Source organism: Thermobia domestica, chromosome 13 (assembly GCF_964235325.1).
Source record: "Thermobia domestica chromosome 13, izTheDome1.hap1.1, whole genome shotgun sequence".
Lineage (NCBI taxonomy): Eukaryota > Metazoa > Arthropoda > Insecta > Zygentoma > Lepismatidae > Thermobia > Thermobia domestica.
This window is the reverse complement of record NC_137466.1, coordinates 156,300,764-157,407,517: the sequence shown is the minus strand read 5'-3', so window position 1 is coordinate 157,407,517 and position 1,106,754 is coordinate 156,300,764. Positions and strand designations below refer to the sequence as shown.

At 35.5% G+C, this 1,106,754-nt stretch overlaps 6 protein-coding genes and 2 pseudogenes across 11 annotated transcripts; 4 read left to right on the top strand and 4 right to left on the bottom strand.

Annotated features, from left to right (window-relative positions):
• Nucleotides 1-8,009: 8,009 nt before the first annotated feature.
• On the top strand, nucleotides 8,010-9,161 carry LOC145667830 (52 kDa repressor of the inhibitor of the protein kinase-like). The gene has a single exon (XM_081735262.1). It carries the CDS (start codon nucleotides 8,010-8,012, stop codon nucleotides 9,159-9,161), a length of 1,152 nt encoding a protein of 383 aa, XP_081591388.1.
• Nucleotides 9,162-228,447: 219,286 nt separating this feature from the next.
• Nucleotides 228,448-811,091, top strand: LOC145668667 (transcription factor hamlet-like). 4 transcript variants are annotated; one of them, XM_081736722.1, is made up of 6 exons: nucleotides 228,448-228,773; nucleotides 647,651-648,003; nucleotides 718,115-718,243; nucleotides 733,019-733,142; nucleotides 794,017-794,122; nucleotides 803,419-811,091. In XM_081736722.1, exons 1-6 carry the CDS (start codon nucleotides 228,737-228,739, stop codon nucleotides 805,805-805,807), a joined length of 3,138 nt encoding a protein of 1,045 aa, XP_081592848.1. In that variant the 5' UTR covers nucleotides 228,448-228,736; the 3' UTR covers nucleotides 805,808-811,091. The 4 variants fall into 4 exon arrangements, with proteins under 4 accessions (XP_081592848.1, XP_081592850.1, XP_081592849.1 ...); XM_081736723.1 differs by lacking the exon at nucleotides 228,448-228,773 and adding an exon at nucleotides 604,016-605,185; XM_081736724.1 differs by lacking the exon at nucleotides 718,115-718,243.
• A 74,388-nt stretch (nucleotides 811,092-885,479) lies between these two features.
• Nucleotides 885,480-938,426, bottom strand: LOC145668666 (PAT complex subunit CCDC47). The gene is made up of 10 exons (XM_081736721.1): nucleotides 938,312-938,426; nucleotides 929,665-929,902; nucleotides 925,036-925,152; nucleotides 920,474-920,648; nucleotides 918,611-918,735; nucleotides 915,292-915,450; nucleotides 908,990-909,180; nucleotides 901,594-901,762; nucleotides 895,033-895,167; nucleotides 885,480-891,808 (listed from the first exon to the last, which is right to left on the bottom strand). Exons 2-10 carry the CDS (start codon nucleotides 929,896-929,898, stop codon nucleotides 891,704-891,706), a joined length of 1,410 nt encoding a protein of 469 aa, XP_081592847.1. The 5' UTR covers nucleotides 929,899-929,902; nucleotides 938,312-938,426; the 3' UTR covers nucleotides 885,480-891,703.
• A 2,325-nt stretch (nucleotides 938,427-940,751) lies between these two features.
• Rpt1 (26S proteasome regulatory subunit Rpt1) lies at nucleotides 940,752-974,338 on the top strand. Its single transcript, XM_081736720.1, has 9 exons — nucleotides 940,752-940,927; nucleotides 945,799-945,836; nucleotides 948,560-948,733; nucleotides 954,888-955,027; nucleotides 958,081-958,249; nucleotides 959,897-960,061; nucleotides 964,093-964,284; nucleotides 969,674-969,869; nucleotides 974,014-974,338. The coding sequence occupies exons 1-9, from the start codon at nucleotides 940,855-940,857 to the stop codon at nucleotides 974,169-974,171; spliced, it is 1,305 nt and encodes a 434-aa protein (XP_081592846.1). The 5' UTR covers nucleotides 940,752-940,854; the 3' UTR covers nucleotides 974,172-974,338.
• An 11,427-nt stretch (nucleotides 974,339-985,765) lies between these two features.
• On the bottom strand, nucleotides 985,766-1,046,478 carry Marcal1 (SWI/SNF-related matrix-associated actin-dependent regulator of chromatin subfamily A-like protein 1). Of its 3 annotated transcripts, none has more exons than XM_081736717.1 (13): nucleotides 1,046,305-1,046,473; nucleotides 1,033,003-1,033,573; nucleotides 1,030,725-1,030,840; nucleotides 1,025,087-1,025,193; nucleotides 1,020,853-1,020,987; nucleotides 1,018,478-1,018,655; nucleotides 1,017,822-1,017,988; nucleotides 1,017,293-1,017,457; nucleotides 1,010,413-1,010,574; nucleotides 1,005,683-1,005,790; nucleotides 1,001,268-1,001,442; nucleotides 999,852-1,000,040; nucleotides 985,778-987,817 (listed from the first exon to the last, which is right to left on the bottom strand). In XM_081736717.1, the coding sequence occupies exons 2-13, from the start codon at nucleotides 1,033,514-1,033,516 to the stop codon at nucleotides 987,674-987,676; spliced, it is 2,160 nt and encodes a 719-aa protein (XP_081592843.1). In that variant the 5' UTR covers nucleotides 1,033,517-1,033,573; nucleotides 1,046,305-1,046,473; the 3' UTR covers nucleotides 985,778-987,673. The 3 variants fall into 3 exon arrangements, with proteins under 3 accessions (XP_081592845.1, XP_081592843.1, XP_081592844.1); XM_081736718.1 differs by having other exon boundaries at nucleotides 1,033,003-1,033,569; XM_081736719.1 differs by lacking the exon at nucleotides 999,852-1,000,040 and having other exon boundaries at nucleotides 985,766-987,817; nucleotides 1,046,305-1,046,478.
• Nucleotides 1,046,479-1,046,725: 247 nt separating this feature from the next.
• On the top strand, nucleotides 1,046,726-1,048,517 carry LOC145668662 (sex-lethal homolog pseudogene; annotated as a pseudogene).
• A 23,524-nt stretch (nucleotides 1,048,518-1,072,041) lies between these two features.
• On the bottom strand, nucleotides 1,072,042-1,076,629 carry LOC145668660 (choline transporter-like protein 1). Its single transcript, XM_081736716.1, has one exon. It carries the CDS (start codon nucleotides 1,075,709-1,075,711, stop codon nucleotides 1,073,300-1,073,302), a length of 2,412 nt encoding a protein of 803 aa, XP_081592842.1. The 5' UTR covers nucleotides 1,075,712-1,076,629; the 3' UTR covers nucleotides 1,072,042-1,073,299.
• A 13,975-nt stretch (nucleotides 1,076,630-1,090,604) lies between these two features.
• LOC145668659 (protein YIPF5 pseudogene) lies at nucleotides 1,090,605-1,092,191 on the bottom strand (annotated as a pseudogene).
• Nucleotides 1,092,192-1,106,754: the final 14,563 nt, after the last annotated feature.

The window sequence follows — 1,106,754 nt, the reverse complement described above, 5'->3', positions numbered from 1 at the left end:
TACATAAATTGGGTTTCTTGTATAATGTCAGAGTTACCGTCGGTAGCTCCGGTAGACAACAAAATACGCCACTGGTTGTGATAGCCTTAAGTTTTGATGTGCTCTGGACACAGGGTGGCTGGATTAGCAAAACCCCACGGGTCTACCCGTGACTCGATACATTTGTTTACTTATTTTTTTAATGTTTTTTTTTCTCGAGAAGGGGTTCTTAATCTATATATATAAAATTGAAAATCGCTATGTTTGTGACTAAATCTCCTGAACCGCCCGACCGATCTCGATCAAATTTGTAACATGGATGATGTTCAAGGCTGGGCTGGTTTTAGGCTATTCACTTTGATGGTAGAACTAAGAGGTTGGGGGAGGGGGTATAAAAATAAATAAAACTCGAACTCCTGAACTACTCGACCGATCTTGATCAAATTTTCAACATAGATGAGGTTCAGGCCTGGGATCGTTTTTATGATTTAAATTTGACGAAGCAACATAGGGGAGGAGAAGGTGGGGAGATATATAAAAATCAATTTATATAAGACTGAAAGTGACTATTTTTGTAACTTAATAACTCTTGAACTTTTCTTCAAAATACATGAGGTTCGGATTTCGAAACATTTTTGTAATTTCACTTTAATGGTAGATCCTAGGGGAGGGGGACGTATAAATAAAACCTAATAACTTTTGAACCACCCAACCAATCTCGATCAAATTTTCAACATATATGAGGGTCGGGCCTTGGGTGTTTTTTTATCGTTTCACTTTGACGAGCCAACCTAAGGGAGGGGAGGGGGAGATATATGTAAAAAAAATAAAAATGATTGCCTTGGTAACTTCATCACTCTTGAACCCCCCGACCGATCTCAAACAAATTTTCAACATACATGACTTTAGGGACGGAGATTACTTTAAGCGATTCACTTTGATGATGCAACGTAGGGGAGGGGGAGGGAAATTTAAAAATGATCAAAAATGATTGATATTAGTGTTGAATACATAGTTTGGGGGTTCGATGAGAGAAATAGTGACACTTCTGATGCTGTTTCAATCCAAATTCAGCCCTGATAGTTGGGAAGGGGAGGGTACAATGTAGGGGAGGGGATAAATATTTTAAAAAGATCGAAAATGACTAATATTAGTGTCGAATCCATAGTTTTAGGAGTAGCTGAGATTAACGGTGACTATTCTGATGCAGTGTGCCGTAACACAGAGGAGGGAGAGGGGGGCTATATATAATAATGATCGAAAATGACCAATATTAGTGTCTAATCCATAGTTTTCGGGATCATTCAGATGAACAGTGACATTTCCGATCCGGTTTAAATCCAAAATCAGCCCCGCCACTTGGGGGAGGGGAAGAAAGAGAGATATAAAAATGATCGAAAATGGTCACTATCAGTGTCAAATTTATAGTTTTCTGGGTCGCTTAGATGAATCGATCCCATTTAAATTCAAATTCAACCCCGCAACTTGGGGAGGAAGAGATATTTAAAAATGACCGATATTAGTGCTGAATCCGAATTTTTAGGGGTCGCTGAGATGAACGGTGACACTTCCGATGCCATGGCCCGCAAGATGGGAGAGGGGGATATATATAAGTTGTCGAAAATGATCAATATTAGTGTCGAATCCATGGTTTTCGGGTCGCCGAGATGATTAATGGTCTTTCCGATGCCGTTTAAATCGATGCCATTAAAAACGAAAATCGTAGCATATTTCACGAGTACTTAACACATTAGATACGGAGTTGTGCATTTAAATTTTCACTTCAAACCAGCGAAGCGGGTAATATATGCTAGTATTAAATAAAATAAACACATCATAGTCATATCCGTAATTATTATAATGCATGCCATTCTGAAATCTTACGTTATTACTGTAACAAACTGAAGGTTTCAGTTTTATGTATAGGTGTCATAATGATATAATAATAAGTGGTTTTTGAACACAATATCAAGTGGTGGAATATATTTAGCAGTCTTTGTCCAATACATATGGCCAAAATGCTACTTTGAAGAAAGTTAATCCAACCAGATGGGCCGGAAGGTATGACGCAGTTTTTGCCCTATAGGCGAGATTTCAAGACATTCAAAAGGCTCTTTGTAAAGTAATTCTATTGAGTTCCAAGTCTGACGAAGTAATGAATCTGAAGCACTGAAAAAACATATTTTGTTGGCTTAATGGTTTTCCAATACAAAATATTGCATTCAATAAACGTTATTTGGTTTGATTTTTAGCGTTCCTTTCAGTGGTGAGACCATGTGAGACGTGCACCTACAGCTTAACGTCGGATCCGAACCACATGAGCTCTCACCGGAAATCGAACTTGGGTCTCCCACGCCAAAGACATGTGAGCTAACCTGTGTGTGGGGTCTCTGGTTCGATCCCATCTCGCGTCCAGTAAGCTTTGTGGTGGACAAAGACCGTGTGTGTGGGTTTCTCGGGGCTCTCCCGTTTCCTCTCACTTTAATTATTCCATTATTTCTCATTATCACTGTCTCATTTAGCCCACACGGCATAATCGTGGGACGTAAAACTCGAAGATTTTGTTTCATTTTACGTAAGCTAACCGCTTAGCCACAAAGAAGTTCATAATTTACGTTGTATCCAGCGTATTTCAATCGAGAAACATGAATTTATCAAAAATAGTATAATTAACTACAAAGAGCTGAACAATTAACTAAATAAATTTGAAGAACTGATGGAGGAGGCTGGTCCATTCGGCCTAAGTTTCTTCATACTTGACACAGAGAAGCAGGGGCGTACGCAAGGGGGGCTGATGGGGCTACAGCCCCCCTCCGGAAATTTTGAGAAATCAATATGTTCAAATTAAAGTAGTAAAAAGACTAAAAACCTAAAAAAAAGAAAGAAAGAAAGAAAGAAAGAAAATCGAGGAATTGCAGTCTTTCCCGAAAGAGAACTGGAATTTTCTTTCGCATTAGTAAAGAAAAGATATATACATAGACTATATTTTAATTTGGAGAAGTAGACGCTCTCAGATTTTGGAAAGATATGCACACTATTAACTGAAGTCAATTCTTTAATTTTATAAAACTCAAATAAACGAACAACGTAATATAAGTTACATTCGAGTTTCATTGATATATTCGCGGAGAAAAGTTGAATTATCCTGCCCCGGCGGAGAAGCAAGCAGGTAAATACTCGTAAGTTTTATTGAACTTACATTGTTCGATAAAAGGTGCGTCTGTTTCAAAGCGAAATAGTACTTTGAGAAATGGCCTGCACCAGGGGCGCACAGAGATGGAGGAACGAGGGGAACATTTGTCCCTTCCTGATTTATACGATTTCCTTACATTTTCAGGGATTTCGGGAGAAGATTTCATACTTTATAGGGGTTTCCCCCATGGAAAATTCTCCCCCTTAGACATCTATTGCGGACGCTCATGGCCTACACTGTAATGTGATCTCGTGTCATAGTTGGAGAATCCATAACTATATGCTACTTCCGAGTTAATTTGATGTCACTACAATACCTTGTTTGCTTTATTTCCAGTTTTACGTCCCTTGTCACTTGGTAGCACCGAGATCTACAGCTAAAAGTGACAACCCAGCTACAACTCGGGCTTTTATTCGCTTTTAGCTCCCAGGGGGATTTGAACCCTCCAATAAATAGTTCATATATTCTGAAATAGCCAACGTGAGATACAGATATACGGTCATGCGTTGGCTATTTCCACTTTCCCGGTGATAAAGTTGTTAACTAACTTCATTAAAATCATTTGAAAATTTGTCATGGTTTTGGATATCTTACCGTACTCCATACTACCGTAAGCTACAATATTACAACACAGCAAAATTATTATTATTATTATTATTATTATTATTATTATTATTATTATTATTATTATTATTATTATTATTATTATTATTATTATTATTATTATTATTATTATTATTATTATTAAATGATCTAGTTGAAAGGTAGTTATTCTGAAGCAATGAAATTAATGGAATAGCTACTGTATCTTATTCTTTCTTGACTACGGAAAGTTGTGTTTTTACTGTGCAAGTAAAATGTTTATTCCATTTAAAAAAAAAAACAACAAAAAAACAAAAAAAGAAAAACTGAGGGGCGAAAATTGTTTTGTGTTTATCAAAGGAAAATAAACAGCTGCATATGATAACGATAGTATAGATTTAAATATTCGTCTCATTCTAGATGGTGACTTCGAAAAAGGGGACAGTGCCCGAAGGCTGTCCGGCACACGAGGTGTATCATTGATAGTGGTTTTGAATTCCGGAATTTGGTTACGAGAAATTCATCCCCCTTGCTCCTTCCTTGAAGAAGACGACATTGTTTCCCCGTTTCGCGCGAATGATCGTAAGCTATAATTATCTCTTCATGTGATGAAAGCTCGCCTTCTCATTGGTCGATTAAATCTTTGTTTAAATAGTGTTTTGTGATTGAAGAATTCTCGCGAAGGATCAGCCTAAGAAAAATCTTCTTTGCAAAAGAAACCAGAAAGGAAAGAGAGTTACAGGTAAGTTCAATAAAAGTGTAGTTACATTAAATTATGAATGATGATGGGCGCCCGCAGAATATTTTCTCTGTAGTGGGCTGTGTAAATTGCTATGTTGTGTTTACGAAACTTTACATCTATATGTTTACCTGTATTGTTAGGTGGTCCTTATACGTGGTCTATGTCTTTCTTCCCGGTTTTGACAGCTCACCAACGATTGAAGCCGGCTTCATCCAGCAAATATGGATAGAATTTGAGAAAGCGCTTTACACGATCCAACTAATTTATCATCCAACTTTTTTATTCGAGTATCTTTTCTGAATCTGAATTACGGGTACACAATCAATTACATGTTAAAGACAGGCACGTAGCCAAGGAAGGCCCAGGAGGTCTGTACCCCCTCCGAAATTTATGGAAGTTGTTAAAATAAGGCCTAAAGTCGCGTTTTCCTTCCAAATTTTTCCGGGGGAGGACCTCCTCGAAATGAACTTCTAGCCAATGGACCCCCCCCCCCGAAAGCAAATCCTGACACGTCCCTGGTATCAGTGAAGTTGTTATTCATTGTTTTTTTCATGGAACCCATCTTCTGGAGGAAATTCGACTCAGTGCTTCGAACACAGCTGCTTGCAAGAGTAGTTATATTTGTACGAACAGTTTAGGGTGGCCCCGCGAGGCGTAGTCGCTAACGCTCTCACCTTTGGCGCGAGCGGTCCCGGGTTCGATTCCCGGTGTGATCACTATAGGTCGGAAAGGTGTAACAGCTTTTTCAGGCCAGCCATCCTGAATTCTCCTGCGTTTTCCTCACTCCCCCCAGGCAAATGCCGGGATGGTACTTCACATATAGGTTCCAGGCCGCTTCCTTCCCCACCCATTTCTTTCTTCCTTCCCCTTCCTCGGATTGTGTGATCGCCGAGGGACGTCATCCCTCAATCGGGACGGGCTTAAGTCCGTAGATGCCGAAGTGCCCATAAATGGCATCAATTGAATGAATGAACACTATACGGGCCACACAAACGTGGTTCAAAAAAGCTTTCGAAATTTTCATAAACCAGTATGGGTTTTGATAATCCTGAAGAACAGTTCCCTCAACCAAAGTCGCGCCTAGCACTTTTGTAGACAAGCTTTAAAAAGTGAATTGTTCAGGTCATTTTTGTTCTTAATAATTAGAATAGGTCGAAAAACACGAATTCACTTTATGAAGCTCTCATGCATAGAATACAGGGGGAGGGGGAGTTGGTATGAGGAACTGTTCTTCAGGATTTCTGGAGTTTCTAGTCATGCAAGTACAGAAGTGAACCCAATAAAAAAATTACCTTGTACATGTATTTTTCTAGCTTCAGGTGCAACAATGATACATTATTTACAGTCTTATTAATTCCTTATACATGTATTTTCCTACCGTGTGATTATATGTCATTACAGTACATCTGTATATTTTATTTTTAAACAACATTTAATTTATACCTATATAAACTTGAACGGCCTCTTTCGCGTATGCAACTAGCATTTCACTACTCCTTGGTTGGGTAAATAAATGAAAGGATGTTGCAAAAAAGTAAATTGATTAATTAATTTTGTAGACAACGTTATTTTCAGTTTTAATTTGTTGTTTAGAGAGAACATTAGTCTCCTTTCCTTTTCAAGACTTTCAAAAAGATTTTCCTGCCTCCCCTTAGCGTAGTGGCTGGCACGCACATCTTTGGTGCACGTTGTCCAGGTTTCATTCCCGGTGGGGACACTCTTGGAACGCAGTGGTTTGGAGCCCAACTTTAAATTGTAGGTGCCGTACTATATAGCCCTGTTGTTGAGATAGAACGTTAATTCAATCAAACAGAAAGATTCTGTTCGAGATAGTGATAGTTAACTGTGTCCACTATGCAATTAGGTTTTAGCTTTTAACTCTATTCATTGTGACTCTGGAAATTATCAGAAAACTTAAATAAAAGACTTCTGACCAGAGTAATACACTTTTATTACAAAAACTAAAATAATGTGTTACAGTTTCGATAACGATACGTTGTCGAAACTGTAACACATTATTTTAGTTTTTGTAATAAAAGTGTATTACTCTCGTCAGAAGTCTTTTATTTAAGTTTTAGCTTTTAACTGTTTGTTGAAAGATTTACGTCCTGTGTCAGCAGCTGGGCTATTAAGAACGGGAGCTATAGTATAAAGCGGACTCCAAACTATTGCACTCAAAGTACCCTCATCGGGAATCAAACCCAGGACCACGCGTACCAAAAATGAGCGCGGTAGCCATCGATGAAGTGGGGGTTTAGCTTTTGAAGCATAAGAAGGATATTCAAAATGTCGTATACTGTGTGCAAAATAATTTTGTTTTTATGCCAATTTTTAATGCGTAGGTAAGCGAACTGGTGACATTATTTCGTGTGCGTAGTCCTAGTTATATCCCTATTTAGTTATTATAACAGTTATGTTAAGTGTTAATGGTTTTATATGGTCGATGTGAAGCAGTTTTAAAACCCTGAAAAAATATTTCGTGAAATACTATTTCAGCTGTTAACGAATTAGTCTATTTTGTAAGAAATAGAGAATGGCCCGTTTAGATTGCCTTGCCCTTATATGGCGGCGTCCATGAATTTTTCCAACCGATAAATATGTTATAGGTACGTTATTAGAATCAAATTTTATTTTTGATATCAGTGTCTCGAGATACTTCTTCATGTGTCTATCTTATATTTTATTTATTTATTTATTTATTTATTTATTTTTTCAGATGAAGAGAACAATCCTGGCTTATTTTACTCCACGCAAGAAGGGAAATACTGGAGACGAAGCTGGCACTTCTTCAAGATCAGACTTTGCTGTAGATGAAACTTGCCCTTCTTCAACATCAGATTTCGCTGGAGATGAAACTGGCCCTTCCTCAAGATCAGACTTTGCTGGAGATGAAGCTGGTACTTCTTCAAGATCAGACTTTGCGTGTGATGAACCAGTCATTTCTCCAAAATCAGACTTTGCGTGTGATGAACTTGTCACTTCTACAAGTTCGGACTTCGCTGGTGATGATTCTGGCACTTCCACAATGGACTTCACTCACGATGAATGTAGCTTTCCGCAAGATCAGAAGCTACTAGGGTTGGTGATACACCCATTTATGACGGGCCTTGTTAAATTTCTATCGGAATCAGAGAACACGTTCATTCTTCAGTAAACGATATATCAAATTTCATTAACGTTGAACTTAACAATATGGAAAAATTGGACAAATTGAAGCATCTTTGGACACTACCTTTGAGCCACCAGTTTCCGACTGAAGATTCTAGGGGTTATAAGCGTCATTTTCAAAGAAAATGTCTGGACGAGTATAAATGGCTTGCCTACTCGAAGATAAAAAGTAGATTGTATTGTAAAAGTTTTTTTTTTTTTTTTTTTTTAAGATAAAGGAAACGGTAAGGGTTCTCATCAAAAAGTTGGCCTCTTCATATCCAAGCCCTTTAAGCCCTTTTACAATTTGAAAAAAAAAAGCTTTAGAATCATTTAGAAATAATCAATCTCTGCAGTACCATAAAGATGCAGTTTTTAGACTTCGCAGAAAAGAAGAAAGTACCAATCGACCAAGTACGAGATTTAAAAAGGAAGAAAGTTATTGAAGATAATCAGCTGAGGTTGAATGGGATAGTGGAGACAGTGAGACTATTTGGCATGCAAAATATTCCTCTACGAGGACATTCCGATGCAGGACGTATATCCCTCATCACACCTGTCAATAACGATGGAAATTTCCGCAGCCTTTTAAGATATCGGGTTAACGGAGGTGACCTACTACTCAGAGAACAACTCGAGAACAGTGGAAGAAACTCAATGTACACAAGTCCAAGAATACAAAATGCATTGATTGAGTCTTTTGGAAGCCTTATTCAAAAGAAGATTATAGAAGGAGTGTGTCAGAGCCCTTTTTACACAGTGTTAGCTGACGAAACAACAGACATTTCTCAAATTGAACAATTTTCATTGTGCCTCAGATATATTACTGATTCCAAACCCTTTGCTATAAAAGAGGACTTTCTTTCTTTTGTGCCTGTTTACGATGTCACGGATCAAGGTTTAGCGAGAACATTGCAAGAAAAACTCATAGAACACGGGCTTGATTTAACCTATATGAGAGGTCAAGGCTATGATGGAGCATCTACCATGAGAGGCGAATTCAGAGGTGTCCAAGCTATTTTAAAGAAATCCTTTCCAAAAGCAATATACACCCATTGTGAGAGTCATTGCTTAAATTTGTGTATATCTGATACGTTTAAAGTTCAGGCTGTTCGAAATGCTATGGGCGTAATTTCAGAGACGTGTTCGTTTTTTCGAGCCAGTGCAAAGCGTACCTCCATTTTAAAACAAAAAATTAAAGAATTGAAACCAGACTGTGATAATACAAGAATGAAAACACTTTGTGAAACGAGATGGTGTAATAGGCATGATGCTGTATTACTTTTTAAAGAAATGCTTATACCAATTGTTTCAGCTCTTGAGTGCGTCAACCAACTATCTGGTGAACATTCGAAGAAAGCATTATTAATTTTAAATAGCATTGGAACACCGTCCTTCATTCCAGCTCTGATTATCACATCAAAATTGTTGGGACTGACCAACAATCTTTCAAAATACCTTCAAACGAAAGGCATCGATTTATGTAGTGCATTAGAAAAAGTAAAAATGACAAGATAAGTTATACATGATTTGGCATAAAATGCTGATTCTGAGTTTCACAAACTGTTCAAAGATTCTCTGGAACTTGCAGCTCATATAAATGTTGAAATAACAATTTCAAGAACAGTTGGTCTCCAAAAGAATCGAGTCAATCCATCTTGTAAAGACCCGGAAACATATTATAGAGTGACACTTTTTATACCATGCTTAGAAGACATTATTTCTTCTCTAAATGAAAGATTCTTAGCTCACCAGGATACTGTGTCATCTCTTCTGTATCTCATACCAACTAACTGTGATGTGCCATTTGATAAAGTTCGACAAGCATTTGAATTCTATAGAGAAGACTTGACTGACTCTTACGATGAAGTACTTTTGGCAGAGTGGGATTTATGAGGACAAAAGTGGAAATCAGAAGAAAAACTTGGAAGTGTTCTCCCCGCATTAGACGAATGCAATGAAAATATTTTCCCAAATATAAGCATACTATTAAAAATACTTGCTGTACTTCCTGTTTCTACAGCTTCAGTTGAACGAAGCTTTTCGAAACTAAAATAATTTAAAACGTATTTGAGGAGCACAACAAGTGAAAATAGATTGAATGGAATTGCGTTACTCTCTATTCAGAGACTTGGCTTTAGAAATCACAAATGATCATGCCATCGACCATTTTGCTGGATCTGGGAACGCAAGACGTTTGCAACTCTCTTTATAAAGCCTGTGTATAAATTACGAGTATTTTATATAAACTGTTATTGTTTTCTACAGTCCTCTTTCTACAAGAGCTTACATTATCTATTACGATACTTTGACCAATTGCCTTCGTTATATACACTACTATAGATATAGAAATAAATTATACTAATGGTAGAGGATTTTGTTTAAATAAATAAAAAAAAAACTTTTGTTTTAGATTAAGCTCGGTATTGTAGTAAAATAATTTAAGTGCACAGTTGTTTTTGGTAGATAAATGTTAAATGGAATTATCACTTTACAAAGTTACTTTTTTGCGAGACATCGATGTTCTCGTTCTGAATGGATGTGGCAAATATGCCGAATATACTAAATATTTTATTGCTAAGGCAACTTGGTTTCTTTCCTAAATTAAAAAAAGAGTTGCACATCAACAGGTAAAAATATTTTCAGGGGGATTCATCCAAGCTGCGACTAAAGTAGGAAATGTAAAATTATACTAATTGCCCCTAAAATTATTCTAATTTTGTAAAAAAAAAAAAAAAAAAAAAAGCCCGAAAACATTTTTGTGTATGTCCCTGCGCACCAGGAATGTGTCATCTCTCCAGCGATTTATTCAAACCTACTGTATCATGTTATTTGACAAAAGTTCATTTAGCTAAAGGAAAGGGTGCAAATGTGGAAACGTGAGGGTAATGTGGAAACGTAACGTATGTTGACTGCAGAGAGCTTTACCCTTGCGGCGATTACCGTAAACAATCACCCTCGTCCCCATTCGTCACGACACAACGCTATGAAGCGGTCGGCCAGTGTAGTTAATGGTGGTGCGTCGATTGTTGTTTACACATTTTCGTGAAATTTTTGGAGGTAAGTGTGTAGTATTATTAAGTCTAAAGTATCATAGATTTAGTGTAATACATATCAGAGTATTGTGAAAGGGAGTTATTGGGAAGGTATTGGTGGCATTCATTCAATCACAAGCAAACGTGTTTTTAACTTAACTGATACAATCCAGTTTGACTACAGTGCGGGTAACTTGGAAACTTGTGGATGAGGGAAATGTGGAAACGTTTCCATATTTTCCTCACCCTAAAGTCCATTGCATTGTTTTATTATTAGTAAATAATTTATTGAAGATAACACACATTTGAATCATACAAGCATATGTTAGATACTTTTTACTCAGGCCTAAGTGGGGGTAGGGCAGAGGGGTAAGGCTTAGGAGTAAAGCAAAGTGGAAACTGACAAAGAGGCGGGGAAAAAGGCAAATAATTGTCTCCACGGTTTTTATTACAGGGTCCCAGCGTACGAAGTACCTCTTCAGAGGATCCCAGCGTACGAAGCACCTCTTCAGAGGATCCCAGCGTACCGAGCACCACTTCAAAAGATCCCAGCGTACCGAGCATCTCTTCAAAAGTTTGTGTGTCACCATATGAAATAATGAAAATGCCCTTTTTGAAGAGGAAGACTCTGAATAGAGATCGTAAGCCGAGCTCTTGCGCTGTTTTGACATCGTCTCCTTACAAAAAACAGCTCGAAAAATCCTTATCTAACCGTAAGAGTACGACAAGACCTAAACAGAAGCCGTCTGCAGGCGGTAACAAAACTAGAAAAATGTCCAAAGTTCCTCCTAAAATTAAAAAAAAAAAAAAAAAAAAAAACCTGCAGTCTCTCTTCCAGTTGGAGTAGAAGAGCCCACCGAAAAAGACACTCTGTGCATATTTTATGGGAATCCATTTTCGAAAGATATGCGTAGTGAACTATGGATTCAATGTCAAATGTGAGGAATGGAGTTAGTCTTAGTGTGCCGGTGTGGAAACAAACATTTATGTGTTTACACATTGATTTACTGTAATTTTAGGGTGTTTCCACATTGCCCTCAGTTTTTAAAAAATCGAAATATGCTAGTACATGTGCCAAATATTTTTTTTTTTTAATTTTTTACGTATATGGTTTTTGCACTTGTGAATTATGGTCCCATATTTCTAACATTCTAAGGCATTTTGAGAAAATTTTCCAGGTTAAATTAACGATTCACGGCTTTTTTACAAATGAAATACAAACTGGGTTTCCACATTTGCACCCTCTCCTCTACTGTATGTACTATATTCTTCACAACTGATTTCAGCCCCCCCTCCCCCGAAAATAAATCCTGCGTACGCTACTGCAGAGAATTGCGACGTCACTACAACGAAATTTCTTGAGATAAACAATTAAGGAGTCATGAAGGTTTCTTTCACGTAAATGTGTTTTTTCGGGTGCAAGAAGTGATAACAAGTCAAATACAATCAAATTTTAGCATGCTGAAACCTAAATCCCTGCAAAATCTAAGACACTGATCTACATAAAACTTATGAGTTCGCAGAAACACACAGCAAATGTATTTCTTCAACACTTTCGCGAGAAATTTTAATTTGCGATCGTCACATATTAATGAGATCTCTAAGTAACAACAATAAGTGAACTAGCGCCTCTTTATATCCCTGTTTCGTCCAGTTTTTTGGAAGTCTGTACAGTTTTGTTACTTCTGACCAATCTTGTCACATTGCGAATGAGACGTGCATTTTCCAAACTTGGAATACTGAAAGGCTACCTGAGGAGCATATGAGTCAAAAAGAGTGATCGAACAGTCTTTGGCCAGGAAGATGAACCTCGAAGAAGTAATAGACAACTGTGCCGAAGTCAAGGCAAAAAGGTTGATTTAATTTTGAGTTTAGCGTCCCTTTCAGCAGCAAGGATATATGAGACGTGAATCTACAGCTTAACGTAGAATCCGAACCACATGAGCTCCTGCCGGGAATCGATCCAAACGCCAAAGGCACGTATACTAACCATTTAACTGCGATTGAGCTCGAGGCAACAATGTAAGTATTGTAGGATATAAGAAATGTCGTAGAATACTACACTTATAAAAATATTAGCCTGGAAATAATTCGTATATATTTTGCATATAAATCATATTTGAGTTGAACTAATATGTGCAGTATTAAAGTAATTCAATTATAAAATGTGTAAGGATTTTAATTTTCAGTTATAGAAAGCAGAAGCGGGCCCCGCTGTAAAAGGTTGTCAGGAACGTGCAAGTGTCTAGTTACGCTTCTGGTTCTGTCATATGGTAAACACTACACTACAATCTCGTTTAACCGAATTTCCGGACTAAACGAATCGCTAAAAACGGTCTTTACTCGTGTGTGACTTTTATTTAGAATCATACAGAAGGTATTGGTCGTACTAGTAGTACGTTGGAAGACATCACGGTTTATATAGAAACCAAGACAAAACATCCTCTGCTGAATTGCTTCCGATCAAACATCTTAGAAAAGAGTTGTTAAGAAACGTTCATCAAATCTTAAGGAAAATAAGCTGAATTTAAATTCGTTGTTTTAGTCGTACGGATTTAGTTTAACTATGTTCAGTTTTGAAGGCATCACATGTTGCCAACAACATTTTTCACTCTGAAAACATACAAAATACCGTATATTAAATATACAGTACTGTATATACAGATGGTGATCAGAAAAATGGAAACACCTGAACGAAATTGCAACTTACCAGATTAATATGGTGTCGGGCCACCTTTCGCCTTCAGAACAGCCTTGATGCGACGTGGGATGGAGGCATAGAGGTCGTGAATGGTAGCAAATGGAATTTTACACCATTCCTCGTGCAGGGCATTGGCCAGTTCTGTGAGAGAGGATGGAGGTGGAAATCGTCGCCGGAGTCAAGACGGACTACAGATGTTCAATTATGTTGAGATCTGGGGATTGGGCGGGCCAGGGGAGGTCTTGAACTTCATCCCGATGTTCCTCAAACCACGCTGTAACAACGCCAGCTGTGTGAATGGGTGCATTATCATCCTGGAAGATGGCGTCATTGTCCGGGAACAACATCCGGGCCATAGGATATAAGTGGTCTCCTAAAATTGCGACATAGTCGTTGGCAGTGATTCGTCCGCTAAGTGTGACCACAGGACCCAATGAAAACCATGATATGGTGGTCCACAGCATCACCGAGCCGCCGCCATGTTTCACAGTTGGGCGGGACACTGCAGATCATAAGCTTCTTTGGGCGTTCTCCACACATAAACACGGCTCGTGGTTGGGAATAGGGTGAAGGATGACTCATCTGACCATATCACACGTTTCCAGTCCTCAACGGTCCAAGTTGCATGGTCGCTGCACCATTTGCGGCATGCGAAAGCGTTGTGGCCCCTGATGAGTGGTTTGGCCCGTGCAACACGACCCCGTAAGTTCATGTCATGTAATTCTCGGCGGACTGTGATTGTCGAAACAGGGTGGGGGAGGTGCTGATTGAGTTCCTCCGTCACTTGCTCCGCAGTGGCACGACGGTTCTGCGTGACAATGCTCTTTATTACCAGGTGTGACCTGTCACTCATGATTTTCTTCCGCCTACTGTTCCGCTTCCCCGAGGTGGTTTTCCCGTGTGTTGTGTAGGCCGTCATCACCTTCGATATTGTCCCACGCGACACACCTAACACAGTAGCCACTGCTGTCACACTCACTTCACATAACCGCGCACCAACAATTTGCCCTCTTTGAAAATCTGAGAGATCTCCCATTTTACACTACCTCCGTCTGCTGCAGCCACTGAACACTGCTGTTCCACTGCGCCTGACGTAGTATGGAGACCGACCTAACACACCACCACCAGCGGTCCGGCGCTGCGGGCGCCACGACACCACTGCCAACCAGTAGCGTAGCTAGGATGTGTGTTTGGGGGGGGGGGCAAGTGCTGTTATAGGTACATATAGAAAAATTGCAAACAAAAAATATATAAACATAAAAATATATAAAAAATTACAAACATCAAAGCACTAAAGTACATTGTCGGACCTCTTTGGGGGGGCCCTCCACCCCCCTTCCCTACGCCACTGTTGCCAACCCATGCATCTGACGTGTTGCCAACTACAGGTGTTTCCATTTTTCTGATCACCATCTGCATATATATATATATATATATATATATATATATATATATATATATATATATATATATATATATTTCGGTTTAAGTACCATCTGTTCCATCAAACTCGGTTAAAGGGACTCTTGTGTACTTAGGAAAATTATCAAAACTAGGGATGCAAGGATTCGGAGAAAACAGTCCCGAAAAAGAAAAAAAGAAAATAGCGAAGTTTTTCCTGTGGCTTTTTTGCCTGAGAAATTTTACTTTTTTAAAAAAAAAAAATCAACTCTAATGAAGAAATAACAGCACGTTCCATCTTTATTTTCCCATTATAACACTAAAAAGCATAAGTTCAATAATCAAGGATAATAACCTACACTCGATAGGAGAGAAAAAGGGTAAATCGGTGAATGGTTTCTTAGAGAGAACGAATTGTTTATAGAGTTATTAGATTAATGTACTAGGACAAAAAAAAAAAAATGCTTTAAGGGGACAGACTACTAAATATTTTGCAAAAGCTAACAATTTTTCTTTTGCCCATTGTTTGTAAGTGAAAAGAGATGATGAAATGTAACGTAACCCAATAATAGGTAGTGTAAAATTGGAATGAGGTCAAATAAATTAGAATCTAGTTATTTTGAAAACCTAGAGATTTCTTCCCTACCTAGAGATTTCTTGCATTAATGACATAATGACTATACGTAGGTGCACTTTTTAACTGCATACTATGGTTTGATTGATTTAATTTGATAGAAGAAATTTAATAATTTGTCGTAACTCATGTAGTGAACAGAAATTCATAAGCACATATGTACATGAGGAGTTGGGAAATATATCCCCCTCCCTCCGGAATACGAAAAATACATTTAAAATATTGAATCATAATATGAGAAAAGAAAAAAATCACCACACCACAATAGAATCCTAGGTTTGCCTAAAAATTACTGGGTGGGAATTCTCACTGTCGCCTCCTTTAACGACACCCGTATCTAGATGAGCTCTCAAATTATGCCAGCTTCCATCTTTTTTATTATCTAAATCTGATCACCCTAACATAACCTCCTACATAAAAGGTATCTTTAGCTCCAAGAAAAGCTGAAACTCCAAATGATAAAATTGTTTCACAAAGTCTAACACTACGTTTGGGCAGACTACTAAATGTTTTTCAAAAGTTAACAATTTTTATTTTGCCCGTTTTTCGTAAGTGAAAAGAGATAATGAAATGTAATTTACCACAATAATAGACAATGTTATTCTACAGCCGAAAATTCGAATCGGAATAATTTTTAGTATTGCCATCAATAGAAATAACAGTGTGACGAGAATTTGAATTACCCAAAAATCTAGGTTAAGGCAGCAACTAGAAAAATGGACTCAACGGTAGTTGATGACTTATAATATTGTCTTTGTTCCTTGTTATTTACTTTTTAAATAATATTTGTATTTATTTTGTAATAACTTACTCAAGCACTTACTCAGATCTTACTCAGCACAGCAACATTCACTCTGGCAGCAATCCCGAGAACATTGGATTAATATATCGTAAAGTGATTCGAACTCCATAGAATACCCATAATTCTACTAACCCAAGGCTTCTGAAGCATTTCTAGTAATAATACAAGGCAAAAATAAAGGCATCAGTACCAGAGGGTGCAAGAATTAGGCGCTTAATGCTCGAGTTGGAGACTGCATGCTTAATATGAAAAAAATATCCTCTCTTCAGCTTTTTCCAGCTCGCATTCCAAATCAAGAACATCGGTTATCTCCTCATTTGATATGCGAATGCTTCTTTCCCCACAAACTTCTAACCCATCAACATGCACATCCATCCCTTGCAATTCATAACTCTGTTTCATCAAATAGTCAGCGAAAAACATTTGTAGTCTATACTTATTTTGGGAAGATGCCCAGAATGCGTGCATATCTTTTGGCATTGGAGTTTTGGCGCCATTGATGGTAATTTCAATGGGTTAACTCTTACATCTTCTTATTTCTGAGACGTTCGTGCGATTTTACACTATCCTCTTTATACACTTCGAATATGATATTTATTCTGCTTGGTGCTTGTGCTATCGATAGAATTCTGCATAAGATGTGATGTGCAAAATCTCCAAATGTCACCAACGACTTTCCAGACGACGAAGTAACAACACGGGCATGAAGCATGAAATCAAATGCAGCCGAAGTTACTAAAGAAGACGCAGAGAGAGTTAAAGTAGGCATTTCAGGCAATTCTTTTCCTGATTTGTTTGATTTGGACAGGAAACCGTCTTTTGTTAGGAAGACGAAGTTGAAGTTGTTTCGTAGCACAATAAGCGATCGAGTAGGTATTCTCTCTCCCTAGCTGTCAATAATCCTCATACTTTCAGATGTTTAACTTATGATGTCAAATTTCTTGTTTTCTTGTTGAGTATTCCGGTTTTTTTTTTTTTCATTCGTGCCAGAGGACTGAACAACTTATGATCTTTTTTAAGAAATCTATCGTCGCGAAATTTAAGGTACTCCCTACCGTCAATGCTCATCCACGTCAGCTTGAAGTTCTCGTCGATTTCGTATAATGTTTTCCAGTTTCTAGATTGTGCAAACTACAATCATTTAAATCAAACGGGCTCTGTCTTTCACAGATAAAATTCACATTTTTTCACAGAATCGGCATCTGAATTGCATGACACTTAATGAGAATTCGTGGTGAAGCGTGTACTCGTGATTTTCCTGGAACCTGCGCATCCTACGTCGGAAATTATTGATGCTGGTCTTTTCATGTTGAATTAGGTCGCGTTGGCAACAGCTTCGTTCCGTCTTGTGATCTCAATGATTCCTCTTGGACCTTTATAGGTTTGTTGTATAGTTGCTCCAGCTCCTGGTCCATTGCAACTCTACTAAAGTTTCAATCTGAGGTCTAACAAAGTGACTTCTCATGAACTCCTTTTGGGCGCTTCTTGAAGCTTCAAGCAGTCTTCCAAATGAACTTAACCCCATCTAGAATAATTATTTTTCCGAACGCAAAGAGCAGTGGAAGGACCCGTCAGAGAGCAGATACACGAAGCTCCCATTTGTCCTCTCTGTTAGCTCGAATCATATCTCTTAAGACCGGAAACACAACACTGATGAATGTATTCCAACAAAATAAAGGAGCGATACAATCAACTGGAGGTAAGTTCTTTGTATGAAGACAAAAATGTTACTGGTAATACTAATAACAAAATGAATATTTTCATACATATTTCAGAATCGCAATATTAAACTTTAATCTTTCTAGGAAACAATAAGTTTATAAGCGAGAATGTAATTGAAGTATCTTTGCAGGTTAAAGTTATTTTCTTTTAAATAAATAGGATTTATACCCAGAACTCAGAACATATATTAGAGAAAGAAGATATAAAAATGTAGATTATATACAAAAAGAACTAGTAGTTAATATTGGCTTTGCTAAATACAACAAGACTACTTCTACTTAATGAAATGAAACCTCTGAGAAATTACATTGACTTACATTTAACTAAATACCGTAAAAGTAAATAAAATGTAGCGTACACATTTACATTCTATATATGAGCATTTAAGTTCGCGCATATTTTGGCGATAAAGGTAGGATTTAAGCAAGAGCATCGCGTCGGGGGAGGGTGGAGCAGGGAAGTACATACCCCAACTTTCTCCCCTGAAATATCTAGTTAACTCTTTATAATAAGGATATTTGTATGGTCCAGATATTTGTAAGTTAGTTTAGGAAAGTGTCCCCTAAATTTTTGATGACGCTACGTCACTGGACAAAAAGGTAAAAAAATAGTGAATTTGATGAAAATTTAATTCTCAACAGCTTTTGCAGAAGGCCATTTTTTAAAAAAAAAAAGACAATCGTTTTAAATATATTTAAATATTTCTGTTATAGAGTAATTTTTCGGCAACCTTTGACCTCGGCGGCCATATTACCAAAAAAAATCTCACGGTTTCCACAACGTGTGACCAAACCAGAAATCATTTACTAGTTCCATTAGACAAAGTCTAGTAATAATTTGCCCTTGACCTTTTCGATTCAACAGACCTATGGGGGGCGGGGGCGGTAGCTCAGTGGTAGAGCATTCACCTCTGGTGCTTGGGGTTCCGGGTTCGATCCCAGCCCCCGCCAAGTGAACCTTGTGGTGGACAAACACCGTGCTCGTGGGTTTTCTCGGGGTTCTCCCGTTTCCTCCCACTTTCTTCATTCCACCATTTCACTCATCTCTCATCATCACCGTCTCCTTTAGTCTAACCGGCATAACCGTGGGACGTAAAACTCAAAGATTTCATCTCATTTTTCATTTTTCAACAGACCTATGGGTGGCCCTTATACTAAATGTTCAGTACACAGTCAAGATGCGGCTTAACATGTTTTGTGAGAAGTTTTATTCGCAAGATAGCAGCGAAGAGGAATAGATTTAGTGTGTATATCCTGTCAAAAATGGGCACACACCGACTACGCCGGTGTGGGTGATTAGTCACTAGATCTATGTAATTAAGTTGCACAATTTATTTCAGTTATTTCAGTTTTTCCTACATTCCATGACATTATTTTTATTAACATTTATTTGTGCATTCCAAATTGACTACGTAGACTAATATTGCTTAGGGGAAAGTACCCAAATTTCGTCCCCCATTTGTTTCTTCACTCCTGTTGGAACAACAATAGGTTTAAACACATAGAAATATCGTACTATTGTACTTTGGACACTTAGCTAAGACATGTCGTATTGGATTTTGGAAAGAAAATAATTAAATAAAAGAACTGCTGAAAAATATTAAAAAGTATGATTTTTTTATTTTCAAAAAAGTGTTCCTAATTTCGTACCCCCTATTTTGAGAGAAAAGAATGTGTAAGTTTCATTTCTAAGTGTACAAATTGCTTTATTTATAAAGGTACTATACAAAAAATGCCAATACATAAGAATTACTCGGAAACTGGAATATGATGCGTATAAAAATGAAAATTAGGCTTAAGATTTTCTTCGAAAATAATGTCCACTTTGTAATACCTTGCTGCATGCAACGTCGCTTATAAAAGCCCGTTAATACTTAAGAAATTCTTGGAAAATGAAATATTACACCTATAGAAATGGCAATTAGGCCACTAGTTTCTTTGAAAATAATGTCCACTTCGTAATAGCCTGTACTTGCAACGTCACTTGCAAGAAAAAAAAAAAAAAGACTAGATAAGAAATATTCAGAGAACGAAATATTATGCTTCACTAAACTGCATTGAGATTTCTTACTAAGAGTTTAAACTAGGCATACATCACACATAAATGATTTACTAGGAAAGGAAGAACACAATTCGTGACACCATTGAAAACACCGTGTACACCGTATCCACTTTTCTCCTTTGTGTGCGAGGAAGGACTTCCCACAAATGTTACAGTCAAGATCCTCGTCCTCGTTGTCTTCATTGTCAGTCGTTACATTTGGGGTATCTTCGTCTTCTTCTTCTTTCTCACTTGATGACGGAACATTTAGTCATCTTTTCGCCTTCTTGTTCTTCACAGAAACAGTATTTGCTCGTTTCCTAGATCTAGATGTTCCCTGTTGAGGCTCACGGCAAAACATAGAGGTGCTTGGTTTAGTAGGCCTCGATATTTCAGTAAGGTACCATCAGGTTGCGGTACTTATCAACGTAGATAAACTGGGGGACGAAATACGGTACTTTTCCCCTATTACTTTCCCTTTTCCCCTAGGGCAACTATTCATAGAAACGTGGAAGATATAAGACAAAATTATAGAATATACAATAAAATGCTTGAAAAAATATTTTCCGCACTTTATTTTTGATATAGCTAATATCCAGTAAATGTCTTAGGTACGTCGATTTGGATGCTCGTTTTCTAAACGTGTTATTCTTCAAACATGTAAATAAATAGATTTTTTCATGTTAATATGTAGGGGAGACCGGGGCACATTTGCCAACTTTTTTTAATTGCATGTGTGGTATTTTATCTGAAACCTATTTAGAGGGAAACAGGATATCATTTTCTTCCTTATACCTTTATGAACGAAGTGGAACAGGTATTTTTTCACAAAATGAACATTGAGTTTCACTACCAATGGTTAAGTGTGATCATGTGACGTTGGAAAATGTGCCCCGTATGAGGGGCAAGTTGGCCAACCTACTAAAACTATACAGGGGCAAGTGTTTCAACTACTTCACATGCTAAAACACAGGTAATAAATCGTTGTTCTTACTGAAAATGTACCTTTTGTTTATTGCTTGGACAGTATAGTGAAGTGAGATTATGGTAGGCCTAATCAACAATTAACAAAATTCATCATTGTCTGAATCACAATGAACGCGAACAAAAAATACATCTCCCTTTGTAGTTTTCGTGTGTCCAGTTGTTGCATTTTGTGTACCTCACCCACTTCTCCTTTGCCTGAGAACTGGAGAAAGGTTCAAAGCAATAAATGCATAAACAATTTTCATCATCTTCATCACTCGAATTAAAGTGTTTTACACAATAGACTATATTGTCAATGGCAAGCACGTATTCAGTATTGTTTTTGGGGGGAGGGATAGGGCCACAGCCGCTTCGATATTTCGAAGGGGCTGTTCGGACATCATTTTTGCAACAAAAATAAAAAGTCAGCATAGAATGACATTAACTTTTTTAACGTTCTCCCTGGCTGCGTGCCTGGTCACGGGCTATGTATTTTGTACCATACATTGTTATTTCGGAAATTTCTTTACACAGTAGACCCTACATGCATTTGTTATAGTCCTACTAAAATTAGAGAAAGTGACTGAGAGCGAAAAAATATTGGAATACGTGACCCGTATGTTGTTGGTAAACCTGCCCCATCGCCATTTTTTGAACTTCAACATAACCTCGACGAGTAATAGTGTATATTATTTGCAAAACAAACACATCATTACGTAAAGGAAGAACACCATCTTTAGTACATGCAATGTCAAAGCAGTACCTTTAACACTAGTACATTTATTTTAAGTTTTAATGCAAACCTGCTACTTTACTCACTTTTTTACAAGATTTTACAAGATCTGCCTACGTCAACACAGCTACTCAACTGAAACTTGCGTAGATGGCGTGCGAAGCATTGCTGCTTCAGCCAGTCCACCCGCAGGAGCGATCTACCGGATCCTTTCAGAACTAAAGCCAGTTGGAAAACGTGCCCCTATAGAAAACGTGCCCCGGTCTCCCCTACTATACTTTATAAACTATCATACATTTTGGCAGAACAAAAACCTAGTTTATAAAACTACAGATGTATTTTATTTTTGATCTTTAGTTTTAATCTACGGGACAGAAATGAAATAGTGAAATCAATCTCTTACAAATCTGTAGATGTCTGAAATATTTATTATATGTACAGTGTTTCTAACTGTGTTGTATAGAGATATATTTTTCATTTGAACCACAGTGAACATTTTATTATTAATCTCAATTAACAGAACTCGTGACCTATTAGAACTGATTATTTCGCTGTTAGTATTTTGAGGTTCAAACAAGGAAGTTTCAAGTTACATGATCCAATTACAGCTTTCATTCTTACGACTTATGGATGTGGTCATCTTCGTTCAAAGAACCGTTAACTCCAGGAAGTATAAATTTTTGTCAAATGGAAGTAAGCCCGATATATTCTGAAATCAGATACCCGTTGCTTAAGTGGCTCTGAAAACAGATCAGTAAAGCACATGCTTAGCACGCATAGCGTGAGTTGGAACAAGTGGATATGTAAATATGGAACATCACATAATGCTATATTCGTGCAGACAAACTGTGAGCAGTTAGCTATATTCCATATCGTATACTGACTACTTGCTCCTTTTTTTATCTTTCTTTTAACCTCTCTTATGTTATTACACATAATGCAAAAGTTTTTATTCCTTCTTTTCAGAATACGAAACAGGGTGGGAGGCAAAATGAACAATGCCAGTTTATTGGTTGTAAAATATCGCCTCAGCTTAAGATACACGCAGCCAAAAACAGTACCTTTTCTACCTTTCTGTTCATTTTGTTTGCACGCGCCATTTCAAGATAATAATTTCAAGTGATCTTCCTTATGCGTTAGAACATAATACAATCAGATGGAAGACATGAAACAAAAAACTAACGTGCTGCCCCCTTTATTCACAAGACTCCGTGTTAGGCATAACAGATTTGCTGATAATGTTGCAACACGTAAAATAACAAGTTTTCGCCTTTTAAACTGTCGTTTATCAAGATTCTTTTAAAGAAAAGATCTGGTTTCTTAGAAGGTTGTGCGCAAAATAAAATAATCCAGATGAAATACAATACTGCATTAAGTATATAGGTAAAATTGCTTGCTATGGCAAAAAGATTGGCATGAGATTGGAAAGAAGTTAAACTGTTGGATAAATTGTAAAAGTTCAAAAGAGCCCCTGTCCATAATATATCCTTGTTGTTCTGATAAGGAATGAAATTCTGCAAACATTTCTTTTCCAGTTCAAACTCTTCCTTGCTAACGTCATCGGATACATTACCGTATCCAGTTTGCACCCATATCCAGCATGCAAAAGTTTTTACGGTGTCAAGAAGTATAATTAGTTATCCAATTCAAGGTTATCTAATTTCTAGAATCATGTAGATATGTTTTCAGTGATCTTATCCAGCAAAGTAAACAAACATCTGTCGTTTCAATTCCTGCTCGTATGAGAATGTAACATCTGCAGATTCATCACTTTAAACTCGCTTCTTTCTTGTTTGGCATGGCTTAAGCTCGATGTCCACCTCGTTGCATATTTGAATCTGTCATTCGCAAGGTTATATTATTCCTCAGTAAGAACGATTCTAGTGCACGGATTTTTCCGGCACAATTGTGAACACTCCAAGCTCTTGTTTCCAAATACAGATCTGTGTCATTAATTTCCCCAAGTACTCCAGGACCTGAGATACTACAAAAATGAGAACGACTGCATTGTAGTGAGCAATAAGGCGGCATCGGATCGTGTTACGACGGTCTCTGTTTTATTTGTTGCAAGATATTCCAATACTTCCAGGATTTGTGGAAACTGATTTATCAACTTAACTGCGTTGTGTTGTTCATTGCAGCGAGTTTCAATCAAGCGCTTCAAACCTTGTTCTGCAACAGCAGTAAGACCGCCCGATTTGTAGGTTGACGAGAGGAAAAGAATGTAAGCTCCAATGTTCAAAAACATGCCAAAAGAATCAAATGCGACGGAGCCAGCGTGTGCAGCGGCCAGATTCAAGGACTAATTCGTTATGCTACGAACTGTGCTTTAAGATTCATCCTTTTGATGCGTTTTGGACACTAGTATATACACCCAGCAACATTGTCATATGCTTGTCTGCTACAGTCCTGAATGCTCAATCCATCTTTCTTGATCTTGTTCAGAATCAATGTCATCAGGTCTTCTGCATTAATTCCCTACATTTCAATAAAATTAACGAAAAAATCCACAACTTTTAATTTCGCACCATCTACAGTATTTTCACATATCGTAAAACTTGACTAATTTGGTTCATGTGGAAAACGTGGGACGTACTATCGAAAATGATGGATAAATACTTTGTTTTCTTAACTTACTGAATAATCTTGCTCTGCATTTGTGCCCCAACACGCTGATAACTCATTCTTCCAGTCTCTCATCCTCTTCTCCATCTTGACCTTCGTAAGATGCTCACGCGTGACCGGATCATATTTTTCCAACACACTCAATAGCTCCAAAATGTTTCCGCCGCTGACAGTCTTTTTAACACTTTCTAGATGTACTCGAGTTCCGTAAAGCCAGTAACCTCGTTACGTGGAGGAAACGTAAAAAAATTCGTCGATTATTTTTTGTCGGTTAATCGGGGTTTACGAAGTTTTCAATCACTCAAAGCTGTCTAGATTTTCTGCACTGTGCTCATGGTCTGCCACTTACTGAAACTGTCATCCAAGCTAAACGCAGATTTAGGAGTGCTTACAAGTGGTGACATTAGAAACAGAACAGAACTTCTTTTAAAGGACAGTAAACCATCAATGAGCACAGAATTTTCTTTCCATTTGGCAGAGTACGGTAAAACCAATCCCGAGTCAATTTTCTCGTTTCGCTTTTGGTTGAATCTCCTTTGCGAGCAGCATTGGCTAAATCGCATTCCACTGGTTAAACTACGTTAGAGCCTTGACGAACAAGTATCATTCTGAGATTATTGCTAATTGCAGTCGGTCATTCACCCACGTGTTTTAAGTCAATAATCAATTCTTGAGAAGCTTGGTCTCTGGTAACCGTAATTCCTTCTGAGATCGATGTTCTTTCAGGCTTATTAATATTTCTTAGACATTCAGATTCTCTTTTGGATGCGTTCCGTTTTCCTTTCGTCACACTTCCACTAGCAATAGCTATGTTAGAACTTTAGCCTTAAGGGGGCAGACTAGTAAAAATGATACAAAAGCTAACTATTTTTCTAAGCTAGCTTTTAGTGGAGTAAAAGTGGATCTGAAAAGATAGGGAGACGGTAGGTAGCAGCATGGCGTGACGCCATCTCCCTGCCTATCTTTGCCTATTGTAATTTTTTTAGGAACTGGGGGACGCCGTACATATTTTTCGGAGGTGAGGGGACGGCGTTGCCCACGTTTCCCCACTTTTATCCCTGTCTACACCCTAAAACACGAATTTTCAGTGTTGCCATCCATAAAAATTACGGTGTGACCAGAATATGAATTACCCAAAAACCTAGGTTAAGGCAACGACTAGGAAAATGAACTCAATGGTAATAGATGACTTATCATGTTGTCTTGGTTCCTTCTTAACTACTTTTTAAATAATATTAGTATTTTTAAATAATATTAGTATTTATTTTTTAATAACTATACAAAATAAATAATTTTGTAACGAACAGTACAAAAGAAATACAAATATTATTTAAAAAGTAGTCAACAAGGCACCAAGACAACATGATAAGCTATCTATTGCCGTTTTGGATAATTCATATTCTGGTCACACTGTAATTTCTGGGGTTGGCAATACTGAAAATTCTTCCGGTTCATATTTTTGGGCAAAATTATCGTGGTAAGTTACATTTCATTATCTCTTTTCCGCGCCCCCTTTCTGTATCCCCATTTGGTGATACCCGAACAATCGTCACTGTAATGTTTGCCTAGTGAAAGTTTTGCATAATGAGTCATTGTAATCAGCGCGCCGCGCCCCCTCCAGGTTTCCACCCACTCGAGAATAAAACGAAAGTTGGACCTGTTTGAAACCCAGTTGACACTTTAATAATAATAACAATAATAATAATAATAATAATAATAATAATAATAATAATAATAATAATAATAATAATAATAATAATAATAATAATAATAATATAGAGAAACAAGCCATTCTATACAGATTACAAAATACACAGCTACATAAACACAAGTTGCTAACACAATTGACTTTTGAAATACGTGACCAGATCGAGAACTCAACCGAGTTCGAAAGGTATATTATATACACTTAAATAAATAAACAAACTTCCAAGACATAAGGAAACCAATAATGGACACTAGAAAATGTATTTCTATGTTTATATGCACTGAGAAAAATCCGTTATCCGGACAGCGATACATTCTACAAACATCGGCGCAAATCTGTCTTCAACATTGGGGGGGGGGGGGACGAGTAAGACCGTTCCCATATTTTATATATATATATATATAAGCGATGTTCAAAATATTTATGAAGTTGAAAAACAGGAAGGATCAGGGGAGCAGAATTGTTTTCAGTGATGTATTTAGGAGGCTATCGGGCTCAATTCCCCCTCCCCTCGAAATAAATTTGTTAGTTTTTCGCATTCCACGTACTACAATAATCCTTCTTACCATTTCTAAGAATTTCATTGACTTTCCATTTTTTTTATGCTCTTTGTTCAGAAATAATACTGTATTTGTCAAATTTCATTTCATGTAAGAACTGCGTCCTTCTGTTCTTCCTTTCGTCCTTTCTACTTTTCTGTTTCTTTTTCTTGACGTTAGTTTCTTTCATTTCGCCTATCATACTTTATCGACCGTTGTCAGTTGTGATTCAAGTCGGCCGTCATCAGTAACACCAAAACTAAGAGGAGTTGATAAGGTCAGTTCCACACCAACTTGCGCGGATATCAACATGACATTAGTTTAGTTATTATAACGAAGGAAAAATTATATCGTTTAGTTATTTTTAAAAGAAGGAAATATTTGAATTAAAGAAAATCAAAACGGGGGAATAAGGCCAAGAGGATACTTCGTTTTTCTTGTATGAATAAAATAAAGGGTTAGATTCAATCCTAAATTTTTGTGTCATATCATATAGGATTTATCGGTCTGCAATTCTTGCCATTATAACTTCAATTTATGCATAAATTAAAATATATTTAATTCTCAAACTCAGATGGGCAATTGCCCACTTCCTTACTTGTGTTGGGCATAGCCCCTCGAAACAAAATCCTAAATACGCCTTATTCTAGAGAAGGGAGATGAAAGTCATATTACGGTAGATGAATCTGATCAACGGTAGATGAAATAGTAGTATATATCAGTATTACAAATCACTGCCGTGAACACATTCTGAAATCTGAATACATGCATATTTATAATTAGTATATTTCTAATTAGGCATCCACAAAAATCCACGTTAAAATTGTTTTATAATAATATAATAATATAAATAATGACTTCCCCAAAACTATGATGAAAGAATATTAATCATTTATGACGCAAAAATATTCTTTGAGCAAAATGATGATACTCTCAATAACATTACAGGAATCGTTACAGAAAACTGACGCATGTCATATACTCTTTAGTTAACTGATGTAACCTTAAGATTATGGAGAATAATATTCCAGCATTCTTTTCTTTGCTTACGAAGCATCCTCTCTCAAAAGAAAAATTGGGACACACGGAAATACGTAGGAACAAACCTTGGTTTGAACTAGCAGAGAAAAGAAAACAGGCAAAATTACGTTGGCTACAAAATCCGAATGAAATAACTACACAACAATAGTAAAAATAAAAACATTCAGGATATGTATAAAGGGATCAACGAATTTAAGGAAGGCTATCAACCTCGTGCTTATATTAAAGAAAGCTGATGGAACAGTTTTCACTGATACAGATAGCATTTTAAACACATGGAAAGATTTCTTTGACGATTTGCTTAACAAGCAGTCAAAAATTAATGTGCATGGAAAAAGGGAGATACTCACCGCAGAACCGTATATTCCAGAACCCAACCGAATAGAAGTAGAAATCGCTATAAAGAAATTAAAGAAACACAAATCTCCGGGTGTAAACGAAATTCCGGCCGAGTTAATTTTAGCTGGAGGCGAAAAATTGTGGAACAAGATACACAAACTCATTCTCCTTATCTACAACAAGGAAGAATTGCCACAAGAGTGGAAAGAATCCATCATTGTTCCAATCCACAAGAAAGGCGACAAAACTGACTGTAATAATTATCGAGGCATCTCTCTTCTGTCAACATCCTATAAAATCCTTTCAAACATTCTATTAGCAAGATTGACCCCATACGCAGATGAAATTATTGGAGATTATCAGTGTGGATTTAGACGAAATCGATCAATTATCGACCAAATATTTACCAAATGCCAAATACTCGAAAAGAAGTGGGAATACAGTAGCCCGGTACATCAACTATTTATTGATTATACAAAGGCTTACGACTCGGTTAGGAGAGAAACATTGTACAACGTTCTTACAGAATTTGGAATGCCGAAAAAGCTAATTAGATCTATTAAGGGCTGTTTAAATGAATCCCAAAGTAAACTCCGGGTAGGAAAATTTTTGGTCACGAGGTTTCACGTCAAAAAGTGACCTGAAACAAGGAGATGCGTTGTCGCCATTATTATTCAACTTTGTCCTGGAATACGCTATAAGGAAAATCAAAGATAGCAACCAGGGCCTAGAGCTGAACGGTGTTCACCAGGTTATGCGTACGCTGATGATGTATATTTAACAGATGACAGGAGAACAATAGAAAGAAATGCAGAGGTTTTATTAAACGCTTGCAGAAACAAGCGTTTAGAAGTAAATGCAGAGAAAAATAAATACATGGAAGTGCGTCGGGACCGTAATACGGCAAATTGTGGAGGCGTTAAAATATTAAATAATACTTTTGATAAAGTGGATACTTTCAAATATCTAGATTCAATATTAACAGACGAAAATCCTATTAACGAAGAAATTAAATGTCGACTAAAAGCAGGGAATTCGTGTTATTATTCGGTTCAAAATCTCTTGTCGTCGCGAATTCTTCTAGGAATTTGAAGCTTAAAATATATAAAACGATAATCATACCTGTTGTTCTGTATGGTTTCGAAACACGGTCGCTTACTCTGAGGGAAGAACATAGACTGAAAGTATTTGAGAACAAGATGCTCAAACGAATATTCGGACCCAAGAGGAACGGGAATGGGAAATGGCGGAAACATCATAACGAGGAACTACGTAAATTATACGGCTTATCAAACATTGCTAGGGTCATCAAGTCTAGGAGGCTTAGGTGGGCAGTACATATAGCCAGAATGGAAGAAAGTAGGAACGCTTTCAAAGTGTTAGCGGTAAGACCAATCGCAAAATGACCATTAGGAAGACCTAGGCGCAGATGGGAAGACAATATTAAGATGGATCTCGCAAAAATAGTAATATAAAATAGAAACTGGATCCAGTTGGCTAAGTATAGAAGTCAGTCGAGAGCTTTTGTGAACGCGACATTGAATCTCCGGGTTCCATAGGCTATAGAGTTAGTTAGCTTTAGCTTACAAAGCATGAGGAGATGCCTAGCTGATACTACAAATAGATTAAATGCGCATTTACTGAAAAGATGTTTCTACTGACATTGGATAGTCTATATATTCTTCGTGTGCTAGGGCCTAGGGGAGAGGAGGAAATAAGATTTCATATAAGGTTATGTCACGCACAGTCGCACACCGAGAGAAACAAATTTCATCTCACTTTCTTTTGTGGCAGTCGGACACAAATCGTCACACTTCCCTGCAAAAAGCACTTTTCAAATCGGATTATTGGGAGAACCTCCAGTTCCAATGTTGGGGGGGACATGTCTCCCCATTTCCTCCGAATTTGTGCCCGTACCTACAGCTGAGACAACTTTCCAGCATGAGCAGAGGGGCATATCCTCCTCTGGCATTTATTGCAATTTGTGCCCAAGTAGTAGAAGTGGAATTAATACATATTGATAAGACTACTAAACGCACTACAGCACGAAGTTCAGTTTGAAATACTACAGAATATGATTCTTTTTGAAAATGGAAAAGCCAAGAGAAATCAATTTCATCTTACATTCCTTTGTGGCAGTCGGACACAAATCATCACACTTATCCAAAAAGCACTTTTTAAGTCAGATTATTGGGGGGACAGTCCTCCCCAGGTTCGAGATTGGGGGACATGCCCCCTCGTCCCCCCGGGGTTTGCGCCAGTGTCTACAAATACGGTATACATAAGTTTACTACGTAAATCTGTACGGATCATACGTTATCCATATGCTACATAGCACTGCCTTCCTCTCGCTTAGATGTTACTTCATGCGGCTGCATGATGTCTGACATGTAACAGTCTTCCGTGTATTACATAAGTATACCTATGTTACAGAGTTCAATCATACGTTATATACGTCCATCTGTAAATATAGGGTTTGTATATATATATATATATATATATATATATATATATATATATATATATATATATATATATATATATACAGCGGCGGATCCAAGGGGGGCTATAGGGGCTATAGTTCCCCTTGACGCTCAGGTATACACTGGATAAAATGAGCTTCAATCCTGCTTTACACTGGATAAAACGGCAAACATATGGTTTAGCCCCTCCCTTGATCATATCCTGGATCCGCCTCTCTCTCTCTCTCTCTCTCTCTCTCTCTCTCTATATATATATATATATATATATATATATATATATATATATATATATATATATATATATATATATATATATATATATATATATATATATATATATATATATATTTCTGTGTTGCATACGGAAAGTACGTGTAGATGGAACACTTATACGGAAAGTATTATAAGACCTAACATTTTCAATTATACGTTGCTGCAGGATATCTATAGTTGCAGGTTAAGCCCAAAAATTACAGGATTTACCCATGTAACCTACGTTTATACGTAAGTGACATACTTTCTTTTTTTCTCTGTGTGACAATAGAAAAATTACTTTCATTTCCCAGAAACAATATTAGGTTTTTCACGTAAAAGAAGAATGAAAATAAATTTTTGGCAAGGTTGGCCAAGATGAGCCTTGAATATCGCAAACTTTCTTGAGCCAGTTTTTAAAAATCAAATAAACCATAATTTTATTAACTGAAACTGATAGTTATATTGTTATTTTATTGTATTTATTTTTTCATCTTCCACTTAAATATTAATAATTCATCTTTCTGTTTCAGTTTTGTTACTTATATTGAGGAACCTTCATTTTTTAATGGCTCAGGGGGCAAAAATGTTAAATATGCGACCCTGCTTACTCCCATTACCATAAGGAGGGTATAAAATCAGCCCGAACCACATAAATTATCTTACAAAGTAGCTGATATTATAACAGAAAATAACAAAAATGAACATTACATTCAAATAAACAATGTTAAAATCTATGTGTTTTAGGAAATATTTGTAGCCTGTTAAAAAAATTGTACATTTCAAGATGTGCGCAAATTTAACCTCCTTGGTATTTCTAAGGTTAAAATTAAGTTTAATAATTCCGTGAGTAAGATAGCCTATGTACTGAGCCTCTGATTATGCAATGGCAAATTTTGTTATTTTTCCTGTAATATTTGTGCCTCGTTTCGGAATTCAAAGAATGTCTTCAACGTAAAAAATCAATGGAGGTCCCAAACCCGGAGATGTAATTTAGCGGGAGAGGAGGGAGAGGCAAAGCCAGTTGCGCCGCCAGTACCAATGTAACTTTCCTCTTGTAGAACTCTGGAGTCGCCACTATAATGGACACTTATACAATATTTACAGAAAGTAGTTAGAACTTATGAAATATCTTTTTTGTAGTAACATTGTGCCTCTCTATTTCGATTTCATTATTGCGTTTCTTCTTTTATTTTATTTTGAATTTTAGTTCTGGAATTTAATTTACAACTATAAGTTTCTAATTGACTCAAATAACTATATAGGCTATATGCATTTTTTTGCCAGTAAATTTGGCTACAAGACAAAAGAGTTGAGACTGTCTCGTCTCAAAAAAATGTCCTTAAAGTGATATTTCGTCACGAAAAACGTTATTTGTTTCTATGAGAAAAGTTTTGTCTCGTGACGAAAATTCTGACTCGTTTCATTTTGTGAATATCCCTAATTGCTTTCATGTTGTAGAGGTATGGAAAGCAGTCACTGTAAAGGCCGACAAAATTTGAAAGGTATCACCTACAAGAATTTTCGTCAAAGTAAGTAAGTTTCGTAGAATACTATTGTGTATAATGGGACTTTGAAGCAATAATCGAAATTGTGTGAAACGTTTTAAAATAATAGAAAAAATAAGAAGGTGGTTTTTAGCCTCTAATCGGGGTTACTTTGCACCGGTCCAAGTAAACCCTTAGATAGGAAATTTCTATTGCTGGAACCTCCTGCCTTCTAATTTTAGGTAAATTTCCTATATAGGTAGATGCTGGAATGAATTTCTTGTAGGAAAATAAATTACGAACAGTGGCGGATCCAGCAAATTAGTTAGAGAGGGGCTTCACTCAGAAAAACTTAGTTTTTCTTAGAAATCACTAGACTTTTGGGGGCTTTGAAGATTATATTCATAGGATAGACTAACATTAGATTTAAAAAAAAAAAAAAAAATAGAAATCCTGCAATTTGAGTGGGCTTCAACCTGAAAGTCCCAAGCCCCGTAAATATTCCACTGATTACGTTTAGGATGATATTCTCGGCATAAAGAGCAACCAAGACAAATTAATTCATGCGAATTATTTTCTGTTCCTAACTTAGCATTTTTGTGAGGCATATGCTAAACTGTGATTTCTGTGTCGGTAACAGAAAATACATAATTTCCTTTACAAATATCGATAATTTATACTAAGTACTGGTACCAGTAACCATAATTCTAATATCAATATTTGTAGACTGCATGCAGTTTTGTGTAGAAAGTAAAATGTATAAAATGCTGAAGGGAAAACGTTGCACAGAAACGTTATGTTCGTATGTTGAACATACTTTTTTGGTATGTTGTGCAAAGTAACCCCACTTATGGGGTTATATTGCACCAAAGTTTATACTTCAATAACTATGGTCATACTGAATGTTTACTAATGGACTTGTTTACTAATGTTTTCCTTATATATATCTAGCTATTATATGTTTAAAATACAACGTTCTAAATCATTACGTTTGTAAGTTACATGCGATTTCCTTTAAAATTCTTGAATTATTGTGTAAAGAAACCCTGTCTTACAGTATTTGAGATCGAGGACGTTTTGTTTTAATTGAACAATTTGATGGAGAGCCTATACAATTAGTGCGAGGCCTAGCCATTTAGACTCATCCTGAAATTAATCTTTGGTCCTCAGAAAAGAATACTAATCTTCTCTGGATGGAGATTAGTATTATTTTTGCACAGAATCCTCTGAAATTGTATTTTTCCATTGGGTGTATAATATACGTACATTTTTAATTCCACTCCTAGCTCATAGATGGCAGGAGCAATCTTTCACACAGATCTCCATTTTTTTTTAAAGCGTCAATATGTGGAATTGTATTATTCTTCCCCAGTAAGTTGGAGACAAGGTAATTAAGGACTGTATTCGATATTCTTAGGGCGTTAATTAGAACCACAAGAAAAAGAAAGAAGAAGAAAAAACTGGAAGCGTGTTATGTTCGTGATTTTCTGTTGTCACATTGCATGCGCAACAGGCAGTATAAGGCAAAGTGCTTTGGTGTTGACTAGAGGAGAGAGTAAGACAGGGCAGGGGGAGGTAACTGAACGAAAGAATCAAAAAGACAATCTACTTCCGTGGTCTTGCTGCTGCAGTCTTTTCATAATGATAACCACCGACTAAGAAGATTTATCTGCGAATTCTGCATACGAGAACCCTACGGAAGGAGAGGAGAGGCCGGGAGGGGCAAGAAATCGATATTAATAGCCGAGATTCTTCCTGTTGTCACGCCACTCATATTAATCATAAGAGAGCGTTTCTCAGATCCTACAATTTTTGATTGAGGACGTTGATAAAAGCTTTCTTTCTATACAGCCTTGGTTTTAAAAATATTCCTATGAAAACTTCGGTGGAAAAGAAAGAAGAAGAAGAAGAAAATAAAGTATTCCGTCTGTTGTCGCCAGTTGGACTGTATGGATATCTTTGATCTAGATTTACACCAAATAGATAAAAATAAATTTCCACTAAAAGATTTAAAAAAGATTCGTTGATAGTGATCTAAAACAGAAATTTGGATAAAATATTCTCATGGAATATTATTTCTCGTTCGTCCACCGATCACCATCCAGCAGCATAGTGGCGACTTTTGTTTCATATCTTGAGAATTGTCAAATTTATATATATATATATATAGGAGTGGATCCAGAGTATGATCAAGGTTGGGGCTAAACTATACTTTGCACCTTTATCCAGTGTAAAGCAGGGAAAAATTAAATATTTCAGTTTTACGTCCCACGATTATGCCGGCTAAGCTAAAGGAGACGGTGACGATGAGAAATGAATGAAAATGGTGGAATAAAGAAGCCCATTTTATCCAGTGTATACCTGAGCGTCAAGGGGGGGGGGGGCTATAGCCCCTATAGCCACCCTTAAATCCGCGCCTATATATATATATATAGGCGCGGATTTGGATCCAGGATTTTCTGGAGGGGGTGTACCAATAACTACTACTACATTTGAATTAAATTTAATTTTTCTTAATGATTTTAGGCATCTGTGGTGAATGAAAAAAATATTGTTCTGCTTGGTGAATCCTTTTGCTTCAACCTCTCTACTTACTTTTAAGCCCCAAACGGAAACATGAAGGCACAAAGTTTCGGAAAGTGTTGCTATTTTCACTGCTAGCTTCTCATTTTAGATAGTATATACTTACAACGAACGGAGGGAGGGTGCAATGCACCTTTGCACCCCCCTAAACCCGCTCCCCCCCTAAACCAGGCACTCATCTTCATCATTGTAATGACGAGTGACAGCACATTTTAACATGATTGCCCAATTTTCCCTTATATATAGGCCTGCATTTAAATATTTTATGCCCCTGAACTCAGGAAAGTTTTACGCCCCCTATTCTTATTCAGTTAGTTATTGTAGGCTTAGGACTAAAAAATACGACCGTGTCCGCTTACATTGAGCCCCCAACAACGAGGCGAGACATACAGAACCACATTCACGGATTACGCTAACAGCCAATAAATAATAGATCTTTCTAGCACCAGTAGTATCCCAACGAGAAAACTCGATCGTGCTGTTGTACCAACATTCTTTTCAGATTTGTGTACAATATTTCGCAGTCGAAATCTCGAGGGCCAAAGGTGTACGTTTCTAGTGTCTAAAGTAAGCATTTCTATTCCCATGTTACTTAAATTATTATTATTATGACCTCAGAAACTCTTTTACTATATCGTTGTTGTTGCTAGGTTTGGCACGCGAGGTTTTGGTCATGCAAGATTTTGGCTTGTGCGATTTTTGGTGGTGATTTTTTGGGTCGCGAGATTTTGTTTGTATACAGTATTTTCAATGCACATCTCTAAAATTTTTCTTTCGTCATGGACAGCCTTTTTTTCGCCTACCATACTTTAATCTCGATTCATAACATGCCGCCATTGGCCCTGTCCCGAGGGACCATGCATGAAGAAATACGAACCTGTGTATCTCTGAGCGTGTTGAGCGTTGACACAACCGTTGAGCGGAGACTACAGAAGTAGACTAATATGGAGTCAAAATAGACTCATTTACGTGATTTGAAGTAAGTTCAATTATCTGTCTTAACAAGTGTTTCGTAGTGTTAAAACATTTTGGGGGCATAACTAGGGAGTGAAGAAAAACAAAAACTCTTTTGTGGAAGAGTGCGGAGAAGAATACATAAAATTAGATGAGTGGACAAAAAGCCGATAAGGAAGCGTTAGAAATATTGAAGTAGAAATGAGCATTATCGAAAATAATTAAAAAGAAATAAAGAAACAGATTACAATATTATTTTGGGTGAAATTGCATTTGATCATTGGTGCCCTTGAGGGAAGCCATTTTATCTCTGCAAGCCAAAGGAAGGAAACTTACCTGATCCTCTAATTCTTGTATTGAAGAAGGAGAAAGTATGTATGACTTTTTCAAGAGCCACCACCGATTCTGAGAGACACAAGAAACTGTACTACGATTGATGAATAATATTAAGATGGATTTCTTTTACATCAAGACAAGAACAGTAGCAGAGGACTGGGATACATTCAAGCTTCTGAATTCACGTTAAGTTACCTACCAGAATGGCAGAATTCTTGATAAAAATTGTAGAGATATATACATTTGTTTCATTCCATTGAATAGAATATTCGGATATTTTACTTCGACATATTCCAGAGCATTGTTCCTTGCTTTTACTTCAAAACAACCGTGTCCCTGGAGTCAAAAATATGGGAAAAAAATCTTATACTACACACAATAAAATACTGTAGCTATCAACGATCATGACTCATACTCGGTCCTTCAAAGTTTCATTTTCGTATACTCTGTGTACGTTTCCTTGTCTCAGAAATGAGACGACAGTCATATCGAGAAGTACATTTCTAAATTCAAGGTGAGTCTTAAAACATGACAATTCTTAAAAATTATAAATAATTAAGTGAAAATCTAAATATTTTAACCATCAAATAATAATAGTAATAAAAAGAAACACAAACACCTAATTAATTCAATTTGTTGACAAATTAATTTATAATTATTACCACACTTTTCTAGTTGCAAGGCCTATTTAAGAAATTAGGCAAAGCTATATAATTTTATCTTTCCTAATTATATTAGTTACACGACCATTCTCGTAGTGCCTACCAGGAAATTTCAAAATAGCACTTAAAGTTGTGCTAATATTACCCCTGTATACTATACAATCTTTTTATCAGAATATATTAAATATAAATTCATACACGCTGTTGCAGAGAAGATAATATGATTGGTAGATCTCCACGTTACATTGCGTGAATGTTTGTGTATAATGTCAGTAAAATTTAATAGTTGTAGGTATAGACCGAATGATCGCAACAATAGATTATATCAGAAGTGAGTATACGTATTGTACCTGTTCTTAATAAGTGGTTAAAAAGATTTCATGCTTACGCGTTATTAATGCCGTTTTGATGTTTTAAGTGATAATTGTTAAATTGAGGTGAAGGTGTAGAATGTTGCTCCCAACGAATATTCTTGATATCAAAGATTCCCTCTACATATGCAGATGTCTTACGTACGTATATAAGTTTGAGATACTGTACGTTGCATGCATAGATTGAATTTATGAGTTTATTATGGGCCGAAAGAAAATGTACTCTAGATTTTTTACGGTATGGGATGGGAAGTCTTAAAGCACGACTATGTCAGTTCGTCTCTGTCTGTCAACAGGTCTTAGAGGAAAAATGATTAAGGGATAGCCAAACAGGTTTTTAATATAGTCTCAACGTCACAAGTACTGGTCATATCTCCGCCCTTATCTCTGTCTGTTCAGACCGGGACTGACACTGCATCTAAATTTTCTGGTTTCAGTAATGGATCTCCATAATCTTAGATTCCATTATACGAGACGAGACTGAGTTCCTTCAATGACAATAAAAAAAATTATATATATACAGGGTGTTTCAAAATCACCGACAACGTTTGGGAAGTGATTCCTGACACCAGGATAAGACAAAAATTATAGAACAACCTGGGTGCACAAATGCTTCCTTTCGAAGTTATAGGTTGCCAAAGACATGAAAAAAAAATGAATTTTAAAGGTCCGTTGCTCCAAAACTATGGGACCTAATGTAGTCGGGTCAAGACTTCATTTAGGAACTAATATGTGCCCTATCCAAAAATCCATGTTTCAGAATCCAGCTTTACTTCCGCAACAATTTTTATGGAGATAGTTGGTGAATACTTCAAATTATATGCCTGTAGCCAAACTCCCTCTATAAAAATCGTTGCGTGAATGCCTTAGGATTCTGAAACATATATTTTTTTGGATAGGGTACTTGTTAGTTCCTAAGTGAAAGCCTTACCCGAGTACGGTAGGTATAGTTTTGGAGCTATGGACCTTTAAAGTTCCTTTTTTTTTTTTTTGTATTCGGCAGCCTATAACTCTGAAAGGAAGCATTTGTGCACCCAGGTTAGTCTATACTTTTTGTCTTATCTTGGTGTCAGGAATCACCTTCCAAACGTTGTCGGTGTTCTTTTGAAACACCCTATATATATATATATATATATATATATATATATATATATATATATAGGGTGTAACAAAATGGTACGGTAAAATTTCAGGGGTAGATTCCTTCCGGGTAGAGAAGCAAAAAAAGTTCATATGATCATATGTCAGGAAATGCATCGATACAAAGTTACGGCCATTGAGCGTCTGATGCTGTGAAATAGTGACATTCTGGTCGCCAACTTAAACCTCAATAGCTAATTATTCTAGGAAGATAATTTTGGTATTAATGTGTTCCTGAAGGACGAAGCTTTTCGCCAATATGTATTTCATGTATGTGAGGGTACTACGGCGGACGGGGGAAGGATACTACCTGTTTTTTTGTTTTTTGTTTTGTTTTTTGCATCACGTAGTTACCATTCCCCGTTCGCCGTGGTAGCCTCCATATACATGAAATACATATCATTCGAAAACTTCATCTTTCAGGAACACATTGATACCAAAATTTTCTTCCTAGCTTAATTAAGGGGTGAGCTATCGAGGTCTAAATTGAGTCACATTAAGAGGCAACCAGAATGTCACTATTCTATACATTTTTTTTTTTTTTTGGACTTTCAGCTCTTTCTCCAAGAATAAAGATAATATACTGTAAAGTAGAAACCAAAATTCGATTTAGGCCCTACTCGAAAATAACTTCATAATTTTATTTGTATTTAAGAAATCATAAAATTAGGTTATTAATTTTCATACGTAAAATCTCTAATAGATATTAATAAATAGTGTGGATTTTTTCAGATGTTTTAATGAGGGTAGATGAATAAGTCTTTGGCCTAAGAGTAGAATGAAAGAAGGACAATCAATCGCGATTTTATTTTTCAATGTAACCCTCCTGGACCTCAATACACTTGGACAACCGATTTTCCAACATACACATGACAGACATCATCATCACACTTAAATATTTTGCCCCACAAATGACTGTTCAAATTCAAGGTTAGGTAAAAAGTTGGCGTAATTGTATGTCCACGTGACAAATAGTCAATTAATAAAATTCTTGTTTTAGCATCCTAGAAGACTGCTCGGTGCCTGGTACTGGTACGGCGCGGAATTGACCAGTAAATAGGGAGCCATGGTATTTTCACTCCATAGATTGCCATTTCGTTTCGAGATTGAAATAATGGATCCAGGTCTCTACATGGTTACAAACTGCTTGTAAAGCTCCTCTGGATTACGCTTTATCTTGGCCAAAAGTTCTTGGGGCAAAACCAGTCGCTGTCTGTTTTGATCAAAAGACAATATTCGTTGCGATAACTTCTTCATGCATAAAACTTCGATCAATATTGACTGGGCCATACCATATGACAGCTTAGTCTCCTCTACGATTTTTCATGTAGTCACTCTCCGATTAACCGTAGAATGTCATGGATCTTGGTGACATTTGCCTCGTTAGTCATTGTCCGTGGAAGACTGGGACGTGGTGTGTCCTTACATCACTGTCTGCTAAGTTTGAATGAATGATCTCTTGACAGTTGAATATGACAGAGAAGAATCACCAAAGATGTTCACTAATTCTTCATGAAATTGCCTTATTTTTTAATGAAACTTTATTACTGCTCGGTATTTAAAAGGTTCTAACTCCAGAAAATTTCAGAAAATGGTTCTTTCACAATCTTATACAAAACTGGAAAAAGAAGTGAGCTAGAAACTTGAAACTTTATGTGTAAGCCTATTAAAGATATTACACAATATATTAAATTGCGAGTGGAGCCGAAGACTTACTGATCCATCCTAGTATGATTTCACAACTTCTTAGTACTGATAGTTAGTAACGTAGTCCTAAAATTTCCTCATAAGCACAGAAATTCCCTCATCGCTATTTTAGGCGAGACGGGATTAGGCAAGATGGGAATTTCCACCTCATCTAAAAATGGCGGAAATTCTTATCTTGGAGAAATCCGTTGCTGATAAGCTGTTAGGTGAGATGGTATTAAGCAAGATGGAATTAAACCATTTCAGTGAAACCGAGTAAAACGAAGTCACAACCGAGTTCACAGTAACGGTCTGAGCTGAGTGTGCCACTGTATTAGTGCCATATCTTGAACAAATGAGACACGAGCTTTTCAGTATAAGTTAGTCATGAGTCCCCTGGTAACTCAGTAAATTTCAAAATGTGCAATGTAGTGTTATTCGGGGGAATACTTAAATTGTACATCTTGGAAAAAAACTTAATGAAACTTGAAAAGTGTGGGAGGTAAATAATACATATCATTTAAAATAGATATTAAACTATCGTAGTAGCTTTTTAAAAAAATAATACAAATTCAATCTTTATCAGTCTTTCACAACGAGATTGTACAGTGCCAGGTTTCCTTACGTTTCTATACTATACAAATTGAGCTATATGATTTACAAGTCAACTGAAAATGAGGGGCAGGAATGGGTATGTGGCTTGATATTTTATGTGTTCAGTATAGTTCCACTGCACTTCAATATATTTTCTCAGTGGTGCTTTGATCTTCTTAACTCCTAGAAGAGGAAGAAGATTTTTTTTTTATGATTCCATTCATTCATGCATAACAACAATTACAACGTAGATACTGGACATATGATTATCCCTCAGGTATGTCTTTATAATCTGGAGATGCTAGATAAGACAAATCCAATTTACCAGTATGTTGGAGAAGCTTAAGACCAAGTCATGAAAATTCTGAATTTCTGGAATAGTATGGCGCAGTGTATTGTTTTGAAACGGATACTTTTCCAATATACAAAAGTAATTTTAAACTGAATCTATTATCGTAGGTGCGGAACAAGAACCACTTCCTGCAGGATCAGACCAGAAACGATCCAGACGACCCTCGTAGAAATTCATTTTATTTCCGATTAATACAAGTTTTACTATACTTCACTACGAAACAACGCCTACAATGTCTTCAGAATATTATTTACCGCTGAATAATCCATCACTAATTCAATTGTGACAAAGAGCTATGCTCAAATTACAAGTACAGTATTTTTTTTTTTTTTTTCATTATGAACATCTGAAAAGCAGTGATTTCTTTAGTTTAATACCGTTTTGTAAGTTCTTGAGAATACTTGGAGACTAACGTATAAATCGAAATACCAAGACACCGCTATCTTATAAATGTTAATATACTGAAATATAAATATTTGTTTTTCGCTATTTTTGATTTTTGTAAAATTCTAATGTTGCATTCATAGATGAGAAAAATGTAAAGAAAAATGATTTAACGATCGTGCCACTAATAAAAAAAGTACCAAGCTCGGGGATTCATTTTCTCATTACTTTTTTAATACTAATTTGAAGATGTTGAATGCAATGAAAATATTTTTAAGTACATATGTCCATGGAACAGGGCCGGCTTTATCATACGTATGTGCAACACGTGCATTTGCATGGGGGTGGCAAGTTTCGAGGGGCGCCAAAATCTGTCATAACTATATTATTTAAAATAAATATTTCTTGTTAGAAAAAGACTTTATGATGGTAGTTAAAGGGCCTGTGACACATCCATAAGGTGTCTGGGCCACAACAACTTATTTTGATGAAACTTGGTAGACTAATAGGACACCTTGCAAAACTAATGTAATTAGCAGGAATTTATCGAAAAAGCTGTAGTTTTTAAGATACAATCGATTCATTAAAGATGACATTTGTCGTGATATCTCGAGAACGGCTCCACCGAGATCAAGCACACTTTGCAAGCCATAGTAGATACATGATAGTTTTAAAACGAAATTAAAACGAATTGTCTGCACCTGCGCAGAACTGCGCAGAATACGCAAATAATTGTACGCATGCGCATATCTCGAAAACGTGAAGACTGCGATATATTTTTCTCTTGCTTAGTTTGAACTACATGACGAGTATAACATAATGCAAGAAAAAACTAGACTCAAAGGTGAGCGTTTTCAAGCAATTGAGGTGAGAAGATGTTGAGGTGGTCTGCCCCCGGACACCCGCCTCTAGTTACGCACTCTGTCTGACTTCTCAGTCATACATTTCCATTACACCTGAGTAGAATTCATATAGTTAACGTTAATAGTCGCCATATTCGGGTCGTAGTGATATCAAGTACTGTCAATCATCAATGTTGCACAACAGTAACACAGTATTAAGAGAGCGTAAGGATAAACTATCAGGTCTATCGTCGCGATCTATTGGAACACGTCAGTGTGATGCAGGCACAAAGAAACTTGCAGAATCATAGGCCATAGGGTTACCTATATATGGTTAGTGTGGCCATGAGACGAGACCTTTGGGGTTGTCTCATCTCATCGCGTGAAACAGTCTTGTCACAAAACGTATAGCCTGGTACCAATTAGGGATGGGCAAAACCGGTTTTTATAAAAACTGAAACCGTTCGTTTTCCCACCGAAACCGGGTTCGTTTCCTCCAACACCGGTTCGTTTTTTCACCAAAACCGGTTTCGGTTTTCTCCAAAAACTGGTTGAGTTTCTCACCAAAACTGATTTCTGTGAAACTTTTTGGAAAACATAAAACTATTTCTGTGGAAACGGAATCGATTTTCGGAGAACAACGGATGCTATTCTGGTCAGAAATAGAACCAATTTTGAAAGAAACCGGAATCGGATTTGAAGAAAACCGAACCTGCTTTGTAGAAAACGGATAACTGGTTTCGGTGAAAACCGAACCGATTTCGGTTAAAACCGGTTCCGGTGAAAATCGGGTTTTTGAAACTTTTCAAAACCCGGTTTCGGTTTTCCTAAAAACCGAAAATCGGAAAATCTGTTTTTGTGCCTACCACTAGTTTCAATAGATCGCGACTATAGGCCTCATAGTTTATCCTTACGCTCTCTTACTGTGTTACTGTTGTGCAACATTGATGACTTACAGTACTTGATATCGCTACGACCCGAATATGGCGACAATTAATGTTAACTATATGACTTCTACACAGGTATAATGGAAATGACTGAAAAGCCAGACAGAGTGTGTAACTAGAGGCGGGTGTCCGGGGGCAGACCATCCCAACATCTTCTCACCTCAATTGCTTGAAAACGCTCACCTTTGAGTCTAGTTTTTTTCTTGCATTGTGTTATACTCGTCATGTAGTTCAAACTAAGCAAGAGAAAAATATATCGCAGTCTTCACGTTTTCGAGGTATGCGCATGCGCACAATTATTTGCGCAGTATGCGCAGTTCTGAACAAGTTTTAAAGCTATCATGTATCTCCTATGGCTTTCAAAGTTTGCTTGATCTCGGTGGAGCCGTTCTCGAGATATCACGACAAGTGTCATCTTTAATGAATCGACTGTATCTCAGAAACTACAGCTTTTTCGACAAATTCCTGCTAATTACATTAGTTTTGCAAGGTATCCTATTACTCTAACAAGTTTCATCCTGTAGTTTTTGCAAGTATATATATAGTAAATCCGTATATTCCTACAATATAGAGTATACCACTGTCAACATAACGGGTTTTTCTCAGTGCAATAAGAGATCGAATTTGACGATCATAAGAAGAAATTCTAAATATATCTTTTAGCTTCTGTTTTGAGAAATTCACCAAAAAAAAAAAAAAAACTCTTCTTTTTTCTTCTTGTACTCGTATTTTTATGGAGTTGAGAGGGTTGTTTCGAAATATTCATGCTGAAACAACTTCCGCCACTGGGAAATCATTGCTTTTCTTTCGTTCTCTCTCTCATCCACGCATCGAATTGTTACGAAAGTGTTATCTCTTCAGATAGCAAAATCGCGTGTGCACACAGTGTCACGCTAAAAGTCCCTTTTTCCGTGCTCTGTACTCCTCTCCGCTCCATCACTACGAGCGTCTTAATGTGTTATCCATCAAAGCAACTTGAAAAGGAAAAGTGAAGCGAAAGGATTTAAGGAACACTTCCAATAAATTGTGCACTCCTTTAATCTTCATCTGTCTTTGCACCAGTTTCTGGATTTGAATCAATATATTTATAAAAGGTTTGATTAGTAATTAAGTTTTTCAAAAAAATGATTTCCACACAGTACATTGGCGTCATCATGTTTTTAAAAAGAACTTAAGTCTCTTCACTTTAGCTCTTTTCCACTTTTTCGACTGTTTATTAATAACTTAAACATAATGGCTTCAACTACACAAACTTCAAGGTACTGTGTCGAGAGAAGCATTTCTTAGCTTTTACTACGCCAAGTTTAATTCTCAAATTAGCTTCTGAATAATACTTAGGAATTGCTTAAACTAGTTTAAGCTCTTCTGGATTGCAAAAGAAAGCGATTAGAATACTTTTTAAAGAAATTATACCCATAAAATCGATATGTAAAAGGGTTTTCATTGTAGAAAAAAATTAACACTTCCCAGCTTATACATTTATAAATCTATTATTTTTACTGTGAACAAGAATTTTAGGAATGATCCAAAAAACTGAACAAAAGATTGCGATCTTGGCCAATAATTAGATGTTGGGTCAGAAGCCAAACATTTTTGAATGGCATCTAAATCGAATTTCCGTATATTTTACGGAATAAGCACATCATACTGAGTTAAGTGTTAGTTTGTGTTTGGCTACTCTATATGTAGTTTTCGAGATATAAGGCGTACAAGAAAATGCTTCATTGAATGAAATATATTAGATTTTTTGAATCAGGGGCCATAAAAATTTTGAATGGCCCCTAAATCAAGATTTCGTATTTTTTACGGAATAAGCACATCATACTGAGTTAAGTGGTAGTTTTGGTTTGACTACAGTGTATGTAGTTCTCCAGATATTAGGTCTACAAGAAAATTTATAATTGAATGAAAAACATTGGATTTTTTGGATCAGGGCTCACAAAAATTTTGAATGGCCCCTAAGTTGGGTTTTCATATTTTTTTTACGGAATAAGCACATGATACTGAGATAGTGGTAGTTTTGGTTTGGCTACATTATATGTAGTGCTCCAGACATAAGGCCGACAAGAAAATTTCTGCCTGCAATATATATGAGATTTCGATTCAAAAACAGAATACGTTTTACTTTTAACAGAAATGTTCATAGCTGTAATACAAGACAAATTAGTGACGTATTTGTGATGCATCAAAAATATGTTAATATAAACAAACTCGTGTATATGAATTATGTTAAGTTGTATAATAAACTTTCTATATACTTGAAGAATATGGCTAATATTACTGTCTTCTGTAAGAAGTTATTTAACCTACTTGCTGTAAAATGCTATTAGGATATACTATTAAGGAATATTTAAATGAATCATTAAATAAAGAGCTGACAGCAGATACTTACTCCTGAGTTCATTTCAGGTGTGGTAAAAATGGTTACCTAATTACATGTTTACATACTTGATATATCTTATTTTATGGTTTTGTATTTAGAAAGATGCATAGATACAATATTATGTATACTTTCTACTACCTGATAATATTGTCGGGTGTCACAAGGGGTTTTGAAGGGAACACGCTCCTCGTGGCCGGACTGGTAGGACATTCAGAGATTCGAAGTTTTTAGGAACACTTCTTCTACTGCTTGCATTCAGAATATGGAATAGTTTTCTCACTCTCCCAAGTAAGGCTTCAAAAAACATTAAGATCTTTGAAGGTGTCAATTTTTATTCGAGCGCTTAACCATAATATTTAGTTCATTTTATGGCGTATACTAACAGGGTGTTTACGACACCGAAAGGATATCAGTAAACAAAGAATGATTTATTTTAATACCGCCGGACAGCATACATTTCATATATTACTACTAAGCTCTCAAACAATCTACCACACTTACTAACATAAATATTACACAGGGCAAGTTGGGCATGACACAATAAAAGATCAGTTAGTCTTGAAAAAGACTGTTTATTACCAGGACTTTAAGTAAGTCCGCATTCGAAGAGAGCAACACATTAAAAGAGTAATTAGTCCTGAAAAAGACTCTAACAAGAATTTTAAATCAGTCTGCATTGAAGGTGAGCAGCGACGCTCTACGGTGGTAGAATATGTATTATCTAAAGTTAACATCAAACGGACTAAGGCGAAATAGGCGCAACTATCTCATAGTAAGAGTCTCAACGACTATTTACCAGGGGACAGAAATTAGGTCCCGACTAAATACCAACAAACTAATATATTGCTGTTTCTTCAGAACAATAACAAGGTAAGTTAAATAGGATAGATAAGATAGGATAGGAAGTATGATTACAGTGACTGACACCACACTTTGTGGTGAAGGTTTTCTCACCGAGTGCTACCAATTTTCTGTCAGGCGTTTAAATAAGGATCGCCCCAGACGCTTTCAGTTTATGTAGTGTAGAAAATTACTATACCGCGCGTTATCAATTTTTAAGCGGAAAGGCGGTTAAGAGTTTCACTGCTGCCAACCAATTTTATGTAAACTACGGGTTGCAGCACAAGGAAGTTGTTACCTATTTAAATAATTCAAATCAAATAAAAGTACTAATTGATTGATCAAGAGGAGCGTTCTTACATCGCTCGATAAATTATGAATACATCAAAACACAAGCAAAAGAAAGTTCCAAAGGAATTTCTAAATTACTTGGGAGGTGATCCCCTTGAGTTAAGCAACTTGCAAGCAATTAATGCAAGCAATAGGTACATGGGGATACAAAAATGGAAACATAAAATAACTTGTTGTAACCCACATAAGAACGCAGGTTCTGAGAGTTGAGATGAGAACTCCTGGAGTTACCACCAACGTCACTGCAGCCGTTCCGCACACACCGTGGTAGAAAAGACTCACTTAATCACTTAGAACACAACTAGCGACGAATGATACTCACTTGCGCTTCGAACGGCTGAAACACAGGTGATGTTTGGGATGTTGTTACCAGGACTTCGTACGGGATGACATCTTCTCCTTAGGACTTCGTACGGAATCAGCAATTCTTCTTCTGGACCAGGCCTCGCACAGGCTGGTCTTCCCCTAGTCTGAGCGTCGTAAAAAGATGGTGGTAGCAAATGGTAGAAACGCAACATCCAACAAGAATACCACCCAACAGATACCTTGTTCCCCAGTAGACTACAGTACGCCGTCAATACGCCGATGTCGGAGGTTTATGCCTTGGATGTTTCAGCCACCCGCCACCTACGGCGCTAGTTGTAGGTAAATGCAAATGGCGACTTGTTTGGAAAACTGGTCTCGCGAATAAGTCAGCTCAGTTATTCGATTTCTATGGGCGGAACAGTAACCGCGACTGAAATTAATCTGCAGCTGATAGAGGTTTATAAAGAGACTGTAATGTCTCGGCAGAATGTCGCAGAATGTTGTCGAAAATTTGCGGCTGGTAGAGAAAACGTCACCGACGAGGAACGCAGTGGAGCAATTTCGCCGTTTCATCATCGATCACTGTCCCTACAGCCCGGACTTCGCTCCAAGCTACTTTCACCTGTTCCCGCACTTGAAGGAGAGAATCTTCAAACTCATCCTGCGATGCGATAAGTGCTTCAACCTATATGGAGACTATGTAGAAAAATAACCTAATGTATGTACTATCTGTTGGATGTTTGTACGAAATAATATATATATATATATATATATATATATATATATATATATATATATATATATATATATATATAAAATTGAAAATCACTGTGTTTGTGACTCTAAATCTCCTGAACCACCAAACCAATCTCGATCAAATTTGTAACATGTATGAGGTTCAAGGTTTAAAGCTATTCACTTTGATGGTAGAACTGAGGGGAGAGGGAGGGAGAGAGGGTATATAAAAATAAAGAAAACTAAACTCCTGAATCACTCGACCAATCTTGATCAAATTTTCAACATAGATGAGGTTCAGGCCTGGGATCGTTTTTATGTTTTAAATTTGACGGAGCAACGTAGGGGAGGAAAAGGAGAGGGAGATATATAAAAATTAAATTATATAAGACTGAAAGTGACTATATTTGTAACTTAATAACTCTTGAACTATCCGACCGATCTCAATCAAATTTTCAAGATACATGAGGTTCGGATCTGGAAACATTTTTGTAATTTCACTTTAACGGTAGATCCTAGAGGAGGGGGAGGGGAGGGGACATATAAATAAAAACTAATAAAACCTAATAACTTTTAAACCATCTAACCAATCTCGATCAAATTTTCAACATATATGAGGGTCTGGCCAGAGCCGTAACTTGTTGGGGACAGGGGGCAACTGCCCCCAGGGAAACTACTTGCCGGTCTAGGGGAGCTCATTTTAAGACAAAATTTTCTTACTCTATATATGATAAGAACATGAAATTATAAATGAAACATCAAATAGGTTTACTACATTACATAAAACAGCACACTAAAGGTAAATAAACAAAAATGAGTCAGGGGCCCATTTCAGTAAAAAATTTCTACTATTAGGGACCCTAAAAAAATATTTATTTGTATAGTTTTGAGATATGATAATATTGTTCCTTTAATTAATTTGTCATATTTGGAACGGACCAAGAGGCGTAACTAACGGCCCCGCAAACCTTGATGTGCGAGAGGGCCCACAGGCTTCGGAGGGGGGCATAAAGAGTAAGAGAAAGATGGAAGGAGAGACCCAAGAATTAGAAAAACAACTTTTTCCAGGAGCCCAAATACACGTAATGATGCTTTCCTCTCCAGAAAAAAATCTAAGGCGTTGGGTCTGGCCTTGAGTGTTTTTTTATCGTTTCACTTTGACGAGCCAACGTAGGGGAGGGGGAGGGGAAGATATATGTAAAAAAATAAAATGACTGCCTTGTCACTTCATCAATCTTGAAGCACCCGACCGATCTCAATCAAATTTTCAGCATACATGAGATTATAATCAGGGATTACTTTAGACTATTCACTTTGACGATGCAACGTACGTCCGGGGAAGGGGAAGAGAAATTTTAAAATGATCAAAAATAACCGATATTAGTTTTGAATCCATAGTTTTCGGGGTCAATGAGAGAAACAGTAACACTTCTGATGCTGTTTCAATTCAAGTTCAGCCCTGATTGCTGGCGAAGGGGAGGGTACAACGGAGGGGAGGGGGATAAATATTTAAAAATGATCGAAAATATCTAATATTAGTGATCTAATATATCTAATATTATATTAATATTAATTCTGATGCCGTGTGCTGCAGCACGGAGGAGGGGGAGGAGGAGTTATATATAGTATTGATCGATAATGACCGATATTAGTGTCTAATTGATAGTTTTCGGGATCATTCAGATGAAGTGACATGTCCGATCCGGTTTAAATCCACAATCAGCCCCGTCACTTGGGGAGGGGGAGAAAGAAATGTATAAAAATGATCGAAAATGGCCACTATCAGTGTCGAATTTATAATTTTCTGGGTCGCTTAGATGAACAATGATACAACCCCCTTTTAAATTCAAATACAACCCCACAACTTGGGGAGGGGAGGAAGAGAGATTTAAAAATGATCGCAAATGACCAATATTAGTATCGAATCCATGGTTTTCGGGGTCTCTAAGATGATCAATGATCTTTCCGATGCTGTTTAAATCGATTACATTAAAAACGAAAACAGCATATTTCACGGATAGCCAACTAAACACATGAGATAGGGAGTTGTGCATTTTTAAATTTTCATTTCAACCCAGCGAAGCGAGTAAGGGACGCTAGTATATATATATATATATATATATATATATATATATATATATATATATATATATATATATATATATATATATAATGTGTGTGTGTGTGTGTGTGTGTATAGATAGATAGATAGATAGATAGATAGATAGATAGATAGATAGATACATTTCACTGCAGGCTATGTAACATTACTTTCTGATTACTCCTCATATATCTATATGGTGTCTTCCCGTTGTGCCTACTTCCCGTTATGCCTACAGGCCCTCCAGCACTTTGTAGAAAATATTTTTAATGATCTTATCTGTAGGCAGAACGGTAATTCCCGTTGTGCCTACTTCCCGTTCTGCCTACTCTTTCGAGACGGGGAATTCTGTGCAGGGAGGGATCTTTTCTAGGGATTTTTTCTTTAGTAATTCTAATAGATTCTGTAAGAAGAATAACTATTCCTTTAAATTTCATCATATATTTTAAATGTTATCTTACTTGCTCTTCTCAGAAAAAATGACTAGGTACAGTTTTGTTATTAGCAGCGTTATTCACGTCTACTTTAGTAGAGATGTGTTTTTTAATACTTACAGAGAAATGGAAAATTAATTGATTCAGTTACAAGAAAATAAACTTATTTCGGTCTAATATCAAGTCATTTCACAACAAAATTTTATTCAGTTTTCCAGTAGTTCATCTCCAACATTCTAAGGCTCGCAGTACGTAATAGGTGCTACAGTTCACATCCTCAAAATATATTTGGCCATATATTAAACAAACAATGCAAGAAGATGCATAATTCGGTCTCTTTTCTTTTTCTAAAAAAAGCCTTTGTCTTCTACATCACAGATCTTTTTCCGGCATCACCTCTATATATGATCAGGTGCTTTGTCCTCTATACATGATTCTGTATTACACGCAATATGTCGTACTTATATTGTAAAAAAAGAAAAAAATGGGACCGCAATGGCTCAGGGGTAGAGCGTTCACCTCTGGTGCATGGGGTCCATGGTTCGATCCCAGCTCGAGCCAGGTGAGCTTTGTGGTGGACAAACACCGTGTGCGTTGGTTTTCTCGGTGTTCTACCGTTTTCTCCTACTTTCCACTATTTCATTCATTTCTCATCATCACCGTCTCCTTTAGCCTAGCCAGCATTACCGTAGGACGTAAAACTTAAAAATTTCATTTCATTTCATTTATACTGTCAATGTAAATACTAAATACCACATATCGTCAATATACCCAATGTAATTTAAATAAAGATCTCATAATCGTTGTTCAAAATGTAAACAGTATGCAACCACATCTATGTAAGCCATCAAGCCTATTACACGTGGTTCCAGCCTTCCTAATAATCGTAAATATCTGTGATTTTATTCTGTATGTGACCACACAAATAGCATTTTAATTTCGATTATTTTACGGTAAAAATATTCTGTGAAATGTAATGGAAATTCAGAAGGAGCCTTCTTTGCGAATTTCTCAGAGTTTTCATTCTCACCGTCGTGAGTAATCCGATTGGGTAGAGAAGCGTGATTATCTAAGCAAACTCATCACCAACAAAACGCCGAACACGTATTTCATACTTTGACCGTTTCTGATTTTGAAAACACTCCTGTGTAGACTATACATACTGTTTGCATTTAGAACAGTGATGGTGAGATGTTTTAAATATATTGGCTATATTAACGATATATGGTATTAACATTGACGATATGTAGTATTTACATTGACAATATAAGTATATGTAACATTGCATGTAGTATAGAATCGTGTTAGAAGACAAATTACCTGTTAAGGTAATGCCAAAGAAGGAGCAGTGATGTAAAAGACAAAGGCTCTTTTTTTTCAAAAGGGCCGCCTTATGCATCCTCTTGCATTGTTTGTTTAATGTATGGCCGAACATGTCTTGAGGATGTGAATTGTGGCACTTTTTAGTACTGCAAGCCTTAGTATGCTGGAGATAAACTACTGGAAAACCGATTAAAATTCGGTTGTGAAATGAATTGATATTAGCCCGAAGTAAGTCTGTTTCGTGTTCGTTTCAGATACAATGTCAAACGGGTTACTGGCAACTGAATCAATCAATTCGAGGAAAGAGATATGATGGAGACAAACACTCTTTTTAAAGGCCGCCTTATGCATCCTCTTGCGTTGTTTGTTTAATAGTTGGCCAGACATGTCTTGGGGATGTGAACTGTGGCATTTTTTAGTACTGCAAGTCTTAGCATGCTGGAGGTAAACTACTGGAAACCCAAATAAAATTTTGTTCTGAAATTGCTTGATATTAGATCTTTTTTTTTTTTTTTTTTTTTTTTTTTTTTTAATGTTTGTTTCACATACAATGTCTAACATTCTTGCAACTGAGTCAACCAATTTTCCATGTATGATGAAACTTGTAGAGGTGGTGGTTGTTTTTACAGAAGCTTTTAGAAATACTAAAGAAATATTCCCTACAAAAATTCCTCCCTGCACATAATTCCCCGTCTCGAAAGAGTAGGCACAACGGGAAGTAGGCACAACGGGAATTACCGTTCTGCCTAGAGATAAGATAATTAAAAATATTTTCTTTAAAGTGCTGGAGGGTCTGTAGGCAGAACGGGAAGTAGGCACAACGGGAATGAACCATCTATATATACTAGATGAAATATTCGTTCTTTGCATGCAGGGAACAGGTTTATGGGAAATATTTCTATCCTCTTTCCTCCCTTAGGATATGCATTTAAATGAAACTGTAATGATAAAAGTCCATAAAATCTTCCCACTCTTTCCCCTTACCCCTTCTTACCTCCATGTCGTTGGGGCTGAACTGGACTGAAAGGCATCAAAAATGTTACTTTCATCTCTACACTACCGATAACAATGGATTGAACACTAATATTGGTCGTTTTGTTTTATTTTTATATGTCACCCAATTCCCGCCACACCTTACAGCCCCATGTCGATGGGGAATGAATTTGGGCTTAATGGGCATCGAGATTTCACTATTCATCTCAGTGACCTCAAAAACTGTGGATTGCACACTAATGTAGCATCACTTTCATTTTTCTGTATTTTAAAAATATTTTAAATTGTAAATTTCAATGATCAAATGTCAATTAGGCCAATTCACCAGCAAAGGAAGAAACTTTAAAAGATAAAACAATACGAAGGCAGTATACTCTAAGAGAATATAAACGATAACGCGTGAACATGTAACGCGGAACTGCTAGAAAATGCTGGCATTGTAATTTCCTATGTGTTTTCAAGGAATGCTTGGTAGGATCACGAGTTGTCATAATTTCATCTTACGCACACATATTGAGTAAGCCATGAGCTGACAAACCATCTGACATCAAAATAATAAAGAAAAAATCTAATTCAAGAATAAGATGAACAACGAAAACAACGAAGTGTGAATTCATATAAAACAATATGATTGGGAGAATTCATGGTCTTTACGGTGGTCTTTGCCAGTGATCTTTCAAGAAGTATTTCATCATGGCCAGTGATCTTTCATCGTGGATATTCTGATTATTATCCTTCACCAGTCAGTCAGTACAAGACTTACTCTTCATTGCCTTGAAGGTTGATTTGGAGACAGGGACAGAGACTGAATGTTAGTTTAGTAAACATTCACAATCATAATCAAAGACCAACAGACAGTTCTTAATTGAATGGAGGCACCATCCAGAGACATCATCCAGAGGAAGAGAGAGACTAAACCGCCATAACTGCTGTCAAGTAGAAGTCCACCAGGTTCATCGCCACAGACCAACAAGAGCCACAGACCCCAGATCCATAACTCCGGAGACCAAGAAAAAGTCTGAGGTGTTCCAGTACCCTTTGGAATAGACAGGTTAGTTTTGCTCATATGTGATGTTACGTTCTATGGTAAATCGTGTATTCTGTTAAGACACTTGAAAACACACACATATACTCGAATATCCAAAGAGAATTGAAATTACATTAAACTCACTTGCATTCATCTCTTTCATTTGTACGCTACACAGGGAACCAAATGGGATTAGGCTGATTAGAGTCACTAATCACTAGAGACCGGATGCTAGGCAAAATGCCTTTTCTTTAATATTAACGATATGAGCAAAAACAATGTTTTAAAGTTTAAATGGGGAGTTGTAGTTTCAATTTAAGCCAATTTTATTTTGCCTATTTTGCCTATTTCGTACCTAACTGCCTAAATAATTGCTTTAGTGCCTGATGTTGCGTATTCCACGCATTTTCTTCAAAATAAGATCACGTTGGGACAAAATATAATTTATATAATATAAATAACATATAACATATAAGCCCTAAATAACATATATATAGGGCTTCTTGCAAGTACTCGCCGAAAATCTACTAGTCAAATCATTTTGCAGTCACGGTGTTTATAGAAGTAAACAAAAATCACTTTGCGACAAAGTAAATATATCAATACATTGTTTGTTTTCTTTATTGGCATGTATTTTATAAATAAAAGAGTGACATCTGCTATTTATTCTTGAATTCACGTATTTGATTGATCAGACTTCACTCTCCAAATGTAGAAAAGCACTCGCCACTGGCGAGTGAATTTTTCAAGCTCTGTATATTATATATATGGAAGGTATGTCAAGTTTCGTTTTCAGAATATATATATAGTAAAAGAAGATATTAACAAACAGGTATATTTCTATGTTCTTTGAACATTATCTATGACTTGAATCTATTGTTTTGATTGTATTGAGTATTTATCTTCATTATTTCGAGTTACAGTTTAGTGCCTATTTTTTACATTTTAAGTGCCGATTTGCCTGCCTATTTTGCAGGTTTTTAATGGTTAAACATCCAGTCTCTACTAATCATAATTGAATGTGAGTGGAATTCGCTCACTCTCATTGGTATTGGAAATAACAAATTTTCGCCCCTAAATCGTACCAAAGAGAAGAGGAAGCGAAATGGTGGAGGCGTCGGTATCAGTGGTTTTGATTATTTTTACTTGTCACTCCTCTTTCCACTTATTATACCGATACAGATTTTCGGCTTCCTGGGTAGCATTATTAGCAAAGAAAGGAAGTGTGAACTGAAATAAAACCTAAGATACAAATGGTAAAAGGAGTATTTAAGAAGAATATTTAATATTCTTTTATCCTTACTATAAATCTAAACACATTCATTTATAAATTATGCTCATTCTCATTCCGTTGATAATCTTTACTGTCCTTAACAGAATGTATTTCTTATAATCGCCTTTAGCCCATACGGCACATTTTCTTTCAAAAAACATACCCTTCCCTAGTAGCAAAGACAACTTGCAAGCCGCTTGCTATAAGTTTGCATTGAAAGTCGGTAAGCCTGCATCTGGCTTGATTGGAAAGTGTGCAGGCTAAGTAAGGATTTCTGCGAAGGATCTAAAGTATCGCTTGCAAATACAACATATTTCAGATTGTATGAAAGCATACTTTTGAAAGGGCAAGCGAAGAGAGCGGAGAGCCAAGCACGCGCCAATTGGCCGAAAGTTTTCTTGCTACTTGGGATGTTGTTAGCTTTTCGTTCCTACTATCTTTCCAGAAAAATAAAATTTGTTTCAGATCCTGGTGCCTTCTATACTTGAAACAAGTGGGCAGACAAGTAATACTAACTTTTCTTTTTTTGTGCAGAGATTAGAAACTTGCTATTTGATTTTTTTTTTTTCGTTACCAGATCTTTAACCATGGTCGCTTGAAAGGGAATGTTTCTGTAATTTGCATAGATCAACCAAAGATTTGAATTCTTTTCTCAATTTTCGTGGAAATTTTGAACAAGTATAAGTAATGTGAAACTATGCTAATGTCACGAGAAAAAAGGCAAAATGTCAAATTAGTTTTTTCCACACACACACACACACACAAGAAAAAAGAAAAAGAATGCATTTTTTAATGCATCAGATACTTCCAAATTTCAGATGCTTAACTAATATATATATATATATATATATATATATATATATATATATATATATATATATATATATATATATATATATATATATGAAACAGTGCTAAATTGTAAGAATATTGATGAAAAAATAGATAATGTACTTTCTTTAAAGATTTAATTATCATTAAATGCAAGCATGTTGTGGACAACATAGCATACTCATTGCACTAACAAAAGAGAAATCTTTGCCCACAAATATATTTTAGAAATAATAATCTTTAGCGTCTCTGACTGTTGGTAGGCACGAATTGCACTAAATTTTGCTCGTAACTACTTTTCGGTTCATTTTTCTAGACATCTTTTATATATATATATATATTATTGTTGTTATTATTTAGTGTTTTTTATCCTCTTATGGCGCGCAAACACACACTCTGTATGCGTGATATTTAACACGAGAAACAAGTGTTGACCTTATACATGTTAACTTATCAAAAGAAAAGGAAATTCTGTTTAGAATGAGTAATGGTGGTGAAATGGGCTATGTCGTTATTGCACTTGTACGAATCCTGTGTCTGATTAGAGGTTTCATGCTTCACGGCATTAAATACCAGAATGACATTTATTTATGATACCAAGAATACAGATACACCCCTCCCACAATCCTTGTCTAGGCTGTCTGTGGTATATTTTAGGCGATTTTGCAGAAATACTGAGTCCTGTTACTATGTAAATAGCCAATCTAAGTAATAGTGCCATGAAACGTGTGATAGGCTATCAAATTTTAAACTGTTTTGTCATGTTAATGTGAACATTTCTGCAAGTACTTTTTTTTTTTTTTATCGGTTTTCTAGGGAAACAGAAAGACTGAAAATTGTTCTTATTTTCTTTGTCTTCTTTCTCTCTCTCTTTTTTTTTCTAAAACCAAGTTGTAATTGTTTCTAGCACAGCCTAAAACATACTTCTTTTTAACTCTACAATGATAAGTTAATCCGCACAAAATATATTTTTTTAAAAATGAAAATAGGCTGTATTTTTACTATTATATGTGTTTGGTATAATGATAATCCTTCATTTGAATGATTAATGCACTTGCATATTTTATTCAGATACATTTTAGTGCAGTTTACATGTTTTGATTCAGATCAGTGTGTTAATGGAGTCAAGAATTTTGTACAGGTGAAATATAACTTTATTTCATGTCGAAAAATCTATTACAGATGTAACTCCTCGACTAGCAGAGTAATGAAAACTATTTGCTTGTTCTCTTGCAAAAAGAAATTTTGTTCCCCTAATAACTTAGAAGAACTAAATAAGTTACAATTAGTTATCGTATATTGCAACAGACATACAGTAAGTCAATGCATTGTGTCATTACTAGCTTATATTATCTGTAAGAATTATTCAATTATTTATCTGCTAAATAATTAATATTTTTACACGCTGGTTTAACCCACAAACGCCCAAGACCAGTTTTATTAGTTAGCAACTGCCTGAACAATACCGTGTTACATCGAAAACCTGAGAAGAAAACTGAACGAAATTCGTACAACAAGAGAACGGGTAGTGTGCCTGAAGTGGAACAACGGTGGTTTGGCTAAATGAATGATATAGCCCGTGTAACGGAGTGAAAAATAAAGTGGGTCACTGGTGGCACAAGGGGCGTTTGTGGGTTAATGCAGAGAACAGAAGTTAAATTTTTCAGTGATTTTAGCTGGTGTATGCATTTTTACATACTTATAAGACTGTATTGTCTATTGAAACTTAACAATGAGACGTACTTTCAGGTGGAAAGAAAAATACGTACAGCGATTCCAAATATAAGAACATTCCTACTATTATTATCAATGTTTATTTGATGCCTAATGAATCTTCCTAATCACAGTGCTGAAATGCAAAGATTTCTTTTTTAACATTAGGAAATTTGGTGAAAACAAAATTAAAGAACCCATAAATCACAAAAACAATGCGTAGATTTCCATACACGATAAGATTGGTATAAAATTCGCAGTGTCATTCACTTACTGCCACTAATCATTTCTAAAGCAGATTTAAGGCTGCTTTGTACGGCATTGAAAAGTAGTGACGAATGATTAATAATAATAATAATAATAAATTCTTAATTCAATGGAATAGGAAGGAGTATTATAAATGTTAAGACTGCTAAAGTTTTGTGTATTGTTACCTACATTTATACTTTAGTTTTCATATCTTCTGTTTTTTCATGTGGGAATATCCTGATTTTACATACGGTACGTATGAGAATACTGAGAGAAAGGGGAGCAATCACGAGAGAGCCAATATATTATCAGTGACATTGGTCAACTTTTGAGATGGTGAGAATTCTTAAAAATTGCACCGACCTCAACACAAAGCTAAAATATGGAATTACTTGATAATTTGATAGTTTCTCTGCTTACCCATAATGAACACTTAGAACTATTCTATAAAACCTCTGTTTGACTTTTCTAAGTCAGAAAAGGTCGAGTTTACGGGCCTCCAAGCCATGATGGGCCCGCCAGCATTTGCAGGTTTTGCATATCTTAACCAGCGGTAATTATCTCATGTAAGGTAAGCAGTGCATACCCAAAAATAAAGCCCACACACTTAACATTAATATTTCTTTAATTTATTTTATTCCAAGTGCTTTTCAAATTTGCTTGTTTGCTTTTTCTCCTTTGACATTGGAACTCAATAGTTAGTGCGAGTTTCTTATACTGTCACTACTAGCAACACAAGATAGGACATAAGAGTGTTCTCTTTGGAACTGCTTGTGGGGCTGGATGTAATTTCCTGCATTGCTTACCTGTTATTATTATTATTATTATTATTATTATTATTATTATTATTATTATTATTATTATTATTATTATTATTATTATTATTATTATTATTATTATTATTATTATTATTAAGTATTCTGCCTTTCGGCAGGTCCTGGGACTAATGAGTTTTTTTTTTTCAATTTTAGATTTGGAAATGTTTCTTCCACGCTCCTAGATCTTCAGCTTTCTCTTTCAACTCCCAGTACTTTCTCCTATTTTTCAAATCATCGATCAGCTGTGTTCTTCTTCCTATTCCTCGCTTCCCTTCCATATTTCCTTCTATGGTGGCGTGAAGGTGTGTGCCGAAATTTAAGAGAGAAAAAAATTACGAAGTGCCTATCCTCGTGTTACAAAATTTATGTTAAAATTAGTGATAATAATAATAATAATAATAATAATAATAATAATAATAATAATAATAATAATAATAATAATAATCCTTTATGGGTTGTATTGACATGTACCTATTTTACTGCAATATTCAGTGTTATACTGTATTGATGCACTTCAATCTTATGCAGTTAGGAAAGTATGAATAACTGTATCTGAATATTACAGTGGAAGAGAGAAACCTGTGGAATGGAGACAAGCGACAAGTCTGAGAAATGATAATAGAGGCAATTGTGACTATAATTTGTAGTATTTCCCAATTTAATTTTACTTCTCGAGCATTCGAAAACAAACAAAGAAACAAAAAGAAAGAAAGGAAGAAAGAAAGTACAGTAAACTTGGACGCAGATTAAATACAATACTAGCACGCATTAACGAACTAAGTCACGATACTTTCAATACAAAATCATACATTTTAAACCCATATTTGTAGTATATCTCCGAAAAACCTATTGCGAACATTTTAATATTCAAACTGTTTTCGAATATAATACTGAGTGGAGTTTAATAATTGGGTAAGATTTTATGTAATAATAATCTTTTCAAATAAAATATTGTTATGTCTACGTTTCAAATATTTGAATAACTTCCTGTAATGCAATATTTTTATATTTTATGTACTGTCATCGTATGACTTCTGTAACGGCTACGTATATATTATTTCCCTAAAACGGTACCCTAATTTTTTGATAAATTTCCATTTTACAAAGAAGCTTGACGTGATCGAGAGAAATTAATTTCATTTTTGGGTTTACCACACTCGAATTAGTAAGAATCAGCTATCAACATCCAGTCAGCAAAATGGGCGTTTTCATGTGATCCTTGTTGCAGATGACGAAGTTGGTTCTGACTGGTTCTTTAATTTTCCTTCTTATTAGTATTTTGTTTTAATAACATGAAAACTCAATAAATCTTAGTATGCCTAATTGTTTCTGTTTTGTTATTTTTTTTTAAAAAAAATGGAAGTCTTACTACGTTTCAGGTTAAGTTGGTCGAGAAATAAAGATTATATCATCTATGTATAACACCATATATGCAAAATTTGACTATCTTAATGTGTTTAATATTCCCTTAACGCGTGACTCTAAAAGGAACGATGATATTAATCAGCAAAAACCAATGTTGAGTTAGGTTTTTGATTTCTGATCTTTCACACATTCTTTATTTTCATTGCATTTTTATTATTATTTTTATGACAAATTAGCTCTAAACATGTGCGCAGAAAAATTGAACGTACATTGCAGTTCACGATCTTACGCATTATTATATTTTTCCTTCAATCTTTTGGTTAAAGTTAACTAAGTGGAGATGATATAAAGTATTATCTATATGAAAATTTTCAAAAAGTGTTTAAAAAGAATAAAGGACCTATCCGGTTTACCATGTTGCGTGCTAAATCGAGTCTGGAGATTTCAAATCAAGATGCGAGATATTTCAAGCTTTTAACTCCGCGTGGGATATCCTGGATAATTCGAAGAAGATGCATATACTTTATAATTATTATTGATTTTTCTCAAATAACTTGACTTTTGACAATGTTCTATCCATATCTACCTTACGTGCTACACATCGTTTTCAAACTCTTCATTATTTCTTTGCAATAGGCTTTCAATTAGTCATCTTATAGTTTTTGAGATATGAACGACTTTATTTTTTCCAGATTTTCCATTGGCTTTAACGTTCATGTTTTTTGACTATGTTCCATCCATTTTAGGGCAATTTCTTTTATGAATGTAGAATTTGCATAATCTGTTCTATATTTGGGTTGAATTTCAGCCATCTTCCTAGTTTGGTTTTTGAGATAAATGGAGAAATTATTTGTTTTTCATTGATTTTCCATTGACAATGTTAATGTTTCGTGCTTTTCTTGAGTATATTCTATCCATTTTAGGACAATTTGCTTTTGGAATGTACAATCTGCGTAGTCTCTTCTACATTTCAGCTGAATTTCAGAGTTTTCTCTGTTTTGGTTTTTGAGATAAGTGGAGGAATTATTTATTTTTCATTGATTTTCCATTGACATTAATGTTAAAGTTTCGTGCTTTTTTTTACTCTTCCTCTTTTGGATTTTGAGATAAGTAGAGGAATTATTTATTTTTCATTGATTTTCCATTGACATTAATGTTAATGTTTCGTGCTTTTTTGACTATGTTCCATAGGACAATTTGCTTTTCAAATGTAGAATTTAGATAGTCTCTTTTGCTTTTAAGCTGAATTTCAGCCGTCTCCCCCAAAGTTTGTTCACATCATTGCATCCAGATAAGTCCTTATAAGCAAAAAATAAAATTAAGGTCGATTGAGTGGAAATCATGCTTTCGAGGGATTTTTGTTGTAGCTGCAGTAGAAGTAGTAGGTTATCGCGAACACAAAACGGCTAAGAAACTACGGGTTAAGAACAGATGTTACGGAAAATGAGGGAAAAGAAAATGTGGAAACAAGTTAATAACAGAACAGGGCAGAAAAGTGTACAAGAAGTTAAACAAGGAAATACGAAGAGAAAGAAACAGAGCAAAGGAAGAATTTCACAAAAGAAAATGCGAAGAAGTAGAAGAATTATAAAGAATGGGGAAATATGAGGAAATGTACTCGGAGAACTTCGGAGGAAACAAAGGAGTATTATGATGGCAGTAGAAAATAAGAATGAGAAGACAGTGAGAGAAATAAAGTCTTAGGAAGATGGAAAGAATATGTTGAGGACTTAGGCCTTTATGAAATTTGACATAGACCGTATGGCCTAGAAGATGAAGTAGAAAATGAAACACTGACCAAAGCTTCAACACTCACTGTATTTTAAACTATAATCTGTAACGGTTTCGGATATCTAACATATCAATAATCAAATAGTGCTTCTTTTGTTAGAAAATGAAGTACGTGAGGATGATAAAGGTTTTAGTATTATTTGGAATAAGCTTGAAAAAGCTATATCCGAGATTAGGAATGGAAAGGCAACCGGGATTGATAATACACCAATCGAATTCATTAAGAATATGGTAGATTAGAGCAAGAAAGAATTGTTCCGACTCTGCAATGAAATATATGAAACAAGATAGTGGCCAGAAGATTTTCTGAAGACAATCGTGATACCAATGGCTAAGAAATCGAACCCAGAGAAGTGTGAGGATTATAGAACTATCAGTCTTATATTTCATGCAGCAACAATTTTCTGAACAGAGGGTAGCATGGAAGAATAAATGAAAAAGTTGAGGAGGAACAGTTCGAGTTCAGGAGAGGTAAGGGCGCAAGAGATGGAATTGGATTATTAAGGGTGATCGGAGGTTTATAGAAAAAAGGGAAACGGGCGTAGGTTGTATTTATTGTTCTAGAAAACTCTTTTGACAGAGTGAATTGGGAATTGTTGTTGGAAGTTCTAAAGAAGGTTGGGTTTTAATGGAAAGAACAAAGAGTTATAAGGAAACTAACATATGAACAACAAATATTAGAATAGGGAAGGAAATGTCAGAAGCGAGTGCAATTGGAAGGGGAGTTCGACAGGAATGTTTTCTCTCGCCAACATTATTTAATATATATCTAGAAGAGACAGTGAAAAAGAACATGCATAATGAAGACGGCATTTCGGTAGAAGGTAGAATGATTAGGTGTATACGATTTGCAAATGCTATGGCTCTTGTTGCAGAATCTGAACAGAAAATCAATAATGTGTTAGAAAACTTTAGGAAGGGTTATGAAGAATATGGGATGAAAATAAATGTTAAAAAGACAAAAGCCATTGGAAAGCGAAAGAGTCGGTGCCAAATATAGAAGTAAGCGGAGAGAAATAGAACAGGTGACTAGTTTCCGATATCTGGGTAGTATTATTAGTAATGATATGAAATGTGAAAGTGAAATAGAAGCAAGGATAGGAATGGAGAAAGAAGCTTTAGGAGAAGAAAATACTATTTTGTGGAACCTTGAATAAAGAGTTGAGAAAAAGACTCATAAAATGTTTCGTGTGGAGTATTGTATTGTATGGATCAGAAACATGGACATTACGCAAAGATGATGAAAAACGACTGGAAACTTTCTGAATGTGGGAGTGGAGAAAAATGGAGAGAATTAGCTCTGTTGAGCGAAAAATAAACGAGAAGGTGTTAGAAATGATGGGGGAAAAGAGAATGATTTTAGATATTATTAAGAAGAGAAAGAGAAACTGATTGGAAGATGAGCTAAGAAGGAACTGTATCATGAGAGACGGTTTAGAGGGTATAGTGGCAGGAGAGGGAAGGTTGAAGGAGACAGCAATTAATGGACAATATCAAAACGGAAAAATCTTGCGTGAAGATCGTGGAGCATGGAAGCTTCCCAGTTGTGGCAAGTGAGTTGTCAATAATGGCAGAATACCTATGATAATGACACGTTTGCAAAAGAAAATTGACTATTTCAAGTAAAGGAGCTGGATAAGGGACGGAAGTGGAGTAAAATGTTGAATTTATTGGTTTAAATTTAGCATATAGTTGCCTGCCAGGCATATACTGCCTCTGGAATCAAGATTATGTATGCAAATATAGAAACAAAAAGAAAAAAAATATTTCTTTTGAGACTTGTACTAGAAAAAAAATAAAAGTTATTATTAAAATAATTTTTACTAAAAGCTCAATTGTTTATCTTTAAAACGTTCGTTGTAATAGAATATTTTTTTTTTGGCTATTGTTTAGAATTATTGACTTTAACGGAAAAGATTCTACTCAACTAAACAACTTTAATGAAGTTTTCACCATTGAATTTTTTGAATTGAATAAAGAAGTTGAAAGTTCAAGAAGAATTTGTATAGTGAACAATTAATTACGAGAACTAACGTCCTTAAGCGAAAGTAAATTGAAGGAAGTCGAATCTATGCAGTTTAAATGCCTGTGCTGGGTCAAAATTGGTCTTCCAAAGGTTAGGTTATAAGTAGAAGAAAAAAATGCTAAATCTTCATTTAGATTTTTCTCCCATCATTTCTAGTCACAGTATTGATAGTGATGTATTATCTAGCTCTCATTTAAGCTAAGTCTCATTTGACTGTCCCTATAATTCACTATACTCATTCTTACTTGAGTGTCAGAGTCACTTGATTGTTCCTATTGAAGAATGTGTATCTGAACAAAAACACCAGAGGTGCAAAAAGTGCAGCCAAGTTCGTCAACCTCAAAAAGTGTTGAGATGAGGGTGGATGAGCCAAGTTCCTTGGCCACTGCATCTGAAACTTGGCGCGAGGTGTCTAATATATTCGAATACACCAAGATATCTGCTCCTAGTTTTACGGCAGGGATATTTCAGCCCCAAAGCTGGTGGTGGCCCCCAAAACCACCACGCTCATAAGCACACCATCCCTAAGGCTCGTCAACATCATTTTCCTTGACACCTCGTGAAGGATTATAAGCATTCCTTGTCTGGGTTTCGAACCACCAATCTTACTGCAGTATACTGTATATGTGCCTTAGCGCCTTAGCGAAGTTGATATTCCTAAGGTTGGTGGTGGTCCCAAACACCACGCCCACCACCATTATCCCTAAGGCTCCTTAACATAATTTTCCTTAACACCTCGTGCCAAATTCCAGTGTTCGTTTCAGATGCAGTGGCCAAGGAACTTAGCTCATCCATTCTCATCTCAACACTTTTTGAGGCTGACGAACTTAGCTGCACTTTTTGCACCTCTGCTGTTTTTGTTCAGATTTAACTTCTTTTTGTAGTTCGCCATGTCAATATCGTATATCGGAATTCTCAATTGTGGCATAATGTTGGATTGAAATTTAGAATTGTACATTTTTAAAGGAGTCATAATGTGCCACATCCAATATTAGTTCTCAAGGGCTCTCCCACCGGGAATCGAATCCAGGACCCTGTACAACAAAGGAGCACATGCTAGCCACTAGACCAGCGGGGATAATTTCTTCTATTAAATATCTGCCAAAAAGTTATGTCCAAACGAGATTCTAATTCGTTTACCCGAACTACAAAATCACGATCGCTAACATCTCATTTTTCATTACCTAAATACGAAGAGTATCAGCAGGGCCCAAAACCCTTGATGCTGAATCATCGATGCTACATCACTAGACATTGGTGGTGTTTCAATATACTTAGTTGTTCTCTCCCCTTCCACATTTCGAAATTACGGAGTTCATTACATGACGCGCATGTTGCGCAGTTTCATACAGCCTCGGGTTTTCATTCTAATGGTAAACACCTTTTAAATAGCTTGTAAACTTAATTATATTTGCCACCAACATATCTCTATCTCATATAAAACTCCAACAATTGGATTTCTCCTTTCTTGGAAAACATCATTAATTCTAAATATCACCGGGTTTCAAACCACAAAATTTACGACAGTATGTACGCGTCTTAGCTCACTTTTTTTTTTTTTTTTTTAAAAAAAAAAGTTAATTGGTTCACCGAACGTGCCTCATTAACTTGCTTAACTATTTATTACTAAGCTTCACCTGTTTTACTCGCGCACTGAGAAAAGAATGTGGCATACCTAAAAACGTAAGTTCCATGTGTAAATACTGTAGTTTTGAACTTAATGTACACTAAACGTATAACTGAAAAAGTATATTTTACACATACTTTCTGTATAAGTATTCCGAATAAAGTACTTTCCGTACGAAGGAAAGAACTGTATATAGGCGGAACTGTATCAATATGGTAAAGGCATATAGGCGGACTGTATACAGTGATCTCACATATAGATGGACGTATGTAACTTATAGCTGACGTACGCAACATGCGTATACTATGTAATATACGGAGAACTGTTAGATGCCAGACATCCTGCAACGACATGATGTAACATCTAAGCGGGAAAGACTACAGTACGCATGTAGCATGTGGATAACGTTTGCTGGTAGTAGTAAACATAAGGATCCCGTATATTTGTATTAACATAGTATACTGCTGTTCGGATAACGGATTTTTCTCAGTGACCTTAGCTGTTTTTTCTATTAACCGAGAACGACAGGGACACGAACACAGAAACATCGAGGACAGTTGAAATTCCAAAGGCTCTTCCAATATGAATCGAACCCGGGAACACCATATACCGTACACCGTCACCGTACACCAAAGGCGCATGTGATATCCATTAGACCAGTGGAGAGGGCACCCACTCGACCATTCGGACGAGTGACAACATTATCACTATGTACATGACGTGTTGAATAACGGAATCGTTCCCGATTTCTGATTGTAAGGACAGTTTTTTGCCAATGAAAATTTTCCCATAGTCAATTCCTCAAATTTCACAATCCAGCCGTTATATGGTATGTTTATGGAGAGTTTCACATCATTATCTCATTAAAAAGTACCTAATGGCTATAGACAGTTTATCGCCCATAAAAATTCTCATAGTACATTCCTCATTCGGAACGTTTTCCATACTCAAGATATTACGTAAGGTAGGTACCATTATGCAGAGTTTCACGTCTCTATACCATTAGGAAGTACCTAATCAATGTTGAGTGAGTAAATGAACCGATCTCTCTTTGGGTAAGGGCAGTTTTTCGCCAATAAAAGATTCAAAAACATATTTCTTAAATTTCGGACATTTTTCATATTCAAGCCATTATAAGATACCATTATGTAGACATTCACATCTTTATCTCATTGGGAAAGTACTTGATGGCTAGACAAATTTTCGACAATAAAGAATTTCCCATAGAATATTCCTTAAATTTCGGACTTTTTCCATACTCAGGTCATTACAAGGTACCTTTATGAAGAGTCTCACGTCTTATCTCATTGAGAGGTACAAAATCAATATGACGAGAGAGGGAATGAACAGATTTCTGCTTGACTAAGGACAGTTTTCACCCATAAAAAATTTCCAAAGCACATTCCTTAAATTTCGGACCTTTTTCATACTCAAGTCATTATAAGGTACCCATACACAGAGCTTCACGTCTTTATTCCATTAATAAGTACTTAATCAATGTGACGAGTGAGTGAATGAACCGGTTTCTGCTTGGCTGAGAACAGTTTTTCACCTATGAAAAATTTCTCATAGCACATTCCTCACATTTCGGACCTTTATGCAGAGTTTTACATCTCTATCTCAATGGGAAGTACCTAATCAATGTGATTAGTGAGCGAGTAAAACAATTTGTGATCGGCTAAGGACAGTTCTTCGCCCACAAAATTTTTCCTAAAGCACATTCCTCATATTTCGATTTTTCCTATAGTCAAAACATTCTAAGATACCTTTATACAGAGCTTCACATCCCTATCACACTGGCAACTAGCTAATCAATGTGATGAGTGAGTGAGTGAACCGATTTTTGCTTGACTAAAGACAGATTTTGCACACAAAAAATTCCCATAGCACATTCCTCCCATTTCGGACCTTTTTCATACTCAAGTCATTATGAGGTATCTTTAAGCAAAATTTTCTGTCTCTATCTCATTGGGAAGTACCTAATCAATTTGATGTGTGAGAGAATGAACCGATTTTCGCTTGGCTAAGGACGGTTTTTAGCCTATAAAAAATTTCCATTGCACATTCCTCACATTTTGGCCTTCTTCCATACTCAATTCATTGTGAGGTACCTTTAAGCAAAATATCACGTCTCTATCTCATTGGAAAGTACCTAATCAATTTGATGAATGAAAAAATGAATCAATTTCTACTTGGCTAAGGACATGTTTTTACCCATAAATAATTTCCCATAGCACATTCCTCACATTTTGGACTTTTTCCATACTCAAGTCATTATAAGGTACCCATATACAGGTTTCACGTCTCTATTCCATTAATAAGTACTTAATCAATGTGACGAGTGAGTGAATGAACCGATTTCTGCTTGGCTGAGAACAGTTTTTCACCCATGAAAAATTTCCCATAGCACATTTCATAGCACTCGAGTCATTATAAGGTATCTTTATGCAGAGATTTACGTCTGTATCACATTGGGAACGAGCTAATCAATGTGATGAGTGAGTGAGTGAAACGATCTCTTACCTGACTGAGGACAGTTTTTCGCCCATAAAAAATTTCCCATAACACATTCCTCAGATTTCGAACTTTTTCCATACTCAAGTCATTATGAGGTACCCTTATGCAAAGTTTCACGTCTCTATCTCATTGAAAAGTACCTAATCAATTTGATGAATGATTCAGTGAATCAGTGAGCCGGAAAAGTGCATATTTTAGGGGTCCAGTACTCAACTATAGTTGAAGCTAGGAATGTGAAATTTAGTATATGAGCACATCTCTGGGATATCTCCTACTCCTTAAATTCCAAACCTCATGTTTCTACTCCTAATAGAATCGTTTTTACAGAGCCTCGAAATCGACGATTTTACCCAAAACTCTTATTCCTGTTTAACGGCAGTACAGGCCAGTTCTCATTTTCTTCGCGGAACTTGGCTGCCATGCACTGCCGTGCATGTTGAAATGCTTGTTTGGATCTCGTCTGGATGTAACTACATACTAATTGTATACCTATTTTAAGTTTTCACTTAGTCTTCAGTTCCCATTTGAACTGTAACTATTTCTAATAGCTTTTTCCAATTATCATTCAAGACATCATTAACTAAAGAGACGATAGGTTACTGAGAAACCAGTCATTCAAGGCTTACCCAATTTGGTGAAATTTCCTGAAAAGTGTGTTTAGATCTGAAGACCTGAGAAAGGTAAGAAGATCTTTTACTGAGAACGTTGTTAGGATTTTTCCTGATAACTTCTCGGGCTGTAAAATGATGCTCACTCCCTTTCCTTTCTATTTCAAGTGTGCTCCTGCTGGCGCTGCTGTCGATGTGTGTTTTCCCATACCTCCCTCGAAAGAGAAAGGACAAGTTGATGTGGCCGAGATCCTTCAATAGGTGGATGTGGACAGGGTTGCCGCAGTGACGAACTTCGCTGTGCACTGTCTTGTTAGTAATTCTAAGTAGCCTACGATCTTCACTCGCCAAGACCAAAACAACTTAATGACAAATTGGCAACATAATCGAGCTCATTCACTCCTTTCCTCAAAGCAAAGGGAAGGTTTCATCCGTAAGAGGGTTGGCAGGGGTGGGACTGAAATATATTTCACATATTTTTCGAGGGCACATTTGAAATAGAAAGACTCTAGTCATCGCTGCAAGGAAAGAAGTATAGTTCTATCAAAATAAGAAACGAATTTACATTTGAAGAAGTATTTGTTGTCATGTTCCGCTAAGGCATCCGCTCTACTCCTTCCACTTCGGTTGACAAATAATTACTTGTGAACATGTGTTACAAGGCGGCAACATTATAATGTTATCGAAAAAAGTTTGTGCCGTATTTTTCAGTGTGAAATAACGACCCAGTAATATCGTGCAAATGCACTTTACTAAGTAAAATAATTTCCTTCAGCTCTGAAAATAGTACTCAACTGTAATACAGACTTATGGAAGTATGGAAGCTTTTATAAAACTTGTATATGAGTCGAATACCTCTGGTACCAAATATTACAGCCTGTCATTTTAAATGAAATTTTAATGTTGCTTTTACCTAGTTATAGCAGTAGTTCAAATATATAAAATATGGTGCTCAGAATAAAATATGTTCAACATTTTATCCACAACTCGCTTAACCTAATAAATAAATAAATACGACATATACCTTAATAAATAACATTGCCATTAAGATATGTCGTTAATGTCTATATTGATCTAGTGTAGTAGCTAATGTTCTCGTCTTCGGTGCGAGCGGTTTCGGGCTCGATTCCAGGTGGGGCACTCAGTCTAAAAAGTGTTAAAAGCTTTTTCAGGCCAAACATCCTGAATGAGGTTTTCTTGGGTTTTCCCCATTCACACCAGGCAAATGCCAGGGTGGTACTTGGTACCTAACATTAGGTCCCAGGCCGCTTCCTTCCTTCCTCAATCCTTTCTTCCTTCCCTTTCCTCGGACAGTGTGCTCGTCGAGGGACGTCATCCCTCAAAACGTGACGGGCTAACATAGCCATAGATGCCAAAAACCCAGAAATCTAAATCCTAAATTCCTGTATATCGATCTATTATAGACATACTAGCAGCGTTCACCCCGCTTCGCTGCGGTCACCCCGGAACGCAATAAACTTTGTTACTTAGATAATTTTTACTTTTTCGCTTTCAAGTGATATGATAAAAACCATAGAAGATTGCAGTAAATCTTAACATTATATCGCCTGTCATTTATGTTAACCCGCCCCGCTTCGCTGCGGTCATCCCGGTGCTGGCATATTGTAAAAGTGTCTGTAAAAATAAGCAAATCAATTAAAAAATTTTAAACAGAAGATTCAAGCTATTTTCCGCTGTATATCGCCTGTCATTTATGTTAACCCGCCGAGTGACACGGTCATGCGGGTTGCATATAAATACGTTTATTTTTACCTATGATGAACTAATAACAAAGGATTTGTACGTTATGGACACTTGAATGGTCAATTATCTCAAGACACTGGTAATTAAAAATTAAAGTGATATGATAAAAACCATCTAGGGTCCAAATCCTAATAACCCCCCAAAAATGAAAGAAATTGGTTCAGCCGTATTAGCGTGATGAGCGGACAAAATTTTGTACGTTCTCTTTTATATATATAGATCATTAAGAGCTCATAAATGAAATTAATTACTGTTAATTTGATAGGTTGATTGGAATTGAACATCCTTTTTCAACACCGATGCTTTATTGGACGTGACCATACTATTTAAAAGGGAATCTGAACCACTACTCGGGTTTGTGCGGATGAACACTTCGATTACTTTGTAAAATCCTTACAAATTGGAGAAAATGTGCTCAATGGACTGGACAAAATTACAATATTTAATTAACCAATGTAAGGTGCAACTTTCCCTTTCTTAAACGATAAAAATCTGTAATGAAGCATAGTTTGTAGGCCAAGAAAAAATATTAAGCAAATGCACACGCATACATAAATTTATCAGAAGATATTTTGAAACATGGATGATCGAGCATCGAATAAAATAAATCTAAAATATTAACATATTAATGTGTATGCATGTGCTGATTTTGTTCTAGACAAATGCAAATAATGTATCTACCCCTTATATTAATATGCCAATTTTGCATGCGAATTTTTTTTAGAGCCTAACTGCTAAGAAGCTATGTATAATCTCATCTGATTTCAGAATTTAATATACTCCTTCATCATTTGAAACTCATATTTACGCCAGATACCCTCTTTTGATTTGACGAAAGAGATAAAACATCTGCAACACCAAAAGCACTTTGATACCAAGAACAAGTGTGTAGATTACGAAAATAATAAAGAAACTAAGTTATTTAAAAAGTGATGCAAGTCAGGTTTTTTTCTGCGTGTTGTAATGCTTGTAGGTATGAAAACATATAGCTCGAAATTTCATATCAAACATGCAACATATTCTGTGCAATCATTACTGCTATACGTTTAATAATGTGCAATATATGTGTACGCTTTTAAAAGGTTAAATTTATCAGTGTATCTGAAGTGGGGAAAGTATGCAGCAAAGCTTACCTCCAGGGAGAAAGGGGATAAGGTTCAGAAGGTACACGCATATTGTCTTGATTCAACCAACGCCTATCAACATCTTGAAGGTTAGTGTTTTTCATAATGTTGATAATTGCATATTGTTGTGCGAAAATAATTATGAATTGCGTAGGATAAGATATTAGAAGCAATTTAACTGGTAATAGTTCCATAACATATAAATACTGTCAATACAAATAAGATTTGATCCACTTCGTGTCAAAAACATTTAAATAATTTTTAGACATTACTAGTAGGTAAAGAAAACATTCAAAAAATGCCACATGTGTTTGTCAAGGAAATAATTAGTATTTACTTGTATGCATTATCCTAGCTCTAAACTAAACTTTTCAGATTATCTTCAAGAGATTGTTTTTATCCATTATAGTCTAAAGAACGTTTTGTGTTATTTAAGGAGAAGATTCACACCTATGCAGAACAACTCCAGTTCCGAGGAGAGATTATAATTGCTTGGAGCTAAGTTAAACAGTAATTTCCTGAGTAATTCTTTTAAGACTTATTTTGTCTGGAAATGAACAGTGTGTGTTATCATATTTCAGAAATGATCTCTTATGGAGCTTTTCAGGTCGACGTTTGTTACTATGTTTGTTGACATGGACCGGATAAAAAGTTTTGTTTTATAATGTTTTACGTTTAGTAGATAATCCAGCAAGCTTATCACATCATAATCCCAGAATGGGTTTATCATTAGGCTAGCCATATATTGACCTGCCAAGTGCAGTAACGGCAGGAAACTAAAGTTGGAGTAAAGGCTAATACCATATAGTGGCCCAAGTACGTGCTAGCCAAAGGCCTTTCCAGTGTTGTGATTGAGACATGCGGTTAATGAACTCAGGTCTCTCCCTCCGCATCCTCTCCTGTCTCCTTCTACTTCGACTCGGTTGTCTTGTCCTTGGATCAATATGAGGCTAGCCTTACTCTACTACTTATGCACCACTCTTTAGACTCACTTGTGGATCTCGTATTAAACTATAGGATCTGTTTCATCGTTATTCTTTTGTCCTCTCTGAAGCAGGATGTCGCAGAGACTATTTTTAAACTAAATATGGCATTCTTAAATTTTATTTCCCATAGTTAAATTCAGTTTGGTATATTTTGCTCATTTCTGTTTAAAATATTACGATTTTTTTCTAGTTTCCCCAAATATCTCCCTTTGGGTTTTTCTCATTCTACGAATTACAAACTCAAGTATCCCATTATTGCACCATGACAAGCGTCAAAGGCGTAGAAGCACAACCAATTAAAAAGAGTGAACATATATAGTAGAACAGGTCCGTAGCTGTTGGGAGGGGGAATTGCAGCTTCCTTTAACCCCCATGTAGGTAAATATATGGTCAAAAATAAGCAGCCAAGAATGTAAAATGAGAAAAATCTACCGATAAAGACACGGATGTACCCAAGAAGTTTTTCTTGGAGAAGACTTTTTCAAGGAAGAGGGACTTTTGCACATTAAAAGCGAACCAAAAATCCTGTTTCAGAGTATGAAAGCATTACTAACTCACCAGGTATTGACTATATACAGTATTCGCTTTAATATCGTTGCTCAACTGGAGACTTCGTCTCTCCTTCCTGGTTTACCTTCTACAATATCTTCTATAATGTGTCTCAGAATATGTTTTCTTATAATACATAATCAGTTTCTTTTATTTTACGGGATTTACCAACCTCTTTTACTTTTATTAGGCACTTTTCTGTTTATTTGTTTATTCGAGTAAAAAATTATTATTTTTAAATTGAACGTCCGACGATTATGCCCTTTAGGCTAAAGGAAACTGATGATTAATGAAAGTGAATGATTATGAAATTAAACATTTGTGTTCTCCCAAAGGGAATCGAATCCGAGAACAAGTACACCAAAGGCACATGCACTAGCCATTGCACCAGTGGGGAGGGTGTTTGTTAGAAGCAAAACTTACAACTTAAATTCATACACTTTCATACTAGCTAGAGCTTTGGAAGTTAATATGGATAGGTAAACCTGTTCACAATACAGTATTTTCACTCTAACATATCGTTTTACCGTAAAATCAATTATTAGAAATGTGTTTAGATGGCGTATATACGTAGGAAACATCAGTAATTAAGCATTAGTCCAATAGGTGGCAGAGTGGTTCAGTGCTGGTTCGTTAGGAACTATTGCCTTCCACAAACACATTGGACAATCCGTTTTAATACACCAACAAATAAATCGTCAGGATACTACGCACCATGTGGATTCACTACAACCAGCAGACGACAGATTTCTGGCTCCTCCTACGTAGCAAAGGATGACATCGGAGCAGCAGCGCCACCGCCGCCTGAAGGCCTATAAATTTGGCAGCAACCAGCGCACCAGTACCAGTTCTTTGGTGTCCCTCCTACTGTTTGCCACTGAACGTTAGGAGTAACCTAACTCCAAGCCTCTAGCCTGCCACGGGACTCTTTGCGATTTCTCTCATCCTGGCTTAGCTGCTACGGAGCTCTGTGACTACTAACCTCCTCATTGCTTGCCACGGAGCTTTGGGAATTCCTTCGACACTCTGATTAGCCTGCCACGAGGCTTTGTGGAGATCCTGTCCGCTACCTCACGGTCAAGGACTACCTATTTCTAACCTAACAAATTTAGAGGAGAACAACTTTGTAGTATTTCTGTGAATACTGTTATCTAGTGAATTTTATAATAAAAGCTAGTAGAGGGAGTGGATTCCGAACATTCATTTTATTACCTTGCTCTACCTACATCCTATATGGGACAGAGTTTTATAGTATAATATCAATAATTCTATAATATTGCGAAAATCACTTGTCACGAAAATGTTTACAAGGGCAGTTTCTTTATTATTATTATTATTATTATTATTATTATTATTATTATTATTATTATTATTATTATTATTATTATTATTATTATTATTTACTATTTACTATTTACTCAAATACAACTCATGTGATTTTGCTGATATCCCGTAAATAAATGTATCAGAAATAACCCTAACACATCATAGTCATTTGTTATTTAAAAGTCTGCAAACGGTAGTTTACTTTTGAAGCTGACTTTTATTCGGATGAAGTTTCCTGAAAACAATGTTGTTTGTATTTCATAAATAAATCTTTCAGTAATAACTACAGTATAACATGATTTAGTTTAAGAAATTCGAGCGAGAGAGTTCATTACGATGGTCTGTACCTTTTATTACAGACATGAAGTCGAAGTCAAATAAATGGTCTTCCTAATATAATTTTTCTTTTCTTATTGATATAGTTGATTGACATATTTTCTGCAATCTGTGATTCCAATTTTGTTCGATGTCAAAATCCATGTTTCGACTGCAAATAATAATAATTCGTATGCTAAGACGAAGATGTTAACTGAAGAACGTACTTCATATATTATTTGGAATACTTGTGATAGTGGTAACATAATTAAAAAAAAAATCAATCTTAGTCTCATCAAATTCTATGCTTCGTTACACATGTGTACGAAAGATAAAGTATCTACTTGTTGTTGCAATCAACACGAAAGATAAATGACCGGAACGTACTATTTTCTTTCAATTCTCATTAGTCCGTGTTTTAAACTTCAGAACCTCTTTTTTTGTACTATCGCATTGGTGGCTATTAATGTTGCCTGCGGAGAGCGCAAGGGCTCAGTGGTAGAGCGTTCACCTCCGGTGCTTGGGGTCCCTGGTTCGATCCCAGCTCGCGCAGTGTGGACTATATGGTGAACAAACACCGTGCTCGTGGATTTTCTCGGGATTCTCCCGTTTCCTCCCACTTTCTTCACTCCACCATTTCATTCATTTCTCATAATCACCGTCTCATTTAGCCTAACCGGCATAACCGTGGGACGTAAAACTTATAAGATTTCATTTTTAATGTTCCCTGCGAGACGAGAAATATTTTTTCTCATCTACACTGAGAAAAAAAATTGTAGCTGGCGTACTTAAAAAGATAGGTTACATGCGTAATTGCTGTAGTTTTTGGACTTAACGTACAGCAGACGTATAAGTGAAAACGCATGTTTTATAATACTTTCTGTATAAATGTTCCATCTATACGTACTTTCCGTGTGAAACAATGTACGCGGTCAGGATCTCACATACAAATGGATGGATATAACATATAGCTGACGAAGGTAACATAAGTATATGCATGTGATATACGGAAAACTGTTAGATATCAGACATCCTGCAACGGCATGATGTAACACCTGAGGGCAGTACCTATGTAGCATACGGATAACGTATGCTTCGTACTGATTTCTATAGTAAGCAAGAGGATACCGTATATTATACCGCTGTCAGGAGAACGGATTTTTCTCTGTGTAGTCTCAATTTCCAAAGATTTCTTTCTCGTTTTGTGAATTTATATATAAAAATTATGCTCTGATTTTTTTCTTAATCCTATCTAAAAGTGATTAGAATAGTTCCGCGTCACGAGAGGTCCAGTAAGGGTATGATATAACAACATTTCAATCATATTTTTCATTGAAGATGTGACCGTCTGCCCGGCCACAAAACTATGTTTTTGGACGACCAGTGTATTTCTTTTTAACTTTTGTCCATGCAACGAAATTATTATTTTACTCATAGAAAAGAAAAGCTATTTCTCTTTTGGTGAGAACTTCAACTTTTTCTGTGTATGCAGGTGTTCTTCAGTCGTATCTTATTGCTTCTCACGGTGGAACAAAGAACTTGTTGTTTTTCAATGCAACGCTTATCGTCTAGCCAGAGTGCTTCGTCGCAGCAAACTTATTTTTTCTTTCCCTAAAATAGTTTCCAACTTATAGTCTTCGTCACCATGACTGTTCCGCATATACGTTTTTCATAACAACATTTATTAAGATTGGGAATGTTTTTGGACACGAAGTTGATATTGTGTGTGAATGATATTGTGTTTGTCGTGTTCTCACGCACTCATATTACGTCATCCTTCTTGCCGTGAGAACAAGTGTTCATGTCCTGCAGGAGTCGTAGGTGAAATGACTCATACACACAATTACCATCGTTCGCTCCTTTCCACTGAACTGTTTTACGTATAAGAGTAGTGCATAAAAATCCTATAACCATGGGAAGAATTTATTAGTTTAGACTGCTACACTTTTTTAACTATTATTTCCAAGCTTCATTCTCACGGGACCAAATGAAATGTTGCCAGTGTTCTCTATTATGACATCGACCAATTGGCATTGTCTATGAATGCAGAAAACTTTAACATTTTCTTTATTGTTTGATATAGTGCATTGTCAACCCTAAGTGTCGAAAACGGGTTGTTCCCAAGCGTCAGTAGAAGCGAGGAGTTAGCAAAAGGAGTTCGTCGTAAGAGGAGTTAGCAAGAAGTCATCGCAAGAAGTCATAGTATGAAGAACATTGTGTTGCTACATTAATATATAGGATGTGAAGCTAAAAAAGACGAACAAATACCTTCTGGATATGTAGCGTCCTTTTGGAGTCAAGATACTTCATTGATCAGTGTTTTTCCAGTACAGTGAAACCTCTCTAAAGCGGACAGCCGCGGGGAATCAAAAATTGTCCGCTAGAGAGAGATGTCCGCCTTCAAGAGGTTTTAGTATTTTTTATGTAAATTAGTGAGGAAGATAATATACAATTAGAAAAAATATTTTTGCATGAATCAGGTATTTACGAATATTACATGTATCGTCATCCAATACTTTATGTTTGAGGCACAACATGGAAATAACATATTATAGTTCTCTGCACTTTACACTTATCAGTACTTCCTTCGTTTTCAGTATGGCGCTTTAATTTGTGGGATAATTGGAGTCCTGAAGTGTTCTTTTTGAGACAATATACATACCTGAAGGCAAAAAGTACTAAACTTGTCTTCTGGTTGGTTAGAGATTCCAACGGGACAGTAGCATAACGTGTCATCTCTAACGGCGGGCAACTGTCAATTACTTTTGTGTCTAAAACAGCGTGGGTAGGAGTGAGATGCAAGCAAAGGACATAAGAGTGTTGTTAAACAGAGACGCTTCGTCTGGGTTGCTAAGCAGGCAGTTGAGGGGGCAAAATGTTGTCACAATGCTTCCTTGGTGATACATGTATGAATTACTAAAAATGTATTTTTACTACACTTTTCAACTTATTTCTAGAGAAAATGTCCGTAATACGGAGGTAAATAACACCTATAAAAGACAGAAAAGACTGTCCGTGTCCGTACTAGAGAGTGTCCGCTTTAGAGAGGTTTGTCAATATGCTTTTTCCTATTCCAGTGTTTGGGGAATACAAAATATGTCCGTTAAGGGAGGTGTCCGTTAGTAGAGGTTTCACTGTATTTTCCCCATTCCCCTTGTCATTATTACGCAGTGAAAGTCTCGACTCAGTGCGAATAGTCAATTTATAGTGCAAGGGATATTTAAACAAGGGCTATGTTTCTAGTGTTCGTATATAGTGTGCGCATATCTACATTTACCATGCAGTGTTAAGAGTTTTATTCTTCATTTCGTTTATTCGATTGCCTCAGTGCAATTTCTTCTGTTTGAGCATTTAGCTCTGTAAAGTGAGAATTTTTTGTGTTGTTAATATATATATATTTCTTATTCCGCTCCGTACCCACATATATTCATATTCAATAAATAGGAATTTACCTAAGTAAATATTATCGTCTTCATTCATGTGTGTGTGAATTCCTGCGATCAGACGGCTTGCCAGTTGCGTATATGTATGCGTGTGCATACGCAAAAGTAAGTATAATACAACCTGAGTCTCAAAAGCACCAACGTGGCTCATGTCAAATCACTTGTCATATTTCCATGTTATCAATCTGCGCCCAAACAGAGTATGAGCCTAGACCAGAATTGTTATCAGCTGTTTTCTTAGGGAGTTCTTCGGGAGCCAGCACCCAAGGGAAACGGTAGGTAGCAAAGAATATCGTGTAATGACTTCCGTATTCTTTTAAAAGTTGATAAATGCTCTACATTCCATTCTTACGACCATTTTTATCAATTTGTCGTTTTTATATAGGTCTATGAATCATTAACACAATGTAGAGTATTTATCTACGCACGTTTAAAAATGTGCAAATCATTACACATGCACTGTGAACCTCTCCTGATGTGGAAGGATTTTTGATAACTTCTGGATATTAAAAATGTAAAATAAATTTTAATGACGGCATATAAACTCCTCATTAAGAACTACTGAACATATGTTTCAGCACTTTGAAAAATTCCGCTCCTAAAGGAAGAAATTGAGGCAGTTTTTATATTAAAATTTTCTACTCTTTATTGAGAAAATACCCTATCTGATAAGTTACTTAAGTTAGAAGTTTTAGATTAGGAAAATTCCGAATATTCACTCTTAAATAAAAATAAGAGGAGACATGTTTATCAAAAATTCCTCTCCTAAAGGGGGGAAATGGGCAATTTCTATATATTTCTACATAGTTTTAAATCGAAATACTAGTAGATTAGGATCTGTGTAAAATAATGAAAAAGGAGTAATAAAAATATATATTTACACCAATCGTTAGTACAATTAATATAATATCTTTTTTATCAGTAAGATCAGTAAAATTAGTTATAATAATGTTAGTCATTCATAACACTTCTGCTTATTAAATATGTATACAATAGTAACCTTTTTGATACGCAAGACAAAAATCTAGATATATCGAATAATGTAATGTGTAATGAACAAAGCATACTATCATGTACAAATGGTATTGAAAGTAAAACATCATGATAATCTTCCTCCCTATGCTTTGGTAGGGGAATGAAACAAAAAAACAACGAAAATTATATGTGTTGGTAACGATGCGTAAATAAACACGAATAAATGAATATTACATTTTTTTTGTCCGTTACAAATTGACTAGATAATAGAACTTAGCGATTGGTCAGACACGGAAGTCCCAGTGGGACAATAAAACAAGTGGGGGCACAGGAAGAGTGAAGAAAAAACATGAACGAATAAAAAAAGATATTTTTTTCTTTGAGATGATTGTCACGCGATGACATTTTCCCTTTGATGTGATCTATGTTTTGTTTTTTTCTGACGCCATGTTATAATATTACTTTTGAAACAAATTTTGATTTCAAATCCCAACACTATGTCATATATACATGTCTCGAATTTTTATTTTTTGGTCACTTTATTGTTGTTGCTAGATCTATATAAAAGGAATCACTTCGAATTCTACCGAAGACTGAGAAAAAAAACGGCTATTATTTATTAATTGAAACTGTTATTTAAAAAATTAATTCATCCGGACAGGTGCGCCCAAAAGGTGGTGAGTAGTGGGATATTAATAGCACAAAATACGTGACGATATTTTAAAGCATCAAGAAATAAATTAGTTGAAGAATTTTAACCAAATAACAATTTCGAAAACTGTGCAAGAGACATGATAGGAGAACAATAGAAAGAAATTCAGAGATCTTATTAAACGCTTGCAGGGACATGGGTTTAGAAATAAATGCAGAGAAAACTAAATACATGGAAGTGCGTCGGGACCGGAATACAACAAATTATGGATGCGTTAAAATATTAAATAATACTTTTGATAAAGTGGATAGTTTCAAATATCTAGGATCAATATTAACAGAGGAAAATCATATCCACGAAGAAATTAAATGACGTCTAAACGCACGGTATTCGTGTTACTATTCGGATCAAAATCTCTTATCTGTCGAAGAATTTGAAGCTCAAAACATACAAAACGAAAACCATGCCTGTTGTTCTGTATGGTTGCGAAACATGGTTGCTTAGTCTGAGGGAAGAACATAGACTGAAAGTATTTGAGAACAAGATCCTGAAACGAATATTCGGACCCAAGAGGAACGGGAATGGGAAATGGCGGAAACTTCATAACGAGGAACTACACAATTTATACGGTTTATTCAACATTGTTAGGGTCGTCAAGTCTAGGAGGCTTAGGTGGGCAGGTCATGTAGCTAGAATGGAAGAAAGTAGAAACGCTTCCAAAGTCTTGACTGGAAGACCAATTGGAAAACGACCATTAGGAAGACCTAGGCGCAGATGGGAGGACAATATTAAGATGGATCTTGCAGAGATTGGAATACAAAGTAGAAACTGGATGCAGTTAGCTAAGGATAGAAGTCAGTGGAGAGCTTTTGTGAACGCTGCATTGAACCTCCGGGTTCCATAGGCCATAGAGTTAGTTAGTTAGTATAAGAGACATTTGTGTAGAAAAAGGCAGTCTGAAAATATTGTACAGCAGGAGAGATAGACCACAAAATTGAATTTGTCCAGGATATAATCTATTGGAATTTGTTTATTTCTGTGATGATGGACTTTTGAGATTCCTAAGAGCGGCAATAAAGTTTCCAGACTGAATTAAATTTTGCAACCAGAAAAAGCGACCTATCACTGGAACAAACGACAATAACGCGGTGATCACATATGTCTACCGAGTGTTGGACCAGACTTCAATTCACTCTGGGCAGTGCGAATCGAGCAGTGGAGTTTAACAATGCCATACTGCGTAGTAACTCTATCGTATTTTCAGCATGGAGTAGAAGGCTGTAATCTTTTTTTGGTACCAAATTTGGGTAAATCAGCAATAGAAACTCATAGCTTACTACAGAATGCTTAAGGATGAAAAAAGGTTGTGTAGAATAGTCATTTCCAAATTGGTTAATGTATAATGTAGGAGCACGCTTTTATGAACAGAGTCAGGATAAAGAGAACAAGTGAGCAAAGAAAGAATGCGTATCTGTAAATGCGAATGGGTATGCACAAGTATCTGCAAAACCACCTATTGTTTTCAAATCATTACGGTTTCCTATCAATCTTAAGTTTACTGTCTTCTCCTTGTTCTATTCGTGTGGTTTACTGAGAATACTAAGACCAAACTGTGACGTCACAGAGCATCTTTGGAGGACAGGAAAGGCAAGTCCAACCAAAGTTTATCTGCAGAAGCTAACTTTTGATTAATTACCTTTCTTCTTTCTTTTTTGCCAAGAAGGATTATTCACCACGAATTTGTTCCAGAACCGCAAACCATCAATGGAACTTCTATTAAAAGGCCATGAAAGAATTCTTACAGCAAATGACCTGTTTCAGGCCTAAATTAACCGTTTTCACTACATTTTTTTGACAGAGTCTTAATTATTACTAATTTTGTTCTTCGGGAATTTCGACTACAAAATGTTTCAATTGCTTACAATTGAGAGCACTCTAGTGAGCTGTTGTGGAAACAGTGAACAACGAGAAGAATAAATGAAGTAAGCCGAGGCAAGATATCGAAGCGCAAACGATGGAAAATTTCAGTATCGGTTTCACAGTCGACATTTGAGTATAAAGGGTTAAACGACCTCCGACAACTGGAGTTTTCTCCACGATAATGTCCTCCAGACGACCGTTATATTATCAGGAGATTAAAAAATAATAAAAAAAGAGCCAGTTATCGACCATCTTCGCTACTCACCAGATTTAGGTACAAAATACTACTTCCTGTTCCTGAAGTTGAAATTGGACCTCAAGAAAAACATGCTTGAAGACATGAAAATCGTTAAGACGGCCGTAAAGAGGAAACTGAAGATGACTTCTTCTACAGGTTTCAGTTGCTACACCAATGAGCAAAGTTGTGTATCAAGAGTATTTTTTTGACCTGCTAGCTAATGCTAATAACCACCCGAAGAGGGTTATGCCCTCTGTAAGAGCGAATCAAGTCAGGAGGTAACTAGTGTACATACAAAGATGAAGAGACATCATCTTCCGTAGGGTATTATATTTCTCGCTTTATGAAATCAGTGCGGAAACTTTATTGCCATACTGTGTATATTTCAGTACTTCTTATTGGATTTCTGTGCAGATAAGATTCGTTTTTGGTAAAATAAAATGAAGCTAGTAAAACGAAGTTGTGCTATCACAAACTGCGTAGAGTCATTAAATGAATATCTGTACCAACTGGTGCTAACTCGTTGACTTCTTAATTCAGTAAACAGAAGATTGTGACTGTGACAATGAATGCCATTTGCGAAAGCTCGTAAAATTTGGTGAAGTTGATTGTTAAAAGCATGCACAGATAACCATAAAAATGTATTTTTAAAACAAGAAGAAAAGGAAGAAGTAGTGGAAATATGAGCACAAAGAATCTAAGAAATAAAGAAAGAAAAAAAATGTTATGCAGAGATAGACTTTAAGGCATGTCTTTGATTCTAACAACTTTACTAAATGTTCTTTCGTTCTTTTCGTTGGTTTAACATTTTATCAAGAAAGTCAGCTTCATTATTCTATGATTATAGTCTACTCTTTTTTTTTTTTTTTTTAATAGAAAGAAAGAATTAAATTTGTAACTTTTGACGTACAGTTCTAATCAATCATTGAACACTTCGTCTTTAAATGACCTTCAAATATCTTTGTTTCTGCTAAACACAAAGTGTTTAATAAATGAACATGTTCCTATAATGGAGCCTGTTACCAAAAGCTCTATATTGCTTTAAAAGAAAACAGATTTGGCAATAAAAGATGTGTGTTTAATATTTTACACAGAACAAAGCTTAAGAATATTTCGAACGTTCGATAAATGAGTTTTGTTTCACAGTGGATCTGTGGTAGACTTCCAAACTATAGGTTGCAATCTTTAAGCAGATTTAGTATCAGTTCCGATTTATAGGCAGCAGGCACGTAGCCAAGGGGTGGGTCCGGGGGTCCGGACCCCCCTTCGGAAACAGAAATGAAAAAATTTAGGAAGAATGAAATATAAAGAAACGAGAAAAGGAAGAATCAACGTTAAAAATATAAAGCTACAGCAAGCGTTTGGTTACTCTTTCTTATGAGGTACTTTGTGTGGAGGAAACGGGGCGTCAAATTGAAAATGGATATTATTGTAACGGATCATTCCGAGTTTCATCTGGCTCCATGCTAATCCTATGGACTACAAATGACAATCAATATACCGGTTCGATGAGATAAATTCTGAGGTAGAACTTACGAAATGCCCACAATCACCAATAATATGAGCCTGGCAACATTGATTCTAATTGCACTTGTTAAAGAAATTTTCAATTTCGCGGCAATACTAATTCATTTTATAGGATGTCTTTACTGCCGAAAGAGATCTCGTTGCTGTCCTTGGTGGCATTAAACGAAGATAAGAAAAAGAAAGAAGACAAGAAGAACCGAGTTCGAATGACTTCGAAAGACTATATCTTTTTCAATACTTTTTTTTATATTCTTTTGCTCGAGATTTCTTTATAGTTTGTTATTACTATGTAACTTGTAAAATAGTTACTAACATATCCTCATTTTATTGTCCTAACAAACCATTATGGGTATGTTGCCAGTAAAATAGTTTAGAATGATCGAGCACCAGGTGTGAAGACTACAGTATTTCGTCACGGACCCCTCCCCTATTACAAAATCCTGGCTACGTGCCTGATAGGCAGGTAAAGGAGGTGGATTGGATGAACGTACTTTTGGGATGCTAAATCAGTATCAGAAAACAATTTTTCGCTATCTATTACTGTTTTTGTCCCATAGCGATGAATATTGAAACCGGTAGTGGTATATTTCTTCTACTTCCAGTTGCAACAGAAGAATTAGGTTAAGCATGTTTCTGTTACATTGAATTCATATCAAAAACCGCTATTTCCTACACAGCAGAAACCGATGGCGTTAAGAGGCCTCATCCCGGCGAAATTAAAACACAGCTAATTTTACCATAATTATGTGATATCTTCAAATAGATAAAAGATAATTGACATGTGGAACAAGAGCATCCTAGACAATATTATTTTACGTGAGGTACCTTTATCACAAGTCACCCAGTGGCTTTCCGTTTTCAGCCTTTTAGAAACGCGAAAATAAATGCCGATTTTCAAAAAGGCTCGAAATCGAAAGGAGATATGAGATCTTAATTTCGCCGGAATGAGGCCTCTGAATACAAATCAACACAGGCCGGTGACAACTATTTTAGCGTATTATTTTAACACCAAGTCCACAGTTGCTGTTATCATAGGTTCAACGATACTGGTTTGACACGCCCTGCCTCGGTGGACTCCCCGTGGTCGAATCATATTTCGCAGAATGACTTACCAACAGGACGGCGTGTTGTTCGCTTGTGTTGTCATTTCGCAGAATGACTTACTTCCTAATTGAACGACGGAACGCGAAAAAAATATGAACAGTGCCACAGTGTTCTTTTAATATATACTAGCTGAACCTGCGCTCTCTACACAGCGCATCATTCGCATATGAGCATAAATCTCCTTCTCATTCCTCACAACATATGTACATGTCCCTTTACAGACACAAGTGAAAGACGTCTTGATTTAAAAAGATGGGCAAGGGGTATCATAAAGGGGAGATTTTTTTCGATTATTTTTTCTCAATATCTCGCACCGTTTGCAAGATTTGAGCCTACTTCCGGTTGGAGTTTCTAATTCATAGTATGACCAGTGTTTTCTTTCTTCTTGCATGCAGTATGTAATAAGCAAATATATCACATATACAATTAATTATAATGTCAGTTATATATGGTGTTCATTGGGCAAAACACTCAAAAAATAAAGATTTATCTTAGACTCGAGAAATGGTTATCCTTCCTTTTTCACTATTATTTGGCCATGAAGCAAACGCCTGAGACATATACAACCCCAATATACAACAGTGTGGTGTTGGAATGTATAACGCATAGGATATGATACCTTTTTTTTAAATTTCAACACTTCCAGTGTACCCTAAAAAAATGTAATAAAGAAATAATGGCAATATTTTTTTCTGTTTAAATATTCAATTAGAACTGGACAATTTACGCAAAATTCCCAATCGATCAGTGAAAACGTCATCTTTCTAGAACCTATAGTTTCCGAGATCTCATTGTCGAAAGGATTGACCACAAACATATAAACATAGTTTAAAAGAACTCGGAAAATGGAAGCACAATTCACATGCATTGGTTTTAGAGAAGGCTTATTAAAACACAAAAGCTTTGAACAATAATTTTATATCATAAACTTTATGAAAAAGATATAGTAAACTAATTTAGACTATTTAAAGTACAAGTACTCAAAATGTTTGTCTCTGTTAAACGTGGAATCACACATAACCGTAAATGAAAGATTTGAAAGCCAAAGTTATAAGTTGGAGCTCAATCGCTTTTAATTGCTATTGTAGCATTTTAATAGATAGATGATATGTACAATGTATACAATATATACCAGTTTGCATAATGAATGCAAATCATTAAAGTATTAAATTTGATAACTATATAACTTGTTAGTTATAAATCAAACCTTTCATTTGCTAAGAGCAATATTTTAGCATTGATATTACAGGCGCCTCAAAATCCTGTGTATTATATAGATACAAGCAACATTGTTGCATGGATACTACAAATATCTACGTAATCCGAACCGTTTTGTAGGAAGTTAGTGTCCTTAATTTTTTTAAAATGTAGGTACGTACTATCGAAACAAGGTATCTAAAAAAAACACTAAAAAGCGCTGAAAAATATAAAATAATAATGATAGAACGCCTAAAAGCAAAAAAAAAAGTTAATTTATCTATCTATCTATTTATCTGTTTCTTTTTTTTTCTCTTTCGCTCTTTCTCTCTCTTCAATAATAAGACCGTGAAAGAAGTTAGTGGGAAACTGGGATCCGATAACGGTAAACTGGAAAGTTCTCGGATACAAATTTGTATTCAAGGCAGATTTGAACGTAGCAACAGTACCCTCCAAAATCGAGTTCTCTGTGATCATTTTATGATGTTATGAGGAATCAAAAGGAAATTTCAAAGTAGTAAAATACGTCTTCCAAAACAAGAAGTTGAAAATCATTACTTTTTACAGTAAAATTTAGTTTGTAGAATATTTTGATCCACTATACAAGAAAATTTAGGATAATATTCAACTAATATTATACCAAACTAATGTTGCCACGATGCTGAAATGAAATCTGTACTTCTATGTAGAGAACGGATGATTAAGGAAATGAATTATTTATTTAACAATCGCGGAGTAGGGGTAGAACCTCGAGAAAACCCGCGGAAACGTTGTTGTCCATCACAAACACACGTGGCCTAGGATCGAACTAGAAACCTCTTACAGAAGAGATTAGCACTATACCACTGACCTATTGTGTCCGGAAAAAGTACCGTAAATGTCTTCTTGTAATCTCATAATAGTTTCTCTTAAAAGCTGTAACCAATAAATGAGGTTCAAAGGTAAAGCAAAGAGCCACTGTTTAGTTTCCGCCATGGCGATCAATGATTTCGTTGTCCATTTCCGATTCAATATCTGCTGTTATTTTTTGCCTTTACCTTTCACGTTACAAATAGGTGTAATTTACAGATGACAAAGTAGAAACATACAATGATGGTTTCCATTTCTGAAAGAATAAAAAAAATGGATGTAACAAGAAAAAAAATAAAGTGAAAAAAAATAATAAAGGACGAATAACAAACGAACACCATCATGACAGTTATCGTTCCATTTCTGTCACTGGTAATAACCACGGGTGTGATCTCATGACAAACCTATCAGTGTTGGCAACTAGTTTGAATTATTAAATCATTGCTGACAAATCTAAATTCGTTCTTACTTCGCTCAGTAACGCTTTCACCTTTTGACACAATCACACAAATCCAGTAGCTATAACTATTTTCCCTATGGACATTAATGAAGTGAACAAGTCGATTCTAGATGAAATTCTATTATAACTAAAGACAGGGGAAGAACATAAGTGATAGGGCAATCTCTCACCTCAGTTACGAAAGATCCGCGTATTCAGGGAGGTAAATTATTTCTCGCCCTCTAAAACAGAATATTGTAGAGAATTTTGAAATTGACTCTAAATTAGATATGAAATTTTTGCAATTTTACTTACCAATTTAAATTAAATTCAGCACATTTTACTAACTTCTGTGTAAAATGATATGTTTATTGCTAGGTGCACCAAATATCTTCGCATTGAATTATTTGAATTGGATTACGTACCATGTGTACTTGTATATATATATATATATATATATATATATATATATATATATATATATATATATATATATATATATATATATATATATATATATATACACATTTATTGTATCGTAATATTTATCCGAACACTATATCCTTTGTAGGCATATATCAATGCATATATTTATGGATTAGATCTCACGAATAATAAATAAATAAATAACACTTTTGTACGAGGTGCACATCAAAAGTAAAAGTAGTAGAATACCATTTTGTTCTAAAGTCCACATTTTTTGTCATTAAAGAAAGCAACTGCGGCGTCCAAGACCTTCGTCTCTAAACAGAAGAGACAGATTTTATTTACTAAGTGACAGCAGTTGACTCATAGCAATTGACAGTAGGTGACAGGACTCGTTCCTTTATGTCTTTGTCATTGCCTCTTCAGTATTCACTACCTTCCTTTCTAAGAAATGGGTCTGGCTACGGAACTGTACAAGATAAACTGGAAATCATGACTTAGGAATAGTATGAGAATTAAGATAGAATACCATGTATACCAGAACTTATTGACTATGGCTTCATTACACAAATATTTACGTTTATATATGTCAATTAATATATTCGTCCGCTATAAGACTCTCTGAGTTATTATGTATAACTTATAGTGACCAGGGGCACCCGAAGAAAATTTTCTAGAAGGGGCCCATTTTATGGTTGCTATATTACGTCCAGGCACGTAGCCAGGATTTCGTGAAGGGGAGGGGTCCGTGATATGAAATACTGTGGTAATCACACCAGGGACTCGATCTCTCTAAATTATTTTACTGGAACATATATTGGTTCGTTTAGCCAGGATTTCGTAACGGGGGTGGGGGTGGGGGTGACATGAAATTCTCAAGACCCAGGAGTTGATTAATCTAAACTACTTTAATATCGACATATATTGGTTTGTTAGGATAATAAAATGAGGATATGGTTGGTAAGTATTTTAATAACAAACTATGAAGAAATCTCGAGTAAAATAATATAAAAAAACCGTATTGAAAAAGATTTTACATTATTTACGTCCTTCCTCTGTTTATTAAAATATAACAATTTTCCTTTCATTGTGACCTCAACTATTATAAAAAATACATATTCACTATTATAAAAAGTACATACTCAATTATGTCTTGTAAAATATTTTACAATATCTGCGTTTCTTTCTCTGTTGAATCAAATGCTAACAGAACTTTCTTTCCACATAAATTTTTGTTTTTATTATTCCGTCAACTACTGTCGGTTCCTAATGACAGGTTAAAGGAGCACTAGAAAATTGTTTTTGAAGTAACATGTTTGATACAGAAAGAATGCGATGACGAAAAATTATGATAAAAAAATATCCACGCTGTTACACAACGGCACTATGCTTTCGAAAGCTTGAAATCTCCCTGATTAGTAACAGAAATTCTGAGAATTCCGTAACTTTTCTAGAAATTTCAAAGTCCCTGACTTTTCCAGGATATCTCGCTCACCTCGGCACCATATATGGCAAGTAATACAAATCTCCTCATAAGAAAGAGTAACCAAAAGCTTCCTGTATTTTTTTTTAACTTTTAACGCTGATCCTTCTTTTTCTAATTTCATTTTGTTTCATCCTTAATTTTTTTTTTATTTTTTGGTCTCGAAGGGGGGTCCGGAGCCCCCCTTGGCTACGTGCCTGATTACGTCTGGTATTTCTGGTATTTAATATACGTAATTTGCTTTATTATGTATATATATTTTTGTGAGCCAAGGGGAGTGGCGGGCTTCACCCTGCCCTCCCCTTCGGGCGCTCATGATAGTAGCCAGATTGAGAAAATAATAAACACTCGGCTAACTTCATAATATGACAATCGACCTAAGTACAGTTGTTATTAAGCGTACGTTGTCATTCGTGTCAGCGAGAAAGAAGTTTCTAGATTTTTAAAATAACCAAATTTGTATTTATTTAACTATGTTTCAATTTTAATCATTATAGTACCTTTTAACATTTAACATTACCCAGGATTAAGGACATCAATTGTTTCCTATGTGCCATATTTTTTGATGACTGAATTTCTTGTAGAAAAGTTGGTCTTTTCTTCAAAAAATTTTAGAAGTCTATACAAGAAATTACTAGTGCACTAACGAGGGAACCTATCCAAGTGCGACTCTGACTTCGAGTCGAGACTATGGTCGTTGGATACCTTGTCCCAAAAGAACATAACACGAAAAGTGATACATCCTCGATCGCAACCGTTGCAGAGATATAAGCGTGAAAAGTTAGAAATTGAGCTGCATACTATACATTACAAAGTCAGCTTCCGGGTCAGATTTTTCGGAAACGGTCAGGTAAGGAACCTCAGCGAATACATATCAAATTAGTGTTGGGAGCCCACCACCTTTTGAATGAAAAAAATGTTGCCCCCGGGGCACTCGCAGGGTCCCAGGCGGGGTCCAACTCAAAATTGGCAAATGGAACCGGGGGTCAAGTAGCATATTGTATGAAAGCTATTGTTAAATAAAAGAAGATAGAACAAATCTCAACTTAACGGATTTAGAAGAGTGGCCATATATTGTCTGATGTAGGTTGTATTGACATTTTGACCAGTTGCCCGTTTGTACAGGGTCATCATAGAGAGTTGAGATTTGTTCGTTCTTCTTTTATTTAACAATAGCTTTCATACAATATGCTACTTGACCCACGGTTCCATTTGCCAATTTTGAGTTGGACCCCGCCTGGGACCCTGCGAGTGCCCCGGGGGCAACATTTTTTTCATTTAAAAGGTAGTGGGCTCCCAACACTAATTTGATATGTATTCGCTGAGGTTCCTTACCTGACCGTTTCCGAAAAATCTGACCCGGAAGCTGACTTTGTAATGTATAGTATGCAGCTCGATTTCTAACTTTTCACGCTTATATCTCTGCAACGGTTGCGATCGAGGATGTATCACTTTTCGTGTTATGTTCTTTTGGGACAAGGTATCCAACGACCATAGTCTCGACTCGAAGTCAGAGTCGCACTTGGATAGGTTCCCTCGTAAGTAACTACGAGCTGAAAACGGGACTTAAAAAAAATATTACAAACACTACTTTTGGTCACCTTAATGTAAATAAACATAACATATATCAAATGATCTCTTTAATCATAGTACTTTGCAACACTGTTTTCTCGATATGTCTACGTAACCATTAGGAGCGTCCTTTTGAAAGGATCAATGGAAGGGAGAGAAAGCAGCACGAAGAAAAAGGTCATTTGGAAGAATACGGTTAATCAGTCATCGTAAAGTCGTGTGCTAGCTACCTATATAGGTGATGGTGGGAGTTCTCTGTATTGTGGTGCTAAAAGTGATTTTTCTGACAAAGATAAAGATGGCAGCACTTACCGCAACTACTAAAGAAACAGAATTTCCAACTAATACAGAAGAAAATATTTTTATATAGAACGTTTCAGATTTGTGAAAGAAACAAAACAGCTTAAAATGCGGTAGACTTGTTTAGCTTATCTGTTAACGGTCCATTGATTTGTATCGGTAACTATTTTTCTGTTTACTTTCAAATGAACTGGAATTTTAGTGATTTTTAATTTTAGTTATTTGTTCTTGAAATCTGTTTAAATGTCCCTTGCTTTTTTAAAAAAGAAACTAATATATTATTTAAAAATGTTTAATAATCAAATTTCATGAAGATAATATTAAATGTACATATAAGTTAATGCAAATTCATTTTCAGAAAGCACGAATACTCAACTTTTTGAAACAGAAATCAGCAAAACCACGTCATTTATTAAAACCACATCATTTGAAAGAAAGAACAACTCCAGTAATTCCAATGAGCTAAAGAAAAAAAAATAGAGATGGTGTAGGTACTTAACTTCGCTAAAGCGATTTGTTAAAAGTTCAGCGCAAAATATTTATTATATGATAATTACTTGTACGTTACTTTCTGGCATCTATAATCAGTTGGGCCCGGAATCATATGCATCAAAAAGCATGAAAATATGCATGCAATTTGCAGTAAAATGTTTGAATATATACACTATAAGTATGCACTTATGAAACATCTTATTAATATTGTTTATTACAATGTTTATTGTGTGCGGCATGAATTTTCACAATACACTCCTAGAAGTTTTTCAAGATATTCTAATGTCAAAATTTGTCTATTGTCTGTTAAAATAAGGATATAGACCAAAAATGACCTATCAATAGGGGCAGGAGTTTTTCGCAAGTTGCGAAATCGCGAAAGTTTTCCGACAAAGCCGAGAGTTGGTTTTTCAAAGAACTAAGTCAGATTGAGTAAGGAAATAGGTATTTTTAAGTCGCGACAAAATGCGATAACTGACATTTTGAGCGAAATATGCTGCAAAATGCGAGAAATTACGATTTTATTAAAACGTCAATTTCAGTTGTTAAAATACAGAAATAAGAAGACCCTTTTAAAAGTTAGATACATTGAGGAAAAAAAAAAAACAGGAATTGAGCGAAATGTACGAAAGCCTTGGAAAATTATTTGATCCCTCATTTGTTCGGTGCCTCTCAAATCTTGATAATAAAGTCTTTCTACAAGCTTTTTGTTCACCTACCAGGATTTTCAAAGAAAACTGCAATGTATGAACCTTTGTATGCTGATTTCCATAAGAGTTTGAAGGAAGTTGTTATGCAGATTCAAGATGGTAATGTCAGTGTGATGGATATTTTATTTGTACAGAGGACCAAGGGGGAGGGGGAATTAAATTTCATTAACTATTGTGTGTGTGTGTGTTTTTAAGTAGTTTGATAATGAATGATAGAAGACTACAAATGAAAGAAGAAAATGTGGAAATATACAACATGCTGCACTTTTCATCAGAATAATAATTCGCAGACGAAATGTACAAGAAGATACTGCGCTAATGTATTGTATGCTTTTCCCTTTTTTGCATGTGTATGCGTTTCTGGTGTATAGCTAATGCAATGGATAGTGTTTTGTGATGGCAATCGCGAAGATACTATGCTCGTGTATTTTAAGTTTTTGGATTTGTACAAGAAGAAAGAAGTAATTTGTTGTTACTAACTGCATAAAGAATAACTTCATTGTTCTAAATAGTATTATTGTTTATTATTTATATTAGGCCTATATTAGAATTTATATATTAGAGCTTGTAAAATAACTTAGCGACAAAATGAGAAATTTTATATCTCAAAATGCGACAAAATACGAAATTTTAAATTTCAAATGCGAAATGTTTAATTTTGAAAATGCGAAAAACTCTTGCCCCTATCAACGTCAACTGAAGTAATTAGACAATAATTGTATAGGGCTATATGGCACAGAAAGATCAGAAGATTTACTAACCTCACACATGTTCTGGTTGATTGATTCGAATTTTGCTAGTCCTGGGTTTGAGCTAAGCACTTTATTCAACTTCTCTTCAACTTTCTTGTTTTAGTTTAACTAAAGGCAGAACTTATCTAAGTTGTCTTCTTAACAAATTCGAACAACTCATAGGGAGATGCACTTCGAGTTTTCATACTCGCAACTGTTCCAACAATTGTTGAAAAGAGTACATGTATGAAATTAATATCCAGATAGACATTATCATTTCTAATCTAGAAAAGAGTATTCCAAAGGGTACGAAAAATACTTTCTACAAAGAGGCCCAATATACACGAAACTACTGATTTAGGGGATTAAGAATATTAAAATGATTTGTAACTCCAAACATGGAAATATGCTTAGAATATGCAATAACCCTCCAAATATGCACTTGCATATGTACATATGTTTTTTCCCTTTTTAACAAAAATCTAGCATTATCAATAAAAAATAAACTTTCAGTCTAATTTTCCACGATTATGCCCTTTAGGGTAAGGGAGACGGATGATAGGGCCAGTGGATGATAATGGAAGAATAAGCGGAATTAGTGTAGGAGGAAACGGAAGTACACCGAGAAAATCCACTTTCTAAAGTGTCCCATTACAAACTTATTTAGCCAGGGATCGAACCAAGGACCCCATATTTCACAGTAAAGCGCTCTACTATTGAGCCATCGTCCCCCGTTCTAATAATCAGTATGCTTAATATACTGTACTTCTTGGTTTCTTTGTTTGATTGGACTTTAATCCCATTTCAACACTGAAACTATATGAGACACAGTTTACAGTGCGAGATTCAAACCACATGTAATTTCAGCATTCGGGACCTTATTCCTTTGTTTTCTTTCTTTACAAAATAAATACAAATACTAGAAGGAATATACAAGTTGTAAACATTAGAATAAGAAGATATGATTTGATTTGAGTTTAGCATACCTTTCAGTAGCGAGGCTATATGAGACGTTGCCCTAGAGCTTAACGTGGGATCCGAACCATATTAGCTTCTGCCAGGAACCGAGCTCGGGTGTCCTACGCCAAAGGCGCATACACTAATCGATTAGAAACGAGGGAGCTCACTAGAATTAGAAAGAAAATAATTTTAAAAAGTGAATTGCAACAGAGTAACCTTAGCAGAAGACTTGATATGTCCTACATAGCCTATTGGTTGATATGGTTAGGAATTTGTAACTACAAAAATCAAGTTGAAAAAACACGCTGACCCAACGTAGTTTTAAGTGTTGGTCAACTAAGCATTTGCCGCCACTTATCCACAGTTTCGACCTTGTGTTCTCAATATCTTTTTTTCCATCGGAGTTACGTTGGTAACGAGTTGGTTGGTAAATGTTCTTCAATGCGGCCAATTGTAATGTAGGGTCAACGTTGGCTGTTGGCTAGCCCTACCATTTTCCACAGTTTGGCCTACTGTCTGTGATGCTAGTTTAGTGTATCTAATACAGGTCTCTCTCGTTTGTTAGGCTAATTTTCAACCAACGGGATTGGACTTCTGCCGTTTTTTGAAACTATGACATAAACATTGGTAGTTGAGTTACAAGAGAGGATCAGAAGCTAAGGTTTCAAAGCCGATATTTCTGGAGTTCCGTTTGTTATAGAGAAATTAGAAGTGTCCGGTAATTTTAACATGAGGAGCTGCCAACTGTGCAGAGTTTCAGCCACCTACCACCTACGACTCTAGTTGTTTGTAAACGCAAATGGCGACTCCTTTGGAAAAGTGGTCACGCGAAGAAGTCCGCTCAGTTATTCGATTTCTATGAGTGAAACATGTAACTGTGGCTGAAATTCAGCGGCAGCTTGTAGAGGTTTACGGAAAGACTGTGTTTTCTCGTCAGCATGTCGCAGAATTGGGTCGAAAGTTTGCGGCTGGTAGAAAAAACGTCATCGACGAGTGCAGTGGCCAACCCAGCTCGGCATTAACATATTTGAACACAACTCGGGTGGAGTAGCTATTCAAAACAACAGGAGAATCACGTTATAACGGCATCTGATGTCAGAATTGGGAATGTCGTTTAGAAGCGTTTGTCACATTCTGCACGATATTCTGCAATATCGGAAAGTTTGTTTCGTATGAATTCCGCGATAACTGTCTAACCAACACAAGGAGAAGCACTGATTCATCATTACACCCTCAGCAGCAGTCATCAAAGGAGTGAAAACACCCCTCCTCCCCGAAGACGAAGAAGTTTAAGGTGACGCTATCTGCCAGGGAGGTGATGGCCACAGTGTTTTGGGACAGCTCCGATGTCATACTCGTGGAGTTTTTGGAAAAAGGTATTCAGTGACCGCTAACTGATAGTGATACTTGACACGATTGTAGGAAGCAATCAGGAGGAAACGGCCAGTACTGCTCATCAAGGGCGTCATCTTCCTTCACGATAAAGCGCGCCGGCATACAGCCCAGAAGACCATCATGCTGTTGAAGAAGTTTCACTGGAATATCATCTACCACCGTCCCTACAGCCCGAGCGACTTTCACCTGCTCCCATACTTGAAGCAGGAGGCCGTCGCTTCGCTTCAGACGAGGAGGCGAAACGCTTCGTGAAAACGTGGATGAACACACAAGGACAGGATTTTTATTAGGGAGGAATCTTCACTCATCCCACGATACAAGTGCCTCAAACAATATGGAAACTATGTCGAAAAATAATGTATGTACTATCTGCTGGCTGTATTGGTTGTATGAAATAATATAGGTATATACATGTTTCACTGCAGGCTAATGAAATAATATAGGTATATACACGTTTCACTGCAAGCTATGTAACCTTACTTTCTGATCACTCTCCGTATAAAAGTAAACTTAGGACATCTATATCTCATTTGATACTCTAATTTATGCATAGAATTTTGTTACTTTATCCAGAGAACTACTAAATCCATGCGAGTAAAATAATACTAAATCCGGCGGTAAAATAATAATAATCACAGAAAAATTAAATATAACGTAGTTAATAGATGAGGAGAAAACAACGTTCAAAAGATCTAGTGTCTTCCAGTACAATGTAGTTTAGTTACATACTGAAATTCTGACTACAGTGACTGAGCTTCGTGGTTAACAAATATGAATGCAATTTGCTGGTGTTCGCTTCTATTCTTTTCTTTTTGTTATATTCGCTAATCATCTCGTCTTTTATTCACTTGTATACTTGGTGTGACACTTCCGTGCGAAAGACAGGGCGAGGGTGGCTGATGTTCACTTCGTAAACAATTCTTGAATTTCAATATAAATGTAACATCAAATATTGAATAGATTGCTACGGAACATGAAGGACCAATTTTCCTTATGTAAATGATATAGTAATATCAGGTCCTCCAAAAATGTATTGAACCTTTTGCTCATGATATAGTGTTAGTATCTCAAATCTCAGGGTATGTGAGCCACTATTGATCAGTCACAACTTCATTTATTAGGTGACCGCAAAAAAAAAAAAAAAAAAAAAAAGCTGAATCCTTATAATCAGATGTAAGGAATTACGTTGTGAAGATAAGTGAACTTCCTGCGAACTGTGCTACATAAAGGTACGAATCATGTGCAGGTGGTAAATTTGAAGGTGAAAGGTAAATTTAGGGTGAGAATGATAAATTTTAGGGAGAAAGTTAAATTTAGGGGCAGAAAGGTAAATGTGGGAGGAAAAGGTAAATTTGGGGGTGAATGATAAATTTGGAGGTGAAAAGTAAATTTAGATTGAGAATGGTAAATTTTAGGGAGAAAGATAAATTTAGAGGCAGAAAGGTAAATGTGGGAGGAAAAGGTAAATTCGAGGGTGAATGATAAATTTGGAGGTGAAAGGTGAATTTAGGGGGAGAATGTTAAATTTTAGGGAGAAAGCAGAAAGGTAAATTTTGGAGCAGAAAGGTAAATGTGGGAGGAAAAGGTAAATTTAGGGGAGAATGATCAATTTGGAGGTGAAAGGTAAATTTAGGGGGAGAATGGTAAATTTTAGGGAGAAAGGTAAATTTAGGGGCAGAAAGGTAAATGTGGGAGGAAAAGGTAAATTTAGGGGAGAATGATAAATTTGGATGTGAAAAGTAAATTTAGATTGAGAATGATAAATTTTAGGGAGAAAGGTAAATTTAGGGACAGAAAGGTAAATGTGGGAGGAAAAGGTAAATTTAGGGGAGAATGATAAATTTGGATGTGAAAAGTAAATTTAGATTGAGAATGGTAAATTTTAGGGAGAAAGGTAAATTTAGGGGCAGAAAGGTAAATGTGAGAGGAAAAGGTAAATTTGGGTGTGAATGATAAATTTGGAGTTGAAAGGTGAATTTAGGGGGAGAATGGTAAATTTTAGGGAGAAAGCAGAAAGGTAAATTTTGGAGCAGAAAGGTAAATGTGGGAGGAAAAAGTAAATTTAAAGGAGAATGATAAATTTGAAGGTGAAAGGTAAATTTAGGGGGATAATGGTAAATTTTAGGAAGAAAGACACATTTATGGGCAAAAAGGTAAACAAAAAAAGGAAAATTTAGGGAAGAATGGTAACTTTGGAGGTAAAAGTAAATTTAGCTGGAAAATGGTAAATATGATCTTACTACCAAGCCCTTAGGGGAATGATTACCCCTGGGCTTTAGCTCTGTGAAGTTTAACTACTACACCAAATAAACTTACTAGAGAAGAATGGTAGGGATCTTCTCAGTGATGGTGAAATGCATGATCAGCTTTCAAAAGCAACATTTAAAAAAGTAATTTAGCAATATTGCTGAAGAGTTGGCAAGCCTGTGAAATTAGCCATCACTTTGTACCCCAACCCTTAAAACGTGGACAATCGGAGCTCAGGTTGATTGTCAATCATATAACACCTTGCGGTACGGCCGACGTTTGCTGTACAACAGTATATGTTGCGAGTGGAGACTTAATGTGTAGCTTAGGAGGGGGTGGAGAGGGAAAGACATTACGTCAAAGGCTAAGCGAAAGCTTTGTTCAGGGATCAATGGGCAGGAGAGGGAAATAGAGGATGGAATCGCTATGGGAACCAATTGTCAACTTGTGCCACTAGTCAAGGCTAATCGATAATCCCCGCTAGTCATAACACTTTCAACCATAAAAGACGACACCTGTCTTTAGCCGCAAAATATACATACATATATAATAACGCTTGCATGCAAACATATACAAAAGTATATATAGTACACATCGGTAATTTGCCTCCCTTAATTTGTATTAATTTGCAACTTTAGTTAACGTATTTGTCTTTTTATTCTTTTCCCTTTTGTGTTTGTAAATGTTGTTACATAATATTACTTCTTAACAGGAAATAGCAGCATTAAAAAAAAAAAAAAAAATACCTGGAAAATTTCTAAATAAGAAATATCAAAGATATCTTTGAAAAAAATGTAAATTAATTATATTTCGCTCGTAAGCTATGTGCGGAGGAAAACTAATGAGGAAGTTGAAGCAGACGTTGCAAATAATGAAAATAAACAAGTACTTTAGGAAGTTAAAGAAGAAGAGGAAAAGAAACATGTTACGACATGATTTAGGAAGTAAACATCTTATTATGATGTGGTAGGATGAAATAAGATCTTTAATTTAATATCGTGTAGGCGAAAGAAGGCAATTATTTTTTTTAATAACGTGAATAATTATGAAATAATTGATGGAATAATACTGTGAGAGGAAACGGGAGAACCTCAAACGCCTGTGGTAAATGCCAGGGATACCTCACATCAGAGGTGAGGGCAATACCACTTTCTTTGAATTCGTTCTGACCGCAACAAATGCCAACATGGTCTTCTAATTAATCATATTCAAGGCCCGTGGTGGCTCAGTGGTAGAGGGTTCACTTTTGGTGCATGGGGTCCTTGATTCAATCCCAGCTCGCACCAACACTTTGTGGTGAACAAACACCGTGCACGTGGGTTTCCTCGTGGATCTCCCGTTTCCTCCCACTTTCTCCATTCCACCATTTCATACATTTCTCATCATCATCGTCTCCTTTGGCCTATACGGCATAAATGTGGGACGTAAAACTGAAAGATTACATTTTAATCATAGATATTCAATATTCTGCTTAATCCAATATGACAGAGACACGAACACTGAAGCTTCGAGAACAATTAAAAATGCCTATGGTCTTCAGAGGGACTCGAACCCAGGATGAATTATGCATCGTAATCCGGAGCCGATTGCCCGAGACGACTTGGCTATTATTACCAGCATCATTGAATTATCGTGTCCCGTTCCGCTGGTAGAAGATATTGCAGAAGGGGTAGTGGGAGGCAGAAGACAACAATTGTTACCTGGTAGTCAGTTTTGAAGAAGACAATTCGTACGCAGAAACAAGAAGTTTCCGGAGGACAGAAGTGCATAAAAGCTTCACGAGAAGCAGGAAATAACATGCCAATCATAAGAGATACTAAATGATCTGTACAACCTGCAGAAATAACATTTTCTCATATGATAAATCGGTTTCCGAAGTACTGGTGCCATCATTATGTTACGCGTGTCAATCACTGTGTCCAAAAGAGCCCCGCTTCCGTGCTCAGTAGAACATCTAGGAAGTAAGTGAAGACCCGGGTTAGATTCTCAGTGGAAACGAGATTTCATATTTCGTTTTTACCCAGCCTACGTCAAATGTGAACGCGGATAAATCCTGCAATAAAGATGATATGAGGGTAGTGCTTACCACATCATATTCTATATGTGAGGATATTGAGGATCAAAGGTCCTTGCCTTCACATCGGCTTGTACCACATTGGTGAAGGTGAGGTGGAGGATGAGGTAGAAGGTCCTTACCTTCACATCGGCCTGTATCACATTAATGAAGGTGAGGTTGAGGATACATTTTTCTTTATCTTGCCAATTGTCAAAAAAAGAAAAAAATCTGCATTTTGTGTTGCTATTTCTTTTCGTTTTTTACACATTGGAAGATCAAGAAAGAAAAACAATCTTACCTGAAGATTCGGATATTTGAATTTTTGAGCAGAATCACTTGTGCTTATGGCTTATTTAAAACTCATTTTGTTACTTAAGGACGTTATAAAAGTCTTTTTAATAATAACTGAGTGCAGTTATTATTGTGGAGGTAAAGGGAAAAAATGACATGAAATGGAATTTTTCAGTTTAACGTCCCATGATTATGTCCTTTAGGCTAAGGGAGATGGATTACTAAGGCAAGGCAATGCTAATGGAAGAATCGGTGGAATGAAAATGTAGAAGGAAACGGGAAAATTAGCGAGAAGCCCATGGACACAATGTTGATCACCACAAACTTACTTGGATGGAGATCGAACCAGATACTCCATGCACCAGAGGTAAACACTCTACCTCTGAGCCACCGTACCCTCCAAGAAAAGGGAAAAAATGCAAATAAATTATTAGTACAGTAATCTACTGGACTTATTTATTTATTTATTTATTCCGTGACTATATGATTTGAAGATGAAGAGTGATAATGGACAACTCTGATGATAAATATTATTTCTTCGTATGAGCATTTCGTAGCGCTCTTACTTTTTTTTTTTTTTTTAATTTAGCGTCTCATGATTATGGACCGAGGCTAAGGGAGAGAATTATGAATGAAATTGTGGAATGCAGAAAGTAGGAAGAAACGGATGAACTCCGAAAGAGCACATGCACAGGTTTTTTGTCCACCACAAAGTCCACTAGGCGCGAGCTAGGATGGAACCATGGACCCTATGCACCCCAAGCCACCACGACCTCGAGGTAGCGCTTGTAGATTCATGTATTGATAGGAGCGAGCACTCTCTGAATTTTCCTACAATCTCTTTGTTTCAACGTACTTTCTTTCTTTTTTTAAAAAATAAAATCGATCAATTCTATTTTTTTTCCACTTTGTCATTTTAATTCAAACATGCCTTCTAGTTCAGTTCATAGTTTCCATTCAAACAGTGTTATAACTATCTCCTCTTTTACATTTTAGTTTATATCTAATATTTTCTCTTTTACTTTTTCCAATATTTTCTCATTACTTTTCCATTATATCGAGCTAATTCTCTCCATTCTTTTCCACACCTACATTCTGAAAGCTTTAAAAACTTTTTTTCATTGATCTTGATCTTCTGCGCCATAAATACAGTACTTCACACGAAGTGTTTGATCAGTCTAAGTTATTGATTCAAAGAATCAGAAAAGGGGGATAAGGTCCTTCCCACGATCCCAAAATTATTAAATTATAATGTCTTATTTTAATTTTCTGAGAATGCGTAGTAAAATGAAGAGAGACGCCAAACTTTTTCATAACTAAATAGAAAAAAAATCTCTAGTTTTGTGGAAATTTATCTACATGAAAACTTAATTACAGTCTATGCACTTTACAAGGAAAAATAAATGGCATCTATTAGGAAGACTTGCAGTGTTTTTTTTTTAATATTATTATTAAGTAATTACAGAACTAAATTTTAAGTGTCAGAAACAAACACGAGGAGAGATGAGCTCCTCCTCGTGACTAAGGGGGTAGTTTCCGCTCCTTTGGCGTGGGAGACCCGGGTTTGATTGCCCGTGGGAGCAATTCTGTCTCGTCTGTAATTGCCCAAAAAAGATGTAATCTACAAACAAGCAAACAGGAAATCAACTATTTTAGATTCTCGTTGCTCGTTCGTTAATTTGACACGTATAAAAATTACCTAGTAGATACCGTCAAAACGAAAGCTGAGAAATAGATTCAACCCTCTCAAGCGTTTAACAAAAACAACCGAAGAATACATAGTTCTGAATATAGTTTATCTATAAAGTGTTTCCTAGACCAAGAGTACATTCCTGCACACAAATCTTTGACGCAACAACAGTGACAGGAATTGTTGAAAACGGAGAGCATGAAAGAACCACCACAGTGGATAAAAGGCAAGTGTATAATATTTGGAAAATAATCTGAAAATATAGGTCACTTTCCGAGGACTCAAGGACTTGTTTTTTATTCTCTATCGTTCGATTCTTTGTTCTAGAACGCCTACTAGCGACAGTCAACTGTCTTTCTATTCTCTGTTTACTTTCTGTGATCGAGGTAATGCTTTTAGCTTCTGTTAGCAACATTAGATGTAAGAACAGCAATTCAATACGAAAGATTAAACAGTAGGCCGTCCAAGGTTACCACTCGCAGTTTTTGAGACAGAGGGAACGATGTTCAACAGAGCTGCACCTATGTTTATGTTTTCTTAAGGGTGCCATCCTTTGACCTTAATCTGGGAAGAGTGTTTTTTTCATTTCCTATCTATCCAACGTTTTCCCAATTATACATTGCATAATGACTTCCTCCTTACCCGACATAATGAGCAGGATAGCTCCTCACCTTCATCAATCTAAAACAACTTAAAATAACAATTCTTAAGACTATCCATTTATTCCTTGTTTCGTTTTTTCTCATATCTCATCCCTGAAAAAGATTATGTGCACATACCTTCTGAGAGGTTGCTAGCCTTTGTGCTAGCTTTATAGAAGACCTCTCTGACACCTCGAAGATATAAAATGAAGTTGAAACATTAAGATTAACAATTTTAATTTGAACAGTTTTCCCATCTATTTTCAACATTATATCTATCTAAGATAACCTTTAAAATTTGTATACTTTATCAATTTATTTATTTATTTTTCGAAAAATGTTCCAATAAATCCAAATCTCTGCAGCTTGGAAATGCTGTGACAACTGAATAGAATGGGTATAAAGGCCTTTGAGAGATGGCGCAGGATCCAACAACGCAGCCCAGAGATTCCCAGCAATCAATATGGCTGCCTTCCTTCACGTCGTTTGCTGCAGCCTCCTATACTCATCCCTGGAAGCATCCCAGCTAAGGACGGAGGAGGGAAACGGGTAGGATGAAAATAGAAAGGGAGGAGAGGTTCACTCACTGAAATGCCAAGGGAGAAGAGAAGAGGAGAGTAGGAAAGCAGAAAAAAAGTGAATTGACGTAGAGGAGAGTTTTCTTCAAGAAAAGGATAACCTTCTTCCTCGACAGATTAGAATCAGAATAGAAAAGTATATTTATGTACATACAGTAACAACAGAAATAGTCAAGTTGACAGTTTGACGACTATACAAATAAATGAAAAGCCGAGAATAACGTTTCCGTATCATTCTGAATATCAAGGATATATATTTAAAAATATATATGTGTGTGTGGAGCTGGATGTCTGAGATCTGTTAACTTAAAAACTCCCGTATTAACAGAGTAAAATATAAGAAATTAACAATCCCAGCCATAAAAAAGATATTAAATTTAAAACGTTTCGAGTGGTTTCGGGACCACTAGCGCGTTTCCCGAAGGTTGTTATTACCTATCATCATCATGGGTTTTACAGATTATTCTCCATATTACAAAAGCATATTTCATTTACTTGTATAACTAGATAGAATGCAATATGAAATAGCTACTACGGAAGTAAAGCAGAATATATGGCGTGGCTTGAGTCGAGGTGTAATAAGAAATTGTTCGGTCTACCGGTGACGCGAACTGACGCAGAATTCGTGATGCACAGAGCATGTTAACCATTTTGGCGTTCGTCAAGCTAAATTGCCATAAAAATTAAAAACAGAAAAGAAAATAGAAAGAGTAAACGATATATGTATATACTTATACGTAGATATCTAACCCTGAGAATCGAATTATAAGTAGCACTATTGCAAATTATCATGTGAACATTCAAAGGCACCTAGAAGATCTATTTAGACGTTGCAAAGGTTTTAACCCTTTATTTAGTACTGTTGCTCTCAAGCAACATCGCATCCCATTGCATTGTCCGCACGAATTATAACTTCAGTGATCATCTAATTGGCATTATTGCTTTTATACAATATTCATATACATGATTTACGGGTCGCTTCTTTAGATACTTCTAATCTTTGTCAACAGGAGACAGTCAAATTTAGTATTGTAGAAGCTTTATTTCCTATGTTCCGAGAAAGTTCTTTTTATTTTTTCATTTGTGGTTTCTTGCTCTGTAGGAAAATATTTCAACGAAACTATTGCTAATTACTGTGAGTGTTCTTATGATATTTGACCAATGATAGTGTATAATAGGGCAATGCTGTTCAGTAGCTACACATAAGACCTATTTTATGGTAATGTTGTTTTGAAATAAAGATCCTGTATTTTGTAACCAACGTACAAAAATACTTTAAAAATTACGAAATTATGATCAGGGAGACATGGTTCAACCATAAAAGCAAACTAAATATTTTAATGGTAATGCTATCAATGTTTGTCAATTAAAGGGTTAGACCAACGAAATATAATTCTAAGTGGTGCATCGTCAACTAGTGATATTTCATTTGCGTATTTTGTAGTTGTCTACAGACCCTAACTCAAGTTTTATCAACACTATGTGTAGCATTTGGTTCATATTTTCCAGGTTAACATTCTAAACTAAATAAATGTAATTCAAGGTAACGATTCACAGTTGTAATGTATAAAACTGCATTTTCGTATTCAGATGAGACTCAATGCAGACACGATTAATAATGAAAAACTCACATTCAAATTTATTTTTTTATAAAGTACATAAATATTAATGCATTAATCATCATCATAACAATAAGAATTATGTAAAAGGTTGTCGGTGTTGTTTTGAAACACCCTGTATATTTAGTACTATAGTATGTAAGAGCAAATTCGTATGTTTTGACATGTATTTCCAAGGACTGTACATGTAAACCCTTGGAAAATAACAGAGGGGCAACTGGCTCCCGCTGCAGACGGCCATAACTGCAATCACTTGCCACAAATAGGATCCTGCAATCATTACGGTTCTTCATTAATCTCTTAGTTTTAACGCAATAATTTTCCTCTTTGATATTGTCCATTAATTGTAGTCTACGAAGATTTCTTACTTTCTACCATACCTTACACCATATTCCTAATAACACCACTTCTTTTCAAATAATATTTTATTGTTTCTTTTCCCTTTTTTAACTGTCTCCAGTATTGTTCTTTCTCCAACTTCGGCTAACACTTTCTCATTGGATTTTCATTTCTCCCATTGATTTTCTCAATTCTTTTCTAAACTCATTTTTAGAACTTCTAGGGATTGCATTATGCATCGCTCTTCTGTAGTGTTTGTGTTTCTGCAATACACTATACAATATTTCACACGAAACACTTGATGCATCTTCTCCGCCACTCTTTATTTACCGACTCATAAAATACGCTCTTCTCCGACCCAAAATTTCTTTTTTCACTCTTTTCGTTCACATTTCAAGTTTTTATCTTAAAATATTCCTCTCATTTTATTTTATTCTATACAATTTTTACATTTATCTTGGTTTCAATCACCATTGCCATATTCTTTTTTCATGTTATTTTTCTTTCTATATTCTATTTCTTAGCTTTTAATCAAATTTACTAATATTATGCTAAATTTTGGTTTACCGTCCCACAACTAGTTGTATCATCTTCAAAAGATATACATTTAACTCTCTGCCGAAATACCATCTTCCCTAGACCACTGTACAGTCCTTTCCTAAACTACTTCTCAAGCAATACATCTTTCAATTGCACTCCTCTGATGTTTCTTCTTCTATTCTAACTTTTATCTGTTGATTCATATATAATTTTCTTTTGAGTCTTCAATCCCTTCACTCCAATCCAGCAATTTTCAACATTGCCATCAGGAATTTATCTTCACTTGGCAAATTATTCCTCTAAGTCAATGAACACTACATGAACTTCCTTTCCTTTCTCAATAAATATTCTACCGATTCATAGGAAAATCATTGGCATCTCTTGTGTTCTTCTAAATCCGAACTGTTCTTCGTACTGTTTAATATTAAAAAGCATAATTTTCATTTCATGTGTTATTAGACTCATTGTTTTGTGCTCCTTACACTCCTTTCTTTGCCAAGGTAATCATTACGGTCTGTAATAAATTGTCTGGCCATTCCCCAGGGCCGGATTACGGGGGAGGCTTCGAAGGGCTATAGCTCCGGGCCCCCAGGTGGACAGGGCCACCACTCTGATCAAAATCTCAACTGGCTATCTAAAAAGAATCATGAAGATATAATCATCATCATAAAATAAAATATGACCAAAAATATGAAACATATTCCCTTAACTTTCCTACTGTACTTTCACATAAATGTATTAGATGAAGTTAGCAGGGGCCACAATTTTTTTTTCTAGCCCCGGGCCTCCAGATGGGTTAATCCGGCCCTGGCAATCCCCCATTTGAAACAGTATTTTTCTTTCCTTTTCCCCCCAAATTCTTGATTAAATCAATAAATACATTGTCTACCTCACTTGTTTTCCCATTCATCAAGTCTCGTAATTCTTGTTGGAATTTCTTCCTCAGTATTGTAAACCCTTTACTGTTTATACTTGCTCTTGATTTTCAACAACTAACGTACGCGAGCTATCCCTATTACTATCCTACAATATATTTCTTCCATCTGTCTAGCATTTATTTTTCTTCACTAACTTCCTTTCCACTCTTATTTCGTATAATCATATTTTACCTTCCCTACTTCTGATATACGTATTCCAATTGATTTAACTTGTCAATATTTCCCTACTCTTTCCAACACGTACTTCTATCTTTTCATACTTACTTTCATGATATATTTCCCTCACTTTATCGGTTCTCCTTAGTAATTCATTATTCAACTGCTTGTATCTTCTTTTCCTTCCTCAGTAATATCTTATTTCCATGCTCTCATTTCTTCCATTTTCTTTAACATTGCTTCAGTAGTCCACTGTTACTTAGCTCTGGTTTGATTCCGAAGCCCTATCTTTTCATCTGCAGACTGTTTTATCCAAAGTTTGAACTGCTCTCACTGTTTATTTGACTCTAGGTCTATATCTTCTGGATTGAAACTCTTCTTCTCGAGTTTCTGATCAAATCCCGTTTCTCAAATTTTCAACATTTAGTTTCTTGTATATTACTTTTCTCCTGGTAACATTTTTCAACTGAATATCAATTACGGCTAGCACCAGGTTGGGAACTGGTAAAAGGTCTACTCCAGGCAGAACCTACTCATTCTATTGCAAAACTTTTCCTGCATCACTGATAAATTTTGCCATCCATTGGCGATTTTTAAGTATGTCATCTTATGTTAGTTGTATGAAGTGTTCTCTTATAATAATGTGTTGTACTCTCTCATTTCTTTTTCCTAAACTGTATTTTCTCACTACACTACACATTAGAATTTCCCATTTCAATTATATGCATTTATTCCTTTTCTCTATCTACAATTTGATGTTTTTCGAACATTTATTTCACTATTCTCGTTATGTGCGACAAAATGTGTGCACATCTTTCAGAGTGGTCGGACGACCTTCGAGTCGAGGTAGCGCTCTGAACCTGTATACACCTATCACGGCCATATGACATGCACATGTCCAATTAGGTGATGAATACCAATATCATTATTTCTAGTCTTCTAAGTTGTAGTTCGCTACCTCTTAATATATGTAGGTCTGTCTTGCCTGAAAATTCCTTGCCTAATCCTCAAAAAATAGGATCCAGGAATGTGCCTCCAAGTATATTTATTATCCTACTAAATGGGAGCATAATCCTTATTAATATCCTTACATTTAAATATTAATTTCTCATATATTTGAAGGACAGAGACAATCAAGTTTCCATCCATAGGATATTATGGAGTTCATGATTAAGTAATGTTTTGAGTAGATAATTGCCGTAAGGAAGGCTTTGCTTCCGTGTAACGAGGGTTGTTTTGTGGGGTGCATATCCCTCATATCCTGTTGTAACAACGGAATAAAGGGAGAGATTTTAAAATAAGAATCAGAGCAATCGCTAGAGCTGCTTGAGTGAGGGGGAAAGAATCTTTCTTTTGTACGTTCCATAGCATCGCATTGCGTGAGGGAATGAGGGAAAGAGGGGGAGGGGAAGAGAAATGGCAAGCGATTCTTCTTTGAAGGGAATTCTAGTCATTTTGAAAACTCCTCGTCTCTCCCACGCAATCGATACAAACCCGAGCCACAAAGCCACGGGGAGACTCCAGTCGAAAATCTCCAGCTATTGATTTTGTGGATGTTCCAGCAACTGACTGGAAGGAAGAGAGTTGGAGACGCTTCTCCAGCCAGATGCGCGCTGGAGAAGAAACCGTGCCTTGACGATCCACAGAGAACATGGCACGTACCTAGCAAGCAACAAGATCAACGAATGAATTTGTCGATGTACAAATTTAAAAGAAACTACAACTTGTTTTCACAATACAAATAAAAATATATGATGTTCTCATTGTTGTCTAATTGACAGGATATGTGATAACATAATTGTTTACTACAGCATAAGTTGCGTAACGTGTTTTGGTTTATTTACAGAATACGACTCCATTTTGTATTCTAAGTCTGTTTTGCTCTCTCACAGACACCAAGACTAAAAAGGGCGGGGCAAGGATGACACGTTATCTAAGCTCATCCCGGCGAATCGCTATTCACAACCCGTGTCGCACATGCGCGACTAAATGTGAGATGTGCCGCGCAACAGATAACACATTGTCACCGCCCACGCGATATCATCCTATTTGTATCTGGAGCGTCCTTTCCAATTGCTTCCGTCTCTTCTTCCTCCCCCTCCTTTTCTCTTCTCCGCTCCATCCTCAATAAACAGATCCTTCGCTGTGACGATTAATTAAAATGGAATTTGTCTAATGATTGAAAATATAATCTTGAGGTCTTGTGCATGGTTTATGATTCTTAAAAGTTTCCACAACATAACATTGTATGCATGGTTTGTTCAGTCTGGGACAAAGGCCAACATATAGACTATATAGACTACAAGATTCTGCCGCAAGTTCACAACAAAACGCTGACAAATATACTGTCATGTAGTAAATGTTAAATTACAATAAAAATTGACACTAGGACTTCGTTTGATATTTGAAAGAGCAATGATTTATAATGATCTTGTAATAACAATCAATAATAGTTTATTTTAATTTCAACATATTCTTTGTTACGTTTCACTATAAAAGGAAATTAAATAAAATCTTTCAGTTTAATGTCCCACGATTATGCCCGTTAGGCTAAAGGAGACGATAATTGTGGAAAGTGAATGATGATGGAAGAACTGGTAGAATGAGAAAGTGGGAGAAAATGGGAGTACCCAGAGAAAACAGTCGGACACGATGTTGTCTACCACAAACTCACATGGCCGAGGATCAAAGCAGGGACCCCACGCACCAGAGGTAAGAACTCTACTACTGAGCCATCCTGCCTCCCACGTTTCACGATAATTTTTAATCATATGGCAACACTTATCAGTGTGATTGCTTATAATCTTACTGTAAAATAAAGTTTCAAGACTTGTGAGTCATCTATGCTTTTATGAGCACTAGAAACTAAATGCTTATAAAGTACCATCTCCATATAGCAAACATATAGTGATTAACATTTAAGTACGAGACATGGAGTACTATTAACTCACTTCTGATTCTATAAGTCCCTAGTTTGATTTCGAGCTATATGTTGTGTAAGGTGACCATAATTTCAACAGCTAAAAGCGGGATGCAAAAAAAAAAAAAAAAAAAAAAAAAAAAAGTTTGAAATATATTATTAATTCCACAGTAAAACAGAACAGCATTTGTTGTTAGTTGGAAACGTAATAAAGCAGTATTACATATGTTAATTATGTAACATATTACATAAACATTAGTTATGATAGTTTGTAGTAACAAAAAATTTGAACAAAAAAACGGGTGTTCCTAAAATACTATAATACTTTAAAGTGTTATTACCTTGCTTTGAATAATCGTATTTAAACGAAATTGGTCACTTTTGAAAGATTTTTTTGTTTGTTTTTTTGCTGAACTTCATAGACATTGAATGTAAGTCCCACGACTGGCGATGCAGACGTCGAGACGATATTCCCATTCAAGACCACTCACGCTCCAACATATCTGACGAAATAAACTGAATAGCAGCACTGATATGAATTAGCACTTCTTGCAGGTTTTGAGGCAATGGAGATACAGAGACACAATCATTTACGTAACCCCATAAACCTTCGCCTAAAGGCCCGTTGAACCTGCACCAGACTCTGCGTGCTGTGATATTCCAAAACACAATAACAACTTCGTTCTTGTGGAGTCGTCATAACCAGTGTTTCTTTCAGAAAAAAAAATATTCCGGAGGGGCACACTTAGTATTCGGAGGGGCATTCATTAGCTGTTTTAATTATTAAGAGTGATCTTATTCCGTTCATCTCTATTCCATTCTATAAGTCAGATTTACTTAGTAAGTAACTATGAAAGTCACTACCACTTTACTTCCTAAAGTGACATGTGTACAAAACAAAATTAATGTCCTAGTATTAAACTTGTTCCTCTCACCCTACTGTGAAGGCATAACACGAAAATTCTATATTAGTACTGTGTCCTGCGAGTGACACGAAGTACTGTATTAAATTAAGGAATTATGTGTTTATCCACTAACGAGGAAACCGATTCAAGTGTGACACGAAATTGTGGACGAATTTATGCGCAAATGAAGTGTTTTTGTGTACAGTTAAACCCATTAGGGGGGGGGGATCCTTGATCTCAACCGATCCGGCGATATATAAGAATAACGGGAAAGCTGGTGCTCCGATATTTTACGAATTTTTGAATATGTAGCGATAGTACAAGTAAAAGAGATTTTTAAAAATGAAGAATTTCTTCATTCACGAAACTTTAGTAATGCATAGCCTTAGAAATGAGGACTACAAAACCGAAAAATCTATAAAAATTCTAGGAGAAGAATGCTTTGGAGGGGGAAGGTAAAAATAACGGAGTTCAATTGTTGCCTGAAATAGGCATATAAGGTGTCTATGTATAGGTTTCTTGGTACGCTGAATCGAATAAAAGCATCATCAGGTCAAGGAGGATGCAAAATGTAAAAAATGGTGGCCGTTCGAACTTTCCAAACAGTTATAATTTCAACAATTATTAACAATCGGACCATTTGCACAGAATATGACCCTGTATTTTTGTTCACATAATAATCTCTTTTTCTTTGGCAATTTAAATAATACATTATCATATCTCCTTTTCTCATTTTCTACGAACTGAAGACATGATATATTAGCAATTAATATCATACAATTTTGTTCTTCGTGTCAATGGTGTTTGTTATTCCTTATACTCCCTCCTTTTTACATTTGGCGGTACGCCAGTGACTCGAATATTGACTTCCTTCAATTCGAACATTTTAGTTCCAAATGGAAAATTGGTGCCCAAATGGACCACTCAGGAGTCTATGACTAAAAGTTGTCCAGAGATAAAGTCTAGTACATATAAACATATATACGACTCAAACAATTGCAAGTGTGTGTGGGCTTCAGTAGAGTGCATGAAAGCTTATGTACCAGAAAATGATTCATCTGATGAGGATTCAAAAGACTAAAGAAATATGTAATTTTGCAAATACTTTGTGCAGATTTGATATGATAATGTAGAAATATTATAGTTTTGCTTGTTTCCAGTAATAAGTAAGTATTCAATGGTGTTTGATGTAATATTCTCATAAATTACATACAAATAGAGTTATTGAGGTTTCTGCAAAAATATGTTTTAAAGTGACCATTGAGAAAACACGGGCCCATTCTTGATTTTAGAAATGATCTTCTGGTGTACAACGATGTTATCAATCACCCTATATATCACCTGTGATATTTGCTCTCACTTAAGACATCTTTACATACTGTATATTCTTACAATATTTATATTTTCTACTTTTCCATTATAGTAAGATAAACATATTTGTTAAAGAAATAAGGAATTATTTTCAACGACTGGTGAAAATTCGGAATCATCCTGAATATCAACTGTAAATGGATTTTAACACTATAAAAGACACCTCTGCTTGTCTCAAAATTTTGTGATCCTTAACGCATGGTCGTATCAAGTAACTGAAGATCTAGAAATGATCATAACAGTGCAGGAGAGCTCAAGGGGGAAGAGTGAGAATTGTTCTTCAAATATTGGGGAAAAATCGGCTTTTATCTCGGAAACAAAACCTTTATTGACTGACGTGAGCTGAAATTCAGTAGTGCCATTCGGAGCATCAGCATTCGAATCAAAGTGCACTTTCCTTCAAACTTACCTGTACGGCTACTTTTGGAAGTAAACGTAACAATGTTGGTACCATTGGAAAGAAAATTTAATGCTCTACAAATTTAATTAGGGATGTTCTTTCCATATCTCAAAGCATTGCAGAGATACAGAGCAAACAAGAAAATATTTAGGACAAAGTATGCCAGTTTTTAATGTTTAAGTTAAATTTTCCGAAAATCCGTTGGGTCTATCCAAAGCATGGATAGACAAAATCGTAAAGTATACCTTACAGATAAAATCGGAATAAGAAGTTCATTAATATCTTGATTAGTTTCGGAGAAATGGCCTTTTATTTGAAACGCTCAATATTTAGCTTCAGTAGAGGGGGTACGGGGGGAGCTTCCGCTCGCATCAAGCGACTTGTGGTCTAGAAATGATCAGGATAGTAGACTTGATGATTTAGGACCACCGGTTGCTTTTACTCTCTCGGGTTGAAAGAAACCTAATAATCACCTGTTCTGCCTCCCGACTATTATGAAAGATGCATCAGAACGAATAAAAATGGTGTAGAATGTTGAGGTGAATGGCGTGGTTTTTACCTGGGGTATAAGGAATAAGGAACCATTGACACGAAGAACAAAATTGTATGATATTAATTGCTAATATATCATGTCTTCAGTTCGTAGAAAATGAGAAAAGGAGATATGATAATGTATTATTTAAATTGCCAAAGAAAAAGAGATTATTATGTGAACAAAAATACAGGGTCATATTCTGTGCAAATGGTCCGATTGTTAATAATTGTTGAAATTATAACTGTTTGGAAAGTTCGAACGGCCACCATTTTTTACATTTTGCATCCTCCTTGACCTGATGATGCTTTTATTCGATTCAGCGTACCAAGAAACCTATACATAGACACCTTATATGCCTATTTCAGGCAACAATTGAACTCCGTTATTTTTACCTTCCCCCTCCAAAGCATTCTTCTCCTAGAATTTTTATGGATTTTTCGGTTTTGTAGTCCTCATTTCTAAGGCTATGCATTACTAAAGTTTCGTGAATGAAGAAATTCTTCATTTTTAAAAATCTCTTTTACTTGTACTATCGCTACATATTCAAAAATTCGTAAAATATCGGAGCACCAGCTTTCCTGTTATTCTTATATATCGCCGGATCGGTTGAGATCAAGGATTCCCCCCCCCCTAATGGGTTTAACTGTACACAAAAACACTTCATTTGCGCATAAATTCGTCCACAATTTCGTGTCACACTTGAATCGGTTTCCTCGTTAGTGGATAAACACATAATTCCTTAATTTAATACAGTACTTCGTGTCACTCGCAGGACACAGTACTAATATAGAATTTTCGTGTTATGCCTTCACAGTAGGGTAAGAGGAACAAGTTTAATACTAGGACATTAATTTTGTTTTGTACACATGTCACTTTAGGAAGTAAAGTGGTAGTGACTTTCATAGTTACCTACTAAGTAAATCTGACTTATAGAATGGAATAGAGATGAACGGAATAAGATCACTCTTAATAATTAAAACAGCCAATGAATGCCCCTCTGAATACTAAGTGTGCCCCTCCGGAACATTTTTTCTGAAAGAAACTCTGGTATAACTGTACACCCCGCTAATGAGTTTCGGAGAAATGGCTTTTTATTTGAAACGCTCAATTTTTAGCTTCAGTAGAGGGGGGTAGGGAGAGCTTCTCGTATCAAGCAACCGTCAGTCTAGAAATGATCAGGATGATTTAGAACTTGATGATTTAGGACTACCGGTTGATTTTACTCTCTCAGGTTGATCCAGCTTCTTATTTTGGAGACGTTTCCAGATTCTGCGTCCCGAGTATAACGTTTAAATACAATTTTCAAGCATATTCACTCGCAATATAGTCGAAAATCCACAAAATGTCAGAGTACCAGCTTTCTCTTTACTTCTCTTTACTTCTCTTTACGATCTCCGGAACGGTTAAGATCGACAGTTTTTCCCTCTAATGGAATCCATTGTTCACAAAAACACTTTGATTGAGCATAAACTCGTCCATAATTTCGTGTCACACTTGAATCGGTTTCCTCCTAAGCACAATTCGTCATCTTGCTAACATTATAAAGATTATAATACTGTATTTTTTAAAAAGAAAAGCGTTATTCTATTTTTTTCAAGTCAGAATAATAATTTATGGTTTCAAAACGTGACAATTCCGATTAATCGGGACGATGGTCACCCTAGCCTTTTTACACTTTTTCACTTTTCCGACCGAGTGCCCCCACCGAGAATCGAACCCAGGACTGCTCACATCGAAGGGGAGAGCCTTAGCGACTACGCTACAACGGGGCCACTGCATTAAAGAAATTGTTTACTACTCAATCTACATTTCAAAGTACGAGGCGAATGTTTAATTGTCCCCACTTATATTCCTGGTGTTTTGTAGCATGTCGTGCTGAAAGCATGACCATCGAAGCTTCATTTTCTGATCACTCCTACTTCAGTAACTCAATTTGTCTATAGGGTTCGATTCCCGGCGGGAGCTCATGTAGTTCGGATTCCACGTTAATCAGTAGGTCCACGTCTCATATAGCCTCGCTGCTGAAAGGGACGCTAAACTAAAATCAACTCAACTCAAGTTGTCTATATATAGTATATTGAATTTAGGATTTCAAGTACTTTTATTTAATTTTAAGTGCCAATCATCTTCTCGGTTTATGGTCCTGTCCCCTTCATTATCAGAATAGTTCCATATATATATATATATATGTATGAAATTAAAATGAAGAGATGTTTTAATCAACAAAAGCACAGATACAGCTAAAGTACCCCTTGCTGTAGGCACGGGGTGGGTCTTGGGAGTCCGAGGCCCCGAAACCCCGACCTTTCTGTAAATTTTGTCTAATTTTAGGTGCGATATTACAAATTTTAATATAATTTGTCCTCATATTGAATTTGGACACCTACGCCCCGAAATAAATTCCTGCTCACGTCCCTGACTGTAACTAAAATTTCATGTTGTAATTATTTACATATGTTAATTACGAGTACAAAAAAAGGACACTTATACACGTCAGGACTTAAAGAACTACGTTTATGTCGCTTTTCTTTTTTCCTTTCTTTCTTTTTATTTTCTTTTTTCTTCCTTTTCTTTTCTTTTTTTTTGGTGAATACGTATAACTTTGTTCTGGTGAATTGCAGTAGGGCGTCGAAAATCTGGGTTCGTAAGCCATGATAGTCGGATTCGTGGATCAAAATTTTTATGGTGGGCCAAATTTAGGCAGTCCACACCTGCCCTCTGATCATTAACTCTAAGTCCTGAATTCCAGTTCAAAACGTTGTCCTTCTTTTTCAATGAAAATTTTTTCTTTCCAGTTTCTCAGTATCCTTCTGTTGGAACATTTTAATTACATTTATATTTGCTCAAGCAAGGCTACCAATATATGAAAATTATTATATGGCGAAACGGGAATTCCCGTTTTGCCTTATGACAACAAACAAATCAATAAGTACCAATTTTGATTGGCATTTCCTGCGATAAGAATCATAAGGCAAAACGGGAAAAGGCGAACAATGAAGACACGCTACAGGACGTAGTTGGGGCCACTAAAACAGTTAGGCAAGGGGATGGCAGCAGATATCCTTTTCCTGTGGTTTAAAAGGAGTTAATGTAACTGGAAATTAAGAGTAGATGAATAGGTTAAGATTTAGAGTCAGAGATATCATGTGTACAGCTCACAGATGACGAGAAGAACCCTAGCAGAAGTAGTGTGACGTAGTTATCGGCTCGCCCACTTTTCACACGGGAGTTTCAAATGACACCACGGAATAGCACACAGATAACTGTGTCCCGGAATAGCAGACGACATCTAAGTATAGACCACACCTCAAAAACCAAAAATGGACTTGACCGTGTCGTTGACCTTTCCCCGCTTCCCCTGTTTTAGGGTTCTTCTCGTCATCTGTGAGCTGTACATAAGCTGTGCAAATATGGCTTCACTACACCGACCTGCCGCTTACATGTCAATTAATATTCCTCTGATGTAAAACACTCTGACTTCCTACAGTGCGAAGGAGTCAGAATCGTCAAAGATGGTACCAGGGGCAGATCCAGGACCTACTTCTGGGGGGGGGGGGGCGGTGGGTTGTCATATTGCTACTTTTAAGAGCTTCAAACTTTGGGGTGGGTTTTATTTATATATGTAAAATAAGAAAGTTTCCTCTTCTGGGGGGGCGATCGCCCCGATCGCCCCCCCCTGGATCCACCCCTGGATGGTACAAATAGTCGCTTGTATACGGCAATTAATATTCTTCCTATATAAAGCACTCTGACTTTTTTTTTATAGTGACAAGGAGCCAGAATCGTCAAAGAGGGACAAATAGTCGCTTACACACGTCAATTAATATTCCTATGATATAAAACACTCTGATTTCCCACAATGTCAAGAAGACAGAATCGTCACAGAGGGTCACATAGTAGCTTATATACATGTAATTGAATATTCCTCCTATATAAATCACTCCGACTTTCTACAGTGTCACGGAGCCAGTGGCGCATCCAGGGGGGGCGATATAGCTGTATTACAACCCCCTTCCCCAGAAGTCCGTCTTGGATCCGCCACTGCAAGGAGCCAGCATCTTTACAGAGCAGTTGAATAGGTAAGGGGAGTATCTGGGTTTAACACTCCCTTGAACACTTGAACATCATATTATGGAAACATAAACATTTACTACACACAGGGTTGAAAAAAAACATGATTTTTTTTAAAAAAATCAAAAAGAACGTTTTTTATGTTTAAAACATGTTTTTTTTGTTTAAAACGTTTTTAACGTTTAAAACAAAGTACTTTGTTTTAAACAAAAAAAACATGTTTAAAATGTTTATTTTGTTTAAAACAATAATCTAAATAGTCATATATATTACAGTTTTACACTCTCAGGTATTGCTTGCCATCTATATTCAACCGCTAGATCAAATTTCGGGAACTTCCCTAATCTCGATCCGCCCAAATGTTCAATTCCAGAGAAAGAAATCGGGATTTTCCCGACCTCCGTTCACAGAATATGTAGTTTAGTTTCTTTGTGTTACGTTCTACTGGTCGTCTGCAGTCTTAATCTTTAAACGCCCATTAACGCAACTACTGTGTCAGGGCTTTAAACCTCAATGGCTCAGTCTTGAACCTCAAATTAAGGATGGAAGATGGTTTTGGTACCAATTTATTCCTGAAAGATGCAGCTTTGCTGGTGTGCATTTTATGTATGTGGGAGGAGGGTAAATATAGTTTTTTCTGTTTTTTTCAACAGTTTTTTTGGAGGCCATTCCCCCTGTTGGGGGATAGATTCATAAAAATTGTTACGTGAAGCAATGAAGTAGGCTACTACATGGTAATTGTGTATTTGTACTTCTTGCTTATATGGGGGAGAAGGGAGGAGGCAAAGTTAGCCAATTTTTGGAGTTTAGTTTTTAGACGTAAATTACATTTATTTTTACAAGAAACATCAATAGCTCAGTCCTTAATTAAGCTAGAAAGATGATTTAGTGGCAAAGTATTTTTGAGGGATGAAGCTTTCCGTCAGTTGCATTTTATGGATATAGGGGGTACGTATGTACGGCCGTGAGAGGGAGTTGTTTTTTTTAATTTTTCATCATTTTTTTCATCAGGTTTTGGCGGGTATTCCTCCCCCTTTGTGGTACATCCATAAAAATTGGTATGTGAAGCAATGAAGTAGTCCCCTACATGATAGTAACCTGTATGTGTACTTGTTTATAGAGTAAGAAGGGGTTAAATTTGGTTAATTTACATTTATTTTCGGGATGGTCCCATATAACACAATATATATTTCACTGAAGTGGTCTAGAAGCATAACTCTTGTTCGTATACATGATGTATGCAGCAAAACTGATTTGCATATGAACGTGGTACTATAGTGGGGGAGGGGAGAGAATGTCTAATTCAATGAATGTTTTTCTACGCATATTTGTTTTTAAATATTTCCTACATAAAACGAATTCATTCTATTTGTATTGCATCAATGGCTACCATTTCTTATATTATTGTCACAAGTATGTGGCCTACACATTAGCACCATTTTGTCAGCGTAGGGTGGCTGCAAGGGTTGCCAGGGCCCCGCAAGGTCAATATTTTCATACTTTTAATGATTTTTTATGTCTGTTCTTTTTCTACGAATACAGCGGGAATTTCAGGAATGTTACCTCGTTGGAATTAGTGGTCTATAAGCTTTCCAATGGTGTATAACTCATGACTCTGTGATAATTAGGGAGATCACCACAGCCCCAAACGTGAGAGTCTACCATTTTGTTAAAATCCCTGGCGGGTGTCTAGAGTTAATTGTTTTGTTATGCCGTAGACACTAATCATTATTAGCTACCCATGTTGGAGATAGAGATGTATCTTGAAAACTGTTCAGTTAAAATATGTCATTTGCTCCTTGTAGGCTAGTCACTGCTCTTTTCTATGAGTTGTATTGTACTTGCCAGAGCATTTCTTCTAGCTTATCATGTGAGAACTGTTCATTATTATGGAAATGATAGTGATCAAAAAATACCCAAGTTTTGAATTTGTATCTTAGAATAGTGTATAGTGTGTTTAACCTCCGTTATTCTTGGAAATTAAGAAATGTCCAAATACTTCACTTGAATTTCTGTTGGTTTAGTTATACACACACTGATGTGCAGAATTTCGTTCAGTAATTGCTGTTATAATAAGAATATAACTCTGCTTGTAATTGTACTCCATGCACAAATCCTGCGGAGGATGGGTTGTTTGGTAGAAAATTAAATTAGCTTCTTCAATCTGATATTTGAGTTGTTTTAAACATGTCCAACCAGCATCGAAAAAAAACACGTTTAAAACAATTTGTTTAAAACGTTTAAAACAAACTGAATAAAACAACAGCCCTCGTTTTAAACATGTTTTAAACACGTGTTTTAAACATTTTGTTTTAAACATATCAACCCTGACTACACACACACACACACTATATATATATATATATATATATATATATATATATATATATATATATATATATATATATATATATATATATATATATATATATACAGTGGCGGATCCAAGGGGGGACTATAGGGGCTATAGCCCCCCCCCTTGACGCCGAGGTATACAGTGGATAAAGTGGCCTTCAATCCTACTGTACACTAGATAAAACGGCAAAATATGGTTTAGCCCCTCCCTTGATCATATCCTGGATCCGCCCCTGTATATATATATATATATATATATATATATATATATATATATATATATATATATATATATATATATAAAAGGAAATTGAGTGTTTGAACCCTTCTTGAAATTATGTGTGTGCCACTCTCAGAGGATATACTAAATAAAGTGGAATGCAATTTTGGGGAGAGGTAAGGACAGCTATCAAAGAATAAATATGAATGATATTGGCTTTAAGGTTGATAACTTAAGCACCAACCTCTTCCAGTCTTTTTAAACACCTGTTAGAAGTCAATTGAGGGAAACGGTTAATTTCTTCTTTGAAAGGAGACGTTCTTCGGAGTTGTTGTAGCATATAGAGGAGGATAGCTACAGACATGCAGCATCTTACTCCACCTCCTTTGGGCCACGTGACGTCACTGTTACGGCTGCCAACTATTGCGGTGTCACGTTCGGGTGTAATGTTACAGTGGCCAGATGGGACCTGCTACAGGAGACGCACCCTCGACCACACCTGCACACCTCTGGGAAAACGCATCAACAACCAAAGCCTATTCATCTCCCAGACACGCTCACTAGAATATACAACGTCCCTTTTATTATTCGCCTTTCTTCTCGTAATGTTCTGTTGGCATTCTTCTTTCATATACAGCAACCGATAGACATTGCAAATTTAACAACCATAGCATGTCACCTGCACCATTCTCTCTTTCTGTTTGTTATGTTGCTTCCACATAGTTTTCTCTGGATCCGAAGAGAGAGCCGAGATCGGAATAAAAACTTTTTTGTTCACAGTGTTAAATCGCTTATTAAGAGCAATTTTAATAGTTATTTAGGTAACTTGTTTCAAAAGGTGCATCCATTCACATTTGTCATCCAACTTGAGAATAAAAGAGTAATTGTTTCATATATATATATATATATATATATATATATATATACAACATTATAAAAATTATAATAACATTTATAACTATATATGTATAACATTATAAAAAATAAACACAAGAGTTGAGCTTCCTTGTGGCTAAACGATAAGCGTACCCGCCTTTGTTTAACTCTTACCTCTTTCCTGCATTATTTTTTAATTAATCATTTCTTTTCATAGCTTTAATTTCTAATTTTATTCCGTTAAATTTTTCATTAATTTTTCCAACTATCGGCACTGTATATTTCTATAGAACGCAAAAATGGTAAGAGGTATCCATAAATTGCTTTTGATTGCGGTTTTGGAGTTTGAAAAGTAGTTTCTATACCGGAGTGTAACTTGGAGGGTGGAGTTCAGGGGCTCATAAGATAATGGATCTCACTCGTGAGTGGCACAGTACATTTTTTATTTTATTTTATTTTTCGAGAAAGCGATTAAACATATGGTATTCACTTCTATAATTATATTAGTGCATGTCATTCTTAAATCTTAAGTTGTTACCGTAACGAACTCGCATTTTTGCTTACGAATTCTCTCTCTCGTCTCGTCTCGATTCTCAAAAAGCTCCTTGCGATCTCGTCTCGAAAGTTTCTTTTCTCGTTTCGTAAATTTATGTTCAAATTTGATGCCCTGATTTTGATCGAATGGTATGGTATTACAACATTTAAACCATTCATTATTTAAACCGTGGTACCCACGAGATTCATGAAATTTCTTGACTCATTTTGAAAACGAGACTAAAATTTGTCATGTTTTAAGTATTTTCTCAAACGTCTCAGTTTCGAGATAAGATTAAAAATTTATCGTCTCATGAATAATACTACTTCCAAATCGTCAACTAACCTCTGGGAAAGGAGATATACACAAATGTACATGAACCTCTACTGACGAGTGTAGAAAAGAATCAAATATACTTACGTTCTGTTTTATTTCTCATCTACGTATAATCCTTATTATTATTATTATTATTATTATTATTATTATTATTATTATTATTATTATTATTATTATTATTATTATTATTATTATTATTATTATTATTACTAGCGAACTCTGCAAAATCACTTGTCTAACTGAGAGTCAGTAAAATCATTGTCTTGTCTATATCTATAAGTACTTCTACGTGTCTTATACGTACTTCCACTGCACTACAGTGTGCGCATAGAGAAAATTTTTATGTGCCCCCTGCCAAAAAATTAGTTGAGGAACAGGAGGACCCTTGAGGAAAATCTCCATGCGAAGGTGGATCCCGTTTACTAGATTAGCCTCTTACAGTTGTTAAGGAAAGCGGGGAGGAGAGGAGGAGGAGGCAGATAGAGAAGAGGGCTAATCTGCATTCAGCATCCCATTTCGGTCAACGGACACGCAAGAGCTCTCGTGACTTCGCGTGGCACCAATTACCTCAACGCTATGTGGTCGTTTTTCTGCCTCGATGGCTCTTTTTAGACTGTCTCTCCTCCATAGGAAAAAGTATATATATATATATATCCTCCTGAAACAGAACTAAACAATTCATGATGTATATACTTCTATAAGCAGTCAGCCTCTCTCCCCAGAATATGCATTCTCGATTCGTTGCTGGTCGGTTTTTCCCCTACCGGTATAACGCTGGACAAACCACATCTTCGGAGATCAGAATCAATAAAGCTACATAATAGGAAAAGAGAGGAACTTTTACACTATAATCTCCCCGTACTTCCGCGACCCATTATACACAGTGTGTTCAAGAAATAACCAACCTCAAACCAAACAAAGATGCAGATAATCTTTTTTTTTTTTTTTTTTTTAATACATATTTTCATAGCTATAGGCTGCCGAAAAATGATAAACTATTTGAAGGCTATCCATCTCGAAAACTACGTTCATATAAATGACGGTTCAAGGAATATACTATATAAGCAACTGGGGCTGAAATGGCTCACTGGTAGAGCGTTCATCTCTGCTGATGGGGTCCTTGGTTCGATTCCAGCTAGCGCCAATTGAGCTATGTGGTGGACAAAGGTTCTCCCGTTTCCTCCTCCTTTCTTCATTTCACCATTGCATTCACTTCTCATCATCACCGTCTACCTTTGCCTAGCCAGCATAACCTTGGGATGTAAAACTCAAAAGATTTCATTTCATTTATATAAGCAACTAAGCACATACATTGCTACCGTTGACTCGTGTGGAAAAAAATATTACTAAACGTGTAAGAAAACAATTAACGAATATTTAAAAAAAAAAAAAAACTTTTTTATTCCAAGACCACAAAATACACTCTTCTTTTCCCCACATATTTCTTTCGAATTCCTATCCTTGCTTTTGCTTCATGTTTGCACTTCACGTATTCACTAATAATACTACCTACAATAGTGTCAAAGATTAGTTAATCATCTGTTCTAGTTTAACTTTTCTACTTCCATTAATGATCGAGACCGCTTCGTTCTAGTCAATATTGATTTGTCTTTCTAACGTCCGATTATTCTTCACTGATTTTCCTCTTGGTTTTTAACATTGTATAAATGTTCTGTCTAAATCTTGCGACAGATACATCACCTAATCTTTTACTTCCTACTGAAATGTTATCTTAAACTAGTTCTGAAGTATCTTAAAAACCATTCTTCATCATTGGTTTCATTATTCCTTTCTTCAACATCAACGTTTACTGTATTACTATTGTCATACTTCTACTATTTCAATGTATTACTTCCATCTTCCTAAAACTTCATTTCAGTTGCTGTCTACCTTGTTTTAATTTTTTACCGTCATCATAATGAACTCTTATTTCTCGGAATTTCCGTCGATTTCACCTCTCTGTACTTTCCTTACATTTTCCTATTCTTGCTTATTTTCATATAACATTTTTTTTTGTTACAGAATCTTTCCAAAATGACCTCGCGTAGCGTAGTCGCTAACTCTCTCGCCTTCGGTGCGAGTGGTCCTGGGTTCGATTCCCGGCGGGGACACTCGGTCGAAAAAGTGTAAAATACATTTTCAGGCCAGCCATCCTGTTTTCCTCATTCACACAAGGCAAATGCCGGGGTGGTATCTAACTTATAGATCCCAGACCGCTTCCTTCCTTCCCCAATCCTTTCTTCCCTTTTCCCGGATAGTGTGCTCGCCGAGGGACGTCATCCTCATACGTGACGGACTAAATTACCATAGATGCCGAAAGCCCAGAAATCTAAATCCTATAATCCCTAGATTCTTTCCCGAATTGTATTTGTTTGGAATTTGTAAGATTTGTGAAAATTATACTGTAAATTCCATTCAAATCTAGCAGTGTAAATCGTTTAATTCTACATTTATTTGTGTAAAAATTATCGCCGATTGTCAAAATTATGTGAACATTTGAACTCAATGACAGTTTTTATCTGAAGTTAAAAAGCACAATGGCTTTAACTCTAGACGATAATCTTGGTGATTTCACAGAAGTAATCAAGATGCATTGTGGTTAATTTACTCAGGAGCAATAACGTGTAAAAAGGAAAAGTAATAGTATGGAATGTAAACAGGCTTCCTTTCAACGGAATAGGACAAATCACTGAATTGAATAGACATTGTAAAAAGGAAATGATATATTTAGTTTAATATTCACCATTTTTTAGGATAAGATGTAGGAGATGGATGATAGATAAATAAACGATGATGAAAAGAATATTGAAAGAAAGGTAACAAAAATGGGAGAATGACGGGAAAATCCGCAGACACGATGTTGTTCATCAGCAGTTAGCACCGATTACGAACAATGCGATATTTTAGAACAAGCATTGAATTAAAAAAATACTGGACCATTCCTAATATTTAGGAGGCAAAAAGATCCTATGTCCCTAATTGAAGTCAATATTGTCAACGACAATGTACAATGAATTATGTACAAGATTGAGTAGCAGATTAACTTTATTAACACCCTGTGTTAAAAACTTGCGACTTTCTAAACATGATTCTTTCCAAGGCATATATGCTTCTTTCACTTGCCTCGAAGTTAATTGCTTCTCTCTGTGCCAAATATAGCATTACAAAAGTATCACAGTGGGATCACTTGCTGAGTCCGTGGTTCGATTCCGCGCCATGTGAATTTGTAGTGAACAATATCGTGTCCGTGGTTTCCTCTTCTTTCCCATTATCATTGCACTAATTCAATCCACTAATCATTCTCCTTTAGCTTCCAGATCATACACGGTGGATGTATCATTTCTAAGAGATGATCCTTCAACGAAATTTTCTTTCCAAAATTTATCTTGGCATACCTAGTTAGAAGAAGCTTAGAAGAGTGCATTTACACAAAAAATCAAAGAAAGACTGTCCTTAGAAGAATGGATCTCCGCCCCTAAGAGGTTTGACTCTGAAAAGTACAATAAGATCATAATTACGTAATTTCCGGTAAAGTTTGTAAAAACAGAAAATCAACCTACGTTCTCTATAGTTTTCGCCAAAGTTATTACCTAGTTTTTATTATTTCTTTCCATGTAAATACATACATGCGACGATAACAAACCACTTCCAAGTAAAAGATCTTTTGTAACTCTTTAAGAAAGAACAAATAAAAAGAAAATATAACTAAAATAAAGAACTGTAGTTTGTCGTGGAAGATAGCGTTATGTTGCAACAAAGATGCGTGCTAACCATCGAGATTCCAAAAAAAAAGCTACCTGCTTGTTCACTTCCAGTGTGCCGTGCATGGATGAAATGTCATCCTTATCAGTTCGACTCCCATGAATCACTAGAGGAAGAAGGTTGGCAGCGATCAGGCTAGAGCTGAGAGTCGAACTCACGCGAGGACCGATGCTGACAGATACCCGTGAGTGATGGTCGCCCTTTGGCTGTGTTATCTGCAGGGAAAGTCGCGTGCCATGATGGGAATCAACGGGGCTTCTTGTCACATGAAATCCAACCTAAAAACTTGCATAAGAAAGTTGACTTTGTTTCCCCCCTCTTGTACTTCACGAAGGGAGGAGTGAGTGTTTGGAGGTAAAGGATTCGGGTTACCACATAGACACGCAAGAATCTCTATCCACACACAGAGGACAGATTTGTTTACTCCCTCCCCGCGCACCTCAGTTACCATGCCATGGCGTGTCATACGATGATCGAGGTTAAACAACACGCATCTCTTCTAACTACAACCCAACAACCGAATATTAAAGACACGAATACAGCACGGTAATTACAGACACTCGTCCTTATATACCCATGCTCCTCCACAGGATCTAGTCTCTTCTCCTTCCCCCTTCGTTCTAATACGCAGCTGATAACACATTTCCTCCTTTCGTCTTGCATATTTTAACCAATCAGAGATGATCTTACATCAATCTAAGACAGGTTTACTACCTTATTGCATGAACTCTTGTCTTTGATTTCCGATCTTGGAGCTGACATGCTTGGGCCAATGGACTTCTTTAATAACGCTAAGTACTACAAAAGCAGGATACTATACCTCTAAGGTTGCGCGAGTTTAAATCTCAGTTGAGCTAAGATTCACTACTAGATGGTTTTTAATTCGTCTTTCAATGAGATACGCAAAATTACAAACGCTAGTAATTGTATAGATGTTTTCTTCGCCAAGTACAATCACTGTCAAATTACTTATCTCAAACTGAGAATTTCCACTTTTTTCTTCTTTAGTATCTTCTTCGTAATAGTTATCTTTAACATCATCCTTTGGTAATAATGATTCTCTTTTTCTCCATCATATTCTTTAAGCCATATCTTGTATGGAATACAACTTCTTAAAAGGGGTCTTAACTATATATATTTTTTATCTTCAACACCTTTACACTTTTTGTTTTCAAAACTTAATTAGTTTATCGTTTCCCTCAGCTAGTTTGTACTGTTCTTCTTTATGGTCCATACTCTGATTGGTAAGTTCTGAAACTTCTGCGGCCTCAACGGGATCACACTCGAAAAACGAGTAATTTGACTACCTTCATCGTATTCTGTCGCCGCCAATATATGCAAAACACTCTTACGTTCACCAGAAGAAGGAAAGTATTTCCAGAACTGAGTCTTTCCATTTTTTGAAACAAGTGGAAATCAAAATCTCATCACGCTCCATGCCTCACAGTTGACAAGATCCTTAATATCGTTCAGGGACCACAACTTGATATCGTTTCACATATATCTATACCTTTTCCCTGTTGGGCTCACTGCGTTGTCGTAGGTGGAGTATCGTTCGTGCTACAGTCGAATTGTTCTTCTTCCCAAAAGAACTCTCACTGATGAAGGACTCAAAGATGCTATCTTAACTAACTGACTCTATGGCCTATGAAACCCGAAAGTTCAATCCGTTCACTTTTGTTCTTAGCCAACTGGATCCAGTTTCTACTTTATATTCCTATTTCTGATAAATCTATCTTAATATTGCCCTCCCATATGTGCCTGGGGGGGACTTCATGATGGACTTTTTCCGCTTCGGTCTACAGTTAAATTTTGAAAACGTTTCTACTTTCTTTCACTTTGGCTGCATGACCTACTATCTCAACATTGTTGACTTAATGACCCTATTAATGTTAGGTAAACGATATACAGTTCTTTTTTTTGAGGTTTCCGTCATTTGCGTACGAATTTTCGCCTCAAGGTTTTATTTTCAACTATTTCACTTTGCGATCTTCTCACAACGTAAGACGCTGTCATACATTGTTGAATACATTGACAGCAACAGAGTACAATGACGATATGGAAAAAAATTGGAATCACGCTGTGATAAGTGCTGGAATGGTTGTAACAATTATGTTGAAAAAATTAGAGATGCGGTGAGGTGATTTTGGGTGTAATGTCCCGTTCAGCAGCGAGGCTATATGAGACGTGGACCTACTGATTAATGTGGAATCCGAACTACATGAGCTCCCGCAGGGAATCGAACCCGGGTCTCTCACGCCAAAGGCGAAAGTAAGACGTATAGTTCCTGTGCCTGAATCTTTTGCACTCATCATTTGACGTAGCGTTTCACAACAAAACATTCAGATTTTTCTGGATGGCCCTTGTATATAAAAACATGTTATATTTCATACTAAATCTCAATGAAAGTTAATTATATTGTATTTCATGTTTATATTAAATATTTTTTCCACTATAAATTGGAAGACTTATAAACCATCCTGTGTATATAACACTTGTTACTGACGAAAATATCTTAGAAATGATGGGGAGAAAGGAACGATTTTAGACGTCCGACTTTAGAAGAGGAAGAGAAACGGGTTGGGACATCGGATAAGAAGAAACTGTATCATGAGGAAAATGCGTGCTAGAGGGTATGGTGGCAGAAAAGAGAGGGAGGGGTGAAGGAAACTACAATTAATGGACGATATCTAACAGAAAAATCACATGTAAAAACGAAAAGGATAGTGGAAGACCGTGGAGCAAGGAAGCTTCTTAGTTGCACAAGTGACCTGGCAATACTGATAGAATACCTATGACGATGATAATGATGACTGATTAGTTTGAACTGTTTGTAGTAAATTTGTCTTTTTTTATCTTTTACATCACATTCTTCCTTTATCTACTTAGAATAACCTGAATTCAATGCATAAAACATAAATAAACAAAGTGTATTCACCGATGTTTTCAATGCTTTTAACGTTAAGGTACTAAACCTCAGATTGAAAGAAGAAGAAAAACTTGACTACGGATTGTGAATGCACTGTCTTATATATCATTAATGCTGAAAAGAACTTTAAACTCTAAGGGATTAATTAATTTTCAATTCTTTGAAATTAATTTCCAATATTTTGAAAAATAAAAGAGGTAAACAATGAGTCCTTCGTTGTTTACTATTTTATACCAATTGAGTGGCTGTTTGCGCAATTAATTCCTAGCCTAGAAAATCGTTGATAAAGTTTGCTGAGTTGAATTTTTGAAGAATGACTGTCTTTGTAATCATACACACAATGTTAAAACACATTTGTAAGATGCAAACAACTCACTCTTACAGACACAGATAATACATATGCAACACAGAAACAGAAATTGTGGCTAATATTCTTTGAAATGACAGTCCGGACGCATTCTGACATCTCACACGGTTATTACATTGCCAGTCTTTGGGTCACACTAGGAGCCTCCAGAACGAATTTCTTCCTGTCTATATTTCACTCCTCCCCAAACATATAGAATACATATGTAAATGTTTTCACGTTTACCAAATTCGTCCTCCTCCCAGAGTTGATCTAACGAAGGAGTGGATATCTAGTAATAATAAGGACTGAAATGTATATACAGCAATAAGTATTATGGGTGAGTTCCCTTGTGGATAAATATTTAACATTTTTGCTTTGTATTCGACTCCCACATCTTGTATACTCAAGATGACTTTTTTAAAATACAACTGTGAATAGGAAGAACGTAGTTGTTTCTAACTGTATGCCCTGGGATATCACAGTTTGCTGCTCTCCTTCTGAGTAAGCCGTACCGAGAGAACAAGGAGCATGCAAGAAATCTCACATTGGGAAAGACCAGTGGTGACAAGCAAACAAGAACACCAATACAATATTAGTATTTCTTTTGGAGGTGATTTATTCTAAATTTATTTTTCTAGTTCACGCATGTTCTAAAACTAGAGGAAAAAATTCTTACCTTTGTTCCTGTAGAATACTTTAAACCCACGGTTCTAGAACTGTGCTTCATGAAGAGATTTTAAAAATAAATGAAATATCATAAACTTTTATTTAATGTTTTATGAGATTTCTCATGTGTAAAGTTATTTTTACTCAAAAGTTTGCGAACAGTTAGTTTAAGCAATACGCTTTTCACTCCTAATCAAATTAATTAACTATTTGGTTTCCTCGTATTCGTATTAATGCCTTCAATTGTAAAACAAATGATAATTTTTTATTTCAATAACGTCATATTATTTTAAATGAGTGCTTCTACAAGAGATTTTTCTTTTTTTCTTTTCTTGTTCTTTTTGTCTGATAATCTTATTTTCTCTTATTTTTTCTTTTACTATGTGAATAATGAGACGATTCTACAACTAGAACAGTTTCACTTCCACAGTTCCTGCTTCGAGTGAGATATCCTGAATGCTTATACCACCTGGATATACAGATTTGTTATGTAGGGTAGCATAACCTTAAGGAATTATTGAATTACTTGATCTGAGAAGTAAGAAATGACTACAGTTATTACCATAACCTCACCAAGCTGTGCTGAACAAACTGAATTCTAAAGCACCGAAACAAAAGAACCCGTTTCTGTTTCAGTATTTAGTGCAATGAGGTTAGTTTTTCCTAGATTTTCTGTCGAATAAGTCATCTGCCCGGAGTGTTTCAATCAGACAATCTACAAAGTAGAAAACGAATATTCCAGTACGAAAAGATAGATAATTCTTGCACATTTGTCGCGTTTCTTTCAATACATCGTTTCTTCTGTAGAGGAATTATGGCATTGAGTATCTTATTAGATTTCCAAACTATGGTGTACATAAGTATGGAAAGTCTTATAGAACGAATATATCCGTACATATATGTTGACAGGCATCAGAGCATTCTGAATTTCTACCCTTATCACTATGCTGAAACCAGGAAGTGGTTGAAATCCTCTGCAATTTCTGGTTTTAACATTGACCCTCCGAAATAAAAAAAAATGTAGCAAGACCATTTATCTTGATGTGTCTTGTAAGTTTTAAACTTAAACCAAAAAATGCTGATATTTTGTACCATGCAAATATCGACAGTGGGACATTGTTTGATATATCCTATGATACCACTAGGTTAACTGTGCTTCCAACCCAACATAAAGTTACATTTTTTAAATAGCACTGTGTAAGGTTATATATATATATATATATATATATATATATATATATATATATATATGGAGACCGAAAATACACAATACTATACTTACCACGTAGTGTTGCAAGCTAAGGAAGCTACAGTATCACAAACATAGAAAAACTACAAAATTTTGGAAGCTACTACAACAGTATGTATTTCAAATCTACATGTTAAAAGAAAACTTACAGTATTAAATTTGTTGTTCAATGTTGCACCTAAGGACACTACAGTATCATAAACTCTAAATTTTGGTCTCGCCTATAGCAGTAATAACGCAAGTGAGTTGAACGGGGCAATGCATATCCAAAGTTCTTTAATACTTAATTTATGATTATCATATCACAGATATCGAATGAATAGGAACAAATATACAAGGGATTGAAAAATCTAACTTTTTTTTCAAAAGCCTGTATTTCGAAAAAAGAAATGCTTAGATAAGTACATCATCCAATTACATAGATGGATTTCAATAGATGTGAGGCTCATATTTCCGTTTACAGCAATCCAATATTTCAACCCGTTCAAAAGATATGGTAAATAATGATAAAGTTTGCAACACTGCTTAAAATTGTATAATTCTGTAATTACACCTATCAAAATGAATTGTTGTAATATTGTAGAAGTAAAGTAGTTTTTAAAAAAGTTCCCACTAATACACTATTTTAAGCAATATATCGACTTTAACCATTTTTTCTCGTATCTCCCGAATGGTTTGAGATACCAAATTGCTGTAACGTTAAACGGTGTTATGAACTTTATGTTTATCAAAAACAATCAACGTAATTGAGTGTGATATTTATCCAAACACTTTTTTATAGTAAATAATCGTATGCATATTATTGTAAGCGTTAAAGTTTCCAATAATACTTTCGACAAAGTGGATACTTTCAAATAGCTAGGATCAATATTAAAAGACCAAAAACACATTCGCAAAGAAATTAGATGTCGACTGAAAGCGAGAATTCGTGTTATTATTCAGTTCAAATTTTTTTTGTCCTCGCGAATTCTTTCGGAAAATTTCAAGCTTAAGATTTATAAAACGATAATCATGCCTGTTGTGCTGTATGGTTGCGAAACATGGTCTTTTCTCTGAGGGAAGAATATAAGCTGAAAGTATTTGAGAAGAGGATTCTGAGACGAATATTCGGACCCAGGAGGAACGGGAATGGGGAATACGGAAACTTCGTAATGAGGAACTACATAATTTATACGGTTTACCAAGCATTATTAGGGTCATCAAGTCTAGGAGGCTTAGGTGGGCAGGTCATGTAGCCAGAATGGAAGAAAGTAGAAAAGCTTTCAAAGTCTTATCCGGAAGAACAATCGGAAAACGACCATTAGGAAGACCTAGGTGCAGATGAGAGGACAATATTAAGATGAATCTCGCAGAAATAGGAATACAAAGTAGAAACTGGATCTGGTTGGCTAACAACAGAAGTCAATTGAGAGCTTTCGTGAACGTAGTATTGAACCTCCAGATTCCATAGGCCATATAGATAGTTAGTATAGTCAGTTCAATTTCTAATTTTTTCTTAGTAACTCCGAAACACACAGTGCAAAGTTTTATTTTAATTCAGGTACAGCAATTGCTAATTCCAATCGTCTTTGCCCAACTTCAACTTAACAGAAAATAAACCTTTGCAAACTTGTGTTACACCCTGCATCTCTCAGTATTCTCTCACGCCTTATTAAAACCTTCTATACGTATCTATCTATCACATTAGAAATAGGCATTATAAAATGTCTTTGAGAAACAAGGAGAGTAACACATACAGCCTACCAGTGATGAATCTATTGTTCATTTGTCCGTTTAAAACTTGATATTGACCGTTGCTGGACATCGCGTTCTGAATGGATGTGCTATTTTTTTTTATCACATAGTTTTGCCTATATGATGTCCATCTTGATTATGAAACGACCATATATAGCCACACAGAACAAAAGCTTTAATGCCGCCGAGTGGACGGCGCAAAACAAAGGAAGCATCAAAAACTAACAAAAGCTAGAGAACTCTCCGATCGTTTTTCAAGTGCACATCACCATGGATAATAAGCAACAAAGAAAAACAGGATTCTTTCATATTCTTCCTTCCCCTCGTCGCCTTCTGCGACGGAACAAGACATACACAAAAGAGTTTTTTTTTTTTTTTTGTCTTGTTACAAAATCTGTTTGTGCTAAGTCATCATCAATGTTATTCATTCACTTACTATTATTTAGTCGGCTCTAACGACTGAACACGGTTTAATCAACATACTATTGATCTCTATGTACTTTTATAAGAATAGGATAAAGTCCGGCAAAGATGACCACGTGGACATTTAAGAAAAAACAAAAGTTCTTTTTATTACTAATTGTTTAAGTAACATTTCCTCGTATAGTGTTCCTTAAAAAAAAAAAAAAAAAAAAAACTCAAGGAGAAAGGTACAAACAGTATCAAATAATGGCATGGTTATGTTGAGGGTGGAAAAGCACTTATTTAACACTGCAAGATCCGGTGCAAGTACGCACTCTTGTCTGTAGAACTTCGACCACATTTTAAATTTACGCTGTGAATTACTTTTACCAGACTGATAGATGAGACTTAGTGTAAACTCAGTTCTCAGTATCAGCTTCTGAAAGTATTATTCATCATCTCTGTATATGCGGAATCTTCTCAAATATATGCTGTAATGTTTCGAGCGACGTGTCTGCTTACATATGTCTTCCGCAGGGCAATTGAGTTGGTTAGAATCGAGCATCAATAATAATAAGCATACTTTGCTATCCTCTATCGTAAAACAGTTCCAGAAACAATTGCCTACTTATTCTCTCCCTATGTTAAGACATACTCCAGTTATGCAGTTTTATTATTTACTTTCAAAATCTTCCAAAGAATCATCTAAATCTGCCAAACCTCACTGTGTGCTTTGTGTAACAATAAGTGTATATTTGTAATGTTAAAGAAACTAGCCGCTTGGGTAAATAGCTTTTTAGTCAAAAGTATTACTTGGTGTTTCTATGTTTTCATAATATGGAAGTGGTGTTTGAATCCTTCTATAATGAATTTGGTTTTCGTAGTGTAATGTAGTAACACGTCCAATATTTTAGTAGAAGTTTTTGTTCGTGCTGTAAGGTTGTACATACAAATATATATGTAATGAGAAAGGAGTATTAATTTATTATTTGAGAAGTTGTAAGACGCGAAGTTGGTGAATACATTTACAAAGATTTAGATTATATGCTTAGTGCGAGAGTTGGTATTTTGTAATATTATTTGGACATGTGTTGAGAGCATATCTTATAGACATGGGGTAGTTATTGTATAGAGATTACCAATAGCGTATTTAGGGGGATGGCTATCGGGCTCAAGCCCCTCCCCCCGAAATTCCACGTACAACAATGATCCTTCTCACTATTTCTAAGGAAAAATATAAATGTTTATTCATGTGTTGTGCATACCCCCGAAACAAAATCCTAAATACGCCAATGGAGATTACAAAAATTCTGCTCATAAATAAATATAATGTTTTCCACTTGGATGTAGTTTAAGCTTAAAGATACTTCAGAGTGGAGTATTTCATTATACCTAGGTATTATGCTAGAATATTTTACAATTGGGACGTGTTATGTATACTTTGAATGAATATGTTTTCCAATTATGTAACATACATCTTACCATCAACAGTTGAATAATTTGGAATACAGGAACTTTTTCTTTCTTTTTTTGTATATAGAATTTGGCTTGCACAATATTTAAAATTCAAGATGCTGATACAGAAATCGTTCTTCGCACGGGGAAAACAGTTTATGAAAAATATTTAGAGCTCCTTTCTCCTTATGTCAATGAAAGCGTAATTATAAAAACCCAAAAGGTACTCTATTTTTGACATAAATTTTGAACTATCCTAGCTCCTTGGAATACACCCATTAATGAATGTGACATAATAAAAGCCTTGAGGCATCAACTAACTATGTTACAAGATTCATTTCAAATTGGTGAGCCGTTTTCCGTGATGTTATCACAGACAATAGACCATGTCTATTCTAATGGGCTGCAAATATATAGAAACTACATCTTTCCTTCCCTTAAAAATTGGAATTTTGGAAAGTGCTGGGTTACGTATCCACTTATTTGTAATGAGGAGTTTATATACAGATTTTCGTCTTCCTAACTTGAGGTGCTCATGAGATTTTTTTTAAAAGTGATTTCAAACCCCATACCTTTTTAGGTTACGACCTTTAATCAAAGTGGTGATTAAAGTTCTAGAAATCTACATATCGAATTTCAGATCTCCAACTTAAGAAGAACCTCTCATTCGGCTCTTTCTGATTAAACAAAGTGAAATTTGAGTATTTTATAAACATCCCTATTTCCCAGAACATGTACTGTACGAAGATTTTCTAAGATAATAGTGCATTCCATATGAATTTTTTTTAAAAAAAATCAGAAACAAGGTAAAATTTAGCAAACGTTGTCAGGAAACATCTACATGGTAGAGTTAGAGTATATATATTAGGGTACCGAACTTGTTAAAACAGAGCTGTATAATTACCAGTCTTGGCTTCGGAGCAGGAGATATGTTTCTAGGTGAGAGTACTTGTCGTTTAGATGTCACATAAAACTGTAGATCCGCATGTGTTATACTTGGAGCTGAAAAAAAAAAAACAATAAGAAACACAATGATTAATGGATATTACCTCAGGGAAATTTCAGAATTATATTGAATGTTGAAGTTAATATTCTTAACCAATGTTTGAAAATTAAAAATTACCTTTATATCAGCTCTTAGATAAAAAAAATGGCCACGTAAAAAATTATATAAATTAAGAAGAAAGGGCTACGGTTTAAGCGTAGAGCGTATCATACAGAGTAAAGGAAGCTTAATAAAGAATGAGACGAAAAAAAGAAACGTGTCACGATAACTTATACACATCTACAAACAGTCCTGTGCTAAATTTGTGTATACTTTACATGACAGACTTCATGTTCTCATGGAGAGAACATAATAACACCAATTTCTGGATTTTTGTTCTTTTTGTCTAAAACACTGTATATTGGAGTTTCTAAAGCCTAGGAACTAGTAAATGATATTAAGGGAACAATCTTATGGTTCTTTCCATATTTAAAGAAGGAAACTATCTACATATATATTATTCTTTATTCAGAAAATTTACGAAGTATCTCTTTTTCAGGTTATTTCCTTAGACTCTTTGTACTTTGCATATCTTTCAGAAATAGGCAGCCTAAAACATAATATGACTAACATTTCGATTCTGCTAAAACTTTTTGTGTATAAAGGCTATAAGAAAGTGTATACTGAAGTTTAGTAGATTGTTTCTGCATTCTTTGACTTCAGTTTGATATGTACTACCGTTTGAGCAGAAATTGTTTCACACTGTGAAGTTCTAGGTTTAAGAAGAAAAATAAATTTTGCTACCTTTGCTACAGTATATACAAAAAAAAAAAAGTATTTGATTTTGTAGGTCACCTGATTTTTGTATGAGTTAACATTGAATATAACCGGAGAGTCTCGAATAGTTCCTATGTGGATTTATTTATTTATTTCATAACAACAACACAACAGGCTTAATGCCCAGTTATAGTGTCGTGTACATAAGTAACAAACAGGTACTATTAATATATACTATCCTTTAAGCATGCATAACTTCTTGTTTAACAATCAATTTTAACCTATTTTCGTACATACTGATTATATCTATTACGTGAAATTTAATCAATTCGTTATATGAAGCACATATTCTCCACAAGGGAAACTTGGATAATACGTTAGTTCTTGCTTTCTTAAAGAGAAATCTTCCAGTGTTTGCTATTCTAGTTTTATCTGTTGAGAACTATTCAGAATCAAAAAGCAGTTCTGAAAGTAATTCTGGATAGTCAATTTTACTCTTTAATATGTAAGAACAAGAGATCATATACCCATCTTTTTTTTTTTTTTTTTTTTTTTTTTTAATGTTTGAAAATTCAGGTTGATTACTAAGCTTCATAAGGAATACTATGGGTAGAAACTAGTTTTCTTATATACAAGTATTTTTAAGAATTTAAACTGGGTCATTTCTTTTTTATTGTTTCAGAGTACTTGGTGACATTTGGAGTCCAAACAGTACAACTGTATTCTAATTTTGACCTCATATGTGAGAAATATAGTTTCATGAATGCTACCTCTTTGTAGAAATCTTGTTCTATCCTAAAAAAAAAAAAAAAACTAGGTTTCTATATGCATTACTTGTTACTGCATCAATGGGTTGAATAAATATTTAGTCTGCCATCAGAAATAACTCCTAAGTCATTGATAGCATTTGATTTAGATAAAGCAATTTCATTTATAATGTAAATAAAGTTATTGTGTAAATAAAAATATCAGACAAGATACTCAATTACTTGCTTGGAGAAAGGTATATACATTAGTTTAAGTAGCAATACATCATGATCAACGATGTCAAAAGTCTTGCTAAAATCCGTATAAGTGACGTCAATTTGACCACCTTCATCTAACTGTGTTACTATTAAATTTGTTAAAGTAGACCTAGTATGTAAGAAACTGTGCTGATAAGTCGATAAGACAGACTTTACATGATTTAAAATTCGCGTATATATAGGAATGCTCATGAGACAAGATTTGTCTTAAATCTTGTCTCGACTCGACTCGAAACGAAACGAGATTCAAGTCGAGACACGCTTTGTGGCATTCGAATGTGTGCCTCGGATCGAATTTTCGAGTCGAGACAGCTCATAAAAAAATCTCAACTTGTCTCGAATGTCTCGAAATTTTTGCGTAATTTTAAAATTATTTCAAGGAAAAAGCAGTATTTATTACTTTAAAAAGATACAGAATATATACTTTTAAAAAGCACAGAATAGTTAACCTTTTGAAAAGAAGCTTTAATTTTCATTTCATTTCAGTTAATTACAAATTAATAATTGTATGTAGTGATATTTGATAGTACTTTAAATATAATAATAATAGTTAGTCATTTGTCCAGATATCTAATTTATGCAAAACTATTTCTATGAAGTGACTTTTATAAATTCTCTGAGTGAGCAATTGGCAGTATATGGTAATTTAGCTTAGTTACAGTTATTGTCTTTTCGTTCCTATGAACGCAATAAGCCTACATAATATCTTCTGGACTATTCGCTTCTCCAACTATTTTGAGACTTTAATGTGTCGAAGTAAAATTATAAAATGAGTTTTGGAAAATCTATAACATAATATTCGTTGTATATCACACATTATGATATAGATATAAGCTTATTTTACATAGTATATTACATTCTGTTGGTTAAGACTGACCCTATCCGCAGATGAAATTATTGGAGATTGTCAGTCCAGATTTAGATTAAATCTATCAACTATCGACCATATATTTGCTATTCGTCAAATACTCAAAAAGACGTGGAAATACAGTAGCCCGGTACATAAATTATTTATTGATTTCAGAAAAGCCAGTTAGGAGGGTTGGTCAAAATATACAATGTATTATAGGTAGGTTGGTGATGCTTCTATGGTGGAAAATAGAAGGTGGTCACATAAAACAAAAATATTTGTATTTTCGACGTGCTTTTCGCTAGAAATTTGAAGGGCTAAATATAATGTCTCTTGTTTTCGGTAAGGCACTTCAAGCAAAGTATGTTCAAATTTTGTTTCATCCTCGTAACTAAAGTGGTTTCTGAGATATGAACACTTCGATTTTCGAATTTTGAATAATAACTTCGAATTTCTAAGGAATTTGAAGTTGATTTTTTGGCCAAAGTTATCTTTGGATATGAAGTACCTTTGGTATAAATATCACAGCAGTCCATGTAAGGGCACTTTTCACCGCCCTATCCGGCTACACCCTTTACCCCCTTGGAGAACAAAATTCTCATCCTTCACAGGGATAACTAACTTCCTCCTTTCCCGTGTGTATATGTGTGTGCGTGTATGTATGTGTGTGTGTGATTGGTATGTACATGAATGAAATTCAATATTCAATTTGTACACTGCCTTTATATGAAGGACAAAAGTCACTTTCCTCTCTTTTCTCTGTCTAGAAAAGTCGCAAATAAAATCCTGAGTGTACTCTTGCTGAAGATAATAAAATATGTTTGTTAGAGAGACATTAGGTCATAAACAAAATAAATATCCTTTTTCTCCACAATTTATGAAGAGAAAAATATCATCGTAGTTTGCTGTACCGAAAGATACAAAATTCTGCTATTTTTTATGTATCTATTCTGACATTCTAACCACATGTTTCCACTTTAGGCTGTGAGACCCGAGAATCCATAATAGTTTAGCAGTCATTTTTCAGCCCCGTTGTTAATTTCTCCCTTTGCAGATTCCGTTTTCCCAACTCCCGCGCCCGACAGATATAGAAGCGTGATTCCGCAGGTCGAGAGGTCATTCTACCAGGTGTCTCTAATGCCCCGCTTCATTGCCTCGTCATTTCATGGTTGTTTCAGAAGAAATCTTTTCCTCTTTAGTTTTTAAAGACCTCACACAAATATTTACCCACACTCTCACATTCATTCAAATAGCAAGGAGCACGCACTTACGCACACACACACAAACACATATGGGAGACCATCCAGTACGATGTTTATACATGGACCAAACGTGGTGTCATTTTACATTTTTCGTTTCTGTTAAATTATTTTCTTACCCTCCTTAGATAATTCATTGCTGGTTATAACATTTTGTTGCCGAACAAAATATGACAAAACACATGCTGTGTTATGGTTGAAACTAATCTTAATGTTTCTTCTTTTTCAGCCCTGTGGTTACGCATCATAACCAAAATTGTATATTATTTTTAACCATCAAATGTAAGCTGCAGAGGATTATGTAAAGTGTGTCAGAAGAGAAATATGTTGAAAATGTAACACTAAGAGATTGCTCCTAAGTAATGTTTCTGATTATACTATTGATTGTAAATTCACATGAATTAAATAAATATATGTACAATTGGCTCCTTGGTTGGATTGTAGTTTAGTGTCCCTTTCGGCACCTAAACTATATGAGTGGAACACAGTTTAGAGTGGACCTACAGTTACCTACAGTTTAGAGTGGAATTCGAATTAGCATAATGCGTTCAAATTTTAAAAGTTCTCCTACTGGGAATCGAACCCGAGACCACGTGTGCCAAAGGTGCGCGTGCTAGCCATTAGACCAGTGGGAAGAACGAATATACTGTATGTAAAAGTTCATTTTTGTCTTCTACGGAAGACTTGGGTTCGATTCCTCATGGGAACTAATGTTTCTTCTAATCCATGCATGTACCTATAGGTTCATGTCTCATATAGCCAGGATGCTGAGAAATGGTGATAAAAACTAAACTAATTCTAATACGATCAAAAAAATTGGTTCCTTTTCGAAATAAATCAATAAATATACAGAAACGGATGTATAAACGATTCTAGGAAAGTAGAAAAGTAAGTAACGTTTTTCTTTGCATTTTCGCAAAAGTACTAGTATTAATGTTTGCTTATTTCTATTTTTGAACAAATTGAGAGAATGTGAACTTGGATACTACATTATTATTATTATTATTATTATTAATAATAATAATAATAATAATAATAATAATAATAATAATAATTATTATTATTATTATTATTATTATAGAAACAGGAAAAGTGAGAAAAATTTAACTAAATTTATCAGAGGTAATACGTAAATACTAACTTTTATAACGAAAAATCTTTACAAAGATTCAAAACTCCAACCCAGGAGCGCTTACCTGTAGTGCTTGGGGTCCCTAGTTCGATCTCCGGAAAAGTAAGTTTGTGGTGGACGACATCATGTTCCTGGGTTTTCCCGGAGTACTCCCATTTTCTCCCACATTTTCATTCCCCCAATTCTTCCATCATCGTTCACTTGCCATTATCATTCGTCTCCCTTAGTCTAACAGGCATAATCATGGGACGTTAAACTGAAAGATTCCACTTTTTCATTCCCAACTTTATTGGCCTATATGATAACTCAGTAGCCAAAAGTCTACATAACAAAATATTGCACATGCTTACTAAGAACGTCAATGTTTACCATTATGTTAAGTTCGATGAAATGGATAAGTTTATCTGAGGATGTACGATACACACTGCCATTTTTTTTTTTAAGTTTGGCGTCTACTATCGGCGCCGCGCCGAGGCTATATGAGACGTGGGCCTAACATTTAAGATGGAATCTGAATCATTGTAATGCATCAAAATTTTAGTGTTCTCCCATCGGGAATCGAACCCTGAACCATGTATATCCAACGCGCACACTCTAGTCACTAGAGTAATGAAGACAGCTTTACTGTTCTTGTGATATTGATTTTTACAAAATAACTCTAAATGAAGGACGAAAGTTTACTTTATATTCTCGTACGAAGAATTTATGTAAGGAGGAAAACATTTGAATGCCACAATATGTTGAAAATTTTGTGGCACTGTTTGGACAATTAGGAAGATTGTTTGCGGTTAAGCGGAAAAGGGCTATAATACAATTTACAATACTCATGTAGGCCTACTTCTTTCCCTTCTTCATGCGTTTCACATTCCACGGTCTAACGGAGCGTATAAGGGATGAATTGTGAAAGGGATTCGAACATGCAACAGTCTTGGGACTATCACCCAAATGAATTAAGACAATGTAACCATTTTAACCCATTAGATAAGAAACAAGTTCTTATCCAGTGTGAATTGGGGTTAGAGTTTTCCACGAGAGGTGAGACTAAACGAGACTGAGCTCTTCTAATAGAAACAGATGCTCTTTTCACCGTTTTCACGTTACCTTTTCTGAGACGAGACCGTATCAACTATTGTCTCGTATACAACCATAAGCAGGATTACCTTATACAGAGTGTTCATGAACTCAGTGTTACAAATTTAGCAGAGAATTCCTTGTATCAAATGAAGGACAAAAGTTCTAATAAAGAGTCACAAAACGCCTCCTTTCAGAGTTATAAACCACCGACAATGCGAAACATTATATTTTAAAATGCTGCATTACATTTCCATGTATACATGCTATTTACCGTTTTTATTAGTAATTTTCCAAAAATTTGAATTAGAAACCCTATTATAAATTCTACTCTCTTTTTTGTTTGTTTTACGTCCCACGCCTATGCCGGCTAGGCTAATGGAGACTGTGATGATGAGCAATGGTGGAATGAAATGGTGGAATGAAGAAAGTGGGAGGAAACGGGAGAACCCCGAGAAAACACATGGTGCACGCGGTGTTTGTTCACCACAAAGTTCACTTGGCGGGAGCAGGGTTTGAACCCGGGACCGCATGAACCAGAGGTGAACGCTCTACCACTGAGCCCCGCGGCCCCTGTTATCAATGTGTATAATAACTGAGTTTCGTTTCACAGTATAAAACTACGGTAGGATTCTAAACTATGAGAATTTAATATTCAAACTTGAAGTAGTTTATCTATAACTAACTACTTGAATAGAGGAATAAGATCAAAGATAGAACCTATTATATACTTGGACGCTAAATCCATATCAAAAAGCCTTTACTCGCTGTCTTTTGCTGCTTTTCCTCTATAGACATTAATATTGAAACTGGAAATGCGACTGAGGTCCGCAGTGGCTCAGTGGTAGGGATGCGCACGAGACGAGTCGAGACAGGATTTTCCTGACAAAATTCGAGTCGAGACACGGCTCTTCCAATAGAGAAATATACATTGTTCGAGTCGAGACATCACTTTTACAGCATATTTTCGAGATGAGACAGCCACAAATCTTGTCTCGTGCGCATCCCTACTCAGTGATAGAGCGCTCACCTCTAGAGCATGCGGTTCCCAGCTCGAGCCAAGTGAACTTTGTGATGGACAAACACAATGTGCGTGGATTTTCTCAGCGTTTTCCCCTTTTCACCATTCCATTCATTTCTCATCATCACCGTCTCCTGTAGCCTAGCCGGCATAACTGTGAGACGTAAAACTCAAAGATTTCATTTCATTCCATTGGGAGTGCTATTGATGTCTGTCTCTTTTGGTTGCAACAAAGTAATAAAAACAGAGATGAAACATGTTCTTGCGGTACTGAATCCATATTTAAAAGGCTGCTTCTCGCTATTTATTTCCCTTTTATCCATTATGAAATCAATGTTGTAACCGGAAATTCTAAATTTTCACCACTTCCGGTTTGAAGAGATAGAAGTAGAGACAAAAACTCATTCTTGGGATGCTGAATCTGTATCAAAAACCGCCTTTCGTTGTCCTAGCCGTTTTTATTCTATAAAAAAAGGGTTGAAACCGGGAGTTCTAGTAAATTTCAACCTCTTCTGGATTTGGTGGACTGTTGCGGGTGTGGTCGTGGTATTTTATCTTGAGACGCTGAATCTTTGAAAAAAAAAAAATGATTCTCGCTATTTGTTACCATTTTCGTTCTATAACGATAATGCGAGTAGTTGAAACCGGAAATGGAAAATTTGACTACTTCCGATTTGAGTAGAGGGCTAATGTAGGAGATAGGGTTAATGTAGGAGGAAATATTTCTTGATATCTTCCACCGTTTTTGGTGTATGGAAATCAGCATTGAAACCGGAAATAATAGTAAATTTGCTTAAAAGGTCCCATCACGGTGAAATTAAAATACAGCTAATTTTGCAGTAATTATGTGATATCTTCAAATAGATAAAAGATAATCGAAATGTGAAACAAGAGCTCCCTAGACAATATTATTTTACATGAGATACCGTTATCACGACTCACTTATCTGCTTTCGATTTCCCGCCATTTAGAAAATCGGCATTTATTTTCTTTTCGCGTTTCTAAATGGCTGCAAACGGAAAACTACTAGGTCACTAGTGATGACGGTAGCTCATGCAAAATAATATTGACTAGGGCGCCCTTGTTTCACATTTCGATTATCTTTTACCTATTTGAAGATATCACATAATTAGTGCAAAATTAGTGGTATTTTAATTTCGCAGTGATAAGGCCTCTTAACTTCCGCTTTTGATAGAGTGCTGCATATAGTCATGATATGTTACCCTGAGACTCCGTCTGAATCGTTTGAAAAAATAATTCTAGCGACTGTTACCGTTTTCGTTCCATGACGGTAAACATTGAAACTGAAAATGGTTAATTTGAAGCTCTTCTTGTTTGAATAGATTGTTAACGGAAAAGGTGGGACCTATTCTTGAAACGCTAGCAATCAATTAAAAAAATGTTTTCCGACATCTCTTACCGTTTTCGCTCTGATAACTGTCGACAGACAGATAGATTAACGGACATAATACATAACCGTTCCATAAGACTTCCAACACTTATGTATAGCATAGTAGCATAGTTTGGGAGTCTAATAAAAACCGCTTTAGAGCAAAATCTTATTGTTCAAAACCGTTTTATGTAATATATTCCTACATATAGAGAGCTTTATTTCTGTTACTTTGACACTAACGTTATTGACACATCGAATTAATATAACTACACAAACACACGTGAATATACGTATAAAACATTCAGAGATACCGACTTGTATTCATAAAAGCGCCACCGAATGTAAGAGAAATCCAATCTCAATGTTGTTTGCATAGTTTTTAATTCAGAGCGACTGAATTGGAACGAATGAGATAAATCAGGCCATTAACATTGAACAAGCGATTCTCTTCATTAGTGACACAATATTCATTACTGTTGTTGATTGCTACTAACACCCTCTGTCGGCGAGAAGAAGCGACAAACGAGACAAAGCAGAGGCGACATTTAAACACAAAGAACTAATGAATTGATGACATGGGTGAAGAACGAAACTTGTTGGTCCTCTGTAACTATAACATCCCACGTGTTGTCATTAACCTGCTTAGTATCTGAGATATAACTGGTGATCACTTCTAATCTTTCTAAACCATGAAACCTCTTAAAAAAGGTATTTGCCTCTGTCTAACGCTGAAGAAAAGGGGGAAAACAAAAAGCACAAAGAAAAAAAAATGGCTTTCAGAAAAGCATTGCCCTGTTCCAAAGTCATAAGAACAATATGAGTTCCAGTAGGACGATTAGGACAGAGCAAGAACTGTTGTCCTTATTTTTATTGTTTACATTTTATTTTTTAATTACGTACTCATGTATCATTGCACAGTTGAATATATAGTCAGTAGGTTTTGCAAAAACGCATTGTTCGGGTGAGATACTAATTGAATCATAGAATTTTCACTTGTGGTGCGAGAGGTCCTTACTTCGATTCCAGACCATGCAAATTTGTGGTGGAGAACATTGTGTCCGTAGTTTTCTTAGGGTTCTCCAATGTCCTTCCACATTTTCCTTCCATTAATTCTTTCATATTCATTCATTGTCACTAATCATCTCTCTCCCTTAGTCTATACATCAAAATTAGGAAAGAAAAAGTTAATATGGACCTGTGGTTAGAAGTGCACAGTTTCAGAGCTAAGGCCGTCCAAAATCGTGTGAAAACAAACTTTGGAGGCGAATATCTCCAAACCTATTAACTATTGAGCTGAGACGGCATGTTATTGCCTTAGACTTGTAATTTGCTCTATCCAAAAATGCATGATTCTTAATCGTTCAGTGGCAGCTCAAGGAAGTCTTCCACAGCAAGTTTCGGATCTCGAATATTTCGTTAGGAAAGTTAGGTTTTATTCATGATAGATGGGACAACCTCCCAGCAAGTAACGAAAAGTCGTTGACATAGCATTTAACAGAATCAAGATAGCGAAGGAGTTTTGGTGTGTTGTGCGCGGTTGCATAACTACAACAGGGATTGAATGTAGCTGATAAAATGAAATTAAATAAAATCATTACATCTGCAGGTTCATGATCCACAATTATGACTTGTGAGCTAAAGGAGACAGATCAATAATACTTACTGATTTTGGAAGAATGGATGCAATGAGAATTTGCGACAAAATGGAAATATCCCCTCTTTAAACAAACAAAATGAAAACGAAAAAAGAACAATTAATATAATGTTCTTAATTACAAACTCACTTGGCCGTGGATATAAAGTGGAATCCTTTACCATATAGGTGCACACTGCCACTGAGTTACCATATACCCCTTTTCCTTCCCTCCCACGTAGCGAACAACAGATTATTGACAGCATATGGAAGGTGATGACACCTAAAAGCAACCATGTTGGTTATTTAACAAAGCAGGGAAAGTCGTGTTGAGAAGGTAGATATCTCAAGAAGTGGTGGTAACTTATCCTTCCAGTTTTGCTTTCAAGAAATTATCATTTCACAGTGTTGCCTCTTAGGCTAAAGGAGGCGGGTGATAAAAGAAATATGAAAAGAGTTGAGGGTATGAGAATAAGGAAGACAATGGGAGAACCGCGAGAAAATCTACGGACACTCTTGGAAAGGAATATGTGCATGTCGGTGACCAACATGAAACATTTCTTGGCCATGGGTCACGTTATACATAGTAATAGGAAATAGGATACAGGGTTTTGGCAGTCAGTCACAATGGCGAGAGTATCATTGTACGGATCAGAGACTATCGAAACTAGCATGTCGGTGACATGGAAGGGCATACGGACATGTCTGGAAACAATAGTATAATATATACTGAAAGTAATCCTCTTCCTTCACCTCCTCCTTCCTTCTTTAATGTATGAAAATATGAGATTATCAGGGGAAAGGAAAAACAAATTGGGTCAATCCATCTGAAGTGGTCCAAAGATGGTGAAAGTGGTTGCTCGACCATCCCCGAAAATTACAGAAATTGGAGTGTGATGTATCGTGTGTATGAGAAAGTCAGTAAGACTATTCACGTTGTTGTATATATATACAAGTATTTCTGATTGGCGGCCATCTTTCTTGTCAGTAGAGTGCCATTTTATACATTGGATATGTTGCATGCTAGATTTCAAAAAACTACGCGTGGTTCAGATATTAGACCCGCTTCGTTTGTGTTCAGTTGTGCAAAAGTTTGTAGGTGGCTTTTGTTTGTCTTTCTAGCTCCATGATCATTGCCACTCTATATGGGAGAGGGGATTAGCTCCTCTTGCACCCACCACACCCATCGTCAAACTGGACTGCGGTATTAAGCCACTCAGTGTATCAACAAAGTGTAATTGAAATCAAATCCCAGTTATGGAAGTTAATGTTTTCACAAGGTTGCTTTCTGAGTGAATACTTTTCTCGAAATAATTTTAAAAATTACGTTTTTTTTTTTCGAAACATTTGAGATGAGACGAGACATTTCACGAGCCATCTCATATCTTGTCTCAAAAGTTTGAGATGAGATTCTAGGCATGTTTCTTCTAGTGCGTATCCCTAGTGACGGTTTAGGATTCAACATACAATCCACAAGATGATTGCAAATTCATATTGATGATGTCATTTCGCAAATTCACTAATTCAAAAGATTTTTAACTTTAACGTCATCTTTTAACACCAACTTTATATGAAACGTGCGGTCCGAAACACTTGTTCTCCCTCAGAGAATTGAAGCCAGGTCTCTTGCATCAAGCTGCCCGGCAGATGTATTTTTAAACTGTCATACTTAATTTTACATCAATTTATTTGTCATAGAAAGGCGATTGAGCTACTGACGAGTATTCCAAATGATGGTGGTAATCAGGAGGAGGGGGAAGGAAGAACTCTACAGGATCTTCGCTTTTGTAAGAACCGTGCCTCTTCATTGAAATGCCTCGTTTACTCAAAGAACTGTTACTCTATTCTTCTTCTTCTTCTTCTTCTTCTTCTTCTTCTTCTTCTTCTTCCTGTTCTTGATTTTTAAAATATATTCTTCTGTCTGTTTTCTTTTTTGTTTTGTTTTCTTTCTTGCCGCTCATTCTTTCGTTTACCCTTCGTTTCGTTTCTTCTTACTTTCTTTAACACATTCGTCTCCCTTCATAATTTTACCGTGATGACTCTTGTAATGCCATCTGGACAGGCGAGCCAAGAACTAAAGCAGAGGCCGCTGTGGTTGAATTATTGGCCAAGGGCTTCACCTCGACGACGAGCTCGCATCGCGTTCATGGGAAGAAAGAAAGAAAAAGTATCTCACTTCGGCCTATGTCTTTTTCATACCATTCTCCCTTGATTTATTTCTGTACATAAATGTGATATTTTCATACATCGGAATTCCAAATGGTGAACATGGAAGATACTACGTAATCATCACTACCGTCACAATCCAGCACGTCATTTCAAATTTGTCTTCGGGGAAGGGAAGAATACTCTCCGATATGAATACAGTTTCAGGTTTTTCATTGGTATATTATTATTTTGTTCACTAAAATGTATGTAAATCTCAGAATTAGGGGAATCAATTTGATCTCTTCCCTTCTGGAATCCCAAATGACAGTCCTGTCATAATCATGTATTAGCAATCTACTGCTTGATGAATCTCTCCAGCTCTTCCACGAACATTTACAAGTATCTCAGGAAATTCTTTATCCAGCTTACTCTGCACATGCATTGGGATTGCGCAAGGGATTCTACACACTAGAGAATACAGTTGCATCACTGAGCTACACAGTATTCTTTCTCTTCGTATTTGAGACTAACTAGAAAATATATGTTTGCGTCAGTTTATTATAGAGAAAGTACAGAATTCGAGATGGATACATTAAAGTGAAGACACAACAAATTTTGATTATCATGTTTGTACTTACAACAGGGTTTGTAGTTACGGAGGGCCCATCGGGGCCAGGGCCCTCCAAATGATTTCCTAGACTCCTCAAATGACCAGCTTTTAAAATATCATCATAAGATTATCTCGCTTCAGTCATTTAAAAATAACAAAGTTTACATATAACACTGCCCAATATGATTTTTACCTCTGGGAAAATAATAGGTGATTCTGAATGATTTTGGTGCGTAGAAAACGAAAATGATAACAATTTTTCAACATCACGTCACAGTTCTGAGATATTGCATGATACATATTTCGCTCGTACATGTAATTTATTGAAACGAGGAACGTAAAGTAAGCCCAGTTAACCGTCAATAAAATCGAAGAGTGAAATTTTAAAACACTTTGCCATAAGGACATTGTGCCTCTCAAAGTCCTCTTATCTCTTTTTCCAAGTAGATAACAATTATAAGCAGTGTTGCCAACAACGTTAACAATATCGCTGGAAACCTCAATTGTAATGGAAATAATGCTAGTTTATTCACTGTACATTTTAAATCCCTCGTTTAACAATGGTTAACGAAACAAATATCGTCTCTAAAATATGCTACCAAATCGCTAGATTTAGCTACAAAATCCCAAATTAGCAACACTAATTGTAAGCCTTGTAGGTTATAAACATTTCATTTAGTCGGTCACTTGCGCCGCATATCATTATGTTTCTTTCGTGTCTGTAGCCCATCGATTATTCAAAGTGAGAAAAGCTATGCACCATCATCTTATCGCGTTCAGCATACCTTGCAAAAAAAAAAAAAAAAAAAAAAACTGTGTGAGGTGTTATAATTCATAGTTGTTGACAAGATCTCTTCGCGCGTGTATAGTTCCTTATCATAAAATTCTTCTTTCACCCTTGCATATAAAACTTGGGTTGATGAAGAACTTTGTGAAGGAACTCAACAATGATGGTAACAGTTTTATGTTCCTGAAAAACATGTTTCCTGAGATCACGTACGCTAAAGTGAAGAAGGAATTTTTATTTGGTTCCAAATTAGAAAAGTAATTTTGGACGAAACGTTTGAAAATCTTCTACAAGGAACTGAGTTAGCAGCTTGGTAGTCCTTTAAAAGCTTCGTAGGCGGGTTTCTTGGAAACAGAAAAGAAAAAAATTACGAAACATTGGTCAGAATTTTTTTTTTTTTAGAATGCTGCAAAAACATGGGTTGCAGTATGTCCTTGAAAATTCACTTCCTTCATTCACATCTAGACTTTTTCCCTGACAATCTAGGAAATATTAGTAATAAACAAGGAGAAAGGTTTCACCAAAACATTTCCGTGATGGAGAAGAGATACCAAGATCGTAAGGATCCTGCAATGATGGGAGACTATTGTTGGTTCCTTCTGCGCGAGAGTAAATAGGATTATAAGAGGCAGCACAAACGCAAGCGTTTGTAAGGAAGGTAAGAGACATATCTCGTTACCATATAAGGTATCAATGGTGTAAACCATCATCAAAAGTTAAGGCCTTTTATAAACATCGTGCCTCCGTGAACCCCAAAGTTTTTCAATTCTTCTCTACTCCTTTGTTACGAATGATTCAGTAAGCTAATTTAACTGAATCATTCGTAACAACCTATTTTGCACGATTGCACGATTTTATAAGTATATTAAAACCTTGTAGGCGTGACCATGTAACAATCTGTATCAAAACGTTTTAATATACGTATAATACAGTAGGATTTCGATTATCCGACACAGTTTCCGGGCTATTTCTCAGCCCCTATTTAATCGATCTGTTTCAGATTTTGGGGAATATAACTATATAACCTTAGAAGCATACCCTTCAAATTTGCTGTAAATCGGTTGAATAAGGGCTGAGAGATATCCCGAAAATTGTGTCGGATAATCGTGGTTGTACTGTCTATAATAATCCGAATACTAAATCTGTTCATATCTTTTGAACCTGACGTGACAGGGCATTTTTATGGTGATTTTTATGGTGGTCCTTACCTCTTCCGTGTAAGGAATAACCAAATGAACAGCTTGCTACCACATCTGATTTGCTACAATCGATTAATCCAGTATACCTGTGCGGATCATGTTCAACATAAGACATTAAAATATTTTATATAGGCCTATTTTAAAATAATTGTCAATCAATGTCAAGACTAGAATTTGTATTGTGAATGGAGGTGTGACATAGATGTACCAAATTCCTTTGACATGGAATATTTACGGAGAAAAAGAAAAAAACGCTAGAAGAAAACAGTGTTTTAGTTTTCCGGATGGAAATCAAAATTTTCCGTTTTCTTAGGCCTCAAAATCTCTTGCTGTAACACTCTTTTTTTTTTTTTTTTTTTTTTTTTTGCTTTGTACATTGTAGCTGGCCTCCTAAGAAACGATAGGTCCCTCCTAGATAAACCTGCTGTCTTATAATTATAGTTTTCACTCCTTTTGGTTGAGGTAATTTCTTGTATTTATCACGCACATTTTTGAAAGTAATGAATTAGGGTTTGTTCTCTCTCTCTTCTTCTTCTTCTTCTTTTTGTATTTGAAAGAAAGAAAAAATACTACGAAGACTAACAGAAGGGAAGATGGCTTGAAAAGGCCTGAGATATGGATCCGCTCTTTTTTTATTTTAGTTACCCTTCGTCGTATCATCAACAAATTTCCCCTGTTATACGCACTCTCCCTGCTTCTTTTCGTGAAGAACTCTTTCACATCTCCATTACAAAATGGCGAATTATGTGTCAGAAGCACTTCGTAATTTCCTTCTAATTAAGTTAATGCCAGAAGAATTTACACACCGCAGGTTTTTAATAAAGGCGCCCTCTGATTTAAGCGCCTCCTGCCAACGTATTTCTTCTGGCTAATTGTTCGCCGCTTCCAAGGAAAGAAAGAGAGGAAAGGGTGTAGTTGAATGTTTTTACTGAAAAAAGGAACGAACTTTTTTTTTTAAATTCCTGTATTCTCTACTACAATTTTTAATACTATATTTGAAAAAAAAAAGAAAAGAAATATGGGCGAAAAACTAATGGACTTATTTACGTAGGCAAAACCATCTTTAAAATATTTTCCTGTCTTCTCTTTAAAATTTTAATGTACCGAGTTTTATCTTCTTAACTTGAGATACTCAAATTTTTCACATAAATTATTGTGCTCCCCTTCCTTATTTAGTTTCATTTTAACGAAGAAAGGAAGTGCAAAGTCATTTAATTTCATTTCATTTTAGCATGTTATTCCACAGACAAGATTAGGATGTTGACTCCTGAACATTATATTAACCAACTAATATCAACAGCATTGCAGGTAGTATATAATTCAAGGATGATATATATATAATCACTCTCATAAGAATATATGCAGAACAGATTTTTGATTGTCTCTATCTTGGGATCAACTGGATGGATTATGTCTATTAACGAACTCAGTTCTTAACTCTTACTTTCTATATCCTGGCCAAAATAAATTGGTAATCCATTTATCGTAATTTTTTTGCATAAAACTCAAGTTATCAATTATGTGCAAATTCTCATTGCTTATCCTTAAGTAACCTAAAACACAACCGTTGTATTAATTTTACGACAAGAGTGTTGACATGGACCGCGTTTCTAAAAAAAAAAAAAAAAAAAAAAAAAAAAAAAAAAAAAAAACTTGCATTAAATATCACTTTTGCACAATCACACTGCATCAACTTTGTCACATGCATACTACACATATGTTGATGCATACTGCACATATGCACAGGGATTCACCCACAGGAAATCAGTTTTCTTCAACTGAACATTGATTTTTATACATTTTGTATTTTTATTTATTTTACACTTTCGGTACTTTCTTTTGTTACTACACAAAAACATTACAAAGTCCAACATTGGTCATGATCTCGAAAGTATCTAGGTAAAGAACATGCTTACATTTGTTTCAAGTCTCAGGTCTTCTTTACCATTCTTATATCAAAAGGTATACGCAATCAAACTTTGGGTTGCGCAACTTTACGGACACACTATGGTTCTTGAGAGTTTGAAAAAAATGAAATCTTTGAGTTTTACGTCCCACGGTTATGCCAGTTAGGCTAAAGGAGACGGTGATTATGAGAAATGAATGAAATGGTGGAATGAAGAAATTGGGAGAACCTCGAGAAAACCCACGCACACGGTGTTTGTCCACCACAAAGTTCACTTGGCGAGGACTGGGATCGAACCCGAGACCCCAAGCATCAGAGGTGAACGCTCTACCACTGAGCCACCGCGACCCCTTCTTGAGAGTTTGATTCTCCCGGGCAGACATAAGACAGGAAGAGAAAATATATAAAAGGATATTTTGGTAAACTAAACTCATTAACAAGTAAGAGTGCTATGTGTACACCACGTTAAGGTTTTTGTTTGTATGATGTGATATTTCCTCAATTAATATTAAAGTCGGAAGTGGTCAGTGGTCGAAGTGAGACGGTAACGGTGGTATGCCATAACGACTCTGATTTTTCAATGATCAAGACATACCGTCACTGGAGAGTAGATGCTAAAATATCTTTAATAAATCCATTTTTATACACAGTAATTGACGAATAGCTTTGCACGTACAAAAATTTTATTTCTTATGTACAAATATTTTTTTTAAGTTCACAATACCGACATTTTTGTTACCTTTTTCCTACCTTTAGTTTTTAAAATAAGGTGTTTTCAAAGAAGTTCATCCAATTTATATTTTGATGTGCCATATTGAATTGTTACTTTCTTATGTGTGTGTATGTGTGTGTGTGTGTGTGTGTGTGTGTGTGTGTGTGTGTTCTTGCCTTAATGTATATAAATGTAGTGTTTTGAGCATGGACGGATTTAGGGGTTGTCTGCTGTGGTGGCGGGTCTTCTGGGAGTTTGAAATATCCTTCAGTCGAGTGAGGGGTCCGGGAGTTTACCTGCAGGAAATTGTTAATATAAAAACTCGGTTCTCGAGCACTTTTGTGTATAATTCTCTATAATACAACATAAGGGGATATTTTATTTTTATTTTTTCAGAAAATTATTGGCAGGGTCAGCAGTATTTCCATGCCCCTTCCCCTGTAAATCAACTCCTAACTTTTGTTACATCCTGACCAAAATTGGTGGTAAACCATCAAATAGTTCTTGAGCAGTGCCGGACTGGCCACGTTGCCTATTTGGCGATCGCCAAGGACCCGAGGCTCGAAGGGCCCCACAGAGATCAGGATTGGTTGAATTTTTGCAATCGCAAATGCTCTCTTGAGTCTTCCTACCAAAAAGATTGCAGAAGCCTAAGTTCGTCTGCGTAAGAAACTGTCAAAGTAACTTATGTAACTTCACGATTACGTATGATTGTCTTGATATTATTGTAAGTTTTTTTGTGATCTGTTTTGTACTACATATTTATTCGATACAGAAAATATGATTCTGTCACTTATCATGTTTTACAACTGACATGTTATACACAGTAGTGTAACTAAAGATTTGGGTCCCCCTGCAGACATCTTGGAGTGAGGCATCTTCTCTGCCTCCCACTGCACGATTTGGGGCCACTGGTGGCTTCGGATCCCCCACAATGCGGGGTCTGCGGAGTCCTAATTTACGCCATATTTATTATATATGGAGGCCCTTTAAGAACCCGCGCCAAGGGGCCTCAACTTGAACAGTCCGACACTGTTCTTGAGGTTTCTTTTCTTGTCTCCCGGATGGACTCCTACCCATGTACACGGCCAGACAGGATAAATATGTACATAAAAGGATTTTAGTAAACCAAACTAGTCCCAGGACAATTAGCAATACTTATAATAGAATAAAACACCACCAATTCTTTCTCAATAAATATTATACGTGTTAGTAACACATTCTAATGTGTAACATAGAATCAATTAAGTGAAACATACGTATATATCACTGTGATAATATGTAATCATAAGTGTCAAAATTGTATTTAAAAAACTGATTGTTAGAGCCCGGATTTCCATCACAATCGAGCCCGAGATATGCAAGAAAGTATACACAAAAAATATTTTTAAAATATGCATTAAAATTTAACCTTTGCGGTGCATTAAAAATTTAACATACACTATGAAAATACAATCTCAATTTCGTACAAAAATATCCTACCTTAATGACCTCTGTTGTATTGAACTCTGCATTTATCAGTAAGAAAACTTTCGTAGGTCGAAAAGTTCCTTTCTACATCAGCAGAAGCCAATGGTGCATGTAAAAAACACCAAATGTCTTCCTGTGTTGGGTCCTCTTCCAATTCCTTGTATTCAAGGTTAAGTACATTTGCAATGTCACAGATTGTTTTCCACCCGGAATTTTTGCCTAATATTTGGCAAAGTTTATCTGACGCTATTTCCGCAACACCGTGAGTTTCACTGGACAAAGTCTGCTATAATTCGCCAAACAAGGAAAGTGAATGCTGTAAAGCATTGGTACGGCATTCCAACTGTCTGATAATTTCAGGTACTCTCAAGAAGTGGTTTGTTGCACTTGTAGAGAAACATTTTTGTGACATATAAATAGAGGCTGCATCATCGGGATTTAGTGAGTCTGCAAGTGTATTCACTTGATTTAAGTTATCTGCATGATACTACACAGCCTCTACCCACGAACCCCATCGGGCTAAAACTATAATAGTGTGAGGTAGTGGAATATTTTTTCGCAATGGAGCTTTCACAAGTATTTTTTTTATATTTGACACAAATGTGTCTATTTCCGGATATTGGTATTTGATTGTTTTCTCTATGTGATGAAGGCCGTGTGTAAGAGAAGTTAAATGGACTAATTTAGGTCACGACACTTTATTCTATGATTCTATAAATTTTATTCTACATATGCGTTTACAAAGTGATTCAGTTCACTTTAAATATAACCTACTTTCTTATGATATAGTCTGAAATACGTTAGTATGCAGCAATAACATTAGGAAATATGGAGAATCCTGCAAAGTTTACGAAATATGCATGCACATCGAAATGCGTCTCGTATATTCGCTATCATATGCGTCTCAAAGAATCATTACAAGTCAGTCGTAATGAAAAAGATACTTTCCATACGTTCCTGCATGTTACTATAAAATGCATTTTACATATAAATCTGGATTGTACTGATTATACGAGTATATAAAAGTTGAAAGGAGAAAGAAATATTCGTTGTGTCAGAAAACTAGAATAACATTCGAGCGATTCTCTCTGAAGAATAATAAAAATAAAAAAAAAAGAAAGTATTATACATTCTTTATTAGAAAAGGAAACTACTTCAAACTGGAAGTAAAATTAAGAAGAAAGGAGTACAATACCAAAGACAGACTAATTCTTCGGTGGAAAAGAAAGAAAGAATGAAATGAGAAAAGTAAAACAGAAGTCACAAAGTAATCCTCTTCTTCGTTTCTTTCCTCAAGAGATATTTCCAATCTACTCCACTGCATGGCGCTGTTTGAAGAGCAAGATGAATTTTAGAAGCCTCAAACGAGAAGTAATTTTCTGAAATATTTGATAGAAAAGATGTATTTTTAATTAGGTAAAAGTTTTTTTTTTCCTCCAAGATTTCAGATTGTTTCATTTCCATTTCTTCTTATTGAAAACGAACTTGAAACGGCAGTCTTACAAGATCTTGTAATATATAGTTTTGGATATTCACAGTTGTCTCCTAATATTCTAACGGGTAACGATATTATTGTGGTTTTCCGGGAATTTGTGAATCAATTAGATGATTAAGAATCAGGCGCGCATCCATTTTTTTTTTTTTTTTGAGGGGTTCAAATTTACGGGGTTCCAAAACTACAAGACACTATGTCTATATAGTATCGAACCTTGTTACTTCTGTATTTTGCATCCAAAAAGACAATAAGTAATATTATCAGAATATATAAGAACTAATATATATAAGAACTAATATCAGAATATATATATAAAACTAATTGTTCTTTTAAGAGAGGAAAGAGTTCAAATGAAGTGTAAAATCAAATATTTATGCTGCACTGATCATTTCTCAGTTTATCAAGCATAGTTTTACAAAGAAAGTGTACAAATATGTGACGAGTTACGAAATTTGGGGAGGTTCGGACCCGGTGGACCTTCGTGTGGGTGCTCCCCTTTACAGGCCCGTATCCAGGGAGGTCTAGGGGGGCCGGGCTCCCCTAAATTTTTGCTGCTCCCCTCTAAAAATTTACGGTAGGCTTGCAAATGAACTATAATATGGTTGGATCGGGCCCCCCTAACTTCAGCCAGTCCCCCCCCTAAATTTTTGGGCTGGCTACCGGCCTGCCCTTTACACTATTTTTACTAACAAGATGGATTGGTCATATGGCGTAAGACATGGGCAGTGACACCAAAGGTTCTGGCAGCCACCTTCAAAAAAACACGCAACTTTGTATTCAGTTGAGTTTGAACGCAGGTCAGAGAGGACATTTCCAGCTCCTTCTGTGATGACCTCAATTCATTTCCTTTCTTACAGGTACAGGTAGATCCCCTATAACATGTGAAAGTTTTGTTTTCTCTTGTATATTTTTAGACAACATTTTCTGGGGTTACGTTCAAGTGGGGCACCCTTTATTAGCGACTTACATTTTTACTAAGGATGCTGGCACCAGGATTATCTTCTGTAACCTACTGCGGAGAGTAAGAGCTGGAGCGAGGGAGAGCACCAAGGTTGTATGAGACAACAACTACTGCAAGGTGCAGAGGATAATCGTAGCGTAACACATGGATTATCGGCAAGTGTTTGCAATTGTGTCAAATCATCTAAATAACGACCAAGACTTGAACGAACTCATGAGATCGGAGCGAAATCTTGAAGTCCAGTCTTTAATGAATTTGTGACGAGATTCTTAATCGGCGGTGAAACTTGTTCTCACCACTACGCACATGAGACAAAAAGTAGTCTAAATAATGGGAGTTAGTCAGCGTTTCTTTTGATCTAAAGAGAGGGAAGTCCATCCCATTAGCTCAGAAAGTAATGATTTATTATTATTATTATTATTATTATTATTATTATTATTATTATTATTATTATTATTATTATTATTATTATTATTATCGAGAAAGCAAGGAATGTGGACTGTCTCCCAAGGCGTCAACAATGACGGAACAAGATTTTTTGCTGAAAATATTTAGATATGTTTTGGAGGTCAAGTGCAGCGGGAAACTTCCCAAACAAGTTATTATTTTTCAGGACAATACCTTCGTTTATAGTTCTGCTATTTTCATGACCACAATAATCGAAAAACTGCTGAAAAATCAACCTTATCCACTCAATCTTGCAACGTGTGACTTTCTAAACTTAAAATGGCAATTGGTTTGCAAGCATTTTGACTGTGATTGTGACCACATTAGTATATTAGATGACTAAGTTAATGACTCTGAGGAAAACTTCAACAAAACCAGGTTCAGAATACCTTAGAAGCGATAACGCTAATATGTATACTTGAAAGTGAACTGTATTTAAAAACTAGCCAGACATTTAATTCTTCCTTTCTGAGTAAAGCACAGGATATGTAAGACAATCCTCGTACATGAATATTTACTTTCTGGTTATTATTATTTTTTTATATATATAATTTTCTCTTCCACCTTTCAATTGATGGGCTTAGATCAGTCAAATAGTACTATGAATATATCGTTCCATATTTAATGAAAACGTAGACATGAGAATTTGATATGGAAATGGGCGTGTCGTAAGAACTATTGTGGAGAACGAAATATTATGACTTCCCAAGAGATTGGTGCGAAGTGTAAACATAAGTCTAATGTCAAAGTAGACAGGTATCTCCTTTTTAAATCACCTGTCTTGTTTGCTGGGGGAAAATCAGCTCTTCCTGTCACTTTTTATAAATGCTTTTTCCCTTCCCGTAGTGATCACGAAGCGACTGATGTCACCCATCCCCTATTATTATTATCATCTTTTTTTTTTTTTAAAAAAAAACTAAGTAAACTATTTTTACCCATAATGCCACAGATCAATAACAATTGTCTCTCGTTGAACCCTATAAAATTCCCAACGGAAATAAAAAGTCATTTAACATTTCAGGGCAAAGTAGAGTGGATATTATAGTCCAGAGAAGTTATTTCTTTCAAAATAGATCTCCTTATTTGTTTCCCTGAAAATACATGTTTATAATATATGAAAGAAATAACACTATTTTTTTTTTTATTATTATACGAGAAAGTACTAGGGAGGAACTTGTAACAGAGAAACAGACATTAAGTTATCAGTCACACAAATCGTGTTTGCTGTGTCAATATATTAAGTCACTGATCATGAACATTAAAAAGGGAGGGGAGGAAGGAAGAGTATGAAACGAAATAGACATTAGTCATCATATGACAACTGACAGATACGTATAAATATCGTGTGACACAAAATTACATGTCATCTCTCATCTGTTTTACTTCTTTCCTTATTCCCTTCCTCACGATTTTGTGTTTTGAGTTGACATCAAGTAAATACTATGCTAAGTGTAAATTCTTGGCTTCGTATGAAAGTTTCTATTTTCAGAAGGGGCCACGGTGGTTCAGTGGTAGAGCACTTACCTCTGGTGGCAGGGGACCCTTGTTCGATCCCAGACAAGTTACTTTGTGGTGGACTACATCACATCCGTGGGTTTTCTCAGATACTCCCATTACCTTCCATTTTTTCATTCCACCAGTTCTTCTGTCATCATGGAAGCCGCTGTGGCTAGGTGGTAGAGCGTTCAGTTCTGGTGCATGGGGTCCTTGCTTCGATCCCAGCTGGCGCCAAATGAGCTTTGTGGTGGACGAGCACTGTGTGAGTGGGTTTTCCCGGGGTTCTCCCGTTTCCTTCCACTTTCTTCACTCCACCATTTCGTTCATTTGTTATCATCACCGTCTCCTTTAGCCTAGCCGCCTTAACAGTGGGACGTAAAACTTAAACCAAAGATTTCATTTTTCATTTTCTTCTGCCATCATTCACTTGCCTAAATCATTCATCTGCCTTAGTCTAAGAGACATGTTCGTGGGACGTTAAACTTCAAGATTTCTCAATATATTGTCACAATCATGCTCGTATTATACTGTTGTTCAATAAGCATCATAGCGTTACTGTCAGATATGTGTATGTAATTGTTGGGAGTATTATGTTTCTGTTAAGACTATGTGTGCCATTGTTAGGAGACAAGAAACTAAGTTACATACAATTTGCTATTTAACAGTGTACCTTATTTTTATATAGAGGTATTAGATGCATAAATGAAAAACAAATAATCCAGCGGGGGGGGGGGGTATCGATTTTTTTTACTGGCATCGACAATACAATTTTTAGCTCCATAAAAATGCTATTTTCTTGATTTTTCTCGAGAACTACACATGAGAATTTATTCTCAGGCATCATCTAATTTGATTTAACCCAATATCATATAATAATTTATACATGCCTCCTTTTTGGTCAATATCATAACTAAGCAAATGTCATGGTTTTAAAGTAAAGCGTAATTTTGGGCAATGGGTGCACTGAAATGGCGCAAACTTTCACTCCCTTATCTATTAACACAGATAAAGCCTTAATGAGCAGGCAACAAAATTGGAAATTCCGCAAAAAATGTTGTGCAACGTTGCCATCATTACCATAAGCATTTCGACTAACACAAACAGTCACCAAAACCCGTTTTTTTAGGTAAAGAAAGAAATCAAAGTAATGGATGACAATAGCATTCTCAGTTATCGCTATTACATATGTGCACGGGCGTCGTTAGAGAGGGGGACGGAGGAACTTGTCCCAGTCAATAATTTTCTATATCATGTCTAACTGTAAGATTTCCTGTAAGATTAAAACTGTAAGAAAATACTTATTGGAAAACTGTAAGGAAAACAAACGTATATGAAATAAACAAAACATATAATTGTTTCTAGAAGTTTCCTTTAAATATCGTTTGTGTTGATATTTCAGGTGTGTCTATCACGTATTTTAGTAATTGTCTTTTAACCTTTCTATAAATTATTCTCATATTTGCATCTTAGTTACTGTTCTTAGGTGCTGTGAGGAAGATATGTTACATATTGCAATGATCTTATAGGTAGAGACAAAATAAAGGTCCGGGCTAACCTTTCTCTCCTTCACCAATTTATTACAAAATTGCTAGTTACAAAATGTCTTTGATTACAAAGAGTAAATAGTGTTTTCTTCTTATTGACAAGATGAAGGGAGATTGGTGTTTTGCACGGTGTCCCTTCTCTCAAAACAGTCTCCAAGGCAACTGTAAGGTTTTGAAGGAAAGCCCCCTCAGCCCAAAGCAGCTTCGTGAGGCTTAGTTGTAGTGAGGATCCCTAGTCCAATGCGACCTCGGGTTAAGGAAAGGTGTACCCCTAGTCCAATGCGACCTCGGGTTAAGGAAAGGTGTACCCCTAGTCCAATGCGATCTCGGGTTAAGGAAAGGTGTACCCCTAGTCCAATGCGACCTCGGGTTAAGGAAAGGTGTACCCCTAGTCCAATGCGATCTCGGGTTAAGGAAAGGTGTACCCCTAGTCCAATGCGACCTCGGGTTAAGGAAAGGTGTACCCCTAGTCCAATGCGACCTCGGGTTAAGGAAAGGTGTACCCCTAGTCCAATGCGACCTCGGGTTAAGGAAAGGTGTACCCCTAGTCCAATGCGACCTCGGGTTAAGGAAAGGTGTACCCTTAGTCCAATGCGACCTCGGGTTAAGGAAAGGTGTACCCCTAGTCCAATGCGACCTCGGGTTAAGGAAAGGTGTACCCTTAGTCCAATGCGACCTCGGGTTAAGGAAAGGTGTACCCTTAGTCCAATGCGACCTCGGGTTAAGGAAAGGTGTACCCTTAGTCCAATGCGACCTCGGGTTAAGGAAAGGTGTATCCCTAGTCCAATGCCAACTCAGGTTAAGGAAAGGTGTACCCCTAGTCCAATGCGACCTCGGGTTAAGGAAAGGTGTACCCCTAGTCCAATGCGACCTCGGGTTAAGGAAAGGTGTACCCCTAGTCCAATGCGACCTCAGGTTAAGGAAAGGTGTACCCCTAGTCCAATACTACCTCAGGTTAAGGAAAGGTGTACCCCTAGTCCAATGCGACCTCGGGTTAAGGAAAGGTGTACCCCTAGTTCAATGCGACCTCGGGTTAAGGAAAGGTGTACCCCTAGTCCAATGCGACCTCGGGTTAAGGAAAGGTGTACCCCTAGTTCAATGCGACCTCGGGTTAAGGAAAGGTGTACCCCTAGTCCAATGCGACCTCGGGTTAAGGAAAGGTGTACCCCTAGTCCAATGCGACCTCGGGTTAAGGAAAGGTGTACCCCTAGTCCAATGCGACCTCGGGTTAAGGAAAGGTGTACCCCTAGTCCAATGCGACCTCGGGTTAAGGAAAGGTGTACCCCTAGTTCAATGCGACCTCGGGTTAAGGAAAGGTGTACCCCTAGTCCAATGCGACCTCGGGTTAAGGAAAGGTGTACCCCTAGTCCAATGCGACCTCGGGTTAAGGAAAGGTGTACCCCTAGTTCAATGCGACCTCGGGTTAAGGAAAGGTGTACCCCTAGTCCAATGCGACCTCGGGTTAAGGAAAGGTGTACCCCTAGTTCAATGCGACCTCGGGTTAAGGAAAGGTGTACCCCTAGTCCAATGCGACCTCGGGTTAAGGAAAGGTGTACCCCTAGTTCAATGCGACCTCGGGTTAAGGAAAGGTGTACCCCTAGTCCAATGCGACCTCAGGTTAAGGAAAGGTGTATCCCTAGTCCAATGCGACCTCGGAGCAGGTGTTGGTTAGTTGATCAGTTGGTCGACTGATACCAGGTTCTTCTGTGGTCCCTCTTTTATTTGTCCTCTTCGGGTCCTTTCGTGAGGTCCGTCTCCTTTCGGCTTCGCTCGGTGTCTTCCGTGTTGACTTCTCGTCTGCTTCATTGTTGTATTACCATTACATTGACGTGTTGTATTAACATGTGCTTTTGTTGTGATGTGGGGATCCTTACAATATTATTGCCATATAAATTGCTACAAAAATGGGTGGTCAGTGTGCTGGTTGCAGATATAATAAGAATAATATAACAAGCCAATGAAAACGAAAATCAGAACGAGTTAATCAGGATCGAGAATTAATAGCAAATTTTAGTGAGGGGGTGACTCTAAACAAGAAGCAATAAACTTGAGAAACATCAGTGAAACTCACAGGATGGAGTTTGTATTGACGAAATCAGACAAAGGTGTACCTTGTGTATTAAAGGGAAGCTTTAAGAATCGTTTCTTTAGCCAAGGACAAATTTCCTGAATCTTGTTGTTGGCAACGTCGCGGTGGAAATTTGCACAATTTCAGCACTTTCTACTCCTCGTTAGTAAGTAGTAGATTACAGAGATTATCAACGATCTAATCATTAGAAAAAATTGCGCAATGTCGTTGCACCGTGGACGATATCTCATTAACCACAAATTCATACAGTCGTCTTACTAGTGTCATAATTAAAACCTTGTTGAAGGTAAATATCACTATCAGTTTCATTTTAATAGGAGATGTCACTGTGTTACAGTGGTTTTCTTTCCTGAAAGTTATTCACTGATTGTAGTTGTATTTCATGCCCTGATCTTAAAGCCATACGTCGTTGGTTTGTATCAGCCTCCATTTTCCCAAAATTGGGAAAAAAGTGGTTTTTAATAATAAATTTTTCCTTCTAAAGTTAGCAACACTTCCTGCCGTGTAGTTGCAACATTATGTAAAAGTCCGTATTTGTGGACTTGTGGCTCATTGTTTAGACTTCCTTATTTGTGATTTTGTTGCAGGTGGAAGGACTGGGAGGTTATGCACTGGAAATATACAGCTCTTATTGTTGACAGCTTAACCCAGCGTTTCCCAACCTTTCTCAACTTGCGGCACACTGCAGGTGTAACTTGAATTCTCGCGGCACACTCATATAGATATTATTATTATTATTATTATTATTATTATTATTATTATTATTATTATTATTATTATTATTATTATTATTATTATTATTATTGTTGTTGTTGTTATTATTATTATATTATTATTATTATTATTATTATTATTATTATTATTATTATTATTATTATTATTATTATTATTATTATTATTATTATTATTATTATTAATTATTTGTAAATATAAAATACAGTAGTATTTTTTTCTGTGATTGCTGATATCCTTTTCACAGAGAAGAAAGCTTTATCATTCTTTTTACCCCCGTGGTAAATCATTATGCTTATTTTTCATTTTAATTTAAAAACAGAAAACAATTGCAATGAAATAAAAAGACTCAGGTTTTTAAACATACACTTACTTTTTCAAAAACTGTATCCAACCTTTCACTAAGAACGAAGATCACTAAATAAGGAACGAACAAACAAATCTCTTTTACTTTTAAAACACAAATGTAGGTAATTTGTATGCATGTTTGCTTTGCAAAAGGATTGAATGATATTTTAAAATTTCAAGTTACGAAATAGTGTGCAACAATAAAAAAAAAAAGCGATAATGGTCATAGCAATGATAACAAATACTTTTTCAACATTAAAAATGTACAGAAAAGTAACACAGCATGAAATTTAAAATTGTATATTTATAGTAGTTCATAGTAATGTGAAATACAAATATACATTTTTTCCAATGTCTTGCAATTTGATTGCTATAGAATTAATAATTTTGTTTTGTTCTCCTCGCGGCACACCAGCGGCCCATTCGCGGCACACCGGTTGGGAAACGCTGGCTTAACCTGAGAGACAAAGATAAGTGTTGCTGGATATCACTCTTAGATTTTTTCTAAAAGGTACTTGGGTGAGTTGTTTGCAATGAGTCCTCTCGAGAAATTGCTTGAATAACTCTAACAGACTCTGTTACATATGTGAGAGAGTGACTGTTAAATCCGATGTTACACAGGTATCACCGCTTGTGACTAAACTTATGAATTGTACTTTGAGTGCAAAGTCGGGGATAGTCTCCACATGTGCTTGTTCAGTGAATCTGCGGGGGTGGTTGAATGGAACACAGAAAGCAACGCCATTTGCCGTGCCAATGGTGTGGCATGAGCCGAAAGACCCCAAGTCAGACTAGGCCTGTATCCAGGGGGGGTCTAGGGAGCCGGACCTCCCCTAAATTTTTGCTGCCCCCCTAAAATTTTCACGGTAGGCTTGCAAATGAACTATAATATGGTTGGATGGTCCTCCTGACTTCAGCCGGGCTCTCCCTACATTTTTGGGCTGGCTACCGGCCTGCGTCATACTGTTATTTTTGTATGAACAAAAGAAAAGAAAAGAAAAAAAGTAAATAGACGTGAATAGTGCATATAGGTAGTATCAGGATTCATATCACCAAATATATCCATTACAATTTTAAGTCATAAAATTCGTCATAAAATATACAGAGTATTAGTGATATTAGAGCAAAGATAATATCTTCTCATTGTGATTTTCCGGTTAGCATACGCGCCTTTGGCGTGGGAGATCCGGGTTCGTTTCCCAGCGGGAGCTCATGTGGTTCGGATTCCACGTTAATCAGTAGATCCACGTCTCATATAGCCTCGCTACTGAACGGGACGTTAAACTCAAAATCAACTTAATCAACTCATTGTGATTTTCATGATCTCTTTTCTATATATGAGGGCCTCGGGGGTAGGGATGCGCACGAGACGAGTCGAGACAGAATTTTTCTCAGAAAATTGGAGTCGAGACAAAGCTCTTCTAATAGAGAAATATACATTTTTCGAGTCGAGACATCGCTTTTACAGCACATTTTCGAGACGAGACAACCTCAAATTTTGTCTCGTGCGCATCCCTACTCGGGGGAAGACAATGGTAAGCATCACTTCGGGTGAAACTGAGTTCTTAGGTGGAATGGGTTGGGATCGAATCAATTTCATGGTAATGTTGAACTTTCTTTTCCAATTTACTCGAAAGTTAGAAAAGGTCCTTACCACTGTCTTCCTCCTAGCTGCTCATACATTCTGAACTGAATCTTCAGACACCCTGGCTATGTCTTGGCTGTTATGTTGTAAATAAAGGAATGAATGAATATATGTTTTATAATAGTTGTAGGTTTTGAAATGAAGAAGCAACGAATGCGAGAATTTTCAGTGGAGTATTCCAGCTTATTTCAATTTTATATTTCCAAAAATTGTATGATCTGTTACAGTATTTGATTCATCTTAGTTTTGAGAATATTCTACCTTTATTATTGAAATTTAAAATAATGAAGTTTCTATTGGGTATGAGACTATGAATATTTCTTTTCATAATTGAGAATAGTCATTTACAAATGGATGATCTATGACGTCACAGTTTGCTGTTCCCCTTTTCAGTACACGGAGAAAACAAGCAGCACAGACAGCATCATTCTAACGTTGATAAAAAAGACTGTGAGGACAGACATCATTTGCCAGCACTTGGTTTCTATACTCTCTTATCTCCTCCTTTCCTCTCTTTTGCTTCTCCTCTTCTTTCTGTCATTTCTACGATCGTACAAGTGTTCTCTTACGCCATGTATCAGCCAGGTGAAAATGATTAAGTTGACCAATAGAAAATATACACACCCCAGCAATTCAGTTTTCCAGGCGATTGTCATTCGGAACGCCCTGCGAACATATGTAACCCTCTCTGTCTGATTGTATTGTGGTTTGCCTATACGTCAAGGGGATATTTATAGAAATTTAGGTAATATTTTTAAAAAGCGAAGTTCAGATTGATACTAGAATTTTTTGGTATCTAAGAATGAGATATTGATCATATAATCTCATGTAGTTTTCATGAAGTATTTGAATTCAGTTCTCGATGAGGTCTAATCACAGTTATAGCCTATAGGCTATAATTATTGGCCTTTCGTAAAAGATTAATACAAGCCAAAATATTCTTTCTTCTTCTTTTGTCTTTTTTTTTTTTTTTTGCACATGATTATAGGAAACTGTGATAACTATAGGAAAAGGAGAGAAGAGAAAGCATCAGTCACATTAAAGTAGAGATAAGAATGGTGAAAGTAGCTTTTAGGAGGTCTATATATTAAGGTTGTTGAACGAAGAGCTATTGAAAAAAGAATACTCATTAGACGCTCGTTGTGAAATATCGTAGCTACTTGTCGAAGTAGAAATATGAACATTACGTCAATGTCTATGGCAGTAGCGTAGCCAGAATTTCATCTAAAGGTGGTGCAAGCTGTTAACTTCATATCATTTGAGGTGTTTTTATATACATGTTAATATGGTAAATGTTTAGTTTTGAGTAATATTAGGTTCTCTCTTACTCAAGGAGAGAAGGTTTCAAACCCGAAATCCTCTTGTGTATGCCACGGGTCTAGAAAACGATGCACAAAAGATTGCATCATTTTAGTTCTACAACGTATAAAATCCAGGATGAATTATTTCGTACATGCAGACCCGTACACTACAGGAGCCTCAACCCAAGAGGACAAATATTCAGGGGCAATGTGATTGTGAAGGAAGGAACGCAAAATTTTCTTGGGTCCAGGGCTCTAGGGCCTTCAAATATTTAAATACGGGCCTGCTTAATGACAAAAGGACGTAAGAAGCAAATAATAATAATAATAATAATAATAATAATAATAATAATAATAATAATAATAATAATAATAATAATAATAATAATAATAATAATAATAATAATGTTAAACCCGTGGACTTTTTAGTGCCACAGCGATTGTAATGTGATCTCTCTGTAGCCTCTTTTCTAATATATATATATATATATATGTATATATATATATATATATATATATATATATATATATATATAGTGCAACTTGCCAGATATTATGAAGCAAACACAGTAACAAACTTTACTTCCTTGCACAATGAGGAAGCAGCATTTCTTCATCCTCAAGTAGTGTTGCTGGAAATAAATGTTTTCTTCAAAAGGGATAATGACAAGAGCAATGGTTTCCAACATGATGGAAATCAGGCCTTCCTATCTGAAATTAGGCCCGTAATCACATATATGAAAGGCATATGGTTTCTGAATAACAAGACGGGATAGAGCCTACATAATTATGTAATAGAAGTTGGATAGAGGTCTGCACGGGCCGGAATTTTTAGCCCAAGCCCGAACTCGTGTGATAATCAAATGAGCCCGAATTACAGAAACTTCATAATTAACGCAAAATTGTATTTTTATTTACAGCAATTAGAGGTTTAATTTTGCAGTTGTGCTTTAAAAGTTCTCCAGAAAGAACTGTACAATATATATATCGTTGTACGGTATATTTACAAATTTAGACCCGAAAAGGCCCAAGAAATATGGTTGTGTATTTAAAAATTTACGGCCCGAGCCCGACCTGTGCCCGAAGCTATGTATGCTTTGTAGGCCCGAGCCCGTGCAGACCTCTAATCTATGATATAAAATACATTTGCCTTGTAACACCCTTTGAAAAAAGTAAGAAAAAAGCTGGTTTGAAACTTACCTCTTTTCAAACAGAGAAGATTAACAGTAAAGATGACGTTAGTATATTATCAGTCAGCAGGTAATTCTGAATCTTATCTGCACCACTTTTTATAGCTTATTGGTCATATGAACAAGTATTCTTCCCATTTCTTATTTTATATTGTTGAGCGTCGCAAGATGTTATAATATTCCCCAAAACTATTAGTTTTAGGTACTTGGATCACGTCGTTCAAAAACACTGGTGGTACAGTAAGTTTACACGTTCTATGAAGCAAAAACCTTTAGTTTAAACCATGGTATAGGAGGTTTGTTTGGATTACAAATGATTGGTGAAAGGCAAGTTTGTGTGTTTTTGTGATTTGTGAATTAATTACATTTGACCTCCGGTGCTTGGGGTCTCGGGTTCGATCCCAGCCTCCGCCAAGTGAACTTTGTGATGGATGAGCACCGTGTGCGTGGGTTTCCTCGGGGTTCTCCCGTTTCCTCCTACTTTCTTCATTCCACCATTTCATTCATTACTCATCATCACCGTCTCCTTTAGCCTAACCGGTATAACCGTGGGACATAAAATTCAAAGATTTCATTTCATTTTTTCTTTTTTGAGTATTAAAATTCAGATACAAAATGAATGTTTTTTTTTTTTTAATTTACCTTATTTCGTACGTTTTCGTCTTGACTTGAAGATTCACTTCTAGTATGTGAAGTACCTGCATCATCTTTCTTTTTAAACCCATTCATATATCGTCGCTTTCAATACATAAGGGCGTAACTAACATTTTCAAAATTTTACAGGAGAAGCGAAAGAAGAATTTGTAGTATGTTCAAGGCAACATAACATTTTTAATATTTTCAGGAAACCTTTAATTTTTTGGACGTTTATTGGGGAGGGACAAATGTTCCTTTCCGTGTAAATTTGACTTTCCAGCTGTTCGTATGTCTTGATAAAATTGCAAAGTTTTGTACTTACGCCCTTATGCCGTGAACAGATATATGTTAAATTCTAGTTCTAAAATAACACTAATGGCGTATGTTTTAGTAACTTAATTTTTCATATATTTTACAGTTTTGTACATAATGGGCATTGATACTACAGTTAATGTTTTTTTCTTCTCTTATAATTAAAAGAGTGTTTATTATGCTGTATATAATATTTTTGTATGAAAAATGTAACTTTGGCTACATTATAGAATATAAAAAAATGTTTTTAGATAAGCATTATGGCTGTATTGACACAAAGGAAAGTCCTTTTAACAATGGACCTCAACAAAATCTTTGACATTTTCATCACTTTGTAGATTTCGGAAGTATGCGTGGTAGTCTGGCGGTATTACTCCTATATGGCACAAATTTTCCAAGTTTTTCTTCTTTTGCTTAGAAATAGGTCGAACAGAAGAACACCGGGGTAAGAATGTCGGCTGGTTTAGTGTACAGCTTCTCGGGGAACCTTTGCGTACCAAAAATCTGGGGAAATCATCTCTCATTCGGGTTTTGAACATAACTGTCCCCAAGTCGTCTTAACTGAATCTTATCCATCGCAATTTTTGCCATCCAATCTCATTGGCTTTTTGATCTTTGCTGCATGGTAGAAAAGTTTTTCCTGCTTCTTCGAAGTCAAAGAAATCATCTATTGTCATCGAGTGTAATGAGCAGGGCCCGGATCTTGTTGACAAGTCAACTTTTTTCTGTTACGCATAGGACAAGGTAAATTCAAATAAAAATGTTATCCATCAACTCTAGGTTCTAAAAATATAGTTTCTTAGAGTCAACTTTTCGTCACTTTTTGCCATTTTGAAATTTCAGGTTATTTTTAATATTTTAAGGTAAGGGAACATATTAAACGTTGCTTACAGCAGGCTGCAGAAGAAGCAGTAGGTTACCGCGAACACAAAACTGCTAAGAAACCATGGGTTACAGAGCAGATGTTGCAGAAAATGGGGGAGAGGAAGATGTGGAAACAGGTTGATACAGAAGAGGGCAGAAAGATGTACAGAAAGTTAAATAATGAATTACGAAGAGAAACAGACAAAGCGAGGGAAGAGTTTTACAAAAGAAAATGCGAGGACATAGAAGAATTAGAAAGAGTTGGGAAATATGAGGAAATGTACAAGGAGGTGAAATCTATGGAATTTCGGAGGAAACAAGGGAGTATCATGATGGCAGTAGAAAATAAGAATGGGAAGGTAGTCAGCGAGAGAAATGAGTTCATAGAAAGGTGGAAAGAATACGTTGAAGACTTATATGAGAGTAGGGATAGACCGTGTAGCCTAAATGTTGAAGTGGAAAATGAAGTAGGCGAGGATGATAAAGGATTTAGTATTCTTCGGGATGAGTTTGAAAAGGCTATATCCGAGATCAGGAATGGAAAGGCAACAGGAATAGATAACATACCAATTGAATTCATTAAAAATATAGGAGACAAGGGAAAGAAAGAATTGTGGCGACTATGCAATGAAATATATGAAACAGGAGAATGGCCAAGAGACTTTCTGAAAACGATCATGATACCGATGGCTAAGAAATCGAACCCAAAGAGATGTGAGGATTATAGAACTATTAGTCTCATATCTCATGCAGCTAAAATTCTGCTCCGAATACTGAACAGAAGGTTATATGGAAGAACAAATAAAGATGTTGAGGAAGAGCAGTTCGGGTTCAGAAGAGGCAAGGGCACAAGAGATGCTATTGGATTATTAAGGGTGATCGGTGAAAGATTTATAGAAAAAGGGAAAGAGGTGTATGTTGTATTTATTGATCTAGAAAAGGCTTTTGACCGCGTGAATTGGGAATTGTTGTTGGGAGTTCTAACAAAGATAGGGTTGGAATGGAAAGATAGAAGACTCATAAGAAACTTATACATGAACCAACAAGTAAGTGTTAGGATAGGGGAAGAACTGACGGAAGAGAGTGCAATTGGAAGGGGAGTTCGACAAGGATGCTGCCTCTCGCCAACACTATTTAATGTCTATCTAGAAGAGATAGTGAAAAAGAGCCTACATGATGATGATGGCATTTCGGTAGGAGGTAGAATGATTAGATGCATAAGATTTGCAGAATCTGAAAAGAAAATCAATAAAATGTTAGAAAAAATGAGAAGGGGCTTTGAAGAATATGGGATGAAAATAAATGTTAGAAAGACAAAAGCCATGGTGATTGGAACAAAGGGGTCTGTGTCAAATATAAAAGTAGGAGGTGAGAAAATAGAACAAGTGAATAGTTTTCGATACCTGGGTAGTGTTCTTAGTAATGACATGAAATGCGAACGTGAAATAAAAGTAAGGATAGGAATGGCGAAAGAAGCCTTTAAAAGAAAGAAAAGTCTGTTTTGTGGGACCTTGAACAAAGAGTTGAGAAAAAGACTCATAAAGTGCTTCGTGTGGAGTGTTATGCTGTATGGGGCGGAAACGTGGACATTGCGTAAGGGTGACGAAAATCGATTGGAAGCCTTCGAAATGTGGGTGTGGAGAAGAATGGAAAGAGTTAGTTGGGTCGAGCGGAAAACGAATGAGAGAGTGTTAGAAATGGTGGGTGAGAAAAGAACACTTTTAGATATTATTAGGAAGAGGAAGAGAAACTGGTTGGGACATTGCCTAAGAAGAGATTGTATCATGAGGGACGTCCTAGAGGGTATGGTGGCGGGAAAGAGAGGGAGGGGGCGAAGGAGACTACAATTAATGGATGATATTAAAACAGAAAGATCATACGCGAAGACGAAAAGGTTAGCGGAGGACCGTGGAGCATGGAAGCTTCTCAGCTGCGGCAAGTGACCTGCCAATAAAGGCAGAATACCTATGATGATGATGATGAAGGTAACTTTTAGGTCACTTATGGTCTTTTTATTCTTTTTCTTCTTCATAAACAAATGAACCTGGTTTACGAATGTAGAAAAGACGAAGTTGAATAATCTCTTTTCTTGCTTCCTGACTATTGGGGTGGAAAAACTGCATTCTTAGCAAGCTAATGAAAACTAAGTTGTAGCTGGTTAACGAAAGGTGGGGCTTGGTAGGTGGCCAAACAGATAGTTTTGGGTTGAAGGCCACAAAGAATGTGATCACGTGAATAACTGAAAATGGATTAGAAGGCGTACAAGGATTTTAAACAGGTTTCTATCTATTATTTTCATGTAGTCTACACTTGCGAACTTTTATTGTTTAAGAATGCTTCCTAGCTTTAAATTGGGAGTGAATTGACGCTTTCAATACTTACCATGTCGTACAATGGACTGACCAATAGAAATAAATGATCAATGGACTGCAACTAAGTGAAACAATACTTTTTGAATATGAGTGAGAAATGTTAATTAAAAATCCAATGTATATTTAAAAAAATGTTAATGTTTAACGATATAAACGTTTAAGAAAACGCAAGTTTTAAGGTCAATTTTTGTGATTTTTAGGGTCATTTTACAGGAATTTTAGTGTCATTTTATAGGTCACTTTTTAGAAAAGTTTAGGTCAACAACATCCGGGCTCTGGTAATGAGATATACATCTTATTGGAAGCTGTTAAAATAATTCAATGTTGAAATTTCCAACTCGAAAAAAAAATAGTGCATTGCCCCCAGAGTAGAAGGGATCAGAGTTGCAAATCTACGAAGATCCCATACAAAAAGATGAAGCATATACGAAGGGCAAGGAATGAAGCATATAATCCAAGCATAGACTGTCTGTTTCGATATCACAGCAATAACATTTTGCAAAACAAGTATATTGTTCTAGCTTAGTAATATGCAAAATTTAAACAAGAAATTCCTATCAACATATGTATAGCCTTGTCATAATTAAAAACATTCTGGATTCTTGATAGTCTATCATAGTTTTCGGTATATTTCTTAGCACCCATGCAACAAATCTCTCTCAAATATAAACGACACGATAGATAGCCATGGCAGTCTATTCTCCAAATGTTGTGCCAATCGGTTAAATAGGGGCTGAGAAATAGTTTTGAAAATGTGTGAGATTATTGAGGCTCTATCCTACTGTACAGCACTTTTACTCTCAACATCTTAAAAGCATATTATAGATATTCTTTATTAGTACTAATTAAATTTAATGGCACTACTTTGTTATAAAGATTTTAAATGGTGTTCTTAATCGATAAACCCTTGCTATTATATTCGTAATTTAAAACATTCATCTGTGGAAAAAAATATTAAATTAATGAAAATATGCTATACCATTTTCATGCAAATACTCTGGATCCACATTACTGTCATCTTCCAGCTCTGTACATTCTGAAACACTATCATCGTCATTGTATGTCAGTTACCGGAAAATATCTTCTTTAGCAATAATTTTGCTTCGCCTGTTCATTTTTATGACTTTCTTGCCCTCCTCCTTTTGACACAATAACTGTGTTGCTTCCTTTCTATTCAGTGCTTTTGAACTCTTTCGCAAAGCAAAAGAAAACCTTCTTTGTACGTCACTAACCAAGTCTCTGTTAACAATCAAACCCCTAAACAAATCCAAATCAACAATCGTAATCAATCCATGGCGGCATTTACATACAAAGAGACCAAAAAATGCGGTACTCATTATGGCGTATGAGCGCCAGGCCATATTACTGTGTACTCAGATCGTTTAATATAGAAGGGCGTATGTGTCATTTAAGCCCTTATGCTTTGAACAACTTGCTTTTATATCTGTTAACGCCCTTATGAAAATGACCCCCCACAGCTGAACGGTTCGCCGAACAGCCACAAAATTTTCGCAGCAGCTAGACACGATTGACGTCTATCGGAAGAAGTGAAAATCTCAAAATCCCAAAAAATGTAAGTTACGCCCTTATGTATTGAAAGCGACGATATATGAAGAAGCATTCTTCTGTTTTCTTTAAAACCGGACTGGAATTTAAATTAATTTTTACTGCTTTCTTCTTCAAGGATAGTTCAAATGTATCTTCCTTTTTCAAAACCAATTTGTATTATATATAAATTTTATCCGTCTGTTATCGCTTAATACAATGGTTTCCAACCGACACGCCCTACACTGGCGCGCATCCCATAGGGTGTATTGCGAAATTTTAAAATCGTGAAGCATTTAATTAGTTAAATTTAATTTTGAGGCTGTGGAACATTGAATAAAGAGTAGAGAAAAAGACTCATAAAATGATTGGTGTGGAGTATTGTACCGTATGGGTCAGAAACATGGACATTACGCAAAAATCATGAAAAACAACTGGAAGCTTTTGAAATGTGGATATGGAGATGAATCGAGAGAATTATCTGCAGAAAATGAATGAGAGATGTTAGAAATGGTGGGTGAGAAAAGAACAATCTTCGATATTATTAAGAAGAAGAGAAAGAGAACCTGATTGGGATATTGGATAAGAAGGAACTGAATCGTGAGAGACGTGCTAGAGGTATGGCCGCAGGAAAGAGAGAAAGGGTCGAAGAAGACGACAATTAATGGACGATATTGAAACAGAAAAATCATACGTGAAGACGAAGAGGTTAGCGGAAGACCGTGGAGCATAAAAGCTTCTCAGTTGCGGCAAATAATATGCTAATAATGGCAGTATAATTATGATGATGATGATGATGTGTACTGGTCAACACCACCAGCCCACCAACAATCCTCTTGTGTACATAGTCATTGTTTATAGAACCTAATAGACTGACACTATTGCAATTTGTATTATTATTATTATTATTAAAAAAAAAAAACAAATGAGTCACGATGTCGTAAGTAAAATGTGTCATTAGTCAAAAGGATTGGGAACCAATGGCTTATATAATTTATATTTTTATATATTTTATTAAATGGATTATAGGCCTACATGTTATTAAACTCGGTATTATCTATTGGTTGACATATATACATGTCTCAGCTTTGAACTAAACAATTATTAAGTTTAGGACATAATCATAATTTTGAACCATTTACATACATAACCGTACTCAGGGCCGGATCCAGGATTGTCTGAGGGGGGTGTGCACCAATAACTACCAAAATAACCAATCACACTGAAACTCTTCAAAGTGACATGTGACAATATTGTTTACCCCTGACAACAATGATACATAGAACGGAGGGGAGTATTTTAAAGATGGTCGCAAGTAGTATGGAGGAAAAGATGTTCTTCTCTCCTCCTGGCTTCTGTTTTCTTCCCTACTGGACAAATGCTATGTTGTTTTGCTTGTTGAATCCTTTTCCTTCAATCTTTTGAAAATCTACTTAAACTATTGCTTTTCCAAAGCTATGCTTTCCTTTTAAGTCCCAAACGGAAACATGATGGCAGAAAGTTTCGGAAAGTGTTGGTATTTTTACTGCTAGTTTCTCATTTTAAATAGTGTATATTTACAACGAAGGGGGGCGGGGTGCACGTGCACTTTGCACCCTCCTAAATCCGGTCCTGACCGTATTATCTACTGCCCTCTTGTCATAATGAAAAGCTTAAAGGGAATGTAGTTCAGTACCAGTTTCATCTCAATTAACTGAGTGGTTAATTTTTATAGGCTTACAAGAAAAAAATTTATTTTTTGGATTTTCTCGAACTACACATGAGGACTGAAGGACAATTACAGTTACTCATGTCATTTTGTTTAGCGCAATGAGATCTATCGGTTAGTGTCTGCTTCAAAATGTTTTTCGTTACACGTTAATGATATTGTTAGAATTACTAAAGGAAATAGTATGAAATGAAATATTTCAGTTTAATGCTCTTTAGGCTAAGGAAGACGATAATTAAAGCAAGTGAATGATGATGGAAGAATTGATGGAATGAGAAAGTAGGAGGAAACGGGAGTGTCCCGAATAAACCCACGGACACGATGTTGTCCACAACAAATTTACTTGGACGGGGATCGAACTAGGAACCCCATGCACTAGAAGTAAGCTTTCTACCACTAACCCACCATGCCACCCTAAAGAAAAGAGTAGTTTCATAAATAGTAAAAGTGGTTGCTCAAATTTTCTTTCCCTTTCTTTCTTTCTTTTCTTTCTTTCTTTCTTTCTTTTTTACGAGGGTAAATCAAAAATTATCCATAATTTTGACATAACTCTTTGTACATTGTTCATACTGATTTCTGTCCTCGTTTATTTTATTGTTATTTTGTTGTGGCCATGCTATGAAAGTTTGATTCTGATTTCTCCATTTGTTTTCCTTCTGTTGCAGATAGATCATGGCCGCTCCATTAGAAGTTTGTACCAAAGAGGAACAACGAGTGATGATGCGGTTTTCTGTGGTCGGAAGGTGCACCAAGGACCGAAATCCATCAAAGACTCTAGGCACAGTATGGGAACAGTGCCTTGTCGCATCGAAGTGTCTATGAATGAATTGCAAAGTTCAAAAATGGTCGCACAAGTGTTACGCACGAAGAATGATCCGGAAGACCATCTAGGGCCACAAATAATGACAACATTGAGCGAGCACATAACATGGTTCTGTTAGACGAGTGATTATTGATGAAGAGGCACATCGTCTGGAAATTAGTCATGGTTCCGTCATTAAGGGGACATCGATTCATCTCGGACCAAGAAGTGAAGGACGGGTGCATGCGTGGCTCGCTGCTCAGCCGAAAACCTTTTCTGAAGGGATCAGGAAGCTTGTCCAACAATGGACCAAGTACGTTGAAAAGCAAGGGAATTATATTGAAAAATGATGTTAAGATGAGTTTCCGGTTTGTATTACGAAAACAAACGTATAACTACATTGTGGATAATTTTTGACTTACCCTCGTGTTTTTACTTTTTACATAACACAGATGTATTATGCCCCTTTGTTGTGTTCATAAAATGTTGTTCTTAGTGTCTTCAGTATATGATAAAATTTGTGATATATATATATATATATATATATATATATATATATATATATATATATATATATATATATATACAGCGGAGTCTCGTTAATTCGAACTTGGATAATTCGAAATATTGGATAATTCGAACAGAAGTCCATTCCCCTTGAAAACTGAATTGAAAACAATAGTAAAAATTCGTGGATAAATCGAATTTTTGAACCTATGTTTTGGATAATTCGAAGTAAATACAGTTGAAAATTTTTACTGTTGGACAGATGTAAACAGAGAAATACAGCTTTAACGTGTTTTCAGTTATCCAGATACAGCCATAGGGAAGAGTAATACAGAAAATAAATAGAAAATCTATGTAGTGATACAGATGAAAGTGGGGAAGAAGTAAAGATAGAGAACGTGTGCCAATCTCATCTTGTTTCAGAATTGGTTGAAAATTTAAGATGAATTATTGATAAAGTCAACCAAATGTTATTAGTATCGCATTTCACGCAATACATGAAATTCAAGATTTATTGAACGTACAAAAACAATCAAATTCAAGCAAATGAGATTTACGACTTCTTAAAGTGAGAACAGAATATTCAAATTGTTACTGGTGTTTAATTGTTTGGGCTATTCAATGTATGTTGTAGTGTTGTACGTAAATATATTTTTCATTGTACACGTAGCTTGAATTATGTGGAGTCAATGTCGTTTGTTAGTTTGTGGTATTCGATCACGCAAATAATAAGCTGCTTTAAAGGTAAAGTCTACACCATATAAATATGTTTTTGATGCTCAGTACTTTGGTTTCTTTGTTGTTATATATGTGAAAATGAATGTTGTTGGATAATTCGAAGTTTTTTCGTGTCCCTTTGGACTTGGACTTTGAATTAAAAAGAGTCCACTGTATATATATCTATCTATATCTATCTATCTATCTATATATCTAACTATCTATCTATCTATCTATCTATCTATCTATCTATCTATCTATATATATATATATATATCTATATATATATATATATATATATATATATATATATATATATATATATATATATATATATATACCCTTGCTACTAAATTATAATTAGTACTATTACTAGTTATTACTGTTCTTATTTCTTACTACTCATTTTATATAATATATTTTAATTTCTATATCTGGCCAGCATTTGGAGTAGATTCAATAAAACTTACCTGCCTTCTGCATAACCTATTCAATATTACATGGTGTAAAAGACGGCAAAATATAAAACAATCTTAAATGATAAAAAGAGTTATATTATTGTACCTAAAAATTTACAAAATGACGTTTCTGAAACTATTGTGTATCAAATCTGTTTACGTCTTGCTTTGACATTAGCAAAATCATTAATAACGTCATCAAAATTAAGTTTAACAGTCAATTCATTTTCGATTGCAAAAACAGCTAGACCGATCAGTCTCTTCTGAGAAAGAGTAGATCTCAAATAGTTTTTGATTCTTGACAGTGTGGAAAATGATCTTTCTCCGCACAGTTAGTTGCTGGTGTACTTAAAAACACTTTAAGACAAATATTTAAGTTAGGGTAAGTCCTGAAGATTTTTCGGTATGAGAAATCGGTTAAGTATGCGACATTTCTTTCAACACTTCCCAACTTTTGCTGAGCTAAAATTCCTTTTGAATGAAGACACTCAACAACAAATGAAGACTCCTCGATGTCAGCTGCATACACTTCCTGCATAGAAGTCGATATGTGGTGATTTCTTTCGGCATTCAAGTTGCATAAATTTAAGAAGGAAAATCTGCTGAGAAATTCATTATAGACCGCGATTCTCTTGTTCAATTCGGAAAGAAGCTTGTCAATGACCACATTAACAAAGGTTTCTTGAAGACAATGATCTGGGTTTTCTATCTCCTTTTCCTCTTCTGATTCAGATGATTCTGATTCATCAAAGAATTTCTTCCTTTTTCTTAAATCTTTTAGGCCTGTTTCCTATGCATCCACCATCAGTTTCAAGAACAGTCTGCACAGTCTTCAGGTTTTTCTCACCAACTATCTTATAGAACTTAAACATACCTTTTAGTTCGTCCACAAATGTAATGACAGATGTGTACAGACTCACAACTGTAGCTATAATCATATTATGAGATTGTATCTTTTCACTCACAAAATTAAATCTATTGAGAATGTCTCACAATAAGGCTGCCCTAAACGAAGAAGAAACAAGTTTTCTTAAAAGCCCTTTAGCTTTGGTCTTTTTTTTTTTTTTTTTTTTTTTTCATTTTCATCTTGGCTCATACACCTACATGCCTTTGCAATTGTCTCACAATCTCTGTTGAAGTTTTTGCATTGTAACCATTTTCTCTCCAAATGGAATAAATCCAAAATGTATTAGAAAGCACGTTGTAAGGCCGAAAAGACAAAACGGTCACACAGCTGGATGAGTAAAAAGCCTTCCCGAGTAGTTGAATTTGGTTTCTGGCACTAAACGAAATATACATATATTCTATAAATGCTATTGGAGGTTATGCTGCTGGCTTTATAAATGTCAAAAGTCGGTAATTAACAATTGTAAATATATTTTATTAACAACAAATAACTAACAAGAGAAAGAACGTAGCTACGAAATTGTTTACATTTAGTTAAACACTTGTAAGCCCTTACTTGTATATGATTTATGTATAAGAAATATAATCCATTATTACTTTGACATACCATGAGGACACAATAGTCCTTTTATCAAAAATGGCGTCAGCCTCAAGTTAAAAAAAATACTGACAAATAATAATAACTATATATCAAAATGTATGAAATACAACACTCCTACGTCTTCTTTTGTATATAATAACTTATCTGCAATGTAATAATACCAGGACTCTATTATACTTTCACAAAAATAGAAAAATTTTAGCATATTAAAAACATGAAAGTTCACTCACCAGGCAATTACGTCAACTGAAGTATCTGGCAATTTTACATGGGTGGCCAGCAAATTTCCAGCATGCTTCAGTTGATGACAAATAAGAAATTAAATTCGTAAACCAAAAGGAAAATACACTGCCGTAAAATAAAATAGTCATCACAGTTACAGAACACAATAATAATAATAATAATAATAATAATAATAATAATAATAATAATAATAATAATAATAATAATAATAATAATAATAATAATAATAATAATAATTTATAAATAGCTAATTTCTGAATACATTACATCATGCATCTTCCCCGGCGGACCATCTTGTTATGCTCAGTGATTTGATAGAAATATTCTTATTGTCAGGCTTGAAACACAATTCTAAAATATTCCACCAATGGGACAAGGAAGAAAAAAATTATAGGTTAGAGTTCTTGTAACAAGTCAAAAAATGATTTGGAGATATAACAACATTCTGCCGCGCCGGATCCTACCAAATTAAGGAAATGAGAAGAGCATGGCACATAAAATATCAATGGACTTGGTTCTTTTAGCCTAGCTTGTAACCAAGAATATATTAGACATATTTGATGCATTATCGAAAAATTGTCCTCGACGATTCTGAATGTCTAAACCTTAAGGAAAATAAAAACTGATTCAGCCAGCTTTTTCCCTGAATGACCTTTTTAATTTCTTTTTAATTTACAAAGCGTTCCTCAGAATTTCCGGATTCATTTACATATCTTAGGATAATTGGTCATTGTGGGTAACATCAGGCGTAGAGTCTACAATGATTGAAAAGTATTTTGTATGTTTTCTAGTGGTGGACACAAAAACAGGTTTTTCGTTTTTAGAAAAACCGAAACCGGTTTTTGAAAATTAAAAAAACGGTTTCGGTTTTCTTTAAAACCGGTTCAGTTTTCATCGAAACTGGTTAGCGGTTTTCACCGGATCCGGTTACGGTTTTCCTCAAAACCGGTTCCGGTTTTTTCCAAAACTTGTTCTATTTCTGACCAGAATAGTGTTTCGTTGTTCTCTGGAAATCGAATCTGTTTCCTCAGAAATAGATTTATGTCTTCCAAAAGTTTTTACCGAAACCAGTTCTGGTGAAAACCGAAACAGGTTTCGGTGAAAAATCGAACCGGTTTTTGGAGAAAATCGAAACGGTTTCGGTAAAAAACCGAACCGGTTTTGGAGAAAACCGAAATGTTGGTTTTTCGGGTTTCGGTTTTTCTAAAAACCGGTTTTTGGTTTTTATAAAAGCTGGTTTTGCTTATCCCTAATGTTTTCACTTCCTTTAAGATAGCCTCTACAACATTTTTACCCACTATCTCAATCAACTATTCACATATTGTAGATGAAAGGTAAAATGACTTGCCGTGACCAGGGTTTCCATATTTATCAATGTGTGATTTTAAAAAGGGGTCAAACTCTGTAAACGGTAACAAGACTTTTATCGTTTCTTTTAAAAAAATATTTTTTTTTTTAAAATTCCACCCGTCAAAATTTGCCGCCCTGGTCCCGGGCCCATATAGCCCATGCCTAAATCCGGCCCTGTATGTATTTACTGATCTAGAATAGAAGAACGAGAGCTCTGAACCTATATTAAAATAAACTTCTATCTTGTTAGAAAAGTTTACTTGTTCTTTTATTCAGGAAATCAATATATCAAGCTTTTCAGAACTCTTTTCTTGTTCTTCAGGAAATATTATTTTATTCTAGACAAATATAAGAGATACGCTACAAATGAACAGAGTTAAAATTTTCCATTCCCTTTTTTCTTTCGTGTTAAAAGCTCTAAAAATTAAATTATTCTATCGACTGATTGAGAGAAGAGTTTCATTAGCTGAAGGGAAGTTTCTCTTCAACGCCGGACATAGCTCCTCCTGCGAGATTGACGGTTCAATTTCCCTGTTCATGCTAATTCTGAGGCTGTCAGGGATGCTATGCTTCCGTGACATCGCAATTCATCACGGCGTAATCATTTCCTACTCCTTGCTAACCAGAAGCTCTTCAGTTCTGTCTGTTCTGTTCTGCTCCATGATTCCTGCAACGCCTGTGCCATCTCCTATCACACCCTACTTCAGATCTATATTCATCTAACAACCTTTTAATGAGCGTTCAAGATTGGGGAATAATTTCTTGAAGTAGTTGAAAAATGAGAGAAGATTAACTGAAAACTTGCAGTAAGAGGATCATCTTTCTGCAGTAGCTTCCTATTAAACACGCAACGCCAAACACGTCACGTGCATTAATAAATAAACTCTTTCAGAGTAAAAAAGAAAGAATATTTCTCTTTGACCTATATATTTTATCTTAATGCATAGCCTCAATACAATTGTAAGCTACGTGTAATTGATCATCAGGTTCTTCAAGGGTGACCAGACGGGATAACTATAAATTCCGTTGTAATCGATCAGAAATACCTCTGGTATAAATACCTACTAGGTTAGAAGTGCTACCCAAGAGAACACGGCTCTTCCAATCCGTGAGGCTACTTTTCTAGGCATATTATACACTTTTACACAATTTTCAACAAATATAAATTTTCGGTACATCAAATGTGATTGTTAACACAACAGCAAACGTTATATAGGGACACCTTTTCTTGCCTAATTAAATTATACCGGAGGGTGTTTCTTGCTGGGGGTATTTCTTCCGTCTGTGCAGTTGCCCCGCCCACCTAACGAATTTTCCTTTTTCTTATTTACATCGTTAGTTTATCGTTAGTTTACGTTAGTTTTGCTTATATCGTTAGTTTCGAAAAAATAAAATTTTTATTCGAAAAATAAATGGACAGGCCAACTTCACGGTTCCCCAACCACAAACGATTTTTAAAATTTTTTCACATCACATCGTTAGTTTACGTTAGTTTTGCTAAAACTATCGTTAGTTTCGCAAAAATAACGATTTTATTCTAGAAATATTTTCCCGCCAACTGTGAATTAGCCCGCCCATATTAAATTCTCATTAACTTCCAACTCATATCGTTAGTTTATCTTTAGTTTACGTCGGTTTTGCTAAAATTAACATTTGTTTTGCAAAAATAACGATTTTATTCGAGAAATAAAGCTTCCCGCCAAGCGCAAAGTTAGCCCGCCCATAAAGAATTATCATAAATTTCCATCTCACATCGTTAGTTTACGTTAGTTTTACTAAAACTATCGTTAATTAAGCAAAAATAACGATTTTATTTGAGAAATAAATGGGCAGGCCAACTTCACGGTTCCTCATCAGCAAATGAATTTCAATGCTTTTTCATCACATCGTTAGTTTACGTTAGTTTTGCTAAAACTATCGTTAGTTTCGCAAAAAAAAAAAAATATTCTAGAAATGGTTTCCCCGCCAACTGTGAATTAGCCCGCCCATATTGAATTCTCATAAAATTCCAAGTCATATCGTTAGTTTACGTTAGTTTTGTAAAAAAAAAAAAAAAAAAAGCGATTTTATTCGAGAAATAAAGGATCACGCCAAATGTTAAGTTAGCCCGCCCCTGAAGAATCTTCATAAACTTCCACCTCATATTGTTAGTATATTTTTAGTTTACGTTAGTTTAACGATTTTATTCAAAAAATAAATGTTCACGTTTTGTTGACACCCTGGTGTTCAAAGAAAGCATACAAACAACAATAAACCTAAATAAAGCGACATTTTTTGAGAGGTGCGTTGTTAATAATGGAAACGAATCATGCTTCATTAAATAAAACAAGTTTGGGTATTCGTCGATGAAATACTATTGTTATGAACTTAAATATCGATCTTATAGATGAGCGATAACCTTATTTTTGCGAAGCTAATGATATTTTTAGCAAAACTAATGTACACTAGCGATATGAGGCGGGAATTTATGAAAATTCTTTGTGGACGGGATAACTTCACACTTGGTGGGAAACAATGGAGTAGCCAAGGGGAGGGTCGGGGGGTCTGCATTTCCAGAAATTTTTAAACTTGTTAAAATAAAACCTAAAATTGCCTTTCCAGTCTATATATTGCCAAAAATTTTCCGCTGTAGGACTTTTGAATCCCCCAAACATTGTTAGTCGAATTAAATCGTTGTTTTTGCAAAACTAACGATAGTTTTAGCAAAACTAACGTAAACTAACGATAAATTAACGATGTAAAGTGAAATTTTTTGAAATTCGTTTGTAAGTGGGGAACCGTGAAGTTGGCCTGAACATTTATTTTCGAATAAAAATGTTATTTTTTCGAAACTAACGATAAGTTAAGCAAAACTAACATAAACTAACGATAAAATAACGATGTAGATAAGAAAAAGAAAAATTCGTTAGGTGGGCGGGAGAACTTCACAGACGTGTATTTCTTGTCTGTTACACCTGCAGGGACAACAAAAATGAACAACTATGTTAGGATAGCTGTTTATAGGGTTCAAGTATTTTACGGAATTTTCACGAAGATGGCGTTATGTAAATGTATAGCGACAACAGATACTATAATGGAGGATATAGATTGAATTTTTTATTCATTGTGAAAAACTTGTTCTCTTACAAGATCAAAAATTATAATTATTTCTCAGAATAATACTATTTGAGAAATATAGCTAGTTTGATACTACATAGGTATTAGTACCATCTGTCCGTCAATTCTATCAGGTACTTGAAAATTGTGCATCACTGTCCAAATAATGTTATGCATATATTAGTTTTCTGGGGTTATGGGTTTATGGTTTATGGTGGTTTATGGGGTTATAGTCTGGAGTTATATTCCAGTTCTTTATTTCGATAGAAAATCATGAAAGAACAGTCATTTCCAACCGTACTATGTATGACATATAGGAGAACGCTTTTACTATCAGTGAAATAGCTCATGGGGGGAAGAGGGAGAGACGGAATAAGGAAGTATTGGCAGTGTACGCCATCTGCACTTCTATCCACGTTTTTGTTTGTTTCGTGTCACAACTGTTGCTTCTCAAGTAAAAGGTTCTCTACTTCTTCTTCTTCCCATGTGAATTACTTAAGAAGGAAGCAGCAAACTATGACGTCACAAATCATTAAGTACGAAATGACTGATTAAAAAAAAAAGAGATATGATCCTATGCACGATTTCATGTAATTTTCAGCAAAAACTGAAATATCAAGAAATTGTCTCATATACAAACTCAAGTGGACTTCCTGTGCATATTCTCTCGGTAGATATGCTTGTCTCTTATACAAACCCGAGTGTTGTGGTTTAGAACCCACTTTGTGCAATAAGTCCAGGCCAGAGATGGAGTGGATCAGTGAGTCGTGTGTGAAGATTTATGAGTGAGTCGTGGGTCAAGAGGATGTAATCCTCTGCGACCTACCCTGACCCATTCTGCTCAGCGCATTGTAGACAGCATCTTCTGAACACTGATGAATTTGTTTACGTTTTACTTTCAAGGTCTCCATTTTTTTTTTCATTCGTCTCTATTTATTTATCTGAGATGAGTATAGCTAAATGGGAAAAGAACTTCAGGTACTTTTGGATATTGATATTTGTAATTGTAGAAATAGCAATTGGACTTACTACTTGGCTTTCGAGAGGCGAATTTTTCTCTTTCTTTAAATTGACCTACTTCACCTTGATTTCAAATTTCATCGTATTTTCCACTGAAAAGTCTGTAATTCAACAAGGAAATAATTATATATGATATTTAAATTGAAATTCATTGTAATACGGCACATGACAAACACTTTACCATTTTATATCGTAAAGGTCAAATTCGCCAATTTCGTAACAGAGCGGTGCTTGAGCGATTGTCCGTAGAAATTCAAACTCAGATTAGTGAAAATTTCACAGTCTTGTTTTATTACAAGTGAAAAAACTCTTTATTCTGTGGAGAGGAGGGCATGAATCATGGTAAGTCAGACCAGACTGGGTCATGGTAAGTAGTGGGTCACGCTGGATGGTAGTTCATAGTAGATCGTTGGTTAGAAAGAGTCACTGTGATCGTGGGTCAGAGTGGGTCACAGTCGGCTATGGGTCACGGTAAGAGATGGGTCAATGGGTCATGAGTCAAGTTTTCATTGACCCACGCCATTTCTGTCCGTCTTACCCTAGCTTGAGTTGAGTTCATTTTAAGTTTAACGTCCCGTTCAGCAGCGAGGCTATATGAGATGTGGACCTACTGATTAACGTGGAATCCGAACCACATGAGCTCCCGCCGGGAATCGAACCCGGGTCTCCCACGCTAGAGGCACATACGCTAACCGCTTAGCCACGAAGGAGCTCAGGTCTCATCCTAGCCTAAGTGCTGAATAGGAATGCTACTCTTCAATCAATTAAACTCTCTGTGCTGAAAAGGAATGCTACTCTTCAATCAATTAAACTCTCAGTGCTAAAAAGGAATTCTACTCTTCAATCAATTAAACTCTCAGTGCTAAAAAGGATTGCTACTCTTCAAGCAATTAAACTCTCAGTGCTGAAAAGGAATGCTACTTTTCAACCAATTAAACTCTCAGTGCTGAAAAGGAATACTACTCTTCAACCAATTAAACTCTCAGTGCTGAAAAGCAATACTACTCTTCAACCAATTAAACTCTCAGTGCTGAAAAGGAATGCTACTCTTCAATCAATTAAACTATCAGTGCTGAAAAGGAATGCTACTCTTCAATCAATTAAACTCTCAGTGCTGAAAAGGAATACTACTCTTCAACCAATTAAACTCTCAGTGCTGAAAAGGAATGCTACTCTTCAATCAATTAAACTCTCAGTGCTGAAAAGGAATACTACTCTTCAACCAATTAAACTCTCAGTGCTGAAAAGGAATGCTACTCTTCAATCAATTAAACTCTCAGTGCTGAATAGGAATGCTACTCTTCAATCAATTAAACTCTCAGTGCTGAAAAGGAATGCTACTCTTCAATCAATTAAGCTAAAGCGTAGAACATAATCTATGGCATGTGGGCTAGGTGTATGAAACGAAGGCTGTGAAGCGGCGTTGTCGTATAGTAAAATGGTGTGGCTAAGCATTGAAGGATTAGTTGCTTCTTTGGTACGTAAACAAAGACATGGAAACAACGCAGCCCTCTCATTTGCAAACAGCGTTTAAAGGGAACTCTGAGTTTTGCCTTCAAAGGACATAAACGCTGTCCCTTAGTATGGATATGCAGAAAACATAATAAATTGAACACGATAGAATCTTCATGATTCATTAGCATTATTTTTATTGCTAATATAGAGTATCATTATTAATAATGATACCTCAAAACCATACTTTAAAAAAATGTTCTAACATTGAATTAACCAAATCATCGTTTCTCAAACTGTGGTCCTCGAATTCTCCATTTGCGATCTCCAAGATTGAACATTTTATTAAAAAATTAAAATATTTCGTAACAGTTTCCATAACGTAACGTTATCTTCCTCAAACGTTAATCTCAATGTTCATATTAGTGTAGGTAATAGAGACATTATAATATTAAATCTTTTATATACAATTGTTGCTTATTGTATAATTTTTTTAACAATGTAATAATAATTTATTAAAATTAAAATAAGTCATAACAATTTCAATAATTTAACGTTATCTTCACCAGACATTGACTAGCAGAAATATCTTCATAACATTAAATTAATATTGTTGTGTAATTTCAATTGTTTCATTTTATAAACTTTAAATTTCTAATATGTAACAATCAGGTATTTTTTTTAACCTAATTTAGTTATTTATTGGATCTAAAATTTATAAAATATAATATTTAGATTGGAATATACATGTATAAAGAACAAATAGCGAACTTTATAGAAGTTAGACCAAATATAACAATAATAAATAAGCTTTGCACATTTCCAACATTATATTTGTATTTTAGTGGTTCGGATTCTATATTTTACTATAGGTTTTCGTCACATGTAGCCTCGGTGCTAAAAAGGAACCGTATAATTTTATATTTTTTATAATGAATAATTTATTACAATCGATATTCAATTGTTATAACTACAATGCTACCATCTCGGAGCAATGAATTAAATTACAAATCAACTGTTATACATTGATTAATAAAAGTAACATAACTACCATACGTACATGTTGATATTGTTGACAGTTTCAATAATAAAAGTTTAAAAATAAATAAAAATTCTCGATTAAATAAAAATTAAAATCAAAATTGTTAGAACAAGTTAACTTCATAACTGAGAATAGCGAGTAAGTCCTTGTTTGGAAGTAGCATAAGAAATATCACAGAGTTGACAAAACTTAGTTTACAAACTTTTCAGTCGAAAATGTTCATAAATTCCAATTCATTTCAAATAAAAAGAAAAAAACTTCTTCCATTTTTGGAGGGAAGAAACTTTAAATGCTGACCGCATAGGGAAGAAACTTTAAATGCTGACCGCATAGGGAAGAAACTTTAAATGCTGACCGCATAGGAAAGAAACTTTAAATGCTGACCGCATTATCTCGCTGTATTGCTAAACTAATGTGCTGAAATAAAAATTGTGCTCTTCTCGGATCTTCAGTCTTGAGATTTCATTTCGACCCAACTTCTTTAGGAACTCCCTAGCTTCTTGGCTAAAAACTCCCGTAGTTTCTGTAGCAAAGACGATGAACATATGATCTTTTAATTTTGAATATTTCGTGTGTTTTCGCTTACAGGAGGTCTCAGCAGCATTTGCTGCCTCTTTACATGATGAAACTAAATGAAAAAGTGCAAAAGTGTCCGTCTGATGACGATCTTGGCTAGAAGATCGAAATGTCACGTGTAAATGTGTTTTTTATATTAAATAAGTGCAGTCTTGTTCAGTAGTGTGTTTATTTTTCTGAAACTTTTCTTACACTTAAACCTCCTAGGTGAATTGGTAAGTTCGCTTGAGTCCATTGATTTCCATTCAAAGAATAATTGATGATTGACTGTAGTGCGTATTTCAAGCAATTATCAAGCTGAAGTACCTTGGAAGCCATGAGACATGTGGGATAGTGCGTAAAAAATAGGTAAGCTTCGGTATTACCAGACAATTCTAAGTATAAAAAAAAAAGGATATGAGCTGGTAAAGTCTTTAGACGCAGAGTTATTATTTATAATCTATTTAAATGCTTATAAAAAATTTTCTCATATCCATCCTCAAGGACAGCTGATCACATGAGAGATAATTTCTTTTCGAGTACCGTCCGTACCCCAGGTAACAATTCTTGAAACTGGGATTCGACTTCTTTGTTTGGGTTCCCAGATGTGAAAAAAAGTTCACATTTAGAGGATTAACTTCAAGGCCAAGTTTTCTTGATTCCTGTATTAGAGTTTTCATGTCTTGCTAAACTAACTGTGGAGAACCACCTAAGCTACCGTCATCCAAGTAGAAGATATTTAGTTCAGACGATAAGGTGCAAACTATTGGGTGGATGGCCAAACTAAAAAGTATTGGACCAGCTGGATCACCTTGTTGACAGCCAACTTGTGATGGAATCGTTCGTTCACCAAAAAGTAGGATTGACGGTTGAGCATAACTTTGCCAAAAGAATGAATATAATTGAGACAGTACTTCTTTCACTTGTTGTAGCATAATGTTTCTTTCTACAGAATTGAAAGCATTTTTGAAATCGATCTTCAGAAAGACGTTATTAGAATTCTTATGCTAACTGCGAGTGGCATGTATAGTAGCTTCGTTTCCTTTTTCGTCGCACATCCGAGTTGGTGAGGTTGCAAATAAGAGTTGCATTTAGCATACACAGAGGAAATTGCTGCCTTAGATGCTAAACGTCTAAATGTACACTCATGTCCAAAATGATTGTCGCATATTTATAACTGTCTTCTTGTAACAATATAATATATTAATGATTTTGCAGGGTACTTTTAATATTGACACTATATGTATAATCGGGAAATGTATATTTGTGGTAAATTTCATAGCAAAAGAATTATAAATACGAAAATTAGAATGAGTAAAACAAAATGTTGCTAAATGGACAAGAAAGTTTTATTTTCGTTTTATTGTTCTTATTTACTGCTCTTTTGACATGAAATTTGCCACACACATGTCTTTGGCGATTATACACATACTAACATTATAAGAAATACTGGGCGCATTCATTAGCAAATTATATTCCTACAACAACATATTTATAGATATGCGACAATAATTTTGGACATGAGTGTACATCCAATAGCTATGGGTCTAAGTCTTTCATCCTTCTTTCGAAGTGCACGTAAATTTGCACCAAAAAATTATTTACATATTTCAAGATTGACATTTCTGCTCAGTGTGAGGTTTATTAACTTTGTGATCTGTTCCAGCAGATATGATGTAGTATCACCTGCTGATTTGGAAATAAGATCTTTTAAATGTTGAAATCACAAACCATCAATTCCTGATCCAGAAGCACTAGGGAAACTATAAATGGCTTTTTTTTAACACCATTCTATTATCCACTATGATTTTAGGGTTAAGGTCGTATAGAGAATCGTGTAAATTAAGATCCCTGGAAAGAGATGGATGTTAGTTTTTGAGAACGAGAAATGTTTCCTCGTTTATTGGAGCCAAAATATCATCGGAGCTTAACAACCTTAGGGCCTCTCTGGTATCAAAGTCGGCAAATTTTGCTTCTATTCTTTTCGTTAAATTTGGAGTGTGTGTTTTCCTAGACGAGATGAATAATCTATTGACACAGTTTCATCTAAATTCTATTTAATAATCTGTGTAATAGATTTCGCGCTGTGATCCTTAGGGATTTTTAGATGAACAAACGAAAAGCTTAATAATTTTTTCCACAAGATGAAATCATCTTTATTTACGCATGCATCTATTACTATTACGATGCTAATCTCTTTGCGACTGCATTTCGAGCCCTCTTGGAATTCTCTTTATTAACCATACGGTTGACTTTAATTTTGCAAGTTCCTTAGCAAAATCTTGCGTAGTAACTTCAGATTCTGTTATCACATTTTTTTCTCGCCTTGTGTATATTCAAACGCTTCCTGGTTGGAAACCTTTTTAGACACTGAGGGCAAGAAATTTCATCATTTCCTATTGAAATGGAGATATCTGTTAATGAATTTACTTGACTAATATTGTTTCCCATTTATAAGAATTTTTGAAATATTTCCGTTGCACTTGATTTCATTGTTAGAAAGATTTTTCAAGATTATAACGTTCAATAGGCCTATTTCTTTCATGTTTTTATAATAAGGTAACCACAAATCCAATTTTAAAACAGATTTCACCACTTTCACCTGGAAAACATCAGGAACACCCACATACGACTCAAACACGTCAATCAAAGGCACTTCCTGATGTCCAGACAAAAATCACACAGCACACAAGATTGAACATTAATTAGTCCAAGGTTAGCCATACAAAATAAAATTCAAGTGAAATATGCACCACCCACCATTGGAAGATTCTCAAACAGTAAGGTCTATAACTTATGTTAAGATTATACAAATTCTAATAGATGTATTAATATAAGACATTGTTGATTGCCTTTAATCATTAAAAGCAATTAACATGTATTTTCAGATAAAACTACCAATATAAAAATAAGGGAATTTTAATTTACTATTTAAAGACAAATATGCTGGTATATGTCGAAGACATTAAAGAGATATATACTTGTTTTTGAATGGAACAAGAGTAGTGTGGTCCGTTAAACGTTCTGATCAATAAAAGTGGTCCCCAATTGAAAAATGTTTGAGAAACGCTTAACTAAACCACCACAGTGTGTCTAAATCCATATTTTTTAAAAGTATATTTAAATTTCCTCTTTTTAGCATCTAGACAATGTACGAAGGGGGTAGCTATCGAAGGAAAAGTTCTTGTGCAAATCAGACAGGCAAAGAGGGAGAGAGAGAGAGAGAGATGTTTGTGGGTTTGCTACGGAGAGAAAGAGGAGAAAAAAATTAGAAAAGAGATGTTTCCTGGTAAAGGTTAGAACTGTAAGCTCAGAAGACGTCACAAGAGTTAAGTTTCCATGGCAACGGGGAAAACAAGCTCCAAACTCCAATGAAAAGACAACTTGTACAGATAAAAAGAAAGGGAGGTAAAAAAAAACAGAGCGAAAGAGACGAGAGAGAGGAGAAAAGGGGTTACGTGTGATGTACATTCTCAAACAAAAGTTAAGTAAACATGCGTGACATTAGAGAATCCTCTCTCCTCCTTTAGCAAACTAATAGATTTCATTGGGATAAACAAAATTATATGGATAATTATGTAGATTCTCATGCGAAGTTTTAGAGAAACCAGAGAGTTTATTTTTGTAAACCTAAAATTTGAAGCTGTACGATAATACAGTAATGTACCCTGTTAAAATGAAGCTGATATTGAAATACACACTAATCAAGCCTCTTATTAAAACATTTGATGTTGTTACTATAAATTAATAACTAAGCAAAGAAAGGATTGCATTAAAATGATCTTTATTGATAATGATTACAATCATTTTCTCGATACACTGAGAAAAATCCGTTCTCCGGACAGCGGTATATTGTACAAACATACGGAATCCTCTTGCTTACTACAGAAATCATTACGAAGCATACGTTATCCGTATGCTATATAGGCACTGCCCTTAGATGTTACATCATGCCGTTGCAGGATATCTGATATCTAGCAGGCTTCCTTATATTATACACATATATGTATGTTACCTTCGTCAGCTATATGTTATATACGTCCATTTGTATGTGAGCTCCTGACCGCCTATATTGTTTCATACGGATAGTGCGTACAGATGAAACACTTATACAGACAGTATTATAAAACATGAGTTTTCAGTTATACGTTTGGTGTACGTTAAGTCCAAAAACTGCAAGATTTACAAATGTAACACTGTTTTACGTACGCCACATACATTTTTTTCTCAATGTTGTAAAGAGAATGCTGAGATTTAAAGCAACTTTGTGCTAGCTAATAGTTCTGTAAGGTATTGACTGATTGTTACGTATTTTAAATAAACATTGGTAATTATATGATTAAAACTAAGTTCAGCATGAAGTATTTATATACAACCAAATCAATTAATGAAATAGCCTATCTACCGAAGACTTCTACTTTTTTGTGAACTTCTTGTTTCATAATTTTACCTACAAATAAAAAGTACAGATTTACAGGAAATGGATTGCAGAACCTTGATGCCTCATAAGTCAAGACCAATTTCTCACTTCCAAACTATAAGTTAGTATCAACGTCTTGGGCGAGACCAATTGCGTGGTGTGAATCAAGTGACCAATCCAAAAAAAGTGCAGTCACTAGCTCTACTTTGTTTATTTTACAGGCAGTTTTTATAGTTTTCAATACGTGTTTTCACCTGTGTCTCTTCCTACTTTCAATTCCTATTTTGATTACCTTCACTCTTACTTGTTAATCTTTGTGTTTTAGGAAGTGAGTTTGTTTATTTTTCATTTTTGGAAGCCAACTAATTTCATTTACAACCAATATTAAGAGTTACTAGAAATTTAATACCTTTAAGTTTAATTATATATCACAATAACAGTATGGTAATTAGATATAGCCCAAAATTTGATCAGTTCTTATACTTTATTTTTTTAAACTATAGTATTGCATAAAGACAAGGCATATTTCAATTGCTAAATTACATCGAGCTGAAAATAATCACATGCCTGAGAGCGAATTCTCCTATAGTCTTTCATATAGACATATATTCTAGATATGTATAGTCTCTCATATAGATATATATAAATTCTCATATAGACATATATTCTAGATATGTATAGTCTCTCATATAGATATATATAAATTCTCATATAGACATATAGATAATACAGTGTCTGATGAAGCCAAAGGGTTAGTTGGCGCAACTGCCACACGTATGTAGTTTTTAATGTGAATATATTGGTTTGCTCAGCAAATAGTTTATTTGTGTGAAATTCTCATGTGTGGTTTTCGAAAAAAAAAAGAATTTTTATGGCGATTAGTTCGTTACTGATGTGACGCATCTGTTAGTTTACATTCACCTCTAGTGCGTGGGGTTCTAGGTTCGATTTCCAGCCAAGTAAGTTTGTGGCTGGGTAACATCGTGTCCTTGGGTTTACTCGGCGTATATCCCGTTCCCTCCCACATCCCCATTCCACCACTTCTTCCATTATCATTCACTTGCTTCACTCATTGTCTGCCTTATCCTCAAGGGAAAACCGGTGGGACGTTAAACTGAAATATTTTATATTTAATTTTCCTTAGTTTACATTCTCATCAACTATTTACTGTTAATGAAAAATAGCTTAAGTAGCAGATAGTTTCTCCTAGCAGTGACGTACATCCTCCAAATGGAGATACACATAGTCCTAACAGTAGATAATCCTAACACTGACACTGAGACAACCTGTAAAGTATCGCACTGAGAGATTTGCAGCTAAATTACAACAAATTGATTTTTTTCAGTCCTGGATAAGCTTAGCGAACATTTTTTAAGCGTAAAAACAGAAAATTGAAAAAAAAAACATTTTCAGAAAATTTTCTGATATTTCTGGCAAATGTAGCTAACCTAACTTATCTTAATCTAATAAAAACACTGATGTGTCTGGAGGAATGCTTCTGTAACCCAGTTATTTTAAGAAGAAACGGTGTGGTGGGTGGTGGGGGACTAGTATGTGAATGGGAGCATAATTGGTTAATCTTATGCACCCGCCAACTGCTACGCTACTATATTTATTTCTACGTTAATAATACCGGTAAACCCTGTCTTTCATAACCTCGGTGTTGTTAAAGAACGTAAAACACAAAAAATTCAAAACTGATAAAAAAAAAAACAACCTCTAATCAGCGTAAGAAGACACAATACTGAAAGAGAAACAATCCAATTGAATGAAATCTAGAACGATGAACCAAAAGATCCATTTCATACTTAGCAAATTTGTAGGTTCTACGTAAATATGAATTTGTATCAATTTTTTCTACATGAAAAACTCTGAAACATATGTCTTATCACTTCAAATGAGAAGTCCAAGTATGAAATTTTATGTCTCTTAACGTAAGAGATTCTAAGTTATGGACTCATTATAATGGTTGTCATTCCCACCTTTTTTTCTTTTTCCTCCCGCCAAGTGGACTTTGTGGTGGACAAACACCGTGTGCGTGGGTTTTCTCTGGGTTCTCCCGTTTCCTCCCACTTTCTTCATTCCATCATTTCCTTCATTATTCATCATCACCGTCTCCTTTAGCCTAATCGGCATAACCGTGGGACGTAAAACTCAAAGATTTCCTTACATTCATTTCCTTTTTTCTTTTCACTTTCTTATCTAGATCCAATATGGAAAAACACTGAAACACATAGTATTAAATTATTTTAAATGATAAGTTCAAATACCGAAATTATGTCCCCTAACCTTAAGAGATTCCGAGACATGGTCATCTTAATATAATGTACCGTAATTATACCTCTTTTTCCTTCTCTCTCTCTCTCTCTCTCGTTTCTTCCCATCTAGGTCAAATATCAAAAGATTCTTAAATACATTTGTATATATTTTAAATCAGAAGTGAATATACTAAATTTCATGTTTTTCACCTTCAGAAAGTCCGAAATAAATTGAAATTATTGTTTTAGCTTAATGTCCTATGGTTGTGTTCTTTAGACTAAAGGAGACGAATCAGAGATTCCAAAATATGAACATTCTAATATAATAATTATTACCCCTATTTCCTTCTTTCCGCGTCGAATTTCCCAAGGTCCTTCCTTAATGGTACTCTACGTCATAAATCGTATGTACTGCCCAAGCTTCAAGCTTCTAGTTTAAGCAGTGTAGCCTAGGCTTTTATAGTCACTAATTACTCAGGATTAGTCAGGATTTCTTTTATATAGAGAGCTTTTTTATCTTATTTATTTATATGTAGAAAATCAAAAGGAAATAAGTATTTGTTCTAGATGCACTACCTTTTTCCAACTTTAACACTTTGATAGTTTAGTTTTAAAGTTTCGTACACAGGTCGTTTCTAAAGGTCATTTATAACTCTTGGGAGAGGAATCTACTTATAAAAATGAAAAAAAAAAAAAAAAACAGCAAACATTTCCTCGGAATTGCTTAGTTTCAGAGTATTACGCTGGCAAAAGTGTGGGAAAACAAACTTTGAAAATGAATAGTTTTAAAACTACTAGCCATTGAGTTGTATATCTTATCGTCTTAGACTTGTAATCTACTCTATCCAAAAATGCGTGATTCACTTGGGGCGCAAGTGATTCCTCCATAGGAGATGGAGAGTTCCAAAATATTCAGTTAGGAAAGGTTATCCTAGTTTATGACGTATGAGACTATGTTCAACGAGTAACAAAGAAATCATTGACAGAACATCGATATCTCGAGCAGAATCAAGATAGAGAAAGAATGTTTTTGTATTTTTAGCGTGATTGCATAACTACCTATGTTAAGTGTAGTGGATAAAATGAAAGTACATAGAATATTTAGTTTAATGACGTACGATCATTCCCTGTAAGCTAAATGAGATATTGCTAGGGATATTTAGTGATTTTGGAAGAATTGGTGCAATGAAGATGTAGGAGGAAATTGGAGTATCCCCTGCCTCCCTCCCCCCAAAAACACACACATACACACGGAGAGATAATCTACTCCACAAACTCACTTGACTTGTTATCGAAAGTAGAAAACCTTACAGTATGGAGATGAATGCTCTTCCACTGAGTCAGCATGCACTCCATCCTGTTTCCTCAGTCACAGCAGACAGAAATTTGTTGATAACGCATGGGACTTGATGATACATGAAAGTACACAAGAAGTTAAAAAGGCTGAGTTACGCAGGTAGATGAAGATGATTCCTCTATCCGAAGTGGTAGAAATCATCCATTTTCGGTTTTAACGTTGATCTCTAGGCCTATAGAACAAAAACGGTAATAGATGGCGACGAGTGGTTTCATGCAGTCGATTAAGCGTCCCATGAATATATTTGACCTCCACCCTTAATTCTCTACTAAAACCGGAAGTGATAGAAATCTAGAGCAACTTCCGGTTTCAATATTGATGTATATAGAACAAAAACAATCAGAGATAATGAGAAGTATTTTTTTGGAAGCATTCTAAGAATAGGTACTATCTTCTCTCGGAACTCTATATTCAAATAGGAAGTGGCAGAAATCAATCACTTCCGATTTTAACATTGATAGCTACAGAGTGAAAATGGTAATAAATAGTTAGAAACGGTTTTCTGCAATAAATTAAGCGTTCTAAGAATACATTTCACTAGACTCATATTCAGAGGGGTCTAGGAGGGCCGGGTCCCGTAAAATTTTTACTGCCCCCCTAAAATTTTCACGGTAGGCTTATAAATGTACTATACACGTAATATGATGATGAACTATAGTGTGGTTGGATTCCCCCCCCCCTAACTTCTACCGGGCCCATCCTACATTTTTGGGCTGGCTATCGGCCTGCATTCCACCTCCATCCTATGATGCTAGAAAGATGATATTACAAAGTATGATTAATAATATATACTTTTAACCTAAAATTATAACTAACGCTTAAATTCTTGATTTGATTTGAGTTTTTCGTCCGTTTCAGCAGCGAGGCTATATAAGACGTCAACCTATAGCTTAATGTAAATCCGAACCTCATGAGAGAAACTCTTAGAATTTTAATGTATGTTTAACTGAAATATTGTTCAAATCTGAGACATACAATATGTTAGTCAATAATTCACATTGAGCTGATGAAAATCAGATGCTTGAGCTTAAATTCTCATGCAGAATTTTTGAGAAAACCAAAAAATCGAATTTTTATGGCACTAAAAAGTATGTCATACGTAGCCACATTAATTATATATATATTTTTTTAATTTAAAAAGATTCTTGTTCTAACAAATAGTCAAATTGTGTTCGTTTATTGACAAAAATTTAACAGTTAATGCTAATTTTAGATTAAAAGTATATCTTATTTAATCATACTTTGTACTATCGCCCTCATAAGGAGAAATTAATGAGAATATAATTCAGAATCAGTTTGACCTTAGTAAATGTCATAGTTCTTTAAGAATCTTCATCCCGGCGAAATTAAAATACCGCTAATTTTACAGTAATTATGTGATATCTTCAAATAAATAAAAGATAATTGAAATATGGAACAAGAGCACCCTAGACAATATTATTTTGCATGAGATACCGTTATCACAAGTCAGCTAGTATCTTTCCGTTTTCAGCCGTTTAGAAACGCGAAAATAAATGCCGATTTTCAAAATGGCTCGAAATCGAAAGCAGATAAGTGAGTCGTGATAACGGTTTCTCATGTAAAATAATATTGTTTAGGGCGCTCTTGTTCCACATTTCGATTATATTTTATCTATTTGAAGATATCACATAATTACTGTAAAATTAGCGGTATTTTAATTTCGCCGGGATGAAGACTCTTAAGTTTACCAAGAAATTTGTTTTCTTCACTTTCTGGAAAAGTATGCGTGATTATTTATACACATATACCATTTTGTTCAGGTTAATAAGGCCTATCAATTGTTTTGTCTTTTCGTACTGAGGATACACATACCACTTATAAATTCTGTTACATACAAATGTTTACACATTCACGAAGAGGATTAACGCAGTATGTGCGGAATTGTTAGTAAGAACGAGGTTACTGTTTCTTGTGGGTTTGAGTTCATTGGAAAAGGCAAATAAAAGAATGCTGACCAGACTTCCGTCTTTTCCCTCTTTCATTCTTATATTCTTCTCTCTCTCTCTACTTTCTGTATGTCTGTCCATTCTCTTGCCTTTCCCCTTTTTTCCGCATGTGCCACCTTCATCTCGTTGAAATGAGCGCTCTCTATGCTTCTCGTTTCCTGCCGCAGCCATAACAATTTGTCACACCAAGTTCTCGTTTTATGAGCGCCTGCCCTCGTGACAACCCGAAATTGAGCGGCGGCCCCTATTGTTCCCACGCAGGACACACATACACACACACACACACACACAAAAAAAAAAAAAAAAACTGGCTCAATTGAAAATAGAAAAAAAATACTAAGCAGCTATATTTTTATTTTCTTTTTTCTTCTTATTCAACCCTCTCTCTCTCTCTTGGTGTTCAACGGATGACACTACAGTTAACACACACAAATGGCGACACAATTTCATTTCTTTTTGTTCTTTTTTTTTAATTTATTATATTTCTAAAAGTGATACTTTTTCTTTTTTGTAGTCCACGTGCCCATTGTAATACACAATGTTACAAAAAGAAAAAAAAAAAAAAAAAGACAGCATAAAGTATCCCCAGTTCGTTAATTTTCATTATTTACAAATCATCCGTTATGAATGGATACTTAATTAAACTCATTGGCTGAGTTGAGCGTGTGTATTGATTCATTGGGAAAATGCTTCTAGTTGTTCCGTGAGGAGCATAAGTACTCTTTAAATATAAAGTATCTTTACAAGTCTTATTATTATTATTATTCTTTCAAACAGTTACGCAAATATATATCTAGCAATGAATTAATGTTTTTACCAATTTAGAGGGTACTTGCGGGACTTAAGAATGTTATAGTGTTACACACACAAAATTGTTACATTATCTCTTCTAGCTAATTTGTAGCACACACTATTGAGAGAGACATAAAATTTGTACGGTACGCATAAGTACATGGAAAAGTTAATACTTCTTATATATATATATATATACAGTGGCGTATTTACGATCTTGTTTCGGGGGGGACTTTGCTAACTTTCGGGGGGTTTTGCCTAAAAATGTGAAAATTCTGCAAGATATTCCATATACTTTACTATAGTAAGTAAGATTTCGGGGAGGGCTTAAGCCCGGAAGCCCCCCTAAATACACCACTGTATATATATATAATCATTCTTATTCTTATTCTCATTCTTATTCTTCTTCTTCTTCTTCTTCTTCTTCTTCTTCTTATTATTATTATTATTATTATTATTATTATTATTATTATTATTATTATTATTATTCCTGGCAAATCCTGGGACTAATGACTTTTTTTAAAATTTAGGTTTGAGCCTGGAAATATTTCTTTCACGTTTCCCGATCTTCCGCTTCCTCTTTTAACTCCCAATTTTTTTCTTCTATTTTTAAAATCATTGATCAGTTGCGTTCTTCTTCTTCCTACTCCCTGCTTTTCTTCTATGTTGGTATGAAGAAGACCATTTATTTGCAACATGTGTGATGTGTCAAACCCAATTGGCCTTCCTACGAAGGATGCTGGCTAAAAACATCCTCTTCTCTCTTATCCGTTTTAAAACATCTTCGCTTGTTACTCTCTCTGTCCACTTTATCTTCTCCATCTACCTCCAACACCATATTTCGAAGCCCTTTAAATATTTCTTCCTGAACTTCCGTACTTTCAAAGTTCTTGAACCATACAACCCAATATTCCATGCATAGGATTTGAAGCCTGTTAGTTAAGAGTGGTCTTTTATTGTTCAATGCCTGTTTGGCTATGGCAATTCTTGATCTGATCTCTTTGATGCAGTAACTTCAGATAAAGATACCAAAGCTGAAATATGTCCAAAATGACCAAAAAGTGGACTCCACTGAACGTATCATATACATGATCAAACATATATTTTGAAAATGAAATGAAATGAAAATTTTCAGGTAAACGTCTCACGTTTTGTCCGTTAAGCTAACGCAAACGATTATTAAGGCAAGTGAGTGTTGATAGAAAAATTGGCGGAATGAGAATGTGAAGGAAATGGGAGTACCGCGAGAAAATCCACGAGCACAATGTTGTCCACTACAAACTTATTTGGCCGGGAATTCAACCAGGAACCCCGTCCACCAGAATTGAGCATTCTAGCACTAAACCGCTCCCCCATATATATTTTAAAAAGCTCTGTCTCCACGTATATTTTTAAAGTAACAGGTAAAACAGCTAAAGTTTTGAACGATGCAAACAAATACTCATAGTAGGACTGTTCTCCAGGAAAACTACAACAGAACCTTTCAAAGTATTGAGTATTTACTTCTGCAGTTTGAATTCCGGCTATAAAAGTATAAATGTTTTTTTTTCTTTTTCTTTCTTTTCTTTTTCCTCTTTTTTTAGTGTAAGGAACTCAAGTTTTACTTAATTTCAAAACAGCATTTATCAATTACGTGTGAATACAATGAAATCTTGACTGATGGTGTAGTCGACAGTGTGTGTTGAGATAAGGCACGATTCATTTAGCCTTTTAATCTCCATATCGTTATTTAAGGCTTCGGATTAAAAACTCCAAATATATACTCGACTTTTCATCTGGAGTATAAATATATTTCTTGTATTACAATGTACGTATATCTAGATTAGAAATGGACCAATCTTAAAATAATGTGCAGAACACATGCTAACATTTACGTACATGCACTGAGAAAAAAAGTGTCATGTTTGAATAAATTGCAAATGTACTTGGTTAATGGAAGAATGAAAAGAGACGTAAAGTTTGTGCGGTATGCTTAAGTATAAAGGTAACCAAAAAAGTTATGTCGATTTTTGTAAAGGTCTATGTTCAATTGACCCTCACACCATGAGTTGAATGTGAATGGAGGTAAGGCGAAGCTCAGTTGTTGGTGTTGATATATCCAACATACTACCTGGTTGTGGCAGTTCAGTTACACCGTAAACTTGCATAAGGACAGGGTGAACATGGGACCTCCACACAGCGTTCGAGGTGTGTATGCTGTACGAGTACAAATTGGAGTCAAACGCCGCTGCAGCAAGGCGGAAGATACGCCAGGCCTTTGGTGAGGGTGTCGTGATTACGCGGACACACCCAAATATTCACCACGTGCCGGAAGACCAACACATGTACAAAATGAAGATCTTCAGGCACCAATTGAGGCGAACAGTGGCCAGACATGTGAGGAACTGGGACTGAAATTCAGTGTGAGTGGAGAAACCATCCGGCAGCACCTCCATCAACTTGGGAAGCATTACAAGTTGGGTCGATGGGTCCCCCATGATTTGACTCCCGGCAAGAAGGCGACGATCGCAAACACCTGTATTTCTTTGCTGTCTCGTCTAAGGAAGGAGCCATTTCTGGACAGGGTGTTGACATGTGATGAGAAGTTGGTTCTGTACAAAGCTCAATGGTGTCGTCGTCATTGGTTAGCATCCCATGAACCGGTTCCAAAACAGCCCAAACCAGCGCTTCACCAGAAAAAGGTCCTCAGGTGTGTTTGGTGGACAGCTTGCAGAATCGTACATCGGAAACTGCTACCAGCTGGTCAGAGCATCAATGCAACTGTGTACTGTCAGTAGTTGAGCCGTGTTCAAGAATCATAAAGGGATCATTCTGTTACAGGACAACACTAAGTCCCACGTGGCTAGGATGACCCGGGACACCATTCTACGCCTTGGATGGGAAACACTATTGCATTCTCCATATTTCCTGCACATTGCACCATCCGATTATCATTTGTTCCAATCCTTGAACGATTCCCTTAGAGTACACCGCTCAAATCCCTAGTAGAAGTGCAAAATGCACTCGATACTTTCTTCGCTTCACGACACACCAAGTTCTACCGTGATGGAATCAATGGCCTTCCAGAAAGTTGGCAGAAGGTCATCGATGCTGGTGGGAAATATTTTTGATCTTGCAGGTACGTCTTAGGTGATATACTAGTGTTTGAAGAGTATGGTTGAAAAACCGACCGAACTTTCTTGGTTACCTTTACAACTATTGTCCGGCATTGAAATTTCCATTGTAGGAGACTGCGTTGCAGCTGGACCATCATCCTATTTCTGTTTACCGGCTTTCCACAGGACAGAGAAGGTGTGGACTTGACGATGAGACAGACATTGCTTGAAGAGTTTAAAGGAAATACTATTACATCCTCCATACTTCCTGGGCATTGCACCGTCCGATTATCACCTGTTCCAATCCTTAGACAATCACCTTAGAGGACGGTAGTTCAAATCCTTAGTAGAGGTGCAAAATGCACTTGATACTTCCTTCGCTTCACAGTCCGCGAAGTTCTAACGTGATATAATCCATGGACTTCCAGAAGGTTGGCAGAAGGTCGTGGGGGACCTGATGGGGAGTACTTTCGATTTTCCAGGTACGTCTTAAGTGACATATTGATGTTTGAAGTTGGTTTGTGAAAAAAGCGACAGAACTTTCTTGGTTACCTTTATACATTATACATGGAAAAGAATATGGAAGAGTTAACATTGTTTTCTTTTTATATATATTTAGATTGTAAGAGTTATTGGTAATATGAATATATGAATCTTTTAGGCTCTGAAAAGAGTTTCAGATAGAGATCTTCAAGGTTAAACATGTCAAAAATAACCCAAAATCGGATTTGATTCCCTTGTGCGCTGAACGCGCCAAATATAACATGTTTTGTAATCATTTTGCGCATCATCTGGTTCCAGACACACATTCTTCTCTGGTGCATCTTTTCCTCATATGAAGATGAAACGAAGTGAAATTTTAGTTCAATATACCACGGTTATGTCCTTTATGCTAAAGGAGATGAATAATGAATAAAAATGAATGATTGTGATATTAAAATTGTGTGCTCTCCCACCGTGAATCGAATTTGAAGCACGTGCACCAAAGACGCACGCGCTACCCACTAGACCAGCGCATAAATTACTGTCACAAGTTATTTAAATAATCAAGCTGGTGAAATATATTTTTTTTAAAATGCGGAACAATGAATCATTACACCTCATGAGGACACACTTTACCATTATTTTTCCTCATACATATATTTTATCCTCCTTCCAATGAGGCGAGGGATAGAATTTTGTGGTGAGGAATAACGCAATGTGAAGTTTGAGTGAGAAAAACAAGTTCACGTAAAATGCAGGTAACCAAATTAAATTCTTGCCGTTCTAGAGAAGTGATAAACAAAAGTTAATACAGTGGACGGTAGGTACCTTTAAATTTCGAAGCAATCTCCATTAGCATTCAACACCTTTTACCAACGTTCCTGGGTGGTCGTGGATGCAAAGGAGTCCGTGAGGGTGTTCCACAGGTCTTCCTCATTTGCAAAGAGTCTTCCAGGAAAGTGGTTGTCAAAAAATGAAATAGGTGGTAATGTTTGACACAAAATTCGGTGAACATGATACATGAAAGTGACCCTCAGTCAAGTTACTTAAGGGTCTTTCAGGTCCTCATTGTTACTTGTGGCTTGGCACTTTGCAGGAACAGAACACCCTTGTTATTCATCCTTACTTGCTATTGCCAACTCCTTCCGCCACAATGCAAGGTGCACCCTCTGCAACTGTTGAGAGTAGGGGTCAGCAGTGATGGTCTGACCAGATGCAAGGAACTTGAGGTGCACTAGAGCCTGTCTATCTCAGGTGTGCCCTCGGAAAATATGCCAACTATAATTCGGCCCCACCCCTGCCACCCTCTTACGTAAGAAACCCTCCCTTTGCTTAGGAGAAAGAAGTGAATGACCTCAGCTGTGTTGCCAATTTGTCATTCAGTCGTTTGGTCTTGACGAGTGAAGATCGTAGGCTACTTAGAACGTGTAACAAGACAAAGCAGAACCAAGTCTATGAAATAATTCATTGTGGCAACGCTCCCGCATGAAACAATTGATAGATCTCGGCCGCAGCAACTTGTCCCTCCTCTTTCGAGGGAAGTACAGGAAAACACACATCGACAGTAGCGCCAGAAGGGGCACAGTTCAAATAGAAAGGCTCTACTTACCAACAATTCCTCTAGACAGAGAGCAAAATCTTTCGTGGGTTGGTTTTGAGGTATGAGGAACAGGGTTACGTGGCGACGACCGATGTCTAGTAAGTTTGAGAGTATCACAGAGGACCCACTTTCCCTCATCAGTGAGCAAGCTGTGAAAGAAAGTATTCAGGTGCCGAATGAGCAAGGATAAACATGTTGTCACTCATTTTCCTTGTTGGTTGCCGACAATGTGTAGGTATCCACTTGCTTAACTTGTATGACTTCCCTATTCCATGCAGGTGACTGTTTCAGCAGAAACATGGAACATTTCTCCAAGTTCATCACACATTAGACTGTTCCCCTCTATGGCTGCTCTCAAGGCCTCGGAATCCAACACATTTTTTTGTCTCACTGCGAGGTTCTTCTGAAAGTCACATTCCCCGAACGGAATTGCTAGAACAAATCCTGGCATATGGGCCGACTTGACGCGACAGCTGACAGGCTCATTTTAAAGCCATATGACAAACACACGTGAACAAACTCCTTAGATACCTCCATTTCTCTTCGACACTGGATGGGCTATGACTACTGTGTATGCAAAAAGTGCCTGTATTACTGAAAGTTGATGTTCAGATTAACCCCCGATTGCTTGGCAGACACTGTGTCATTTCGTTTTCCTTCTGTGAGCGCATCATTAATAACGAGACGATAAAAACGGCAAGAACTTTTCTGATTTACCTTGTATGAGGTAAAGTGAGGTGGGACTGTACGTTGTAAGTTTATATATGGGTGAAGGTTGATATTTGTAGAAAAAGAGGAAATGAAATGAGAGGCTAGAATATGATTAGGTGAGATGAGATGAGTTTGCGTGAGGATCAGCTTAGAACAAAATGAACACTCATACATGTATTACTCCATAATTACATTATATCCTGCATAACATTACTACTACTATAATGAATGTAACATTAAACGAAGAGGTGATACCATACCAGTAAGCACCTGGACCTTCGGCTTTGGCAGATCTCAGAAAGGTCAGATATGTAATGGGAAAGGTTTGCTCTGTGCGAAGTTTTTTCCCTGCTCGCTTTCACCGTCAAATAATATTGATCATGGTCTCACTCTAACTCACCTTTATACTCAAATAAATATTTCTCCCTCACCCTCAAATAATCTCGATGCACTTATTCTCAAATAATATTTACCCACCAACCCACACCTATCTTCATTCTCATGTACGAAATGGGGATGGGCTGGCCATTTTCAGCTCAAACTGAATTAGGGGCTTATCTCTAGTTCGGTTCCCACTTCAATGGAAAATGTCGTTCTTCAATAATCTAGATCCTAACTCTTACAGGGGCGATTTTAATCACTCAAGTTATCAACGAGTACAGAGCCCGTAAAAGTGTCGAAAATTTTTTTCAGATTAATTTTAGTAGAGTAGCTCCAGATTTTTAGTAGATTAGCTAGTAATTTCTGACACTCCTAACGGTCAACTCTTAAAACTGTGATACCTTTGGAAACCAAATGGGGTCATAAATGAAAGTCTTTTTCGCTCCTTTAAAATTATATCCGAAGTATGACTGTACTGATATTGTATGTAAAATGACATGCTGGAATCTTCATTTGAGCTGTTTCTAAGGTACGTACATATATAATTCATTTTCATATTTTAGAAGGGCATACATTACCTGACACTTATTGTCCAAATTGTGATTATGCTGTGTATATAAATAAGTCTGCCAATATCTTACCTAAACGAGCCTATAGCATGTAATATAGCCTATTATTAATATATACGAGGAACATTCCGAAAGTCAGTTTCGTCAATTTCTTTCAGCGGTAAGCTTTATTGCAAACAGAAAAAATATAATGTCATAATAAAATATAACCATTTCGCTAAATTCCCACACAGCCGACATCGACATTAATACATTTATCATTCCGTGAAATCAATTTCAATAAACCCAGTAGTCAGTACCCAGCGATCTGACAAAGCTTTTCAGAGCCTGTTTCATCTCATCGTTGCTTCCAAAGTGATGTCATGATAGTGCTGACTTCAATACAGAGAAAGGTGGACTCTGATGAGACAAGATTGGAGTTGTAGGCCGGAGGACTCAATCTCTCCCGTCCCCAGAAGACGATTGTGTTCTCTAATGTTCCTTACTGTTTGGGATCTTGCTTTGTCGTCCAAGGGGAAAGCCACTCGAATCAAGAGCCTTGGTTTCTTGCGTCGAATAATGGACTTCAGTTGGCTTAGTGTGCGACAATAGCGTGATGCTTTTACGGTTCCTACGTTGAAGAAATCAAGCAATATGACTCCCGTCACGCCCCAGAACACTGTCAGCATAATCTTGCCTGTGGACTGCGGCACTTAAATTTTTTTCGTGATTGGTGAGCTGGAAGTTTCCATAGCATTGAGGCTGCCTTGGTCTCTGGAGTAAAGTTGTGCACTCAGATCTCATCGGCTGTGATGATCCTAAACAGGTTGCTCTCGCGCTCATACCACATCAGGAGTTCGAGTCTTATTGCCATTCGTGCAGTTTTGTAATCAGGGATGAGCACTCTCGGCACTTATCTTGTCGACATCTTCTGATGTTCTAACGAGTTCTGAATCATATGGTGAACTTGAGTATGTCCAACATCCATTCTAGATGACACATCAGACACAGTTACACCCTTGTTAGCTAATGCCATTTCCTGTACTCTGTGGACCTTTGTTGCACTCATGAATGTGGAGGGAAGCCTAGATCGGTCGTCATCTTCTACACTCTACTTTCCTTCATTGAACATTTCACATCGGCATCCAATCATTTGACGGGACATAACGTCGTGTCCATACACACTCGGTAGACGTCGATGAATATCTATAATACTAGACTCACGCAACTATTCATAGCACACCACAGCACGTATTTCCATTTGTGCATCTCTTTCCAGCACACTTCTTTCTACCACACTGCTTTGCATTCGATTGAGCTAGGACATGCCGATCTGCTGCTTATCTATATTTTTCGCACTATGCGCAATAAAAACTTCACCAATGACCCAGCATGGCCCACCATGACCCACTCTGACCCAACACCCACCAAAACCCATCGTCATCAACTCTGACCCATGATTCACGCTCTCCTCTGCACTGACTAGTAATAAAACGAGGCTGTGAAATTATCACTAATCGGTGTTTGAACTTCTGTGGTTAATCTCTCAAGCACCTCTCTGTTACAATTGGTGGATCTGACTTTTACGATAAAAATGGTAAAGTGTTTGAATGGTAAAGTGATTAATTTCAAATTAATTATCACATATAATTACTTCCTTGTTGAATTACAGATGCTTTTCAGTGGAAAATAGGTTGAAATTTAAAAGACTCAAATCAAGATGAAATAGGCCAAGACAAAGGGAAAAAAGTGTAAAATTAAACTGTGTCTCGAAAGCCAAGTAATAAGTCCTGTTACTATTATTACAATTACAAATATCAATATCCAAAAGTGCCTGAAGTTCGTTTTTCACTTATACTCATCTCAAGTAATAAATAGAAACAAATGAAAAAGGATGAAAAATTGAGGCCTTGAAAGTAAAACGTAGACAAATTCACCAGTGTTCAGAAGATGCTGTCTACAATGCACTTAGCAGAGTGGGTCGGTGGGTCGAAGTGAGTCAAGGTGAGTCACAGTGGGTGATGGATCATAGTGGGTCACGACCTCTTGATCCTGACCCACTCACAAATCTTGACCCACTTGACGTACGACCCACTGACTCGTTCCGTCTCTGCATCGTACTGAACTTTCTCTAATTTCTTAAACTAAATCGTTTATGCTGCAGTTATTACTGAAACATTCATTTATGATATACAAACAAAATTGTTCGAAGAAACTCAGCCTCAAAAGTACAGTTTATGATTTTTTTAAATGACAAATACTATAATGTATTAAGGTCATTTATGAAACATTTGTTTATGAGATATTAGCAATGTTTATAAAGCCCTTAGCACTTTCCACAGGGGTTCTTATATATGAGCCTTTTCATTTCTATGCACACAATGAAATCCAGTGGTGCGAGGTCGGAAGAGCAAGATGGCCACGGACGAGGTCTACGCCTGCCAATCCAACAATCACCAAAAGTATTGTTTAGTATGGCTCTTGCTCCCCGGTCGAAATCGCGGAGCCGTCATCGTGTTGAACCCAGATAAATTGTTTACCTATCAATGGCACGATTTCCAAATCAAATAATACGTATTGTAGAAACAACCGATATATCCCACCACACAAAGTAGTGTAAGCCTATCATGTGGTCACTCACTATACCATGCCACATACATATTCACTGCTAACTTATCTTGATGCTAGCGCACAATGATTGCATGCGTATTGTTCGTGCCCCAAACATGGCTGTTGTGGCTATTAAACGTGCCGTCCCTGGTGAACATTGCCTTATCTGTCTACAAAACACTTCAATTTCCTGCATTTTCCATTCTTTGCCTTCTTTGAGAGTCCGCTTCAAGCTTTAAACTAGGGCTCAATTGCCACACCATTATATTCCTCAGCTAAGACTTCGTTTATCTTCTTTTAATGCAGCATTGCTACCTTTATTTCTTCTTTTGTTATTGTGCTTTCGAACTTTGTGTGCGGCGATTTTCGGTCGCCTTTCCCTCGCAAACCGTGCCACTTTCGACATTTTCTTACACAATATTTTGTCATTGTTTTTACTTATAAAATCACTTCCCAAGCGTTTTAACCGGTATTTACCAACACCGTGTATATATTGGAAGGAAGGAGTGACATGTAAAAATAATCGAAAATAAATATTAATGTCCAATCCATAGTTCTCGTGGCCACTGGTGTGAGTACTGACACTCCCGATGCCTCTAAGTCAAAGTTTGCCGCAGTGGGAGATAAGACATCCCTAAAAGTGGAGATGGGAAGCAGTAACATGTAAAAATAATCAAAAATGACTGATATTATTGTTGAAACCATTGTTTTTGGGGACACTTAGAGAAATCCTGGCATTCTTAATGCCATTTTAAATCCACTTTCAGCCTTATCTGCATGATGAGTAAGAAGATGGAGCATGTTTCACCTGAACTATTCAGAGCTACGAAGGATTCTGGTTGAAAAATGTTAGCTAAATATAATCTTAGAAAGATTAGTACCCAGTGGCGTAACTAAAGGCTTGGGGATCTCCGCGCAGACTCATCGTCCCACTTCACGATTTGGGGGGCCCTCATGGCTTGTGGCTTCCCCGCAATGGGGTATGCGGGGCCCTTATTTACACTCCTGTGAGTACCCAAACTGAGTTGAATTGGCAGAGGATAGACTTTTATATCTATAATAACAGACTTTTATTTTTGCAACACTGAGCCTTGTGTTATTTTATCAGACACTTTTCTACTAATAAAATAAATCCTAGAGACATATCTATCACAGAAAGTGAAATGTCTTCATGACAAATGGAACGAAGAAGAAGAAGAGATTTGAACCCAAGAGTCATCAAATTCAATCTCTCCACAGAAGAAGAAGGCTTTGTACCACAGCTGCCAATGTTTACACTCGAAGATGAGGTTGCATCGCCGGTAAACAGGTTCCCCGTCGTAAAATCTTCGTCTTAAAGGTTTCTCTCTATTCACGCTATTGTGGGACGAATTTTTATGTCCGGGATTTACGACGTTTTCCCAGTGCCGCACCAAACACACACATACAGCAACATACTCCATCTCTCTCTCTCTCATATGTGAAGTGAAAGAGTGTTGTAATCCAAGACGGGATAACAATACTAGCTTTAGTGGTTAAAGGTCAAAATTATATAGACTCTGTTGAGAGAGAGAGAAAGGGTGGGAGACAGAGAAGAAACTCATATGGCATGTGCTTCCACCCTATGAGGAACTCAACTTCTTCATGTCATGTGTAGTCTTTACACCTGCAACTTTTTCTCCACAGTGTTTCAAACCTTCAATATAATTTCTCTTGGTTATTAATTATTACTAATGTGTTAGGTCAATCATTTGCTTCTTAAAGCCCTTCGCTAAGCTTACATCGACTTAAATTTATACACGAGACGAGACAAGACAGAATTTTGAGACGAAATAAAATCTTTCACTTTTACCTTTCCATGATTATGCCTTGGAGGCTAAAGGAGAAGGTGGTCATGAAAGTTAAAGAAAATGGTGGGATGAGGAAAGTGAGAGGAAACTGGAAAACTCTGAGAAAACTTACACATACGGTGTTTGCTCGCCAGAAAGCCTACTTGGCGCTAGATGGGTCGAACCAGAGATCACACGCATAAGAAGTGAGCTCTCTACCAATAAACCACCGCGGTCATTACTATTCAATTCCATCCAGCGTGTTGTCCACATTCTTCTCTATTATATCTAAACTACGGACATGTATGGTTATCCAGGCATCTATCGGTTGTAAATACAATACGTAACAGCTACGCACAATGTTTGGGGAACCGGTCAAAACCCCCACAGCCAAAACACCCACACTCAAAAAATGTCAAAACGCCCACACAAACGGTCATAACCCCCACACAAATGGACAAATCTCCCAAACACACGAACGGTCATAACCCCCACAGGCAAAACCCCCACACTCAAGAAATGTCAAAACGCCCACACGATCGGTCATAACCCCCACACAAATGGACAAATCTCCCAATTGTACGAATTAGACCCAATGTTTGTCCATATCTATTTACCAGTCTCCATATAAAAATCTCATGGAATCAGAACTCCTTACCAGAATTTCGACACATGTATTTAAACCCCTCTCTCTACACTAATTTGGGGGATCACTCCCTTCCATAATACACTCTGTTTAGACGCGTACATCTCAAACTACACGTACTCTTACTCTAACACAGCACTTCAATACAATAAAGGGTACTCATCTTTCGAAGTATCCTAGCACTACCCAATATTATTTAGGGCCTACTTAGTTGCTTACATCATCTCGGTTACATCAATACAAATAAATTCCACTAAATATGCATTAATGTCCTTAACTTCTAGCATTCTCCATATCTAATCTCTTTTCATTGTTTTTCCGTATTGTTCATGTACGAGGGCTGCTGGAAAAGTTTCTGTAAATTACTCACTACTCACAGTGGCGCTAGTGTTCGGCTGTTATAAAATTCGGAAGAATAGACTTTTGAATGTTAAAATTAACTTTGATTGTATGTTTAAAGTGATTCATGTGTTCTTCACACTAGTTTTGTGCGGAATGGAAAGTCCTCGTTAATACTTTCGCCCAATGATTTTTTTTTTTTTTTTTTTTATGATTTCAAATTAGTTTTACACCAAAACAATGCATCGAGCAACTTCATTTGGCTTTTGACGATAACACATCATCCAATAACATATGAACAATTGGTTTTCCGAATTCCAGGCTAGTTGCACATTTCTCAGTTATGAATTTCAGGAAGATCATCCATCCATGTCTGTTGTTGGCAAAAATGTTGCCGCTGTGCGTGAAATAATTGAGAGAGATCTGCATATGACCCCATGCCATTCAGGCATCCTTGCATATTGACATGAAAGCAATATATACTATTTTGTTTGAACATCTGAACGCACGGAAACTTCAAGTTCTGTACAAATTTAGCTAAAACTCAGAAACAGATTTCTGTCAATTGGTGTAAAGAAATGCTCAATACGTTCAACCGAGGTAATTCAAATTTGATGTAGTATATCTTTATAGCTGGAGAAACTTGGATCTATTCATACGAACACGAAACTGAACAGCAATCTATTGATTGGGTGTTTCAAAGTGAGCAGAAATCAACTAAAGTTATTTGTTGTGCGAATATTTCCAAGCAAATGATTGATTGTACGAATTAGGCCTATACCAGACAAGTGGAGACCATAGCCTTCGAAGATGAAGACTTAAGTGCTGATTGATAGACAATAGTTTGTCTGGAAGAGGGCATCAACGAATTGTGTAAAACAAACATAAAGCATCGCGTTTTATTCTTCACCATAACAACGCCAGTTCCCACTTAGCACACCACACCAAACTGTTGATTTCCAGTAAAACTGTTGAATTAATTATTCATTGTCCGTACGCATACAATTTATCATCTAATGATTTCTTTTTACTCCCACACATGAAAAAATAAGATGGGTAGTAAGCTATTTATGTCACATGAAGCAACTCTTGACGGATTCCGAACAGTGGTTTCTGGGGTACTACTTTAAACTGCTGTAAAAAAAGAAACGAATCGGCTTAAACAAACAATCAAAGTTAACTTAAACATAGAGAGATATATTCTTCCGATTTTTATAATATCAGAACACTAGACCCATTTTAAGTAATAGTCTTCAGAAACTTTCCTAGCAGCCCTCGTATCTACTTCGTTTGGTGAGAGGTAAGCAGGTCACCGGAGAAAACAACCCAAAATAACCCAATGTTCATCTCTTCAGCAGCCTTGTCAACGCTCTTGTTGAACTCCTTCTTCAATTAGACTTTTCTCTGTGATTAGAAAATAAAATGATATGAAAATGAAATTCCTAATCTCCTGAAATAAATCTTGGAATTATAATCATAATAAATCAGTATTCTCCCATACTGGAAGATCATTTGCTACAGCTTAGCTTTCTTACATTATGGGTCTCTGTCAATATCTTCATTTTGATGTCTCCTTATTTTCTTCATTATGTAAATCAATTTTAAGTTCTTCTTCTTCCTTCCACTTCTTACCTTCCGTCATACCCTTATAAAGGCAGTTTCTTCACAGATAATATAATAACTAATTCATTTTCTTTTGATTTTAATTTTCAATATTGCTACCAGTATTTTTTCTCTAAGTTTCAGTAATACTTTCTTATTCCATTAACGTTTCATTCAAGTCATTTTTCTGCCTTTTTCTCCATGTTTCATTTTCAAATTACCAGCCGCCTTTCATCACTCTTTCTTATGTTCTATTCTGTACAGCACAATACTTTATTTCAAGATCCACAAAATACTGTTTTCTTTCTCTTAAATGCTTCATTCAACATCGACATTTCTATCTTCATTGTTATTTTTGGATCACATTTTTATACTCCCATTGCAAATGGAGTATTCTACTTTTTTCTCATTCTTGTCTCCTATTCTATCTCCTATTATCTCATCTGTACCTTGTCACCTATTCTACTTTCTCTCATCCAGATTCCATACGTGATACAATGTCCATCGTTCCAATCATAATCACATTAGTCTTTTACATCTTATTTTCATCCCTTACTCTTCTAAAATTTTCCTTATTCTTCTAAGTCAATTTTTGTAGCTTTCTGTTAATTTTCGGTTGTGTTACTGTTATAAGACTCGTACCATCTAGCGCTATAAGATAATAAACTTAATTCTTTGATTCCTGTCGAGATTCTGCCTTCATTATGCATAATCTTCTTAGCTATCTATAACACTGAAATTATATTTCCTAACAGCACAGACAATAGGGCCAACAGTAGTAAACTATAGGCTAGCCAAGCGCCAATGTTGGTCCTACATTGTAATTCATCACTTTGCCGAGCACTTGCCAACCAACTTAGTTGCTAACGTAAGCTCTATGAAAGAAGTAAAACTGCTATTGAGGATGTGAGGTTGAAACTGTTGGATAACTGACGGCAAATTAATGGTTGGCCAACATAAACTGTTGGATAAATGAGGGCAAATTGTTAGTTGGACAACATAAACTGTTGGATAAATGACTGCAATTTATCCAACAGCTTATGTTGACCAGCCAATAGTAAACCATCCAATAGTTTTGGTGGCATTCATGATGATAAATTGTTGGATAAATGACGTCAAATTGTTGGTTTACCAACATAAACTGTTAGATAAATGACGACAAATTGTTGGTTGGCCAATATAAAGTGTTGGATAAATGACAGCAAATTTTTGGTTGGGCAACATAAACTGGATAAATGATATCGAGTATACATTGAAATATGATCAATACATTGAAATATCGAAAAGTATCAAAATATCGTAACATCAAAAAAATATAATATTGAAATATCAAAATATAAGTTCGATCAGTGAAATTTTTCGATATCGATATCGAATCGATCGATTGATTGACATGTCTAAATCTCGCACAGGTCTATCTATTAGCCTACATAGGATCTACCAAGTATGATGCCTGGGGTAATGAAATATATCACACTTCTCTCCTAATTACATTTCCGTCCGTAATTTTTATCTCATTCCAACAGTAATTCTTAAATCTATGTATAATTTTAAATATATAGAAAAAATGTTCGAAAAGTATTTTTTTTAAACTTTTTAGAATAATAGAATTTTACAATCTATTTTTAATTTTGTTTGTACCCAAGGTGAGGTTGCAACACTGAAGCTAGTTATCCGTCCGCCTTTTGTAATACGACACCTAAAGTCTTTATTCTTTATAGCTACAATGGAGACGACAGAGATCTTTATGGACAGAAGAGAAACTGTGTTCCATTCAAGATCACCTATCATCTCTTGCTACCCTTTTGAATTCTGAATTATGGGATGGGTTTTACATGGCTTACATTGAAAAATCAGCGTAAGAAATCCAAATAATTCCGTTCTTTTACTTCTCAGTCACCATGACGGAGAGTTCTAATGAACTAGGCTGGCGATCGCAACACTGTATACATATCGTGGGTTCGAGTCCCGCTCATGGTATGAGTGCTATGTTGCTCTGCAGGGAAGTACGCAGGGGGAGATCCGGACCCCCTACCCGTAATTTCGACTTTTGTGTAAATTTAGCCTAATTTTAGGGACAATTTTAGGAATTTTAATATAAAATACCCTCATATTGAGTCTGGACCCCTCCCAAAATAAAGTTCTGCGTACGCTACTGGCTCTGAGCCGCTGTACACTACACAGATACGTTAAAATCGTGCTTATTTGAAGAATCTAATTAATTAATTAATTAATTTTTAAGTTTACATTCCAACCAATATACGGTTACGCGAATATAAATGTTCAATACTAAATACTGTTACAATCTTTGACCTATTGAAACAATACAGTACATGAGTTGCAACTGAATTGTCACGATAGTTTTAAATCAGCAAACTAACTGAACCTGCGCACTCTACACAGCGCATCATTTACATATGGGCATGAATCTCCTTATCATTCCTTACAACATCTATACATGCCCCTTTACAGACACAAGTGAAGGACATCTTGATTAAAAAAAAAAAAAAAAAAAAATCGGCAAGGGGTCCATAAAGAGGAGATTTTTTTCGATTATTTTTTCAATATCTCTCCGTTTGCAAGATTTGACCCTACTTCTGGTTGGAGTTTCTGATTCGCCAAATATAACATGTTTTGTAATCATTTTGCGCATCATCTGGTTCCAGACACACATTCTTCTCTGGTGCATCTTTTCCTCATATGAAGATGAAACGAAGTGAAATTTTAGTTCAATATACCACGGTTATGTCCTTTATGCTAAAGGAGATGAATAATGAATAAAAATGAATGATTGTGATATTAAAATTGTGTGCTCTCCCACCGTGAATCGAATTTGAAGCACGTGCACCAAAGACGCACGCGCTACCCACTAGACCAGCGCATAAATTACTGTCACAAGTTATTTAAATAATCAAGCTGGTGAAATATATTTTTTTTAAAATGCGGAACAATGAATCATTACACCTCATGAGGACACACTTTACCATTATTTTTCCTCATACATATATTTTATCCTCCTTCCAATGAGGTATTTGAAGAATCTAATTAATTAATTAATTAATTTTTAAGTTTACATTCCAACCAATATACGGTTACGCGAATATAAATGTTCAATACTAAATACTGTTACAATCTTTGACCTATTGAAACAATACAGTACATGAGTTGCAACTGAATTGTCACGATAGTTTTAAATCAGCAAACTAACTGAACCTGCGCACTCTACACAGCGCATCATTTACATATGGGCATGAATCTCCTTATCATTCCTTACAACATCTATACATGCCCCTTTACAGACACAAGTGAAGGACATCTTGATTAAAAAAAAAAAAAATCGGCAAGGGGTCCATAAAGAGGAGATTTTTTTCGATTATTTTTTCAATATCTCTCCGTTTGCAAGATTTGACCCTACTTCTGGTTGGAGTTTCTGATTCATGTATGATCAGTAGAATAACCACATTATGCTTTATTTTTTGTTTAATTATGCTTTATTTTTTCCAAATTATGCTTTATTATGCTTTATTTTTAATTTCAATCATTGTTTTACATTAATCGTGTATAATGTATAATATTTAATATATATTAAATATTCTAAATATCTTGATTTGTTTATTAATATTTTATGAAACCAGTTTCTTTCATATTTAATGAACTTTCTATTTAATGCACTGTAAAGAGATATGCTTTACTTGAGTAAGTTTGTTTATCACTTGTGTGGGCCTTCAAGGTGCATATATACAGCAAGGAAAAGTAAAAGATGCTACCAAAAAGTACCGAAAGTGCTCAAGTTCAAAAGATCCACATAATAATATAATGTGAAGTTCTTGTGTACTATTCATTGTTGGCGGAAAGTTTTCTTCTTCTTTTCTTTTGTTTCTTTTCTCCACATCAAACGATTACACCAAAATAAAAATAAGTTTTTCATTGTTGCATTCGTACGTTCTCAATGATTTTGCATTGTAAATATTGGTTTTAAAAATATATTAATACAGTACGTTAAATTTGGAGTTAAACAGAATTTTCCAAGAATTGTTCTAATAGAATTCTCCAAGAATTGTGCTATATATTTAAATTATGCTTTATGCTTTATTTTCTAATATTATGCTTTATTATGCTTTTAAAATTAGTTTCTTCTGAACCCTTAGACAACCACAACCATGTTCAAGGTACCAACCATATGTGTAAATTGCTGTTATGCTTTTTATGCTTTTGGGTTGCTCTAATGATCAGTGTTTTCTTTCTTCTTGCATGCAGTATGTAATAAGCAAATACATTACACACACAATTAATTATGTCAGTCAGAAGCTTATATGGTGTTAATTGGGGAAAACATTGCAGACAATAAAGATTCATCTTAAACTGGAGAAATGGTTGGTTCGTTTTTCATTATTATTTGGCCATGAAACAAACGCCTGAGAGATATACTGCTCCCGTATACAATTATGTGGTGTTTAAATGTATAACTTGTAGGATATGCTGCATTTTTAAAATTTCAATACTTCCAGTGTACCACCAAAAAAGGAATAAAGAAATAACGGCCATGTTATTTTTTTTTTAATATTCACTTAGAACTGGACAATCTACACAAAATTTGGAATCGACCAGTGGAAACGGCAAGATTCTAGCACTTGTGGTTTTCGAGATCGCATTGTCGAAAGAATTTGAGACAAACGTATAAACTTTTCTTTCGAGACAAACATATAAACCTAGCATTTTAAAACGTATCTTGACTGGATGCTAGCGGGAGCGGCATCTTAGTGTCAGAGAGGTAAGTAATAAAACAAATAGCGATATCTATTAACAACGTAACTTACTATTAGGAATTAACCTCACGCAATGAAGCGTTTGTCTTTTAGGAAAAAGGGGTTTCCCATCTTCACGTTCAGTAAATGAGCAGACCAGTGTAACGTAAAACTCAAAACTGCTGGTAACTAGGAGAAACTTTAAAAAAATTAAATAAATAAAATAAATCATATATATTTTTTAAATGCAAGTACATCAACAATCTCCAAGTTTTAGTACAAACAGTTACAGTTGAGTATACTTCCATATTATCTCCGTTTGTTGAACGTAGAATGTCCAACATATACTCAATCTCCCTTCATATAACCATTACTTATCAGCAGCGAGACTATAAGAAAAGTGGACCTCCGGTTTAAGGTAGAATCCGATCCACCGCAATAGGTTTAAATGTCAATGGTCTCCCAGCGGGAATCGAACCTAGGATCCCATGCGCGCCCCCTAGCTGCTAGACTAGTGGGAAGGGTTGCAGCATCTCGTGAGGCATGCAATAACATTCCGAATAGGTTCTTTATATCTCGCAGCTCATCTAACTTCTGATTGAAATACACTATGTCTCTGATATATCTCTATACCTCTTAGAGATAGGCACGAGTCGAGCTAAAACTCAACTCGACTCGAAACTCGAAGCGAATTCGAGTCGAGTCAAAGGTAATATTCTCGAGTCGAGTTCCGAGTCATTGTTTTAAAGTCGACTTTCGAGTCGAGTCGAGTTTTATAAATGGCTCGTTTGTTTAGCTCGTTTTAACAAGTTTTGAAATCATTGCCTGATTAGACTGGAAAGCGAAAGCTATGAGAACTGTAAACAGTAATGTGGAATACGTTTAGTGTTGCTCAGGAGATAGGACACTGCTCGCATCTCGTCTCGTCTAGATTAACAAGATGGTAATGGATTTTTATAACGAGACAGCCCCAAATGTCGTGAGCACTAATATAAGTATATACTGTAGTTCTTACCACCAAGGCTGAGACCTCCACAGTCGAAGATTTGAGCCCAAGCAGAAGCACAGTTCAACTGAGCAAACAGCTCGAGCCGGCTCGGTTGATTTTAGGCACTGACTCGGCTCAGGTCAGCTATCGGCTCGAGCCGGGTCGGTTGGGGTGAGCCGAGCCTCTCTTACCGTTGACAATCCTAAACCCGGGCCGAGCAGTTTTGAACATATTCGACCGGCACCCTCTAACTTTTAACAATTTTTGTCTCGAGCCGGATAATTACTCCTCCGGAACTCAAACCCAGTACCTCGTGAACGACTCCTACTTCTAGACTTCATGACTACCGAGGTCAGCAGTCAACTAGTTTTTAGTATTCAGATACAAACCGCCTAACTTTCACGTTTATACATAGTATTTAAATAATAATAATAATAATAATAATAATAATAATAATAATAATAATAATAATAATAATAAGTTGTAGTATTGTAGTAAGTATCATTGATAATAATTATATAGTCTATGTAGGATACTTGAAGAAAGTACTTGAAACTATACACAGAATTTAGCTCGATTTGGCTCGACTAGACTCGAAACTCGAGTTACATTCGAGTCGAGTTCCGAGTCGAGCTGGAGGAAATTTTTCGAGCCGAATTCTCCAGTCGAACTCAAAGATGTCTGTTTCGATTCGAGTTCAGTTTCAATGAAAACTCCCTCGAACTCGCTCGTGCCCATCCCTAATAACTCTAAAGAAAGAAGTCTAAAGGGGTAAGATCTTGCAAGTGTGGTGGCCAGGGAACTGACTACGTCTGATCTGGAAATTCAGGAAATTCCCTATCAAGATACTCCCTTCTCACTTATTGGCTAACTAAAAATTACCAGTTAGAATTCGTCAACAACGTATGATACAATGCAATATTTTATCTTTCCTGAACATTACAGTCCATGAAGGTGTATGGTAGAAGCTTCTAGTTTTGATTTGATTGCTGAAAAATCAGTTACAAAGATAGAGATATATTAGAGAGCGAATTACTAAAATCCTACATATTATGAGGCTTAAGATCATGTTATCACTTTGTAATTGCAAATTATAATCTTATACAGGTGTAAAAGTGGATCTGAAAAGGTAGGCGGACGGTAGGTAGTGGCATGACATCACGCCATCCCCCTGCCTATTTTTGCCCATTGTAATTTTTAAGGAACCTGGGGTGACGCCGTACACATTTTTTCGAGGTGGGAGGGCGGCGTCCCCCCGCGTTCCCTTCACTTTTACCCCTGATCTTATAGATTAATCATTGTGACTTTTACCACGATTTTCAATTCAGTTTCGTAAAACGACTGTTGGGTGATACCCTGCAGTATTTGAATCGTTCCTTCCTGATAACAATTTCTTCCCAATTTCCATTGTAAAATAGACTTATTGCCAGCATCTGGAATTTTGATCGTACATTGGGATCTACCATCATTATATTGCGCACATTTTGAAAGAGCAAAATGAAAACTTTAATTTAAGATCCCACCGTTACAGCAACGCAACTTAGGCCGGGGAGAAGCTGATGAACCATGATTTTTTATATATATAATGTTTTTCAGCTGATCTTATATGATTTTGGGGTGCTGATTCCGAATCCGATGAGTGCCACTCCGTAACCCTTGGGAAAACTTCGCAAATTAAATTACTGGATTATCTCAGCATAGTTTCATTTTTCTCGTTTCCTATTTACAGGAGAATACCAATTCATGCATATGTTATAAATAACCATACTAGTAACCAATTAACGGATTTGATAATTTTATCACAAATGTCAGGGTTGCCAACTATCAATGAAATTTTGTAAAAATAATTTTTATACAGAGTATTTTATTTTACAAAATTTTCACATAGAAAATGTTAAGAATAAGAGAAGTATCATATATATTTCAAATATACAGTCCTTAAACTCTCATATGAGCTATGAATAAAAGCCAGTCAACCACTAAAAGAAAAAAGGAAAGTACAAGTATTGATTTCTAAATATGGTTAGTACAAAAATAACACATTCGGAATAATTCAAATATATATTTCTTGTAAACTGTTTCCAGTTTGTCTCTTAATCATTTGTGAATAGCCTTAAACGTGTTCGTTACAAGTGTAGAAATCCTACTTTCTCTCTTGAATGTCATAGTTGCCAACTATAATGGAATTATGTTTTATTTCGTATTTTGTGTCGATTTTTTAGTGATAAAACTTAAAATTAAACGAGATCAATGCAAAGCATATACAATATTTTTATTTACTCTCGATGTCACTTCGAAAACGCTATAATCATAGGAAAACTGGTTATTCAGGAAAGCTACAATTTCGACAGCAATATGAGAAATGTTTCTTTCGTACTTCCTACTTTTAGTTTTTTACGCAGTACAACAAACTAACTATGTTTTTCCAACAGTTTCGCGTATCTGCACACTTATCTGTTGTTGAAAGCATTAAAGTATTTTTTTTTTTTTTTTGTTTTGTTTTTGGAGAAAAGAGAGATACAGTACAAAACTTTATCACAATCAATGCACAGGGAAAGAGTGGACTCCTCTTCATCACTCTCTTCTGTTTGTTTTGGTCTATTCATACACTCACTTTGGCAGGTACAGAACAATGTGCACTTCGATGATCTTTTAAGGCAACCAGAACCACGATAGTTGCATGAGCAACAAATTAAGTTCACTACTACTTCAGGCGCTATTTGTGTATCTGCGAGCAACATACGAGGTACATATTCTTCTGCAGCATATGGCAAAAATTTCCATCTAAAGTCTCTTCGATCTAGATCAGGAGGATTAATTTCTTCAGCTGATTTCCACATGGCCATCTGAAGATGAGCGCGCTTATAATGTTCCGGCAGTGCACCAACAGTTGGAGGAAGCCTAGAAAGAGATGGCAGACTTGTGATTGTCTTGCTAGCCATATTTTTCTTCCAGAGTCAAGCTCGTAAATCTTTGGTAGCGGTTTCTCCAGGGCTGTATAGCTGAGCAACAAATGTATTACACTGCTCTGCTATTACATTTTCTTCAGCTTTGGGATTGCCAATTGCTTCATGTGTGCTTGGAACCTTCTATAGAAAGTTCAGCGTTTTGCCTGAAGTAGTATCGCAGCCAGTTAAAGCATGGGTTGCCAGAAAATTCATCATATACGGACTGTGTCAATTACTTCTTTGAATCCAGCACATTTATCCATTACGATTGGTGTAGTTAGCTTTTGAACATATATATAATATGCAAGCACCACTATTACATCCGTATCGTCACACTTCACACGTGCAGATTGGTTAGGAGCATGCTTAGCCTCCCTAAGAACTATGTGTACCATATTTACGTCAGCTTCTTCGTGTGTGGTTGGTTCACCCTATAGTCCAGCTCCCACTTCAATGGGCGATGGTTGTGGTCCAGTGGTAACCGACCTATGAGATTCATCTATGCATATGTCCATTAGCGATTTTATGATCAATGAAATAAGTTGCTTTTTTCTTCAAAGTTGCTTCAATGAAATAAGTTGCTTTTAAGATGTCAATACGAATCTCTTTTGGGTAAAGGAGTTGATAATGTAAGTTTTTTTGTCTTGAATTTCCTTGTTGTCGCTTCCTATATGTTGCTGCTTTGATGCAGAATATGGGTTTGTTTGAGCTCACTTCCACCATTGCTATGAATGTCTTTACACATACTTCTACAGTAGCCGGATGTGCTGGCCATAATACATGCCAGAGTATTGCACAACTGTCAAGAATGACAGTTTGATGAGTGCTTACTAGCAATCTTACTGATTTCATTACGGCAAGTTCGTGTTGAAGCACACTTTTTGGGGTTTCTCGCATTTCGCCCTTGTCATTAAACAGAGCGGTTGGAACTGGAGCTAATTCGTGGTCAAACACATTATTTACATTAATATCACGAGATGATACGAGCAGGCCCATTATACGAACATTAATAACACTGTGATCAATTATCACTTCTCGTTTATCACTTGAGCCTAACTTCACTAATTTCGTAACGTCTAACATTGTTTTATGATGGCTACTACAATATACAGACAAACAGTTTTGGAGACAAAATATAAATTCCAGATTCTTTAGACGATCATTAAGGTCATCCCCACGATGTCTAATACTTTTTATCCTTTTCGATTTCTTTACGTTCTTCTCCCCATTACAAAAAAGGCAAATTTCATTGTTATCAATTTTGTTGTTACTAGTTCTGAACTCACGCCTTCACAAACAGTTCGTAAACACGTCAGCGACAGACAAAGAGCTAAGGGAGTATGTTATTAAAATAAACTACTTTCTTCTCAGATAGCAAACAGTTACAGTGAAAAATATTCCTCTTATTCTTCTCAGATATAAATTAGTTTACAATCTAGCCTAAACAACACAGAAGTTTGCATGTTCGTAATTTGAAAACTTTTCGTTTGCTTTAATGTGTGAAAAATTGCTATTGTACTGTTACTGCAACGGAAGAAAGAATAAACACATGTTTATGAAAGCAAAATTTCTGATAAAATTGGCTCCCAATTCTTGTCATCTTGCTCGTCTGAAATTATATGAAGAGTAAATAAAAAAATATTGTACATACTTTGCATAGATCTCGTTTACTTTTACATTTTATCACTAAAAATTTGACACAAAATACGAAAAAAAAACACATAATTCCATTATAGTTGGCAACTATGACATTCAAGAGAGAAAGTAGGATTTCTACACTCGTAACGAACACATTTAAGGCTATTCACAAATGACTAAAAGATAAACTGGAAACAGTTTACAAGAAATACTGTATATATTTGAATTATTCCGAATGTGTTATTTTTGTACTAACCATATTTAGAAATCAAAAATTGTACTTTCCCTTTTTCTTTTAGAGATTGTCTGGCTTTCATTCATAGCTCATATGAGAGTTTAAGGACTGTATATTTGAAATATATCTGATACTTCTCTTATTCTTAACATTTTCTAAGTGAAAATTTTGTAAAATAAAATATTCTGTATAAAAATTATTTTTCCAAATTTCATTGATAGTTGGTAACCCTGACATTTGTGAGAAAATTATCAAATTCCGTTAATTGGTTACTTGTATGGTTATTTATAACCTATGCATGAATTGGTATTCTACTGTGAATAGGAAACGCGAAAAATGAAAATATACTGAGATAATCCAGTAATTTAATACATGGTAAGTAAGAGAACACCGCCCCCATTTAAACCCATTTGCGAAGTTTCCCCAAGGGTTACGGAGTGGCACTCATCGGATTCGGAATCAGCACCCCAAAATCATATAAGATCAGCTGAAAAACATTTATATATATATATATATATATATATATATATATATATATATATATATATATATATATATATATATATATATATATATATATATATATATATATATATATATATATATATATATATAAATCATGGTAGGGCTAAAAATTGCATCTTCTTCCCCGGACTAACTAGGCTACTTGTCGCTCAGGGCAAGAGCTTGCCTTAGTGCTCTTTCCCCCCTCTCTGTCCAACCAAACCAAAACGCTCCCCGACTACACCTGATATTAGCATCACACAATAATTCTCCTTTTCCATTTTTTTCTTCAAGTGGTAAAGCTTGATTTCAAAATTACAATTCATAATTTAATTTTTAGTGCAAGATAAAACACGAAACTAATTAGTAGGCCTATTTGATCGCCAAATAATCTGACAGTAGCACGCTTGACATATCCTTATAGTCTTTGCTAATCACAATGTTTTTGGAATTATATCAAGATATACATGTGTGTAGAATTAATCAACAGTCTGTTGCTTTCGAATAGTATATTTAATTATGACAAAGAGTCAAGTTGTTGTCTCGAGTATTCTATTCGGACATTTTGCAAATCTCTTAAATCAATGTAAGTTAAATGAAAACATAAAAAAGCTGAAACTAAAATTTAATAGTAAGACTATTCATGGCTTTGGATTGATTGTTTTAACAAAAGAGACACTGACCAAAGCTTAAAACCCACTTTATTTTAAATTATAATTTGTAACTGTTTCGGATATCTAGCATATCCTTCTTCAGACACTATCGAAAATAAATGAAAATACAGACATATATATAAATATTGTTATAACAAAGTTTAAATTTTTTAACCGTCATATATATATTATTACAGTTACAAATTATAATTTAAAATAAAGTGGGTTTTAAGCTTTGGTCAGTGTTTCTTTTGCTAAAATTTAACTTTGTGGACTCATTTGGCTGCATTTTTTTTAACCATGTTCTCAAAAGATAGATTTGAAGCTCTTATGTTCTATAAATATGATCCTAAGTTTGGTGAGTCATTCTCGTTCTGTTAAGTTTCTGAGGTAATTGTTTATGATATTTAGTTCGCTAAAACTCCTTTCCTTACCTCATAGTGAAAAACTCGGCCCCCAATCTGGTGTCCGGGGCACAAGCTTCGTTTGCCCCCTTAGTTACGTCACTGCATTATTATGCCTTTTAGGCTAAAGAAGACAGACGATTAATGAAAGTGAATGATTAAGAATGTGTGGAGTGAGAATGTAGGAGAAAATGAGAGGATTCTGTGAAAACCCACATTAACGATGTTGTTCATCATGAACTCAGATGGTCATGAATCAAACCAGGAATATTTTGCACCAGAGGTTATACATAAGTTTTCTGTTGACACTACCAAGACAGTTAATTTATATTGGTTAGTTGATTGTTCGCAGTTAATCTCTTTGATATAAGAATTAACGTCCCTAACACAATCCGTTAATTAAAATTAGGAATGTGGAAGAGAGAGAGATTGTCCCATCTTAAAAAAAAAAAAGTTACTATTTCTATTGTATAAGCTCTGTCTCATCCTGAATCTTGTCACGGAAATTCTGTCTCATATTCTCTCGTATGCAATCCTGGTTACAATCTTCTGATAGGTCTACCTGTTTGGTGGCCTATAGTACCTACAAGACGAGAAGTTCGTTTTTAAATTCGTGACGAGACAAGAAACGTGACAATTCTTGTCTCGTTTTCGAGACGAGACCAATTTTTTTTTGGGTCTCATGGGCAAAACTAGTTCACCCAAAACTTACGTCTTATCGAATGTTTCAGTGTTACATGATTTTTAGTACAAAAACTATAATAAAATCATTGTAAGAATATTATGAAGAGTATTTATCAACGTTTGAAGATACGTAAGTTATTATACAATATATCGTGAATCGCTAGTGACGAAGAAGGATTCTTATAACTTCTAGATGAAATATAGAAAAAAATTAAAGCATAAATTTTGTACATAAATTTAAAAACAGAGCCAAGAAAATTTTCTAGAATCGAGACGAGACGAGAATGTCTTCTTTCTCGTTTCGTCTCCTCTTGTGGAAATCACTAGTGATGGCTACCCTTGAGTATGATCCCGGATTCAATTCTTCTTGTAAGTGCTAGCCTTGGTTACATATCCAAGTATTTGTTCGGGCCTCCATTTTCGCAGAAATTCCTTCTGATTCAACCTCGACATTTTCATTCTTTCTTTCGTTCAGTTTAACCTTCCTACAGTTATACCCTTTTAGGTTAAGAGTCTTCATCCCGGCAAAATTAAAATACCGCTAATTTTACAGTAATTACGTGATATCTTCAAATAGATGAAAGATATTTGAAATATGGAACAAGAGCGCTCTAGACAATATTATTTTGCGTGAAGTACCGTTATCACAAGTCACCTAGTGGCTTTCCGTTTTCAGCTGTTTAGAAACGCGAAAATAAATGCCGATTTTCAAAATGGCTCGAAATCGAAAGCAGATAAGTGAGTCGTGATAACGGTATCTCATGTAAAATGATATTGTCTAGGGTGCTCTTGTTCCACTTTTCGATTATCTTTTATCTATTTGAAGATATCACATAATTACTGTAAAATTAGTGGTATTTTAATTTCGCCGGGATGAAGACTCTTAAGGGAGACGAATGATTAAGGCAAGTGAATGATGATGAAAGAATTGATGGAATGAGAAAGTAGGAGGAAACGGGAGTGTCCCGAATAAACCCACGGACACGATGTTGTCAACCACAAACTTACTTGAACAGGAATCGAACCAGGGATGCCACATACCAGAGGTAAGCGTTCTACCATTGAGCCACCGTGCCCCCTAATCTCGACACTGTTAAGTGACGATTGTATTCAAAAAATGAAACATAATCTTTTTCTCCTACTTCGTGTTTTGTCTAGATATGGAACCTTACAGAATTTTCGTAACAATATACAAGGAGAGACAGTTCTCTTTCAATAGGACATGGTTTCGAGTCGAGAAACCTCAAATTTCATCTCGTAGTCAATATTACTTGTATTCTCTACGTACTAGCACATGCACCCTTCTTCATACGGAAAGAACAAGGTGTAACAAATTTCAAACCGATAATTTGAATATTGTAGAAATTTGTACAAGTTTCCCTCTTGAAGTGGAATTATGAAAAACGCTAAAACACATCTTCGATCGTCCTTAATGAAAAGACTGTGTATCGAATTTCACGTCTCCAAATTAAGACAATCATCCATTCATCTCTTTCTGTTCTACAAAGAGAAATTTGATTATTGTAGAAATATTTCCCTTTCAGTTCTGAGGAGCAAAATTATGGAAAATGCAGAAACAAGTGTATCCTTATTTTTGGTTAAGAGTTGATAGTCGAATTTCACACCTTTAAATTAAGTGAAAGCCCATATTGAACACTTTCTAAATAAAGAAAGGGATATTGAATACTATAGAAAGGATTTTCTCCCAGTTCCCTTATGTGTAGAATTTTTAAACACGTTGAAATGTGTATTCCCTTATTTTTATTCTTAATTAAGAATTTATACACCTATATCCCTACTGAATTTCTCACCTCCACCTTAAACAAATCCTCACATTCGGCAGTTCATGAATAAAAGGGACATTTGAATATCTATACATTAAAATGTTAGGTTTATATATTTGTGGTCAAGAAACGTTTATATGTTTGTGGAGGTTTATATATTTGTGGAAAATTATTTTGACAATGATATCTCGGAAACTATAAGCTCTAGAAAGGGTTTGGGTACAAAACCTCGCGGCCAGAACCTCGCGGACCAAAACCTCGCCTGGCCAAAACATCGCCTCCCAAAACCTCGCGGAACAAAATCTCGCCAGGCCAAAACCCCGCCTGGCCAACCTCGCCGCCCAAAACGTCGCTGCCCAAAATCTCGCGGTGCCAAAACCTCGCCTGGCCAAAATCTCGCCACCCAAAACCTCGCACCCCAAAATATCGCCATACCCAAAATCTCGCCTGACCAAAATGTAAATGTTCCAACAGATGAGAAGGATGACGGTATAAAAGACGCTGTTTCAGAAGAAGTATCATGGGTATTTGACCAAGTCCCGCGATACCATATGAAAATTCTATTTCTGTATTAGAGGATTTCAATGTGAAGGTAGGGCGACAGGATGTTTTTAAACTGGTTATAGGGAAAGAAAGTCTGCATAAGGAAAGTAATGACAACTAACGAGGTTAGTTTCGTGAACTTTGGAACATCCAAAAACTTAAAATTTTAACAAAAATCTAATAATATTTATGAAAGTATGAAATAATATATGAGTTTTTACGACGTCCCTTGATTATGTCATATAGGTTAAAGGAGACGTAGATGACCAGGATGAAGGAAATGATAGAATAAAGAAAGTGGGAGGAAACGGGAATAACCTGAGAAAGTCCACGCACACGATGTTTTGTATCTTATTATTATTATTATTATTATTATTATTATTATTATTATTATTATTATTATTATTATTATTATTATTATTATTATTATTATTATTATTAGGGCTATTATTATTTGTAATGTGGAATTGCATATTAAGAAACACATTGGGTAAATTTTAAAGAAAAGTTTCATTCGCGGCGAGGTTTTGGCCCGGCGAGATTTTGGGTGGCGAGGTTTTGGCCCGGCGAGATTTTGTCCCGCGAGGTTTTGGGCGGCGAGGTTTTGGCCACGCGAGGTTATGGCCAGGCGAGATTTTGTCCCGCGAGATTTTGGGCGGCGAGGTTTTGGCCACGCGAGGTTTTGGCCCGGCGAGATTTTGTCCCGCGAGGTTTTGGCCGGCGAGATTTTGGGCGGCGATGTTTCGGCCGCGAGATTTTGTCCGTATTCCCTAGAAAGATACTGTTTCCACTGATTGCAAATTTTGTATGGATTGTTCAGTTCTAATTGAATATTTAAGAAACATGGCCATTATTTCTTTATTGTATTTTTAAGAGGTATATTGGAAGTATTGAAATTTTAAAAATTAAAGATCATATCCTACGAGTTATACCTTTCAACACCACACATTTGTATATGGTGTTAGTATATCTCACCATATGGGTTTGTTTCATGGCAATACAGGAAAAACGAATTATAATCATTTCTCCAGTCTAAGATGAATTTTGTTATTTGCTATTTTGCCCAATGAACACCATGTATCACTGACATTATAATTAATTGTGTGTGTAATGTATTTATTTATTACACATCATGCATGCAAGAAGAAGAAAATACTGATCATACATGAATCAGAAACTCCAACCGGAAGTAGGCTCAAATCTTGCAAACGGTGCGAGATACTGAAAAAATAATCGAAAAACTCTCACCTTTATGGTACCCCTTGCCAAGATGTCTTCCAAGATTTTTTTTTTTTCTTTATCGAGATGAGATGTCTTTCACTTGTGTCTACAAAAGGACATGTACAGATGTTGTGAGGAATGACAAGGAGATTCATGCTCATGTGTGAATGATGCTTTATGTAGAGAGCACAGGTTCAGCTAGTATATATCTATAAAATAACTGAAACACGTATTTCCTTATTTTTAATGAAGAGTTGGCATTTATTCTTTCAGTAAATATCCTAACCAGTTTCTTTTTTTCTTCTCTTTAACTATCTACAGTACTGTTCGTCTCTTTCCAACGTTTCCAAGACTTTCGCCAATTTTCTCTATACTTCTCCATATCCACATTTCAAACTACTTTAGTCTTTTATTTATTTATTTATTTATTTATTTATTCATCGCTCGTTTGCAATGTATAAGTTTCTGCTTTGCACTCTATACCACGAAACATTTGATCGTATCTGTTATTCGATAACCCACAAAATAAGGATAAATTTTATCACTTGTTCTCATTTTTTTCTCCTTTTTTTTAAAATTCGTTTTAATGTAAAGGGATTTAAGCGATAAGTTTACATTCCTTAACGAGCTTGTAGAATACATGTGCATTTCAATTATTCTGGAAAGGGGTAAAAGTGGGTCTGAAAAAGGTAGGTAGCCGCATGGCTTCACACCATCCCCCTGCCTATCTTTGCCCATTGTAATTTATTAGGAACTGGGGACGCCCTACATATCTTTTGGAGATGGGGAACGGCATCCCCCGCGTTACTCCGCACTTTTATCCCTGGTTAGATTTTAGGTTAATGAAAAAATGAGAAGAGAAGAGAAAAATAGTATGTCAATTTGTTTCGATTCTTCCTGTGTAGGAGAGACGACTGTGTGTGTATGTTTGTGTAGAAATGAGTGAAGAAAAACTAAGCATAGTCAAAGGGGTACAGAGGAGAGTGTGGAGAGAGGTAGTGTGCGTTGATTCCTATTCTCATGTGGACATCCACGACGACAGAGCGGGAGGGGGTGTGGCCTGTGAGGGAACGGCCGCTCGATAGCTCCTGAAGCCTGTGCGGTTTTTGCTGATCAGTTGTCACTCCGGGAGAGTAGCATCACGTGCAGGGCGACTCGCCCTCGACGCTGATTGGTTCTCGCACCGTGAGGAGGCCCCTCGAACTGGAATCAGAGATGGCTCAAGCAGTGTGATCTTCTGTAGACACTAAGCGAGCCTCTCTCTCTGCTACTGGCATACGTAAAGCGTAATCTGTCGCCTGTTGTGTGGAAGCAAGAAATCGTATTGAACATCGGGGCCCCTGCTTGGTAGCGCAACTCGTACAACGGCGCCCTCATGAACCGACGCAGGAAATTTTGCGAAGGATGAGATCAAAGCCGGTTGCTCGACGTCTGGCTCAAGGTAAGTTTGTTTACATTGAGCACATTACTTTTTTTAAAAGATTATTTTCCGTGTTATTGTCAAATTACTAAATATGTCACATCTGTCTAATTACACATCATGCACGTAATTCACCTGTCAATGATAAAATAAAAATGTAACAAGTCATCTCCTTTTGATAGCATTTCCTGGTCATTCACACCCTTAGCATTCCTCTCAGCATACTGACTTTACCCTTAGTGAGTTTTTCTTTTAAGACTGGTTCCCCTCTCCCCGAATCAACCCCACCCCACCTCGGAGTTCGTTTAGGTCTATTTGCCCTTCACAAGGCTTTTTCAATGAACCATATGTGCTGCCCCCTCCCTCCCTATTCCCCCTACCAAGAGTATTAAGGGTGGGGGCGAGTTATATTAGCATTTGTATTGAATGTAAAAAAAAAAAAAACAGATGCTTTTACACCTATCGTAATTCCCATCTCTCTACTATTCCTAATAATTCATATATATATATATATATATATAAAACTTTGATGTTTGATATGTATATACAACTTGTTCTACATATGCGGGGAAGAGACATTTGCGTAGCACATTTGAGTACAACTATCGTAATAATGTTAAAACGAGCCGTGAAGGAAGGCGATATAATGGATTCAAATTAGCTTAATAGAGCTCCAAATAGTGAATCGCTGTCTGTTCATATTTTAGATTTTTGGTGATTATTATGGTAGCTTGTACCTTATCCTGGATGTATTAATTTCGATTCATGTAAATTATTGTTTGAGCTTCCTTGTTTTAAAACAAAATTTCGAGTAGTTTCTTTTACAAACAACGGAAGAACATCACTCATCTGGCTAATTCAATATTTATTTTGTTGAGTTGATTTTAACGTCCCTTTCAGCAACGAGACTATATGAGACGGGACCTACTGATTAATGTGGAATCTGAACCACATGAGCTCCCGCCAATATTTTATAATTGTATGTAATTGTAATTGTTTTGTAATTGTACACACACACACACACATATATATATATATACTGTATTTTTTGTTCCATCGGTGAGCGTTGTTACGTGACCGAATTCGCATTGAGGTACTGGCTTCGAGTCCCGCAAAAGCCCATTAACACAACTTACTTTCCACTATTAAACCACACTACAAAATTCTAAATAATTATGTTTTTATTTTTAAAAAAAACTACTAAACTATTAATAGTTCGATATATACCGTAAATTACTTCGTCTATTTACATTTTTTTCAATACTATACCATACATTTGCAATTATTTCCGTATAATGTGCTCTATCCGTATGTACATATGATTTGAGAAAAAAATAACAATAAAACAACTAGTACAAATAACATTATAACGTAAATGTTGTAACATGAACCAAACAACATTCTAATGAAGAGCTGAATTTAAATTAACGAGATTCAACACTAACATCATTTTGTGCTAACGTTTTATGAGAAATTTGTGTTATTGATAATCAAGTCTTTTTTTTTTTTTTAACTTCTATAGTTTTATATTTATGGTTACTGGCATTTATATTCTTGATTCTGTAGCGAGATGTTAATGTGCGTAAAATCAACAAAATATGCACTTAAATCGTTTCATATTTAATATTTAAATATACTAAATAGTCTCGTTACAATCCAAAATAACAAATGATGGTGTTCTCTGCAATTTCTTTTAGTGGATACTTGGTATGCTTTATTCATAAATGCTTCATTTTCTTACCTTTCTACGACATAACATATCTCAGTGTGTTTTTCTTACTGTGTAGATCAACACTAAATAAATAAAAAAAAATCAATTTTGCTTACTCACATCATAAAACACATATAAGGGAATGTACAATGATTTCATTCTTTTTTTTTTTTTTCGTTTGTCACAGGAGAAACACAAGGGGTGAATGAAATCGGATGCAAAATTATAGAAGGACTATACATTTGGGGGACTCGTGTCCCGTTCGTCGTTCAAACAAAGAGGGATTTTGAAAAAGTTACTTTCACGGATACTTTCGTGGAAGAAAATAAATTTTGTTTATTGTATATGTTTATATACTGTGTGCCTAACTGATTGTTTTGAACTAGGGCTATATAAACTGTCATCTCACATTAACACATTCCTATTATAATTCTTTAAAGTCTAACGAACAATAATATGATTAGTAGACAGAACTATAATGATTAATGAAGATTAAAAAGAAATTTTACTTAACTTGACTGACGATTATTCAAACAAATGACTAGCTAGAAGCGACACTAGCTAATTAGGACATTAAACTTTAAACTGAAGTCACAATTCAAGAACATACGGTTCGAATTAAAAGGATAAAGACGACCAAAATCCCAATACTGCAGTGTATTATCAACAAGTATTGCTTAACTAATATCATGGAATACGCATGTTTCTTTCGTAAAGCAATTTGAACTTACATAGCTGAAGATTGTATGTTGTGAAATTCTTTATCATTTGAATTGCATTCTTGTACATTTGCCTTTAATAAGTTATCATCATTGTTCTTCCAGCATCCTGCAGTTCTATTTCTTTGGCCGGAAACACAGTAGGCATTTATCAGGAACGAATTTCTTGTTTGTTAATATTGTTGACATCAAGACTGTCTCGTCGATTTGTAGTGCCAGTAATGTAGATAAGAATTCCATGTCCAGCATGAATTATATGCTAACTTACATAAATAATTATGCGCCAGCCTTGATTTTTTTCCTTATTTATGATAGCCTGTATATCTCATTTTGTGTGCACTTGATGATATTAACAGTCAGTCGTGGAAAGATGTTACAAAATGATAGCTTATTATCTCTTATAAAGATTTTGAATTCCAAGATTGAATTAGAAATAGTAAATTCATTATTAAAACTGAAGAACCTAACACTTTCTTACTATGGGGCAGTGTCCCTTCAGCGTAGGGAATCGACAACTGGCCCACTTTCCTTACTCATAGAATGGCTGTGTGACTTGTTAACAGCAAGTAATGTAAAGTTAAAAAAAAAAAAAAGACTAATCTGTTACCTGTGATAATGAGGGTATATTGTAATAACCAGGGACGTACGTAGGAATTTATTTTGGGGGTCCAAATTCAATATAGAGGAAAATTATAGTAAAATTTGTAAAATTACCCTTAAAATTAGAGTAGACTCTCGTCTCCCTCATGTAAAATGAGACTTTTACGCATCCATACGATGGATATATTCTTAGTCAAATATTAGAAAGCACTGATACAGAGTAGGCTATTGTATAAATAGTAGTGATATTTGCATACTGTACTGCATTTCTTGAATTTTAAGTTGAGGAATAGAGCGAACAAAGTAATACCCGTATTTACGTAAGAAGAAATTCAATAAATCAAATATTCTTCTCGTCATTCCTCCCTTCACTACGAGCAACGAAGTTTTATAATATTTCAAAGTGAGTACCAAAATTTGAAATAATGAACAATTCTCCTGCTAATATCCCTCTCCTGTGCATATTTAATGCACATTTATATTATAGTACATAGCAGGGGCGGATCCAGAGGGCAATTGCCCCCCCTCTAGAAGAGGAAACTCTTATTTTATATATATAAATAAAACCCATCCCAAAGTTTGGAGCCCTTAAAAGTAGCAGTATGACAACCCACCGCCCCCCCCCCAGAAGTCGGTCCTGGATCCGCCCCTGGTACATAGTCTTGTTTGAGGTAAACAATCAAAGTTTAATTAAGGTTGTACTTAAATGAACATTTTTTTTATAAAGAGATTATGATAGTTCCTTATGAGATGTAAGCAGGGCACTTATAACTGATTACTCTAATCTTTAATAGCGGTAGTATCCTTTTAGTATGAATATGATAAATTAAATTTGTACTCCAATTACTCTTGTTGTTGATGTATAACATAATAATGTAATGTATGCTATTCCATATCACCAAATTGAATATTTTGATTAGTCCCTGTCTGAGAGTATTATCCGACACAATGGCCTAGAGTAAAAAAAGAAAAGAAAAAAGGAAGAAGAAGATAAAAAGAGAGAAAGAAAGGAAAAATTTATAAAGAGGGCTCATCAAAAATTCTGCCACAAGTTCTAAAGAAAAACTTCTCCCAGAGATTATTGAAGGATACGTGTCCTCTCACTCTGCCCTGCGATGCAATGCAGCGCCTTTGACCAGGCAACGAATAGAGACACACGCATATTACTAACACTTTCATTATTTATTCTGTGGAATGAGAGATTATTTTTTCCTTCAGCATTGCAAAATAATGCCATAAAACAATATTCAAGAGATAGAAATGTATAATGGGTCAAGGGAGAAAGGAAGAGACAATTCTCTAATGTTTTGAAATCGTCCAAAAAAAAATCTACGTATTTAACAATGTCAAATCAACTCTGGAACATGTTTTGCCGTTCCTAGTTCGGAGGTATGTGTATGCTTGGGAGTAATTTTTTTTAAATATAATAACTAATTAACTCCGATTTAAGAGCTCTGAAAGTGTATGATCACAGAAACAAAAAATTTACTATTAGATCTAATCTTGTATCAAACAAATCCAGATCAAGATTTACAAGTTTTGCTTACTATTAGTCTCCCATTTTTCAGCTCACATATCAAGACTTCTCAGCCACAGTTCTATCTATGCAATTTGTGTTTTATGGTAATTCCTCTTAAGACTTTTTGTCATATTTATGTACTATACTTATTCTCCGGCTCTACATCTCGGTGTGGGTTCTGGCTGACCTGTTCAATGATCTTTCATTATTTTCTATTGCTGGTTTTCTTGCTCCATCCCTTTCGTGATCTTGATGTCCTTCATCACATCATGAATACATCTCATTTTAATTCTTCTACTTCTTCTTCCAGTACCGGTATACAACTTATCTTTATTTTTGGTACTAATGCGTCTTCGCAGGTGACCTAGCGGCTGTATCTTCTGCCTTGTTGATACAGTTTCTGATTGTGTCTTGATATACTTACAATATCCTCTCTTTTCATTAATGTATCTAATATATCTGTGTTAATTTGGGATGCGCACGAGACGAGTCGAGACACGGTTCTTCCAATAGAGAAACATACATTTTTCGAGTCGAGGCATCACTTTTACAGCACATTTTCGAGACGAGACAGCCACAAATCTTGCCTCGTGAGCATCCCTATGTGTTATCTGGTATTCCCCACCTCTCGTATCGAAAATGAGACAAGAGTTATGTTTCTCCTCTAGTCTCGATTTTTTTTTTTAAACGTAGTTCTTCTCTCGTCTCGGATGTAAGAATCGAGACTTGAGAAGACATTTCTTGTCTCGTGCTCAACGCTAATTATATCTTAACACGCGAGTTTCGACGTTGAATATAGTGGTTCATTGATTGTTCTTAGCACCTTCCTCTCGAATGTCCTCAAACTAGTTTCGTCTTTCATCGTCAAAACTCATGTCTCTGCCCAACAAACCTAACTAGACAACCATTCTTTGAAGTTTAGCGTCCATTTCTAGTATCTGGAGTTTAAGGTATAATCCGACACATCGTAATGCGTTCAAATTTTTCAAGGCTCTCCCACCGAGGATTCAAAGGTGCGCACGAGATACTGGATCTGCAAAGAGGGCATCCTTACCTAATATTTTGAAAATTAGTGCTTTGTGTTGGAATTTAATTTATTTATCATGAAAACCTTAGGATATTAAGGTTTTCATGATAAATAAATTAAATTCCAAGTAGGATATTAAGGGTTGCATAATAAACTTTCTTTCCAAGTTGTGTCCTATGACATATGCAAATGTTGAATCTTGTTATTTCAATCTATGATGTTTTCAAGGTATCGAAGGCTATCTACTTCTTCAAATCTTTTGTCCTCAATGATTTGGTCTCTTGGTTTTTCCCAGCGGCGTAGCATGGTTTCTTTAATTAGGAGTAGCGAGTATTTTAAATGCATTATTCTGAATATTTAATATGTATTTAATCTTCTGCCTTATTCTTAAATACTTATTACGTTATTTATATTAATGCGTTATTCTGTTTGCTCAGGGGAAATGTCTTCCATGGATCATTCCTGTCCCTCTTTCTTAAATCGACTACATATTAACCAGAGAACAGGACAGCTGAACTGAGGTGCAGTACTGAAGACCTCTCCAATGTTTCAAACTTCTCTCTCTCTCCGCATTCTATCCTGCCTCCCTCTCCCTTGTTTGCCTGTTCTGCCTCTGGTCAATGTGCTGCCGGCCTTATGATTGTTACTTCGATGTATTTAATTCAATAACTGTTTCTCTTTTTAGATCTAGAAATTATAGTTATATCATCCGATCTTTATTATTTGTCCTAATCTCTCTTTAGATCTAGGAAAGATAGTAATATTATCCGTTCATTATATGCTTGTGCTAATCACTCTTTAGATCTAGGAATAACAGCAATATCACCCACTCTTTATATGCTTGTTACAGTCTCTCTTTAGATCTAGGAATGAAAGCAATATCATCCATTCTTTATATGCTTTTACTAATCTCGCTTTAGATTCAGGGATGATAGAAATATCACCCGTTCATTATATACTTTTATAATCTCTCTTTAGATCAGGAATGATAGAAATATCACCCGTTCATTATATACTTTTATAATCTCTCTTTAGATCCAGGAATGATAGCAATATCATCCGTTGATTATATACTTCTGTTTGTTATTATCTCTCTTTAGATCTAGGAATGAAAGAAATATCATCCATCCTTTATATGTTTTTGCTAATCTCTCTTTAGATCCAGGAATGATATCAATATCATCCGCTGATTATATATTTCTACTTGTTATAATCTCTTTTTAGATCTAGGAATGAAAGCAATATCATCCATACTTTATATGCTTTTGCTAATCTCTCTTTAGATTAAGGAATGATAGATATATCACCCGTTCATTATATACTTTTATAATATCTCTTTAGATCCAGGAATGATAGCAATATCATCCGTTGATTAGATATTTCTACTTGTTATATTATCTCTTTAGATCTAGGAATGAAAGCAATATCATCCATTCTTTATATGCTTTGATAATCTCTCTTTAGATTCAGGAATGATAGAAATATCACCTGTTCATTATATACTTTTATAATCTCTCTTTAGATCCAGGAATGATAGCAATATCATCCGTTGATTAGATATTTCTGCTTGTTATATTCTCTCTTTAGATCTAGGAATGAAAGCAATATCATCCATTCTTTATATGTTTTTGCTAATCTCTCTTTAGATTCAGGAATGATAGAAATATCACCCGTTCATTATATACTTTTATAATCTCTCTTTAGATCCAGGAATGATAGCAATATCAACCGTTCATTATGTACTTGTTATAATCTTTCTTTAGATCTAGGAAAGATAGTACTATTATCTGTTCATTATATGCTTGCGCTTAGATCCAGCAATGGTTATAATATCATACGTTCTTTATGCATTTGTACTTTATATACTTATTTCTTAGTAAATGAACTGGTTTTCTTCTGAAACTAATATTTCTCTATATTCCTTCTGTAAGGATCGTGCAGTCTTTTTTTCCCTTTTATTTAGGATATGAAAAATTTTCCTGTTGTTTGTTGCATTTTTAAATATCATCTTAAGGGAAATGATATTGGTAAAAATTTAAATTTGATCGTTACATGCTAAGGGAAGAAAGTCTACATAATTTACTATTTCTTCTATACAGTTCTGTGAAGCTGTGTTAGTCTTTCTTCCCTTATCTCCTAACGAAAAATTTTAAATTTTTACCAATGGGACTTCCCTTAAGAGTTACCACTGAATAACAAATCGTGATATTTCAAGAAACTTATAGTTAATTACTGACATATCTGTTTGCTAGTTAGCCTACGATACATATTCATAATAATTAGGAATTGGTTAATCGTTATAATTATCATTATTGAACGATATTTGAATATCAAACATTATACTTTTAGCAAAGTTGTCTAATTATTTCCAAAAATATTATTACAGATAACTACATATAATATGTGGAATTATTATTATTAGTTTAACATTATTATTTTAACATCAACCATATTTCGCGTGTTCGAATCGATTCTAAGTTACAAGAAATTCATTTGCCAGTCATCCATTGTATTTTTTATTTTGTAAATCGTGAAATTTGGTCAGCGAAATATTGACCTGGTTTAAATAGTGTTAATCCTGTTACCTTTTACTACATGAGACAGATACATAGACAAATCGCGAGAGTAACCTTACTAATACAAACTATCATACAGCATTTTTACGCTTCAGATAAAAGGAAAAAAAAATATCATTGCGGTTTGAATTGATCGTTTCAGTTGTGTGCATAAACCCTGAAATATGAATGTTAGTTTTTACTAATTCCATTTCTTTTTCTTTTCTTTTTTCTTTTTTTTTAAAATTATTCATTTAACTAGCATGGAATGCGCAATATTGAAGGTCATAGACGAGAAAGTTTGGGATTAAAACAATACTTACAAAAAAAAAAAAAAAAGTAAGTCAATTTCGCCGCTTTATGCCAGCACCTTTCCCCATTCTTTAGTTGAAAGAAAAAAAAACTCAATACACGAATATGCATCCCTCTCCTCTCTCCATTGTCTTGTTATTTTTTTCTGCTCCCGACTTCAGGGTTGCCAGACCTTAACGTATAATTCGTTACGGGTATTGAGCATACACAGTAGAATACTAGCGGCCCTTGAGAGAAGTCACATCAATAAAAATTTAAGTTTTATCAATATAACCCAAGGGAAGCAAGCTTCAAGCTTCATAGAGCTTCAGAAAGTTGTATACAAGAATTGGTATATCCTTGCTGTGCTGAAATTCAGAGGAAATAGAATTTAAAACCAGCTTCTACGGTGAGCTACAGTGCTGGAAGAACGTTGGGGTGGTACTCAGGATAGCGAGAATTAGGTGAGAGATAGTTTACTAGTACTTTCGATAAAGTCGATACTTCAAATATCTAGGATCAATATTAACACACCAAAATCATATCTACGAAGAAATTAAATGTCGATTAAAAGCAGGGAATTTGTGTTATTACTCAGTTCAAAATCTTTTGTTTTCGCGAATTTTGTCAATGAATTTGGAGCTTAAAATATATAAAATGATAATCATGCCTGTTGTGCTCTATTATTGCGAAACATGGTCATTTACTCTGAGGGAAGAACACAGACTGAAAGTATTTGAGAATAAAATCCAGAAAGGAATATCCAGAGGACCCAACAAGAACAGGAATAGGGAGTGGCGGAAAGTTCAGAACAAGGAACTGCACAATTTATACCGTTTACCCAACCTTGTTAGGGTCATCAAGTCTAGGAGGCTCAAGTGGGCAAGTCATGTAGCCAGAATGGAAGAAAGCAGGAACGCTCTGAAAGTCTTATCTAGAAGATCAATCGGAAAACCACCATTAGGAAGACCTAGGCGCAGATGAGAAGGCAATATTAATATGGATCTCGCAGAAATAGGAATACAAAGTAGAAACTGAATCCAGTTGGCTAAGGAGAGACATCAATCGAGAGCTTTTGCGAACGCGGCATTGAACCTCCGGGTTCTATAGCCCACAGAGTTAGTTAGTTTATTAGTACCGGTATTAAATTAACAGAAAAAAAGAAGAAGAAGTAATGATGGTAAATGAAACTTGCCATTTACAGACAGGAAAATCCAAGAGACGCAAAGTGAAGTGTAAAAGGGAAGGTCGAAGAGACGCAAAGTAAAGTATAAAAGGGAAGGTCCAAGAGATGCAAACTAAAGTGTGAAAGGGAAGGTCCAAGAGACGCAAAATAAAGTGTAAAAGGAATGTTTTACTGTACTCAATCATGATATAGTATGCAATGTTGTACATGTGTTGTCGACACTAGATAATCCAGTACATCAGCTTAGAGAAACGTCACGAGTCCTTCAGTGTTTCTTCTTACGGGACTCGAATCTCTTGTGTTTTTATTTCAATAATAAATGCAGAATTAAATTCCAGTAAACAAAGATTGTGCAAAAGAGAATCCAAAATAAGTGCATTGTCTCGTAGTGATACAAACCCGTTCAATGTCAGACGAGTTTTTTTTCCCTTAGCTTGAAATAAAATTTTATTTTATAGCTATGTTAGTTCAAGAAGCGCCACTGATATAGAATAAGTACTAAGGGTTTTGCCTTTTAGAAGAACGTGATTTTAATTAGTAGGACCATATGAATTCGATTCGTAATCGGTTAATCGAATTTTGGTTCTAAAACTACTAAGTCTACATTTTACTAAAATTTGATTCCAAATAACACGAAACTAGTCGGAAAGCTAAAATATGTAGTTTCGAACTGTAGGTATAGTAGATCTGTTGCTACAATTTTAGATTTATTTTAATTAACTTTTCTAATGTAGTTGTATATCTAATATTGAGTTGAGCTGATAATGAAAGTATTTTTCTTTCTGCTCATCACTGACTCGAGAAACGATAAGTTGATAAAAGTCCAAATTTTGACAATGGAGATTGATGGCAAAAGTTTATGAATAAAGGCAACTGTGATTAACGGGATTCTTGAGAAATAGTGGCTCCAAAACTTATGTGCTTCTCATTACTTTTTGGAATTTTATATTATATTTTTAATTAATAAGAAAAATATTTTTAAAAGATAGAAAATGGTGCTAATAGTGTGTACTAAATGATATTAAACGAACTGATTTCATTTTCAATTCTTTCCTGTTCCCGGCAGAGCTCATGTGGTTCGCATTCCACGTTAATCAGTAGGTCCACGTCTCCTATAGCCTCACTGCTGAACGGGACGCTAAGCTCAAAATCCACTCATCTCAATTCTTTTCTCATAAGTCAGAAATCAATTGCGAACTTTAAGAAGTCATAGTTGTCGAGTATAAAATCTCTGGGAATATCAAGCGCAATATGAAAAGCCTTGAAAACAAATATTATTTCATTCCAGTTTCAAAAGATTCTCACGTTAATTGTTATTGTTTTGTTTGAAACTCTGATAAATTGGATGCTGAAAACCCTTTTATAGTTAATATGAATTACACAAATATAGTGTTGGAGTTTTAACAGCCAAAAACTTTAAACGCAATTAAGAGATTCGATAAATTCGCTTTTCTATTATTAATGTATTCTGTTAATGAATCAAATTCTTTAGAAGTATCTGAAATGAATGAAAATAGAGGCTTTTCTTCTCAGAATAACATATCAGTATTTTATTTGACTGTAAAATGAGCTTTTTCTCTTTTTGTTACTCTTATCATATTAATTTTATGTTTAATCTCTTTCTCCTCTTACAAATTAAAGAAAATGATTCGCTAAGTCTCTTAACGACAGAGCCGGGGTAGTACAGTATATTTGTATATTCAAAAAGCACGCGCTCAATTTTGAAAAAAAAAAAAACTTATCTTGGGGTGAATTGACAGGATACGGAAAGACCTTCTACTTTACCTCCCCTGCCCAAAGCTTTCCTAAGTAGAATTTTTCACCTTTTTTTCTTTTCTTTTTTTCTTTTTCTTTCTTTTTTTGTCGGTATTTTGCCTATTACCAACAGATTCTATCAAGTTTGATTAGCTCAATGTTGCATATTAAATGCCACTTATCTAAAGTACAATACATTTGGTCTAAGCTGGTATAGTTGAAGCCTTAAGGTTTTTACATGAGTAGCTAGACAAATCACTGAGAAAAAGTCTGTCTGCTGCTGTGTTTTAGCAAATCAGGCATTAGAAATATGTCATGAAGCTGACACTGTTTCCATATCGTTTCCCTGTATGCGCAGTAAAAAATGATTGTATTAATTCAACTCAAATTTAACACAGGGCAGTCAGTGGTTCCAACGTGACTACCACTATGCGGTGTTAATTCAACACAGACCCGCTGAGTTAGCGTTTAACATAGGCGGTGTGTTATGTTTTAACACACAATCGGCGTTGAGCGGTGTTAAATTCGGATCTGTGTTAGTATTTTCGGTGTAGATTTGACACCATGTCAGGGTCGATAGTGTCGAGAAAAGTGTTGAGTGTTACTTGTGGCGGTGTTGCATCAACACGAAGAAAGTAACACAGTGTGTAGTGTGTTAATTATTTTGTGTTAATATTACACTATGTAAAGTATCAAAATAACACAGTCCCTGTCAGTGGCGGTGGTTGGGCGTTAAAAGTGAGGGGGCAAGACATGATCTGAATATTTGTTTATAAATGTTAGTTTTCCTGGTTGTTTCTTACACTTTGTTTGACGAAAGGTTGTATAACTAATAGGATACTATCTTTTTCAGTTATAATACCGTATATTGTATTTCATATTTTATTAAGTAAAATTGACAAGAGCAACGCAGTTGGCACTTGCCCTTTTTATTCTTAAACAACAAAAGTGTAACTTGCTCATGAACATCTTAAAATTCTGTCTGGCAAATTGTGTGATCAGATTACTTAATAATGAATTTGCAAAACAAATAAATAGAAAGGATAATATTAATCATAGTAATGAATAATGATGCTTGTTTTGCGAAAGTTATTTTGAAACTGAGTATTAATGAAAAACTTAATATTTGATTCTACACATGCTATTAAATATATGTTATTACTCTTAGAAAATGAAAGGCAGTAAATACTACAAGCATATGCTACGACATTTAAAGAAATATTTGCTTTTGCAACTTCTCGAAACATGTTCGTTGCCATTAGGTGCAGATTTCACTTTCTTGGAACACATCAAAACACAACAATACTTAGAATCAGTCCACACTTCAGTTATACAAAATAACCTTAAAACCTAGAATTATGTTCAATTTACTAAATTTAATTGTATATACACTCGTACACCCTTAAACACAACACTTCACTCGTATATTACACTACAAAACAATGGAAAAGGTAGTTGTTTCTTATCACACTTTTTAATCAATATTCCTTACTTTAGAAAGAGGAAAATATATTTTAGAAACTGTCAATGCATAATGTTCTCTCAATTAGTTTCAAAGCGGCTCACTAACATATCGAGCCCTTGTGAAAAGAAGTGAAAGTATGCTGGAATTGTGCTACAATAGGTTATTTTTGGGGGGATTATTTTCTGTGTGAATTAAAACGCAATTCCTGTAGCTTTCTTTACTCCACGGGAAGACAACCAATACGTATTCACGCAACGGCAAATATTATATGGCACCATTTTTTCTATCAACCACTAACACATACAAAATCTTTACATTTCCAAATGAAACTATATACATTAATGGGTTACTTCAAAAAAGTGCGGGGGCAAGTGCCCCCCTTTGCCCCCCTTGGTCCCTGTGTTACTTCAACATTATTTTCTTATTATTTCAACATACAATCTGTGTCATAGTTCAAGGTCAGAGCCGTATAACTAATGCCGTTTTGGTGTTAACACTCCCTGTGTTAAAATTCAAGGTCAGACCAACAGAGTAACACCGTTTTTAGTGTTAGTTCGACTCCCACCTATTTCGGTGTTGAAATAACTCCGTGTGCGGTGTTGATGGAACCATTTTTCTGTGTTGGAAAATCTTGTGGTGTGCATGCTTACGATTACCGAAGATTCTACTTTAAACTACAGAACACTTCATTTAAAAAATCTTTATAAACTTTTTCGTCGTCCTCCGCAACACGTATTGTGAAGTATTTCTTGACGGTTCGAAGCACAACCTTCACCAACAACTTGTTCAAGAATGATAGGAAACTCTTATCTATATCCAGAATGATAGGAAACTCTTGTCCATATCCTTATAGTATGTTTGCCTCTTAATCGTGTTTCTGCTCTTTTTCCGCCATTTTTGAAACAGTCCCCGGTGTTGACTGGTGAGTTCTATTACAGTGTAGAAGTGACACAGCAATAAGATGTTGTTTCTCGCTGTTGACATATTTCTTCAGAAACATTATGTAAACCAATTGAGAACACATCGTGCGGTTTGCAAATTGAAATTATGCGAATATCTGGATTTGTTTAAGTATTGCTTTCTACTGTGTTTGTTTGTAGCTTCAGACATAACCCTTTATAATTAGATGACCAGCATTTTTTTCAATCACGCAGAGAACAACACCGAAGATTCTACATTTGTGTTAATTTAACACACAGGCTGTGTGTCATTTCAACTACCGGCATTTGACACACAACTCCAAATGGAGAGTGAGTTGTTCTAACCACCTGTTTGTGTTATATTTTAACACAATTGTGTTAACGCATAGGCATGTCGTTAAAATAACACAACGATTTTTTACAGTGTGCGATTGAATAGTGCTCAGCATTGTGTTATACTGTGTCAATACGTATAATTAAATTATGACGATTTATTATTTTTTAAAATCAAGCGTAATAATAACCTTTTTGTTATTTTAGTTTTGTTTACTAGAGGGAACATAGGAAACCAGAAAACACCGAGAACAACTTAAACATTGGAAGCTTTAAGAATAAGGGACAGAAGATTAGCGTCTCTTTTCAGACCGAAGCTGAATGAAACGTGGACTTATGAGTTTAACGTGGAATCTGAACCACAATAATGAATTCAAAATACGGTAGAAGGTTCTCCCATCAGGGTTCACTGATAACAATCCGTTATCCGGACAGCGGTATATCATACAAATATACGGAATCCGTATGTTTACTATGGAAATCAGTACGAAGCATACGCTATCCATATCCTACGCCCTTTCCCCGCTTAGATCCTACATCATGCTGTTGCAGGATGTACGACACCTAACAGTCTTCCATATATTACATACATATACATATGTTACATACGTCCATATGTATGTGAGATCCTGACCGCCTATATATAGTTCTTTCGTTCGAACGGAAAGTACGTATAGAATATACTTTTTCAGTTATACGTTTGCTGTACGTTAAGTCCAAAAACTACAGGATTTACACATGTAACTTGTGTTTTTACGTACGCCATATGTTTTATTTTCTCAGTGTGAGAATAGGAGAAAATATGACGAACACAGGGGGAGAGGGAGAACTCACTCTCCGTTTGGAGTTGTGTGTCAAATGGCGGTAGTTAAAATGACACACAGCCTGCGTGTTAAATTAACACAAGTGTAGAATCTTCTGTGTTGTTTTCTGCGTGATTGCCAAATATGCTGGTAATCTAATTATAAAGGCTTATGTCTGAAGCTACAGTCAAACAAAGTAGAAAAAATTGCTTAAAAAATCCAGATATTCGCAAAATTGCAATGTGCAAACCGCGCGATGTGTTTTCAATTGTTTTACATAATGTTTCTGAAGAAATATGTCAACAGCGAGAAACAACACCTTATTACTGTGTCACTTCTACACAGGGTTTGCCCAAGTGGGCCCAGCCCGAAAAAACCCACCGGGTTTTTTCGGGTTGGACCCACCTGAAAAACCCCATCTTAAAACCCACCTGGGTTTTTGACTTTTTTGTTAGTGTATTATTGGTATAACTAAGGTGATCACATTGAAAGTTATTTTTATCAGATTTTAAACTTTCTTTGGGCGAATTATACGCTTTCATGTTAAGATAGAAAACAATATTCAACATAAGAACTTTATAAAGCTCTAAATGCACTGAATGAATGAATGAATGAATAAATAAATAAAAAACCTCACCTTAGCTTGAGATAATTGTAGAACAAATTAATGTGCGGACTATGCTTATAGCCTATTTGAAGTAAGGTAAGCGATTGTATATTTTAGAAAATACTTTCCGTGAATAGTGTGTTTCCTGATTCGGCGCCGCCGAGGGACGTTATCCCTCATACGTTGACGGGTTTAAGGTCATAGGTGCCGGTACTAACAGTAAATATGTAAATACATCAGTAAAACTATTAGTATTATTTCTTACCTTTGATGGTAACAAAAGTATTCAGTAAAATTTGGTTTTCCAACAACAGTTAAGTTCAGTCATTTGTTGCTAGCCTTTAAGTAAGCATTCTGTAGAATCAACACTAGCAATAACGTAAAAATTCTTGTCAAAATTAAGAAGCTTAATGCTCGGAGCTCCGAAGACTACGTAACGCTTACTATTTCAAGTGCTGCATTCAAACTTCAGTATTAATGGAAGTTTCGATGTACAGTAAAGCAAGCTGCATTTTCAGGGAAAACCCGTCGTGAAAGAGGTGTTCGGGAAATTCCCGCAATTGAACCCACAAAGGATCGAAAGTGAACTTCAACAATAAGACCATTTATTTTATGTTGAAAAATAAACAAAATAGACATAGAAAAATACAATGTTTAAGACATTTTTATGAATTATGTCTTTGTTTTAAATTAATATAGCTATTTGGTATTCATATTTGGCGAACGTCACTGAAGCTCCTAGGATGACTCGATCTACATTTGTTAGTTTGTCTGCCTTTGCCACAAAGTGTTCAACTTTCGGTCTTTTAAATTTTCAGGATACAAACCAGAGACACTCTAAATTTTCTGTTTAGATTTTGGCAGCATACTAACGTAAAATTACAAAATGGCGCGCTTTTTTTAAAAATAGCTGATATCCACTGGCGAAAATCCCGGGGGGATGATGGGAACATATCCCCTACAATCTTGGAACTGTCCCCCTTAATAATCCGATTGGAAATGTGTCTTTTAGGAAGAAATGTGATGATTTGTGTCCAACTGTCACAAAGGAAAGTGAGGTGAAATTGATACCTCCCAGAATAAGCCTCAAATCGGACCGTCTCCCAGTGTTGAAGACAACTCTGATCCCCTACCCATGTTGTCCCGGAGTCCTACACAGGGGACAAAATATGACGATATTATTATTGCTTTACAACTTTAAAAACAGACTGGCAACATTGAAAACTGTTTACAGGGAATGATCATATTTGGATCATCCTTTCAGTACTAATGGCGTGTTCGTTTCGTTGATAACGGAGGATGTTAAAACCTGGATATTTAGATAGATCGCATACTAGTTCCTGTGTAATTCCTTAAACCGCTTGGGATAGGTCCTATAGTTTCTAAGGAAGGGCGTTTCGAAATATGATTTTTCGAATTTTTGGCGGTTCATAACTTTGAGAGGAGACGTTTCTCGACCTATGTTTATCAGAACTTTTATCTTTCGCTTCATATAAGGAATCACCTCCCAAAGTTTGTTGGTGGAGTTACCTACCACCATGTATATATACCGTCTTACCCGTCCCCCCAATGTTGAAGACAAATTTGCGCCGCTGCTGATATCCACGCTACAAAGCGCAACTTTAGGTCTTTCAAGTTGAAATTTTCGAAGTAGAAGCACGAGAGACTAAATTAGCTGTACATATTTTGGCGGCCTAAAGTTTCAAAATGGAGGCCGTTTTTTAAAATAGCGGTTATCCATGCTACAAGGTGCAATTTTCGGACTTTTTAAGTTGATATTTTGAGGGTAGAAGCACAAGACATTCTAAATTTGCTGTATAGATTTTTCGGAGATCCAATATAAAATTTTAAAATGGCGGCAATTTTTTCAAAACAGCAGTGAATAGAAAGTTGTTGCAAGTTCTGACAATGACACACATGAAATGTAAATCATATTTTAACATTTTTACCCCAAAGAGATTGAAATATTTCGAAAAAACCCAATTAAACCCGAAAAAACCCAATAAAACCCGAAAATACCCGAAAAAACCCACATGGGCCCAGGTGGGTTGGGTTTTTTCAAAAATACCCGGGTTTTTTCAAACCCTGCTTCTACACTGCACTAGAGCTCATCACTGAACACCGGGGACTATGTTTCAAAACTGGCAGAAAACCAGTAGAAACACGATTAAGAGGCAAACATACTGTAAGGATATAGGTAAGAGTTTCCCATCATTCTTGAACAAGTTGGTGAAGGTTGTGTTTCGAACCATCAAGAAATACTTCACAATAAGTGTTGAGGAGGACGACAAAAAAGTTCATGAAGATTTTCTAAATGAAGTATTCTGTAGTTTAAAGAAGAATCTTCGGTAATCGTAAGCATGCACACCACAAGCTTTTCCAACACAGAAAAATGGTTCCATCAACACCGCACACGAAGTTACTTCAACACCGAAATAGGTGTCGTAGTAACACAGAACTTGAGTCGAACTAACACCATAAATGTGTTAATCTGATGGCTTGATCTTGAATTTTAACACAGACAGTGTTGAATTAACACCAAAACGATGTTACTTACACGACTTTGACCTTGAATTATGACAGATTGTGTGTTGAAATAATAAGAAATAACACAGGGACTGTTATATTAATACTTGACATGGTGTAATATTAAAACAAAGTAATTAACACACTACACACTGTGTTACTTTCTTCGTGTTGATCCAACACCGCTACAAGTAACACTCAACACTTTCCTCCACACTACTGACCCTGACATTGTGTCGAATCAACACCGAAAATACTAACACAGATCCGAATTTATCACCGCTCAACACTGGTTGTGTTAAAAACGTAACACACTACCTGTGTTAAACGCTAACACCGCAGGTTCTATGTTGAATTAACACCGCATAGTGGTAGTCACGCTGGAACCACTGTCCTGTGTTAACTTTGAGTTGAATTAACTATTTTTTTTTCTGTGTAAAGGGGCAGAGAGTCCACCCCGCCTAAGACAATGTTGCCACCTAGAATACCTTCAATCGTCAGAAGTAAGGAGCCATGCCCCTATAACAAAATATTCTGGATACCTCAATATATATATATATATATATATATATATATACCCATACTCTTATTTATATTTTTAGTAATTTTTTTAAAATTTATATACAAAGAAATGCAATTTTTGTATGGATTGTTTTTGACATGCTTAATACTTGTGGAAATTGCACCCCGAAGGGATGAGAGACAATTTCCCTATGGCAGACGTAACTAGTGAGATGGATTTTTTTTTTTTTTTTTTGATCGCACTGAAACAAGAAATTTTGTGTATGTTGGCTATTTTTTAAATCACAGTCAGTTTTACGTGCACAATTTTGGAAATTCCATCTTGAAAAGCAAATTTAATAGCCTATAGTACAGCTCGTACTTGTGTGATACCTGACTTGCCATAAAGACAGAGATACAGTATTTTGCTAACAAAATACGTATGCGTCTTTTACGTGATTCTTCTAAACTGTTACACATTAAGGAATGAAATTTGTAATATGGGGCATATTTGGTGTACAGAATATTGTGAGAACCCCACTTGGTCTAGTGGCTAGCACGCTTGACTTCGATTCACGTGGTTCCGGCTTCAATTCCCGGTGGGTGATCAGTTGACGGACCAAAGTGGTTGGTATTCCACTATACTCAATAGGTCCACGTCTCCTCTAGTAACAAGTATAACCATGGGACGTTAAATTAAACCAAATCAAACCAGAATACTGCGAAATAGTTCATTCAGTTGTACGAATACTGGGAATTCTAAACTTACGGGACAAAAACCAAACTCAGTATAATGCTCGTAGAGGAAATGGTGGTTAAAAAAAACTATTAAATATAAAAGAATGTAATATTTGTATGGAACGTTCTTGATACACACAATACAACTATTAGATTCATTTTCATTTCCACGAATTTTGAAAATTCCGTCTCAAAATGGTGTGAGGCAAATTCAATATGGCACATGTGAAGGATTGGTAGTGAGATTTTAGGTGTACAGAATATGAATAATATATTTATTAGCACGAATTAAAACAAAATACAGTAGGAAGGGACGTAGAGAGGGGAAAATTTAAACATCTAACTTAATTACATGTGTTACATAACTTTGAATCGTTGCTGACTACAGCGAAATTAAACTACCGCTAATTTTAGAGTTTTTCTGTAAATCTTCAAAACAAATAAAAATATTCGAAAAGCAGAAATGTAAGTGAACTAGACAATATCGATTCTCCATGGGATATCTTTACCATAATTCATCTAACTACTTTTGGTATGCCGCTATTTACAGAAGCTGCAAAAAATGCTAAATCTATCTACAGTCAAGGGCGCCGATTTCCCTGTAAATTTGGGGAGGGGGACATTCAGATGCAGAGGGGATATATATGAGGATTTTAAGACGAATAGCATTCAAATTATGCCAAATATTGTATATTCATAAATACAGTAGGGGAGCCCCATGAGTTTTGGGGGGCCCGGCCCCCCAGGATTGGCGCCCTTGTCTACAGTTTCAAATCAAAAGCAGATAGATGAGTTGTGATAACGATATCACATGCAAAATCATATTGTCTAGTTCACTACGTTTCTGTTTTTCGAGTATTTTTATTTGTTTTGAAGATATTACAAAAGAGCTCTAAAATTAGCGGTAGTTTAATTTTGCTGTAGTGAAGATCCTTAAGTATGAAATTTGAAATGTAGGATATTTTAACCTAGTATAATTTGCAGGAATTTATAAGTTCTAATGGATTAGGAACAGGTGGAAGGAAGAATGTCGTTTGTTTGTTCGGAATAATTCTACATAAAAACACAATTTGGCATATGCGAAACCTCAGAGAATACAAATCTCTTTGCTTGATGAGGATATCTTTAGTACAAGTTTCATCTCAATATGTGGCGCTGCTGTCGTAAAGCATTAACTATTTTATGTTTGGAAAAAAGTGTTCTCGATTTTCTTGAAAACGATGTATGAGGATTTTCACTTAACCCAGTGGCGTATTTAAGGGGGGACTTCCGGGCTTAAGCCGGAATTTTTCCGAAATTTACGAAATTGTGTTTACTATATTAAAGTAAATGCAATATTTTGCAGAATTTTCACATTTCCAGGAATAAAGTTAGCAAAGCCTCCCCGAAACAAAATTGTAAATTCGCCACTGACCTAACCATATATCATTTTGTACAGTTGAATGGAATGTAGCGATTGAGTATGTGTCTTTCCTTAGGACATCCCCCCTCCCCCGTTTAACACTAATAAAGTGCAAGTTCCTATGTATCGCTTAAGAGTAGATCTACTGGGAATACAAAGTAGGGAGGTAGAACATGTATTTATACGTAATCTGAACTTAAATATATGTAGCTTATAAGGGTTCGCCATTCTGATCTGCTCGGAATACTAGAATTATATTTGAACTTCGCCACTCGACCGGAAAACCGGGAAAAGTCAGAACAATAATATTACAGACTTTCTCCAAAATACTAAGTAATTTCGGTAATTGCGCAAAGTTGGTAATCCAGGAAAAATATATAATACGAAACGAAAATAACAAGAGGGAGGGGTTATATTTGAGTAGTTTCAATGAGTGAGGTGGGAGAAAATTAAAATTAGTTTTAAAGTTCTCCCCATTCCTCTTTTTTAAAAAAATAATAAGCAAATTCATTTTTTAAAAGATATATAAGAAAATTCCAAACAAGGGAAAGATGTGATGAGATGAAAAAAAAAGTCATTTTTTTTTCTTTTTATCGCCAATATTGCTTCAGATTCACAATCCGAAAACTCGAGCCCGGAAAAGTCCAGAATCATGCAACACACGCCATACAGATTGCGGATAGCGTGCGTGTTTTGTTTCGTCAACTTCGTTCTTTCTTTTCCTTATGGATAACCCAACCCCCTTCCCTTACTAACCCCCCCCCCGCTCTCGTCGTCCGACTAAAGTCAAACCACGAACCGTGCGTTTGTCGTGCATATATAATTAGCGTTAGTTTGAAATCGTAAATAGAACATATCACATAATCTTATATAATAACTAAACATACAATATTTTTTAAAATATAAATTCGATAATTACTCTTTTATTTCTAACCATATAATACGATAGTTACATTATAAGATAACTTTATTATAAATTTATTTGTTAACTTTTAATAAATAAATTGACCATTAGAAAATTATCGATTTCTATATGTTGATGATTATTATTTTTATAGGAGACTATGATAGGTTTAGATTACTACATAGCAAATAAAAGAGGCTAAACTTCGTGATCAATCGAGAAATAAATATGCACTAATAATTGAGTCAGCGAATGTAATAGTTTATATTTTAACATGTGCATGAATCGTATTTCATAATATTGCACAACGTGTTAGGTTGTTGAGTCTTTGACACGAACTCTTTCTCTTTCTCTATTCGTACCGTATGATTACAAGCTAACGTCACTCATACACAACACACACACACAAAAGTCTTTATGAATTTATTATATAATCGAGGGTGAATGTCATTCATAATCTTTTCGATTTTTTTATTATTTGCTAAAAGTTAATGTCGTTCATACACTGTACAATTTATTTTACTATTTGCATTGGAGTTAATGTCATTCATACTCTTTTCTTAATATCTGCATAGGAGTTAACATCATTCATACTCTTTTTTTTTTTCATATTTGCTAGGAGTTAATGCCATTCATACTTTTATTTTTACTATTTGCATAAGTGATAATGTCATTCATACTCCTTTTTTTACAGTTTGCATAGAGTTAATGTCATCCATTCTCTTTTCTTTTACTATTTGCTAGGAGTTAATGTCATTCATACCTTTTTTTTACTGTTTGCATAGAAGTTAATGTCATTCACACTCTATTATTTGCTACAAGTTAATGTCATTGATACTCTTTTTAACTATTTGCATAGGAGCCAATGTCATTCACACTCTTTTTTCACTATTTGCTAGGAGTTAGTATCATTGATACTCTTTTTTTACTACTTGCTAGGAGTTAATGTCATGCAACTCCTCTTTTTACTATTTGCATAGGAATTAGTCATTTATACTCTTTTTTATTTACATAGAAGTTAGTGTCATTCATACTCTTTTTTTTTACTATTTGCTATGAGTTAATGTCATGCACACTCTTCTTTTTACTATTTGCATAGGAATTAGTCATTTATACTCCTTTTTTACTATTTGCATAGGAGTTAATGTCATTCATACTCTTTTTTTTAACTATTTGCATAGGATTCAGTCATGCATACTCTTTTTTCACTATTTGCTAGCAGTTAATACCATTCATACTTTTTTACTATTTGCATATGAGTTAATGTCATTTATTCTTTTTTTTACTATTTGCATAGGAGTTAATGTCATTCATACTCCTTTTTTTTACTATTTGCTAGCAGTTAATGTCATTCATACTCTCTTTTTATTATTTGCTACAAGTTAATGTCATTCATACTCTTTTGTAACTATTTACTAGGAGTTAATGTCGTTCATACACTCATTCTCTTTTTCTATTATTTGCTAGGAATTAATGTCATTTATACATGTTATGAATTATTTTTCTTTTATTTTTGTTTTTCAATCTCTTCTCGAGTTTATATTTCCGAGCTGTATAGACGTTACTGTTATTCATGTCTATTCATATATATCTTTTTCGAGCATTTATGTAAAGTTAATAATACTCATATTCTTTGTAAGTTTATTATTTATTTGCTTTACTGATTTGTGTAAGTGGTAATGATGTTTAAACTCTTTAGAAATTTATCTGATTCTACTTGCGTTATAGTTATTGTCATTTATACTTTCTACGCATTATTTGCGGTACTGCTTATTTATTCTAACGAATTTTATTTGTGGAGCAGTTGACATCATTCATATTATTACGAAGGTAAGTCAATAAGTATCTGCAATCAATTTTTATTACTTACTCCCACTTCTCAACATAGTCACCGTGCTTTTCAATGCACTTGATCTTTGCTGCACAAGGTTTTCGATCTCTTTGCAAATAAGAGGCTTTTGATTGCTTAGCAAGTCATGAATGGACGACTGCTTCCTTTATTTGTTGATCGGAACTGAATCGACGACCTCTGAGAACGGTAATCTGATGGTAACGCCGTAGAGCTAACCTGAAAAGAAATTATAGAAAAATATTGCAGTTACTTATTGACTGTCCCCCGTATTTAGGTCCTTTTCTCTCTCTCTCTCTAATTTGCAAAACTATCTAAAGAAATGGCTTTAGATAGTTTCACATAAAATTGTTACACCATGCTACATTTTAGTGGTCACTGGTGGTTAATCTATAAGTCTTCCATGATTATCCAAGTAACTCCCATTGTAAGATTGTACATTATTTGAATAAATTTATTTATGTAATTTTGTTAACGTGAGAATAATAGAATTTATATTCTTGAACGACAAATTGATTATAAGAAGTATGAAACTTAACTAATGGTTGATATTAATGATTCTGGCCAATTGAGTAGAGTAGAATATAATTGGACAAAACTTATAGGAAGTTGTAATATATATTTAGATAAACATTTTACATTTCAATAGGGTTTATTATATGCGATACAAAATAAAAATTAAAATATTTAGATTGACTTTCTAAATTTTGAATAAGATTTGACACAGTTAATGTTTTATTTAGTGACGTAGTAATCTTGTTAAAAATCATGATAAATGATGTTATTCTAGAACTTGTGTTTTGTCTTCTGTAACTAGTTAATTAATTATGTTCTGTTGTCGAAATTCATAACGAATTTTTTCTCTTTTTTCATTTCATCCTCTTTATATAAGTTAAATAGGCCTATTTTTAGTAACTATTTGTCTAAAAAGTATTTTCCCTATTTGGATTTTGAGATTATATGGTTTATTTGCAAACTTTCCTCTCTAGTAATATATATATATATATAATACTAATGTCCCGTTTCAAGTGACTAATCAAACACTACTGTCCAATAAAGAATATAATTAATTAATTTCTGAGCAGAAAAAAATATCATTTTCTTAAAATTAATATGTTTCAGAATAAATTTAGAAATACAACAAATCTCTAATAAAGCATTAATAAATGTTGGTAAATTTCAGGACAATGCATTTACTTTCAAATCATTTAACATTTATTAATTGGCGAAGAAAAATATGTAATTATAATTATTTATAATTTTATTTTGAAGTTATCGTTATTATTAAAGAATATAATTTCAATCTGTTATCGTTACTCACTGATTGTAATTTTTTAAAAAAAATATGTTCCTTTCTTGCATGTAAATGCTCTTTTCAGCGTTTCCGTGTTAAATTTGTTATTCTTGGAGAATAAATTTCATGTAAGAACTATCTCATGTGGAAGGAATTTTGTATTTGGAGAACAGTTGTTCTCCAATGCAAGAATCTGTCTCATGTTGAATGTTTTTTTGTTCTGTAAGTACAAATAGCATGTAAGAGTTTGTTGCATATTCAACATAATTATTTTCTTAAAGAATAGACTTCCTGTAAGAAGTTAGCGTTGGATAAATTTTGATCTTTGAGAACATATATGAGAACATGTCATGTAAGACTTATCCCATATTTGTGTTTTTCTTTCTTTCTTGAAGATTATATGTCATGTTAGATTTTTTGACGATTCAAACATATTTCAGAGCTCCTCCGTGGCTAAGCGGTTAGCGTATGCGCCTTTGGCGTTGGAGACCCGGGTTCGATTCCCGGCGGGAGCTCATGTGGTTCGGATTCCACGTTAATCAGTAAGTTCACGTCTCATATAGCTTCGCTGCTGAACGGGACGTTAAACTCAAAATCAACTCAACTCAAACATATTTCTGAGCTGCTTATATGTGAAACCTATAGCATCTTCCTAAGTTTTTCGAACTTTATCATGTGTTTAGGCGTACACCGTAGTTTAATGGTTAGAGCGTTGGACTCACTTCCGCGTGGTTCCTGGTTCGATTCCCGGCCGATGCTTCCCAATTTTCGGCGTCCACCCAGCGTCGTGAGGCAAACTGGGGAGTCGTATGAATTTTAAAAAAAACGTGATAGCCACTGGGTACAGTAAGCACCTGTTAGAGACAGGATGATGTAGCGCACTGTTCACGTGTCTGTCGGTAGGCTGGACATAGTTCAGCTGGTCGCTAGCAGATGGCATTGGAGCGGTTTAGGCCTACAAAGAGCTGTTACGCCAAGTGATTTTTGGTCAGGACATCATTTTGTTTAGTTCTATTGGATCTGTCTTATCTCTGGTCTTTTTTTTTGTCAAACGCTAATGATATTGTTGAGTTTCTTTATTTAATAGTTTGATTTGTCCTATAATCAAGCAGGAATAGAATGTCTGAGCTTATAGTCAGAATATTAGAATAAAATTTTACGAAAAAAAGTTTACATTTCAGCAAATATCTAGTAACACAAAAAAACACTTCACGAACAAAACAAACTTTTATGAAGTCACCAATGGATAATACTAGACATATCGATAAAGCGACAATAAAAATAAAGCATGTTGAAAAAAAAAAGAACTATTTTTCTATTTGAATAACCAATAGAGGCCTTAAATCTCTTTGACTAGTAGACTGTATGAGAGAGTGCATTTTGACTTTCCCAATATCGTCGTTCATTGTCACTTAAGCAATTTTACGTTCGGTTAATCACGAATGCATGGATCCTTTGATGATCATGACCACTCTTACAAGATGAGAAGGGACCTTTGAATGAGGGGACCTGAAGAGTGGTTGGGAAGAGCAATGTTAACTGATGGTTTTTCTTTTTAACTTTTCTGACAATGCTATTCAGATTCATTCTACAAGCATTTTTGTTAATGAATTGCGCTTACAAAAACCTATGTCCAATGACAGATAAAAAACTAGTCGTTTATTGTTCAAACGTGAATAAATAAAGAGACTAGTTATGTATAGATTGTTTGATGCTTTCTTCTTTTGCATTATTTGAGTTCGGAATTGACTAGCTAAAGAGAAATTTCAAATATTAATAATAATAAGAATAAACTATATATATATATATATATATATATATACTAGTGTTATTACCATTAAATAGTTATAGCCTGTTTTTCAAAACTAAAAATATATAGAAGTTTAATTGACTTCTCTTTGACATTCACATAGTGTTATTTACAATTCTCTTGTACTGAGAATCTAACTGTAAACTCCTGCAGTTAAAATGCCTTTGGTATATTAGCGCACTGTGCTGTTAAATGTATAAACTGACGAGGTAAAGTGAGTAAGGTAGCTATTGAGTTTATGCTATTCATTTAATATTATAAGGAAAAACTTTATAATGGTTTGTTGTTTATATTATTCTTGTTCAGTCGTATTTACATACAGTGACAGACGAAAAGGGAAGTTACTGGGTTTAATCCCCTCCTTCTACAATATGATAAATGTTAAACTAAATACATTAACCATATTCAAACATAAATACTAAAATCGTGCATGTCCTGGCTAAGAAGTTTGGGTTCTAAGTTTCGAATGTACTGAAAAGGTTATCAATATTATTATTATTATTATTATTATTATTATTATTATTATTATTATTATTATTATTATTATTATTATTATTATTATTATTATTATTATTATTATTATTATAAATGTTAAGTACTGGTATTTCTTTCCCTCTTATTTAGGTATGATTTTCTCATTTTATGAATGTACTTTTTTCCCATGGAAAAAAGGTTATAAAATTTTTATTGATGACAATATTGAGTTGAGGCATATTTCAGGCTGGAAGGGAGGGGGTTTTGTCATCTTTAAGATCATGCTGTTCCTCTTCTGCTAAAATAAAGTTAATATTCTCCCATGTGGGAGCCTATACAGTATATTACTTCATGTAACAATGATTTTGGCTTTTTTTTTTAAGTTTCGAAATGATCTTTTGAATGTTCAAACTCTTCCTCTTGAAAAGAAGTGTGAGTTCAAGTTCATTAAGCATTTCTCAATGCGTAGGAAAGAAAGGTTTCTCAAAGACACATCTTTTTTTAGTTAGTTAGTTTTTTTTTTAATTTCAAATTCAAGAAATTGTTTTGAACTGCGTTGTATTCCACGGACAGATTACCTGATCTTTGTATCCTGATCATTATACTAACCCTCTAATCTCAACAGCACTGCGGCTAGTCTATGAAGCAAGGATAATATTCATAATTACTCCCATAGGAATACATACGGAATACCGATTTCTGATTGTTCATATCTCTTGGAGTCAATTGGATGGATCGCTCCATCCACGAACTAGATTCTTAACTTTCGACACTCTACAGTCTGGTCAAAATTGATGGTGTTACATCAAGTGATTCTTGAGATTTAGTGTATCCAAGACACACAGAGGATATATGTATGAGATACTGGGAAACCAACGCCCCGGCGAAATTAAAATACCGCTAATTTTACAGTAATTATGTAATATCTTCAAATAGATAAAAGACAATCGAAATGTGGAACAAGAGCGCCCTAGACAATATTATCTTACATGAGAAACCGTTATCACGACTCACTTATCTGCTTTCGATTTCGAGCCATTTTGAAGCTCGGCATTTATTTTCGCGTTTCTAAGCAGCTGAAAACGGAAAGCCATTAGGTGACTTGTGATAACGGTACCTCACGCAAAATAATATTGTCTAGGGCGCTATTGTTCCATATTTCAATTATCTTTTATTTATTTGAAGATATCACTTAATTACTGTAAAATTAGCGGTATTTTAATTTCGCCCGGACGAAGACTCTTAAAAAATTAAGATGCGTAGTTGCTAGCGCCTATTAATTACAAATATATTTATATATATAAATATATCTCCATTAACCTTCATCAAGCAAAAAGATAATGGCACTAGAAGATATCGCGTTGATCAAGTATCGCTTGTATTTGTTTGTGTAACATGTTCCGGAAAAGAGCCTACAGGTTGCATATTTATTGACGATTACTTATTTATGATTAAAATACTCATACAATGAAGGGAAGTAATAGTACCCCCCCCAAAAAAAAAAACTAATTTATAATGAAGAATTTGGAGCGTATGATATTTCCTGAATGGGAAATCTAAAAGAAATCTCTCATCCTTAGCAATATTTTATCGATGCTTCTGGAAATCTGACATTTACTTCGAATGATGATGTCGTTCAACAGAAGAGGATAACAGGAAGAACAGAATCTAAGGCCAAATAGAGAGAGATGATCTTGCGCAGAGTGAAAGGGCGTGGCGAAAGATGATGCTGTTCTCTTATCCAGAATCGACCCAAGCATTTAATCGTTTCCCCATTATCAACATCTCCCAGGATCCTATTTTCCACCTTTATGAAATGTGTGTTCATCTTGAGCGCTACCTGGACAGAACAGTCAATTAATCGTTTTTTTTAAATAATAATGTCTTAATTTTTATACTGAACTTTATATCTTTAATTTTTATATCTTTTTCACAAATAACTAGCAACACCGTTTTATTGAAGAACAAATTATATCAGCTTATAACCACGAGGTGTTTCTGTTGACCCTAGGAACATGATATGTCTTGTTTATGTTGATTTATCAGGAGTGCAAAAAATCTGCAAATCTGTAGAAATGTTATTACATTTTTGAAAAAAAAAAGGTGAACCCGCGTTTTCTACACAGAGCATCATTCACATCTGAGCATGAATCTGTATGTCATTCCTCACAGCATCTGTACATGTCCCTTTACAGACACAAAAGGACATCTTGGTGAAAATTAGCAAAGGGTACAATAAAGGGGAGATTTTTTCGATTATTTTTTTCAATATCTTGCACTGTTTGCAACATTTAGCCTACTTTCGGTTGGAGTTTCTAATTCTTGTATGATCAGTGTTTTCTTTCTTCTTGCATGCAGTATGTAATAAGCAAATACATAACATGCACAATTAATTATAATAAGAGTGATATATGGTGTTCATTGGGCAAAAAACTCCAAACAATAAGGAATCATCTTAACCTAGAGAAATGGTTATTCTTCGGTTTCATTATCATTTGATAATGAAACAAACGCCTAAGAAATATAAAACCCCCTATACACAACTATGTTTTGCTGGAGTGTATAACTCACAGGATATGGTCCTTTTTTTAAAATTTCAACATTTCCAGTGTACCCCTAAAAAATGTAATAAAGAAATAACGGCCACCTTTTTTTAAAAAAAAAATTCAATTAAAACTGGACAATCTACAGAAAATTTGGAGTCGACCAGCGAAAACGGCACGTTTCTAGCACTTGTGGTTTTCGAGATCTCATTGTTGAAAGAATTGGGGACAAACATATAAACCTTTCTTTGGAGACAAACATATAAACCTTTCTTTGGAGACAAACATATAAACCTAGCATTTTAAAATATAGACTAGCTGAACCTGCGCTCTTTACACAGCGCATCATTCATATATGAGCATGAATCTCCTTGTTATTCCTCACATCTGTACATGTCCCTTTGCAGACACAAGTGAAAGAAGTCTTGGTAAAAATTGGCAAGAGATACCGTAAAGGGGAGATTTTTTTTCGATTACTTTTTCAATATCTCGTACCATTTGCAAGATTTGAGTCTACTTCCGGTTGCAGTTTTTAATTCATGTATGATCTGTTTTCTTTCTTCTTGCATGTAGTATGTAATAAGCAAATACATAAACTAAGTAAATCTATGGTCTATGGATCCCGGAGGTTCAATGCCGCGTCCACAAAAGCTCTCCACTGACTTCTATCCTTACCCAGTTGAATCCAGTTTCCACTTTGTATTCCTATTTCTGCGAGATCCATCTTAATATTGTCCTCCCATCTGCGCCTAGGTCTTCCTAATGGTCGTTTTCCGGCTGGTCTTCCAGTTAAGATTTTGAAAGCGCTTGTTCTTTCTTCCATCCTGGCTACATGTCCTGCCCACCTGAGCCTCCTAGATTTGATGACCCGAACAATGTTGGATAAACCATATAAATTATGTAGTTCCTCGTTATGAAGATTCTGCCATTCCCTATACCCGTTTCTTTTAGGTCCGAATATTCGTCTTAGGATCTTGTTCTCAACTACTTTCAATATATGTTCTTCATTCCGAGTAAGAGACCATATTTCGCAACCATACAGAACAACAGGTATGATTATCGTTTTATACATTTTAAAATAAGCTAATACATTACACATACAATCAATTATAATGTTAGTGATATATGGTGTTCATTGGGCAAAACACTCCAAACAATAAAAATTCAACTTAGACTGGAGAAATGGTTATCCCTTATTTTTAGACTGGAGAAATGGTTATCCCTTGTTTTTCATTATAATTTGGCTATGAAACAAACACCAAATATGCAGCCCCTATATACAATTATATGGTGTTGGAATGTATAATAGGTAGGATATGATGCTTTAGTTTTTTTTTTTTTTTAATTTCAACACTTCCAGTGTACCCGTAAAAATGTAATAAATAAATAATGGCTATGTTTTTTTAAAAAATATTCAATTAGAACTGGACAATCTACGCAAAATTTGCAATCGATCAGTGAAAACGTCATCTTTCTAGAGCCTGTAGTTTCCGAGATCTCACTGTCGAAAGAATTTGCCACAAACATATAAACGTCCACAAATGCATAGTTTAAAAAACTCCAGAGATGGCAAAACAATTCATTTGCATTTATTTCGGAGAAGGCTTATTAAAATGCAAAGGCTTTGAACAATAATTTAAAAGGATAAACTTTGTAAAAAAAAAAAAAAAAAAAAAAACTCTTTAAGTAATTTATTTAAAGTACACCTTTTCAAAAATATTTGCGTTTATTATAAACGTGAAATCACAAATAACCGTAAATCAAAGGGTTGAAAGCTAAAGTTATAGATTGGAGCTCAGTCGCTCTTAACTGGTATTGTAGCATTTTAATAGATCGTTTCTCTTTATCAACACAAGACTGTAGTAACTAAGTGATAGAGTGCTCACTTGTGAGATCCCTGGTTCGATCCTGGTTCTTGCCAAATTGGCCTTATGATGGATAAATACCGTATATATGGGTTTTCTCGTAGTTCTCCCGTTTTCTCCCACTTTCTTCAATCCCCAAAGTTTTCATATCAATTCATTATCATCGTATCTCTTAATTTTGGAACATAATCAAGAGATGTTAAACTCAAAAGATTTCATTTTATTTTTTCGTTATCAACATCTACCAGGGTGCTACTATTCATCTTTAGATTCTTTTTGTCCATCTTTAGTGCTACTTGGACATTATATAAGTCGATTATTCCTTGTTTATATATAAGGTCTAAATTTTCATACTGAACCAAAAATGTTATATTCTTGATAAATAATTAATAACACCAGTTTGTTGAAGAACAAATTCCCTCAGCTTACTATCACGACATGATATTGTTGGCACTAGGGACAACATTAGAGGCATGTTTTGTTTGTACATTAGAGGGTGCAAATATTTGTACAAAATTTATAATTTATTTTTTATTTTTGTAAATCTATATAAACTGTTACTACTTCAAGATGGGTATTAAATATTCAGATTTTTGAGCAGCGTTATTCAAAACGGATTCTTTTTTATTTTAATAGGGAATTTGAAGTTCATTGTTTCAGATGATAAGACTAATGAGTAACGTTTTGAAGAAGATACAGTCGCTAAGTGTTAACTTTCTTGTAGTACGCATATTCTGTGTTTGACTCTCGTCCTATCATTTGAATTTGTATTATTATTATTATTATTATTATTATTATTATTATTATTATTATTATTATTATTATTATTATTATTATTATTATTATTATTTTAATTGGCACTTCTGTTATATTTGGCTGGGGAGAGACAAAAATAAATTGTAGTCAGATTTTTTTAAATGACAAATCATAATTTTTGAGCAGTTTAATACGTAATTCAGGAAAAAAAATACATAGAATATATAGTAGCCATTATGTTAGCCTTACATCCAGTATAAAAAAAAGTAAAAAAAATATAATATATATATCTTATAATCTTTTATGTACATTGAATTTTGTAATTAACACACATATACTGAATTCGTTTAAACATCCCCATCCAAATTTCGGAGGCACTAGTTTGATTCTAGTTGGAAATGCTATGCTTTGATCTCCATTTATTTCAGTGTTGCTCTGAAAACTTTCCTAGGTTTTAGTTAATACTATTGTGTTTGGTTTACTTGATAGAGTTGGATAGTTAGAGATTCACGAATTTGGAAAAAAACATGAAATGTAGAAGTGTTCGAAGAATGTCATACATAGATCTGCGTACAAGACTATGACTCCTTCATTGTAAATACAAGGAGTTAAACATTAATAATAATAATAATAATAATAATAATAATAATAATAATAATAATAATAATAATAATAATAATAATAATAATAATAATAATAATAATAATAAACCCTTTTGTGAATTATTGAAATGAAATCTTTTAGTTTTACGTCCCACACTTAAGCCGCCTAGGCTGATGTTGAGAAATGAATGGAATGGTGGAATGAATAAAGTAGGAGGAAGTGAAAGAACCCCGGGAAAACCTCACGAACGCGGGGGACGGTTATTAGTCTTTCTTCAGAAATGTAAATAAATAAATAAATAGACTGCTCTAGAAGCCATCCAAGCCTATGATTGTTATTGAATGATTTATTTGATAAATTAAACTCAAATAAGGTTTATAAAGCACACCTGTTCTGTGTATAAAACAATGTAATATGCAGCATTTTATTCCGATATTGAATTGAAATGTTACCAGGAGGCAAAACAAGCATGATAAAAAGCCACAAATGCGTTTGATACAAAAAGGGCGTAAAATCGCTTACGCCCTTATTACATCAAACTCTTCAATTTCAAGCACCAGTTTTGAACATATAAAACGGTCAATTCTGCAGTTCATTCTCGTTCTCTCTAGACTCTCTAGGCCATAACCATTAGGTAATATATTCATAAAAAGAAAATAAAGGGAAAATATGAAGAATTTGGAATATATGAAACTTTTGACTTTGTTTTTGCGTATATAAACTTGGAAAAAGTATTATCCTTGCGTATGCGAAATCTCTTTCTAGTTAAAAAAAAAAAAAAAAAGTAGGGAAGAAGGTTAAGTAAGAACAAAGCTCGTATCCCTGTAGGCCACAATCTAAACGCTCACGGATAGGATAAGCGTGTTTGGATATTTTACCCTATTGATTGACTTGACTTAACCACCGACCTTGCGTACACAAAGTGGTAAAGAGGGAGAATGAAAGGGAAAACATTGAGAATTCGCTGTTCTTCCCCCTTTCCACTCCCCCTTCGACACCGGAACAAAAATAGGAATAAAAAGAAAGAGGGAAAAAAAAAGCGGAAAGGAAGAAGTTTCTCGGTAAATACATTACGAAACAACATTGCGTGCATAGAGCACATGAGAGATTATCCTGAAAACATAGGCTGTTACGCTTTGCAGCTCTTGAACGAAGAATCGAACTTAGAGAGAAGGTCTGTTAGAATAGTTTTTGGAGTTGATTTACGGCCTTAAAAAGTTTCTTTTAAAGTCAATATTCAAATGTTGTTAGATAACAAGGTCCATCTTTACCGTTTTGTTCTTTGCAGTTTTATGGACAGTAGAAACAGAGTGTAAGCTATTATCTATACAAGACTCACATTCTCAAACATTTGAACTCAGAAAATACACGCTATCTGTATGTTTAGAAAGTCAAGATTTTATTTATTAATTCATACGGAAATAGCAACTCTGATCAAACTCTGTTCTACCTTTATTTCTACGCACATCAAAGATGATGGACAGTGTCTAGTAACAATAAGGGTAACATTAATACACCGAAAAACTTAACTCCTAGCGCAGCAGCCCTTAGGGTTCAAGGCCTACCACTGTAGCTTTCTTGCCTTAGGGGTGATGTGATTATCAAAATTACTCTAAATTTTGAGATAGCCCGATCTAGTCTTTGCCTTAGGTTGTCAACCTTTATTTTCCGTCCCTTTTATGTGTGTGAAAAGGTTAACCTTACAAAGACGTGCATGTGGCATATTACATTTTATAATACAATTTTAATGTAATCCAGAATATTTGTTTCAAACATTAAGAAAAGTTAATAGTTACATCATGGGTACATCGTTAGCGTTCTTGCATTTGGTGCGGGAGACTCAAGTTTGATTCCGTATGTGAGCTATGTCGTAGGTTCGGCAATTCCACGTTTAGTTGTAAAGTCCTGTTCTCGATAACTATTGGTGCCGAGAAAAAAAATAATAAACTCAAAACAAACTGTGAAAGCAAATTTTTAAAAAGTGTGCTTATAAGAAAGATGCAATTCTTTAAAATTGTTCAAGATTATTGTTGTCCTAGTACTGTGCCTTGTGGTACAGCTATTGAAAAGAAGAAAAGCATTTTTAACGTCTTAAGATTGTAACCGTTAATTCTCACCTAACGGACTTTCGTGAGTTATTTACAGTGATGTTTGAATATTATTGAGGGACAGGAAGGAAGAAGGAGTAAAAAAAAAAGTCAGTTTACATCATATGTGTTTTTAAGGAAATGTAATTTGAATTAGATCTTAGAACAACTTTAAAAGAAGGAAATAAGTCATAAGTAGAGAGACAAGACTGCACCGGCGGGTTAATAAAAAGAAAAATCTTTCACAGACCACTTGACACTCAGACAGATTTGACTTTCCAACGCCGATCTTGGGAAGCTCTTTCGGATCAAGATTTCTCTTGACTTCCTTCTCTTCAAGAATCTTTTGAAATCCTAGTTCTTCTCATAGTTCTCCTTTCGTTCCATTCTTTTTATTGTCAATTCTATTTGCTTTCTTTTTCATTTTAAATGGTATGTTCTCATCGTGTTCTGTTATCATTAAAATATATATATATATATCAAACGAAGACCAACTAAGAGATATTGACGTCAATGTCATCCAGGTGGGGTTTCAGAAATCCTTAAACTCTTTCTCTGTAATAAAAAAAAAGATTGTACCAGTCAAACAAGAAAGCTTCCCTCCCCACTTTGAGATTGAATGAAAAGATTAGGATAAGGGTTAAGAACAATTGAAGTGACTAATTGTATTGGATTATGAATGAGTCAGTTCTTCGTCTTCTGTGTCCCATATACTACGTACACAATTCAAGTTGGAAAATTCTTCAGCTAAACAAAACTCACTCTAGAAATTTGTTTTGGATTGTCAACTGTTAAAAGAAACAATAAAAGAGTCTCTAACTGAAAATACGGATATCGCACTTTTGAGTCATTTCTGCCTACTCGAAAGATTACGCGAAGTATGAATAAGTTTTTCTTTAGCTGGATCAACAGTTACTAAACGATCATACATTTTATGATCATTCATGAAGATTCGCTGAATCGTTTAGTTACTTTTGTGTTCTTATTACAACCATACTCTTCGAGTGAAAACCCATCTGCTCAACGAAAGGTACGTCATTAAACTCCTATCTCAGAGTGCTTACAAAAAATTCGCACAAATGTCGCTTTTATGTTTATTTATGAAGAATGTCGCTGTTATTTATGAAGAATTTTTTACGAATGGGACACATGGCCTGGGCCGAGGGTGGCATATTTCCACGGGCTGTGAATTTCAGGGATATTTTGAAAAAAAAAATAATAATAGTGATGATGATGCAATCGACATCTTAACCTAAGAGAAAACATGAAGAAAACCTCTTAAGCAGTAACCCCATATTGGTGACACCCTTAATTTATAAGCTGAAACCGGAAATTACGAGGGACGTTCACCGGCATTCCTTTTTTACTGTTACATAGAGAAGCCAACATGCAAATCAATTACTGTTCTTTTTCAAGGAACTCCCTATGTACACGCACATACTTATCCCATCAGTGTGGGAGTCCCCGTATCCCTGTGGCATAGAATTCTTTGAAACGATCTTTCAGCCATTTCATCACATGCGTTTTGATTTCGTTGTCGGTGTGGAATTTTTGTCCTCCCAAGTTCTCCTTGAGGAGACCAAAACGATGAAAGTAGCAAGGCGACAGATCGGATCTATACGGGGAAGGTCTAGGATTTCTCAACCAGGTTTAGTGATAGCTGTGACCGTTGTCGTGGCCATGTGATGACGTGCGTTGTCATGCAGGATGATGACGCCATCCTTCACTGTCTGTGGCCATTTTCTTCTCAAAGCCTCTTTAACGTGCTGTAGTACGCCGCATTGATTGTGATCCCGTCTTTGTCCCAGAATACTGTCAGTATCACTTTGCCAGCAGACGCTTGTGCCTTGAATATTTTCTCTGGCACGAGTCTGGGTGCCTCTACTTCATGAAGGAGTGCTTTTAATTCTCAAGTGTAATGATGTATCCAGATCTCATTGTAGATAATTATCTTTGCAAGCAAGCTCTCGTCTTCTTCCTGAAACAGCTATAGATGCTGATACGAGACGTTTTCCCTACATTACTTCTGGTCGAACGTTAGCATTTTAGGACCAATCTGGCTGTGATTTTCTGGAAGTGCAGATCTTCGTGGAGGATTGTTTCCACATTTTCCACACTGATACTTGTTTTTGCACTCAAATCTCTCATACTGATGCGTCCATTACTCAGAATGAGCTGCTTCTCCGGACGAATGTTGATTTCGTTGACTGCAGTATCTCGGCATGCAATACGGGCCACATTGAGAACGGATTCTCTTCCTGCCTTGATTTTTGAACACCATTCGCACATTTGTAATTGAAAGAGAGTTTCTTTGTCATATTACGCACTTAATCTTCTGAAGATTTCAGCCGATTTCACGCTTTCCCTTAGAAAAAATTTGATGATGCAGCTCTGCTCCACTGGGGTCGCCAGCTTCACACTGCCACGCTTGTTGCTATCGTCCATCGCTACTCCCTGAGACTCTATTTCTCAACTGCTCGTTCTCGCAGAGAGGTGTCAGGACTTTCTATCACAAGATAGGACACGGACGCGCCAAGCTGCGCACAGCAACACCTGAAAAAAAAAAAAAAAAAGAAAACATTCCGGTTATAAATTGAACATTCCTCGTATATATATATACACAAGTACTTTATTTATCGTATATGCTTTATTTTTATTTTATTTCTCATTTCCGCTTGGGTGTCATTTGTTTACCGGGCGGAAAGATTGTTAATACGGTGCTGAATGTTGTGTATAACAAAGTCCTTGAATAATTAAATATGATAGGAAGTTTCAGGTGGTTGGAGATATACTCCAAAAATAATAAATAAATAAATAAATTTTTAAATGTAAACAATTAGAGCTTTTAATTAGTGTACACAAAACAGTAAGTTAAACACACTCATGCAGAAGTTTAATGTTATAATGAAGTTAGAGTTGAGCTCGTATTTGAACAATGGAATTTGGTGCGTGGATTTGATTCCCTTGTACTCTGAATTCTCCATTTGTTGTTTTGTATTTGCTGAGGGATTGGATTCTTAAGAAATATGGAACTTTACTGATGTATCCTATTATATTTGGTCAATTTATTAGTATTTCAAAATCGTCGAACAAAGGCTGTTTATATTCTACTTTATGCTATAATATGTGTGTGATTCAGGTCTCTTAAGTAACCAAATATTATTTGTGGTGAGCTCTGCATGTAATTTTTACCCAGTACACCACATAATTGCAGAAATCGTACTCTTCACTCCACCTCTTCTTACTTAAAATGATCACTATAACAAAAATTTGCTATAGTTTTCGTACTTTTTGAAAGTGGATCATTTAATAATTACACTAAGGTCAAGTTTCCCTATTGCGGAAGATATTTCGTCATTCGTTTTTCTAAAAGCAAATCTTTATTAAAAGTACACACACGGCGTATAGAATTTGTTCTAAATAGCAATTGTGGAACTTTATTGAGAATTTTTTTTTTTTTTTTACTAAATCCAAACCCTATCCATAAACCGGGCATAGTGTGCATTGCCCACGAGAAGAAAAATAAGGTTTTGTCGTCTTGTTCTCATAAATTCGTAGAAGTATCGTCTCGTCTCGAAACTTTTCTCGTTTAGATTTGTAAATTAATGTACACTCATGTCCAAAATTATTGTCGTATGTCTATAAATATGTTGTTCTAGGAATATAATTTGATAACGAATTCGTCCCGTATTTCTTATAATGTCAATATGTTCATAATCGGCAAAGACATGTATGTGGCAAATTTCACGTCAAAAGGACGGTAAATAAGAACAATAAAACGAAAATAAAACTTTCTTGTCCACTTAGCATCATTTTGTTTTACTCATTCTAATTTTCGTATTTATTATTCTTTTTGTATGAAATTTACCACAAATATACATTTCCCGATTATACACATAGTGTCAGTATTATTGTAAAATCATTATTAAATTATATTCTTACAAGAAGACAGTTATAGATATGCGACAATCATTTTGGATATAAGTGTACATTTTGGAGGTTTTTTTAAAGCGTATTTTCATCTAGAAGTTATCAGAAACCCTCCGTGTCACAAGATGTACATTCTGTAGAGACTTTAGTATTCTTGAACATTCATAAGTCCTCTTCATTATATTCTTACAATAATTTTATCAATTTATAGTTTTTTTATACTAACAATTGTAAGAATCGTGCAACACTAAAACATTGTTTGAAGACTACAGTGAACTAGTATTGCTCACCAGACTCAAAAACTTTCGCGTCTCGTCTCGCTATTATCTATTTTAAAAAGATTCCACAGTTAGAATGAACAGCATTCACAATTCTGACCAGTAAAAGGTTATGCCCTTTCTTTGTCAGAGCAGCAATAGGAATAGTTTGATTTCATTCTTATGCGTTTACGCGAATTATTATTATTATTATTATTATTATTATTATTATTATTATTATTATTATTATTATTATTATTATTATTAATAATAATAATAGGAAGAACATTAACCAAATAAATTTACAAATATATTGCAGAAATTGTCAACGAAATTATATGAACAGCTCTACTTATTTCTATATCTTCTTTTATTTAAATTGTTGTTTGATTTTCATTAACTTTGTACTCGATGAAATTGTCACGAAAGTAAATATTTCTTGTTAATATTAACTTAAAGTCAGCAAAATCTTAGTTAAGTATGAAATTAATGCTGCGACAACGCCTGTATTTTACACCTCTGCTTGGCTGTCATGTGTACAAACCATTAACCTTTGAGCTTTGACCAATACTACCTTGATTTAGTGCGTAAGTACATTACTAACGAAAATGAGATTAATAGAAGAAGTATGCCCTGCTTAGGATAGAGCAATTGTTCAACAACTTTTCCAGCCATCTAGACATTAATCTGAAATTACATTCTCATGCACCAGTTGATTTTTTTTTTTTTTTTTGTATTCAACGTAATAGTACTTATATTTGAGAATAAAAGGTACTTTTAATCATGAAACACGAAAGCAAATGTTTGGCCTTATCGTATAGATAAGAAAGAAAGGAAGGGGGGATCGTATGGCTATCCTGTTCGCTAGATCTCAATCTCTCTCTAAAAAAAATAAAGATCTGTATTAATACACGGAGCTACAATAAAAGACGAAATATTAAAGGGAGCTTAAGTGAGAAGGGTAATAAATCAGAGTTCCGGATTAATGCTCTTAAGAAGTCTGTTATCTCTTCTACCAAAAGGAACGCATCTCTTGTGAGACGCCGGGGGTTGCAGAGAGAAGAATAAGAAGAATTCCTTCCCTTTGATGAATTTCCTTTTTCTTGCTGTGTGCGTGTGTGATTGTCTGTCCGTATACATGTATGTATGTATGTATGCATTTATATGCTTTAGTAAAGAAGGTGGTGTCACGCAATAGACTGTGATTGTCTTATAAGACTGTTGTTAGCGTGACACCCCTAGCCATCTATAATGGATGAATCGGACGGAGGAGCTTAGTTGCGATGCGTGGGCTCCCTGATTGAGTAGGATGGGTCGTCGCCGTCGTCGTCAACGTGGTTGTTGTGGGTGGGAGTTATTACAGCTTCTGTCTTTTACTGAAGGAACACACGCGCCGGGTCAGATTAAAAGACCTCCCTGTTGAATCAGATACGAAGGATAAGGAGAGAGAAAGAAAAAGAGGCAAGTTGTTAGGGTCAAGTAGGCAGAAGAGTCACGATATGACCTCACCTTATGTCTCTGTAGTTGATTTTTTAACTGCTATTAATGAAGAAAGAAAAACCATAAACACCTTCCTTGAGTTCGTTCGTTAGGATATTATTTTTACGTAATTCAATTAACTCTAAACCACTTACGTAACCCTGAGTTGTGTGCAGATAAGAATGTTTCGTAAATCCTATTCCAATAGCTTACACACTCTAAGATTGTTTGTTTACATACATAAAATGAAATGATTTCTTTTGTTCAACGTATAACGACTTATGGTTATGGACTACAGTATAGGGTGAAAGAGACGAAAGGAAAAAATAGGTGAAATCGAGATAGGAAGAGGAAACGAGAAAACTCCATGACACGATGTTATGCTTAAAATGTACAATAGTTCCATCATTTCCCCGCCAACATTTTCGTACCTTATTACTATTTTTGATTAATATTATCTTGTCTTTTCTGAATCACTAACGGATTAGACTAGTGAGATGGGACTTATTGTTTAAAATGGAATTCTAAACACTACTCGAAGTTCCAACATCGAAAATCGAACTCAAGACCATGTGCTGGTCTCTTGGCTAAGAAAGGGCACTTTACTGTTGCAGAACAGTTAAAAACAGTTGTTCTATAAGTGGGAGTTGAACACATGAGGAACATATCAGTCTAGCACCTCAGACTTCAGAGGCCATTGCAAAAGTAATCACATGAACTCCATGTCCTTTACTTCTGTATTATGTACGTAGATAAGTAAAGTACAAGCATTTTTCTTTCTGCATGTATATTTGAAGGATACGGAAACATGAGAAATTAATAGATATGAACCTGAAATGTATTTTCTAGCTTATTCATTTCTAAGATGGAGCTGTCTAAAATGTAGCCTATTCGTTTGTAAGATGGTGCTGCCTGAAATTTAGCCTATTCGTTTGTAAGATGATGCTGCCTCAAATGTAAGAAAATTAACTTATGTGCAAAATAATCTCTTGTAAAGTCAGTAAAGAAGATCACGCGAAACTTAACAGTTAGGAATGAAGTACAGTATGTATGCTGGCAGTTGAAGCGGTCAATATTTTATTATGGGATATTGATAGCTACCATTAAAGTCATCTTTTCCCATGGAAAATGTTAATAGATTGCCTCCATAAACGAACTTGCCCCAGGTAATCGCTCTAGCTGTTTATTAAAAAAAGTATTGATTCAAAAAATCGCTTTAATTCATAGTTGTGTGGAATAACGGACGGACGGCAGGCCTAACATTACAATCTTATGAGGTTCACTTGCCTGATCCTAATAACTTTATTATTATTCAAGCTAGACAAGAAAGAAGAGGACCTTCTCCACATACAAATGCCGACCCCCTACAAACTTCGCTGCACAAAACTCATGGATGGAAAGGATTATATCGTGTCTCACACAAAGATATCTAGCACAATCAAAGATCATCCAGTAGTAATTCAGCGCGAGCCCTGAGTAGCGGATATCGACTTTGGCACGTGAGAATCCGACTCCGAGTAAGCATGAGACAAATGAGGTTAGTGTGTACGAGTTCGAGCGTCTTATTGAGGTAGCGTGGGCCTAGTTGTGAGCCTGAGCCCGCGAGACCTAGAGTGACTCCCGGCTACAAAATGACCATCTTTGGTGGGTATTGAAGGAAAGCAGCATAAAAAAAAAAGTTATCTATTACCTTAGGTGATTTCAACAACTCAATTAGTAAGAGAAAGAAAATACTGAAGATGACCATATTGTGCTAGTGCAATACTTTCATTGAACCAATTATGTTTGGTATCCCTGCAATTGCAATTTGCGCCCCCTCCTCCTCTATTTCACTTTTTTTAATTAGTGTTGTGGTTGACAGCTTTTCATGGCGTGACGATGTGAGAGATTGCTGTGCAAATTTTTCCTTCCTGAATTTTGGAATCATTTGGGAAAGTGGAAAAAAACAACATTTTTCTGTCTCTACAGCAGAAAATCAAGTTCTATTGAACGCTTCTCACTGAGAATAATCTTTTTTTTTTTTTTTTGTTTCGTAAGAAAAAATACCCACATTTACATTCCCTTTGCTTGGAATATTCACAAGCAAAGACGACGGACGGAATCCTATTGCAAACCCCACCTTCAGATCAGGGCCGTAACTTGTGGGGGAGCAGGGGGCAACAACCACCCGCAGTTAAGCTTCCCGTTGTTCGAGGGGGGAGCCCATTTTAAGACAAAATTTTCTTACTCCATATACGATACGAACACGAAATTATAAATGAAGCATCAAACAGGTTCACAACATTACATAAACAAAACAGCACACAAAAGGTAAATAAAACAAAAATGAATCGTGGGCCCATTTGATATATATTAGGGGCCCTAGAAATAATATTTATTCGTATGGCTTTTAGATTTGTCAATATTGTTCCCTTAATTAATTTGTCATATATGGAACGGTCCCAGGGGAGTGACTAACGGCTCCACAGACCTTGGCGTGCGGGAAGACCCTCAGTCTCCGAGGGGGTTCATAAAGAGTAAGAGAAAGATGGAAAGATGGGAATCAAGAATTAGGAAAAACTTTTTCTAGGAGGCCCAAGTACGCGTATTAATGATTTTTTTTTTTTTTTTTTTTTTAAAGTTACGGCGCTGCCTCAGATACTGTACTTCTATTCACAAAGCTGGGATTTGATTGTATACAACCATAGGTGAATATCTTCAGCTAGTTTCGCGTTGTTTGTGCAAGTAATTAGAAATTAGCTTTTATATAAGACTACAATGTAATAAATGCATGCAATGAATATTATAATTTACTAGCAGAAGTCCTTATAGGGACAGAAGAGTATGCAAACCACAAGACAGTGTAGTAGTTTATGAAACATTTAGGGGCTTTTGAAATACTCTCTACTTTTTACATTTACAGAACGTGTGACCCCAAAATCCTTCCTCGAGTCGAAAATAATAATAATAATAAAAGAAATACTCCGTAGCGATTAGATCTATGGTGGAGATGTCTGTATAAAAAAATTGATAGCTCTAGGTGGAATTTCCTTTCCATGATAAACCTGATTGCAACACCCACACACGTTCTTTTATATATACTGTATATTAGATGATAAGAAGTAGGCCCCGTCCCCTGTAGCCTCGATACTGCAAGTAAACGTTAAACCCGAATTAATCAATGTTTTGTTCAAATACATTACACCAAATACATATATGGAAATTCATTCACATTGGATAATCCTCCACGACAAAAATGCTCCCCCCCCCCCGAAAGCTTGCTATAGTCATTTTCATTCAAATACTCATTGCCGTCCCGTTGTTGGGGCAAGTAAGGCGAATACCCCAGGACTCGCACCATAAGAAAATAATAAGTAGTGAGACCCAATAATGATTTGAAGGGTACCCCGGAGCTAAGAAATCCTCACCGGGGCTCAATCTCAGATATCAGCAGTACAATTTTCAACTCCGCTGTTTATTCACAGTCTTCTCTGAGGGAAATCGGAAATTGTCACTAGTTAGCTCCTTCAAGAACAGTGACAATTTTTCTATTTATCAGGGGCACACCTACGGGGGGCAAGAGGTCAATCGGATGCGGATCCCTCAAACGAAACTTCGTAATTCGGTTTATACTTATTTTTATTTATACACTTTTTTAATAAATATATACCGTACTTGTTTAGCATAGAAATGATTGATGTAGCCGAAAGATCTGACCTTTCATTTCTTTTCTGACCTTCCTTTTCTTATAAAAGCAATCTGGTTTTATTATTCCTTCTGAGAGTATAGGTGACAGTACTTAACAGTTACTTTATCGTCCTGTACTAAACTTAAAAATTTCTTATCGTCTTTCCGAGTGCAGAATAGCACCGGTTCAGTACTGCACAGACGCAGTCTTTTGTAGTATTTGACCACAACCCCAAACTTTGGACCCTCCCCTCCAAAAAAAAATTGACTGCGCGCCTGCTTTTTGTAGTTTGCTTTTGGTATTCAAAATGTTTACAGATGAACTTTTCTCTTTATTTATTTATATTAATGTCGCGAAGTGCACTCATTATGTCGAGAATGAATGCATAAAAGAACAACTGAGTCGTGAATGTCAGACTTGATCTTTAACACAGCAGATCATTGTTGTAAAATCCATGTGCAGCAGTTATATAGGCCTATATGTTGATTACTAATCTTGGTCCAGCTAAACACTGGCGCAAATCCCGGAGAGGATGAGGGTGACATGTCCCCTCTAATCTTGGAACTGGGGACGGGGGATTGTCCTCCCAATAATCCGATTTGAAATGTGTTTCTTGGGTTAAAAAAAAAAAAGGATGATTTGTGTCCGATTGCCACAAACGAAAGTGAGATGAAATTGGTGCCCCCCTTCCCCCAGAATAAGCCTCAAATCTGCCTGCTTTCCAATGTTGAAGACAACTCTGCTCCCTGATCCTCCATAGAATTGCTTTTCAACTTCACAAATATTTTGAGCATCGCTTAAAAAAAAAAAAAAAAGTTTTACTTGTACCCCCAAGGATGAAGATAGATTTGCGCCGCTGCAGCTAAGGACTTCGAACCCAGATCCCCAACTTGACTCAGTCTACGGTCTCGTACCTCGTATTTCAGCATTCCATTCTTCATACGCAAGAATACGTTTGTTGGATTATGCGCGTGCAAGTTCGAATTGAACCGTAGACCTAATTCCCCAGAGAAGTGCTCTACATTATTATTATTATTATTATTATTATTATTATTATTATTATTATTATTATTATTATTATTATTATTATTATTATTATTATTATTATTATTATCTCCTTTTATTAAATATTCAATGGAATATCTTCGGCATCTTTGATTTGAAAAAAATCAAAGTTGGTGCAAAATTATCCATTTATGCTGGATATGGAATTCTAACCTACATCATCGGTAACACAATTTACTTTCACCCCATGCTTCGCAAATCAAGGGCACCGCCCTGTATATATTTGTGGGGTTCAGGTTAGAAAACTCAACAGGCGACTTAAGATTGAAGGTGAATGAGTTTTGCGGGGAAAAAATACTCACCTGTAGTCTTGTACAATAACAAGAACTCTCTTATGGGTGTGCAATATGATCTACATAGGAATATATGCATTGCAAACCCATTACAAGAATCCAGCGTCGCTTAACTGGATCAAACCATCACGGAGACTTCGTCATAACTGATTATAAAGGTTGGGCCCATAAGGGATTGTTTTTAATGCCTTTGATAACAATGAGATGAGACTGAACACACCCAACAAATCGTCACGAACGCAAGTGGCTTCTACGTGACACAAACCTCAGTGCCAAAACATCACAACTCATATTCTTTTTAAGCACTGCAGACAAACGAACATCAACATGTACAGAAACAACACAACAACAAAAACAACAATAACCAAACCAAACCAAAGCAAACTGCCTTCAGTTACGGTTAGTCCAAGCCCACTTGCTTCTTAGCTTATTATACAACTTCTGTCCAGGTGTCTGATTATATTATACACGGAGTGTTTTGTTAGATCTCTTATTGCGAACTCGGCAGACTTTGCCCATGGTGTTCCATTTCGGAAAAAAAAAAGAAAACTTAACGTCTGTGACTGAACAAAGGACAATACAATTCTTTCCAAAACGTCTTTATAGATTTAGAGGCGGCTCACCAGAAGTATCACAGGTGCAAATCACCATGTAAGAAAGAAGAAGAAAACAACACTTTCTTGCATTGCACCAATTTACAGTATGTTGTGCGTCTCTGCTGCATCCACATAAAATTATCTTTTTCGCTTTAGTGTTCGTAATTATTTACAAATCGTAATTTATATCCTATGTTTGATAGGATCAAAGTTGACAGTGAAAAAACCTTAAACCAGTTCTCGCAGAACTTCTATATTGGTAACTTCAGTATGATCTTTGCGTCACAAACAATAAAACCATTGAGCAACAGTAGAAAGTTTTCTGCTACAAAACTATAGTGGTGCATAACTCCAACAAAACAACATTTTAAAGTTCCGATCGGCAACTGAAAGAAATGTTTAGACGTAGGCTATCATAAATAGTATAGAAGAACTCTATCGGATAGCGCACGTGCCTTTTGGCGTGTGATAGCCGGATGCGATTCTCGGCATTAGCTCATGTGGTTCGTGTTCCTCGTTAACCTGTAGGTCCACGTCCCACATAGCCTAGCTGCTGAACTGGACACTAAAGTCAAGTCCAATTCAATAGCTTAGAAGTAAATGTTTTACAACCAAACTCAATATGTACTATTTACTTTGAGTTGATCCATGTAAGTGGAGTAGACTCAAGTGCCGACTGTGAAAGAAATTGCCCATATATCTACCATTGGTTATTATTCAATTTACAGTGTCGTTTCATTCATAATAGTTACCTATAGGGTGGCCCAAATGTTACCTACTACATGAGTAGTTTGTCTTGATTTAATTGAGGAGTTTGATGCAATAAGGGCGTAAGTCTGAAACATGCAGTTGGAGAAAATCGATGTTGAAAATTTAAGTAGTTTTTTTCTTACATTAAACAATGTAATATGCAGCATTTTATTCCGATATTGAATTGAAATGTTATCAGGAGGCTAAACAAGCATGGCAAACAGGGATGAATTCAGGGGGTAGCCCGGGGAAATCTCCCCTGAATAAAATTCATTCCCCCCCCCCCCCCGGAGAAACTCAAAATTTCAATCACAAAATGAAGAAATTACTTCACCCAATTACCTGCCTCTCTTTCCGTGCATGTGAAGACGAAATCCCATCTCTTAATATACATATAAATGACGCAGACCCATTCTATATAAATATTAAGCACTGTAACATGTAAGGTAGAATAACAAAAAGTGTTTCTTAACGCTACGGGAGAGTTTGGCAGACCATGGAATTGTCAACTGTTGATAAAAGATTTGTATTTTAGTAGGTACAAAATTACCCCTATATTACAAGTATGTTTAGTATGTAGCACTAGCACAGATTGAAATAGGAAAGAAAAACAGGGAAGATCCTTCTATTATTCCATATGATCTCTGACGTCAACAGACTTCAGTTCTTGAAAATTAACAGTTCTTGCATTATTTGGAATACAGCAACCTAAATTCCATTTTTCGCCTTAACAGAAGTAAGTTTTTTTTTTTTTTTTTTTTTTTACATAGGGCTACGCCCCAGACTAGACGAGACAGAAAAATTCGAGTCAAGACATCACTTTTACTAATCCTAATCTATTTGTCCCCTAAAAGACGGTCAAACCAACCTAGATACCTACCTTTCTAATGCCAAGAAAAAAGTGTGATTTATCATAAGCCCCGTGGTAAATGATTCTATGTAACTTAACGTAGACAGTTTTGATAGTTTAGTTATGCTTGGTTTAGTTTCTGTCACCAAATTAATGTTTTTTTGAGTTAATATAAAAGTTTATTCTTCATTGTTTAACCTCAATAACAATGAACACGCGTTGAAATTTTAATAACTTGATTTTATTCACTTTCTAGCATAAATCTGTAAATGTCCCGTGCGTAATGTTACGCACGGGACAACATTTCTATACTTTTTAAAATAAATGAGGAGGATAATAAACATATTTAATAAGTACCACTAACATGCTAATAATAATTTTACTTTGGGGCAAAAGTTTCAATACTTTATCTTCCACAATTACGAAGGAAACACGAAAAATACATGTTTTCCGTTACGCACGGGACAGCAAAACATGACATGAGAAAACTACGATTTTTGCCTACCAGAATAAAACATTAATTAAAACAAAATTGTCAAATTTTGGCCAAAGGTTCACTTTATATTTTTTTCTATTGTTCATATAATTACAGATTTAGAATTTAGTTTGAAAATTATTTGAAAATTGGGATATGTGAACAGCATTGAGCATGGTGTAGAACAGATAATGTTCATATGGTCAAAATCTTGAAAATATATTTTACGAAAAGATTTTAAATGTTTCAGTGTATAGTTACACTATTTCTTAATAGGAAAACATAAGTATCATAGTTTCAAATTAATTTTGAAAATTTACTGACAATGGACCACTTGTCAGAGAATCGCCCTATAGTAAGTAAGATTTCGGGGGGGGGGGGTTAAGCCCATAAGCACCCCTAAATACGCCACTGAGCAGGACATATTATGCAGTGCTTTGAATCCAAAAGACAGAAGGATACCAGCACGAAAACACTCCTCTGCTTTATGCTCGTAGCAGACACATACGGAGGAATTTATTTCGGGAGGATTTAAATTCAATATTCGAGGTTAAATTAATATTGAAATTAGTAAAATCACTCTTAAAATTAGACTAAATTCATAGAAAAGTCAGGATTTCGAGGGGTAACAGACCCCATGACTCACCTACTGTGTACGTTCCTGGCTCGTACCGTGGTGAACAGACCTTTATCATCAATTTCCGCACAAATGTACTTGACGGTACTTCTGTCCAATACGGAACTATTGAGTGGTCCTTTTTAGCCTCAATTTAACTCCACTTGATTTTTATATTTGAATTGTGAGGAGACTTATTATCCTAGTGCATTCGAAGATGTTGTCATTTCAGAAAACTATTTCGGGGTTTAGGATTTTTAATACTCGGGGGCATGGAAATAAAATAGTACTTCAAAATTACTGTTAACACACATTGAGCGCGATCAGAGATATGCCGTGAGGTATCCTCTTAAATCATTACTGTTAGAAGGTAAGGATTACAGAGGTTCATCTACAGGTCATATTAGACCAGAGTTTCTCAACCTGTGGTACGCGTACTACTGGTGGTACTCAAGTCGCTGTTGACATGGCACGTACAGCTTATGATGAAATTAATAAGTAATATGCTTTGGGTAAAGCAATGGGGTAAAGTTGAGATCCTTTGCCTTAGACATATTGGGACGTTGAGAGAGGGGGTATATAGGGGTTCATTATTTCTAGTGTCATGGGTCACTGATTAGTTTTAATAACATCTTATGTGAGTTTGTGGTGAACAATATCGTGCCGTTTTCTCAAAGCTCTTTCCTCCCGCATTATCATTCCACCAATTATTTCATAATCTTTAAATTGTATAACCCGATAAAGGCCATAATCATGAAATATTAAATTGTTATTTATTTCATTATTTATTTATTCATTTATTATTAGGTCTGTAGTAATTTGATACTTCCATATGACCTTGAGAGTTCCAATTTTAGGAATCATCTGGTAAACCTAACTTTTCACTCTCTACAGTTTTTAACAAATTTTGGTGGTGATCTACGAAGTAATTCTGAAGTTTTTTTTTTTTCGGAATGGAAACACGGACAGAATAAATACATAAATGATTTTTAGTACCAAACTCCTTTAAAATATTGCAAGAATAAAATAGATTAGTGCATGGAATCCTGCAAATTTGAGTCAAATAATTCAGCAGTGATGAGATAAATTCTTAAGTCTCCACTATCGTAAATGGTAACGAAATAAAAATAAGTTGTCTTTCATTGCTCAACTGTTATCAATTGTTTAAATCATCTTCGAGGTAAACACTGATTAAAGTTACATTTTATGGGAATAAAGGCGCCGTCTTATTATTTCAATTACACTGACGAACTGTTGTCTTACAGGTGTTAAACATTGACGATGCGATTGTAAACTCAATATGATAGAAGTAAGAGGCGACAATAAAAAAAAAAAAAAAAAAAATGAAAGATGCCTTTATCACTTTCCGTTGTTAGTAACATCAAAGCAATCAAAGCTATTGTATGCAACGCCATAAAAAGGGAGGATGGAGAAGTGTATGTTTGGTTCTTCATAAAAAAAATATATATCAACGTATACTTACTTCCTCTTTATAATCATTCTCTTATTTTTATTGACAATAATTTAGCTATACTGAATCTTCTTTGCGGATAACCGGCTTCGCTTTACAATATAGCCAACTATGAACACAACTTCTATGTGGAAAAAAGTTAATATTCTTTACCCCTGTTAATTTCATTGTATATGTATAAATGTGACCTTTTTACTGTGTGTACCTACCTAAGAAAACACGATGGTCGTTTGAAAGATTTTTATAGGAAATTCTACACTCAAATAATAATAATAATAATAATAATAATAATAATAATAATAATAATAATAATAATAATAATAATAATAATAATAATAATAATAATAATAATCTAAACCTGCGCTCTCTGCACAGCGCATCATTCACATATGAGCATGAATCTCCTTGTCATTCCTCACGATATAGCTATGTACATGTCCCTTTTAAGAACACAACTGAAAGACGTCTTGATGAAAATCGACAAGGGGTACCATAAAGGGGAGATTTTTTCGGTTATTTTTTTCAATATCTCGCACCGTTTGCAAGATTTGAGCATACTTCCGGTTGGAGTTTCTAATTCATGTATGATCAGTGTTTTCTTTCTTCTTGCATGCAGTATGTAATAACAAAATACTTTACACACACAATTAATTAAAATGTCAGTGATATGTGGTGTTCATTGGACAAAAAACTGCAAACAATGAAAATTCATCTTAGACTGGAGAAATGATTATCTTTCGTATTTCATTATCATTTGGTCATGAAACAGATGCCTGAGAGATGTTCAACCCCCGTATACAAATGTCTGGTTTTGGAATGTATAACTCATAGGATATGATGCTTTATTTTTTAAAAAATTCAACACTTCCAATGTAACCCTAAAAATTGTAATAAAGAAATAGCGGCCATGTTTTTTTCAAATATAAAACTGGACAATCTATGCAAAATTTGGAATCGACCACGAAAACAGCACGTTTTTAGCACTTGTGACTTCCCAGATCTCACTGTCGAAAGGATTGGAGAGAAACGCATAAATTTTTCTTTGGCGATAAACATATAAACTTTTCTAAGATTTTAATATATAGGTACTCAAAGAGTTTCCAAACTGTACCTGAACTTGTGATGTGTCCAATGAGTATAAGGACTCAGAAACGACTTGTAAACAGTGTTACGAAACTTTACACATCATTTACACATTTCCAAGTAGTTTCTGTCCGTATACTCATTGGACACGTCAGGACAATTTCTATTAATCATTTTTAGGATTTAGGATTTAGAAGTAAGTCTTTTCTAAAATAAATAAATAAATAAATAAATAAATAAATAAAAATAAACCAAACACTAATTTATATTTGCAATATATAGCCTATATATATGTTTGCAATATATATCCCTTCAGAATTGGCTTTTGTAATACAACTTACACTGTTATCCGTGAAAATTTCATCAAGAAAGACATGTGTGTTTGGAATTAAATTTATACCACACACTTGTTATATGACTAGAAAAGAAATGGTTACAATTACGGAAATATACAGTACATTTAATCTTGAAACCATATTACATAAACCCTCTATACGTCGTGGCATTAAATGAAAGAGACGTTGATTGTGTTCCTGAGGAATTTACTACAATGTCACTAGTTTGCTGCAAATGCACAAGACGTCAGCACTTGTTTAATGGAGAACCTTCACAAATATGATACCGAACCAGCCGTATTCCTCACATGTTCGATGGGCGACACGTCAGACTACCATGCAGGTCAAGAAAGCAGCGTTAGCCATCAATCCTCGAAAAAGGCCTGCAAATTCCGGGATACATATAGCATACGAAATTATTTGAAGGAATTGTATGTTTGACCTTAAACCTTAGAACTTCTCTGATAGAGCGGTAACTGAAAGATTGTCTTCAATGCGTATAAATCGCATGTTGTACCCAAAGCCGTTCACACCATCATATCTGCCGTTCGGTCATTTTGGCGTTTGACAGTGCATGCTGAGAGATTGCGCTAACCATTATACGTATACCGCAGCAATTTCCAATCGGAAATTGTATGACATAGCCAGGAGTGGGGTTTTACAATCTGAGGAAAACACAGGGAAATACAGTGAGCAAGGAGGGTAGAGATGACGTAGGAGTGTAAATGTTGGCATCATGAGTTCACGAATAGTATACTTGCTAGACTGTCGACTTCGCTTGCCTGTCATTGCTGTCTTTTATCAACGTCAGGCTATGTGCAAGCTTCTTCCATTCAAAGAACAGGCAAGAAGCAGACTGTGATGTAACACAACATTCAGTTGAAAATGACCAGTCTAATGTGTAAACGACCATCAATATTTGGCACGTTGATCCAGGGGTAAGTCGTAAACATGACCGTTCTGTCATTGAATACACCAGCAACGGTTCTGACTTGTCCGTTTTAGCCTCAAGAGTTTGTGGTTCTGGGTTACTGGTAATTGATCAGAAAGGAATGTGTACCGCCAGTCTAGCATTCAGAAAATACCAGCCAACTAATTAACCCAAACACGCTAACGTGCTCTAGTGTTAGCATTATAGACAATACTGTACAGTCTATCACACCAATGTGGAGGAAATGTCTGTTATCACATGGTGTAGTTTCATCGCGCGATGTACTGCTCAGTTATCGCTTTATATGGTTGCCTTATATCCATTGCTTTCATACATGGATCACTATCGTGGAGACACGTTCTATATGGGGACCAATTTCACTATTCAAGGAGCCACTTCCCGTAGACCATCCATAGACATAGTTCGAATTCAATCATCTATTTATATTTGTCCCTTTGACGTTGATGAGGCATAGTGTTTGCCCACACGATTTCTGTTTGTTTCACGTTCCACTATCTGAGTGCTGTATATAAATAGCCCTATTGCAGTACTGTTTCAAATATAGAACCAAGGATTGTGCTGCATCCAAGGATGCACCATCCTGTTGAAATTATAATAATTCATACGTTATACTCTGTCGTATATATCTTGTGAGTTTGAATGCATTCCCATAATTCCTTCTCGTTGTTGCAATTTTCAGAAACTTCACTGTTTTATTCGTTTGACGGATGCTAATTTTAATTCATTCTTATTTGCAATGCATTTTTATATGCACTATATAAGTTTATTCGTCTCTGCTGCAGGAATAAGTGAGAAGAAGTGAATGCTAGTTTCTGGTTCTTGCACTTGATTCTCAGTGGCGATGAGTAGCATTGACAGAAATTTAATTTTGAAAGTTAGGACAAGGGGCTCTTTTTAGTTTTTTTTTAATATAAATAGACACGCTTCTTTTTATAACCTGTTTGTATCAGAGACTTTATACAATAAAAAAATTAATAAATATAAGATCAGACTCCTACAAACTCGACAAAATTCCTTCAGGACTCTCAACTTAGAAGTGGTATATAAGTCTGATAATAATTATAATTATTTCCAATCTCTCTCTCTCTTTCTTTCTTTCTTTCTTTCTTTCTTTCTTTCTTTCTGTATATAGATAGATTTATATGTAGATTTAGATATAGATAGGTAGATAGATAGATACTACATAATTTTAATTAGTAGGCCTATGGTTTGTTGACGATTCGAGTGCCTTGAAGTCTGTTTGTAGGGACTTGCTCCTCTCTCTAAATTGGCTTGGCGATGCCATTAGTCATATTAAACATTCGCACAGTACACTGTACAATGTTAGTCTAACATGACGCTGGTTATAAACCTAGCATCTTCAAGACATTATATAGGGCCAACTTAAGAGCGGCGATAGTTTGTCTTATGTCTTGTAGCGCAATCAAACGCGATAACCATTATGACAATATATTCTATTGCTAATCCATAAACAAAATGAACGCTATCATATGGATACAAAACATTCAGAGTCACGTTAAAACGCTATCCAGTTTAAAAGCCTGAAGTGGAAAGGTGGCAAAGAAAAATCATATGACCCTAATTTCTTGATGGTAAATCTCCTCGCGTCTCAAGTAATGTAAAAATGTTATTAAATAAATCGTGATTAAATTAATATAAAAAATAAAGATGAATGAATTTAAGATAACAAAATAATATGTAAAAGCGTTAAAAATAAATAAATTCAAAATAGGGTCTAAAAACAAAATTAAAAAAAAAAATAGAAATTGAGTCAGACAGTATGTACAAAAGGTAACTACTAATAAATAAACTAATAACTGTTTATATTCACGACTTCATAATTGGTACACGCTCATATTTCTGCACTGCACATAATATCTTGAAAGTAATGATCGGTTCATTTAACATTTTTTTAATGGATATTAAACAACCCTTTTTTAGGTTATCCAAAATTATTATTATTATTTTGTTTTTACTAAGTCATTTACAAAATGAATAAAGTAATGGATTGAATATTTTATTCATATCCATTGGAAAAATGAAATCTTTTGAGTTTAACGTCACACAATTATGCCCTTTAGCAGGGGCGGATCCAGGGAAGAACAATAGAACAAACTTTCTTATTTTATATATATAAATAAAACCCATTCCAAAGTTTGGAGCCCTTAAAAGTAGCAGTATGACAATCCATCGCCCCCCCAGAAGTCGGTCCTGGATCCGCCCGCTGCCCTTTAGGCTAAGAGAGACGATGACTAAAGCAAGTGAATGATGATAGAAGGATTGGTGGAATGGGAGGAAACGGGAGTAATCCGAGAAAACCCACGAGCATTATGTTGACCATAAACATCAGGGATCGAACCAGACATTCCATGCATTAATGGTAAGCGCTTTACAACTGAGGCACTGTGCCCCCCCATTCATACCCATTGGATCTTTTTCTAGAATATGTCAATGGTTTTTCGTACGCCTCATTTCGTAATCTGTATGTGTGTGTTTTTCCGTGTAATGTATGTTTTCACACTAACATCCTATAACAAACGTCAAAACCATCGTCAGCACAGTGAGATATGGTTTCTTTCCTGGCATCACGTCACTTCGTAGTTTTCAAGAGATATTTGCAGAAGCAACTCACTGGACTGGTATTTCCATCATGTGATCACTCATGTTCTCAAACATATTGCGATGACAAGACTACCTAGAAAGAAACGTTCACCATAAAATAGTATGTGTTTTATCAGTCACCGTTCACCGAGAAATGCGCTTACTTTTATCAATTTGTTTTTTCTATTCTATCTTGTTTCTCAGTACCATATAAAGAGAATATGAGTCTTCTTAGAGAAAAAAAATAGAGGGGGAGGAGTTAAGAATTACAGAGACGAAGGGATCATAAGAACATCTGGATGACATAAAACTGAAGGGACAATTGCCAAGCTTCGCATGGAAGAAATTTACATGACACATATAATAGTGCTGAGGAATTTAACGATCCATGTCGTGCAGTTCAAGAGGAATTTTTATCTAAGCACAATTTAAAATACTATTTTCATTCTTGTACCTCCAGAAAAGAAATTGTAGCTCTTTTCTTTCTTTTTTCAGTATGTTTTTGTGATGCCTTTTGTTTTTCATGGTGATTTGTCAAAGAAGAACAGCTACAAAATAGAAAAGGAATTTGTGATGCACTGAAAATTGTTTCTTCACCTTTTGTTTGCGTAGGTGGTGTTAGTAGTCAAGGAAAAGTATAAAAACGCACTTAGGTTCAAAATGCTAGTGGAGCAGAGCGAGAGTGGAGAAGTTATTGGGAAACGAACGAAAAAAAAACAAGCAAGACATCAAGTAATGAAGTTATGTTCCTTTGTTCTGCGGTTACATTTTTAGATGCTTTCTCATCTTTCAATATATATATATATATATATATATATATATATATATATATATATATATATATATAAAGATTCTTAATATTTTTCTTCTAGGAAATTTTCATTCAACAGAGAAAAGTTCGTATTTTTAGTTACCGTCCTGTTCTAGCCTTTCTTTACATGAAAACAAAACATCTCCCACACTCAGTTCTTCATGACAAAGTAAGTGAATGGAGTGATTTTGATTATTGTCAACTAATTTAAGTGATTTACACTTAAAAAAAAATCTTTCCAAAAGACGTGGAAGCATAGAGGCACAACTAGAACCTCTGACAAGAAAAAATACTCGTTTTGAACCAGGCTATGTAGAATTATGGTAGGTCGTAATAGAGCATCATGTCAAGAATTTCTTAGAGAATTCTCCTATTACCTTATTCTATTATTTTTCATCTTCATTTAATTGCATTTACCAACTCTTTCCTTTAGTCTATAGAAATGAACTTTAATCATGGGCGTCGTTAGCGGAGGTTCGGGAGGACGTGTCCCCCCAGAATTTAGTCTAATATATTTAAATAAATGATACTACTTTGTATATATAACGTTTGTAGGAAAGAGGATTTTGATTTTGATTTATCCGACTCCTCCAGATTTAAAAAGCTAACGACGCCAGTGCCGTAATGTTAACATTGGTGGATTTAAAATTTTCAAACAACCATTACTATTTTTAGCAGCGACCCTGATTAACTGTGCACTTCCCCTCCTCCAGCAATAGAAGGTTGTTCAGTTTATATCGGACCGATTTTCAAGGATACATACCTGACGAGAAACCTTACTAGTAGACCTGCAGCACTATGCACTATCTCCCGACATCGAAGTTTCCATTGGAGTAAAGTTGGGTTAAGAACGCTAGAGCCCCTGCGTGCCTATATGGTAAATGTATGCGTATCTAGAGCAAAGGCCCCATACGTGTGCTCATGTGGTTCGGATCCCACGTTAAACTATAGGTTCATGTCTTATTTGGCCTCGGTGCTGAAAGGGACGCTTAACCTCAGTCCAACAGCTTACCCAGAATGCATCACATACAACACAGCAGAATGTAGAAAAAGAGCTTCATAAATACACTCAACTTGTACAATCTGATAATCAAAGATAAAACAAAATACACTGCTAAATGGACACAATATAATTCCTTCCATTACACTGCTGTATTTTTGTGGGAGAAGACACCATGAACTAGAGATACCCACTAACATGTGGATATAGCCTTCTTTGAGGGACGAGTTTCCCTGGCCTGCATGGTCGTCTGACATTGTCGATCATGTATGCTATATGCTTTGTCGGAACCTTGTTCGTCACAGTCCTCCAGCAGACAGTGTCGATGTGATGTAGACTAGCATAAAAGAAGCGTTCCAGCAATTTCTCAGGAATACATCCAAAGTCTCCTGATTCCATGTCACGACGTATAGTCGGTTTGGTAGCAGCACTTAAAAGACTTCATGCCTTAATGATTTTTCAAGGTTAGATAGATACAGAATGTTGTACATTTCTGAATTACGAACATTTCTGTGGTCATGTAATGAATCTGTCGTATTAATTCCTCTTACACGTGTCCTTTCTTAGAGCTCCAATTTTCACAAACAGCAATGTATGCAAAGTGCTGCGTTTCCTATAAAACTTTTACAGAGAGGTCAAGAAGGAAATAAATTGTGTACAGCTGGATTTTGGGGAGATAGATGCACATTACAATCATTACTTGATTCAGATCTGTTCGCTAGTTTGTTTCTACGTATTGTGTTGCTTCAAAGGTATGTGAGTTAACTTAAATGAAAAAAAAAATGAGTTTCTCAAGACGCACCTCTCTCTTTCTTTTAGTGGCTACCAAATAAGTACATGTCAATACGAGAAAGTTAGCTTCATGGCTAAAGTTTGCTAATGCATTGTGAAAGGTTGTCAAATTTGGAGCCATGATTATCGTGTCCATTAGTTTTCTCGGGATACCCCCTCATTTTCATCCACTAAGTCTTCCATCATTTATTTGCCTAAATTGTCCCTTTTCCTTTAGCCTAACGGGCATAATCGTGGGGTGTGAGATTCAACTTTTAATATAAAAACTTTCTGCGTTTATTGTGTGCATGTTCAAAGATTTTTTTTTTTTTTTTTTTTTGCAGACGGTTAGGCTGTTTTTTAAGCAGTGAACAAGTTGTTTGTTGAAGTTAGCTTTGCTTTTCAACACCAAGAGTATATGAGACGCGGACATACAGTTTAAGATGGAATCCGAAACACTGTAATGCGTTCAACCAAAGATGCGAGCGCTAGCCACTAGACCAGCGAGGAGGGCTCCGGTGAAAGATTATACATATTGTGTATTTTGCTATATTATGGTTGGATTATGTAATGTTTATAATTTTACCAGTTGGATAGAATTCAAAATCTGGCAGAAACAAATAGTTAGTGATGCTTCCAATTAATCTTGAAAAGAATTTCGTCAAAGATGATACAATACAAATCGTATCATATAAAGTGCCGAGATAGTCGGCTAATTTGAAACTAATAATTCACGTGTTAAACACGAAAGTGTGAGTAGGATATATTTTTTTTATATAAAAATAAAGAAATAAGGAGAATAAGAGGACAGATTCAGTCTTTAGCGCCCTCTGTTAACGCGATTTTCGTGTTTCTTTTTGTGACGCAGAATCTAACCCTCGTGACTTATGTTGAACCAACGTTTATCTTGTTTTTTTTCCCTTTTCGCCTCTTGATGTCATTCGGTACCTCTGTGTCGCGTGACTCTCGTTTTTCAATCTGCAGCAAAAAGCAACTGTAGCAAAACATTGGTAAGTATCTTTTTTTTTTTAAAAAAAAAAAAGTAAAAATCGAAAAGCGTGAAGGATTTAAATATTATACGTTTTTCTTACAATTTTTTTTTTTTAAAAAGAAATCATCTGGAGTCTTAGTCTGTATTTTTTTTCCGAATGATTGCATGGACAACCCTTTTTCCTTCTTTCTTGCTGTTTGTATTAGGGATGGCAAAAAAATCCGAAATTCAGAATTCGGAGATTTTATTTTCCGAAACTGGATTTTTTGCTTTCCGGATTTCAGATAAAATCCGGATTTGGAATAAGATCTGGATTTAAGATCGGAACTGTCTTCGTTACACGTTTATGAACAAATTACAAATTACATTAGGTACAAATAACATTGAGTACAAATTAGGTAGGAACAAATTACATTAGGTATGTGCAACAATAACGGTTTATGTTACAGGGCAACAAGGACAATAGTCCGGTACCTTATGATAACAAATCTTGTGGACAGACTTGTTTAAACTTGTTTTATTTATGTAGTTAAAGTCAGTGTTGCCAATTTGGGGGGAAAGTGGCTAAATATAGAGGGATTCGACTTCCAGGATAGCGAAAAAAATATTTTTCCGATTAGCGACTTTTTTGGTGATTTTTGAATGACAATTTGGCGACTTTCGTACAAATCTAGCGACTTTTGTGCTCCGAACAACTTATTCTGTAATCAAGTACTATTAGCTCGCATATATGTTTATTTTCCTTTTGCTTATCTGAATTAACGCAAGTGTTGACGAACTGGCAAAGGACGTAGCATTTATCTCCATATTCCCGCTTTGATTGTAGTTATCTGTTGCCTCTAACGGCAACCAACTCCAACTTTTAATAGCCTTTAATTTGCGGAGCTTCCGTTTAGAAGCTCAAATAATATATTACCGATAGGAAGCTGATAATCTGTAGAAGTGCGAGTAAAAGAGAAGTGAATGTAAGATTTTTTTTGTAGACTTTTACTTTTCTTCGTTTTTCTAAACTCATTTTAGATTTCGTTGAAATGAAATTGAGCATAAAGTAAAAAATGTTGAATTAAAAGTGAAATTATTGTTATTTGCATTACAATTCTTTCATTTGCGTTTTTCTTATACGCTTTTATACCCATAGATAATATTATGGCATGATAATACATATATATATATATATATATATATATATATATATATATATATATATATATATATATATATATATATATATATATATATATATATATATAAGAGAGAGAGAGAGATGAAATGCCAGTAATATTTTTTAGTGACTTTTTGTATCAACTTGTTGGCAACATTGTTAAAGTTATAATAAGTGAGGAAGCCATAAGTGATTGAAGTGTATTTTTAATTTCTACAAAATGAATGATAAGTATTAAGGACATACAAAGTTTAAAAGTAGCAAAAATAGTTTAATTTATTGAAATAACTATCGTGACAAGTTTTGCTGATTATTAAAGTAAGTTTAACCGAACTGGGACCGAAATATTTAATTATATACAGTATGTGTGTTACACATGTTTGTAGGATGCGATCCCAAAAGTATTGATTCTTTTTTAAACAAATAATGTACAAATTACTATGCGTTTGAGTTTGTGGCATGTTAAAAATACTTAATCGTTGAATGTTGTTAGAATAAATAGTGCTGTACCAAACATCATGGCGGGGGCAGGGCTAGTAATTGCTATGTCGTGAAAGTCGTGAAAGCATACACGCGTGTATATATATATATATATATATATATATATATATATATATATATATATATATATATATATATATATATATATATATATATATATATGGGCGGCGATTAGGGGGGCAAAGGGGGGCAGTTGCCCCCGCACTTTTTTAAAGTAACCAATTAATGTATATAGTTTCATTTGGAAATGTAACGATTTTGTATGTGTTACTGATTAATAGGAAAAAATGCTGCCATATAATATTTGCTGTTGCGTGAATACGTATTGGTTGTCTTCCCGTGGAGTAAAGAAAGCTACAGTAATTGCGTTTTAATCGCCACAGAAAATAACCCCCAAAAAGCACAATTTCAGCATACTTTCATTTCTTCTTATAAGGGCTCGATATGTTAGTGAGCCGCTTTGAAGCTAATCGAAAGAACATTATGCAAAAAAGTAGGGCCTATTTCACAAGTTATTCTTTAATTGCACAAAAATTGACAGTTCCTAAAATGTCTTTTCTTTTTTCTAAAGTAAGGAATATCGATTAAAAAGAGCGTGATAAGAAACAACTTCTACCTTTTCCATTGTTTTGTAGTGTAATATACGAGTGAAGTGTTGTGTTTAAGGATGTACGAGTGTATATACAATAAAATTTAGTAAATTGAACATAATTCTAGGTTTTAAGTTTATTTTGTATAACTGAAGTGTGGATTGTAAGTATTGTTGTGTTTTGATGTGTTCCAAGAAAGTGAAATCTGCACCTAATGGCAACGAACATATTTCAAGAAGTTGCAAAAGCAAATATTTCTTTAAATGTCGTAGCATATGCTTGTAGTATTTACTGTCTTTCATTTTCTAAGAGTAATAACATACATTTAATATCATGTGTGGAATTAAATATTAAGTTTTTCATTAATCCTCAGTTTCAATATAACTTTTGCAAAACAAGCATCATTATTCATTACTATGATTAATATTATCCTTTCTATTTATTTGTTTTGCAAATTTATTAAATAATCTGATCACACAATTTTCCAGACAGAATTTTAAGATGTTCATGAGCAAGGAATCAAATCTCTTCTTACACTTTCGTTGTTTAAGAGTACAAAGGGCTAGTATCTACTTGCGTTGTTCTTCTCAATTTACTTAATAAACTATTATATACGATATACGGTATTTTAACTGAAAATATAGTATCCTATTAGTTATACAACCTTTCGTCAAACAAAATGTTAGAAACAACCAGGAAAACTAACATTTATATACAAATATTCAGATCATGTCTTGCCCCCTCATTTTTAACGTCCAACCGCCGCCACTGTATATGTATATATATATATAATGTTCCGAGTTCGCATAACCGTTTGTTATACGCAAACATAACGGTAAATACTACCCAGGGACAGTAATTTTCAGTTAACTATCTATGTTTTTAGAAATTCTTACAGCTACAGCTTTAAACATATGGGGCCTTATGCAGAGTCGTTCTGACGCGTGATTAGTGACATACTAAACAGTTCGACTAACATAAGTTTACTGCAGTAGTCAAGCCTTTAGTATGACGCTTATCATACATCAAAACGATTTTACATTAGGCGGATTATCTCTCAGAACAAGGTATAAGCGTTTATTTCTTAATCTCAAATGCACAGATATCAAGAATGAGAACTGGGATCACATGAGTGTAGTGATGAGGGTTATTTACATTTGAAACGATACATACCATTATCAACAATTCTTGATCCACTAATGGATTAAGGTCTTTCCAATGCCTTTTGACACCCATGTATCTTGGATAAATCGTTTCCAAGATATTCTTAGTGCTACCTAATTTCGTCACACCACCTTGTATTAGGATACGTTGTAGGCCCTACTTGTCATTTGTGGTATTCAGTAAAAGAAATTGCTTTTATCTACCTTCAATATTTTGTTTCCTAAGAGCGTTATATCTATTTACCTACCTGTTTCCTATTCATCTACTCTCTCTTTCTACTATTCATCACGTTCAAATTTCATCGTAATTTACAATTTAAGTACTGTCATTTTACAGACTGCCTAAGATGCCCACGTGGGCCTCTCTATTAAATGCTAAATCCGTAATACCGTAAAGAAACAGAAAATTGGCATTATACATCCTACGAAGTAAATATTTATATCTATGACAATAAATAAATAAATAAATAAATAAATAAAATTAAGTCTTTGTTTTACGTCCCACAATTATGTCGGCTAGGCTAAAGCAGACGGTGATGGTGAGAAATAAATGAAATGGTGGAATGAGAAAAGTGGGATGAAACGGGAAAACTCCGAGAAAACCCACGCACACGGTGTTTGTCCACCATTGGCGCAAGCTGAGATCCAACCAAGAACCCCCCATGCACCAGAGGTGAACGCTCTACAGCCATACCGCCACATCATATCTATGGTTTAATTATGACATAAAGTAGCAAACGGGAATGCGTGTTGTTTGTTTCCTTCTAAGACATTCGTGCGAGATACCCTGATGCCAGCCCAATGGAAGTCTGCGCATTGGGATTGTTCAAATGACATCTCTACAACATACCTTCATTGACCTATGGAAAACCTCTAGGAAGGAGTGAAATGGAATTCATATACATGCATCCTAACATAGTTTGTTCTAGTGAAAATTGTAATATTGAGTGATAGGTTTATAATTCGAGTGGTCCTTTAGAACACTACCAGTGGTGGCAGCAGGATAATCACACTTCGGAAATCGGTCGGATATAACGTGTCCAGCCTTATGTAACATTTGTGGGTGTCTTGTCATAAGTATTTAGAGAGGAGGTTGCAACATGGACCTACGAGAAAATGAGTTTGAGAGAAGTGTGGCGGAAAAGGGCTAGTTTTTAATATCAGGTTCATTTTTTTAAATATTAACAAGAAGATGAAAAAGAACAAAAGAACATTTCGCACAGTATTACATTAGTCACGCTTACATATTGAACTCGCATGTCTAGAGTTGTTATAATTTACGTATATATATATATATATATATATATATATATATATATATATATATATATATATATATATATATATATATATATATAGTGGCGAATCCAGGATATGATCAAGGGAGGGAGAGAAATTTTGAATAACGTGAAATTTTGTAGAAAATGTTTTTATGTTATCACTAGCAGCGTTCACCCCGCTTCGCTGCGGTCACCCCGGAACGCAATAAACTTTGTTACTTAGATAATTTTTACTTTTTCGCTTTCAAGTGATATGATAAAAACCATAGAAGATTGCAGTAAATCTTAACATTATATCGCCTGTCATTTATGTTAACCCGCCCCGCTTCGCTGCGGTCATCCCGGTGCTGGCATATTGTAAAAGTGTCTGTAAAAATAAGCAAATCAATTAAAAAATTTTAAACAGAAGATTCAAGCTATTTTCCGCTGTATATCGCCTGTCATTTATGTTAACCCGCCGAGTGACACGGTCATGCGGGTTGCATATAAATACGTTTATTTTTACCTATGATGAACTAATAACAAAGGATTTGTACGTTATGGACACTTGAATGGTCAATTATCTCAAGACACTGGTAATTAAAAATTAAAGTGATATGATAAAAACCATCTAGGGTCCAAATCCTAATAACCCCCCAAAAATGAAAGAAATTGGTTCAGCCGTATTAGCGTGATGAGCGGACAAAGGATTTTGTACGTTCTCTTTTATATATATAGATTTGATAAAATAATATAAAAAATATTTTTAAAACATGCTTTCTTTTTTTAAAAAAATAATAAACAAAATAAATCACACACTAAAAAGCAAAAATGAAATTCTGTTTTCAAGAAAAATAATTTTTAAGAAAATTGAATTATGCATGCAGTATAATAAAAAAGAAAAGCATGGGAAGAGATCTCTTACATAATCAATTTATAAATTCTTCAATTCTTATGTAAATCAAGTAATTGTATATGAGATTGTTCCTGTGCTTTTCTTTGTAATCGTGCATAAATAGAAAATATTTTTAACATTTTTTTAGAAAACATAATTATTCGTTTTTAACTTTTGGTACGATTTGTTTATTTATTTGTTTGTTTTTTTTTTTACAAAAGAAAGTATGTTTTTATAAAATATTTTTATTTTTGGTATATTTTGTTTGTTACGTTTTTAAAAACAAAGTATTTTTTAAAGAACTTTTTATCTTTCGAATGTTATTGTTTGTCATTCTTTTTAATTAGTGATGAGCGCAAGAGTCTTGGTCTTGCAGTTTTTGCAAGAGTCTTGCATGCAAGACCAAGACCAAGACCAAGACCAAGACCAAGACCAGGAATCCCGATGCAAGACCAAGACCAAGACCAAGGGGTGCAAGACCAAGACCAAGACCAAGACCATACCTGCAAGACCAAGACCAAGACCAAGACTCTTGCGCAAGAGTCTTGCACAAGTACGGCACTACTTGATTTTTTATAGAATGTAAAAAGGAAGGGGGAAAAGCATTACATCTTTCACGTGAACTTCTTGGTTCCAGTAAAAACACCGCCGGAGTGAATATGTTAGCAGTAGTTTATGCAATCCATGTGAGTCGATCTGCTCCTGTAACATATAGCTACAGTATGTCGTTTTTTTGAATCGGTTGTTCACGAGACGACCGACAGCATAATTCTATGAATTGTTACAAGATATAATAACTTCAGTGTCTGATTTGCTTTGGTCATCATTTGATCATTCACGACGGCCCATGATTGGATTTTGGGAAATCATACGAAGAATAATTGTAACCATAAGAAGTGGATAAGCAAAAATAAACTAGAACATGTTATGGCCACGGTAGCTCAGTGGCAGAGCGTTCACCTCTGGTACATGGGGTCCCTGGTTCAATCGCAGCTTGCGCTATGTGAGCTTTTTTGGTGAACAAACATCCTGTGCGTGGGTTTTCCTGTTTCCTCGTACTTTCTTCATTCCACCATTTCTCATCATTACTGTTTCCCTTAGCCTCAGTGTAATAATCGTGGGACGTTAAAGTTCATTTCAACGGTTCAACATATTAGTGGTGTTCTTCTTCCAAAACAAAATAAATGTAGTATTGAACATCGGCAATTCCGTACACCATAGGTGCCGACTACATGGGTATGGCCTTGGATCTGAGGCTCAAGCATCCGTTGGAAATTTTTAATATGTGTTCATAAAAGTAATATTGAAATAACATTTTCATGACATTGACAAGAGCTTAGTGCATGTGACCGCAAGTTTGATTTCATAGGTGGATGCTTATACGTTGAATAATTGTTTATCAATATAACTTATAGCCTCCTTAGGTATACGGCATATCTAGGATTCAACGATATAACATTATACAACAATAAATAATCTATATTCACAACTGAGAGTGATTTCGTACTTATTTCAAATAACTTGAAATTTGATGCTGTTATTATGTATTTCTAATGTAGGTCAAAACTATTTATATAAATTGAGTTTACACAAAAGACATAGACAGTTGAGTCGTTTTCAGTTTTCATTCAAATTATTCAAAAATATTGGGGCCGCGGTGGCTTAGTGGTAGAACGTTCACCTCTAGTGCTTGGGGTCCAGCGTTCGATCCCAGCCCCCACCAAGTGAACTTTGTGGTGGACAAACACCGTGTGCGTGGGTTTCCTCGGAGTTCTCCCGTTTCCTCCCACTTTCTCCTTTCCACCATTTTCATTCATTTTTCATCATCACAGTCTCCTTTAGACTAGCCAGCATAAGCATGGGACGTAAAACTCACAAGTTTAATTTCCTTTCATATTCTAAAATATTAAGAGGTTTAATTATTATTATTATTTTAATTTTATCTCTCTTTTTTGGTCAATATTGCAAAACATATCATCATCGTCATAATAATAGCTATTCTGCCATTATTGGCAGGTCACTTGCTGCAGCTGAGAAGCTTCGATAACTGTGGTACTCATTGACTACTCAACTAGTCTCTTCGTCTTAACGTAGTAATTTTCTGTTTTAATATCTTTCTTCAACTACAGTCTCCTTTGCCCCCTCCCTCTAGCACGTCCCTCATAATACAGTTCCTCCTCAGCCAATGTCCTCTTCTTAATTATATCTAAAATTCTTCTTTTCTCCCCTACTGCTACTATTTCTAAAACCTTCACATTCGTTTTCCGCTCAACCCAGCTGATTCTCTCCTTTTTTCTCCATGCCCACATTTCGAAAGTCTAATTGTTTCATCGTTTTTGCGTAATGTCCTTGTTTTTGCCCCATACAGATAGAATCAGTAAAACAAAATTTCAATATTTAATTGGGAATTTGTTCAATACAAAGATGAGCTAATCGTAGTTGGAAAGGAAAAACTCTGACGCCTTTAGAGTGTGAAAATAATTTTGCAATTTATGGTATTTCAGTAATCTGTGCCGTCTTGGTTTTCTTTCATGCGTCTCACTGTCAGGGGTAGCCTCTTCAGTTTGGGAACCAGTGGAGTATTGGATTTGTTAAAACAAATAAAAATATTACGATATGTTGTTATTTATCTTATAAGTAGTGAAGCGTGATCACCCATTGAAAAAAAAAGTAAAGGTCATCGCCTATGTTGTACAGTATCATCACATTTACACGAAGGTAAAATATATTACATTTAGAAACATACATTGTATTTCCCTGACTATTGACGCAATGTAGAATTTATTATCCCTTATATCCAGAGTAAAATTTACTTATGAAACGTATAAATTTCTTAAAAGCAAGACTTGCAAGACTCTTGCAAGCAAGACCAAGACTGGGTGTGCAAGACCAAGACCAAGACCAAGACTGGGTGTGCAAGACCAAGACCAAGACCAAGACCGAGAATTCCAGTGCAAGACCAAGACCAAGACCGCATGTGCAAGACCAAGACCAAGACCAAGACCGCATGTGCAAGACCAAGACCAAGACCAAGACCGCATGTGCAAGACCAAGACCAAGACCAAGACCACCCGGGTCTTGGTCTTGGTCTTGCATTTGCTCATCACTACTTTTTAAACAAGTTTTTAAAAATATTTTACTACAATTTATTTTATTTTGTTTCTTATTTTTTTTTAAAAAAATATCTTTTTTAATCTTTGGAATGTGTTATGAAAAACCATGAAAAAATGAAATTTTGTTCGACCTTGTGAATGTTAACCTCTGTATATTAGATAATCCCGCTTTACTCAAGAATAAAACTGGTTGTATACTAAAAAGGCTAATAGTACGAGTCTTTAAAATCTGACAAGAGGTCTAACTTTAAAATATAGAAGTATATACAGAGTGTTTCAAAACAACACCGACAATGTTTGGGAGGCGATTCCTTACACCAAGAGAAGACAAAGTATAGACTAGCCGAGGGTTCCATGGTGGTTACGAAGGTAAACGGAAGAGGTAAATGTAATTAGAATCAAATACCGGAAAATATTTTTAAATATTATTTTTAATTTTGTTCTGATAGGCATATTTTTATTTTTATACATGCTGTTAAGAACGACAAGAAATAGATCTACTAAACATTTTCAACAAGTCCAGAGTTGTTTAAAAATCAGTGCTACATGAAACTAATGACAACTGTACATTGAGATACCAGAAAAATACAAATGCAGCAAAACCCGGATATTGAAATACAATTAAAATTGAAAACTAATGAGGTACCTTAGCATAGTGCGATATGAATGGAACGGCAATGTCCAGTTTCAGTAACGCACATTATCATGTCATGTAAAATGCTCAATAACTTTTTAAACAACTACCCAAGTTTTTTAAACCAAAATTACAAATTGCTTTATTTTTTTTAACATTGACCCAAAATTAAGGGAGTTAAGAAGTTTTAAAATTTTTGAACAGCCTCAATTTTGAAATAGTATGTCGGATCGGATTCGATATTTGTAATATGAATGAACTGATCAAATTTGCTTTTAATCCATTCGCTTTTAGGGAAATTACTGTATCCACTATATACAAAAAATGGATTCTACTATTATAGTAATAGATGGATATCGTGAGATCTCCGGAATAGGTAACATGTTATATTAAAAATTCCACATGCTTATTACAAACCAGAAATTGTAAGGGGATCGCTGACAGGAGGATGTGATAAAATAGGGGTCTTGATAGGAATTAAGTTGAGAACCATGGTTTATACGAGGGCCTACCACGATCTATTGTTGTCAATTCACTGTATGATGAAGGTCTTTCATTCTACTCAACAACTACCTACTGTATCTATTTTGAGTAATTCCTTTTCATATTACTGCACAGTGTTTCTTGAATTTGACACTCCATCTGTATGAGAAAGTTCTTGAAGTCGAAATTTGTCTCTTCACATCTAATTAAGGACTGCTTTTGTTTGTCTCTGAACAGTCATTTCTTCTTAATTTCCTTCAATGTAATTTATTTTTAGGATAATCTCTCATTAATGTAATTTTCCTGGTTTATGTATCCCTTTATCGTTGTATTTTTTTTTTTTTTTTTTTTTTGGTTAAACTCCGAGATTTTTACTTGTGTGTACTTATGAGTGCAAAAGTGCACAATTTGATAATAGTCTCTTTAATTCATTTGTACCTATAGCATCAGTAATGATGTGAAATGTGAACGTAAAATAAAAGCAAGGATAGGAATGGCGAAAGAAGCCTTTAGGAGGAAAAAAGTACTATTTTGTGGGACCTTGAGTAAAAAGTTGAGAAAAAGACTCATAAAACGCTACGTGTGTAGTATTGTATTATTTGGGTCAGAAACACGACGCAAAAATGGCGAGAAAAGACTTGAAGCTTTCGAAATGTGGATGTGGAGAAGAATGGAGAGGATTAGCTAGGTCGAGCGAAAAACTAATGAGAGATTGTTGGAAATGGTAGGGGAGAAAATAACGATTTTAGATATTATTAAGAAGAGGAAAAGAAACTGGTTGGGACATTGGATGAGCAGGAACTGTATCATTAGACGTTTCAGAGGGTATGGTCGCAGGAAAGAGAGGGAGGAGACGAAGGAGACTACAATTAACAGAAAAGTCGTACGTGAAAACAAAGAGGTTAGCGGAAGATCGTGGAGCATGGAAGCTTCTTAGTTGCAGCAAATGACCTACCAATAACGACAGAATATCTAAAGATGATGATATAGCATAGCCAAAAAAAGTCTGTGTTATTTTTTAGTAAATCTATTTTTTTAAAAAGATCATGAAATGAAATTTTCCTCCAAGTTACTATCACTTACAGATACTTCCACATGCGCAATGTACGGACAAATCTTCTCGTCAGTAGGATTATTACTTATCGTAGTAATTTATTATCTTGTATCTATATTGTTGTTGAGTGTTGATATTTATCGTCTGAGGCAGACATATTAACTAGCAATATGTGAAAGACAAAGAATGGCTTCCTGTTTTTAAGAGCCGATTGTCCACAATAACAGATGCTAACAAGTGAACATCTACAATGTATGCTTTTTTATTCAACAGATACACACCTATCTGCTGAATCAATTTGCACATGGCATTAGAAATAGTCACAGAAGAAATAACAATAGATCAGATACAATATTATACAAGAACAAGCAGATAGAGTTAAGATGCATACATATAGTTGACGTGATATTGTTTTTCTATGTCTAAAGATGCATTTAATTACGTATTGTCTTAGAAATATAAAATCTTACACATCATGAGAGTACTCGTTAGGTAATTATTTGTACGAGCAGCCATGTTGGTGTTATTTGAGAAACATTAGAGTGACATTAATTTTAAATAATAGGACATCAAATATTTAAACTGTTATGTATATTTGAACAAACCATGTGAGTACTCCCATAATTTGTTGTTTGTTTTAAATTATAATACGTTTAAAGTTGCTTGTAATGGACAAAAAAAGCGCCGAACTCATAACAAAAGAGAATCAATTATATATTCCTAACTGAGAAACAAAAGACTGTCGTTGTCTCAGTGTATAAATCATAAAAGTTTGTAAAAGAAACACATATTATTGTCTAGAAATAGTAGGGGCTAAGGGCATGTTGAAAAAAAATGTAAGAATTTAATGTGCATATATATATCTGTAACTTGTATTTTATTTTTATTTTTTTAAAGTAAAATATCGTTAAGGTATTGTGGATATAGTTATTTTAAAAAGAAACAATACCGAATCCGAACCTTGTTCTTTAATACTGTAGCTAATTTTATTACGTTCTTTGATGACACCAGCTCAGTTTGATTCATATATTCGCTGTAAATAGTTGATATGTTATTAAAATAGGGATGATGCTTTTGTCACCATGAATGGCTAACTAAAACATATATATCGTTTTAAGATGTAACAACATAAGATAATAGGCAAGTACGAATAAGTATGTCGATGACACATGCTGATCTTATTCAACTCTGCACTTCTTTGTGGCAATAGTCATGATGTATATTATGTACCGGTACATGATATAACAGTAGATGAGTCATTTTATTATTAATATTATTACGAAAGGGTTTTGTGTCGGATATGTCAAACGTATCAACTGTTTACGTTCAATTGTTAATGAATGTTATATCTTTCATGTCCATAGGGTCATTTGTGTTATAATCTTGATCTCGTGGGCAGTAGATATCATTCATATTATTGTATTTTCATAGTCAAAAGTTTTGTAGTTTTAATATTACAGTATCTCTACACTGATTTAATGGATGGAACTTTGGACTGACACTAAACCTTCAACATATGTGTTATGACCATCAGTCAGTCAACGTATTATGGTCATAACATTACATTTATAACGGTTTCTAGCAGGGGCAGATCCAAGACGGACTTCTGGGCGGGGGTTGTTGTAATACTGCTACTTAGAGCTGTTTTTAAGAGCTCCAAACTCTTCGATGTTTTTTTTTTATATATAAAATAAGAAAGTTTCCTCTTCTGAAGGGGGGGGGGAGTGAGTCTCGATTGCTCCCTGGATCCGCCCCTGGTTTCTAGTGCTGTCTCATATTTCTATGATAGTTGTCAGCATTTAAGAAACAAAGAACTAATAATTTCAACTTTTGTAAGTATTAAGTCCATTTATTAGACTAGTGTTAGACTTTTTTAAAAAAAGTTTATTACTTGAGTTCTTGTGTCATTAATGCAACATCGAGGTTATGAATGACGGGACGGATGCACATACATACTACTCTGTCAGATCAACCCATAGACTATTATGCTAAATCACAGTACAAGAAGTTCATAATTGCGCTATATCGTCTCCAAGGACTTGGGATATAAGATCACTTCAATCGTCCCCTACGTAAGTATATCGTAGAATGCGAACACTGGGAAAAGCAAGTAAAAAATTACTAGTAGCATCCATAATTTGTGTATGGAGAAGAGCGAAGAAAATTAACTGAATGGAAAATAAAGCAATACGTAACGTATAGAATCTGAAAGGGAATCAAGTCCACATTTTTTGGTAATTTTGGATCTTATTTCGTAAGATCACACCTTCAGAGCTTAAAGGGTGTATGTTCAGATAATGTAAAAACTCTATAGCTAATGTTAAAAAAAGAATGTAAACTTTTCCATGTACTTAAGTATACCGCACAAACTTTGTCCTTTTCCCTCACAACTTTGAAAGCTAGACTTCATTTCCTTTTGTACTGAACGCCTCAAATATATAAGAAAATTTGAGAGCAAACAAGAGACAGAGCGAGAAAGAGAAGTAATTGGCCAGAACTTTGTTTCAGAAAAGGTATTTCAATTTATGAATAATACTAAACAGATTATTTGTCTTGAAGTAAGTAGCAGGAAAATAGTATGCAGCAACTTTCGTGTTCGTAGAAAACGACGTGCCAATAATGGCGAAATATCTTAGGGCTTCTTACAAGACAAGAATTGAAGCTGTCTCGTCTCAAAAAAGATCTCATAAAAATGATGTTTCGTCTCGGAAAATTTATTTGTTTTTATTAAACGAGCTCTTTGTGGTCTCATATATTGTAAAGAAAATTCTGTCTTGTCGTGAGCAACAGTAGGCGTATTTATATTAGCTTTATGCTATCGTGCAGTAAAAGAAAGCTGGAGTCTACGTGAACAAACAAACCGAAGAGGATGGTTTTTCACTAATCACTGCAATATTATTTCACGGTATTTCTAGACAACCAAGGTCACTGATCCTGCTGTTGTCAAATGTCAAATATTTAACTTACTATTATTTTTGTTATTTGAAAATCACAGGTTATAAATCATTCTGTCATATTTGTTTATTTAAATTATAGAATTATTAGCTATTAAACGTCGTAAGTTGGTTGACAGAGTTGCTGTCTCCATTGTTGCTGAGCTTATGGCAACAGTGTATTCAACTCATCACGTGTTCTGTTCAGTTGTCAGAAGCCAGCTTTACTTAACCGCAAAGTAGATTACGTATGATAAATAGTGTTATGTGTATATTTTCCTGTATCAATTTTTAGTGTTAACTTTCGAAAACAAAATGGTTGAGGAATCATGATATCTTGGTCAGAAGATATGGTCATTCATGACGTCATGAAGATAAAAATATAATCATTCCATTCTTAAAGAACAATTACAGGACTTGATCAAACTTTGAGATTTGTTTTTAAAGAAAAAAAGAAGAAATAACACCCAAATGACTTGTAGCGCTACCGCTGGGTAAAGGTGAATCACAGGAGATCCGTTTTATCTAATTGCATGTATGTATGCATGTAAATGTAACCAAGATGTGTAGTTTATACATCAAAGACATATGACGTCAGTTTCCTTCTTAGGAGTGAATGTGTCACAGTGTCATGTGCAGGTGAAAGCAGTTTTTTTTGTCGATATTGTTTATTAAGCACGTGACACTGTTCTTTGAAGATCCTATCCTTATCTTAATTTTCATGTTGTTTCATGTTTTCTTTTGTTGCATACGTACTTACGGTACAGTTAAAGACTGTGATAAAATAAAGAAGAATTCTGGTTAGCTTCTTGGAAAAATATTGATACCTTCTTGTGAATATTTTAAACATTATTCATTAGTGACTGAAGGACGAAAGACGTGTATACGTCTTTTTTTTTTTGGTTAAGAATGTACCTTCAACACATCTCTACAATTGACTATATTTAACACACGCACGCACACATAAAATGCATTTGACAATTGAAAACTGTTTTCTTTTAGATACTAATTCGCCTAGGTCCATAAATAATTAAGTTATTCTGTATTAAATAAATTGCAACTGCATGACATTGCTAATGACAATGTATGTAATTATGATAAGGTAAATGACCATAATAAGGCCCACCTAATTGTTTTGGCTAAAACGCAAACCACGATCTAATTTTAACTTCACCGAAATTTTGCTATGTTGTGTACAATATATGCAAATTTGATGAATCTGGCCCCTTCCATGTTGACCAGATCATAGGAAATAAAAAAAGGTTTTCCAATTGGCGTTATTAAATTGAGATGACCACAATAAGGTCCAGTTTCTTCTCCCTAAGAATAATATTGTATTAACATTACATATGAAATGGATATGTGTTCAGATTAATGACACTATAGTTTGCAGGGCACTAATTTTATTCTCAGAGTTCTATACTTAATTACATCTAATTATTGTTATGCTATTTATTCTTCGAAGTTATTTACTCTGCCAATTATATTGCTGAGAGCTACAGTGATTACCCTCCCTGCTACTTTAGGGGCTAGTTCTTCCGCCTGTCGTGTACATGCTCCCGGGTTCGATTCACAGTGGGAGAGTCTTTGGAATTTTAACTGTCCTGGATGTGTTCGTGTCCCTGTCTACTTTGGTAAGGATTAAAAAGAAAAACCTATTACGAGAAAACTCGGGTTCTCAGGAAACCCGATCTTTTTTTTAAAAGTGTCTGAGTGGTAGAGCGCTTACTTCTCGTGCGTGAGGTCCCTGGTTCGATTCCCGGCCAATTAAATTTCGGTGGATAACACCGTGTTCGTGGATTTTATCTGACTACCCCTGTTTCCTTCTGCAATCTCATTTCACTAATTCTTCTACCATCATTCACTTACTAAAATTATCCATCTCCTTTAGCCTAAAGAGCATAAACGTGGGACGTTAAACTAAAAGATTTGAAAGATTTCCTATTTTATTACTATACAACTAGCTTATTAGGTAGTTGGATCTATTTCTGTCAAATAAAAAGGAATAATTGTAAAGTTCCTAGCACTAATAATAAACTTAACTACAAACTTTAAACTTATAATGAAACGGTTACTTTTTAGATAACAAGTGTACATCTTCAATAATCCCAAATAGAACTGTACTATTCAATGTAATAAAAGAATGAAAACGAGTTTATTGCAATGTGGTAGAGAAAGAGTTCGCACTTATAATACGACGATTAAATTTGTTTGCTTTTCATTCTCAAAAGAAGCTTGGTTTTCGTCGAGGGCTTACAAATGTACATTTTTCGTCAATGTCTAGCTCAAGATATTCTTCATCGCACCATGTATCTCGTATTGCCACCAGGGTCTTCTTCCCTTACATTGCATGTTGTTTTGAAATTTTATTTCTTAAACCGAGAAAAAAAGGGTATGTTTCTAACTTTGAAAACTATGACCTAAACAGTATACACGATCTGAAATAATTTCCTTTGAAGAGACGGTGAAACAAATTGCACCTTACCTTATTATATAACATCAGTGTTCTTGTTAGATCACTAGAACGAAAACTTTTGATGCAATAATACATCGTTGCCACAGACTGGTGCGAACATGTTAGATCACCAGGAAGATGGCGTCAAAAACTTTCCTCTGGTGCTGTTACCTGTTAACGAATGTTTATAGTTCTCGAGAAACTCATGCAAGAAGAGATGTAGCTTCGTATCTATCGTGAAAGCTTTCAGTTTTCACGTCCCACGATTATGCCGGCTAGGCTAAAGGAGACGGTGAGGATGAGAAATTAATGAAAATTGTGGAATGAATAAAGTGGAAGAAAACGGGAGAACCCCAAGAAAACCCACGAACACGGTGTTTGTCTACCACAAAACCCACTTGGAGTTAGCTGTGATCGAACCAGGGAACCCACGCACCAGAGGTGAACGCTCTACCAATGAGCCATTGTGCCTCCATGTGAATGATTTTTTGAAAATTCAGTTTCACATACTATATAAAAATTTATGATATGAGATTTTCCACGAAATGAAGAAAATCTTCCAATTTCTGGTGTAAGTCGCAATTTACTGCTAGGCTCCTCAAAAAATATATATTTTGGATGGGCGAGGATTGACTAAAATTCTTGCTAACGATTTCCATAAATTGGAGAGAATACACCGTCTTGGGGTGCTAGAAAACGATTTGATTCGGTCTTGACTATTGATGGCCATTTTCGGAAATTTTTCCGTTTCCATTTTTCCGGAAAATTTTCCGTTTTCCGCTTTTCCGGAAAATTTTCCATTTCCCTTTTTCGGGAAATTTTAAGTTTCCGTTTCTAATTTTCCGGTTTCCGGAAAAAGTGTTTTCTGTTTTTCCGGAAAATGTGGCTATCCCTAGTCGTGACGTTGTGAAAAGTTACTTAAAAGCAATTTAGTGAGCACCTGTGAGTGTAATTTCACTGAAATCGAACTTGCATTGATAATTATTTTAAAACTACAAAAATTGTTGGGTATGTTGCGTTCTAAATATTTGCCATAAGCTTTATTTTTCCCGTGCAAAGAACAGACATTCTGCTAGTGGTTTTATAATTGAACCAATTTAGATAATAACTTGAGATTCATAATATTTGAACCAGACAATTGTTACGTAATAATAAAAAAAATCTTTCGAATTTGCAGCTAAATATAGTTATGAACGAATATTACGTGTTGAATAATGTGAAGACATCCAAATTAGGTAGCGTTTCTCCTTCAGATCCTAGAGTTGCTTCCTGTTGTGCAAGAACATACCTGATACACTTGTCTTGAGTTTGATGAAGATTACTGCGTAGTAGTTTCTCGTGAATTTAGTTCGATCATAGATTCATAAAATAGGCGCCAACGTATGTGTGAGTATGCATGTGTGAAATATGATGCTCACCCAACTAATTTATGTGACTGAGATCACTCAGGTCACAACAATGACCTCATCATCCTATATCCTATTAAAAACAGAAGCATACTAATGAAAAATTCAGTTCTGCGTCGTGAACTAATAAAAGAAAAAAAATCTATCGTACTATAATCCACCTACGTAAGTATGTTACATGACACACTATACCGACGACGTCATACACCCATACTTATCTCTGTGAACTGAAGTCTGGATGGTCTTTTATGTCTTGGCGACGGCATCTCCTCTGTAGACAATGATAGATATATGTTTTGAAACCAGGAACAATAGGAACACGTTCTGGTGATAAATAAAACGTGATAAATGCAACAAGATATAATGATGATCATTGCGGTGTTTATTTAAAAAAGAAGAAAGAAGAACGGCAAAGAAAAAGAAAAGGAAGATCTTTCGCAACCACACACGAGAGACAGCTGAACATCCCAGTTGATCATCATTTTTTTTATTATCGTCTGCACGTCTATTATGTTTGTGCAATTGTCCTAATCTGACTTCTGTGCTAACTGTCTGTGTCGGATATTTAAGACCGACAATACCGATTTCAAGATCTGGCAATTAATTCTTGTTAACGGCGTTTTATGTTCGGATTGTTTACATTCGCGGAGAGTTCATCTCTTGAAGTTAATTAATCCTGGATTCTGTTGTAGCCGCTAGACTCTTCTACCGTGCTTTTCGGCTATTTATTCACTTGTCATGTATGTACGTCCTAATCAGTAAGAATTCTTCTTCTTCTTCTTCTTCTTCTTCTTCTTCTTCTTATTATTATTATTATTATTATTATTATTATTATTATTATTATTATTATTATTTTATGACTAGCTCTGATAGTCTTTCTTCGGTCGGATGCGCATTTTGTCAATGAATAATACGTGGTCAGCTCATCGACTTCCCTCGATTAGTTCCAGTGTTCGAAGTGAAAAAAAAAGCAGAGGTGATATGATTTATTACCATTTTGACTCGACATACCGGCTATCTAAATGTTTAGAAATACAGTGACGATATGTTGCTTAAAATATTGCATTTCTATTTACATAATGACTGTAAACCGCTGGAGAGCTTCTGTTTAGTTACGGGGGAAATTGAGGGACTTTCATTCCCCCCCAATTAGTTTCTGAAAAAAAAATATAAAATATCCTCGTATGTTGTATTATAGATAATTATACACGAAAATGCTCAGAAACCATTTTTTTATATTACCATAACAACTTCCTGCGGGAAAACTGGACCCGTCACTCGACTGAGTGGTAATCCAAACCCCCGGAAGATCCGACCCCTACAGCAGACAACCCCTAAATCCACCCATGCTCAAAACTCACGACATTTATGCGCATTAAGGCAAGACGACACACATACATAAGAAAGAAAATTCAATATGGCACATCAAAATATAAACTAGACTAATTTCTTTGAAGACGTCTCATTTTAGAAAACAAAAGGTAAGAAAAAGATGAAAATGTCGGTGTTGTCAACTTAGAAATTATTTCTACATAAAAAATAAAAACTTTTTACGTGCAAAGCTATTCGTTAATTACTGTGTATAAAAAGGGATTTATTAAAGGCATTTAGCATCTACTCTCCAGTGACGGTATGTCTTGATCATTGAAAAACCAGAGGTGGTATGGCATACCACTACATACCGTCACTTTGACTACTGATTAGTTCTGTTGGGATGTGTGCCAGGTCCTTCAATTCGACTTCCTAGCAGTTTGAGTTTTTGAGGGTATGTGATTAAGAGCCTGACATACTAAAAATAATACAAAATTTACCATTTTTCTTTTGTTTGTTTTTTCATAAGAGAAAGGGCATCTTCTCAAATCATAGATAATATTATTTTACAATAGAAAATATGAACCTGAAGAATTTTCAGTTTTTAAATCCGTAAAAACTACATTGTTGCCAAAATAACGTTTTCCACAAAATTAAGTTAATGCAGCGACTAGAGAAACAAACTCAACTGTATTTGATTACGTATCATCTGGAATCCTGTGATTGTCTTGGAATCCTGTGAACTATCTTTTAAATAATAGTTGTATTTATAGTTTGTAGTAAACAAAATAATTTTAACTCAAAGTTATTAAAATGAGATAATAATGTTGTTTAAAAAGTAGTTCCCAGGATACTAAAACAACATGATACATAATCAAATGCAGTTGAGTTCGTTCCTCTAGTCTAGGGTGACCAACCGTCCCGTAAAAACGGGATTGTCCCGTTTTTTCACTACCATTCCCGGTGTCCCGAAAAATTCTTCCGGGACGCCAAAATGTCCCGTATTTACGTACATTCGGTACAAAAAACCTATCGAATCGCTAAAACTTCCTAATTTATATTATTTTTTCTAAGCTATGTGAATATATTGGAGTATGTCGAATTACTAAGCAACATCATTACGACGTTTGCGATATTGGATGTGGTGGCTGCAGCCGCTGCACTGTTTTCCCTCCTAGGCCTCCCCATTCCGCAGACGACAGTGCAAGGGGCTGAAAGTCTTATGAAGAACAATGTAACCTGTTTTTACTCTCTGTTTGGGCGCATTGAGGCGCTGTTATCAGTGTTTCCGTGATTTGACTAAGATGTAACATACTACGAAAGGGTAACAAAGGTATAGAACTATAAAAGTAAAAGTAAAAAGAAAATCAATTGTAAGTGAAATAATGTTTAAAAGTAACAAAATGCAAATAAAAGGAGTTGGAATCCGATGCTGAGAGTAATGTAAATCCTGTCGGTGACAGATTTGAGCGCTCATATATTTTTAGTAATGTTTTTCAAATATTTCATTTTTTAGTTGCTGATAGTTATTTGTTATTTAATTAATTCCAGAACCTTTTAAATAGGTTTTAAAACTAACAAGTGTAAATTTACTTTTTTGTGGGGGATACAAACACACACACACACACACACAGAGGGAGAGAGAGAGATAGGGAACGGAAAGGCAAAACTATATATTTAGGGGAGCAATTTATCCAGAAATAAAAGATGTCCCGTTTTTTCTAGTTGACGATTTGGTCACCCTACTCTAGTCGCTGCCTTAACTTAGATTTTGGAGGAAATGTTATCCTGGCAACACTGTAATTTCTATGGATGGCAACACTGAAAATTCTTCAGGTTCATATTTAATGTTGTAGAATAACATTATCTATGATTGTGGTAAGTTACATTTCATTATCTCCTACTAAGCAAAAGAAAATGGTAAATTTTGTATTATTTTTAGTATGTCAGGCTCTTAACGACCTCGTCCAACACTAAGGTTATGAAGGACAAGACTTACTGCTAACGTGGACACCGAAACACGGTCAGTACTTGAATCTGGTGCAGCTGGTGGGTGCACAGACCACCATGCAACATTAAAGGTCGTTCCCCACCAAATTATCTCGCTTCCAAGATATCTGGGCCTCGGTTCAGCTTTCTTTGAGGCGAGTTATATTTGGGAAGGACTTGTTCTGTGTAGTGTGATTGTACGTAACGGTCTGTGCACCCAGAAATTGTCCCAGATCCACATGTTCATGTGGTTCGTTCACCACATATACAGAAAATATATTACGTCCCTCATAAACTCGCTGTGTTGTAACGATGTAAAGCGGGCAGTCAAAACCATTGTTTCTGGCTTTCTTGATCTATTGTCATCCAACTTCTTTATTGACAACAATTTTTTTTTTTTTTTTTTAGTATAAAGCAAGTAAAAGATTTTCAATTATGACAAAACTTGTATATTTTCTTCATGGCATTGGGAATATCCCCGCAGCTTAGGGTTAAAATCTATGAAGAACAAAAGTGTTAATTCACCCTTTTCTATTTCAAAAAGTATTTCCTGGAAATGATAGAATGGATCATGGGTCACTTGGATCACGACCTTGATCCGGGTCATTTGGGTCTGGATCTCGCGACTCAGACCCAGTCTGACCCAGACAGACACGATGGCTTGAACAAACCTGTTAACTAAGAACAGCCGAAATACCATCCTGTAGCATTGAAGCAGAATTTTATATTTGATGATTAATGATGTTCTCTGTTCAAACTCGAACATCCTTTTGTTTGATATTTGGTGTGACATTTCTTAATCAAAATACCATGTCTTCAATATTACAAATATAATTTCACGTTTATTTGTTTTGTCATATGTGATTATTGAACATAGCCATTACAAAAAGAATTAATACAATACGATTTGGGCTGATCTGCATCTTTTATACGACAAGTTTTATAGGTCGATTAAACTTTGAGGATAAGAGAAACTTGTTGTTTATCTTCTCTGTGATTCAGATGCATTTGTAATCTGATAAATCTTGTAGTTAATTTTCAGTGCAATGCCTAATACACATAAACGTAAGCAACAAGAAAGATGCACACAGACACAGAAAGAATTGAATTAATAGCCTCACACATAATCCTCAACGACGTTTCTCTCCCGATTCTACTAGGTCACCGAGTCAGTTCGAGTCATAGTCATAGTCATGGGATTGTCCAGGTCACTGAATCTGATGAGTCATCGGTCCGTCCGTGTCACCGGGTCTGATAAACCATGAATATGACCGCCTCTGGGTCGTCCGGGATTTGGGTCACGTAGTTTGTGACCCATTCCATCACTGCTGCAGAGGTTAAAATCAGTAAAGAATAAAGTAATGGAATTATTGTCTAAGCATCTCTAACCCCTCGATCCATTTCTTTCAGAGTTTTATAAAATTCATTCCCTTTTGACTTTTTTTAAAACGTACATTTAAAGAAACTTTTTCACAATTCCCAGTGCTTGAGATTAAAACCAGTCAATAATAAGCCGTAAATTATCCCTTCTCATGTGGCTACTTCCCTCCAATTTGAGAAAAATATATGTTCCACGATAATTCGACTGTTGGATTTTGGTGTAATATCTCGTATAGATTCTTCTAGGATTTACAGTCATTCATCACGCTGCATGAAGCCGAAATCAGTAAAGAATAAAATACTCCCCATCCCCTCGATCTTTTAAGAGTTCCACTATAACTGATCTGAAACTCAATCGGTTGTGATAAAATGTTATGTGTATTTTCTTTAACTTGACTCTTTTCCGTAATTCCATGTTTCTGGGTTTAAAATTAGTCAAGAATGAGAGAAAAATTTAGTCTTCTAATGTGGTATGGATTACACTCCTTTTCGCCCTCAGATTTAAAAAAAAATATGCGATAATGATTACTGCCGTGACAATATTATTATATAGATTCATGGAATATGTTTTATACTTTTTGAGGCTTCACAATCATTTCTACTACTTGGATTTAAAATCAATTAAGAACTAAAGAGTGAACTTCCCCTTCCCTCCTCAGATTTAAAAAAAAAAAGTTATATGATAACTTGCGTAAATACTATTCGATTTTAATATACGTAGGTAATATGATGTATGTGTTTATTGAGGATTTGACATAATTCCCACACTTGCAGTTGAAATAAATCAAAGGTCAGGACTCACTTAACCCCTCCTCGAAGATTTAAATAAAAATTTTGTAACTTTTGTAAAATAATATACAATTTTGTCAAATATATTCTCAATTGCTTGCAGTTGAAACGGACCAATGATAAAGGAGCACGTCATCCCTAATTTTATATAAGATCTTTATTATTATTATTATTATTATTATTATTATTTGTTAAATACACTTACTTAGTTTTCCACAGAAAATTGTGGTGTTTTGTCGGAAATTAGAGATTTGGTTCTACAGGTATGGGTTGAAAATTGTAAGAAGAAGGATCACTCGCTTCAACAAAGCACACCATCACTAGTTACAAGTTCAAACTTTCTACATGGAGTTAATTTGGCCACTTTATTCCCTTATGCTCCATGGATTCCATAGTATTATTCCGGAAGGTTGAATACAAGTTCATACAGAGGTTGATTTAGTTATGATTAACCGAATTCAATGTGCGACTGTACCATGCATACGCAACCTATCGTGGTGAAATTGCCACAAGGCAAACAATAGTATCTCCTTCGTCACTTCATTGTGGCCCTTTCTGACGCTCAATTCACAGCGTTGCGCGTCGTAGGAATGTATCAAGTGCGTAATTTTCGTGTATGTCGTACCACTGTGAATCGTATTATACGGAAATATGCGACACAGAGTCTCAGGCTCACCACACAGATACGAGCAGCTAGAACCGTTTTCCAAAAGGGTGCATGATTGTGATCAGTTTCTCGTACAGGGACAAACTGCGTCTCCGAAAGTTGGAGCGAACCGTCAAAATCAATGCTGTATCCTATCAGACTTACGTCCTGACTGAAGTGTATCAGTATGAAATCCCAACATTGTTTAGACAAGATGTGAACCAGGTTGAACTGCACGAAGACAAGATATCCAGCCACACAACGAAAACATCGCTGGAATTCTGTCGCCGTATGGAACAAGAAACTGGAATTCCGGCAATTCCCTTCTCTGACATCTAAGAGCTCAGTGGACTATTGTGTTTTCGGACTTCTCAAGCGGCACTTATCCCATCATCAAGTCCACACCGTAACCGGCCTGTGGGAAGCGTGTAAAGAGGAGTAGGATGCAGTGCCCACGGTCCATCTGCAACGCAGGCTCCTGCAATGGAAGCCCCGATACCGGAAAATAGTCTGTAGAGGTGGCCTGCAGATCGAACACAACCGGTAGTGGAAACATGTCATTTCCTAGGTAAGTGACAAATTCAAATTTGGCTTAATATAAATTAATCAATCACTGTATACCAAGCTGTGAAAATCGGATAAGTTTTAAAAGAGTTATTAAGGAATAGACAGACATGCGAATGCCATTCGTGTCGAATGCTAGATGGTCGTTCGCTCGCTTCAAATTTTACATACTATTATGACTTAAAGCAGTTTACTTTACAGTAAAGTGATAATAAGGAAAATGATAAACAATTCTATGCTTCCTTTTCTTTCTTTCAGAAACGCAATGTAAGCACTTCTAAATTGACCTTGAACTTCATAAATGTGTACAATAAATATTTAAAACACGACCTTGAATAGTATTTGTTGTGAAAACATAGACTCGGATGTAGCTTAACGTAATATTATATATAAAATGTTAGCAAGCTATTTCACTTAACTCCTTGAAATAACTCTTTCAGTATGAGATAGACATAAAAACAGTGACGTTAGTTTTAATATAACTTAGCATCGTATTTCTACTCAATAAATGAACGGATGAACAGTTAAATAAATTACTATCTTTTAATTTAATAATAATAATAATAATAATAATAATAATAATAATAATAATAATAATAATAATAATAATAATAATAATAATAATAATAATAATAATGACGTAAACTGAATCTTTAGTTCGAACGATACCAGCTCGCGCCGTGTAGACTTTGTGGTGGACAAACACCGTGCTCGTGGGTTTTCTCAGAATTCTCCCGTTTCCTCCCACTTTCTTCATTCCACCATTTCATTCATTTCTCATCACCGTCTCCTGTAGCCTAAACGGCATAATCGTGGGACGTAAAACTTAAAGATTTCATTTCATTTTTTTTTTAATCTTTAGCCCCGGTAGGTCCTGATGCTTATTCAACTACATGATGTGTAGTCAGATCATGATTAGGCCTAATTATAATTAGCCTACGTAAACGTTGTTAATTAAGATATTTTTGAAATGAATTCTATCTAGAAGAGATACTTTTCAAATGAATTATATCTAGAAGAGATAGTGAACAAGGGTCTTCGCAATCAAGACGGCATTTCAATAGCACTTGTTGCTAAATCTGAAGATGATTACCCTCCCGTAGTATATACGTATTTTTATATCCTTGTACATTTTCGCTTCTATTGCCATTATGTGGCTTTTCTCATACTTAGGGAATTAGGAATTAGACTTCTGGGCTGTCGGCATGTAAGGTCATTTAGCGCGTCACGTATTAGGCGGCGAGCACACTAACCCAAGGGTTTTCAAACTTTTTGCAGTTGAGGCTCTCCTCAACCATCAAAATCCGATCGCGCCTCCCCTGTCAAAAATGAAATGTGTCAACAATATAAATACATGCGTCACTAAAAGAATGACTATCACTATGATAACCTATGTTTCATTTATTAATCGCTAATGGAAATATCTCATTAACACAGATGATCTACATTGTACACACTGGCTACATCTTTCAATGTTAATAGCCTGTTTAATAATTATTAATTGTGGTTGATAAAATTGAAAAATACGAGCAGAGAGGAAATTTAAATAATAAAAACTGTCACATTTAAATGTTGAGCAAAATCAGTGGGGTATATGAACTTGTTTTGAGTCACACAATTTATTAAATCTTGGTACATATTTTGAATTGGCAAAACGCATCTTTTTTGGAGATTTTTTTGGGGACCTATATTTGGATATGATCAAAACTATGGCTGAAAATCCGGTTTCACAGAGATAGGAAGTTGCAAAAGGAAGGAGCACTCGCAAAACCTTCTTACTTAACCTAGGAGTGTTCGATAAGGCTGAAGACCTATCGAACTTCGGGAGTGAAAATTTATCGAGTTGTCATCGGTTACTCGAAACAGTTCGAGTATTTGGAATTATCGAAGTTTCGGGTATTATCGAAATTTCGAGTATTATCAGTTTCGGGTATTATCGACATTTCGAGTATTATCGAAGTTTCGGGTATTATCGACATTTCGAGTATTATCGAAGTTTCGGGTATTATCAACATTTCGAGTATTATCCAAGTTTCGGGTATTATCAAAAGTAGTGATGAACAGTTCGGTTCCTTCACCTCTCCAATGATTTCTTCTTGCAGCCAAACTAGTCAAACAACTTTTTTCATCTGATAAGTTATTGCAAAGTTGTATTTGTCGAAATCATATGTAAAATTATTTTTCTGACTGCCCCGTTTTTGGCGTATGGGCGCAATCGGCAAAGTGACTATTAGTAGACTAATGTTGTCTTGGATTCCAATTCCATTCGTGTGATGCATGTTTTCTCTTTCTCTTTCTCTCTTCTGACAGACTGCTTAAACCTTGTACATATTTGTGGGGAAAAAAACTTTTCCTTCACTACATTGCTAAGGAGAGAAGCTTTAAAATGAACGCTCTGCATATATGTAATACATATTACATACAACTATGATAACCTCGAATACATCGTTTCTTTCGAACACTCCGATAATCCCGAACTTTTCTAAATATTCAAGCGACTCGACAAATGCGATCATATTTATATATCTCTGTATTTGCTGCTTTCAAACAATTCGAGATTCTCAAACAGTTCGAGTGTCTCGAAGTTGTCTGATGTTTCTTACATTTCGAGTGCCTCGAGCACTTCGAGGGTCCCGAACATTTCGGGAGTCTCGATCATTTCGGGAGTCTCGAAAGTTCGATAATTCGATAAAATTAAAATTCTTTATCGATGAAACGGTTTTGAAATTTTATCGAATTGTTATCGATTACTCGATTATCGGAACAGCCCTAACTTAACCCCGGATACTCATTCTTCGCTGAGCTCCAAAATTCAGGTAACGATGCAGAGAAATCTGGAAATTTGAAAACCCGTGAAGAAGAAGATCGTTAGTGGCTATTTAATAAGCATTATACACATTTAAGCCAAAGGTGCAAGGGTCATCCTCGATCGTATGTGGAACAGAGGTGATACAAAGGCTTAGTCCACTATGTAGCTTATTACTAAAGAAGAAGGGTGCAGACTTAAATAAAGTCCTCGCGCCTCCCCGGGGAGGCACGCCGCATAGTTTGAAAACCCCTGCACTAACCAATGAAAGGGATGGAAGAAAGGATTGGGGAAGGAAGGAAAGTGCTTGAGACCACTATATTAGGTACCATTCCGGCATTTGCTTGGTGTGAATGAAGAAACCCCAGGAAAGACCTCACTCAAGATGGCTGGCCTGAAAAAGCTGTTACACTTTGTCGACCGAGTGTTTGCACCGGAACCGCTCGCACCAAAGGTAAGAACGTTAGCGACTACGCCACATGGGGCTTTTTCTCATACTGTTTTCAGTCTGTTAACATAAGGAATTCCACCTCACACCAATATATGTAGCTGATTATGGTGGAATGAAGAAAATAAAAGGAAACGGGATAACTTGGAGAAAACCCGTGCACACGGTGTTCATCTACCACAAATTTCATTTGGCGCGAGCTGGGATTGAACCAGGAACCGCTTGCAGCAGAGGTAGGCGCTCTGTATAAGCTACTAGAATTTGTATAAACTTTATCGTGGTAAAATATAGGCTAAAATTTACTATTTATAGAATGTATACCTTTTCCATATTCCCAACTATTGTATGTGATACTCAATTCATTTGAATTTTATATCTTCTATCTTTTTTTGGGACTAATGTTCAATTTAAGAGGACCACAGAGACATACCTTGAGGACCCATTGTGGTCCATAGATTACAGTTTGAGGAACTCTGATACGGAGAATAAGGTGTCTAATAATCGTTGGAATGTGGGATTAAGTATACATTGTTAGATTTGTACCTATATGTAGGTAAAAATGGTGCCGAGAATACTACGTAGTGTGTATAGGATTGGTCATAGGTTGGAATGTAAGTTTACTCAGTTATTACCATACTCAGTTACTAATGACGAATTCAAGTGCAATTTTAGCCCGTTAACTAATTATAATTAGATTTTTTTCGGTAATAACATAACAGCGTTAAGAAGGCAAATCTTGTATAAGTATCTGAAGCAATTTGTATAAAACATCATTTAAAAATGTATAATGAGTACATAATTGAAAATATGTTCAATCCATAAGATTAATCTGTAACCTACTCTAGCTCACTGCTTTGTAGTTTTCGGATATCCTATTGAGCCAAAGAGGGGGAAGAATGGCCTCCCAACATCTGCTCCGCCAGGCTCTCTAGGTAAATAGGTTTGATTTTCGGTTTACCGTCCCTTTCAGCAGCGAGGCTAGGCCTATATAAGATATGGACCTACAGTTTAACGCACCACTTGAGCTCCCATCGGGAATCAAACCCGGGTCTTACACGCCAAAAACCAGGAGGGAGCTCTAGGTAAATGGACTAGAATCTAATTTTGAATATCGAGACATACAGTACAAATAACAATTTAGAGAAAATTTGCAGTCCAGGAAATGCTCTTTTTTTTTCATGGTTGTGAAATACAGGCTTATCTTAAAGTATTCCTTGTTACTACTGCCTGTTTTTACTCTTTTTTTTTTCTTCACTTGACAGCAATGCGCCCGTCTTGTAAAAATCTCTTCAAAGTCGTAAAGAATATGATTCTTCACTTTCTTTCGTTTCCCCACCCCTTTCTTTTTAGAAAAAAGAAAAAAGTAGAAAAAAGAAAAGAAAAGGTTGCATGATTAATTGCGAGGAGGCGTTTTGTGGTTATGTGAACATATTGATCACGTTGACAACTGGTTTGAAAAGTCGATGTTTTCTTACCAATGATTCTACCAATCTCACATCCACCTACAAATACACACGTCACACACACACACATCCCCTCCCTCCTCTTCCTTTTTACTCATATGCACACATATGAGACAGAAGACACAAAAAAGAAAAGGAAGAAAAAATGAAACAAGTTTTTTTTTTCAAATTATTTTATGACACTCGTAACTTACCGCAATGTTACACAGGGCTACAGGAGGCGCGATCAGCATTGGGGTTAAGGGTTTCTTTTTCTTTTATTTTTAATGGTCTAGATTGAGAGGGGGAGGAAGGAGAACATAATATATCCGGCGGAGACGATCAAACGTCGTGCATCGAAGAGCTGTAAATGTAGGGAGACAACGTAACTCCCCCAATCGATAAGCGAAATAACAAACCTTGTAGTGCCATGGTGTTCATTATCTAAGCACAGTTTTCACATGCGATTTCGTCATCAGCCAAGCCTGTTGACCAATCTGTGATGAGGACGACGCCTTTTTTCTTTTCTTTTCTTTCTTTTTTTTTTTTCACTGACAAGTTTGCTGGGTCATCAAATGCACACACTTATACTTAAAAAAAAAAAAAAAAAAAAAATAGAAAGTCAACTTAACTTGTCACCGCGAAAGGTTACTACCACATCCCCTCTTCAACACATCAAACCAATTTCGCAGGATCTTCCCTCCCATACTTTTTCTTTGGATTCTCATCCCTTAGAGGGAGGGGGAAAGTTAAAAATACAGAACTAATTGAACATGTAATACAACAATATGGCATGATATAAACTCTCAAAGTATATTTTCCAAGTTTCATGAGTTTGGGAGTTTGGTTCATATAGCGTGCGCGATATTTTTCAATTAATATTGAAACCGAAATTGGTTGCATTATTTCTACTGCTACTTCTGGTTTCAGCAAAGATACATATATCTAATTAGCATATATGTCTTTGGAGCGGAAGATTCGAGTTCGATTCCCGACGGGAGCTCGTGGGATTGAGGTTCCACGTTAAGCTGTAGATCGACATCTCATATAGCCTCGTTGCTGCAAGGGACGATGAACGTTAATCCATCCATCCACTTGCGATTTTAGTTAAGATATTGGAAAGGAGATAGACAATATTCCTGGGACACTTAATGGATTACAAAAAAACTGCTTGTCATTGTTTATTACCGTTTTCACTCTAAAGCGATCAACGTTAAAACCGAAAATGGCTAATTTCTGTCACTCCCGATTTGAAGAGAGTTAATTAGGTATAAAAAGTCAACAAAAATCTTAACCGAGTTCAACACAGCATCCGTTAAGGTGTTCCATGACCTGACTCCAAAGGTTACAACCCGATCCCAAAGACATGTATATGAGACCACAAGGAAACTACACTCTTAAAATAATAATAATAATAATAATAATAATAATAATAATAATAATAATAATAATAATAATAATAATAATAATAATAATAATAATAATAATAATAATCGGCGTAGACCTATGTTGAAAGTTACACATAAACATACCCATAACATATAAAAATGGTGTTTGGATTGAGAATTTCCTCGTTTGTTTGTTTGTTTGTGTGAAGTCGGTTAAAGAGAGAAAAGCTTGAATTGGTTGAGTTCGGCAGAAATAGAAATATTTATTTTTAAATTTACCTCAAAACGTCCGAAGCGTCATTACTAATTACTATGTAGTTCTTGTGTACTAGTACAATCTGTATAGAAATTCTATGCAATATTCGATTTCTAATGTACGGGGTCCCAGACTTGATTCCACGTGGAAACACTTTGAAAAAAGTTGAACACATTACGGTGGTTTGGATTCCACCTTAAGTATAGGTTCACGTCTCTTATAACCTCGATGCTCAAAAGTTTGTTAAAAATCTAAACCAGTAACAAGAACTTAAATTCTGTGTATCGCTGTCAAGGGTATGCTCAACGGTTGACGAGTGGAATCCCTTACCTCAAATGGAGTTCGTCTAAAAGAAGACTTTTGGCTTGCTTTTTAGTATATAAAGCACGGTCTCTTTAAAAGTAATGTCCCTTCCGAAGAACAACTTGCTGGCTAAATCGCCGTTCATTGTCTACACATATTATTTACAAGGAAGAGTCGTAAGCTTTGCAATATTGCCATAACTCAAACAACAGACACGTGTATATGCCGTGATCAACAGTAAATACAAGGTTAAGTTGGGCCAATAGGTAAGCGAACTAGTTAACATGGAGATCAGCATTCCGGCAGTATTATTGGTCAGTTTCAGAAAGTAGGCAAGAACGTCTGATACGTGAACTGTTACCGGTACTGTGTGAGCTCGCAACTCAGGCAAACGTTGCGGCAGCAACCCAAAACATTTGTCATGAGAAAGGGGGAAGATGCAGTGAACCACAGTACAGCCACTCGTTAGTTTCAGAAATGTCGTGCAGGTTGTAAAATGTCCAAGGTTATCCAAGGCCGTTCCAGGGCAACAGATTCTGAGGTCATACGACATGTCACTGGAGAAAATCCATCTATCAACATACGGCAATTGTAAAACCAATTCGGCATGTCCTAGTCCACTGCACTGCGTCACCATCACGAACTCGGGAAAATCTATCAGCAGTTGTCGCATTGTGGCACTCCCCAACTTAGGCCTAGAGGAGGATGGATGTGTGCCGACAACTACTGCAAAATCTGCATATGTTCCTTTTCTGATACGGATTGTCATATGCGACGAAAAGTGAGTACTTTTCTGAAACCAGAATGTACAAAAACAGTAGTTAAGCAAGGATCAACTTCCAAAACCGATCACCAAACAGGGTCGTTTTGAGTATGAAGTCATACTTTGTGTGTGGTGGACCTACAAGGGAGTATTCATTTCGAGTTCGTTCCAAATGGTTGTACCATCAGTGGCTACTTTTATTCCGAACTGTTGCAACGGATGTATGCTGCACAACGCCAAAAATACCCAGCATTAGTAAACCGAAAGCATCCCTACTGCAACAGGATAACTCGTAACCACAGTCGGTTCGAAAAACGCAAAAAAAAGTACAAGAAATGCCACACCCAGTATGTAATTTTGAACTTGCCCTTTCGAGTTACTATCTGTTTGGGCCCATAGCGCACTTTCTCAAATCACGATGCGTTACTAACCAGTAGGAGGTGGAAACAGCAGTGACTTATGTCTTTCCCTCTAAGGAGAAGAATGTGAACTTGAAAATGAAGGAATTGACAGAACAGATAGTTCCAGATGGTGACTGCAGACAGACCAACACGAGGAGCTTTATTAACCTACTTTCATTGTACTGCAATTAGAGATGCAAGGGCTCGAAAAAAACCCGGCTTTTTTGGAAAAAAAACTCGGTTTTTTCTGCTTCGCTTTTTTGCTTGGGAAATTTTGGGCTTTTTTCAAACTTCTGCTTTAAATCGATAAACCAGACTTTGTTTCACTTCTCTATAACACAAAACGTCATTTAATTAGTGGTTGATGCCGATAATAATATAAAAACTCGAAAATAAACCATGAATTTCGAAAAGATATTTTAAACAATTTTACTTCAACATTTTTACATTATGAATTCCAAAGGATTAACCAATGTATATAATAATAATAATAAAAAAATAACCTCCTATATACAAAAGTAAGCCGAGTTGACAAGAATCATGGTTGTTTCTGAAAATGCCAAAAATCTGTTTTTTGGGGGGCAGTTTAAATCAGGCTTTTTTGGAGTTTAAACCAGGTTTTCTAATTTAGATATTTTGCTTTATGTATTTATATTACATATTCACAGAAATAAGTTTGTTTCGCCTTGGTGTCATTATGCAACAACGGGGTTATGCTGGAAGAGGTCCCATAAGCTTAAAGAAGTCCGGTCAGCAAATTTCTTAAATTGAGAAACTCTCGCCCTAACCATCGCCCTAACCATCGGGAAAATCCCGTCATTATTTTAAATGTAAAACAATAACGGGAAAATCCTGTTATTGCTTTCCATGTAAAATTTAAAGATCAACGTATCATAATCAGTACGCTAAATTGAGGTATTAAATTACAAATTTAGTATGTAGATATTGAAAGTCCAATCCAAGCTAATGTTGGAAGCTACATAGGCAATCGATAAATTTTACCAATTTCAATCAATATATTTAAGCAACCTTGACTTCTTTATAAAACACCAGGCATGCAGAAATATATAATTTGGTTTCGTTTCGTATGTTTAGGCTTAACATCCTTACGTAATACCGAGGTTATCAAGGAGAAGACTTTCGCTTAAAGTGACATCCAAACCGCTACTTGGTTTACACATGAAAGTAGGGTTGTGGGTTCACACGATTCGCACGATTCGCAATTTTGTTCTTTTTATTTTTTGGTTTAAACCAGTTATTAAAAAAAAAAGCTGGTGTAAACGAGCCAACCCTAAAAGTAAAAACTTCTTTTAAAAAAAGTATACAAATAACTAGCAAAATTGTATGTAGTATTTTTACTTCAAAATATTCCATACCCTCTTTTTGAAACAAAATAAAATTAAAATAAAACATAAGAGAAATACTTAGATTTATGTGATACAATTAAAGGCTGCACATCTGGAACTTTTGGTCCTGTATATTCTTGAAATTCTGCAGTTAAGTTTTTTTATAACCACCATCAAAGGCGCGCATCAGGGGGGCAAGGGGAGGCGCTTTCCCCCTAGAGGAAAATGTACTTCAGAATATCGAAAATCCAATAGAATGTTTACATTAGTTACAGCAAAATTTGAAACTATTTTTGAAACGTCGCTTATACTTGCCCCTTCCCTTGGAAACCACAACATGGGCGCCCTTGTCCACCATTTACCCAGTCCTCAAGTTTTCTGAATTTTTAACAAGAGGGATTCAACATATTACGGAACTCCCCACCCCCTCCCCCCAAAAAAAGGGCTACGGAATATATTTAAGTTAAGCTAAATACAACTGCACAACAAACATAACTGAGTGGTTGGCTTTTGCGCTTCTATCGGGAAGTCCGGGATTCAACCCAGAATTCGACCATTCTGACAAAGCTTTCCTTCTTTCCATCTGTGAATGTAGAAATAGTGCGTGTACTGGCCGACTAGGAGTGTAGGAGTTGGCCGACTTCCTTTCTTATTGTTTTTAAATCGTTATTATTACTAATTACCAGCAGTGACGGTTTTGCGAAGGTTAGGGGGTCGGTCTTCCGGACTGAAGCCTGTTCCCCAAAGTTGCGGAATGTCTAAAACGAACGATATATCTATTAGTTATGCCTTTACTCATAAACTTTAAGCTCCCGTCAAATAAAAATCACGAATGTTTAGAAAAACTAAACATTAGTAGTAAGAAAACCCTTCCCAAAATACTTTTCTAAATTCGCCACTGATTCTCAGTATAAAATGATTTTCAAGGTTGTATCCAGAAAATTATTGCTAAACATATAAACGAAACGAAATATTAGTTATGCCTGTACTCATAAACTTCAAGCACCTCCCAAATAAAATTAGGACTTTTTAGAAAACGAAACAATCAGAGAAACCCCTCCCAAAGTACTTTTCTAAATCCGCTACTGATTATTTGTATAAATTGGTATTCAAGGTTGTATCAGGAAAATTATTGCTAAATCATTGCACAACTGCAGTACAACAGAAATGTGGAAGTACGGTTTGACGGACATATTGAGAAACGTATATAGAAAAACGTAAGTTTAACTTTTGTGCTAGAAGCTAGAGTACTAAGCTCTTAGAAATGAAACACGGGTGACAAACTAAAATGATCTAGAGAAGAAAAAAATGTCTATAACTCAAAAATTAAAATAAATTTAAATAGCCTGTAAAATTGCCCTCAAATACTACATTCTTCATGTTAGCTTTAATTCGTAAAACATGTGCTCCATCCATCTTGATGGTGAATTACAGAGCTAAATATGGCATTTAGGTCATGGAATTCTTATCTAACTGTAGAATATACTATAAGAAAGCTATTTGGCTAGAAAAATCATGAAAATGAAAAAAGCCAAAATTTCCAAAATTCCCGTTTTTTTTTCAAAAAAAGCCGGCTTTTTATCTGAAAAAAAACATCGATTAAAAAAAGCCGGCTTTTTTGCATCTCTAACTGCAATAAATACAGGTATGTTGTGTACTAGAATATTGCAAGACTTTTGACTTATCCCTGCATTTGAGATCTGGGGATCTGTGGATTTATGCGGCCTTAAGCGTTTTGATATATGCTACCATAACTCAAGGTTAATCAATCGACAAGGTACCCAAATCTCCCGTCAGATGTCAGGAATATCTCTGTTCTCATATGTGTGTGATATGTAGTATATTTTTCTTGTTCTTTTTTTCTCTCTGGAGATTTCATGTTGAAAGTTTAATTTGTTTACTTCAAATAAAGTTTGGTAATTTCAGCACAGACCTAAGTTCCAGTCACCGATATCTCTGATTTTTGATTAAATAATGTAAATCTGAGGATGAAAGATGGTGGGTGAATCGTCCATGTCGAAACTTAACAGGCCTACTTAACTGACAAAGGTCTGAAAGAAAGAACGGAAGTATTTAAAGCAACTCTTAACAAAAATATCTCGTTTGATATATCGTCAACAAACATTAAGGTTAAGCAATATATCTTGATGTCAAACTATTTTTTCATAAAGCAGAACTGATCCTTCATCTATATACAGTAAAATTATCATTGTACACATCTTTAAATATTACGCTATTTTTATCAATAAGAATATTTCTCATGCAATATCAGCTCGTTGTTGAGTCGAGAGTACTTGTATATTTCTTTCAGATTCGTTGCAATCTTTAATCAACGGTCATAAAGGCACTCATAATTTTCAATTTTCTTCACTATCTTCGTAGCATACGTTACAGGTTGCATGCTGAGTGCGTACTTTTCAGCTTGTCTTATTTTTATGCTACCATTTCTTTCCAATGGCCATTTTGTGTCTAGATGTAAGACTTGTAATCGTAATTGTATGTACGGTACAGCAGTTAAGAATGTACGTTTTCTCTTTGAATTAAACTGATGAGCGTGATTCTTTTTCGAGATTATAAATTATGTATGCTTTAAAAATGTAAATAATTTTAGAAACTGAGTTTAGGGAATAATCAACCACTTATTTTTTAAAGAATTATAACAATGTACTTTCCTCTTCTTGTGCTTAAAATCAAAAGGATTCCGGTTTATCTTTGATCACTGATATTAAAGCATGTGACACAATCATTGATGTATGGACTAGGCTAATGAAATGAAGGCTGTGTTGCGATGTTGCCGTGTGATAAATAGCTAAAGAGACACACTACAGCACGGGCAGATAAGCAAGTGGAATATACATTTCGTTCGCTGAAGGTAGATAAGACGTAGCAATACCTCAGTTCTCTCATTAGCTAATAGCGTTTAAAGGGAACTTGAAGGGCCATCTTCAAATGCCATAAACGCTGTCCCTTAGAATGAATAGAGAAAAGGCTGCAGATCACAACGGTCATCTGAGCTCAATTTGAAGGACATTTTCGATCGTATAAATGCTGGTCCTCCGAAAATCATTAATCTAACAAAGGATAGCCACTGCAGTAGCCACAGGCTGAAGATAATTCAAAAGAACAGAGCAAGTGCCAAATTATGCAGAAGAAGCAGTTAAGAGTTCGGCTAATGCTACACTTATCTAGAACGGATTGTACACTTCTTTCAATGTTCCATGCAACTTCACACAAACAGAAAGGTTCGGTAATTATTGTGAAACATGATAAGGGAAGTCTCGATAGTAAACAGAAATGTGCAAGTTGGCGCTTGTTCCGTTGTTTGGCTCATTTACGGAAGTATGTTGAGAATATGGATTGAGTAGCTATTTTTATAACATAGTGTGTTGTCCATTACACTAGTTACAGACTTTATAGCCACCCTGTACCCACTAAACGAATTCCAGATATAGTTAAAGAAAACTTGTTCCTCTTCACTCTCCTCCCTAGTCAGAGGCGGATCTAGAAGGGAAAAGTAGGGGGGGGGAGCCAGAACCCAGATTATGATAGATATATCATTAGTTTACTATAAATTTTCAAAAATATATAAATAATAGCTTCAATTACATTTGTCACTCGAAAAACTGGGGGCCTGCTGACAAAGTACGTAAACACAAATCAATCAATTCATAGATCCATCAATCAATGCGTTTATTCTTCCATTTAAAATTTTTTTTAAAAAGTATCGGTACATTATTGTGCGGTTGAAGAAAGCTAGCCAGGCCTGTAGCCAGCCCCAAAATTTAGGGGGGCCGGTAGAAGTTGGGGGGGAGCCGACTCAATCATATTATACTTCATCACCATATTATAGTTCATTTGCAAGCCTACCGTGAAACTTTTAGGGGGGGCAACCAAAGTTTAAGGGGGCCCGGCCCCCCGTGGATACGGGCCTGAAGCTAGCGTATGACAGTTAAACAGAACACATGATTTCCAATTGGAAGTCCTGTTGTCAAAGACTCTTTAGCAATAGACAGCAGATTCGACGACAAACTTATCATTTAATAAGTCATAATTATATAATCGCAATAATATGACATAATTGTTTGTATTATAATTTTCAATAACAAAAATAATGATTATTGGAATGTTTGTCAAAATATTCAACATTCAACTGTTGATAATATCCCGGTCAGTGTCCTGGGTTGCCTAGAAACATCGTGGAAGAACACTACAGTGATTGTTGCCTCCACGTTTACTCTTCCATCCTCCATCGTTTTGTTAATAGTGGAAAGGAACTATCAGACGCCAGCTTTCTTGAATCTCACAATAGTAGTAGAAGATGGGGATGATGTAAGGAATAAACCAGGAAATGTATATTTGAAAGTACCTTTCATGCCAGGGTTGCATATAAGAAGGATTCATGAAACGAAAGGATTCATTGGAATTTTAGAGAGGTCGAAAATTTCTAGAACATTTAAATCAGTTGCTATGTATATACCATACGTTAAAAAAAATGTTTAACCATGAACTTACTTCGGAAGAGGCGAGAGTATAGATGTGAAAAATATGGTGGCACATTTTTCAAGTGGTATATGTCAGTAGGACAACTGTCGGAAGGAAATCAAGATGTCCGCGTATGTCCATGGAATTCCCACGAGCTCCTGTCTGATATTTCTGTGCTTTTCGTAGGATAGTCACAAGTCGATTATCGTATATACATCCAAATGTTTTCCCTGACATTCACATCACAGTGAAATCCAAGAGAAAACGTACGTAGGTACATTATTCCTGAAATTTTTAATGCGAGTCTGAATGTCCCGGCACAGATATGGGCAAGTGCGCCGATCCTGCCCCCCCCCCCCTATTGTATTTATGAATATACAATATTTTGCATAATTTGAATGCAATTTGTCTTAAAATCCTCATATATATACTTTCTGCATATGAATCCCCCCAAAAAAAATTTACAGAGAAATCGGCGCCCTTGGATATGGGACTTTTGGAACGTCCAAATGACGTCCCGTAAACATTTTATGGTATGCTTATTATGTGAGTCTAGTTGTTCCCTCAGGCCTTTGGCTCACTGTACGTACACTATAGGATAAAAATGTCCTTCACTCGAAGTTGTAATTGAAAGGTGGCTCAGTGGTAGAGCTTTCACCTCCGGTGCTTGGGGTCCCTGGTTCAATCCTAGCACACACCGTGTGGACTTTGTGGTGGACAAACACCGTGCTCGTGGGTTTTCTCTGGGTTCTCCCGGTTCCTCCCACTTTCTTCATTTCACCATTTCTTTCATTTCTCATCATAACCGTCTCTTTTAGCCTAACCGGCATAAGTGGGACGTAAAACTGAAAGATTTAATTTTCATTTTTTGAAGTTGTAATTCTTTACAGTTAACTCTTTTTTTTTTTTTTTTTTTTTTTTTAATGCTCATCAACTAACTAGCGATCTAAAGATGGTTACGGCCGTTGTCTTAATAAACAGCAAAGGATGTTCCTGTTCATCATTACCACTATCCATTTTCAAGTAATTACTTGAACTAATACGGTTAAAATTGCATCTAAATTGTCACAATAGTTTTAAATCTCCAAATTGCCTGCACGCTAACGCCATCTGTTGACTTGAACAGTCAGTCAGTGCACATAGGGATCGAGTGAATGTTAAGTGTTAGGAACAGATTGAGACGTTTTCCTTTTGTAATAAGGATACGGAGCGGAAACCTAAACATTGGGAAAAGTGACGAAAACGACTAGAGGATTTCGAAATGTGGTTGTGGAGAAAAATGGAGTAATCAGAGAACTATCTAGAGCTAAAAAATGAATAACTACTTAAGTGTTATAGGAATTTTAAAAAAAAGCACAAATAAACTGTGAAAAAAGAAAATGTACTTCTAAGGGAAGGTATAGAATATATGGTGGAAGGAAAACGAGGGAAGGGAAGAAACAAGCCTACAATTGATGGGTTATATCAAAGCGAATAATTTCAACTTGAAAAAGAATTTTTGAAACTCCTCAATTTTCTTCAAATGAGCTTTTACTTGATAATGATGTTGACATGCAAGGTATTCAAATGTTGTACCTAATGAAATATTTAGTGAATAATTTATTGGGAAGATCATTGTTTTTCTTTGTTATAAAAAGAGGCATGTAAACATTACATAGTGTTAATTTTCTCACGCGAGGCAAGAAAAGAGAAGAACGCACATGCATATTCAAAGGGTTTCCCTTCTTTCCACACACATACAATATACGTATATACACACACGCGCTCACATATTATCCTTCCCTCCCCCCTTTCTCCTCTTCTTGCGGTTGGGTAATGTTTATGTGACGGCAGAGCCCTCAACTTCTGAAAATTATGAAGGTCTTTGAGGAACAGTGGCAGATTACTAAAACGCTTAGTGCTGGGCGTGGGAGACCTGTTGGCTCATATGGTGCGTGGCATTGCGTGAGGGGGATAAATGAAGAACACACAGGGAAAGGTAAAAAGAACGAGTTGATGTTTGTTGTAAACATTCTTAATTGAATGTTACATGTAAATATTTAGCATTAATTATGGGATTTTTTAAAAAGTATTATAGCTTCAACAGAGAATCTATATTGTTTCAGGAGGATCGATTCGGAGTCACCAAAATTTTAAAAGATCCAATACTATTTTGTACTCACGAAGTACTAGTCGCACTGGAATACCACTTCTCATGAGATTAGCAAAGTCGAGCATTACTGGGTCTGGTCAGAGGAAACATAGGTGATTGTTCGAATTCACCAGACGGTGTTGGCTTCACGGCTTCCACCCAGCGTCGTGAGGATAATTAGGGAGCTACTTGACAGAAACAAGTAATGAATTCAGGTCTAGAATGTCAGCATTAACAGCAAGAGGGGCTAATGTGCTAATCACATCACCCCAAAGACGTAAGTTTTACAAACCGGCTGATACGACCCGGCTCCTAAATAATGTTGCGACAGAAGTTTAGTTTCCCTGTCCCCATGAAGCCCAAAAGATCGAAGAAAGACCTTCCATTCTAAAATAATACATAGTTTATATAATTAAATAATTTTGTTTAACTGGGTGCATGCAATTTTCTTGCCTTTTTTCTTCTTTTCGGATTAACGCCTTCATTCATGGCTTACAGCACATACTATATATTCGATTTATCTCGTGTTCAATAACATGAGTGTAGAGGTTTTGTATATAAATAGTGTATAAACGTACATTGATAATGGTTTGAAAAAAAGAAAATAGCTTATATATTAAATCAATATTAGAGAAATAATTTAATCAATATTATACAAATAGAGCTTAAAAGACTTTGCACTTCATATTTCCTGAATATTTTTTTGATAAGACTCAAGAATGCTGGGGGAGGGGAACACTTGCTTGTACAGACTACGATCCGCTACTGATATATATATATATATATATATATATATATATATATATATATATACCCATGTTAATCAAATGTTAATCCATATATCCATATATATACGGAAATTTGATCGCCACATCACCGTTGGCAACCAAATACCTAAACATTTTAGTTTTGTGATAGGCACTTAGATATAGGCCCTATTAAATCTGTACGAGAAAAGGTGGGAAACAGACCTGAAATGTTGGCCCCTCTATATATACATGTAGGATATAAGCTAAGCATAAGCAACTCAGTAATATTTTTAAAAACATATTTTCTTTGTAGTTAGTGGCGTAAGCGTGTAGGAACTTGTTTTGCTCCAGATGTACGTGTGTGTGTGTGTGTGGCACTTTATTTCTCGGTAATTACTGGCGGAAACCAAATTTGGCAAGAAATAAAGATCCGTATATTTAGTACCGAGCTTAGCTCGGGTCGCCTTGTATGTGTTATTTCTCAGTACTACTGGCCGGATGGTGAACGAATTTTGATAGGCAAGTATACCCATCGTCTAAGAAATAGGCCTATAGATAATTATATTTGGCGGCCATGTTCGACCAGAGACAGGCTAGGTTCGACTGAAGTGTCTGTTCCAGAGCTTTGTGCGCTGGGAGCTTCTGAGTTTGGTGTACCAGCTGTGTTCCACTTGTTAAAATGCTTTCTATACGCACCCGCAGATGGTAAATTTTGACGCATGCGCTACCAAGAAGGAATTCAAAAAAGTTTAAGAATACGCTATATGATTAGTTTGATAACAGTGCGGCAATTTGAAATTGAGAGTGGAGTTGTAGAAAAAAAGAGAATGAACACAGAAAATATCTTACCTTAGATCATTCAAAGTACGACCCTTCTGTGTCCACATATCGTTGAGCCCTGGCGGTCAGTGCATAGTATTGCTGAAAGTTCTTTGTGGAATGCGTCAAAAACCCTTGTCGTAGCCCTCTTGATGCCCATTACGCACAAACCTTTGAGTACAGATTGAGTTTAGGAAATAGAAAATAATCGCACGGGGCCAGATCTGGTGAATAGAAAGTGTGGGACAACACTCAGATCCCATTTTGAGACAAAAAAAAAACTTGCACAATCACTTCGTTATGATTTGGGGCATTGTCATGGAGCAGGCGACATTGAGCATCATCCCAATACTCGGGTCTTACACGTGTGATACGTTGCAGTAACCGTTTTAATACCTCAAGGAAAATGAGGCATTAACTGTCTGCCCTGTAGACACAAATTTCTTATGCACAAGGCTCTTGCTATGAGGAAGAAAAATGAGGAAAAACTTGGTTTTGGATTTTGATTAGCTAATTTCTTTAATTGTGGAGAATTAGGAAACTTTCACTCTGCACTCTATTTTGTCGACGGGTCATTTTGAAAAATCCGTATCTTATCTCCATTCTCCAGTAACGATGTTCAGAAGGTAGTTAGGGTCCCTATTGGTGGTAGCCATTAGTTCTTTGCAGTGATAAACTTTGTCTCTTTGTTGGTCATTTGTTAAGGAATGAGGCATGAAACGGTCACAGACCTTCCTCTGGTTGAGGTCGTTACTTCTTATTTGCAGCACAGTTTCTTTATTCATGTGAAACTCCTCAGCAAGGTTTCGCAGTGTCACATTTCGGTTTCCTCTGGTCAGTGTCCTCACTTGCTCTACCGATTCGTGCTCTAGTAATATCACTGCACTAAAGGAGGAGACTTGAGCCGGGTGAGCCCCGTAGTTACGCCACTGTTCCTCCGCATCACTTAGGTTTTGTTTGTTCTCTGTAAAATGCAGTAGATCTGAGAACTCGAGGTGCCAAAAAGAGCTATAATAATTATAATAATAATAATAATAATAATAATAATAATAATAATAATAATAATAATAATAATAATAATAATAATAATAATTAGAGACAAAGAAATCAAGTCCAATTGGTAAAGTTGTGGTGAAAAGAGACATTAAATTTTGTTCATTGTACAGTACGTTTAAGCACATGGAATAGCCAACATTTTTTTTTTTTTTTAAATTATAAGAGCTATTTATCTGGATATGAATCTTTTAAACGTAAAATGAGCTTCGGATAAAGATCGTAAAAATGAAACATGTTGAAAATGAGCAAAAAGTGGACTTGATTCGTTTGTGCACTAAATATCATTGCTTAATGTTTCTTGACACGTGTAGCAGAAGTGTCCACTTTGAGCTATAACTTTAGTCAATCTTACACAATCAATCTGACATCACGCTCAATCGAGCTCATAGTCACATCATTTCAACATCATGCTCACATCACTGTCCGATATCACGGTCCCATCATTATTTGAAACTCGCACCCACACTCACGCTAACTTCATTAGGCTGAGTAGAGTGATTGTAAATTCCGTACTCGTGAGCGGCTACTTCATGAGTTCGACTTAAGAGTAGCCCATTCGAGACATTTTTTTTTTTTTTTTTGACGAGACACAGCTCTTCCAATAAAAATATATACACTTTCCAAGTCCAGGCTACATTCACATCTTTTCGAGACAGGACAATATTAACCCTTGTCTTGCAGGCATCCTAGTTCGGTTGCCTATTTTATGCGTATTTGCTTTCTGTTCACTGGTTCCTCCATATAAAATAAGCACGTTTTCTGAAAATTAAAAAAAAAAACGCTTGGTGTGACAACCCTTTGTGGGTTTGAACCAATCCAAGGCCATCTATTAGCGACCGACTGTACTACGTCCAGCCTAGTGACTAACATATGATCGTGCGCTACGTCACCCTGTCTCTAACAGGCGTTTTAGGAGTTTTCTGGACCTAGACCATTTTCTATTCACGTGACTCCCGAGTTTGCCTCATGACCCTGGATGGGCGCCACGAATTACAGACGTGTTGAAATTATTAGACTCACGCTCGAAAAAAAGCAGAGTTGATGTTGCAGTCCTAATTTCGGAGTTGTAGAACAAGTAATTTAATGGTTAAACCAACAATATAGGCTCCTTCATTTGTTTACTGTGCACTTGAAGTGATGCTATCATCGTTGAACTGCAAATGACATTAGTTTGGGGGGGGGGGAGTTCTGAAAGTAGTGTTTCAGCCATAAACAGCTATTAACAAGTTACAGTCTGAAGTACTGTGGTTGCAGCCATAAGCAGTTACGACATTCAAAGCATTCAATAGTTCGAATGGGCCAGTTTGAAGTGATCGTGACTTGTTTTGTGTATTAATCTTTTAATCTGTGAAGTCCTTGTAATCGTGGCACAATGAGAAAAGCCAGAGATATTTCTCCGCGTAAAGTGGAAGTTATCAAAACATTTCTTGCGGGAGGAAGATATACACAACGACAAATTGCTAGTAGAGTTGAGGTAGGGCAACAATCTGTGAGGAGAATCTCTGTTCCAATGGGCAAGAAGCAAATGTATCAGCAAAATAGGATTGGGAACTGTGGGCGAAAACCAAAGCTATCGCTAAGAAGTATCAAAAAACTAAAAAGATTGGCTCTGGGAAACAGAAACACAACTTCTAGAGACTTAAGCATAAAAATAACTGACTATGGTGCTAACATTTCGCCTGAAAATGTTCGAAGGATTCTTTGTGCTGAGGGAATAAAAGCACGCAGGTCAAAAAAGGAAGCAAAAATTACTCCAAGCATGGAAGCGCCTCGAATGAGCACGAGGACTAGAACATTGGACTGCTGATGATTGGAGGATAGTGTGTTTCAGTGATGAATCGTGTGTCTTCGTGTCTGATAAGTGTTCACAATATGTGCGACGTCGACCTGGGGAGGAATTCAAGTTGGAGTGTCTCCAACAAACCGGAAAGCATCCTACTTCCGTCATGGTCTGGGGTGTGATGTCTGTTTTCGGGCTTGGGAGACTGTAGCCTATATTGTAAAGGGAACAATGAATCACGACCTTCAAAAAGAACTCCTTCCCCAGACTGCAATCTCCCATACAGCAATTTAAACTTGGTGCAAGGTTGCAGCAAACTTGCCGTTGCAGGTCAATTGACTTGCCACAAGCTCTACTATACAAGCCAATTTGCTTGCTGTAAGCTTGTAGCAAGCTACACCGTAGTTAGTTACATCAGGGCAAGGATTGCTGCAAGCTTGTCTATACAAATAAAGCGCAAGCGAAATATAAGCAAAACTCATCAATGACAAGCCTGGTTAGGGTAAATGCAAGCGAAAGCCACACCAAACAAGCCATATGCAAGCTAATGCAGATAAAACATAAAACAGTAAGAAATCCATGTCACAATCCTTGAATACATCAAAAATATCTATGATATCGCAACGTGTCCAACCAAAGCAAAAGCACAGCCGTGAAAACATCCACGACTCCGCTCTGCTTCTACAAAAGACCAAAATAATAATAATGATAACATTTTTATGATATCTAACGAGTTTCCTTTTTTTGTTTGTTTGTTCGTCGTCCCATTTAAAGGGTTGTGCCCTTTCTTCGGGTAAATCTGACGAGGCCTTACTTTTTTTTTTTTTTTTTACCAATATCCAATATCTTGATATATTAGCCGCGAGTGCTCGAAATTTCTACTTTTTTTTATATAAAAACACCGAAAAATATTTAAACTTTAAACACAACATTCACATAAAGTTTATGCTATAAGTTAAACTTCAAGTTCATATCAAAATATCTACAACTGTTCTGCATTCTTTTGCGAAATAAGTAGGCTCAAATCTGCTGCCATCTATGTTCATATTTATGTTTTATACAAAAATATCACAGTTCGTTATGCCTCATGGTTACCGAAATATGAGGCAATAAAGAGCGACCTTATAGGAACGTGGGATTAAAGTACTAGACAGAACAATTTAAAATAAAATAATTAAATTTTTAGGATTTTTAGGATTTTGATTTCTGGGCTTTCGGCATCTAAGGCCATTTAGCCCTTCACGTTTTGAGGGATGACGTCCCTTGGCGAGCACACAATTCGGGGAACGGGAAGGAAGGAAGCGGCGTGGGACCTATAAGTTAGTTACAACCCCGTCATTTGCCTGGTGTGAATGAGGAAAACCTCATTCAGGGTGGCTGGCCTGAAAAAGCGTTTTACACTTTTTCGACCGAGTGCCCCCACCAGGAATCGAACCCGGGACCGCTCGCACCGAAGGCGATAATTAAATTTTGTCATTTATTCAAGGTGAATGCTAAAAAGACGCTAATAAATCGAAAACTACCGTGGCGCTGAAAGTGAAGAGGTCAGCGTCACGTGGTTTTTGGGAACAACTGAAAATCGAACGCGCGCTGTTTTTTTTTTTTTTTTTTTTTTTTTTTTTTTTACTTCAATTTAAAGAAAAACGTCTCGCAAGTGAAGCTTGGGTTGGCTGCACAATAGCTTGCGCTAAACGAAAATAAGCTTTTGTATATTAGCGAAAGTGAAATAAAATCAAATGATAGCGATAAGGAAACTTGCGGTGAGTAAGCATTCTGTCTGGGCTGGTTTGATGACGCACACTACATCTTTATGCATAATGGAGCCCCATACCACCGGGCCAAAGCTGTGACAAAATTCTTGGAGGACAACGAAATTAGTGTTCTTCCTTGGCCGGGAATAGTCCTGATATGAACCCGATTGAAAACGTTTGGAGCTTCATGAAGAAAAATCTAAAGAAGAAGCACAGTACAACCAAACATCAATTGATCGAAGAGATCAACAATTTGTGGTATCACGATGCTGAATTGAAGGGAAAATGTGCTAAACTCGTACATAGCTTGCCATAAAGGATAAAAGACTTAGTAAGGAATAAGTGGTTTTATACGAAATATTAAATCTTTCTATGGGAGATCATTTTCTTGTAAGTAATCCATTTCATTTTTTGTTTCTACTTTGGATATACACACTGTATAGTAATTATTTTTGAATGTTAGGTACGCATTTGTTTTATTGGTATTGAGAAACATGTGCCACACCCACTAGAAATTAGGACAGAGTTACAAAGCAGTAATTTGGGCTTTCGAATGTGTTTTCTCACGTAATATTGTAAAATATTCAGAAACTGAATGTAGAGTATAATAATTTGAACACGTCTGTAATAAGCCCCGACCGGGATACGAGTCCGGAATCAGGTAGAAGTGAATCCAACACTCTAATCAGTAGACTACAGTGTCCCTTACATTTTCTGAGCATCCGAAGTTTAATGATAATTAATCTATGAATGTAATATAAGTAACCGACTCTGTTTTTATATTTTAGTATATTATTTTGAATACTAGGTGAAATACCCGTTCTTTGCATGAGGCAAATGGGTTTATTTGAAGAATCTCTTCTTCCCCTTAGTATTTGCCTTCCATGAAGATGTAATGCTTAAAGACCGGTAAATGAATATAATCTATTTTCGTAATAAATTTTTGAATTCCTGTACCCACTTAATACACACCTTCTAATCCAAGTGATATGGTAAAAAGAAAATCCAATTTGAGGTAGGCACTAACTACGTTCCGAAATTCATTTGGAACTGTTCAGCCGTTTTCCCGTGATGCGATCACTACCATTGGACAAGATCTCTTTCAGTGTGATGAAAAAAATAGGTTAAATGCCCAGTTCCCTCTCTTAAAATGAGAATTTTCTGAAACGCTTGGACACGTGTCTGTTTACTTGTAATAAACAGTTTATGTACCGAGTTTCATCTTCCTAACTTGACGAGCTCGTGAGATATTCAATTTTTGGCACAAGTCATGGCCATCCCCCATTTCCCCTTAGGATACGCATTTTAATAATATTAATGTGATAAAACTCCAGTTCGGGAAGGTAATAATCACATTCCAAAATTCATTTGAACGATTCAGTCGTTTTCCCCATGATTTGATCACAAACAAGATGAGTTTTGTGTTTATGCATTACTTACTGAAGTGCTCGTTCTTCGCACGGGAACAACAGGTTTTATGGACATTGTTTGAGCGTCTTTTCCCCAGGGTTGACTTTAGGATTTTAATTTTGGGTATATGATATACACACTTGATTAATACAGTAGGAAATTACTTTTCCAGTAGTGGTTGATGCCAGTTGTTAAGTAATTATCTACCATTAATATAAATAGTGTAAAATATATTTACTTTTTATTGTACCTTTTAGGGTGTATATATTTTTCAGAATTTTTGGGTAGGCCTGTGCCTACCCTGCCCACCTGCTAAAGATGCCGCTGCTTTTCACCCTTATAAACCGCATATTAATGAAAATGCGACATTAAAACCACCATAAGTTCTATTTTTGGCATTCATTTTGAACCCCTACCTCCTTAGGACACGGTTTTTAATCGAAGTTATATGAAATCCCAGCTTGAAGTAGGCACTTAATTATGTTCAAAAATTAATTTCGAACTGTTGAACCTTATCCTAGTGACGCGATTACAAACTTATGAAACATCGATTTCAATGTGAACATAGAATTTTTAAAATTTTAATAAATGTCCTCCTTGCCCCTCCTTTAAAATAGAAATCTTTAAAAACAGGGAGAGACATGTCCCTTTATTTTCATTTAATGAGAGGTGATATGCAGAGTTTCATCTTCCGAATCTTCACAAGCTCACAATATAGTGCAGTTTTGGCGGAAATACTTACAAGGAAAAGACATGAACATGTCATCCAGACATCCGAATCAAACGTAGTCCATTCGATAAACGTAATAAAGATATGTTCATGCACAAGAAATTAGGTGCAAGGGAAAAAGGAGTAAGTCCTTGGGGCCTATTAACCCTGTTAGTATAAAGAAAATCGTAGATTCGCAGTGAAATTGCTATTGCATCAACAGTGTTCATTGGAAAGTCATGGTTTACAGCTCATTCTCTTCGGCAGAGGTTCTATGTATTGGGGCCCATAATACACCTGAACAAGGAAAATTGGGAGAATGTCGGGAAAATTCCCTCCAGAAATCCCTACCATCAACTTTGGACCCTCTGGAGTGGCTCTGGTAAAAGCACACAATCCAAATATATCTCTAAAATTACTACAGGGGTTAGGAAATTAGTGTACCAAGTTTTGTATTGATAGACGGAATAGATATGAGGAAAAAATGTGTATTGATATACAAGCTTTTCCCTCATAACTCTCTCTACCCCTTCACCCACAGGATAAGTTCTTTAGTCAAAGTATCATGATAAGAAATATTGTGCTCAGCTTAAATAAAAAATATTGTGCTCAGCTTAAATAAAAAATATTGTGCTCAGCGTAAATACTATGTTCCTATACTAACTGTTCAATCGTTTCCTCGTGATGCGATCACAAAAAACAGGCATCATTGTTTTCAATGTGAAGAAATGAATTTTATAAAATGAACCTTTCTTTCCCCTTAAAATGAAAAAAAAAATATGTAAAAAATGCTGGTACACCTGTCCACTTACTTTTAACGAGCGTTTTATATACCGAGTTTTATCCTCCTAACTTGACGGACTCGTGAGATACTATATTATTGACTGAAATTTTAAACCCCTCTACCCCTTACAGTAAGCCCTTGAATGAAAGCGAAACAATAACAACCCAGCTCAAGATAGGTACTTATGATGTTCCATAATTAATTTCATACTTATTCAACCCTTTTCAGCGTAATGCGATCGTAAACAACAGGCAATGTTATATATACAAAGTTTCACCTTCCTAACTTGAAACAGTCGTGAGAAACTCAATTTTTGGCATAAAATTTGACCCTCCCCCCTTAGAATACGCATTTTAATCAAAGTAACATTATAGAAACATGTTCGAGATAGTTCATAACTACATCCAAAATTTTATTTCAAACAGTTCAGCCATTCTCCTGTAGTGTTAATACAAATAAGATTATTTCCATTTTTTATGTAATACGAGATTAAAATTTACATTAAATGAAGAAATAAAAAGACATTTAAGAGTTTTGGAGCAAGGAAGGTTTTTACGCCACAAAAGCAAAAATAAGCACTATTAAATACAAAGCGTGTTCGGAAAGTAATTGTTACTGTGCTGTGCGTGAAGTAATGTGCCCAGCGCTACCACACCTGTGCAGTAGATCAGTCTGCATCAAGCCGTGGCAAGGTGAAGGTTGTCTGATAACTAGTCTCACTCTTGTAGCGCCTCAAAATGTGCGCTGTAATAGAAAACCCGCCAAGTGCGAGGTACGAGCTGTTATACGTTTTCTTAGAGCAGGCAGCAGCTATTTATCAGAAACTTCGTGCTGTGTATGGACCAAGTGTGAGTGAAGGAATTGATCGTCAATTGGTTCGTTCATTTAAAAGTGGACGAACAAACATTTATGACGAAGGTAGTAATGGCAGACCATTAGTGATGAGGAGCTGAAAGATACGGTCACAGGCTGGCTCAAGGCACAGGCGAGAAATTTTTATGTTGATGAAATTTCTAAGCTAGTGCAGAGATATAAGTGATTGAATGTTTATGGAAAGTATGTGAAAATATAGAGCAAAGAAGTAGTTTTCAGGTGTATATATTAAATTCTTCTTATTTACATTGGTGATTCTTTTAACCAATCGGAGGTTACTTTCCGAACGGCCCTCGTAGTATGCTACGCTGATTTTTACATGATTCGTGCATGCGTATTTGATTTTAACTTTTCTATTCGTTCATCCATATAAAATATACATGTTCCTAAACATCCCATTTCTAATTATGGGAAGCAAATATATAGAAAGAAGTTGGAGGTAAGAGACGTGTGCACACTCTATTAAAACGCTACCATTGTTTAAAACCATACTATGCAGTGAGTCTAAATAAAGCATTTTTAAAATATCATTTGTCACATATTAGGGATAAAAATCAGTTCATGACACATATACGAAGGGATATACTATGCAAATGTATGCACACTATAAAATAAGTTACGTTATGAATGGTTAAATATTTTTTCCTTTATCATTATATAATGCATCACCAAGTACATGCGTTTGCATGTAAAATCTGCTTTAGCTAACAGCATGATGGTTTCGATACAAACAAATTGTTTACTTAAATGCGTATCGTGTAAGTTACTTGTCATGCCTTCAAGCCTTAATTAATCACTTAGGCTCATTTAGACTGTTCCAAGTTAGCAATCTAAAGAATATATTTTTTTAAGAAACAAAAGGCGAGAGAGTTGTTAGATATGGAAAGTTTTTTTTTTTAATTTTCTTTTTTTTAAAATAGTGAAAGCGAATCAGTAGAAGATTATTAGATACGAAACTCTTTTAACGTGTCACGGAAGAATATTTATCGTAAAGTGTGAAAAAAAATCTAAATAAAGATGAAATTAAGAAAAAAAAATCAAGACATAAATTTTGAACATAGATTTACAAAAGGAGAGAGGAAAGCTTTTCAAGAATCGAGCCGAGACTTTTATAGAATTTACGAGACGAGATTTAAAAACCATATCGTCTCGTCTGGTGGGCACCACAAATTTCCAGTGAGGGCATTTGTCTCGGAAACAAATTTGAGTAGTGGTTCTGGTGGATCCAATTTTAGACAGTAGGTCGAGCTTCTTATAAACCTTGGTCACGAAGATAAGGAATATAAACTGACAATAATAAACTCTTGAGAAACACTAACATTTCTGGTTGTTAGGGCTGAGAGGTTCCTGGTGCAGAGGAAGAAGTACTTTGTACAGGGTTGGCAGCCGTACAAGAATAATCATAATCGAAAAAAACTTTAAAACCATGTATAACTGTACAAAAGTGGAAGTGTTCTAGTCTTGTCTTCAATTAAATAACACAACCGAAGTACGTATTTTTGATATACATTAGTAGTTTATTTACTTACATGCAATATACTTATTACAATTATCTAGTTTATCTTTTATTTTTTTCCCTTTAAAAGTGCTAACCCTGATAAGGAGCTGACTTTCTTCTGCCTCTGTAGCGGTGTCCACATGACGAGATGGGACGAGAAATAAGGTTTTCTCGTTTCGTCTCGTAAATTCTATAAAAGCATAATCTAGTCCTCGCTTCTTGTAGAACTCCTCGTCTCGCTTCGATTTTCGAGAAGCGTTTCTAGTCTTGTGTCGATTTCTCTTGTTTCGTTTTGTAAATACTTGTATCTACACAATTTATGCCCTGATTTGTTTTCTTAATTTAATCTAGAAATGACCAGAATCCTTCTGAGTCACGCAAGGTTCACCAAACACAACGTTTAAACCATATTTATTATTGAAGCATATTGTGTCAATGGCTTGCGTACCTTTAAAGGTTGATAAACACTGTGCTCTTACAATTACTTTATCAATTTATAGTTTTTATAATATAAATTATATATAGGGTGGCCAGATGTCCTGCTTTCGGCCGGACAGTCCGGTTTTAGAGGTCCTGTCCCGTGTCCGGCTTAGTAGTCGAGCCGGACGCCCATTTGTCCTGCTTTTCAGCTGTCTCATTGTAAATATTTAACTTTTCATTTTTCTGATGGCTCGATAGTTCCCGTCTCAGACATTTCAGAATTTGCAAATTATTATGAGTACGTTACATCAGCACAGTTTCGAAAATTTAAAGAAAATCGATCCATATATTTTTTCCGTACAAATGCGAACGGGTATTTTCAATAATGAATGCTGCTTGGACGAAGAACGCAACCAACTTAAGAGGCTCCATCACTGCGAAATTAAAATACCGCTAATTTTACATTATTTATGTGATATCTTCAAATAGATAAAAAAAAAATAATCGAAAAGTGGAACAAGACCTCCCTAAACAATATTATTTTACGTGTGATATCGTTATCACGACTCACTTATCTGCTTTCGATTTCCAGCCATTAAGAAAATCGGCATTTATTTTCGCGTTTCTAAATAACTGCAAGTGAAAAGTTACTAGGTGACTCGTGATAACGGTACCTCATGCAAAATAACATTGTCTAGGGTGATCTTGTTCTACTTTTCGATTATATTTTATCTATTTGAAGATATCACATAATTATGGTAAAATTAGCGGTATTTTAATTTCGCAGTGATGTCTCTTAATATCTCCACTGTTAAGTCCGAACTTCAAGTTTGTTTCAACTTTGAATGAAAATGTGAGAATAGAACGTGCAGTGACAAATTTAAAGTATTCTTGCAAAACAAGCTTCTATTGAAAGCCGCTTGAGGAGCAGAGAAATATCTATGAGGTAAGAATTTTAACATGTAAATGTAGCTTTCCCAGCTTGCTTGAGCCAAAAATGCCAAAACGCAAATAATGAATTGAATTGTCATACGTGGAGAAATGGTTTACAAATTCATAAAGTCCGTCTTTCAATGTGTCCGGATTTTTAATCATTGTCTTCTAGTCACCCTAATTATATAACACTAAAACAAGTGTTTGAGATCAAAGACTTGGGTAAACTAGTGTTCCCCACGAGACTCGCGAAATTTCTAATCTCGTCTCGGTTCCCGTCTCGGGAATGAGATAAGAATCGTCATGTTTCTCATCTCGTCTCGAAGTAGAACAGATACTTCCCGTTTCGTTGGTAACACCAGGTATGATGTGATTTTTTTAAAAATTATTTTTCTAGTTGTTTGTAATTATTTACTGAACTACGCGCTGGAAATGCTATAAATGATTTTCATGTAATATACAATACGGAATTTAAATTTGAAACTTACATTGATTGCATAATAAATGAAACGAACAGAAATTTTTAGCTCGTTCTAAGAATTAGTAAACAGATTAGTAAGTTTTTCATTCTTCAAAAATTTGAGTCAAACTTATGTTCCTTCCAAGGTTGAATTTGTGACGCTTGTGTTGAACCCAGACGCAGAAAACTGACCAAAAATAAAAAGAGTAATCCATTGCAGATTTCTGAGTACATTGTTTTACAACAAAACAAGAGTTTGAATTGTTATTTACTTCACTAAGTAGTAATTTTACTTCACTAAGTAGTGAAATTATAACCTGTAAGCAAAGATGAACACTACGTGACATGATATTTTTCAACAAAATACTTACTAATAAACTAGATTGCTTTGAAGCTTTCATTAAACGTACTGAATCGAAAAAGAAAACTTGCATTTAAAAAACTATAATACCTTTCATTGAAAAATGAAATAAAATTTCAAGTTTTACGTCTTACGGTTATGCCCTTTAGGCTAAAAAAGAAGCTGGATAATTAATGAAAATGCATAATTGTGAAATAATTGGTGGAATGAAAATATGGGAAGAAATGGGAGAACCCCGAAAAAACTCAGGACACGATGTTATCCACCACCAACTGATAATCCTCAGTTTCATGGAAGGAATGGACAAAATCTACAGGAGTCAATTCAGTCGGAAAGTCCTGATTTTAAACTAAAAATTTTGTATTTACTATGTATTACATGAATTTACTATCTAATGTTTATTTACAGTGTACCAGATGTTTCTATCCAATCAGATTATCTGGATAATGTACTTGATTAAAAGTACAAAAGTGTCCTTTTTTCTCTCTTTCTTTCGTAATATAATTCTAGATATTGGTCACTGTAGACTTAGTGTTGGAAATTTCGGACAATCGGCATTATCGAACCTCCATTGGCCTCTTTTAGTCACTTGAAACGAGGGATGAATGTATTATATCTTCAAAAATGAACATTGTAATTTGGGTATAACACCTGTTGTACTCTGCTTCAATAAATTAATAAATTAACTAAGTTCCAAATACAACCATCCTTTGATATGTGTTTAAAATTAAAAACATTAACGATAGCACATGGGAAGAAATTTTCAGAAGAAAGTCACGACGATCATATATATTTCTTGTGTTCGACAAATGGAACTGTCTTGAGATTGCACGATATCAAAGCAAAAATGTTCTTAGTTGGAAGAAACATATGTATCAAATAATTTACGAGTAAATATGCTTATAATATTCGCCGAGAGAGTAAGAAGAAGAAAGAATACATTTCCAGCATATCAGTACGTATTTGTGAAGGTAAAAAGCGAAGATAGATCAAAGAGAGCCGGTGTAAAGATATATAAAAAAGAAGACTAGAAAAAGAAAGAAATATCACAGGAAGATGCTACTGCAAATGTATGTAATGATGGGAAGTTACCGGTGGTTGTGCTATCAAAATATGTTTATAACAACCAGACCAAGCGTGTTATCTGAAGACACACATGTAGAGAAGAGAGCCTTCTCTCTCTGCCTACTGCTTTGTGTTACTCGGGAGACCACCGACCCACGAGGAATTCATGAAAGAAATTATGTTAAGCAGTAAATCCTACAACTGAAGAAGCTTATCCTTCGAGAAAACATTTACAGACATATCATCCTCTTCAGAGGTCGACCATCCTAAAGCAAAGGCAACGCAGTTAAAACAAGGCCCTCAATTCGTCAGAGCTGTCGTCGGTTGAAGAACGACTCCTTCTGGAGTCTTTAGCAACGTCCGCCACATGGCCTCTCTCAAGTAGATTTGGATCCACGATTACACATACATACACGTAATACATACGAGAAAGATACAAGATAGTCACATTCTATACTTGCTATATTGATCCACAAGCATCCAGAATATCAGAATATTTGTAACATGGTATATACATTCGTACCTGTAGTCGCAGGTCCGACTTCTACTCTCGACATATATATATATATATAATATGAGAATGTGAAAGGAAACTGTTGGAGACCCATATAACGCGCGGATACGATGTTGTTCACCACTAGCTCACATGGCCTGAGATTGAACCACAAACCCTCAGACCAGAGAAGAGCCTTCTACCACGAAGCCCCGTGCTCCCCTTGACCCAATATCGTATATAAATTAGTGATATACTTAAATTATGTAGTAATTAATTATGAGTCAGGAAACGAAAAACTAACTTTTGAAGTCTATGTGAATATGCACATTACCAAGTTAAACGTAAGCCCTTTATGAGATCTAAAATCGCACATCGTTTAAAAAAAAATAACGTTGCGGTATGTCCGTATAAGAGTAAAGTCTCCTAATCTTAAAATGTAGGAAAACCACTGAGAAACTATATTTTATCACTGAAATCAGTCTTGAAAATGTAATTTAAACTGAGAAAGCTTTAGGAAAGGTTACACACACAAATATGTGTCAGTTGATACAATATGCCAATTCCTTTTTGATTCCCGTGAATGGTTGATAGTTTAAATATTAAACCGTGAAACCTACCCAACGAACAGATTTTTTGTTCTGAAAAAAAAAAAATGCATTTTATTGGACAGAAACTTCCGTTTTACGGTTGTTCTCAGATGTGGACCCGGACTATCTTCTGTTCCTTCGAACGTTTCAGTAATCTCTTCATAACGAACAGGAATGATTCTTTGTTTATATGTATCTAGCACAGAAAATACTTGACTCAATTTGAAAATAAAGCTGTGATACATAACATTAGACAGAAAATCCCTTCTCCACAAGAAGCCTTTCGTAAGTCAATGATTTGGTGAACCAAATCACAGGAAGAGTTGCAAGCTAAACTTAAAATTCTTACTTTTTATATCCACAATAAAAATAATGTTCTATGTGCATATCCTATTACGTTATTGTTATTTTCAATACATTCAGCATGCAAATTAAAGAATTTTAACAGGATGGTATCATATTTGAGAAGAAAGGTACCACACGTGCTAGATAATAATTTGCAGCCTGTACAAACACAATCTCAGGCATACCTTATTGTTTCCTTACATATGGATATTCCATTCACTACCCTCTCTGAGTACAGTTTCGCCCCCCCCCCCTCCATTCGAATACAGAGTTTCAACATTATCCTATATTTAACATGTATAAGTAGTATATTTACAGAATACTGCATACTCATACAATTACCATATGAGCTGTGAGTAATTGAGATATACGCAACCTCTCAGTAACGGACATCCTTCATTTATGGCCAAATAATCACGTCCCATCGATGTCCGTTGTTCAGGGCTTTCACTGTACATATAGTGAAAGAAAAACTGAAGAGACAGAAAACTGACGTCTGATGTGGTCAACCAATTAAGAGTCTTCATCCCGGCGAAATTAAAATACCGCTAATTTTACAGTAATTATGTGATATCTTCAAATAGATAAAAGATAATCGAAATGTGGAACAAGAGCGCCCTAGACAATATTATTTTACATGAGAAACCGTTATCACGACTCACTTATCTGCTTTCGATTTCGAGACATTTTGAAAATCGGCATTTATTTTCGCGTTTCTGAACAGCTGAAAACGGAAAGCCACTAGATGGCTTGTGATAACGGTACCTCACGCAAAATAATATTGTCTAGGGCGCTTTTGTTCCACATTTCAGTTATCTTTTATCTATTTGAAGATATCGCATAATTACTGTAAAATTTACGGTATTTTAATTTCGCCGGGATTAAGAATCTTAACGCTTTAAAATGATGATCGCAAATCCTGCTATTCAGATCATCCCATCAACATTATAATTTTGCCGTCTCACCATCATTTCGTTATTGTCACTCATTTCTTATTCGTTTGCTTTAGCCTGAAGGACAAAATCGGCGGATGTAGAAATCAAGTATAAAATAAAATATATAAAAAGAAGTTGTATAGTATAATACTCTATTTATTTTCTCTACTGCTTCAGTAGGTTAACCTATGTGGAAGTGAATTTGAATTCTCTAACTTCAACATGCTAGTCCATAAACAATAAATTTTAAATTGTATTTCTAGACAGTAGACACTACACATATCAATTTGTGGTGGACAACCTCGTGTCCGTGGATTTTCTCGGGGTACTCCCTTTCCTCCCAGATTATCATTTCACTAATTCTTCCATGTCTCCCTTAGCCTAAAGGGCATAATCGTGAGCTGTTAAACTGAAGGTTTTATACTATATAGAACAGTTTGGACAAAATATACTTATAAAATAAAACATTTAAAGTATTCTCTCTGGAAAGTTTTATATTATGGGAAAAGTAAGTAGTAAAATTCGTGTTCTGATAGATATATATAAAAAGATAATTATCCTCAGCCAGCTCTGAAATTTCATTTTAGAAAAAGTGCGGCGTTTTCCGTCTAGTCCTCTCTATCTGAATAAAGTGCAACATAGAAATTGTTAAAGTTTTCGCTGTTTCAAATCAATTGATAAAAGACAAACAGCTGTTTCTTGTTATACGGAGAATTTATTGATTGACAAAAGGTCAAATACTCTGATTGGTTTAGTTAGTATGAACTTAGCAACAATATATGAAATCAAACACGTTATTAGATTACTAAAAACAACAAATGTTACGAACCGGATGGTATTCTACGTATTACATGCTGTCAAGGATTGTAAATATATTTACCTACTCTGTAGTATAATTGGTTATATATTTCGGATATATATCGGATATTTTGAATTCATGATGATTGTCCTGTTTCGAAGTCTGGAGACACGAAAGAAATATTGTACAAATCTTCAGATCGATAGCTTTCTATTAAGCTCTGTTAGAATATAAGAGAGCATTATTTATTGGACTATTCAATCATGTTAAGGCAACAAAATCAGTATTCTAAAACTGTTTCCTTTAAAATAATCACCTTGAAAATATTTTGCATTAATGATGGATTTCAGAAAGAATCCAATAAATTTAAGAGACCTAATCACTGCGAAATTAAAATACCACTAATTTTACAGTAATTATGTAACATCTTCAAATAGATGAAAGATAATCGAAATGTGGAACAAGAGCGCGCTATTATTTTGAATGAGGTACCGTTCTCACGAGTCACCTAGTAGCTTTCCGTTTGCATCCATTTAGAAACTCGAAAATAGGTGCCGATTCTCTAAATGGCTAGAAATCGAAAGCAGATAAGTGAGTCGTGATAACGGTATCTCATGTAAAATAATATTGTTTAGCGAGATCTTGTTTTTCTTTTCGATTGTCTTTTATCTATTTGAAGATTGCACATAATTACTGTAAAATTAACGGTATTTTAACTTCGCCGTGATGACCTCTTTTAAGTTTGACAATTCGATATTATCTTTCACTACTTTCTCGAAGACATGTGGTTTTGTAAATATATTACTGCATGAATTAACAAGTTTTAGTTCTAGTCCTAGACACCTAAATTATTTTGTTTTGTTCAATTGCTAGGAAAGAATTTTGTTTTGTACAAATGATAAATATTCACAAAAGTTGATATATTATTGGAAGTCCGTAAAGAAACAGATTTGAGGCCTGTATTGTGTTAGTCGTTAACATTGTACCAAAAACATATTCATAATATACATATTCTATTATTCTCAGATTATGTGAAACCATTCTCTAAGATTATTGGGTGTAAAAATCTTGTAAAGAACTAGTATGTTTTAAGATATTGTGCGATAAAATTCGTAAACTTGCACTAGAAAACTTCTCAAATATGGAGAAATAGAATACAAATCTTTTTCTTTCCCTCTGAAATAATATTATTAAATATGAATAATAAAGTCTGGTATTATGTTAGATACATCAAATTCTGTCAAATATCTTGATTTTAAATCCGATTCCAAATTTACACTTATTGAAAACATCAAGTTCGAAGTTAATGCTGCATTGATTTTACTTACAGTGTAGACAGTTTTTTAAAATGATTTTACATAATTTAAAATGTATTTAACATTAGATGTAATTAGAGTGTTCTCATATAACGTGGACATCAATTTAAAAAAAAAAATATATATATATACAAGAAATCATCTCAAAAAACATCTACAAGAACACCGACCCGTACCCCAATGCTTATTATACATAGAACTAATATACAACTTGAGTTTGTAGATTAGAAGAGCAACGATATCAACATTTTAACCGAAAATTAGACAAACCATCGGCAAATGAAAACAACATATTTGAAAACAACATGTATTTCTGAAAAGAGCACCAGTCTCTTTATTGTCGTAAGTAAATGAACGTAAGAGCAAGAATCTTGTGAACACATAGATATAACCTTATATACTATTATTTTACTATATATATACTATTTCACTTTATTAATTTCAACCTTGATACGGCATTGGTTTGCAGGCTATTGACATTTCTTGAAATTTCTTTGAACGATTTGAAAAGTGGAGGACAAAAACAGTTGTAAAGATTCAAAACGAGAAAATAATTTGTAACTTAAATAAAAATTATAATCTGACTAAAACAGGCTTAGTGTTACGTATTTGTGTTACAGTTTAACTTATTTGGTATATTGTTTTTCTCCGAGCAATGGTTGGAGACATTGTAGTACAGATTAGTAAGAATATGTTTGCTTTTGATATATTTTTGGTTTTATTTGTTATAGTAGTTCCAAAGAAGTTTGTATAAGTAGTTCCAAAGTCAGAACGAACAAGATGCAAATTATTTATACAGAAGTAAATATGCATTAGAATATCATTTGTATATCTTTTATGTTAGCTAAATATGAAAGTGGTATTTCGCGACAATTTGCTTGATTATATTCCAAACTTTTTTTATTTATATTTTTAACATACAAATGTATTGTATATTTCGTACAGCATTGTAGCATGCCCCTAGAAGAGCTAGAAGAAGGAATCTACATATAAGTATGCCATACAATGAAGTCTTAAGGGTGAGATGAGATAGAGTATAAAACATATGTAGTTACACGTGCCATACCCCAAGAGGGCAATGGCCCCTTTTTCTGCTCGAGAGATGTTGTGGTACTCAAGCTTTGTCACTTATCAGCCAGTCTTTTCTCCCTTTCTCATCTCTTTAAACATTCTCAAGAGATCATGGCGACAAGATGCTCGGTTTTCATGAAGCTCAAGGAGATAACCTTAGTTCTTGAGAGCCACCTGATACACTTTACTCAATGAAACATGGCCATTTAAGAAGCGTATTGTTTCTTTTTTTAATATTTTATTCTAACTTCATAAAAGGCTCTGGAATTAACTGAAAAACTTCAAAAGACTAGATTGAAAATGTTGTGTACGTCTAAAATGCTAGAGACAGCTTTTTGCTATCAGGATTAAAATTTGTAATAGATTTTTCCTGAAATCATGGAATTACTTTGTATACGCACTGGTCGTATTCCTAAGTGCATAATGCTAAATGTTTTATTTAAATTACACTTTCTGTCGATCTAATAAAATGTACTGTAGGTATATTTGTGTTGGTGAAGAAACATTTAGAAAGAAAACAGACACTGTCAGGATTTCATAAGTAGTACATACATCATTCTATATAAATTACTGGGTAAGCAAGGAAGCATGGTCAAACAATACACTCGATTTTCTTGTGTGGTTTGTTGATTTGGATTAGATTAATGTTTAACGTCACTTTTCAGCACCGAAGCTATATGAGACGAACGTCGTGTGGGTTTTGCTCTTACGGCTTTCCCCTTTAATATTTTTCTTCTCGTGGGCCTTCCCTTAAAAGAATGAGTCTGATTGTGAAGGTTCAAAAGTCCTTGGCTCTATCTGAATCAGAGACAAAAAGATGAACTAACTCGAAAAAGTTGTTGAAATACTTTCTCTTAATCTTCAACTGAACCAAAGCAAACTGAAATTCGAAAGTATTGTGTATATAGGGCCTACTGTATGTTACGTAAAGTTCCATCAAGGTATAACATAAAGAGGCTAGTCATGTAACTTTTCCGTCAATGGCTTCTCTTATGTATATTCAGGTAGGCTGATATGAGTTATTAGAAATGCAATTGAATTACCACTACACCTACAGCAGATCAATTTTGAGTTTCGTTTGTACAATTTATTGGCATTTCGTAACTCTTTCTCTTTTTGTGACCGCCTGAACTACTAGGGATTGTTCTTGAATCCCATAACGTAATGTACAAATACAACATTGTGTAACAGGAAGTAAGATTAAGGACTGCATTAAGAGAAGAAATGCAAACATGTCAATTTGTGAAACAATTGTGAAGTTAGGGATGTTTGTTTGGAGTTTAATGTTCCTCTTCACCAATCAGGTTATATGAGATGGGACTTACTTCTCTCGTTCCCAAGACAAGAAGATTTACCACTTAGAAGATCTACTACTTAGTCAGAAAGGGTTCAAAAATATGAATAGTTGGCATCACTTGCGTTAGTATATGTCAAGCTTCACAATAATGACATCCAATAAATCTGTAATGAAAATACTGTGGCATCCAGCACCAAAATCGAGTTATGGTAAACCGCTCCTCTGGCACGCTGCTGATGAAACCTACCTGATCTTGGACAAACTTGTATGATGGTAGAATACTATGCTGCGCAGGCCTTTGGTTTTTGAGTTATGGATCATCAAAATTTGGGCTTGGAGTTAGTCAGATTTTCTTGAAACAAAATTGACGTTTAGCAAAAAAGATACATGGAACAAATTGGTTATTGAACGCTAATTATGAGGCAGAAGAAAGTAAATGATGTAATTGTTGGTTAGCTATGTTGTGTGCTCTTACAATATAGGTTTGCTTAATAATTCAATGAAGTAAGAATAAGAATTTCCTGCAATATGGAAACATTATTATATAGTATCCAAAAATCTTAGAGAGAGTACGTTTATAAGTAAACTTTTACAGTAATTTAATAATATTAACCTCAAATGTTACCGAACAATATGATTTATTAGCATTATTTTACCCTTATTCTACAGACAATGGTAAATAAAATATATCATACCATATTTTTTTTATAGAAAAATGCATGCCATTTAATTTTATCAATAAAAAATATAGTTGACCCTTAAAGTTAAAAATTGATCATTTTCCCACAGTATTTGACTTCAATAAAAAACGTAAGTGTTTAATGTATTCTATTTTTTATTAGAGAGTTACATTCAAGTAAATATTTTTACGAAATAAACAAATATATCAAATGGCATTTTTGTCTCTGTTGTTGCGAAAATTTATTTCTTTTTTCTTCCTTTCTTTCTTAAATAATTGAATTATAATAATACATGCACGGTATATTCTATCTATAGGCGCACAAACAAATGTATATACAGATTACATGGCAAGAGGAAGAAACAACAGTAATAATATAAATAATAATAACGGTGATTGTAATAATAGTAATAAGACTAACAACAAGAATAGCAATAAATAATACGACTTGTGTTATACAATGATGAACGAAATGTGATTTTTTTTATATGTATATAAAATAACAAGAGTGTTATTGATGGAGGGAGAACGTATAAAACTACTAACTATATAGGTGAGAAGAGGGAGGAGGAAGGGGAAGCAGGGAGAGAAGTGTATGCTATGGTATTCAGCTCGTTATCGGCAAACGCACATTAACACTTTCACCAACGGAATAATAATGGCGTAGGTGATGATTTTATAGCCTTCAATAACTCATTGGAAAATCACGTATCTCTCATACAGAGACCAGTAAAGAATACCCCAACGAAGCATCAGCAAGGAAAAACACATACAGTGTTTTATGAGGATGTTGTCAACTCTACTTTGGTTCCACTCCTGCGTTATATGGGCTCACAGAACAATTATGCACTCGCTGACGATGCATGCATTGATCGTGGCAGTGAAAAAGATCTTAACAAATGGCTTTAGATAGATTTAACGAGGTGCGAACCAATTATAATGAAATTAATATCCGATTCAGAGGATACGGTGATTGGTTATAACAAGCCTTTGGATAACGAGAAACGCTTGTGTTTCGATGGCGAGTGAATTCTGTGTTAACGCAAAAGTTGTAAACAAAAAGAAAACTATATATATATATTTGTGTGTGTGTATGTGTGTGTGTGCTCTATATCATGTATTTGCAGACTGTAAATAAGAATTTTAAAAAGAGAAAACACACAAAAGATATATTGGTATCAAAAAAATATAAACATGAAAATGTTAGACCGTGGAAGACTCCATGTTATAACAAAACTGGGGAATAGATTTGATTTTTTTTTCAAGTCTTGCTCCATCTAGCGCAATATATATATATATATATATATATATATATATATATATATATATATATATATATATATATATATATATATATGTGTGTGTGTGTAAAGCAGAACAGCTTGAAACATGGTCATGGTTTAGAAACACAATGAATTGACGTTTTCCTTGTGCATGTCTATGAGCATGACATATACAACATTATGATCAAGCTTTCTGCTTCCTCATAACGATGTGCCAAATCAAATTAAAAATTGAAAACAGAGTAAGAGCGAGAATAGAGAGAGAAAGAGAGAGAGAGAGAATGCAATCAGAAAAGAAAAAGAAGATGAAAACTCTATACAACATACTAGTAGCATAGGAGGTTTCTCATTCGCGATAGTCCATATCTTAGTCAGTTCTTGCAAATTTCCTTTTCGCTTATTTATTTTAAATTCTCTATCAAATTGATTTAGTTGTACAAGAACTGACCGTAGAACTGCAAATTGCATCAATTTGACGCACGTATATATATATATATATATATATATATATATATATATATATATATATATATATATATCACTTGATTTACACTTTTTTGTACAAAAGAAAAATAAATGCAACAAAAGATATCGGTGACATAATATTGCTGATATATTTTGGTTGATGGCAAACAACATGTACTGTGTGAACTGAAATGCTTTCAGATGAAACGAGTAAAGAACAAAGTAATTGAATAAACTGATACACACCTATTTTTTCTGTCTTAAAAAAGAAAATGTTATTGTCAGGAGAAATAGAATATAAAATGGTCATGTCATGTTTTCCTTAACTTTTGACATAAATCCACGCTAAGTGACTTAATTAACTACGTATATATACAGTATATATATTATATGTAGCATGTAAGTTTTAAGTTTATTGTCATTTAACTAAATAATAATTTCCCAGGTATATTTTGAATTGCGTTACATGAATATTGAAATTACACACACACACACATATATATATATATATATATATATATATATATATATATATATATATATATATATATTGCGCTAGATGGAGCAAAACTTAAGACTTGAAAAAAAATCAAATCTATTCCCCAGTTTTGTTATAACATGGAGTCTTCCACGTTATATATATATATATATATATATATATATATATATATATATATATATATATATATATATATATGTGTGTGTGTGTGTGTGTGTGTGTAATTTCAATATTCATGTAACGCAATTGAAAATATACCTGGGAAATTATTATTTATCATATATATATATATATACACACACTAGAAGGGTATTCTTTACGTATGGCGCCCACACCGCCAAAAATATATATGATATAATAAAAATGTTATTTTCACAAGAAATATAAAATAAAATAAACAACGGTTATATATATATATATATATACAGAGGCGGATCCAAGGGGGGCTATAGGGGATATGGACGCACAGTTATACACTGGATAAAATGGACTTCAATCCTTTTTTGCACCATACAAAGTACACAAAAGCAAATTTTTCACCGCATACAAGAGACAAGTAGATCTCTTGTATATCTTGGAATATCTCGGAAACTAATTATCTAAGGTAGATGGTTGTCAAAAAGTATTCGAAAGACCTTAATCCAGCAATGGATCGAAAATTGTTGATAATGGTATATATGCGTTTCAAATAACCCTCCACTACATGTGATCTCAGATTTTATTCTTGATCATTTGAGATTAAAAAATAAACGCCTATACCTTGTTCTGAGAGATCATATGTTTAATCCAGTAGCTATAAGAATTTGTAAAAATAAAGTTAGTTAAATTAAAATGTACTTGAGATGAGTTGATTTTGAGAGGCTATATGAGACGAAACCTACTGATTAAAGTGGAATTCGAACCACATGAGCTCCCGCCGGGTAAAATTTACTTGTTCCTGGGTATAACTGAGTGAAATTTACTGTTATGTCTGGGTATAATAAACGGTTCTGGGAACTGGAAATATTTTAACAACCGGTTCTAGCGAACTGGCTGAATAGCACCACTGTATGTATGCATGAAAGTTTAAAGTTTATTGTGATTAACTTAATATTAACTAAATAATACTTTCCAAGATATACAGTAGGTTCACGACTAACCTGCCTAATATGCCAGAAGAGTAGGCCGGATAACAAAACTCTGGATAGACTTGAGTGCTGCTATAAGTACTTACTTCCTGCCCCATTCATACCATTAGAATCACACTTTTTATATCAAAACTTATTCATATTTTCTTACTTCTTAGCACAGTACAATTCTTTATAAATATTTATTATGTGTTTTACTGTACGTTTTTAAAATTTTGTTACAGAGGAAACAAAGTTCAAGTATAAAAACATTGTACAATTTCTTTTTAAGTCTAACTTAATTGTAGGAAACATAAAATGATGTGCACTGTACACCGATACCATTTCAGAATAAACAAAATATTAATGTAAAACGTGGGTTAATTCTTACAAAAATCTTTGTTAATTCTTCATTGGTGAATGGTTAAACAAACATAACAAGTAAACTTAGGACAAAAGGGTCAAAACTAAAAAGTTTTTAGTTTTAGTTTTCGAAACAGTCCTTGTTAGATGACCGCATCTTCTTGCCAAACTCGCGTTTTTATGAAGGCGTTAAGAGACGAGTAAATCATTGAAAAAGTATTTTTCTTGGAAGTAGGCCAGATAGTATGGAAGCTGTGTAATCGCGAGTTGAAGTGTCTAGAGTCTACTGTACTTTCAACTGCATTACTTGGGAGATATTCTTTACTTACTGAGCTCAAACCTTTAGTATATATTATTAAAAGAAACTGCTGCCCTGTACTTCCGTGTAACTTTTCAGGTTATTTTTTTAATATAGCCTAAGAATTTGTAAATCATTATAGTTAAACGCATCTAGAAAAGAATTATACCAAATATTTATTTAGGGTTTAAAATAAGACATAAGGCTTTTTGCAAGTTCACCACTCACTTTTTTGAATTTTAATGATTAACTTAAAAACAGCGAAGAGTAACGAAAATGTAGAGATCCATAAAATGCTATTCTCTTATAGGCCAAAAACTTGGATGCGCAGTTTTGGGCACTGACATCTATATATTGCTATACGGAAGATCTTGAAAGCAATTATTACTTCATGTGAAGCATATTGTGGGTAGTAATTTACTAAAATTTAAACGAAAAGTGGGAGTAACCTGAGCCAAAGACAATTAACCATCATCATCATAGGTATTCTATAATTAGAAAAAGACCACTTTCTAAAATATGAAAATGCTGTACAAAATATTAGAATTCAGAAATAAAATGCTCAGCATATCCATCATAACGATTTGATCAATCCTAAAGAAAGGCCAAAAATTCATATTGATATTACGAATTCTAGTAGAACAATTTCTTAAAATTAAAAAAAAAATCTGAATCATGTTAGAGAGACAACACGTGACTATTTGGAACTAAGTAACTGAAATTAGGACATAAGAGAGTTTATAATTTGCAACGTTACTGTCTACTGTAAACTTTAGACGATTAGATCATATTTTCTTACCCTAACATAATTTGTGAAACATAAATCAATATAGCTTTAATGTAATTTCTGATGAGTCGGGCAAATGTCATCATTCTTTGCAATATGAGGAGTTTGATACAATAAGGGCGTAAGCCTGAAATATGCATTTTGAGAAAAACGATGTTGAAAATTTAAGTAGTGTTTTTGTTACATAAAACAACATAATATGCAGCATTTCATTTCTGTTGTTGGTAAATCACATGTTAATGAAGATAAATATACGTTTTTAACGTTCTACTTACTTTCTTGTTTAGATTTATTTGTGTAGAAAGCAACTGGTGTTATACGCCCTTTCTGCATCAAACTACGAACTCAAAACTTTTCTCTTAAATTAAATGTTAATTAATGAGATATTTACTAAACTTAGAAACAAAGTAAAGCGTTATGAGAATATTGTAATTTTATTTTATAGTTTATGTAAGGTAGAGCAATTATTGTATATGGGAATTTGGATTTTTTAATTATTTTTTATTATAAAAGATTTTGTTAAATATAGAAATATAAGTAGATTTTTCAAAATAATTTTAGGTAAGAAAGTGGAAGGAATTTAAAGACCAAGCGTTGTAGGGCTTTGTAGGTGTTTTTTTTTTTTTTTTTTTTTTTACCGGGCGTCGTAAGAGGGAATAAGTTTTGTGTGATTAGGTGTTTTATTAGTGACCGAGCGTCGTGAGAGAGAAAGGGAACCCAATGGCCGGGCGCTTTAGGGATTAAGGATAGGTATTTTTAATTGATTAAGCTATATTTTCAGGAAAAGGTTTCTAGATATATTGTGTAACGTTCCTATTTAGATAGGAGCTCGTTACTCGGTACGGGTCTCCCACCGGTGAAGTCCCGCCACATTTGAGAAACAATGTACATAATTTCAAATTAAGAATAGTTACTACAAATCCTAAGCACTTCCATATGATCAGCTTAAATATAAATACCATATAACCTTCCCCAAAATTAGGACAATCGCAAATCCATAAATAGATCAAGGATTTTAATATTAATTTCGTTAAGTAATAAGTCAATGATTTAGGAAGCTCTTCTTTATAACAAAATCAATCGAAAATTACAAATTTCTTAACAAGTCATTAAACTCGCTGATACTGATTGGACACATTAAATCAAATGCCAGTGAAATTAATATGAGTCCCAATAAATCTCAACTTAATCGTGTTCTTCGACAACCAAAAAGATTTGGATAATTGTACCGAGTTTTCAAATATACGTATATACATATATCGAATACAGGAAGTTATAAATATGGTTAACACACAACTGTCTATATCCCATTTAATCAAACAGATTAGTTTCCATTAGAACATATATGAATTTGATTTAAATTTTAGAAAATTATTATAGAACTCACCAGAATATTAAATAAATAACAATCCACACCTTGGAATGTCAAATTGAACTCACTTGTAATATACACACAACTCTAATAGAATAATTTACTAATTTTCGACAAATAGAGCTTACTATTTCAAGGTTTTACCGAGTACATTTCCAGCACACATCTGATGAGCATAACTCAAGTGCTGGGTGAAGTCTCAACACTCGCCACTAGAGGCGCTATATTCAAAATTTGACAAACGAAACTAGGTTATCGAAGGCTCGAAATAGAATGAATTTATATAATATCTTACAAGTTTTCTTTTTTTTTGGTAACTAACAGAGTGACATGTTACAATTGAAATGGCGTATACAACGGCACGTAGTTACTCGATGCTAGAATCGTATCGATGGTATACCACTGCAGCCTTACATATAATTGAAGTTTGAACAGAATTTTACTCTTAGGTTTTGGGTAGAAATAGTTGATGAAATGGATCTTCCAGTCTCCTAAAACTGCACTGCCATCAATGACTTGAAAAGGCGCGGAATTCTTTTTGCACTCACGTAAAACACTGACATATTCTTCTACATACTGCATTGCAGTGTTTGAAGGGAAATGAACAGCTTTTGGCGGGATAGAAGCAGTGTTAGCAGCTGATAAACGATGTCCTCACGCTACTCTGGTTAATATTGCTGTTGATTCAAAGAGCTGCCCTGACCTCTAGGATCTAGATATTAAGTTGAAATTTTAACAGGAGGTTAAACAAGCATGGTAAAAGCAATTTGATGTAAAAATGGCTTAACCTCGCTTATGCCCTTCTCCTCAATTCTCGATGCGTTACGTGTAATTCATAAGAAGTATACGCTTTCGTCGTTAGAGGGGAAACTTCACTGACAATATCAAACTGGATAAGGAAGTTTAAGGGAAGCAGATAGACAAAAGTTAAAGATTGACCATCAGAGAACCATCTTAGTAGGCTCTAAGTGAGAGTCTGAAAATATCTGTACGTATACTGAGAAAACAGTTTGGAACCGTGGATACTTCTATCTTCCAGATGGACTATATGTAGCTATATAGTGATTCCTTAGGTTTTGCAGTATTAGTTCTTACCTATACCAACTGTTTGCATCTCGAATAAGGTATTCATGACTGTCTAGAATGAAAGTGAGTTACTTGAATGTAGAGTTAGATATAGATCTAGAGTTAGAGTTAGAACTAACAATCAGCTTGACAATTTGAACTATTTCTCTATAATTTATATTTATATTAAATTTATTTTAGCTATATATTTTTACATGATGGAGATGCTACACGTTATAATTAATTCTCAACACGAGTCCGGTGGCTCTCTCTTGATAAATCTTTTCTTTCTTTTAACTTGTTGAGGGCTGTTGATATTGTGACAGTATTTTTGTCCTTGCTGACGTGTATTATGTTGAGGATATAAGGTATCCAGAGCACAAAGGAATCAAGTTCAATCGCTAAAGTTGTGAGAAAACAAGTCGTGGAATATATGGAAAAGTGTACATTTTTTTTAACAGTATAAGAGTTATTTACAATGTCTGGATATGAATCTTTTAAACTCTGAAAGGAGTTTCAGAGAGACATCTTCAAGATAAAATATGTCCGAAATGACCAAAAAGTGGACTTGATTCCCTTATGCACTGAACACCCCATATTATGCTGGTTAGTGTAGCCCTATGGAAGGGTATGAAAATGATGAACAAAAATTTCCTGATTAGGTTGCAGTGGCAACCGAGTTCCTTGTAACTCTTGTTGACTTGTGCTTTCAGTTGAGCCTTCATCGTTAACCATTTTTTTAGTATCGTTTCTTGATGTTCAACTAATTTTATAGCAATAACACAACGAGCATTGTGCATAAAATGTTAAGAGACAAGTACGTAATCAACGTACGTATATTATCTAATGATGGCATAATTAAATCCAAATTTTTTTCTTATTGTTCGTGCTCAGTTCAAATTTTGCAGTTACGTGTCAGAATTACATAAAAAAGTTCCAAATTTAGAGTATGATAAAACAGTATAGGCTATACATATGTGTTTATTGTAATACACTCCATACTAAAAATTAACCCAATTCTCTCCAAAGCATTAAATTCTATGGTATGTGTATTGTTAAAGTGTAACGAAAAAACAATGTTCAAGATGATACATATACCATACGATAGATCTTTCTGAGCTGAACAAAATGGTATACGTGAGTGTAAAAATTCGTAAGAGCTCATTCATGATTTTTGAGAAAATAAAGTAAGACTAATTTGAATGTGTGAACCTGAGAGTTAATAACAAGGCAATTTATTGAGGTGAAACTCATCCTGAAGTATGCCCACGTTAATTGCTCTCCACTATGATGCTAAGAAGATGACAGTGCATAATATGGTTAACAAGATATAGCTTTAAATTATCAACTCCTAAATTTTATTTTTTCATTAATTAAAATATTGTCCAAAGATAATGTATGTATCAGTCGTTAGATCGCCTCAAGCTGAACAAGATAACATGCTTCAGAGTAAATTTTCATGTGTAGTTTTTGAGAAAATAAAAAAAAAACGAAATTATGAGGCGCTAGAAATAAGCATATTGTTCGTTACCATTAACAATTGGCAGTTTTTATTTTGTTGGAAGAAATTATTATTTATTTATGTATTGCATATGTAGCAAAATACACTGTTAACTGAACTGTCAGAAGCCAGATCAAACTTTTTTTTATGCTGTGGGAAATTAGTCAATATGGAAACAGTGACAACGTGACGCGAACTGCTGTCGTTGGGAAACGCGATTCTCGTGACTGTTAAGTTAATTTCTACACTTACTGTACTTTCTTCTAGCATTAAGTTCTGTGTGAAATAAGCGAAACGCATATGATTTCATGATTAAACTTAGCAATCAGCAAAAAAGTAGTTAGTGCACTCTAGTTGTAGACAGCTCAAATAATAATATGATCATGGAGTGTAATTATTATTAATATTATTTGTTTTGGTGTTTTACGTAGATATAAAATAACAAAAACAAAGCATTTTTATACCTGGGTATGTTATATTTATTTTTGGCAACAGTTTGTATCAATTAGCCACGGTTTATAGAAAGGCTAATTTCCCTCAGCTCAAAAATGTAATTAGTTCGGTCTGGCTTCAGACAGTTCAACTAGTGTATTATTGTTTGTCTTTTTCTAAAGGATATGCACATATTTTTTACGCACGGCGGTGGAGCCAAAGTATGTTTCACACATTCTCCGAGGGCACACTTGAAATAGAAAGTCTCTAGTCATCACATCAGCTTCATTCAAAGATTATTTGTACGACACCAATGTTGATAATTCTGTTGCATAATTTAAATGTCTTCGTCACTGTCTCAGGATGTAAGATCATGGCAAAAAGAAAAAAGTGTCTGTTACTAGTCTCGAACTCGGCATATACACACCAAAAATTAGCCCATACCAACCACTGGGCTATCTATTGGGGCATAGTGATATAGGTATATTGAATTCCTTCATTTCTTTTCATTTTTATTTCTCCCTCTTTTTCTCTATTTCTGTTTTCTCTTTCACTCTTATGCTTTTGATCTCGTTGAGTATGAATTTTTTTTATTTGTTTTTCTGCCTCGGATACATTGTCAATTGCGATTCTACGATAAATGATGCGTTTCGCGCTTGTTACGTTTTTTCTTTCTCGCTCTGTCTCGGTCATATACATCAGATATGTATATATATGGTATATGTATATATTCTTTTTACTCTTCTCGCCTGACTAGGAATCACTTTTTTGCCTTCCCAGTCTAGTATAAAACCATTAAAAGCTGGCCATAATAATAAAATTTTAATATTCCGTGGTGAGGATTTTTGTTTTTTCTCTTGTTTATATATTTTATAATTATTATTATTATGCTCTCCTTCGGAAGACGTAACTTTAGTGCTATACGAAAGAAGTAAATCTTTGGTGCTATGCGTTTAGAAAAACAGTCAGCATGATATATATATATATATATATATATATATATATATATATATATATATATATATATATATATATATATATATATATATATATATATATCAAAGTATCTATGTTGCAACGTTACACATAATAAAGAAGTTAAAAATTGTAGAAATAGTTTTCAAAAAAGAATTGTAAACACTTACTAAATATTTGTGTTTATGGTACTTTTAATTATTTCCTTAAAGGATATTTTCGGAAAAATAATTTGTGTCAATTAAAACTTTTCACGGCTTTTCGTTCAGTGTTCATGTAAAATTTAAACTAGAGAGTCCTAACAAAACATCAACCGTAGTGGCGATGCCAGAAGGAGGTAAAGATGGCAATTGTCCCTCCAGTGGCTACGCCTGCCCCAAACGTGTTGTATTATAACTAGTGATGCCAATGAGATGAGAAAATCTTTGACTTTTGCGTCCCACGGTTATGCCGGTTAGGCTAAAGGAGACGGTGGTGAGAAATGAATGAAATGGTGGAATGAAGAAAGTGGGAGGAAAGGAAGAACCCGGAGAAAACCCACGCACACGGTGTTTGTCCATCACAAAGTTCACTTGGCGCTAGTTGGGATCAAAATAAGGTTTTTCCTCGTATCATCTCGAATTTTTCTTTTTCGATTTCTCGAAAGTTTTTGTCGTCTCGTCTCGAAATCTTTCTCTTCTCGTTTTGTACATTTATCTACAAAATTTATGCTCTGATTTCCCCCTTAACTTCTTCTAGAAGTTATCAGAATGCTTTCCTGTCACGAGAGGTCAACGAAAGATGTAATATAATATAAGTTAAAGTAAACGGCGTGACAAACATCTTGGCATTTGAAGGCGGCGCTGCAAATTCCCTTTAAATGCTGCTAGCAAATGAGAGGCTAGCGGTATTGCCACGTTTATATTGTACACATACACGTCTATCCCCTGCCGCCTGATCGCGCTGTAGTTTGTCTGCTTAGCATAGCCACACCCCTTTACAACTTGGCAACGTCGTGCCAGAGCTTGTGTTTTATTCGTTTAGCTGAAATGCCAAGATGTTTGTCACATGCTTTATATTTGTTATTGGTGTATATTAAATAATGGTTTTCGTATCTTTAAACGTTGATAAATCGTCTTCATTGTGTTCATACAATCTCTTTATCTATTTATAGTTTATATACTATGAATCGTGTAACACTAAAAATAGTGTTTGAGATCCAAGACTGTAGTGAACTAGTGTTGCCTAAGAAACTCTAATAATCGCTCGTCTCGTCTCGAAAACCAGATGAGAATTGCTGTTTCTCGTCCCGTCTCGAATTTAAAAATGCACTTCTTGTCTCGTGGGTAATACTAATTGTAACATAGATAAAGTAATATAAAACTATCCCTTTTCAGTAAATAAATAAATAAATAAATAGGCTGACCACTCCCAAAAAATTCTGTGCTTCTCCATCTGTCCCCCTCCAAGAATTTTAAGTTAAATCGTCATTGATCAGTCATGTAATTACTTTCACATACTTAAACTTTACTACTAGATAAACCTACATATTATGTTAAAGCAGTTTGTTTGTTTGTTTACTTGTTTAAGTTTTGACTTGCCGGAGTTAAGTTGATAAAATAAATTTAATTCGCACACCTGATAGTAGTTCGTGTGTTTACAAAAGTTGAGTTGGTATGATAATCTTAAGCAAGCTTGATATTTGCATGATTTTTATTTTATCCAAGGAAAATTAATAAGATAATCCTATTTAAGCTTAGTTTTTGATTGTTAACTTAAAGTAATAATTAGCTTGGTGTAAATGAAATGTCTTTAACGTCTGGCGAGAAATCTACTTCAGCAGTACAACACAAGTATGGACTTAACGTTACAAAGTAAGTACATGTCCAACAAACAGTCTAGAGTACCCAATCAGGAGACAGTGCATTGTTGAATAGGGTCATTTGAAAGTGCATCCTGGATAACATTCAATTGCGAGTTATTTATTTTGACGAATTCAAACTGGGATATTCTACACAACAAAACAGAAGAAAAATGCATTTGGATCTGGAATGGTGAATGAAGATCGCATCACTCGTCATTAGTCGGTTAAATTTCATTCTGGATTACAGCATTGCAAGTTGAGCCCTGTAAGCACTCGGCATCGATCAAGTCCATATTCGAATAAGCTCCTCAGGAGAATCGTGGAAGCAGACCCTCGGAAAAGTGTTTGTGGCGTTGCAGACAATTTAGGCATACATCCATACCACTGTTGTTCGGCAACTCCGTGGAATAGGTAAGGCATATACCATACCACTATCATTCGGCAGCTCCGTGCAATCAGTAAGGCATACACCATACCAACATCGTTCGGTAGCTCAATGCAAAATGCAATCCGTAAGGCACACCATACCACTGTCGTTCGTTGACTTCATGTAAGCAGTAAGACGAAAAAGTTGGATTTACAGGTGCCACATGAATTTACACCGGGCAACAAGAATCGCTGCCCGGATGTGTACAGTTCTTTAAATGTAAGGACTAACAAGGAGTTTCCTGCATGGGATTTCACTTCAGATTAAAAAAAAAATGATCTTCTATGATAATTGTAAATGTTAAAGACAGTAGTTACATCGTGATCAAGGTCCAAATCGATATCTTAAACCACTTCTCCGCCCACAGAAGGTGTTGTTGGTGCGTTCTTTTAGGAGTGATCCATTGTGTCTTTCAGGAGGGAAGACATTTGATCATTTCTTGCTAGAGAAGATCTTCCGATTGGGCGGTGCAACGCGCGATTGGAGAATTTTTTGCATCCCAGACTCCAGGCACCTTTCGCTACGGAATCAAATTGGCAAAAGTTTGTGACAAAGTTGAAGATGGCGTTTATTTTGAGTAACCAGATATTGCAGTTGTCATTTTTGGGGTTCCAAAGACCTACTTTGAATGAACGTTTCATTCACACCAATCTAATACTGTGCACAATCTGCGAAAAAAATATAATATCCTCTTCAGTCCTGAAGGCAGCATGACAGGATTAATTATATTTATTCTACATCACATTAATCTTTGGAGCCTATGATACAAAAATTTGGTATTACTTTCAGTGTAACTGTGTAAGTGGCGCTGAAGGAATATGTCCACATGTGTGGACATTAACTCATTATTACTATGAGTACTAATGTCTACATTTGTAGACAAATGAAGAATTTATCTTCTTTTGAGAAAACAATGAATTCTTAAACCTTATGCTTTTATTATTTCAAAACATGCATTTAGTGCTTTCTGTACATATGAGACTCAGAAAGAAAATAGCTCAAGAAAACATACATGAATAACGACAATACAAAAAAAAAACCTTCTTCACCAATAACAAAAATAAATAAATAAATAAATAAATAAAAATAAAATAAAAATAAAAATCAAGGAACATACTTATTATAAAACCTCAGACATTTCAAGACGCAGATCTTTTCCGTAATTTGAAGGAGAATGAAATTCTAGAAAACAGCTCCGTTCCTAACGCATAAGTATATTTTCAAAGAAGTACACATAATTCTAGTTTTTCCTCTGTACATTTCATTTCTGCAACGAGCTGCATTTGGTATGTCCATTGCTTTATTTGAGAGAAGATTTTCAACTTTTCTTGCTTCAGGTGTGAGCAACTACACATTTCTAGGACGTCCTACTGCATCTTTTTTTTTTCTTTGAGATTCTTCGTCTTATTCTAAGAAATGTGTTGGTGTATCAGAATTGTCAACATAATGAATCAAACATTGGGTTACATGAAGTTTGAAGTAGTGGAGATCAAGAGTATTTTGTTCTCTGACACCAAGTGCCTTGTAGTCGTCTTTGTACTGCAACTAACTGTTTACAACAGCAATATCAAAGAAACGTTCCAAAACATGAACAGTTCATTTATATGTTCGATAATAAGAACGATAATGCGAGATAAGACGGTTGACCAAATCCACAAATTTCCTTTTACTTTGGATGGAGCCCATTTTTCTAAAACCTTCGATATTTGGAGATTATAAAACCCATAAAGGCTATGTGTGTTTTTTTTTTTATCGGTATATCGCTAATACTGAATTGTCCAGCCCTCTGTCATTTTTTATTGCCTTTATTCTACTCTGTACAATAGAATATTCTACACGAAACAATTGAAGAGTCTTTTCGTTGACTCTTTTCAAGTAGGCTATATACGTAAATGAATATGTTTATCACAGTTAGGAAGTGATAAACAGGAATGGATAAATATGTGTTAGTAGTTAACACTGTATTTTGCTACATATTTTGCTACAGTGTCAAGGACTAGGGAGGGGTTTTTATATGTAGGGGATATACATTTTGTCACCTTCTGGAAATTGGACCACTTGGAAACTAGCCTAACTCAAAAATTTAAAATTTCCAGGAGAGATATTTCAAAAATGAATGAAATGAAATATTTTAGTTTTACGTCCCACGATTATATAGACTAGGTTAAAAAAGACGGTGATGATGAGAAAAGAATGAAGTGATTGAATTATGAATGTGGGTGGAAACGGGAGAACCAGAGAAAACCCACGTACACGGTATTTGTCCACCACAAATCTCACTTGGCTCAAGCTGGGATCGAACCAAGAACCAGAGATGAACGCCCTACCACTGAGCCACCGCGTCCCTGAGAGAAATTTGAAGGTCAATACCTCATGTCTTATAGTTTATTGTTTACAAAAGTCTTTTATAAAAGATATTCATGTATAGAAGTGCTGAATGATAGCATTAGGTCCAGTTTTCCATTTTTTTCTTTAACTTAGGTCACTTGACATTAAGCAATCCATTTACAATAAATGATAGTAAAAATGAAACAGAGGTGTAGATGTTGTACGATATTTTAGTGATGAACCAAACAATATTTAGATTGCATAATCCCAATTTTGACAATATTATATAAGTACTATTTAATCTTTTGAGGCTGCTGTAAGTACACAGAAGTAAAATTTCAAGCATCTGCTGGTAACAATGAATTCGTTTGATTCAAGCTTGACAGCTAATGAGTCGAAGATGTTAATTCCAATGGTATCCTGACAAATTTGCTGCAAAATCATTTGTCAATGATTTTGACGTTAACAGACTATGCACTTCTTTCCATACCATGGTATAATTCAAAAAATTATCAAATTATGCGTTATTTTAAAATTAAAATAAAAATTAAATGTTTAACTTTTATATCATGATCTTAAAATGTATCTGACTTGGCAGAACGGCTAATAATGATAAATATATCATTTGTTGTATGTATCTATATCTACCGATGCATATATATACAGTGGCGGATCCAGGATATGATCAAGGGGGGACTATAGCCCCTATAGCTCCCCCTTGAATCCGCCCTTGTGTATATATATATAAGTCTTAAGTCGTTTCCTGACTTTACTGAGGATATTATTCGCAAAGAAATTGCAACTAAATACGTTTTTAATCTTGTCGAACGTAAGATCAGTGTTGTAATAATCATTTAGAACTAGTTTCTTTTATAAAACTATTTTAATTGAATTATTTTCTAGGGAGAGAATATTTTTCCCTGGCACTATAAAGGCACTTGAGATGTCTTAGACATTTCCGTTGATCACTAAAGAAGCAATATCACATGTTTTGGTGTGAAAATAATGCATATATATTTATATTTCAAGTTTATAATTTACTTTGATATTACTTCCCTGTATTTTAATTTTTCGAGCGAGAATTTTCTTTCCAGAAAATGCTTTTCTAATATAATCACTCCATGTATACAGGTCAATTTATCAGGTTTCAGAAAAATGTGTTAGAATGTAATTGGACTATTATTACTTAAAGAATTTGTATTTACTGATCTAATACTGTTACAAAAAGAGTAATGAAATGCTAATCTTTATGTGTACATTTCTTTTTCTTATATCAATTTATAATTTGTTCGTCATTTAAACTGCAACGAATAATTTATGTTTATAGGTATGAGTTTAACAATCAGATTAATCAATTTTTTGTGTATATTTAAGCTCAACTATATTCAGGCTTATTTAGCTTACATTTGAACCAAATTAATCCAGGTATCTTAGCCTACATTTGAACCAAATTAATCTAATTATTGCGAACATTTTTGCTGTCCCAGAATTTTATTTCGTTAAACGCTATGGATATTGTAGAACTTAACAACCCATAAAGCTTAAACCTTTTCAATTGAGAACAGTAAGGATTCAAATTTATTTATTATGATATTTATTGAAATAAATAAACTATGTACTCCCATACATAAAATAGTAATAGTAATTTAATTTCACTTTTAGTGACCAAAGTGTTCATCTTTCTCTTGGTTTAAGGATATTTCTGAACAAATATAAGGTGACGAGGATTTATCACACTGCTTCTTGTGTAAAGAGCAATATTACATATGATTAAAAAGTAAATAATAATATTTATTACTAATAAATATATAACACTATTTATGTTGTTAATTTCAATTAATAATTACATATATATAAAACCGAAACTGTTAATGTCATTAACTTCACAGAGAATGAACCAACTTAAGCACTTTTTGTTTGTTTCTTTCTTTCTTTTCCTTTACGTAAAGAACGTATGTATGTTGTTCTTTATTTGTGATATCGAAAATACAGAGAAAAGCACCAAAGTTACGGAACGAATACGTAGTTTTATAATAATAATAATAATAATAATAATAATAATAATAATAATAATAATAATAATAATAATAATAATAATAATAATAATAATAATAATAATAATAATTATTATTATTATTATTATTATTATTATTATTATTATTATTATTATTATTATTAGTAGTAGTAGTAGTAGTAGTAGTAGTAGTAGTAGTAGTAGTAGTAGTAGTAGTAGTAGTAGTAGTAGTAGTAGTATTTTTTAAATCCCGATTGCATATCATATACAGGTGTATTATAAACTAGCAAGTGTCCCCACATATGTTTCTGCTGCCAATATTTCGCTTTCTTTCTTCACCTTTTTGTACAAAATTCACCAGAACTCGAAATTTTGCACGGAATTCGAACGTCTTGTACGGCATTTTAGTATACCATTCCCAACACCTCTTCTTCTTTCATTCCAGGCTAAACATTTAAAAACATTCACACACGTTTTTGATTATTTTAAATAGAAAGTTCAAATATCAAATTTCATGCCTTTGACCTTAAGGGATGCCGAGATATTGGCATACAATAATTGCTACCTCGCTTTTTACGTCCAATTTCCAAAAATCCTTCCCTAGTGGGACCTTACGTTACAAATCCTAATTACGTTTTATCAGCTACGCTCTGGTTTCTCAACATGTGGTATGCGAACAGCTGTTGGATGGTACTTACCACTTATAGTGGTACACCAATAGAAAATGTTAAGAACCCTTGGCTTAGGCGTTGATCAGCCGGTCAGTCAGTCAGGATTTCTTCTTTTATATGTGACATCCGATCAATTTGTAATTAAAGTACCGATAATGACGATATAGAGGGAAAAATCAAATAAACGATATGACATGTCTGTGTTGTGGAGCACTTCATACCGATACCTTACAAAGACAAACAGAGGTCTTGAAAATTTTTATTTAATTTAATGTTCCACGTTTATGCATTGAGACTAAGGGAGAGATTAATGATGATAATGAATGAAATGGTGGAATGAAGAAAGTGGGAGGAAACAGGAGAACCCACATGTATGGTGTTTGCCCAATACAAAGCTCACTTGGTGCGACCAGTGGCCTTGACAAAGATCACTAAAATTAGGCTTATTACGTAATATTAAATCAGCATCGCAAAAATGATGAAAAAGAATCACAACTATCAACTGAAATCGCATCATAATTAAGATATCTTTGTTTTTATAAAAGTAAAAATAAAGTCTGAAATATTGGGTCAAGTCTTACCGAAATTAATGGGATAGGAACATAGTTGTTTTTTATGTAGATTGTACGGCAATATGTATTATAAATAAATATCAAGACAGTTCCTAATTAACGGGAAAGGAATAAGCGATATAAGATGTTAGTATTGTACTTGGAACATAGTTAAAACGTTTAGCAAGACAACGAATAAAGAAGCGAATAGTATTAATTGATTACAACGGTGTTGAAGAAGGATGACTCAAATTGCAAACTAGAATTATTATAGTAATATATTGAATCAACATTGGAAGTAATGAAAAGAATCATGCTACCATCTGAAATCGCATCATGTTTAAGATATTTTTATTGTTAATACTGTTATGTAGTGTTGTTAAAAGTATGCCTTTGTCCTATCCATGAAAGAACCGAAGCTGTATCATCTCTCTGCATTAGTGACATGACCAAGCATCCTCATGTTACCAAAGATATTCGTGACTATGGGATGAAATTTTCAAGAAATGTTAACACAACTTCTGATGACTGATGTTATTTTGAATTCACTTTCGTTTATTAATTCTCCCTTCTTTCTTTTCTTTCTTAACCATTCTTTGTTGCTACTTGCATTACTGGATGGAAATGTGATCATTCGTCTGTTCATCCTGATCGGAACAAGGGGAATCCATTTTCATGCTCGGGTTACTTTGAAGTTGGGTCGTTCTTTGAAAAATGATCGTCCTATTTTGGTGATGTTCCCTTTGTAATGAGTCCGAAGTGTTGTATAGCTATTCAAAACTTGGCTTTGATATATAGGTATGAAAGAGCATTACTAGTACCTAACGCTTGTTATAATTACGTCTTTCAAACCTTCAATGGCATAGTTGCTGGAATTATCGTGTACTTTGCTGCAGATTTCAAACGTTTCAACTTTCCTTTTTCATTTACTGTAAGCAGGATGCCTCTTGTTACTTTTTGGTATTCAATATGAATTATCTTGCGTACTTTTCAGTATACAGTTGCTTGTTAAACAATGCCCTAATCCCATTTTATTAATTACTACCAAAATACTTGTTCTTCGCACGGGGAGAATATGTTTCAGTTTGGACATAAAGGAGTGGATTTGGATTTAAACGGCAACGGAAGTTCATCTCAGCGACCCCGAAAACTATGGATTCGACACTAGTATGTCTTTGTCATTTTCGATCATTTTTATATATCTCCCCGCTCCCTTCATCGAAATTGCACTGTCAAAGTGAAATGATAACATCACTCCCAGGCCCGAAAGTCATTTATGTTGAAAATTTGATCAAAATCGATCGGGTAGTTCAAGAGTTATTAAGTCACATAGTGACTTTTATTTCTTTTATATATAGATTATAATTATTATTACGAAGCATATAATCTATTATTAATTTTGTTGTTATAAAATATTGAAATGAAGATATGTTAATGATCGTGTGCGTAAGTAAAAATAGGCTTTTGGAGCAGAGGCTTTTATGTCGAAATAGTGTTTTAAACAGTTTTAAGTTGGAGGTATTGGGAAATCAAAGGAAGCCATACTCTGAAGAGTTTTGAGTAGATGTTTTGCTATGCTATCTTAGTCTTAGGTTCCTGTTCCAGTACTATAGTGTTCTTTGCAAGTTGCAAATATTTAAATACGTGAATTCTGTGTACCACATTTAATAAGATACCGTCACAGTTCAAGTAACTGTAAACTCAAGGGAGGGGCCGCGTGGATGCGCCCCTGATCAGCGAATAAACATCAAGAGAATTTGATAGGAATGTTTCGTGAACCATGGAGGAGATAGTTGGTCAATAATGAGTTGATATCACGTTGGTTTTTAATGTGTTTATTCTAAATACTGAAAATGTTGATTCAGGCTCGACTAGACATTATACCCGAATTACGTGTGAAGTTGCAATTTAGTTACGTTGCTTTTTTTTTTTTTTTTTACCTTGTCATGTCTAATCATACACAAAATGTAATTTTCTCTCTCTCTCTCTTTTGTCACGTTAATGCATGTAAAATGTAGAAATTAAGAATTAAAATCATTTTATAAGATGGATAACAACACGTAACATAATATCCACGTAATTACAAAGGTATCAAATAACTTTTTGGATAGGGATTTGTGTATTATTTTATGTAATGGAAATGCCTCATCACCTAACATAATCGTTCGGTATGGTATTTCAGTGTGTTATTTCGTTTGCTATGTTATTTCTTTCTCAAAATGTATCATTTGGCGTCTAACGTTACTTCAAATTTTCTGTTCTCCATCATACATGTTCTGAGAAGCGTATTTCTATCTATACGTACAATATAAAAATGAAAGGTAAAAACATTTGACTGCTAACTTGCCCCAGACCGCTAGACTTATTTTGATGGTTCTTGGCACATGAGTAGACCATAACGTAGCATAAGTTTTTGGAGCATTAGTTCTCCAGAAGGGTGTATTCTAAGCGAGAGAGAGGAGGGTTCAAAAATTTATACCAAAAATATAGTTTCTCACAAACCTGTAAAGTTAGAAAGATGAAACTTGGCACATAAACTCCTCATTAAAAACAAATGGACACGTGTCCCAGCGTTTTAGAAAATTTCCATTTTAAGGGGGAAGGGGCACAAAGGGCACATTGAATATAGATAAATAAAAATGTATATAATGATGTTTGGGGGCCAAGTTCTCTTAGCCCGTTACACCGAATTTGATCATCTTTCACACACTAATGGAGCCTTGCTTAACTTAGGTTTTTATCACATCATCGGTATGGTGGTGAGAAGAGATGAAGAGTAGGGGTAACATGTAAAAATAATTAAAAACAATACGATATTAGTATACAATCTATAGTTTTCTGGGTCGCTGAGATAAATAGTGACAATCCAAATGTCATTTAAGTCTAAATTCATCTCCCATCGGCATGAAGAGTGAAGGGTTGGGGTTGGAAGAGGGTGACAAAAAATAATCGAAAACGACACATATTAGTGTCCAATCAAGAGTTTTCGGGGTCGCTGAGATTAATTATGACACTCTCGATGCCGGTTAAATATATATATTCAAACCATATCGACATAAGAGTACAGGGCGCAGGTAAAGGCTAAAAAGTCGGTATTTGTGCCTAACCCATAGTTTTCTGGGTCGCTCAGATGAATCGTGACACTTCCTTTGAATCGAAATTCATGCCCTCTTGGCATAGGAGTAAGAGTGCAAAGGGGCGTCATGTAAAAATAATTGGAAACGACCTATATTAGTGTCCAGTCCACAGTTTTTAGGGCCACTTAGACGAATAGTGATACTCTAACTTCAGTCTCCATCGGTATGAAGTTAGGAAGGGGTTACATTACGAATTTTTATCATAAGACTTTCATTGAAATGAGTATCCTAAGGAGAGAAAAGTGTTCAAATACGTTCAGAAACCAATTTCCCAGTGCGAAGATCACGTATTTGGCCTACTTTCACTGTAATTTACGTAATTATTCTCCGTCGTTTCTTTTACGGTCACAGCATAGATTATTTTCGATCCTTTTTCAGAACATTGTTTACGAGACAGAATACTCACCATTAGTCAAAAAAGTTTGTCACTTTCAGAAAATCAGAAGTTAATAATAATAATAATAATAATAATAATAATAATAATAATAATAATAATAATAATAATAATAATAATAATATAAGAAAAAGAAATGTACAGATATTAATTTCGACTTATTTGTATTGTCTCTTTTTGAGTTTGTTGATTGGTAGTTGGTTCAGACTCTTGGGGTAGAGAGGAGGGGAGAACGAAATCTGACACCCAAGAGAACTTGAGAGCTAGGAAGATTTATGTGTGTTCCGCCCTTGTCCAGTTGCGGCACAACTCATAACAAGAGTGGGTGATGCTTCTTTCTTTCTTTCTTTTCTTTTCTTTTCTTTTTTTTCATCTTTGGCCACAAACTTGGTGGCCTCACTGTACAAACAGATGAATGTAAGGAATTTCTCTTTTTTCTTTATGTTTGCTACTCTTACGATGTACATTTTGTTCTTCTCGTTTCAATCGAGAGAAAATCAGCATCACTTTGTGCAGTTTCCAGAGAAAGGCATTTATCATCTTCTCTTATGATTTTGTAACGTGCCCTACATATTTATCTTTTTTTTTTTAATATTTGTATTCGGATAATATTTTGATGTATTCTTCTTAATTACTAGGCGATCTCAGATGAAGTTTTATTCTGATCAGATTCTGCTCAACTTTTCAGGATTGTAGTATTTCTTTTAACATTGCTGTTAGCTTTAGCCCAAATGCTTCTGAATTCCAATGCCATTTCATTTAGTATCAAAATTCTTCACATAAATAATTATTTGCTAAAGTATTTTGTAATTTGATTTGTTAATATCTTCCAGAAAGAGCTGCAAAGACTATTTTGGGTTGGTAGTTACGTTCATTAGTAAGCAAAGTAGATTTTTTAAAAAAGAAGAAATCTTAGCAGTTATCGTACTTACAGATATTATCCTAGTATTCGTCCAGTAGGGCTGATTAAAATTCTGCCATTATGACTATCTATGAACTTAAGAACCTTGCAATTAAGGAAGAAGGTTTCTACGTGTTCAGCTACACCTGTCCTTTTAATACTGTTTTTTAAATTGGATGAGTAACAACTGATTGAAGATCAAATAATTTCACTGATTTTTGTGTAATTGTGGTAATCAATACCCGTGCTCTGTATGAAAAACAATAGACGTGGGTTCCATCTAGGGATTTAGTTTCATATTATCATTTTTTTTTTATAAAAAAATCCATTGTGTTTATATTTATAAGGATTTAGTATATAAAATTAAATGTTTTCATTTCCTGCGTGTATCAGTATTATCATTTTATTAATTTGAAAATGTTATTAAGTTTCAATTCTGCTAATAACATTTACTATCTAAATACAGAGATGGTAATGCGTTCGCGGTCAAAGACTTTTGAGTAAAGACTACATTCAATATTGCCATTTGGTGTATGACTCCTGTTGTTACTTAAACTATGAAGTTGATCAATTGCCATGATGGTGAAGCAGTAAAGCTATTATTTATGAAATGCAAATCGCAACTTTGATTTCAAGTTACACTTTTGTGCGTTTATCGATAAACCTTCTGGAGGATTGATGGCGTATAGAAATTAAACAAATTTGACCAATATACGTTTTGCATTCTTATTATACTGAGTTATAACGTAACAGAGATTTCATGACTGTAAATTTACTACTGATTTGTTGAAATTTTACTGTAGAATCTTGCAGTAAATGAGATGAAGTGCTTAGTTTATTTAAGAAATTGTTTAATCAGACACAGTATCACGGGAGATCACAGTTATACAGAAACATACTATGACGCTCAAAGACACTAAAACTCTTATTTCACAATACTTTCAAAATAATATGGAAGAGTGAGGATCTGTGACTGTTCCAAGAATATTAACAAGTTGTACGGATATCATATATCTTAACTTTAAAAGTATATTTTGGTATAGTACCATTTTTAGGGATGCTCAAAAATGTCTTTAAATATTCAACCATTATTTACTGATCTCTGGCAACACTGAAATCTGTTCTGTCTTGAGTGCTTGGAAAACTGAGCTGTCTTGTCTCTGCGTATGAAACGAACAGATAGATTTTAAGTATACTTTACATCTGAGAACGGGCAGGGAGAAAAGGTTAAAATACTGTCCCTCTCTCCTATTAAGGCAGTTACGACGTTAGGTCACGCACACCACTTAAAATTGGATCCGTAACGACAGACAGAGTGAGATAATTATCAGGAGTTGTAATCAATGCAGGGAAAGAGGGTGTAATTACCACTCTACTCTTCGTTGAGAGAGAAAGAAAGCTATCAAGTCACCCCTTCTTGCAAACTCCACATCCACCCGGTTTAAAATGCCAAACGTACTTTTTGCTCAGAAATATTTTGAAGGGTAAAAAGTTAATTGAATGAAAAAAAAAAAGTTGTACTGAAGATAGCTTACGAAACAAGAAACTTTTCCATGTATGTATTCGTAATAGAGCTCCGTGGAATAGAGAAAACAAGCTTGTAGATTCTTATCCTTTGTTGTTATATCCTAATTGCTAGAAGAGAGACTTCTCGGAGGAAACGATTACATGAAATATTTATTAGTCTATTCGACAAAAATCTTTAATAAATCAATTGACTACTAAATAGTATTGTCGTAGGACACAGAAAATAAGAGAAACTCTAAACAAGTGTTTTCTTTTCACACGAGGAAACTACAGTAGAATTTCAAACTATAGGGGTCCAATCCTAAACAGAAGCGATAGATTTATCAGTTCCCGTATCAATAGATGAAAGTACATAAGACTTTCAAACTATAGGAGTCCAATCCTAAACAGAAGTGATAAATTTATCAGTTTCCTTTTTAATATATTAAAACTACAATAAATTTTCAAATTTTAGGGGTCCAATCTAAACAGAAGTTATCGATTTGTAGTTCTCGTGTCAATAGAATATACTTATAAATTATTTTGCTGGACAGTAGTATTTTTTTCTTTTGCTGGACATTGTTCATCTAACAAGACAGGGTATCCAGGTGAAACACGCCGATTGTGATAAGACTGCACAGACATAAAGAACATCGAAAAAGAAGAGGCACGTATTTTTTTATATATACATCGACCAACAAGCACATTGAAAGGATCAAATAGGGGCTTAAAAATGGGGTCAAAATGAGATTATGTGGAATATAGCGAAAACGAGAAGAGATATCGGAAAAGTTTAAATGTACGAAATATTACCCATAGTCGACGCCATTTAATGAGGTAGAACGTACCCATGAGAAGAGAGCAGAACATCCGAAAATGGACCAATCACTTATACAACATTGTCATAATGTGTTACGGAAATGAGCGAAAAGGGTGATAAGGAGCAGGAAAAAAGAAGAAACGAAAAGAGAAAATACGTGTTTTTGCTCTGGGTGCATATGTTGCCCGTATGCGAAAGAGACACAGATTTATCTCAATGCCCGAAGATGGGATAACACGCAGGAAGGATGCAAATTCCGTTCATATAGATAGCCAGCGAGACAGCACTGCACGGTGGGTTGCATATATCGCGTAATGAGAACAACGATGAGATGGATGTTGGAAACGAAAATGTGTGTAGGCAGGAGTAACACAAAAACAAAATTTTTACTATTACTGTTATGTTGTACGCGTATTTACGTAGTGATATAATGTTGATACTCATGTGTGGTACTGATATTAATGTTGCTGTTTATCGTTCGTATGTGGACCACCTGCTATTACATTCTACTGTACTATGAATTTTTGTTTCCATTACCCGATATATGCAACCCATTGCGCAGTACTGTCTCGCTGGCTGCCTATACGAATGGCGTTTGCATCCTTCCTGCGTGTTATCCCATCTTTGTGCATTGAGATAAATCTCCGTTTTTTCGAATATGGGTGATGTATGCACCCAAAGCAAAAACACGTATTTTCTGTTTTCGTTTCTTCTTTCTTCTTGCTCCTTATCACCCTTTTCGCTCATTTCCGTAATACATTGTGACAATGTTGTACACGTGATTGGTTCATTTTCGGATGTTCTGCTCTCTTCTCATGGGTGCGTTCTATATCATTGAATTGCGTCGACTATGGGTAGTATTTCGTGCTTTTAAACTTTTTCGACATCTCTTCTCGTTCTCGCTATATTTCACATAATCTCATTTTGACCCCATTTTTATGCCCCCATTTGACCCTTTCAATGTACTTGTTGGCCGATATAAAAAAAAAATACGTGTCGCTTCTTTGTCGATGTTCTTTATGTCTGTGCAATCTTATCACAATCAGCGTGTTACATCTGGATACCCTGCCTTGTAAGTATTTACTACAAGTGCAAATAAAACTATGAAATACTTAAGAAATATTGTTACCATTTAAAAATATACGCAGTACCTTCCCAGTCAGTTTTCCTTCGAGTATTTCATAATGTTTGTACATTAGCTTTATTTATTATTCTAAATGTTTCTAGTTATAACAATTTAATTTTCGTGTAATATAATATTACACGAAATATTAGTTATATATTATACTTACGTTATAGTATGATAAAGTAAAGCTAAATTATTAATAAGAGTAGATTCCGATCATTAATGACTATGGTCGGCCAAATGGTGTACATTCAACTGGGTACAGGAGAAGTGTATCAGTTTGTCTTTGGGCATAGTTTAATATCCTTTAGAATTTGATTATATTATTGTCAATATTGGTGTCCTAATCATTCATTGATCTCTGCCTTTGATTTCACCTTCCCGATCAAATGATCTTATCGAATCTTCAGATATACCTTAGCTATAGAACATGGAAGTAGCGTGTCCACTTACTTTATCCGTAATTGGAGGACACTTCTCCCACCTCATTGGCCTGCGATATCTGTCTCTTTCAACCGGCTCGTGATTGATATACAAAATTGTTATGATAAGGAAAAGCCGTTACAGAGAAAGGTAATGGAATACGCTTATTAACGCGATAAATCGGAGCCCATCTACCAGTTATACCTATAAGTGGAGGCGAGGGAAATCCTCTAACTAGCAGAAGAAATCTATTGGCATCTCCAGCATCGGTACCCGAACGTTTTAAGGCAGGTTTACATTTTATTTTGATGCTAGGAGGCCACCTGAAGGTACTTAGTCCCATGGCATGACTATAACCCAGCAGAGTCTAATCCAATTATCCTGGCACTGCCTACCACAGATTAAGAGCTGAGATACTGTCTGCATGCACTACTAGAACCAATAATTTGTGCTAAAATCGAACGGGAGCGGGACGAACTTCTGCACCCCGTCATGATTTCTCTTCACATTGGGTAACCTAACATTTTAGGAAAAAAAAAAGACGTTCCTTAAAGATCTCTTACAAGTTGTTAAATGTGGATCTAACAAAATGTGTTATCATTTGATTTTGGATAATATTGAAGACCGTGGGGACGTAGAAACGTCGTTAATCGTAGTGATAATGAGTTCTAGCGTAGGTATAATTTTCGTAAGTGCCTTAGCCCAGGTGCAGTACCCACTGGGAGCTCATATAGTTCGGATTCCACGTTAAACTGTATGAATAAATCTCAATACTGGTTAGAGTTTAACATCCCTATTCAGCACCGAGGCTATATTAAAGTTGCATCTACAGTTTAAGGTGTAATCCAAACCTTCGTAATGCGTTCAAACTCCATGGCTCTCTCACCGGAAATCGAAACCAGGATATTAAATTCCAATATAACCAAGCCAGCTACAAGGAGATAAGCTACCTCCAGTAATGCTTAACACCACGTATGATGTGGAAGCAGGCATACATTTTTTCCCATCCCTTAACTGGTGACTGTGTTTGTATTTACCCCTATTGCTATAATTAATCTATACACCAATTGGAGAGTTACTATCTAATCCTATTGAAGCTACTATATCTGGTGCTTGCACACCATAGGTGACAGTATTTACTACCAGTAGACGTGGTACCTCATCGCGGTTGGCAGTTCTCCTATACATCTGTGGTGGCAACAGCGAAGTTGATACTTTCCGATGTTTAACTTAAAACTATTGACAGTGTACTATACTACTCGTAAGCAAACTAGCAAAGTTATCTTTCTGTTTCCAAGAGATTCTGGGTTTGAGTTCGCAATTGAATATCCTGTTCCTCATTGGGTCTCAATATAAATTTCGGGATGGTACTTTCTATTTTCAAGTATAGAGTACTGACTTCCTGGCTTCTTCTTAAAGGTATAGAGACTGAAAACACTATAAAAAGTGTTTCTTTAAGTATAAAATGATTTCCTAGTTTCATATGGTATTTCATAAAACAGAACAAATTCTGTATTTTGTAATATTTTAAGGTTTATTTTTATTCTTTATGCTGGTAATAAAAGGCGAATTTTATTGCTATTTGTTCTCTAAACACTTCACAAGAAAGATCATAATTACTATGGATATAATTAAAATATTTCGTTGATTGTATTGAAACAACAGATGTTTGATAGTTTTTTCTTAGCTTATATTATCACTTCTTGAACAGTATTCGTTCACTGTCCTTATTCTCCAAACAACTGACACGTGTCATACATTAAAGAAACGGAGAGAAGAAATAGAAAAAAAAACTTCCCGATGCTCTCATATGTAAATATTGCCTTTGGCCCTGTGTGATGTGTTTTCTTTTTGAGTTGACACTGGAGGAATGTGATCAGTATTTCGACTTCCAAGTTGAACGTTTTGGAAGATCTTAGAATCGTCCCTCGACACTATAAGTGTCAAGTGGAGGAGTTAGGAGTGTTTACCTTTTCACCCCGGGTCGGCGACTTTTGTATCTTGGGAAGGGCACCGACTTGAAACCTGCGAAAATCATCCGAAACTCTTATAAATATGTCAGCATCATCGTGAAGTGTGAACCTATTAGGATGGGCTTCAGCAGTGTTGCCACAGTAGACAGAATATGAACTTTATATAAATATGAATCTTCAACATTAGCATTTCTGTTGTACATGACTTTATTATTTAAAAAATAATTAAGGGATTATTCTACAGGGTAAATGGAAAGTCCAATTATTGCCTTAGTATGTTTCGAATATGGATGCTCATGAATCTGAAGTGAATAGAATACAATGATAGACGATAATGTTATCTGAAGAGGCTACAGACAACATTTTATTTCAGATTGTCCCTTTGTACACCACCACTTTCGTAACATAGAATTCGATCCCGGATTAGATTCCCGGTAGGGGCACTCGGTCGAAAAACTGTAATACGCTTTTTCAGGCCAGCCGAGGTTTTCCTGGGTTTTCCTCATTCACACCAGGCAAATGCCGGTGTGGTACCTAACTTATAGGCCCCAGGCCGCTTCCTTCCTTCCCTTTCCCTGGATAGCGTGGTTACCGAGGGACGTCATCCCTCAAAACGTGACGGGCTGAATGGCCTTAGATGGTGAGAGCCCAGAAATCTAAAATCCTAATCCTAAAACTTAGGTAACATAGAATTAAAGTTATTTGTCTCTAAGCAGGGTTGGCTGGTTTAAACCAAGGTGGTTTAAACCATGGTTTAAACCAAAAAACAGAAAAATGTTCGTAAAAGTGTAAGTGTTTGTAAAATCTTGATGAACACACATTTGTGGGTTATCACGTTTCACTCCCGTATATTATTCGTATTATATTCAGACCTAAATTCCCCATTCATTACTCAAAAAGATTATACTACAAAAGCAACTTTTTTTTTACAAGTTTATAAATATTTATTTTGTGATTTTTTGTGGTTGTTATTATTGTTATGTAATTGCAATCGAAGAAAAATTCTGAATATTGTTTCGTTTCAATGTTTACTATTGATAAAATACATCGAAAATGCCGTACTTTGTATGTGTGTGTGTGGGGGGGGGTTGTCATACAGACCCCACGAGAGGCATTTAGTGAAATAAGTATCTTTGGTATCTATCTATGTATAAAGGAGTTTGAGCCAAAGTGAACTCAAATAATTCGTATCTTTATTCACTTTTCTTATTGATATGCAGATTAAGTCTGTGTATTTCTTTAATTTGGACCAATAAAAGTCGTTGTTAACTAACTTGAACTAAATTAGTTCTTCTGTACTCCGTAGTACTTTGAAATTGTTCATAAGTAATTCTGTGTAATGGTTTCACTTGTGCAACTGTTTATCTTTTTGTCCTTCTGAAATGACTCTTGACAGTTATATTAAGAAGCATGTAAAGATCAGTACAACGTATTTTTTTATCAGGATTCCTTCGTGAGTGAGTCGGCAGACGTATCGCATTTGTGGCCAATTAGTCCTGGTTCTGAGTTCAAATGGAGGACAATTTCTCTCGGATGTAACTCGAGAAGCGGTTTTTATTCCGCTTTAAGCTTACGTGACCCCTTCCAGCATAACCCGGTTGTTGCATAATAAAATCAAGGCGAAACAAACTTATTTCTGTCCATATATGATATGAATATATAGAGCAAACCATTTAAACCATAAAAACCTGGTTTAAACCAAAAAAACCTGGTTTAAACAAAAAAAAACGGTTTTTTTTTGTTTTTTAAATAAAAACCATGGTTTTTGCCAACCCTGTCTCTAAGTAAGGCGTGAAATTCTCCACAGTATTGTTTCTTCTCCTTGTGCTGGCATCTTTTTGTTTGATATACCGCTACAGTGCATTGTCTCATGATAACAGATCGGGACTACTAGGAGGCCAGTCCAGAGGCTGGTAACTGTGCAGAACCTCGGACAACCCATTTGTTGGGAAATATTTAATTGAGGAATTCTCTTACGGCAAGGGAATAATATGACGGTGTTCCATATCGCTGAAACCATACGTAGTCGATAAGTCCTCGAACTTGAAGGTGAAGAATAAACTAGTGTTAGAGGAAGGAGAGGATATTAGGACTTTCAGCTCACTTTGTATATGGAAGAAATGTTACGAGTCTCGACTTCTTTTTCGGAATAATATTAAAATCTGCATATAATCGGTACGTTTTAAGCATCGAAGCTGAAACATGGTGGACACGTTTCTACAATATCATAACGGTGAGTGTCCGATGAACAGATAGGTAATCAGATTGCGTATGAACAATGCACTAAACGAAGGTTTATAATCTTCTCACTCTGACCTACGTAATTTGAACAATTTGTGAACCAAGTGGAGCGAGGCGATCCAATAAGATTCTAGTATTTCCAATTACAAAGAAATTTGTACGAAGTGTAATCAAAAAGTACGGTAAATATAGTTCCACAGCGCCACCTATCGACATTAGCCTGAACTTTGGGACAGTTAGTATTGAGTTTGAACGAGTTGTGACACGTCAGTTAGCTTCCTGAGGCAGAACAGTAAGGACATGTTAAGAGTGTCTGTCGCACATAATGGATTTCGAGCAATGTATCAATATTAAGTTTCGTTTAAGCTGCTAAGAATGCAAAGAAGCTCACGAAATATTAAAATCAGTGTACGACTATGAAGTGGTGACGTTGAGGACTGTTTACAAAAGTGGTATGAGCGATTCAAAAATCGACAATGAGTCGGTTAAAGACGAGCAACGATCGGGACGTCCTTCCACGTCAAAAACAGATGAAAACTTGCAAAAAGTGGCACAAATGATTCGTTCAAACAGGCGAATGACTATTCGTGAGCTTTTTGAGAATTAAACATCTCGTATGAGTCCGTACAAAGCATTCTAATCGCCGATTTTTAAATGAGAAGAGTAAGTGAAATTCGTTCCTAGACACTTGACTCACGACAGCGAGTTTTTTAAAAAAGAAATCCTGTCTGTCCATATCCACCGCACTGTCCGAATAGAGCACCATGTGACTTCTGACTTTCCAAAACTCAAAGCCGAGCTAAAAGGAAGACGTTTTGACACTATTCCCGACATTGAGAAGAAGACGATGGCTCAGTTGAAGACCCTGAAAAAAATCCCAAAGTGCTTCCAATCGTAAACTCATGTTGGAATAAGTGTATCGCGAGTAAATTGATTCATATTTGATGTTAGGTTTTTTTTTTTTTTTACTTTGTTCGTAATAAAATGATTCGTCGTACGTTTCGATCACACCTCGTATTTGATGTGAAAAACAGGCGAGGAATTCTTCGTAAATATCGTGGTAGGTTCTCATGTGAAATAAGTAGTTTTTGTATAGGTTTACTAGTAATTTAATGATCTATGAGTCATATAATAGTATCAGTGATAGGCTCATGACTAGGGTATGGCTAAGACAGCTGAGCTCCCTGGGACAATCTTCAGTCCCCCCTGAAATTTCCAGTTTTTTATTGGTATGTATATGCAATATATAAAAATTATTCTAAAATATGTTTCTTCTTTATTTGTGGGTCTTATATATTTTCATCTGGATCTATCAACTCTGTATATCAAATTTATATTGTTTATTTATGTAGATTTTTCAACCGCAAAATAATATGCTTGCTAATAGGCTATACAAACACCTGCCAGTCAAGGGTGCTGATTTCTCTGTAAATTTGGGGGGCCCATTCAGATGCAAAAGGTATATATATGAAGATTTTAAGACAAATTGCACTCAAATTATGCCAAATATTGTATACTCATAAATACAATAGGAGGACCCGTGTGAGCTTTAGGGGGCCACGGGCCCCCTCGGCCCCCCAGGATCGGCGCCCTTGCTGCCAGTACAAACCTATACAATTTAAAAGCCGTAAATTGTATTATAAATGAATATGGCAGGACGTTAGACCTAGTTCTTGATAATATCAATGACATTGAAGTGGAATATGAACCCCCAATCATTGGTTTCTGAAGATGCTTATCACCTTGCTTTATTTATTGACTTTTGCTGCAGTAAGAAAATCCCTACTAAAAGCGCACATATTAAATCCGATTATAGCTTCTATTAAGCTATTTACTAACAGTTATCATATTTAGGAAAATGACGTCCACCAATTCGGGAACTTTGGCTAGCAATTATGCTGTTGACGAAACAATTGATACTTTGTATAAAATACTAAATGAAATTTTTGATAAGTGTGTACCACGTAAGAAAAATTAATCAGAAGTAATATTATATTTGGTTCACGTCTAAAAGAATCAAATTAACAAAGAGCAAAGAGCATCATCTAAGAAAATACAGATAACTAACTAACTCTATGGCCTATGGAACCCGGAGGTTCAGTGCCGCGTTCACAAAAGCTCTCCACTGATTTCTATCCTTAGCTAATTGGATCCAGTTTCTACTTTGTATTCCTATCTCTGCGAGATCCATTTTAATATTATCCTCCCATCTGCGCCTAGGTCTTCCTATGGGTCTACCAGTGCAGACTTTGAAAGCGTTTTTACTTTCTTCCATTCTAGCTACATGACCTGCCCACCTAAGCCTCCTAGACTTGACGACCCTAACAATGTTTGGTAAACCGTATAAACTATGTAGTTCCTCGTTATGAAGCTTCCGCCATTCCCCATTCTCGTTCCTCTTGGGTCCGAATATTCTTCTCAGGATCCTGTTCTCAAATACTTTCAGTCTATGTTCTTCCCTCAGAGTAAGCGACCATGTTTCGCAACCATACAGAACAACAGGCATGATTATCGTTTTATATATTTTAAGCTTCAAATTCCTCGACAGAATTCGCAACGACAAGAGATTTTGAACCGAATAGTAACACGAATTCCCTGCTTTTAGTCGACATTTAATTTCTTCGTGAATATGATTTTCGTCTGTTAATATTGATCATTAATATTTGAAAGTATCCACTTTATCAAAAGTATTATTTAATATTTTAACGCCTCCACAATTTGCCGTATTACGGTCCCGACGCACTTCCATGTATTTAGTTTTCTCTGCATTTACTTCTAAACCCATGTCCGTGAATAATATCTCTGCATTTATTTCTACTGTTCTCCTATCATCCCCTATTAAATTTACATCATCAGCATATGCCATAACCTGGGGAATGCCGTTCAACTCTAGGCCCTGGTTGCTATCTTTGATTTTCCTTATGGCGTATTCCAGCACAAAGTTAAATAATAATGGCGACAACGCATCTCCTTGTTTTAGGCCATTTTCGACGTGGAAGCTCGTGGACAAAAATTTTCCTACCCGGACTTTACTTTGGGATTCACTTAAACATATCTTAATTAACCTAATTAGCTTTCTCGGTATTCCAAGCTCTGTAAGAACGTTGTATAATGTTTCTCTCCTAACCGAGTCGTAAGCCTTTCTAAAATCAATAAATAGTTGATGTACCGGGGTATTTTATTCCCACTTCTTTTCGAGTATTTGGCGAATGGTAAATATTTGGTCGATAGTTGATCGATTTCGTCTAAATCCGCACTGATAATCTCCAATAATTTCATCTGCGTATGGGGTCAATCTTGCTAACAGAATATTTGAAAGAATTTTATAGGATGTTGACAGAAGAGAAATGCCTCGATATACAGTCAGTTTTGTCGCCTTTCTTGTGAATTGGAACAATGATTGACTCTTTCCACTCTTGTGGCAATTCTTCCTTGTTCCAGATAAGGAGAATGAGTTTGTGTATCTTGTTCCACAATTTTTCGCCTCCAGCTAAAATTAACTCAGCCGGAATTTCGTCTACACCCGGAGATTTGTGTTTCTTTAATTTCTTTATAGCGGCTTCCACTTCTATTCGATTGGGTTCTGGAATATACGGTTCTGCGGTGTGTATCTCCTTTTCTCCACGCACATTAGTTTTTGGCTGCGTGTTCAGCAAATCGTCAAAGAAATCTTTCCATCTATTTAAGAGGCTATCCGTATCAGTGAGAACTGTTCCGTCAGATTTCTTTAATATATAAGCACGAGGTTGATAGCCTTTCTTAAATTCGCTGATCCCCTTATACATGTCCCGAATATTTTTATTTTTACTATTATCTTCAAGTTCCTTAATTTTAGCTTTGAAAAAATCCCGTTTCTTTGTTCTAAAAGTTTTGGAAGTTTCCCGCCTGATATCTGCGAAATTTTGTGTAGTTATTTCGGATTTTGTAGCCACCGTAATTTTGCCTGTTTTCTCTTCTCTGCTATTTTAATGCATTCTTGGTCGAACCATGGTTTGTTCCTACGTATTTCCGCGTGTCCCAATTTTTCTATTGCTGAACTTTTAATGCTATCTCTAATTTCAATCCAAGTATCCTCAACACTAGTGCACTCCGAGTCTTCTAAAACCGAGAATCTATTCGAAACTTCAATCTGGTATTCCTCTCTTACCTGGCTCTCTTCTAATTTCTTTAAATTAAATCTCTCCGTTTTCGGACATTGAGTATTACCTTTATTCAACGATAATCTCTCCCGTATTATCGCTGCTACCAGGTAGTGATCAGTGTCACAATCAGCCCCTCTAAACGACCGGACGTCAATTATGCTAGATTGTCTTCTTCTATCTACTAAAACGTGATCAATTTGATTATGTGTTTTTCCGTCTGGTGATGTCCAAGTGTATTTATGAACGTCGCGATGTGGGAATTTTGTACTCTTCACGATTAGGTTTTTGGATGTTGCAAAGTTCACGAGTCTAACACCGTTGTCATTACTTTCCTTATGCAAACTTTCGTTCCCTATAATCGGTTTGAAAATATCCTCTCGTCCTACCTTCGCATTGAAATCCCCTAATAGAATCTTCATATGGTATCGCAGGAGTTGGTCAAATATCCGTTCCACTTCTTCGTAAAAACTATCTTTTATATCGTCACCCTTATCTTCAGTTGGAGCATGTACATTTAAAACAATAATATCACACCATCGTCCCTTAAGAGTAATAAAAGAAAGTCTGTCAGTAACAAATTCAACCCGTTTAATTGCTGGTAATATTCGTTTGTGAACGAAAAACCCTGTTCCTAACTGGTGATTTTTATTTCCTTCCCCGTAAAAGAACGTAAAATTTCCGGAATTCTCAGATCCATTTCCTTCCCACCTAACTTCCTGAACTTCTACTAAGTCCATCCTGTATTTCTCTAACTCACTCGTTACAGATTTTAACGTGCCTGCCCTATAAAGACTTCTAATATTCCATGTTCCAAATCTCATGTCCATTTTCTTTTGCTGAGGTCGTGCCAAGTTATCAGTCCTTGTCCGAGGCTTTTGTGAATGTTTGTGAACAAGTACTTTTTTTTTTTTTTTTTTTTTTTTTTTTACAGGATGAGGGTGTTAGCCTTACCCAAACCCCCAAGCTGGAGGACCACTCCTAGTCGTCTGTCCGCGACTGCTTATTCAGTATATTCGCAGCTAACCTCTATATCTAGAGGCCTTCTCCTCGATCCGCAACCTGAGGACGCACCATGCCGTGGTGACAGGAACCCACGTTACACGAAAGAAAATAAAAGCAATCATTTCAATAAAAGCAATTTATTTATTTACTACAATAAATTGAATTGGTCTTCTCTGCCTGTCTCTACCTCCTAAGTCATAACAGCTGCCTTTCCATTTGTCCCATTATTATTCGTTCGGTTGTTCGGTGTGAAATTTAGCGCTCCTTTCAGCACCGAGACTATATGAGACATGGATTTACATGCTACCTAATACAAGCCTCTCGGACATAGTCAAGAATCTAGATTTTATTAACGGAAGTACCGTAACTTCTTACTAAATTGCCACTAATCTCTAAGATAACATATTTATTTCAACCAAGAACTACATAATAGTTTGTCTTTTATAATTACATCTATTTTCCCAACTATTCATCCATATTTACCGTACGTATGCATATAAAAGTATGTAACAGAGATATAGTTGTGCATGCATATGTGATAGTATTCCTCTGTTGTGCTTTTAGAAGCGTTTATCTTCCATTCCGTGTGAAGAATGCGTGACCAAATTGAAGAGCATAGATTGTAAGTAAGCGTGACTCAGTGTCCAGGAGTTCTCACTGACGAAGGGAATAACACGGCTGACACGCTTCATTCTACGATACAAGGTGTCTGATACGCAGTTTTCAATTGAATCTTGGATTTCTTTTCTCTTTTTTCCCCCATGAATTGGAGCATTCAGGTGGCAGAGTATTAATGGAGATACCATTTCCAATTGTGCTTCACGTAACAAATTGTGTTTATCTTCTGTAACTCCCTATAGATGACACGCTTTTTTTCACTTATTCTTATCACTTCGTCTAAATCTTGAAGCGTTAAAAAAGATCGTTTCTTCTGCTTTATTTGTGGTAATGAAGCGATAAAGAAGTACTTGAAATATCATTGATGTAAAAATATACGTGTATTCTTTTGAGGGGAAAAAAAATGATTTTTCAATAAAAATTCTAGTGTGCTAAATTCATTAACATCATATTTGTTCTGAATTTCTATTCTTCTCGTATTTTAATTCTTCATAAAGACTTTACAGCAGTATTATTTTATCATAGTTAGGTGGTATAACACAGTCACTTCCAAGTAACAGCAAAATAAACTACCTTTGACACACGAGGTTTAATGGTGCAGAAATAATAATAATAATAATAATAATAATAAAAAACGTAAGCAGTTCCTGTTGGATATAACTTAAATTCATCCAAGAAAAACACTTTGCGTTTTTTTTTTAATAACAGCTCTTTTTGTGGGCCCGATCCGCTCCAATCTCCAATGCCATCTGTTAGCGACCGGATGAACTAAGTTCAGCCTATCGTCGAACATGTGGTCAGCATGCTGCGCCGCTCTGTCTCTAACAGATGTATAAAGAGCTTTCTAGACCTTGTGACTGTTACGTCTTTTATTCACTGACTCCCCAGTTTGCCTCACGACGCTGCGAGAACGCTGAAAATTGGGAAGTACTTGCCGGGAATCGAACCTGGAACCACACAGACGTAAGTCCAACTAGGCTACGGTGTTCCCTTCAATTCATCCAGCAGTTATTTATCTATCTTTTTTTTCGGGATACCCTGAGCACATTTTTTTGAGAGAAAAAAGTAGGACATTTGGAAGACAAAGGCGGTATTGGTTCATAAGTTTTCTTTATCGACGTTCACAGGCAATCATTTGTGCGAAAACTGCGGCAATGAAGCAGAGTACTGTAAGCAACAACAATTTTATTGTATGAGATGCGAGAGAATCCATGTGGCCATAAATCAGGAAAGAAATATTCCTAAGAGTTTGGTGTAGCGAGCGATAGACAACCGTTTTTCTATACTGACCCAATCTTTACAGGAACTACACACCAGAACACGTTAGAACAACTTGTAATTCCACAAATCCAGGATATTCCTAACATAGTTTTCAGCATGATAGTGCACCACCCCACTGGACGTGGCCTAGCATTTTAAGACCAACATTTCCCAGGGCATGAGCGTGGAATAGTCATTTCGTTCCCTTGATATCGTGTGATATTCCTTCTGTGGAACTATATCAAGGATATTTGAGTTTAACGTCCCGTTTATTAGCGAAGCTATATGAGATCAAGGATATTGTCTACAAGACAAAGAAGAGGTCGATAATCACCGAGACCACGTTAATGCAGCCCAGTGGCGTAGGGAAGGGGGGCCAGAGGGGCCGGGCCCACCCCCAAAGAGGTCCGACAATGTACTTTGGTACTTTGATGTTTGTAATTTTTTATTTATTCTTGTTTTGTTTGTAATTTTTCTATATGTACCTATAACAGCAATTGCCCCCCCCCCTAAACACACATCCTGGTTACGCTACTGATGCAGCCTATGAACGTATAACTAGTGATGAGCGCAAGAGTCTTGGTCTTGCAGTTTTTGCAAGAGTCTTGCATGCAAGACCAAGACCAAGACCAGGAATCCCGATGCAAGACCAAGACCAAGACCAAGGGGTGCAAGACCAAGACCAAGACCAAGACCATACCTGCAAGACCAAGACCAAGACCAAGACTCTTGCGCAAGAGTCTTGCACAAGTACGGCACTACTTGATTTTTTATAGAATATAAAAAGGAAGGGGAAGAAGCATTACATCTTTCACGTGAACTTCTTGGCTCCAGTAAAAACACCGCCGGAGTGAATATGTTAGTAGTAGTTTATGCAATCCATGTGAGTCGATCTGCTCCTGTAACATATAGCTACAGTATGTCGTTTTTTTCAATCGGTAGTTCACGAGACGACCGACAGCATAACTCTATGAATTGTTACAAGATATAATAACTTCAGTGTCTGATTTACTTTGGTCATCATTTGATCATTCACGACGGCCCATGATTGGATTTTGAGAAATCATACGAAGAATAATTGTAACCATAAGAAGTGGATAAGCAAAAATAAACTAGAGCATGTTATGGCCACGGTAGCTCAGTGGCAGAGCGTTCACTTCTGGTACATGGGGTCCCTGGTTCAATCGCAGCTTGCGCTATGTGAGCTTTTTCGGTGAACAAACACCCTGTGCGTGGGTTTTCCTGTTTCCTCGTACTTTCTTCATTCCACCATTTCTCATCATCACTGTTTCCCTTAGCCTCAGTGTAATAATCGTGGGACGTTAAAGTTCATTTCAACGGTTCAACATATTAGTGGTGTTCTTCTTCCAAAACTAAAGAAATGTAGTATTGAACATCGGCAATTCCGTATACCATAGGTGCCGACTACATGGGTATGGCCTTGGATCTGAGGCTCAAGCATCCGTTGGAAATTTTTAATATGTGCTCATAAAAGTAATATTGAAATAACATTTTCATGACATTGACAAGAACTTAGTGCATGTGACCGCAAGTTTGATTTCATAGGTGGATGCTTATACGTTGAATAATTGTTTATCAATATAACTTATAGCCTCCTTAGGTATATGGCATATCTAGGATTCAACGATATAACATTATACAACAATAAATAATCTATATTCACAACTGAGAGTGATTTCGTACTTATTTCAAAAACTTGAAATTTGATGCTGTTATTATGTATTTCTAATGTAGGTCAAAACTATTTATATAAATTGAGTTTACACAAAAGACATAGTTGAGTCGTTTTCAGTTTTCATTCAAATTATTCTAAAATATTGGGGCCGCGGTGGCTTAGTGGTAGAACGTTCACCTCTAGTGCTTGGGGTCCAGCGTTCGATCCCAGCCCCCGCCAAGTGAACTTTGTGGTGGACAAACACCGTGTGCGTGGGTTTCCTCTGGGTTCTCCCGTTTCCTCCCACTTTCTCCTTTCCACCATTTTCATTCATTTTTCATCATCACAGTCTCCTTTAGACTAGCCAGCATAAGCATGGGACGTAAAACTCACAAATTTAATTTCCTTTCATATTCTAAAATATTAAGAGGTTTAATTATTATTATTATTTTTATTTTATCTCTCTTTTTTGGTCAATATTGCAAAACATATCATCATCGTCATAATAATAGCTATTCTGCCATTATTGGCAGGTCACTTACTGCAGCTGAGAAGCTTCGATAACTGTGGTACTCAACTAGTCTCTTCGTCATAACGTAGTAATTTTCTGTTTTAATATCTTTCATCAACTACAGTCTCCTTTGCCCCCTCCCTCTAGCACGTCCCTCATAATACAGTTCCTCCTCAGCCAATGTCCTCTTCTTAATTATATCTAAAATTCTTCTTTTCTCCCCTACTGCTACTATTTCTAAAACCTTCACATTCGTTTTCCGTTCAACCCAGCTGATTCTCTCCTTTTTTCTCCATGCCCACATTTCGAAAGTCTGATTGTTTCATCGTTTTTGCGTAATGTCCTTGTTTTTGACCCATACAGATAGAATCAGTAAAACAAAATTTCAATATTTAATTGGGAGTTTGTTCAATACAAAGATGAGCTAATCGTAGTTGGAAAGGAAAAACTCTGACGCCTTTAGAGTGTGAAAATAATTTTGCAATTTATGGTATTTCAGTAATCTGTGCCATCTTGGTTTTCTTTCATACGTCTCACTGTCAGGGGTAGCCTCTTCAGTTTGGGAACCAGTGGAGTATTGGATCTGTTAAAACAAATAAAAATATTACGAAATGTTGTTATTTATCTTATAAGTAGTGAAGCGTGATCACCCATTGAAAAAAAAAAAGTAAAGGTCATCGCCTATGTTGTACAGTATCATCACATTTACACGAAGGTAAAATATATTACATTTAGAAACATACATTGTATTTCCCTGACTATTGACGCAATGTAGAATTTATTATCCCTTATATCCAGAGTAAAATTTACTTATGAAACGCATAAATTTCTTAAAAGCAAGACTTGCAAGATTCTTGCAAGCAAGACCAAGACTGGGTGTGCAAGACCAAGACCAAGACCAAGACTGGGTGTGCAAGACCAAGACCAAGACCAAGACCGAGCATTCCAGTGCAAGACCAAGACCAAGACCGCATGTGCAAGACCAAGACCAAGACCAAGACCACCCGGGTCTTGGTCTTGGTCTTGCATTTGCTCATCACTACGTATAACGCTGTACTACAGCGTACATAGGAAAAAGTAAACTAGCATTTCGACATTTACAAGCAAGTCTAATGGTGCTCATATACTGACAAGGTACATTCGAGAAGTGTCTTCTCGAGATTTGTGTAAAATTGATTCAAATGCAAAGTTCTCCGTGGCCCAATGTGTATTGTATTAATTTTAGCGGCCTATAGCGGCAATTTGCATAGTTATGGGTCTTTATATATCCGGAATTAAATCATATACTACGCTCGGATACAAAATTGCTTTTAGTTTCTTTAGATGTAACTGAACATGAAAGTGGTCATATGCAAAACAAATTGGATCGAGTACTGTCTACGTGATTTATCGTAGACAAATATTCTCTGAACGTACTTTCTACATACATACAAACACACAGACGTCAATACGGAAATGGTAGTTCTTCACCCAAATCTGGTCGTATCTGGATTTACATTAGGTATTTTGACCTAATACAATATTTCCCTGTTACAGTGTAACATGGAAATAATAACAATCAATCACAGAAATGTAATAAGATTATGACATCAGTGTTGTAAAGAGTTTGTTTATACCTACAATGTTTTTTCAAGTTAGAAATTGTTCTGATTTGTCAACATAAAAAACGTAAGCATAACTGATATTACTCTGCAATGTCTATTCGCGAAGTGCCTGGAGGGATTTAACAAGCAATACCTTACAAACGGTACAAGATACGGTAAAAATTCACTACACCAGTGAATTTCCTAGAAAATTGTACACGAATTTGATGTATTACTTGCACCTACTCTCATTTTAAAAACCGAAAGTCAGATCCAATATCACGAATCCTAGATGGCGGCTGGGGTGGGTAACATGTATTAGAGAAGCAGTATTTAATCTAATTTGTTTTATATATGACCACATTCATGTTCAGTTACATCTAAAGAAACTAAAGCAATTTTATGTCCGAACTTTATAGTAGTGTATGATTGAATTCCAAATGTATGAAGACCCATAAATATGCAAATTACCTAGGAGCTCCTCCGTGGCCAAGTCTTTGGCGTACACACCCGGATTCGATTCCCAGGGGAGCTCATGTGGTACGGATTCCACGTTAATCAGTAGGTCCCGTCTCATATAGCCTCGCTGCTAAAAGGGACGTTAAACTCAAAATCAACTCAATGCAAATTAAGCTATATAGGCCACTAAAATTAGACATACATTGGGCTGCAGAGAACTTTGCAATTGAATCAATTTTACACGAATCCCAAGGGAACACTTGGCTATGTACCTTGTGAGAATATTTTACAAAACTTTTTGTATGTGCTTAAGAAACACAAGTTCTTTATTTTATTCCGTAGCTTCATTTTGCAAGACATGTGAAAGTGTATGTTTCGTTTATGAACACTCTGCACTAATGATCTAACTTCTTTGTTAGTACTAGGTACAGTAACAATTACTTTATCCCATGACTTTTTTAAAACACTGCTGATAGAGGTTATAATCATTGTCTATTACTCAGACTGAAATTTACATACCCGTATTCAATTTCGTCTTGTATAAGCGGCTCGGACGAACATGGTGCTATGTCACATCCCCCCCCCCCCTAATTTTCGAATAAACTGAAGGGAAAAGAAAAAAGTTGATCATTCCCATGCAGTTCAATGCAATAACACATAACGAACAAGATTCCCCTGCCATCTCCAGGCACATTTCTTAAATTAAATTACATACAGACTCTTCCGTGGCTCAATTACTTCCCATTTCATCTAATAATTTTATTTCACTGGAAGCATTGTGTTCGTCTGAGGTGCTCATATATACGTAGATTATCCTATACAGTGAAGATCAAGGGCAGCTAAAGTCTAAGAAACACTCTTCTTTGAACTGTGCAATAAATAAATAAATAAATAATAAATTCAAAAATTAAAAAATATATAATAAGAATCTAAGAAAGAACGGCAAGTTACATTGTAATTATTATTATTTAGTGTTTTGAACCAAAAACAAACAAACTTCGATAGTATAACTGCCAATTTAATATGTCGTGCATAATTATCCTGCCTGAATGCCTAGCCCTTTTACTTTAAAAAAAAAAAAAAAAAAAAAAAAAAAGTAGGGCCACTAAGTAAGTAGAGCAGCGTATGTTACTAAGTTTATTTCGAGCTTCCGCATGGCTAAGCGATCCCGGCGAATCTCATATGGTTTGGATCAAACGCTAAGCTACAGATGCACGTCTCGTATAGTCTCGCTGCTGAAAAGGACGCTAAACTCACAATCGCATCTGGGCCGCGGTGGCTCAGTGGTAGAGCGCTTACTTCTGGTGCTTGCGGTCCCTGGTTCGAACCCAGCTCGTGCCAAGTAAACTTTGTGGTGGACAAACACCGTGTGCGTGGGTTTTCTCGGAATTCTCCCGTTTCCTAACACTTTCTTTATCCCACCATTTCATTCATTTCTCATCATCATCATCTTCTTTAGCCTAGCCGGCATAATCGTGGGGCGTAAAACTAAAGATTTCATTTCATTTCATTACAAAAACCACATCAATCACGAAGTTCTCCTCTGCCGTTCAAAATCATTTCTAAATATAAAGCTAAAGTGGAGAAACAAATTGAGGATTAGTGTTAGTATTATGTATACAAGTACCGAATTATCAAGACTTAATTACACCAATATTCGTTATGAATAATATATGTTAATTAATATTCCTCAAACTCAAGGCAACTTTGTATATTTAAAATGTGAAAGTTTGACTATGGCAGCACTGTACTGTTATATTTCTGATGTGTTTTGTAGGGTGCTACAATATTCAAAATAATTCAATCTAATTGAAGAAGGTAAATATTTCAATTTCGTCCAAAGACAAATTGAATAATCACAAAATAATTCGTGCACTTTCAAATTATTTAGTTTCACTTATTGCTAAGAATTTTTGATTTTACTCTTCAGAAAAGCGATTCAAACAGTGAAACTCTCTCTACAGTGAGAAAAACAAAATATCAATAACAACCAGTGGTGCAAATCCCGGAGAGATGGGGGGGGGGACATGTCCCCTCCAGTCTTGGAACTGGTAGGACTGTCCCCCCCAATAATACGATTTGAAATATGTTTTTTGTGGGAGAAATGTGATAATTTGTTTCCGATTGCCACAAAAGAAAGTGAGATGAAATTGATGTCCTCCCAGAATAACCCTCAAATCTGGCCGCCTCCCAATGTTGAAGACAACTCTGCTCCCCTGATCTTCCATAGCATTATTTTTTAACTTCATAAATATTTTGAACATCGCTTAAAAAAAGAAGAAAAATTATGGAAACGGTCTTACTCTCTCAAATGTTGAAAACAGATGTCCGCCGCTGACAGGGTTTGAAAAAACCCGGGTATTTTTGAAAAAACCCAACCCACCTGGGCCCATGTGGTTTTTTTCGGGTATTTTCGGGTTTTATTGGGTTTTTTCGGGTTTAATTGGGTTTTTTCGAAATATTTCAATCTCTTTGGGGTAAAAATGTTAAAATATGATTTATATTTCATGAGTGTCATTGTCACAACTTGCAACAACTTTCTGTTCACTGCTGTTTTGAAAAAAATGCCGCCATTTTGAAATTTTATATTGGATCGTCGAAAAAATGTATACAGCAAATTTAGAATGTCTTGTGCTTCTACCCTCAAAATATCAACTTAAGAAGTCCGAAAATTGCACCTTGCAGCATGGATACCCGCTATTTTGAAAAATGGACGCAATTTTGAAATTTTATGCCGCCAAAATATATACAGCTAATTTAGTCTCTCGTGCTTCTACTTTGAAAATTTCAACTTGAAAGAACTAAAATCGCGCTTTGTAGCGTGGATATCAGCAGCGGCGCAAATTTGTCTTCAACATTGGGGGAACGGGTAACGGTATATATATATATATATATATATATATATATATATATATATATATATGCGATGTACAAAATATTTATGAAGGCGAAAAACAATGCTGAGGAGGATTACCCATGTCGATCTCGGCGTCCTCCACAGGGACATAAAATATGACGACATTATTATTGCTTTATAACTTTAAAATTCGCCCGGCAACATTGAAAACTGTTTACAAGGGATGATCCAAATATGATCATTCCCTGTAAACAGTTTTCAATGTTGCCAATCTGATTTTAAAGTTGTAGAGCAATAATAATATCGTCATATTTTATGTCCCTTGTGTGGGACTCCGAGACAACATGGGTAGGGGAGCAGAGTTGTCTTCAACATTGGGAGGCGGTCAGATTTGAGGCTTATTCTGGGAGGTATCAATTTCATCTCACTTTCCTTTGTGACAGTTGGACACAAATCATCACATTTCTTCCTAAAAGACACATTTCTAATCGGATTATTGGGGGGACAGTTCCAAGATTGTAGGGGATATGTCCCCCTCATCCCCCCGGGATTTTCGCCAGTGGATACCAGCTATTTTTTTTAAAAAAAAAAAGCGCGCCATTTTGTAATTTTACGTTGGTATGCTGCCAAAATCTAAACAGAAAATTTAAAGTGTCTCTGGTTTGTATCCTGAAAATTTAAAAGACCGAAAGTTGAACACTGTGTGGTAAAGGCAGACAAACTAACAAATGTAGATAGTCATCCTAGGAGCCTCAGTAACGTTCGCCAAATATGAATACCAAATAGCTATATTAATTTAAAACAAAGACATAATTCATCAAAATGTCTTAAATATTTTTCAACGTAAAATAAATGGTCGTATTGTTGAAGTTCACTTTCGATGCTTTATGCATTCAATTACGGGAATTACCCGAGCAGTTGTTGCAAGACCGTTCTTTTTCGAAAATTAATTTAAAACAATTAACAAAGATAGGCCTATAATTCATATTTTATAAAGTAAATGTTTCAAAATGTCTAAAATGAAATCAGTGATGTGCCGTAAACTATAATTTTACGTGTACGCGATTGTCTACTGTAATCTATACGTAATCTACATTACACCTTTTCCCGTGTAGACTATGTAGACAACCACTACCAAATGTAAGGAACAATTTCGTTGCTCGTTTGTTAATATTTCCTCATTCTGTTCAGTTGTTTTGCTTCGGTGCAGCGAAAGATTAGGGAAACGACTAACATATAAAAAGTAGAGGGAATTATCTAATCTGTATGTTTACTCTGCTCTGCACATACCACTTTCTTATATTTTCCACTTCGAGCACTGCTTTTATAATGAAATTTACAAAACTAATTCTCACCTGTGGGCTTTCAGTCTTGAATCTGTTGTATTTGCCAATTTTTTCTTGCATATTTTACAAAATGCATAATATTTTTCATTTTCCTTCATCAAGACGAAACTAAGTATTCGAAAGTTACTATTCGCTGGTCTAGGCATTTTATTTTGTACGCAATTTCGCAAGGTAACGACAAAATAAAGCTCCTTTATTGTCCACGATACCATATTAAATTAAGTGTTGTTGACATATTCTACATAGTCTACGTTGTTTATATTGTCTACGCATAGTTGATACGTAAACGTAAACTATCGTTTTTTACGCGTAGACGCACATCTCTGAATGAAATGAAATATCCTCCAGCGTAAAATAAATAGATTTGTTGTTGAAGTATTCACTTTCGATGCTTTGTGGGTTCAATTGCGGGAATTTCCCAAACACTTCTTTCACGACGGGTTTTCCCTGAAAATGCAGCTTGCTTTACTGTACATTGAAACTTCCATTAAAACTGAAGTTTAAATGCAGCACTTGAAATAGTAAGCGTTACGTACTCTTCGGAGCTTCGAGCATTAAGCTTCTTAATTTTGACAAGAATTTTTACCTTATTGCTAGTGTTGATTCTACAGAATGCTTATTTGAAGGTTAGCAACAAATGACAACTTAACTGTTGTTGGAAAACCAAATTTTACTGAATACTTTTGTTACCATCAAAGGTAAGAAATAATACTAATAGTTTTACTAATGTATTTACATATTTACTGTTAATACCGGCACCTATGACCTTAAACCCGTCAACGTATGAGGGATAGCGTCCCTCGGCGGCGCCGAGTCAGGAAACACACTATTCACGGAAAGTATTTTCTAAAATATACAATCGCTTACTTTACTTCAAATAGGCTATAAGCATAATCCGCACGTTAATTTGTTCTACAATTATCTTAAGCTAAGGTGAGGTTTTATTTATTTATTTATTTATTTATTCAGTGCATTTAGAGCTTTATAAATGTCTTATGTTGAATATTGTTGTCTATCTTAACATCTTAACATGAAAGCATATAATTCGCCCAAAGAAAGTTTAAGATCTGATAAAAATAACTTTCAATGTGATCACCTTAGTTGTACCAATAATACACTAACAAAAAAGTCAAAAACCCAGGTGGGTTTTAAGGTGGTATCTTAACATCTTAACATGAAAGCATATAATTCGCCCAAAGAAAGTTTAAAATCTGATAAAAATAACTTTCGATGTGATCACCTTAGTTGTACCAATAATACACTAACAAGAAAGTCAAAAACCCAGGTGGGTTTTAAGATGGGTTTTTTCAGGTGGGTCCAACCTGAAAAAACCCGGTGGGTTTTTTCGGGCTGGGCCCACTTGGGCAAACCCTGGCCGCTGACAACAACAACAACAAAATGCACAGATTACTCTCTGATTATTTATTAAATGTGTGGCATCGAAGTTCCAACATCCATCTCATAAATTTGATCAAATTGCTTCGCATATTTTCACTCTTCTATCTTCTAATATAAATAAAATAAAGAGTTTGTTTGTGTATATGATCTTGAAGCTTTGCTGGCGTCTACTATTAATCCAATGTTCTCGGGATTGCTGCCAGAGTGAGTGTTGCTGTGCTGAGCTTACGTTACCATACTGATAGCTCTGAAGATGTTGCCGCTGTATGGTAACGTAAGCTCAGCACAGCAACACTCACTCTGGCAGCAATCCCGAGAACATTGGATTAATAGTTTGTTTGTGTGTTTGTGTGCGACCTGGAAATCAGATGAGTGGACCGAGAGTTACTAAATTTTCGTTACGGGTTCCTTGGTCCAGACCCCAGACCAAGACGAAGCGTTTTTCTTTTTAAAATTCGAACCAGGAGATTTTCAGAGGGGCAGGGGGTTTACCGGCACATGTAAAAGTAGTAGAAAATGACCGATATTAGTGTCAAATTCATAGTTTTTGTGGTCGATGAGATCAATGGTGAAACTTTGATCGAATTAACTTCCAAATTCGCCCTATTCGGCTGTGGTCGCAGGTCACCGGGAGGAGACATGTAAAAATAATCCAAAATGACCGATATTAGTGTCAAATCCATAGTTTTCACGGTCGCTGATATCAATGGTGACACTTACATTAGCGATGACTTTCAAATTCAACTACCATTGTATGCGGGCCGGGGGTCACCTGCGGGGGGAGTGTTACCGAGACGTAGAAATAATCCAAAATGACTTATATTAGTGTCAAATGCATAGTTTTCACAATCACTGAGATGAATGGTGATACTTCCACAGGCTTTGACTTCCAAATACGGTTCCAATCGGTTGGGGGCCAGAGGCGTTTTTTTAAAATCGAACCAGGGGGTCTCAGGGGGCTTTTACCGAGATATGTAAAAGTAGTAGAAAATGACTGATATTTTTTCTTTCATTGCTCAGTGTGTTTACATAGATATTTTATCTGACCCATGAGAACCCATGTATTTTAGCTAGTACAAAATACATTGGAAAGAAAGAAGAATTGTGCTTCCATCTATTGGTGCTCCATAAGGACCATAAGCAACTTTTCTGGAAAAATTTAGTTGGAAACCATGAGATAAAGAAACTTGTCAGCAGAAGCAAGTATTGTATAGTAGTATGACAATAACAGAACAAAAGGATAGAAGAACGTTTGCTTTTTGCTTTAATACACACATGTGCTTCTTCACACATAACTTCTTCTTTCTTTCTTTCTTTCTATATTCTCCGTATTTGTACCTCCCATTTCCGTCCTTTATCCCTGCAGTGTCTCTTTTGAAGCGTCTTCCGTTCAAGAATTCAATTGAGTGTACAAAGATATGGAAGATTCGTCTTCTTCTTCTTCTTCTTTTGATCTTCCCTTAAAGGAAATCCTATTCATCAGTAACAGAACGTTCAACACCTTCTTCATCAGATGCTTTCGGAGAAGAAAAAAATCTTTGAATAACTTTCATATGGATGGAATATAGTTATTGCTGTCCTGCTATTCATTCTAATATCAAGGAAGAACGTGACATGACATCCCCCTTTTTTATATATTTTTTTTTCTTTTATGCTTTTGGTGATTAAGGAAAAAGGGAAGAACATATCTGCGTTATGACGATTAAAAGAAAAAAATTGCCATTAAAGTCAGCAGGGTATCATCTTCAAGTATTCAGTCTCTTCCGCTCTTGTGTGTTATTTCTGGCTACCACTTCCTGAGTTCTTTTCTTTCATGTAGCTTTCGTTTAAAGCAGCTAGACATTCAAAATATGATCAGATATAGCAGAACACATGCTCAGTAATATAGATACGGCTTTAAAGAGCCTTATGTACGTACAAAGCTATATGGTAGTCCCTTTTCATCATTTATACGATGTACTACAAATATCGGAACAAAAGATGAACATTTTGTACAAGTAAAGAAAGAAAAGTCACTATCCTTAAAAAAATATTATTTATGTAAACTTACATTAACTTATATTAGAGCGTATTCACTGGAGACTTGGCAATTTACATCTGATAGTAGAAATAAAGTTTGCTTCTTGCGTCTGCTACAAGTAATTTCTAACGAATTCCTTTTCATGTGTTTTATTTTATTAGTAATAATTATTATGTGCTCTCCACATGTAACAAAGTAGAAATACTTCTATACAGCACGTAAACAAATTGCGTTTAAGGTTTTGTTTTCGAGGTTGATACACATAGTTACATCTAAAGATTTCACTGCAGAACAGCTCTTATTCCTATGTATACGGCCTAAATTTGTGGTCATTTTTTTTTTTTTCAGTTCATTTTTGTACTCTCCACGTAGGTCCAATTAAGAAGATGAGGGTTACCTAACCTTACAGAGAGCCTTCGATCAAAAACGTCTCTTTCAAGATCTGAAGGCTATATAGGATTCTACAAAGACATCAATTATATTTTGGGACGTAGAATACAAGGTCTTCGAAGTAGTATGGGGGTATTTCAATGCACTAATACACTGATGGAAAAAAGTATTACTTCCAAACTATTAGGAAGCATTGAACACGATAGGAGATAATATGGTCTCAGGGGTAAGTTTGTAGTTCCAGGGAGATAGTTTTCCCCAGATCACCCCTTGAAATCGTTACCCCTCACCATAGAGAAGATCACAATATTTGTTCAATGCGCTCTCCGTTGAGCTCAACACATATGTTTTTGTCGACGGAATCGCAAATTGTTGAACACACTGAAGATATAATCTGCGCCAGTTGTTTTGCATACATTCTTGATTCTTGTGCGATCTCCAGCCCACGTGCCACGGTCATTGGGTGAATAGCAGGCAATCATAAAATCCTTCAATATATCCTAATGAAGTGTTAAGGAATAAGTGGGCGTGCACCCAGAATTTTTTGTTGGGAGGGATCTAAAGTTTGGAGGAGGAAGGATTCAATTCTACAACACACCACGCCTATGTAGTGCTGAATCGTTGTTATTCTACACCCAAAATGTGGTTAAATAATCGTTAAGTACTACTAAATATATTCTTGCAAAAATATAAAACTAGAATGTTTATATATATATATATATATATATAAGAAAAGAAAGTAGTGCAACATCTAATCTTTACGCTAGGCCTACATTAATTATTTTTCTGCTAAACAACTAGAGTTTTATTTAAAATGTATACAAATGTATGTCGAGTTACGAAGTTTTAGGGAGGGGGGTGGTTCGGTACCGGTGGACCCTCCTCGTGGATGCAAAGGCATCCAACAATTGACATTAAGTTGGGAATAGATTGAGAACAATGCTGGGAAATACCTGTACACGTACATTAGTAATTCATTGTCCGATTAGCTCAACCCTCAAACAAGAAATGTATGGTTGCAAACGGTACGAACTAATGAATCAACCCAATACATATAATAATTTAGGTAAATTAGAATGTCAGTATTTTCTCAATAACTTAGCGCCAATAGTAAAATTTAATTAGAAAGCAAGCCTGCTTTTGATTTTAAAAAGCTGGACATACCATACCCACGATACTTGGCTTGGCTTGATCGCTGGCTGAATTTGAAACTAAAGTTAAAAAGACTAAAGCATTACATAGTCAAATGCAACAACTTGTGTTATAAGTGGATAATATTTCAACGTTGTGCTAGCTTATAAATTCCAATTATTTCAATATTACAGACATTAAGTCATTGTGGACTAGCTATAGCATGGACGAAAAATGTAAGGCATGAGTTCTCAACCTTTTCCACTGGCGTACCACCATAAACTGTTCGTAGCACCCAGGAGCGGCTCGCGTACCACCAGTAGTATGTGTACCATAGGTTGAGAATCCCTTGTGTAAAGCATTAGACTGGAGACCGCAAGACCTGTTTGTTGTAAGTTTGAATATCGTCTAAAGCATGGTGCTAGGTATTATTCTTTCACTATTTTTTTTTCTTACCGGATTTAATATTTTATCGTCTCTTTTAGCCTAAATGACAAAAATGTGGGACATATAACTCAATAAGGACCTCAATGGGTTGAATTTCAAACACGCACGTATAATAAAAATAAGTAGATGGTTCTTTCGAAACTTTGTTAATTAATCGTCTGTGGGATGGCTACCCTTTGCTGAAGATTCATCGGACAGCTACAAAACAAGACAGATGAAGATGTGATCTATGGAAAAGAAGGTGGAGGATGTAACTCAATGTAAAGCACAGTGACATACATGTACAGGATAAGGGAGAGGAGGGAGGGAAATAAGAGACACCTGGGCAACCAATATTAATTCCATTCGGAAGCTCTTTTCGTGTTGCGTCATAGCTTACGATGATGAAGAAGAGATGTCTCTCTCTCTACTCTTTATCCGCCCCCTGCATTTTTTTCTTTTTTTTCTCTCTCGTAGACTCCCCGGAGAGGGGCCACTCCACCCCCCATCGTCAGTACAACATTCTCAACTCAGTAGGTCACCTTTTGAGCTGTTGAATGGAGCTACCCTCGGCCACAGAGAAAAAGCCCTTCGCTCAAAGAATAGGGAAGTGTGAACCCGTAGATGTGCATTATCTTCACACTGGTGCATCTTCATGGCTCACCATAAGGGGGTCGGACAACAGTTCTTTTTTTTTTTCACTGAAAGATAAATCTGTTGCGAATAAGTGTGGCCAGTGGTAAAAGATTTGTATGAAGCAGAAAATTCTTGGTAACTATAATACAAGTGGCACCTAACCGTAGATTAAATTAAAGTGTGTAGTTTATACTGCTCCCTCTTTATAGCCAGGTGCTTTCGTGGTCCCAGATTCGATCCGAGATAGTGGTACTCAGCCTTGAATAAAATCTTGAATAGCGATACGTATATGATTTTAAGAAGTAGGACCCGTCTGATATAAAATCACAATGCTGTTAAATTTAGCGGAATCAACGAACAAATCGAAAGATTCCTTCCTGTAGAGATTTTTTAAAACTGTTAACAATTTAATTAATTTCATCCATCAGTCAAAGGCGACTGCCTGCAACACAAGAGTTGAGGTTGAATCTATCTTGTCGCGAAAAGGTGCTGTGAAAGGAATGTATCGTCTCGGAAAGTGTAGATTGTTCCTACTGGGATCTCGTCTCGCATCTATTCACGAAAATGTTGTCTTTGTCCCTTGTACAATCCTACCGTGCGTAGGTGAATTAAGAGGCTCATCACGGCGATTATTAAAATACCGCTAATTTACAGTAATTATGTGATATCTTCAAATATATAAAAGATAATCGAAATGTGGGACAAGAGCGCACTAGATATTATTATTTTGCATGAGATACCGTTATTACGAGTCACCTAGTAGCTTTCCGTTTGCAGCCATTTAGAAACGCTAAAATAAATACCGATTTTTCTAAATGGCTGGAAATCGAAAGCAGATAAGTGAGTTGTAATAATGGTATCTCATGTAAAATAATATTGTCTAGCGAGCTCTTGTTCCACTTTTCGATTATATTTTATATATTTGAAGATACCACATAATAACTGTAAAATTAGCGGTATTTTCATTTCGCAGTTATAAGTAAGGCCTCTGAAGTGTTGTCGTTCCATAATCGAGAGTCTCAAGTTTTCAACTCCCACAGCCGTCCATCATGATCAAAGTAAGTATACCTAGGTTTGTATTCAATCTCACTGAGTGAATACTGTAATGGTTACTTTGAAAAGAGATTCTGGCTGATTTCCTTGTGTTAGACCTATTACCGGTACTTGTTTCTAGTGTAATATGCAGTGGCGGATCTAGAGGGTAAAAATAGAGGGGGGGGGGCAGCCAGTACCCAGACTATGATAAAATTTATAAATAATAGCTTATATTCTTTTGTCACTGAAAAACTGGGGGGTCTAAGCCCCCCAGCCCTGGCCTCGATCCGCCACTGGTAATATGACATCATACTTGTGTCTAGAGAAGTGATAAAGTGTCTCAGTGTTAAAGCGTTCACCTCTGGTGTCAGCAGTCCCTGGTTCTCTCCCAGTTCGTGTCAGATTGGGATACACATCTTCTCAGTGCGTTTTCTGGGCATTGTCCCGGTTTCCTCCCATATTTTCGTTCTATCAATCATTTCATCATCATTCACTTCCTTCTTTAGTCTAAAGAGCATAAACGTGGCATGTAAATTAAAATATTGAATTTTTCATTCTTGTGTTTAGTTGTGTTAATAAACAAATTTATTCTCTCTTTTATCCATTTACTACACAAGTTTGCATAACTTATAATAATAATAATAATAATAATAATAATAATAATAATAATAATAATAATAATAATAATAATAATAATAATAATAATAATAATAATAATAATAATAATAAGGCCTGTATTATTATTATTATTATTATTATTATTATTATTATTATTATTATTATTATTATTATTATTATTATTATTATTATTATTATTATTGTAAATCTTCCTGTTTTCAATCAACGAGTAATTTTTATGCCTAAATATAAGTAGTTGGAGATATTTACGATATACCGTTAACTTTTGACTAAAGTTTGTTTAGATAATATGGCAACACTTCTATGATCTATCTACCTTACGTATCGTTTTGTTTCCAGCTTTCAACAACTACAAAGTCTTACCCACACCTACAAGATATTATATATACATCCCTCCCCCTGGGATTCTCCTCTCTCTCTCTCTCTCTCTATATATATATATATATATATATATATATATATATATATATATATATATAAGTCATTTTCATTTGCTAGTTACTGGTGACTTAATATTATACCATGTCTTCTTTCTCTGTGCGAGTGAAAGAAAAAACTAGAATTTACTTTTCTTAAAACTAGATGGCAGCAGCCACATATAAAATATTACGGGAGCGTTTCTCAAACATCTTTTCATAAACCAGTCATCATTTTTCATCTATTTTTTACTCGTTTGTTGTCACTTCTTTCATCTTTCCTTCTTAGCAAGAATTCTCTTCTCTTTCTCTTTTCGTTTTCTCCTCACATTAAAAAAAATAATAATCGAAAAACAAACCTGAATGTCCTGCCAGGTTTCTTTTGTACGTTTGAAGTGTCGAAAAATTAGACAGCAGAAAGCAACGCTAGCAACGGAATTCAGTGACGAATTGCAGATAATAGAACTTAATCTCAGAAACTGAGTATAGAAACAAACATATAGTAAGCACTATCTAGAACTTTAACTTTAAGCGAGCTGCAACTTTATATTAGGTGAGCTCACGTTTGTGGTTTTTATATCCAGAAAATAATGGTATTTATAACGTTTATTATAGTTATTGTTATTATTTGCAAAATATGCCACAGAGTAGATGTAACTTACAAACGGCTGCGGCCAGGAGATAACATATTTACACAATTGTCATTATTAATATTTTATAATTATATTAATATTATTATTTTAAAAGTAACCAATTGCTTTCAACGAACGAAGATGATTGATGATTGAATGAATATTTGTATAATGTCATTAGGAGGTCACTCAGTTCTTGTGCTCCTATTAGGATGAGCAGCAGTGTTTCTTTCAGAAAAAAAAATGTTCCAAGGGGGGCACACTTAGTATTCAGAGGGGGACATATTATTTTCACTCCATACTATTATACTTATTATTAGCTATATTTTAGATGTATTATTTTGGTCGCCTCAGGGGTAAACTGTCAGACCTCGGAGGGGCAGTCCCTCCAAAAAACGTGGGAAGAAACACTTGTGACCACACATCCCTTTTCTAACGGAATTGTTTCTTTTCCCAGAATGTTATACGGTGTCCAGTGGAAAAAATCGCAAACGCTACGCAAAATGTCCCGATTTTTAAAGCTCAGTAACGTTATTTCAGGTTTTCCTTTCGGGGGAGGGGGGGGGGGCAATACGATTTGATTTACATAGAGTTTCACATTTTTTATTAGTTGGATCAGAGCCGCCCACAGGGGGGATGTATGGCGCAAGCTGCGCCATTGAGAAAAATTTTGGGGGGGATTTTACTCTACTTTCGAACTAGCAATTTTACTGTCGGAATAGCATTAAAACTCGATTTTGAGAAGCTAATTTTCAAACATTTTCCGGCGTGAACCCCCGTACCCCCTGCTTCGATACTCGATGAATGAAATACCGCGTAAGTAGCCTATGAAAGGAAAGGATGGTTCGTTTTAAGAGAGAAGGGCCGCCCACAGGAGGGATGAATGGAGCAAGTTGTGCCATCGAAAACAAATTGGGGGAAATAAAAAAAAGTGGGGAAGAATTTTACTCTAATGTTGAATAAGTAATTTTGCTGTCGTCAGAATAACATTGGAACACGATGCGATTTTTTTTATCTCAAGATTGAATCCCCCTACACCCTGCTTAGAAACTCTATGAATGAAGTACCGCGCAAGTTGCTGTATGAAAGAATGGCGCCAAGTTCTGGTGAACAACAGTTACAAACACTCAAGGAATCACTTTCAAATTTAGATTTGAAACTTGCCTATATTGTCTGTTGAAAATTATAAAGTAGTTTGACATAATTGTGAGCTAGTGGTAACCATACAGACAACAGCCAAGTTTCAAATCTAAATTTGAAGTGAGCCAGTGAGTGTTTGTAACTGTTGTCCACCAGAATTTGGCGCCTATTTTTGTGATTTCAATTCTTTTTAAGGTCACTCGTACTTGGCTCTTTTACAGGAATGTTTTTTGTTGGATATCACTTCTTTTTGTAGGCTAATTTCGAGGATAACATTTTCTTTTGGTATCAAACTCAATAACTTGTAACTTGCGTCTTACTTTTCATGTACAAGGGAATTATATCAATATTTTGTAAAGAAAAAATAATACTACTAATTGTAAAAAAAAAGGAATACCTGTGCCATACACAGTGTGTAGAAGTTTTTATACCCTTCAATATCCTTATAGAACATATGTAGTATTGTACACTACCAAGACTACTAATAAAAGTAATGCCATTTTTATAATTACTACTGCCCCTACTACTACTACAAGCATTCTATAATACTACTACAGGAAATAAAAACAACAAAAAGTAATAATTACTAGTACTATAAAAACTACTGCTACATTGGGCAATTGTTTTTAGAGGACTTGAGTTTTGAGGAGGGAAGAGATTATTAGTTTTTGGGGGGAGTGCGCCATCAGCTTTGGGGGGGATGGGCACCCCTGAGTTGGATTATTATATAATTGATTAAAATGTGTATACATCTTACACGGAAGGATCCCACAAGTTGTCGCTAAAATCTGATTGCCACATAGCACATCTGATAGAACATCATGAGAAATGAAAATGAGAATAATTTAAGGTGCTATGGACCAGAAGGATAGGAGCTACGGGGCTTCAAAATTTGAATATCCAAAAAGTTATATCATGGAATTATGTACGTTTAAAATAAATATCTTGAAAACCGTTAAAGCAATCAAAACAAAAGTTGCACAAGATGATGAGAACACAATGCCCTGGAAACAGTGTTGCCATAGGTGAATCAGGGTTGCCAATCAGCATAAACATAATTTGTTTGAAATAGCACCATATACAAGTGTGCACAGATTTGAAATGTACTATTATCTCTAAACATAACCGTGAAGTGTAGTGGTACAGTGTTGCACACTATTGGAGGTACGTGTGCTGAAAATGTACAATGGAGAAGTATGATATGTGGCAACAGATGGTAATAAAGGAATCTGGGTATCATACTACGAATTTAGTTCAAATGCATAACACAGATAGTATAACATAACAAAATGTCAGCAGTGTCACCAAATATTGATGCATTTGAAAAACGAAATTGAGTGATGCCATTTTTACGTTATGTCAGCTCCGAATCTATGTAGGAGTGTAAAGTGGGATCCGAATCACTATGAAAGAGAAAGCTTGCCTTGGAATGTAAGGTGAAAAGTACTACAAAAATGTCCGAGGCGGGATTGGAACCCGCGATGCCTAATATATTGGTTGTCTAGCCTTCTAGACCACACGGCTATCCTGGCCGACTAAAAACGAAATGAGGTAGTAACAAAATAATTATATTTCCAATGTGAATATGGTAATATTACAGTGTTCGAACATAATCATATGGTATGTAGGAGAGGAAGTAAAAGAATATGTCACTTATTACGAAAGACAGAAACCGAGAAAGTATTCTTAGTATTGATAAGATAATCGAGAACCAGTTTACAGAATTAGAAAACACGTTGTTTCTTTCCTCGCGTGTATCATTTTCTTTTCGCGAGTTGTCTGCTTATTCATCGGGGATTTTGCAGAAGTATAATGCAAAATCCTCACTTGTTTCTAGTGCATTTCTTTATTACCCTCTGTTGCCACATATCAGACTTTTCTGTTGTACATTTTCAGCATATGTAGCTCCAATAGGGTGCAACACTGTACCACTACACTTCACGGTTATGTTTAGTGATAATAGTGCATTTCAAATCTGTGCACACTTGTATACGGCGCACAGTGGTTCAATTGCCACATCTAGCTGGACAAAATGTAAAAAACTGAGTTCCGAGAAATAGTGAGAAAACGATGGGAATTCCTGGGGCAAGGTCCCTAGTGGTGGGAAAAGACCAGTAAGGTGCCCAATTACACACGGGGAAGTATGTCGGGTCCGACGAACAAGATGAATTGTATGCAATGTAGAATCAGCTGATCGACAGTTTCCGTGCTAGACCTTACGTCTGCAGCATATAACACAGACAACTGTTGGTCAATGCCAGGAATATAGTGCGACAACTATAGATGAAGGTATGACGCGCATGTGACATGGATGAGGAGTGCCGTGGGTTTATGGGTGAGCTATGGCGTGATGGGAAACACTAGCGAATAAGAACGTACACTGTACTTAGGAATAGGTATAATGAATTGACGCGTAGAAACAATTCTCCACCAGTCTCCAGCTTATAATGACCACAGATGTGTAGAGTAATGATTGTAGTGTATGCATAAGAACTATGACGTGCATATGTTTGCATAATTGTTGCTTCTTGTACTTTTAAAAATGAAGGGTACGCTGACACAACGAGTCTTTTTCCACGCCTCGAGAGGTGAACCCAATAGCTGCAAGAGAACCAATAGTGTTTACATCTGTGTAATAGACAAATTAAGGTTACAAAACAGTGATGAGGATGTAGGAGAGTGCGTCAGAAAGGTTACAGATAGTTTTTGTATTCATGTCAAAGAGAAATGGCAAAAATGTCATCGTGAAATGAATAACTTTGTTACCAAATATGGTAAGTGGCTCGACAGTACAGTGGAGTTTCCTGCAAACGTATAGAATGCAGCGGCATTACGACTACCAGAATCATTTAGTATAGGTGTGACACCGAGAACACCTGTAGGGCGTCCAAGAAAACTATTTGAAGAAGCAAGTGAGAAAACAAAGAGAAGACGGTTGCAGTCGTTAGTACAACATCGAGGGCTGAAGAGTTGGTGTATGCAGCGCACATCTGTTTACGTGCAAAAGAAAAACGCGATGCTTCTTATATTGTGAAAGAGAATGATGTGTCACCCAGGAGGGGATCGCGAATCAAAAAGGCGTACAAGAGTCCAGAGACAACAGTACCAATTAACATTACAAACGATGAGGCATTAGCATTATATGTTGACGCGAAATTGACAAAGAAACAATACCAGTTAGTTCGTAACCAGGCAAAAGTTCACAATGCAAATGTCTATCCGTCATACCATAAACTGTTAGAGGCAAAGAAAGCGTGTTACCCAGCCGATATTATCACAGACGTATATGCGGAAGTGCAGCTGCAAGCGTTACTTGATCATACTATCGAGTGGTTGATCACCAGCAACAGTACTATACTGCGAGAGATCAATCAGGGAGTAGAAATGACCATGATCTTCAAATGGGGTTTGTGATGGTGCGTCAGGTCAGAGCGCATACAAACAATGGTATATTCAGATACAGAAGAAGATATACATGACGATACAATTTGTTTGTTATTTCGTTAGTGTCTCTAAAATTACAATATGGTTAAGAGACCCTCTGGCATAATCCACGGCCATTACCAATACGCTATTGTCGGCCAATCAAGCTACTGTTCATGAAAGAGACAGCAGAATTAACTCGTTCAGAAGTTACAAAGATACAGCAGCAAATACAAGCTCTCGCACCAACAACTATCACTTATAACGATCAGCAAATAGTAGTGAAATACAGATTAATGCTATCAATGGTAGATGAGAAGGTCTGTAGTGATATCACAAAACAATCATATCGACGATGTTACATCTGTGGTGCATCTTCAAAACAAATGAATGATCTAGACAAAACTACAGCACTACTACCTGACACAACAACATTTGAATTCGGGTTGTCAAGTCTACATTCCTGGATAAGTTGCTTTGAGTGTCTGTTGCACATTGCATATAGACTGGACATAAAAACCTGGTGAGTGAGGGATCAACCAAATGTTGATCAACGAAAGAAATTACTTCAGAAGCGATTTCGTGAGGAAATAGGTCTCCTGGTGGATGTGGCGAAACCAGGCTACGGACAAGCAATGAGGTAATACTGCCCGTAAGTTTTTCTTGAATCCATCATTATCAGCGTCCATTACTGTAATCAATGAAGAGTTGATTAAACGATTTGCCGTTCTCTTACGTACCATTGCTAGTGGTTATGCAATTAACTGTGATTGGTATTATGTGCCGGCATCTGGGCATATATTATTGATACATGGTAAGGACATCGTCGAATCTGCGCTGGTTCCTATTGGACAGCTTTCAGAGGAGGTACAAGAAGCTCGGAATAAAGATTGTCGAAGGTTCCGCGAACATCATGCCAGGAAAAGTTCTCATCACAACATCATAGAAGATTTAATGCAAATGTTGTTAATCACGTCAGATCCCTGCATAACAAACCTTAGCAAATTCACACTCAAACATAGTGAACATCTTCCCGAAAAAATACGTCTATTGTTACAAGCTCCTCCCAAGTGTCAAGCATACATTTCAGCTAATTATACTACTGAACACAATAATAGTTCTTCCAGTGAGGATATGTGACTGCTTACCGCTTCTTGACGCTCTTTGCATGGTTTTGTACGGGCTCTGCCTTGTTTTCTTTGGTTATGAATTTTGTCCAGCTAGATGTGGCAATTGAACCACTGTGCGGCGCTATTTCAAACAAAATATTTTATGCTGAATTGACAACACTGGTTCACCTATGGCAACACTGTTTGCGGTTTTCGATAGGGCATTGTGTTCTCTTCATCTTGTGCAACTTTTGTTTTGATTGTTTTAACGGTTTTCAAGATATTTACTTTAAACGTACATAATTCCATGATATAATTTTTTGGATATTCAAATTTTGAAGCCCCGTAGCTCCTATCCTTCTGGTCCATAGCACCTTAATTTTTTCTCATTTTCATTTCTCATGATGCTCTTATCAGATGTGCTATGTGACAATCAGATTTTAGCGACAACTTGTGGGACCCTCCCGTGTCAGACTCAGGAAAGACAATTGCCCTCCCCTGCCCTCTCCAAATGACACCCCTGTTTAAGCGTTCCATTTTTTGCTTACAGTACATAGTATATTAGTATATTTTGTATAGACATCAACAGGCGCACACCCAGAAATTTTTGTTGGGAGGATGCTTTGGGGGAAATGGTGGGTTCAACACTACAACCCAATCTATTTAGTATTGAACGAGTGTTATTCTGCACCCGAGAAGTCAATAAGTAATTTTAAAATACTTCCAACTATATTTTCAGTCTTGTCTCAAAAACACACGAGAATTCTCATATTTTTTTGTCTCGTCTCGTGGGCAATACTACTATAACCGCAATGGGCCTTGCACTTACCAATCTCAGTGAAGGTCAAGCCAGCTCAAACTCGCACGTACTCTAGCTTCGGCTCACACTACCCTATCTTCAATACCATTCGCACTAACTCGGTCGCTCCCTTACCTCATTAGGCTCATGTTCGCTATCTTCAATAAGGCTCGCAGTCGCTCGTGATAGCGCTCACTAGCCTCATGTGTGCTCGAACTCGAGCTGACTCGCTATCCATCTTATATAAGGCTCGTGCTCATATGAGGTTGCTCTGGTTTATTGTACTCGCAGCCTATTTAGTCAGGCTCGCGAGCTATAGAATTTTCTGGTGATTCTCTTATTTCCTCATACCATCTTCACTGCACACGTTCTTTTAGTCTTTGGTCGTAAAAACTGAAAACCAATGAACCATGACGTATTACGATCTTTGCGGATTTTTTTTTTTTAAATTTCATCATACAAGGCTGTATAAATATAAAATATGAAACCAACAAGCACATAAAGACTACACTATTCATGCACAGAGGTTGTTAATAGAGAAGATGCTATGAGTGACGAACGAAGACGCAAGATGTGCGATGTCCATCCATCGTATGCTGGTGGGCGGAGAACCTAGTCTTTTTAGTACTTCTGAAGATGTGACTTGTGGTGTGAGCATGAAAGGACAGCGAACCGTTGTCATGTGTGCCGGCACCTCCCATTTCCTCCTGGACGATAGGATTACATGTTGATGGCAGAAGATGCTTTCGGAGGCGAGAGATATGTGTAAAATGACACTTTTCCAAGGTTGCCAAATTTACCGAACTACATATTTATCTCCTTTGCCAGTATTGAAGATGCATTTTTTAAAATCTGTACAATGGCTTCGCTTAGTATAGTCCTAAGTTCGATTCCCGGTGGAAAAAAGTGTGAAAGCTTTACTGAGTAAGGCTCTCCTGGATTTTCCTCAATCACACCAACCCTTTCATTCTTCTCAAATCCCCTAGTAGTGTGATCGCTGAACGATATTATCCCTCACACATGCTGGGCTAACATGGTCATAGATGCCGGAAATTCAGGTATCTAATTCCTAATCCTTATTTTTTAAAAAAAAAAAAAAAAGTTAAAACCAAAAGGAAATTTGAAAAATGAAATTCGCTACGAATTTGTCTCACATCAAGGAATTTATATTATCTAATCTATTTTATCCTGAAATTAGATTTACACTGAATGACTTTTAAGTGTGATGCCAAAAATTGGATAAGCTTAAATCTAAATTTTGAAGGAAAGAAGTTTTCGATGTTCATCTCTCACAAAATAAATAAATAATATTATTTTGGTAGAATGTCTACATGTGTATATCCTCTCCTTCAAGCTTTTGTTTCTATTCGCCTAGGTTGTCCATTCTATCGTATCTATTGGAAATTACTTTTAATTTCAGCACAATGGTACTGAAATTAATTCGTCCGTTCGGAAGTTATCACAGAGAAAAGATATTTTTTAAAGGAATTGCACATGCATTAGTCCTAGAATATATACAGTAACCTTTGTCTGCCTTCTTTTAGCGCACAGAGAGAGAGAAAAAAAAAATGGAAGCATGCACACGATTAAAACTGGAATTGAAAACGAAACAATGGTGTTCTTTTTTCGTTTCTTTCTTTTTTTTGAGGTTGATAAAAATTCCTGTCCAATAGGGAAGAGCTTCCACCATTGGGAAATGCTCCATTTGACCTTCTTAAGCCACGCATGATGATTTTTGATCAAGTGGTCGCATTAAAGGCATTTCATACAAAAACAGTCAGAAGAGGATGAGGGATGGAATAAAAAGAAAAAAGGTTAGCTTACTTGTTCAATTGATTGGGCTCTTCGTTCTATCCCTCCTTCTCCCTGTTATACTTGCCCCTTTCTTTTTCACCCAAGCCATCCACACTAACAGAAAAACCACAAAAATATAAACGGATTTTTTACACTTCACTAAATTTCAATGCGTATCTTTTTTTCTCTTAACCCTGCGTAGCCTCTGGAGTTATAACTCAGATTCATTTTTGACTACTGTCGCCAAAGTATATAACTTTTATAATAATGCTTTTTTTTCTTATTATCATGTAGATTAAATGCCTACTCTGGTACGTAAGCCCAGTATTTTGTGATATTTAAGGGGGAAAACAAGCATGAATTTGAAACATGTTCGCGTATTTTACTGTATTATAGAAAAAACAAAGAGCGTCTGTTTGTTGGTCTATCGTTACATGAAAACTATTTTGTAGATTGGGATAATTTTTGTGTGTAGGCCTATGTGTGATAACGGGTCATCGCCTGTTGCATGCTATAAACATAAAAAAACAATCTCTAAAAATTAAACTCTGATGGCATGGAGAGCGGCAGTGTTGAAAGTAGTTACAACATTTGGTGGTAAACGATAAAGTCGTATCACGAAAAAATTACCAGGAGAACGTACGGTAGTTCATGAAAACTTAATAATACATATGGTAATTTATTATTCAAGATCAGCAGCGGTGATTCTTAGGTAACTTTGGGGAAGGGGGACTTACATGTATGTGTGTTTCATTATCATAAATCTGTATAAAAGGAAAGATCCAAGCAAATATATATAGATTCTGAAGTGTTCAAGCAAACTTTGGGAAGCCCAGGCCACCTTCTCCAGTTCGGCGCCCATGCTCAAGATTTAGTATGAGAGATTTGAATACGGTTGGATACGAGACAAGGGTCTAGCCTGTGTTGTCTCGAAAAAGTGCCGTGAAAATGATGTCTCGTCTCGGAAAGTCTCGTCTATTCTATTAAAAGAATTTCGTCTCGTCTCTATCTCGTTGCAAACATACTATCTCGCCTCGTCCTGTGGGGGAAACCGTAGTTTAGAACTAGGGTAATACAGTCAAAATAAGCTTTCCAAATCGAAGAAGGAATTTCGTAGATAATCTACTTGCCTATCAAAGTTGTTGTTCGCTTGCCAACACTGCTTCGAGAACGTACAAGTTGCCATACCTAAGTACATGCTGTTTGTTATTTTCACCGAAAAGGAAGAGCCAGGCTATGACGTCAGATGGAATTGAGTTGGAAATTACTGGATGATTTATGCTGCAGAACACTTTTACAATCGGCGAAATGCCACGAAGAAACATTTGAGAAAGGAAGGGAAGGAATGAGATAAGAGAAAAGGATACGTAAGCGTTTGAGGTGCACGAGTAGTCATGAATTTACAAGTGGTATACCTGCAAAGTCATCGATTAGTCTATCAATTTTCTTATTCGCCTATCACTATTTCTTTTTCTCAACTTTAATTTTCCTGCCTGCTCTATATTCTTTCCATGTGGTTTACTGCGAAGAAGAGCAGAAACTGTAACGTCACAGAGCATTCAGTTGTAGATTACTTGTATATAGTATAGACTTATGTATGAATCAAAAACATGGACGCTTTGAAAGTCAGAAAACTAAAAAAATTGATATATCCGATGTGTGACACTGAAAGATGCATTTATATAGGAAAATAGCAGAAACAACAGATATACATATTTAAAATGAAACGAAACGAACTCTTTCAGTATAACGTCCCACGATCATGCCCTTCATGCTAAGAGACACAGATGATTGAGGCAAGTGAATTATGAAATTATTGGTGGAATGAGAATGTGGGAGCATTCTGAGAAAATAAGAGCCGATTTTTGGTCTAGGAAATCCGGAGAGGAGAAATTTAGCAGAATTCGGTTATCACAGATATTTTCTGTACGTACAGGTTGGTTGCTTATGCAAGAGCAATTTGTATGTAATGCCGCAAATGGACGGAAATCACGTGTGTTCTCCTTCGGTACTAGTGATGAGCGCAAGAGTCTTGGTCTTGCAGTTTTTGCAAGAGTCTTGCATGCAAGACCAAGACCAAGACCAAGACCAAGACCAGGAATCCCGATGCAAGACCAAGACCAAGACCAAGGGGTGCAAGACCAAGACCAAGACCAAGACTCTTGCGCAAGAGTCTTGCACAAGTACCGGCACTACTTGAATTTTTTATAGAACGTAAAAAGGAAGGGGAAAAATCATTACATCTTTCACGTGAACTTCTTGGCTCCAGTAAAAATACCGCCGGAGTGAATGTGTTCCCAGTAGTTTATGCAATCCATGTGAGTCGATCTGCTCCTGTAACATATAGCTACAGTATGTCGTTTTTTGAATCGGTTGTTCACGAGACGACCGATAGCATAATTCTATGAATTGTTACAAGCTATAATAACTTCAGTGTCTGATTTACTTTGGTCATCATTTGATCATTCACGACGGCCCATGATTGGATTTTGGGAAATCATACGAAGAATTGTTGTGTCCATAAGAAGTGGATGAGCAAAAATAAACTAGAGCATGTTATGGACACGGTAGCTCAGTGGCAGAGCATTCACCTCTGGCACATGGTGCCTTGGTTCGATCGCAGCTTGCGCTATTTGAGCTTCTTTGGTGAACAAACACCCTGTGCGTGGGTTTTCCCGTTTCCTCGTACTTTCTTCATTCCACCATTTCTCATCATCACTGTTTCCCTTAGCCTCAGTGTAATAATCGGGGGACGTTAAAGTAATATTTCATTTCATTTCAAAACATATTAATGGTGTTCTTCTTCCAAAACTAAAGAAATGTAGTATTGAACATCGGCAATTCCGTACACCATAGATGTCGACTACCTGGGTATGGCATTGACTCTGAGGTTCAAGCATCCGTTGGAAATTTTTAATGTGTACTTATAAAATTAATATTGAAATAACATTTTCATGACATTGACAAAAACTTAGCGCATGTGACCGCAAGTTTGATTTCATAGGTGGATGCTTATACAGTACGTTGAATAATTGTTTATCAATATAACTTATAGCCCCCTTAGGTATACGGCATATCTAGGATTCAAAGATATAACATTATACAACAATAAATAATCTATATTCACAACTGAGAGTGATTTTGTACTTATTTCAAATAACTTGAAGTTTGATGCCGTTATTATGTATTTCTAATGTAGGTCAAAAGTATTTATATAAATTGTGTTTACACAAAAGACATAGACAGTTGAGTCGTTTTCAGTTTTCACTCAAATTATTTTAAAATATTTTGGCCGCGGTGGCTCAATGGTAGAGCGTTCAGCTCTGGTGTTTGGGGTTCCGCGTTCGATCCCAGCCCCCGCCAAGTGAACTTTGTGGTGGACAAACACCGTGTGCGTGGGTTTTCTCGGGGTTCTCCCGTTTCCTCCCACTTTCTTCTTTCCACCATTTTCATTCATTTTCATTATCACCGTCTCCTTTAGCCTAGCCGGCATAATCGTGGGACGTAAAACTCACAAATTTAATTTCATTTCATATTCTAAAATATTAAGAGGTTTAATTATTATTATTTTAATTTTTTCTCTCTATTTTGGTCAGTATTGCAAAACATACCATCATCGTCATAATAATAGCTATTCTGCCATTATTGGCAGGTCACTTGCTGCAGCTGAGAAGCTTCGATGACTGTGGTCCTCAGCTAGTCCCTTCGTATTAACGTAGCAATTTTCTGTCTTAATATCTTTCTTCAACTACAATCTCCTTCGCCCCTTCCCTCTAGCACGTCCCTCATAATACAGTTCCTCCTCAGCCAATGTCCTCCTCTTCATTACATCTAAAATTCTTCTTTTCTCCCCTACTGCTACTATTTCTAAAACCTCCGCATTCGTTTTCCGTTCAACCCAGCTGATTCTCTCCTTTTTTCTCCATACCCACATTTCGAAACTCTAACTGTTTCATCGTTTTTGCGTAATGTCAGTGGCGTAGCACACTTTTGCGGGCCCCCCCGCAAAGTATAGAGAAGGGGCCCCACTTGTAAAGCCGACACAAGTAAGGTGGAAGTTCTACTTCTTTAAAACTTTATTCATCGCAAGACTTCGGGGCCCCTATACATCGGGGCCCCCCCGCACTGCGGGGGTTGCGGGGGCAGCTGCTACGCCACTGCGTAATGTCCTTGTTTCTGCCCCATACAGTACATATTAGAATCAGTAAAACTAAATTTCAATATTTAATTGGGAGTTTGTTCAATACAAAGATGAGCTAATCGTGGTTAGAAAGAAAAAAATCTGATGGCTTTAGAGTGTAAAAATAATTTTGCAATTTATGGTATTTCAGTAATCTGTGCCGTCTTGGTTTTCTTTCATGCGTCTCACTGTCAGGGGTAGCCTCCCCAGTTTGGGAACCAGTGGAGTATTGGCTCTGTTAAAACATATAAAAAGATTACGAAATGTTTTGATTTATCTTATAAGTAGTGAAGCGTGATCACCCATTGAAAAAAAAAAAGTAAAGGTCATCGCCTATGTTGTACAGTATCATCACACTTACACGAAGGTAAAATATATTACATTTAGAAACATACATTGTATTTCCCTCACTATTGTCGCAATGTAGGATTTATTATCCCTTATATCCAGAGTAAAATTTACTTATGAAAATCATAGATTTCTTAAAAGCAAAACTTGCAAGACTCTTGCAAGCAAGACCAAGACTGGGTGTGCAAGACCAAGACCAAGACCAAGACTAGGTGTGCAAGACCAAGACCAAGACCAAGACCGAGGGTTCCAGTGCAAGACCAAGACCAAGACCGCATGTGCAAGTCCAAGACCAAGACCAAGACCACCCGGGTCTTGGTCTTGGTCTTGCATTTGCTCATCACTATTCGGTACGTGCAGGATACAAAAAAATCAGTTTAAGAACTTTGACAAACGTTATCTGGTAGTCTACGGACACTAAGCAACTCCGTTCTTGTATACCAGGGGTGCCCACAAGGGGGGGCTATGACGCAAACTGCGTCATTGAAATATCTGGAGGGGATTAAAATCTATATAAATATGTTTGAGGGGGTGTAAAAATTAATCGAAAAGATTTTTTTTTCATGGAAGAACACCTACAGGTAGACAATTGAGGGGGGGTGCGTCATGAACATGAGGGGGTGGGCACCACTGTGTGTACGATCTAGATTTTTTTCTGGCTGGAAATAAATATACGGAGAAAAGCATCGAGTGCATAGCAGCATCTAGAAAATCTGAACGGAACAAACATATAAAGATGTGGAGTACCTATGAACCATCTAGGCTGACCTAGACCCAACACAGTACAGAAAGTCTGCACCACAACATAGCCTAGATTGCAGTTCTCGTGGCATGACAGGAGCAACGCGAGGAAAGCCGCCTGTAGCCGGAATCTACAGATTTTCCTTCTGAATGTACTGGATTTTTTCTCCGTGTAATAGTGATGCATGTATTACACGCAATATAAAGGTTTATGCAGGCTTAAAGAAGGATTGCGATTATTTTGAGCATGATAAGATGTTATGTATTCTCTTATAAAAATCACCAAACAAAATATTATGCAAATTAGAAAAAGAAATGTATGTTTGCAAGTATAAGCAATTTTGGTTGTTGAGAAGTGCGTTAAAAAAAAAAAAAAGCTTCAATGAAAACAAAGATGTAATCTAAAATGTGGAAGAAATGAATATTAGAGGAAAGGATAAAAAGTACACAAGGACATCGAACTTCTCTTTCTACAAAGTTATCAATAATCATTTCAGAAAACAGAGCGCGTGGATATCATATCAAATCACCGCATCTTGGTTTGTGAAGTAAAAAAAATAATATAAAAAAAATCTTCCGTGCGGGTATGTAGAGCGTCATTTGTTTTTACCGTTACCCCTTCCTTGACGTAAAAAACAAAAAAGCAGTGCATAAGAGCCTGTCCCGTATCAGTCAAATCAGAATCATCAAAATCAAAAAAAGTATTCCATTCCTTTTGTCCATAAAAAGATTTCTTTTTTTAGGGAGAGGAAAAGGTGTAGAGGGGTTATAAAGGGTTTCCTATTTAATTTATTTTTGATACTTACACGTAAAGAAGCATTCTGATTTCAATTTTTGCATACGCTAAAAAAAAATAGTATTATGTATTATATCATATAGAAGTTAACCCTTGATTTTCTTTTCTAAAATTAAAGAAAAAATATCTTTTTTTTAAAAAAAAAGAAAAGACACCATTTTATCAAAGAGCATGCAATATCCCATGTCTTTGGTCGATTCTTCATTATATCACTAGCGTGTCAGAGAAATGTCAGCTGTCGAACTAAAGAATTTTGATCCAACTATTTCCGAATATAAAATAAAAAAAAATACTGCAAGATTGATATAGTCTTCAGATAATATCTTTAGCTTACTTCGTTATTCCTTTTTATTTAGAGCAAAGTATGTATATATTAAAGGAAGATATACGTTACGAATGTCCTCTTATCGATGAAAAACGATTCTGGCAGATGATAGCACCAGCAATGCGGTTTTCCTACTTTTGTTCTATGGACATTTTCTCATAGTTCTTGTGCTTTTTTCTCTTTTTTTTTTATTTATTTAGAGAAAATTATTATTATTATTTATTACTTTGAAGTTTATCATAATAAATTTAAGTATGATCTTGAGTCTTTATTACATTATGCTAGCTCTGATCTGCTAGATCAGTTTACGTGCACTCATGTCTAGGAAATCGTAGTTGCTATCAAACGGTTTAGGCCTTGAACCTTACCCTTAGAATCTGACAAAAATCCCACCATATATCATTAGAGATTGCTCCCAATTGCTTAAATATCAATTTCAGACTACATTTAAAAACTGTTACTCTCCCACTAAATGGAAAGTTGTTGATTTTTGCTCAATTTTCAAAACAATCGGGAATAATAACTATCTAAACAGTTATAGACCAACTGGACTCGCAGGAAGATTTAAAGTTATTAGCCATATAACATATGTTCTCGTGTTTACCTATTAATTAATTCACAAAGTCCGTACGGTTTACTACCCAGAAAATCAACAATATCTAAAATAATCTTGTTGAATTTACTAACTTGTAAGCAACAGAAATTGATAATAAAAATCAAGTACATACAATTTATTAACTTCAGTAAAGCGTAGCAAGCTTGTAACATTTAATCTTTTAGATATCATACGTAAAGTTTCATTGTCATATTTCCGTGAACGCAGACAGTATACGCTTAAAAAAAAAAAAAACTCACTTCCGAATATGTAGCTCTAGCTCATTTACGTGTTCCACGGGATTCGAATATGGGAACTTTGTTGTATATTAATGATTTACTTGATCAAACAGATATCAAACTGTTATTATATATATGCAGACAAACATATATGAACATATATGCAGACGACGCACATTTACCCCATACATATTTACCATATCTTGAATCCGGGCGCATGAAAATTCACAGTATTGCTCATTTTAGCTAATGTATCATATCATACGTTGCTCCAATTACTCCAGACATTCTTTGTCGTATCTTTGGAGGCTAGTGAGACCTCTTTTGTCTCTGTATAACAATCCACAACTATATTAAACACGGTCTGCTGAACATTTTCGTATGTTTCCAGAGATATCGGACACTACATTGCAGGGATGCAAATAACTACTCGTCCGGGGCGAGTAGTTCATCGGTGCGGGCGAGTATTTAATATCATACCGCAGGTAAGTAAATGATTTCTATTGTGGGATGTGGGCTAGTATCTTTTTTCTTGGGCGAGTAAAATTTTGTTTGTTATTTGCATCCCTGTCTTAATGCAAAGCATTCATCGCATGTATGCTAACATTCTTAATACATTTACTCAAACGATGGACTGCTGTCTTGCTTTATCTTCAAACATTGGAGGACCCACAGTAGCTGCAAGATTGACTGAAAGTCGACAGGAGAATAATCACTGCTATGTATCATCTGCGATCTACGCATGCTGAAAAGTATGTTTAGATCTACGGTGCAACACTTGAGGAAATGAGTTGGGAGCAGTGGCGGACAGGTGATTCTTCACTAAGATAGCATACTGTTCAACAGTTAGACCTAAACATCAAAGCAAACATCATGTATTTCGTCATAATTATCATCGTGAATATTCATGCTGTTGCATTTGTTCGATCTTATTGGAAACATAATATAGATTACGTTGAGCAACAACAAAGTATTAAAAGTTTATAATCTAATCAGAACAATGCTCTTGATCAAGCTGTAGCATGTGTATTGAAGTTGGAATCATTTAGAAAGTTTAAAACATGATCTTGTGTTTGTGGGAGCATATCAGGAGAATTTTGGAGAATTTTGAACATTGTATATATTAGTGGTCTCCACTGGCGTAAGGGTTTTCTTCCCTCTCTTGATTACTACTTTTAATGCTTTGTAAGGAATTATAAAAAGAGAGAGAGAGAGAGAAGTAAAACATTTTTAAATGTATACAAAATTGCTTTAGAATAAACTAATAGTTGAGGACATTATACTTAGGACTCCTGAGTAGAAACGTAGTAATTCCATCCTATGTGATTCCTAATTTGCATGATGTCTATATGCACGTTCCCGTTTCCCATTCAATATCCAAATTATGATGAATATCACATTTCATTTATATGTTTTTTGCGTGGGAGGCCCGGCTTCGATTCCGGCAGAAGTTCATTTGACTTGGATCCCACGTTCAGCTGTAGGTTCAGGTAGCCTCGCTGCTAAAAAGGTTCGCTAAACTCAAAATCAATAATTTATATGTTTCATCAGAATAAATGTAGGTATTAATTTTATTTATCTTGTTCAGATTAACGTTTAACTCAATTAGAAATTGTGATCCATGTTTTGTTGCGTGTTAGTCCTTTTTAAATACATAAATGAATATATTTATAAAATATTTTTATTAATCTTTCTCTCCTTTTTACAGGTAAGTCACAAATTGGGACTATACATCGGGGAACACTTTGTAAGTAAACTCGTACATGAATTTTATCTATAAATATAAGTTCTTCACAATCTAACTTTTATTTTATATAATTTCCTGAAGCATTCTTGAAGGGGAAGGGGATTGCTTCGGATACAAACTCAAATAGTTAATCTTTCTCATCCAATGAAATCAGTATTTTCTCGTTGCAGTAGCCTTTATGCTGAAAAGGAATTTTACATTTTAGTAAATAGGGCCTAACTACGAGTGGTGTCATAAATTACTGATATTTATAACGAATTTGTTAATATCAATAATTTTGCTAATTTGTGACACCACCAAATTTATAATTTTCACTGTCGTCGTGTTTACCACGAAGCTTGTGTTTGTACAAGTTCCATTTCGTAATGTTTTAATCTTTGTTATGTCTCTATATAAAATAAATCCTGATTGATCAACGCCCAGTCCAAACAACTTAAGCTAGAAACTTGAAATGTTGACACTACGTAGGATTTCTGACGTATGGTTTCACTAAGGAAGAATTTTTGGAAAGTAGACTTGAAAGGAAGGGTTGAAATGGGTGTTACAACACTATAATAAACTGTCCATATCTCGGAATCTCTTAAAGTTAGAGACATGAAGTTTGGTCATTTGGACCTTCGGTTTGGTCATTTGAAATTTGGTCGTTGTATGTAAGTGGATAAAGGTGCTATGAACACACATTTATTACATGACACTTTCTACCACAAACAAACTCGTTTGTTCGTGTAACATACCCCCTTATCATTTTTCAGTTTCTTTATTCAGAAGGGGAATCACTTAAATAAGGTGTTCTAGAGCAAGAAAAACATATAACATTTTCATGTACCAACAGTAAATGTTCGAAAAATGTAACATGACCCCTTTATCCTCTAAGCGCTTCAATTTAGTTTATTTGTTCTATCATTTTCCCTGAGACTATAGGTAGTAGAACTTAAAAAAAAAATACAATTTATTCGAGTGTAGAATAACACTACTTCAATACTGCAGATACATTGTCTTGCAAATAATTTCTTTTCTCATTTGGTTATACATTAAATCTATGTTTTGTATAGCCCTAGTTTAGAATAATTTTTGACTCGCATTTATTTATGATCTCTCTCTCTCTTTTTTTTTTTTTTTTTTTTTTTGGTTTAGCGTCCCACGTTTATGATCCGAGACTAAGGGAAACAGTGATAATGAGATGGATGGTAATGGTGAAATAAAGAAATTGAGAGGAAATGGAAAAACGCCGAGAAAACTAACGCACATGGTGTTTGTAACCACAAAGCCCACCTGACGAAAACTGGGATCGAACCAGGGATACAACGCACCAGAGTTGTGTGCTCTACCACTGAGCCACTGCGGCTCCAATTTACAATCTCTATTGAGCTTTATATGTATTAGTGACGTGTTATATAGGAATACATGTAGGGTCTCTTAATACAAATATGAAGCTTAAAAAAGAGTGCAAGATATTTTCGACTTTCAACCTCCTCTCCAAACTCAACCAAACATTTCTGGATGCTGCCTGTTCTGGTGACCATTAGTTTCATCGTAATGGGTACTAGTAACCTTGCTCTGATATCCTTATTAAACCTTTAGAGAATAAAAATCAGAGTAATATTCATTGGACATTGATTCATTTACGAATCATAATTATGAAATATCAATGTATACAGTTAGTGTCTATTTTCGAACATTTCCTCTACCCATTTCTATGTGTATTACTAAGCTACCATAGTGCAATAACATTCAATCATATTTTATTATTGTGAGTGGTTTATTTATCGCAGCCAAATATTCCTTTTGAACACCTAGGCTATTTGAGGTACGTACTGTCTAAGGTGCATGCCTAACCACTAATTGGGTTTGTATCCAAGACAAGTATTCATATCGGAAATTGAACTTAGGATCATCCGGAGAGAAAGTGTCCACATTAGCCACTTGGACACGAAAATGCAGTTAAAGTCTATATTTTATTATATCGAAAACGTTAAGATTGTCGTTCGCTGAAAATAAAGTTCACAAAATAATAGAATAAAATATAATTCAGAATCTTCTTGTCATCTAATTATAGTAATATCAGGTAGATCACTTATTTTCTTATCTGCTTTAGTTTATTAGAATCATGGGGATGGGACTTACAATATTTCAAAGTTAGTATGTCCGTACGTCTACACGATAACTCTTAAATGGAAGTGAATTTTTAAATCCTTTTTCCGCAGTAGATAGCTAGAACGATTTTCGCTTCCGAATTGGTTAATGGAGTCAATCCATTCGCGAGGTAACGGTGACTTTAAAGGTAGCTATCCATATCCCATTTTCTATTATTAAAACAGAGGTAGTAGAAGTTACATGTCTCGCCGTTAGATGGCTCCAAACATAATCCAGCGGTTGATATCCACCGGACGAAATTAAAACTTCTTGTGCGTGATCCTTTGTACTGTCTAACACAGTTCATTGACTTACATATTGTATAGGTATGGCACTGGAGATTGGATTCGTAACAAGAATTTAATCTGAAACTACACTGTTATCAAAACTGACTTATTAACCATTTAGAAGACTTTTTATTCGAATTAATATGGTTAATATTAAAAGTTGGTGATAAACTTAATTTCGATACATTTCAATAACACGAATTTGTAACGTAAAAGGTTTTTCCTTAAACATGTAACCTATACTTAAGTGTTGTGTTTTTAAATGGAAACACACATTCGTCGAATTCAAAATATACATTAAAGATATTATAAAAGGAAAAAAAAATAGTTTTTGGATCAAAAGATTCAATATAGAAAAACGCCTTATACCTGGAGAACTACGTATAGTGTATCCAAACCTAAACTATTACTTAACTCAGTATGATGTGCTTATTCCGTGAAAAATATGAAAACTCTATTTATGGGCCGTTCAAAAAATTTTGTGGCCCCTGTTACAAAAACTAATTATTGGCCAAGATAGCAATCTTTTGATGTATTTTTTGATCATTTCTAAAATTCTTGTTACACATTATACATATATATATATATATATATATATATATATATATATATATATATATATATATATATATATATATATATATATATATATATATATATATATATATATATATATATATATATATATATATATATAAGGGCGGATCCAAGGGGGGAGCTAAGGAGCTATAGCCCCCTTTGACGCTCAGGTTTACACTGGATAAAATGGGCTTCAATTCTGCTTTACACTGGATAAAACGGCAAATTATGATTTAGCCCCTCCCTTGATCATATTCTGGATCCGCCACTGTATATATATATATATATATATATATATATATATATATATATATATATATATATATATACATTAAAATGCTACTTTTATATGTTTGTGACCAATTCTTTTCGACAATCGGAAACCACAAGCTCTAGAAACGTGCTATTTTCGCTGGCTGATTCCATATTTTGTAGATATGTCAGTTCTTATTCAAATTTTCGAAATAATAATAATAATAATAATAATAATAATAATAATAATAATAATAATAATAATAACTACGTACTGTTATATTTCTATTCAATGTTGTAGCCAAGGTTACTTTTTCTTAAGTTACCTGATTTACTTAACATTCCTCAGTAACTTAATTATTTTAGTTGTTACAATAACGTTTTAAGAAAAGGGACATGAACACAATAACATCGAGGACAGTTAACATTCCATAGGTTCTACAGCGGGATTCGAACCTAGGACCACCTACACCAAGGGCACACACATTAGCCACTAGACCAGCCAGGAAGGCTAAGGTTAATGGAGGCCGTAGCGGCCGTATAGTAAGGTTAACATTGCCGCTAGGTTGTTGCTAAGGTTACCCTTATATTAGGCAACCAGTAGTATTAGTCATATAGCTGGTTGACGGACATTGTAGTCTCTGCTTTGATCTGGGCGGCCAAACCTATCGGACGTTGGTAACTTCAAAGCCTGTAGAACCGTAATGAGGCGTACTAGGATAAGAATTTAAGAGGAAAAATATATTTCCATTTGACATAATCTATTCCTTCTCAAAATTTGTCACAAACTCGTCCGAACATCTATATTATTAAAATGCTACGTTTACATAGAATTTTTTTTTTCTGTAGCAATTCTCTGCCTTTGTGAGTATCTCCGTCCCCTATTAGTGTCTGTGAAGGGACATGTATAAATATAGTGAGAAAGTGGGAAGGAAATTCGTATTCACATTGCAATGATGAGCTGTGTAGATAGCGCAGGTTTAACTACTAGTATAATAGTAAAACGGTTGTCCGTTTCTTAATATACCTATCAAACGTTGTGTAATTGTTTCATTTTAAAATAAACTATTTTTTTTTATCTTCACAAATAATGAAAAAGCAGAAAGTAGTATATACTATCTTGGATAATTATTGTTTTCTCTTTAACTTCAGATTTTTACAGTTGCTTCTTTACGCTGTTTATTACTGTCCTGATATTTTAATATTATAAGTTTTACTATAATTTAGTTGATCAAAGATATTTGATAAAATAACTTCCTGTGAAGAAAGAGCCAGAACTGGTGCCGTGACCCTGCAATCCAGCTCTCTTGGAGGCGAAATAGTGTGGTCGGGAATGGCCTATTCTCGGAAGAGTTGATCTTGCATGATGATCTGATCTATGCTCTCACCAACTGCACCGGATTCAATAGAGTCGATCGTGGTTCGGTGCTCCGTTGTTAAAAGTCCAGTACTTTACAACTTCGGTTCTGTAATTTAAGAACGCAAAATATCACACCTAGAAGATATGAAATTATCAGATACAATGTTTAGTGTTGTCTAAGAGACGAGATTTGGGACAGTCTCGTCCCGAAAAGGTATCGTCAAAGTGCTTTCTCGTCTCGAAAAGTGTATCCCTTTTTCGTTTTGTTGGCAACACAATCTATATAATGTCTTTACATTTAGGAATCAGAAAGATATTTTCTCACTCAACCAAGTTTACTTGATAAATTACTAAGTAAACTCGTAAAAAATAATCCTGTAGCACTTGTTTATTTTACTAATACTAAATTTCGTAAATTTTATTGGTATACATATGCGAAAAAATCAAATTTGAAGACTTATGTTTGTTGTCTGTTAATTCTAATCCGAATGTTTTTCAGATAGTTTTGCAAATGATTGTTCTCACGACCAACAATTACAAGAGGATACGAGACATCTGTAGAGCATTTACTGCGCGAAAAAGGGGATATTCAACTGACTGAAGTGAAGCCCCCGATGTTGAATAGATGTGATTGATACGCATATGAATGTCAAACACAACGGTACACTTTGTAATAAGGACACACTTTGTATATTTGTACGTTTCTACATATGTGACAGGGGGGGATAGAGATTCTGTATGCGTGTGTGAGAGTGGAGGAGGGGGACCACGGGAGGGGGTAGAGAAGGCAGAAGGAAAAGAAGCAACCGTATAGTCCAAAAATGAGGCATCACCATTGTGTCATATATATATATGATAATAGCTCGGAGACCTTCAGTAGTTGAAATGAACTCAGACAATAAAAATTAGATACGTTATGACTATGCATATACTGAGGCTTAGCAGGGTAGCCAGGAGTGATTGCTTTTTCGAAAATGGCAAAATAAATATTTCAGTAATAAAATAGGTAGCAAGACCTATATGTGAACTAGATAGTTAAGTTGCATTGGCATTTTTGAAATGAAAATCTAGCGTATGAATTACGAGGAAAAGAATGAATTGTCTCCTTCTGTAGTTGTAAAATGATTCTCTTGTAATTAATCTCCCTTTATTAACTTTTTAACAAATTACAACAAATTTGTGGAATTTCGGTTCTAGATTAAAAAGAAAAAAATAAGGTTGAATTATTTCATCACAATAGTGTTAGAAATTGTTGAAGAGGAAGCCAATGGAGTTGCAGGAGTGGATTAAAACAGAAGTTGAAGAAAAAAGATAGAAAGTTGCTCGGAATAGAAAGAAAATTATAAATAGTAAGAGAAGAGTCAGTTCATTGGTAGGAGAAGAAGAAGAAGAAGAAGAAGAAGTACCCGAAAAATGATTAGAAGATAATATCTATTAAGAATTATATAGAAAGTAAACCAGAGAGAATATTGACGGATTATGTGTTTTAATTGAGCTGAGCGAAGCGAAGCTCTTATACTCGGGTTAGCCGTTTGGTTGTCCGCGAACTCCTCCTAGACCGTTTGGCCGATCTCAACCAAACTTAGCACGCTGATAGAGTATGTCGTGCTGAGTGACAACATAGGTCGAAATCAAAAATCCGATGTACCATCGAGGAATAATCACCGAAAAACGCTTGCATAGACTTAACATGGGGAAAAAGTTTTCACGCGATTTTTTTGTCAACAATTAAAAATGGCATTTATTATTGCATAATGGCCAGGAATGATTACGTAGTTTAAGCTCGCTCAGCTCATTTCATTGCAATCGGGTACATCCATTGCATTCCTAGTAGTTAAACTATCCTTGATTTAGAAGTGTTGTCATGAGGAGTTTATGCTACGGAATCGATGAATGGAGGAACATTTAACCAAAAGTTTTGTCGAAGGGTGTACTCTAGTCTATCTTATTTAATATTATAAGTATGATCAATATATGTAAGTTGATGAACCTCAGATGACAGATGATATTTGTAGATGAAGATGGTATGTGGCTAGAACGATTTAATCGTATTTACATTAATTTTAATGGGAAAACATTTTCAGTTTACGAGCAGCGTTGCGAGGCGGGTTAAGTTCGTAACCTGTGGGTTCATTGTAACTGGAATTTAAAGTTTTTATTCTATAATTACAATGAATGACTGGCGAACATACTGTCACCGCATCGTTTTTTTTTTTGGGGTTTTTTTTTTTTTAATTTTAGTAATGCGTTAGAAGAATGAAAATGATCTTTTATTGAAATTTTAAAATCTTATTTGTATACTATTTGATGATGTATTCCTTCAATAAGTATTCAGAATTGAACTATTATACACTATGTAGATACACTAAGCAATTTTCTTATGTAGATTTATGTAGATTTCAACTGTTTCCGTTGTCGAAAGTAGTCACCAGAATTTTATAAAACTACGTTCTCTTATATTAAGGAAATGCTAGCAATATGTTTGAATATGAATCATTATGAAATGATTCTTGGGATCTTTGTAAAACGAGTATACTGAAAACATTGCGAAGTTAAAGCCATTTGAAAATTTAATATTACATTAGCTTCGGTTTTATTTGGTCCAGGGCTACTTGAACTGTATATTAGGGAGTTTTATAGGGTGTCATAAACTACATTCAGAGTTTTATTCTCACACAATCTTTTAAATGTTTGGTAGAGTTGCAAAGAAGTCCAAACACAGAATATAAAATTTTAGAAGTCTTAACTGTCCACGTTTACACCCTGTAGGATAAAGGATAATGGGTAATATGAAGATGAATGATTTTAAAAATTGGTGGAATGATGAAGTGGGAGGAGATGTGAGAACTCTGCAGGCAAAGAACTAGGACGCCTTGCACCAGAGTAAGCGCTATACTACTGAGCCACTGTGCCCTCTAACAGTATCTTGATTTGTATCCCATTATTATTATTATTATTATTATTATTATTATTATTATTATTATTATTATTATTATTATTATTATTATTATTATTATTATTATTATTATTATATCAGAAACTTCCTTTTCTTTTTAATTGCCTTGGGAAATTCAACGTTCTTAACCCCTTTATAAGTTTGTCACTGCTTTCTTATCAGGCGCGTACCCAACATTTTTTTTTGGGGGGGGGGGAGTTCCTGGGTGGGTTCAATACATCTAAGTAGTATTAAAGCTGCGTTATTTTGCGCCCAAAAAGACGAAAAGTAATTGTTAATAACTGTCACCTATATTCTCAGAAAAGCTGACAGAATTAGGTTAGTTTTATAAGGAAAGGAAGAGTGCAAATGAGGTGTAAAATCAAATATTTAGGCTACATCACTCATTTGTCTGTTAAATAAGAATAGTTTTGTTAAGAAAGTATACAAAGGTTAATCGAGTGGTGATTGGATGGGGGTCTGGACTCAGTGAAACCCCCCGTGTATGCGCTCCTGTTTCTTATTATGTCAGTTACGTTCAAAATAGTACAATAACGACTTCTGTGACGTTTTGTGACCGACATTAACAAAACCAAATTGAATATACGATTATCAGGTAATTCTACACGTAACTCATTTAAGCAAAAGTACTACATATTTCAAATACAATAGTGTAGATCACAAGTTTATGGGTAAAACGTAGCAACACTGACGGACATTCATCTTTCGATGATAATCCCTCGTTTGCCGGTTGAAACCGAGAATCCTCCGGACACGAAGCATCTGTGTTGTAGCCGTTTTGAAAAACTCACAGGGAAGTTCTATATTATGGTGACAGAAAACGACAGACAAATACTGTCATTTTTCAAAACGGTTGGGGTGTTAGATATTGTCCCCACTCCTTCCTCGGTATCCTCATACAACAACATGAAGAATTGTACTAAAATATATTCTGCCTTTAAAAAAAGAAAGTATCTGACCTTCTTAACCTCCCCCCCCCCCTTTCTTTTACCATGATCGTCCGCCAATGTTGCACCCCCTCCTCCATGTTATCACATTAATGTATACAACAGGAGGTAACAGCTTCCGAAAGAGAGCTGTATAGGGTAAGATTGGGGAGGGGGAGGTCGGGGCAGAGGCTATTAGGGGACAGCTTGATACCTCATGTTGATCACTTTATCAACGCCTCACAAAGCCCTCCTGACGTGCAGATGGCACTAGCGTTTTTCAAACCAATGCTGCAAAAGAAGATCTTCAGAATCGTCGTGATTTATGACAAAAATGAAGAGGAAGTCCTGGGAGAGGAAGTAAAATAAATTCGCAGCGCCATCTTCATTGAAAGAAGCTAAACAGTAGGACAGGAAGAGCTGATACAAGAATCCTACGAAAAAAAAAGAAAAGAATGTATCATATCATTCCTTCCCATCAGGGTTACCAGTAAATTCAGATGAAAAAGGGAAGACTGGGGTGGTACATAGAAATTAGAATGTAAAAAATATTTCTATTAATGACAATAATAATAATTCTACATAATACTATAATACAAGAATAAATACGTATTATTATTATCTCTCTCTCTCTCTCTCTCTCTCCCTATATATATATATATATATATATATATATATATATATATATATAGAGAGAGAGAGAGAGAGAGAGAGAGAGAGAGAGAGAGAGAGAAAGAGAGAGAGAGAGAGAGATGGATAGATAGATAGATAATAGAGTGTTTGTTAGCATATGTCTATTTATTTTTTCGTTATCTTTTCCTAATGACAATACACATGTTCTTTTACGCACATACTACGTGTAATATAAGCTATTACAAACGACCTAGGAAGTCTGAATTAATGAGCTTGTACATAGATGTGTTATTACCACTTCTTGCCTGATTGAAGATGTAACACTCAGTAGGCTATAGCCCTTTGTAGATTCTACCGTCAAAAGGGTTTTTTAGACTATAGCAAAAGATTTTCTAGTAAACAGGTAAATTAGCTCTAGTCTACCGATTTAAGGTGCCTATGATTTCCGTATATTGGAAGGAAAGAACATGAAGAAACAAAAAGCGTTCAATTCAAATCCATTAGGTGTAAAATTATTCAGTTTTGTCATGACTACTAAAGCAAGTTAGCATTTTCGCTTTTAATGACGTGGGAGGCCCAAGTTCAATCCTCATCAAGAGTACGTATAATTTTAACCTTTCATCCTGAAGAATCAAAATATTATTTTTTGTACCTTATAAAATTATTACGCCTGGCAACTCTGCAAACATTCCTGATTCGCTCTCAACTTCCCCTTCATCTTTTCTATATACATAAAAAAAAAGAACATACGGAAGAAGCCATCCTTTCATGTTCTCTCCTTTTCAATTCCACGAAACATATCACTCTGAAGATTTGCGCGTTTATCTGTTTTGTTAATTCATATATGTGTGTGTCCACCCCTACCTACCTCTTTGCTACCAGCCACCCCTTTTTGGAACACGCCATCTACAGGCCTAAATGTTCTGCTTTTGTTAAGGAGGCATGCCCCTTCACAGCTCTAAGGTTATAATGTGTAGAGAATTTATACTTCTCAATGTAAAGATATAAAGGGATATTACCTTAGTAATGACACCCCAAACGATAGTAATAAAACTCCTTAAAAAAAATGTTTAAAAAGTGGCGGTCCGCTGTGTTATTAACTGCTGAAATCACTCTTACATGTAAGAACAAAGTTATACATTGACAAATAGCTGTGCTATTAACGTTAAACAAGCTTTATATACGAGATTACTTTAATTATTAAGTAATTAAGGAACTAAAGTTCGGATACATGAAATGAACCACATGATATTGTGAAGATAAACAAACATCTCCTTATTGAATACTTAATATATCCAGACCGTAATGAAGCGTTTCCCAACCTTTTCTCGATAGACAACACACATTTTACTGAACGTCCGCGACAGGATCATTATTTCAGATTTTTGCTTGGGAGAAGGGACAAGATCTCCGCTTTAAGTTGATTTTCAAGTTTTTCATTGCTATGTTATTACACTTGATTAAAATGTTTATAAATCAATTGGCTTCCAGGAACCTCAAATGACACCCGTTATCGGTGACAAATTCAGGTGAGGTTAGAAATGAAATGAAATCTTTAAGTTTTACATCTTACGATTATGCCGGCTATGCTAAAGGAGACGGTGATAATGAGAAATGAATGAAATGTTGGAATGAAGAAAGTGGGAGGAAACGGGAGAACCCGGAGAAAATCCACGCACGCGGTATTTGTTCATCACAAAACTCACTTGGAGCGAGCTGGAATCGAACCAATCACCCCATGCAACAGAGGTAAACAATCTACCACTGAGCCATCGCAGCCCTTAAGTGAAGTTAGAATTGAGCATTGCTGCAGGTATTGACACATTTGTCTCAGAATTGACGTATATTCATTATTAAAATGGTTCGTAATAATAATAATAATAATAATAATAATAATAATAATAATAATAATAATAATAATAATAATAATAATAATAATAATAATAATAATAATAATGTCTAGACTTATGTGCTGTATTTTTGCGTTTCTCAAATTTATCCGCAGACCACAAGTGATCCTCGAAGTCTGTCCGTGTGATTTTCTTAGATTATTGAACATTAGTCCAAAATAGGTAGAAAAAATAATATTCAAATGAATTACATATCACCTACTAATATAGCAGAGTCTCAAACACGTGTAGATTATACCATTAATAGATTATATAATTTAATAAGGGAAAGATTATATAAATTCTAATAGACTATTTAAATGTATTATTATAAAATGTTCTTGATTGACTTCTATTATTTTTTTTAAAAAAAAAATCAATAATATGCATTTCCGTTTATTAATCCCTATATACAAGAAGTCCCGACTGACTGATCAACGCCTAAGTTAGAAACTTGAAATTTTGTTAGTACACTGAATTTGTGGTTTAAGAAAGGTTTTTTGGGGGGGTTAAAAGGGGAGGTGCGATTATTATAATAAGATGTCCATATGTCGGTAACCTGTTTCTTAAGCTTAGAGACGTAAAATTCTGTATTTACACTTTTTCATTTAAAATAATTATGAACACGCTTTTCAGCCTTCTTTTTGAATGAGATGTCCATGTATTTTGGAATTCCTTTTGAGAAAGAGAGAAAAGATGGAACATCTTCCGCCGCGCTGTCATCTTTATTCTCTTGGCCCGGCAGAAATTTCTTGACACATTATGTCACGAAAACCCACATGCGTTTTTTTTTTTTTTCAAAACTGTAAAAGCAGAAACAGAGCACATGTTGTCCAAAGCTGACTATTGTATAATGTGAAACATACAAAATAAATAAATAAATAAAATAAGTAAATAAATAAATAAAATAAAAATATTTTTCGTCACTTGAGTTCGAAAAAATGTACTCTATGGATCTAGGGTCCTCCCTCCCACTTGAGCGTTAAATGTTTCATTTTAAATATTTTGATGTATCATGAAATACGAAATACATAATAAATCAAAGATTAAATAAATCAGAATTTAGTGTTTCTTTTGATGCATTTTTTGATCGGCTGATGAATGATAAAAGAAGCGAATAGATTACATCATGCAATTAAAACAATTATTCCAGAATCTTCGTAAGTAGAGTTTACCGAAATCCTGGAATAAGCTATCAGGATAGGTGGTCTTGTTATGCGAACCAGAAACCTTTTACAAAGCGAAATCGTTAACCACAGTTTACTTATTTGACTATACTTTTTGCATAAAATATTATAAAGTAAGATGAATTCATTTATTCTTTAAAATTTGCAATATTGTTTATGAATAAGCGGTGGATCGTGCTAAAATCACTAGAAGTCTCATATAAGTGCATTGTGTAGAACTTTGAATGGGAGGAGATTGATTTCTAAATTCAAGCCTCCCCCTTTCCACTTATTTCTTTCCGGTGATCAAGCTTTGTGTTTATGCAAGAAGATAGCAATTTGCTTCCCAAAATCCCTGTTGAAACACGTGCAATCACTATTTAGAAAGGAAGTTGTGTTATTTATTTGTGATGTAAGGACATATCTACAGGAACAGGGCGTCAAGAGGGTTTAATGATTAGTGGATAAGTACGTGTGTGTATCTCGTTCTGTGTTTGTATGTGTACGTGTGTGCGTGTGAGAGAGGGGAAGAGGAGCTGATTTTAATGGCCGTACCAGCATGCGTTGAGACTTCGTCTTTTATAGCACTGTTTCTGTCAAACGAAATTACTCCGAACATTAGCTCGTATAGTTGCTACTTTATTTAATCATTGGGAGGATATTATATTAGTCCACGCATCTCACTTGATGAACATTTCTTTCAGTCTTAATTTTAATGGTAATTTCTCACTTCCACTTGCTTTTGACTGTCATAATGAACAGTGCCATAGCGTCGGGTTTGTCGGTAATATTTAACTATGCTAGTATATCGTATGCAGCAAATATTGAGAAATCAAAAAGAAAAAGAAAGAAAGAAAGAAAGAAAGAAAGAAAAGAAAACCGTACAGGTCCAAAATAATGTTTGAAACTTTGCTTCGAGAGTAACTGAATCCAAAATTCCCCTAGGAAGTTATTTTTGAAAACCTCTTTGCCCCCAGAAAAAGGTTACGCCTTCTCCATTACCAGTTTTTTAAGTATTAAACGACTTGGTAGAATCATTAGGTAGATAATGTGGACAAATTTCTGTGGAAGTTGAAGAGAACTAGAAAATATTCAATCAGTGAAAGATGTACAAACATGGAAATAAGGTATCTTCAACTGGATCTTTAAAAGAAATCGTATTTTAGGCTAATCAGACGAGAAAAATAGAAAAAGCGGAACTAGCAAGAGAGATTAAAGGAGCGGTTTGGGTACAAAACCTCGCAGAGCAAAACCTCGCCGCCCAAAACCTCGCGGGACAAAGTGTCGCCGGGCCAAAATCTCACGGGGCGAAAATCTCGCCTGGCCAAAACCTCACCCACAAAACCTCAGGGGCCAAAATCTCGCCGAACTAATATCTCGCCTGACTAAAACATCGCCGTCGGAAACCTCGCGAGATTTTGGCCCATGAGTTTTTGAGAGGCGATGTTTCATCCGCGATATTTTGTCTGTGTCCCTAAAGGAATATCAAGTAAAGTTTAGTTTGTTTAACTTTGAAGAGGAATCTGTTGAGTTCTCGAAAAATCATCGATCGAGACGTAACACCTAATTTCAAAAATGTCGTTCCCTTATTCACACGAAACAATGTCATTCGGTATATTTTTAAATAAGATATTATAGATTTTAACAAAAATCACTTGATACATGATAGAAATATTAAGTATCCCAGAAAAACGTACTGGCAAATATATCTTCCGCTTCGGTGCAGGTGAACAAAAAGAGGAAAGTAACGTGTTAGTAAAATGTTCCATGTCGTACTCTGTTGGTTGTGATCGCGATGGCAGTGAGAGTAGGCCAAAGATGGTTATTCCAACAAGAGTTATTCGGGTCTGTATACTATACGCGGGCACAAAAACATGTTTTTCAAAGCAGTTTTGGTTTTCTATCAAAAGTTTTATTTTATTTTTAATTTCATTTCATTTTTATTTTATTTTTTGCTTCTTTTATTCTCTTATTTGGAAATGAGTAGTTCAAGAACAAATACCGGTTTCGGTGAAAATCACGCTTTTTTCAGCAAATAATAATAATAATAATAATAATAATAATAATAATAATAATAATAATAATAATAATAATAATTAATAAATAAATAAATAAATAAATAAAAATTCTGTGAAAACGGAACTGATTTTTGATTAAACCGCAATCGGTTTCAGTGAAGAACCTGTCTGTTATACTTTAGATAAAAACGAAACCAGTTTTCTTGAAAATCGTGTTTAGTTTTGGAGAAAACCGAACTTGGTTCCGGTGAAAAATAGAACCGGTTTTTGGAGAAAAGTTTTAAAAAGCAGATTTTCCTCATTCCTTTTTTAAACTACAAACAAACGCTTGTAAAACGGGATGAAAAATATACCAGACATTCGATATTGATATTGTAAATGAGTCAACAGTAAATCCAGGGCTTATACCATACAGGATGTCCACAAACCATGGATAACGAGGAACTTAAGAAGGGTATTGATTTCTAGAAGTGTTCAATTGCAGTGGAAAAGTCATTCGTCAACATCTCCATTAGTTTGGTAAATGAATAAAGTGGGGGCTTCATGAATTATCTGCTGTTCAGAAGACGACAAGACAAATTTCATGTTTCTTTGTTGTTGTTCCGTCAGGGAGAAGATTCGTTTCTGAATACGATGCTGATGTACGATGAGAAATTAGTTGCTGACGGTACTTCACGGCATTATCATTACGGGTTAATACTAGAAGAACCCCCGAAATAAACAAATCACTACTGAGGTCAATGAAAAGTAATGGTTTATGGTTAGTGGGTTGTTAGGGATATTATGTGTTGCAAACTACTGTTACGTGTCCTGTTGACGAATGCAATTGTGTACTCACAGCAATCCAAACATATACATTAGAAATTAAAAACCGTACATCAAGTGTTTGCAAAATGCAGAGTAGATGTTTGCTTCGCAACAACGCGAAGCCACACGTTACTGTCATTCCCGTGACACTACTATTCGATTTGGTTTGAAAGTCTACATAGTCCCCGGTCATTGCACAGTCAGATTACCATTTGTTCTATTCATTAGACAACAATCGACGAGGTGATCCACTTTCTACCATTGTGGAATCCAGTGGCGTATGCAAGGGGTGACCCTTGAGCAAAGCATTCTATTAAGCTATGAGTATATATACAAAAATCACGCTTGTCCTACAAAGATATGTGATTGACTATTTGAATCCCCTTTGATTAAAGTCTCCGTACGCCACTGGTAGAATTGACAGTCTACCCAGGATTGAAGATTAGTTAATGCTGGCTGTTTCTGATTTTCCGCTTCTCTTTTTGTAGGATAGAAATCCTTGAAGTGACATCCTTCTTCGCAACTCCACAACAGTAAAACTGTTTTCATAGTTATAAGAAAGATAGAGAATCGATTCAGAGGATCTTATCATACAAAAGCATTTTTTTTAAGTTCTTTGTAAAATTACTTTTAACTGAGAACGACAAATTATTTACATTTATCCTTGTGTATGTAAACCGAATCCGAAACAGCTTGTCTGTGCTTCATCCTTCATCCCTACTTAGGAAGATGGTAATAGTCTTCGTTGTTAGATCAATTACAGAAGCAGTTCCGGGAGAGAGAATCACTAGTCGAGTTATCATTGGAGAGTATATTCCTTCCCTATACGTACGTATAGCCTGACTGAAACCAATTAACTACGCAGATAGATTCTTCTCTCTCTCGTCGGCGCTCAACAGCCATTAAATGTCGTTCTACTTCACGAGAACTCCAAATGATTCCTCTTCAAAGTTAAACAAACAAAACTTTTATTTAATCTTCTTCTTTTCTTCTCCCCTGTGTCAATTTTGCGTCTTCATTTTTAGCTTTTGATTAGCTTTAAAACATGACTGGAAGGAGAAGGCTATCATTCATTTTGCCAAAAGATAAGGTACAGAAGCTACAAAAAACTAGGGATGCGCACGAGACAAGATTTGTGGCTGTCTCGACTCAAAAATGTGCTGTAAAAGTGATGTCTCGACTCGAAAAATGTATATTTTTCTATTGGAAGAGCCGTGTCTCGACTCGTCTCGTGCGCATCCCTAACCAAAACTTGTGAAATGTAAATTCTTCATTTGTAACGTGGGAGGTAGTGGACTCTTGTAGTTTTGAAAAGTGAGTCACAGGAGCTCTTTCCGCTAAACTTACACATTCGATAATATTTCTTACAACTTGTGAATAATATGAAACAAAAATACTAGAGTAACAAAATAATAATACTACTACGACTGGATCTAACTTGTCATAATTTTTGCACATATACTATTTTTTGTAAATTTGAGTGGTGTACCGTAGGTAGATTTAAATTCTGTGTACAATGACGGAAAAAACAATGCTTAAATAGCCAATTCCTTCTGAAGGTAGCAGAAATGAAGGTATTTGTGGCACTCACATTCTTTTTAACTAGTAAAACTAAATAGATTAACAATCACACCGTTTCACTTAATTGCATTACAGTAATAACATTATACTGGGAGAACACCTTTGTTAAGAATGTTGAAGAACTATGTGTAATGATAATTTATCGTGATGTACATTCTAAGCCTATATTCCGTCAACCTAATGGAGAAAGACGTTTGTGCGGATTACCATCTACATGCCTACGCGTAATACGTTACACGCAGCACATTTGTCATATCCATTCTCCATTATTTAAGTAGGTTTCATGTTTATTTAAAGGCAATATAAGATTATTGTTCAAGTGTCTGTCTTTTGTAAACTACATTGTACTACAAATTCCCATTAAATACCTACCTACCTGATAATTTAACTAGAACGGAATTTGCTATATGGGAATTTTGTAGTATGTTTACTTTGCGTGGAAGAGAGACTTATAGTGCATACAACAAATATGAAAAAATAAATTATAAACAAAATAAGGGAGAAATAAAAGCTATGTGCAAAACATGTACAGGAGTTGGGTAGGATTTGGGGTTTTAGCGTCCCTCTCAGCACCGAGGCTATATGAGATGTGGACCTACAGCTTAACGTGGGATCCGAACCACAAGACCTGGTGCCGAGAATCGGATCGGGGTCTCCAGAGGCGAAAGACGCGTACGCTAATCTTATATTAGTCACAAGGGAGCTTATATTCAGGAGTTGAATATAAAAATATTATCGATGAAATTAGATGAAACTGGATAGTATAATTCAGAACTAATCCAAAGAACATTTTCTCATTTTTATTTTTTTCCTTTTTATTCTTTATTTTATTTTTTATTTTATTTATTTATTTTTTGTTTACTTTTCTGATTTTCAATTACTTTTCGCAAATAGTATATCCGTGGTCTTGTTAGGTAATACTGAAGAAATTTAATGAGAGTATACTTTGGTATCAGCTTCAGTTTAAGAGATGGCGTAGTTATTAAACATCTTTTTTCTAAAATTAAAAATTAACATTTTTCTTCAGTTTTCTCGAAATATTTACTCACCCATACTCTCGAAATTTATACCTACCTATATAATTTTATTCAGCTTAAGAGAACTAACTTTTTATATTTGTCTCATCTTCGTTTCTTTTTTTTTCTGAACGCTAATAGTATTGTCGAAATGTTGTACTTTGTATCTAGGTAGTAAGTTTCAGAAATATATATATATATATATATATATATATATATATATATATATATATATATATATATATTTTGATTGGTCATAAATGGAAGCGATGGATAAAAGAAAATAATTTCCCTTTGAACTCAGGTTCTATTTGCTGATCTTCAAAGTATTCTTACTTTTGAGACTACAATGGTCTATTGAAGCCGCAGGTACAATGCCACGTTCACAAAAGCTCTCCATTAACTTGTGTCCTATGCAATTGGATCCATTTTTCCTTTGTATTTCTATTTCTGCGAGATACAGTACATCTTAATATTGTTCTCCTATCTGCGTTTACGTCTTCCTAATGGTCGTTTTCCAATTGGATTTCCATTTAAAACTTTGAAAGCATTCCTACTTTCTTTCATTTTGGTTACATGACTTGCCCACTTCAGCCTCCTAAACTTCATGACGCTAGCAATGCTTGGTAAACGGTATGCATTGTGCTATTCCTTGTTACGAAGTTTCCGCCATTCACCATCCCGTTCCTTTTTGGTTCAAGCGACCTTCTTTCGCAACCATACAGCCCAACAAACATGATACTATTTCAAGCTTTAAATTCCTGAACAGAATTCGCAACGACAAAAGATTTTGAACAGAATAATAAAACGAAATTTCTGTAACATTTTATTTTGTTCGTGGATATGGTTTCAGTCTGTTGATATTGATCCTAGATATTTGAAAGTATCTAATTTGTCGATAGTATTCGATATTTTGATGTATCCATAATTTGCAGAATTACGATTCCTGTGAACTTCCATGTGTTTAGTTTTGTCTACATTTACTTCTAAACCCATATACCTGGAAACGAATAATAGGACCTTTGCATTTTTTCTATTATTTTCCTACCATCCATTATCATATTTGCATCATCAGCATACGCCATAATCTAGTGAATACCATTCGGCTCTAGGTCTTGGTGTGTTTATGTGTGTGTGAGTGTGTGTGTGTAAAACTACCCCTATTCGTCTCATTTCAGTGTTAAAGCGCGGACAAGAACTATGGGATGGTGAGAAGCGCCTCGTTAAATCGTGAGCACGAACGAAAAAAGTCTCGAGAACTAATTGCCGAGAGGAGGTCAACCAGTGACCCTCAACTTGGAAAGACCGCACAACATACGAGATCAAATATACATATCCAAAGTCTTTGAGAGGATTGTGTGGTTTATGAGGGGAGATGGAACGAGAGACAAGCCTGAAGCAACATAAAGCTCTGAAGATTTGGCTCACCAGACATCTCTTTCCATTAAAAAAGAAAAGAAAAGAAAAGAAAAAGAGCAGAAAAGAAAAAGAAAGATATGCGTGGAACGTCACATTGCTAACTTACACTAAAATTATTTCCGAACCCTAGATAGTATTTTATATAAACGGGTCTATTTATTGTTATTTTAATATTCTGCTATTACAGTAGACTTCCGATAATCTGGCATGTTTGGGACTTGGTCAATACCAGTTTACCAAAAATGCAGAATTAAACGCTAAGTCGTAGACTGATTATGATTGGAAGCAAATATATATATATTAATCAGGGACAATAGGATAATCAGACTGATGCAGATTTACTGTTGTAAGTCTACAATAAACGGGAGTTCACAAAAAAAAGTCCACCATGCCAATGCCGGATCATCGTGCATTTCGAACTGTTGGATTCCGAACAAATGAATGTCTACTGTATATCTATTTCAGTATTCAATCCAAGCAGTAAGATGATCATTTTTGAACTGGGACGCGTATACCAGTTTGGGTCAACGTTAACACAAAATTTGCGTGGTAGTTCGCGATAATTGGCATAGCAGTTATGTAATTACTATACTTATTGCATTTTTATGCATCGTGATCCACAAATTTTTGGGGGGATACGTAATAAGATCCCTGCTTTGATTATTTAGCTTGATCTGGAATTTAATGCGTATTAAAGTACGGAAGAAATGCTGTACAGGAATATTTCAACATCACTGCTATTATTGCTACGAAATATACTTCAATAATAGAATCTGTTGTAATCGGGATAACCACAATGCGGGGTAAAATTGGTGATCATTGACACGTATTCTCCAAATCTATTACAAGTAATTATATTTTATATATGAGGTACGCCAGAAAAGTATTAAGCGCATTGCAAGAGCGATATTTGGAGAATCGAACTAAGTATAATTCTCATTATGTATGTCATGGACTACATCTCCCTCATCTCGCAGTCGCGGTAATTCGAATTTGGAGCAATTATAAAACTATTGGAACTTTTTGAAATAACATTGGTTTAAATACAGGTTGAACGTAATTACATTCACTCATGAATACACACACAGTCCGTTCAATAAGCTCCGGCACTACCTCGAAATAATACACTTAACGATGTCAGAAAAACTTATAACCACGTCATTTTTTTAAATATATATCCCTTTCGTCGCTATGCAATCGTGGAACTAGTCATAGATGATCTGGAACACCCTAGGAAAGTAGTCTAATGAAATATTGTTCAGCAGAGCCGTCAACTCGTTTACATCGATGCAATAATATCACTCCCCACCCCCCTTTGAGAGCAGATTTGAGCTTACGGGAGAATATGAAATCCAATGGGTCCAAATCAGGCAAATATGCTGGGTGTTCAAGAACTCTTATCCTTCTTTTAGTTAAAGACTGATGCACAAGAAAACTGGTGTGAGACAATACATTACCTTGTGCGACAATTCTTGCCCAAAAGGAGGATCACAGTTCTTAAACACACCCCATATTTACCTCACTTGACCTCAGCGAACTTCCCGAAGCTCAAATCTGCCGTTAAGTGGGAGTGTTTTGAGGAAGTAACATCGATCCAAGCGAATGTAGTGGTAATACTGAATAACATTTCAATGAATGTCTTTAATCGGGCTTCCCAGAACCCTTACGAGTGTGTTGCGAGGGGAGGTCGATATGTAGAAAACTAACGTAGTAATAAATGTTTTGTGGCATCGTTAGAGATATTGAGGTTGTTCCGGAACTTATTGAAGAGACATTGCACAGTTCGCATTTCAATAAGTCTTTCTTCTTCTTCTTCTGAAATGTAACTTTATTTTCTGATATCGATCTGGATGATTTTGGAGTTTTTGTACCATCTGTAAGATGGAGAATTATTAGATAGGTTTATGCAAAAATTATATCATGTGAAGTCCAACCTGTAACTAATGTGCCTGAATACAGACAACTTCGTGAAGCGGCAGAGGACAAGAACAAATAACATGATATGGTCCATGGGATCTGGAGAATCGGAAATGACTAAACGAGTGAAGAAGAATTGTAGTTGAGCTAATCGTAATAGATTCTTAACCTCTTCTGGTGCACAGCGTTCATTTGTGCATATCGTGGCGATGCAGTTAACATTTTTTTGTAGTGATATTATGCTGAAGTCAAAAGTAGATCATTTCAATCTTATGTGTGTGTGGTCTGCATGATGTAAAAAGAGATAAATAACAACATACTTGAATTGAAGGGCAATTTTTATGGATAAGTTGCTGTTCTATTTACTAAAATCTATCTGTTATAACGTTTTAAGGTAAAATATGAGGTTTGTCAGAACACATTTGCATGATAGAAGATAAGTATGTACCGAAGTTGGCAATACTGGCAATAACCCTGATTTATGTGATAGGACTGGGAATGATTTGTCAGTGCTGTGTCAGTGATCAGGCACAAAGAAAGCATTCATCAGAGGTCCATCGATAAAAGTAGTGTCTGTGTAGGGTAACGTAATGAATCGGCGTGTTGTCAGGTGAAATCCGTTTCATTTATGACAACGCGAGGCCTCATTCAGCGAAAGTCACCAAAAACTTGTCTGGACATTTTCAATAGGATCTCCTTGAACATCCACCATATAGATACGACCTCGCACCCAGAGACTACCTCTCTTCATGCACCTAAAGAAACACTTATGAGAAGAAAGCACACTGACAACGGTGACAAAACATAATCCCAGATGCAGGCGCCGAATTTTTATTATTCTAGGATAGAAGAACTTGTTCTTCGTTTGAACAAATGCTTGGACCGTGATGTCACCTATGTGCAGAAATAGTCTCTCTATCAGTATATCCGCTGTAGTTTCCTTTGCGTCCAATATATTTCTTGTGTATATTATTATTATTATTATTATTATTATTATTATTATTATTATTATTATTATTATTATTATTATTATTATGTATCTTTTCTTTCCTGACAAACCTTGGGTATAGTATTCATTTAAGACCCGAAACTCCCTGCAACAGTTTTCAGGTCTCTGGAAACTTCCAGTTGTTTGTAGATATGTACATATGAATGTAAAGTGAATTCAAGTTGACCTTAAAAAATAAAATAATAATAATAATAATAATAATAAAAACCTGTCTCAGTATTTTGGCTACGGGCCCGATTCATTTAACCGTGAGTGATGATAACTTTTTTATTTTATGTGCCAGGCCTGGGGGAAAAAAAATTCTTCTGAACTAGGCGCCAGTTCTGATAAATTCAGGCTCCACAATAGCACAGATCCAAATTTGATACATGGATCTGCATCGTTTGACTTTAAATTATAGTTACTGGTATAAAAAGTACAAGCTTACCTGAGTGTATAGGCTATCTTTAAAAGATAACATCAATCAAAGACAACACAATAATTTTACAAAAGTAAAGTAAGTGTAATTTTAGAACATAACAGTTTACCGTATGTGTTTTATGCTCATATACGTGTTGTAGTAAACAGTGAAATATCAACTGAGGTCTGTTATGCGAAACCTATTAAGTCCACTTTCATAAATTTGAGAGGAGAAAAGAAAATAACATACTTGGTCGTATACGCACATACATAATACACAATACGTGCTCTTATGACACATTTATCCATAAGATTGTCATCTAAAAGTAGTATTTTGTCCTTTAGAAAATTTGATTTTGTTTCCTGTTAGGTCTACTCTCAAATTTTTCAAAGTGAATTTAATGTTTAACATAACAGACTTTAATTGTTAAGTGTTCTGAGTGGATCAAAATCAGTGACGGCGCCAGCTTTTAAGTTCTTGGGGCAAGTGGATAAGCAAAGAAATTTTTTTACCGGGGCAGCTTTTTTTTTTTTTTTTTTTTTTTTTTTTTTGTATACTGGAAATAATAGATTTATATTACTGCGCCTACTTTACAACATAACATATCTGGAGACAGTTGCGGAGGGTGAGCAGATGATGTCACCGAGGGTGTAGCCCTGCCCCGTACAGTGTTGCCCCTGTAGCATCATCACTGATCAAAATCCCCGGGCCAATCATGTTAAGATCACGAACTTTCTTGTTTTTTAATCCATCCACGCACATAAAAGTCAGCGCTATTGGTAGCTAAAAATCGAGAATGTACGGTACTAATTTAAAAAAAGCACTGGGGCTCAGATTCGTATTTCCAGTTGCTATGGCGACCTGGCTCTCGGGAAATTTCAAGCCCTGTTGTATGACATATTTTCCTTCTCAAGATTCCATTCTTTATTCGCCAATGGTGAGAAAGTGAAAACAATTATATTGGAACGATAGTCATCATCTTACTGTAGTAAAGAATCCTTAGTGTTCTACGATTATGCCATTAGGCTAAGGGAGACGAATGAATAATGAAAGTGAGTTAATGAAAGCATTGGTAGAATGAAAATGTGGAAGAAACCGTAGAACTCGAAAAAAACCATGCGCTGCATGATGTTCTTCACCAGAAACTCGTATGATCTGGGAGCGAACCATGGTTTACTCGTACCAGAGACGAATGGTTTACTGCTGAACCAACGTGCCCACAACGTGCCCAACGTTTCCTTTTGTTGTTTCGTATCGCTTATTATTGATTTACGAAATTTGGGTACAAACAAGTTACGAACATTGGGAGACAATAATTAAAGAGCATTCTAAAAAGTTCTTCAAAAAATTTAGTGGGAAACGATGGTAGTTGGCAACACTACAGTCCAATGTAAAGAACTGTTTCCCTTCGAAGGTAGTTGTGCAACCCTGTTTGATCCCTCGGCTAATTCCGTTTTTCTCTCCCTAATTCGGAACTATTTAACCTTCGCTCCAGAAACTGTCGCTTCATTTCCAGAGGTTGAAGGCGACAAGAAAAAGAAATGTTAACATATGATATGGGAGATACCCTGGGGAAAGATTGAAAGGGAAGGAAGGAGAGGATTTTCTGCAGCATCTTGGATGACACAAGTCACAGACTCTTACATTCATCATTGTCTTGTTTCTCCCAACATTTTAGAAAAGAAAATTTTCTTCCAAGGAAAGCAGCTCCCTTCAGATTTATAATTTGACATGGAAAGTGGAAGTCCCTGATGCAAGCTCTCTACACAGTGGTTTCAGGTTCATTTCACATATCCACTCTGGGAAGAAAAACATATAATATAGTGAAAATAACCTCTGCCATCCTTGTCATGCTCCAGTGAATCAGCAAATGTTACAAATCTTTCTGCAATACGATTCTCATGTCATATCACGGTACTCGCTTGTCAGTGTTATTTATGTGCTTTCTGTGCGTTGATGATGAAAATGCATGTGGATCATATGAACTGTACCTCAGAAACTCTATTATTATTATTATTATTATTATTATTATTATTATTATTATTATTATTATTATTATTATTATTATTATTATTATTAAAATATGCTATACAAAGTTGTCCGTAAGATGAACTAAAATGCGAAATTGAAATTTTCAGGAAGTAAAAAATTTAGATTCGAAGAGAAATGAAGTCCCTCAGCAGGGCCCTGTAGTCTACTGGAGAGGGAAGTGAATGATAGCGACATAATTGGTGGAATGAGAATGTGGGAAGAAATGGCTGAGTCCCTAGAAAATCTATGGACACGATGTTGTCGACCAACCACCCATTTGCCAAAGGAGAGCGTTTTACCACTGAGCCACCATGAGCCTTAAGATTTTAACAGGTAATAACAGCAAATAATACAAGAAGTGCATAAATTACACTAGTTAACAAATTTAAACTTTTTGTTTGTTACATGAGAAAAATCACCTGATCTTAAAGGAACTTTTTGCGCTGAATTCGAATATGCACTCGGTTTCTCTCCATCACGTACAGTTTTCCCGTAACAGAGGGATTTTCGGGAAATTCCCTCAAAAATTTCCCTTTTTCAGATATTTTCAGATATTATACATGAACGTACCCTAAAGTGGGGAGGGATGGTATTAGAGATTAGAATCATGAAGAAAGTTTAAGATAGATATTACTTTGCCGGGAACATCTCAGGAAAATTAAAAGAGGAGCGACAAGGACCATAGGGAAGAGGATGACACATCTGCATTATGAATGGTTTGCATACAAAGACTACATTTTACTGTCTGAAATCAGCGCGTCGTTGCTGTCTACACTCATATATTAAACATCATTTCGTGCCACAATATGCAGAAATGAACAGTTGTGGTTTGCTGTTATAGCCAACAAATACTTCGAACAAAATCACAGCGGAATGGAACTAATTTATAACATAAAAGTAGAGTTACTTTTTTATTATTATTTACTAGCAAATGCCTCCATGTGTTGGTGTGGGCAATAATTAAGTTCTTTCTTCTGCACCTTTCATGTAGAATTCGTCCGAATTTTAAGTTTCGCACAGAATTCTAAAGTCACGTATGGACATCTTAAGGGAATAACCCATCCTTTTTTCTTCCTTCTAGGTCAAATCTCTAAAAACGCTGGAACATAAATGTAGATGAAGAATCTAAACACGAAATTTGATGAGAATATATCCGGACCTTAAAGGCCGATGGGAGTAAGTCATTTTTTTCTGAAAGTGAGTTATTGCCAGATTTGAAACGCGTGATCTGATATCTCTTATTCTTAGAAAGCTTGTAGTTGTAATATGAATACTTTATCAAATAGCAACAATAAAATTGGATATAAGTCCGAAGGCACTTAAAGGTAAAAAGAAGTAAGTCACTGTTTTCTGTCTTTCCTGAAAATTTAATAAAAATGATTTACTCCCCTCTGCCTTTAAGAGTCTTCATCCCCGCGAAATTAAAATACTGCTAATTTTACAGTAATTATGTGATATCTTCAAATAGATAAAAGATAATTGAAATATGGAACAAGAGCGCCCTAGACAATATTATTTTGCATGAGGTACCGTTATCACAAGTCACCTAGCGGCTTTCCGTTTTTAGCTGTTTAGAAACGCGAAAATAAATGCCGATTTTCAAAATGGCTCGAATCAAAAGCAGATAAGTGGTTGATATGTTCTCGGGATATCAACCAGGTGAAGTGTTCGTTATCTAGAGTTTCGAGAACGGACATCGTACTCGTCTTCAGGGTCGATGAGAACGTCTGTTCTCGAAACGTTGGTCAATGAGCACTCTAAGTGGTTAATATCCCGAGAACATATATTCGCACGTCACCAGGAAAACTTTAGCTTCCACCAAATTTTATGCCTCTAACTTTAAAGGATTCCGAAATATGGACATGTTATAGTAATAATCATTGCAGCTCCCATCCCTTTTTCTTTCCACATCTTTTCTTTTCTTCTAGGACAATTTTTAAAAAATACTGAAATACCTGTTAAATTAGTTTAAACAAGAAGTCAAAATGTCAAATTTCATGTGTTTAGTGTTAAGGGATTCTGAGATATAGCCATCTTCTTATAATATGGACCTCTTATTATCCCATTGCTGTTTTCCTGCTTACCCCTTTTTCTTTTCTTTTAGGCCAAATATTAAAAAAAAAACCAAAAAAAAAAAACGCTTGAACACGTGTCTTAATATTTTAAATGAGAAGTCAAAATACCAAATTTTCAGTGGCGAATCTGAAAGGTAAAAGCTGGGGGGAGCAGCCAGAACCCAGACTATGATAGATATATCATGAGTTTATTGCTATAAACTTTCAAAAATATATAAATAATAGCTTAAATTACTTTTGTTACTCAAAAAAAAAAGCTGGGGGGAGGGGCTACGCCCCCCGGACCTGGACAAGATCCTTCACTGCAAATTTTGTCTTCAAACTTAAGATACCCCAAGTTTCGACCTCTTATTGCAATAATTGTGTTCATCGTCCCGTTTTCTTGTCACTCTCTTCTCTTGTTTCCTAGATCAAATATGAAAAAAACGCTAACACACGGATTCTAGTAAATATACCTTGTGAATATCCTTGCGATTGAAACATAGGCACACCGAAAAAGAGAAAGAAATAATTGGAAGACGCAAAAGTATGGAGGAGAAAATAAAAACAAGCAGAAGATAATCTCCGATCGTTAGCCTTTTCCTTTGACAGTTCGGAAATTAATCTGCCAAGTAGCCGGAACTTCTTCATCGCTAGAAAGACAAGCTAAAACATTGAGAACGGCACCTCAGAAGTGGAAAAAACGACAGGATTTGGCGCTGGGGAAAATAATTTCTCCAAAGAGAGTTTGCAAAGCAACACGATACAGCAGAAGTGATGAGTATGTTGGAACACCAGCTTCTATTATTACTGTCTATCATTGGGTTACATTTTTTTTATGCTTCTACCGCTGCGTAACATATGGTTCACGTTAGAAAGTAGTTAGCTCATCCTGAGATATGTTGTCCAGCTGGAAACTGGACAACGCGTCATGTCATCAGTTGAGTCCACCTTGCGACAGCTTCTCCATAACCACGTTGCCACATTGCTCACTAGCTATTTCATCCCAAATATATCTCATATGTTTAGTATTCGATGTCCAAGGAAGAAATACATATGCTCATCTATTTTTGAATATATAGCCTATATATTTTTTTTAGTTTTTTCATATGGGCTAGTAGTTGGTGTTATTTACCGATAAGAATGTCCTAAGTTCGAATCCGCTAGCCAATAATCCTGACAAAGGCTTTTCATCAGGTGAATACCGAAATAATAAGTAAATTTGGCCGACTTCCATCCATTTTGTTTGCTATTTTTGTAATTGTTATTGATTATTAAGGTATTTACTATGATTCACACTTTTTTCTTTTTTTTCTTTCGAATAACTCGGAATCAATAAAAAAAAAGCCATGGAAACTAGAAAGTAAGTTATTTAAAACTTACAACATAGCGTTAAAAGAACTATCATATAGTACAGAAATTTGAACTCACAACAGTTATGATCTCATAAATTGCGCACTAGCATTTGTATCCTAGAAGAAAAGACCTGAAAATTTAATAACATTTGTAGGTACTCATACTCTGGTTTACTTTGTTTCTAAATTCTTTATTACAATTCTTTTCATTACGTTACTTTTCTGTTTGTTGAAGTCAAATATTTGAACTTAAATTTTACATATTTCCAAATATATATGGGTGGGGAGGATCTATTTGTCTTTGATGTATGGTCAAAATGGATTAAGTCACTTTTTGTCCGTTTTCAGTTTGTGATACATTATTGATCAAACATATTTTGAAGTTTGTTTAGCCCCTCTAAAAACTTTCTATTTATTTATTTATTTATTTATTTATTTCAGTCGTTTTGACCATGCACCAAAGATAAACCGCAAACGTAAAAACCAAACATTCAATTAATAAACATTAATTAGAGTCCTCTTTATCCTCCACCTCCCCCCAAAAATTCAAAATCACAAGAGTTTGCGATCGAAGAGATTCGTCCAATCTTGATTAATGTTGGTAAATATGTAAATCAAATATAATGGTGTGTAGACGTTTGGCAGCAGAGTAGACCTTTGGTTCCTGAATTATGAGTCATAATATTTGGAATTTGAATTTACTTAAATTAAACATTTGAAATATTATGGTGTGCGAGCCATGGAGTAATCAATATTGGGCGGATATTTTTGCAAAAGAAAATTCTCTAATTGCTATTTTAAGGAATAAAAATACATGAAAGATATCTGTTACAGACGTTAACGTTAAGCATGAGAGAGTAAGTGATGAGGTGGTTAGCTATGTTGTACTAGAAGTGGGCAGTGTGTGTGCATTGTAGTATAAATTTGCTAAGAAAAAAATCATTGAGAGACGAATTTTCTCCAACAGAAAAATTCACTGTAAATGGCTTTTGATGAAATAATGAGTAGTAAAATGGAATATTAAAAAAATAAATAAATAAATAAAAAGAAGATCCACACATATGTTTGCCCATCACTTGTATTTGATACAAGATTCGAATCCGGAATCCGGAAATGAACGTAACATCAACAGTACAATGCAAAAGACAGGCATTTTTATCGTTTTCATTTAGCTTGTTGCTTCAGTAGATGACTGTTTGCTTAACCTCTATGTTGTCACACATACACAAAAAGTTTAGTTGGTACGGCTACCACTATCATGTGGGAGTAAGAAGGGGAAGAAGTATCGTGGTTGCGTTGTTTGGTGGTAAGACGCTGCCACAAAAGCGAGATTTCAATCACGGCAGTTGTCTACTATTCGATGTGTCATTTCGTCAGCGGTAGACTCAGCACACGTTCTACAAGCCAAGGAATATACGTAATCGTGGACACGCAATGGACATTACTAATGCGAGAGGGAGACCGGCCAACTCTTAATAACCCCTTGGATAGCGTGACCACGATACTCATCCTGTCATGCATTCTCCACGGGGGAGGATCGCTTGATGAAACGGATGAAAGCTCTGCTGGGACAGCGCTGTTGCAAAAAGACTCATTTCATGTTGTCATTGGGATTCTCTTTTTTTATATGGGGAGAATTCAGGAAGCAGGTTTCTCTATTATACGTTCTTTGCATGAAATGTAAATGGCAAACGGTTAAATACTACTGTCAGAAGTATTTTAATGGCGTGTGAAATGTTTCGGATTTAATATACATATATTTGAGATCCCAGAGTTTAATAATAATAAAAATTATATATATGAAAATTATATATATATATATATATATATATATATATATATGGTATATACATAGGAACATCTGGAGTTGGAAACACATCAGATGTCTAGATTTGCAACGGTCACGTGGTGACCGAAGATCCATGCTGTGGGATGTGGTGTATTAAAGTTAAATCCGTACTACGTAAGGAGTAGTAGAACGGCACTGTGTAGAGAACTGAGCAGACGGTGATAGTATAAAATGTGCTACCTCTCTGATTTCCAAACCGTGCACATTGTTAGCGCTCGATTATGCAGTGCAGGCATGACGAAAGTTGCAAGCGTGTTGGGTGTATCACAAAGGACAGTGTCTACAGTGAATATAAAACTCACGGTAAAGCTACAGGAACAGTGATCGGAAGAAAACCCACATGGCGGGTCCCGTAGACCATTAAAGCAGAGAAGCACTCAGAATTGAATCACTGATTGGAAAAAGGGAATAAGTGCATCAGACCTAAGTTTTCAATAACACTAAAAAACCTTCTCGAGGCGTTGTTTGTATTTGTTTCAAAAAGTGTATAATTGAATACTTGTAGCAAAACAACTAACAAACACTAAGACAACAAGAATAATATTGTATTGCAGCACTATAATTGATTAGAAAAGCTTAAAAATGGAAAAAATATTCCCTTTTTCCAATCAATTAAAGTTGGACGCAATGGTAATTGTGTGTAACGTATGTAATGTGCAGTTTATGATAGAGAGCTATGAAAATGTACATGTTGAATGCAATGTTGTATGTTAATCTTGGATATATGTATTCGAACTATCACGCATGTTAGGTTTCTAACACTTTAATTGCCACCGTTCGTTTTTCTGTACAGCACATGTTATTCGTACAGCAACAAAAGTAATACAATAGACAACTGACGTTGTCACAGTAGAATGGGTTTACATAGGGTCCTGTCTGTCTGAATCTTCCTCTTCTACAGTTTCTTGGTCAGTGGTTTTCCATGAACAAATCATCCTATAAAACTGTTTGTATTGGTCAGGTATGTATTTGATGATTTGTGAAGAATCGTTGATCTTTATCTGATTGATCGAGACCTGCCAATCGTATGCCTTTGACGTTGGAAATGGAACGTTTGTGACATTACTTTTGAGTAATCGAAAAATATCAGTTTTTAGCCCATTGATAAACTTATGAGCTTACACATAACCTGGAGATTTTGCTTTGTAAACAGTGTCTCTGTTCACTTAGTTGGAATTTACTGTTTTGTCCACATTGCTACCTGAAGATTTCTTGTAAAACGGTTACCACCAATGTTTAAAATCTAAGATTTCTTCATTGACAACTTCGTAAACCTGAAATGGAGTATCAGTATTTCTTGCATTCGCAATCATGAGGTTATACTGCGCTGGTAAATAAATCCGATTGTGTCGTTTGAGTTCTGGTTTGATTAGAGCAAAATTTCGGTCACATAGTAAAAACTGTGACCTCTGACAGGCAAATATTGCTGTATAATGCTGAACCGGTTAGGTTGGAAAACATCCATGTCATCGAAAGATTGCAGTTTTGATTACCACTTGTATCACTGAAAACATGTAAATATGTAACTGATTGAGGCAAAAAGTTCTCTATAGATTGTGCAATGCGAAAAGAAGGCGAAGTATCGTAACGCCAGCAGAGGGCTCTGGTGGTTGTCTACTTACACACTGTCTCACAGTTGTGGTGGTGTTCTGTAGTGACTGGAAGAAGGAAATAAGAAACGTAGTTATTCCCTCTTTCTAATCAGCGAGAGATTTTGTCTTCTATATTGATCATATAGAGTTGCCCAAACATTCCTATTTTCTAGTCAACGATGTAACTATCTTACAGGAACACATCTGCTATTTCAGGTTAAAATCGCAAAAAAATGTACTTATTCCCTTTTTCCAATCAGTGGTTCAATTGTCCTTCAACTGCGGAGTGGGTGACAGAGGAACTCAAGCAGCATCGCTCACAGCCTGTGTCAACAATCACAATCCACAGCGAGTTACACGATGTGAGTGTACGGAGTCATATTGCATGGGCAAAACTGCTGATAAGAGATCATAACGCTTTGGCACGACGCTAGTGGTGCTGCGAACATGCGTATGGGCCACTGATGACTGGACACGTGTGATATAGTTGGATAATCATCGTTCACTTTATTTCAAACCACAAGCCCTGTTTATGTCTGGTGCATGTCCAAAGAAACGTATGATCCGTATTGTTCTCACCCAAGCGTGAAACACAGTGGTGGTTTTCTAATGCTGTGGACAGCAATATTCTGTTTTTCAGTGGGTCCTGTGCTGACGCTTACCGGTCACGTCATTGTCCGTGACTATGCAGCTCCAGAGGATCATGTGCACCCTATGGTTTAATTGTTGTTTCAGGGCAATGATGTCATATTCCATTCCTACAGTAGAAGCTGTTGCGGCTTGGTTTGAGAATCAGCGACATAAAGTTGAACTGGACATCTTCCCTGCTTCTGCCAATCAGTGGACCTGAACGTAATTGAACACCTGTGGTTCGGTTTGCAGATTTCCTCTCCTATTATCTCTCATGAAGCTGAACGATGCATACAGGGTCATGTAGTGTTCCACTTACTAACGTTCTCGACCTCTATGACTCCTTCCACGCCGTATCAGAGCTGTTCTGAGGCGAAAGGTGGTTCAACCTCATATTCACCTGGTAAGTTGTACTTTCTGAGGTGTTTCTATTAAATTGATAACATGAACCGTAAGTAAACGTTTTAATTAGGTGTACCTCGGGAAAAGAACTGAAGTACAATTCGATATGTCGACATTTCGGTTCCGTTCATAAAACTAAAAATAATGTGTTTCAAGAAGAAAACCGAAATGTATTTTTACCTCATAATTTGCAAACATCGTTAGGTCAAGATTGTTCTTTATAGCTGCGAAACAATGTGAGCAAAGATGGCTTAGTGGTAGACTGTCATTCTCTCATGGAAAGAGTACCTGTTCTGATCCCAGAGCATGTGAGTTTGTGGTGGACAACATCGTGTCCTTGGGTTTTCTCGAATTTCTCCCGTTTCCTCCCGTATTGTCATTTCACCAATTGTTTCACAATTATCCATTCTCATCAACCATCCTTCTCCTTTAGCATAAAGGACATAAACTAATTTAATTTAATTTTCATTGAAATATAATTAGTGTTTGAAAATTAATTCTGTTTCTAAAACGTAATATGAGTTTGTTTTAACTTTCGGTAGTTCAAGAGTCAAAATTAGCGAGTGTTCTGTACAAATTTGCTTTCGTGTAAATGTCATTTTAAACAGCTACATTGTCACGGTATAGGGTATTACGATGTATAATTAATTCATTATATGCACACAGCCTACTTATTCTTCTTTAACTTACCGTTAAATATTTTAAAACCCATTATCGACAAAATATTTTTTTTTTTTTTTAATATGAGAATCAGAAAGCTGTTTGTTTGTTTTAATGTTCTTTTTTAGCTGGGTCGAGCAGAAAACGAATGAGAGGATCTTAGAAATGGTAGGGAGAAAAGAATAATTTTAGATGTTATTAACAGGAGGAAGAGAAACTGGTTGGCACACTGGCTAAGAAGAAACTGCATCATTAGGGACGTTTAAGAGGATATGGTGGCAGAAAAGAGAGGGAGTGAGCGAAGGAGACTACAATTAATAGATGATATCAAAACAGAAATTCATACGTAAAATCGAAGAGGTTCGACTGTTGAGCATGGAAATTTCTCAATTGCAGCAAGTGACCTACCATAATGGCAGAATATTTGTGATGATCATGATGACGGAGCATAGTTCAAAATTTTGTCGAAAGTACATGTGTTTACGTGCATTCAACGAAATTCGATCTTCCTGGGGTAAACGAATTTGAGGCTAGTAAATTGTCTCGAAAACGGGTAGAATATTTTTTTTCTATAGATTTTCGATAGTTTTCGTGTGTGTGTGAGAGAGAGATAGTTTTCTGATCTTAAGCCTCTTCGCAAAGCTTACACCTAATTTTTGAATGTTATTGAATATTCTAATTTAAAGACATTGAAAGATATAATAAAAATGCTGAAATGTTGAGCAAGACATCATCAACAAAATGCTATTAAATATAATTACTAATAACTGTTTCCAAGCCTTTTCTTGTAGACCAGAAATTTGGATGCGGAGTTTATGACGTCACAATTGGTGGACGCCCAAATTTATACAATGTGTTGCTCTTGAAGACAATTATTAGTTTATATAGTAGTTAATAAAATTAACTGTGACGCACTTCTTTAATGCTCTTCATTATCTTTAAAGTAACTCTAAAGGCTCTACTATCACTAATAGAAGGCACCCTACAAAATACATTGGAAAGATAGGAGATACGTCCTGCCATCTCTTGGCGAGAATAGAGGATTTGCACTCATCTTAAGTTGTCCATTAATTTTTTTTAAAAAATATAGATAACCTTAGTGAAGAGGCTTAAATTTGATTAAACTCTTTAAGTGTAATTTTGATGATTTGTATAACGGTAAACGAGGTTTATGAGCTTATTCAGCTTAATTTTCCATTTTGCTAAGTCGGTGCCACTAGAGCACAGCAGTGAGCATTTATTCAAGATGACAACAGGCACAGAGAAAGCTTGAGTTGTGCTCGAGTTTCATTCACAGCAGTCTGTTCTACACACTTTCGAACGGAGTTCAACAAAGATCCATCATCAACTGCCAAAGTTCATTGGGTGATGGTATGCACAAGTTTACAGCTTCAGGATGCCTCTGTAAGGGAAAATCAGCTGGTCGGTCTACAGTGAGAAATGGTGGAGTGCGTACGAGCGAGTTTTGCACGAAGCCCATACTGAAATTGACGATCAGAGCAAGCAGAGAGCTGAACCTTCCACAACCTACCAGATTGGAAGATCTTACTGAAACGATTAAAACAGAAACGTTACCGCTTGCAATTGTCACAAACCCTAATGCCTGGTGGTAAAGTCAGACGCTTTGAATTTTTTGGCACAGTTGCAACAGTTTTTGGAAGAAAATTGATTTTGTGAGAAACTCCTCTTCACTGATGAAGCAATATTTTTTTGAGAATTCACTAAAAAAATCTTTTGAGTTTATCAGTACTCTGTAAAGTTGTTTCGTGACAATGTGTCCAATAACAAAACTACAGTGAATTGATGAAAAATTGGGTCAATCATTTGTAATAACCATATATATACAGGAAAAGGCAAGCAAGAACCTAGATGATTGTTACATATATTGTCTTGCCAACAGACAGACATATACTGGTAATGTAACAAGAAAAAAAAAAAAAGAACAATAAAACAAGCACTTGTTTATTTGGATACGTATGTCGTAAGTGACTTATATTTGGTGTCAATAAAGAGTTATTTAATAGGATGGCGTGAATAAAGGAAAACGTGAAACTCATCTGTGAATCAGACCTTTTTTTCTCTAGGCTATCAAGAAAATATATCGCTCAGAAGATTAGATAAATTCGATTTTCCGTAGTCATTTGGTGGACGATAATGACATATAAAGAAAGGTAGCAGAAAAAAAAAAAACATCATTTTGTTGTATTAATGGACAATTACATATGAAGGTTCAATATCTAAAAAGGGGATCTAGCCTCCCTGTCTTTATGTCTTTGCTATCCTTATACCAAGGAAAAAGTGTACATATGTCTGTTTTCTTCTTCTCTTCCAATATGTCGTGTTTCGGAGCGTTTTGTAAAACATGATCTTACTATGCACAAGTCAAACAAACTAATCACCTGTTTTTATTTTTTACTTATTACAACTGCATTGATTAGATGATGAATTAGGTGATTGCGTTACATATATTGGACTAATGATTGTGTAAGACTTTCATTCTCCCTTTTTATGGTATGGTTTTCTGCTTTATTGAATGATATAAGTGTGTATTCCAGAGACTTTTCTAACGATTTATAAAAGTTACTACACTACGAATATGTTCCTAATCCCAGAATGTCCTGTGTTGTCGTGTTTTGCTTTTTAATCAACTTTTTAAAAATATTTTTTTAAAAGAAATGTTTTTTTTTTTTTTCTAACCAGAGTTATGACAAGCATACACATATATATCGGTTAGCTGCGAATATATTGAATAAGCAGTCACAGATAGACGACAAGATGGTCCTCAGATGGTCCTGAGGGTTGGGGGTTTGACGCGAAGCTAACAAACATTCACAGAAACCTCAGATTAGCACTGATAATTTGGTACGATCTCAGCAAAGTAAACTGGACATGAGGTTTGCAACATGGAATAGAAGAAGTCTTTATAGGACAAGCACATTAAAATCCGTAACGACTGAATTAGAAAAACATAGGAAGGACCTAGTAGGAGTTCAAGATGTTAAATGCGAAGGAAACGGGGAGCAGTGCAGTCCAGAAATTTTACGTTCGTCTACGGGGAATGAAATAAAAATCAACAACTAGGAACAGGGTTTTTCGTTAACAAACGAGCAGCAATTATACAGGTTGAATTTATTAATGATATACTTTCTTTTATTACTCTTAAGGATCAGTGGTGTGATATTGTTTTAAATGTACGTATCCCATGAGAAAATAAGGATGACGAAGTAAGAAACAGTTTTTACGAAGAAGTAGAATGGGTGTTTCACCAAGTCCCAAGATACCATTGAAAATTCTATTAGGAAATTTCAATGCGAAAGTAGGACGAGAGGATATTTTCAAACTGATTATAGGGAATGTAAGTCTGCATAAGGAAAGTAATAACAACGCCGTTAGACTCGTGAACTTTGCAACATCCAAGAAACTTATCTTGAAGTGTGCGAAATTCCCACATTGCAACGTTCATAAATATATTTGGACCACACTTGATGGAAACACACAAATTGATAATGTTTTATTAGATAGAAGAAGACAGTCTAGTACAATTGATGTTCAGTCGTTTAGAGGAGCTGACTGTAACACTGGTGGTGTGCTTTACTATCTGGTAGTAAAGATAATAAGAGAGATTTTCGTTGAATAAAGGAAATATTCAACATCTGAAAACGGAGAGGTTTAATTTAAAGAAATTTAAGAAAAGCCAGATGAGAGGGATATACCAGATTGAAGTGTCGAACAGATTTTCGGTTTTAGAATGTTCGGAATGCACTAGAGTTGAGAATTCTTGGGTTAAAATTAGGGATAGCATTAAAATTTCAACAAAAGAAAAATTGGGGCACATCGAAATAAATAGGAACAAACCATGGTTCTACCAGTAATGCACTAAACTAGCGGAGAAGAGGAAACAGGCAAAACTACGTTCGCAACAAAATTTAAGAGACTGTGAACCTTGCGCTCATATATTAAAGAAAGCCGATTTAACATTTTCACTGATACAAATAACATTTTGAATAGATGGAAAGAATTCCACACAGCCAAAAAAAAAAAAAAAGAAAAAGAAAAAGAAAAGAAAAGAAAAAAAGAAAAAGAAAAGAAAAGAAAAAAGAAAAAAAACGTAATATTTGTAGAGAAAGGGAAATGCTCACAGCAGAATCGTACATTTCAGAATCTAATCGAACAGAAATACAAATTACTATAAAGAAATTAAAGAAACAAATCTGCAGATGTAGACGAAATTCCGGTTGGGTTAATTTTAGCTGAAGGGGGAAAATTGTGGAACAAGATACATAAACTCATTCTTCTTATTTGGAACAAGGAGGAATTGCCACGAGGGTGGAAAGAATTAATCATTGTTCCAGTTCACGAAAAGCAACAAAACTGATTGTAATAATTATCGAGATATTCCTCTTCTGCCAACATCCTATGAAATCTTCTCAAATATGGGTACAAAGATTGACCCCATAACCAGATGAAATTATTGGATATTATCTGTACAAATATAAGCGAAATCGATCAACTATCGACCAGATATTTACCATTCGACAAATACTCGAACAGATGTGGGAATATAATACCACGGTACATAAATTATTTATTGATTTTAGAAAGGTCTACTACTCGGTTAGGAGGGAAATATTGTATAACATTCTTATAGAATTTGGAATACAGAAAAGAGTAGTTAGATTAATTAAGGTGTGTTTAAATGAATTCCAAAGTAAAACCCGAGCAGGGAAATACTTGTCCACAAGCTTCCACTTCGAGAATTATCTTAAACAAGATATGTCGTTCATTATTATTTAACGTTGTTCGAAAGTACACCTATAAGGAAAATCAAATATAGCAACCAGGGTCTAGAACTGAATGGTGTTCATCAGGTTATGGCGTATGTTGATGATGTAAATCTGATAAGGAATTATAGGAGAACAGTAGAAAGAAATGAAGAGGTTTTATTAAACGCTTCCAAGATCATGGATTTAGAAGTAAATGCAAAGAAAATGAAATGTATAGAAATTCGACGTGATCATAATACTGGAAATTATGGATATGTCAAAACATCGAATTACTTTTGACAAAGTAGATACTTTCAAATATCTAGGATCACTATCAACAGGCCAAAACCATATTCACAAAGAAATTAAATGTCAACTGAAAGCAGGAAATTCGTGTTATTATTCAGTTCAAAATCTTTTATTCGAGGAATTTACTGCTTTAAGTATATAAAACAATAATGGCTGTTGTGCTGTATGGCTCCGAAGATTGCTTATTCTAAGGAAAGAAGCAACACAGACTTAAAGTATTTAAAAATAAAATCCTGAGGCGAATATTCAAACCAAAAAGGAACAGGAATGGGAAATGGCGAAAACTTAATAATGAGGCATGCATAATTTATAGCGTTTAACAAATGTTATTAAGAGTCATCAAGTCTAGAAGGCTCAGGTGAGCAGGTTATGTAGCCACAATGAAAGAAAGTAGGAAAGCTTTCGAAATTTTAACTGGAAATACAATCGGAAAACGACCATTAGGAAGACCTAGGCGCAGATGGGAGGACAAGGATAAGATATATATTGAATTATAGATAATGATTTTTATCGTATTCATAAGAAAGATATAACTAAACGTATGCCTGTTTTGCTATACGAGGTGATTGGAAAGTTTTAAGACTGGTGTTGTAATTTTAAAATTGCAGTACGTACATGGTATTGCGATATATCTCCTTCAAAGATAGATCTCGCCGAAATAGGAATACGAAGTAGAAATTGGATTCAGTTGGCTAAGGACAGAAATTGATGGAGAACTCTTGTGAATGTGGCAGTGAACCTCCGGGTTTCATAGACCATTAAATTAATTAGTTTACTTTATATGTATTTATGTGTGCTTTTTTGTTTGGAGTTTAACGTACCCTATAGGCGATTTGGATCTGGATATCCGAATGTATGTTCTCTCACTAGGGATCGAAACTGTGTCCTCTCTACCAGAGATAAAAACTCTTGACCATTTAACCACTTTATCTGTTGTTAGGTGATTGTTTTATATTTGCATTTTCTGTCAACAGCGGGGCTATTTAAGATGGATTCTTACAGTTTAAATTGGGATCTGAACCATTGTCTGTGCTTTTGGTGCTCTTCTACGGGAATCGAACCATGGACACCGTGCACACAAAACACGCTCTCTAGTCACTAGACTAGGAGTCAGAGCTTCTACTAAAGTGGAAAAAATAATTTTAAAAAAGGTACTTACATCGAATTTATGACTCACACATTCTATACATGAGGCCCAAGTAACTATGAGAAACGTTAGAAACAACAAACTTCCGAGTATTATTGTGTAGAAGAAAAGATATTCATACATTTTATTCACAAGAAAATTTCGACTTGTTAAACGCTGTCTTCTGTTTAAACATCTTCAAAGTTTCAAGAAGACAAAGGAATGAAATATAGTGAATGTAAGTAGATATTCTCCAGAAAGACACGAGCTTTATATTTCTACCTCTTTAATGAGTTATGTTTATACGTTTTCTTTAACACTCAGTAGTTGAAATTACTAAGCTTGGAAAATGCAAAGCAAGGAAGAAAGAAAAAGATTCGGGAGAAACTTAATTAGTAATTCCGGAGTAAAGAGAAGGTTCATATACTGCATTTACACACTACAATGAACGACTCACAGGCGTACAGTTTAATGTCTTCATATTCTCTCGATATATATATAAAGGCCATCTCAAGAGCAACACCAGCACACAAGTTTTAGTCGTGCCTTTGTCTCATAATCGACAGGTACAATTGAGAAATCTCACAAATGCTAAGGATGTGTTTTGTATGTGAGAGACTGTGATTAAGTATATCACTTCCGCTGCACTCTGTGATATATATATATAAAGGAAGGGCAAAATTAGTACTTCGGTTTGGATTGGATGGTGGATAGAAGAAGAAAACAAGATGACGGTTCTCTTTTCATATATATATATATATATATATCACAAGTACGGATTCCCAACAAAACTCATCAAAACATGAGACAGAAAAGAGAGAGAGAGAGAGAGAGAGGGAAAAAGAATGACAGAGAAATTAACAAGAGAAACACACTCTCATAGCACATTACGACTACAGCTCCGACTTGCGGAGGGCTTCCGAAACTCAATTTGTAGGCCTGCTTTTTTATTATTACTATTATTATTATTATTATTCCTTCTTTTTCTTGCTTGCCTGTCTTTCGCGGAGGAGAAAATATTATGTAGTGTCTTGCTTGCTTGCTTTGCTGCCAAAGAGAAAAACAGAGACAGACTCTTTTCCGGGTGACAAAAGGCGGCCAATTAAAAAGGAATAATAATAATAATAATAGAAAAAATAACCTACGCGCGAAAATATTCCTCTTTTTCCTCTTTTGCTCCGGAAAGCAAGGAAGCAAGCAAGAGTGCGAGCTGCGAGAGAAAAAAGACAAGAGAACCTGACAATAGACACAACGTGACACTCCGGTGCTTCGCTCAATTGATATTTCTTAATTAAACTGAGTTCCCAGCAGATGGCGGGAGTGATGATTGTGACGATGATTATGGAATGGTTGGGTTGTTGGGGGAGGAGGGGGGAAGCAGGAGGTTCAGTTCAGTTTAGAGAAATGTTAAACACTACAACTCAACCCCTCTTTCTATACACTTTTTTTCTTCTTCCTTGCTTTTGCCCACCCACCTTCAGTATAAAACTCTTCATCTAAACATAACATTATATATATATATCCATCCCCCATCTCTTGCTCCACAACCCAGCTAACTCTTGGAGTTATTCCTTTTCTCATGTGCGCTCCTTTTTAACCGATTTACGAGATCTTGGCCTTCAGCACTCCGAAGAGAAATCGGGATACAAGGGAGTGAGGAGGCTGTACAAGGGAAAAGTCTTGGTGGTGCGAGAGAAGTCAGTAGTAGTTCATAGTGCTTTCTTTTCTTCTTCTTTATCTCTCTTTTTCTCTTCCTCTCTCTTTCATTCTCGTCTTTCCAGGACAGAGAGAAAACACGAAGCGATTTTAATTCATTTCAAAAACAGCGAGGCGAATAATAACTCTAGAGTTATGTGTCTATTAAAAGGAAGGCAGTTGGAGTGAAACAGCGTTACAGAACATAACTTGCCTACAGTTCGTGGAAATCAGTGTAGCCAGAAGATACACACTTAAGTGACTGAAATAATACGTGCGCGCACTCATCAGCACGTTCTTCTCATCGAATATTTTTTCCGCATGATATTTAAGTAATAATAATAATAATAATAATAATAATAATAATAATAATAATAATAATAATAATAATAATAATAATAATAATAATAATAAACCATCTTAATGTTCAACTTGGAGTAAAGATAACCAATGATAAAAGTAATAATTATGTAAATTATGGTGATAGAATTGATGAAAAGAGGAGAAAGCAATGGCAAGGAAAAACTCCGAAATAAATTTATGAATATGATATTGACTATTACAATCTCACGTAGTCAGTAATAGAACCAAGGAGATTTGAGAAAAGTGTTGAAATAGAATATTACTTGTTCAAAGCGTTAATTATTCTTAGAAAATTAGCAACAATAGAAACTGATGTCTTGACCAATGAACATCATATTAGAGTAAGTTTGGCAGGCACTAGGTAGCTCTTCACTTTAATATCACAGAGTCTAGTTAAGATAAACAAAGTTATGAGGAAAAATATATAAAAAAAAAGAAACTTCATGTTTTATACGGTTGCGGACAGAAAAAGGGATTGGTCAACGAAATGAGATTCATTATGCGCCCGTAGTCTGTTCCCTTCCACGCAACATGGTATGCGCTCTTGGCATAATTCATTCTATGCTTTGTAACATGGTATGTGTTCACGGAACAATAAAGCTATTGACATGACATGAGGTTAGATGTTCACTCGTGGTTTTAATTTGTTTGTTTGATTTACGTCCCTTTCAGCAGCGAGGCTATAGGAGACGGGACCTACTGAATAACGTGGAATTCGAACCACATGAGCATCCTCCGGGAATCGAACCCTGGTCTTCCACGCCAGGCGTGTACGCTATCCACTGAGCCACGAAGGAGTCCATCGTGGTTTTAATGTTGTATATTATGTGCGCTCGCAATTGTATATTATGTATTATGTGCCTGCGCTTTGCAATATTATGTGCGCTCGTAATACATTTGATTAGTTGTGCATTCATGATATAATTTCATTCAGTGCCTTGTAACATGTACGCTCACTTCGGTTATAGAGTAGAGTGGACCGACAGTTTAAAGTGATGAATGCAATGGGTTCAAATTTCAGTGTTGTCTCCCACCGGAAATCGAACACAAGACTCCGTGCGCCGAATGCGCTAGCCACTAAATCAGCTGGGCTAAGTTTGTCGGATGAAGTAAGATAGAGAGTTGTGCATTAATTCAAAGAATGATTAGAAAATAATGAACGTTTTTCTTTTTCTGGTTTTGACCAAGAGTAACAAGGAATATATTTTATTCTTTTAACCTGTATTTGGAAGAAATTGTTATTTTTTAAAATTGATTTTGATCCTTCAGCCAGCCAGCCAGTAAATTTTCCTCAATTTGTGTATAAGCATACTGGGCGTTTCTGGCTACTTTCCTTGCTGTTGGAACAAAGCATATGATTCGTGAGCTCCCCTGAACACTACATATTGACCCCCCCCCTCTCGAAGGTAACTATGCTTTAAGGAATATATAATATAGTCGTTTAGTGCTCTAACTTTAATATTCCGATTAGAAAATAGACTCACATCCGATGACTAAAATTGAGCTGAGTGAATTTATTTATTTGAGACTTTATTTGGAACTAATGACAGAAGAAAAAGAATCATTAGATAATTACGATTGCCATGCCTTTTTGTATTGGTTATAAATGCAAGCATATTTAAAATGATTAATTAAATTGCTTATATTCAACCAACGATCTTTCATTGATGATATTATTTATTTAAATACTATTAACTTAAAGTCACATTTTTCATTGAAGGTATTATTTATTCTGTTGTATTATTTCTACTTCGATTTTTTCATAATTACTCAAAGAACGAAGATGTTTCATATCATTAGGTTTTTGCTTTACATACTGCAAAAGTTTATTTGGAATAATGAATTTTCTTAAATTAATGCTTACAGTACTTCCGTAAAATTCTATATGATTGTCTTTAAATTATCTATTTGTAGCTACATTAAAATGATACGCTTGAATGTTTGTGGACAATTGCTCTACAATGAGATCTCGGGAACCAAAAGCTCTAGAAACGTGTTGTTTCCATTGATTGATTCTAAATTTTGTGTAGATTTTCCAGTTCATTCAAATTTTCAAAAACATGCCGTTACTTTCTCTATTCAAAGTGTTAGGGGTCCTTTTGAGCCTATAAGATTTATAAAAATTAAGCATAATCTTCATCAGTGTGCAATCATCATCATTTAAAAGTATTTAAGTTCCTTGTAGAATAGGGTAAAATGCATCCTATGCTGGGAACATTTAACATGCACAGAACAAGAGCAATATTTCTTGTTTTTGAAGTACAAAGGAGAATATAGAGATGGTATTTTCAAAGAATTCCTTTACTTGTGTCTGTAAAAGAATATGTACAGATAAAGTAAGGAAGTAGGTAAGAGATCCATAATGATATTAGAATGATGTGTAAGTTCAGCTAGTCTAGATATGAATATGTTTCATAATCATGTTTGTGACCAATTTCTTTCGAGAATGAGAACTCAGAAAACATTGGCTCGAGAAATATGGTTTTCAGTGGTCGATTCCAAATTTTGTGTAGATCTCTCGTTAAAATTATACAAACATTTTTAGGGGGCGTTTCGGGTCCATAAGCTTATTATTATCGCTGGGGCTTTGCCAAGATTAACAGCCTTGTGTTAGGCAACCAGTAGAAGAGTTACGTCTAGCGGGTTGGTGGATATTTCAGGCGCTTTGATTAATATGAATCTCAAACTTTGCATTGAGACAACTTCAAAAGTTTGTAGTGTCACGTTCCGTGAAAAAAAAAAAAAGTTATAATTAAAAATTCTTACATCTATGACAGTTCACTTTCTTCCTTTGTGAGTCCTCTAGTCCTTCAATTGTGCCTGTAAAAGGACATATACGACTACAGTGAGGAAATGGGAAGGAAATTCATGCTCATATTAGAATGATGCGCTGTGTAAACTGCACATTTTCAGTTAGTTTGTTCTTAAAATATCATATTCATTCAAATCTATAGAGCACGTGGATTTTCATGTTGACATTTTTGGCTAAGATAAGGATGATTTTGTCTTGAGTTGCAACGCAAACTCTTTTTATTACACACAGATGGTTATCAAAATAATGAGAACATATGAAGAAAATTAAATTTACCCGATTAACGACGTGGGACTACATGACGTTAGTACAAATCAGCTCTGATTCCTCGTGGAATGGAATCATAAAAGCTATGCTTGGTGTGGTTATACCATTCCTCATGAAGGCAGCACTCAGTTACGTTAGCGAAGACGGCAGATATTATCCATTCCGGAGTCTGTGATACAGAATAGACTAGAGATATTCAGTAATGATGAGATCTGGGGATTTTATGGGACAGGGAACATGTAGTTCTTCCCACTACTGTTAGCACTTTTATTTTTTTTTTAAGTAGCCATCTATAGAAGTAAATTAAGGTATAAATTTGTTTCACGTTTTGAACTTATGTCACTATAGGCATCCAAGTGGTCCAATTGCATTTGCAGATATCTCATAACATTCCCTAATAGCAAGAAAGCTTTCAGCCAGTTGGCGCGTGCTTGGCTTTTGGCTTTCTACGCTTGCACTTGAAACGCATGCTTTTATACAATCTGCTTTTTTGCTGTATTTGCAAGCGGTGCTTTAGACCCTTCGCAGAGCGTTATAGTATCACTGGCCGTTCATTGGCTATTGACATGACTTGTAAAACGGTTGCGTCAAGCTTGAATGGAACACTGAATGAAAGGTTGCCCCCATGTAACTTACTGGCAACCAGATTGCAGCATGCTTGCACGCTTTCCAATCAAGCTGGATGCAAGCTTGGTCGACTTGCAATTCAAGCTTACAGCAAGGGGTTTGCAAATTGTCTCTGCTACTAGGGTTCTGTTCTAGCCTATTTCTTTCTTTCGAGTTTCTAGAAAAGAAAACAACGAAATACAATGTAAACTCAATTATATCTTTAGTACATTGAAAGATTGGGTAAAACACTAGCCACTTGGTGTAACTGCCCAGTTAGTGAGCCTAAGCCTTCCGCTAGAGACTGGCCGAACTATGTCTAGCCAGCCTAGCAGCGAGCATGTGATCAACGCGCTGCAACGCCTTGTCACTAACAGGCGCATCAAGAGATTTCCATACCTAGTGGCCCCAGTTTGCCTCACGACGCTGGCTGGACGCCGAAAATTCGGAAGCACCGGTCGGGAATCGAACCCGGCACCACGCGGACATGAATCCAAAGGTCTAACCACTAAACTACTGTGTCCCCTTAGAAGAAAGAAGTCATTTTCAAAAATTTCCAAGCATAGTATTAAAAAGAGTATTTGTTATAAGATCATACGTTTTTAAAACTATATTTTAGGATCTAGGATTTACATGGGATCGATAGCCATGTAGCCCGTCACGGATGAGGGATGACGTCCCTCGGCGAGCACACTATCCGGGGAAAGGGAAGGAAGAAAGGATTGAGGAAGGAAGAAAGCAGCCTGGGACCTATAAGTTAGGTACCATCGCGACATTTGCCTGGTGTGAATGAAGAAAATCCAGGGAAACCTCATTCTGGATGCCTGGTTCTAAAAAAAACTTTCTACATTTTTTCGACCGAGTGCCTCCGCTGGAAATCGAACCCGGGATCGCTCGCACCGAAGGCGAGAGCGTTAACGATTACGCTACGCGAGGCTACAAAAAAAGTATAGCGACGATGCTACAGTTATTAGAGATCCTAATGGCGTTCCTCGGTTATGTACAATATATGTATTCATTCCAAGCAACAAATTACGATATCATTTGCAAATAATCTATCTATAAATAGAGCTTATATAAAACCTTGATATTAGCAATTGCTTCTCACTGATCGCCTTATTGAAGATGAAACAATAAGGAGTATAAAGTTTTATGCCCCTTAACAAATATTATTTATTAAGAGGCTGTATGGAAGGTGTTAAGATGTTGTGTGAACCACGCTCAATAAAATAACGAACACTAAATCATAATGACAACTTTATAGACTGCTATTATCTGTCAGCACAATTCATCCTATTGTGTACGAAGATATGATGGTTGACAGTGACATCTATCGAGCAGATAAGAGACACATCGTTAATTCCGTCTTTGACGAGCTACTCAAAGAAGAAAAAAATGCCGCAGTTAAGTAGGAAATGCAATATTCGATGTCAGTGTTTCCAATTCTGTCATTTCAAATTATATTCATTAAAAAATATATAGTTTTATTGGAGCTTATCGAAAACGAAAATGTCGAAAGATGAGACATTTGTCAATCGATAGATCACAGATCTCGTTGAGTTGAAGAAAATAATATGGCCGAGCCTCATGCGTCGTTTTCGAGAAAAATCGGGGGAATATATATATATATATATATATATATATATATATATATATATATATATATATATATATATATATATATATATATATATATATATATATATATATATATATATATATATATATATCGGGTGTTCTAAAAATAGCGCCGACAGAAAACAGCGCTATTCTTCAAGTCAAAATTAAGCAAAAATACTGTATAATGGTATATTCTCTAAGGCCTGCTTCAGCCGCTATAAGCAATTAAAAGTTTCACTATGTAGCTACTTAGTAGATTAAGCATTAAAAGCAGTTACCACTTATTGTTACACTAATAAGTGTTGCCAGTGTCAATGTTTATCGACTTGAACTGTCATTGGGAAAGAATCGATATAACTATTTGAAGAGTTGGAAGGTGTACTTTATGGTTCTTCATCTGCGACGTTGTCATTTCTATAGTATAATTCGTGTATCCAGACGAGGAGGCGGAAGGTATACAATTATATTTTTCGCTTTATTTTGACTTGTAAAATAGTACTTTGTAGTCCGTGAGCGCTACTTTTAGAACACTCGATATATACATATATATATGAGGGTAAGTCGTAAATTATCCGCAATTTTGACATACTCTTCTCACTTGTTAATACTGACCTCTTTCCTCCTTTATGTTATTGTTATGCTGTTGTGGTCATGCTATGAAAGTTTGATCCTAATTCCTTCATTTATCTTCCTTTTCTTGCAGATAGATCATGGTCGCGCCATTCGAAATTTGCACCAAAGAGGAACAACGAGCAGTGATCCGATTTTTGTGGTCGAAAGGTGTATCAGGAATCATGATTAATTTCCAGACGATGTGCCACTTCATAAATAGTCACTCGTCTGTCTAACAGAACCATGTCCCGTGCACGCTCAATGTTGTCATCATTTGTGGTCGCAGATGGTCGTCCGGTTCCTTCCTCGTGCGTAACACTTATGCGACCATTTGTGATTTTTTTCAATCCATTCGTAAAACACTTCGTTGCGGCAAAGACACTGTTCCCGTATTGTGCCGAAAGTCTTTGATGGATTGCTGTCCCTGATACAACTTCCGACCACAAAAACCGGATCACTGCTCGTTGTTTTCCTTTCGTGCAAACTTCTAACGAACGGCCATGATCTATCTGTAACAAAATGAAGACAAATGGAGGAATTGGGATCAAACTTCCATTGCAAGACCACAATAGCATAACAATAAAATAAACAAGGACAGAAGTCAGCACAAACAATGTAAGAAGGGTTATGTCAAAAGTAAAGATATTTTTTTACTTATCCTTGTATATATATATATATATATATATATATATATATATATATATATATATATATATATATATATATATATATATGAGAACCTAAAAATGGCTGTAGGATAACCAGACTATTAAGATAAAACTGGTTCTGAAGTATGCATTCATTACGCATTTTATTATAACATTAGCAAGACAGCAATATATGGTATGGTTAATGAAATATAGCCCGAAATTATAGATTGTACTTAACTTTTGGTTTAATTAGAAAAAATATACAATATTGTCCAAAGGTGAAGAAATACCTGTACATCAATCGATATGGGCTATGTCATCGAGCTGAACAAAATTAGATACTTAAGGATAAATTGTCATACATAGTTTTCGAGAAAATCGAGAAAAATAATTTTTTTATGAGGCTACAATACGAAGGGCAGTCAAAAAGTTCCAGGAATTTCGTTGTAACTATTTATTACCACAATATAGGTACACATTCACTTAATCGCTTTCAAAGTAGGCTCCTTGAGAACACATACACTTGTTCCCCTGTTCCTGCCATTGCTGGAAACAACCTGCAAGTCCTGTTTTTGGTATGTTCCAAAGTTCAGCCCTTTCGTTCGTTTGAATGTCTTCTACGGTGGCAAAACGGTTACTTTTGAGGCTCGTTTTGATCTTGGGGAGGAGCCAGAAATTTGCTGGTGCTAAATCCCATGAGTAGGTAGAGGAGGGGAAGATTTGTTTCTGCGAGCCATTTTGCCACCATAAAAGATATCCAAAGAACACGATGGCTGCACTTCGGAACATACAAAAAACAGAACTTGCAGCGTTGTTTCCAGCAATGGCAGGAGCAGTGGAACAAGTGTATGTGTTCTCAAGGAGCCTACTTTGAAAGCGATTAAGTGAATGTGTACCTATATTGTGGTAATAAATAGTTATAACGAAATTCCAGGAACTTTTTGACTGCCCCCGTATATATGTCCTTGATTGTCATTGGCTTTTATTCTGCTGGAACGCTTGGTGTACGTATTTATTTATGAACTACGTAGTAAAAAAAATACACTATTAAGTAACATATTGTATTTATTGTTTATCTTCTTGTTGAGATGTATATATTTCTAACCAGTGGCGTATGCAATGGGGGTTTCGGAGTTTAACCTCTCCACTTGAGTAAGATATTATGGAAAAATTAAAACTTAATATATTAAGATATAAATACAAAAATCACGGATGTCCTGAAATAAAAGGATATATGGCGTCAAGTGCTTGAACCCATACCAATGAAAGTTTGCGTACGCCACTGCTCCTAACACTGATGCAATGCCACTTGTAAGTTTTAGCTTGGAAATATCAGTTCGAAAATTTTAATTTTTTATTAGATTTAATTTATTATCAGTTCGAAAATTTAATTTGTGCGTGGAAATGTAGTGGAATTAGGCCACAAAGAGACATTGTGCCTATTTTGGATTCTCCCTGAACGCAATATTTATGTATCTTTATGCATTTATATATCATTATGTATTTGTAATCAAAAAATAATAATAAACACAAGAGACTTCCTATCTTTTCATCTTTCCCAAAATGCTATGTTATTCGTTCCTTTTCCCTAGTTTCTATCTACTTCCTGTAAACAATCTCAGTATGTCTCCATTGCTTTTATTTATTTATTTATTTTTTTAATTCTTGCAATTTTATGTTGAGGTGAACACATGTGGACAAAACAGGAAAGAAACAAAGAACTAAACCACTGGACGGGGATCAAGAGAGAGACACGTTGTAGAATCAAGAAGGCAACAAGAGATTAATTCAAGAGGGCAAGTACCTTCATCCATGAGGTGGGGCTATTTATAGCCTCATACCACTTGTACACAGAGGTGTCATACTGATTAGGAGCCATCGCCATTCTGGAGGAACATAATTTTCATGACCGTGAAAGAGGGAAAAATCGACTCCCTCTAGAGATCCAAGTTTGAGCATTTTAACTTGATATTACGAACACTTAAAGCTGTAGGCACTATTGCGGAATTGTGTTTCTCACCATAACAGCTAACATAAGGATTCTATGAACTACATCATGGCTGAGGTACAGTAAATCCTATCCTTTAACTTATTTGTCTCTTGGATCTTTTTCATTCATGAATTTAGCATGTGTCATTTATTGTTATCTCCAAATTCATTTATAGTTTCAGAACTAATTTAATCCCAGATTAATTTCTCTCGTAATGCTGAGCACTATCCCGACATTATCTCAGAGGTTTTCCCTCCAATTCAGTGTTGCTAAAGAGGAATGAAAAAATTAGAGGATTTAAGGTAAAGTGGTCTGATTCGTTAATCTTGTGCGTGTGTAACTGCTGCATTCCTCGTCATTGATCCTCATGTTTCCAGATTCGATTCTTGTTAGAAGAGGAATTATTTTTATCACAGTTTGAGTTTTACGTCTCTTATCACAGTTTGGTTGCTATTTGAATTAAGGAATAAAAATAATTACTATTCATGAATGTACTTCATAACACCAGTGTCCAGGTATAGATATTTTAGACATAATATACACTTCTACTGGATGTCCGTATATGGACCCAACATTTAATGTATTATCATGATCAAAACGTTGAACATTACTTCCCTGTTAAGAGGTTTTAATTCGCATCAGTAGACAGTGTCCTCTAATGATTAGGGCTGAAAAGAAGATTTGAAATGGAAGAAAATTATACTTCTATAGCAATCCCGATAGAAATAATAGCAAGAAGTGTCATATGTTCAGCCCATGAGAGAATATTTTAATAATTTAGATGTGTGGCACGCTCTGCTCTTCTAGGTAGGTTGTAGACCCGCATACCAGTGCGAGTTTGATACCCCAGGTTAAGGGTGTACATCTTCTATCAAGAAGGAAGTGGGTGTTCCGTTTTTCTTTTCTTTTCTTTCTTTCTTTTTTGATAGATTCCTAATGTTATGTTCTTCGTGTAACATAATAATAAAGTAATCCTGTTTATATGTACCTAAACTATTTGTAATGATAGAAAAACCGTAGCTATAGGGGCGATCGGGGCCATCGCTCCAGCCGCTGATAGCAAGAGGGCAAGCAACGAACGAGCGCCCCGTAGAAGTACTGGCGCCTTGTTAAATAATATTGTTCTCGGTTTGCAAAGAAATACATTTTGTAAAATTTTCTCGCTCGATCCTCTCGCAACCCAAACGTTTCAATAACACTTACAAGTTTTTACTTATCACTTTAAAAAAAAGTTACAAATAATTTCTTAATGACGATGTGATATACAAAATACCGAGTAATGACTTATAATATACGCAGGAGCGTTTACACAATACGCCGGTCAGTCTAAAACGGTCAGTCTGAAATACGTGTTCGGGGTTTTCATGGTGATGAGTTTGGTTAGTTAATCCCGCTTTTTCCTACCCAATCGGATTAATCACGACGGTGAGAATGAAGGTGAGAAAATGAGAATGGTGAAGAGGTGAGAAAATGAGAATGGTGAAAAGACACATGCAAGCAGCTGTTTGCACGGGAATATTGAAAATGAAGGTAAACAAGGGGAATAATAACATTTTCGAACTTGAAGCAGTTGTAGGATGGGGGCTAAAGGGGTCAGAACTTAACCCAACGAATTTCGTCTTTTCCAAAGACTGACCACTACTAGTGATTTTGTTTATTCCATTGACATATGAAATGCTCCCAATCTGAAGGAATTTATCGGAATCATTTCTCCATCAACTACTTGTATGTAAGAGTGGTAATGACTAAGAAATTCAAATACTTGGGATCAATACTACAGTAAATAGCAGGATTAAAAGATGTAAACAGCAGAATTAGGAGCGGTTGAACAAAATGGAGAGAAGCGACAGAAGTATTGTGTGACCATAGGGCACCAATATGCTAGGAAAAGCTCATAAAACAGTAGTGAGATCTGCCATATTATACGGAGTAGAATGTTGGACGACGCAGAAGAGAGATGAACAGAAGTTGCAGTTGCATGTTGGTAAGATGAAGATGCTGCAGTGGATCTACGGAGTGACGCGGAAGAACAAAATTAAGAATAGAGTGATCCGAGGAACAGTAAAGACACAACCACTACTGGAAAAGCTAGCAAACAGTAGACTCCGATGGTTTGGAAATATAAGAAGACTTTGGCAATACGTAGCTCACCGAGAAGATGCTATAGAATTGAATGGGCAACGAACTCGAGGCCGGCCAAAGAAGAAATAGGGAGATGGTGTTAAGAACGATATGTTGTAATGTGATATGATTTTGGACTATTAGATGTGTATAAAAAAAAAAGAGAGAGAGAGAGAGACAATTTAGTATACTATTGTAAAAATAGGTTCAAGTAATACTTCCTGAAAAATAGCAAATTTTCACTTTCCAGGAAGCAAAGACTTGTAAGATTATTGTAAGTCAAAAACAGAAACAAATGCAGGTATTAATACAACAGGTGAAAGGCCAAACGATATATAAATGGGGAGAAAGACAAACAAGGGGAATAATGACTGATAGAGGCTTATTCAGATTGGAGTGTTGCTCAGTACTAATATTACTATTCAAGAACAATGATGGATAAGGCTGTCTTACCTACTAAACTCATACCGTAAGTTAAACCTCTAAATTTTGTTATATAAAAGAAAACAATTAGACAAGAAGTCATATGCCAAGAGGTCTCCCTCCGTGAAGGTTATTTATTCATAAATAATATGTAAATATATACTAGAAATTCTTGTTAAGAAAATAGAAAAGATACATCTCACTTTCTTTCTTTTATTATTACCGATAGATATAATCTATTTCAGTTATTGGTAGTTATCCATTTCGCTATTTTAATTATCTTGGTATTAATTTATGTCTCAGAAATTATCTAATTTTCATAAAACATAACACAACTATAAATTTTAAAAGTTACGAAACAGTAGTGTGATATTACAGTGGATATGACACAACATAGAAACTGGGATCTGTAGGGAAACAGAATGTAGGACAAGGATCCGAAAAATCGACCGCAGCTAACTGGGAAAAAGGTTTGAAACTATATTTCTAATTTCTATTATTATTATTATTATTATTATTATTATTATTATTATTATTATTATTATTATTATTATTATTATTATTATTATTATTATTATTATTATTATTGGAATTAGAAAAACGTATGTCTCGAAATTTTCTCCTCCTCATTATACAATTATTGTTCAGTGATAATTACTTGCAGGTAAAAACTTGAAATAATTTTTCTGAATTTTGTTCTTAACCCCTGAAAGGAAATGAGTGAAAATTTACCTAGATGAGATGAAAGTTTTTTTTTTTTCCTGCAGACTGTCAACACTACATTGACTTTTTTTTCTCCATGCTATGTTTCTCCCTTCATAGTAGCTTTATGATCGTGGTGCAAACCTGTTTATACCTGTTTAAACCTGCTTTCAGTTTATGCTGTACACATAATTTTTGGGTGAATTTTCAGCCATGTTTCCTTTCACGTGACTTTTTCCGGTGAGTTATTTGTGGAGAACATTGGGATGTTATTTGCAAAAAAAAAAAAAGCACCCGTTAATCAAGACTTGTAGATGTTTCCTCACCAGCTTCCAAATGAACAGCAAATCAACGTATTACACAAAAAGCTATTAGATTTCTGTATTTAATTTTTCACCATTTTTCTTGATTCTATTAACTGAAAATATATTCATAATTGTATCATAAATTCTCAAGCAAATACTTCAAATTATAGTAATAATGTAACATTTATGAGTCATGGGTGAAAATTCATCCATGTTTCGTTTGCAGTATGTAAACGAGATGTTTCCTTTTAAGGGTTAAAAATAGTATTTATAGCTTGCGAAGACTCACTTAAAAGTCTTCATCCCGGCGAAATTAAAATACCGCTAATTTTACAGTAATTATGTGATATCTTCAAATAGATAAAAAAAAATAATTGAAATATGGAACAAGAGCGCCCTAGACAATATTATTTTGCGTCAGGTACCGTTATCACAAGTCACCTAGTGGCTTTCCGTTTTCAGCTGTTTAGAAACGCGAAAATAAATGCCGATTTTCAAAATGGCTCGAAATCGAAAGCAGGATAAGTGAGTCGTGATAACGGTTTCTCATGTAAAATAATATTGTCTAGGACACTCTTGTTCCACATTTCGATTATCTTTTATCTATTTGAAGATATCACATAATTAATGTAAAATTAGCGGTATTTTAATTTCGCCGGGATGAAGAGACTTAAGACAAGAAACTCGTGCAAATATCCATGAGAATAATGGCTAACAGGAAATCCTATGTTATCTAAAAATCGTCTCTAGTAATAAATATTTTTATGTTTATTGTGGTCTGTTAATTTCCTGTGGCTTAGGTTCTTGTTTTAATTATCATCTTGTTTTTGGGATTTCCAAAGGAAAATCCATGTAGGTCGTGTTTGAGCATTACTTCCCCTTTTTCTCGGTAGATTTCCTGGCGTTATATTGTTTCTAATGTTAAATTCTCTTTAGTGGGCTGGAAACACACTTAATTCTTGAATTTTAGTAAATAATAGTAACTGTTCTTATCGAATTGCAACAAATCACCATCAAATGTATTGTCGTTGCTTTGCTGTAAAATTACAGCAATGAGTAATTTTCACAGTCATAGATAAAATTCTTTAGGAGTTCTGCAGTTATTCTCCAGATGATATTTTTCAAAAATTCCTAGGCTTTACTTTTTTTAAACGAAAGATTTATCTTTTAGAAACAACTAGATTGCGTAAATAGTATGAACTCTTCATAATTTATTATTTCATTTTTTAAAGTGTACTGAAATATCTGTTTTCGGAGTAGATAAAACCCTTCATTTTGTTAAACAATAATTAAAAAAAAAACTATGCCTAAATCGATAAACAGTTTTCCAAATCTGGGAGTAGGTTCTAAGTCTGGAACCACTGACAATATATCACACGAGAAATATGTTTATTAATTATAACTGATATTAAAACAGCACTCATAACAGTTATTCACAGTTTATTTTAAAATCAACCACGTCAAGCACGCTTGTAATTTTACAACGATGAAATAATAACATGGTTAGGTTCTGCTTATAATCATTAATAGTTATTAAATAATTTTATTGTTTGAGGAAAGGATCAACACCTATTTATTTGAGAAAAGTTCCAACACCCATTTATTAAATTATTTTCTTCTTGAGAAAAGTTTCAACGCCCATTTACTGAATCAAATTAAATTCTCTTTGCGAAAGGTTTTTAATACTCATTTGTTAAATCATTTTTCAAAAGTTTAAACTTACGTATTGACTTAATTTCTGTCTTAGAAAATTTTCAACACCCATTTCTTTAATTAATTTCTGTCTGAGGAAAGTCTCAACCCCCATTTCTTGAATAATTTTCTTCTTGAGAAAAGTTTCAATACCCATTTATTGAATCAAATTCTCTTTGAGAAAATTATCAATATTTATTCAGTGAATTATTTTCTTTTTGAAAGGAAAAGTTTCGACGCTCACTTATTGAATTAATTTTTCTCTGAGAAGTGTTTCAAAAAAAAAAAAAAAAAAAAAAAAATTCGTTGACTCATTTTCTTATTGAGAAAAGTTTCAACACACACTTATTGCATTATTTTCTTATTTGAGAAAAAGATTAGACATATATTTATTGAATTAATTATTCTTTAGAAACTTTTTAATTCCCACTTATTGAATAAATTTCTCTTCCAGAAAAGTTTCAACACCCGCTTGTTGAATTAACTTTTCTCTGAGAAAAGTTTTAATACCCATTTGTTGAATAATTTTCTCGTTGAGAAAAATTTTCAACACACACTTATTGAATAATTTGATTTTTGAATCAATTACTCTTTGAGAAACTTTTTAATACCTATTTGTAGAATTTAACTCCCTCTTAGAAAAGTTTCAACACTCTTTTAGTGAATTAATTCCTCTCTGATAAAAGTTTTCAACGCCCATTTCTTGAATTAATTTCTCTCTTAGGACAATTTCAACACACACCTATTGAATTAATTTTCCTCAGGAGAAAGTTCCAATACCCATTCATCGAATCATTTCCTTTCAACACCCACCTATTTATTGAATCAATTCTCTTTGAGAAACGTTTTAATACCCATTTATTGAATTCATTTATCTCTAAGAAAAGTTTCAACACCCACTTATTGAATTAATTTTTCTTTGAGAAAAGTTTCAATACCCATTTGTTGAATCATTTCTTGTTGAGAAAAGTTTTAAGACCCAGTTATTGAATTTGAATTACTGCCTGAAAGTTTCAAAAACGTGCATTGGAGACTTAAGGAAAATGTGCTTCCATTTGTTGACAATTAGCACTAAAGATGTGCTTTACGTGAAAAGTATTGATTTTAGGTGAGGCTATAGACTACATTAGAGAGAATGGTCCATTTCCTCATGAGACAATGAGAAATTAATATACTTTCTCATAAACATTTATAAGCCCGTGCTAATGAAATAAAACACCTGCCTCCATTTAGTTTTTGGATTGCACATTAAATTTTCAAACGATTGTTCTATCCAAATGAATTCAATACTATAAATAGGGTCCAGATATTATGTTAAACTCAAGATGTAAGAGGACCTCGGTAACTATTTAATTTCTTCAATTAAAATGATAAATAATATCAATAATCAACAATTATTTCTCCAACTTGTAGAAACTCAATTCATAACCATGAGTTAGAACTAATCGTAAAAAAATGACACTTTACATTCCAGAACTTTATCGTTACCCTGAGATCAAGCTCGATTCTATCAAGAACTGTACGTGTTTCCTTGTTTCGCCGATTGCCTTCAACTACCCAATAATCGCACATCTGGGCAATCGACCACAGTCTGCAAAATAGGATAGGATAAAAATTAGTTGAAGGAAATTCATGTTTAGAGAGGGTTTTAGTTTCCATTTTTTGTAGTTTGATTTGTAAGTAGGATATGAATCGTTAAAGGACTGAGACTATCTGTGGTATGTAGGATAAAACAAATTGAACAAGGTCGTCTTATATGGTGTGTAATCAAAATATTAAAATGATTATATATATAGTTTCTTCAGTAGCAATTTGCGAAGCAAATTGAAATTTGTATCGCACTTTCGACAGAAATAGAAATAGAAATAATTTATTTTACCGTTTAAAGTGAACATGAAATAAAATCGACAATTTTCGTATATAACAGATACATATGATAATGAAAAGCAAAATAGACGAAATGTAATTATTTTTTTAAAGTGCAAGCTTCATCATATTACAGACGGTGATATCTGGTTTGGAATATATCCACATGGAGCTTTTTATTAAGTGTTGAAAACGTAATGCCGTTCGCAATGGGAACGCAGGCCACGAAATAAACCTATATATTTTGTAACAAAATCACAGTATCCTAATTTCACATAAGTGTTAATTTGTTAATTTATATTGTAGCCAAATGCTTGGATCAATTTTGATATTATTATTTTTTAAGAAATGTGAATTGAACATTGTTTTATTTTGTTATTTCAATGGAAACCAAGAGGCCGCACAAAACACACACATACACACACACACACACACACACACACACACACACACACACACACACTAGGCTAGCTGGGGGCTCTGCCACCAGGTCCCCGCGTTTGCTCTGTCTACGGCCTCGCATCTCTTATGTATCAGCCTTTACGTCAAGAGTGAATTTCGTGCATTTGCTCTTTAATTACATTTCCCAAATTTGGGCCAGCTGGGGGCTTTGCCCCTGACCCCCGCGTTTACTCGGATTACGACTTGCCCCTCTTAAACCCACAATGCTATCAAATTTTTAAGTTTCCTTTCGTATTTCAACTTCCTAAAAGATAAGATTTTTGAGCCCAAGAAAACTCCCATTCAAATAGCATGGAGATTTTTTCTTCCCCCTTTAGATCCCTTAAAACCTAAAAATATTCACTTTTGGCAATTTTTCTGTGGATTAGTCCTGGTAGGCTACAATCATGCTAAATTTCCTCATTCTAATCCTGATGGAAGTGCCTAAACATTTTGGGATGTAGGAGATATCCCATATAAATAACATGGGAAAGATTTTTCAGTTTCTTATAAAACCACTCTACAGTTGAAATTTTTTATTTTCGGTGATTTACTTAGTTAACGCCAATGAAAATGTATAAACATAGCGAATTTTAAGTTTCTATTCCATGTACCTAAAATATGAGATTAAAGGTAAAGAAAAAAAAAGGACCATTTAAATAGCATGGTGAATTTCTTCATTGCCCCTTTAGACTCCCTAAAACTCAAAAAAAAAAAAATTCATTTTTGGCAATTTTTCTGTCGGTTAGTTCCGAAAACCTGCAGTCATGTCAAATTTCATCATTGTAGCCCTACAGGAAGTGCGCAATAATTTTGGGGTGTAAAAGGTATCCCAAAGAAATAACATTGAGATTTTTCAGTTCCCCATAAAACAACACTAAAGTTGGAAACTTTTATTTTTCGTTATTTACTTAGGTAATGCTAACGAAAACGTAGAAGCATACCGAATTTCGAGTTTTTGTTTCAATCTCAAGTACTTAACACATGATATTATAGGTCCAAAAAAGGCTCATTTAAATAACATGCGGAATTTCTTCATCCATCTTGAAACCTTGAAAATATTCTCTTTTGGCAATTTTCCTGTGGATTAGTCCCGGAAAGTTACAATCATGCCAAATTTCAGCTTTCCACGTCAACCGGAAATACCCCTTTATTTTATCAGTTCATGTAGTTTTATATATAGTTAGAATTAGGGTACTTACAGGGTGTTTCAAAACAACACCGATAACGTTTGAGAGGTGATTCCTGACAACAAGAAAAGACGAAAAATATAGACCAACATAAGTGCACAAATGCTTAATTTCGGAGTGATAAGCTTCCGAAAACATGAATAAATTAACTTTAAAGCTCCATAGTTCCAAAACTATGGGACCTACTGCAGTCGGGTCAAGACTTCATTTAGGGTCTAGTATGTGCTCTATTCAAATATGCAAGTTTCAGAATCCTGCGGTACTTCCGCAATAATTTTTATAGAGGTACTTGGTGAGTACTTCAAATTATATGTCCGTAACCAAACTCCCTCTATAAAAATTGTTACTGAAGTACCTTAGGATTTGTGAAACATGTATTTTTGGAAAGCGCACATATTAGTTTCTAAGTGAAGTCTTGATCCGACTACGGTAGGTCCCAAAGTTTCGGAGCTATGGACCTTTAAAGTTCATATTTACATGTTTTCGACAGCCTATAACTCCGAAAGGAAGCATTTGTGCACCCAGGTTGGTCTATACTTTTTGTCTTATCTCAGTGTCAGGAATCATTTCCCAAACGTTGTCGGTGTTGTTTTGAAACACCCTGTATATACGTATTTCTGGGCCAATGCTATTAACCAACTATGCAGGTGTGTTATTTATGAGTTTCTTATCCCAGAACTTGAAACAACTAGAAGGACAAAAAGGGAATACTGCAAAACTTCCTGTTTTCGCTAATTTCCGTAAATCCATTTCGAAACTCATTGAGGCATTTTATTTCCATATGATAAAATGTCGAAGTTTACGTAATCTCTTTGTCATCATGCTACGGCCATTTTAGCAGTATGATGTCTAGTCCATAGTGGATGGATGTCACTGTTGAGAACCAACGAGACATCTAAAAAGAAGTGTCGGACTTTCGAGGGAAAATTTCTCACAACTACGAGATCAAAAGGGAGCCCTTCTATAATAAAGGAAAATCTATATTATGCTATTTTCTTGTAAAAATAACTCCTCAGTTCGTTAATAAATTATCGTTGAAAGATCTTAAACCAAGCCATTATCACTATGAGAGTATCCAGATATTGTCTTCCTTTCCTGTCTTTCTGCATAAGAATTCAAGCATCGCCAAATGTGAATAGCGTTATCTTCTCCGTATTCAGTGAGTGTATAGACACACTTTGCAGTCTATATAAGGCTTCTCTTCTTAGCCAATAAATCATCCTCGTCGCGTACGATTGAACGTCATCTATTGGAAGATAACACAGAAAAAAAGACTTTGTAATGTTATTACATTTCGGTGATAAATGGAAACTCTGTGATGACCTACAGGAAAGCGACAGATATACGATGCGATTTCCATCCTGACAGATCCTATTGTTTGAGGGATTCTTGGAGATCAACTTAAGTTATATCCGTGAATTTTATGCTTTTGAGAGAGAAAGAAGAAAGAAAAAATAGATAACATTGCAAAGAAAAATGTGCGATTACCATTGAGCATTCAACACAAGGCCGCTTCTGCAACTTGGATGAAAAAGAAGACAGAAAAAAGAAATCAAACCAGACATTTGATTCTGGTTTCTGTATTTCGAAACGCGGTAGGAAAATGGCGTGATGGTGGTAGTATGTCTTCTGTGGAGGAAGGTATCTCTTCATTTTGTGGACACAGGATCAAGGAAGCGACTTCCTTTGGTCTTCCAACGACGATAAGCACTCACTCTGGTGGACAAACAATACATAGTTTAATTTCAAATTGGCAAAAAGTCAAGTGTTAGTCGCCTCTCAGTGTCCACGGTATGGTACACTTATAGACACAATATGATAAGGAAATAGCTTCTGGAGTTAACAGGTACGTGGTATTGGAATTATGAACATTATTGTGTATATATTACATAGGCTATAAGCTGCTGAATCTTGAATAAACTTGAAAGAATGACCCTTTGGAAACACTGCCGACATTACGTAATTGACCATTTCTATTCCAGGCGAATGTAGTGTAAGTTAAATATAGGCTGTGTTAGATTGTCTCCTAGAACTCCTTCGTACGCTTCATTATAATTGAACAGGGAAGCTAATCAAATGTTTCACATAAAATGTGCTTTACGTGGAAGAAACATGCAGAGGCGGATCTAGCCTGGGGCCGGGAGGGCCTAGGCCTCCCCGAAGATTTTTGGGTATCAAAAATAATTTAAGCTATTATTTACATGTTTTTGGAAGTTTATACCAAACTCCCACCAGTTTTTACCTTCTAGATGCGCCAATGGAAACATGAAAACTCATTCTCTGATGGTTTGCATGAACGTAACAAATTTTGCGTTTTAGTTTGCAATAATTGGTATAACAACTATACATGCTTGTTTCGTGTTTTGTGTTGTTTTAGGCTCTGCAAATATTTCGAATACCTTTACAGCAAAACTATAAAAAGACCTAGAAACGCTCGGAATGCAGGTGTAGAGAAGAACGAAGAAACTAAGTAGGACAAACTGAAAATAATGCCCACGGTTAAACCTTTTAGGCTAAGGGGAACAGATAATAATAATAATAATAATAATAATAATAATAATAATAATAATAATAATAATAATAATAATAATAATAATAATAATAATAATAATAATAATAATTATTATTATTATTATTATTATTATTATTATTATTATTTTAAATTACAGATGAATAATCATCTGTTGAATTTGGTTTAATTATTGTGGATATTGTTGATCGTTACAAAATACATTGGAAAATAGTTGCTGCCATCTGTTGATCTGGCGAAAGTTGAGCCTTTAGAGTAGCATAATGAAGTCTGAAGTTTGTAGCCGTGTTGTGACTGTTGACATGTGCTTTTCTAGTGGTGTGGTTCGGATTTAAATTGTAAATCCACACGTCTCATATAGTCTCGTTGCTGAAGAGGGTCGCTAAACTTCAGGAAACAACAATGGCAACAGAGAATCAACCGTCGAAAGGAAATAAATTTGTAATACAGTAGATTTGTTTAAAATAATTAATTTTATAAACATGAACACTGCTTTGTTGGTAGCCTATTGATTGAGTGATACAGATTTCTGGGCATTACCGGGATTACGGACTTAAGCTCGTCACGTGTGAGGGACGACGTCCCTCGGCGAGCCCATTATCCGGGGAAGGTGGGGGAAAGGAAGCAGCCTAAGACTTGTAAGATAGGTACCATCTCGGCGTTTGCCTGGTGTGGATAAAACAGAACAAGAATTTTAGGAATGATCCAAAAATGGATCAAAAGATTGCGATCGTGGCCAATAATTAGTTTTTGGATCAGGGGCCACAAAATTTTTGAACGACCCCTAAATCAGTTTTCGTATTTTCTACGGAATAAGCACACATCATACTGAGTTAAGTGATAGTTTGGATTTGACTACACTAGACCTATATGTAGTTCTCCAGATATAAGGCCTACAAGAAAATTTTTGATTGAAATATATTGGATTTTTTGATTCTAAAAATACACTTAGAATGACTGACCTGAAAAAAGTTCTTACACCTCGAACAAGTACCTTCCATCAGGAATCGAACCCGAGACCTTTCAACACCAGTGACGACGCCAGCTTTAATATCTTCGGGGGAAAGCGGAAAAGCAGAGACCTTTTTTAGGGGCTTTTTTTTTTTTTTTTTTTTGTAAACCGAAAATAATAGTGTTATATTAGTTGACCCACAACAATATAATGCAACATGTCTGGGAAACAGTCGGGGGGATGACGCCGTCGGGACCCCCGCTCCTCTCTAGCGTGATTACCGCTGAATGCTGTTTTGTTAAACTTATTTCCTGTAATATATTTGTCCCTCTTGTGGCTAATGGTCGTTCAGTGGATGGCAATGTTCTCCGTGCCTCCTTCTGTTGTTCCGCCACTAACTGAGCTGCTCTGCCCTTTATGACAAAAAGAAGTATCACACATTATCTACACCTCAAATAACAATAATAAAAAGAAAGGTCATAATGAAGTTTCTAATATTCTGATTACATAATAAAAATAATTAGAGAGCAAGAGAGCAAGAACTCTAATTAAATAGTACATTGTTAAAACAAGACATCAAAGTAAGTGTTGCTCAGAAACATTCAATACAATCTGTTTTCATATTTAATAAACGTAATTCAAGTGGAGCAGGCGATTATCCTCGGAAAGAAAAGATGGCACGCCTAATAAATTATGTACGTTCATTCGGAGAAAAAATGAAGAACACAAGCAAAAAACAATGGATTCTATTGTCAGTGTGGTTAAAAATCACTGCTCTCCCATGAACATATATTTTTAAAGCTTCTGCAAACACTGGACAGCTGATTATATGAGAATTAAATAGAAAGTCGGCTTCAACCTTTATGGTGCGTGAAATTAGATAAAGATGCTTAGGCCCCTTGGAAGCTTTTTATCTATAACAGCCACGAAATTATCGTCGTGAGATGGGAGTTAGCGACGCATGTGGCAGTGTAGACAACTTGTTTATTTTTTGCCTCATAATGATGAAACTTTCTTTCCTTTTTGGCCTCTGCTTAATTATTCAAATTGATACAGGCTTATTCCTGACAATACATTACATCATCTTTGACATCTTTAAGTTTTACGTCCCACGCTTATGCCGGTTAGGCTAAGGAGACGGTGGTTGATGGGAAATGAATGAAATGCTGGAACGAAGAAAGTTGGAGGAAACGGGAGAACCCCGAGAAAACCTACGAGCACGGTGTTTGTCCACCACAAAGTCCACACGGCGCGAGCTGGGATCGAACCAGGGACCCCAAACACCGGAGGTGAACGCTCTATCACTGAGCCACCGCGCCCCCGACAATACATTACGTCTCAAGTATTGAACTAGCCGTTAATAGAGTAACTCACATTTTAGTCGGGCAGATGTGGGGAGGGGACCGTACCATAAAATAGAATGTCCTTTTGCAGATTCCGATTGATGCCACCTTGGCATCCTTGGGCAATTTTCAATATTACGTCATATATGACTTCACTGTTTCACACCTCTAATTTACATAGTAAACGCTAATGAATGAGTTAAAATCTCTGTAACACAGCAACCGTACAGAGTAAAAAGACAATTTTTGACAGAACACATATAGTCAGACCTTTCCACAATTTGGGACATTTTAGTGACTATTCCTGGTATTGAAACAATATAGTGACATCACAATTTTGGAAAAGTATTTACTTAATACTCACTTAATACTTAAAGCTCTTTAATAATAAACTATGAACAAAAGATTTAAACGAATTGGGCCAAACTTAACGAGATAGAAAGGAGAAATATGTATGTCCCTTATAATAGGCTGTGGTTTATACACTGACCAGCCAGAACATTATGTCCACCTACTTAGTATCGATATAAACCCGTTCAGGCGATAGCAGCGTCACCTGACGAGGAATGCTTACTAGTCAGACACACATACAGTGTATGTAGTAACAGTGAGCGTGCTGGCCGTGTGTTAGAATGGGAGGCGCGCGACCCATCTGAGTTTGACTGAGGGAAAATTGTAATGGCCAGGAGGCTCGGCACGAGCATTTCGGAAACCTCACGACTTGTCGGGTGTTCGAGTAGATCTGTGGTGAATGTCTTCAACAAGTGACGAAAACAAGGTGAAACGACGTCCAAACGTCAAGGGGTTGGGCGGCTCCCCTCATTACAGATGTCGGACGTCGTAGGCTGGGAAGACTGGTAAAACAGGACAGGCGGCAAACTGTAGAGGAACTAACATTCGACTTTAATGCTGGACAAGTACAAGTGTGTCTGAACAAACAGTGCATCGAACACTCCTAACGAAGGGCCTTCGCAGCTGACAACCCATACATCTGCCAATGTTAACACGACGATATCCGTAAGTACGACTGAAATGGGCACGTGACCATCAGCACTGGACCTTAGCGCGGTTGCAGAGCATTGCATGATCTGTTGAATTGATCTTCATCATGTCAATGGGAGGGTGCAAATCCGTCGTCTTCCAGGGAACAGCTCTTTGACACCTGTACTGCGAGGCGTAGAGAAGCTGGCGGCGGCTCAATTATGCTCTGGGGAATATTCACGTGTGTATCCATGAATCAAGTGAAGCTCGTGTAAGGCACCATGACGACCGAGGCGTATGGTACACTGGTTGCAGGCCACTTACATCCCTTCAGGATGCTCATGTTTCTTAACGGCAGTGACATTTTTCAACAAGATAATGCGTCATATTACAAGGCCAGGAGTGTGATGGAGTGGTTCGAGGAACACAGTGGCGAGTTCCAATTGATATGCTGGCCCCGGACCTGAACCCAATGGAGCACCTCTGGGATGTGATTGAACGTGCCGTCAAAGCGCATCGTCTCCCTCCTCGGAATTTATGGGAATTAGGTGGCATGTGTGTGCAGATGTGATGCAAAATCCCTCCAGCGACTTACCAAGACCTCATTACTTCCATGCCAAGATGCGCCATCGCTGTTATCTGTGCCAAAGGTGGGCGGACATACCGACTGTTACGTAGGTGGTCATAATATTCTGGCAGATCAGTGTATTTATCAAACGCAACAATGACATCACAACTGTACTATGTAGCTACCTGGCAAAACAGATAGTTCAAAATTGAGCACATATGAGAGATCGATTTGCCTCTTGTGCGATATAACTAATAAGCGGCTGTATACTTTTTTAAACATCATATCCTTCCTTCTTTCCAAGTTTGATTTTCTTTTTCAATGACGAAAGGGTATTCACAGTTTTTCTTAGACTGTGGTGGAATCCATGAGGCAAACTATTTTTAAAATTTGAAACCAATCTCCAGAACATCTTCTACATTTACATTAACGTCGCCTGTATGTCCAGTACTGACGTTAACAATATCACTGAATTCAGTATTTAGTGGATAAATGAATTGTTAAAAAGTTTTCTTATATTCTCTGGGTCATTTTGATCTACAACTATATGGCTGGCTTCCTCCTCTTTGGAATCTTCTTCCATCAGATCCATTGATATGGACCCAATATTACAGATATGGTGAGATATAATCCATCCGGAAATTTGATCTGGAGAAAGAGTCTTCAGAATGAGACCTCCTTTTGCCTTCTCCTTTCTAATTGAAGTTTGAACTCCAAACTAATCTACATGAACACCATTCCAAGGTCCAGCTCTATGGTGGCAAACACTATGTCCTTCTAAAAGTGTGTCTTTAAACTCAGAAGAGAGAGCATTTTCCATTTCAACAATATGCCACGTTATGTATCTCGTATAGTTGAAATGTGCAGCCGCTTTTTAAAAGAGCGCTTTAGACAGTACAACCAGTCACCCTCTGTAATCTAATAAACAACTGAGTAATGACCACAGGGATGATTAACCTGTCAATTCACAAACTGACTAGTTGGGTTTTCCCATCATTTTTCAAATCCACACTGTAGCCCTTCTACTGTGTTAGTTCCATCGTGAATAAATTCCTCAAGAAGAACGGATGTCACCATACGCAATCTTCGCACTGCTCTCACCCATACGTTCCCGGAAAGCATGTTGCTCACATCTCCAAATGCTAACTGTAGCAAATCCTCCAAACCGCTTCCTCTCATAGGATATCCAATGGATCCAATGAATGACATTAGTGTGTGCACCATTCCTGGTCTAGCAACAAGGTAACGCCAGCGCTCAATATCAGACCACTTGATTTACTTTATAACTTTGTATATATACATGTCTGCTGTATATGTATATAGGGATATTTTTCTCTGACAACTTCTTCCACATAACACAACGTTTGAAGAATAGTATCTGGATGGGATGGTGGAGAATCAATAAGTGGACCAAATATATAACGTGCTGGAGTTGATGTATAGTTTGTTTGTCTGGCAATTCTGTTCATGTTCCCCGACCATTATACATCGTCACCAGTCAGAATACCTTGCAACCACTGCATGTCCATTTCTAAGGCATGAGAAATATTCTCTGAAGTTTTGATGATATCGAGAGATTGACCTTTCGTGATAGCTACAAAGGGTGGGCACTGATTCTTTGGACCGCGGTATGCATCGGCGTTACTTGTAGCAAGTCACTGAGTTTGAGATGATGCAAAGATAACCTTTCAGACGTGGTATTGTTAATCCATATGATCGACTCGTATATATGATTCCTATACATTATACATATTAGCGTAACATAAACACCCTTATCTAACTTTTTATCTTTATGCAAGTTTTACTGTAGTGCTTTCGTGAGTAAGGAATATTTATTTTGTATTTTTCTTTGCCATTTCCTTTAGTTTGGTACAATTTGTTTAAATACTTTCTTCATAGCGAATTATTAAAGTGAATGAATATTTTTCCAAAATTGTGACGTCCCTATAGTGTTCCCATACCAGGAATGGTCACCAAAAATGTTCCAAATTGTAGAAAGTTTTGATTACATGTATCCTGCGAAAAATTATTATTATTATTTTTTACTGTGTATGGTTGCTGTGTTACAGAGATTTTAACTCATCTGTCAGCGTTTACTGCGTAAATTAGAGGTGTGAAACAGTGACGTCATATATTGAAAATTGCCCAATGATGCCAAGGTGGCATCAATCGGAATTTGAAAGAAAACATTACATTTCATAATAAAAAGAAAAAGAAAAAACTTTATACCATGTGGTATGGTATAGTGAATTTTACCATTGTTATCTTCTCGACTATTTATTGAGAGGTTAACTTTGGTTGATTACTTCGCACAAATTTCCAACAAATTTCAATCAAAAATTTTTTTGTAGGCTTTATATCTGGAGAATTACATATAGTGTAGCCAAACCCAAACTATCACTGAACTCAGTATGATGTGCTTATTCAGTTAAAAAAAAAACGATTTAGGGGCTGTTCAAAAATTTTGTGGCCCCTAATCCAATTTTGGATGAAAAGACCCATTATATTTTGATCAAAAATTTTCTTGTAGGCCTTATATCTGGAGAACTACATATAGTGTAATGAAACCCAAACTATCACTCAACTAAGTATGATGTGCTTATTGCTTAAAATATATGAAAACTCGATTTAGAGGCTGTTCAAAAATTTTGTGGTCCCTGATCCAAAAACTAATTATTTGCCCAAGGTCGCAATCTCTTGATCCATTCTTTTGGATTATTCCTAAAATTCTTGGCCAAGATCGCAAATTTGTTATCCTTTTTTTTTTTTTTTTTTTGGAGGGGGGATCATTCCTAAAAATCTTGTTTATTTGGTTATACCTTCATGCTGCTATATTTCAATATTTCTTTCTTCGAAGGATGGGAGTTGATAAGGTATATTTTTGTTCGATGATTCAGTTAATATTTGTTTTCCTTTTTTCACTATTTTTCTTTAATTTTTTTTTCTTTCTTCAGTTCTGGTATATTATCGGTATATTATTAATAAGTGAAAAATTGTAAACTCATGAAATAACTATTATAATTTGGGTTCTGGCTGCTCCCCCCAGTTTTTATCTTCTAGATCTGCCACTGTTTACAAGAATATTGTGACAAGAAATTTTAAGATTTCACTAATAATGCTACCTACATAACTACAACTAGCAAGGTAAATATCGCTCTAAAGTAAACAGTGCAAGGGTCCTGCCATTCGATACTGGCCGTGTTGATCCGCCAAGAGCATGATTTATGGAGCAGATGGTTAATTGGCCCTGCATTGAACTTAATATATCTTTTTATATATATTATGTTATGTTATGTTATCTATGATTTCAGTTGGAGTAGTAGTCTGAAGGAGACTTCCGAAACTGTAACAATTCTCGTTAATTTATAATAAAGAATATAAACAGCCTTGTAAGAAACTTATGTTTAATTTGTGTTTAATATATATATATATATATATATATATATATATATATATATATATATATATATATATATATATATATATATATAGTGGCGAATCCAGGATATGATCAAGGGAGAGGCTAAACCATATCAGGTTTTGAGGCAGGTTTATCCAGTGTAAAGCAGGATTGAAGCTCATTTTATCCAGGGTATACCTTTGGATCCACCCCTGTATATATATTAATCAATAGTACAGTATTAATAGTGTACTGCTAAAAAATGTAGTGCTTTACGTATATTGGTATACCACCTTCTCGGCTGCTTTACATCCCCCCAATATTTTTCCTTGTGTGCCTTTTACGGAGTCTGGTTGACCTCTGAACCGTTTATTGGTCAGGTGATCCTTGAATTACTGTGGAACAAAGGTAGAACGGGAAACAGGCGTAGCCAGAACTTTTCATATGGTTGTGCACGAAGGTAATTAAAGCAGAACTTTTCATGCGGATGTACAGAAAGATAATTAAAGCAGAACTTTTCATATGAATGTGTACGAGGGTAATTAAAGTAGAACTTTTCATAATTATGAGTATTCACAAAGGTAATGAAATCCCACTTACCCTCTCATAGTAACTCTCTCACTTGCTCGTTTCATTTGGATTTAAGTGTATCAAAAATAAGAGAAAATGCTATTTCAATTCTCTGAAGAATTACAAGTAACTGTTTTGAACGCATGAAAATTGAAAAAAAAAAAAAGAATCGAATTATTTTTATTAGGGTACTTGCTGAACATGCGCTGTCTATACAGCGCATCATTTACATATGAGCATGAATCTCGCTGTTATTCCTTACAACATCAGTACATGTACCTTCCCAGACACAAGTCAAGGACGTCTTAATAAAAATCAACAACGGGTACCATAAAGGGAGATTTTATTCGATTATCTTTTTTCCAATATCTCGCAGCGTTTGCGAGTTTGAGCCTACTTTCGGTTGGAGTTTCTAATTCATGTATAATCAGTGTTTTCTTTCTTCTTGCATGCAGTATGTAATAAGCAAATACATTACACACTCAATTAATTATAATGTCAATGATATATGGTGTTCATTGGAGAAAACACTGCAAACAATAAAGATTCATCTTAACCTGGAGAAATGGTTATCTTTCGTTTTTCATTAAATTTAGCCATGATACAAACGCCAGAGAGATATATTAACCCTGTATACAAATGTGAGGTGTTGGAATGTATAACTCGTAGGATATGGTGCTTTACTTTTTTTAAAATTTCAGTACTTCCAGTGTACCCTTAAAAATATAATAAAGAAATAACGTCCACTTTTTTTAAAAAAAAAAAGTATTCAATTACAATTGAACAATCTACACAAAATTTTCAATCTATCAGTGAAAACGGCATCTTTCTAAAGTCTATGGTTCCTGAGATCTCACTGTAAATAGGATTTGCCACAAATACCGTATATAAACTTTTCTTGAACACAACATATAAACCTTGCATTTTAATGTATTGATAATCAGGTACGCCCGGCACACTCCATAGGTGAAACAAACCGAATTAGGACGCTAGGAATCGAATTGAGACCGTCTATTTGTGTTTGGTGGGTAGACCTTACCGACGAACTCTTTACTATAAATATGCAATATTTTATTATAATCTATATAAATAAACTATCCATAGCTAAAAAAAAATGTAAGTAAGAAGCCACAGTGTTAATTTGAATTTCGAGTTGGAACTACTGAGAGAAAAGCATAACTTAATGACACATCAAAAGTCACCGACAGAAACATTTGAATTCAGGCACATTGTTCAATTAGATATACTTGTTTACAAGGGAAGCATGACAGTTAATAGGGACCATTGAGTAGAAAATGAAAATAATGAGAAAAATAACAATTAGTAGCGTTATTCAGAATGTTAAACAACAGACTTTAATATGCTATACACTTACATTTTTAGCTAAAGAATGACACTTATTTTCAAAACTATTGCGTTTCTTTGTTTTCAATAGATAATGTAGAGAAAGTCCAGAAAGTAAGATTAGATTAACTGCTTCCAAATAATAATGATATAGTCGGAACAACATTAGCAGAAGCGTATTTTTAAAAGCTCAGGAATTCTAGACATCATTTTGAGGCCGTCGTGGCTCAGCGTTAATCTCGGGTACATTGGAGTACTTGGTTCGATCTCAGCTCACGTCAAGTGTAAGCTTTGTGGGGCACAAACACCGTGTGTGTAGGTTTTGTCGGGGCTCTTCGGTTTCCTCCCACTTTCTTCATTCCACCATTTAATTAATTTCTCATCATTACCGTCTCCTTTATCCTAGCTGACATAATTGTCGGACGTACAACTTAAAGATTTCAGTTCTAGACATCATTTTGCATAAAAAGCCCAGTTTCATAATTTTTAATGAATGTAGATGGTTATATTTTCTACTCTAGAACGGTAATATTTAGTCCAACTCGCTGTGAAGTCAAATTGAGATAAAGAATCCGGATATAAAGAATGAAGTAAGGTAAATAGCACTGAGGTGCGGTAACAAGTATCAAGTAGCATGGACGCCCGAAGAAGGGATAGGGTGGGGCTCGGGCCCCCCTGGCTAACGAAAATGTATACGTAATATAGCGAACCACACGTATTACATACGAAAAATACCATACGTAATATAGCAACCATGGAAACTGTCAACTAGTCTGCGTCGACTGCTTAATGGCGTCTGCTAACAAAACAACAGTCTGTCTTTAATTTTTGTCGTATTTTTTTCCAGGAAAATTGATCTAACATATGTCTGTAGATTAATATATTATGGCATCTATTCCTATCGCCAGACACTTTCACTGGACCTGTAAATACATCAAACTTACAGCCTTCTAACAAAAGTGCCCATTTTTCGTAAGGGGTGAATGGTATGCAATCTGAAATGCAGTACAGCTGTTTGGGTTGCCTAGCTTAAAGGGCTTCTGAGATGCTCTATAAATTTTGAACTTCCTTAGGATACACATTTTAAAAATTTTAAATAGCGAACAGACTTTTCCCTATAGTTACTTAGAAGTGTGCCAAGCCCACGGCGTGGATGAAGCATAAGCAAATAAACAAACATTCAACTTTTTGTATAAGATTTGTATACAGTAATATGATGAACCATGAACAATTATCAAATATTTTTTGTTCCTTTATTTGGTTAGTTCATTTAACTTTGTTACGTGTTAGATCACTGCAAAAGATTTCTCTGCGAAAATAGTGCCCATCGAATGCTCTCTTCTTATCCTTTCGTAAGGTCCATCAGAAAACAATATTTAAATTCATTTAGAAGTAAAATAAAATACTGAATTTGAGAAAGTTACGTTATGTTTATTTCGTACATTTATTTCACTCATTGCTACTACAGAACTAGAAGAAAATATTTTTAGTAATAGTGTAGACGAAAATGTGGCTGAGTGGTGAGGCATTCGTCTCTGTTCTGCAGGATTCTTAATTAAATCTCGAGTCATTCGATTTTGGGGTGGACAACATTTTGTTCGTGTATTTCCGCGGTATTTTCCCATTTGGTCCCTCATTCCACCCTTTAGATGATGTTTCTTTCACTGTGAGTTATGAATTTTACACGTCACCCACTAGTCACCAGTAACCAATTCACTATGAGTGTCGTGGTATGAAAGTGGTGCGGTAAAATGGGCGACCTGACAGACCTCCAAAGAGGCATGATCATTGGTGCCCGTGGTTGGAGCTTCAGTGGTAACAGTGGCGAACATTGTGAGGCTATCGAAAGGTACTGTGTCCAATGTCACGAGGGCATACACAATTCCGGCCTACAGAACCCTGTTTCATCGAAAACAGTGCGACGGGAACTTCATAAAATGAATATTCATGCCAGGGCCGCTATCGCCAAACACTTGGTCACAGCAGTAAATGCGAACAGGCGTATCCAATGGTGGAAGGACCACAAGGCGTGCACTCATGAGCAGTGGAAATACATAATGTAGTCCGATGAATCGACCTTAACCTTGTTTCCAACAACCGGTCGTGTTTACGTATGGAGAACACCGTCGCAGGCCTATGACACAGACTGTCTGCTCCCAACTGTAAAGCATGGGGATGGTTCTGTTACAGTATGGGCAGTGATATCATGGTTTTCTGCATGTCCCGTCATAGCCCTACATGGAATGATGAATGCTAAGACGTATGAGGCCATTTTGGGGAACCAGGTTCTACCCAGGCCCAAATATTGTTCCCTGGTGGTGATGGTATCTACCAAGATGATTTGGCACCCTATCACGCTTCAAAAACGCTGAAATCATGGTTTGAGGAGCATGACCAGGAGCTATCACACCTCACGTGGGTCCCACAATCACCAGATCTGAACATCATTGAGCCATTGTGGTCTGAGTTAGAAAGGCGTGTTCGGTCTCATTACCCTCCACCAGCATCCCTTAAGGAACTGGAGCATGATTTGGAGGAACAATGGTACAAAATTCCGCATACCACGATTCAGGAGCTGTATACGTCCATTCCACGTCGGATTCAAGCTGTTTTGGATGCAAAAGGAGGCCCCACACCATAAAGGTATAATTTTCACACTTTTGCAAACGTTTTAGATTTTTTTTTTTTTTTTTTTTTTGTCTTACCCCTGTATATACGAGGGACTTTCTGCTGTCCAGAAAGTAACAGGCGTTTTGAAATAAAAAAGTAAGAGAATGAGCAAACCCAATTATGTTATATACACTTGAAATGTACACTCTTAAGCTATTTTTCCACATAATCGCCATGCAAATTAAGGCAATTTTCTTACCGTAGCACAAGTTTTGCAATACCATTACGGTAGAAATCTGCCGCGTGCGATTTCAACTACTGGCTTACACTGACATGCAGTACGGCGTCAGTATCAAAGCGTTGTGTAGCGAGATATATCTTCATCGCTGGGAAGAGATGGTAGTTGCTCGGCGCCGAACCCGAACTGTATAGTGGGTGATCGAATATTTCCCATCCAAAAGCTCTCAGGTACCCTTGGGTGTGTGCGTTGTCGTGAAAATCTCGGCCTTCACTCATTATTCCATGTCCGAACACTTCATACAGTTTGCGATGGATTTCAATTGGCTTGTGGTCTCTTGCCAACAAAAACCTAATCACAGAACGCGCCTTACATGAGGCGGGATTTTCTATTGCAGTGCACATTGTAACATGTCACAGAAAGCACAGTAAGAGCGTCACAGTCCTCACGCTACCATAGCTGGATGGAAATTGAGTGTAGCAACGTTCTGACAGCAAGATAGCAAATCTGCCTCCGCCCACTGCTGCGATAGGCCAAAACGTCTCTTACTTTCTGGACAGCCCTCGTATATATATATATATATATATATATATATATATATATATATATATATATATATATATATATATATATATATATATATATTGTGCAAAGGTGAGATCTATGCCAATCAATGTATCATGACATGCTTGAGTCTAAATTCTGATGCTTTTTTTTTTTTTTTTAGAAAATTGAGATAAACGCTGTTTTATGGTGATAAAAACGCATGTCGTTCGTTCTCAATAATAATGAATATATTTTGTACCGAAGAGACAGTTTATTTTTTACATACTCGATATTTACTTTCTATGGCATAAAATGATGCCCTGCCAAGTAACAAATTGTATCTGTTTGTCACACACACACACACTGCTAACATTACACATATCTATAGTCTTAACAGTGTCACGTTTATTAGTTGTGGCAAATTTTGTTCGAGTATTTCAATAATGAATTATTGGAATTTCAACAGTTACCCAAAGGACTCTTTTGTACCGACTTTCCAACTACTATTACCCTACAAAAACAACTCACATTTCCTGTTCGTGTAGCGTTCCCCTCCCATCTCTTAACGTCTCATTCTTATTATCCATATAATACTTGGTAACGAAACGAGTACATATTGTAAAAGTTATACATTGTGTTTTAGTCTCCATTAAGCCGATTGATCGCTTATCCATATTGAAAACAATGCGAGAAGGTGGTACTACAATCTTTTTTTTTTTTTTTTTTGTCTGAATATTCTCCACCTCAAATTGAATGCCTTCCTTTCCTTATTCTTCTTTAGTGTTTACAGATAACTATACTATATATATGAAACAAACATTGAAAGGAGAAAGAGACATGGGAAAACGCGCTTTTAAACTGAAATGATACGATGACCATCACAAAGAATAGAATTCTTCCAAGCAAGCGTAAAAAAGTCTGTCGATTTCCAACAGCCATATAAATGATACTTTTTAGTCATTCCCCATTCTTCAGATGGACAAAGTGTTAATAAAATGAAGAATCAGGCGGTTTCTATGTGAACAACACTTTTACAACAATTGTATTCTTTCTCTCTCTGTCTCTCTCTCTCTCCTATGCTTTACGTACTTATGCTACCTGCAGCTGCCTCAGAACAAAGACATATTAATTCCACTGCATTGAAACTGTCAAATTACAGATGTCATTTTTTAAAAAGAATTCAACCATTCATTATTCTTTTCTTCGTAGAGAAGCGGCCATTTTAATTTAATGGCGCTGGTCATCATAACTTTTCATTTATGGCAAAGCCGTCCACTCGTTCTTTTGAACAAAACAACAGTTTTAAGTGCTACATTTCAATAAGGACATTCACAGAAGAGAAGAAGAGGAGGTCTTGTTTTCTAAGATGCAGATAAGTGACAATTGTGAATGATTTGCGTCCTTCGGACAATTATGCCCTCTTCTTGTCTCTTGACTGCAGGGTTGCTACGGCTATTGTTGTTTTCTCAAGATGCAGATTCTTACAAGAAAAAAAAATGAAATCTCAAAGGCAATAACGATAAAAAGTACTTTTATTCTAGTAGACTGTAGTGAAGAAAAGAATTAGTGTAATGTAGTGTGGCAACTGGACATCAATTGATTAAAGGAGTACAGCAAAAGGCATACTGTAAAACTTGGAGAAGGTGGGCACGAGAGAATCTACTTTTATATGATGAAGAGCTTCACAGAACACAGAAAGCAACTACTCCTGAAACTATTAAAGAATGAGGGAGATTTGTTTGTGTAATCTCCAACTCAATCAGAGGCGGCTTGTAGCGAAAGTCACACTGGTAAAAATTAAAGTTTTGTCGCATGAGACTAAGAGAATAAACGTTATCTAATATATGGCGAATGGCTTCCCTAATTACCATGACTACCTAGAACAGAAACCTACATATATTGTTATTATTAGAGAAGAATCTCTGATTAACCTTGCGTGTTAAAAAAAAATCATGATTCAAGAAGCTAAATCTACTCATGTATAGTCACGGTCAAAAATTCCTTGAATCAGTGTATGAAAATTCAATTTCTATCCTACGTAGAAACTTTGGACGGCAAATGTACACGTTATTCCCACTTAGATGTGTAGGAAGACAACCCGCTAAATACAGCTATCTCAAGAGCAGTAACAAGGATACTTTTAACCATTTGACTTCCTTGTCACATGACAGCTGTCATTTCCAACTGAATGTTCTGTGACGTCACAGTTTGCTGATCTCCCGCTTCAGTAAATCACGTAAAAGGAGAAGGCAGGAAACTTGACACTGAAAACAGGACAGAACACAGTGGTGACACTGGAAACAAGACAGAATACAGTAGTGACAGGAAACAAGAACATCGATTGCACATTCAATGGTTTTGCAGGCTTACTGCTCAAGGATCGATTTTTGAGGCTTACCACTAGTGGATCCATGATTTGAGGCTTACTACTCGTGGATCCATTATTTGAAGTTACTATTCGTTGATCCATGATTTGAGACTTACTACTCGTGAATCCATTTGAGGCTTACTACTCGTCGATTCATGTCTTTGCGTACACTGGCAACATTTCGTTTTATTCCATTCTCCTACCTCACCCCTCTCCTCCTGTGTTTTAGTATTTCTCTCTCTTGTTGTTTCTCAGATTATGAAACTGTGCTACCTTGTCATGTGTCGACCATTTATAAAGACTAATGTAATAAATGCTTCATTTGATACCCAATTTCAACGGACAACTTTATACTAGTACGTACACGTGCAACATAGCTAAACGGTAGCGCACACATTCATTCTGACCAGCTTTTGTAATATCGTGCGCATGGTTATACTTATAAACATCAACGTGTGCATTTATTTATAACCAAGACAACGTGGTCTTCCATTAGAAGTTACCACATGAAGCATATGACAAAATTCATCGTCACCACTTTCTCATGTGATGGAAGAAGAACGCCAGCTCAAAAAAAATATATAAAACTCGAAGCATTACCACAAATGACATCAGTTTCGGCTGGTCAACTCAAACTTGACTGAAGCTTTGAGAGATCCTAAACTAACTCAAGCCTTCTAGCTTGCCTGGAGTTCTGAGGCCTCCTGCCAACTCTGCTTGCCTCGATCATTGCAGGAATTTAACCGTTCTCTTAGCTTGCATAGAGCTCTGAGAGAGAAAACCGATTCCCGTGTGTAAATTGCTCTACCTTCTATCTAGCTAGGTAATTTTACAATGTATAGGCTTATTGAATAAGACCGGTTTATCTATTAAAGATTAATCTCGAAATCTGAAGATGTAAGTTAGATCCTGATTCATAGATTTTCGTGTCATAATCATTATAGGTATTCTGCCCTTATTGGCAGGTCACTTGGGCGCAGCTGAGAAGCTTCCATGCTCCACGGTCTTCCATTGACCTCTTCGTCTTCACGTATGATCTTTCGGTTTTTATATCGTCCATATTAACTGTAGTCTTGTTCACCCTCTTCTCTCGCCACCATACCCTCGAACACGTTCCTCATGATACAATTTCTTCTCACGCAATGTCCCACTCAGTTTCTCTTCATCTTGTTAATAATATCTACAATTGTTCTTTTCTCCTCCACCATTTCTAACACACTCTCATTCTTCTTCCACCCGACCCAACTAATCCTTTCCATTCTTCTCCACACCTACATTTTGAAGGCTTTCAGTCGTTTTTCGTCACGTTTATGTAATGTCCATGTTTCCGCCACATAAAATACAACTAAATTATTCACTTGTTTTATTTTCTCACGTACCACTTTTATATCATATATGGTATAAGAAAATGTTAAAAGCTATTATTATTATTATTATTATTATTATTATTATTATTATTATTATTATTATTATTAGTAGTAGTAGTAGTAGTAGTAGTAGTAGTAGTAGTAGTAGTAGTAGTAGTAGACTACTAGTAGTATACGAGTAGTAATAACAATAGTTATACTGCATATAAAAGAGTAGAAATGAGTGATGCCTATGTCATCTATAGGTAGAAGTATGAAATTTGGACAGAATACTCTTTTCATCACAAAAGCAGGATAAGGAAGATTCCAATCATAAGGGGGCAAAAGGGAGGGTTCAATTTTCTGTGCAGGAATAGTGTATCTCACATATACCAGAAAAGGGGAAAAGAGGGTAATTTTTATAATTTTAAAATTTCTCACTATTTATTCAGGAAGTGCCAAATGTAAGGATTCGCATAATTTTGAGGTATGAAATTCAGTATATAAAATTTTAATTAAACATTAAATGGAAGTAATTTTCTAAAAGAAAATCCATATGTAGTCAATATACAAACATTATATCAATGTTATCTTATTTCATTATCACATGGAAGCAGTTTAATCGTTTGAAATAAACTTCTAAACACAGCAATCTCGAGTCGGATTTTTATCATGTCATTTTCATTAATATGCATATCCTAAGGGAAGTTAAACCTATATGCCTATCCCACGACCCTCTCTCATGATAGGGAGGTGAAAGTCAGTATATATATATACATATACTCCGTATATACATATACATATACAGTCTGTATATACATATACTCCGTATTAAAAGTAAGTAGTCAACATACCCCAGCGTTTTTCAGAAATCTAAAGGGAACAGGAGTCAATTTCTAAAATATTTTAATTTCACATTTTGTATGCATAAAATGGCCGAAGTGAGGAAACGTTTCATTTATTTGAAATTATTTTTTGAATATAATTAGTAATTAAGTCCATCTGAAACTTTATCAATTTACTGTGTGTGTGTGTGTTTTTTTTTAATAGTATTCTGAGGGTAAGGGAGGTAAGGGTGTTTAAAGTTTCGCAAAGAATAACTGCTGCGCCGTATGAAATGCATTTATAACATAGTTGGCAATTGAGTTGAGCTAATTTAGTTTGTATTTACTCTTCATTTTACTTTGATACAAATACATCTCATAAGGAAAGGGGGAGGGATTTTCAAATATACCTTTCAAATATTATCCACAAACCATTCTTCCTGTGCAAATAATTAGTATTTCAGCTAGTTTGGAATAATTTTTTTCGTGAATTTACGCGTATATGTAATCGTACTTGTTGTAAAACTAAAAAATAAAAATTGTCGTGGTGGTGCCTAGTTCGATCCCCGGCCAGGTAAGTTTGTGGTGAACAACATCATGTCCTTAGGTTTTCTCGGGGTACTACCGTTTCCTCCCACTTTCTAATTCCATCATCATTCACTGTCCTTAATCGTCGTCTCCCTTAGCCTAAAGGATCGTGGAACATTAAATAAAATATTTCATTTCAGTTTCAGTTTAAAAATTCTTGTTCATTTCCTTACTGGAGTGGTTTCTTACAGGGCGTTGAATCCTTAAGAGTCTTCATCTCGGCGAAATTAAAATACCGCTAATTTTACAGTAATTATGTGATATCTTCAAATAGATAAAAGATAATAGAAATGTGGAACAAGAGCGCCCTAGACAATATTATTTTACACGAGAAACCGTTATCACGACTCACTTATCTGCTTTCGATTTCGAGCCATTTTGAAAATCGGCATTTATTTTCGCGTTTCTAAACAGCTGATAACGGAAAGCCACTGGGTGACTTGTGATAACGGTACCTCACACGAAATAATATTATCTAGGGCGCTCTTGTTCCATATTTCAATTTCCTTTTATTTATTTGAAGATATAACATAATTACTGTAAAATTAGCGGTATTTTAATTTCGCCGGGTTGAAGACTCTTAAAAACGAAACCCTATTCTTATATTAATTTAAATAGCTGACGCTCTTGTGTTCGGTGTGAGCGGTCCCGGGTTCAATTCCCGGTGGAGGCACTCGGTCGAAAAAGTATAAAAATGCTTTTTCAGGCCAGCCTTGAATGAGGTTTTCCTGGGTTTTTCTCATTCACGCCAGGCAAATGCCGGGGTGGTACGTAACTTATAGGTCCCAGGCCGCTTCCTTCCTTCCCCACTCCTTTCTTCCTTACCTTTCCCCGGATAGTGTGCTTACCAAAGGACGTCATCCTTCAAAACGTGACGGGCAAAATGGCCATAGATGCCAAAAGCTCAGAAATCTCAATCCTAAATCCTAAATTAATTTAAATAATCGAAAATGGTAAGAAATTTATTAAAAGCAATTTGTCAGTGTGATAATATTGTTATGAAATTAAGCATTTAAAAAAAAAAAAAAAAACACTTTCTCACACAATAAAATGTCACAGATCTTTCGTATTTGTTGTTCATTATAACTAACTCAAACAGCAAGCACTTCCCTCTCTTTTATACGTTACTCCCCTTTGGGTTACAATGATCGGCAATTGTTTTGACATCTCTCATACATGAACGCTGGTAAGAGGGGAAAAAACAGGAGGAACGTAATCATAATGACTATATGAATGTAATTGTTCTTAAAGCATTTGAGGAAACCAAAAGCCCTCTTTTCTTCTTGTTTTATACGTACTGTATATTGAATAGATTGTAACAGACAAAGAATCAATCAGTGATATTAAGTACGTATATATATAACGAAACATGTAAGCTGTACCTACAAATTCTGTGCGCTTTTTTGCTGACAGAATTTCCACTAAAAGGTCTGCGTATGAGATTCTAGGAAGGGAAGGGAGGACGCGACATAAAAGACTGAAAAAAAGGGAAGAGATCTGTCATGTATTGGCTATCAGGACAAGAAAAAAAAAAGCGAAATAACAAAAAGAAAAATACTACTACTATAAGGAAATGGAGAAAAGAAAAAAAGAGAAGAGGTTATGTAGTATTCTAGCTGTTACCATACAGCGGTTAATCTTAGAACTCAATATCCTGAATTCGATGTATGGGCCTGACAATATAGCCTCAATGGGCAAGCTGCAATCTAACAGGAAAAAAAAAAACTTTATTGGGGGAAGAAGAAGGCAAGCTGAAGTCCGTCGCATGGGCGCAAAAAAAAAAAAACATATCAATGAAAAAAAAGATATGAAAAAAGGATTAGATCTTTATAGATCCTGGAGAACGAGAGGTTGCAGTAGGAAGTGATTGGCCAATCTCACAGCTAGATAAAGAAAGAAAGAGAGAGAGAAAGAGACCGACTTTATTTTTACGATTTTTTCTTCCCTTTTTTTCCCCCTTTCTGGAAAACAACGGAACACGTCTGAAGATGGTAACGGTTGGATTGTTCAGAAGCTGTCGAAAAGTTACGTTCATTCGATGTGTGGCGTTTCGGGAAAGCACACACACATACACACACGAATCAATGCTTACAAAGAAAGAAGGGTTTCGCTCAACAGTCTCCGAACGTTTAAAAGGATAGGGAAAAAACGTGAATGGAAAAAACGTGAATTGAAAAAACATATGAAGAGCTGAGAGAAGAGCATAGACCTATAAAAAAATGGAATCTAAAAATTATAAAAATGAAAGAAAACAAGAAAATCAATCTATGATCAGAAGTGTACAACTTCCTTCCATTTTTTTTTTTAAAGAAATACTTTTTACAAATCATTTCTCCAATTGCCTCTTTCAAACCAAAGAAATCTAAATTGAAGAGTGGTGAAATAAATAAATACAACCTCCCTAAACAGTTACCATTTAGGGAAATGTCTAGTGTGCTTTGCGAATAATTCATCCCACAAGGAAAATAAACAATATTTTTAAGAATGATAAAAAATAAAATGCATCAAAAGATTGCGATCTTGGCCAATAATTAGTTTTCAGATCAGGGGCTGCAAAATTTTTGGACAGTCGGCCCTAAATCGAGTTTTCGTATATTCTAGGGAATAAACACATCATACTGAATTGAGTGATAGTTTGAGTTGGGATACACTGTATGTAGTTCTCCAGACATAAGGCATACAAGAAACTTTTTGATTGAAATATATTGTTAGTTTTTGGATCAGTGGCCACAAAATTATTGAATGGCCCCCATATTGAGTTTTCGTATTTTCTATGGAATATGCACATGATACTGAGTTAAGTGATAGTTTGGGTTTGGCTACACTATATGTAGTTCTCCAGATATAAGGCAAACAAGAAAATTTTTGATTGAAATATATTGGATCTTTTGATTAAAATATATATATATATATATATATATATATATATATATATATATATATATATATATATATATATATATATATATATATATATATATATATATATATATGTAAGATCGAAACGAAGTTCATAATTTAGGTTGCAGAGTGAGAACTAAATATATCAACTTTTGTTTTCAAATGTAACTTTTAAAAGACGCAAAATTGTATTCCTTTTCTGTGCAATGGGACCCCGGTGGGTCCGTGGAAGAGCGCTCACCTCAGGTTCAAGGGGCCCCTGGTTCGATCTCAGACCATGTGAATTTTTGGTAGACAATATCTTGTCCTTGAATTTTCACGAGGTTCTCATTTTTCTCCATTTTTCTTTCCAACAATTCTATTATTATCATCCACTTCCATTAATCAACCGTCTCTTTTAACCTACAGGGACATAATTGTGGGACGTTAAAACATTTTTTCTGTATAACCATGATTGACTTATTATGTTTAAATTCGTTTTAAGGTACTCCTAGACAGGGGCGGATCCAGGGGGGGGCGATCTGGGCGATTTCCCCCCACCTAGAAGAGGAAACTCTTATTTTATATATAAATAAACCCATCCATAAAAAGTTTGGAGCTCTTAAAAGTAGCTTTTAAGTAGCAGTATTACTACCGACCGCCGCCCTCAGAAGTCCGTCCTGGATCCGCCCCTGCTCCTAGAAACTTCAAGAATTTTGCTGAATATAGATTTTCTTAAATTTCATTTATTTACTATGCGACAAACATTAACAATCCCTCCACCCTACTCTACCGCGAATAAAAGCAAACTAAATTTCAGTTCTCTCTTATTCTCGTCATTCGTGTTTTCACTTCCCGTTGATGTTTGGAGTCGTACTAGAAAAGATTTCAATAATTGATGAGTTTTGTTTTTTAAAATATTTTATTGTAATTTGCAGATACAAATTTCATACTTATATTTTTACATTCTTTTGAAGAAGCTGGATGGATGAATAGTCAAAGTCATATTAAATCATTAAAATGGAACCTCGTTTATATTCTCTGAAACTAGAACGTCTGTCAGATACCAAACAAATGTTGAACTGGATGCAAGCATAAGAAAATTTTTGTTTGGTCGCTCCAAAACAATACCCGCCATCTGCGTTAACCATGTGATCTACAGATTGATGTTTTCTTAGTTACATAGAATTTTGTCCTTAAAATTCAACGTATGAAACTTTAAAAAGCGATAAAATCTTTTCAAGTATTAGGGTGCAGTTTTCAAAGCTCGAGCAAATGAATGCGATATTCGTATTCTTTTAGCGAGAAAACACTTTCCCCATATATAACAAACTTCATGCCTGTAGCTGTATGTGCAGTAGATAGAATTAAGCATGTGAATATAGTAAAATTTCTCCCTCTATCTTCAATTTTGTATTTGTTCAAACAAATGTTATATTCCTATTTTCTAAAGAAAAAAAAGAAAGAAAAACTAATGCATCAAATTTTCTGTCTATATATCAAACGACTCCAAAGGAATGTACGATATTAGTAAAATGGATTTGGGTGGAATTTCCAGAATTCATGTAAGTCGATGAGATATTTGTGTTCTGTGTTATTTAGTTTGATGCCTTGATAACCAGCAATTAGGAAACTACACGTAATAAATAGCTGGGTCGAGCGGATAACGAATGAGAGGGCGTTAGAAATGGTGAGGGAGAAAAGAACAATTTTAGATATTATTAGGAAGAGGAAGAGAAACTGTTGGGACTTTGATTAAGAAGGAACTGTATCATAGGAACGCGCTAGAGGATATGGCGGCAGGAAACAGAGGGAGGCGACTAAAAAGACTACAATTAATGGACAGTATCAAGACGGAAACATCGTACGCGAAGACGAAGAGATTAGCTGAAGACCGTGGAGCATGGAAACTCTCAAGGTGACCTGCCAATAATGGCAGAATACCAGATGATGAAATAATAATAACAAAAAATAATGTTTCCGTATGAAGAAGAATTAAAAAAAAAAATCGAATTTATGAAAACTTGTCTCAAGTAATAATTTGTTACTTTATTTAGGGGACAGATTTCCGCAATGATTTGTTGATAGTAAATTTAACGGGAGCCTTAATCCTTAAGGGTATTTGTCCTCGTCACAGAAAGGCCAATAACGAACACAAACTATTCATGCAAGAACTGCCAACATAAAACTAATGTTCCAAATATTGTTTCTAAACCAGTTAAAAGGAAATAGTGTTTTGATTTAAAGAATATGAAGGACATCCAGTATAAAATTAAAACACTGAAAAAGTTAAAGGAATTACAAAATACAGAGCAGATAACAAGAAGCGTAACTAAAAATAGTAATAAAAAGACAAAGCAAAGTAAACCAAAAAAAAAAAAATCTTTTTAAAAAATAATGGAACAAATGAAAGGAAGAATATGGTCAGAAAGGATCGCATTGTTACCCAAAACTCGCTAAGATTTTTAAACAGCCTGAAACGTTCTGTATGATCTGACTATTCCGAACACGACTGTGCCAAATACTCAGCGAAATGATGCAATCTTCACAATACGGACAGCTAATAGTCATACACTGAATAGGAATGTGTGGGAGGAGAGTGTCAATGAACAAAATTACTTTTTAATGTTAAGTTTTTTCATTCTTTCTCCTCTCTAAGGGATTGAGTTTTCAAGTATTTCACATGCGGACTCCAGTAGCGTAGTCGCTAACGTTCTCGCTTTTGGTGCGAGCAGTTCCGGGTTCGATTGCTGGTGGGGACAGTCAGTCGGAAAGTTGTAACAGCTTTTTCAAGCCAGCCGTCCTGAGTGAGGGTTTTCCTAGGTTTTTTTTTCATTCACTAGGCAAATACCAGGATAGTATGTAACATAGTGTTCCCAGGCTACCTCCTTTCTTCCCCATTCCTTTCTTCCTCTGCAATTCCTTGGGCAGTGTGATTGCTGAGGAATGTCATCTCTCATATGTGTGACGGATTAACTTGACTATAAGTGCCGAAAGCCCATAAATCTGACGGATTAAATGATCATAACTGCCGAAAGCCCATAAATCTGACGGATTGGCATGACCATAGCTCACGAAAGCCATAAATCTAATTTCTAATCAAATATTTAACATCACATAGCTAATAAAACGTTCCCAATTTATCATCTGTAATGACACGAAAAATCACTGCAATACATACTGTAAGTTACTTGTGGTTAAAAATGTGAACGAAACTATTGATAAACCTCATATTTCCTTCGGCTGCTATATAAAATTGTGCAAGTTAATAGAATACTCATATTCTGTTTATAAGGAAGTTCCATATGCACCGAATTCTATGCGCCTTCCGCTTCAGCAATTTAAAAGTAATGTATCCTAAGGAGCATAATCACTTTTCAGATAACTTTTTAAAAATCCTTTCTCAGCAAATACTGAGACGTTAAAATGTATACATCAAATATGTTTCCATTCTTTCACTTTTTGAGGATATTACAGATATCAAAGTTTAATATAATAATTTATTGATGTAATTTTAAAAAAATGTTACAAAATATTACTCTATAAAGAGGGCAAATGTATTTGAGATGGTCGTCATTCTTCTTAGTTTGTACGTACTTCCAGTATCGTACATAGTCAAAAGTAAATAATTTTAGTGGTTTCTGTTATAGAAGTGGGCCGCAGTGGCTCGGTGGTAGATCGTTCACCTCTGGTGCATGGGGTCCCGGGTTCGATCCCGGCTCCCGCCAAGTGAACTTTGTGGTGGACAAACACCATGTGCGTAGGTATTCCTAGGGGTTCTCACGTTTCCTCCCACTTTCTTCACTCCACCACTTCATTCATTTCTCATCATCGCCGTCTCCTTTAGCCTAGCCGGCATAACCGTGGGACGTAACACTCAAAGGTTTCATTTCATTTCATTTTCTGTTGTAGAAGAGACTATATGTAAAGTGTATTATCACTATGAGAGTGTTGTGATGGTCTCATTATGTGCGTGTGAGTGTATTCACAAGCTCACTTCCGCATTAAATAAACTCACCTTACTTTCTCGTAATGTGTCATAGTACACATATTCGTTTCGCATTCGTTACGATAAAAAAAAAAAAAAGTTCTTGGCAACTCGCAAGCAAGACACGTGAACGGAAGTGTTGAGACGTCCACGTTAGCAACTGTCATATAGCACTCCCCTGTCTCGCCCATTTATTTTATGTTTGTTACAAATGTATAAGGTTCACAATAGAAGCTTCTTTTGTCATACATGATAAATTATATTAGTCAGATATGATGGAAACTCTTCCTATTTTTCTGTGCAATTTGAGTTCAGTTTGTTGTTTGCTTGGTACGCAAATGGAAATGATATTAGGCACGCAGTGAGTAGTAAACTTCAGGGGGTGAATGTAATATAAAACTTTGAGTGGGCACATCCTATCCTTTTCCCCCGTCTCAATTTGACATAATTTATAGGAGTAGAAGAAACTTATATAAAAAAGGGAAGTGAAACCTATTCCTCTTTCTTGTGGACTTGATTATAGCACAATTACATTTTAAAAAGAGCCTGCCTATCCACCTGTCTTAAAAAAGACTACATTTTTACAACTTACAATATAGAAAAAATCGAAATGTCTTTCAGTTTAACGTCTCACGATTATACCCGTTATGCTAAGGAAGACAATGATTAATGCAAGTGAATGATGATGGATGAATTGGACACGGACACCACAAACTTACTTGACTTGGGATCGAACTAGAGACCCCATGCACCAGAGGTAAGCGCTCTATCACTGAGCCTCCGTGCCCTCCCCCCTCTTACAACATAGGACAATTGGCTTGAAATGCAGATATAAAACACATTCAGACTTGTTTGATTTAATTCGTGTTAAAGATAGGAAAAGAAGCTCCAAGTTCTTTAAAAAGAAATGAGTGGCCAGGATTACTTTCGTTTTTTAATCAACACCAAGGATTAAATTTAGATGGAGTCCAAGAGTGAAAGGGTATAAAATCTGCACCGATTTTATTGGAGGAGCTCCCACATGACACTAAATCATTCAGTTAAAACTGAACACAATCGATCTCAAACATTTATGTGTGAAAATATCTATGTTTAGCAATAATTTTAAATAGTATTATGCACATATGAGATGTGAATAATTTAGTTGGCATTGGTTGCTTACGTATGTTTGTCTCTCTCCGTATGTTCCATGTAAACAGTATTAATCTAAAATTTAATTTGTTAAGGTAAATAGCTGGGATAAAACTGCATGATTTACGAGGGTATTTTCAAAAGCTTCTGGACTGATAGTGAAATATGACGTCACTCGAAATAAGTCATTCATCGCATATATTTCAAAGTGAAAGACTATGGCTTTGAGAAGATTCAGCACTCACCTTACAGCCCAGATTTATCACCAGAGACTTGGCAACAACAACGTGTGCACTGGAGCATTGTCATGTAGTATACAAATACAATGAATGCACAGCAACTGACTCAGATGACTGTCTGCAACAAACTGACTTTAGACAGTTCAGAGTTGCCAACCCCAGAGAATAAAATTATCGATTTTCGTCTTTAAAACTATCGTATATTCGTTATGCACATGCTACTGTAGAAACAAGTACACAGTACTACTAAAAATAGCGATATTATATAATAAACTTATCTAGTAATCTTCAGTTTCGAACTCCAAATCGGCGTCACTATCTACACCATTTTTTAATCCTTATTAACACTAAACAACAATATTTCTACCCTCCTTGTAAACGTAATTGAATTTAAAGAATGGATGCAGGGTTGCTATTTGCCAATTCTCACATCTTTCTTGATTTATTTTAGGGGGAATGAGTGTTACAAACCTCAATGAGTTTGTTTTATAATTATGTAATAGCACATCTACGATTTATTTACATATTCAAAAGTTGCAAAAAAAAAAGTATGTGTTCTAAAATCATCGTATATTCACCTATTATTGCAGGACATTATCGTATATAACATTAAAGCTTAAATTATCGTACTTTACGATAAATTATTATATGGTTGGCAAGCCTGACACAGTTTGAAACTGATACATTATTTGCTTCACAGATGGCAGTATATGCTATGAGTGGCTTACTGTCAGTGGCGCAATATTTCAGTGTCAGACACTGAAATACACTCGTAAGCTGGCCTCTCAGATGAAGGTAATATTTGGTCTAGCCCCTTCTTTCCTATGATAACATTATAATATAACCTTTGATCAAGACGGTACATAATTAATATCCATGAGAGTCTTTTGCTCCCAGATTATGTCTTTAGTAGCATGATATAATACGGACGTTCGTTGTCATGCTGTATACTGTTAATTCGTTATATTTTAAATTTATGTAACACCTAAAAGAATGTAATTTTTGTAATCTGTGACTGATAGCAGTATGCTGTACTTCTGATAATGACAAGAATACAACAACCACCCTGTCCGAAATTTCGACTTTTCTGTAAATTTAGTCTACTTTGCGAGCGATTTTACAAATTTTAATGTCATTTATCCTCATATTGAATGCGAGGATTCTGCGAAAAATTTTCTATCCCCGCTCCGAAATTAATTCCTGCGTATGTGCCTGATACCAAGACCTGATTTGTTAATTTTCCTACATTTTATACTGTTTTTACTATGAACTAAATAGTGTACTACTATTATCTAGCAGAGATCTTCAACTATTCAATAGTATAACACGGAAATAGACCCGTGACCCAGCAATCAAACCTCTTGGTATTATTCGGATAAACCCGTAATATAGCCAAACCCGCTGTAAACCAGAGACAACGAAACTTCATCATACACATATACCTTCTCATGTTATGCCTGTTGGAGCTAAGGGAGCAGATGATTAAAGGAAGTGAATGATGATGGAAGAATTGGTAGAATGAGAAGGTAGGAGGAAATGGGAGTTCGAGGTAGGAGGAAATCCCACGAGCACGATGTTGTCCACACAAATTTACTTGTCCGGGGATCAAACCACGGACCTCATGCATCCAGAGGTAAGCGATCTACCACTGAGCCACCGTGCCACTGGATTCTTACTCGAGTACTGGACAGTATATTTATCCATTATAAAATATTGCAGTAAAACTGTAGAGTTGATATTTCGTCTGAGGCCGTGTTATCGGATCATAATGAGTTTGAAAAGAGAAACCCAAACCCTGCCAAAAGTTATGACCCAGATGATTCGTGACCCGTGCGAACACTGCTATCTAAGCCAAAGGCCTTTCTTGATGAAAATATCACTTGGACTCAGCAGTTTGCATATTCCATCCAGTTAGTCCTAAATTATATCCAAAAGTATTAAGGAGAGTAACATACCTATGATTCATCAAACAATAGACCTTAGAACACACAGATATAGGTCTATAGGGGATATAGTTTCAAAATCACTGTTGTATATATTGTATAATACATCCTTCATTAAAAGTCACTTAATTACTATCCTTTGATATTTCGTATCAAATTCATTAACCACCTTGAACAATTTTCCGCTATTGTTTCCTGTCAATATCTTGGTTTGTGTAGTTTGAGAGGAAAACCCACGGTGAAACTCACATGGCATGTTGTAAGGGTGGATAACCCACGCCGAGACCCTTTTTTTCTCTCTTATATAGAGTTGGCAGCCGTAGAGATGCTAGTTGAACGTCGCCCATAGAAGAAAGGCAGCATCATTGAGATAAAAGCAAATCCGAGTTCTTCTCCCGGGAAATATCTTGGGTGCCGTGCTGGGGAAGCGGGCGGAACAGGAATCGATAGCAGATGACTTCGGGGATGGAGTGTCACGACGGGGTTCTCGGAGGAGAGCGGGGATGGAGAGAGGAAAGATCGTAAGATAAAAATAAAGGGAAAATTATAAGGTTTCACGAATCTCTCTCCACACACATATATATATCATATATATAGGTACAACCAGTGTTGGGTAAGTTACTTGTAAAAACGTAACGCGTTACAAGTTACTTTACTTTCTCTTAAAATGTAACGCGTTAGTAACGCGTTACTTGCCCCCAAAAAGTAACTGTTACTTTACTTCGAAAGTAACGCGTTACTAACGCGTTACTTTTAAATCCCAAACTTTAAATATGTTAAAAAAAAGTATTACTTCAATTTTCCGTACTACTATTTGGTCTAGGAATTAATTCGTGCGGTTGGTACGCACACATTGAAGCTGTAGTACAAACACAAAATACATAAATACCTTAAGAAAAATATTGTCGATCGCTAGCCACCACTTTCGCCCATCTGTCAGGCAATGTACGGATTCCGTGGCGAAAGAAGTCCTCATCCTTGGAAGCGATCCAGTCAGAGACCCATGTTTCGATATCTTCTGAAGAAGTAAACCGCTGTCCAATCAAATCGTTGTTCATGCAATCGAACAAGTAGTAGTCCGAAGGAGCAACGTCTGGTGAATACGGCGGGTGGGGTAAAACTTCCCATCCGACATTTTCTAAATAGGTTTTGACCGGTTTTGCGACATGTGGGCGAGCGTTATCATGTTGAACAATAAGTTTATCATGCCTGTTCTCCCATTCTGGTCGTGTTCTGGCCAGAGCTTGCTTCAAACGCATTAATTGTCGTCGATAACGTTCTCCATTCATAGTTTCACCCGGTTGCAGCAGCTCATAGTACACCACACCTTTCATATCCCACCATATGCACAGCATAACCTTTGTAGGGATGCGCACGAGTCGAGACACGAGTCGAGTCGAGACAGCTCATAAAAATCTCGACTCGACTCGAATGTCTCGAAAATTTTTCTAAAACTTTTAATATTATTATGAAGAAATTATTCACTCAGGAACAGCCTTGAAACCAATTCCAGCATTTATTACTTTATCAAGGTACCGAACGTATAAATTTAATAGTTAATCTTCCGAGATCAAGATCTAATTTTCAGCTCAATTCAGTTAATTAAAACTAGTAATTAATGTCGTGATATTTGATTGTACTTCAAATATAATAATAATAATAATAATAATAATAATAATAATAATAATAATAATAATAATAATAATAATAATAATAATAATAATTGATTATCTAGTTTGTATAAAACTATTATCCGTAGCCTATATCTAGTCTGTATAACAACATTGCAATAAAGTGAACATCATAAATTGTCTGAATGAGCAATTGGCAGTCTATAGTAATTTAGCATAGTTATTACTATTGTGTTTTTAATTCCATGAACGATATAGGGCTACATAACTTCTGGACAGGGCCAGATTTAAGGGGGTGCAAAGATGCACGCTACCCCCTTTGTTGTAAATATACCTGTCTAAAATGAGAAGCTAGCAGTGAAAATACCGCGACATTGGTGTGTCGTGAATAGGCCACTGATGTACCGCGAGGATATCAAAACAAAATTATTAATTCTATAGCAATCAAATTGCAAAACGTAGGGGAAAATGTATATTTGTATTGCACATTACTATGAACCTCTACTATGAATCTACAATTTTAAGTTTCATGACGTGTTACTTTTCTGTACATTTCTAATGTTGAAAAAAGTATTTGTTATTGTTATGATCATTATTGCTTCTTTATCGTTACAGACTATTTCGGAACTTGAAAATTTAAAATATCATTCAATCCTTTCGATAAATTATTTACATTTGTGTTTTAAAAGTAAAATAGATTTATTTGTTCGTTCGTTATTTAATGATCTTCATTCTTAGTAAAAGGTTGGATTTGGATACAGTTTTCGAAAGAGTAAGCGTATTTTTAATAACCTGAGTCCAACATTTCATTGCAGTTGTTTTCTCCTTTTAAATTAGAATGAAAAATAAGCATAGTGATTTACCATGAGGAAAACCCAGTGATCGAGCTTTCTTCTCTGTGCGAAGGAGATCAGTAATCAAAGAAAAAAAATACCAGTGTGTTTTATATTTACAAATAATAATATCTATAAGTGTGCCGCGAGAATCCATGTTACACCCATAGTGTGCTGCAAGTTGAAAAAGGTTGGGAAACGCTGGTTTAGAGGAAAGAATAATTGGTACACTCCCTCCTCCCTGCTCTCTCTCTGCCTAGTATATTTTCTTTATTTTATTGTCTCCGAAACACCATTCCAGACAAATGCTTTTCGGTAGAAAAGTTAGAAACAAACCATCCCGCTCTTGGACAAAGTGGGCAACATGCGGTAATCAGGTCAATGAACCTGCTTTGGAAATTTTCGTGCAATTTAGGTTACTGAGAGGGTGTAGTTTCTTCAACTAAGCCGCCTTCTACTATGGCTCGTGCCATAAATAAGTCATCGTCTGATCATATGGGAAACGCCGCTAGTTGTCCTTGCCTGACATCTGTTTCATATTCATATAGCATATGTTTTTTTTATAGACGGTGTTGTATCTATCCAGAGAAATATCATCCGCCCCTGTTCCCATTTGAAATGTTGCGGTTGACCCCCTTGAGCCTTATGATGGGAACCCTGGGGGACTTGCTTCTTACAAAGTTCTCTTGGCCCTCGACATGAGTACATTCCTGTGCAATTGGATTTGCAACATCTCTTTTCGCTTCGCAGCAATTTGAGATCACATTGTTCGATGCCATGTTAAGACAGCACATATTTGTGGCTTCCATTTTGAAAAACATGCTTCATATAGCAAATGTTTCCTATATATGTTGTTGCACATTCCATGATCAATCGAGAGAGGTAACACTCGGTCCTTGTTTCCTTTTGAACATTTGAAGTTGGCTCCTGGGGCCCTATGTTGGGGATCCTGGGGGCACTTGCTTCTCACAGACTTTTATCACCCCCTGACATTGGTACATTCCTGGACAACTGGATCCGTCACATTTTTGTTCGTTTCGCAAATCTTTCAGGTCACAAAGTTTGATGGGACACCCTGCATATTCCCACATACGACCCAACCATGACATAATGTTCACTACTTCTATTATCGGTTGTTGGCTCAACCCAACCATTTCATGTTCCCCGACTTGACATTGCCTCAATCACTCTAACATTGATGCATTCCGAGTGATGCCTGTTGCCGGAATTTTCTTTTTCTGAAGCGAGTGGCCTAACTATATTAGACTTGTCTGGATGTCCATGGCCAGTCTTGCCAACTTTGGAACTCGTTTTTCTTTTCGACTCTAGGTACGTCGGTTTCCTGCATATTCGGTGCTTCTTGTTTTGTTCATTCTAATATGTACAGCCCCTGATCAAATGTGGCGCATTATGGCCAACTCCGTTTTTTTCGTATTTTTCGTACTTCTGTTTTTTTCTATTTTCTTTTGTTAGATTGTACCACTGATTAGACACGCCATATCTTATGTTCTACATGACAGGTTGACACTGAATATTGCACTCACTTCATATAGTGCTCTTTGCAAAACATGTACTTTTCATTGCAGTTGGCAACACTGCTAACCCCACTGGTGGCCTTCATTTGTTCCCTATTGTGGCAAGTCTCTTTCTATACATCACTTGTCAGCATTGTATTTTGCCGTGCCCCCCCTTTTTTGTGGAATTTGCACTTTTCCCCCTTGTCCAGCCCTGCTGTTTCCCGAACTTCCACCCCTTATATTTCCTGAGCCTATTGCTATGGGCAGCTATTTTTTTGGGAATGCTCATCTCTGTTACAGCTCTTTCAATTGGCATAGGCCACACCTTTCACTGCAGCTATCATTTTCGGAAGGTTCCCTTGTGAGATCCGAACGAGACAATTGTGTTCGCATTGGATATGTTATAACTAGACGAATCCCGAAGTTATACGTGTCACCGGGCGGGATATCGTGAGTTACAACATATTCAACGAACTTTAAAAAGTTCGTTACTGAATTCTCTATGTCTGTGTGTCTATCTGTCCGTCTGTCTGTTATTTGCAATTTTTTCAATTTTGTACACTGCATTAGATAGAGAATCAAAAACTATTAGACAAAATGATTAAATTTTTCGCGTCAATCTAACCGTTCGCAAGATAGTGGCCAAAAAATGACCGATTTACAGAAATTTAAGCAGCCATATCTCGGGAACCGTAAGTCATAGAGAGATCATATTGGTGTTGATCAATATCTAAAAGGATGGTAAACATTTTGGTACCAAATAGTAACCGGTAGTCACTGTCCAACTGGCCAGTGATTTGGCCAATGGCCAGTTGGCCAGTGGCCACCAATTAATATCAGGACAAAAATGTTTAGCATTCTATTAGGGATTGATTACCACCAATATCATATCTCTATGGCTTACCGTTCCCGTGATATTGGCCAAAAACATGGCCAATTTCTAGATACAGTATTTAAAAAGCCATAGCTAGGAAATTACCTGCTAGAATAGTTTGAACCGAGTCATTTGTTCGGAAACGATTGGGTAAATGGAAAACTCGGTGAACATGTATCCCATCATTTTCAAGGCCACATTTTTTTGGGGTAAAAGGTTTGCCTCAGGGTTCCCCGCAGGGCCCCAGACGGGATCCAACTAAAAAGTTTCAAATGCCAAGGGGGGTTAAGTAGCACATCGTTTGAAATCTGTTGTAAAATGAAGGAAAATGGAGCAAGTCTCGACTCTCTACGACAACCCTGTGCAAAATGGCGGCGGGTCAAAATGAAAACAAAAACTTAATTGAAAAGTCCACGGCCACCCGTATAAATCGAAAATGGTGAGACAAATGTAAAAACAAGAAAGGACGTGTGGCATTACGAGATCGAGCTGAAGAGAATTTCACAGTAAATATCAAGCTCAAGCTCGAATTAGTGAGAAACTTGACTAGTGTGATCCTCATTGAGATTAGCGAACGCGAGCTCCATTGAGGATAGAGAGCATGAGCCCGAGTGAGTCACGGTTGCAAAATTACCAATTTTACTTCTTTCTTTCTTTCTTTCTTTTCTTTTCTTTTTTTTCCTACTCCAATGCGTAAGGTTTATGAACAGCAGAAGTGCTTGCTAGAAAGACCTTAATTAGCATTGCTTGAATTATCCATAGACTAGGAACTGCTTAGATATCTAATGCAACTTACGTTCGCATTTTAACAATTCAGGTTGTAATTAAAACCTTGAATACTGAGCAGATGAGCACGCAGAATGTTTTGTTGGGGTGTATTTCTAATACGCAATTAATTCTTCGTAGACAAATACAACTCTATAGTATCTGAAGCGGCTTGAGTTGGATTGAATGAAAACGTGAACATGTATTCGAACTGCGCAATGTATTGTTAATTATCATGAACTGGAACAATTAGAAAAAAATGGAAGCGCGACTGATGAGCACCAAACATCAAAATTTCACAAGGCATGGTCAAAGCTCACACCTCAAAGACCAGAAAAAAAGATTGCCCCATCAACTAACCGTTCTCTTGTCCAAGTCAGTTGCTTCTTTTCATTGTGAAATTTCCTGCAAGTTAATCAGAATGTTGAAAATTTCCTTCATTTTAAATGTATTTAGTATGTACTGATCAGTCAGAACATTATGACTACCAACCTACTATCGATATAATTTCCGTCCAGGCGATATCTGTGTCACCTGCCGACGACTGCCTGCTAGTCAGTCACGCGTACGGTGCATGTAGTATCAGTGAGAGTGCTGGCCGTGTGTAGAATGGGGAAGGCGCGCGATCTGAGTTTGACCGAGGGCAGGTTGTAATGACCCGCATACTCGGCAGGAGAATTTCGGAAACTGCAGGACTTGTCGGATGTTCGAGGAGTGCTGTGGTGAGTGTCTTCAACAAGTCGCGAAACCAAGGGAAAACGACGTCCAAACGTCGAGGGGTTGGGCGCCCCCACCTCATTACAGATGTCGGGCGTCATAGGCTGGGCAGACTGGTAAAACAAGACAGGCAGCGAACTGTGGCAGAACTAACATCATACTTTATTACTGGGCAAAGTACAAGTGCGTTTGAACACACAGTGCACCGAACACCCCTAACGATGGTCCTCCGAAGCCCATGTCCCATCTATGTGCGAATGTTAACACCAGACATCGGCAACTGCGACTGAAATGAACACATGACCATCGTCATTAAACCTTGGCACAGTGGCAGAGCGTTGCATTGTCTGATGAATCCCGATACCTTCTTCATCATGACGATGGGAGGGTGCGAATTCGTCGTGTTTCAAGAGAACAGTTCTTTGACACCTGTACTGCGGGACGGAGACAAGCTGGCGGTGGCTTAATTATGCTCCGGAAAACATTCACGTGAGCATCTATGTGTCTAGTGAAGCTCGAGCAAGGCACCATGACGGCCAAGGCGTATCACACACTGCTTGCAGACGACGACCATGTTTCCCAACGGTAGTGGCATTTTTCGAAAAGATAATGCACCATATCACGAGACCAGGATTGTGATGGAGTGGTTCGAGGAACACAGGGACAAGTTCAAAGTGATGTACTGGCCGCCCAACTCGCCTGATCTGAACCTAATCGAACACAAATGGGATGTGATTGAACATGACTTCAGAGCGCATCGCCCCTCTTCCCGGAATTTACGTGAATTAGATGACCTGTGTGCAAGGGCGCCGATCCTGGGGTGCCGAGGGGGCCCGGGCACCCCCAAAGCTCATATATATGCCTTCTGCATCTGAATGTCCCCCAGATTTACAGAAAAATCGGCGCCCTTGCCTATGTGTACCAATCAACTCTCTCCAGTGACCTTTCAAGGATCATTGCCTCCATGCCAAGACGCGTCGCCATTGTTATCCGTGCCAAAGTTGGACACACTGACAATAAGGTAGGTAGTCATAATATTCTGGCTGATGTGTGCGTATATTTTAACTCGTATATTTTGTCTCGACTCGAATTTCGAGACGTCTCGACTCGAATTCGAGTCGAGTCGAGACAGAGACTGTCGAGTCGAGACACGAGTCGAGACAGAAACATATTTTCGAGTCGAGACACGAGTCGAGACAACATTTTCTCGAGACGAGTCGAGACAGGCTTAAATCTCGACTCGACTCGACTCGAATGCATCCCTAAACCTTTGCACAGTGAATATCTCGTTTTGGTTGTGATGGACCTGGTTCACCTGGTTTCACCCAGGCCTTTTTTCGTTTAGGGTTCTCGTAATGGATCCACTTCTCATCACCCGTAATAATTCGATGCAGAAACCCCTTTCTGCTCTGTCGTTGAAGCAGCAATTCGCAAATGGTTTTTCGTCTTTCAACGTCTCTGTCTTTCAATTCATGTGGAACCCAATGTGACATCTTTTGAATCATTCCCATGGCTTTCAAGCGTTTGGAGACTGTTGTTTGATCAACGCCTAATGCTGCTGCAAGTTGTTCCTGCGTTTGACACGAATCCTGCTCGAGCAATGCTGTCAATTCTTCGTCTTGAAATTTTTTTGGCTGTCCAGCTCGCTCTTGGTCTGCCAAGCAGAAATCACCACTTCTAAACCGTGCAAACCACTTCTGACACGTTCGCTCAGCTAGAGCATGGTCACCATACACTTCCACCAAAATACGATGACTTTCAGTCGCACTTTTCTGCATGTTAAAGTAATGCAGCAGGACACCCCGCAAAAACACTTTATCAGGCACAAATTGCGCCATGTTCACTTAACTACAAACTGGTGTTGTTGACGCTTTAATCCACTGCCCTATACTACGAACGATACGCGATGACAGGGGTTTGCAACACATGTGTGGATACACGGAACTGTGGGACGCTCCGTTCGTTGCGCCATCTCTTGTCCACCCGCACGAATTAATTCCTAGACCAAATATTACTACCACAATTATTATTATTATTATTATTATTATTATTATTATTATTATTATTATTATTATTATTATTATTATTATTATTATTATTATTGCACTTCTGAATCGTTTTGTGTAAATGCAAGGACAAATTTTTACTTGTTATATGAACATTTTCATATAATATAACTGATAAAATGCCCTACTGCGTTACTCGTAGGGATGGGCACGAGCGAGTTAGAGCGAGTTTTCTTTTAAACTCGATTCGACTAGAAACAGACATCTTCGAGCGCAACCCGAGAACTCGGTTTGAAAAATTTCCTCAAACTCGATTCGAATTGGGGTCGAGTTTCGAGTAGAGTCGAGCCAAATCCGGTATGTTGTTTCGAGTACTCTCTTCAAGTATATTACATAGACAATATAATAAATCAATGACACTACTACTACTACAACTTATATTATTATTATTATTATTATTATTATTATTATTATTATTATTATTATTATTATTATTTATAACAACACTGCATATAAACATGAAAGATAGGCGGTTTGTATATGAATGCTAAAAAACTAGTTGATTGCCAACCTCGGTAGTCGTGAAGTCTAGGAGTCAAGGACATTGTTCACGAGCTTCTGAATTTGGATTGAGAGGGTCTAGGTTGAGTATTCAGGCTCGAGCCAAACACTGTGTTAAGTTATAAGGCAATAACCAAATATCTTCAAAACTGCTCGGCCCGGGTTTAGAATTGTCAACGACTCGAGCAGCTCGGCTCACAGCTCATTCACTATCGACCCGAACCGACAAGTGAGCCGAGCCAACAGCTCACCCAACCGACTCGGCTAGAGGCCTCGGCTCAGTTGAGCCGAACCGAGCAAATGGCTCATCCCAACCAAGCCAGCTCGAGTCGATGGTTCACCCCAAGCGAGCCGGCTCGAGCCATCTTCTCAGTTGAGTCGAGCCGAGCTGAGCTTGTTATAAAAAATCTCTTGTGGTCTCGCTATCAAGACGAGACGAGATGCGAGCAGTATCCCCTCTCGTGAGCAACGCTAAAAGTATTCCATATTACTGCTTAGCTTACATTTCTTATGGCTTTCGCTTTCCAGTGTAATCATTCCATGATTTCAGAACGGGTTAAAACGAACGAGTCATTTATTAAACTCGACTGGACTCGAAACTCGACTTGAATTCGAGCTTTAGCTTGACTCGTGCTCATCCTTATGCGTTAGAAAAAATGGTTGCTTATTATTATTCTCCTAAACTAATTATATAATAATAACAATGTTGTTATGTAAAATTAAAAATACAGAATATAGAGAAACACTACACTACAACCAATAAAATGAGAACACGTGAACTGAGGGTGAATCAAAACTTGCCAGTAACTCTAAAATCGATACATACTTTTTAAAGCTAGTTTCAAAGTATAATCAACGGGACTCTAGGATAAGCAAACTGATCTGAAAGAACTCCAATATTACATACCATCAGCAAACTACTTTCTAGTAATAATGCAGACCTGCTCACCAGAACAGTTTATTCATATTAACCCCTTACTGTATATCGTTAATTATGGCACCCTAGTTGTTGATATTTTCCGCCGGGGCACTTCAGACACTTTACTTTTAAATTCTGTCCCCATCATCCTCAGTTCTTAAGAAAAAAGTATTCTTTCAAATGTTCGAACGGTAAAATATTTTCGTTTTCCATCTTTATAAAAACAACACTACTCAAAGTAAAATAGACTACCGGTATCATTGCACTCCTAATTCACTCACTGAATGTATTGATTTGGAGCTGTCAAAATCTACGACAAAATCTTCCAGGTGCTTGCAATCAGTACACGCGATTTCCCTGAGGCTGTCCTCATCTTCCACAAACAGCAAGTGGCACTACGAACTTACCTGTTTCTCTGTATGTCGGTGACTGTCGGTCATATGTCGGTGACTGTCGGTCACTGACATACGTAATTCATGCTCGATTGTTTCATTCTGAGAAACTCACTTACAGGAAAGAAACGTTTGTTTCCGAAAAAAAAAATATACATATATTGTAGTTACTCATCCGAAATGTAACGCGAAAAAATTAACGCAAACTAGGTACGTTACTTAAAAATTTGTAACGCGTTACCGTTACAGTTACTTTGGAAAAAATGTAACGCGTTACTAGGAAACGTTACTTAAAAAGTAACGCGTTACAAGTAACGCGTTACTTGCGTTACGTTACTTCCCAAGACTGGGTACAACTAGCTATATAAGGTATGATTTTAGTAAGGTGGTAAATATCAAAGTAACTGAATCCAGTTATGTATGAAAGTTCATTATTGAACACTTCTAGATAATTAGCAGCTGAAGAACTGGTGTTGTCCAAATAATTCGGTGTTCTAATTTTGAACAACCTATGGTCTCTCGAAATTTGCCCAGAAAAATGCTGTATTTATAGGTATAATAATGTCCTAACGTAAATCTGCACCAAGGAACGTCGCTTATGAAAATATCATTTTTGAATGTAGTAAGGTAGGATGTACACATTGATTTTTTTGGTACACCTTTTCTTATCTGCGTCAAGTATCCGGTGAGAAATGCAAATTAGCTAACAGTCCCTTTCTGATATCGTCACCTAGAAGTACGGCATAGTTAAAGTACGACAAGCCAACGGTGTGAATTCGTGTGAACACAAACATTAAGCTTCATATGTGGGGCGTTCAGAAAACTAGAGACATAAAGTTTGTCGTCGCTTGTTATTTATCGTTTACGTTCTGTATCTGCGCTAATAATGCTACCTAAGTATTGAAAACTAGCCACTTATTCTACTTTCTTTGCTTAGATTTCTACAAATGTCACAGTGTCAATCATTTCAGCCACTATTCCATTAATATTTTTTTTCTGGATTTATATTAATGTCAAATTATTTCATATTTATTTTAATCTCAAATTTTGTCGAACACCTCTTCCAAATTCACTATCCTAAGTCATTTCTTGTATTTCAACTTTTAATGTTTGAATCATTTATGTGAATTTGTTTCGACTCTGATCTTTTATTTCACCCCAAGCATCTTTCAAATTATGCAGTTCAAGCAATCGAAAGTCTTTTCGAAATCAACGAATACTACACTTCCATCGTATTATCTGAAAACCTTTCATCTTTTCTATTCGATGAAAACTAATTATGTCTTTCAGTTCCATCATAACGGTTCAACTTCCTTATTTTTTCGTTCATGCAATCTCTTTCATGTTCGAAGCTGAATTTTTGTTTGTGCGCGATGTGAAACTAAGACACTGGTGTTAAATATTTTTAGATGTTTCAGTATACAATACATCGTCCGATTGGATCGAATTTTTCCACCACAGAATGTGCCTGTAGAGTGCATACTGATGATTCTCTTATATATCTATTTTAAAGAGGTTGGGTTAACCTCAAAGCCACGTTGTTAAAACGAGAAAAAATTTCCATATCTCACCGGGTATCGAACCAAAGTCAGTCAGTTGACAACCAGTCACTTTACCAACTACACTACTACAACTCTATAAAGCTTTAGTCCGGTATTTTTTTTTTTTAAAAAAAAAAGAAGCATAAAAGTAAGAAAATTCAAAAATACTGTACTTCCTGTCATTTTCCAAAAGTTTCTTCACGTAATGAAACAATTCTATTCATTTTATTGAGTTTTAACCTATCTTTCTAATACTTTTAACATGAAAACCATAAAAAGCTCTCTCATCCTTTCATTTTCTTCCTTTGTACTTTGCGTGGTCTTTTAATTTATTCTCACAGATGGGGACAAGTGTGATTCTGAATACAGTGCGGCGGGCCTTTTCCTCTTCCTCTATTAATGCTTCCATTAAGAACTAGCCCTCCTACATAGCTTTGTGAATTGGTTTTTGTGGACGAGTCAAGGTGTAAGCGCTGATAAACGGATGACATAGCGTGAGTCACGTGATTCTCTTCTTCTTTTTCTTCATCCTCCCCACCCCATTAGATTCTTCCGTTTTATCCCTTCTAATGCACGACATGCTGGATAAATTTCTCGTATTATATACCCCTTCCTTCCCTCTTCCCCTACTAATATGTCTCAGAAATCATTAATTCTTATGGTTGTGATACAATATATTATAGGACTTTGTCTTCTATTTCTCTCGCGCGCGCTCTTCACTATGATCTTTTTTTTAACTATATGTTCTCAAGTTTCCTGTAAATTATGCAATCAGAGATACACGCAAGTAATACTTGGTTGCAGACCAAATCGGAAGTCTTCAAGTAGTTTTCTTCTTCGTTCTTCGTTTTTCACGTTTCCCACTTTATGTTAAAAGATGAAAATTATGCATTTGGTTTCAAATCAGTGGAAAATCAACTTCCGTTTCTTACAGTACAGTAAAGTGAATCTAGACAGAAAATAAAATCCAAAAACGACAGTTTTTAATAGAGTGTGTATTAACTTAGACTCATATATGTACAATTTGTGTTTATCTTTGAAAAAATCTCGAAAATTCCACAGAATTAAATATAGCATGGTCCCGCGTAGCGTAGTCACTAACGCTCTCGCCTTCAGTGCGAGCGGTCCCGGGTTCGATTCCCGGTGGGGGGCACTCGGTCGAAATAGTATAAAAAGCATTTTCAGGCCAGTTTTTCTGAATGAGGTTTTCCTGAGTTTTCCTCATTCACACCAGCCAACCAGTCTTCCTCATTCAATCAGCCTCACTTATAGGTCCCAGGCTGCTTTTTTCCTTCCCTTTCCCAGGATAGTGCGCTCGCTGAGGACTGATACATGGCCATAGGTGCCGAAAGCCCAGAAATCTAAATCCTAAAAATCCTAAATTTAGCGACTAATATTTTAGATATGTGCACAAAAGATCTGTCAGTTTAGACAAGATTAAAAATAAATGATTATATCAGAGACGTTGATTTAAAATTAAATTTGATTTTTGAGGATAATTGAAGTTTAATGGAGCCATCAGAATCTCGGCTATTTGTCTCCCGTTACTAAATCAAGGTATTTGCTTCACTAATTATAACTTAATATTTTATTTCTGTGTGACTTAAAACACAGTTTTATTTGTGATTTGATAGTTTGGTTGGTTGGATTATAATTAACCCCCTTTTCAGAAGTAAGGCTATATGAGTCATGAACCTGCAGGTTAAAAATAGGATCCGAATCACATGAACTCCTACTTGGTAATGAAACCAAAGTCTGCTGCACGAAAGGTGCATATAGCCACGAAGGAGCTCTACATATATATTCTAGATTCGAATCACATGCATTTCAACTGGAGATCGAATGAGCTACAGTACATACGAACTAATTTTACGATCAACGAGTTGGACTTCCAAGCAAAAGCTTCCGATGAAATTCGAATGTCTTCTTCAAAATACTTTCATATTAAAGCAAGTCTGTATACAAAAAGTCCATAGTGTTACAGCTTTCAAAATGCTAGAAGGTTTGTCTGATGACTCTGTAAATGAGCGTATTCCGTGTGCGTGGATTCTCTTGGGGATCTCCTGTTTCCTCCCACTTACTTCATTCCACCATTTCATCCATTTCTCACCATCAAAGTCTCCTTGAGCCTAGCTGGCATAACTGTGGGACGTAAAACTTAAATAGTTCATTTCATTTCATTTTCTTTAAATAAACCTTGTTCAAGAAAGATACTGTCTTTTTTTTTTTCTGGAACATTTTTGTTACACCGGCTATACTGCTTTTCTCTCTTAGCCTGGAGGTATGTACAGAATTATACTAAAAGATCAACCATACTTCCATTGTTTCTATAGTCACACTGTTTCTGGTACAATATTCAAATATCAAAAACGTAATTATTATTCATTTAATAATTATATTTATTAACTATTAACATGTTTACCGAACAATTTCATTAGGCCTATAATTAGTTTCAGTGCTGATTATTTTTTTCTGGTACAAACATAATTTTATTTTTTTAAAAAAATGAAACAAAAAACCAACTAACAGGATTGTAATTTCTTCTGCTATCCTGCTTCTTTATGCAACAATGAGTACAGATACGGAGTGCAGGATAGCGGACGCTTCAGGGGATTTTTTATCAAGGGAGTAACGCAGAACGCTCTGAACACATACATCCATACGGTCCGCGCCTGTATATAAGACCCTCCGGGGTTTTCAATAAATTTTAAATCACTTCTGTAACCAATGCCGACAGTGTAAACGATACAGATAATAAAAATGGAAATAGAAAAGAGTATACAGACAGACCTCTAGCGTTTTTCCCTTTTTTCCCATTTGGGGAAAATTTCATTTACCGTTTTTGTGTTTCAGGACATGAGTAAAAATCACCATTTTTCGTCATTTCATTCTCCCTTCCTCTCTCACTCTCTTTTCAGCCTCTGATTTCACACGGAGCCAAACTCTAATGAAACAATTTTTGTACATTTTGTTGGAGGGCATCATGATTTTTTGACGGAACAGTACATAACTTCCCCCCATACCTCCATACCACCTCTATTTTTCCTCTAATTTTGGCCATCCAATCTCCATAAACACACACACACACACACACACACAGATACTATAAACGCATGAGTCTCTGTCCTGTACTGTGTGATTCTCTTTCCCCCTCCCCTTCCTATCCACATATTCATACATACATACAGTGCATACAGAGGCCAAACCTTTATATCCCCTTTGCCCCTTCCACTATTCATATACACCCAGCAAATGTAGACCTTATTGAATGTTGATTGCTATTGTATTTGCAAAATCGAAAGCCCGTTGAGACCCAATATTTAAAAAAAAAGAAGAAGAAGAACAAACAAAAAATTATCGACAACGGCCAGCGGGGAGGGATGTATAACTGAACGAGTTTTTTTTTTTTTTTTGTAAAAAAAAGAACAATTTTGGTAAAAATGAATAGGCTTCTTTTTTGTTGTTTTTGTTGTTTGTTTGTTTGTTATAACCGAACTGATGTGATAGGTAGTTTTCCATTGTCAATCATGTAGCTGCCAGTTTTATATCATTTTGGGGAAAGCACCTCAAAAGAGATCAATTTTAACCTTTCAAATATTTTTGTATCCGTTAGTTAGTGTTAACACAATGTGTTTAGTCGCTTGCTAGTTTTGACTTCTCTTTTGTCTGATGCGAGTCGAGAGTAATTTTCACGTTATTTCAATGCATATGAAGCATAGTCAACGAGGACTGAAAGCATTTTTATTCTCCTATGAATGATTTTGGGTATTTGTGCCTCTCTAAACTTCCATTGGTAATTTTCGATATTGACCATTGGGTTGCGATTCGTAAATAATTTTTCATGATAATTTTTAATTCCTGAGTTTGGTTTAGTTTTAGCATCTAGAAAGTTTTATGTCAATGTGAAAGTCTTTCCAAAATTAATTGATTTGCTTAAAATGAAATTTCAGTAGAAATAATTAGTAAACTTCCAAACTACACGTAAAAACGTAGGTTACATGTGTAAATCCTGTAGTTTTTGAACTTAACGTACAGGAAACGTATAACTGAAAAAGTATGTTTTAAACATACTTTCCGTACAGGTGTTCCTAATAAACATATTTTCCATATAAACGAAAGAACTGTATGCAGGCTGTCAGGATCTCATATACAGATTATAACGAGATACTTTGTATCGATTCATAATTGTATGATTCATAATTGTTTATCTTTCGGGCAGAAAGTGCTTTTACACAAGCACTATACATATTATAACGTTAATTAAAATAATAGAAGAAGAATGTTTTTAATATAAGAAATATATATTATTGTCTTGTTGGTTGCTATGTCGTTGTTTATATATACTTACTTAACATGTTTGATTGCAAGACAGTTTGTGTGAATATACGTTAAAAGGTAATCAAAGAATAAATTATTTAATATTTATCATGAACTTGTAATTTCGTTAAAAGGTGATCATCTTAGTGAATATAACATCAGAAGATATTTTTAGGTATAAATGAGTATTGCCACTAGAGATATACTTATATTAACTGGACCAGGGTTAAGGCTACCTTTGGTGAGTCGTTGTAAAATTTTTGGTTTACCTCACCCGGGATTCTTGTAAATTCATATCCCGAAGTTTAAAGTAAGGGTGAATTTACATTAATAAGAAGGTTCATGAATACTAACTCAACCATTCTTAGAAGTGGCAGAGTAATCATAAGAAAAGTCATGATTGGTGAGACAGTAGAGAATGAAACTGTTGACGGTGTTAACAATGAGCAGAATATAGCTCCCATTACACCTGGAATGTCGACACTAGAGGACAGAATTCTAATAGCATTACAGCGACAGGAACAAAATTTAGCTCAAATGTCTGAAGAATTAAAACAAACGGTACAGCAAAAATCTGAAGAATCTAGTAGACAGTATGAAGAATTGAGTAGACGATTAGAACAAATAGATCAATCTGTAACCCAAGCTGTCAGAGACATCACGCTACAATTTGATGAGAAGTTAAAAAGATTATCTGAAGATTGCAAGGATAACTACAATCATGTAATCCAAGAAGTCAATATTGTAAAAAAAGATTTTGAAGTAATAGAATCTTCTGTTCGTCAGCAAAAGATTCAGGTGACAGATAATTCTAACCAAATACGGGCAAATACACAATTGATATCTACCATACAGGAGGAAATTAGGGCGTTACAGATTAAAGACAATACATCCAACAACAACGTTGTTACTGATCGTTTGGAATTCCCTCATTCACAAGAGATGCCCTCGCATTCACCCGAAGCAGATCGACGTGGACCTTGCGTTACTTCTTCTTCAAGTAACCCATCCGATGAGGATATTATTTTGGAAAGAATTCAACAAAGGAATATAGATGGGCGGAAAAGAGATGGTGGAACCACGCATAACACGCGGAAAAGAGATGGTGGAATCACGCATAACACAGTAGGTAGAAATTTCCATTTAACACGAAATGGTGAAAGAAATATAAAGTTAAGTGTAAAAATGAGCGAAATACGAGCTATGAGTAAGTTTAGTGGTAGCAGCTGCAATGAAAATGCTACTTCTTTCCTGGAAAAATTTCAGGATGAATGCAGTATAATGTGTATAGATAAATCTCAATATATGAAACTAATCCCTCATTTATTACTCCCACCGTGTTCTTTATGGTTTAAAGCAGTACGGGAACACGTCAAAACATATGAGGAATTCAAAGCAGCGTTGATCGCAAATTATGAGAACGACTTTTTACTTGCTAACAGAGACGCTATGATTAGAAACCAACCTTTTCACCCTCGCCTACACAAATCTATTGTTGATTTTGTTGTGAACACTTACAATGAATTAAAAGTTGTAAATCCACTACAATCTGAATCCAGAGTGATTGCATCTGTCCGAAATCTACTACCTTTTAAATTGCAACAAATTCTGCTTTCTACACAGTGCATAAGTTTCAATCATCTGCTAATGCTTGTTCAATATTACGAAAGTCAATACCAGGCACAGAATAATCAAACTGGAGTAGGTAAAATTAGAAATAATTCAGATAACCTTAGGTCAGTACCTGTCCGGAATGTAAATATTCGTAATGTAAACAATACGGAACATAACCTGAATAGAGTAAATTTAAATAATCAGAATAGGCAAAGATATGATGTAAATCCACCTAACCTAACTAATTGTGATAATAATTATGTCAGACCATTTAACCGAAGTAGGTTCCAAAACAGACGAAATGTATGGCGTAATTCTGGAAATACTGTAAACCGTATTGATAGACGTAACTTTAATTTAAGAGATGGCACTTCGTATCATAATCAAAACAATCACGCAATTCCTGTACAAAATAATAATGCGGAACATAATCAGGATTGTGCAATACAATGTACTTTATTGGAACCATACACGAGTACGAATTTAAACTGACTGCAGCTGATGTGGTAGGGGTTAAACCCATATCAGCTATTGATTCTTATGAATATTTAGGTAAAAATTCGAAGACACAACAAATTTTTGAAGCGTAATTCTCAATTAGAGTCTCTACAAGAAGGAAAATATCGAATCAAGATCAATGACTTAGTTTTTGTTAAACAACACCCACAAAGTAATGCGTTGTTAAAGAAGATTTATAAATTTTGTGACGTTTTCTCAGGTCCTTATTTATGTTTCAAGGAAATATACCCTAAAGTTTTTGAATTGTTGAACGCTAAAACAGGTACGTCAATTGGACTTCGTAATATAGATGAGTTGAAGGTTTGGAGGCCTACCCAGTATACAAGAGAAAAATGGATGCAGCTGGTAAAAAGGTTAGTTGCACCTGACATTCTTGCTCAAATAAATAAGAATGAAGGAAACTAAGACTTCTGTTTGTGTGAAAATAAATTTAATTCCTTCTTTTCGCTCGCCCGAGCATAGGTTACATTTTATTTTTGATTTTTACTTAATTTAATTTTCTTTAATTCTCATTAACAAATATTAATTTCCAAATGATTTTAAAAACAAAGGTTATTTATATTATATTGATTTGTGTTGGAACTTTATTGTCAAAGATTATATTCAGTATAAGGCTCATTCTATTAAGCTAATTATCCGACGACTGTACCCATGCGTCACCTTATATGATACTCGGATAAGATTCTTTTGTATCCTGACACCTTATTGATATGATACATACTTTAAAATGTCATCTAACGTAATTATTATATAATTCGCTCTGTAAAGATTAACCATTTTTAACATGACCGTTTTTAATAATGCATGAAACTATTGATCATTGTAATTTATGTTTTAGGATGTAATTATCTCTTATGCTTTTGATTTCGCATCCTTCGTTAATTGTATTAGTAAGCGACGACTTTTTAATGATAAAAGATAAATAATAGTGGAATGAAAGTTTTATTATAAATGTATTTATATGAGGTAACTGAACGAAGTTATATATATGAAGGGCGATCAAAATGTAAAGAACACAACTATTATCATGTTATTATTATAAACGGGCCAGTGGTTCTTAAATATAAAAGTCAAGCTTCCATGCAACTTTTATATTTAGTCCCTTTATCGAGCGACATTTTATATAACGAGATACTTTGTATCGATTCATAATTGTATGATTCATAATTGTTTATCTTTCGGGCAGAAAGTGCTTTTACACAAGCACTATACATATTATAGCGTTAATTAAAATAATAGAAGAAGAATGTTTTTAATATAAGAAATATATATTATTGTCTTGTTGGTTGCTATGTCGTTGTTTATATATACTTACTTAACATGTTTGATTGCAAGACAGTTTGTGTGAATATACGTTAAAAGGTAATCAAAGAATAAATTATTTAATATTTATCATGAACTTGTAATTTCGTTAAAAGGTGATCATCTTAGTGAATATAACATCAGAAGATATTTTTAGGTATAAATGAGTATTGCCACTAGAGATATACTTATATTAACTGGACCAGGGTTAACGGCTACCTTTGGTGAGTCGTTGTAAGATGGACGTATGTAACATACAGTTGACATAAGTAACACACGTATATGTATGTAATATAGGAAATACATCCTGGAACGGCATGATGTAGCATCTAAGCGGGAAAACGATGTAGCAACGGCATGGTGTAGCATATGGATAACGTATGCTTCATACAGATTTCCTTAGTAAACATAAGGATTCCGTATATTTGTACAATATATCGCTGTCCGGATAACCGATTTTTCTCAGTGAATGCTGTGCATAAGTTTCGCAAGTCTTATAGAACGGCAATGTCCGTCTATCTGTCAACAGGTATCAGAAGTAAGCTTTTTCTTCCAATCAGTCAGCGTCCCAAGAATGCATTTAATCCCTTCGTTAAGCCTTCTATTCAAACCGGAAGTGATGTAAATCAACCATTTTCGTTTCAACGTTTATCACCGTAGAACATAAACAGGATCAGGTAGCCAAAAGTGGCTTTTGCAGTCGATTCAATGTTTTAAGTGATCATACCATCACCGCTGACAACAGTATACCGAAACCGGAAGTGGTTGAAACATACTATTACTTTCAGTTTCAGTATTGATATTCACAAAGCAAAAATGATAATAGGTATCGAAAAGCGTTTTTTAAAAATAAATTTAGTGTCCCAAAAATAGGTTTCATCTCAACTCTTAAACCTCTTTTCAAACCGGAAGTGGTAGAAAACAACCGTTTCCGGTTTCAACGATGATCACCATAGAACAAAAACATAAATATATATATCGACAAGCTGTTTCTTGCAATCGATTCAGCGTCTCAGGAAAAAACGTGTCCTGTCCAAAATTATACCAAGGCCGGAAGTGGTTGAAATTTACTAGTACGTCCGGTTCCAATTTTATTCTTCATAGAGCACAAACTGTAAGAGATAGGGAGTAACGGCTTTTTGATAGACCTATGGATTCAGGGTCCCAGGAACATAATCTATCTTTGGTCTTATTCCTCTAGTGGAACCAGATATTATAGATGTACTGCTTCAAGTTTGAGTATTGAATTCGCATTGTTTGAAAGCTTATCGTAGTTTTAAGATGTGAAATGAAACTCACTTGTTTCGTCTCGAAGACGTAGGATTAACGTGATAAGTAGATAAAGAATTACCATTACTAATTTCGAATGCATCAATAAACGAATATTTACATGTGGATCTCCCATCTGTTAACGAACACAAAATCTCACGAAATACAGTCAGCATTACTTGTTTTGTTCTCATAAAGCAACTACGTTATTTCAAGTTTTACTTGGACGGGGGAGGGGGAGCCTGAGACCCTTCAATATAAGTGAAACTTCATGTTTTTCATTGATACATTATTATCCTGTTGATTAAAATTTATATAAATCCCAAACTCAGGGGGGCAGTTGCCCCTCTGGAGTTCCAAATGACACCACTGGCGTAAAGGCCCCACAGTAGGCGGGATCAATGTATTTTAATTTTTAAAATGCGGCTTAGAGGGTTTCACTGATCCCGTTGAATAGGTATCTGGTAAAACCTGGCCAGTAAAGCTTACTAACCACGTTATCTCCTCTACGTGCTGAGTTCATGGATGTGTAAATGAAGACTGATTTTGATATTGCCTATAGAGACGTAACTAGCCTGCTCCGAATGAGTGACATTTACTCTTTTTTGGGGGGAGATGATTCCTGACACCAAGAGAAGACAAAAAGTATAGACCAACTTGGGTGCACAAATGTTTCCTTTCGGAGTTATAGGCTGCCAAAATAATGAAAAATTGAACTTTAAAGGGTCAGGTCCAAAACTATGTGACCTACCGCAATCAGGACAAGACTTCTTAAGAACTACTATGTGCTCTATCCAAATATTCATGTTTCAGAATCCTGCAGTACTTCCCAACAATTTTTATAGAGGTAGTTGGTGAGTACTTCAAATTATAAACTCGTAGCAAAACTCCAGTTATGTGTAAATGAAGCCTGACTTTGACATTGCCTATAGAGACATAACTAGGACATAGTACATAGGACATGACTTTGACATTGATATTGCCTATTAAAAAAGTTGCGAAAGTACCGCAGGATTTTCAAACATGGATTTTTGGATAGAGGACATACTAGTTCCTAAGTGAAGTTGACCCGACTACGGTAGGTCCCATAGTTTTGGACCTATGTCCCTTTAAAGTTCAATTTTTCATGATTTTGGCAGCCTATAACTCCGAAAGGAAGCATTTGTGCACCCAAGTTGGTCTTATCTTGATGTCAGGAATCACCTCCCAAACGTTGTCGGTGTTGTTTTGAAACACCCTTCTTGTTTAAGTAAACATACCTTTATGTTAGGAGCGTCGTAATTTTTAACATTTCTTCCCTTCTGATTTTTTAAACGCTTTTTTTTTCTACAATAAATCTTCGAATTCAACACTGATCAGCATTTGTTATACGTACAATTATTTTTCCAATTTAAATGACACGGGATTCAGAACAATCGCAGGATATATTTAAAAATGATTACAGCAATATTCTACATGACGGCAATTTATTTAAATATGTATAATTGAAAATTAATGGTAACATTTTTCTTCTTCTGTATTTATCTTGTGTTGTGTGAGTTATCTGCACTGAGAAAAATTATAACACATTTATCTATCAGGGTAGATAGTTGTTAATGGTTTGTTTCTGAAGGATATTTGGAAATACTAAAATTCGGGAGCTGGAACGAAATAATATATTGAGTATTAGGACTAGGGGTACAGCGTATACAATAACTAAGCATTATGGCTTCATTATACAAATATTCACTATGTAACGTTAATTAACATTTCGAAGATAGAATGTACCTTAATTTCTTAATGGCGTGAATTTCTAAGAGAAGTTTGTCCTATGTTGGTGATGGATAAAAGAGCAAAGTCAGATGGAGACAGGAAACAAATAATATTATCTGTTATTTCGTGGCTTAGGTCTACAAATCAAGTAGAAGGTTAAAAAAAAAATTGAAAACCCAACCAATGTGTGAAGTCACAAGTCACCAGGAGAAAGAACATGAACATTGGGGACAATCTTTGTCGCGTTGCGGATGCTATAAACACAGGAAGGCAGCAAAGACGAGAAAATTTATGGCTGCTGAGATGTAATATCCGCGTGTGTAGAAAATGTTGGGAGATTCAGAAGAAAGAAAATAAAAGAGAGAAAAAAGTATTTGGAGGGGATAACTTTTGTCGTAGGACTCCCCGGGAATCCACTCTGAAAACTCAGCAAGGTGCTAGATGAATTCACAGAATATAAAACGCAAGGGAGGGTAAAAGATGACAAAATGTGCTGAAAATAAAGGAGGTGAAATGACATGAAGACAGGGTTTTGTGGTGATGATTTTTTTTTAAAGGGGAGGAAAAAATAATAAAATGTTTCTATGAAATAAGATATTTAACATGAAGTATAGTTGTTATTTATCACCTGAACTTTATATCCTGTTCCTATAAGGGAAACTATTAGGATGAATCATACTAAGAGAATAGTAAAGTAGGAAAGTATTTATCATCATATTTACTGTGCTATTATTGGTTAGTTGCCGCAAACTGATAAGCTTCTATGCACTATAGTCTTCAGCTAACCTCTCTCAGTCTTCGTGTAGCAATTTTCTGTTCAATTGCAGGCTTTTACCGCCTCCTTCTTTTTCCTTCCACCATATATTTTATGGCATCTTCAAGGTAGAGTTTCTTTTCACCAATATCTCAACGATTTCTTCTTCCTCTTTGTAACTTCATAATACTTAATAATAATAATAAAAACTACCGATCAGCTACTAGGATCGAACTCTTGATCCCATAATAAAAACTACCGATCAGCTACGAGGGTTGAACTTTGATCCCATGCCGCCACATACTCTTATAGGAAACGTTTAAACAAAATTTCATTTAGGAAGCGTGTTGGATAAATAGTAGAGTGCTCACATGTCGTAATAAGTGTCTCTGGTTCAATCCCAGATTATGTGATTTTGTGCTTATGTGCCTGGGTTACCTTGGGATTCTTCCTTTTTATTCACTTCCGCTTATTAACAATCAATGTCTTTAGCCTCTAGGTGCAATTGTGTGTGAGTTAATGAACAGTTTCACTTCATTTTACAAAATACCTTGGAGGATTTCAAAAGGCATATTTTAAAATACAGAATTTTTACAAGTGAAACAAAACGTTACATTTGTCCTTAATACAAAAATGCCTTATTAGGACTAAGATCTAATACTACGAAACCTGAAGAAGCCCAGGATAGTCCATCTTGAAGGTTGGTGTAGCCACGATTTCAATCTGATTTCCCTCCAGTTGAAGATACTGATTGAATGTCTCATGGGGGGCCGCTGTGGCTCAGTAGTAGAGAGTTCACCTCTAGTGCATGGGATCCCTGGTTCGATCCCAGCTCGCGCCAAGTAAACTTTGTGGTAGACAAACACCGTGTGCGTAGGTTTTCTCGGGGTTCTCCCATTTCCTCCCACTTTCTTCATTCCTCCCTTGCATTTATTTCTCATCATCACCGTCTTCTTTAGCCTAGCTGGAACAACCTTGGGACGTAAAACTGAAAGATTTCATTTCATTTCGAATGTCTCATGGGTATGAATTTGGCCGAAAAGTTTAGACTTTCATACTTAGAGCCTACTAAGATGGTTTTCCACATGGTAATCTGATTTTTGTTTTGATTATCTTTTGATTATCTGTTTCTCTTTGATTTGTGCTGTTTCTCGATTCTGCCTGTCTCTCAATGACCAAAGCATATATATCTTTTATATTTTCTGATAAGTCTGACGTAATAGTTCAGAATTTCAAAAAATGATTACCCTTGCCCGGCTCATGAGAAGTTACATAGTAGTGACTTAAATCACGTAAATTCGGTTAGAGTAAGAAAAGATGATATAACTGGTACCGATTTTTCTTAGTTGTAAAATTTCAAATGTCACAATTTCACTTTTAAACTTTGTAAGGTAAATAAAATCAATACACATATTATTTTTCTTTTTTATGAGTCTGTTGTAGGTTGCACCCACCCGCCATGATGGACATGGTGTATTCATCTATGTTTTTGTACAATATAAGATATTATAGTTTTCTTTGCATTCTTTTCTATTCATTATATTTATTTGAAAGCTCGAAACCGGTATGTTGCATTAATTTTATTAAGTATTTTGCACAAGAATCTTTATAATGTCATATAATGTTCTTTGCTTAAAAGTGGATTATTGTTTTTAAATGTTAGTTTATTTACTAGTGAGTTATAGTTTCCAATTCTTGAAAAATAATGTTATTAGTTCATTTCTAAACAAGATACCTTAGAAATTTGAACTGGAATTTTTTTAAAAGTGAATTAGTTTTTATGTCTGGGTTCCATCCAAATCTGCATATGTCAGTGTCGTATATTCAAGATTGGAGCAAACAAAAGTTTGATACAGTTTTTGAAGAGTTGAAGATTTACTATACTAGCTACCAATTCTTAGAATGAACCCAAGATCTTTGGCACTTTAGACGTTTATTTTTAAAAATTACATTAGTAGAATTCCTTTTGTAGCCGAATTAGTATTGTTTATCCATAGTCTTCGCATAATCAACTATAGTTAATCTCACAAAAATATTTTATTCTTATCAACTAGGGCGATGTTTCGTTTATTTAAAGAAAGAGAGAGTGCAAGAAATTGTGAAAGAAGAAAAAGTAAAGAAAACTATTTTTTGGATGATGGGTGAGAGATGAGAAGCCATGAAACAAGAAGTTTCTCTGAAAGAAAACCTCTCTCTCTCTCTCTTCCTCGGCCTTTCCTCTTTTTCCACTTTGCCTTTAGCGTAGTAATAGTAGCAACGGGATGGAAGAGAGGGAGGGAAAGAAGAATATTGTGATGAGGGAAAGTGTTTGTATGTGGCTCTGTGTGCTAATGTGGGCAACAATCCCCCCTCCCGCCAGCACCTCGGGCCCCCTCTTTTCATCTAGAAGGAACAAAAACGAAAACTGCAGAGAGGGCAACCCAATTACACTGGAAGCAAACCATCACTCAATTAAAATTAAACGGCATCAATTATTCACAATTTGTGCAATTTTATCTTCACAATGAAGGTCGCTAGGTCCTCTTAGAGACTATATATATATATATATATATATATATATATATATATATATATATATATATATATAACTCTCAGAGACAAAAACTACTACCCATGAGGAAGGAGAAGTAAGTCACAAAGAAGGGATAAGAAGGATGGGGGATATTAACAGAGGAGAGGGGATGGCAGAAAGGGAAAGTTGATGAGAATGTGTTATAAAATGTGTAGTAAGCACAGACAGAAGCCGTCAGTTCTCTGTTTTCTGTGAGTGAATGAAGGAGTAGTTGTGCCTCATATATATATATCCATACGTATGACAACGTTACAGCATTAGAGAAAGAGTCAGGGCAAATTCTCTCTCTCTCTCTCTCTTTCAGTGCGCGACATGTTAAATAAATCAATGAAGCATCTGTTTTTGAAAGCTCCGAGCCATTTCATCTTTTCGCATTATCATCGCTATAAATAATGGAAATAAGGAAATCACTACACGCGATAGAACAGAAGAATCTATAGAAGATTGGAGAAGAAAACAGAAAAACGAGGGGAAAACAAAAGAATGGTATATGATTTTGACAGAAGATCGCTCAAAGATTTTTTTTTTTTTTTTTAAGTGATGTGAAGAAGTTGCAGTTTTATACATCGCAAAACACAGTATTAAATAATTATAGTGTGTTACCCTACAAAACAACCTATTTACTACAATGCCACCACACATGAACTACGTACATATTTTTGAAAAACATTATGACAGAAAATTTTTTCTACTCCAAATACGCGTTAATCTATGTGAAAATTTAACAGAACACTGTTCTTTATGCAAATCTGCACCGTTGGCGTGATACACTTCTAGCTTCAATTAATCTAGGAAGTTGCAGGGAACATAACATAGGCTATGAGCTATCTGAAGCCAGAATGTACTAGTTTTTTTTTTTTTTTTTTGTGAGAAATTGGCCCTTATAGAAAAAGTTACTACTTTACATGAAGTGCTACCCTCAGGAAATCGGTTTTACATGATTCTGAATTAACTTCTACACTTTGTTTGTTGTGGCATAAGGTTGCAAAACTAAAATGATTACATGCTTAAACTCAGCAGCTCAGCAGAGCTCCCTCGTGACTAAGTGGTTAGCGTATGCGCCTTTGACGTGAAATATCCGGGTTCGATTACCGGCGGGGCCTTTTGTCGTTCGGATATTCAAGTTAAGCTGTAAGTCCACGTCTCATATAGCCTCGATGCTGAATGGGACGATCAACTAAAAATCAAATTAGTTAAATTCAGTAACAGGCGAAAATGTAGTTAGTGCACTCTGGTTTCAGACAGGTCGAATAATATTGAGTGTGCGTGCATATAAAATAACAAAAGCAAACTATATATAATTTTGTTTTTGGCAGCTGTTCGTGTCAATTTGTCACTGTTTCCATATGGGCTAATTTCCCTCAGTACGAAAATGTAGTTAGTTCTGTCTGGCTCCCCAGAATTCATATAAAAATTTTAATATCTGAACCCCCTCCAGTTAGACAGCCCAGTCTTCCAGGTTACATACTGTTCAGCCTGTGTGAAGAACACAGTACACAACATCCTCTAATTTCCTGTAAAATATCAAAATAGCCTAATTGTTAAAAAATATTTGAGTTTGAGACTGATGGTTATACAGAGAATGTTCGGCTTAAACTGGCCAACTTAGCTCACTACCATACCTATATATCTAGATGGTTTCTCAAGTAGTGAAATTGAGCAGTTGAAAACAGCTAGACATGTTGGCTACCGTAACAGGTTTTTACATTAAACACACTTTAAACACTCGAATTATTGCTGACTCTTAAGGCAGACATCGAGAATACATACCATGATGATATGCTGTTTTTGTGTCATGCACAATCTGAAGTGCCCTGTGGAATACGCACATAGTAGATATTAAAAAAGAAAGAGAGAACTTAAAAACAAAGAAAATTTCTATTCGTGACAAAACTAAGGGGAATCTTTTTGATACATTTTTTTATATGATCACTAGGGGTTTGTTGTATAGTATATCTCTCACAGAGGGATATCTTTCTTACTTTTTAGTTTATATTACTTTTATTCTTGTGTTATTATTTCCCCTCTACAGAGACAGACGCTCGGAATATTTTTTTCTTTCTTTTTTTGATGGTAGAAAGAGGGAGAAAACTGATGTCACTTTTCGTGTCACTTGGAGGTGGTCTCTAGTGGCCACGTTGGGAACTAATTACCAAACTGTCTCCATCGTAGGAAGTCACCCGGGATTACCCTGTGTGGTTTTCTACCCCCTTGCTCAGTGCCCACAGCTTACGTCAATAATTGCCTTCGCCGTCACATTTCGCTCTGAATAATTCATCATTTTACCACGTTTTTCTCACGGAAAGAAGTCAGTTCTTTTTTGTCACTCTTTATTTTTTTCTTTCTTTTTAAGGTGCATGGAAGTTTAAGCAACAAACTGTTAGAACGCCAAGGAACATGATAAATTACGAAGAACACTTACTGCGACTTATTTATTTATAATTAGAAGTAAATCAAAACAAAGGAATGTTAAAACTGTATCATTGACTAATAGCCTCAAAGGGAGGTACAGGGATCACAGTTGTATAGAGTGCGCATCTCTGCTGCTAAGGGTTCCTAGTTCAATCCTAGCCCATATGAGTTTGTGATAGACGGTATTGTGTCTCTGGCTTTTCTTGAAGTTCTCCCGTTTCTTCCGATATTCTCATTGTACTACTGTAATTCTTTCATAATCAAAGGATATAAATGTGGGAAATAATAATTAATAATAATAATAATAATAATAATAATAATAATAATAATAATAATAATAATAATAATAATAATAATAATAATAATAATAATAATAATAATAATAATCTCGTATATTCTGATACAATATTCTTTAATTATATTAAACCTCTGCACAACCGGCGTGACAACTGAAAAGATCGTAAATTCAAGGTGGAAATACTTTTTCTGCTTAACTTTAAGAAAGATCCTGAAGAAACATGTATGGTATTCAACCTGAGGAACGTTGTAATAACAGGTAATAACATGAACCTCGTATTCACGTGCATTCACATTTGGAAAATGACTTTAAATCATAATGTTACCACAATTTTAACTTTAGTGATCTTCCATATCTTTATAATCCAGAAAATTACAGTCTACATTAACTAATTATAACTATTACTATAAACGTAGAATAAGTTTACGTCTCTACTGATGCGAGTAATTATCAATTAAAAACATTAAAAAGTACAGAACGTATCATACGATGCATTAAAAACTCATAGGAAAAAATGGTTGGGGATTCAAAAGTAATGAGTTTTCTGTAATATATATATAATCTTTTCTGAGAGTTACATTAATTTGAAGACCAGTCGAGTTAATAGCGGGAAACTGGAGAAAAACGAAGTGACAACTATCATCAACTATTATCCGAGAAGCAGGCTTTGAATTGCTTGAACACCCACCCTATTTTCCATATTTAACCCACAGTCACTCTTATTTGTTTCCTCGGCTCAAGAAAAAGCTTAAGAGCAAGAAATTTGAAGATGATAGCAAAGTTATTTCAGGGGCGGATACTTTTAAGAGCTCCAAACTCTTTGATAGATTTTATTTATTTATAAAATAAGAAAGTTTCCTCTTCTGGGAGGGGGGCGGTTTCCCCGATTGCCTTCTCTGGATCCGCTCCTGAGTTGTGGTCACTGTGGAAGCATTTTGGCAGGATCAAGACAAAGGTATTTTCTAAGGGTATTCAGAGTTTAGATAAAATATAGCCTAAATGTATCGACTAGCTAGAAGACTATGTAAAAAATAAATGTAATTTTAAACCATAACAGTTGTACTCGTTATCATCACTTTTTGAACATATCTCGTATATATTTAAATAACAACTCGTTACAACTGAAAGTTGCAACTGATTATTTTTACTATATTTGTTAATGCATAAGATACAGAGATGCTTTTATTTATTTTTTTCAGTAACGCTTTTTACGTAATAATGCATATTTTATATGAATTTTCTACATTTTATTCAGATCAAAATATACTGATCAATATTTTTAATTGGTGTTAACTAAATTTTTCTGACTCCACTCTACATTCCTGTGTGTAAAGTGAGGTAATAATTGTATAGTTCTTGAAGTTTATTGTCCATTCTCAGTACCAATGCGGTATGAGACATTATCCCCATGCATAACGTACGAACTGCAACTATGTGTGTATATTCTCAGGAATAGGAAGGACGAAACCTACTTTTCAAGTGGGATTCGAATCTTTTATTTGATTTTGCATTCTATGTCTTTTTCAGTCCTATCAATATTTGAAGATAGACACTGAAAACGAGTGCTCTCTTAATGGGTTATATCATTCCACTTTCCTTCACATAGAGGTCTGCACGGGCCGGAATATTTTGTCCGGGCCCGGTCCTGCCCATGAGTATAATGTGAGGCCCGACCCGAGTCCGAAATATGTTTTAGCATTTGGGTTCGAGAGGTCGTGTGATAATCAAATGAGCCCGAAATAAGGCCGAATCACATAAACTTAATAATTAACGCAAAATTGTATTTTTATTTACAGCAATAAGAGGTTTAATTTTACAGTTGTGCTTTGAAAGTTCTTCACAAAGAATTGTCCAATACATACCGTTGTATAGTATATTTACAAAGTTAGGTCCCTAAAGGTCCGAGAAATATGGTTGCATATTTAAAAATTTACGACCCGAGCACGGCCCGGGCCCTAAGAGATATATGCTTTGGGAGCTCGAGTCCGGACCGCGAGTTCGGCCCGAGCCCGTGCAGACCTCTACTCTCACAAAAGAGACAGGATTTGGAAGTTAACGCGTTCTCTCTAGTCATTGATGTATATGTGAACATTTTGTATATCATTTGACAGATTGGACTTACTCCGCTGAGGTCAAAACCGTAGATGCTGAGAAAATAATCAAGCTTTTAAAAACAAGCAACAGTGTCATATGTACACCACCTAATGGAGTTTGGTTTGTATTGTGTGATAGTAGATTTTTACTACTTCCGATTTTAGGAAAGAGATTAAAGTGGAAATATTCTCGAGACGCGCAAAGATTGATTACAGGAAACCGCTTTACTCTACTCTACCTCATTTACTCTGTAGTGATCATCGTAAAACTGAGGTGCTTCCCACTTCGCCTAGTTCCCATTTTGCCTAACACTTTATCAGCTGTTAATCACATAAAAATCACATCAGCCATTTTAGGTAAATTGCCAATTCCCATTTACCCTAATTCCCATTACGCTTAACGATCTTGTCGGGAAGGAAATGCCCCCTATATGGAAGATCTGACAGTGTTTCCATACTTATACATAAATAAATAACAGAAACTTACAAAAATCCATGTTGACAAAAACAATGATTATCTATTTCATATGTACACATCTATTTCATACAAAAAATAACGTACATAAAAGAAATTACTACAATTACTAGAAGAAATTACTACAATCACTAGAAGCTATTACTACAAAATTACTAGAACAACTTGCTGGCTACGCCTCGGAATGACTATGTACTGGTTTCTGCATATATATTGTGTTGTCTATTGTGATTAGTTGTTAATATGATTGTAGTAATTGCGTTGATATAACTTACTTTTTATATATTTGAAATATTTTATGGTTATTTGAAATAAGTATGGCTTATGTATGTAAATTTCTGTCGCTTATTTATGTCTAAATATGGAAACACTGACAGATCTTCTATAGAGAGAGTATTACCTTCTTGATAAGATCGTTAGGTGTAATGGGAATTAGGCCAAATGGGAATTGGCATTTCACCTAAAATAGCGGTTGTGACTTTTTATCTGTGATTGACAGCTGACAAAGCGTTTAGGTAAAATGGAAATTAGGCTAAATGACGAGTAAATCAAAACTTGAAGTGCTTTTTATGGCACTTCTGGTTTGAATAAAGAGATTAGATTTTTCCTATTTGCAGAACGCTAAATCTATTCAAAAAAAAAAAAAAGAAAAAAAGAAAAAAGAAAGAAAGGAAGAAAAAATTTTCGATGTCTTATCATTTTTGTTCTATGTAGGTTTAATATTGAAACCGGAAATTGTGGTGAATTTGAACCACTTCCAATTTCAATATTATAAAAAAGTTAAGAAAAAGTTAAAACTTTTTAGTAGGACGTTTAATCGATGGCGGGAAACCACTTCTCGCTCTTTATTACTGTTTTTTGCTCTATAATGATCAACATTAAAACCGGAAATGGTTTATATCGACCACTTCCGGTGGATGGACCACCTCCATTAATGAATTCGTTTCCTAACCTTTGATGCTTTGCATCCTGGCTAAAATTCGTGATTTTTTTTTGTCTCCTGGACGGACGAACGGACAGATAGACAAATTCCTTAGAAAAATCATTGCCCAAAAATTGTGAGGTTACACCTTCTCTTGAGGCAGTGAGGCAATGCACCAGGGGATCTTTTTTTTTTTTTAGTAGCTATTGGTGAATGTGCGATTTATCTTGAAACTGCCTGATTATGATAATTATGCAACTTGTATTCACTTTCGAAGATTTGACAAGTCTCTATTATGCAGATATTGGTGTTCAGTTAATGTCTCACTGTGTTGGAACGAATTTGAGCCTCATGAATGGAGAATAAGATATCACCATCACAATACCCATATAAACTGTTAACGAAGACAACTGTATTTTGCACTGCTTTCACGGGAGCTATTAAAAAACCCTGGCCTTGTTGAAATTAAATGCCATCTCTCGAGATCCATTTAATATAGCGCTCCAGTCTGTCCCTTTTCAAGTCATCCTGAGAGATACTTCATGACAGAGGTTTTTAAGCTGAAGAGCGTGTTAACAGATAATTACTGTGTCAAGAGGAGCCAGATAACAGTTCCTGACCCCCGCTAAACAATAGAGGAAGAAGCCGGGGCAAACGGAAGGAGCTCCTTATCCGCCAGTCGAGAGATGAGTTTTCGGAAGACAAGCAGCATTGGGGGAACGGAGAAGCGATTCATCCATCATGGGCGATGACGCAATCAGCCTTACGAGTAGACGAGGAAAGAAAAGAGAGAGAAAGAAACAAAAATCAGGCTTTCCTCTCTTTTTATATAATGACTTTATTTATCGACACAATATGGCAACACTTGATGTGTATTAAAATATAGTGTGCAATGCAATAAAATAGAACATTACAGTTTCATTATTGTATCTAATTATAACAAATAAATAAGAAAATAAATACTGTATGCATAACTAGTAATTTGTTGCACTGCGGGAGATCCGGGTTCGATTCCCGGCGGGAGCTCATGTGGTTCGGATTTAACGTTAATAAGCAGAGCCACGTCTCATATAGCCTCGCTGCTGAAAGAGACGTTAAACTCAACTCAACTCAAAGTATTTAACAAATGCAAAGCTATCCATGTGTATTTTTAGTTTTCCCTTGTTCGATTTCTTATAGATTTTCGTTTCCCTGTTAGGCTAGACCTGTGCATTCGTAAATGAAAAATGAAAATGAAATCTTTCAGTTTCACGCCCCATGTTTATGCCCTTTAAGGTAAAGGAGACAATGATTAAGGCAAGTTTATGATGACGGAAGAATTGGTGGAATGTCAATGTGGAAGGAAACGGGAGTACTCTGAGAAAACCTAAAAAACACGATGTTGTTCACCACAAACTTACCGGGGATCAAACCAGGAATCCCATGCACCAGAGGTGACTACCCTACCACTGAGCACCATGCGCCAATATGCGTTCGTGTAATATACTATACTTATTTGTTTACGTATAATCTGAACATAAGATCTGAGCGGGGTTCATTAGGAGGGAGTAATACTAACATTTTAGTAGCATTTTAAACTTCTTACATGGTACTTCAAGTTTGGTGCAACTTGTCTGAAGTAATACTTAGCCTTGAGTATACTGAATGACAAGGAAGGTTGACTTGTGGAATTGAGGGACAAGATGTGACAAACCACGTATACTTGAGTTACTTTAAAAAAAGAAAGAAAAGAAAAACTATAGAATCTGTTTATACTTTCTAAAACTCAATTAGATTTAGATTACTAAAACATTTAAATGGAAATAATGAAAACGAAATCTTTAAGTTTTATGGAGGAAACGGAAGAACCCGAGAATTCCCCCCCCACACACACACGGTGTTTGTCCACCACAAAGCTTACTTGATGCGAGCTGGGATTGAACCAAGGACCCCTTGCACCAGAGGTGAACGTTCTACCACAGAGCCACCGCTGCCCCATGTTTAGAGGGCATACATAACGCACCCCCCCCCCCCCCCCCCTCTATGTAGGCCAATGATACGCGGATTCGATAACTGTTGCTGACGTACGGTAAGAGAACGTATTGAGTTAAAAAAAAAAAAACTGCCAAGTTCCGTCCCTGAGGATTACTACTTGCGTGACAATATTACATTTGGTAACTCGGCGCTTGTATGATTTACTATCAAAGTGAAAACAGGTACAAATGGCATATGCCATTTTTGCCGCGGGAATTTCAAGATTTTAAGCGATTAGAAAAGTATAAATTCGTTTTTCGGAGTCACGTTGATCTTTGGGATGAGTTTTCCTCGTTGGTATGCAAATGTTTAGCGACTGGGTATATGAAGAGTCTTCAGAACTCTCTCGTTATATGGTTAGAACACACTACTTCGGCGCGGCAAACTCGGGTGTATTACAGGTGGGAGCAAGTGTTGTTGATGCCACGTTAAGCTGTAGATCCCCTGTACAACCTCGGTGCTAGACCGTTTAACCTCAAACCTGTAATCAACGAATATATTCAGAAATAGACTGAAAATCTCCTGTGTAGAGTTCATTGCTTATTTTACATTTTAGCACTGTTCTCCTTTTTTAAAAAAAGGAAAAAAAAAGAAAAGAAAAGAAAGAAAGAAAGAAAAAATCCTAACTTAACTGGTAATATTTTGTTTACAACGGTCTGTTGTTGGGACGCAATTTTTATCATGACGTGCAGACCTCTTAAAACAATTTCCTAATTTCTCTATAGTTTGAAACAGTGATTTCTCAAAGTCGTACAAAGAGAAACAGGAAAAGGTATGGTAAGTCCTGAGAATAGGTTGGGTAATATCGAATAATCATTAATTCTACAAACATATTATACACGAACTCTTGTCAATATGTAATTTGTGGACTAATTCACAGCGGAAGAGGATCTCTGACCATTCTCTACGGGCCGGGGGTCACCGGGGAGGGAGGATACGGAGACATGTGAAAGTAATCCAAAGTGACCTATATTAATGTCAAATTCATAATTTTCGCTGTCGCTGAAATGAATGGTGATACTCTCACAGGCGTTGACTTCCAAATACAGTTCCCATGCGAAGAATGGTTATTTCAGCTAGTTTAACTATAAAGCAACGAGACTGTTTAAACAATTAAACGAAAAGGGGCAATTAAAACGAAATATATATAAATACTTCGCTTTAGCCCTGATTCGTTTTACGTATCTTTAAATTATCATGTTATTATAATAAACATATCAGCTACTAATTACTAACCATAAATTGCATCCAGATATCGTCGATTTATTCTTCTGTTTTATTCGTACATTAAATATCAACAGCAACCATATCTTTCGTATACGTATCCTCTAATTTCGTGTGTATATCTCTGTAAAGAGCTTTCCCATAGCAACTAATAATCTCGACAATAATAAACTGATAGTTTTTGTCATAGTCTTTTCCCATGACAACATGTCCTGTCAAAAACAACGTTCTTTCTTTTAATTATATCTAAGCTATATGCTTAATTATTGCGCCTCTGATCAGTGTTGGTAAAATGGGTACAGATTAATTATAATAGGGATGCATCGCTGTATGAATGTCGCCCAGAACGGGAATTCCGTAACAGTATTATAGTGAAGGAAAGAACCCTGTATATTTTCAAAACATTCACCTTTTGAATAGCCCTCGTACTAATTATTATTACATCAATCCTCGTATTAATTATTATTATTACATCAATATAAATATTTTTCTTTTCTCTTCTTTCTCCATATATATATATATCAATTCATTTATAATAACATTTTTCTTTTATTATTAATCACATATCATAAAGCGTCGATTCATTAAAAATATCATTTATGGATCTATTCAAAATTATAACTAATTGATGACTTACGCAGAGTTACTAGTTAGTTGTTCCTCTTTTACATTGAACGATAACATCCATATACAAACAACATTATTTATAATTAAGATCGTCATCTTATCAAAACAACAACAAGATCAGAAGGCAATAATTACATTTAAAGGCTTCAATTTAAGTTCACTGTCATGGATTTTAAGTTAACACAATCAAATCTCTTTTGAACATGTAAAGTAAAATAAAGGTAAACATAACATTCAAAGTTAATACAAAGATAAGATAAATTAATCACATCATAACATGTTGCTCAAATATAAAGTCCAAATGAAGTATTCGTAACACAACTCATAACATCTGAGAGAATAAATTAAGAATTGTTATCCAAGTTTAATTTAGTTAACAGCGGGTTTTAGTTTAAATTATGATTAATAAACGAGTCAATTAAAGTACATTGAACACCACAATCTTGGTTATTTTCTCTTGATCCATTTCCTGTTTCATTTATTACTTCGGTCCTATTCCGACAGTTCCTGCCATCTCGAGATCTCCAATTGCATCTATTTTGAGTTACACCGGTATGCATGACATTGTTACTGTAATTACGTCTTCCACGAAAGTTTCTTCCGTTCGTCCAACTGTTCCTCGGATTATTATAATTCGTTCCATTTCTACCGCTAGAATTGAATCTTCCATTAGCTCCAGTTCCAGTACGTATAACAAATCTTTCACTAATTCCAATGCCAGTATTGTCACGTGACCTCTCATCGCTGCGAAGATTTTCGGTATTTTCATTAGTTATATTCAGGTTTCTGACAGGAATTGGATTGGGTGGATTACGATTACTTCCGCTAGGGTTCGGGAATTGATTCTCGAAGTTTTGAACTAAAATTATCAGATGATTGAAGTTTACGCATTGAGCAGACAACAGAATCTGTTGTAATTTATACGGCAATAAAATGCGTACGGAAGCGATTATTCTGGATTCTGGCTGAAACGGATTGACGAGTTTAAGTTCATTATATGCATTGATTGTAAAATCCGTAAGAGATTTATCGACCCGAGGTGAATAGTGTCGAGTTCGCACCATCGCATCACGGTTAGCTAACAAGAAATCATTTTCGTAATTAGCCAACAGGGCCCGTTTAAATTCTTCGTAGGATTTGACATGATCGCGAATAGCTTTAAACCACAAGGAGCAAGGGGGAAGTAACAGATGTGGTAACAACTTCATAAATTTAGATTGATCCACACCCATAATTTCACACTCTGCTTCAAACTTCTCTAAGAACGAGCTTGCGGTTTCGTCACACTTACCGCTGAATTTAGTCATGGCCTTAATTTCACTGACCTTAACGTTTATTTTACTATGATTATGATTTTGTTGGCGTTGATAATGGTCTGGAACCCTTTCGCACTTATTTATCTCCTTTCTTCTTTTGCGATCTGGACTTTGGAATCGCCTACTGTGATTGTCCACAACTAAACCATCATCAATAGAACTCTTAGAAGAAAATATCCCGTCAGTTTCTATTAATGGAGTTCTCGGGCAGTGATTCAATGTTTCCTGTTGAAGATGCAATGTTTCCTGTTGATGATGCAATGTTTCCTGTTGATTGGGAGTACCCAAAGCCTCCTTATACATAGGATTATTGTAGTCACATTCCCTCTCTTGTAACGATCTGATTTCCTCTTGTATGTTGGATATCAGTATGCTATGTGAATTGACCTGGGCAGTAATATTCACTATCTGATTTTTTTGTTGGGCTGTCGTCGATTCCACCGCTTCAACGGCTTTCTTTATCGACTCTGTTTCTAGAGCTAGTTGATCCTGTCTATCTTGCCATTTGTTACTAAATTGTTGAAACCTAGTATCAACTTCTCGCGTCATATCATTTGTAATTTTGATGGTAACTTCATCAGCTAATACTTGCAAATTTTCTTTCAAATTGTATTGCAAGCGATCAAAATTTTCTTGCACACCTTGTACTTTATCTGAAAGAGATTTATGCTGCGCTAGTATCTGTTCTAGCTTTTCATCGTTTGATTTCAGCTTTTGATCGTTCAATTTCTGCATCTGTTCTAACTTTTCATCATTCAATTTTTGTTGTTGATCCAATTTAGTTTGTTGTTGATCAAATTTAGTATCAAGTAGTTGACTAAACATATCAATAAGGTTAGAATAGGAATGTTCAGACAGAGTTACGGCATTTCCAGGTATGGTTTCATTTGAAATGCTGGGTACTTCTTCAATCTCGGAATTCTGCATATTAGCAATTCTTTGTATTCTCTTCCCACTTCTCAAAGTAGTGAAACTCATAAAAAGGCATATATACGTATGCACATAAACTCAGTTCTTACTATTCTTCGGAACTAAATAGTATAGTATAGTCCCGGGTTCCGGCACCAGATAAAACGAAATATATATAAATACTTCGCTTTAGCCCTGATTCGTTTTACGTATCTTTAAATTATCATGTTATTATAATAAACATATCAGCTACTAATTACTAACCATAAATTGCATCCAGATATCGTCGATTTATTCTTCTGTTTTATTCGTACATTAAATATCAACAGCAACCATATCTTTCGTATACGTATCCTCTAATTTCGTGTGTATATCTCTGTAAAGAGCTTTCCCATAGCAACTAATAATCTCGACAATAATAAACTGATAGTTTTTGTCATAGTCTTTTCCCATGACAACATGTCCTGTCAAAAACAACGTTCTTTCTTTTAATTATATCTAAGCTATATGCTTAATTATTGCGCCTCTGATCAGTGTTGGTAAAATGGGTACAGATTAATTATAATAGGGATGCATCGCTGTACAATGGTACTATTAGAAACGTTTTAAAACATCTGAATATATATATTGTAACTTTTGTTTTGATATGTAGAAAGTCTTCTTTAAATGTAAAAAAAAAAAAAAAAAAAAAAAAAAAAACTTGATTTTGGGTAAGTTCGTTGTTAACGGTCGAACATAAAAAATATCTGTTCATTTCTTGCTATTTTTAATTATTTCATTCATTGAAAAATCATTGTTTTTTTTCTTCTTACATATAAGTAAATCACGACAATACCAATAATGCTGATCTGAAAGAAATAATAGTCTTAAGAAATATTTTTTTAAAAAATAAAATAGAGCAAGAAACGGTATCACCTTTTTCTACACCTTGATTCCAACAGCAAAAAATTAAAGATATTAATTATTTTTCTAATACTGACTACAAAAAGAAAAAAAGTCTTTCTTGACCGTCTTGTAGCTAGATATCAGTTAAATTTTGAAAAAAAAAAAAAAAAAAGTCAATCATTCCCAGTTATATTTTAACTGATCAGTACATAGTTTTGTACGTTAGTTTATTGAGGGGAGGCATTTATTATTTATTTGAAAGAAAGAAATACAAGTAAACCGCAACTGTTAAAAAGTCCCATTCGTAACCTCATATTCATATGCATATTGATGATTTTTTTTTTTTTTAATGTTTAACAATAACATTAGGGATGTTTGAACGGAGTCATTATTTAGAGAATTTAAATTTTTGGTATGATGTTGTCTTCTCAAAACAGTTGCAAAAAAGGAAAAAAAATCCGCACAACCTTCATTAAGACCCGTCAATACTTGAAAGAAACTCAAATGATTGAACAAAAAAAATATATAGTAGTTAATCATAACTATTGATATGACATAATCATTGGAACAGCCAAATATTTTATGTTAACAAACGAGTTCTTAAAGGTTAACTTTTAAAAAAAAAAAAAAACTCGTTCGTTTCTGTATTGTCTCTCAGCTTTTTTCTATCAATCTACCACCTTTTCTTTATCACATTTCTTTCTATGAACATGGCCTTAAGTTTTTTCCTTTCACGCCTTCAGTAAAAAAACTGGTACGTTTTTTTTAATTTATGCACTCTTACTGAGAAAAAACTTAGTTCATTAATGGTACTTCATGTCACAAAATTAAGATATTTAAAAAAAGCATTATTATGCGTCTGTACGGATTGACTATGATTTAAACGTTCAAAATGAATTGATGTGCAGTTCCAATCTGATCAGCCTTAAATAAAAAAAAGAAAAAATGTTAAATATACAAGCTGACCCCATACAAAACTAAGTTTAAAAAAAGAAACCACACTTCTTGTTGCTTCTTATATTTAATACGCTTCAATAACGTTGTTCTGGTATTATGAATGGGTTTCTATCTTGTGTCCCTTTTTGAATAACTATTCAGGTAACTGGTTTTATTATTTTTTCCCCTTCTCCTAAACGTAAGACAAATGTTAAATCCTTATGATTTTTTCCCCTTTTTAAGTGTAGAGGAAATGTCAGTCCATTACCTATATGGGTAACATCGGCACTAATTTCCAAGGTTAGTATACAAAACTAAATCAATATATTCACCAGACCTGTTTATGTTACTCTTTCCCTCTGCCCCTCTCTCTCCGTCTTTTTTTTTTCCCTTTATTGACAACTATTCATTATTTCTCCCGTTTTTCCGAACACGTACTGACCTATCTGTTGATTTTTACTTGCTCACAAACTGACATCACAAGAGCTCTAATAGTTTTACTTCAATGTAAAATGTTTTTTGGAAGGTCAGTGCTTGTATTCTGCTGGATAGTCATCTTACTTACAAGCATATCGTAATTATAGATTTCAACAATTGTGTAAAACCACTTTTATAAGCAGAGGTAAAAACGTCTTTGAGTATGTATGATAGGCTACTACTTTGTTTGGCAATCATTTATTTTTTTATTATTATTCTCCTCGTTATTATTATAATTATGATAATATTATAATCATAACTCCGTGAAGTTGCTCCCACCCATAAAAACACTAATGATCTCTTCTAGTGCAATCGTTAGTGCTTCTTAGAGCACCAATTCCCAACATTTGTGCTTGAATAGTTTGGACACTAGAAGCAAAAAAACTTCGGGACTTCACATTAGCCTTTCCCCCCGAAAACACTACAATGAAATTTAGTACAATCGGTAGTGTATTGTTAGTGCTTCTAGAAAGCACTTATAGTTTTGTTAGTGCGTCACTATTAGTGTAGATATGGCCAATAATATGTCACGAAATTCCCATAAGAAATACATAAGGATTTTTTCAGTAAGTCAAATTTCCGCCAAATTCAAAAGCACTAATGATATCTTCTAGTGCAATCGTTAGTGCTTTGTTAGTGCTCCTGAGAGCACTAACTCTCAGCATTAATGCTTCATGAGAATTTTTTCAATGGGTTAAATTTTCGTGAAATTCAAAAGTAATAATGACCACTTACAGTGTACTTGCTAGTGCTCCGTTAGAGCTTTCTAGTGCACCAACTCCCAACACCAGTACTTCAATAGTATGGCCGTTAGAAGCAGAAACCTTTGTGGGGGCATTAATTTCACGTTATCCACTCAAAAAATTAGTAACGATGAAATTTAGTGCAATTGATAGTGCATCGTTAGTGCTTCTAGAAAACACAAATATTGGGAGTTGATGCACTAAGAAGCACTAACGTTTGCACTAGAAGAGATCATTAATGCTCCTATGGGCGGGAGCAACATTACGGAGGTATAATCATAAGCAATCAATGAAACGTATCCGATCTTTACTAAACTTGGTATGATTGTAGACAAAGTTACTACATATATGAAATAATATTGTGTGCTGGCCTGTAGTTCTCCTGTTCTCCAGTTATTGGTCACTGAAGTTGAGGTTTGAAGTTAGTCAAATTCTACAAAATCTTGCAGAAAGCAGATCGAAGATACGGTTGATTTTATCTATGTTATAAATACAAAGTGAACTTGAGATAAAGATTTGCTTTTTTTAAAGAAAAAGTCAATAAAAGATTATTCTTTTTCATGATTGGGAAAGTTACCAGTTTTTAACAATTAATGTAAGATCTATATCAAGAGTATTTTCAAGCAAAATTAGCCAGATTTATACAGTTCTGCAAGATTTGTACACTTGATGGAGATGATGAAGATATGATATCGGTCTTTGTAGGCTAAGATATGCCGTAAAAAGTAGCTTATTCGAAAAGACAATGGCGATTATCTCAAAACCATTGCAGCTTAAAGACAGTGGATAACGTTATATCCAGTATATAACTATCTGAGGATTTAAGTACCCTTACACATTCTTTGAGATATGGTATTGTTTGGATTTTTTTTAAAAAATATGTTTGGAATAAAGTTCTTTCGAAAATGTGTTATACTAAAATGTGGAGTCTGGATGGGGATATTACTGAGAGCAGGAATCAAACAGAGGTATCACGTACTAAAGGCGAGAACTCCAACCGTTTAGCTACAACTTCTTTCAGAAATAGTATTATTTCACTACAGATAAGGTAAACATATTTTATACGAAATAATTTAGTATAGTAGACGCTGTAGCGGAAAATATTAGATAGAGAAGTTGGCAATATGGTGGGTAGGCGCAAAACATTTTCTTTGATCCACTTCTATGTGTAATAGTTAGAGATACGTGTTTAACGTTGGACAAACTTCTCCTAAGCAGCGGCACACCTAGCGGAGGGGGCTATTCCCCTCCCTGATTAGAGTTGTGCTACGCCATATGAATTTTGTCAATACTGCTTACTAGTAGTTTCAATTTTCTAAATAAAGCAAAATTTACATATTGAAGACTCAAAGTTTCAGAGGCCTGATAGTCTATATTTTAAATCAGGATATAATTTACAGGAAGATTTGGGAAGTTGTGCCCAGTGGATAGCGAGCTCTGTAAATGGATAACAGTGCCAGAGTCCGAGTTCGAGAGAGTTGAGTTGAGTTGATTTTGGATTTAACGTCCCTTTCAGCAGCGAGGTTATGTGAGACGGGACCTACTGATTAATGAGGAATCTGAACGACATGAGCTCCCGCCGGGAATCGAACCCGGGTCTCCCACGCCAAAGGCGCATACGTTAACCGCTTAGCCACGAAGGAGCTCCGGAGTTCAAGCGAGTGGGAGCCCAATGAGAATAATGAGCACAAGGTCGAGTAAGCATGAGTCTGAGCATTAGTTAGCCTTGAAGCACACGAGTCAGAGTGAGGTTCGATTGTTACGAAAGGTCCATTTCTGATCGTAACTCATAGTCCTCTGTCTACCATTCATTTTTGAAGTACAAAATGGCTATAATCTGCATTTTAAATCTACAATGTGTCTACGAGTAAAGTATATAGCATACCAAGCGATAGCTCTCATTAAGATGAATAAAGTGATATAATTGAACGTAAATCCTCATGCGTAGTTTTTGAGAAAATCGAGAAAAACATATAATATTCGTAAACTTAAAAATTGACTATCTGGTAAGCAGACTATTCATTAATATGAAGCTGATATTGAAGTGTACAGCAAGACATCAGTACATGGTATGGTTAATGAAATATAGCCCGAAATGATCATTACCTGTTGAACTTTCATTTTGGTATACTTATAATAATATCCAAAGGTAAAACATCCCATAAAATCGATATATTATACGTTGTAAGGTAAATTTCCATGCGTGCTTTTTAAGAAAATCTAGAACAAATTTTTGTACCACTAAAGAGTACGTCTGTTCTTGCCAACAACAGTCCATAGTTTTTAAATGCTTTTGGAACAAATTGTTTATTTATTTATGTAACAAGCATTTTAAGAACAGTAAAATGGATCGAAAGATTGCGATCTTGGACAATAATTAGTTTTTGGATCAGGGGACATAAAATTTTTGAACAGCCCCTAAATCGAGTTTTCGTATTTTTTGCGAAATAAGCACATCATACTGAGTTAAGTGATAGTTTGGGTTTGGCTACACTATATGTAGTTCTCCAGATATAACGTGTAAAGAAAATTTTTGATCGAAACATAATGGATCTTTTGATCCAAAAATATATAATTTATTGTATATATTTTTGTCTCCTAACAGTGATATACGCTCTACTTGTAATAACTGTATATGGATAATAAATAAAAATTCTTTTTTTTTTTTTAAAGATACAGTATTTACTCTTGAATTTCTAAAAAAAAAAATGGTATGGTTTCCAGACCCAAGCGCTACCTATATAGTAGATGAACAGATAGATAAATAAATTGAAAAAATCAGGAATATTATATATAAATGTGTGTGTGTGTGTGTACAGGAGATGATGAAGAGAAGAGACTCCCCATCGTGACAGTGACAATGTGACTGACAGACAGTCGGGGGTCAAGACGAACTGAAGAAGAATGAAAGAAAAAAAAAAAACGCAGTGGAAGAAGTTCTTTTGCAAACTACAATCACCAGGTGTCCGTCCTTCTGGCCTGCATGACAATGAACATCTATTAAGATGTCTTGCATTCTGTGACACAGGGACCAGAAAGCAATGATTGGTTCTATTGTGAATGAGGTCATCAGTCGATGCCGATTCCCACGATTGCACCTATTTTCAAAGGGATTCCAATAGTCAAAAACAGCGTTTCCATATGACATAATTTTCCACTGATACAGATATTTATTTGTCGTTTTATATCGTATGTTTCACTTAGCAAATTTTCCGATTTCAGAGCAAAAACGGTGATAGATAGCAACATTTTTTTAAAAAATCTATCCAGCTTTCCAGGAACAGGTATCGTCTCCGTGCTTATTCTTCTAGTGAAACCGGAAGTAATATTCGATCAATATCCATAGTTTTGCAGTTTATTGTAGCTTCACAGTGTGAAATAATACAATTTTTCTTTTTTTACTTGATTGGGAAGAAGGAAGAAACGACATGTCTCGTGTATAGTATAAAACTGTATTCCTGGTAGGATAGCACGAAAATGTAATTTCCCAATCGTTAATTTTCATTAATCACCCGTTAATTTCTCCTACAGGGGATAAACATTGAAAGTTAAACTATATATATTGTGTGTTCTGTGTTTTGCGACAAGGGGACGAACTATTTTGAAGAAAACATAATCCTTAATTTTCTAGGATTTATTTCTCTGTAGCATAGTGACACGAATTATGCATGTTCTATCCTTTGCTTACACTTCGTATTAAATAAATCGATTCAAATTTCATTAGTTGTATATGAGTTAAAAGATATACCATTCAGTAAATACAGTCACACAGAAAATGGATACGAATTTTACTTCTTTTCATGTGTTGTATAGTCTAAAAAAAAGAAAAAGAAAAAGAAAGAAAAAAGAAAAATGGTCATCTTCTTCTCTATCAAAACCTTGTATTCTTATCCTGTGTAAACAACATAACGTTCAAAATTATTTTCTAGGGCCTATTGGAGGTCTTTATATTTTAAGCTTAAGTCTACTATTGGTTGCGAGATATTGACTGTTATGAGAGAAGTGGGCGTTTGTAAAAGGTAGACTGTACATAAGAATTATATCTATAAAATATAAGAGGAATTGCATCGTAATATTCCGGAGATAGCTATAATACTGGAGACATTTGAATATTAATAAAGACATAATAACAATTGGCGTTGAGTTGATTTTAAATTTAGCGTTCCTTTCAGCCGTAATCTGTAGACTATATGAGGCATGGACCTACTGATTAACGTGAAATCCGAACCGTATGAGCTTCCGCCGGGAATCGAACCCGAAGCTTCCACTCTAAATATAACAGTTGGCTGTTTATGACAAAATTAATATCCGAAAGCTACCGTAAGAAAGTTTTATGCAGCTTCAAATAGTTCTATAATAAAAGAATTAGTAGATCAGGTATACTTCCTTCCCTTAGCTTGTAGCAATATTGTTTTTTCTTCGATCTGACATCCCTCAAGTACCGTCACTGAGACATGACAACGATGTTTGATGTTATTTTCGTTCTTTGTTAGTGGCGAGCATATATAGGACCCAAGACCTATATTTTAAAGCGGGATCTGAATACGTATGATGTGTTCGAAACTCTCCCACCGGGAGTTGAACCCGAGACTTCGTGCACAGTGTACAATATGGCAACGGTGTGTAACAAACATGCCTGACTTTAGCGCGACTAGCGAATCAAACTCTTCGAAACTATTGCTGAATTTGTTTTTCACAGTGAAATGTGCTTATCTGGAATATCACATTTACCTTTCTCTGATTTGGCTACACTGAGAACTGACAATTTGTCTGTTCCTTCTATACAGACTGCATGAACAGAGATGCTTCCGTCCTTTTGTTGAAACATTGAACTCTGAAGAAAAGGACTACGAACGAAAAGCCAAGAAAAGAGAGGAGGAGGAATAAGGAGGAAAAGAAGAAGCAAGGAGAGCTACCGGTTTCTTTCTATCTTCTTTTCGTATGGCAACAATCCCTTTTACGTTCCGTGTTGACACTTAAAAATGAAAAGATGTCCCTTTTTTGTTGTTTGTTCAAAGCTCGTTCGCTTGCTTTAGCTTTTCATCAAACCCGTCCGTTCCTTGCTTTTTTTTTTCTTTACTTACCTCAGAAAACTGGTTTTTAGAAAAAAAATCATATTAAAAGTACCTGCTGTAGCTACAGAATTTTTTTTTCAAATGTGCAGAAAAAGCTTGAAAAAAGATATTGTATAATCATTTATATCGTTAGTTCTTTTCCCTCTAGAATGAAGGAAGCTGCTGCTTTTATATTTCATTAAAATGTATGCCATGGTACATTAGAAAGGGAAAAAAAAACTTAAATATTAGCATTTTGTCATTAATTTTGTAACCACAATTGTGGAAAAATATATATTGAATAAGTATTATTCAACTGTCATCAGAAACGTCGTTTTTACGTGGAAAATAAATTAATGCAAATAAATTGACAAAATACCTTAGGAATTAATCCATTTCAGTATATATATATATATAGTGGCTACCGGTTTTGGTGTGATCACCAAAGTCAATCAGTATTGGGTTTGGACATTTATCTCCAGATGGCGGTGACTATTCAGGAAAACTGCTGGCAGAACGGCATTCAATCACCGTCGTGAGGTCTATTGGGAAGCTATCTAAAAGTAAGGGGAGATAGCGAACTCTCGTTAAGAAAAGAATCTATAATTGCAATGGAATTCAAGATGTCCAAACTCACGAGCTTGGTTTTCGGTCCTGATTGACCTCTTTAGCTTCGTACTGAGAGCAGTGAAGCTAAGCTCCGTTGAAGATAGTGAGCTAGAGCCCCCGCAAGCACAAGAAAACTCCGATTGAAAAATGGTTACCTGTTGACTGATCATCTCTGATTTCAAATCGTTGGCACAAGCTCTTCAAAGCTTCCTGCTGGTGAATTATAATGCATTGACTTGAAGATTTTTCTTCTGTAGCTCCCACCAAGAGTTCACAGTTCTGTTGTTGTTGTTTTTATGTGAAAATTCCGTATTTAAGTGTTTATGCATGATCATAAAAAAAAAAAAAAAAAAAAAATCGTCCTTAATTTGGTTTTGATTTTTTTCTGTCCAAGACTGAACTTTAATTACTACTTAAACGGTATTTACAGTGTATTATGATTTGTTATGCTGAATAAATTGATTTAGAAATTCAATTATGTAAAACTCGGAAATCTAAAGCCGGCACAATTAAATATTTCGCACACTTATGTAGCAGGTCAAGTTCTATCCTCATACCAAATCTGAACCCTATTGGATGGTTTTACGTATCCACGGGTTCTTGTTTTCGAAAATATGACGCAAAATTTTAACCCCCACAGTTCGGTAACTTTCGCAACATAACATACGCTTAGGTCAAGTTCTACCACCTTACCAAATTTGATCCCACTCGGGATAGTTCGGTATATGGGCTTTTGTTTTCGAAACTATGGCGCAAAATTTAACCGCTCATAACTCGGAAACCCTGCACAAAATATTAATATTTCACACGCTGTGGTCTACCACCATGTCGACTTTGATCTCAATCGGATAATTCGGGTGAATCCGCACGAGATAACGTACATAGTATTCTTCATTTTTCAGGAAAAAAATAAGAATGAAAATAACCATTTCCCCGCCGCAGTGTAGTATTATATTTGATTCCAATGCGAGGGAATCGTATATAATTTCTGTAATTTTTAAAATTAGAAGTATATACTTATATATAAGTTCTCTAAAATACTTTACTTGAAAACACCGCTCCCATCACTTCTTGGAATAAACGATATGAACATCCACGGGGGATATATAAAATTTTATAACAGAATATCCCTCTTATTAGGACCAAACTCCATAATTCGAACTTGGTTCTGTAAAAAGGAGTGCACTTTCATTTCAATTTATTCCCCTCATTTTAATTAGCTCAATTTTAATAGCTTGTTACAGAATAGTATGTAAATATATTTTTTTCTCTTATTCTAGGTACGTAGTCGAAGGTCATATTACACCCAGATACCATTGAATTGGGAGCAACCGAGTATGATATTTAACGTGAGTATATACTTGCAATAACAATTAACAATACAAAATATAGGAGGTGTCTTTTATTCATTTTTTTTTAATTTACATAGTCTTGAAAGCTTATTTCCACATAAATTTCGTGTCGTGATGAATATCTTCAAACTTCAAGATATTCTCTTTACTTACCCTGGATGTGTTTTACTTCTACATTTCAAAGTCCAGTTAGGAGTTATTCTTTATAAGCTTCCAAACTATGGTATGCATTAAGTATCGAAAAGTCTTATAGAATGAGCCGTTCGTCTGTCCATCTGTCGACAGGCATCAGAGCAATAATCGGTAAGAGATTTTGCGAAGCGGTTTTCTGGAATCGATTCTGAGTCCTAACAATAGGTTCCATGTCATCTAATAACTCTTCTATTCAAACTGAAAGTCCTAGAAATTAATTTCCAGTTTCAACGTTGATCGCCATAGAATAGAAACAGTAACACATGGAGCGATTCCAAGTGACTTTTTTTTTTAGATTCGATTCACCGTCTAAAGATAAAATGCCATCTTCACTGTATAACTCTACTAACACCAGAAGTGGTACGAATATACTACTACTTTCGGTTCCATAGGGCAAAAAACTATAAGAGTTAGTGAGAAGCGATCTTTTGGAATAGTTTCAGGATCTATTTCCTCCGCTAACCTCCCATTCAAATCTAAAAAAGATAGCAATTAACCATTTCCAGTTTCAAAGATGATTGCCATAAACTGTAATAAATAGCGATAAGCGGTTTTTGGGAATCGTTTCAGCATCTAAAGGAAATGTATTATCTTGATACACATATACCGGTTTCGATATTGATTTTCGTAGAGGAAAAATAGAAGGAAATAGCTCTTTGATGAGGATTCAACGTTCGAAGAAAGGTTCTATCTTAGATCTTATACTTTTTTTCAACCTGAACTATTTCCGGTTTCAGTATTAAATTCGCCTAGTTTGGAAGTTTACCGTAACGAAACTCACTTGTAGTAAATTGTGTACCACGATTTCATTTTAATGTTATGACCATATAGCAGTTACTTAAATTTAAAAAATATGTTTTAGAAAGCCATAACTAATTGCTTTGAGATCCAATGCTCTGACCACACATTGTTCAGTTGAACGAATGTCATCGAGCCACTCATATCGCTTCGTGAACTGTAGCTGGCGTAACTTGTAAAACAAGATCGTTCGCAATCTTGTCGTCTCCACAACCACTTAATAGTTTTTGAACTTTTTCAATAGTTCTAGTCTCCAACATTTCCTCTTCCCCTTCCTCATGGTAAGTAGTCCTGGTATCCAATCCAATCCCCCTTCCCCATAGTAGCATACCTAGTCCTGATTTTCTATTTCCCCTCCCCATTCCTCATAGTAGCCTACCTAGTCCTGATCTCCAGTTCCCCTCCACTTCCTCATAGTAGCCTACGTAGTCCTGATCTTCTATACCCCCTTTCTCATAGTAGTCTACGTAGTCCTGGTTTCTAATCCCTCCCTTCCTCATACTAGCCTACGTAGTCCTGATGTCCAATTATACCTCCCCTTCCTCATGGTAGCCTACGTAGTCCTGATTTCCAATTATACCTCCCCTTCCACATAGTAGACTACGTAGTCCTGATCTCTAATTCCTCCTCTCTTTCCTCATAGTAGCGTACGTAGTCCTGATCTGCAATTATCCCCTTTCTCATGGTATGTAGTACTCAACTCTAACACCCCTTCTCTTCCTCATGGTACGTATTCCTTAACTCCAATATCCCTCCTCTTCTTTATGGTACGTAGTCCTGATCTCCATTAACTCCTCCCCCTCCTCTTGGTACTGCCTTGCTTACAAGTACTGTTTTCTATAAATTATATTAAGCTAGGGGATGTTATAATGCAAACTAAAATTTATAGGAAAGATAAAAATATGTAGGAAAGACATTTAAGTAGGAAGCAATAGTATTTAAGAAATTATAATAATGCAAAATTGTGCCTATAATTATAATCATTATAATCAAAACTGTATCTTGAGGAAGGGGAAAAGTTATTGGAGATCAAGATTATTAAAAGAAATATTGGTTTTCTGGGGACACAACTCAGATTAATTTAGGGAAGGGGAGGGGATATGGATATGGGGGAGGGGAGGGCATTCCTAATTTACCATATTTAATATATATATACTGTAGAGTAAAGTAGTTAAAAGTATTGCTGATAGCATTAGAATTTTCAAAATATAGAGTTCTACCATTGTCATGTGATAGTAGCTGTTGATTTTTCAAGAATCTCTTACATGGATCAGTTAAACTGCTGTAGGTGCATTTGAATCCCTCGAAGAAGAATCTATTTGAGTGTATATGTATGTATGTGTTAGTGTGTGTCTAAAGTCGTTACTCTTTTTATTTCTTTTTTTCAATCCATTTCTCCCACGCGCTTCCATCTTATTTTCCATTCTCTTTTGGTGTCGATGCGGGAGGACGCAGGGGGCGTAAGGCGAGATTTCAATCTCACTTTCTTCTTCTATGTTTGATATTTCAAGTCTTACGCCGCTTCGGCTATCTCTGAGTATTGTGTTGGCCACAAAAGGTGGAATTCTCACCAGGGGCTACTTTTCTCGCTTCTGTGACCCCGGAGTTCTGTCCTTTTGAAATCCCATTCTATTCTTCTTGGCGTCTTTTAGTTTTCGCTTTTTGCCAATTTTCTCTCTCGCACTCTCCTGCCACTAGCGCCTCAGTCCCTTTTTTTAGTCGGTGATTTAAACGAACCGGGAAAAACGATTCTGATGAAGTCGATTGCAGAAACTGTCCACTACACAAAGGGACTGAGGAATGGGCAGTTCTTATCAAAGAGCATTTTCGTTCTTCCCCACAAACATTGTTGGCACAAGTCTACTATATATATTCTTTAAAATGAATCCAGCTTTACTGTGCTATTTGGTTACGGATTCTGTACGATTCTATACCGATTATTTTGTCTTTGGTGTCTTAAATTAAAGGAAGAAAGAGTAACTTGAAGTTTAGGGGGAGAAAATAAGATGGAAAAAAAATTTCACCCTTATCATGTGCTAGAGAAATAATTATATTTACAAAGAAAAGAGTGTAAGAGACATACATCTGCAACTCATAGTGTGGCATACGAATCACATGTACTCCCATTGGGTTGATGAGTTGATTTTGAGTTTAACGTCCGTTTGAGTAGCGAGGCTATATGAGACGGGACTTACTGATTAACGTGGAATCCGAAGCACATGAACTCCTGCCGGGAATCGAACCCGGGTCTCCCATGCCAAAGGCGCGTATGCTAACCGCTCAGCCACGAAGGAGCTCGTACTCCCGTTCGGAATCGAAGTCAGATCTCTCATAACGAACACAATAGTGCTAATCTTTTAATCTCAAAAAAATCCTAGACGCTTCCCGGAATCAAATGATAGAAGAACATTCCTCTGCTGCACGTTGTCCCGGGTTCAATTCCCAATGGAATACACATTATGGTGATTCGGACTTCACCTTAATCTATAAATCATATAACCTAGAGGCTGAAAAAGGACAAAGTTCAAGAAATAAAGAAGCAAATAAAAATTCCCAGTTAATATATTGTACCTGCGCTGAAGATCTTTATATGGTTTCTATCTTAATATTAAAGAGCAGTTAGACTTACTTTAATTCTAAAGCTCATAAAGATACCTTCCTTTCTCTCTTCTCTCTTTCTTAGACAATATCAAACTTCAATAAAAAAAAAATGATTTAACATTTCGACCAGCTGATTGATGAAATTTGAAATCCTGATCCATACAGTGAGAAAAAAGTTATAGAATTACATACTGATGCATATGTAACACCCATAACATGGAAAATCTTCTAATCTAGACGAGCGTAGACTAGTTGATAGCGTTCTTCCTTCGCATCTGGTGACCAGGCATTCTAATTAAGATTTTTCCATTATAAAATCCTCAATTCCACCGGGCGAATCCCAGGATAATACTTTCAAATATAGACCCAACCAGCTTCCTCCCCCTTTCTTTTCATTATTGTTATATATTGTTAATAATTTTAGGATAAGTTGCTTTCACAAGTTTATCTAGGAGTTCGCTTATATAAATAACTAAACTGTGATAAAGACAGTAAAGGAGATCAAACGATTCCATGTATGGGATATTTGGAGTAACATTTTACAAAAAGAAGCTACATATCTTTTTCATAGGCAACCAATATTTCTTTGCTACTGTGCAGGTTGCATAGCAGCTAGGAAATGGGAGAGATTTTAAACGGATTAGCCATGAATTTAGGGTTTCGAAATGTATCATTATTCAGTTAGTTGAAACAAAAGTTACGGTTCGAAGATAAAAATAAGTCAAATTTATAAAATAATGATATATTTCGTAACCCTAAATTTTGGGAAATTAAATTGTTCAGAAAAAATGAAAACGATATTTCTAAGATCATCTTTATCACTCAAAACAACTCAAAATATCTCCCAAATTTTCTTTCTCAAATCGATAGTAAATTGTTTAATGGAAAACCAGGCTGAGAATAGACCAAACGAAAAAATTTAGAAAACATTTAACGAACTGACCCAAGTTAAATTGAACTCTTAAGTTTCCGAACGCCTGTTTTCAACGGAACCTAAAATTTTGAATGATCACGATTTGATTAACTGCACTGAGAAAAAAAATGTATGTGGCGTACGTAAAATCCTATGTTACGTTTGTAAATCCTGTAGTTTTTGGACTTATTGTACAGTAAACGTATAACTGAAAACGCGTGTTTTATAATACTTTCTGTATAAGTATTCTATCTGTACGCACTTTCCGTATGAAATAATATAGGCGGTCAGGATATCACATACAAATGGACGTATATAACATATAGCTGACGAAGGTAACATACATATATGTATGTAATATAAGGAAGACTGTTAGATATCAGACATCCTGCAACGGCATGATGTAACACCTAAGGGCAGTGCCTATGTAGCATGCGGATAACGTATGCTCCGTACTGATTTCTAGAGTAAGAGGTTTCCGTACATGTCTACAATATTCCATTGTCCGAAGAACGGATTTTTTTCAGTGTGGTCTTAAGTGCTTTTTTTTTCTTTTTCTCACGTTATTTATGTAACTTAAAATATAAGTTTATCGCTATATTTAAAGTGCAATGAGTTCCATCGAGTGCAGCAATCGGTTTTGAAATTTGGAGGGAGTCATCCTGGGTTAGTGACGGATAACTAACGTTTCCTAGCTAGATTAAAATCTTTTCAATCTCCCCTCGTAATAATATTTAATAATACTAATAATACTAGTAATAGCTCTAGATATACGGAAAGCATTCAACCTTCATGTTTTGTGTAACAGACTGAAATAACGCGTTGTATTGTGAATTAACTTTTAACAATATAGTGACAATTTGAACAAAACATGGTTAATTATTTCCAAGTTATTCTCAAATGAAGTGAAAACATATGGTGTAAAAACAAATAATTATAATGATAATCAATTTTTTTCTCTTTATGCAATATGGCAATCACATTATACAGTACAGTGGTGAGAACAGAAATGAATTTCAACTATACAGTAACAAACAGCAAGAACGAAGGACATTACCTAGGTATAAAATGTATAATGTACTGTATTGGTATATGTATACTATCACGGACTACATTATAATGTCAAGAGAGGAATAAAAGAGGGAGAGGAAGAAAAAAAACATGCTATAAGGTAAATTAAAATTATTACTTAGTGGAGAGACACTTTTGAAAGCAAAGAATTGTTTCTTCTTCTTTTGTTCTTTTCCTTTTCTTCTTCTTTTCCCTTATATCGTTAATAGTTATAACGTTATGAAAATGGGGTTATCTATTCTTAACATGTTATTATTATTATTATTTTTTTGATACTACATTATGTGAATGAATAATCTTGTTCGCACTTTCAATTAGACACAGCAATAATTATTTTTTCTTATTAGTTTTTTTTTTAACTACAGTAGGATGACTGACAGAACGGATAAGCAAAAGAGAGCAGGACAGTTTTTTAAAAAGAAAAAAATAAAAGAGAGAAACAAAATTGGTTATTGCAAATTCATTAAGTTGCAATAAACACTTTAAGGTGACACGCATTAAAATTTACGTTCTATTGGGCTGAGCACGTTAATTTTTCTCTCTTTCATTATTCTTCCCCTCCTTCCCAACTTTCCTCTCTATGTTCGTACTATACAAAATGATTTTTTCTTCCTCCATCAGATATTGTATTTCGTTTCGTTTCGTTCATGTAAGTTTTCGTTAAAGGAAATATCACGGATTATACTTTGCATCCTTTCTCTCTCTCGCTGTCTCGATGTACACACACACACACACACACACACACACATATATATATATATATATATATATATATATATATATATATATATATATATATATATATATATATATATTGCTACATGTTTATATATGTGTTTGTGTATGTATAGGCAATTAAAAAAAATTACCGTTAACCTTTTCAAGGTGTTTTGCAAATTAGATATGTATATATGCTCACTAAAGAAAACATGAAAAAGAAAATTGTGTGTGAAGCTATTTTTAATTTCTCTTTAATAGCAGCGTTGATTGCTTGATGAAGTCAAATTGACTCCCAAATTATGTTTATGCGTAAAGTATGAGACGTGTTATTTGATGGGTGTGTCTGTTCATCCGTCCATCTGTTGACAAGTACGAGTATCAGAGAACAGAAATCAAGGATGTTATAAAATAGAGGATCTGCCTATATGTATCTTCATTCTATTAAATTAATGAAGCCAAAAAACAACCGAGCATCGGCAAGTCTGATTGGCTACTCTCGTTTTCGCCATCGTCTGATTGGCTACTTTCGTTTCCGCCATGAATGTTGGCTCAAAACATTGCGATCTTATTGGGCGGAGTGGGCAGAGTAGGGGTGGTGAAACTGTGACGTATGGATACAAGATTTTCTTGTAAGGGCAGATCCTTTATTTTATAAAATCCTTGTCAGAAATGGTAAGAGTGTGTGAGTTTTTTTTTTTTTTTTTTTTTGTTAGAATATGAATTCAAAGTCCAAAGAATAAGTTCCGTCCTTCCTGTTCACTCTCTGTTTTAACCGGAAGCTGTTGAAATGACTCACTTCCGGTTTCAGTATTGATAACTATAGAACAAAAATGATAATTGATGGCGAAAATAGTTTTGCTGAAGTGGATGTAGTATTCCAAGAATAAGTTACATTTCCATTTCATTTCTCTACTAAAAACAGAAGCTATAGAAATCGATTCCTCTTCCCCGTTTTCAATATCAATTTCCGTAGAACAAAAATGGTGAGAGATAATGAGAAATTACCTTTCATGTGGATTCAGTACGCCAAGAATAGATTTCGTATTGTGGTAATCAAACCAGAAGTTGTGGAAATTTACAATTTCCGGTTACAAGATCGGTCATTCTAAAGAGAAAGAATTTCGCACTTAACCCTTTTGCTGCAACCGGATGATAGGTCTGCTACTTCCGGTTTCAATAATGAAATCGTTATAATTTGGAAGTTTACCGTAGTTTCATATGGTGTGAAATGTAACTATACTTGTTACACTGTAGGCTACTTATATAGGCTAATAATAAACTGTGATATAAAAAAAATAACCGAATTAACCACTAGCGTGACAACCCTTTGTGGGCCTGATCCGCTTCCAACGCCGTCTGTTAGCGTCCGGTTGAACAACGTCCTAGGTAACGACGAAAACGTGGTCAGTGTGTTGTGCCACTCTATATCAGGAGCTTCGTGGAACTAGTGGCCGCCACATCTTTTATTCACGAGACTCCTCGGTTCGCCTCATGACACTGGACCGAACATTCGGCCACTCGACTACGGACTCCCATAATAAACTTTAGTGGTTAGTAAATAAACTTTTATGGAATATTGGTAACACTCTACTCGCACCAGGAATCGAATCCAGGAACTTGTGGATATAATTCACGTACGTCCAGTCACTCGGCTACAGAACAGTACTTTTGCCAAGATGAGCAGGAATTAGGGTTCAAAGCTTTAGATAAATGATAGGATGTAATTTACAGCGCAATAGTTAATCAACGTCCACAGTTATGTGATTGAAACAATATATTTTCTTTCTTATGCATCAATTCCTCGTCCTATTAATCTTAGCATTTCAATATTGATGTTTGACCACAATCTTCCTGTCACTTGGTTAATTCCCTAATGATAACATCCTAAGTTGTTATTTTTTTTGGTATAAAAATGTAGTACACTTTCGTGAATGACCAATGGATGGACAGGAATATCCTTGATACAAAGATAAAGAAGCAGTGGAAAATACAAAACCACATAGAGTGGTTACCAGTCGAGATAAAAAGATGGATAAATTACGCTCGTTCTGCATTATATGGAGACGATAGCAAATGAACGCATGACGCAATATTTCCGTTACATATCTATTGTCCTTGCTGCTAAATAGACCGATGCAAGGAAAGATGGATTATCCTATTGTTCTTTCGACTACTGTGTACTACTAGATTCTTTTAACTAACTATTCCCGATTCTTGTTTTATGTACAACATGTAATAAAACCTGTAACTTTTATATAGAAAATGATAAGAAAAAGTGGGTTCACGTTCTAGTTTTATTTGTTCCACAAATCTATGCATGCTTCATCAACCGAACAAAAATTGGAAGAGGAGCTTGTCCTTTCCAAATGGTTACATGCATCTCCTTTGGCTTGGGACCACCGATCTGATTTCCAGTCGAATAGACAGAATAATGTGTTTACCTTTACCCATCGGGCATTAACCTTCCTTTTAGGTCAGTACCGAAGACCCTTAATCCGGTCTCTAGTTGCAGAAATTAGGCAGTTATATGCTACGTTCAAAATTACCAATCCTTCGGAGGAAGGGTAATGGAATACGCCCATTAGCACGATGGACCGAGTCTCATCTCCCAGTTATACTTACCGGTGGAGGGAAATATGCTAGTGAGTACGAGTCTACCGAAAACTCCAGAGTTAGCGCCGGAGCATTTTAAGATAAGGTAACCTCTCCTTTTTGGTGCCAGTTAACATCGCAAGATACCGAACCCCACGTTAATACCACAACCCGGTAGAGTCCAATCCATTATCTGGAAACCAAACGAGGCTACAATACAAGCCCTGTCTACACCAGATTAGGGCTGAGATGCCACCTGCACTAATTGTGAATGGAGCACAATAGCATATTACACAATTGTTAGATATATGAGAAGCTTATATTAACAAGTGCTCTAAATGGACATGTAAGATAACCAAGATCAGGATATGAAGAAATACATGGAAGCAGAATGAGCAAAGTGAAAACTTACTACAAATGGCGGAAGCTTATGATCTCGCTTTTCTGATTACGTTCTACAAAAAGAAAGAACACCTTATTACTCATAAGAGTGGCATTTCAAGATCTCAGATTTATTACATTTAATGAAGAAAGGAAAACATACGAGACGCAAATGACTACAAAGTAATATCAGATGGGAGTCTAACAAAACAACGCTCCTATGTGGTAGCTCATATCTACTTCAAGAAAAAAAATAGGAACGAGACGACAAAAGGTTCTTATATGAGCAAAGTGGTGGTGGAACAAGTTCTGAAAAGATTCAAAATAAATTATTTACGTTGTAAGTGCTGCAAGTGAAAGAAGGGTGGACCAGAGAATTAGTAGCACTCAGGGAAGCAGAGAGAAAAAGTTTGGAGAAAACAAAAGAAAAAGGTTTCATTAACAAAGAAACATGGTGGTGGAATGAAGAAGTTCAAGCGGCTGTGAAGAAGAAAAAGGAACTGTACAAAAAGCGGCAGAATTTGGGAAATCAACTTGGAAAATTACAACGAAGCTAACAGAAATGTCAAGAAGACAGTCAGTGCAGCGAAAGGAAAGGCTTATGATGAGGCATACAACAAACTGGAAACAGAAGAGGGATAAAAAGATTATTTACAAACTTTCGAAGGTAAAAGAGAGGCAAGAAAGATACATTTCACATGTGCGTTGCATTAAGGATGAAAATAACGAAGTTTTGACAAGTGAGAAAAAGATATACAAGCTCTGCAAGGAGTATTTCCAGAAAGTATTCAATGAAGACAACTAAAGGGAATCTCGCTAAAATCTAACAATGTATGAGGGACATGTTTAGCCTGTGACTATGATAGAGATGGAAAATGCCATGAAGAAGGTGAAAAGTAGTGAAGTCCCAGGATCGGAAAATATCCCTATCGGAACATGGAAAAGTTTAGGTAAAGAAGAAGTGTAGTGGTTTACTGGTTTACTGGTTTCCTTGACTTTCAAATAGGATATTGGGAACAGAAAACAAATTTGGTTTCATGCCAAGACGGTTGATAGGGGATTAATATTTGTACTTAGGATGCTAATGAAAAAAATACAGAAAATACCAGAAGAACCTCCATATAGTTTACATCGACCTAGAGAAAGTGTATGATAGAGTGTCACGGAATCTTATTTCATGGACACTGAAGAAAAGTGTGTTCTCAACACATACGTTTGTATAATTCAAGATATGCATGATGGATGTAGAACAGAAATAAGGAGCCTGTGTGGAATAACAAAAGAGTTCACAGTTAAAGTCGGACTCATTAGAAATCTAGTCTTAGCCCAGTTGTGATGCACGAACTTACGAAGGCTGTCCAACAGTTAGCACCTTGAAATATGCTATTTACGGATGACACCATGTTCGTCAGTGAGACCAAAGCAGCAGTGCAAGAGAAATTATGTATCTGGAGGTGAGCATTGAAGAGCAAAGGGCTTAAAATTAGTAAAACCAAAACAGAATATCTACATCACCCATTCAGGAAAAATAAATCGGAAATTCAAAAATACGACTGGAGAACGCTGTGGCTCAGTGGTAGATTGTTCACCTTTTGTGCTTGGGGTCCCTGGTTCGATCCCAGTTCACGCGGTGTGAACTTTGTGGTGGACAAACACCGTGCTCATGGGTTCTCTCGGGGTTCTCCCGTTTCCTTCCACTTTCTTCCTTCCACCATTTCGTTCATTTCTCATAATCACCGTCTCCTTTAGCCTAACCGGCATAACCGTGGGACGCAAAACTTAAAGATTTCATTACTACTGGAGAACGAAGAATAATAATGACGAAGAAACTCAAGTACTTACGATTAACCCTGCAGGGAAATGCAGGACTAGAGGAAGACATAACAGAAGAAATAACAGTGGTTGTGTAAAATGGAGAAAAACGACAGAAGTATTGTGTGACCGTAGGGTGCCAATACGCCTTAAGGTAAAAGTTTACAAAATAGTAGTGAGACCTGGCATTGTATACAGAGAGAAGTGTTGGACGACGAAGAAGAGAGATAAACAGAAGTTGCAGTTGTATGTTGTTAAGATAAAGATTTTGCTTGCATGTGTGAAGTGAAGCAAAAAGGTTAAATTAGGAATGAATTGATCCAGGAACAGCAAAGGTGGGACCAGTAATGGAAAAACAACAAGAAAGTAGACTTCAATGGTTTGGACATGCAGGGATATATAGCTTACCAAGTGGGTGCTATAGAAATGAATGAGAAACAGGCGCGGGGCCGACCAATGAAGAAGTAAATTAATTGTATGAAGGAGTATACGGCGCAGTGCGGTTTCTCAGGGAATATTACAAAAGATAGAGAAAAGTGGGTGGCACCAATCCATAAAGCCGACCCCAGCTAACTGGGAAACGATTTAAGAAGAATTATTTTAAATTTATGTTTTTAATATTTGAGATTACATAATAATAGAGATCACTAATATTATTCTGTTATGTATGCTTACATTATTATAATTATTTTAAAATCTATGTAGTGTAGTGTAGCATATCTTCAGAGTTAAGATTGACAAACTCTACAGGCAGTAAGATTTCTAATTTGATGATCCTAATTATTTAATTATTAAGTCGATAAGTACATGTATGAAAATTGCTCCTCGATAAGTATAATTATCGGACCAGTTCAACATTCTTTAATATTTTATTCTGTTCATCAAAAATTAGAAAGTTGTATCGTTCCTTCAAAACTTAGAAGCACTGTCTGTCATAGAAATGCCAATGGTTAATGATTTTCTTTCAGATCGGAGGATATATATGGGACCTGAGCCTGAAGATTAAGATGAATTCCGAACCTCCTTTTGAAAGATCTATAACATTCTTTCATATGAAATACAAAATGAGACCTTTCTTACCGCCATTTCTGAAAAGAAAGAAATGCATGGTAAATGGGACGATAATTTATAATGGTAATGCAGAATTCAGTACATAAGTAGATTGTACGTATAGCAAAAAAGACAAATTCGAGTTCTGGTTAAATGACCATCCTTACAGATTGTGCACAATGTGGTGTCTTCAGTTATGATCTTCACTTCTGGTTCCCTTCTGTCAAAGAGCGTTTTATTATACGTATAAGATATACGCTTAATATAATCAATGATTTAAAAAGCTGGGCTATGGAACCAGTTGAAAGTATGACAATATATTTATTTGTTTAATTACCATGTATAATATGACTAACCGAAGTGACTGTTCTTCACATATGACGAATAGATGTATGGAAAATATTTGAAGAGTATATTTGAACCATCTTTTCCTCCTTACAGCGTGTACAATAGCTATGTTCAATAATGCGTTTCAGACGGTGCATTCGTTATTCCTTGCGAGAAAATTGAATCCACCAAAAGCGTGCGCATTCCGTTCAATGTAAAATCATACAAAACTCAGGTTGACCCAAGTACTAACTACTTCAAAAATTCACTTTCAACGATTCCAACGTTCCTTCGCTTTGGCTATTTTATGAACACAAAACGGGAAATTAAAATATTTTAGAAATTGTCTCACTAACCTCTATTAGAAGTGTAAGTTTCGAAAACGCGAGGACACTTGTGCTCCTATTTTTAATGAGGAGTTTATACACAGAGTAAGATTTGTCTTATTTAAAAGGTTCGTGAAATGTTAAATTTTGAGTACAAATTTTGAACCATCTCTTCCCATTTAGTATGGTTATTTTAGTGAAATAAACCCTTCCTGATCCAAGTACTAACTTCCCGTTCAAAATTCATTTGAAACAGTTCGGCCGTTTTCCCGTGATGATGAAACAAATAATAATGATTTTATTTTTATAATGTGTTTATATATAGCTATATATATATATATATATATATATATATATATATATATATATATATATATATATATATATATATATATATATATATATATATATATAAATACGGTAAGTAGAATTACAATGTAACAGGTACGTTTAAAATATGCTCAAATAAAGGAAACGAAACAAATAAATAAAACAATATGAATAGAACACAATTCTTTGTCCAAAGTTGTCAAAATCATTGGACAAAGAACTGTGAGTTCTACTAATAATTTATAAGTTTTTATCATATGTAATTGTTCTTTGGCGCCAAATGATAAAACGCAATTCTCTCTAGAGGAAGGAACATTCATCTCCTCTTTTCCCTCTTCCTTTTCCCCCAATACGTTGTTTGTCTTTTAATTCTGTTTAGCAAAACATCACTTTCGCAAATGACGCAACCACACGAAGCATCCTCGAAGTCCTCATTAGAAGCCTTTCCTCTTATCAATTCTCTTCTATACAACACCAGTGTCTTAGGGTTATGTCTAATTAGCACATCCATGTCTATTTTCTTCTCCGGACTTCCGGTTCCGGTGACTCTTCAAGAAGCACAGGAACAACTTTCCGACGGTAGTTTGTGGCCATGAGAAAAATGTAAACAGTTTCAGGCATGAAGTGATAAGGCTGAAGATAATTAATATGAGATGAGTTGCACAAACGTCTTCTATAATGTATTATTTATCTTAGAAGGCACGATATGATACTATACAACATATGACTCGAAGACATTTACAATGCACTGTATTTCATCAACATGTCAGAAATGTTCGCCTTATCGTAGTAACATCTTTTACGAGAAATTGTGTAGCTTCAAATATCTGTTTAATAAAGCTAGTGTTGCCCACGAAATGAGAAATTTCTCGTCTTGTCTGGATTCTAGTTTCATTTTAAAAATGAGAGTCAAGATGAGAACTAAATTTTTAAATTCGAGACGAGACAAGAAATACGATTTAGACAATTTTCATATGTTTTTTGGGACAAGAATCGAGGCATTATCAGAAATTTCTCGTCTCATGAAGAAGACTGGGTGAAACTGAGACTTTGCCAATATCTGAAGACCAATAGTTTTTTTTTTTTCAAGGAAAATAAATCTTTAGTTGAAAATGGTTACACCTTTCAGGCTTAAGAATTATTATGAAATAATTCTTGGAAGGAAAATATGGGGGGGAAACAGGGGAAGCCCGAGAAAACCACGGAGGACACGATGTTATCCTCCACAATATTACATGATCTGGAATACAACCAGGGACCCCTCGCTCCAGAAGTGCGCTCTAGCACTTAATTACCACGGCCCCACAATAATTCCCAGTCAACGTATGACTATAAGGAAGACAAAGGAATCTCACTTAATTTTAACAGCCACCTGGTATTCAACCTGGGATGTTTGTAAACTTTTACCAATTTTTGTATGCATCTTTGCTCATGGAAGACAACATTCGTAAGGTAGAACACCTTTTGCGTCTTCACTACATCCTGAACCTCTAGGACCATTTATGTATAGTTTGCTTCTTTCATTCCTTATTGTACCCGTTATTTGATACGGGAATATGAACTGATGAGTATCTAATCATACATATCTCCTTTCCATCAACCAATATGACATATCTCCCCAATCGTCATAAAGGCACAGAATTGAACAAAGTCACAGCACCCTCTGATATATCCTTTAGTACATAACCCCCTTTTGTCTTCTATTCTATTCATTTCAATGCGAACTTACTGGAATTTGAGATCAGCAGGCGAGCTATAGAGACGCAGATATCTGACTTTCTGAATCTCACAAGCATCTTCCTGTCATATAGAACATCAAAATAGCGGACCGTTTTGTTCTTCAGCTTTCTTTTTCTCTTAAGAGCTAACCGTATATAGCTTACGTCTTTGTTGCATCAACGCCAAAGGCTATCGGAATGAAAAAGGAGATGCGGCCCTCGAGTTCCAGCCTGAAGAACTTCTTGCTTTTCTGAAGCGAGATCTGTTAAGAATGAATGAAGATCTCATATGGACATAACCCCCGCAGACATATTATTATTATATATGTATACCTGAAGCATTTGTTGATGGGACATCTGGTGTGCTCGCAGTCACGGTAACGACAGCGTACATGGGTGTTGGAAAGATCGCGAAGAGAGGAGGAGGAGGAGGATTTATTATAAAAACCATCACCGGAAAAAGGACTTTATCAACGATCCTGAAAAGAGGACTTCCTGGAGAGTTTTCGAGTGAAGTCTTGTTGCGAGAAACTTCAGCAAGCTAAAGCCCGTTCTCATTCTATTGTCAGAACAGGACAGCACCTCCCCTTTTTCTTCTTTTTTTTTATTTAAAAGAACATGACAGTTTTTTTTTCTTCAAATGGTATATAAATCCAATAGCGAGATAGTCGAAACTGAACGGAGAGGGAGACAAAACGGTAAGTTAAAAATCTACTTGAAAACTGAAGAGATTTCACTAGAGTACGTGTATATATGTATATGTATATAGACAGACGTATAAGTAAGAATTGCATCGGAATAGACTGACTTCCCATTCATGTGAGAATGGCTTAAACACAATACGATGCGTGAACTGAAGACTGACATTCTTTGTTGAGGTCAGTCAGCAGGGGTCAGGAATATTTTGCCATTGTGATGCCCAATTCTTTCATTTCCTCACGCTCTCTGTCTCTGGAGATGTAGAGGGAAATGGTTTCCACAGGGGAGAAAGAGGGCGAATAAACAAGTTCGTCCCGATCATTGAATTGAACGGAATATGCAGCGGCGCGCCTGCATATGCTACTATCAGAATCAGAGAAGAGGGGGACTTTTTAACGTGTCTTCATTCTTGTAGGAACACATATCCATTATCGGAAATCCCTTCCTATTGTAAAACAACCTATCCTTCCCTCTGAACATTTTTTTTATGTATATTATTATTATTATTTAAAGGATGCGATGACTTTTATGCCCTGAAGGGGGTCAGGTGAATTTCGTATGCAGATATTTTTTCTTCCCTAAAAAAAATAAAGACCACACCATGTGGTAAGCATTCACTCTTCTTAAAAACCAGTGGTAATTGCTCCAACAAGGGGGGGATTACGCGAAACCTATTGCATTGTATTTATGGCCCGAAGCGAAGAAAAGAAAGAAAAAAAAACTTATGTAAATAGATTCAAACGGTTGCAATATGGTTTTTGCCCTCTTATCCTATCCAAGATGAGGCCAATATTTGTATTCTTCCCGTCCGAAGGGAAATGTATAGCTAAACATACAGTTAACTTATTGATTGTATTCGTCATTTGACAGTCTCTCGCAATTTGAATATCTTGGAAGCGTTTTTCGTTATTAATATCCAATGAAGAATCGCCACACTCAATATGTATCTTATCTATATAAAACCCCGAGTGTATACGTTTGAGGTGATGCACGAGTTACTAATCCGAAAGAAGGAAAATGGATTACGTACTGTAAATATGTGACAAATTACTTTGGTTCATCTCCCGAAAGTAAAAGTTCTTTTGACTTCATTTTCATTATTATTAACTTCTATGTTAAAATTGAATTAGTGGAAATGTCATGGTGTAGCATCAGAAGTCCCGACAAGTCGGTTTCCACTTGGATTACATTCATATTTTTGTCAAAAGTAGGTCTTGGGTAAATGTGTATTTTGGCATTTTGTAGTGGTTAAAAAAAAACAACGGAAAAATGAAAAATAATTACCCATCAGCGGCTTAAACTTAAACTGAAGTTCGGAAAATTGTGAATGTAAGATAATATATGGACTTTGTATATAATGTGTGGTTTTCATAAATACTTGCATCATGTAACTGCTTTGTTAGATCAATCAAAGTAGAAAGTATTCAAAATGGAAGTCTCATTTCACACAGGATACAACCAGGGGCGGATCCAGGACCGACTTCTGGGAGAGGCGGTGGGTTGTCATAATGCTACTTTTAAGGGCTTCAAACTCTGGGATGGATATTATATATATATATATATATATATATATATATATATATATATATATATATATATATATATATATATATATATATATATATATATATATATATATATATATAAAACAAGAAAGTTTCCTCTTCTGGGTAGGCGATCGCCCCCCTCCTGGATCCGCCCCTGAATACAACATTCTGCTTTCTACCAAAGCAGCACTGTCCACCATCCTATATCATGTTTTGACTATCACTTGATATCTAGGGTAGATCATTAGACCCCCTATTTAATATACACCAAAAATGAGAAGAAAGAGAGAAAAACAAATCGCATCTAGAAATTTTTTGAAGTTTATACTCAGCCTCATACATTTCCCTTTGAATAGCCTACACGTATTACATTATGGTGGAGGTATTCCTGAATTAAAAATAATTTGTACTGTAAATTAAAGAAGTGTTATTTACTCGTTTAAGAAAAAAATACATACCTTTAACGTCTTTTTTAATATATAGTTAGACCCTGTCCAACGCAATCAATCCAAGCGAGGTGCGATTTCCAATGTAAGTTATGTCTCGCCATGACCTTCCTCGAACCGAAAGTGGGAAAATATTCAAATATAAATTCAGGGAAGGTCAAAATTTTTATCTTTTTTTTTTCGTAAATATATATTGATCCCTTTACAGTATGCAGCATTACAGTTGAATTAACCCTTTCAGACCTGATTTTTTTGTTTACTCATCGATTTTTATTTTTATTTTGCACTATTATGTTATGATTTTTGACTTTACGAAGGAAATACAGTCGCTATTTCGTTTGCGGTTGTCATGCATACATAATTATGAGAAATACACATTTCTGTACAAGGGTTAAAATATGTATGAAAATACAAAATTGCATTAATCAAAAATATCATTGTATTCTACATAATTTAGAGACTCGAAATGCATCACTAAGAGCAGAAAAATTCTTACTGCAAATTATTTTTTTCGCTAAAAATAGAACAGCCTACATGGCTGAACTTCCGTCCATCGTGGTAGAGCCTAAACGTATTGTGCGTAGCTTCCTAACAATAGATGAAAGCACTATAGAGAAATAGTGGAAATTGATTTAGATGATTTCAAAGAATGCAAAGACATAAAAATCAGCCATTTTGAATTCTTCAGAGTAATTATATTAACTTTGAAATATAATGTACACATATGTTACCGTCAGGGCCAAAAGAGTTAACTTTCATAACATATTATAGCTGTGAGTCCCCTAGCTACCAAAGGATTAATGCTCATATCTATTGTGCGTGTTTTAAGTTCGATTTGTTGTAATGTTACAAATTTTGATATTGTCTCAGATGAATGAGCCAATTAGGGAGTTACTTTAATTAAGAACTATAGTGGACAATGGGTTGGTAGAAAGCTAGAAGTGATATCGGAGCTTGATGCTCTGACCGTAGAATATATCACCCAGTTGCACGTGCGCCATCTGGCTGACCAAAGACTTTCGTACACTGAAATGAACACCGTTTCATATTATTGATATTCATCAAATCTCATCATATTAATCACCCCATCATAATAAATATATTTAAAGCTTTTAAATAATCATAACATCATCATCACCATCAAAAGTATTCTGCCATCATTGGCAGGTCACATACTGCGAATAAGAAGCCTCCATGCTCCATGGTATTCCGCTAACCTCTTCCTCTTCACGTATGATTTCTCTGTGTTGATATCATTCATTAATTGTAATCTTCGTCCTCTCCCTCTCTTTCCTACAACCACACCCTCTAGCACGTCGCTCATGATACAGTTCCTTCTTACCCAATGTTCCAACCAACTCTTCTTAATAATATCTAAAAATTGTACTCTTCTCCCCACCACTTCTAACACCCTCTGATTCATTTTCTGCTCGACCTAGTCAATTCTTTCCATTCTTCTCCACATCCACATTTCGAAGGCTTCCAGTCGTTTTTCATCTTTTTTTGCGTAATGTCCATGTCAGTGATCCATATAGCACGATACTCTGCACGAAGCATTGTATAAGTATTTTTCTCAACTCTACTCACAGCCCCACAAAATAGTATTTGCTTCCTTCTAAAAGGTTTCTGTCGCCATTCCTATCCTTTCTTTTATTTCATATTCACACTTCATATCATCGCTAATAATACTACCCAGGTATCGAAAACTAGTCACTTGTTCTATTTTCTCCCCTCCTACTTAGATATTTGACACCGACCCCTTCATCATAACAAAGAATTAAATAAATAAATGAAATAAAGCCAAAATAAATAATTGAAACAGAAATCACTATAACAAAGAATTAAATAAATATATGAAACAAAGCTAATCAAAGAAAAATTAAATCAGAAAATCAAAAGTAATCATAAAAGAGAAGTGAATACACGTAAACAAAGCTAATCAGAGCTAAAGTAAATAAAGTATCACAAATAATTATATAATAATTAAATAAATAACTGAATTCAAAGCTAAAATAAGTAAATGAAATATAAAGGATCATAACAAAGAATTAAATAAACAAATGCAACGAAACTAATTTACCTAGTGACACACTTTTTTCCTTTCATAAAAGAGATTAAAAAGACTATTTGAAAGCAATGAATCAAGAGCGACGCCGTTCCTGATGCAAATTGCGTGAAACATTGGCACACGACATTTCGTGTTTCGCTTTCTTTTTTTCTTGAAACCTCTAGAATATACGTAGATCTATATGCTTTCATAATCTAATATATATAACTGTATATAATCTTCGTGTCCTTCAGTGATCTGCACACTTTTACTAAAACTTCTATTCTCACAGCTGTTTATAAACTGCAGCAATGGACAGTTAAGCGTATGTTTTCAAAGCCCCTCCAACTCGCAATCAATTATTAGAGATATTCAAAAGAATGTTTCAATATAGGACAAAGAGAGAGAGAGAGATCTGTCTCCTAAGACAGTTATTAAAGTTTATAACTTTTTAAAATTTGATAATTCTCTCCTTCTCTAGGTATGCCCTTGGTTTAGACGTGTTTTTCTGCTTAAATTATACAAAGTTTTATGTAAACTGCTGATTAGTTTTTAATATTTTAGTTTTTATAAAACATTCTTTAACTTCTACTGAATTTGAGTGACGCATATTGCGTCCTTGTAGACACTCCTGAATACATTCTCATAAGTAAATCGATATGTAGTTTTATCATTTAGTATTATGGTGGACAACATCGTCTCCGTGGGTATTCTTGGAGTACTCCCGTTTCCTGCCACATTCTCATTTCACCAAATTTTCCATCATCACGTATTTGCCATAATTATCCATCTCCTTTAGCTTACAAGGCATAATCGTGAGACATTAAATTGAAAGATATTTTTATCCTTTTTTAGTATGATGTAATCACAATACAGGAGTGAAAGTACTCATACACGGTAAGATTTTCCAGTAAAATTACAATGAAATACTGGCAACCAAATATGAAATTACATTTATACATAATATGACGAATGCGGTTAGTACTCAAATAATCAGTGAGCATTATCATAGTATATACACATGTGCAATAGATAAACAGTCTGTTCCGGTATAATAAAATCTATTAACTACAAATGTCAATGAACCACATACTGTGATATAAAAATCATGGAAATCTATGTGTTTGATGTAGTTGGTAGGTGCTTGGTCCATTATGCAAAATCAACCCTCACAGAATACAGGTCTCTTCGAACCACACTATTTCGTCTGCAAGATAACGGCATTATGAAACCTCGCCACTGCCCTAGCCCGCCGTCGGTCAGAATACACTTACGTAAGACGATGTTGTATGAACGTACCGGAATTACAAAAGAGGGAAGAAAAGCAGTGATTGAAAGGTTTAAATGAGGATGTTGAAAAGAACGGAGAAAATTAAATAGTGAAAAGAAAAAATAATCTTGTGCGTATTAATGCAAAACTTTGGAGGAAAGAACAGTGCTGATCATGGTTAGAAAGGAGAAAAAGAAACTGGTTAATCTACTAAAAAAGTCTGAAATTGATCAAAAAGATTATTCTGTTAGAAATATGAGACAAGATATGTTATGGATGCAAGAAAACAATGAAAAGTGGAGACAATGAATCGATTGTAATACATGTTTGATATTAGAATGAATAATTCTGGCGTTAAAACGCAAATTTTATCCGAAGACCGCACTGCGTGGGTAGACCCCCTACTTCTCATTTGCGATAAATGATCTGACAATGTTAGCACAAGACTTTGGATGAAGTGATGATGATTATTATGGTTTGTTGTATTCAAAGAACCGGACTAACAACGTAATTAATGTAATTTATTGCTCTTTGTCAGTAATTCTCTACTTTCTCATGTAATTGCAGACTAATGTTGCGTATCAACACGGGTAACTTCTTCATGGATGCGAGATACATATCCTTTTATCCAGACACTATTCAATCTATTTGACCCAAGTATTATTAGTATTCCTATTAAAAAGTCAACTTTTGAAAATTTTTCAACTGAAAAAGAAATTTCTCTTCTCGAACAGTTGCATTTGACATGTGAACATGAGAAGCTACAGCACGACTGACTGGAGACATCTGAAAATCATTGTTATTCCTCTCTCTCTCTCTCTCCCTCACTCTACTTTGCATCCAGCGCCCTCGTTGAAAAATCTGTTTCCAGTTTGCAAAAAGTATTAATCCATAATCCGTATTTGTGTGTGTGTGCGTGTATGTATGTGTCTATACGCGTGTAGATCAGTAGTCATTGTATTTCTGCCTACAGTATTAAGAAAAAGGAGGGGGGAATGTGACTGCGAAACACTGTCGGTTCATCCGTCCACTCCCTCATACTCCCCATACCTCGACCCCAACTCTCAAGTTAACCGCATCAAATGAAAGTGTAAATTGAGTGTCCAGTAAGGCGTGGCAACAGACAGCATATATAACATCAGAATAAGAGAAATGTTTTTACTTTCCTGTGTGACAATAGAGCTAGCTAGGGAAGAGCCCTGTATTGTGCATAACGTAAATCGATTTCCCAAAAAATCTTCCATTTTCACCAACATACTGTTAAACTTATGAATTTTGATTTTTCGCTCTTCCGTGCTTCAAAGGGAAAGGGAGGAAAATAAAAGGAAGGCCCTTAAATAGAACATCCCCGGGATTCCCTTTCAAGACTTTTATCCTCAATTTAGGGCCACAGGGATGAAAATTATCTCATATTTTAGTGTTGCTATCTACTAAGGAAATTTACTGATGAATTAATTTTCCGCATCATACGTCAATAATCATGTAAGGGACTTTTATTACTTATTTATCAAATTTTCTCATACAGCTAGTATGGCACATTCTTATTTTAGAATAATTATGGAAAAAGAAGATTTTTTTCCTGGAAAGCTTATAAAATTTTAAAGCACTCTTTCAGTAGGAACATTAAGAAGAAACACTAATGGCTCTGTAGCTCAGTGTAGAGCGCTGACTTCTTGTACAAAGATCCTTGGTTCGATTCTAGTTCATGTGGGTTTGTGGTGGACAACGTCGTTCCGTCTTCTTAATTCTCACTCCACAAATTCTTTTATTATCATTCATTTCCATTAATCATCCGTCTCCTTTATCCTACAGGAACATAATCGTAGGACGTAAAACAAAGATTTCATATCATTTTCAGAAGAAATACTGAAAAATCCTAACCTGAATTGTCAACCGATCGTACCTTACTGCAAGAGACCTGACTAAATTAATTATCGAAACTTGTCTTTGAATCATATAATAGCAAGATACAATTGTGAGTAAAAGAGCTTTGCTTCCGAGTCCCAGGAAGGTGGTGTACTACCCTAGGTAAAATATTCTAAGAAGAACAGGATTCTATTCCGTAATTTGTTGTAATCAATAAATAAAAGCTTATATACGTATATGGACCTTGCAATTAATCAGAGAAAGCAGAAAGGTAATCCGTGTACAGCCAATTTATTACCATGTGGCCACACATCGAGGAAAGAAATCTAAAATATCAGTTTTAAGTCCCACGCATACGGTGATGATGAAAAATGAATGGAATGAATAAAGTGGGAGGAAACGAGAGAACTACAAGAAAATCCATGCACACGGTGTTTGTCCACCACAATGTTCAATTGGCGCGTGCTGAGATCGAACCAGGGACCCCATGAACTAGATGTATACATTCTACCACTGAGCCACCATGGCCTACGATCGAGGAAAGACTGAGCTAGAAGATTCTGATATTTATCTTCCAGAAGAGTATTACAAACATTTTAAATTCTCCAGTTCTCATGTCGTGGTTACCTTTGCTTTCTAGTTTCCATTAAGAAATAATTTTGGTTTAGGATAAGTTACAAAATCGCACATCACTTTATAGCGTACAGCGTAAATAGAGTAAGCTACACTAAGCTATAACTTAAAGCATGGGATTTAGCCCCGCATGCGAACCTAAATGAAGGACTTAAAAAATTATTCGTAGTACTCAGCAGCCATCTGTATTTGAATTCTAGTTCAAATCAAATTATAACTAAATACAGACTGAAATGATACTAATACTTTTTTCTCTGCATATTGATAGAATATTCCAATAGAACACGCTAAAAAAAATGCGAGTATATATTCTAAAACTTCTTAGTGACACACGGTGAACAAGTCGTGTTGAAGCCCTAAAACCTCTAAAATTTTAATTATGAGGTATAATTGAAAGCTACCCAAAAACTAATCTCTGGCATAGGTTTTTAGAAAACATACTACAAATATATTGTTTATTATTTTGTTTTATTTTTATTTTTATTTTTATTTTTATTTTATTTTTATTATTCTAATTATTTGGAAAGATGTGTTACAAAATATAAATGTTACCAGTAAAATTTTACAGACAGAAGATTTAGATATTAAAACAACCATAGTTGACATCAACAACTCCTTGAACTATAGACAATTACAGAAATTATTTTAGAAAATAGAATCAATAGTTAAAGATGCAGAAGAAATTCCCCGCAGATTGAATATTCTAACGCCGAAAACGTAAGAATGAAAGCAGTGATGAAAGAGAAGGGTTCAAAATTTTCTTTTAAGAAATTTTGAGTCCTGAAAAGAGGACTGCTAACATAAAGAAATGTGTCGTAGGACGTTCGTAAACGATTTATTAAGAATCCGGTGGGAAGCGTGGCGCTTTACGGATCAGAGACGCGGACATTTAGAAAAGCTGAAATATCCAAACTGGAAGCATTTGAAATGTGGTGTTGACTCAGAATGCTGCGTATATCATGGACCGAAAGGAAAAGGAATGAAGACGTACTAAAAGAAGCTAATGAAGGACGACAGATCATGAAGATAATAGGAAAAAGAAGAAACAGCATGCTTGGCCATCTTATTCGACACTCCGATTGGATCACCGTGTTGATAGAGGGAAAGGCAGAAGGAAAACCAGAAAGAAGAGGTCCAAGGATAGAATACCTAGATACAGTTACGAAGAAGAGAACTTACCAAAGGATAAAACAGTTCTCCCAATGGAGAGTAAAGTTTTAAACTTTCCATGTTGCTCACCAACCTGTGGTTGAGGCGAGATAGAAGAAGCAAGAAACCGTGAGCGTGCTCCGTGCGCGATTTGAATTATTAAAAGAGCTCATAATATTGTTTTTTTCCTCTTTTGTGTATGATTTTCGTAGATCTATGACGATGAGTGAAAGTGATCTGTTAACCGGGCTTGCACAAAATTAGAACTGTTACTGATAAATAAAATAGAGAAAGACATTTTAGGCCTTTCATCAACTTCAATACTTTAGAAATAGGGGAATCGAATCTTATGCAACTGCCGAATCACTATATATATATATATAATGCATCTGGCCGGAATCTGTTAGTAGTGTTGTAGTGAACACTTGTAATCAGGCCCGTATCCACGGGGGGCTAGGGGGGTCAGGCCCCCCTAAACTTTGGCTGGCTCCCTAAAAGTTTTACGGTAGGCTTGCAAATGAACTATAATATGGTGATGAAGTATAATATGATTCGGTCGGGGCCCCCCCAACTTCTACCGCCCCCCCTAAATTTTTGGGCTGGCTACGGGCCTGCTTGTAATAATCACTATATCAGTAGCAAGCGTAGAGCGAAATTTCTCAAAATTAAAATTATTGTAATTAATACGTATTTGTGAACTACAATGACTCACGATAGATTAGACGGTTTAGCAACAATTTCTATTGAGAGTAGTTTATTAAATGAAATTGATATGACAGACACCCACTAACGGAGAAGCCCAAAAAGCTACATTTCTGCACTATAGTGGTCTTACTATAAGGTATAGTGTCATAGTTATAAATTATGGTGTAATTGTGAGATGAATAAATAGGGAAGGACATTTTTTAGCTCATAGTTTCTAGGGCCTCAGAGTGCTGTACACTCTTAATCCGGCTCTGTCACGTAATATAATTTATTTCATATTCCGCATTTCGATTGATGATTCATTGGACTGTTTTTACGTCCTTCGTCAGCAGCGAGGTTATAGAAGAACAACACTTGTAGTATAAACTTCTGATATGAATGCCCTATATCGATGACATAGTTAGTAAAGTGTATATAGTTACCGCCAGGACTGTCCGGATTCGATCCCTGTTCGGAGTGGAATTTATTATACTTTCACGTTTTACTATTGTGGAAATGCATCCTCACCCATCATCTGTCAAATAGTCATCTGAGGAACCGGAGGAGATCAGCGTGGAGCTTATTACATCACCTCTTGTATGTTCCAAGGTCATGAAAGTACATACTGCCCGTGGACCACACTGAGAGGGGAGTACTTTCCCTTTCACCTATTTCTGTTCAGTGTGGTCTAATGGGAATCGAATCAACAACTGTATACACTGAAAACAAACATGTTGATCGCTCAATGACAAGGGAAGCCCTTCCCCTGTTACAAAATACAAAGACATGAGTTGGTTAAAAGTTAAGTGCTAAGAGTTTGTGATACTGCATCTTGCATCCTTTCCTATTGGAAGCGAGGTGACACCCCGCATAGCTCCATTAATAAGCTCGCTCCGAGTGCAACAGACAGTCGTGTAATTGGAAAGTGTGATCAACGGTGGCGAAGCGCGTCTGCCATCAACAGCTGGAAGACTCCATCGTAATGAGCTGTTTTGTTCCTCTTGTACGACGCCTAATAGCATCGAATGCCCCCCACGGGTCCCAGAGGAAGCCTCCGTCACTGGATCAAGATGTCATAGTCATTTTACACTATCACCACCGTCGCCTCGCAGCATCCCTGAAAGGACTCCTTTAGCCTCTACATTTGTCATTTTTCTTTCTCTTCTCACCCTTTACAGTTTATCTACTTTGTATGCAACAGATTATCTCAGAAAGGGATAAGAAGAGGATAGTTTTCATTTAAGGCTACTGAAAGTTGTTTGTGGTTGTTTCTCAACTATAGAGTTTCTACAAGTTTTATTTACTTTCAGTACTTATTTACATATTTAATAATAACCATGAAGAGAGCTTTCGCTTAAAATGCAGCATATGACGTAAGGGAAAGAAAAATCAAATATACTATTGTCATTGCGTCATAAGACTGTGAATTACAACTTGTAGACATTGCTATATAATGTTTATATATATAGAAAAATAACTTTCGGCTGTTAGTGTACATTAAAAGTCAATATAGTGTAATAATTGGCACAGTGTTATTTCTAGCCCTTTAAGGCAGGAAAGTTCCATGGGTCAAACTCTTGTTTTTTTTTTTTTTTTTTACAAAAAAAATTAAATTAATTAATTCACAATTAACATTTCATTTACGTAAATGTCATATAGTGCTTATATATAAACTAATAGATCTATTGGTTAATATAATTATTTTTTAAAATCTTATAGTATGGTAACTTCGAACGGCAATGTGGCTCAGTGTAGAGCGCTCACCACTTCTGCGAGGGATTCCTGGTTCTTTTCCAGGGTATGGGAGTTTGTGGGATACAACATCTTGTTCGTGAGCTTTCTCGAGGCTCTCCCGTTTTTCTCCTACGTTCTCATTCCACCAGTCCTTTCATAGTCAATACTTTCATTAATCATTCGTCTCCTTTAGGCTAAAGGACATAATCGTGTGACGTTAAATTAAAGATTTCATTTCATTTTTCGTTTTAGAAAATTCCATATTAAAAAAAATAAATAAAGTACTAGTTCAAAATCCCTTACAATATAAAGTGCTTTGGCCGGCCAAAAGTCTTATTATCGACTGAATGTGATCTAACGTTTTAACTCAATATTCCCATTATTTCTTAACATTTAAACTAGAATTCGATAGCTTTTCATTCCATTAACTCCCCAATTTCCTCACGATACTGGATCGATAATGACAATTGTGTGCCTTTAGCGGAAATCAAATGCAGAATCATACGTGAGCAAGGCTAACGATGATTTTACTCTGAAACACTTATTAAGGAGATCACTAAATATATTATTTGACTTGTTCCCTTGTCTTTAGAAACGACAATGGAAACCTTTCTTAAATTGGCGAAAATATTATATTTTTCTAGGAGAGGCATGGCTCCTTCTGAGAATTGAAAGAATCTTTCAATGACCACAACTACAGTGTGATTCAACAGTGTTCGAAGGAGCCAATAGAGTTCTAGAGGGCTTGGCTCCGCCTGACCCCCCTCTAGTTACGCTGAGCTCAGTGATAACATGATGATTATAGATTATTTTCTCTGGTGCCAATTTTAATATACAAGAAGTTAAAGTCGTACACAGCGCATTTTATAAATTCTGGAATTATGTCGAAATAAATACTTAATGATACTAAAAAAATTCATTACCACTTTAATTTCCTGCCTTCCCGTGCCACACACTCGCGGGACCGGTCGTAGAGGCTCTGGATCGCCCTAGGAAAGTTGGGGACTGGAATGCTGTTCAGCACTGGCGTCACATTCTTTATTCGTTGTCAGTGTTAAGATAATGGAGCGATATGGAGCATGCAATGAAGTTGTGTAGAATACGATAAAATTGCGACTGAATCGTATAGAATGCTTATGGACATGACTTAAAACTGACCCATGCCAGTTTTCTTGTGCGTCAGTTTTTGCTCAAAAGAAGAGCCATGGTCCTTAAACACTCCCATATTCGCCTGGTTTGGCCCCAATGAACTTTATCTCTTCTCTAAGCTCAAACCTACTGTTTTGAGAATGTTGCATTAATTCAAGAGACGATGCTGAACAGCATTCCGGTGGACTATTTTCCTTGAGCGTTCCAGAGGCTCAATGATCGGTCCTGTGAGTGTGTGGCGTGTGGCGCAGGGAGGGATTTATTTGAAAACTAACGTCATAATATTTTTTCTGGAAAATATATTATTTCAAGGTAGTTCCGGAACTTATTAAATACAATCGGAGATTTCTCTCGGGGGATAGTTACGCAGCTCCAGTGCAGAAATTTCCCCTCAGGCCAAACCCCCTTTGAAATAATCATGCCTGTGCTTACAGTGACAATATATCCCCAATATAAAGCCGTTTGGCCTACTGTAGCCCTACGTAAGTAACAACGCTAGGGAGTTTATTGTAGTTGTCTTTTCCTATCTTTCAGAAATCGAAAGAGAGAGAGAGAGAGAGAGAGATGGCGAGAGAAAAAGAAATGAAAAAAATCAAAGCCAAACAGTGAAACCATTTTGTCCTTTTCGTGTTGGTTGTATTGTATGTTTTAAGCATGTATAAGCAACCTATTTCACAATGAAACAAAACCACAACACATTTTCTGCATTATTACTTCCCATACGTTCGTGGGTTTATTTCAGTTGGACGGTTTATATTTCCAGCAGACTCAACCCGATCTACGCCGCGGTCGTATTCCGTCAAAAGAGGGCTCGACGACAATTTTCACGAAAGAAGGGGACAGAAGAGGAAGGGGGAAGCGTGTGTATGTGTGTGTGGATCAAAAATGGTAGTTATAGTCTTGTAAACAGGCCGCACTAGTTTTACTTCTCCCTTTCTCTCTCTCTTTTCTTCTTTCCGTACTACCACTGATACTTACCACACACACACACACACACACACACACACACTTATGAACACTATTCAGGCAAGAGAGAAGCATGAAGTATAAGATATCTGTAGGAGGTAAGAACTATAATAGAAGTTAAGTCACCATCTTTGTACGCTTCCTCTTGGTGGCATTTACGTAGTTGGTAGATATTTATTGTCACAATGAAGATTTCGTCTTTTCCTTATAGGTAAAAGTCAATGGCTCGAATCTTGTTGGATCAAAAGATCCAATATATTTCAGTTAAAAATTTTCTTGTAGGCCTTATATCTGGAGAACTACGTACATATAGTGTAACCAAACCCAAACTGTCACTTAAGTCAGTATGGTGTGGTCCTCCCGAGAAAAAAAAAAAATACTCGATTTAGAAGCCGTTTAAAACTTTTGTAGACCCTGATCCAAAAAGTAATTATTGACCAAGATCGCAATCTTTTGGTCCACTTTTTGGATCATTCCTAAAATTCTTGTTTTAAACATACTTCCTTCACTTTTTTTTTGTTTTGTTGTTTTGTTTTGTTTCTTTAAGTTTCTCTCAACAGCTAGAATCTTTTCTCGTAAATATAATACAGAAAGGAGAAAATCTCGTCTCAAGACTACAACAGAAAATATATATATAAGCCTAAAGTATTTTTAAAAATGAAGACAGAAACATTTCAATTTTAGTTATTTGATATGGTTGCCTACAAGGTAAGAATTCAAGCTGTCTCGTCTCAAGAAGGTCGTTGAAAATGATGCCTATCTCCGAAAAGACTCTGTGGTGATTGCCCGCTCGGGAATTTTATGGCTTTTACCCGAAAAAAAGAATATTGTTGTGACTTTTGCCCAAAAAGAGGTAGTCTTGCTCAAGAGCACAAAATTATCACAGGGGAATGAATAGTTACACTTCCTACGTAAGACATAATATTAATTTTGACTACCTTTAAATTTTGCAATATTATTAGGGACTCAGAGCTATGGTTTGAAGTTAAACTACTGTAAGGAAATAAAATTTCTTAGACACCAGAATTTTGAAAATAGCAAAATTGAATACTATAACTTCGCCAATCTTTCTCACACCATATGGCGGATACAGAAATATCGGGAACATTTTTTGAAAAGTGAAAAAGACAAATACTAGGATATATGATAAAGGACATAGCTGAAAGATATAAACAAATGTTTGTGATTACCAAAACTGCAAAATGTGAACAACTTTTGGTATCTAATTAGTCGAACATCTGTCCACAGGTATTTAAAGAGAACTTTTAGTTTTCTCTTCTTCCTTTTTTTAATTAATTTATTTGGTTTTCTTAACAGTTTTCCAATAACGAATTGCCAATAGTTACTCAATGTTCTTCTTATTCTTCTAAGACTTTTTTTTTTAAACCCAGTTAGCTGGGGTCGGCTTTTTGGATCGTTGTCCCTGTCGAGTGTCATATATCCTGTGATCGTTCGTAACACACTCTCCTCACTTTTTTGGCCGACCTTGGGCTCGTTTCCCATTGTTCTATAGCATTCACTCGGTGAGCTACGCATTTCAAAGGCCTTCTTCTTATGTGCCCAAACCATCTAAGTCTACTTTCTCACAGTTTTCCACTATTGGTCTCACTTTTACTATTCCCAATCACTTCATTCTTAATTTTGTCCTTCTGCATCTCTTCCTACATCCACCAACGCATCTTTATCTGCGCAACATGCAACCCTGTGTCGTTCAACATTCCGCTACATATACAGAATGGCAGATCTGACAACTGTTTTGTAAACTTTTCCTTTAAGGCATATTGGTACTCTACGGTCACACAATACTCCTGCCGCTTCTCTCCATTTTGTACAAAAGCTGATAATTCCGCTATTTACACCTTCCTCTCGTCGTGCATTTTCCTGCAGTATTGATCTCAAGTACTTGGAATTCTTCGTTTTTATCACCTCTTCTTCGTCTAGTTGTATTTTTGAATTACCGATTATATTTTTGCTTAATTTTTTTAAGAAAAATAATTATAAGCCGTTTGCTCTTCAATGCTCCTCGCCAGGCCCTTAATTTCTCTTGCAGTGTTACCTTAGTCTCACTTGCCAGCACGGTGGCGTCCGCAAATAGTATATTCAAGTATATTCCATGTCCATCACAACTGCAAAAAGATATGGGCTAAGACTAAATCCCTGACGAAGTCTCACTTTGAATGTGAACTTTTTCTATTATTTTCTACGCGTTCCTCACTCCTGTCCTACATCCATCATACATATCTTGAATTATACAAATGTATGGACCGGTATTCGGAACACACTTTTTCTTCATTGCTCACCAAATAAGATCCCATGGCATTCTATCATACACTTTCTCTAGGTCGATGAAAACCATACGGAAGTCCTTCTAGTATTCTTTGTACTTCTCCATTAGCATTACTCCGTTATAGACCGTCGTGGCTTGAAAACAAACTTGTTTAATGTTGTTACGGTCTCTTCCCTCAATCTTTCTTCTATCACTCTCTACCAGAATTTCATTGTATGGCTCATAATTTTTATTTCCCTGTAGCTGGCACCTTCTTGTACAGCTCTTTTGCTTTTAAAAAGTAAGACAACGTAACTTCTTTTCCCTTCTTTTGACATATTTTCTGTTTCCAATATCCTGTTAAATATCGAGTAAACCACTCCACTCGTTTATATAACCTTTTCCATTTTTCGATGGGGATATTATCCGGTTATGGGACTTCAGCACTTTCCATCTTTTTCAGTGCATTTTCTACTATAGCCACAGGCCGAACAAGTCCCTGATTCACGGATAGGGTCCGTTCAAGCAGTGAGAGGGTTAAGAGTCACAGAGCTCCGAAGCAAGCTAGGTGATTGAGGTTAGGATGTCCATCAGAGCTCCGAGCAAGCTAAGAGGGCAGAAAGGAAGCCTACAGTTCGGGGCAAACTAGAGGCTTTGAGTTAGGTATCTCCTAGAGCTCCATGCAAGCTAAAGGAGGGGTGACCAGTCGCAAGCTAAGGCATCTTGTTGAAATCCTGTCGGTTATATAAATGCTCCAGGTGAGGCGGTGGCGCTGTTGTACCAACATAGTCACATGACCAGTGATGTCGCTGCTGTCCCTATCGTCTGCAGCCATAGTAATCCATAGTCACACGGTCAGGGGCGCCCATCAGGGGGGCAAGGTGGGGCGCTCGCCCCCCTAAGAGGAAATTGTACTTGGGAATATTGAAAACCCAATAGAATTTTTACATTAGTTACAACAAAATTTGAAACTATATTTAAAACGTCACTTAGATTTGTCCCCTCTTGCAAACCACAACATGGGCGCCTTTGCACACGGTTGATGTTTGTAAATAGAATCATATGTTGGGTGTTCGTAAACACAACCATGCCGGATACCATAGTATTAAACAAAAGGTTGAACTATTAAAGAAATATTTAGAAAACAATCAGAACAAAAGAAGAAAAAAACTGGTGAAAAATTACAGATTGAAATACAAGAGAAATACCAATACAATAGAAACTGTATATTAAAATACAATTCAAAATGAAAGCTACGCACATGTACAACTGTAAGCGGTAAGCAATAATAATAATAAAAATATCTTATTATAAACCATAAGTTATTAATGGGGTCGCTAGCAGAGAACGAGATACAAGAAAGTCATAATATGAAATAGGTTTAGGAAGCCTACTTTAAGATATAGACTATGTTTAAATTTTTTATTTGATTGTCGAACAAAAGCCAAGTACTATGAACCAGAAGATAATATAATAATATACTTCATCCTTGGACCTACAAAGATACCCAGTAGAGATTTGTTTTCGCATTCAACACTTCAACACAGTGTATCAGTTAGGGGGCGGGGGGCGGATCCAGGATTTTCTTAGGGGGGTGCACCAATAACTATAAAAGTAATAAATCACACTGAAACTCTTCAAAATGACATATGACGATATTGTTTATCTCTGAAAACACTGATACATAGAACGATGGGGGAGAGGGTTCTATTTTAAAGGGGGTCCCAAGGGATATGCAGAAAAAAAATCTCTTCTCCTGGCTTCTGTTTTCTTCCCCTATTTGACAAATGTTATATTGTTTTGATTGGTAAATCCTTTTTCTTCAACGTTAAGAAAATTGACTTAAACTATTGCTTTTGCAAAGCTCTACTTTCTCTTAAGTCCCAAACGGAAAAAAATTAATGGCAGAAAGTTTCGGAAAGTGTTACTATTTTCACTCCTAGTTTCTCATTTTAGGTAGTGTATATTTACAACGAAGGGGGGAGGGTGACTTGCATTATATTTACAATATATTTACAACGATTGATTATTTTGGTAGTTATTGATTATGATTATTGATGCACCCCCCTCAGAAAATCCTTAATCCGATTCTATATATATTAATGTACTATTATGGAGTTACATAGATTAGAAAATATGGAAACGATCGAATAAGTGAAGAAAAGTCACGCTAAAGAAAATAATACTTCCTTGTACCCGGAATAGAAATTTCTGAAAATTCGCCCTTTTTTTCATTCATTTTTCACCTAATCTTCCTTACGTTTCTTTTATATACACGATAGAGGAATTCCCGGAAGGAATATTGGATTGAAAAATGGACACAAGGAACAGGAAGGGTATTTTATTTTTTCTTCACACCCTGCCTATTATTGAAAAAAAAAAGAAACCCGGCATTGGTCATATATTGTGGAAGAGATGTGGCTACTTGACCCTATGGAGCGTGGGTTCATTGTGAAAATCCTGGGCGGTGTGCGGGCTGTCGCCGACAGCTGATTCCTGTTTGGAGATTTCACACACGAAAGTTGGGGGATGAAAAGAAGAAGATGAAGAAGGAGAAGTTTAGGGAAAGAAATGAAATAAAAATGTGAAAATGGAAAGAGAAATCAAAAAGTTTTTGAAAGGAAGGATGGAGTAAAGTTTAGTGGATGGCTGAGGGTGGCGATTTCAGTCAGAAAGATTTATCTTCTCTTTTCTCCCTTGCTTTCTTTGCTTTCTCTGTCCTGTGGACGAAAGCACAAAGAGGAAAAGGAAAAGCGACATAAAGTGTCGTGTCTGTGGTTCGTTGGTGGGAAAAGGAAGGAAGAAAAAATATCTTCAACATTGACAAACTACTTTATTTCCTTGACGTTGGGAGTAGTTTTACTGCTTAACAATGCGCGTTCACATACAGCGTACAAATAAGCAAAAATCAGTGGGGTATCCTTACGCATACTGAGAATGAGAAATGATATTGGGAGTTACGGACAACTTTCTTTGAACCAACAGTTATTGCCTAATTCAAACTTCCCTGAAGAGCGCTTTCTCCAGTGGACCAACTAATAAAAAAGATTCTTTCCAAAACGTAACTGTATGCGTGTGAAGGTAAGCAGGTAGTTTATTTAGAACGGATCACGAAAATGGACCTGATTCTGTGATCACGTCTGCTTTCAAGTTTCACTAATGCCGTTGTTAAAGAAAAGGATAGCCGAGAGAAACAGTTCAACCTGAATGAAAATCTACTTTTGAAGTGTAGTAATTGAAAACAAAATGAAAAGAAAGCATGAACAAGCTAGAAGAAATAAAAGAAAAATACCAGAAACGAAAGTAGAAGAAAAGTGCGGTAAAAGATGGAAAAGAAAAGAAAGGATCTGAATTTGAACTCTTGACACAATAGCCTTTAATGAACTGGACGTATCAACTGGTTTGTTGCACTCATGCTCTTTGGATGATATGTGTGGTCAGTCATCGGCTCACCTCGCCATTAATGCTGTCCTTCTAGACTGGAGTTCACTACTTCTTTCTCTCAAGTAGTTCCTCAACTGTGATCACGACTCTGGTTGAATGCCGCGATGCTAACACTATTGTAATGTGTGCGACTGATCACCCATCTGAATAGATCGGAGACTACACTGCTTGACTTCGTTGATGTCACGAGAAGCGCTATTAAAGTGCGGCTGTGGTATTCGCGGAGGGAAAGAAAAATTTTTTTTTGAAAAAGAAATGGGGAAGAAAAGAAAGGATCAGAAAGAAGAACTGATAAAGAAAATATAAGAAAGAAAAGATCACGCAAAGAAAAGGCATGATAGGAAAATATGGGGAAAGAAGAAGGAAACAAATTAAATGAAAGGTAAAGTAAAGAAAGGGAAATAAGTTAAGAAAGATAAAGAAAAGAACATCAAAGTAAAGATGAAACAGAAAAAAAATGATTGACAGAGTAGAGCGAAGAGGATCAATGCAAATGAAAGAAAAGACAATAGAAAATAAAATTAAAGGTATGGGAAGAAATAAAAAGAAGAAATGCTATAAACCAAAATACAATAACTAAAGAAAGAAAAATAAGTTCCACAAGGTAGAAAGAGGTTTTCAAAGGTTAGAAAGAAATAGTGATATCGTTTCGCCTATTCAAGATTCGCCTAATAACCTCTGGCAATGGAATTTCCCTCTGAAACCTCAAAACAAAATGTAGGAGATTCACCTAATGTGAAATTATATTGGTAGTGTTGGCAAGGAATGTCACAAAAATTATATTTATTAAAGCATGAATATTTTTAAAAGTATATATCAAAATAGTTCACATCTAATTATATGACTAGGTAGACGTCATACAGCACTGTAATAAAGTTATACTGTTACCAAAATGATAAAAATACAGAGGCATAAACCATAAAAGAGTTAGTGGCATTAACTCAAATCATCAAGGGAATATGGTGACTCAATTGTGAAGTACTCATCTCTGGTGCTTGTTCGATCTCAGACTATGTGAGTTTGTGGGGAAATATGGTCTATTTGTTTTGTCGAAGTTCTCCCGTTTCCTCCCACACTCTCATTTACATGACTGTTTTACTTTCACATTAATCACCCGTCTGCTTTAGCCTGGAGAGTATTGTCGTGAGACGCAAAAGTACAGATTGAATTTCATGTTTTATGAAATCACCAAAAATCTTTAGACCCAGAAATGAAATACGATGATACACTTCGTCAACGATCGTATATGTCCATTTCTCCCGATTCTAGCCTTCTTTTGAGCTCCCTCGTGGCTAAGCGATTAGCATACACATCTTTAGCGTGGAAGACCAGAGTTCGATTCCCGGGGAGGTCATGTGGTTCGAATCCCACGTTAAACTGTGTAGGTCCAAATCTCATATAGTAGCCTCGCTACTGAATGGGATGCTAAACTCACAATTCAAGTCAAATCAAATCTAGCCTTCTTTTGAGTTCATGTCAATTAAGGCAAAATCAGTTCACTTTCTTTCAGTGGTTGATCTTTTCGGAAGTCTTAATTTTTTTTAGGACAGTTGATAAGTTTTCTTCCCTTAGTTTGTAGCGAGGAATTATTATTATTATTATTATTATTATTATTATTATTATTATTATTATTATTATTATTCACTGACGTGTGTTTTCTAAGGAGTCGCCACTGCTTTCTTTGATTTAGCTACGTGTCTCACCAGAAGTTGATCCAGCCTAATCTCAAACTCTAGTTGTTTCTGCCTTTAAAACATCTATAAATATGTGAATATTCAACAGTATATTTTCAACTTTTTGTTAATTTTGTATAGTGCAACAATTCATCCCGATTTGTCATCTTGTCCAATGTTTCGTGCTGATTCTATACTCTTCTGCAAGAAAGAGGTGAAATATCATTGACAAAATTCTTCATAATGATAAACCGAAACAATATATACCGATCTCTGTTAATGAATTGTATATCTGACTCGTATCCGTACAAAGGAATTATTCTGGGAAATCATTAAATAAAGTGAATACCTGTGCCATTTAAAATATACAAATAAACAAATATTTAACGAAGTTGGATTCAGATTGATATAGAAATAACGTCTGCGGACATTATTTCTGTTTTGCAAGATTTTAATCCCAGATGCAGGTTAATGTCTTTTATATCTGACAAATAAAAATTACAATCAGTGGCATATTCAACGGGGGAGGGATACCGGGTCTAACCCTTCCCTTGAGAAAGATATTATGGAAAAATAAGCATTTACTATATTAAGATACAGATACTAAATTCGTTCGTTTGTAAAGGATATGAGATTGGGCACTTGAAACCCCCTTGATGAACTTCTGCATTCGCCACTGGTTACTGTTAATTTTGGAATAAAAGAGAGGATATACTACTTACGTAAGATAATGCGTCCTTTTCTTATCCAGCCATATCTCAGCCATAGTTACGGAAGTCTGGTGCTTGTACTACGTCCGGCGTGTTTTCCAATAGTATGGACGAAAATATCGGATACGCTGTCTTCTGGGAAAAGGGATACTGCAGCAGCTCTGTTCATCCGCTTCCTGCATTTTCATCTTCCTGATATACAAAGTAATTAAATTGATCCTTTTCCTTCTACCTTTCTGCAGATGTTTTGAGGATAGTGAAAGTAACAAACATCCTTGGATTTTTGCATTTGGAAACATTTTGAAACGCAATTGACAGCTGTCATCTTTTTGCGTATTGCATTGCAATTACTTCTTACTATTGACTTCTAGAATTACTGAGTATCTTTATGATAGAACGTTGTTTCTCTTTTCGAAGAAAGAACACAGTAAAGAAGTGGCGGATCTAACCCGGGCCCAGGGAGGGGGGCTAGGCCCTCGAGTTTTTTTGACTGACAAAACATTACGTATTCCTAGTTCCTGTTAACGAAGTGCGTAAACGGATTTCAAAAAATAAAATGATTTACGTAAACTCATGATATACGTATCATAATCTTGTTTCTGTCCTCCCCCCCCCCCCGAAGGTTTTTACTTTCTAGATCCACCACTGCAGTAAAGAAGTGGAAAATACTTCCGTAAATATCCATCATATATTGTGGATAACTGCAAAAATTGATGGGAAATTTTCGAAAGTCCCATTCCATTGAAATGTGTTAAATGAGATTGAGGATTGCCAACGTATGGAAGTTAAAATTAAGTCTTTAAAAAATCAACCTCCTAATAAGAATACTAACTCCATGACAACATTTTGATTCTTTTTTTCATAATTTATCCACCTTTATTTAGGGAGAAAAAATCCAAGAGTTCATTAATTAGAGGAATTAACTCATGGGTTCGAACCTGGAACCTTCCTACCAATGGGCAGAACTGTTTGTAGTGAGCCCTATACAGAAAAATGTTCTTCCACTTTCTAATTATTGTTATTAGCAATGGACACTGGGTATAATTAATGTCTCGGGGTACCTACTGAAAACAATGAGCAGGGAGTCCTTTCCTAATTTTTACACTTTCTAAATAGACTATAGGAATTCTTATAGAATGGTCATGTCCATTCTTCCGACTGTCTCTTGACAGGTATCAAAGCAAAAACAATAACAGATAGCGAGAAATTATGTTTAAATCGATTCAGTGTCCCAAAAATAGCTGTCACCTGTTCCGTGAATTCTCTTTTCGAACCGAAATTGGCAGATATTAACAATTTCCGGTTTCAGTTTTGCTAACTTTAGAACAAAAGCGGTACTAGATAGCGACAAACAGTTTTCTATGAATTCATTTAGCGTCACATACCGAGAAAAATTCGTTATCTGGACAGCGGTATATTGTACAGTCAGCGACAAAAAATGTTTACGTTTGATGAAAATAGTTTCGTAAATAACTTCAGAATGGAAGGACAATTTGAATACAGTTTCCTAATTTTATGTACGTTCCAGCCATACATCCGTTATTTCCAAAATAAATTTTAACAAACGGAAAGAACTTTTGTCGCTGACTGTACAAATATACGGGATCCATAAGTTTACTACGGAAATCTGTACGGAGCATACGTTATCCATATGCTTCATACGTACTGTCTTTTTTCCTGCTTAAAGGTTACATCACGCCGCTGCAGGATGTCTGACATCTAATAGCCTTCCGTATATTGCACACCTATACGTATGTTACTTACGTGAGGTGTATGCTATTTACGCCCATCTGTATGGTAGATCCTGACCGCCTATATACATTTCTCTTTATTTCATACGGAAAGTATGTATAGATGGAACACTTATACGGAAAGTATTATAAAACATGTGTTTTTAGTTATATGTTTGCTGCCGGATATTATCTACACATATGCCTAGTCGTACTTTAAGTCCAAAAACTACAGAGTTTACGCAGGTAACCTACGTTTTTACGTACGCCACATGCGTTTTCTTTTCTCTATGGCAAGAATAGATTCCACCTGCACCCTTACATCCATACTTAAATCGGAAGTGAGATCCCTCATGGCTAAGCAGTTAGCGTAAGCGTCTTTCATGTCCGGATGACCCAGGTTCGATTTCCTGTGGGAGCTCATATGGTTCAGTTCCTACGTCAAACTGTAGGTCCATAGCTCATACAGTCTCGCTGCTGAAAGGAAGCCTTAAAATCAAATCAAATGAAAAACGGTAAAAATTGATCTCCATAGAGCAAGTGGGAGCACGGCGATTAGGTGGTAGAGCGCTTACCTCTGGTGCGTGAAGTCTTTGGTTAGATCCCCTGCCATATAAATTTGTGGTGAACAACATCGTGTCCGTGGATTTTCTCGGGGTATCCCACTTCCTCACACATTATCATTCCACCATTTCTAACATCATCATTCATTTACTTTAATCATCCGTCTCTCTCAGCCTAAGAGGTATAATCGTAATGTTAAACTTCAAGATTTCATCTCAGTTTCATTTCTATAGAGCAAAAACCGGTAAGAGATTGCAGAAAGTGCAAATTACTTTATTATATATATAGTGGCGGATCCAAGGGGGGCTATAGTCCCCCCCCCTTGACGCTCAGGTTTACACTGGATAAAATGGGTTTCAATGCTGCTTTACACTGGATAAATCGTCAAACTATGGTTTAGCCCCTCCCTTGATCATATCCTGGATCCGCCACTGTATATATATATATATATATATATGGATTAAGCTTCCCAACAATGAGTTTTGCCTCGACCTTTGAGATCGTTAAGTTTTACGACCTACGGTTATGCGGGCTAGGCTAAAGGAGACAGTGGTGATGAGAAAATGAGAAATGAAGAAAGTGGAAAGAAACGGGAGAACCCTGATAAAACCCATGCACAGGGTGTTAGTCCATCAGAAAGCTCACTTGGCGCGAGCTGAGATCGAACCAAGGATCCCATGCATTAGAGGTGAACGCTCTACCACTGAGCCACCGCTGCCACTGTCTCAACCTTTAGTCCTTTATTAAACGAGAATTAGTGAGAATATACTATTTCCAGTTTCAACAGTGATCACCATAGTGAAAGAAAAAAAAAACGGTGATAGATAGCAAGGGGATTTTTTTAAAGTATGTATTCAGTACAGCAAGAGTAGGTTCAATTTCCGATTGTATTCCTTTATGACAACCGGAAGTAACAAAAATCTACTACTATTTCCGGTTTCAATATTGGTCTTAATAAAGCAAAGTCGGTAATAGAAGGCCTTTCCATGTTGATTTGTACGTGCCTGACACTTATCCTTTCAGGATTTACGAGATTTCGTCCTAGTTTAAGGTGACATTAGTTACTTACAGCGCTGCTAAATGACAATAAAGTAAGATTTATTTTATGTTCTTCCTTCGTTAGTATTGTATAATACATTACATTCATATCCTTTCTTGAACTTATAAATATAACAATTATACAGTATATATATATATATATATATGAGTGTGTGAGTGTGTGTAAGAAAGGCCTAGGTAAGGACCATTCATACTCTGTGCGAAAATCCGTGTCCTAATGTTTACACGTTCAGTCACGATGCAGAAGTCATTTACCAAGGTCTTTGGACACATATATGTCACGAAGTACGTATGAGTTCATGAATTTCGTATGTAAGTGCAGTACGTCCATTAGAAATCATTGTTCGAGACCATCTCTCTTGTCTGCTAGTACGTGCTGTTTGGATCACATTTAGGGATTGCCTCATCTCTATTTATAGACAAGTACAAAGGGCGTAGCATGTAATTGAGTAGTCTAACAGAAGAAGAAGAAGAAACAGAGTGAATATTAAAAAGAAAAGGATCTATTTTAGAAGTGCACAGAAGTATGCACATAACGTCTACAGTTCTATGCATATAGCGCACAACACAGGCGAAAATGCGGCTGCATCTATTCTTGATAACTGAAAATCGCTTAATTTGACATGCATGAAAGCTATTTTCTCTTTTCTGTTCTTTTTTTTTCGCTCCTTCTCTCTCTCTTTCCTGCTCTGACACACCGTCTCTTTTTCTCTCATGCCACACTCTGAACTGTTAAAGTACATCTGCTGATCTAAAACCATCACAAAACACGCATTCCTTACCAGACTTCTATATAGCTGCCAAACTGTTCTTTGTTGTTCGTTTTTTTTTTTTTCTTCCTCCTAACTTACAGAAATGAGTTGTGGTATTAATGTACACTTGTGAACAGAAAAAGACAAAATTAATGAAGGCATTCATATAGTCTACCTTTTGGAAACTGATCACTCTTCATTCAATATGTTCATATAAGGATATGAGGATGCCACACAGTATTTTCTCCTAACCCTAATTCAAGAAGATTTTTCGTATTTTGACAATAGTTCACTGGCAACATTGTTTAAGGTGGCTTTAAAAGATAACACATTTTCTCCCTATGTATTCAATATATTTTGCAGATAATGACAATTCAAGGCCAAAATAAATATTCAAACTTTTGCAAAGACAAATTGAATTTACAACCAGAGAATAATTCGTGCATTGAATATAATTACTCTCGGGTAATCACTCAGGTGAGTTCTTTGTTGTCCAACGTTTCAAGAACCGACAACACTCTTCTAACAAATTTATCCTAAAGACGAGAATAATGTTGTCAGTTCTCGAAACGTTGGACGACGTAGAATTCACCTGGCTAATTGTCCGAGAACAAGTATACTCATCATAACACCAAGAAAGCTTCAGTTTTTATATTTTGATTCTTTCATTGCTGAGAGATTTAATTTTACTGTTCAGAAACATGCTCTCAACACTAATACTTTTTCAACAACAACAAAAAAAAGAAGTATTCCAGCTTTTCTATTTCAAGTGGTCATTCGGAAAATATGTGAAACATACTTCGGCCTCACCCCCGTTGCCCTCTTACGGAATAAACTTTCCCTTGGCTTCGGAGAAACAAGTGAATGCTTCGGCTGTTGTCAATTTGTCATTCAGTCGTGTGGTCTTGGCGAGTGAAGATTGTAGTCTACTTAGAATAGCTAACAAGACAGTGCACAGCGAAGCCGGTGAAATAATTCAATGTGGTCCTGTCCTCATCCAACTATCGAAAATGTCACCTTCCTTCCATCAACTTGTCCCTTCTTTTTTTGAGGGGGTTAGGGGAAAAACACATCAACAGCAGTGCCAGCAGGGGCGCTCTTGAAATAGAAAGACTCCAGAAAACTACACAGATTATTGTGATTATTTATTCAACTTGTCTTTGGAACAAAGTATGAAGAATATTCGTCTCTTGGATTTGACTGAGTTATTTTCAATATTGTAGCTTCCTACAAAATACATTGGAAAAATAGGAAGCATGTGCTGTCATCTATTGGTAGTTGGCGAGTTTTTAAACTTACCTTAAGAGGGAGTAGGTGAGGATAGAGCTAGTATGGATTAAGAACCTCGATTTAACATGGATCATAAACACTTTTCATTATAAACCTCGTGTTTAATATTAAGTTTTCCTTTTCATTAAATCTCTTTCCCTTTATGGCTGTCACGTATGAAGGATAACATGCTTCGGGGAGCACACTATCCGGGGAAGTGGCCTTGGATCTGTAAGTTAGGTACCATCTCGGTATTTGCTGGTGTGATTGAGGAAAACGTAGAAAAAAACTCACTTAGGCCTGAAGAAGCTCTGATATTTTTCGACCGAGTTCCCCCAATCGGAAATCAAATCCAGGACTGCTCGCACCAAAGGCGAGAGCGTTAGCATTATTATCTTTTGTTTGAGTGTATCGTTCCAATATCTCTATTGTAGGTAGTGTTGGCAACAGGACTCGTCAGAAAATACATAAATGATATAGAATATAGCAAAAATTGGCTAAACTGGTCTAAAATTATTACAAATCTATAACTAATCAATTTAAGGGAAACTGTTAAAAAAAGCGTTCAGGATAGCAGCTTGCGGGAATTCCAATTTTGAAAACTTCGGCACTTTGATAATACAGGGTGCGTCAGAAAAATGTATACATACTTTGAACCGTCATAAAAACCGTATTTCCCGTGCTACAAGGTTAAATTTTTGGGAGAAAGTAATGTTATCTTTCTTCAATAGGTGGCAGCAGAATTGTCGCTCTAGCTACTCAACCCAGTTAGTGGCAAGGAAGTAATTGCAAGATGGCAGACATACGTTTGAACTTTAAAGCGCAGAAGCAGGTAATTAAGTGGTACTGGAAGTTTGAGAATGTTACTGCGGTTCAAAGATGAGGTGTATAAAGGAAAACCACGTAACTTAGACACACTTTGGAATGAGATTCAAGTGGTTGCGCAGAAATCCCACTGGACACGTTGGTACGATGTACGGAATCAGTTGTGACTCGTACTCAGAAAGGTATTGATGCTGAAGGCCGCCATTTTGAACAGTAATCACATTTGTGTGAGAAAGTGCATTTGTGCTTCAAATTGGACATTAAGCTTTCCATTTCCAGCAATTGAACCTTGTAGAACGGAACATAAATTTTCTATGACGGTTCAAAGTGTGTATACATTTTTGACGCACCCTGTATAATCCTCAGTGAGTTAAATAACGCATGCTCCCTTTGTAGCCAAATAATGTTCCCGACGAGACGAGACGTTACAGAGCTCTTCGAATGGAAACAAATATACTTTTCGGGAAGACAAACCACTATCACTTCACCTTTGTCGAGGCGAGACAGCCCGAATCTAGTATTGTGGCCAACATTATAGCCAAATGCTTGGGGAGTGTCATTAGAATGCGTGGTCTTACTGTATTTTGGATACCTGTTTCAATAGTTGAAGTTGATTGTTTCTTCCCAGTATCGAGAGACAATATGAGATGTGAACCTATAGTTTTAAAAAAATATGATTAAGAATTAGGCATCTGGGCTTTCGTTAGCCCGTTACATATGAGGAATGACGTACCTCACCGATCACACTACCTGAGGAACTGGGAAGAAAGAAAGAAACGAGGAAGGAAGGAAACGGCTTGGGGTCATTATAGGGTGAATGAGGAAAGCCTCATTCAGGATAGCTGACCTGAAAAAATTTTAAACTTTTTCTATCTAATGTCTTCACTGGGAATCGAACCTGAGACCGCTCACATTAAAGGCGAGAGCGTTAACAACTACACTACTCGGGGTCACTTACAGTTTAAAGTTTAATCCGAACCATCATAACGTCTTCAATGCTGTCCCACTGGGAATCGAACCCAGAACCCCTGCATCAAAGACGCCGTACTAGCCACTAAACCAGCTGGAAGGACTTCGATTCTTAATGTTGAACCTGTAACATTGGATAATTGAGAAGCTATACTTGGATTAAGAAGTGGTGTACTTATTTCTAGAAAGATCTCCCCGCTGGTCTAGTGACTAGTGCTCGCGTCTTTGGTACACATTATCCCGGGTTCGATTTCCAGTGAGAGAACATTGAACGGTTGCTTGATTCCACTTTAAACTGTAGGTCAATGTCTCACCTAGGTGCTGAAAAGAGATGCTGCACTTCAGCAACCAAATCAAATCATCATAACTAGGAAGTCAAGAGTTAAGATTAATTAGCACTGATGTGCTGACCACACATCACCGTTAAAAAATGCCATTTTGAAATGACAAAGAGTTCATTATTACTGCCCAAATTAGTTAAAATCCCAGAATGTAACACTTTCATTTATCGTACCAAGAAATTGAGGACAAGCTCAGAAAAATCACAAAGTTTGTCATATGAGTTTTAAAAAGAGACAGGAAAGGAAAGAAAAAAAAGAAAGGAAACAGGTCGAGCTGGTTCATCCCCGTGTCCCTCAAAGATTTATCCAGGAGAAAGGAACACAAGATAAAAGACGGTAGGTTCTGCCACGGATCGAGCGAGCAGCATATACTGTCGTCCTCCCCTCTTCGCAGCGATGAGCGCGGGTCGCTTTGTGTGCTTGCGGCCAACTGGTCTTGTACAGTTGAGACTCCGCCCATGACGAGGAGGAAACTCCGCCCACGGATGTCTAGAGCCCCGCCTAGCTACAAGCTGGAAGAATCAGTTCCCCCGAAAGCAAAATATTACTGCCTTCGCTACCGAAAAGTTTGCGGGGGCACCTCGGACTAAAAACTCATCGGCGTTTCCACGCTAGGAACCTGGGTTTGTTGTGCTTTATTTCTCGCCGATCCTCAGTGAGTGGAAAAAAAAAATCGCAAATATGTAAGACAAACTTGTGGTGAAGTATTAGTGCATTTCTTTGGTCCAGTAATTGAGAATTTAGCCGGATCGGAAAACCAATCAGGAATCCCTTTTGTGGTGTATCTATAACTGGAGAATGAATGCATAGTTGTCAATCTTTGTAATGGGATCTTGGAAGTGTTTGTTATCATGAAGATCTGTGACTTTTTTCCTTATTATTTTAAACTCTTCTGTGAACATATTGTAGCACCGAAACTATACGTATGTGAGAATGAGTGTGTTTGTGTATGTGAGAACATGACTAATTCACATCTGACTGTGTTAGTGACCTCGATTTAAAGAAAAAAAAAAATAATAACAGAATCCACCCACCTTTCATGACTACCTACCACAGTGCGGTAAGCGGTCAAAGTTCACAGACAGACAGATCAAATATCTTGAATTGTACATCCGCTGTCAGGACCGTACTGACACATAGTGGTGCTGAAGGATTTACAAAAGGCGCAACAAGCTTCAAAAAGAAGTAAAACAAAACAAAAACAAAAAAAAATCGTGTGCGTGCATGATAACACATCAGAACACAAGTTCATTAACGAATTCATGAAACGGGGAATTTGATTCTCAATTGTGTGTTTTTTTATTATTATTATTATTATGTTGTTTCTCTTTGACTATTGACATTAGCCAGTGAAGTGACTTTGATTGCAGGAAAAATGGGGCGGTTTTCACATCAAACTCTTATTATTTTCCATTGGTTTTCCTTTTTATATAACCACGCCTTTCAGTGTAGCGGTGGATTCTTGTGTTTCTGCTAGAAATAATAATAATAACAATAATAAACATTATTATTATACTATTAATTTGAGTGAACGATGACTATAAATAAAATTGTGATATTTTTGCTACTAATTAATGGAATTATGTTCACTGACTTACATCAATATCAATAAACTTGGTGAAGAAATTGCTAAGCCTTGGAAGACAGTGTGCTTTGGATGAAGTTTTCGTCGAAGTTCTTAATCATCTCAACACAGAAAACTTAGTTTTAAGGTATTTTATTCTTTTATTTTTTTAAAAAAAACTAATTACTTTAGTTATTTTTAGTTCGTTTTGTAGGCTACCATAATAGTAGTACCATTATCTGCTGCATGAAGACATGTAAGATATAGTTCTTCTTATTCTTATTCTTCTCATTAATATTATTAGAAGTTCTTGGAGTTATCTGTTAAATACTATTGTCTATAGCAGTGGTTCCCAATCTGACGATACCTCTACTGAACGTCCAGGACACACTTGTTTGACATTTTTATTATAAACAATAATAGGCTAATAATATCTACTGTAATAGTGAAACCAATAACTTATTATAATTTATGAGTCTATACAGCCCTGAGCATTATTGCTACCGCTGGAGGTGTTGACTGGTACAGTTTGTCTCGATTTTAACTAGCCCACTAATTATTATTAAATTCTTCATGATTTTTAAATTCTACAATTTCGTGACACACCTTAGGGGACTGGATGACATACCAGTGTGTCGCGACACATCGGTTGAGAACCATTGATCTATAACGTAGTTTCTTTCTACCATTCCTGCGTTTCTAAAAACTTTTTCCCAGCTGGGGATCATGTTTATTAATCAGAATGTTCTACGAACTACCCCTATACTCCTCTTCTTCGAAAGTAAATTTATCATTCGTTTAATATTTTGAGCATATACCAGTATAATTAATTAAATTTTCCTTTATTTCATAGTGGTATTAATAAAATAAAATACACATATTATTAATTTTAAAAAAGCAATTAAAGGATAACAAGAATATTACACAATAATACGTCATACACCGATATAAGCTGTAAGGATTTGTATACTGTTATATGTGTTTGAAATTCTTAACTACAATGTATAACATATAAAGCACCTGAATTTTATATTTCCTGTGCTTTTTTTTTTAAAAGGTTAATATTCAATCCGAAAAGACCACAGTGATATACTTCGAGAACCACTTGTAGTCCGCTTACCAATTTTGGGAAACATTGTGTTATTTCTTTTGAATTGTACTTTCGGATGCAGAAGTTCTGCTATGTTCATTAATTCCGTAATTAGACCTACTTTAGATCCTAAATAAGAGACTTATTTTATTATTATTTTTTTAAATGTTAAATTCATCTAGTAGATAAGTCCGTTGCTTTTAAAAGGGGATTAATCGGCAGATTGATAAATTATTATTTAAAATGCATTCTTTCAAGAATAAATAAGTATACGTTCATGTTTAATAATATCTATGTTATCGGAACCATTCTCTATTTCCATGTTAAGTATTCTTTTATCTTTTCTCCTTTTTAAGGAACATCCGCCTTTATACAAGAATTTTCATACTTTTTTTTAAAAAAAAAAATAAGAACGTGAAAAACATTAAAAAATATTTTGTATTACTATTACTAAACTAGTTATAAATACATATGCAAAAGCTTTTCGATAAATAAAAGAAAGTGATGTTTATTTTTCATCTGGTTATACATGTTGAAAAGAAAAGCATTGGTCCAGTTATTTGCGTGTGTGTGTATGTGTTTGTGTGCGAAAATATTTTAGGTTTATAATATTTGCTATTATTTCCATATATATACACAAACAAAGAACTCATACGAAATAAGCGTATATTCATCTTTATTATAGCGAAATGAGCAACTAAAAAAAGAGAATCACATTTTTATTTAAAAGTTTTGAGATTGCTCTTTTATTACGTGAGAATTTGTGTTGTGTGCATGGGATACATGTTAAGATATTTTTAATCCTTCTCGAATTTGTATAAGTTATTTACCCAAATTCTTGTCTCTCTCTTTTTTTTAAATGCAATAATTTTCCAACATTTGTAGTAAAAAAGAAATTATAGGGCCCTATGACCCTCAGATGGGGTCTAGCATAGATACGAATAAAAAAAAATATTAAGAAACGAGAACTATTCAGAAGTAGTCCTTTAAAATTTAAATGTAAATTCAGCTTTTTAAATATGTAATACCATCTCATGGTTTTTCAACCTGTGGTACTCTAGCCACTGCTGGATGGTACGATCGACTTCTCTAAATTTGAACAAAAATATTCAAAAATATTCTCTTGTTTTAGACCAAAAAAAAAAAAAAAATCAAATGAGGCTGAATCGAACTGAAGTAACATAATGAGAGATACGGCATATATGCGTCTTTTTTTAAAATTCTAAAACTTGTATATTTTAATAAATAATCCATTTTTCTGTCTTTCAGTCTTACATTTAAATTTTAATAAACTAAAATTTAATTACTAAATTTCAAAACAAGTCAATTGGTGTATAATTTTTAATCATGCTTTTTAGAACAAGTTTGGCTAATGGTACTCTCTATACTAAATCTGTTGTACGAAAGAGGAAAAGATTGAGACTTCCTGACATATGGTATCTAGAGAGGTTAATCGCAGTGATAAATACAAGTGAAATATAATATTTTTTAATGTATATCATATAGGCCTATACAGTATTTTCGTCTAAAGGATCTGGTTTTCATCTCCATTGACTGTTTCCCCTATATTCTTGTGGCAACTACATACAAAACGTAAAATCCTTTGTGGCTAAATAGTTTGCCATATAATTATGTAGAAGACCCAGGTTCGAGTCCCACTGGAGGCTAATGTGAAATCGAATCTTACGTTCGGTTATATAGAAATTCTTTGTCATATGATCACTTTACTTACAAGGGAAATTAAACTCCAAACTACAACCAGTTAGAACAGTGGGAGACTTTGATTCGATTCACGGTGGGAGTTCACATGGTTCGGTGCACTGAAAATGTGTCCCAAAATGTATGGCAATACATTAAAATTGCCGATGTAATAGGAAGTGTCTCCAGAAAAATATGGATTACTATTTTTTTTTCTTTCTTGAAAATGTCCTACTTGTTCGTCGTATTTTACTTCCACACACAGTGTTCATACCTTTTTTAATTTTCTTAACTTACTGGTTCATTAATTATGTGCCATAAATAAAAATTAAACTGCTTATTTAATAGAGCAATTGTATATTTTCCGCATTTTGGTGTGTTAAAATGTTTATTTAATTCATTATGTACCCTTTGTGCCTATAAAATAGTCCAGCAATAAATATATTGTTCAAATTACCTCAAGTGAAATATAAATCTATTGACGAAATGTATAGTTTCTTCTTAAATTTCTGGTACTGTAAAATTTCTATGATCATCCGTTTGTTAAGAGTAGCTTCTTTTAAAAAAAAATAAAAAATAAGGAATATGTTAAAGGTAGTAAATTACAGATATTTTTATGAAATTAAGAAAATAACTGATATACTAATACATACATACATATGATTATTACTAAATAAATAATGCTATTTTTGCTATTTTCTAGTTCTCTTGTATATAAAGATCTGAAATCGAAGTACACATTTTATGATGCTATGATTGTTTGGCGTCAAATTTCTACATAATTGTATGACAGATCTTGAAACCAACTGTTAGTTCATTTTCACTAGGGTCTAACACCACTTTTTAAACATATAATGACTATTGTCAAAAACTATGGTATTGTTTGTTCTTGTTGAATTATTTATATATGAAACAGAACGGAGAGCGGGAATGAAGACATTTATGACCACTAGACTAATATATAAAGTATTTTTGACAATTCAGTTTCGAATCAGTCGTAAATTCAAATGTAAGTTTATGAACATTTATATATATCATAAAAGAAATTAACTTTAAAGGTCCATAGCTCTAAAACTATTGCACTAGTCGGGTCAAGACATCACTTAGGAACTAATATGTGCCCTATCCAAAAATGTATGTTTCAGAATCCTGTGGTACTCACGCAACAATTTTTATATACGGAGTTTGGCTAAGGACATATAATTTGAAGTATTCACCAACTACCTCTGTAAAAACTGTAGCAGAAGTACCGCAGGATTCTGAAACATGGATATTTGGATAGAATACATACTAGTTCTTAAGTGAAGTCGTGACCCGACTACGGAAGGTCCCATAGTATTGGAGCTATGTACCTTTAAACTTTAGCTTTTCATATTTTCGGCAGCCTGTAACTGAAAGGAAACATTTGTGCACCCAGGTTGGTTTATACGTTTTGTCTTATCTTGGTGTCAGGAATCATCTCCCAAACGTTGTCGGTGTTGTTTTCACTACAGTGGTGGATCCAGGATATGATCAAGGGAGGGGCTAAACCATTAATTTGCATCTTTATCCACTGTGTAAAACAGGATTGAAGTTCATTTTATCCAGTGTATACCTGAGGGTCAAGGGGGGCTATAGCCTCCCTTGGATCCGCCCTTATATATATATTAATTTGACTAATAGCTTCAGCAAGTCGAAAATTCTTCGCCGCAGGAAATCTCATATGTAGATTATATTCTGTGTCAACTGAATTTATCCAGGATTATTTTCATCCATCTTTCTAAGATTCTATTTTGTATTATTCCTCAATCTTTTTCTTGGCCTGGGTATGAGGGATCATGGGGGTAAAGTACTCAGCTTTGGTGCATAGGACCTCTGACTTGATCCCAGTTCACGCGAATTTATGATGAACTGGTTAGAGCTTTCGACTCACGTTCGTAGCCTAGTGGTTAGAGCGTTGGCTCAAGTTCGAGTGGTCTTGTGTTCGATTACCATCCGGTGCGTCCCACTTTTCAATGCCCTTATTGCATCGTGAGGCAAACTGGGGAGTCACATAAATAAAGACGTGATGGCCACTAGGTCCAAAAAAAGCTTTTGATATGTCTGTTCGAGGCAGGAAGACGCGACGCGTCGACTGTGTATTCGTTAGACTGGACGTGGTTCCGCCGATAACTAACAGATGGTATTAGAGTAGGCTTATGCCCGCGAAAGTCTACTACGCCAGTCTTATTATTATTATTATTATTATTATTATTATTATTATTATTATTATTATTATTATTATTATTATTATTATTATTATTATTATTATTATTATTATATTAGCAGTAGTAGTAGTAGTAGTAGTATTTTATGCTTCTCACTTTCTTTCTTCGTTTTTTATATTCTTCATTGTCTTTTAGGTATCCACTAAAATCAAACTGTTTAAAAACCGAGCAAATGTATAATGTACCCTGTCCATTCTTTATTTTCCGGAAATATAGAATTTAACTTCCGGTTTCCGACATTAGTAGCAGCAGACATTGTGTTAAAGTTTCAAATTATTCCTATCAAATGTGTCTTATTGGATTGACTTGGTCCTTGCGTAACAACAGTCCAAAGAAGTAAACCCCCAATCGTTTTCAGGATGGAGATGTTTCTTTTCAAAATCTCCACCCCGTAATTCATAAGTTTACAATGAATATAGTTGGTATTTAATTCTTTTTATTTACTTACTTATAGTATGGTTTCGAGGACCTTGTATTTTATTAGAATTCGGATCACTGGTCAAGGCGGCATTTTCCTATCTGGAGTTGAACATGTCAACACACGCATTAAAAGCTAGCGCTCTAGCCACAAGGATGCGTGACAACATATGAAGGAAAACAGTGCGTGAAAAAATATACTGAAAATAATTTTAACTATCTGATACATCAGTAATTCAAATCGCTTTAGACGTCAAAATTCAAAGTTTTCAAGATAACAGCAACAATAATAGGAAAGTATTATGTACGTACTGAAATGTATTAAAATTAGCTTCCCGTTTGTACCGTATGAAACAGAACTATAGAGGAGCCAGCAAGATGAAGTCTCTGACAACTCGCAGCGGTGTTGCCACTACTCACGTATCAAAGCTTTCTCGCTGTGGGAGTTTTCTTAATAGTGTGAAACGGGAGTGATCGTGGCTAATAACACTAGAGCCTTTCTATTTCAACTGTGCCCCTTCTGGTGCTGCTGTCGATGTGTGTTTTCCCGTACCTCCCTCAAAAGAGGAAGGACAAGTTGCTGTGGCCGAGATCTTTCAATTGTTAGGTGCGGAAGCGTTGCCAGAATGAACTATTTGACGAACTTCGTTGTGCTCTGTCTTATTAGCCATCCTAAGTAGCCTACGATCTTCAATCGTCAAGACTAAACGACTGAATGACAAATTGGCAACACAGCTGAGGTCATTCACTTCTTTTGCCCAAGCAAAGGGTGGCTTTCATCCGTCAGAGGTTGGCGGGCGTGGAGCCGAAGTATAATTCGTGTCTTTTCCGGGAGCACACCTGAGATAGACAGGCTCTAACACTAAAGTAGGGGCTGCATTTTATCTCCGTACATGGTAAGAAACTCCAGGAACCATCTCTTGTTGGCTTCTCTATAACACGCAGGAAACTTTACAACAACAACAACAAAAAGCGTTTAGAACCTATTTCTTTACCCACTAGTATTTACAGTGTTTTGGAAGTGCCGCCTCATAGAAACATGTTCATGCTGTTTATATTCGGGAAACAAATTATATTTTAAAAAAAATAAATAAAAAACGTTGTCAAACAAATAAGTTCATTAAACTGAGCTAGACAGATAGATAATATTTGTTTAGATTAAACCGATAATTTGTGTGTGTGTTGTTGTTGTTGATGATGATGATGTTTTTTCCAATCCACCGAATATCCCATTTTCCGTGCATTAGTCCGGCGAATGTTCAGTATTTGACACAGTGACTTTTTATCGCTGTTTATATTGTAACAACTTCTTTTCCCAATGATTCGTAAGTAATGCAGTATTTGTTGTTATAAACATCTTTTCTTCTCTTCTCTTTTCTTTCTTTTTTTTTTTTTTTTCAAAATCAAGCTTTTGCATGGGAATGAAATTACACAGATGGCAAGGAAGTTAAAGGAAAGAAATAGTTTCTCACGTTACATGGCTACAATTCTATAAAACAGCGGTTATGTTAGTACACTTTACTGAAAACTACCCTGCTTCATAGTTCCTTTTCTATTCTCATTTTTTCTTCTAAAACGTTCGTTGTATTTACATTCTATTACATCTTCATTAAACACATGTTCCATTTGTATTATATGAAGTTACTTATTTCCTTACCATTGTGATTATCCTGTGCGAGGAACAAATTCGAATCGAATAAGCAATCAGGACAAATCTTTTAGTGTTCATATAGCCAGTGATTCTTTCAGAAAAAAAAAATTCCGGGGGCACACTTCGGAGGGGCATATATTATTTTCACACGGTACTATTCTGTTTTACTATATTATAGACGTATTATTTTGGTCTCCTATGTGGGGCACTATCAGAGCTCCAGGGGCAGTGCCCCCCCCCAAAAAAAAGAAGTGTCTGAAAGAAACATTGCATATAGCGGCAAGAGATGTTTCTATGGGAGCAGTTTGACTTCTTATCTTTCTTATGATAAAGCGTTATTATATGACACTCCATCTTTGTCCATAAGAACACCTTCTGACTAATCCTATAATTATGATTTCCTTCCATTGTCATGGACTTCATAAGTCACTGACACACTTCTATTCTATGATTGTCATGGAATTATCAGTAACAAAAAAAAATTCTTCTTCAATGTAATGACTAATGAATAGGTTCGTAGAAAAAATGTACTTGATTTACATTGTACTGTGTATCAGTTTCTGTTTTAATGTTTGAGTCATGCACTCACAAAGACCCAACAAGGTTTATTTACTTAGCAACCTTCTCGATATCTCTCTATAAAGATTCTCGCTCTTTGTTACTGTATAGGAATTCAGAGTGTTTAAAGATTTTCACTACGCTCACACGCACTTTTTTAAATTTTCGTAAGTATAACTTGAAGGCAATTGAAAAAGTAAAACTTCAGTATATACAGAATGATATTAAACGTAGTGATTAGCCTATTATTTTTTTTTTTTTTTTTAGTCTTTCCTATAGACCAGAAATTTGCGTTATAAACTGCACATCCAAATTCTTGGTTTTTCAGAAAATATCTAGAAACAGAGAATCTAGCGAGAAAATATTTCAATATTATGTCCGACGGTTATGTACAGGCTAAAAGAGACAGTGAAGATACAAATGAATGAAAAGAAAACTGAGGAATGAAGAAAGTGGGAAGAAAGGGAGAACTCTGAGAAAACTCACGCACGCGGTGTTTATCCACCATAAGGCCTCAATTGGTGAGAACAGACATGGAACCACGGACCTCACGCACCAGAGGTAAACACTCTACCACTGCCTCCGCGTGTCCCAGAACTTACGAGATAGGTACCAAAGTACGTGAAGTTTCCATATAGGAACTCCAGTCATGTTCAGTATTTAAGTAAGTTACTTTTCGACATAATCTCCGTCCATTTCTGCACACTGTCGTAATGTGTCCTTTTGGAAAACGAACAGAGGTCACTGGGGGATTATTCTTGGGAACAGAATTTGTGAAGAACCAGTTCGATGTTCAATTACTCTGTAAAATTCCTTTTTGTTATCCATGATATAATTTTCTCTTCATCCAGGAGTTCATGAACCTAACGTGAACCGACCTTGACAACTTTTCCACGTGAGACATCAAAATTATTTCCACAATTAGAGAATCCTGTGAAGTTAGATATATCCTCCATCACCGGGACCTCAACAGGAGCAATGTTTCCTGAGGTTGTTGAAGAAAGTGAGCTTCCAGATCTTGCCAAAGCTTTAGTTGACCTGCCTTCAGCGTAAACTCAATAGTTATCATAACATATAAAGAGAAATTTTGTTAGGCATCTGTGTGGTAAAATCCGTCATCAAGGTCAGTATCAAAAAAGGTTTTCTTTTACAACTGGATATCTTAAAAACAAACACAGTTAGAAGGTTGAAATTTTGCACGGTTAAGCATTAAAGTCTAAAGTTAAGTCATAATAGACTACCTTTATTAGTTTCTGAACTATGGCAAATAGAGACATACGTTTATTACTCATTTTGTACTTTGTTTAATAATATTTTACTGTTACTATCTAGCTTACTTTCTACTTTTTCTATTTTTAGATTTTCTTTCTTGCCTTTGAGATATACTGGTAACATTTAAAAATGTGGGATAAGCGTAGTGTTAAATTATTACCTATGTAATGAAACCATAATTACTTAGTTCTTGCACGCATGGCCCTTCTAATCAAATCAAGTTTATCTACTCCAGCCCTTAATTTGCAATTTACTGTAGCATTTTTTTTTAAACCATAGCAGAAAGAAACTGGCCATCCTACCCCTACTCTACTGGTTTAAAACTTTACCTAGCTATTACGTTAGGGTGAACAGGTTAGAACGTACGTTCGGCCTGAACACTCAATGCAGATCTTTCAGGGTAAATTAGAGTGCATTCATTAGCAATAAATAATAATTTATTGGTTGGTTGGTAGCAGTTTAACATTTCTTCCCAACACCGAGGCCATGTAAGACAAGATTATGCAGTACAGTTTAGCATTATAATTGGCCAAGATGTACTGTCATCAGCAGACACGTACGCAGGAATTTATTTCGGTAGGGTGGCGTCCAAATTTAATATAAAGATAAATATATTAAAATTTGTTAAATTGATCCTAAAATTACAACAACTAAAAAAAAAAAGGCGGGATTTCGGGCAGGGTCCGAACGCCGAGGGTCCACGTCATGCGTACGATCTTGCTCACCAGGAATCGAATCCAGATCTCCCGCAGGAAAACTGAATCCTATAATCCATTTATCCATGGCATTAGGAAGAAGCAAAAAGAAAAACTATAGTTGATCCATTTTTTTTTTTAAGTATCGAATCTGTTTGAAATTGTGTTTGTTTAAGAGAATATTTTTAAGGTATGAAGTTACTAGGGTATTCACGCCCCCCACTCTCTCGTGCTCAAGCTTGTGGTTGGAGTTCATGGAACTGACGATTCACGATGCTATGGTATCTAAAATGTATGCTTCACCATTAGCGAACCAGGGGACATTAGCAAGAAATCGGCAAAGGATTTTGCGTCCAGATCATCGTATGGGTTCTTTTCCCCATTATTTAAGTAGATCTCTTTATCTAAGAATCATTTAGCACTACTTTTTTTTTTTTTGTTAGTATAGTATAACATATAGGCATTTTTGTGCTTACTTTAATTAGTTTTTCAAGTTAGACGTTCTTTTACTTTTTTTTTTTTTTTTTTTTGCACGAGGCAGAGGTTCCCATTAAATTTTATGGGCGCAACCTGCACCCAGGCATGGAGACTTGTGAGTCGGGATCTACTGCTTAAAAGGGCTCCTCGTGGGACCTGTCTACACTTCACGCCGACCCCCTACCCCTCTTAAATACAGAAATGAATTAATAATTGAATTTCCTGAGTAATTTTGTAACTGCTGAGTAACCTATTCAATGCTTTTCAGGTAGTCTTCGTTTTTCCTCACTTTATCTAAGCGTATAAATTATAAATTACTTGGATACATATGTATATATACACTTCGATAATTGAGAATATATCACCAACACAAACTACTCTGCGATGAAGTATTGCCTGACCACTAAATAATTAGGGCGGATTTCATAGAAGTGTCCGTTGCGTTCGTTGCTTGCGATTTCTATGTGTAGCCAACAGAAAGTTGTGTTACACGTAGAACCGTACTTAAGGGGGAAGACTACTAAATATTTTTCAAAAGCTAAAACATTTTCTTTTGCCAGTTTTTCGTAAGTGAAAAGTGATAATGAAATGTAACTTAGCACAGTAATAGATAATGTTATTCTACACCCGAAAATACGAATCGGAAGAATTTTCAGTGTTGCCATCCATAGAAATTACAATGTGACCAGAATTTGAATTACCCAAAAATCTAGGTTATGCCAGCGACTAGAAAAATGAACTCAACGGCAATTGATAACTTAGCATGCTGTCTGTGTTTCTTGTTAACTACTTTTTAAATAATATTTGTATTTATTTTGTAATAAAGAGTACAAAATAAATAATTCTTAATAAACAGTAGAATTAAAATACAAATATTATTGTATCATTATCACTTTTCACTTACGAAAAACTGGCAAAAGGAATTTTTTTTAGCTTTTGAAAAATATTTAGTAGTCTGTCCCCTTAAACACTTAGGAAGCCAAGAATGCAACGGACGTTTGCACCAAAATCCGCCTTTATGCCTAGATATTTTAGTATTATTTCCTTGATCTCCAGAATATTTTGCAAACTGTAAATAAGTAAAGACGAATAAGGAAACTGTAAATACAGTAAAGGCTGGACTACTTGGGTTTTGTATACAAGGCAAACATTTTCAACGGAAATCGAACCCAACATTATGTTTACAAAAGATAGGCTTGTTAGCTACTTGGTGAGTACTAACTAACTTCGCGAAGGTTCCATATCGCTTCTGGAACGAAATCACGGCATTCATTGGTTCAAACACTTAAAAATCTCAGATTACTGAACCGAACGATTAATACTTGACCAAATTATGTGTGTATTCTATTTACGAAAGAGGTGAGAGAGTGGATAATGAATAAGTAGCGGTTTCAGTAAACAGTTTTTTTTTTTTTTTTGTAGTAAAACAAGCAGACAAAACAGACAATTATACTGATTTACCAACTGAACAGATTTCAATCTACTACGAAATTGATTTTACTATTTGTAAGGCAAGAATTGAAGCAAGTTAATCTATATAGAAAATATATATATTTTCTATATTAAATTTTCAACATAGATAAGGTTCGGGCCTGGGATGGTTTTTATAATTTCCTTTTGACAGTGCAACTTAGGGAAGTGGGAGATTTTTTTTAAAAAATAATAGAAAATGACCGATATTAGTACAGAATCCATAGTTTTCGATGTCGCTGAGATGAACAGTGACACCTCCGATGCCGGGTAAATCCAAATTCAGCCTCACAACTTGAAGGAGGGGAGGAGTATATACCAAGATATATAAATGATCACAAATGACAGATATTAGTGTCGAATCTATAGCTTTCGGGTTCACTGAGATGAGCAGTGACACTTCGGATGCCGTTTAAATCCAAATTCACCCCTTTATGCTCAAAATGAAACGTATTCTCCCCTTGCGAAAAACGGGCATTCTGCTAGTTTTTAAAAAAGTTTCATTGTATACCCGTTACGAGAACAACTTCATCAATCATAAAATATGTAATTCGCTTATAATTTTTTTCCCACATTATTATGAAGTAGGTACCTATTCTTCTTATATAATTTGTTTATGTGATATTTTACTTTCATATATAATATGGAAATTGAAAGGACATTTCCACATTTGATTTTTTCATGGCAAATAGAGGATATAGTTTACACAATTAATATAAAACATTCCTCCAAATTACTGATCCATCTCCTGAACGTAAACTATTTTTTTTAAATATATAATGTATGATGTGTGTCTATATGAGTATAAAATATCTTGCCAGGTATTGTATAAGTTTGTCATAGTGGAAATTCTATTTATCTACCATGACCATTAGATATAAAACCGGAGGAAACGATCTAATTCTTTCATAAGTAACCTATTATTAATATTAATAATAAATAATATATACTTTTTATGATGTTCTCACCACAATTCATTTAAAAAAAAGAAATCTAGAACAATAGTTTTTAATATCATGTGTTGGATGAATACTTCTCTTTATAAATTTTATTTATTTTGTTTGTTTCGCTTTGTCTTTATCCCTTGTAGCGTGATAAACATTGTTCATTTTAAATCATTATAACCATCTGCCAAAATATTTTTTTCTTCTTCATCATCTCTGTTTTAATAATCTTGTAACTATAAAATTTATATAGATTGTACATAATTACCACAAGGAGCACTAGAAGTACGTAATTTTTCAAGTAAGCTTTTGTTCAAATCAATCCAATACTTATGAACAAGAAGAATAAATAACAATAATATTTTTTTTCTAAATTGTTGTTACATTACCCATAATAAAGGAGAGAAACCAGGTGTATTAAAATTTATTGTACTCAGACATGGACAAGTTACTATAATATAATGAAATTAATTTCATATATGATAAGGTAGTAATTCTCTCTCATTTGTTTGTGGTATATATACTCAATTTCCAAAGCAAACATATTATAGCACATTAAAGAAGAAGAAGAAGAAGAAATATTCACACATACTTTTTTTTCTCTTTAAAATGAGACGTACGATGTTAACTTCACAAGACATCGTTTCTTGTTCTTCATTTGTTTTTTATTTCCTCTTTGATGCAACAGAATCAATCAATTATATTTGAAAGTTGTATTAGAATTTATCTTTCATGAAGCATGCTATTTATTACTCGATTTCCCTTATACATCTAATAAAGCACTCCCATTTTTTAACAAGCATGGCAAAAAGTGTTAAGTCAATATACTTTCCAGTGTTTACGGATAGATGGCGAATTGTTGGCGTGTTGTCACTAGTTCGCACATTTTAACAGCCAGCCATCAATTAAAATGAGTATGCTATTTCCACACTATATATGTACCTATACCACTTGGTAAATTATTCATATACGTTGATCAGCACTTTGTTTTGTTTCCTGGTACTACACTTCGTAAAATCCTTACTTCTCCCCTTCCCCCTCCTCTCACTTGAAAATTCATCAACTTGTCTTGTTTCAGTTTTCTTCTTCAAATTACTTGTCTGAATTACAAAACAGTTCGAAATCACTTTATAAAACATGATTGGAACAAAAATAAATAAACAAATCTATGAAGCATGTTGCACTTCTTACGTTTCTCTGCCATCTCCTTCTATTGTTAATTTTTTCTAAGTTATTTACTAGTCCAGTGCTTTCCAACCTTTTCCTTATAGCGGCATCTTATTAGTAGGCACAATTTTATATCACACTTATTCACTGTTGTTACTCCATAATTAAACACTCCGACTTAGGACATCCTTTTTTCTCACCCACTTCTCCTCCTGAAACTTTTCAGTATCTTATTCACAGAAATATATGTTCAAAAAATACGCAGTCAATAATGCAACACGAACTTAAGTTAGTCCCCCTTAGTGTTCTGGGAACGGGCTTGGTATGGGACAGTGTCCTCATGACTCATTTCTAAGTATTCCTCATTGTACAGCCTCACTGTGGTGTTCTTACAGTAATTATTAGGAGCAGCGATATCTGCTGGTATTGTTGAGTGTTTGTCTTACAAAAATTGTAAAAATCAACACCTCGATCCTCGATCACATGGTTAATGCGCTGAACGGAAAGAAGGAAATTTAGTAATATTATATCACAAGTTCTTCATTTGTTTGATATTATGCATTTATAACAAAAACATCTCGTGAAGCTCTTGATGCTATCACTCTAGGCGTGTCGCGATACCCAAGTTACAAAGGTTAGTTACTATGATTACACTGAATTATGGAAATTAAACAAGACTGGAAATTATTAATGGATTGCAGTTCGTTAGGTATTTCTGTTAGGCAAGCAGGGCTAGTGTAGTCAGTAAGGTGTCTTCCAACCAACTAGATGATCCAGGTTCATTTCACAGTAAGGGAAATACTTATTTCCCGTTGTACGTCTGTTGGAAATCAGTTCAGAGGTTCACGTACCCTTCTGTGCCAGAGACAAGCTAGGGGATAAGGCAGACTGTGTGTGTGCTACGAAATCATCTCCCGAAGACAAGAAAATGTGAAGACATTCGTGGTACATGGTCAAGAACTACCACGGCCTGACTCGAATGGAAGTATCTTTCATTTGTAAAGATATTTGTGTCTATTCGAAAAATAGACTTCGTATTCAAAGAAAACATACATGATTTTTTCCCACTAATTAATTTAATTGCTATAAGAGTTTACAATCAAGATGGCGTGAAGCTATTTTTATTAGATGCTACGCGTACGTATAGGCAGTAATAGAGGCGAGAAACTCTTGTAAGGAAATTTGCATAGATCTACTGATTTATATTTAAAGGAACTGGCATTTCCTCTTTCAATACATCAGCCAGTTTAACTGATCATGGGATTCGAATACAGGATCTCCCAATTACGAAGCTAGAACGTCAACTTTTTATGTGCTCTGATTTTTTAGTGATGTCCTCATTTTAAGCACAGCAGAAACGGGTTTAATATTTTGAGTTTATTGCACTCAAATGCAATGAGACTCACACAGCAAGACGCATATTTTAAAGAACGTTTTAGTTAAAGGGTGTAACAGACACATTATTAATTAGAAAGTTTATTATTGTGTCCGTTGAAAATTTATCAAATTTGCTTTTCACAATGTCAGTGGAAAGTTGAGCCATTTACTTTCTTTTTAACTTTCTAATCCAAATGAAATGAAATCTTTAAGTTTTACGTCCCACATTATGCCGACTAGGTTAAAGGAGACGGTGATGATGAGAAATGAATGAAATGGTGAAATGAAGTGGGAGGAAACGGGAGAACCCTGAGAAAACCCACGCACACGGTGTTTGTCTACCACAAAGCTCACTTGGCGCGAGATGGGATCAACCAAGAACCTCATGCACCAGAGGTGAGCGCTCTACCACTGAGCCACCGCGACCCCAACTTTCTAATGAGAATGTTTTAGAATTTGTATCACTGGAGCGCCCCACACTAAGCCCGTAACCAGAACACTGAGGGGCTATCTTGAGTTCATGTTACATTATTGACTGCTTATTTTTTTCAACATATAGTTTTAAATAAGACACTGAAAGTTTCAGGATGAGCTGAAGGTAGTGCCAGGTGAACTGAACCACAAGAATACATACATACAAAGTTAAAATCCACTACAGCCTTAATTCCGAACAAATGAACACAGGTAAGACGGGCATGAGAAAAACTGGCAAGGCGGTCCACAGTAACTTAATGTTTCTTATGTATTAAATTTTCTTTACCTGTTTTATGGATTAGATCCGACATTAAAATGAACAGTATACAAATAAGCTTATATGTATTTCAGAAATCAATTCCAGAGACACATTTTTCAAACACCGTGTATATTCAAGTACATATATCTTATGAGCATCGAGTCGCATTAACAGACACTATAGTGGGAAACGATAAAGCCAGTTTTTACAGTAGAAAAGGAATGTGTAATGTGTTATTAACACACATGAAGATAGGTAATAAAATTTACCGTCTAAGTAAAAATTACTCCGATAAACTAATCCAATGGCATTCTTCTTTTATTGGTTTCTGGAACATTCGTTTATGTGAAAATGGGCTTAGGAATTGCAGAACTGAAATATCTATGATCTTTGGTTAATAGAATTAATGTCTTGCAATGAAACCAGGTCTGAAACACTTGCGTCAGTTTGCTAGATAAATCTAAAAAAACTAAAATTTATTTATCAAAAAGAGCCAGAAAAAGTATATTTTCTTAGATGTATTATTATTATTATTATTATTATTATTATTATTATTATTATTATTATTATTATTATTATTATTATTATTATTATTATTACAAATGTAACGTAATACTCAGTAGATGAATCTGTTTTTGTTATACCAACTTCACACTCTCCGTTCTCGCTTTCAACTCCTGAGATAATCCTTGATACCCTCCAATATCCCTCATTTCCCGGGATCTCTGAACTTCCTAGAACTTCCTAGTTGCAGGATAGAGCTTAGCTAAGACTTTCTTATGAGACGCCTTACGATGTATAAATACTTCCCCTACCTGTGCGGTGGTGTTTAGGTGCCGTTTCATATTCTCGCAATGAAAGTACGAAATTGTTGAATTTTGGGTATTTTACATTATTATTATTATTATTATTATTATTATTATTATTATTATTATTATTATTATTATTATTATTATTATTATTATTATTATTATTATTATTAGCTGAACCTGCGCTCTCTACACAGCGCATCATTTACATATGAGCATGAATCTCCTTATCATTACTCACAACATCTCTAGATGTCCCTTTACAGACAGAAATGAAAGACGACGCCTTGATAAAAATCGGCAAGGGGAGATTTTTTCAATATTTCGCACCGCTTGCAAGATTTGAGCCTACTTCCGGTTGGAGTTTCTAATTCATGTATGATCAGTGTTTTCTTTCTTCTTACATGCAGTATGTAATAAGCAAATACGTTACATACACAATTAATTATAATGTCAGTGATATATGGTGTTCATTGGGCAAAAGACTCCAAACAATAAAGATTCATCTTAGCCAGGAGAAAGGTTATCCTTTCTTTTTGTTATCATTTGGCCATGAAACAAACGCCTGGAAGTTATGCAACTCCAGGATACAATTATGTTGGGTTGGGTTGTATAACTCGTAGGGTATGATGCTTTTTAAAAAAATTCAATACTTCCAGTGTATTCCTAAAAAATGTAATAAAGAAATAACAGCAACGTTTTTTTTTTTAAATATTCAATTAGAACTAGACAATATACACAAAATTCGAAATCGACCAGCAAAAAACTGTGGTTTTCGAGATCTCATTGTTGAAAGGATTGGAAACAAATATATAAACTTTTCTTTGGAAACAAACATATAAACCTAGCATTTTAATATATAGATTATTACTGAAGTTTCTATGTATATTCTACTGCTTATTTCTCGTGGTATCAGGTTCTGTTCCCTATCCCGATGGTGCCACAGACTTGTCAGTGTTGATACATCGTGCTGAGGCAATTCGGAAGCTACCTGAACTACGAAATAGTAAATTCTAATCTAAAAGAAAAGAACACTAGTCGAATCTCTTGACTATGCATCTTCCAGCTGAGTATACCACATTTGCACAGCTGCCCATAGGTCTTCAAAGGCTGTAGTATCAGGGAATTCAACATTTTAATTCTGTATAGTAATTCCGATCTAGAAAACCAACATAAACTGCAAGTTAGTCAATGTGCTGACTCCAAAGACATGAGTGTCACAAACATGAGTGTCACAAGCCCTGATTTCCTAAGGGCTGTTGTGAGAAAAACAATTTTAGTTTTAGTTAGAATAAAGTATTTCTACATTGTATTGTAATTCTACATTAAATTGTTCCTTAGAGGATCTTATACATTTTACTATTGGCTTTTCAGTCCCTATAAGCTATTAAGTATTCTGCTTTTAGCAGGTCCTAGGACTAATGAGTTTTTTTTTTAATAAATTACAATTTTAATTTTAATTATAATTTTTAAAATAAATTTATGTAAATTTTACTTCATGAATATCTAACGGAGTACGGTACTCAACAACTTAAAATTCTTCATACGAATGCAAAAAAGCAATAAAAATGGGATAATTATTTCAATTTCACGCTTCAAGATGTAACTCAAGAGTAATGATTTTTTTTTTTCTTTTTGTAACATTGTAATAGAAGACTATATATTATTACACAGTGGTTGAAGTTTAGCCTGCTCCAACTTGGTCTTCGCGAACAGGTGTGCTGCGATTAGGGATTATCTTCTTGTGAAATATTGTCTGGGAATATTAATTATAGTGTGGTGGTGTAGTCGGTAAGTTTTACCAGAGAATGGGAGTTATTTTCTCGTTCTGCTCATGTACCAAAGCGGCTCAGGAATTTACCCGGCCTATATAAAGTGGTATTTTACAGAGGCTGGGTGAATTCCTGAGTCGCATTGAAAATAGGCTTGGTTGATTGGAATTTAGCGTATCTTTTAGCACCGATGCTATATGAGACATGGATTTACAACGTAAGGTGGAATCCGAATCATTGTTCAGTGCTCCCTCGGTGGTAATCGGAGCCGGTATCCCATGCACCAAAGGGGTACTAGTTAACAATTAGATCAGCGAGGTTGACACGGTGCCTTAGTTGTACAGCTCTTACCCGGCCAAGTAACTTTGTGGTGGTGGACATAATCGTATCCGTGGGTTTTGTCGGGGTACTCCCATTTCCTCCTATATTCTCATTCCACCAAATCTTCCATTAGCATTCACTTGCCTTAATCCTCTGTCTTCCGTAACGTAAAGAATATATAATCGTGGGACGTTAAACTGAAAGATTTCTTTGTTTTTACATTAGAAAGGGGATAGGTCCAGAAATGTGATTTCCGCTTAATACATCACTTGTTGCGTGTGCTTAAGTCTAATAAGGAGGGTAGTCCATGAGACGAGAAGGGACAGAGGATTTTTACGGAAACCTCTTCTAATAGAAACAGATATATTTTCCGAGGCGAAACGTCACTTATGTTATGACACCTTCTCGAGACGAGATTTGGGCAATTCTACTTGTACTAGAGCCTTTCTATTTGAAGTGTGCCCCTGCAGGCGCTGCTGTCGATGTGCGTTTTCCCGTACTTCCCTCCAAATACGAGGGACAAGTTGCTGTGGCCGAGATTCTTCAATAGTTGGATGCGGACATCATTGCCACAATGAATTAGTTCACGGACTTCGCTATGCACTGTCTTGTTAGCCATTCTAAGTAGCCTACTATCTTCATTCTTCAGGACCGAACAACTAAATGACCAATTGGCAACACAACCGAGGTCATTCACTTCTTTCCCCAAAGCAAAGGGAAGGTTTCCTCCGTAAGAGGGCGAGAAGAGTGGGGCCGAAGAATGTTTCACATATTTTCCGAGGGCACACTTGAAATAGATGGGCTCTAGTAAGTATGGAGCTTTATCTCCGACCTGCCTGTGGGCCTTATACTACCTGTGGAGAATGAAGAACACCCCTTACCTTTGGAATACAATTGCGAATTCTGCTAGCTATATTAATAATAATAATAATAATAATAATAATAATAATAATAATAATAATAATAATAATAATAATAATAATAAATGTTAAAGCAATAGCTATCAGAAGTTTATGAACTGACTTGAATTTCATCCTTCTTCAAGTTTTGATTTTTATTATTTCGTATTAAAAAATGCTATGCGAATTTACTGTGAAATCCTCTTAGGTTTTTTTTTTCAATTATTCATAAAATCCATAAAGAAATGATGTTTTGTAATAAACTTTAGAGCAAATATATGGCATCCAGAGTGTCACTGACAAAGATGTAAATATTGATAATCAGCCCCTAGCTTTTGTTTCTATATCTAAAAAAAAAAAAAAAAAAAAAAACTATTGAAGACCCCTCACCATTTCTTTCAAGCGTCCCAATTCGTCGTCAAGTATATTTCTTAATATTTCTTTAGCTTATCCCATAGGGGCGTTATAGTACGTGAAGCTAATAAGCGTTTGATATAGAATGACCGAGAAACCAGAAGAAAAATAGGAGATTATTACGTGTGGATCACAAGTTCATGCTGGTGTTCTTATTCGGAGGATCAACCGAGGGGAGTATTCGTTGGAGTATCAACAAGGATTTCGGCTATAACCATTTCGATGATACGGCCATTTCCATAAAATCTTATGTTATCTCCCCAGAACATCCAACCTCTGTGTGTTGACTGACTTCATTTATTGTTATTACCAATAGTTTTAATCATTTTTTCTCCATTCAAAAGAAGGAATAGATTGAATCACTAAATGTGTTATTATTCTCCTCGTTTTTTGACGTTTATAGCACAAACCTAGAGTCGAGATAATGAACGAAAAGTGGAAATGTGTTCTCATAAAATGAAAGAAAGAAAGAAATATGTTTCGTTGATGTTGACAGTTTTGTTTGATGTTCATCTTTGACCAGAACCTATTTTGTGTCCTTGGTTGATCAAAATTGACTTTTTGAAGGTTGGCTTAAGGGTTTCTTTGTTTCTCGTAGAGGCACGACTGTAAAATTTTGATTTTCTATTTCCAAAGGGAAAGAAAAACCAAGATACCTAATCAAGGTTGTCATAACGTCCCGTGCCTACAATAAAATAAAATTCCAGTTCATTTCAAAGAAAACAGAATGATAAACATATCTCATCTAAATCGCTGGGCTTAAAACAACGATAGCGCAGGAACACAACATCGTTAATGAATAATTAATAATTTGTGACTGCGGAAGATGTTAACAAAAGTAGCCTTCATTTTTATCCCTAATGTTGTATTCTTTTAGTGGCAAAACAATGAAGACATTCTTCATTGATGTAATGGAGAAACAATGTCATTCGAAAGGTGGTTTTATTTTTATCCATCCTTCCATTTAGAAGTTTATTTATTATTATTCTTTCTTTTTTGTAAATTCTAAGTAGCGAGAACCGATGAATAGAGACGTGAGGGAGGGAGGATGTTTCTTTTGTATCCAGGTGGCTCTTTGTGAGAGGACGTGGGAGGAAGTCCCTCAAACAAAAGATTAGCCTCACCAACAACCACAATATGTCACGTACGAAAAATCAGCGTAACGCGCGCACCTGTGGCGTGTCCCAGCATCAACTGCAGGACCTTTTCCCTCATGTTGTCGTATCTTCTCTGCTCTTACTCTTCTCTCGGGTGGTCCATAAAGGAAAACAAAACATTTACATTTTTTTTTTAAAAAAAAGTCATAACCACTGAACATATGTAGGATGCATCAAATAAAAAAAAAAATTGATTCACCACTAATATGTCGTACGATACATCTTCCCTCGTAATCACAATGTGTTCGTTTCCAATTTGCTTTGAGCTTTGAGTCACTGACATAATATTCTGGATAAAATCGCAGCTTTAGTATTCTAAAGGGATACACATAGGCTATTAAGCCAGTAGTATTCAGGAGTAACTTTCTTTGCAAAATTCCATTATACATGTTTTTCCTTGTTTCTTTGTGTGACAAACTTAAGTGAGGTTGTATCCCGTTGATTTCCACCCCATTGTATTTCAGTCTTTATGAGTTATGGCAACAGCAAGCTCAAAACATGGTTTCTAACTCTCATGGAAGGAACGCTCCAAATCAGCAAGAGAATAAGCAACAGCATTATATTATTAAACTGAATTCTTGAACAAAGTTACAAAACTAGTTCGAGAAACTATAGCGTTTTTTTTTTAATTATGTTTGTATTCCGAATAAAAAAACCGTGCATGTTTGTATTCCCACTCAAATGTAACAGCCATTTTTTTTAAAAAAATCTAAAGATATTTTTAAAAAATAAAATTAAACACTTTAGTGCGAAGAGATTGTATTACACCGCACTACCCTCAGCACGTAGGGATTCTATGCTAATATTTCCGCTTCCTTCGGCAGATGTCTACATCTTATGTTGCAACCATAGTTGGGATTCCATAAAATGCTAATAACAAATATTACTTATTGAAGTCTTGTAAATTTTCCATTAACAATTAAAACATTTGGAATTTGCGTTATAAATTTGCTTATTATGCTTTGTGATATTTAGCAACAAAGAAATATACAGAGATAATTATCACTAGTATGAAATATAACAAACAAGTTCTTTAAAATTACATGTTAAAGAAGTATATCTGAATTCACATGTAGCTGGAAGAACAAAAACAATGAAAGTTCGATGGGGCTTTATAGAACTCAACTGTAGTACGAAAGGTTTCTGGTTCGATTCAAATCTCGTAAGTTCATAGTGGAAAACCTGTTGTTTTTCATAAGTACTGTATATCGTGAGTTTGTTGTTGTTTTTGTTGTTGTTAGGTCCTCAGTAGTAAGCTTCTTAAAATTTTGAATTACACATAGTATTCCACTAATCAATTCGATAACCATAATAAGAACATACAAAAAGTGGATAAAAAGTAATGGCAACATAATATAATTCGTATCTGGTTTTTGCACAGAAGAATACCTGTAAAATTCCTTCAATGTCATCGCGTCCCATCTTTATCACCATCTGCCACGTATGTGGAAGGCGTCGTAGTCGATGTCCCGCACGGACCACCATATGACGCGTTTGATTGCTTCTCTTGTGTCGTAGTGTTTCCTGAAAAGTGGTTCCTTCATTTTGGCGAAAAGATGATGACGAAGTCTCTGAAAATTGTATTAGTATGATATTCAAACTTCAATTGTATAAGACATTGCACTGTGCTTCTCAATGCTATAACGCGAGAGAAGACACTGGCAAAATTTCACGAATGGCAGTTGAGGACCGGAACATACCCTCCTGCCGTTCTAATGAGTGGTGATGACATCGGTAGATCTAAGTCAACATGATTCCTTGCGATCACTGTAGTACACAATTTATTAAAAAGTATGTGCTTTGTAAAGTTAAGGAAGGGGAGAAATTTCTCCTTGCCCTCGCCAAACGACACTCCTTGTTTCAGTGCAGATAAAGACAGTAGTAGAGGGGGAGGAAGGAAATGGGGCGGTTAGGCCGGTTAGTAGGGATGCATTCGAGTCGAGTCGAGTCGAGATTTAAGCCTGTCTCGACTCGTCTCGAGAAAATGTTGTCTCGACTCGTGTCTCGACTCGAAAATATGTTCCTGTCTCGACTCGTGTCTCGACTCGACAGTCTCTGTCTCGACTCGACTCGAATTCGAGTCGAGACGTCTCGAAATTCGAGTCGAGACAAAATGTACGAGTTAAAATATACGCACACATCAGCCAGACCATCATGACTACCTACCTAATTGTCAGTATGTCGACTTTTGGCATGGATAAAAACGGCGACACGTCTTGGCATACACGCAATGATCCTTGATAGGCCGCTGGAGAGAGCTGGCACCACATGTGCTCACTCAGGTCACCTAATTCCCGTAAATTCCGGGAAGGGGGGCGATGTGCTCTGAAGTCACCTTCAATCACATCCCACAAGGGACATCACTCAAATGTCCGGCTCCAATTTCTATGAAACTTTTTTTGCTGATAGAAGGCATGTATGCATCATTACTTGTGATGACAAATTTTTGCCATGGTGCATGTTTTCTATTTTTTTAATAACTTTTAAGAGTTGTGACGTGGTTATTAGAGATTACTACAGAAGTCCCTTACTACCCTTTGTAAACGGAGCGTTAACGAAGAAAAGTGAAGAAAAACCATGTAGACACATATAAGTCCTGGGGGGAAGTCGTATGGTAGATATGACCTTGATGGCAGCCATCTTGAAATGCACCATTTTGAATTAAGGTCAAGTTTACAAAATGGGAATATTGTAATATGATACATAATTTCGGGCTAGAATTTAAATAGAAAAATAATGGTGAGGTTAGTTTTAAGATACACTCATTTGGGGGAAAGTTACAGTCATATTAATTGTTTTTACTTACTGTGTGCGTAAGTCCCTTCTTACTTTCGTCTCAAGACCTGTAAATCGATCGCAACGGCAGAGCCCGGTTTCGCACTAGTGTTTAGAAATTTTTAAACTCACTTGAGGCAATATTTGTGGATTATTGTATTGTATTTTGCCTTTAATTAAATTTGAACCCACTTCATGATCTTGTGTAAAGTATCACTAAAAGAGAATTTCTGTTTTTATGGAGAACGTAAGCATGGCAATTATAAAAGGTGAGTAAGGTGCGTATGTATTTATAAGAAAGTCTTTTGTGGTTTCGCCAACCTATTCTTTAGTTGTTTTTTCAAAATACTCATATCTCATAAATAAAAGAGCTATTATAAAATCTCTTACCACTATTCTTTAATACTTATAAAATTTTATTTATTGTAAAAGCACTGGCGAGATATTTCTTAACGCCCACTAAAATTATGGTGGAGCTCCTTCGTGGCTAACGGTTAGCATACTTGCCTTTGGCGTGGGAAACCTGGGCTTGATTCCCGGTGGGAGTTCATGTGGTTCGGATTCCACGTTAATCAGTAGGTCCACGTCTCACATAGCCTCGCTGCTGAACGGGACGTTAAACTCAGAATCAATTCAACTCAAAATTATGGTTTTGACTTTATTATGATGTCATTAGTTTAAACGCCCAACTGCCCAGTAATTATAAACATTGACTACATTATAAAATTGTAATTTGTGACGACTAAAATATCAGAAATTAAAGATTATTCTTTGGGTTTTGGAACATTTTCAAAAACGTCAAAAACTGGTACTGCACCGATACAACACACCTTTTGGATTTGTCATAACATGTCTTAGAAAGCTTTGGTTCGATTCTCAACACGGACTGCAACTACCCGTTAAATTGTGCATCCGAAAGGCACCCTTTGTTAAACCTCGCTTATCACCGCTCATCTTAATAATATATATAACTTCACCGCGAAGCAAATGTTGCATTTCTCTCTTTCATCCTAACACAAAACAAAACTAACCACAGCTGTAACACGAAGGAGCTATTTCGAAAAGAAACAAGCTGTGCTTCATAGAGATGTGTACCAAATGATAGAAGTATAAAGTATTGTTTTCTTTCCTGTTTATTGATATCAGTTGGTGTTCTTAATGAGTTTACTCATTAGTTTAGAAAGAGTATATATGGAATTTGGACGTATGTTGTACGTATTCTCCTGAGAAATTGATGAGACCAGAAAAGTTATAAGGACAGATGGAATAGGTTTAAGCGCATCTACGTGACTTTATCAAATATTTATTCTCCGTAATGGTACCACGCGGAAAACTTGGTATAGGCCTACTTTTATCTTTGCCTCCCTCTGTTAGCTGTTTCGTATCATATATATCGGACGGTTTTGATATTTCTTCTGATCATTAAAACAACAACGGTACCTGTGTGCGTGCAGAAATGCAAAAGCACAAGATCACTTCCTATTTGTTTTGGAAACATCAAACCCATTTCACGTGTGCGAGAGAAATTGAGCACAGCGAGATCGGGTGTTTACTCACGGTCAGTTCGCAGCAGGAGTCCTTGGTAAAAGATTTGGCTATCTCGAAAACACTCGCAAAACCTTACAAATACAAAAGACTGCGCTTCAAAGAAAGTTTAGACACAGATGTTTCAATTTTCTTTTAGCATCTTTCTTCAGCAAAAGAGTCGGTTCATTGTATTCGAAAAAGGGAAGGGAGAAAGGGTGAATTTATATTTTATGTGGGGGGTAACGTTGTAAGTAGTATAAACAATACATACCGCTTCCGACTCTGTACTGAAGCACTTCCTTTAGCGGTATATCACTAGATCTATCCTGACCCTCATCCCACCTCAAGTTGTAAAGTAGAAAGGGACAGAAGTATTCAACATGACTGCGCACTTGAGTTTCAGTTCACAATACGAAAACCAGTGAGCAAGTAAACAGTTTTTTGTAGGATCGTGTTTTACTTCTTGAATTTATTTTTGAACATTTCTGTGAATTCAACAACAGAACGCAGTAGAAATACGGACTAGTTTTTACTCCAACCATTACTTTCGCTCCAACCCAGGGATGCCACATTTATGATTTCGTACTAGGTTTAGTGATTTTACTATTGAACTAGTGATCTAGTACGTACTTTTGGTAAATAGGCACATTCTAGTGATTTTTTGCAGTTTTTTTCTGATGCAGACAAATGAGAAGGAAATGGTTCTTAAAATAAAAGGAAGAAGTATATTGCAGTTCAAAACAAATGTAGAAACCTTAAATTATTTTTTCTTTTCCCTCTGACTGAATGAAACCCCTGCTGTGTAACGACCTTAGGTTAACTACGGCTATCTTTGGCCCGCTACCTCCTTTTGTTAGCCGACATGAGATGGGTTACTTTTTTTTTCTGGAAGAAAGTGAAGAAATAATTATCCAGTACATTTACGTTTTGTCAGGCACACAGGCGCAGTCTGTACTTGTTTCCTAACGAACTTTAGCAACATAACATAAATGAAACATATGTACCAGAAAACAGAGACAGTACAAACGGAAATTTTCATCTGTGACACATTTGATGAGAAATATAGTTAGATGTCACGTGCAAGCAATCTAAACATGTCCTATCCTGTAATTCTATTCGTATGTTTATGTAGGTGAGACTGAGAAATCAAGAAACAATAATAATTGGTTTTCTTCCAGGGGAAAAATCTAAATGTGAAGGGGTGTTACACTGGGACTTTAATTGCGTCCTTTGTACAAGATTAACAAGTAATAGCAATTTTTTAATTTATTTTAGTTCTTGGGGAGAGGAAGATTGAAGCGAACCCTCGTAAGGACCTCTGCAAGGAAACATGAATACTATCCGCCACTGTTTGTTACATTACACAAAATAGTTTTATATATATATATATATATATATATTGAGTTTTAGTCAGGGTTTTCATTCTGCAGGAGAGGGGGGGATAGTAATATCTGACGAACATTTTCTATTCTCACAGTGTTGCAATGATAGCATTTCCTCCATTATAACTTGGCCAAGCTAGTTGCATTATATGTAAGGATTAAGTTAGCCTAAAAAGCTTAAATTTCTATGGCTGTTTTACTCTGTACCCATGTTTCTCATTTTTGGTCTACGGGACTTTTCGATGGCTTCCAAGTCGGAAAATAAGTGTATCAAAGGCATATATATTATATCTACGGTTATATGAGGCATGGATCTACAGTTTAAAGTGGGATACCGGTAACAACTTCATGAGCTTCCACCGTAAATCGAACCAGAGTCTCCCGCGATCAAGGCGTATGTGTTAACCATACAGCCACGAGGAAATTTACATAAGCACACACACATATATATTGTTGAGTTGATTTTGACTTTACCGTCTCTTTCAGCAGCGAGGATATATGAAATGTAGACCTACTGATTAACGTGGAATCAGAACTACATGAGCTCGCGCCGGGAATTGAACCCGAGTCTTCCACGGCATAGACGCGTACACTAGCCGCGGAGTTCACACACACACACAGAATCAGAGTCCTCACACATCAAGGGTGAGAGCTGTGCCACTGAGTCACAGCGGCCACGGGGCTAGGTCGAGTCCACTTTACGTTCATAGTTTCTTAGTACATAAATGTTATGATTATGAAATAGATTTTCCTTAATGAGCTGCATAAAAACAAAAGCTTTCGAAATGCATTAAACAATTAGCTCAATTTGAGTGTGAACTTAAAGTTATATTAGAGTGTAAATACGGATACGCACCAAAGCTCGAAAGCTTAATACACTATTTCTCCTCCTATTTCTCCATGTATCAAGCAATCGTTCAGCTTTCATTTGAGAGGATGGAAATCGAAGGCCCCTGAACAACTATGTTACTAATGTGCGGATGCCAAGTGGCCTAACTCCAAAATTGAAATTTTCCAGGAGTGAAAGTTGAAGTTCAATATCTCATGAACAATCCATATTTCTTTTATGTTGGGAACCAAAACCATAACTACTGTATGTAGTTCAGTTTTATAACTTAGTGTTTACAAAAATCCTTTTAAAAAATACCTATTCATAGAAGTAAATGGTACTTATCTGTACTAGTTCTTGGCATCCAAGCAGTCCATTTATTGTAATACTAGCTTAATATATCCATTCTTCGCATGGGGGCTGTATTTGGAAGTCAACACCTGTGGAAGTATCACCATTCATTTCAGTGACCGCGAAAACTATGGATTTGACACTAGTATCAATCAATATGGGCTATTTATACATGTCTCGGTATTCCTCACCCGCTGACACCCGGCCCGCATACAGTAGTAGCTGAATTTGCAAGTCATCGCTGATGGAAGTGTCACCATTGATCTCAGCGACCGTGAAAACTATGGATTTGACACTAATGTCGGTCAATTTGGATTACTTTTACTACATGTCTCGCTAAACGCCCCCCTGAGACCCCCTGGTTCCAATTTTGACAAAAACGCTTCGCCTTAGACTGGGACCTGGACCAAGGTATCCGTGACCAAAATTTGGTAACTCTCGGTCAACTTGTCTGGTCCCCAGGTCGGTCCCAGTAAACGTCCCCCCCGAGACCCCCCTGGTTCGAAATTTTAAAAAAAACGCTTCGTCTTGATCTGGGGCCTGGACTAAGGTATCCGTGACCAAATTTTGGGAACTCTCGGTCCACTCGTCTGGTCCCCAGGTCGCACACAGACACACAGACAAACACACAAACAAACTCTTTATTTTATTTATATTAGATAAGATATACTATGTAAAATAGTCTCGTATCATAATATGTGATTTACAACAAATGTTACATTATATATTATCCGTAGCTCGTGATATGCTGCAACATATTAAAGCCTCAGAATAGTTGGGCAACCGAATAATCCAGAAGTTACGTAACCCTATTGCGTTCATGGGAACGAAAACACAATAATTATAACTATGCTAAATTACTATAGACTACCAACTGCTCATTCAGAGAATTTATGAAGTTCACTTTATCGCAATAGTTTTATACAAACTAGATTTAGACTACGGATAATAGTTTTATACAAACTAGATAATCAATTATTATTATTATTATCATTATATTTTCAGTACAACCAAATACAACGACATTAACTATTAGTTCTAATTAACTGAATTGACCTGAAAATTAAATCTTGATCTTTAAAGATTAACTATTAATTTTATGCGTTTTGTACCTTTCTGAAGGAATAAAAGCTGGAATTGGTTTCAAGGCTGTTTCTGAGTGAATACTTTCTTCAAAATAATATTAAAAATTATAGAAAGATTTTCGAGACATTCGAGTCGAGTCGAGATTTTTAAGAGCCGTCTCGACTCGACTCGTGTCTCGACTCGAAAATTCGAGTCGAGAAATACGTTTGTCTCGACTCGTCTCGAATTTTACAAAGTGTGTCTCGACTCGAATCTCGACTCGAATTCGAGTCGAGTCGAGTCGAGATTCGAGACATGTCTCGACTCGAGCGCATCCCTACCGGTTAGGCTAAAGGAGACGGTGATAATGAGAAATGAATGAAATGGTGAAATGAAGAAAGTGGGAGGAAACGGGAAAACCCACGAGCACGGTGTTTGTCCACCACAAAGTCCACAAGGCGCGAGCTGGGATCGAACCAGGAACCCCAAGCACCGGAGGTGAACGCTCTACCACTGAGCCACCACGCCCCCAGTAGTAAAGAGCTAAACCACTTCTGGCCACCCCTACCTATGAGTCTTATTCAGTTCCCCATATCATATTCCTGGTCATAGGTCGTGCCATTAAAAAAATGTAAAATTTCCATCTTGTTCTTTCATTATTAAAGAAAAATTCCCTTCGTTCATATTGTCCACTCCTTACCATTGCAGCTTTAATTCTTCGTGAAAGAGTGGATAGCACAGCAATCTTAAAACTGCAGTAAAACTTCTCAGCAAATAACAAATAAACGTACACGAGACTGCATAGAGTTGTTTACGAGCAAACCTTTTTATGCCTGTCTTCTGTCTGCAAACGGACTGTTGATAACTTTTATAGCCCTCAACGATGTTTAACCCCCTCATAATCAGGTAATTGGTGACGTAAAAGATATCCTGTTTTGAATGTACAACAACATAGGATGCGCTCATCAAGTGTACAGCAACAGGCGACAAATATTGATTTAAGCTCGCTCTTCGTCAAATGACAATTTCCTCCTTTCTTTTCTTGCAGAATGCGTAACAAAAGAAAATTAGAAAAAAAGAAAATGTGAGAAAACGAGGGATGGCGTCATTCAATCATAATTATTGTGTCCATCGGTTGTTTAATACTGCCTTTTGCAAACTTTTTTTTTTATACCAACGTCCATCTTCAATTCATTTTTTAATTACTTAATGCCTTCGGGCGAAGAATTTGCAGAGTTTTCAATCTACAAGTAGAATTGGGTTATTGTTTCTTGTAATCTATAGCATTTGCACTAACATAGGAATTATTCCATTTAAATACTCTTTTGTTCAGCAATCACGCTTAAAGTAATGATTTGATTAGTTAGCAGAAATTAGTCTTTGTAAATAAACAAAATGGTGCATACATTACAAATATAACACTGACACTTTTGTTCGTGGACTTTTTTTTTTTTTTTTAGCGCATGCCTTCAACCCTGCTTTGTACCATTAATAAACACTTCCCCCCCCCCCCTTCATTTCTGACATATTATTAATTTTCACATTGTTACCGACGCTTAAGATTTCATACCGGCTTTGCTAGCAAAGGGGGCTATCCTGCTGCACTCCGAAGTTAGGGGTTCTTGATACGACTGTCAGTCAGGCATCGTATATTTTTGTATTTGTGGCCTCCCATTAGCCTCGCGCATAAGAGGCGGACCTAAAACCACCTCAAAGAAAGAAATCATGGTTGACAAAATTTGATGAGATTCGAAAACCTTTTAATGCTCGATGAACGAAGTTTTCCAATGGTTCGACAATAACCGAAATGTTAGTAATATCCAAAGTTTGAGTAATGCTCGAATTTCGATAACACCCGAAGTTTCCAAAATACCAGAAATTGTGTTAATATTCGAAGTTTATTCGAAGTATATCCGAAATGTCTGTAATAATCAAATTTTCAAAATTATCCAAAATTTTAATAATATTAGAACTTTCAAACACCCGAAACTTCGATAATACTCGAAACTTTGATAATATTTGAACTTTCGATAGTACCCGAAACTTCGATAATATTCAAACTTTCGATAATACCTGAAACTTCGCCAATTTGAAATACTCGAATCCTTTCGAGTAACCGATGACAACCCGATAAATTTTTACACCCGAAGTTCGATAGGTCCTCAGCCTTATCGAACACACCTACTTGGCACAAGAAAAATTGAAGAGTGCTACTAGAATAATTGTTTAAAAATTAAAAGTTCTGTCACTAAGTTTTACCACCAATTACTAAAGGTTTTTCACTAGCTTCACTATCTTGTCTCCTAATGCTGTCTCTACTCTTTATTTTCTTTGCACCTGTCCACCAACTGCGTACAGATTCGTAATAGCGTATGCAAACTTGTGTGTCATAAATAGCATGCATATAAATTTATAAGCTATAAAACAGCAAGGGCTACAAATAGAATTGCTAGATCTTTCAGAGAAAAAAGATCCTAAGATTTTTAGAGGAAAAAAAAAGACAGATGCGATGTTGAGAATTTACATATTACAAATATATATGGTTTCACACAACAGTGGTTTCAATAATTCTGATTGGAAACTGGAGCAGAGATCATGTGGCTCATATTTCAGATTACGACGTCTCATATAGCCTTGATTCTGAGAGATATACTACACTCAAATCCAACTAACCAGATATATTATGCAAATCCTTGTCGGAGGGCGGGGGTACGGTGATTCAGTGGTAGAACGCTTATATCTGGTGCATGGGGTCTCTGGTCCGATCCAAGTAAATTTGTAATGGACAACATCGTGTCTGTGGAGTTTCTTGGGCATTCCCGTTTCCTCCCACTTTTCCATTCTACCAATTCTTCCATTATCATTCACTAGCTTTAATTGTCATCTCCCTTAGGCTAAAGGGTATAATCGTGGGACGTTAAACTGAAAGATTTCATTTCATTTACAAATCCTTGTTGCCTTTTAATTGAATGTTAATAAAGTTTTCATCTTGTAACAGTCTCACATCGTTTTTTTTTTTTTTTTTTTTTTTTTTTTTTTTTTTTTTTTTTTTTTTTTACACGTCCAAAAATTCTTAAGATTACGAATCGAAATCCACAAGCACTTCGTGTTCTGCTTTTATTAGTTCACAGTAATATGTCTTCCTGACATCAGTATATCAGGATCGATCAAAACTGCAATATGATCAAGGCAGTGTTGATAGACGTAGACTAAGATGCTAAACTAAGTTACTGTTAACCATAAGGTTGGGATGCCAGCTGGATAGGAGATAAGAACGGAACCTGTTGAATTTTTTCTTTGAATACTAAGTTACATCGCTGGGTTGTGTTGTTAACAGAGTGAGATTATTATCTATTAAAAAATCAGTTCATCTAATTTTTTTTTTAAAAAAAAAGTCGCACTCATAAATCGTATAAAAAATGGAAGAAATCGTTTTACGGACAAAATAAAAATATACACGTAAAACTGACGCCAGAGAAACCTAAAACTTACGGGGAAAATACAAGACCTGGCAATCCTAGCTAGAAACGCATCAGCCTACGCAAAGTGGTCACTTTAAGTTAGTTTTTACATCTTTCTTGTTACTTTAATCTGTCTGTTCTGTTGCAATTGTTGTCCCATATTTTGATGTTTGCGAAGACGACACTGAGTGATGATGAGAGGGAAACGAAATGCAGATAAAAACATGTTCCTTTCATCTGTCGGCTTGCGAAAGAAAACGGAAGAAGCTACATCAAGAAAAGATAACTCGGTTTGTTTGTTTATCTTAATAAGATAGAAACTTGAGTTGACATCCTCTGTGCGGAAGACTCAGTCCGTTTTCTGAAAGGAAGAAGACAGGAAATGCAATGGCATTGTATTTGACAGAAGATTCCCCTTCGTCTCCCCTCCCCCCCCCCCGTCTTCCTCTCTGCTTATCTCGACAGTATTCGTTCGTCGTTTCTTTTAGCTTTTGAAGGGCAGCCGACGTCTATGAGTGATGGATAGCCCAAGTCCGCTAAGTAAGTCATCGTCTTTTACAACAACAACAACAACAACAAAAAGTGGACAATGACCCACCTCTGTCAACGAGAGACGCAGGACTCTTCAAGCAATCAAAGGTATCATTTTGATAGATACCCAATTACACGGAATAACATTTGGAGGGAACAAGTGCATTCGATAGCATACTCACCTTTATATTTAGGAAGCCTCGGAGATGATTAACGGTAGTACAGTAGTGTCAAAAGAAGTACTCTTTCCACTAACCATAATAAAATGAATTTTTCAGTTTAATGTCCCACGTTTATATCAATTACGAGATAATGATTAAGGCAAGTGAATGATGATGGAATAATTGGTGGTATAAAATGTGGGAGGAAACGGATTACCCCGAAAACCTACGAATACTATGTTGTCCACTACAAGCTTACTTGGCCGGGGACCGAACCAAAGACCCCAAGCGCCAGATACTGAACCATGGTGCTAACTATAATCAAATAAATATCATAATAGGACCAGATATAAGATTATGCCAAGCAAAAGCTATGTGCGTGTGTGTGTTGAGGGGGAGGGAGAAACTTTAAAAACGTTTATTATGGTTGTCATCTAAATACAGTTTCACTTACTATTTTATTAAGCTGCTGGGGCCACTTTTATATTTTAAAAAATGAAACTAAAACTCTGTGGCGTTATAACGCAGAAATATGATCTATCAGGCTTATTATTTGTATCACCGTCCTTCATTTGTTTTCTTTTTAAAATCAATATCAGGACAGTAGGGGAGACCGGGGACAATTGTAACAAATTTTACATTTCTTTTTCTCACATGTTTATGCTCCAATAAGTCTGAAAATTACACATCTTAAGTGAACTTTTGTTGTTCTATTCAATTTTTTTTTTTCATACATGACAATTTTTAATGTAGAAAGTTACGATGCATTGTATGACAGCATCTGTCTTGTTACAAACGTCCCCGTGCCCGGGTCAAGTGTAACAGAGCTTTGGGACAATTGTAACACGGTGCTTTTAATGACAAGTACAATATATATGACATGGCAAATCAATATTATATATATATATAATATGGTTAAATAATACTGATACTAATAATAATGCCTAATAGGTTAAACAACGGATGGGGACAATAAATTAAGAGTATGTACTACATCCTCAAATTTAGAAGTAGACTTATTTAAAAATTACAATTTCCACGCGTCAACTAGATGCATGAATGATGAGTTACTTGTTACCGGTACCGATACCGTGCCACATGAACTCCAAGTAACTTTTCTTCGGCCTAACTTAAAACATGGACAAGCAAGCCAAGGTTAAAATATGACGCAACATAAAAATTCAAGTCAATGACGTAACAACGGCGTTTGGCGTCCCTAGGCAAAATCCGCAGTGGCGCCCTCTCATTCCCCTAATATACCCAAGCGCACTGCGCCCCTAGACAATGCCCACCCTGCCTACCCTATTGTTATGCCACTGATTCAAGTCCTAATGATATTGTACTAATAGGCACTCACACTGCATTTCCCTACACTGGGTAACCCCTACACATATCGCTCCCAGAACGACGAGAACAGAGTATGCGCTACTGTGCGAGAGATATTAAGTAAAATAAATGAAAAGTTACATTGTTGATTATTTCTGATGAATCAGAAAGGGAGTCTATTTGACAAATAAGTCTTTAAAAACTTATAGGCTATTTAAAGACATCACAAGGAAGGGGCATATTGAAACATTAGTCTATTCCAACGTCTCCCAACCTTTTTCAACTCGCGGCACACTCATTTGTAATATAAAATACCGTGTTTTTTTTTTCCTGTGATTACTGATCTCCTTCTCACAAAGAAGAAAGCTCAATGACTGCCTTTCCCCGTGGTAAATCATTATGCTTATTATTTCATTCTAATTTTAAAATAGAAAATAAATTGCAATGAAATATAGGACTCAGGTTTTCTAAAATACACTTTCATTTTTGAAAACTAGATCCAACCTTTCACTAAGAAGGAAGATCACTAAATAACGAACGAACAATCTCTTGTACTTTAAAAGTATAAATGTAGGTAATTTGTATGCATGTTTACTTTGTCGAAAGGATTAAATGATATTTTAAAATTTCAAGTTACGAAATAGTTTGAAACAATAAAGAAGCTATAATGGTTATAACAATGATAACAAGTGCTTTTTTTCGACATTAAAAATGTACAAAAGGGTAAACAATATGAAACTTATAATTTATTAACACGGTTAATATACGTTACAATTTTTAAATATTACACAAAGGTTAGAATTGTTCAATAATATTTTCTAATATATGAAGATTACAATTTTTCAAAAATAAGGAAAACAGGTTCATGCGCGAAGCAAAATTAATGTGCAACTTGAGTACAATATTCTTTCATAATCTTCTTCAATTGTGGATGGATAGTTGATAAACACACCCTCATATCGTGTTCCGGAGTTAACAGTTGTGACCTGTTCTTACACTTGATTGTGTTCATTGCAGAAAATCCTGCTTCACTTAAGTAGGATGTAGAAAAGGGAATGACAACTTTCACAGTGTAAGAGGCTGCGGCAAATAAAATTCTTTTTTCGGAAAACTACCTGCTAAACAGTAATGTATGCACAATAATATATTACAATTACAGCATTTTTTTCCATTGTAGATAATCATAGTAATGTGAAATACAAATATATATTTTTTCCTATTTCTTGCAATTTGGATGCTATAAAATTAATAATTTTGTTTCGATTTCCTCGCGGCACACCAGCGGCCCTTTTGCGGCACACCGGTTGGGAGACGCTGGTCTATTCTAAACATCGAAAAGCAGTGATACGCAGCCAGCCACAAACGTTTGTGAGGATGCATAAAGAAGTTAGTGAAATATGGGGTGAATGTATTTTTCTTTCCCTATAGTAACCATAATGATATATTATACACTAAGGCCGCCAAGGTTTTTGGGAGGTCGGGCCCCCCTACGTACCTGTGGCTCAGGAAAAGCATACTTAAAACGTACATTGCTTTATTAATTACATCAATTGTATCATCTTCGGTCATATCTAGTTTATTTTCATAATGGCTCAGTACAACTTTGTCTGGGACGATTGTGTTACAATCGTCCCCGATCGCCATGTTACATTTGTACCCGTTCAACGGTCAGTGATACTTACCATGATTTATCATAATTATATTGAGTCAAAAATCCAAACACAATATCCACGTTGTCAAGGAAAGAACATAGATTACACACGCACAGTGTATTTGTTTACAGTAAACGCATATCTATCAAGAGAAAATAAAAATAAGTCTGTTAAAAATTTTAAGTCTAGGAGGCTTAGATGGGCAGGTCATATAGCTAGAATGGAAGAAAGTAGAAACGCTCTCAAACTCTTGACTGGAAGACCAATCGGAAAACGACCATTAGAAAGACTAAGCGCAGATGGGAGGACAATATTAAGATGTATCTCGCAGAGATTGGAATACAAAGTAGAAACTGGATGCAGTTAACTAAGGAAAGAAGTCAGTGGAGAGCTTTTGTGAACGCGCATTGAACCTCCGGGTTCCATAGGCCATAGAGTTAGTTAGTTAAAAATTTAGTTACCCCTGTCAAAATCATGTTTTTGCTTGTCCAGTCCTTTACACTTTTCTAACGACACTCTTTTTTTCTTCCCACATACACCTTGCATGAGTGAGCTCAATGACATGTACAAACGATATTTCGAAACTCACTTCTACAAGTAATGGCCAATGTTACAATTGACCCGCGTTGCATTTGTCCCCGGTCTCCCCTATATATCGTACGTGATCGATGAAACTCATCCCATCTTGACCAAAATTGGGATAGTGATAGAAAATGACGAGCTTACTACACATATGAAATATTATGATGTGTCGGCCTTTGGTTCCAGAGTTGGTCATCAAATTTGGGGTTCAACTTGGTGAAAGGTTATTATTATATCTGTTACGTTATCGACGATACTAATTCAACCTTGCCCAAATTTGCTATAATAGTAGACCTTGTGTGGTTTAATACACACATGAAATATTTTGGTATGCATTTCATTGGTTCTCGAGTTCTTGAGTATCAAATTTGGGTTTGAACTTCATGAAATGAAGACATTTCACCAAATCAAATCGACAAAAACTCATCCGATATTGACCAAACTGGTAAGTTAGTAAAATTTGACAAGCTTTGTACACATTCGAGCACAATATGAAGTACTATGGTATACAAATCTTTAGTTTCCGAGTTATTGGCCATCGAATTTGGGTTTTGAACTGAATAAAATCAAGAAATTTCGCTGGAATGCAATTGATGGAACTCATCCGATCCTAATCAAAATTGGAATGATGATAGAGCTTCAAGTTTTTGGTTTCTGAGTTATTGGTAATCAAAGTTGAGGTTCCACTTAGTGAAACGTCATTAAAATTTTATGTGGTATGCTATCAACGATACTAATTCGATCTTGACCAAATTTGCTATGGTAGTAGACCTCGTATAACTTAGTACGTTGATGAAATATCATGGTATACAGACCATTCATTCTCGAGTAATTGGACACCAAATTTGGGTTTGGACTTAGTGGAATGAAGAAATTTCACTAAATCCCGATCGATGAAACCTATTCGATCTTCACCAAATTGGGAATAGTGAGCTTACAGCACATATGAGCATAGCACCTTTATGAGCTTACAGCACATACCGTATGAATTACCATGTTGTGAAGATCTTTGGTCCTCCAGTTATTTGCCATCAAAATGAACCCAAACACCAAGTTTGATACCAATAACCCAAGAACCAAATATCTATATACTACGGTATTTCACATGCATATTAAGGTCTACTGTTGCGGTCTACCAACATTTGAAATTTGGTCAAATGGAAACTTTTAGTTCCTGAGTTATTGGCCACCAAATTTTGGAGAGGACTTAACAATTCTGTGGTGGAAAGTAAGTGCACTGTTTATTTATATTCAAAATTTCCTAAAAATCAACAAAGGACGATTTTTTCTGCTATAGGGAAATTTACCCATTCTTATTTTAGGCTATACATGATCAGCACATAATCAAAGAACAGTAAATTCGGAGAATTATACATAACGAAGATTTAAACAACATGATAAAGAACCAGAAGTTTATTGTTAAGTTTGTAAAATCGAATCGAGTAAGGTGGGTAGAACACGTAATAAGAATGAAAAGCAATCGAATATCATACAAAGAAAGAAAAAAAATAGACTTTACTCCAGCAAAAGAAAAGAAAATCTAAAAACCATATAGGCGGACAGTATAAAAAGTGCAGGTCGAGGGTGGAAAGAGAAACGTAAAGATAGGAAAGACTAGAGGCAAAGGGGTGTAGCGCCAACTGGTAAGGTAATGGTCAACAAATCCGCTCCCATCGCCAGCATTTTTGTCCTTCTAGACAAAAATTAGATTTCTGTTAATAAGAAAACAATGAGAAACCTTCCTAATTGGCTATTGCTGTATCAACACTGAAAATCCTACGCTCCTACCGGGAATCAAATGCGGGAAATTACGTGCTGAAAGCCTGTTCGCCATTCGCCTACATCATCATTTACAACTGATCAGTGTTCGTAAATTTCATTAAGAAAATTTCCCTCAACTGACTCAAAATTTTTCCTTTTCTTATCAAACTTTCCCTAGTTTGTTGAGTGTCCAGTTCCTATGACAGAAGTTGTGATAAAATTAATTTAATTATATTAAAGGAACTGCCGAGCACATTTCTTGCTTTTTACTTTTATTTTTCTTCTTCTTTTTTTTTTTTTTTTTTTTTACAAAAAATACACACAAATACACCCTAGCCAACAATGGATGCGAATTAAGGCTACTTTGAACACGCGCAAACTATTGTTATTAAAATATATTGATTTATTTCTGAAGAAGAACAGAAAAAATTAAGCATTTATATTAGTCAATCAGTCAGCGGGAAAATTTCCCTGATTTTCGCGTTTTATCGAAAAATACCTCTTTTCTCTTTTTGCTAAATTTACCAACGAAATTTTCTGAGATTAGGGAAATTTCCCTCAAACTACGAACACTGTAACTGGTCGATGTAAAAAAAAAGGTCCCATACACGCAGACACATGCATGAAGAAATCTTCCAACATGCATGAAAATGATAAAACCACGGGCAAGTTAATCGTGTATGACTTCCTTCATGCATGTTGATCGTTTTCAAAATCTTCTGTAAACATGCATGATGGTTTTGCCGTTCTTTACGCACGTTTACCGTGTATGTGCTCGTTCATATAAGTTAGTTGTTTTATATTTAAGCCTGCCAATCACGACAGAGCAATAAATCAGGTGACTCTTTTGTTCTCTAATGCCAAAGTCTTAAGTTGAACAGCATGTTGGTACGTACGTGTGTGGGCAAAAAATTCTTCCAACATGCATGATGAAACGAATCTTTCATTCATATTGGTCATGCAAGTGTGTGTGTCTATGGCTTCCATAACACAGGAATGAGATTTAACACTCTGAGGAAAGCAGAGAAGAAGAAAGAAAGGGAAGTAAATGTTGACAGTGTACGCCTAGTCTTTAATCCACGAGTAGTATGCGTGTAAAACCATCGACTGTGCTACTGATGTTGTTCTGCCAGTTCCTGCTCCTTTTACTGAGAATACAAGCAACAAACTGTGACGTCACAGGGATTGACTCACGTGAGCAAAACTAAAGTGAAAAATAGGAAGAAATCTTTCGAAGGAGAGTTAGAAAATATTGCGTATACTCTTCTTGCTTTTGCTTTATCTCCCTTGTAATCCCCCCACCTTTCAATATATATATATATATATATATATATATATATATATAAATTTTCCTTATAAAAATATATATTATTTTGTGTAAATGTTACTTTGTAAGCCAGTAGTTATCAGCCGTTCTCATCACTGATAAGTGCTTTGGTTCTAGGGATAGAAGAATTTTGACCTTCCCCACAGGCGCCGTTGACGTTGCTCTCATCATCCTAATTAGCATAAAGCTACCTTTGTATTCTATCGATTTCTTCTCTAATTTTCATGTTTGCAATATTCAGTGCCCTGGACACTAGAACAGTAACTCATTATCTGTATTACAGTCTTATCAATTTAATGGAACCATCTGTAGTGAGATACATGTATATTTGCGTTGGCAACGGTGAGATGGCGACCGCAGTACCAGGCTGTTGGTATGGAGTATTAGGGCAAATGCCGTGCTACGTGAGGAGCAGCAGAATGACAACGTGAAGTGAACTGATCAGATTGTGATAATGTAAAGTGGGCGAACTCTCTGATTTCCAAACAAAGCAAATTGTTGGCGCTTAGTTATGTGGTGGGACCGTGACGAAAGTGGCGAATGTGTTGATGTGTCGCCTACAAAATGTGATGATGGCCTACAAAACTACATCGGTGAACGACAGCGATCGGAAGAAAACCTTTAGTGGCAGATTCCACCGAGCATTAAACCAAATTATCACTCAGAATTATCGTGCGGCTTCCGTGCAAGTGACGAAGGAATTCAAGCAGCACCTCCTGCAACCTGTGTCAACAATCACAGTGACCCGTTTGCACAGGCGAAGCCGCTTATATTGAACCAAAACGCTTTGGCACGACTTGAATGATACCGCGAAGATTTGACATTAATCACTGGTGGCTGGAAATATGTGATGCGGTAGGATGAGTCATCGTTCATCAACCACTTTATTTCAAACGGCAGGCCGTGTTTAAGTGTGGGAGACCCCACTGTCCGCAGTGTTTCTGCCCAACCATGAATTGCGGCGATTCTGTGATGCTATGGACAGCAACATCCTTATTTATAATGGGTTATGTTCTGACGTTTACCGGTCCCGTCACTATCCGTGATTATGTCACTATTTAAGGGGACGTGTACATCTTATGGTTCAAATGATAATTCCGGGCAATGACACCATATTTCAGGATGATAATGCATCCATTCACACAGCTGGCGTGGTGTGAGAACATTGGCATCCGTCTCTCCTAACCTTCGGAGCTAAACACAATTGAACATTTATGGTTCAGTTTGAAGACACGAGTCCGGCACAGATTCCCTCTTCCATTATCTCTCACGAAACTGAGTGATGCATTGCAGGTGGAACGGTATAATATTCCCCTTTCTACCATTCGAGACCTCTGTGACTCAATTCCACGTTGCATCAAAACGAAACTTGGTTCAACTCCCATATTCATCTGGTAAGTTGCACTTCTTTTCAGGCGTTTTCATTAAATTGATAAGGCTGTGCATTTGGGCAGCAAGGCAAAGCACTTATCCATTAAATACAAAATATTATGTATCGTTCCTTTAACTTGTCGGTGATTTTTCACCTGCGCACTAATATACCCCTTCATCATATGCTTAGAGTCATAAATATGTAAGTTCTTTTACCCTTTGCGTATTGTTTTCCGATAACACGTCACTCAATGAGTTCGTAGGATGACAAATAGATGTCGCCACTATTTACAAATCCATATGAAGTTTAGGAACTACTAACATAAGAAGTAGTTTTTTACTCTTTTTTCTCAACACAAAGAACAGTTAAACATTAATAATTACATTTTGTAGCAAAACAGTGTGTAACCCTAGGGTACCATCGGGACCGCCGAAGATTTCATAGGTTAACCAAAACTGTTGGTAACCCCGTGCTTATGAAAATAGCTAAGTAACAATTCTAAAGTCGCTAAATTCTTACATTATCAATGGACTAAACTTTAGTCTTGTCACCAAAGAGTAGTTAGAAAGTCATTATTAAATCCATATTTTTAAAATAGTCGATCTTGACAACATTGCCTGAATGTCAATGATTTCGAAGCAACTACAAGTTTTTTTTTTTTTTTTTTTTAAGATATTAGACCCACAACCACACTAATACAAAATGTACCGATTTCTATTGAATTTAAGGGACTATTAAAACAAAATCTCTTAACATTCGGATGCTTCCATATGACTATAGACTTCAGGTTGCGACTCAGCTTCTAACTATAAATAACTTTACAAACTAGTTCATAATTATTTATTACACGCTATTGTGGAAGAAGAAAAGAAAGAAGAAAATAATTCCAGACTCTCTCGTAGAGATGGCGCTGGTGGAAAGAGGTTGGGCCATCATTGTCCAAAATATATCAAGAAAAAAATACTCTACTGTGAATACAGAATAATAATACTAGATGTGTGCACACCTGATGTACTGTTTACCTATCCGATATGGGCCCAGCGGATTTCTGTTGCTCCCTTCCTGGCCCCCATACAGCGGGAGAGGCCACATTCGTAGTTCGGAGGTAGGATCATCTATGACAGAAATTAAATAGAAATTTCAAAATAAATATATTCATATTATAGATATAAGGATGCAAGTCAGACCTTACGAGATGATATGTAAATGAGTCAATGGGCATCAAAGGTTAAATATTAGGAAATGGATTATTACCTAACGAGAGATGTAAAGCATTACTATATGTAATCTAATGTATTAAATAATTCGAAATGACTGAAGGTCTGCTTTGACGCTTCCTTGCAGGCAGCAGTGACGAGGCAGAGGACGCTGGGACTACAGAGGAGGACTCGATGCTGTCTTCGGCTGACGCCATGGGGCCACGTGACCCTGTCGCTATGGACTTGAAACAACCCAGCAACGAAGAGCCCATTTCTCGACAGCAACAGCCCAACACTGACTCAGCAGCGGCCACTTTGGAACAAAGAATCCGTTCGCAGCTCTCCACCGTTCCAGCTGAGCTGGAGCTCAGAGAGTCTGGAGTGTCATCCGGCGGGACGGGAGTTTGGAGTCGGCAACCTATCGGCCGCGGTACGCGGTATGGACCTTTTCTCGGAAAATGGACACCGGAACCGGTGGATGCTCGGTACGCTTGGGAAGTAAGTAAATTTTTTTTCTCTTAGCAGAAAAACAATTCTAGAATGACTTTAACATAAAAGTTAAGAGCCAGACTGGGCTATCTCCGCCTGTGACCGAAATTGAGTTGGCATTGTCTTGCTACTGTGCTCTCACACTGGCATCCACTTTTTATAGTATCTTATCTGCAGGATATTTATTACCTCAATCGTTCAATGTATTACTTCGTTTGTGTCAGTCATAAGTATTCCCAGACAACACTGCCAAATAGTGAGTAGAAATTTTAAATGGAATTTATCATTGCAGCGATACCATTCAGTGTGAGAAAAGTAAAACCGTAAAGTTTGAATATTGCTAAAGAGAATATTGTTGAAAAAAAAATACAATGTGCGTTGAGGGATACAAGAGCCACTATAGTTATTATTAATATAAAGGCAAACTTAAATCCCCCCCCTTTTTTTTTTGTTTGTTTTCCCATAAATTTGGTGATACTCTAGTGTGGCTCTTAAAACATCTAGATGCACTCCATTAAAAAAATCTTTTTAATTTCTGCTGGAAATGTATTGAAATCTATAACAAATATAAAAATTCAATTACTTTTACACACCTTATATTATTACTTTGTGTATAATTATTTTGTAAATTGATCTACTACATTAGTATCATCAGGCAAGTGTAAGGCATGAAAATTAAAATAATAATAATAATTTAAAAATATCAGAAAATATATCAAACATATGGAATCGCCTCCTAGATACCATTCTGCCAAAAAGTGAGGGAAATTTAAATATTTTTGTGGTCAACGGAATTTCTCAAGTCGCGACTTCATTAAGTGTGAACAAAGAAAAATGATGAGGCTTGAATATTGATAGAAAGGATAGAGTTATCGAAATCTTATTTGTACAAAGTAAACCCTAAGGATGTGAGTGTCGAAACGATTTATTACCACACACGCTAGTAAACTTACCATTTCAATGCAATAAGATGTTTACTTTGCCTCTGTGCGTACAATCAAGGTTATAATTTTTCCAAGGATCAGGAATAAAACTTCAAAAGCAAATACCTAATGGGCTCATTGTTTGGCCCACATTTTTGGGGGGATACAACTGTTTAGTCTTGGATATTGGATGGCTTGCTGCAAAGGAATGCAAGCTTATGTTTACAAAACAAATGTAGTTTAGGTAAGATTTTCTGAATATTTAAGGTTCCTGATAAGGGAGTTTTAGTGTGCATATCAAAGAAAAATATTCAATAAATTAACAGAAGTAATTAAAAAGTCTTTTATAGTACTTACATTTTTTTTTTTTTGAGTAGTTGGACTAGAGTTTAACCCCCTTTTCAGCATGAAACTAAATGAGACATGAGCCTACAGCTTAACTGAGTTCCCACTGCAAATCGAACCCAAGCCTTCCACACAAGAAGCTACTTAACTAGCCATGAAGGAGCTTTTTACCTACACTTAATTAAATTCAAAATAAGATAAAGTAAAAATCTTATTGTATTTAAGCTGATAGTTTACTAGTTCGTGGAGGTATAAATTGTTTCTATATTCATATACGTTTATATTCGTCTACATAAATATTTATTTTCTTATTGCACTGTTTAGGGGGTCACTATTTTTACTGAATTAAATAGCTTAATAGTTACTTAGTCCTATATAATAAGTGTTTGATGAAATTGTATTCTTATTGTCGCTCAGACATAAGCGACATCGAACAGGTTCGGAATTTTCTGAAATTGAGGATTTTTTTTTTTTTTTTTTTTTTTTTTGAGGACGCATGTTTCAGATGCTTTCGTTTCTGATTTTTTAATTTATATAATTCAGCAATTATGGTACTAATGCCTACAAGAGATTTTCAAACTTATTGACTTTGATGTATTCTTATAAAGGAAATTAGAATCTTATAAAGGAAGTTCTCGCATTCAAAGCTGTTGTCTCATTTCAAAGTATTGCAGTAGATCAGTTAGGAGTTTTGTGCATTAGGCATTAAGATAAAATGAAGTATTACAATTTTTTACCTCATATTTTGAACTGTTTCCGTGTATTTTGTTTCAAATATTATAAAACCTGAAAAGACATACTTTTAAACTTATTGTAAAATTTAAACTGCTTCCATACGTTTAAAATGTTTTAAAACTGAAAAAATAGTTTAAACTTATTGTAAAATTTGAGTGGTTTCCATATATTTTGTTTCAAATATTTTCAACCTGAAAAGATATAGTTTAAACTTATCATGCAAGTTGAATTGTTTTCATACATCTCGTTTCGAATTTCTTAAGTCTAAAAAGAAATAATTTAAATTTGTTGTAAAGTACGTTTTATTAACAGCATACGTAGGATCAAAACACGTATGTTTTCCTACTCTGAATCTTATATTTCTCCGCATATTCTTATAATCATTATAGTGGGTTGATACATTAGTTCGTGACGTTTGGAACCAATGGATACGTTTGTTGTTTGAGAGTTAAACTAGTTAGACAATGGATCACTGATGTGCATATATTTCCCGCATTGTTCACAATCTATTTCCATCATTCAGGCAGTTGTTGGATGCCCTTACAAACAAAAATCTCCGAGGCTTGGATGCATAGAAATTATCAATGTAATTTTAGTACTACTTATCGTTTTCGAAAAGAGTGCCCCGCAGTGCATTCGACATGTACTGGTAAAGATAGTAATCTGTGGGAACCATGTATGAGGAATACGCCGGATGAGGAAGAACCTTCCATTGAAGCTGCTGAATGGCAACGGTTGTCATGTGTGTCACATGTGGTCTAGCATTGTTCATGTAGATGATGATGCCATGTCATTTATTCGACAATTTTTCTTCCTTTCTTTCTTGAAGTGCTGCATGAACACATTATAGCAGCAGTGATGGTACAAGTACGAGACAGAAGAGATAGAAGTTCACTGTGGTTAGTCCCTCCCATGTCTCACCAGACACAAAATATTGTCTGCTTCGGATGTAAATCCTGTTTGGGAGGTAGTGTTGCTTTTCTGTTTGGACCGACCCATTTCTCCCTTTGCTTGAAGTTCACGTACAGTTACCATGTGTCATCTCCCATGTCACACCATGATACCATGTCACCATGACACCATGCCACTGGTAATAATATATAAGAGAAAGGATTAATGTTGGCGACAAGATTCACAATAGCGGATAAGTAAAGAACTATACGTAGCAACACGTTGTTCTTGTTGTCTGCACTGAGTGAATGAGGTACCCCCGAACAAAGTTTGTGAACCTTTCTCACACGTTGAAGGTAACATACCACAGTTTCCTCTCCATTGTTCATCTCTGTGACCAATTCACGGGTGCTTTGACGGGGATCACAGAAGATCAGTTCGTTCAAATGGGCAACCAGAACGTGAGGGTCATCGCTCAGGTCAAAATTTCTACTTGGGGGCCTGTCAAACCATTTCCAGGAGGTTCTTTCAGCAATAGCGTCCTCTCTATACTGTATACTGCACAGATTTGTCTGGATGCCTTTGCAGCATTAGAACCTATGTTGAACTCGTACAGGAGAACATACCGGATATGATCCTTCTTTTCAACTTGACATTCCTTACTTCAGATCCTGAAAAACAAGAATTTATTAGCCCCAGAAAAAATATAAATAGTACTACTCATTACTGATAACGTAGCTATAATTTGATATATTTTTCAGCCCTGCTATTATCACTATGTCTGACAAAAAATTGGTGAAAATGGACAGCACGAATAGTTGGTAAAACAACCCAATATATGCCCGTTACAGTTTTATCTCTAAATATCAATTTGAATTTTTTAAATCAATTTTAATAATTTAATTATAACGCGCACACAGTTTTTTAAAGTTACTAGATTAAAAAAATAATAAGTAACGCTACATGTAAAGTAAATACAGTGTGTTACATAGACCGGTTTCATTATATTTTACGTACTTCCCAAAAAGAGAAAAAAGACTGACGAAAAGTCTTTTTTTTTTTTTTTTGGTCTGATACATTTGCTAAGGTTAGAAACACTGTATTTGTATGTGATAGAACTTCATATCAGTTGGATGGAATGTCTTGCGAAGCGTTAACTATGGTAAGCATATATGTTCATCATTTAGTACTACGAATACACATATAGGTATACATATGCATTCGCAAATCCCTTTTCTGCTTTGGTAAATATTTGTTTCTGTAGCTTGTTTGTCTTATGCTTGTGAGAGTTCAGCCAAACGTACGTAGCTCTGCTGGAGTCCCTCGAATTGCTTTATGGAATAGTAATAATATTTGAGCTGGGTAGCGGATGGATGTTTGTTGTAAACGCTATGGTTTCTCACGCATCATAGGACGTGCAAATCACAAACATGCAGGGCAATCTGAGAATATATTCACTGTACACATGTTGTAGCACTATACCCACAGGTTGCAGCACTACCTTCCTTGAAACACATATGTTTTGTAAGGTAACCTACCTTAGTTGACTTGCCCACTCTCAGGAGAAAGGGGACAAAAGAAAAATGATTACATATTTACTATTCTCAACAGAGAAAAATTCGGTACTTTTTCTTAACGTACAAAAATACAAGATTTTTCAAAAAGTAAACTGTTTGAGGCCAGGAAACACAGTATTTGCCTCCTTCTAAAGGCAATTTCCTTTTTTTTTTTAACTTTTATATACAGTAACGAGGTTAGACATTAATACAAATAATACGTACAGGTCTCTTAAGTATTAAATAATATCTGAAATCAACAGAAGCGTTTCTGTGTAAGTTTGTTTAAACAGAAGGGAGGAGGAGAGCTGGAACAACATATTAAAATAAGTTCGAATTTCAAAGTTCGTGAATGAAAATATGAGAGTTTCTATCTGTAACCTTTTATTTATTTATTTATTTTAAAGTTGAATCGAAATCGATTTGTTTTTAAAGTTACAATTTTCATCACAGTTTTGATGCAAACTTGCAAGCTTTATAAATTTCGAAGTAAAGTTGTCAATGATCTGGTTTGGGTACTACGAAAACTAGAATGTGTCTTACATTAGAGAAACACACTAAGAGACTATATAAGTGAATACCTGCGTAACGTAGTCATACTTACTGTATTCTAGTACGTACGTGGTATCCCTAAATCTAATTCCCAAGTTATTCCTTAGTAGTGAAAGTCTGAAGTGTGAACAGAAAAAAAGGATAGGAATAGCTAAAGAAGCGTTTAGGGAGAAAAAAGCTTATTTTGTTATGAATCGTTGAATATAGAATTAACGGAATGAAAGAGTATGAAAAATATAATTTTTAGTTTTACGTCCCTCAGTTATGCCTAATCTGCGGAAGACTGGTGATTAATGAAAATAAATGATAATGAAGTAATTTTTGGAATAAGAATGTAAGAGGAAACGGAAAATCCTCGAGAAAATCATAGTGTAGACGTGGATTGAACCAGTGGCTCCTTGCACCAAAGATAAGTGCTGTACCCGGTAAGCCACGATGCCCTCCGATTAATCAAATATTTTGTGTTTCGTGACAGATATTGCCTTTTATATAACAGAATCCTGAATATTTCATTAGTGAAATGTAAAATTAGCATAGGCTTTTAGAAATGTTTAGTAGAAGGGAGAAAATTTTCTAGCTGACACAAAAAAAAAAATAAAAAATAAAATAAAATAAAGAAGTATTTTAGCAAAAGTTCGGAAGAGAATATACGTAAAATGGAGTGCAGATACTCTAAGAATTGAATTGATTTTGAGTTTAACGTCCCTTTTGATCAGCGAGGCTATATGAGACATGGACCTACTGATTAATGTAGCATCCGAACCACATGAGCTCTCGCCGGGAATCGAACCCGGATTTCCCACGCAAAAGACACACACGCTAACCGCTTAGCCACAAAGGAGTTCCAGGTACTAAAAGAAAGCATACAAACTAGTTAGGACATTATTCGAGGAAAAAATATATTTTAAGGGCAAATGTGGTTTAAAAAAAGCCAAAATAGAGAAATGAAAAGAAAAAAATAAAATCTTTAAGTTTTACGTTCCACAATTATGCCTGTTAGGCTAAAGGAGACGGTGATTATGAGAAATGAGTGAAATGATGGAATGAAGAAAGTGGGAGGAGACTGGAGAAACCCCGGGAAAACCCACGAGCACGGGGAAAATGAAAAGATGATTAAAGTTGAAGAACGATGCAAAGAAGAGAAAATATTACATCAAGAGATTGGCAGAATACGTAATAAATTGAAGATTCTGAAATAATTTGTCAGTGATGGTAAAATAGTATCTATATATATAAAAGAGAACGTACAAAATCCTTTGTCCGCTCATCACGCTAATACGGCTGAACCAATTTCTTTTATTTTTGGGGGGTTATTAGGATTTGGACCCTAGATGGTTTTTATCATATCACTTTAATTTTTAATTACCAGTGTCTTGAGATAATTGACCATTCAAGTGTCCATAACGTACAAATCCTTTGTTATTAGTTCATCATAGGTAAAAATAAACGTATTTATATGCAACCCGCATGACCGTGTCACTCGGCGGGTTAACATAAATGACAGGCGATATACAGCGGAAAATAGCTTGAATCTTCTGTTTAAAATTTTTTAATTGATTTGCTTATTTTTACAGACACTTTTACAATATGCCAGCACCGGGATGACCGCAGCGAAGCGGGGCGGGTTAACATAAATGACAGGCGATATAATGTTAAGATTTACTGCAATCTTCTATGGTTTTTATCATATCACTTGAAAGCGAAAAAGTAAAAATTATCTAAGTAACAAAGTTTATTGCGTTCCGGGGTGACCGCAGCGAAGCGGGGTGAACGCTGCTAGTTTATTTATGTATGTCTTCTTATTGTATTGTTAAGAGTACAGTTTAAGTATTACTTTTTTTATAGAATATATGGATTGCTTCCAAAGACTTATCATCTTGTCCAAAATACAAGAGCATGTCTCATAGACACTGATTTCCATTCTTTCTTACATCTGTACTTTTTTAATACTCACGTTGCACTTGCTTCTTCCGATCAGCCAAGAAAGATGAAATTAGTTGTTTGTTTGTTTTTAGAATATGAAAGTACTAGAGTTGTGTATAACACAAAAGCTTAGGCTGTCTTGTCTCGGAAAAGATTGTGAAAGTGGTTTCATCTGCGGAAACTGTCTCTTTTTCTATTAGAAGAGCTCTGTCTCGTATGAAATCATAGCAAGTATTTTTATATATACTACCAAAAGAGTAAGAAGTTTAATGAGTGACTCAAAGGCAGAAATACGTATACTGCCTTCACCATTCCCCAGCTTTGTTAAACTAGTTGTTGTACCCATTTACGACTGAAACTGTTTTGAAATTTTGGTCAGCTTCTTTGTGTCATTGATTTGACTTCACCTTAAGTATTTTTTTTTTGTTTTCATTTTTTTTCTTTTCTTCGATGGCAGCTAAAGTATATGTATGATTTTGTGGTTGCAAGAGGCAAATTTTATGGCCTTTTTTATAAAGAAAAATGTCTGAATAATATACAATTATGATAATTTATAGATTTCTATTTACGTTCTGTGTTAACAGGAAGACTATTAGGATGAGATGTATATTTTAAAGTAAGATCTGAACTACTGTACTACGTTCTTCGATATCCTCTCACTGGGAATCGAACCCAGAACGTTTTGCAGAAAAACACGGTAGATAACCACTAGACCAGCGATTAAAGTGAATAATACACACACACACACACTCTCTCTAACTAAGCATCACACAAAACCTTTCGCCAGAGCTCCTCTTGGCTATATGCTTAGCGTACGAGCTTTCGACACAAGAGACACGGGTTCGATTCCCGATAGGAATTCACGTAGTTCGGATTATACGTTAAGCTGTAGACTCACGTCTCATATCATCTTGGTGCTGAAAAGCATGCTTAACTTTAATCAAACCAACCAAAAAACCTCTGACCAATTCAGATGATTGTGTGGATGGTGATACACCTTGGTCTGAGGGAGGCTTTTACTATAATAAGATTTCGAAAATTTAATCATTACAGTACATCGCATGTTTCTTTTGAGTTACTCTAGAGTATATAGAGATAAAACCAGAAAATTTCATATTTAGAAGCATTTTGATTCTCGGACTACGAAGCTATTTTTCACATATGAATTCAATGTGAAACGAGACGAGATTTAATAGGAGTGTTTTATTTTGATGAGAATAGTAGCAAACTATAGTTACGAAATGATATTCTGAAACGTTTTGTGTTACGTAACTTTATTGCCTTTTTAATAATTGCGTTGTTATGTGCCTTATAGTAACGCCACTCCCCCTTACTCTATAGTCATCACGCCACATCTGACGGTAAAGTGGGTTGTATACAACCAGGCGTTTTACAAGCCTAAAATGTATATTTTGATTCAAGTTTTGGTCTGTGTTTTGTCGTAGATGCCATGGCAATGTGGTCGCTAGGCTAAATGAAGCCCTCTCAATGTGTTCACCATGGATTCAAGTTCTACCTCAGACATAAGTGTACTGAACTGTCCAAAATGTCTAACACAAGTTCTTGTACGTATACTTGTGTAAGAAAATTGAAAGGAAGCACCAAGCATTCCAGCAGATAGGGAAAAAAGAGAGAGACAGAAATGCTAGCGCGAGTGTTTTTGTTCCTAGTGAGTACATATTTTTCGGTGATCACACAACCTCGTAAATGAATTTAGAAGCTTCTTGAATTCTGAAGAAGTAGCATATTTCGGTCAAGAAAGTTACTAACAATTGCGATGGGACTCGCGATATACTGACCACACACACCTCCGCTAACCGAAACTTATAATATAATCGTCGATTAGTCATCTCAAAACCCATCGGTGCTGGTGTCAGGGTGTTTATAGATTTTTGGGGACAGATTTTCTTACTTGAAAGCATATCGCATAAATAGAAAATAAAAAATGAAAAAAGAGACACACTCAGTGCCTGTGTCGTGGTTCTGTAATCCAGATATCTAATAGGAGAGATACTGTGGTGGGGAAGGCCCATACTGTCGGGCTTTATCTTATATAGTGGTCTACTGTACTAAATTTAAGCCCCAGTCCTGGTTTCGGGCCCCAGGCCTGGTTTGGACCTGTTCTTCGCACCTTGGTGTTGCATAATTACTCGGAATACAAAAATTGAACTCAAAATCTAAATTATTTAGATTATTATTATTATTATTATTATTATTATTATTATTATTATTATTATTATTATTATTATTATTATTATTATTATTATTATGGCTCTTCGTGGCTAAGCGGTTAGCATACGCGCCTTTTGCGTGGGAGACCCATGTTCGATTCCCGGCAGGAACTCAGTGGTACGGATTCGGATCACTAGGTCCTGTCTCATATGGCTTCGCTACTTAAAGGGACGTTAAAGTCAAAAATCAACTCAACGCAACATTTTCTATTTTTTCTCTGTTAAATTAAGACTTCACTTCATGTTCATATTCTCAATTTTTATTGACTTTTTTAATTATATGAAGAAAGTAATGGGGTTTGAATGAAATGTATAAAAAATATAATGAAATGAGCAATTAATGTTTATCACTGTAAATACATTACTTCATTGGAAGAAAGAAAGAGAGAAAAAACTAGAACCCTTAAGATCACATTATCAGTGTTTTTGCTTTGTGAATCTTTCTGCCTCCTAACATTTATCCGTCTAACTCCCCCTTCCTACAGCCCCCCCTGTCTCATTTCCTTTTCTTTTTAACAAAAGAGCTTATCACTTAGGTTGCCCTAATGTGGGTCTATTGTGGGACTCCGCAATTGATTTATCCTCCACAGTCCCCCCAATTAACGTTACGCATATCCCGCCCTCACTGTGTATCTTCACAACTAACTAACGCTACTACAAGTATATAACACACTTACAGCCCCTTCTTTCTTTCCTTCTTTCTCTCTCTCTCTCTCTCTCTCTCTCTCTCTGTCTTTCTCTGTGTCTCTCCTACCTAACACCCACGTTTTTCCTTTTATTCGACTTGGCTGTCTCTTATAATAGCAGTCCACAATTTACTAAACAGCAATGATGGTTCTAACTTGGTCTCTCTCTCTCTATCTCGTTCACACACACACACACACAATATATACATTCGTACACGCGCCCAACGTGGGACAAAGAAAGAAAGGAAATACAGGGACACCGCACTGCATTATGGGAGAAGAATTCTCGGGGAATCTCTCTCTCGCACAAAACTTTTGCAGTAATTAATCACGTTGTAAATAACGCACGAACGTTGCGAAGGGGATTTGGTAGGGGGTGGAGAATCTGAAATAAAGGTCCAAAGTGAATAATAAACGCTCTTTGAACTATTATGTTATTTCACTCCTTTTCCTGTCTTCAACCTCTCTTCCTTAAAAAAAAAAAAAGGAAAAGGAAAAGGAAAATCTCGGTAACCCAAATAAGCGTGTCTCATTAGTTATTTTTCATGTAAGTTCAATGTTCAAAGACTGTTTTTTGTCAATATTAATAACACGAAATATGCTGTACTGTCTCTATTTTACAGAAAAGTTGAATTTAAACTAATGGGAAATAACAAAAGCGATTGTGCAGGTTTCAATAAAGTCAATGCAGACAACATGGTATATTAGAAATGAAAAAAAGAAGAAACTAATATACGTATAATTCTTGTTACGTAACAGAATTCTCACAGTACCTATCTAAGATTATTCTATCTTCTCTTAATAATGATGAAACGTAATTAGAATTGCAAGTTTTGCTTGCACAAAAGTAAATACAAATAATGATGTTAAAAGTATCTTAGAAAAAAGAAAGAAAGAAAGAAATTGATCAGGACATGGTTTCGGAAGAAATTCTATTCTGAGGCACGTAATAGGAAGTTTCGTATCCAGTTTGCTCCCTTCTCCATTTTCACTCGTACATTCGAGAGATTAACACTCATGTACCGTAATACTAATATGTAATACTCATATTTCTGTCCAATATAATATAATATTCCAGACTATACATAAATCATTCAATTAGCGTTTTTCGTAAATCTCCATCAGCGGCGTAACTAGGTTTATTTTTCAAAGTAGTACAAGATGGAAACCATAATAAATTTTGCAAGGACCAATAGTTTATTGCTAGAAGAAACAATTGTTTTTCATTTTACTTCAGGTATACTTCGATTAGAAAATGATTTTTTAAATAAAAAACTAACTTATTCATAATTTTACTTTTAAATTCTTTATAGTTTTTGTCATAAGAGATTCCTTTGTTTCATCGAGGCATCTGACTCTAATAGTACTCTCCATTAGTGTATTGACTAGTGCGCACGCATTTGATACTCGAATCCCGGGTTCGATTCCCGATAGGAGAACACTGAACGCATTATAGTTGTTCAGATTCCAACCTTAAACTGTAGATTTACATCCCATATAGCCTCGCTGCTGAAAAGGGACGTTAAATTTCCACTAACCAACCAACCAATCTAACCGCTGTGATTCAGTAATGTCTGCACAATTCCACACATTCTTGGTACGTTTCCACGTACTCGTGGTACTGTATACTGCTACTTATCTGCATTTACATATTGTAGATTGTCATAGGCATCTTCGGAAAAAATATAAGAAAGCGCAATATATGATCGACTCGGAGAAGACAATGAATGATAAGCTTCACTTCCGGTGAAATGCGTTAAGATCGGACCACAGAATAGTATGAAGGTAGTTTAATTTCAGAAGTCTATCTGTAAATGGCAGGGAAAGCTATGTTTGTATATCTCATTTACATTGTATTGCATGTGAATGGTAAACTTTCTTTTCAAGTTTACTCGAAACTTAATATATATTAAATCCACAGTACGTAACAAGATCATGTTTGTTAAAATACTGTATTACCTCACAAATGTGCTATGTTAATTTTAAGATCAAGAAGCAAGTTAATAAGATAATAAAACTTATGCATAGTCCTTTATTTATTTACTTTTTTTATTTTTAAATTTTATGTATAACTTAGGAACCAAAGGTAGGTACACCATAATATTGTAGAAATGTATTTAGCAGGTCAAGAGCTATACTACCAACCAAATTTTGATCTTATTACAATGCTAAGTTCGATATCCAATGATAACTGTCCCTGTCATTAATTTGTCAGGGTAAAAAAATCAAATAGGAATGGCCATGAGACAAGATTTGATATTGTCTTGTCTCGAAAATGTGCTTTAAAAAAACTGATGTCACGTGTCGAAAAATGTATATTTCTCTATTCGAAGAGCTGTTTCTCGACTCGAATTGTATCAAAAAAATTCTGTTTCGTCTCGTCTAGTGCACATCTCTAATCAAATAAGTGTCAAAAATATGCCTCAAAGTATTTAAATGAAGGCATTTTCAAAACTTTTGTTGTAAGATCCATGGAATAATGTTCTGCGGTCGCCGCGATGGGATAGTCGTTTTTTTTTTTAGGCTTCCCACTAACTACGCCACTTTTGTTTTTGTTGTTTTTTTCGTTTTTGTGTTTTTTTGGGAGGGGGGCTTTGCAAAATAAACCTGTCCTTTTTAACAACAATGAAAAAACATGCAAAATCAATTGCCTAAAGAACTGAGATAGAAGAATTAATGAAAATCGTGTATTGCTACGAAGTACTGAAGTGTGAGAATGCTTTGAAATTATATTTGATAAAATAATACATTATTATTATTATTATTATTATTATTATTATTATTATTATTATTATTATTATTATTATTATTATTATTATTATTATTATTATTATTATTATTTAGAAAGCTATTAGAAAGCTATTTAGAATATAGGTCAGCAAAACACCAGAAAACCAAAAAAAAAAAAAAAAGGAAAGCGCAACACACATAAGTAAATACGAGGAATTTTTAAACATGAAACAAAGTTTTTTTTATTATTAAAGTATATACGGTATTTTTATACTACAGCAAAAGCTGAATGATTTTATTCTGTCGTGTGACAGCACTTGCAGAATAACAAAAGAACTGCGGTACAATGCAAAAAGTGAAAGAAAATGAACTATTTTGATAGTGGGAAAAAAGACAGATTAATCTTCGAGAGGGACTTACTGACTAGTTATACAAATCATAATAAAAAATCATAAAAGAATTCGTTAAGAAAATTTTCTTTTGCCAATAATATTCTTCTTCTTTCTTTTGATGTTCCACTTATTTTTAATCTTTAAAAGAATAAAAATCAAAAATATAAAGGTTAAAAGAAAGAAATGTTAAGAATATATATATATAACTTCTAAAGTAATATAACACTATATAGAATGATGATTTAAAAAAAAAAACTATAAACGTAGAATGAACGAGGGATAAGGAAAGAGGGTGGAGGGTGGAAATTGATGAATGAGTGTTGGTTGATTTCTCTCTCTTTTTTTTCTGTAGTGGGAAAGGGAAGTGAACGAAAAATAGATGAAGGGGAATGAATGTGAAGAGAGAGGTTCTCTTGAAATTCGATGCCTCACGTAAGGTAATAGAGGTACACACACACACAGATACAAAATTCAGTAGTCACAGATACAGAATGCAGAAAGATGGATGGCCTTGCAACGTGCGTACAGACAACTAAATTGTGTAGCATGCTGATGCTATTGGATTTGTTCCAATTTCAACTTCAATTTTTTTTTAACGAAAAATTAAAAATAGAAATAGTGAAACTAAAAGAAAAGTTGATAGAATTAGATTATCTATGTAACTAATAAATAGTTAAATGATATATATGCTAAATAATATATATATACGCCTACATTCTTTATAATTTGTCATTCTAGTTGCTATGTACTGAATTATAAAATGGTCTATGATAAGTCATAAACTTATCATAGATTTAATCAAAGGTCATATAATAATAATAAGGATCATCTTGAACATATTATACTAGCTGAAGTGATTATTTCAAGAGCGAGCTGAAATGCTCGTTGAGAGCTATGTGTTTTTTCCTAATATGCTTGGCATTCATTTGACTTTTTTTCTTTTAAAATATCACAAGAACAGTCAGTATGCATTGCACGTGATCTACAGAATTTACTTGGTCTTGACCAAACTTAGTATCGCAGTAAACCTTGAGTTCTTATTACACATGTGATTTTCTTTTCTTGTGCACACCTTTGGTTTTCGAGATCTGATAATCAAATTTAAGGTTTCTACTTCATCAAAGCTTCGCAAAAGAATTCATTATTTGCTATTAAGAACAAGAATTAAGAAAAAAAGTACGAAGGGATGCTGCTAAAAATTTTCTGGCTTTGCCCAGAAGGAATAGACCTACTAGAGAGATGAAATTTCACAGTTTTCTTTTTGAGACTGATGCGTTTGGTACAGCGATGTTGCAGCTTCTCTAATCGTTAGCCCTAAAACCAGGTCCCTGCAATATGTTTAATACCAGAAATGTCCGCAAAATGGTGTCTGTTTAAAAGCTTTTTCAAGATAATCAAAGCGAAGTCAGGTCTGGCAAATAGGGGATGGAGGAGTAATTGAAATCCCAGGGTGTTCAGTTTGGTAGCCGCAACCTTAGATCTGTGAGCTGGGCAGTTGATATGTAAAATGAAAATACCTCTGAAGAACTTTCCGTCGTATTTCTTCTTTGATTCGTATAGCTTGTCTAGTAGGTTAGCATAATACTCGCCGAAGATACTAGAACCCAAGGTAGGAAGACTCCACTGATTGATCTTCGGTCTTATGATCATAGATATGGACAGAGGTTTCATCCTCACTACTAATCAGATCAAAATATTCGTAGCACTAGCCTCAAAATGTTCCAAACCTACCTTGAATGCTTCAACTCGTTCCTTCTTCTGATTACTGTTCAGATATTTCGGCATCTACTGTGCTGAAAGCTTACACATGTCCAGTATATTGCTGATAATGAACCCAACATGATCCCGTAAGATGGCCATTATCTGCGCTGTTTCTTGTGACTGGTATTCGCCTGTCCTCAAGGTCCATTTTATGGACAGCTTCATATGTTTTTGGGTCGGTTGAGGTTGAGAGCGGCTTGTGCGGGGCTCATGTTCAACTGTGAAATGGATAGTCTTAAAATGAGCTATCCAGGTTTAGATGGTGCTGTAAGAACATCGGTGCTACAATATTTGTGACATCTCAGTGTGAATGTCCTTCGCAGACTTTCCGTGGAGAAACAAACAAAAATAAAAAATAATAATAAAAAAAAATAAAATAAGAACGGTCAGATACTCAACAGCAGTGAAATTTGCTTTGAATGTTCACAACCAAGGTTTTATGTAAAAGAGAGAGAGAGCTAAAGCTAGAAAAATTCCTGCATTTCGTCGTACGAGAAACAAACGTGTTATACACTAATTTGAGGTTAAACCTGTTAAACATTAATTATATGTATTGTGTACTTGAAACAAAGATTTATTGAAATCAGTGAATGATTAATGTTTTCGGAACCGGAGCTCATTAATAGTTTTCCTGTCCAAGTTTCCTAACACCAGGCTATTTTTAAGAACGTTCATCAGTTCCGGTCTCATTTGTTTACTTTTTTTTTCTTTTGAATGTTCTGGAAATCAAAAGAATAAATACTAACATTTTTATGCATTGTTAGGATTTAGTGCTTTAAAAATACTACTTAACTAAAATACGTAGTTTATATTTTCGATTCGTTCCCTATTGTTAAATAACTTGATACTTCTTCAAATAAATGATGGCGTCAAGCAAGAAGAAAGACTATCTAAAAAATATGCACTAGCTTAGTCAGTAGTATCAAGTCTTAATGTTATTATTACTTTTTCTTCTGTTAGTACAATCTTGGCGTAGGAGACCCGGGTTCGATTCCCGACGGGAGCTCATGTGGTTCGGATTCCACGTTTAATCAGTAGGTCCACGTCTCATATAGCCGCCTCGCTGCTGAACGGGACGTTAAACTCAAAATCAACTCAACTCAACTCTGTTAATACAATCAAAAAACCAAATTCAAACCACTTGGCATAACAGCCCATTTGAGAGGGCCTGAGCCGATTCAACGCCATCTGTCAGCGACCGCCTGAATTACGTCCAGCATAACATAACGACGAGCACTGCGTCGCCCGGTCACTAATTGGCGTATCGGGATGTTTCTAGACCTAGTGGCCGTCACGTCTTTCATTCACGTGACTCCTCAGTTTACCTCACAACGCTGGGTGGACGCCGAAAATTGGAAAGCACCGGCCAGGAATCGAACCCGGGACGACGTTGATGTAAGTTCAACGCTCTAACCATTAGACTACGGAGTCTCATATTAATACAGTAAGATTTCATTCATCCGGCAGATATTAGTCTAGATTGTGCCGAATTATCGAATCGCCGAATTACAGGAAGGTTGTCTTTTTTTAATAATGCATCCAAATATCATAAACTACAGTAGACTCTCAATAATCCTGTAGATATCAGTCTAGGCTGTGCTGCACTATTGAATTGCTGAATTACAGGAAGGTTATCTTTAGAAAGCGCATTTAAATAACATAAAGTACAGTTACTTTGCTTTTTAAAAATTGTGCTTTTAAAGGAAAATGGGTAAATTTCTGTAATATTTTAATTTCGTCGTTGTGTAATATATATATATATATATATATATATATATATATATATATATATATATATATATATATATAATGACTAATGTAAGGGTACGGTTATACCGTTTAAAGTGAACTTGGGTCATTCTAGGTTTTCATAATTTTATTTTGATTCAAATATGCTATCAAATATATTTCAAATGTATTTTTCCTGTGAAAAGAAAGGACATTTCAGCGAGTTACTTAAGAAAAAACTGAGATTTACAAACTAATTAATTTTGTTCTGAGCAAATTTAACTTCCTATTCAGCACCTGTGTACTATATGATTGGAGTTTAAGTTATCTGGGTATTATATGATTGGAGTTTTAACTTCCCTGTGTACTACATGATTAAAGTTTTAACTTCCCTGTGTACTATATGATTGGAGTTTAACTTACCCGTTTACTATATGATTGAAGTTTAATTACCCTGTGTAGCCTACTATATGATTGGAGTTTAACTTCTCTGTGCACTATATGATCGGACTTTAACTCCCCTGTGTACCATGTGGTTGGAGTTTAAATTCTCTGTGTACTAGATGAGATAAAACGTATTGTTTAAAGTGGAGTCTGAACTCATGTTTGTGTCCGAGGTAATCACCTCCTACTGGGAACATTCTTTTACTTTTATTTTATCTTTTCTATATTAAGAAAAAAATATCTAAACATTTCTTACTACTACAAATTTTCATAGAGTTTTAGTTCACCAAATTCTCTAAACAAATTTGTGTAGTCTTCCCACCTCATTGAGGGCTTGTTTCCCTCTCTCCACTTCAATAATTCTCTTTATTTTAAATCTTCTTTATAATTGATTTTGTTTTAGCATTTGTCTACGCCATGTTTGACTGGTCTTCGCAATGGCGATGTATTAAAAAAACCTTTGTATTCAAGCGGAAGTTTTAAGCTAAAAAACCGCATTAGCTTCGCCCTCTGACATGTCATCTCAGCTCCCCCCCCCCTCCCACCAATTTCGATCCACCACCGCTAAATTTGAAGAGCAGCAAAACCACAGAACAAACGGCTGCTATATACCTCGAATTCAAACCAGAAAAGATGTCTTCTCCCTCCTCCTCTTCCTCCTCAACCTATCCCACACGAGAATCAGCGAATGGAATGACTTTGATTCTCGGCAGGAGAGATTCCGAGGCTTTGTGTGTAGTAACAAAAGGGCGGACCAGCATTTGATTACAATTTAGTGGTGCGGAAATCGAAAGCAAGCGCGGCGCAGGATGTGAAAGGGATGAGAAATTCCTCGCATTACAAAACACACGTACTCTTCATTTTTGTTCCTTTCGAAATCAGAATAGCAAACTCTCATTATCTAAAAGGTCCACATTTTTACTGATTTACTAGTTTAATTGCTTTTTCTTCGATAAGCTGGTTGATTGCAGTTTAGGATGTCTTTTTAGCGCCGAATCAATTTATGACACGAGTTTACAGTTTAAGGTCTATACTATAAATATTGCAGGCATGTGGATCTACAACATAATTCGTTCAAATTTCAAAGCACCGGGAATCAAACCAGGAAGGACTAGTATTTATTAATCGCTAAGACTCATAAGTATAGTAAGCAAACCTATGATTAGTCGCCTAACATATATAGTTTAATCTGAATCAAATATAGTACAGGGTGTTTTAAAATGAATATCGAGGCTTTAAGCCTTTGTAGTATCTGTATAACAATTAACTTACAATTATTAATAATACATCAAATAAAAGAACAGCTTTGTACATACGCATACACATGCACTGTTTTCTTTGTCTGCCGTTAGAAAGCGCTAATAGCAAAGATAGCGACTGGTGAATGCACATACCGTACAAACACTCAGTCATAGATCAAAATTCTGTGTCACTTGTTCACAACATTCACTATGAATGAACAATTTATTCTATCACTTATGCATTTATATGTAGCGAAATTTATCTTAAATTGAACTTGCATAAGGCGGAAACTTCTCGAAAATGAATCATACCAAATTATCGAAAATTCTGGTTCAATATTAAATTGATGTTAGGTGTACATACAATTAAGAAAGAAAGTTTTAGAAATATTTTTTAGAAGTTGGGAACACTTCAAACACCCTTTGGAAACTCAGAAAATTTTGTCTCTTTTCTCTTCATTTTGCTCTCACGCCCCTTTCCTCTCTGGCGCTCCTCTGCCACTGGTTTTCGAAGCCAGATGGAAAGGAGGCGAATAAGAAGAATAAATTTTGAACTCGTTTCCAAGGCGTCACTAAACCAATTCCCACACAATGCTTCCGACAGCCGATATGGTTATCTAAATGACAACACAGTGATTTGATTGCGGGATGCCACACATTCACTTTCTGACTGTGTGTGTGTGTTTGTGTCTTTGGTGTGTGTGTGTGTATGTGGATGGGAAACAGAAAAAGACGAGGAGGAAAGAGTGGTGGAGAGAGATAGAGATAGATGCATTGCTACAGAAACATGAAAAGGATGCTTTTCTTATTATGTTCGAGAAGTATTTTTAGCTATTAATGCATTCAGTACCACATAGGTTTTAGTCGCTTAATTTATGCTACGTACCATAGACAATCTTAGCTGAGCTGTTTAATTAATTTTTGTCCTTTCTACCATGGAGACCAGAGACGTTGAATTACTTTTTGTTCTACTTATCGTAGATGACCTTAGTCGTTTGTCCTACGCACTGTAAACGACCTTAGTCATGTGCAGTGGCGGCTTCAGAGTTCTAGAAAGGAAACTCACATTGATAGTGGCGGCGAAGCCTGCTTTGTCTCCCATTTCAACCCCTCGGCTTTTGGGACTTTAAGTAACTTTTCGTTTTGAAAACATTTTTTGCATATTACAGGAATTTGCCATTGCATAATCATATCCAGTGTATATCCTACACACAGAATTACTGAACTTAATTTTGAACTCTACACTTCAAGCTATTTAAGAAGTGGAAAACAATTGATGTCAACAATGCTCAATCTATTGCTTCAGTTTGAATTTTCCGATCTATCCTGGATAAAAACCATTCAGTTACGTACCCATTAGCGTACATATTAATCCACCGCCAAGTAATTTCAAACGGGTACAAGAAATTAAGTAATACTGAAAAGTTAACTGAGTACTTTTCTCGTTTGTATTAACTTCGCAAAAATGGGAGATGATAATATTTTCATAGTGCATTGAAATTCAAACATACATTCGATTTCGATTCTACGAAAGCATATGAATCATACGTTTGGCCATTCATTTTAACACTACGACGTGGATCTACTGTACGATGTAGGATTTAAATCACCCGTGTTCCTGCCGGGAATCAAACCCTGGTATCCCATGCCAAGGACGCATTTGTTAATAACATACCCTCGAAGAAGCTCCAGCTCCAAAGTGAAGTCGCGTAAATCTAGAAGGGATCAGATTTATTGAATCCCCGTGAGTGCTCTCCACCTTAGACCTATCGTACTTGACTCAAATCAATAGACACGACTCAATTCCGCGATACTTCTGATCTTCAGACCTATAAATACAATATAATATCATATTTATGTATTTCTTTGTAAACTTTGAAAGTTTATTTGTCTACAATTTTGTATTCTTTTCTTCGTATTATTTTATAATTATTTGAAGTGTAACACTTAGCAACATATTTGTGTGTGGCTTCGCATGCATCTTTTTAGAGTAACATTTCTGAGATAAATCAATTTAAAATGTAGTTCGAGAATATTCATTTGTTTCCTAAAGCTTAAGAAAGATATGAAATAAACACACATCATGTGTTATTATATTCGAAATTCTAAATTGTATTAAGGAAGTACTTTCCATCATCATAATTTCTATATAAGCATCGCACTCTTTGAAAATCTACTGCAGAGTTCTCTCGTCCTTGCAACAATATGAACTAGTCCTTTCTTGGGAAGCAGAACAAATTCCTTCCAGCTTCATTGTATAGAGCGCGTGAAACCAGCACAGGGTAATAGGTTCCAGCTCCACCAACCAACTCGCCTCCTCTCCTCTCTGTCAGCTGCAAGGAGGTTGATAGAAATATATATATATATATATATATATATATATATATATATATATATATATATATATATATATATATATATATATATATATATATATATATATATATATATATATATATATATTGTCATGTTAAAAGTATGATTAATTAATTGTACGGAATGGTAGGTGTTTAAAGGACTCTTCTGTGATGCAAGCGAACGCTAGAAATGTCGCGCAAGAACACATGAACAAGGAGTAATGGAAAGCTTCATGACTTGAGCTATGTTGTCAAATCTCTAATGGACATGAATCAAGGTTGAAGACAACATATTTAAAATAACTAAACTTTTTGATCGATCATATGGGTGGGAAGGCACGTGACTTTTGTGACTTCTTTGTAGAGCCTCTTCTCTGGCCTGATTTTGGTCCTAGATACCGTAAATATTCCTAGTATTTGAGCTGCGATACGGAAGAAATAATCATAATAAATTGAAAGTAGTAAGTAGATTGAATTAATCGATTTCAGAAGAACTCTTTTATTATCAGTATTTGAAATGGAAATTCTCAGCATCACATAACAATATTACCGTGTAACTTGCCCTCGTACATACATAGTATACATACTATTCATAAATATTAGAACATAATCTAAGTTTGCGATTATATTCAGTTCTACATACTCAGTGAGGTAATAAAGTTCTTAGAATGATTTCATGAAGTGAAATATAATGACGGCAGAAAGGTCATGTCCCTTCAGCTTTTTACGTAGTCACCTCTTCTCTCGATGCGAACTTTGCTCACTGGAAACTATTGGAAAAGACATCTTGAACATTCTTCAGTTCCCATGTCACCACCGTCTTGACAATCTCCACGTCTTTAAACACGTTGACCTTAAGTTGGAGTTTCAATTTCAAGAGCAGGAAGCAGTCTGCTGAAGCTAAATCTGGCGAGTACGGTATATGGTCGATGGCAATGACCTGTTTTATTCTGCGCAAAACTCATCTGATAATGTCACAGTTGTGCGTATTAAGATTCCAAATGCCGGAGTTAATTATTTTTTATTGACACGGTTCATTTGCTGGAGAAATCAATTCATGGCTTTCAGATAGAAGCTTCCATTGATGACCTGGCCTTCTGAAACAAATTCATGGTAAATGCAACATTTAGCTTAAAAAAAAAAAAAAAAAAAAAGACGTGTCTCGTTAATTCTGCATTCGAATCTTTTTGGTCTTGGCTTTCCTGCTCTCTCGTCGTCCTCCAACGTCTCCCTACACTTACGAAAGCATTTGTGCCAATCATATCTCTTTATTCTAGATAATGCCTCATGCCTGTAAGAATTCTGTAGCAAGCTATGGAGTTTTGTGGCCGATTTTTCGCACTTTATTACACTATTTTATTATAGCCCTCTGATCTCTGCTGAAAATATGACCAATAAAATCTACTGCTCGATTGTTGGCCGGACCGTGTTGAAATTTGCTGGAATCACTCGACAAATCTGTGCACTCATGGTGCTGTTGACGTGCTTTCTCCAATTGAAAAAAAAAAAAGACCCGAGAACTTTATTCCCGCACTGTATATATACGCACTTAACGTTTAGAGCATTGCTTACTTCTCAGTTACGAAATATCACATTGTCATTAGAAATAAGCGTATACGAGTGAAATAAAAAAAAAAAGTTTATAGAGATATGTAAATATTAGACAGAATAGACAAAATTAAGTAAATACGTAAATCAGTTGACATGTCTTACATTAATCTCTTTAAAATTATTATTATTATTATTATTATTATTATTATTATTATTATTATTATTATTATTATTATTATTATTATTATTATCATTGAGTTGTCTTAAGTCGATGTTAAGAGTTGACGTACACGAAATTTCAACCAATAGTCCGATTCACGTGTATAACAAGTCAAAACCAGACACAGAGAGAATGAATGGATGGGAAAAGAGAAAGGAGAAAGAGAGGAAGAGAATATTTGTTTTAGTGGCGTAGAGAAGGGGAGAAGAGAAAGAAGAGAGAGAGAGAGAGAGAGAGTATTCCAAGGTTGACGAGGATCTCGTCCGGCCATTGTTGACACATCAAAAATTCACGAGTTCTGAGACCTTCTGACTAACCATAATTAGATCTGGAGTTTTTGTTGGTTAGGGTTTCAGAAGCAGCTTAATTATACACATTTAATCTTGCCGTGAAGAATGAGCGCCGTATTAGCTGCAGGGGATGCGTAGCAGGGTTGCCAATACACATGGAATATTAATGCACAAACATGCGTACTACATAGATCATAAGTAACATTAAATTTACAACGGTCAGGTTGTATGCTTGTGAATAGTGGGACCGAAATAAACTAACAAGTAGATATAATAACTATAAGTTTTTTAAAAGGTTAAATTTAAAGGGAAAATTTCAAATTTTGGTTTTCTAATAGTATAATCTTATGTATAATTCAAAATTCTATCCGAGTGTATCTGTAAGGTAGATTTTAGCCCACTTACCGTAACGTAGTTAGGTGTTGTGAAAAAACCAGCAAAACACTGATAAATTTCTTTCTTCTATGGCTGAAGACAGTTAGGAAAACGTATATTTAGAAGCTGAAATTGAGGTATAGTTGAAAATTAAATGAAATGAAATTTCAGTTTAACGTCCCACGATTATGCCCTTTGGGATAAGAGATACGATGATTATGGCAAATGAATGATGATGGAAGAATTGGTGGAATGAGAAAACGAGATGAAATTGGAGTACCCTGAGAAAACACACTGACACAATGTTGTTCACCACAAACTTACTTGGCCGGGGAGTGAACCAAGGACCCCACGCATCAAAGGTAAGCACTTTGCCACTGAGTCACCGTACCCTGCGAGGTATAGGTGATAATCAGGATTAGAATTAAGACTGGATTGATCGCTTTTAGTTTTAAGTCCCTTTCCACCAGCAACGCCGAACTTGTTTGAAACAAGACCTACTGTTTCATAGTGGATTCGAACCACTAATCATTTGAGAGGCATGGTAGAGCGCTCACCTCTGGTTAGATCCCAAGCCCTTGTGATTTTGTGGTGGGAAACATCGTGTCTGTGGGATTCTTCGGGGTTCTCCCGTTTCCTACATTCTATTCCGTAAATTGTTTCATCATGTATTTTCAATGAATGACCCGTGTCCTTTATTCTAAACAGCATAACCGTGGGACGTAAAACTGAAAGATTCAATGTTATTGTACTACTTGGGTGTAATGTTGCCAACGAGACGAGACATAAAGTTTTTTCACCATACTCCTAAATTTTGTAGAAATCTCGCCTTGTTTCTCGAAAAGACTTTTATCATAATCGTGTAGTTTTGTAAATTTATATACAAAATTTATGCTCTGATTTCTTTTTCTTAATTTTATCTAATACAATAATTACCAGAACACTTCGGCATCACGAGAAGTGTACGAAGAGTGAACAATATTTATTATTGGAGTACTTGTGTAAAGGTTTGCGTATCCTTAAACGCTAATAAATGCTCATCATTGCGTTCGTACAATTATTTTAACAATTTACAGTTTTAATGGTGTGAGTCATGCAAAACTGAAAACAGTGTTTGAGATTAAGACTTAGGTTAACTAGTATTGCTCACGAGAGTCGAGAAATTTAAAAAAGTACTTATTACTCGTACAGACTCTCACTTTGTTTTCGAGCCGAGAACTGAGAGAAATTTCGCAAAAGGAAGAATAAGACCATAACTGATAAGAAGGAAAATGAAAAGGGGAGAAGATTGTAAGTGATAACAAGGAAAATGAAAAAGGAAGAAGATTGTAACTGATAAGGAAGAAAATGAAAAAAGGAAAATTGTAACTGGTAATAAAAATGAAACACGAAAAAGATTATAATAGATAAAAAAAAATGAAACAGAAAGAAAAAATATTGTGACTAAAAGAAGGAAACAAAAAGGAAGAAGATGATTTTAACTGAGAAGAAGGAAAATGAGACAGGTAGAGAAAGATTGTAACTGAAAGAAGAAAAACAAAAAGGGAAGAATAAGATTGTAACTGATAAGAAGGAAAATGAGATAAGGGAAGATTGTAAGTGATAAGAAGGAAAATGAAAAAGGAAGAAGAAGATCGTAACTGATAAGAAGGAAAATTGAACGGAAGGAGGAAGAAAAGGTTCTAATTGAAGGAAAGAAGAATAATGGAAAGAAGAATATTATAACTGATAAGAAGGAAAACGAAATGGAAAGAATTAAGTCGTAATTGATAAGAAGGAAAACGAAATATGAAGAAGAAGATGATTATAACTGAAAGCAGGAAAACGAAGACTAAGTAGACGATTGTAACATAAGAAGGAAAACTAAAGGGGAAGAAGAAAATTGTAACTGATAAGAAAGAAAACTAAAAGGGATGATGTAAGTGATATATCCCATTAGAGAGGTAAATGCTTATGCTAGAACGAAGAGAATTGAGGATATTTCCAATTCGCAGATATACTGATAATAACAGTAAAATACTTAAAATAATCATATTGTTGTGTTTCCTAAATTACTGGGATTACTTTTCCATTAACTTGAAATTTAAAGTTATCATAAGAAGTCATATAACGTGTTATTGATTCAGCTTTTCTTGCATTCGTGCTTGCATTAACTAAGAAAATTTTTAAAAAGGCGGGAAAGTAACTTTCACAATAAGACTTCATTAAATCTTGTCACAACTTAACTGAATACGTAACTTAACTGTTTTTCGTTGTCTTTCTTCCTCAGTGCGAGTATAACCCAGCGATTCCAGTTCCATGTAGTAGCTGCTCCGACCGTGGTAGTGTTGTTGGGCCGTGAGCCAAAAGCCTTCCTTGCTGAGGGCATATAGTCAACAAACCTCATTGCTAATTCAACGAGACTCCCAAATAAGTCAACATCGTAAATTATTATTTCGCTTCTCCTATCCTCTCCTATGCCAACAAATAGAATACCAAACAGAGTTGCCAGTAGATGAAAAGTTTTGGTCATCCAGTATAAGTGTAAGGGCAGACGTGTACAGAAGAGGAGAAAAACTTTTTGTACCACTAAGATTTTGTTCATGTTTCTTTCAATATATCTAAAGTGGAATTTGCATGAATTTTTGGTGTGCATAAGTTCCCAATGACAGCTCATGAGGTTGTGATTCGACCGTAAATTATAAGTCTACCTTTCATGTTGTCTTAATAGTGATAAAAATGAACATTAAACTTTAAGTACACAAGTAAACTTAATACATGACTTCTTGGGTCGTTTAGTGATAGATCCATTTTCCAGAGTTCATTTAACATCATACAACTTGCCCCAAAGAGGAAGCCCTTAAGAGGTCCTATCACGGCGAATTTAAAATACCGCTAATTTTACAGTAATTACAGTAGAGCGTCGATTATCCGAAGTAATTGGGGGAAATGGGTGTTCGGAAAACTGGTTTGTTCGGATAATCGAACTGTACATGTTTATTTGCCAAAAAGAAGTACAGTACTGTACAGTAAATTTATTCATAAAAACAGGCATCTCTTTAAGTATTACAAAGTAACGTACAAATGCAACGCCTTATGAAGGCCCCATTAGAAGCAATGTTCCGCCAGCTGTGGCTCATGCGGTGACTACTGTGGGAAACTTGGTTTGGGAGTGAGGGGGATGATGGACGGTAGGGTGGGAGAGTAACAGGTGCGAGCGAGTACACAGTTCGGTTAAGCGGTCGTTCGGTTGACCGACGTTCGGATAATCGACGCTCTACTGTATATGATATCTTCAATTCGATAGAAGATAATCGAAAAGTGAAACAAGAGCTCCCTAGACAATATTATTTTTTATTGAGAATATTTATTTATTTATTTATCGACACAACAGGCATTACTGCCCAATTATTGTGTTTACATATAATATGTAATTTTAAATTACAATCATATTAAGACTTGAATTGAAAAAATACACTTTCCTTGATTTTTTTAATACAGAATTCGCAGGATTTCTCTTTTGAGCAACTTTTTAGTACTATTAAATATATCTACATCTTTATAATCCTTACTGATTTTATTGTATGTAGCACAAATTCTCCATGTAGGTGACATATGCAGTGCATTTGTACGTGCCTTCCTGCAGTAGAATAGGCCACTATTTCCTTTGTATGTTTTGAGGGTTGGAACCTGGATCATTATCTTTGAAATTATGTATCTAAGTCTATTTTGTTGTGCAAAAGTCTGTGTAAGAAAATGGGGTCGTTCAACATCCGTCTTTGTTCAAGTGTCTGAAGTGTAAAGTTGCCAAGTAAATTATCATATGGTTCATATTTTGGATAAAATCCTGTCCCTTTGTATGTGAGAAAACTCACGTATGAATTTGCTTTGTATCTGTTCAATTTTTTGACTGTGTGTTTTCACGGAAGTGTTTCAAATAAGTGAGGCATATTCAAGTTTCTATCTTACATAAGAAAAGTAAAGCGTTTTCAAAGAGTTAACATTCGTAAATTATTAGGTTGTTCTAATAAGAAACCCAAGATTTCTATATGCATCCTTAGTAATATTTGCCACATGATGCGAAAAGGTCAATTTTTTGTCAAACATCACACCTAAATCTTTAATTGTATCTAATTTTTCTAAACTTATTTAATTGATCGTGTATGTAAAGTCATACGTTTTCTCACGTCTACTATATGTCAATAAAAAAAAAAAAAAAAAACGAAAAATGCTTTAAATCGTGTGAACTTAATGTTGACGTTTCTACATATCAAACCATCCGCATTACGTTTATCTACTTTTCACATTTTAATCAAGGGGTCCCGTGTTTAATTCTCAGTCATCCCCCTCTCCTTGAGCCATTTTATGCGATGTTGCCATTTAAGTTTTATCTTTTGTATTGTACTTTGAGTAAACCAGCAAGGGAAGCTTTTTCGCGTAGGCCTTTTCATGGGAAAACACTTCTCAAATATGTTATAAATTACTTTATAGAAATCTTCTACTGCTTTATTTGGATCTGTATATTCGTTTAGATATTGCCAGTCTATTCTCGTTAACTCATTGTAAAGATTTATATAATTTCCTTCCTTAAAATTGAAACCAAATATATTTCTTTTGTTTTTTAGTCTAGATGGTTTAATATATGGAAAGCTTATTCAAAGAGAGGAGTGATAATTATCCTTTTTAATTAATGGATGCGGTTACCGTTATCACGATTTACTTATCTGCTTTCGACTTCCAGCCATTTACAAAATCGGTATTTATTTTCGCGTTGCTAAATGGCTGCAAACGGAAAGCTACAAGGTGACTCATGATAACGGTAGCTCATGCAAAATAATATTGTCTACGAAGCTCTTGTTCCACTTTTCGATTATCTTTTATCTACTTGAAGATATCACATAATTACTGTAAAATTAGCGGTATTTTAATTTCGCAGTGATTAGGCCTCTTAAATAAAGACATAAGAAGTTTTGTAAGAAAGAAACAATAATGGATTCTCGAAAATCACGTCCAGTTGAGCGGACACTTACATCTGCTTTTAACCGTGTCCTCTGACATGCGTACCAAGCCATGAGTCTATAATTTCTGTCTCTACAGGACACCACCCTCCTCGGTGGTCTAGTGCCTAGCACGTGTGCCTTTGGCGTGGGCGCGGGCTATCTATCTTAGATCTACTACTATCATTACCTTTTTTTTAGCTGGTCCAAGTATCAAAACTTTGTAACACACACACACACACACACACAAATGCTACATTATAATGGTGCTTACTACGTTTTGTCCCAGTATTACTACTGGAAGCCAATTCCTTTTGACATATTTAGTGGTCATAAGGTCAGTCGTCTTGAATTCCTTTTCTCATCGCCATTCTTTTGTCATTACTTATTAGTTTATTAGTGTCAGTGTAAAGTCAATAACGATCAGTGTCCTCTCCCTTGTCCTTAAAAAAAAGAAGAAGTATCAAAGTTGGAAAATAATAATGATACGCTTTCTCAGAAGTAACTTACCGCCCCCTTCATGGATAGAGATTTAAAAGGTGGGCCACCTGATCAGATTGTAACAAGGTTTTTTTCGTTTTTTGTGGTTAATCTTCAAACGCCGTCTCATATTAGCCGTCCAAAAAAGAAGAGAAAGACGCGGCTGCTCTGAGCGAATGGGCATTGGCAGAGAGGTTTATCATTGGCTTCGTTGCCAAACGTCACGTACATGTTTCTGCTTCTGAGACTCTCCTATATGATAGTTCGATCAAAGAACTGATGACGTTGAAGGGGGGATTGGACGGTGCTTTGTGATCTCTCGTTTGGCTTTCTTATACGTACTATGTGATCTCCGAAAAGTTGCATTACGGGTCATAGTTGCCAAATAGTTACTTTTCTCTTCTCTTTACATAAATTTTTCAAAGTACCATTACTGCGTAGTAGACAATGGCCACAGTTTTGAAATCGCAAATCCGTATTTATCATTTTAACAGTAAGAGAGAATTAGACTACTTGTATTTAATAGTAACTGAGACGCAGGGCGCGCTTTATATCTAGAGACCAGATGTGCGCCTTTGGTATGAACGTGATCCTGGTTCGATTTCTAGCTGGAGAGCATTGATTACATTTCTGTAGTTTCAATCCCATCTCAAATTGTAGACAGGGCCGGCTCTATCATATGTGCAACGAGACGGCAAAATTTGTCATAACTACATTATTTAAAATGAATATTTCTTGTTGGTAACAGACTTTATGATGATGGTAGTTAAATTTACTAAACTGACCTTATATTTGAATACTACATTCACAAATCATGTTTAGGTCGCATTAGTTTAAGAGCACATGGACAGTGCTAAAGCAAATAGTCAAACAAATGCCAGCATGAATTGCTTGATTATTGTCAAATACAAGAACTCAATTCTCAAACAGTAGTGAATACCTGTTCCATTTTGTTAGTTATCACAGTTTTGATATGAAAACTAGTCTTGTCTTGTCACAAACAAGTTTCTTATCATTAAAAAAATGAAAGATGTGGAAGGAAAATCAAGAAAAAAAGGATAAAAGAGCTAGTTGCATTGAAATTGCAAACTGATATCTTGAAATTGAAGCTCGATGCTGAATTGTATAAAAAAGGATTACCACCTTTCCTCTGCAGGTGTGTTTGCTTTATCTTTCACTAACATAAACCACATCGTATTTGTAGTGTTTAGGCCTTTCTGAGTGGGAGTGCTTTCCCCTCTCTTTTGTTGTTCACAATGAGCTAGCACACTTAAAATCGTGGCTTTTAAGATTTGTTTTTACTGAAGGAAGGGGAACAGCAAATTATGCCGTTGCATTGGGCGGCAAATTACCTAGGGCCGTCCCTGATTGTAGATCCTCTCGTTTAGCTTCGGTGCTGAAAAGAGACGCTAATTTCAATAAACAAACAAAGGGCACCTCTAAAGGCCGTTGATGGTCTACTGACTAGAGGACGCCCTATTGGTGCACATAATTTCGATTTCGATTTTCGGCGAAAGAGTGTTGAAGGTATTACGGAGCTTCAAACGCCACTGTGAACTGTAGGTGCTCGCATTTCATATTGCCTCGGTGTTGAAAGAGAATGCTAAAGTGCAGCAAACAGAATAAAGGCAGGATTGGAGAAATTCCTGATTCAGTAGAAAAGGAATGTGGAAATGATTAATGATTTCGTGTTACTTCCTTTTGGAACACCATTGTTAAGAGTACTCGAGTTTACTCTATATGTTCTACTCTCAGCAGGAATTGAACCTATAAAGATGAAATAAAGTGAAATCTTTGTGCCTCACGGTTATGCCGGCTAGACTAAAGGAGATGATGAGAAATGAATGAAATGGCGGAATGAAGAAAGTGGAAGGAAACGGGAGAACCCTGAGAAAACCCACGCACACGGTGTTTGTCCATCACAAAGTTCACTTGGCGCGAACTGGTATCGAACCAAGGACTCCATACACCATACGTGAACGCTGCACCACTGAGCCACCGTGGCCCACCTACAAAAATAGTCCACCGCGAAGAGCACTTGGGGGAGGCTAGCTAAACGAGAGGTAAGCGAGAAAATTACTTTTTATAAGAAAAAGATTGAAATTTGATAATTGTCTTACAACATGACAGAAACATACATAGATAGAAAGTTTCCACTTAATTAGAAACGTAGAAGTATTGTTAATTTATGTTGTAAAATAACATTGCAAGATGGAAAAAGAGTGCGTAATTAGTGCTGTTATTAGTATTAAGGTGAGAAGAATGAATTATATTTGTTGAGCGGTATAATTTCAGTCTTACAGTTGGCAGTACTGCTTTCAATTTTTTTTTTAGTTGTAAAAAGTTTTTTCTTCCTCTGTTCATGTATCCAATTTAACAGGAGGACACGAGTCGTCTTGTGTTGCTAACAATGCAGTGACCAATGCTATTCTTTCTGTATTGACCACTGGATGAGTGTGCGGTGAGTTGATTGGCATTGTTTTCGTTCTCTTTTGTAAGTGGACGAGTGTGTGCGTGTGTCTGTGAGGGTGTGTCTTGACTGTGGTATGGGATTATGGAAGGGAACGAAAGAACTAAACGAGTGACCAATATAATAATTTTGATATATTTAGCTTAAATGTACTTCATCCTTGATAGGGGGATCAATAAAGGGGGGGTGGGAAGACCGATGATATGGGATCTAACATTCACAGACACGAATCTAAGATTTTATGTGGTTAGCCGAAAAGATCAAACGCAATTTCGTGATTAATGTCTTAATCATGTTTCTTTTATTACTCATCGGAAGACATTTCTTTGTTTTCTGTGACATTTTTTTTTAAATATATTTCAATTCATTGTTATTATTATTATTTTACTTTAATCGAGTTAATCCAGCATGATCATCAAATCGTCAAATCATCGTATTACATCACTATCATTTCTCGAACTCTAGTACGTGGATCGCAAGTGGTCCTTAAAGTCTATATTTATAGCTCTCTTGAATGTGTAGATTATGGTGTAGATGTAGATAATACAAATAGCAGATTCAATAATGTAACAAGATAGAGATCATACAAATTTTAATAGCATATGTAGATATATTATTATAAAAATTCTTGATAGTCTTCAATCAATAAAAACACATTAATATGATATATTTTCTTTTATTTATATCAACGTAAAATAGAGGGAATTTTAATTAATATTTTTTTTAAATATAAGTGTATATTGGTGGTAACATATGCTTTTAAAATATAAATTTACTTTCAAAGAAGACTAGAGAGAGTAGTCCATTGAATATTCTAATTAATTAAAGTGGTTCCCATTTGATAAAAGTTTGAGAAACACTAGTCTAAATCAATATTATGAAGCTGATATATATGATACTCGGAGGACACCGTAGTCTAGTGGTTGGACTTATGTCCGCGTGGTTCCAAGTTCGATTCCCGGCCGGTGCTTTCCAATTTTCGGCGTCCACCCACCGTCGTGAGGCAAACTGGGGAGTCACGTGAGAACAAGAATTGCCGGCCACTAGGTCTAGAAAGCTGATGCGCCTGTTAGGTGCTCGCCGCTAGGCTAGGCGTAGTTCAGCCGGTTGCTAGCGGATGGCGCTGGAGCAGGCTTAGGCTCAAAAAATGGGCTGTTACGCTGTTTTTTTTTTTTTTTTTTTTTTTTTTTTTTTTTTTTTTTGGATACTCAGAAGTATAGGTAAGGAATGTGGTATGGGATCGTTACTTCGGAATTTTTGTCTTGGGATAAAGTTTTTTTTTTTTTTTTTTTTTTTTTTGAAAATTTGCAGAATCAAATCAGGACCTTATGTTATCCAAAATTTTCTTCCCTTACGAATTTTCATATTCGTTTACTTTTTTCTTCGATAAACTTACAAGAAGGAGTATCCGTTATGAACAAGAAAAAGAAAAGGCATTTCTATTCCTACCTTTTCTCTTGTGGCATAATAGATCAGTTACTTGCGCCAGATAAATGGCTAAAATCTCTTTTTGGACAGAACACTCAGAGAAGTCAACACCAGTCGATTATAGATATATTCTTCCAACTGAGGTTTACATTAAAAGTAAACTCACAGTTCTCATTTCACGAAATAACAAAAAACGATAGTGGCGAAATCAATAATAGACAACTGAAAATACTTTCATAACATATATTGTCAGTGATGTCTTAAAAGTTCTTCTATAGACACACGCACTGTGTATGTATACGCTAAATGGAATCATCAATACACATATAACTTGCTAGTATAACCAAAAAAAAAAAAAAAAAAGGGAAGAGAGGATATGAATTAGTGGGCGATGAATCCATTATCCATTAGTAAAGTGCTTCGAAGTGAATAATGTGAAAGATGACCACCTCTGATAGCAGCAGTTGTCCACATTAAAACATTGGAAGATGTCCTTGATACTATCTTGTCTGGTTATGAAGTCACAGTCCTAAGTGCTGAGGCGACAATGTTATTTTTCTCTTTTGTCATTTTTCCATTGTTAATGGTGGACATTATTTGAAGATATGTATCGCATTTGTTAGATCATTATTCATGTATATTCTTTATAAAACTAACGTGTTGTGTGTATATGATGGTTTATACCCCGAATCAGTTTGAGTGAATGTATAAAAATAAACAACACAAAGGAAGACCCATTATTCTGTGTTGTAATGGAACTTCCAACAAAGGAGCTCTTATACATAATGTTACAATATCAATAAGTGAAACTTTATTTGCCCCTGGGCTTTTTATTACTAATAGGATTCAAAATAACACTAACAATATTTCATATCGTTTTCAGTGTGATATTTTTATGATGTAGAAATTCTGATGACTTTTTTTATTTAATAAATAAATAAATAAGAATTAATAATGAAATTTGCAGTGCAGATTTCATTTGTTTCCCTGAATCATAATTATATACCTATCGCTAAAAATGCCGAAAAATTCTGCCTCTATTGCCTGCTTCGGTTTGTGAATTGTTGCAGGGTTTATCTTAACAGTTCTATCCTTCAAGTAATCCCGAAGATAATAGTCACATGGAGTCATATCCCATGACATTGGTAGCTATTCAAATCCTTTCCAGTGCAGTTGAGAATAACGGTTAGATAACATGTTTAGCAAACATCTCATGAAGATAATCGTGGAACTATTCTTGTTGTGTGAGGCTTTTTCTTCCATCACAAACACTGCCAATAGTTTTGAACTTCTGCACTACACACTTACACTTCTGCAGAATTTTGTGGTCTATCCCGCATTCTAACTGACTGCGGTAGTCTCGTTGAATAAAACAATCAATCTTTTGATATTATTATTATGAAAATATGGAGTATCGTATACTATTAATATCATATCAATTTTCATATAATATTGCTATGTCAATTCTCAAGACCAATGAAATCACAGTATAGGTTCGTATTGGTCCACTGAATCAAAATAAAGAAAGAGAAGAAAAAAAGAAAGAAATAGGCTCTCATTGCTTAAATGACATAATTGTGGAACATTACATTAAATATTTCATTTTTGCATGTATATTAAATTCTCTCACTTGTTTGTATATAAATATTTGGTCTGGAATGTCTACATGTTAATTCTATGATTATGCAACACTTTATACATTTCTCTTTTGTTGGGAAGTATAACTTGTAGGCTTTTTACAAGCTCTCAGACAATACGCCGCTCTGATTCCTTTCTGAACTGATTTCAAATTTTTCAGCACTGTAGGAATACTCTAATATACCGGTATTCATTAAAATATCCGGTATTCATACTTTTCATTTCAGGAAGTTCTGAAATGAAAATTCAGTAAGTTATGCAACATGTACCGTCAAATGGGGGAATAGAAACACATTTTTGGATATATGAGTATGTAAGTCTGGTGTTATTAAAGGTTTCGCCTATTAGATTATTCCAAAAACACCGGTGATCTTAAAGGTTTTGCCTATTAGATTATTCAAAAAAAAAAAAAAAAAAAAAACGGTCTTAGTATGCTGTACGTTGTAACATCATATGTTTAAGTTTCTCATTGCTGAGCAGTAACAAAGCATATTAGTTACCTTTCAGATTTAACACATTGCAAGTAACTTCAACATTAATACTGAGTATTTCGAATTATTGCATCTCGCAAGTAACTTTTTTAAAGATCTTCTAATTTCTAAAGTGCAAATACAATAGTTAGAATAAGCAAGGAAGTGCTTCTTTTACTGTATAAACTATTTCTAATGCGACATTAATGTTCATTTTCTTGTAGTGGTAATCCTTTTCCAGAAAGGGCAAAAAATGAAACAGTGTCTGCCAACAGTGGAAGGTTAGATGAAATGAGACCAAGACATCGCCTGTGAGGAAGCCCTGTCATAGAAAACTCAGGTGGAGAATCGATAATGGTACCGCCTATGTGACGTCACATTCCTCTTCGTTCGGTCACTTTTTTTTTTTTTTTTTTTTTTGCGTTTATGTCACCGTTTTTGTATTTCCTTTTATCGTAGTTCTGTTCTGTCCTTATAAAGAATACAGCAGTATTCTATATTAAACTTCAATCTTAACTCAAGCGTAATTGTCAAGATTGCTAGAGCAATACAAATGGAATTCCAGTCCAGAAAATCCAATCATTTCTTTCCATTGTTATTCAGTTTTGTTCTTAGAAGGAATTAAGATACATTGCCTCCTTCAATGAAATCCTGGATATTTTTAGACTGTCAGGACAATGATACTTTTATCGGACATCCAGATGGAACCCATAAAGATAAGAACGAGCTGGATGAAACAGAACGTCTAAGATGACTATCTTAATCAAAATAGATTTCTAGTTTCCCCGTGATGCTCTGTCAGCTATCAATACCGAAAGTTGTATGCTTATATCGATGATAGAATTGGGACTAGATACGCTGGATAACTAACAGGCTCCAGAATCGAGCTCAACTTGTGTCTTACTTTAGGAAATATACTTTTCTGTACAGGCCTATATATGTGTATTATTTCGTATATAACAATGATATGGAAACCCAGTGAGTTTTGATACACTCTCCCCTTGAAGAAATAGTCCACATTGAAAATTGTCCAAATACAAGCTGGATAATATTGTTTAGTCACAGACATAGCAAGGCGATTACAAAATATTGTTGCTATCTTCCGATACCAAGGAAAATAAAACCGGCAGTAAAGCAAACACACATGAATAATTTTGTATAGCATCGTCGCGACGAGTCGTGCTAATTTCAGTGTTCTGTCAACCTTGGAATGTGTTTAAGTTGCTTCCTAGATGGCAACACTATCTGCAATCTCGTCTACTGCCCTCTGTGTTTTGTACGATCAGCCGCGAAATGAAAATTCTGGCTGCAGGCGAGGCGAGCGGAGGGGAAAAAAATATGTTCGCAGTGGAAAGATGATGAATGCTTCGCAATATTCTGCAGATACAGTCTCCGCTACCCTTCCTTTGTACCTAATTGTCTGTAAATTCGGTGAAATTGTTTATGGCCCAATGTCCATGCATAGATCTGTGCTGTGCGAGAGAAAGAGGGCAGCACTGTTGTAGTCCCCCCGCTCTCTTTTGACGTTATTGGCTCTGTCAGCCAGAGGTTATTAGGCCGTATATCAGAGAGACAGCTGGGACTGATGGCGTATTAGATACATCGTCCCGATGGTCATTTGTTGAGTACGGAAGAATCACACGCTATCATCGACAGAGGTCACTAGTGTGTCTCATGTCACAAGATAAGTGGATAAAAATATCCTCATATTCTTGTAATTCACTTGTCTTCTAGTGTCCCCCTCCGCACGGGTTAGCGTTATTGATACGCATTGCACGTTGACAGCCAAACCGAGACGATTCATGTTAGATTACTCTACATGGGATTTTCGGATATTGTTGCTTTTATCCTCCACTATCTATAGGCTGTGACATAGGACAATTTTTAATTACACCAGAACATAGGTTATTCGAATACGGATTAACAAAGGTACTCATTTTCTGAGAGAAAAGGTCATACAGTACTTTTCTCATACTTTATAGGCCAGCAAGGTGAGAACTGCAATATTGAAATAATTTATCTCTTCAAATATACAGTAAAATATGTTTAGTTAGCCGCCTGCTGAATTTGGCTACATGTCTGTGGAGCCATGTGTTAGTACTTAATGGGCTAACACTAGTATTCAGTAAACGACCAATTTGAGTTTCACTGTAACAGAATAATTCATCATGGAAAGAAAGATGATAATATATTTTTTGAATTTTATAATTCATTATAATATGAAGGAGTTTTAATTGATATACTACTGTTACAGCGCAGCATGTGTATTCACTTCTGGAATTCATTTAGGAACACCCTATAGTAACTAACGGATCAGGATCCAAGTTATAAAAAGTTATTCCAACATTATATCGATCCCCAACATGTTGTACAGGGCGTTCAAAAGTACAATGCCCAACTTTATAACACGTATAAACCATATAAGAGCTGTTCAGGCAGATAGCAAACCATACAGGTACTGAATGTCTGTATAGTGTCTCATGATTAGGCAAGACCTTGGGTTGCTAAGTGATGGTCGGTTTCGAAGTTCGATCAGATTTCATTCCAACATCTTCCGCTAGGTCCTTAGATATAGCAGATCAGAATAGAACGTACAATGAGTTCAGGAAGTTGCTCCGCAGTGGATGTAGGTACGTACTTGTGAGAAAAGAACTGAAACATTCATTTTTTCCTTGTATATGTGTATATTGTTATGCAATTGTCCGATACAGATAGGAACGAATTAATTTTCGACTCAATAGAGACACATAGTATTGCACAAGATGGTTCGCATTAGGTTGTAACCACTTGTTGTGCTCAAAGATAGGTTAGAGTTCTGTTGAATATTGAGTAATACAGATGTATGTTACAATGTTAACAATGGAGCAACAAATGTTTTTGATTGAACACATGCTTCGTGTTTGTGACAAATGTAGGGAACATGTGAAACACTACTCATTGAAAAGTGGTTCGACAGTATTCGTTGAACAGTACCAGGATCCGCTTAAAATTTGTTACAATACTGAGGGATCCTATCACATATAAGATACATACATTATCGATCATCAATTTTTAATTGGAGTGTTCGCGAAAATGTGTAGAGAGAGTGATCTAAAATGTATGCCTTCAAACTAAGATAAACCATTTTTGACATTTACTATAGTGGAAGTTTGTATGTATCTCTTTGCCATTATCTACTGCGGTGTGACTTTTTAAATCCACTGCATATACCGAACAGAGCACGCTGAGTTGCTTTGGTGGTACTGAGTAGCTTATGCTGAGCTGCTCTGGCGGTATGGTGAAGGGCGTACAAGAAGACGTAATTATTCCTCGCAGTGTTCACATAACGTCGGAGAACACGAATGATGATGTCCGATGCACTAGATATATTCCTTAGAATGAAGACTAAATTTGAGTGGAATATTTAGTTTATTACTCCCATACCAGATGATAGCTGTGAGTCTAGTATGACAAGTACGAACGCGTGTTGAATTCTCCGCTTATCTGCAAGCTCTTGAGTATCATTCGTATTCAAGACTGCACATAAGAAAGCGTTAGATAATATATTGCATATTGACCATCCCGTACATATACTATACTTATTAGTGCAGAAATTCTCCAAATTATATTTCTATATTTGATATCACAGTATTATTGTTACTCGTATATTATGATATACAGTTGAATTGTATAGTTCCATCAAATAAGTACATGCAACTATATGTTCTTTTGTCGAAATAACTGAAACGAATTGGCAATTAGAATAAGGTTTTCCTGAACTGTACAGTGCAGTGGAGTACGCAAGGAAGATTTCCGTGTCTATTCTCCCCCCTTGAGCAAGGTAATGAAAAATAAACATTTACCGGTACCATCTTCAAATATGTATACAAACAGCTGAAATGATATGAACTTGGAAGCTTCACTTCCCTATTGACGAGCTTTTGCGTATTCCACTGGTACAGAGAAGAAACTGTAGTAGCACTTTAGCATGAAGGCAAGAAAACCCTTACAGTGTTGAATTCAAACTTTTCTCTCGGGATGTGCAATAATAATAATAATAATAATAATAATAATAATAATAATAATAATAATAATAATAATAATAATAATAAAGAAGTAACATCGTTCTGAAAGGCATAGGCATGAATGCTCTCTACTTCAGTATAACTAGCTGGTTCACACACTACTAGGAGAACTTTGTATACATAAACTTTCATTCTATGATGATAAGCATAGATAATGAACCTCCCTTGAAATATATCTGGGTTCGACACTCATTCTTTGATTCATAACCCCTAGTCGGACTAGAATACCGTTCCTCGTGAGATCAGCGAAGTCAAGCAGTGTCGGGTTTGGTCAGAGGAAAGAAGGGTGCCCATTCGTACTCAATAGCTTGGCATTGCAGCTAAGGACAATTTGTTGAGGAGCTGATGTACTGACCACACATCATCCTGAAGGTATGAGTGGCACAAGCCGGCTTGTAATCCCTGGCTCCCTAAGGGTTACTGCATCAGAAGTTATATATATATATATATATATATATATATATATATATATATATATATATATATATATATATATATATACCAATCTGATGCAATCACTGGCACTAAATATGGTTCAATATATTTCATATTATATATCCATATATACATCCGAGGTGTCGGAGAAAGCAAATCTCAAAGACAAGAGCAGACAGGAATCAGGTGTCAGATTCACGCGTGGTGACACCAGAAGAGGTGTTATGTTTACTCAATTGACTTGTGTTATCAGCTCAATTTCCCATCATCCCATTGACTTTGTCACGAGTGGAAAGACAAAAGGGGGAATCTCCTGAGAACTCAACACCTGTTACTACATGTCTCTGTCTCCTTTCTCCATTTCGTTTCGTCGATCTTTTATTGGCTTTCATAGCTTCTATATTACATCTGGCGCCAGATGCTGCTGTTCTCAACTATCATTTTGGTGATTCTAACACAAATATATCCACATAACCAACAACTCGTGTATTAAAAAAATGTAGTATTTAATTCTTGTCTTCTGCAATTTGGGTCTAAGATATTAAGTATAAAATACTGAATTGTGTTAAGAAATATGGTTCATTCCAGGTCTGCCTGCAGCTACAGATACGGCTTCCTAAAGTTATGTCAAATAATGACCAAAAGAGGACTGAACCAACTTCTTATGTTCGTAGATGGCTAGATTCGATCACTAGCTTATCTAGAATAGTCGTTTGGGGCCATGAGCGCCGGTCCTGGAAACCAAGGGGTCCATCCCCCCAGATGGACCCTCCGTATTGTATTTGATTAAAATTCTCATTGGTTTCTTGTAGATGATATTTTCCAATGACACATTCACCTGAATGTAGTCCCCCCAGTTACTAGTTAGAAATAGGAGGTACTGGTTAAGGGTTCGTGAGTGAATGTAGGCTCGAAATAACACAAATACAAATAATATAGCAACGTACGTGATTTGTAGTAGTTTTTATATCTGACACGCTATTGTGGTGTGATGTTCGAAGCGATCCAAGACCACTAGAGGAACGGTCCGTACCTATTTCTTTACTTTCTGTTTAAACTTTGCATAATTGAAAAGAAAAATGAGATCTTTCAGTTTAACGGTAAAGGTTGAACTCAAGTCCGCGTGCTCCCGGTGGATCCAGTCAACTCCAAATTTCGGCGTCCACCCAACGTCGTGAGGCGAACTGGGGAGTCACGTGAATAATGACGTGATGGCCACTAGGTTCAGAAAAAGCCTAATGTCCCTGTTAGAGGCAGAATGGCTTGACGCACTTGCCACGTGATCGTCGCTAGGTTAGACATAGTTTTGCCGGTCGCTAACAGATGGCATTGGAGGAGTCTTAGGCCCGCGAAGGAATGTTACCTCAGTTTTTTTTCCTTTTATATATTAAAATTTGGTTGTCCTGTACAATGAAAATTCTAACTTTCCAATACTGGGAAGAGAGGGATGGGAAAAGGACTGCAATTATACCTGTAGTGATACTAGAAAGGGTAATTCTTTTGTCAAAACGTAAAGATTAGCGGAGGATAATAGTATCAGAAAGTTCCTAAATTTGCGGCAAATGACACATCAGTGATAATTGAATATTTATAATGATGATCACAAAATTCAGAGCGTAGTTGGTAAGGAGTCTACGTTTTCCACTGGCTGCCCGGGTTCGATCTCCGATGGAGGTAGAAATTTTTCCTCTTGGCTCTAACACAGCTACGAGGCTCATCCAGCCCCACTAAAATGGGCACCTCAGGCAACTTTGAAGTAAAGCGACTTGGAGTGTGGCGCTCACTACGAGTACTGAAGTCAGGCAAGTGTGGAGTCTTTACCTCCATACCCTTCGAGACACCATGGCCTGTCTAAAATGGGGAATACTTTACTTTTTGATGACAGAACTCTGTCTCCTTATATACTGATCAAAAGTGTTTGTTCACACAACCTGAAGTGTTTGTTCACATGTCTTCTGCGCGTTTGATATCTTTCGTGAAACCTAGTGTAATATATAATATGGCAATGAATGAGTGACAGTAATGTAGGTGGGAAGGAAGCAAAACAGTTATTCCTTCCCTCACTTTTAATTGTAAGCCCTCGTTATATCACTTATCAGTTTTTATGGAAAAGAACAAAAGACGCGTGAATTCTTTTGTAGTAATGGGTAAGGGACAGAAGTTTTTACAAACTTCAAACCATGAAATGGGCGGAGGTGCACCTCGCGAGGGAAGCTTAGAAAAAGAGAAGAAAGAAAGAAAAAGAATAATAAAAAGAACTTGGAAGTTGTGGATGGAACATGGTGTGAAAATGTTTAATGAAAGTTCTTTCTACTTTTATTTTCAAACTTCCTTTGTTAGGAAAAAAAAAGATGATGAAGAAGAAGAAGAAGAAAAAGAAAAAGCAGTTCTATTGTAACAGAACGGAATGGAAGCGAAAAGAAAATCCAGAAAAGCTTTTAAAAATTTTCCTCGTCTCTTTTTTAATTGGCCGCTAATATGAAAGCTCTCTTTTCAGGAAGAGCAATGATCCGTCTGTCTTCTGTGCAACCGACCGTTGCAACGCAATGTTTGCGCTTCCCCCTCATACTCGCCCTCTTTAGATCTTGTCAAAACTGTTCGTTTTTCTCTCCATTGTCATATGATTAGGGAAATGGATCTCATTACTCCACAGATTACTCTGACTTCACCTACCCGGAAAACACTGAGATCTTTTTTTTTTTTTACTAACTTCTTACTTTATTATTCTCTTCCTTTCGTGTATGCAATTAAGCTTTTTAAGTCATTAGTACTTCCTTGATACTAACACAGGTAATTATTGTTACTCCTTGATACTAGCTCAGATAATCATTACTACTTTCTTGATACTAGCATAGATAATGATTAGTACTTCCTTGAAACTAGCATAGACAATGATTAGTACTTCTTTGATACCAGCATAGATAATCATCATTACTTCCGTGATACTAGCATAGATGATCATTATTACTTCCTTGATACTAGCATATAGATAATAATAAGTATTTCTTTGATACTATAATGATAAGTACTTCTTTGATACTAGAATAGACAATGATTAGTACTTGTTTGATATCAGCACAGATAATCATTAGTAGGGATGTGCGATACTTCGATATATCGATCGATCGATCGATATTTTGTGAATATCGAAATTTCGATATTTTGTAAATATCAAAATCGATATATCGATACTTCGATATTTTCGATATTTCGATATTTCGATATTTTTCGATATTTCGATATTTTTGATATTTCGATACTTCGATATTTTTCGATATTTCGATATTTTTCGATACTTCGATATTTCGATATTCTTCGATATTTCGATACTTCGATATTTTTCAATACTTAAATATTTCGATATTTTTCTATATTTCGATATACTTCGATATTTCGATACTTCGATACCATTCGATATTTTGATAATGGAGGTGGTCCCCATAATTACTAGAAAGCATGTTTTAATTACAAAAAATAAATATAAAAATGTTGCGTGCAGTTTGCCCGTAAATAGATGGCTGAGCGCCGCAGATCAATAACTGATATCAAGGCATATTTTGAGTTCTATACTGAAATGGCTGTAACATATTCTGTGTGCCAAACATGATCAAAGCCCAAACAATATAGTCAACATGATGCCAGAATCGAGAAAATGTGGCGATCCATAAGGGCGCATATAATCTGCAAGCCTTATCCTTAGTTTTCTCGAAACTTCCTTGATGTTAGTCAGTCATCTGTGGCGCTGAGCCGTTCAAACACGACATTGTGTAACAGGAAAGGAGCTGAATAATGAGTACCTGCTGTGTTTATAAATTCTGGTATAATTGGATAGAATAGATATATTTATACAATATTCCAGATATATTTATACAATTTCTACATACTACTCCTCTTATGTTGTCGGAAACGCAAAAATTACGTGAACCAGGGGTGCCCACAGAGAGGGGCTATGACGCAAACTGCGTCATTGAAATATTTGGGGGGGGGATAAAAATCTATATGAATATGTTTGAAGGGGTGTAAAAATTAATCAAAAAGTAGATTTTTTCATGGAAGAACACCTACGGATAGACAATTGGGGGGGGGGTGCGTCATGGACATAAGGGGGGCACCACTGCGTGAACTACAACTAAACTTGCACACAAACTTTTATAGTATACATACTACGAATCTTTGTTTCTTACAATTGAGTATAACTGGTGAACAGGAAACTTATTGAAGTGAATATACAAGAGAAAATGAGATTTTCGTAAAAATAATTCTCACCATCGTGATAGTAATAAGAATTTAAGTAAATGCTCAAAACTTGCACTAAATAGGAATTAAGATTAACTTTCTCTTCCTTACACAACTCTCATTTAAAAAAAAAAAAAAAAAAAACAATAATGTTATACCACCGGACTTGATAAGCGAAGTCTTACTTAAATGTTACAGTGCTATCTTTAAAAATTACACAGTACTCTTCTGAAATCTAACATGTTTTTGTAAACCTGACAATATTTCAATTCTTTTTTAAGAGTAGGTAATAAAACCTTACCAATTTTTATTTTGTAAAGCATCATACAATTATCATATTTGTCATATTCAAAATATGTTATGACGTGTTCACAACTTCAAAAAACAAATATTTTAAAATTTATAAAAATGATAGCTACATTTTATTATATACCAAATAATTCAATCAGTTCTGCTTAAAGAAATTAGTGATGTAATATAGACAAATAGACTTGCATGTCACTATACCATTAGTAATGTGAGGTGGAAAATTTTCCGCTATATTTTTCCGGAAAATTTTCCGTTCTAAAAAATATCAGTAATCAAGTAACAATTCATCAGTAATCATAAAATTGGTTGAATTCATGTACAGAAATGTAAAAAAGTGGAAGTTCGTTTAAAGAATCTGAAAATTTTCATGGCTCAGATAATTTTCAGTACTATGTAGGAACAAGTGAAACAATTTTTTATCAATAGAAATATTTTCTGTCTTATATGGAAAAATTGAAGAACTTTTTTTGAGTCGCAAAATTTTCGTCATTTTGAAGCAAAGAGTAAAACAAACTTTTTGTGAATCGGAAAGTTTTATTGCTCTGCAGAAACAAGTGAAAGGAATTTTCATAGATCGGAAAATTTTCATCACGATGTAGAAACAAGTGGAAAAACTTTTCATAAGCCGGACAATTTTGGATATTATGTATAGTGATGTTAAGTGGAAAATTTTCCACTATATTTAACTGCACATTCAGCTACGAAATTGAATTTCTGTAGAGGAAAGTTAGTCAGCAACAAATTATAATTTTCCAATTAGCTTTCGGGAACCGGAAAAGTTTTCAATATTTCAAGTTGGGAAGTAAAATTTTACACAGTGTTTCTCTCTCTCTTTTCATCTGCGAGCTCCTTCGTTGCTAAGCGGTTAGCATACGCGCCTTTGGCATGGAAGACCTGGCTTCGATTCCCAGCAGGAGCTCATGTAGTTCGGTTCACGTTAATCAGTTGGTCCCGTCTTATATGGTCTCGCTGCTGAAAGGGACGTTAACTCAAATTCAACTACTCTCTCTCTCTCTCTCTCTGTGTGTGTGTGTGTGTGTGTGTGTGTATGCCAAGTGCAGAGAACATGACTTCGTAGAGTACAAATATCCCATTCTATTATTTAAAATTTCAATTTATTAAAAGTCATGAGTGTTTTCCGATTCATAAAAACATACTCCACTTATTCATATATCGTTGTTTAGCCATAAAATTTATTGGTAATAAATATTGTCTTAAAAAGTTTCATGAAGTGAAAATCTAACGATTCTTCATTTCAAGAATGTTTCAAAAACTTGAATGCGTTCTTCTCTCAGAATCCACCTTTGATCTTACAATATTAGATTTCGTCAGTTTAATACGCATAAGACTGTTTTATCATAGCTTTACTACTTTTATAGATTTACATTCTGCAACATTTATAAATAAGTAGATATAATAGAGAGAGAAAGAGAGAGAGAGAGAGAGAAACACTACGTAAATTTTTACTTCCCGACTTGAAATATTAGAAAATTTTCTGGTTTCCGAAATCTAATTGGAAAATTATAATTTGTTGCTGTCTAATTTTCCTCTACAGGAATCGTATATCTCAATGTGCAGTTAAATATAGTGGAAAATTTCCCACCTAACATCACTATACATAATAGCCAAAACTGTCCGGATTATGAAAAGTGTTTTCACTTGTTTCTACATCGTGATGAAAACTTTTCCGATTCATGAAAATTCCTTACATTTGTTTCTACAGAGCAATAAAACTTCCCGATTCACAAAAAGTTGTTTTACTTTTTGCTTCAAAATGAAAATTTTCCGACTCATAAAAAAAATTCTTCAATTTTTACATACAAGACACAAAATATTTCGATTTATGAAACATTATTTCACTTGTTCCTACATAGTACTGAAAATTGTGAGCCATGAAAATTTTCAGATTCTTTAAACGATCTTTCACTTTTTAACATTTTTATACATGATTTCAATCAATTTTATGAATACTGAGGAACTGTTACTTGATCACTGATATTTGTTAAGAACGGAACATTTTCCGGAAAAATATAGAAGAAAATTTTCCACCTCACATCACGGCTAAACAACGATATAGGAATACGTGGAGTATGTTTTTATGATTCGGAAAATTTTCCGTTTCAAAATTTTTCGGAAAATTTTCATCACTGTACAGGACAGACAATTCTTCGATTCATGAAAAATTGTTTCACTTTTTCCTACATAGTACTGAAAATTGTCTGAGCCATGAAAATTTTCAGATTCTTTAAACGATCTTTCACTTTTGAACATTTCTATACATGATTTGAATCAATTTTATGAATACTGAGGAGCTGTTACTTGATCACTGCTATTTGTTAACAACGGAAAATTTTCCGGAAAAATATAGAAGAAAAATTTTCACCTCACATCTGACGGTTTGCCTTATCTGACGGTTGAGAGATATCGAGACATTTTATTAGAACTGGCCCTGAAAGTGGCTGGAAAGCTTAGAAGCAAGCACTGTCATGCCCTACTTTCTAATATCCATAGCATTTTTTCTTCGATATTTTTCGATACTTCGATATTTTTCGATATTTTGATACTTCGATATTTTTCGATATTTCGACACTTCGATATTTCGATACTTCGACATTTTTCGATACTTCGATATTTCGATACTTCGATATTTTTCGATATTTCGATATTTTTCGATATTTCGATACTTCGATATTTTTCGATATTATCGACCGATATATTATCAAACCTTCGATATTTCGATATTCGATACATCGATCGACTTTCGATATTTGGTCGATATCGAAGTTCGATATTCAAAACCGGATATCGCACAGCCCTAATCATTAGTACTTCCTTGATACCAGCACAGATAATCATGAGCTTCCTTGATACTACCATTAGTACTTCCTTGATATTAACACAGATCATGAGCTTCCTTGATACTACCATTAGTACTTCCGTGATACTAGTTCAGTTAACCATTATTACATCCTTGATACTACCATTAGTACTTCTTTGATACTAGTTCAGATAATCATTATTACTTCCTTCATACTAACGCTGATAATCTTTTTTGATACTATAGTGATCGCGATGAGTCACGAAGCTTGACCTAGATTTATCAATTTCACCACCCAATAGAACCCGAGAGTGTGTCCCAATGGTCTAACCCCACCCATGAAATTTAGCCAGTGTCCCCTGTTGCGCTATACGAAGAACATCTTCTGAAGGTGCAATGTTGTCGGATTGCCGCTAAATTCCGTTTTGTTATTATTATTGTTGTTGTTGTTGTTTTATATGTTTGCTATTATTATCGTTATAGTTTAATTCGAATAATTCTTAGTGTTCGTGTTATAGTTCTTTAAGTACTATTTTTTCACTTGTTTGCCATGTCCTCTAAATTTGGCAACGTTGTTACTGCACTTCTGCTGTTTCACTTTTTTTCTCAAGTGTCCGTTCGGAAGACAGCTCTACGAATAATACCGAATTCTTCCGATGCATCACACATAAGGGAGAGCAGTTCTATGATTCGTGTAGAGTCCAAGCTTCATGAATCGTCGCGATCACTATAGTGCACATAATCACTACTCACTAGTATGTGTGTGATATCACAGTTAAATCAGATGTACAGCACTCTCCTCTGCTATTGTGACTAATAGGTGCACCTTTAGGCCTGATACAATCTCAGGTTCGATTCCCGGTGACATTTGAACGCGTTGTAGTAATCCGATTCTGAGTTAGGTACATATCTTTCGGAATTGACTCAGCATCGAAGGTAATTTGGATTCCAATTAATAGGTATTGAAATCCAGTGTAGAAAGCCGAAAAGAATTGCATTGGAATCTGATGCTCTGACTAGCCTAACCAAGCTAGAAAAGACATCTGTGAATTTTCTCTTTTCTCACAACTTTGAAAATAATAGAAATAAAATCAAAGTTTAAGCTTCACCCCAATTTAGTACTTAAAAAGTACCACTAAGTAAAGTTGATGATATCTTTTGACATATCAAAGCTTATTTTAATCGCCAATCATAAAACACTATCATTAACCCTTTTGCTCTGACCGAGACATTCATACATTACAAACATTTGGAATCACACCAATCAAACTTTTTTTTTTCATAGTTGTTTTTTCATAGTTACTAATAGGGGTCTATATATTTCAGTTTTCTTTATAGCATATTCTATTATTTCTTTCGTGTGTTTTGTATATCTGAATCTTGTATTTGCCGATTGGTATTACTAGAATGACTTTTTGCTGTTGTGGAGGCGCGGCGGCTCAGTGGTAGAGCGTTCACCTTTGGTGCTTGGGGTCCCGGGTTCAAACCCTGCTCCCGCCAAGTGAACTTTGTGGTGGACAAACACCGTGCTCGTGGGTTTTCTCGGGGTTCTCCCGTTTCCTCCCACTTTCTTCATTTCACTCATCTCTCATCATCATCGTCTCCTTTAGCCTAAGCGTGGGACGTAAAACTTAGATTTCATTTTTTTTCTTTTTGCTGTTGTGTCCTGGGTGATATTGGATTCACTCTATTCTTTCTCAGAAATCCGAAAATTATTGGGAGCTAAAGTTTTAAAGAGTTGAAGTGCAATCACTTTTTTCGCGCTCAGATTTATAAACCGCACTAATTTTCCTTCTACAATATTCTCTAAAGTATAAATAAAATATTAAGATGAATAAGAATAAAATAGTGCAATGAATTATGTCTAAAACGGCTACCTTTGGTTTCTCCAGAATTTGGCCCACTTACAGAGTACCAGAGTGTTACCTACTATAATTATCTTCGGGATTCAACGGTTGTACGACATATGTAACAGATTTTGTTGTGATACAGAGAAATAACCAACCTGCAATACATCACGTGATACATCTTTTGGCATGGTCACACGGTCGAAGACTTTTAAGATGGCGATTGCAAGATCTGTTTGTCGCAGGTTTGAATCCCGCTCAGGGCAGAGGTGGTATGTGTTGTCCTGTTACCATTCATCTCCTCATCATTAGTTATTCCTCATCGTCTTCTTTTGCCTAAAGGACTGAATCGAGAGATGTAGAACTTCACAATAAAATCACGTGACATTTTATGTATAGTTCTCTTTGAATGTGTCAATTTTTGAACTGCAATTTTCTTTGTTTTAAACTAGTTCCAAAAGAGGATGAAAAGGGGGAGGCAAAAAAACAATATTTTGAATGAAAAAAATAACAATACCGTCCTAAGTTGAATGCAACTTAGAAAGTATTCGAGTGCCACGTAGTTATGGCAAGGGAATCTTCGTTTTCTATTCATGCTATAGCTTAAGAGAACATTATTTTTTCAAGAATATAGCGTGCAAATAACTTTTTTTTTTTTTTGAAAAAAAAATAACCCAATTAAGCGATTAATAATGAAAACAACAGTGTGGGAATGATCTCTCCATTTTTTCTGAACACTTTTTTTTTTTCATTGGTGGTGAAAGGACGGGTTAGTAATAGATTTGGTCTGCATGCGCTTTAGATAGAAACCAGCGAAGTGTGTTCAATCCCTTCCTCGGACGCAAGGCAATCCATTAAACAGAGAGCGAGAGAGTCGCGAAAAAAGAAAGAGCGAGCCTCGTCTGCCGAGGGGGAAAGAAAATCTGCAATAGATCGGAAAATTCGATCATATATACGTAGCGAAACCAAGAAGAATGGTAGGATAAAAAAAAAAAAAAAAAAAAAAAAAACGGAATGTATCCCTACCTATGCTTCTCTCTTCCTAAACTTTAGTTTTTCTGCCTCATCTCGTTTTATTTTCCTCCTGAGTTTCGTTGCTTTTTTTTACTCTCTCTTTTCCTTCCTCAATCATCCATCCGTCCTTTTTTCCTTCTCTCTCTTTTTCTCTCTGTCTTCTTTTCTTCTACTTCAAGACCAAATGCAGCATCTGTTGACGCTAATTTGGACATCAATCATAACAAATTCTCCTCTCTCTCTTTCCCTAGGAATTACGCACTCGACTTTTTGACTTATCTGTCTTTACCTCCTCTTTTCTCTCTCTCTCTCTTTTCTTTACTTTATTTCTGTTTCTAGGAAACTTTTTAATATATTATTTTTTACTTTATTTTATTTTTTAAAAAAAAAATTGTAGCGCTATAAAATATGATAGACGCAAAAACACCATATTGTTTATCAAACTAATGGATTTGGCTGGAGGGTCCTGAAAATATATATATGCTTCATCAAAGTTTTATTGTCTGTATTAAATATATTATAAGCTATTACTTGACAATTACGCAGTTATTATGTACTTAGGCGCCTATCCCAAATTTATCGCCGCTTTCGGCAGCCTGCATCACTATTAACGTACACACACACACACACACACACACACACACACACACACACACACACACACACACACACACACACACACACACACACACACACACACACACACACACACACACAAAGGGCGAGCCTTTGACTCCTGACGGTCTCTATGACTAGGGTACCTACTAGAAAGTGATACACAGTGGAGACACTCAGCTGAAAAGGTGTAACAGCTTTTTCAGGGCAGCCATTTTCCTGGATTTTCCTCATTCATACCAGGCGAATGACGGGATGGTACCTAGTATGCAGGTCCCAAGCCGCTTCCTTCCTTTTTCATTCTTTTCTTCCTAACTCCTTCCCCATATCGTGTGCTTGCCGTGGGACGTCATCCCTCATTCCCTTATTTGTTATAATGTCGATAATGTCCCTAAATATAAGATAAAATGAATAGAAAGAGATCTCGGAAAGTGTAACTGTTTGTATTGGAATGACCTTGTCTTGTCTCGTCTCGTCTCAGGAGCAACCCGACCTATATATTCTTTGTGATTTGCATTAATAACTACTGATTCATTTAAGAATTCAATAGTTCAATGGATGCAAAACTACAATAATAGAAAACTCCTGAATGAAGTTAGTCTTTAAAACTAACTTATTGTCGTTAATCTTTTTGTTTTCAACTCACCTAGGGGGACACAGTAGCTCACTGGTAAGATGCCTACCTCTGGTGCGTGAAGTCCATGGTTCAATCCTCGGTCAAGTAAGTTTTCGGGTCCGTGAGTTTTCTCGGGATACTCCCGTTTCCTCCCACATTCTCATTCTACTAATTCTTCCATCTTCATTCACTTGCCTTACTAATCCTTCTCCCTTTACAAAATCTGATAAATAATCTTTCATTTGCTATCAATCGACAGTAGTGGCATCATGCGGCAAAACTCCACTCTATAAGACATTGCTGCAGTTTCGCAAGTAGTTAGTGTATAGATAGATAGATAGGGGGGGGGTCGATGGCGAAACGGGGAGTGCTTATTTGACACTATAGTAGATAAGACAACCACTTAAAACTTTTAGTTAATATTCATCATCTAGAAAGGTGGTCTTGGGAATTTATTTGAAGCACAATGTAGTGAATTCCGGTCTAGAAGGCCATAAGTGACTGCAATTTATCCTAATGTGCTTACCGTACCTCACTCAGCTAAAAGTTGATTGACCACCTATGTTCTTTGTGGACTACAGAGTATAGTTTTAGAAAGTTCAAATTAACTTAGTTTTATAACACATGGGATCTTAGATTTAAAAAAAATACTATAGTTATTCAGGTTTCGCGAACATACACCTAATTTAATTTGAGAAGAAAACAAGACAGAAGACTTATTTTTGCAGTGGGAAGACATATCAACTCTCAACCCCACTGGAGGACAGTGATCATAGCAACAGCCTAGAAACTATGATTTTGTTCACGTCTAAGGCAATGTCATTCACTATAGAATTATATTTACGAAAACTGAACAGGACAAGCTGTTACCCTCGGTAAAAGAAGACAAAGAAGTGCTATCTTATGTTAGTAATTATGTCCAACAAAAGATATGGCACTTCTGAATCACTTTCAGTAAATTGAATGGCATAGACCTGAACTCAATGCAATATCCCGTGTCACTGTCTCAGAAGCCATACATAAACGCTGTATCAATTAGCTAGTGAACAACAGAAAAACTTGGTTTAACTAGTGCTTTGCCCACAATGACCATATCCGAAAACAGGGTGTTCACCAGACGAGACAGAATATTCTTGACGAATATAACTTTCCCAATAAAAACAGATACCTTTCCAAGATAAGACAGCCTCAACAACTGTTGTATCGTAAGTAATTTTATTTTTATTTTTATTTTTTTAAAAAAGGTCTCTTTTCCGTCTTCGTATTTATTCAAAGCTGTATTAGTGCCTCTACATAAGTCCAGTTAGAATAACTAAAATGTGTGTTTTTTTTTCTCATGATCACACTAATGATCCTTATATTATAATGTTAATACGTATATCCACCCATCTGTGTCTTGTTACACACGACAACTCTTTTAAACGAAAGTGTGTGTGTGTCTTTTTAATTCTACTTTCTGCAATGGACAGCTAGAGCGAATATCTTAACTAAGTTACGTTAATGAATTCAACCCGTTAACATCTTTGAGGTTAACGGCGACTTTAACGGTGAATATCCATATCCCATACATGGAAATATGCGCTGAGGTTAAAAGGTAAAAAAATGGGTTTAAAAGATAAAAAATTTGAATTTTTTATGTTAATAGGATTTAACGTTTTGGGGGTTAAATAGAAAAAAAAATTGAAATTTTTAAGTTCAAACGTAGAAAAATTTTGCTGTTAAAATTTTTTTCGAGATTAAAAGTGTTTTTGAGGTTAGAAGGTTTTTTTTTGGTTAAACTAAAAAAAAATATTGCTGAGGTTAAATTCTCACATACCACATACTTTTGGTATGAAAGGATATATAAAACTAACCGTTCCAAATACCAATATAGATTCATTCATAAATATAAGTTTAGTATGTTTTCTTTTTTCTTTTTACCAGTTTTTTTTCTTAATACCGTTATTTTAACTTTGATATATAATATATCAGCTGAAGGTGTCTAGTATAGTCCATTCTCTCTTGAAAAAAAAATCTTTCGGTTTAACTCCCCACGATTATGCCCTTTATGCTAAGGGAGATGATGATTAAGGCAAGTAAATGATGATAGAAGAGTTGGTGGAATGACCCCGAGAAAACCTGCAGACACGATATTGTCCACAACAAACTTCCTTAGCCGAGATCGAACCATGGGCCCTACACACCAATGTGCAAGCGTTCTACCATTAAGCCACCGTGCTCCCCTGCACTGGAAATGAGAAGGTCAAGGTACATTATTTATAAAAAGAAACAAGAACATCGTATAATACCTTTTAAGAGGCTCTATCACTGCGAAATTAAAATACCGCTAATTTTACAGTAATTACGTGATATCTTGAAATAGATAAAAGATAATTGAAAAGTGGAACAAGACCTCCCTAGACAATGTTATTTTGCATGAGTTACCGTTATCACGAGTCACCTAGTAGCTTTCCGTTTGCAGTTATTTAGAAACGCGAAAATAAATGCCGATTTTCTAAATGGTTGGAAATCGAAAGCAGATAAGTGAGTCGTGATAACGGTATATCACGTAACATAATATTGTCTAGGGAGGTCTTATTCCACTTTTCGATTATCTTTAATCTATTGGAAGATATCACACAATTACTGTAAAATTAGCGGCATTTTAATTTCGCAGTGATAGGGCCTCTTAAGGGAGTCTATAAACTGCAGAACTTAACATATTTCTACTGGACGAATATGTTTGTGTTTGCTTCTACAGTACGATTTAATGATATATGCAGAACACCCAATAACTAAACTACGGAATGTTGTCCTATACATGATAGGTTGAAATGTGAGGAGTCATAAGCCGTAAACTGCTATTGCTATTATATGGTTAGTTAGCATTGATAGTTTCTAGTCCTCTCTTGTCGTTGCTGAGTTAACATTTTTGCAGCAAAAATATCAATGGAGTATTGTTGATCGCAATGCTACCTAGCTGCCTAACACATTTCATTCTATCCCTGAAAAACATTCTTTCTGCTGTCACTGAAACTAGTCGACCAAAAATAAACAATTTATTGTAATTTTTAGCAGGACAACATGCACTCCGAAGAATGTTGTCAAAAAGAGGGTGGTTCTTTTTCGTTAAGACATCAAACTGTCGTCTTTTTCATTTTTTTTCTTTCTGGAAAATGTATTTTTCATGCGATTGAGAAACTGTCACCTTTTGTCCTAGAAGCTGGTGCGTTCTAATAATTGTTAAGAAACCGGCTGTGTAGACTTTGCTCTCGTTATATTATGCCCTCTTCCCCCCCACACAATACATAACAGCGAATACAAGAGAAAGTGTAGGATAGGTAGATAGATAGCGAAAAATCCCTTATTATTTTTTTTTCTTACCTTCCTTTTCCTTCTTTCGGATGATGTCAGTTGGTTGTGTGTTCCCCTTGGATAGACTTAATACGCCACTAATCTAGTTATTATCGTAGCCAACGCTAAGTTTAACCCAGATCTTTTGATGTCGCGGGGGCAATCCTATTGACAGTTTGTCTCCGCCAGTTGCTTGTCCTGTAATAGAAGGGCGATGGGTTTCGCACCTCTTTCAAAAGGAGATTTTTTACGGGCTGATGCTCAACAATGGATCGGAACATCCAACTCAAGCTTCTGCCACTGATAGAGATGTCACCTCACCAGTGAAAGAAACCCAGAAAAAAAGAAATATAAAAGGGATAAGGGCGGCTTTTCACACCCTCTGTGTTATCATAGAGTATCGAGGATTAAAAAATCTATGTATATATATATAGAAAAAAGAAAGAGACAGAAAGAGAGGTTGACAATATGTGAGTGAAAATGCGTTGCTTGCATGCAAGAAAGGATGGAATCTTCTTTCTATTTACGCGGCTACCGATCTGCTGTTTCCAAAAGATCTATCACACCTGGTCATCCTCAGTAGGGCCATCTACCATAAAATTTTACTAACGGCAACAAAATTCTTTGTATTATGTACAAAGTATCAAATACGTATGAAGTCATTAGTCTAACGGCGTGAAACATCATCTTCGGCTAGCTTTATTTATTTTTTTTTACTCTATCGATTTATGTAATGAATTATTTTTCTGCACTGAGAAAAAAAAACGTGGCGTACGTAAAAACGTAAGTTACATGCGTAAATCCTCTTATTTTTGGACTTAAGGTTGGTGTAAAGAGACAAGTTTTGCCAATAGATGTCACTACAGTCTTCGTATCTCTCTCATGTATTTTTTACGTTTCACGAAAATTTACAATTTCTCTTACAAATTTCAACCGAGAGACTTCAAATTTTTGGAGAAGGAAGTTCATAAAATATCGAAGGCAGCAATCCGTGCCGATTTCTTATTTAGAATTCTCTTCATTGTTTAAAGAGTTATATTGTTAAAGGTTTGAATATCCCTTTCAACAATTAATCCATTTCAACAACGAAGAAAATTCTAAATAAAAAATCGGCAGGGTTTGTTGTCTTCGATAGGTTATCAAGTTCCTTTTCTAAGAATTTGAAATCTCTAGGTTGAAATTTGAAAGGTAAAAAATACATGAGAGAGATACGAAGACTGTAGTGCCGTCTAGCGGCAAAACTTGTCCCTTTAAACTAACCTTAACGTACAACCCTAAGTAACATCTTGCAGCAAATGTATAACTGAAAACGTATGTTTTGTACGTATTTTCCGTATAGATAACTGTTCCGAATAAACGTAGTTTTTCGTATGACAGAACTGTATATAGGCGGTCAGAATCTCACATACAGATGGATGGATGTAACATATAGCTGACGTATGTAACATACGGATACGTATGTAATATACGGATCTCAGACGTCCTTCAGCAGCATAATGTAACATCTAAGTGGGAAAAAGGCAGTACGTCTGGAGTATATAGATAATATGATCCGTATAGATTTCGGTAGTAAACATAAGGATTCCGTATATTTGTACAATATACCACTGTGCAGATAACGGATTTTTCTCAGTGTGTTTTCTCTCTTAGAAATCAGTGAATTTTAATTACATGGTTTTACTTTAAGTTTAATTACATTTCTTGCTGTATCAAAATGAAGTTGCATTATTATATATTAATTTAATAAAATCAATTTTTACTATCAATTATATATATATATATATATATATATATATATATATATATATATATATATATATATATATATATATATATACAGATGAAAATTCCATTTTCACAAAGTAACTGTCACTTAAATAAATAAAATAGAATGGACGTTTCTAATTGTCCTCGCAATTTCTGTGTCGGATTGGACTAATAGGACTAAAACGAATTGAGAGGTAAGTGCAGAGGATATTTGCTGAAATTACAAAAGTTCACCGTTTGGATGAAATCATCTACCACGCAAATTCATTTGGGATTGTTCCTACCTCCCAAAGATCTCGCTTTATATTGTTGTTCCACCCAATGTTTTCTTTCCAATAGGCTTCTCAAGTACATCCCTATATACCGTGCATTTACATTTTCAATGTAAACATTAGTGCAACACAATTTTACAGATATACCACATTTACTTGACACCTAGTCTTCCATTCCAAGCACTGATATCGGCTGAAGGAATTCCATTCAGACGGGTGCAAGGCTCTCTCGTTTCGCAACAGCTGAGCTCTTATTGGCTCAACGCGTGGGTGTGAGCTTTAGTTCGCATTTTTGCCACGGATCAAGACATTTTGGCAATACTATAGCTGTACTGATATCGCAAGTGGCAAGAATCCATGTGTGTCATTAAAGGGGGAAAAGGAGAGATTGCCCCTTCTTGGAACTCCCAGAACTATTTTTTTTTTTTTTTTTTTTACCGTATAAACTTTATGTTTGTTTTCCTACAACTGGAGCGATTGGACTTGAAGCCCTAGTACTCTGAACGACAAATATATATCTTATCTGTGACGTTTTCTTCATCTTTTTGTAATTGTTTATTTTTTTAAAAAAGGAAATTAATTACTGAAGTGAGTTGGTAACACTTCTACGTTAAAGAAAGAAAAAAAAGAAGAGAGAAAAAAGATGAAAGACACTGTTGATCAGCATCACACGTTGTTCTTTCAGAGCTATTTACCTGCTGTGAGCTCTTGCATTGATCCTTCCGATGGCATGGTTAACAATATCGTGGGTGTTGAAGTGAGAGAGAGAAGAAAAAAAAAGAACGTTCTCGGGGTAGCCACACGGATGTAACGTCTTTTGTGACTTGACACCAACCAAAAAGGAGAGAAAAAAGTAAGAGAAGAAAAAATTTGAGGTTTCCATCTACTGAGTTGCCAGGGGGTCCCTTAACACAATTACTCCATTTTCTGATCAATAACAAGTAGAATCTATGGATTCGTGGTCTCTCCCGTTCTGGTCTTACAATGAAACCTGTCATCTATTTTGTACAAGTTACCAATTCCTGAGTATCAGTTGTACTAGTAATATGTACGTGGACTAACACATGTGCCCAAATTACAGAAGTGCTCACCAAATTAACGAAGAACCACAGCCGATATCAATGCCCACTTTTGGATAAATTTCTCACTGAAATTTTCATACTAAGTTGAGGACACTGAATCTAATGAAACAACGTATTTTTAACTATATCCGTCCAAAAATGCCTTCAGGATTTTTTTTTTTTCAAGGAAGGGCAAGAGATCTTGAATACGAAGTCGTGATTACACAGACATAATACTTATTATAGATTGACGTGCATTGCTTAACTTTATTAATTACAGTAAATGTATTAAATTCTGTAGTGAGTGAGTAAGCAATTCTAATATGTTTTGATATATATTTCGAAGAACTGAATCCCTTTCGAAAATCCAGGCAGGGGCAATTGCCTCCTCTTGCTCGCTGCTGCGGACACCCTTATATTTCTGTCCTTCTGATCAAAAGAAAAATGGCCCTAAATTAACAACACTGGAAATAAATTAGTTTAACTAATTAAAATGGTGGGGAAGAAAAAATAAGTTAATTCAATTCAAAAGTAAGAAATTAAATTGTTTTCCAAGCTTTCAAGCTAATTTCTAATGAAATGAAATCTTCCAGTTTAACGTCCCACGATTATGCCCTTTAGGCTAAAGGAGACGATGATTAAGGCAAATGAATGATAATAGAAGAAATGGTGGAATGAGAATATGGGAGGAAACGGGAGAACCACGAAAAGTCCGCGGACCCGATGTTGCCTACCACAAACTTACTTCGCCGGGGATCGAACCAGGGATTCCACACACCATAAGTAAGCACCCTACCATTAAGCCACCGCGCTCTCCTCGCCGGATTATAGACAGATACACATTTAAATAACAAACTACTATATAGGTAGGCTATAGTACGTGTACGCATTTTTATTACAAAATAACAGATAAAACAAGAAAATAAATTGAACTAAAATGTATGTAAACATGGAATACAATTTGGGATAAGTTCCAATAATCTCGATAAATAAGGTGGTTGCATAACAAGGTGTTTGCAAACTGAAGTAGCCGACCAGAAAACGGTGAATTACTGGACGGGGTGGATTAGCACATTGACGGATTATAGATAGTCTACTGTATTTGAACATTAGCGGCATCTATACACCTATGTCGAATACTTCAAGTTGAATTATCCAAATATTCGTTACGTACCGGGCTTATTTGTGGTAATGCAGAGAGCAACAAAATTTTACTAGTCCAAGAAAAAAGGTACTAGCCCACATCCTCCTACCTTAGTGATATTAAAAACTCGCCCACACCGATGAACCACTCTCCCCGGGCGAGTGGTTATTTGCATCCCTGGGGTAATGGATGAATAGGATTCTATTTTTAATCCAGGCGATACCTTTACCGCGATAAAACTAAGAAATAACGCACTGGAATGTCTCATGTCAAATATTAGGATGTGTTAATCAATCTAAATATAGGGTTGCTAGATGGCTTTTGTTTTACCTCATGTTCGGTTTTTCGGGTCGTAAAATTTGTTCAGGAGAGTGTTTAGGATAATTAGGAAAATGTACCGTTTTCTTGAGAACACAAACAACTGTTTTAACTTCAAGATTCGTGATATATGTAAGGGTCTATGTACGTTGTTACATAAATAATTGCTAATAGTAATATTGTTGCAATGTCAGTCTCCAAGGAAATTCAACACATTGACCTGTAAGCGGAAAAAAAACCTCGTTTGAGGTAGAAGGAAAGGAAAGGGATAGAAGAGTTCGTAATCGATATTGTAAAAGATTAATTGTATAAATTATATTTTTCTCACTACGCGTATGTCATAAAGAGATTTGTCGAGTAATAGCTACCCTATATTTTTTATGAAATCTAAAAATATCCTTTTAAAAAATCTGCTTTATGGTAATCCTATGAAAAATAGGCTTCTGCTGTACAAAGTAATAGGCATGAAATTATTAATACCTTTAAGTGTAAGTATTTCTTTTTGTTAAATAAGAGTACTATTACATATGAACAAAGTAACAAATATGTTCAATAGTTACTAATTCAGTATTTAGACCAAACTAATTTCCATTGCATTTAAAAACCAGAACTTCCAAGGATTATTAGTAAACCAAGTTTTATAATGAATTGTGTGAACCGGAAAGAGGTCAGCAAAATCAGTCAGAATAATCGTCTTCAGAATTGACGTAGAACATAGTGAATAAGATAAATTACTTTCCCTCATTTAGTGTGAATACTAATATATGTAATGACTTTCCATATTTAGTCTATGTTCGTTTTAGAAGAAAGAACAAATATGTAATTTCTATGGGGGAAAATATTGTAATTAGTTTCCTTATGAACGTTTTCCCTCGAAAACAAAATGGGTGGACTCTATGACACTTCTTTTCCAGCTAGCGATGTTTAGTTATCAGCAGGGGCGGATCCAGAGGGGGGCGATCGGGGCGATCGCCCCCCCCCCCCCCAGAAGAGGAAACTGTCTTATTTTATATATATAAATAAAACCCATCCCAAAGTTTGGAGCCCTTAAAAGTAGCAGTATGACAACCTACCGCCCCCCCCCCCAGAAGTCGGTCCTGGATCCGCCCCTGGTTATCAGTAGATTTTTTTAAAAAGCAAATAATTTTGTCTTATTTTTTCGTATGTGTGTATGTGTGTGCAATACATTTTTGGTACTAGAAATTGTTAATTGCTATTTGTAAAACTTTCGTGTAAATATTTACGAATTCCTCATTTTATGCTATATAGCGGAATTCCTTTTCTCTTTTGTTTGCTATATATCTGTTTGTTGCTTGTTTCCCGTCCCTCGCGTGAGCAATACAAGAGGGCAGCAGAAGTGCAGCGGAAATGGTGATAGGGAACTTGACAATTGCTGCCATCTGTTGTACGTGAAACGAACTTAATTAATTTCCAATGTTTACAACAGCCAAAAATCGTTATAGCATAGCAATTCTGAAAAAGGATTTTGTTTTTAAAAAATGAATTTTGCTGTAAAATTCACACTTCCATTGTACTTACCGAAATCACACTTGAGAAGTTGTCAGTAACTAGTGGAACGGTATAAAGCAAAAGGAAGAAGTAGTTCTAATACTAATAAATATTTTGCATGTTACAATAATACATTTAAATGTTCTTTATTCTATATTTGTTGTGCTATTATAATTTAATTTTCACAAGTCAGTACAGTAGATCTAATATTGTAGTCGTACACAGAATGGGCAGTTTCCTTGATTCACTTTTCGTGTGAGGGTGAGATCTTTTCCACTTCTCGTAGCTAGAAGATTAAATTAAATTTGTAATGCGAAATCAAATATGCAGTAGAGTACACCACTTCAATAACAAAATAAACTTGATGAAGTTGTTTTCCCTCCTTCGCCCCGTCAGAACACTTAAACCTGTTCCTGACCGGCGGCTTCCATATGCTATATTTAGACCGTGAGGACTGATTTTCCTGTCTAAATAAGCTATTTAACCACAGCAATCGGTGAACTTAAAACGTGTACACAGTGTTGAGTTTATGTAACAGGCTTTAAGAGTACTTGCAATTTATCATAACTTTCTTATAATATTTTGATTCCAAAGCATAGAGAATACTTTCAGATGTCTATAAATAGATATTGAACGATGGCGAACGTCGTCTAATAGTTACTGACCTTTCTTCGTTATCGGGGGGTTCCAGGTAGGAATGTAGTTAGTAGAGTCATTTCAGGTTTTGTCAGAGGAGGGGGGGGGGAGAAGCAATATTGTCTATCGATATTAGGTTTCATGTTTTTTGTTAATATATTAGTTTACAATTTATTAGAAAGTATATGTCTCTCAAGCTCAGGGTGGCATATACCCTCCCCAAATGACGCCCTTGTATCCAGAAGCAGATAATCTTGATTGATATTTTCCACTGTTTTTCTTTAGTTCTGCCAGACGAGTACCGGGATAGTATTTTAGGATTTGTTGTTATTGTTGGTGATAGTTAAATGATTCCCGTACAAATGAGACACGTAAACCACATCTGAAAAATGTTAAATAAGTAAATTTGGGCAACCAACTGTCTAAAAATGAAATTAAATAAAATTTATTAAATATCTTTTCCAGTGTTTTCTCTTTCTTTCTTTCTTTTTTTTTTTTTTTCCACTACAAGTAGTATGGCTTAACTCTTAGGAATATATTCATCACCATTAGAAGACAACAGGACTAATAGGGTGGCCAGAAAGTCCCTTTACACCGGCACTTATTTTATCCGTACATTAATAATACCTGCAGTTATTTTTCCAAAACGTTCGTATGTACACCTCCATTATCCATGCATGACTTGATGCGCCTCCACATCCTCCTACTCATTCACTTTAGTAGTTACGGCGTCACACGCTGGAAGGCTTCAAGCACACTTGCTCGCAGATCATCATTTTCCACATCTTGCTTCTTCTTGACGTGTGATTTTATTATACTCCATAGGGCATTTTCTGCTGTCATAAGATCCGGATTTGGAGGCGGCCAAGGATAAGGGGCTAGTCCATTTGAGGACTCACGTCCTATCCACCGACCAGAGAAACGTACGTTCAGGCGCTCACAAACAGGAAGTGAGAAGTGGGCGGGAGATCCATTGTGTTGGTAAACAACATTGTTATTGATGCTCAGATCCTGCAGCTGTGTGAGAATCTGTCAGCACGTACTGGACCGTTATGCTAATGAAGGTGAAGCGTTTCTCAGATGTGGACTCATAACTTTGAATCAGAGAGCAAACGCGAGAGCATGCAATGGCAGCGTCCCTATCTCCCGTTAGGAAGAAATTCAAGAGTCAACCTTCTGCAGGGAAAGTGTTGCTCACAGTGTTTTGGGACTCACAAAGGGCCAATCTTGGAACATTACCTGGAACAGGGTCAACAATAAACAGTAAAAGGTATAGTGATATGCTGGTAAGCAAGTTGAAGCCTACAATTCGTAACAAAAGCAGAGGTCGATTGTCGGAAGGCGTTCTTGTGTTGCATAACAATGCGTGTCCACATATCACCACCCACACTGCTCAAACTCTTCAGACACTGCGTTTCGAGGTGTTGAAGCATCCTGCATATAGTTCCGATCTCGTTCCGTCGGATTACCATCTGTTTGGTCCACTTAAACGGTGCATTCGTGGCTTGCTGCTCGACTTTTTTCTTTTTCCTTTTTTTTTTAAAGAAGGTATTGGAAAGCTTGTGCAGCGGTGAACCAGGTTCTTTGAAAAGCAGTCAGTATATTAAAAAATGATACGAATAAAAATATTGTACTCTTGTGGTAATAAAAATTGATTGCAGATATACCCTCGTAAATTCTGAGGGTGAACAAAATAGACCTTTGTAAATTTTTGGATTTTTATTTGTAGTTTGAAGGAAAAGGGGGGAGTGGAAATATATATAAGTTTACCAGCAATTAGATGAATATGCCATTTTGAGGTTATCTAAAACTAAGTAGTCTCAAAAGCGTAAATTTTAGCAATCTGGAATACAATACAAGCTAAGTCATCTGTTGTGAGATAGATATACTTGTATTTTATAAACAAAGAATCCTGCTTCAAATTGTAAAACTGGAATGAAACCAATAACAGCACATCAACCGTAAATAATAAGCGTGTATGTGTGATGTGATTGTACACGGAACAATCTTCTTCTAATTAATCAGCCGTCACATGCGTTTTAACATTCTGACGCATGTCTTACAATTTTAGACGTAGAAACGTGTTTTTCACAGCCCTTAGTTCTCAAGCTCTTCCCACAGCTTCATATAAATTGGTCTTCATGCGGTCTCAAACATACATGTCATGTGTATAATATGTAATTCCACTATTGATTGTTATAATAAGAACACTGTGTCATTAGATTTAAAGACAGAAATATTGAATGTTAGATTAGATTTCATTGTATTACTATTTAAAGTTACTGTATACTGCTACATATTGAGGAGAAACTGACGTGAATTTGGAATTAAGGCAAATTTGGGTGCCTGGTAATTATACCGTTACAAGCTACGCACCGAAATTTCTGGTATTTGAGAAAAAAGTTGGAAACGGTTATTAGTTTATTTGATAACGTTTTGTTGATTTGCTTACTTTCAGCATTTTTGACAGACATTCTTCGAAGTCTTACATTTATTCAATAAAATTTTATATATATATATATATTAAAAAAATAGTTAGCTTAGAGAAATCTTAAGAAAAATAAATAAAACTACGTACTCGGAAAAAAGAAAAAAAAAACAATTTTATAAATACTTTAAGATTCCAAAATACTAGGAATTTCTAAATATTATCGAGTAATAAAGTTTCAGAAGAAAGATTTATTTAATGAATAACATTTTACAAAAATGACAATTGTATCATCTTAGTTGCCAAACTTGGTGAAGTTAGCTTAGGAAGGAGATGAAATAGATTATTAGTTTACTGTACTGTAGAATAGAATACCGGATAAAAGCACTCTCTGTATCGCTGTAAAATATGCACCTAGTTCTTACCAGCCGCAAGGACGCCGCAACTGGTAGCTCATTCCCGCCATCTTCATATTTATATAATAAACAACTTACAAAAAGCACAATTTACATTGAAGTGGCACCATCTGGTCGTGACGTAATATCACATGGTAATTAGTCCACTTTGCACACACAACTTTATTGATTCAGAAAAAAAGTGATTTACTAGCGTTACGAAACAGCTGAGCGGGCGTCAGTGAGCGAAGGGGTTTAGAAGCCCCTTAGGGCTCGTTTTATTCCACCTTTGCCCCATGATAATACCACGTGATCTTACGTCACGCTCAGGTGGTGCAACTTTGATGTACATCTAATCTCGCCCACAAAGCAGAAACAATGTCGTTCAGAGTAGAGTTTCGTCACATGGTGTCACTGCTCTCGATTGATAGTAAGAGAAGGTCACATTTCGTAACTGATTTAAAACTGTTAAAATTTCGTATTCGTTTTGAAGTAACTGGGTAAGTTGAAATAAAAAGATTAGCAAATATTAAATTAGATTTTAAACACATTTCATTCAGAAATTTCGGATTATAATTAAATTAAAATTGAAAGCGAGTTTGAACTACGAGGTTTGTGGCTTTGGATTACGTGACGAATTAGGTAGATTCTTGAAAAAAACTTTGGGCCTGAGTGCCGTAAGATGTCAGGGACTTACCCCTGGTAAAAAAATAAATGGAGAATTATAGAAATACAGAAAAAACTTGTTGTTATTATGACGGAAATAGGTAAGTGATTAGCGTCCATACTTGGCAATAGAGAATCCCCGCGTCTGTTTCTCGCACCTTACCATCCTGACTGAACTTAAAGCTCCCCGATGATTTAGTGGTTGACCGCTCATTCTGGTTCTCTGTCTTGGTTCTATCCCAGCCCATGTGAATTTGTGGCGAAGGGAATAAACGTGGGACGTAAAACTAAAGCTATCATTTCATTTCATTTAATCATTTTAGTCTCACCAGATGAATGCTTGAATAGTATAGGCCTTGGCTGATTTCCTTCCAAATTCCATTTTTTTTTATGCTACTTGTTTCTAATGTAAAATAGTTTTACACATAGTTTATTGTATCGAAACTTTGCCAATAGATAAATTAATACATCCGTAGGTATTTTTTTCGTTATTTGTGTTGCTACTGTTGTAGCTTGCTAACGAATAAGACAACAAACATCTGCATTGGATTGGGCGTGATTCGTCGGAAGGTGGAGAAATACTCAAATGAAAAGTGATTCATTTTTAACCTTTTAGTCACCTTGAAACATCACGTGACATCATGAGACAAGTCTTTCTTCCTATCAGATCTCAGAGCCAAATCAAAAAGAAACAAATGAAGGAAGAAAAATTAACCTCAAACATTACTGAAAACTCCGAAAGAGAGAAGAAATTATCCCAATTTTTCTTTTGTCTCTTCATTCTCTCTGAGTGTACCCAGAAGGTTCTTCTCCTCTCCTCTTTTTCCCCGCCTATTCTTTCCTCTCCTCCTTCTCGTGAAGTAAGCATCCAATAACACGCCAAATCTCCCTGACTTCCTAATTACCACCTATTATAGCCAAGTCGCCGGATACAAATGGGAGTTTCACGTCTTTTTTTTTTTTTTTTTTTTTTTTTAACCATTCTACATTTATATAGTGGGAGATGTGTGGCTCTGAAGACGACTCCCTCAACAGCGTTAAAAGCATTTATCGTTGCCCATCCATTGGGCTTTTTGTGGTGTGGATCAAAGGGGGCGGGGTTCTGGTTGGCTAGTGATGCGCACACTGCTAGAGTGATGCTCCAGCATCTACAGATGATGTTCACTCAGCCGAGAATCTCTCTCAGCCATTCCTCTCCGTTTGTCGGATGGAGCTTTCTCATCATCATCATCAGTAACTCCTCTGCCTTCACTTGTTCTCAAACAAGGGTTGCCGGAACATAGGCTCTTTTTGTCGTATAACTGAAATAAAATTGTATATGGTAAGATATTTTTTTTAAAGTTTGCTCATTAGGTTAAGGGTATTGAATATCTCCGCAATTTTCTTTAAAAAAGATTTGCATCCCTCGCTTATGCACCTAGGATGAGGGAGACGATGCTGATAATATGAACGAAATGTGGTATGAAGAAAGTAGAAGGGAACGGGATAACCGCGAGAAAATCTATTATATGCACACGGTGTTTATCAACCAAGAAGGCCTTTTGGCGCGAGTTGGAATCAAACCATGCACCAGAGGTGAGCGCTCCACCAGTAAACCACCTTGCCCCTTCACCATTTTTGTTTTTGACCCACATTAATTTATATGGGGAATATTCTTTGATATGGACGTGGATTTTCACAGTTTGATTTTCTTGACTTCTTTTTAAGATCTAATATCTCTTTACTTTGTGAAAATCAAATATTTTGTTATATATTTTAATATTTTAAAATAAAATAATTTAAGTAATATTACATTTATATACAGTGTAATAAATCACCATTTTGATAAAACATGGGGTATTTAATTAGGTCTTAAGCATATTAATGGAAATATGATTTTTCATCCTTTCAAACCCGAAGAACTCGATTGAAGTTCTCTCACACTTCGAGAGCAAGCGCTGTAGACTCAGTTGCGAGAATCTTTAGAGTTTCATTAAAATATTATAAGTGACCTATATAAGTATTTTAAAAGATCACATTAGTGTATCTATGACCACTTAAACTGATCATAATTCATAATCAATTCAGCTTAGTGACACAAGGAAAATCAGAAAATAAAAATTACTATTGGTGATCTTGAACTGGTGAGAAAACGTAAGTACGATATCTCATTTGCTGGGTGGATGCTGTGTTTGTTATTTATATTTTTTTCAAATTTTAATAAATCACTGCAGTCGCACACCCAGAAATTTTTGTTAGGATGGGTCCGAAGTTTGGGGGAGATCAAATAATACAAGGAGTAATCTATGTAGTATTGAACTGGTGTTAGTTTGCACCTGAAGACATGATAAGTAATTGTGAACTATTGATGAAACTAGGTTGTTTTTATAAGAAGAGTACAGTTTATTGAATTGTAATCTCAAATCCTTAGGCTACATCAATAATTTATCTGCTTAACATTTATCTGCTATCTTATTTTTTATTGAGAAAGGGTATAAATATATATCAAGTTACAAGTTTTTTTGGGGAGGGATTCGGACCCGGTGAATCCCCCGCGTGGGTAAGCCTCTGGTACCTGACACGCTTTATAAAGAGTGCTAATTTCGATTCCCAATAATGTAAAGACATTTTTCGTTTCGTTACTGACGTTACTCCATCATTCTAGTATTTGTGTCACAATGTTGTTTGCGTCACGTAGTAATATTCTTCATTGAGTTCGTTTTCGTTTGATCAGATTAGTTATCGACTTCAAATTGAACATTACAATCTGTCTGGCAACCCTGATTCTAAAACTCCCAATTCCATCCCTTCTCCTTGTATTTTTCATCCGCATGTAAGAGAGCCTATCTGTCCATATCTTAGTGACAGGCGTCTAATGGACTCAGCGCTCTTCATCACACTACTATTCCCTTCCTTTCACGGAAGAACACGGGGGAACTTCCTAATGGACATTCTTCATACGCGAGAAAAGTGTCAACTCTGTATATACGTAAGTGTGTGCGTGTGTGTCTAAAGACATATATTTTCCTGTCTATCCCCTTTTTATTTGTAACTTTTGCTCGCACTGCCAAATTGGAATAAGGGAGAGGAACAGTTAAATATGAATATGTTTAGCACCATAGACCCCCCTATGTTGAGAACGTTTTCTAAAACACGAAATCAACATCGAATTCCAAAGAATCTGTCCAAGGAGCTGGATTCACCAGAAGCTTCTTTGTATATTTAGTCTTTTTATCCGCGTATCCGTCCAGAAGGCGCAAAATCTCAAGACTCACTTGGTAAATCATCAAGCTTGTCCAGAATGTAGAGAGCGAAAAGTAAAGAACCAAGTTCGTTTATGGTCGTGATTTATCCAGTTGGTCCCAAGATATGAGCGATCAAAAATCGACTCTTCATACATTCCTATGGAAGCAATTATAGATATCATCCTTGCTTTATAGACTACCAGCGGAGCTGTTGGCATTATCAATTAGTCTATTGCTTGGGATGACAATTACTGATCTGTTCATGAAATGACTTTGTACTTCCTTTCTACGCTAAAATGAAACTAAATGGCTTTGTAATTCCTTTCTACGCTAAAATGAAACTAAATGGCTTTGTACTTCCTTTCTACGCTAAAATGAAACTAAATGGCTTTGTACTTCCTTTCTACGCTAAAATGAAACTAAATGGCTTTGTACTCCTTTCTACGTAAACTGAAACTAAATGGCTTTGTACTTCCTTTCTACGCTAAAATGAAACTAAATGACTTTGTACTTCCTTTCTATGCTAAAATGAAACTAAATGGCTTTGTAATTCATTTCTACCCTAAAATTAAACTAAATGGCTTTGTACTTCCTTTCTACGCTAAAATGAAACTAAATGGCTTTGTACTTCCTTTCTACACTAAAATGAAACTAAATGGCTTTGTACTTCCTTTCTACGCTAAAATGAAACTAAATGGCTTTATACTTCATTTCTCAACAAAACTAAAGAATTAAATGTTTTTCTACTTTCAAATATTCGTTCATTTTGCTAAAGTTCGTGAGTAGGGAATGGAAAGTGAGAAGAAATACAAAAATACGGAACTTCAATTTTCACGTTGTGTACATTGTAACAAACCAAACACTTTATCGTGGTATACATTGTGACTGTGCCACCTGGTTTTACTTGCGTTTACCATGTAAAAATGAAATGAAATTAAATATTTCACTTTTACGTCTCACAATTATGCCTTGTAAGGTTAAGGAAATGGATGATCAATGGATTGGTAGATGAGAGAGTAAAATGAAAAAATGGGAGAACTCCGAGAAAACCTTCAGACGCAATGTTGTCAATCACAAACTCACATAGCGTGGGATCGAACCAGGGATTCCTCTACCACAGAAGTGAACACTCTACTATCGAGTTACCTGCCCTAGTTTATTGTATTATTATTAATAATAATATTAGTACAACTGTAAACTCATTTGACATCGCAAACTATTGTCAGTAAAACAGGGGGTAAAATGCAGTTGGAAGTCAGCTAGAGCCTATATATGGAGTACATATTTTACCGTCCCAGCATTCGTCAAATAAGCCTGAACTCTGAAGAAAAATCAATATCATAGCCATATGGTCGACCACATCAGAATTCGAACCCAAGAACTCTAAATTAAAACAACCAAGGGAAGGGAAGGAAAGAATTTTTCCTGGTCACTCTGTGAAATTATCATTATTTTCAGTTCTCTCTTTCTCCAGGTTGAGACCCATGGATTTATGTAAAGGTTCTAATTGATGTTTATAATAGCTATAAGATTAAATTTAAATAATTGTCCATATCAGAAAGTTAATTGAATATTTTTTTCCAGCTGTCTAAATTATACTGTATATTTGATTGTAGAAAATTCATAGCGTTTAATGTTAATCTGATAAATTAGTCAAACATCCAGCGAGATCAGGTAAAGTATGTGTAGAAGTGGTATTTAGAGAAAAATTAGTTGGTGTACTAGTAAGAAAAGAGAAACTATATTTGAATTTTTTAAAAAGAGAGAAATAAAATAATAAATTGAGAATTTTACCGATACGTTTATGTACTTCAGTTAGAAAATATGTATTTTTTCATGTTATTTCGCTTTCATTATTAAATTATCAATTTTAAATAATGCGTAACACATAAAGAAAGCTCTATTTTTTTTTATCAGTATCAATAATAAACTTCTTTACGTTGATGCGCCACTCTGAAAATAAAATTAATTTTCTATAAACAGCAATTAATGTAACTATAAGCTAGAAAAATCTTGTACTTTCCTGAAATTTTGCACTAAACATTCTTCATAGATGTACATTCATACATATCATGAAAGGAATTTACAATTACACAGTTCATTGTTTATAAAATAACATTAAATTTGAGTACACATATTTGAACATGTTTGAACATATTTGAACATGTTTTTCACAAATGTCACATATTCTCATCGTTATTGATATTTTTCAATAATAATTTGCAAAATAAATTAATTCTACTTTATTTGTGTAAGTTGATATTTAAATGAATGCTACAAAAACCGGAACTGATAAAATTTAATATTCCATTAACCCGCATATAAGAAGTTGCAGAATAAACCACCAGTGCAATGAGCACATACAACCTATACAGATTACTTGGTAATATTTCTCCCTGAAGTTACAAAGATGAAATCGGCCCTATTTATTATATAGTCCTTTCAAAATTGGCTGACTGGCGTTTAATGACAATTTGAGGGAACACCGCAAAGTTACTATTTAAAAATAAGTGTAATGAATTAAATAAACTTTGTTATTTTTTATGAATTAAACGACCCTTTTTAACCGTAACAGGAATATAATTAAAAATATTCTTGGCAATTAAAACCCTCAGCAAAAGTTTATCAGGATAGGTAGACATATTTGCCAAAATAATAGTATATTTGCACAAAGAAGAGTAACAAAAAAAAAAAAAAAAACTTGGAGGTGCTTGTTAAACGAAGGCCGAAGATACATATACACCAAGAATATTGTGTTTATTTTAATATTTATGAAAAATTACTACTCACACTTGTTGTTAAGCATTATCTACGTTTACTTAGTAAATAGCTCACAAAAACTAATTAATATAATGTATTATTGTAAAAAAATAGACCTAATAATAGCAAAGTAACTCACCATATACAGTAATTCTATTTTTAAACATTTTTTTGTAACATCTTGTTTTGATTAACTTACTAAATATCAGCCAACTTTATGGTGAGTGGCTATTTTTTTCCGGTCATTTTGTATTTTGCAGGTGACCGTAGCCTGTAGTGGGATCCGGGGGTTCTTAGACGCCACTGAGTACGGTAGTTGGCTCAAGTATGTCCAATCAGCCAATAAGGTTGAGGAATCAAACGTGCGGCCCTTTCTATTGGCTGGGCAGGTGAGTAAATCCTATCTTGTTCTAAAAACAAATTAAGAGAGAGCTCTTTTTAGAATTATCTTTATTTTAAAACAGAATTTCAAATAACATACTTCAAGTAAAGAAATGTCTATGTTAAATATAGTTTCTCTTCTCTATCTAGTTCTATACCTTATGATATCCGTTGCCTATGATTTATAAGTTAAGCTTAAATCTTAATTTGAATTGCAATGTAACTAGTAATGTAAGGGGGTTTGCAGAAAAAAAATATTTAGGAAAATTTTTCCGTTCTTAAACATAAATGTGCGATCTGATTCTATTCACATGTACTATGTATGTCAGTGTTAGGATAATGTGTGCCACTGTTAGAAGAATGTGTGCTACTGTTAGAAGAATTTGTGTCACTATTAGAAGAATGTGTACTACTGTTAGAAGAATGTGTACCACTATTAGGAGAATGTGTGCCACTGTTTGAAAAATGTGTGCCACTGTTAGGAGAATTGTGTCACTGTTAGAAAAATGTGTGCCACTGTTAGGATAATGTGCCACTGTTAGAAGAATGTGTGCTATTGTTAGGAGAATGTGTGCCACTGTTAGGAAAACACAAGTAACAATAGATGCAATCTGCGAGTTAACAATGCTTGTTTTTACATATAACAGTACGTAAATAAATAGACAATCTGTTGCAGAAGAACAAAAAAAACTAGTAATTAATCATTATTGGTAACAAACCCCCTTCAGAGCTATCAAAAATGCGTTATATATATATATATATATATATATATATATATATATATATATATATATATATATATATATATATATATATATATATATCGTCTTTGCACAATAACTGCAGTTGAATAAAAATTTAAAAATTTTGAGTTATAATTTTGAATTATATCTCATTTACCATACAGGATGTTGAAAATCAGTTTCATTTTAATTGGCTACTTAGTTATCGTACGGCATCAGCATTTATGTTTAAAACAATTATTTTTCTCGAAAACTAAAATTCAACCAGATGCATGAGAATGTACACTGGCACTCATATAACTTTATTCAGCTCAATGTGATCTCTGGAGTGGTATGTGTCTGATCTTTTAACATCTTTTAGTTCTACTCTAATAACATTATAGAATGAAATAACTGCGCAAGCTAAGTTCCCACTTCTGTATTTAACTTCTAACTTCCAATTAGAAAATTTTAAAATGATTTCAAATCTTTGGGCCTTATACAGAGTCGTTCTGACGCGTGCGTGATTAGTGCCATACTAAAGAGTTCGACTAACATACGTTTCCTGCAATAGTCAGGCCTTTAGTATGACGCTAATCATACGTCAAAACGACTCTGCATAAGGCCTTTTAAGTTTTACATCCCACGATTATGCCGGCTAGGCTAAAGGAGACGGTGATAATGAGAAATGAATGTAAATGACGGAATGAAGAAACTGGGAGAGGCCCAAGAAAAACCACGCACAAGGTGTTTGACCACTACAAAGCTCACTTGAGCGCGAGCTGGGATTGAACCAAGGATCCCATTCACAAAAGGTGAACGCTCTACCACTAAGACAGCCACCACGGCCCATCCAAATGATTTTAAAAACTGCATGTTGTATTTGCACATACAAAGTCCAGAGAAAATAATCTATTTCATTCATTAGATAAATTGATAGAAAATTTTCCCGCAAACAAGAGGGTTTGTTTAATTAAATATCAAAAATAATAAAATTACAAATATTAAAAGTTTTTTAAATAGGATATTTAGTTCAAGTACCATTGAGACAACTGGTAATACTGAATTATATGTATCAAGGAATGAAGCACAGTAATCAACTTTTTGATTAGTGCTTAACGCTTAGTCACTTTCTTAATAAATAAATAAATAATAACCTTACTTATAGACAAAGTCTTATTTTAACAAAATGAGAATTAAATTTTATTCCCTGAGAAAGAAAATGTGATTTCAAAATTTTATTATAATTTTCTAATAAAATGTTTTCTTTTTCCACTATTATGAGGTCGGACACTTATAATAGTACGATGAATTTATTAATCAGGAGAAAAATAAAATTTTTCCGAATGTAATCTTGATTCTTTTAACGAATCCAATTCTGTATACAGTACTTGTATTACTTTCGATCCGAGTACATTTTCTTTTACTGACGATTTACGTGAAAACTCGTTAAGTTAAACAGCGTTGCTGATATTATATGCTATGAAGTGTGTTCGCGTGCCATGCGAAAGGTGAATCCTCCTATATATCAATACTGTATGTGCCCTTCATAGGTGAGAAAGAAGGGGGGAGGGGGGAGTTTCGAATGGAAATTAGTTCCCTTGTTGTAACCATGATCCAATCTTACTGGGTACTAAGTGAATCAAGGATACATGCTCTGAAAGAAGGAATCCACCACTTCGTGCAGAAAAAAGGAAGTTGATGTTTAAAGAAAGAAAAAAAAAAAGAAAAAACGGGGGAGAAATTCGAGAAACTACAAATCAGCATATTATGTTTCTTTTTTTTTTCACTTTCTTTTTTTCCCCTGATTTTAAAGCGCTGTGTAAAAGAGTAAAAAATTAAAAAAAGGACTCCTCTTAGAAATTCAGTTTGTTCCATGTCAAGGGAACAATGATGAGTGATTCTTCCGAGTTTTTCCTTCCTCTTCTTCTTCAAAAAAGTTACACCGGGTGTTGGCAGTGCCATCTTGTTTGCTGCGATTGATTTATAGATGAATATCAGCAACGTGCAAACACTATAACGCTTTTCATATTGCATCGTCCATTTTATTTTATATTTTGTGTGTGTGTGTGTGTGTGGTATGCCTTATTGGAAAGGATCCACCAACTCTGACAGGAGGAAGAAGGGTTACTACTATCCTATGTAGCTATATGTATATAAATTCATGCACAATGTTTGGAAGAAGGTGAGTGAGGGTATTTTTTAATTTTATTTTATTGAAAGAAGGGTCTTTGCACGCAAACTTTGTTCTGTACAAACCAGACAAGAAGACTCACAAAGGAATGATGAGCCACAAGAGAGCTCTCATGGTTATCAAACAGAAAAAAAGAGTTTTTTTTTTTTTGTAACGGAGTCAAACGAAAAGTTGTGGAAAAACCATAATTGGGGAAAGCACGAAAGCCGCGTGATCTTCAGATGTTTCACAAGGGAGTATACAGCGGAAGGAAATAGGGTGATTCAGTCATGATAGATTTTAGCAATGGCTTATTAGAATAGGCGTACCATATTTTTCTCTGTAAAATAAGGTATTCAGACATTCACTCATTATTACTGTTATATTCAGGAACATAATGGGGCATATATGCCTACCTAATATTTTTATAATTAGCGTATACTCAGCTAAAGTTTACAAAAGAACGAGTGTATACGGGGAGTGGGTTACACTTTTGAAAATAGTCGAGCGTATACTCACCAAAAATTCTAGCATTACATCACTGCTTATATTCTTACTATATTTATATATTCCCTTGAGAATATAAAGATAAGGACTTCTTGTCATGTTTCTTTCTAGTAAGAGTAAAAAGCTCCCTCATATCTTTATGGTTAGCGAACTGAAGACCCGTGTTCGATTCCCGGTGGGAATTAATGTGGTTCGTATTCCATGTTAAGCTCTAGGCCCAAGCCTCACATAGTCTTTGTGCTGAAAAGATATACTATACTCCAAACCAATCAACTAACCAAAGTAGAATAATGCTGTCTACAGAAATGTAATGGGATACATATCCGGGAGTATGCGGCGTATACCCCCATAATGTTGATATAATCCAGCGTATCCTCACCTTAAATTTGCGAAAGAATAAGCGTATACCGGGTTGCGTTTGCGTATGCGTTATAATTTTTGAAACGCCGATCGTATATTTACCAAAAGTTCTAGCATTATATCATAAGCTATATAGTATGTAATGTGGCTAATATGTCAAAAATATCACGGTTGAATAGACGGTTAACAGAGGGAATAGAACCTATTCTTTGGACACTAAATCAATTGCAAAAAATCGCTTCTCAACATTTTTTCTATGGAGATTCTATGGTCATTGTTGAAGCCGGATATTGTTTATTTGTATCACTTCTGGTTTGTATTGAGGATTAACGGCGGATACGGAACTTGTTCTTGATACACTGAATCCATTGAAAAAAAAACTTCTTAATATTTCTTACCGATTTTGCTCCGATATCTGTCGACAGACAGACGGGCGGAGAGACAGACAGATGAACGGTCATAACCGTCCCATAAGACTTCTGCACGGAGAAAAATCCGTTCTCCGGACAGCGGTATATTGTACAAATATACGGTATCCTCTTGCTTACTATAGAAATCAGTACGGAGCATACGTTATCCGTATGCTACATAGGCACTGTCCTTAGGTGTTACATCATGCCGTTGAAGGATGTCTGACATCTAACAGTTTTCCGTATATCACATGCATATACTTTTATCACCTTCGTCAGCTATATGTTATATACGCCCATTTGTATGTGAGATCCTGACCGCCTACATTGTTTCATACGGAAAGTACGTATAGATGGAACACTTATACAGAAAGTATTACAAAACATGCGTTTTCAGTTATACGTCTGCTGTACGTTGTCCAAAAACTACAGGAATTACGCATGCAACCTATCTTTTTAAGTACGCCACCTACATTTTTTTCTCAGTGTGACACACGTATAGCATAGTTTGGGAGTCCAAAAATTGCAACCCCTACTTTTTTTTCTTGTCTTTTCACCTCTTTTTTTTTTTTTTTTTCCTTTTCAAGTCAAGTATTGAAAAACGCTGAAATTTGACCTAGCAGTTGAGTATCGGTCAGCCATGACTTCTTTATATGAATATAGAGATTGCGTTATTTTAAAACGATTCATTAACTCGGTAAGTGTACGTTTACATTCTCTAAAAAGTATAAAAATCAAAATCTTATTGGCATTATTAACTTTTCCTTAATTTAATAAACGACAAAATGTAATTTTTCTTTTAAAAAAAGTTTTTGTTGATCTATTTGAACAAAGAAGAGGGAGAAGGATAAAAACTGTGTAAAGTCAATTTATGAATGCAAAGCTCTCATAAGAATACTAATGTATGTGCGTGACACTTTCGTATGGTGGACTGTAACCGAGCTAATTATTCAACTAATAATTGACTCACTCCAACCGTTAGCGTGCATACGGAAGTTCTAAATGATGTTACATGAAAAGTAAAGACATTAAAACCTCTCCTTTTTTTATTTCTCTCTCTCTCTCTCTCTTTCTCTCTCTTTTTTCATCTAATCAATAATAATAACGTACGCAACAAAACATACATAATAACAACTTCTATGTTAAGTTTCCAGATTTCTCTTTCTTTCTTCTTCTTTTACGAGATTTTTATCAAGATCATTCAAAAGACAGTAAATCATTTCTATATTGGTCACCATAGCTTCCATAGTACTGTATATTTACAACTTGTTCAAGTGACTATGTTGTCTAGATGGCCAAATTGTTCAGGTATTACTAAAAAAAAAAAAATGTAAGTTGTTGTTGACACTGACACAGTTAAAAATTACTCGAACAACTTTTCAAAGTATTTGTATTCAAGTATTCTACACAACTTCTTCTCCCAACATTCGAAGAGTTGTTGTATTTGAATATTCGTTACTTGAATAATTAATCGAAAAATTGTCCTCTCATTATTTGAATATTTCTTATTGCAATTACATAACTATTTGCAAAATTCTTCACCTGTTATTTGAATATTCGTTATTCTAATAACTATTTGCGAAATTCTCCTCCTGTTATTTGAGTTTCCTCTATTCGAATAACTTATTTCCAAAATTCTTCTTCCTTTATTTGAATATTCTAATAATTATTTGCAAAATTATTCTCCAGTTATTTGAATATTCGTTATTCAAATAACTATTTGCCAAATTCTGATCCCATTCTATATTTGAATATTCGTTATTTTAATAACTATTTGCAAAATTCTTCTTCTGTTATTTGAATATTCGTTGTTCGAATAACTATTTGCCAAATTCTTTTCCTGTTATTTGAATATTTGTTATTCGAATAACTATTTGCAAAATTTTCTTGTGTTATTTGAATTTTCGTTATTCTAATACCTATTTAAAAAATTCTCCTTCTATTATTTGAATATTCGCTATTCGAATAACTATTTGCGTAATTCTTCTACCGTTATTTGAATATTTGTTATTTAAATAACTATTTGCCAAATTCTTCTGTTATTTGAATATTCGTTATTCGAATAACTATTTGCGTAATTCTTCTACCGTTATTTGAATATTTATTATTCTAATAATTATTTGCAAAATTCTTCTCCTGTTATTTGAATATTCGTTATTCTAATAACTATTATTCGAAAAATTTTCGTTCGAAACATTTGTTCAAAACATTTCCTCTCATTGAATATTAACTGTTCTAATAAATTTTCGAAAATTTTTACTCCTATTGTTCGAATATTCGTTATTTGAATAATTGTTCACAAATTGATCCATTATTCGAATAGTTATACACATATTTGCTTGTTCAAATATTCGACTATGGAATTTAATTTTGTTTTAACATAACTATTGTAGTTTGCAGATTCTCAAAAGTAATGTTACAATGTTTCCTTTCCTTTCAAGCTTACTCGCGGCAAAATCGTTAGCGGGTTAGCACCTTCATCGCGGGGTTCGATTCCAGATAGGTGGAATCCTACCTTAACCTGGTTACTTAACGTCTCATATTGCTTTTGTGCTAAAAACAAAACAAAAAAATTAAAGCAATGTTAAAGAACTTGGCCTCCACTAAACTAGGACGTCTTACATTCAACTGCCGGTTTTAATTTAAATAGTAGGCTACTAACTAAACTTTCGAACGGTTTTCCTTACCAATCCCTGCTTTCTTCCTCCGATGTTAGTGTGGTAAGTGCTTGATATGTAATGACTTAAGCTATCATCCGACAGCTTAGATTTATATCAACGATTTATTAACTGAGCTTAATTTGTTTAGAAATTTGTAATAATAATAATAATAATAATAATAATAATAATAATAATAATAATAATAATAATAATAATAATAATAATAATAATAATACAGTTAGCTTTTTTTATTATTTAAAACTTTTCCTTCAGTTTTTCTGCAATACCGCGGCCATGCTAATCCGACCTACTATTAACTTGGGTTCCGAAGAAGGAGAAAAGCATGAATCCGTTTCAGTTTGCGAGGGTACAGACCAGGGGCGGATCCAGGGGGGGCGATCGCCCCCCCCCCCCCAGAAGAGTAAAACTTTCTTATTTTATATATGTAAATAAAACCCATTCCAAAGTTTGGAGCCCTTACAAGTAACAGTATGACAACCCACCGCCCCCCCAGAAGTCGGTCCTGGATCCGCCCCTGGTACAGACCATCGTGTAAGATAAACCTTCAACAGTATGGCCCGTTCTCTACCACGCTAACTCGCCTTCACGAGAATTTTGATTACAGAACCACGCCGACTAGTCTCCTATTATCGGAAAACGAAGATAAGATACTTCTGATGCTTCTTTCTTTGCTTCTTGGTTTCATAAAGAGAACAATAAATCTCTTACGATGTAGAATGAGAGGATAAAAAACAAACGAAAAAAACATATTAGGGAAATTTTGATGAAACGATAGCATAAAAACAAGTCTTTATATATATCTACTTTACATTACGTGTTTTTCTTTTTTCCTTCCTGAAAGAGGATGATGTGAAAAAATAGAAATATTTGCCATTAGAACTGGTGTGCCCATCAGCGCCATCTGATGCAGTTATGAAAAAGTAGTAAATAGAAGGGGGTCGGGATGGGTCGTTGCAAATGAAGATCTAACACGATGCTCTGATGCGTCTTTAAGTGAGCTGGCAGTGACATACGTAAACAATTTGTTTCTAAGAAGACCGAAGGGTAACAAAAATAAGCTGGTGAGACGGAAATGCAATTTTTAAAAATCTTCAGAATTGCTGTTGGAGAAAAATTGGTCTGAAAAGAAAGGTAGCAATATTTTTTGTGAGATAAAGGGAAAATAAATATATCTTCTTTATTTCAAAAAGAAGAAGAAAAAGGTTTAACAAACCCATATTTAATGCTACGTATGCCAAAAGTGTAGCTTGGAGCGGGAACTAGAGCTATTGATGCTTAGATGGTTAGCACATGCACTTTCGACACGGAAGCGCCGGGTTCGTTTACCAATGGAAGCTTATGTTTTGTTCGCACATCCGACTTGAAGTTCACGACCATATAGTTTCAGTACTGAGAACAGGCTCCATATAATCAATGGGGGGCACGAATGAACACAGTTGATCCACAGTACATAAATTTTTCGACGATCGACGTTATATACCACGACTGGTAGATCATATTGTCAGGTCTGACATTTAGGAATATCTTCAACGAATACCTCACTTCAGTTTCAGTTTTGAATTACTCGTAAAACATTAAAAACTAACAGTTCTAACTTATTACATTAAACTTGCTGGTTTTAATCAATAGTTTAATATAGAGCTTGCTCTTACAATGCTACTTAAACGAACTATGCAATTAAGCAACAAAACATTTAAAAAAATGATGCTGCTGTGATTCAGTGGTACAGAGTTCGCGTCTGGTATGTGAAATCACTGGTTCGATCCCAGTTCGCATCATGAACATTAACAATTAAAATAAACTAAGTTCATATACAAAAATGTTAAACATTATTCATAAAAGTAAGCTAGTTTTAGATATAAGAATGTTAAGTGCCAAAATATGCGCCAAAAATATATATACATATGTACATATAATGCTAATTTCAGATACAAGAAACTACGATCTTTAAACTGAGTTTTTTAGATGCGACTATTAAATTAAGCTGGTTTCAGTGCACAAAATTTAACTATAAAAATAATTTACTTTTACATGTAAATGTTACTCGGTATAAATAAAAGCTATTCTCAGATACATGAGAATACAAAATTGTTGCTGTTTATACAACTTAAGCAGTGGTGATGATTAAATTTTTACAAGATTCTCATTATCCTACTAAGTGTGAGAAATAACGCTTCATAAAATAAACTTTTTTGAAGGAAAAAATGCCAATTTAAAACGTGCGAAGAACGGATCGTAATATCAACATGACACCGCTATTAGCTATATCCTCATAAACACAGCTAATAAAGGATCAATAAAAAGGATAAGAATATATATGTATCCATCTATATACCATTTGATGGAAGATTATGGTAATGATTTTTTCCAGTGACGTCATCAAAACTCCGTTTCTCTTGATAACAAGATGTACGATCATATTGATCGGCAGCGTTAAATATAGCATTGATAAGTACATTGTGATCACAAAACCCTACTAATACTCTGCAATGCGTTGCATCATTTTGTAAAGGACGTTATCACGTCGTTAAATGCATTTTAATTAATGGAGGCGAAATTACTATGCACTTCACTGCCAGCTAACAAAGGAATGCTTACGAAAACACCAGCTAAAAATGTAGCAGAAACAATTCGTTTTTTAACGTATGGAATGGAAATGCACATATCTATATATGTATGTATGTATATGTATATATGTATGTGTGACAAAACGGAGGGAAAGATTATACACATGTGTGAAACAACATGCCTCAGAGAAATGAAGTACTGGTTGATTGTATTGTAAGTGTGGTTGATGCATCTATTTTAAAATCACACATTCTTTTAAGTAGATGTGTTCATATCTATCACAAAACTAGGCAAAATAGCTGTAAATGATTATGTAACAAAATTCTGAGTATAACAGAACACTTTTATAATTTCAATTTCTCCTATATTCTCTGAGTCCAGTTGCGGCGTTAAATGTTCCCATATAAGAATACTGCATGCATTTTATGATTACATTTAATTTGTGTATACTAGACTTGTTAGCAAAAAGTATCATAAGAAGCATTAATGTTCTCGAGATATTTGTTTGATATACTTCACGTTTTGTATGTACACTGTAAAAACTGTGTGTTTTTTCCCTTAAACATATTAGTAGATAATAAGTTAAATGTTTTTTTTTAGTTTAACGTCTCACGATTATGTACCAAGGCTAAGAAAAACGGTGATGATAATAAAATGTAGGAATAAGAAAAGTAGGGAAAAGCGGGAGAACCCCGAGAAAACCCACGCGCACGATGTTTGTCCACCACAAAGTTCACATGGCACGAGGTGGGATTGAATCAGGGACTCCAACCCCCAGTACAAGATATGTGAACGCTGTACCATTGAGTCACTGCAGTAACATAGATCACTATATAAATAACTATACTATGTGTTAAAGTAACTAAAATATTAGTTGTGTATGAAATAAGCATAACTTGGTGACTTCAACTACTTGAGCTAGTTTTTATATAGTTTTAATACAGTCTTTGTTTAAATTTGTTATCTTGAAGGGAAACAACCAATTTATGATTAAGATAGCTTGGTATAGAATTCGTGGGTCGATCTTGATACTATAACAGCGGACGAGTTCAAAAATGAAATTTTTCTAAAACCAAAAAGAAAAGAAGAAGAAGATAGAAATAAAAAAAATTGCTCTTGGCATCCACCTAGTGATACACCAAAATTTCATTAACAGAGGTTTGTTGAAATTACTTATCTCGATAGGTGTATTTTGAAGATTGTTATAAGAAAGAAGAAAAGAATACAACTACTTCTGAATGGAAATTTTTAGTGTTGTCCAGTTTCCGGTATCAACCTTTTGTTATCTAGGACCATGTTTTTATAGAACCAAATTTGCTTTTAATTCAAGAGTTATTAGAACTTATTTGATTCTACAGTATGTCTAATAAAATGGACTTAGTATCAGTGAACGAAATTAATAAGTTTAACTGTAAATTGAACTTAGGAGAGCGCAACTATGAGCAAAATTCCACAAAATTCAAGTGCTTATGCATGAACAAAATTACTTATCATCACTAAGCTATTTCTTTTGGATTTTCCGGATAGAAACTGATAATGATGCCCTATATTGTTAAGTTCTAAATGATGTATTGATTTATCAAATATGTACAAATTGTTAGATCTGATTTCGAAGAAACTTCAATTTTTGACTTCTATTTATTGGTAAATTAATCTTTGTTGCGAAGGTAGGGAGGCAGTGGTGGATCTAGCTCGAGGCCTCAGAGGCTTAGGGCTCCCAGTTTTTTGAGAGACAAAAATAATTTAAGCTATTATTTATATATATATATTGAAAGTTTATAGTAAATTTAAGATATATGGTATCATATGATATCACAGTTTGGGTTCTGGCTGCCCCACTCCCAGTTTTTACCTTCTAGATCCACCACTGTAAGGGAGGAAATAAGAAATCAACTTCAGGAGTTCTCTAAACATCTTAAGTTTAAAATTGTTGGGTGACAAGCGTTCAAAGTCTATTCTATTCGGTATATCAGAAATCAGTCGAAATCTGATTTTGTCATTATAAGAATCTTCATTCTTTATGATTATAAAGGAGAATAAAACAAACGAGACTTAACGATGGTTAAAAGAAATTGAAAGATAACAAAGCCTTTGTTCCTTATAACAAGAAAATGTATTCAAAATAAGTTAAAGAAACATGATTTTTGTATGAAGACTCGAACCTTTAAAGTTAATTTGACACCAAGATGTATATCACTTTGTGATTTCGAGAAAGCTGGCCGCAGTTGCAGTGTTTTCAACTTCAGTATGATATAAGTAACTTTCTTGTATTAACTTGCATAACTTTCTTGTATTAAGTTGCATCTACAAATTTAAGAACCAACCATCGTAGGAAAATAATAATAAAATAACTTGTTCAGTGTTATATCTCATTCATACACAGTGAACTAAAAAAAATATTTTACTCATTCCTCCATTTTTGGTGCAATGAATGACCCCTTTCGCCCAAGTTGGTTACGTAATATTATTCGTAATATTGATAGGTGGTGCTAAAAACAAAGCCTGCTAGACACAGATGATCTTGAACTAAACCATCTAAATTTCTGTTACAATTTATTCTCAATGACAAGAAAGGTTGCCTTTGAAAGAGTTGAGTTGATTTTGAGTTTAACATTCCTTTCAACAGCGAGGCTATATGAGACGGGACCTACTGATTAACGTGGAATCCGAACCACATGGGCTTCCACTGGAAATCGAACCCAGGTATCCCACGCCAAAAATATGTACGCTAACCACTTAGCAACAAAGCAGCTCTGCCTTTGAAAGAGTTGAGGATGTTTCTCTCGCAAATGTAATGTGAAATTGATATCTCATCTTGGAAAGTATATCAGTTTCTATTGGACTGGTATTAGCGTTGTCTCGTATTTCGTCACGAGTACTCTATCTCGTCTGCCTCGTCTCGTTAGTAACCCCAATGATAAAATATCATGAACTGTTCACTGTCACTTATTGGATGATATAAAAGCTAATGATGGAAATAATAAGTCAAGGCTTACTGCGGATAAATAAAACCAAATCAAGCATTGATTAACCAGTGAACACACACAGATACAAACACTCTTTTAGTGGTAGAACAGTAATCCATCATGACACGTGAAAATCTAATAGAAAATAAAATTGCTCACTTCCATATTATCTTTTGATTACTATTAGTGTTGTTATTAGTATTTCTGTGAATTGTTTGGTAAAAAGCGTTGGTATGAAAGATGGCTGGAAGGGGGAGGGGGAGAAGGAACCATTCAGATGGAGCCAGGATTCCTAGTTAGGACAAGTACGGTAGTCATTATCAAGGACATCTATTGTACTGTCCCGATACCTATCTTGTAATCGCCAACACGCAAGTAATCGAGGACTATAATGTTATAGATTTGTATGTAATCTACTTCTACATTCTTTGTGTGGCCATTATGTGTGTGTGTGTGTGACATAGAGACCTACATATTGATATTTTATTCCATATAATAAATAATATAGAATTCTGTATTGAGTTATCTTGATTGTTTTCCGTTTCGGAAGATGATTAATAATATACAAATGTGTAACAAGTGAAAAGCTTATCTGGTTAAAGACAATGTTACTGTCTTTTATTATTATTATTATTATTATTGCTGCTGCTGCTGCATGCATTAATCGACATAAACGCATATTAAGTTTCTTTTAAATAGAGTAGATAGGGAAGTAAACTTTTATAAAATGTCAGCCCAGGAAGAGAAAGTGAAAGTCGCTCGCTTATGTAATTTCAAAACTGTTTGAGGTTCTCAAAAAGAAAGAAAAAAAAAAGTAATATAAAATTCATTTTATTTTTTCCAAGTAATGTTTAATTTAAGAGATCCACAAGAACAGACGCTGATGTATAGTATATTGTCCTCAGAAACTGAAGAAGGTTTATTAATAATTTTTAACAGATTTTTAAAAATGGAGGATCTCAATTCAATCTATTTACAAAGGGAAAAATTAAGGTCCTCAATTCAATCCATTTACATAGGAGAAAAAATGAGGTTCTCAATTCAATCCATTTACAAATAGATGTTGTGACTGTTCACGCATAACTTCGACCAAACCATTGCCTCTGGGATCACGGCAAGAATTTAGTTATAATTGGTTCAGAATCATGGATCGTCTTTTTCCCATTTTTTTTCTACGCTCTGTGTATTTAATTGAGTTAAAGTAATTGTTTTATGAGTTTTATACGATAAAGCGAGATGCGATTCCTGAAGCATAATTAAAATCTACTATAATTAAAACTGAAGGAGCTTATTTTGTGATCCATCTGAGAGCTACGGAATATAACCTGAAGATAAACTAAGATCTTGTGTTAGAGATAAGGACTATTTGCGTAATAATAATTTGCAAACTCCTAAAAGAGAATATTTATTAGTGTAATATTTCATTTTTCAAGAATATTCTGTAGGGAGGAAATGTATATAAATAGAAGTAAATGATTATGCAAGAATTGATTAAATGAATATAGATGTAGGGATGCGCACGAGACAAGATTTGTGCCTGTCTTGACTCGAAAAGTTGCTGTAAAAGTGATGTCTCGACTCGAAAAATGTATATTTTTCTATTGGAGGAACCGTGTCTCGACTCGAATTTTGTCAGGAAAATCCTGTCTCGACTCGTCTCGTGCGCATCCCTATATAGATGTAAACAGATTAGACTCTCTCCCAAGAAAACAACAACAACAACAACAACAACAACAAAAACACTAGTGTGGCCATAAACTCATGCGGCCTCGAATTGAATCAAAGATTCCTTATACCAAAGGTGGCCCCTGTATCTAGGATTGTATTTAATATTTTTGCCTCTCCGGGCCATTAAAAATGCCGTTACCTCAATATCAATGGTTAGTTGCTGTTAGCAGTCGTGCTCCTAGCTCAAAATATGATTGGCGTACAAAAGGAGTTTCATCTTGATTTATCTTACAATCATGGTTGTCCAGAAGATTCCACCACTCTTTCATCTGACTGAGAATGTTAGATTTTAGTAAAATTTTTATACAGAGGAAGAGTGAGATCAATTGATAACACCGTCTTGTTTTATATGCGCGTGCATAATAAATTTCCCGAACTGGAGTATGAAAAAACTGATCCGAGAAAAAATTTCGCCTCCCCACCTCCGAGCCATACCCTAAAAATATAACTTTTTCTCCCTCAAAACAAAATTGCATTTATTCTCTCTTCCATGCCCATAGCCGCAACTGTAGCACTTTTTAAACTCCTTGTTGTATATCACTGTAGATTCACATATATGTGATGATTTTATCGGATGGGGGAAACGTAACACACATCCTCTATACATATTAACCCCATAGTAGGAGTCAATTCAATGATACAACCTGTGCATTTTTGTTTTGTTGCAGATATTCTACGAAACAACGCAAGATATTGGTGCCTCCGAAGAGCTTCTTCTTGGCCCAAAAGAGCCCATCCAACTGGATATGTTCACAGAGTCCACATCAGAGGACAGAAGTGATCGAGAAACCGGTAAGTACCTCACAATATTTTGTCATACTATAACAAGGCGCTTCTACAGCTGAGAGTCTACCGGGTCCGGACCCCCTTCCCCCCAAAACTTCCTAACTCAACATACATTTGTATACTGACTAACTAACTCTATGGCCTATGGAACCCGGAGGTTCAATGCGCCTTCACAAAAGCTCTCCACTGACTTCTATCCTTAGCTAACTGAATCCAGTTTCTACTTTGTATTCCTATTCCTGAGAGATCATTCTTAATATTGTCCTCCCATCTGCGCCTAAGTCTTCCTAATGGTACCTTTCCGATCGGTTTTCCAGTTAAGACTTTGAAAGCGTTCCTACTTTCTTCCATCCTGACTACATGACCTGCCCACCTGAGCCTCCTAGACTTGATAACTCTAACAATGTTTGGTAAACCGTATAAATTATGTAGTTCCTCGTTATGAAGTTTCCGCCACTTCCCATTCCCCCCGTTTTTTTGGGGGGGGGGTCCGAATATTCGTCTCAGGATCTTGTTCTCAAATACTTTCAGTCTATGTTCTTCCTTCCGAGTAAGTGACCATGTTTCGCAACCATACAGAACAACAGGCATGATTATCGTTTTATATATTTTAAGCTTCAAATTCCTCGACAAAATTTGCGACGACAAGAGATTCCCTGCTTTTAGTCGACATTTATTTGGTCTAGGAATTAATTCGTGCGGTTGGTACGCACACATTGAAGCTGTAGTACAAACACAAAATACATAAATACCTTAAGAAAAATATTGTCCATCGCTAGCCACCACTTTCGCCCATCTGTCAGGCAGTGTACGGATTCCGTGGCGAAAGAAGTCCTCATCCTTGGAAGCGATCCAGTCAGAGACCCATGTTTCGATATCTTCTGAAGAAGTAAACCGCTGTCCAATCAAATCGTTGTTCATGCAATCGAACAAGTAGTAGTCCGAAGGAGCAACGTCTGGTGAATACGGCGGGTGGGGTAAAACTTCCCATCCGACATTTTCTAAATAGGTTTTGACCGGTTTTGCGACATGTGGGCGAGCGTTATCATGTTGAACAATAAGTTCATCATGTCTGTTCTCCCATTCTGGTCGTGTTCTGGCCAGAGCTTGCTTCAAACGCATTAATTGTCGTCGATAACGTTCTCCATTCATAGTTTCACTCGGTTGCAGCAGCTCATAGTACACCACACCTTTCATATCCCACCATATGCACAGCATAACCTTTGCACAGTGAATATCTCGTTTTGGTTGTGATGGACCTGGTTAACCTGGTTTCACCCAGGCCTTTTTTCGTTTAGGGTTCTCGTAATGGATCCACTTCTCATCACCCGTAATAATTCGATGCAGAAACCCCTTTCTGCTCTGTCGTTGAAGCAGCAATTCGCAAATGGTTTTTCGTCTTTCAACGTCTCTGTCTTTCAATTCATGTGGAACCCAATGTGACATCTTTTGAATCATTCCCATGGCTTTCAAGCGTTTGGAGACTGTTGTTTGATCAACGCCTAATGCTGCTGCAAGTTGTTCCTGCGTTTGACACGAATCCTGCTCGAGCAATGCTGTCAATTCTTCGTCTTGAAATTTTTTTGGCTGTCCAGCTCGCTCTTGGTCTGCCAAGCCGAAATCACCACTTCTAAACCGTGCAAACCACTTCTGACACGTTCGCTCAGCTAGAGCATGGTCACCATACACTTCCACCAAAATACGATGACTTTCAGTCGCACTTTTCTGCATGTTAAAGTAATGCAGCAGGACACCCCGCAAAAACACTTTATCAGGCATAAATTGCGCCATGTTCACTTAACTACAAACTGGTGTTGTTGACGCTTTAATCCACTGCCCTATACTACGAATGATACGCGATGACAGGGGTTTGCAACACATGTGTGGATACACGGAACTGTGGGACGCTCCGTTCGTTGCGCCATCTCTTGTCCACCCGCACGAATTAATTCCTAGACCAAATAATTTCTTCGCGATTATGGTTTTCGTCTGTTAATATTGATCCTAGATATTTGAAAGTATCCACTTTATCAAAAGTTTTATTCGATATTTTAACGCATCCATTGCCGTATTACGATCCCGATGAACTTCCATGCATTTAGTTTTCTCTGCATTTACTTCTAAATTCATGTTCCTGCAAACATTTAATAAGAGCTCTGCATTTCTTTCTATTGTTCCCATATCATCTCCTATTAAATTTACATCAGCATACGCCATAACCTGGTGAACACCATTCAACTCTACACCCTGGTTTGCTATCTTTGATTTTCCTTATGGTGTATTCCAGAATAAAGTTGAATAATAATGGCGACAACGCATCTCCTTGTTTCAGGCCATTCTTGATGTGAAAGCTCGTGGACAAATTTTTTCTATCCGGACTTTTACTTTGCGATTCATTTAAACATGTCTTAATTAATCTAACTAGTTTTTTCTGTGTACCAAATTCTGTAAGAATGTTGTACAATGTTTCTCTCCTAACCGAGCCGTAAACCTTTCTAAAGTCAATAAATACTTGATATATCGGTGTCGTATTCCCACTTCTTTTTGAGTATTTGTCGAATGGTAAAGATTTGGTCGATAGTTGATCGATTTCGTCTAAATCCGCACTGATAATCTCCAATAATTTCATCTGCGTATGGTGTCAATCTTGGTAACAGAAAGTTTGAGAGGTTTTTATAAGACGTTGACAGAAGAGAAATACCTCGATAATTATTACAGTCAGTTTTGTCGCCTTTCTTGTGAATTGGAACAATGATTGATTATTTCCACTCTCGTGGCAATTCTTCCTTGTTCCAGACAAGGAGAATGAGTTTGTGTGTCTTGTTCCACAATTTTTCGCCTCCAGCTAAAATTAACTCAGACGGAATTTCGTCTGCACCCGGAGATTTGTGTTTCTTTAATTTCTTTATAGCGATTTCTACTTCTATTTGGTTAGGTTCTGGAATATACGGTTCTGCGGTGTGTATCTCCTTTTCCAGTTTTCCCCACGCACATTAGTTTTTGGCTGCTTGTTAAGCAATTCGTCAAAGAAATATTTCTATCTATTTAATATGCTATGTGTATCAGTGAGAACTGTCCCGTCAACTTTCTTTAATATATAAGCACGAGGTTGATAGCCTTTCTTACATTTTTCAATAAAACTATACTTGTTTAACAGAGATATTATTGATGTAGCATGAAAATTTGATCTCAACGCTTCATCTGTACTTTTATAAAATACAATCTAGTTCTATCATCCCCCCCCTGAAAATATAGGTGAAGGTATTTTACAATTACTTATCGTTTTTTTCGGGTGCAGAATAATACCCGTTCAATTACTACATAGACATAATGGCTTGTGATATTGGACCGCTTTCAACAAAAATTCCTGGATGCTAGTCTGCTTCAACCATACTTCACCACTTCTTTATTCAAGTAGCCCCTCACTCATACTCAAGGAAACTGTTGTTATTATATACGTCGCAAATCTCTACATCAGACCTTTATTAGAAGTTAGTTTGATCTCATATCTTAGAACACTTTATCATCATTTCATTAAAATTACTGTGTAGGTTAAACCAGTGGTTCTCAACCATCTTTGACTGACGAACCTCGAGAGCATCGCAAAATACTTGTTTGATATTTTTATTATAAATAATAATAATAATAATAATAATAATAATAATAATAATAATAATAATAATAATAATAATAATAATAATATAATAGTGAAACCAATTAGCTTTTATAATGAATCTTTATAGCACTAAGCATTATTGCTACTACTGAAAGTGTTGACTAGTATAGTCTATCTCTATTTTAACTAATTATTATTAAATTCTTCATGATTTTTAAAATCTTAAAATTTCACTACACACTTTAGAGACTGCGTGACACACCACTGTGTCGCGACACATCGGTTAAGAACTACTGTTAAACACATTAGTGCATCAAATCCTATTTTAACGCATTTTGTACTATGTATTTACTCAAACTTGTCCATTCCAACTTGTAAAATTTAATTTTCTGCTGTCCTAAACAGATTTTTAGATGGTGCACCTCTACTTTCTCTTGCAAATTGAAAGAAATAAAAGTTAAATTTCTTTTTTTGTCTTCCTTTTGAGCCCACCATTTTCTTCCTATAAATATTAAAAGAGAAAAGAAAGAAAGAAAAAAGTATTGTGATAACCATCTATCAATTAACCCGAGACTGTCTTCATAGCCCCTGACATACGAAAGAAAAATATGTGTGAAGAATTCGTGAAAGAAAGACACGAGACCAACCAATAAATGTGTTGTGACATTTTTTAAAAAAATGGTAAACCATTATTATACGAAATGCTTCGGCTGCGTATGTTTATGACAACCTCACATAGTCATCATCGTATTTTTTCTCTCCTTCACATCATCTTTACATACATACATACATACATACATACATAAAGTAGTCTGTTTTCTTTTTTCTTCTTCTTCTTTTTCAAAATAAAATATTGTGAGAATATGAAGATGAGTGATTGCTTATAAAGCCTGGAGCATTGCGGAGACCGAGTGCGAAGACCAAGTTTAACATGAATTAATATCGTAGCTCTATTTTTTTTCTTTCCATTGATCAAAGTAGTCGCTTCCACGGGCATTTGATCAAGTGATACCATCTCACATAGTTTATCACCACAACGTTTGATTCCTAAAGTAGTGTAGTAATTTGACTTAGAGAGATACGGTGGATCAGTGGTAAAGCTCACTTTTGATGCAAGGGGTCCATGGTTCGATCTCTGGTCATGTGTGTTTGTGATGGACACCAGCATTTCCTTTGGTTTTATCGGAGTTCTCTCGTCTCCTCCCACACTCTCATTCTATCAACTCATTTCATTGTCTTCTTTGGCTTACAGAGCCCAACTATGCGACGTTAAACTGAAAGATTTCATTTCACTTTTCATTTGACTTATTTCTGAATGTCAGAACGTATTTCAATGCTTATCACGAATTGTGGTTGTAACTGAACAAGTTCTTAATTTAGGCAGACTAACATCCAAATGCAAATATAGGTGACCTTTCAAGACAATGATGAATAACCAGTTGCTAGTTGTGTAAGTTCTCGTCTCTGAATATGGATTTCTCTGGAACTCTAATTCTGAAACATGGATTTTAGGATAGCGCACATATTAGTTTCCTAACTGAAGTCGGAAACTAATACGGTAGATCTCATAGTTTTGGAGTTATGGACCTTTGAAGTTTTTTTTTTCATGTTTTCGGGAGCCTATAACTCCGAAAAGAAGCATTTGTGCACCCTGCATGGTCTATACTTTTATCTCTTATCTTGGTGTCAGGAATCACCTCCCAAACGCTGTCGGTGTAGTTTTGAAACACCCTGTGCAAGTCTTATTCTAACTTTCATTTATCGCCTTCTTAATGTGTAAGCATCTAAAACTTTGCCGTAAAATAATTAAAAAAATAAGTGAATCAAAGTTCCATGACTATTTTATGAGTTGGCACCCCTTTCGATGTTCCCATAGTGTCGGACACAGAGGACAATCCTAGCTGTCGAGTGCTGATTACTTCCTGTCCAACTCGTGCGCCCTGGACACCTCAACCACAAGCAACAGCAAAAGTTTCCACCCACTACGATTTGTCATCGTCATGAGTCAGACTTTTTTTTCTTTTCTACCTACCGTGTTGTTTCTTGTCAGTAAACGCGTTTCTTACTTCTTTCGCCTTTTTTGATGTATGGGAAATCCATGGATGGATCCAGGGGGGAGAAGGGAGAAAAGAAAGACATGAAGACCTGTTGTGTTTGTTTCAGGCATAATTGCCATCTCTTATTGATTCTTATAACTAACAAACATTTCTCTGGATTTTCACCATCATCAAATGTAATAGTTTCAAAGTATCGAAATACTTGCTTTCTATCGTTAAGCAGGGAATTATTTTAACAAATGAACTTAAAATTAGGCTAAACCAAATTAATGTTTCTGACCATGAAAAGCTACCTAGATGACTGGTGATCGTGGTCACCATATCAATTTCCGGGACCTTTATTTTTGTATTCATAGGCCCGAGTTCGCTATTTCAATTCACTAGTGGTGGGGAACGGCCCGTGATGAATGATATTACATGTTGGTCTGTTCACCCGATTCAAGTTTTGACTTGTAGTTCGGCGCTCACAGTAATGTAAGACCCATCTTTTGTAATCTTGGTATTATATTGTAAGACCAATAACAATATATGCATGGTGATTTCCAGTGCAGGAACAACATAGCACAATCGACAATTCAGTGAGCTTCTACCGTGCATTAAGCATATTGTATAAAAATTGGTTACTTTTTATTCGATTTCATTATAAAACAGGAACGAGCTGTAAAAAGCAGGAATGATTAATAGACAAATTTAGGATTGAAGTTTAGCAAGGGCGCCGATTTCTCTGTAAATTGGGGGGGGGGCATTCAGATGAAGAAGGTATATAATATATGAAGATTTTAAGACAAATTGCACTCAAATTATGCCAGATATTGTATATTTATAAATACAATAGGGGGCTACATGAGTTTTGGGGGGCCCGGGCCCCCTCGGCCCCCCAGGATCGGTGTCCTTGAAGTTTAGAGACTTGCGTGATATCTTGTCAGTGTAAATTTCAATCAAGTTAAGATTAAAGCTCAACGATCTTTACAATGCTTGTGTTTGTGTTTTAAATGCTTGTTTATTGGTTAACACATAAATTATTTTCTCGACTTAAAAATCTTATTTTTAACTACTCGCTGAGCAAAATAATGTGTTTATTATGTATATTAATGTGTAACAGTTCAAGCATATCAGATATATGGTTTTGTTTAATAAAATCTTCCGTCACTCTCTTTAATTTCCGCTACTCTCTCAAAAACCCTGTATTGTTACTCACATACGGAATTCAAAGACAAAGGTAATAGTCTTTAACCAGTTGTGATCCTTATTTCTAGTCAAAACACCAAAATGTGCTACATATGGTTGTAAGAGATTGGATAACTATTTTTTTTTTTAAACAATACTGAATATATGCGTGAAATGGTTTATTACGAACAGGAGAAAAAGAACTTTGATAGATTAACTACAATTAAACCGGTTGGTAACACTGCTGTTAACATTTTAGTTACAAAATTGGCTCGAGATACATGTTACTCGTTCGCTAGTTGGGATATATGTTACTCAATATTTAACATGTTTTCGTCGTCTGGTTGGATGCAACCTTCATTCTATCTTTGTTGTGCAGGTTGCAGATATAGCAATGCTACAACTACAACACAACGATCATGATTTTCTTGCACTACAACTTAAATTAACAATCAAAATCATCGAATTTATGTTATTTTGACATAATTAAAAGATGTGAAGAAAACCTGCAGTTCAACATCTTTCAATGCATGTGTTACGATAACTTACTTTACAATTACAATTATCCCACATTTATTTGGAGTCAATCTTTTTCTCCCCTCCGTTCATGAGGCACGATATGTGGAAACGAACCTTACTTCAATAAAAACGCACTGATACCACGGATGTTTAATAATTAGGATTGAATAAAGACTTCCTTAATATAATGAAAGTGAGCAGTAGAAGTAAATTAACAGTTTTTTTTTCTGTTAGTTTTAAGTAGAAACACAAGTATAATTTATTTTAAATTGAATAGAAAGACGTTCCGTCACCCTTGGTGCTTTTAAAACTGCTTTTGTTTTGAACAGCGTGTAAAATGGTAAATTTGCATCTCGCTGTGACAGTTAAAGTTTAAAATCAGTTAACTCTATTACTTACAAAAGCCGAATGTTCGCCACAGAAAAAAAAAACATACCATACCAGCGATGTTTTGTGCCAATTGGATCCAATCAAAATAGTTATTACCCCCTATGATCCAGTTTTATTCAATTATCTTCTTGAACAATGGTCTTCTTTGCAGGGATATTCCACGTAAACTTATGTATACTGTCCCTATTATTTTCTATGTCACTCCCTAATCTTAATTTTTCTATCTTATTATTCTTATGAAATTTGGTTAGCTGTAGCTATTGCGAATTCCTGCGACGTGAACATTTCTTTATTAGTGTGCTTATTATTATTATTATTATTATTATTATTATTATTATTATTATTATTATTATTATTATTATTATTATTGTTGTTGTTGTTGTTTATACCTACAAGTTAACGCCCGACATTCAAATCCACAAATATGATTAAAAATTGTATTGAGTACTTTCAATAATTTATTTGATATGTCTATCGTGAAGGCAGCTGGTTCTTCTCTCTCTCTCTCTCTCTCTCTCTCTCTCTATATATATATATATATATATATATATATATATATATATATATATATATATATAGGTATTTTCACTATTTTTCCCCATTGATTTTCCTTTTTATTTTCTTGGCAACCTCACTGTTATTTCTTTAAAGAAATGTTACGTCTATTTAAATACTTTTCTGTTTTTATTATTTGTATTATTGGTTATCATAATTTCGCTGTTTGTGTGATAGCTGTTTCGATATGCCACATTCCTATTTTCCTTTACCAGGAGTTATGTTCAATTCAGAGCAAGTTCTTTACATACTTATCACGAAGATCTTCACATTAATTTTATACACCAGTGGTTTTTATATCTGCCGACACGGCGCTGCTCTTGATATATATATTTCCGTTTGACTGTTCTCTACTCATTGTTTTAAATGATCAAACTCACTTTGATGATACTTTTTGAAGAAGAGCGTAGTAATTTACTTGACTAACCATTATTACAAGTATTTTCAAGTTCGATTCCCGACCAGTGCTTTCCAATTTTCGGCGTCCACCAGCGTCGTGAAGCAAACTGGGGAGTCACGTGAAAACAAGACCTGACGACCACTATGGCTTTTAAGAGTCTTAACTTGAAACAAAATACTAAATTATCAGACTTATAAATATGGTTATGAGAATACGGTTTATTAAAGTTAGATGTGTAGCCATGATATTTTAGGTCTAAAAATGTTAATTTTAATAAAATGTTTGTTTAATTTTTAATAAAATGTACAGAACTTTTACGTGTGCTATTTGATCATAATGCTAATAACGTTTAGATCTGGATTTTATTACTTCCGTTTCAGTTTTTCATTTTTAATTTTTTTTAAAAATATGTCAGTTTCGTACGTGAAACCTGTTCTTCCAAGAACAAAATTTTGGACGTGATAACCAACTCATAACTGTTCCAGAGTTCCTTCGTGACTGTGTACGCGAGAGACCTCGGTTCGATTCTCGGCCGCAGCTTATGTGTTTCGATTTCCACGTTAAGCTGTAAGTCTACGTTTTGTATAGCCTCTCTGCTGAAAGGAACGCTAAAGTTAACTCAAATCAAGCTCGCACCAAGTGAGCTTTGTGGTGGACAAACACCGTGTGGGGGGGTTCTCTTGGGGTTCTCCCGTTTCCTCCCACTTCCTTTATTCCACTATTTCATTCATTTCTCATCATTACTGTCTCGATTAGCTCATACGACAAAACCGTGGGACGTAAAACTTAAAGATTTCATTTCATTTTATTTTAAACTCAAATCAAATAAAAATTCATAGCTGTCCCAAAGCAAGACATTTGATCCATTAAAGCATTGCGACGCACGCTTTGGAAATACCTACATTTTGTGTCTAAATGTTATTGCAGAGAGTTAGCAACCCTGATTCCTTCATCAGACACAGAAGACACAAGAAGAAATATGGAAAACAAGTGACGTGAGAGTGCGCTGCTTATTCCAATACCGTTTCTTCTTACTTTAACCTGACAGCAATAGCAAAAGAACGAACAAGAAGAAAAGAAAAGAAAAGAAGAAGAAGAAAAGGCAAAGCTTTCTCTAGAATTGTAATTACAGTTGATGCTAATCACCGCAAACAATGCATTAAGGCCAAATGGAAATTCTAGATATGACCAACAGAAGCCGAGAACCATCACCAGTGACAGCTGGTCATAACTCACGCCTTGGTTCTTCCCAACATAATAAGACCTTGTCTTGCTTTATATTATTACTTTTTGTGTATGTATTTGTGTGTGTCACATATGATATGTGTGTATGTCAGAGACAGCGACCTTACGATCACATTAAAAAGACACCAGGCAAAAGAAAATGAAAGTAATATAAAAGTAATAACTTTAGAAATACTATTGATATAATTTTCGGTAACTTTTGGATCAGATAGAAAAGACAATTATCGGCGTCTGGATGAATGTATGCTTTTGGTGATGAAATTGAGCCTTCTCACTTGCTTTAAAGTAATATTGTAAAATAAACAAATAAACAAACGTTATTCAAAATATTATGAAAATATGTTCTCCATCTGGGTTCAACTAAATTAAGCTTAAAACATTACGTAAATTGTATCCTCCGCTCCCGTTAAAAAAAAAGTTAAAGATCTAATTGATCGTGCTACTGGTAAAAAGTGCCCACGTCCTCAAACTAGTATAAAAAGTGCAATAAGAAATGAATCCAAGCGTGGGCATTTTTACTATCATCATAAGCGGTAGTTCACAAATTCCAAATTTGAGATTATTTTCCTCCTGACCCCATGAACGAACATGTTTGAAATTAGTTTCTTTGTATGTAACATCCTCAAATTAGTATAAACAGCGCAGTGAGAAATGTATCCAAGAACACTTGCGCACTTTTTACTAGTGGCACGATCCTTAATTCTTTTAAACTTAAAATTTGGGTATTGATTTTACACAGGAATGCATTATACACAACAAAATACGAATTAAATATTACTCTTTTTCCGTCTTCACTATTTCTAGCATTTAGAAAACTATACCCAAGTGTGAGTGTAATGGGATTCTTACAAAATTATTATTGAAGTATCCATTAGCGATCGTCTTTTTGCTTGCTTGTCTCCACAGAAAATTGATGAAAGGGAGATAGAGAATCACGCGAACCCTGTCCGCCCTTCTCATTGTCTACCTTTTATCTGACAAATCTTCTTTCAGTATTTTCTTTCTTCTTTTTTTCATTTCTCTAATTCATATGTGCACAGAGTGTCTGTGAGAGATTGTCATTACGGAAGGTAGCCAGCACAACAAATGTGTGAACACTACAAGACAGGAGATAAGAGAACACCAATATAATATAAAGCTAATTGTGAGCACAAGAAGAACAGTTTGTTGGTTGCGCACAAAACATGATCATTACATAGGACATCACAGAAAGGGTAATTAGGTTGACAAGGGTTGATAGTCATTTTTCATACGGATATCATGCATACACACTCTTTGCTGTCCCCCCCTGTTGATTATTGCTTTTTCTTCTTCATTGCGAAGACAATTATTCGTAGTGGTTCGTCTTTACATACGGGCAGCGTGATAACAGGAAAAGAATGTGGTACACACGCCACCTATAAGCTGTCCGTATGAAACTATGACTTTTAAACAAATTTATTTTATTTATTTATTTTTTTTTTTTTTTAATCGACAGACTCTGAGAAGTGATTTCTTACACTGTAAGAAACTAAAGGTAAGGGCATCATGGAATTATGTATTCATTTCCAAAATCTTACAAACGGCCGTAATTACCCCCCCCCCCCAAAAAAAGTTATGTATTTCAGCTATTTTAAAAGCTGGTATTATGGGGGAAAATCCCAGCACCGAAATTGTGGAGGAATGATCTCAAAGATTGCAAAGGGCTACGAAACATTTTGGATAGGAAATACATGTTGATCACATGTTGTTTGTTTTGTACTATACAAAAGTGCTTCCTGTACCAAAGACCTTTGAAATGACTATCATTTGCCTCCCTTGCTGATCAAAATTTTAAAAGTCAATTCGTCCAAAACGCTTTCACTTGTGAGAAAGTGGAAAATTTTAAGTGTAATAAAATTGATCTCTTAAAATAATGGAATATGTTTTTTTTTGTCATTTTCCCACATTTTTAGTCATTTCTAAGACTTTGTATCAGGAATATGTGGTGCCTCCATAATGAAAACAGCATTTCAGTAGGAGGTAGAATTATATATATATATATATATATATATATATATATATATATATATATATATATATATATATATATATATATATATATATATATATACGGTTTGCAGATGATATGGCGCTTGTTGCAGAATCTGAAGAGAAAATCAATATGATGTTAGAAAATTTGAGGAAGGACTGTGAAGAATATGGGATGAATATAAATGTTAGAAAGACAAAAGCCATGGTGATTGAAACAAAGGTGTCAAATATAGAAGTAGGAAGGGAGAAAATAGAACAGAGGTGACTAGTTTTCGATACCTGGGTAATATTATTAGTAATGATATGAAATGTGAACGTGAAATAAAAACAAGGATAGGAATGGAGAAGGAATCCTTTAGGAGGAAGAAAATACTATTTTGTGGGACCTTGAATAAAGAGTTGAGAAAAAGACTCATAAAATGCTTCGTGTGGAATATTGTACTGTATGGGTCAGAAACATGAACATCACGCAAAAATGATGAGAAACGACTGGAAGCTTTCGAAATGTGGGTGTGGAGAACAATGGAGAGAATTAGCTGGGTCGAGCGGAAAACGAATGAGAAGGTGTTAGAAATTGTAGGAGAGAAAAGAACCATCTTAGTTTATTAAGAAGAGGAAGAGAAACTGATTGGGACATTGGATAAGAAGGAAACGTATCATGAGGGACGTGCTAGAGGGTATGGTGGCAGGAAAGAGAGGGAGGGGGCGAAGGAGACTACAATTAATGGAAGACATCAAAACAGAAAAATCGTACGTGAAGACGAAGAGGCTAGCGGAAGACCGTGGAGTATAGAAGCTTCTCAATTGCAGCAAGTGACCTGCCAATAAGGCAGAATATCTATGATGATGATGATGATTTCTCTTAAGGTTAGTTTAAAGGGACAAGTTTTGCCGTTAGATCTCACTACAGTCTTTGTATCTCTCTCATGTATTTTTTACCTTTCACGAAAATTCACGATTTCTCTTACAAATTTCAACCTAGAGATTTCAAATTTTTAGAGAAGGGACTTCATAACCTATCGAAGGCAACAGTCAGTGCCGATTTTTTTATTTAGAATTTTCTTCATTGTTGAAATCGCTTGTTTATTGAAAGGGATATCCAAACCTTTAACAATATAACTCTTTCAACAATGAAGAAAATTCAAAATAAGAAATCGGCACGGATTGTTGCCTTCGATAGGTTATGAAGTTCCTTCTCCAAAAGTTTGAAGTCTCTAGGTCGAAATTTGTAAGAAAAATTGTAAATTTTCGTGAAAGGTAAAAAATACATGAGAGAGATACGAAGCCTGCAGTGACATCTATTGGCAAAACTTGTCCCTTTACACCAACCTTAAATACAAGATGCACAGGATTTCTTGTAAAACCTTCGCTTTAATTAGAAATACTGTTGTTTTATATTTTCTATATACTGTATCCATTTTAACTTTGAAGATGAAAGCAATTTTCATGGGTGGAAGGTGAGGCCTGGGGGTGAGAGGAAGGCGATTGATCCATTCGATAACACTTGCTGACGCTCATACTAACGACATGTCAATATTGTTGAGATCCAACGCGACACACTCATAAAACAGAGACATTGGGTGGTTAGATTTCTCTCATTAGAAAAAAAAGAAAAGTCAGGTCTTTGTACCGAAAATGAAGTTTTCTGTTTTCTGAACAATTTTAGTAGCTTGTGTCTTATAATGCAAACAGTATCTGAATGAGTCAGTAGATAAAACCACTCCCCTCTCAAACCATATCCACAAACTGAGAAATCACTACCAAAGGGTCCCCCAGGCCATAAAACCTGAAGGATGATGGCATATGGAAACTGTCGACCATTTTGCACCTGTTTATGATCCCTCGTTTGGGAGCAAAGTATTGAATTTGGAAGTCACCACGAACGAACGAACGAAGAAAAAAACAAGCATTTAACGACTTAACTCTTTCGGAACTTTATCGTAAACTAGTAGGAAATGAAGGTGAGACAGAGAGTGTTTAGGAGGCAGTGTTTACATCTCGTAACTCTACAGAGTTTCCAACCATCTACTTATTTTCTTCATTTTCGTCCGGATGGTGGGACACTGCTATAGTTAGAATTGGAATATGTTTAATGTAAGAAATGTTATCAAGAGCATACAGTTACGATTAAGCCTATCCGGTCAATCAAGATTAGATATAATTTTACTATCATCCATACTCTACACATATAAATCTAAGAGACTGTATAGGTATTCATCATCCATTATCTATATTCTTTTAAAATTCTAAGGGATGTTTGAGAAAATACGTAAGAAAAGGAGTCAATTGCTGGAATATGACTAGTTGAGTAGGGTCTCTTGAAAGCAAGAATGAATGCTCACGTTACTTTGATTATGGCAGTACTGTACATATTGAAAATTGAATGCAAGGTGAACACCTGCACTTTATGAATAGTGATATCCTCTACGCTGAGTCCATTCGTATGAATGAATACCCCTAACAAAAACATCCCGGAAGAAAGAGTGGACGGCAGAGGAACATCCGCTAGTTTCATTGAATCTCCCATTCTCATTCCAGAACTAAGAGTCACTGGTTAGCAAGAGACCACAGCTTCCCTCACGATGGACAGTGGGAAAAGATATCACACGGAAATAGTCCTTTTTAGCTTCTCGATCGCGTAACATCCCGTTTTTTCTCTCTTTCTTTCCCTATGCGTATAGCCACTTCCGGATGGCCCCGTCTGTCCATGATGACAAGAGGAAAAGGCGGCTTCCGTCATCCGCAGCTGCAGCCGCAGGTCAGAGGTCACGTGTGGCTCCTTTGCATCCAATCAGCAGAGCATTTTGTCATTTCATATTCACACACTGCAATTCTTCATTCGTGAATTATAACAGTGATCTCCAGGTGAACAAATGAGTCATAGTATGTTGGATTGATTATAAAAGATCACGAATTATCACAACGGTGTTAACTGATGAGTTTCATTCCAGCTGGTTCAGAATTATTCCACAAAGATCACGGAAGTCTTCCCATAATAACTCTTCCCATATCACGTAAGTACCTGAAACGAAAAAGTTGCTTTCTAAATCAGACATAACATGTTGGATCTCCATAGGGGATGAAGGCTCATATAACTTTTTTTTCCTTAATCGCTGGTCATAGCTGATTATAGTTCCTTTATAATACACGATATGAATAGTAGTCTTTTATGCGGGAAACCCGTGCTCGATTCTCGGTGGGAATATAATTCAAATTCTACGTTAAAGTGTGGGTACACATCTCAAATAGCTTGGGTGCTGAAAAAGAGAAGCTAAACCTCAAAGAATCAAATAATTCTATAATGTATTAGGAGGGGAAGAGGGAGGCCAATATATATGTCGCCTGTAGGTTGCATGCAGCTCCACTTTCTAGCCCACTACAGCATAGGTACTAATTCAAGCCTTCGTCATTTATCATCTCTTTTCAGGATGGTCTGATTGATTGTTCGAAATTTTAACGTCCTTGTCAGTTCTAAGGCTATGTTAAATGTAGAGCTAAGGTAGAGCTAAGAAGATAACATGCAAGGTATCTTCAACATCCACAGTATTGGAATACGTAAAACTAAAACTCGAAAGTACAATTGGGAGGACGGTGGCTTAGTTGATGAAGTCTTTTTTTTTTTTTTTTTTAATGGTAGAATGTTCACTTCTGGTGCAAAGAGTTCCTGGTTCAATCCCAAGGTATACAAGAATATGGTGGATAACATCGTGCCCGTGAATTTTCTCGAGGCTTTCCTTTTCCTTCCTTAAACCAATTACATCTAATCATTCACTTTAATTAATGATTCGTCTCTTTTAGCTCAAAGAGTACAAATGATCCAGACATTTCATTTCATTTCATTTTCAAAAGTACAAAATACAATATACAAAACAAATTTGATATTTTTCTATTTTTAGTTTTTCTTTTCGTTTCACGTTCTCTCAAATTCAAAATCATCAAACACAAACCTGGTAATAAATATAGATCAGTCTTTTTTTTTTTTTCGCGTTCTGCGGAAACGTTTCTATTCCCTCCTCTGCATCCAGCACCCGTCCGATGGAAGGACAGGACAGGCGTAATGAGAGAGAGAGAGTGTGTGTATATATATGTGAGAGAGACAGAGAGGAAGGGAATCATGGGTAAGTGAAGGGAACATATGCAACAATCTCTGATTTCCTATTACTTCTCGTGCATCGTGTCAGAAGTCAGCAACTAATGGCCAAACGAGAGAAAGGAAGCGGAGAAGGGAGTATGAGGAATAAATTAGAGCACCCACTCTCAATGTAACATCTGCTATTAACGCTATTGCGAGTTGCCAGAACGTTATAATTCTTTTATTCTCTTAAATTTTTATTTATTTATGTAGACGTTTATTCCTTGATTAATAAGACTTTCATAATAAGCCACTTAAAAATATACATTTATTAGGACTTTGGAATAAGGTACGTTATAGTGGGTAGGTGGGGAAGCGTTATAGTGTTTCAAAAGGAATGTTAACATTCTTTTACTTACTGTTGCCCACGAGGCTAGGTTTGGGACAGTTTCGTCCGAAATATGGTATCGAGAAAGTGCTAACTCGTCTAGAAAAATACGTCTAATTCTATTGGAAGATGTGTCTCACCTCGTGACGGAAATTCTGTCTCGTTTTTTCTCGTGGGCGGCAGCACTTTTACTAGAATGAGTTAAAAGTTCCTTTATCGGCACAAATCTTTTTCAAAAATTTTAGATGTACTTCTAAAATTTTTCCCCGTTTTCTCAAATAACAACAAACTAAATTATAAATTTGTCCATTTTGAATGTTAATAAGTAAAACTAGTATAGTTGCTTTTAAAATTTTTCACGTAGGGCGGAAATTTTTGATTGACCGAGAATTGTAACATCTCAAACTGCACGTACACTTCAGGGATTTTCTTTTTGTAACTTTTAGGCTGTTAAAAAATGTCAAATTTTAAATTAGTTCAGTTATTTTCAACTGAATGCTTCGTAACGTCACAGTTTTTGATCCCCATTCTCAGTAAATCAAATGGAGAGAGGAAGGAGCAACTTGTTGCTAATAAAAGAAGGTGGTGATGAGCAAACAAAGAATATCGATACTGCAGTTGATGGATTTGCAGAGGAGATACTACTTGTAGATCTATGACTATTTTATAAACTACCGACGTTTGCTTATTCCATTCTACTATATTTCATTCCCCCCCTTCTTTGCTCAAAGTGTTTCTCTCTGTTATTTCTCAGATTGTGATACCTCGTTTCTACGTCACACATTGGCCAGTTGGGACTGACTGCTTTAATAATAATAATAATAATAATAATAATAATAATAATAATAATAATAATAATAATAATAATAATAATAATAATAATAATAATAATAATGCTATGTGATGCTATCCAATTAGCATTCTCCCCATTAGTCCGGGGTGTATAATTCCGATTTTCGGTGGAGGTACATGCAGTTCTTGTTTAACATAGACTTATCTCTCCCACATGTTTCATTCCGCATATCATCATCCGTTCCCTCTTCAATCGTGTATCTCGTTCTTATGGCGTCCTTCACTTCTGGACAAAAGTGGTAAGCGGGTGTTCCTTTGATGGCCAAGTCCCGGGTTCGATTCTCAGTAGGAGAGTCATAGTAGTTTGGATTCCACCGTAAGCTGTAGGCCCACGTCTCATATAACCTCAGTGCTGAGATATAACGCTAAAGTATATTTTAAACAAGAATTTTAAGGAAAAAGTGGATCAAAAGATTGCGATCCTGGCCAATAATTAGTTTTGAATCAAGGACCACAAAATTTTTGAACAACACCTAAATAAAGTTTTCGTATTTTCTACGGAATAAGCACATCATACTGAGTTAAGTGATAGTTTGGGTTTGGCTACACTACATATAGTTCTCCAGATATAAGGTCTACAAGAAAATTTTTGATTGAAATGTATTAGATCTTTTGATCCTGAAATAAACAGACATTAATATGTATCATCATAAAGGAAATGTACGAAATTAGTATATATGGAAAAGCATTTATTTTGGTCTTATTTATGATATGAATAAAAATATAATCTAAAGTATATATGTATATATATCGTTGTGGGCCAGCGTAGCGTGGTCGCTAACGCTTTCGCCTTTGGTACGAGCGGTCCCAGCCTCGATTCCCGGTGAAGACAGTCCGAAAGGTGTAACATATTTTTTTTTCAGGACAGCCATCTGAGTGAGGTTTTCACTGTGTATCCTCACTCACACCAGGCAAATGCCGGGATGGTACTTAGGTTCCAGACCGCTTCTTCACCTCCTAACCCGGAAATACCAACATTCTGTAGAATAACATTTATTATTATTAGCAGTGATCGAGAAAAATGGCCAAAGACACTGAAAAATACGATACAGTTAAACCTCATATCTTTATCACCTTTTCACTTTGATCACTTGCCTAATTTGGACGCGTCTCTGCAACTGTGGACATAACTATGCTCTTTTGGTACAATTATCATGTAATTTTCTGTTTGACCAAAGGGAGGTCAACTTAGGTTTCACTGAACGATGAAACCTAACAACTTCGCCACATTTCTAAAATGGCCAGCTGCGTAATTCGTAGGCATATTTTTGAAAGCATATAATTATAACTATTGTATTTCATACTATTAATTTGTAAATTGGTTGTTTCCTGTTGAACAATAGTGGCACGGAACAAGAAGGCAAAATGCATATAGGTACGATGGAAGGCAAAAGAAGGAGAGGAAGAATATGAATACACTCTAATAAGGGTTTATGATTCGAACATGAAAGATGAAGAAATTACGGGAGTAAATGGGAACTTGTTACATTGCTTGCAGTGAGATTCTGATGTTGATAACAGATACTTATAAACGATGATGACCATTCGATGTTTAATTGGAATATTGGATGCACTCAACACTATGATCAAAGCAAACGAGCAGTGCACTCAATTAAATTAAATTTTAATCCATTGCTTTCATTCTTTTTAGTATGAAAGCACAAAATACCACAAAATACTTAACGCATAACGTCTACTTGAATAGTAGTGTACAGGCTTCAAATATTTGATTGAACTGTCCTACAGATGGTCATGGCCTAAAACTAATTATCTTGCGGTAATAGAATTATTCCAATAAAGTTTTAGGGTTTGAGATTTAGTAAATACTTATATACATGTATTTTAACAATTAAATCTTGAAGAACAAATACAATATTTCAGTCCATAGCGTCAATTTCGTAGTCGTTATAAGTTTGTTTTTATTACACTAACGCCATCTGTAGGACAATTCTAATAAATAGCTCTTAAAGCTTTCCAAACATTAATTATTGATCTAAGCTATCTGTTCTGTAACTAAGCTTTAGAACTGGCTAAACATTAAAGTAATCACAAATACAGGAAGAAAAAGGAAATCAAATCTTACTTTTAAGGGAGTTATCTGGCAACCCTGATGACTACTTTTGATTTGTGTATCAGATGCAGACCAGGTGAGACTGTTGAGGATCTGGAAGATCGGAGAGACGGAAACTAAAATCACAAATAATCACAGTAGTTCGAGAGACGCATTTTCCATTCTTTACAATCTTATCCCCTATTTTTTTGTTTTGTTTTTAATGAGACTATATAGGGCGCTCTATAAGCTGACGTAAATGTGCAGGTGCTATACTGAAGGTCCTACTAGGCATGGACACCAGCATGTGAGGGTGGTCATAAAACTTCGATGAGAAGTCAAGGGTTTCAACTGATAACATTGAAGGAAGAGATAGGGTCTCACCTGATGCGAAACTCAACACGCGAAGTTGCCAACTCAATAATTTAAAATTTCATCTGATCTTAAATAAATAAATAAATAAGCCCAAGTTAACATATGCTATCAGAAATCACATTTGAGGTTCTTCACTTGAAGAGCCACCAGCTCGTTTTAAGGAGTTTGGATAACTAAGATTCATTCTGTTCGTGTGTCCGCCCGGGAAACAAAACAAAAAATCTCTAGAAATGCTTGATGGATCGCCATTAATTTTGGACAAAAGTTAGGGAATGAATTCCCTGATAGAATCCACCAGACGTGGTAGAAATGAACCATTTCCGGTTTTAACATTAATCATTATAGAGCAAAAACAGTAATAGATAACGTGAAGCAAATTCCTGCAATCAATTAAGCATCCAAAAAGTGAGGTTTCATCTTTATTCTTAACTCTCTACTAAAACCGGAAGTAATAGAAATCCACTACAATTTCCGGTCTCAATATTGATCTACTCAGAGAAAAATCGATAAGAGATAGTTTTTTTTGAGTCGATTTAGCGTTCTTAGAACAGCTTCTCTTTCTCTCTCTTAACTTCCTATTCAAACCGGAAGTGGTAGAAACTTATCACTACCGATTCTAAGGTTGATCGTGGTAATACATAGCGAGAAGCGGTTTACTGCAGTTAATTAAGCGACTCAAAAATATGTTCCATCTATACACTAATCTCTCTATTAAACCTGGAAGAGGTAGGTTAATTGAGAAAATGTCACCCCATACGAATCAAACATATTCACCTGACGTACACGTGATACAGTTACTTGTTCCTTTTAGTAATTCTGTCCGACGGTAGTAATTGGTATAAGTTAAAGAAGATAGAAATACGAAACGAATTGCAAAAGTTAAAAAAAAAAATGAAAAATGAAAAATTTCTGTTTAACATCCCACAATTATACCCCTTAGGGTAAGGGAGACATATGATTAAGGCAAGAGAATGATGATGGAAGAATGAGTGTGATTACATTATGAGAGAAAACGGGAATATTCTGAGAAAACCCACGAACACGATGATATCTACTACTTACTTGGCCGCGGATCGAATCAGAGACCTCACACACCAGAGGTAAGCGCTCTATCACTGAGCCACCATGCATCCCAGAAAATGAAATGAAAGGGTAATTTGGATAAGGGCGTATCGACTATTTCCGGTAAAATGAGATATACATATTTTCTGCAAGTTCAAGTACGTCCGCATATGTCTAGGTGGTGTTAAAGTAATATCTCTGCTACGTAGCGAACGCCTGTCTCCAAAAAAGAGTGTGTGAATACGTTGGTTAGTTGGATAAGGGCGTTTGTTTTATTGCTCTCCTGAAAAATTGAAGAATTGCTAGTTACGCCCTTATCCAAATTTACCCCTCAATTGTGATAGTGAACTGATGACATTTGTTTTTCTCCCTAAGCGGAATTTAAACAGCGTTGACCAAACATTAGATATCTCAAATGTGTCATCCGAAGAACTTGCGTTCATCAGTGGGTTTGAATTTTGAATTTTGTGTTCCCAAACATGACCCTCCTATTACAGAGAAAACAGTTCTGACTTTAAGATATTCGAATGTTTTTATTAACGTGAAAATTGGGAGTATATTGGTTCAGTGTTAGCCGGTTGCAATATTCGAGTGGTTTCGGACGTTAGTTAGATTTTGTCAGACCATGAGGCACAATATGTTGTTCCTTTGAAGAGCATGATTGGATTTTTAACTGTTCTCGATGTTTCTATGTTCGTATCTCTACCATCAGTTTCTTTTTCAGAAACAACGTTCCGGGGGCACACTTAGTATTCCGGGGAGGCACTACTAATACTATTCTATTTATTATTATATTATAGGCATATTATTTTGGTCTGCTCCGGCGGGGCACTCTCAGAGATCCGGGGGGGTAGTGCCCCCCAAAAAACAGGTCTGGAAGAAACACTGTCTGCCATTAAGGTTAATGGTAAATAGTGAAATCAGTAAAAGTATGATAATAATTAGCTTACAGTAGATGGGAAATGTTCAGTTAATCAGTTATTTAAAGAAGTATATATATGGCTGGTTCCAGTGAATAACCGGCTGTCGATTTTTTTTTTAATTGAGATTTTACAGGTATAAGCTTGTTTTGGTGAGTTCTACATTGTGAAGAAGCTGCTGAGGCGAATTCATAAAAGTAAGGAACTTACAGCATGTGCATAACCAGTTACAGTATGTCAAAATCAGGGTGGATTGATTTAAATCAGTCTGATTTAAATCACGATTTTAATCAAGATTTAAATCACTTGATTTTTTAAATAAAAATCGTTGATTTAAATCAAATTCCGAAATGAATTAATTTAAAGTGAAAGTAAGTAAAATCCCGTTTCTCTTCTGTTATTCCGATTATGGAAGATAATAATCATAATACAGTGAGACTCAAATGTATGTAAGCACAGCATGAAACGAGTATCATGTGGGAACTATCAGGGAAAATTCCGTTTGAATGGGTTACGGGTGAACCCTGCTTTCTTCTCTTTGTAACACAGGGTTTTAAAATTTCTGTTCCAACGGGGAAATCACCATGGACATTTAAGATGAAAGCTCTTTTGTGTTCATGTCTATTTGTTTGTTTCCAGATAATAGGGGCGTATTTAGAGGGTTCGATCCCCTCTCCGAAACCAAAAAAAAAAAAAAAAATCTAAGTGCAGCATGCTGTGATCAACCTGAGCGAGTTTAGTCATAAAAGAACCATATCTCTTTCCGGCTATTTGAAAAGACAATAGCAAACCATTCAACTCCAGTACTCTGTCTCCCGTATAATACCGTATGAAACACAACGTACTAACGGTGTTTTTATGCATTTGAGTGTATTTGCCTGGTGTTACAGAAGAGTAGTTAGTTAGTCTTTTATAATAATAATAATAATAATAATAATAATAATAAAATAGATTGTAAAATTTTGGGCGAAATTTATGTACTAAATACATAGAAGTTCCTCGGGATCGTAATACGACAAATTTTGGATGCGTTAAAATATCGAATAATACTTTTGATAAAGTGGACCCCATTTCAGAACATGCCGCGATCTGCGATGTGATCGCAGAAAATTTGCCGCGCCTGTGCAGGAAAAATTGTAAGAGGAAATAAAATAGCCAACAGAAAATTATAAAAACGTGCCTGCTATGTATAGATGTCTTAAATGCACGGACAACTCGCATTTGAACTGTTTTTCACGTCACATAAAACATATTTTTAACAATCACAAGTGTTTCTTCTTCTGGAACTGATCATCTTGATTTTTTTATTTTGGAATTCCTGCAGGGAATTCGTGTTATTATTCAGTTCAAAATCTCTTATCATCGCGAATTGTGTCGAGGAATTTGAAGCTTTAAAATATATAAAACGATAATTATGCCTGTTGTGCTGTATGGTTGTGAAACATGGTCGCTTACGCTGAGGGAAGAACGCAGACTGAAAGTATTTGAGAATAAAATCCTGAAACGAATATTCGGAACCAAAAGGAACGGAAATGAGAAATGGCGAAAACTTCATGATGAGAAACTGCATAATGTATACCATTCACCAAACATTGTTAGGGTCATCAAATCTTGGAGGTCCAGGTGGGCAAGACGGTAGCGAGAATGGAAGAAAGTAGGAACGCTTTCAAAGTTTTAACTGGAAGTCCAATCGGAAAACGACCATTAGGAAGACCTAGTCGCACATGGGAGGACAATATTAAGATGGATCTCGCAGAAATAAGAATACAAAATAGAAACTGGATTCAGTTGACTAAGGATAGAAGTCAGGAGAGCTTTTGTGAACATGGCATTGAACCTCCGGGTTCCATAGGTCATAGAGTGAGTTAGTTAATATAGGCGAAATTTATATACTTTATATGTATTTCGTGCCGCTAGCTAGTTCCAATTGTTTAAAAATATGCCCCTGCCAAATATCAGTAACTTTCGTGAAAAGAAAAGTGTCATGTTAATATACATTGCTGTACTTTTTCCTTAATGCTTAAGAAACATTGTTTGGGATTGAAATAGGTTAACGATTGGGATTTAATTCAAAATTAAAACCCAATACTTTCACTTAAATGACATAATTAACATTTAATACTAATTCCTAATGTTTTTTCTTCAGTTCGCGACTTGCATCATACGAAGAAAAAGATTTGATTTAAATCAAAAAAATCGATTTAAATCAAAAAAATCAACAAAAATGATTTTTTTGAAAAAAATCATGATTTTTTTCCACCCTGGTCAAAATTAACCAGGTAACAGCTGTAAAATTTACCTTTAAACTGCTCTCCTGTAAAATTTACTTTGCACGACTTAGCCGGTTATTCACTGGAACCAACCATATATGGTAAAGAGCTCAACTTTGGTGCGAGTAGTCCCTGGTTCGATCCCATGCCATGTGAATTCATGGTCTGCAACATCATGTCCGTGGGTTTTCTCCAAGATCTCCTATTTCCTTCCATATTGTTACTCCACTAATTATTTCATAATAATTCATTTTCACTAATAAATCTGTCTTCTGTATCCTACCCAGTTACGATCGTGGGACGCAAAGCTACAAACTTCAAAATTCATGCTGCTATCATGAAAAAAAAGGCGGGAAAAACAAGTTAATTCCATGTAAGTGATTGGGAACGAATTATGAAGTAAAAAAATCTGATTAATTTCATTCAGTTAGAAACATTGTTTTCTACAGAGAGAGATAAGTGAAACTCACACATGTTGTACTGGTTGATTCGCATGCGTGTGTGAATCGCTGTGTGACTGACTGCTCTGTAAAGCATATCAGAAAAGGTAGTAGTAGAAGAGGAAGGGGGAGTTGCCTGAGAGGAGATTTGTGAGTGAACCACTTTTTACCTTCCTTCCTGGCTTCATTAAACCACAGCAGCACCTGCAATGTGCCCCCCCCCCTTCTCCCTCTTCAAAGTAGCGGACATTTTTAAAAATTAAAAAAAAAAAAGGAAAGAAAAAAATCAACTTACCTCGAATCATACATAGAAGGCTGAATTCGATCTTCCCTCTTCTCAATACATATATATATGCCCGGAATCTGTGATTATCTGCTGCAAGGGTGAGAGAGGGTGCGTGCGTGAGCAGTGAGAAATATAATTATATGCTTCGACTACAATCAGCTTTGCCCAACGGTAATTACTTCATACTCAAAAGTCCAAACACCAGTCATACCTGAGCAACATATGAAATTGAAAAGAAAAGCTTGTCCATATTTTGTATGTAATAGTATATATATTTTATGCAAATACGTATATATATTTCATTTTTTTCTATCAGAAGTTTTTACAAACTTCCGGAAGAAAAGTGTCGAATTAAGTAGGATAAAAGTAAATGAAACCTTGAAATGAAAATATATTTTTTTTTCAGTTTAACTTAACACAATTATGCCCTTTAGGCTAAAGGGAGACGATAATTAAAGCAAGTGAATGATGATGGAAGAATTGTTAAAATGAGAGAGTGAAAGGAAACGGGACTACCCCAAGAAAACCCACGGGCACAATGTTATCCACCACAAGCTTAGTTGGCCGGAAATCGAACCAAGGAGCGCACGCACCAGAGGTGAGCACCACTGAGCCACTGTGCCCCCGTCAAATGAAATCTTCTAACATGCCACGATTACGTCTGCAGGCCTAAAAGAGGACGGATAATAAATTGCAACTTGTGTTTGATTTTGTTTAAGTTCATCGTCTCTTTTCGGCTACCTTGCAGCTATATTGTTAGTATACACGCCTTCAGCGTAAGAGACCCGCATTTGACTCCCTTTGCGAGCTTACGTAGTTCGTATCCCACCTAAAAGGGACGCAAAACTCCAAATCAATCACACTGAAAAAAAATCCGTTATCCGGACAGCGGTATATTATACAAATATACTGAATCCTTTTGCTTACTGCAGAAATCAGTATGGAGCATACGTTATTCATGTGCTACATACTCACTGCCCTTAGATGTTACATCATGCCGTTGCAGGATGTCTGACATCTAACTAACAGTCTTCCGTATATTACATAAATACATTATCTAACATTCGTCACCTATATGTTATATACGTCCACTTCTATGTGAGATCCTGATTGCCTATATTGTTTTATATGGAAAGTACGTATATAGATGGAACACTTACTGTATACGGAAAATATTATAAACACGCGTTTTCAGATCTACGTTTGCTGTATTTTGAGAACGAAAACTACAGGATTTACTCATGTAACATAAGTTTTTACGTACACCACATAAGATTTTTTCTCTCAGTGCAATCAAGCACTAAAGCAATATGAGACTGGACCTATAGCTCAAAGTGGAATCGAAACCACCGTAATATGTATAGTGTTCTCCCACTGGGAATCGAACCCGTGACTCCGTGCACCAAAGGCGCCCGCGCTATTTACTAGAGCAGTTTCTAACTAGCTTATTGAAAGAGCTAGTTAGAGGCAAAGGAAAATAAGCATAGAAATCATTTTATTAAAGATGAACGCTCATTCATTGAGCCGTAATGTTCCTCTCGGTTCAAGTAGTCTCAGTAGTACAAGGAGATCTGTTTGATGTCATCCGTGGGCTTTACCATATTAGAGTTTTCCCGTTTCTTTTTAATTCATCAGACCCTCTTTTGACCAAGATTTCATTTTATTCTCATTTTGTTCTTGTCCGAATGAACTGAAGACAAATTTGTTGCAGTACATCAAATTATTGAAACTAGCTTTTTTTTTCTAAAGTTCGCCTAAGATCACATAAGAATTCTAAGAGAACTGTAATACATACATATAGTTCGGACGGTAATTATGAAACGATTACAGTAACATTAAAATGTTTGACATTTTAAAATAGGTTGTTCTGCGCCCAAATCTTCTGCCTGCTGTATTCTTTAGGCTTATCCTATTTTGAAACAATTAAATCGTTACAATTGTTTTAAATTTTCAAATTGCCTGCACACTAGTGACAGTGACATCTCTTGTCATCAGGCAAGTAGCGCAGGTAGTGACATCTACTGCTTTGACTGTTTACTATTAGGAGTTAACGTTGCGCACGGATTGACATCTTTTAATGTTCCTATATAAATAGGATACATTCAACATATCTTAAGGAAGGATCACATAATGTAATTAATCTGTTCACACACACAAACACACACACACACACACGGACTTTGTTTTTAGAAACTAATTAATTGAGAAATTTTATTATATTTCTGGAAAATGTTTCGCAAAAAAATCTCCAAATTTTGAAGGTAACAATGAGCATCACTGGATTACGGCATCAACGGATGCCAGGTAATTTATTGGCTGGAAATATAAATACATGAATGTAAAAGGTTCCGTTCTTGCACGAGAACAGCTTTTAGGTGCCTTAGTGCTCTCGGAAGTTCCAAGTGTTCACAGTGTTTTTATTTCTTTTCTGCTTTCTTGTAATAGCATGTTTTATGTTAGATATGAGTCCATTTAAATATAATTCATGGAAAAATTAAAATAAAATATTTCAGTTTAAAGTCCCGCGATTATGGTCTTTAGGCTAAGAGAGACGTTGATTAAGGCAAGTGAATGATAGTGAATAAATTGGTAAAATCAGAAAGTAAGAGGAGTACCCCAACAAAACACACAGATAGAATTCATAGAAGAGAATAAATTAATTTCTAGTTAGCAATTGCTGTATATTATGGCTAGTTATCAACAAAAATATTTAAATTTCATGCTTTTCGATTCCAATTCTCATACAAAGTACTGTGTACCAAGTTAGCATATATGGCGCTACTGGCACTGAATTTACGATCAATCCCTCTAGAGATAAGAATCACTCACGTTATTGAAATTTTCTGTCTTTTGTGTAGAAAAAAGTGTAAACCTAAGGTACAAAATGTGTAATGTTACGCTTTGTTAATAATAGAGGCAATATATCGATCTCGATCAAAATCATGTGTTTCCAAAGTTAACATCATATTGAAACATACGCTGTTAAGTTTTCACCATTAATTTTATCCAAACTGCTTTAACCAGTTTTCTATATGGAGTTTATTTAATGTTTCACCACGCCTTCTAGAAGGGAGGCTGAGGAGAGAGACAGGGAGTGAACTGAAAGAGTTGTCACTGCACTTACCCCTCTCTCTCTCTCTCTCTGTGACGCTACAATCCGAACGCCCATCCAAAGATATAGCTTATGTGACAATGTCTCTATTATAAATAGTAGTCTTTGCAGAAATGGACACCATTGTGTCTACCCTTTATGGAAAATATCATACAAATGATACAACTCTGAGGCTGGGATGATTAAAATGTTTCAAATCTATAGACGGGGCTTAACTTTTGTCCCTCTTCTTTTAGTATTAAAGGAATACAAATAATAATAATAAAAAAGTGCTACTATAATTGTCATACAGGCTTATATGTGTTTCTTACAATTGAATATTGTCTGTGAAACCAGACACGTGATATATGGATCAGTGGGCTACCAATAAAAGACCCTACATAATAAAATATATAGATTGTTTGCAGTGGTAGTGGGGATGATGTGTTATGATATCTGTATATACAGGTCGAATTTTGTTTGGACTCTACCAAATGAATATAAAACACAGTGATTCCAACTTTATCGAGTTTTTTGAAGCAAGAACTATTAGATCATTTAAGTAAGTAATGCTTCTATTTACGAGTATGTATAAGTAAACATAATCAAGTCTTTAGCTTAATATCCAGCGGTTATGCCATCCTTTAATCAAAATTAAGGTAATGCATGTGAATAAGATGAAGAAGTTGCTGGAGTAAAAGTACCAGGAAACGGGAGAGCTCAGATTAAAATAAAAGACACGGTCGGTCTATGACCAAGGATCGAATCAGAGTCCCTTCGTATCAGAAGTGGGATATATATATATATATATATATATATATATATATATATATATATATATATATATATCTGTGGCTTGGATCTAAACGGGCCAATATAACTTTTTTTTGGCAAAACTGAGATGTTCATCAATTTTCACGCCTATAAATGGATATTTTCTCGTGCAAGAAAAACAAATGTTAATATGAATGGTATATATTCCAAACTATTTCGTGTTGGCATTTGCTATTCTTGCACAAGAAGGATGTGTGTACTCATTTGACAATAATATCGAATTAAGAAGTTCCCTGTTAGGATGCTGTACAAAATACTTAACTGTAGTACTGGAGTTACATAGCATCTCTTCTGAAATATGCAGATATGGTGTTGCTAATATTTTTCAGAATTCCAAACTATCTATCCATAATTTATGATATGGGTATTTCCGTTTGACTACAGGTATCAGAGCAAAAATGGTAAAGAGGTAGTGAGAAATGTATTTCAATCCTCATCCCTCTACTGAAACCGGAAGTTATGGAAATCCACTATCACTTCCGGTTTCAAAATTAGTCTCCATAAAGCAAAATCGATAAGGGATAGCGAGACATGATTTCGGATATGGTTTTATTTTTCATGAATATGTTTTATCTTCACCCCTATTGAAAGAGGAGAAATATGAGATTTTCGGTTTTAACACTAATCGCCATAAAGAAAACTAAAACAGTGATAGATGGTGGGGAGATTTTTTTATTTTATTTTTTATTTTTTACTTGAATACAGTGTTGGCATCGCATTAATGAGTTTTATTTCCGCCCTTATCTTTCTTGATAAACTGGAAGATGTAGAATTTAGGGATCTTTTTCGAGAAATCTGTTTCCCAATTTCGGAAAATTCGTTTTCCAAAAAAATTCTTTTTTTCGTTTTTCAATATTTTTTGTTTCCCGAAAAATTTTCGGTTCTCGAAAAACTTTTCGTTTTTTGAAATATTTTTCGCTTTTTCGTTTTCGAAAAATTCATTTTTCGATATAGTATTTTTCGGAAAAAAGTTTTCATCTCGAGTAGAATTATTCTACAACTTCTGGTTTCAAATCTGATCTCTTTAGAGCAAGAACTTAATAGTTAACGATTTCCATCTTTCATCTTATTCCTGTGTTGTAACCGGAAGTGAAAGGTTTAGCACTTCCGGTTTCAAAATTTGAACCCTCATAGTTTGGAAGTCTTCTGTAATCTCACAATTTGAAACAAAACACTTGTTTTATAAATTTGTGTATGATCATGTAAATATGCGTCTCTAAGAATGTTGACACAAATCAATACTTAACAATAACTTCAAACACAGTGTAAAGCAGTATGAGAAATATACGTAAGAAGTTGAAGATCGATCCTATATCCCCTAGCTTCTTATTATGTCCAAGGTAGAGGCTAGAAATACCTATAGTGTACTTTTCCTGTCGCTTACAATCAATACATAAACATCAATAGTATTAGAAATTGTGTAGTTAGTCTCTTGAGAAACATCTGGCACCACTGAACACGGCCACCTTTGCTGGACCAAAAGGAAACGAAAAGTGCAGATGCCGTGTTCACAAACTGAAAACAACTCAGTTACCTCATTGCTATAATCTTCCCCTCAAACGATTGTTCCTCTAGTTTTGTACATGACTCGTGTGAATACATGAATATGACTGTGTGTGAATGGTCAATGCGACATATCCTTCCCTCATTAATAAGCATACAGTGGTCGTTTATCTCTAAAGTATCTTTGCCGCGCCAAACCTCTTCTTTTGTTTCCATGTCAGAGGTTTATAGGGGGCGCGCTCTGCTGACTTATCGACCTCTGTGATGTATTCACACTCTGTGCGCCCACCGCCCTCTATACTATAATATCACGCACCCCTTCTGCCAACCATGTAAGCCGCGTGTTGTAGCCATTTCTGGAGCCAACGATTGCCTTTGCAAAGCCTTTTATAAAAGTTAATCATATATATATATATATATATATATATATATATATATATATATATGAAATGTCACCCTATACCTTTTGACATATTCTTTTTCGTTCTTACATTAAATCGGGAGTTGTCTCTGAATAAACCACATTTTGCGGTAGGACTCTTTGTTAAGAAGGGGTTACATACATGAATCGTGCTGGGAGAAGCTATCCAGGGGATGTATCTCCCCTCCCTCCCACAGTTAAAAAAAAGAAAAGAAAAGAGAGCTGTGCACCGAAAAACAGAACCTCATTCTTTTATTCTTTTGGCAATTTTTCAGATCGATTTTTGTTGTCATGTGCCAACAATATGACACGAGAAGATAATGTGTAACACTGAGATTTTTCGTATGTTTCATTCACAACAGTCAACTGTCAGCGCAGGAAATCCAATTATTTGTCACTTCCGGTTAACCAAAAAGAGTCCACATGCGCAAAGAAACGTACGTACCCCCCAAACTTTTTTTTTTTCGGTTGTACAGTTAAAGTTTAGACTTTCAAAAAGCTATTGATATGTTTTTGTGGTTATTAAATGACACACACACACACACACACTCACACTCTAGAATTACTTTCAGTAGTATTCCTCTTAGTTTGCCTCTGTGGTTTTCGAGGGTATGTACGAGGTTGGATGCTCATTGTATAAGCTTATCAAGCTTTGATTCCATTCCAGGTTTCGAGATGAAGTTGTGATTATTTGAAATATGTGGCAAAAGTAAGATTGTATTACAGTGTATTAAATCTTAATATAAACTCGATGCATGGGCTAGTTTGGGAAATAAAAAAGGAAGAAATGCAGTTCGAAAGTTTCACATACAAGCCCTAGTTAGCTTCACTGATTTATTTGTAACTGTGAAAAGAAAGAAAGAAAACCAAGTAATGAAAATTGAGTAATGAAAACGTAAGTTGTTACACATATTTATCATGAGTCATGATTTTGTCTATTAATCTGAATGTTCTACCAGTAGATAGGCTCTCTCCTACTTACCTAACATACTTAAATTCAGTAAACGATTGGAATAGGGATAGAGTAACCAGTTCACAAAAATATGATATCTGAAAACTGTGACTAGAGTGAATAGCTTCATAGGTAGGACTTGGGAGTACTACTGAGCAGTGTGCACCAATAGAGACTCCACCGGATCCGCCCCCTAACTTCGTAACTATCCTTAAGAGACCTCATCACTGCGAAATTAAAATACCGCTAATTTTACAGTAATTATGCAGTATCTTCAACTAGATAAGAGATAATCAAAAAGTGGAACAAGAGCGCCCTAGACAATATTATTTTACATGAGATACCGTTATCACGACTTACGGTACTTATCTCCTTTCGATTTCCAGCCATTTAGAAAAACGGTATTTATTTTCGCCTTTCTAAATAGCTGCCAACGGAAAGCTACTAGGTAACTCGTGATAACGGTACCTCATGCAAAATAATATTCTCTAAAGCGATCTTGTTCCACATTTTGATTACCTTTTATCTATTTGATGATATCACATGATTACTGTAAAATTAGCGGTATTTTAATTTCGCAGTGATAAGGCCTCTTAAATAACATACTTATGCTTCTTCTCACGGGGCAATCCACTCAGTTCCAATTTCCTCCAGTCTTTCGACTTTGAGCCCTCCCTCTCACAAACAAAATATTATGTATGCACGCCTGCTACTAAGTATTTATGGCTACACTATCCAGGTATTCACTTACACGTATCAATTAGCATTTTTCCAAATAAGTCACTTGGGTTTCATTTAATGTCAGAAATACAGGTCCTTCATGAAGCTTTGTTTAAAATTATAGGGACAGAAAATGTTTATTTGCTAAACATGCGATTTCATCATATCTGGATACTTCTATCATCTTGACACTTTATATTGAACGACTATGGTATTGGGTATCATTTAACATACGGTTTTACTCGTCAGTAAATTTTCTGTAACCAGCTATAGAACCAATAGAGCGAAATGGACACGAATTGATGGAATTTCTCAACAAATCATTTGAAGATTTTCCAGTATTACAAAATTATTAAGTTTCAGCTCCTAGTTGGTGAAGTTTGTATTTCTAGTTCTCGAAGGAGTTATTTCTTTTTTTTATTGTTAGTTTCTTGAGTAAATAACTGAATTATTAACATTCATGGAAATTGCCATGTACGTCCATTTCCAATCGTTTAAAAGCGTGTCTGAAATATATCAGCACCGCGAACTGTTCGTTACAACCAGCGCGTTCGGTGCACAAAAGAGTAAATTAGCATATTCTATACCAGCCTTCACAAAAATTACGGAGCATATCACAATACAACACAAAACATGAAAAAAAAAAAAAAAACATAACTACAATACCTATTATCGTAAACTAAACCGCAGATATTGCGTTGCGTTGACGCAAATCGTTACTGAGTGGGGCCCAAAGTCCAGTTTTAGTCATTCTGGAAATCGTTCATCTTTAAGCCTTTATCTAATATTCTTTCAGAGATTAAAGATTCGTGTCCAGATAGGCCTATTTTAAATCTTTATGTTTCTTTTCCTTACAACTTTCGTAATTGGACTTAATTCCCTTGTGCTCTGATCACCTTAATTAATCGTAATTGGCAGGAAGATGTAACATTGACCAATGAATCCATTTTAGACTTCGAGTCACCTCGATTATGCACTCGTATACAAATTGATTTTCCTCTTCCAATGTTGTCAATTAGTGGATGGAAAGTTTGGTTCTGTTTTTCCGAAATAGCTTCCTTAATGTCATTCCAGATTAAGAGCAATGGCGCCGATTTTTCTGTAAATTTGGAAGGGGGCATTCAGATGCAGAAGGTATATATATATGAGGATTTTAAGACAAATTGCATTCAAATTATGCCAAATATTGTATGTTAATAAATACAATAGAGCCCACATGAGCTTTGGGGGGGGGGGGCGCTGTTCCCCCAGGATCGGCGCCCTTGATTAAGAGTTCGTTTTTCTGGATCAAATCGTATGGTCATGTTAATCCGTCACGATCCTTGGCAATCACACTGCCCGGGGAATTGGGAAGCAAGAAAGGAATGAGGAAGCGGACTGGGATCATTATCCTTGGAAAGACAGGAAAACCTCACTCAAGATAGTGACCTAAAAAAAGCTTTTACACGTTTCTGTCGACCAAGTGTCCTCACTGGGTATTGAATCCGGAACCGCTCGCACCAAAGAGGAGAGCGTTAGCGACTACGCTATGCGAGACCACATGGGAATATTTATATAATATATTGATATTAGTATTGCACCAAAAGATGTTTTAAATAGTCAGCACTTCTGACTGAAGCAGAGTTGTCAAATTTTCTTAAGAAAAAATCGGGACAATCGATGTTGGAGCCCCCTCCCCCCTGAAGACGAGTATACGTACTGCGAGTCATTGAAAACAATGTAAATAAATCAGCTGAATAACACGAACCTGAATGAATGCGGTACTTTTTTTTTTTTTAATCCTGCATGGAATATACTATCATCATAATCGGCTGCATTATCAACTCAAAACAGTTAAGGAATAACTATAAATTAAATATGAGCTGCTAACTATTCTTTCATGAGTCAAATTAAAACAAATTTGTTAAATTGATTCTATATATAAAACTGTGCGTGTAAAAGAATAAGTTAATTTCTTTTTATAAATGGCCCAGTAAAATATTAATTAACTTTGAAAATCGATAAATCGGGACAATATGCGTCCCGACGAGTGTCCGGTCGGGACATGGGACAAATAAGTTAGAAATTGGTACAGTCCCGACAGAATCGAGACGGTTGGCAACCCTGGACCGAAGATTGAATGAAGGTCATTTGTGTGTGTGTGTGTCTGTTTGTTTTTCCTATCTTATCATTTTCTTTTTGCATCAATTCGCACATTCATTCACTCTTGGAAAATAATCGCGAAAATTAAAGTGAAAGTTACTTTAATTTTACATTTTACCGATTCCACTTTTTTTTTTTTTACGTATGACTTATCGTAACTTTCCTTTGTCAGCTTTGGCACGATAATAATAAAAAATAAATCATATAATATTTAGTGGTGAAGCAATGTCTTAACTACTGCAAAAATTGGTACAAAAGAACTTCAAAAAGAGAAAGAAAATCGCAATGATAAAGGTAGGATTTGATAAACAAATGGGTAGTTCTATTTTTTGGCGCATTAGACAAAAGCAACTAAAGCAACAATATTCACTTTAAAAGCTGGGAATTCAATACCTGCACCTTTCACAGAAGATAAAAGGCGCCGTTATGTCGCTGCAAATGTTTTAGTCTTTTATCACTTAACAAGCGAAACAATGCACAAACCGGCTACTGCTTCTATTATTTTTATTTTGTTTTGTTACAATTCCTTTGATTTTGATAGAACTGCGAATTCGTGTTGTTATCATCAGAAGACCATAATGTCCGGTGCAGAGAGCACAGATACGTAGTAAACGCATGAAGAATGGACAACGTAAGACGTTGCGTAGAGAAAATTCTCTTCCAGTGCTTTGAGAATGAACGTAAGTTCTTTTAAACATTATTATAATATGAATTTTTTAACGATATTATTTCTACTGTTTATATACAAGAGTTGTTTTTTAACTTTGTAATTCCGAAGTCATACACTTTGTAAGGTTCTATACGAGACAAAGACTTACGCACTGTTGCCAATTTTGGAGAAAAGTCGCTAAATCTAGGGAATTCGACTAGCGACAAGAAATAATTTATCCGATTAACGACTTTGGTGGTGAATTTTGAATGACAATTTGGCGACTTACAAATCTAGCGACTTTTGTGCTGCGAGCAACTTGTCCTGTAATGAAGTACTACTAACTCGAATTAGTTCAGATATATGTTTATTTTCCTTTTGTTTATTTGAATCAGCGCAAGTGTTGACTAGTTGGGAAAGTACATAGCATTCATTTTGTCCATATTTGTCCCGCTTTGATTTTATCTCTTGCCCTCTGCGGAGGACCAACTCTTAACTTTTAATGTCATTTAGTTTGCAGAGCTTCCGTTTAGAGGCACAAATAATACATTACCGACAAAGGCGCCGATTTCCCTGTAAATTTGGGGGGACCCATTCAGATGCAGAAGGCATAAATATGAGGATTTTAAGACAAATTGCATTCAAATTATGCCAAATATTGTATATTCATAAATACAATGCGGGTACCCATACGAGCTTTCTTTGTAGACTTACTTTAGTTCGTTTTTCTAAACTTATATATATTAGAGTGTCCCTTATTTTGGGTAATTTCGTGTTGCGATACCCACTCCCACACCCTACAAATTTATTCTATGTGACCATAAACACACGTTAGTGAAATAGCAGCTCTCTACGAGAACGTTAACCCGTGCCGACTTGACGACAAAGTCATGAAATGGCGTTTCCACATTATAATATAATTTAGAATTTCCAACTGTGACACTTCCATTAGCGATGACTTGCAAATTTAGATACAATTGTATGCGGGTCGGGAGTCAGCGGGGGGAGGGGGAATCCGAGACATGTAAAAAGTACCCCAAAATGACCGATATTAGTATCAAATCCATAGTTTTCGCTGAGATCAATGGGGATACTCCCACAGGCGTTGACTTTGAAATACAGCCCCTGTGCGAAGCATGGGTATATTCAACTAGTATTAAATAAATTGAAGTTGTTTTGGTTTGAATTTGTTGCATATCGCACATCCGGTGGAAGACTGTTACCACTCAAAAACACACATTTGTGGGAACATGACTTTCAAAGTTTGTTATTCTAACAAAATTGCTCCCTGGAATACTGGTACAGTGAAACCTCTGCTAACGGACACCTCCCGTAACGGACATATTTTGTAATCCCCAAACACTGTAATAGGAAAAAACAAATTGAAAAACCTCTCTGAAACAGACACTCTCTAGTACGGACACGGACAATCTTTTCTGTCTTTTATAGGTATTATTTACCTCCGTATTACGGACACTTTCTCTAGAAACAAGTTGAAAAGTATAGTAAAAATACATTTTTAGTAATTCATAGATGTGTCACCAAGGAAGCATTGTGACATTTTGCCTCCTCAAGTGTTTGCGCAGCAACCCAGACGAAATGTCCTTTACTTGCATCCTACTCCCTCTCAAGCTGTTTTAGACATAAAAGTGATCGACAGTTTCCCGCCGTTTGGAATTACACGTTTTTCTAATGTCCCGCTGGAATCTATAAACAAGCAGAAGACAAGTTCGGTATTTTTTTCCCGCGGGTACGCATATTAACTCAAAAAACACTACTGGACTGTAATTAATCCACAAATTACAGCGACATACTGAAAATGTAGTCGTGATAAGTGTAAAGTGCATGTTGTGCCTCGAATGGCGGATGGATAATGCAGGTACTAATATTTTTGGACCGTGGACCTTACGTAAAGGTGACGAAAATCGACTGGAAGCCTTCGAAATGTGGGCGTGGAGAAGAATGGAAAGAATTAGTTGGGTCGAGCGGAAAACGAATGAGAGAGTGTTAGAAATGGTAGGTGAGAAAAGAACACTTTTAGATATTATTAGGAAGAGGAAGAGAAACTGGTTGGGACATTGCCTAAGAAGAGATTGTATCATGAGGGACGTCCTAGAGGGTATGGTGGCGGGAAAGAGAGGGAGGGGGCGAAAGAGACTACAATTAATGGATGATATTAAAACAGAAAGATCATACGCGAAGACGAAAAGGTTAGCGGAGGACCGTGGAGCATGGAAGCTTCTCAGCTGCGGCAAGTGACCTGCCAATAAAGGCAGAATACCTATGATGATGAATATTTTTGTAAGTTTGTAAATATATGATTCATGCAAAAATATTTTTTAAATTGCATATTACCTTGTTTGTTAATTTAGGTAAGAAAGTATTGAAACCTCTCTAAGACGGACACCTCTCTAGCGGACAGTTTTTGATTCCCCACGGCTGTGCGCTTTAGAGGGGTTGCACTGTATTTCTACCATCTACATTTCTGCATATAATATTTGTTTAGTTACGTTTCTGCGAAAATACCACTAGGTAGAGCTCGCTTCTCACTCTCTATTCTCTTTTGAGCGATGATAACCCAAAATTTCCATTTTTTGAGTTGTAACATTCTTCCACCGGGTGTGCGATATATTGCTTATATCTAGTGATAAGCAGTGGGTAGGAAAATAAAGAAAATAAGGTGCCGTATTCATTCAGGTTCGTGCTATTCAGCTGATTATTTACATTGTTTACAACGACTCGCCATACGTGTAGTCTTCTCCGGGGGAGGGAAGGGAGATTTCAACACCGATTGTCCCGTCCCGATTTTTTCTTAAGAAAAGTTGGCAACCCTGATTGCGACATTTCTATTATCCCTTTGTACACTGCCTTCACATAGCACTTCACTTCATCATGTCTTCTTTATGAAGTACTATGTGGTAAAGAGCATGCTTTGCATTTCGTATTTTTACTTTATTATTATTATGAGAGACTGAAGAAGTCACTCAAATATATCCAAACATAGGAAACAATAAATATACAAAATAGAAAGGAGGATTGTAGGAAATCTGGAAGTCGAAGTTTATGTGGGTGCAGCTGCATCCACTGTGGCGCCACCTATGATTCTTACACGTCACTCAGAATTCAGACTTAAACTACATAAATATTAGTATGCACAAAGGCAGTACCGAAAATAATAATGATAATAATAAAACAGAAATCAATCTGAGGTATTTTAGTCTCAAAATTTGATGTTCAGTAGGCCAAATTCAAATTCGGTGTTCATATTTCTCGATATACGACCAAAGATGCCAACTCGTAGAACTTAAAAAGGTTGAAAAGGTTTAAAAAAAAAAAACTATTACTTTCGTCTCCGTCTGACCGGGACTAAACACGAAAGCAGCCGGGACGCCGAGGTGACCCCTCAAAACCGGAACGTATGGCAAACCTACTTATTATACATGTGAGAGGTAAGATGCTGATACTTACACAGTTCTATTCTGAAATCAAGTAACATGTTTCTTCCGCGGATTTTGCAAATGTTATGCCCCTATAAAGCGGGGTAGCATCTGAAATTTTTATATGAGTGGAGAATCTTGCTCCCTCCTTTCTAGTAATATCTGAAATGACGCTTCTGGTACGCGCATTCAATACCGGAGCAATTCGGTTAATTCCTGTATATCCAACACTTAGATTATATAAGTTACCGTAATACGTCTCTTGCTCTGCCCTACAGGAGGAAAGAGACTTATGGGGTAAACACAAAGAAATTATTGAAAGAATTGGTGAATTAAAATTAGTGAGAGAAAAGAGGGAATTCTAATAAAGACCGTAGATACTATGATATCTGTTGTAGTGAAAGAATAGATGGATTGAAGTTAGGGAAATCAAAAGAATTCTGAGAAAATCGAGATACAACGCTCTCTGAGAAAAAACGAGAGAATTCTGAGAAATTCGTAGACACAATTCGTAATGAAAGAATTGATAAATTAAAGTTAGTGAGAAAACACAAGAGAACTCTGAGAGAATAACCGTAGACACAATGCTGTTTCAGAAAAAAAAAAAAAAACTAGAGAATTCTGAGAAATACATAGGTACAATGCTGTCTTTCGTAATAAAAGAAAATATGAAGTTAGTGAGAGAAAATAAGAGAATTCTGAGAAAGACCGTAGACACAATGCTGACTGTTGTAAACTTTCAAGCTCCGAGATCGAACCAGAGATTCTTCTAACCAGGAATTAGTGTTCTACCATTGAGCCGTCGTGTGTCTTAATTAGCAAAAAATGCAGTGAAATATTCTAATAGGAAGAAGCAAACAAAACCGGAAATGAAGGATGAAAGCTTCCGGTGCGAAAGTCAAGCTTGAAGGATCTTGCGATGACACCTGTTGAGCTGAATCCGTCCGACCGATAGGGACTGCCGAACGACCTGCTAATGCACAGCTAACGTAACAACAGTACGTGAAAGAACCATATGGAAAATAGGTCGATGCAACAGATTTAAAAACCGTTTCTTCACTATGCTTAGCGTTCTTTTGTTAACGAAAAAGATTCAAATTACACGTTTCGTCAAATTAATTAGCCTAACCGCATTTTGTGTGAATCAGAGGAAGACGGCCATAAGGAAGGTGGCCTTTTTGTTGTTGTTGTTGTTTTTTGCTGGGATTTAAATGCTTCTCAAATTACTCAAGCGTGGTGATCTTTACATAACCTAACATAGTTATATTTATTTCACTGGATAGACATGTTTCAGGAAAGCTCATCCACTGTTTTATTTTTTTTTCTTAATCAAAGATAAAACGAAAAGTGCTTAGTTAATAGCGGCGCCAATTTCTGTGTAGCTTTGAGGGAACACATTAAATTATGGCGGGGGAGGGGAGGAATCGGCGCTCATGCTAGTTAATGTATGTAAGATTTATTATTATTATTATTATTATTATTATTATTATTATTATTATTATTATTATTATTATTATTATTATTATTATTATTATTTTAAGAATCTGCCACTGTCACTAGAGAATGACAGAATGACTTCTGTTGGAAGACCATAAATAAGCAATGTGTGTAGGTAAATATTACCTTCGTATAATTAAGCCATACATCCATTTGGGTAACAGAGGAAAATACTGTACTTGTCGGCCTACCTGTGCTCTACTACCTTAGTAGCAAGAACCCTTTTCGCTAGGACATAGACTAGACATAGAATACTTTTATCATTACTCAATTTCCTAGCAAAGAGTATTGTTAAAATTCATGCTCTATAGCAGCGTATTACTTAGGACGTACGTTCAGTTGTATGGATGTAAAATTATGAAATCCTTCTGTACAACTGCCTTTATCATGTTACTTCTATATGAAGGCAAGTTCTAATTAGAGAACGTATTTTTATACAAGTTACAAAAATCTGTTCTCACATCGGCTCATTCATTCTGACTTTTTTTTTAAAGTGTAACTGCATCCCCAATTTTGTCGGCAACTGAAAATCGTCGACTTCGAATTAGTGTTAATTGTCTCTCAATATGACCACTTCTTACATCGTCTTACATAATTATATAACGTTACAATGCACAGACAGTTTCAAACATCTGAACTGCGATGACCTTTCTGTTCCAAATATTACACACCTATAAAGCCTAAATTTTTATATTTACCTTCATTTTTTGCTGTTAATTTAGAAATTGTAAGACAAAATAAATAAAACTGAACAGTATTTAATAAATATGCTGGAGCGTAGTTCTGTCTATAACACTTCCTATGAAATTGAAATCTTTAAGCTTTACATCCCACATTTATGCCGGCTTTGCTAAAGGAGACGGTGATGAGAAATGAATGGGATGGTGGAATTAATAAAGTAGAAGGAAACGGGAGAACCACGAGAAAATCCATGCACACGGTGTTTGTCTACCATAAAGTTCACTTGGCGAGAGTTGGAATCGAACAGGGACCCCACGCACCAGAGGTGAGCGCTCTACCACTGAGCCACCGCGATCCTCAACATTTCCCCTGAGTGGTGAAATCAAGAAAATGGAGAACCTTTTCCTCCTCAAATAGCTCTTGGTCCTTCATGGCTTCTGTCGAAAAGTGGTGATTTTTTAGACCAGGAAATCCTGTAACAAGATTGGACTTACGATCCTATGATAAGTCAGTTTCTAAAGAAGAAGGGTCATTCGTCCTGATCTTTAAATGAACTGATATAATCTTTATGATATCAATTAACAGCCGACCTTTACAAAATCCCATTTATATCTTTTTCCTTTTTTAAAAATTAAAAAAAAAGTTAGGAAACGAGCCATCTGGTCATACGAAACCAGGTGAAAACAAAAGATTTGTACAGGATCTGTACGGTTGTACGCAATCTCCCATTTAGAAAGCCAAAAAGTGAAAAATAATAACAATAATAAAATGTAGTCCAGTTGCGATTCACTTCCGTTTCATTAAAAAAAAAAAAAAAAGTCGGATTGTGTGTTTGAACAGTCAAATCAGAACGCTATGGCTTATTTCACCCTCCAACAAGGAATAGTACACAGGTGTTCGCTCCGTTCTGCTTGTGACTTTTTCATCCCTCTCCCCCCAGCTTCTAGGTTTTAAAGCCACCCCTTCACTCATTTCCACATTAAAAATTCTAATAGAGGGTGAGGAAATAGGGAGAGCAATTCAGTATCCGCTTTTCTACAGCACTATTCGTCATCATCCAAACTTCGTTTTATCTCATCTATCGAGAAGATAGATGTATATATGCATGTGTAACGGCTAACATGTAGTAACAGTCGTAGGGATTGTGTATACGTTAAGTTGGATGTATACTTTGTGCTATTCGCAAATCAAATTTTTCTGTTTTGAATCAGTAGACAGTAGGCTATCACCATTCCCAGTGGGGTTGCTTTCCTCGGATGCAAATCCAAGTGGTGATTCGGATTCCATTTTAATCTGAATGTCTCGTCAATGTAGGAAAGAAATGTTAAACTCCAACCAATAAAAGCCACGGACGATGGCCTTGTTCTGTAATCCATTTTTCTTGGAGGCTAGATAACTTGGTGGGGATTGGTCTTGCATGTTATAAAGAAAAAGAAAACGTCACCTGTAAATGTTTTAGATGGTGACGTCAACCATCATTCTCGTTATCATTGGTATTTTTCCATCGCTGACGCGTATGTCACAAATTCTCCTCTCTGTTATGTCGCAATTATTTTCCCATTCCTCTTTTACTTTCCATCACTTTTTTTTTCATCCCTGCTTTGACGTATAATATCTTTTAAAATAATATCAAAATCAATTTATTTTCTTTTCGTATTGCAGAAGTTTTCTTTAGTTTTTCTCATCATCCAGCTAATTTACCCCATTCTATTCCGTATCTACTTTCTAGTGCTTCCACTAGTTTTTGTCATTACTCTGTCGTAGTCTTACTGCTCCGTAAAATATACTTCACTAACTAAATGGTTAGTGTATGCGTTTTCAATGCTGCAGTCCTAAATTCGATTCTCGGTAGGAACTCATGTCGTTCGGATCCTACATTAAACTATAGGTCCCCGTCTCATATAACGTCAGTGTCGAAAGGGACACTAAATTTAAAATGGTAACCAATGAAACATTTAAGACATTAAAATTGAATTGAAAAACGGGAAAGATTTTCTTTTTAAAGCTAAAACTACTGCTTGAAATATCTGGAGATTGTGGCGCCAATTTCTGTATAAACTTTGGGGGACCCGTTCAAGTATGTGTTTCGTTGCTAGATATTGAAGCAAAGATCCATGCATAAATAATGTAGATACTCGGTGACCGAAGCATTTTTTTTGGAGGGGGGCAGCTTCTCCTGAACCCCCGAAGATTGACTCCAATTATCCGGACCCATATCAGAAAATAATAATAAACATTTTAAAAATTTATTGAAATGCGAACTGTATGTATTCGTTCGAAAAAATATAAGTTCCTTGAAATTCCTTTTAAACTAATATTAAAATTTATTTTTAGTTAAAATTTTAGTATATATTTGAATATTTGTAATAATTCTGAATTTCTCTATTCCCATATTCTAACAAAATCCGAAGAATTCACTTGTCTTTTGGAAATTGTTAACTGGACTGTAAGTGAAAGCAGGCAGTGTTGAATATTAGATCTGCCTTTTTATTAAAGAAAATCGATTGTAAAGAAATTTTTATTTCACACCCCTTTTTTAAAAATAATAATAACGATCCCTAATTATCCTGATTTCTGCATATCCGGATTTACGTTCAGAACTCATTATTCCGGATGACTGAAATTATAGTGTGGTTTTAAAGGTCTCGTGAGGTAGGACTAAATACAATACAACAACAATAATACCAATTCCACAAATATACAAATAATAATTATAATTACGTGACTAACTCAAATAGCCTTCTGTAGATAGGTTTCGTTTCCCGCGTGCACTACCTTCTTACTAATATCCTTATTATTTATTTTTCTTCTGGTGTAGGCGTTGACCCACATTTTACTTATTTGGGAGATGTCTCTCACAATATTTCTTGAGGCTTAAAGAACGACACCCTGACGCCAACACCTTACTTTTTTATTATTATTATTTTAACTCAAGGATAACTCGTGAAGACGGAAGATAGAATAAATATTGCGACGGCATGAGCATGCACGCATCACACTAAATACACACTAAATATTATTGGAACAGGGTTTGCAATACGACAATTTATCAGAACATTTTTAAGAGAACAAAAGTATTCTTGTAGTGTTATCGCATACTTAAATGAAATCCAACAAATAATAATAATAATAATAATAATAATAATAATAATAATAATAATAATAATAATAATAATAATAATAATAATAATAATAATAATAATAATAATAATAGGAAGCATGCAAATTTACATTTATATTACGTATCAAAACTTAATTCTAAGTTTAAAGATTGGTAGACATTTAAAAGAGAGTTAGAGCAGATTGATGGTATTATCTTCGTACTCGTGATGTCTTGACGCAAATGTTTTGTGTCAATTCATCCTGTAGGTTTTATCCTTATGTCTGCACAGTCATATCATAGAGGCTATACCGTATGGCAATTCTCTTCCATTCATCCCTCGTCCTTTTTTGTCCTATAGTTTGTAAAAAAAAAAAATCTTTAAGTTTTACGTCCCACGATTATGACGGTTAGGCTAAAAGAGACGGTGATGATGAGAGACGAGTGAAGTGAAGAAAGTGGAAGGAAACGGGAGAACTCCTAGAAAACCCACGAGCACGGTGTTTGTCCACTACAGTCCACACGGCGCGAGCGGGAATCGAACCAGAGACCCCAAGCACCGGAGGTGAACGCTCTACCACCGCGCCCCAGTATGTAACTCTGTGGGTCGTGGGTCAACAGAACGGGATCCACTGGACCCACAACTCACCATGACCCACACTGCTCAGTGCATTGTAGACAGCGTCTTCTGAACACTGGTGTGCTTGTCTACATTTTAGTTTCAAGGCCTTAAATTTTCCTCCTGTTTCATTTGTTACTATTTACTTACCTGAGCTGTGTGTATCTAAGTAAAAATAATTTCAGGTACTTTTGAATATTGATATTTTGTAATTGTAATAATAGCAATACGACTTATTACTTGCTTTCGAGACTCAATCTGGCGTTTTACAGTTTTTTTCTTTCTTTGCGATGGCCTATTTTACCTTGATGTGAGACTTTCAAATTTCATCCTATTTTCCGCTTAAAAATATCTGTAATTCAACAAGGAAATAATTACATACGATAATTAAATTGAAATTCATTGTAATATGGACCATGACAAACACTTTATCATTTTATATTGTAAAGGTCAGATCCACTATATTGTAACAGAGCAGTGCTTGAGCGATTGATCATAGAAATTCAAACTCCAATTAGTGATAAGTTCACAGCCCTGTTTTATTACAAGTGTAAACTCTTTAGTCAGTGGAGAGAAGGGCATGGATCATGGGTCACAGTTGATGACGATGTGGGTTTTGGTGTGTGTGGTGGGTCAGAGTGAGTCATGGTGGGTGGGTGGTGAGTCAGAGTAGGTCACAGTTGGTCGTGGGTCAGCGGGTCATGGGTCAAGTTTTCATTGACCCATGCCATCTCTGGTACATAACGATGGGACGTGAAAGTGTTGTTTTATTCCGATATTATGACTATTGATTTTTTTTAAGCCTTAGTGGGAGTCTATCACCACTATCGTACTTTTCGAGTATCGTTCTTTCCGCTAACAATTGAGTTGTTCCCATTTGATTGTGAATGTCACCATGTATAACGTCCATGCGTTTATGAGACAATGCAATACGCGGAATACCACATTCATTCTTAATGAAGTTTCGTGCATGTTACTTTTTGTACTTTTCATGTTTTACCTACGTATGTTGAATGTGTTTGTATGATATTAAATTTAACACTTATTTCATTGAATTTCGATATTCTTAGCATATTATACGCCATGTAATGATAATTGTAGTTGTTTGTTAAGTCAACTCCAACTTTTCTAAGGATACTATAATAAAATTAATCCTGATTTAGGTTTTTTTTTTTTTTTTTTTTTTTTTTTTTTTTTTTTTTTTTAGTGTACATCGTTCAGAGTTTGACTCCCGCGGTAAACATTTGGGGGCCTATGCAGAGTTGTTTTCAGCGTTGTATTAAAAGTTTGACTAACACGTGTTGCTAACTTCAATATTTAGAAATGCGTGATTGAAGTTATCAACGATTAATATCGAAAACGGCCAGCCACAACTTACGCCAAATAAAAACAGCTGTTTTTACTTGACGTAACTCCGTATACACCATTTCATACGCACCCAGCATATACTTACGAAAAGCTCTGTGTGTACATCAAGTGTCAGTTTTGGCGTAAAGTATACAGCAATATAGCACAATTAGTGAATACTTCTTTCTATGAGTGACCTGGCAACCATTGTTTTATTTGCAAAAGGAAATATAAAAAGTAAAGCAAAATCTATCAGGCCGAAGGTGTCATTACATTTGACCAGGAGATACACAATATAATAGATAAACAAAAATAATGTTTCTTGCAAGAAGGTGCCTGCGCGTCTTTTAACGTATCACATTGCGTTTGGCCACACGAACCCAAAATAACTCGCACGCACATCAGTAAATGATCATTACGTGCTAATCGTGTGTGAGAGCTGTTTGCACACGAACAAAAATTGCTCGCCAAAGAACATTTGCTTCTGTTGTCTTTGAGATTTAAGATAAGAGTGAGACGAGTGGTGGTCACTTATTTATACTATATACACGGAATTACACGTCGATATGTATGTTTTGTTTACTTACTTCGTATGTTTACAGTCTAGTTTGATTCGAAGATGTCTAAGTGAATGCTCTTCCGGTGAAGTGCATGAAGGAACGAAATGAATAGTATAATTAATTAAAGAATGGACTATCCATACAACGATAATAGTTTTAGTGCTCTAATTCTGTTTCAGATAATTCTCTGTGTTTAAAGAAGTATTCTCGGGTAACTATGGACATATTTAAAAATTACTTGCTGACTATCTTTCGGAGACTTATTTCTGAGGTAATCTAGAATAGTGTAACAGGAAGTAACTGGAAGTAGTACAAAATTTCGGATATGAATGAATTACCACTATCATTTCTATTATTTATTCGCTCTGAAAACGCGAATACCATTGTTAGCTCAGATAAAAGCTCTCTGGTCTCCACTCTCCTGAAAGGTTACCTACCTTTGTCTTCAGTCATCATTGAGGTAACCAACCAGCAATTTTCAAAGGTTTCAATAAAACATTGTCATATGTAATAAGTAGAAATGAAAACTCTTATCTTTTAGTTTTACGTCCCATGTTTATGTCGTGTAGGCTAAAGGAGACGAGGATGATGATGATAATGAATGAAATGCTGGAGTGAGGAAATTTGGAGCAGACGGGAAAATCTCGAGAAAACCCCACACACAGTGTTTGTCCACCAAAAGTTCACTTGGCACAAGTTAGGATCGAACCAGGGACCTCGCACATCAGATCTGAACGCTCTACCACTGAGTATTTTCAGCAGTAAATGAAAATAGTAATTGTACTGGATTCATGAGAGAGAAGTCCAACAAAATACATAAATATACAGCAGATTAATGTATTATTATTATTATTATTATTATTATTATTATTATTATTATTATTATTATTATTATTATTATTATTATTATTATTATTATTATTTTAGTAGTTTACGTAGTGTGAAATAATGGAAACAATTTCTGTGTATCATGAGCAAGCACAATAATGAAAATTAAAGCAGCAAAAGGAACATAACAATCATATTTAGAAAAGTATATCTACACATTCTCTAAGCTCAGGAAGTACTGTTAAGAAACGAAGAATTGAAATTACTAGGGTTGCCTAGAGACGAAAGTTCAGACTGTCTTGTCTTGAAAAGGTGTGTGTGTGTGTGTGAAAGTAATGTCTCGTCTCGGAAAGTATGTTTTTATTAGAAGAGCTGTGCCTCATCTCGTTGAGTGGGCAGTCCTAGAAATTACGGAGTGAACCTTCATTTCTCTGAGAAAGATCGTATTGATTTACAAACGTTCAATTTTAACTTAACCTTGTAGCCAAATGCCACAATGGATTCCGTTTTTTTATTTTTATTTTTTTTTAATGTTCTAAACAATGCACTTACCTTTCTTTCGCAATTTCAACCAAAGACGATAAAGCATAGAAAAAAAAAGTGTCGTGGTCAATGCTGTGAAACAACTACATGTGTTATTGAGGAGCCCACTACAACTTTAAGCAACTGGGAAATGATTGAAGGTCAGGAAAACGATCTTTTTCCTTGTTATCTTGCTTACGAAAATAAAACTGCATCCTTGCTTCTCGTAATGGGGAGTAAGTAAAACCCATTGAGGTAGTGAGCACACAAAGTCTCTATTGTTGTCAATTCTACGGCCAGTTTCTAGTAATATACTGTGTAGAAGATGAAATTTGTGTTGTTGAGTACCTGAATCGTACCTGAAAGTATAGAACGTCAAGCTTTCGAGAGAACATTTCTCGCTGAACTATTTTCTAATTATATTTGACATTGAAACAGAACAGTTCTGACGTGAAGGAAAGACAATTCTATACTGTTTTCCGTCGCAGAAGTAGTACATTTCTGTCGTAAATCATGATCATAGAGGTAAAGTATTTTGTTATCAAATTTTTGATTGACATCGTTTGTTAAGTTTTTGTGTAGCAATTTGCAAAGCTCATCCTCCACTTTTTTGAATCTAGTGAATGACATGAAGACAATCATCATCAAAAATGTTGAAAGTAAACAAGATAGTATTTACAAAATGACAATATGTAAACTAATAATTGTTTCCGTATAGTGTATGAATTAGTGGGCTCAGGAGTTATGACCTCATAAACTGCGTACTTTCTTAAATTTATACACTATATATATATATATATATATATATATATATATATATATATATATATATATATATATATATGGAGATGTGTTTAGCCAAGAGGCCTAAAACTGAAAGAAAGAAAAGAAAGAAGAAAATTTTTGCCTCTTCTTTTCAAATGTTCAAGGCCAAATTTTCAGATTACTATGAATAACTGACGAGTAAGATGACATAATATTGTTATTAAATTACGATCTAGTATAACCGAATGAACACGATTGTTTTTATGATAAATATTAATTAATCACGTCTTGAATATCAATTATTGTAATTTTAACTTTTCAACCTGTGGTCCTAAGCACCCACTCGCTAGGTGCAGTTTTCTTTTTCTTTTCTTTATTTTTTTAATGGCATTGCTCTCCCAACTATGAAGCGTTCTTTATACCTTAAATAAAAGCTTTTAAAAGTCTTAATAGTACGACATTATTTAAATATTGCCAGCAGAGTAGGAACATAGGGATTTAAATGCCAGCATGAAGGGTTAGTATGGATGCTAGTTTTCTTGATACAGTATGTCTTAACATCATAATCATATAATGACAGTACACTTGTCAGTAATTCTTTGTAATATGCCTGGAAAATGAAATGTTTCAGTTTAAGGTCCCTTAGGCTAAGGGAGTTAATATCCTTTTGGCTAAGGGAGGGAATGATTAAGACAAGTGAATTATGATGGGAAAAATGGTGGAATGAGAATGTTGGAGGAAACGGGAGTACTCCTAAGAAAACCCACGAACACGATGTAGTTCAGTACAAACTTACTTTGCCGGGGATCGAACCAGGGACGCCACGCATAAGAGGTAACCGCTCTACCACTGAGCCACCGTGTCTCCTATCTGAAACATATTAGGCTCTTTATATTAAAAAGTAGCCATTTATTAAATAAGATGTATTATTCTAACTGGGTAAAATCTCAGAGTATACTAATTAAGTCCGCGTTAATATCTTCGAAATAACCTTCAAATAACTTACAAATTAAAAAAAAAAAAAAAGGAGAGAGAGACACTGTTTTAAATTATTTTCAAATGCCTATACACTTAACGTGCATGCATAGAAACTAAAAGGAAAAAAAATCGGCAGAGAAAAGATGCCCAGGTGTTTCGTTAAGGGGGTGTCAGATTGCTTATGCATGTGCCTCGGAAGTGTTCTGAGAGAATTGGAATAAATTTTCAGAGGTCAGAGTTGAGCTCAATACGGCACGCGAATCAGAACCATCCCTTCTCTTCCCTCCCCTCCCTCCACTCTCACTAGTATTTCCTCCCTTCTTTTTCCTTGCGAGCTGCTACCGTTTCCAGTCAAGAGCGGAAGTGACCTTTCCCCTGTTTCCGATACAAACTATAATTTCTCTTCCCCTGCCGCTCCGCCACTTATAATTCACTCTCCTTGCTCACGTATCTTTTTAGGAGGTGCCCACTTTCTCCCCCGGCCCTCTGTCGTCTCTGGATGAGGTATGACACTGATGGCAACAGCCAATAGGGAAACAGATAACAGCTCTGTCGTCAAAAGACACGAATACTGAGGCGTCCGCGGCCTTGTCTGTCTACATATGAATCGCGAAGAGGCAGTAAGCCGGTGAATCACGTGTAGTGACAACTAGTGTGTGCATATGTTTCTACGAGTATACATGTGTGTGTGTATGTATGTATGCATATATTCACTCATGTAATTTATATAATGTACGGAAAATAAGTGTTTACAGGTAATAAAAAGAGAAAGCAATTAATGCACATTCTTGCACTTGCACTAAAAGAAGCTATAAAACCACAAATCAGTTGATTGGCCCTGAATATCTTCCAGCACAGATGTCACATCTCTACATCTGTCACAGCATCCCAATGCATGATTTTCAAGTACTTATCCATGTATTGCACATTCACCGTATATCAGTTCTATTTCATTTTAGTTTTATTTTAAGAGCATATAAAGGATTGTAGATGCATGATAGTTCTTTTATTGAGGCCTCTATGTTTCACCGAGAGGATACAGGGCGCTGGCCGCAGAAGAACAGGCCCCCTGGTTGAACCCTGGCTACTGCAAGTTGGTTTTTACTGGATGCCCCACTTGATTCGGAGTTCTAGAATTCCCCCTTCTTCCATACACACACATCAATTATTTTAGGACCATTCTCTACTTTTATAACCACAAGCAGCGGTAAATTTTAAAGAGAGGAAAACATAAAGATTTGGGAAGATATCACTCATTTTTTGGACCTTGTACATGCTAATGAGGACAGAGAAAATCCAGAGGACCGTGTGTAATTACTCCACTGTACATTATTTCCTGTAGACTAACAGCATAATGTAAACTTTTTTAAAGATTTTATTCCACTATCAATTAACCACCCTGATATTATATCAGCCAGAGGCAGTAGAATTGGGGTCTCTTATCACTGCTTATAATTTTATCTACGTGCTCATTTGTATGTAGTTTAAGGACTTTCAGCATCGGGCTTACGCCGAGGAAAGCACACATACTGAATGTAAAATTCGAACCACCGTGAATCCCGGCCCCAAAGAATAGAAAGTTAACATCTTATATCTAGGAGAGAGCTTGTAAGAGATGAATTTGTTTCAAAGTAAATCTTTCTCCAAAGAAAAAGGTACAGCATATTTACCGTTTTTATTACAGTGAGAAGAATACAAGAAACAAAGCTGTCTGATTCTTGAAAAAGTAATGCAAAACAAAAGAGTTTTCACATATATTGTTTGTTGCCTTACAATTAGACCTAGTACGTTTATATACAAAATCGTAAATTCCGTATTTGCAACTACAACAGGGATTTTTCTGCGACATCTTCTTAAGGATTCTTTGTGGAAAAAATAGAGGCCTCACATTCAGTAACAGAGTATCCAAGTGATATTTAGAGCCCTCCCTGTTGGTCTACTAGCTAAGGCGCGCATCTTGCTGCACGAGCTCCCGAGTTCGATTCCTGGTGGGAAGACCCTTGAATTTGAACGTGTTATGGTGGTTCGGATTCGCGTTTCATACAGCCTTGGTGCTGAAAAGGGAGGCTAAACTCCAACCAAACAACCCAGTAGAATTCAGAATGCCAAATCGCGTCATGTGGCGAGTTTCTCTTTGTACAATCACTTCTTCGCAGTGTTTCTTCCACACACATATTACTTCATCTGAACTGGTGGCTGTCTGCATTAGTCAGGCTGCAAAATACTAAATCTTTGAATTGTTCAGAATGTTTAGCATCGTGGAGAATGTAGAGAAGTCATTTCAGACTTCGCTTGGGGGGGGGGGGAGCAAGAGTACCACAGCATAAGGCCTTCATGTTTTGTACTAGTTTATTAGTAGAGAATTGATTAAAGTATATGTATTCCTCAAACTCTTGGGGGGGGCAATTGCTTCTCCCCTTAAATGACACCCCTGGAAGAATGCTCTTTCAAATAACAAGATCAGGGAAGGAATTGGCCTAGATTACCATTCAGGAATGTTATTTGGTTAAGTGATTTAAAATAATGTTGCGTAGACAGTATGCCACCTCCTCCCAAATTCATACTAATTCTCTCCTTGTACAGCGGGGGACACTTCTAAATGGTACACCTTAGCCGTAAATCTCCATATGGCTGTACCATTTAGAAGTGTCCCCCGCTGTACAAATCTGGCGGGAAAGTCTCCAAATATGCAGAAAGTCTCTATTGGACAAAGTGAATAGAAAAATCGAGTTTCCCGCCAGATCTAGTCGCTTTCGCTTTTTTTTTTTTTTTGTTTTTGTTTTTTTACTAAAACGGATACCAACTTTATTGTATTTTATCCCTATTTTACTTATTGTTTACTAATTTTATAATTGAAAATAACAACGATGCGGAAATTAAACTAACTTCATTTTCTTAGGAATAATTTACTTTCGGAAGATAATGTCAATTCATATACATGGAACAAAAACTTTCTCTTGAGAAAAAAAAACTTATGAATTAAAATAATCTTACATGATATTATTTATCAGTATAATAGAAGTGTTGATAATAATAAACTGTTTCAACGGTACGGATACTTTTCTTTACATGAGAATAAAATTTTCGTGTCTCCCGCGAAAATTGCATACGCAAGTTTATTATTACGATTTGCTTTTGATTTTCCTTACAAGGCCAAATTGGCAGGCAAAAGACGCATTTAAGGTTATTGGTTCCCAGCTCCACTACCTATCTCTAACGTCTTTGGTAAACACTTTTTTGTTTGTTTGTTTGTTTGTTTGTTTGTTTGTTTAAATGGTTCTGAACTCCAGTACCTCATCTCTGATGCCTTTGGTTCTTTTTTTAAGTTATATAGTTCTTTATACACATTTGCCTGGTAACTGTTTTTAAAATGTTTCAACTTTTACTCCATCACTCTAATAAAATTTCAATAAAAGCACTTTTGCAGCACCATTAGCCTGTTTTCGTGGGTACACCCTGGCTAATCTAGAGATTCCATTTGAATTGTAAACATTTCCTATGTAGTTAAAATCTCAAGATTCATTTTATGAGGCCCAATTAGAAGTGATCCCGTGCACAGCAGAGGTTGGGAGGAATGTAGTCCCTATTTTTGACTGATTTCCACCTTAAACAATAGGGATAGTTGTTAAGGCTCAAAGGAAACACATATCGTGTGTTATGAAAATCTGAAATGTTTTTCAAAATTCCTTGAACCATTTTATGTTTGCAGTAAACTTATCTCATTTATCCTAGAGCAATAGGTTCCAATCTGAAACCTCAATGAAATCACATGATTTGTCTGGTGTATTTCTCGGGAAAGTTATCGCTCGACATTCTTTTCAAAAAACGGTGAATTTACTCTCTATAATCCCTGAGTGATCTCTACTTTAAGCAATAGGGCAAATGTAAAAAAAAAAAAAAAAAAAAAAAAAAAAAAAAAAAAAAGCATGACGTTATGAAAATCGGAGTTTTTTTTTTAAATTACATTTTTCGGAATGTATTTTCAAGAAAGAAATCTTTAAGTTTTATGCCCTACGGTTATGCCGGCTAGGCAAAAGGAGACAGTGGTGATGAGAAATGAATGAAATGGTGAATGAGGAAAGTGGGAGAACGCCGAGAAAACCCACGGGTTCGGTGTTTGTCCACCACAAAGTATTTTCAAGAAAGAGAAAGTCATTTCTTTTCTTATTCTTGCTTAACAATTTTAACTCCAGCAAGTAGTGATGATTGAGAAGCCTCGAGGAAAATATACGCTGTATTTAATTCAAAGTTGAATTAAATTTTATGATGCACAATTTCTCTAATTGCGTTGAATGTATTCTCTTAGTGATTGATTTTATTCAATCAGCAAGTAGTGATCCGTGAAAAAAATTCTCTCGGCGCTATGATATTTGCTATATAATGCTTTTTGAAACTGGAGATTATTGCTTTGCTGTATCTAGAATGTTTTCATTGGAGCTATTATATTAGTGGTAAACTATATTAAAAAAAAAAGGAAAAGTACATAGTTTATTTAATGAGTTCTATTTCATAGTTTGTGAAGTACCCATATTGTAAGAACTTGGTACACTCGGAGGTGTTGAATGATCAGACGAGAAGAAAAGATCAAAGTAATTCATATCAAAGCTGTAGCTCTTCCAAGTTGGGTTGCTTACAAGGCAAGATTTGAGGCCGTCTCATCTCGAAAAGGTGTGAAAGCGATGTCTTGTCTCGGAAAATGTGTTTCTATTCAAAGCATTCTGTCTCATCTCATATCTCGTGGGTATCTCTATTCCAAGCTCCCCTGAGCTCCCTCGTGGCTAAGCGATTAGCGTACGCGCCTTCGACGTGGGAGGCCCGGGTTCGATTCCCGGAGGGAGTTCATGTGGTTCGGTTTCCACGTTAATCAGTAGGTTCACTTCTCATATAGCCTTGCTGCTGAAAGGGACGCTAAACTTAAATCAATTCAACTCAACTCCAATCTCCTCTATAGTGCATTCTTGTTTCACAACTAAATCCTTATGCACTCCATAGGTATTTCCCATTCTTGCGATGTTCCTCGATCAAATTCCATATCCTTTAGTGACGGGTATACTATGGAGTCTTGCATCATGTAACAATTGACTCTGTGTTCATGTCTTTTCATTATAAATATTTTCTCCCTCAAGAATATTATGTTTCAGACATACAAATCTGTGTTTTTTATCCGAGAGAAGTAGCGTCCATTGTTCGCATTCGTATAACACAACATGCAAAATACATGATTTCATTTAGATAAGTGAATCAAATGTTATTTTTTTTTCTAGCGTGTCCCGGTGGCTCAGTTACAGCACTTACTTCTTGTGCAAGGGGTTCCTGATTCGATCCCAGGTCATGTAAAGCTGTGGTGAACAACATCGTGTCCGTGTGTTTTCCCATTGTTTTCCCTTTCCTATCACATTCTGATTTCATCATTTTAAAATTTTCCTTCACGTTCAAAATTACCCTTTCATTTAGCTTAAAGAGCAATAGGCGTGGGATATTAAAATAGATATTTCATTTGATTTTCGTGCAATGACCTCTGAATTAATCGTAATGGTAAAAGATTTCATATCCTATTCTTTCTGTAGATATTTTTAAAATACGTACTAGCTTAACGTGCGCTCTCTGCACAGCGCATCATTCACATATGAGCACGAATCTCCTTGTCCTTCCTCAAACATATGCACATGTTCCTTTACAGACACAAGAGAAATACGTCTTGATAAAAACAGGCAAGGGGGACCATAAAGGGGAGATTTTTTCGCTTATTTTTTCAATATCTCGCACCGTTTACAAGATTTGAGCCTACTTCCGGTTGGAGTTCCTAATTCATGTATTATCAGTGTTTTCTTTCTTCTTGCGTACAGTATGTAACGTTTTAAGCAAATACATTACACATACAATTAATTGTAATGTCAATGATATATGGTGTTCACTGGGCAAAACACTCCAAATAATAAAGATTAATCTTAGACTGGAGAAATGGTTATCCTTCGTATTTCATTATCATTTGTTCACGAAACAAATGCCTGAGGGAAATACAACCCCTGTATACAAATATGTAGTGTTGGAATGTAACTCGTAGGATATGATGCTTTACTTTTTTAAAATTTCAACATTTCCAGTGTACCCTTAAAAAATGTAATAAAGAAATAATGGCCATTTTTTTAAGTATTCAATTAGAACTGGACAATCTACACAAAATTTGCAATTGATCATTGAACATGGCATCTTTCTAGAGTCAATAATTTCCGAGAACTCACTGTCGAAAGCACTGGCCACAAACATATAAACGTCCACAAACGTACACACTTTTCTAGCATTTTAATATATAGATTCTATATTTCATTATATGTTGATGAAAATGTATTAACTGGAACACATATCATTAAATAGTTCACTGGCGTTCTAATTATCCCTCATTACATTCACAATAATCGCCCCGTGAACGTATTCTAAAAAGCGTCCGAGAAGAAAAACGAAAAAAAAAAAAAAAACAGAAAACAAAAATAAATTGTATTGTAATTGGATTGCATGTCACAATCATAAAAGAAAGCAAAAAAGACTTACATAAGCTTATTTTCTATGGATTGATAATTCATATTCTATCGAATGTATTTGTTATCAGATAAGACACAAAAGATGAGCGTTTGAAAAGGGAAGGTCTGAATTTGTTTGCAATGGTATAATATTCCTCATTAAACACACCTACGCACGCCTGTGTGGTCCCATATCAATGAATATTGCATGATGAAAGATAATGTACACATACTACATACTTCTTATTTTTTTATTTGTTGGCTACCACTTTCCAAATAACAGGATTCCTTATATATATATATATATATATATATATATATATATATATATATATATATATATATATATATATATATATATATATATATATATATATATATATATATAATTAACATGAATACGTAACAAAGGAAGAATAGAAAGGGTGGAGGTAGGAATTTTATTATTGACTTTGAGATTATTATCGGTTTATGTATGCTTCTTTTCGCCTCCAGAACGCAAGAGTTTTTTAACAATCGTAAATAATCAGAATATACACTAAAGATGTGTATATGAACACACACGTATTTATGTCATGATAAAAACGGCTGATTTACGATCTTTAAATGTTTTCTTTTTTGAGTTTATTAAATATTTCTTTTACAAGTACTATAAATATACTGCGAAAGCATCACTTTAACATTGAGAAATTTAGTGATGAGTCTTTGTACATAATAAAAGACAAGTGAGCTCAGTCGGACCAGTCACGTTAGTAAGCTTTCACTTGCCTCTGTAACGAAATAATTTAATAACGGCTTAAATATGGCATAGAGGTTTGGGATTGTTGGTGGACAAACTAATAATAATATAATAATAATAATAATAATAATAATAATAATAATAATAATAATAATAATAATAATAATAATAATAATAATAATAATAATAAATACATTTGTTAAATATATACAATTAGAACTTTTAATTAAGCAAGATTTACAGCAAACCGATTGCTTAGGCTAAACAGCTACTAATGTATAATAAATTCGAAATATTCCAGACTTCAATGTAAAGCAATTATACATTTCAGAGCTTTATTTTAATTATTAATAAGAAAAATTAATTAAAATAATTATATATATATAGTTTATACCTAGGTACAATTAATCACCTCGGCATATACTGTATGCTCGTATACAAATCTCACACACCCTTTATTCTGGTATGCTCTTTCTGTTTAATTTTATCAGTTTTTCCTACTATTTTAGGTGTGTTTCTGTTTATTTTTCTTACATACTGTATTACTGTTTACTATATTATTATTATTATATTATATAATAATAATAAATTCTGTTTCCAAACGAAGGAAATGTAAAATCTCAGTCTCGGCCTGCCTTTGTATGATTTGTGTGTGTGTGTGTTTGGTCCAACGTTTTCGATTCAGAGCAATATCCGTAGCTGCTTTCCGTAAATTCTGTAGTTATATACATATACATGTATACAGATAGATATGTAAACTTAACATCAACATATTGCTTGTCATCTATACCTGAACCTATTTTCACACAGTGCAGAGGTGGAATTATTATTATTATTATTATTATTATTATTATTATTATTATTATTATTATATGATAATAAGAAATTTGCTTAAGACTTTTCATTAATATTTATTGAAGAGAATGCACTAAATTAAATATATATATATATATATATATATATATATATATATATATATATATATATATATATATATATATATATATATATATATATATATAAATTTACAAAATATTATTCCATAATTATTTACGGCTTCCGAAATTTTTAGGTAAATATTGATTATAAATTTATTTAATTAACAAAGTTACGGATACAGCCTGTAAGTTCGATTTACACTGTAATCTTAGCAACAAGAACAAGAACAGCGGGGAAGAAAGTTGATTAAGATCTATTTAAAGGTACCGTTCCGGCTTTCTCCCTAGAAAGAGCTTTAGTTTGGAAAGGTTGGAAAGCAACATTCTTTATTACCTGATTGAAAGCATTTCTTACAGGAAAAACCAACCAGAAATTGACTTGTTTTCTTTTAGAATATATATATATATATATATATATATATATATATATATATATATATATATATATATATATATATATATGTATATACGCATTAATATTTAAACTTTGTGTCGTAATGTACCTGCGTGTGGTAGTTTGTAAGTTACAGAAAGACAAACTTCTTCAAGTATAAAATACAATAAACCCTGTTATGTTGCTACCTTTCAAACTTGACCTCATCTGTAATTTGTCTACATGTCTGTTCAGCCTTATAATTATGAGGAAATTCACAGAGTTAATAATGGAAGTTCTATTACTCTAAGTTGATCAATTCTAAAATTAAAGAAATAATAATAAAAGTTTTGGAAACAAGTGTAAACAACTTAAAACTTTCTTTCTTTCTCTCTTTTTTTCTTTTTTCCTGTAGACTTCCGTCGATAGACTTCACCTTAGCCAAAATGAAACTTCCCTTATAATTTGGTAGTGGGTGCGAATTTAGATAACGAATCAACGGAACCAGACACTACTTCCCTTTCCGCAGTGCAGATATGTATTAACAATTTGTGTTTGTTAATTTGAAGTTTAGCTTTCCACTACGTCTATATGAAATGCGAATCTAGAATTTAACATGGAATCCAAACCACCATGCCAACAATGGGATTTTCCATTTTAATGTACTTAAAGTATGCCGTAATAATAAATTATTAAAGCTTGTTTGTATCTCACTAATTACAAAAGTGTTTTATTTCAATTTCTTTTTGGTCAATGACTCTGGTAATTGTGAATTCGCCCTACTTAGTATTTTGACTTTGATGCTGATTAATCACTCCGACCTCACAGTCAAAAGAGGCTAAAGTATAATAGTTGAGTTGATTTTAGTTTAGCGTCCCTTTCAGCAGCGAGGCTATATGAGACGTGGACCTACTGATTAACGTGGAATCCAAACCACATGAGCTCCCACCGGGAATCGAACCCGGGTCTCCCACGTCAAAGGCGCGTACGCTAACCGCTTAGCCACGGAGGAGCTCGAAAGTATAATAGTATATTATCATTGTCGTGGATAAGTAGTGCATGTATCGAGTTCGTTCAGGGCTTAGAATTTTCAGAGCTTACTTAGCAATGTGAGGCATTTAAGTTGTTGAATTAAATAGCGAGCAAGTTCCCGTCTAGAAGGTCAGAAATATCGAGTTTGTTAGCCGAAGCGCTGACCACACATCACTCAATTTTATGTGGGCCACCTGACTGGACATGGTCCTTTTTCAGTTTAACATTCCACGAGGATAAGGGAGATGGTGAGCGCACTACCACTGAGCCACCATGTCCCACATGGTCCATTGTGTTGTGGGCTGTAGCGCGAGCGAATTTGTTTACTCTCCTAAACGGTAACTATAGTGGCATCTTACAATCTCGAAGAATATTGAAAGATAGTTACAAGAGAATGAAGCAACACGCAATCCTTTTGTTAAGTTTTTCGATTGGAGTGTAGTGCGGACGTACGATCATATGAACGTCCTTCACGCCAACCTTTTCCCCTCACTTTAACCCTAAAATAAATCATAAGCATTATTCACAGCCCGTTCCTCTTCTTTCTGATTTTTTTTTTTTTTTTAAAGGAAGCCTCCCTTTCCCCACATGAATGGTATTGCATGTCTTGAACGAATCTTCCGTCCAAAAGAAGATTGTCAATAATCACGCTGGGTTGTCCTTTGTGGCATTGCAAGTAGGGAAGAGGCTATCGTATTCCCCTTTTGACTCTTCTTGATCTAAAGTCACTAAGGATGAGGCAGGTGACGTGGGCATTGTTGCCTCGAGGGCACCAACTGCTTAGTCTCTCATCATAATTTACCGGCGACTCTTTTTCTCTTATGTCAAAAGTACACACGACAACAAGAACTAAATAAAAAAAAGGAGGTCTTCTCACCTTCAGTTACTTACAAGTCACCAGCAGTGATATGAGGTGTTTGCATGACATCCATAAAGAAAAATGTCCTGTAACAACACTAGTCAGTTGACTTACTTTTCATTCTATATACAAATCATGTATTGACTAGACTTCACAGGTTACATGAGGTTTTCCGGATTTAAAAATAAAATAAAATAAATGTTACATTAATGTTTTATCTTACGAATACAATTTGAAACTATACTATACATATGTTTGTATTCAGTGCCCCGAAAACAGGTTCTGTTTCCGGCCTCATATATCTGTTCGAACCGGAAGTGATTAGAAATCTACGGTTTTCGGTTTAAAGATTAATCATCATAGAGCAAGAGCGCACCCACGGGGGTCGACCGGGTTCGGACCTTCCAGAAACTTCCTAACTGAACATACATTTGTACATTTTTTCAATTAAACTATAGTTGTTTAGTAGGGAAATGATTGATGTGTCCTGAAAATTTGATCTTATACTTCATATGTGCTCTTTCTCTTATAAAAACAATCTAGTTCTATCATTATTTTCTTAAAATATAGATGGAAGTATTTTACGATTACTTACCGGCTGCCGAATAATACCCATTCAATATTAAATAGACGTAGCGGCTTTTAGTATTGGGGATCCCACAAAGCTTGGAGCCCTAACAAAAATTTGTGGGTGCGTGCTTGTCATACAGTAAAAGCGGTAATGTGATAAGATGGAAACGTTTTTATTTCTTGTTTCTTTCTTTGTATGAACCAAGAATTCCGTCTACACTCTTAGTTCTTTACTAAATTCAGAATTGGTAGGAATCTACTAAAATATTTGAGATAAGATATTTTTAATCTGTTCTCACTTCTATTATATATGGACTTAACGTGGAGGAAGAAGTGTAGACTGCGGGCGCAAATGAATAATTGAATTCTTCATTTCGTATGCGATTTAATTAAAAATCATATTCGTAACCTATTAAAGAGCAACTGCAGTTTTTTATGCTAATTTCTTGAATATTTGTAATAGGGTTAAGTAGAAGTAATTATTTCTTGTAAAATGTGGCTTCAATAGTTGTTTTTGTATTCTTCCAGCATCTCAACATTCAGGTACTGTCGACGAAGAACGAGAAGACGACCAGGAGGAGGGTGGAGAAACTCGTTGTATTGTCTGCGACAAGAATTTCGAGGATATCGACCAGTAAGTGTACTGTATTATATATTGTTTTAAATATTGGTTATCCTGATTTTAAAAGGAATTCGGGGAATATAGTGAATTTCCAAAAGAAACAAACAACAGCTATAATTATAACGCCATAGACGTAACTAGAGGGTGTCAGACGAGAAAAACCAGAATGAAAATAATCAACGAGGGTGCTCTGCATAGTCTCGAGTTTGGGACACGGTGACTGAGTTTTAGAATGCTCACCTCTGGTGCAAGAGGTCCTTGGTTCGATCCTTAAACAATTAAGTTTGTGGTGGATAACTTCATGCACGTGGGTTTTCTCGAGGTTCTACCGTTTCCTCCCACATTATGATTTCACCAATTTTTTTTAAAAATTATTATCTTCCGTTAATCAACCATTTCCTTTTGCCTAAAGAACATAACTCTTGGACGAAAAAATTGTAATGTCATTTCATTACACAAGCAAAAGAACACGGAATTATAAACTTTCACTTAGCTTTGGATTTTCTGTTCGGTAGATGCAAACACTGTAGCTCATAATAGTGGACGCTCGTCTCTTGCTGATAAATTCTCATAAACAGATTGTTTATGGTGTTCATCAAAATTTGATCCTTTCTTGTCTGAAAAGCAACAAATAAAAGGAAAAAGAAAGAGAAGAAAAACGTAAATAGAGTTTGCTTAGGTTCTTTTTTCTTTCTTTCAGCGTTAACGATTATTTCTACTGGCTTTTCTGATGTTGCTGTTACCTGTGAAACTGAGAGACATTTCCGTGTGCTTTTATAGTTGGTTATCGACAAATAGAGTCAGGCAATACTAAATGATAAACTGTCTTTCAAAAAGAGGTTAACATGAGGTCATAACGAGATTTATTAGTTAAGAGGTCCTTTTAAAGAAAAGAAAAAAAAAAACGAAAAATATTTTTTTTTCGTCTTGATTGCGTTGTTTTCTCTTCGCGTTGTGTGTGTGTGGTGCTATTTTTACCATGTATTAACGAGCATTCAGAAGCGACGTTACTAACAGTTATTTAGGGTACTGCTTATTTGATCTGTCTGCACAGTTTTGCCTGGTCGACGGTAATATTTTTCCCTTATATATTGTAAGAAATTTGAAGTAATTGTATTCCCCTTATATTGTTTATTTAAACTAACAAAGTGCTTCATACATAAAAAGAAAAAAAAAATTTTTTTTAAATCTTTTACTTGCTGTAATGATGGTTAGTTGTTTCGGATTTTATGGTCCGTTTTCAGGAACACGACAAGTGAACCTACATCTAAACTATAAGAGCTCCCAACGAGAATCTACCCCACGCCGCTAATCATTTGGTCTCTATTCATAAAAAGTGAAATGAAATTGAATTGTAAATTCAACCTGCCATGGTTGCCCCGTTTATGCTAAAGAAGACAGATGATTAATGGAAATGAACGATTATAAAGTAATTGGTGGAATGATAATGTGGAGGGAAATGGAAAATCTCGAGAAAACCAACGAACACGATGTAGTTCAACATCAACTAATTAGGGTTGAATTAGAAACACCTCATACCAGAAACAAGCGCTTTATTAAATATTCATTCTGATAATGTTTGCATTAGAAATGAACATGAATGTTTTAAAAGTATTTTTACTTTTGCATACTAGCTTTTTTTATACGAGTATGTGAGATTAGATCACACTTCCAATATAGATTCACATCTCAACCTTGGTACTGAAAAAAAGAGACATTTAACCTCCAATCAGTCAATCAACTACATATTCAGACTTGATTCAATTGATTTATCTCAATCAAGCATCAGACATGCATAAAAGAAAAGCAATCAAAGGTGAAGGAAGATATTGGAAACAAAAATATGATTTTAGGATAAATAAGATTGTTTTTACTTTATTTATATATTCTCGTTTCACTTCCCCTACGTATTATGCAACCAAAATTGATGTGATAAATAGTGGGTTGCATAACTCCCAGGGACAAAATTACCGTCGATAGTTCCGTGTAAAAAAAAATCAAGCTAGCGATCAACTACAGATTTTTCAAAAAAAAAAGAAAAAAAAAACTGGTAATGTATTGATATAACAATTTTCAATACTTATTTTTTATGTTTTTATTTTTTACTTCGAGTTGTTCAGTTTAATAAGATTCAACACCCATTAGAGAACTTTATTGTGGTCATGTTGTTATCACACGCGCCTTCGGGGGCGGTAGACCTAGGTTTGATTCACAGTAGGAACTCGTGTGGTTCGAATCTTCCATTAATATTTAAGTCCATGCCTGATGTAGTCTTGGTGCTAAAAAGGAAGAAAATTAAGCTCCAAACTAACCAATCAGTACCCATTAGAGACACTCAAGAACGTTTCTTATTTCATGTTATTGTGTATCTGTTTATTACAAAATTTATGATACATTATTGTAGTTGGTAGTGCATGTTAGTAGCTGGTAATATTGCTAATAAGAATTTTAAATAGAAGAAAACTGGCCAGTGAGTTAACTTAATACGTGAGAGTCGAGATTTAAAAACATTTTTTTTTTTAAATTGTGAAACAGTACCAAGAAAAATAAGGGTCGCGGGGACTTGATCAGTAAGGCATCTACGACCTACAAACTGGAGAACCATATTTAATCCCCGGTGAAGGCAGGATTTATTTATCATCATATCTTGTTTATTACTGAAAAGCAGTACTAATTAGCAAAGCTGCATGTGCGATTATGGCGATTATTCGATAACCGATTTAGGTATCGAAAATCGGTGTCGAAACTTTATCGGTATATTGAAATATTGAATACCCAAAATAATCGATATTCTATAGTAAAATATCGAAAAGTAATCTAATATGGGATATCAAAATATATATATTGATCAGTAATATTTTTGATATTTAAAAATATCGATTGATACGCGTATGTTGAAATATGGCACAACTCTAGAAATGAAAAATATAAAATACTACTACTACTACTTATAATAATAATAATAATAATAATAATAATAATAATAATAATAATAATAATAATAATAATAATAATAATAATAATAATAATAATAATAATAGGATTGCTTAACAACAGGTCGCACATTGGAAAGGGAATTAATCTAACCTACCGCGAATAATATAAACTTGTATTTCAAACATTCAAAAATGAAATGAAATCTTTCAGTTTAACGTCCCACGATTATGCCCTTTAGGCTAAGGGAGATGTTGATTAAGGCAAGTGAATGATGATGAAAGAATTGGTGGAATAATAAAGTGGGAGGAAACGAGAGTACCCTGAGAAAACCCACGGACATGATGTTGTCCATCAGAAACGTACTTCTCCGGGGATTGAGACAGGAATCCCACGCACCACAAGTAAGTGCTCAACCACTGAACCACTGTACCCTCTAAGGCATTCAAAGTATTTACGCAACCTGCGTATGTAAGTGGAATCCCTTAAATTAATTAATAAACGTAATTAATGATTATTTCAAGTCCACCTTATTTAAGCTTTAAAGAAACAGCAGTGTCATGTGTACGGCACGTGGAGGAATTATTTGTGTATGACGCCATGTTTTTTTCAATTATTATTGAAACTGGAAGTGGTTGTAGATTTATACCACTTCCGGTTTCAGTACAGATATTGAAGTGGAGATGAATATATTCTTGGAAAGTTTGCTTGGGTTCAGAAAAAACACTTCTCTCTATCTATTAACGTTTCTACCCTATAGCAATCAACATTAAAATTGGAGGTGATTGATTTCTACCACTTCCAGTTTTAATAGAGAGATCAGAATGAAGATTGGATATATTCTTAGGATTCTTAATGATTTGCAGGAAACCGCTTCTCGTTATCTGTTATCGTTTTTGCTGAAAATGAAATGAAATTGAAACGAAATGAAATTTTGAGTTTTACGTCCCACGGTTATGCCGGTTAGGCTTAAGGAGACGGTGATAATGAGTAATGAATGAAATGGTGGAATGAAGAAAGTGGGAGGAAACGGGAGAACCCCGAGAAAACCCACGCACACGGTGTTTCTCCACCACAAAGTTCACTTGGCGGGAGCAGGGTTTGAACCGGAGACCCCTAGCACCAGAGGTGAACGCCACTGAGGCACCGCGGCCCCTCGTTTTTACTGCATAACCATGAACGTTATGATAACCAAAATGTTTAACATTTTTGGTTTGAATAAGTTTTAACCAAGAAGAGGGCACCTACTCTTAGAACGCTAAATCGATTCCATAATATTGCTTCTCGTTATCCCTTATTGTTGCTTTATGTAGAGCAGTATTAAAACAGGAAATCGTAGTGGTTTTCTGCCACTTCCGGTTTCAGCTGAGACTTAAGGATGGAAATTAAGTGCTTTCTTGGGCGGATGCTTAATCGAGTGCAGGGAACCGTTTAGCATTTTTACTCCATAGCAGCCATCATTTAAACTAGAAGTGGTTGGTTTTCTTCCATTTCTGTCTTAGGGTACTTAATCAATAGAAAAAAAAAATCTCGCTATTTGCTATCATTTTCACTCTTAAATCCGGATCAAAGTAAAATCGGAAGTGGTTAATTTTCTGCCACTTCCGGTTCTAGTCAAGGGCGCCAATTTCTCTGTAAATTTGGGGGGGGGCATTCAGATGCAGAAATTATATATATTATATATATATGAGGATTTTAAGACAAATTGCATTCAAATTATGCCAAATATTGTATATTCATAAATACAATAGGGGGCCACATGAGCTTTGGATCGGTGCCCTTGGTTCTAGTAGAGAGAGAGTAGAATTCATTCGTGGGACGCTTAATTAGTAACAGAAGACGCTATAAGTTACCATTTTCACTCTATAATAATCAACGTTAAAACCAGAGGTGGTTGATTTCTATAACTTTCGGTTTGAGTAGAGATATTAGAGCACTGATGATATATATATAATATATTTGAGACTCTTAGTTGATTACACAAATCTGCTTCTCGCTATTTATTAGGGTTTTCATTGTGTGATGATCAACGTTAAAAGCGGAAAAAAACGTTGCGTTTTGACACTTTTGGTTTGAATAGAGTGGCACCGCGTAGCGTAGTCGCTAACGCTTTCATGTTTGGTGCGAGCGGTCCCGAATTCGATTTCCGGTGGGGACACTCGATCGAAAAAGTGCAAAAGCTTTTTCAGGCCGGCCATCCTGATTGATGTTTTCCTGGGTTTTCCTCATTCACGTAAGGCAGATAACGAGATGGTACCTAACATAAGTCCCAGGCCGTTTCCTTCCTTTCCCAATCCATTTTTCCTTCCTTTACCTCGGATAGTGTGATCACCAAGGGGCGGTATCCCTCATACGTTACGGGCTAACATGGCCATAGATGCCGAAAACCCATAAATCTAACTCCTAATCCTAATCACTTTGAATAGATGGTTAAGAGCGATGATTGTACCTATTAACAACAGTAATTGTTATAATCTGTCCCTGCCTAAGTTTAAGTGCGACATTTTCTCTACTCCAAACCCTCAAACAAAATTCTCTAATGATTACCGTGATTAGTCCAATGATTACCGTGAGTTCTTATATATATATATATATATATAGTGGAGTCTCTTTAATTCTAAATTCAAGGGGACAAGAAAAAAATGCGAATTATCCAAAATTCGAATAAACCAATAACTCTCATTTTAAAGTAAAATCAAGGGAACAAAATAACTTTTACTGTATATGAAAAAACTAATTAACATGCAATGCACCTTACCTATAAAGCACCACATTTTCGTAAGGAATTAGAATAGGCGCCGCGATTCGACATTGTGCATAATGCACGCCAATAGATCACAAGCGAATCTGCTTACCTTTTTGTCACTGTTTTAGTTCAGTTATAAAGAATTGCACAAATATCTCGTTCTTGCAAGTCATTTGCTAGTGGAGGACAGGGTTCAAGATCATTGACATTTCTACAGAAGGGATGGACACTTCCAGGTTATTGAGGAGGTGGAGAGATGCGTACCAACCATCTTCTGCCGGATTCTCTATAACGGGAGGGAGTCCAGCTGAGATGATACCAACAAAATTTCTCTTTCCCATGGTCGCTTCTGGATGAGATAACAGATAAATAAAAAATTAGTTGAAATTACATTGTTCTATTTGCAATTTGTCGAACACTGCAAATTTTTCTACTGTAAATACTTCGAATTATCCAAACAAGAAGTTCAAATGTTCGATTTACCCACGATTTTTTACCATTGTTTTTAATACAGTTTTCAAGGGGAATAAGCTTTTGTTCGAATTATCCAAGTTCGAATTAAAAAGAGCACTGTATACTGTAATGTCTTCTACCTTAACAAAATGTGTTCTATATACGTTATCTTCCAGCGGAACTAAGTTTTGTACTTCTCTGTCGGTTTTCAAGTGTTCATTTTTGTTGGTATGTTTTTATATAAGTTGACAGAAATGGTTAAGAGTGGTAATTGTCCTATTAATGGTATAAAAGAGAACCACTATTGTTTTTTATATATCGTCCCATGAGAACCAGAGGAACTTAACTCCAGAAATGCGGTTTTAGTTTTCTTCATGTTTGGACATAATTTTGAAAGCCCCACTTGGTGTAAATGGAACGGAACACAATCTATTCTCCTTGTCGATCATCTGTTGTAATGTAGCTCAATTACACACCTTTCTAAGCAAATAATATTTTTGTCCTCTCACCCGTAAACCTACGAAAATGTAGTTACGTCCCTCTGGTCCTCATGCGACGATATTGTGTACGTATGAGATTGTTAGTTTGGTGTAATTGCCAAATTGAATTGTAAATATTTAGGTTTATTTATAATAGATTTTACAAAAAAAATATCTTTTTAAAAACAACAGTTCTACCATTTTTAGTTGCCTGTAGTAAATTTATTATTATTATTATTATTATTATTATTATTATTATTATTATTATTATTATTATTATTATTATTATTATTATTATTATTGATAGTTAATATTCCTTCGTTTTATTGAAAATGAGGATGGAAAGAAGCTTTTCATTTTAAAAAAATAAATAAATTTATTTTCCGTTCACATGTAACAAACCTTGACTATCGGAAATTCTCTTCTATTTCCTCCGGTACCTCTTTCTTCAATGTGTTTCCCACCTTTATTTTCATCCCATCAGGTGTTATTTTACCTTTGATTCCATACGGGAGAAGGTGATGCATTGATTTCTATGTAGCACTTTGCTCTCTCGAAATGATCACAAGTCACGCCACGTGCAGGTGACACGTTCAGTGCAGAGGCTTCTTCTTCTGCTGTGAAACAAGAAAAGAAAGAAAGAAAAAAAGGTGCTTTGGAATACTCCCCTTTCGTCCTTGCATCAGTGATATACAAAACAAATACGGGGAAAGTTTAGATATATGTCTGCAACATGCGTAAGAAGAGTTAATAGAACTTACGAGAAAGTTGTCGGAAAATAACATTATTTTGTTTTTAAAAATAAACAGTTTTTTCTTTTACTTCAGCGACACATTAGTATGCATTAAAATTCATCATATTTATTCTGTTATCACTAATAAGTCAATCACAGCAAATTAAGAATGTTGCATGCAGTACAATCTGCAGCCAAGCTCTTCATCTTAATGTAGGACTTACCCCTTTTAATATTATGCATTAATTATTGTCTTTCCCTTTTTTCTTTCTCCATGTCCTCTAAATACGAATTCTTAAACAATATCTTAAACAGTGTATTGTCTTCATTTTAATTATCTGCAATATTGTTCTTTTCCCCTGCCTTGCTTCATTTTTACCATACCTTCTTTGATGTTCCTCGAAAATAGTTTCTTCTCGAACTGTCTCTCAACCAGTTTGTTTTCCACTTTTAAATTATTTCCAATATTGTTTTTCCTCCATTCTTCGCTTTCTTTTCATCATATCTTCTATCATGTCCTACAGTTTCTTCTCAAATAGTGTTCCAACCAATTTCTTTTCCTCTTTTCAATTAGCTCCAACATTTGTCTTTTCTCCCTCCCTCGCTTTTCTTCCACCATACCTTCTATTGTGTCCATCAGGATACAATTTCTTCTCAAACAATGTCTTAACCAGTTTCTTCTTCTCTTCTCAATTACCTCCGATTCTGTTCTTTTCTTACCTACTATTTCTCTCTAATTTATTACTATTTTTTCTAGTTCAACCAAGTTAAGTATCTTCATTTTTGTTCACACATTTCGAAATCTTATTGTCGTTTTTAGTTCTCGTTATATAGTATCTACGTTTTAGAGTACAATGGCTCTTTATTCAAGAACCCATAAAAACACATTTTTCTTTCCAATTTTATTTCTCGCCATTACTACGGTTACCTTTATATTTCACGTTCGCACTTCATATCTTCACAGAATATTTTGCATTATCATCAAAAGTCTTGACAGATCATTAACAATCTTCAGTGATATGTGCAGACATATCACGTGGACGCCTGGTTCGCGTGTTCGGACTATGGATAAACTTTTCGCTGCAAGTAGACTAAAGTAACACATTCATATCCACTGAAGTGAAGTATACTCTCTTCCTGTCAGTATGTTTCAGGGCTTATAATTGGTTCTCTACTTTTTGTTTGCTGAATAAAACGTTCAGTGAAATTGTTGCACATAAACAGACATCGACATTTTCTTTAAATATTACTTAATATCAGTTCAATTGTTATCTCCTTAAGTTCATTCAAGCAAAATCTCACAGGTTTTTTTTCTTTTTATCCTTTGATCTCATTGTTCTAATAATAAGGGCTTCTGAGTTTATAGTTGACCTCAGTTACTTAAGCTTGGCCCCATTAGTATTAACAAGAGCGTTGAAACTTCGAGGTCTTTAGAAGTTTGAGCTGAAATCCACCCTCTGCTTACTCCAAGTCTCACGCAATTTATTCGACACCAAACTTCGGGTATTAAGATATCAGAACTGAGATAACCCACGTCTGCGCATGTATGAAACTGTTTACTTTTCACAACTGGAAAATTAAATTATTGGAATTTAACGTCCCGTTTGAGCACCGAGGCAATATGTGACGAAATATATTTCTTAAAGTGAACCAACTCGAGGCAAATACGCTAACAGAAAATTGAATCCAGTATCATACACATCATCCAATTGGCCTGAATGGAGACTTGAAGAAAAAAGTAATATAGTCATTTATTTATGTTCTTGTTTCACGATGTACAAATACGAAACCTATTCATAATATTGTATAATATTTCTTACTGTGTAGAAAGGCACTATGTGATATCTGCTTGTAGATTGGAAACTAATTATTCATAGTGTGTAAGATATTTGTCGCTGTTATGATATTGTATATATAAAAATCCTTTGTAATTCTTACTAATTATTATTTGTATTTCTTTCAGACTAGACGAGCACTTGGTAGCAGCCCACAGATATCAACCAGACCAGTTCAAGTGTGATTACTGCGCCAAGAGCTTTTCTTGGAGGCCAAATCTCCTTAAACACAAAACAGTTCACGGAGAGTACAGGAAGTACCCGTGTGAAAATTGTACCAAAGTCTTCACAGATCCCAGTAATCTTCAGCGACATATCCGGACACACCACGTAGGCGCCCGGTCACACGCGTGCCCCGAGTGTGGAAAAACTTTTGCAACATCAAGTGGACTAAAACAGCATACTCATATCCATTCGAGTGTCAAGCCCTTCCAGTGTGAAGTATGTTTCAAGGCTTATACACAGTTTTCTAATTTGTGTCGACATAAACGAATGCACGCCGACTGCCGGATGCAGATTAAGTGTCACAAATGTGGACAGGCTTTCAGTACAGTAACATCATTGTCAAAGCATAAGAGGTTCTGCGATACGACTCCTGGCCAGTTACCACCTCATTTAGTTAGCGGCGACGATTTGCCACGCAGTGCCCCAATGAATCTTCCTCATCAAGCTAACAATTCCCTGTTGTTGTACCCGAGGCCGGGTTTGCCGTTTTACCCTCCGTCCCTCATGAACCCATACCCTCTCTTTCCAGGAGCCTCACTGCCACCTGCTCATCCGTTCATGAGCAGTCCTTTGTTGTTTCATCCTGCTGCGGGAGCAGGACAACAACAGAAGATCGGAGAAGATGACACAAGTATGGATCATTCACAATTGAACAGGTATTCGCATCACCTTCCTTCAGGCGAATCTCCAGAGAAATTAAAGAATGGTATCGGAGGCGGAGATGGTTCACAACAATCTCTTCATGGGCTACCGCACCACCCTCCTCCGAGTTTGTCTCAGCAGATACAACAAGAAAAAGAGCGACACAGTTCAGATTCTCGTACGGTAGAGATATCGTCAGTATCAAAGACGATACCGTCACCACGTCCAGCAACTACATATCCTAACCCAAGAGAACCTTTGCCTCCGCTCGTAACAACATTACCTAACTACAATAAACTGGAAGATCCTCAAGAGGCACCTCGGGACTTGACGATAGGACAACGTAGGACACCGAGCAATAACGATCAACACCAACAGAGAAGTCGGGAGGATGAGAATGGACATATGTCACATCAAGGAACGAAAGCCAAAGCTAGTCCGCCCATTTCTTCGTCTTCTGAGAGTGAGCAACCCTTGGATTTGCGTGTGGAAAGGAAGCGCGAGCCAGAATCGCCATCACGAAGATCTGTCACACCAAAAGAAGAGCCTAAATCACCACCACCACCATCAGATGAGAAGATGGTCGACGAAAGAGCTCCAACTCCAGCTCCAGCAGTGCCTCTTCCTGTGCGGCCTCCATGTGATCTCCAAGCAGATAAACCTCCTTTACCTTCTCCACAGCATCACCAGCTACCACCAAATAAAGTACCAATGGCATATCCTAGACCTATTCATCCTATATTTTTAGAAGCAATGTACCGATTAGATCGGCCACCTTTTCCAGGTTTTCCTGCAAGTCCCGATCGACTCTTACCACCTTTCACTACTCCAAGAGGATTTCCCTTTCTAGGTCACATGGTCAATGGTATGAATGGACAAAATCGACCTTTTGAAATGATGCGGAACCAACTACCGAATTTTGGGAAGCCATATCAAGAGGTTTTAAGTCCACACTTAAATAAAATGAAGGATCGGTATGCGTGTAAATTCTGTGGAAAAGTGTTCCCTCGATCGGCGAACCTCACCCGTCATCTCCGTACTCACACTGGCGAACAGCCTTACAAATGCAAGTACTGCGAGCGCTCGTTTAGCATTTCGTCCAATCTCCAGCGACACGTTCGTAATATTCACAACAAGGAAAAACCTTTCAAATGCCCATTGTGTGATCGATGCTTCGGGCAACAAACTAACTTAGATCGTCATCTTAAAAAGCATGAATCAGACGAAAGTGGCGCCATGGCGGACAGTCCTGGTAGTAGTAATGAAAATGAGCGAGAAGACACGTACTTTGATGAAATACGCAGTTTCATGGGTAAAGTTGCGTATAGTGGCGATCCGGCGGAGCTTAACCAAGATTTAAATCCGACAGTGATGAAGGAACCAGTGGAAGAGGATTCGGATGACATGTCAGATACAGCTATTGAGGTCACCTCTTCAGATGAACGCACCGGAATCAAATTGGACCAGGAATTGGCATTGAAGGAAGAACCAATGATGACATCTACTTCATCAACTCCTCCCCCTCCTCCTCATCCTGTTCCCATATCCTATGAAGTGAAAACTAAAACAGGACATCCGAACGATACCGCCAATTCGTCTAGTCCTGTATCACCAACAGCACAGACAGAACCGATTCAGGTCACTAGTTAGAAATAGCATAAATTTCGTTCAAAATCACTTTACAAAGTTTAAGAATAACTATTTTATCTCAATTTTGTATAGTTCCTAGACAGTTATGTCTGACAGAAAGGAGGAATCAGGTTCAAATATTACTCCGCAGATGTACATAAGAGTTGAAGCAAGGTTCTTCAATCAAAAATAAACAGTGAAGTGAAGTGAAAAACAAATTTTATAAACACATCTTTTCTGGTCAATATTGAACCAAATATAAACAATACAAAAAAATGAAACAAAACAGTACATCTTGGAAATTACGTTTGAAATGGGAGTGAGTTTAGAGGATGGTGTTTTTAGTAAGAACGTTGCCATTTTTTGGAAGGGGAGGGGGACGCATAAAAGTGTATTTCTGTTTTGGATTTTTTGTGAAAATAAAATTAGTGAATAAAAATGGGTAAAAAATATTAACTAATGTGCAATTTAAACTTTCTGTCAAAGAAAGCAGTTTTCTCCTCGCTTACTCACTGCTCACTTAAAGAAATGTGTATATATACAGATCTTTTATTACAAAAAAGAAGAAGAAAAACTTTTAGTAAACATTGTAGTGCATAAATCCAAAGATTACATTTAAATCTAAATTAAAGTAAATATATAAATATGTACAAATTTAATATTTTATGTTGAAGAAATATTTCTCGCTTTCTTTTTTCATACAAAAACGCACAAAAAAGGAACTTAAACCAAAAAATTATATATATCGAAAAGCATATACAAAAAATATCTTGTATGAAAAAAGTAGAGAAGCGCGTCTGTTCTTATACTTTACCCAACCCCAGTGATATTATTTTTGTGAAAGTGCAGATGATAAATATACATATAAATATATATATGTAAAATGTGTATGTGTGTGTTTCTATGTATGAGCGGAAAAGGTGCGTATGTTGTGGGTATGTCTTTACTTTAAGAAGGTGGTTATACATTATTATCATAATAATATCAGTGAAGTTAAAAACTAAAAGTGTGGTTTTAGTGTACCAATGCAGTTCATGCATTGTCACATTACACATGTACACAACAACACTATTGAACAAAAAAGAAAAATCCAATCGTCTTTTGTTTTATCCTCTTGTTTGTTTGTTTTTCTACATACAATGTATTGACACTGATGAAAGGTATAATAATGATATTCAAAGTATAACATTGTAAGATATAGTACATAATATATATATATACATATGAATATATAGGAGGGAAAATTATATAATATATATATATATATGCCTTCCGATTTATCACTTTTTTAAAAAATGCAAACTTTTCATATATATGTAATTCGGATTTCTATTCTAACAAAAGAATACACTGTGTACCAAAGATGTTTAAAAGAAAGTAGCAAATTATTTTTCTTTTGTTTATAAGCTATAAACAATGTAAAAATGTAAATTAGTTTAGATTTTTATTTTAAGATAAAAGAAACAGTGAAATCCAATACGCAAATATATCAATATGGAAATTCCAGGGCGATTGATAAAAATAAACACCAATATTTCTTGAGCTTTTCTGTTCGATACGAAAGAAGACTTCTAAGAATTAGACACCATTGTGAACAGATAACTCTCAATTTTTGAGGCCAGTTTCAAACTCAGATTTTACATTAAAATCACTACACTGATTCAAAATCACTGTGCCATCTATTATATCAAATTGTTTTACATTCTTGGAAAACAAAATAAAAATATCAATGTAAAGTACAGAAGTAAACATACTCTATTACTTTTCGATACATTCATATAAAAAAAGGGCGAACCTATTAATGCTACTGTATTTTCTTGCTTTCAATAATATTTCTAAAGAACTTGGGTTCATTGTCTTATTTTTTTAAAAAAAAATGAACAAAAACCTATCATATTAGCAAACAAACTCTACTTTGTAACAGTGGCGTCATCAGCAAATTTTAGAGGAGGATTAACACATCACAAATTGAATTCAAGCTTCAGCCCTTCCGCAATGAAAAAAGAAGAAAGCTGTAATTACTATATTTATTGATAGAACCAATGTACTTACGAAATGGAAGTACATCATTTCCAAATCTCAGAATTGTTAACCTTAAGTTTTATTTATTATTCAGAACAGTTGTTGAAAATTGAGAATCGTAAGGTAAATTTATACTCATAGTTTCTTAATTGTTTGTTCGCAGCTAAACATAATATGACAAGGATCGATGAGAGGCATTATTATTATTACAATTTCGAAATTTAATCAAAAATCATGTATGTAAACCCAAAAACTGTCTTTGAAGAACGCTGACGTTTCTGTAGTTGAAGCTCCTTTCAAAGTAAATATCTGGTGCCACCACTGCTTTTTAAACATTTCATAAATGATGCTTTGTAGTTAAGAACAAAGAAATCATTTGGACGACTCGTAGAAACATAATGGTATGTCACATTTTCTAAAGAAGGTTCAACATTCCCATAGAATTCAATGCAGTGACATATACCAAACCGAGAATAATGATTAGGTGAAACTGAAATGGTAAGTTAAAGTTTATTATTAATCTCACTCGATTATATTAAAAATTTAGCACATAAAGATAACTTAAAAAACAGTTGGTTGTGAACTTTTCGTTTTGTTGGTTAGTTGCAAACTTATACTTTATATTAAAATTAATTCATTGGTTCGATTTTGTAATTTGTGCATTCCTTTGTTCAAATTGTTTAGCATTCTAGAAACCTCCAATGAAACATACAGAAGAAATCACAGTGTATTAACATTTGACATATTCATAAATAGTAAATGTAAACTTGTGTTTGGTATTTCCTTGGTTATTATTGGTAAGTGAAAAAGTCTTGAGTTCAATATAATTCAATTAATTGTTAAAAATATTTTTAACAAAAGTTTTCTTATATGTTAGTGATCAAAATTACATGTAAATTGTAAGGTTGTGACTAGCATTTGTTGATGGATATCTCTTGTAAGCCCAGTATAGCTGGGAGGTGAACCCGGACATAATTATTAAATTTCTGAAACTTTGCATGCGGAGTCCCTAAGGCATATATAACAACGTACTAAAAGTTCCTACCTCTCCCATGCTTGCTTCATCCAATATGGCGACCAATTCAACATACTGTAGCTGCCAGCCAGACTTACGGGACGGTATAATTTGATGTTTCTGTGCTTGTCTTGCTTCATGTTACATTTACAGCAGAAATGACTCCGAGTAAATACTTCACACATTATTATGAGGTGAAGTATATTATTAAAACACATTTCGATCTGAAGCTGCGGCACAAAATAAAATGAAAAAGTCAAAATCCATTATATCAAAGCAAATGTGATTTTCTGTTTGATTGTATTACTCAATAATTACTGAACCAATTAGAAACATAACATGATTATCAGGAATTAAAATACGTATGCATAGAGGGAGTGGGAATTATAATTTATGCAAGAAATTGAGAATTTTACTATCCCGCCAAGATGGGAAGATAAAACTTGGTATATAATCTGCTCATTAGAAATAAGGAGAAAAACATGTTTCCACGTTTTTAAAAATTTCCGTCTTTGTGGAGGAAGGGGATATATAGAGTGTAGAATGTGTATTATTGTATAGGTGAGTGTGAATTTCTTCTTCACCTCATCACGCAGTAACTACTGAATCAAATAAGGTGATATTTGCCATAATTATGAATCTTAAGCCTCCCAAGAATTTTATGATATTAAATTGATGAATAGTGACACTTTCAATGGCGTTTATGTATAACAGCATCCTCATCGGTGTGGGAGTGAGAAGGAAAGAAAAAATAAAATGTCCATAGCTGGCCTGGCGTTGCGCTTCGTTATTTGTTTAATTTATTTCTTTAATTTTAATTGTGTAAAAAAATTTCTTTACATATATGGGAACCTGAGGATTGACAGAGGTAGTTAGGTCAAAGGCTTATTGTGACATTTGTCGTTCCCCAAATCTACCAGACTGTCAGGTGTAGAACTTTAAAAATCTATGTAAATGTTCTTCTTGCGTCCCAGGTTCCAGATTAGACGGAATTTTGCAAATAGACTTTATATTTAAAAAATCAGATCTCAAAATCCATTGAGCGCAGAACCGTGAGATTATATTTTTGTTATTCAAAAACGAAGACGAAAAGAAATGAAACACAAGGAGAAAAATATATCAAAATGTTGTGCGCGGTAATACGTGTAGATATTGGATATATTCTCATGTAAATGTATTCTTGAATTGAATTGGAATATTTACTGTAATATTTATGGGCCATTCTAGTTACTGCTGTAAATAGTTTTGCTGTAAATGTAACATGAATCAAGAAAAACGTCCGCCGTATTGGATGAAGCAAGATTGTGTGAGGCGGGGAGTTTTACCATGTTGAAACATCATTACCTTAAGATGATCATATGCAAAGTTTCAGAAATTCAATAATTATACCCGAATTTGACCTAAAATTATTCCAGCTAAACTAGATTATTAGGGGTATCTCTCCCAAGAAAAGAAAAATATTTTACTTCCTATTTGATTCTCACTAGACCCTCTTTCATCAGGGGATTACTACATAATCTGTTGTCAGGTTGTTACAAATTATTGTAATCTTGCAGTAAGTCTGAAAACATTATTTATCTATCTTTACCGGTCTGGGTGTGATAACAATTTTTAGATCAACCAAGAAATCACGGATTATTACATCAAGTTGCCAATTGATTATTGTACTTAATATGGTGTATTCCTTTCGTTTCGATCAGTCAAGCTCAAGATGTCTAAAATCATAAATACGATCTTCGTACTATGAAACAAAAACTTGTTTAAATAAAACAAAATAAGTAATGGTAATACATTATAAGGATTTGTTCAATTGTTGTAAACAAAATGACCAAAAAGTTACCTAGTCGTAAAATTACTTTTTATTTATATTCCTTTTTTTTTATCAAGTTATTGGAATAACATCTTTTTGCTTTTAGTGTTGTACTATAAACAAACTTGAATGTCCTTGACATCTACATTAATATAATGTCAAAATATACTACATTTTGTCATTTACATCACAAAAACCAAAGTGTCAAATTATTTAATAAAACAGAAAAAATGAGTTGTTTTTCCTGTTAAATAAGAATAACTCCACTTTACATACCTTCGTGATATCAAGTGTTGCATTGTTCCTCAAGTTCTTGTAATTTCTATATGTCTTTGCAATAATAATAATAATGTTTGAAAATTTTTAATGAGTAAAAAAAAAAAAAATGAAACAAACCTCTGTATATAAATATGTGAACAAGTAAAGTCATATGGTATTTGTTAAAAAAAGAAAGATTGTTCTCATTTCTATAAATCCTTTTAAATACTTTCATAAAATCCAGTCACCGCCATATTTCACAAAATAACGTTCTGGAGTGACATTTTGCGACGCCTTTAAATTTTATTTATTTATTTATTTATTATTATTATTATTATTTTTTTTTTTTTTTTTGAGGGTTAAGTTGAACAATTTTTCATCCGAGGTTAACACTTTCGCCCCTGGACTTATATTATGTAGCAATGTAAATTTTGGTATCCTGCAGTTTAGTGCTTTAATGAAAGAAAACTGAGTGTGAGATAGAAAATGAAAACGATGTAGGCATACGGAAATCGTGACAAAAAATCTTTAATTATTTGATTTGAAAATGATTACAACTCGTACCCAATTGGTATTATTGGGTAGAATTGCCATAAACAAATACTGTTACACTTACATGAAAAAGGATGTTTACAACATAAACATAATATGGAAAAAATACAAAAACTGCTTATTGATATCGTCGGTAAAATTGTCATAAAATTGCATGAAATAAATTGTTTTCACTTATATACGAAAATTATAAGAGAAACAGCAACCAGGAAACTGTTTGAAAATCGTTTATACATTGTTTGCTTTTTAGCGGTACAGTAGTGTTTGAAATAGCCTTTCAGCCTACAAGACGTTCATAAATTCACTGCTTAATATTAGTTTTCTTTTTCTACGCTCGAACCCGAATAAGTTTTCCATACAATCGATGGATATTTGCAGAAGGTAACTGAGAGATTTTGTCCTTTTTGTATTAACCCTAGGAACACCAGAGGGGGTTCAGAGGCCCACACCCCTTGGTTTTTCATGTAACCCCCCCCCAAAAAAAACTTGGTGTTCCTAGGACTAATAGGAATTAATTGGGTTTAGGATTAAAAGTACTAATTCTTGTAATACTGCTGTTCAAAAATGAAACTATTAGTTTTACGCTAACTTATTACATAATGCCGAAAAGTTAACGCGTTGAAGTAATCTAACTTCTGTTAAGAAAGCTTTACCTCGGTGGAAGGCAGCTATACATATTCTACCAAATCCACCAAATCAGTAGTTCCCAATCTTGTTTATTTCATAAATCTTGCGTACTTCACGTATCCTTTTCCCCGTCCTTTTTGACGTTGATCATATGTGGTTTTTGGGTGACCTCTTCTGCGACTTTAAATTCTGAGATCTTCAATAATAATAATAATGTCCTATTCTCACGAGTAACGTCTTTGGAAGAATTTTGGGTTTCTTTCATGCGTGTTTTCCCAAGAATGGCTAAAGAAGCCTTAAAATATTTTGTTCAGTTCTCGACAACTTACCTCTGTGAATTAGGATTTTCGACGTTGACCACAATAAAAGAAAAGTATCGCAACCATTTGGAAGTGGAAAGTACTTCAAGTGTGTTTTGTAGAACTGTCGCTCTTCACGCAACCATGTTGGGAACCACTGCTACTTAATGAAAATCGTAATCAGAATACAAGAAAGCATTTGTAATATAATAAAATATAAAGCTTTATTGGTTTCAGGGAATCCTAAATTTTCATTCCTTTCTGGCGTTGTATTTAAATAATCAAACGAATTAGTTAATTAAACATATTTAACGATATGTGGAAAATTTAAAAAAAAAATCACTTTTACATACCTTCAACAACATTTTTTTTATGCACTACGGGTTGCCTATAAATAAACGTGTGGGTGGGTGATGAACATTTTAATGATGGGTGATGAATACTTCTAAATGACACGATCAGTGTTATCTGGGTGTATTTTTATAGATATGGCTGTATTTATAAATCTTGTTATGAATGAGCACGGGACGCGGCACAAGTCCTAAAAATCATTTCGCGTCACAAGTCATAAACGACACAAGTCCTAAAAATCATTTCGCGGCACAAGTTCTAAATGGCAGAAGTCCTAAACGGCACAAATTCCTAAAATTTAGGTCTAGTGCCTATATTTTTAGGACTTGTGCCGTTCAGGACTTATGAATGTCACTCTGACCACTATCACTGTGCAGACATTGGTCTTTTATCAGTTTTTTGTTCCTTGGACGATGGACGAAGTATTAAGTGCACATAAAAAAAAGCAGCTTCGTTTTTCATAAATCAGTGAAGGGATAGGCTTGAACAGAGAACAGATGTAAATATATATGACCAAGGAATTTTTCGGGGTTATAACTCCTTCTGAGCAAGATATTGTGCAAGAATAAACCCCATCTAAGGTATGTATATAAAAATTTGAATTGAAATTATATGAACTAGAGAGATTTGACTATATGTCTTCTGGAGATGAGAAAAAATAGAAATTATGGACCAATTTTGTAGGACTACAAGACTCTATACTTCATGTATTTTAAGCTTGGGTTTTAATAAGTCATTTATTGTGTATTTTCTGTCAGCGAATTACGGAAGAGCACTGTTGTCAAACTTTTGCTCGCTCAAGTAGGTAGGTTTATAACGACAACTTCAGCTGTTCCCTGAATCTGCTCGTTTTGTTTATGGTACTTCGTCAACAGAGCATCAAAGTCACGCATACTACACTCACAAACTCTCAACTTAAAAGTAACTGTGTGTGTGAAAATGAATGGTCGTAAGAAAGAAGTCAAATTCAAATCTCTGACCAAATCTATGGTCAGAAGTTCGTAAAGTACATATTTGAAAATTTTAAATAAAATTAAGTTGCTTAAAATATTGTACAAGTGAAATACGCGTAGTCTTAAGAAAATCTTCCTTCGTTTGATTTTTTTTTCGTCCAAGATTAAGCTTTAATTGTGATTTAAACATTACTTCGTACGTTTTTGTTATACACAATGAACTAATTTAGAACTTTGTGCATAACTTAGAAGTTGCTTGCACAACATAGTTTTTTCACATGCTTGTATAGAGTCTACCACTATTTCCTAATTTGATCCCGATCGTATGAGTTCCATGTATGTTTTGTTATTTTCGAAAATATATCGCAAATTTGACCCCCCACAACACACAAGCTGAAAGACTGTACAACATAATGTTTCACACAACTATATAGAAGGTCAAGGTTTACCGTTATGCCAAGCTTGATTCACATCGGATGAATTCGTTTGTTTTTTTTAATATGACTAACAATTTGACCGTCCATAGATCGGGAACCGAAAGTTTGCACAACACAGTATTTCACATGGTTATATAGCAGATCAAAAATTATTACAATGTCAAGTCTGATTACACTTGAATGGGTTCAGTGCATTTTTTTTTCGAAAATATAACAAAATTTTACTACCCATAACTCGAGAATCAAAAGCCTGCACGACATAATATTAGATACGTTTTTGTAGCAGACCAAGGTCTACCACCATGCTAAGTTTGATCCTTATAGCATGAATTTGGTATGTGGTATTTTGTTTTCGAAAATATGATGCAAAATTTGTACATAACGCGGAAACTAAAAGTTTGCACAATCTAGTGTTAAACGAGCTTATAACAGGACAAGACCAGAGGCGGAAATGGAAGGTAAAAATTTGGGGGCAGCCAAAATCCAGACTATGATAGGTATATCATGAGTTTACTATCAGCTTTAAAAATATATAAATAATAGCTTCAATTATTTTTACCACTCAAAAAATTGGGGAGCCCTAGACCCCCGGCCTTGGGCTAGATCTGCCACTGGTCAAGACCTGCTGTTATGTTAAGTTTGATCGTGATTGGATGAGTTCGTTTTGTGTATTTAGATGAAAATATACACATAATTTGACCGCTCATAACTCGGTAATCAAAAGCCTGCACAATATATGAGTAATATATCACTTAATTTAAAATTATTATCACATGTAAAAACAGTTTTTTTCATCCTTAATTTGAATTTTGAAAAAAAAATCAATACAAAGATATTAAATACGGTGTATTGTACGCGATCTACAGAACTCAGTTGATTTTTGACTAAGCTTGGCACAGAGGTACACCTTAACTTTCATAATATAATGTGGAATACTTTTCTGTACAGACTTCCGATTCGCAAGTTATGGGCCGTCAAAATTGGGGTTTGTACGTAGTCACATTTTTTTAAATAAAAACAACTTCTGATACTATTTAGAAGAAGAATTAGAGGAAATGTGTGGAACTTTTGTACTTATTTTCTTGTTTGAGGAATGGTACATCCACAAGATTACTATTTAAAAATCAATGACAACTTTCTAATAGATTTGACCTTATGCTCCGTAGCGCTACAACACATGAAGGACTATGCCCATCGAAGTAGGTGAGACGACTTTTTTGTTGAGTTCTATGGACAGTATGACCTTGATGCTCGTGTCTCTAGGCATAATGGAGCTCTACCTCCTAAATCAATCTGTTCTCCAATTACTTCAAACTTCCTCAGATCAATATTGAAATTCTATGTCACCACCGCAAACCAAGTTTGGGACTAGGTACGTCACTGTCTTCACATTGTTCCTCTTACCAAATAGCATAAGGAAGAGCAGAAGAAAGCCTGACCTCAAGAATACATTTTATTAACTCATCCATTGCAGTATCCAATAGCAGCTGAATAGCTTATTTCAATAGATGAAGTAATTATGAAGTCATCTACTAGATCTAGGAAGTTAAACCCTGAGAGGTCTCCGACATCAAAGTCGACCTCAGGAAACAAGGAACATCGCATGCAATCGACCACCAAATCCGTTTCTAGATCATTTTAAGTTCAACCAAAAGAAGTTAATGGTGACCGTATGGTAGTCCGCAGTCACAGTGATCCACTACAGCTTCCTCAATACGTACGAATTCATTACGGCTGACAAGTGTAGTCAGGAAATTGACAGATATAAAAACTGCGTTATATCATCACGCTCGATGGTGTCTCGTACTGTGTTAAAATAGGTTGAGACGAGAAATGCTTCACCTAACTCAAAGTCATGATTTATATTTTGCTGAATATTCTGTATAGTACTTGAAGGTTTGGAAAAAAAAAAACTATCAATCGATATCATGGGATATCTGGCTAAATAAAATAATTTGGCATCTAGTTATATCGATAAGTTGCAGAATTCTTAGAAGAGTTGCGATTCTAAGGAAGAAACTCGTAAGTTATAATTCTGTCGAACAATAAAGTATAATTCCTTAATTAGAAGAGCTTTTACAGCTATTGGGTTATCTTACTAGTTAGCAACGAGTAGTGGATTTACGTTACCTGGATACTTGTATCTGAAATATTGATTAAATTTATTTTGCATTATATCATTGAACAACAATTTAAATAACAATACATACAGTCTTCAGTTCAAATGTAGTGACCTTTCGTATCGTTCGATTATAAATCTATTTCAATCTCGTCTGTGCTTACTATGTAATTTCACAAGGTACTAGCAGCCAGGGTTGGAAAAAATAGTTTTTTTAAAAAAAGAACAAAACATGTGTTTAAAACATGAAAACGATGTTCAAAATGTTTAAACTAACTAACTAACTAACTCTATGGCCTATGGAACCCGGAGGTTCAGTGCCGCGTTCACAAAAGCTCTCCACTGACTTCTATCCTTAGCTAATTGCATCCAGTTTCTACTTTGTATTCCTATCTCTGCGAGATCCATCTTAATATTGTCCTCCCATCTGCGCCTAGGTCTTCCTAATGGTCGTTTTCCTATGGGTCTACCAGTCAAGACTTTGAAAGCGTTTCTACTTTCTTCCATTCTAGCTACATGACCTGCCCACCTAAGCCTCCTAGACTTGACGACCCTAACAATGTTGGGTAAACCGTATAAACTATGTAGTTCCTCGTTATGAAGCTTCCGCCATTCCCCATTCTCGTTCCTCTTGGGTCCGAATATTCTTCTCAGGATCCTGTTCTCAAATACTTTCAGTCCATGTTCTTCCCTCAGAGTAAGCGACCATGTTTCACAACCATACAGAACAACAGGCATGATTATCGTTTTATATATTTTAAGCTTCAAATTCCTCGACAGAATTCGCGACGACAAGAGATTTTGAACCGAATAGTAACACGAATTCCCTGCTTTTAGTCGACATTTAATTTCTTCGTGAATATGATTTTCGTCTGTTAATATTGATCCTAAATATTTGAAAGTATCCACTTTATCAAAAGTATTATTTAATATTTTAACGCATCCACAATTTGCCGTATTACGGTCCCGACGCACTTCCATGTATTTAGTTTTCTCTGCATTTACTTCTAAACCCATGTCCCTGCAAGCGTTTAATAAGATCTCTGCATTTATTTCTACTGTTCTCCTATCATCCCCTATTAAATTTACATCATCAGCATATGCCATAACCTGGTGAATGCCGTTCAACTCTAGGCCCTGGTTGCTATCTTTGATTTTCCTTATGGCGTATTCCAGCACAAAGTTAAATAATAATGGCGACAACGCATCTCCTTGTTTCAGGCCATTTTCGACGTGGAAGCTCGTGGACAAAAATTTTCCTACCCGGACTTTACTTTGGGATTCACTTAAACATATCTTAATTAATCTAATTAGCTTTCTCGGTATTCCAAGTTCTGTAAGAACGTTGTATAATGTTTCTCTCCTAACCGAGTCGTAAGCCTTTCTAAAATCAATAAATAGTTGATGTACCGGGGTATTGTATTCCCACTTCTTTTCGAGTATTTGGCGAATGGTAAATATTTGGTCGATAGTTGATCGATTTCGTCTAAATCCGCACTGATAATCTCCAATAATTTCATCTGCGTATGGGGTCAATCTTGCTAACAGAATATTTGAAAGGATTTTATAGGATGTTGACAGAAGAGAAATGCCTCGATAATTATTACAGTCAGTTTTGTCGCCTTTCTTGTGAATTGGAACAATGATTGATTCTTTCCACTCTTGTGGCAATTCTTCCTTGTTCCAGATAAGGAGAATGAGTTTGTGTATCTTGTTCCACAATTTTTCGCCTCCAGCTAAAATTAACTCAGCCGGAATTTCATCTACACCCGGAGATTTGTGTTTCTTCAATTTCTTTATAGCGGCTTCCACTTCTATTCGATTGGGTTCTGGAACATACGGTTCTGCGGTGTGTATCTCCTTTTCTCCACGCACATTAGTTTTTGGCTGCGTGTTCAGCAAATCGTCAAAGAAATCTTTCCATCTATTTAAGAGGCTATCCGTATCGGTGAGAACTGTTCCGTCAGATTTCTTTAATATATAAGCACGAGGTTGATAGCCTTTCTTAAATTCGCTCATCCCCTTATACATGTCCCGAATATTTTTATTTTTACTATTATCTTCAAGTTCCTTAATTTTAGCTTTCAAAAAATCCCGTTTCTTTGTTCTAAAAGTTTTGGAAGTTTCCCGCCTGGTATCTGCGAAATTTTGTGTAGTTGTTTCATTCGGATTTTGTAGCCACCGTAATTTTGCCTGTTTTCTCTTCTCTGCTAGTTTAATGCATTCTTGGTCGAACCATGGTTTGTTCCTACGTATTTCCGCGTGTCCCAATTTTTCTATTGCTGAACTTTTAATGCTATCTCTAATTTCAATCCAAGTATCCTCAACACTAGTGCACTCCGAGTCTTCTAAAACCGCGAATCTATTCGAAACTTCAATCTGGTATTCCTCTCTTACTTGGCTCTCTTCTAATTTCTTTAAATTAAATCTCTCCGTTTTCGGACATTGAATATTACCTTTATTCAACGATAATCTCTCCCGTATTATCGCTACTACCAGGTAGTGATCAGTGTCACAATCAGCCCCTCTAAACGAGCGGACGTCAATTATGCTAGATTGTCTTCTTCTATCTACTAAAACGTGATCAATTTGATTATGTGTTTTTCCGTCTGGTGATGTCCAAGTGTATTTATGAACGTCGCGATGTGGGAATTTTGTACTCTTCACGATTAGGTTTTTGGATGTTGCAAAGTTCACGAGTCTAACACCGTTGTCATTACTTTCCTTATGCAAACTTTCGTTCCCTATAATCGGTTTGAAAATATCCTCTCGTCCTACCTTCGCATTGAAATCCCCTAATAGAATCTTCATATGGTATCGCGGGAGTTGGTCAAATATCCGTTCCACTTCTTCGTAAAAACTATCTTTTATATCGTCACCCTTATCTTCAGTTGGAGCATGTACATTTAAAACAATAATATCACACCACCGTCCCTTAAGAGTAATAAAAGAAAGTCTGTCAGTAACAAATTCAACCCGTTTAATTGCTGGTAATATTCGTTTATGAACGAAAAACCCTGTTCCTAACTGGTGATTTTTTTTTCCTTCCCCGTAAAAGAACGTAAAATTTCCGGAATTCTCAGATCCATTTCCTTCCCACCTAACTTCCTGAACTCCTACTACGTCCATCCTGTATTTCTCTAACTCACTCGTTACAGATTTTAACGCGCCTGTCCTATAAAGACTTCTAATATTCCATGTTCCAAATCTCATGTCCATTTTCTTTTGCTGATGTCGTGCCAAGTTATCAGTCCTTGTCCGAGGCTTTTGTGAATGTTTCTGAACAAGTACCTTTTTTTACAGGATGAGGGTGTTAGCCTTACCCAAACCCCCAAGCTGGAGGACCACTCCTAGTCGTCTGTCCGCGACTGCTTATTCAGTATATTCGCAGCTAACCTCTATATCTAGAGGCCTTCTCCTCGATCCGCAACCTGAGGACGCGCCATGCCGTGGTGACAGGAACCCACGTTACACAGTCAAAATGTTTAAAACATATTTTAAAACAAGAACAAAAAAATGTTTCAAACCAAACATTTTGAACAGTTTAAAACATATTTCAAAATCGTGTAATAACTTATTTGTTAAGACTTTTTACTCTTTACTTGCAACCAGTATTACAGATTCATCCTGTATATACTGATTAGGGCAACATTGATAACAAATAAAATCGTTTGACTAAAAATGGCTTTTATATAGTTTTTTAATTAATTTTTATTGACCATTTGTTGTTCAAGATGATTTTCGAAAAAAGATTAAATATTTTCGTAGTGCCCTGGTGATAATGCACCTTAATATATCAAATTTAGTTTTTGTAGCACCAGCAGTTTTGGAAATGACTTTTGAGTGACTGATAATGCACCTTTTTTTCTTTTTTTTTTTACCTAACAATTTGTGTAACACCATTTGTTTGCAAAATGACTTCGAATGACCATTGGATTTAATATGACATTTTTTTCGATATTTGGCTCAAATAATTGTATTGTTATTGGAATTGTACACACATGTACATAATTTTTACTCAATTGATCACCTGGAGGTGGGTGAAATTTTAGTTGCAAAAATTTGATTGCTATTTCGGAATACTGATGCTAATAAAATTATTTTAAAATAATAAATTTTCCAAAAGTGATGTTTCAAGCACATTTCATGTTGTGCTAACTTTAGAATATTTTCTGCAAGCCTGTGTATTGGTTGTTGTTTTACTCAATAATTGTATTGAAGAAAAACAGTATTTGAGACATTCAGAGTACAATTGATCCAAGTACATTTTCAATAATGTTCCGTTTTGCTCAGCAAATGAATGTTATTTCAAAACGTAATATCTTCGCAGTCAAGAATACGAAAAATGAAACTAAAACCATGTGAAAGGGTTTGGGTTAGTTTCATATGACAGTCGCTAGACAGGGGCGGCAGGAGGGCAGCCGCGCCCACTCCCACTCTGAATTTCAGATTTTGGTGGCAGTAAGGCAGATTTAGAAACTTTTTGATAAGCAAAGTCCAACAGAACAAGTTTGAAGTCCTTACACCGAATAAATACGGAGGAAATATAGATGATCAAAACTGGAAAGTTGCTTAGGCACAATTTCCAGAATTTTAAGTAGGTCCGAAACTCGAAAGTAGAGCCACCTTTGGAATCCTTGGATCAAAAAGGACAAAAAATACAAAAGAGCAATATAAGCCTATAGCTCCTTGCGGCCAATGGAAATGGATTTTTACTGAACAAACTCTGTATTTATTCGGTGTAAGGACTTCATTTTTTTCTGTTGGACTTTGCTCAGCAAAAGGTTTCTAAACCTGCATTACTGTTCCAAAATTTGAAATTCAGGGTAGGCGGTAGGAAGGCGAATGACCTCTAAACGTCTTACCCTCTCTAGCGGTAATCATATAGAACTCTAGATTGCATCTTGTCACGTAGTTTTCTTTCTTTCTTTTCGGATTCGTGGTTGCGAATATATGACGTCTTTCGTTGGTAGGCCTATATTCTTTTTGACACACCCTGCATTTTTAAAATGTAATTATACATCATTGACAATGACATTTGGAGCTTGACTTGTTAATCTTTCTCACGTTGCAGCCTACACAATATCTTAAATTTATGAGCAGGGAGGGGGAAATTAGCTCTCCTGTTTCCCCGTTCTAGAAACGCCCTTGCTTAGCGGTTGTTCTATAAAACGCTAGCCCACACTACACATTTTCAGGTGGTTTTTGGTTCATTTATTTCGGACTCTTCGCTACGAAGATACCACATTTGCTGAGCAAAAATGAACCTTTTTGAAAATGGACTTGGATCCTTGTGCTCTGAACGACCCATATCTAAAAATATTAAAAAAAAAAAAAAAAAAAAAAAAAAAACTAAATTGGAGCCAAATTTATCCTGCAACCCATCTTTGTTCGAAACGTATAAAATTAGTTTCTTCGGTTTACTCGAAATGGTGTCCTCTTTTCTTCCCACAAAACTCATGTTAAACGATTCCAAGTTGTATGAAGACTGAGAACCAACATGTACTGTATGTATTAACAAGTGCCTGCGATATTTTAATTTCAGAACCGCTGTTTAGTAAAGAGCCCTTTGATTTCTGAATACAACACAAAAACTTGTTTCAATGATAATTCTTTTATTTATTGTTTTGTATCATTTCTACAAGTAGTCCAACCTTCGATTACAACACTTTCTCGCAAGTTAACTGATAAGCATTTTAAGCAATACAATAGACGATAAAGAAAAACAAGGGAAAAAGAGAGGAAATAAATTGTGGATCACAACATCGACCTGCAGTAGTCACGAGAAATCAAAACATTCACACGGGAACAGTGTTGTCAGTCCTAGCTCTGGAATGGGCTGAAAAATAGTACCAAATCAAAACAAAAAGGGCTGAATTCATTGTTTTTATCACAATGTAATACATGGTTCTATAATACGAAACCAAAAGAAGTAAAGTTCTAGAACTCTCCGCCCCCTTTCTCCAAGAGTCCAAATCAAGAAATTGCTCTTTTTAAAAAATACTTTTAAAAACATCCAAATAGGAAGACCCGAACAATTGTGGAAGTAGATGAAACTTTTCTCGCACGTAGGAAGTATAATAGAAGCCGCAAATTAAAAGGGAAAACAGTTAAATGGTGCTGAATTGGATAGAACTGCACCAACTTTTTTCACAAAAGGAGCTGAAAATGTCAGCGCGGTACCAACGGACCGATGAATGACAAAAAGGGCTGAATTTGATAATTGTACCAAGTATGGCAACACTGTACGGGAAGAAAATAGCCTTCTGAACGGGATCACATTTGGTAATTTTCTTTCTCTGGCAGATTTTTTTTACAAAAATTAAATTAAATAAAAATAAAAATATGTTTAAAACAAGCCTAAAAAATACACGTGTTTAAAACAAAATGTTTACAACGTATATAAAATTTGTTTAAACAAAATCAATTGTTTAAAACAAGTTTTAATCATTTGTTTTAAACAAAACAACCCTGCTAGCAGCCCGGTCAATTAAGGACCAGGTGTTTGTATTTTCGCCCGCCGATGACATTTTGAAAAAATATTACCGTGTTATATTACACTGAAAAAATATTACACTGGACACATAAGCAGTTCATGTACATTTTATCACTCAGTATAGTTCGTATTAACCACTTTTAGAATGGATTCTAGACATTTTGTTCACTGACAAAAAACTTCAGGACATTTTTGGACATGTTAAACAATGACCAAAAGTCGTTTATAAAAAAAAATGTCTAAGCACTGATTTATTTTTTGCACTGTAGTATTCAAGCTAGTCTGTATGTATAATTGAGACAAGGGTCTGACAGCTTTCGGGTGACGGTTCACGAAGCTCTATGTACATCATTGAATTCATACAAATAGACATGTTCACAATGTGTGAAAGAATGTCCTATAGAAGAAATATGAAGTTCAACGGCCGAAAAAGTTACATATAATAATAATAATAATAATAATAATAATAATAATAATAATAATAATAATAATAATAATAATAATAATAATGTTATTATTATTATTATTATTATTATTATTATTATTATTATTATTATTATTATTATTATTATTATTATTATTATTATTATATCATATAATGAGCTCCTTCGTGGCTAAATGGTTAGCGTACGCGCCTTTGGTGTGGGAGATCCGGGTTCGATTCCCGGCGGCAGATCATGTGGTTCAGATTCCACGTTAATCAGTAGGTCCACGTCTCATATAACCTCGCTGCTGAACGGGATGTTAAACTGAAAATCAACTCAACTCATTATATCATATACTAACAAAGCCCAATACCACGTGAGCAAATATGTAGTTAATGTGTAACATTGGTCGAAACATGGTTGCTAAACATGGTCGCTTACTTTGAGGGAAGAACATAGACTGAAAGTATTTAAGAACAATATCCTGAGACGAATATTCGGACCCAAGAGGAACGGAAATGGGGAATGGCGGAAACTTCATAACGAGGAACTACATAATTTATATGGTTTACCCAACATTGTTAGGGTCGTCAAGTCTAGGAGGCTTAGGTTGACAGGTCATGTAGCTAGAATGGAAGAAAGTAGAAACGCTTTTAAAGTCTTGACTGGAAGACACATCGAAAAACGACCATTAGGAAGACCTAGGCGCAGATGGGAGGACAATATTAAGATGGATCTCTCAGAGATAGGAGTACAAAGTAGAAACTGGATCCAATTAGCTAAGGATAGAAGTCAGTGGAGAGCTTTTGTGAACGCGGTATGGAACCTTCGGGTTCCATAGGCTTAGGCCCGTATCCAGGGGGGTCTAGGGGGGCCGCCTCCCTAAATTTTTGCGGGCCCCCCTAAAATTTTCACGATAGGCCTGCAAATGAACTATAACATGGTGATGAACTATAATATTTTTGGATCGGCCCCCCCCTAACTTCAGCCGCCCTCCCCCTACATTTTTGGGCTGGCTACCAGCCTGCATAGGCTATAGAGTTAGTTAGTTTTTATGGTGTAACATTGCGTAAAGCCGAAAGATTAAAGATTTGGGTATAGAGTTTGATAGAAATATGAAATTTAGCTATCATATTAATAATACAGTCCATGGGGCTAGAAGAATAATAAGGTTCATTTTCAAACAAGTTTTAAAATGTTAGCCCATATGTATATTTGTATATACAAGATGCTTGCAAGATCAAGACTAGATTTGGTGTAGTTATTTGGAAAATTATATATATATATATATATATATATATATATATATATATATATATATATATATATATATATATATATATATATATATATTAGCCTACTATGCCGTAAAATGAATAGAGATTACTGCTCACATAGTTACGATTACTGGAATCAATTTTGGAAAAAATGAAATCTTTAAGTTTTACGTCCCATGTTATGCTGGCTAGGCTAAAGGAGACGGTGATAATGAGAAATGAATGAAATGGTGGAATGAAGAAAGTGGGAGGAAACGGGAGAACCCTGAGAAAACTCAAGCACACGGTGTTTGTCCCCCACAAACCTCACTTGGCGTGGAATCAGTTTTGGGGACTACAGACATTAAGTGACAGGAGAAAAGCTATTGAAATTTTATTCAGAAAATACTAGAAAATAGATACCACAGTGAATACTGCTTACATAACATAGGAATAAGGGTATCAATGTATAATATGAGAAATGAAGCAACATTAGTTCCCTTGAATCCCAAATCTGTAATTTTAAGAGGAATGGCCATTTTTTAAATATAATTTGAAAGATCTATTTTTATCAGTACAGAAACAAAAATGTTAAACTTCGACAAATATTATTTGTAGCATTTTTGACGATGTATCTATTTTGATCAAGGATGTTATAAATAGAGGATCTGCTCATATGTATCTTCATCCTATTAAATCGGTGAAGCCAAAAAGCAACTGAGCATTGGCACGTCTGATTGGCTACTCTCATTTCTACCATCGTCTGATTGGCTACTTTTGTTTCCGCCATGATTGTTGACTCAAAACATTGCGATCCCATTGGACGGAGTGGGCAGAGTAGGGGTGGCGAAACTGTGACGTATGGCTTCAAGATGTTGTTGTAAGGGCAGATCCTCTATTTTATAAGATCCTTGATTTTGATGCTAATTATTTTGATATTCATTTCACGAGGAATTATTGTTTAATCAGATATTTTATTTTATTGTTTCAGTAGATAGATTATATTGTATGCAATCTGTGTTTATTTTTGCCTGATAAAGTGCTGTATTTTTGCCATTAGGCTGTTCATGGCACAGAAATAAATTATAGTTGTTATAACTACCACTACTAATAATAGTAGTAATAATTCCGAATGTGTCGATAGCCAGCCAATAAACACAATGATATGTCAGTTCATATATTGCTTAATGCTTAACAAAAGTTGCTTCAGTAGGTTTTAACTCTTTCATGTCCAAACAGGCACGCCTACATTCGTACAGTACATACCCTAACCTTTTAAAGTTTTATCATGTTAGGAAAGTTGAAATAATTACTAAATGATAGAGTCGCAAATACAAAAATGTATTTAAAAACGCCTTTTTAAAGGAAAAATAGAGGAGTCGGCGTTTTATTTCTAAAATATTTTTTCGGACAAATATAAAATATGTAAAAACAAACAGAAAACAAAATTATGCTTAGAAATGAATGAAATGAAATTTGAATCTATTAATGAACAAGCAGCAGTGTTCACGTGTACAGCACGTGAATGTGTTTGGTTTGTATGGCGTGATATTATTTAAGTTAATTTTAATACCGGAATTAGTAGTAATTTTTACCACTTCCGGTTTTAGTAGAGAGATTAGAGTGGAGATTAAACATATTCTAGGGACAGTCAATTAATTGCAGAAAACCCATTCTTGCTATCTCTTATCATTTTTACTCTCTAGTGATCAACGTTAAAACCGGAAGTGTTTGATTTCTGCCACTTCCGATTTGAATAGAGGGCTAAGAAAGAAGGTGGTATGTAGTCTTAGGGTGTCATTCCCATTTCCGTACATGTCAAAATCCTTCCCAGTTCCGTACCAGTGCCAGATGCAATGAAATGTCATGATTTAAAAGCGAGATAAGAATTCCCATTTCCGTACAGGTTCAATAGTTGGCACTGAATTTTTGTTAGTTTTTTTTTTTTTTTCCAGAGGGGGATACGGAATCTAAAGGTTTCGTCTCGAGTAGCAGCCACGGCAGCCAGGCTGAGATCCGAACGAGACAATTGTGTTTGCATTTGATATAACTAGACGAATCCCAAAGTTATACGTGCCACCGGGTGGATTGTCGTGAGTTACAACATATTCCTTGAATAGTTTCATTTTGCAGACTGTCTAGCAGGCCAGCACGACCGTCTTTATTGATGGCATTTTTAAGAGCTTCTGCAAACTTTCCTCTCAAATTTTTGTAAATCATGCAGACATTGGAAGTTCAATAGAGGAAACTAATGTGATTCCAGTACTTTTTGGCCTTTTCCCGAACAAGAGAAAGCATATATATGAAAGGTTCTTTCCACTAATAAAGAAAGAAGTCCTAAATTAGACTCCTGAAGTTGTAATGGTATACTTCATGGAAGCATTAATAAATTCTTTTAGGACAATTTTCCCTTCAGCTTCCATAAGCGGGTGCAATTTTCACTTTAACCAGTGTCTTTGGCTTAATATACAGGATTTGGGCTTGGTTACAGACTACAAAAACAATTATGATATAAGACTCTACGTATGTTCAAATGTGTGCGCCGTTTCCGTTAGAAATGATCGACAGTGTTTGGCTGTCTATTCAAGAAGATATCCCCAAGATATTCTCCAAACTTGAGCAGCACTATGACTATTTCGTTGACCACTGGCTAGAAAAATCTACAGTCCAAGTAAGCATGTGGAACTGTCATGAAAAACGCCATAGAACAAATAATCCCACAGAGGATTGGAATAATAGATTAAATACTTTGCTAAACAAGCAAAATCCTCATGTGGTACAATTAAAGTCGAAAAAACTTACAACATAACAGTATGGAAAGCATGTAGGGCTATGTATATTTTCGTATTTCCTTGAGCATGCAATTCCGTATCCTCCTCTGCTCAAAATGCACAGCAACAGTGTCAGTTATTAAACATATACGGAAGTAGGGAAATAAGAATTCCCATTTCCATCAATGTCAAAATATGTAATGTCATCGCTCATGGCACTTTTACGGATCTGGAAAGGATTTTGGCATGTACGGATCTGTGAATTTACGCATCTGGGAGGTAATCATTCTTACAAGGAAGGGTCACGCAGTGGCTCCGCTGAGATCCGAACGAGACAATTGTGTTTGCATTTGATATAACTAGACGAATCCCAAAGTTATACGTGCCACCGGGTGGATTGTCGTGAGTTACAACATATTTTGTAATATAAAAACTACAAAGTTGGCAGAACAGTTTGAACCGAGCCATTTGTTCGGAAACGGTTGGGTAAATGGAAAACTCGGACAATACGTATCCCATCATTTTCAAGGATACACATTTTCGGATAAAAAATTTGCCCCAGGGTCCTTTCAGGGTCCTAGACGGGGTCCAACTCAATTTTTTAAATGGTAAGGGGGTTAAGTAGCACATCGTTTGAAAGCTGTTGTAAAATGAAAGAAAATGCAGCAAGTATCGACTCTTTACGACAACCCTGTGCAAAATGGCGGAGGGTCAAAATTTAAACAAAAACTTAATTGAAAAGTTCATGGTCACCCCTATAAATCGGCAATGGTGAGACAAGTATGAAAATAGGAAAGGGAGTGTGCATTATTTTCAAAGCACAACATTTTAAGTTAAAGCATCTTGTCGCAGGGTTCCCACATGGTTTCAGGTGGGGTCCAACTAAAAAGTTTCAAATGGCAAGAGAGGTTAAGAAACTCATCGTTTGCAAGATCTTGTTAAATGAAGGTAGATAGAGCAAGTCTTGTCTTCTACGACAACACTGTCCAAAATTGCGGCGGGTCAAAATATAAACAAAAGCTTAATTGAAAAAACTATAGCCACCTTGAATCCAAGATGGTCGCTTAAAACCTATGTTATTCATAACAGTACAAATCTAAATCTCTATTTTTCTCTATTATGTATTTAGAAATAATAGGAAGACTAAAGAGCAATTGAATTTCGATTCACTTCAACTATTATTTCATTCGGTAACAACACATATATGTTTTGTTCTTTAATGCACGTTCGTCACGGTTCTCTCGACATCATTTAGATACTTGAATATAACGAATATGCGATGAACACACAACTCTGACTTCCTACTCATACTGCTAAACAAAAGTTGAATACCTTCGGGTATTTTTCTAATTTAGCCATACGTAGTTCATACAGAAAGATGCTGCACCAGTAGGTTGGGGACTCTATTGTAACGTGTTCGTGATTTTTACATTTGTATGTCATTCGTTGGTTTGATCGCAATACTTCAAGCAATAGCAAATATATATTTAAAAAAAAAAAAAACATCATTTGCAAGGTTGGCGAATAGTACCAAGAAATAACATATTTATATACAAATTCATTTTTCACGTTGGCAGCCATATTGGATTACAGATTATACTCTGATATTTTGTGGATATCTACTATTAACCATAAACGTTCGTTTCTCCAACACCAGTGGTGTGAGCTGGATATGCGTTCGGTACATAGTGCGGCATTTTGAACTGAAGATGTCGCGTTTTTGAACATTTTGCATATTTTAGTCACTTACTAATCAACATGAATGCCAAATTTGTTTTCCTAGCTTCAGCAGTTTGGTATGCTTATCCTTGCTTATAGGTTTTAAGCGGCCATCTTCGATTCAAGGTGGCCATAGATTTTCAATTAAGCTTTTGTTTATATTTTGACCCACCGCAATTTTGGAAAGGATTGTCGTAGAAAGTCGAGACGTGCTCCATATTCTTTCACTTAACATGAGCTTTCAAAAGATATCCTACCTCTCTTGCTATTCGAAACATTTTAGTTGGACCCCACCTGGGACCATGTGGGGACCCTGGGACAAGACGTTTTCACTTAAATCGTTGTACTTTGAAAATAATGTCACACTTCCTTTCCTGTTTTCACATTTGTCTCACCGTTTCCGATTTATAAGGGTGACCATGGACTTTTCAATTAAGTTTTTGTTTACACTTTGACCCGTCGCCATTTTGCACAGGGTTGTTGTAGAGAGTCGAGACTTGCTACATTTTCTTTCATTTTACAACAGCTTTCAAATGATGTGCCACTTAATCCCCCTTGCCATTTGAAAATTTTGAGTTGGACCCCGTCTGGGACCCTGCGGGGGGACAAAGATTTTCACCCCAAAAAGTTTGTCGTTGAAAATGATGGGATATGTGTTGGCCGAGTTTTCCACTTACCTAACAGTTTCCGATCAAATGGATCGGTTCAAACTATTCTGCCAGGTAATTTTTTTGTAGTTCTTACATTACAAAATATGTTGTAACTCACGATATTCCGCCCGGTGGCACGTATAACTTTGGGATTCGTCTAGTTATAACATATCAAATGCAAACACAATTGTCTCGTTTGGATGTCAGCGGAGCCACTGCGTGACCCTTCCTTGTTAGAATGCTAAATCGGTTTTTTAAAAAGAACACTTCTTGCTATCTTTTATCTTTTGTTTCGCTCTATTCAGATCAATATTGAAACCGGAACTGGTAATGAACCCCTATCATTTCCAATTTTAGTGTAAAGTTAAGGATGGGGAAGAAATGTTTTCTTAGAAGCTTAATCTACAACTCTTGCTCTATAGTGATCAACGTAAACCCGGAAATGCTTAATTTGTAACACTTCTGCTTTGAATGTCATCTCCATCGGCGAACTCAATCTCTAACTTTTTGACCCTTTCCATTTTGGCCAAAATTGATGATGATCCATCAAGTAGTTGAAGTTTTGTTGTCTCCCTGACAGACGGATACACATTTTTTATTCCCCAGACAGACAGATACACATTTTTTATCTTCCAGACGGACGGATACACATTTTTATCTCCAAGACTGACGGATACACATTTTTTAATCCCCCAGACAGACGGATACGCACTTTTTATCTCCTAGACGGACGGATATGCATTTTTTATCTTCTAGACGGACGGATACACATTTTTATCTCCCAGACGGATGGAGACACATTTTTTATCTTCCAGACAGACGGATCCACATTTTTTATCTCCCAGAAGGACAGATACACATCTTTTATTTCCCAGACAGACGGATACACATCTTTCATCTCCAAGATAGACGGATACACATTTTTTATCTACCAGATGGACAGATACACATTTTTTATCTTCCAGACGGACGGATACACATTTTTATCTCCAAGACTGACGGATACACATTTTTTATCTCCCAGACAGGCGGATCCACATTTTTTTATCTCCTAGACGGATGGATCCACATTTTTTATCTTCCAGACAGACGGATACACATTTTTATCTCCCAGGCGGACAGATACACATTTTTATCTCCCAGACGAACAGATACACATTTTTTATCTCTGATACAGACGGATACACATTTTTTATCTCCTAGACGGATAGATACACATGTTTTATCTCCCAGACAGATGGATACACATTTTTTATCTCCCAGACGGAAGAATATACATTTTTTATCTTCCAGACGGAAATATACACTTTTTTTTATTTCCCGGACGGACAGATGCGCGGAATAATGGAAGTTGTGGTTGATTTTTATCACTTCGGGTCAGGGGCGGCTCCAGAACCGATTTCTGAGGGGGGGGCGGTGGGTTGTCATAATGCTACTTTTAAGGACTCCAAACTTTGGGATGGGTTATATATATATATATATATATATATATATATATATATATATATATAATAAGAATGTTTCCTCTTCTGGGGGGCAATCGTCCCGATCGCCCCCCTGGATCTGCCCCTGCTTCGGGTATTAGTGGACATTTAAGGATGGTGTAGAAATGTATTCTTGTGACAATCGATTACAGAAAACCGCTTCTTTGCTATCTATGACTGTTTTTAACATATCAATCAACATAAAAACCGGATATGGTTGATTTCTACATTTTCTTCTACCAAGAACTCGATTCCTAAATGAGTATGAATATTTATTAACGTTTATTTGTGAATGAATAAACATTTAAAACATAACTTTGAACACTTCTGGTGTAAGTTAAAAACACTTTTTTAATTTTCTATATTTTCTCAGAAACAAAGGTAAGCAAATATTTTTTCCTAATTCTGTACCGAAGCATCGCATCTCCCTCAAAATCTGTGCCCCTCAGTAGTATAGAACTATCATTTTCGGTGTATAAAACATAGATCCCCCATCACCAAAATTTTCTCTGTCCCTCTCTTTGCCCCTTGAAGAAATTAAAGCTGACGTCGTCACTTATCTTATACTTAACATTCATTATAATACACGATTTTTTTCCCTAATAGTCAACTCAAAGGTTGGTACAGAGGTTGCCGTAGTTGCGAGCAGTAGTTTTGAATATTTGATAGCACGAAGTAATTATCGACTAGTACTACGGTTTTCAATGTTTTAATTCATGGCAACATAGCCACATTGAGTAGGGACCACTGATTGGGCCATGTTTATGAGCAGTGATCCTAGCCCCAGTCTTCCTGTAGCTTACCACTGATATATGACTCGTCAATTTTTCTTTGATTTAGGCGCTAGTTGTAAAAATGAGGCGCCAACTCAGAAACTACTGGCAGGTAAAAGTTGGGAATACTAATTTTTAAAAAATAGCTTGGCGCCCGGGACTTTTCGTGAAACTACTATATATATAGTGGTGGATCCAAGGAGGGCTATAGCCCCCCTTGACGCTCAGGTATACACTGGATAAAATGGGAAAAATGAAATGAAATATTTAAGTTTTACGTCCCACGGTTATGCTAAAGGAGACGATGATTATGAAAAATGAATGAAATGGTGGAATGAAGAAAGTGGGAGGAAACGGGAGAACTCCGAGAAAGCCCACGAGCACGGTGTTCTTCCACCACAAGGTCCACACGGCGCGAGCTGGGATCGAACCAGGAACCCCAAGCACCGGAGGTGAACGCTCTACCACTAAGCCACCGCTCTACCACTGAGTCTTCTACTGCTTTATTTGTTCGATTCCTGTGACTACAATTCCAAATTTCCGGAGAAAAATTTGGATTTTCCACCCTTTGCTCCGTAAAGTAATCATTGAAGACTTCGACTTTTCGTCTAATCGGACAGCCTCCATGTTGATCAACAAACCATCAGAAATATACTCTACGGGTACTAGTGCCAGTGTTGCACACATCCGGACGTGACTGCGAATCTCTTTAATTTAGGGATGGCCACATTTTTCGAAAAATACTTTTTCGGAAAATGGCTTTTTCAAAAACGAAAAATGAAATTTTTTCGAAAAAACGAAAAACGAAAAATTTTTCGAAAAAGCGAAAAACGAAAAAACGAAAAATGAAATTTCCGAAAATCGAAAAACAGATTTTTCGAAAAAGGCCATCCCTAAACTATACAAATTTAATTAAACATATTTCCTCACTCACACACGCACATACACAAATTTTAAAGAAGAAAAGAAAGAAAGAGATTCTATTTTAGGCAGGGGCGCATCCAGGACGGACTTCTGGGGGGGTTGCAATACTGCTACTTAGAGCTACTTTTAATAGCTCCAAACTCTGGGATGGGGTTTATTTATATATAAAATAAAAAAGTTTCTTTTTCTGGCCCCATCGCCTCCCCTGGATCCGCCACTGATTTCAGGTTGCACTAGATATGTGCATAAGTCACTGCTGTTTATTTTTTCTTATACGATACGCGGTTTATTAAATTTTCTGAGCGTTCATTATGACATACGTATATTCATCATTCTTACGCAAATGTGTTTCTGTATAAATGATTCAAAACTAAGCGTGTAGCAACGCTGCAATTTTCGCTTCGAATCGCAAATAAAGGGTGACACTTTTTTTTTTTTTTTTAGAGGAAAAATTACAACTTTTGAACAGTTCTTTTCTATCTGCACCTTACAGTCTATCTGCATTTTCTCTTTTTTAAGTAAAATCCGTTTTTTTTTAAAGGATCCCTGTAGTAACTAGTGTACACCGGTAAAGAATCACGTAAATACATACTGTAACTTCTATTTGCTACAAGTATAATTGGTTTAAATTATACCCTGTTTGTGTTGCTTTGTATTCTGAAGATTATATACTTTTCTTTCTTTCGGCATTTCCTCATTCGTCAGTTAAATAAATTTCACAGTTAATGATGCTTCTCACAACAATATTTGAAAAAAAAAAGTATATACAATATGAAGTTATATTTTTTGAAACTGCCTAAAATTGCTATCTTTATGTCATGTCATCAGAAAAGTACTTAACATTGGTAAACATTGTAGCCTTTTTATATCGAATGAAAAATTACCGTAATTTGTTACAAAATACACATGGAAGCAATCATTAAATAAGGATACCGATAAAACGGATAGTATACGAGTATTATTCATGATTGCTATTTGTTATTATGTACAACTGTTGAAAACTATCGTACAATAAATCCTTGGTGAATACCAAGACCGTGCCTACACTGAGAATGTGGAAGTTTACACTGGTTAAGATAGGGTTTTGAATCTCCTCACATTCTGATTTATACATCTTTATCAACGTTTCCTCACACTTTTGTTATGTAATTTCATTTTTTTCCTCCGCTTTTCTTGAACTTACTTGTTCGTAGTCCTTAATTAACCATATTATCAGTTATTGATATGGTAATGTAAGAGAAGTCATCGAGACTGATGAATTGTTTGTTTTATTAATTGATAGTAATTGAGGGCTATCATACCAAGGGAAGATAATCCTCTACATTTATCTAGTGGTTAGCTTTTGCGCCTTTGATCGCAGGTTCGATTCCCAGTGGAAAAGCATGAAAAATTTGAACGCATTATGGTGAATTGGATTTCATCTTAAACTGTAGGTCTATGTGTCCTATACTTTCTGTGCTGGAAAAGAAATATAATTCGAAATAATGAAGATAAACATGCAATGACATACACAAATTGAAATTAAGCCATGCGCAGTATAGAATTAATCTAAGAACACAATGGCTCCTTTCTAATTATCTAATAGATAAATTATTAAGTAAATTTCAATCTAATGTCTTTTGGAAGTTTGTCACGATTCAACATGATACCAACATAATTTATTTTCAATTTTGTATTATTATGTCTAGTCTTTCATACTTTTTAAATCTCGAGTGTGTAATAGGAACATATTTAAAAACACTCAAAAATATGGGGATTGGTACAGTTTTATTCAAAAAATTTCCCCGCTTTATAAGGATATATTCTGGTAACTGTAGGGGAGGGGCGTTCACCTCTGGTGCATGGGGTTCCTGGTTCGATCCCAGCTCATGCCAAATGGGTTTTGTGGTGGATAGACATCATGTGTATGGTTTTACTATGTTTCTCCGTTTCCACCCTTTTTCTTAACTCCATCATTTTATTCATTCTCATCATCACCGTCACCTTTAGCATACACACCGTAAGCGTGAGACATAAAACTAAAAAAAAAAAAAAAATCCTTTCTGGGAAGCGTACATAGAAAGTGCAAATACTTTATCTCTAAATAAAGATCTCAATTTGCCGAAAAGTTCCATCTGTGAGTAAGAGAACAGGATTTTGCAACTATAGGAGGATGGCCATTTTATTTGAACAAAACTTTGAGCTCTTGTCCAATTTTCTTTAATTTGTCCAAATCCTTAGCCGCAATAATTCGATCACATTTCTTATCGCTACGTTTTCCCCATGTATCGGAGTGAAGCTTGACCTGTACAACTGTAGTGAGACTTCAGTTTTTACTGGGAAGGGGGAGAGGGCAAGATGGTTTACTGACATGAAGAGTTAATGGTTCGGATTCCCTGTTAATCAGTAGGTCCCGTCTCATATATCCTCACTGCTGAAAGGGACGTTAAACTTAAAATCAACTCATAAAGTTATTAAAATTATGTGTTTCTCAAACTCGGGCTGAATTGTGACACCCAAATGACAAAGTTTATTTCTGTTATTTTTAAATTTGTAGGGAGTATCAATAATCTTTATAAATCAAGAGGTCTATGTAGTTAATCATAATTAAGTTCTATTTTGAAGAAAATATAAAAATAGGCGGTTATCGGTATTTAAACAGTATAGGGCGTATATAGGCAATATAGAGAGAAATAGGCAAAATAAATTTTGATGAAATGCATGCATATTTCTAACATTTTATTAAAAGGCAATTTGCTAGCATCCGGTCTCGAATAATAAATTAGGGGGCACGATGACTCAGTGGTAACGCGATTACCTCTGGCGCGTGGGGTCCCTGATTCGATCCTCTGCCAAAAAATGAAATGAAATTTTTGAGTTTTACGTCCCACGGTTATGCCGGTTAGGCTAATGGAGACGGTGATAATGAGTAATGAATGAAATGGTGGAATGAAGAAAGTGGGAGGAAACGGGAGAACCCCGAGAAAACCCACGCACACGGTGTTTGTCCACCACAAAGTTCACGTGACGGGAGCAGGGTTTGAACCCGAGACCCCTAGCACCAGAGGTGAGCGCTCTACCACTGAGCCACCGCGGCCCCGGTCCTCTGCCAAGTACGTTTGTAGCGGACAACATCGTGTCTGTTGATTTTCTTGGGAGTACTCCTGCTTCCTCCCACTTTCTCATTCCACCAATTCTTCCATCATCATTGACTTGCCTTAATCATCATCCCCCTTAGCCTAACAGGGCATAATCGTGGGACGTTAAACTGAAAAAATCATCTTTTCATTTTTTTAAATAATAAATTTATTTTGGTTGCCTAATGATTTTCGTTAAATTGGATGAATCTAACGTTTTTAGTTGCGAGAAAATTATTTAGCTTTAGGCGTAGGCATTCGAAAAAGTCATTTAGAAGCTATTGATGCGGGAAAATATTTTCGAAGAGGATGAGGAGAAAAACAGACTGTGATGACATAATGTGAATCTGTAGTGTTCGGAAGAGGAACAGACTCATCATTGTTTCTCTACTTTCAGAAAATTAATTTTGGGACAATTTTAGAGGGGCGCGGAGTTCCAAAACTCCACTGAATTCGAATTCCCGCCAACTAGTTTCCTGAGTGAAAAACAGAAGCGACGTTATAGATTTTCTTCCATGGGGTGAGGGGGATTCTCCGCCGATATAAGCTAAGTTGTTCCATGCTTTTTCAATAGTATGTTACTTTACTAATAATAAATATATATTTTAAATGCAGGAGAGCAATTTCCTTCGTTTTGTCCTAAGTAATCCAAAAGCCAGGATTCTAATTCTAATAATGTCTATTAATTTTATGTTACCGGCGAGACGAACATAGACCTACACATTACTTGGTAAATGACGACCATGCAGTATAAAGGGGCGCCTAAAGTTATCAATTTCTGTATCTGTGCATGTAAGAGTTCTACTAATATCTGCCCTTTCATATCAGCTGACCACGCATTACAGAAGACCTTCACCTGCATATATTATATATGCGTGCTTAATGTATGGCATAATATAGATGTCAGACAATAGGAGACTGTAGGTTGATATCACTCTTCAATGTAATCCGCCATAAATTTTTAATTATATTTGAGTTTTTGTTTTCGTTCAAGCCCTTGTTCTTCGCTGCATCTATCGCATTCAGCCTTGTTTCTCTATCATGTTATGTAACACCACACACACACACATTATACACATTACGGATATGATGAGGAATTTGTTTGTATGGTCTGCCGAACATGCACGCAATAGACTTCACATAATAGTGTTGTTTTCCTTACTACAAATTAGAAAGTAATAAATATAATACTATATAACGTAATGGTGAAAATCATTAGATCATAATAAATTAGAAAAAGTAATATTGTTGACAATTCAAAAATAATAGATATATTTACGCTTATTTACGTGTAGGCCTATTAACCAAGCACAGTCGAGTCAAACTGGTTCTGTGATTAGTACTTAACAACTGATTCTATGATCAGTATAGTAAATTCACTATTGTTACTACAAGTCTATAAGAGTCCCGCGTAGCGTAGCTGCTAGCGCTCTCGCGTTTGGTGCGAATGGTCCTGGGTTCGATTCCCGGTAGGGACATCGGTCGACAAGGTGTAACAGCTTTTTCAGGATAGCCACCCTGAAAAAGATTTTTCCTAGGTTTTTCTCATTCACACCAGCCAAATACCGGGATGCACGTTTTAACGAATAGTATTCTTCAAGAGAGACATCATACTTCATACGTGGCGGGCTTACGCCCACGGATACCGGTAATGCCCTGAAATATGTATAAATAATTAATGAACATATGGTTATATTACTATGTGTTTTTGTATTATTATAATTTATTTCAATCATACTACAGGGTGTCCAACCCGGAGTTTGGGATAGTAGAACTTTTTAACCTGAAGCGATACACAAATAATGGTTCTATCAAAATGAAGCCTTGTTCATGCATATGTTTTTAAACTAGGAAGCATTATTGAAGAACACTAGGAACGACGCAGTGTTGCCAGATGTAACAGAAGGCGTAATTTTTTTTTTTTTTTTTTTTGCAAAACACGTAAATTGACTCATAACATACGTATGGACGTTCTGTCGTTAATTTTCATTTTGTTTAGTTGGAGATGCTTGGAAACTATGGAGCAGAAAAAAGAATTTTTCATTTCCACCGATAACTAATCGGATGAGGCCTCTTTAAGGGAGAACTAGGGAAATCGTAGTTTTCATAAATTAACACTCTGAATTGGCAACAGTGCTGATGTTTCAGTTCATCAAAAGGTGTGTTAGGGATCTATCTACATTAAGCAATTCCTGAAAACAACGAAAAAGAATCTTTGAAATTGTCATAATAAAACTTTTACTTACTCCTACCCGGCAACACTAGTACTAGATTTTTTTTCGTAAGTACTAGAAGTGGAAAGACTCTTTAACAGCCAGTTCGGGCGAACCGGCGTTTACCGGCTTAATAACACCACTGCTTTTACATAAAGGCACCAAGAGAATTATTTCTAACGGGGAAGGACACAAGTAGGAATTTATGAAATGAAATGAAATGAAATCTTAAGTTTTACGTCCCACGGTTATGGCGGCTACGCTAAAGGAGACGGTGATTATGAGAAATGAATGAAATGGTGGAATGAAGAAAGTGGGAGGAAACGGGAGAATCCCGGGAAAACCCACGCACACAGTGTTTGTCCACCACAAAGTTCATTTGGCGGGAGCTGGGATCAAACCTGATACCCCACACACCAGAGATGAACGCTCTACCACTGAGCCACCGCGGCCCCAAGTAGGAATTTATGTATACCTATAGTGTAAGTGATAAAATGAACAAATTGGGACTGTAAATACTCAGATAACCTCACATTCAAACTGAACATTTTTAAATGAACACTTTTTTCTTTTTAGCTTTACGTTCCTTGGCTATGCCCTGCAGGCTAAATAAGGCAGATAATTAGTGAAATAGGCGATTTTTTTTAAAAAAAATTACGTTCTACTATTCCTTTTAGTAGTGCTCTCAAACGGGTCGGGTCAGCTCGGGTCGGGTTACGGGTCAGGTCAACTCGGGTCGGGTTGTCGGGTCGGGTCAATCGGGTCAGCTCGGGTCGGGTTGTCGGGTCGGGTCAATCGGGTCAGCTCGGGTCGGGTTGTCGGGTCGGGTTATCGGGTCGGGTTGTCGGGTCGGGTTATCGGGTCAGGTCAGTCGGGTCAGCTCACTTTGGTCAACTGAGTTTAGGTTGAGCTTAAACTCGGCTGGAGTCGAAAGCTGCTGTTTTTCACTAGCTGCCTAATTAAAAATAGCAATCTTCAATTGATTTTATAGAAGCCATAAATCTATTTTGAACACTTGCAACTAGTGTTTTTATGGTAAATTTTTGTACTTGTGTGTACTTTAATTTGTAAATGTGGAAGATTGATTTTACCAATCGACTGTAATATTAATATCTACGCCAATATGGAGTCTGGATTTAGAACAAAACTAGAAGTTGTTTAACACGTTGCTGCCAAGGGTGAATTTTGTTGTTCACCGGTAGAGTGCCAAGCGTACTTACATTATTCTTGTTTTGTTCATATTTTTTAAACATAATATTAATACTGAAACATAATCTAAGGCATGGTAGTGAATCCACGTGCATAAAAGTTGGGGGTCCGATCGGACCTACGTGTGTATATTTTGTTTATGGGCAAGGGGATAAATTACAGTTGAACTGGCAACTCTGTTAGAAAGTTATTTGTTTATTACTACATGTGCAGAAGTGAGAAGTGTGGATATATTCATCTTGCTTTTAGTGCTAATAAGTAATATCTTTGTGCAATGAAAAACGACGAAATATGGGCAGAACTCGATCTCATTAGTAATAGCAGTGTAGTGATCTAGACTTTTCTGAAAATTCAGCAAATGACAGGGACACTGACATCTTGTGAAAATAAATTAGAATAAATAATGAATCCATTGTTAAACTTTTTAACATGTCACTGAAAAAGCAAAACATAGGTCCGATCGGGTCTACAAAAGCAACAAATGCTTGTTACTTGGTATTTAGCGCCCCTAGCGGCGTTAATAATCAATATCAAAGACCAAAACCTACAATAAAAACACTACAGTTTAATAACAGTAGACAGGATTTAACAATACAAGTACTCTAACATGAATTCGACGAATTAGAAATTGTGGGTCCGATCGGACCTACAAGAACATTTTCTTAGATCACTCCAGTAGGTCCGATCGGACCCACATGGCAGCTAACGTGTTAAGCAAGGCTAAAAGAAAGATTGGATATGGACGACCAAGCCCAAGCAGGGCTGCGGTGGCTCAGTGGTAGAGAGTTCATGTCTGGTGCATGGTGTCCATGGTTCGATCCCAGCTTGTGCTAAGTAGGCTTTGTGGTGGAGAAACGCCATGTAGTGGGTTTTCTCGGGGTTCTGTTTCTTCCCACTTTCTTCATTCCACCATTTCATTCATTTATCAGGGTCACCGTATCCATTAGCCTCGGTGCAGAATCGAGGGACCTTAAACTGAATATTTCATTTTATTTCACCAAGCCCAAGGACATCGATACAAGAACAAGATAAAGATTGGATATGCAAGACGAATTGCATAGTAATCTTGCTCTTGGCCTTGTTTTGGTGATCACCAAGTAGCGATAAGCATATTTTCTTGCTTTCCGTATAGTATGAAAGACCATAATCAAAATCACACTTGGTCTTCATTTGTACCGATGAGGCGAGCATTCTTGGCTCTTGTATAGCATGAAAGACCACCAAAACTACGAAATGCAGGACCAAGACTTGACTGCAAGACAAAGAATAAGACGCAGTATTGATGACCAAGACCCAGGGAGCGAATTGTTTGAATTTCATTTGTTGGGCTGAAAGTGATGAAATAAAATTAGTACTTTGTAATTAAATATCATACTGTATTTTTAAATTTTAAATTACAAAATTCATATTATGTATCTTCTTACGTGCAACTATTTAATGTATATACTGTAAAATACGTTTTAATTACCAAGAAAGAAAAATCAAAGTGGCACGGGTCCCGGAATCATAAGAACCTATTTTGGAATGAAAGTTGAAGGCTTGGAAAAAATCACAGGTGTTCTCCTGTTTCCTCAACCCTTATCATTGTAGTTAAACGATTTCCTTTTGTCTCCGCCAAGAGACTCTTGCTATTGCCTTCCGAGAAGACCCCCTGCCGTCCAAGCAGGTGAGAACACTGACCTTGAATAAAAATTTCGTCACATAGAACTAAAGCAAGAAAAAAAAAAATAAACTTCTCCCACGTCGGACATTGGTATCAGTTATAAAAAGAAATAACCAAACCTCAAAAGTGCCAAATATTCATTAAGATGCATATACAAATCCACCGCTTGATCTAGCTAGTGGTTAACGTGTAAGACTTCGGTACACGTGGTCCGGGTTTAATTCCCAATGGGAGTGCATTTTGGCGTTCACCTAGTGTCGTGACCGGATCGGGTTGACCCGACCCGACCCGACCCGACCCGACTCGGATCGGGTCAGCTCGGGTCGGGTTACGGGTCGAGTCACCTCGGGTCGGGTTGTCGGGTCAGGCTATTCGGGTCGGGTTGTCGGGTCGGGTTATTCGGGTCAGCTCGGGTCGGGTTGTCGGGTCAGGTCAATGAGGTCGGATCACGGTTCGGGTCAGTCGGGTCATCGAGTCGGGTCAGTCAATTCGGGTCACGGGTCGGGTCGGGTCGGTCTTCAACCCGACCCGTTGAGAGCACTACCTTTTAGGCTAAAGGAGACAGATTATTAACGAATGAAGGTAACGAGGCAACCCTGAGAAAACCTACAGACACGATGTTATCAATTGCAAACTCGCATGGCCCACCACCGAGCCACCGTGCTCCCTGGAATGATTAGTGACAGTCAATGATTATGAAAGAAGTGATGAAGCGATAATTTGGTAGGAAAAGGAAAAGCCTCGAGAGAACCCACGAACAGACTCAACAAAAACCCAATTTTATTAAGAAGTTTGGTTTAGCGTAACTCTTTTATATACGAGGAGTGTTCAAAAAAGACAGAACGTTTGAAATACCGCTTCAAGTGTACTGCTTCTACTAGCACACCTAGCGGCAGTTTTGGATAGCAATCTGCCATTTGCCTCGTTTCACTATGACCGTTAGTCACCGAGCTACAGCCGCTGAAGTGAGCACTTCATTAAAACCTGAAGATCCTGAAACAGATATTCTATTCAATATTTTTCAAAGCACTTCCACAGTTACTGGAATCACAAAGAAAAACGTGTGTGTACGTATTAAGGATTGCATCGAATCTTCATGGTTCACTTGTACTGTGTTTGGTACAGGCAAGCCATTAAGAATATACCAGAAATGATAGAAATCTAGTGCCGCTTCCGGTTTCAATTTAATTGGGAAAATATCAAGCTATTCAAATTAAAGTCCTTCAGCTGGCACTGGTACTTCTTTGATATGGTTCAACTTGACGCTCACAATCGATTAAATTACGAATAAACTTTCCTTATTTCTTTGTAATACACTTCAACTATTGTCCTTCCTTAGTTCTATATTCCCCAATTTCCAAGACCGATTTACACTGAAATCATTATCAATCAACAAACATCTGAAAACATTACCAGGACCTATATTTAAAGGTACCGTCCCAGTGTTCGTTTGGTGGAACTAAAAGAATTAGCTGAAAAAGACTCAGTCAGCTTTCGCTAGAGAAGCAAGAACACTGACCACTATTCTACACCTGCTAAAAGAATATTTATTTTACCCCAATCTTTTAATACACCTTAGCTGGCAACTATGACCAAACTTATATTCTTTATTCAATTTTTTTTTTTTTTTTTAATGAAGAATCTTTCAAACAATATTAGCAAACGGAATAGAAAATCCTGTCAGAAAAGAAGGATCGATCCAAGGATAATAAGGACGAAGGGCTTCGTTATGAGTAAACAGACATTTTTAGAAAAAAAAATTCTCGACTTCGGTTGAAGGCCATTAAGAGGCTAGTTAATGAATAGGAACACACGAAAGTAGCCTGCAATCATCGTCAGCATATAAGGTGTGATTGCCTTGTGTGGAGGCACTACTTTAAACACTGATGAATGTTCCATTCCATTAACCGAAGCAGAAATACCAGCAAAAGGACACACAGGACACAAGAAATACCTATAGAAGATTGTACTAATATCGAAGTTTTACACGAGTATGTGAGTTCTAGACAATGGTTACTTATATTTCTGTGCTTTTAATCAAAATGTCTTTGAATCAAAGACAGTGAGGTAATGTTCATAATCATCACACGTGATAGCGAGGATAATAACGACCTGCCGTCAACAAACAGACAGTCAACCCCTTGGTCTTTATTTATTAAACTTCGTTTCTTTACGCGCGCGTGTCTGAGATATGAGGGATAACGCCATTAGTTAGTCATGGTAAAAGAATATGGTTGAATTCTATTTTTAAAAACTTAATAATAATAAATTCTCTGGTGTCCAAGCGCAAAAAGAACTATGGCTGGCGAGATCAAGGTGACCAGAACTTTTACTTTAAAAAACGGGACGCATACGAATCGGCGACGGGGAGGGGAGCATTCCACATTTCATTTTGGGACTCAGCAGTGTTTTTAATTTACAAAAAAAAGGAGAAAAAAACAAGTAAAAATGATACAGCGTTTCTAACTTAAGTACTATTCAAAGCACAGAACACTCAATTCCCATTTGAACACTCAGAGATTCCAGACATAGCTGAACCTTCCCAATGAGTGTTGGTACGGAAGAGTGTAGAATTTGCATTGGCCATTTATATTTTGAATAATAATTACGGGACACCTGGGTCATTTTTTCTTAAAAACGGAACATTTAGGCGTCCCGTTTGAGAATCAGAATAAAACGGGACAACGGTTCAAAATAAGGGACTGTCCCGGCTAAAACGGGACGTCTGGTCACCTTGGGCGAGATGGGTCTTTCTTGAGTGATCATTGGTCAGCACATTCGCTTCAACCACTGTTTTCCTGGCTTTCTAGCGCAAAGTTTGTATTCCAACCAGGAATCGCGTTCGAAACCGCGTACAGTAACATCATGATGGCATATTATTATTATTATTATTATTATTATTATAATTATTATTATTATTATTATTATTATTATTATTATTATTATTATTATTATTAATATTAATAATAATAATAATAATAATAATAATAATAATAATAACAACAACAACAACAATAATATAAGTAAAAAAGGACAAGGAAGGATGCCAATGTTTCATTTCGGAAACTTTACTGTCCTAATGCTATTATACAGTGGCCGTACACAATGGAGCTTCGGGGTTTAAACCACCATTGAGCAATATATGTAAAATAAACAATTACTATTCTATTTAATATCTCCCCCCTCTCTCTCTCACTCTCTATCTATCTATCTATCTATATATATATATATATATATATATATATATATATATATATATATATATATATATATATATATATATATATATACGGTGTTTCAAAACAACACCGACAACGTTTAGGAGGTGACTCCTAACATCAAGATAAGACTAAAAGTATAGACCAACCTGGGTGCACAAATACTTCGTTTCGGAATTATGGGCTGCCGAAAACATGAAAAAAATGAACTTTAAAAGTCCATTGGTCCAAAACTATGGGACCTACCATAGTCGGCTCAAGACTTCATTTAGGAACTAGTATGTACCCTATCCAAATATCCATGTTTCAGAATCCTGCGATACTTTCGCAATTTTTTTTTATAGAGGCAGTTGGTGAGTTCTTCAAATTATATGCCCCTAGCCTGACCCTAGCGTCGGTGTTGTTTTGAAACACCCTGTATATATATATATATTACGCTTTGCCGTACAGAGATATGAAATTCAGTGCTTGTTGAATTCTCTTCATGAAATTCTGTACGCAACTGATTGTCTATATATATAGAGAGAAAACAATAGATAATTTCGCCTTTCTTTTGGTGATTTTTCTTATTCAATCACCAGCTTCGTTTTCCAGTAGTGATTCTACAATTAATATAGTGCCTTTACATGTATAACATTCTTTTTAATTTTATTTTTTTAAATTTTAGTTTTCTTCTTTATTATTTTTAGGAAAGATTTGAAAATATGCAAAAAATATTGTATTTGTTTATAATTTCTCAAAATGTACATGGGAGCGCCGTGGCTCAGTGGTAGAGCGTTCACCTCCGGTGCTTGGGGTCTCTGGTTCGATCCTAGCTCGCGCCATGTGGACTTTGTGGTGGACAAACACTGTACTCGTGGGTTTTCTCCCGTTTCCTCCCACTTTTTCATTCCACCATTTCACTCAACTCCCATCATCACCGTCTCTCTTAGCCTAACCGGCATGACCGTGGGACGTAAAACAAAGATTTCATTTCATTTTTTCAAAATATACATTACCTTTAATGAAATTTAAAATTTAATACTTCCTGCTTTAAATTCAACAACTATGATGAATGCAATGCTTTTAGTTAATAATAATGGAATTGAATTAAGTTCGAATGATTGAAGAACTATTTTGAAACCGCGCATATACATAAAAAATGTATAATTATCTTCCAAGTACGTACTTTTCATAAACTTCATTGTTTCCGTGCAATGAACAGGCATTCTGCTAGTTATTTTATAATTAGGACTAAATGTGAAGATCATGGCATTTATTTCCGAAGTTGGGCGTCCGCTTTTGCCACGTTTTTTCGCTGTCATCTCCTTTCCACATTTTCTGCAATTTGTTATTAAGTTCACTAATCCGTGCTCTTCACAAACTTTTAAAAGATTTTGCTCGTTATCAATGTATTGCTTCACAAACGTTAAAACTATTACTTCATTGCCCTTGTACATTCGCCATGTTGGTAACATAAATGCTCGTTACTTTCCCACAATGCAACTGTTCGGTTACTTTGCGCCAAATAGTTCCCACCGCTCGCCGTATAGTCCCATGTTTATAACCGCTTATATATAACAAATAAACAGATTTTTCGACACTCTTATATATTATCAAGCACACAAACGATGAAATTATCCATATCTTTCCTGTAAATTTTAAAAATTTTGCTGGAAACGGACCATTATGGAAACGGACCATTATGGAAACGGACCATTATGGAAGATCATTATGGAACACAAAGATTGTTACTACAAATTCAACATATTTTCATCATTCACGATACTGTATGACGAATTTTGTGATTTTACAATAAAGCTGTAGATTCACGTCTTACATAGCCTTGGTGCTAAAATGAACGCTGAACTATAATCCAATAACCAATAATAATAATATGATTGTCATTATCAGCCTTCCTAGAGCACAACAGTCTACTTAACCTTGATCTTAAATCTTGAGAGATGAGTATCCTTTTGTTAATGTCGGTACAGTAGAAACCCACTAATTTGTCACTTTTGGGACTGGTGGTATGGTCGGAACGCAAGAAAGGTCGCATTATCAGAAAACACAGAAAAATACGGATTTACAGTAAAATAAACAATCTCTGAACTCAAAAATGACTGTAATGTTCTCTACAGTAAAAAAAAAAAAAAAAAAAAAAAAAAAAAAAAAAGAACAGTAAACACCAAAAACTGCACAGTACAGTACAGAAAACACGCACAACGAAAGAAACGATTCAAGAGATGACGCAGCACTAAACCAGATTTGCGCTAACAGCAGGTATACAGCAATGCCGTGACGACGGTAAACGACAATGGGCCTCGTGAATCGCCAACGAGTCGAGACAAGTTCGGCTCGAGCAAGGTCGGATCAATCGGAGTAGCGGACCGGCCGAGAGCGGACGAGAGGGGTTCTACTGTACGTATATATCAATTTTCTTTCCATGTTAGTAAATTTTATATTTCGCTACTTATTCCTTAAAACTTGAACAGATAGATAAGCCTAAAAATAAATTTCACAATTTTTCACGAGAATGTGGTCATCGTAACAGCAGGCGAATAGATAATATATTACATTGCATTGCGGTTATGTGATAGAGTGACAGGAAAGAGAAGGGTTACTGAGGAAAGAAAATTTTTCATGGAAATTCCGATTACACACAACAGATACTCTTTCTTTTTTCATTTTACCCAAAAAAAGAAGGCAAAAAAGAAAACAAAACAATTATGAAAAGATGTCGCCACATGACATACCGGTCTGTGCCAGTGCGAAGGTTTCTTTCTCAGTTCTGTCCAAAGTCAATGATGATGATGGCTGTGGGAATTCGGTGGGGTAAGAACCTCTCTGACTTCTTTGCATCCTGTACACTCTGTATAACATTAGACAGAAATTGGGCAGTGTTGCCATCTTTTTGAAAAATGAAAATGAAAATGAAATCTTTGAGTTTTATGTCCTACGGTTATGCCGGTTAGGCTAAAGGAGACGGTGATGATGAGTAATGAAGGAAATGGTGGAATGAAGAAAGTGGGAGGAAACGGGAGAACCCCGAGAAAACCTACGCACACGGTGTTTGTCCACCACAAAGTTCACTTAGCGGGGCTGAGATCGAACCCGGGACCCCAAGCACCAGAGGTGAACGCTCTAGCACTGAGCCACCGCGGCTCCTTGCCATCTTTTTGAGCTCTAAAAGTAGGAAGAAAGCAGAAAAATTAAGATGGTTTCATTTTTAATAAATAAAACTGACCGTCTTTTAATGTTCACATCTACGATCTTTTTCTTTTTTCTTTAGGAAAAATGTACGAACTATATTGTACTCGTATTAGCAAATAATGTATGTAAAATGATTCATGCTTAGATATAAAAAAGTAATATTTAAAAGATTATTACAAAAAATATAACGTATTTAAAAGTAAAAATTAATTTAAATCTATATTTTGCAAAAAAAAAAAAGAAAAAAAAGAAAAGAAAAAAGAAAGAAAAGAAAAAGAAAAGAAAAAAGTTGAGTTGAGTTGAGTTGATTTTGAGTTTAACGTCCCTTTCAGCAGCTAGGCTATATCAATTCTCAACTTTTTCACAAAATGTTAAAGATATTAAACTTGATTTACAAATATTAAAATAATAAATATCCATATTTTTAAAAATTAACTGTCACAAAAATTTTAAAACTTGTTTTATAGTCGTTAGAAAACGAATAAATTTATTTGTTAGAATTCTGAGAGAAAGCTAACAAAATTTCAAAAATTAAAGAAAAGAGTTTTTAAATAAAATAATTAAATTATAAATTTTAAAATATTTGTTAGTATTTTGATAAAAAGTATTGAAAAGAAGTCCCTATAAACTCTTTCGACCACCTCTGCTTTATAATACTACGCAGTAAGAAACAATTTTCTTCTTGCATTTTACTTCAATTATCATTTTGTATGTAACACAAATATTACTTCTCTCAAATTCCACATAATTAAGCTTTAATATTGTAATACATTAACTTAATGTAGCACATAAAGCATTTAATAACACTGAATATAATTACAACTGACTAAGCACTCTTGTGTCGCCATCAGCTTCACATGGAATCACAAGCCGCGCCATAAGTAGGCCTAGAAGCATATTCCCTATCTACATATCTATATAGTAACTAATTTCAAAACAACAACAACGTTCAAAGCGCCTCCTAATGTCGATACACTCGATTGGCAGCAAACGAAAGATAATTTATCAGATTTTGTAATTGTTACGAATTGTATGGAATTTGATATTCGTAAAGCGGTATGAATAACAGAATGTTATCAAAAGAACAAGATTTACACATTAAAATATCTGTATACACGCTTCAATCAAAAGTTCCTCCATTATATTTAAATTAGAAATGAACACTTATTTGAACTGCGGAATTTGTACATAATTTAAGCTAATTTAAAAGCTAGCTAATTAAACGATGCATAAAGTATTCTGCACACTAAATGTTTCGAGAAATTTAGCTAATTAATCGATGCTTAAAACTATTAGTTAATTAAATGATCCGCAAAATATGTAGCTAAGTAAACGTTTCAAAAATTTACATAAATAATATTCAAAACATTTAACTAATTCAAAGTTACGTAATGTTCAAGAAGTATATCTAATTAAACGATGCGCAAAACTACTGTTAGTTAATGAAACGTTTAACCAGGTTGGTGTCTCGCTATTTTTTTTTTTTTTTTTAGGTAATTAATCGTCTCGCAAAACATTTATCTAATTAAATGTTTCCGAAACGTTTTCCCTGAAAACGGGCTTAAACGTTAAGTTGAAGTCAATAAGTGTTGTTGCCATCTTCCTCCTATCTGCAATTATATTATTGTATCTCTCCTCCGTGAAGCCAAAAGGATTTTTCCTAGGTGCTTTCCAATCAAACGACACCCATTTCCTTGAAAACCACGGGACCTCTTTGTCTGAAACATTTTGATATAATAATTCAACTATTGTCTCGTTTATTCGATTAAATTTTTTACAATTTTTGGCCTGAATGATTTTCCTCAAGAGAAACACTCTCAACTTGCGTTCATCTCTGCAAGTTAAGACCCAACTTTCACATCCATACACTATAGTAGACACAATTAAGCTTTTATGGATTCTCATTATTAATAATAATAATAATAATAATAATAATAATAATAATAATAATAATAATAATAATAATAATAATAATAATAATAATAATAATAATAATAATAATAATAATAATAATAAATTCACATCAGTTTTATTACAGTACAACTGGTGGATAGAAACACTGATTCTGAAGTGATGATGTTACAACTAAGAAGAGCTGGTTTTAATGTGTTGTTGGCGTGCTATATTGCAATCAGAACATTTTGAAGAGAGAAATTTTGAGGGAACGAACTTTTGTTTTAAATAGAAAACATAGAGCACTTTTGTTACATCCATGAACATCTTAAATCATGGTTGCCAGAAAATATTATTATTTTTAAGTCTTTTTTTAAAAATAATACAATACCCTTATCTAATATTCGTTATTATAAATAACAATATTTGCATTCAGCTAAAGCTTTATACTATTGATTTTTTTATACTTTTATGTTAGATCTATATTTTTAATATTTATGTAGACCTATAGGAGACAAAGTATCTAGTGGTTAGAGCGTTGGATTTATGTCCGTGTGGTCTCGAGTTCTATTCCCGGCCGATGCTTCCCAATTTTCGGCGTCCACCGAGCGTCGTGAGGTAAACCGGGGAGTCACGTGAATGAAAGACGTGACGGTCAGCGCGCTGATCACGTGCTCACCGTTAGGCTAGCCTAGTTAAGAGTCTTCATTCCGGCGAAATTAAAATACCGCTAATTTTACAGTAATTATGTGATATCTTCAAATAGATAAAAGATAATTGAAATATGGAACAAGAGCGCCTTAGACAATATTATTTTGCGTGAGGTACCGTTATCACAAGTCACCTAGTGGCTTTCCGTTTTCAGCTGTTTAGAAACGCGAAAATAAATGCCGAGCTTCAAAATGGCTCGAATTCGAAAGCAGATAAGTGAGTCGTGATAACGGTTTCTCATGTAAAGTAATACTGTCTAGGGCGCTCTTGTTCCACATTTCGATTATCTTTTATCTATTTGAAGATATCACATAATTACTGTAAAATTAGCGGTATTTTAATTTCGCCGGGATGAAGACTCTTAAGCCGGCTCACAAATGGGCCGTTTCGCGAAGTGGTTTGGTTTTGGTATGTAGACCATTGTGCTCCTTGTAGCAGCATAAATTTCCTCATGGGCTTGCGCACTATTTGTTCCGTATATAACAACCTTCATGAATATCTCGTTAAGACTGATTTTTGTCTTCTGTAACTATAACTTTTCTCTATACTAATCGTTTGTCCTACGTCAATGACATGAGAGAAATAGTAGAAAATTAACTTACTTATAAAAGTTATTAAAACACAATTTATCGAAACGAAGTATATGTAAATAGAAAATGATAATTTTTCGGGAAAATTTTTGATTTGAAAATTTTTAGTTTGAAGCTATAATCCTTCGAGATCCTTAAATCATATTATCACCATATGTACAAAAAGAAAATCCTCTTCTATTTAACAGCGCGCTCCCTTGATCGTATGAGAATCTACCATATTCCTATATTTACTATTTTCTGGAAAACACATTTCTCCTTTCCTCCTCTCCTTCTTTTTCCTGCCATCAAATCAACTAACCTTTCAATGACCTCCTACATAAACTTTGTCAGATTACCTTCCTTAGATTCGTGTTTATTTTCACATCAAGAAACACTGGAAAACTTTTTAAATAATTAATTAAATAGTATTAATTAATGTTATGTTTAAAAAAGATGATAATTTTTTTTTCAAATACCTATGAACTTGTATTTTCAAAACTAAAATATATATTTCTGTAAATTTGGTTATTGAAGAAAGAAAAAGAGAAAGGAAGTTCCGCAAGATCTTTTTAGAGTGCACTGAGAAAAATCCGTTCTCCGGACAACGGTATATTGTAGAAATATACGAAATCCTCTTGTTTACTACAGAAATCACTATGGAGCATAAGTTATTCATATGCTACACACACACTGCTCTTAAATGTTACATCATGTTGCAGGATGTCTGGCATCTAACAGTTTTCCGTATATCACATGCATATACTTATGTTACATTCCTCAGCTATATGTTATATACATACATTTGTATGTGAGATCCTGACCATCTATATTGTTTCATACGGAAAGTACATACAGATGGAACACTTACACAGAAAGTATTATAAAACATGCGTTTTCAGTTATACGTCAGCTGTACATTAAGTCCAAAAACTACAGGAATTACGCATGTAACCTACCTTTTTAAGTACGCCACTTAGAATTTCTTTTCTCATTGTGCAGGACACTAAATTCATTGAAAGAAAGTACCATGTTTTAAAATTTAAATATCTTCAAATTCGAATTTTAAGTAGCTCAGAATTTTGTACCATTTTTGTTCCAACAAAATATTATTATTATTATTATTATTATTATTATTATTATTATTATTATTATTATTATTATTATTATTATTATTATTATTATTATTATTATTATTATTATTATTATTATTATTATTATTATTATATAATTAGCAGCGTTTAGGAGCACGGAACAAATGTCCCAGTACTTTCTCTGTTTACTGTGTATCGATGGATCTAATCTATTAATTTTAAGGATCTTGAGTTTGTTTTGAGGGAGTCTGAGAGGGTATGTAACTTCAATTTACGTCTACAATTCATCCCATCTAGATTTGATCTCTTCCTATATATATATATATATATATATATATATATATATATATATATATATATATATATATATAACCACACCAAATAAAATACAACTTGCCACGTGAAACGCAAAATGAAATTATATAGTATTGCTGTAAAGGAAGTAGTTGTTGCAGAATTCAATTCAGCTAAGAAATTCCGTGTTATAGCTGATGAAATGCGTGATGTTAACATCAACGAACAGCTTATGTAGGCCTATATGTAAGATATGTTAAAGGTGGTAAACGAATGAAACATTTTTTTTTAAATTTATAAAACAAAGAGTTAAACCATCTGCGATATCAAAAGTTGTAAATACCTTGTGTGAATCGAGAGTAAAAACGGAAAGTGTGTGTGAGTCATACCTATGATAGTGCAAGGGTTATGACAGGGCACATTTCAGGAGTTCAAGCTATTTTCAGAGAAGAATCTCTTTACGGCCTATACATATTGTTGCGCTCGTCAGCTTAATCTGGTATTATTAGGTTCGTGTTCATCAGCGGAAAGAAAATGAATTTTTTAAACTTGTATATACAAAGTATCCAAAATTAAATTTTCTCAGTGTTTCCTCACAAATGCCTACAAGATATTTAAATATCACTTGATCTGAAACCTCCCAGTACACCGAGTTCTTCAACATTGCGTTGGTCATCCAATAGTCAAGCTGTAGCAGCCGTGTTGAAGAACTATTCTGTAATCTTTGAAGCTTTACGGGAAGAAGAACAGCAGCACTCATCTTACGACGCTAAGAATCTATACATGCAACTGACACCTCTACATTAATTGCATATATGTTTATCTTTACACAAATCTTTCGAATCACGAACATACTGAATGCATTTCTGTAATGTGAGGACATTAGTCTAGCAGATACTCATGCATTCATTATCTCAATAGAAAAACGCTGGAGGACATACGAACGGAAGAAGTATCACGGAAGTCCTCTCCAGATGACACTAAAATTTGGTCAAGAAATAACGTTGATATGCCAGACCATGAGTCTAAAAGATGTCATGTCATCATGTGCATGCAATTAGTGTTCAAAAAATACTAAAATCGTACAGGGCTAAAATAGATCAAGACAAGAAAGAACGTCTACTGGCTGTTTTGCAAATTGAAAAATAATACCTGCTACTTTATTTTTTGTGGATTAAATAATTCATGCATTTGCTACGAAAACAAGAACACTTTTTTTTAACATTTCAAGAAGTTGGCTAATAATAGTATCTGCATCGTAGTATGAAATTTTAGAGTTAAATGCAGCTTCTAAATTGAGTCCTACCACTGACGAAGCACGTGGTGCTACGAGCAAGTACCACTAAACAATTTACTGTGTAATTTGTGTGTGAGGTGTGTAAAACAATGTAAGCTAGTATTTTGCAAAATTGAAAGCCATTCAGAAATTATGAATGTTTCTGACATGTCGAAAGTGGTTATAAATATCTTACTTACTTAATTCAGAAGCACGTACCAAATATTGTGTCCCTTAGGTTTGTGACAGTGTAAATGTTATTGGAGGACGCATGTGTGAAGTGCAAGCTACTATTGGACAGAACAAACTTCGTGTTATTCTTCAGAAAGAAGAATTAGCGAGAACATTGACTAGTAGTAATATCTGTAGCCCTACTGTAAAAGTTTAAAGCACTAGCAGGCATATTTTATTACTTTATCAATATATACTTTGACTAACCTTCAGAGAGCTGGTGACTTCGCCACCAGCTCCCCTATTTACTCGGCATATGGCCTCAAATATCATGTTTTAGTCTTTGCGTCTGTGTTTCACACGTCGAGAATATGTCTACAGCTTTATTCTTTACGAAAAATGTAAACCCTTTTCTCCCTTAGAAGTCTTTCAGTTTAACTTCCCACGTTTGTGCCCTTTGTCGGCCCAAGTATTAATTCTGTTCAAAAATTAAATCAAAGATTCACTCGTTTTTCCTTGATGACCTCAAAATCATATTTATATATTAAGAAAAAACAGGAAATGCCCTCCCTCTTCTCTCGTTAAAAGCAGAATTTCCGGAAACACTGTGACATAGTCCCACTTGTTTCGAATAAGAAGTTTATATACCAAGTTTCATTACTCCTAACATATCTCTAATCTTAAAATATTTCGGGATATGACCAACTTATTACAACAACTAGCCTTCAGCTACCTAAAAGTTTCCCCCAGACCCTCGCGTTTGCTAGACCTACGGCTTCACACATCATGTCTCAGAATTTGCTTCCGTGCTTCACACAGCGAAAATACGTTTATGACTTTATTCTTTGTGAAAAGTTTAAATTCCTTTTCCCCTCAGACTACACATTTCCATCAAAGCGAAATGATAAAAATAAATAAATAAATAACTAAAATCCTATCTCAACCCAAATGGTTGTTCAAAAAAAGTTCATTTCAAATATTCCATCCGTTTTTCCCTGATGATGAGACTGACAACCTCGAAGACATTCTCGTAATCAGGGAAATGAAACATAAATTTTCCCCTTCTCTTATTAAAAGCGGAATTTCCGGAGACGCTGTGACATATTCCCACGTGTTTTGAATAAGGAGTTTATACATATATCAAATTTAATATCTCTAACATATCTCTAATCTTAAGGGATTTCGAGATATGGTTCATCGTTTTAACTCTGTCAAAGAGAATCATTAGGAAACATTGAAACACGGCTTTAATTACTTTAAATGAAAAGTCTAAATACCATATTTCATATTGGAGTAAACTTGAGGAATTTTGAGATGGAGTCACTTTATTATAATTAGAGCAACCCGCATTATGCTTTATTTTTTGTTCAATTATGCTTTATTTTTTTCCGAATTATGCTTTAGTATGCTTTATTGTTAATTTCAATCATTATTTCAAATTAATCGTGTACAATGTATAATATTTACAATAAATTAAATATTTTAATATCTTGATTTATTTATTAATATTATATGCAACCAGTTTCTTTCATATTTAATGAACTTTCTACTTAATGCACTGTAAAGAGATACTTTACTCTAGTCAATTTTTTTAACACTTGTGTGCGCCTTAGAGGTACATATATAAAGAAAGGGCAGGCACGTAGCCAAGGGGGGGGCGGAGGGTCCGGACCCCCCCCTCGACACCAGAAGTGAAAAAATTAGGGAAGGATAAAACAAAATGAATTGAGAAAAAGAAGGATCAGCGTTAAAAATAAACTACAGGAAGCTTTTGGTTACTCTTTCTTATGAGGAAATATGTATTACTTGCAATACATGGTTGCAAGGTGAGTGATATATACTGGAAGAGTCAGGAAATTTGAAATTTCTAGAAAAGTTGCGGAATTCTCAGAATTTCTGCTACTAGTCAGGGAGATTTCAATCTTCCGAAAGCATTGCCGTTGTGTAACAGCGTGGACATATTTTATCATAATTTTTCGTCATCGCATCCTTGCAATATCAAACATGTTATTTCAAATACAATTTTCTACTGCTCTTTAACCTGTCATTTGAAACAGACAGTAGTTGACGGAAAAATAAAAACAAAAATATATGTGGAAAGAAAGTTCTGTTAACATTTGATTCAACAGAAAAAGGAACGCAGATATTGCAAAACATTTTACAAGATATTATTGAGTATGTACTTTTTAAAATAGTGAATATGTACTTTTTATAATTAGTGAGGTCATAATGAAAGGAAAACTGTTATATTTGAATAAACAGAGGAAGGATGTAAAATACGTTTTTTTCAATGCGTTTTTTTACTCGAGATTTCTTTATAGTTTATTAAAATACTTACCAACATATCCTCACAAACCAATAAATGTTGATAGTAAAGTAGTTTAGATTGATCGAGCTCCTGGGCCTTCAGAATTTTGTCACTCCCCCCCCCCCCCGTTACGAAATCCTGGCTAAACGAACTAATATATGTTCCAGCAAAATTGTTTAGAATGATTGAGCCCCTGGTGTGATGACCACAGTATTTCATGTCACGGACCCCCCTTCCCTTCACGAAATCCTGGCCACGTGCTGGAAAGGGAAAGTACAAGATCCCACCGAAGGTTACAGAAAATCCTCAGTTCAAGAGGTACACATAACAATAGAAATAAAATAAGTTTTCATTGTTGCATTGTTATGTTCTCAAATATTTTGCATTGTAAATATTGGTTTAACCCTTAAGTACTCGTGCGGGGTGTTCACAGACCCTCAAACAGGTAAATTTTGTGTTGTTAACCAGAAGACCTGATGAAAAATATAAACAAATGTCTCAAAACGAGTACAAAAAAAAAAAAAAAAAAAAAACTAATTGTAGCAAATACTCTTAAAAACATGTCTAGAGTTATGCTACATTGTCTTAATTATTTAAAAGAACTATTTTTTATTGTAAAAAACTAACATCAATTTGGGGGTCTATTGGACCCCGCGCGAGTACTGGTGTTACAAAAAGGAAGCGAGTACTTACGGGTTAAAAAAAATTAACCTTGCAGTTAAACAGAATTTTCCAAGAATTGTTCTAATAGAATTTCCCAATAATTGTGCTTTTAAATTATGCTTTATGCTTTATTTTCTAAAATTATGCTTTTAAAATTAGTTTCTTCCGGGCCCTTAGACAACCACAACTATGTTCAAGGTACCAACAATATGTATAAATTACTGTAATACTTTTTATGCTTATTATGCTTTTGGGTTGCCCTAATTATAATAATTGTAACTCCACTCTCTCTTCTTTTCCTGCTAGGGGCAATATCAAGAAGCGGTGAAACACGTGTGTAATTATTTTAAATAGAAAGTCCATTTCATATGTTTCTACCTTTCAGAGATTCGAAGATACTACTACATTTTACTATAATAACTATCATTTCCTTTCTTCTCCTTCCCCGTGGAACTTCACAAGTCCTATGTGCTGTCAAAATTTTTAGTTTCTAGCTTAAGACGTTTGGTCTGGACGTTGATCCGTAAGTCAACCACTCATTCACTCAACATTTCTAATGTTGCATTTTTGTGTTGGTATGTCGGTAAATCAAAATACTTTCTCCTCTTTCGGGAGATTGCATAATAAGATCACAGATCTTTGCTATTGTTGGTTTATTTCTTTAGAAAGGAAAGCAATTAAATAGTTGTGAAGACTTATTTTTGCATAAATGATCAGGAAAACATTCTTCTGCTTTGAAGTAAATTCAATAAAGTGTTTCATTGTGAAATAAGTTTTGTCAGTTTTTATATATGTATGCAGTAGGCCTATGTATATGTGAGGTGTGTGTGTGTGTGTGTGTGTGTATGTGTGTTATCCATTAAAATTTAAGTGTTTCTTTTTTCATCTTATTGAAATCAACTGCTTTCTATGACTTAAAGTAACATGGTCAGACATTATATTAAGCCGTTCAAATACAATATACGATGTTTTACCAATTAACATGTATTGTGAGAAATCACAATAGAGGGAGTAATAAATTCATCGAAATACTTAAAATTAAACATGAGAGTTAGTTTTACAAGTCATTTATTCAAATAAACACGTCATAAGCTTACACATGTTGCGCACCTGCAAATGAACGAACCTAGCTACGACACTGATTGACGTATCAAGATTTGTCGACTTCCTGATTACAACTCGATAATTTTTGGGGTCTTGGCAACTCTACTTCCAGACTAGAAAAAAAAAAGCTGATTTGATAGACACGAGAAGGGCAAGAGGAAACAGATAAAAAAAAAGAAAGAAAAAGGCTAGAAAACAGAAGAGCTTAGAGAAAGAATGATGAGTTTTCCCACTCCATGTCGTGACTAACACTAGAAACATTCACGTCAGTTCACAAGGAAAGTGACAACGGAAGGAAAAGTCAAGGGAAAAGTGTTTGGAGACGAGACAAAATGCTAATATTTAAATTTAACTCTTGAACTCTTCAACTTATTCATGTTGTTCTCACTCAAGCATAAAATGAAATATTCATGCGAACTTTCAGTATTTTTTATACGGAAAGAAGACATCACAAGGGAACAAATTCGTAATATTTTTCTCCTCCGTTCTAATTAGTGCTGTCGAAATCGGTTTTTGAAAAATAGAAAACCGGTTTTTGAAAAAAGTGAAATTTCATAAAACCGAAATGTCGGTTTTGAAAACCGCTTTTGCGGTTTCGGTTTTAAAGACCGTTTTTGTGGTTTCGGTTTTCAAAACCGTTTTTGCGGTTTCGGTTTTCAAAACCGCTTTTGCGGTTTCGGTTTTCAAAACCGTTTTTTGCGGTTTCGGTTTTCAAAACCGCTTTTGCGGTTTTCGGTTTTCGGTTTTCAGAAAACGGTTTTCTTAAAAACTGAAAACCTCAAATGTCACAATAATTCGACAGCACTAATATCAAGTAATGACGAGAAAACAGCTAAGAATCTTTCCCCACTTCGTCTCACAGTTGCCAGATGGAGGGAAACTTCCCTCGGCGTAGTGAAAAAATGCTCAAAATTTGCAGAGGGGAAAGAATATATTTTTTCTTAAAATGTCTTAAAGTGTAGGGAAATTCTTGTTGAGCATACTTTTACAATTGGCAGAATAAAAGAAATAAGTTTCAATTTCTCACAAAGAGGCACGGCTGTCGTTATTGGGAACTAAAAAGATATAGAATAAAATATGATCGGTGTTGCCTCCACATATAAACTATTGCAGGTGTCTGGGACTTGCGATAAGAAACCAGTCACCACATGCAAAACCACAACATTCACATTTATCGGAGTGGCAATAAGTCAACAATAAAATTGTGTATTGCGATCTAAATTTTCCTTCTTTCTTTTCTTTTTTTAAAGAAAGGGAAGTGGTGTTTTTTTTGTTAAGAAAAGAAAGAGTGGCAGTACTATTTTTAAAAAGAAGGTGAAAAAGTAATGATAATATAAAACATCTCAGTCTAAGTGGATGAGATTTCAAATTGAATTTTATGAGTTGCATATAGAGTGATCTTAAATAGGGATATACATTATTTTCTATTTAGCTTAGTGTTGTCATATTACCCAATTTTAACGGGTACCACCCGATTTTCAGGTTCTGTATTCGTCCCCCGCTTAAACATATCTTAATCACGGAAAACCTCCCGATTTTTGGGATTGGAGAAAAATCTAAGACGACTTAGTTGATAAAGTGGTGGTATATTCAACGTAAACCACCACACCTCTGACAATCTCAATCGCGATTGAGTTAAATTTGGACTCGCGCTCAAGCTCAGGCTGTGGGCTATCTGAGCAGTGCGCGTGTGCAGGTACATTTATTAATAAGAGATCTGCTCTAATGCACAATGGTTTTCTTTTTGTGTAGTTCATGTGTTTTTAATGTAATGTATTGGAAGTTCTATACGATTGTAGATGTTGTGACAAACATAGGCCTACTTGAATTATTCATGCCTTCATAAGCTACAAGAATGCCGAACGACAATTTGAAGTGTAACTTTAAAGACTCTTATAGATGCGAATTTACGTGTTAGCCAAGGCAGAACTCAGTTTGAAGCAAAATGTACACTCTGGAAAACTCAGTTTCGTTTGAAAATTAGGATGCAGGGAAACAAAATGGTCCCCACCTGATTTTTATATATTTTGTAAAGTAGTCCACGAGGAACACGAATCTGAAGGAATTTTGACATTCCGAATTTCGGAACTCGAGATATTCGAACATAAAGTGACCACGGAAGTAAACTGGCCCCCATCTGATTTTTATGTATTTTGTAAACTAGATCACGAGGAACATAAATCTGAAGGAGTTTTGACATTCCGACTTCTGGAACTCGAGATATTAAAACTTAAAGTTTAATATAGACCATGGGCGCCCACAGAGAGGGGAGCAAGAGGGGACAATTGCCCCCCTTGGAATTTCGAAAAGTTTAACTTTTATAGGCTCTTTTGGTGACAAAAGTTTGAGTTTAATTGCTTTCGGAAGCCGAAGATTTTTTTTTTTTTTTTTTTTTTTAAATTTCTGTTAATGGTGTAGTGTTCAGAATGGATATGACTTTTTTTTACTAAGAGGCAAAAAGGTCAGAATAGCGTTATCCGAATTCCGGAATATAGCAAGTTGAAAGTAACAGAAAGAAAGCTAGGTCCTATATTATCTTCCATCTTTTTCTGCACGACACATGATATATCTCTTCGAGGTGATAAATCAAATTCGGGTATGTTCCTTGATGTGTTAGACTTTCTTGTCGAGCCTGGAGACACTCCGCCTTGCGCAGAGTAGTTTTGACATATGATTAGCGTCATACTAAAGGCCTCACTACTGCAGGAAACATATGTTAGTTGAAATCTTCACTGAGTTCACTGTGTTCAAAGAACACATTAAATGACGATCGGCAATGCGAAATATACTTCACAATGAATTCAAAATGAATTGATTTCAGTTTGTGAAAAGGAATTGCTTTAGTTAAGGAAGCACATAAAGAAAATCATTCTGAGTAATTGCTGATGAAAGTGTGGACATTTCTGGTGTAGAACAGTTGTCAGTAGGAATTAGATATTTAGACTCAACTCTAAATCAACCCAAAATAGAAGAATTCCTTGGTTTTGTGGCTCTACAGGAACTTAATGCAAAGGTAATTGTAACTGAAGTTTTATCATTTTTGTCAAAATGTGACCTTGATATGTCGAAATTATGTGGACAGAGTTATGACGGATGCGACACAATGGTAGGAGCGGAAGGTGGTGTGAACAGAATAATACGAAAACAATATCCTAAGGCGTTATTTCTTCACTGTACTAGCCATAAATTAAATTTGGTTATTAATGACAATAATGAAGTTAAACACATTCGAAATTCAGTTGCAGCTATGCAAAATATAATCAATTTTTTTCGTGAAAGGTCTGTCAGGTCTGTCTTGTTCATAATGTGCCTCTCTTCTGTGAAACAGGGCGGTCCGCAAAGAACAAAAACATCACAATATTTTTGGAAAAGTCTCAGAAATACTGAATTGCCTAAAACAGCTGCCTGGTGGAAACAGAAGCTCGCAAAAAAGAACTCATTACGTACTTACATTCTTCAGCGTCATCTGGTACATTAATATCAATGCATATCATGGCCAAATACAGTGCTATTTTAGAGCCAACTACAAATGCTCTACAGGGAGAAGCAATAGATCTTTCCAAGTTACAAGAATACATTGAAGTTATTTTGGACATGTTTGAAATCATCCAGATGTCACCGACTGCTTTCACCAACTTTAACATCTGGTACATGGGGTCCTCGGTTCGATCCCAACTCGCGCCAAGTGAACTCTGTTTTGGACAAACACCGTGTGCGTGGGTTTTATCGGGATTCTCCCGATTTCTCCCACTTTCTTCATTCCACCATTTTCATTCATTACTCATCATCACCGTCTCCTTTAGTCTCTCCGGCATAATCGTGGGACGTAAAACTTAAAGATTTCATTTCATTTGCTTTCACCAACTATACACAGCTACCGAAGCCTCGGCTCTCGCTGTTGGGAATGTAACAGAAATATTCCTTCCCCTCCCAGCGACTACTTGCACAGTAGAACGTTCATTTAGTACTTTAATGAGAGTAAAAGCTTGGTTACGCTTAAGAATGGAGAAGAAAAGACCCAGTGGACTGTGTATATTGTATCCACCGAAAATATGTGCTTGTAAACAAGAAAGTGTTCATACATCAAGCAATTATAAGATTCGCTAAGGAGGGTCCTCGTCGACTAGAATTTCTGTTCAACGAACATCAATGAATGAAATGTAGGCTAACAATAAGTAGATTATTTGTGTTGTGTCTTTTTCCTGTCAATGCTATCCTAATTCTAATCTGTTGATTTTTTATATATATTTACTATACAGATTAGTTAATGAAGATATACTAGGCTATGTGCTAAAATTATTGATCAGTTCGCCATGAAGGATTACGTGCATAAGTCTTTTGATGTGAGAGTGGGATATTATATATATATATGAGAGTGGGATATATATATACAGTGGCTGATCTAGGATATGATCAAGGGAGGGGCTAAACCATAATTTGCTGTTTTATCCAGTGTAAAGTAGAATTGAAGCCCATTTTATCCAGTGTAAACCTGAGCGTCAAAGGGGGGGCTATAGCCCCCCTTGGATCCGCCCTTGTATATATATATATATATATATATATATATATATATATATATATATATATATATAAAATATGTATGTATGTATGTGTGTGTGTGTCTTGCCCCTCATTGGAAAAAGTCCTGCGGGCGCCCATGATATAAACGCTATGTATTTATATATATATATAAAAAAACACTATATTCTCTATACGAAACATTATGTCCTGTGAGATATATAAAGGTAACCAAGAAAGTTCTGTCGCTTTTTGTGGAGGTCTGTGTTCAATTGGTCCTCACACCGTGAGTTGAATGCGAATGGAGAAAAGGCGAAGGTCAGATGTTGGTGTGGATATATCCAGCATTCTACCTACTTGTGGCAGTTCAGTTACAACGTGAACTTGTGTAAGGACAAAGTGAATATGGAACCTCCACAGAGCGTCATAAGGGCGTGTATGCTGTACGAGTTCAAATTTGGTTCAAACGCCACTGCAACGGGGTGGAAGATATCTCAGGCCTTTCGTGAGGGTGTTGTGATTACGCAGACAGTGCAAGGGTGATTTTGAAAGTTTAAGAACGGTGACAAAACACTCACGAAAGACGCACCACGTGCCGGAAGACCAACATATATATAAAATTAAGATCTTCAGGTAGCAATTGAGGCGAACAATGGAGAAACATGTGAGGAACTGGGGCTAACATTCAATGTGAGTGGAGAAACTATTCAGCAGCACCTCCATCAACTTGGGAAGCACTACAAGTTGAGTCTATGGGTCCCACATGATTTTTACTCCGGTTCAGAAGGCTGCGCGAGCAGACACCCGTGTTTCTTTTGCTGACTCGTCTCAGGAAGAATTCATTTCTGGACAGATGTTGACATGTGATGAGAAGTGGGTCCTGTACGAAGCTCCACGGCGTCGTCATCATTGGTTAAAATCCCATGAACCGGTTCCAAAACAGCTGAAACCAGTAATGCAGCAGAAAGTCCTCCTGTGTGTTTGGTGGACTGCTCGCGACATCGTGCATCGGGAACTACTACCGGCTGATCAGAGTAGAACATCAATGCGACTGTGTACTGTCAGCAGTTGAGCCATGTTCAAGAAAAACGCAAAAGCCTGGAGCCAGCACTTCTCAATCGCTAAGGGGTTCTCCCGTTACGGGACAACGCTAAGCCCCACATAGATAGAATGACCCGGGACACCATCCTACGCCTTGGATGGGAAACACTATTGCATCCGCCATACTTCCCGGACATTGCACCGTCCGATTATCACCTGTTCCATTCCTTGGACACTCACTTTAGAGAACTCCAGTTCAACTCCGTAGTAGAGGTGCAAAATGCCCTTGATACCTTCTTCGCTTCACGGAAAACCAAGCTCTACCGCGAAGGAATCCATGCCCAACCCGAACGTTGGCAGAAGGTCATTGATACTGATGGGTACTATTTTTGATCTTCCAGGTACGTCTTAGGTGACATATCGATGCTCTAAGGTGATAGGTCAAAAAGCGAGAGAACTTTCTTCGTTACTTTTATACATACTATATAAAACTACTGTATAAGTTCTAGTATCTCGAGTTCGGGAAGTCGGAATGTCAAAATTCCTTCAGATTATTGCTCATTTTTGGCTAGTTTACAAAATATATAAAAATCAAATGGGGTCCTTTTTGCTTCCGTGGTCACGTTATGTTCGAACATCTGGAGTTCCGAAATTCGGAATGTCAAAATTCCTTCAGATTCGTGTTCCTCGTGGTCTACAAAATATATAAAAATCAGGTGGGGTCCAGTTTGTTTCCATGGTCACTTTATGTTCGAATATCTCGAGTTCCGACATTCGAAATGTCAAAATTCCTTCAGATTCGTGTTCTTCGTGGTCTAATTTACAAAATATATGAAAATCAGGTGGGGTCCAGTTTGCTTCCCTGCAGCCGAAAAGTACATTGGAAGTGTCATCAAAGAAATAAGTTTAAGAAAAATGTGCGAAGGATCCCAGGTCAGTATTTGTAACACACAAGTTCACATCAGTCCGTACGGTTTAGAACCCGCCACTTTTCTGATTTTAAAATATGGCAACCCTAATTTAGCCGTGACTTGTACAACCATCGAACTATCCCTTTCGCGCAGTGCTGCACATATTACCGTAATAGTCTTGGAGCAAATAAAAAAAAAGTTAAAACACACATATAAATCAATACAATTGTCTCGATCCATAGATGCTTTCACAATATTGTTAAACGGTGTAATTAAAAACAGCAAACATTGTTTCTGCTTTGGAAAGGACAAACATGGTTTCGCTTATAAAATCGCAAACACGGTTTCGGGCGGCTTTTGCTTTCGAAAAGAGCTTTTGCGGTTTCCGTTTGGAAATCCGCTTTTGCGGTTTCAGTTTTGAAAACCGCATTTGCGGTTTCGGTTTTGAAAACCGTTTTTGCGGTTTCGGTTTTGAAAACCGCTTTTGCGGTTTTCGGTTTTCAGAAAACCGGTTTTCTCAAAAACCGAAAACCGCAAATGTCACAAAAATTCGACAGCACTAGTTCTAATGTGTTAAATATGGGACTACAAATAATATTTTAACCTCATCTGGGGAAGTATCTGCGGTCATTCTTGAGTGATTGTTTGTTATAGGCAGTATGTCTCATTCATATATAGCGCATAACCATCCAGTCATTTTTTGTGACTTGATAATTTTACATTTTAATTGAAGAGTTTTCTTCAGTACGATCCTAACACTCTTTCTTTCTCTAAATCATTTAACAACAACGAGGAACATGATTTCGAAAAAATATATGTATATACATGTTGGACATTATCGAGAAAACAAGGAACAGCGCATTATTTTTATTTTTGACAATTTTTAAATTTAGAGAGTGGGCCAAATTTATAAGGGGTATGTCAATGTATCCATGTCTATAAAGGGAAATGGACCCCTATACTAATTCGTACAATCATATAAGGTAATAAGACCTCATCAAAGGGGATAAAATAGGTGAAAACCTCCCAAATTTAAACATTTCGTCTTTTTTTTTTTAACACAAAAGGGAAGGAGATGGACCATCCAAACTTACAGAGGTATATATCCCTGTTCTACACTACCATATCAAATTTTTAATTTTGGCAATTTCCAAAATTTAAGTGGGATAGTTCTTGTAGCAGTCCTGAAGTTTAGGAGTTGGGTCGACAAACTCCTGCCGTAATTCAGAGGGGATGGTCCCGTGTACTCCTAGATCATTGACCCCAAGCCATCCAAATTTTTTTGTTGACTCAGTCACACTAACACCTCCCTCTACTACTTCCGTTAACAAAGTTATTTGAATTATAGCTTTTTCCCGTATCAATAATCGAATTACAGTATATAACACCAACATGCGGAGACATGCAATAGGGAATCTGGAGAGCGTGATAGCGATATCCTGATCCAAAAATCAGATTTCAGTCTACAAGGCATCCTTGTTTTTGGTCTGGTTGACTGCCGTTCCTAATTGGACTGCGAAGGAGAGAGGTCGCTCTTGCAAAATGACGACCCAGCCGAGATGTCGCTATGGGGTGCTGAAATCCTTGACTTACATCCTAGTTGTGATTTAGTCGATGTTCTGTAGTGCTGAAATCTCAATCAATGGAAATAAGGCGAAGAGTTGGTGACAATTGGTGAAAAGGAACTGTTGGGACCTGTGTTGAAAATAATGACAAGGTCAAAGTGTTATAAGACTATGAACTTCTAGGAATATGGAATTCCAGATTAAATTCTGGTATAATTGTCAACCTAATAGGACTAATAATAATGAATTAACTGTGAAATAGCTATTGTAGCAAACAATATATATTCAAATTACAGAGTTTCTACAACTCATCGTTCCTACATTCTTCATTTTACTCATTTTCTTCGGTTCGAAATTCTGAACAATCACTTTTTCCTGTTTCATAGTTCTGGATTCACAGATAATTATCCTATTACCCAGGGGATTCCGCCAATGTCATTTCATACGCTGTGGTTCTCTCCGCTCACATTCATCTCTTGAGTTTTCAACATTTCTTTATGTTGCTTTTCTTCGTTGGTTTGCTTTGCCAAACCGTGTAATGTTTCCTCAGAACTTTTTCCCTTCTTACTTAGAAAATATTCAAGTTCGTTTAAATTTTATTTTCCTCCGTTCCTTTTTCGGGTGAAAACATCCCATATATTTTCTCAGGTTCTGCTTAGTAATGAGCAAATGCAAGACCAAGACCTAGACCCGGGTGGTCTTGGTCTTGATCTCGCGCTAGAACCCTTGGTCTTGGTCTTCCACACATAGTCTTGGTCTGGGTCTTGCTTGCAAGAGTCTTGCTTTTAAGAAATCTAATGCTTTTTGGAAGAAATAAATGTTTGAAATCTGTTCTTTCTTTTTGAATAACCCTGCAGTTTACCTTCGTGTAAGTATGATGATAGTGTACAACATAAGCGATGACCTTTATTTTTTTTTTTCAATGAGTACCCACGCTTCACTACTTATAAGATAAATCACAACGTTTCGTAATCTTTTTTATATTTTTTAACAGATCCAATATTCTACTGATTCCCAAACTGGGGAGGCTATCCCTGAGACGCATGAAAGAAAATCAAGACGGCATAGACTACTTAAATACTATAACCGTCGCCAGGTTATAGAAGTATTTTTTTGTTGACGCTCTGTATATTTTGTAAAGACAGTAATTATTTTTCGATTTATCCTTTATTCTGCGACGCAAATAAGTTCTTTCTTCGGTGGGAATTGCTTCTTTCCTACACAATTGAACAAAGAAGTCTCTATCGTCTATTCGTACATATATTTAAAACATTGCTTTGTGGTGAGAACATTTCACTGAGCAACGAAGCTTCTCAGTGTTTCTCCCTGACTTATTAATATGCACAGTACATATTCTACAGTTATTTGGAACTGAATTAAGTGCTTTCTTTAATCGTTTATGGAAATATTGCAGTAGATTAGAGCAGATCAGAGTAGACCAGGTGTCCAAGCGTCAAATCGTCGCCATCCACATCGCTTTACCAGTTTGTTATCTAAACATTCTCATAGTCAAGTTATCGCAATGTCATGTGCGTCGTGGCCAATGGATTAAAATTAACGTCAACTCCTTTTTATGTCCTATTTGTATGTACATACAGGTGAGTGCTTTTAAGAATGAACTACCAACATTGATCAGTGGACCAATGCAGCTCGTATCTCGAACCTCTAAGTTCGGGGAGTGTTACTCCATGTTTCGAGCCATCAATCACGCACGTCGCGTCGGGAATCAAGTATGATGTTGTGCTAAGAGGCACAAACTATTAGCTGGTGAAGGACGTTTTCTTACGGCTAACCACAATCAGTAAACCCCAGATTCACACACCTTGTGCGTACCAGTTATAACGCGCTCTCCAACATTATCATTTCACTTTGGAGACTACGTAATTTTGCTGAAGACTCGTGTCGACTCTTTAGGACTGTTTGGAGCAGCAACCACATTACTTCGTGGGATTATCCCTGCGACTTTTCCCCAGTGCTAATCCCCCTAGTGCATTAGTGGTATGAAAAAATTATATAAAGCGAAATCGTTATCTTAATCTTCAATCCTAATATATAAAGTGACAAAAGGCTAAAGTATAGCTAGAAAGTAAAGTGTGATTTTATTAAAGGAAATAATTATATATATTCAGTGTTAGGTGTTGTGATCGTTTCTCTTCGTCATTTTAATAGTATTTTAATAAATAAGCATAGTTTCGTTTAATCCAGTGTGTTTTTGTTGTGTGTATGAATGATGTTTGTGTGCGATGTGGTCTGAGTGACCGTCTGATCGTCCGTGAGGTTTTCGAGACGACACATCCGAACCTCTCGGCGCCTAATGCTCATCTTATTATTGAGACCGGCGGGCAATTTGGAGATAATTTAGTAATCCCTTTTTGGAGATATCCTTCAACGTCCTACTCAGGTAAGTCCAGGTACCCGAAACATACTCATTGGCAGGACCACGGAGGACAGACTACGGAAAGCAGTTACAATACCATGAATTGCAAAATTATTTTTCACTCTAAAGGCGTCAGATTTTTTCTTTTTACAACGGTACATTGTACATTTGGACCATAAGATATTCTAAATATGTACTAGGCTGGCTGATTTTAATATCAGAAGAAGAGAAAGAAAAAGAAATAATATATAGATATAATGTTAATATATAAAAGATATTCAAATGTTTAAATAATAAGATTTTGGAACGTCGTTGTCAGGGACAACAAAAATAAATAAATGGAATTATGACAGTGAAGTTTGCGTTGTAGAGGCTCAATTAATTTAATAAAAAGTGAACCGTTATATTTTCAACCATGATAAGCTAATCTTTGTATTGAACAAACTTCCAATTAAATATTGAGATTTTATTTTACTGATTTCAATATGTACTCTATGGGACAGAAACATGGACATTGCGCAAAAAAGATAAAAAATTGCAGGCTTTCGAAAGGTAGGCGCGGAGGAAAAAGGAGAAAATTAGCTTGGTTGAATGGAAAATAAATGAGATGTTAGAAATAGTAGCAGTAAGGGAGGAATTAAGAAAGAGGAGGAAGAGGAACTGGTTGGGACATTGGCTGAGGAGAAACCGTATTATGAGGGATGTTCTAGAAGGTATGGTGGAAGGAAAGAGAGGGAGGGAGAAAAGGAGACTGTAGTTGAAGGAAGGTATTAAAACAAACTTGCTACGTCAAGATGAAGAGACCAGCTGAGGACCACCGTACATCGAAAATTCTCAGTTGCAGCAAGCGACCTGCCAATAATGGCAGAATAGCTATGATGATTATTATTATATGTTTAGCAATATTTGCCAAAAAAGAGAGAGAAAAAATAAAATAATAATGATTACAATCAAATCTCTTAATATTTTAGAATAATTTGAGTAAAAACTGAAAACGTCTCAACTGTCTACGTCTTTTGTGTAAACTCAATTTATATAAATACTTTTGCCCTATATTAGAAGTACAAAATAACGGCATCGAACTCCAAGTTATTGGAAGTAACTGTACAAAATCACTCTCAATTGTAAATATGGATTATTTATTGTTGTATAATGTTATATCACTCAATCATCGATGTGCCATATACCTAAGGAGGCTAAAAGTTACATTGATAAAAAAAATTATTCAAAGTACAAGCATCCGCTCATGAAATCAAACTTGCAGTCATATGCACTAAGTTTTTCTCAGTCATGAAAATGCTATTTCGATATTAATTTTATGAGCACATATTAAATTTTCCAATGGATGCTTGAGCCTCAGAGCCAAGGCCATACCCATGTAGTCGGCACCTATGGTGTACTGAATTACCGATGTTCAATACTACATTTCTCTTTAGTTTTGTAAGAACACCACTAATATTTTTGAAATGAGATAAAATATCTAGTTTAACGTCCCACGATTATGCACCGACTAAGGGAGACGGTGACGATAACAAATTAATGAAATAGTAGAATGAAGAAAGTAGGAGGAAACTGGAAAACCCCGAGAAAACCAACGCATACGGTCTTTGTCCACCAAAAAAGCTCACATGTCGTAAGCTGGGATCGAACCAGGGATCCTATGCACCAGAGGTGAGCGCTCTACCAGTGATCCAGTACTTGTGCAAGACTCTTGGTCTTGCAGGTATGGTCTTGGTCTTGCATTGGGATTCCTGGTCTTAGTCTTGGTCTTGCATGCAAGACTCTTGCATAAACTGCAAGACCAAAACTCTTGCACTCATCACTAGTTCTGCTTCTCTTAATCTTTAATAGAGCCGCCAACACCTCGTTTGACAATCTTATTTCCACGGCACGATGCTGTTGATCTTTTCTCTTCCTCCTCCGATGTCATATGTTATTTTACTTTTTCTTTTTCTGAGTCTCATTTTTAGCATTTTTGTACTCTCATAATCTCTCCAACACGAATTCTCTGTATATCTCTTCTTCTTCATGCGTTGGTTCCCTCAGTTTCACTCTTTTCTCTTGCATATCATTCTTTCAGTTTTTCCTAGGGTTTATAATCAGATCCTATCATCTTCCCGGTTGATTTGCAGTCAATAACACTAGGTTCGTATATTAAGTGTTCTCGTATTTGTCGACCAATCTCTTCTTCAACTATCCCTTCCGATGATTCAGTTTTCAACGTGTTCTTCCTTAACTCGTTACTTAATAAAACTATTCTTTCCTTGGTGTTCTTTCTCCTTAAGAAATTAGTTCGATCCCAGCTCGCGCCAAATGAGCTTTGTGGTGGACAAACACCGTGTGTGGGGGTTTTCTTGGGTTCTCCCGTTTCCTGCCACTTTCTTCATCCCACCATTTCACCCACCGTTTCCTTTAGTCTAGCTGCCATAATCGTGGGACGTAGAACTTAAAAATTTCATTTTGCTTCAGAAATTAACCTAAATATTTCGAACTCAATAACATTTAATTTCGTACAATGTCAGCTTATGTTCTTTTTTAGTGTAAATAACTCTGACAGCACCTGACAACTGTAAAGATTAAATCTAAAATTTTCTTATTTTTCAGGATGTAGCTGCTAAAAGAGATGTCAGAGAGATGCTTTCTGTAACTGAACAAGTTTGAAAATGGTCCGTTACATCATGACATTATTTCATTACATATTACTAACAACACAGATTGGACAATGGTAGGCTAGTCAACTGTCAACATTAACCTCACTTTGTAATTACCCGCTTTGCCGACCAACTCAATTACCAGCGTAGACCCTAGTAAAGAAGTAACCTTGTGATTGAGAGTAAGAGGTCAAAATTGTTAAATAAACTTTAAATTAACGTTGGCCCAACGTATTTCTCAACTATATTTTTGTAATTAAGCCTACCAATTCCCAACCATGCTGACCATTAGCCTACGAATCCCCAACTATACCAAGCATTATCCTACGTAGGATCTACAAAATGTGCTGCTAAGGTACATATTTTTTTTAGCTCATATTACAAGAAAATCCTTTTATATATATATATATATATATATATATATATATATATATATATATATATATATATATATATATATATATATATTAGTGCTGTTGAATTTTTGTGACATTTGCGGTTTTCGGTTTTTGCGGTTTTCAAAACCGAAACCGCAAATGCGGTTTTCAAAACCGAAACCGCAAATGCGGTTTTCAAAACTGAAACCGCAAAAGCTCTTTTCGAAACTGAAACCGCAAAAGCTCGTTTCGAAAGCGAAAGCCGCCCGAAACCGTGTTTGCGGTTTTATAAGGGATTGTCCTTTTCAAAGCAGAAACAATGTTTGCTGTTTTTAATTACACCTTTTAACAATTGTGAAAGCATCTATCGATCGAGACAAATGTATTGATTTATATGTGTGTTTTAACTTTTTTTTTTATTTGCTCCAAGGCTATTATTGTAATATGTGCAGCACAGTGCGAAAGGGATAGTTCGATGGTTGTACAAGTGACAGCTAAATTAGGGTTGCCATATTTTAAAATCAGAAAAGTGAGGGGTTTTAAACCGTAAGTATTGATGTGAACTTCTGTGTTACAAATACTGACCTGCGATCCTTAGTACTTTTTTTTTAGTTATTTCTTTGATGACACTTCCAATGTACTTTTCGGCTGCAGGGAAGCAAACTGGACCCCACCTGATTTTCATATATGTTGTAAATTAGACCACAAGGAACACAAATCTGAAGGAATTTTGACATTTCGAATGTCGGAACTCGAGATATTCGAACATAAGTTGACCATGGAAGCAAACTGGACGCCACCTGATTTTTATATATTTTGTAAAGTAGGCCACGAGGAACGCGAATCTGAAGAAATTTTGACATTTCGACTTCCCGAACTCGAGATACTAGAACTTATACAGTAGTTTTATGTAATATGTATAAAAGTAACGAAGAAAGTTCTGTCGCTTTTTGATCTATCACTTAGAGCATCAATATGTCACCTAAGACGTACCTGGAAGATCAAAAATAGTACCCATCAGTATCAATGACCTTCTGCCAACGTTCGGGTTGGGCATGGATTCCTTCGCGGTAAAACTTGGTTTGCCGTGAAGCGAAGAAGGTATCAAGTGCATTTAGCACCTCTACTACGGAGTTGAACTGGAGTCCTTTAAAGTGAGTGTCCAAGGAAAGGAACAGGTGATAACAGGACGGTACAATGTCCGGACAGTATGGCGGATGCAATAGTGTTTCCCATCCAAAGCGTAGGATAGTGTCCCGGCTCATTCTAGCTATGTGGGGCATAGCGTTGTTCCGTAACGAGGGAACCCTTTAGCGATTGAGAAGTGCTGGCTCCAGGGTTTTGAGTTTTTCTTGAACACGGCTCAACTGCTGACAGTACGCAGTAGCATTGATGTTCTGCTCTGACCACCCGGTAGCAGTTCCCGATGCACGATGTCGTGAGCAGTCCACCAAACACACAGGAGGACTTTCTGCTGCATTGCTGATTTCAGCTGTTTTGGAACCGGTTCGTGGGATTTTAACCAATGATGACGACGCCGTGAAGCTTCGTACAGGACCCACTTCTCAACACATGTCAACACCCTGTCCAGAAATGGCTCCTTCCTCAGACGAGACAGCAAAGAATCACAGGTGTCTGCACGCGTAGCCTTCTGGCCCGGAGACAAATCATCTGGGACACATAGACCCAACTTGTAGTGCTTCCCAAATTGATGGAGGTGCTGGAGAATGGTTTCTCCATTAACATTGAATAGTAAGACTATTCATGGCTTTGGATTAATTGTTTTAACAAAAGAGACACTGACCAAAGCTTAAAACTTTACTTTATTTTAAATTATAATTTGTAACTGTTTCAATTACAATTTCAATTAAATTATAATTTGTTATAACAACATTTATATATATATATATATATATATATATATATATATATATATATATGTCTGTATTTTCATTAATTTCGATCGTGTTTGAAGAAGGATATGCTAGATATCCGAAACAGTTACAAATTATAATTTAAAATAAAGTAAAGTTTTAAGCTTTGGTCAGTGTCTCTTTTGTTATAACATTGAATGTTAGCCCCAGTTCCTCACATGTCTGTCCACTGTTCGGCACCCTCACGAAAGGCCTGAGGTATCTTCCGCCCCGCTGCAGTGGCGTTTGATCCAAGTTTGAACTCGTACAGCATACACGCTCTTATGATGCTCTGTGGAGGTTTCATATTCACCCCATCCTTACACAAGTTCACGTTGTAACTGAACTGCCACAACCAGGTAGAATGTTGGATATACCCACACCAACAACTGACCTTCGCCTTATCTCCATTCGCACTCAACTCACGGTATGAGGGTCAATTGAACATAGACCTCCACAAAAAGCGACAGAACTTTCTTGGTTATCTTTATATATCTCACAGGACATAATATGTTTCGTATAGAGAATATTGTGTTTTTTCATATAGATAGATAGCGTCTATATTAAACTTTAAGTTTTAATATCTCGAGTTCCGGAGGTCGGAATGTCAAAACTACTTCAGCTTCGTGTTCCTCGTGATCTAGTTTACAAAATATATAAAAATCAGGTGGAGTCCGGTTTACTTCCGTGGTCACTTTATGTTCGAATATCTCGAGTTCCGAAACTCGGAATGTCAAATTTCCTTCATATTCTTGTTCCTCGTGGTCTAATTTACAAAATATATAAAAATCAGGGGAGGTCCAATTTGCTTCCCTGCATCCTACGTTTCAAACGAAACCGTTTTCCAGAGTGTACATTTTGCTTCAAACTGAGTTCTGCCCTGGCTAAGAAACGTAAATTCGCTTCTATAAGAGTCTTGGAATTGTCGTTCGGCATTCTTTGTACCTTGTGAAGGCATGAATAATTCAAGTATGTTTGTTACAACATCTACAAACGAATATTCATTCGTATAGAACCTCCAATACATTACATTAAAAACACATGAACTACACAAAGAAAACCATTGTGCATTAGAGCAGATCTCTTATTAGCAAATGATTCTGCACACGTGCACTGCTCAGATAGCCCAGAGCCTGAGCCTGAGCGCGAGTCCAAATTTAACTCAATCGCGATTGAGATTGTCAGAGATGTAGCGGTTTACGTTGAATATACCATACCAACACTTTATCAACTAAGTCCTCTTAGATTTTTCTCCAATCCCAAAAAGCGGGTGGCTTTTCGTGAATAAGATATGTTTAAGAGGGAGACGAATATAAAACCTGAAAATCGGGTGCTACCCGCTAAAATAGGGTAATAAGCCAACACTAAGCTCAATAGAAATAAGGTATATCCCTATTTAAGATCACTACACATGCAACTCATGAAATTCAATTTGAAATATCATCCACTTAGACTGACATCTTTTATATTATTATTGCTCTTTCCCCTTGTTTTTAAAAATAGTACTGCCACTCTTTCTTTTGTTAACAAAAAGGCACCACCTCCCTTTCTTAATAAAAAAGGAAGAGAAAAGAAAGAAAAAATCTCTATCTCAATACACAATTTTATTGTTGATTTGTTGCCACTCCGATAAATGTGAATGTTGTGGTTTTGCATGTGTTGACTGGTTTCTTATCGAAAGTCCCAGACACCTGCAGTAGTTTATACGTGAAGGAAACACCGATCATATTTTATTCTGCATCTTTTTACTTCCCAATAACGATAGCCGTGCCTCTTTGAGAAATTGCAACTTATTTTTTTATTCTGCCAATTATAAAAGTATATTCACCAAGAATTTTCCTTCACTTTAAGACATTTTAAGAAAAAATAACTTCTTTTCCTTCTGCAAATTTTGATAATTTTTTCCCTACGCCGAGGGAAATTTCCCTCCATCTGGCAACTGTGAGCCGGAGTGGGGAAAGATTCTTAGCTGTTTTCTCGTCGTTACTTGATATTAGTGTGACATTTGCGGTTTTCGGTTTTCCAGAAAACCGGTTTTCTGAAAACCGAAAACCGCAAAAGCGGTTTTAAAAACCGAAACCGCAAAAGCGGTTTTCACAACCGAAACCGCAAAAGCGGTTTTCAAAACCGAAACCGCAAAAGCGGTTTTCAAAACCGAAACCGCAAAAGCGGTTTTCAAAACCGAAACCGCAAAAGCGGTTTTCAAAACCGACATTTCGGTTTTATGAAATTTCACTTTTTTCAAAAACCGGTTTTCGGTTTTTTCAAAAACCGATTTCGACAGCACTAATATATATATATATATATATATATATATATATATATATATATATATATATATATATATATATATATATATATATATATAAAATTTGGTGTCAATAGGGTTTCTTCGGAGCAGATATAGGAGGGTATCCTCATGTTTAATCCGAAACAGGGGCGTATGCAAGTAATAGTCCTGGGGGTCCGGATACCGACTTCACTGTAAATTCAGTCTAATTTCAGGAGCAATTTTACACATTTTATCATAATTTATCCCTATATTGAATCTGAACCTTCCCAATAAAAAAGGCTTTGGACCTCTTCCGAAATAAATTTCTGCCTACGCGCTTGATCCTAACAATAACATATGCTAATCCATTCTGTATGTTAATACACAACACGAAAGGAACATAAAATGACCTCTTACAATGTCATAAATTACTGATCTCATAAAATGTAGGACAAAATGATCAACTGGACGAAAGAACAAGAAAGTAACACAAAAGATAAGTAAGTACAATCATTATACGTATACCTTTTGTATTTTCATCATTCTTCGCACCAATGATAAACAAAAGACGAACAAGGATAAGTCATTAATTACATTTTCTTTGTCAGGAAAATTAATCAGTTGTTGTCCATTGTTCCTCCTTGTGGCAAGCTAGTGAACAGTTATAAATGATTCCCGTGCAGAAGACCTCGATTCATATCTTTGCTTCCTTTCTTCTTCACCCATCAAGAAAGCCCACTTAGATCACGACACTTTCGCATCGACCTTGGCAGGTGACACTATTGTATTGTCCCCTGATCGCGCGAGGATTGGTCATAAAGATGGTAGTCCGTCTTTCATTTCTAGACTTCTTTACGACGCTCCAGATATTTGATCTGTTTTCAGATAGTACTGTCAAATTCCGCAACTATCTAATGATTTAGAAGTCAAATACTGAACAGGAATGTCTGTGAGATCCTACTTTGTAATAGGTGGTGTGGGAGTACATGTGATTCGGATTACACATCTTATATGATTTCAATTCTAAAATAAAAAAATCCTTTGATTCATATTAAATACTCAAATTTGTAGACTCTCAAGAGCGCTCCGCCTTTGGCACGTTGGATCCCTCCTGGTTCGCTTCCATCTCTCGTCATGTGAACTTTATGGTAGACAAATACCATGTGTGCAAATTTCTCGGAGTTCTCCCGCTCCCTTCTACTTTTGTCATTACACTATTATCATTCGCCTGATCATCACCGCCCTGTTTAGCCTCAGTGCATAATCATGGGACGTTAAACTTTTTTTTTAATGCAATTTGATAAATACACGTTAGGAAGAATGCCAGGTACTCTCTAAATACATTAAGACTACATTGAAATGTGTACTTTTATCTTCACAAGGATCGAGAATAGAAAATACATAATGATTTACGCTAGAGTCTGAAATTAAGTTACATATCCTACATATCCTAACAGTGGCGTATTTAGGCGGCTGGCTATCGGGCTCAAGCTCCCCCCCCCCGAAATACATAAATTTATATATAGTGTATATAATATCTGTATACCTACATAGACCCAGAATATATATACACACCTACTCAGGAGAATGTGCATAGCCCCCCCGAAACTAAATCCTAAATACGCCACTGTATCTAAGGTGAAAACCAGTGACACCCTCAGATTTGTATACAAGAGAGTCGTATCGGTAATGGAACAGGATTTTTCTTCCCTCCACGCAAAACCCTGAGCCTTGGACTCTTTAGTGATTTTTCACTTGGAAAGCATTCTTTACATTGTGATGTGAGGTACAAACAGTACGAATAATAATAATAGTAAAACGAATTTGGCAATACACAATTATATAGCCAGTCTACATACGGAATTATTGAACTTTATTTTAAATATATTACTCAGCACAAAGGATTCAAAAAGTAGAATAAATTGACATTGCCAATTTATTCAGTTTGAATTTCTTATTCAATTAAATCATCCGGTTATATACCTATTAATATGTGTACTACGCCCATGTGAATGAAGCCTTCGATCCGATATGCCGGACATTTAGGTATGGGGACAATTTGGTGTTGGGATAATTTGCTGTGGGAATATATTTTTTTTAAGACTGGTTTAAACCATCGATGATTGTTCGAAATTAAAACTTGTTTTAAACAATTGATTTTGTTTTAAACAAATTTTATATACGTTTTAAACACGTGTATTTTTAAGACTTTGTTTTAAACATGTTTTTATTTTTATTTTTTGTAAAAAAAAATCTTCTAGAGAAAGAAAATGGTCAAAAAGTGCTTCTCATTCAAAAGATTATTTTCTTCCCATGTGAATGTTTTGATTTCCCGTGGCAGGTCAATGTGATCTACAATTGCTTTTGTCTCTTTTCCCCCCTTGTTTTTCACATTTATTGCACTGTTTAAATGCTTATCAGTTAACTTGCGAGAAAGTGTCGTATTTGAATGTTGGACTTTTTATAGAACTGATATTAAAAAATAAATAAAAGAATTATCATGGAAACAAGTTTTTGTGTTGTATTCAGAAAACAAACAAAGGATTCTTTGCTAAATTGTACTTCTGAAATATCGCAGGCATTCGCTGTACAGTACATGTTGGTTTTCAGTCTTCATACATACATACTTTAGAGAAAGAAAGAATCCGAAATGAAGGAAAGAAAAACTGCATGACAAGGTGCAATCTAGAGTTTTATATGATTGCCGCTAGAGGGGCGTCCGTTTAGAGGTCATCCACCCCCTAGCCTCAATTTCAGATGTTGGGAGCAGTAATGCAGAAGTCGAAACCCTTTGTTGAGCGAAGTCAAAAAAAAAAAAAAAAAAAAAAAAAAATCCTTATACAGAACAAATACGGACTTTGATCACCGTTTCTATTGACCGTAAGGAACTATAGACCTAAATTGTACTCTTGTATATTTTTTTGACCTAGGATTTCAATGGTGGATCTACTTTCGAGTTTTGGGCCTGCTTAAAGTTCTGGAAATTGGGCCTAAGCAACGTTCCAATTTTGATCATCTATATTTCCTCCATATTTATTCGGTGTAAGAACCTCAAACTTGTTCTATTGGACTTTGCTTATCAAAAGAGTTCTAAAACTGCCTTACTGTCTCCAAAATCTGAGATTCAGGGTGGGGTTAGGGGCGGCTGCCCTCCTGCCCCACTGATGCTCGTCTATCGGCTGTCATATGAAACTATCCTACGCCGTTTCACATGCTTTTAGTTACATTTATTTCGGACTCTTGACTGTGAAGATATTACGTTTTGAAATAGAATTCACTTCCTGAGCAAAACTGTATCTTATTGAAAATGAACTTGGATCCATTGTGCTCTCAACGCCCTAAACATTACTTTTCTTCAGTAAATTATTGATTTGAATAAAGCAACCAACTACATAGGCTTGCAGAAAATATTCTGAAGTTAACACAACGCGAAGTGTGCTTCAAATATTACTTTTCGAAAATTTATTATTCTAAAATAATTTTATTAGCATCGGTGTTCTGAAATAGTAATCTAATTTTGCAACTAATATTTCACCCACCTCCACGAAACGTGAATTTAGATCCTAAGAGCATAACTAGAAAACTTTCAGAAATAATAACTCTAAGCGTATTTCTAATAAAATTCTAACCTTAAAACATGTAAAATAACTCCCTTTGCATTTGAGATTTTGAATTGCAATCAAAGATGGCCGCCATGATGCTTGATAGCACCATCTGATGTGTCAGACCACTTTCAAGTTTCGTCATTCTCCCTCAACCCGTTCTCAACACACAAGGGTTGTGAGGACTTTTATTTCACCGTGTATATTGATAGATTGTGTGAAATCTCCATAGTACATAGATTTTAAAATCTACCTAAAAAGCTTATTACAACCAAGAAAGTACTTATGAGAGTTACTAGCAAGAGGGTGTAATAAAAAGGGGCCGTGATATGAAAAAAGTTGAGAATTACTATTCTATACTGAAATATTATGTACCCAACACATTGTAGTCTTAACAGGGATAAAATAAATGAAAAGGTCGGTTACAAGCAGTGGTGCTATTCAGCCGGTTCCGACCGGTTCTTAAATATTTCGAGTTCGCAGAACCGTTTGTTATAACCAGACATAACAGTAAATTTTACCGTTATACCGAGGAATAGTAAAGTTTAGTTAATTATTATTGTTTTTAGAAGTTCTCACAGCTAAAGGGTTAAACATATGATTTCGAGAAACACAGTATAATCGATTTATTTCTTAATCTCAAATGCTCAGATATCAAGAATGAAAACTGGGATCACATGAGTGTAGTGATGAGGGTTATTTAAGTCTACGTATATTTGAAACGCATACATATTATCAACACTTGCCGATCCATTGCTGGATTAAGGTCTTTCCAATACTTTTTGACAACCGTCTATGTTGGGTAATTTGTTTTCTAGATATTTGCAGTAGTATCTAATTTCGTCACACCACCTTCTATTAGAATGCTGTGTAGGTCAAGGTTACTAGAAGGAAGGTGTAGGTCGCTTCTTGTCACTTGTGGTATCCAATAAAAAATTTGCTTTTGTCTACCTTGTACAGTTTGTTTCCTAAGAGAGTTATATCTATTTATCTACATATTCATCTACTCTCTCTTTCTCTCTCTCTCTCTCTCTCTCTCTCTCTCTCTCTCTATATATATATATATATATATATATATATATATATATATATACACGTATATACACAGAACCGTTAGTTAAAGAATTAGAATAACATCATTGGTTGCTAGTAGAGCTAGAAATCTTAACAAATAAGGTATTACCCGATTTTGAAATATATGTTTAAAATCATGTTTTAAACTGTTCAAAATGTTTAAAACATGTTTTTCTGTGTGTGTTTTAAAACACGTTTAAAACATTTTAAACATCTTTTTCGTGTTTTAAACACGTTTTGTTTTTTGTTTTTTTAAAAAACTGTATTTTTTCCAACCCTGATTATAGCACCCCATAAAATGAATGACAGTGTGTACTTTTGTTTGTCTGTACAGTAAGTAGCCTAGAATGTACTTATTCGTGAACAGTTCTTTTGGTGGGAGGAAGTTGATGCACGGAGGCTACATGTAGTACATGTTTGAGAGCACACAGATGCACTCGCCGGATACTGAGGCCGTCAAAGCGGACACTTTGTATGCTGATATGAACACACACACACACTAAATGTTCATAGCAGAACACCACATGGCAAACCATCGGGCATCTATCGAAGCAGATGATGTGTCAGTGACAGGTTTGACCCGAAAGAAAATGATTCTTTAAAAAGTAATTTAAGAAAGAAAGAAAAAAATAGAGCCAAGAATCACATTACAAACCATCGCCTTTCTACTAAGTGATCTGATTTTGGCAGCGAAAACTAATTATTTTCGGTAGAGATACACGTGTTAAAATGCTTTCCAATGTGTGCCTATAACAGATGTAACAGAAGCGTTTGAAGAATTGTCGGTTATATTGTCTCGAGATCTTCAACCTCCCAGGACTTTTTCGAAAACACCTACATTTTCAAGAGACCTACCTGATCAATTCGAAGAGACGGAAGAGTTCCCGTGTTCGAGATGCTTATTGAAACCACTATGGCGGACACCCTCTTACAGGGCTGAATCAAGATAAACAATGCAGTGGCTACACACAGCGTTTTATTCGCTAATCTGTGCTAACAAACCTTCTCCGTGGGGATTTATAGATGTGTTTAACCGCGAGGCAGCAATGAATGAACTGCAGTAGCTACAAGCACGAGACACAAGAAATAAAAGTCAGGTGCTGACTGCTTGAAAAGAATGGCTGAAGACTACCGTACAATAACAGGGACATAATATGTGTGTAGGAGTTATGACTTATAATTTTACACTTTGATCACTGCATTATGTCAGATATGTGTTTTGTATAATTTACTTATGACTGACAATTTCAAACCTACTGTATACTTAGTACAAATACAAGTACACCAGGTCATTCATTTTGTTATGGTACTATAATTAAATCATTATACTTTTCCGAATGGTTAAGTATGTTTTGAAATTCTTTGATGGTGTAACACAGTCACCAATGGTATGAACCAGCGTGAAGCATAATAATGGTCCAATACATTAGGAGGTCAATTATACATGGGATAATTAACAGTGTAATTTGAAATATACACAAAAAATTAAGTAATAGTAAAAAGTTAAACTTCATTTCTTATATATTTTTAAATTGTAAAACGTATATTTCTTTCATGATGCATTGAATTTTAAGTATACATTTGATTCCATTCTATTTCTTTTCCACTAAGACGTAGACTAATGTTTAACATAGAATTTAAATCACACTTGTTTCTGCCGGAAATTAAACCTTGGTATCCTAAGCTGAAAATGCGTTTGCGAATGCGAAAATATATCGAGGAAACTCCAAAGTATGCAAGAAGTTCCACAAGTCAAGTGAGGACCGAATTTACCTCTGTCAGCGTTCCCTGCCTTAAATATACCCTACATGACTTCACAATTGACACAAAACCATGGTAATTCTGACCTTTAGGCTAATAAAAACAAGATAAATTCCTGTTTATGTAGCCTATTTCTTTGGAAAACTTGAAATTTATTTTTCGACATTTTACTATCCTCTATTAATTTGCATTTTATAGCAATTTATTTGAATTACAAGTGTAAGACTTGCATATTTGTATGTGGCTTCGCATGTATGCTTTCACGGTAACATTTCAGAAGTAATTCAATTTAAAATCTAGTTCGAGAATATTCATTCGTTTCTTAATGCTTGAAAAAAAAAAGTACACATACATCAAACGTTATTAAATTCCGAAACGTAAAGTGCACTATGAAAATGTTATTTTTCTAAAACTTACTGCGGAGCTCTCTCGTCCTTGAAATAATGAATTAGTGTCCTCCCAAGAAAAGCAGAAAGAATCCCTGTTTTTGTAACATTTTACTTCCCTCCCCTTCTTCCAACTTGTCCAAAGATACAGAAAACGAAAGAGTTCGCAGTCACAAAAAAATATGCGATTACATTGTATGCAAGGTCAGGTGTTTAAAACGCTGTTCTTTGACAGCAACGGATACTAGAAAGAGCGAAGCCTGAACATGTGAACAAACAGTGACATCAAATACTGTGACTGGCACTATGTTGGTGTACCTCTCGAGGACATCACAGTTGCAGGTTCTATAGGTTGAAAATACTGAAATTTGTGTTGAGTCGTCCCTCGTTCGATATAGGAAAAAAGTGTCCATTATTATTTTTTTAAAATATCCCCAGCTAACTTGTTTGATTAAGGATGCCACGTTGACGTAATTAAACTAAATCATCATTTATTCAGCCCTCACCATTTTTTCATATCTAAGTGAACGTAAGCATACAGTTGTCTGTCTATAAAAAAATTTAAATCAGGTAAGTATTATGCGTTATCAGGTGTTACACAGGATTTCTATTATTTTATCAACTATCTTCCAGATCACATACCAAACAGTGAAAAATTATTGTTCGCTGATGATCTCAAAATATACGCCAAGATAAAATCTTGATTTACAACACAATTTAGAGAGTATTGCGAACTGGTGTTAAAAAAGAAAAAATCTTGGAATAAACAAAAACAAATATAACGTACTATTGGAAACGAACTTAAGAGATCTCTTGCTCCAACCACTATCCATTTTCCCCCACACACCCAGGGCTGATCTTAGACAGCACTGCGCTGTCCTTCTCTTCAATGTTGCCGTACTTCCGTAACCTTTCATAATCTGAACAAAATTCATTTAAAAAAAAGCAATGAATGGAAGATAAAAAAAGGAACAACACAGAGATGTGACAACGTTGATTATCAGGTAACGGGAGGGGGGGGGGTCATAAATCTCTAACAAATGTCTCCAAGAGGAAGAGGGAGAGTTTTGAGAACTTTCCAGATTCCAAGAAAAGAGTATCTTTAACTGTCTGCTAGTATATTATCATTCAGCTGAAACAAAAATACCCTTAAATATAAGCTTAGTAATACTTCTATATGGAGATTAATTGTTAAAGATCCAGGTGTTACATTTGACCCAAAATTAACATTCATTAAATACATCGAAAATGTTACTCATGATGCTTCTAAATTATTAGAATTCATAGTTAGAAGTGGCAAGGATTTCAGAAATATTGCAACACTTTTGAAAATGTACTATTCATATGTACGCTCCAAATTGGAATATGCTGCTGTGATTTGGAACCCCTCGCAATGAAAGTACCGCCTACTAATTGAGAGTTCAAATCAAAATTTCTTAGGTATTTGATATACAAAGTAACTGGAATTTACCCATTTGAAAACGTTAGCGAAATAAAACCGTTACACTTCGCTCGTGTTTGAAGTACATAAGCACGGACTTTATATTCTCCTCTTCCCGCCTGTTGCAAGGACGTAGAAAACAAATTATTTCCTTCAATCACCAAAAATGTGTGATTACATTGTATGTAACGGAAGCTCTGTGAGGCAAATGAACGCTAGAATGAGCCAATCCAAAACATGTCATGTCCCGGAACAACTGACATTCCATTTTGTGTTGTTTTGTGTTTTCTTAATTTTCAGCTCGCATGTTTGTTTAATTACGTTAGTTTATTTGCATGCATATGTTGAAAGTTGCCTGTAAAAAGATAACCGTTCTCTGCATTGTGGACAATACGAAACGAATCTCTCTATGGTCCGAATCATATAGAGATATTAAACTGCACATAAGAAAATAAAATGTCACAAACCCGATATATAAATGATCATCGCATTAACTTCCAAATATTAAATAAGTCGATCATACACATCAGAATTCCACGAAAAATAGTGAAGCAACAAAATACATTTATTAAGCCCAATTAAACAGGAATTTGCAAATAATAATTACCTTATAATAAGATATAAACGTCAACTTTTATGTTGGTAGTTCTCTACAATAAGGCCTTGTTTTCATTAAAGCGTTACAACGGACTCAGCACACTCAATGATTCCCGTTTTCATAGAGGCGTCTATCTTGTGCCCGATTACTTAGAACTGGGTTATGCGCATGTGTAAAAAATTATATTTTGTGTCGTTTTGCTAATAAACAATCACAGACTATCGCAAAAATTCACAGTCCGTTATACGGATAGGGTTGCCAGGGATTTTTCAAATCAATTTTCCCTGACAATTCTAGGTTTTCCAGGCAAGATGTTATTTTCCAGACATAATTCCTTCCTCGAAAGAATGAATGAATGGAAAGCTCTCGACAACATCCACCCACTGCCTTCCAATCACTTTTTATTTTCCTTTTGTAAATACATAATTAACAAGATTTAAATCTTTGATGTCTCTCTTTCATTACATTAAAATTACAGTACCGTACTTATAATTGCAGTTTACATAATGTTATGGAACTTCACACTAAACAAATTACTACTGCACGTTTCTTTTGTATCTACAGTTCTCTACTTATAGATGCTTTCAAGGTCTCATACAAATTTTGCATTCAATGGAAATTTGCTTGCTTTTTATCTAAAATGGTAATCTGATCAGCTATGCGCATATTTTCCTTTTTCTTTAATTCGTTTGCAGTGGTTTTCGTCCTTCTTCTTTGCATGGCTTCTCCCTAACGTGCAAATGATCCACGTACGTACTGAAGCATTTTTGTCTATATAAATACCAAGGGACCCTTCAGCACATTGTGTAGTATCATGAACTCGTAAACTCACCAAAGACTCTTTATACATATTTTCTACCAGCATGTCATGGTTAACTGAGAAATCCTGAAAGGAAGTATTTCCATGGGAAAGGACAAGTAACATTGTAATTATGTCCCACAAATCAACGAATCCACAATTATCAAGTAGATTGCAATAAAAGACATTTAACCTATCTGTGTATACATTAAATGATTCGAATTCCTTCTTCTCTTTTATTGCTGAAACACGTTATTTGGAAAATTGATGTTTTATTTTTTTTCAGCTTTGGCAGCTACAACTATATTCTTGTTATGGAGTTACACAAGAACATTATACATGGTCCCTTCGCTTACACTTTGGTTAGGACAAATTTTATTTAGAATAAGACATGACAGATTTCGCACTATTATGTGTTTTAATGGGTATTTTCAATCATTTTTGAAGTTCTTTTAAAAAAATTAATGTCATTAGTATACAAAATTCCCTGACATTTCCAGGATTTTCAGGTTTTCCAGGTCGCTTGCAAGCCTGATGGAGGATACGTACTATTGGCAAACACCACTGTTTTCGTTTAAGTGAGATCAAAATGAACCAAAAAGTATGCCGACATGATATTCTAGAAGCCATTATAGTTCCCCAAGCCTAGCATCACTTCGGTAGCCAGGAATGGATATTCTAATACTGATCGTATTGTCATTATCAGTAAAACGACCCATCACAAAAACAGGAATTAATTAAAAAAATAAAAATAAAAAATAAATCCAAATAATCAGAGCAACATAATTTAAACTTTTATTTCCTCACTCACGCACCCATCATTTTACTCAAATCATGCATATGCACATTGATGCGCATGGTACAAATAAATTATACACCTTTTAGATTTCTTCATATTTATCTTAAATAGAAACAACAGCATTAAAACTATCCAAAGAAAAGTTGGTAGTTATAGCAACTCAGTCCAAAGATTATAAAGACGTTCCACGCACCACACAACAACATTTCTGGCAAAAGCACTAGCCACGTCCAAATCTTTTACCAAACGTAGCTACAGCATTATTATGGATTCATATACACCTTGATTTACCCTACTCTCTTTCCTATGGGTGATGTCACATTTATAAAGTTTCTCCTGGCCCAGCATTGGCAGTTTTTCTTCAGCAACCAGAAATCCCTTGTAAGAGAAACTTGTAATTTTATTTTATTTTTTAATTGAGAAAATAAAAATCTGCAAAATATTACATTACCGATACACAATTCAACGTTTCTAAAATATAGAGACAATAAGATATTAAATGTTTTCATTTGATACACAAAACCCAGGTTCATTTTTTTTTTTTGGGAAGGGGGGGGGGGAATTTCACGTCTTCTTACAGAACCCAAGCTATATGAAATAGCTATATGGATGTCAAATGAATTCAGTGGATGTCAATAAAAGAAATGTGTTCACATGTAAATACTCTGCCTCTGGCAATGCATTTTATCTCACTGTAATTACCAGATAACGAACGTCTTTGCTGAACAATTCTTGTTGCTATGCAATGTAGCCAATGCTACGCCCTCCCCTCCATTTACTTCTTGGTCAGATTGAGAACTGCTGTTCTTTAATTCCTTGAATGCAGGGAAATCACATGAAAACAGATCAGGATAGTCGGCTGTATGAGCCATACCCCAACCGTCTTCTGTTGGGTATGAGACGTCTAGCTTCGTAGTGAATGAGGAAAAAACCACACGTTTTCTTAGCTTTGATTTCCTGCCCTAACGATCGGCATATGTGGTTGTACACTCATGTCCAAAATGATTGTCGCATATCTATAACTGTCTTCTTATAAGAATATAATTTGATAATGACTTTGCAAGGTGCTTTTAATACTGATACTATGTGCATAATCAGGAAAAGTATATTTGTGGTAAATTTAAACGGAAAAGAATTATAAATACGAAAATTAGAATGAGTAAAACAAAATGTTGCTAAATGGAAAAGGAAGTTTTATTTTCGTTTTATTGTTCTTATTTACTGCTCTTTTGACGTGAAATTTGCCACATACATGTCTTTGCCGATTACACAGATACTAAAATTATAAGAAATACCGGGCGAATTCGTTATCAAATTTTATTCCTACAACAACATATTTAGACATGCAACAATAATTTTGGACATGAGTGTACCTCACTCCAAGAAAAAAATGAAATGAAATTTTTAAGTTTTATGTTCCACGGTTACGCCAGCTACGCTAAAGAAGACGGTGATAATGAGAAATGAATGAAATGTGGAATGCAGAACGTGGGAGAAAACGGGAGAACCCCGAGAAAACTGACGCACACGGTTTTTGTCCACCACAAAGTTCACTTAGCGCGAGCTGGGATCGAACCAAGGACCCCATGCACCAAAGGTGAACGCTCTACTACTGAGCTACCGCGGCCCACTCACTCCAGAACTCTGTAAGTATAAGGTCTAGCGGTAATCAAAAACCGTTATTTTACTTGCTACCACTGAGTTCATTTAACAATCTCTTATGCATTTTCGCAGAACATGCAGTATATACATATCTCAAGTTTCCACCAGCAACCAAATCTCTCTTCCACATCAAAACATACATCTAGGTTGTTGTAACATTTTGTAAGAGAAAAAAAAAAAGTTCTGTTGTGTTGACCCTATGCACGAATTGTTCCAAGTTCTTCAACTCTACAGAAAGAGAACGAACCTGGAAGAACCAGATAATGTAACATCACCTTAAAGGTTCATAATAACGTTTGGAGAAGATTCAAACGTGGCTTTTGGATATTTAAAACAGTACTTATGTACATGCAAGAGTATTTACATGTATATATATTTTTGGTCACCTTTTTTTAGCAGTAAAATTACATAAACAATACTTATTTACAGGTTTCATAATATTACTTGGCATATATTTACAATAAGCATACATATTGTCATTTACCTTTATTTTCACATACCCCATCATGTCATTACAATACACAGGCTACTACCTTCTTACAACACCAGATATTGAAAACTGCGGAGGATCAACGGAAAATATAGCTTACCTTTCTAATTTTTTAAAAATTATTTTACAAACCTAATGGAATTTCATGGGAACACACGCAACATCTCTGTCTCCGTTCGGCTAATATGTTAACAATTAGTTAAAAAAAAAAAAAAAAATCTCTGATACTGCAGCCTACGAATGCTATGACAGGGCAGCTGGATGATGCACTGTCAACCATTATTTCTAGCTATCTACAAAGAAGTTTGTTACCTCTTAATTCTGATAGTTCTGCATTACTCTTGAAATAGAGACTTCTTTAAAATTAATGGAGAGCCATTTTTCACATGTTCACGGTTCCACAATGAAACAATAGTCAATTTTCTTTCACAGTCCCGAAAAATTAAATTAAACTATTTACAACTTGAAATTATGCAGTTCATTCAATCACTAGTACATTATTACTTTTTTTTTTTTGGCAATATTAACAAATTCAGAAACCTCTATTAAAAATTTCAGTAAATAACTATTTTCATGCCATAAGGATCGTTCTTAGTTCACCAAAAATGATCACCAAAAACAAAAGTTTAAAATAATAAAAAACAAAATTTGTACTGTATATGCATTATACTGTAGTCATAACAGCCAGCAACTTTTGACGAGATTAAAAAACACAAGCTACAAACAGAATTTTCTGTAAAATGTACATCATGACATACATATTTAATAACATGATGATCTCACACAATCTTATGAGTAAATTCTTACGGGAATATAATAGGATTTCTTTCAAATTAAAAACAAAAAATCAACAAATAGTTTTAATTCTTTTGGAGTATTGCAGACTATTGATCTAATCTTAAGAACACTGAACATTCACTTCTAGATTAACGGCTTCAGTTGCTAAGGCTTATGCAAAACAACCTAAAATTGATTTAAGTAATTAGTAGTTTGGTTTATACATATGCATATCGCACACCATGTAATTCCTTTCTTTCATACAAAGAAAATATGAGACAATATCTTCCCAAAGTATGGCTTACAGAGGCTCTGATTTTCTTGGCACTCTTTCCACTACTAATTAGTAATACATTTCAGTTAACATATAAATAATATTAATAATAAACTTATAAACACACAAATAAGCTGCAAACGAGACATGACTTAAAATCAATCAGAAGAATTCCTCATTTCTTTACTTGACACTATATCATACCCACAATATGACTACTGTTTGAAAACCACCTGTAGCAGCCTGCAATGCAATGAATTAAGAAACTCATACCTAGGGAGTAGCTTCAACAGAGCACCATAAAACTGGAGGGCAATACCCACGAAATAAAGTAACAAAACACATCTAACTAGAGCATTTGTCTACCACTATGTACATTGTCTTTGTTCTTGTTATTATGGAATTACAAGGAAATTTGAACAAGTACTACTATCTTCGATTCTGATAAAGCTTGGTTACTATACAATACCTATAATTCAACAAATGACCCTTTCTTTGCAATTCAATCAAATAAAAGCGTCTCTCCACATTTACAATTTGTTTTCCAGACATTCTTTATATTTGGTATATAAAAAACACCACTTATACAGTGATAAGGAGTATTCAGTATAGAAATTATTACTTCAAAATTGAACTAATTAATGGTCTCAAAAATTAGCACAGAAATTCTGAGCCTTACTGGAAATAAAACCCGCAACCACGCGCATAAAGGACGTGTGCTAACCACTGAGCTTTTCGTTGGTTTCTGTTCATTAAATAATCAACACAGAATAAGTGAACGACTGCAGCGTACAAGTGAACAATTTTTCCTCGGTCAGCAATTACTGACAAGTTATTGCCACGCTATTAACATGGACTATCAACCGTCTTGCAGATTACGCCTTGATAGGTATTATTAATGACAAATAACTTAGATCCAACTAACTTTTTTCACTAGTCTCACTTAACCTTGTAGTTATTTATGTAGTTGGTTTAAGAAGTACAGATGTTCTTAGCACAGGTCATAGTGTTAATGACTTAAGATTACATATTTCCGACAGTTCGGTTCTTTCGGAGCCTACTGGGGATACCTGCTGCAAAAGCTCGAAAGAAGACAGGGATGCAACTAAGGAGACGTCAGTCATAAACGCCAAGCAATGCAAGGCAGAAAGTGAGTATTACAAAATAAAATAATTTGCTTTACCCTGTTATCCATTATTAATAGCTTTCTTACTAGTTAAGATATCCATTGCACTATATATATATATAAACTACATATGCTATCCTCCCCCCATTGTTGACACGTAGGAGATTGGAAGAAAAGCTTAATCAGACTAAATCAAATGTTTGGTTGTATATAACTTCTCAGAATCTAGAATTGCTTAATTAAAATTACATTGGCAGTTAACTGCCTTTCAAGCTATTCTCCGTTGATTGATTTTTTTCAGCGCCAACCCTATTCGAACTACTAATCGAATTTCATCCAAGGTTGCTATTCCCACCAGGAATCCAAACCGATAGCACATACACAGAAAGGAAAGCGTTAACAACTCTATTCTTAGCTGTTAACGAAAGGGTCCTTCTTCTTAGAAACAGCTCGGCTGTGACCAGAAAAGTGCTAAGACTGACTTTACACTATTGCTTTGCTTTTTCTTTCTGTACACGCAATGATGAATGAAAGTGGCTCTAAAAAAGAATTTCCAATTTACAGAATTGCTCATATATTAGTTACAATTGACTTTGGATGTAGTTTTTACATTGAAACTAGAAGTTCTCAAACTATGCGTTTACCTTCCCCGATGCTGTCTTGTTGGGGAATTAAAAGACTGTCCCACCCGTCGTTATATCCGGTGATACTACTAATTTTATGGAATCTCTTTCGCTTACCCTACGCTTGTCGCGTGACGACTACAATGAAAATTACATGAAAAGATAATTTAGATTGCGATCAAGGTTTTTCTTTGGTTATGAGATGCAAATTTACACTTCAGCAAAATAAGATATGAATCACATGTACTTCTACTGGGAATAGAGCTCGGGTCCTTCGTACGAAAGACAAGAACGCTACACTATCAATATTACATATATATATATATACTTGGTATCGTGCTATATGTATGTATTGTACATACTATAGTAGTATTCAAAAATATTGGCGGCAGAAGCTACACTTCATATGATTACTTTCGGAATGACATATATCTATTATCGCTGGGACAGTGTCTGTTAAATTCATCGACAGGTGATAAAGATAGCACAGCAATATTCCAATGCAACGATACGCAATCCTAGTTCCCACTTCGTTTGAAGAACTGCCTCACCCGCCAACATTTTTGACAACTTTAATATACAGTAATTACCATGTACAATATACTTAAGAATATGTACCATTTGATACACAGAAATTGCGCAGTCTACAAATATTTTCCACGACAAAAGAGGGACACAAAGTTTGAGAAGCTTCTGGTTTTAGTTCACTAACATCAAACTTTACCCAAAATATACGTCTGTTTATGCAGTATTACTGAAACATCGTTTTATGGTAAAGCTTTATTCAGAACCGAAAAAAATGTTTCTAGTTCAGCTTCCTTACAAGTCAAAAGATACCGGTAAAAATAGTTTTTGTATTGAATATATTTTTACTAAACCAGCAAAAATACTACTTTAAATGTACTGAAATACATTATAATAACAATAATTTATTTATATATAAAAAACAGGTGAAGCTACATGGTAGTTCTTACAATTATGGAAAACATGCTCACAACCTGATTAGTTGATTATGCCTGTATGTAAGCGTTCTTAAAAAAGAAACACGCACAAATATGAATGATAGTGATAACGTTAATGAGAGAAAAATTACTTGGTGCCAAGTTTGATTAATTTTTAACTCGTAATAAATGGAAAGCTTAACTCTGCATAAAAGAAGTATAGTAACCATTTTGGCTTATTTACAATACAAAGAAATCTACTTGAGGGAGATCTTGAGATATTTACTAGTACAAGGTACTGAATTTACAAAGCCTTTACTTTCAACTGCTTCATCTTTGGAGCCTTCTTCTTCATCTGCCTTCTCATCTCTCTTTCTTCCCATTTTCTCTGCTTTTCTGGATCATCCTCCTGCAAAACAATAGTCATACATTAACTTCAATTAATGTTAATAATTAAAATATAGCCATTATCAATACATATAAAACAAATAAATAACAAAAATGCTCATTGATACTATGGTATATCATACCACCTATTAAACCGTACAAACAATTCCTCTACATGAAGACAGTGAGTTCCCCTAGGTAATCGTTTCGTTATTCATCAAGAGAACAACATAATCCAAAATTTACCATATATAAAGCACTTCGTACGTTTAAATTTCACGCTTCATGTTGTATAAGAACCGAACGACCTATATATGAAGAAAACAAAGTACGATTTTGCTTGTGGTTTCGTGAAACATTCAAAATACAAAACAATTTGACAAAGTGTAAGGTATTTTTCTGATGAACTGTCGTCCGACTTATCTGGTCTTTGAAGAAGCCAGCAAGTGAAGGTCTCTAACAGCTCCCAGTCACGTTGCCACTATTCATGTGTCAAGGCTTTTTTCGATGCATCTATAGTAGCAATTTAATTAATGATACAAGACAGATTGACCGTGGTTGGCAACACTATAGTGCTTTCGAAACTAGAAACAAATTGACGTTTGGAGAAGCATGTGGTACACTGTTGCCACTTCGTGCGCATCCCGGTAAGTCATCAGCTGGAACTGTCCTGTGAGTCTTAACTAAAAGGAAAATCTCTAAATACTGGTTAGTATGGATGGACGAAAGGATAAAATGATATGTTTGACGTCCAAGTTTGTGCAAGTTGGGAAGGGGGGGGGGCTGTGTGTGTGTGTGTGTGTGTGTGTGTGAGAGAGAGAGAGAGAGAGAGAGAGAGAGAGAGAGAGAGAGAGAGAGAGAGAGAGAGAGAGAGAGAGAGAGAGAGAGAATAAGATCTTGCTTGTGATTGTAAAGAAAGTACTATTTCTTTAATACGTTCTTTTAAACAGGAGAGCATTTTTTAAATGCTTATGAGAAAAAAAAAAAAGAAAAAAACTATAAACAAATCATGAGGTTAAAAGGAAATTTTAAAGCCCTTTGAATGTCCGGATTCATCTGGAATTTGGGGCTGGGGGGGAAGGGGATATGAATTTGTTAGGTATTTGTCTACAAATATTCCCAACTAAATGATCTTGGTTCCGCTTGACTGTGAAGTTTCAGTGCCGAGGCTATGTAAGGCTGAGGTGGAGTTTACTGCCTGTTGGATCAGAACCTTGCGAGGTAAGTGGTTTACCGCGAATCGAACTTAGAGACCGCATGTATAAAGAAATCGTGGTGATTAGAGTCTTGGCTCTGAAGAAACAAGATCAATTTCTAACTTGTTTGAGTTTAACGTCAAATTTCAAAAGTAGATACTACTCGTAGCTCCATAGTTCAACGTAGAATTCAAACCACATTCTGTCTTTCAGGAAGCGAACCCTCTATCTCTCTAAAGACGAAAAAGAGCGTCACTAAGTAACTCATAATATATTGAATATACAATGCTTGCACATATTGACTACTCTATTGATTTTTCGAGTGAAAAGCTATAAAATTCAGAAATAAGGATTATGTTTGAAGCTAGCCGTCTATCCTATTACAGAGATGAATATACGTAACACGAAGGAATGTATTCAAACCATTACTATAAACCGTTATTACATAAAATTTTGTTTCCAATGTCTATGAAGAGGAAATCATTACTACACTGAGTAAACGTGTTTCTAAGAAACAAGTATTTCTTCCATGGGATAAGCAAACAATTTTTGGTTTCCGCAGCGAATTTTCTTTTTCAACTTTTGCAATTTTAGTTTATACTATACTTAATAAAACTTCTCAAATGCATATAAAACACATAAAGTTACCCTATTATATGAATATAATAAATAAAAAAAAAATGAGTATCTCAAAAATTTCTTTTCCTAGCTTTCGTCCCAGCAAAGCCTAATTTTGAAGATCCGGATTGATTTTCTTCATCATGTTCATTTTAAGACTCAAAGCCTAGGTGTTTCCAGTGATGACTTTCTGTATTCTAAATGCTTTAATAGTATATCAACAATGATACTAACTAAACAAAAAGTTCCGCATGGTGTGGATGATTTTGTATCTGGAGAAGAATAATTACATTCCCTGTATCAGTCAGTTATTGAGGATGGTATTTGTGAATGTCATAAGCTGTAAGCATCAAGAAAGCACAGCGAAATTACTCCAACTGTGGATGGGTATACAAATCAAAACTGACGAAACTCTTCAAAGTAGAAATTCCAACTTCAGGAGAAAATGGGCTAGAAGCAGCTTGTGCTCATTTGCTGGGAGTTCATATCGAACATCAATTCAGTTATTGAATCATATGAAACTTACAATGAAAATGTGTAAGTTGTCCTTTATCCCAGTGTCCTTTTCAAAGGTACAAATTTTGCACTACATTCCATCTGCAATAAAATACAAGGTGGACAAAACAAGAAATGTGACCTCTGTAAAACGAACGTTCGGAAAATCAGATCCTTATTACGGTCATCCTGTAAATGAAGCACATATCCAAATTAAATCATCAGCTGAGAAGAAATTTGCTATGAAAAATGATAGATGACGTAATAGAAAGAAAGAGTAAGTAGTAAGAGAACGGTATTATAGCGGCTAACTCTTGCCTTTGATTTAGGATTTAGATTTCTGGGCTTTCGGCATCTAAGGCCATTTAGCCCTTTACGTTTTGAGGGATGACATCCCTCGGCGATCACACAATTCGGGGAAAGGGAAGAAAGGATTGGGGAAGGAAGCAAGCGACCTGGCACCTATAAATTAGGTACCACCCCGGCATTTGCCTGGTGTGAATGGGGAAAACCCAGGAAAACCTCATTCAGGGTGGCTGGCCTGAAAAAGCGTTTTACACTTTTTCGACCGAGTGCCCCCCCACCAGGAATCAAACCCGGGAAACTCTTGCCTTTGAGGCGAGATAATGTAACGTGGAACAGCTTATCCTGTGAGAGTTGATCTTGCATGATGGACTGTACACCCGCATAACTGCACTGGATTCACACCCCGATCGTGGTAGAAGGACCTGTCCTTCATAACCTCGGTGTTCCATTAAGATGCAAAGCGCAAAAGCTCAAATGCATAATTCTTGCATCAAGGACACCATCAAGATTAAGAGGTTATTTGAGTGCCCTAATGTACACTTTTCAATCTGAAAAATAAAGAGATCACTCAGAAATAACAAAATACTTATGATGGTGTTACATCTAGGAGTATTTCACCTAATCCCTTTACCTGCATGATTCGTTCCTTCTCTTGTCTCTTCTTCTCTTCCCGTCGTGCTGCTGCTGCCTCCGCCCTTGCAGCATGAGTTGTCTTCAGAAAAGCCTCCTCCACTCGCAAGCGGTTTTTGTCTGCTTTGTTCTTCGCCTGCAACACAATTCACAAAAAATTATTTATAAACGATTTTAGAGAACAATCGAACAATTATTTCAGTATAAACGAGTAAATCTCAGAAACCTATTTTGAAATACAAAATCAGCAGTTAATCATAATACGTAAATACCTAACATGCAGTCGACTATATATCTATAGATATAGAAGTCGTTCTGACTGACTGACTCATAAGCCTAGCAGTGGGGGCGATTGGACGTTAAAAGTAGGGGGCAAGACATGATCTGAATATTCGTATATCAATCTTAGTTTCCCTGGTTGTTTCTAACATTTTGTTTCACTAAAGGTTGTATAACTAATAGGATACTATCTTTTTCGGTTAAAACATTTATATCGTATTTCATATTTTATTAAGTAAATTGACAAGAGCAACGGGAGTAGGTACTTGCCCTTTGTACTCTTAAACAACGAAATTGTAAGAAGAGATCTGATTTCTTCAGAACAAACATCTTAAAATTCTGTGTGGAAAATTGTGTGATCAGATTATTTAATAACAGATTTACGAAACAAATAAATAGAAAGGATAATATTCAGAAATCATCAGAAAGGATAATATTCAGAGATCAGAATGAAATCATATTAACGAATAATGAGGCTTGTTTTGCAAAAATTATATTGAAACTGGGAATTAATGAACAACTTAATTTTTAATTCCACATATACTATTAAATGTATGTTATTACTCTTAGAAAATGAAAGACAGTAAATACTACACGCATATACTACGACATTTAAAGAAATATTTGTTTTTCAGCTTTCCGAAACTTGTTCGTTGCTTTTAGGTGCAGTTTTAACTTTCTTGGAACACATCAAAACACAACCCTTACAAGGAACGGATATAAACGTATCATGCGGACATCCGAATCAAACCTAATCCATTGGATGAACATAACAAAGATATGTTCATGCACAAAAATTTAGTATGTAAAAATTTACACTAAATTTAATTGTATGTACACTCGTGCACCCCTAAACACACTTGACCCGTATATTACACTGCAAAACAATGGAAAAGGTAAAAGTTGTTTCTTATTACTCTTTTAAACCAATATTCCTTACTATTAGAAAGAAGAAAAGACATTTTGGAAACTGTCAATTTTTGTGTAATTAAAGAATAACTTGTGAAATACTTTTTTTTTTTTTTTTTTTTTTTTTGACAAAATGTACTCTCAATTAGTTTCAAAGGGGCTAACATATCGGACCCTTGTGAGAAGAAGTGAAAGTATGCTGGAATTGTGCTCCAATAGATTAATTTTTGGTTATTTTCCATGGCAATTGAAATGCAATTCCTGTAGCTTTCTTAACTCCACACGAAGACAACTAATACGTACTCATGCAAAGGCAAATATTATGTGGCACCATTTTCTTCTTTGAACCAGTAATACATACAAAAACTTTACATTTCCAAATGAAACTATATACATTAATGAGTTACTTCAAAAAAGTGGGAGGGGCAACTGCCGCCCATGAAGCCTAGGCTTAATAAATTGCTTAAGCTAGAAACTTGAAATCTGGATAGTACATAGGATTTGTAACATAATGAACTACTAAGGAATTTGATGTGCAAAATAGCAGCAAGGAGTACTTATTAAGATGTTCATATTCGACACATAAAATTCCATGTTTAGAGAAATGAAATTTGGTTTAGAGACAAGAAGATTTTACATTTAAAACACTTAAACACCTGCTTCAACGTGTTTTGATGTTTGACCTAGAGTAGAAGAAAAAGAGATGGTTCGCTAAAATGCTCACACGAGGCGTTCGAATTTCGTACGGGGTTTGAGTTGAGAGGAATGAAAGGAGCAGAAGAGAGAGTGCAAAACATGTGGGCCGACTACGTGGGTGCTCCGGTACCCTCACAAATAATCTTGTGGGTGTGCCGCACTCACAAGATTTTTAGTCTGGACTTGGGTTTGAACCCGTCTCTCTTGCGTTTAAATTAGTCGTGTTACCGACTGAGCTAGAGCACCCTCAACTTATCCTTATAGTACCAGTATATTTTACTTTATCACAGCACAGCCCTTTATGACAGTGTTCATAAAAGATTTTATTAACTAAAAATAAATCAATCAAATATCGAGACTTTTCTGCAAACATATAGGCTAACACGCCCCGCCATTGATATGCACCCACATAAATTTTGGAAAGTCGGCGTGGTTGGTACAAAATATTGTCAAATGTGACACTTACGGGCATTTGCTAGTATACAGTATATATTATTATTACATGTATCGACATCATTATACATATACTGTATATCATCATCATATATACAGGGTGGTAAGAAACTACTTGAATAAACTTCGGGAGCTGATTCCTAACACCAAAACAAGCAAAGAAGTCCTCTGGAACTTTGGTCAGTGAGGGGTAGTATCGGCGATATAAGGTGCCGAAAGCATGGGAAAATGAACTTCAGAGGGCTGTAATTCAAAAACAACGCTACGTAGAGAGTGCAGTTTAGAACATGACACTCGAAGTCATATCTACTCGATTTAAAAATGTGTTTCAAACATCTGCAAGATGTGTGTGAGGGATTCCCCAAAGGAACGTAGGGATCTCCTATAACTTGGCAAATAATCTTTACGTTCCTTTGGAGAATCCCTCGCACAATCTTGCGGAGGTTTGAAGAATACTTTTTTAAATCGAGCAGGTATGACTTCGAGTGTCATGTTCTAAACTGCACTCTCTACGTAGCGTTGTTTCTGAATTACAGTCCTGTGAAGTTCATTTTCCCATGCTTTCGGCACCTTATATCGCCGAAACTATCTCTCACTGACCAAAGTTCCAAAGGACTTTTTTGCTTGTTTCGTTGTTGGGAATCAGCTCCCGAAGTTTATTCAAATAGTTTCTTACCACCCTTTATATATATATCAGATTTTCTCAAATTTCGTTTTGAGAACGTATTAAAAATGGAATACAATCTTCTTTTGACACAATAGTTTGGTTTCCGATCAACTTCTTATGTTGGCAGATAAATATTTCATTCATACTTTCCGTAAATTCCTTTGAGATTCGATGATTAAGGTAATGTACGAAGGATGTGAAATTAAATTAAATACCAAAGTACAGAGATAGTGGAGAAGGAAGGGGGTCATATATGAGATGCCGCAGGCTTCTTTTCACGAAAGGGAAGAAATTCTCGAATATAGTTCTTTCCTCACTTTTTCCCAAACATCTTCCTACTGATAACCCGCAGATTAAATTTAGTCAGGAAACCAGGAGGAAAGAGAGCTAAGGTAATCGAGAAAGAAGACAGAAGGACAACAAAAAGCTTTCTGAGCGTTTTCCCTCGTTGGACGTAAGAAATGAAACAGGACCAACAAAATGATGATTTGCTGAGTATGAATAAAACAAAAGCAATTGTTTACCGTAATTAGGGAGAAAATATTGACTACGCTTCTGTGTAAATGCTACCATCTATATATTTAACCACTCTGTTTTATATTAACCTTTGCGTGGGAATAAAAATCTAAATACTCAAGTCTCAAATATTCAATTGTTAATTAAAGGAAGAAATTGTTACTGTTTATAGTTTATTACTTTATTCATCCCTTGGCAGAATTCCGTGATGGATGATAAGTGGTGTATTTATTTTTTAAGTATACTTTATATAGAACAGTCAAACATGTAATCGGCAGTGACAACTGGGTATCAGGTGTGAGCGATAGGGCGCGGTCGCCACTTGAAGCTTAAGCTTATAATGTTATATAATTGAAGTGGATAAATTAGCACCCTAATACTGTGTATACTGGAATTCGAATCAATACAGTATTATTAGGTGTTATCTGGAATTGATACTTTTAGATTTACCAAGCTACAAGTAACTGCTGGTTGTTCCTAACTGGACACGATGTGGTATTCATCATTGGAAATATCTCGATAGTTCTTACCCTTCAATAAAATCTTTCTATGTTTGTATTCGATCCATGTAAAAGTTTAACCTAAATTACATTATTGTTAAATTTGTGTGTTTTGGAAGATTTATGGAGAAAACTGCGAATATACCGTATTTGTGTGAATATAAGCCGCGTGTGAATATACGCCGCACCTAAACTTCTGACACGAGATTATAGAAAAAAGTAAATCTCGAATATAGGCCGCAGTACTAAATTTACGAGAAAGTTCAATTAGATAGTACTTTGAGATACATCTCTCTCCCTCTTCTTCTTTAACTCGCGCGTAACTAAGGGTGACTCATGAAGATGACCTTTGTGATAGTGACTCTCAGCAGAATTCTGGATCGTCAGCAGCGAGGGTGAAGAATCAGACGCTGGTGATGTTGAGATGCTGGGAAGTGATTGTACTTGATTTGGGTGGGTACAAACAAGTTGACAGAGTTTTGCGAAACAAAGTTGCATTATTTTTTCAAGTGTATAAATATTCCGTATATATTATATATACACTGTGTAACAAAGATACGTATTCCTGTTAATAAAAGTATTAAGTGTACAAGTGGTTTTAGTGCCAGTGTAAGGTGTCACCGGTACCCAATGAAGGTGGCAATTTTTGCGAACAAGATATGTTCTTCTGCTATTTTCTTCTTAAGTCTTTGATGCTTTACAAAGTAACTGCAATAACTTGCAATTCTATTCACTGCAACCCACAACATAGGTATATATATATATACGTAACAGGATAGAGAAGGGCTACCTGAATATCTTTTCAGTTTATTTATAAGACAGAACTTTAAGCAGGTTATATTAATAAAGATATCTAGCAGTTTAAAAAGCTCACATGAATGAGAACTTCGGTTGTCTTTTTAGATCGAAACTGACGCTCTTGTTCTTTCTTGTAATAACTAAAAATATTCTTCCTTCTTGCAACAATTCCTTGCAAGGAACTGAAAATATATCTTTAACTGCTCCACTTGTATTTGTATGAATTTGTAGGTCCATCTAGAACTCAAGCAGTCTCAGGTTGAAGCTGAATATTAGTACATACTAAAATGTTTCTTCTTACAGAATACTGGCTCTTGAAGTTTAGATCAGTAGCAATACTTATGAACTACACACTTTTATAAAAAAATGAAATGAAATTTTGAGTTTTACGTCCCACGTTTATGCCGGTTAGGCTAAAGGAGACGGTGATAATGAGGAATGAATGAAATGGTGGAATGAAGAAAGTGGGAGGAAACGGGAGAACCCCGAGAAAACCCACGCACGCGGTGTTTGTCCACCACAAAGTACACACTTTTATAAACAACATTACACTTTCAGAAATCGAACATGGTAAACTTCTGTCAGTTCTCAACAATAAATGTACCTCGGGAAACTCAAAATTCATGCTAATCTATATAGAAATGAACCTTCAACCACTCAAACGCTTTGACGTGTTGACACGTCATGGGATAGTCGAAGCATAGTGGGTTTGACGTGTGTGTACTCACGCCGTAGCTTAATTCTGACTTAACTTGCATACTGTCTATTTTGTTTTTGCTGGTATGATAACTGTATTCTTAAACTGAAATGAACAGAGGGAGGCAACAACGTACAAATTTAAATATCTACTGCGGGATCGCTAGCGGGCCAGGGAAGCAACCTCTTGAGTGATTAACTACCTAATTAGAAGTGTATTTTTCCATTAGAATTTTTCATTTTTAAAAACTTATTTAGTGATTTCATCTGAAAACTCTAGGTTTAATGGAAATTATATAACATCAGAAGATGGAAATAAATCATTAACTCTTTATTGAGCAGTGTTGCTCTCAAGCAACATCGCATTCTATTGCGTTATCTGCACGAATTGTAACTTCAGTGATAATTTAATTGGCATTATTGCTTTCATACAATATTCATATACATGATTTGCGGGTCACTTCTTTAGATACTTTTAATCTTCGTCAACAGGGGACAGTCAAATTTAGTATTGTAGAAGCTTTATCTCCTACGTTCCGAGAAAGTTCTTTTTATTATTATTATTATTATTATTATTATTATTATTATTAATTATTTACTTCTTATTTGTGGTTTCTTGCTCTGTAGGAAAATATTTCAACGAAACTGTTGGTAATTACTGAGAGTATTCTTATGATATTTCACCATAATAGGGCAATACTGCTCAGTAGCCATACACAAGACCTATTTTATGGCAATATTGCTTTGAAATAAACGCTGTATTTTGTAACTAAAGTACAAAAATACTTTAAAAATTACGAAATTATGATCAAAGAGACATGGTTCAACCATAAAAGCAGACTAAATATTTTAATGGTAATGCTATCAATGCTTACCAATTAAAGGGTTAATGACGTAACTACAATTTATAACGAAAATTTCCCTGATTTCCTTAATCGTAATATTACTCTTTAAATCTAGTACATACTACGTCAAAGAAAACTCCAGATTTTACGTTACTTATTTTTAACGGTTACGTAAACGTATTATATGAGTATTACAAACTTACCTCTTTGCTCAGTCTGAATCTTTTTACTTTTTCCATGCAATAAAAGACTAACTGCATCAATGGACGCATCTGATCCATGGCTTCGGAAATAGGCCGACCTTTCACAGGCACATTAAATCCAAATAAAAGAACTTTTTTCGTTTCTGGAAGCTTCGTTGGCGTACTCTCCCTAAAAATTAAACACTTCATCATGTATACCATATCAAATAGACAAATTTATAAGGTAAAGATTACATTAAACTCCTTTGTACACAAAAGATAAGAATACTTGTACGTAACGCGTGTGGTCACATGTTCGCCTTCCTGTACAGCACAGAATACTCGGTATTCATCAGCACCATAAGTTAAGTAACAATCTAGCTTAAAAATGAGTGAACTTTAATCTAGAAAATCAGAAAGCAATGACAGATGATCCGATATGTTAAACATACTTCCTCAAAATGAAATCCCCTATATTTTATCATTTTTTAAAAATAATCAATCACTTTCATTAATCTTTTATCAGCTTTAGCCTACAGGACATAACCATGGAACTAAAAACTGAAAGATTTCATTTCACATCCTTAAGTACCTTATCTTCACTGTTGTTCTACCCAAGGGCAGGCTTCAGTATACTTGTCCTACATATCACTAAACTAGCAAACAGTGATAGAATCGACTGTTTTTTTTTCTTTCTTTTTATTTGTTCCTGAAAAGGCACGAAATTAAGGAGCTGGGACGGAGGAATAGATTGAGTATGCAACAGTATTGATATCATGTACATAAGAACTAAGTACAAGTATTATGACTTCATTATATAGACAACAATTTCCACGTCTAAATTAATTTTCCACATATTGACTTTTTACAGGATTAAAATACTAGATCACTGACCACAATAAATTAAAACTATACAATGTTTATTCTATGCCATATGAACTTTCCTCAGATCAGAAGTATAGAAAACAATAAAAAAGATACACTAATAAACCGCCAAAGCAGTTAGAAGCTTAACGCAAACCCTATACTGTGCACTACCAACGTACCAGAGATATGCTTCTAAATTACATCTGTTGATGATAACTAAAACTACTTTACACGGTCTGACACTAATTACAATCGTGTTTCTAATGACTGCAATTAATTACAGAAGGTTGTTCAGTTTACATCGGGCCGATTTGGAGGGGTATTCCGCCAACACCGATGGTGTTATATTGAATCTCCAGCAATGTGGACTATCGCCCAACATCGAAGTCCTCCAGAGCGAACTGCGGTGAGGCACGGGCAAGGGAATTCGGTCCCACTCCTTCCTTCAAGCTTTCAAGAGATCAGCGAGGGTGCGCGGACACCGATGTTGCAAACGTATTTTCAATAGGCCAAAGCCTCAAAAATCAATTGGATTGGTATCGAAGCTTTTCACAGGAATGTCTTGAAAGGAATGATATGAATTCATAATTTTTAATCCATATGCTGATAAAAACGCAGAGATGATCTGGCGGTATAACTTGAAGCCTTGTCTTCACCTAGTTCGGTGACCACACCGTACAATTGTAGGACTCGATCCCAATGATACGTGTCTTAATGAATTCCTGGAAGTATCCTGCATTCACTTTCACGTTTTTATAAGACTTGCTTATCAGCAACATCCCACGCGGTGAAGAACGAAGTTGCAGCGGCTCTTTCATTCATTGTAACGTTTCTTCCATTTGGACTCTGCCACGCGCATTCCATACAGTTTACTTCAGTTCGTTTTTCGTTGTGCACTGTGGCGCGGGAGCAGGTGGCTTATGCAGGCCCTACGGATGCATCTCAGCAAGGGACACTTAAAAATTACTGTATTCATAGTTAAAGGGGCCAAATTAAATCGCTGGTTCATCGCGCGTTGGGTCGGAGAATTTTCCTGGCACACCAATTGACGGATTTCTTGCAGCACTGTTATCTTCTTTGGAACCCTTTACTTGTTGCTTTCCGTGGATGACTGTTTCGCAGTAGTCACCTCCAGTGTGAATTTATTCTCCCGACACTGCTGCACTATGAGATGCACAAAAAACGAACATGAGAAAGAGCAATAACATACTCTGCACCGTAACGATTTAATTTAGGCACCATTTGACGACAATGACCCAACTACAACTTCAGATATACTACTGTTCACAACAACAGACACATCGTTCCACAACTCGCAGTGGTGTTCTTAATTCGGTCTGATATGAACCAAACAACAACCTGTAAGCGTACACGAACTTACCAATATATGTTAACTAATCAAACTTACCGTCCACTATGGGATATTTTATAGTATTTAATATACACTAGTAATAAATTTTTTTATTGAATGATCATCCGTTAGCATATAATAACGATAATAATATTATTTCACACGTTCCTTTGAAATTATACCCCACTCAAAAATGCTTTTCCTCTCTCCAAAAATTGGCGTGTTTCATCTTGACATTTATGAGATAACACATTAAATCTCAGTCGTTGATGACATGTCCAGTACTGACTGCGGTCCTCTACTATTTCTTTACATTATTATAAACACTCCCTGATTGGCAAAAATACTAGATTCACAATCATCCAATCCAAACTTCAGAAACCCCTCTAGGAAAATAACGTCTCTTTTGTCCCTTTGCTTTAGATAACACAAAAATAAATTCGATATTGAGAACGGTGAGGGAACAGGAAGCTTTACTTTTTATTTCAACCAATAGATGTATATGCACGAAGTTTGGAATGTTGAACTTCTAAAGTCGAAGTAAAGGAATATCAGATTCACTTACAATTTTTCGGAAATTCCACTCCGAAGAGATGGAAGGGAAATCAATGTGGCAAAAGCACAATGAGAGACTGTCCGTAGACTTCTGGACACTAAGGCACAGGTATTGGTATATGGATCTTAATGACATACAGAATATGAAGTTCGGACTCAGATTAGCTTTTCCTGAACCGTAGAACATGAAAAACTCATTCACTCTACAAATTTCGGAAATCCCTGCCAGAAGGGGTGGGAGGCGAATTCAATAGGCGAACGTCGGAAGAAAAAGAGATTTTTTAAACAATAACTGCACATAAAAACCATATATGGACGTTACTTGGTACACAGAACAGGATAACTTAATTCATTTGACTGAAGTTTGGAAATATTACTTAAGAAGTACAAAGATAAATTCAAGATAGATGACAAAAGTGAAAAGAGTTGTCATTTTTTAATTGTTACACATAAAGGCACGTAATTTTTTATATTAAACTTACAAGGGATGTATGCGAACCATGACAGCTAGGTAGTGACAGTCACTCGGTGCAGAAATTCCTTGTTTACCCGCTATGTATAATATATACAGGGTGGCCCATTTTAATTTTTCCACGGAAATATCTCGAAAACGGTTGAACATAAGTGAACTAACAAAAACTCAAATAGGAAATACCATGGGGCAAATCGAATTGTGATGCCGCGGTGTCCCCGGGCCGCTCTTCAAGGAGGCCCGGGGCCCTACTTTAAAATTTTAAATGGAAACATGAGGCGAGTGACATCTCATCGATATATCTTTAAAAACTAAACAGCGATGTGGCAAAATATTTTTCATGTCGGTCACCGTATTCAAAATGGGCGCCAAGATATGTTACCTGTATCAGATAAACGTCCAGTAGCACTAATATGAAAACGGTTGAACATAAATGAACCAAACAAAAACTCAAATAGGAAAGCCATGAGGCAAATCGAATAATGTTGTCGCGGTGCCCCCAGGGCCGTCTTTCATGGGGGACCAGGTCCAACTTAGAAATTTTAAACGAAAATATGTGTCACGTGATATCTCGTTTCATAGATCTTCATACACTAAACAGCCTTGTGGCAAAATATTGTTCATATGGGTCACTGTTTCCAAATTGGCCGTCTGTATCAGATAAAACGTCCAGTACCACTGATATGAAAACGGTCGAAGATAATAGCGGATGAACAGAATAAAACTCCTATAGGAAATCACAAAGGGTGTTTATAATTCCACGGCTCGAAAATGATGCAATAGAGAAGAAGATGAGAGTTAAAGTGCCATAATGCAAAGGAGGAAGTCTAATTCCTGGAAAATCATCGGTCCAACGTTAAGTGGGCGAAGCGGGACGGGAAGGAACGGTGTAATTGCAAACGAGAACCTTAGTTTTTGCAAATTGTATCTACACAACAAAATTATCTGAATATGTACAGAGAGATGTCTGTAGTGGAAAAAAGTAGGTAAAATTCTTGTTAAATGGTTCCTTCCATTTTGATTGCAGGCAATGATTTGTGCAAAAATGAATCAACTGAAATGCGAAACCAATTTGTCGAACAATGCAATTTTAGAACAATATGTACAAACGTTGATTTTGCTCAAAAGTCGTCAGCACAATATTGGTTCATTAAAGAACCAGTCACTTGTACACTTAAGTGTTTCAGATAAACCATACCTTTTGCAAGTAAAAGTGGGGTTCTCATTTGAAATTTTACCATTCATTCCCGTTTCACCCACTTATGGAGAGAGATCGGAAAGATAATTTTCTAGGAATTAGATTTCCTCCTCTGCATTATGACACTTTAACTCTAATCATCATCTTCTCTGTTGTAACATATTCGAGCCGTGGAATTATAAACACCCTTTGTGATTTCCTATAGGAGTTTTATTCTGTTCATCCATTATTATATTCAACCGTCTTCATATCAGTGGTACTGGACGTTTTATCTGATACAGACACCATCTCTTGCGGCCATTTTGAAATCAGTGACCCATATAAACAATCTTTTGCTACAACACTGTTTAGTGTATGAAGATCTATCGAACGAGGTATCACTTGACCCATATTTTCGTTTAGAAAATTCTAAGTTGGGCCTAAGACCCCATGAAAGGAGGCCCTGGGGGACATAGCGACAACATGATTCGATTTGCTTCATGGCTTTCCTGTTTGAGTTTTTATTTGGTTCATTTATGTTCAACCGTTTTCATATTAGTGCTACTGGACGTTTACTTGATACAGGTAACATATCTTGGCGCCTATTTTGAATACGGTGACCGACATGAAAAAATCTTTTGCTACATCGCTTTTTAGTTTTTAAAGATCTATCGAATGACATATCACTCGCTCCATGTTTCCATTTAAAATTTTAAAGTAGGCCCCCTTGAAGAGCAACCCTGGGGAGCACTGCGACATCACTATTCGATTTGCCCCATTGTATTTCCTATTTGAGTTTTTCTTTAGTTCATTTATGTTCAACCGTTTTCGAGATATTTCTGTGGAAAGATTAAAATGTGTCACCCTGTATACCAAGCAGTGACCAGATGTGGCTGTGCCGAGTTAGACCCCCAAAACGCCAGAAATAGGCAGAAAATGAAAAATTTATGTAGGTAACCTGATACCTATGGGAGGGGGCACGTGACCAAGAACACGACAGTATTGTCACACACGCAGTGTTGTCATCCCAACACAAACTTACAGTTTTACAAATAGAACGTAGACCATTTTACGATATGAAAACAATTGGCATAAAACGTGAAAGAAAATAAGCCCAAGTTGGGTTATCAAATGTTACCAAATCATGGAGACATGAGGCTGTAAAATTGAGAAATTATGGGGTTCGTACAGAGAAACGAACAAATGTACAATAAGACTGCAGAAGAATCGAATGTACAGAGGGAGTAAACATGGCATGCACAGCATACAGTGATGAACGGGCTTGATATAGGATCCACACAAAAAGGGCACATGTTAGAGTAGCCGTAGAAAGAAGTCCCATGTTACATAATGTGAAAATGTGAACAGCAAGTTTTCCAGTGGCTCAGCAATTCCTATGGCGTACTGTATAAATCCTGCATACGACCTTTCAAACTATAGAAACGACGGTATAGCGTCTGAAAAGAGTACTGAAAAGCTGTGGCACGAAAGGTAACAAATCTGTGACAAGCAAGTACGTCAGAATCGATTCGCAAAGATTAATGACCTGTGATAGGTGTCAATCGAGAGTATAGAAAACGTCAGCATGTGAGACAATGATGAAGACAAAACACACTAAATTCAGTTACCAGTAATATACAGACACAAAATATTTTAACATAGAACACTAATACATACAACAGAAAAGCCATAAATAGTATGACAAAATATGTACATTTCTCGCCCTAGCCGCACATTCGATATGAATATCAAGCTCGTTAGTTACTAGATGCTGTGGTTTAGTCCCTATTGTACATTTATTCCTTCTGCAGTCTTGTTGTGCATTTGTTCGTTTCTCTGTACGAACCCCATAATTTCTTAACTTTACACAGCCTCATATCTTCCTAATTTGGCAATACTGATAACCGAACTTTGGCTTATTTTCTTTCACGTTTTATGGCAATTGTTCTACCATAAAATGATCTACGTTCTATTTGAAAAAACTATAATTTTTGTTGGGATGGTAACACTGCTTGTGTGACAGTGTTCTTGGTCACGTGTCCCCCTCCCGTAGGAATCAGGTTACCTGCCTACATACATTTTTCATTTTTTGCCTTTTTCCGACATTTTTGAGGTACACCTCTGCACAGCCTCACTCGGTCACTGCTTGGTATATGTATTTGATTATACATAGCAGGTAAACAAGGTATTTCCGCACAGAGTGACTACCGTCACGATGATTAGTGATTTACAATTAGTAAGGGTACTAATTTTCATAAATATCTAGCTGTCAATTCTAGATTGCACGTTTCTTCTGGGTTGTTAGGATGACAGCACGAAATTTGATTCACTTTTATACATATGGAGGCGGTTTTTGAACCGCTGTACTACGAGAGGACTTTAGCACTGGAACTTCAATAAGCTTGAACTTATTCCCGGTGCAACTTGACGAAAGATTGTATATATGTCTTATTTTTGTCTTATCTTCTAGCGTACAAGAAGTGGGACATCTCAGCCAGTTTATTAATAATAATAAATGATGTATCAGATTATATTATAGCTCAATTAACACTCTAAGTACACAGAATCCGACAATACACAATGCAAATCCAATACTGTTCCATAAACTTAAAAAAATAACTGTCTGGAGAATAAATCTGCAAATAATGGGTTAAAAAAACTTCTGGTCACTGAATTCTATATTTTATGTATGTATATATATTCTGAATTGTGTTGCAACAGCACTAATAGAAATGATACTTTGGACTTCAATCCCGATTTATTTTCAATTTTCACGTCAAAAGTCAGGTCATAATAAGTTACAAAAAAACATAGCGGGAACAAGACTTGATTTCTTTACTTCCTAACATATAAGTGAATATAGATCTCAGGTAAAATTCTATAAAATTGCAGTCCATTTTTCATAATCCATCTTAACGTTTACTGCTGTAATTAGTTCTGTTAAATTTCTTATACAATCATTGAAGTGTTCGAGCTCTATTTAATTCCAACTTACTCAGGTTGTTTAGCTCCAGAAAACTGATCAGAGAAGTGAATATAGTCAACTAGCTCTGCATACTTATTGAGAACTGCTACAACTCTAGAATCCAAAATGGCTGCCGAAGCTTCAGGCATTTCACTATGCAAGCTGAAGTTCGAGGGAAGACCAAACTTCTCCGCAGACTTCTTCTCTGGACAATACATACTCTACAAGATTTTAATAATTTATTAGTAAAATATATTGCATTGAATAAATACACAGTTTTATTTCTTCTAAAAATCCCTTCGATACTGGCGAATGCAATATTTTTACAGTATTAAATCTTTTCATTTTCAACCTTACAAATCAATCTTTTCATCTTCAATCTTACAAACAGGAACAGTTGTTTCTTTTAAAAATCCTTGCCATCTTTTAGATGAGAAAAAGAATAACTCTTTCTACTTCCCTTGGCAGAAGGGAAAGAACTTAAACACACTACCTTACAGGGGAAAAAAATAACACAAAAACACAACCTTTCACATTATGGTATTCAAAATTAACAAGAAGAGAAGAGGAAATGAGATTTTCCATTTTATTGTAGACAGGTTTGTTGAAATTTTCCCCAGTCCAAAAATCTCCATTGGGATTTCTTTGGGTAAAACCCACACAAAAAAGCCCCTTTCCCAAAGATTACTTCAAAACTTGGACTGAAATAATAATCTTAATACGATTATAATTACTTTCTTCAACTGTGTGTTTGACCTAGTTTCAGAATTGGCTTTAAATATGTATTTATGAAGAGATCGTTACCAGAACAGAATACCACTGAAAAATCAAAATGTTTGGGAATCATGCATAACGAATTTTGTTTGCGTTCGATCAAATTATATAGTAGTGTTCAACTGTAATCTATTATATAGCAATGTAAAGGATCTTGTTTGTGATCGCATCGCAGGAAACGGCTAAACAGTTTTACATGAATTTAGTTATGTGGTTATCACGTACCTTGAACTGAGTTTTTATCATGTTACTCTAATTAAATTGCATATTTGGAAGGGAGTGGGGGAACAGAGGATTAAAATCTATCCGAAAAATTTACTATCTCACGATTCTATCATGTTAGGAAAATGAAACTTGATGTATAAACTTCTCATTAAAAGTAAGTAGATACACATACCAGCTTTTTTATTATTATTATTATTATTATTATTATTATTGAAAACTTTCGTTTAAAGAGGTGGAATTTTCTATAATGTCTTTCTTTAAATTGGAAAGCGATGTTACTTGTTATTCGTGATCGCATCAGGGGAAACGACTAAACAGTTTGAAATTAATTTTTGAACATAATTAGTTCCTTCCTTGAGTTGTGTTTCATCATATTGCTTTGATTTAAGGATGCATCCTAGGAGATGTTGGCAGAGGGTTCAAAATTTATGAATATATATATATATATATATATATATATATATATATATATATATATATATATATATATATATATATATATATATATATATATATATATATATATAGGATATGACGAGCCCGTCAAGTTAGGAAGATGAAAGTCGATGTATTTCAACTCCTCATAAAAAAAGCACAAGTCTCTTCTGTTTAAAAAATTTTCGGTTTAAATGAAGAAGGGCATTTACTGTAATTTCTTCACATTAAAATAGACGTTACCTGTTATTTGTGACAGCGTCAAGGGGAAAAGGTTAAGCAATTTGAAATGAGTTTTTCAACGAAGTTAGTACCTACCTCAAGCTGGGATTCTGCCATGTAACTTTGCTTAAAGGACGTATCATAAGGGAGAAAGGGATTCAAAATTTGTTAAAACAGTATATCTTACGGAACTTTTATAATTACATTTTCATTGATATGCGTATCCTAAGGGTGAGAACAGACCCAAATATGTTCCATAAACCTAATTCTCCGTGTGCAAAGAACGGACATTTCAACTAATTTGGAATAAAAAACAATGGACTACATTCCCTGTTTTTGAAGTACATATTCGTGTATTGGTACAAACGAACAATAGAATGTCTTCCTCCATATATCAATTAATTAAACTCGGAAAAGCTTCAATTGAAAAAGGAAATTACTGAAGATATACCTCTATCTTCTCAACCCTATGGGCAATCAGATCAAGAAACTTCCGAATTCTTCTTGTTTTTGAAGTACATATTCGTGTATTACTACCAGGGTTGAAAAAAAACATGTTTTTTTTTAAAAAAAAAATCATAAAAAACGTTTTTTATGTTTAAAACATGTTTTTTTTGTTTAAAACGTTTTTAACGTTTAAAACAAAGTACTTTGTTTTAAACAAGAAAAAAACATGTTTAAAACGTTTATTTTGTTTAAAACAATAATCTACATAAGCATATATATTACATTTTTACACTCTTAGGTACTGCTTGCCATCTATATTCAACCGCTAGATCAAATTTCGGGAACTTCCCTAATCTCGATCCGCCCAAATGTTCAATTCCGGAGAAAAAATCGGGATTTTCCCGATCTCCGTTCACAGAATATGTAGTTTAGTTTCTTCGTGTTACGTTCTACTGGTCGTCTGCATTCTTCATCTTTAAACTCCCATCGACGCAACTGCTGTGTCAGGGCTTTAAACCTCAATGGCTCAGTCTTAAACCTCAAATTAAGGCTGAGAGATGGTTTTGGTACCAATTTATTCCTCAAAGATGCAACCTTCCTGGTGTGCATTTTATGTATGTGGGAGGAGGGTAAATATCGTGTTTTTTTTTGTTTTGTTTTCAACAGTTTTTTGGGGGCCGTTCCCCCTCTTGGGGGATAGATTCATAAAAATTGTTACATCGTGTATTTGTACCAGGGTTGGCTGGTTTAAACCAAAAAACGAAAAATGTTCCTAAAAGTGTAAGTGTTTGTAAAATTTTGATGAACACACGTTTGTGAGTTATCACGTTTCACTCCCGTATATTATTCGTATTATATTCAGACCTAAATTCCCCATTCATTACTCAAAAAGATTATACTGCATAAGCAAGTTATATATATATATATATATATATATATATATATATATATATATATAAAGTTTATAAATGTTTGTTTTGTGATTTTTTTGTAGTTGTTATTATTGTTTTTATTTAATTGCAATCAAAGAAAAATTCTAAATATTGTTTCGCTTCAATGTTTACTATTGATAAAATACATCGAAATGCCGTACTTTTTGTGTGGGGGGGAGTCAGACCTCACGAGAGACATTTAGTGAAATGAGAAGTCTCTTTGGTATTTATTTATGTATAAATGAGTCTGAGCCAAAGTGGACTCTTTATTCACTTTTCTTACTAATATGCAAATGAAGTCGTTGTATTTCTTTAATTTGGACCAATAAAAGTTGCTGTTAACTAACTCAAACTAAATTAGTTCTTCTGTACTCCGTAGTACTTTGAAATTATCCATATGTAATTCTGTATAATGGTTTCACTTGTGCAACTGTTTATCTTTTTGTACTTCTCAAATGACTCTTGACAGTTATATTAAGAAGCATGTAAAGATCAGTACAACGTATTTTTATCAGGATTCCTTCGTGAGTGAGTCGGCAGACGTATCGCATTTGTGGCCAATTAATCCTGGTTCCGAGTTCAAATGGAGGACAATTTATCTCGGATGTTAACTCGAGAAACGATTTTTATTCCGCTTTAAGCTTATGTGATCCCTTCCAGCATAACCCGGTAGTTGCATAATAACATCAAGGCGAAACAAACCTATTTCTGTCCATATATGATATGAATATATAGAGCAAATTATTTAAGCCAAAAGAACCTGGTTTAAGCCAAAATAACGGTTTTTTGTTTTTTCAATAAAAACCATGGTTTTTGCCAACCCTGATTTGTACTTCTTGCTTATTATGGGGAGCAGGGAGGGGACAAAGTTAGCCAATTTTTGAAGTTTCAGTTTTTTGACGTAAATTACATTTATTTTTACAACAAACATCAATAGCTCAGTCCTTAATTAAGCTAGAAAGGTGATTTGGTACCAAAGTATTTTTGAGAGATAAAGCTTTCCGTCACTTGCATTTTATGTATATACGGGGTACGTATGTACGGCCGAGAGAGGGAGGATGAAGTTTTTTTTTCATCAGGTTTTGGCGGGTATTCCTCCCCTCTGTGTGGTACATCCATAAAAATTGGTATGTGAAGCAATGAAGTAGTCCCCTACATGATAGTAACCTGTATGTGTACTTGTTGTTTATAGAGGAACAGGGGGTCAAATTTGGTTAATTTACATTTATTTTCGGGACGGTCCCGTATAACACAAGATATATTTCACTGAAGTGGTCTAGAAGCATAATTCTTGTTCGTATATATGATGTGTGCAGCAAAAATGATTTGCATATGGACGTGGTACTATAGTGGGGGAGGGGAGAGAATGTCTAATTCAATGAATGTTTTTCTGCGCATATTTTTTTTAAAAAATATTTCCTACATAAAACGAATTCATTACGCAATGGCTACCATTTCTTATATTATTGTCACAAGTATGTGGCCTACACATTAGCATCATTTTGTCAGCGCAGGTAACTGCAAGGGTTGCCAGGGCCCCGCATAGTCAATATTTTCATATTTTTAATGATTTTATTATGTCTGTTCTTTTTCTACGAATACGGCGGGAATTTCACGCATATTATCTCGTTGGAATTTGTGGTCCATAAGCTTTTCAATGGTGTATATCTCATGAAATGTTCAAATACTTCACTTGAACTTCTGTTGGTTTAGTTATAAGCACACTGATGTGCAGAATTTCGTTCAGTAATTGCTGTTATAATAAGAATATAACTCTGCTTGTAATTTACTCCATGCACAAACCCTGCAGAGGATGGGTTGTTTGTTAGAAAATTAAATTAGCTTCTTCAATCTGATATTTTAGTTGTTTTAAACATGTCCAACCAGCATCGAAAAAAAACACGTTTAAAACAATTTGTTTAAAACGTTTAAAACAAACTGAATAAAACAACAGCCCTCGTTTTAAACATGTTTTAAACACTTGTTTTAAACATTTTGTTTTAAACATATCAACCCTGATTACTACAAACGAACAATAGAATGTCTTCCTCCATATATCAATTAATTAAACTCGGAAAAGCTTCAATTGAAAAAGGAAATTACTGAAGATATACCTCTATCTTCTCAACCCTATGGGCAATCAGATCAAGAAACTTCCGAATTCTTCTTACGTATCTGCTGGAGTATGTGACGTATACTTCACAATGGCGGATAATGTCCCGGATGGTTCCCAAACCATCTCTCTACCCGAAAAAGTTGTTGTTGCTGATATGGTGGAGTGATCCATCGTGACTTTTTCAGGCGACGTGAAACTATTAACGTAGATAGAGTCCCCAGCAGTGGTCAACACACACGGTATCATCATGTTGCACGACACTGCTCATCAACATATCGCGCAAAGAACGGTGCGAGCTGTCCATGATTTACAGTACGAAACCCTTTCTCACCCAACGTATTCTCAATATCCCTTCCACTGATTGCCACTGCTTCCGGCATCTCGACCATTTCTTGGAGGAGATCATTGGGCAGTGCAATGCTGTCAAGTGAGGTTGAGGACTTCTTCGGATCGTAGATTCAGGCTGCGATAATTAACCACGCATTGCATTTTTTTTTCTTCTTTGGAAATGACGCACCTGAGGCGGACATTTCATCCGTAGTAACCTAATAGTTGGCTCCCTATGATCAATTTTCGTCTCCGATACTTATAACAATTGAACGTTAAACTAAAAATATCCTTTTTTTTCTCACAGCATGTAATTCATGTGAAGGAGAAATCTTCACGCGTTTCAACGCTCGCTCTACAAATTTCTCAGACATACCAGTATACCACTTTATTTAAACGAAATCACAACGTATTTCTACACAATCAAGTTTCAATAATTCAAAGTAATACAATACTCTTACTATACACAACAGGGAAGAAAAGGAAGGAAGAAAAACAAATAATACCGAACTGGCCCAAAGATAACCCACCATGTTATTCAAACTCCAACTATTTAAACTATGCCTTAAATTTGCGATCTTTACGATGTAAAAATTGACTTTTACATATTCGTCATACCATTTAAAATGACGCTGACTTCTCACTTTGAACCCTCTCTACTGATACTTACATACATCCCACATTCCCATCAAACTGTCTTGTGCATTGTTTTCCAAGTATTAGATATATGATAAACTAATTTTTTTTCTGAATCTAATTCACTCATTTTTCCCCTCCTCGAATTCTAAGGCAGTAACTTATATTTGGGCAAATACGGTATCCAACATCAAACTGATGAAATATTTTATACTTACTAAGTCATACATGTCTTTGACAAGTCTTATTGCTGTCCTTTTTGTCGCTAGAAAGAATACAAATGTATCCATATCTTCTTTGTTCATGTCCACTTTGATATGAACTTGATCATGAGCAGGTCGCATCATTTGAGCGATCACAGCCACTAAGTCTTGCCTCTTTAAGAAAGAAAATAAAATCAAATCATAATACACCTTCCCACACATCACACACAAACACTTATCATGAAGTTGTAATAGTGCTGATATTTACAGCCAACTTTAATCCTACGTAAATTCTATCTATTCCTATCCTGTCACTTATGGTAGCAGTTTGGAGTGGTTACGATATAGTAATACTATGAATGTTGTTTGAACTTGTGTCACACGCTACGATCCACAATGGAGATTGCCGTGAAGTTTGCAATTGTAGGTGATTACATACCTATGTTTGATTTTCTGTCAAGTGTGTGATCATAAATGAAGTTCAAAGTGAAGGAATGCAACTGGGTATGGAATTGAAGTGAGGCTTCTGGTTTATCATGATGAGGATAAGCGCATTAACGCACTCGAAGAAGTTGTGGCAGAAGACTCACAAGCGCTTTCGTACAGTGGAACCCATGTCTTTCATCTTTTTAGCAAGGTAGGAATCCGTTAGCAAGTGTTCGCTTAAAGATTAAAGAAGTATTTCAGTTAGTTTGATACATGACTAAAGCATTGCTGTTTATTTATTATTACTATTATTTTATTTTATGACATAGAATTATAGCGATTATTGATCTGCTTTAATGTATTCTGTCTTATATACTGAAAGTTTTCTGGCCTAGAGCATTGTGTTTCGTGGAGTTTAAATAGTGACTGTCAGCTTGGTTAATGTAGTAGCACGCCAAAATCTCGGTGTAAAAATAGTACTGACAAGAGGTGTAATAAGTATTAACGAACCACATCTACCGAATGTGCAATCTATCCTCCTTATCCCACATTACGGAGCAACCTCAACGCTCAGTGCACTAAAAGGAATTTACAACTGAATCAAGAAGAGTGAAACTGGATGTCCATCTTCAACTGAGAAAGGGAAACAAATTGCAAAATATTAATAGGTAAGCTTTTGATATTATCCAACATTTTGTATATTGTATATTGTTACACAGGAGGACTATTGACTGAAAATAAATCATTTTGGATTTTACGCAAGACGCTGATTATACTAACTAAAGAAAACAATAATGAAGCATGTACTCCCCCCCCCCTGTACTTTCCAATCCACTATTTCTTAATGCTATGGTTCTGTTTTTGCAGCCAAATAACTTTGTTTTCAAACATCCTTTGTTTTTCTGTAACTGTAATTGGCACATTTTTAAAATATAGCAGTATGGATCTACTTTTATTAAGGTTTTCATCGCAATAAAAAGGTAGTTCCATATAAAATAACTTTATTTCATATTTTATATGGAGCTACCTTTTTATTGCGTCTTTACGAGTTTAAAAGGTTTTTAAGAGAAATCGTACAGGAAAACTTAAAGACACGATGAAAAGGTAGATCCATACAACCAATTTTTAAAATAATTACATATAAGCGAAACTTACAGGCGGTAGACCAAAAAAACTAAAAACACTTCATACTGGACACGTAAGTTTGGCCTTCCACTGTACAACGCGTGTTGCGGTTGCCGATAGTTTTTTTGTTCTCAATGTGTCATGTGGACCTTCCTCTTCCGTCAGCAGTAACCCGTTCACCTGTGAGTGTCGTGGTGTGAAAGTGGTGCGGTAAAATGGGCGACCTGACAGACTTCCAAAGAGGCATGATCGTTGGTGCCCGTCTGGTTTGAGCTTCAGTGGCAACAGTAGCGAACATTGTGGGAGTATCGAAGGCACTGTGTCCAATGCCACGAGGGCATACACAATTCATGGGCAAACGACCATGCACTGCCTGCAAAGCACAACAGTGGTCGAAAGACAATCCTGTCAGATAGGTACCGGAGGGCATTAAAACGGATTGTAGCAGCTAAGAAGACCACTGCAATGAAAATTACGTCTGAACTCAATTCCGGCCTACAGAACCCGGTTTCATCGAAAAAAGTGCGACGGAAACTTCATAAAATGAAAATTCATGGCAAGGCCGCTATCGCAAAACCCCTGGTCAAAGCAGTAAATGCAAAGAGGCGTATCCAGTGGTGCAAGGACCACAAGGCGTGGACTCATGAGCAGAGGAAACACGTAATGTGGTCCGATGAATCGACCTTCACCTTGTTTCCAACAACCGGTCGTGTTTACGTATGGAGAACACCGTCGCAGGCCTATGATACAGACTGTCTGCTCCCAACTGTAAAGCATGGGGGTGGTTCTGTTACAGTATGGGCAGTGATATCGTGGTTTTCCGCAGGTCCCATCATAGCCCTGCATGGAATGATGAATGCTAAGGCGTATGAGGACATTTTGGGGGACCAGGTTCTACCCATGGCCCAAATATTGTTCCCTGATGGTGATTGCATCTACCAAGATGATCTGGCACCCTGTTCCCACGTTTGAGGAGCATGACTAGGAGCTATCACACCTCCCCTGGGTCCCACAATCACCAGATCTGAACATCATTGAGCCATTGTGATCTGACAAGTGTCAGAAAGGCGTGTTCGGTCTCATTACCCTCCACCAGCATCCCTTAAGGAACTGGAGCATGTTTTGGAGGAACAATGGTACAAAATTCCACACATCACGATTCAGGAGCTGTATACGTCCATTCCACGTCGGATCCAAGCTGTTTTGGACGCAAAAGAAGGCCCCACACTATACTAGATATGATTTTCACACTTTTGCAAACGTTTTAGATTTTTTGTCCAACCCCTGTATGTTTGCTCTTTTAGACTTCAAAGAAACTTTTCCAATTTACAATAAGAAAGCCATTGAGTTTCCATAAAAATATGACTTACTTGAAGAAGTTGCCGAGTTCCAGCTAATACATTTCGCTATTTGACTTGCCGACGCAAGATAAAAAGTACAAGATTTATTTCACTGTTGTATTGTAGCCGACACGATTTTTCCTTTAAATTTTATCAAATACACAGTCAACGAAGTTACTACATTTGAAAACTCCCACCGATGGATGGAAATTCTGTCTTTAAGATCATCATTACAAGCTTTTTTTTTTTTTTTCTCTCTTGTTTTAATACTCTAGTAATGATTGTGAACAGAAGAGTTAAGTAAGATCCGTAACGAGAATTTTCTTGTTCATGACCGATGTAATTATTAGGAAAATCAATTACTATCAAACAGCAATTAGGTTCCATTCTAATATATGCTTAACTTACCAGACAATAGAGAGATCATTTCATTAGATACTCACCTTCAAAAACTTCAACTCAACAAGCATGCCTTCACAACATGTTCGACCACTACACCACAAAGTGTAAATATTTTCTGATTCTTTAATGAGTCCACAATTTTCCATCTCCATTTTCCCGTCGTCACCTGGCAAAGAAAATATTAATTTATTAAAACTCAAAGGGCCTATTTACCCTAATAATTTAATACCTGAACTTTCTGTCCTGTAAGCGAGGTTGAATGCTTTAAATAGACGACGACTAATACTACAATAATAATAATAATAATGCAGATACTCATTGGGAAATACATTTCTTCTAAGCATGCACCGTATTAATTTAAATCATATCAAGGATCTTCTTCAGAAAGAAAGTTAAAACCTAAAGCAAACTGGAAAAATCAAACAATAAAAGAAGCACCGTCTCATGACAACCAATTAATTTGTTAAACAGTATTTACAAAAGCATATGCTAGGCAGAATTCATCTTCTATGTTTTAATCTCGTGTTTACTTTTTTTTTAATACCATCATGTGACGATGCTCATTTTGTTCTTCTTGGTATTTTTCAATCGATAAGCACAGAAAACCACCAATTTTCCCATCATTTGTCCAATTGCTCAGATTTAGTTCCTGTTATTATAATATTTCATATTTTAGTAATCGGACTATCTTAACTATTTTGTTCCAAGTAGCACTTCCTTAATATCATAGTATTAAGAATTTAAGTCGTCCAGAAAAAAAAAAAAAAAAAACTTTTCAACCGCCACTCAATTTCATGAGTAACTCACAATGAAGGAAAGGCTTTTGCAATCTAAAATTGTGTCAAGATTTGATTACAGTGCAGAATCTCATCTACATCGGACACGAACTGGAAACACAAAACAGAAGATCCATCTTCAATAATCACAACGAACATTAAAATTAAAAATCGACGTTTTTAATTAATTTTCTTATTTATTTGAGTTTAACGTCCCACGATTACTCAGCGAGGCTAAGGGAGACAGTGATGATCAGATAGATAATAGTGGAATGAAGTGGGAGAACTCCATGAAAACCGACGCACACGGTATTTGTTCATCACTTGGCGGAGGATAGGATTGAATCAGGGACCTTACGTGCCGAAGGTCCACCGCAGCCTCTATTACTGATCCACCGTAGCCTATTTGGACTTTTATTAGACACAAAGCACAAATCGAACTAATTTTCTATTTCTTGTTTTAAGTTTTAACGTCTCTCGCTTATGCTCTGAGTCATATAGTGACATTCATGGTATGCTCAACAACATAATCGTAAGTGTGGTATTCACAAATATTAAAATCTACTGGATTCTAGAAATTGGTGCCAAGCAGTTTTCTCAAGCAAAAGGAGTCAATCCTTTTCAGTACAACATAGAACTAAATGTTTTATACGAAGAAACACCAAAAGAAGAAAAAACTTAATTTTCAAGATTTTTGAATTTACCATTCTTCGGACTTGCACACAAAATATGCGAGATGATATTTTAAAAAGTGATATGATGTGTTTGAGAATAATTCCATTCTGTTGCAAAAGGTAGTAATAAGAATAACCGAGATTGGAAATTTTTAATTTTAGAGGACATGTTATAAAGGAAGTGCGAAACGTATTAACTATTATCCATATACACAGTATTCGATCCCTCCACGGATTGCATGGCGAATCACACAACTCACGAACTTACATTTCTTTACGACTAAATCATTATTACTAAATTGGTCTCACGTTTTCTACTATTTGGTTATTTACTATTATTGGAATTTTTTATCTCTGGTCAGGGGAGATAGCAAATCGGTGAGAGAGTTTTCAAATATTCGATCAAGTTTTTCTTCAAATCCAGTAACTGAAAATACACGTAATGCATACTCACCTACTAAGCTAAAATTGTCTTCAAGCAGGGATTTGTGAGTTGTAAACCACGCATTTGCCAATTTTTGATTCTTAGCTTTTCCAGTGAAGAAATTGAGAAAATATACTACAAGCCCTAGAACCATTAGCATTTCCATGTAGTAACTATCCCAATTAGTACGAAGGTGAAGAGGAACCTAAAATACACACAATTTATATGTTACTTCAAGAAGTACATGAAGAATGTAGGAACTCTCTTTTGATCGGATTGTATAGTTTATACAACTACTTTAACAAATTAACTGCACACACAGAATTATCGTCAACACTGAGAAAATTAGTTTTACCTAATCGATTAGAATAAAATTACTGATTTAAAAGTATTGAAAATGTTATACATATAACGTTATTTTCCACTAAGAAGAGGCACTAATAGCATCACTACTGTAAATACAACTTCTTTTCAATGTCCTTCGATAACGTTTCAATATGTAATCTGCAAGAATATTTGGAGGAAACTGAAATATATCGCGTATACAGAAAACAAAATCATGCATTAGTGGGCTTCAGAATGTTAAAGCTTGTTTCTCTGCGAACAGTTCGAAGCGTACGGGGATATATATATATATATATATATATATATATATATATATATATATATATATATATATATATATATATATATATATATATATATATATGAGAATTGTGAGACGAAATTTGCCAACACGTTCTTTGCTTTGAGGAGGATGTAGAGATATATGTTAAAAAGGCTAACCATAGGTATGGGGGGTTACCCATAGGTAAATAAATCAGAACATACATCGACAAAACGTCAAGCTGAGAGAAATAATAAAGGTAATAGTGACAATAACAAAGTCCTATCATATAAATGGAGCAGCAAAGGAGGAAATTTGTCATTAGTTTTATCTACTCACTGATATAAGATTACTTTGCAAGCGAAGTATGCAGATAACTATGAAATATCTTCATATAAAACTCATAGACACTCTAAATACAGCAATAAAAGTCCGGGAGAAAGAGCACAGAACGCGACTCATGTTCACAGAAGCCGTAACATATGATCACAGAGAGTCGACAGAATTGGTGCAGAGCTACGCCACGCCACACCAAAATTTGATAGAATTACACCATTAATCAGAATCTCACAAAACTTTATACGCTTCCAAAGTAATCTTCCATCTACAACAATGCTCCAGTCTATCCTCAAAAACCAACTTCTTCGGAAGCCCCTCCAGTCCTTAAACACATACCTTCCATTTCTGCATAAAGCTTGTAATGCTTCTTTCTCATCATCGAATTTGATTCTAACGTGAAATTTAAGGATCAGAAAATAGTTGATTTGGTGCTAAATCCAATGGCGAAGATGTAACAGTCGAACATTATTTTAGGGCCAAGAAATAACTATCAGAGCAGCCGTATGTGAAATAGCATTGTTGTGGTGAGTAGGATTTCACGGAGCGTACGGACCTTTGGTTATTGTTGACCTAATTCTTCGAAAGTTTAGGGAAGGCTCCGTGTTCACCAAAGTACAGTCACAGTCTTTTGTACGTCAACAGGAAGAACTTTCACCGGACCTGATCTTAGGATGAAAGAAAATCTGTGAATCTTTTGCGGTCTGGGCATTTTTTTATGGTGTCAGAATGTTGATGGAGCTTGCTTTTGAGGACCAAAATGGTACTAACATCCTGCCGCCTGTGCCCGTTTCACAGGTGAGTTTTGTTTTCCTACCACCCAATTATGCAGCACGTATCTGAAATTCTGTACTAATTAATCTTCGCTAGTTTTTCCGTCTGTGTCAGTAGAAACACGCAACAAGATATTTTAAAAAGATGTTTATGAAATATCCTGTTGAATGCCGCATGCTGCTTAACTAATCTTCAGTTCCTCTTCCAACTTCCGACAGCTTGATCTTGGATTTTGTCTGTTCAGTTTTTAAGGTTTTCAGCAGTGATGCCATTTCAAGTCAGCCTCAAGCCGACCTACCGTTGAAAAATACTCGAAGCCAATTACTATTACTTCTCACGTCTATAATACCCACCTGAGTCTTTCAAATTATAAAAAACTACATTTTATTCAGCTGAACACTAAATTGACGCTGCCTCACGAACCGTTTCTCGAACACCAGTTTGCCCACGCATGCAGACAGGAACACGTCGAATATGAAGCAACAAATGTCCTTAAGTGCTAATTTATACAATTATATTACGATTTTGACCATACAATCTTTTGGGATGGGTGCTGAGAAAGTGGATATTAATGCCATGACAAAGGGTCGTACTTTGACATATAAACTAAGTATAAAAAAATTCTTTTGGTTAGGTGTCATGTCTGCTCAATGATGCGAACAAGAAGAGTAAAACTTTCCATTAAAGTATGACAGAGTTGTGAACAGAATCCTCACAATTTTATACCTCAAATCGCCGACCTAGGGTTAGGCCTAGATTTTATAATTAAATAAATTAAACGATTCGTTCAGTCACTGAAGACTGTGCAAACTTTCCTATAGAAAGTAACAGCAACAAGTTTTCGGAACTGGTGGCAACTATTAAGTTAACGATCACCGCTAAGTATTACCTTTATCCTGAAAAAATTCATGCAACCAAAAAGGCATGTCGAACTAAGTTATGAAAAGTCCTCTTGCAGTAAAGTTTTTGTTTACATCGTTCCACCACAACAACACATAGAAGTCATGTGAAGATGCTTTCCTATTTGGCGCATATCTCGAGTTGACATTGTATTTTTTTTCTTTCTTTATTTTACATCCATTCTGATCTCCAATTTTTAACTTTTTTTCCAAATTTGCAATCTGCCCTACATGGGTTACGTTATACAACAATAAGAAGAAAACTTTGTGTGAGGGTTTTTCTTTGCACCCTGAGAAAAGATTGAGTAGACTAGCTTGTCAATATTGGAAAATGCGTATATTACTAAGTGAGTTGTGTTCAAAAATACGTCTTTGTCTTCTTACCAGCAAATAAAGTACGCATTAGAGAGAACTTTACTATTAACCTTACTAAATAAAATGCAAATTCTAGCAATATCAACTGTCATTACATAGCAACAAATAAGCAATTACACTAGTACATTTTCTTACTCAAATAATTGCTGTACCTTTTTAACATCTCTTCATCCTCCTTAAAGCAAAGAACATGTTGGCAAATTTCATCTCACAATTCACCTCGTTATTTATCTTGCACAGCAAGCGTCAATCGATCACACTTACTAGGGATGATTCCATATCGGGACCAAGTACCTGGGGAAAACTTATATATCGTTTGAAAGCTCTTGCTTTGAGAAGTACGAAACCGTTTTCAAATCACGGGCAGACCCGCAACTTGACCCTATAAGAGCCCGGTTTGTTGGTGTTTTTGGCCTTATATATGGCATATTCGACAGAATAAAAATGAATGTTACGCGTAAGTGCCTGAAGTCATCATGTTCCTTTTTGCCTCATTGCTAGAACGTGACTCAAGCAAGGGTTTTATAATATCACATTGCACCCTGACATACCCATTTGTTCAGTGTTGCAAACGAGCTATAAATACAATGTGGTAGATGGTTTCTGTACCACTGGATGTATATAACACTGACAACCTAAAATGGTTGGGAGGCGGTAACACGCAACGCCTTTTTCCTATAGTGTCGTGTGATGTTTCTGCCAAACTTGGTGTATAAACGTCTCATTGTACGGAACCTGCTTTACAACTTCTCATTTTGCAATTGGTTGGCAACACTGACAAACTGGGGTACTTGGGAGAGGAATATGTCCACAGTATATTTTCTCTAATGACGAATGATGTTTATCCCACGTTTCATGGATTTACATACACTGGTACAGAAACGATCTATCACATCGTATTTATAGTTCGTTGGCAAAACTGATCAAATGGGTGTGTCTGGGTGCAAAGTGATATTAGCAAACACTTGCTCGAGTCACATTCTAGCAATGAGCCAAAAAGGAACATGATGGCTTCAGGCGCTTATGCATAACATTCATTTTTATTCTGTCGAATATGCCATACATAGGGTCACAAACACCAACAAACCGGCCCCTCATACGGTCAAGTTGCGGGTTCTTCCATAATTTGAAAACGGTTTCGTACTTCTCATAGCAAGAGCTTTCAGACGATATATATTTTCTCCCCAGGTATTTGGTCCCGATATGGAATCATCCCTAGTTAGTTTCACTCTGTCAAACAAATTATCTATAATTTCGCTACACGACTGATATCCTTATGTTTATGCCATTTGCCTGAGAGAAATTTGATGAAAACATGTCTTAAACTTCTAAAAGTTAACAGAAAGATGAACTGCTCGTACTATATTACATTTGTAAATTACAGAAAATCTCGTAAGTTAAATTAAATTTAAGAGATTCCACAAAACTAAATGATAAATGTTACCTATTACCACTAGCGTACAAAATTTACGCCTTTGTAAATCAAATCATTACCTGGAAATAAACAAATAAAACAACATGTTGCAATAAAGAGTTTCCAACTTGCAGTGGACAATATTCTTCGCAAGTTAGTAGAACACGTATGCACTATATGTACTTACCTTTGTAATCGTTATCTTGGGAGTTTCTTTGCTGTCTGGCTTACCACCTGCTCCCAAGCCTTCAAACCCCTCAAATTCTTCCGCATCCTGGAAGTGTTCGAATTCATTATCGTCATCCTACAAAACGGAATTCGTGAGTTAATAAGAAATATACTCCTCAATAATATTAATAATATTAATAAAAAAAAAAGTCGAGCATATTCAGGATTCCGACTAATTTGGAAAATACGAATTCCCTGGCTTTTAGGACTATATATATATATATATATATATATATATATATATATATATCCCGACCAGTGGGTTCTTCTTCTACTATACATATACTACATATACATGTGTAAAGTGTGTGTTTAGGTACAGACGTTTTGCAAAACAAACAAATTTTACCGAGTAGCTGGGTAAGGAAAAGAGAAACGGACTCTGGGTACTAAAAATCCGTACTTAAAATTCGCTAGTTGTTCCAGGTCTTTTAAGTTTCTCATAAAATCCCCTGACGTTTTCTGGTCGATGGAAATCCTGATATTCCACAGAACTGTTGAAATGTGATCTGCTCTCACTCAATTTAGTAACGTACAACGCCCGGTAGGGACAGGCCAAGCATAAATAAAGAATAAACTGACTATTAACTGGACTGACTGTGTACAGGAATATCATTATGGCAGGCTTTCCAATGCTAATGAGAAAATATATAGGAAATCACGATGAAAAAATATAGGAGGTTTCGTAAATAAATAAAAAATCACACGGAAATCACACCAATTGTTATATGAACATACATTCTACTCTAAATATAACTAAATGGGTAATTATCTCGTTGCAAAATTTTATACCGGTCCGGAAGTTTCTTAGTGTTTTCGTACGTAGCTCACCTGTATTAAGTAACGACCATAAGGGAAGTGTAAAAAGGATTTGCACCAGAAAATCAGTATTTGTAAGTATACGTCACCAAGATATGAATAATATCATCACTTGCAAGATCCTACCATTTCAATGTTAATTCCTTTCTTTTTTTCAAATGGTATACATAAGCTGTAAAAATCAATATAAAAATCAAAAAATATCACAAAACACATGACACAAAGAGTTGGTTTGTTAAGTATCTAAACACACAATTGCACACAGAACATCTAAGGAAATATATACAATAAAAGTATAAGTTATTCTTCAGTGTCTGAATATCTTATTTTTCATCTTCCGTTTCTCTTTGTTCTGCTCGTCTTGAATTTTCTGTAGTTCATTCATCTTCAAGGATGTGGTTTGGTTCATTGCCTGGGCAACACTAACGTCAACCATGTCCTTTTTTGACAGCGCATAAGATAATATTGTCTGAGCATCTTTCATCAGTCCAATAGCTACTTCCATTTCCTTCTGTACTGTTTCGTCCATTTCATTTAATTTACTCAGAGCCAATTCACTCTTTGAAACTTCCTGTGATATAGCTTCTTGTTTCGCATTTCTTAACGCACTTTCGTCTCTGGAAATCTTTGCCACTGCGGCCTCTTCGGATCTGCACTCTTCTAAGTAATCTTTACACTTTCTGCAGACGTTCTGCATAGCATTTATTAATTGCTCTGTAACAGGTAGGACAAAACACAGAAGAGTCTCCATTCAACCATACTACTGTGGAGAGAAAAGGCCCTCCAACCACTTACACCTTATTTCCTTATGTTATTTTCACAAGTGGAAGTAGCAATGCCACAAAATATAGGTTCTTTCTTTAAAATATAGGAAATATAGGAGTTTATAGGAAGAGACGCCAATATATAGGAAAAATAGGAAATATAGGAGCTTTGGAAAGCCTGTTATGGGCAAATGATAAGAAAATCACTTAAGTTTATTATTTATTGTGATGAATTTACTTCGCTTTTTTTTTTTTTTCTCATAAGAATAAACACTGTGACATTTAAAGTAAGCTATAACTGGGCAAAGTGCTTAAACAGCTATTTTCTGAATTTAGGTTTTATATTTGAACCAAATTAATGCACATATAACAACTTTAGCAAAATTTAAGAATACTAACATTTTAATAAGGTAAGTTAACACATTACTTTGGAAATTCTTGTCGTAAAGAATTTCTATTATTTTTCCAAATCCACTTATACATGCCGACAAAGATTTATATGATTTAATATGAGTGTGCAGTAGAATAATCACTCTAGAACAACGTACTTTATTATCATAAGGTTATCTTCCATGATATATTTTTATTATGTAATCGCACCAAATAAGAGGCCAGACTATTTCAAGGAATGATAATTTCTGTTGCTGCTTGCCTAAATTATTCGTAAATGCACTGACAATTTGTAAATATACTTCACTCCTTTATCGTAACTTTACTATTACTGCAAGTTACAATCGTTCGAACATCAACACTGTGCTCTAGAAATCCTCCTATATGGGAAATGAGAAATAAACACCTAGAACGGACTTAGGCAGTACTTAAGCAGAATTATGCATTTAATTTACTATATAATAAAGAGATACTCAGAGTTCTTAACTATCTGTTATAGCGATCCAACATTGCACAAATATTGCATTTAGGAAAAAACGGAAATTTTGGAATTCATGATGGATGGAGCACATGTTTTATGAATTAAACATAAAGTACGTAGTATTTGAGGGCAATTTTAGAAGCTTTCAACTTTATTTTAACTTCTGAGTTATCGACATTTTATTTTATTCTGTAGATCATTTCATTTTCAGTCCCCCCCAATGTTTAATTTCTTAATGCCTAGTGCTCTAGCTTCCAGCACATAAGTTAAACTTATGTTTTTCAATATATTCGTCAGAGCGTACTTCCACATTTGTTATACTGAGCTGTGCAGTGATTTAGCAATAATCTTCCAGATACAACCTTGAATACCATTCTATACAATAATCAATAACGGATTTAGAAAAATATTTTGGAAGGGGTTTCTCTGATTAATGTTTGGTTTTTCTAAAAATCCCTAATTTTTATTTGGGAGAAGCTTGAAATTTATGGGTACAGGCAAAACTAATATTTCGTTTCGTTTGTATATTCTGCAACAATCTTCCGGATACAACTTTGATGACCATTTTATACTGATACTACAGTGACGAATTTAGAAAAATATTAATGTACTTATCAATGTATTAATGTTTTCTTATTAATATTTAGTCTTTCTAAGAATTCATAATTCGTATTTATGGAAAGCTTGCATAACTAATATTTCGTGTTTTAGAAATTCCGTAATTTCGGGGAACAGGCTTCAATCCAAAAGATACCGCCCTAGCCCCCTTCGCAAATCCATCACTGCCGGTAATTAGTAATAACGACGATTTAAAAACAAGACATTCACAGATGGAAGTAAGAAAAACTTTCGTCAGAATGGTCGAATGAGGGATTAAATCCCTGACTTCGCGATAGAAGCGCAAAAGCTAAGCATGTTTCTTGTACAGTTGTGCTTGACTTGACTGAAGTGTACTTTTTTTTTTTTTTTTTTTTTTTTTCAGTCGGGATCTACAACTTAAAAGTGGGATTCGAACAGTTACTCTGTTCTCAATCTGAGACATTGGGCTCCCAGTGGGGATTGAACCCGCGATCATGAGTGCTAAAGGCTAACACAATAACAATAACACGATGTGTATTATTAATTTTCTTCTTGAGAATATGCGTAATCATGATTTATGTACTTTGGATGATATATACGAATTCAAACTAGTATAAGCAACTGATATACACTGACTTTCTCAATCTATCAGGGCAAACATATGTTAATAAAACACTTCACAAACATACATAATGACAGAAAAATCATCTATAGTGGTACCATTCCAAGGTATTTTATCTCGTCGGAAGACTACCTACAAAGGACAAATTGGACACATCCGAGCAGATAACACGTACGAAAGATAAACATTCTAAACTTAAGAAATGACATTAGGAAAATATGCTACGACAGACAGACGCAGGCTAAGTTTAGAATAACACTTAGAGTGAAATATAACACACTGATAAAGGAAATAACTGTCGAGTTAACATTTTATAGCTGAGGATGTAATAAAATTCACAACAGTGCCAAACATCCTTGTAGTAATCACGAAGACAACAGGATATATTCATTATTTTCCAATTCTCGTGACGAAGTAATTGACATTTGTCTCAAGGGATATCAAAAGTAAGTAAATCTCACCTTACCAGTAACAGAAGACCAACACATGCGCATCCTGTAAAATTAACTTCAGAAACACATCTCACAGTTATCTACCTCTATATAACATTAGACTGCAGACGAAGGATATACCAATAGTGTATGCACTTCCTTAACTCCGTTCATTGAACAACAAAAACCATTCAATCGAAGACAAAGTTCTTTAAATAAGAATCTACCTACATGCTGCCAGTACAGCAGTGAAATAGATAACTTCGAAGAAGTTGCAAGAAAGCAACAAAACAGTAAGGAAAAAGTTTCTCCTCGTAGGATACAAGGTAAAGTCTTTGTATGTCTTAAATGTTCAAAAGTTGCTTACCAACACACTCTCTTCATAAGCACATGTACATTTCAGTTGGACCCATTTCCACTTGGTACTCACTCTCAACAACGTGATGTGCTATAAACCAAACAACTACGATAACTTTAAAAATCATAAAATAAGTAAACTTACTTCAACAATAGCTTCCTCATCATCATCTTCATCTACTTGTTCTGGCTCCACTGGTTCCTTCTTTATACTTTCCTCCGTATCTACAGTTTCCTTCACTGTCTCCACATCTTCATCGTCAAAATCTTCAAATTCAGCAAATTCATTGTCCTCGACTTCAGCATTATATTGAGGAGAGGACGCACCGAACGGAATCAACAGTAACAAAGAAAACAACACTACCTCTACAAGCTTCATTCTCCTGAAACAAAATTCATACAAAATCTTAATTAAACATTCTTTCTTACTGTTACTTAATGAAGCAAAACACATCACCAGCATTGGATAAGAGCAAAAAGATATAATACATTTGTACTCTTGAAAAACAACAATGGAAGCGTACTTGTCATATTTACAGCAATAGTTCACACACCCCTGTTTACTTTTTCAAGCTTTAACACACACACCGAAGTGTCTCGAAATTTATTCAAAGCATTATGTTTACAATGTTGAGGCTTCAACACAAGATTGTAAGCTTAAATACAAAATAAATAAATATGTATGCATATAAATAAACAAATAAAACAAGAATTTTAGGAATAATAATAATAATAATAATAATAATAATAAACAAATTGCTAATTTTGCCAATAATTAAGTTTTTGGATCAAAATTTTTGAACGGACCCTAAACCGAGTTTTCGTATTTTCTAGTTATAGTTTGGGTTTGGCTACACTACATGTAGTTCTCCAGATATAAGGCGTACAAGAAAATTTTTGACTGAAATATATTGGATCTTTTGATCCAATTAAAAAAATAACAAATATTAATGAAAGGAGGAAACAATCGAACTTTTTTTTTTACACACTAGATCCTCTATAGGTGCCAATTCAGTAACATACAAAGAGTGAAAAAGTGAATGGCTAGATCGTGAGTCGACCTTTGGCGTGCCGGTACGTTCACTATCACGCTACCCAGATCATCCACACACTTTCCCTCCTGAAGTCAAGTCGATGCTTTCTGATCATGTTAGACCACGTGGCTCATACCACAGCATAGTTGCTATGCTTGGACAATCCAGTCTCTATGTATTGAAAACACCTTCTAACGATTGTGATATCAAATATTTATGAAAGGAGGAAACTAGATTTTTTTTTTTTTTTTTTTTTTTTTTTTTTTTTTTTTACATACACACAGAAGATCCTTTGTAGGTGGAAATTTAATAACACACGAAGACTGAAAAAGTGAATGACTGGACCAGGCTCTTTGGCATACGATGCCGATGTGTTGACTACCATGTTACCCAGTCTGCTTTCCAGAACAATCACACACACTATCTCACTCCTGAAGTCGGCGCTCTCTACTGAGGCCACGTGGCTTGTACCACAGCCTAGCTGCTGTGCTTGGACAATCCAAATTATTCTACTGCATCCATAAATATTTCTACTCTGCTGCACTTTCCCAACTGAATTACAAACTTTACTTTTGGTGTTTCGTTGGGTTAAAAACTTTGTAGGGTTCGTGGGTAATTGACACATTGTAATCTAAGATAAGGTAGGAAGACTGAGAACAGCCTTTTGTTTCCAGTTACTGCCATCTTTATGATATTCCTAGTTGTTTCTTTGTCTGATTCCGGTCAACAGATTAAGTAGTCATTGTATGTGAAAACTTGTTAAGCCTTGTTCTATAATGAGCTACCTCATCATAAAGCTTAAGAAGAAAAGACAAGGTAATTAAACTATAAATCCATACAACATTTATATTATGTTTTTGGGACGTGCCAATTCACGTGGAAATACAACTGCGTGATTAGAACGGCCTCGTGAAACATTACGAGTGGCATGATGGTTGGTGTCAATTAGTGACCGCGAAACTTAAACCTAATTCATTAATTGACGGCGATGGCAAGTACTAGGTTTTTAAGTGAGCGCATACTAGACCAGCGTAATTTGCTTCACGATGAAATTCTGAGAGCGACATATAATCGTAGACAGTTGGGGTGGTAGTCCTTTACGATTTCTCAGTAACTAACATGGGCTGACAATTTCTGGATCTTAGGTGTCATTACTAGTTAAGCGTTAGTTTGGTACTAGATTTGGTATATTTTTTTTCCACAGTTTTAGAATTGGACAAAAACCAAAATGGGAAAGAAATGTGACGTCAATTTGAAGAAGAAGGAAAGAAACCCTTATTGTAAGGTATTCTGAAGAAAACATGAAGAGGATTATTGAAGACGTGAAAACAAATGGTTTATTTTTTTGAGAAGCAAGTAGACGGCACAGTGTTCCACGAAATATGCTAATGAACAAAGTAAAAGGGAAAATACCAGGGCATTACAAGATGGAACCCTTGACAGACAGCAGATAACGATCAAAATATGTTGGCCAAATGGATAATAGAAATAGCTAGAGCAGGATTTTCCCTAGTGAAGGACGACCTAGGAAGAATCCGTTCACGAACAACAAATCAGGTAAACATCGGTTCGAAGCTTTTTTTTTTTTTTTAACGTCGTCAAACTGAAATAAACAAACGAACGCCTAAGTCCTGACGAAAAAAAAAATTAAAAAAAAAAATCTTGCAGTGGTGTGCGAGAACATGATACGGCAATGGTTTAATGAAGTTTATGAGTAATTAAGAACGAAAGGACTTTCCGAAGCTCTGAAAATTCATCGAGGATTTAAAAAGTGGAAAAAAATACTGGGGCCAAGAGGTAATTGAAACATTGAGGACTCAGCAGGTTCTGAAAAAAAAAAAAATATATATATATATATATATATATATATATATATATATATATATATAGTGCTTAACAGTTCCTATTACTATTTGTGCTAGTAGTGAAATATTTCTTCTATTTATTATGTATCACTATGTTCATCTACAAACTGAAATTGCTGGGAAGGCTTGACTCATGGGTTCTTGGTAAAAGTGAAAGTGGTTGGATGAATGGAGAAATATACTACGAATATATCACCAACGTGTTTCACCCATGGTTGGTGGGTGAAAGGTGAAGCTGCCTGTTATTCATTTCATTGATGGATACAGATCACAGGCTTTCCAATGCTAATGAGAAAAAATACAGGAAATCATGACGAAAAAATATAGGAGGTTTCGTGAAGCTGTGAAAAAGGAACATTTTAATTATCCAACAGGTAGAAATAATTAAAAAACTTGTCTGAGCATCTTCATCAGTCTAGTAGCTACTTCAACTTCCTTCTGTCCTGTTTCGTCCATATTCACTCTTTGAAACTCCCTATGATATAACTTCTTGCTTTGCATTTCTTAATGCATTTTGTTCTCTGGAAATCTTCACCACTGCGGCCTCTTTGGATCTGCACTCTTCTAAGTAGTCTTTATACGTTCTCCAGGCGTTCTGCATAGCATCTGTTAATTGTTTTGTAACAACTTTTCCTCCACATTCCAATGCTGTCCCTTACAGTCTTCAGAGCCTTTATACTCTCGTATGCAAGATGTGATCAATCAATTCCTAAAATGTGTTTGTTCTCTGAGAAACCACGTTCCATATCAGCACTACCATGAAATACTGATAGGCGAACTTTGACCACTTTAGACATCATTGGATATTTAGTTGTTCCACATGAATTTCTTACATCACATACTCTTGCCCAGTATTGATCTACGGGCAAGTATCTGACATCACCACACACAGCTTTTTCCGTAGACCAAGAACCTTCAATAAGTTGCTCCACAGAATAGTTTCCACTCCTCCATGAAGACATCGATGTTCTTATAATCTGCAAACACATGCTTCATTTCTATTGCCAAATTCCGTAAATAAGTAATCTTTTCTGATAGTGGATGTAGACATTGCAGCTACTTCAACAATAGTTTCGATATTGGTAATTTCTTAAGCAGTTATGAAACCACACAAATGTAGAATCGCTTCATATCCTCCCTGAATTCCCTCTTTTGTAGTTCTGAGCAGTTAGCTATTACAGTTTGCGCTTTCGCTCCAACTTCAGGTTGCCGCAGATGGTATTCGCAGTTCTTGAAATCAATTGCAGATAAATCAGCACCCTTCTTTCCCCCAATACATCTGGCTTCACAAACCTCAATAGCAACATTCTGACTAGCTCTGATGACTCTGAGTAGAGTAAATGAATTAGCAGATTTTTGCGTTGAAAGAAACACAGAAATTAATCAAATATAACTGAAGTACATATGAAGAAATGCAGTTTGGCTTCAAACAATTTGTCTGTAGAGCATATTGTTTGATGTAATTGTCTTTAGACAATAAGCAGGAAAGGACGAAACACAAGTCTTCATTCAACCACCCTACTGTGCAGGGTTAGCAAAAACCATGGTTTTTATTGAAAAAACTAAAAAACTAGATTTTTTTTTTTTTTTTGTTTAAACCAGGTTTTTCTTTTTGGTTTAAACCAAGTTTTTCTGGTTTAAATAATTTGCTCTATATATTCATATCATATATCGACAGAAATAAGTTTGTTTCTTCTTGATGTTATTATGCAACAACCGGGTTATGCTGGAAGAGGTCACATAAGCTTAAAGCGGAATAAAAACAGCTTTTCGAGTCACATCGGAGAGAAACTGTCCTTCATTTGAACTCGGAAGCAGGATTAATTGGCCACAAATGCGATACGTCTGCCGACTCACTCACGAAGAAATCCTGATAACCAGCCAACCCTGCTACTGTGGAGACAAAAGGCCCTCCAACCATCCACACCTTATTTTCTTTTTTTGTTTTCACAAGTGGAAGTAGCAATGCCACAAAAATATACGAGGTTTCGTTAAAATACAGGAAATATAGGATTTTATAGGAAGAGATGCAAATATATAGGAAAAATAGGAAATATAAAAGCATTGGAAAGCCTGAAATCACTTTAACACTTGATCTAAATGAGTTTTGTTCAAATCATGACATCGAGTTAGTAGCATTATGCTGTAACACTACACATATAACTTAACAATGTGACATTAACGTATTTAAACCTATAAAGCAGAATTGAAAAATTATTGTACATAAAAGGAAGTTAGAAAACCCGAACCAGCTATTAACTGGGAGAAGTTTCGCTCTACTATTTGAGATCTTCCTTGTGATTTAAGAAACTGTTATTACTAGGGTTAGACGGTCTGGTATTTCACCTTTCGATAAAACCACAGTTTATTACACTAATATGTTCTATTACAACTAAGGAAGTTTCCCACAGGTTAGGACAAAATCACACGACACAGGAAAACATTTGGAACTCATTTTTTTTTCCCGCAAGACATTAGAAGAAAATGTAAAATAGCAAGATTCCGAACGATCTACTGATCCTTGCATGGTAATCCATGATGAAAGGAACAAAACAATCAACTTAAACAACTGTTCATCAAGCACACTGGAGATACCTAAAAATCGTTCTGCGTCTTCATCATACGCAGTGGAGAATTTGACAGAAACAAGGCAGCCTGAATCACTTGGTCAAATCAATGCAAAAGTTATACAAGAAACCACAAATTCTTCAGTGAATTCTCCCTTTAGAAGCGCTTTGTTTCGGTCAGAGCCTAAATACACAAAGAAGAGAAAAATTGCTGAGAAGGCATCAAGAGTCATCACTTCTTACGATTGGAAAGAAATACTTTCAGAACAGGAAAAAAAAAAAAAAAAAAAAAAAAGGAAATGAGAAAGAACGGCCCAGGTAGCATTGCTGAAGAAACAAAAATCTAAATAACTCTACAAAAAAAAATCATACACACAAGTAATTGATTCTTCAAGCGTATCAGAGATGTTAACTGATGAACTCTGAAGATTCAACGAATAACTGTGTGCTTTCTGAATCAGATCAATCCGAAAACGAACTAGGTTCAGCACAAGATTTGCGTACGTTAAGCACCTGCAGGAATACGCTGAAAGCTACTATGCAAAGTTTTACCAAGAGCAGCATTTTATTGGACGTGTACTTTTTATAGACGGCAAGAAATCAAACAGGAAATCCCTAAAAGAATTACGGAGAATCCCTACATTTGGCTTATTCTGAAAGACAAAGACGATGTCATAAATTCTCGCACATTCTTTGGCACAGTTTCCCCACAAAGGCAATTATCCATTTCAGGAAGAACCAGACTATATGCACAAAATCTAGCCTGCATATCGTCGACTAAAAGCAACAAACAAACTATATAAGTTAGCTGGCCCTGCACTGTAGGCCTACAGATAAAAGAAAAACATTAATCCAAAGTATATGATGTAATAAAACGTCAACAGTTTTGTTGTACAATTTATTACTTATTCACGAAATTCTGTTTAAATCATACACTCAAGGGTTTTCCTTACAAAATACTTTAGATCCTAACATTTTTTCTTTCTTAAAAATGTAGTGTTCCCTGTGGCTGTTGCTGTAAATGATTTCCTAAGACATTCTGGATTGATACCACCTCAGTGCATGTCTAAATAATTATGTACAGATTGACAATATCGTACTGATGTGCCTTGAAACTGATTACATACACTTATTTTGCAACACGAAATTTACTCGTAGTGTCTTCGAAATCATTTCTTGGAGCAGAAACTGTATTCATGAATGCAGATTCACTTTACAGGAGCTCTCCCTTACGGGCGTAAATACGGATTCGGAAATGTGCCGCGAAAACGAATGCGCAGGTAACACAAATCTATTTGTGCTTGGTGCTAAAACCAAAAGACAAGTCAATACGTAACGAAAACAGGGCAAGATCACAGCAGGGGACCTGCGTGTGTTGCGTCCGGAAGGAAAGGGCGCCTCAGCGACAGAAAGAATTGACGAGTTAATTTTACAATCCCCGCTCCAGTTGGTATCCTACGCATAGACAAGAAATTACACTATATTAATAGTGCACTTTTGGATTTGGGGGCCAGTACTACGTCAACCAACCTGAAGCAACAAAAAATACAGAAAATATACCAAGAAAGTAGCCCTAAGAAATTTTAACTCAAAAAAGTTCTCGCTCCCTAAATCCAGAAATATGCCCTATTAATTTTAACAAAAACGGTCCAAAATTCCATAACCCAAAGCTAATCCGACCTTACTCAACTACATTATATTTCTTTTCAAGCGGTTCTACTCATCAACTGTAAAGTTTATTAGAAATTACGGGTAAGTTTACAACGCCCGCTCCAGCAGGTATACTCACTCAGAAACGAGAAATTACACACTAATAGTTTTATGAAAATGGATCAATACTTACTTAACCTTATGCTAACCCGTTCCTAACCCCTACCCTACTATTTATATCTTACTCTACTCTACTTTTTAAAAGGTCCCTATTTATCGATGCGCAGCTGGAGCGTGTCTTGTAAAGTCTACCCGAAATTACTGTTACACAGTCATCTTTGGCAAGGTTCTAGATTACTGGTCCCCAATCCCTCGATGCGGGTCAGTGATATAGATGATCCAGAAGAGCCGAAAAACTGTATTATTAGATGAGCAGAAGAAAATAATACATTTTTCGGATCTTCTTATACACTTTTTCGAACCTATACCACTGATCCGCATCTCCCTAACTCCACCCCCCGACAACAACACAATTTTCTATAAAAGTATAGCAGGACAACCTTCGACTATTTCATAAAACCTAAAGTATTATTATTTTACAAAAAAGTTAAATACTTCTTCAAAGCATAGGGGCCAAGCCCCCTAACCCCCCGACAACAATAAACATTTCTACACGCGTATGGCGCAAAACCCTCCAAACCCCCAAAATTAACATATTCTTAGTTCAAAAAACGTAATATAATTCTTCAAAATCATCATCGCAACCGTATCAGGTAAGCAAATACTTCTATTTATGAAATATATAGAGGGAACAATAATCTAGAACCTTTTCGTTATCTTTCATATGCACTCATTTATTTACAGCTTAGTATAATCTCTCTAAGGGTTAAATTCCAAAGTTGGGCGTCCGTTTCCAGCGAAATTTTTAAAATTTACAGGAAATATATGGATAATTTGATCGTTTGTGTGCTTGATAATATATAAGAGTCTCGAAAAATCTGTTTATTTGTTATATATAAGCGGTTATAAACATGGGACTATATGGCGAGCGGAGGGAACTACTTGGCGCAAGGTAACCGAACAGTTGCATTGTGGGAAAGAAACGAGCATTTATGTTACCAACATGGCGAATGTACAAGGGCAATGAACTAACAGTTTTAACATTTGTGAAGCAATATGTGGATAACGAACAAAATCTTTTAAAAGTTTATGAAGAGCACGGATTAATGAACCTAATAACAAATTGCAGAAAGTGTGGAAAGGAGATAACAGTGAAAAAACTTGACGAAAGCGGACGCCCAACTTCGGAATATATGCCCTCTCTAATGATTTCGAACTTGTAAACACACTAGTTCCCTACCTTGGGAAAGAAATTCCTCCGACAGTAGATACTACTATCCTACAAAATCCTCTTTCTTATGACGTATTATCCTTAATCAGTATCCAATGGATTTATTGTTAACACAGGAAATAGAACATGCATTATAAATAATCTGCATTAGAGATTTTACACATTTATGCCGCATCACGTTTTTGATTAGCATTTACTGCTAACAACCATGTTGAAACCTTATAATAAGTCATTACACTCTTTACATTACAATATAAATGTTTAAAATTTAATTTAATCCTATCCTGTTAGCATTACAAGTAAAAATAACTTCCAAATTACGAACCCGGTAACACATCCAAGCACAACCACTGCATTCACGTCGCACTACTACACCATTTCTTCCTGTTTTCTTAGTTATCTTCCTTGTCATCAGATGGCACCATTTATTTATAATCTACTTAGAAGAAAAGAAAGAAAGTGGCATGAACAAATTAATTTGGACTCGAACCGTGTCGTTCTGCATAGGCTTACACGTCAGGACCTAATTCCTTAGCGGTTAGCGTCAGCGCAATACCAAAATTGCATTTAAGTTTGAGATAATCATCGTAGCATTTGTAATTGATTTTTCTATTTTTTTGCGTACTTTGTGATTCAAAAATTTCGTAAAAACTGATACGGAATGGCAGATAATCAATCTTAGTGATAAATATGATTTTACTTACAGTATCTATATAAGCTAGAGCAGTGGTGTTCAATTATAATGAGCCTGAGGGCCATAACCGTCTTCGCTAGCAAGGTGAAGGGCCGCAACTAATAATAATAATAATAATAATAATAATAATAATAATAATAATAATAATAATAATAATAATAATAATAATAATAATAATAATAATAATAATAATAATAATAATAATAATAATAATTCTAAAAATGTATAACAATATATACATTCTATGTAGTATTTAGAAACAATGAATAACAATATAATATATATGTAAAATTTCTCTGAACAGTTGATATATTATTTTTATTATTCTATTGTTCGCTTGTTTCTGTTCCACTAGAGAAGAAACACCTCCTCCAGTTCCTTTCCAGGTGGCAACGTACCAAGAACTGACGAAACGTTGCCACGTTGGACCGCAATGGATATACGTTGGAATAAGAAGGATGCTTATCTAATTTTGAGTTAAATTTATCAAAATATATTTTGATGATTGGAACATAATAATTCTTCTTCTTCTTCTTCTTCTTCTTCTTCTTCTTCTTATTATTATTATTATTATTATTATTATTATTATTATTATTATTATTATTATTATTATTATTATTATTATTATTATTATTATTATTATTATTATTATTATTATTATTATTATTATTATACAAGAAAAGAAAAATATAAAAATGTATTTGAAATATTACATTCAATGTGATAAATGAGGGTGACTAGGAGAGTTTACAAGGGCTGGGATATCTATATCCAATCCTGTTGTTGCGAGCCGCAGAAGATGTAGAGAAGAACCTCCAAGACCGATTCGGAAGCGATTCTTCACAATTTTCATGGTGAATTGTTATGGTTGATTTGGTTTGGTTAATTGAAGTAACCGTTCCTTTCAGCAACGATGCCTTGCCTATAGCTACATTACCGACTCCAGTGTTGCCTTGAATGTCCGGGCCTTTTTGTTGTACAGAAGCACTAAATGGATGCCTTATTTCGAAAGAAGAGTGGAAACATTAAAAGAATGAACATAAATGAAAATATCAGTAATAACAATCGTATGTCGTGAGAGCTTTGTGGGCCGCAGAAAATTGTTTGGCGGGCCGCCATTTGGACAGTCTGAGCTAGAGGATAGTGAACAAAATGCTACAAGTAATGTCAATGGCAATCTGTGTTCTGGCTATGATTCATACTTCCCAATAAAGCTATATGTATTACTGCAAAGTGGTTTGGGTTAAGTTGACGCATTCCGTCTCGGATAAGAGTCCTGTGCAAAGTTTGAGGCCGTAAAGCAAAGCAAACAGGGCCATAACTTGTGGTGGATAGGGGGAAAACTTACTCCAGAAAAGCTCCCCACAGTTCGAGTGGGACCCACTTTAAGACAAAATTTTCTTACTCTATATACGACACGAGATTGAAATTATAAATGAAGCATCAAACAGGTTCACTACATCTCATATACAAAACAGAACACAAAAGATAAATAAAACAAATATGAATCGTGGCCCATTTCATGTAAAAAAAAGTCTACTATTAGGGGCCTTAGAAATAATATTTATTCGTATGGCTTTGAGATGTGTCAATATTGTCCCCTTAATTAATTTGTCATGTATGGAACGGGCTCAGGAGCGTGTGGGAGGGCCCACTAGTTCCGGAGGACCCACAAAGAGCAAGAGAAAATGAAAAGGAGGAACCTATTTTCGAATTTTGCTGGAGAGCCCAAAACAACTTTTTTTAGGGGGCTCAAATATTAATGCTTGCCCCTCCAGAAAAAAATCTAAGTTACGGTGTTGAAGGCAAATATGCATTAGTAATTAGTAATTATTTTCTTAAAATACTAATGTTTGATGGTGAGTTTGATAAAACAGTTGTTTAGGCTAGACTATTTTAAAACGAAAATTTGCTTTACTGACACTATATAGCGAAATGATTATGATTTCGAATATCGTAGAGTTTGCGTTATTTGATGGGAACAGATAATGAAAGACACTGGAAAGGAAATTCGTAATAAAGCAGTGAAGAGAAACGGTCTGAGAAGCAAGTAATCTAAAGAACGAAACAGTAATTATTCCAATACCAACACAAATACCATAGGCTAGTCAAGCAGTACGAATACGACAGAAATTTAGGTTTGTGTGCTGTTTGTTCATTAAACACTTGCCAAAATGCCGGATTATCTAGGAGATGATATGCGTAAAGTTAAAAAAGATGATCAAGAAGAAGAAAAAGAGATTAAAGGTATGTAATTTTTGGAAAGTTGTTGTGAACTGAGCATGACAAGTTGTTTTTGTCACTAGGTAGACATGAAATTTAGACCAGGCTTGCCAATTTATGTGGGAAGTTCACGACCTTACTGTGTTGTAGCTTGGCATGGTTTGGTGCTGGTTCAGAATAATCCATGGGTATATATTTATGTAGAAAAATACATTTTTCTTAATTTTCTTCTTCGAATGATACATGCCGTAGAGTAAGTCCAAGGATATCGAAACTAAACTAACCTGTGCCTTAATATGCTTTACCTACTCTGCGTTACAAAGGCCTGAATGATTCCGTAAGACGTTTTCAACTGTAACCACCCTGGTACATGCTCAAATAATTGCGTAGATTGAAAATATGCGTGCCAATTGATGTTCGTCCCCGTATGGTTATGAATACGCGTTCTGATGTTCGCCTTAAAAGAGGTTATGTAAAGCAAACCAAGTTGTGCTTATTAGTCACTTAAAGCGAACACTATCTAACCGAGTCAGTCCAGGAGCGCAGAAGGAGCACCAGTGCAAGGGTGTGACCAAAGCTCGTCAGCGGCGAAAGGTATGCGCATAAATGAGAGTAGTGTAAAATACTTGATATCGCAGGTTAGAGGACTTGTAGGCAATGTCATGAGACACTTTTCGAGCCAACTTTTGGGTATGGGGACCTCTGTCGATTTTCAGGGGCCGCGGTGGCTCAGTGGTAGAGCGTTCACCTCTGGTGCTTGGGGTCCCGGGTTCGATCCCAGCCTCCGCCAAGTGAACCTTGTGGTGGACAAACACCGTGTGCATGGGTTTTCTCGGGTTCTCCCATTTTCGTCATTCCACCATTTCATTCATTATTCATCATCACCGTCTCCTTTAGCCTAACCGGCATAACCGTGGGACGTAAACTCAAAGATTTCATTTCATTTCTATCGATTTTCAAAATTTTGCCCTCATTCGACTGAATGCCACTCCCTACCTACGAAACTGAAACAAATTCTTGTCGGAACCTCCCCCTTCCCCTCCAAAACCGACATGAAGTAGCCGACAAGGATTATGGAGACCTACCGATTTTCAAAATTTTGCCCTCATTCGACTGAGTGATACTCCCTAACCACAAAACTGAACCAATTTCTTGTCGGAACCTCCCCCTTTTCCTCCAAAATCGACATAAATTAACCGACAAGGATTATGGTGGGAACCTTTACTTATTTTCAGAATTTTGCCCTAATTTGACAGAGTGTGATATTCCCTAACCACGAAACTGAAACAAACAAATTCTTGTCAGAAACCTCCTCCAAAACCGACATAAAGTAACTGACAAGGATTATGGAGACCTACCGATTTTCAAAATTTTGCCCTCATTTGACAGAGTGATACTCCCTAACCACGAAACTGAAACAAATTCTTATCAGAACCTCCTCTTCTCTTCATAAGAAATTAGCGTACGTAGAAGAACTTGGAAATTCGATAGGAATCGAATTTGTTTGTAAACTCGAAACTGATTAAAACAAAAAAAAAAAAAAAAAAAAAGCATGAAATTGAGCTAATTTCGTCAGCACTTGAAAATAGTAGAGTGGAGTGAGTGAACAAAGTTTCTTGGCGAGAGTATGTAAGAGGAACACGAAGTGCCCGCGAAGTGGAACGGTTGATAATGTTTCGGACTTAGGTTTAATTGTGGTGCGTGTAGACACCGTTCGCCAAATTCCAGTGTTACCCTTATAAGCTGCAGCCAAGAACCTATGCTCTTCTATCCCTCAATTAATCATTTTTAAAGTGTAAAGAACTAGGCTGAAAGTTTCCCATTTCCGCCGTTATTTTATCGAATTTCCACGTTTTTCTACGTATGCTAATTTCTTATGGAGAAAAGAAGAGGTTCCGACAAGAATTTGTTCCAGTTTTGTGCTTAGGGAGTCTCACTCTATCGAAAGAAGGCAAAATTTTGAAAATCAGTAGAGGTTCCCATAATGCTTGTCGGTTTTCGAGGGGAACGGGGAAGTTCCGACAGTTTTTTTTTTTTTTCAGTTTCGTGCGTAGGAAACAGCACTGTCAAATGAGGACAAAATTCTGAAAATCGGTAGAGATCTGGACCATAGCCGAAGTTGTTCCCACTTTTCACACTACAAGCTCGTACCACACCGTGCGTTTGCATTTCTACATTATTATGCATGTAAGAGGTAAGATACTAATATATTTTGATTGCTTACACAATCCTATTGTGAAATCGAGTAACATAGTTAATCTGTAGATTTTTCAAAGTAATGCCCTCCGTACTGAGATAGCACCTAATTTTTAGTAAGCTATACGTGAAAAATCGAAACCTAAGTCTGTAAAATAATAGTTAAATGCATGTCATAATCTAATATAGAAGTGGTAAATTACATCCTATAAGTAATTTGGATTTGATTTGAGTTTCGCGTCCCAGTCAGCAGCGAGGCTCTATAAGACGTGGATTTACAGCTTATCGATGAGCTCCCACCGGGAATCGAACCCGGATCCCCCACGCCATCCACATAGCCACGAGAGAGCTCATTTTTGTAAGTGGTGTTGCGAAAAAGTACATTTTACAAGTATATGCAAATGACAATCTGTTTTAATTATCAGTAAAGTCGTAACATGGCAGCTAAGTTACTAAGAATATCAGGTTAACCTTTCATTATATAACAGGGAACTATAATGAACGTAACCGAGATATGGAAGCCCCAATGCATGCAGAAGATGTAACATTAATATTACAAACAAATCTTCACATACACACATTTTCATCATCATTAACATGCCTGCTTCTACAGGCACACTGCTGCACACGCTGTGCAGCTTTGCTCCACCTTAAACCGGATTAGGTGCAAAATAGCTTTTTATGAATACATTGTATAAGGTTGTAACGTATTTTTTAAGATTTGTTTTTACATATGCTTTATTTAATGGTTTGTAGCTGTCTGTATTTCTAATAGTTTGTAGCTGTCTGGCCAAGTGATTTACTGAACTTGTCTAGTAAAGGTACTTCATCATTTTGCAATAATTTTAAATTGTCATTTTGATCAGGATTAGTTTTCAACTTATCAACTTCATATTCGTTGAACTCAGCTGGTACAAACTGGTAATCGCATTATACCACCTAGCATTTTGATATCCAAGCAAATTTTGGTTACCAAATAGCCATTTTCATATCCCTCCGAGGAAGTTTGCAGAACCTAATGCAAATCAAATATTAGGGAAAGTATAAAACATCTTTACTGTTCGATTTCAGCTCCAAGCAGTTTAGATAGGGATTCCTCAGAGAAAATATGTATCATATTCATTATGCTTCCAGAATTGCTTAAAGGGTCCATATTGTTCACGCTAATTCCAGTATATGTGTAATAAGGAAAATGAAAGAAATTCACATACCTTGCAGAAATGTTTGAATTTATCCTTTTCCTATTATTTCATTTAATTTTGTCCTTTCTCTAAATACTTCTGAAGTGCATCCAGTGAAGAAAATACCAAATAATCAGGATGTGAATTAGTTCTCGATTTAATCTTCATAAGGCGAGACTCTCCGATGAAGCTTGTCGAACCCAAAAGCAAGTAAAATATTAGGGAAAGAATAAAATCAAACAACTGCGCAAGATATGTGATTTATTTTTCCCTAAGCGTTTACAGTCAGTTAATTTTGAGTGCTCTTGGGGCATCGTATTGACTCAAGTAGCTATTTCAAAAGTAATGTTAACTGCACTGAAAAATTCTTAGACACGCGTGATCAAATTCGGCAGAAATATTATTAATGAAATTTGGTAAACGTCCTGTTGCTGTACATATTACTTGTTGCAACAAAATTATATCTATATCTATATACGTATATCTATCTAGCTAGCTATATGTGTTAATGAACTATACCGACAAACTGTAAGAGGTGATACCTCTCATCAAAATAAGAGAAAAAGTTCATATAGACCTATGCCAAAAAGTGCATAGTTTCAGAGCTAGGGCTGTCCAAAATCGGGAAAAAGCAAAATTTCAATAAGACCTATTTCGAATTCCATAAACTGTGGATGGTGGTTCTTATTAGCGTAAAGGGAAAGTGCATATTTCATCAATTTTCAATAGATGTAGAGGGTATTCCCTGCAGGGTGTAATTCTCAGATAAATTTTCAATAGAATTTTCAGATATACTCTGATTTCAAGAAGGGTCCAAAGTAGGCAAGAGGTAAACCTTGACAACAATGGACACCCAGTGCTTCGGAGGGAAGGCAGCAGTATTAGAAACTGGCAGCTCCATGTTTCTCTGTGTTGATAACGTGTGATGATATGTATTTCGTCACGGTATATTTCACGTTTTCTTCACTTATAAGCGCAAAAGAAAACATCTCACAATACGTTTTCCCGAGCACGAGAGACCGTGCTGCTGACAATCCTTAACACTTCCCACATCGCGCCAAAGGATTCCGTGTTCACAGCTAACAAGGCTTCTCGTTTGCTTATTTTGGACCAATCATAAAGTCAGAGCATATCTCAAGATTCGGTTGATGTCATGTCTGGGAATTTCACCCTGCAGAGAATAATCTGTATACCCATTGGACATTAATGAAATATACATTTTTGGATTGCATATGCGTGACTTCCTTTACACTTATAAGGACCACCGTCCACAATCTCTGGAATTCGAAATAGGGCCTCTTGAAATTTAGCTTTTTTTTTTTTTTCGACTTTGACAGCCCTAGCTCTGAAACTCTGCACTTTTCGCCATAGGTCCATATGAACTTTTTTTTTCTTATTTTGATGTGAGAAATCATCTCTTAGTTTGTCGGTGTAATTCATTAACACCCTGTATATATATATATAAAATATGTTATCTATCAAGCAGTACTTCTCATATTTTGTTCTTTCCTCTTTCAGCCTTGGATGAAGGTGACATTGCATTGCTCAAAACATATGTGAGTAACTTTTGAAATTATATTTCCAAGTTTTAAAATATTTAGAATAACTGAATCTAATTATATAAAAAACGAATGTTCGTGTGTGTGTGTGTGTTTGTCTAATATACAAATCTACACCGTTGATTGGCATATTTTATCGAAGAGACCATAGGTTTTATAGAACTTTTTGGTTCGTATTTTAGGATGGGAAAAGAGAGGTTCAAAAAGGAAAAGGTGGTTTAAAGTTTGTATATATATATATATATATATATATATATATATATATATATATATATATATATATATATATATAAACACGACTTCCTCACATTAGAAACATGAAACTCGGTATTTAAATTCATTTCTAAAATAGGTTGACATAGACATATTACTTTCAATCTGGGAAAAATACTGTGAAGTAAGACAACTCTACGGTGTTAGAAAGGGATTGAAATGTAAAAATAATAAAAAAAGACCGATATTAGTGTCGAATTGATAGTTTCGGAGTCGCTAACATGAATAGTGACACTACCTCTAATTGCAAGTTCAGCCCAACCACCCCGTAGCAGGAGAGGGGAGAGAAAGGGTGAAAAATAAAATGCCCAAAATGACCGAGATTAGTGTCCAAGCCATAGTTTTCAGGGTCGCTAAGCTGATTGGTGAAAGTAGCAATAATATTTAAGTCCAACTTTAGTCTAGGACGTGCATGTCACCTGGCCCGGGAATTGACAGGAGCATCGCCGAGGGCGTTGTGTGTCGTTATTTATTCTACTAAGTTCCTCATTTTCTGGTGGCAGGCAACGCCGAAGGCGTTGGGCATGTCAATTAGACTAGAAATGACAGGATTTTTGTTCTACTCGGTTCTTTATTTTTACATGTACATAAACATTATTCTTCCCGTGCTAATCCGAGCACTTCTGCTGGTAAGTTAATAAGTAACCAATGAAAAAATTGGGTGCAGAGTTCACCAAAAAGAAAATTATTTGAAAATTTTGCCTTTTTCCTGTTTTTTCTTCAACACTTTAGTAACTTAGGCCTATATCAAGTGTCATATATGTAACTAGTTACAAGACTAGCAGCTTAGTAGTGTAATATTCACTTGTGTTATGAATTTAGCTCAAATTATGGTTTTGTATTGAGAAAATATAGAACACATTATGTTGGAAACTGTCTTTCGGAGTTAGTACCTTTATTATCTCTTATTTATATGTGAAGTCTCTAGCAAAGAAGCTATAAGTTAGAACTGAGTATGTACCATTTGTAAGAACATCAATAATCGAAACAACCAGAAGTTGAACTTGTTCATTTGACGAGCTCTCTCGGAGAGATTTAACATTTATCATTCACTCTTGTCTCCTTGATTGTGTGGACTTTAAAAATCTTACAGTAGAGTCTGTTGATTTTTCTTGAAATCTAGCAGTTGAATGATACAGTGTTATTTTTGAAACGAAGTGATTTTTTTTTTCTTTTTTAGTTCAGCGTCCTACAGTTACGCCCTCTAGGCTAAAGGAGGGGGATGATTGTGGAATTATATTCTTACAGCGGGAATCGAACTCGGGAGCACGTGCACCAAAAGTAAGAGTTACTTTGACTGAGAATGACTACTCGTTTTTCACTTAAACTCGTCATTTATATTTGTCCATTTTGGCATAGAAAATATTAAAGAGTTGTTAGCCTAAACATAGTAAATCCTATGAGTAGTATAATTATACATGCCTCAAGTGGAAACCGAAATGAACTGTTTATGGCATACAGATAATTTCGTTAGAGATTAGTTTCATAGTACTTCATTTTAGTTTATCTTATGTCTTCAGACAAAGAGCTCCATAGTCTAATGGTTGGAGCATTAGACTAATGTCTGCGTGGTCGTGGGTTCGATTCCCAGCCGGTGTACCCCAGTTTTCGGTGTCCACTAGGCTCAGAAAGCCCCCTGAATACATCATATTCACGAAGAAATTAAATGTCGACTCAAAGCAGGGAATTCGTGTTACTATTCGGTTCAAAATCTCTTGTTGTCGCGAATTCTGTCCAGGAATTTGAAGCTTAAAATATACAAAACGATAATTATGCCTGTTGTTTTGTATGGCTGCGAAACATGGCCACTTACTCTGAGGGAAGAACATAGACTGAAAGTATTTGAGAACAAGATCCTGAGACGAATATTCGGACCCAAGAGGAACGGGAATGGGGAATGGCGGAAACTTCATAACGAGGAACTACATAATTTATATGGTCTACCCAACATTGTTAGGGTCGTCAAGTCTAGGAGGCTTAGGTGGGCGGGTCGTATAGCTAGAATGGAAGAAAGTAGAAACGCTTTCAAAGTCTTGACTGGAAGACCAATCGGAAAACGACCATTAGGAAGACCTGGGCGCAGATGGGAGGACAATATTAAGATGGATCTCGCAGAGATTGGAATACAAAGTAGAAACTGGATGCAGTTAGCTAAGGATAGAAGTAAGTGGAGAGCTTTTGTGAACGCGGCATTGAACCTCCGGGTTCCACAGGCCATAGAGTTAGTTAGTTAGAGGCAGGGCGACTGACTACGTGTTCGTCGCTAGGATCGACGAAGTTCCGCCTGTTGCTGAAAAATGGCGTTGGAACAGGCTGAGGTCCACAAAGGGCTGTCACGTCAATGCTCTTGTCTTCTTACTTTCCCTTATGTCCACACTAAACCGTATTTGTGCTGTAAAGTGTAAGAAAAATAGAAGTAACAGTGAGACTTGTGTATGCATTTGCAGGGCCAGGGTCAGTATAGTGCTATGATAAAGACCCGAGAAGAAGAAATCCAAGGAGTTCTAAAACGAGTTAATGAGTTAACAGGAATAAAGGAATCGGATACTGGCTTAGCTCCTCCTGCCTTGTGGGATCTGGCTGCAGATAAACAAACTCTACAAAATGAACAACCTCTTCAGGTAAGTAGTTAGAAAATATATTTTGCCATAGAATTAAAGCCAAGATTATTTTCTTCTATAACTGTAAGATTTTTAGCTATTCGCTTTCAGAGTCATATATTTTTAAGTTCCGTGTTGGCTTTGGTTTGATGTGTTTAATGTTAAGTGAAATGTCTTAAAATAGTACTGATTTTGACCTAAACTTAATTAAATTAAACGTACTAATCTTCAGATTCCTTTCAGTCGGTTTAAAGAATTATTGTGTCTGGATATTTCGAATGGCAAGACGTTTATCCTTTTTACAACGTAACAAGGCTTGTACTCCAGTATATAACATTCTGTGGTTAAGCTGTATTAACAGAACATTTTATATAAGAAATCTGGTACTTACGAATTCATGAGATATTTAGATGTAATCAGTTGATAATGTAGCAAGCTCACTTATACTATATATATATATATATATATTTACCTACTAAGTTACATTTATATAATTCACTATACACACAAAAGACTATGTTTGTAAAACTGTTAGAAACTCAAGTATATTAACTAAAATACGAACACATCCACTTGATTTACAGATCCACCATCTTATATTTTATGTGTTTATAAATATTAGCATGTATAATTTAGAACAACCCTACTTATTCTCAGTATTGTATTAAAATGGATACATTTGAAAATAGATTAGAAAGTAATAATTACAAGAGTGGACTGTGTATAGTTACTGCATTAAATATTTCGTTTCTTTCATTATATACATAAACTTAGAGATGGCTATTGAGCCTGCTGGTTTCATTTTTTTTTCAGTGATGATAAACTTGACAGTTTACAGTAACAATGTGTAGTACTACCATGCAAATCCTATTTTTATACCAATAATTTTATAAAGTTGTAAACCTTATCAGTTGGTTTCTTAGTCTAATCTATATGCAGCCAGCTTTTACCAGAACTCACTTGTATTTATTGCCCGTCTCCTTAGTTTAAAGTCATATTTATTTCATAATTCACATAATCTTAGTACTTTAATTTGTTATATTTTGTTATTTATTAACCCATCAATGGATTCAGAACCTTCAGAAATTGTTTCAGATTTTAGGTACTTTTTTTCGTATGAAAAAACTGCAGTGGGTGTTATTTACTGATTTTCATTAAGCAAAAGTCATGAAAGTAATTTTATTGAGCGAAATTCTTCCCGAAACTTTCGAAGGATTACAAGATATGTCAATAAAAATGAATAAAAGAAATTCTTTGAAAGCGAAGTTCCATATTTGATGGTTTGATTGGTTAAATTTCGATGTCCCTTTTAGGCACTGATGTCATATAGGATAGGGATACTGCTTAAAGTGGAATCTGAACTACTACTTGGATTATATCCGAAGTGAATAACCTCACCGGAAATCGAACCGGATGCCCGTACACAGGAAGCACGTGTTAGTTATTTGTCCATGGAGAGATCTGAAATCCCGTATTTTTTGGAAGGCCAAAAATGAGGTCTTCACATGCTGGTATGCACAAAAATTTTGGCATAAGATAAAAGACATAGAGTCATAGTTATTACCTGCCTTCGGAATCACATTCTTAAAACCAAAGTCAGGTTTAAGGGAATTGGCAATGCGAGGACTGTAGGATATGGCAATCGAACGCAAGAAATACATATTTAATCTTCCGTGTTCCAGTTTTTTTAAAATCACTGGATGTGGACATGCGGAAAATGTAAGGAAAACACTTACCGAAGATGATTCTGCGTATGAAGAGAGAGAACACTGCCACAATCAAAGCCAAAGAAGCAGGGTTTGCCCAAGTGGGCCCAGCCCGAAAAAAATCCACCGTTTTTTTTCGGGTTGGACCCACCTGGGTTTTTAAGCTTTTCGTTAGTATATTATTGGTACAACTAAGGTGATTACATTGGAAGTGATTCTTATCAGATTTTGGACTTTCCTTGGGCGAATTAGGTGCTTTCACGTTAAGGTATGTAAGACTTTTATAAAGTTCTGAATGCACTGAATGGATTTAGAAAAAAAAAGCTGTACCTTAAATTGAGTTAATTATAGAACAAATTAATGTATGGATTGTGCTTATAGCCTATTTGAAATAAAATATGTAATTTTATATTTTAGAAAATACTTTCTGTGAATAGTGTGTTCGCCCACTCGGCGACGCCGAAGGACGTTGTGCCTCATACGTCTGATGGGTTTAGGGCCATAGGTGCTGGTACTACTAGAAAATATGTAGTGTATTAATAAAACTATTAGTATTATTTTTTATTACCTTTGATGTAACACAAGTATTCTTCAGTAAAGTTTGGTTTTCCAACAACAGTTTAGTTCAGTTATTTGTTGCTACTTTTCAAATAAGCATTCTATAGAATCAACAGCACCAATAGCGTAAAAATTCTTGTCAAATTTAAAAAGCTTAATGCTCGGAGTTTCAAAGACTACGTAACTCTTACTATGTCAAGTGCTGAATTCGAACTTCCGTACTAGTGGAAGTTTCGATGTACAGTAAAGAAAGCTTGCATTTTCGGAAATAATAATAATAATAATAATAATAATAATACCTTCAACACGAAAGAAGTGCTCGGGAAATTCCCGCAATTGAACGCACAAAGCATCGGAACTGAATACTTCAACAATAAAACTATTTTTAAAAAAAATCAAATGAAATATTTCAGTTTTACGTCCCGTGGTTATGCCGGTAAGGCTAAAGGAGACGGCGATTATGAGAAATGAATGAAACGGTGGAATGAAGAAAGTGGGAGGAAACAGGAGAACCCCGAGAAAACCCACGAGCACGGTGTTTGTTTATCACAAAATTTTGCTACGGGCATATCATTTGAAGTAATCACCAGCTACCTCTATAAAAATTGTTGCGGAAGTACCGCAAGATTCAGAAACATGTATTTTTGGATAGCGCACATATTAGATTCTAAGTGAAGTCTTGACCCGTCATTGGTAGGTTCCATAGTTGTGGAGCTTTGGATCTTTTAAAGTTCATATTTTCATGTTTTCGGCAGCATATTACTCCGAAAGGAAGCATTTGTGCACCTAGGTTGATCTATACTTTTTGTCTTATCTTGGTGTCGGGAAACACCTCCCAAACGTTGTCGGTGTTGTTTTGAAACACCCTGCATATTTGTTAATTGTTTTAAATTAATTTTCTGGGAGAACGGTCTTGCAACAAGTCTTCGGGAAATTCCCGTAATTGAACGCATAAAGTATCGGAAGTGAACTTCAAGAATAAAACCATTTAAGGTGCGTTGCAAAATGATACGACCAGTGCATTAGGGTACGAAAAGTGTATGTAAAAGCAGGAAAGTGAACTAGATTGGATAGTTAGTGTAACACTGACAATAAGTCACAGGAAATAAAGCTAGTAGTACATATATTGTATGGCACAGCGTGTAGAGATACAAGAAAAAATGGCTGTACAGAGAAATGCACTGTTGCAAAATGATACGACCACTCCACTTAATACCCTATGTATGAACCATTGTTCACTGCTAGTTTAAAGACGTGATCAAATATGGTATTCACTAGGTTCTGTAACGTCGAAATGACAAGTGCATCCTATGCAGCAATAATAGCATCTTTCAAAGAGTCGATACTATCGTATTGTCGACCTCCAGCATACACTTTCCGACACAACACACTCGAAACATTTTCCATTGGACTCAGGTCCGGGGGGATTGCAGGCCAATTCATTACGCCCACGTTTTTGTAGTCAAACAATTCTTTTATGGAATTGGCCACATGTATAGAGGCCTTATCCTGTTGAAAGACCCACAAAGTTCCACCAATCACACTAGCGAAGGGAAGCAGATTATCTTCGAGCACAGTTTGATAATCAGTGGCCGTCATACGGCAAGAAAGGAAAGCGAGATTGGTTTTACCTTAAACACCAAACCCACCTCAGACCATTATAGGCTTGCCATCTAGCTGCCGTTTGGAAAAGATCTGTTCCTCTTTCCTTAAACCATGCCAATAATATGCCCACCCATCTGACCCGTCTAAATTAAATTTATTTTCATCACTGAAGATAATCCGCTTCCATTCTTCTTTCCAGTGCACAAGCTCTTTCGCCCATCGTAGTCTCTTGCGCTTGTGATTGGTGGTGAGTCGAGGTTGAACTTTCTTTTTCTTGTATTGCAACACATTGCACTGCTGCACAGTGCGACACAAGGTTGATTTGTGGACGTTTATGGTAGGATCACTGGACAGGTTGCCTAGACTTGTATTGCCACCACTAAGCTTACGTACTACGTTTCTAACTTGTCTCGGTATTAGTTCCCGCGGTCTTTCGGCCGACTTCTTCACACCATACTTTGCTCCGAGTTTCAAATAATTATTCACCAAACACGCGGTGCGCCAAATTTTCCTAAATATAACTCGGGAAGACATTTCTTCAGCTTTATATGCGGTACTTTGGCCCTTTTAATACTCAGAGAGAGCGGTCCTTCGACCCATTTTCCTATTTCTCCGTCACACACAGTACGAGCACGTCCCAAAACGATATTGTGCCTTTCTCAATTTCATGAAGTCTTGTTGCCAGATTGGAAACGCTTCTAGCGCCAACAACCTTCACCAATCTACAGTAAAGGCCTCTATCACATAGTGATCGTATCATTTTGCAACAGCTAATATCCACCTTTTGGTTTGTTTCATTCCTGGCTGCTCGTTATCAGAACAAATACCTGAGTTCTCCATGTCTTTTTCTAGTGCATACTAACAGCTATTACACTACATTTTGTTTCGTTGTCATTTTCTCTTGGATCTTGAGTTATATTGAATAATGATGGTCGTATCATTTTGCAACGCACCTTATTTTACGCTAGAAAATATTTAATTTTATTTAAGACATTTTGAAACATTTATTTTATAAAACATGAGTTATAGATTTTTTTTTAAGTTAATATATTTGGTGTTCATGTTTGGCGAATGTCACTGAGGCTATTGGGATGCTTCGATCTACATTTGTTCGTTCGCCTGCCTGTACTACACATACAACAGTACCACTTTCCGTCTTTTAAGTTTAAATTTTCAGGGTACAAGCACGAAGCACACTAAATTTCCTGTACAGATTTTGGCGCCATACCAACGTACAAGTTCAAAATGGCGGCCATTTTTTTTTCAAAATAGCTGGTATCCACGCCGCAATTTTCGGTTTTGTAAGTTGAAATTTTCAGAGTAGAGTCACAAGACACTCTAAATTAACTGTATATAGTTTGGCGGCGATCCAACGTAAAATTTTAAAATGACGATCATTTATCAAAACCGCAGTGAATAGAAAATTGTTACAATTTGACAATAATAATCTTGAAATATAAATCACATTTTCACACTTCTATCCCAAAAGCATTGAAATATTTCGAAAAAACCCATATGGGCTCAGGTAGGTTGAGCTTTTTCAAAAAACCCGGGGTTTTTTCAAACCCTGCAAAAAAGAGATGAAAATGCAAAGAAAGTAAGATGGAAAGAGTCCAGGATGAAAATGGGAAACGGAAATGAATCAGTTGTTAGGCCTTGAGCGAACCTTGCAAGTTACTGGAGTCAGAAATTGGTTATGACTGGAAAGATACAATAATTACTTATTGAGCGTGTGGAACTTCTTGTATTAATAATAGTATACTGAGTCACCTGTATTGCTTCCTTCCCTAATCCTTTCTTTCTTCCCTTTCTTCGGATAGTGCGGTCGCCGATGAACTTCATCCCTCATACGTTAATAGCCAGAGATGCCGAAAGGCCAGACATCTAACTCCTAAATCCCCGAGTCACCTGTAATGTTTCTTCAGTACATTATTTTGTATCCTATATTTCAGTTAAACTATCTGTCTTCCCCAGGACAAAGGGTATAAATTATTTTCCTATGCAGATCTTTTATTATTATTATTATTATTATTATTATTATTATTATTATTTGTCCTTATAAGTAACTTACAAGATATAAAGAAAATGTTTATGAATACTTCATATACGGACGCTGAACAATATAAAATTCTTTATTACGTACCACTGTTAGTTGTTATTACTATGTGAAGGTCTGTATAGGAAAATAATTTAAACCCTTTGCACTAGCGATTGATATATTTATACAGTATAATAGTTTTACAAAGTATAAGGAATTATGATTTTTACCTGAATGAAGCAAATATAATCATAACTTTCTTTTACAGGTTGCTAGGTGCACTAAAATTATAAATGCTGACTCAGATGATCCTAAGTATATTATTAACGTAAAGCAGTTCGCCAAATTTGTTGTTGATTTAGCAGATTCAGTAGCACCGACTGATATTGAAGAAGGCATGCGAGTTGGGTAAGTAGGACTATAAAGCATTACAGTGTATGTTCCATGTAGTTTTTCTTTTCTTTTTAAATTAGTAGTTGTTCCTTTGTTTCTCACTTGCTTCAGTCGTAATTCATGTTTTTGATATATAAATAAAGTAATATACGCACTTAACGTATGAATTATTTGTATTAAAGAACAATGACTTCGATTCCTATAGGAGAAGTGCCCCACGTAGAATAGTCGCTAACTGCTCGTCTGTGAAACGAGCGGTTTTGGGTTCTATTTCCGATGGGATCGAAAAGGTGTAACAGCTTTTTCAGGCCAGCTAGCCTGAGTTAGGTTTTGCCTTTTTTTCTGATTTACACCAGGGAAATGCCGGGATAGTACTTCCCATATCGCTTCCAGAAGACTTCCTCCCTTTCTCCGAATAGTGTGCTTGCCGAGGGACAGTATCCCTCGTACCTGACGGGCCTAAGGCCAAAGATGCCGGTAATGCCCAGAAATATGTATAAATCAATAAATAGACTTGTAGGAGAATCTGGAGCATTCGCAAACCAATAGTTTCTGAGTAATTTGCACATGTGTGATTTCTTTGAAATTTGCCAGTTAACGAGAGATGCGCTAGAAACTTTCACCCTGACCCACTTCACATATCGTAGAGCGATTAAATTTTACATGTGTAATCCTGCATAGCTATGTAGTTTATGTGGTAACGTACGGCTCGTAACTCTGCACCGTTACTGTGTTATGGATCCGAACGTGAAGTAAGGTGTAGTAGTCCAAAATCCATTACTACACCTCAGAAAGCAGCGTGGCAACATCGCAGAAGAACTTGCCCCAAGAAAATGACTGCATGGTTGGGAAGAGGTGGCATGAAGAAGCTGTGCAGTCAAGAGAAAACACGAACTATAACAAATTTCATATCCAGAGCCGTGCATCTCTCTGGCCAACATTCGAACAGTGAACGGGTGCGTTGTTTTCCAGGAGGCGGACACCTTTTGTCAGCATGTCACCCTCTATAGGATTTCACAAAATCCTGCAACGCATGCAGCAGTGAGGTATAGTATATCCTGGTTGTCGTAGTACCCTTTGTCTGGAAAGCAAGTAGTAATACTGCATGCTGATCGCAAATAAAATGATCATCACTTTGGTCGGTCAGAGTTGAATACGAACTTCCTTTGGTGGTGATACGTTGGCACTCTGTCATTGATTTGACGAGGTTTTCCCTAGTTTTCTTCACTCCCACTAGGTGAAGGCAGGGATGGTATCTTCTATAAAACCAGGGCCAGTTCCTGTCCAAATCCTAGACCCACGTAAAAGACCCATATGAACCCGGAGTTGGATGTCCGAACCCTTCCTTGAGTCATTCCTTTGCGTAAATACATGAATAAATAAATAAAGGAAGAAATAACAATCAGATACATCTCTTTAATAATCAATACAAAATTACGAATATTGCCATACCAATTGCTACTATGAGAATCTAATGTTCTAAGCTTTCTACAAAGGTAAAAACGTAAATCTTGGAAAGCCATAACAAAATAACATATTTAGCACTGTAGCACTAAAAAAAGCTTGTGAAAAATAGAAATAGAGCGTGGCATGCTGACAAAAGGTGTCCGGCTCCTGGAAAATAACGCACCTGTTCAGCGCTCGAGTGTTGTTCAGACAGATGCACGACCCTGGGTATGAAATCCGTCATACTTTGCGTTTTCTCTTAACTACACACCTTCTTCATTTTACCTCTTCCCAACCATGCATTAATTTCCTTGGAGCAAGTTCTTCTGCGATGTTGCCACGCTGCTTTTTGAGGTACAGTAATGGATTTTGGACTACTATACCTTACTTCACGTTTGGACCTGTAACTACATAGGTATGCAGGATTACACATGTAAAATTTCATCGCCCTACGATATGTGGAAGTGGGTCAGAGTGAACGTTTTTCGCGCACCTTTCGTTAGCCGGCAAGTTTCAAAGAAATCATAAATGTACAAATTACTCAGAAACTATTGATTTGCGACCCCAGGTTCATACGGGTAAAAATGTTCCAAAGTACTTGTAGAATACCCCCTTGTACTTGTAGAATACCCCCTTGCAAGGAATGCATCGAATATATATAAGTAAAAGTACAGGTATTTTGAAAGAATCATATGGCACCAGTAAGTATGTCACCAATATTGTTATATTAGGATAACTCTGAAAAATCTGATCACTGCACTAATGGAATTTGAACTCTGGTCAGGGAAAGGGGCACAGTAGGTCAGTGGTAGAACGCTTACCTCTGGTGTGTTGGGTGCCTGGTTCGATCCCCGGCCAAGTAAATTGTTGTGGACAACATATTGTCCGTAGGTTTTCTCGGGGTACTCTGCTGCTTGCGGGGTATTCCCGTTTTCTCCCACGTTCTGAATCCACCAATTCTTCTATCATCAATGTCTTTTCTTAATCATCGTCCCCCTTAGCCTAAAGGGCATAATTGTGGGACGTTAAACTGAAAGATTTTATTTCATTTGAACTTCAATCTGCTGCTCGCTGATTAGATATGTTGTAATGTAGTTAAAGATGTTAGATAGAATGGAATATGTTTGAATAGACATATAACTTCTTTTGTAACAGCAGAGTTCACGTGTTACAGCGTTATGGACACTAAATATTCTGCTGTACCTGTAATTTTTTATCAACTAATCTTATGACTGCATGGCAAGATATCACCTTATTTAAACACTTTGAAAATGTATCTAGATGGGGACAGGATTTGTTCTTATCATTGATTTAGCCATTCTTTGGATTACTACTTTCTGAAATAATCTATAACATTGCTATAGCGCGTTCGTGAGGAATCAAGAGAGAGAAAATTAGATACATACGTTAAAAAAATATCACGTATGCTCTCTTACGCGGAACTCTTTAATATTATTAATTAAGTACACGATGATATTGGTAATCTATTCTTGCTTAAAAATGCTTTTGTAGATGCTACGTAGGTACTTACAGAGCATTTCAGAATTATAAAATAATGGTTGTACTAGTACTCATAGTTTATAATAGTAACTTATAATTTTTATCCATTTATATTTTTTTAGTGTTGATCGAAATAAGTATCAAATTCATATCCCATTGCCGCCTAAGATTGATCCTACTGTTACAATGATGCAAGTAGAAGAGAAACCCGATGTGACATACGGCGATATTGGTGGCTGCAAGGAGCAGATAGAGAAGCTGAGAGAAGTTGTGGAAACGCCTCTTCTTCATGTACGTTAAGTATACCGTAGTGTTCAGTGTGTGCAAAGGATTTCTATTGCGATCCCAGAACTATCCGGTTAATTATAGTTTAACGTGCCTTTCAGCGCCAAGTCTATATGAGAAGATACCTACTATTTAGAGTGGGATCCGAACCATTATCCAGATTTGTATCCAAGTTAAGGACTTCTATCAGGAATCGAATCCAGGACGACGCGAGCTGAACTTGTGAAGAACATTTGTACGTGGATTTTCTTAGATCCTTTCGTTTCTATTTATTTCCTTATCTTTCCAGTTCTTGCAATAATATACATACTGGGTTGTCTAAACACAACAGTAATTATAGTAGTCCATTGGTCTAAATGGCTGAACAGTGTGGAAAATTAGAAGATAGAAAGTCAACATCTCTTACGTTAAACTAAAGATTTCATGTATTTTAAAATAAACTTGTAATTTTAGCCCTTTTCTAACAAATTCATTTCTTGAGACTAATAATTGTGCATTTGTTTTGGAATTGAATGTTACTCTTTCGCTCAAAAGTTATGTCACACATGAATCTGTAGTTTAACTCAGAATCTGAAGTACAAGTACTCTCACGGCCATCACACTCGGGTCTCCCGTACAGGAAGCGGGAGCTCGAACCGTTTGGCAGTGGCGAAGTTCAATAATTTCTCTTAAACTTTATGTTGTAACACAGTGACCACTACAAAGCCGACATGACACTACCAATCTTCGAAGATGCGAGTTTGACTTCCAGAGTTGAACATTGTATCACTCAATATTGTAATTCCAATAACCTAAAATTGCAGAAAGCTTCGGAAGGCGCTATATTTGACCATATACTCCAGATTGTTGCATCATGGTTAATAGTAACTGGATAAATAAATAAAAGTAGTAATTGAAAGTAATAATTGTGAAAATATCTAAGTAAATATTACAATATTCACTCGCCTTCAAGTAGAAATAACTTCTTGAATTTAAGTGGTTCACTGGATCTCATACCCTACCCCTACGTATTCTATTTTATATGATAATTTCAGTGCCTTATTCTGTAGAGTTATAAAATATATCAGATAATAGACATTACTTTGAAAGATTTTTATTTGTTGAATAATTTTCCACATAGATCATTAATTTTAAGTTGAAGTTCTATTTCTGAACAATAAAAAATATTTCAGCAACATTTGTTTGTTTTATGAATTTTTACTTGCTAAATGCTATAACATTAGATAGAAAAATTGTAATATTACTAATGTAAGAAGAAACGTGTCTGGCACAAAACAAATCACAGTGAGATAATTTCAAGAACTCACAACTATTTAGTTTATAGAAATGTATATTAAATTGTAGTATCTAAGAAAACTACGAAAATTTACTAATAGAAAGCACTGTACTTCCAATTATCTTGAAACATGACCTCAGTAACTGTTAAAAAGACGAACACAGCAGAGTATGCATGTCTAGTAAATACTTACGGAGTGTAAACAATGGAATGTAAAAATTGACTTGTTTATTCTCGAGGAATGCTTATTAGCGTATGCTCTGATTCTTCTTTTAAAAAGTTATATCTGTATAATTGCTATATTTATATCTGAATAATGCTCAAAAAAACTTTTTACCTAAGTACTGTGGCATTTAATTTTTTAATTTATTTTGCAGCCTGAGAGGTTCGTTAATTTGGGTATTGAACCACCCAAAGGAGTGTTGCTGTTTGGTCCTCCGGGTACTGGAAAAACTTTGTGTGCTAGAGCTGTTGCTAATAGAACCGATGCCTGTTTCATTCGAGTTATTGGCTCCGAATTGGTACAGAAATATGTCGGAGAGGTAATGTATTACTTACTGCGTAATTTAATATACATAAAGAGTTGTGTGAATGTTAGAGTATTTAATGATGATGATTGTTAATGTTACGTGATAACTCGTAGTAATCAATTATAGAAATAATCTTGGTATTTATAACTCATTCCTGACTTCTTTTTATAACCTAATACTCGTGGTTTATTGTTAGATATTTGAAGGAATAAAAGGAGAGAAAGTTAATAGAGAAACCATTCTATATGTGGATGATTCAAAACTGCAAAGTTCATCCTCCTAGTTTCTAATAGATTCTTAGAAGTAGAGTGACAAGAATAGTGCGTATGTATTGGCATTTTGGAAGTATCTATACGCGGGAAAATTCGCAAGGTTTCGTGTTTTTTTTTTTATATATATATATATATTTACTTATTTATTTATTTGTGTATTTATTGGTGAGACCGTGTAGGTTTGAAATGTAGTTGGTTTTACAAAGAAGACACAAGTGCTAAGTGTGACTCGTGGAAAAATGTCTGTAATTTACTTTGCTAACAACTGCAAATTGTTGTTATCCCATTTTAATTGAACTAAATTTTTGGAACAAAACGTCTATCTAGAAATGAAACCTTGTTTGAGGCAAATGTTACTAAATGTATCGTGACCACTGTTCAGATTTCGATTCAAAATGTTCAACTGAAGTGGTTATTAATAGTGATAAAAGAATGGATAAACAATTTTACTGAACCAGGGATTTTCCGCTGATTGTGATGTTAACATTGTCAAGGTTAAAGGTGCGAGTTGAAGGTTAATGAAGATATGACGAAATCAGGTAAAATAAACTTGAGTAATCTCGACAGAAGATGGAATAACATGATCGACATTTTATGATCACTGACAGCAACAGAAGACGAACAGCTTCTTCTATACAGTAGTTAAATACGTCAAGAAATCCGCATGTAGATACGGTATAAGTGCTGTGAATTTCTTGCACTGGTTTTATTTCATTTCATTCCATCACATCCTCTTTAACTTTCAGTTGTTACGTTCTAGCCTTAACATTGCTAGCAGTGAAGTTCGCAAAAATTCAATGGTTTTAGTTAAATTAACTCTCATAATATGACTCTTCAGGCGGCTTATACCGCATTTCCTCGAAAATCAAGACCGGGTCTTTATTATTATTATTATTATTATTATTATTATTATTATTATTATTATTATTATTATTATTATTATTATTATTATTATTATTATTATTGTTGTTTAGCGGAAAAGAGGCATAGGTGTTTATTTTGAGTTGAGTTGATTTTGAGTTTAACGTCCCGTTCCGCAGCGAGGCTATATGAGACGTGGACTTACTGATTAACGTGGAATCCGAACCACATGAGCTCCCACCGGGTATTGAACTCGGATCTCCCACTCCAAAAGCGCGTATGCGGTGTTTATTTTGAAGGAGTGTATTATTCTACCTCATGATCAACAATCTATTCACTTATTATCATTACTAACGTGCTCTCTGATAAGTGGTTTATCGGGATGAAACAATATTAATGTATTGTATACAAAAATGTAACCAACAGTAACCCATAGGTAAAAAAAATTATTATTTAAAAATTTATTTTCTTAAATATTAACATTACCGAGCTTTTGCTAGGCCGAATTGTTAACGCACATGACTTTCGAGGTGCGTGGTCTCTTACTTCCGGTGTTGATCTAGTATCGTGAGGCAATTGGGAACAACCTGAATTAAGAGGTATCGAACTGATCCAGAAAACCAGAAATTATAGTGCCTGGGAGACCATACTTTGACCTCGCGACCGTACTCTGGTGGCATTTGAACGAGTGCCATCTGCTGGTATAACCCTTTATGGGTTGTAGTGAAACTGAGTTTAGTTTAGTACTTCCAACGCTGTATTTCTGACCTCTTCAGGCCAGTCTAATGAATGCTATATATATAAAAATATAGGAATCAAAGAATTTTCTTTTGACGTTGGCGCCATTTCTGAAAACCAGACGCCACAACAAATCAATTTGATGCAAAGGCCTGCATATTTAGGCTTTAAATTGTAGTAATGGTATATAAAATACAAGCTTATAGTTTGAGCACTGGTATATCATATTGTTCATTGATCTGGATTAGATGAAAATTCTCTAATGACGATCCATTCATGTTAAGGTTCAAGGTAAATTAGGAACTGAATTTTATAACGAATTTATTTTAATCTGTCCAAGTACACAACAATAAGAACTGCTGTAAGTTAAAAACTAAAAATACGAACGGTAAATAATGTAGGCGCCAGACTGTTATTTCCAATCACCATGATGATCTGGCGGGTGACAGATCCTCGTGATGAGTTTCTGCCCACGCCACTGATCTCGTTATTCGGTACATCATACTTATCCATTCGGCACATCAATCCACTACATCCTCCTCCCACCTTATAAGTCTTCAGAACACTCTTGAGTGTAATATTTCATTGGGTTCAGGGTATTATTATTATTATTATTATTATTATTATTATTATTATTATTATTATTATTATTATTATTATTATTATTATTATTATTATTATTATAATATATTCTGCCTGTTGGAAGGTTCTGAGACTAATGAGGTTTATATTTATTGATTTATTTTTAGATTCGGGCCTGAAAATGTTTCTTTCACGTTTCTCAGTTTTCAGCTTTCTCTTTTAAGTTCCAATATTTTCTTCTAGTTTTTAAATCATCGATTAGTTGTGTCCTTTTTTATTATTCTTGGTTTTCCTTCCATCTTTCCCTCTTTGGCGGTATATAAAAAACAATTTTTGCGCAAGGTGTGTCCAATCTAATTGGTCTTTCTACGAAGGATGCTGACTAAAAGCGACCTCTTCTCTCCTACCAGTTTTAAAATATTTTCGTTCGTTACTCTCTCTCTCTGTTCATTTTGTCTTCTACATCTTCCTCAAGCACTACATTTCAAAGCTCTGTAAAATATTTCTCTTGCATAATAAACAAGTCTCAGAACCATACAGTCCAATGCTCCATATATACCACATGACCAGTTTCTTATTTAGTCCAATATTAAGCCTAGTTCATGGTAAGTGTTTGAATTTTGCCGATCATTTTATGAGTAATTTATTCTAATTCAAGTGGATTTTCGGCTCATCCTTAGGCCGTAGTCACGTTTCATAAAATAAATATAAAACTACGAAAGTATCGGAAAGGTTATTATTATTATTTTAAAAAAATGGGAGGAATTAGGTTTATGACATGTCTGTTGAGATAGGAATGTTTAAGTACGGAGCACATCTTACTATAAGTATGTCCACTTGATAAGTACTCTAACAGAATGGTCACTCCTGAATTTCTACAGTGGTTACCGTAACATGTTTTGCAAGCTTTAGAACAAAGTGCATAAAAAGAAGCTATTTCATATTTGATATCAAACACTTGAATAACAAAATTGTAAATAAAAACAAATTACACAAGGTGGGACATGATAAATAATTAATTCCCAGTGACAGACGTGTTTTTATTATTGGAATTCACAATATTTCAAGTTAAAATTCAGATTTGATGCATATTACATAGGCTTACTGGATGTGGTACACTTACTGTCAAAAGTGGGACGTATCAGGTAAGCCTTTTCGTGGTACACAATATTTCGCCCAGTACTCGAAGCATTGTCAGGTGTACATAGACTTACCTAAGAAATTATTCAATTTATTATTATTTTTTTTAACACTAGTAATACCTATACATCTAACAAAGAATGCTAAAGTGATTTTCCCCCCCACTAATAATGTTTCAAGGTGTGCTTAATCGAAGCTACTATGTATGTTTTAAAGATCTTGCACCTAGTATTGATAACTATAACTGAGTATTAAAAAATACATTCGTTTCCAAAGTTCCAGTTTGAACATGTGTGTATTAAATGTCATGTTGTTAAATTAGCATTCTATAGTTATTGAGAGTTAAAAACTGAATTATGTTGCTGTGATGAAGTTTACACTACTTTTGATAATCTGACGTAATATAGTACAAGCGAATGTAAAGTGATCAGTGTTTATTTACAATTACAGGGAGCTCGTATGGTTCGCGAACTCTTTGAAATGGCTCGCAGCAAAAAAGCGTGTCTAATTTTCTTCGATGAAATTGATGCAATTGGAGGAGCTCGTTTCGACGACGGAGCTGGCGGCGACAATGAAGTTCAACGGACAATGTTAGAACTAATTAATCAACTGGATGGATTTGATCCTCGTGGAAATATAAAGGTTTGGTGTCTTAATCATTATTCACATTTAAATTAGTTAGAGCTATAACTTCGTCCTCAGTAGATTAGTACTTGTTTTTTCCATGGCAAGCGGAAAGTTTGTTTCGTAACTGTTGTCTTTGGATTAATAGAATTCCAAAGTAAAGTTATCAGAAGGTTTGATTTATGGAGACAGTCGTTCCTTCTGAATTCCTGTTCATATCTTTTCTTGAGTGCGGTTAGGATGCGAAACTTTCGTATTACACATTTAAGTAATTTATGTGATTTTCGTTACAAAAATCTGGAGATACTGTCATAAAATTATTAAATTTATAGGTTACTTTTATTTAACCAAATCTTAGTCTGTTTCTTTAAGATAAAAGAATTGCTAATATATGAAAGATTTCTTGGAATTCAGTGACAGTCTGACATCAATAATAGTTCCAACGCATAACTCGATTCGTGTATATAAAATATCTGTTCTTTATCCCTTTAATAATACATCACTGGGCTTCGGATTTTGAGGTTGTAGGAATCTCATTTTTAATTTTTCCTATAGGGTTATTTTTTATTTATTTATTTTTTTTAATAATATTATCACATTTTGATATCAATTTCATACATTAATAAAATATATTTAATTTTTCCAAGTTTTCGTTTACGTCAATTAGTTAGTCATGTCGTTATTTAACTTGCTTATGTTGGGCGTCGTGATACGAAATGCGTAAGGGAAAAGATTTCTAAATCCTGTGAATTTATATTATGTTAGTATTGTCGTATTCTGAATATTCGATTTCATTAATTGTGATAAATATTTTCATAATTATTCACGCAGAAACTTGGATGATTATTAAAAATAGGCGAATTATATTCTAGTCTCGTAGATGTTTACATTCCCATATGTTTTAATGTAACGTTGCCATGGAAACAGGTGTCTTGGGTTGGTGAACCCCTGATTTGCTGAACGTCTTGGATTGAGACAGGTACATTGATGATAATTGTAAATGGAGTCAGTCGTACCGAATTTCTGTTTCCGTATATATGTTGCATTTTTGCTGCTTTTAGCAGAAGTGGGATACGTTATACATCTGTAATATAATTAATGAAGTCCAAAGCAAATATTGAACTGAAATTGTTGAAGAAAATCTGCTCAATAAAACAACTGGAAAATATCTCAAGTGTCAAAGTACATCTAAATTATTGTGAGCAGATAGGCTATTATTTCATTAGCGACTTAATTTGTTTCATATGGTTGCTGATTAATAAATCTTGGGCAGTACCTTAAGCTGAAAAATTCTTCAAAATTAAGGTAAAATTAGATGTAAGTTTTGGAGGTTTTAATAGTGCAGTTCTAATTACTTTTACAAGGCACAAGTTGAATTTTGAGAGCATGGAAAATGCAACGAACATGATCGTGGCTAGTTTTATTTTAGTCCTTCCTTCCACAGAGTAAAATGACTGTATTTCCGAGCATTGCGTAATCAGGGTGTCTACTGAGTTTCATTTTCAAAATTCCTGTATATTTCCAGTATATTCAGTATATCAGCAAAATTCCTGTACCTAATACAATGATTTTTTTAAAAGTTCTTTAGGAATAATCACACTCTTGATGATTTCAGATTTGTAATTACCATCAAAAGAATATTTTATTTTTAATAAATTTAGTTAACCTTGATTTTTTTTAAAATACAATGACTTTTTAATATTTTTAAAGGGCGTCCCAACTCCCCTCACAGCCCTCCATTCCACCCATTGCTTTAAACGTCTAATTACAACTCTTTGGAAAAATTTACAATCTCAATAAATACAAAATTGTTTCTAAGACTATTAAAACAATTACAAAAAGGTATTGTTGACAAATTACCAGTTTCATGATTTTTCCAGTATGTGGATCAAAATTCCACTATATTTCCAGTATCAAAATTAAATTCCAATATAATTCAAGTATTTCCAGTATCAGTAGACACCCTAGTAATATTTTACTACATATCGAAATTATTAATAATTTGGCGGAGTAAAAATCTTGGTGAATAAAAATGCAGTTTTGTTTTTTCCAGTTCAGTAACCTCAGTTTTATAGTATTAACAGAATTCTTCAAACTAGTTTTATTCCGTAAATTAATACTCATTGATGCATGTATAGTCACAGCTGATAAATATGAATGGAACAAGTACAATTTAATGGATACTCTTATTTTATTTAGAGTTGTTCTTTGCTGGTATTTACAAAAATAACCCACAACTATTTAGACGATTACCTTACTATTTTGATTCTAGTACAGATTCATGCTTAGTGACTCAGGAAAGATGGTTAGTTAGGAATAATTGTTATAAATTACAAGCCAGTTGTTATAAGTAATGAAATATGAATTATAGAATATGAATAGTACAAGAAATTTCTATTTATGTATGTTATAATAGAGTAAAGTAATGCTGTATGTTATAACACGTGTAGAGAGCATGCAAGGCTATAATCCTATTTTTGATTTGGTATGTATATTAACATTACATGTGCAGAAAATAACAATTTAATATTTCATACTCTATGCGTGTAAACACTTAAGCACAACCTTATATGAAAATGTGAAATTTATTTTATTTAAAATCTGAGAATTACATAAATATTGAAAACCGATTATAGCGAAACTATTTTAACAAAATAGTAAATTAATCCATATTAATTATCACTAGAAGTTCATTGCAAACTTCCTTTTTCTTTTAAAATGCCCATATATGATTTGCTGTGCGTAAAGATTAACCTAGTTACTACTCAGTTTTATTTCCATATTTAGCTAAATAATTTCCTTGCATTTTAGAACTTGTTTTATAAGAATTCTTCAGTGTATTTATGAGATTTTTTAAAATTAGTAATAGCAATAGGGTTCTCATGTATAGAAAGACGAACGTGGAACATATCTTCTGAATTGTAAGTTGATAAGTTTCTAATAAATCAGATTTGCAGTTGTGAAAGAATAATAAACATTAATTTTTATTTTAAATAGAATTTTTATTTTTAGCATTTGTAGAAACCTATTGCCTAACAGCTACTACAATGGCGGCCCTATATTAAATATCCTATTTACATAATTTGTTACACATTTATTAACAACGTGTACATTTAAGTAGGTTACAGATTTTAAAAAGCCCAAATTAGGATTTTAGAAAGTGCGTTTTAGAATTTTATAGTTTTCCAAAATTATTGTTTAGGATTTTATGTTTTACATTACAGAAAAGGACATTGTACTACATGCGATTATATTTTAACACTGATAGCTACTGTACACTTCGAAACTTATCTTTTAACAGTATTTTAGTAAACTTTAACCAAGTCTTGTACGGAATAATAATAATAATAATAATAATAATAATAATAATAATAATAATAATAATAATAATAATAATAATAATAATAAAAATTCTCTTATCAGGAAACAAACAAAACAAACGTGCATTCAGCTTTAGGTATATATTGAACTATTGTGATTTATTGTGGTAATTCATTTGTTACTGCATTGATTTTGTAATTTCAGCAATAATAGTGATGCCTGTTTAGCGCTTATGCTTTTCGACATATTAGTGACAGCGTATCAGTGTGGCTTGTTATGTACAAAGCAAATATTTTGTACATGTAAAGGAGAATATTTTGAGCTTTGATCTCAGTTTGATTCCAAGTGGGACTCATAATTGTCGGTGTTGACCCAGCAGCGTGAGGTAGTTGGAAATTATTTAAATTAAGAGGTTAGAGCGTCAGAAATAATGCCAGGAGTACCTGTATACTAATCATACACCACTCACTTTATTAAAAAAAAATAAATAAATAAAAATAAAAAATCATAGGCTGTAACGCTATGAAGCAATTAATTCATTTGTTTTTCATAATTGGTATGTTCAGGAAAAGACGAATCGTCTTCGTACAATTATGATTAAGGGTGTTGAATAACAAAATGAGAAGTACGTCTGTAGTGTGAGGATTTCTTGTTCGATTCCAGGCCATGTGAGTTTGTGGTGGTGGGTTTTCTCGTGTTATCCCGTTTCCTTCCACATTCTCATCCCACTAATTATCTTCTGAGCATTCACTTTCATTAATAATCCGTTTTCTTTAGCGTAAAGGTCATAACCATAAAACGTTAGACTAAAGATTTCATTTTTACAATCTGTGGAGAGAAAAAATCCTACCTTCAAATGCCTTCATCGTCCTTTAGAAAGGAATGACTACGATGCTCTACAGTTTTCTACACATTTTTAAAAATCTGCTTCTTAATTATAAGTGTTCCCGATAGAAGAAACCTTGTTCCTCATAAATATAACAAAATTGTTATACATGGAAATGTAAACAGCACAGCAGATAAATAAGCTAAGAAGTAAATATGTTATCTACACACCAATTACAGTTTGTTAACATTATTTTTCTAAATATGTTTTCTGTTCATAGTTATAAATACGAGGTGATACCCCCTTGCAGCGAGCGATTTTCCCATTGTTGGAAGTTAGCTGACTGTAGCGTCTTCAAGAACTGTTCCGATTCTGTTTGGATTTCTTCGATAAAATTAAAGCGCCTCCTTACAACTAGTTTCATTTATGGAAGGAGGTAGAAATTGCAAGAATCTAGGTCAGGCGAGCATGAAATGTTGACTACGTTTTTCACCTGAACTCTGTAAGTCATTGATCGCTTTTCAAAAGAGGAACAAACGTCGCTCAATCGTTTCATGTTTATTTCGTCTGCTAGAGTGTATTGGCGTGTCCCGTATGACAGTCCGATTCTATTCATCATGGATTATCTGCCTTCTGTCCTCAAGGATCAGTTCAGGCGTTTTCGCGATCATTTCTGGAGTTGTGCATGATGATAATGGATCCGAATTCTCGTCACCTTGCACATACACCCGCCAGTTTGAAACGCTTAAACCACTCAGGTTCGAATTTGGCTTAAAAGTTACTCATCAAAAGCGTCCTGCAGCATTCAGTAGTTTAAACTGCAGTTTTCTTCATTTTGAAAGAGAACTTCATGTATTTTTTTTCCCCTTTACATCAGCCATTTGGAAATTTGCAATCATAGTAACATACATGTAACGACGCATGAATTCACAACAATACCCCTGGGCAGATTGCGAGTTGAAATACATACCAAGAGACAACAAGAGTTTGTACTGCTACTGTTTTTGGTGGAATACTGAATCCTTGGAAATTTCGGGTGTAGTATGTGTATGTAGAGTTGATATATGTTGAAAAAGGTATTATTGACTGTTTTTTAGTGTCGATGCTTAAATACTAGGGGACATCGAGTTTGCATCCTGTAAAAAAAATAGAAAAAAGAAAAATGTATTTTGGTATAATAAATATGATAATTGATTATTAACACTTGTTGGAAATTTCTCAGGCTTTTTCACTATATGATATTTTACTCTTGATTTTCAGGTGCTTATGGCAACTAATAGGCCAGATACTCTAGATCCAGCATTAATGCGTCCAGGTCGTTTGGATCGTAAGGTAGAATTTGGTTTACCTGATCTCGAAGGAAGGACGCATATCTTCAAAATTCATGCACGCTCTATGAGTGTTGAAAGGGATATAAGATTTGAACTTCTTGCCCGATTGTGCCCTAACAGCACAGGTAAGTTGTAGCGATTCTGAGTGTCTACTATCCTGAAAAACGAATAAGTCTTAAGAAAGTTGCTAGTCATGTACAGATAACTAAATGGCTTAAATTAGGTATACTCATTGCTCAAGTTATTTGTTAGGAAACCTAAGTAAGTATCATTGTATTTAACAACCCTAAGTACGCTAAAAGGGTAGAATCCCAAAAGTAAAACTGGTTATCATTGTACTTGCTGGCGTTTATGCGACAAACAGTACACTACAACTGCATGACTGCAGTAAATCGAATCATTATATGGATAGTGATAGGCAAGCTGACTCTCGGATTTTTTTTTTTTTTTTTTAATAGTGGTTTTGGATATACATTCACATGGAGGGAGGGGGATAGAGTAATTGGACTTAATGGCTCGAAATTTGGGTGTCGGATTATTAGTTTCAGACAGTTGTTATTCACTTGATGAGGCAGGAAGGAAAAAAAAAAGGAAATATTTACCGCTACGGAATGGGGATAAGACTTGCTAGTATTATTATATATACACATAGATCTGAACAAGGATAGCTGTATACACACCTACCGATGGATGAATTATGGCCATCCCTGTAAAAATTGATTTGATATTGTTGCCACATAAGATGCGTGATGACACAAGATTCAGCCTAGTAGCGTGTAGCTGCGGGTCTGCAGGAAGAGTTAATGCGTGATGGTAAATACCAAGGTTTATCAGTATTTGACTATGTTCGTTTAATCCCGGAGGGCGATGTCTCGATCGCGAAAACACCTGCAGTAGTAGGGTATTTTAAGAGGGGCTGTAGTGAAAGTGTTTCAAAACTGGTGTCAAAAAGCAAAACTGGAGAATGCGGCGCAAGGTGGATTGTCAGGGCGAATGTCACATTCAGCAACTGTAGTGGGCTTACAGGTGCAGCACGGTGGAGCAGCTGATTATTTAATACAACTGTGGTATAATACGCCATACATTTATACTAAAGGCTGTTTCAACACACACTCACGGCGTCACCCGCTCCTATGGAGGTTTCAGCAACCCGACGAATTGTTTGGTGTAACGAGTATATGACTTGTATAAAAGATTGGAAGAAGTTGTGATGAGTAAGAATTTTTACTTCGCTTTCGCGCTGCTGAAAGGGACGTTAAACTCAAAATCAACTCAACATATGACTGGTACGCATACCCCAAAGACGATAGAATCTTCGACACGATGGTGCACCCAGTTATCACATATATCGTGTGCGAGAATGTTCGAAAAACTTAGTGCGTACTTCCAGCGTCTTCCGCGGCTGTTAACTGCATTGTGCACCTGTAGAACGCTATAGAACGACCCAACAAGTCAGAACATCTCACCTCAATCTCGGTATTGAAGCCCGCATTACACGCAACTTGGTTAATCAAGTCAGTGGACGAGTACTGACTCTTATTAGAACATTGCCACGTCGGATCGTTGTTGTGTCGAAGGCCAAAGCAGGAGTTACATGGTATTAGATAGCTAGTCATAAACGTTCTACGTATTTATTAAGTAAGATTATTAAGAATGATAGTGATGTGAAATTATTTAAAGGGATAACGAGCGTTTTTTCTTCTTTTCAATGAGAGCATATTTTTCTCTGATCAACTAGAATAATATAAAAATAAATACAACGTATTTTGTTATGAAATTACAGAACAGTTATGAAAAAAAAAAAAAATCCTGCACATAGCAAGAAATTAAACTTCTTTCCTGAAGCTTTAATCTGCAATTTTAGTCACATGAAAGTATTGTCACATATGAGAGGAAAAGTCACTGTGAAACAGCTAACAACATATCTTTAGGGGGAAAAAAAATAGTAATAAGTAACTTTTTTACCTCTTCAGATGCTTTCTCCCCGATGGATATTGCACACATATTCCATCATTTTAATCATCTTACCTTCAAGCTTCTTTAGAATTATCTTTTTTTCCCTGTCTTCAGCTTCTTTTTCTATCTTTTCTTCTTCCTTTCATCGTTGATTTGTTGCTTCTGCAAAACGAATACATGCATTTGTTGCATAATGAATCATAGATTGGCTAATGGATAATTTCTCAAGGACACCAGAAGCAGGTACTGAATCAAACAGAAGTCTCCATGCTGTTAAAAAGTTTTTTAAATTATCTGCTACACATTCCGTATTAAGTAAAAACCCTCTTTCTAGTTTTGAATTTCTATGAGAGAAAATAAGGATCATCGTACTCTGAAGTATTCGAATTCTTTAGCCAAAAGTCATCCAAACGCTAACCAGCTCTGGAATTCTTACTCAATTATTTTTACCTAGTGCAGTTAAAAGATACTTCATGCGATTAACTCCAGTATCGGATCCTACTGAAATATTAGAATCCAAACATGAAAGAACTCGAATCAATTTAAATTAGAGGTGATTTGTCCATAAGTTTAAGAACAAATTTCTGTAGACACTTTCTGTACCGGTAATTTTGGCGAAAACTCAATGTCTAAATCTTTCATTGGTTGACATTTCTTAGCAGGGGGCGCGGTGTCTCAGTGGTAGAGCGTTCACCTCCGATGCTTGGGGTGTCTGGTTCGACCCCAGCTCGCGCCGTGTGGACTTTGTGGTAGACAAACACCGTGCTCGTGTTTTTTTCGGGGTTCTCCCGTTTCCTCCCACTTTCATTCATCTCTCATCATCACCGTCTCCTTTAGCCTAGTCGGCATAACCATGGGACGTAAAACTTAAAAGATTTCATTTCGTATCATTTCTTAATAGCACTGCAGGTACCAAAACCAATGTCATCGTTTTCCACAGGAATATTTTCATCATTCAAAAATCTTGTTTTACAAATTTTTCCTTTTATTTTAATCACAGCCGTTAAAGTGTTGCAGAGAAATGGACTGAGAGGAGCGGCAGTATGAAATTCAGTAAGGAAAAGTTCTACTTCTGAAACAAATAATTTATAAGATGTAAGCTGAGGAATCAGCATTGTATCTTCTGACGTGCATGACGGTATCCTTTCTAACTTCTTGAATAATATAAATATTAGTGGCTTGCTGAGCAACACTTATTATTTTAAAGCCAAAGCAAAACAAAACTTAACTGGGAGATTTTCTAATCTACTATAGTGAGTGTACTCGGAAAAGTTTTCGTTTGCGATACATCCTTTTATGTCTTCTGAGGCGGATCTCGTTTTCTGTTTCACACCCATTTGTCCAAAATCCTTTTTACATTGTCACATTGATTTAACCCTTTCGGCCCTGGCGGTAACATATGTGTATATTATATTTCAAAGTTAACATAATTACTCTGGAGGATTCAAAATGGCTGATTTTTATGTCTTTTGCATTCTTTGAAATCATCTAAATAATTTTCCACTATTTCTCTATAGTGCTTTCATCTATTGTTATAGTGCATCCAGTAAAAGAACGTCTCTGACAGCTCGCAGTGACATTGCCACTACTCGCGTGTCAAGGTTTTTTTCGGTGCAACTGTAGTGGCAATTTAATTAATGGTATAAGACAGAGTGATCGTGGTTGGTAACACTGGTATCAAAGTAGGGGCTGCAGTGTCCCACCGTATGTGGTAAGAAACGTCAGAGACCATCTCTTGTTGGCCGTGCTATAGGAAGCTACGTAGAATACGTTTAGGCTCTACCACGATGGACGAAGTTCAGCCATGTAAGCTGTTCTATTTTTAGCGAAAAAATAATTTGCAGTAAAAAATTTTTCTGCCCTTAGTAATGCATTTGGAGTCTAAATTATGTAGGATACAATGATATTTTCGATTAATGCAGTTTTGTATTTTCATACACGTTTTAACCTTAGTGTACACAAATGTGTACGTCTCATAATCATATAAATATGACAGCCGCAATCAAAATGGCGATTCTATTTCATTTGTTAGGTAAAAAAGCATAATAGTGCAAAACAAAAATAAAAATCGATAAGTAAACACAAAATCAGGGCTGAAAGGATTAAGTATGTCTACTCCATTATTACCTTTCAGATCTCGATTGATCTGCTCTACCAACTTAAAAATTTAGGGATAGACAAAGAACATTCGTGTTCTGTAAGTTTTGCACAATTAACATCACTGCAAACACATGCTACAATATAAATGAAATTAATATTGTTATCTTTAATTTAAATATTATTTATATGTAAACATGTTCCGTTTCCCTACAGGTGCTGAAATCCGATCCGTGTGTACCGAGGCTGGAATGTTCGCAATTCGGGCGCGGAGGAAGATAGCAACTGAAAAAGATTTCCTGGAGGCTGTGAATAAAGTGATTAAGTCCTATGCAAAGTTCTCATCCACTCCAAGATACATGACGTACAACTAAAAAAAAAGAAAATTATCGTTGTTTTTTTCAGTTTGTCTTCTTGTCTTTTGTTTATTTAAATGAATTAATAAATTAGAAAACTAGAATTGAAATGTTTGTTTTATAACATTTATTTTATAAATTTTAATTCGTTGTATTAAAATATTAAACTTTTATAATACTTCCAAGTAGTTTATATCATTTTGAGTGCTTACTAGCAAAATAATGCTTAAACTTTATGTGTTAACTGTAGGGCACGGCTGGTATTTACAGTATCACGATTTTCTATGGAAGACAAATACATGATTATATGGAAAACACACATTTATGCTGAAGGCCAAAGAAGATATGCTGTTTCAAGTTTTAAATAACCAGTTGATGAAATGGAAAGAGTAAAAAATACAGGGCGGCACAATGGCTCATGATAGAGCTCTCATTTGTGGAGCAAAGGGTTCCTAGTTTGATTCCAAGCCGTGTAAATTTGCGAGGGACAGCATCGTGTCTGGGATTTTCGTGGGTTATTCCCATATCATTCTACGAATAATTTCATAATTCTACCAATAAACATTCACTTTCATTAATCACCCGTTTCCTTTAGTTTACAAAGCATAATAATGGGACGTAGAACTAAAAATTTCATTTTATTTAAAAATACTAGAGATATATGTCAGGTCGCTTGTATGCCACTATCAATAGGATGGAGTAAAATATATTACCCAAAAAATCCAATTTTTTTCTTTTCTGACCTTCAAATAGTTCTCAATTAGAATGAAAAATATTGAGATAATTAAGCTCATCTTCAGGTGACGCACTGGAGGAAAAACATCCTTCTTAGTTTCATATTTCGCAAGTTCCCTTTAGGACTGTACTCGTGTTGTGATGAACCCATCTCTTACTTTCTGGCTACAAACCGAAATAGGGCTTCAGTGACTAGCTTCACGTGCTGAGAATGACATGGATATGTCCAATTTTGACCCAGTTTTACTAAGTTCCTGGAAATCGTCACTATCAATGAGATGGAGTGTAGCTGGTAGCTCATGTACTTCCTCCTATTTGCTCATAACAGAATTACTCATCTGATGGAAACTTCACCTTTAGAATATCAAACTGGCATATCGAAAAGAAGTTTCCGCAACTTTTTCGGGACATCATGTTATTTCGGAAGCCGAGTTCACGATTCTTCTTTCGTTCATCGATTATCGTAACCAGTATAAGTTTTCAGAACGGGCGAGGTAACTATTTCGTTGAATTACATTGTGAATAATATTTCTGTATTTTTCAGCTAGTATAAGCTGCTTTGAATAATTCCATGGAGATAGCGAGCACCATGAGCAAGGCCGTTTTTAAGCTCCCCGCCGCCCTAGGCACTTCAAATTGTTACGCCCCCCACTATTTCCAGAGCACTCCCTCCGTCAGTTATTACTAGAGACCGGATGTTTAGGCACTAAAAACCTAGAAAATAAACACTAAAAATTTAAAAATAGGCAGTAAAATAGGCACTAAAATGTAGCTCGAAATAATGAAGATAAATATTCAATACCATTAAAAAGTAGATTCAAGTCATAAATAATGCTCAAAGAATATAGAAACATACTTCTTTGTCAATATCTTTTATTGCATATATAAAAACGAAGCTTGCTATGCATTCCATATATACTGGGTGAACCTGGAAGGTGTGTACATACTTCGGGAGGTGATTCGTGACATCAAAAGAATACAAAATCTTCTTGCATGTTGTGGAATTCCGCGTCGTATACGAGTGACAGGGGGACCAACTTGGAATCGAAAATCGAATCCTGACAATTGGAGCGAGACATAAAAGCGTGTACATACTTTGGGAGGTGATTCCTGACATTCAAGAGGACTTTTTGTCTTCTTTTCATGTCACGAATCACCTCCTAACGTATGTGCACATCTATCTGTTTCGTTCTAATTCTCAGAGTTCGACTTTCGATTCCAAGTTGGTATCATTATCACTCGCACACGACACGGAATTCGACAAACTACAAGAGAACTTTTTGTCTTCTTTTGATATCATTAATCACCTCGGAAGTATGTGCACATCTTTGAAGTTCACCCTGTGTATATATTGTAACGTACCACGTGCTTGTGTTTACAAATACCTAATATACGTATGCATTATTTATGTTATATAAATTATATATTTTTCCAATGAAGGCTTATTTTGAAGAAAATGCAAGAATAGGCAACATTAGGCAGTAAAGCAATTATTTAGGCAGTAAAGGTCGAAATAGGCAAAATAAAATTGGCTTAAATCGAAACTATAACCCCCTATATAAATTTTAAAACGTTATTTTTGATAATATCTTTAACATTAAAGAATAGGCATTTTGCCTAACATCCGGTCTCTAGTTATTACCTTGCCAGTTTTGGTTCAGGAGGGATTTTCCCTTAACTCTCATACTTTTTTCTTTTTCTTTGTTTTTGCACTTTGGAGAGTCTTTCCATTATCCACAGTCTATGAACACGCCGTGTCTCGGACTGGCAACCGGCAGCCGTAAGGAAAGGATAGTGGCATGTTTTGGCCACTTTTGTTCATTTCTTACTTTACTGCAAGTGACAAGATAATCCCATGCATGTACAGGAGACTGAAATTTATTGGGCGCGCTTTTAATAATAATACGTTGGACTCATCAAAAGTACTGTATATTATATTTGCTGTTTTTTTTTTTTTTTTTTGTTTGTTTGTTTGTTTTATTCTTTTATCATGTTGATGTTCAGTTTATCATATTGAATGACAACCTAGTACTTTTAATTGGTCGGAGGTTGCATTTATAGGTTTTTCGTAAAATACACAGGTCTGCAACCAAAAAGCTGTTTCCATAAGTTTAGGTGATTTTTACGCTTTTGAGTGCACCGAGGTCGAAAATGAGCCCCGTTTGTTCCTGGGACGTCAAGTTTTTGCACAATCGAAATGTAACGTGGTCAAACAGGTAGCTGGAAATCGCTAAATTGCAAATGCATCACACGAAAATAAACATGAACATGGAAGATTAAATACATTTGTGCTCCCCGAAACATGAAAATACATGTATATTGGTCCGGATGGGGATCACTGACACATATCGTAATGTGTCATGAATGAGAATACGAGATTACAAAGAAAAACCAAAAACAATAAATCTGTTCATAAAACGAATTTAGTAAAACATCTTAGATTCGTAAAACGTTGGTAAGTAGTTCTGGCTACACTGTTTGTTGCTCAAATACTACGAGTACGCTGGTTTTTGTTGGCCTTGAGATCAGAAAACTCATATCCAACAATGACTTTATCAGTTCAATGACTCCAACTCAAAAAGAGGCTTGGGTTGCCTTTACTATGATCATTAAAATTTTGGGGGGAAACCGAAAGGACCCACAGTACAAGGAAATGGTAGGAAAAATGTTGCACGTGTTCCGAAAGCTTGGTTGCTCCATGAGCTTAAAAGTCCATTTTATCAACCCCCACCTTGACTACATTCTGACAATGTGGGAGCAGTGACTGAAGAGCAGGGGGAGCATTTCCATTAAGATATCAAAGTAATGGAACGACGGTATCAGGGGAACTGGAGTGTTACGATAATGGCAGACTATCTGGATGTTTAGGGATCTTCCGGCAACCGCCTACAAAAGGATAAGCTCCAAACGTAGTTTGACCTTTAAAAAAAAGACGATTTCTCAAGCAGTCTGATTGAGGATGGTATTACTTTTTTTTTTTTTTTTTTTTTTTGTCTTCACGTGTGTGCGTGTTTCTGTACATTAATTTGTGTTACGCTGTAAATGGTGTTTTCTGTAAATCGAATATTTGTGTTCATATTTTTTTCAACAATGACCACCCATTTGTTCGAAACCCAGACGTCCCAGGACAAAACGGTTGTCATTCCTAGATTCAGCGCACCCCAACACATACGAATCAGTTAACTAAATCGAAACAGCTTACCATTGTTTTATTTTTGCAGACCTGTGTTTTTATAATTAAAAGGTGCACAAGGAATCATTTTCAGTCTCGCATTTTGTCTGCTAATAGCAGAAACCACATATTTTTCCTAATATTAGTACACTTAATAATTTTTCACACCCCAACTTATCCTCAGACAACTGTCCTTAAGTATTCTTATTTATCAAGTAATATAAATCTCTATTTTCAATTAACAAAAGTAAAATTATACGTATCACTTTACATTAGCCGCCGAGATCTAGTTTGTTTGTAACCAGGTAGCTCAACCGGAACGGAAATTACGTTTTCTGCACCAGCGTTTTTTCTTTTTTCGACCTCGAATTTTTGTGCTCCCAAATATTTTGCGCCATAGGCACGTGCCTAAGCGGCCCTGACCATGAGTCGCATCTAAAAGTTTTAAAACTCTAACCAAGATTGCGCATACACTTCCAAGATATATTTAGAAGGCTACCATACTTTTAGGGCGTGAAATCGGGACATTTCTCTAAAATTATCCAACTGGGTGAGAGGAAGTTAAGAAAACATGGCATTTATTGGCAGTTTACTTTAGCGTGAAACTAGGGTTACAAGAGTAAGGCTTAAAGTACGCTGGAACGCAAAGGAACTTCGTTGCGGCACATCAGTGACCTGTCGAATCTGTTTCTCTGCGAGATTTGTGTCTCAGCAACATTTGGACATTTCTGAAATTTACGTTTTTTCCACTGTTGGCTGCGTTTCGGAAAATGTGTGGTAAAAGTTCCAGCTATTTTCTCAAGTCACTTTAAGCACTTTATAAAAGAGGATAGGTTTTTAGGCTGCTAAAATTTGAGATGGTTACTGCCATGTCATTACTTTAAACTCTGTGGTGTTTCCAATCCTAGCAGTGAAATAACGCTTCCCATCCTGGAATGCAGGTCTCTTGCTAGCTCATCAGTGCCTTAAAAAACGTTCTGCGTTTTTTTTTTTTTTTCAGAAATATTGTTTTGGTATATAAATATAATAAACATTGCTTACCTGTTTTCTTTAATTTTCTTTACTACCAACAGAATAGTTTTTGTATTTATTTAAAAAATATATTGTTTTTGTATAGAATATGCATATGCGCTTATTTAAATTATAGATAACATTAGCAACGGACCGTATACATTTTGTAAGGAAAAATAACAATGACTGTTTAAAATAAAATAACACGGTTATTAAGAAAAAAATAGAGACATTTTCGCGTCCCGACATCAATTTAAAAAAAGTCGGAACTAGGATCAGGAAGAAAGGACTATCTGACCAAATCAGGACGTCTGTTAGCCTCATGTATTTAGCTAGAAGTACTAAATTTTACTATTTTATAAAATTCTCTGTGCTGAATTGCCGAAAAACAAACGCTAAAATCAATGAATGGACGAAGAAAGTTATAGTTAGTAGTCGAGTTAACGATTGGTGGACAACTGAAATATGTTTCCCGTCTTCGAAAGAAGAAAGTGGCTTTGGATGGCTGTTTTAAGATTTTGATACGAAATATTTGGTCAAAGGTGTTGTAATGATTTGTACTCAGTCATACGATAAATGAAGAATCTTGATGATTGAATACACAAAGGGATTGGGGTTTTTCAATGTAGAATAGAGAAAAAAGGGTATTGTATTTTAGGAAATAGGATTGGTAGAATCGCAGCCGCTTGAATGAGTATATTTTGTGGGTTTTGGTGTTGGTCCAAACTCACACTGATATCGAAAATAATACAGATTTTGCATTTGGCATTGGTTCAGGTGTTTCTCATAAGGAGGGCTATGCACCTTATCTAGTCTCCGGTGGTCGATTTTGTGGTGTGTAGTGAAGTGTTTTCCGCTTCCGGTGATGAAGTAAGAATTGCAGATCTTCGGACATCGATGACATATTTTTCCATCAAAACATCCAAATCGCTGTCAGTGACATACAACCTAACATTCTTCCGTATTTTTTCTATACTTCACTGATGAAACTTGAGAGCTACAATAGCAAAGCGTAAGTTCAAGAAATAGGTCTTAACAGCTAGAAGCTCATCTTTTATTGAACAACTCAATGAATCCGCTCTGCAAATACACCAATTTCACGTTGATTGAACCTGTCGCTTTCGTTATTTAGCGAACTGATCCACTTATCTTTTTCCTTTCCCTGGAAACTTATAAATATTTCAAAGCATTTTCTGTATCGGGCTCCAATTGCGAGAACAACAGGTAATTTCACACGATTAATTTGTTCATATTTAGGTGAGAATATGGTACATTGCGAAGAACATCTGATTGTGGACATGAAGCTAGTAAAGTTGTAGTTTGTTATTGACAGTACTTACATGTTTGTACGCGTAGAACTTTAAGAATGTTCATCTTCATGAAGGTTACTCAATAAAAAGTAACTTCGAACCACTTACCCCCTTTCTCACCACCGATATGCTATTTTGACGGTCATGGACTCGAAAGATCGCCCGACAGCGTAATTCCCCCGTACCTTGCATAGAATGGAAAAAGGAATGTCTCACCATGCCGCTGTGGCAACTTTCCGAAGATCCTGCAGGGTGCGGGGAGAGCGTCGAGTAAGTGCTTGTTTGAGGAGTCCAAACCTACAATAGTTCATTGGTGAGGCATTCGGGCATTTTACGGAGATGAACGAGAATTGGGTCATTCGAATTTCCGTCTTGCGTAGAACGTTTGGAATGATCGAGCGATATGACTGGAGGCCCTTGTCCATACGGATCTATACATTTGTAGTTTCGTTACCGTTCAGGTGCGGCGTCTTTGTCATACAGAGGGTTCAGGACGTTCTCCTGGGAGAAGTAAGCTACGTTGACTTCGACCTTGAAAGGCACTTCGACGAGTTGTAGCATTCCACGAGCGGCCACCACCAGAAATCACTTGAGAATTTTTCCTTGCAGTGCAGGACAGTCAGAACGGCTCTTATGGTCTGCTTGGCGGTAAAAAAAAAAAATAGATCGAACTCCGTTGCTAATCTAGGCAGCTACTCCTCATCGAGGGTGCACAGCCATTTCCACTTGTCCCTTGCGAGGTATGTTTCGTAGAGTTTCTTGGCGTTCGTGAATCTCTTCTGGATGTAGCACTCTATGAGGCGATGTCTATGTGCTTTGTGATGTGCTTCCAATGCAAGGTTCTTCCACATGATGTTGGATACGTGATACGTGCCTTTTTGATACATCGTGTGATATTGCTTAACTCCGCATTAGAGGGTTGAGATGTCACTACCTTCGTAATGGCGCGCACTGCACGGGGTTTCTGGTAGACTGGGGCCGTGTTCTAACAATTTCCAGCCGACATGTACCGCTGAGCACATCGTCGGATGATTAGATCCATACCATCTTTGATGACGATTAAACCCTCTTCTTGGCACCGTTTCACTATTGTTGTGTGGCTATACTGGGCGGTGGAATGTTAAATAAACTCCCAGAAAGCTGTCACTTTTACCTTCATCGTTCCATGGATAGTGCTCAACTATCACCAAGTGCAGACCTGAGTGTAGTCAACAATGTATCGGGATGTAACAGCGGTTTACATTTGTCGCTCGGGTGGGCCAGTGAAATTCGACTTTTTTTATCGTGGAAAACCTTTTCTATTGGTATCGTTCTGGTAGACAGTTTCGTATGCAAATGTAAAAATTGTACGTTCATTCTTGAGCTGCGCAAGTCTCCTCGCAGAAAATATGGACCACGATGGTTGTGGTAAAGGGCTTATATCTGATACATAGTGTACCTGGTTCGATCGTAGATCGCACCAAGTTGTCTTTGTGGTGGATGAACACCGTGTACGAGGGTTTTCTCGGGTTCTTCCGTTTCCTCCTACTTCCTTCATTCCACAATTTCGTTCATTATCACAACTGTCTTCCTTAGTTTAACATCCAATGATTATGTACCGAGGCTTTAAAAAAAGAAGGAAAAAACTGAAAACCTACCTGGAGAGTATCGAAACAATTTTATCAATTTTGTTACGCGTGTGACAGTAATAGCCAAATGTCGCCAAAATACCAGCTATAATGCAATAAGCACATAAGCTGTATTTCGGATCTAAGGTTGACAGAGACAAACCATGGGCCCAGAAATGTGGTTTAAGTCATATGTTATAAATTTTTGGATTCGGTTAAAAGGCACATGTACACCAACGCTAGTCGCTGTACCCGTCTGGCTGATGTGATAGAAATAACACCTACAGGAAGTTTGTCAAGTATTCAGGACTTGCTGTTCACTACACATGACATTCCACACAATTGCCGAGTTGCCTGTTCCAATACCTGCGAAAGAATGGGACAGTTGACACTAGTGACAAGAAACGTGAGATGTAGCAGTAATGCAAATGGTGACTACGTATATAGAGGAGTTAACATAACTACACAATGTCTCAGGAGGAATTAAGTGATCTGATTTGAGGCTTACAAGTTGTCGAAATCAACCTAAGCTTTTTACCTCTAGATTGCTTAGGATTGCATACAAAAGCGCTGTTGAAACCTTTTGGATATCTGCAGTGGTATCGAAACGCCTTCCTTTCAATGCCAATTCAGGTTTGGAAACAGCCAGGAGTTGCACGGAGTCAAGTGTGGAGAATATGAGGATGATTGAACTCTACGCACCGTGTGCGTGGGTTTTCTCGGAGTTCTCCCGTTTCCTCCCACTTTCTTCATTCCACCATTTCATTCATTACTCATCATCACAGTCTCCTTTAGCCTAACCGGCATAACCGTGGGACGTAAAACTGAAAGATTTCATTTTCATTTTTTTGAACTCTACGATCCCTTTTTGTTTACAAACTGGAATACGATCCTGCTTTATGTACTAGCGCATTGTCGTCAACAGAGAACTTAAGCCTTGTTGCCGATATTCGAATCCTGATCAATAAATGTTGCAAACGTAATACTCGGCGTTCACAGTGAGTAGAGTTTTGATTTGGTTCTGCATACGTACTTTTGGAGAGCCTTTCATTCCGAGCTCTGGCGGTCTGAGTGTGGTTCATACTGAAAGAACCATGTTTCATCGGATTTTACAATACTGAATATGAATCCTGGATCCACATCAGCTGCTTGTTCCGTGTCTCTATAGTACTCTGCAATGTTTTTGTTCGTCAACGGTTTTGCCCAAATTTTCAGTTAAAATGAGATGGACAGTGAACTTTGGAATTCTAGTGAAATCCTCGATGAGTCTTGCAGATGCACAGCGATTCTTGGGTACAATTTCCGCCACTGTTTGGACGTTCCCTTCAATTCGCACAGTCATTGTTGGTCCTATTCGTGGATCCTCTTCAATACTTTCCCGACCATCAGTAAATCTTGCACACTACTTAAAACACGTTATTACGGCTCAATGTTTCATTACCGAAAAAAGGTATCATTTGAAAAGTCTCAGTTGCACTTTGCCCAATTTGAGACAATTTAATATTTGCACGTTGCTCCATTGCTCCTTTCCGACCGACAAATGGCCATCGTTCAGCAGGTACTGTCAATCACAAGATCCATACGCATCGACCGTTACACCCAGCGCTTTGCAACTTTCACGAAAGATAGCTGAAATGTGTCACTTCTAGTACATCTGTTTCTCAGTGGTTCCATGGCATAAAGGCTTTCTCCACTGGACGACTGTGTATGTTCTTAGAAGCTGGAGGTCGATTCACTCCTGAGTCTGATTAATGTCAACCGCCAAGCAATAAACCATATTGAGAAGTTTTAATTTAATAAAAAGACAAATCAATTTTACATATAGTTGATAATTTCTAGGAAATATAAGGGGTCTGACAATTAAGTTTGCGAATTCATCACCGTGTGTGACGGGCAACACTATACAAGTAGTTTTGTATTTTTCCAGAAGCCTATTATTTCAGTGTCTCACAGCAGTGTTTGGGTTGATGCGTGACGGTTTCTTGCTGAATGGCGTGCATTCTTGTTTGCGCTTGTGCGCGCTCTATCGTGAAAATGTCTAAGCTGAAATTGGAACAACGAACAAACGTGAAATTTTCAGTAAAACTGGAAAAGAAGAGCAGTGAAATACGGGAAATGTTAGAGTATCTATGCGGCGAGAATGCCATGAAGAAAACAAATGTATACAAGTGGGTTAAACGATTTTCGGAGGGGAGGGAACAAATAATTGATAACGAGAGGGTGGAGCGGCCTGTAACGAGGCGAACAGAACGAAAACATTGTCCAAGTTCGTCAAATTGTGCGTGCAAATCGGTAACTGATTATGTGATTCACAGCAGACGAAGTAAACATTGATAGAGAAACTGTGCAGAAAATTCTAACTATAGACCTTACCATGTGGAAAGTGTGTGTCAAAATGGCCCCAAAAGACCTCACCGATGAACAAAGCATAGGAGAGTGTAAGTGTGCACAGGTCTTTTGGAAAGGCAGGGAGAAGTTTCAGGCCGAATAATCACAGGAAACTGAGTCTTCGCGTAGGACCCTGAAACAAAGCAACGAAGTGGCCAATAGAAGACAGCTGACTCTCCACGAGCGAGAGGGTGGGACACAAATGACCAGAATTTTTTGCAAAAAACTCATGGGTTCTCCATCATGACAACTACCTTCCCACATGGCAGTGTTCATCCTCTTTTTAAATAAAAAAAAAAAAACAACTGTAGTAGTTCATCCGCCGTACTCACCTGATCTTTCCCTCTGAGATTTTTTTTTCTTTACCCAAGGATCAAAAAAATGAAGAAAGAAATGTATTTTGATGGCATTAAGGCTAAGGCCAACTCTCAAGGCCATTCCACTAATAAGAATTCAAAAAATGCTTCGAAGAGTAGTGAGCGTTGGCATGTGTATAGCTTCCCAAGGGGAGTACTTAGAAGGCGACCGCACTAGTATACAGCAATAAGGCATATAGTACATTTTATGAAACGAGTTCACGAACTGTCAGACCTCATACATATGTTTTTCATGTTTTTTGTTTCAAACATGACAAATTCACATTTTTCCTTTAAGCAACTTAAAGCCCAAACAAATAGAATGAATTGATAAATTTATCCTGGATGTTTTTGAAATTGGTATACAGCTCCCCTCCCACCATTCTCTACCAAATTCAAACCTAAGCAATGGAGATAACCGGAAAACCCTGACAATATATATATCATATATCATATTACTTCAAATTCGAATAATTATTTACAGATACGGTAGAAAATAATTTTGTTACCAAATCTGCAGCATGTAGTTAATTTTCTCTCTTTATCCTTGATAGTTTTCAACCCTCAAAAATATATTTTATTGTCGAAGTTTAGAAACATATGCCAAGTTTAATTAAAATCAGATAAATTTTATGGAAGTTGTTCTAGTACAAATAGACACACAAAGGCCGGTTGAGTCGAATGGTACAAGCTCAGTTCAATAGTTCAAATAACCGTTAGTAGAACCTAAATTTGACTGACAGACAGCGATACTAATGTCCATCCGTTCCACTTTCGTTGTTCGAACTAATGTAGATTTAAAATCTGATCATTGTACACTACGAACCCTTACTTTGCAATGAAAGTCTCATCTTCGAGTCTTTCTAGGTTTGAATCACCACTGTTAAATAAAAAATAAGCACATTAGAATATATCTAGGTATATACATACTTCATTCAAATTAAATGCTTCTCTAAATTAGTTTATGTCTTCGTATATTATTTTCAAAATATGAACCTATGCATTGAGCTGCTGATCTTCCTGCATATTTTCATAAAATTGGGGTGTAAGATAAGAATGATTTAAAGACAATTCAGGTTTAGTCAGTACGTTTATGTGAGCTGAAGACCAAAATTGTGCATACTACATAACCCGAATTTATCAACGGTGTTTCTTTTCAGCTGCTTCACGTTTACACAAGATATAATTTTATAAAAAATATAGTGCATTATGACTAGCAGGCATCAGTAATCAAATTCATCAATACATGCAAGCTGTTCGGTACCAAAATGTTTCTGTTGGATAATAATCCATACAATTCTTTTTCTTTTTAATTTAGTTAAACATCCCACGAATATGCACCGACAGAAAGACGATGATAACGAATGAAATGGCGGAATGAAGAAAGTGGGAAGAAACGGGAGAACTCCGCGAAAACTCACGCACACGAGTGTTTCTTTTTGTAACCTATTGGTTGCAATCATTATAGTTAACAAGAATGTCAGTGAGTTGAAGTCAAACATGGAAACCTCAAACAGCATATATATACATCATGTGCTTTACACAAGTTTAAAGTTGATACGGGGAGAATATATATATATGCGGGCATTCGGTAGGGAATGGAAAATGAGAGCACAAAGGTGGTAGCATTCAAGATTGCTATTTAGGTCGATAGGTTAAACATATGAAGAATCGGGAAAAAATATTCAATTGTTGCACAGAAACCATTCACCAGCACCTCTACGAGCTTGGAAAAGGAAAGCAATGGATCTCAGATAAGTTGATAGTACTTCAGAAACTGACACGATCACGTGCTTCTTTGTTGTCTCCTGAGGGAAAGAATTTCGTTTTTTGGACAGACGGCGTCATCATTATTGGTTGACATCACATGAACCCACCGTATGAGTAAAAGGTTACGTATTTGATGGACTGCTCGCGGTATCGTGCATCGCAAACTGGTGGCACCTAGCCAGACGGTCAATTGTGCACTCGAGAGTAAATGAAGTGTGTGCATGAAAAACTAAAAACATGAAACCAATGCTTGTGAATCGCAGAAGTTTTATCGTGAAATCACGTGCTGCTAAGGTCAGCCGTGACACTATTATCTAACTTGGTTGGGAAACACTAATGCATCTATCATTTCCGGGATACTGTATCGACTTGTTGCATTCGTTAGACAACAATCTATGGGAAACATCAATTCGATCCATCGACAAGGCAATTTACATACTGAATGTTCCACTAAGTTCTACCACTGTGGGATCCATAGTCGCACGAGGGTTGGAGAAAGGTTATTACTGTTGATGGGAACCTTTCTCTTTGTAGGGTCAAAATCCAACAGAATATTTTGGGTACCTTAGTATTGTCAATTTCACTGTGGTGTCCCACCCAGCATCTGGACCATTTGCCTTAACAAATAAAGTAAAATCAAATTCCTATATTAGGTTTCAATATACTTATCTACTTTACATCTTTTTTTCGTATTTATTTAACATTCTATCAGATCCTAGGACATGCAGCAGATTTATAATTGTATTATCTTTACATGATACATAAAATTATAAATTATGAAATATTGTTTACATGTTACACTTATTTTTGATAGATAAATACAAAAATATTATTATATGAAGTTTCTGAAGAAATTATACAGAAATATCAACTTTCTGGTATTGCTTTCTCACTAAAACAAGAAGCACAGTCTGAGATATTTGTTATATTACAAGAGTCAATTATACATTCAAAAAGCCAGAGGAACACAAAGTTACATCTAGAAAAAAACATTGTCGCCAACTCATTACTACTTTAGCAGTTAAGCACAACAATAAATTTACTATACAAAAACAACAATCACTTTAACAGATCATTGCATGCTTTTCTTAAGTTTTATATTTACAAATAGACTATGTACATGTTTACATCTTTGATTGGTCCCTTCTACTCTCAGTTCATTTATTTAGTATTAGAAATCTTCTAGTTTTTGTCTTTTCCCATACTGATCAGCTTCTTCATCTATATTAATCCCTGCCAACAGCAAATCATCTTCCTCATTCTCCATACTGTCCAATTCTTCAAAAAATGACATTATATCTTTATGTCTGGTATCCTGAAATGTAAATATAATCATTCGTACTAATCAGGAGAAATACTAAACATAATTAAATATCAGGATTTGGGTGTGAGGCACTAAAAAGATGTTGAGTGTAGTAATTAATTGCTAGTAGTTTGGGTGGAAATTGTCTAAATTAGGTACATACTAGTTGGTACTGATATATGTGAGAAAACAGTTGAGTAATGAGTCGAACTAAATAATGGTGAATTATAATAAAAGTTGTCTAAGAATTGTACGTTCATGTTTAGGATTGTGAGTAAACCCACTACAGCAGTGCTACCTACCGTCTCCCTTGAGTACTGGCTTCCAGAATAGTCCCTAAAGAAACAGTTGATAACAACCTGGTTCAGAGCTCGTCCTTGTTCAAGCGCAAATTAGCAGTGTTAACATAAAATAAGTGATATGACATAGGTAGCCTCAGTGGTTCGGATATTCAGATGTAATCGTATTTTACTTTTGTACACACTTGCGTATATACGACTGGCAAGCTGATGACTCCATAAGCATTTGCACATAGGCCTACACAAATAAAAAAAAATTATTACCTTGAGCGAATTCCCATTTATTGAATAGATGTATACATATATATGTAGTAAACGAAAGGATATTAACGACACACAAAATTTTCACGTAATATGGCATGAATGCTTGAGCGAATGACACTGCGCATACACTTGAGAAATATAAACACTTAATATCACTATATATATACACACACTGGGTGTTTCAAAACAACACCGACAATGTTTGGGAGGTGACGTCAAGATAAGGCGAAAAGTACAGACCAACCTGGGTGCACAAATGCTTCCTTTCGAAGTTATAGGCTGCCGAAAACATGAAAAAATGAACTTTAAAGGCTTACAACTCGAAACTATGGAACCTACCGTAGTCGGGTCAAGACTTCACTTAGGAACTAATATGTGGGCTATCCAAAAATACATGTTTCAGAATCCTAAGGTATTCACACAACAATTTTTGGAGGGAGTTTGGCTACGGTCTTGTAATTTGAAGTACTCACAAACCACCTCTATAAAAATTGTTACGCAAGTACCGCAGGATTCTGAAACATGCATATTGGATAGGGCACATACTAGTTCCTAAATAAAGTATTGACCCGACTACTGTAGGTCCAATAGTTTCGGAGCTATGGACCTTTAAAGTTCATTTTTTCATGTTTTAGGCAGCCTATAACTCCGAAAGGAAACATTTGTGCACCCACGTTGGTCTATACTTTCGTCTTATCTTGGCGTCAGGAATCACCTTCCAAACGTTGTCGGTGTTGTTTTGAAACACCCTGTATATAGCAGATGAAAACTGAGAATATAGCCCTTTCTATTATCACATTCACTAAATCACTATTCACGTTGAAGTTGGGCTTTCACTGCGAAATAGGGCAATGAGTATGGGGATTGGAGGGAACACTAGCTTCCAACGTGGCTCTGCAACTTCAAAAATGATGCACTTTAGAAAATTACGTAAGCAACATTTCGTCCACTTTTCCAATTCATGCTGTAACTATAATCCCACAAAAAAACTTAATACTTATTCCTAGCCATTTACATACCAGCACATAAGTAAGTTCATCCGACGTAGACTTTTTGTGTCTTCTTCTATTAACACCAAGCGCCAAAGAAATATAGAAGTTCGTATATCCATACTTGATACAAATATAGTTGTGGTATATTTAATAGTTCTGGCAACACGAGTTTTAATTTCGTGGAAACAAAAAAAACTAGAGATTGCAATTAAATGAGTGTTGCAGACTAACTTTAAGAATTCGGTTGCAGACTAACTTTAAGAAAAAAAAGAAAGAAAAAAAAAGCACATTGGCAATTATGGAGATTAACCATTCTGTCTGCAATTCACACAGACTGTGAGCACTGTTCCCACAATAGTTGAGATAACAAAGCGTCAGTGCGTGAGACTGCAACGGTCAATGTGCACCTGCTTGGTATGTAACAATTTCGTGTCTAAAAAGATTTCCAAGCGTTGATAATTATTTATATGAAGAGTATATACAAAATAGTCTTAGTAGCCAAAACCATGAGTTGGTAACTTCACTCAAGAAAAAAAGTTTGCTGTTTCGAAGGACTCTGCTAATGAGATAAGCGTTTGGTTCAGAAAGAATGATTTCTTTGTATTATCGACGACGCCAGTAAGTCGACCTGCAGGCAAAGAAAGAACGTAGTTTTTTACCAGCTCGGAAGCGTTACGCAGTTTGTCCAAGAAGTAGGGCGTTGTGGCCATGCTGACGGTCATAACAGGGTGTCTACTAAAATTCCAAAATGAAATTTCGTGACTTTTTCATGACCTTTTCTTTACCGACCCATAAAATTTCGTAACATTCAAAAACTAATAAGAGTACCTATATTCTTCAGCACTTATCTTTATCTTATCCCTCTCTACTTTCAAAGGCTGTTCCTTGGAGTGATAAAAGGTTGGTATCTTCTCACAGTTGAATACACTGGTTAGATGCGTAGGTGGTTTCGGCGATGCGATGCGATTTGCATCGCTACTGCTCAAAGATGCCAGCTGAAGGACAGTTTTAAGAGTATTTGAATGTGAATTAGGCCAAATTTTCATGCATGCGATAGAATCGTTCTTTGCTTGCGATTTGGTAGCGTCTAAAGCCGACAATAAGACATTTTTGGCGGTGAATTTTGACGTTTTATGCAATAAAATTCTCCAGTCTGTACTTATATTCGTACAAAAAAAGCCTAAAGCTAAACTTCTTGATTTCCATCACCGTTTTCCGATTTCGTGACTTTTTCACGACTTTCGTGACCGATAGAACTGTAATTGAAGTATCTCTGAATTTATAGATTAGTATGATGTAATGGGATTGTGAGTAAACTTATGACGGAAATTAAAGCATATTTGCGAAGGTTACAATTAATCCCATAACGGAACAATGAAAGTTGTCACAAGAGTAAATATACTGTCATTTCAGTGGGAAGATTAACTGAACTTCATTGGGAAGGATGCTGGAACTAGTTCTTAGGTATTTTACAAAGTTATCTGAGACAGGAGATATATACAGACCTCGCGCCACGAGTAAACTCTATACAGAGGGGTGACGGAGTAAAGAGAGGCAGGAAGGTCAACTCTATTTTCAGAATCTGGGGGTGGAAGATGGTTTATGCTTGGCCTTTCCGCGTGGAAAAGATGTGGTATCAAGGGTTGCCAGCACGGCGAAGTTGATTTACAGTACATTGACCTTCTAAATTTTACCCGAAGAAATTACCAATCGGGAACCGCAATCATATTTTCAGTAGTGAGCTACTGTTTTTTTGTGTAGAGTGTTCTTTATTTATGTAATTCAGAAACTATACATGACTGAAGTAAGTGAACATACTAATCGAAACAAAGTGTTAAAAAAATAAATAATTCAGCACACAAGATCTCATGCCATTGATTTCCAACGATGGCAAGCTTGCAGAGGTTTTGGGAGGGACACGCGATTAGAAATTTAGTAGTTGTTTGCTGTCGCAGTAAGTGGTCAGTTCAACATTTTAGTGCTTGTGGTGTGTCGGCTGTGGAATTGTTATTGTTTGGGGTTTTATTTGTTCGTGTTTTTGTTATTGCTGTTAATCGTTGATTAGTTTGTTATTTGTTGATATATATTTCATCGTGGTGATTTTGTTGAGGAGTTTCCGTGTGTTACGAATTATTGCAAGAGCATGGGAAAGAAAGGCAAAACAATACATAGTGAAGGGAAAGAAATTATTAGTAAAGTTATAGACTTTTGTGACCAAGAAGCTAAAAGCAAGCAATGCATTGTCCCTATCACTCGTGCCAACAAACGTGCAGCAATTGCGACAGGTACTTCGGTGTCTACAATTATTAAGATCCGGAAAGAATCAGATGAAAGAAATGCGCGGTCTCCGCAGCGGAAACTGTTATCTCCTGGGAAACATAGGAAAAGAACTCCTAACAGAAATGTACATGTCGATGACTTTGATCGATGTGTTATTAGAAGAACTGTTAATGATATGTACTTAATTCAAAAGGTGGTACCCTCATGTAACAAGCTGTTGCCTGTTTTGAAAGAGAAGATTCACTTTCCGTGGAAAGCCACTTCGTTAAGAAAAGTTCTTAAAGAAATGGGGTTTAGGTGGAAAACTTGCGCCAACAAACGAAAATTGCTTATTGAAAGACCTGATATTGTAGCTTGGAGAAGTAAGTATTTACGGTCTGTAAAGAAGGCTCGTGAGGAAAAAAGGACGCCTCCACCATGTAAAGATTTCTCGGGTAGAGCAAATGAAATGTACACGGGATTTGGACTTTTCCCTTCACCCTTTTATTACAAAAGTTTTATGTACACAAATAATAAGAAATTCCACTAATATCAGGTAAGATTAGATGGGAGCCCGGTGACCAAGCGTCGTGGGCTTTGAGGTGAGGTACTCTCGGTGACCAAGCGTCGTGAGAAAGAGGAAAGGAACCCGGTGACCAAGCGTCGTGGGTATAAGGATAGGTACCTCTCGGTGACCAAGCGTCGTGAGAGGGGTTTTAGGTGTTGTGACCAATCCGTGAAGATTGATGTTGGTCGAGGTGTGCAGGTCCTTTTTATTCTGTCTTGTCGGCTTCCATCGTGGGTACTCGTCCTTCCGACTGATGGCGATGGTGATCGACTCCTCTTCGGGAACGTCGTCTGTTTGTTTGTGTTTATTATCAACACATGTAGTTCACACGTGGTTATTGTCTGGTACGGCAACGTCGGGATCCTTACAATATGGATGAAGTCTAAAATCAAATGTTTATGCTGCATCACTCATTTCTCTGCTAAACAACCATAGTTTTACAAAGGAAGTGTACAAATATATGTAGAATTTTTGAAAAGGTATTTAAAATATAAAATACAAAATTGTATTTTGTATTTTAAATAGGTATTTGAAATACATTTATTTGAAAAAAGTCCCAGCACTGTAAACGTTCATAAATGCTCTATCAATTTATAGTTTTTATATCATGAATCATTTAACTATAGAACAGTTTTTGAGATTTAAGATTAAGACTTGCGTGAACTAGTGTTGTCCACTAGATTCGAGAAATTTCTCGTCGCGTCTTTATTCTCTTCTCGAAAACGAGACGAGAAATTTTTCGTATCGTTGGCACACTAGAAAACACAAATATACTGTACACGTTTCAATATTTCTTATACAAACCATAATGGCGCGAACTTAATTGTTATTTGCTTGTACATATATATTTTAATCATCTTGTATTCAATTGGATTTTTGCTTCAAAAATATTTTTCAGAAAAGACAAAATTGCTTTTAGGCTTTCAACAGTAACATTTCCAAAAATAAATATCTAATACCAATATAATGATAATCACTGTTGGAAACATTAGTGGAACATGTTTATAGAATCATAAAGATACCAGGAAAATGACCGTTCTTCACACGGAAAGAATAAGATTTGTGAATAATACTTCAAAGATATTCAAAATACTTGTTGATGATAGTTTGATTTTATTTCACTCACGTATACCCTTACACAATCTCTCGCAAATAGTTTTTCATGACTTTTAAACATTCTCCAAATGCTATCTCGCACTGGAAAACGATGGTTTCACTCCAATTCATGCAAAGCGTTTGGTAAAATCATTAATCAATTCCCACCACCCACAAATTTCTTTTTCTTTTCAGAGACACTTATCTATAAATGTATTTTGTCAGAGCACCCGTAATAGAAAAATTTTTCCTATTGCATGGAATTTTTTGCTCAAATGAATATTCGAAAGGGCCCTTTAAACGACTTTGTCCAGTCTCCAAAATAGTGGAATTGACTTAGCTAATTAGATATTCATGTTGTGTATTAAACTTTATTATTATTATTATTATTATTATTATTATTAAGTATTTTGCCTGTAAGCAAATCATGGGATTATGAAGTTTTTCTCCCATAGATTACTTTCGGGCCTGTAAAAGTTTTTCCTCAATTTCCCAATATTCAGCTTTACCTTTGAACTCCCAATATTTTTCTAATTTTTTTAAAAAAAAATCATCGATGTTCAAATATATACCTAGGTAGCAGGGGCGGATCCAGGATCGACTTCTGGGGGGGCGGTGGGTTGTCATACTGCTACTTTTAAGGTCTCCAAACTTTGGGATAGGTTTTATTTATATATATAAAATAAGAAAGTTTCCTCTTCTGGGAGGGGGCGATCGCCCCGATCGCCTCCCCCCTGGATCCGCCCCTACTAGGTAGTATAGAAATTGCGTCCTTGTATGCTGAGAGCTTCTAAGAAAATGGTAATAACAATGGAGAAACATCTACCAAATTACCCTTGGAACGGCGTTACCCAAAATTTATTTGCTTTCTATTTTAACGTATCAAACGCCCCTTGAAGTGGCGTTACTCAAAATGTATTTGCATGATATTTTAACGTCCCACAATTATGCCCCAGGACAGAGGTATTTGAAAAGGTAGGGGAACGCATGATTTCACGCCGTCCCCCAATACCTATCTTTGTCCATAGTAATTTGTTTAGAAAGTGGGGGGACGCCACAGATATTTTCTGGAAGTGGGGTAAGGACGTCTCCCCGCGTTCCCCTCACTTTTACCCCTCCCCCAAGGTTAATGGAGACGGTAATAATAATGACTGAAATTGTAGAATGAATAAAGTGGAATGAAACGGGAGAACCAAGGAAAAACTACACTTACACGGTTTCCTACCACAAAGCTCACTTGCCTGAGCGGATCGTAAAAATTTTTGAAGTTCCAATAGCTAGAAGCTCCTTCACCCTCTTAAGTGTTGAATTTTAGGAAATTTCATCCTACACACAGTATACTGTCTGGAGAGACATTTATAACATTACAAATACCGAAATATTTCGGAGATATGGTTAACGTCGAAAGAAGTTCTAGAACGTTTTTTAACTGTGTTGTAAACCTAGAGTGTAGGAGATTTAAAGTTCCTACGTGTAGGAGTTTCGGAGACCTGATGAACTGAGAAAACTCCAAGTCCCTTTCCAAGGTCAGAACTCTGGGGTTGATTGACAACATTTATACAAAATTTCGATTTTCTACACCTGACAATTTCCGAGATTGCTGAACGAAAAGACATCATCTTTTACCTTTAAAACTCGCATTTCACAAAATTCCGTTTTGTGTACAATCTGGATGAAAGGAGTATGTTTATACAGTAGAATTTGATTATCCGAGCTAATGTGGACTGGAACTAACTCGGATAAGCAAAAGCTCGGTTAAAGCGCATGGATACATAGAAAAAATTTGTACAGTATTTAGTAATATTATTGTTGGTTATTTCTATTAAATTATTTATTATTACCAGTGGCGTATTTAGGGGGGATTCCGGGCTTAAGCGCCCCCGAAATCTTACTTACTATAGTCAAGTATTCTAACAGCAGCAATAAAAATAGACTCATTGTAGTGCACGCTGGAAGTACGGAGGGATTTGTGCCTAATGCACAGTTAATTTATAAAGCAGGCAGTTCTACTGGTGACTATCACGGGCAAATGAATAGTGAGAATTTTGAGAAGTGGGTACGGGAGAAGTTATTGCCAAACATTCCCCCTCAATCTGTTGTAATCTTGGACAATGCTCCATACCACAGCGTGCAATCACTGAGAATCCCAACATCTACCAGTTTAAAGTCAACTATGATTCAGTGGCTACAAACACAGAACCTTTCTTTTGATGAAAACTTAAGAAAGGCTGAACTGTTCCAAATTATTCAGCTGCACAAACCAAGGGAGAAAGTGTATCGTGTTGACAAACTTTTTGAAGAGCACGGCCATTCAGTCTTACGGCTTCCACCCTATATGTGTGATTTGAATGCAATTGAACTTGCTTGGGCAAAAGTAAAGAGATTCATTAGGGACAACAACACGACAGGTTCGCTTGCAAGTAATACATTGCATGAATTGACAGAACGTGGAATAATGTCTTGCACACAAGATGACTGGCGAGGGTTCTGTAGACATGTAGAAGAATGTGAGCGGGAATATTGGGAAAAAGATGGATTGATGGAACAAGAAATAGAAAGAATTGTGATTTCGTGTACAGATAGCACAGACAGTGAAACATCGGCGAGTTCTTCAGACTCAGATGATGATAGTGATGATTCCCAAGAGATATTAGCTGTTCCATTAGAGTAACACTGGGTAAGTACAATGGAATTATTTTTCTTAAAATTAATTTGAGTTTGTTCTAGCCTAGTCAAGTAGACAATATTTCCAGGGTGCGGGGAGAAAAATATATTAGAACGTTGATTGTAACATCTGTATGCCAGTTGTAAGGCATAAGCGTCACAAACCGGTTGGAAGGCCGTTGTCTTCTAAAAATTGGAGCATCAGAAGTACAGTATTTTATTTATTATTACAGTTTTGTTTTGGATGAGGACCAATCGAGTTTTTATGTGAGTCTGCACCTCATGTAAATTAAATTTTTCAGTTTAACGTCCCACAATTATGCCCGTAAGGCTAAGGGAGACGATGATGAAGCAAGTGAATGATAATGGAAGAATTGGTGGAATGAGAATGTGGGAGAAAACGAGGGTACACCTACAGACACAAACTTACTTGACCGGGGATCGAACCAGGGACCCTGTGAACCAGAGCTAAGCAGTTTATCACTGAGTAACCTGCCTCCCTTTTGTACCCCATTGTGAAGTTTGAACTGAAAAAGTAGCGTTTTTTTTGGAGGGGGGGGTGCGGTGATATTCCAGACGGTGGTATTCCCTCTCCCGCATTTTTTTTTTTTTTTTTTTTTTGAGACCAGAAGTCAACATGTGTAACACTTACAAGTTTTTCCTCAAATATAAAAATATCAACCAAAGCAGTTTTTCAAAGAAACTCGAAAAGTAGCGGGGCCGCGGTAGCTCAGTGGTAGAGCGTTTACCTCTGGTACATGGAGTCACTGGTTCGATCCAGCTCGCGCCAAGTAAAGTTTGTATTGGACAAAGACAGTGTGCATGCGTTTCCTCGGGGTTTTCCCGTTTCCTCCCACTTTCTTCATTCCACCATTTCATTCATTTCTCATCATTACCGCCTCCTTTAGCCTAGCCGGCATAACCGTGGGACGTAAAACTCAAAGATTTCGTTTCACTTTTTTCTCGAAAAGTAGCCATTTTTCAAGTTTATTTCCAGGGTAGTATCAGTGAAAATCTCGCCAAAATGGATTCAATGGTTCTTTGTTAAGTGCAATGGTATTTGCTACAGATATTTTCTTTTTTCAAATCTTAACAATTGCTCATAACGTGGCAACCCTGCATCTAGTTCTGAATACAGCGTGTCGTCACACGGTGTCTTGTGCCCGAATGAAACGGCCTCCCCTGCGCCTGTAAAATCGACAGGGTAGACACATGTGATACACCTACGTCAGAGTTTTACTCGTGGCGCGAGGATAATACCTACGCTTGTTTGCCTTTCTGAGTATCTTAAACATTTTAACGAAAATAAAAGTGGGGAGTCAGGTTAAAACATTGATACTAATTTTGTCCTTACTGTCGTGTGCTTAAGATTTCAGTTATTCACTGGCTGTTGAACTTTTGCTGCAGAAAACAAATGAACGATTGACATCATAATAAATTGAAATAAAGTCAATTTAGAGATGTGTATAAAGCAAAGATTGTATTCTATGTAGCAATCGCATAGAAGAAAAATAAATAATTTAATTATAATACTGTTATGTTTCGAAAATGAAGACAGCTCCTAGTTACTATTCTTGGTTATTGAGTTGTATTTAGTTATTTAGTTTCGAAATTACAGAAATTGATTAATTCAAGAATGTTGCAATGTTTGTATTTATGTAGGTCTTGAATTTTGACCATGAGGGATAATCAATCACTTAAGGATGATAGTCTAGCGTCATTGGAGATATTCAAATGGTTCCGCACAATAAATCAATGGTAATCTCTTTAACAAATAAAAGTAAATAGTTTTAACGACTCAACAGTCAGCATCATTATTCTTATAATTTTGAATCACAAGTGTTTGTCAAAATGAGTACTGAGGCGGTTTATCACTTGCTGGGAAAATAATATTGCAAAACCAACATACTTCTGTATAGCGAAACTACTACGAAATTAAACACTTGTCTTTTACTTATTAGACGGATGATCTACTGAGCTAACTTTTGTATGTTTATAATTAAGTACTACTGACATGCACAAGTTATGTGTTCCACTCCATTGAAGCTCGATGGAAAACCCTCCACAGAATACAGAATATATTTTGTAAGAATATTATTATTCACGTGATAAAATACTGGAGAAAGACATATGGTTCAATGTGCAACTTTCTGTGTTGATCGTTTCGGATTAACTGTCACCTTCGCAACTACATCAATACTCATGACGCAGGAAGTTGCACTTTGTGGTTGTCCATTACAGGGTATGTCCGCCATACTGCCTGTGGCTTTGAATCGTGTCAGGAGTATCAAAAGAGTTGGTGGGACGGTGCTACCTAATCTGGATGGCGCCTGCGATACTCTGCTGCTAATTCTCGTTGATTCATTCCAGTTGCATGAAGGAGCATGCTTTCAGCGTTCTCCTGCATTTCACTTCCAAACGGAACCGACAAAAAAGAACTACATTAAATTGTTCCTCTGAGTTAGCGTTAGGCACGGCACGGACAGACAGCCGCGTTGCGCAGGCACACGACTCCGATTGATACGTAATTTGCCTCTGCACTCTGGTAATAACGATCAAACTCAATAAGACACGTAACTTTGTATAGTTTGCGCCCTTTCCAACTTTGTTCAGTTGTCTTTCAGATTACCATTTAATCAAATTTACCTACCCGCTGTTTGTTTCTGAGTTTGAAGGTAAAAAGACTACGGTCCACTGCTCTGAAGATACATTTCCATTACTTTTAGGAGTGTTAAATGTTTTGAAACAAAATATTAACCAGTGATGGAGGCAAAAGTGTCCCTTGTGCGAAACTCCATGTCATGAAGGGATGTAGAGCTCCACACTTCGACCATATTGAAGATGGCTGGTCAATATGACACCAAGGCCTTCATTCCTCCCCCAGGTAGGCACAATATCTCGAGGCTGAGTAGACCCTAGAGCCTCTAGGTACGGAAATGATGGAAAATTTATCCGGATCTGATCATTCCGGAAAGCGAACTAATAGTCTGAGTTTGTATCGGATACGAACTCAGTCGATCTCTACGGAAATTGTTAACAGATGACATTTTTGATCCTTGACCGGAAGTGTCTCCTTGGAATTAGTGATCTAAAATTTGGCTGATAAACTTACTTTAGTATCGAAAACCGAATGTTTCTATTACCGTTTTCAAGACAGACGTAATAGACATACAGACAAGACAATACCAATAGCTTTCAGTACGAGACAGTAGTACCCGTAGTAAGGGTACGAGACTTTTAATGTTTGTATTAGTCAAAGTAAGATTATTAGCAATAGTAGATAGCAAGAGGAGGTAATAGTTGCAGTAATATGTAACAAAATAGTTTGACTGTTTTTCACGACATCATGGATACTTTTCTCCGAACCAATTTTCAACTTGTTACGAATTTCATCTCCTTACTCCTGCCCACCCCTTCACCCCACAATGTTAATGAATGCAACCAAGATTTGAAGTATTCTTGTTTCTCCTTACGGCACAATTTCTGCTTGCTTCCGTTCAATTGTTGCGTGAACTAATGGTTCTACTGTAACACTATGAGTGGCAACGTTGCTTTTTCAATTACTATTGGAGCGACTACCAGCCCAAAACCAAAACTGTTGGTCCGATTAATTAATTAATTAAAAAAAATCCAAGACTTTAGACTAACAACCTATCACTTCCAGCAACTATGCTCGCTTTAGACTTTTTTTTTTTATCTCCAATCATAATAAAGTTGGTCTATGGCAAGGGACTATGTTACCCCCTGTATATATGTATAATAATAATAATAATATTGGTGAAAGCACACACATATTTAAGCGCTGTTATTTACTTCTTTGTAACTGAGAGCTAATATTTCCATAAAACTTGAGAAAACAGTGTTTGATGCTCACGCAACTTTGTTCAATTTTCACAAGCACTAACCTTGGCATTTGTCGTGTCCGCTTCGTTGAAATTATCCTTACTTAAACCTGCTTTCTGCAAAACATCTAATTTCTTCTGAACGAGAGGCCATAAATAATCATCTGCTGTTCCTTGTGCTACAAGATATTGCACCAACACACTGTCTTGTTGCCCTATCCTATGAGCTCGATCTTCTGCCTGAGTCAAGATCTGAATATAAAAAGTTATATTTAGATACTCTGATCACGTAAAAAAGGAAAGAAAAACTTTAATTATATTTATCATATATAATAAAAATGTTATAAATTCGCACGGATTTCTTTAATCACGTCAAGAAATCTTAGTCGTGAGGAAAATTCAAGGGAATTAATTCTGATCTTTGACAGCTTGAATTTTTTTTTCTCATCCAACATCAAAAATGCAAAAAGTCTGATAATTCAATTTTCGAAATGATACTGTTAAATTTAGACAATAAAACCTTTTCAAGACCCCAGGTTCGCCCATTAGCTCTATCAAATTTTTCCTTAACTTTACTCAATAGACAGTACTAGAATATATAAAACAATCTACCTGGATATTCAATTAATTGATAACTAAATTATTAACATGTATGTGAATTTTCCGCTTTTTACAAGTTTTAAAAAAAAAGAACAGATTTTCTACCACTATATCATTAAGAAGCTCGAATTTTGATATTATTCTTTGATTATCCGTTATTATTTCAAGTCTGATTTGATTTCCGATGGAAGCTCATGTGGTTCGTATTTCACGTTAAGCTGTAGGTCTCATATAGCCTCAGTACTAAAAGGGATGCTAAACTCCAATCTAGCCAGTCAATCAGTATTTAATAATAGTCATTTTACAATTCACAGAAAATGAAATTAAAAGAAAATGAAATCTTGCACTTTAACATCCTCTTGCACTTTAACATTCAACAACTATCCCCGTTAGGCTACGGAAGACGGATGATTAGGGCAAGTGAACGATTATAGAAAAATCAGTGGAATGAAAATATGGGAGGAAACAGCAGCACCCCGATAAAACCCACGGACACGATGCTGTCCACTATCAACTTACTTGGATAGGGATCGAACCAAGAACACGCACCAGAGATAAGCGCTCTACCATTGAGCAATGCTCCCCCGACAATTCATAGAGACAAATTCGAAAGAAGTGGACAGTTTAATAGGGAATAAATTCCGTCTTTTCAATTTGCCGTCTAACTTCTTATTAACAGTTGCAAAATTATATTTTCATACTTACATATGCACAATGACTATAATGTTTACCGATATTTAATTACCAATAACTTCCAAAGCTGGATTTAACTACTTTCTATGATTTCAGCATTTCTTTCTACCCTAATTCAAAGCACCTTAACTTGAAATACTATGCATGAATATGCAAAATAATTATACTGTAGAATAAAGTTCTTACCCCTGGATTCCAAAATAGCTCCGCGAAGACCACCAGCTGACTTGCTGTAAGAGTTATACCAGTGCCTGCGGCTGTTATGGACAAAACGGCAACAACGTAACTATCGTCATACTGGAACTTATCACAGAGAACTTTCCGCCCTTCAGCTGATGTGGAACCATCTATTCTGATATATCTATGGAGGAGAACATACGAATCATATTCAGATCATCATAACTAAAAGAAAAATACAGAAACAAAATGTTCTACTAGATCAGTGATTAGGCCTGTAGCCAGAACACTAAGACAGGGGAGGCTGAGATCATTTTAGGGGGGCTAACTTGAGTACATCTTACACTTACATATTTTTATTTACGTATCTACCATAAGCGCTTGAAATTTCCTGTTTGACTACAGCAGCCCTAATTTCTTTAAATGACAGGTAATGTTCCTAATCCTTTGTCCTCATTTTCTTCGCTGATGCTCTTTGCTACTTATTAACTTGATTATTTTAGAAGTAAACCAAATAAATATTTCTGATTATTGTTCTACGTTATACACATTTGTGAAAGATATATTCATTATTTTATGGAAAATATCAACAGCCTCGTCAACCGTAGAAATGCTAGACACCGTTTTTAAATTGGCAGACATAATTTCTCTGTTCGTAATTAGCTTTGTAGAAGCTATAATCTGATTTAATAAGTGCACTTTTAGTACCTTTTAGTTTAGCGTCCCTTTCAGCAGATATGCTATACGAGTCGTAGACCTATAGCTTAATGTGGGATCCGAACCACATAAGCTCCTGCCGGTAATCAAACCCAGGTCTCCCGCCGTCAAGTGCGCACGCTATCCACATAGCCACAAGGGAGCTCGACACTTTTAGTACGGATTCTCTTACTATACGAATGTCAAGAAATAAAGCAGAGGGATTAGAATCTTCAGAAACAAATGACTGAGTTTATGTCCCATTTCAATATCATTGATATCTGCAAGAACTAGATCTAAGTTCAATTTAATATTATTTATTGTTTGGAATTGTACAGGTTCACAAAGCTACATAGTTCCTGGCAAGCGTTTGTAGAATTAGAAAATCATAATCAACCCTAGTTATGTGCGATTAATTTCAATCGTCCATTACAAGAACTAATAGCCTTTCCGGTTGCAGCGAGCTACTTAATTATATTTAAAAATCTTTCAGTTTAACCGCACGATTATGCCTTTTAGGCTAAGAGAGATGGAAGATTAAGGCAAGTGAATAGCGATGGAATGAAATTGTTGGACGAAACGGGAGCAACCCGACAAAACTCACGGACAAAAAGTTGGCCACCACAAACTTGACTGGAGATCGAACCAGGGACCTCAAGCACCAGAGGTGAGCGCTCTACCACTGAACCATCGTACCCCCTAATTATATTGTTAAGAGACTTTAGATTCAGCTGGAAAATATACTCACAAGAAACATTACACTAATTTTTATACAAGTACTGTATACACATATCAACGAAGATCTGACAAGAGAACATTCCGATTTGGTGAATTCAATTGCTAAAAATGATTGCTAACACTGAATTCAGCATCAAAAGAAACTAGAAAAAGATGGTGTTTAATGGCAGACCGTATACAGGGTGGAAGATCAGTGAGGGCAAAGTGCGAAGATAGAACATAGAAAATGTCTAGAAATGACATGTTAATTTTGAAACGATTAGAGGGATTGAGGTTAAATCTTGGATATGAGGAATGCATGTAGAGCTACACTGAATAAGCGTATTGTGAATCATGGGAACACCTGAAAAGCTGTTATGATGGAATTAGCGCAAGAAGAATATACGGGAAAGGAGTCATGTGGCTTATGGCTCTAGAAGCACACCGTCTATTGAAATCAATAGTGAACAATATAGTTTGAGACCTCTGTAACATGTTCCACGCTATGGCAATGTCGCAATACTGTCGTAAAGTGACATGAATGACGAACAACCACAAACGTGAATGGAGCCACTTTCCAGCTAACAAACATCCCAATCCACCCAATATTCGTTCATATGCTAGTAAAAGTGCAAATATGACCAAGTACAACCTGAAAGAGTTCATGACTGACGTTTTCTGGTCTTCTATAGAGAGATAAAACTGCTGCTCCTCATTTTATTTTTAAGGTAGACATGGACCCCATATCTTTAAATTTTGGTATCTGTTTAGTAATATAGGGTGTTTCAAAAGTCCCTTACCATCCTTTTAAAATCCGTAGTAACACTCTTGAGATACTGATTTTTTTTTAATTTGAGGCAATTTTTTACTAAAAATACCAAGTATTAAAAGTTTCTTGTTAATCGTTTGAATACTTTTATATATTGGAGTACAAATTCTAGTTACAAGAAAATAAGTCGAAAATTTACAGGGTTATAAGTTGGAATTCTGATGTACAGCAAATCGATTAGATCAATCTTACCATGAATTATAATGTGAATAATAATAATAATAATAATAATAATAATAATAATAATAATAATAATAATAATAATAATAATAATAATAATAATAATCTCATTTACAGTAGTAGACGTATTTAATTCACAATGAACGTAGATATATTCATATTTTTCTGAACATGAAAGAACATTTTTTCTCTTCTCATTTCTCTTGTAATTACAAATTTCCGTCCAATTCATAATGTTGTTCTCGTTGTATACACTCAAATGCATAAAGGTAAAAAAAAAAAAAAAAAAAAAAAAACTACAGAACTGGTACTAAAAACGATAACAGCTTTGAACCTTCTTTATATGGTGACAACAATGAGTGTGGGAAGTATGCCAAATTCTATTAACGTTGTTTGGCTTAAATTTTTTACACACATTTCCATGTTGCCTGAAGACAAAGTGCATACGTATCACAGATTGCTGCTTTCTTTATGTTCCTATTTTTTACATATTTCTTATTGAGATTTGTTAAATGTGTGTATTTTCTATCAATCGTAATAAAAATACATAACTTGGAAGATAATTTGACGTAACTGAGTCTATAAAATATACCTAAAGTAGCAATTTTTACTGTCGAAAGAAGAAAACCCAGATATTTTTTAATAGTGCAGATGTTTATACACTTTGTCTTCAGGGAACAAGGAGAAGAATATGAAAATTTGTAATAAGTGTTCCTTACATTCTTTAAGTAACCACTGTCTGGTTTCTTTCAAACTGACCAGTTTGAAACGATAGAAAACTAGACATATGATGATCTAATATTAAACTAGGATTTTCAACCTACAAAATAGGAGGAAAGTACCTATAACAGCTATTTTACGCATTAGTGTATTCACTCACAAGTGAATGAAGTGCCGGCTAAATATAATATATGCAATAACAAGATGTAACATGTATCAAGGATTAAAAGAAAGGAAAAAATAACGTGTACAGAGATACTTAATACAAATGAGATGAATATTATAGGACAGAAATGGCATCTATAATCGTACTCATTTGAATATTGTAATGTCCCACGTGATGTAGTGTATAAACAATTCCACACGCCAGTGTTTACAAACACCACCACATGGATCTACAATCACTTGCAGACGACGGCTTTTAGCCCCTCCCACGGAGCAGCAGGGCCACCGCCACCCAAGGAACCCTTTCAATTGACTGGACGACGGCAATTCTGTACCAGTTTTCTGGTGACCCTCCTACTGTTTGCCACGGAACATTAGGATTAACCTAACCCCAGGCCTCTAGTCTGCTACGGGACTACGCCTATCCTATCTCCTGGCTTAGCCTGCTACGGGGCTCTGTTGGCCACTTAACCCACATTTGCTTGCTACGGAGCATTGGATCCTTAATACCCCTCTGCTTAGCCTGCTACGGGGCTCTGTGGAGATCCTGTCTGCGACCTTACGGTCAAAGACTACCTATAACTAAGCTTGTATACTAGAGATTATTTGTACAGTATTTTGTAAAAGTACTTTTATAATAAAAATCGGTAATGGGAGTCGATTCCGGACATTTTTTATTAACACTCTGCCTATACCTATATAAAACAAAGTTTTACATGGTGGAGGCGCCAAAGGTTTACAATATTATAGGCACCTTTAATACAAATATCACATTGCAATTTATTTCTTAATTCAGGACCAATCGAAATTAAAACTAAGTATTTCGTTCCGTTACATACTATCAGAAAAACCGTACTAGTATTTTCAAATCTATATGTTATTTATTTTCTTTTCTTTTCTTTCTTTCTTTATTTTTTGAAGTAATACACATAGGTAAGAATACACACCAGGAGCGTCATTTCAGATTTGCTTGGGATGGGGCATACAAATTCTCCATTGACATAAGGTTTCATGTTTTTTATTGGTATATTAGAATTCAATTGATTTAAATATATACATTTCCCAAGTGGCGTCCCTGATACACTCTGTCATAAAGCAAATCAATGCATGTACTTACTTAAAATTTTTGTTTTCAATGATCTTGCAGATTCCATCTAACACCACTTTATGATGTGCAAAACACACGAATTTCCTTCCGTTTTCAAGTAATTCTTGTACGTATTCACTAAAAAATAAATAAACATAATAAAAAATACAAATAATAAATTGACTTTAACAATGATCATAATCATGCAATTTTTTTTCTCTCTCTCTCTCTTACTATAAAATACAAAATACTACATTCCCAGGTAATTTGAATTCCGTTCTGGTGGTTTCCTCTTGTGTAGGTAGAGAAATGAGTTATTTATTTGATATTTTAAATTTTTGTACCTTTGTTTAAATTCTATATATTTCTATGTTTTGATGATGATATGTATTCTCTAAATTATTGCAATTCTGACAATGAGTACAAGAAGAAATCAATCTATTAAGATGTTTAAAAAATATATCTACATGTTGTCAATAATACCAGAATGACGAACTTACTAAATGAAAGGCAGTATTGTATAAAAAAAAAATTACATTTTCTTTAATAAAGAAAAATTGTTGTTATTATTTGCTTGTGCTTGTACGATCTCAACTCCATTGTCAATTTTATATATTTATATATATTTTTAAAATTTCACATTATTCAATTACGGATAAAAAATACTACAAATATCGAAGCTATATGGAACATAGATCAAGGGTTTAATGTAGGTGCAAGTTACACGACCTCCTCCAGTGAACCAAAACTCAGATTGCTACTACATTAAGATTAATTGGAACTTCTTTGATGACACATGTGGTGGCTTAAATTTTATTTGAGATATCTTAAGTTCTCCTGAAGTTTCAAACAATTACCCCTTTTAAAATCAGTGATTCACAATATGGTTCAAGAAAACAAAACCCAGATCCACTGAATTTTTGTCATTCCAGTGGTATTTACGTGTACTTAAATATATTAAAAGTGTGGTTATTTAATACTTTCTTACGTATAAGGTTACACACTATTATATACATATGAAAACATCTCTCTTTCTATATCACCTTCCTATTTCAAAAATTCCTACAAAAACTGACGTTTTCTGTTCAACATTACTAACCTTACGTCATTGAAACTTGGCATGTATATAGCAGGCTTTCCAATGCTAATGGAAAAAAATATAGGAAATCACGACGAAAAAATATAGGAGATTTCGTGAAGGTAAGAAAAAGAAACATTTCAATTATCCAATAGGTAAAAAATATTTGTTTTACAAAAAAGCAAAATACGAGTTTCTTAGTATTTTCGTACGTAGCTTACCAGTACTAAACGGCGGGTCAACGTATAAACCAAGACTCTCGGTCTGTTTCGGTCCAAGCAGAAGCAAACTTACGTCATTGTGCTGAAACAGTGTTTTTATCGTCAGCTTTTCTTACCAGTTTGTCTAATATTATTATGAAGTAGCTTTTCAATGATTGATGAATTGGAGAAAAAGTTTCCATGGAACTAATAGAAAATAAAATATTAAATATTTATCCAAAATTGTGGCATTGTAGTATCAAATTATAAGAAAGTGACATTTATATCATATGTAAAAGTTATTGACGGATGAGCCTCTTTAGTCTTCTTATGTACTTATAATGAATCTTGCAACGATTACATGATCTTCAATAATACGTCACTGTTGCGCAGTAGTAGAGCGGTCACCTTTTGTGTGGTTGGGTCCCTGGTTTGCTTCCAGTTTGCGCCAAATGGGTTTTGTCTTGGACAAACGCCATGTGTGGGTATTTTTTCGAGGTTTTACCGTTTCGTTCGGTGTTCTACTCTCTTCATTCCACCATTTTGTTCACTATCATCATCACCGTCGCTTACCCTCGGAGCATAGTCATGGGACGTTAAACTAAAAATGAACAAACGATCTTAATGGAAAGGGGTGGATGAAGTTTAGAACTTACTGAGGTAACAATTGAACAGGTTTCATTGTGCACTTTTTGCGCTGCTTGTAGTAATGGCATTTAAAATTGTTATTTAAGCGTGCTTTAATTTTTGTTCTTTAGTTCAAAGTATAGCTTAGAAATAGCATATAAATTTCTCTCTGATATAAGCTAGCAATGAAAAAGCAACCATTATTATAATAGTATTATTATTAATCTTTTAAACTAGTTCATTCGTGGCTATATCGTTAGCGTATGCACTTTTAGCGCGAGCAACCCGGGTTTGATTCTCTGTGGAGCTTATCTGGTTTGGACGCATGTTAAACTGTAGGTCCATGTATCGTATAGCCTTGCTGTAACGGACACTAAACCTAAATCTAACTAAGCAATATCCTGAATATATTGAAATTAACATTTTTTTATAAATAATGCGTAATTGATATTGACATTCGTGTTTTGCAGAAGTAAGGCTTTTAATTATTTTTAAAAAAGATATATTTATTTGTTTCAATTTAACGTCCCTTAGCGGCACTGAAACTACGTTAGGCCTAGGTCTACAGCTGAATGTAAGATTTAGAAACGTGACATCTCTGGAAACCGAATCTGGACCTCCGACGTCGCTCGTATGCTAAACATGTAGCCATCAGGGAACTTTTCAAAGTATGTTTTTGAATTAGACCTAAAATCACAAATCGAAAGCAGGGTTGGAAAGTGGAAACACTATCGTATTGAAATGGGAAGACACAATCTTCAGTCTGCTAGAAATTAAAGCAGAAAATTACTGTGATTTTACATTCTTTTAATGTAAAAGCTGCAAACACTTCTGCAAGAGCTATCTTTCCTACTCCAGCTGATCCCTATGTTGCAGCATCGCACCACAATGAGAGGCCCTAGTTGATTCAAAGCTGGTCCCACTTTCTCTACTCATCATTGTGTGCTTTCACGGGTGTTAATCGAGCCATGTACGATATGTGTCATGTTCGCTTGTGCGGGTGAAAGTGAAGTCCAACAACACTATAAAAGGAGCAAGCTGGTTAGAGGGAGAGCAACAATACCGAACTTTGTCGAGTCAGAGGTTTCGTAGCCTGCACTTTATTAGATCCTATCATTTCTGGTTTTTTTTTTTTTTTTTTTTTTTTTTTTTTTTTTTTTTTTTTTTTTTGTAATAAAATACATAAGTTGTAAAAATCAATACAAAATTCAGCAAAAATCAGAAAAAAACATGATACAAAGAGTTGGTTTATTAAGTGTCTAAATACACAATTGCACACAGAACTTAGTGCATCTGAGGAAATATATACAACAGTAAAAGTATCAGTTACACTTTCATTTTCTTCAGTATATTGTTGTATACAGCGCTAACTGTATATTGTTTGGTGTAATTATCTTTAGACAATAAGCAGGAAAGGACGAAACACAGAAGGGTTTCCATTCAACCACCCTATTGTGGAGACAAAAGACCCTCCAACTATCCACACCTTATTTCCTTATGTTATTTTCACAAGTGGAAGTAGCAATGCCACAAAAATATAGGAGGTTTCGTTAAAATATAGGAAATATAGGAGTTTATACGAAGAGATGCAAATATATAGGAAAAATAGGAGCATTGGAAAGTGTGATATAGCCTAGATCATGTAAAATTTTCCGGGCACCTTTCGTGCAGCTACCTAAACCTGGATCCCCAGAGGTACTTTTTTCTTTTCTTTTTTAATATCTTTGTCAGGAAAATGTCAGGAAATTTTCCCAAATTTGTGGATTGTGATACATGTGTGTGGTATCACTCGAAAGCCTAGATCATTTTGAAGACAATGATGTACGAATCATGAACCTAAGTTAGTTAGGATAGGAGCAGGAGGTTCCTAAGCTACTTTTCCTTTCTTTTCAGTCTGCAGAATAATAATAGAAGTTTTCAATGAAACTTGATGGATATACATCCTAGGATATGTAATATTTTTTAGGTATCTTTCGTATTGATATCAGACCCTGGGGGATCCGAAAATAAACATAAAAAAAAAGAAAAAAAATGAAATAAAGGAAGTCGAAATCCTGCATCATTCTGAAAACACTGACGTACACACCGTGAACCTACCATAATTAGGGCACGAGTAGTAGCTTCCTAAGTAAAAATCTAAAATTTCCTTTAAAAAATAACTCTAATTTTGAAAAGGGTTAAAACTGACACTTAGGAGAAACAAAAGCCTTGGCACATATTATGATACACACACGAAACATTATGGCCAGTCGAAGGTGCATCATCAAGATTTTGGCTCCCAACGTCATAATTTTTAGTTTCCGAGACTAAATTTCATTATTTGTAATTCAGTGAAAAATGAAAATGAAATTGGGAGTTTTATATCTCACGATTTTGCATTTTAGGCTTAAAAAAAAAAAAAAAAAAAAAAAAAAAAAAAAAAAAAAAAAAAAAAATAAAGAATGTGGGTGGTTATGAAATGATTGGTGGAATTAGAAATTGGAAGGAAACAGGAGACCCCCTCCCCCCTAAAAAAAAAGACACAATGCTGTCCATCACAAATTCATGTGGCCGGAAATCGAACCAGATACATCGGACTAGAGGTCAACGCTCTACTATTGAGCTATTCTTTTTAATTCTATATCTCCAATTGTTTCATGATTTTAGGTGAATATCGAAAATTTTGTGACCCGACTAGAAACGGAATCCTAGTAACAGGCGCAATAGCCATTCAGATACATGCAAGCACTAAATAATTACTCAGAAATAGCCTATAACTCTTAATGAACTATGTGTAAATGACGAGTAAGTATAAAAGAAATTTGTACTTACTGTGGTATGATAGCTCCGCTTTTTTAAATACCTTTGCTACTTACCCCACTGCTTTGAGTTTTGCTGCCCCAGATTCACTGAAGTATTGAAGTAACTGGCCTCGCCGCTCAGAACCTTTTAGAAGTTTGTTTGTACTGAGATTCTTCTCAAAGAATTTCATTGATTTGTTATGAGATACCATACTCGGATCTAGCATCACCATTTGCCTTTAACAATAAAAGAGAATATTACGTTATGAAAAATATACGATCTTTTATTTTCATCTGATTCTTCTACTTATCTAAATGCTGACGTTTCAAACGTTTTTATGGTTTAAATCCTCTGAATTAAGCTATTATAAAATAATTAGAAAATAGTTGTTACACTACCAGCAATTCATTATGTAACAGAACATTAGGCTTATCAGATACTATCACTCAGCTTTCCGCTCCAAAAAGTTAACGAATTTCCGAATATCGTACACACTCGCGTAATGTCCATACTTTTATTTTTTAATACTAAAATTGCGACACCAAAACCGGTGCGAACTTTACGTATGTCGTTCAAAAAACGTGCATTTTTCATCATTGTTTTTTATTGAAACTGCATTTCGAACTTCCTATGTAATAGCATAATTAACTGAATGGAAATCTAATGAGAATTAGTATACTGGTATATAATAATGAAAAGTTTCTTTAGCTTCTTACGCAGATGAAATCACTTTTCATCAGGACTAAAGAGGAATAAAAGTGATGTTACATAACAAGAATAAGAGTACTAATACCTGTAACATATATTTTTAAGTAAAGGAAATTTGTGATTTTTAGGGTGCAGACATTATGCGAGCATACATAGTATATCCGGTGATTTCTCCCACCTTCCTCAATCGGTATTTGGAAGTTAGGAACGGTTTGTTCTTATTTATTTATTTATTTTTTTAAAAAAAGGAAGGTCCTATTTTTAAAAATCACTTTTCACATTTTGTGACGTTGATGCTTTAACATCAACAAAACCTCATTGCTTTAACATCAACAACCCCCTCAAACAAAAACAATATTAACACATACTATTTGTTCAAATAAATGGAAAAGGTATATACTGTGATTGTTAAGACTGTCCGGACGTAAGAATGAACTTCTGGTTTTTAAATTCTACAAATATATACAGAATCCATCAAAAAATAAACTTGAAGTTAGTGAATTAAACATGGTTATCATTTAAAGAGTGTTAATAGTAATTTAAAGTAGTATTTCTCGTTTGAGAACGTTGCTTACGTCACATGTTCACATCCTTCGACCCAAGTTCCAAAAAAAGTATTATAGACAATTTAGATTACTATATATTATTATGAAAGTCGTTATTATAATCGAGTTATACCATGACATATAATATTGTAAAGGTATTTATTAAAGTTTTCTTCTGATCCAAATTTGATTTGGTTCTTTCGTGTGAATATGGAAAACTTAAAAACCATCCTTCCGATTTGTGATTTATCGTCATTTTATATCGCGTAATTTAAGTATTGTACGTTCACACTTCCATAAAGTCTTCCTCTAAGTCAAATGTTATAATGTGTACCGCTTGTAAAGCAATTTTATCATTAACTCAAGAAGTATTCATTTTGGTCTTCTGTATCCCGTTACGAGTAAGTTCAGCGTTGATAAGTGAAACTTCGATGTTTAGTATGTTTGTTTGAGCTTAACTATAACATTATATTAAAACGTAAGGTGAGTAAATATCTTCGAGTTTATGAACTTAGATGCCTACCAGTGGGTTTTAGGGAGCAGGCTGAGCACATTAATTTTTTAAGGGGTAACATCACATGTTTAATTAAATATGGAACAATCGAACAGATGCTTTTAGGAATGACAAAGATATTCCAAAATTGGATAAAATTAAATTTACAAAGTAAGTTATCTTGGGAGTCACAACTAATTCCAATTTTCTTCTAATACTTTTTTTTTTTTAAAAAAAAATATTTATTTATTTATTTTTTAATGGTAAATTTGGAGGATTACGCCCAAGCACTTAGGGGACATAGGAACTGGTCCTTAGATGTATTTCAATTTTTATTTTTATTTTTATTTTTATTTTTATTTTTATTATTATTATTATTATTATTATTATTGACCTGCTATTCAACCATCTCAAAATACAGTATTAAACTGATGCAATTGTGAACAAGGTACAAAACTTAACGGAGTATTCCGTGTAAAAATAGTAATCAGTTTCGACACTATGGCAGTGTCTTCATTACATGCATTCTTGTGTCATGCGGAGATTTCGTTACACTATATTGTTCACTATTTTTTAAATAACTATCTACTCACAAATGACCTGATCACACCAAGAAGACGACCAAACTGTTCTCAATTTCCAAATTTCTCAATGAGGTACTTTTCCAGAATCTTAACTCTTTCTAAGTTATAAGAAATATAATCTTCTGCACACTACAAAAGATTATTCGGTTTACATCTGATTGAATTAGAAACTTTGCTGCCATCTTATGATTGACGCTAGAACGATGCATCTTACAGTAGGATCAAACGCTCGAATTTATGGTAGAAACTATGAGATTTTTTTTCCCTTTTGAATATGGTAATTAAAACACGTATATGCATTCTTTTAATCAGATTATTAACCTTTTGAACATAATCTCAGAAAATCTGAACGTTACTCTTCTCTAATTTTACAAAGCTTGAACTCTTTTCAAACTCAAGTTTCTGATTCGGCACTCACTGCTGCTGTGTTGAACTGAATATACATCTGGTGACAATAACATCTCGGTTAATTCTCTTTCAAACGTTGAAACTTGTTTCTTCGGAGATTTCCGCAAGCTTGAAATCATTGGGTTTGATTAAATAAGTAATGCTTCTTCGGTTAGTTGCCCTACTGGGATCAGCGCGTGTTCAATTACACCCGAACCATGGCCAAGTACCTTGAGTACAGTAGGAGAAATAGGCTATCAAGGATACGTCTCCACAAAAAGATTTGCTGTGTTCAGATCGTAAGTCTGAACTTTTCTACGTCTATTTCATGACTACTATAAATAGCTTGTAGCACAATTTTATATTTTCCGATTATATTGACATCAATGCTACAAATGTTTGTAGACATTCCTTGATTTGGAAGAAAAGTCTGGAAGTGTTGCCATTATTAGTTCTTCCAAATCCTGCCTTTGATTTGTCGACATTAGTAAGCTTATTTCCTTCTAAAATTTGTCCTAAATACCTTTCTTCATTTTCTTCACCACGAACTTGCTACATTTTAAGATGTAGTTTATAGTTGCGATGAGAAGATATTTGAAGAATCTGATGCGTGCGTGAAGCACCAACAAACCCAAATTCCAGTGTTGAGTGACCCAGTATTTCTTTAACTAAAACCTTTTCAATATAACTTTTTGTGTGTCTCAAATGCACGTACATCATGTGCTTTCAAGTCACATTGCAAAACAAGGAACGAACTGAAGAAAATTCTACGAAAAGAATCTGGCGAGGTCCAAATGGCAGAGAATTGTCACAACGGATGAAGCATACATCCATCGTACTGCTATGATCACATTCAAGCGTTGACACTGTGATAGTGATGCAAAAGGCCGCTGCAATTTTGTTCTCCACTACCAGGAAAATTTCCTATGTAGTTTGTTACGGAATATGAGGGGAAGTTGGTAAAAACGTAAAAGCGAACACCAGGTCTTTCCAGGATTCCATTATATCTTTCGGATCGACAACCCACAATTATACGGTGCGGAAATCAACCAGCTGACAATATCCATATGGAGAAGCCTTCAAGTCATAGCATGAGAAAAGGCCTTTTTTTAAAAAAATTAGGAATTTGCTTGAAGATATTTCTGTGAAGAGCACTAATGCCAGTTCAATGGACTTCTATGGCTTTTGTTCTGTTGGAAAGACGTCTTCAATACCGGTATCCATCGCTTGCAATAAAGAGTGGGAATTCTTCTCCATGCTTCACCGAAGTTTCCTCTAATTGAACACAGTGCTGCAAGTCCAACAGAACAACATCGGTGGTGGCGGCGAAGTTTCTCCGAAGGTGGGTACCATTGAAAATCGGTCTGATATAGTGCCTTGTGTATAATAATTTAAATAACAGCCAAAAGTTAATCCTAAGCTAACTTCTGTTCAACAAAGAAATGTGAGAATAGCCCATAACTGCACTATATTTATCTTTATGTTCAAAGATTAGAATTTAATATCATTTGCTAAGGTGTTTTAAACATGAATATATATATATTACTTTATGAATTTCTTTAATGACGAAATTACAGATATAGACATAAACACATTTTACACTGGAAATAACGAAACATGTGATGAAAACAAGTGGTCAGGGCCATATTTAAAGGTACGAAACCAGCATTAGTCTAGCGTGACTGAGAAAAATCCCTAGCAAAATCTGTCAGGATAACCAGTCAAGGAATTCGAACCCTGGACTTGCCGACTGCAGAGCAAGAACGGTAACCGTCCATAAAAAATGCAGAAAAAATTAAGAAGTAGTAGTACACCTACTAGTACAGTGAAACCTGTCTATGTTGGCCACCATCGGTTCCATTGAAAAGTGACCAACTTAGAAAGGTGGCAAACTTACAGAAAATAGGTGTGATTAGTGTATATTTTCAATAGGATTTCTAGTATTACTTGATCGTAAAATTTTAATAAACAATGGAACGACAGCTCCTTTAAATATATATATACAGAGTAATCAGTGGCGTTTTTACTATTTTGTTTCGGGTGTGTTTTCTACCTTTATTCCTGGAAATGTGAAATTCTGTAAGATATTTGATTTACTTTAAAATAGTAGCCTAAATAATATTTCGGGATCTTAAGCAACGAAACTTCCTTAAATGCGCCACTGAGAGTAATTATAACTATATACTAGAAAAATACGTATATTATGGTGGTTTATTCTAGACATATTCCTTTTATTCTTTTTGGCACATATGCACATTCTAATTTTGTAGTTCTTGCATAGTATCCTCTACTGCTTGTTAATGAGCTACAAATATTTCCCTCGGAGCAAAAGATGTTTTTAGAAGATCTTAAAGGAATTCATATCTTAAAACCTCCGCTACCTTTCGGGAAGCCGTCAGGTGCTAATAGTTGACAGTTAAGATGATTAGCTTTCACCTGTAACTACTAAAGCTCCCCAGTGATGAAACGAGCCTTTATAGGGGTTTTACCAAAAGAGAAAGAGTAAACAAATACGTACAGTCATTTCCTCAATTCCTGTACGTGATTTTTCTTATTCTCATCTTCCTTCAGCACCCCTTTATCAAAGTAGTGTTCTGGGCATTGACCTTCAAGAACAAATCGTGGAAATCCATGATTTTTGTCCTCAGACATAAATACAAAACATCTGCTTCGGGAATACGAAACAGTTAAGGAAAATAACAAAATGGTATTTTGCGTAGCCAAGATACGCAGGTGAATTTATCATTATCATCATATGGTAAACATTGCTTCAATGCGGCCAACTTCCAAGATAGACAGGTGGCCAACTTACAGACTAATAAGCAACTTATGTCTTATGGGAAAATGGAGGTTCATGACGAACCAGGCCAAGATAAGCAGGTGGCCAAGTTTACAGGTTTTACTGTAGTAGCTTATTGAAACATTCAGAATTCAGGACAGACACGAATCCTGAAACATATCTTACATCACTCATGACTAATACAAGCACTGAACAGACTTCTAATTCATCGGATCGAGCAGAAATATTGAGCACACTCATCCCTCGTTTTAATGAACTAAAAGGGAAAATAGGGGTCCAATGTTGTGTTATCCGTAATTTCCGACACTGAATCTACAGTGGTGACTAATATCTGCAATTACATTACGAAATAAAGAGGAAAAATACTGTACTGGATTTTTAATGAAGTACACTATCGAATCTGACACTGTAAAATACCTGATACGCTATAAATATACATTACAATACAGTAAATTCAAGATTTTTAATTTAAAATCACGACTTTCAAATTGAATCGGCTGCTCCAGTTTTTCTCAGTTGCTTCCGAGCCCGTAAAATCGAAGAATTCGAGTATTTTTAAAATTAAGAAATGAAAAATCACTTCGTGAAGTTCGTATGGTATTAATAAAGAAATTTATCCTGAATAGATAATTACTAAGTTTCACAATTTTTACGTAGGTTTAAATAAATCTTTTCAAATCCTCTCCATTGCCTCCAAACACACATCGCGGGTGTTGCTGCTGCATAACCAGTAGGATGTTTTTGATCTTTCGCGTTATGCACTGTTTGAGATTACAGTATACGATATGTTTGATTTTATAGGGTTTCACATAGTACATTTTAAAATGTTATATTTCCTCACAACACAAGAACCTCCTTCGCGAAAGTTGAAACGCCCACGAAACTCTTCCAGAATGATATTAGAATAAATAGGACCATTTACATACTACAGATCATAGTAAGCTAAATTACCAAGATGGGGGGTACTGCGTGGTATAGTATGGTATATATTATCATCACTCTATAGTACTACATATTCCCTTTCAATACAGTTATGTTTCTGCTATGACTGATAACAGTTTTGCAATGTCACGAGTAGGTTTTGCTCGAAACTGAAACCATATATTAAAATGACATTATTTTCACTAAAAACTTTTAAATTGAGTTACATCTACAAATTACACATATTATCAAGAAAATAACTATATATTTCCATACATCAGGATACCTACAAGCAGTGGCGTACGCAAGGGAGACTTTCGGGGTTTTAATCTCTCTCCTTGAGCAAGACGATGTGTAAAAATAAACATTTACCATATTGATATATATATATATATATATAAACCTGGAATTATATGAACTTGGGGCTTGAACCCCCCTCCCCTTGAAGAACTTCTGCGCACCTCACTGCTTACAAGGAAAGATCAGAAGCTTAAGGGAATATAAAATAAATCCTACCTTCTTTTAGGTGGAAGTTGCGCTATAACATCAGATTTTAGTCTTCTAATCATAAACCGTTCCTCTAACAGCAACTGAAGTTCTCCCATATTAGACGAACCTGTGAAGTCCCAACCGAAATGATTTCTCTTGCCGTTACAATATCGAATACCAAATTCTTGAAAACTGCAATTAAAGGAAATTCTTTTAGAACGTTCACTAATGAGTTACAATGACAGAGTAAGAAAGGAAAGTACTACTTGATAATGAATAACTTAAAGAAAACCGTCGATTTACTTTTACGTTGTAATTATGTATTGTATATCTCCTACAAGCAGCAATAAAGAAGACTGAAATTGACGAACAGATGCAAAAATTCTATTAAAAATACGTTTCTTTTGTAATGCAAGTAATCTTTAGAGATGACTATAATATTCTAACTCACAAGGTTTCATCTGACAAACCGGTTTCATTACAATTTTCTACGAATTACAGGAAATATGATTTAATTCAAGATAGGATATAAGTCACAAGTAGCGAATTACTGTACCTGAGAAAATATTGTGTGCTTAGAGCTGAAATTTGAGTATATAATTCTATAGGCCTGGAGAGGGCAGGAGTTCCAGTTAGCAGGATTGCTCGTTTTGCTTGCTTCAGAACTGGAAGGGCTGCTTTCGTTCTTGCTGCACTGTAACTTTTCAGAAAATGTGACTCGTCCTGCGGAAACCATAGTAAAGATAAATGTTTTATATATATATAAAAAGAGGTATTTTATGTATGTACTGGCATGTTCAGAAAAACCTGGTCACCCACATCCTTGGAACAGTACGTAGAATATTTTAATATTTTGGCTTGAATGAAGACCTTGTAAGTCAAAAATTCTGATTTGCTTAATTTAGCTTCGCTTAAGTATTTACAACAGTACAGAGCTCTCCAATGAATGGCCAGGTTTTGTTTTGAATATGACTGTACATTTGCAGATAAAAATTCTAATTTCTTTCTTTTGATCTGATAATAATTTCCATTTAATAATAATAATAATACACTGAACATTAATCTTAAGGAATTCAACTGCGACATAATACTACAGAAATGGTGCTATATTAACGATAACTGTGAGATCCTAAGACGGTTTCTTTGGCTTTATTTACTAATAATAATCAAAACACAACAGAGACTTGAGTAACGTTATTGCACTAAACTCACTGCGATAACAACTCCGAAGCTTCTCTTTTTGAAATCAGCTGCTCTACGGCTCAAAAGATCATATGAAACTATAACAACTTTAGCTTCATCCATGGGATCCTTCGAAGATGTTAGTACAGTAACATCCTGCAGTGATACACTGGGGAGCCAATTTCTGATAGCTTCTAACCAAGAAAACCTACAGAAACAAACACAAAATATTAGGAACTAATGTTTTTTTATACACAAGTAACTTTATATTTTTGAAATCTTTAATTAACTAACAAAATAAAGTTCGATCCAATATAGAGACTTAAAATATTCGAGAGCTGAACGTTTCCTATCTTTTCTCATCCGAAATGTTTGAGGGTAAATATTTGAAAATTTCAATCTTTATTTTGTTAGTGAAATGAAATTCTTAATGTTTCACGGTTACGCCCTAGTGGTAATGATGAAAGAGTAGGTGGAATATAGAAAGTGAAACAGGATTTTTCTCAAATCAAATAATCAAATTCACCGCTCTTTCACGATTTTCTTGGTTCAAAAATTTTTAATTTCACGGTCGGAAAGTTTATAAAACTAAGCTTTAATGACCACGCAACAATAAAAGCAGCCTGGTGTAGAACTTAAAGCGCAGCATGGAGATTGATCCATTATAGTAGAATAATTATACTTGCCCTCATTCAACCTTACGATCTCAACTGTGCTTACGAGAAACGGAAAAAGTTTTTAAAAAATCCTTTTCAAGTTATATAATTAGCATTAATTTACATCCTGTCAATGATTTTGTTTTCTAGAAATTTAAAAATTTTTCTAGATTTATAAGGTTTCATAACGAGGAATGGAAAGTGAAAGTTCACATTTTTACATTGCTCGGGATAGAACTGGGGAATTTTCGCATCAGAGGGAACGCTTTACCATTGATCCGTCGTGTCTCCTCATTTCACTATTGTTTTGTTTGTGTGGATATCTCTTAAATTTTATGCTAGTATTTACAATAACTGAAAGTTAATACTGCATTAAGAGAAAACGGAATGATGTATGTACGAGGAATGATCGGAAAAAGGGAAAAAAACATAACTTTTGTGTTATTCACTGTAGTTTAACGAAAAAATTATTTGTAGATTAATAACATGTTTGTCTTGTTGGAGGTTTGAGGACTTCTGATTTTGACTATGAACACCCGAGAAACGGACATTTAAAACGGTGACTCATTTGGAAGATTGATCAAGAGTAGAAGTGAAATCAGAGGTGCGGTTCCTGTGCGCCAAAAACACTACACCGGCTGACATTCATAGATAGATTGCGGGTATGTATGGGGAGGATTTAATTGTGAGGCAATATGTAGCGAAATGTTGTCGTGTCTTCAACGAAGGACGGACCATTATTTTTTATGGCAACCCTAAACAGAGCGGTAGATCCAGTATCTCAACCACTGACGTGAACCGTTCTCGTGTAAATGAGTGTATTCGTGTGGACAGAAGAAGAACGTTACGCTCAATATCAACTGAGCTAGGACTATCATGGAAAAGCGTGAGCGAAATGGGTGCCCGAGCATTATCCGAGAACCATAAGACAATCAGAATGGCAACGTCGCTAAATATATTACACCGGTACACAGCGGAGGGGAACAACTTTCTTCACCGGTTAGTGACTGGTGATGAAATATTTCACTTGTTCACTCTCCATCAAGAATGCAGGCATCCATGGAATGGAAATGTGCGTCTTCTCTAAGGAAGAAGAAATTCAAAATGGTTGCTTCGTTCAGGAAACTGAACGTAAAAGGACTATTGTTATTACTTCGAGGACTATTGTTGAGTGTTCTCTATCATCAGATGTATTGAGTAACTTTTTTTTTTTTTCGATCATTCCTCGTAGTAAATAAATAAATCCGAAGCGAGCATAGGAAAACAAATTACTCATTACAAGCTAGTTATAAACATCGCAAACACAAATAAAATAAATCCATGTAGTAAGCGCTTTTCCTGAAGCTTTATCAGAAAGGGAATAGTACAAATAGAAGGGAATATATACTTTTAAAAACAGCCAGTGGATAAGTAACGTCACATCTATCACTATGATGGATTCCAGAGTTATGTCATGGGTTCTCACGTTGAAAGCGGAGAGAACTTAGTGGAAAAAGTAAAATTAAATAATAAAACAGATATAATATCAAGAATTATATTAACTAAGGATATGCATATAAAACTACAATACAAACATAGTAAAGGAAAAAAAACAAATTATATTATGAATTGATGTCGAACAAAACAAAATGGGATAAAGAATGAGGACGCCATAGACGATTCAGATGGACAATTTATAAATATCAACTATGTATTTTGTGTATTTCTCTAATAATGCATATATTAGTTATGTAATTTAAAATATCATACCTTACTGATGATGGAGTTATAATTAAAAGCGGCCAATCAGGTTTATAGTAGTGAGCTATACCCAAAGCTTGTATGGTTTTACCGAGACCCATGTCATCTGCTACAAGCACTCTGCCTTGTTTGGAAATGCCGAATCTGGAACAACAATTTATTTTAGGGGTATATTTGGTAATAATACATATAAGATACGTATTTATAGCAACAATGATTCATACCTACATGTCCTCACAATGATGTTGGGACTTCCACTCCAATCGTTTAAAATCCTACAAACCAATTCTCCTTTAAATATCAACCCAGATAATACATGCAGGATTTTAGCAACTGAAATATGAATTTCAAGAACGCAGACTGACAGTATTTGAAAAACTCCTGAAATGAATATTTGAACCAAAGAGAGACGGGAATGAGGAATTGTGGAAACTTTTGTTACGAAAAACTGTATAATTTATACCGCTTACTACCATAGTTAGGGTCATTAAGTCTAAGAAGTTCGGGTGGGCAGATCATCTAGCCAGAGCGGAAGGAAACGGAATCACTTTCAAAATTTTAACTGGAATCCCAACTAGATTATCCTGATGTTCTTCAAACTATGCCATGACTACGCGTATTAACAAACTGTCATCTTGAAAGATTGCGTCGTTATTAGGAAATATAATCTGTATCAAGGTGCGTCTGATCAGGTAAATGTCAATATGAACACTAGGAGTATTCGGTCATTTGAGAATAATAGCAAGATCAACGGAATACCTTGAAATTGTGATTCACATCAAAGCCATGTAAGAGTATAAGGTTCTTTTGGGTGTCTACCTACATAAACCTGTAGTTGAAAACAAAGAGAAACGTGACCCACTGGACCAGAGTCGTAATTTGGAATTTTTCCTGGTGAGCAAGTATTAATATTTGACCCCTCCTCGAAAATATGAAGTTGGGGCCTCTAGAAAGTATGAAAATACAGATATATGCAAGTTGGAACAGGGGGCGAGCCAATCTTCGAAGACTTATTAGTGTCAAGGGCCGTTCGAGACAATGTATAACATTTTCTCAAGAACTGAATAGTCATAAATGAATAGAGGAACTAGTTTTATCGTATACTGACATCACAAAAACACAAAAAACTGTTACAACAGTAACCAAAATATTTATTTAAAGACAGCAGATAAAAACCAGTTTAGTAGGAAACTTTACCGTTCATGTTCCTAACTACTCTGAATAAGTTTCACATGGCTCGATTGAGGGTTGGAAAAATTTTCAATTCAGTTTAAGTGTCTTCATTCCGGTGAAATTAAAATACCGCTAATTTTATAGTAATTATGTGATATCTTCAAATAGATAAAAGATAATCGAAATGTGGAACAAGAGCGCCCTAGACAATATTATTTTACATAAGAAACCGTTATCACGACTCACTTATCTGCTTTCGATTTCGAGCCATTTTGAATATCGGCATTTATTTTCGCGTTTCTAAACAGCTGAAAACAGAAAGTCACTAGGTGACTTGTGATAACGGTACCTCACGCAAAATAATATTGTCTAGGGCGCTCTTGTTCCATATTTCAATTATCTTTTATCTATTTGAAGATATCACATAATGATTATAAAATTAGCGGTATTTTAATTTCGCCGATTTACCATGTATAATCCATATATTAATCTAGCATATTCTTTTCTGCAGCATACAAACGGAAATAATAATAATAATAAAAACTTCCTCTATTTATAGATAACGAATGTTAGTTGGAAACAGTGTCCGTTGCCAGCAACGTTTAGGATACAGAGGGGAACGGGGACCTGGTTTTACTTTTGTATTCTTTTATTCCGCCTATGCCATCTATATGGGTCAATAGGTAGTTTTGCTAGGAAAACAGTTGAGTTGATTTTAGTTTAGCGTCCCTTTCAGCAGCGAGGCTATATGAGACGTGGACCTACTGATTAACGTGGAATCCGAACCACATGAGCTCCCGCCGGGAATCGAACCCGGGTCTCCCACGCCAAAGGCGCGTACGCTAACCGCTTAGCCACGGAGGAGCTCTTGCTAGGAAAACAGTTGGATATCTTTCCGAACCTCTCATATATATATATATATATATATATATATATATATATATATACACAGTATATATATAGAAGGTATTCTCTTGAGACGGGGAACCATTTTAATGCTTCGAATAGCGGGAAAGGCAGTTCTGTCCTTTCTCTGGTTCCATTTTCAGGGGATGGGAGTTCCTTGGTTAAAACAGTCGTGCGGGTATTTTCAAAATTAGCTGAAAAGTTCATGTATAGTATAGCGAGTCTGCAAGTGAGTCCACGGGGTAGGTTAGATCTTTATTTGTTTTACTTCTCTAAGGAAATAAATAAATATACATTTTTATTTTTATTTTGGATAATGTCTAGCTCGCGATTTCTCTTTAAGCACTTTAACTAGGACATTTAGTGTTTGTAGTTTACATTGGAGTTTGTCTGGGCTCCTTGTTTGGGTCCAGTGGATAGGCTTATTGCTTTTGAATTGGAGGGCTCCGGGTTCGAGTCCGGCCGATGTCTGACTATATAAGGCCAGGCTGATAGTTTGTTTTTTTTTAAAAAAAAACACACACATTTAGTTCCGCTCTAGAATGCTAGGGGACTGGAACGGGTGAATTTAACCAATAACTATAGATCTGAGTGCTGATCTAGAAAGGCTTCTTATTGAGGTCTATTCCTCTATCCTCACTGAACCTATTCCTAGTAAATTTTGTTAGATAGTATCCTTCTTGAGGAAGGTCTGGTTCTGGGCTTTTCCTCGCTTAGGTTTAGGCCAGGTGCTGGATAAGTAGTGAAGGCACCTTTAGTTCTGTAAATTGGTTCACTTCATCAGCTTGTAAGAGAACGCTTTCTGAGTGGACCCTAATAAGTTAGAGTATTAGTTTACGTAATTTTTTTCTTAATGACAGAAGTAGGGATTTTTTTGATCTATTATACTAGGAACTAATCCCCAATTCTTTAGGGATTAGGATAGAGAAATACTTAAGCCCCTCTCAGTCTCCGGGAGGGCAAGTAGAGGCCTATAAAATATTTTATCTAGAGATCACAGACTATTCTCAGCTATCATTCGCTCTTTATTGAAATAAAGATATCAAAAAGAGGAACTTGGTGAGTTTTTCATTGTAATTTGAGTCTAGTATGCTACTTGAAGTAAGAACTCCCCTAGATTCTTGCAGATAGGGTGAAAAGTTGGTTAATTTAGAATTGGTCGACAAGAAAGGTTGTGCGAGGATATTTAAAGGATTAAGAGATATTTAACCTATTTGTTTTCTCTGCCTCCCTTGAGTAAATTAAAGGAAATAAGGGAGAGAGGGAGATCTTAAACCGTTCTGACCGAAAAACAACCTCGGTAAAGTTAATTATTTGGAATTAGTGGTTCTATCATTCCTCCTAAAGAGGAATATTCTTTTGGAGATGGCTGTTAATTGGTGGGTGAGGTAATAAATTTAGATACTGAGAGTCTGGTGATATCACTCGCACGCAGAGAGGTTCGCCCATAACCGTTACCAGCAGAGGGCTCGTAGAGGGAGCCATTGCAAACAAGAGGCTCGTAGAGAGCGCTTACAGTACACAGCAATTTGAAATAATACTCCTCACCCCCTAGAATTAAAAATTATTGAAATTGTTAGTGCTTTCACAGCTGTTATGGATTAAAGTAAAAATCATTGGACTAAGAAGAAAATAGGAACATGATTTCACGGAACAATTCGGTTGGTATCTTCTGATTTAGTTGATCCACAAGATGCCTTGAAAAGTTGATGTCGAAATAGAAGTCTAAAATACAACACAATGCATAAACAAATTTCAATTTCATTACTATTAAATACTGTATATATATGTCCGATAATTACTCTAAAATGATCAATTGTATTTTAGAAACCCTACTGAAATGTACAAACCTCATGTGGAAATGAAATAAAAGCATTATTGTCTTAATGGATGGTTCGTAACAAATGAATACCCATTTTTTTTTTTTAAAATCATTGAATACTGCAACTGAATTTACTTACACAACTCACGGTGATCGGGGTACGCATTGGACATATACCAAGTTAATAATAAGGTTCAATTTTCCACAGTTGTGAATAAAATTGTACATAACATGGATACATATTACAAATGCACAATATAGAACTTCAGTTGTATAATTAGATACTATATTTAACATAACACAACGATGTTATAAAATGAAGTTTTGTTCTTCTATACGTACTTCACACCCTCCACTTGAAATGGCATCAGACTATCCACTAATGCTGCATCGATTCTACTTATATCAATATCCATGTGCGATGGCCCTTTCGAGAGTTTCTTGAATGTCTGAAAGACAATAAAATTAATTTAAAGTTGAAGTTCGTTTCTCGCTAGCCATACAGAGCATGTTTGGTCACTATTTTGATCCATTCCAAGCTATTGTTAAACACTACGTGAACTATCAGGTTGTCTAAAAAGTATTGGGCCTTTAGAGGTCAAGTTGTGAAGACATTTATTGCGATTTGAAAATACCATTATGAAACCACCATTTTGTTCAATGACCTTTTACCATTTTTTCTGCAACACCATGATTCCGTCGCTACAGAACTTCTGTGATTCCTGGCCAAAAAACTGTGACACGTGGTTTTCACAGGACTTTTGAAACTAACTTAATATCATTCAGAGACCGAAACAAATGATAGTATGACGATGTAAAGTACGAACTATACGGTGGATGCATTAAAACCTTCCATTTAAGTTCTCTCAATTTCTGATGGGTCATTAAAGACGTATGCGGCCTAGTGTTGTCGACGTAGTTTGCGACATCCTTTCTGTTGACCAGTACTCACCGTTTCTTTATTTTACTTGCTCAGTTCACTCGTACTAATTGTCAATAATACATACTCAAGTTTATTGTTCTGTCCGGCGGCTGCTGCCCGTGATGTACAATGCCCTTCTGATCCCACCAAACGCACAGCATAACCTTCTTTGGCGTCAGTGTGGGCTTTATTACAAACCATGGAGCTTTTTCTCGATTCGACCACGATCTTTTATGCATATTGTTGTCGCAGGTTATCCACTTTCTATCACTCGTGATCAACTGCTTTAGAAATGGCTTGAGTAAAGATTCGCAGATAGAAATCAGATCGAGTAAATGTCTTTGAGTCAGGTTATGTGGCACCAAAAGCCGAGCTTCTTTTTGTATAGGAAACTTTCTTGAAATGACTTAACATGGTTTGATGGCAGATATTTATGTCGCTGGCGATGTCAAGAATGTTTATGTGTCAGTCTTCCTCGACTTTTGCCAGAAAAGCATCTACTTTTACTGTGATTGATCACCTACTGCATCCTAGACATCGAAATTTAACGAAACCGACTGAATCATCCTTCGGTCGTTTTATGACAACTTATCCCACGCATAATCAGTACAGATTTCTTCATGAGCCTGGGCAGCATTTGCGCCTTTATCGAAATAAAATTGTGAAGAGTAGCGCAGTTTTGCGGTAAGTCCACTCATATGCACGGCGTAATATCTTTCGTCTGACTAAGAATTTCATCAATTTTTTACACATCTACAACCTTCAATTGTCAGCTGTCGAATGACGTTATGCCTAATCCACTGCGACTAATATTTCCTGAGATTTAGGTCACTAACGCTATCTCATACGAAAAAAGCTCATTATTTTTAGACTACCTGATATGTTCAATATTTGCCATGCATGTGCCAACAAACAACAAACTCTATTACGCACTGAAAAACACATACATACACACACAATAAATAAATAAGTAAATAAATAAATAAATAAACCTTGGTTCGTTCTACTAATAAAAGATGTAATAACAACAGTTTACGAGTACCAAAGACTCAACGAATACGATAAGAATAGTAAATCACCCTGGGTACTAATTTTATGAAACAGGAATTTCGCTTCATTGACGCTATTTCCTATGGATATAAGAAAAAAACATATACCGCCTTTGATTCTCGGTGGCATCTTAGGTTAAGCTGTAAGTCCCGTCTCATATAGTCTTTGTACTGAATGAGAAACTAAAATCCAAATTAAGCAACCAACCAACACAGTGCACACATATACATCTCATTCTATTTCACAATACAAAACTTCAATCAATGCTCAACCTTTCTTTACGCTTGGCTCAGTGGTAGAGCGTTCACCTCTGATGCATTGGATCCCGGGTTCAAACCCTGCTCTCTCCAAGTGAACTTTGTGGTGGACAAACACCGTGTGTATGGGTTTCCTCCCACTTTCTCCATTCCACCATTTCATTCATTTCTCATCATCACCGTCTCCTTTAGCCTAGCCGACATAATGTGGGACGTAAAACTCAAAAATTTCATTTCATTTAATTTTTTCTTTACGCTTTCTCGAAATTGATTGCAAAGAATGTCTTATAACTTACTCTTTCCTTTTCTGTGCAGTAGATCAAGCCAAAATGTATACCTACCATTTTTTTTTTATTTGTCCACAATCTAGACTGTCAAGGCGAATCAAATGGTGCGTTCTGGTTGTCCCGCAGGAGGCTTGTGGCCTGGGGAGTCACCCAAAAATTTTAAATAGTAAGATATGTAATTTAATACAACACTGAAAAAAACATGGAAAACAAAACAACTTTTGTAGGAAAAGTTTTTCGTGTGGGGAACAGCTCAGGAAACCCTTAAACTATGTTCTATCTGACTATATAACGATTCACACTTCAGTGATGGCCGTTTCTTAAACAGTGTTCCAGACGAAAGCTTGTTCCTTGAAAAGCTATTTGTTTTTCTGTCAGCCTTTCAATAATGTACAGGGTGTGGCACTGAACAGAACGTTTTAAAAAGCGAGGAAATAAAGAAATTTGTTTGGGTGTAAAGTTGGAATAAATACTAGACATGAAAGCATTCATTTATTTGTGAATTTACTTCACCAAACAGGAAACTGTTGGCCTAAAAAAAAAGTTACAGTTTAGAAAATATTTTGGAGATGATCGCTACTCCGCTGTATACACTCAGTGGCTGTATACACACTTGCTAAGGTCATCCATTACTATTTATAGCATATCTCGGATATTTCTTTCAACTTCTTCCTGAATGTGATGTTTCATTTCTAGAACTGACATACAGACACAAGGAAACCCTATCTTTGAAAAAGGGATAATTTTCGTTTTTTGTGCAACACTGTTTCTTTGGTGACTTAAATTCACAAATAAGTAAATGCTTTCATGGCTAGTTTGTATTCTAACTTGTTTCATCCAATAAATTTCACCATTTTCTCTTAATAGCGTTTTTAAAATGGCCTGATTCACTACTGCACCCAAATTACATAGCTTATCATTTAAAATTTTCGGACAGCCCTCCGGGAAGCCATGATAACGGGTCCTGTGGTGCAATCAAAGAACTCTCTATTCGATGCGCCTTTGACATTTCCTTATCTCACTTTCTGATTTCCCGCCATTTATGATTTATAGTCACTAGTTGCTGCACCCGAGCCTTCGGCCCACTGAACACCATAGATCATGCTTATGACTTTTTTTTTTTTCAATTTTATTTTTTTAAATTATTATTTTGCACATCAAAAGAACATGCAGTTTCACAAATATTAAGGTTCAAAATCTAAGGCCATTATTCAATTTTGAAATAATGAAATTGAAACAAAGCAGTTTCATGTTGCATTAAATCGTGACAAAAGTCTTAAATTAACAAATTGGTTGCAAGCTAGTGACATATATTGGTGTCAGGCAGAGATACCCATTATCGTGACTATGTGGTTCGGATTTCACGTTAATAAGTCAGTCCACGTCTCATATAGCCTCGCTGCTGAAAGGGACGTTAAACTCAAAATCAACTCAACTCAACCCATTAGCGTGACTTTTTACTATAAAGAAATAGTGTGAAGTACTGATATGTCTTTGAGTCTTTTATAATAGGACTGAACGTTTTATCTGAATGTGCAAGAACTCACAATTAAATAGTGGACATTTTGTAAACGACACCCTATACGAAAACTTTTTTCAACAAAAGTTGTTTGCTTTTTCACTGTCATTTCAATGATATAAAAGTTTCGTGTGATTCCCAGGGTCCCATTGTAAGAGACCTATGCGGAAAGCAGATCGCTCCATTTGATGCGCTTCCTGACATTTTCTTAACTCACTTCTTGTTCTACACCTTTATCTTCAACTGTTTCTCATTTATAAGTACTAGATGTTGTACCTGACACCCGCTCAAACAAACTGCCAGTCCTGTTTTCCGAATGATCTCCTAACAAACTACACTATCAATTCTACAGAACACAAGCAATCCTGACGTTGGATTTGGGCCCAGCCATTATCATCATTATCCCACAGATAAAGACTCAACCACAGTGATCATGATTTTTGGTGCCAACCCATACAGCAATTTTTGACTGTATTTATTACTGGCCAACTAAAGACGATATCCACAAGCCCGAAAACTAGGAAAATCCTTTGTTTACAGTATTGATAGCTCCCTTAACCGCATCTCCGCTTTCTACGCCTAGTATCTCCAGTCTCACGTCCAGGTTCTTCCATTCTACCTCAAAACACAAACGACATCCTACCCATTAATCGATTGCTCAACAAATTCTGCCATAATATTTGCAACGACATAACTTCATTGTCAATAATTCTCCCACCCATAGCCACAGGCGTCTTGAGTTAGAGAAATATTAGTGCACAGAACCTCGAAAACTGACCTAAAACAACAAAAATCTCCGTTTACCACCCTAAAATATTTCAATTAGCTTCGATTTATAGATGATATCTTTTAAACATATACCAGGCCAACTAGAACTGGAACTAACAGTTTCTATGCAATAAGTATCGTTTTAAAATCACTTTGTTGATTTCCAAAGTCATTTTGATGTAAACCTTAGCTTTAGGACAGATTTTTCGAGATTGATGTACATATAAAACTCGCCAACTATATGTAATACTACCCTAAACTTTATGCCTTGGATATTCGGGTAACCTGTATCTGTTCCGCCAACTGAATTTTCAATGTCTGCCTCAAGAGTTTCTAATCAACACTCTTCAATCTCGGCATATCCTTTCAACCTTACCTCCACTGTAATCAGAGAGAGAGAGAGAGAGAGAGAGAGAGAGAGAGAGAGATAGAAAGTTTGCTTCCCTTACTGAGTGTCTTCACTTAATACTATCCGTTCACGTATCTTGCTTATCCAATATTCAGGACCTTATCTGAAATTGTAAAGACCTTTCCTACCAGTTACAAATTGTTTACTGAAGGGCTACGATCTTAACACCCTCATTATGAGAACTGGCTCGTTAATACATTCCAAACTCGAATGTAAGACTTGTCCTATACTCGCAACCAGTTTGATCTTCCAACATTCCCACTGTTCAGCATTTTATATTCATGAAACTAGTCTTTCTTTCGAATCCAAAGCAACAATCACCAATATTCCATCCAATAACACACAGTCCATCACAAAAATACCCTCACTTACACCTCCCACGTAAATGTTTTCAAGATTTTCCCCCCCCAGACTCTCCCACGTCTCTCGAAAAGATGTAGGAATAAATTACATTAATGTCCTACCGCGAAATGCTTCCTGGTCTTAATTATCTATTGCAACACAACCTCTATTACCTCATATTTGTCTTCACTATCACTTCAGATTAGTGTTTACTGAAACTGTTCTGCATCTCAATAAATCAAGACATTTTTTCATACGCATCCATTTTATTAATCCTGGATTATTATTCAGCGGTACTTTAAAATATTATTTTTTACGACCCACAACTTAAAACATACACATACTATATTGATAATATTAGGATACCTACTAACTACAACAATTTAAGTGGTTTCATCCCCGAAAAAAAAAAAAAAGTTACTATACCTGTAATATCATTTTGGGTATCGCAGCTATGGATGCTTGAGGACATTGGCTTTTAATTTTTGACATCAGGTCATCGTAGGAGCTTAGAGGAAAATTCCAATTTTTCTCTTTCGCATCTGCAAAAGTCGCAATTACGTAAATTATAAATAAAACAAGAAAATCGATACAATTTTCGGTATTATCTTAAGATTGTGAGGCAATTGAGTAGCTATACAAACAAAGAAATAAGAGGACTGAAGTCAAGTGTGTTATACCAATGCTTTCTTTGAACACATACATACAATAAAATACCAGTTTAACGGAATTTTGAGGACCAAAATTAATTTGTTATAGTGAAATTTTCTTATACTGAAGACTCGAGAACCCATCTGCTATGTCCATTGCAGGATCTAGAATATACTTTCTGTTAATTTACAGACACAAAATATGAAATACATCATTAAACAATAAAACGCGTACGTGTAGCGAAACAAAATGCAGTTGCTTGTAATTATTCATCTATTCATTGTGGAACTGTTTTAAACAAAGGTACGAGTTAAACAATTCTTAAGGGAGGGGGAAAGATGTTGTGTTAAACTGAGCATATATATATAATTAAAAAACAAATCGTTAATGATTTTAGTTCATTCTTAATCCTTTCCAAGGGAGACACTATCTTAGCTACGACTCAGTGCCTTATATCTTGCACTGGAAGAGGTGCAAAGATTAATTAATGCTATAACGTTCATTGGGTACTTTGAAATTGCTATCTTGTTCGATCGATCGCATCCATGTATGGAAAGTGGCTGGGACATCTACAAGAATTTTCGTTCTACTTCTGCTACGCACGATGATTATATCTGTTTCAGTGTACATTTTGGTGCGTTGACTTATGCATAGTTTCCAATAGTTCATATCAGCTTTACTGTGTTTCAATTTTCTACTTCTGTAATTGATCCTATGGAGTAAGAATAGTGAAATAGCCTATTAAAGGATCATCTCAGAATTAGAAATGAGTTAATGTGGACATCAGCTCGAGGTTATTTGTCCCCGTCACGAAATGGCCAATGACATTTTCAATAACCAATATTATCTTACGTAATAACCAATATTACGTGAGTATCTGAAAATACTCACCTTGAAGCATCCTTAAATGAAGAAAGAAAAAGAAGAAAAGGGGTACATTTAGATAATCGGGTCCCATCATTTTCGATGCAGTTTGAAGAAACTGATGTTTAACTGAATATACATTGAAATTTCACATGATAATCAATTTAGCAGGTTTATTTCAAAATGTGTCGTGAATGGTGGGAGTTGAGCATGGAAACCGTATGCAATTTTTCTTCACTTAAGACTACTTGAAATTGAGTCTTTTTGTTAATTAATTTACGCCCAATATTATCATTAGGCAATAAAACCAATATTATGATTTTATGTACTTTTAAGGTATTTGATCATGAAATATTTTCCCTTAAGTATCCATCAAATTTAAACTGTTAATTCACAAACAGGGTGACTATAAATGATTCACTGAGTTTAAAAGGGCTGTGTTACGAATGTTCACTGTGGCTTCTTTTTGTCACACACGACACGCATCTATATGGTAGTCTAGTTCGTCCCAGACGCGCTCTAGCATATCCCTACTAATAGTCATAAATGTAGCTGTAAAAACCTTCCACACAGTTGGTTGCGGAATATCAAGTTCTCGACAGGCGCACTGTGTTGACTTCTGTAACTTACTCTACTGTTTCATGAGAAACGTTTAGAGTCCTGTGCTTTTTATCTTCACACAGGCTGCCAGTGTTCTTAAACTATCGATACCATCTCAGAAAGCTTTGGTGTCCTGGCGATAAAGCAGCACACTGATTACAAAATGCATGCTGCACGGTGACAACGGAAAAATACTTCTCATTTTCCAAAGCAGAATGCTTCCTGCTGCACTGACATTTTGGAAACTATATTTGTGCGAAACTATTTGCAGCCACGAGCCAAGGTTACGAATATGAGAAATTAAACTTTCAAATGTGTTCTTTCGTTTCATCATCAACACAAACGTGTTGTATTAATAGCTTTCGACATACTTCATTTTAAAACCAGATCAATCATTTAAAATCAGGGTGTGTTATGTTTCATCTCTCATAAACATTGACAACAACAATTTCATATTTGTCTTACGAATATAAATCACACAGGAAACTAAGGCCTTATGATAATGAATTATTATTTGTTTAAGCTAAGCTAAGTAGTTTTGCGTTACTCAATAAAAAAATGTTCAATAGTAATTAAGAACAAAACTTACCATACATTCTCCCTGGCATAGTTTTAAAAATTTCAATCAACTTGCTGTGATAGCCGACCACTACTTCGAACCTCTCTTTTGAAATTAGTCTACACGTGCCCGTCACAATAGGACCACTACTAGCAGTATCAATACTAAAACTATTACTATTAGTACTACTTCCAGTAGATTTGAAGTCATTTTTTGTAGGCGAATTCCAGTAGTTTTTACTTTTCCCTGCATACTGATTGGGTTTATTCAAGTTGTCTGTACCGCCATAATTTCTACTATTAAACTGAACTGGGTTTAAAGAAGGTGTTGATTTCTCGAAGAAACCATTCGGTTTACTAGCATTATTAGAAGCAATATATGAAGATGAAGCACTTAAGGAGCCATTCGGGGGAGCAGTTTGCGCTGTAGAGCCACCTGATAAATTACTACTCGCTGCAGCAGCTCTCTGCGCCTTTCTCTGGAGTGCTTTCAAACGATTCTCTTCAATTCTCCGCTTCTGTTCTTCAGTTAAAACTGACGCCATCTTATTCAATCAAGCACGTCTAACCATAGTGTCATCTGGTAACTTGAAAACGTCTACCTGAAAATGAGGAGAAAATAACGAAAATTTAGCTCTTTTTATAAAAAAAAATCACAGATAGAATTAGGTATTTTGAACACTTGGATAGTAACGTTAAAAACATTTAAAATAAGAATGAATCGAAATTACAGTAATTGTGTGTAAAGATATAAAAAGAAGATACTTATTACAATTGGTAAATTATCTAAGTACAAAGTTGGTCACGGTGTCAGCTTTTAGAAAACACTGAACTAACTGATTGATAAAATTTCAAGTCATATTTCAGCGATATTTACGTTTAAAAGTGGGATTCGAATCACTACTCGAGTTAATTTTCGAGGCAAGCACCCTCACTGAGAATCGAACCCAGGGCTATGTGCACAGAAAAAGCGAGTTAGCCACTTAATTACAAAAGGGGCACTAAAAATATTGGACTTAGTAATCAAGTGCAACAATTACTAGCGCAAGAAGAATATTTAGATTTGGAAAGCATGAATACCTCCACTATGCGTTTTATAAATTTCGATCTTAAAATTTTTCCCGAAGGGCTTCTGTGACGAAGAACCGGGAATTCGTACAATTCAGATGTCAATAGTACAAACGAAACGAGATACTAAATAATCTCTCTCAATGAAACGGGATAATAAATATATCCGGATGAAAATTCTTTATAAGTTTCCAATAAAGAATGTGTTACAGAAAGTTGGTTTCTTAGAATTTAATTTAGTATATGAATGTAAACAATGATAAACTTTAAAAAAAAAGAAAGAAAAAATAGAATTAATTTTTTTTAACATCATAAGTTATGCCCTTTAGATTAAAGAAGATGGATGCTAAATGAAATTAAGTTTTTTATGTTTTCCCACCGTGAACAAACCAGGACCACGTCTGCCGTGTCGTGACAAAACGCTGTAACTTTGGCGGAGAAGTTTTGCGAAAATGAGCCGTAAAGTTTTCATTCGAAAATGTGATCTGTATCGTGTAGAACCAGTGTATCTTGACTTCGGAAACACGTGGTTACATGTAATGTTACGTAAATGCATGTTGTGTGATTAAATTTGATGAAAACTGATTGGTTGACCATTATTGCCTAGTTACACTGGTTCTACACGATACAGATCACATTTTCGAATGAAAACTTTACGACTCATTTTCGCAAAACTTCTCCGCCAAAGTTACAGCGTTTTGTCACGATACGGCAGACGTGTACCAAAGGTCCACACGCTAGCCACTAGACCAGTAGGGACGGCTAAAAGAAAAAAATGAAATGAAATCTTTGAATTTTACGTCCCACAATTACGACGGTTAGGCTAAAGGAGACGGTGATGACGAGTAATGAATGAAATGGTGGAATGAAGAAAGTGGGAGGAAACGGGAGAACCCCAAGAAAATTCACGTACACGGTGTTTGTCCACCACAAAGTTTACTTGGCGGGGGCTGGGATCGAACCCGGGACTCCCAGCACCAGAGGTGAACACTCTACCACTGAGCTAGGACAGCTAAAGGAAAAAGGAAGAAAGAAAGTACAATCACATAAGCAATTATGTCAATCATGACAGACATTTGACGATCTTCTAGATGATCATTGCAGAAAAGTAATTACTAAACAAACAGAAATTCACGGTTAATTAATTAAAAAAAACCAGCAAATATAACATTTCATGAAAGAAAGATAAATAATTATCTACAAACGAAATCGAGAAACAACTGAAGGAAACAAATAAAAAAAAAATCAGCATATGTAATTAGTATAGCAAATTTCAGAAGAAACAAGGTTAAAAACGGAGATGATGAAACAAACGAAATGGAGTAAAACTGAAAATTTGGCGAAATTTCTATATAAAAAAAAGTAAAGAAAAACATAAAAACAAGGAAATTAAAAGACAAAAGCTGACCAAATAAAGAAATAAACAAAAGAGAAGAAAGTAGGACACAATAGAGGGAAAAAATATGCTGAATTCGAGTTAGAATACGATTAAGCAGATTAGAAGGATCTAAAACATTCACTTTGGTACTACACACCCAGTAAAAATATTACCAGAAAAAGAGAACAGAACTACCTTCTTATAAATTGATACAGAGTTTATTACTATTACGTATTCTGTCTGTAGGCAGATCCTGAGAGACTTCTCCCCTTTCCCATAAGTTTAGGTCTGGAAATGTTTCTTCCATGTCTTCCGATCTCCAGCTTTCTCTTTTAAATCCGAATACTTTCTTACTATTTAGCCCTGGAGAATTCTTAAGAATTACAGGGAAACCTTTGTTAAGCAACAACCGATAGCTCCACTGAAAATCTATCGTGGTCATTCAATAAGGGTAACATTTCTGGAGGGAAAGCAATGAAATTTGAACCCATTATTGTGTTTCGGATTCCACCTTAGACTGAATTTTCCCACTTTATATAGCCTCGACTGAAAAAGGAACGCTAAATTTCAACAAAGAAATGTACTTGTTGGCTGCAGTGCTCGGGTGGACCTTAGCTACAAATTACAAGATCTCTGTCAGGGAACATGAAGTTCATGCAGATGTCCTTTCAACATTCATTTCATTTATTATCAATCATTTCTCATCGTCTCCTTTCGTTTAAACGACACAACCGTGAGAAGTAAATTTTAAATATTATATACAGGGTGGACAATTTATCTGGAGCATCCGTGGTAACAGAGAAACCAGAAGAGGGAGAAAAGTGAAACTTTGCAAGAAGCAACTATAAGAAAGGGGACATCGTTTTACATATTAAACGCCACCACCCAGTGAACAGTGTTGCCATGCCAATATAAAGTTATATTTTTTCAAATGGCACTACGTCAGATTATTACATATTTCAAATCAGCATGTTAAACGAAAACTTAAAATGTCACATTTATTATTCAGTGTTGCAAACTAAGGATGTTATAATATCACAAACACCCAAAGTTTGGAAGCCTCTATCACACATACAGCAAAACGGAAATGGACAAGACAATGCACATTGGAAGTACCTTAGCATTCGATGGTCATGGTATAACTTGTTTTGAATGAATATCAATGAAGTTACACGGGCTTCAATTTTTTTTGAAAGGCATTATCGAAAAAATGCTTAGGTAAGTATAATATCTAATTAATTGTGTAGTTTGTAATTGGCAAACAAATAATTTTGCCGTTTACAGTACTTCGATATCTTAAACCGTTTCGGAGATATGATGAACATTGATAAAGTTCGCAACACTGCTGAAAATGGCGTATTTCTGGACAATATTTAAACTGATTGTTGTTTTCCTTCTCTTTTATCGCATTGCAAGAATAACTTTTAGTAAGTGGGATTACAACAAGACCTCGCAATTACATGATTTAAGTAGTGTTGCAAACTTCAGCAATACTTATTATATCTCCGGAACGGTTTAAGATATCGTAGTGCTGTAAACGGCAAAATAATTTGCACATCCATTGCAAACCACACAAGTAGCTAGCTATGATAATTATCTAAGCATTTTTTTTAAATAAAGCCTTTAAAAAAAACAAATTTTTAAGCCCTTGTAACTTCGTTGCTCTTCATTCAAAACAAGTTATACCATGACCATAGTATCCAACGCTAAGGTACTTTCGATGTGCATTGTCTTGTCCATCTCCGTTGTGCTGTATGTGTGATAGAGGGTTCCAAACTTTGGATATTTGTGATATTATAACATTCTTAGTTTGTAACACTGAATAATAAATGTGGCATTTTAAGTTTTCATTTAACATGCTGATTTGAAATATGTAATAATCTGATGTATTGCCATTTGAAAAAATATAACTTTATACTGGGATGGCAATACTGTTCACTGGGTGGTGGCGTTTAGTACGTAAAACTATGTCCCCCTTCTTATAGTTGCTTCATGCACAGTTTCGCTTTTCTCCCTCTTCTGGTTTCTCCGTTATCACGGATGTTTCTGATAAATTGTCCACATATATATATATATGCTTGTCCCTGAAAACAAAGCACTCCAAGGTGACAGTCGTGTGAGGAGTAAGTCTAATCACATATTTTGATTGTGAAAAAATTAAATGAAATCTATTATGAATTGTCGACTAAAGCATTGGTTCTCAACGTGGACGTTAACGCACCCCTGGGGACACTGGAACAAAAAGGTGCGATTGAGGAGGATAAGACTATTTAGGAGGCGTTTGAGAGACAGTGGAACAAAATTTTATATTCTTTAATAAAATATTTAATAGGGAAAAATTACGAACAGTAGTTTGTGTTTCTTCAGTATTGCTTTTGATCAGCCACTAAACAAAACGTAAATGTTTGCTACATTTATATCCAGTGGTCGAAGTGAGACGGTATGTGGTGGTATGCCATACCACCTCTGGTAATTCAATGATCCAGACATACTGTCACTGGAGAGTAGATGCTAAATACATTTAATAAATCCATTTTTTATACACAGTAATTGACGAATACATCTTTACAAGTAAAAAGATTCTACGTTGACAACACTGACATTTTTGTTATCTTTTGTTTTTCAACGAACTTCAAGCTCGTTACTGAATTCTCTGTCTGTCTGTCTGTTATTTGCGATTTTTTCAATTTTGAACTGTACATTCGATAGAGCATCAAAACTATCAGAGAATGTGATTAAATTTTTCGCGTCACTCTTACCGTTCCCGAGATATTGACCAAAAAATGGACGGCTTCAAGAGATTTAAGGAGCCATATCTCGGGAACCATAAGTCATAGAGAGATCATATTGGTGTTGATCAATATCTAAAAGTATGGTAAATATTTTGGTACCAAATAGCAACCGGTGGCCACTTGGCCAATGGCCAGTTGTCCAGTGGCCATCAATTAATATCAGTACGAAAATGTTTAACATTTTATTAGGGATTGATTAACCCCAATATCATCTCTCTATGACTTACCGTTTCCAATTTCGGGAGATTTAAGGAGCCAAATCTCGGGAACCGTAAGTCACACAGAGATCATATTGGTGTTGATCACTACCTAAGAGGATGGTGAACATTTTGGTACAAATAGTAACCGGTGGCCACTGATTAACTGTCTACTGGCCAACTAGCCACCGTTCTCCAGATATTGGCAAAAGAAGTTCGAATTTCTAGATATTTAAGCAGCCATATCTCGAGAACTGTAAGTCATAAAGAGATTATATTTTGCCATTTTTTGCGAGAAAGAGGAGGAAGTGCGGATAAAAAGATTTACTTTTACATATAGGAACAATGACAGTTATCCTTCTCGCTCCATCTCTCCATTCTTTGTAAGTTCGTTCTGGCAATGCTCTTGGAGCATTCTCAATTTTTTTTTTTTTTTTTTTTAATGAAGTGTCTTCAAAAAAGTTCATCTAATTTATATTTTGATGTGCCATATTGAACTGTTTCTTATGTGTGTGTGTGTGTGTTCTTACTTAATGCATGTACATGTCGTGTTTTAAGCATGGGCGGATTTAGGGCTTGTCTGCTGTGCGGGGCGAATCTTCCGGGGGTTTCGGGTACCCTCAGCCGAGTAGGGGGTCCGGAAGTTTTCCCGCGGGAAATTGTTAATATAAAAACTCAGCTTTTGAGCATTTCCGTGTATATTTCTGTATAATACAACATACGAGGATATTTTTTAAAACTTTTTTCAGAAAGTTGTCTTTCCACGAAACTTCCTTCCCCCATCCTTACCCTTATACTACAGAGAAGCTCTCGGGCGGTTTTTTTCAGTCATTATATAAATAGAAATGCAATCATTTAGGCAACATACCCTTACTGTATTTCAACATTAGATAGCTGGTATGTTGAATCGAAATCTTAATAAAACATACCACCTCTGCTTTTTTCCACTTCGAACACTGTTTATGTCCTAAGTTTTACATCAATTTTGTTCGGTTATTAAAGCTTTAACGTAGTTGGTTAAAGACGTTCGTTAATCCCTTTCTTTTGGAAAGTGAGGATAGCAAGCGTATGTTAAAAAAAAAAAAAAAAAAAAAATGAAAAATGCATTTTTTGGGAGGTGGAGTGTAAGGGAAAAGACTGCTAATGTAAGAAATTTTTCTTTCAGTGTATGCGTGTGTGGGGGGATTGGTTTAAAGTGACAGAGGGCGCTCACGACAATCGCTTTGGCTCAAGGGGCCGCTATGCTCGAAAACGTTGAGAATCACTGGGCTAAAAGATACCGACAATTATTAAAACGAAGAAAAATGAAATCACTGGTGGAATGAGAATGTGAGAGGAAACAAAAGAATCTCGATAGAAGTCACGGCATCTCCTAGTGGCGGAAGTGCAAACTCAGTTAAAGTCAATAAAAAATAAAAGAAATCGAAAATGGAACTTAAAGCGTCTAAAATGTTTGAATAGTTATGTGAAAGAAGAGATAGTAGAAAAATTCTATGCAATGAGCGACATGGTAGGCAGTGTAGAAAATAGCTGGAGAACAGTTTTTGCATTCCACACACTCCACAACCTCGGCAGGATGGAAAGGGCATCGAGAAAACCATGGATAACTGAAGTGATGCTTAATAAGATGGAGGAACACAGAACGCTGAAACCCACGGACATCAAAGATTACAAAAGGCTCAATAATGAAATTTTTCAGTTTTACGTCCCACAGTCATGCCAGCTAGAAAAAAGCAGACGGCGATGATAAGAAATGAATGAAAAGGTGGAACGAAGAAAGTGTGAGGAAGCGGGGGAACGGCGAGAAAACCCACGCATACGGTGTTTGTCTACCACAAAGTTCACATGGTGCGAGCTGGGATCGAACCAGGGACTCCAAGCTCCAGAGGTGAACGCTCTACTACAGAGCCATCTCGGCCCACAGGCTCAATAATGAATTGAGAAGAGGGAGGGACAAAGCCAAAGAAAACTAAATGGAACAAATATGAAGAAATAATGCAACGGCAGATATCATCTGATGTACCAGAAAGCACAAAATTAGAAGGAAAAGCTAACAAAAGTATACGCGCGTCTGGAATCGAAGACGAACAAGGTTACTGATGATTACAGGATCCTTAGAATCTGGGAGGAATACATAAAGGATCTATATATGATCAGAAGAACCTTCCAAAAGATATTGCGTTCGAAGCAGAGGAAGAGGTAGATGAAGAAAATGGACCCAACATATTAAAAAGTGAAGAAGTACAAGCCATCAGAGGCATGCAAAGGAAAAAGACACTGCGGACGACGACATATCAGCGGATTTGTTCGGTGGGAACAAGTGGATACGGGTATTTCACAATGATTACGTAAAGTTTTGAAGTATAAAAGTCTTTAACAGCCTTGTATTTTTTTTTTTTTTTAAAATCCACTGAAATATAGCATCACAACATGTGATCGACTCGCTGCATAAGATGATATACAGGTTGTTATAAAACACTGACGATGGGCAATCGATAAATTTGCTTGAAATATCAATGATCATCTGAGGAATTCCGGTTGTCAGAGGAATACTTTAAGATTAGTAATTTTATCAGGAAGAAAGATTTTATTTTATTTTTTAATCCAATAATTATGTTGACTTTTCGTCATGTTAAAATAACCCTTAAATAAGAATATCCCCGTCACTGAAAGAAAGAGTTGAATATGATACTTCTAAAAGCATAGCTTCTAGAATTTCAATACCCTAGACTTACGTGACTGTTATTGAAATCATTGGATAAAATATTTCTAATTTAATGTCCCACGATTACGCACTGAGGCTAAAGGAGACTGATTAGGATAAATGAAATAGAGGAATGAAGAGAGTCGGAGGAAACGAGAAAATTCTAAGAAAACCCATGCACATGTCTGTCTATCACAAAGTCCATTTGGCGCGACGTGGAATCGAACCAGGGACTTCACTTACCAGAGATCAGCGCCACCACGGCCTACGTTTATTGATATTGTTTTCGTAATGTTGGGCGAAGCAAATTTTTGAGTATGATATTCTTTTTACTGCCAGACGTTCAGCCAGGACGATAATTGGTTAAAGAGGTAACAAAATACGGTGCCAGATACCTTGGTTTACACCAACCAACATTCAGTTTTAAACTCATGAGATTTAAAATACAAGTTTTTAGACATTGGAAATCAGACCATCAAGCTCCCCTTCCCCCTAACTACGCTACCGTTGCACAATAACTTTACACTTGCATTTGAAATCCGGATGAAAATTTAAATGAGATTGGACTGAACACTTTTATCTTCAAAAATGAGGAAATATTGGTATTATTATTATTATTAACATAGCCCAACATGATTTCGTGTCAAATAGCTGTTGCCTTACTAACCTCAGTAACATGATTAATCATGCTGTAAATAGTGTTTCCAACAATGCACAACTTAACACAATCTACCAGTATTTCGATTTATCTAATGCCTTTGATTGTATTCCATTCTTATCTAATTTACAAAATCTACAATAGACTCGGTATCCATGGGCCACTCTCATCTTTGCTGAATAGCTACCTACAATGTCGCACCTAGAGAGTAGTCTTGGCAGGATCGATTTCTAACTCTCTACCTGTAACATCTGGAGTAACACAGGGAAGTATACTTAGACCACTCTTATTCAGGATGATCTGATTAGTCGCTTCAACTCAATTTCGCGGAGAATCCTGTTATTTGCAGACGATTGCAAAATCTCCAGACGACTCTGATCTACTTCAAAACGATAGATAATTTTTCCTTCTGGTGTAACAGATGGCTCTGAAAAGTGAATCCCGATAAGAGTAGATCCATAACATGTTCCATAATATTCTACACACCTCACATAACAAATGGTTCGCCCATCACGAGAGTCAATAGTCATAAAGATCTCGGAGTTACTTTTCACACAAAACCTACTTTCACAGAACATATAAACACTATCTCTAAGCAATTGATGCGCATTCTAGGACTTCAGTATAGATTAACAGAAATACGGAATTCTCTTCTTTAGCAACATTCAGCAAAGTTATAATTTTTCCTAAATTGTAATATTGTTTACCTATCTGGACAACGGCAGCTCCTACAAATTTATCCCAGCTGAATCAGTTCTAAACCTCTTCCTTACAATATTATATTTTACACTACATCGCAAACGTGCGATGACAAAACACGAACTGTAACAACACTAAATATTTAACTACCTGACACTCGTCATAAGATCAGTGACTTCAAATATCTGTATAGACTCACACATAGTCCACTCAGGTCCAAAAAGTTACTCTCAGAATTGTATTTTCGAATTCTACTTAGACAAACACGTAACACACATTTTTTTATTTCTTAGACCCAGACTTTCAATAGTTAAACGTTCTCAGTTCTACAGGCTTCCTAAATTATACAACGAAATATCACATACAACTATAGATTTATTTAATTCTGAAACTACATATAACTCTACATTCTGGTGGATAAACTTTAGTCAGCTATTGTCAACTTTTCTTGTTATTGCTTACATGTGGTCATATTTTACTATTATTATTGCATCATGTTATCATCTGTTAGATATTCCAGTGTAAACTAGCGTCTAGCTGTATCTGGACTAATGTTCGCATGAATGAATGAATGAATGAATGAATGAATGAATGAATAAATAACTAACTAACTAACTAACTAACTAACTAACTAACTAACTAACTAACTAACTAACTAACTGACTGACTGACTGACTGACTGACTGACTGACTGACTGACTGACTGACTGACTGACTGACTGACTGACTGACTGACTGACTGACTGACTGACTGACTGACTGACTGACTGACTGACTGACTGACTGACTGACTGACTGACTGACTGACTGACTGACTGACTGACTGACTGACTGACTGACTGACTGACTGACTGACTGACTGACTGACTGACTGACTGACTGACTGACTGACTGACTGACTGACTGACTGACTGACTGACTGACTGACTGACTGACTGACTGACTGACTGACTGACTGACTGACTGACTGACTGACTGACTGACTGACTGACTGACTGACTGACTGACTGACTGACTGACTGACTGACTGACTGACTGACTGACTGACTGACTGACTGACTGACTGACTGACTGACTGACTGACTGACTGACTGACTGACTGACTGACTGACTGACTGACTGACTGACTAAATAAATAAATAAATAAATAAATAAATAAATAAATAAAATATTATTTCCCTTAAGACTATGGGCCGCTTAAAACAACATGCAGCGGCTTCGATTCCCATTCCTTTCCTTCTGTGAGATGGACCACTATTCGTACATGTCAACATAATTTCAAACTCTAATGCATGTTTCCCTTACGCACAATTCTTGTTCGATCCCAGTTCACGCGTTTATGTTGCGCAACATGATGTCTGTGAGTTTTCTCGAGATTTTCTAGTTTCCTTCCACGTTCTCAATTCACCAAGTATTTCATACTCATTCCTTTTCATTAATCATTCATTTTTCTCAAGGCTAAAGGGCATAAACATAAAAAAGCTACTAGAAATTTCGCTTTTTTTCAATTCCTTACGTACCAACTGAAATGTAATAACACAAAAGAAATATCTATTTTTTTTAAATGTACAAGCAATAAAAATTTAGGAGCATTTTACTTGTGACTTTTCTAATGTTAAAAAATGTAATGTAGTTTTTAATCACGTACTAGTGTATAAGGAAACTAAAATTAACTTAATTCCTATGTAATTCGGTGAGTTATGATCTGTAACAATAAATCTGTCTAACAGGTTAGGCATCTAATAACATGAAGGAAACAAGGTGCTTCCACCATCAACTGTATATCCACCGTGGCTGACGAGCCTGTCTCTTACGTACGTACCTCCGCGCGAGCCACCAGATTATCCCTGCCCTCACCCAGTTTAGATATTTTCTTGCTTTTAGTGGTCACTTTGCATCGGTTGGACTGTATTTTTAGCACTATCATTTTTACATCATAAGTCCGGGCACTGTGTTTATATACATGCTTAAATTCTGTTAAGCTCTGCCCCTATTATTTATATCACGGAAAACCAAACAGGACGTATCTATTCTAACCTTATGTTTTATAAGCTGGAGAAGATTAACTTTAATTTAAGCCCTACTCATAACAAATGAACAATCTTAATTTGAATTTGCACCCAAAAATGCAACTCTTCGCTTAAGAAGCAATTTATAAGTTATTAGGATACGATTTTGTGATTAAAAGTTATGAATTAATGGGTGCTCGTGTAGTTTCGGCGCACCACACTTTGGAAGATTTACAACTAAATTGAACACTTTGTATGAAAAGACATATTTATAAGGAACACATTTCTGCAAGCGACAGAATTTTATACAAAGTAATACAGCTGTATTTTAGGTTTACAAGTGTAGGATTACTACTGTAATAAGTGCTTTAGGATGGTTAAAATAACTGAGTATATGAAAGATGACTCATATTAGTTATTTACCATCGGCAAATATTTCTGTGCAGTGTACAGACACTATACTTTATGTTTATCAGTGCAGCGTTACTAGTATGAAATCATGACAAGTGCTATTGAACCTCGAATCTTTACCAAAACCCACTCTCACTAACCTCGCTTCCACACATACCCACCATCCCTGACGCACCTCCTTCCTTCAGAAGCTCCATGCTGAAAAACCAGCTTCGCCCTGCCATGACTCGGTCAGATAGCATTCATGCTTTTTAGTGGTCACCTAGCACTACTGTTCCGTGTTTCTGACTATACTTCAGGTAACTGTTTAGTAGTCGGAGGCCAACACTAACGAAGACACAAAACAACGTGCCCTGCGGGGCTCTAACTTGCCTTCACTCGCTAACGCTCGCTCAGCAATACTGTCTGAATTAAACGCTATTAACCTAACTTAACCGAATGTGAATAGAATATAGCAAAAATAGTCGATTAAAAACTGGACCCCTAAAGCTAAACAATAGCCGTTTTTCATGCCATACATCCGGAAACCGTACTTACGCTCAAATTGAAAGAGAATCGTAATTTTTCAATAATTACTTTGGTGGCTCCCCCGAATATTATCTATTCCAAGTGAGATATTTTCATGTTGCCCAGCACAAATCTTTTAGGAGACAATAGGAAAAAAATTATTGAAAGAATTAAAATTTTTAACGATTATTTCGAGTGGTGCGCCAAAAGTAAACCTGCACGAATTGGATCAAATATTATTATCCGGTCCATGTTCCGTTAAGGGGGTCCAAAACTAACTTAACCTAATATAACGTTATATCAAACGTAATAATCAATGGAATCAAACGAAAATCAATGGAAAGAAGTGGAGAAATTGTACATTTCGTGGGGAAGAAAATAGTAGACCCCCTTTAGTTAAGTGCCGCAGAGTAAGTCCAGGAACTTGTAATCACATCGAAACTAAATTAACCCAACCTACCTATCCTATCCTAAGCCTTCACGGATATAATCAGTACCTTATAAAAACTTTGTAGTTTTATAGTTGTGCACTCCCATTGAATATTAGCACAAATGTTGCTCTAAAACTCTGAAGTCGTACAGCAAGCTCGATTACGTACGTAGCAGATTATTTTTGCCGAAATAAAACCTTGATTTCAAATTTCATTCAAGTGACAATGTCATTGAAATAAAAATCAAATTGACAGAAAACTGACTAGGCAAACATAAACGTGTTCGTTCAGCATCTTGATGTACTCAATCTGCACGAAATTTATTAGTGCCTCTCATATTGTTCAGCTGTATCATTAACAATTCAATTTTTGTGCTTTCTTTCCGAATTTAAAAGGAACAAGGTTACACGCAATGGGGATGGTGAAAAAAGCACACATTTGCATCTTGTTCTATCTTCAAATTTGCAGACGAAACTTACCGTTTTACAAATTGAACATTTGTCATATTCCTCTTTGCAATACTTTCATCATAAGGAGCAACATATATGCGTATATCAATATGAAAATCTGTCTGCTTACAAATATATTCAACTACGCATTCCACGCGCCTTTCCCTTATTTAACGTGATTTGTATCAGTGTGCTCAGTTTCTTCCTTGCTTCTCAAGAAAAAACTTTAAAACAACCACCTTTGTAGGCAGTATGGGAAACAAATATTGTTTAATCGTTAATTTGAATAACTGTGTCCTGATATTAGATTAATTTTCAATCATTGATTTAAAAGTGTTGCTAATAGAAATAAATATTAACATTATAAATGTATTATTATTTTTTTGCTATATAGTAATTTTATATAGTTTGTGTTAGGTTTCCATAGTTCATAACTGGCAACTATGGTCGATTGTGTTGTGTTTTTCGAGGCAAGAGACAGTCGATTCTTTGGGATTTGTTGCTAATTTGGAAATTTGTCTGTGTGTTTGAAATATTTTTGTGGATTCAGTAAGAAAACCAAATTGTTTTCATGCTTATTAGGAAAAGTATTGAGTATGTCGAGGCTCTTAAAACTTTCATTCATCAGTATATGTGACAAATAATGTGTATGCACGACAGTTGTAATTGTTTTCTGTTAACGCTGTTAATGGCAAGAAGATAAATTCTAAAGAAGTGTTTCAACGTTCACGATGGCAGATCTACAAACCCCTAGGGAAGAAGGGGAAAATAGAACAAGTTTAATTGTAAATTATTTGCCACAGACTATGACAGAGACGGAACTGTACTATATGTTTGTGACTGTTGGTCCATTGAAAAGTTGTCGGGTGATGAGGAATACAAAAATTGGTTATAGCTATGGTTTCGGATTTGTCAACTATCAAAATGCAGATGACGCTGCGAAAGCAATTAAAACGCTTAATGGGTTGCAAGTTCAAAACAAAAGGCTGAAAGTGTCGTATGCAAGGCCACCGGGAGAGGACATAAAAAAGACAAATTTATATGTGAAGAATTTGCCCCGGGGCATTACGGAAAATCAAATCGAAAAAATATTTGGTAAATATGGAAATATTTTACAAATTAACATTCTGAAGGATAAAATAACAGGACAACCTAAAGGTGCTGCGTTTGTTAGGTATGATCGGCGACACGAAGCTCAGGAGGCAATTAAAGCGTTAAATGGACATTTACTGGAAAATGGAACCGAGCCACTCAGTGTGAAAACTGCAGAAGACCATGGAAAACAGAAGGCCGCTTATTATGCAGGTTGGCAAGCAGGTTTTAATAGAAGTCAAGAACGTGTTCAAGGAATGATAGGGATGAATAGAAATCCACCTACAGTTGCTGCAAATAAGAACCAGGAACGAGCTCAAAGTTTCCCAGGTTATTTGAGGAATCAGGAACAACAACCTGTTGTAAGAACCAGTTATTTTCGGAGTGTCAGTGCAGGACAGCCAAATACACGTTACGGACGCGGAGTTGTTTTTATGGGGAGAGGTTACACATAAACTTCACATTTTAATTGGGACAACGCAAATGTGAGTGGAAAATTCAGTCATATAAGCTTTGTTCAAGAAGATAAATGGACCTATATACATAGGCTCTATAATAATTTGTGTGTACTATGCAAAATAAATAGCTTTTAGTGGTATTCAGACATATTAACTCTTTAAGATAATTGAATATTTGGCTACAAATATAGGAGGATATTTGATCAAATCAGAAATTTAACGAAATGTAAATTCATTAATAATGTTTGAATGAAATTCCTGTTGTTATATGTGTTAACGAATTGTGTTAATGTAAATTGTTTGTGTGCTGTCCGAATATAGCTGTCTTCCGATATGTGGATTGTTCTTTACAGCGTACTGTAAGCACAAGAAAGAAATATTAGGTTGCGTATATTTTACTTTTGTTATAGGAAGTTAGAAAATTTTAAGTTACTTTTTCAGAGAATAGAAAGTTTCCTATCAGAAGTGTAGAATTTAATTTCTCGATTAATACTTGAGATAGTGCCATATTCTCTGTAATATCAAGTTTCATGTACTGTAGCGTGCTGTAAAAAAACACGCTGATTACCATTGCTAAGTAATAGCCTGTGCAATAAGTGTAAGCTTGTTGTATCTTACTATTCATGTGTATATTCCGAGGTTTTGCATTGCTGAATTATTGAATACTAAATGAAGATAATTCTGATAATCTTTTACAGTTGTTCCAGTGACCAGTGTCCCTACAACACGCACCCAAATACGTTGGTATTTGCACAAAGTGGATGCCATATAGTCCCAGTTTAGGTGAACATATACGAGAGCCATTGCAAATGTCTTGTCAACTAGTTATTTTTTTTTTTCTCGAAAATGGTAAGGATAAAAAAAATTCTGAAATATGCAAATGAAAGGTTAGTTCATATGTAAACATTACATGTAGGGAGATGGATGAACATACACACTACCATAAAGTTTTAGTACGAGAAAATAGACATTTTTTTTTAATCGTTTCAAACGTGTTTTACTATGAATTGCAGCAGTACACAATAATATAGGGCAGAAACACGTATCTGTGACATCTTGTGGATTCTTGGGGGGACTCTTTATGCCATGAAATGCACATTGTTTGTAATATACTATTGTGTACAGTTGCAGCTAACAGTAACACTTAGAACGACAAGATTTTTTCGTCTTTTTTTTTGTGCTATATCTTTATGGTGGTGTGTGGGTTTATCCATCTCCCTACATGTAATGTTTACATATAAACTAACCTTTCATTTGCATATTTCAGAATTTTATAATTCTTTACCATTTTCGAGGGAAAAAAATACTTGCCATAACTTTTACAATGGCCCTCGTTTACATTTGTGATATATTCACTTCTTCTATTGGGAGTTTTACTCTTGAAAGTGTTTCTTAAGTGAAGAATTGTATTACTAGATGCAAATCCACTTTAACAGAGCTTATCCGTTATAGGCATAAATTCAACGTGATGACTTACGGCATAAAAATCACAATGCAAAAAAAAAATAATAATAATATCCAACTTGTGCTAGGTGTTCGTTAAAAAGCGAGAAATCTGTGTAATTGAGTCAGGACAGGAGTGCAGCAGGGAGTTTGTGGGATGTGTCCGTAGAGATCAGGCGCGTAGCGATGATGGGTAGATATAGGGTGGCCCAAAAGTAGGTATACACCCTTACATTGATTAAGTATAGCTTATAAGTTTCTTTGCTTCGTCTGTTCCGAGCTTAAGATATAAGTAAAAAGACATTAGGAATAAATAATAAATAAACTATGGATAACAATAAGAAATTATATAAAATACAGTGAGCTGATCAGTATGGGACTGTATACCTACTTTTGGGTCACCCTGTATATAAACAAGGATAGTGGAAAAGTTTTTCATAAGGCATAAGAACACATGTGTTGCGTGTAGTATGACCTTGCGACACTACTATCATTTTGTACACTGTTTTCATATAGCATTTCACTTCTTCATGTGTTCCTTACGGAGTGTGATATGGTAAGCAACACCCTTTGCTTTTTGCGAGGGGTAAGAAATCCCGATATTTCGGGTACTTATACATAGGTCTTTTAAAATAAAACATCACATTTCTTCAGTAAATTTTACAAATCTATGTTTACCTAAACTGAGTCAGCACCGAATTCCACATGACAACGTTAAGTCCGGAAATGCTTGTTACCCAAGTTATAAAACTATCTAATGATATATTGATCATAATAAAAGAAACCAATACTCAACTCACTTAACTACACAAGCAATTGTGATGTGTTGATACAATGCCGAAAGAAGCACAATGGGTTTGACGTATGTTAACGTAACATCACTCAGTTCTCACCTAAGGTTTGTGTTGCCTGTTTTCGTTTGTCACTCGCATGATTTTGTACGTTTTTAAACTTGAAATGGACTGAGAGACGGAACATAGAAATTTAAATATCCAGTACGAGATCGCGCGAAGAGTCAACATAAAAGTTCCTTAACGTAACTAGGATCTACAAGAAGTGGTTGCAGTGTACAGGAACAGTTAATAGTGCGGATGCTTAAGTGATTCAACATCAGTTTATTTTATTATTAGATATGCATTCTATGAGATCATTCAGTAATTTCATGATAGGATTCTTTCATGCACTCCTAGATGAGATCGTCCAAATGTACACTTAACGTCTTAAATACAGTTTACAGTTTCGCATAGCCATATCACAGCCCCATATACGACCGTGCCATAATCTGCATCCAGTGAATGTAATACCAAGACCAGAAACATAAAAAGCTTATTACAACAAGAAAAACGGCTACATTGTTTCCTGCCTTCGGAGGAAGTTTGTTCAGGTGCTTATGGATACTTATGAATGTTCTGCTGGACAACTTGTTCAGGAACCTGGTACAAACGACGAGGTTCCACACCATTGTTAACCATCAAACACTATATTAGTGTATGCTTGCTAGCTCCTGATATGGGCACATATTCCAATACGCCCAACAGACACCACCAAGCCCCGGCCTTTTTTTTTTCGAAGGAGTCTTATTTATCAATGGCTATTTCTTTTTTATTAGTCGCGTTCCCTTTAAGTCACGATCTGTGCACTATAATAATACATTTACATTAGCGTAATTCACGGAGATCCAGTTTGTCAATATTTACTACTAATGCCGTTTTTGCATGGTGGCTCAGAGGTAGAGCACTTACCTCTGGGGCATGGGGTCTGGTTCGATTCCGGCAAAGTATGTGGTTGACAACATCGTGTCGGTGAGTTTCCTCAGGTACTCCCATATTTTTATTCCAGCAATTGTTCCATCATCATTTACTTACCTTAATCATTCTTCCCCTTAGACTAATAAGACTTAATCGTGGGACGTTAAACTGAAGGATTTCATTTCATTTATAATACCGTTCTGCGTACCATACACTTGAATACAGTACTATGTGGATCTGCGGTCTAGCCACCATACTAACCTGATTTGATCACTGCACAACTACGTTTGGAGCTCTGAGTGGGATTGAATGATGTTATACTTCATTCAAACCATAAAAACACATTCGGACATCTCGTCTAAATACAGCAGAATCGACGTGTCATTTGGCACCTATTCATGACTTGAAAACCAGACATTTCGAAGTTTTTCATTCCTTTACGTTCACGGAATATATTCCTCAATTTACGACTTGCGTTGTTGAGATACATTTACAATATCTAATTCACTATAAATGTCCCCAGTGTACTGCAGTGGAAGAGCCTTGAAATTTGAGTGCATTATGATGGGGTGGATTGCGCCTTAAATACTATAGATCTATCTCTCATATAGTCTTGGTCCTGCAAGGGACGTTGAACATCAATTTATAAATCGGCCACTCCACAATAAAGTAATCCTGCTACATTAAAATTTCAAATTAGTCCAAATAATATTTAAACAACAAAATACAGAAGGTTTATGACTAGTTTGATGAACCAACCTAAAAATTTAAAACTTTGAATGATTTTCTCAAGATTTTGTTAGGGGCAGAATCGGGACAGAGTCTGTTTAAAGGGTGCACATACCGTAGTTATTAAAAAAAAAAAATGCTTGATTTTTTAGAAGTTGGTGAATTATGATTTGTGATACGTAATCGGATCATGGAATGAGATTTATGTTCAAGATGTAACCTGTAATAATGATCAATAGTTAAATATGTAGTAAAAATTGAAACATTTGTTCATTACATTTTAAATAAACATAAACAGGATCCCTTAACATGTCTCTGCTAGCGTTTACTACAATCCTACCGACTGCGCCAATATGTTATACTTCAGCAATGCTAAAATTTCATAACCTAAATTTCGTTTAAAGACAATATTTCAATTTTTACTATATATTTAACTATTAATCATTATTACAGGTTACATCTTGAACATAAATCTCATTCCAAGATCCGATTACGTATCATAAATCATAATTCACCAACTTCTAACAAGTCAAACATTCTTCTTCAATTTTCTTCTAATCTTTATGACAACGCCATGTGCACTAATTTAAACAGATTCTCTCCTGATTCTGCCCCTAGCAGATTTAATATTTGTATGACAATAGTAGAAGGTAGCTTTATCAAAGAAAAATAAGGCTGATTCGGGAACGCTGGGTGGAATACATATTAATTTGTTTCCCTTCAAAACAGTATGGTGGCAAGCAGTTCCATCAATGGTTGCTTCACATTGAAGTTCTAGAAAATTGAGGTGAGTTATTGTGAAATTTATGGTCTTTAAAGTGATCTGTATGTCCGTGTCACACTATGAATCAAATTTTGCTAAAAGTTCTGTTTACTCGAAAATAAGTAATTACTTGAACAGCAAAATACGTGAGAATAAGTTTTATGATGTTTCAAACTTTAGTCAATGTCAATTTTTTTCTCTGATGATATCGTTAATTGTAAAATAAGGGTTCCGGGTGTGAAATCTTTGTTCTATGCACTTTCTTTCTGTTAATTCATATGGCCTATGGAACTCTGAGGTTTCAATACCGCATTCACAAAAGCTCTCCACTGACTTCTATCCTTAGCCAATTGGATCCAGTTTGTACTTTGTATTCCTATCTCTGCGAGATCCATCTTAATATCGTCATCCCATCTGCGCCTAGGTCTCCCTAATGGTCGTTTTCCGACTGGTCTTCCAGTCAAGACTTTGAAAGCATTTCTGCTTTATTTCATTCTAGCTACATGACCTGCCCACCTAACCCTCCAAGACTTGACGACCCTAACAATGTTGGTTAAACCGTATAAATTATGTAGTTCCTCGTTATGTAGTTTCTGCCATTCCCGTTCCTCTTGGGTCCGAATATTCGTCTCAGGATCTTGTTCTCAAATACTTTCATTCTATGTTCTTCCCTCAGAGTAAGCGATCATGTTTTGCAACCATACAGAACAACAGGCATGATTATCGTTTTATATATTTTAAGATTCAAATTCTTCGACAGAATTCGCGACGACAAGAGATTTTGAACCGAATAGTAGCACGAATTCCCTGCTTTTAGTCGATATTTAATTTCTTCGTGTAAATGATTTTCGTCTGTTAATATCGATCCTAGATATTTGAAACTATCCATTTTATCAAAAGTATTATTTCTTATTGTAACGCATCCATAATTTGCTGTATTACGGTCCCGACGCACTTCCATGTGTTTAGTTTTCTCTGCATTTACTTCTAAACCCATGTCCCTGCAAGCGTTTAATAAGATCTCTGCATTTCTTTCTATTGTTCTCCTATCATTCCCTATTAAATTTACATCATCAGCATATGCCATAACCTGGTGAATACCGTTCAATTCTAGGCCCTGGTTGCTATCTTTGATTTTCCTTATAGCGTATTCCAGAACAAAGTTAAATAATAATGGCGACAACGCATCTCCTTGTTTCAGGCTATTTCCGACGTGAGAGCTCGTGGACACAAATTTTCCTACCCGGACTTTACTTTGGGATTCATTTAAACATATCTTAATTAATCTAATTAGCTTTCTCGGTACTCCAAGGTCTGTAAGAACGTTGTACAGTGTTTCTCTCCTAACCGAATCGTACGCCTTTCTAAAATCAATAAATAGTTGATGTACCGGGGTATTGTATTCCCACTTTTTTCGAGTATTTGGCGAATGTTAAATATTTGGTCTATAGTTGATCGATTTCGTCTAAATCCGCAATTATAATCTCCAATAATTTCATCTGCGTATGGCGTCAATCTTGCTAATAGAATAATAAGGATTTTATAGAATGTTGACAGAAGAGAAATGTCTCGATAATTATTACAGTCAGTTTTGTCGCCTTTCTTGTGAATTGGAACAATGATTGATTCTTTCCACTCTTGTAGCAATTCTTCCTTGTTCCAGATAAGGAGAATGAGTTTGTGTATCTTGTTCCACAATTTTTCGCCTCCAGCTAAAATTAACTCAGCCGGAATTTCATCTACACCCGGAGATTTGTTTTTCTTTAATTTCTTTATAGCGGTTTCTACTTCTATTCGGTTGGGATCAGAAATATACGGTTCTGCGGTGTGTATGTCTTTTTCTCCACACATTAGTTTTTGGCTGCATGTTCAGCAAATCGTCAAAGAAATCTTTCCATCTATTTAAGGTGCTATCCGTATCAGTGAGAACTGTTCCGTCAGCTTTCTTTAATATATAAGCACAAGGTTGATAGTCTCTTAAATTCGCTGATCCCCTTATACGTGTCCCGAATGTTTTTATTTTTAATATTATCTTCAAGTTTCTTAATTTTAACTTTCAAAAAATCGCGTTTCTTCTAAACGTTTTGGAAGTTTCCCGCCTGATATCTGCGAAATTTTATGTAGTTATTTCAATCGGATTTTTTCTGTTAATTCATAAGATTGGAAAATAATTTGAAGTCTGAACGGCATAAACGTTTGTAGTAAACCTAACCGCGATATTTGAGGGTACTCATTATAAGTGTTTCATATGGATTAGCTAGGGATGGGTGAAGATTTCAGGTCTCCTTCGGAATTATATTATTGATAAGTTTCAGAGCAATATTAACGTGAAATAGGTCAGGCGCCGGGTACAGTTCTGTATAGTAGGCTTGCTGAGATTTGCTTTTCTTAAAACTTGTACATCACAGCAACTTGGTCCTTCTTCGCAGCATCCCACTGCAAAGGATTAGTTGATTGAGTTGGCGGACTGTTAAGAGATCAGTTTGGAAATCTGTACGTTCAAAAAAGTACAATGTTGATGACGCAAATTCTTCTACGGCATATGCCAATGAAGTAATGAAAGATGTTTGCTGCATTCTGAGTGCGAAGAAAGAAATTCAAGCCTGCAAACCGATACTCAATGAGTGCTGGAAGAATCTGCATCCAATCGAAGGTCTGCTGAAGTCGCTCCACGTGTTCTACTGAAATGACAAAACCTACCTTACTGTAGAAAGAACTATTAGTTCCCCACCCAAAACCCTTGTTGTGTCCTCTCGTTCGCCTCAGAAATGTTTCGCCTTTGGACCTCGCGGATGTCTACTCAGATTCTAAAGACGAGCCAAGTGATGAAGTTGAATCCATTTCCATTCCTTCAGGTACTGAAATAAGTGAAGAGGATTAGCAGGCAGGGAATTTCGTAATGGTGGAATTGCTTAGTGACAAAACTAACACAAAGAAAAAAATATATTTGCACATGCCAGTCGGGCGTCTCTGAAACGAAAATGATGATAGTGATGTTTCTTGAACCTTTTGGAGGATCGCATTTGAAATACACAACTGATAACAAAGAGTGGATGGTTTCTTTAAATGAAATTAGAAAAATAATTTCTCTGGAAATTGAAATGCAAGGCTTACACAGAGTGGTATATAGTTTATGGAAGTTTCTGTGTAAAATATTGTGTTACAAAACTAACAAAAAAACTGCCATTTTTGCGATACTAGTGTACCTGTGTGACACAATAACGATTTAACATTGTACGACAAGTTTAATATTTAGTCATTTTTCTAGGAATAAACTGATAAACTAGTTAAATTTAAGGTGCTTAATTAGTTACTATTTAAAGTGTATTTTTCAAAATAACATGTAAGTCAAATTCACCGTAAAGTAGCTTTAGTTTTTGAAGAGTTGTTTTCTATACTAGGTTTTTTTTATTATTTTTTTTATTTATTTATTTATTTATTTTTTTTTTTATTTAACAGTCTTATGAGTAGAGCAATCTAAAAGCATAAAAAGCATGATAGCAATTTACACATATGGGTGGTACCTTGAACATGGTTGTGGTTGTCTAAGGGTCCAGAAGAAACTAATTTTAAAAGCATAATTTTAGAAAATAAAGCATAATTTAAAATATATATAGCATATTTTTTGGAAATTCTATTTAACTGCAAGTTTAACATATACTATACTAATATATATAATATTTACAATGCAAAATCATTGAGAACATAACAATGCAACAATGAAAAGCTTATTTTTATTTCCGTAAATTTTTTGGTGTAATCCTTTGATGTGGAGAAAAGAAAAAAAGAAAACTTCCCGCCAACAATGAATAGTACACAAGAACTCCACACTATATTGTTATGTGTACCTCTCGAACTTGAGCAGTTTCTGTACTTTTTGTGCACCTTTCTGTATATATGCACCTCTAAGGTGCACACAAGTGATAGAAAAAAAACTGATTCGAGCAAAGCATATCTCTTTACAGTGCATTAAGTAGAAAGTTCATTAAATATGAAAGAAATTGCTTCATAAAATATTAATAAATAGATCAAGATATGTAGATTATTTAATGTATAGTAAATATTCTACATTATACACGATTAATGTAAAACAATGATTGAAATTAACAATAAAGCATAATTTGAAAAAAAAAATAAAATAAAGCATAATGTGGGTTGCTCTACTTATGAGTATTTCGAATTCGGTGTTAAAAGAAGACTGTGTTTAAACCGTTTGCTCAAAACTCGTAGGAAAGTATATTTGTATTAAACGAAGTTAACTTGTAAGGTCTTTTCAGAGATCACACCCGGAACCTTTTTCTAATTCTGAAAGAGGAAAACGTAAGCATGCTTTCTCGAAAATATATACATCATACGAAAGCTTGAAAATCTCCTTATCGCTCTAAAGTGTTTGATTGATTTGTAAAGTGTGAATATTCACAGATTTTTGTTATTGAAGAATGGTATCTGTGGTTTGACTGCTCGTGTGCGTCATACTCGGAACGCATATATATATATATATATATATATGAAATTAAATCTGAGTTGAAAACTAATATTTTGATAATAGTAGAATACAAATATTTTGCCATTGTAATAACCATAAAAGCTAGCCTAACAATCCTTGATTTTTAAAATATTTTGCTTTCTAGTGTCAGATTGTCGCACCCGGAACTTTTGGATTGGCCGAAATATTGATAAGCATTTATTTGTTTCTTTGCAATATAATCTTATATATTTATTCTTACCTCTGGTCGTAAACAAACTGTTGCCCATACATTCGTTATCATGATCATTTTCTTCAGGGTTAGGTTAATTAATTTATTCAAAGAAAGATTCTTGTTCCTGGTTGTTAGTACTTTTTATTTACAAGCCATTTTTTTGAAAAATAAAATTCGGAAATGCAGTCCTGCCAACTAAAAATATTGTTTCTATATGACAACTTTTCAGTGAGGAAGAAAGTAGTTTTTTAATCAAATCGTCGTTGATTAATCTTTATTTGTCGTATTTTAATTTAATAACATTTCCTTAACGTACTTAATCGTAAAGATTTTAACAAACGCAATATCAGTTTGTTCCCGATGAAAGTAGACACATCCTCTGCTTTGATCAATGCGCTGTATAAATTTTTATACTGTATTGTTAGGGAGTTATGAGCGTTCCGATTTTTTTTGTTGAAATTTTTAATCCGTAGATACGTGGATCAAGTGCATATCACAATTTATAATATATATATATAGGAATAATATATTACTAATAGTTATTAAAACATTAATTTGAAGGGTTGTGCATTATCAGACTTTGAAGAATCAAAAGAAAAGGGAGATGAAGCTCATGTTAACTTCAAACCAATTAAGATTTGTCGAACCCAAATGAAATATTGGCATAAAATAGTTGATATAAGAAAGAGAGAAAAAAATGTACAACTGGGCCGAGATTTGAACTCCGTTCTTCGGCGTACTATGCTGATGTCTTAAGTACTACATTTGGTCAAGATAAGCTGGAGACACGGGTTCGAATTTTGGTCCAGTCGTGCATTTTTTACCCTTTCTTTTTCCTGGATTTTCCTCGTACACATCAGGCAAATGCCAGGATAGTACCTAAGTAACAAGGCTGCTTCTTTCCTTCCCAAATTACCCGGGTAATGTGATAGTTGAGGGACGTCATCCGTTATAAGTGACTGTTTTAAACGAGCAGTAGATGCCAGAATCCTAACCTTGGGAGCCGCGGTGGCTCAGTGGTAGAGCGTTCACCTCTGCTGCTTGGGGTCCCGGGTGCGATCCCAGCCCTCGCCAAGTGAACTTTGTGTTGGACAAACACCGTGGATTTCCTCGGGGTTCTCCCTCTTTCTTCATTCCATCATTTCATTCATTACTCATCATCACCGTCTCCTTTAGCCTAACCGGCATAACCGTGGGACATAAAACTCAAAGATTTCATTTCATTTCCCCCTCTCTCTCTCTCTCTCTCTCTCTTTCTCTCTCTCTCTCTCTCTCTCTCTCTATATATATATATATATATATATATATATATACATTAATTTATGAAATAACTTTTTATCTATTTATAGAAGTTATAGGGCACATATTTATAGAGAAATGACTTACCTGTTTGGCTCCGTGGTTATTATTTCAAAGAAATTAATACTTTAAAATAACAAACACGGAGACACAAGGAAAGCCACTTTTCTGTAATAATTTTAATTTAAATTAGAATTAACTCTTTTAAAGAAAAGTGGGATTTTGGTTGTATAGTTAAATTTTAACTTTTTTTAATTATTATTATTATTAATATATGAAACTACGTTGATAGAACAGCGATCCCTAGCCCCATGATTTGTACTATCAATTCAGTGAAGGTTTAGTTCGATTTAAAAAAATAATTTTCTGAGGTGGCGATGGGAATAGGTAAATTAACTCACTGTTTTCTGAGGTACAGAAAATCTTTTCAAAATCTACCCCAGCTCTTGAAGTAGCCTAAAATGTAGAGCTTTTTAAACAGAAAGCACTGTGTAGCAATGTGATGGAAAAAACTTTCTGTTTTAATACTTATATACATTATTAAAACTTGTATCGGAACCCTCTTCCTTTTTCTCACTCTTTGGCTACATATTTGTGCTGCTACTTGCTTTTATGCAACCATTTTTTAACACAAACTCTAAACGTGACACATTATTTAAAAAAAAAAAAAAAAAGTTGACGTACCACGTTAGGTGCCGTAGAGAAGAAGGCTGGTAAGTGCACGTGAATTAACATAATGACATAGTGTGAGGGAACAGAAGACATATATCACCCGGTTTTCAAAAGTATTCAAATCTTCACCTTCACCTATTGATAGGTGTTGTAATTAAATTTAGCAGAGTGCAGACATAGTCTGTTTCACTCACATCCTTGAAATTGTAAGCGGAGTACCATTGTGTTTGTTGGTTAGAAGGTGTGCTTTGAACTTTTCCGGTGGAAATTGAAAAATGAGAAGTGGAATGGTCATTCCCTCTTGCTAGAATATATGAGTAGTGCTAATTCCGTTGCCTATGGTAATATACAGAGCTAATATGTTCTAGTGAAGTATTTTTATTTTATTTTATTTTTTCCACCGAAAGATGAATAATAAAAAAAAATATATTATTAACCAAGTAATGATTAAAGTAATTTAAAGGACAAGGCCATTATCTTGAAAAAAAAATATTAAATGTATCAAGATGTCAATTAGCGTCAAAATATGTGCAGTGTCCATAACGTTTATTCAGCGCTTCCAAGACTTGAGTTCTATTATTTGGTAACAAAGGACATCGGAATATGAGATGATTCAGAGTTCCAACCTCTTCGTTGCATCGACAGAGAGGTGAATTTGTCCGACGAATTTTGTATAGAAGATATGGAGTAATTGCAGTGTTGAAACGATGTCCATCATATAAAATGATTTTTGACCATGACCAAGTGCGAAGTACATTCCAGGTGGTTGATTGTGAAGGGTTAGTTTGCCAGTAGTATGTTCCTGGTCCAGTTCTGTTTTTATATTTCCAAAGGACAGTATACTCCGAGATAATCTGTTCAATGTGGAAGAAAAAGTTGAGAGGTGATAATTTTATATTGGCTGAAAGATCAGTGTTACGAGATCTTTTGGATAATTCGTCGATAAATTCGTTCGGTTTTATGCCAACAGAGCTAAGAACGTGGATAAAATCTATGATGCGACTTATTTCAATTAATTTTCGATAAATGAATTTTATGTTTAGTAAAATCCAAGCAGATTTAATTGTCCAATGAATATAAGTAAGTGATTATAACACACTGTAGGATCCGTGCAGACACATGCACGTCAGATATTGTTACGTTGAATGAGTAATAAGGCTTGACATATTCCAAATGCTTCACCCTCGAATACTGTAGTGACAACTGGAAGTTCAGTTGTTGGATAATATTAAGTTGGGGAACAAAGATAGCTACTCCAACTGGGCTATGTGCAGCCTTGGATGCATCAGTGTAAAAAAAGATTGTATCAGGATGGAATTGTTCGAGAAAACTTTGCCAGATATTTTTGTTTATGCAATGAGATTGATCTTTAATCTTGGTATCTACATATGACGGCAGATTAGGTTTTATAATAGTTTTATTTGTTTCATATGCAAAACTATAGCATGGCAGGTTGGGAAGTTTTATTTGAGTTTGGAGGTTTTTTCAAAAGTAGAAATGCTTTGTATATCCATGGTTCAAAAGTTGATCTCAAACTACATGTGTCAGAATTAGAACGCAGTAATCTTGATTTATTGGCCTACCCATTTCTCTGAGCACTCATCCACGCCTTATAACCAGAGCATCACTATTATCTAATTGTTTAAGGTTGATGCCTAAAATTAGTTACTTCAGACTTTTCGCATTAGAGATGATTGACGTACTGCGAATTTGAATGTATTTCTAAGAGCAGACTTATTTTCAGTTTATTGAAACCGCCGTATTAATTTATTTTCGTTTCATGTATTTAAGTAACATATTGACAAAAGTCTTACTACACTTTTTTTTTTCTATTTTCTTCAGCAGCACAAGTCTGTATACGAAATACGTGTCTGTGATGGCAGACGAGACTCTCTCGTCGACACTCGTGTGGTAGACGAGAGCGTCGAGTTTCATGCAGAAGCGAGATACTGTGAAAATTATCAGTCCCTAGCAACAGTTGCCATCTCAAGAATAGTGGATACGAATGTGTTCAGCGGAAAAGATGGGTTTGATTGCGGTATGGTTCTATGAGCGCCAACTGGTTAAAACATGACCAACATCTTGCAGGATTTCAGAGCTTTTTTGTAAGGACTTAGGAGTTGCACAATCAGCGTAGAAGTCAACAAGAAAACATGCCTCTGAGTTTGCTAGTGTCGTAATTAACAGTGCGCAACTACATGAAGAAAGACTCGAAACCGATAGCTGTTTGCCCTTTGTATCAATGAATTAACAGACACCGGATTGCATATGTCTTGTGACTGCGAACATTTCCAGCATTTGCAAGATAAACATGTTTCCGCTATTGACAAATGCTCCGTTTATCGCATCGAAACAGCATTATCTGTGCTAAGGAGAATACTGATTTTAGTTAGAATTTTAACGTAATATTATTCATGTGATGTGAGCGGACATGTTTTGTTTTCTGAAGGATACATGCATTAAGTGTCATATATCTCATTTTCTCAAATGCAAGCGGCAAGCATCAGTGCCGGCATTGCATTTATGGTTCATGTGGTGACTTGACAAGATGAGACGTTCTCACATTGCATAATTGCCTCGCAACCCAGAGCTCGTCACAACAGATATTACGTTGTGTGACGTCATTAAACAAAAAGTGTGACAACAATTATATTCATCCCGCGATATTATAAATGCTGCTGTTTCTACCACCTTCGAATAAATTATACCGGAAACGCTCCGCAGAGGAAGAAAAAAGTACTGTCGGATTTGTCTCTCTGCAGAAATCGTGGCGCAACCCATACGCATGCACTGAAAACACAGCAATCGTCCTTTCGTGCCAATAGCACACAAGCAGTAGTGAAATTTTTCGCTTCCCTTTATATCATGTCCTATCATTTATACTGGCTTACTGTAAGCACTGATTAGCTCATCAATTAAAAAAAAAAAAAAAATCACACTAAGAATGTGATTGTTCTTTTTTATATGACTTTGATCTTAACGCATACGCATGTTGTAAACTTGCCGTGTGCATCTTTTACATACAACAATTGCAAGTATACAATAGATTTTCATTCTCATATGCAAAATATCCTGTGCATGCTCATATATTCAAGGGTTCAAAAGAAACGGATAACAATAGGGAAAAATCCCATAATTTACAAGAGTCGTGTAAGTATAAGAGGTAAACAATCATTACAAATTTCATGCTTGTATGTCTAGGGGTTCCAAATAAACATATAACAATGAAAAATCTTTTATCACATTCGCATCTATTTTGTAAATCCTCATTTTGCACTTTCTAGGGCAGGCATCACCAGATTTGAGATGTGTGAGGAGTTAAGCATTGCTTCGAGCAAGAGCAATGATCACATATAAAACAGTTTGATCACGCACCAAGGAGTCGCTAACTATTGAAAGAGAAATACGTTAAATCACAAAGTATGTCTGTACAACACACGGAAAGACGTGTTTACGCTTTTACTTTATAATGTTAAGATTTACAATTATATTTGCTTAATGGAGTTACTTGTAAAACTTTTTGGCTGTAAATGTATTATATGAAACTCACAAGTGGAAAATGAAATTAAGTGCAATCATGTTTTTCTACAAAGGGTAATAATGGAAAAGAAACTTTTAAAGAATGCTTTAGTTCAACATTTTTAATTATTATATATACACATGATATCTCGTATTTTGTCTTTTGAACGAAAGGGTACACGATAAGTCTTAATATTATGTAGCAGCCACACTTGTAAGGTAATACGGAAAAAAAAAGTTTCGACTAATTATTATTATCCCTCGCCTCTGGTGCTAGGAATCCTGGCTTCAATTCCGGGTGGGAGATCCTTGATAACTTTGAATTCATTATGGTGGTTCGGATTCCACCAAACTATAGAGCTAAGTTTCGTATAACCTCGGTACTGAATATACAAAACAACACCGACAACGTTTGAGAGGTGATTCCTGACACCAAGATAAGACAAAAAGTATAGATCAACCTGAGTGCACAAATGCTTACTTGCGAAGTATAGGCTGCCGAAAACATGTAAAAATGAACTTGAAAGGTCCATAGCTCCAAAACTATGGGATCTACCGTAGTCGGGTCAAGACACCACCTAGGAACTAATATGCGCCCTATCCAAAAATACATGTTTCAGAATTCTAAGGTACTCACGCAACAATTTTTATAGGGAGAGTTTGGCTACGGGTATATAATTTGAAGTACTCACCAACTACCTCTATGAAAGTTGTTGCGGAGTACCGCAGGATTCTGAAACTTGGATAGGGTACATACTATTTCCTAACTGAAGTCTTGACTCGACTACGATAGGTCCCATAGGTTTGGAGCTATGAACCTTTAAAGTTCATTTCTTCGTGTTTTCGGAAGCCTATAACCCCGGAAGGACGCATTTGTGCACCCGGATTGGTCTATACTTTTTATCTTATCTTGATGTCAGAAATCATCTGCCAAACGTGTTCGGTGTTGTTTTGAAACACTGTATTCATGTATGTCATTGCGGATTGTATTCGACTTCCTAGGAGGAAATGTTTTAGGAAATTGCTATTGCAACTATCCCGCTTTATCATGAGAAATTATCTGGAAGCTCCGCTAGTGTTGTGCAAATGTTTCCTTGGTTGACCATTTAATACTTTTCCTTTGGCATGTAAAAAAAATAAAGTGTGGGCCCATATGGGACAGACGTAATGGACCCACGACCTGTGTGAAGGTAAAGACCCACACATTTTATTAATTTTGGTACAGTGGAGGTGATATAGTCAAAGCCATGTCTTTACTTACCTGAGTTGCCGTAGGTTCTAAATTCACAAAGGCTGGGTAAATCTCAGAGCCGCATTTTGACGAGGGTAGGGGTGAAAAATACTTTTCGTCCCCACCGGGGATCGAACCCAGGGCACTTATCGACTAGGCTACAGCGGATCTTCACCTAACATGAGGCCACTTAAAGACAGAAAAGAAAGAATATCTGCTTATATTTGAATTTAACACCTAATTTAGCAACTTGAAGATTTAACGTTGGATATTTCTATAGTTTTCAATAGGTATCTTATCAGTTATTTGTGTGAGTGTATTGATACAAAAGTAATTTTTCAGAATTTAAAGAACTATTTTTTAAAATAATAGTTACTATTTGGAATAATAATAATGATAATAATTGTTAGTTACATTTGTTAACATCCGTTTCATTTATTTATTTCTGCAGTAGCTTGGACTCTCTCCTCTCCTTCAAACGTATCAGACTCATTTGCATGATAATTGATGTCGCTTGAGGTTAAACTTCGTTGAACAACCTCTTAAAGCTTTTAGACATATTAACCCTTTCACTGTGAAAGGCGACGGAAAGAAAATTTCCCTAACCTGCGAATGTCGATTATAGTCGACGTGTTAAAATTTGTCTGTATCTTGGTTTTGTTTTAGTTAACTATAGTCGCCAAAGTTTTTCTGTGTGATTTCTATTGTTTATCGAAAACAACAGAACACAAAAAATTGAACGGTACAACTTCGGCGACTATTCTCGACAAAGCCAAGATACGGACAAACAAATTTTAACCTGTCGACTATAGTCGACATTCGCATGTTAAGGAAATTTTCTTTCTGTCGACAAAAGTCGACTTCCTCTGTGAAAGGGTTAAACATCTAATACTATTTCTGTCTTCTACGAAAAAATACAAATCCTCCCAAGAGAGGTTGAATGAACTCGAAATTGGTGACTTGATTTTTACATTAGCAGTTCGCTCCACTCAGACTAATCAATATGGTGTATCAAGTGTCGAAGTGGAAATACTGACGTTACTTTGCACGTTCGCTCATTACAACTTCTGGCTGCTTCCGTGAGCAAAACTACTCACCAGGTTTTCATGGACGAGCAGAAATCTGAAGAAGCATTGTCTAAGGTTTAAGCACTTATACAAAATTTGAGAGAGAGGTTATCATCCTGCGTGATTGATTTAGAGTTTAGCGTCCCGTTCAACACCGAGGTTATATGAGACATCGACTCACAGCTTAACGTGGTATCCAAACCACTTGGATTCCCACTGGGAATCGAATTCGGGTGTCCAGCGCCCAAGGCGCGTATACTCACCATATAGCCAAAAGAGTTCATGGAAGATATGTTGACTAAGTGTGTTTATTCTTTTATGTATACAGAAAATTTGTGTGTGAACAATTATGCCTGGTTAGGAAACTGGGGGACTATTTGTTTCTAAAATAACATAAAAATGTAGACAATCTTACTTTGCCGGGCAATTGGTCTATGAATCGATTCAAACAACTACCTAGATGCATGTTTTTTTTTTCTGTAATTTTTATTTTTATTCTCAAATTTATATACAATCTTTTAAACAAATAATTTTATTCAGTTCATTTCTTTTTTATAAATAAACTAGCAGGGTACGTTTCATTTTGAACATAAAGGGCACCAAAACTGTCACCAATTAATTTAGGGACACCAAAAAGTATGTATTCGACATTAATATCGCTAATTTTCAATTATTTTTACGTGTCACCATCCCCCCTTAGGAGTACTAATGGGGACTGAATTTGGATTTAAACTGCATCGGAAGTGTCACTTGTTGATCTCACAGATCCCGAAAGTATGGATTTGACACTAACATCAGTCATTTTCGATCATTTTTATATAACTCCCCTTCCCCCAAGTTGCACCTTCAAAGTGAAATGATTAAAAAAAAAAATCTCAGGCAAGAAATCTATGTTGAAAATTTGATTGAGATCGGTTGAGTGGTTAAAAGTTTTTAAGTTACAAAACATAGTCACTTTCATTTGTATACATATAGATAAATATTCCTATTGTTTTCGAAAATTGGAAACTATAGTCTATATAAATTGAATCATACATAAGGGATTCGAAGACACACTAGACACCAGGATGACTGGTGTCGAACCGTGCGTGTATTACAATTCAATAATACTCCTTTTAGTGGCTATCGGATCATTGCATTTACTGATAGCAGTAAGTGGAGTTAGTTGTTAGTGATCATAACCACCACTTGAAAATGCTCTCGTGATCCCACTCATATCGATATTTCTGAGAATATTATCTGAACCTTTGATTTGAATCATTATCACTCATGTCTTCTAAGGGCTTTTGCATGTGAAACAGAAGAAATTCTTTCTCGTAAAATAATATTTTCCATGACGGAACGATCCACGATTTACAGATCAAAATAAATAGGTTTTTAATTCGTCGGATATTCATCTTATACTAAATTTTTGATTTGAATATTTCTGAAGAAATCGAGTATATTCGCATTTTCGCACTTATTTAGGACAAGAATTTGAAAAGGGGTAAACTGAAGTCCAAAGTCCAAATAAGATGCTCGAAAGCTTGTTTACAAACGAGATGTCCCTGCTCCTTCACGCGTGCAGCCACTTCGAATCTACGAGGAGAGATTCGGAGAACTCAATCGAGGAAGAGAACTTTGCATTGTCTACACTGGCGAACTTCAAATACACGAAGCATTCTGTATCTCTGGAAAAGAGGTCGATGTTAGTTCTTTAGATCCTGTTTCATCTGCATCTTTCGGCAGTATTTCCTCCTTGTTATCATCGTTGACCTAAAAGGATGGGTGAGATCTCCTTTGGGAAACGACACTACGTAGTTTGGAAGAATTAGGACTGGTTAATTAAGCAACCGTATGCGGTTAAAATATTATTACGGTTCTACCCTTTTCTAATGCGTACTTTGATTTAATGGCGAAAAACACTAAAATATATTCAGAATACAAGAATTTTCTAATAAAAAGTTCTACCATTAAAAATAGTTTTTAATTGCAATATCCCCCAAAATAAGCAAAATTGGTGAAAAAACAAAATCAAAAACCGTTACGTAACGAAGGGGGGAGGAGTTCGGCTTTGTGTTACGAAGTGTGACAAAGGGAGGGAGGGGGTAAAAATTGGTCAAAAATAGCGTTACGTAATATGTGGACGGTCCCTAACTTCGGTTATACGTCAGTCGTTATCGAAATTTCAATGGGTTCTCTCATCTTTTTCAGCGGTGTTTTTCTAGTCACATCTCATGACAACCGTTAAAAATTGAATGTCCAGAGAAGTAATAATGCAAGAGTTTATTTCCATAACTTGTTCAAGTTTGTTGCAAACCAAAACATTTTTTAAGACATTTGAATAACCACTGCAGAATGGAATATCTGCATATTCAATTTTTAACGACTGATGCCATGAAATGTAATTAGGAATTGCAGCCAATGCTTTAAAAAACGAGCATCCTTGCAAAATTTCGGCAGTTATTAAAAAGACTGACGTATACCAAGGTTAGTTCAAGTTAATATTGGTGAGCTACAGCGGCGGCCTGTGGGGAAGGCTGCAGGACTGCAGCCCTCCGAACGTAATTCCATATTTCCATATTCGAGACTTTATAATCAATCTTTATATTTATGCCTTTTTTACGCGCATTTTGTTTTTCAATTTTTCACCTCCTTGAAGCAAATTTGTTGTTCCACTTCACCACCTGGGACTGTCAGTACAATCTCGCCTGGTCTTTCTTACGATGCTGTGATTCCACTTCCTCCCCTTTTTAGCATGTCTTTACTGGTAACATGTGGACTGCTTTACATGCAGTCCTTTCGGGGGTTGACAGTTTGCGCAAGCGCACTCTTCTCATTTTGTGTTCGTCTGCTCTGATCAGCGATGAGTACGTCTATTCAGGCTTGCCAACTCTAGGGAAATATCCCCTGCCCAATCCTATACAAAGCTTTGGTTTCTGATTTTAGCTTCGAGTGGCATAATCCCCCTTTCTTTGATTAGCAACGCTAAGTATACTTATGTTGTTTGGGGTTTGGTTGTTTGCCGGCGGGGTGTTTCTAGTAGGCAACTGATTCATTCTGTTCAATATTCGATTATATTTAATTCTTTCAAAATGTGATTTAATTCTTTCAGTATTTGTGTGATGTCGTGCGAGTGATCTGGTGTTACTTGTGATTTTTATCTTCTGTATCAGTATTTTCAAAAGACAAGGGAAAAAATCTATGAAATATGAAACTATATAATTAGTTTTTTTGCAGCTCTTTTAGGGTGGTCTGTTTCTTTCTTATGAATGGCCTTCTTATTGGCCAAAGCTATTATGGCGCACCTGTGGTGAGTGGAGCTATAAATGGAGTCGAGGCCAAAGTGAGAGAGATGTATCCTAATGCTTATTTTGTGCACTGTTTTGCTCATCGATTAAATTTTGTAATGGAAAAAGCCACCAAACAAAACACTAAAGTCAGAATGTTCTTTTCTAATCTTTCTGCTATCCCGGATTTTTCTCGCTCTCATAACAGAACAGCAGTTTTAGATTCCTGTTTTGCAAAGCGGATACCCAGTGGTGGAGCAACCAGATGAAATTTTTAATCTAAGACTTAATGTGGTATATGGAAAGCAGGAAGAAATAAAAGAATGCTTCCAAATTTTGTCAGAATCCGAGACCTCAAGCACTACAACAATGAATGAAGCGTCTGCTTTGTAGTGCGAGAGATACACCCTAATGCTTATTGAATGAAGAATTTGTTTCTTGCTATTTTTTTTTTTTCACTTAGTCACGCCACATCTAAATATTCTATATAACCAACTTACATAGTCATCATGTAAATGCAGCGAAAGTTCAGTCATATTTATCTGCCTTCACCACTGAAATTAATAAAAGCAGGGAATCAATAGAACTAGTTGATACCGAAACGTAAAATCAAACCCAAAAGAGAATTGTTTCAAATATACAGTCAAGAGCACACGCAGCCAGTGACGTTATTTTAAACCAAGTAATCCTGCGCTTCCATTTTGCAGACCTCTTATCTATATCTTTACTTCTGCAGAACTAATTTTGATCAATTTAGTGCTTCCTTTCCCGAAAAAATCTTCAATAAAAGTACAGAGCTCTTTCCTGTTTTTGATAAAGATTAACTGAAGTTAGTGTAGTTTGTGCAAGAGAAGAGATCAGGAAACTTCTTGCTACTGTGAAATTCCTCTAGTATGTTATAAGCAACAGTCTTGCTTTCACTTTTTCTGAAGTGCTAAAACTTCCGAAAATATTCATAACACTGCCCCTAAATACAAGTGAACCTGAATGATGCTCTTCTACCCTTAAAAGAGTGAAAACTTTTCTAAGAAATACAATGGGAGAATAATGGTTAATGATACTTGCCATGTTATCAATAGAAAAGGAAATGGTTGCAAAGATCTCTAACTTCAGTGATAGAGTTATCGAAAAATTTACTACAAGGAATGACCATCGTATGGAATTAATTTCTAAATTAATTTTATGCAGCCCTCCTAAGCATAAGTAGCACGAGCCGCCACTGGTGAGCTATATGAAGAATTCAACCATTCTCTCAGTTAAAGAAACACAGATTCCATAAATGAAACGCGCACACACCAAAGAAAAAAAAACTTACATGCACACTTCAATTGTAAGGAGAAAAATTTGATCGTGTAAAATGTGTGTCTAACAAGCATATAGTTCTAGTATTGCAGTAGCTATGTTGTGGCGAGAAGAAAAAGGGTTTGAGTATACCGAGCTTATTGTCATTTTGGGGAAGCCAATAGCTCAAACAAAACGTGCTTATGTCCGATGTAAAAGTTCGCTCCTAACCATTTGACTTTATAATGAGAGTTCTATTTATAATCACATCAATTATTTAAGCTTTGTTTACTTTATTTTATTTTTCAAAGTAATAGTTCTGAAATTCTGTGTTTTAGCTTCAGTTGTCAGCCTTGATTACGAAAAGTTTTAGATTAAAACATATATATATATATATTAACATTTATGCAAGTTGAACTTGGAGAAGCTGCCTTGATAAATAACTAGGTAGTTTTCATTTTACGGGCATCATAATTAATGGAAGTACAGGGTGGCGCAGGAAAACGGAAAATTTTGAATCTAGAATTGTAGACTAAATATAAAATCCGTGCTAAGTGCCAAAATAAAAATATTGAGTTAACAGACCAGATATTCCTTCAGAACTGATGGGATATATAGACACAGTGGATTATTTGAACTACTTTCACAGTGAATACTAGATAGCCACTAATGTATTAGTGTTAGGCACATAGGCCACAGTTTTACATTAAGGTTGATTTAAAGGGACAAGTTTTGCCGATAGATGGCACTACAGTCTTCGTATCTCTCCCATGTATTTTTTATCTTTCACGAAAATTCACGATTTCTCTTGCAAATTTCAACCTACAGACTTCAAATTTTTAGAAAAGGAACTTCATAATCTATCGAAGGCAATAATCCGTGCCAATTTTTTATTTAGAATTTTCTTCATTGTTGAAATGGCTTGATTGTTGAAATGGATATCCAAATCTTTAACAATGAAGCTGTTCCAACAATGAAGACAATTCTAAATAAAAAAAATCGGCACGGATTGTTCCCTTTAATAGGTTATGAAGCTCCTTTTCTAAAAATTTGAAGTCTCTAGGTTGAAATTTGTAAAAGAAATAGTAAATTTTCGTAAAAGGTAAAAAATACATGGGAAAGATAGGAAGACTGTAGTGACATCTATCGGCAAAACTTGTTTCTTTACACTAACCTTAAACCGAACTTTTCCATTTTTGGCACTTAGCATGGATTTTATATTCAGTCTACAATTAGAAACACTGTCTGGCCGGCATTTGTTTGGGACCGATAAGACAACATTAAGAAGAGTTTGCCATTTAGTAATAATAAGCGGTGAAGTTGTGCGGAACACATGTTCGCTGTGACACAATTTGATAAGAACGGTGATATTCTGACTACAAAATACTTGATTTTTGTTTGTTTGTTTGTTCACTGACTTTCCTACACTTAATCAATATTGACTACAATTATGTCTCTACCATAATTCTAAAATTATATACCTCCCAACATTTTCTTCGCTTATTACTGAACTTTTATTGCTATTTTTATCTACTTTGATTTCTATTCTTCCATAAAAAATTCTCCTAAAAGTCCCCCCACTCTTTTTAAATATATTAATTATATTTAACTTTAGTTGAATTTCCATTAGTTAATCCGTCTGATTTTACAGATGATACTTGAATTTTTGACACACACACATACACACAGTCATACTCGAATTAAAGTAAAACATATCCAACATAATCTTTATCTTAATGTATTTTTTAAAATACCATATACAATAATCATACGTGAAATTTTAACAATAGTTTAATTTAAAAAATACTAGTCTTTATTCTATGTAATACAATAACAAATAATTATCTCTCTTTTGTACAATACAAGTATAAAATATCACAATAGAAATGTCAAAATAGAATATAAAAAATGCGTTCCGTATATATATAAAACATCCTTTATACATTACAAAAAAACTAAGAAAAGCTCTTTTCTTAAGTATAAATGCTTACAACTCTAGAACAACAATAATAAAAGCTATTTGTACTATTTATGTAACGTTGATAAATGATACAAATGCCAAAAGCGTTTTGTCAAATTTTGGAGGACAAACTCTTACTTTTCGCTAAAATATTTCTTATTGACGCTTTCATATAAAACATTTAAATGACGTTTAATTTTTCTCAATAATCATATGTAAGTACGAAATGAACAGGATGTCGAATTTACCTGTAGAGAATTAAGTGTTAAAATAAATAGAATGCTTTCTCTATTTCTCTAAACATGTGTCCTATCTCCGATAAGGTTTCCAAATATCCGTTTTCTCCAAGAACAGGCTTATTTAACATTTCCGAATCTTCTCGTGTTTCCTCAATTCTCCAAATTTATCATGTAACTTATTCCAGGTATATATAGCTTTACTTTATTATTATTATTATTATTATTATTATTATTATTATTATTATTATTATTATTATTATTATTATTATTATTATTATTATTATTATTACTTGAAGTTAAGTATGCTTATGGTTTTTGTGTGTGTGAAGTTAGATGCATAGTTTCATTATAATATACATCTAGATTAGTGTTCAGAGATAACTTGGATTAGATAGGTAAATTATCAATTTTCAAAAAAGTGGGGGTAAGTAATCACATTATCTTGTCAATATTGAGCTGCTAATAGTACACACTGAAGAACCTCCAATTCTAGGAGAGAAAGAACTAGTAATCTTCAGACTATGAAGCATATAATGTTGTGCCGTGCTTTCCATGTAAGAATGCGCGAGCAAATAGAGACAACCAAACACTCAACAGCGAAAAAAAAAAAAAAATAATAGTGATGTGAAAGTATAGATTCTGCTATTATAATTTTATTTACTTATTTTATGTCTTAAACCAGGAATCCAACTACCACTGGTAATTACACTTTTTTTTTTTTTTTTTAAAGTGGAAATTAAAATTTTTGAAGTTGCATTCTTCCCAATAAATTACTTACAGATTGTCAACACCATAAATAATTTGCTTTTATATACATCCCAGACACTGAAAATAATAATAATAATAATAAATTCAATTAAATACTCGTTAAGTTGAAGCCGTTACTGCTTTCAAAACATTGTTCACATTTTGCGTTATACCTGTCTCTTACAATTCCTAATGAAATGAGTTTAGTTGAATTCTCTTGAGGATTTGTCTCTCCTACTTCCAAACACTGATAAACAAAATCTTCAGAAGTTGTTTTGAAGAACTCTACAGAAACAGCCATCTTGTGATATGAAGAAGCATAACACTAACTAAAAATAGTTTGGTCACTTGTCAGTCAATCGTATCCTTTCTCACCACATGGTTATAAAGAAAACGCCGTTACGATAACAAAGACAGGTATTCTGTGTTTTAAGTTCATATACTTTCTAGTTTTCTGCTTATGTTGGTCATATTGTACCCACTATTCGCGGACAAAGAACCTCATTTATGCCCAGCAAGCAAACAACTCAATGTAATGAACTTACGACATCATGGACTTCGTAATATTTTGCCGCAGTTTGCAAGAAAACTACAAAGTATTCTAGTAGCCATTACACTTTTTAACAACCGTTATATGCATTGAAAAAGTGCCAGCAGCGAACAGATTGAGTGCCACATCTCTTTGTTGGCACAAACCCTACCCTAATATGCAATTGTACAGGTAGGATTAAATCTGAACTATTGATTCACTAAGCAAAGCAGAATTAAAGTCTAACAACGGCAATAATTTGCCTATTTTGTTGGTTTTCTATTTTTCTCTCCAAGATGTTCTTCGCTGGATTTCTGGCTCACTTCTCCCGTTATTTTGTAAGCTTTCCTCAGATTGCACAGTTTCTTGCTCGTTTTTTGTATCGTCCTTGCTGGACTTCTGGCTCAATTCTATCTCTTTTCCTAAGTTTTCCTCAAATCGCACAGTTCTTCGCCTTCTTCCTGAATAGTCCTTGCTGGACTTCTGACTCACTTCTTCCGTCTCGTTTTGTCGAAAGTTTTCCTCAGATTGCACAGTATCTTGCTCTCTTCTTGGATAGTTCTTGCTGGACTTCTGGCTTGCTTCTCCTGTCTCGTTTCGTCGTAAATTTTCCTCAGATTGCACAGTTTCTTGCGCTCTTCCTGCATAGTTCTTGCTGGACTTCTGGCTTGCTTCTCCCGTCTCGTTCCGTAAGTTTTCCTCAGACTGCACAAATTCTTGTACCCTTCCTGGATGAACTTGTTCTTCTGTATGCCATTGTTCTTTTTCGACATGTTTTTGCATTTCTTTCTCAAGTTTTTGGTCCAGTTTCATTAGCTCTTGATTTCTTTTTGAATATATTTTACCTCTTTCTCCTTCCATGTCATAGTCTTCATCTTCTGTATTTTTACGTGCTATTTTCACGTCATCGTCTGTTTCCGTATCTTCCTGAACCACCTCTATATCAGCTTCTGCTAGTATAAGCAACATTAGATTGCGACTCATAAAATACGGTTTGGATACCCCATCATTAATCCTACAATCCTCACAACAACATATAAATAGTGTATCAAGTAATACATCATATAAATTCATTAAACAATAAGAAATTGTATAAGCTACTAAAATACCTAAGAGGAGGATTGCCCATTTATAGTTAATTTTCTCTATATCTTTAAGCAATTCAAGTCCACATCCTAAGGTACCGCCAACAACAATGAAAATTCCAAGCCAAAGCATAAATGTACTTACGTAACTAAGCGTTATTATCTTTATAATGTTATCCGCTGTATTATCGAAAACCTTCCTTCCAGCAGTGCAAAAGTTATGTCCATATAGTGCTATTTCTACATAAGCGTTTCGTGTCAAATAATTGAAACACCGAAATAAGCATCTAGTGTAATAAGCAAAGTGGCGAGTGAGTGCAGTACTGTTAGCTCTCTCGGATTTTCTTCTCATTTGCTCTTCCACATATCTTGTGGTATTTCGAATGAAATGAGTTATGGGAAGCACGAATGACCCAAATGTCACTGATCCCAAATGGAATTTGACCAAATTATGAAATCCCGTACAAATTGGTCGTTTGAGTTTTTTCTTGTCTCTTGTGAAATACCACTTGCTAACTGCACCGGCAATCACCATATGTTGACAGTTAGTGCAGAACACCGAGAAAAACAAGAAAATAAATATGTTGTACCAGTAACTAAATCTTATTGTATTATCCCTTGCAAGTACTACAATTTGGGTTTCATTACTGACTGCTATATTTGTAAAGGTGCCTGCACTCTGTATCCACAGAAGACAATACATGTGGACAGTTAGAAAGAAAAGAATGGAGAGGAATGTTAGAAGAGGTAATAACACAAGACAGGGCATGTTTTTGATAGTTTTACCAGCTTCTTTATATAGCTCAATCGTCAATTTGATCTTTTTTCGCAAGTAAATGAGCATTAAATGTAATATAACCGTAATTATGGACATAAAAATAGACAATCCCAATCTTCCAACTGATTTCTTTTTTAGATACAACCACCAAACGAATGACATCAAACCAAGGACGAACGAAGTTGAAACTATTAGAACTATCCACACATAAGCTTGTGCACCAAATCTGAACGTCAACAATATTATTGTAAATAAACACATAGCAACACCGAACATAATAGCTATATCTTGCCAATGGTTAAGACAGTCAGAAGCAAAATTCTCCGTAAATCCTAAGGTCTCTGAGTCACTTTCGTTATATGCTGGTTCTGTAATACACCAAAAATGTATTTGGTCTGTATACGGGCGACACGAATTCAAGCAAACACCATGTGTATCCATCCAAAGCCCTTCTAAAACGTCATATTGATCGTGTATATGTACAAATTCTTTCTCTGTATAATCAGCTCTAAAGCATCCTGGTATATTATTGTGTGTGTTATTTTTGCCGCATATATTACCACATTGATCATATCCATGCAGAATTCTGTTTATATCACCATTGTGAATACAGTATGAAACTAGAGCTAACCAAATAAGGTTCATAGCAATAGCAACGAAAAGGCAAATTTTATCAGTGCATGCTCGTTCAGTGACAGGAATTTGACTTTGCGTTTCAGATTCTTTTTGTGAATCCGACTTAACGGTATCGAAACTATCGTCTAGAACTTCAATATAACCACCTCCACTGAGTTTTTTCAATGATACATGCACATGTTCTAGATCCATTTTAATGTCTATAATGCTGTATACAAACTACATTTTTCTAACGTGATTTACAATAAAACGACACCTCAAAAATATTACTACTGTGCACTTCAGTCTTATTGTATTTTGCTTTGCGATAAATTCAATGCAATAAAAATGTCAAACGGAAATCTTTTTCTTCACCTTTTATATGTCTTCTTTTTCTTCACCTATTATTTAGGTGCCAATTTTTAAAGGGTACTGAAAGATATATCTTTATTCACCAAAGTCCCAGTATTGCAAATGAACTATTTTGTTGTGAATTTTTAATTATTCTTCTCCATTCTGATGAAAATGATTTTATACCGATACCATACTGATATGAGAAATATTCAACCCAGTGCCGGATCCAGAATTCTACAAGAGGCAAGTCATTTTGACAATAGCAAAGAAACCGGCTTTGCAAATCTCCCCGCCCCCACAGAATCAACCTTTGGATTTCGTATCCCCAGTAATTTTTCACTTTAATGACATTCTTTAAATTCTGATGTAAGTAATGGCGTAAGCTAGGGGCAGAGTTTCGGGGTTTAACCCCCCTCGAGTAAGATATGGAAAAATAAATATTTATTATATTGAGATACCTATACAAAAATCTCACTCAGCCTGAAAAGATATGAGACTGAGTGCTTGAACCGCCCTTGATTGAATTCTGCGTGCGCCACTGTATCTAAAGTACAAATATTACCGGAAAAATAATAGTAAGTTTGCCATTGCATAATCATATATCCAGTATATGTCCTACATACAGAATTATTTAACTTAACATAGCACAAGAGAATTCAAGTTACTCAAGAAGTGGAAATACAGCTTAGCATAGACTTCGAAGCATGTGAGCTCCCGCCGGGATTCGAACCCGAATCTCCCACGGCGGAGATGCGTACGCTAAGCATATAGCCATGAGGGAGCTAACACCAAGACGTAGACCTACCCAATTTGCTGAACTCCCCGTGAGTTTTCTCCAACCTAACCCTACTATACATGGCTTGACATACGATTATTCTTTACTTTGGTATTCTATAACTATTAATATTTATTTGAATTATTTGTGTAATACACATACTTACATATTTGTCTGTCGTTTCGCATGTTTGCCTTCACAGTAATGTATTAAAGGTGGAAGGAACCTTTCTGTCGCGGAAATCAATTTACACAATAATTTAAGATATTCATTCGTTCCCTAAATGCTTGGAAAAAAAAAAGTTAACATAAATCACATTATATTAAATTCCAAATTGTAAAATGCATTATTGATGTATTTTATTTTTCCTTCATTATAATTTGTATGTGATCGTCGCTAATAATGCACTGAACGTGACTGAAGAATTGTTTCGTCCTTGAAACAAAATGAGTCAGTCTTTTCCCGTGACAGGCAGGTTCCTCTCACCTTAATCAGATTTCACTTCTTCTCCCTACGACTGCAAAGACGTAGGTATAACACGTTTTCCTTTAGTCATGTTAAAAATGTTATTACATTGTATGTAAAAGCAACCGTTTAAATGGCTGCTCTGTAAGGCAAACTAACGCGAGAGTCATGACAGTGGGTAAGATCAAGCATCGTGATTTACCGTTTTTTTTTTTTTTTTTCATGGACATCAATCATGGTTGCAGACTCTATACTAAAATAACAAAAATTTTTGTTTGGTTGTTTCTTATCTGTTCATTATACAGGAATAAATGTCAATTTTTTTTTATTAATTAGTATCATTGTATTCATTGGGAAGGCACATGACTGTAACTAATTTACAGAACCGCTCCTGGTTTGAACGGAAATCAGGATAAAATAAATGAAACCGGATGATACTATATGTTTTCTTCGCGATATGGGATGCAGTATTCTCTGGAGAATATATTATTCTCACACTAAAAGCTAGTAAACCATGATTACCACATATTAACGAGTAATGGAATTAGAGGTAAATGCGATTATTGATTATTAACAGTATTCTAGATTTTAGAAGTTTCATAAATAATGTTTCTTGTAGTACATTAGGTAAAGGCTTTAATAATTTTATTTTAACATTGTGACAAACATTTTGATACTGTCATTTCTTAAAAATATCACTTCCATTGAAAAACATGACGAACGAAATTACCGTTTTCATATGAACTCTTTCATTTTCTCAGTACTCTTTGTTACATCCACGGATGCCTGTTAACAGGAAACTACAAATAAAAACGAATTAAATACATATAAAAACTTCAATGGGCATTGGTATCTGGTTAAGTTACATTCTGTCAAAGAAATTTTGACCTTTATTTAGAAGCTACATGTAACTTAGCTACTTCATTGTATTAAGTACAGCGAAATTCGAAGGCTCTAACGCGAATGACTATGTTGGTTGCTTGGTTTAGCATCAATTTTATTTTTTTCTGACATATAAACTCTTGGAGACTACAGTGCAGTAGATGTGTCTGACATAATATACTAAGCAAATACAATACATAACTCAGATCTAAAGTGCAGCATATTGTTCCAATTTCCTGGGATTGGTAGACATTCAAAATTTCTTTTTAAAAAATCTTCAGAAAAATCAGAAAGAATAGAAAATAAAAATTTCCAACCTACTTCTTTATATTCTCAAGGAAGATATATCACTTCGTAAATCTTGCAATGAGCAAAACATCAATTGTATATGAAACTGTCTCACTCAAAGTACTCTTAATATAAATATGACGGGAAGCTATATATTGCACTGCTTGAAATTTCGATTTTTATTGCAAAGAAAATTGCAGAGGAGTCTTTAAGGATTGAGTGTTTTAATTAAAGGCATTCCATAAAAAATAAATAAATAAAAAATCCACATAAATAATATTGCATTATCAAACACATTGCACTGCGTTTTCTAATTCCTGTTGAACAAATGCCAAGATCGTACTACATGAAAGGTACTGCCCGATAATTATCACATCCTATTTTCATTAAAAAAAAAAAAAAAAAAAAAAAAAAAAAAAAAAAAAAAAGTGTACATCATACGTGGTGGTTCAAGATAATATAACTGTCATCGATAGTCTATAATACTACTATTATTAGTTCAGTTTCTGAGAAATCCGAAATTGCAAACCACCGCCCTCTTGTTGATGCATTACATCTCACAACAAAGGAACTTACTGTTAAGTGAGCAGGTTATGTGGTTTTCTCGAGATAGGAGCATTGTATCGAAAGTTTCATGCTTGCATGAACGCATGCCTCTTTCCCAAACCGAAACAGACACCAAATGCTTTTTTGATTCCCGGCATCCATACGTTTTACCGGCAATTCACGCCATCACTACAAGAAATTCATCTGGCTAAACAACACATGTTTGTAGTATAATGATCGTCTTAAAAGGGAGAAAAAAAAAAGTTGTATCCGCTGGAGATATAAGAGTCGGTCGAGAGGAGGCTGATTAGATTAAGGCCCATCAGAGGGACTTCACTCTAAATGGAACAGTTTTTCGGTTATTAGTCTCATACTTTTCACCTTCTAAATCAGAGAATCATAGAATAATACTAAAAATTCCGTACGAATTTTCTTTAGAAAGTACTAAATCAGTGCCGGCTCTTAAATAAATCACATCGTTATGAAAGTGTAATTTTTATCAATATGATTTTCTTTAAGAGACGCCATGTACTAAATAGTACTCAGACTAACCAGTGTTTTTAAGATTACCTTTATTCTTGTCCAGTTCGTTAAGCCTAGGGTTAAATTTAAAAAGACTTATGCTTTCAGAATATGAAATATACTGATAATAAAAATTATTCCACTATCTTCTAAGTACACGAAATAATTACGCAGAGAAATTTTAGTATTTTTGACTTTCGCAATATTTTGAAAAACGTAAAGTGTATGAGGAAAGAGGGAGCATGATTGATGAGCATCTTAACATGGTCGTTCATAAACATCATGCACTATTACCATACAAAGTTTGCTAAATGCAGTTCATGCTATTTCAGACTATGCCACACTTTATTCTCTGCCACAATTTCTCAACATGATCGACCATGATCATTATTATCGCGTAAAGCTACTTGAAGTAGCTTGAACGATCTTGGGGAATTTTCAACCAATGTGTTCAACTTACCAAAATATGTTTGGCTAGTTCCACTATTTGTTAAGGGCATCACAACCATTTCGCTGAAATATCATATACCACCATGACCACTATTAACATGGGAAATTTTATCACTCTATCTCGTCATTTCCAATTGACAGATGCATGATGTCGGAAGTACTATTAAATCAAATTGTAAATTACTGCAATGCGCAAACTACTATTAAATAGCACTTCTATATAGTAGGTGAACATCTAAGTAATAGTGTTCATCTAACATCCCAAATAAGTTATATATATTAGCTAATAACTACAAATATATGTGTTATTATAATTTTTTGTTGTTGTTTTTCTTCAAAAATGTTATCTTTCATAAGTTGTTAAAAGAAGTTCTGTATTTGTTCTAAGTACTGTATCTATTTCAAGTATTGCGCTTACCTCTGGTGCGAGAAATTCCCTGTTCGATCCCTGCAATGTTAGTTGATGGGGATAACCATTCTCTCCGTGGGTTTTATCGGGATTTTCCCGTTTCCTCTCACACTCTCATTCCACTGATTCTTTTATAATCCTTCACTTTCATTTGCCATAACCGTGGGACGTGAAAGTTAAAATATCAGTTTTTAAAGCATTGACAAGTTCGTACTATTCTGTATAAATGTATATGTAGTAAGATCTATAGAATAATTAACAGATCAAATCAAATCATTGTAGGGTTCGAGCAGCGACCGAAAAAGACAAGTCGAGCACAGAAGGGAAAGAACAAGACAGGAGAATGCATTAGAGATTCGCTTTTGATGTTTTTGCTTGTTACCAATGGTGGCATTCAAATCATTTAACAACCGGTTCTATGATTAATATGTTAAGTTGATTTAGTATTACACTCGCTATTCGTAAGTGATGTGCCAGAACTAACACAGGTTTGTCAGTCTTGTCACAGCATTTTTTTTTTTTGGTCCAGTTATATAATTTCCCCGATTAAATGCAAAATCTCCCATCAACTAAAATATGCACTTCTTCTGGACATTGAAAAATATCAGTGAAGTCTGTGTGAGTGCCAAAACTCGAAAACATCAGGGTTCCACTTGATTAGATTTATTGATCATCTGTGGACCATATTTTTAAAATTTATATCAGACTCCAGGTCCCAACGAGTCTTGGACTCCCTTTAAGGGGCAATACAGTTACATATTACATGTACGTTTGTTCAAAATTATATAGAACTCGTCAGTACATAAAATAGATAAGTACTTAGAACAAATACAATGCTCTTGTTTTTAACAACTTACGTAACTATATATAGACTAAACCAATTCTACAATCTATATAATATATATATATATATGGATTTAATTACTATTTTAATTACTGTATATGTGTATATATTGTATTTACCATCTGATACATACAATAGGCATTTAATTATTTTTCGAAGTTTCACAATGAGCTGCTAAGATATTCATCTACTGTATACCGTAAAATGTGTCATTTAATAGCAGTTTGCGCACTGAATTGACAAAGAAACTCATTTCAAGAGTATTTTTTATGTATCCAAGAGGTTATTATACAGTTTTACATCTGTATAGATATGTGATTTTAAATATGCAGATGTTTTATGATACATATTAGATAAAGTTATCTTTTCCATGGGTAAGATAGCTGTGGTATCATAATCTTTTTTAATATTATCCAAATGATCCCAAATAATTTTCAGAAATTCAAATATGTACAAAGAAGGAACTGTCACCGTCTTCAATGATTCAAATAGTTTCTTACAGCTGGTGCGTTTAGGTGATTTTGTATGATTTTTATGACACATTTAGGTGTTGGGAAGATGGGTTGTTGCATTTCACACATTTGTATTCTTAAAAGATTTTTGTCGAAGCAAAATATATCTACTTTATATGTATTATTGTTGTTATTTCAGAGTTCTGCTAGCTTTAGATATTATATTTTATACTATTAATTAAAAGCAGCAAATTTTAAATGGCAAGTAAAGATGATCGTCTGCACGTTTCATAAAAACATGAAAACATCTGAAATTGCTAAGGAGGAAGTGAGATATCCGGTGAACAACGAGTTCATACTGTCCAGAATGCCCACAAAATATAGTTTTGGGGTTAAAATTATGCAATGTATCTATACATTAGAAAATGCAAACACTATTAATTTTGCACAATACATTTCTGGTAGTAACATTGATTCCTAACACGTGTGCATATGTTTGAATGAACACATAGTCACTTGATAGTAGCATTCTTGTATTTACCTCTTGCATTAACTTAAAAAACACCGTTTTTGAATTCAAGTTTACGTGATCTAGTAAATCTCGTAGTGTAATGCCTATAATTGTAGACTGAAAATAAAATCCGTGCTAACTACAAAAATGGAAAAGTTCTTCTGAATGCCAAGATGTAGCTTATGTGCCTAACACTGCTTAGTGAACAACGGGCTATGCAGTATTCACTGTGGAAGTAGTTCAAATAATCGCCAGAAGAATGCGTATGTGCACATGTCCCACTAGTTCTGAAGCAAAATCTGGGCTTTTTACTCAATATTTTCATTTTGGCACTTAGCACGGATTTTATAGTCAGTCTACACTTTTCAGACCACCTTCATCTGAACTGATGTCTGCAACCGCATCTGAAGTTATAAGCACTCTACCTAATTTACTGAATCACTTACATGTAACATGAATTTGAATTATGCCTTTCCAGTGATCTTTATGTAACAATGTTTGGAACCTACGCAGCTTTTGAGGGAACAAATTTAGAAAATAAAATAAAATGGGAAACCTGCATGAACCAGCGCCACGTGCAGGTACATACGAGAGAGAGGAGAAAATCAATTCACAAATTTGATCTTCTGGTCCTTTTACGCTAGTATGGCCAGAATATCAGGTTTCATGGCTCCACTTTCGGAATTGTTAACACTGCTGCATATATTCGGAAAGCAATTCCAGCAATCTCCAGTCGGGTTTGTCTAAGTTCAATTTAGGGCTCTTGATTTGAATTAAACATGATCCCATAACTAATCTTTCTATATTAAATATCATTGGATTTCAATATTATTTTGTTTCATTAATACCACGTGAAACATACTTTTAATGTTGTGACAACCAAGAGTTCTTCCTTATGTTCCTTTGCTAATGAACTTTGAAAGTAATAAGGCTTCCAATATTGCTATATTAGACGGTTATCAATTGATCTGCCAAGCCTTTGGTTTTCTTTCTAACTATATTCGGACAAAAGAACAATTGGAATTCGCACATGCCTCCTGCAGACATTTCTAATAATAGTCAGCATCCACGTTTTAATTACCATAACTAATCAACATTTCCTCTTGTTTCATCACCATATAGTAAATAGCACTTTCGCTTAATAACTTATCAATTGAATATATTCTTATTTACAAACAAATCCGAGTTACCACACAATTTCCCAAACGACCTAACCATAACATAGTTACATACACTAACGGCAGATTGTTTAATCTGTAATTATGCTGAAAGGGGGGGGGGGTACGGTGGTTCAGTAGTACAGCGCTTACCTCTGGTGCGTGGGGTCCCTGGTTCGATCCCTGGCTAAGTAGGTTTGTGCTGAACATCGTGTCCGTGGGTTTCCTCGGGATACTCCCGTTTCCTCCCACTTTCTCATTCCATCAATTCTTCCATCATCATTCACTTGCTCTAATCATCGTCTCCTTTAGTCCAAAGGGCATAACCATGGGACGTTAAACTGAAATTTCATTTTTTAATTATGCTATGGAAAAACCATGAGTCAATTAAAATAATACTCCCATAATACCTGGGACAGTGATGCAAGTCTAGCATATTCATATTTCGAAGTCTGAAGTTATGTATTGTAAAATACGTGTGCAGCTTATTACCCTAAATCTGATTATTGACTTTCCAACAAAAACAACATTCAATATTATAATTGCATTCGATATATATATATATATTTACATCTTCTTCAGTTAAGTAAACTATAGAACTTTTTCTTTTAAAGGAAAATAAATTTAAGATAAGTATCCAAAGAAAGGCAACGAGCATAAATATACAAGTACAACTTCTAAACAAATTAAGCTGACTAATGATCTGAATAATATGGACTGTTGACTCATAAATTAGCTTGATTTTTATTACAAACTGTGTAAATATTTCACTGTATATTGTAGAATAAAATATACGAATATGGACTTTTTTTTCACAGTTTACAAGAAGATAGGAATTCTAGGGATTTACAATTAAAAAAAAAAAAAGTTTGTAAGTAAAGTATCCTATATCGCCTGTCAATGTGAATCAGTTCTACCTCGAAATACAAAACACACAGATCTCTAAAAGTATATAGATACAAAAATGGTAAGCTTAAAATTATGTATTTAACCTACCATTCTTTAAATCGTCACTTAACATTTATAATGATTTCTCGCGTTGATTTTTGTAAAGTTTTACAGAAAACCTCAAAGTCACAGTCAAAGTCTATAGCTGCTCCCTTGTTCGTCCAGCCTACCTGTTATATTGCTTCAAATGAAGGTGCACGGTGGCTCTCTAGTAAAGCGTTTACCTCTGGTGCGTAGGGCACCTGCTTCGATCCCCGCCAAGTAAGTTTGTGGTGGACAACATCGTGTCCATGTGTTTCCTCGGGATACTCCCACTTTCTTATTCTATCAATTCTTCCAGCATCATTTACTTCCTTAATCGTCGTCTCCCTTAGCCCAAAGGGCATAAACGTGTGACGTTAAATTGAAATATTTCATTTCATTTGATTTTTCAAATAAAAGTCAACTACCTACTGCTGTCTATTGGCATCAGGCAGGCAGCGACACCAATTAGCGCGGCTAACTATAAGGAATTAGCGTTACACCTTCACATAATAATAATAATAAGAAGAAGAATGTTACATACTGCAATTGCTTGCATTAACAACATTACAAATGAAATGAGAAATGAAGGTACGTCGAAGGATAGTTAAAAGTGCTGCAGTTGTTGTAATAACATGTTCATAGTTAGTACCAGGACCTTTTTTGCGCGCGCACGCACACACACAAAAAAAAAAATATATATAGAAGCATTGGATTAATGTATACAAATGAATCAGAGATTTTAAATTTCTTTAGTATTAAAAAGTATAGACGTAACTAATTAAGCAATTGTCTACTGAATGGTAAATGTTGATTTAAAAGTACTATATAATTATATACAACTATAAAATACGAGCTCCCTCGTACCTACATGGTTAGCGTAAGAATCTTTGGCGTTGGAGACCTGGATTCGATTTCCAGTGAGAGCTCAAGTGGCTTGGATCCCACGTTAAGCTGTAGGTACACGCCTCATACAGTATTGGTGCAGAAAGGAAAGCTAAGATCTAATTTATGAAATATCAAGTTTGTAATTCTCTCTATATATACATATATAATTATCGGGATCACGAAAAGCACCTTGATTACCTTGTCATAAAGAATACTTTTCAGAATTATGCAATTTATAAAAGAAGCAATTGTATATTTTCGTTTACACACCGTATTGATGGAACACTTCTCAATTCCAAACTTCGCATTTTCTTATATGATAATAGTGATAACCTCTTTCAGTGAAGTATTCAATTTAATTTCCTTTTTAATAATAATAAAAAAAAAAAAGGAAAAAGCTTTTTGTCCCTTATTCTTTACATTAAAATAACTGCTCGAAGAAATGTGTTAACACTATACTAAATTTGAACCTCTTCAACACCCCTCAAAAATCAAAATTTGCGATATACTTTATTTTTAATCTAACGAACTAATAGTAGGAACGTAATGAGACTTGAAGAAAAAGTACAATACATGTTTAGTGGAATGTAATAGAAGAGGCATTCGAGTTAATTCGGAACTTTTTGTTTTAGACGTTTAAAATCGAATCCCAGGGGAAAGGTAATGCATGCAGTAGGAACTGGCAACTGTGTTCTGTTACTGGTACATGGCATTCATTTCGCGCCCCAGTTCAGAGACCGTTATTCAAGACAGCGGACAAGAATGTGAACGTGTACACGGAACAGAGTGCGGTGATAAAGTTTTTAATGAAAGGCATAAAATCAGCTGAAATTTATACACAAGACTTCAGCTACAATAAGGTAATAAGATCCTTACCCGCAGCTACGACAAACGCTTCAAAGATGGCATTTTTGTGTCACTGATGATCCCGAGAATGGCAAAGCCTAGCCCACAGCAGTCATTCCTGGTAACATTCAACGCGTTGTGTTGCACACCTTATCATTGTTAACCGTCGAGTAACCTGCCATGAAATTGCAAAGGTGTGTAATCTTTCGTTAGCAACAGTAAACAATAATTCATGACCATTTGCTATTTTGAAAGTGATTGCAAGCTGCGTTCTGAAACAGTATCTCTGTTTTAATAACCCCAAAAAGTTCAAGCCTGAACTGAATTCATGAATCGCAACATGGCCAGTATTTCCACTTGTTTGGAACCATAAAAGAATTCTTAGGAGATTAGCATTTTCCAGTGATGATGCAGTGAAGTAGGCTATTCTAGAATGGTTCAGACGTACTACCAAATCTTTCTATGCTGAAGCCTTTCAGCCATTAGTGAAACGTTGGTATAAATGTATAACTGTACCTGGGGGTTATGAGGAAAAATAAAAAGTAAAGCAATGTTTCTTAATTAATCAGCCACATTAGAGACCATTTAGTGCTCATGAAAAAGAACATTTAGAAACAAGGGAAATTTTATGAAGGACCACTAGAAGTAAGAAAAATAACGCTAAGAAAGAAGATATTCAACGGGATGTAATTCCACAAACAACGTTAATTGTCTAAAAGGATGTGTGCTGAAGAAAGCGATAACTTTTTGCTACAACGCTCTAGGTATGCTATTAAATCAAGTAACATTTTTATTCACACAACCTTAGCGAGAAACGACCGGGTTTGATTCGAAATTATTGGTTGATTAATATCTTCCCTGAAGCACCTGAACGGTATGTTCTGTTCTAGTTATTTTATCTCCTTATAGTCAATCTTCCTTGATGTCGTCTACATCCTCCGTAACCAGTGGTTCCTTTCTTAGCGTTAAAAGGCCATATGGACAACAAACTTAGACAAAACACACATTAAAAGTAATTAAGCATAACTTTTAAGTTAACTTACAGTAAAAGCGGACATCTATCATAAAGTCTGTTAGATAATCCGAAATTAGATCAAACTTGGGATTGAAATGATGTTAAGTGAACAGCAGAAATGGTGAAATAAGCATACTCGTTAAAATCCTGTTGAATATTTAGTGAAAAGTTCTATCTTTTGGATGCAAGGAAACAGTATCCACTACCAAACAGATTATTAATTTTCGTTAGGAATAGCAGAATAGAAAGAAGTAATTCTTAAAAGTCTTGAAGTGACTGAAATAATGTTACTTAATATTTGCTAATGGACAATATAGGATAGTCTACGCATTATATAAATAAATGTTAAACCTACCCCGTGACAATTTTTCTTGTCGCTCTGGAACTTTCCCCAACATCATCTTCCTGTAGTCAGAAATGTAAACCTACCTTTGCACCGCAAGGTTTTATTCGTTAATTGTATATTTTAATCTGCTCGGAGAGCTGTGACAACAGAGCGTAAAATCAACTTGAATAAGTAACACCACAGTTTAGAAAGAATATAGTTATAATTTCTCATAAATTATAGTTATAATTTGTCACAGCTAATAGGTGTTAATTAGTGATACAATCAAGTGTATTATTGAATACTCTGTGGTAATTGTCTTATTATAGGAAAACACACTAATTACATAAGATGTGAGACAAAAGTTTCCAGCAACGCACAAAAAAATTTCGTTAACAAAGGTCCCCGAGCAGATTGAAATACACAATTAATGTATAAACTTTGAAGTACAAGGGTAGGTTTACGACACTTATGAATATGTATCCACAGTTTCAATCAATAATCTTCCTGTAAGACTTGATTCTTTCTGGAATTTAAGGATGCAAGATCATATGAAAAAAAATAAAAGTGTAATATTTATTACACCCCGCACCTACTCACCTTTTGGACACTTTTGCTTTTGATGTAGAAATTTTTTATTGAGAAAATCGGTGTTATTGTATTTCGCAAGGTCTCCTACCTCAATAACTAAAAAAATGTTCGTCCCCCCCATTTTAAGGAATTCCTGTGAATTTTGTTTATCAACATACAAAAACCACACTAAGTTATTGAACATTGAACTTGAGGAAAAACCACATTGAAATTGAGGAAATATGTAAAAGCACCTATTTTCCGTCATTAATTCGAACTTTCTGTAGATATATCTATTAAAAATAACATTTTTGTATATGCACGGCGATACAAAAATGTACTGTTTTTAAGTAAATCTGCTGAAAGTTAAAATTCTTAATGGAAAATAAGTGCTTTTACGTATTTCGACAAGTTCAGTGTGGAAAAAACTGTACAATGATTGTTATGTCAATGAGCAGAATTCACAAAAGATTGTTGAAAGGAACGACCACGTTTCTCGTTATTAAGGTAGGAAGATCTGCAAAGTACAATAACACCGACTTTCTCAATAAAACCTTTTTTACATCAAAAACAAGTTCCCAAGAAGTTATACTCGCGGAAGTTAAAAATGCTTTCTTGGGATGGCCTCTCCTTAAATTTTCCAGATAAACAACGCTCAACAATGATTATATGAAGAACAAAGTACTACAGGAAGGATTGCACCTGAAGAAAGTTCTAGAGCGAATCTACATCGTTCACTGATACAGAGAAAATTGTCATAGGATATATAAGTGGGTTTAGCATCTATTTCTAAGCTGTGGCCTTTAGAAGTTTGGAACGTAGAATTCAGAAACAAATTTTACCTAATATAAGAAAAGCTTTCAATTAATATTTGTTATTAATGATTAGAGATTCATATGTACGTAAGAGTTTACATTAGGTAATTCGTTCATTACAATGGGTACATTTATGGTATATAAACACTGAAAAAACGAACAGAACGCTCCTGACGGTTGATTGTATTTATATGTAATAAATAATCATTCATATCAGAGGAAGCGAATGCTACGAAATGTATGGTTATATTAGGCTGGTTTCCTCGTGAACTTCATTACAGGGACATGAACAGTTTAGCGAGTTGTGACTCATTAAAATCTTACCGTACCCCCCCCCCCCCAAATGTTCGTGGCTGTACCCTACCTGTAGGCAACGGATTTAATGACGTGTTACCATGTGGAAATGTGTTTTATTTTTGCGTATCCTTACTATTCTTGCGATGACAAATAATTTTACTTACACGAGGGTGTTTACTTATCTAATGGGTCATGTCATATTTTTCTAACAACTATTACTTCACATTCAGAAGGTCAGTGACCATAAACTGTAACTGAAATGGGTACAATGATACAAACCTGGGCTGTGAAAGACATTTTGAACGAACACTTGGTAATTTAGGACCAACCAATACCACTCAATGAAACTTGTTTTGGCTCTAAATTGAAATACGACACATTAGATATCATTTTTCTTAATTTAACAGCATCAATTAGTTGCGCACTCTAACTTACGTATTATACAAATATAATTTACCTCAACCTAATCTTAAATACTTACTCCATCTGGAAAATGATTAAGACTATTTAGGTAATTAATTTGTATAAAGATATATTTAGTAGTACTATAAGGTTAGGATAAATTTAGTCGTGAGCTCCCTCGTGGCTAAGCGGCTAGCGTACACGCCTTTAGCATCGGAGACTCGGGTTCGATTTCCGGAAGGAGCTAATGTAGTTTGTATTCCACATTAAGCTGTAAGTCCACGTCTCATATAGCCTCGCTGCTGAAAGGGACGCTAAACATTAACTCAAAACAAAGAAACGAATCATTTAGGAGTGTTGTAATACTAAAAGGGGATGGCATTTAGTATCTCCCGAGATCCATCGACGGCACTGTGACTTAATATTGAGCCGTTGTAAACGATCTCGTTTATGTGTATACCCACCGTCGCTGACGCACCCCCGAACTGACGATCGGGCCTTTTTCCTGCGTTTCTGCCCTGAATCGGATAGATAGTAATCGTGCCTTTTAATGGCAACCTACCACAAGTTGGTTCGTTTTAAGCTATGTAGTTATTATGTCATACGTCCACGTATTTATACTCGTCACAGTTGCAAATAACGGCATTACTGCTGTATCGCCGGACCAATTTCAAAATCGAAAACAAGTACCAAAATGTAGTGCATTCGGTTGTATTTGGTTGGATTACATTACGTTATGTTATTAGGTATGTAGTTTTACTATACGGATCCATAAGTAGTAGTAGTAGAAGTAGTAGGAACGGGTTAGAAGTCCCGCAGGTGTTGGTTGGGTTCTGTTCTCGACATGAAATGGGCAAATTAAGGACTTGCCTAAATTTTTCTGTGCATTTTACAGTCTATGGATCCGTATAATAAAATAAGTGTACCTCTCCGCGAAATAGTCCATTCGCCTGCACATACAGTGCTGCTTACAACATCAAAAACAACCACTTTCTTAACTTTTACTATTCCCCTTACCTGACTTTCACTCATACTTCCTCACAAACTTAAATAAATTCTCCAATTGACCCGGTAAATTTCCTAAAACTGGTTGGGTGATACAGCAGTTAACCCCAAATAACGAACCGTAATGACTACCAAGTGAGCTACAGTTACTACCATCTGATTTCGGAGAGAAACTAAATAATACCCCTAAAAGGTTTCTGCGAAACCAAAATTTGAATCAACTGCCTACAGTGATATTTTACATAAACAAAAAATAAAGACTGACCCTGATGATAAAAATTGAAACTAGGAACAGGTTTTGGAATGCACAAATGGTACATTGTATACGGAACTGTAAAATTCGTGTATTAATCAGTTACACAAATCATGTACATTTAAATAGTGCTTAAACTTCAAAATAAACAATTTGTAAAACAAACAAACAAACAAAAGGCAATGTTTTTTTGCTCAGAACGATACTGCCAAAGTCGAATATTCGTTTCGATACCAATTTCCGATCTTACAACACATCAGAACCATCTACAATGATAAACTATAAAAATTCATTCATAATATACTTTTCTTGTAATGCTAAAGCAACTATGTAAATGCATTTCAGTCCAGTTTTTTCAGTGAATGCGTTATGGACAACAAGAAACGAAAGCAACACTTCACTAACGTTACGACATACAGTATATTAATTTCACCTTCCTCCCACCACAAAAATCAATAGTAGTTTTACATAGTTTTAACACAGAATCTTCATGTCGTACATACTTTCAGACTATAGAAGCCCAGTAACTAATTACTACTGGAACAACACCACAATCGTTTATAATACATTATATTAATAATAAGATATTACAATTTAAATGCAAATTCTTTGAATCAAAGCATATTTCAAGTTGATGCAAATTAACATTTAATTAATTTGGAATGTTGAAATTTCTTAAATCTTTAAAAAATTGTAAGCAAAGCAAACACACCATATAATAGTGCACAAGGATATGCAACCAAAAATTGCTGACGGTCCATAGACAGAGCTGTCACAAACAGTTTTGAGGCAGATAAACTGCACCAACCAATTGACAAGCATGTCAAAATTATCCCTACTAAAGTCTGTAGCGAAAGGAAAACATTAATACCAGACAGGATTACCATAGGGAGTAAACAATAGCCTAATACAGATACAACTGCTCCCAGTGATAATCCGGACACTGTCATGAGGCTTAACAACGCATAAATAGCTAAACAACCTACAACACCTATGCCATAGATGTGACTAAAATGAATTTTTCCAGATAATAATAGAAATCCTCCAAAGGCTAAACAGAAAGCCAATGGACCAGCCAAATCTGTATCGTGCAAGATGTTGGCATCTGTTTCACGAAATGGATTTAGAACTGCGAGTGTTTTTTGCAAAATATGATCTGGATTTATTCCCAGCTCCTCTAACAGTGGAGGCTCATTTTCAAAGTCAGTATCACCGTCTGAAAATCCTGGCGGAGCTGAAGTAGCAGAAGATGGAGTGAATATTTCACCTCGATATGCCGAAACTGATGGATTTAAGTAAGGATTTGCCCCATACATAGGTGCTTGTGAATAGCCTGTTTGTGCTTGATTATCAAAAGATTGAAACTGTAATTCTTGTGAAAATTCACCTTCATTAACATTAAAACTGTAACTTTCATCTTGGGCACCATCTCCCCAATTTCCACTTGCCCCATATGTATATCCAGTGTTGTTTGACATTTCCCTTTGTAATACACGTTCTTGTCACAATGGAATCTACAAAAGATAATACACACACTTGGGAATTCTATTTGTTGTTTCTCGAAAGTGCTTATTCAATTATCAATTATCAACAACTCCAAGGTTCGTAACAACTCCACGTTTGCTTAACCAACGTAATATAAACATTCAACAGTAACAATAATAGTATTTTCGTGTGTTCTTCGCAGAATCAAGAACATTTATTTGTATATCAATTTTAATTTCTAATAATGTTGTTTCAAGGAAACTTTGGTGCAGCTGTTCAATAGCTTCATTCAGTATCAGTTTGAATCAACACAACGCAAAATTTGCTTTTTAGTTTGAATTAGTCAGCATGACACTATTATATAGCTTGTTGCATTATTTGCATTTCTGTTTGTCAAGTTCGCGAAAACCGCTATAGAGTGAGGCTCGTAGAGTAATGAGCACTGGCAACTTAACAATGATGTCTGTAAAAGAGTTTTCGGATGAATGCTAGTGCACAAATTTAAATTTCAATATTTAATATATTAAATTGTAATTTACTCGGGTCATATGAATTTCATATGTTAATAGTACATAATTACTACACCACTATGGAACAGGATACTGTACTTTCTTCTTTAATTTAAATCTGTATAAAAAGAATAACTTTGTTGAAATTGACCTTTATTTTAAAACTATACATTTTAAGGACAAGAAATTTTTTTCCGAAATTTGATACTCTTTGAACGTTAATGGTAATAATGATTATTATAAATAACGAAATTACTAAAATGAATTACGTATATATACATTTATATATTTTGTACAACATTAGAATACATAGCAATAGGAGGGACTAACATTCGACGTTTCTTAAACTTGAATTGTCTGCGTACTCTAGCAGATTCTTCTTCCGTACATGGTCCTCGATGGGCAACAACAAAATCTGAAAGATAAAATGTAAAATATATATTTTTTTCTTTTTAATTATCTATTGTTTGTAATAAAATACTGTGTTTCTAACCATCTGTGCACAATCGTGGGATTTCTTTTCCGGAGAGGTATTCGATACTTGACTACTTATACACAGAGCAGTGCTGATAAAATTACTCAAATATCTGAGTATTCGTTTCCAATATTGAAAAAATTATTCGAATAATTATTCATTATTCAAAGAACAATTTAATTCGATATATTCAAAAATACATTATTCGAATTTTAATAGCATTAATACAGGGTATTTCTTGAATACTTACATATATTAAAGTATTAATGAACATGAATAAGTTTTATTTAATGCTTCATGCGCCATGAAACAAAACACGAGACTTAACTGTTTCGTACAACTATTTTAGTGATCTAAGTTCCTCTCAAGAGAAATAGGTAATGTATATCAGGAAAAGTATAAATTTTGTGAAATGAGATGGAGTTTGAAAATATTGTAGTCATATTCTGCATATGTTCCATAACATCTGTGTACAAATATATTGAATGAGATAATCTTAACTCTTTCTTCATACAGTAGATCAGTATGATGTGTTGACATTATCATCGTCACATTTGTAAAGATATTCAAGTTATATACAGCCTAAGGTAGGCCAACATGGTGCAATGGAAATAGAAGCATGGGAGTTTTTCGATCACTGTACTGAAATCTAATAGGTAATGCACATATCACAAGCATCATCACACATCACCTTAGTGAAAAGAAGGTTTATTTCGTTATTATAACCTATTCTATTACCTCTGTAATACCATTTGTTTTTTTAAAAAAGGTAACGGATTTCCCTCCTATATTGTGAAGGGTTGTGCTGATATATTTAAATATCCCCTATTAATTGCATTTAATTTATCACTAAGAACAAACACTTTCCCAGACAAATGGGAAACAGCTTTAATTTGTCCAATTTCAAAGTCTAACAATAGTCAAGACATTACCAACGTTCGACCCATAGCTATATTGCCTGCTTTTGCTAAAGTATTTGAGCATATCTTGTATCGGTGAATCTTTAATCATGTCAAACCGTTTACCTCAGTTAAGCAGCATGGTTTTATTCCACAAAAATCCATAGTAATGAATCTTGAAATTATTACAGATTTTATAGCGAATACATTAGGTGTAGGTAGCCAAGTCGATGTGATTTATATTAACTTCGAAAAGGCCTTTGATAAAGTTAATCCCAACATATTAATAGAAAAATTAAATCTTTTTCACTTTGCCCCGCCTTTGATTAAATTATTCTGGTCATACCTATCTAATCGTAGATAATCCGTTCTTTTTGTTGCATACAAATCTAAAGAATATATTGTTTCCTCAGGAGTTCCACACAATTCAAAGCTAGGACCATTGTTATTTCTCTTGTTTATTAATGACTTACCTGACTGCATTCCTGACCATGAAAAATTACTATACGCGGATGATCTGAAGATATATGCTTAAATCAATTCTCTGAACGGTAACAAAAACTGCAGCAAAGTCTAGATCATATTAGTAACTGGTATTTTTCTAATCAACTTGGAGTCAATGCAAGCAAGTGCAAAGTGATATCATTCACTAGAAGCAAATCTCATCGAAACTACGATTATGTAATTAATAAATATGAAGTAAATAGACATGATTCAGTTAGGGATCTTGGTGTTACGTTTCATGCTAAGAACGTTTGAAAATCACATTGTAAATATAACAAGTGAAGCATTCAAGCTGTTAGGATTCGTAATTAGAACAGTAGACTACCAAAGTTAGATCAAAAAATGCTCAACCGGGAACAAATTGCAATGCAATTTCTGTTAATGGGTTCTTGTGGAAAAATACCTGAGGAAAACGATGGCGAAAAGTCTACCATTCTCCGAGGTGGAGTAAGGCCGCTGTGGAGAATTTTCAAGCATGGCCGTTACGCACTACTACTATTCGCAGTTTCACGGTGCCCCTCCTATATAACATAGAGCAATGACTAATACATCTTTGTAAAGCTTATAGAACTCAGATTACAACTATGTAACATAACTTCCCATTTTCCCCACCGACTAGAAGAAGAAAAAGAAGAAGAAATTTTAAAAATCACAAAACTCAATTTTTCCGAAAGTATTACATCTCTGGCAACACTGAGTGTACCATAGTACAACAAAAAATTCGTTATTATATACCTTACACATTTGTGTGGAAAATGTACAACAGTCACTGAGAACTAGGCCGAAGAAGGTGTCCCAATATGGGATACCCTTTATGGGCTGTATCACCGATTTTAATGAAGAAAATAGAACATTACATTAGAACACCCTGCGACCTGCGACCATCCTAATTACTACAGTGTCATGATGTAGCTACATCGTTGTAAAGCTTATAGAACTCAGATTTCAACTATGCAGCATTGAACCCTATTTGACCCACCAGATAGAAGAAGAAGAAGAAAGTTTAAAAATTACAAAGTAGTTATTTATTTATTATTGAAAAATTATAATTGCTGTATACGCATGCTGTATTACGGATATTACTGGAGGGAGTATGCATTGTATGAGAACATCATGCAATATAATAGTAATAGGAATATGGGCCTTAACAGGCTTACAAATTTAGGTAGAAAAAACACTGAAACGCGATCTTATTGTAATGTATAATCGTATTGACTCTTTTGTGAAAAAATACCTTAGAGAAATGGTGTTCGAAAGTCTACTACCCTCCGAGAGTGCATAGGTCTGCTATGATGAATTTTCCAATTTGGGCGCCACATTTCCTAACATTTGATATCATTACATATTGAGGATTGTTCAATATTTGAAACCTTATTCTTTATATCAATTGAAACCAAATTCTAAACAAGTTTTTTTTAAATCCTTTTATTACATTTTTCCCATGATACACAACAGTTTTATATCTAGTACAGTGTTTAATAGTTTCCATGTGTTGGAACCTACTTACTTTAAAATGAATATATGCTACACAACTTAATACCTATGCATTATGTTGAAAATAAGAATTACAGGTACGAGTATAATGTGTATACAACTATGGTAAGTTCTGCTACATGGAATCGTAAATGAACTGAGCAATGTTTAACATCAATAAACTTAAATTTTCAAAATTAATTAACATACTTGGGGGAATGTGTCATAAACAGTTATATAGACTGCTTATAATCGCTTATAATATTACTTTTATAGCTGATCGCTTATAATATCACTTTTATCTCAATCATCATCCATGTCAACTTCCACAAAATTACAACAGTTTGTATCTCTACGAGTACAAGCATTTGTACATATCTTTCCTTGCCTTCTGCATATGCACTGGAGGGTAGCAGATTGTGTTATGTTGCATCCACATTTCAGAAATTTTAATAAATAATTGGGTGCTGGTGATTGATACATTTTCACTGGTATCAGATGTTTGTGACGCAATTCCCATCCCAGCTACATGGATCTAACAATCAAAATAAACAAGCGTTTGTAACTTGTCTTTCGCTAATGTTACAATCAGCTGTATGTACCAGCAAACAAGCTTCTGGTGATGTTGACTTCATGATCGTCATGGAAGGTATTGCACTAGCGCCCAAGTATCCTACAGCTATCCTACATGGATCTAACAATTGAAATAAACAAGCGTTTATAACTTGTCTTTCGCTAATGTGATGAAACTGATGTTATGTTCCTATTAATATATCACTTCAGTAATGGGTGTCATGATATTTTTCTCTGCCCGGAGTCAAAGCGAACTGCAAAAACAAAGACTGTCTACGACTTCTGTGTCTAGAGTAGTAACTCTCGACAAAGACAATTAAGTACGTGAAAAATGCTTTCCTACTATTAATAAGAAACAAACCTCAAAAAGTTACAGATTAACAAAATTAAGCAATAACTTGGTGAAGAAGTTTGCTCTCACATTCTTTTCGCGCATACTATGTTAGGCACAACATCAAAGCCGTACGGCCTAGGGAAATGATATGTTTGAAAAAGAAGTCACTGGTTTCATGACAGCTGGAAAATCAAAAGAAGAAGTTAACATTGCTGGTGACGAAACTATGGTCTACCTTTATGGTGGAAATTCAGGAGATACACTAAACGAAATGTGTTTCGAATGTTCACGTCAAGGGCGACAAAATCAACAGTTCAGGTGAAACCTGTAGGACTATTCCCTCAGTAGATGCATGCAAATTTCATAGTCAACGAGTGGATCATCAGGTTCAACTGTGGATCGTTAAAGAAATGGATCCATGTAGCTGGGATGGGAATTGTGTCACGAACATCTGATACCAGTGAAAATGTATCAATCACCAGTACCCAATTATTCATTAAAATTTCTGAAATGCGGATGCAACATAAGACAATCTGCTACCCTCCAATGCATATGCAGAAGGCAAGGAATGATATGTACAAATGCTTGTACTCATTGTAGAGGTACAAACTGTTGTAATTTTGTGGAAGTTGACATGGATGACGATTGAGATAAAAGTGATATTATAAGCGAAGATCTGCTTATGACACATTCCCCCAAATATGTTAATTAACTTTGAAAATTTAAGTTTATTGGTGTTAAACATTGCTCAGTTCATTTACGATTCCATGTAGCAGAACTTGCTATAGTTGTATACACATTATACTCGTACATGTAATTCTTATTTGCAACATAATGCATAGATATTAAGTTGTGTAGCATATATTCATTTTAATGTAAATAAGTTCTGTACCATGAAAAAATATAATAAAAGTATTTAAAAAAACTGTTTAAGAATTTGGTTTCAATTGATGTAAAGAATAAGGTTTCAAATATTGAACAATCCTCAACATCTAATAATATCAAATATTATACTGTTTGTAGACGTTCCAAGAAAGGTTGAACAATAGTCTTGTTCAAGACCATTCAAGACTATTTGATGAAAAAGATAACATTGACGTCATTTTTGTCTTGAATTCAATAGTTCCATTCAAGAAATTTCGTTTCGGTCCTGTTCTAAACAATCCAATTCAAGAACGTTCCATAGGCAATCAGCGATCGAGTTGAGTGCAGGAAAATACAAAACAACTATGATGGCGTCGTGAAACAGAGCGGCAGTTCTTGAATAAATATGTTTTCATTACTCTTTTCTATAATTATATTATGTTCAAAGTGTGCTTATAATAATAAACGAAACCTAATATCTGCACTGGAAGATATTGTTAGTTTTTTGTTCATAATATACACGATTTATGTAGTTACAGTGCTTGCATGTCCATAACTATTGTTATATTTTGTAGCAATTATAGGTATAAGTATCAATTTGAGAATTTAATATACAAGAAGATTGGGTGTAAATTAAGAAAGAAGAGTCCATCAAATAATATATATATATATATATATATATATATATATATATATATATATATATATATATATATATATATATATATATATATATATATATATGACTTCTTGCTTTGATAAGACGTTTTGTACTGTTATTGATCTAGGATAATGAAAAAATAATTATGTACAGATTGATAATATGCTCGCAAACTGAAGTACCGTGGAATTGATTACATGTTATCCTATTATAAGATATGCAATTATTTTATTACGAAATTCACACGTAGTATTTCAGAAGTTATTTCTTAAGGTAGGAGTTGCTTTCATGCGTACAGGTTAACTTTACAAGGACTTTCCCGTAAGGTACAAATGCGCATCCAAACATATGCCATATATAAGAAAGTAAAAAAAAAGAAAAAGAAAAAAACACTAAAATCGAGAATGCTATTAAAAAGTGTCAGGGCAGGAACATGCAAAGGGGCCCAGCGAGAGTACGTCCGTAGGGAGCAGGCACGTCATCGACGATGCTTATTGTACAAGAAACATAAGAATGAGAATAATGCATAAATAAGAACAGTGCAACAAACCCTTGACATCGTATTCACTCATTTGAACTCAACTATAGCAGTGGTGCCCACCCCACCCCCTCATGTCCATGACGCACCCCCCTCAATTGTCTATCCGTAAGTGTTCTTCCATGAAAAAAAAATCTTTTCGATTAATTTTTACACACCCTCAAACATATTTATATAGATTTTTAACCCCCCCAAATATTTCAATGACACAGTTTGCGTCATAGGCCCCCCTTGTGGGCACCCCTGACTATAGCCCTTGTAATGACTTGATACTGGTAACATTAAACTTCTAAACATAAAATACTGGTTTCCTACATTATACAGGCATGTTCCGAAAGTAGGAATTATTACGGTATCTCAGACAATCCTTCTTCATACGCACTTACACATTTTAAAAGTAAAATTACTATTCCTTTGACGGGTTATTCTTAACCAGTACCAAATATGGGATAGATTTATGAAGAAAGTCTGATGCAGATATGGGCGGTAAGTTCAGTAGCTGAAGAAATATTATCATTGCTTCGTTTGGTTTTCTGTATTTTCAGCCTTTTCTTTAAACAGTCTTCGATGCCATAGCATAAATAACATCAAATGGCAGTCATTGCCTCGTGATACACACAATTTTGGGAAACAGTTCGATTTTTTTCTTTTTGAGTGTGATTCTGGCATCAATACGCCATTTGAAGAATCAGATTTATAAAAATCTTACAAGTAAACCTTACGTTTGGGTGAATCGAGTTGCTGACTGAGACACATATGAGAAAGTAGTACTAATTGTGGTCAGTATTTCAGTGAAGTTATAGGTGCGAAACTCCAGGGGTTTAGGAGATACAGCTATCAGAACATCACATGGAAGTACAGAATAGTCTTCATACAGTTGGAGATAAACGCTCTGTAAGACATCTTGTAACGACAAAAGGTGAATAATAAATATATGGGTACATATTAGGACTAGGGGGAAATCATATAGTAAGGGTATACCTGACGGCGGCCATCTTGAAATCCGCCATTTTGAATTAAGGTTAAGTTTTTAAAATAGAAATAGGGTCATGTGATACATGATTTAAGGCGCAAATTTAATCAGAAGAACAATGGTGACGTTAATTTTGATTTATGCGCAATTGGTAAAAAGTTACAGGGAAATTAAATATTGTTGCAGCATATGTATTAGTCCTATACCCCACCTTGTAAATTTTGTGTTAATGATAATAATTAAATAAAAAGCAGGTAGATAAATATTAGGTCTCTGCTAAGAGTTGCCTTGATGGCGGCCATGTTCAAATCCGCCATTTTGAATCAGACAAAAGTTGTAAACAAAACGCACAACATTGACACCTTATTAATAGCAACTTTTACCATAAATCCAACGGTATAGCCATTTTTGCTTTATCATTAACCAGCATTTGTTATCGCATAAACAAGTTGCTAATTTAAAGAAAAATGACCAAAGTGGAATTGAGTCATAATTGAACTTCGGTCTTTCTTCCAGAAAAATGCTCAATTGGTACAATCAATATGAAGTTCAGAAAAGAGTGCATGACTTGCACAAATGCTCTGCTCACAGTGAGCACACCTGACAAAGGCAATCGAGTTACACTTCACACATTTGTCGTTAACATTTCCGTCAAAGCAGTAGTCGTAAGGAGCGATCCATTTAATTTTGTGCTGGTTAATGATAAAGCAAAAATGGTTATACCGTTGGAATTATGGTAAAAATTGCTATTAGTAAGGTGTCACTGTTATGCGTTTTGTTTACAACTTTTGTATGATTCAAAATGGCGGATTTGAACATGGTCGCCATCAAGGCAACTCTTACCATAAACCTAATATTTATCCACCTGCTTTTTATTTAATTATTATCATTAACACAAAATTTACAAGGTGGGGTAAAGGACTAATACATATGCTGCAACAATATTTAATTTCCCTGTAACTTTTTACCAATTGCGCATAAATCAAAATTAACGTCACCATTGTTCTTCTGATTAAATTTGCGCCTTAAATCATGTATCACATGACCCTATTCCTATTTCAAAAACTTAACCTTAATTCAAAATGGCGGATTTCAAGATGGCCGCCGTCAGGTATACCCTTACTATATGACTTCCCCCTAGTCCTAATATGTACCCATATATTTGTTATTCACCTTTTGTCGTTACAAGAGGTCTTACAGAGCTTTTACCTCCAACTGTATGAAGACTATTCTGTACTTCCATGTGATGTTCTGATAGCTGTATCTCCTAAACCCCTGGAGCTTCGCACCTATAACTTCACTGAAATACTGACCACAATTAGTACTACTTTCTCATATGTGTCTCAGTCAGCAACTCGATTCACCCAAACGTAAGGTTTACTTGTTAGTACAGGGATTTTATATCTAAGCAGCACTTTACTCTTAACTTAAGCTAACCTAACCCGCATTTAATGTGAAAGGTGTAAAATACTTAGTGAAAATTCGATGGGGTTGCTACAAAATCAATTGACCTGTTTTCTAAATGATTTAATATAATCGATTAAATTTCAAATGCCTGCAGAAAGTTAGGAAAGATATGCTAATATTATGGCAATTCATGCGCAGGTCTGAACTAAATCAATATGCAGTTTCACTTTAATTTGTTTTCATACTTTCTGTCAAGGATGCTATAAAATATTTTATAACATCCTTGGTTTCAGTCACTTGTTTTGGACTGCCACCTATCAACAAGTATATAAAACATGATTCAATACCTCTATGATCGTGTAAAAGTTGTTTCAAGATCATTCGAGACTCTTGAACAATACTCCTTTGAACGTGTAAATTTGAGGTATTGAATGGTCTTGTTCAAGCTTTCTTTGACGGTGCACAAACAACATTAGGAAATATGGCGCCCATATTGGAAAATTCACCATAGAGGACTTATGAACTCCCGGAGTGTAGTAGACTTTTCAACACCGTTTCTCTAAGGTATTTTTTCACAAAAAAGTTAACACGAAATTATACATTATACAGGGGCGTAAATAAGGGCCCTGCAGACTCCGCATTGCGGGAGGGGCAAGCCATCTGACGGCAACCAAATCGTGAAGTGAAACGTAGAGAAGGGGCCCCCAAGCCTTTAGTTACACCACTGACATTACAATAAGATCGCGTTTCAGTGTTTTTTCTACCTAAATTTTGTTAGGCTATTAAGGCTCATATTCCTATTACTATTATATTGCATGATGTTCTCATACAATGATATACTCCCTCCAGTAATATCCGTAATACAGCATGCGTATACAGCAATTATAATTTTTGAATAATAAATAAATAACTTCTTTGTAATTTTTAAACTTTCTTCTTCTTCTTCTTCTATCTGGTGGGTCAAATAGGGTTCAATGCTACAGAGTTGAAATCTGAGTTCTATAAGCTTTACAACGATGAAGCTACATCATGACACTGTAGTAATTAGGGTGGTCGCAGGTCGCAGGGTGTTCTCATATAATGGTCTATTTTCTCCATTAAAATCGGTGATAAAGCCCGTAAAGGGTATCCCATATTGGGACACCTTCTTCGGCCTAGTTCTCAGTGGTTGTTGTACATCTTCCACACAAATGTGTAAGGTATGTAATAACGAATTTTTTGTTGTACTGATGTAGACACAGTGTTGCCAGAGATGTAATATTTTTGGAGAAAATTGATTTTTTTGTGATTTTGAAAATTTCTTCTTCTTCTAGTCGGTGTGGAAAATGGGAAACAATGTTATATCGTTGGAATCTGAGTTCTATAACCTTTACAAAGATGTATTAGTCATTGCTCTATGTTATATAGGAGGGGCACAGGAGGCGCGTAAGTGAAACTTTGCGAATAGTAGTAGTGCGTAGCGGCCATGTTTGAAAATTCTCCATAGTGGCCTTACCCCACCTCGGAGAGTGGTAGACTTTTCGCCATCGTTTTCCTCAGGTATGTTTCCATAAGAACCGTTAACAGAAAGTGTATTACTATTTGTTCCCGGTTCAACAACAATTTTCCTAGACTACAGGGAAAAAAAATTAAGAGCTGTTCAACATTAGAAAAGTTGTACCATGTATATGTTCGTTCAAAGTTTGAGCATGCTTCTACTATTTGGAATCCGTCTCAATTAAAAAAAATCGTAAGCAATTAGATAGAATACAGACAATTTTTTTTAAAAATTCTAACCTACAAAGAAACGCACATTTATCCTACTTTCGACAACTATAAAACCATCCTGAAAACTCTCATCTTCCAACGTTAGAACAAAGATGTCTTATGATTGATTTATTATTCATTCAGAAAATAAGTCAAATTATTTTGGACTGTCCTGACTTAGTTTCTTCATTGAATTTTCATGTTCCTTTATTAAAACACGCAAAGATACTGGTCTCTATTATTGTAAAAAGTCAAAAACTAATATATTGATGAAATCACCAAGCTGGAGAATAACAGCGTTGTATAATAGAATGTATCTAAATTACAATGAATTGGATATATGTAACATGTCTCCTAAGAAATTTAGAGATGCCGTTATCACTCACCACCTTCGAACATCGATATATCACCTAAGACGTACCTGGAAGATCAAAAATAGTCTCCATCGGCACAGACGACCTTCTGCCAACGTTCTGGAAGGCCATCGATTCCATCGTGGTAGAACTCGCTGAGCCGTGAAGCGAAGAGTGTATCAAGTGCAATTAGCACCTCTAGTAGGGATTTGAACCCTGGCGTCCTCTAAGGTGATTGTCCAAGGAATGGGACAGGTGACAATCGGACGTGCAATGTCCTGGGAGTATGGCGGATGCAATAGTATTTCCCATACAAGGCGTAGAATGGTGTGCCGGGTCATCCTAGCCACGTGGGGTTTAGCGTTGTCTGTAAGAGGAGGACCCCTTTGCGATTCAGAAGTGCTGGCTCCAAGGTTTTGAGTTTTTCTTGAGCACGGCTCAACTGCTGACAATTCGCAGTTGCATTGATGCTTTTGTAGCAGTTCCCGATGCATGATGCCGCCAGCAGTCCACCAAACACATAAGAAGACCTTTGTGTGTGTGTGCAGTGCTGGTTACGGCTGTTTTGGAACCGGTGAATAGGCTGCTAACCAATGATGACAGCGACGTGGAGCTTCGTACAGGACCTACTTCTCATCACATGACAACAGCCTGTCCAGAAATTGCTCTTTCCTCAGACGAGACAGCAAGGAAACAGGTGTCTGCTCGCGTTGCGTTCTCGCCCGGAGTCAAATTATGTGGACCCATCGACCCAACTTGTAGTGCTTCTCAAGTTGATGAAGGTGCTGCCGAATGGTTTCTCCACCCACACTGACTTGTAGTCTCTGTTCCTCACATGTCTGGCCTCTGTTCGCCTCAATCGCTCTCCGAAGATCTTCATTTTGTATATGTGTTGGTCGTCCGGCACGTGGTGCGTCTCTGAGTTTTTCGTCACCGTCCTTAAACATGTTAAACCACCGCTGCACTGTCCTTGTAGTCACAACACCCTCACCAAAGGCCTGGCTTATTTTCCCCCTCGCTGCAGTGGCGTTTGACCCCAGTTTGAACTCGTACAACATACACGCCCTTATGACGCTCTTCGGAGAACCGATCTTCATACTGTCCTTACGCAAGTCCATGGTGTAACTGAACTGCTACAAATAGGTAGTATGTTGGATATACCCACACCAAGAACTAACCTTCGCCTTATTTTCATTCGCATTTAACTCACGGTGTGAGGTTCAATGGAACACAGACCTCCACAAAAAGCGATAAAACTTTCTTGGTTACCTATATACACTAGAGAACGAGCATGATATGATATAAGTAATCAGATTTAAATTTTCGTAAACATATAAACGAGGATTTTAATACCTTGCAAACATGGAAAAATGAACATACCTTTAAAACTTTTGTAAAAGGCAGAAAAAAACATTAAAAGTGGAGTTCTTACGCTTTGCTATAGACGGGGAGGTGTTGATAAGTCTTAAGCTTTACTCCTGCGTTATGTTTGACAATGAGTTCATTAATGTCATTATAATTTAGGATATTTAAGTACGTGCCAGATTTCAGAATTAATATGTTTTGCCTCTTTTTTTCAGGCTTGCAGTAAAGAAGGTCTAAGCCAATGACGAACGACGCCAGCTTTAATTCCTTAGACGAGGAAGACTGATTGACAGAGAAATTCTTTTGGGTAGCACCTATTTTCTTGTAGCAAGAAAGATTGTTTTATATTACTTCACTTACATGATAATACAACAAGTCAGGCAGATTACCAGGGGAGAAGAGATACTCATTGGTGAGCAGTCCAGGACACCCGCCACTTTGCTTCTCCTTTAAAGTCGTCACAGGTGAAGGCAAGGGGCTTCACAGAGAAAGAGGGTCATGCTATACCGAAGTTTATTTCTATTTTTCGGAAAAGTATTGTAATAATTATTTTTGGAAAAGAAAGAGCAAGTACAGTTGCAGCATAAAGAAAATGGCAGAGTTTCAATATTCAGATTATACATCTGTAAGGTAAATTATTCAAAACTTCAGAACATTTGTATGCTACTCTGCTTTAGAGATACCAATCACACCAGCCAATAGCATAGTCCAGTTAGTCGGAACTTTATCATAGCAATATTTACCTTTAAATAAAAGACCATACAATACAATGAAGCAGACAAAATATCGTGAGTGGCTGACTTATTTTTAAACTGAAATCTTGTAATTTGATAATTTAGCCAAATATATAAAAAAAATGAATTTTGGAATTCTTGCTTCATATGTATGTTTTTGGATTAACTAATTCATATTGGACTTCCAAAGAGGAACATCAAAGCAATTTAATGACCGTGTCTATAGCGACAACTCCCAGTCACGACCCCTCTTCAGTTTTATTAGAAAGAGGAAAGAGTGAGAAAGAACAGGAGAAAGTAGGAGAAAGGAGGGAAAGAGGAAGAGGAAAAAGAGAAAGGAAGAAGGAACTAGAGATAAAGGATTACTGAATAATTATGGAAATTTGGTAAAGGAACTTGAATAGTTATTAAAAAGGTGACTCATATTCGAATGTTATTATTTGAAGATCGTTTCTGAAATGATCCTGAAGAGACACATGTTCCCTCATACTACACCGACCTGGATCCAGGCAACTGCACAAATGGGAGTTACCCTAACCCAACCCAGGTGACGAGAAGTTTTAATTTAATCATTTGACTGTTATTTCCAAACGTTAAATAATCTTTTGCCCAGTATCTAAATACCCATGGTAGAGATCAAACACACATTTGAACTAGCCAATGGAAAAAAATTAACAGCGATGTACTTATTTTTCACAAATAGAAGTTTTGAGATTCCTGAAAAGACTTTATTCAGGCTTATCCGGCTTTTCACTCAGAGCCGATTTAGACTAATTTAAGATTAGTTGTCTATCAGAACTTCCATCATACACTAATACATATAACATGGCCAAAGCATGCTATTACACACTTGTTATAAACACTATCGTACTAAATCAACATTAAATGCTACCACTTAAAACTAAATTTGTCATTCATTCACGTACAATCACATACATACAGGACAGCATGTCGACATGGATGAAAATAGTTCAAAAGAAACCATGTAACTACAATTTGAACATTTATTATATCTACTGACAAAAAAAAAAAAGAATTTTGTGAACATACGATAAGTATACGTATAAATGTGTCAATCCACATATGAAGGGTAAGGGGAAAAAAGAAGGAATGTCACAAAACTGTATTTTCGAGAAAACGGCGTTTGAATATTGAAAGCTGCGTAAAAAAGAATAGGATTAGTCAAAACTTTTGCCCCTTTATACATGGATACTTTTACATCTACGGATGCTTACATATACAGTCAAATAGTACCAAGAGTTACCAACAGATAGGACAAAGTACCCGATAAAGCACACACATGGACATTCCTTGTTTTTTCCC

What these genes read in the sequence shown, in the direction of transcription:
- LOC145668666 (XM_081736721.1), bottom strand. Translation starts at nt 929,898, where the DNA reads ATGAAGCTTGTAGAGGTAGTGTTGTTTTCTTTGTTACTGTTGATTCCG. An exon ending in TCTGGAGCTAAACAACCTGA is followed by an intron (nt 901,763 to 908,989) that starts GTAAGTTGGAAT and finishes TTTAATTTTTAG; the next exon opens with GGAGAGTACGCCAACGAAGC. An exon ending in AGAAGGAACGAATCATGCAG is followed by an intron (nt 891,809 to 895,032) that starts GTAAAGGGATTA and finishes ATTGTTTTGCAG; the next exon opens with GAGGATGATCCAGAAAAGCA.
- LOC145668667 (XM_081736722.1), top strand. Translation starts at nt 228,737, where the DNA reads ATGAGATCAAAGCCGGTTGCTCGACGTCTGGCTCAAG. An exon ending in CCTTTCTATTGGCTGGGCAG is followed by an intron (nt 718,244 to 733,018) that starts GTGAGTAAATCC and finishes GTTTTGTTGCAG; the next exon opens with ATATTCTACGAAACAACGCA. An exon ending in CAGAAGTGATCGAGAAACCG is followed by an intron (nt 733,143 to 794,016) that starts GTAAGTACCTCA and finishes GTATTCTTCCAG; the next exon opens with CATCTCAACATTCAGGTACT.
- LOC145667830 (XM_081735262.1), top strand. Translation starts at nt 8,010, where the DNA reads ATGCAGTTTTTAGACTTCGCAGAAAAGAAGAAAGTACCAATCGACCAA.
- Marcal1 (XM_081736717.1), bottom strand. Translation starts at nt 1,033,516, where the DNA reads ATGGCGTCAGTTTTAACTGAAGAACAGAAGCGGAGAATTGAAGAGAAT. An exon ending in CAACTTCCACCTAAAAGAAG is followed by an intron (nt 1,010,575 to 1,017,292) that starts GTAGGATTTATT and finishes TTATTGTTAAAG; the next exon opens with GCAAATGGTGATGCTAGATC. An exon ending in GCAAAACTCAAAGCAGTGGG is followed by an intron (nt 1,005,791 to 1,010,412) that starts GTAAGTAGCAAA and finishes TTTATTTTTTAG; the next exon opens with TGAATACGTACAAGAATTAC.
- Rpt1 (XM_081736720.1), top strand. Translation starts at nt 940,855, where the DNA reads ATGCCGGATTATCTAGGAGATGATATGCGTAAAGTTAAAAAAGATGAT. An exon ending in AAAATGAACAACCTCTTCAG is followed by an intron (nt 948,734 to 954,887) that starts GTAAGTAGTTAG and finishes TTTCTTTTACAG; the next exon opens with GTTGCTAGGTGCACTAAAAT. An exon ending in TACAGAAATATGTCGGAGAG is followed by an intron (nt 960,062 to 964,092) that starts GTAATGTATTAC and finishes TTACAATTACAG; the next exon opens with GGAGCTCGTATGGTTCGCGA.
- LOC145668660 (XM_081736716.1), bottom strand. Translation starts at nt 1,075,711, where the DNA reads ATGGATCTAGAACATGTGCATGTATCATTGAAAAAACTCAGTGGAGGT.